Genomic DNA, 1,153,433 nt, shown 5'->3' with positions numbered 1-1,153,433 from the left:
ATATCCTTTTTCCTTACTAATTCTTAGTTCATATTAAAAGATCCTTAGATATCTACTTAATTCTGTTTAAATATATGAACTTGAGAATTCCATAATATATAAAATTAGAGATATCGCAAGCAATTATTCATTTTCCAAAACATGATTTTTTCTGGAATAAGTGAGTTTTATATCCAGAATATTATCATTTTTAAACATTTTAAGCCTTTTCTTTTTGGAAAATCAGACTATTTAAAACTCCACTGATTTAAAGTTCTAACTGTTTTAAAAGCATTAATTTTAGGAGCTAGAGAGAAACTTCACCAGAGTAAGAGTGCTTACTGCTTTTTCAGAAGATTCCCAACACTCTTGGGGGGCACACAACCACCTATAAATCCTGCTCTATGCCCCCTTCTTGCCTCCAACCAACACACACACACACACACACACACACACACACACACACACACACAGAGTTTAAAAATGTTAAAATATTTTATCTTTGACTGGTGTTAAATAGACACTAACCTTCCACTAATAATACAATCTAATCCTAATTCGTTTTAATTTCTCACCATACTTTAAAATTACACATAGCCAGGGGTTACACAGACGTGTCAAAGGTTAAATGGGCTTGCTGTACTATCATGAAGAATGAACGTGGATTCTAACATCAATGTAGCAAGTATGGTGTCTCACAGAGGACTTTACCTTCAGCGCTGAGGAAGCCACCATCTCCTGGGCCCTTTACATGCTAACACTTGTGCATATTACTCCTACAGGCACAAACAGAAATGAATAAAATCTTTTAAAATCATCCACAGTTTTCAATATCTTTTAAATTTGATCTGTTCTTCATTCATCTGGAATACTTTTCAAATTTTTTATTTTTTATAAGAAGAAACTTAGTAAACACACTTAAACTCCTTTTACTTATTTCTATTGCTCTGATGCTCTCAAATGGGAATAGCAGACTGTCTTGTACTTATTTGAGTTCCATTATATTTCTCTCAAAAACCTTGTTTTCATTTCTTTTCTGCATTTTTCCTATATGGAAAGCTGGCTATCAACTTGAATTTCTTGCACTTGAAAACAGTTTTTCCTGGAACTTTGATGTTTCAGTAGCTTTAGGGCTTGATTATCTTCATCTTCATCATGATTTTGGAGAAGGTTCGTTTGGATTTGGGTTCCATTACATCTTCTCTAACCACCATCTGTCAAGGCAGCCTTTCCCTGTTAGGTTTTGGTGATGGCTTTCACCGCATTTGCAGGTTTTCCTCTTTGCATCTTTGACTTCCTAGATTTGTCATTCGTCATCAGTCTTCATTCTCTTTTTATTGTGGGATAGTAGTTTCAACTGTGGATGGTGTCGTGTCCATTCAATAGTGAGGTTCACAAGAAGAATGTGAGATACTAGCAGTGTCCCCTGGACCTACAATGACATCTTTTTCTGTTATAAATGTGTTCTCCAAATATTGGAAGAAGCATGACATCAATGTCACACATCTCCTGGGAGTTGACATACTTTCATCATGGACAATAGCACTGTAATTTCTCAGAGATGTCAACTCTGTGCATCATTTTCTCTATGGATGACCTTTGTCCCCATCAACTATTGTAAAGTCCCTGAAGACTGTGACAATTCTGTCAGTAAAACTATTTTTGCCCAGGCAAACTTTTCTGTGATTCCTGTATATTTGTGAACTGACCAGCTCTGGCTCTCTTAGACATAGTTAGTTGTCTAATAAAAGTCCCTTTAAGAATTTGACATGGAGAGGTCATCCTCTTTTAACTTTTAGTACTTTATTTTTTTCTCAGCTTATATAGCTCTTTTGCCATCTTAATAACAGGAAAACAAATGAAAGAATTACTTTGTAGAGAGATATTTTTTATCCCAAATTCTTTGCTTCTGTTACTCTTTTTATTTTTGTACACTTCTGGAAGGATAATAATGACATGGTATTGGTTTGCTTAAAGTTTGTTAGTATATTTCTGAAATCAATCAGAATTGAAAATTCCCTAGATCACAAGCTGGTTACCCACGGTGTCATACAACTGAATGTAGAGGTCACAAAAACATTTACACGAGAAAATGGTGTGTGAATGCTCAACTACCAAAAAGTAATTTATAATCAAGTATGTTGAATCTCAGATGTTTCTTGAAATGTTTGCCTGCATTGTATTACATAATTTCCCTGAAGATTTGGTTTCAACATACCACATGAGAACTCTCCATAGCTCATGTCGCATGCCACTCACATCCAAAGAACACTTGCCGAAATAGATCAGTTTATGTCTCAGAAGCATGTATTGTGAACTGTGGTGATTTACTGTGGCTACGGTGTTTTGCTACTCTTAGTAAATTCTGTCTGCATGCTGTATGGCCTGCAAATGACAGTAATTCTGAACAATTCTGGATACTGGAAACAGTACCAGAATGGTACTGGTGACAGTACCATCAGAACTGGCAAAGGCCTCTGGTGCACAGAAGCATGTCTGTTTGTGGTGTGCTCACTTGGGGAAGCAGAGAGGGGATTCTCAGGAAGCTCATTAGCAAAATGTTGTCTCTCTTCAAATGCTATCACACTGGGGATCAAGTTTCAACCTTTGAATTTTGAAAGATTGCAAGTATTCAAGGAATAATGGGGCACCTTAACCAAGCTTTATCCTGGAATAAGCATTTTATTTGCTATGAAATCAACGTAAAGTTTAAAGGTCAATGTAAGAATCCTGCAATCTTTAAAGATAGGCAACTGTTCTTAGCGAGTTTTGTAGATTTCTTAAAATTTTGTTCTGCTATCACAGGTTTGTCTAACCCAAACATAAGACGCTTTCACAAATGAGTTGAGAAGTTAACAGTAAGTGTGTCTAGACTGTATCACATCCATGTTCTAATTGGAAGTGACTTTGCTACAGCACTATTAGAAATTGAGTTAAAATTTATGATGGTTCATAGAACTATCCAAAGCAAAACACGTGAGCAACAGGCGCATGGCTTCTCCTACTCTGCAAACACTACCTACTGTTGAAAATGCTTGCACATTTTATTTACCCATGATTTTAGTTGCATTTACTCAACTTTTTTTCATATTAATATCATGAAAATACATTTCTAAATTCTTTTCCAGGTAACATATGTGATTCTATTCTATTTAATAAAATCTCTGAAAGTAAGTGGAAAACTTCTAGCAACCTCTGACTGGGTTGTTAATTACTATCCTGAGGCCAACCTGATATACTCTTGTTAGCATTAATAACCATCCACTGAACAAATTTCCCTGTTAAAAATGTATGTATCAAAATTAAAAACTTAAAAAGCATCTACCCAGGACTGGGGACTCAAGCCTGTAATTCCAACCCTCAGAAAACTGAGGTGGGATGGGATGACTCACATTTGCTCACATTCAAGGTCAACATCTAAAGTAATAGCCAGACAGTGATGTTGCTGCCTGTCCTTGCCTCTTAATGTCTGTAGGATGTCCTATAGGAAACTGCCAAGTACTACTAGCACTGTTGTCTGACAGAATCCTTACAGCTTTGATTCTAATTACTACCCTTACTTAAACAAGTATGATAAATAACTGCTCAATTATAAAATCATTAGCACAAGAGATTAAGAACTACATGTAAAATTATAGCATTTTATCATCCCTTATGACCAACAGATATAAAAGAGACGTGACTGAGTCTCCCTTTTGCACCTTATGAGAAACAAGATTAGAAGACCCAGACTTTGAACTTCTAGAAAAATGCAACTGATTAGAAGACTACATTTTTTTCTTTCTTTGTTTTCTTTTAAAAAGGAAGATTTCAGATTTGTGTTCTGACATCTCATTCAGTGAATGTTCAGGGAATGAGGTCTATGTGTGTGTGGGGGGAGGGATGGGAAAATCTAAACTTCAAAGGAAGATCGTAGGAGCATTTCTCTATGCAGCAAATAAGTATCCCTACTTTGCATGTCAATCCTCACAGTTATTATTAGATGCTCTGGGTTAATTAGACAAAAACATATTTGGCTAATTTCCCTTTAAATTCACCATCAATGTCAACACATTTGGAGAATCCTAAAAGGCTGGGAATTTACAAGTCATAAACATTTAACGAAATAGCTCAGCTTCTTAAAATACTTTTCCCATCTGTGCTAAACTAGAAGAGCATTATATTCCCCAACCTACATGAGCTGTTATTAGTGATAACAAGTCCCTTTGAAATGCATGTTTTATATGTAGGAAAAAATCATGGCATGTACACAAGCATGCACATAGTATATTGGCTAGAAAAATAACCCAGGGCCACTAGAAAGTAGGTATCAGCTTGCAGGGAAGCAGTGAATTTTCACTGGCCTAGTGCATGTTTGTGTGTGTGTGTGTGTGTGTGTGTGTGTGTATCTTGATGTGTCTTAGTCAGAGTTTCTATTCCTACACAAACATCATGACCAAGAATCAAGTTGGGAAGGAAAGGGTTTATTCAGCTTATATTTTCCACATTGCTGCTCATCACCAAGGAAAGTCAGGACTGGGAACTCAGGCAGGTCAGAAAGCAGAGGCCATGGAGGGATGTTCCTTATTGGCTTGCTTACCCTGGCTTGCTCAGCTTGCCCTCTTTTGGAACCCAAGACAAAGAACCCAGGGACGGCACCACCCACAATGGGCTGGGTCCTCCACCCTTGATCATTAGTTGAGAAAATGCCTTACAGCTGGGACTCATAGAGGCATTTCTTCAACTGAGTCTCCTTTCTCTGTGATAACTTCAACTCATGTCAAGTTGACCCTCAAAACTAGCCAGTACAGTATGTAACAGTGACAGAGAGAGACATGTGAATGAAAAACTGAGTGTATGAGTGTCTATTGGTTATGGAGTGTTTGCCTGTATGTGTATGTATTTGTGTGTATCACAGAGAGAAAGAGAAATGTGCATGATATGTGTTAATGTAGGCTGTGTGGGTGCACTTTCTAAATCTTGCCTTGAGAATCACATATCAATAAGGTTCTTTATAGTTTGGATTTTCACACTTCTCTCACTTCTTTTGAACTGAAATTAGACTTGTATTGTATATGTTCCTTAAATTCACTAGGTATTTCCATGCCTGGAAGAATCACCTGTGTCTAGAACACTCTTTGTGTTAACTTTCACTGATCATTCTTAATTTCCAGTTTTTTCTGAGGTACTCTGTATTAGATTGTCTGTTATTAATCCTTAATGTAAATTCTACATCACAGCATAATATTTTGTTTAGATAGTATTTTAGAGAGTTTATGAATATATAGTAAGTGCGCATATATGTATATGTATTATATGTATGTGGGTTCATTTATACATACTTTTACAGATATGCTTATATATTTCTTTTGCTGTATTAAAGCACTTGACATGAGATACATGTTTGTAACAGATTTTTAGTCTTTTATTCAATGTCTATGCTTAGCCAATTAAAATCAACAATCTATTTCCTTCATGAGAGCTTACTAGCATGGGTCCTGTTATAGAACAGATACTTAGGCAGGACATGGAGGCACGCCCACTTAATTCCAGGACTTGGAATGTAGAGGTAAACATAGCTCTCTGACTTAAGGCCAGCTTGTTCTACATGGTGAGTGTGAAGTCCGCCAGCATTACCTAATGAGGTATTGTCAAACAGAAATTAAGTACGTATTCAGTAAAGATCTATTGACTGCATCAATCTATGAGAAACAAATGGAAAATAAGAGGAATAAATAGGTAACTCTCTAACAGTTTTCTTCTAAATCAGCATAAATTGACAAATGTCAGCTCCTGTGAAATCACTCCTCAGTCATTTTCTATGTAAAAATCCAATTGTTATTAATATTTCTTATTTTAACTTTTCGAGTTTTTTATGGGATGTTTCTTTATTTACATTTCAAATGTTATCCCCTTTCTCGGTTTTCCGTCCATAAACCCCCTATTCCATTCCACTTCCCCCTTTTTCTGAGGGTACTCCCTCTTCCCAACAACCCTCTTCTTCCCACCTACCCGCCCTGACATTCCCCTACACTGGGGGGTTGGGGGGTAGTTCAGCCTTTGCAGGAACAAGGGCTTCTCCCTCCCATTGGTGCCATCCTCTGTTACATATGTAGCTGGAACTATGGGTCTGTCCTTGTGTACTCTTTGTATGGTAGTTTAGTCCCTGGGAGCTCTGCTTGGTTGGTATTGTTCTTATGGAGTTGCAAGCCCCTTTGGCTCCTTCAATCTTTCCTCTAACTCCTTTAATGGAAACCCCATTCGCAGTCTAATGGTTGGCTGCTAGCATTCTCCTCTGTATTTTTCATGCTCTGGCAGAGTCTCTTGGGAGACAGCTATATCAGGCTCCTATCAGCCTGCACTTCTTGGCATCAGCAATATTGTCTGGGTTTGGTGACTGTATATATATGGACTGGAACCCCAAGTTGGGTAGGCTGTGAGTAGCTATTCTTTCAGTCTCTGCTCCAAACTTTGTCTCCATATCTCCTCCTATGAATATTTTTGTTCCCCCTTCTAATAAGGACTGAAGCATTCCCACTTTGGACATCCTACATCTTTTTTTTCCTGTTGTAATTTCCTTTTGTGTAATGATTTTATTCTGTTTTTGAGGAATATGTTTTTTTCGTGGTGATTGTTTTTAAAGAATACATAACTAATGGCTATGAGGTAATTTTCTTCCTATATAGAGAACTTTCACTCAGATGGTATCAAACCATCTAAGAGGAAAAATAAACTTGGCGTTTCGCTCCATCCAGTAAAAAAAAACAAAACAAAATAAAAATATACAAGGAAGCTGAACAAAATGAAATTATCATCAAGAAGATGGAAAAAGAGGAAAAGGTGGGGTCACGCCACATCTGAGACTACTTTCGGGCTGCTGAACTATTTCTCCCTTGGAATGAAGGCCAAAGAGAGGCAGTGTATCAATTGTCACGTTCTCAGTACTTGTTTAGGAACTTTTGCCCTTATGTTTCCATCCACTTCTTTGGTTTATAAGACAATCATGAAACCTGACTTCAGTGTCCAGAGTAGCAACAGAAATGCAGATTTTTCAACTAAACTTCTAACCCTGCTTGGGTTGACTTAAAATTAGTCTACACGGCTTAAATCATTAATGTGTTTGAGAAAAGAGTATCTGTTTGACTCTGAGCCTAAAAATATTTCCTTCAAAGCAAGGAACATGGTGTTAGATCTTCTAAGAAAATATATTCCCTATACAACTCATTGTTTCATAGGCTGTGTTCGCCAGAAAACAAAGCAAAACAAAAACCCTGTACCGAGTAAAACTTGAATTTCAGGTTAATGACAGTCTTTTACTGTAGGCACTGTCCAGACACCTCCTGAAGAATGCACACGTCGGGATCGTTTGGTGTTCCTCTGAACTCTGAATTTAGCGGAGTAGCTTCAGCTTCGTTTGCCGACTACGGAACCTCTACGCTGCAGCGAGTCGCGTTCATATAGTCTGAAATTCTGTCCATCTTCAGCTATTGGAATAGCTCTTTGGCTGTATACTTGTGTGGCTTTATACTTGACTTTTCAAGATAGGGAAGCGTCGACGTAAACGGAGGTGGAGGGGTATGAAGAAAGGTAGAGAACAGCAAGGGCACCTGTGTCCTCAGCTCGGGCAACAGTGGTGAAAGCCCATGGATATTGCATAGTTCATTGATTATAGTGTTATTACAATTTTCTTGCTAAGAAATTATCTGAGATGGTTTCATCATGTCCCATTTAAGATAGAGCTATTTTTCTCCTCCACAGAGACCATTGTTCCCATCATCCAATGCGTGTCTTACATTCTTCCAAAGTCCAGCCTTTCCTGCCTTCAGAAGTGAAGACTGCCTCCAGATTTATTAACTGTTCTAAAGTAGTTCACTAAAAGTCATCTTTGGTGACCACTTCCAGAACAATTGGAAACAGTAGTTACTTTGATGATGAAAATATTAAAGTGAGAAGTTGTAAAAATGAAACGTACGCACCTTTTGCATTTTATTTCAGAACACATGAGTGTCAATTTTTCGATGTGGGGCCAAGACCTCTCCTTTAAGTATGGATCCCCGAGTTCGGCCTCTCCATTAAGCTGCATCTCCTGTTTCCATCTGCAGTTTATTTGAAACAAATACTACATCTTAAGCTTCATGTAATCTCTGGATTACATCTTGAGAAATTCAAACTTTTCGGCTAATATCCACTTATCAGTGAGTGCATACCGTGTGTGTGTGTGTGTGTGTGTGTGTGTGTGTGTGTGTGTGTGTGTGTCTGTCTGTGTGTGTGTGTGTGTGTGTGTGTGTGTGTGTGTGTGTGTGTGTGTGTGTGTGATTGGGATACCTCACTCAGGATGATATTTTCTAGTTCCATCCATTTGCCTATGAATTTCAAGTAGTCATTGTTTTTGATAGCAGAGTAGTACTCCATTGTGTACATGTACCACATTTTCTGTATCTATTCCTCTGGTAAAGGTCATCTAGGTTCTTTCCAGCTTCTGGCTATTATAAATAAGGCTGGTATACACATAGTTTAGCATGTGTCCTTGTTCTATTTTGGAGCATTTTTTGGGTATATGCCCAGGAGTGGTACAGCTGGATCCTCAGGTAGTCAAATTTTCTGAGGAACCATCAGCCTAATTTTTAGAGTGGTTGTATCAGTTTGCAATCCCACCAACAATGGAGGAGTGTTCCTCCCTCTCCACATACTCTTCAGCATCTGTTGTCACCTGAGTTTTTGATCTTGACCATTCTGACTGGTGTGAGAGGAATCTCAAGGTTGTTCTGATTTACATTTCCCTGATGACTAAGAATGTGGAATATTTCTTTTTTTTTCTTTTTGTTCATCTTTATTAAATTGGGTATTTCTTATTTACATTTCAAATGTTGTTCCTTTTCCCGGTTTCCAGGCAAACATCCCCCTAACCATCCCCTTCCCTTTCTATGTGTGTGTTTCTCTCCCCATCCTCCCCTAATTACTGCCCTCGCGAAACAATCCTGTTTGCTGGGGGTCTAGCCTTGGCAGGACCAAGGACTTCCCCTTCCACTGGTGCCCTTACTAGGTAGGCTATTCATTGCTACCTATGAGGTCAGAGTCCAGGGTCAGTCCATGTATGTATATATAGTCTTTGGGTAGTGGCTTTGTCCCTGAAAGCTCTGGGTGGTTGGCATTGTTGTTCATATGGGGTCTCAAGCCCCTTCAAGCTTTCAGTCCTTTCTCCGATTCCTTCAACGGGGGTCCCATTCTCAGTTCAGTGGTTTGCTGCTGGCATTCGCCTCTGTATTTGCCGTATTCTGGCTGTGTCTCTCAGGAGAGATCTACATCCGGTTCCTGTCAGCCTGCACTTCTTTGCTTCATCCATCTTATCTAGTTTGGTGACTGTATATGTATGAGCCACATGTGGGGCAGGGTCTGACTGGGTGTTCCTTCAGCCTCTATTCTAAACTTTGCCTCTCTATCCCCTCCCAAGGGTATTCTTGTTCCCCTTTTAAAGAAGGAGTGAAGCATTTGCATTTTGGTCATCGTTCTTGAGTTTCATGTGTTCTGTGCATCTAGGGTAATTCGAGCATTTGGGCTAATATCCACTTATCAATGAGTGCATACCGTGTGTGTCTTTCTGTGATTGGGATGATATTTTCCAGTTCCATCCACAGAGAGCTGTGGACTCCAGGTGTAGGCAGAAACCAGAACAGTCCTGTCCCACACTGCTCCTGAGTTTGTGTGTCCTGAGGACTGTAGGCTGCTTCTCTTGGTCCAGGAATGTGAGCAGAAGTAGTGGTCTCCCCTGAGCTCTCAGGACTGTTTGCACTTCTGAAAGTCCACCTCTCTCCCCCATGGAGTTTGAGTACAGAGAACTGTGGGCCCAAGTCAGCTCCCAGTGCAGGCAGAAACGGGAAGTATCTGTTATGATTTTTAAGAATTCTGATTTTCTTTCAATTTTCACAGGATTTTTAAAGCTAGGAAGGCAAACATTTTCCATGAATAAGTATACAGTTGACATTAACAAGAAGAAAAAACTCATTCAGTTTTCATCTGGGGTTGCAACCACTTGAAATTTTGCCCATCCATATCGGCATCCTAATTGATTTTGTAATTGTTCAGATTTTCTTTAGGCAGCCATGTTGTTCAATTTCATGGGTGTGGCTTCCCTGGAATATCTGGAAAACATAGGCACTTAATGTCTGAGGGAGGGAAAATTAGTTTTCCCCAGAGGTAAGCCTTTATCTTATTATGCAATAGCAAGTGGTATTCCCCAAAACATTTACACACAAAGATATGTGTATATATATATATATATATATATATATATAATTTAAAGAATAATGGGCCATTAACTTGAGATGGAATTGGGAAGAGAGACATGGGAGTAATTGGTGGAAAGACATGGAAGGGAGAAATGATTTAACAATATCTTAATTTAAAATAAAAATATAGAGAGAATGATTGATGTCTAGAAGAGACATGGCATTTGAGGATTGATGCAGTTTAAAACCTTTTCTTTGGAATAAGGACCCAATTTTACACTTTAGAAGATGCCACACACCACCTCTTTTATCAGCTCTCTAGGCATTCTACTGCCTGCTTCCTGAGACCTTAGTTTCCTTCTCCTCCTCTTGAGGTCAAGTCACGGTTCTGTCTTACCACCAACCATCTTCTAACCAACAGTCAAACACACTTTACCACCATTCCAAACAAGTTCAATAGCAGATACTAACTCCTTTCTCTTATTACTTCAACTTTTAGTTCCTTTCATCAAATTTCTTGAGGGAAATGCTTATTTGTGAGAAAGCAATGTATCTATAAATATATTGAGATTGCCTCTCTTCAAATTATCACCTACACAGTGAAACCTATCCTCCACTCCCATTATGGATTTTTACATTCCCCTACTTGATATACTAAACATCTGGACTTTTCCTCTCAGGTCTTGTTTCTAAATATTGGTGACAATTAGACATTATTAATTTCACATTATTTAATTTCTTTTTAGAAATTTAGAAATGTAGTACTTCACATTATTTAATTTCTTTTTATTTCCATTAGATTCTTCACTGGGCATCATCTTCCACATTTCATCATTTCTATCCTCTACAATTTCTATGCCTGAATCACAGTCTTTTCTTCTGTCCTTTCTATCATCATGAGTGATGTAAACGCTGCAGCATATATGCTGACTTATCATAATTTATCTAATCCACTTATCTGACCCTCAGTTGTAACACCTATCATCCTCCCATGAGTACACTCATATCCTGGATCTTTACTAAACACCTCTACAATCTCACTGGCTCTCTTTTCTGGCATTTTTTATCAACTGTAAGCTACCCAGTGTGAGTGCTAAGAATCAAATCCTGTCCTTGTAGGAACAGAAAGAGCTAAACTGCCTATTATAGGATAATCTATGTCCTTTATTTCTTTAATTATGATTTTGCTTTCAGTAAACTTTCCTTCTACTCATTTTTTATATTTTGTTTCATTTTTTGAAAAAAATAATTCTTTATATTTATGGGTATAATAAAATCTCTCTGTCTCTGTCTCTATCTCTGTCTGTCTCTCTGTGTCTCTGTCTCTGTCTCTCTCTCACTCTGTGTGTGTGTGTGTGTGTGTGTGTGTGTGTGTGTGTGTCTATTTTGTCATGTGAAATAATAAAATTTGGCTAATGAAAACATCTGGCATGCTATTTGTAAGGTCTTTGTGATAAGAACATTTAAAATGTACTCTTTTAGTGTATGTACCCAGTTACTGACTATATCCATTCTGTTGTATGAAAGAAGAGCAGCACTTACTCCTCCCCATGCACCGTTACCTTGTAACACACGATACCAGAAAGACATATACCATTTGCTATCAATGGTACCTGAATACTTGGAACCATCAATATAAACAGGAGAATAAGTTTTTCTTAGTTTTCTAATGACTCCTGGCAGGAATGCCTTCAGTTGTAACTGTTTATTCACATTGTTGAAATATTTAACTAGACTAAGAATAGTATCCTCACATGGCCACCCGGCTTTGCCTAACCATGTCTTGCAATGCCTCCCACAGAATACCTATGGGTGGTGGTCTAAGGTGTTATCACCTAGTGAAATACCAAAGCCAAGCTCCAGAGAAAATAAGATTCTTTTTTAGTTAATATTTGGAATCATCTTTGACATCAAGTAGTCAATGTAACAACATTTTAAGCCTGAAGTATCACAGTTGTACTGTGAAATAGTTCTTTTTAACACTATCTACCCACATTTCTCCAGGAATTATTTCTTGCCATGCAAGCAAATAACAGCCATAAATACAAACTAACAATACATCCATTCTTAAATAAGTAAATCACCAACCCATGATTTGTCTATAAAATATTGCTCCACAAAATAACTACCATTAACCCAAAGCTAATAAATTTTATAAATTTTACTCTGTGTATAGATAATAATATGGGACTGCTACATTTCTAGGGAATCTCCCTGACTCCCCACTACAGTCTCACATTTATTTTTAATTGTCTGATTTTTGATTTTTCCATTGCACTGCATATTTTCCATTGAGTAGTTGATCCCTAAATGTTAGTTTTTCCATCATAACAGTATACAAATAATAATTGAATAAATATATTTATTAACCTGTTAGTTAAAGCAATTATGACTTTTCATATGTAGGGTCAGGCTTCAATCTAATTTTAATAGGTACCATAGGTGGTTCTGGTCATCTGTAAAAACAAAACAAAATGAAACAAAAACAAAAAAATAAAAACAAAAAATAAAAATGAAAACCCCTAGTGTTTGGTATTTTATGTATGTGTTTATTTGCCTAAATATCTAACTATATGTATATGCACCATGTTCAGTGCCTACAGAGGCTAAGAAAAGGCATCAGACCCCAAAACTAGAGATGCAGACATCTATGTTCCATCCAGTTTGAATTCTGGCCTGTAAAATCAACACATGATTTTGACAACTGAATCATCACACCAGCCCCTTGACCCACCTTCTAAGAATGTTACTATATCATAAACAATGCTTGGAAATAGATGAATAATTTTAACTGGGAGCTATCATACTTCTGTCTTAGTCACTGTTCTATTGCTGTGAAGAGACACCATGATCATGGAAACTCTTATTAAAAGAAAGCAACTATGGAGCTAACCTATATACAGTTCAAGAGGTTTAGTTCCTTTTCCTCATAGCAGGGACCATAATGATATGCAGGCAGACATGTTGCTGGACAAGTAGCATAGTTCTACACTGGATCCCCAGACAGCAGAAAGAGAAAGACACTGGGCCTGGCTTGAGCTTTTGAATTCTCAAAACAGACTTCCCAGTGACACACTTCTTCCAACAAGAATACACTCCTTTTTTTTTCTTATTGGATAATATTTTTGTTTTAATTTTAAATGTTATTCTTTTTCCTGGTCTTTCCCAGCTTCCTGTCCATAAGCCCCCATCCCCTTCTTCTAAAAGGATGTTTCCCTCCCCATCTACCTCACCTTCCACCCCACCCCCAACATTCCCTTATACTGGGGGTCCAACCTTGGCAGGACCAATGGCTTCTCCTTCCTATGATGCCCCACAAGGTCATCCTCTGCTACATATGCAGCTGGAGCTGTGGATCTGTCCATGTGTACTCTTTGGGTAGTGGTTTAGTCCCTGGGAGCTCTGGTTGTTGACATAGTTGTTCTTTTGGGGTGGCATAAACTCTTTCAATCCTTTCTCTAATTTCTCCAGTGGGGGTCCTCTTCTCAGTTCAGTGGTTTGCTGCTAGCATTCAAGGACACACTCCTAATCCCTCACAAGTAGCACCACTCCATGGTGACTAAACTTTCAAAAATATGTGATTCTATGGAGTCATTCTTATTCAAATCATTACAACTACCATGTACTTACTCATTAAGACATCTATTCTAGTTGGTTGATGTTGTTCTTCCTATGGGATTGCAAACTCCTTCAGCTCTTTCTGTTCTTTCCCTAACTCCTCTATTGGGATCTCTGTGCTCAGTCCAATGGTTGCCTGCCAGCATCCACATCTGTATTTGTCAGGAGGCAGAGCCTCTCAGGAGACAGCTGTATCAGGCTCCTATCGCAAGCACTTCTTGTTATCAGCAATAGTGACTGGGTTTGGTGTCTGTATATGGGCCCCCCCAGAGTACACAGCGAGTAAATCACCAACCTGAGAGTACACATGGAGGGAACCATGGCTCCAGCTGCATATGTAGCAGAGGATGGCCTTATCTAGCATCAATGGGTTGAGAGGCCCTTGGTCCTGTGAAAGCTCAATGCCCCAGTGTAGGGGAAGGCCAGATTTGGTGAGGTATGAGTGGGTGGGTGGGTGGGAGAGCACCCTCATAGAAGTAGGAGGAGGGGGAGGAGTTAGAGGGTTTATGGAGGGGATACCAGGAAACGGGATAACATTTGAAATGTAAATAAATAAAATATCCAATAAAAACAGACATCTATTCTACTACTAATCTCTCACCAAATGTGTTGTAGTAGGAAGCCTTCTAGGAGATATAATAGTTTATTTAAAGTCTCTAGATATTGCAATAGACTATGCCCCCAGGAGGTGCATGTCCAGTACTACCTCTTTCCCAGATGCAACCCAAGAGACTGAGCCTGAGCCCATCAGAAATTTTTCTTTGTACGTTTTAGTGTAGTAATAGTATGCTATCTGTTTCTTTCTGATGTTTGAGTTCATTTTCATGGTTTAAATACTTATGGATTTACTACAACAATTAAAACAATACAGAAATAGCAATAAAACAATGTATTTGACAGATTTTTTTTAAAAGCTGAATGGGGAAATGAGAATCCATATGTAAAAATATATTTCAAACTTATGCTATATAAAAATCAATAAAAATTGGTCATATTAAGCTGTTAAAATATAATAGAAAAATCTAAGATATCAGTACAATACTATAGTTAGTAAGTTCCCCAAGTCATAGGCAACAAATCAAAAATAGACATGAAATCATATCAGAATAAGAAGCTTCTGCTCAGTAAAGTAATAAGTCAACAGGGATGAGGCAGCAGAAAAACTAGAGAAGATATTTGTAAATGGCTCATCAGAGGAGGTACTAATAATATCCAGAATTTATCAGGGATTTGCATAAAATAGAATGGGAAAAGAAAAAATAATCTGATTAAAAATGCAAATTCTATATAAATAGACATTCCTCAAAAGATACATAAGTAGTCAACAAGTGTATGAAAAGAGGATCAACATCTCTATTTATGATGGAAATGTGAATGCAAACAAATGGAGTACGTCAATGTAATCAGAAATAAAACAAAAATAACGAATGCTGCTGGAGAGTGAAGACAGGGGAGTACTGGAGGCTACTGTGCCTGAAAACTGGAAGAGGCATTCTGGAAGGCAGCACGGCACCACTCTTCCGTCTCAAAGTCGGCCTGCCATTTAGTACCATAACTAAGTATATTCAAAGGGAATGAAATCAGCCTCTCAAAAATGTATCTGAACTTCCATATTTATTACATCCCATTTACCAATCTTTCTGACACAGAGCTTATTGGAATGTCCACTCTAGGACAGATGGGTTGACGAAAATACAGTGTCTACATACATATATCTGTATACATGCTACTTACTGATAAAAACACAGTTCTATTGTTTGTAGCAGCATGGTTAAAACTAAATAGTAGCATGTTAAGTCAAATAAAATAAAGGGATGGCAAATATTTATAGAGAATAAAATATTTGACTTCATAGTAGACAGAAGAGTAGCCCTTGGTGGTTAGGAAGGATAAGCATCTGGAAGAACAGAAAGACAACAGACACAGAAACACAGTTAAACAGGAAGAACGAGTTCTCATTTGGGATGGTTTAATTATTTGTATAGATTGAAAAGTTCCTGCACGAATATAATGCATTCTGATGAAATCCACCTTTTCCCCCCACCCTTCAACTCTTCCCTATCTTTCCAAAGCCTGCTTCCCACTTCATGTGCTCTCTTGAATTTTTATCAGTCCTTTGAGAATTTTAAAAAGTGAAATTATATCATATTATAATGTATGTATATGTGCATGTGTTTATATATATTATGCATCTCTTTATGTAAATGAGTATATCTATATAATGTATTTATATGTATATTGTTTTGTGTATATATATATACACAAATATATATATATATATATATATAATTTATACTTTTAACACATTTCTGGTTGCCTGGACATTCAAGGGTATATAGGACAACCTAGTGGAGCATGTGATTTAATGAGCCCCTCCCCAATAAATGTTGGTACCTGGGAAGGCAGGTTTTGTCACATCCACTGAGAGATTATGTGTAAAAAGACACTGTTATATCTAGCAAAACTCTTGTTTTACTGAAAGTGTTTACTCCCTCTGGCTCCTACAATCTTTGTGCCCCATTTTATGAGATTATCCCTAAGCGTTGAAAGGAAGTAGTGCTATCTAGCTGTCCCATTTAAAGCTAAGCACTCCACAGGCTCTGCATTGTTTCTGCATGTTGATGCACCATGGGTTTCTGCATGAATTACCCTCTAATACAAGAAGCTTCTCTGAGGAGGGTTGAGAAATGTAGTGAATTTATGAGTTTAAAACAATAAGTTGGGAAAACGTATTACTATCTCCATTTATTAAAATAATATTACTATGTTCTCCCCAAGGACTAATGACCTAGCCAGAAACATTTTTGTTCTGATTTGTTTTGGGGGATGGGGGTATCAATCAATGTTACCAGGAATGAGTTCTACCTGGAAAAGCAAGCTTTAAAATCAATCACAAAATGGTTGGTTACTCCCATAATATTCCTATTACTGGTGCCCCACTGAGCATATCTTGCTAGGCCTGTTATTATAGCTCACAGAGTCCACAGCTGGGTAAACCTGACATCTATTGTTCTCCTCTGGTAGCATTTATTAATCTGAAAGCTATCCAGTAGGCATGAAATTTCCAGGTCAGTACCAGCTTGATTTCTTCACATCGTATGACTTTAGTAAGTAGTGTCCTTAGCAACAGCTTGCAATTATGTGTGTTCATGTGAGGGTACATCTATGGGATGGTATTGAGGAAAGGTGTTAAAGTATTATTGTTGTGCCATAAGAGGTGATTAATTCTATTTAGACCTCTTTTATATATGCGTATGTTTGGGTAAGTTTCTATAGCAGTAGGTTTCCATGTGACATTTTTCAAAGCTCATTAGTGTTAATTATTTTTCCTCATACTTCTCTCTCTACCCTGCACTCCCATTCCCCACTCTATTTAATCCTTACTGTTTCATTATTTCTCTTTCCATAATTATTGTTATGAAAAACAGAAAAAAATAAAATCAAAGTTTTCAATACAAACAGAATAATAAATTCTTAAAGATATAAAAGCAATTGCTTTTTTGATTTTATCATTACACATTGTATGTTATTATTAAATTGTCACATTGTACCAATAAATGTACCTTAAATATCAACTAGAGATTAGAACCAGTGGAAACATGTTCCCCCTGCTCATGCAGACCCAAGTTCAAGTGTCTGAACCCACATATGATAGTAAGCACTTGTAATTGTAGATAGGCAGATCTTTGGGGCTCACTAGTCATTTAGCCTAAAATACTTGCAAAGCCCTTGGCCAACGAGAGATCCTGTCTCAAACACACACACACACACACACACACACACACACACACACACACACTGTAAAAGGAATATTTTATTATTATTATCATTACTATTATTATTATTATTATTATTATTTGCTGATAGTATTCTTTTTTGGGAAAGTTAGCTTGCAGTGTACTGAGGTGGTTCTTAGCACAATGCTATCAAGGAACCTCCTGTGTCAGACCATTGTGATGAGTTCTTCAATTTTCAGATTCCCGAGAACCCTTTAAAGAAATCAAATAGATCTTGGAGATCTTGGACTTTCGTCCTCATGTGACTCCACAGCCTACACAATCCCTTGTGCAGCATCCTAGCCCCAGGGCACTAACCAGAATCATTTGGAGAACTTTTATGCACCTCTTAGGTTCATCTCTGAGTTTAATCAAAAGCCAATGAGGGTAGGAAAAAAATGCAACTTCTGTTTTAGAAATCTCCTCTGATAATTGCTTTTGAAAAGGGAGTTCAAAGTAAAAGGCTGAACGTTTGGCACTCCAAAGTTTTCAGTAAAATTGAGCTATGAAAGTCTCTTCTTGATTTGAAATTTCCCTTTTCTGTTGGAAAAAAGCCTGGCCCCAGTTCCATATTATTGAGTATTCTATTATAGAACATGATGTGCATATCTATAGCTTCTTAAATTTTATAACTTCATCATATAGATTCATTTCTGAAAGTTTTTGTTCCATTACACTTTTTAAAAGTGAAGCAACTGTTTTTTTTTTTCTGTTCATTAGTTCAGTACCCAACTATTAATGATCCAAAGTACTAAGTGTGCTGATGAGGAACTATTTCGTCATGGAAATTTTTCAGACTTACATGAACTCAGAATTATAGGATTTTCACCTCAACTGGATGCATGGGTCACATACAAATCTACCACCAAATGAGGCCATGCCCTTCTCCATGCACCTGCTAGTTACCCAAGATACCTCTGTTATAAATCATGTATCACAGAGGCGAATGTTATCAGCAAACCATTGAATTGAGAATGGGGTCCATGTTGAAGGAATTAGAGAAAGGATTGAAGGAGCTGAAGGGGCTTGCAACACCATAAGAACAACAATACCAACCAACCAGGGCTCCCGAGGACTAAACCACTACCCAAAGGGCTCCAGCTGCATATGTAGCAGAGGATGGCCTTGTTGGGCACCAATGGGAGGAGAAGCCATTGGTCCTGCCTAGGCTGGACCTCCCCCCTCAATGTAGGGGAATGTCAGGGTAGGGAGGCAGGAAGAGGGCTGGTAGGGGAGGGGAACACCCTCATAGAAGAAGGGAGGGGAATGGGATAGGGGATTATGGCTGGGAAACCGGGAAAGGGAATAACATTTGAAATATAAATAAACAATATCCAATAAAAATTAAAAATCAAAAATATAAATCATGTATCATTCATTATACAGGGGCATTTTGTGTATGTACTTCCCATCGTTTTTATTTTCTGAACCACTTTATCTGACTGAAGTTGCTGATTCCATGTTTCAAAAACTGTGTTTATAATATGTTAGTTCATCTTATTTTGCCTGTGATCATTTTATTAGTAATTCTGAAGGCTATGTCAGATACATCCTTTGATCTCCTTATTTTGTGTGTGTTTAGATGCCTTTAATAGTTTTTCAAAAACCTAAAAAGTCACTTATCTACAGACTCTAGTCCTATGAGTCAACTTTCTCGTCCTGTACCAAAATACATGATATCAATAACTAATGAGAAAAAGTTCAGTTTGACTCATTTTCCAATGTTGTCATCCAGGTTGTTTGGCTCTCTGGCTTCAGATCTATGGGGGTAAGTGGAGAAGAGAGCTGAAAACACACACACACACACACACACACACACACACACACACACACACACACACACACACGAAAAGAAAAGGAAAGGAAAGGAAAGGAAAGGAAAGGAAAGGAAAGGAAAGAAAAGGAAAGGAAAGAAAAGAAAAGGGGCAAAGGCCTGATATTCTGCTTCAAGCTGTGGCTCCCCTGACAGGAATCCCTCCCACAGGCCCCTATTATTTTACTGATCCATTTTCATTGCTACAAGTGATGTTTTGACACAGAGGCCTTTGAAGGTCCCCTATTATAAAGCCAAGGAAACAAATTCCCAGTTTTGCCCACAATTTAAATCTTTTAATATCCCTGTCCTTTTACATCTTTGAGAGCAACCAACCTTGCTTTTCTCTATAACATAAGCTTTTCCAAAATTACCCAATAAACCTGTTTTTAATGAAATTATATGGTTATCTATATTAATGTTTCCTATATACCCAGATTTATTTCATTGAATTGAACCTTCCTGTGCCAGAACTACATTGTAGATTAACACAGCTTTACTTTTCTTTCTTTGCTAAAGCATATTTCTTTTATTTATTCCCCAATTTCTGAGTTGATTTAGCTAGTTCTGATTCTATAGTTAGCCATGGTAATTTACAGAACTTGTCATCTTAGATTCTTTTTATACAAATTTCTGTGACTCAGGAGGCTGTGCTATTTCTTCGTGTCAGTAGAGACACTCTCTCTCTCTCTCTCTCTCTCTCTCTCTCTCTCCTTCCCTTCCTCCCTCCCCCTCTCTTTCTTGCCCTCTCTGTCTCCCTTCATCTATTTGTATAATCTTCTGTGGTCTGTGGTTCAATTATTTTTACAGGCTTGTTATGATATTCTATCATGCTTTATGCTGTTGACAATAGAAAGCAGATACATGTAAGTAATTTCGTTTACATCAATTTGCCTTAATGTCTTCTTATTCTTTTATTTGTATTTTCTTAGCTGTAGTGTGTGTGTGTGGGGGGGCACGTCATAGTCATACTTATGTTGGTCAGAGGACAACTTCGCATACTCAGTTCTGTCCTCCTGCCCTTCACAGTCAGGTCAGTAGATCTACACAACTAATGCCTTTTCCCACTGAGCCATTTCACTGGCCCTTCCTACTTTTTAATATGTTGGTGCCATTTCTTTTTTTCCATAAAAATGTTTAATTAATCTCCTCTATTGTTCTTATTATGTTTAATTTTTTTCATTACCCTTTAAAGTTATTTATGTCAGGAATTACATTGAATCCTTTTTTTCAGCTGATCGTGAAGCACTCATTTGTTTTCTACTTCCTTACCTTTAAAGAAATGGGGTTTCAGATTTATATGCCTTAGTAGCTATTCTTTAGACATTCTGGTATGCTTTATTATTCAGTTCAAAGAATTCTGTTATTTTCTAGAGTTTCATCAACACAAATGTTACTCACATGCTCTTTGTTTTTATTCTACTGTTGATAGTAGATTTCTGCATATCAGGTAAGAAAATTACCTGAGTGTGTTTGCCTCTATGGATTTTGGTGCCTGGTAGGTGTGTTCGAGTAACTATGGAAGCCCTGTGTTCAAATACAACACAAACATTATGGACTTCTATTTTTTGGATATGCATTTCTCCATATATCAGTTAAACATATTGGATCATTTATTGATCATTAACATATTGCCAACAGTTCACTCAAAGAGATGGTAAGAAGATAATTTCAAACTCAAACACAAGAACCTACCACCAGGAGCTCTCATTCATTCTTCGAACCTGAGTATTCTCCTCTAGGCTGCAGTCCTATATGCCCTTGGACCTTACGTTCTCTTCTACAGGGTTCTTCCAGCATGCAATGTAATGTTTCTATGGCATGTACATATACAGCATCTATTGCTAGCTATAAAAGGTAGAAGAGTGTCATGTTAACTCACCATTTTCATGTGCTATCCTATGCCTAACTATAGATAGCTATTCTCAATTATAGATAACTTTGATTACTAGTTTATTAAAAATAGTCTCTTTTACAGAAAACAAGTACAAAAGTAATTTTCTGTCCTAATCATTCGTACAAATCAATGTGTATAAAAATGTATATGCAGTTTTCAAGCCATAATAGTAATTTTATAAGGTAATATATGATAGGCTCTATGGCTCTATTTATTTACATATACATTGGTATGTGTATGTTTATGTCTCTGTATGTGTGTGTGTGTGTGTGTGTGCGTGTGTGTGTGTGTGTATGTGCAGTATGCATATGCAAAGGTGCATTCACCTGTGTGGATCCATGTGGAGGCCAGAGACTGACATCCAAAGCCGTTCTAACCACTTCCTTAGTTTATCAGTTAAGACAGTGTCTTTCACTCAACTTAGAACACTATGTTTAGACATACATTGCCATGGCTGGCTTTATGTATACTAGCTATCCAAACTCAAGTATTCATGCTTGTAAGGTTAGCACTTTACTAGCTGAGTCTTCGTTCCAGCCCCTCCAAGACATATTTAAATATCTTTGTTAGTGGGAATATTTTACTAAACTATGGGGAATAATTCTTTTATTTTCTTAACCTCCTATCTGCTTCTTTAAATTCTAATAAAACTGCAAACTTACATTGCAAAAAATATCTTAATAGACATAAGCACCTTGAGCTTACTTCTGTAGTAACATTGACAGCATATCCATTCTTTAACGCAGTGAAATTTCTGTCTCTGCTTCTGTTTGTGTATGTATATACGTATGTATCCATGGTAATACTTAACATTTTTATTTAAGGCTTTAATTATGTGTTTGTACATATGGAATAGTATTAGAAACTTTTTACATTTTCTTTTAAGAATAAAAGGAAGATATGGCTGCTTATCAGAAGGCCCTAATAATGCTCTCAACCAACCACTGGACCGAAAACAGAGCCCCCAATGGAGGAATTAGAAAAAGGACTGAAGGACCTGAAGGTGTTTTCAACAGGAAGAACAATTATATCAACAACCAGACCCCCTGACCTCCCAGAGACTAAACCACCAACCAATGAGTACACACGGAGGGACCCATGGCTTCAGCCACATATGTAGCAGAGGATGGCCTCATCAGGCATCAATGAGAGGAAAGGCCCTTGGCCCTGTGAAGGCTCAGTATCCCCCCACCGCCGTGTAGGGGAATGCCAGGATGTGGAGATAGGAGGGAGTGGGTGGGTGGGGGAGCACCCTTATAGAGGCAAGAGGAGGAGGGAAGGAATAGGGTGATTCCAGAAGGAAAACTGGAAAAGAGAATAACATTTGAAATGTAAGTAAAATAAATATCCAGTTTAAAAAAAGAAGGCCCTAATAATAATTAATATAAGGAATCAATGATAAGCCTATCTGTACATTTGAATATCTACACATGAAATTTTCAATATCTAAATAATTTTGACCTTAATATGGAAAATTCATATGATTTCATCCATGTGAAGCTTAGAGTGAACAGTTACTCACTTTTGATCTAATCAAATTTGAACTTGTTGTGAATAAATATATTGTATTGTTAATGGCTTTAATTAAACAAGAAGAATACTTAATTTCTCTCACAAATTTAGGACATATATTTGGAATTATATTTAGTTGTGTATTCTAGAAGCAAAGAATTTCATTGTTTCCTAATCTGCAAGTGACAGTTGTTCTATGCAAACAATAGCTTCACACAGTCATTTGGGCTTTCTTTTGAGGCAAGTACATAAGAAAAGAAACTAAAATGAAGTATTAAACGAAGAAATCATAGGAAAGTCTTTTGGGATCACTTTCTGGGTGGATGTTTCCTTGCGTGACCACCTAAACAGTAGAGTTCAGAAAATTAAAAGCAGGAAAAAACAATGAATCACCAAACTATTCACCCTCTTGTGAGAATGGAGATTAGATCAAGGATTTGGAAAAACACTACAATGCATGTGTTTGAGTGCAATTACCTTTTTGCATTTTATTTCTCAAATTAAGTGTGAACTGTAATTTTTATTGTGAGGCTGTGATATTCTTCTTAAAGTAATACTTATATTCTGTCAATGTGCAAAATGCTTTTTTCTCTCTTTTTTTCTGTCTTATACAAGAAGCTACGTAATAGAAATTGCAAGATTTGGGACTGCACAGCTGGCTGAGCTGGAAGAAGTGCTTGTTTTGGCAGCATCAAAACCCGAAGTTGGATCATCCAATCTACACCATATCTGGGTGCAATGATCTCTATCTATAACCCTAACCTCAACCCTCACAGGGTAAAAACAGAAGAATCCCTGAAACCAGGTAACAAGCCAGCCTAGCTGCATGGAGAAGCACCAGGTTAAATGAAAAACCACATCTCAAAAATAAGAACAGTAGAGAAATTGACTCAGCGTTGACCTCTGGTGTCCACATGCACCTGTATACTCATGGACATACCCACTCAAAAATACACAAACACTCCTTCCTATACAAGTACATACACATACACAGAGACAAAAGAAAGTTGGAGGTTTCTAACAATAATATTTCTTTGTATGACGTTCCATAGGCATTATAAACAACATATTGTTATAAGTATTAAGAACTTTGTACTATTTTAATATATTTAGCATTATATTTATTCATTTTTATCATAAGTTATTCATAATCATCAGTAGCATCATCATGCTGTTCCTTTTGTGCCTTCTCTAAATTTTATTCTTTTTGACATATTTGTGATTACCTATTTGGTACAGCATAATAATTCAAAAAGAATGTAAGTCATCATGACTATAGGATTAATTAGCATGTTCAGATCAAATATTCCCAGGCTTACGAGAACCTTCATTGTTTCTCCCAGTTGGTTTCATTCCAGGTGTGAATACTTACCTGACTTTGAAATCATTCAAAACTAATTTCTACATCTAACTATATTTCTGATCAAGTTCTCTAACCTCTCCATACATCCTCAGGATGCTTTCCCAGGCCCAATACCTCTATTCTCTAGACTTCTATATTCCCAACTGTTTAGAGGATGTATTTGTTGTTCTGTGCCTGGCCTGTTTCACTTAACATAATGTTCTCAAACTTTGTTCATTTTCCAGCAAATGATAAATTCTATCCTTTCCCTTATGGCTCAATAGGACTAAAGTAAAATTTTAAGAATTAAAAAAAACTAATTACAGAAACTGTAACTTTTCAGGTCAATTTTTCTTAATTAAAACTTGTTCGGGATGTGTTAGATAATCTTGACAGGTAAAATAATTGAAATAACTACATACACTCATATTTCCTTATGAAAATATGTTACAAATGGACTTCTTGATTGCATGATTTCCCGAGTTATTAGAGATATATTTGTTTTAGAAACGTCTACCTCATTACCTTGGTTCTTATCTGTGACTGTGAAACTTCCTGTTCCTCAAAACCTGAGACTTAGAATCTAAGAAGTCTCTGTTAAATCTTCCCCCAAATATATTTCATGTCACCTTCAGCATTATGTAAAGGAACTTGGCATTATTCCTAGGAAGAAAGCCATATTCTCTTTAGCATGTCCATTCTTCCCTATGTCTACACATTTTCATCATTGAACAGCCACTTTTAATGTCCCACTGTGCATTGCCCTCCTTTTAAAATACCTTTCAGGGTTTGAGTGTGAGATATCCCATGGGGTGATATGTTTGAACAGTTTGTACCTAGAGAGTAATGCTGTTTATGGAAGTTAGGACACTTTAGAGAAGAGGGCCTCACCAGCAGAAGTGGTAACTGAAGATGTTCTTAGAGCTATTTAATTTTAGACCCTCAGTAATTTAAAATGATTTAACTTTAAACTATAGTCCTAGGGAAATAAGCACTCAGCAGAACGCCAGTAACCCCATGAAAAGGATGAGAAGAAGAAAAGAGAAATGCAAAATAAAGCATGAGCTTAGATTATCATTTTTGCTCTGCATTTCAATAATTAGGATATGACTACATGCTGATTTAGTGTCTGGACTTCGTAGCCAAACTGCCTATGTTAAACTCCATGTTCTACCATTGATTACATTCTTGACTTTAGCAAAATAATTCATATTTCTATACTTCAATCTCATGATTTGTAGCATAAAGTTGTATAAATTAAATGAAGTAGCACTCCTAAACTATTAAAGCAACTTATGGCCAATACTACCGCCCTTTTACTCTAAGAATCATGGTCCTCATACAATAAATGACTCTCAGCTGAAATTCTTGCTTTCTTGTCTGCGTTTATCCTAACAATCTCACATTCTTCCAGAGGTCGAGCACCTACTGCTAAGTACACTTTAGCCACGTTTGCTAGGAGTAAAGGTCACAGCAAAAGACAGTGAATATCGGTTGAATCTCTCTGTATCTGTGTGTGCATGTATGTTGAGAACAAAGACAGGTTCACTTGTCTGTATATCCCCACCACTTTATACAGCATCTGGAAAATGGTACCCTTGGGAACTATTAGATGGACTGAAAATATATTATTCATTGTGATCATGAGAGTAAAAGTTGGTGTTTCAATTGATATCTTAAATTTGAGATGAAGCAAAAGCATCCTATAAATTGTGTCACCATCATATTGTACATGTTTTATATAGTTTTAATTGAAATTTTTCCAATTAGGACACAAAAGACATGTATTAAATACTACTCTGAGCCAGGCAGAATGCCCAGTCTTGTGGTAATTTTATGAAAGGAAAGACCTAGTTCTAATTCTCTGTCCCCATCTCCTCTCTCAAGTGCATCTGAGGCTCCTCAAGCATAGAATTGCTTTTCCTCTGTCTCTGTCTTTCTGTCTCTGTCCCTCTACCTCTATCTACCTCTACCTCTACACCTCTCTCTCTCTCTCACAGTATCATCTGTAACATCATTTTCATTGTTCATGTTATTTTCATGAATGCTGAGAACAATTCAGTAAATATATCTACAACTCAAAATGTTGTTTCCTCTTTTTTACTCTTAATAACAACCTCTTAATAATTATAGAATCTTCTCTAAATAACAGTAGTATTAGCACACCACCAACTTTCTTACTACTCCAACAAGTGTTGCATAATCTATTTATCTACTTATTTACTTATTTATTTTGTTGTTTTCAGTTGTATAAACAGAAGTTTATACTGAGATTTTCCTGGCATCATCTTTAGAACTGCATAACAGTCTTTAGCTTTCTTCTTTGGTTGAATCTGTCTGTCTCTGTGTCTCTCTGTCTGCGTGTGCATATATGTCTGCATTATGAGAAAAAAAATCCCAGAAACTTCACGCTCCCCATAGTCTTTCTGTGTTCTTCTCAGGAGAATGTTACGAGTTTGGATTTTTCAAGGTAGATTCTCTTTCTCATTACTGGCCACTGAAGGACTGCATAAGATCTAACAAAGCAAAACTCGGATGTCAATTTCTGTTTCTCCCTACCCTAATATTTAATCTATAAAGCAATTATTGAAGAGGGAAGCATCGATTCCCTAATTGGTTCTTGACTGTGTCAATAATGGAGGCAGAATGTAATTGCTGGGTGAAGGGAAAAAGCTGGGACTTCCAGGTCCCAGGAGGAAGTGAAGAGGGAGAGAAAGAGAAATTCAGACCAGGTTTTGGAGCTGACGGACACAGCAGACATGTGCCTTCTTGGGGGCGCTGAACGCGGTGACCTCCACCAGTGGTGGATGGCTGGAATAGACTACCTGAAAAATTAGGGCAGGAAATTCTTTGCCCAGACATTGAGTTATTTGGCTGGTTTTAAAATTGTCTAGTGTTTTCTATTCGTGGAGATAAGGAGGGTAGGAGGAGAAAAGGGGCAGCTGGGTGGTCGTTGGCAGCTTGGCAAAGCTAGCCGCAAGGGGTTCAAGGAGTGCTCGCAACTCTTGCAGGGTAGGGGGATGACCAGCTGGCCTTTGGTAGAGCTCAGTTTGACTGGCTGGTGGGAGCATGATCTCGGAGCTAGCAGAGAGAAAGTGGTAAACCAAGGGAGCATGAGCTGGCAGAAGCATGATCTTGGAGCTGAGCTGAGTGTGAGGCCCTAGGCAAAGAAGCAAGAGTGATTTTTTTTAAAAATTATATGTAACAAACTATGACTCTAAGTCTTAACATTTCTCATTTGAAATAAATAGCAATAATAATTGCATTTCTTTCTTTTTTCTTTTCTTCCCTTTTTCTTTTTTTTTCTTTTTTTTTATTACTCAATGAGAAAATAGTTATAGACTGCCTGGGGGAGTTTGACAACTGTTTCTTCTTCATCCCATTTCACTGACTAGAGTTGAGGCCAAAGCAAGGCATTCCTCTTTGCACCAGAATCCTTTGGATTCTTTTACTTTTGAATTTTAAGTAATTCTTGAAGGTAAATTAAGACAATGTCAAGTATTCAGAATTTAAAAGACAATACCAAAAGCAGAGTAATTTCAATTGAAATGTCATTATTCTAAAATTAAAATATGAGGCCTATAAGGTTTGAAACGTTAAGCATGGGTACCAGAGTTGTAATATAAATCACAGCTGTAGAGTTATAAACTATCATTTCTATTTCTCCCTTTCCCCAAGCAGTCTCCAGTGTCTCTCTGCAACACTGTCTTTCTCTCCCATTTGCCAGCATCTTTTCTTGTACAAGGCACTTTCATTTCATAGCCCAGTTTGTATACTATAGATCCTTTTTTTTAAAGATCTTGACTATTTTTACATTGTTGTCATAAATATAACTTATCCTACTAAATCTTAGTAATATTTAAGATGAATTTTACTTATATAAAATAGAATATATTAATGACGGACTGAGGATTTTACTTCTTTCTTTGAGAGCCCAAAATGACCATTTATCTTCTGGGGACTTATATAACATGTAACAAAGTCATATAGGTAAGTGGCATTACAAAAACGAGGCAAAGAAGTATTTAATGAGCATGGAATAGGTATCATGGATCAAGATACAAAATGAGTGGACATATATTTGAATATATTCACAAATCTATGTTACAGAAACAAATTCCCAATGCAACACTATTGATAGATGGAACCTTTAGTGTTAAGTCACAAGATCTCTACCCATACCAATTGATAGACTTCACTACTCTGGGAATGAGTTAATATGACCAGTGTCTTCTGGTCAACGAACAGCAAGGCTAGGGTGCTGTCGCTGTTGGGTTTTGTTGTTGTTTTCACTTATCACTCTGTTGCTTTGCTGACCTTCTCTACTAGCATTGATGATGCAATGAGAAAGGAATGTGGAAATTCTGTGTGTGTGTGGGAGACAGACAGAGAGAGAGAGAGAGAGAGAGAGAGAGAGAGAGAGAGAGAGAGGAAGCAGAAGGAGGAGAAGAAGAGGAGGAAGAGGAGGAAGGGGAAGAAGGAGGGAGGGAGGAAGGGAGAGAGAATTGCATTGTTTGCAGTTACTCTCCTATGAGCCTTAATCAGATGAGATTAAGACAAGTGACCAGGTATTGGTAAAAGAATAAAGAGCACATGTTTAAATATAAATAGAAGACTAAACAGCTAAATCATCAAGTCTTAAAAGAGATAATAGGGATGGATTGGTAATATCCTCAAACTGTGAAATCTAAAGGAAATGAGAAACACAAAAAGCAAAACAAGTTGAGCTCACTAGACAAATCAGGTGTTTTCTGAAATAGCCACCTAACTTCCTCCCAGCTCAGCCTATTTGTTTGAAGCAAAGCCTTGATTCAGCATGACTGAAGTGATAGATATGGGTCTGGGGCTATTGTTCTCCCTACCATTTCTGTACACTGCCCTAAAATGTCTCTTTCTATGCCCTGAGTTATAATTCACCTTCCTCCAAGAATTTCCAATTTATTACCCACTTGATCAATCTGGGAAATCTCCAGCCACGCAGAGCTCTTTTCTTTCCCATTGACGTGAGCTGGTGATGTGGCACGGTTTAATGCTGGTAGTATGCCCAGTTGTTAAGAAAGTGAACACAAAGGCAGTTACTTCCTGTATTGATATAAATTTATTGTCCATGCAGTAGAACTGGAGTTCTTATTCTCATCTAAAGGATTTTGTAAACTTTTTTCTTTTTCTTATGAATCTGTAAGGAAGAGATATATATCAGAGTGGTAAATGACCTTAAGACTACCTTTCAACTAAAATACATTCTGGATCATGCACAAATTTTATTAGATACTAAAGGAAGAAATGCCAAATAATCTTCATCCTTGAAATATTTTCTTGTGGCAAAAATAGACTTGTTCTGTGATATATGAGAAGGGAAAGTTGGCAAAAAAGTAAATGAATGAATGAATGTGTCAAGAGTTAGGGGATTTATGTATCGGTAATACTTGGTGACACAGGTGTCTGCTCTATCCAAAAAGTCTAATGTCTCGCAAGGTTTAGCACGCCTTCTTTCTCACTTTTGTCCAGTTCAATATCATTCCCTGAGGCTACTGATGCCTTCAAGGTAAACCAGATGTTGCTCTAAGAAGCCATTTGATTCCCAGTAACCTGTCCTTTACTATATTTCCTTTCTAATTTCTACCATTATCTTTGTCTTTCGACTCATAAGAGATACAGAACTTTTGTTTTCCTTCCCACAAGGAAAGTGATTGCTTTATAAAATGCATTATTTTATAGCCGTCTTCCCGGGTAGCACATAGCTTCTACTACCCTGCTTTAAGCTCTGGGCCGACCATACTGCCAGTCTTGTCCAGGTGCCCTTGGTTCCTTGGATGAAACGCGCACACACACACACACACACACGCACGCACAGATGCACACGCACGCACACGCACACACGCTTATTTTTAATAAGTTTTTAGCTCAATAGCTGGGCTCTTCTAAGCCTCCCTCAGCTGGCACGCCCTTCTCTTCACTCCCAGCTCAACACCTCTATATCTGCCCTCAGTTTAGTTGCTCAGGTACCTTTAGCTCAACACCTCTAAATCTGTCCTCAACGTAATTGCCTGGTTACCTTCTCCTTGCTCAGCAACCTAAATCTACCCTCAGTTCAGTTACTTTTCTAATTTCCCACCTGCTACTCCAGGCCCTGTAGGGGAAGCAGCCCATGGCCACCGCACCCAAGATTCACACGGCTGGTGGTAGTTCTCTCTCCCTCCAAAGCATGTCAAAATTTCTTTCATCCTCCTGTATCTCCGGCCTATGGAAACCTGGAAGTCCTTCCTCTTCCACCCAGCCATTAGCTGCTAGCATCTTTATTGATCAATCAAAAACCAATCGGGGAACAGAACCTTCAGCATTCACACAGATTATTGATTAAAGCATCAGAACCACTCCCTACATTCCCACTTATACTAGTAGGAGCCACTTCCCTGTATACACATAGTGGGTGATTAGGTTTGGTGAACTGATAGTTTATTCATCCCTGGGCAAAACAGCCTTTCTATGGTGGTGGGAGAAAAGCAAGGTCTAATCATTGCTCTGGTCCAGATAAGGAATTACCAGTTCTGTAATTTTGAGGCATTACACTAACTTTGGCACTATTAAAGTCAAGATTTTGAGTTACAAGTGGATCTGAAGAAGACAGGGACCAAGAAAATTCTGTAAAAGCCAAGTGGGTAGACTGTAGCCAAATGTCCAAAGATGGAGAAAGATCAATTTCACTTTTTCAAATTTTAAGAAGATGATGTTTGGGGTTGGAGTGATGGCTCAGGGATAAGGGAACAGATTGTTCTTTTAGAGGACCTGAGTTCAAATCTTAGTACTCACATGACAGTTCACAGCTACAAGATCTGACATCTGCAGACCTACATGCTGGCAAAACACTAATGCACATGAAATAAAAATAGATACATTTTTAAAAAGGCGCCCATGTTCTCTATATCCTCTTCCACAAAAGGGATCATTCTCTATCTACAGGACAATTGAATGAGTCCTACACCGCAGAGGCGGCAAACATTCTCTGCAAACCAGAAACCAGAAGCTGGAAACCACAAGCAACACTCAGCCACTCCTTCTTAGATTAAGCAGAGCAAGAGGCAGGACTAGTAGGCAAGGCTTGCAAGGAATCAGAAAAGCATGTGGGCCAGGCTACTGCTCTTTGTCTCCAGGTACTGAAAAAGGCAGGGTTCACTCTGGCCAAGTCTCCAGCCTTTCTGGGAGAAAATTCTTGGTTTCAGATCCCATAGGGAGAGTTGTTCCACTGAGGCTCCAGACAAATCTTGCCAGCTGAGGTCTTAGTGGGAAGAGACATGACAGGTCTTAATAGCCTGGAACACACATTCTGTGATGCCTCTTGGGAATGGCTGTGGAAGCCTCTGATAGCAAATGCAGACAGCAAATAGCTCTGAGCCCTAGAACAGGTGCTAGTCCCCATCTTGTTCCTGTTTTGGTCCAAGAGGATGTGAAGAAATAATTTTCTCTGTATCTGGTCCCTCAGGAAGCTCTGCGATAATCTGAGATTCAAAAGGTGGGCAGAAGTATCATGGAAGTTACAGGACAATGTTGACAGAAAAGACCACCCAACAGTTGAACTCAGCAGCTGACAATGTGCTGATATCTGTTTTCCTCTTTGTAAGCCCTCCCAAAGCTCATGTGCATAAGTGAATGAGACGAATTTGGTGCTTCTTGGACAAATCATGCAGTACACACAATGAGATATACTCAAGAATAATTGGAGATGTTACAGTGACTGAAAGGTTAAATTACACTACAAGTTGAACCTGTCTTCAAGGCCAAAATAAACAGTAGAATTAACTCAGGAAACAAACCATTCAAAGAAAAGCACCTCTCCCAGTTTCCTCTGAAATTTGTCACTTACCCTCCAAAAGAAATGCTAGTGTCCAAGAGGAGTTGGGTTCCGACACAGTAAGCTCTTTGTATAGCTGTTTGCATGGGTTTAGCTGCCTGTATGTACCAAGGAAGGAGAGGCAGTGTTGCAGACCTTTCTTATACTCTATTTTCTCTGTTTTTGTTTTTTGTTTGTTTGGTTGGGTTTTTTTGTTTGTTTATATATGTGTGACTGAGAGGGCATAAATGTGTGTGCACATATCTCAACGGTTCACCTGTTCGAGATGCTAGAATTACAGCTTTTATAGGCCCAATTATTTGATGAGGTTAGGACTTGGCTTTAGTCAGGTGTTAAGAAAGTAGATAAATATTCCAGCAAAGCCTGTATTTTGAAACTCTGCTTCTGGGATTAGAAAGAAAGCTTTGTTCCTATTGCTCTAAAATGCACAGCCTCAACCATGCCTGCCTCTACCTGTTTGTTGGCTTTGCACAAATCTTCCAATGTTAGAGGGTCTCACATGCATCTTTCTGCTAGCTGACTCACAGGACTGTGGACAACATGTGAGCACAGAGAAAAACATCTTAGTCCTTTGAAAACGCAGGAGTTGTTTGGTAATACTCGATACCTCATGTGGTTTGTTAAGACAAATTTGAAAAAGAATTTCTGATCCTGACCTGTTCTTCATTTTAAGATTTCTCAGTGTCATCATTCGTGTTATTTATACTGCTTCTTCTCAAGGGTCTCAGTTGGCTTATAAAATGAATAATAGGTATGGTAAGCAGGAATTCTCAGAAAAAAGACCTTGCATTCTTCACAGATGAAAAACTTGACCATGCTTATACATCTTCAGTAATTTAAAAAGCACACCCCTCTGGCTGAAAAAAATTTGAGCAACGGCCCCAAGCATGTTCAGACACTACCAGGACATGAAGCAAGTTTTAGGATTTCGAAACAGCTCTTAAATTTTTATTTTTATTTTTACAGGTTTTTTGTTTTATTAAATCCTCTCTGTCCTGTACCCCATTACACCTCATTTTCAGAATGTTCTTTTGTAGTGACAGCAGTACACTTACATATGGCCAAAGGGTTCTCAAGATATTCCACTGAGGCCTTCGAGAGCTTAATTTATGGCATAAATCTCTGTTCTGAGTCCTCTGCTCTCAGACCCCAAAGGCTGTCAAGCCATGCTGGAGGGCAGTGAGGCTGCATTGTAACTTAGTTTTTATAGCAGTTCACATGACTCTAAGACAATTGTTTCCACTGCAATTCATATGAAGCTGTTAGTTCTTCATGAGACCCCATCTGCGTTTCCATTAATCTTGGTAATAGGCTCAAATCCTTTCACACTCAGAGGCTTTGTCTGCATCTGTAACAGGGTGATGGGAGATGGAACAAATTATTAGCGTATTGTTTTGTGCTATCCTTGCTCACATTACAAAATCTTGTGGTACCTTGTGGGTGGGATTTGTTAGGAATTGCTCAAAGACATTTAAACATCAACATTCAGCTTTTTATTAAAATAAACTTTTCTAGAAACAAAGCTATCTCTCCATCTCTCTTTCCCTCCCCCCCTCTCTTTCTGTGTGTGGGTGTATATATATTATAAAGGATTCTTGAAATAAATATATATAAAGAAACCACTTTCTAACATTGTATCATGTTGTACATTTGAAAATTATCTGTACCTTACATATACCAGAATCTATCCTTTTTATAGCACAGTACTAGATTTTATAAATTCTCATGTATCTACCTTAAAATTAAGATACAGAATATTTCTATTACTCGACACTTTTCTTGTGTTTCATAGCTATCAATTCTCTTCTCTCACCCCAGACACTAGTAACTACTGACCAGATTTCTGCCCCACAGTTTTTGCCTTTCTAAGCCATAGAAAATGAAGGCACAGTGCATAGACCTGTGTCTGCTGTCTTTCAGTTTGAGATTCCCTCATATTGCATCATTCTCTCAATACTTGTCGTCCTCATACATAACATGCTATTCAGTAGTTACAGGTTGTTGGTTTTATAAATCTGTTGTAAGTGTTGCTATATGGATGCATGTACTTAAAATATTTCCAATTACATATGGAGAGTTTTAAAAATGAAATTCTGGCTGTGTACTTTTGTTTACAATCAGAATAACCTGCCAAACTCTTCCAACAGGGCCAAGTTGTTGCTGAGCTCCCACTGGCAGGGTCTACGCATGGCACTCTAATTCTTTATCTCTACTTGCCCAAAGTTTTCTCCTATGCTTTCCCTTTCTTTTCTTTCTCATTGAAATTTAAATTATAATTAGTCTAATGACTAATGAACCTTTGTTTATATACTTGTATATATAGTAACCCTTTTTTATGTATTTAAGTCAAAAGTTACTGTGTAAATCCTACCTCATGAAATGGAAAACAAAAATTCTACTAGAAGACTAAGATATAGTGGGAGAAGAACTCCATGAAGATGTGGTAGAATGTATGTTTCTTTCTTCTTGCCTGAGCTACGAGTGCACTGTTCTCCTGCTCCCAACACAGGAAGCACTATTATTGCAAAAAAAAAAAAATCTGTCCTTTGAGTGACATTTAAACATCAACATTCAGTTTTCTATTAAAATACAAAAAATCTGTCCTTTGAGTCACAGGATGAAGTTAACTCAAACTCTTAGCCTCATGCAGAAGAAACATGAATTATGCTGCTTCTGTTGGATTTATGGATTATCATTGGCATAACAGGTATGCCTTTCTGTATCATGTAGCCTACTTCTTTCATTTCCATTAAAAAAATAAAAACCCACAATACTTAAAAGTGATTTTTCAGACATACACACATTCTTATAATTCCCTATTTCATCAAATTCAGTTTAGCATCCTGCTGTGTTATGCTGGCTTATGTTTCCACAAGAAATTAGAGACACAAGCAAAGCTTTCTAAGATCACTTCTATGTTCTTAATGATATTCACATTCCTCTTTGCTCTGACCTCTTCTGTGCAACAATTTTCATTTCTACTAGTCTCGTCTCTTCTTGTAACACTACATTATATTCTTTGATAACCAGATCTCTCCTAAAGTGAGGCATAGGCCTTGGCTTCTGGACTTGGGGAATAGCTCAAAAATCCTTGTTTGTAATTGTCAGTATTAGTTCCTAAAAACCATCTCAACCAAGGCACACGGTACCTTTGTGAGTTTTCTTAACCCTGAGATTAAATTCAGTGTTTATTTTCTATTGACCCAGTGACAAATGGCTGTGGAAACTGAAGAAAATGCAACATTAGTAATTTCATTTTGAAATGGATACCACTGATTGATTGAAAATTACACATAATTTTTTAATGTGCAATCTAAGTTAAAAGCATCACTTGAGGGGCCTTTCTAGGTTGAAAATAAGATCAGAGCTAAATTTGTTGTGCACTGATTTGGGACAGATATAGTACTACAAATTTTACACCTAAAAGAAGTGGTATCCATCTCTATCCCACTGTCATAAGAGCTGGTTTCTAGGGAAAAGTGGGTTTGAAGTTACATAGCGACCAAGAAACATTTCAAATATAAATACATTGACATTAGCACTACCTCCATTTAGAATTTCCACATCACTAAATATTTTGTAGGTGATTTTGGATGATCAATATCTAATTCAGGGGCAGGAAATAAAATCAATGCTCTGAGTGTGCAAAGACTTCCCCAACAACAAGAATGACAAACAGGACCTTTATTATGAAAGATGAGTAATGCCAGAACCTAGTTACCTCACTGTGGAAAGTTGGTATGTACGAAACACATGATTGAGTCCTGAAGCCTCCTGCTACCTATGAGGCCAGCATGATAGGTAGTTTATGCAATAGTGGCTTTGCTATATAAAAAAAAGTGTGTATTAATTAGATAACGTGTATTAATCTTCATATGCACAGTTTATATATAGTTATGTGTTAAATGATGGTTAGAAAGCTCACTTAGCATGAGATATTTATCCATGCTTCAAGTGAGCACCCTGTTATTGGTCTTATATAATCTAGGGTTGTTAAAGGATAGGATAAATTTATACTTATGATGATCTCGGACTAATCTCTCCTACACATAGTACTACTGAAGTACGTGTTAAACATAAGGAAATCTAAGGGGGCCACTGGCACAGTAAAGCTGATCAAGAATATAGTAGAAGTGACTGACTGTCTCCTCTCTAGAAACTAGTAGTTGCTGAGATTAAAAGTATCTTAAAGTGTTGTTACCTAATTCAGTGCTAATAAACAGTTATTGTTTTAATCATTCTTTTATGAGTGCATAGAAACTTTGAAAATTAGAATTAGTTTGGTGCTTTGTTTATAAATTAAGTCTATAAATCAAGTATCCTCTGGCAATTAAAATAGATTTTTCCCAGCAGTGATTTTAAAAAGCAATTATAAAAATATAGGGTTTTTACGTATTATGTAGCCGGAACCTGTGTTCCTGTGTGTATATGCATTCAGATGTATGTTTCTGCAATCTTACTTTGCAATCAACATCAGCATAGGAAAGTGGACTACTCTCAGAGTCCAATTCTGTCAGAAACCGTCTCACATCTTCTTTCCTCTATGTGTCTGTGGCCTGAGGCTGGAAACCTTCCCACCATATTAACCTCAGAGATAGTATCAGATATTTTCTTATTCCCTTTCACTACAACTAAATACTATTTTTGCTTTTTTTTTAAAGTTGTAATGACCCCTCTGAGCAATCATGAAGAAATGCCAATACAGAGAAAATAAATAGCATTAGCAAATTCAAGCATAGTTCTTTCCTTTAGCGTCACTGGGCATCTGAAAGCTATTGTATTTCCAGATAGGGTTCATCTTTGTAGGAAGCCCGCCTGGTAAATGCTTGGGATTTAAGGACTTGGTCATGATACCAACAGACTATTGCTGGTGAGGATATGTTTTACACCTGAAACTTGATTGAAACATTAATTTTAAAAATCTGAGTACATAACCATGTCATGAGGAAGCCTCTTTTCATGTCACTCATGTGTAGATCGTCTGTTGAATAGGTACATCCTTGCTCTATGATTATAAGCCTGAAATGAATCCAAGTAGCAGACAATACTGAGAGCAGTGTCTATATGCTTTTCTTTAGCTCCCCACTGACCACTTCTCCAATAGTACTTTAAATCAAATTCCAAAATGTAAGACCCTGATAATTAGTCCCATGCTCTTAGAATCATGGATTTTAGGAAAGCAGAGCTAGAAGACAGCTACTGTCACAGTATCACCTGACAGAGTGACTCGAAAGACTGGGTATCTGAGGTCTAAGTAACCATGCACATTTCACTGATACAGCGTGTTGTTTTTATAATAGATTTGACCTGTTTACAACAGGTTTACTAGTTGCTGGGGGTTAGAAGTGAAGTCAGTTTTCTACCACGGTGACAAAAATACACGAGTAAATCAAATTACAGAGAAAAAAGATTTATTTGGCTCACATTTCAAAGATTTCAGTCTGTGTTCAGTTGGCCTGTTGCCTCTTGGCTAGTGGCAGCGGCAAAGTGTGCTGTGGTGGAATTGAATAGTCAGAAGACGTGCTTACCACAGAGCTGCCTGGAAAGAGGGAAAGGAAAGGTTTAGGACTTCAAGTCCCAACTCAATAGTATACTGTCCCTTAAAACTGGGAAAGGGAATAACATTTGAAATGTAAATAAGAAATACCCACTTTAATAAAGATGGAAAAAATCTACATGTAAACCAAGCCCCACTACCATAATGCTACACCAAATACCAACAGTGCCAGCAGCTGAGGAATAAGCCTTGAGTACATGAAGTCTGAGGGACATTTCAGATTTGAATCATTCAATATCTGCTTCTTTGCAGTGAAAGTTATTGTACCTGGAGTTTTTACCTATAAGCACCAGAAAGCATATACATCCAAGTGTTTGCCAACAGATAGAAAGTGAAGGGCCAAGAGCTATGTCACATAGATCGTTTGACTCTACAAAATTCCAGTTGGACTGCGTACAGGGGTCTTTCAGCAAAAGTCTTTGATACATTTAAAATTGTAGCTATTTTTCAGTGTTACCCTCCCCCAAAAAAAGTGGAAGGTAGACTTTTAGCTCCCCTCCCTTCATTATTTTGCGACTTATGTATAGTCATGAGGATCTTCTCATTATCCCTTTTGAACTTTATCCTTGCTTGAGAGAAAAGCAAACAAAACGGTTTAGAAAGGGAGCTCAGTCTGTAAGCTCTGGGCGTGCCTTTTATGATAGTTAACATTGATTACCCATGTCGAGATCTAGACTCTCCTGTGGGGGGTTAGCTCTGGTCTTGTCTGTGAAGAGCTCGCTTCATTAGGAGACTTGAGGTTTGAAGAGCCATCCTACCCACCAGATAGAACAAAGGGAGGAAAAGGAGCTGAGCACCAGAATCCACCTTCTTCTGCTTCCTGACAGTAGGATGTGAGGGGACCGGTGCCCAAAGCAACTACGTCCATGAATTCCCATGATGGACTACACTGTGGACCCCTGAGACAGAGTAAACTCTTCCTTTCTGTGGCTGGCTTCAGGTATTTTGCCATCGCTATAAGACAAGTGACTAATACAATATGCTAGTGTGAGTGCCTCAGCTCGCTCCACAAGACCAGATGGCAAATTACTGCAACTTACCTTCTGATGCATGCACACACAAGCAAGCACACACACACACACACACACACACACACACACACACACACACACACACACACACAGAGAGAGAGAGAGAGAGAGAGAGAGAGAGAGAGAGAGAGAGAGAGAGATTTGAACAAAGTATCAATGTGGAGATATTTAGAAAGAAACAGGGGAACCAATATAAAAAGAAGTTGTCCTTCCTATATTGCAGAAGAATACTGTATTGCAGTATTAAAAACAATAAGTCACTTGCCAGTTGAAACAGGATTTCAGAAATTTTGCCTCAGTCATTGTTATTGTTTGTATATGCTTAGCCCAGGGAGTGGCAGTGTTGGGGTGTGTGACCTTGTTGGCATAGGTGTGTCACTGGACCTGGGCTTTAGACCTTTACCCTAGCTGCCTAGAAGTCTTCCACTCACAGCCTTAAGAAGAAGATGTAGAACTCTCAGCTCTGCCTGCACTGTCCCTGGCTAGATGGTGCCATGCTCCCACCTTGATGATAATGGACTGAACCTCTGAACCTGTAAGCCAGCCCCAAATATATGTTGTCCTTTATAAGACTTGCCTCGGTCATGGTGTCTGTTCACAGCAGTAAAACCCTAAGACAGTCATCTAACTATTGTGATGGTATTCGGAATTGTCAGTTTGACTACACCAAGAATCAAGTAAAATCCAAATGATGGGTTTTCCTCTGTGGTATTTATTTTTGTAAATTAAATCATTTGATTGGGAAAGCTCACTTCTAATCCAGATCTTTGAGATGAGAAGATGCACATTTAATAGAGATCTTTTGAAATGAGAAGATTCACCTTTAATCTGGGCCACACCTATGTTCCCTGTTGTGTATCTGTTGTCTCATGGGGTATATCCCATGATCAGTTGACTGAGGAAGAGTAGGAAAGGGTCTGGTTTACTGATGATTCTGCACGTTATGTATGAACCGCTCCAAAGTGGATAGCTGAACCATCACAACCCATTTCTGGGCAGCCTGAAATACACTATAGAAAAGAATTCTTCACAGTCAGCAGAGTTTGGGAAAATAAACATGATCGTACATTTTATTTTAAATTAGAAATGGACAGATATGCAATTGTTAACTAATTCATGGACATATGCAAATGGATTGGATGAGTGGTCAAGAAATTGGATAGAGCATGATTGGAAAACTGGTGAGGAGGAAAAGTATGTGGCTAGACCTCTCCAAATGGGCAAAGAATGTGAAGATACTTGTTTCCTATGTAAATTCCCATCAAAATGTGACTTACTTAAGCTGAGGAAAAATTTAATAGTAAAGCAGATTTTCAATAATCTGCTCTCTGGATAGGATAGTACGTTCCTTTTCCCAGTCATCCGTATTATTACCCAATGGACCCATGAACAAAGTGGCTGTGGTGACAAAGAGGGAGATTACAAATAGGCTAGTCAATATGGACAGTCACTCACCAGGGTTGGCCCAATATAGTTGTTGCTGAGTGCTAGGTCTGCCAAGGCAGAGGCCAACACAGAGCCCAAATATGATAGCATTCCAAGTGGTCAGCAGCTAGGGATCTGGTGGCAAGCTGACTCTATTGTACTACTTCTTCCATTGAAAGGACAACCTTTGTCCTGATTGGTGTATATACTTAATTTGATTATAGATTTGCCTTTCCTGCATGTAATGCTTATGCTAAAATCATCACAATCATTATGTGATGACCATTTTTTGATCAATCAACAGATATTCATTTGTGAAATCTATTATAACAAATACTAGTATTGACTGTGACTCCTACTGATGTGCATTAACACAAATAGTACTCGATGAAGTTCAAAGGCAGCAAGGCAAGCGAATGAGGCACTGAGACTTAGTACTGACAATACTCATACCACCACATAGCCTATTCACAGGTATATCGTAGCAATATAGCATTATCTTTCTTGGGATTGCTCTTCACCTTTATAACACGAATAAACATTGGCTAACATGGTAATCTTTTGATTTGTAAATTTAAAATTCTTCCTCCTCAAGATATGAAAAATATGTATATAAAATACCTTTTGTCTCTTACTGAACTTTAGCTGTTAGAAGCATTCCACATACTAATTATTTATTTGTTCCTTTATAAGATTCATCAGACAAACCATTTACATTTATGCATATAAGAATGTTAGGTTTGTTTTTTGTCCTTGGCACTTTTAGTAGTCTTGGACAAAATACCAAAGATTGTCTGAATTTGAACACCAATTGCCTGCAGCCTTAGGGTATCACTTTGCCCTCTGAAAGATAATTTTTACTATAATTTTTATTCTTGTATGGTTTGTTTTTGGGTTTTTTGTTTTGTTTTATCTTTTTTTTTGTCTTGTCTGTGGGATTTAGGGTCAAGTGGAAAGATGTTTCTAGACTTTTACAACTGATTTGGGAAAATGATTTAAATACAAGGAATACACTGATTCTTTTTTCTTAGAATTCTTATGAGATTTGGAGCAGGGATGCTGCTCACTTGGTAGAGTGCCTGTTCTCCAGGCATTGAACCCTGGGATGGATCACCAGCAACCAGGAAACTAGAATGATCCCCGTACTCACCAAGGCCCATGTGCTCAGGGTAATGCCTGTCTACATAGGGAGCTAGTGGCAAACCTAGGACCTGACACACATAGGGCAGGGCATTGCATGCTTGAGAAATTCACATTTGATTGTATGTTAATGCCTTCACTGTTGTCCAGACTGCCAGAATGCAAGTTGCTTTGTACCACGAGCTCATTGACGTAGTTCCATTAACACAAATCTTGGATAAATTGGCATAGATGACATTTGGCTTTGAAATTTGGAACTTCTTTTCCCGTCTCAAAACTTGGAGCAGCTGGCATGATTCTGGCCTAGAGAACACCTGTGCACTCTACCTCTCCCTTTGAGTGTCCCATACATACTTGAAGCCTTAGGAAATGTCTGATTTCAGTTGTCATCTTGTATGAATTTAGGTCTAGCTGTTACTCATATTGTGGAGGCAAAATTGATTGATTTGTCTCCTACTTAAAGTATTTCAGGCATCACTGAAGGTGGGAGAGGAGGCAGAGGGCTTTCCCAGTGACCTAGGGATGAGGCCAGCTTGTATGACAGCAGCTTACATAGTCCAAGGTGAGGGAAGAGTCTGAACGAAACTATCGAACAGGAATGAGTTTAGAAAACTAGACTTTATAGGCTATCTTGGCATCATAATTGGCAAGTTGAAAGTTAGTTTGTATTTACCTCCTAATTTGAAGGCAAACTGTTTTTCAAATTACCTAGCATTTCTGAAAATTCAAAGTGAGTTTTCTCTTCATTTCTACCCTCCCATTCTTGGGCTTTGCAACTGTATTAAGGGTATGATCAATGGGTGGCATTATACTGCATGTGTGTGACCAATGAAATTGGGGAAGAAACTAATGTTTAGTGGAGAAAAAGCAATAACAACCTCTAGAAACCTATTGGTCGAATTATCTGTGTAATTTCAATGCAATCAACCACATTGCATAGATTTTTATGCCCAACCATATACAAGAAAATGCTAGTTTGATACCTTTGAAATATGTGTCTAATCCTATTACAATACTATTAATCTAATAACTAGTATAGTATTAGTTTGAAAATTTCCTAAATGAAACTTAGCTTCCATTTCCAGCCACAGCCCTAGACACATAATTTAGACATACAGATTTATTTCATACCACCACATAGCCTATTCACAGGTATATCGTAGCAATATAGCATTATCTTTCTTGGGATTGCTCTTCACCTTTATAACACGAATAAACATTGGCTAACATGGTAATCTTTTGATTTGTAAATTTAAAATTCTTCCTCCTCAAGATATGAAAAATATGTATATAAAATACCTTTTGTCTCTTACTGAACTTTAGCTGTTAGAAGCATTCCACATACTAATTATTTATTTGTTCCTTTATAAGATTCATCAGACAAACCATTTACATTTATGCATATAAGAATGTTAGGTTTGTTTTTTCCTCATATATGAACTAGAATGACATAAATTCAGATAGTGGCTTGCAAGGCAGTCTAGTCATGTGATAAGTTTCTAATGAAGCAGGATTCACATGAAGCAAAGGCTGACTGAAATTCATCTTCCCACTGCTTCAAAACTTCCTCAAGAGGACAGTGGGCAAGGGAGATACACCAGAGCAAAGTTTAATGTCACAGATGTATAAAAATGCCTAAATGAATCCTAATCTTATGTATGTTAATTTGAGATGCATAGCATAATTTTGCAAGAAAACATTAATATTGTACATATTAAAAATTTTCAAAATACTTTTTACAGACAAGAATGTTTGAAATAAAATATTCGATGCTAATTTTTAAAACAAACCCAAACCTATAAAAGTATATGTTCTTTTGTAAGACTATTTCTTCCACTAAGTGCTGTATAAAATGTTTTATCCTACCCCTTATGCAGTAGATAGCTAGAGATAGACATCCAAGGACCATCTCACAAACACCAGAACACTCGGTACAAAAGCTTGCCTCAGGAGTTGTCCATACTTAAAAGTCTTGATTCATCTTCATGTACTGTACACATACTAGTATGAATCAAAACTTTCGAGGTGTTTGTTTGCTTACTTTTCTTGATTGAATCTGAGAGCTCAACCTAAGTCCCAGGACAAATTCTTTCTTAACTATGCTCTACTCTTCGGTGGGAGGCTCAGCTCAAACACCAGCCTACGATTTATTAATTTACATACCATCAGAACTGTTCATGCAGCTCAGTGGGAAAGGGTTAAGACACAAATTAGGAAGAGAATTTTTGATGGTTCATTCTTAAGCCTGAGGTCTGTCAAAGGAACCCTAACTCTAGCCAGTTTGGAGGGTTTTGTTTGTTTGTTTGTTTGTTGTTTGCTGTATTGTTCCTCTATTCTCTTCTCTATGCTCCCCTTCTCCACTCCATCTCCTGTTTCACAATGTGTGAATGTGTCTCTACAGATAAAACACAGACTGTGCTCCTTTTTTGGACACAAAGGGCAAGGAGACAACCCTTTACTTTCTCTTACTTTCAGAGCTGGCAGCACTAACCCATTTCTATAATTGGGTCCACTAACATTTGATCATGAAATTTTCTTTCTTAAAAATGTAGGGAAATTTTTGTCACTGTTTTATCACTAAATCAAAGCAACAGGAAATGGATATGCATGATCGTTGACTACCAATTCTCCCAGTAAAACATCTATAGAATCCGTGTAATTTATGCAAGCCTACATGACAAGGTAAAGGTGCTTTAAGGTAACACGAAGAGCTATGAAGGTCTTGGTACTCAACAGCTTAAGAAAATAAACTGTGTGTTTGTTAATAACAGACAGGCTAAAGTCAGGGAACTGTTCAATAAAACTAATTAAGGCTGTTTTGATTCCACCTACAAATGTCACTGGCATAACATTTGTAGTCATCTTAAGAAAATGTAGTCATTCCAAGCATAGAAAAACAAGGTTCTTGTGAAACAAATAGCAAGGACTTCAGTGGGGTAAGTTTCTTGAAAACATTTACAGAAAAACAAATGTTGCATAGGCCATCATGATTTTAAACAGCTATGACCGTACTGACTTCAAATACTATTATGGGGTCACCTGTCTGAACTCTTCATCCATAGATGAAGAAAGAAGGAGGGATCACTTCCTGTCATTGTCTGTGTGTATCTGAGACCAGGAATGCTGCAGTAAAGCAGCATGAGGCAGTGAGTCATGCCTTCACTGTGCTGAGTACCACTGGCCTGGCACAGCGGAGTCTAGAACTTGTCACTCCTTCCTGCCTGCCACAGAAAATAGCAGGGAGAAGGTGAATGGCCACAAGAATGGGAGGAAAGTTGGTTCTATCACCCATGGAAAAGGCTGAGGTTGGACACAGTTAGTCCTTGGATGAGTTCCAAGATGGCTTGTCATTTACTGGGGAGTAGTTCTGACTTAAATATGTGAGCATCGCTGTCCACTGATACTGCTACTAACTGTCCGTGGGGATGTGACTATATTCGAGGCAGTTTGTGACTTGTGTGTCTAACTACATGAAACTACTATTACATGCAAAACTGGAAGTGCTTCCTGCCAGGGGATCTTGTTCTAGTTTGCATGACTGACCTCTGAATGTCTCATGACAGCACTAGCAGCTTTTGTCTTTTGTAGATCATAGCTTGCTTGAGAGACTGAGAAGTCCCACGGAAATGTGTACATAATTCATATGTGACTGTGATGACAGTTACAGGAAGTGAGAAGACCCCTTGATGCCCATCATCGATGAATCAGTCACCTCTTACCACTTATAGAAAGGCCATTATTTAAAGGAGCAAATTCTAGCTTGATACAAAAGCTTCAGGTTTCTATTTCTTTCCGTTTCTTTTACTCATTTTTAGCAACAGCACAGCCAAGAGCAGGGACTTTCACATATACAGTAAAAAAAAAAAAATGTACAGTACCATCAATGCAAAGTTGGACTCGTGCCAGCCCCCTCCCCCTCCCTACCCTGAAGCATCTTCATTTGAATTTAAAGGGGTGGATGAGTGACAGCAAGGCTCTGTTCTCCTTCTGACAGGGCTTTGGCAGATCATTGGTTGTCATCAAACCTATTCCATATCTTGCTCCCTGCCAGGAATTCCACCTACATGCCTGATGGCAATTAGTCCCTTGTAGGTGCTAATGAATAAGGCACAGCACGTTGACTTCACGAGGATGAAAAAGCCCACGATCCAGATCCAGAGAGTCACTCCAAGAATCGCCCCACATACCCAATCTCCTGTCAGTAGAGCTCTCGCTTTGTCCAGCCACAGGCTGCATCACCCGCCCTCATTCTGTGCGCATGGGCAAGGGGAACAGAAAAACTATCTGACCAGGACAAAACAGAAATTAAGTGCCTTTTTTTTTTGTTCTGTTTTGTTTTTCTTGTTTGTTTGTTTGTTTTGTTTTTGTTTTTCCTTTTTTTTTTTAAATACCCTATTCTGGTTACAGCTCCTGAGGATGTCAGTATGGGTTAGTCTGGGTTGGGACATTTGAGGTGAATCTGCAAACTCAAGCATTGCTTGAAAGACTGTACCTTCCCACTAGCTGATAAGGTCAAGACCTTCCTGGCGGATCCATCTGCATCTGCGGCTGCTGCCCCTGTGACTGCTGCCACCACTGCTGCTCCTGCAGCTGCTGCAGCCCCAGCCAAGGCCGGAAGCAAAGGAAGAGTGGAAGGATCAGATGAGGACATGGGATTTGGTCTCTTCGACTAATCCCCCTCAATACAACCAAGTCAGCCTGATTAACTTGAGAAAGATGGAAAAAAGGCTTATTTCTCTTAAAAAAAAAGAAAGAGAAAAGAAAAGAAAGAAACGGTTAGAGATCTCCTTCGAAAGCATTCTGCATGTAGAGGATTGGAGTGAATTACCAGTGATTACTGAGAGTCCTAAGTCCCAAAGGAGCCTTGAAAAGTGTAGATTCTCTGAGGTTCCTGGGCAGGAGGCCTAAAATAAAACCTAAATATCTAAATTTTCCAAAAGGTTGCCCCAGATGAAATGAGTACCTAGCCTGGTTCTGGTCTCCAGAAACATCTCCAGGACTGTGTGTGAATAAAGATTCTGAAGCTTGGGCTCACGATTCCTTTTACACACTGTGCTTTAAGGTTTTTTTGTTTGTTTGTTGTCTTTTTAGCAAACGCATAACTGACCACCTATTACAAATGAGTGAATGTTCAAAAAGATTCTTTTAAAATTGAAGCTATAGGTAACTTAAAAATGTTTTTTGCATATAATAAAAATGTTAATGAAACTTATCATTTCATACAATTGGTATATATGAATAAAAATGCTTTCAAAACCTATATTTATATTATACTTTCCAAATTTTACACCTTAACCAAAATGAAATGTATTTTAATAACAAAAAGTATAGCATTTCTTTTTTACTATTTTTGAATTCCAGGAGGAATATATTTTGTCACAGGGAAAAATATACTTCAACAAAACTCTTTGTTTTTAAATCTTCTGTGGTTTCACGCATTTACTTAAGGGGGTTTCATGAACCATGTGACTGCCACTGTCACAGAATAGAGGGTAAAGGAGATTGCTGAGCCCCGGACACAGAGATTATCAGCTGATTATTTGCATTTCTTATGTTCTCAGAATCACCTTTCTAGGATCTCAAAGCACGTTACCAGATAACTACACCTAAAAACCTCCAGACAAGGAAGCAGTGTGGTTTGTTAGCAGGTAACAAGCTAATGAAAGTGGCGAGAAAAACAACTTTCTGATGGTTTTATGGAACTACCAAGATGGAGATAGCTTGAACGAGTTTCCTTGAAACACCCAAACTTCAATTTTATTAGAAAAAGATTTAATCTGAACCCATGAGGTTTGCCCTTTTTGAGTCAATACTTAGTGGGGGGAGGGGGGATGTGCTTCCAAAAGAAAGCAGTGAATGAGGGGACCCAATGTGACAGTGACATGGAGTTCAGAATGAAAACCCACAATTCAAACATTGCTCGTGGCAGCACTGTAGACACCCACAGTCAACTGCGTCCCTCACCTTCTGAACAGCCGAGGTCAGGGTTTGGCAAGAAAGGAAGTTGAAGGTGTCTTAGCATTCCAGAAGCAGAGCCCTTGCAGGGAGAACTGGAGACAAACACACAGAAGAATGCTACACTGCTGAAACAGGAAGGCTGGTTTGGAGTAAACCATTTAGCCCATATTAGGAAGAAAAGATTATTTTCACTTAGATGTAGAGTTATATAGCAGGACTTAAATTTACATCAGGCTTTTAAAGATCTAATCTTATAAGTATTATTTGTACTGTATTGGTAAATTAATCCTAGAATGTTGTTTCAATGTCAGACTGTAAAGCATTTGATTTTTAAACTGATTTCATTGTACAATAGACATTGCCTTCATTTATATATGGTCCCATCAAAACATGCAAATTAAGAACAGTACCTAGCATAGCATTAGGAAATTCCTATCACATCCTCCCATCCCATACCTGTAGCAGATGGAAACTGATGTCTGTACAGTTTCCTTCCCAGCCCACAAAGTGGCTGAACATTTCAGGAAATCGCACAAATCAGCTGGAGCTAGTACAGAGGCAGCACCTGGAGCCCCAGGGAGGCCAGGTGCAGGGAAGACTCTGGAAGAGGCAGGCAGGGGCTGGCTCAAAGACATCTCCTTCCTCCCTGATTTCTTAGCTTCCTCCCCAGGCTTGATGGATTGAGGAGCAATTCTGTAGGAACTCCTTGATGCCTTTAAAAGATCATATGAATGCTTGAGGAAACACTATGTTCTGATAAGATTCCCGTAGAACCATTTACAGGTGCTACACTCAAAAGAACTAGATTCTTCTAACACAAAGGATTGAATCTCCAAGGAAGCAGTGACTTATTCCTTGACTAAAGGTTAAGGCATATTTGTTCTTTTCTTTTATTTTTTATTTATTTATTTTTTTCAATTGGCAGAGCTTTCGCACATCCCTTTGTGGGTAGCTGCCTCCTCTGCATATGTGTAAACCAGCTGTCCTTTGGAATGACACAGGCCCCCACAATGTCATGGGATAAGACATGTGGGAGTTGACTGAGAACCTTAAACAGCTACAGCAGGTGGGACTCTTGGCGGTTTTAGGCCAGGTAGTACTTGGCCAGGTTTCCATGCCAGAAGGCCAAGGCCTTTGACCTGAACCATCATGTTTCAGTATGTAAACCAAGGAGTGTGGAGGCCTAATATAGGCAGGGAGTCAATCAGGATGACTTAAGAGGGGTGTGTGTGTGTTGGGGGCGGGGGTGGGGGGGACTCTGCCTTTGCTGGAGTTCTCCAGATTGGCTCTCCAGATGGCCCTCTCTTCTCTGGTAAATTATGCAACAAGCTGCTTCAGCCGAATTTTGCAGACCTAGATGATCTTGAACTGATTTCAACAAACAGGCGGACTCGTGGGGTTGCAGGGCTTTCTCCTAGTCCTTTCAACCAAGGAAGAGTGCTGTGGAAGGGAAAGCCAGGTAGTTTTTGGTGCTAGTCATAGAAAGAGTATAATACTCACACACAGAATAGCTTTGCTTTGTGTCTTGTAAGACAGATAGTTTTGAAGAAGCTATGAGGCTGTTTCATCAGGAACAGTTAAGAGTGTATCATCATTCCTCCTCAAAGGGGAGTTCAGACTGACCTATTCTCACTAATCAAGTGTAATTCCTTCTCTAGTTGCCCTATTGGTACGCAAAAAGCATAGAGTAGCATTTAAGCATAAAGAGGCATGTAGGCTCCTCTGCTATTAACATTTCCTAGAGCCAAAACTAATAGTGCATGCAAATGAGTCTCTGATTATTTCTTGATTTAGAGAATGTCTCCTCCCACTACACCCCCAGAGTTGATGTAGCATGGATTAGCTCACTAGGCTTGAAGCTGCTATTAGCACTGTGGGAATTTAGGTGAGAGTGGTAGGGCCATCCTGTCCCTCCCCAACTTCCAGAAAGATCAGAGTCAAAAGAGAACCTCTGTCCCTGCAGAAAAGCAGCTCTAGGGATCAATTTGTCACTGAAGAAGGAGGGAAGGAAAAGGAACAGGAGGCAGAATCAGTAGGCCAGGTGGCAGGGGGAACAGATGGGCCTTGGCTGAGCCCAAAGCTACAAAAGGAAGACTTGAAGGAATGGGGAACAACCCACTAAGAAATGCAATTTGGCAACTACAAGCAGAAAGGAAACAAATAGGAGTTTATTGTGGCAAATTCATTTCTTGAGATAATAAAAGTGTGCAAACGACGCTTCAGCAATTCATTTAGCTCAAGCTTGCAAAGTACCTTTCAGACTTGCACATGTTCTGGAATACAAATGGGAACAAGAGGAGCTTCCTGTTCGTACTCTAGTACACAGTAAGCTTTCTTAGAGGAGCACAGGCAGTGTGCGACAATTCACCTACTGGAGAAATACTGGAGGAGGGTGCAATGCAGTGGGGCTGATTGGTGGGAGTTAGGGATGCTCCTAAGAGGAGGAGTGGCTTCTGTCACATCAAAAACTTGGCTACAGTTTGTGAGGTGTCAGCAGCTCAGTGAAGACAGCTGTATGGAAAAGCCTGCCTGCACGTATGACCATAGTATTTCTGAATCACCCAGACTGATTGAGAACAGCCTGTGGGGCAGAAACTGTTTACCCACTGTCAGCAGAGATTAAACACTGCCTTTCATGCCATGCTAAGACCTTTGGGTTTTCCTTTGGAAAACAGCACAATGGAAAGCATTGAGAAGAAGGAGTAATATGAGTAATGGAGGGCAAGTGGATGTAGGATCTCTAGCTGTTACAACTCTAGCTCCTCAAATGAGGTCTTCTCTGTTTTTGGAAACTGGCCTATATGCGGAGGCCAGATATAACTCCAGATGTGGACAGCTGATTTGGTTGGTAGTTACATCTCTGAAAAATGTCATTGTAACTGAACCGTGTGAGTAATTATTGTGCATTCATTCATTGTTTCCAAACACTTCTCTGCTAGCCTCTGGGAGTACAACTTGTAAGTCAAGCTGCCTCTGTGAAATGATGACAGACATTACAGTCTTTTCCCCTGACCTACTAAAGCTCTTGATAAAAAAGGAAAAATAGTAAGCATGTAAATAAATCATAACTAGAAATTTTATTATATCAAATAAAAGACCAGAGAGCCAAAATAGAAAAAACAAGGATAGAGGGAATGGAACACTTTTTATGTGATATTGCACAGCAGTCTCAGGGGAAGGTCGGAGTCTGCAGAAGATCAGGGAGAAAATATAGTGTAGCCTGAGTGGGACAATATTAGAAAAACAAAGGCCACAGTACGTATTGTTTTGGGGTCAAAGTGATGGTTAAGTCTGTCTTTTTTCACAGATTGAAAGCCACTAAATGGAATGATTTAAGGCTTTTAAAGATGACTTTGGCTATTGTGTGAATGGGTCAGAGGAAAGAAAGATAAAAGATTTAAAGGCCTCACATGTCCCAAGGAAGAAACAGTGCTTTCTCACATGATCATAAAGAGGGCAGAGTCAGATGAGTGTGCCTGTTTCTGGGAATCCAGTTTGCTAAAGAATGATGAGGAAACATTCTCCTTAAAATGGAGGAAAAGAGGTTTGTTCTATGCAGTTACTAGTCAGGGAAAGAGCTAAGAGGCAGATAGAAAGAGAAATGACCTAGAGCTTAAAACACCCAGTTCCTGCTTCCTGCTCCCCCAGTATTTTGGCCTTGTCTTCCATATGTAAAACAACAGAAAATAACTGACATGGGAGCCTGGAACTAGAGCATTCAGAGAAGGTACAAGATGATAAGGTACAAGGTACATCTTATAAAAACAGAGCAGGGGTATAGACACTTGAGTTTTACAGTAGCTTTGGTATTCTCTTAGTAACAAGGGGAATGGGGAGAATTGAGAAAAAAAGAGCTATCTCTAAGGTTCTGGCTTGAAGAGTCATAGATCAGTATCATATTTAGAAGAGAGGACAGTGAACTAAAATAAATTTGGTAAGGAAGAATTCACAGATTGAGTTTGGGCAGTGTTAAGTGTAAGGCCTTGCTTATGTGTGTATTCTGGTAACTATCTGAATCTGCTTCCTTTGCCTTTGGTTCAAAAACAAATCCTTTCACTTAGTAGTTTCTGAAGTCAATTTTATTTGCAATCACAAGGACCCCTGAAGTTGCCAAGTAGGGGAAATTGAAATGAATATAATTCTTAAGTCTCATCCCTATTATAGTCTGGATCCTTTTGTTTCATTATAGTTTTTCTTTAGTTTTGTGGCTTTACAATGAAATATCATATCTACTACCCCCTTTTCCTCATCTAATTTAGCCTATATCTCCCCAAATATATGCCTACTAACTTTTTTCTTTTCTTGTTAGCCCACTAAGTTAGTGTTATCAATATGTACATGCATATGAGACCATCCACTGGAGGTTGGAAAACCTACCAGGGGGAACCTGCTCAAAATAAGAATGATTATTCTTCCTCAGCAGCTGTCCCGTATCAGTAGTTCCTCATTAAGTGGCGGGGTCAGGAAAGCACCTCCCACGTCTACTTTGATTGTAAGTGTCCCAGAGACAACAGTTTGGGGCATGCTGCAATCTTTAAAAGATGAGGTTTACTAAAGGAAATTGCACATGAAAAGTGATCTTAAAAGCCATCAGCCTTCCCCTCTGTCTGCTTGTTTCTCATCTACTATGATATTAATATGTTGCTCCACTGCATATTTCTGCCATGGTGTACATAGGTCCAAGTGCTATGGGGCCCATCCACCCTGAAGCCTCTGAAAATATTAATCAATAATTTTCCTCTTTTAAATGTCATGGTTCTCAAGAATGTCACAGTGATTGATAGGAATCTGAATATCATACTCTAACCAAGTTCAACCTTTAGCAGACAAAAAAGGGGAGATTGAAAGAAAAATGAAGAGACCACTACCACCCCCAAATTAAATATTTCAACAAAACTTGCCACTCTTGAATAATAGTAATTTGCTTTCCAGTTATCACTTTCACTCTGGCTCCCCTTTTAGCAGGGTTTCTGGTTGAGGTGTCTGTAGATACAGCCACCAATACCTTTCTTAGCCATCCCTCTACTCGGGGTTTTACCACCACAAGTATGTGCCCAAAAGCAATTAAGTGTTTCTAAGCATGATAGCCAGTTTACATGAAATGAACCTATCAGTAGCTTTGCTACATCACTCATGAGAATGAAGAATGGTACTATTAATAACTATTGAAACAATTAGTAAGATTGAACACTATCCTGAGAAAATGAGGGCCTGCCATCTGTGTCATTATTAGGCACAGGTCGTAGGCCTTCCCTGCTTGACCTTTATGAAGCCACATCTGATTTTATTCCCTTGACAGTGCCAGTTGTTCCTGTAATATTCTTTCCTTCGGGTTGATTGCTAGACTTTGGCTTAAAGTTCTCTTACTTTCTGAACTCTGTTTTTGATAGATGTATCCAGTTACATGGCCTTCTTAATCAACCATTCATACACTCATTTCTTTAAAATAGATATTTGTGTTTGCAGGCTCTTCTCAAGTTTAAATATTCAATTATACTATTACGACATCTCTATAACCAAACTCTCATCAGCCTCTACTGATTTGGCTCCATCTCAGTTAACACGGGTCCATCCTTTGTACCGTTACAATCCTAGAATCAGACTCTCTGTCTTCATTCCCTATCCAACAAATGCTGTCATCTGCGCTCCATGCAGTTTCACAATCTACATGCTCCTGAACATATTTGCCATGGCTATCCTCTATCAATGACTGATAACATCATCCAGCTTCTTTCTCATATGATTGTAGTCCAAGAAGTTTCCTCATTTTAACCAGCATAAATCTTTTTTGATGTTAGATTTTCTCACACATATGCTCTGATGTTTTCTAAGATTCGTACCTTTTTAAAAAGGCAAATATATAAGAAATCCTAGTAAGTTCCAGATTTCCTTTCTTATCCCTCATGTTAGATCCCCTAATGCTACCTTCTTCATCACAGGGGCCTCCCTTGCTAGTCCTCAAATGATGCAAGGCATGTTCCTAACATTAGACATAAAAGTCTTCCCTATCTCTCTTCTCAAAAGGGAACTCTTCACAGGTCTGCATGGTGTTAATATTATTCTTAGCATCCAGCACCTACTACTACTCTATAAATTGTGTATGTCAAGCTCTAGGATAGGGTGTTTTGTCAATGATATTTACTAATACAGCCTAGCTCTCAGAACTGACACAAATTGCATGGGTATTTGTTGAATAAATTATGAGTGTGTAGTTTATAAAAGATAAAACCATGAGAGAATGTTTCCAAGAGAGTCCAAGACAGTCAGTATCCCAAAGGTGAATGAATGGTAAGAGTGCGCACAGTGATTTGGGTGCTGCCGACGAATCCTAAGGGAACATTTGGCATCATGAAGGACACTGTCTCAGCATGAGAAATCTAAACTAATTTACAGTGAAGAAAGAATATAAGCTACAGAAGAACATGGGCTGGAGAAAGGCAAAGCTGGATGGAATATAAGAAAGAAAGCACTTTGGTATGCACATCAAGAATCGTGACAATGACAGATAGATTAAGGAGAACAGCAACCCAGCAGAGCCACTAGTGTCACCTAGGCAAACTCCCTAAACAGTATTTTATTGAATTCTCATGACTTAATACTGTGCAATCATACAATCCTAACAATTTAGTCTCCAAAAACCCTTTCACTCTTATTCCATATATTATTTACACACACACACACACACACACACACACACACACACACACACACACACACAAGTTTTCTTATTGGCAGTAATTCAATCACTCTCAAATTCACCTCAAGGGAACACAAAATTCCCTCAAGAGAAGAAAATAGGACATAATCACAAGATGATAGAAACACTGACAGGAGTTAAAGGGAATCTTCCAGCTCATACTCTTGTGAACTCCATGCACATCCCCAACCAAGTTTAAACAGATGTATGAAATTGATGTTCAACCATTTCCAAGACCAATAATCAGTGGCATCATTAAATAAAGTCAGAATACATAGGCATAATACTTACATTTTAGGTTATAGCTATTCTCAGCATATGGTAATGAGCCTGCAAGCTATTCAAGTAAACACATGGCACACTAAATATGAGTTCTGTACTTACCTACATATATACTTACAAAAGCAAAGGTGGGTCTGGAGGCATTTTCCTAAGCATAGCATGTATGCCTATTATATACTTTCAAGGGCTAGAATGCAGTGCTAACACCATAATTCCCTGATCTCAAAACTTATTCCTCTCTCTCTCTCTCTCTCTCTCTCTCTCTCTCTCTCTCTCCCTCTCTCACTCTCTCTCTCTCTCTCTCTCTCTCTCTCTCTCTCTCTCTGTCTCTCTGTGTGTGTGTGCGTGTCTGTGTATGTGTACATATACCTTGGTATGGGTGTGTATGTGAAGGTCTGAACAATTGGCTCCAAGGATCCAACTCATGTTTTTAAGGTAGGCAGCAAGTTTTCTCTCAGACTGAACCATCTTACTGGCTCAAATGATTTGAATTATGATTTGTGGGCAAGTTGTGCTAGTCTGTCAATCACCCTGTCACACTTGCTACATTCATAATCTACTTAGATTCTCAAAACGAGTATAGGTACTGGTCTATAGCAAGTGCCACAGGCAAAAGTAAATGTCTTATTTCTTGAGATGACTGCTCAGGTTTGGTATTACACTTTAAAGCTGGGAAAAATGTGTGACCTAAGAAAAGTTTCGGTAAAATAATGACACTTTGATACTACTTCTAAAAAGAAAAGCCACTTAAAATATGTAAAAATGGCTACCAGAACCATTGACTTTTGTATGAAGTGTGAGGTGAGTTGTAGTATTTTCAACTGAAGGAAAAATTTCCATCTAGGGGACATATGCACTGCTTGAGATAGGTCTGATAGCAAAATAGAGATGCTTAAATGATGTCATTTATTTTAAAGAAGTCATCAACGGGGAGTCCTGAGTGGGCATCAACATGAGAACAAGGTTACTTCTGATGTAGAAGCAGGGAACAAGGTGGAGGCAACAACCAATGGCCCTTGAGAATCAACCAAGCACAGCAATTGACAGAGTTCAGTGATGTGATATACTTAAAATAAAATGGGGTTGAGTTCATAGTCCTAAAACTATCACATTAATTTCATCAGTTTTTATAAATTGCTATTCTCACTTAGCCTTAATTTCCTCCTCTACAAATAATGATTGTGTCCAGTTCAGAGTCATTGTGTACATTATATATAATATTTTCCAAACTTAAAAGCCAGTTCTTCAGACACATGTTTAATACTCATTTATTTTAAAATAAACCTGTCTGCCCTATAGCATGTCACAGTTGACCCAGAAATAGTGACTAAAAGACCATTAGTGTTTCAGACTCAACAAATATTGATTCTTGATACTTCTTAACTAGTATAAGATAATTTACCCAATAATACAGTAAAAAGAAGCTATTACAAAATCCACTGTTCATAGGACTAATCACTTACCCAAATAATTCATTCATGTTACTACGATTGGTGACACATTTGTATAAAACTGTGGGCATTCGTCTTACTGTGGTGTACTGTAGGCCCAGTATATAGCAAGGTGTTATCATGTGGACAAGGATAGACTGGCATACAAGCTTCTGCTAGGAAATTTTTTCTCCACTTTAACTTCAGGATTCAGATTCCCCATACCTGCCATCAGTGGTCTTGGAAGAAAGCTTTAATCTAACTTGAGATACTGTCTATATTTTTCCCCATAATTAGTCATGCTTGAGTGGAACAGCAAAGGGTTCTTCTCAAAATTCTACTAACAAAGCCCTTTCCTGGGAATTTTGAGCTTTGGACCAGAAAGAAAAATCCAAACCTTGCTCTTTCTCATGGTAAATTTTAAACAATAAGCCAGCATACTGAGGGGTGGGGGTGGGGTTGTTTATTAGACAATACTTAAGAGTCAACACTTTTCATCTGATTGGATCTCTACCTAGTTGTTTAGTAAGCTACTGTTTGTAGATCAATTCTTGCCATTGTCGTTGTGAAAATGTACCTCCCCTGTAGATTAAGAACCCTTTTTTAGGCCTTTGCCTGCTGTATTCTAGGCTCAAAATTTATATTTTCTCGGGATACAAATCAGAAATGTTACACCATTCTCTGCTCCCCAGTTAAAGGGGATATCACCAATGAAACCCAGACAGGTGATAGAACATTCTAGAAACTATGTGGGAACTGAACTGGTCCCACAACTCGCTGTACCCAAATCCAGTGGAGGAGAGAGATGGACCCTCGGAAGTGAGGACAATACTGAGAACTCAGAGGAGACAACTACTTTCTGCCCACATTCCTAATCCAAGTGGAAACTGCCTACTGCCATCTGTGCCCTCTGGGCACAGGGACCTAGGAGCAGTCAGGGGCAGGATGCTTTGGGTTTCTGCCTGAGCCAAGAGAAGAAAGCCAGTTGCCAAGAGGACCTACACATCTGAGAGCAGAGATAAAACCAACTCTTCTGCACCAAACAGCCCAACTGAAGGCTTCAGGTTACACAAACCTAGGAACAGTTCTCTGTTCCCAGATCCAGCTGAAAGAAAACAGGTCTACAGGAGTGTTGACACATAGGCCTACAGGAGGGTCAAACCACAGTCAGACACAGCAAGGCAAGCTAACACCAGAGACCACCTGATGGCAAGAGGCAAGCACAAGAACCTAAGCAACAAAAATCATGACTACTTGGCAAATCAGAGCCCAGTTCTCCCACCAAAGCAAATCTGGATATCCAAACACACTGGAAAAGCAAGATTTGGATGTAAAATCACATCTTATGATGATGATAGACAACTTTAAGAAGTACATAAATAACTCCCTTAAAGAAATACAGGAAAACACAAGTAAACAGTAGAAGCCTTTAAAGAGAAAACACAAAAATCCCTTAAAGAATTACAGGAAAACACAACCAAACATGTGAAGGAGTTGAACAAAAATATCCAGGATTGAAAAATTGAAATAGAAACAATAAAGAAGGCACAAAGGGAGACAACCCTGAAGATGGAAAACCTAGGAAAGAGATCAGGAGTCATAGATGCAATCATTACCAACAGAATACAAGAGATAGAAGAGAGAATCTCAGGGGCAGAAGATACCATAGAAAACATCGACAAATATTTATAGAACATTTCATCCTAAAACAAAAGAATATATCTTCTTCTCAGCACCTCGTGGTACTTTCTCCAAAATTACCCATTATCAGCCACAAAACAGGCATTAAAGGATAAAAGATTAAAATAACCCCATGCATCTGATCAGATCACCATGGACCAAGGCTGGTCTTCAATAATAACAAAAATGAAAGAAAGCCCACATATACATGGAAGTTGAAAATGATCTACTCGATGATTACTTGGTCAAGGAAGAAATAAAGAATGAAATTAAAGACTTTTTAGAATTTAATGAAAATGAAGGCACCTGACAGATGTCTAATATCCAAACTTATGGGAAAGTAGTGCTAAGAGGACAATGAATAGCTATGACTGCCTATAAAAAGAAACAAGAGGGAGCATGTATTAGCAGTTTGACAGCAGACTTAAAAGCTCTAGAACAAAAAGAAGCAAATACACCCAGAGGAGTAGCAGGCAGGAAACAATAAAACTCAGGGATTAAAATCAACCAAATAGAAGCAAAATGGACTATTCAAAGAATCAGAAAAACCAGGAGCTGGTTCTTTGAGAAAATCAACAAGAATAGATAAACCCTTAGACAGACTAACCACAGGGCATGGACAGTGTATCCAGATTAACAAAATCAGAAATGAAAAGGGAGACATAACAACAGAATCTGAGGAAATTCAAAAAATCATCAGATCCTACCACAAAGCCTATATTCAATGACACTGGAAAATCTGGAGGAAATGGACAATTTTCTATAAAATGCCAGGTACTAAAGTTAAATCAGGATCAGTTAAAGAATCTAAATGATCCCATAACTCCTAAAGAAATAGAAGCAGTTATTAAAAGTCTCCCAACCAAAAAGAACCCAGGACCAGATGGGTTTAGTGCAGAATTCAGACCTTCATTGGAGACCTCATACAAATACTGTCCAAACAATTCTACAAAATAGAAACATAGGAAGTACTTCTCAATTCATTCGATGAAGCCAAAATTACGTGTACACCTACACTACAAAAAGACCCAACAAAAAAGAGAACTTCAGAACAATTTTCCTTATGAATATCAATGTAAAAATACTCAATAAAATTCTTGCCAACAAAATCCAGGAACACATTAAAAAGATCATCCATCATGATCAAGTAGGCTTCATCCCAGGGATGCAGTGATGGTTCAATATACAGAAATCCATCATCGTAATCCACTATATAAACAAACTCAAAGAAAAAGCCACATGATCATTTCATTAGATGTTGAGAAAGCATTTGGCAAAAATCAACACCCTTCATGATAAAAGTCCTAGAAAGATCAGGAATTCAAGGCCCATACCTAAACATAGTAAAAGCAATGTACAGCAATCCAAAAACCAACATTAAACTAAATGGAGAGAAACTCGAAGCAATCCCACTAAAATCAGGGACTAGATAAGGCTGCCCACTTTCTGCTACTTATTCAATATAGTATTTGAAGTCCTAAACAGAGCAATCAGACAATGAAAGGAGGACAAAGGGATACAATTTGAAAGGAAGAAGTCAAAATATCACTATTTGCAGAAGATATGATAGAATATTTAAGTGACCCCAAAAGTTCCACCAGAGAACTACTAAGCCTGATAAACAAGTTCAGCAAAGTGGCTGGGTATAAAAATGACTCAAACAATTTAGTAGCCTTCCTCTACTCAAAGGATAAACAGGTTGAAAAAGAAATTAGGGAAATGGCACCCTTCACAATAGTCTCAAATAACATAAAATATCTCAGTGTGACTCTTACCAAGCAAGAGAAAGGTATGCCTGATAAGAACTTCAGGTCTCTGAAGAAGGAAATTGAAGAAGATCTCAGAAAATGGAAAGGCTCTCCCATGCTCATGGATGGGCAGGATTAATATAGTAAAAATGGCCACCTTGCCAAAAGTAATCTACAGATTCAATGCAATCCCCATCAAAATTCCAACTCAATTACTCATAGAGTTAGAAAGAACAATTTGCAAAGTCATTTGGAATAACAAAAAACCCAGGAGAGGGAAAACTATCCTCAAAAATAAAAGAACTTCTGGAGGAATCACCATCCTTGACCTCAAGCTGTAAAAACTGTATGATATTGGTACAGAGACAGGCAGGTAGATAGTGAAATAGAATTGAAGATCCCAGAAATGAACCCATACATCTATGGTCATTTGATCTTTGACAAAGGATCTAAACCATCAAATTGTAAAAAGATAGCATTTTCAACAAATGGTGCTGGTTCAACTGGAGGTGTGCTTGTAGAAGAATGCAAATCAATACATTCTTATCACCCTGTACAAAGCTTAAGTCCAAGGGGATCAATGACCTCCACATCAAACCAGATACACTCAAAGTAATAGAAGAAAAACTGGGGAAGAGTCTTGATCACATGCACACTGGGGAAAATTTCCTGAACAAAACACCAATGTCTTATACTCTAAGATCAAGAATCAACAAATGGGACCTCATAAAACTGCAAAGCTTCTATAAGGCAAAGGACACTCTCATTAGGACAAAATGGCAACCAACAGATGGGGAAAAGATCTTTACCAATCCCACATCTGATAACGGTCTATTATCCAAAATATACAAAGAATTAAAGAAGTTAAACTTCAGAGAGCCAAATAACCCTATTAATAAATGGGGTACAGAGCTAAACAAAGAATTCTCACTGAGGAATATCAAATATCTGAGAAGTACTTACAAAAATGTCCACCATCCTTAGTCATCAGGAAAATGCAAATCAAAACAATCCTGAGATTCCACCTCACCCCAGTCAAAATCTCTAAGATCAAAAACTCAGGTTACCACAGATGCTGGTGAGGATGTGGACAAAGAAGAACACTCCTCCATTGTTGGTGGGATTGTAAACTGGTACAACCACTCTGGAATCAGTCTGGAGGTTCCTCAGAAAATTGGACTACACTACCTGAGGACCCAGCTATACCTCTCCTTGGTATATATCCAAATGATGTTCCAACACACAACAAAGACACATGCTCCACTATGTTCATAGCAGCCTTATTTATAATAGCCAGAAGCCGGAAATGACCCAGATGCCCTTCAACAGAGGAATGGATACAGAATATGTGGTACTTCTCTGTAATAATGTACTACTCAGCTATCAAAAACAATGACTTCATAAAATTCATAGGCAAATGAATTGAAGTAGAAAATATCATCCTGAGTGAGGTAATCCAATCACAGAGAAACACATGGTATGCACTCACTGATAAGTGCATTTTAGCTCAAAAGCTCGAATTACACAAGATACAATCCACAGACCATGTGAAGCTCAATAATAAGGATGACTAAAGTGGGGATGCTTCACTCCTTCTTAAAAGGAGGAACAAAAATATTCATAGGAGGGGATATAGAGGCAAAGTTTGGAGCAGAGACTGAAGGAATGGCCATTCTGAGCCTGCTGCACATGGGTACATAGCATATATATACATATATATATATATATATACCAAAACTAGATAAGATTGATGAAGCTAAGAAACGCATGCTGACAGGAGCTTGATATAGCTGTCTCCTGAGAGGCGCAGCCAGAGCATGTCAGATACAGAGGTGAATGCTAGCAGCAAACCATTGAACTGAGAACAGGATCCCCGCTGGAGGAATTAGAGAAAGGATTGAAAGAGCTGAAGGAGCTTCCAACTCCATAAGAACAACAATGCCAACCAACCAGAGCTTACAGGGACTAAACCACTACTCAAAGACTGTACAGGGACTGACCCATGTAGCAAAGGATGGCCTTGTTGGGCATCAATGGAAAGAGAAGCCTTTGGTCCTGCTATGGCTGGACTCCCCAGGGTAGGGGGATGTTGGGGCGGCAGGAAGTGGGGATGGCTGGGGAGGGGAACACCTTTAAAGAAGAAGGGTGAGGGGGAATTGAATAGAGGGTTATGTCTAGGAAACCGGGAAAGGTAATAACATTTAAAATGTAAATAAAAAATACCCAGTTAAAAATTTGCAAAAAAAAAAAAGACAGAAAGACAGACAGACACAGACAGACAGACAGATGGAAGGAAGGAAGGAAGGAAGGAAGGAAAGAAAGAAAGGAAGGAAGGAGGGAAGAAAGAAAGAAAAAAGAAAGAAAACTATGTGGATGAGGAAAACATCTTGAAGTTGAATATTACATACTTTCTGGAACAAATTTTCCTCTTAGGAGGAAATGATGACAGGTGATAAGGATCTCCCCTGATTACTTGTACAAGTTGACAGTACAGGACTTTTTAAAAAGACATTAAGCACATTTCAACCAATGTTTACTGCAGGAATTTATGCCAGACAGGTAGGATCACTTCCCTGTCTAACCTATTATAAGCATCAGACAGAAAACTAGTCTATAGGAATGGCTTTCCTTCATATTCACACATTATCAAGAGCCAAATAGTTCATTTCTTTTTCTTTTCATATATAACCCTATAGAAAATACAACTATATTTATGTCATATGCTGAAGCTTCTACTAAATTTTACATGTTTATATGAATCCATGTGATGCATTAGTATATAAATGTATTTTGAATGAGAACTAATAATTACTGTAATAAAATGTATGACCTTTGGCAAATATTAGGCAATGCTCTTTATTACTAGGGCATGTGTTTGTCGATCTTGATACAAATGCCTATTGCACGCAGACATTTCTTTTGGCTTCCCTCATTTTGCCTTCCTAGGCAAGTAGCAAGCAATGAAATGAGGAAAGATGGTTTCAGAACATAAAACCTGTTCCTGGTGTAGATAAGGCTTAAAGAATCTAAACAGATGGGTTTCTCCCACAGGACAGGTCATCGTACCGTTGGGGGAAATGAGTTGGCTGCTCAGTTAAGAAGCAATGAAGTCATTGCTATGCATAGTTAAGATGTGAAATTTCAAGAGGAGCGAATCCAAGCAGAAAAAAAGAAAAATCACAGCAAATACACTCCAAGGCTGTGGCTTTGAGCTGATGTGTGCCTAGATGCAGAAGAGGCTAAGTAAACAAATATTGGCCATCAAAAGTAGGAGAATAGCATTTCTTTTCTTTTGTTCCCCTCCCCATCCTCCCCTATTGCCGCCCTCCCCCCAACAATCTAGTTCACTGGGGGTTCAGTCTTAGCAGGACCCAGGGCTTCCCCTTCCACTGGTGCTCTTACTAGGATAGAGAATAGCATTTCTAATTTAAAGATTTTACTCTCAGCATCTCTCCCAAAAGTGACATTCTTTTTTTTTGTTTTGTTTTTGGTAAGCTCATTTGAAATGTACTGTTTATTAACAGCTGGATTTAGGGTATCCATAAGAGCATTACACACTATTCCAATACCTAGAAGAAGCCCTGGTTAGAGTATAATGAAACAGCCAATGCAGAAGACATGGTTCTGGATCCTACCTTGTCATTTTGGAAGGGACAGCTTTTGAATCTTTATCTGAGTTACTTCGTGGACCAGTTCAGAGAAGAAGCAGTCCTTGTTATGACTATTATTTGACCTCTTTCAAGGTAGAACTGACTCTAGATAAAGAAAATGTTATAGAATTTTGAACAATGGACGCTGTCCCCTTTCTGTCCAGAAAGCTGCCTAGTGAGAAGAAAACAGCAGATGCACAAGCAACTGTCATCTTGGGTAAAAGAGATCCTTTTCTTGGGACCATATCCGTTACATGTTTACAGTTCCTCTTAGACTATATCTATATATGACAGCCTTTCTGGTGAAAACTGAGAAATTCAGTTGCAAATGTGAATGCTACAAAATGTGTGGCTATTTGGCAACAGGCAGATCAAACATCTGGATCTTTGACTCAGTTTTTCCATTTTCACCCAATATTTTCATATCATGAAAAACACCAATTAAAAAAAGAAGCCAATCTGGTGTTTTGGCTTTCTGACTAGCCAAATTGTATCTCGAATTGTTAGCCCAATTGATTGTGCTGCTTTGAATGGCCAAAACGAACAGATCAAATAAAAATAGTTGGTAGAGTGACTGTTCTGATTTCTTTTGATCAAAATGGTGGAATTATAAGCTCTAACTCATGCACTTAGTACAAGGCAGATGATTTCTTACCTCACAGAATTCAGTAAACCATGAGGGGAGTAGGTGATTTTCATTCTTCTCTCTTCAGATAAAGACAGCAACCCAATCCAGGTGATTTGCTATGGAAATCCCAGCAAGTTCGTGTCTATTTTCTACAGAAATTTGGGGTTCCTTGTTAGGTGGTACACCAAAATGAGCAAGTGAGAAAAAAATTACCCATTGTATTTACAGAGAGTAACAACTAAATTTACTTTTTTGAGAATCCACACAAAGAGAATACTGCAAGACCAAAGGAGAGGTAGATTAAATAAAAACAGAAGAGAAATTAAGAGAAACGCTACCAAAATCTAGCCTTACTATGCATGACAGCAAGCTTACAAGTATTCCAATTCTAGAGAAAACCCAGATATTGGGAAGGATGTCATCCAATGTTAAGGAACCAATTGCACTTTATTTTAGAAAGTGAAAGGACTGATAAGCAGAGTATGAGATATTGACATTCGGATACTTTTTTTGTTTTCTTTCCCTTTTTTTCCTTTTCTCTTACTTTTTGTAAAATTTCACTTCAGTAAGAGATATAGTTTTAATCAGTGGAAGGAAAGCACTACTGACGAAAGAGACTGCTTTTTGGAAATATTAAGTGGTTCTGATACTGTTTTAAGAAGAAACACAAATATTTGTCTCAATAAACCCACTTCGTATACAGTTCTTTCCCTTGTAGACTACTGAAGTCCACAAATACTATTGGAGGCCCATATCGTGGGTTCCATATGATGAAGAGTCAACAGAAGCCTTCAGGGAGGGTACATTTTTACTCTGGCAATGAGTGTGATGCTATGGATAGATTAAAAAAGAAAAAATACTAAGTCAAAGAATAAATTTGAAATAATATTTAAGGAAAATTATTTTTTTCCATGTATTTTTAAATTTTGCAGCTTTCAAAATAACCCAGCATACAGTACCCCTCACATTGACTGACTCATCCCCATGTCCACACACTTTCTTTAAAAACAGAAAAATCATTTTTGAAAATGATCAAAACATAACATTTTGCTGGAACAGATGCCTTGCCTGTGCTCTGTGCCACATTTTTGTAGTATTTAAAATGAACGTTTCAGTTTTAAACAGCGAGTGACTAATCACAGTTGGGGAGGAGAGAAAAGGCCTTGTGGAAGCAAAGTCAGGCTCTCCCTGTATCACATGTGAGAAGAACCAGGCTGCTTTAGTCGTATGTACAGCGCAGACTTCTCACTGGGCTATCTTTCTCAAGCCTGGCTGCAGTTCAAGGGAAAGTGGTAATTTTTAATATATGATACTGATAAATCCTTCTAAGGATATATTCTTCATTTTATTTTTGCACATCTTGCTGTATCCCAGGCTTCCTTTTAAGTGCCCTCAAAATATCTATCTATATAAGCTACCCCCCAAATTACAACTTAAACACTGTCTTTATATCCTTCCAGCATTATATATGAGCAGCACACTTTCTTAACATCAGACTCATTTGAAAGTAAGGTAGTTAGTGATCCAAAGTACACTCAAATTTCTGGCTAAAAATATTAGGTATCATTTTTTCTTTCTGGAATGCTTTCTGTATAAATTGACCTAACTAGTTTGGTGATGCTCTTGGGAGACCAGCGAGCTATGATCCCTTTCCTCCCCATTAGAGACAAACATCATGGCTTTTGCTTTCTGGCCTTCAGTTGCTTGCATCTTAGAGGTGGCTGAGGTGATTAGGACAGTGGTCGTTCTTCACCTACCTCACTTTCAACTCTGTGTCTAGGCTTCTGAATCCTGAGTGAAGACTGAGAAGACACTGGAGAAATCCTTACCATAATACATGTTTAGATCACTGAAACTTACCTGGATATTGTAGACACCGTAACAGTTTACAATAACAAAAGTGTTACTAAATATTTTAAATATTAAATATTATATTTTTAAAAGTGTGTTTTCTATTCTTAACATATATGTAGACTTTTTTATAAGGTATGAACACCTGAATTTCTTTTTACTCAGTGAAGTCAACCACATTCTGTATCTTTCCAACCTCAATGGAAATTATGGGACTCATGAAGACTGTTTTTAAATAAATATATTCCTACTTTGAAATGTTCTGTATATATAAGGTAATAATGGTAACAAATCAGTCCCCCAGGCTTTTATAATAATTATTACTAAGTAATTAGCTGATTAATGGTGTAATGTAGACAAAGGTGAGGCCAGGACTGTCATTCCATGCTCCACAGTGTTTTATTTTCTGGTGCAATACAGCTGCTTCACCTTCATCCCTGCAGGGTAGGACTAATCTCACATCTGCATGCTTTATCAAAGGCTCAATCACACATCACGTAATGGTATCTTTTTTTTCCAGAAAGGACTCCGAGTTCACACCTTCAGAAAACTACTGTGAATGTATAGAATGCTCTCATGGAAACTCACTGGGGCTCAGAATATACATTCCTGTGTCTTTAGATCATCTGGTTTATCATTATTCTGGAAAGTACCGTTCAGTGGAGTTCTATGTTACCTAAAGCATTCTTTGTTCCTCTGTCATGGATGACACAAATGGAGGCAGAGTTTTATTTCATGATAGAATATTGGAGGGGAAAAACAGGAAGAACAGTCTAAGTAGAAACTGTTTAAATCTATGATACCTAGTGTCACTCCAAAATGTTAGACACCTAATACACTGTTAGAAATGAGTGGCAATTTAACTTTAATTCATTTTCATTATAGAAAAAAATGTAAGGGACCTACTTGTGTTCTGTGGATGAGGGAGTCGGAAGGAGACAAACTGCCTGCCTGTCTCTGATGAAACTTGAATGTTACTGAGATTTACTAGTACAGAGCCATTCTCTCATCAGACCGAGGGGGTAAAATATTATTGTTAAATTGTGCCACATGAAATGATATCTGATAGTATTCAGGATGTTCTGTGAATTACTCACAAGAATAAACCATTTAATGTGGGATTGAAAAATAGATCACTGCCGGGACTGGAAATCCTTACAATATTTTCCTGTTATTGATGATGTGTATTTTCACTTATTTATATAAATATAGATAAGTATTTAGGGTCTTGGAATATTGTACATTAATATCAGGGAGAAAGTTGAATACTCCCAGCAGTTGCCACGGGACAAGAAGAGTCTAAGAATCTTGTGTAATGGTAAATACAGTGCATTAAGAAGTAGAAGAAAATGAGATTGGAAGGATGGAGACCCTTCATTGTGGAAATTAGAAAAGGAGTTACATAGCAATGTGGAAGGCAGCAGAGAAAGTGGAGAGCTGGGGGATGCAGACAGAGCTTGGCATAGCACTCTTGTTAGAAAGTTAAAAACATCTTTAAAATTCATTTTCCCCAGGCAGCCAAGGCTATTTTGCTGTTGACTCAATAATGACTTGATGAAACCTGTCATTTACCACATTCAACAGACACAGGTTTTAGTGAAGGCACTTCTCAAAGAAGCTCCTTTGAAATCACAGTTGTAGTGTCCTTTAGGGTACTAGAAAGAGCACCACAGAATACTTAGTGCACTTCTTAAGTAATAGCAAAGCATTTAGGCATCGGTATCCCAAAGAGCCACTACATTTGAACATATCACCAAAGATCGATGGAGCACTGAAAACGGGGGATTTCTGTAAGTGATCGGGTCGAAGAGGGGGGTCATGTTTGCATTTGGACTACTGAGATCAGTGAAGGTGCAAACATTCTCATTGTAGGATTTCTTAGTCCTAAGTACTCCAGTGAAGTACCATGTGGTAGCCTTTGTGAAGAACATCGGTGGTACTCTAGAAGAGGATATTTGCTGCTGCAGGTTATGTCCATGGCCTTCTGCCTTCAGGCAGCATCTCTTAGGAAACCCAAATTGCAGGGAGGTTACATAGATGATAGAGATCTAAATAAAATATACTGCAAAGGTATGTGCATGTATAATTTCCTTCAAATGAAATTGATTTTATAACTAGTCAGATTTTAAGTTATTCTTTTTCTTATTGTCTTTGGCTTTAAGGCTTGTCACAATACTGCTCATTAAATTCATCATCTCTTATGAGGGAGCGTTGAGGACAACTTCACTGGAGTGGTGCACCCACACACAGCCCCCAAATCAGGCTGTTCATCATCTGACTGTTTTTTCTTCAAGCACACAAAGAAGCTATTTTCTCCTGGGTAGGGGCTTCCCCTGACCTCCCACCCACCTCTGTTGGGTAGAAAATCATCCCCAACGAAATGTGTCATTCTTGGAACAGAATATCCTTCAGTGAAGACTCACTGAGTAATCATTCAGATAGAAGTATAACTCTACCCCGAGGGTTAGAAAAACCCATAGTTAAAGAGAATAATAGGTAAAGCCTTGCATTTCGGGATATTTAAAATAGACACAGCACAGAAATGGCTGTGCTGCAGTGAAACAAAGGGACTTCTGCAAAACCCCAATATGAAACTAGTCAATAAACACTCACCTGGGGCATGATTAACTCTTTAGTCACTCAAGGAGGTAGGTCATCACTCCCTCTTCCTCAGGGTAGGATGGCAGTTAATATACCCTGAGCCATTTCCTGATGACTTCAGAAAGTTGATGGTAAATACATGCTTTCCTTTCCTCCTTTCTTTATTCCCTTATCCCCAACTTTGTGTGATTATAATGTTGACCCTGCAACAGACATGACATAAAAAATTACGGAAACTCTGAATTCTCTTCTGAGTCATAACATCCTACCTGAAGCCAGACAGGCCTGGCCCAGGGAATAAAGCTGACACCAGCCTTGCTCTATAGGTTGGAACAGAACAGAGAGCTGTCCTTGCTGCAGAGGCTGGCGGGGAAGTTTCTGCTGGGTGGGCTAGGCACAGGTCCAACAGTGATCAACATGTTCTCGTCACGATTCAGGCAGCCGCCTGGCACTACGGGGAATCCAAGTTGGATCCACCCAACAGGTGGGAAGAGAATTGCTCACAAAATCAGTCTGTCTAGGGAACTTGCTTATCTAAAAGGCAGAATATGCAAATGGAAGGCCATTGGCTTCTGGTCTGATGCCTACTCAGTTTAACTGTGACACTGTGACAAGTTATTCAAACAGATGTTATTAAGACATAAAGATGGCTTGAAATAAGAATAAACTCTGACACTTTCAGTACTCACTACATGCTAACCAATGCTTCTGAGTCCAACAGGATAGATTTCATCTTTCTATCTGCATTTCATATATGGGGAAATTGATTCTCAGGCCACCAACTGGTGATGATAAATCCAGATCTGACTTTATGGGCCTACATTGTAGCTACATACTAATGACTTTGAAAACTCCAACTATTTCCTAAATAATGATGCTGCCATGTTTGGGGCTGCTGAGGAAGTAGTTACCATTGCTAGTAAGGGGTGAGAATGATGTCCTTAAGCCCTGATTATTGATGACAACCTTGATTCTTAAAGGACAGAGAGAAAGGTTAAGGTCTTCTCAGTTTTAAGGCTCAGCTGATGGTCTCCTTGGTGTGTTAGAAAGGGCACTAAAATTGATCATTCCTGTAGACCAGAGCCCAGACAAAACTGAGAGCAGAACCTTCCATGGAACTCTGACTTCAAAACAAAACACCTTATAAAGTGGAAGATAACAGTGGAGGGTCCCAGAATCAGATCTTGGTCAGTGATGCTGAATTTTTATTCTGCTCGATCTTGAAAATGAGGAAAACCTGGCTCCATGCTACAGGCAAGGAGACTGAATCTCAAAATAACTGAGAGGCTACAGGAATCGTAGGGAATGTGGGCAAGAACAGAAACAACTCCTGATTACAAGTTATAGCTGGGATCATAGGGAAGAGATTAATGGAATCCTGGTGATTGAGCCCAGATTAGAAACTAAAAGTCCTCCCATGTTCTTTATTTGGTAATATTATGGTATTTATGCCACGCAGTCTGGAGCGCAGTGGTATCTGATACTGTGACGTGGCCCAGTGAAGAGTACTGCAGTACAGAGCAGTGTGCAGTATACGGGCCAGTTAAGTTTACTGTAGTGTAGAATAGGGTATGTGGTGCTAGTAGATAGTGGGGCATGGGGCTATGAGGACAGTTTCCGCTATGCTCCGGGTTGCACTCACTTTGCTTCAATGCAGTCTAGTGTAATGCAGAAAAAAAGACTATTGAGCTAGAAGTCAGGACGATTGAATTCTTGTCCTTTCTATGCCATTAATAAGCTGTACAGCCTTGGATAAATCACTCAGCCTTTTTTGGCTGCATTTTCCTGTAGCATATAAAACGAGGGGGTTGGAAAAGATGATCATGAAGGTCAATTCTGAGACATCCCACAGTTTGGTCTTACTCATGAGATCTCTAAAAATTTATACTTTCTGCCAAGATTTAGAGGTTCCTTATACAGACTTTCCCCAAGTTTAGAATGCCAGATAATGTTCCTGGAAGAGGAGAAGAAGGAAAAAGTCCATAAATAGATTTCAGTACCAATCCAACATTGAGAATTAAATTAAATGAAAGGTTAACTTATTGCAATACAATCCTAGTCATAATTCTTTGTTAAATGGAGGATATTCTTAGCCAGAATCCTGGGAGGTCTGGGTAGCTGCAGTCCAGTTCCAGAAAGCTTGCTTTGTAATACCCTGGTGGAGGCACAACTGCAGTACCTGGAAAGTAAGCAATCCACGTGGTTGGAACCAATGGATCAGATGAGCACACTGACACAGACCTCCATGGTTGCTTGCCCAGGAGTCAAAAGTGATGTCTTTTCTGGAAGAGTGTGTACCGGTCAATATTTTCAAGTTCACTGTTAATTGTTTCACTTAATAACTATAGCAAAGTTTTAAAGGTAAATTACACTAAAAGACTAGAATAGAAATATTTTGCAAATCATAATTCTTCTTAAATGAAGGGTATTGTTAGCCAGAATCTTTGGAGGTCTGGATTGCTGCAGATGGATCCAGAAAGTTTGCTCTGCTATGCCCTGGTGGAGGCCCTTGCAACCTCTTTGGACTCTTAATGTTGTTTGCTTTCAGTTTTGGTACATCTTCATGTTTCTCACATTTCAGACCACTATCTGATGACTTCCTACACTGGTAGACTGTGTTTTGGCTCTCCAATAGTAATTGTCCTCCATGTGTTCTCTCCTGTACTCACATAGTGTAATATCTTGAAGCTGAATCAATGTTAATAGGTAACATTATTTTGCCAATTAAAATATTATTCAGAGTTTAGGATAATACATGCTATGATTCTGTTTCCTGTGTTTCTTGCATTTTACTAAGGTTAATAATGCCACTTTTTGGTTATTTTTTTAGCCATTCTTACATATTTACGTTTCTTCCGAAAGTTTATTGGCTTAATTTTCAGAAGATAAATCCTTGATCCTTCAATTCCATGGTTCCTGTTTGTTCTGTTTGGTTTGGTTTGGTTTTGGTAGATCTTGTTCTAAAACTGTAATCTTGGGGTTTTCCTCAGTTCATCATCCTAAAAATTCCCTTTGTTTACTCCGTGTTTGGATTCCCCTTGCATTATGACTTTTCCCTTAATAACGTACTACTTTTTTTGAATCGCCGACTCATTACCCATTAAGAAAGATTTAAAATATGCCATTGTATGTCATTGAAAAAATTATGGTAATAGCATACCCAAACATGCCTTTTTTTTTTTGATTCACACAGTTTTCGTATGGAATGCCTTTGCCTGGAAATCCCCTTGCTCATCATTGTTCATTTCATACTTGATGTACTTTTTCTTAATCCTCTGTTCTTCCACTTTGTAAACTGGAATCTATTCTGTTTGTTAAGAGCAGTTAATGGCTTCCCCAGATGTGTAGGGGAGCCACAATAGTTGAGATATTGCATGTTTGAAATTATTCTCATTTTTATCTTAGATAAGAAATTGCATCATAAAAGTTTCTTGCTCAAAGAAAAAAAAAGACATTGATCCATTGGCTTCCTCCTTTGAGTCTGATTTTGAAAATTTGGACTATATCCTGATATTTAAAACTCAGAAATGTACATATATATTAATCTGCATAAATATATGTATTTATGGATTAGTATGTATTTAGTTGGTCATGTATATTTACTTGTAGAGAGAATAACTTTTGTATTGTATAGATGCATTACCTATCAATTAAAAAAGCCTATGACCTATAGGGAAAAATAGAATAGAAGGTGGAATGCCTGGCAGGCAGAAAGAATTCTGGGATAGAGTCAGGCACGGAGATGCACCCGGGAAGACATGGCTAGACAGAGGCAGCTGAGCATAGGTAAGTCGCCATGTTGCAGTATGTAGATTAGAGTAACTGGGTCATGATATGTTAAGATCTAGTCAGAGAATAGCCAGCCTATATGGTACTTCAGTCAGAGTCTTACTTCTGGGAGCATAGGGCTAAAAGGAAGAACCAGGACTAATATCTATGTATAATTTTCTTCTATGTGGAAAATTTTACAATTATTTTGCCAACTTTTTCATTCTGAAATCTCCCAGTGGTGTTTCTTTGTATGGGTCTAATTTTTTTCTCATATTCTGTACTCTGGAAGAATTTCAAGATGCAAGCATTTATACTAAAATAATTTTTCATTATTTTTATCAATCAACTTTACCTTTTCCCCCCTTGGAGATGAAAATGATTTGGCTACAGGGCCTCTGGTTCTCCTCCTCTGCCCTCTTAAATCATTTTATCTCACTTTCCATCTCTTCTTACTTCTTTTTCCTAAAACAGTTATTTTGCTTCATTTTCTTTCAAAACCAAAATTTCCTTTTTGTGTTATGTATAATATTTAAACTTCAAAAAACTGGTTTTTTCCTTTGGGTGGTTAAAGGGGGGATGGATTTCCCCTTATGTGTCAAAAAATTTGTTCATATATCACACTGTTTTGTCATGAATACTGTCTTCTTATTTCAATCACTTTTATAATCTGGAGAGTAAATCATACTTAAAAACATTTAAAAATAAGGAAAAACCCACTTCTTTCTCTTGGTGTGTGTGTGTGTGTGTGTGTGTGTGTGTGTGTGTGTGTGTGTGTGTGTTTGTGTGTGTGGGCGGGCGCGCGCGTGCGCAATTAATCTTTCTTTTCCATGGATTCTCTACTGAAGACTAATAATCATTCATAGAACGATCAAAACTTTGCATCATCTTCTACAGACACCTACTGTGAAATTCGAATAATGCATGCCTTCTTGTTTCAGCACTCACAATAGTAAACTGTCATTTTAGTGATCTATTCGTGGATTGTTTGCCAGAGTCTTGAGGATAGGATTTGATGACTATATATCAATAAGTTGATTAAAATGTCGTCAGTGTCATAAGAAACTGTATGAAACCAATGTGTGTGTGTGTGTGTGTGTGTGTGTGTGTGTGTGTGTATTATAGTTTTCTTCTTCAATAATTTGTTTCTTCCAATCTTTGTAGATTTCTGTTATATATGTTAAGGGTTGTCAGCCATTTTCTGATAACTTTATAGTTTTATTCACAATAAAACAAAAGAAAAATCTAAGATACTGAATATGTTCTTAGTGTGTGAATAGACTCACATTGCTTTAAGGTTCACTGACTTTGAAGTTATTGTATTTTCAACATTTAATCACATGGTTAATATTCCCAAGTTTTCTGACTCTCATATACATTTTGCAAAGAAAAAAATATATATGCATTTTAATTACAGAATTATTATCTTGATTATAAATTAGGGTGTGATTACAATAGACAATGAATTTCTAAAAATTTAAACAGTTTTATTAAAATAAATACATATTTTTTAAAGAAAGAAACGTTATTTTTTGCCTTTATAATAGTCATGCCACTATTGGACAAGTGGGCATATCTTGGCAGCCAAGTCATTATTATAAACTGTGGAGTTCACAGCTGGGCAGGATTTTGATGGTTTTTGTCTACCAACACTTTGCATAGAATGTCTCAGCACTGTGAAAGCTAGGGAGGCAATCCAAGATTCTTGTCAGAAATTTTATCTCTTTGATATCTTCAGCATTAAATCCTCAAAGTCTCTTTCTGGTGGAAGCCAAGAGCACTGGCAATGATAAGTGTTGATTTGGGTCTTCTGTGGCCTCAGTTGAAAGGTATTCCACACCTAGTCCAGGAATTTTTGTTTCATAGACTGGCTTCTGGGAATAGCAACATTCACCATGCATCATACCTTTAAACACTTGATGATGATGGAGGTGGTGAAGTGGTGGTGGTAGTCATTGTTGTGATAATGGTATTTCAATAGACTGACAAACTAGAGACCTCTATAGGACTCTTCACTAGTCTTTATATTTAGATAATGCCTCCTTTTCCTCTCCATCCCTCTGTCCCATTCTATCCTAAACATTTTTAATTTTAGCCTTTCCAACCCTGCATGTTCATATTCCAAATGTTCTGCTTTCTCCCTCCAATAGAGCTCATATTTCCTTCCCATCTAATGCTCCCTTTCTAGATCCATGTCCTACAAGCACTACAAGTTGCAAACCCATTTTAACAAATCATAGCTAGAATCTATATATGATAATGAATATGCAGCAATATCTAACTAGGTCTGGGTTCCCTTAAGGTCTAATTTTTCTAGTTTCATCTATTTTCCTGTAAATTTCATAATGTCTGGTTTTAATAAATGAATAAAGTTCTTTGGTGCATGCATATAATTTCATTATTCATTCATCATTTGATGAACATCAAGGCTGGTTACATTTCCTGCCTATTGTAAACAAGGTAGCAGTGGACATGACTGTGCTTGTGTCTTGGAGTAGGATATAGAGACCTTTGGAAATATATAGGAGTGGTATACCTGAGTCATATGCCAGATACATTTTTAGCTTTTGGTGAAGCCTCCACAATGATTGCCATGTGGTTCTGCCAATTCTTAGTTTTACCAATAGGATGAATAAATGTTTCCCTTCCCCACTACCTCACCAGAACTTACTGTCATTTTCTTGGTATCAGCTATTTAAACTAAGATTAAATAGAATTACAAAGTAGCTTTAATTTGTATTTCTCTAATGGCTGAGTAAATTGACCATTTTAAAATATTCTTTATATATTTGTATTTGTTCAACACCATACATTTCTATTGAGGTGTTTTGTTTTCTTGGTGTATAGATTTCTATTTTAAATTTTCAATCCTCTTTCAGATTAGCTGAAAGAATTGCCTACCATTCTGTGCTCTATACCATTATTTACTTAATAGTTTTCTTTACTAAACAGAGCCTTTAAATTTAATTAGGTCCTATGTTTTCCATTCTTGGTCTTATTTCACACTTGACCAGGGTCATATTCAGAAAGATTTTATTGTTGCCTGTATTTTGAAATGAATTCCTTACTTGTCTATCTAACAGTTTCAGAGTTTCAGGTCTTAAGTTGAGATCCTGGATCCATTTGGAGTTGATTTTTGTGTCAGGTGGGAGAGAAGTATCCAGTTTCAATGTTCTACATGTAGCTATACAGTCTTGCCAGCATCATTTACTGAGGAGTTCTGCCTTATAAAAGTAGGAATGTGATAATTTCAGTAGCAGCCACTGTGTTCCGGATTGCTTTCTTTATCCAAGGTCTTGGGAAGCTCCCATTTTAACTACCATGAAGAATATGCACTAGAACTTTCATTGTAATTGCAATGAATCTGTACATTGAACTTTATGAATGGCCATCTTTACAATAATATCTTTACTAATGAATAACCATGGACTTGTTTTCACTGTCTAGTATTATAAATTTTACTCTTCTGTTTTGAATTTTTTGGAGTAGAGATTTTTATTTGCTTTTTTCACCTTTATGTGCATTAATTTCAAATAATTCTATTTTTGAAGCTATTATGGGATTTTAATTCCTTTCTCAGTTATATATATATATATATGTGTGTATATATATATATGTGTGTATATATATATATATATATATATATATATATATATATATCAAAACCCCCAAAACTGAAGAAAGAAGATACTAAGACTCTCAAATTATCCCAGGAGAAATCTATGAACACCATTCACCACATGAACCAGAGCTAGTGTATGAAAATATGAACCTTAACTGAAGCCTTGATGGAGAACTAGTGTAAATGATTGAAAGTTTTCCAGCATAAAAAAGTCACCATGCCTATTTACAAAGATATAAATTATATTTGGCCTCTTCACAAACCACAGTAGTACAAACACAGTGACAAAAATATTACAGAAACCATAGTCTATCAAATAAAAACACCAGTGCCAAGAGTAAACTATCAGTCTATATGCTGGCTAGGGAGGTCTCTGAGGTCACAGCAGGTTATCAAGAGACCAAGTTAGAATTAGTCTGGAAACTGCCTAGCTTCCTGCTAACCCAGTCCTCAAAGTGCCAAAGGTAGAGTGTATCCTGCTGGGCAATAGCTTTCCTCACTAATCTTGCTCAGCTATGGATTCTGTGTGTAAAAATATAAATAAATCAATGGTGAGTCATACCATGACCAAAAGTATTAATAAAACTATACAAACATGAATGATTGTCAGTAAGTCATCTTGTATAGAAACCAATTTAACTGAATGGTGTTTATAAATCCAATTATAGTTGTCAAAAAAACCTTTGTACTGCTGAAAATTTGGTTATGTAGAAGTTTACAATTACTGTTACTCAGACACAAAGGGATCATTACTGTGCATTGTAATTCTGGAAGGTGCCAGCTGTTGTCTTCTTAGATGCCCTCTTCCCTCAGTCCTCTTCTTTTATTCATTCACTGAGTTTCTGGGTATCTTCCTTTGGTTTCTTAATCTATATTTCATCAGCAACTCAAGAAGTGGCTTCAAGTTTGCTTTTGCACTGGGACTCTCAAATTTATACTTCCTTCTATTTTTTCAGCATTTAATTTTCATCTCTGTATTTCCTGTCATCCATCATATCCCAACTTAAAGTCTCCACTGATACATATACAAGGTCATATAATTTCCCCATGTAATCACTCTCCCAATATTAAAGTTATCTGGGTTAAATGTACTGCCAACTATTTTTATTTATTCTTTACCTCCTTTACCTTTACTAAACCAATCCCTTTACCCTGCCAATATAAACTTCACAATGTTCTCATATTTTGTCCTATTTCTTTAATAATTTGTCTCTTTTTTTGCCATTGAGTAGTACATTTAAGGAGATCTTTGGACTATTAGGAGATAAAGAATTTTGCTCCTCTAAGTAGCCAAATACCACTAAGTTACTAACCCTTCAAATTAAAGAAAGTAACTCTGTTCCTTGGATTCTTGTATTTTATGAATTTGGTTTTTGTTGTCCACACCAGTCACTGCTGGCTATCATTCACCCAGACAGTAGCTTTTACTCAGTCTTACTCAGCAAAGGACTTCTGTACTATATTAAAGGAGGGAAAGTGGACTTGCAGCAGGCATAGCCTATTTTCTTCCTTGACATGAGACAGATATTGCAAAAAGTTTGAAAAATACTTACAGATTTTGGGAATTTCCCATTCATCTTACTCATATGTGAAAACCAGTCATTTTCTTACCATGCGTTTCAGAGTGGAATAAGTGTTGGAGGCATAAATAGAATCTTACTATAGCAATATATTCCTAAGTAGGAAATTACCAACTAACAGGCTTCATCAAAAATAAACCTCACACTAATTTTATATTTGGTCTTGTTTCCTAGAACATAAAAGGGTCCTTCAGAAATGTCAATAAACTACCACCCCAGAAAAATAACTAGAGACATGGAACTCAAGCATATCATTGGGAAGCAAATGGCAACATTTTATCCCATCTCCAATCTACAACACTTGATCCACTTATCAAAACGTGGACAGAATTAACAAAGAAAGTAGCAAAAGACCAATATCTTCACACCTTCTTCAAATAAAAGTCATACTCAGATCACAATATGCAAGAAGGAGTTACAGTCTTTGAAAAGAATTGCAGGTCTCTGCCATGTCGGTGAGTCACTCCCAAACTTTAGAGGATATGTTGGGTGGAAGGATAGTGTGGGTTGTTGCTATCTACTCTGCTTTCAAGTATGGAGCCATATGGACAGCTCAAGTTTGCTCGTGGAATGTGGGCTTATCTTGGATCAGAGGCTTATTCATGTCATAGAAGGTTTGATGTGGTCTGTGGCAGGACAGATACTACAGAACTGCATTAAGAAGTAATTATTCTTTCATCTATTACAAAGCATAGGGAAGGGGGTCCTTTCCCATGGATCATATAGAAGAAAAAAATCTAGAGCTATTTAAGTCTATCTCAAGAAAGAGGGTACATAAAAGAAAGGGAATCCATCAAAAGAAACTGGACATGGAAAAGACCATCTGAGAACAGTAAGTGGGAACGGGCCAGCTGGCTATAGCACACTAGTGAAATAAAAACTTGGGGAGAAGGAGAAATGCTAAACATACCTCTTCCCAGATGGTGGGTGCCTTCCCAAAATAGGCCTTGACTAAGAAGGAATGGAGTAATCTACCCTTAAAATGAAAATTTAAACCATATATATATATATATATATATATATATATATATATATATATATATATAATCTGCTTTCTGCTACTTTATCAATTGCAGGTTTCCATTTTAACTTGTTCTTAGAGCTGCCTATCTGTGATGTAAGGTTGAGTAGAAAAGTGTTGATAATGAGAAAATCAATCTACTAACACTACATATCTTGAAAAGGAAGAAGACAAAACATTTGTATTTTGTCTCATTTTTGGTCATAGTTTTCACATATTGACATTCATTTGGATAACTGAATTTATTTCAATGATACTTTATCAAATGTTTACTATAAACATTGTTATAAATGGATGAATACAGTAGATAGTTGGAAATCATAAAACTTTGCTTTGCCAGCTCTCCTTTGTCTAACTTAGTTTTGTACCAAGAAACTTAACTTCTATGAATTTAATAGTTTTTCATGTTGTCTGAGACAAACTCAAGATTCTCTGGAGTATTATATGTCAGCAATTCTGGTAGCTGTGTAGAGAGTACAATAAATGATTTCTTTGTGGGTATTTTTAAAGAGCTTTAAAACACAAGACGTGTGTTTGCATTAGGATATCATTTCATTGCAATTTTGAACAAGTTCTCTCTTGTCTTCAGAGGAATTACTTTTTAAATGCACCCAAGAGGCAGTCTGTGGGTTGGTCTCCACAGTCACACAAAGACACACACAGAATAGCAGTAGTCATCAGTCATAGGAATACCGGTTAACCACAATGACACACACCTCTAAAGCAGATAGTCAAAATGAAAATTTAGAAAGTATCTTTATAAATGGATGTCTTATAATAATGATTACATGTTGAGCAGTGACTAAAATAGTCTGATCTTGCACCTTTTTGGCATCCAAAGAATGTAGATTCAGCACACTCCAAACCTCAAGTGGCTTTTTCCAGGCTGTCCAAAACCCTGTTTGGGTGAAAAGCTACTTATATTTTGGTGAAGGATTAGCCTTGAGTGTCTACTGATTTTCTTCCACATTTAAGAGCCTGGGGAATGACGTGGTGGACATTACGATGACTAATACAGGCTTCTTATGCTCATGGAACTAGTCAGTGAGCAGTGTAAATACGTCATGGATAATCACAGAAACAAAACCCAGATAATAAGCTCTAGTCCGGAGATGGGGATAGGGGGAGGGTGACAGGGGCCATGAAACAAGATGCCACAGAAGTTCTCAAAAGATCAGGCAATCCCAATTAAAACCAATCACCCCAGCCTTTCACCTCAGGCATTGTAATTACATGGTCCTCTGACCCCCTTCCCACTTCCACGTGCCGTGTGCTGTGGATGACATCATTCTTTGGCAGCGTTCACAGCAAGGGGATGCTGGACTCTTTCTGACCTTTCTGAATGCTTCCCAGACCTCAGGCCCATTTTTCACTCCTTGCCAACTCTGCACACTTTTTTATCAAATTGTGACAAGAAACACAGACCACAATTTATATGAACTTCATCAATTCTTATACATACCTGCAATGATTTCCTTCTATTTATGTTCATTTAGACTTTTTCTGGTTCCCCATTTTTTTCTTTAAACTGTTTATTCTCAATCTGTGCTGGAGACTAGGGGATTTATTTTTCCAGTCATAATATAGCTAGGCTTTCTACAGTTTCTTCTTCTAGAAGTTTAACCCCATCATGATTTGACATTTCTTCACAGGGGATTTAATTAACTAGTGATCAGGGTACATTTCCACTTGTATTTTCATAGCATCCTAAATTTCATTGCTGGTCTTTTATGTGGAGAATTAATTCTGCACTTTCATCACCTTCCTCAAATGTCCTTCATTGGGTAAAAGGATTCCGAAAGAATCCAGTTTTAAATGCTCGTTTCCTCCCAGCAGTCATCTTCCATCTATAATTAGAACAACTCAAGAGATAATTTAACTCTTTCCAAAGACAGGAGAGCACTCCATGTATACTCAGTTGGCAATGTGCAGGTCTCTCCTTCAATGTGCCTACAAACTTCAGGCAGAATTCTTTGAGAGGGCAAGATTCAAAGGAATGTTAATGCCATTTTTATAAAGTTCAACACCAATATCTCCTCCCACACATGTTGTAGGATGACCATCATTTTAATAGTATAGTTCTCTAGTGGCCTTAATTTTGCATCAAAGTAAATGTAGTGATTGTACTGGGCAAAGCTCTAACACTTCCTATCTCTATCTTCTCGCACCTACCTCCTGGCAGTGTTTCCCTTAGTTGTCCTTTGACTGTGTCTTCCTTAACACCATACCCCTTGAGACTTGCTGGATTCTGCTAGTTATTCTTTCTTAATTTCTTTGTTGATTACTTTTCTTCATGATTTCAATGATGGACTTTGCTTAGATCTCAGCATTACTATACTGACACTTTTTCTTATGTGGGGAGGGAGGGGTATGGGGACTGTATGTGTGTGTGTGTGTGTGGTGTGTGTGTGTGTGTGTGTGTGTGTGTGTGTGTGTGTGTGTGTGCCTGCAAAAGTTGAAAGACAGCATTAAATTCCCTAGAGCTGAAGTTATAGGACATTGCTAAGTGATGTGGGTGCTCAGAACTGAATTTGGGTCCTTTTTCCCAAAGCAGCAAGTACTCCTAAATTTTGCGTCCTCTCTCCAACCCTCTTATTTTCTATTGACAGTGTTTTTCATAGTAATTTCATCTGACATGATAACTTTAAACACCATCTGTAAGTGAATATCTTTTCAATTAATATTTGAATATGCTGATGTGTAACACCACATGTATGAGTTACTCTGATAAAATAACAAGGAACTATTTAGTACACACTGAAGCTCTAGAGAACAGACATGCCACACATAGATAGTTCTAACTTGTAAGTAATTTGATGTGCACTCCATTATCATACAGAAGTTCATGAAGAAACTGTTTTCGGAATGAGTAAAGGAAGCCAGAATGTTGAGTTATCCATGGACTGCCACTAAAGAAAGCCATTACACCGCATTAACTGATACAACATACCAAAAAAAATGCTAGTTCTTGGACCAGCATTTGAAATCAGAGCCACTTAAATATAGAATTCAAACATCAAAGCAGAGAAAAATTGAAGAGTTATCCCACACGAACCCAAGAGATTTTCTCACATATAAACTCTCTATCTTCTGATGCCTTGCTAGAGTGTTCCATTTCCCAAATTTTACCAACAGTTCAAGAACTGACATAGTCCATAGCATGAGACACCACAATAGGGAAGGGTAAAGAACGAATATCAGAAGGGTAAAACAAAACCCAGTAGTATAAGTCCGTAAGCCTAAGTGGTTAAACTAGTCTAATTTCCAGATCCTGTCATCATTTCAATGAGATGTAGATACTTCTTCCCCATTACAGGATAAAGCAAACATCTTCCCTAGGCCTGAGGCTTCTGGTCTCTGTCCCATCACAGAAAGTGTTGGAAGCCATCAAGCCATTTGGCATAGAAACAGAAAACTTCTAACACATCAGTTCTTAGATTATTCCAATGTCAGATTTCATGGAGAAAAACCTCTGAAACTGAAGAGAGAAGCATGAAGATACTGAGACTCTCAAGTTACCACAGGAGAAATTTATTAACACTATTCTCCACATGAACCAGTGCTAGAGTATGGAAATATGAACTCTAACTGAAGACTTGATGGAGAACTAGTGTAAATGCTTGAAAGCTTCCAGCATAAAAAAAGTCATCTTGCCTACTTACAAAGATATAAATTATATTTGGCCTCTTCCAAAAATAATACAGAAACCATAGGCTATTAAATAAAAACACCAGTGCCATGAGTAAACTATCAGTCTATATGCTGGCTAGGGAGATCTCTGAGGTCCCAACAGTTTATTAGGAGATCAAGCTAGAATTAGACTGGAAACTGCCTGACTTTTTGCTAACCCAGTGCTTATAGTGCCAAAGGTATTGTGTATACTGTTGAGTGATATCAGTCACTACTAGCCTTACTCAGCTATGGATTCTATGTACAAACATCCGAATTAGCCTGAGAAGATGAGCCCATTGATGCAATAATGAATGATAACTTAGTTACTGTGGTAACCAACCATTTCCTGCTTGGATTTGATGAAGACTTCTTAAGGAACAATTCATGTTTTATGCTGTAAATCAGGTCAAAATGGAAGCTATTTGGGCACACTAAATGGGCATAGTGTGGTGGGCTTGTCCATAAATTAGACATTGATAATAAATACTACTTCCATGGCTTATGCAGCATCATAAAAGAAAGTATGGGGGAATTTAAGAGCCAGAGGAAAGGATGTGAGTCAAACACTAACTTCCAGGCATACCATAGCTGATGCACTATTGAATCCATAGCATCCATGATTCTTGTACAAGAGCTTCTCAAAATTGAGACTGTTGTAGAGGTAGTAGAGGGTTATGGAACCCTATACATCTCTGAAGATTTATACGCAAATAAAGTTGATGGGGAAGAAGGATTTTATACAATGATTAGCCACTGGAAAAGTATACATCATCCTATACACATGCTGTCATTCATTCAGTAGCCTAGAAAAAAAAGGACATGAGAAAGGGAAGGTTTTGCTCTTTGTGTGCAGGCCCTAGCTCTTGTGGCAAGTTTGTCTATTCTGCTTTTCTTTGGTATTAGGTTCATAATTCTAATATAGACTAAAGACCAGCTGAACATGCAGTTTCATAGACCAAACAGCTACCATATTTTTTACCTTTCTGTTAGTAGACAACCATTGTTGGGCTAGCTGGACCACCCTGTAAGTGCTTGAATAAATCTCTTTTATAAATATACCTATTCATTCTGTTCAATCAATTAATTCTGTTCTTCCTAAGAACACTGACTTGTATAGAATGTCTAAACCAGGAAATGCACTGGGTCGCATACAGGCACAAAAGACATGAAGAAATCAGGAGGTTAGTTATGAAGAAGAAATTTAATTGAAGATGAAGATAGACAAGAGCAGGTAACAGGTGGTGAATATGATCAAAATCTGTTATGTAAATGCATAAGAACATCACAGTGAAACCTATTATTAATATAATTACTATACATTGATAAGAAGTTTAAGGGGAGGCTGAAAATTAATGTAAACATCATAAAACTTAAATTAGGATAATTAATAACATACCAATGTAACATTTAATGCTCTGAAAGATTATTTAATTATCACATACAACTAGTTAAAGAGAAGCCATACCACACATCACCTCAAATGAAACAGAACACACAATTGCAAAATATAGTACCTATTTATATAAAAAAAACTTTCAGAAAACTAGAAGTAGTTGATAATATCATGATTTTTATGGAGAACTCCACCCCTCCACACACACAAATCTTTTTAAAAAATGTGTTTTTATACAATATGTTTCAATAATTTTCTCCTTCTCCTGACTCCTTCCATATCATCTCGATCTCCCAACTTTATCCTCCATTTGTCTAGCTAGTTTGTCTTATCTATATACTATCTCTTTATATCTTTCTTTCTATATCTCTTTTTTTTCTCGCTCACACAAAACATGCCCAAAATAAAAATAAATGAAAATCAAAACAAATAAAAAACAATAAAAATTAGACCAAAAAATGCCAAAACAAAACGAAAAGCACAAACAAAAACGTACAATAGTGCTGGTTTTGGCCACACATAGATCTTATAGCTAGCACTGTACTTAGCTAGTGAGGAAGAAGGCATAATGGGGAGAATAGTTCTTTTCTAATTTTTTTAGAATAATTAAAACAAAACCAAGAAATCTTTAGTTAGTTGAATAAATCGATCAACTGTGGTACATCCAGGCAATGGAATATCTGTCAGCATTAAAGAGAAATGAGCTTACAAACCCAGAAAACTATAGACAAATCTTAAGTGTTCATGGTTACATGAAAGAAGTCAATCTAAAAAGGTTATCAAGTTCCTCACTGAAATATAACTTTGTGGAAAACATAATATAAACTATGTGTTCTAGTTACTGTTCTACTTCTGTAAGAAGTCATTATAAGCAAGGCAACTTATAAGTATTTAATTTGGGGCATGTAGTTTCAAAGGGTTAGTCCAGTATCATCATGGTGAGAAAGTGACAGACACTAGAGAAGTACTTGGGAGCTTTACATCCTCATCTACAGGTAGCAAGCAGAGAGAAATACACTGAGCTTAGCCTGAGGTTTTGAAACCTCAAAAACTACCTCCAGAAATTCACCTCCAACAATTACATAGCTACTCCTACAAGGCCACTCCTTCTAATCCTCTCAAGCATCTTAATAGTCAACTGGGAATTAACATGCAAATAAATGAGCCTAAAGGGGGCATTTTTATTCAAAACACCACACTATGTGGTGAAAAGAGTAATGGATTCTAGAGGATCCTAGAGATTGAAAATGGAGAGCAGAGTTAACAGAATGCTGGAGACATTGGAAGAATTAGAGCAACTCTATACAATACTACAATAAAGAAATCACATGAATATCCAGCAGTTAAAGTGCCACACAGTGTACACTAAGCTCTATTGGGAAATTAGAAGCACAGTTCCCCGAAGAAAGGCAGCATGGAAAAACAACAGTGAACATGCAGTAATAAGCCGTGATTAGACCAAAGGACAAGTAGAGTCAAGCTGTATGATTTATTGCAATTATTTATCTTATTCATAAGCCCTTAATTAAGATGTAAATTCATCTCAATACTTTTAGCATACCATTTCGTAAACGGTGTCTTCTAGAGAGGGCACACACACTCCAAGTAGTAGGAATAGCCTTTACATTTCCCTGCACACAATCCCTGACATCTTAGCAGCTCAGTTCCTCATGTAAGAAACCTGGAGGAATCACCATCCCTGACCTCAAGCTGTATTACAGAGCAATAGTGATTAAAAACTGTATGGCATTGGTACAGAGACAGGCGGGTAGATCAACGGAATAAAATTGAAGAACCAGAAATGAACCCACACACCTATGGTCACTTGATCTTTGACAAAGGAGCTAAAACCATACACTGGAAAAAAGATAGCATTTTCAGCAAATGGTGCTGGTTGAACCGGAAGTCAGCATGTAGAAGAATGCAAATCAATTCATTCTTATCACCATGTACAAAGCTCAAGTCCAAGTGGATCAAGGACCTCCACATCAAACCAGATTCACTCAAACTAATAGAAGAAAAAGTGGGGAAGAATCTCAAACACATGGGAACTGGAGAAAATTTCCTGAATAGAACACCAGTGGCTTATGCTTTAAGATCAAGAATCAACAAATGGGACCTCATAAAACTGCAAAGCTCACTGTCATTAGGACAAAATAGCAACCAAGTTGGGAAAAGAAAATATCATCCTGAGTCAGGCAACCCAATTACAGAAAAACACACATGGTATGTACTCACTGATAAGTGAATATTAGCCCAAAACTTGGATTACTCAAAATATATTCAACAGACCACCTTTAGCTCAAGAAGAAGAATGACCAAAGTGGGGATGCTTCAGTCTTTCTTAGAAGGGGAAACAAAAGTATTAATAGGAGGAGATATGGAGACAAAGTTTGGAGCAGAGCCTGAAGGAATGGCCATTCAGAGCCTGCCCTACCTGAGGATCTAGCCCATATACATACAGCCAACAAACTCAGACAATACTGCTGATGCTAAGAAGTGCATGCTGACAGGAGCCCCCTGAGAGACTCTGCCAGTGCATAACAAATTCAGAGGCAAATGTTCACAACCAACCACTGAACTGAGAATGGGGTCCCCTTTGGAGGAGTTAGAGAAAGGATTGAAGGAGCTGGAGGGGTTTGCAACCCCATATGAACAACAATACCAAGCAACCAGAGCTCCCAGGGACTAAACACTATCCAAAGAGTATGCATGGACAGACCCATGGCTCCAGCTGCATATGTAGCCTTCTTGGGTACCAATGGGAGGAGAAGCCCTTGGTCATTCCAAGGCTAGACCACCCCAGCTCTTAGTGTAGGGGGATGTCAGAGCAGGGAGGCAGGAAAGGGTGGGTGTTTGGGTAGAGGAACACCCTCATAGAAGAAGGGGGAGGGGAGCAGAATAGGAGGTTTAAGGATGGGAAACCAGGAAAGGGGATAGCATTTGAAATATAAATAAAAAAAATCCAATAAAAAAAGAAAGCCATAAGTGCTATAATACTGCATATATTGTACTGTACCAATTTTTTTAAAATATCCAGTCTTGAAATAATTTTTAATGAAAAAATGAAATACAACAAAGTTTAAACTTTAATACTTAACTTTTTAATAAAAAGGAAAACATTAAAAATTGTTTTTAAAACAACTGGGCTGGGGGTTCAGTCTTAGCAGGACCAAGGGCTTCCCCTTCCACTGGTGATCTTACTAGAATATTCATTGCTACCTATAAGGTCAGAGTCCAGGGTCAGTCCATGTATAGTCCTTAGGTAGTGGCTTAGTCCCTGGAAGCTCTGGTTGCTTGGCATTGTTGTTCATAAGGGGTCTCGAGCTCCTTCAAGCTCTTCGAGTTCTTTCTCTGATTCCTTCAACGGGGATCCCGTTCTCAGTTCAGTGGTTTGCTGCTGGCATTTGCCTCTGTATTTGCTGTATTCTGGCTGTGTCTGTCAGGAGCGATCTACATCCGGCTCCTGTCGGCCTGCACTTCTTTGCTTCATCCATCTTGTCTAATTGGATGGCTGTATATGTATGGGCCACGTGGGGGGAGGGCGGCAATGGGGGGAGGATGGGGAGAGGAACACCCATAAAGGAGGGGAGGGGGAGGGACTAGGGGGATGTTTGCCCGGAAACCGGGAAAGGGAACACTCGAAATGTAAATAAGAAACACTCAAGTTAATAATAATAAAAAAAAAAAAAAAAAAAAACCAACTGGGCTGCAAGTATTTGCTAGCCATCATTTAATTGTGCATTTCTACATTTCTACTAGCTGAAGCACATGATGGAAAATACTATGAAGTGAGCTTTATCAATTTTCCAATTACAATTCTAAAGTACAGTTCAACAATCAATTTATTCTTGAGGAAATTTAAATGTGTGGTGAGTCTTTGACCTACTCAGGGCCCAGGTTGAAGTCTTGTGTGGTCTGAATTTGTGTGGCCACTCTTCCTATGATGACTCACTAGTGGTTAGAGCCTCCAGCACACAAGAACATATTAACTTGGGCATTTCTGGGAAATATTCATGAAGTTGTCTTCTGTACTCCTAGAGGAAAGGGAACAAAATAAAACCCTGTATTACCACACATTTATCCATTATACAATCAGATTGTATACATCTTCAGTGAATACATCTTCATTTAATATGTTGAGCTGATCAACTGACACCTATGTCTCCATGACACCTGCATGTCTCCATGCAGAATGCTCTGAGAGTTCATGCAACAAAAGGCCAAAAAAGCAGCTGCCTCTGTGGTTTCTGCTTCAAGCTCTTATCTTGACTTCCATTGATGACGGACTCTAATCTGTAAGCTGAAACAAATTCTTTCCTCAGATATTGCTTTTGGTCATGGTATTTATCACAGCAGCAGAAAGCAGACTAGCACAGCTACATAGAATGTCTATTAACGTGTGTTAAGAAACACAACTGTCAATCCTCTATTCCTTAACCTAAAGCTCTCCAGTGACCAATATCAAACCACATAAACAACATTTTAGCTTTCATGAAGACTTCCTTACCCATAATGGACAGAACGGACCATGTTAGTAAAAGCAAGTCTAGAGGTTACTTTTGGTTTTCCATCTACAGCTTTCCTATCCAACATTTATGGAACTTTTATTTAAATGGCTGCCGTTTCTCTTAACCTTGGGAAAGAAAGTACATTGAAAATCAAAAGTGAAAATATGAAATCCTGCTACAGCTAGTGGGAGATAAGTGTTTGATGTGGTTTAACTAAGCTCATACAGAAAAAAGAACGTTGCCAATCTATTGCTTTATGATATGCAATCTATTTCTTTGTATTCCCAGGAATAAAATATTCATTTCTGACTGGCAGTTAAAGAACCTCGAATTATTCATTGTCAATCCTAGGTACAATGCTGAGCCTGTGGAATACAGTTTGCTGACAGACCTTAGAGACTGCCTACCCTGCACCCTCCTGGCCAACCTGACCGTAATTCTATCCTGCTTGATTTCAGGGAATAAGAGCTATGTTGTTTAATCTAGAAGTTTTGATAACCCCCAAACTTTATTCACTTGAGATAATTATGTCCTTGTGTTTTCTAACTGATTTTTTTGTATGGTAAAACCCAGAAATGCAGAATTTTGAAGAACTGAGTAGTTTGAATTGTAACAGCTATTTTAACCAGAGCTGAGATGCACAAAATATTGCAAACTTTTCTTATTATATTCAAATAGACCTAGCAAAATTACAGATAATAGTGTGTGTTGCATAAAACAAGAGGCTTATGTGTAACACAGAAACATTGTCTCGGCCCTTAGTTTTTCATTCTTGTGGTTTTAAGATAATAGGTCCCTGTTGCATAACCTGGAGAGTCAAAGCAAACCTTGAGTTGAAATGTGAACATAGACAAGAGCTACAGAGCTCCTGACACAGAAACAGTCCAGTTAACTTCCTTCCTTTGAAAATGATTAATAGCTCACTGTATTTTAAAAACTAGAAAATGTTGTATGCTTACTGGGATAAGCATTAATCTCATTCACCAAATTCTAAGCATGTTTTAATTAAGATTATCAAGATTTATTAGAGGAAGCACAGAGACACAAAAGCCAGAGATACAAGTCCTAGTTCCCTGAGCAGCTCTCAAGATACTGAGAAATAAGATAATCTATGCACATTGCTAAAGCTCATTGTGATTTGGGGGAATGTTCTACAACTGCAAGACATTCATATTTCTGTCCTCAGTGTCACAAGCAGTTCTCTGGAGTGGTTATCCCAGAGCCAGAAAGTTACTGCAAGCCCAGACTGCCTGGGTCAGAATCCTTTTCTAAAGCAATGTCCATCTTTAAGGTCTCTTCTTGCACTAACAGGAAATATTTAGGAATCTGTGTGTGTGTGTGTGTGTGTGTGTGTGTGTGTGTGTGTGTGTGTGTGTGTGTGTATGAGAGAGAGAGAGAGAGAGAGAGAGAGAGAGAGAGAGAGAGAGAGAGAGAGAGAGAGAGAGAGAGAAACATCAGTTATCTCTGTTAAGTCTGGCTTGCTACCACAGTCTTGACCTCACCTCTCACCTGAGGTTTTTTGTTTTTTGGTTTTTTTTTTTGTTGTTGTTGTTTTATTTTGTTTTTGTTTTTTTGTTTTTTTTTTTTGTAGCAAAGAAAATAGTGCAGTTATGTCCTTTTACAGCACCTTGGCATCGTTAGCTGAACAATGGTTCTGTATTTCTCTGAGAGATTTCTCTTGCAGTTTTTCCACTTGCAATCCTAAAAGTATACCTCCTCTTCTACCTTTCAAACCCAAATCCCACATGTCAGAGAACTTTTGTCGGTATCATCTTTTTGTTTTGATGGAGTCAGGAGTCAGAATCCTCAGGTCCTCAGGACTGAAGAATGTTCTGTTCTTTGGAGCAGATGGGAGGGTGGAGATGGAGTGGATTCCTGGAGTATTTCTAAGCATCAAACAATGAGCTTGAATTTCAGCCATGTGGTCACATTAAACACTCCAAACTCTGCAAAAAAAAAATCATTATATTTGTTTATAATTTATGCTTTTGGGTTACTAAACTTTGTAAAAGTTTTGTAAGTAATGAGTATATATTTATTCGTAAAGATCAGAAATATTTTTGGCATTATGTCAACATAAAGACTTTATAGGATTTAGAAGCTTTAATAAGTCTGGTACTGGACAAACACAAATTCCTTTAAGAACTATATGTAAGGTTTTGGTTCATGTGTGTGTTTGTGTTTGTGTGTGTATGTGTGTATGTGTATATGTGTGTGCGTAGTCATATGCATATATGTGTATGTGTATGTATGTGTGTGTATGTGTATATGTGAATGTGTATGTGTTTGTATATTGTCTAAGTCAGGGTTCTCTAGAGTCACAGAACTTATGGGTAGTCTCTATATAGTAAGAGAATTGGTCGATGACTTACAGTCTGTAGTCCAACTCCCCAACAGTGGTCATCAGCAGCTGTGAATGGAAGTCCAAGGATCTAGTGGTGGCCCAGTCCCACCAGGCAGGCAGGCAGGCAAAAGAAGAGGGACTCTTCCAATGTCCTTATGTAAATCTCCAGCAGAAGGTGTGTCCCAGATTAAAGGTGTGTACCACCCAGCCTGGGTCTGGGACTTGCTTTGTCCCAGGTGACCTTGAACTCAAAGATCTTCTTGCCTTAAGCTCCTGGGATTCATAGCCACTTTGCCTCAAGATCTCCAAACCAAGATCCAGGTCAGAAACTTATATCTCCCAGCTTCAAGATCAGGATCAAAGGTGAGCCTTCCAATTCTGGATTGTTGTTCATTCCAGATAGAGTCAGGTTGACAACTAGGAATAGCCACTATATATACGTATATATGCATGTATACATATATATGTGTGTCTATTAATATTATGTACTTATGTAAGTGTTATTGTTTGAGATTGTTATGCTGTAGAATGCCCATTTATCCATGTATAAGTGTATGTGTATATTTTATTATTTAGGATTATTGTGCTGAAAACTTACCACTCTCTTATCTACAACACTCTTCTTAGTTTGTGTAAGTATATTTGTACAAGCACATTCATTTGCATGTGTATCAATTTTGTATGCATATATAAATATATATGTAGCTGAATATGTGCATTTCCATGTGTGTGTAAGTGTTCATATATGTACACATGGGTCTGCATGTGTATGTTCTTATTATTTGAGATGATTGTGCAGCTAACTCACTGCTCTCTAGTTTCCAGGAGAAAAATTGCTATTATAAATAATCTAATGTTTTATAAAGTTTATTGGGGCTCGCTTGCCATATGCCAATTTGTGTTTCAGATGTATCGCCTTGTGAAAAATTGTTGGATCTTACTGCTTACTCCTATTTCAACTCTCTGTGTGGTACATAGAATCCCTGAAGATTGGATCCCTGTGTGGTCCATATATCCCCTGAAGGTCAGATCTTGGACATTAACATTACAGTTATCCCACAAAGATACTTCCAAAAATGAACGAATCCCAGAAATAAGCAAATAAATCTAGCATTTAATTGCACTAATCTCACAGTGGCCCATTCTATCTATTTTCCTGTCATTCTCCATAAATCCTGGAGAGATAAAAATAAGCTTATCCCCAAAGACCTGATCTGTCCCATTCAACCTGTAGATGAATTAAACCTAAAGTGTTGTTTATGCAAATAACCTTGACACAATTGCTCCTAATACAGCACGTATTCTAAGAAAAATTTCATTAGACTTCTAATTTTGAACAGCTCATAAACTCTCAATTATCTAATTGACCAGAAGTTCCCAGATTGCCTCAACATTAACTGTGAGCCTGTGCGTGAAGGCATCTGGCCGTTAATGATATTGATGTATGTTTTCCCCCATGATTTTCTCAAAACAGACCTTTACATGGTTTGAGTCTCAAAATCATAATTTACCTCACTTAAATCAAGGTACTACGCATCTTCTAGTGAGTAACTTTTTCATGGAAATTATACATTATTGTTATCATATTTGATCAAGAACTCCAGTTTTTTTTCCCTGATCTCACCTCATTTACTGGCTGGTTTGCTTAGACTGACAGTTTCTCACCATGTGGCCTGAAGATACCTGTGGGTACCTGAAACTCTCAGGGGGAGGCATATCTTTACAGTCGGATCCATGAACAGACTAACAATAAGAAGGCACTACTATTTTAAAATGTCATTTTTATAAGAGTTTGTAGTGGATTTTCCTTAGGCTGCGTAGCACCATAGAACACACCTGCATATGACTGTGCCCTTCATCTTTCTGTCCATCATACGTAGGCGAGGTGCACATGACGTCCCCTACCTTCTTTTGTGAGCTTGTACATGAAGGCATCGGGCTGTCAGTCTTGCTGAAGTGAGCATTAGTAGTATTTAACTGAGTGTGATAGTGTTATTAGTGGTTTTTAATTAATTCTTCATTTAAACTACATTTTGGTTGTGATTAAGTTTAGACAACAGACTCATATAAGCAAAGACCCTTCAAGGTCTTCAGTAATTTTTAATCATGCAAAGAAGTTCTGAGACTAAACAGTTTAGCACCAATGCCCTAGACAAATGTCAATAGTTTCTTATCAAAGTCATATCAAGAGATTAACCTTGACTTCCAAAAGAGAAACACAATTTATGAAACAACCAGAGAAAAATGACATACAAATGCTTTATCTATTACTTTTTTCAAAACATTTCTTCTTAAATTCATGTCATCTGGCTTTGAACTTTATTCTCATAACCTGATCTTGTAAATAAACATTTTCACCCTGATAACTCACTGTTAGAAGATACTAGGAGAACCTCTTTGTATTAACACAATTTATAAACATTGTGGAAAAAGTTCTCTTCGTAGCTTTTCCCTGACGTTGAGGGTTCAAGTAGCAGATGCACTGATAATCTGGATTTGTACCCATTCCTTACACTATCTAGAGAAATTGAGACAAAACACCAAGAAATCTCCTCAGCTGGACATGGGTGAGATGACTTGGAACTTTGTCAAGTCTGACTTTTTTTTCACCCCCAGGAACTTTATCAGTTCCTACCATATAGATCACAAAAGGACCGATTTTAGTTCTGTGTCCACATAATAATGGTTAGATCTATTTCACCCTCAGAAGCCTAGGAAGAACAATGCAGCATTCTGGAGGTTTCAGGTAGCAGTCAAGGGCTTGTGGCATGCTTGACACCTGAGTTCTCCCGAGAAGGGCATGGTTAACTTTCCTTTGAAGGTGGCAAACTTGCCCCTATCTAGAGACTTATAGTGACTTCTTCCTTGCCAAAGAAACCAAGCCCTCTGCCAGGGACTGAGCCAATCAGTGCTCAGTCCCAGACCTCCCTTCCCAGGGGAGGGTAAATGAGCAGCCTGAGTCCAGCAGCTTTTTGAGCTCCTGGGTATCGTGGTGTCAGACACACAGAAAAAAGAGGACATGATCAATAGATGGAAGAGGTAATAGGAAGGACAGTAACCCACTCTGATCTCTGCTGATAGGGAAGAGATTGGCACCCAAGTTCTGCCCGGCAGGCTAATCCCATCCCTTGGCTCAAGAAAGGAGTTCGGTGGCAAACGGCCTGCTGTTTGCTCTCAGGTTCAGCAGCTTCCACTTTCATTGATCTGTGTGCCCTAGAGAGGTACTTAGATCAGAGGGGGTCTCTTTTCCTTTAGGCCACTTGGGAAGACCAGCAGTCTCAAGTAACCTGGACCCCCGGGATCTCTCAGACACTGGGCCACCACTCAGGCAGCATACACCAGCTGATATGAGGACCCTAACAAATATACAGCTGAGGACTGCCTGGTCTGGCCTCAGTGAGAAAAGATGCACCTAACCCTGGAGACTTGAGATATCAGGGAGTGGGAAGATCTGGTGAGGTTGGGGTTGGGGTGGGGGCATCCTTTTACATATAGGTAGGGGGAGGTATGAGGAATGGTGGTGGGGCAGACTGGGAGGGGGATGAAGTCTAGACTGTAAAAAAGGGTTAAAGAACAAGTAAATAAATTTTAAAAGAGAAAACTTTCTTTGTTTTTGATTAGTCATGTAAAAAAAGCGAGAACATGCACAAAAAAAAGTAAATTCAAATGAATTTGTAAGTTTGATATAAAGTGACAATATGGGCCATATATTCCAAGATATAATTCTTATTCATCTACTATGGGTAACTACAAATTTTTATTTTGTTTTGTACCCAGAAAATATTTAAAAGCGTATGTTATGAGAATCCACAGCCTACAGAAGTCGTTGGTACAGAGTTTGAGGCCAGACTGTCTGATTTGAATGTAGCTCCTCCATTGACTACAGGCAATTGAGACTTTCCAACACAGCGGCCCCATAGACTGGGAAACTGTTGGGGTTGTTGAGAGGTAAGGCACATAAAATACTACCTGACTCATAGTAACAAATAACGACTTTTGTAATTACTATAATTAATGTAATTATTATTTTTGTATGCTTTGTCTTGAAAAGAACAAAAATGCACAACATCCTCCATTAAATTTAACTTTCCCTCTCCCTTCTGGTGTGTGAGAATGGGGTAGTCTCCCACGTACCTCCAGACGTGCCTCCATCTCTTTAATAGTCACATGAATTCTATTTTATTGATATACACTTAAAATTTCAACTAAACTCACATTGACTTTCATTTGGAGTTTCTATTTTTTTCCTACTTTAGATATTGCTTGAAAAATTTTGGCAAAATACTCAAACAGTAAACTATCCACCAAAGGATCAAAGAGAATATTTTAAATGACTAATAATTATTTAAACAAATCTATTTAGAATTTAATTTTGATATGTTGTGGAACTAAGATTTTTTTGATATTTTGCAAACATTAAAAATTGAATGAAATATATTTTAACTCATTGAATTAAAAGACTAGTTTCCAAATAGTAAGTTCTGAGTCTCTTTTTACTTTATTCTACTCCAATGAATCCATTTTTATTCCTGCTTACCAGTTGGATCATCTCTCAAATGCACCAAGTAAAAAGAGATTTAAAATCTTTGTAGAAGTGTCTGAGAAATACAAGCTATCGAAATGCTGGATAAATAAATAACCCTTTTACTCCCTTAATCTGCCAGCTTTAAATATTTTCACTTATTTTGTCACTTTGTTATTTGGAAAAGCAATACTATTGTCTTTTCCTTCATATATTTTAATTCATCCATATAATTAGATAAGCTTTTGCATGAATATTTCCTTTAGATTCTGGTTTTCTATCAAGTTAGCTTTTCGTAATTTTAACAATAGTTTTTCTTTCAAGTAAATTAACTTCTAACTACTAATCCTATTTAATGTGGGATTTATTTCAAATTTTACCTTTAATTGATCGTCTTATATTCGTACACTGCAATTGACTCAGTGTTTACCATTTCCCTTGAGAGAGTTGTGACCAGGGTGTATGTTTTCGTAGACTTTTGCGCTACAGTGAATAGACACACTGTGCTCTTGTTGGTATTTCGTCATATGAAAAGTCAGCGTAGACAGCACTAGCTATTTTGACATAGAGTTTTATAGTTTAGTCTGTGATTGGTTAGCCACACAGATTTGTACCTGTGTCAACACATCATGAAAAGAAAGCATAACAGAGGAGACCAGCCTTCTTACAGACATACACCAGGAGTGATAGAAGGAACTGAAGCTGGATCCTTTCACCGACATGCCCACAATGACCTGAAGGCCTTTACTAGGCTCCACCTTTGAAAGTTTCCACCATTTCAACCTAATCACACTGAATGCCAAGTCTTTACACATTAGGGTTTGGACACTTAAGCTACCAAATTATCACACTTATGTGGATACACACATGCAGATGTACATTTCCTCTTTATTGATTTCTATATCTTTGGGAAATTTATTTTTTATGTATAGATATTTTAAAGATCAGGAAAAAATTTTAAGACTTAAAACCTATTTTGAAGTATTCTAGCTATCTATCCAATAGTATTTACTGAGTAGTTTGTCTTTTCAACCTTGATTTAGAATAGGAAAAAATCATCAGATACTAAAATGTACAGATCTATTCCTTTATCAGAATGCACTAGCTAATAACTCTGATGTGGATGATGTCTAATTTGACTGATACTACTTCTTTCCTTTAAAAAATGATTTTGAAAGCTGAATATTAATAAGTGAAATCTAGTATAATTTTCCCAATTTTTATAGCAGAAAAAAATCGTGAGACTATACTATAAATAAATCAAAGTTCATGTTTTGAGTATTGAAATGATTAATTGGGTGAGTGTAGTCAGTATGTATCTCCAGTTCCTTGCTGCATCTCCTTCAACTGGAAGTCTTGGACCTATGATGACCAAGGGTCACTGCATGTGTCAGAGAGCCAAGGGCTATTGCATGGCATGAGCCAGCCCTAACTTTGACTCTTTTCATACCAACTCTGTTGCCTGAGACATTTCTCCTACTTTGAGAACCTTTTACTTCCTCTTCCCCATCTAGAAACATTTTCCCTGTGATAGACACATGACCTGAGTTTCAAATGCCACTTGTTAGTGACCTTGCCAGCATCCAAGCTGTGCTGCTTAATACACCCTGCAGATCCCTTTCCTATTATCAAGTTCTCCACAGCATTGCACACCATCACAGTATAATGTGTTATTTACTCTGTAGTGTCTAATCTCTCCTCCTTCTGCCCAGTCAGATAAACCTAGGAATTCTTTTTTCCCTCAATCTTTCCTTTATTGAAAATAGATTTTTTCATACACTATATTTGATTCAAGTTTTCCTTCTGCCACCTTCTCTGAGAACTCCCCATCACCATCCCAATTAATTCCAAACCCTTTCTGTCTCTCTTAGAAAACAGACATCTAAATACTGATAATAAAATAGAGATAAAATAAAAGCAAATACAACAAAACCAGAAGAGAAAGAACAAAAGAAAATGCACAAGAGAAATGTACAGAAACACACATTTCACATTGGTACACAAAGGAATCAATCACATAAAAAAAACACAAAACTACAAAGCTGGAAGCCATGATATGTATGTATGTATGTATGTATGTATGTATGTATGTATGTATGTATGTATATGTATATGTATATGTATATGTATATATGTATATATCATGTGCCTTGGCAAATCATTATGAAACAAAAGACCTCTAAATATGTCATTCTCATTTCTTTGTGTGTTAACCATTTACTTCTGGGTATAGGACCTTCCCTTGAGATTGGTTTGTATCCCCAGTGAGACCCAGTTGGAGACAACTGTTTTCTGATTTGTAAATGGTTATCAAAATGGTTGTAGATGTTAGTGTGTCTTCATCTCTATCATCTCTGGTACCATCTGCCACAGCCCCATGCAGGCCCTGTCATATGCTGCCACCATCTCTATAAGTTCACATGTGTATCTCTCTTGCTCTAATTAGGCCTTGTTTCCTTGGGGCCCTCTATCCTCTCTGGCTCATACGATCTTTATTTCCTTCTCCAAAGACTCTCCTGATCCTTGGGAGGAGAGACTTGATGCTTTGTAACTGGGTTGGTGTTTGTAAGGTAGCAGCCAGAGTACCTTTCTGTTCCACGAACACTAAACTAGTCTGAGGGTTGAAAGCACTAAGTAAGCATCAAGTTGACTTTCCTAGGTTCAGTGAGATGTAGAGATGTCTTCAGCATATTGTCTGGCTGTGGGTCTCAGTATTTGTCTACATCTGTTGCAGGAAGAAGCGTCTGATGATGACTCAACACATCACAGAGTGTAGAAAATGTCATTAAGATTAATTTTCTTGCTACAAACTGGTAGTATTTAGATTTCTTCTTAGTTTGTGACCTATCAAGCCTCAGATTCTTGGCCACTCAAGAAGCATTGGGTATGGGTTCCATCTCATGGAGAGGGACTTAACTCAATTCAGATACTATACTGGTTGGTTGCCTTTACAAGCTTTGTGTCACGATTGTAGCAGTGTATTTGCAGGCTGGTCACTGCTGTAATACAAGGGTTTGAAGCTCAGTTAATATGTACCTTTCTTCTTTGGTAGTGTGCAGAGTACCTTCCAGAACCATGAACTCTAGTAAGTAAGGGTGAAGGTGTTAGGTAGGCACCGACTCAACTTCGTCATATTCAATGAGTTGAGTAGGTCTCTCTTCAGCCTTACAGTCAGGGTGTGGAAAGCAACCAATAACCTTAGCATAGCCCGGTTGTTTTGGAATTCCCATGGGTCTCTATGGACAACAACTCGAGTGCATGTAACCATTTCTGGAACTTAAAGTTTCATTGGTGCTGAGAGATGTCTAGTTGGGGCTAGGTTTCCTTTGTTTTGTTTTGTTTTGTTTTTTCTTTTCTTTTTTTCGGGGCTGGGGACCGAACCCAGGGCCTTGCACTTGCTAGGCAAGCACTCTACCACTGAGCTAAATCCCCAACCCTTTCCTTTGTTATTTGACAACTTTTACTATCTAGAGTTCTGGTACTGGAGAGTGATTTAATTTACCTAATACAGACCCATTCTTGCACACACATATGCGCGCGTGCACACACACACACACACACACACACACACACACACACACACACAAGTTTCTACTGTATTATACTAGACTTCTATATAATCCCTCGAGTGGCCTTAGTTTTAGATGTCCCTCCATATATATATATATATATCCATATAACTGATATCCCTCATTGTCTCCACTTCTTTCCCCCTCCTTGTTTGAGCCTCTAGTTCTTGCCCTTACCCACACCTCATCATCAATAACTGTAACTATCTATTCTATTTTCCCTTCCCAAGAGACCTATCCATTCCAGTAATCTCTTTATCTATAAATAACCTCTGTATTTATATGTATCAAAGCTTGCTATTTTTTGACTTAAGAGCTAACATCACAGATAAGCAAGCTTGGGATTTCTTAGTATGAAAACTTCTTCAAAATTATTTTTTCTGTCTAAAATACAATGTTGTTTACAATGTAATTTTCCTTCAAGTCCTTCGTAGGTAGTTTATAATACATAATCTTATTTTTCTATTATAAAAGAAAGTGATTCTTCAGACTCATCTTTAACTGGTAATTGGTTGGTTGAACATAAAAAGGGTTATTGAGTCTTTATTTTAACGATGTTACTATTGACTAAATAACATCATTTTCATATATACATAGCCATTTGTAAGTGAAGACTATTTCACAGGGGACTTTATGGTATTCTGAGTCTTAAAATCTTTTACCCCCTCTTCCACAAGGTTTTCTAAGCCATAGATGCAGGAATTGTGACATAGATATATCCCTTGAGGCTATCTCTGTTTTGTTTTGTGTCACTCATGGTTTTCTGTGATGGTGTCAATTTGCTGTTCAGAGGGGTCTCTTTGATGAGGAGGTGATAGCTACTCTTGTCTCTGGATACAATTAGGTATAAGGATGCAATTTAGAATGTAGTACTGAATTATGCTGGTCTAGCAAAGAGGCAGTAGATTTCATGACCTCACTAGCCTAGGACTCTGCCTAGATTTCCCGTATCAGGCATGATTTTCCTTTTGTTGAATGAGTCTAATTAGATAACTGTTGGTTGCCATCAACATGTGAGTGCTACCTATTACACTTTTACGCATATCTTGTGATGCTTGTAATTCTCATGGTTCATAGGTATTGTGCCTGTAAAGACCTGCTTAATTGCTTTTCTTTTTTGGAAGCTTGCATAGTATTTTCTGGTACCATGGAAACTACCACAAGGAGGAGACATTCAGGTTAAATTTATCTCTAGTCACTGGATCTTATTTCTAAAGTGTCTTTAGCAATAGGGTCCTCTCCTTAACACCCTAGAGACCACAAAGAGTCCAATTAGTAACCTACATGATTTTGGTAGTCACTTGGACTACCATGACCAACCATTCAAATGGAAAATTGTCATACCCAATACTAGAATTTTGTAGTCTATGATTCCTGTGGAAAAACATGATCAGTCCAAGTGGCTTAAATTCTTTAAGATACACACATATGTGCACATTTATTTTTATGTGTTATATATGTTTATAACTTAAATGAATATAAAGTAAAATTATTTTGATGTTTTATTAAATAATCTCAATGTTATTTGTCCTTTTTCCTACCTCCCACTTATGTATTGACTACCCACATTCTTATCTAATAGAAACCCTCTCCCCATTATTCTAATTCCTACTTCATATCTCCAGTGTCCTGCCATTTCACTCCAATGCCCCATCTACCCTTGGTTCCTTTATATATTTCTAGTTTCTGGGACACATCCTCTTGTATACTCACATCTGGGCATTTGGAGCTAGGAACTAAAGTTTATAGAGAACATGAAGTATTTGTCTTTCTTGGTCTGGGTTACCTCACACAATATATTTTCTCAGTCTATCCATTTTTTTTGCAAATTTCATGTTTTCATCTTTGTTTCTAGGTGAGTACTACTCCATTTTCTATAGACATCACATGTTCATTATCCATTAATCTGTTGAAAGACATTTAGGTTGCTTCTATTTCATGGCAACAATGAATACGGCTGTGCAAGTATCTGTGGAGGAGGGTGTTGAGGCCTTTGGGCATATGCCTAGAAGTTGTATAGCTGTGTCTTACAGGAGATGAAAACTAAAAGAACCAAGTTGATCACTTTGCAAGACCAACATCCAAGAATAACATCAAGCCCTGCAAGAGAAACTCTAAAACCATGGAAAGCAAGAGGTGATAAATACTATCTTAGCTACATTTCTATTGCTGTGGTAAGACCATCCAAAACAACTTCTAGAATAGTTTATTGGCTCTAACAGTTTCAAAAGGTGAGTTCATGCTGTTATAATATGACACATGGTAACAAGAAGGCAGGCCTGGTGCTAAATCAGCAGTTCCAATTTTTCCACAAATATGAGGTAGAAAAAGAACTAACTGAAAATGATATGGGCTTCTAATTACTCAAAGCCCACCCCAAGTGATACAGTTCTTAAACTGTTTCACCATCTGGGGACTAAGCATTCAAATATATGAGCCTATGAGGGCCATTTATGTAAACCATTGCATTTCACTCTCTAGGCCATCTAGCTATTTCATAATGTTATATGCATTTAGTTCAACTTCCAAAGTCCCACAGCCTTTGAGTCTCAGGACTGTTTAAAAGAAGTCCAAAGTCTCTTCTGATATGGAAGGTAATCTCTTAATTCTAAGCCTCTATAAAATAAAAGAGTAAATTATGTATCTCCAATGTACAATGGCCCAGAATATATATTACTCCTGCAAAGGGGAGGGATTGGTGCATAAAGAGAAAATGCTAGACCAAAGCAAAACCAAAACCCAGTAAAGAAAACTCCAATTTGGCTCTGTGTCCAATCTTAGATGGCTGTTTCCATCTAGCTTCTCTGAGCGCAACATACTTCTCTTTCTTGAGCTGCTTCCTGTTTGCAGCTAGTATTGACAGATATCCTGTCATTGCTCTGTTATCTCCAACGTCTTGATGTCTCCAACACAATACAAGCTTCACTTTCACAGCTTCAAACAATGGCCACTGGATCCCTGTAAGAGACTCTGTCTCAGAAATCACTATCATCATCAAAATGACTCTTGAAAACCAAAACCTCATGTCAACCCATTGACCCCACATGTATACATACACATATACTCATGCACTCCCATACTGGTGTACACACACATATATGCACACACACATGCATAAATTTCTTAATTTCTAGTTATGTGACCTCAATGAATTAGAATGAAGACCACTGCAATTGGTTTGACTTTTTTAATTGGGTAATTGTTGGTGGTTAAGTAGTTAAGTTGACCAACAAGGGACAAAAGCGATAAACTTCATCACTCCAATACAACAAACTCTAAGTAAATCTAAGTCAGTCAAACTGACCAGATAGGAATTTTACAGTTTTTACTAATGTCTGAAATATACATATATGAATTTAGTGTCATGATAGTTCATGTGCATTTCCTGAATCATAGTATCCTTCAGAAATATGTATGAAATAAAGGAAAAGAATACCAATCTTTTATTCTATTGGATTTTTTTTTGCCTGTGTATGACTCCCCTGAATCTGATATATTTGATTTTGTTCATGAGACTTACTTCTTTAAATAAAATGAATCAGAGGCAAGGGAGATGATAACAGCAGGACAGTGCCTTGAGTACAAACATGAGGACCTGAGTTTGAAACCCAGCACATGTGTACAAACCAAAGGCAGTGGCATGCAGCTGGAGCCACAGCTATGGGCATGTGGAAAGAAGATCCCTGGAGATCACTTCCAAGCCTGTCTAGGCCAGTTGGTGAGTTCTAGGTTCAGTGAGAGGCCATGTCTTTCAAAGTAAGGAGGTGAACAATTATGGAAGATGCTGACTTGACATTTGGCATACTTTGTGTGTGAGCACACAAGAATTAGTAATCACAAACAAACACAGAAATGTGATTAATAATCATTCACATGCTGCAAAAATTAAGGCAATTTTGGACTATTCAAACGTGTTATACATGGACACATACATAGTATGTTCTTGGAAAAAATGAAGTATAATTCATACTTCAATGAGACTGCAGTACCATTTTATGCTAAAAAATAGGAAAATAGTCCTATTTTAAGAAAACTTACTTTTATTTTGCTTCCTTTCAAGGGAAAACACTGTGGGAAAAGCAGAAACACCTTTGAGAACAGGTTGCCACTAACAGTTGGCGTCCACTGACTAATGGGGAGACATGGATGGGCAACTTGAGCTGGTACATTTAATACACAATGGTGAAGTGCACTTTTCCTTCCAGTCAGAGAGCAAGATCAGACCCGATTTAAGGCCTAGGGGAGTGAGCCAGGGATTCAAGACACAGGGAGGCTAGAGACAGAGGGAGGAGATAGCTGCACAGAACAGATATGCCTGAAACAGGCACCATTCATTTAGCATCTCTATTTAAATGGACTTCTTCCTGCTAACCCAGTCTCTGGGGAATCTCACTGACTTGGAAGAGGTATTGCTTTGTTCCAGACTGAAGTCTGAACTGTTACTTGAGGATCTTTGAGAACACACCACAAAGACATCATCTGTTCCAACGTTCCTAGCTCCCTCCATGCAGGGTTGGCCAGGATAAAATCTAGACAGAAGTAATGGGGACACAGAAGGGAACAATGAGATGCTGTTTGATCTCAATTTTTAATTTTTTTCCATTTTCAGTCTATTGAAAACATGCTTATCCAAACTCATGTTTGTAGAATTACAAAGGCTTTAAAGTGTCAAGATTAGAGTTTAAAAAACTAAACCAACAACAAAAAAGTAAAGAATGCCAGTTCATAATGCTGGACAAGTGAGTTTGATTTGGCTGGAGTTCTTTCAGTCTCTCAGAAGCTCTGACTTCTCTCTAGTTTGTTTTTGTTTCTGAAACAAAATCTCACTGTGAGCTGAGGTTGGCCTCGAACTCAGTCTTGCTGCCTCTACCATCAATGCTAGGATTATAGCCATGTGACAACCCACAGAGTCTGGTGAAAATTTTCTGGATGAAGAAAGATATTTCTGTGTGATATATGCCATTATAAAAGAAGGAAAGTCAATGTCCTTTGGGACTGTATTGAAAACTCCACTAAGTAAAAATGTTCCCAGCTCATTTAAGTGAGAGGAAACAGTTTATAGCTTCAGGATTGTTGTAATGACACTGGCTCATCATCCTGTGCCATTTGCAGTCCTTAATCAAAGCATTAACAAGAAAGAACATTTTGACTCCAGTGACCTGTAACAGGTTTGAATTCTCATAAGTATATGCATGATCAGACCCCAAAAATATTAGCTAGTGATGACATAGCAGACTGAATGCAGGAAGCACTGGGTGGAAGAAAACCACTCTTACTGGTGGGGACACAACTAGTCTCTTCGGTGATATACACAGTGTGTTACCAGATACCAGTCCCCAGATTTTAACTCCCTGGTGTGGAGGTCCGAGATTCACTTAAATACTAAGGTCAAAGTTAAAGGGAAAATTGCTGTAACACTTTTGGGAGGGAGAAGGCAAACTACTATACGGTGATTTAGAAAGTGATCTTATTCACATCCATAACTTTTTAAGAGGCTTTAAAAGATATATACCTCATCTAAAGAAGGAAGAGGACAGAAATAAAGAAGAATGTATAACTTCAGGAGTCACTTTGAAATCATTTCTCTGAGAATGTCAACATAGTATGTACAAAAATAATGTCAAGATCATATGATCATTGCAGATTTGTTTATCTGTAAAATGAAGACACTGTAGTGACAGATAGTTTTCCATGTTTGTTTTTCCTTTTAGAAATTATGTCAATAAATCCATTATGGCTCTGCATTGTGGGAGTGAAAGCCAATGTCATGTTATTCTGCCTGAGAAAGGCTTCTGTTTGGATGGCTTCCTAGGTCTCATTTATTCCTATGCATTTGGCACTAATTGTGCTTGAGGTTTGGAGAAGGCAGGAACTTGGAGGAGACAATGAGGGTGTTACACATAAAGTGTAACTTGATCTGTGGCTGCCTAAGGTTGAGTTAGTCCACTTCTAGAATTCAAGGTGACCTTCCTAGGGGTACAGAAACCATGAAAGTCAAAATGGTGACCTTCAAGTACGATACAGTACAGGTAAGTTTGGAGTTCTGATTTGGAGAAAATCACTCTAACTTTAATGTTGGCCTGAGGAGTCGCAAGGCCCCAGCACATTTTTTGAAATGCTTTCCACCTTTAATTTAGATATTCCAAGGGAAATTTTAGCCATATGTTTGGGATTCATTTGGACCTAACTCATAAATATACTTCATCAAGGACTGCCAAGCCCTGCATTTACTAGAATCAAGCAGTTTCATGGGACAACAGTACAGACAGGAAATTTCATATCCATGAGTCCATCACCTAGACGAGGAAGAGAAGCCCTCAGGGCCAACTACTGCCTGTAAATAATCCGTTAGCAGTAATTTACTCTATAATGCTGTCATAGCAAAACAAACCACTTGCAAACTGTTCATGGCACACAGATGCACAAACCTTCATACATGTCTTGTAACAGTAAAAAATCATAACACACGGTCTTTCCTGCTGCCAGCTCCAGGTAAGGTAACAATTCTAAGAAGGAAATACAACCAGCTACTTTGTTCCATATTTGAAAAATCTGTATAAGCTCTCTCTGCTCCTTTCTGTGTATCTTTTAATTTATACCTGATAACCATGGAGTCTGCTAAGTCACAGGCTGGGAATCCATGTGCCTTCTGGGTACCACTGATCCATAGGATAACTTGGACTAACTGAACCAAGTTTGCATTGCTAAAATGACCTTTTGCATATTATAATAATACTGTATTGTCAAGTAAGATTTTTTTTTTAAAAAAGGCACACCTGAGATTTTTTTGTGTTGAGGTCAGGGGGGTTGGAAGGTACTGTTTATTTTAACATTGTAAATTGTTTGCTTAGTCTTATTGCAATTTTTCTTCTCATCACTACAGTGATAAGAATGATATTAGACATGATATATATATATATATATGGCATTTTCTTCATCTTTCTTAGCTTTTTGTTATTTTCTTCTTTTTTTATTGGATTTTTTATTTACATTTCAAATGTTATTCCCTTTCCTGGTTTTCTGCGCATAAGCCCCCTATCCCTTCCCCTTCTTCTATAAGGGCGTTCCCCTCCCAATCCACCCCTTCCTGCCCTCTAACATTCCCTTACACTGGGCATCCACCCTTGGTAGGACCAAGGGCTTCTGCTTCCATTGGTGCCCATCCTGGGCTACATATGCAGCTAGAGCCATGGGTCTTTGGGTAGTAGTTTAGTCCCTGGGAGCTCTGGTTGGTAGGCATTATTGTTCTTATGGGGTTGCAAGCTCCTTCAGCTCTTTCAAGCCTTTCTCTAATTCTTCCAATGGGGGTTCCATTGTCAGTTCAATGGTTTGCTGCCAGCATTCACCTCTGTATTTGACTTGCTCTGGCTGTGCCTCTCAGGAGACAGCTATATCAGGCTCCTGTCAGCATGCACTTCTTAGCTTCATCCATCTTATCTAGTTTTGGTGACTGTATATATATATGGGCCACATGTGGGTCAGACTCTGAATGCCCATTCTTTCAGTCTCTGCTGCAGACTTTGCCTCCATATCCCCTCCTATGAATAATTTTGTTCCCCGTTTTAAGAAGTGAAACATCCAAAATTTGTTTGTTATCCTTGAGAGCTATGCTCTGACGGCTGTGAATCCTAGTGTTCTCCACTTGGAATTGTACTAATATAGTTATCTCAATGGAAACAGAACATAAATTTATTGATTTTAAAAAGAGACTCTATATATTGTTAATCAAACACCATCTTTCAGTGCAATATGTGTTTTTAATACTGTGTCTTGGAGCCTTCCTAACTGAAGTAGAGGAAATCCACTGTCCATTTTCACATCATCTGAAAATTTTTTTGCCAATGGCACCTGATACCTCAAAGTACCTGTGGGAATCTAATTAACAAACACATCTCAGACATTATGATCATATTACACAAGAGAGAGGGAGAGAATGATGAGAGAGGAGGAATGAACAATGATTCATCATATTCATATGAGATTCAAGCATCTGCACATACTCGATTCATAATTATTGATAGGCAGAGATAGCAGTTTGCAGGTGGGGAGGAGGGTAGCCCATAAGAAATACAATGGCATGGATAGTCTCCTACTACCTCTTACCCAAAGAATTAAATAACAATTGTTATCTACTCATCAACAAATGTGAGGGGTGACAATTAATCAGTCAAGTTGATAATAAAATGCAGAATTGTCTTTTTTAAATGCATGCTGTTCTAGTTTAAAAGATCACTTATTTTTTACTAATGAGGAAAAATTACATTTTATTCTCCTCTTCTATAGGAAAGGATAATGTACAGTTGTAAAGCAGAAAGACAGTTTCAAAACACTATAGAATTAGTATTAGCTCTCCTTTTAAAGTGACAAAGCATGTGGAGAGGATGCTCACTGTCTTTTACTCTGCACTTTCACTATTGGGAAGACAAAGGACCAAATGTGGTAAGTACATAGGACCTGCAAGCCTATGTTCTTGCTGCTGGGTGAGATGATCTTTGGAGGTGTCAGGAAAGGAAGGCAGGCAAAAGATGAAGAGAACCGAGTGAGTTCAGAATATTTGCTGGTTTCCTTGATTGTGGAAGCCACTAAATCCCTCTCCTGATTTCAGTGCAAGGCAAACAAGGAAGAAAAGGTCCTTCTGGTTCTTACATGAGTTAATTTGAAAAGCACCAGACTGAGGCAGTTTTAGCCTGAGCAGCCAAACTCTGCTGGAAACCATGACAAACATACCTGGGTAAATCTCACTGCCCTGCCCTTGTTCCTTATTCACAGCCTCTAGGCATCAAACTGCTTCTGAATGGGTAGCCTCAACCCCGCCGAAAGCCACAGAAGTCTGACTTTCTCACCATCCACATTTCACTGGGAAGCCCTTCCTGGGGCGTCACAGTTGCCCATGACAAACTCAGTCCCTTCAAAGGGTCATTTCAGCCTCACTATATACATGGCCTTCTTCTCTTGGCTTATTGAGCTGTTTTGCTTACTTACCTATTAAAACTGCTCCTGCCTGGATGTACCCTAGTCCTTAATTTTTACAAAACTTCTGCAAGAGGCTCTAACATCATTACCACTGATTTACTTTCCTTATTCTACAGGTGGCTGAAAATGGTTCCAGTCACCCTTGGGTGGGTTTCATTTACAATCCTCAGAGATGCCCTAAAGGGAATGACTCAACACAAAAGAGGCCCTTTTGTTATCTGTTGTATTAGGAAACAAGCCTGGGCCATGGCATCATTAACAAGCTGGGTTCAGGTTCTTATCCTCCCCAAGCCAATTAAAGAGAGTGGCAGGGAGAAGAGAAAAGACACAAGAATGTCATGTCAGAAAGAAGAGTGAAGAGGACAAGTTATCTTTGCAAGTCCATCTCTGGGGTGCTGATACGAAGTGTAGGATTAAATTGAAGGAGTGTGCAGAAGTAAACAATCCTGCTCACGGCATTATTCCATCCCTGATTCTTTTTTTTTTTTTTATTAACTTGAGTATTTCTTATATACATTTCGAGTGTTATTCCCTTTCCCGGTTTCCGGGCAAACATCCCCCTCCCCCCTCCCCTTCCTTATGGGTGTTCCCCTCCGCATCCTTCCCCCCATTGCCGCCCTCCCCCCAACAGTCTAGTTCACTGGGGGTTCAGTCTTAGCAGGACCCAGGGCTTCCCCTTCCACTGGTGCTCTTACTAGGATATTCATTGCTACCTATGAGGTCAGAGTCCAGGGTCAGTCCATGTATAGTCTTTAGGTAGTGGCTTAGTCCCTGGAAGCTCTGGTTGCTTGGCATTGTTGTACATATGGGGTCTCAAGCCCCTTCAAGCTCTTCCAGTTCTTTCTCTGATTCCTTCAACGGGGGTCCTATTCTCAGTTCAGTGGTTTGCTGCTAGCATTTGCCTCTGTATTTGCTGTATTCTGGCTGTGTCTCTCGGGAGCGATCTACATCCAGCTCCTGTCGGTCTGCACTTCTTTGCTTCATCCATCTTGTCTAATTGGGTGGCTGTATATGTATGGGCCACATGTGGGGCAGGCTCTGAATGGGTGTTCCTTCAGTCTCTGTTTTAATCTTTGCCTCTCTCTTCCCTGCCAAGGGTATTCTTGTTCCCCTTTTAAAGAAGGAGTGAAGCATTCACATTTTGATCATCTGTCTTGAGTTTCATTTGTTCTAGGCATCTAGGGTAATTCAAGCATTTGGGCTAATAGCCACTTATCAATGAGTGCATACCATGTGTCTTTCTGTGATTGGGTTAGCTCACTCAGGATGATATTTTCCAGTTCCAACCATTTGCCTACGAATTTCATAAAGTCATTGTTTTTGATAGCTGAGTAATAGTCCATTGTGTAGATGTACCACATTTTCTGTATCCATTCCTCTGTTGAAGGGCATCTGGGTTCTTTCCAGCTTCTGGCTATTATAAATAAGGCTGCGATGAACTTAATTTTTATTTCAGTCTGTCTTTGAGGGTGGCCAGACACATCTTGGGAACTGTATGAAGTCTCTTTTTGGGAGATCAGTACCTTCTCTGATTGTTGTAATGTTTTAGCCCTTGCCTTTTCCTACCATAAGATTCTTTGGGAAATTTTAATTTCTTAGAGACTGTTTCAATAGTCTGAATAGCCTCGGAGAGGGGGCACAAGTGTCTCTTAAAATATTTTCATTCCTCCCAGCATGCTTCCATTGTCACACTCTTTGTTTTGATGCAAATGTCATAACCTAAATGTAAGTAGAAGCTAAGGGTAAATGACAACCTTTGTCAAGAACCATGTCTGAGAGCCATTTGTCCATAATGTTTTGACTCTAGTTCTTATGTCAGAAGTGATGAGTCTACATAATGTTAACAGACAACACTTATGAAGTTGTATACAATAATACCAACAATAGCAAATCATTAAAGAAAATAGTTAAGTATTTATTTATGGATATACTGTTTAAATGAGAAATATTAAGTATGTTTTTATAGTCTGAGATATTGCTTTGAGTGCGGTGTTAAGGATTTGACTAATATTTACATCAGGGGGACCCTTGGGATTGAATTCAGGTTCTGGCCTTGGTGGCATCCATACTCACTGAGCCATCTTGCCACTCCTAGTTTAGAAATTTTTGAGCATTAACAAAATCACATTTGGGTCTTCATTTTCTGTTATAGTTGACGACTAAAGATAAATATAATTTAAATTTTTCTCAAACTTATTTTGGTTGAAAATGGTCAAAATTTATAGGAAACTCAAAACTTTGTAATTTAGGAAAACTTTTGTCTTATGTCTACAATGAATGTTGTTTAATAAACTGTACTTTCAGGTCAGTCTTTAAGATGCTTGTCCTTTAAAATACTTGATTTAGATGATCAAGTATCACTCCTAAATCATTTAACAAGCTTTTGTTGTTTTATTTTCCTTCTTTTTTCTTTTCTTTCTTTAAAGCCTAGTTTACAGAATTAATATTTGTAAGTTCCAGAGCGAAAACATTTGTCCTGAAAGGAAGCTCAGCAGTCAAGTCTGGTAAGGTTCAGGTAAGCCTGCATGACTTTGTTTTTTTCAGTCTCAATTGTTACTATTAACCATAACATCCCTATATTTTCTCTCTCTTTTTTTTTTTTTTTGGTTCTTTTTTTCGGAGCTGGGGACTGAACCCAGGGCCTTGTGCTTCCTAGGTAAGCGCTCTACCACTGAGCTAAATCCCCAGCCCTATATTTTCTCTTAACTGCTTTTTTCTTTAGAGCAAAAAAGACACAGAAACAATACCTCTTGTATATTAATGGAGTCTTAAAGTTACTCCCCCCCCACCCAGACACACTCACACATTAACACACACTGTCAGTTCTTCATGCCAAGAATAGGAGTGTCAAAGATCAATAAGTTCAAAACCACAATAAAACAAGGAAGTGGCCAGAGGTTTGCACTAGCTTTCTAGCCATCATCATGGAGGATCACTGTCCTCCTGTGCTACTTTGAAGAATATAAGTTAACAAAAGGTCTCCTCAGTGCAGTTCCCCCTAGAGGGCACCATTATAGACAGACTTAATATTTTAATGTCTACGCAATCACAATAGTGATATCAACAACCCATAATCCCATAGAACCCTGACAGCTTCCACAGAATCCTAAAAGACCAACACATTACACTCTTCTCTGACACATGGTGAGTGGCCAAACAGTTCAACAGGATTAGATTTGCTACAAAGAGCTTCTCAACCTAAAATGCCTGCTGAGATCATCAGCACAGCTTAGCAGAACCAAAAGGGCTCTGAAGATTCTTAAACAAAGCTGCTCACTGAATGACAGTTGCTGAAATGCTTCAAAAAGAATTCTAAAACTCAAAGAAGCCTCTAAACCAAAAGAACTGTAAAGCCTAAGGTAGACAAATGTGTGGGACAGGGCAAGACCCTGGCTCCCGGCTGAGGAGATTTGAATCCCTGCTGAGGGATGGTAGGCACTTCACCTGACTCCTAGGGAACCAGGCCAGTCACTAGCCCATAGCCCTCCATAGATTTGTGACCATCAGACACGTAAGGGCAATGTCCCAAGCCCCTTCACAGGTAGAGCATGTGACCACAGGTCATGTAGGCTCAAAACAGATCTCGATTATAATGAGGTACCTAAAGGCCTGGAGGCTTAGCCAATGGAACTTTCCTTCCCAGACACCCCTCACTGCCAAAGTTAATCTCAAGCTCATCTGAGAAGTTGGGTATGGCTTTACTCATCCACTTTCCACCATGACAATAAACACCTTGAAACCCATGGACTGCCTCTTTTATCAGGATCTGCCGTGGGGAGCCAGAGAGAAGGCCTTCAACTACAGAAGAAGGCCCTGTGCTCCCAACCACCAAGCTTAAGCCCACCCTGCCACCCAGCCAAAAACTATCCCCATGGGAACAGCAGGAGCACCCTCACCTCCTTTCCCCATTGGTGCCAGGCTAGATCCAGCCCCGCCAGCCCCACTCCATTCTCAGCTCTTTTGCAGCATCTCAGCCGCACCTGGACGCCCAAGAACCTGAGAATCTGTCACCCCCAACCTCCTCGCAGGCTCGGGGACCCCTGAGCCAGCTCTGGCTGTGTCCTGTACCTCAGACTGTGCTTCTCCACCTCGGGAGTAGTGTCCTGTGGCTTCCCACAGCCAGACACCTGTCAGACAGCACAATCAAACTTCCCTCGTCCTGTCTCCCTGAGCTGGAGCCCTGTGGCGAAATGGACATGGGCCCCCTACCTTAACCTTCACAAATGATGAACAAGAAATTTTGTGAGAGTCCAAACCAAATCCAAATGCTCCTTTATCTGCTTCACCAGACAGGAAAAAAAAAAAAAAAAAAAAAAAAAAAAAAAAAAAAAAAAAAAAAAAACAGCTGATGGGGGCTGAAATGGGAAAGGTAAGAAAAAGCCCAGAGAATGAAATGATTCCAACAGACACATGGCACCAGGCTTCATCCAGGCTCAACCAACTTCTCTGTGGCAGACATACAAAGATGGATCTCTGCTGGCCATGACTCTATGAAATTAATATTGGAGTGGCCCTCTAAAATGCCTCAGCTTGGCCACCTATCCTAATAGACAAACTAAAGAAACACAGAAAAGTGAAAAGTACAGAAAACATGTGTATGTAATGTGGTCACACTGGAAAGATGAACAAAGAGGCCCAGTGACTACCCAAACCTATTGGGGGGGAGTGATCATAATAGATGTTTACATTAATAGAAGGCAAGGAGTCTGCATTTCTGTCAAGAAATGGTCCAGCTTTTATATTCTCTCTCTCTCTCTCTCTCTCTCTCTCTCTCTCTCTCTCTCCTTATTTTATTTTTTTAATTTAAATTATTTTAAAAATATTTTTGGTCTTCAGTTTGTTTTAACAAGTAAAACTATGTGAAATGGGAAACAAGTTCCAGCTCTGGGTGGAGCCATGGTGGGTTCCTGGGGAATCTTTACTTTCCTAGATACTGTTGCTTTAATAGTCCAATAGTAAAGGGGAAGCTCTATGTCTCCTTAGACTATTGTCACTCCTTCCAGGATGGTTACACTTTAAAGAGCATGTCTCAGACAGAGAATCCTATCAATTCATATAATATTGCTTTGAGCTGTAAGGCTCTTCACTCTCAACTTACTAACTGTTTGGAATTTGATTAAGAAAGAGGGACCACCATGAGAAATGGTGGAGGTGGAGAAATAGTGGCAGAAGAAAGGAGTTCTCTGGGGGATTGTCAAGGCTCAGAAAGAAAAGGAGGGCTGCACCCAATTATCTATGATAGAAAACCAGTGCTCCATAAACAGTCAGGAGCTACACTGTCAGTGACATCAGAAGACCTGGAAGCATTGTAACTTCCACCTGACCCTATTGTCCTCACGTGCATGCTAGGATCAACAGCTGAACCCTGATCTTCTGAGAAACACGTGCTGTGGTCTACAAGAGCAACTCTAACAGAGATGCAGAGATCATGTGTGCTAGCATATGCTGACCACATAGAAGTTGACCCTGGATGAAGTCTGGTGCCAGCAGGATGTCAGAGATGATCAGGGAGAATGTCTTCTATAGAGACAAATGGCAAGTTTTCAGAAGGAAGGAGAGCAGACTGTTTCCCGTGATAGCCACTGGAGACCTGGACCGATGCTGCTAAGTTTCTCAATAAAATGGACTGTGGTTTTTCCTCTTGTTTCAGAGGTTGCACTTTGGTATTTCTTTCATTTTCCCACAGAAATCCTGCCTGATGCAGGATGCTATGCAGTAAAAAGAGAGTGATTTATACAAGGCATAAATTTTTGAAATGAGCAAACAGTTTAATTTAACTGGAGTGAGAGATCACATAAGAAAATAATGAGAAAACCATACAATTATCTCAATGGATGTTGAAAATGCACTGGACAGACTCCAACACAGAGACCTAAGCAAAAATAGATGGCTGCTTTCTTAACGCAATCAGAAGCATCTTTGTCAGCGGTTGTATTTGGTGATGGAACATTTCAGGAATTCTAATTAATGTAAGCCACAAAACTCAATAAGCAGTTAAGTAGAAACTTTATAGATTTGATGCTTTGATACATGCTTAAATTCTGACATGACCACTTTTCTTTTGTTATAGGAATTTGGGGAAATAGTTCTAAAGTTTGTTCTAAATGGACAAAATTACACATGCAAACAGCAAAGACTTATTATTAAAAATCTTAATATGTATTTAACAGCAAAAATACAAATGATTTAACACTGGTATATCAATTAACCAGTGAGGGACTAGAAAGATAACTCTATGACTAAGAACATTGGCTGTTCTTGCAAAGGACCTGGTTTGATTTTCTACACCCACAAAACAGCTGACAACTATTTGTAACTGCATCTCCAAAAATTTCAGCTCCCTCTTCTGGGTTCCGCAGACACAGTACTCATGTGGTATGCATAACTCTCTGCTGACAAAGACTTCATATATATGAATAAATAATTATGAATCAGTTTTTATTTTAAAAATCACAGAAATATTTTCTGATGAAATTTAAAATTATAAATTTTAAGAATTATTTTTAAAAATAGGCAATAGAATTATAAGTTCTCTTTGCTATTTTAGGAATTAATTTTTCTTTGAGAGTGTGTGTGTGTGAGTGTGAGTCTGTGTGTGTGTGTGTGTGTGTGTGTGTGTGTGTGTGTGTGTGTGTTAATGAAGAGTCAAAGAAAAGTGGAAGGCAAGCTTGTAGCTAGCCATTTGAACCTTTGGCTATTGATAGAACAGCTAAAATTGCCAAGGCTTTTGAAATCTTCAAATAATACATTGAATATATATAAATATATTAGTTGTTATTATTCCACTTTTCTTTAAACAAATTATACTAACTTATATGTATCTGCACCTTTAAATTCACATGTAGTATCTAAATTAGCACACACATTCAGAGGACATTTTTAGATATATTTTGGAACAGGACCACCACCTGCCATAATTGTATATGGGATTTAGAATGTTTCATTTGTACTCTTAGCTATGTGAAGGAGAAAGGATAGGTTATTCCTTTTTTTCCATGGGCCTTTTGACAACTTTTCTTAGCAAACTTGTAGGGGGAAAAATTAAAGTATGTGACTTTGCAAAAACAACAACAACAACAACAACAAAAATCCATTCTTTTCATTTTACCTCTCTTATGGTACTTGGCATGGTAGGAAGTAACCTGTAGGGTATCCAGCCATTACATGTAGATGTGAAAACATCAGAAATACTTCCTAACCTTTGGTTTGATGCCTGAAAGATGCTATTATAAAAAACATCCTCAGAAGTCTCTTGAGACAGAGCCCAGCATATCACAAACACTCTAGACATATGCTCTGTTGATTTTCCTTGAATTCTTTAAATCCAGAGTCCCCTGTGGGCCACAGGTATAGAAGACACATGTTACAAACACTATGACTGCACCCATGATCCAGATGATTGCCTTCTTCTTCCTAGGTTGCAATTCATTCCAGGAAAAAGTTATCAGAATTCACCCAGGTCAGAGGCTTCCATCCAAGCTACTCTATGGCTGGCCATAAAATTACCGACATATTCCTTTGTGGTTGGGAATCTGTTGCTAGCAACAGAAGATGAAGAATTTCCATGCTGAATGCACAGGTAAAATACAAATCCTGTTCATATAAAGAGAAGTCTTGTCCTAGTGGTTCTTCCTAGTCATATATCAAATACTGTTCTGCTCTGCTAAGCTGCTGATACATTTCTGAGGCTAACTTGTGTACTATTGCTTAGGTCTTATACAGCATGTTGGGTTACTTAAGAGAAGGAACTATTAAACAGAAGAAAGAATTTTACTATATTTACATGGATTATATTTTTTTAAATAGGAACTTTTTCTAGTGATGCCATTGCAGAATCCATGGGTTGCACATCTATGGTTAGCTAATCATCAGACAGGTACCAATGCTTATGGAGTTGACTTTTCCTATGGGGCCTGTTTAAGATCTCAGGTTATACCAGTGTTTGTTCTGTTAAAATTCAAATACCTCTGGGTGGTGGAGATGTGTACTGTGCTCTGTATCTTGCTCTAATCTTTCTGGCTATGATTTCTGAGCTATGCTTCCTAATGTGAAGTAATAGTTACAACAATGGAGGCAAGGCAGGAGAAGTTCTCTTTCATGAACACCAAGACTGAGCTTATGATGCCCAATCCAGTCTGGGCCAAATCTCAGAACATGATTCCTTCCATGCTCTTTCCCATCTTGGAAGGTATCCTTTGAATTTTATTTCTTAATGTGTTTTTTACCCATGTTCAAATTTTCTATCTTCGTTTTCTACCTCACAGTTAAAGGCATATTTTCTTCTTTCCTTCACAATGGAGTAAGCTCACTTAATTTGCCAGTCACCCAAGCTGGAAGAGAGGCCCTTCTGACCAACTGACCATGCTCATGATCGAGAAAAAGTGAGGAGAAGTTTTGAGAATTCCAGCATGCCTGTTAATGATGCCAGACAGTATAATAGTGTAATATTTATTTGCTCTAAAATTCATTTTATTTTCTTAAGTCTACCCTAATAAGCAATTCCCTAATAATCTGGCCTTTTCCTTCCATATTCTCACTGTGGAAAGAGAACTGTTGCCCCATAAAGGCTGCTATGCTCAAATCAAGGACAAAATTGCCCCTAAGTTACCTCAGAAAAGCCATTAAAATGTGAATTTTTCTCACCCTCAGTGTCTTGATACTAGCACAACTGGGGACTCTTACATGTGGTAGAACTTTAAAAAAAAAAAAAAAGGACATTCTCTGCTTCACGTTGTAAAAAATGCTTCTTTACTTGGAGGTCTCAGAATAGGTCTGGTCGATACCAAACACCTATGCTGGGAAAAACAGGAGCAAACAATGCCATAGGGGACTGCCTTTGAAATGGAGCCTGGGAACCAGTCAACCACACAGCAGTATTTGTTTGCTTTCCTTGTTTTCCCAGAACAGTACTCACCTGAAGCAACAGCCTGTACTTTGTCCTTTGTGGGGACGAGGAGGGGCACAGAAGGGATGCTTTCTGGCTGCTTGTCAAGGCGTTCCCAACAAGAGACGGTTCAGAGTTTGTATCTTAGGTAGCCCTGGGCCTACTGTTCACTTCACCTGGGTAGATATGCAAAGACTTTGGCATCCTCAGCTAAGGAAAAATTCTTTAGCCATCCCTTTCCCAGAATTCTCAGGGAATCTTTCTGTTTTCCTTGTACTGGTGTGAGTTTTGTCTCCATACTGCAGCTAGGGCAGCATTTAGCCAGCTCTTACTTTGCATTCAGTCCAGCAGAAGTAGTTACTTTCCTCTGTGAACCTTATTTCCAAATATCAAAAAGGAAACAAGGGACTCGTTTCTAGGACAACCTATTTGCCAACCTCCTAATCTTGCCGTTCATTCATGAGGGCGAAGGTGAGCCACTCTCTTCCACTGATACTGGAATCTAACTAAAGTCAGGGTTTCTCAAATGACAAGACCCAGGTGGTACTTTACAGGCCTTATTTGGTGTGGTTGCTTTAAATATACAAAGTAAAGAGAGTATTATTATACCAGAGTTGAAACATCACTGTACATGTGAAAAACCAGAGCTTGGTGACTTAGACTTGACATTCCCCAAGTCAAGGATTTGATTATCTCTGCTCAAAGGTCTAGTTCATTGATTTGTTTGTGTGTTTGTAGAAACAGTCTGTCCTGGAACACCTGATTCTTCTGATTTGGGGGATGGCAGGAGTATATAGAGTACCTTACAATTGTGATATTGTATCCCCTCTCTATTTCTGGAGCCTGAGATTAGGTATCTCAATTTAAACTTTTCAAAGAAAAATGTGATAGCTGAGTTAGTTACTATCTAGTAAAGATTATTTTTGTTAATCAAATCTTTGCTTCAGTCTTCCTATTATTTGACTCTTGGAGAACTCTCTTGGTTTCCCAAAACATCCTTGGGCTGCTAGTATAACCACATGTTGTGACCCTTTTGCTTCATGAGGTAGGGACTTCTGAGTATCGTAGTTTCATTTGGGGACTATAGGGCTGGCTTTCCAGGAATCAAGCTTTGTTATATTCTGAAGAGGCACTTTCCAACGCAGGCTTTGCTAAGTAATTTAAATAACCAAATGTGTGCCATTGGCCTCGATCATTTTACTTTAGTTCACAAATAAGATGAGAAGACTATTATTAACCCCTTCCAGATATCTAATTCTTGCTACATATCTAGAACTCCAAAGCTTCTAGTACTTAGAAGTAAAATTGGCTCTTGTGACACATCATCACTAAGGACAGCAGTGACACTAGAGTGGCCGCAACAAGAGAGGGATGATACTAGGTGAATAGAGGCTAGTAAGTCTTGGCTATAGGTTACATGAACACCCTGGGATAATATAAAGGCTTGATTGAAAGGATTTTTGGCACTATATTGGCAAGCAAAAGAAGAAACACAAAGATATGTACTGTGATAAAAAAGAAAATGCCAAAAGTAAAGATGGAAAGAAGGAAAAATAAATAGAAGAGAAAAATCCAGCTTAGGCATTCATAGAAATCAGACGTTAATTCTAAGGTGACATTAAGTAAGGAATTTGAAATCTTGTCTTAGACCCATTTCTATTGGTGTTAACAGAATACCCAAGACTATGACCAATGAAGTACAGAGGTTTTGGCTAGACCATGGCTTGGGATGCTATGAAAGCCACGACCATGGCTTCAATATTTCTTCACTTCTAGAGAGAGAGTCCTCACACTGCTTCACCTCACAGCAGGAAGCAGAAAGGCAGGTAAGAAGATGTAAAAGTGTATTATGAGCAACAGCTTTGATTTATAAACAATCTATCTCACATGAAAGGGGAGAACATACTCCTAAAACACATGGGCCCTTCTAAATAAATGGCACAATCGCCCTTAATGGCCCCGCCCGCAGGGATTACCATAATGACAATCAAATTACAATGTGAGTTTTGAAGAGGTTGGCTCCTCTTCTGCCCACCTAGAAATACTGTCTATTCTGGGACTTAGCACGACTTTCCATTTTTCTTCAGCTTTCCCTCTTGTGTTTTGTTCCATTTGAACTCTGGCAGGCTTTTTAACATTCTCTACCTGCAGTAGCCGTGGAACACAGCAAATGCTGGCCCTAGGATGAAGTAAAAATACTCCAGAATATTATGCAGCAATACAAATTTGATGGACTTTCCTTTGTAACATTGATAGGACTCCCCTCTATAACAAGCCAGGGTTGCTTGGTCTATGTCTCTTATAGTGAAGCTCTGGATTCCTTACCTATACAGAGACTCCCATTCCTACTTCCTCTCTCTTCAGTAATTACTTCGCGAACGTTTTGAAAGTTACATGCCTCCCACTGCAATCAAAGAACTACTTTGGTTCTCCATTTCTCCACCTGACATCATGATATCACTGCTACCTTATGCTTGTTATTGTCTTAAAATTGTTAAAATGCTTCCATAACCTTTTTTGTGTTGAATTCACGTACCTGTCTATAACCTATAAACTCATCACTATACCTGATATTGCTTTGGCATTTTTCTTTCTTTTTTGTGAGAAATAAGTCAAAGTATTTATTTATGACATATTTATATACTTACAAAATTGATTTTTATCCAATACATCATTCTAAGTAATATCAAAAAATGAATACAATATCCTAGGGAAAAAAATCTACACTTAATAATTTATATTTAGCAGAGCAACTTTTATATCAGATTATCAATTTGGCTTCCCAAATCACACAGTCCTATTTAGTTTTCCTTCTTTTTTCTCCTTTTGCAAAATAAGGGTAAACTAAAGGGCAAGTTGATATAATTTAGTTGACCCTGAGTAAGAGCTACTTTGCATAATTCAGAATAGTTGTCCATTACATGCTTTCCTTTGCTTTTCTCCAAACCCACACTTACCTCTATCTAAAGACTGAGGAGAAACATAATGATGAGAGAATCAGAAAACTCCCAGCTTCTAAAGCTTTCCCAGCTTCAGAAGTCTGTGGTGGTACGGAGGGCTGGGCTCGGGCTTCAGTTACAGCGCTTGCTTGGAGTAAATGATTCTCAGCTCCACGTCCAGCATTATCATGAAGAAATCAAGCCAAAACAGAAGCAAGACAAGAAACAAAAACTGAACAGGACTTTGGAACTAAACAGCCGAGCAAGCCTGTGAGATGGATGTTAATTCATTTTTCCTCTGACAAAAAGAAACTAAAATAAAAAGCCAATAATCTGGAGTTCAAAACAAAAAACAAAAACTTCACAAAAAACACTACCACCAACCATGGCAATAGTGACAAACTATTACATGATTTTTCCCGAAAGGCATCTTTCAAATAACTGAGACCCTACCACCCAGACAAGATGGCATGCTGCAAGGCCAAGATTCTCAAGACCATATAGAGCAGAGCCAAGGAAAGACAGAGCCTGTGGCCTAAGCTTGCCCACAGCTCTCCACACCTTAAACTCTCCTCTATCATTTGGTCAAAATCTCTGAGAGTTGTTTTTGTTTTCTGCTAGTTTGGAAACTGAAGTCTAGAAAGAATCCTACAAACTAATATTTCAGCAGGCAACAGGTCACCCCTCTCTGGGACACTGTGTTTTAATGCGCTTCCGTCGGTTATGTGACTTGAAGAAATGCACTCCTAAATACACAGCTGTAAGCAATAACGGAGGGTGTGTTCCAAAGATACTGAGGATACATGGTTTTTGTTTATGAACAGCTTTCAAACTACATGTGTCCAGGATCCCCTCATATGGTGTCCCTATTCCTCATAAGGAATTACTTTTCTGAGAAATTGATTTCTGTACCTGCTAAGAGTACGAACACAGGTAGGGGGACTCCACTGTCATGGATCACAATACAGTCAGGATCATGCTTTGCTCTAAGAATCATTAGACATCCTTCAGTTCTGCTTGTGTATTTTCTCAGCAGAGTTTTGTTCTGTTCTTTACCACATTCAGTGACTATAGTTCTCTGACCGTAATAAAAGCAATCGCGCTGTATGAACCTTGGGCCAGTGGCAATCAGGAAAGGTTAAATGTCCCTGCATGAAGCAAGCCTGGCTCAACCCATCAATCTCTTTTTCACATTTGTTGCTTATTCATAAACCAAGCCCATCTGCTGTGCAAGTAACGATTGATCAGTGGCTCCTGTTTCAGATGTCAACCACCCCAGCTGTTTTTCTCTCTCTCTCTGTAAATGCAAAGGAGGAAGCAATTACCACATTAATATTCTGACTTGATTATGCCTGTGTAATAAAATGAAGCCTGATGGATTCTCTTTTCCCACTGTCACCTCAGTCCTGCACACTGTGCTCCTATGCAGTCCAGGTTAGTCCACGCCTCCCAAGAAAGCTCAGGTGACTCCTACAGCCTGGACTATGACTCGGGCCCGCTATAATTGCAAAGATGAGCATCATGTGTGTGAGAAAAATTAACAGCACGCTTGGGTCCTATGGAGCTTTGAGAAGTCAAAACTGAAATTAAAGAGCAATGTCTGAGCTGAATATTGGAACACACAGGAGTTACCCTAGCACTTGGAATGGTTGTGATAGAGGATTGTAATTCCAGGGCAGCCTGGGCTAGAAAGGAGTTTGAAGGAAGCCTGGTTAACATAGCTGAACTTTACCTCAAAGATAGTAGAGAAGAGACGGGATGGGGAGGGAAGGAGGGACAAAGGGAGGGAGGGAGGGAGAGAGAGAAATATTAATATTTGCATCAGCCCTAGTTTGACCACAATAACGCTTAGATACATTCTAATGGTACATCTAATATAGATTCCTATATACCTAGAAATGTCTTTCATTTAAGGTAAATGCCATACAGAAACTCCAGTTTTGTTTTGTTTTACTTTACCGACCAGGGCAGGAGAAACCGGAAAGATCTTTCTTCAATTATTTAATAAATTTATGCTAAACATCAGTTCAGCTTTCTCGAGTCATGAATATATAGCAAGTCAAGTTATGAGGCATTGCAAGGCAACCTGGAACACTCCATGACCTCCTCTCTGTTGAGTGGACATTTAGGAAAAGAAGGGGGCCGGAGGGACAGCTCAGCATTCCTGCAGTCTGGGCTCTGCCCATTACCAAGTTCATAGTCTTGAACATGTTCCACTTCTTGTCTGTGTCAGCTTCTTTATCTGAAGAATAAAGATAGGGTCATTGATAGAACTGAAAACATTGAAGCTTTGGCCACTGTTTTGTCAACTTGACTCGAGCTACAATTATTTGGAAGACAAACCTCAATTGAAATAATGCCTCCCTCAGATTGCCTGCAGGTACTCAGGCAATGTACTTTTTTTTTTTTTTTGATCAGGCCAAGCCTGTGGTGGGTTTTTTTGGAGGGGGAGGAGGGGAGGTAGCAGAGGATTCTACCTTTGGGTAAGTAGTCTTGAGTCATACAGAAAGGCAGGCTGAGCAAACCATAAAATGTCAGCCAAGAAGTAGCATTCCTCCATGGCTTCTACTTCAGTTCCTGCCTCCATGTTCCTGCTCAGTGAGCTGAGAGTTGTAAGACAAATGAACCCTTTCTCCCCTAGATTGCTTTCAGTTGTGGTGTTTTATTACAGCATCAGAAACTTTAACTAAGAAAGTTGATAGGTCAAAAATGAAAAAAAGAAAGCTATGTGACAGACAATGTAAAATATGCCATGCTTATTGCTGTGTAACTCTCTACTTTAAAGGGTCTGCACATGATAGTCTAAATGAAAGATTGGGGAAGTCCTTGTAGTTCTGCACTTACAAGCCAAGCCCTGCCTAAAAGAACAGGAGCATAATATCCCCAGAGATGATGGAAGCCAGAGGAATAGCCAGAATACAGGGTAGAGGATCCAAGGGTTTCTTTTTTTCTACATCTGAATCATCATGAGTGCTGAGTGCCTGGTGTGAGCAAAGGGAGACATCAAGAACAAGATGGTGGGGTTGGGGATTTAGCTCCGTGGTAGAGCGCTTGCCTAGGAAGCGCAAGGCCCTGGGTTCGGTCCCCAGCTCCGAAAAAAAGAACCAAAAAAAAAAAAAAAAAAAGAAAAAAAAAGAACAAGATGGTACATGTGACAAACTAAGAAATTGGGAGTGTGTTCTTACAAGGTATGAAAAGCTTTGGAAAGTCTGTAAGACATAAATCAATACAGAAAATTCTAGGAAAAGACCATAGGAGGTTGATTTGAGTGGTTTCTGAATAGCAATGTTAGCAAAATACATCTGTGTGGAAGTGTTTTAAAGAACATTTATTTGGGGCAGGGGGAATTGTAGCACTTGTTCAGTTTCTTTAACTTTCACTCTTGGATTATGGCACTTAATTAAAAATACATCTTGTTATCTGAAGCAGCTTTATTTATTTATTTATTTATTTATTTATTTATTCCTTCATTTTACTTCCCAACTGCTGTCTGCTCAGTCCGCCCTACTAAGTTCCTTCCCCTCACCCATCCTCCTCTTTTCTGAGAGGGTGGAGGGCCCCTCTGGATATCCCTCATCCTGGTGCATTAAGTCTCCGAGAGACTCTCCCACTAAGGCCAGGCAAGGCAGCCCAGCTAGAAGAACACATCCCACATTCAGTCAACAGCTTTAGGGATTGCCCCTGTTCCAGTTGTTCAGGACCCACATGAAGACTGAGCTACACATCTGGTACATATGTGCAGCAGACCTATATCCAGCCTGTGTATGCTCTTTGGTTGGTGGCGCAGTCTCTGAGAGCCCCCAAGTCTCCAGGTTATTTGACTCTGTTGGTCTTACTATGGAGTTCCTATCTTCTTTGGAGCCCTCAATGCCCCCCTCCCCCAACTCCTTAAGCAGCATTTTTATAGTCTATATACATAGACTTCTATGTGCTCTGGTACATGTATGTGTGTGTTGGGGTGGGGAGTAGATCCAGTAAAATGGCTCACATTCATATAGTAAAAATCTCACCAACTTTTACCCCTGCTCTTAAAAATTTCTTCTTCATCTCATCATCCTGAAACTGATTTCATGAAGAACAAATCATTTTTTTTATGTTCTGTTTAGCATGATTATCTACACCATGATGTAGACATTTGTGATCAAACTCCTTCCTCACCAACTAGAGTCCATGATCTTGTATGAGTTATGAACCTAACCTATCCTCACAAATGGTGTTAGTTAAAAATAGTGTAAGGAGGACTAGAAGGCTGGAGTAAAACATCATTCAGATCCACTAAGCACAACTAAATGTGAGCAGCTACTGTTGAAAGAATATCTATAGATGCCAAGATATTTCATAAAGCAAGGTCATGTGAGAAATCAGGCATTATTTCCTCCCTCAGTCTACACTGTATGATGTGAATAAAGGTTAAGCCTCCACATCCAGTTCTGCCACTGCATGGCCAGCACCTCCTCGTGCTTTTCTATCAAATGAAACTGAGGACCAGACACACAAAGTGAGCTGGGCATCTTCAAAGGAGTGAGAGACCTGAGTGGCTTATAATGGCATTGTTGAAATGTAATTGCCAGTGCTACTAAAAAATAGGAGATATGGAGACAAGAAGCCGAGGAAAGAGGGTGACACTGTGAAATTAAGGGCGACCAACTGAGGCCTGAAGATGCTAAAGAGAAAGTTATCTGCTAACAAGGCTCCAAACATGTCACAGGACCGTGGCTGTCCACAAACTAGCCGTGCTGCCATCACGAGTTTCCCAGGTTATCCCAGCACCATTCTCAACTCAGCATCCAGAGCACATATGCAGAATGTTCTAAGTTGTCCCAACAGTATGACTTACGAGACCCGGTGTTGATTTGAACATACCAACTTTAACACCTTTGTTTAATAATATGTTGGTGATGCACACTGCATAAAGCAGATGAGAGACACACAACACTAGGGCTACTGCTTGGTAGAAACTGCTGCCTGGGACCTAGTATGAGTCCCATATTGAGACTCTTCTATGCCTATCAATCAAAATAAGCTAGTGAAGAAGAAGTAGAACCTTTGGGAGAAAGAATGAGGGGAAGCAATCATTTGTATTATCATAAGATTCCATGCAAAACGAAAGAAAAATGTGTTTTAAAAATTAAATTTCCTCAGATCTTCCCCTTATATTCTTCCTTCCAGGTGCATCCCAATCCTGATTTACTCTGCATGTATAAATGGTGTGTTCTGGAAAAAGGGTTAAGCTTTTATAAAGCAAGGCAGCGCTGTAGGAACAACATCTAAAAGTAATGAAAACAAACAAATCAAAGGACATCTTTTCTTTATGAAGAATCTGAGTGACTTAGCATGGAGTGTGTGAACCCCACATCAGCTGAAAACCAGCTGCTGCTCTGAGGAGCAGGAGCCAAAAACCCAAGCCAGGAGGAAGCTGGGAAGAGCGCTATTTAGTTGTTTAGTGCTCCTGTGTGTGGATAAAAGGGTGAGAAGGAAAAGGAGGGGAATCTTCTTTGGCATGAGTAGTATTTTCAAGCAGTTCTAGAAGTTTCTCCATTACTGAACCTGATCTTCTCCCATGGCCGGCTGGAGGAGAGGCTTGAGGCCAAACACATGGGGCAGGGCTGTGGCCTGTGGGTCAGGCACCTGTGAGTCGAAGCCACTGTGATCTCCAGAAGCTGCATTTTGACTTAAGAGACAACAATTTTCCATCCCATATGTGCAAAGCATTTTATCCATTAGTGTCTTCTTGGCTCTTTGGGGCTTTTTTTCCATTCAAAAATAAAACCTTCCCAAACTACAACTCATCAAATACAAATATTTTGCTTCTGAAATCCACTCCATTTCTCCTCAAAGACTGGCATAGAAGTGAACCTGTAAAGCCTCAGTTACTGCCATCTGCTTTTGATTAATGCAAGCTCCGTCTTTCCTGGGACTGAACTCAATCACATGAATGAAACGAGGAACTTTGTACAGTCTTGTGAGGCATAAAAAGAGACTGTGAGCAGCTGACTTAAAGGAGCTTACATTTTAATTTAATGTAATTTAATTTTAATTTAATTTCCATGTAACTGCCTGTCTGATTTCCTCAATTTCTACTGTAGAGTATACTCCCCACTCCCAAATACATGCTTTCAAAACTTGCAAATCAACACCATAAATCCCATATAGTTGAAGTCATGTGTGTCTGCCTTACACGCATGCCTACAGAACAACACACAATAGACACAAAGGCATCTACACTAAGTCATTCAGGCTTACTGTGTCATGTAAATAGTATAAAACTTTAGGAAATCTTGGACAAATTGTCTTTGGCCTAAAGATTATATGTGTTTCATATGAGACTGAGCGGTATAAGGAAGGTCACAGTAGAGAAGACAGTGACAAGATGAGGCAGCAAAAAGGACTGCAGTCTGGTGAGGGTGAGAGACAGCAACCTATATGAGACCATGATGAGGACGATAACAGGGTCTAGACATTTTCAAACATAGTTTTGTAAGACTCAGTTGTATACTGGATTTAAGGAGATATGGAGAGTTTTCACTGTCAAGTTACTCCCTCATATCTGCTCAACTCCCTATGAAGTACGAACACAGTGGACTAAGTTAGGAACATATTAACTGTGAGGTCTGTCTGCGAATCCCAGATGTCTATGTCCAGCTAACAATTAGGTAAATAGACAAATCTGAATTTGAGAGGAGGTAGCACTGCTAGAATGTATCAAGATGCATACAGAATGCAGCAGGCTGACCAGGCAGTGAAGCAGATAAAAGCAAAGCTGTGTAGTCAAGGTACACAGACTTAGAAGCCAGTGCAGAGCCATGGCAGACAGTGCAAGTGTCTGGAAAGGTGCAAGACAAAGTAGGAGGACTTTCCAGAGACCTCCTCAGTGACATGGCTGGCAAATTAAAAATGACAAGTCTTGAGACTTACTGGAGGGCTTCCAGCAGAAGTTGTGTGATATGTGACTCTTGTGGTATTGTTTTACAATAATAGGGACATTATTATGAATAAAATTAGTGCAGCAGCCAAGGTTGAATTACCACAAATGTGTGCATTGTTCTAGCAAGTGTGCAGAGGAACACAGTCATGGCACAGTCTCTAGCTTCATCGAGTCAGACAAAAAGTACTTAGCCCCCAAATGTGTGTCCCAAGAAAAGGAAAAAAAAAACCCTTGGGATCCATTTCAGTGTGTGAAATGAAGGATTTTAAGGATTATCAAACACCAAGGATAGTTTGATGCACTTTTACACTTAATGGTCAGATACGCATGTGTGTGTAGTCTCTTCACTACTCCTTCTTGACCACTTGGCTGATCAACATTTCCATCTGGCAGAGATACAAATTGGTGGCTGCATATGTGTTAATTAGAGTTTAGTAAGTATAAAAACTCTATTAGGAGTGTCAGAGATGGTCCCTGGGGCTTTACCTGTGTGTGATGGATTCATCATAGAGTAAATTCTCAGTTTCTGAGCCCAAATCCAGTCCATGAACTGTTTAAGTAAATGAAACAATTTTAACCAGTCACAGAATTAGACAGTCACTCGTGGTTTGAAGACATTTGTATGAAGAATTCACTCATGCTTTGAAGGAATGTACAATAAGTTTTTCCTTTAGAAACTATGGTATTTCTGCCCCAATGTGCCTAAATTTGTGCCTCTCATTCTCATAGTACTGAAATGTTACAATGGGCAGTCTGTGGAAAGCGTTGCCTGCAAATGCCGAACTAGAATTGTTTGCTAGTTCTCAGGCATTGATTAATCCTTCAAACATTTATAAATCCCCATGTTTTATTTAATGTCAGAGTGGCTTGTTAGTTCTTGTCAGGTGGACATAAATCCCTTCATCCATGGTTTGAATCTAGACACCAACAAAGTTCACAACAAACCCAGGAGCCTTAGGTCAGTGTCCCACTTACTGCCACCATTTCTTGTTCTTGATTTGATAAACATTAGAACTTTTATTTCATGTGACCTGTGACCTTCTATACACGGAGGTAGATCATCACAGTGGTCAATACAGCCTCTGGATTACACTTCTGAGTTCACTTACAGGGCTTGACATCTACTACTATGTGTTTCCCCATATCCAAAATGGGAATGAAATGGTACTTCTCCAGACTGGTTATTATGATAATTAATATGTGTAATGTAGATGGAACAGTGCCAAGCACAGTTAACGATCAAAAATGCATGGTGAGTATGTGGCTGGCTTGTTAGTGCCTGCTTTCGTAAGTAACAGCTTCCCACACTCCCACAAGATCTAGTGGCCCCGAGGAACCTGGAATCTGTGAGGCTGGCCTAGCAGTTGCCTTCGCCCACAGAACACAACCTGGCCCCTGGGCAGTTCTGCGAAATTACAAATATACTCAAGTCTCAAGGCTGCTCTTACAACTGAGAAGAATGACAGAAGAGAGCAAAACCAGACCCTGATCTCTCCAGTTTCCCTTTAGCTTTTAGTATCTGCTTGTCCCGCCTTCAAAGTTTTACTGTTTGTATGGCCTCTTGCCCATTCAATTGCTAGAGAAGAGGATAATTTTTGAGATATTTTAGGATCCCACAAAAATAAGGTCTATAACAGATGGCATAACCTCCTTAAACTGCTCATTTATGAGATCCATTTTCTAACCTTTGGACAACGGGCACGAACCATTCTCATGTGAGTTACTGAGTTCTCTGTCTTTTGGACCTGGGAGTGCTGCTAATCAAGCCCCGCCTACCCAAACATCTTCAGGTGGTACACAGAAAAAGAAAGCTATCTTCCCAACACACAACTGCGCTGCAGCTCAGGAGGCCGCTAGGGATAGACCCCAATGCAGATCTGAGCCATAGAACTCACACAGGAAAACAAACACTGATGGTGTACAGGACAACTAGCTGGGAGGAGGCACCTTTTCCCACCATGCTCAGAAGCCTTTCTGAGAAAAGTGTGTGAAACCCTTAAAACACTACTAAAAAGAGACAAGTGAGACGGAGGGGAGAAACTGATAGGAACAATAGCAAACTGATTCTCCTGGCCTCGTACATCTGCTCTGCTTTGCATTGTTCTTTGGCCCATCCATGAGTCACTAAATTTTATGTTCTCTACCCTCATCTTTGGTGCTGGTGTCTGGTTAGTTCTGTAGTCAGAAGAGTCTCTGAGCTGCCCTTTCTCTGCTTTAGCACTGTGGATATCTGGAGCTGAGTAATTACAATCTGTGGGATGGTCTTGTTCTGTAGTGTGAATCAACACCTTTGTCCTCAGCCTCTGAAAGACTAGTAGCACTGTTCTCTTACCTACGTGAGAAAGCAGCAATGGGTGTCTCTTTAGAAACAGCAGTGCACTTAGCTGGCAACTGATGCTCTAGAGAAAGGGATTGAGAACTCCTGATTCCAGACCTTACTACCAATGTGCTGTATGTCGATTTCCTGACAGGCAAAGAAACTATCCAAGTCATATTGTTAAAAATTTAACAGAAACTGTTCTAATATCCTGGTTAGGAGAGGGCCAAACACTTAGAAAGTTTTTAATACATGCTTGGTATATTTTAATTTCATTAAATTATACTTCCTTTTCACGAGATGAGGGGATAGACACACAGGGAAGTTAAATAACTCACCACATTATGGAGTATGTCATCAGGATGGGGTTAAAACGCAGCCTTGCTGCCAATATAGCCTCATGCCCTCTACTGGCACTTCTAAGGGGACAGTGCAGGGAGATTCTAGAGCTGAAAAATGTCAGACAGGGCTACTTGAGGTCCTAGAGTGAAGAGAGAATACCTAGAACTTGGTCACTTCCTGACAAGAGAAAAGACCTTTCCTAACTGCCCACCTAACATGAGAGCATGATTAACCCAGCCAAGTAGCCACAACAGTTCTCTGGCATTTGACATTGTTTGTCAAGTCACAAGTGGTCACTATCAAGGATTACTATTTGTGTATCCATGAGTCACATTGTGCCAGATTCATAAGAGCCAGATGTGACAGTTGACCCAGACAAGGCTCTCAGACCAATCCCACGCATTCTGAGTATCAGGCTTATGTCCATTCATAAAACAGTTCCCTCCCAACATACAAGTCTTAAAAAAAAAACCCTCAAGTTGGTTGTGCAATTCTGAGACTATCTGCAATTGATTTTCAAGCCTTTACCCCCACGCCTCTCATAGTTTTAATTTTGGATTAGTTTCTCTATGGTTCAAGGAGAAGAGGGGAAATAGCATCCACCACTTGACCCCAAAAAAGGAAACAGAAATGGTATAGTAAACATAGGATAACAACACTGACTTTGTTTTCTAAATGTTAAAGTAACAAATCTCTTGGTTAGAATAAGGCAGATGTGTTTTTGAAGCTCGCCCTTCCTTCCTCCCTTCTTTCCTTCCTTCCTCCCTCCCTCCCTTCCTTCCTTCCTTCCTTCCTTCTTTCCTTTCTTTCCTTCTTTATCTTTGGAATGAGCCACATTTTCAGAACAACAGCTAGTAGAAGCCCTTAAACACACGTGCATACATACGGCAGAATCAGGAGCTCAAGGTGTCTGCAGTAAGGATTAGAAAGGTTCAAGTCGGCTTCCCCCTTGTTAAAATTACAGCTGCACTGAAGATGGTACGGTATATCAACCAAGGGCTAAGGAAACTCATCCGGTTCTCAGGAATGAGCAAACACAGCTGTGCTGGATCAGACAGAAGGTGGAGGGTGATGCTTTCTTTCCCCATCACAACTCTATCCAGAAAGAAAGGTCAGGGAGATGCCCAGCTGCCCCTGGCATCATCCAAGACAGTTGGTGTTGAAACACACACATCTGTCATTCTTTAACTTTTTGAAGGACAGGTATACATTGAAAACGGTATTGAAAAGCACCAGAAATGAGCTCCAGGCTTAGTTTTTTTTTTTCTCTTTTTCATTTTTCATTTTCACTCTTTGTTGTCCTCCAGGGGTTGAAATTTAATCTCTCTTTTAGCAAAACAGAGCTGGCTCTCTCTTCCTCTGGCTTCTTTTTCTCCAGGATACTCTCAGTGCTTATTCCACAGACACACTCAGCAACTGACTGAAGCCTGTGCATTGTCACCAAGGCCTGTTGTCAGCACAGAAATTATGGAGCAGGTGCTTTTCCATCCAGTCCCCTTCATCCACAGAAATTTCCGCAGCCATGCTGGCCCCACTAATCTGCAGCTCTAGCACTTGTCAGGTGGTGAGAGGAAAGGAATCTCTCTACCTTTGCATACACTTGGGGTGTTCATGTGTGTGCCCCTCCTCCAGCTCTTTCTCTGGTGTGTGTGTGTGTGTGTGTGTGTGTGTGTGTGTGTGTGTGTGTGTGTAGCTCCCCTTCAACACATGGTTCCACATTTCCCATGGGCCCCACTAGCAATCACTGGAATGGCATGACTTCATTCAGTAGCTGTGCTAAGAAACTCTGGTCCAAGGCTAAGCTTGTCCCTCCTGGGATGGCCTCTTTGACATTTCTCTTCTTCCCAAGAGGCACTTTTGGTAAGTGAGGCAATACAAACATCATTCTCCAGCTGCATCCCTGCCCCTACACACAGTGTGACCTATGTTATTGGCTAGGACAAAGTCATTTTGACTTTAACTCATGTCCGGTTAGACACAAAGATATTTTTAAAGTTACTTTGTGGGGGGTGAGAACACATCAGGGGTCACTCCAAATACATTCCAAATCCTGCCTCAGCCCAACCACACAAGGAGCTAGCAGGAGGAAGTGAGTCACTCCCTGGGCCCATGGCTCCCTGTTATTATGTTAAAGCTCCCTCTCCCATTCAGAAGGCTGAGGACAATCATTGAGACTCAACTGACACATGAAATCCAAGCCTTGACTCCAAAAGCCACGTTGCCTTCTATGTTTCAGAATACCATTTCCTAATGATCCATGCCTATGTACTGGACCATTCTCATATCACTAGAAAGTTCACAAAAACATTTTCCCCAGACCCTGACTTTCCCATAAAAACCATTGCAAGATCAGTCATAGAAATAAAAAGGCTCAGCAAATTAATCTTCAATACAAATCTCTCCTCTTCACCACCTTCAGATCCATTATTTTCAAAGGGAAACTGGGAGATAATATTGACAACCTTGTCTTTCATTGACCAGAACTTTCTTCTATTTAATATCTATCCATCCACTCCAAAGTGGATGGCAGGAGGCAGACAGACATCCCTAACTCCTTAGTGACTGGCCAGGAAATAGGAGGGAGTAGGGGCAAGCAATGACAATAATGTAGCACTGAGGTATGCATCGAAGGTTATGGTGCAGGGACATAATACAGATGGTCAGTGCCACCTGCAGGCAGAGGGGAGGCTCCTGAGGCAGATAGCTCTCTAAAGCAATAAGAGAGTCTCTGAGTTTTCCTTACACCTTTTGACCTTGTAGCCATTAAGGAAACATCTGGCACTTTAAGAAAATAAAAATTCCCATCGAGGAAGTTTTCAACAAATTCACAGTGATTAGTAAAGAAAAGATGGGGCCAATGGAGTAAGTAAAAGACAAGTGGAAAAGGTTTCAGAGGAGGAAGTGCGACCATCACCTGAGTGGCTTACTTCCCTCAAGCTTCTTCACTTGTTTGATATCTACAGCCCTCCTGACTGTTTCCCAGCAACAAAATAAAATATATTTGTGCTTGTAGATTTTGGTATGAGGAACTTGATGATGAGAGTAGCATAAATCAGTACCTGGAAACTAAGAGAGGAGATTGTCTTCTTTATAAAGACTGAGAATATACTTAGAGGTCATGAGTATAAAAAGGGAGTCATGACCATCAGCTGAGTCCTTTCTGAATCAGATATGCTGACAATAGGAACAAATGTCACACAGGTAGATTGCATATGTTGTCATTCTTTGGGACCTTATGTGACATAATTAGGAAACAAAGAGTATGGCACTCAGGAGTCATTCATCAAGTGTATTCGGGCCTAGAAGGAAATGCTGAACCATTTCTTCAGTGTGTTTTTTTTTTTTTTTTTTTTTTGTCCTTCCACCTCTTGTAGGAAAAGTAGTCAGCAAGGCTTCTTGGTTCTGAGAAATAAAGCACCATTAATCCTCTAGAAATATTTATGGGATTTCTCTAATCTTTCTTCTTATCATTTGCAAATTAGTATAAATAATATCACCAAGCTCAAATAGTTGTCATATCAACTGATAGAAAATAAGAACCTCTGAGACCAAAACAGAGGGAGTCTTGTGGAAGAGGTGAGAGAAGGATTTGGGGACCTGGAAGGGAAACAGACTTCATAAGAAGACCAACAGAGTCAACTAACCTGGATTTTTGAGGGTTTCCAACGACTGAACCGCCAACCTAAGAGAATGCATGGGCTGGACTCGGCCCCTCTGCACAAATTTAGCAGACGTGCACCTTTATCTTCATGGAGCTCCCCCAACAACTGGTGTAGGATCCTGTCCTGACTCTGTTGCCTGCCTGTGGATGCTGTTTTCCTAACTGAGCTGCCTTGTCTGGCCTCAATGGGAGAGGATACACCTAGTCTGCAGTGACTTAATATGCTAGCCTGGGGTGATACTCAGGGATGGAGGGCTCCCCTTTCTCAGAGAAGGTAGAGGGGGGCCATCTGAAGGGAGGATATGGGATTGGGAGGAGAAGGGCTATAATTGGAATGTAAAGTGAATTAATTAATTAATTAATTAACTAATGTGAATGTTGAGAACCTAATGAAATAAAGGTCAAAGAGGAAAGGATGCAGAGTGCATTAAGGGTGATGATAAATGATTAATGCGACCAGAGAGTATGGTATTCATAAACAGAAATGCCCTAATGAAACACTCCACAATTTATACTTAGTACACACTAATAGAGCTAAAAGAACACAGTATGAAGAACATGGGTTGGGGTAAGAAAGCACACTTACTTCATGAGGATGCATGAGAGTAATGCAGATTAGGGCTTAGGAAAAGCTTCTACTCCTTTTCCATCGTACAACAATCTCTGAGAGTCCAAGGAGGACCTGAGCTCTGTGTCCTCATGCGATGCTGCTGGCCTCGTGAAGCTTGAGCACAGGGCCACACTGCCTTTCTCTGCTGTATCACTTGACATACGATTCTGAGTCTTTGCCTGTTCCTTTTGAGATCCTCTAGCAATTACCGACATAGAACTTATAAACTCACCCATAGAAAAGTTTCCATCATCCCAACTTACAGCATACTAGTTCATATACTCCAGAAGTTGAATGGTAGAAACTGGCTCAGCACCTGAGTCACAAAGAGGGAAGTACTCAGGAGAACTTGAAGATGATTTTGGAATCATGTTGCTTTCTGTGGCTAATAAGCCAACGCTTTTATGTTGCTTTATACAAGGCTTCTGCCTCTCAGTTGGCCGACAGATATCACAGAAATCCACTTTCATTTTTATCCCCTTTTCTTCTTTCCTCCTCTGATTTGCCTTCACTGAATAGCACACAGTCACACTGTGTGCTGTGTCTGATACTAATACAGTAGGCATAAGCATAGATGAGATGTCACCATGGTAATAGGTCGCACAGTGTGCCAACTTTGGAGTCAACTCCCAGGTCTGCAGCTTGAGCATCCTGAGAGTGCTGGGTGAGGACTGAGAAAGAGATCAGGTTTTTCTGATAATGACCCATTTTCCAGCAAAAGACAGCATAGTGGAAGCTTTAGAAATGAATCAAAAAAAATAGCAAATAGAAAGAAATGGCAGTGTATTAGCAGTACATGTAAATAAATCTAACCTACTTCCTACCCATAATGAAAATAAAAAGATTGATATTGTCAGAAAACCCTGTGTAGGAAAAAAAGATGGGGCTTTTGTTTGTTTGTTTTTTTTGTTTTTGCTTCTTTTGCTAACACAGATTCGAAGTTCACTAGGAGATGTTCAAGGAAATAAAAGTGGCTACAGAATGTCACTGGCCAGTCAAATCTCAGGTCATCTTCATACTGACCTTTTAAATGGTAAGGAAGAAACCACAGGGCATGCGTGGTTGATTTTAGGCAAGAAAGTCTCCACATAAACCATATTTCTGTTATAATCTAGTGTGTGTTCATGAATATGTAAATAAACGAAACCAAAATTTGTTGAGTGTTTTATGAACTAAATTTTGTACAAGGTACATAAAAATAATGTTGCTTTTGATTTAATCCCCACAACAAATACATAAATAGGGCTACATTAACTAATGAATAATGAATAAATGTGGCCTTTATCAAAGGAGAGAGATTTATTTAATGCTAGTGATAAAAGCAGGATTAGAAAACAGGTTTGTTTGAGAAAGAACAGAATGTAGTTCTCACTATCATCAGAAGATCTGGGCCATTTATCTTCCTGTGATAAAATACACATGACAATAGACCATTACAACTATGCTTATAAGAACAAACATATATATGTCTGTGCGTATATGTGTTCATACATGCACATACACATGTTTACGTGTGAAGGAAAAGGATAAACATGAGTGTGGTGTGGTTTCTCTGGACCACTGAATGCTATTTGTTACATCTTATGTTTTGATGCAGGGTGTCTCATTATGCTGGAGTTCATAGAGAAGGCCAGGCAGCTGGCCAGGAACCCCTGGGGGTCCTTGTGTCTCTGTTTTTATAAACTGTAGGATTATAAGCATATTCAGTCATACCTGGCTTTAACATTGGATCTAGACATCAAATTTAGGTCTTCATATTTGCCAGATAAGAACTACAGTGGCTAAGCCACCTCCCAAGGCCAATGAGAAGCACTACTAAGTCGACCAATAGGAAGCATTAAAAGTATACTCATATTGTTGAGCAGGAACATTTTAATCTTGAAAAATGAAAAATATGAAATGCTCACTTTCTTTTACCCATTCCCTAAAAATTAGTTTACTTTATATGAATATGTTTAATCCAGATAATTCTTATAAGTGGAATCATATAGTACTATTTTTTCTTTGGCTTATTTCATGTAGCCTCATGACTTAAGGTCATTGACATGATAGTATAGGTGAGAAATCTCACCATTCAAACGCCTGATACTGTTCCAATTCTGTGCATATATCATGGTTTTTATTTTGTTTATCTATTGATGGAAAGATACTACATCTTAGTCCATGTTATAACCATTATGAATAATGGTGCCACAAATATGAGTATGAAGATAAATTTTTGAGCATGTAATTTCAGTGTTCCTGAAGCTGAGTTCTGTGAACATGCACAATATGCTGCTTTGGATTTTAATGTTTTTAAAAAGTATGGTATTGTCTTACCATATGATGTTATTATTGGCATCAACATATTGTCACCAACACTTCCTGTTTCTTCTTTGCTTCTTCCTTTATTCTTTTTCTTTTTTCTTAAATTACAGTATCCATTATAATAAGGAGTGTGGTTTGGGCTTGCATTTCTCTAGATTTTGGTATCGTGCTAGTTTGTGCCTCATTACTGTGACAAAATGCCTGGACGGTTTTAAGCAAGGAAGGATTTATTTTGGCTCACAGTTTTACAGACTTCTGCCAATGGTTCTTTGGCTCCATTTTAAGGATTTGTGGTCTTATAAGGCAGAACGTTATAGTGGAGAAAATGGATGATAACCATGTTGTCCACCTCCTGACAGACTAGAAGGAAAGTGTGTGTGTGTGTGTGTGTGTGTGTGTGTGTGTGTGTGTTTGAGAGAGAGACAGAGACACAGAGAGAGACAGAGAGAGACAGAGAGAGACAGAGACACAGAGAGAGACAGAACGAAAAACAGAAAGACAGAGAGAGAGAGAGAGGGAGAGAGAGAGAGAGAGAGAGAGAGAGAGAGAGAGAGAGAGATCATGAACAAGACCAAAATATAGCCTTCAGAAGCAGTCCTCACTGAGGGAGACAAACGATCTTTCCCTTCAACTAGTTTTCTCATAAATTTCATTATCTATCAAATTATAAATCTATCAGTTGACCAAACCACAGAGGAGTTAGAGATCTTATGATCCAATTACTTCCTAAAGCTCAAATTCTCAACATTATTGTACTAAAGACCAAATATTCAACTTAGGAACCTTTAGTGCATGCCTCATATCTTTTCAAATCCATACTATTAAGTATGTATCATATGCCGAGTAGTGAACTCATATATTCTTTGGTGAAACAGTACAGATTTTGGTCTATTATTCAATCAGATTATTTCTGATGTGGTTAATATGCAGCCCATTTAAATAATTTTCCATAGTCTTCTGAAATTTTGATACTATATATAAGAAATCACTGCCGAGTCCAATGTCATTCAGATTTCCAATAGCAGCTTAAGTTAGAATGGTCCCCATGGACTCGTATTTAAATGCTTGGCCCAGCATGAGTGACACTATTAGAAGCTGTGGCCTTCTTGGAGAAAGTGCGTCACTATTGACTTGAGCCTTGAGGTTTTATTTGTTCAAGCTAAGCCTAGTGTGGCCCTCTCCTTCTGCTGCCTGCAGATTAAGATCTTGAACTTTCAACACCTTCTCTAGTACCATGACTGCCTGCATGCCCCTATGTTTCCTGCTGTGATGATAATGGAGTAAACCTCTGAAACTGTAAGTAAGCCCCAAATAAATGTTTTCCTTTATAAGAGTTCCATTAGACAGGATGTCTCTCCATGGCAATAAAATCTTAACTAAGATACCTCCCATGTTTTCTTCTAAGAGTTTTACAGATTTAGCTCTTACATTGAGGCCTTTGATATATTTTGACTTAAAATATATAATTATGCATGTTAATGGTTCAGCTTCTGTTTTTTTTTTTTTTTTTGTTTTTTTTTGTTTTTTTTGGTTCATTTTTTTCGGAGCTGGGGACCGAACCCAGCCAGGGCCTTGCGCTTTAGGTAAGCGCTCTACCACTGAGCTAAATCCCCAGCCCCTCAGCTTCTGTTTTTAATATGTGGATATCTAGTTTTCCCAGAATCATTCCTCAATAAATGACCTTTGTGCCTTTGCTTAAAATTATTTAATCATATATGTAAGAGTTTATTTCTGTATTTTCTATTACACTTAACTGGTCTACTTATCTGTCTTTATTTGAGTATCACACTATTTTATTAGCTTTATGGTAAGTAAAATTAGGAAGCATGAGACTTTCAGTTGTTATCTCTGGATGTCAGTATAACTATTTAAAGATTTTTGCATTTTAAAGAATATAAATATTGAAAGTTATTCAAGCCCCCAAAATAAACTAAATACTTTAAACTCTGAATTGCCTATAAGCAGTCAGAAAATAAAACCAGAACATTCCTCTAGTTTAAGGGGATGGTAGTTAATAGGTACCTGAGAATGCTACCCACCCCTTATAAATAAGGTCAACTGACCTACATGGTCCCCTCTTCCTCTTTTCCCAGAAATACCAAGTCCCAGCCAATTGCTTTGTTAAAGAGATGTTCTAGGTAGTAAGTTATTCCATATTTACATCCTCAAAATCAAGAAGCTAAGAGGAGCAGATCAAAGACAGCACATCAACAGGATGAAGATACAGGATGTTAGGGAAGGTAGTTTCCTGTCCACTTCAACTTAGTGGCAGAAAATTGAGAGAAAATTGAAAATTCCAGAGCACAAACACAGAATTCCAAATGAAGCACCTCTTCTAGTCCAAAATATGAGCGTGAGACTAGATAATGAAGCAGTTCCTCTTCCCTGAAAAATACATATAATCAACAAGAAATAGGAGCTAAGAAAATATTGTCACACTGGAAGAAAATGGTGGAAGGTTCAAGGGTGCTTAAAGTCCAGACATAATGGCAAAACTAACAAAATGAGGGGGGAAATGGCAAGAGTGCTCTGCAAATACTATAGAGATTGCCTCAAGGATTACAGGCCAACTTTCATCATATTCTTGAGGCCTAGTAGGCTTACCTGAGGCAACAATAAAAAGCAGAAAAGGGATTTATCTTCCTCAAGACTCCTTCCAAATCCTCTTTCTTTCACATATATTCCCTGTTGTCACCACTATGAACTCACCTTCCAAGAAATCTTTGTGTTATAAATTGATCCTACCCACCCAAAACCCCTTATTCTCTCATCTCAACTTGAAATACATGTGCACACATATTCATGCATATGTACACACTCACAGCGCACACACACACACACACACACACACACACACACACACTCAACACTATCTTGGACTTTCCTTTTTTCCTATCTTGATCTTATTCTCACAAAAGAGTCACATCTCTAATAATAAACAGAAGGGGAAAAAAGCAATGTTTGCTCATATGGAAACTATGAAGTACAATCTGAGAGACAGAGGTTTGGCCTCCTTTGATTAATGTTTTCTCCTTTTACACATAGGCCCAGCTTACAGGGGGTTCAGACAGGGTTTATAAGGCAGTCACATGAAAAGGTGATCCCTCGGTATTGGTGAAACCTATTTCTCCTCTGAAACCTGTATTTACCAGAGAAAGGTGCACAGCAAGTAAAATATAACTATTAGTCTATTCAGTGCATCATCGGTTTTCCTCATATAATTTCAAACATAGAATGAGCTTTGACAGATAGCATCCTCCTGTGGGCTTTTAGCCAAATGCTGTTTTAGGGAGTTAACTTCTCAGGTTCAGTGAGGTAAAGAGAATATGGGAAAGGTAGGCACAGTGGGAGCATCAACAGCAGGTCTCAACACAGTCTTGTGGGAGCCCTCTAAGACATACTGGAGGAGGAAAAAAGATGGGCACCCTCAACTTCTACCTAGCCCTGCTGAGGGCACTGCCTGCTTCTCAAGTCAGCTCACAGCTCCTGTCCTGCTTCTCTTAATTTTAAGTCTTTCCTAGGAAGAGAAATAGAAGCTGAATTAGACCTGCTCTCCTTTTACAGGGTGTGGTTATGTGTAATAATTCGATTCCTTTCCTGTGTTCTGAGTGACCCCAACAACATTTCCTCATAGCAACTGTACTTTTATATGGATTAAGAAACAAATGTTGAAAACACAACAGAAAAAAAGAATATTATTGCAGTTTCTGCTCTTACTCAGTCTTGCCAAGAACCGGGACCTTCAGGGAAGCTAAATCAATTACTTAAGAAGTTTCCATTTTTTCAGCTTTCCTCAAGAAAATTTGGAGGGCAACTCAAACCTACCTTTCCATAAAATAAAGTGCACTCAGCGGTGAACTGATCACTCAGAGATTTCCATGGTTTGTGTGTTGAATGGAAGGAGCTCTCTCGGGATCTGACAAACTCCTCAAGGCTTTGGGGATAGAACCTGCAGGAATTTCTGAGGTTGGCTGAATCAATTGTGTAGATCTCTTTTCAGTAAACTCAATTGCTATTCTGAGAGAAACACAATCCAAGTATATGTACACTTTAAAAATCTTCTTCCTATATAATTTTCAAAGTGTCATTAGCTACTAAGTGATTAGGGAAAGTAAGGAGGGCAGATAAAAGAGATGTCATATCTGACTGGTTATTGCTGTATGCATGGAAAGAATATCACACGAAGCCCTAATAATATATACACTTAATACCTGTGGACAGAATTAGTTCCATTTAATTTAATATAATCACCTGACGCTTACTGAATATCTGGTGTAAGACTTGAGATTCAGCAAGAGCACAGGAGTACAAAATTTTGAGGTAAAGACAAGAGAGCACACAAATAGAGACCCACAAACATTTATCCTTCCTGAGTGAAGGACAGAGTGTACACTTTGGGAAGTGATGTTTATATTTCAGAAGGATGGAACAAACAAAAGCCCTTGGTTGCACGGAAGAAGGTTGCTTTGTGGATGGATTTGACAGACATTATTATATTTCTGATATGCATGTGGTTGGTTTTAGCTCTTACAGGATATGTGTCTCTATGTTACAATTGAGGCAGATGATAAGAGAAAAGGCTACATGCCACATGCTTAAGGTTAGAAAAGTAGTAAAACCCAGTTTGGAGCCAGGCACTAAGCTCACATCTTGAGGGCAAGTGAGATTGTCTTGGACTTGTGTGCAGTAAGGAAAACAATGGCCATGTGAGAAACGTGATGTAATGACCAGTATCAGATGGTCAGCAGAAGCGGCTGGTGTGGTGGCAATGTGAAAGAAAGCAGGAGGCTATGGAAATGCAGAGGAGGGAAAGCTTTAGGAAATGAGCAGAAGTCAGTAAGAGATAAAGCACTTCTAAAATCTCCAGCAAGACCATAGCAGTAACTGTGATGGCCAGACATTTCCATGGTTTGTGTGTTGAATTGGAGGAGATGTCTCAGGGTCTGCCAAACTCCACAAGTATGGAGACGGTGGTCAAAGGACAGAGAGAGTAAAACATTGAGTAAGAATCTAGGATAAAGCTTGGTTAAAAGGAGAGTAGCATTATGAAAGCAAAACAGGAAAGCAGACTGAGAAGACAGGCTGAGGGCTCATTCAGGAGTAGCCAAGTGCCAAAGCACAGATGATTTTTCTTTACGTGTTTGTCTGTTTGAAGACGGGAGAACTAGGAAGTTTGCATATAGTAAGAGGATTCCAGTAATGAAGAGGATATTTCAGGATGATCTAGGTAAGGAAGGCTTTAGAAGTAAAGAGACAATAGTGATTGAATGACAAAGAGGCAGGTACTGGAGATGGGAGGACCTAGACAGACATGTTCCAAGGCCACAGATGACACTTCTCATTGCCTTTTCTATTAGGTGACAGGGGCACCAGAATCTGTGTGGAGAATGTAGAGAGATATAATATATGAGTGAAGCTACTGAGGAAACTCCTGAAAAATATTTAAATGCATAGGTGAGAAAATATAGTAGCTGATATGGTAACAGAAAAAATAATTACTGGCCCTCATTGTCAGTGAAGGAAGGGGACCAGAAGAGATCACAGTATATAAAGAAATGTGTGGAGTGTGGGTCAATGGCAGACGCTTCCAGAGAGAAGACTGAGTAAAGTATTGTACTATATTGTACCAAACTGAAAATGAAAACAGAATTTACGTTAATAATAAACACAATGAGTAAAAACTTGCTTGTGGTCTTTCCATGTCAGGTGCTAAGGCAATTAGTTTGTCGTTGCTGTTTTATTAGTAGTATTGGGGATTAAACACACAGCATTGTGCATGCTAGGTGAGTATTAGACCACTAAGTCGTAGCCCTAGCCTAGAAAGCAGTTTCGCATATAGGACAACTTTCTCAGAAACAGAGTGAGTTGTTTTTTCTTTCTTTTTTTCTTTCTTTCTTTCTTTCTTTCTTTTTTTCTTTCTTTCTTCCTTCCTTCCTTCCTTCCTTCCTTCCTTCCTTCCTTCTTTCTTTCTTTCTTTCTTTCTTTCTTTCTTTCTTTCTTTCTTTCTTCTTTCTTTCTTTCTTTCTTTCTTTCCTTCCTTCCTTCCTCCTTCCTTCCTTTCTTTCTTTCTAACAGATAACAATTATTAAGCTTTGTTTATTTTTACTTACTCATTTTACATCCCTCTCCCTGTCCCCCTCCAGCTCACCCCTCCCACAGTCCTTCCCCTATTCCCCTCCCCTTTCCCTCTGCTCAGATGGGAGTCCTGCCAAGTGTCCCCCAACCCAGGCACTTCAAGTTTCTGCCATTGAGGCCAGACAAGGCAGCCAGCAAGAAGAAAATATTCCACATATAGGGAACCTCATAGCAGCTTTTTTTAATGCCAAAGACTGGAAACAACTTAAATGTCCCTCAACTGAAGAATGGATAAAGAAAATGTGGTAATCTACACACTGGAGTACTATTCAGCCATTAAAAACAAAGAATCATGAACTTTGAGGGAAAATGGATGGAACTTGAGAATATCATCCTGAGTGAGGTAATACAGTCCCAAAAGAACATGCATGTTATATACTTACTTGTGAGTGGATATTAACCATAAAATATAGGATGCCCATGTTATACTCCACAGACCTAAAGAATTGAGTTGTTATTTTCATTATTTCTTCTGTACAATTAGAAAACTGAGGAAATAAGCGTTAATTAAGCTACTTACTGAAAGTCACCATACTTGTCAGTGGCAGAAACTGATTTAGACCCAAACTTTCTTCTTCTTTCCATACTATTCTTTTGCATATGTGTTCCTGATACAAACAAAAATTAACCCAATTTACTACAAAATATTTGATAGAAACATTTTATAGTACTCTAGATTTATTTCTAAATGAAAGCCTACATAGCAGCTCTTCATCCACTTATCTTCTCATTCATTCACCCATTCCACATATTTTTGATAGGGTTGTTGTTATTTACACATTTGTTTTTGAGCCACACTTTTTCTGTATAGTCTGGGCCTCTCTGGAACATGCTGTATATATGAGAATGACTTTGAACTCACAGAGATCGCCTGCCTCTCCTTTCTAAGTCATGGGCTCACAGTGTGTGCTACATGCCTAGCTCCAAACATTGATTTTTAAAGCCTCTGCAATGAGGCCTCGAGGGACCAAGTGTCACCCATGAGTGACATTTGATTTTTCCCTAATGGATTTTTTAGTCTCAGGACAAATGGATATCTATACAAAATATTTGTGAATCTGTTGGAATAGATATAACAGAAGACTGTATGGGTCACTAATGAACATCTAGCACTGGCCTCTGGCTAAAAAAATTTCCAAAGATGAAATGGCCAGGTTCTCAGGATGTGTCTGTCCTGTAGATTTTGGTGTGAGGAAATGTCAGGTAGGCACAGTTTTCCAGAAAGAGTGTACAGGTGGATTGTGTATAGAGCTGCCAGGCGACTAAAAGGCTAGAGTGCTTTCCTAAACAAACAAACAAACAAACAAACAAACATCAGCTGATTTCTCACGGGAAGCCATGCTGCTCTATAAATATTTGGTTGCCATTCTGTTTAAAGCAACGACTTTCTAAAAATCTAGCCTCAAATTAGAAATCCACAGATTTGTCACGTTGATATTGTATTTAATTGTCTCATGACATTAAAATAAAAGAATATTGGTGGTATCTTTATAAATTACCCATTCACCCATTACCAATCACCCACAACTAAATGGAAACACTATGAACCTGAGGGTAGAGGTCAGGATATAGATTTGGTGGCTAGTCCCCCATTGAGTATCATGAGAACAATGGAGCCTCTAAGTACCGTAAGTGCATATATCACATGCATTCATGTAGGTGGCACTGTGTGTGTGTTATTTTAGGGAAGGAGGGCAGGAATCCTAGAAGAAGGGTCTTAGTCCTCTGCTTTAGGAACAAGCATGTTCTTTCATGAATGTCAATGGCAAAGTGTAAAAATGCATCCTTCTGATGGCACTTTACTTGGATTTCTGGAGTCTACCTGGGAACCCCAAATAGTCAGACTTCAGGACATTTCATCTTAGCAATTGGAAAAGCATAGTTCCAGGGTCCAGTGAACGCGAATCAGCTTTTCTGGCCCCCGTGTACTGAGTGCTTCAGCCCTCTACAGGCTGAAAGACCAGTCTGAGTTGGCTTAGCAGGCAGCTGGCAGAACTAAAAAAGTCACCAAGGGCCAGGCAACTGCGCCCAGAGCACAAGTCCCTGATTCACTTGTCAGCCAGCACATGAGCCAGTAAACTGGGGAGTCTGGCCAGACCAATTGCATTTGGTTTGGAGGAGGCAGCACACAAAGCAAGGATAGAGCCATGTTATTCTCATTTTCCACTCCATCTCTGAGACTGGGGACTCATTAAAGGATGCTTCTCCTCATCCTTAGAGAGTGGACCAGACAACAGGGAATGCCTGTCTTCAGTTGGCAGGATCACTTTACCCAGACCACTCATACCACCTTTCTCAAAAGGCCAGAATGAAGGGCAAACAGAAGGAAGGGAGAAAGAAGCAAAAGGGGTGGATAACCAAGAAGAATGTGGCTGGTGGCTTAAATGTACCACTGTTTAAGCTCCAAGCCCAGTAGCCAAGAGCACATGTTAAATGGTGAGCAAATAAAAAGGTCAGCATGTCCAAGGAACCAATTATCTTCAGCCTGGTGGCAGGAAGGCCCAATTAGTTCTCATTAGCTAGATGTGGGCTGTACCGGTCCCTCCGGCCCTCAGCTAAGTTTCTGTTCCTGGCTTCAAATACAGGCTCAGCTCTCAATACTTGCTAGTTGAACCAAAGAAATAAAAGATTATGGCCCAAAGTAATGAACTATTTCCCTAATAGTCCTAAGTTTCTCCTGAATAAGAAAGGGTTTGACCATACTCATATTACATGAGTAAACCCGCCTCGTGCCTTATTTCCCTCACACACTTAAAGCACATGTGCCCCCATGTACTGACTCCAGTACATGACAAGGTGCTAAGTAAGAAACTTCACAGCAGCACTTTCCTAATTTAAGTGCACTAAACACAACAAAAAGTGTAATTGAACTAAGTGTGGCTGTTTACGTTGCTTTTACCGACTATTGCAATCACTATGCCAATCCTCTGGGCAAAGCAAACCAGTGGTCATCCTGCCACAAAGAGTCAAGGGAACACTGGCAAATTCACACTTCATGGTACTGAGAATGCTGGTTTCTGATAGTCATATTTGAAATCAACATCACTTCTCCTTCTTCGTGACAATTTTATTCTCCAGCACTGCTTATCCACTTGGATTCCCAGAACCAATGTCAGGTTCCTTGTCCTCAGTACCTTGTTCACAAGTTCACCAGCTCGTCTCCAGGGAGCTATTTCAGGCTTCCCATGGATAAGAATCCCTTCAAATCAGACCCAGAGAATAGCTTATTCTAAGACCTGTGAGTAATTATTGACAAGTAAGTCTCCCAAATTAACCAAATAAATGTTCTCAAACTAGAAAATAAAAGCAACCATTTTGAACACATTTCCCAGAAATTTCCATGTAACTGTGTAGTATGTCCATGTGAAGAACCACTGAGCCAAAAATATTTGCCCTCCCAGAGACACAAGAGAAATTTGTAAACATGAAAACTGGTAGATTCCAGGATAAAACACTGAAAGTTGACCTTAGCTGGGAAACATATAAACATGACTGGATATCGGAGTTCCTATCACATGCAAACCTCTAGGTACAGTTTTTGATGAGCACAGTCATCTGGAAAGACTACTAGATCCATGCAGAAGTCTGGACGGCTGAAGATGATTACTCGAAAGCCAACATGAAGGCTGGTGAGCTAAGAGGCGTGGAAGGGACTGTGTAATTTGAAATCAGGTGAGTTAACACCATTTACCATATTCCTGTTTCTCAGGGTGACTTTGGATATCTTTAGTATTTTATGCTTACATATAAATGTTGAGATACTTTTTCTATGTGTGTGAAGAATGGCCTTGGGATTTTTATTGTGACTGTAATGAATCTGCAGATTGTTTTTGGTAGGATAACAATTTCCACATTGTAGTTTCTTACAAACCATGGGAATGGGATTTTTTTCATCTTCTAATGTAATTTACAATTTGTTTCTTTAATGTCTAAAAGTTTTCCCCATAAATTTCTTTCATGTTTTTGGTTAGGTTTATCCCAGTTATACTAATTTTTTGTAATAGAATTTTTTAAATGGTTTCTTTTTCAGTAGGTTTGTCATTGATATATGAGATGGCTATTTTTATATGTTAATTTTGCAACTTTGTTTAAGTTATTTATCAGTTATAATGTTTTTATGGAGTCTTTAACCTCTCTTATTTATAGAATGATATCATTTACAAAAGCAAGAGACCTTTTTGCTTCTTTTTGATTAGTGTCCATTTTGTTTCTTCTTTTTGCCTCATTGCTCTAGATAAGACTTCAACTACTATATTGATTAGGGATTGAGAGAGGGGACATGATTGTCTTGTTTCTCCTTTTAGTAAGAATGCTTTAAGCTTTTCTCCATTTACTAGTACTGGCTATGTGTTCTTGATATACAGAATTTAATAGGTGAGGAACCTTTCTCCCATCCTTAAAATTTCCATAACATATCTTGAAGGAGTGTTGTATCTTATTGAGGCCCTTTCTACACCTATTGAGATGAACGTGTGGTCCTTGACTTGAGTCTATGTGATGAAGTGTGCTTATTTATTTACATGTGTTGAACCATTCCTGAATCCTTGAAATGAAAGCAATTTGGTCAAGACATATGATATTTTAATGTTTCCTTGAATTCAGTTTGCAAGTATTTTATTAAGAAAATTTCCATCTGATTTTATCGTGAATGTTAATAAAGTTCGTGTGTGTGCGTGTGTGTGTGTGTTTGTGTGTGTGTGTGTGTGTGTGTGTGTGTGTGTGTGTGTTCTGTTTAGAGTTATAATTTGGTTGATTTCCATGGTCATTATAGTTGTGATAAAAAAAAACAAGGATATTAAATTCCTTCCTTTCAACTTCAGTGTCTTACCTCTGTTTCGAGAACTTTTGCAATTTAATTTTAGGTATGGGTCTGGTGCAAGATTCTGTTCTCTGGAAATAATGAAAGTTACTGTTCTCATCCAGGAGAGTAAAGGAATAGAAAGACATGAACAGACAGGTACAGGTGGTAGGGCTTGCAGTAACGACAGAGACATACAGAGCAATGGGTTCATATTAAAGCAAGCACCCAGTTCACTAGGGACTGTGGAAGCTCTGCAGAAAACATAAAGGAAAGGGTCTTGGACATACTAGGTGCCTTATTCTAGAAGTTTTACTTTAAATTCTAGACCATTTGAAATACTGAGCCTTTGTAACAAGGAAAAACAACCATAGGTTGTTAAGGGCCAGGTAATTGTAGCCTAGATCACAAAGTAGATTGGAAATGAAGTACCTGAAACAGAAGCCACATTTGTTTAGTCCCATTTTATACTTGACTGTCAATCCTGGTAGTCTCTCTGAAAAGACTGTTCGTACCACTATTAGTCAATTCACTCAGAAAATTCTATTTGAAAAGCTTTGCTTTTATTTGGTGAAACAGTTGAGGCAGAGACCAGTGCTTTTATTTTTATGCCACTTAGGGCAATACAATGTAGACAGAACTCCCAAAATTTATGAATTAGAGACTAGATTCCTTTGTGAATGTTTCCACTGACCAGTGACATCTGGAACTTTCCTGACCAATGACACCTGAAAATTTCCCATCTAATCTTAAGGTAAGTTGTGACAAATAAAAGAGAATCATGGAAACTGAGTACCTACTGCTGCATCTGTGATAGACAAATATACCTCTGTGAGGGACCATATCATCCCCCTCCTCTTTAGTGGGGCATCTTCATCTCCCTTTAGAAGGATCTTCTAAACTTTCCTTCTCACTAGCCATTCCTCCGCTGGCCCCTCAAAAACGTCCTTCTACATCTCAGAGGGCTGCAATCTTGATTCTACTCAACAAAGACTCATCTAGAATGAATCCAATTTCCCTTGTAATCATAGCTCCAAAGACCAGATGGAGATATCAGCACAGAGTCAGAATTTATAATGCCTGACTGATCAAGTATGAAAATGAGGTGGTGCTAGAAATCATCAGATACTGAATTTAAGCATGCAGAATCCAAGCAGAAGATATATGATAGCCTGTTTTTCAGGGTTTCTAAGCAATATGGCATGTAGGAATGTATTTAAGGAAATGACATTAAAGTCATTTAAGGGAATGAAGATGAACGATTATTGGCTGAACATTATGACATCACCATCTTCTTCACAGAGACCATTGTATTTGGTGCTATCATCACACCTTGGTAAATGAGTAAGCATCAGTCTGAAGGCTAAATAAATTAAAAGCAGGTCTACCATTTAACCACCCATCTTCCAAATGATAAAGGCTTTAAAATTTTAAAAAAGGAATCTATTGGAGGGACTAGAAAAAACAAACAAACAAACAAACAAGTAGGACCAGAAGACCTATAATCTATGTGGAAAACTTAGAATGAAAAAATAACTCTATAGAAAAGCTCAAGTTCACACAAAAGAATGAGTTTTATTCACAATTTATTGACAAATGGTAGTAACCAGCATATCCTTCAGTAGTAAATGGCAAGTATGATACATTCATGTAATAGAGTATTATTCATCAGTAAAAAGAATTAAGTTTCCAGGCAATTAAAAGATTATATTGTAGGGCAAGAAAGGTGGCTCAGTGGTTTAAGAGAGCTGGTTGCTCTCCCAGTTCCCAACATCCACATGGCAACTTACAGCCATAGGTTGTTCCACTTCTAGGGATAGGACATCCTCTTCTGGACTCCATGGACAGGAGGCACCAACATAGTATATAGATATAAATGCAGGCTACTGTAGAACACCAGTTCAGGTCTGGACTGCTGACACATTTAATGTATTGCTTTCCATGTTAGTCACATGGAGAGGCCAGAGATACTTTTGGACCTCTTACGACTACTTAGTGTTCTACAGAACTTGCAGTTTCTAGCGTTTTCATTTACTGTAGTCTTTCTGTGAACTTTAATCTACACTTCCTGCGTATTCCATGATGTTTCTATATTTCCAGAGTCTCAGCCTCAAAATAATTGAAAAATTCTTCCTTCATTTGGCTGTAAGTCTACTGGTGAAATGTGGGACCCTTACTGATGTTAGGGCTGGAAGAGGAAAGTCCAGAAATCAGAGACATAGCCCTAGTCCTGCCTCAGTATAGTACTCAGAAGCAGAGCACTGCTAGCATGTACAAACCACTTGCTTTAATCACCTACAGATCGCTACCATAGACTTCCCACCAGCATGCTAAATATTTGTCCTGCAAGATTATTTAATTCCAAAAAACCTTAGGAAAACTTTCCAGTGTTAATCCCTTTATACAAAAAAATGTGGTTGGAAAGGGTTTAACTGACTCTTTAAAAAGCTGAGAGCCTGGGGTCCACCAAGACGACTTCTATACTCTGGATTCCTTAAGCTGCTACTTGTAATATTGTGGTGATTACTCAATGTAGGTAGATCAAAGAGGAATTTAAGCATCTTCCTATCACAGACTCTTTGCTGTCTTTGGAGGACATTACAAAGCTAAATGTGTTGTGTTATGTTATGTCTGTTTTTTCTAATTCTTTCTTTCGTGAGAGCTTGATCTTTTCCACAGGAGACAATTCGTTTATATTCCTAGGAACTATGACTGAGGATCCTGCCCTGAATTCCTTTGATTCTTTTTAACCACAAGTTGGAGGATGTGTGAAATGGATGGATAAATACCATGAATAGCTCCCCTTTCCATTCCCATCATGTTCCTCACACCACAAAACATTACATATCATAGAATCAGAAGTCTTTTTGAAGGGATGCAGTATAAGCTTCAATCCTAGGTGGTGACACACAAGGGAAAAATGTCCTTGGGATTCTTGCTCTGAGATTTCTTAAGAAGTCTACAGAAAACCAGGAGACATGATGAGGTTGGATTTGAGAAGGCCAGCTAGAGCAGTCTCTAGTCTGCAAGTCCTAAATTTTTCCCAGAATGTGCCAAATTTCAAAAATTAATGAGTTAGGCATTTCTGTCTGTGATACAGAAATGACAGAGATGATGTATTATTTCCTTTAATTTTGTTTTTAAATATAAAACTTTAGGGCTGAATTATCAGCATCTAAGAAGCTTGCATTAGGCAGAAGTCTTTGATACAAACAAACACAATAGTCTTACGTAGTGTTTTTTGTTGGTGGTGTTGTTGTTGGTGTTGTTGGTGGTGGTGAGATATATGTGTGTGTGTGTGTGTGTGTGTGTGTGTGTGTGTGTGTGTGTGTGTGTGTGTGTATACTATAAAAATATAATCAGAATACAATCAGAGGTGACATAACTGCCTCCCTCATTGAACTTTTTATATTACAGTTTCACAGATTGGATATCTTGGTGATATCCAGAAATTAATAATGAACATAGTGGCTGGAGAGCAATTTTTTTCCAGATATTCTTTGGTGCTTTTTGTAAGGGTCATCAAGCCAAAACTAAAAGTAGAGACACAGAGCTGCCAGCAGGGATCTGGCAAGGATTGTAAAGATATTCCATATGAATGTTGACCAGTAAGAAGACAGATATTGCTCTCAGAATGGGGCTCACTGATACTCTTGCTTTCTCTAGGGCCAGGGCCAATTACAGAGGAGAAGCTTAGTGAAGGTTGGAAATACAGGGCAGTAAGAGAAAATTGAGCAAGCATGAAATTTTATTGGTGAGGGCCTTATGTACCTTTCTAAGGGCAGGTCTGCGATGTCAGTTGTAGGGAGGGAAAAATACTCAGTCAAGTGGACAGTGCACCAGCTGTGGCTAGAGCTACACACACAGACCTGTTTGCTGTCCTTGTGAGGTGTTAAACCCAGAACAAGGTTCCACATGGATGTTACAGGAGGTACCTGGTTTGTACTTCCCCTCCTGAATTTATAAATGTCAGCATATTCTCCATTCTGAGATCTACTGGCATAGAGTCTTTGATAACTTGGCAAAGAGCGTGTTGGAAGGTTGTGATGATACAGGGTATGAACCTAATAGATGCTTTTTTTCCAACCATGACATTTAACACCGATTTGACTTTATTGATAATATCCTTTAATTTTTAATTTTTATATAACTTATTCTCATGTCTTAAAAACATATATGGATTGTATTTCAAATCTGCAAAATAGTTAATTATAATTTAAATAAAGTTATGTGTGGCTATCTAAACATAAATAACCCTAGAATGATTGAATAGTTGTTACAATTTTTGAAATATTTCTCTCACATATATTTACTTGTTCTAAGAAGTGATTGTAGATATTTGAAAACTCTCTATGTTTGTTTCTTTTCCTCTAAAGAATTAACAACACCTTTAAAATTGTTATCATTTTTCTATCAGTATTAATAAATTTTGAGTCTTAAACATATAGCACCATTTTCTTTTACTTTTTAATTTACGATTGTAACTATAATAATATAGTTATATTCAAAATATTCAGTTTAATTGGAACTTATTGAGTCTTTATGATCACAGAGGATGAATTACACAGGCCTCATGCATAGGGCTGACAGCTTTCTGTTGCTTGTCATGTGCACTGATATTTTGGCACACAGGTCCTTATATATATGGACACATTTCTCAAGGATAGGCTTCTGGATTATGGATGGACTATCTTCAAGTTCAGAACAGCCCTTTGCCCAAGTATGCAGTCTATTTTAAAGAAACTTCATAGATATTATCGTCAGGGCTGCTGATAAAATTTGATGTTTGGATAGAATATTCTATAGCTACCTGCTAGGCCCATGTGATATATGACATTCTGTTTCTTGATTTATTTGGTTTTGTCCACACAGAATTCCTTGTTCAGGGTCTCATATTTGGTGATAGGATCATTATCAGATTAGCATCCACATTTTAATTGCAATAGTTCTTCTTTGTCTAGATGTTCTTCAAACTTTCCTCATTTGCCCACATTTCTACTACCATTGAAAGAGGCCAGAACTTCATTTTAAATATTCCAACTTAAAATGCTCCAATTAAATATTCCAGGTATCTTTTTATGCCTGAGAAATAATGAAACGAATCTGAAAGCTCTCTGTCACTGCCTTTATAAATACTGGGTTCTTCCTTCGATGTACTTTTCCTGTCTCTATCCCTGGTAAATACATCTTATAAGTTTTCTCATCAGATTTTTTTTCTGGGTAGTTATTTCTTACACAGAAAAATCAAAGAAAATAATGCATCATGAGTTGGACATTGTGGTGTTCACTGGAATCTTAGCAACTCAGAGCTAAGGCAGGAGGATTATAATACTAATAATATATAGAAAAGCCGTGTCACTAAAAAACAAAAGGATAATGGTGAATGAAACTGTCGTAAAAATGGAGGGAACAACGGAAAGGGGTAGAAAGAAGAGAAGAAAGAAGAAAGGAGAGAAGAGGGGAAAAGAAAAAAAGGGAAAAGCCCAATAATCACTATCCGACTCTTGTAGCATTCAGCATAGAGTACCATCTCCAACTGAAAAGGGGTCACACAAACCATGACAGAATTCTCTAACACATGTACTAGAAGGGACAGGCACACTCTACTTTTCTCTGTGAGTCTTGGAATCCCTACAAGTATGAGTTTTGAAAAGTGTCAAAGGTTTCATCTGCCTGAGACCATACCGTTTCTGAGTCAACATTATGTTACAGCTAGGAACAAAACCTGCCTTGCCACATCTTTGCACATGGTAGGTGTGATGGTTTGTATATGTTCGGCCCAGGGAGTGGCACTATAGGGAGGTGTGGTCTTGTTAGAATAGGTGTGGCCTTGTGGGCATGGGCTTTAATATTTAATACCCTTGCCCTAGCTGCCTGGAGGCCAGCAGTCTCATAGCAGCCTTCAGATAAAGATGTAGAGCTCTCAGCTTCTCTCACAGCATGCCTGCCTGAATGCTGCCATGCTCCTGCCTTCGTGATAACGACTGAAACTCTGAACTTATAAGCTAGCCCCTGTTGGTGGAAATATTAGAAAAGAATACACCAACCCATGCTATTGAAGGCACCAGCGGGCCACGTGGCATCTGTGGGGTATTTCATTTAACATCAAAGTGTCTCAACCCTACTCCCTAAGTTTCCAATTTCCATCTCACACCGTCTCAGGCTACCCTCTGGGCCCAGCAGCGATCTTGCTGCTTTAGCTAGTCCCACATTGCCACCAGCTACTTTCTAGCCCCAGCAGCAGTCACCCTCTTGTGACTCTCTGCTGTGAATTCTGTCCACAGTTCTAGCATCCGCCCCCTGTGGTTATAGTCACAATTCCCAGTATCCTGGTAAAATCAAATCTCTAGAAGCTTGTAATTTATCAATCAGATTTATATCAGTAAATTCTCACCTCACAAAACGCCCACATAATAAACTCCAAACCAATTAATAATGATATAAACTGCCCACCTAAATAAGACAAATTGTCCTATAAAGATCCTTATGAAGTATTCATAACTACCTGTGGCCATTTAAGGCCACACAGATCTGGTTTGTCCTTCTCTGTCTGCTTCCATCTTGGTTCTTCCTCTCTCTCTCTCTCTCTCTCTCTCTCTCTCTCTCTCCTCCCTCCAAAATTCTGTGCCTGCCTTACCTTTTCACTGCCCAACCGCAGGCTTTGCCTTATCTTGTGCCTGGCCTCACCTGCATATAAACAAGAGTCCACAACCCCCCATTAAAATTTGTCCTTTATAAGACTTACCTTGGACACGGTGTCTGCTCATAGCAGTAAAACCCTAAGGCATTAGGTTAGGCTTTCAATTTCCCAAGAAATTTGTTTATCATTTGTTAGTTAGTTGGTGGTGTTTCTGCTTTCCCTAAAACCTGGGGAAAGAAATCTTGCCACCTGCCAGGAATTTTCAGAGTAGATGACCCTACCAAGGTGAAATATCCAGCCTAGAGAGATGTGTTTCACAGGAACCAAAGTACAATGTAAGCATTTACCCCTCAGCCTATATGTTGTAAGGTGTCTCGAAATCTGAGCTGCCATCACTATAAAATGTTCTTCTATTAGCTCTGGCCAGAACCCATTCTTCATTCTGGCAACCTGAGTGGAGTATTTTGTTTGTTGGTTTGGTTGTTTGGCTGCTTTTCTGTTTGTTTGGTTTTTAAATTTTTTTCTTTAGATGTACTTGGGAATTGCCTTGCAGTTAAAACTTGGTATAACCAGCATTTTATGATTGTGGCAAGAGGTGGAATCTGTAACCATTCCTCTGTGCTGTTTGAAACTAGAGCTTCACTTCCTATGTAGGAAATTGCTACTTGGGGGTGGGAGGCCTAATCTGTAATTGCTTTTTATGGAGGTTTATTAAAACATTGAATTTCCTTAATGAACAGAAGGTCCAAAAATGTATGAATGAGTTAAATGACATATATACCTTCAAGCAAGTAATTTCTGTCCCAGCAGCCACTATTTATCTCTTGTGTCTTAAGACTGTGGCTCTGTTATTTTAAATCTGTGGTTTCAATAATGAAACTTTTCAGAATTAACATATGGAACTGAATTTTTGCTAAACTATTTACTTCTCGTTGCTTGCTTCCAGGTTTAGTTTAACATGATTCCTCCCTTTAGCTACCATGCTTTGTAGAAATGTTCTCTTGCAGAGCCAAGGAAATGTAAAACAAAAATGACACACACACACATGTCCCAAAAGTATCCATCTGTTCATTCACCCTTCTGGAATTTAGGAATTTTTTCATATAGTAGAATGGAGACTTTTCCCCTTTAACATTTGCATATTTGATATTTTGAGAGACCTGTTCAATTTTTAAGAGTACAAGGTAGCTCCAGAAAGTCAGATAGTGTTTGTTACTTGCAGTACATTTGGTCCTCTAGATAATATGGTGTGATTTTCACTTTAAGAAAAAAAGAATGAGCATGAAAATTAAGTGTTTGGAGCTTGTAAAATGGGACCGTTTTACAGTGGTGAGTATTGAACACAGACAATGATGAGTGGCAGCCAGCTGAGATCTGTATTTCACAGGAAAATACCTCAGCTAAATATAGGCTAAGGGAGTCACTGCTCATTGAAGCCATCTTCTGAAATATATTCCTTTAAGATTTTTTTTTAAATTTATTTTTTCTATAGTAAAAAAAAAATCAGAAAGCTCGCAAGAGCCCTTGCAAAAAGAGAAAGGCAGAAGCTGTGTTGAATGAACAATTCTTATGTAACTGTAGGCCAGACGGTGAAGCAGCAACCAATCACCTCTTTCTCAAAAGGAAATTAAAAGACTCCAATTTCTTTTTCCATTTTACATGTAAAATGTACATGTACAAGTCTTTCCATATCATAAATAGTATATCTGGGTTTTCACATGAATCTTACAGTACTAAGGTAAAGATGGCTGCTAAAACACCAGACGCTTTGGATTTATGAAATACATTCATGAATGTTGCCATAAGAATCGATGTAAAGTACCACCAGGGAAGTAGGAAGGCACATCAATGGCTAGCTCACATTAGCATTGCCAGGACATCTAGGTAATTGTAAAGAGTCATAACCAAATGTTCAAGCACAGCATGACAAGTGCATATACAGATAGCTGTGAATTTGTCAAGTTCCATTGATGTTTCTATTTTATTTTTAATTGGATGTTTATTTACATTTCAAATGTTGTCCCCTTTCTTAGTTTCCCCTCTGCAAAACCTCTATCCCATCTCCTCTGCCCCGGCTTCTGTGAGGGTGCTCCCCCACACACCCACCCACTTCCACCTCACCATCCTGGCACTCCCCTACAAGGACATCGAGCCTTCACCAGGACTAAGGGCCTCCCCACTCTTTGATGCCACATAAGGCCTCCCTCTGCTACATAGGCAGCTGAAGCCATGGGTCCCTCCATGGACACTCTTTGGTTGGTGGTTTAGTTCCTGTGAGCTCCTGGGGGGTCTGGATGGTTGATATTGCTGTTCTATCTATGGGGTTGCAAATCCCTTCATCTCTTTCAGTCCTTCCCCTAACTCCTCCCCTGGGGTCCCTGTGCTCAGTCCGATGATTGGCTGCAAGCATCTGCATCTGTATCAGTAAGGTTCCATTTGAGCCTTTCAGGAGACAGTTATATCAGGCTCCTGTCAGCAAGCACTTCTTGGAATCAGCAGTAGTGATTGGGTTTAGTGGGTGCATATGGGATGGGTCCCAAGGTGGGGCAGTCTCTGGATGTTTTGAATCTGGACCTTGTTGAAACAACTTCATTGTCCAGAAGCAGTATAAAAGAATGCCAGAGAATGATGTCTGCACTGTCCTTAGGAAATTTTTTAATGCTAGGGAGCAAAACTTACACTGCAGTGACTTCAATAACCAAAATGCTCCTTTAGGAAATTTTTGATTGGCAAGCAACCTTTCCTAAGATAGTGTGCTTCTCCTTGCAATAATAGAATATTAATATCTGAGCAGTTTATAAGAGTTTATTGCAGTTCAGTTCTGGGCGCTTCTGCTAGGAAACACAAAAGCATGATGCTTCTTGGGTTTTGGTGAAGACATCATATTGTTAGAAGAGTAGAACAGGTCTCCTGGCAATTGAAGAAAGAGGAAAATATGGAAGCCAAATATCTCTATGGCAAGATCTAAATCTCCTGGTATTAATCAACTGAAGAAAAGTTAGCTCTTGTATCCTCAGAACCATTCATTGGACCTTACCCTGGCATTGCTATGTTTGAGGTTGAGTTCTGGTGCATGATCTTTTGAGCGACACACTCAAACACAGTGAATAGGTCTGTGATATTTGGGCCTGGGAAACAATTTGCCAAAGAACAGATAGATGACACTGTGATGGGCCTCATGTCAATACTCAGTCCTTTCAGATACTCTGGTCTACACACAACCTGCTACTTTTTTCTACCAATGTAGGACCAGTGATCTAACCTGATAATCTCTATTGCTTTTCATTTTGGTCGGAGAAACACTAGATATAAGACCAGTGTTGGATTGGCAGTTGTAGAGGGCTGCTAGGAGGACACCTTTCAGTACGGAGTATATTAGGAATGAATAGATGAGTTGTTTGAGACAAGGGACCATTTCTAAGGGCTACTTCCAAGTAAACACAGTTAAAGAGAGGGAAAAAATGCTGTTTTGCTTATGAAAACATCTCGTCTTCTGTCCGTATCAGAAATATGGGCTCAGAGATGGTGACCTGCTCCTGCTTTCACTCCTTCTGGAAGGGGTACTCAGGTCAGAAGTACAGACCTTTCTTATCATAAGAGAAATGGAAGAGATTAACAGCTATAATCAATGACAGTAAAATGGTAGAACTGTAACAGTTTTATTTTGATACAAAACAATAAAGCTGCAAGAGGTTGCTTTCTGGAGCCTGCATGATTGCCGTGGTTGGTAATTCCTTTAAACATCATGTACATGACTTCTAACAATTCTCCTTTATTAAATATGAATCACCAGAGTGTCAGTCTCAAACATTGTTATCAAGATAAAATTCCCTCATGTTTGAAACATCTTTGTGACAATGCCTAGTGCATAGTAAGTTATCCATGAGCTTGGACCCTGAGGATCAGAACTATAACCTGGGCTGTGCTTCTATAACCTTCATCTATTCCCAACTCCCAAAACTGTTTTGCCTCTGTAGCATTAAATATTAGCTGTCAGGACCCAATCTTATGACTTCATACCTAGAAAAATGAGTTTAAATTTCAAGAGAGTGAAGGTTATTTTGTTTAATGAATATTCAACAGCTAGGTCACCCAGACACTGTCAGTGCTTCATGTACTCAGGACTAAGGCCAACTATACAATTCCAGTACCTCATTTAGCTTACCCAGCAAACCCACAAATGGGGTTTATTATTTCTGTACTTTTGTGGAATGTCAAAGTTACGGATCAGAGATGATTATTAATTCAAAAATACATGGCGAACAGGAAAAATAAAAAAACTTAGTTTTTACCTAATTCCAAAAAGATTGCATAATTACTAAAATAAGATGTAAAGATAAACTCTTTCTTTGTCTTGGTATGCAGCAAAAGTGAATGGTTACTTAGTCTAGCACTTCTGAGTATTGCACTGTCTAAGACACATCTTTAAATAATTACAGGATCAGGAAAAGTTAGTAAGCAACAGGCAAGAAATAGTAAGAGAAAATTAAAATGCAACTCATCTCAAGTCTGAAATTTTGCACTAAAAATGAGTTAAATTTATTTTTATAGGCATCTTCAGATTCTTCTTGTACGCTTGACGTATTAGTTCTTTTTCCTTTTGCTGTGACAAAGTACTTGACAAAGGCAACTTAATAAACACAAGTTTAATTTGGCTCAAAGTCTAAGGCTATAATTTATCGTAGCAGGAATATCCCAGTGACAGGAACTTGTGGAAGCTCTTTCCATTGTTCCATGAGTGGGAAAGTAGGAAAGGGATGTTAATGTTCCACTTCACTTACTCTGTCCTATATATTCTTCCTGGTTCAAGAAATGATGCTGCCTACATTCAGAGCAGGCCATCTCTTCCTCGTTAGACCATTAGGAGATATATTCATAGAAGCACCCAGTAGTGTGGTTTCCTAAGCATTCTAAAGCCAGTCAAGTCGCCAAAGATTCATAATCACAGAAACCCATGCACTACACAGCTCCACAATGGACACCGTATTTATACAATGAATGTGACTCTCAGAGATATGCTTTTTAAAGTAAGAAATCATTCTCTTTTTCATAAAAACATGACATTTTTGTTCTACAGTGCCTAAATTCCCAAGGACATTGGCATATTTGGCGGTGAATGAAAGGAAAACACTGCTAAGTTTTTGTACGGACTGATAATGTTAATAACAGAGGTCATGGTACTACTGATCTACATAAACACCAGGTGACATGATTTCTGGATTACATGCACAAGTATGTGTATGTCTGTGTGTGCAATTTTTTATTTATTTATCATCCTACTTTTGTTCAAGTTCATAGGGGACCACAACTTATGATAGTATAAAGTTGAAACTCTGGAGAAATAAGGTGCAAGATGGAGATGTGACAGAATAAGTGAATGTAAAAGGAAGAGTGGAATACTAAGTTACCAGTGGTCAAATGTCATATTCATGGTAGGAATTCAAGAGTAGTTGAATTCTTTGGCTCCAGTTTACAATTTAAAGAATAAGGGTTTTTAAATAGGTTTTAAAAATAAAAAAATATATAATAATTACATAATGTTTTCCTCTTCCATTTTCTCCCTCTAACCCTTCCAATGCACATCACCCCTGTGCTCTCTGTTAAATTCATGGTCTATATTTCTTTCATTGCATATATATATATATATTGCTTATATATAAAATATATATGTATTTTTGTGTGTGTCTTAAATTCATGACTTCTTTATGTTTATGACTACTTATTAATCAGTCTATCTGAACTTACTTCTTTTTCCATAGCAGGGTTCTGTTCAGGATACCATACTGCAGTCAGTCATTCTTAAATACCTATTGGAAATAATAGTTACCCCATTCATTTTTTTTGGAGTTGCTTTTTATGCTTACAACAGCCTTGAACCATTCTGAAATACTCTCCAGCACTTTGGAAGATCCTCAGTTGGGATCTTTGTGGTATGTATTTTGCATGGTTATCTAGGCATTGTGGAATTTAACAGGAACACCTTGAAGTAGTCTTTGAATTTTTTTGTCACACTGTATATTCAAAGCTATAAAAAATGGTGACAAATATTGCTACAAGGTGTCGGCCAAATTTATTTCTATTTTTGTTTTAAATACACACTCACATAATACACACAATTTTCCCTATCTATACAATACACTCAATTTCATCAACTTCAAATACATTTCTTTTTTATTGGATATTTTTTATTTACATTTCAAATGTTATCCCCTTTCCTGGTTTCCCATCCATAAACACCTTGTCCCATCATCCCCCCTTCTTCTATGAGGATGTTCCCTTCTCCAACACCCCATTTCTTCCCACCTCCCCACTCTGACATTCCCCTACAATCTTGGCAGGATCAAAGGCTTCTCTTCCCATCAATGCCCAACAAGGCCATCCTCTGCTACATATGCAGCTAGAGCCATGGGTCAGTCCATGTATAGTTTTTGGGTAGTAGTTTAGTCTCTGGGAGCTCTGATTGGTTGGTATTGTTGTTCTTATGGGGTTGCAAACCCCTTCAGCTCCTTCAATCCTTTCTCTAACTCCTCCAATGGGGATCCTGTTCCCAGTTCAGTGGTTTGCTGCTAGCATTGGCCGTGTTTTTGTCATGCTCTGGCAGAGCCTCTCAGGAGACAGTTGTATCAAGCTTCTGTCAACATGCACTTCTTGGCATCAGCAATATTGTCTGGGTTTGTTGGCTGTATGTATATGGACTGGATTCCCAGGTAGCGCAGGCTCTGAATGTCCATTCCTTCAGGCTTTGCTACAAACTTTGTTTCCATATCTCCTCCTGTGAATATTTTGTTCCCTCTTTTAAGAATGACTGAAGCATCCATACTTTGTTCGTCCTTTTTCTTGAGCTTTATGTGGTCTGTGGATTGTATCTTGGGTAATCTGAGCTTTTGGGCTAGTATCCACCTATCAGTGAATGCATACCATGTGTGGGGTTTTTGTTTGTTTGTTCGTTCAGGTTTGTGTGTGTGTGTGTTTGGATTACCTCATTCAGGATAATATTTTCTAGTTCCATTCATTTGCTTATGAATTTTCATGAAGTCATTGTTTTTAATAGCTGAATAGTACTCCATTGTGTAAATGTCCCACATTTTCTGTATCCATTCCTCTGTTGAAGGACATCTGGGTTCTTTTCAGCTTCTGGCTATTATAAATAAGGCTGCCATGAACATAGTGGAACATATGTTCTTATTATGTGTTGGAGCATCTTTTGGGTATATGCCCAAGAGTGGTATAGCTGAGTTCTCTGGTACTGCTGTGCCTAATTTTCTGAGGGACTTCGAGACTGATTTCCATAGTAGTTGTACCAGCTTGCAATTCCACCAACAATGGAGGAGTGTTCCTCTTTCTCCACATCCTCACCAGCATCTGCTGTCACCTGAGTTTTTTATCTTAGCCATCCTGACTGGTGTGAGGTAGAATCTCATGATTGTTTTGATTTGCATTTCCCTGATGACTAAGGATGCTGAACATTTCTTTATGTGCTTCTTGTCCACTTTATTCATAAGAAGTTATAAATCAGTAGACATATCCCACATGTTATCACAAATTTCTCTTGCAGTTTATCATACATAAAGAACCTGGGATTGGCACAATTGCCACACCATGTATACACCTGTAGGAGCTGTATCATCTGCTTTTCCAGCCAGAATCTACTTGCCAGGATGCAGAATCAACTGAGTGAGCAGCCTGAATTCCCATTAAGTTACGGTTGCCTTTCTTCATGAGCTCAGCTTGCTGGGTTTCGTCTTAATCATTCTGATTTGCCTTTGAATTGATAATGGTTTCGCAACTTACACACTAACTAGGTTTAACTAATTTTTTTATGATATATGCTACAGTTCCATGTTTCTGTGTAATAAACTACCCCAACATGTAGTAACTCAAGACTATAATATTTGTCTTGGCCACATGCAGACACAATGCTGTGTCTACTAGAGCTTCATAGTAACAGTTATTTCTGTTCCTCTTGGTACTCTGCAAGCTGATTTGCTCAATGGTTGATGAAACTCATACTAGACTGGGGAAGTTTGAGAGTAGAGGATCTAGAACCATCTAAAAGCCTCTCCCGCACCACAGGAGAAGGCAAGAAGACAGGGTTTCCCAGGGTTGTCTCTGTTCTGCTTTGTGATCTCTTCCAAGTTGCCTAGTACAATAGTTGGGGGAAAGTAAATTTGTTACTTGTCCACTCAGGGGTCCTAAGGTGTGCAGAGAGTAGCAGAAGTAGCACCGACAGGGAGGAGCTGTGTCCTCTTTCTGACCCAGCTCAGCGGTCATATTTCACTTCCCAACAGTTTCTTTAAGCAGCAATATCACAGAGACAAGATTTAGACTTTGCCTATGGAAGTGGAAGAGTGTATGGGATAAGAAATGTTGCTGGGAAATATTAAAAAGATCAAGAAAAATAAAAAATCCCTAAAATTGAAGTATTATGCTTTTCAAAAACAACCAAAATGAGCCCGATCAAGACTATATTAAATAAAGACTTCAAATTCTGTCAGAATGCTTGACATCCTAAATCATTTATTATACACACATATCCATATACATAGATCCACATAAATACACCCACCCACTTGCACAATCATACACACAGGTGCAACAACACGCTGACTTCCCTGTCTGTCTTATGTCCATGTCTTCAGCCAGAGCTGCCTCCCAGAAGTCATACCTGATTATTGGCAACAAATGAATCCAAGCAACATCAAGATACAGCTCTGCCTGTTTGGACCTGGCTGGTGGGTTCAGATAAATCGCTTTGGTTTCTCTAAGAATTGGATTATGGATCCCACGAGAAGGAACTGAAATCACCAAACTTATTCCACATGCAGGACTAAAAAGAAGACATTTGCACATGAATGAGCTTAGTAATTAGTTTACCAATCCATCCAGCACCATGTAAATTACCTGTGATAAATGACTGGGCAGCCAAAGGGATAGAAATCATGCATTAGTTCCATGATTTGAAGTAAACTAACACGCGTGTTTAGCATCGTTCTATAAGAACCAATGTGTGACAGAACTTGCAAGAATATACAGGACCCTGACCCTTTGACAACAAATGAGTGTGTCTACATCCATGTGTAGCTTCAGCAAGGATTCTTTCCTTTGTTACCAAAGTTGCCTTTGGTAATGTCACTTGGTGATGTTACTGTCACACTTAAGGTGATGCAATTCTTTCTACAGAAAAGTACAAAAACACACTGAAAATACCTTAAGAGGTCTGAAGCTTTTGTTTTTCTTTTAGAATTTTCATCATAGCTACTGGGAGTCACAGACTAGATTAGTGCCTTTATCCTGATAGAGTTCTTGAATTTACATTCTTCTGCTTGAATTCTTCTCCCCTTGTCTCTGTTTAAAAGATTACTGTAACCGAATATGTGAGTGTCAGTCTGCTCACCTAGTACATCCATGAATTGCAGGACAGCCTTGTCTAAAGAGAATTCAAGCAACCACAGCATAAATGGGGCATTTGGATATACTAACGTTTCTTACAAGGCTAGTTCATCTAATTGATTTACCATTAATGGCCCCAGCTAGGTGACATTTATCATTTTTTGAGCACTTTCTTTATGCCATGCTAACATGCCATTTTAGGAAACCTTATCTCTTTGTCAATGAGACATTTCTGCACAGCTGCTCTTGTTGTCTTTTCCCAGGTAACAACACTAAACTAAAGACAGACTAAGTGGGATTACAGAGTTGACTACTCTCACCATTGCCTCAGCTACCGTGTGCACCATCCTAGAGGCTAAGTAAGGAAAAGGAAGGCAGGGAATCTGAGAGGCTGTGGGAAGAAGGCCACGGAGCAAGAGCTAATCAAGTCTGGAGCCTCAAGAGGAGCATAAGTAAAGACTTAAAAGAAGGGAAAGTTAGCTGGAACTAATGAGGGAGGGTCCCTAGGCTCTGGAACAACACTGGTTCTGGGAAATTTCCACATTTGAGAAGCTGGGGGATCATTATGTTTCCAGCTGAATGGCAAATGATTCCAGCTCTGTCTGTCTCCACTTGGCTCCCTCAGTTCCTGGTTAAGCAGGGGCTCTGCTCACAAAAAATAAAAATCTGGAATAGGGACCAAAAGAGAGAAGGAAAGAAAACTACCAATGACTTAGGAAGCTAGGTATAATTCAGGGAAACTACAGCTGCTACATGTAAATGCTGTAAAGAAAGACACAAGCTGCTTAAAGCATGCTGTTAGGACTCAAAAGCAAAATTGTTCCCACCAGTGTTTTTGCAGACTTCTGCCTGTATGCATGCTGCAGCCTTGGCATTCGAGACGTACAGATGAATTCATGGGGTCAATAGTAATTCTTCCAGCATATGGAAAGTTACTCGAAATTGCATCGCCACTACTTACTGCTTTATGTCCTACAGGTTTTCAAATCTATAATTTCACTCACCTCTAATTTTACTTTATTAAATTCATTGCAAACTTCCTACATGGTTGTTTTGGTTTGGTTTATGTCAAAGACATATTGCTTTATGTTAAAGCCTGTGTTGCTACTGGGATGGGGCCATCAGGAACCTACGAAAGGTGGCTTGTCATGAAAGGAAATTAGGTAACTAGGGACAGGCCCTTGAGAGTGCTAGCTGGAGCCATTCTCTCCTTTCTGTGCATCCAAGGCACCATATCTGCTCTGTCTCTTACTCCCATGAGGATGCACTGTGCTTCCACAAGCCCAAAGAAACAGTCTCCCAGTCCCAGACAGAAGCCTCTGAAACATGAGATCAAAACAAACATCTTCCTTTGGAGCTGACTTATCGCAGGTATTTTTGTGCTGTTTCTCACACTACAGTGTGCCCATGAATCACTAAGGAGGCATTTCTGAATTGCTAAGTCAGAGGAGAGCTCTACATCTCTATACATCTCATCTCAGTCTTCAGACACCCTGATTGGATGGCCATATTTTTACCTGTTTTATAGTTAAACTGGATGTTGAACTCAGGGCTTGGCACAAACTAAGCAAGTATCTTACCTCTGAACTAAGCCCTGATGCTGCACTGTTCAAAAAAAAAAAAGAGAGAGAGAGAAAAGAAAAAAAAAAAAAAGAATCGTCCAAGCGCAAGTGTGAGAGAGTAAGGATAGGATAGTTACCTCCTAAGGAAACAACGTTTGCCTCCTTGCTTTGCCAGTCCTTTCTGCCACCACACTGGCTTTTCCTTAAGTGCTAATATGACACTTTGACTAAGCACAGAGACACAGATCCAGCAGGAGCCACACAGAACTCCAGCTTGGGTTTCACTTCTTTCCCTGTGTCTGTTTTGCCTTCTGTCCCCACCCCCCACCCCCCACCCCCACCTTGCTTGACCTATCTGCATGACTAGACTTCTTCCTCTAGAGGGAATTCTACTGAAGCAGCTGCTTCTCTCTCACACATCAGCTGGTGGCCTATAGAGCTGCTGGGATGTAGAGCTTTGAGTCCCATGAGATGTCCTCTAGCCTCCCCTTCTGCCCTGGGCAAGGGGATGTCTAAGCCACTCTACAGGGGACATGCCTGCTTTCCTCACCCAAATTGGCCTTTAGAAGAAGAAGAAGAAGAAGAAGAAGAAGAAGAAGAAGAAGAAGAAGAAGAAGAAGAAGAAGAAGAAGAAGAAGAAGAAGAAGAAGAAGAAGAAGAAGAAGAAGAAAGAGAGAGAGAGAGAGAGAGAGAGAAGGAGGAGGAGGAGGAGGAGGAGGAGGAGGAGGAGGAGGAGGAGAAAAAACTGAACTGCGCATGTTTTGTAACATCAGCTGTGGGCCTGATTCAAGTTCGAGACTCAGCCATAAAGACCATATTTGGATTCATTTGGTTCCAGGTCAAACATTCCAATTTAACACATTTATCCCATGATTTCCTAATGCTATCAAATGACACATCATTTTATTTTTTTCCTTTGTTTTTCTCTTTCAACTAATTTATTTAATGGGTCCAAAATGGGTGATTAGACCATAAAAACATGTGGTATCCTAATTGGATTTTGAAAATGTGTAAACATGGCCCTTCAGTGGCTTGCTATTACCATCTGGACCAAATATAAACTTCTGACCATTGCCTTCAAACTGTCCTCCACTGAGCCCCACCCTATTACCATGCTCATGGGTTAGTTTTCCTGTCCTGTGTCCCATATCCCTCTGTTTCCATCAAGAGTGCTTTTTAGTTTTTAGGACCCTTTCCCCAAAATCTGCCCTGAGGCCTCAGTGGGAAGTGGCTGAGAGGATCTGCAGACTGTTTCCTGTGCCATTCAGAACAGTTTCCTGGCCTCAGCGGCCAATCAGTTCATCTAGGAATGTTCCAAACCTATCTCCTTTCCATCCTCTGTGATCAGCACTTCATCTGGAAGTTTGCCAGTTACCATGGTAAGGTTTTTGTTTTGTTCATGAATATGTATGATCCCTTAACAGACACCTGTAGCCTTCTTAAGTATTGGATTCTAAAGTAACTTACTGGAGACCAGTGGTAAGCAAGAAGTAAACAATGTCCTTCATACCATAGACTTAACATTCAGGTTGAAGAAGGTTGATAATGAGCAGAAAATAACCAAATCATTTCCATTGGTGGGGAAGTACTATCACAGGTCAGGCGGTGGGTTTATTTCTTTAATTTTATATTCATTTACTTACTGTGTGTGTAGGTGTGTGTGCATGTCAAGGGATGTACATGTGCATGTGTTTGTATGTGTATGCATGTGTGTTTCTGTGTATGCATCTGTGTGTATGTTTTTACCTGTGCTTGCATGTGTGTATGCATGTTTCTGCACATGTGTATATGTTTGCATTTGTGTGTGTTTGCATGTGTATATGTGTTTGTTTGAGTGTCTGTATTTGTCAGTATGTTTGCATATATGTTTGCATGTGTGTTTGTGTGTCAGAAGGCAACTTGGAATTCTTTGTCCTTCCATCATGTGAATTCTGAGGGTAGAATTCAGGTTGTCAGACTGGTATTAGCCTCATGAGTTTATTTTTTATCTGACTGCTCTCTCTTGCAATGCACTTTTAAAATCTTCCCATGTTCTGATTGAAGAAGCATTGGTTCTGCTGTGTGAAAAATCCCTGGAGCATGTTGATCTTCAGTTCACACCAGAAGGCTGAAGATGCCGAGTTCTGCTACCCATTCAGAGACGCAGCAGTAGTTCAGGAAGCAGTGAGATGGGCCAGGAGGGTAAATGTTTACCAGGGAAACTAAGGCAACAAGGCAAATAAGCTCTGCTCCTGTCTTAGATCTCCTTATTTGGTGGAGTTCAAAAGGTGTCACCTTCATTTAAGGTGGGATTTCCCACTCCAAATAAGCTAATCGAGAAAATTCCTTCAAGTAACTGATCAAGAAAATGCCCAACAGCTTATCTCTTAGTTGTTTCCAGATCCAGTAAAGTTGGCAAACATGATGAATTATTGAGGAATGATAAAGTTCTCGTGTAAATAGAAACTGTTTTATATGTCTCAAGAGATTCACTAAGAGGCCAGGCATACCTGTAAATATTATTGAGAAGATTAGTCACTGATTCATTGATAACGTAGCTGATTTGGTTTCAAGGTAGCCCAGAGCTTCTCGGATTTTATTGGGATTTATCAGGAGTCCTTGCTAAAAGTCAATAGCCCAAGTTTCCATGAAGTATTTCACCTGTGAGTCCCATAGTAAAACTACAACACAGCTTTTATGTAGAATCAGTCAAGACATTAGGATGGATGCATAAACCAAGGAGTAAGGGCAGGAGATGGACACACAGATAGAGCCACTGATACAGGAGCTATAAATTAGAAGCTGAATTCATAGAAGGATTCTAGATACATAGGGACAGGATAGAGGACACAGCCACATTATTGTCCCTGTGGCCTGTGCTGATGGTTGGCAAAGTCAGCTCCATTGTAAAATGTAATCTCTACCTCAGGCAGGGATAGGATCATTCTGATGCTAAACAATTAACACAGTCTGTGTGAAAAATAACTTCTTTCCTGTAACCAGTTCCCACTTAAACTACCTTTGTAGGGCCACAGTTCCCTGAATATGTAAGTCACTTTTAATTTTCATTCATGTAATAGGTAAAAGGTTATTCCAGACCTAGAGACAGAGGTACTCATATTCCAACAAGACCCACAAATAAGGCACCATGTGGTAGTAACAGATATGTTCCAGCAGAAGCAGTGATATCAACAGGGTCACAGTCCATCAGATATTACCTAATCAGGCCTTTTCCAGGTTATGGAGAAAAAGGTTCTCAGCAAAGGCTTAGACCATAAGAACAGAGAAGAGTACATGTGCCACTCCCTCCTCCAAAAATGTGTAGATTCCAAGAAAAGCATCCATAGAAGTTGTGGGAACCTACAATAAAAAGTAACTGATAATTCCTTAAGAACTAGGGCCCATTTGCACTTCAAAAGCTGACAGACTCCTATTTCTCAAGAGGATGCAGTGGCTGAGTATTTGAGTATATTTAATGTGTGGCCTAGAAGTATGGAACAAACATATGGAACTACATGGGTTATAATCAACTTTCAGTCCACAAATTCCTAGAGATGTGTTTCTGAGAACTTATAGAAACAGTGGCAGAAACATCTGGAAAAGGTAAGTTGATTACCAGAACTGACACTTCCATTCCATGCTCACCTGGCGTTAAAGGAAAGCTGGGTTCCTTACTGGTTCCACTTGAAGGAGCGCTTGATGCATGCCACACCTTTAGTTACTATCCACCAAGTTAAGACCCGAGATGCAGGGTTGGCGATTTAGCTCAGTGATAGTGCGCTTGCGTAGCAAGTGCAAGGCCCTGGGTTCGGTTATCAGCTTTGGGGGAAAAAAAAGACCTGAGATGCTCACTCAGGGTTTACAGCATATAAGACTACACCAAGGAAGGTGAATAAAAGTAAAAAACACATATGTAATACATGTGTGAAAACCAGGACCAGAAGATGGGACCAGGAAAGGTCAGAGCAATGCCTAAAGGCACTTTCTACCCACATTAAAGCAACCATTTAAGGAAGTATTTCTCAAAGCCCTAGGCTCTCCTTTGAGCTCCTAGGAAGATACGAGTTTAGGAAGGGGTAGGACAACATGGCTCCAGAGACAGATCTTGCCCCCACCCCTTTTCATAGCAGCCCGAGTCACAGCTCTAGCTTTAAATTGGAAATGCAATTAAGGGTTTAAATTAAGCCACACTAAGTTTTAATTACCAAATGTGACCAGGAAGTTATGGAATACACCCAAGATTTTGTTAAGGAAAGAGAAAACAGCGAATTCTACATAGCACAATTCAGCACACTGATTTCTTTTAAAAATACAGAACACTATGTCCATTTTCCTCAGATTTTAGTTGTAATTATTTCAAGATTCCATTGTCATACAAGTTTTTACTTAAAGCAAATTCCATGTTGTCATGTTCAAATAATTCAAGAATATTAATTTTCCCCTTTCCATCTTAACTTTTTGCATATTTCTAGTGTTGCATAATGGTTTCGCTCATTGATCGCTGCACATTAAATCTTTCATCAGAAGTTCAAAGTCTAATGTTTGGTCTTTTGCAAGAGAATCTATCTGGCGTTAGACAATAAGTCTCAAATAGGAAAATTAGAGAATTTGCCAAAGCACTGCATCTCGCTTCTGAGGTGAGAGCCTATACATTCTGCCAGCGAGATCCATACTCTCCGTCAGAGAGAGGAACTTGATGGCTCCCAATCTGAATCTAAACCTGTATCAACTTTCATTTAGACATGGTCACTCTTGTATAGAACTTTCTTCTAGATTAAGATATTTCAGAAGTGCAAAATACCTTTGGAAAACCCTGTTCAGCGATAGCAATCTAAATGAATCAGCCAGTATCACTCAGATTTATCAGACTTGTAACAATAAGTCGGGACAATATGTTGTCTGAGCAATGAGAACCACTCATTATTCTGTGATAGTTTTCAAGCCAACCTTCATTTCAATCAGAAATAACTGTGTTTTAAGCTAAACTAATATTTGTTTCTTCTAAATTATGTTTAAAATTAAATTTGCATCTGTCAGCCTAATACCTTTTGATATTAGTAAAATGTACTTTCCAGGGATCCCAGAGGGCCCTTCTTCTCTAGGTCTATGACTACTACATAACTGACCAACAAATATATATGCTGTCACAAAGGCATTTGCTTCAGCAGATAATCATGTAACTTTCAGAAATCATTTCACAGTCTTAAAGTAGTTAGTCTTAAATAAGAAAACTATCCAGCCAATAAATGCCATTCTGTGTTATCATCAGGGTGGCTGCCAAGTGAGGCGACCTCAAAAAGTGAGGGAGAAGTACAGGGAGAAGAGGGTGGGTGTCCAGAAGAAACCAAATATTTTATAGCGGGAGTCTTTCAGGCAGACTGGCTGGGTTCCATAGAAGCCCATTCATATCTGGAAGTCTTTATCATTGCTTTAAGGCTAGAAATCAATGACTACTATCCTCTTGAGAGTCTGAAACCTGAAACAAGCATATTTCTCTAAGCACCTTTGCGAATGTACTTAATTTTCCATGAGAACTCACTGTCTTGACCTGGCTCCTGGAATTCGAGGGAAGGGTAGAAAGTCGAGTCCAATAAATGAGTGACTTTCCGGAACTTCCAACTCGATTATTTCTGATGGTTCTCCATTGTACAAAAAAAAGGTAGTTTGCACTTAGGTAACTCTTTGAAAGAGGAGACCAAGAGCATACAGCCTGTGTACGCTGATGAGTCTCATTCTATATCTTGTTGGCTCAGACTGTCTTTGTTTGGAATCTAGCCTCTGGCCGAGGGTCAGCTAACTGAAGAGGGAATGAGATTCTAATTCTTTAATTAGTTTCTCAGTGATTCTCTATGGTTGGCAATAAAGGAAATACTTTCTGGGAGATCAGGTTCTTACCCTGAAAGTTTGGATAGGATAAAGTACTTGAAAGCCCAAGATCATTTTCAGCCTATTGTTCTAGTCTGCCTCTGAGCTGGGTTTTCTGCTAAAGGCTTTGGAGCCAAATTTTTATTTCATCCTCACAGCCATGGCTCAGAGGCACCAATGAGCACACTTCTTTCAAACATGAATGCACAAAGGCCTGTCCTCTTACCAGCACTTAACAAACATAGTACATTCATGGAACCGCTTGAAAGGCAAACAGGTTTTGTCTGTGAATATTGTGAATGAACATTGCAATCTACTGTACAAATATCCTGGCATGTTCAAAGGTCTAGTCCTCCAAAAAAAATTATGCTGGAGCTTTCTTAGAAGTCAGTATGGTGGGTAGGGGTGGGTCTATACAAACATCTTTGGAACAACCATGCCCTTTCCTAACAATAGGTGCTAGTCTCTCCTGTCCATGCTGTCCCTTTAAAGGCTGAATATCAAGCCCAGCACAAAGGCAGCACACAGAAAGACATGACTGAGTTCGTATAGTTGTATGCTAGGAAAAACATTCTTCCAAAGGCACACAACACACATGACTCCAGTGCCATCTTCTGAGTAGGACACTGCATACTTGAACAAAAGCCACAAAGAAGTGACCATGCCTTTCCAGCTTATGCAGCAGCTGGAATGTGTCTGACAGGGACCCCACCCTGGCCTTGTTAGTGAGTCATGGTCCTTCCTCCTTGGGGAGGACTTGCCCTGCTTCCTGATAGAGGAGAAGGCCATATATGGAGACATCTTTTCTCTTGCCTCTGGGTGGAGGGATGGAAGAGAAAAAAGTTCAAACCTTGTGTTGATGTCTATTTTTACAAAGATATTCTTTTGAGCGGTTTGACTTTCTTGTGTAGAGCCATATTAAACACACGTCAGACACTTAGTTGAAAGAAAAACACCTGCTTTCCAAGGGTTATTAAAGTTCTACCTTCAGCCTTCCAGGTCTGGGGGAAGACAGCTTGAGAGAAAACAATCTCTGATTTGGGGCATCAAATGGCTGTCAGAGTGAAGGTTGGGTACAGACCGTGTTCACCCAAAGTAGGAGGCCAGCATTAAGAAGGAAATCAAAAGTAGAGAAAACACATAACAGCTGATTTCTTTTACACTCCTGGGAAAGGCTCTTTACTCTTTTCTGCATTACTGGACACATGTCTCTCCCATGAGACTCCAAAGTGACGTCCACTATATCATTATCAGCATGTCATCAATTCTAAGTTCTGTTAACCACCTGCTATCCCAGGGGAGATTTCTCCAGCATCCACGTGTTCTTCTGTGATGAATACTGATATGTAAGTGATGTCTTTACAATATGCTAATGCATATATAAATTATTTTATGGCATATTAAATAACACAGCACTTTATTAATGCTATTATTTGCTTCTTTTTTTCAACACTGTGCATGCTCTGAAATGGTCAGGAGAATGGGATTTGCAACTTAGCAATGTCCTGGCCCTCCTCTTTCCATATGTTTTCCTTCTTCCCATGTTGTGTACTTTCTGAACACTGTGGTATTGGTGACTTTGTTCATGATGTCCTGTTGCAAATGTCCACATAGGAGGCTGGCCTTTTGGCTGTGACAATGATTCCCCAGTGCCCTAATTCTGAAGCAGTGTTTGAAGTTTTCTGCTGGGTCTTTTAAGTTATTTCTTCTGCCCACCCTGTCTAGGATTACTCGAAAAATAACAAATAACAATAAGCCTGCCTCAACATTGCCAAAAGAAACTGCCTGGGACCTTTCAGAAGCCACATTCAATTTATGAAGAAATGAAATAGATCTTCTCGACCAACCATGACAATAAGCACTGGCCTACATATTCAGGGCCTGAAAGAAGTCGAGGCAATGGGCCTAATGAGAAGCAGTCAGCGAATCTAATGAGAATCAGACAGAAGGCCTAATGAGACATTTAACATGCTCTGCCTCTCCCCTCCTCTTTTGTTCAGTTTTCATGGGAATCTGTGTTTGGGGAGCTCAGTTGCACTGGCTACAAGCAGATACATATGGCTTTAGTGGGGAGATACAGGAAGGCAGAGAAAGACTAAAGATACCCAAGTATGGGTGAGTCAAACATGAAAAATGGACCCAAAGGACACGCTAATGATAAGACTTGGCTTTTATTTTTAATCTAATCTAATTCTTTCTCAGGATACTATAGAGTCATAGGGCTATGGGCGATAGGACAATAAACAGGCAAAAATTTCAATTGCATTACATCACTTCTCAGAGGAAAAGGACCATAAGAAAAGCCAGCAGTTCTGCTTCTCTCAGAGAGCCACCTGGAGTGAGGGGGTTGCAACGAAGTGATACCTGGGCTTGTCTCCTTATGAGGCAGCATTCCTGGGAACAGTGGGTGGTTTTGTGTGTTGATCTTGGACAGACTTGGCAGCTAACAAGATAGCTATCAAATTATAAGTTAGGCAGGACTGGGTGTAGGGAAGGGATACGAACCATACTCAGTTACAGCTCAGCATATCCATTACCTGTTTTGGAGGCAAGGAAAGGGTGTACAACACAAACACACACACACACACACACACACACACACACACACACACACACACACACCAGAGTTCAAATGTTTGTCTGATCCATGGATTTAGTAGCTTTGGAGTATAGCATGGTTTTGAGAGAACATAGGCATGATTTCTAATTCCTCTAGCTTTCCAGCAGAGGAAATTTGCATTGGCCCTTGTGGCTTGCCTATCAAATTAACAGTCTCCTTGGATATAAATGCTCTTTGTTTTAGTTGCTTACTCAAATATATGCTTTAAGTGCAACCCTATTTCTTTCCCTAGCCATCTGTTTATGTATTTATAACAACTCCTTTCTTTTCTTTTCTCTCTCTCTCTCTCTCTCTCTCTCTCTCTCTCTCTCTCTCTCTCTGTCTCTCTCTCTCTCTCTCTCTCTCTCTCTCTCTCTCTCTCTCTCTCTCCTCTCTCTCTCTCCTCTCTCTTTCTTGGTTGCCAACATCCTGCTTCTTCAAGCCCACCTGTATCTGCGCTCCAATCTGAAGGTAAATGAACCGACTTGCTCTTGGGTGGCTCCACCTAGTGGCCATCAGTAGCAACACAGTTCTCCTTACAGGTTTAAAAATGTAGCTCGGTACAGATGGGGGTTAATAGAACTGCACCAACATTCATTACGTTCCAGGTAATAGGGTCAGAATTTCACACTTTCTAACTCGTTTAAGCTTCATAGAAAATGTGGTTGATAGCATTCTTTAAACGCTGTTTCGTAGCTAACATTCACTGAATGCCTTCCATGGGCAGAACACAGTGCTGTATGTTTTACATGACACAGACTCATTTATCTGAGTGCTGACATACAGGGATGAAAAAATAGTTGTTAGTTCTAATTCCTGACGTCTGTCAAGGGCCCCAGGTATTTCAAACTGTATAAGTTTAAAGAAATTGCTTTCCCTCTCGAAGCTTCAGTTTCCTCATCTGTATGATAGCCTGTCCATAAAGTAAAGAAGTCATAAGCAATAAATAATAATACTTATAAAATTTTCTCCCTCGAGTCATTAAACACTGCTGGAAAAAACTCTTCTGAATGGTCCCCATTAATGTCAAGTCAACGACTCTCAGACAGATACTGACTTGCACCAGGCGTCTCTATGTCTATTTTCCCCAGGTCTAATTATTGGCTCCTCTAAACCATGCTTTTTCAGCTTCCCATCTCTCCTACTCCAAGCTCAGAACGTCCTCACCCCACTACTGAGAGGACAAGTAATTACCCAAGTGATTTTCCATCTCTTGCCACTGTAACCAAAGTCCTGCCACTTTCCTGCCACCTGGCCTTGTTGACAAGACACAAAGTCCACAGCCATCAAAAGATAACATTTCTAGTACGCATCCAGATTTCAGGTCATCTTCTTTTGCAAGAACTGGACTTGCCCTTTCCAGACACTGCTACCACCAGCAGACAAGTATGCAGTCTTCAGTTATTCCTTTCTCAAGGCCTTAGCTGTCACAGATGAATGTCAGTGTCCCCCAAGCATGTTTCAAAGAAGATGTTAACAACTAATGTGCCATCATTAGGAGACAGGATATTAGAGTAGGATTTTCATGGACAGGACAGCGCCCTTACAAAATTATCTCTACAGAACTTACTTACCTCTTCATGATAGATAGACAGAGGTAGGCAGTATACAAGGCCATTACCAGAATCTAGTTATACTGCCAGTACATTGTGCAATATTCTCACTTTAAACCCATGGGAGATGACTTTCCATGATGCATAGGCTTATAGTACTGTTATAGTAGCCTGCACGTAGACATTTCTATTCCTCATTTTTCTACGTAGAGTTTTCTCATTCTTTCCCTGACTCACCCCAATAATACTTCTTTTTCCATTGTCTGTCTCTTCACATATCCACAGATTTCTATCCCATTAAAGCCATTTGTACTCTCTCTTCAGTTTTCAGCACAGTAATACTGAATGAAGTACATTTCATAAATACTGAGCCAGTGCTTCATGGAGAGCTTAATTTGACACTCTCTTCTACGGGTCCAAGTGACCATAGAGATCTCCTCGTGTCTGCCTTCTGCTGACCATTCAGTAAATGGAACAGGTTCTTTCTTCTATGAAAGCATTTTGAACTGTGACATTTTATCAGATCCATCACTTGATGACTCACCAGAGTTAAAGGTAAAAGTAGATTTCCCAGCCCTGTCCCCCTCTTGGCGTCCCTAGATCATCTGTCTACATTAGACATGTGCGCCATCTCTACATTGAAACATAAGCACCTAAAGTTGGCGTGAGAGCAGGGTGGTTCTTTTCTAGTTCCAAAGCCTCCAGCTCCCATCAGGAAATAATGAAGCCATCCACCCTGTTCAGCAAGTGAAAACGTCTGGGCGTTGATGCCTTTTCTTTCTTAAACTTTAAAATTATATTTGACCGATGTCTGCTTCTCGTTGGAGTATGGGCACTTCTTGTGACCATACCTTCTCACTAGGACCTTGAGATGAATCTCCCAACTTAAATCCAGATTTTAGCCCACGCATTGACAGAATGTTCTCATAACAGCTGGAAGTAATACTTGAAATTGTAAGTCAGATCACCAATCTCCATCTTTCTCTTTCCTATCCATCTCATGGCTTCTTTCCACACCACAATTAAACTCATGTTTCTCACCCTGCCTTACCAGTGATAGTGTGGCTTTAAGAAAAATCATAAAGAGGCTTTTCCTTAATTCTGAGAGTTAAGTATCTTAAACTACTATTTAAAAAGAAAAAACAAGTTGGGAAGAGTCTAACTTAGTTTGTTACAATCAAGGAACTGTAATTGCCTCGCCGTGGACAAGAATTTATTTAATGCCTGCCTCTTTGTAGGAAAACATTTGGGGTATGGATGAATTACGGGCATATCAACCAGATTGCAAACTCCTACAATCTGAGACCAATTTAAGAGCCTGTGTGTATGGGAGCATAATGAGGACATACACACAGGGACAGCTATGCTTAATAAGAACTTGTTGAGTGCTTCGAATTTGACTTGTAATTTCTCTGTGAAATCTGTCTTCTCCAAAATCTCCCAAACAAAACAAAACAAAACACTTCCATCTCATTATGGAGAGAAAAATTGCTGGCAAAATGGAGGCCTTTTCAGTGGAACAGGGGGACAGGGCAATATTTGGGAAGCACAGTGCTCAAGACAGTAATGTACTAAGACGTTTAGAAATGTGTTTCATTAAGTTCTATTTAAAAATCAGAAGATAATAGCAATGAAATAATAATCAATATATAGTAATAAGTCTTATGAATTTTTTTTTATGTAGGGTCTCACTTCATGGGTCTGGATGGTCTCTTACATAACTTGCTCTGTATACCAGGCTGGCTTGGAAATCCAGAGACCTGCTTGTTTCTGTGCCCCCATACTGAGGCTAAAGACACGTGCCACCATACCCAGTTTCCCAGTTTATATTATATTATATTCCTCGTTGTAACACCATAGCAAACATGAGATTCAATTAAAGATACAATTAATTTTTAAAAAAAATTATTTTAATTTAATAAAACAAGTCATAAAAGAATACACTGGCTAGCAAAATTTTGCTACTCCTGCCCCACTACTGTTCTCCATAGAAAGAGCTTTATCTGGTCTGGCACTACTGGTATTTCCTAAATTAGAGAAGGAATCATTGTTTGGAAGAAGTGATAGAGGGGAGTAAAAGGAGAAGCATCCTCTGTGCTTTGCTTTTACCATTTTCCAGAGCCAGCTAGTTGAGGGATTTACTCTGCTCTTTCAAGCACTCAGTTGGTCTGTCATATGAATATGAAGCTTACGTCAAACACCTAACCTCTGATGTTGCCTCCATTTTAAGGTGCGTAGAACCCAGAAGAAAAAAAAAATCCCAGCACAGGCATGTTACTCTCATAACTCCAGTGAAATGGGTATTTTTTAAAAGTTGGAAGAGAAATGTTAAATTTTAAGTTGCAGTCACAAAGAATAAGGAATCTTTTAATTGCTTCATGATCATTACTCTTACTTCAGGAATGCTAAGAAAATGCTGTAAATTGGCAGAAACCAAACACACCTGCAATCAATAAGGCTGCCTATGTCAGGCGCCACTCTAACCTAAGTGTTGCCCATGGACTAGATTCCTGCAGGCCGTATCTTTGGGCTTTTCTAAGTCAAAGGTGAAGTTGCAAATGTCATTTCAGCACATGCCAGCATGGTACTGCCCTCTGAGCCTCACTCCACAGACCCATACACATAGCATATGATGTTGGTGTATACAGCAAAGCTTAAAAACAACTGTTACAGATCTGTAAGGAAAATGTCTAATTCTCTCTTCCTAACACATTTCTCTCCTTGTGATTCCCTGAGGGGAAGAGTCACTTGAATCTGTTCTCAAGGAAGATTGCCTCAACATTTGTCAGTTCCTCTGTGACTAATGTAGAATGAAAAATATTTGAGTGGCTGTGAAGCTGGGCCCATAGGTTCATGGAGTCTAATGGAGGGAAGCTCCTCGCAGACCAATCTGTTAGTGTTCAGGAGAGGAGGCATATACAAAAGCCCACTGTTAGACTGTACCTGGACCATTCCAATGAGAAACTTGACCCACATATTCAGCCAGTCCTCAGAACCACTACACATGTAGTAACAAGTGGGCACTAGGACTACTAGAATTTCTACCTGGAAGGATGGGACATTGGAACCTTAGAAATGCTGCAACATTTGGGTCCTTATCACACAGGTAACCTATGTCTCTCTCTGTCTTCACTCTGTAACACTTTTAAACATTCAATAGTGATCATATAGTTAATTTAACACATCTATCTTCAGTCATTCTGGAATTAAATGTCCTTTGAAAAGGCTTCTCAAAGCTACAGGAAAACCACTGAGTGACTTCAGAACTAGAAGCACCAGGAATGGACTTCAGGACCTTGAGAAACCCATTACATTTTCTTGCTAGCATTGGAGGGTTTTTTTTTTAAACCATGACATCAGGGGTAGTAGTAGTTCCCAGATAACCAACCCTAAGAATAACACTTATGGGAAAGTTAATTATTTTACATAAAAAAACCCAAGACTTTATAAACAGTAACTATGCAGATACTGCTGACCTGAAACCTGAGGAGGAGATATTAGCCAATCATTCCAAAGTTACCTAGGAAATTTCGAACAGATAGGGGCACCTGCTTTGTGATGAATGTCTTTGTGAAAGAGAAACCATTAAGATTTCTAGGAGGGAAGACTGTACCCCCATTTTGAGAAGCTAATGTTATCTAGGTGAAGCAAGTAAGAAATGTCTGGAAAGAAGACAAACCAAGAACATGAAACAAGGTCATGTTTTGTTATGAGAGGGCAGTAGTATTGCGTGGAGCATAATCTGTCTAATATGATAAAGAAAAATTTACACGATGAGCCCAGAAAGAACAAGGTCAGATGTATTCGGGAATATTGCTGAGTGAATGAGGGCAAAAGGTTGAGAATAGAGCTGGGTGGAGAACTTTATTGAGGGGAGCCTGCAGAGGGACTCAGGGGAACGGCAGGATGCATGTGTACACATGAAGCAAGAAGTCAAATTTGTGTGATTTCAGGGATGATACACATATGACAGGCATGTGAAGGATAGGAAGTGCGAAATGGTTAGTTCTTGCATGATGGTTTTTCTTAAGACATGGAATTTGAAATGGGTGGTGACAAACATTTTCAAACAAAGGCCACTGACCACATGAGGGCCTGAGGTGCCAGCTTTTAATGGAGTGCTAGCTGTGTGGCTCAGAGCTGCCTTGGCCTTGACTTGCTAAGCTCTTCTAGTGTATGCAGAAAACAAAATGGAAAGGACCTCGCCTGCCTCCTGTGTTTCCCTCCCTATCTGACTCATCACGCTGACAATTGGGATTAGTACTTTTCTAATGCAATTGTTTCGGTAAATCCCCACTCATCTAGTGATTGATTACAGGTGTCTATAAACCAGACGTGACAAAGAATAGTTTTCCATCCCTTTGCTGTTCCCCTCAGTAAACCAGAGGCCTGTAAAATGCTGGGGCTTCCTTGGGGAACCATAATGCACTTCAGATTAGAAGTGGAAGGAAGGCGAAGCATTTAAATTAATCGCCAGTGGAAACCCCAACCCGCTTGTTATGGTCATCTGCAGCTTACAAACTCTCTCTCATGTTGGCTGAAACCAAGAAACATAAAGATGCTAAAAACACAGGACAGAAAATTGGACTGAACCTTGTGGCATTCACCTCTGTCCCCACTAATTCCCCACCTAGGAATTCTGTCTAGACTTGGCTCCCAGGCACATTCCTCTGGCTTTCAGTAGGCAGAGGTATCCCACTCTTGCAGTGTGCACACGATTTTAAAAGCACTAAGAACAGGCTTGCAATAAGCCACTGCCTTCTAAGGGTCAAATCTCACTGCTCCAACTGTGACCAGGAAACACAAATATATTCCAGATCACTCAGCCCACAGGTGCTGAAGCTGAGAGCTGCAAATCCCATGTGCAGACTGGCAGACCTCTTTCTCCAAGTCTCCAGATGTACAGGAGATGTTTTATGTACAGGAAGACAGAGGCTACACAGTGACAGCTGGGCTTCAGAGAAAAAAGTATGGACACATGCTTAGCTCTACCACAAATACCCCAAACTCAAGCCACCAACATAGGAGGGAGAAGGGGAGAAGCCTGAGGGATTTTGTCTATGCAAGCCTTCCAAAACCATGAGTGTTTCTTAGACGTCAGACTTTTTTTCTAAGGATAACTCCCCTACTTAAGGCAAAATTACGTACATTGAAGAAGCACATTTTCCTCTACTAAGAAGTCAGGAGGTGGCGCAATGATTGAGAGGACCTTTATACCACTTGTCCCTGATGTATGAAAAGCAACTTATGACTTACATTGTCATATTCATCTCATTCAGACCATTTGCAAAAGTAAGCTGGAGAGAAATATATCCTGGGAAGTGGGTTTCACAATGGAAGCAACTTTACCAAAGGAATTTATAGAATGTGCAGCTTAGCCCTTCCTGGTCTTTGAGGACCTGAGCGAATATATCATGAAGATGTCCCCATTTGTAGAAATGCAAACAATGTTATATGAAGATTATGGTGAGGGTATATGATCATGAGGAAACAATGGACTTGGTGATACACTGAATATAGGTGAAGGATTCTGGAAAAAGCAGAAGAATCAAGGATAATGAAGTGAAGGGAAAATCCAGGAATCCTGAAAAAGATATGACATTAGACATCCTTCACTCAGAAATACTATTGAGTCTTTAGCCATACTATTACTGAGCAGGATCTCATCTGACATCAAAATCTAGGCAGGATCAGGCCTGGTTAGAACTTAGATGGAAAACTTATTTATTGAGCATATATTATCCCCAGTCCATGCAATGTGCACTGTCATAAACAATTGACATCACTGTTTTCTTACATCTTTCTGTATAGTGGTAGAAGAGATACCAAATCTAAAATTAAAAATATGTCAGATCTTAAGAGAACCAGAGAGGACACATAAATGTGAATTTTCTGAATGTGGGTATTAGTTTGTGTAAAGGGTATCAGAGCAAATTATAATGAGAAAATGGCACCAAATACATGGCTCAGTAAAGAGTCATTAGGCAATCATCCACGGAGCTGAGCTGTTTATTTCAGAGGCTAAAGGAGCTTCCGTCTCTTTTGACCCTCATCTCTGGTTCAATTACATTTTAAGATACAGAATCCTGGGCCTGGATTCTGGCCCTTTGAGCAACACTTGCCAAAGAGATATTCTTCACATTCGTACCTACCTGCTACCATGGAGTCATTTTCTTATAGAGGAAACCACAAATGAATCTGTTTCCTGTGTTGTAAGACATGAAGTCCAGTAATGGGAGGACTGGTGACAGTAAAAGCTGTTCATCTCCTACCTTCCTGCCAGAAAAATAACCCAACTTGGGCTTTGACCAGGTTTCTCCCCAATGCTTCCTGACTTGTGAGCTCAGCTCTATTTGTAAAGGACATGTAGGCTAAATCTTATTGATAAGCAGAAGTGACAGGGGCATCCACTGTGCCTCTTGGAATTACACTCTTTTCCACTGTGTAGTTAGAAATATGGGGCATAGAACACTGGATCCATCTGGGGTTGTTCTGAAAAGCTTGCCATTTAAAAGGTAACAAGCCAGGCTTTAAGGCACCAAATCAATGATGATGAGGCTTGTCTCCACATGTGGTCTCCATTATGGCTACCTTACAGTCAAAAGTCCAAAGATAGGAATTACTGGGAGGTGGAGCAAACTTTAAACTGAAAATTGGGCTCATTAAAAAAATTATAATCAGAATCTTCATTTTAATAATACTCTTAGGTAATTGATAAGTACACCCAGCCTTTAGAAGCTGATGCCTGAGTTGATTTCCCCTAAGTCTGCATAGAACTATGTGTACCCTACTTCCTTCTTCCTTCTTACATTCACATCTTACCATGGGTCTGTCTGCCAGTCTCACAGCACTCAGTTCTTATATTGTCTTACATTCCCTTGTACTTGAATCAGGCTTGAATTCTCACAATTTGTAAAGATGATTATTGTTTTTCCTCTACTGTACAGGAAATTGTTGCTAAGCATAAATATGTCAAGGTTCAAAGCCAGGCTGGGGTCACTCAAAAACCAAAATATCTTCCCAATACAGATGAACTGTTCCACACAACCTTCAATGGTTCCTGGATTGAAAACATTTCTATGGATATAACTGAACACCATGAACAAAGCACCTTAAAGAAAGAAGAATTTACTGTGGCAGACTGAGTCCACCATGGTGGGGAAGCACAGCAGCTAAGTGTCCATGCCTAGCTGAGAACAGACTGGAAATAGAAGGCATTTTACCAACAAACAAAAAATTACAGGGTATGCCTACCTCCCCCCCAAAAATCATAATTTTGTAATTTCTGTTCCATATACTGTACTCTTTGGGGACAAAAGTATAAAAGTTTCACAAATGAGCTACCTAGTAAAGAAGGCTTCACGCTATTCCACTTACTCCTGTTTAATTCATGATAGGGGATGGGCAATTGTGGGCTGTGTCAATCAATCTCTCAGTTTATAGAACTGTTTCTTTATGGGCCCCAGATTAACAACAGATTTTATTTCTATTGGATTCTCAATGGGGATCATAAAACGGCTGTTCCTTTCCTAAGAAATGTATTGTTTTTAGTGGAAATGTCTAACAGATACCTAGAGTTCATGCAAGAACACCAAGAAAGACGTGTAAGAGTGTTCCAGGTCACATTTCTAGCAACCATTTGGCTTATGGTGGGTGGCCTGTATCTCCTTTATTTCCTCCTCAAATATTTAATTCTAAAGTCAAACTGTAATGGTATTTCCTCTATGAAGTTCTTCTCACTCCTTTCTGCAAAGTTATAAAGCTGTTTTTCTTCTGAATCACTTGCATATAAAATGTTTCTGTGGAAATCAGTTCAAAGTTCTGTGTGGAGACTATCTATCTTTGCAAAGCAAGCAATGGTGTGTGAACAGTAACAACTTTTCTCCACTGGGACTTCAAAAAAACTGGAACAAATAATGTCTTTTTACAATGTCTCTAATAAGTGCCAATGATATTACTTATTAAAAAAATGTATATGTCACAGTGGAAGGTACCCTATTCAAATCTGCAACTTGTTTTATTCCAAAAGTCCAGTTTGAACAACCAGTGCTTCAGGACCATCCATCTTTAAACTACTCCCACATTCTACTCTTCTAAAACTCCAATGGCATGGAGTCCATATGTCTCCTATGTCCACACATCAATGTCTACCAGTAGTGGTCCCCTTGGGTGGTAGAGAGCTGCAGACCCCTCAGATACCAATGACTATTTATTGAACCTATTAATGTATCATATCTTAATGAGTTATTTAACTATTGTATTAATTTTTCCTGTGAAATTATAAACAAACATCTCTTTATCCCAGATACTACACTAATGACAGACCAAATAATTAATCAATTTAAGATATAGAACCTCGTGAACCAATGGAATTAATTGGGTTTATTTTCAGAAAGAGGAATAAGGGATTGTCTACATGAGAATGAGAATTTTATGGGCAGCTATACCACCAAAATGTCACACAATAACAGCTTCAACGATAGGCCTTGTCACCTTCTGAGGCACCTCAAGAGCAGTCTCAGTTGCTGTCTTTCGACCTTCCCCTTAGTCTCCATAAAGGAATGTTACTGGATCCAATCTCTTGGTGATTTCATGTGGAAAATCTCAGCAATTCTGATTTCAAGTCTCCGACAGGCCAAACTGCAGCATTCCACACCTGTAGCCTTGTGAGGAAGAAACTGCAGCTTCTTTATTTATCTACCCTTTACTCCAGACACCACGATCATAGGACTTTACAATACATGTCCCTAACTCCAGATATCATGACCATGAAACATGAAACAATGAGTAACCTTATCATCTTTCTTTGAGTCTGTAAAAAATGTTTAATTAAAAAGAGAACAGAATGAACTGATAGGTGAAGTTCAAATAATATAAAAGTATTAACATTTTTGGTCAAAAGGATTGACATAGTAAGGGATTCCTGAAGGAGGGGACCTTTCCAATTTTTCTGGGCTGGGAGGAACCCAATTTAGCAAAGAAGAAAATGAAGGCAGCCTGGTCGGCAGAATTGCTTCATTAACTCAGTCCTCGATGATGAGACATGAGGGTGTTGATAGACTTCCTGTGAGCAGAAAACAGATGAGCAAGAAAGTTTAATTCTGGGAATTTTGTGTTTTCCATCGCAAGGATTACTCTTCAGTGATTAGTGCTTCTGCGGATGAAGGTACTTGCTAAAAATAGGTCACGAGTGTTTTCCTTAGAATTGCAGCACACGTCAGAGGAGACTAATGACCAAAAGCTGCACTATTTTCTTTTCATTTCAGTCACCCTCAAACAAATAAACCTGATAAATATTATCAGAGTCGCATATACTCATTAAGGATTAGAGTCAGTGGCTTTGTTTGCTTTGCTCTGTAATAAATGATGAAGCCGTGGTGTTGAGTGGCATGAGCTGGGAAGACTCTTGTATTTTCCCATCTCAGCAGTGAAGAGTTGCTCATTGTGTTTTCACTGGCTTTCAGAGCAGATTACTAAAACACTCATTTTGATGTGACTTCTTAGCACAGTCCACATTCATTTGCACATCTCAGCTAGCCGTGATCCATGCTGCAAGTCATTATTGAATACAACAGTGAACCAAAAATAAGCACTATGGATGGCTTGAGAAAATGTGAAGACTTTCCAGTAAGAATAGTTCTGTTGTTACTAAGCTCCTAGCACACCTGTACCACATCTGCCCTCCAGGACTAGCTATGTTCTGCTCCAGTAAACTGAGCTCCCTAAATGCTAACCTGTCTGTACCTGCCCCAATTTCCAAACCTAGACCTGGTTGCACGTGTTTTGGGCCAACCATATCTGTGAGTCCTGCCTGGGCAGCTCTCCACCTCTAGGGTTGGCCCTTGTCACAAATTCTATGCTCCAGGCAAGTCTGGTGGGTTGGCCTGATCTCAGCTGTTTCATATACAACTTCCAGGCCTAGCCTGGGATGAACACTTGTATGCAGGCCCAGCCTAATGAGTTCCTGGAATCTTCACTGTGCTTGACCCTCGAGCCTAGCTTTGGTCTCACAATCTGTGTGCCAGCCCAATATGGAAAGTGTCCAAGACTCAGGCCCACACATGCTATCCTTCTGCCTCCAGACATTGTTCCAGACCACCTAATTTCTTACAATCATACTACAAGGCTTAACATCATAGATTAATTCTAACTCACTAACAGTGAATGGTTTCAACTCCACTTTCCCCCATAAACAAGTCATCTGGACAACCCCCCAAAAAAACCCCAACAAAATAATGCAACAAAATCCAGAAGAACATTGTAATTAAACAACCCATACATCAAATGGTCCTAACAGATATCCCCAAATACCAAATAGTACACTTTCTACTCAGCAACCAATTTTAGCTTCTCTAAAAAGAAATCACACCCTATTACTTAAAACAAATCTTACAAATAAAAGGCAGGTAGCTACCACCCCTCACCAAAGTAGCCTCTCTTTATTGCGAATGGAGGCCATCACAGAAAACAGGACACAATGCAGAGATCAACAGATTGTGGGGAGCCCACCCTCAACAGATACATCTACATCATAGCTCCTGCATTTAGCACCCAAGGAACATTGCAGAAAAGGGGACATAAAGCTTCTAATAAAATACCAGGAAGTTTGGGGACCTGTGAAGTAGAAAGAATATATTTATTTGTATATAATAAGGACATAGATTCGAGTGTCTACCTTCAGTTTTATATGTTAAACATGTATCCCTCAATATAATATCATCTGCAGATTAGGGTTTTGGGAGCTAGTTGGGGTTAAATTAAGTCCTGAAGGTAGGGCTGAGCTTCTCTCACTGTCTTAGGTGACGACACAGTAAAAGATAAGCTATCTGTGAGGCAGGAAGAAGCTCTGACTGGAGAAGCAAACTGGACAGCACCTTGACTTGGCTTCTCAGTGAAATAAGTTTCTGTTGTTGAAATGAGTTGTGAAATTTGTTATGAGAAATAGAGTTTCTGTGGTTGAAGCCACTCTCCATATGACATTTTGTGATGGCACAAACTATAGCTGAGGATTTCTTTGTACAACACTACACACTTTTTTTTTCTGTTCTAGAGGAAGTTAATGTCTGCTCCTTAGGTATATGTTACTTTCCAAATTCCCTTTATAGCAATGATTTGACCAAAATTTATGTTTTCTTCTTAAAATGTTACTGAATAGTGTGGTAGAAATTCCCAACTGCTCCTTTCATGAAATTACATAGATATACTATAAAGGAGTGGAGCAACTAAATCTCTCATTTCTATATGACCTGGCCATGTAACCAGCATGTGTGTGGGAATAGAGTTTCACCAGATGAACTATGCCCCACAAGGATGGTTTCACCAAGAGTCTCCTGGAAAACCTACCAATGATGATGGATACACACCAGCCAGCTCATCATGGTGGCCATCAGACCACTGAACTTCAAAGGACTGGTAAAAGCCAGAGACCTGGGAGAAAAAAACATTTAATATTTATACTTTGGTAAACATTTTGAATCAGCATTTCTTGTCTTTAAATTAGTGATCACAATATGTCAAGGTTAGTTTGGGTTAAGTTTGAGTCTTGGATAAGAGTAGACTGAAAGACCCATTTTTTTCAGATGTCTGGGAAAAGGGTCTCAAGAGTATTTTCAAGTGGCTGTTCCAGTTCTTGCAAAGTCCAAAATCCCAAAGGAAAGCCAAGTCAAGAAAGGTCCTCTCACAGGTGTGGGAGTCAACATTTTGTTGGGGACACATGGAAAGCAAATGCCTACAAATGGCAGAGGGTGTCAACTTTGCACTGCACTTACTAAGCAGATGGCACCCCTTGGGACCCCCCCTATCCTGGCACTTCAAGTCAGTGCATGACTAGGCTAGCCACTCCTTCTCCCACTGAGGCCAGACAAAGCAGCCCAGCTTGTAGAACATATCCCAAGTCTAGGCAACAGCTTTGGGGCTAGCCCTCATTCCAGTTATTCAGGACCTGCATGAAGGCCAAGCTACACATCTGCTACATATGAGAAGGGAGGTCCAGCACATGCATGTTCTTTAGTTGGCAGTTCAGACTCTGAGAGCCCCCAAGGGTCTAGGTTAGTTTACTCTTTTGGTCTTCCTGTAGAATTCCTATACTTTTAATCCTTCCTCCTATTCTTCCATAAGAGTCCCTAAACTCCATTCACTGTTTGGCTGTGGGTGTCTGTATCTGTCTGCACAAGCTGCTGGGTGGAATCCTTCAGAGGACAGCATGAGCAGCACTATTGAAGCATCTAGCCCTGTCAAGCTAAGTGAGCCTTACAGATCTCAAGCAAAAAATATGGTATTACTTCGCTTAATGCATCCCAATGCTATCTTCTGCATACAGAACAGCACCAAAAATCAACAGTGCACAATACAAGGACTTGTTTTGTGCTCATTTTGGCAACCTCATCCTGGGCATTCTCTTTTCTTACACCACTCCACACGAAATTCTTTCTTCTGTCTCTATAGAGCATCTTTCCCTTTGTGCCCCATGGCCTTGGCATATCCTGGTTTTATTCCACAGATCAGAATATACATATTTCTGATATTGGCTTCCTCTCTTTCTTTGGGTTTTATCACAACTACCCTATTGCAAACTCTATTTCCTGCTTCAGCGTTCTTTTCTTTTACAGAACCCTGGCCATGACTTCTTTAGCACTGATAACTTGTCTGTTGACATAATTTTATATCTTTCAAAGTTGGAAGCATGTCTGTCATGATGTCTTGTCATTATATGCATATATGAATATGATGTCCAAGCAACTCATGTTTGCTTGACACCTGAGAGGTATCAAATTAGTATTTGAATGGATGAATGAATAAATAAATAAATAAATGAGTGAAACGAATGAATTAGATATTAATTAGTTATTAATATCTAATTATTAGGCAACAAGAGTTAAACTGCCCAACCTGTTCTGGTTCCCTACAGTCACTTGACTCAGGTGTCAAAGGAGTTCAGAAAAGAAGTACATTGTTCTGACAGCCAAATTCTCGGGGAACATTTATCTAGAGGCACAGAAAGATAAATTTCACCATCAGTTCAGCTGTCTTAGTCTATTTTCTGTTGATAATAACACAATAACATAGGCTGGATAAGTTATAAAGAAAGGTTTGTTTTGGCTCATCACTCTGGCTCAGAGCAGAGGGGATCTGGTGATATCCTTCTTACTAACAGCATTTTAAAGTAGTACAGGACATCACACGGCAAGAAAGCAGGAGGGACCAAGACAAAAGGATTTTTGTAACAGATTCACCTATAAGACCATCTAGTAAACATTGATCCATTAATCACATGACTAGATTAATCCTGTTATTGGGAGAGAACATTATTTCTTTAATGTTTTTCTTCGCTATACTTAAATTATCATAGTTAGCATTAAACTTAATTTAGCATTAAATTTAATTAATTAAAATTTTGATTTGAATTTATGAGGAGACAATCCACTGTCAAAACATAACACAGGCCCAACAGCAAGAGCCCACGTACTAAGTGATAAGTGTAAGTGTGAGCCTACGATCAGCCTATGCTACACTAGTCAGCAGGGTATCTTGGTTCAAGCCATTTTAATCGACATGTAAATGCTCACTTAGTCTGCCAAGGGCAACAAGTTTTTGATAATTCACACAAGGAAAAGATATCTGGAATCCTACTAAAGGCAAGAGAAGAACATCTCAGCCAGCCAATAGTGACCAGAAAAAGAAATCAAGGCTTGGATCTCAGACATGGCAAGTTTAAAAGACAAGCACCATCAGGCCACATCGAAGAGTCGCCAATCACAGCTCCACCACACATTCAGTCTTGGCAAATACATAATGGGGATTTCTTTGTGAGTGAAAGGCAAGAGTACGACATGGCAGTATTTCCATAAATTCTGCCAAGTAGAAATTGACTTGATCACTCTAAATGTAGCTTGGTCCTAATTAATTTGGAGAGAAAGCAAAGATCAGACAAACCAATTTGTCAAAACCAAGAACAATCTTGTCCTGTTTCTGTATATCTTCTCACTGTTTCATAAAGGTCATTATCAGAATAGCATCACCATGGGATGGAGTTAGTGGCTGCTAGGTAAGCTTGGGTTACCTTCTTCCCTAGAAGGCCACATAACCTGCTACGCTAGAATATTTCGATAAATACTGAAATCCTAATTCTTTCATGCGTCTTCTGCATGGGACACAAAGAGGACCTAGATTAAGTGGTAGAGCATTGCAACTTGCCTTATTAATTTACAGAGAGTCAGGACAGTTTAAATAATGAATCCTGTAGGGAAAATGAGAAAGACAAAGACATTCAAACTGGTGTTCCTAATTGTTCTTACAAGAGAAACACTGCTCCCTGCCTTTAACCTTGTAGTCTCCTGTCTTAGTAAGGTTTCTGTTGCTGTGATAAACCACCACAACCAAGACAACTTGAGAGTAAAGGTATTAACTCATCTCATACTTGCAGGTAACAGTCCACCAACAAGGCAAAACATGGCAGGAACTTAGGCAGGAACCTGGAGGCTGGAACTGAAGCAGAGGCCATGCTTGCTCTCCGTGGCTTGCTCAGCTTGTTCTCGTTAACCAGCCAGGACAATCTGCTCCTGGATGCCATCATCCCCAGTTGTCTACCACATCAAACATTAACCAAGTAAATGTTGTATAAACTCACCAACAGGCCAATCTGATGGAGGAAGCATTCTTTTTCTAGTTGACCCAAGGTAGTGTCAAGTAACAAAACAAAACAAAAGCAGAAACACAAACCAAACAAACACAAAAAACAACACTACCTAACCAGATTATCAACATACGCTGGAAGTCAAATGACAGTTTTCTTTTTCAGATGGTCTGTTGTATTTGCTATTATTATTAACATTGCATCCTGTTCTTTTTTGCTCTTTTGTAAAGCAGCAACCAGGGTGTCAGCCAAGCACTGGTGGCCGATTAGAGGCTAATTTTCTTTAGTTGTGTGTATTCAGCTCTCCACCTCACACTCGATCTTGCCAAATACATAATGGGAAAATATTGGGAGACAAGTTTTTTTTCCTGTGGGCAAAAAGTCAACTTGTTTCTGAAAGACTTTTTACTGACTTGAAAAGTAGGGGAAGGCCTCTGTTCAAACCAAAACCTGTCATTCAGAGTTCATTTAGTATGCTCATCATTTATTTATAATGTGTTCACCACCTACAAGGAGATGGAGTTACTTGTGGTTCTATTACCTCATTTCGAGTAGTACAGTCAAGTGACTGTCTCTCTACATAGCCCATTAGAGACTTTGGTATGTAGCTCATTTGAATGCTGGTTTAACTCTTTGGGTTTGAAAGAAGGTGGAATCTTTACTATTTGTATTCATTTCAAATCAGTGTTTTGACGTAGTTTCTGGTCACAGAGGACATACTTCTTCCTTTCTCCTCCCAACCATTCCTGAAACAAAACATGGCTGGCAAAAAGCACAGAAAGCTTGGAAAATCAAAAAAGGGGCTATCCTGATCTGATCAATTTTAGTGGCACCAGCCTCAGGTGGCCAGTAAAGGCCTAGAACAAAAGTAACCCAGATTCTTCTATTTACATCAGCGTGTAGGCCTGTGAGGGCATGCTTTACCCCACATGATCATTTTAAACCACAAGTATTTACATTTTACTCTGGAGATGGGGAAGTGGAGATATAAGAGATGGTTTGTTTCTCATTTTAACCCAGGGGAAAGGTTCTTGCCTGTCTTAAGATTCTCAAAGCTGAGTACTCTGGCAAGGTCTCTTAAGCCACATCTGAATGTTAATTAGGGCAGAAGTACACAGTATTAAAAGTCTCCGTTCTCTCTTCTCCTACCTTCTTGGAGTTAGGTAACCTTACCTCAAGGTTCTGAGGCTAACAATGACTCCCTTTCTTTTAAAATTTTGATTTTTTTTGTTTTTTATTAGTTTTCTTTTTGTTGTTTCTGTTTAGTTGTTTTTCAAGACAGGGCTTCTCTGTGTATCCCTGGCTGGCTTGGTAGTTGTTTTGTAGACCAGGCTGTCCTTAGAGATCTGCCTCCTCTAAAATTTTGATTGCTATGTTGGCATTGCTACCCCATTGGTGAACTACCAAACATTGACATTCAACTAGCACACCTTCTGCCCACCACTGATCTGCAAACCAGTAGACAGACCATAGATCCTGATGCATTCATTCAAATTTAAATTGATATCACATATTAGGCCTCCATAGATCTTAAGGCTGTGTAAAGAAAACTTTCCACAAGGCTCCCCAAGCTCCATCTAATATTTGGCTGTAGGTCTCTGCATCTGTTTCCATTAGCTATTGAGTGGAGCATCTCAGAGAACAGTTATGCTAGGAGCCAGTTTGCAAACAGAGTATCATTAATAGTGTCAGGGATTGGTTCTTGCCCATGGCATGGGTCTCAACTTGGGCCAGTCATTGGGTGGCCATTCCCTCCATCTCTGCTCTATCTTTGTCCCTGCACATATTGTAAGGCAGCACACATTTTGGGTGGAAAATTTTGTGGGTGGGTTGTTGTTCTTATCTCTCTACTGGGAGTCTTGACTGGCTACAGGAAGTGCCCACTTCAGGATCCATATTCCCCAACTGCCAGGAGTTTCAGCTAGAGTCAATCACATAGACAACTGCCCATAGCCTCTAGGGCCCCCACTTCTAATGATTTCTGTTCTCTCTCTCTTCCCTACTATTCACATACATGGTGATCTTGCCCATACACCCAGCTCTCCTCCATCTCCTCCTCTTCAATCCAGTTCCCTTCCTCCATCCTCCTCCAATTCCTATTTTATGTCCCCTTCTGAGACAGATTCAACTATCCTCACTTGAACCCTCATTGTTATTTGGATGGAGCTCAAAGAGGTCATTTTTTGTTTTTTTTGTTTTTGTTTTTGTTTTTGTTTTTGAAAGAGTTGGGAGAAGGTGAGGGACCTGAAGAGGATAGGGACTCCACAGAAAGACCAACAGAGTCAAATAACCTGGACCCTCGGGGGCTTCCAGAGACTGAACTGCCAACCATAAGCATAGGGTAAACCTAGCCAACCCCCCTTATATGTAGCAGACATGTAGCTTGATCTTATATAGGTCCTCCAAAAACTAGAGAGAGGAGGCTGTCTCTGAATCTGTTGCCTAACTACAGGGATTCTTTTCCTCTAATTGGGTCCAAATTGTCTGGGCTGAGTGAGAGAGGATGAGTCCAGAGCTGTAGTGTGTGTGTGTGTGTGTGTGTGTGTGTGTGTGTGTGTGTGTGTGTGTGTGTGTGTTTATGTGATACCCAGGGGGATCAGCCTTTTCAGAGGAGAAGGAGGGGGCAGCTATGAGATGAGGGTGCCTGGGAGAAGATATTGAAATGTAAAGTGAATAAATAAATTAATTAATGAAAAATAAACTATACTACCAAGGTCACCAAAAATAGAAAGAAAAATTAAAGAAAGAAAGATAAAAGAATATAAAAGGAGAGCCTTCAAAAATCTTAGTGAATTCCAGAAGCCATGTTTTTTGTCAAGTAGCTTTGACTTTCTCTGAAATCATAACATAAGTTCTCTTTTACCTTCCTATCTCACTCGCTTTCCAAGATGGCTTTCTAGTGTAACTTTGGCAGAGAAACTACAAGAAAGGGTCAGGTGTAACTTTCAAAGTAAAAAGCAGTGATTTACATTTATCAATTTTTTTTGACAGGAAAGTGGATGTTTCATCTGAGGGGAAAATATAATCTGAAGAGCACTTGTAGTACTCTTTTTAGAAGCCCATGGATCATGGATAGGGCATCATTCATCATGCAACAACCATTTGTTTGCAACTTCTTCTGCTAGGTGCACAGATGCCATGGGAAACAAAATGCATAGATATTTTAGTGTTGTTAATAACAGTCTCAGGGCAGATTATTCAGCAAATACTTCCATGAAGTTTAAGGGATATATGTATGGTTGAGAGAAATCTGATGTAAGTTTCAGAAAAATAAAAAATAATTTCCCCCTTAATTATCTCATGTTTGTATAATGTTATTTCCTCTAAGAAAATATGAGAAGAATAGTTTAGAATGAAGACAGGAGAAATGCTGCTACTCTCAAGTTCTTTCCACAGTCCACCATTCAAAGGTGAGTGTATTCATTTCTGACCACAAGTGGCTGTTTGTGAAGGGAGGAAGGGAGGAAAATGTAAGTGTATATCCATGTTATTTAGATCAGGCTTCTATACGAAAATATGACAGAGTATTGTTTCCACAGTTGAGTTCTGAGAGCTAGAATTTCTAGGTGATTTGGCAGGATTTTAGTTAAAGGCCTTTTCCCAGCTTGCAGACAGCTCTCTTTTTAGTGTGTATTTATGTTATAGGGTAAGAGACAATTCCAGTGTTTCTCCTTTAAAGCAGAGCACCAGCCACATCAGTTCATGCCTCATCCTGTAGTCTGAACTTTATCTTTATGACTTCTTTATAATCTCTTTGCTCAAATAGAGTCATATTGTGAGATGATGCTTCAACTCATGAATTTAGGACGTAGCACATCCATTCTACAATTGTGGATGCTTTTCCTGTTTATATGATAGAATGGATGTCTGTCACCTGGAACACATTGCCACAAGACTAGGAATTCTTTTCCTTCGAAGGCATCTCTTTAGTTACAAAGACTTCCTCCTCCAGTCTCCTTAGTACATAGACAAAGCTAAACCATCTTTATGATGGGTGGTTATATTTTCCTTTTGTTTTCATTCACTTCAAGGAAATATCATGTCTGGCTAATACATAAGCCATTCCCCCAAGTTGTGCTGATTCCAAGAAATGCTAAGACAATAGAGAAAAGATGGTAAGGAGAAGGATACCAGTGGAGAGAGATAGAGAAACACAGCACTAGCTAAAAATGTGTAGCTGAATCACTCATATATTTTTAATGACTACAAGAGAATACCTTCTATTGAGTTGGGGTGAAACATTTGCAGTCTTGGTGAACAGAATAAAATGAAAACAACTGAACGTGCCCAAGCCATGGGAGCTCTCTGTGACAAAAGCAGTCTCACCTACAAACCATGGCTCCAGCCACTGATGTGTTGAAGCTCTAGCAAATGGCAGGCTGGCTCAAGTACAAAGCTTTCCTGATTAATTAGCAGTGTGATGGTTGAATCTTTCTGGTAACAGGTTTAGTTAAAGCTCAGAGTTCCTTGCCACAAAGTTTTCCGGTATATTAAAGGCAACACACCTGGAAAAAAAAAGGATGCTGAAACTTTCTACTTCAGATTTCAGGTTGGCATGAGTCAAAAGGACCCCAGGGAAGGATATTTAAAATTGTAAGAATTGCATATTCCACATCTGTTTTCAATAAGACTTATGTCAAATAATTTTATTATTTGACAAAAGCAATCCATGAAATTACTTGGATTTTTATATAGAATGCCTTGAAATACCATTAAAATTCACCTATGACCACATACACATAACACCTGTTCAGAGTGTTAGATCAAATGAGAAAACAGGACCAAGGGCTCTTGAGTAGAAAGAAATTTGTCATACAGCAAGAGGGAGATGCAATGCTAACGCTTATCTCAGCATTCCTGTTTCCAACAGCCAGGAGAGAAGCCGTCTGCTTCCCTCTTTACACGAAGCAGGAAACCAGTCTGCTAAAATACCCTTCCTGTTAATACAAGTTAAACACATCCCCAGAAAATCAGAAATTCAAAAACAAAAGCACTGGTGTGCTCAGATGAGAGCCATCCACAGAGTAGTAAGGAATAGTAGCAAAGGGCACAGCTAAGAAAGCAAAATTTCAGACAAAACAGGCACTAAAGCAGTGTAAATTTTTGGTCTGTTTCACTCCTTTCAAATCATTAAAGATACAGTTTTTAAAATATTCAGGTCAGGATGTGTATTATTTGGAGATAGTCCTACTTGGATATCCAGTTTTCTGGACAGCTCGCTAGGTCTGTTAAGTATAACATAAATTACCTCTCGTTTATAATGACCATTTTCCAGGGTTATACTTAAAGTGAGCAGCTATGAAGAACAAGTTTGTTACTGTCTAGACAGCCGTCCTACATGCCCCCTGAGGATCTTCCCGTTGTGCTGCAAGTTCTCTCCCTATGTGCACAAAATCTATATAGGTTCCTAGAACCTCTTTCTTGAGACTCATGAGGAACAGAGATGGTGAGTATGTGGCTGTTCATATTTCCTGTTTGGTATAAAAATATACAAAAGGAAGGAAGGGAGGGACAGAAGGAGGGAGAGAGAAGGAATGAATGAAGGAAGGAAGGAAGGAAGGAAGGAAGGAAGGAAGGAAAAGAAAGAAAATATATAGCAATCATCCTACACAAAATTAGATCCAACTGTATCAAAGGTCTCAATTTGAATATTGAAATGCAAAACTGATTGAAAGAAAATATTGACTGTACCCTACAAGATTTAGGTGTAGGAAACTAATTTCTAAACAGGACTCCATTTTCCAGGAATTAAGGCAAACAATTGACAACTAGAATCTCATTAACAAAATCATTATGAAGAAACAATCAGTGTAGTGAAGAGGGAACCCATAGAGTGGAAGAGAATTTTTCCATATATTCATCTGACAGAGGATTAAAATCCAGAATATAAGAAACAAAAAAAAAACAAAACAAAAAACAAAACAAAACAAAAAAACAAAACAAAAAAAAAGAGAGAGAGTCAAGGTAACAAATGACTCAATTAAAACAAATGGTGTGGGTCAAAATGGAGAGTTTTTTTTCAGTAGAAGAAATAAAATTATTAAGGAATACCTCAAAAGTGTTCATCATCTTAGCAATTAGGGAAATGCAAATGACAACAACATCTTTTTTTTCTTTTCTTTTTTTTAGGAGCTGGGGACCGAACCCAGGGCCTTGCGCTTGCTAGGCAAGCACTCTACCACTGAGCTAAATCCCCAACCCCAACAACATCTAATTTTATCTTTCCTCAGTAATAATGGCTAGGATCAACAAAACAACTGACAGCAAATGCTGGCAAAATGATGGAGAAAGAGGAACACAGACATAGGATACCTCTTTCCTTAAAATCTCTCAGTGCTTCCTAGTACTTATAAAAGGGTCATATATATAAATCCTGCACACTGGCCCCACTTAAGTTTGTGTCTAGATGTCCTCCTTGAGTTTCTTTCCAGACTCATTTCCTACTGTTTCTTTATGGCATAAATTCATCTCAACTCTTCAAGCAAATGTTTCCTTTAAGAATCATATTCTGTAGGATATATATGCATAACTGCTTCTTTAAGTTTAATTTCTTTCTTGGAGTCTATATTAGACCATAGACATATCATCAGAACATGTGATACTTAAAATGTTTTATAGCTTTTCTGTTTGATTGAGAATACTCCAAAGACATAAACCATATTACTTACATTCATATTATCAACAGCAAAACCTATAGCCACACACAGAGAAACTACAGTTTACACATGAGCAACAATACTAAATACAATTCAAAAATTACAAACTCTGTGTTTGGAACATTTCCAAGTTCAAAGCATCTCACGATAGATTCTGAGTTATCATTAACATTTGTTATTCAAAAGGAAAATAAAACTAGGGGTAGTGATTTCTACTTGCAAAGAATGAAGCTTTAGAAGTGCTCCTCTTCATATCAGTTCAGAGTCCCTCTCTTGCACCTATGAGAAAACACTGTGGGAAAGTCAGTATAACTGGGATACAAGTCAACAGGATAATTTCATACTTCTTCAACATAATATTTACCATAAGCATATACTGTGATGCTGTGCATACTAAGAGTTGCTACAAACCTTTTCTAAATCTAAATAAAAATGTATGAGGACTTCTGGATGAGCCTTCATTCTGGAAGCCATGTTGGAAGGAGTGACTGATTAGTTAGGGAAACAAAGGGAACAGAAGCATTACCTCACTCCATTAGCTGTTCCAGTTGCCAGAGTCCACATGCTCAATACCCCAACACACTTCTTTTACCATTTGTATTAATGACTTTTCTATTGCTGTGATAAAAACATCATGTGAGACTTACAGGTTCAGATCGCTAAAGTCCATATTGACAGAGTAGGGTACGATGGCAAGGACAGCTAAGTGATCATAGGTGAAACACAAATAGGGAAATAAAGAGTTCACTGCCGATGCTGGGAGGCTTTTGAAGCCTCAAAGCTGGCCACTGTGACTGCTCTTCCTTCAGAAAGAGCATACCTCCTAATCCCATTCCCTCAAATATCCACCAACTGCAGCCCAAATATTCCAACAAGGGAATTTGTTGAGGCCATTCTCATTTAAACCACCACACTGTCTAACTCAGACATGTTGCTGTGTCTATGTCCAATGCAGATGGCTACATTAGCTGAAGAATTCAGAAGACCTTGGCAGTCAGCTTCAAGTGACATTAAAAGACTTCTAGGGTATCTGTCAAAACTGTGCTGGTAAGGATTCTAGAGAAGAGGTCTACAGTGACTGCCACCATGACCATTATCATCACCCCAAAGGGAATGATGCAACTGTGTGAATCATTTGGGCACCCATGCTGCCTGTCCTCTGGGTTCACAGCAACTGCAGCTGGGCAGAGTGTTCCTGAGTATAATCAGTACACAGCATGCCGTCAAGCACTGCCACAAGGAAACCTCACACAGAAGTAGAAGTTGAAAATCCAAAAGAGAACAAAACTGGTTAAAAAAAATCAGCAGGATACTGCAGTGGATAGCAACAGGAGACCAAAACAGTATTCAGGCTACTATCTTCACTATTGTGTATCTCCACTTAGAACTTATTTTCCTGCTGACTGCTAAATCTTCGTGCTAGAATACTATGGGTAGCATCTTGCCCTCTCTTTTACTCTCTTTTACTGGGCACATATTTTATCTTCTCTTCTTTTCTCTCTCTCTCTCTCTCTCTCTCTCTCTCATTCTGTCTTTATTTTTACTGTTTTTCTCTCCTTTTTTACTCTTTCCACACCCTTTTCTCTTACATTTATGTGCTACAAGACCACTTCTTTATCCTCCTCCTTAAAAAAAATCATTAGCTAAAACTCTTACTCACCTCCATCTTTCTTTTGCCACTTGTTTATACCCACTTTTTTGGGGTCCCATCTAGTAACCTAATACTAATCACGATTCGTGATGTGCTTGTTTATCTCTGACTTTCCTTTTCTTTCAACTCATATGCATAATTGTGTAAATAAAATACATAAGAACTTTTGGACATTATACAGAGGAAAAATGTAACATGAATTATAGTCAGAAAAGAAAAAATAAATTAGTGTTAAATCTGTATAAATCTCTCTAATAAAGACAAAAGAAATATTTCTAAATATCAGCAAAGAGATGTTCTTAAAGATAAAAGAGCTATTGCCAAAAAATCATGGAAGGGCCAGGAAATAAACACATCATACTATATAATTACTAAGAAAAACTAAACATACAGAACAAAAAATATGATGAATACATCAAGAGATAAAAGTTATGTAAAATTTAAGGTGAGATCCTCAGAATAACTATTGTTCCTTCAATCAAAATCATCAAATCAAATTCCCTGCCTGCCCAGTCTACCTGGGGTATAACCAGCAGAGATGAGCAGAAGTATGTTGTTTCCTGAGATCTTTTGCCTGCCTCCATGAGATGTCCTGCTGGCATCAGGAACATCCAGATGGCTAAAGGACAGTGTAAGAACACAATCAACAAGAGACAGGGCAATATGAGGCACCAGAGCACAGCTATCCTGCTACAGCCACCCTTGGATATCCTAACAAAGCAGAAGCACAAGAAGACAAGCTTAATCCAATCTTACAAAGATGATAGAGGCCTTTAAAGAGGAAATGAATGAAGAACTGCAGGAAAACACAATCAAACAGGTGAAGGAAAGGAAGAAAACTGTTCAAGAACTGAAAATGGAAATAAAAACAATAATGAAAACACAAACTGAGGACATACTGGAGACTGAAAACCTAGAGAAGAGAACAGGAACTGCAGACGCAAGCATCATGAACAGAAGACAAGAGATGGAAGAGAGAGTCTCAGGCATAGAAGTTACAATTGAAGAAATTGATATAACAAAGAAAATCCTAAATTTAAACAGTTCACAGCACAAGACACCCAAGAAATCTGGGACACTGTAAAAAGACCAACTCTATGAACAATAAGAATAGAAGAACTAGAAGAGTCCCAGCTACAAGCCCCAGACTCAAGAAAATCATAGAAGAAAATTTTCCCAACCTAAGAAAGACAAACACACAAGTTTACAGAACATCAGAAAGATTGGACATGAAAAGAAATTCTTCCAGCCATATAATAATATAAGTACCAAATGTACAGAATAAAGAAAAAAATATTAAAGGGTTCAGGGAAAAAGACCAAGTAGCACATAAATGCAGACCTATCAGAATTACATTCAACTTCTCAGCAGAGTCTCTGAGAGTCAGAAGGGCCAGGACAGATGCCTTGTAGACTCTAAGAGACCACAAATTTCAGCTCAGACTACCATACCTAGCAAATTTGAATCACAATAGTTGGAGAAAACCAGATATACCATGACAAAACCAAATTTAAACAATATCTACTCATAAATTCTACCCTATAGAAAATACTAAAAGGAAACTCCAAGGCAAGCAGGCTACTTTTTGTTTCTGTTTTTGTTTTGTTTTGTTTTGTTTTGTTTGAAAAAATCAACAAGGTAGACAAAACATAATCCAACCAAAATAAAAGGTAGAGAGACAGTATTCAAATAAACAAAACCAGAAATAAAAAGGGAGACACAAAAGAAACTGAGGAAATTTAAAAATGATTAGATCTTACTTCCAAAGCCTGTACTCCACAAAATTAGAAATTTTAAATGAAATAGATGATTTTCTTGATAGATATCACTTACAAAATGTTAACTCAAGATCAGATAGACAATTTAAATAGATTTATAACTCCTAGGGAAATAGAAGCAGTCATTTAGAATCTCCCAACATCAGTAACAAAAAGCCCAGGGCCAGATAGTTTTAATGCAGAATTCTTTCAGACTTTCTTTTTTTATTGGATTTTTATATTTACATTTCAAATGTTATCCCCTTTCTTGGTTTCCCCTCCATAATCCCCCTATCCTATCCCCCTCCCCCTGCTTCTATGAGGGTGTTCCCTCACCCACCCATTCCTTCTTGCCTCACTGCCTTGGTCATCATTTAGAATCTCTCAACAACAGCAACAAAAAGCCCAGGGCCAGATAGCTTTAGTGCAGAATTCTTTCAGACTTGCAAAGAAGAGCTAATAACATGACTCCTAAAATTTCCCACAAAATAGAAACAGAAGTAATATTGCCAAATCATAAGGCCCCCAACACCATGATACATAAACTACACTCAATACTCAGCAAGAAAATAAAATTTCAGACCAATTTCTCTTGAGAGCATTGATACAAAAATTCTCAGCAAAATACTGGCAAACTGAATCCAAGAAGATACACTTTATCATGATCAAGTAGGCTTCTTCCTAGGGATTCGGGATGGTTCAATATACCAAAACACATCAATGTAATCCAACATGTAAATTAAATGAAAAAAATTACATGGTCATCTTATTAGATGCTGAAATATTCTTTGCCAAAATCCAGCATCTTTATGTTAAAAGTCTTAGAGCAATCAGGGATATATAGTGCATACTTAAAGATAACAGAGGCAATATACAGCAAGACAACATCCAACATGAAATTAAATGGGGAGAAAGATAAAGCAACTCCTCTAAAATTAGGAAAAAGACAAGGCTTACCACTTTCTCAGTATCTATCCAACATACTACTTGAATTTCCAGCTAGAGCAATAAGACAATGAAAGGAAACCAAAAGGATACAAGTTAGAAGGGAAGAAGTCAAAGTATCACTATTTTCAGATTATGTTGTAGTATACATCATATAATAGGTGGAAGTACAAATTTATACAATCTCTTTCTAAATGAATTTGGTGGTTTTTCGAATAATTGGGAATACTTATACCCAAGATCAAGCTATAACACTTCTGGACGCCAAAAATTCTACTAGCAAACTCCTACAGCTGATAAACACCTTCAGAAAGTTGGCTGGCTATAAAATTAACTTTCAAAATTCAGTAACCCTTCTTTACACAAATGATATGTAGGCTGAAAAAGAAATTAGTGAAACAACATCCTTCACAATATATACAAATAACATAAAATATCTTGGTGTGACTCTAACCAAGCAAGTGAAAGATCTATATAAAAACTTCCAATCTCTAAAGAAATAAATTAAAGAAGATGGAGAGATCTCCCATGTTCAAGGATCCATAGGATTAACATAGTAAAACTGGTCATCTTACCAAAACAATCTGCAGATTCAATGTACTTTTCATCAAAATTTTAACAATGTTTTACAAACCTTAAAAGTATAATTCTCAACTTCATATGGAAAAACAAAAAACCTGGGATAGCTAAAACAATCCTAAAAGATCCTGAAAATAAAAAGGGACTTCTGGAGGAATCACCACTGATTTTAAGCTGTACTACAGAGTAATAGTAATAAAAACCACATGGTATTGGGATAAAATAAAACAGGTTGTTCAATGGAGTAGAATCGAAGACTCGGAAATAAACCCACCCATCTACAGATACTTGATTTTTGACAAAGAAAACAAAACCATAAGGTGGAGAAAAAGAAAGCATATTCAGCAAGTGGTGCTAGTCTAATTGGATTGAAATAGATTCATATTAATCACCGTGCACAAAACTCAAGGAAAGTGGACAACAGGCCTTAACATAAAGCAGGATACACTACATCTAATAGAAGAGAATTTTGGTCACTGCCTTGAACAAATTGGCACAGGAGTTAACTTCCTGAACAGATCAATAGTTAATAAACGAAACTGGAAAGCTTCTGTAAGGCCAAGAGCACCATCAATAGGACAAAACAGCAGTCCACAGAATGGAAAAGATCTTTACCAACTCTGCATCCAACAGAGGCTAATATCCAGAAAGATAATGAACTAAGAAATTAAACACCAAGAACCTAAGTAACTCAATTAAAAAGTGGGATATAGAGCTAAACAGAGAATTCTTAACCAAGGAATTTCTAATGTCCCAAAAGCAATTAACAAAATATCCAAGATCCTTAATCATCAGGGAAATACATATTAAAATGACTGAAATTCCATGTTATACGAATCAGATAAAAAATTCAAGTGTCAGCACATGCTGGTGAGCGTGTGTAGGAAGGGGGAACATTCCTCTATTGCACGTAGAAGTACAAACTTATACAACCTCTTTGGGACTCAAGTTTGTAGTTTCTCAGAAAATTGGGAATACTTCTGCCTCAGGACCCAGCTATATAATACTTCTGGACACATAACCAAAAGATATTTCATCATACCACAAGGACACTTGCCCAGCTGTGTTCATAACAACTTTATTCATAATAGCCAGAAACTAGAAAAATTTAGCTATCCTTCAACCAAAGAATAGAGAATAAACATAGTGCTCTCTAGTCTATCTGACAATATTGAATGAAGCTAGAAATTAACAAGAGAAATTATAGAAAATAAAGGCAGTCATTGAGATTAAATCACATACTGTTGAATGATGACTGAATCAGTGAAAAAAGATTTAAAAAGTTAAAAATTCCTAGAGTGAAATGGAAATGAAAATGACATACTCAAGCATACAATGGCAGCATTCATTCTTAAGAGGGAAGATTGTCGCTCCAAGTGTCTAGTTTTTAAAAAATAAACAAATAAATAAGATCTTAAAAGGCCTGATGACTCACCATAACTCATTGGTGACAAAAAAATGAGTATCGAAAGCTAGAGACAAGAAGAAGTAACACAGATAACAGGAGAAGTTAATGAAACACAAGCTAAAATAAACAGAAAAACAATTAAAACTAAATCAATGAAAGCAAAAGATCTTTCACTGAACAGAGATGCCATTGACCAAATTAATAAAAAAAAAAAAAAAGGTGCTCACGAGAATTCCTGGAAGCCTTTAACATTCTGAGCTATTGTTACTGCATTTGGTTGTCTATCAGAACCCGATGGTAGGACCCCATTTCTGAAGATAACACAGACTTTGGTCATGAGGAATAGAAACTGTCAAGCTGATACTGACTACAAGTTTCCTCCCTGCCGGCTACAATTCATGTATCTGAAAGTGTTGTCTTTGTAGGTTGCTTCAGAGAGAAAAGTCAACAGCCTTATCCAGGTCTAAATCCTGCAAGCATTAATAACTATTGATCTGGCAAAATAAGGCTTAATAGTAGCGTAATGTTATGTGGATAACTATTTCGTGATTGGATTTAAGGTCCACTCCAAGGAAGGGATTTCATACCTGGTTCTATAAACTTGACAACAATCTCGTAGGTGAAATTATCAGCATTATATGAGAAATTTCTAGCATTACTTTGCTAAGTGGACATGGACTCAAATTGCTTTCTAAATACTTTGCTTTATACTTATTAAAGATTAATCCAGCTCGCAGCTCCTTTTGAAGAAGCCCTCTCCCCATGGCCACATTAATGCATAGAGAGAGCCACAACTAGTTAACAAGCAAAGAGTAAATGAGTCTGAGGTGCTCAGCCCTAACACAGGGCATATACTCATCCAGAAAGCTAAGAGAATAGCACAAAGATTCTGGGGAACATGGGGTTAAGAGAAATGCTTCAGAGACTTCTGTGACACTATTTTATGGGCACCAACACAGATTGTATCCCTCATAAGACCTGCACAGGATCAAACCAATCAATACCCCAGTATAGGGGTGGGCTGGGGCCTCACAAGGCACAGCCATAACTGAGACATTATTTATAACATTTCCTTCCTAGGGGAAGAAGAGTCATTTTTCTTCAAGAGTGTAGCCCCCAGTACAGTGTTGCCCATGCTACACAGACAGCACTAGTTGCACAGGTTATTTAAAATAAAGTAAGTAAAAAAATTGGTAGGTGGATGTAGATTTGGTCAATCTGGGAAGAACTGGAGGAGAATAAGGGGTTGATTTCTCAAACTACATTGTATATCTGTATGTATTGCATATGTATTACATATCAAAGAGTAAATAGAAAATAATTTAAAGAAAAGTGAATTAGGCCAACTGAACCCATTCAGGTGAAGAAAATACAAAATTTTAATTCAGATACAAGTATTGACCCAAAAGGATATGACTTAAAACTGCACATCAGGTTTTAACTTTTATTTCAACCATGTTGGAACAGATCTATAAAGTATAGCCCATGTAAATGTTGGAAATTGTCTTTATTTCTTTGAAATGGTTGTTTTGTTTTGTTTTGTTTTGTTTTCTTTATGTACCACATGACTTACACTTAGCCTGGTCAAAAAGTCCAGGTGACATATTAGCATTTGAAGATCAGAAAGACAGGAACAAGACAATTCGTAGAGCTACCTTGGAAATCAGGAACAATCTTGTCATTAAAGTCCTTTTATCTCTGTGGAAGTGTACTGACACCCACAGAAGCCTGAGCTGCGCTCACTTGGCCAGGTAAGGGAGGAGTTGGGAGAAAATCATACTGTACTTGAACATCTCCTTGGAAGTGCTGCTGGTGTCTGGAGGCTGCTTGGATCACCATGGCTGTAGCAACTGTAGCAATGAATAGCCTAGTAAGAGCACCAGTGGAAAGGGAAGCCTTGGTCCTGCCAAGACTGAACCTCCAGTGAAAGTGATTGTTGCGGGGAGGGCGGTAATGGGAGGAGGCTGGGGAGGGGAACACCCGTAGAGAAGGGGAGGGGGAGGGTTAGGGGGATGTTGACCTGGAAACCGGGAAAGGGAATAACAATCGAAATGTAAATAAGAAATACTCAAGTTAATAAAGGAAAAAAAATTTATTATTTAAGGGATAATGGGAAGATATGTAAGTTTTTTCTGGTCTGTCATGTCTGGGAAACTCTTGAAGTAAGGGTCAGCTGTTTCCTACAAGTATACCATGGCTCTTTATGAGTGGGACCTGTTGCTTGAGGCTTTACTGCCAGGAACCCATCTGCTGCTCCTCTGTGCTAAACATTGTCCTGCCCTCATCCTTATATGTGTTTACCCAAAGCAGTAACCAGTTGACCAGTAGCACTTCCTTCCTGTAGGCCACGGGGAATTCTCTGTTCAGTTTCAATGTCTTTTCCGTCTTTGAAGGTGACTCTCAATGCCTAGAGGACATATAAAGGTTTTCTCTAAAGATGTATGAACTCCACAGTGCACTTTCTCAGATGCCAGAAGCTAGGAAAAGCCACTAATTTATAGACAGAAAGTCTATAAATTGCATCTACTTTTCAGATATTATAGTGATCATGTCAACTTCAAGTTTATTTGACAACAAAATGAAGCTGAGATTAAGTTTCCCAGTTGACTTGGTATAAAAGGTCCAGTCAGCTTAGCCCAGTGGGCATAAGCAGCAGTCTAGCCAGTTTATAGGCTATTCCATATGAGTTGTAGATTTTTAAAAGGTGGGAATTTTTCTATAAACGTTTCAGGTATAGCAAGATTGTCTCATCACATTTCATTGTTTCTATTCACACAGAATTTTGTGCATCCTGCTCTTTGAAGCTGTGGGTTTCCTAGTCACAGATCCACCCTGATTCGGATCACAGGCCTTGTAGTTTTACCTTACACTGGTTGCTTCCATGATGAAAGTGCATAGGCTTCCCTTCCTTGCCATTATTCCTTCTATAATACATAGCAAAAATTATGTGTATCCTATTTCCATTTTGTAGGTAATTTAGAAACGCCTTACAGCATATGGGAGATCTGGGCATCTTTAAATATTGACCTGTTGAGTCAAACTCCTGTAGATACTGACCTAACTCTGTAAAACCTCAAAGATACAGACAAAAAAGAACATATCCCAATCTTCATTAAGTCAATTATTTCATTTAGAAATTTTCTTAGGTTCCTAAAGCAAACAAACTAAACAATTGAGTATGGTAGATTGCATGCAAATTCACTAAATATAAATTATTAAAAGTATGCTTTCTTCTTACAATTTCTCTGTGCTTGCTTATTTACCTCATAGACTCCACATTAGAGAAGAAGGAATTGGGGTGCAAGCTTTGTATTTCTTATGTTCCTATGTTTCTTATGTTTTATTTCCCTGATTTATCACAATAGGAAGAGGACAGAGCCAAGGCTTATAAGATGGCTCAGCGGCACGATTGCCCACGGTCAAGCCTGATGATCACTTGAATTTGAACAAATTCAAATTTCTAACAGAACCATATGGTAGAGAAAGAGAACTGACTTCCACACATTGTCTGACATTCATACATACACATAGTCATATGTGTGTACATACACAAACAGATACACATACAATTAATAAAGGTAATACATTCTCTAAAAACTACATAGCCTTAATTTATCCCAGTGCTTCTTCAGCTTTAGATTTGATTAAGGGTGGGATAGCCAAGATGGGGAAGCAGGGCGGATGCTTTATTTAACTGTGAGGACATTTGGTTATCAGTTTCCTAGGAAATGCATTGTGTTCGGAGGAATTAGCAGCCTGTCCTTTTCGTCATTAAGTAGAGATTCTGTGGTTCCCTCATTACTTAACACATGAATTTAGTGAGCTGTAATAACACCCCATGATCCAATCTCAACTTTCCTTTATCCAGCTATGAAAGGATAACATCCCCACCTTGGGATCTTGGCAGCACCCTTTGTACATGAGTAAGAGTCATTCCTTACCTTTGCATAAAATGGCTATCAGGCAGCGAAAGATTCTACAGTCATGGAAGAATAACAGGGAAGTCTTTTCTCACCTACTTGGACAACTGATAAATCACGCAAGTCACACCCAAGTTGTGCTTTATGGATCTCGAACTCAGAAAAGGCTGTGATGGGAAATGTTCAAGATCTTATTATGCAAAGCATCATATCCTACGAAATATGGTAAAATGAAAAAGATACGTTCTGGCAGAACCAGAAGCCTTATTGTCTGAGAATAGACAGAGTTCAGGATTTCTTGGCAGGTTGGAACAACACTTGGAACAATCACAAACTCCTCTCCAGGTTCCTTTCAGAATCTTTGCAAGCAAACCATGAAGCTTTGTGCAAACTGTATAGGTAATTCTGTTGAGCCAGGATTTTAGTCACCCATTTATAGCCATTAGCTTCTAAAGAAGCAAAGGGATAAAATGTTACCAGAATGGTAAAATTGCTGTTTTATCCAGAGAATGATGCAAACATAGTTTAGTCAGTTCATTTGCCAGACACAGTCCATCCTCCAAATCCTTTCCTGGTCTTTCTAAATAGTGTTATGTTGGAAAAAGAAGAAATTTACTAGGTTGTATTATTCCAAATGTACTCAGAGTCCTCGAAACAAAGATAATTTTTCCTTTGAAAGTAAAGGCACTTATTGGAACACAATGCAGTTTAGGTAATTTGTAAGGCCACATATGAAGCTTTCTGTCTGTTTAGCATGATTGGAGATATGATAGGAGTTTAGATGAGTCTGTTGTTAAGGCTGATCTAATATTGCCTTAACAGTGGGGACATGGAAGGCTAATGAGATACTTCAAGTCAGATCCATTGGCCTATACCATATTATTTCAAATGTGAATGAGGGAACAAAAATATTACCCTCTTTCCATTTCTTAGTGGGAGGGCCCTGAGAGGGAATGCAGACACAACTCATCAGAAGAAATATCAGCCTATTTAAAAAATTACCTGTACAGCTTAGATCCTGTGGTAGAGTGGTGACTTGAAATCACAGAGAATGAGATTAGCAGAACAGGGTAAACAAAGCATTCTCACTGAGTGCTACATAAAACATCCTGTTTCACAATGTTATTGTTTTTTATTAAGTTCTAGCCATAAGGTTTAGTTCATGAATCTATGATAGCTGATGCACTAACGTGCTGCTGTAAAAGTATTTAAAAAAGCTGACTTTTACCCCACCCTAGATTAGGCACCACAGTGCCCCAAGATATCTGGTAGATACCTTCATCTCAGTCAGCAAAGTGTCGCAGCCACTTTGCTCTAGCCCATATCACCCTGTCAGGGCTACTCTCTGAGTCTGGCAACAATCTCTCTACCTGTCTAATTCCCAAGGCAGGTCACCACCATGCCAGACATATGCATCCCAATTTCATGGCAGAACAACATGTCTAGCCACCACACACTCTCTTGAACCTAAGTTAAAAGAACAAACAACACGATAACCTCTGATCCAACTGATAATACATAGTTTGCTCATCTAGACATACAAAGGCCTGGACACATCAATCCCTTAAGAATATTCATAACAACCTGTAAATGTGCAGAGAGGAATCTTAACATCTATCTCCATGTTCTCTGTGCTTCTCTCTCTCCTTGTTCCAGTCTCCTCCTCTCTCTAAAACTTTTCTCCAGCCCATTTTTCCTTCTCGTCCAATGACAGGCCTCATTCTATCTTGTACCTGCCTTCACCTGCATAATGACATTATCCTACATTTCACCTATTTTTTTTTTTACCAAAATCCCCTTTAGAAGCCAAGACTGAGAGCCTACCTTCTTTTTTTTTTTCTTTTCTTTTTTTCGAGCTGGGGACCGAACCCAGGGCCTTGCGCTTGCTAGGCAAGCACTCTACCACTGAGCTAAATCCCCAACCCGAGAGCCTACCTTCTTATTGATAGTCAACCTGTTAAGCAAGTGAAGATTACATCACCTGATTTTAAGATGGACATAAACATTTTATAAGGTTAAGTGATGGGGATATAGCTGTGTAGAGTACTTGCCCAGCATAAGTAAGGATCTCGGTTGATTTTTCAGCACTGAGAAAAGCTAAGTATACATTTTTGCAAGTTCTCTTATGCGTAATAAGGCTTTTTTTCTATTCAGGAAAAAAAAACTTCCAAGCAAAAAGTAGATATAAATGTATTCAGAAATAGCAATACAAATGTGTTTTGATCTATAAATGGCTTATTGTCAGGAAATGGATATCAACGTCTTCAGAAGAGATAGTAAGATGCTTCAGTATCTCCATAACAACCAAAATCACTCTCTAGTATATGGAAGGCTTTCTGCAGCATGCTGTGCCATTTGTTCAATATGGCATCTGGTGACTCCAGAAGGATCACCTCTAGGGTTACAGTGAAGGACAGAGAATCACATGACTAAGATATCTATTCTGAGGAATGACCCTATCAAGACTGACGTCAGCCTCTTGCAAATGACCAGAATAAACTGGTATTTGACATCTTTTCAAAGGGTCAAATACAACAGTAGATACCACAGACTGCATCACCCAGAAGTCAAGGCTAGGATACTGATACTCCATATGTGGGAATTCTACTTTTACTTACTCATCTCACAGAATGCCACTTCACGTGACTAAAATTTGTTGGCAAATTAATTTGTGTAGTATTATTCTGTTTCATTTAACTCAGCATTCCTCAGAGAAATGTGAAAACAGCCTTGCAGTAGAAACTGGCTGCAGGTAAGTCATAGAAGCATACATCCCTGTTTACGTGACAGAGAACATTAGTCCCATCCTAAAAGCAGAGAATAAACAGATTGGTGAAAGACAAATTAAATTCTAATATCCAAGAAGGCAATGCATTAGTTGGATTACAAAATGTCAAAATTGAGCAAAATAAATAAATAAATAAATAAATCATGAAGAATACCGATCTCAATCTCATAAAGTTAAATAACACATAGTTTTGGTGATTGGGTCAAAGAGCTTATCGACAATCCCCAGGCAGCCAACAATATTTTTACACGACCCAAAATGTCTTTTATTCTTAGGCACAAAAACAAAATTCTTGTAAACAAAATGAGCCAGTATGTACATGTAAAAATAACTTAATAGCTATGTAAATTTGAACTGGGTATAACACACAAGAGAGAGTTTATAAAATCACCAGACTAACACAGGGTAATTGTGCTTCTGTGACATGTCAAATTTCCAGAAAACCTATAGCTGATACATCAGTGCAACGCCTCTGATTTGTCTGCTTCTTCTTGGCCACTACTATAAGGAAGGGAACTAGAAATAAACTGCCCTCCAGATGATCCTCCTGGAAACCTGCCTGAAACAGTGGCATGTGGATGTGAAAAGAAACATACCGTCCAGATAGGGCAGAACAGTTTCCAGGAGCTGACCTGTGACACACCTATCTAATAAGAACACAGATTTCAGTCAGACTCCTTATCAAACGTCAACCTGGAGCCATTGTGTGATCATCCCAGGAAAGGCCAAATCATCCACCCTTTTCCCATTGGATCGCATACTGTTTTTATGACATTGATTGCTTTATTTTTCTGCCTAGAACTTCCCAGTGGCAATGCAAGTGTACTGTCTTTTCAGGTAGAGCTCACTATGTTTGTACATTACTGCTATGTGGAAAGAGAGGGTAGGGGAGTTCTTTGAGGGAATCTATGGGAAGCAGCTGTGATTATCAATGAACAAGACCTGTTGATCTAGCAATTATTAGATGTAAAGGTTCTAGAGACACCAAGTATCCACTTGAAGTCCAGAGAGTAGCAAGCACCTTATGTCCCTTCTATTTTGGGCCTTGAGTGTACTTGGTAAGTTGAGTTTTCATGACCCTCTTTGGTAATATAATGTATTTATATTCTAATGGATACCACATAATGGGTTATTGACTTCAAAAATGAAAACAAGAAAGAGATGACAGCTCTGAAAGATGCACCAGGTTAAGCAAAGGCCTACATCTCACCTTTGGTAAATAAAATGTGACCTGCTCTTGAGCCATGCTCTCCCTGCCTGTTTGTATGCCTTCCCTGCTTGGCCTATTGCCACTCTTTCTTGGCTGTGATAGATTCCAGATCCCTGGAACTGTGAGCCTGAGCAAACCCTTTTTTCCTGATGTTTTTTTTTTCTGTTAGTGTGTTCTATCACAGCAAAAGAGACTTAACTAATACATTAAACTCTCATTGTAACATACTGAGAGTGGGTAAGGGTGGGTCACCAAGCAGAATTCAAAGCCAAATCGTAGTAAAAATACAGTAATGATTAAAAACCAAATAAGTGAAGTAGATAATATAAAAAATAATAACAGATAAGAACCCAACCAAAGCATAAGTTGGCTCTTTGAGAAGTTAGGTTCTTTTGACTAACAAGTTTAATAGAAATTTAACTAATAAGTCAACCAGTTAAGAGTCTACATGGTCTAGTCCTTGGCCCCTCCTACATATGAAGAGGAGGACTGCTTTGTCTGACCTCTGTGGGAGGGTCCTGTGAAGGCTTGATGTCTAAGAGAAAGGGGATGCTAGAGTTTTTAAAAGAAAACTCAAATTACTCAATTTGGAGGTAAAAGTGGGTATATTCTTACTTATATTAGATAGAAGACCACTGTTCACAATCAAATTATGTAACTTGGTAGTTTGAATAAGAATGGCCCCCATAGCATCATAGATCTGAATGCCTAGTCACCAGGGAGTGGCTCTATTTGGGAATGTGGCCGTGTAGGAGGGAGTGTGTCACTGAAGGTGGGCTTTGAGGTTTTCAATACTCTAATCAGGTCCAATGTCCCTGTCTCTCCCCACTGCCTTTGAATCTGGATGTAAATTCTCAATTACCTCTTCAGCACCATATCTGCCTGTGTGCTGCCTTGTTTCCCATAATGATGGCAATGGACCAAACCTCTGAACTGTAAGTCAGCCACAATTTACAGGTGTCCTTTATAAGAGTTGCGGTAGTCATGGTGTCTCTTCACAGCATAGGACACTGACTAAGATGGCAGCCATAATGGAAAAAACCCCAAGAAAATTCAAACTTAAAACAACCGAGAAGAAATAGAAAATACTTATATATCTATAAATTCTAAAAATACTAATAGGTAATTTAATTGGATATATTTATAACAATCTAGGCTGGGGAAATGCCATGCAAGGAAGAGAACTTAAATTCAGTTCCCATGTAAACACACACACAGTAGTGTATCTGTAATCCTAGTATACTTATATTAAAACAAAAGGGGAAGGTCAGAGACTGGAAGCTACAGGACAGCTTGTCTAGCATATGCAGCAGTAAATGACCAGAGAACATGTCGCAAACAAGGTGGAGGATAAGGATGAACATTACAGATTGCCCTTTGACCTCCTCTCCTCCTTTCCTCCCCCATCCTACTCTTTCTCTTTTTTGAGAGAGAGAGGGAGAGAGAGAGAGAGAGAGAGAGAGAGAGAGAGAGAGAGAGAGAGAGAGACATACCACCACCACCACCACACACCTACACACAAAGATAGGACAAAATCCATAGATAAGCCCTAGACACAAAGGGATAGAGGGATTAGAGGAATCAATTCTACTAAACATTAAACAAGGGCGATGATTTACAGTAATTTAGAAAATATACTATATCTGTAATGTTAGCAATTCCTTTAGGCTCCACCCAACAGCTACCTGCAACAGCTTGCTTGTTTCTCTGCCTGCCAGGTACTAACCAGAACCAGGTTTATAAGAAGACTGCTCCCCTCCCCTCCCCTCCCCTCCCCTCCCCTCCCCTCCCCTCCCCTCCCCTTCCTTCCTCTCCCTTTTCCTCCCTTCTCCTTCCCTCCTCTGCCCTCCCCTCTCCCTCTCTCTTCCCCACATGTCCAAGCTTTCTGTTTCTTCTATTTTTCCCATCATTCCTCTGCCTCTACCACTTTCCCACGTTTTCTTCCTTTTCCCAATAAACTTTTTTTTCTTTTTTTAAAATTAATTATTTTATTTATTTACATTTCAAAAGCTGTCTCCCTGTCTGATACCCCTCCACAAGGCCCCCCACCCCATCCCCCTCCCTTTGCCTCTTCCCACCTACCCACCCACACACCTCACCCCTCTAGCATCCCCCTTCTCTGGGGCATCCAGCTTCCACAAGACCAAGCATATCCCCTCCCACTGAGGCCAGACAAAGCAGTCCTCTGCTACATAGGTAGCAGGGGTGGGATTGGGTGTGGGGGACACAGGACAGACCAGCCCATGCATTCCCTGTTGTTGGTGGCTTAGTCCCTGGTAGTTTTGAGTGGGTCTGGGTTAGTTGATACTGTTGTTCTACCTACGGTGTTGCAATCCCCTTCAGCTCCTTCAGTCCTTCCCCTAACTCTTCCATGGGGTCCTCGGGCTCTGTCTAATGGTTGGCTGTGAGTATCTGCATCTGTCTCAGTTAGGTGGTGGTAGAGCGTCTCAGAGGACAGCCATGCCAGGCTTCTGTCTGCAAGCATATCATGGCATCAGCAATAGTGTCGGGTTTTGGCGCCTGCTTATGAGATGGATCCCAAGTTGGGACAGTCTCTGGATGGCCTTTCCTTCAGTCTCTGCTTCATTTTTGGCCCTACCAACAATTCTGAGTCAAAAATTTTGAGCTGCATGGGTGGCTCCATCCCTCAACTGGGATCCATGTCTATTTACTGGAGGTAGTCTCTTCAGCTTCCTTTTCTAGTAGACCTGTTGCATAGTAGTATAATATGGCTGAGATACTCCCTCACACTACATTATACCACCACTTTATAAAACAAGACATGTAATGTGTAAATACCCTTTAAAACTTAAAAATAAAAAGATCCTTAAAATAAAAGATCAAATAGCATAATTTGAAACCTCGAAAAAGATTTGAGTAGTAATTTCTCCAAAAGACCCACATATGGCTAATATACAAATGAAAAATGGCTAATATACAAATGAAAGATGGCTAATATACAAATGGAAGTTGCTTGTCACATTTATTAGTCATTGATAAAATAAAAAGAATCACAAAAGATTCCGCTTAGTTTCACAAAGATGTCTCTACTCAAGGAAACTGCAAATGTGTGTAACGTTCTCCAAACAGTGCACCCAACATACACTGCTGAGGGGCATATAGATGATTTTGGAACTTTGGAAATAGTTTCACAGTTCAAAATGGTAAGCAGAGAGTTACCATGCAGCATAGCAATTCAACTTCCTGTAAGCACATGTATTTCTCAGTTTTGCTGGGTCCTTTTTGTTCTTCCCCGTTAGTAAGGCATAAGGAGCTGTCATCCCATAAACCCCACTAGATTCCTGAGGCATGAGCTCTGGGATAGGTTGAATGAACTACAAAATGGAGAAAGAAAGTGTTTTGTTGTTTTGCATTGCTTTCTACTGGACAGAAGCAAAGGGTTAAAGAATTGCCTGAGATTCAAGCTGAGATGCTGGTGCCTCCACCTCCAAACACAGCAGGTGAGATGTCATCCCCTGTACCCACCCTGGCCAATTCTTTACCAACTGCTGGACATGGGGCAACATCTCATTAATGTCAAAAGCCAAAAAGATACATAATCTGATTGAGAGAATACTAACATCAGACACCCAAGAGACCCTTACTCTTCTAATCCCTCCTGTAAAGTTCAAGTGCCTCCCTTATAGATATATTTATAAATAACAATCTACATGGTGACAAAAGTGCAAAGTTTTTTTGCATTTAGTTGTTGTTTGTTTGTTTGTTTGTTTTAATAAACACATTCTTGGTTAATGCAGGATGTCTTAGGTCTCTTTTAAACTTGGAGCACTTAACTGACCCTATTATAATGGATTTCAGAAGCATGAGTCTGTCTGGTTTTTTTTGCAAGATGTAGTAAAAACACAAGTAATGTTGACTTTTAATATCGCAGGGAAATGAATGCAGCTACAACAACCTCCTTGTTATGGGATAACATTTTATCTAGTCTAGAGCTTCCTTTTGCTATATTCCACTCAACCTACCCATAATTCCACCTGGAACATTTGAGATAAAACCAATACCCTGAGAAGTTTGTAGCTTTGAAACCAGACCTCAGCCTTGCAGCAAGCAACAGTAGAAGACTGAGAGCTCCCTGCATATGGAGACTGCATCTATTCATCCCATGTCCCTGCATGTGGTGACTGCATCTCTTCTACTGGACAAACACTTACATCCCCTTTCTTGGCATTGCAAGTGCTGGAGAAGAACACATCCTGATCATGCTGGGCTTAGTCTCAGCCTGCTGATTCTCCACTCATTGATTAGTCAGAGTCTCTTCCTTTGCATCAGAACTAGTGCTCAAAGTCACCCCCGACTCTCTCCGATGCCATGGAGATGCTATCTCAGAGACTTTGTAGTTCCCTTCTGTGAGGATCTTTGCATTTTCAGAGACAATAGCAGCCATAAGCCCTGAAAACACAGAGTTCGTAAGACTAAATACATCCGTTTTTAGGATACCTATAATCTGTGTATAAGATGACATAGCATTTTAGTGGATTCTCTTTTGGAGAAAATGAAAGTTAGAAATCAAATTTTTCCCCTGCTAGGATTGCTGGAGTGATTCATATACCAATATGGGGGATTTGGAGTTTTTATTTGTTTGATTGTTTTGTTTTTGTTTATTTGTTTTACATTTATGTTAATAAATTTCTGTTGTTGTTGTTTTTATGTTAACAAATCATTATCTACATTCCTGAAGTGCTGCCAAAGGCAGAAATATACCAAGAATGATTATCCTGTAATGGGAGATATCCTCTATGATAATGGTCAAATGTCAGTCATCCCATTTCTTCCATTGGAAAGTATGGAGACATCTTGAAACCAAAGAGACTCACAAATCAATAAACCATGTTAATAAATTTGAAGCCAATATGTCTTTTTTTTGTGGTCAGGCAATGAAAAATAGAAGGGGAGGAAAAAATAAAACAGTCTTCGAACCACCAACAAAAGCAGAGCTGGATTGTGTGAGGATCTGACCCTCATATCAGTACAGGACTGAGTTAGATGGCCTGGCTTAAGGTAAGCCGAGTCAGAGGCCATCCTTCAAACCTTCCTTGAAAGCCCCACCTTCTTCTTTGGCTCTTTCAGCCATCAATACCTTCATGTAGAGCTCAAGTGATAGACTCTGGTGAGCTTCCCAAGACTTCTGGTGGTATTCCGCTTAGCTTCACTCACATTTACCATTTTGCCCGATTAAAGGACTAAATATTTGTCACTGGCATCATATATAGTCAGCTAGACACTTTGGATTCAACAGGAACTAAGACTTCTGAGAACACAAGTCTAGCCGGTGACCTAGACATGCAGATAATCTCAATACCACATAAACAGGTGAGTTAATAATATACAGGTGAGTATGGAAACACATAAGGATCCTTAGCAGGGAATACACCAAAAAGAATGGATTACCCTTCTCTGGCCTTATATAGCAAGATAATACCAATTCAAATTACTAAGAAGGTGATAACAGAAGGCGCGCGCGCGCGCGCGCGCACACACACACACACACACACACACACACACACACACACACACACACACACAAATTCTTGGAGATGATGCTTCCAGACTGAGCAAGAGTGAGGCAGGACTATGAGGAAATCTTAGAGGTAGTATGAAGCATGAGCAAAACTTTGCCTTAACAAGTCAGTTGAGGAACCCAAGTTGACACTAAAAGAGAGTTGCTGAAGTGTGGGTTATTTAAACAAGGAAGAGGAGAAGGAGCAGGAGGAAGAAAAAGAGCAGGAAGAGAAGGAGCAGAAGCAGGGAGAGGAGCAGGAAGAGGAGGAGCAGGTGGCACAAGATCAGGAGGAGGAACAGAAGGAATAGGAGGAGCAGGAGGAGCAGGAGAAGCAGGAGAAGGAGCAGGAAGAGCAGAAGTAGACATACAGGCTGTAGGAGCGAGAATCTACCTTGGAAAAACTTTGCTTTGTTTGTCATCCAGTGATTACTTAAGGGTTTTACCTGGGGAGTCAGATGGTCTGGTTGACTCTTCCTTTGTATCTAGAAAAACATTAATATAGACAGCAGAGGAAAGAGCAAATGAAAACAAGGAAACTTGTCAATCAGTTCAATTTCAATAAATAATATTGAAGAGTCAATATTATTTATCACCAAAGAGTCATGAAATTATATTAAGTACCTCTAGATATAAGGTTATTTAGAAGATTAGTAGGACTTTCTTGGTATTTCAATGGAAAGAGAGAAGGGAGTTCAAAGGGAAATCACAGGTGGCTGGCTTGGCTGATGTGGATTGGAGCATTAAGAGAACAACCTCAGGATGGAAAATCTCAGAAGAAGCTGAATTTGTAGGAAAGATAGAGAAAATATTAGGTGGGCTCTGTTTGAGGTAGTACGAAATATTCAGATAGAGATGACTGACAGGCATAACACAGACATGAAACACAAAAGAACATCAAACTGATGAAATTATTGTGTGTTATCTACACTAAATGGCTAGGGAAGAATGTTTAATGAGCCCAATCAGAGAGAGCCTTCTTGTGAGAAGCAGGGGTTGGGGGAAGAGCAGTGTGTAGAGACCTCGTCATGACTCTGACCCAAACCAAAGCATCTGGGTAGCTTCTCTCTCATTGCTAATTCTTAAAGGATTAAAAAAATCTTTTCATGGCCTTTCAGACAATAGTCTTTCAGGAAAATCACATAAAATAAATGTACTTGCATCATGCATAATCTAGTCCTTCAAAATCAAAGTTTAAGGTATTCTGGCAATTTGGGTGTTATCATCAAGCAGATCCGACAACATACACAGTGAGGATGGGTAGCAAATGCATCCACTCCCATCTGCTTGGGTTGTCCTGAAGTTTAATTGTATCCTTCCAGACTCTCACTCTCATTCACTGGCCTCTGTTTTCCCCAGGAAAAAAACAGACAGATAAAAGCAAATATCAATAAAACAGAAAACAATATTCTTGAACTTATTGGAATCTTTTTTAAAAGAAATCATAGCCCAATGTTCTAATAAACTAATAGTCTCTCTTTTCTGTCCACCATAAGAAGACCCTTCACAGTAGCTACAGCGACTACTGAACACTGCATTTCCCCTCTCATTTTTATTCTGTCTCTAACTGAAAAAGAGAAGATAAAACCTATGCAGCCACCCAAATTCACATTTCTTTTTACAATTTGGTGTACTCTCATCAGTTGAAAAGGTCTTGTATTTCTGTATGATGATCTTCAGTGAAGGGGACAGATATTAGCAGAATAATATTTGTCTAGCCAAAACTCATGCAGTGAAATCCTGGGTTTCAACTTAATGGTATTAAGGGATGGGTGGGGGCTGAGATTAATGACATATCTTGAACATGAGTCTCTCTTAGTATGAAGAAATATGAGGAAGAAAGAAATGTAAGAGGTTCATCTTCCTCCCACTAGAGGATATATCATGAAGGTAGCCATCTGCAATAAGGATGATGCCCTTTTAACCTCTGGTACTATCTGAAATGCATATTTTTTATTATCTTGCATCCCACAATGAAGTTTTATTAAAGTACTTGATCTGATCAAGGTGACAGATTTCTTCTTTCCAGTGCCATGTAATCTGGGTAGCAGTGTAACTCAGACAACTATGCAGATGACAGCAAAGACCTATAGAATGACAAGCTCATAATGTTAAAGGAATTTTGGTGGCTGCTTGGATAACCACCACTTCTCATTTGGTATTTTTAACTTTTCTTAATCTTTGAACTTCTAAATTTGTGCAGAATAACTTTGTAAGGACAACCAGTGGGTTGCAAGGGAAATGTAGAAAATATTGGAGAGTTTTCTTAGAGGGCTATTTTTATAGTAATTGTCAGATTGAATAATGTGAAGGAAGTGTATAGTATAATTAACAACAATGGTTTCCCAACTAGTGTTCACCAAATTTGTATTGTATTACTGAGGAACTACTAATGTTGCATATTGGATCTTTTGTTGTGCTGGGAATGAAACCTGAGGGCAGGCATTTGAATTCTAAATAATGCTGTTGCACTGTGTTACAGCCCAGCACTCTCTCTGTCTCTCTCTGTCTCTCTCTGTCTCTGTCTCTCTGTCTGTCTGTCTGTCTGTCTATCTCTGTCTTTGTCTCTGTCTCTCTGTCTCTGTCTCTGTCTCTCTGTCTCTGTCTCTGTCTCTCTCTGTCTCTCTCTGTCTCTCTGTCTCTCTGTCTCTCTGTCTCTCTCTCTGTCTCTCTCTGTCTCTCTCTCTCTCTCTCTCTCTCTCTCTCTCTCTCTCTCTCTCTCAGGCAGGGATATTCTATGTTGCCCAGATTGGCCTTGATCTCATTATCTTCCTATCATCATGTGAGAAGATTACAGGAGTATATTAACATGCCTGAGTCATCAATTCATCTGAATTCTGAATAGTAGGTTATTATTGTGTTGGATATCTCTAGGCTACTTTCCCAGTGTAGAAGATTACTTAACAAATTCAATCTCCTTTTAAATTTTCTTATGACTTCATATTTATTTCAACCAACTGTCTCTGCATTTTTAAAATCTTAATTGCGGTCAATTAATCATATGCCTTAAGTTCTATAACTATTTTGGGGCTCCTTATGGATGTTGTAACTTTATATAAGGATATTGTAAAGAGAGTAATATCTGTGTGATATAAAGAAATAAATGAGCAGAGTGTGGCAGTGTATGCAATTAATCCAAGCACTCAGGAGGCAAAGTGAAGCATGATGGAAAACTTCTGTGAGTTCCAGGCCAACCAGGGGTACATCGTGAGACCTTCTCTCAAAAACTAAAAGAAAAGCACTGGGTAAAAACATTAAAACAGCTGTATTTCAGCACTCAGAAATGTGCTGGTAACATTTCTTCATCCTATCTGTGTATATAGAGACAAACACGCATACATGTAAAGTTGAATTATTTCCCTTCATATGTGTGAGTATGTGTGTGTGAGTATGTGTGTGTGAGTGTGTATGTGTATGTGTATGTGTATGTGTGTGTGTTTGTGCATTTACATGTGCACAGATTCCCACCGAAGTCAGAAGTAGACATCAGATGCCTTGGAGCTAGAATTATGAGCAATTGTTAATTGTTCACTCTGTATGCTGGATCAAGACTCAAGTCCTCATAATGGAGAGGCAAATACTCTTCACTACTCAGTCATCTCTGTGTTATTAAAACAACAAATACTAGAATACAATAAAAATGTCAACTTATTGATGCACAAACTCAATAGTTTAAGGATCAACTTCACCAAAAACTTCTGGTAGGCAACCCAGGGCAATGACAACAGGCTGTGTTGGTATTGGGGTCTTCAAGGCAGACCTGACAAGAAAGGTGTGACACAAGTGCCCCTGGAATCTTTAGATATTTTATGTATTTACATTTCAAATGTTATCCCTTTCCTGGTTCCCCCTCTTCCATTCTCCTTCCCCTGCTTCTATGAGGATGCTCCCCCTCCCACCTACTGACTTCCACCTCAACACATTGGTATTCCCCTTCACTGGGAAGGCAAGACTTCACAGGACCAAGGGCTTCTCCTCTTATTGATGCCAGACAGTGCTATCCTCTGCTACATATGTGGCTTGATCTGGAAGTTTTATTGTTGAGACTAGTTTTAGCTATCCTGTTTTTGTTTTTGGAGTTTTTTTGTTATACAAAATGAATTTGTAAACTGCTCTTTCTCTCTATGAAGTTGGGATTTTGATAGGGATTGCATTGAACCTATAGATTGCTTTCTGCAAAATGAAACAAAAAGAACTATGCAAAGAATCAACAAAACCAGGAGTTGGTTCTTTGAGAAAATCAACAAGATAGATAAATCCTTAGCCAAACTAACCAGAGGGCACAGAGACAGTATCCAAATTAACAAAATCGGAAATGATAAGGAAGACATGACAACAAAAACTGAAGAAATTAAAAGAATGATCAGATCCTACTACAAAAATCTATACTCAACAAAACTGGAAAATCTGAATGAAATGGACAGTTTTCTAGACAGATACCAAGGAGTGAAGATAAATCAGGATTAGATAAGCCATCTTAAGAGTCCCATAACAACTAAAGAAATAGAAGCAGTCATTAAAAGTCTCTCAACCAAAAATAGCCCAGAACCAGTTTGATTTAATGCAGAATTCTATCAGAATTTCAAAGAAGACCTAATACCAATACTTTTCAAACTCTTCCTCAAAATAGAAACAGAAGGAACACCACCCTATTCGTTCTTTGAAGCTACAATTATGCTTATACCTAAACCACATGAAGACCCTACAAAGAAAGAGAACTTCAGACCAATTTCCCTTATGTATATCGATGCAACAATACCCAAATTCACAAACTGAATCCAAAAACACATCAAAATGATCATTCACCATGATCAAGTAGGCTTCATCCCAGGGGTGAAGGAATGGTTCAATATATAGAACTCCATCAGCAGCACATGAATATTTCATTAGATGCTGAGAAAGCACTTGACAAAATTCCATACCTCTTCATGATAAAAGTCTTGGAAATGTCAGGAATTCAAGGCCCATGCCCAGGGATTTTTATTTACCAATGTATTAGCTACCAAGAGGATTATTGCCCATTGTAGGTAAACTCCAATTAAACTCTTTTATATGCATGTTACGACGAATCTTAAATGGATATTCATGGAGCCGATAACCTAATCAGTTTCCATATGACTTCTCAAACATCCTTAGTACTAACTCCTCCTTCCACTCTCTCTGCCCAATTTTACCATCACTATCCTTTTCAAATGCTATATTTTGTGACACTTGGAATTATTGTTCAGCAAATATTATTTATTCCCCTTTCTTGTGCAAGAACAGTTTGTCTATTTGACCATTGTTACTAGATTTAGCCATATGATTTTTTTCACCTATGCAGCATCATATTAGTATGCTTCCTAAATGCAATAGAATGTCAGTGGATATGACAGTGACAGGTCTCAAATGAGCATGTGAGTTTGACTTGGCTCTTTGGCTCTGGTTATCTGCTGTGAAGAGGCCTATAAGCAGATGTCTCTTTTTCAGCCTAGGCTCCTAACTCAATGTGTATCAAACCTGAGTCTAGCCCAAGGGCAAAAACCAGGCCAGAAAAGTGAGCCCACTGTAGCATTGTTGAACTCCAAGTGAGTCTGCAGAATTATAAAAGAAAATATGAACAATTCTTTTGTTTTTCTCCATCTTTATTAAATTGGGTATTTCTTATTTACATTTCAAATGCTATTCCCTTTCCTGGTTTCCAGGCCAACATCCCCCTAACCTCTCCACCTCCCCTTCTATGTGGGTGTTCCCCTCCCCATCCTCCTCCCATTACTGCCCTCCCCCCAACAGTCCTGTTCACTGGGGGGCCCAGACTTGGCAAGGCCAAGTGCTTCCCATTCCATTGCTGTCCCTACTAGGCTATTCATTGCTACCTATGAATTTGGAGCCCAGAGTCAGTCCATGTAAAGTCTTTGGGTAGTGGCTTAGTCCCTGGAAGCTCTGGTTGTTGGCATTGTGGTTCATATGGTGTCTCAATCCCCTTCAACTCTTTCAGTCCTTTCTCTGATTTCTTCAACAGGAGTCATGTTCATAGTTCAGTGGTTTGCTGCTGGCATTCGCCTATGCATTTGCCATATTCTGGCTGTATCTCTCAGGAGAGATAAACATCTGGTTCCTGTCAGCTTGCACCTCTTTGCTTCATCCACCTTATCTAGTTTGGTGGCTGTACATGTATGGGCCACATGTGGGGCAGGCTCTGAATAGGTGTTCCTTCAGTCTCTGCTCTAAATTTTGCCTCCCTATCCCATCCAAAGGGTATTTAAAAGGTGTTCCCCTTTTATAGAAGGAGTGAAGCATTTGCATTTTGGTCATCCTTCTTGAGTTTCATGTGTTCTGTGTATCTTGGGTAATTCGAGCATTTTGGCTAATATCCACTTATCAATGAGTGCATACCATGTGTGTTTTTCTGTGATTGGGTTACCTCACTCAGGATGATATTTTGTAGTTCCCTCCATTTGCCTATGAATTTCATAAAGTCATTGTTTTTGATAGCTGAGTAATATTCCATTGTGCAGATGTACCACATTTTCTGTATCCATTTCTCTGTTGAAGGGCATCTGGGTTCTTTCCAGCTTCTGGCTATTATAAATAAGGCTGCTATGAACATAGTGGAGCATGTATCTTTGTTGTATGTTCAGGCATCTTTTGGGTATATGACCAAGAGAGGTATAGCTGGGTCCTCAGATAGTGTAATGTCCAATTTTCTGAGGAACCTCCAGACTGATTTCCAGAATGGTTGTACCAGTCTGCAATCCCACCAACAATGGAGGAGTGTTCTATATATGTTAATGAACGTTGAAACCTTTGCCATTGTGAGACATATGCCATTATGGCATTTTGTCATAGATTCTCTGGAATTCCCTTCTTAATACAAAACTATGATTATAATAATGGAAAATGGAGATTATCTTGGAGTTATATTTAAATAGCAAGTATACAATTCTAATTTAGATATTTTTTCACTTTGGGTGTACTAATGGAAGTTTGGGGGATGATACAATAGTGTTAGTTTTTAAAGGTATACTTTGTTCCATTTTACTATTTCTGAAAACAAAACATTTTATAAAAATCAATGTAGTATACATGATGTATAGCAGCAACTTTGTCTCCAGGTGCTCAACCCCTAACTTGATTGCTCCAAGTCCCAGTAACTGTGAAGTAAGGAGAGAGGTAGAAATTGACAAGGTTGGAACAGTGATATAAAGAGTATGTTCCCTGACAAGTGTGACAAATATCTAAGCAGTATAATTAGATACTTAGAGGACAAATTATTGGAAATCACAATAGCATTCTGTTGTAAAACTAAATAGGAACTCCTGTACTGCATTATGATAAAGCCAGATGTTTGGATAGACTTAGTGTCTGAATGTGTAGTCCTCAAGAACAAAGGTTAGTGTATTCTGCCATAACAAAGTAATTATTTTTAATTGGGATGTTGTTCAGAACAGTTTTTACAATTGAGCATCATGATTTTGAAAAAGCTATAAGATGACCCCATCCAGCATGGGTACAAGTAGACAATTAATCAAGGCTAGATGGCTTTACTTAGAACTTTCCTTGCAAACACTGGAAGATGTCAACCACAGCAGAATTCAGTTATAATGTATCTGCTATTGGGCTGCAACTATCACACTAGTCAACACTTTCAGCTGCTACAGCTTTCCCATGAAATCATGTTATAATTGGTGAGATAATTGTAAGTTGTGTTCCTGACCAAGGACTCAGCAGCATATAAATCACAGATATAACCAACACTATGTCACACAAGCAAGATACAACAACCATAACCTTCTAGGAACCATTTCAATTAGTATAATTATCATTCTTATACTATAAAATGACCAAAGATTTATAAACAGCACCTAAAACACAGGCCAAATGTGTCATAAATTTGGCTTATTTAAAACTAATAGAAAGCTAGATATTGAGCATTAAGTTCAGACTTTTCTAGAATAATGTACAAGGCCTAGGTCATCAAGCAAAACACAGCAAGCTAGGAGAGAGCATTTTATCCAATACATTCTTTTTTGCTTATAAAGTCTATTGCTGCAAATTTATCAAATAAAAGCCAATATGATTTCTTGAAATTCAAGACTTTGGGAAAGAGTACTCAAGACATGACATCAGCATTTAGCCCATCTACCTGCATTCACACCTAGCCTACAGCTGCATGTGTATGCTCACACAGATCTTATTTCCTTGTCTTAATCCTGCAGAAGTGCACTGCTAGGATAATTCCACCATAAGTTACATGGAGATAAACCTGTCTTCCTTTGATACCATACATCCTAAAAGGAACAGGGGTTTGCATATCCTTTGGTAATGTCTGGTGACATTTGTGTTGCCTCATCTGGGAAGTGAGTGCTGCTAAAGTCTAGTAGAAAGAGGCCAGATAAGCCTTGAAAACTTCTACCATCTACTCCTTTGCACTGTCCCCAACATAGTATCCTAGTTGTGAATAGTGCCAATGGTACATTTTTCACAAAGTCTATATTGAAAATGATATAGATTCAGCAATCCAGTTTGATAATTCTTGGTAAGTTGGTCTTTTGGGTTTTTTTTTGTTGTTTTGTTTTGTTTTTCTTAACAAAAAGTATCATTCTAACCTTAGCTGTGTGCCTGGCACATTAAGAGATGGGTTAGGAAATATTTATTAAATAAATGAATAGAAATGAAGAGGGAAGTATGAGGGAATAAACGGACTGAATTGTGCTAGGCTCAGAGTTTGCTGTTTTCATTATTAATTGTCCTTGTCTACTTGAGTTAGTAGCAATTAAAGAACTTGCTGGAATAATAACCACTGCTGCCCAGTTGCTTGTCTGAAGGAGGTCATATATAGAATACATTAAAATAATGTAATCAAATTTCAACTACACTCAAAGCTTAGTTATTTCATAAAATCAATTAAATAATCTAAGTCAGCCGGATGCCACTTAACTTCTGGATGGGTTGTTTGGTTTATGTACTTGTTTATTTGTTGATTTGTCTTCTCATTTCTTTTGTTCTTCTGATCTTTTCAAACTGCTAAGAAACATCCAGGTGCAAAGAACCACTTATTGTGGAGGCAAAATACTTAGCAGAAGTGAAAGGATTATATTTAGTGGACAATGGTGAAACAGAAGGATGTGTAGACTAGGGAGGGAATTGGGTATAATTTTAAGACATACTGTAGCCTGTGTTGTGGGTTCTTTTTCCTTCTACCCTTCTCTACCCACTTTCCACCCTTTCAACCTACTAACACATGATAGGAAAGAAAAAAGGATAGAGGTGAAGTGGGGGTGACGTTACTATTAGACTCCTTCCAACTAATTAGGGGTATTGAGTTCTTGGGGCAAGTTTGTTCTTCCCTGTCAGGATATCTAATTTCTTGTCCTTGTTTTTTTCTATTTTGTACAGGACCATGTCACAAACCATAGTCATTCAACAACAACCAGTAACAAGCAACGAACCCACCAACAGCCTCCCCAACTCTAAGAGTTCTGTCACTTAAATACCCTCTGAAAAGTCCCCAGAATTCCAAACATTACACTATTGCAGAACATATCTGAAGCTATCAAAATCATGTCCCTCTTAGAGCATGAGGTAAATCATAATTAGGTGCTGTGTACAATCTGAAGAAGTCTAATATCTACACACCTGGAATTAGAATGCAAACACCTTCTTATTTCTGTGCTTTCTTTTTTAAAGAAACAAAAATTCTCACTATAGCCAACAATTACTTTTAGTATTTAGTATCAAGATGTTAGTCTTCAAGTGTCTGGCTCAATCCTTAAGGAACAATATAATAATATTTAATATCACAATCAAATACTAAACATAAATATACATTCTTGCCATCATGGTCCCTTCAAGCATCATCATATTTGTATTCCAACATACTTCCCAAACTTAATCAATATTCAACTTTCTCTCGTGTTACAACATAAATACACATATATTAGGATTGTTAATAACATAGTATATCCTAATATACATGCATATTGATGCAAACACCTTAATATCTCTTAAATATAGTTTACAATAAGTTAACTGTTTCCTCTAGATAGCAAATACCAACCTAGACTTATGATTCTTGATATCACATAGAAAGTGAATCTTCTCAGATTGGTCATTTTGCTCTTATTCCGTCTCTAACCCAGTACCTGTTATCCTTGTTCATAATCTCCCAGAACCAAGTTGATACTGCTTTCTGTTTAAGTTTTTGATTGCCTCCCATCTCAATCTCATCATATGTATCCAATGAACCTTTTAAAGATTTGTGGGCTGGCAGGTCTCGGGAAAACATTTTCATCTTGAAAATGAAACGGAGGGGAGTGGGTGGCAAATTCACATCCAGGTTCATGTAGTAACAGCTGGACTGAATTTCAGTTCTCCATTTCTGGATGTCATCCTTGCTTTAGCACTGGTTCCAGGAAGGAAAATGAAAAGCGAGTTAGTGAATTAGACTGTCAAGTACAAGTCAGTGATCTAACTAGTGATGCAAGCATGTCCTAGAAGGAGCCCTTCAATAGGAGCAGGCTAACAAAGCTGCCTAATTATTCACCCACAATTATATCAAAAGACAAAGCTCTATAGGCATTTCCCACAGATGTATTCACTTGTCATAAAACCCTGTAAAGCTACTAGGTGAATCCCACTTTATAACCTTAGAGCCAGCATGTGTGGAAGATGTTAGACATATAGCCCAATTGAAATCTATCTGGAGGCAGATAACAAAAACACTGGGTCCCAGATGAAGTTTCACAGAAGCAAGTAGAAAGGGCCACATCGACACATATGTGATGTGTGGACAGGCATCCCAATGCTCACTGACCCTGGGATGCTCACAAAGACTGTAAGTAGCACATTCCTCACCTGCTTTCAGGTTGTCTTGCATCTCTTGTCAGCTCTAAAAAATGACAGCCTTCAGAAGGAACCACCAGCCAATGGCTCACAAGAAAGAACTGAGTGAACCCTGGGTGACTTGAAGCCACACTTCACAGACATAATTTATAAAAGAGGTGGAGGCTCTCACCTTGTAGCCAAGTTTTACTCAGAACCATATGCTCCATGTCCAGCAGCTGTGTACAACCCCACCAGTGCTCTAAATTCACTAGGTGATCTGCTGTCAGCCTGTTTCTGGACAAACTCAGGTTGAGGTGACCCAAGAACTGTTGATTTTGGAAATGTTTTGAGCTATAATGCAGGCACAATAGAGTGGACATACTTAAAAATAAAATACAGAAAAGTAAAAAGGAAACTACTCTGAGATAAGCAGCCTTGAGGATGTGCAGGTATTTCGTTCTGAGAAGCTTCTTCAGAGAGCATGCATATTGCAGATAGAACAATAGAAAGGACAAGTAGAGAGAAAACTTAAATACAGCATTACACAAAACTGCACATTGAGGCACACAAACCTAGCCAAGTAAGATTGCTTGCTAAGTATCTTCTTTCTTGTCCTTTAGTTCTGCTTTCTTCTGTCTTGGTGCAGGGTTTTGCTTTGTTATGAAGGCTCCTGTTGAACTTACAGGCTCAAAGGACTCTCCAGCTTCAGCCCCCTCATCCTCGGGACCTCACCTTTGTATATTAAGGATGATTAAGGATGACTTCTCTTGCTTTACTAATTCTTGGTGCTCCACAGCTACATGTGTTCCCTGGAGTTTTAATAGGCACTTGCAATTGGATTAAAATATTAAGACCACAGTGTTAAACTTGGATCTATCAAATTTTAATATAATTATATAAATTGAAACTTCCTGAGATTAATCCTTGACCGATTTGAAGCATATTTAATCAGCCCCATTATTAGTAATTTCTCTGATAATTCTGGTGGCATGCTAATCGTTCAGTTAGTATGCAGAGTCTCAGGCTTTTGCTTTAATTGACCAAATTGCTTTCTATATTACTCTTGAAAATGATATTTTTTTTCATACCTTGTCACCATTTTATGCTAATTGTTTTAAAACCAGGATTGGTTAAAATAGAGTGGAAATAGATGCATAGATAGATAGATAGATAGATAGATAGATAGATAGATAGATAGATAACCTTCCTGGTAATGTCCTTACTCATTTACTATTAGGTTGAGGATTGTTGTGACTCTTGCCATATTGATTTGCATAGTATATGTCACACAAAACTAAATCAAATTATTCTAAAAAATTGAAACCATAGGTTAAAGAACATAGACATCTCTTAGTGCAAAGAATTAAAGAGGATGAGTATTGACTCTCTCATAAGATAAATAAATTAATAAACTGTTCAGTATCACAGTACTGCTGAACAGTGTTACATGTTCTCCACCATAACCATAAAACCCAGCAGCCACAAGCTTTGTCAAAGTAGTCTGTGCATTTATCTAATTCTGATTACAGAGAATGCTTGGACTCAGCATAATGGATGAATAAGTAAGCTGTGACTTAAAAGGATCTGAATTAGGGTGCTTTCTATGTTTTATTTGCCAGGGAACATTAGCAATATACTTAATTTCAGTTTCCAAGTTTTAGCTGTGGATTGGGGAGAGCAATGATACTACTCCACCATGTTTTGCGAGCACTAGATTTAGCAATACATATAAAACTAGCAATAGGTACATGCTAACTCCATTATATGCTTTACAAGAATAGCACATGACACACACAGTGATAACTCAGTGTTGACTAAATGAAACTAATGTTATTATGCCTGTTACTCACAAGCACCAATAGCAAATAAAGTCAGGAGTTCAGAGCCCAAGAAGGTAAATCCTAGGTTAGGCAACATCCTTTGTATAATTTTGTCTAGAACTAAAATATATAACAAAAAAATGGTGGTACTGTCAGGACAGTGATATGCTTCTAAATTAAGAAAGCACTGTGTTACTCCTGTTTTGATCCTTATTCCATCATTCCATGTCTAAACCCCAGAAGGATGGTTAGGTGTTTCTCCAAGTCATGTGTCACCCATCTCAACACAGACATAGAAGCACTCCTGGTTCCTTAAAATAGCACCTCTGATTTAAAAGGATAACAGGCTGGAATCTCCACAGGCAAGTACTACTGGGAAGGATTTGCTCACTCTCCAGTGCTATGATTTGTCAACTCAAAATTATACAGAGCTTTGGGGGGTGAAGGATGTAACTGAGTGATGAAAATTTGCTTAGTATGAGCCAGCTGCTGGTTGATGCAAAACCCTTTAATCTATCTATCTATCTATCTATCTATCTATCTATCTATCTATCTATCTATATCTTTATATCTTTATATCTCTACCTACTTATGTATCATCTATCTGTCTTTGTGTAACATGTGATATCTATCTATGTCTATTAATATATGTCTGTCTACTGTTTATGTGTGGCATATCATATATGACATGGCTTTTTAAAAATATTTAATCCTCTATGTTTTTTATGAAGTATTAGGTTTATTCTATGTCTCATTTGGGGTTTTTCCTCTAGAACTTTTAGTTGTTACTATACTGTGTTAGAACAGTTGTCCCTATATTTAGTTTATTCTGAGAATCACAGTTATATTCAATGTGGGTCAGCAGACTCTCTCTCTCTCTCTCTCTCTCTCTCTCTCTCTCTCTCTCTCTCTCTCTGTCTCTCTCTCTATCTCGTGTGTGTGTGTGTGTGTGTGTGTGTGTGTGTGTGTGTAGTATATGTATTTGTGTGTGCTGGTATGTGTACCCACATATGTTCATGTAGAATAGATCTAAGTTAGATGCTCTTTTCTTTCACTGTCCTTGTTTGTAAATGCAGGAGCTCTCAGGGCAGCTGAAGACTGTTGTGTGTGAGAATAACCAGCCAGACAGTAAAGCCCCAGGATCCAAGAGACCCTCAGTAATAGTAATTTAGCTTGTATGTAGGACTAGAGATGCAAACTCAGGTATTTATCCTTGCACAGTAGGCACTGTGTCAAGAAGAGCTATTTCCTTGTTAGATTTAAATACTTTCAGACACTGATTATAACCTGAATTTTTCCCTCAAGATGGCAGAACAAACAACTATTTATGAGAAAAACTGGCAAAAAAGATAAAAACAAGCTTGCCATACGGATTCTACATTTACATTTTTTGTGCCCAACCATAGACAGGGAGAACCTCTCTCCCAGGTCAAGTTCTTATTGATTTCTGTTGTTAGTACAAATCCCTTGAGTGTTTACATAACTTTAAATTCTAAGATAGCCAACCATCTGATTTTCTTGTCTCCAAGAGACCACATACTTTCTGGTATCAAACAGGTTATTTGAGACAAAATTTATGTGGCAAAGTGTGAGTGACACAATGTACTTGCCATTTTTTTCTTTTGTTGTGCATGTAGGACAAAACGTGTGACACACATGCATTGTGCATTCCTATCACTTTAATATGAAACCGCTCAGCAGTAAAGCAAGAGCACAGTGGGAGACACTTTCAGGAGATCTGAAGATAGAGTATTTTACCAGACTTGAAGATGTAATCTTGTGTGATTCTCTACTCTTGCACCGAAGGACAGAAGAAATAAGTAGGTTAAGGCAGATCAGGAAAAAAAATGGAAAAAATTCTGTCAAAAATGCTATAATAGAATTGGATGTGAGATTCTGAGGGCAGCCTGCTCATCTACTGTGCAGAATACCCCAAGTTCATAGTGCCTGGGATTATCTTTTGACAACGCAGGTATCTTTGGTTTTAGGAATAGAAAGTGAGTCACTTTCATGAAAAGAGTAAAATGTTTATCTAATCCTAAGAATGTATTTTGAGTGGGCATACTTATCAGAGTTTTTTAATGTCCACAGTGATTAATTACATTATACAAAATAATAATTGATACCCTACCATAAGATCTACTATAACTAAACTTCTCAGTTTGTAGATAATCTGAGGGAAATTTAATTTAGGATGATAAAAATATTTACCACACTAAAAATACCTTTACCAGTGTTGCTAAAGTGAAACTAGAGACCCCAACAAGGTTGAATATCTTATACTAAACATAAATAGTGACATCATCAAGCTGAATAAGACATTATTAAATACTATTTCAAGATAGTATTTTTAAACTATTTATAACTGTATAGATGTTTCCTCCCCTTATCCTTTGCCTAAAGTATATGCCCTCATCTTCCGTCTAACTGTCTTAAGAGAAGATTTCAGTGCATTAAGTGCATTCAGAGTATTGTGTATCACAGTCTGTCTGCAGAACATTTTATCTCCCCAAATTCAAACTCTGTACCATTAAAGAATAACTTTCCATTTCCTTTTCCCAGTAATCTCTGCCAACAACCATTTTACTTCCTGTCTCTATGAATTTGAGTGTTTTATTATTTGACAATAGCAAATCATTTTAACTGCAACATAATTATCTTAATTGTAATACCCTAAATCTTGTAGATGATGTTCCTAGCATTGGCATATACACAAAACACTCATAGTTTAGTGATCCAGTCTAAGCTCTGGCCTGATGGAGACCTGCCTCTGGCAAATAAAACAAAGCCTCTTTATTTCCCTGTTTTGATCAGCCCTAAAACATCTCACTGGGGTTCTGGTACTGCTTACAGACGCTGAATGTTTCTGATGGTGCAAACGCAAGTCATAAAACTATCTACAGTACTCACTTTAATAGTACTCACTGCCACTTAACTGTAAACAGACTTGTAATATGGCTGTAAAACTCATAAGTTGCTGAAAGAGGCTATAATAAAGTCATAATAATTGCTAGTGCAAACATTGCCAGAGAGGCCAATGATGGCTGACTGGCTATGGAGGATGGTATGTATGATATAAACAGGAAAGAAACCTGCGTTATGACCATTTAGTATTGTTTCTCGTGATGGTCATCTTTTCTGTGATCTTCAGTGTCCAAATATATTAATATTACTGGGGTGTTGGTCGATATAAAAATATTACGCCAAACTTGCCTTACTGAAGATAGAGCTCTCCTCAAGACTCCCCAGTCTTCTAGAATAGGATCATCCACTTGACAGGAAGATAAAGGCCAATATTTGAAATAGAGGTTGTCAATTACAATTGTTCCATAGTAAAATCAATTCCTACTGGTGAAGTGTGCCAATCCTTGTGTTGATAATAAAAGAACTCTTCTTTACAGCAATAAGAGACTAAACTTTTCATCTACATTGTTCTAGCTTGAATTATATTGGGCCTTTGCAGTCACAGGATACTTCTTAGAGACTTTAGACTTTCTTAATTCAAATGGTGCCAGAAAAGAATTGGATAAATGCATATATGTACTTCAACCAGGGTCTTGATTTATAATTACAGAAATACAGAGCAGCTGAAAGTCAACTTGAAAATCTCCTTTATGTGATATTTTTCATATGTATAAAGTTTATTGAGATTGCCATCAAAGTTGACAGTGAACTGTGGCAGAGACAGGGACCAGAGCATTGGAAACTGCCTCCATTTTGGTGGAAAAGACGTCTTGCTGCTGACAGCATGAAGCAAGCTTCCCACTACCTGTTGCAGGTGAGTGGAGGACTTTTAGCTCCAAAGGTAGTAAGTTTGCAATTGCGTGTTCGAAACCTATTAACAAACTTCCAGGGAGAAGGAGATGAGAGGCTGTGTCTAAAGCAGAGACCATTTTGCTGCATTGAACTCTGTGATCAGTGCTTGTGTATTCATTCCACTGATGTCTGTTTAAAAATCTATGATATAGTTGCATCATTAAGCAGTCACAGTTTATAGTTATAGGTTTTCTGCTTTAATTAAATGTCATTTACATGACCTATATGTTACCAATCACTATGTCCCTATAACTATCTGCTAAACCACCAATTCCAAACCATATCAATCTAGACACTAGAGGAAATCTGATAATAAATTGTTAAGTCAGCCTCTCCCAGCTGAGTTGCTTGCAGGTTTGTGTCACTCAATCAATCCCTGAGGGAAGTTGTACTGTAGTTCTCTTCCATACTTGTATGAATAGGACATAGACTACAACTGCCACCCTTCTCACCAAATTCTCCAATAAATGAGTTTTTAAATTTTTCATCAATATTAAATTGTTTGAAAAGAAACTTAAGAAGACGACTTTATGGACTGACAGTGTACTTTTAAGTGATGCTTCATGCTTTTAGCTTTTATGCAGGATGGGAGTCATTATATGAACACATTCTGACCTCAGAATGTTTTTACCCATAGTGATAACTGCCACTATGATACTGAAATTTACCAAAAATTAAAACTGAACCCCATCTCCTTCCTGGATTCTGTTCCTCAGAAGAAATAAATGATTGGTTTTCTTTCCAGAGCATCTTGAATTCATCCTCCTACCTCACATTACTGTATACAATTACCAGTGAAATCCTACTATATCATAACAGTGGGTCTGAAATTCAAAAAACTCAAAAATAATTGCCAGTAACTTTTCATGTTTAGCATTTTTGTGCTATTTTGAGGAATTTTAAAGGTTATAATCATTTCACCATCACATGACACTATAATCACATCAGCACCAGGCATGACATATTCTGAATTTTCCTTCAACTTTTTGTGTTTCTTTTTCAATTTTGTTCTTAATTTACTTCCTGGCATCCTCTCTGGGTACCTACATCACAGTAGACTTAAAGTTTTTTGAAGACAGTTCTAGTATCACCCATCTAGTATCACCCACAGTATAAAAACTCCTAGAAAAGTAGCTTGAAGTTGGGAAGCCCTCTGTTATACCCACAAAACTACCCTCTAAAATATTGTGCTCACTAACCCAAATGTATTTTCATTTACACTTGGTATATCAAAGGCAATCACACACACACACACACACACACACACACACACACACAGACACACACACCACATGCACACACCACATGCACACAAACACACACACTTCACTCATTTTCATATTCCTAATTTAATAAGATTTTGAAAATCATGAAGTAATTTGGGGAAAATTATGTATAACCCAATCACTTCAACACTGAAGACAGAGCAAGATGGTATTTTTCCTGTTAGGGCTTTATCCTTAGACTAATACTATAGCTCTCCCAGTCCCACCCTGAATCCAATTTTGCCAGCCTCTTTATTGAAATTCTATGGAAATGGGGTTTCTTGAACACAGAGAGTATCCTAAATGTGCTATATATGAGGATCCAGAGACTGTCCTGAATATGCTATATATCAGGATCCCAATATTTTTCAGTAGTCTGCTTACAACTTATTGACATTCATTATTTCCGGTTTGGGCATAGTATGCATCTTCTGTTTCTGTGGTATGCGTGTGTGTGTGTGTGTGTGTGTGTGTGTGTGTGTGTGTGTGTGTGTGAGACAGAGAGAGAGAGAGAGAGAGAGAGAGAGAGAGAGAGAGGAGAGAGTCCATATGGCGCTATGCTAAGTAGAGTTTTCTTTCACATATATCATACCCATAGTAGTAACTTAAACAACTCTTGTTGATTGACTGCCTTAGAGGCACATATTCCCTTAATCTGCATTGTGGATTCATCTTATAAAGAAGGAAACAAATAAAGCAGGGAAGTCTGTCTAAAGTGGCTGGATATGGGTGGCAACTGAATGAATTCAATCCTCAAAGCCTTAGCTACACATCTTCATGTAGAGAAAAAAGAGCAGGAAAATAAAGGCTGAATGGAGGATAACTAGACAGGTTCAGGACAAACCTAAGTTCACTTGTTCTTTAATAGACATCAGAGCTTGAAGCAAACAGAGATGAGGAGAAGTTTAAACAGATGCCTAGGTAAATCTCCATAGGTGTTTGATGTCCACGTCAGGCTTTCTCCATAGCCTGGTTAGCACTTCACTGAGAAGGTCTATGGCAGTTTACCAGGACAAAGGTCTTGATACAAGTGTGACCTCTAAATGAGAGCTGGGCAGGCAGGGCCCTGAACCTAGAGATAGTCATTGTCTCTATCAGTGATCTAAATCTGTACCCCATCTTTATCATTCTAGTCAAGATCAGTTCCTCTTCGGAGCTGGGTGCTGCACCATGGTGTGCATGAGCTAGAGCTAGGAAGGGGAAGCTATCTAAAGGCTGCTTTCTGGCCTCTATGATATCACGTTCCAGAAGGATACTACAACATTCAGAAATTTTGGGTTTTTTCCAACTTGGAATTAATTATACAATAGGGTTTTTTGTATTAATTTTTAAGTAAGTTGTGTTAAGTGAGAGGGGGAGTAGGAAGGAGACCTGGAAGTTTATAAAAACCATATTGTATGCTCCAGAGGCAGGACTCGCTGTTTTGGAGCCTTTTTTACTCTCCTGGGAAGACTCATAATGCAGTCTTATGAGTTTTGTTTGTTGTTATATTTCCCCCTTTATCCTTTCTCTCCCTTTACCTCCTGAGTCGCTTGTCTTTTTATATGCTTTGCAGAGGTATATTGCTGACACAATAGCCTGGAGGAAGGAGACTCTGGAGCCACTTCTGTTCCAGGGTGTAATTACACACACAGGGTGTATTTATAGCATTAGAGGTGCCAAAGTGGAGGTGGAGGAGAAGAGAGGGGTTCTGCCTTAGGCGGGTGGCTCCTTGAGTCAGCAATGCAAACTCTGCAAGGGCTACTGCGCGGTGGTCAGAAGTGCTCTAAGGATGCCAGCTGTTGCTCAGAAAGACTCCCCAGCTGCTAACTGCGCTTGTCAGTGCAGGAGAGAACAGGGAAAACATCTACATATGTGCTGGGACCCTTCTTCCTTGCCTATCAGAGGTTGTCTTACTAAGGGCTTGTGAGACGACTCAGTGATAAAGTGACCTATAGACCTCAGTTTTATCCCTGGAGCCCACTCGATGAAGGAAAGAACAAACTCTCTCAAGTTGTGCTCTGACCTCTACATTTGCACCCCCGCAAACACACATGCACATGAATGCAAAAACTAAAATGGATGAACGTATAAACAGAAAACTTTGTCATTCCATGATCTGGCAGTCCCAGTGGTTCGGCAAGCCAAGCTCGCAGACTGTTGTTAAGGAGCAGAGGTATGGATGATTTCATGGATGAGAGTGGGGCTACACTCTGGGCTCCTGCCCACGCCCCCGAAAGGTTCACTTTACTGTGACATGCGTGTGGACGTTTTGAATTTCATTTGTAGAAAAGAGTTCATTTAGCTAAAAGTTCAGCTTCTCTCTACAAGTATTCTCTAATTCCATGAAAATCCGGAAGCCTCCTTCGATGATGTTCCACAAACCCTGCTGCACACAGGTAACTCACAGAGTTCCTGGCTTTGGGCTCCTGGCAATGCACTGGGACCTCTCTGCTTCTAGTGACAAACTCCACTTTTCTAAACCATCATCAGTCATTTAGTTTTACAGTGTAAATTTGATAGGGCCTAAGCGCAAAATTGTTAGGACTCTTTTGCATTACCTTTTGGAAGGTAAACCGAAATGTATGTTAACATTGATCTACTATCAGGAAATTTCAGTTGTCTAATGCAATATTATAATCTATAATCACTATGTTCTCAGCAGATGACTAGAACTTATTCATCTCACATCAGTTAAACATGGTTCCTTCTTACCAAAACCACGATATCCCTAACACAAACATGTCTATGGCTACCACCTTCTGCTCTCTGTTTCTATGAGATGCAGTGTTTTTATTTTATGTATAAGAGAGATTATTATTGGCTTTTCTATTCTGGCTTATTTCACTTAGCAATATCTTCCATATATTTTATTCCTTTGTGTCACACTACAAAATTCCTTTAGAAGGAATGAATATTGCATTGCATATGAGTGTGTGTTCTTATTTTTTTAACTTAGAGTTAAAAAACATGAATATACATTTTCCAAGGAAGATATGCAATGAATCAACCAGTATTGGGGGGGAGTCTCATTAGAACTAATTTCCAGGAGAATGTACCTCAGGCTAGAGAGATAACTAGATGATTTGAGAGCACTAACTGCTCTTCCAGAGGACTCAGCTCTTATTCTTAGCACACTCATGTTTGCTCACACCATCTATAACTTCGGTCTCAGGGGAACAGACATTCTCTCATGGTCTTCAAGGGCACTGCTCATTTAAGGTATACAGACATACTCACAGGTAAAATGCTTATACATGTAAAACAAAAATAAATACATCCTGACATATATAAAGACATTGTGTGCTATCATTTAAACCTACAATGCCTACTACCAAAAAAGCATGATGATGAGAGTCAGTTATATGTAGAAAAAAATCTTTCCCACTGTTGATAAGAACATAATGAACTCAAAGCCATCATGGGCCAACTGTATGGATTTTTCTCAAAAAATGAAGAGAACTGGTTGGGGATTTAGCTCAGTGGTAGAGCGCTTGCCTTGCAAGCACAAGGCCCTGGGTTCAGTCCTCAGCTCCGAAAAAAAAAAAAAAGAAAGAAAAGAAAATGAAGAGAACTATTTTATACCACAGTTTCACTGTGTAAAAAGGGAGTGTAAAGCACATGAAATTACAATGCCAAAGAAAAGGTGTACCCCATGTTTATTGCAGCATTTTTTACAACAGCACAAAATATACATTGACAGAAAGTGAATTTAAGGCAGAGGAGAAGGTCCATAAGATGGATATGTTGGTAAAAGCATTTGCTGTCCAGCATAGTAATCTGAGTTTGATCCCTGGGACCTACATGGTGGAAACAGAACTGACTCCTGAAATATGTCCTTTGAAACACACACCAGTGCTGGCACATACACACCCATGCACACAAAATAAATAAATGCAAACAATTATAAGATACTTTTCTTTAAAAACTGTAAGAAATAAAAATACAATATATGAGTGTGTGTGTACGTATGTACTCTATTCTGTTAGTCTTTATGTTTTTATGTAGAACTAATTGCTTATAACAGGCTTAAAGTATGTCTTGAAATCAGATTGTGCGATGCCTTCTGTTCATTTTTTTACTTGATTATTTTGACTATTTGAGGACTTTTGGCTATTTTTTCATTTCTATAAAAAAGTAATCACTGAAGTTTTGATAGAGATCACACAGAATTTATTGATTACTTTTTATAGCATGAACTTATTAACAATATTAATTTTTTCTAACTTATCGCCAGTTGTACACTCATTCTTCAACTTCTTTCTTCAATGTTTTGTACTTTCAGTATGCAGATCCAGCACCTAATTGGTTAATCTTATTTTTTAGATTTACAAATCAGTGTGTGTGTGTGTGTGTGTGTGTGTGTGTGTGTGTGTGTGTGTGTCCTATGAACCATTCATGGAGTACAAAGGACAGCTGTTGAGAGTTGGTTCTCTCCTGCCACCTTGTGGGATCCTAGGATTGAACTCAGGTCATCAGGTTAGTGCACAGGAAAGTCACCTGATGAAGCACCTCAGAGGCCAACGGTTTGTAAGTGTTTGACGCTCTTGTGACTGAGGGGATTTTGTTGTACTTCATGGTTTCATCTTCCAATCAAAATGTTCAGTAGAAATTTGCAGATTACAAAGATAATGGAATCATATATTCAAAGAAATGGAATAAAATATGCTGCCTAAAAGTACAAGACCTAACAAAAATTGTCCTTCAGAACTGAAGGATAGGTTAAACACCTTTCACAGATGGGAGTTTTCTCTAGTACGCAAATAGTCACATTCAGAAGACTCTCCTACTGGAAAGTTGGTGAAAAGTCTCTTTGTCTTTAGTATGAAAGTTGAAGGGGAAAGTATTAACAATAACTATACTTATGATAATTGGCTAATGGATATATAATATGGACAAGATGTGAGTGGTAACATTAATAACTAAATATGGAGTAGGAGAATTTGAAGCATTCAGAGATTCTGAGGTAGGCCAGCGGGCAGAGATTAGCAGTAAAATCCCTGCTGGAGTTCTTTGGCTGGCCCACTGCCAGCTCTACAGTTAGGCACAAAGCTTTGGAGCTTGAATCCACAAGGCTTGGCTTCCTGCCAGGATTGAGAGAGGCAAGGACAGTACATACATCCTCGAGGGCATACTTAAGGGGCCTCTGAGCAGTAGTCTAGAGCTGGGCCCAAGGGTCGGGCATGTAGACGTGAACACACTGGAATCTAAATAGAATGGATGTGAAATAAGTTAACACAGAATTTAACAGTGTACATCCTCTCTTTTCTACTCATTTCCCTGGCTGCATCCATGCCTCTTCATTACACCTGTCATACCTGAATTTGGGTCTGTTATTCACACACTAGTTAGACAATAATGTATGGCTCAAGCATGCTATCTCAGGCATTCTGTTTATTCTGAATAGGGCTGTCCTCATGGAGCTTGTGTTCTCCATGAGAAAGGAAGCAGTAAATATGTATCTGGATCTAGAAACTGGATGTAGAAAGATCAAGCCTGAGCAATGAGACTATTTTGTGAAGTAGTCTGTGAGAAGGTAAGCAGGTTCCTGAGAGGTGAGGATGGAGAAAAGGATCTGAAGTAACCAGCATTGTAAGAAGGAAAGACAAGTAGGATGTCAGGTTAAGGATATAGGACGAGTCAGGACCAAGGTAAATGGCTTAAGACTGAGCCCAATTCAGTGGGGAACTATGAGACGATTAGAGGGAAGTATCTAATTTGGTCTAAATTGTACTTTTTATAGATTTCCTTAAATTCTTTGTGCAGTGTAGACCAGAGAGTGCTGGGGAAAGAGATATACCTCCATAGATATCAAACTATTTCCACAGAGTGGAATTACCACTGCCCTATAGGAAGGAAGACTTCTCCACAGCACTCTTTCTCAAGCCTGTCCACAGGTGATTTCAGAAAATAGGAGTGTGGGTTTAAGGATGGAGTGGAAATGAGAGAGGGGGAAGGACCTTCCTCATGGTTTTGTCTTCAGTTTGCTAACATAGGGGGTGTGGACAGTAAGCAATTATATACTTCAAAAACAGCATGTTATATTTTATTAGAAAAGATACTGGTAATAGTAAAATTATCATGTGCCAACCTGAGATTCCAAAGATAAGGTCTTAATCTATGAAAAAAAAGAATTTGCTGGTGACCTATAGAGTGGACCTAGCCATGTGTACTGTTGCATATTCTGAAAACATCTAAGACTCATAGTTTGATAGTCAAATGGTCCCTAGACTCATTTTTCATGGGATTTGGGTATCCAAAGAAAAGGAGGAATATCAGTAGTAGACTACAATACCCTTTTATGGACTTTCTTCCTATTAAAATGGTTCTACAGAGTCTGCAAGAGAAAGTTCTGGGGATATTTCAAAGTGACTTCTAGACAGAAACCACACACTGAAGTCCGCTACTTTTCAAGTGCCTCCCACATGAGTCAATGGCCAGCTGGCCAGCCTGCCTACCAGGACCCATTCTCCTACTGCTTCGGATGCATCACTGCCTGGCTGGAAAATCAAGCTGCCCCAGGGCACAGCCTAATTCCTGGATCTTCTGCTTCATCTGTCAAGCTCAAGCTCCAGTGCGTCTGTATTTTCCCGATGTTTTTGTGCCAAAATAAAATCAGTCAAATAAAACACAATCATGCAGTATCAGGCCACAGGCTGTTTGTCTCAGCCTAAGTGACTTTGACAATGCAGGGAGCAGAAGAGCCAAGCCAGCCCGGCTGAGAAGCAGCGATGGCCAAGGCTCCAGAAACACAAGGTGACACTGCTCTATCCAGCTGCATCTGGAGTCCAGCTGCTGCGCATACAGAAGGGTAACTGGGATCTTCTTAAACTATCTCCTTTGCACCTCCCTTGTTCCTGGATCCCTGTGTCTCCACCCGAATCAATGAGACATCCCGATCTTTCTCATGGAAGTGTGCTCAGTACACCTAACTTTTGCCTGCTTGGATACTCTTGGCTACCACCCACCCAGTATACCTTGCAGTGTTCTATAATTCAGGTATAAGAAAGCCTGTGCATATGTTTTAGAGCATAAAGTTGAGAATATCATTCAGTATTGTTTCACTGTGCTTCTCCTAAATGGTACTGGAAATAGGATTCATTTTGTAGCAGGGGCTTCATGATGACCATTTTGTGTGTTCTCAGAGTCTGTCAAGCACATGTTTGAGGCTGGTTGATTAGCCAGAAAGGCAGTAATACAACAGAATCAGCAGAATCATGGTTCTTGGCAGGTAGGCTGGACCGGCCAATGTCCAAAGCTGCTAAGACTTGAGAGGGAGCACCTGAAAAGGAGGAAGTAGCAGTGCGTGCTTCTTACCTGACTAGATGATCTTGAAATGCCACAGAGGATCTGACAGTTCTGACAAGAAAACAAGTGTGGCATTATGTATGGTATGCACCAGTCTAGTCTGACTCATTTTTGAATGCTCCCACATTCTCCTCTGAAGCTCATTTCTTTATTAGGTAGGCATGTGTGAAAGAGCATCAGTACAAGGAAAGCCATTTGGCTTTGGATATCCCATTCCTTTTTTCCACCCTAGCTATCCCACTGAAGCCACATGTGAACTTCTTAGTGCTGCACCTGCCATCACAAGTTCTTCAGTGATCCCGACCCTGGGCACCCTCACTCACTGGGATAATCTTCACTCCCACTTACAGAAAGCACACTTCCCCTTTTCCATTTAAATTCACGGCTGCCTATTTCTTTCAGTGCCTTTTGGTGATTCTGCTTCAAATGCAAACTCTTAGATTTTCTTGGAGTTAATCCCAGAGCTTGTTCCCTCTCCTTCAGAAAGCCCTTACATTTATTTCTCTAATCTAGACAACTCCCTGAAGAACCAAAAGACCTTGTAAGAACAGATACACACTTGAAGCCCCGTTTGCATTTCTCAGTATGAACCCTTCCATCTCATAAACCAGCTCCCTTTCCCTGTGTAATCCACCTCAGTCAATAAAGCCACACTCAGTCATCTACGAAGTCAATGACATCACAGGAATTCTTGACTCTGCTCTCTCTTCACCACTTCCCTAACACATTAAAACATTATTGAGCACTTCAGTTCTATCTAGTTCAAAATTATACTTGGAAAACTTACTTGTCTTCAAGACCTTCACTATTATCATTTTAGAAACAATGTTCACCATCACCTCTCGCTCTACTACTACAGTAATTTCCTGAATGGTTCCAGCCTCTAGGCTGGCAGCTAACCGCAAACTCCTCAAAACTCTGTGGTCTCTGCAATTCATAAGTCACATAAGACCACATAGATGCTATATTTGCCCTGATAACTTCCCACTTTATTTAGACAACAATTCAAACAATTATAGTCTAATTAGAGTTTTCTCTATTATTGAGCATTTTGGGGGCCTCTCGAGTTCACCCCATGCCACTGGTTACTTTTGACTTTCCTAATTTCTTCTCAACTCTCAAGGTACTTCCCAATGACTTAGAACTTTCTACCTTTTTTTTCTTAAAAATAAATTTTATTAGTGCAATTTAATACTACTTATATAATGACTCTCATTGGGATGTGTATATGATATAATTTTATCTTAATTACCTCCCTTACTCTCTCCTGTTATCCTTCCACTCCTGCTTATCCAATTTCTCTGCCCAAATAGTTCCATTTTCATGTTTTTAAACATCTAGTATGAGACTCATGCAAGAGTTAAAATTTAGGCGATGCCATGGGTTTAGAATAGAATTTAGAAATCCTGATTGACTTGACTACTTTGACCATGAATCCTAATTTGAGAATGAATACTTATTTCTCTGGTTGGCATCCAAATTTTCCATGGAGTGGCTCAAAAGTGTCAATAAATCTGAAATTCTCTGGTGAAACAAGCCTAGGCCCATGATGGGATGCCCTCTGTACACCAGTATGGTACAGAGCCCTAAATAAGCCTTGTCTAAAACAGTATCTAAGAATTTACTGTGGCTATGCTCCACTATGAGGTTCAGAAATTTAAATGTTCACCTATCTGTAATTTAATACATTGGCTTTATGTTCATATTACATTGCCTCTGGATGAGCTTATACGTTTGTACATGTGTATAACTGTGTGGGACCAAGAGGTCAATATCAGATGGCTTCATCAGTCTTGCTTCTTCCTTTTGAGATAGTCTCTGAACTCTGAGCTCAGTCAGTTCTATTGGCAAGTCAGTGAACAGCAAGGATTTCTCTCTTCTGTGAACCCAGTGCTGCTGTTACACAGTTGAACCTAGTTTTCATGTAGCTGCTGGGGAAGCTAAAGCCAGGTTTTCATGCCCATATGCCAGTTGTTTTCCAACCAAGCCATTTCTCTAGTTCTGCTTTTCACTCTGTAAAAGACATGACTATCATGTTCTCTGAGAATCATCTTCATGACTTAGGCCTCCACAGCAAAGGAAAAACCTGACACATTTCAGATCATACACTGTTAAGAGTGCTTTCTTCTTCTACTTCTGTAAAACATTTTATAAAGAAAAATTAAAAAGATTTTTTTTAGAAGAGCACTAAGATTCCGATACAGCAAGGAAAAAGTGAGAAACTGATATTTAAATGTTCCTAATAACAGCACTTGCCTAAATCCTCACCCACACCCTTGGTCTAGGAAGACCACACCAAGACAAGTCGCCCTGGCCTTGGGAGCCCAGTCGTTAATGAAGGGAAGTGTTTATGTGGCCTCAGCATAGGAATGATATAATGATTGCCGTTCCTTCCAGCAGGTCTCACCCCTTCTCAGGAAGACATCAGGGGTCAGCAGAAGTACAAACTCCCATTTGATGAGTCACTTTGGGAGAAAGCCAATCACAGCATAAAGACTGTCCATGGGGAACTGGTAAGAGGAAATGGTACCTATTCTTTTGAGAACTGAGATCTAATCTAAGCCTGATCCGATGCCATAGAAACCACCTGGTCTCTCTGGCATGGGATCCAGGGAAAGGCAGAAGTTTCCACAAAGGAAGTTGCCTATGCTCACCTCTCAGTGGGGTTCATGGGTAATTGTCATTGCTAGATTTCTGAACTCGGGTGAAACCAGGCTTTTATTGGGGCACATATGTGTTTTTCTTATTTTTATTCTTTTAATGGCATCCACATATAATAAAAACAAAATGTACCTTTGAAGAGTTAGTAGAGAGATGATGCTCACAAGTGTTTGCACCAGTGGTTAGCCAAAGCCTCCTATAGAACTCTTAGCTGTCATTGCTGCCATCCTCAACACTATCAAGACATTTCAACTGCCACCCGGTTACCATAGTTAAGAGTAGTCCCACTACAAGTGTCTTACCATGAACAAGGCATTTGATGTTCAATTTTCATTTAATTTATATGCCAAATAACTATTTTATTTAATAATGAGAAATACTCATTATTTATTTAATAATGAGGTTCAGAGAGGCAAGACAACCTGTCTTCTAAGTGGCCTGAGCCTGTGTTCTCATTACAGAAGATGGAAGTTTTCTTCTGGGCAGAAAAAAATAAAAGAGTTAATATCATCAAACAAACAACCTCAAGCAAAAAGAGTTGTCTGCTCTTTCCTGGCTCTCAGCCTTTTTGCCTATCACTCACTCAGTGATGCAAGAACATTCTTCTACCTCCGTCCTTCCTTCCCTCAGAAAGCTCTTACTCTCCTACGTATTTCCACCAAGCAAGAGGTAGTCATCATTGTTCACTGTGTTCCAAATTGCTATAGTCTTTTGTAGTCTCAACAGGTCACCTAACATGACCTCTGCTTGAAAAAGGAAAACAAAAGTAAAGGAAAATTCTTTTCACAAAGTCCCAACCTTCAACATCACTGCAGGGAAGGATGCTAAGTCTTAACATATGAGGATTCAGCCCAACCAAATAGTATTTTCCAACCTCGTGATAACACAAAAGCAAGTTCATGGAGCACAGTCACAAGCCAAACCCTCATTCTTCTCTCCAGACACCCAGAGTATATTTTTCCTTGTCTAAGAAGGTCATGAAAAAAAAATAAAAAATACAAACCGCATTGATGAGTTTAAAAGCCTAGAAAGTAATTTTAAATTATAAATAACAAAGAGTTAATAACGTTAATGCAAACTCTGAAAGGGAGACAGTCAGACAGACAGAATTAGCGATTCTTAAGTCATTTTACTGACATACCAGCAACTAACAAGCACCAGGCAGGTAAAAGTCTCCTGTTGCTGGCTTGGAAATTTTTCCAATGGGTTTGTCAAGTATAAACACCTTGCAATGAGTCTGATCCAAGTAAAAGTAACAAATGTCGGGAAAGCTGAATATAAATCTTACACGGGGTGGGGATTCCTTTACAGTCGGGTTTCTTTTTCACTTGGATTATAATAGAGAATGTGAAAGTCCAGTTTGATTTTATGAGCAACAATCATAAAATTCCTCTTTCTAGAACAAACTTGACATTGCAGACCATGTCTGTTATTTAAATTGATGGCAAGTGACTTTGAGGACTATATCTTGGTGCCAGTTTAGTGGAATACTTTCTGAAGAGTGTAGACAAACTCTGTCTGTTCTCTCTCTCTCTCTCTCTCTCTCTCTCTCTCTCTCTTTCTCTCTCTCTCTCTCACTGTGTGTGTGTGAGTGTGTTTGTGTTTGTGTGTGTGTGTGTGAAAAAAAAAGAATAAGCTGCATTTATTGGAAAATGAAGTGTGTATCCTTTGAAATGGTTTGCAGCTTCAACATTAAAATAGGAAAAATTAATCCTACAAAAAACTCACTTAAATTTGGAAGCCCAGTTTCAATGATGGCACAGCTAACATTGAATAGGCCCACACTTTGTATTAAACATGTAGCATGTCTTGTCTCACTAAACTGTAACCACATTACTTTGTCATTGACAGTTATCTTTATATTGCAAAACATCTGAAGAGAGTTTAAGAAACATTTATAACTTTGCACAAAATATGTATGAAAATCTGACTACTAAACTCCAGAGACCATATTATCAGCTTCTATGTAGTGCTACTGATGGGCAAATTGAGACTCTGAAAGTCCGTAGTAAATCCTGCTACCATTAACTGCAAACCAGAGATCCTTGAATGCTTAGCAGTAAACAGCATCTGGGTTTCTGTGACTCTTCTTATTCCAAACACACCCTAGACGGGTTTTCCTCTTGTGCTACTCCTCAGCTGGACAGACCCCTAATTAACAAGCCTGTGCCATTTAGAAGAAATACAAAGTCCTGTCAGGAACACTGAGTTCTTCCTGTCTTGCGGTTTGTTCTTCCTTTAGTCAAGAAGGATATTTGAAGAAGAAAATGAGAGAAGGAATTATGGCAATGGTTCTCTCTCACACCCTCAGTACTCTGCTGTCGGAGCCAAAGACAAGGCAGCATGAAGTCTTTAGAAGAAGAAAAATGAATGAACATGGGAACATGCCTTTTCTTTTTGTTCGCCTGGGGGTAACCGATTTTGGTTTTTCTGGGGCTTAAAACTGTTCTACTGAACGCTAAGCTAAGCCTGGAACTTACCTGGCTAGCCATAACCATGTGGCAATCCTTCTGCCTCAGCATCCTAACTGCTGTTATTATAGATGTGAACCACTGTACTCAGCCATCAAAAGACTTTCTTCACTAGATTAACACATAGTTATAGACACAGTTACCTAAAATCTTAAACCACTGGTACCTGATTACTCTAAGAAATATTTCAGGATAATAATTTTGAGTCCACTAAACCATCTTTCGGCATCTGGTGTGTGCAAGGAACTGTGTCTCTTTGAAGAAGATCTAGTGTAGTGTATTTCCTTGTCTACAACATAGGCATTTTCTAATATTGTCTAAAAGGAAACTAGGAGGCAAGCCAAGGTGTAAAAAAGGCAATTTGGGGCAGTTTGGAAAACAGTTAGGAGGACTATTGATTTACTCACAAACGCAAGCACTCATCGTTTTGCTGTGATTGTATATGTGCATCTCCACCATTATAGTTCTGAATGTTACCTTAGATTATGTCACGTTGCAGGTCCTATCACTAGGTTTGTTATACTGCTTCTTCTGTAGTCTACATTCCCTGAAAAGGAAGTGACAAATTCACTATCCTTCTATCAATGGAGCTCCATCTGGACTCTTCCTAGTGCCACCCAGTACTGTAGAGGCCAGTGTCAACTTCACACAAGGAAGAGTTCTACTGTACTCAATACCTAGAAGTGAGAGCCAGGATTATCTTGCAGTTTGCTGCTTTACTTGGCCTGCAACTACCACATTAAGAAGGGATCCCACGATTGTCTTTTTATATCAGGGACTCCTATAGCACCCAACCAAAGCAACACTAGAGGAGCTACATGTAATGGAATTGCTTTCCTTCAAACATTCTATTATTCCACATCTCATAAATGAATCATGAAAGGATGCAATGAGTTCAGCGTGAGTTATTTCTCTAAAATCTCTATAAACCAGTGAACTTTTATTTATGACAAAATAAACGAGAGAGAGAGGGAGAGGGAGAGGGAGAGGGAGAGGGAGAGAGAGAGAGAGAGAGACAGAGAGAGAGAGAGAGAGAGAGAGAGAGAGAGAGATATTCTTATGTTCCATATTGGAATGTAAGTGGCTATAGCAATTAAAGAATTGTAGAGAATATAACAGAGCTATAGGCCACAGACCACAGCAGTATTAGGTATTAGATTATAGCTCAAAGCAGCCAATTCTTTGGATGAAGACTCAAGAGGACTAAATTATGGGTTCTCCACTTTCCTGGGAACAGGGGAGGTCATGCCATTGTCTTTAATAAAGTGGGAACACTAGCAGGAAGGATATTTACAGGAAGTTAAAAGTCTCATACTGTAGGATGAAGTGTAGAAGAAACAAAAAAGAAATTATTTTATTATTCTTTGGGATCTTGTTTTTATATCCGTCATTGATGCAATATTAATCTGTGCAACTTGGATCAGTAGTAATTCTTCATACCTTCCAAGGAAAAAAGAATTGAGGGAAATTCATTATGAACGAAATTCTGCTGCAGCCACTGGTCATTGGAAGTCATTTATTACCCATACAAAGCATGCAATTATAACACAGATGAGAAATGTACATAATAGATAATTACTAGAAAAATTTAAAGGACGTGGCCATTTCATGAACCAAAAGTGGACTTGAATTCAAACACCTCAATCTGAACAATGTCATGTTTGAGAAAACTGAAACAATTTTCATAATGTTCTTGTGAAATATCAAAAAGCTTATTTTTCTGGAATGTAATCATGTCTGAGTTAATCAAAGCATACTAAAGTATTTGTAGAATCAATGAAATCATTTCTGGATTAGTTTATGTATGATATAAGAAAAAAAGAAGAGCAAAATGCCCACAAATAATTTAATAATTATTAAATTAGATTTAATAATTAGTTAGCACACAAAACTAATTATACTATTCTAAGTTCATACATCTTTAAGAATTCTATTTATCTTATAAATTATTTTAAAGTTATATCAATTAAATTTAAAAACAATAAGGATAAACAGGATAAAATTGGAGTCATCAACATGTGGGGAACATTCAGTAGTGGTAATGTTGTAACAGAGTACAGTTCCTGTTAATCTAAAAGTGTTAAAGCTTCATTCTAAACTATTTCTGTAAAGTGGTGGTTTGTATGACCTTGAGAATGGTATTGAACTGCTCTGGAGAGCACAGCAGTCTGTAAATTCTGTAGTAACAGTTGACCACTACATTTTTCACACACATCTGTGTGGAATGAGTTCCAGATGTTGTCTACCTTCTGTTCATTCTTTTCTCTTTAAACAAATAAACTAGAATATCACAGGAAAAAATAGGGCATCTAAGGAAGACACTGGTGTCCAAGAACAAGTTTCCCCAGGATATATAAACTAAAGCCTTCTATAATAAATAATTTCTACCATGTACTCTCTAAAGTGAGGTACACAGAACAATCATCCTTGCATATAATGGAGTACTACACAGGTCACCACTGCTACACTACCAGGGATTATAGTACACTTGGAGAAAATCTACAGTATGGTGAAAATTAACACAACAGAAATGACAGCAGAAGACAGAGAAATCATTAGAAAGAAAATAATTTAAAAGAATAAAAAGAGGTACTTAAAAATGACAACGTGTGTAAAACAAAAATAGAATTCCATAAGAAAGGGTAAGTAAAAGTTAAAATAAAGGGTATAAGAAGTTGACATCCCACCCTGATCCTTATCTTGTACCAATAGAATGGAAAAAGAGGAGAATAAAAAAGAGGAAAATGTGGAAAAGAAAGGAGGAGACAGGGGAAAAGAGAATAGAAAACAGAAAGAAACAAAGAGAAGAAAGAAAGGAGAGAAAGAAAGAGAAATAGAGTTCATCTGAAATGAAAGGAAATGAGGTAGTTTTTTCAAGATTGGATGTTGAAAGAGACTGGAAGCACATAGAACATGGCTATTGAGTGATTTTATTGGTTGTCTACTTGACAGGATATAGAGTTACCTTGGAGACAAGGTTTCTGAAAGGAAATTTTAGATTAGATTAGTTGAGATGGAGCTACAGCAGAAATCCAATGGATACCATCCAGTGGCTGGAATCCTGGGCTTTATATGAAGGTAATTGTGAGCTGGCACCAGTATTCACTGCTGTCTGACTCCTATTAAGTGTAATGTGACCAGACCAGCTGCCTTTCTGCTCCTCTTGTCATGCCTTTCCAGCCAGGATAGAAGATCCCCTTGAAATGGAGCCAAAATAAACCCTTCCCTAAGTTACTTTTGTCAGATCAGGGTGTAAGTTCTTATGTCATGTTCATTCCTTAAACCATTTGGAGTTGTACTTTGCTGGGGTGGGCGATAAGGATCCAGTTTCATTCTTTTATGTGTAGCTAACCCAGTTTGACCAAGAAATTATGTTGAGGATGCTATCTTTTCACTAATGTATGTCATTGTTCTCTGTCCAAAGACAGGTCATTGATTCTATTTATTTGATAAATGGTCTGCTTTTATGTCAGTGTTGTTCTGGTTTTATTACTATTGTATTTTATTACTGTTGTAAAATCTGAACTCTAGGATGGTGATACCTAGTGTTTGGTGAAATCTAGCATTTTGAGTTTTGGGGTTTTCTGTTTTTTTTTTTTTTTTTTTTTATTGTTCAGGATTCTTTTGCCTATCTTGGATCTTTTTTGTTTCCATATAAAATTTATTCGGTTTTCCTGAAGAACTGTTTTAAACTAGATTTCCAGATTGCTTTTAGTAGGACAGTCATTTTCACAGTTTGAATACTACCAATCCATGACCACGGGAAATCTTTTCATTTTCCAATGTCTTTATTTCTTTGTTCACTGTCTTAAAGTTCTCACTGTATGCATTTCATTGGGTGAATTTAGTTCAAGATACTATAATTTTCAACAATATTTGAACAATTCTTTGAGAAATCCATGTAACTTTTTAAACTCATTTACCCTCTTTCCGAACTTCTTTCATAAACATCCTTTCAATCTCTTACCCCTCACCAAAAAATTTGAGTTTCCTTCTTCTTTTCCTCTCAAATTCAGTTTGTGATGTTCAACTAATCTTGAGAATGGAGTCTGCCCTAGCAGATGGTCAATATCCCAACGATCTCATCACTAGATAAAACTGACTCTCTCTATTTTAGGACCTATAACATGCAAATTAACTCCTCAGATAGTGGTGGAGAGTTATGTCTATACCTCCCCTCAGCCCCATGCAGATTTTGTCTTTTTTAAACTCTTGCATGTTGCCATAGTCTCTGTGAGTTCATGTATATTGACAATGTTGCATTTGGAACATAGCGTTTACCTGGACTTGTGGACCACCTGTGGTTTTTATAATCTACTCACCTCCTCTTCCACATGGGATCCTGAGTCTTGTGGAAAGAGATAGAGTAAAGATATCACATTTATGGCTGAATGTTCCAAAGGTTTTTTACTCTCTACACATTGTTCAGTAGTCAGTCTTTGTGCTAATTACTGTTCTACTGCAAGAAATTACTAATTCTACTGCCAGAAAAACCTTCTCTGATGATGGTCAAGTGATGAAACAGTCTGTGGTAGAGCAATACATCTTAGAAGTCTTTATTGCTATGTTCACTTAGCAGAAAACCAGTACTGGGCTTTCTCCTAAGGCCCACGACCTCATTCATAGAATCAGATAATTCCATCTCACAGAGCTGGTCTACAACCTAAAATAGTCCTGAACATCAAGAAGACAGTCCAATTACAAATAGGATATAAAACTAAACAATTCTCAAAAGATGAAGCAAACTGGCCGAGAAACAGTTTTTATTTTTAATTTCACCATTCTTAAATGTCAGTGAAATAAAAATTAAAGTGACTTTGAGGTTTTATCTGACCTCAGTCAGAATGACCACAATCAGCAAAACAAATCACAGTACAAACTATAAGAGAAACTATATAAGAGAATAGGGAACATTTTTCATTGCTAGTGCGAGTGCAAACTGGTACACTCAATGTGGATGTTCCAAGAAGCTAAAATAGATCTGCTATGAGATCCAGCAATACCATTCTTGGGCATATACCCAAAGGATTCTAAAGTTTACTACAATGACATCTGCTCTAATCATAATAGCCAGACAATAAAAACAGTCTAGATGTCCATCAAATGATGAATGGATAATGAACATGTACATTTACATGAAGGAACATTCAGCTGTTATGAAAAATAAAATTATGAAATGCATAGGTAAATGGATGAAGCAAGAAAAAAACACTCTGAGTGAGGTAATCTGTACCTGGAAAGATAAACCTTGAATGTTTTCTTTTATATGTAGATGTTAGCTTTTAGGAATATATGTGTGTATTGTGTGTCTCTCTGTGTGTGATATATGTATAAGTATGTGTATATATGTCTATATTCACACATATTTTTATGTATATGTAATATATATAACATATATTATAACAAAAAGGAGAAGGGCATCTTCCATGCAACGGGAAATAGAACACAGTGTTCTAAAGGGATAAATGTTAAATTAGGAAAGAAAGATTAAATGAGGAGGAAAACTGGAAGGTATGTTAGAAGTAGGAATGTTTGGGGAGAGAAATAATAATAAAGAGATTTGAAAAAACATGTCAAAATCTACTATTGTAAATCTTACTAAAATATATACATATCATAATATAATGGGGAAGACAATGGCTCAGCTAAACTTCAAACTAAAACTTTCAATAGCAGAAATGAAATAGTTTTGAGTCATCGCAAAAGGACAGCCATAGCCCAGCCATCACAGGCACATTCAATGTGCACTTAAAATCGAACAGTTGGTAATTATTTGTGGGAAATATTGAAGCATGAATTCACATATAAATTTCAGTAAACAAATAGACACAGACATTAGGGTGTAACGCAGAACTCTACCTCCATTATTCATTGTACTGAGTGGAAAAGGTCACTTGATGTTTTCACCTCACACATTTCAAGAGAAGCTGTTCATCTGAAGAGTACCTTCGAAGGCAGCAGCCATGTTTCAGTAAGGTTAGAATTATTATGCAAAAGATCCTTCAAGGGACCTATATAAATCACAATTTCCATTTTATTTTGATATTTGCCTGGCCGCTAAGGAAAAAGGAAGTCAAAGTAGAGGGTCCATGTATACATTGAAGGAGAGAAAGGCTGTTACAAAATCTGGCAAAATATATTGTTAAGAAAAGAAATGGCTCGCAGTCTCTCCACCCCCATGCCTATGTTCATCATGAACACCAATGTTCCGCGCGCCTCCGTGCCGTGCCATAGGGGTTTCTCCTCGAGTTCACCCAGCAGCTGGCACAGGCCACCCGCAAGTTGGCACAGTATATCTCAGTGCACATGGTTCTGGACCAGCTCATGACTAAGATCTGTGGCGCCCATAACCGCAACTACAGCTTTCCGATTGCCTGCACACCAGCCTAGACAGGGTCTATGTCAACTATTATGACATGAACGTAGCCAACGTGGGCTGGAACGGTTCCACCTTCGATTGAGTTCTGGACTCATTTACCTGCACCGTTGTTCTTTGAGTTTTGCTACACGCAGTGTTCTGTGTTTATCCACCTGTGATGCCCACCTTCCGGTTGGGAGGTATAAATAATTTAAAAGACAAAAAAAGACAGACAGACAGAGAGACAGACAGACAGGAAGGAAAAGAAGGGAAAGGAAGGGAGGGGAGGGGATGGGGAGAGGGAAGGGAAAGGAAAGGAAAAAGGAAAAAGGAAAGGAAAAAGGAAAGAAAAGAAAAGAAAGAAAAGAAAAGAAAAGAAAAGAAAAGGCTCATCCTAGGATCCTGTCATCACTGTGTTTTATGCAGACCCATCCAAGATAGCAGGTACATAGGCAGAGACTATTAGAGACACACAGAGACATATTTACACAGCCACATTAGCCCATGCCAATGAAGTTTACTATCTACCTACCAATTGTATTTCCCCGATTCCACCCTTCCATCTAAAATATACCCTCATTCTAGAAGGAAAGGAATAGACTTCTAAAAGTCATGGCTGGCCATGGCATTTTAGTTGTTTCTTTAACTTGGTGAAAACACATGATCACCTTTTCTTTAATGTGTTACAAATGACTTCTTATAAACTTCAAAATATCTAGTCTCATGCATTTCTAATATGGCCCCTCTTTTCTTTTCATAGGCTAAGTTGACCGAGTATGAGCTTCAGAGTCATCCTCCAAGGGGATGTGGAGATGGCTCAGTGTGTAAAAGCTCTTGATACGGAAGGCTGAGTAAGTAAGTTTATATTCCAAGAACCCATATAAAAGTTGGGCCAAGTAGCACCAGCATCAGTCACTTCAACATCCTCCCAGGAAATGGGACACCATTAGGAGAAGCACTGGATGAGATGCTCTTGAGCCTAGCAGTCAGGCTTGGACAGGGGTGAAGATACCTCTAAGAAAGAGTGGGATTTGAGGATCGACACGTAATGACTGTTCTCTGACCTCCACACTCTTGCTGTGGCCTGTATGTGCCCACAGTCACACATGAGAACATGCAAATACATTTAAATACATACACATTTATAAGTTGTGTATTGTGTTTAAAATTTGGGGTCTGGAGTCAGACTTCTCTAGAACAACTGACAACTTCGAAACATTTGTGTAAAGTTACCTAAACAATCTAACTCTCAACAAGGCTACCTAAGAAGTGAAAAATGATGGCCAGGTAGGGCATACAGAGTTCTTATGATTGGCTGAGACAATCTGGAAAAGCAGGAAACTGTTTTGCCCTGTACTATGGCTTGGAGCAGCAATAGCAACAAGACTAATCAAAACTCAAAGTGGTTGAAACACCTGAGCGCATGCTTATTATTAGATTAAACTGAGAAAAATAAGATTCCAGCATGAAAGGATTTGCAAAAACCTGTCAAAAGTCAAATTCTCCCCATTTTTTGTATATTGTACTCAGCTGGTTTTATCCCGAAGATTTTGTGTCTCTTGGTCACATTATAGTCAACAACAGACAAAGGCATAGCTACACGTAGCCTAGCTTTTTGATCACTTCCAGTAAGAAAAGCAAGACAGATTGTTTTAGAAGCTGCCCAGGTCTCCCTCCTTGGAAGACAGGATCAGCATGAATGGCATAGATGTATCATCCAGCGGCTGTAAAGATTGTTTAAGTAGTCAGTAAACTTTACTGACTCTTCTTCTTGCCCCACCTCCATTCATTTATTCATTAATTTGTTCATTCATTCTCTCTCTCTCTCTCTCTCTCTCTCTCTCTCTCTCTGTGTGTGTGTGTGTGTGTGTGTGTGTGTGTGTGTGTGAGGCACATTGGTATGTGTGTGTGTGTGCACACAAATATACAGAGATCAATATTGGATATCTTCCTCAACCATTTTTCACTTTGAATTCTGAGACACAGTCTCCCCTTGTAATGAATCTCACTGATTGGCTAGAGGAGCTGGACAATGAGCTCCTGAGATTGCCAGTGATTGCTTCTCACTGCACCTCTGGGGTTACAGATGCACACACAATCTTACAGGGATGCTGGTCAGTTAAACAGAGGCACTGTACTTCTGGAGCCATATCTCTAGCCCAGGGTGCTCTTTTACTAGCACTTTTGTCCATATTGAAGCCTTTCTAGTCTTACAGGAAGATTTTCCCCAAGATGCAATTGATTACCACTTCCAAGTTCTCAAAATGGAAAATGAATTGTATCCTTTTTTCCTGTGTTGGTTTGTATTTCTTTCTAGTGAATGTGGAAAGGTGGAAAGTGCTGTTTCAAAACAAAACAAAACAAAACAAAACAAAACAAAACAAAACTTGTTTTATTCACATTGGGGAGAAGAATACAAAAAGGGAAAAGAATTGGCTTGATATAGGAGTTATAGCCATATCAGTATCTGGGTGGAACTGACCAACAGAATTCTCTTCCTTTTCACATTCTTTCTTCCTGTGACTTGAAAAAGTTTAGGCCTATAGAGCCAACTGTCCCCAAGATCTTCGGACTGAAACCAGAAATATGTCTTCATCACTGAAGATTTTTTTTTATCTGAGAGATAAATTGGCCTTCCCTACTTCTGAGAAAGGTAGGATTCAAAAACTACATTGAAGAAATTTCCAAAAGAATCTCTGAAAACAAACACATGAAGAGTAAAATTTTAAGTAGTCTAGAACTCTGAGCTCAAGAGACTCATTCCAGCCATTTTAGTAGTTTGAACTGACTGGGGCAGGGGTCCCATAATTACTGCAGTGTATTTTCCAGATTGGTATGTCAGCATAGCTCAAGTCTGTAATAGACACTGACACTTTCAATGCAATGGGAAGGCAGATGGCATCAAAGGCTTTCACATTTAATGTCACTTTATCCCATGACTAACTGGAAACACGACCATGACCTTGTATAAACACATATGCTTCCAGATAAGGCTGAATCTTCAACCCTGATGAGCCAGTAAGTTTCTAGACATTTGAAAGCATAGTAACAACTTCTTAGGCTCCTCTGGCATTTTCTGATATGACTCAGGAATCACAGCGAGAACACGACTGACAGACTCTATGTGGCACTGTACTCAAACAAAACAAAATCTTTGTTCATGCTATTGATATCAATAAACCGTAGTTATTAGGCAGAGCAAGGGGATAATCAAGTATAATTAGAATGGTCTGGAATGAATGTTTTTAAAAGATAGTTGACTTTTAGAACTGGGTTTGAAAGAAAGGACAGAGAAAACAGAAGCCAGGATGGAGGGGAAATAAGAAAGGGCATGGGTTAAAATGGTGTCTGTGGATGTGGAAAAGTTTACAGGCAAGGGTGGGTGGACCTGGGAGTCTGGCCATGACCTGATAATGGAGAAAAATCAACAAACCTATGCTGAAATCGGGCTCCCAGATGCCCTTCCTGCTGCCTATCTTGTACGTGTAATTGGCTTAGTTCTATAGAGTTGACAGTTAAAGCCAAGAAAAAGTCATCATCTGAGCAAAAATTCTGTCTTATGTTCTTTAAGTGTTTTATTTTCCATTCAATTCTTTGAAATATAATTTCCTTTGGCAGGGCAGTTTTTTTCCAATAGGAAACTAGTTGGTGTAGTTTTTTGGGGGACTCCCTTGAACCTTGTCAGAACAACTAGGTGGAATTACAGATGTTGATTAATGTTTTGCACATATATTGATATTGGTCCTCTTTTCCAGGTCCTCAGCTTTCTCTTAGTCATACTCTTTTTAGAGAAGACCCCATCATTTTCAGATTTGTAGATTTTTGGGACAATGGCTGACATGCCTGTGGATGTGTTGGTCCATGGGTGACTGTAGCTGTGATCTGATCAGTGACCCTTAACCTGAGACATTTTCATAATCATCCTTTCAGACTCGATATATGCAAGATTTTCTCCAAAACCTACACAGAGTCCATCAAAGAGGTGGGCAGCACTGAGAAATGTGCAGTATATATCACTTTGTTAGCTTTGGAAACATTTTACTTCCTTATATTCCTGGAATGCTAAATATTCATAAAAAGTACTGCTAACTTCTTATTTATAGTGTCTTTGTACATCCATATTCTGATCCTGAATGAAAGAAACAGAAAAGAAGAAATCAAAATAATGGTCTTAGAATGGATCTCATCAAAGGAGTACCTTAGCCTGCAGAATGTTCTGAAGCTAAGAGAGATTTTTTTCCCCATCCAGTGACACTTGGGCAAGTTAAAGATCTCTGTTTAGACTAACCTTAATAAATATATGATTTACATCCTTATGTATCAGTAAATATAGTGAACAGTGGGAGGATAATCAAGCCTTGAGTAAACGTGTCAAGAGCAGATGAACTGCTGAGTGAACGTATGTTGCTGATAAGAACACAGTCATAGCAAATACCTGAAGTTTCCCACATACAAACCCAGTGGGCTCAGACAGATAGCTAAACTTTCCTCTGGTCTGAGTGCAAAAAAAAATGAAAATGTGTGTAATTACAAGTGTTCATAAACAACTGACCTATGCATGAGAAAACTAGCTAACTGCAGCTTCCTGTTTCCTACATGTTTATAACACAAGATTTCTCAAATACATGGGCCTCGTACTGAGACTCTCCGAATCCTCCTGCCGTGCTGTACATAATGAACAGGCTGAAGTCTTAGGATGCTGTTCCACCAGAGCACACACAGCCATGTTAGCTCAATGTCTTCCACATATGTGTGTGTGTATCTGTCTTTTCTTCATTCCCTCACCACCTCTAATCAGGTTTCCAGAAACACAGGGCTTAACAATGATCAAAGCATAGCAACTCCATTAACTATAATGTTTTGTCTTCCACCTTAGAAACAGTGCATGAAATCAAAAACGAGAATTTCCACATTGTAAGCTTTTTCTGTGGTTTACACAAGACTGTAATAAATCTACCTCTCTACTACTACCTTAAACATATATATATATATATATATAAATCTATCACACACACACACACACACACACACACACACACACACACACACAGAGCAATCAACAAACAAATTCAAAAGTAGCCAGTCAGGGACTGAATCTCCCATGCCAGGTCTTGGCTTACTTTAAAACAGTATTCTGCATAGCCTATCAGCACTCATGACACGTTGGTGAGTAATTTCTTGCTGTGAGGGCTGTACTGTGCCTTCTGGAATGCTTATCAGTCTTACTGGCTTCCACTGACTAGATGCCAGTAGCAAACCCACTTCCTTTCTACTCACTGTCATGCTACTGCACTTAGGCAAATAAAAAAATTACTGCAGATGTCGTCAAATGTCCCATAAGGGAAAAATTTGCACCCTTCCCTCTAGAGAACCACTTGCCAAAAACATAAAATAAATGGGGAAGTTATGCTGAGAGAGCCTTCCAAGACCTTCTCAAAAACCATTGTGTTACATACACTCTACCATCAAGCTCTGCTATTACTACTGTCAATTTTATCCTGAGATCTACCAAAGGGGATAATACAGAGTGTCTTTTTCATGTCTTGCCAAATAGGCAGAGGAGATGGCTGAAGTATGAAGGTGGAGGTCTTCCATTAGTAAATGCCATTAAGGTTGCCTAACAGAAGCTGCTGGTTACACTGAACTCTTTCTAAGCTACAATTTTCTCAACGTAGCAAGCAACTAGTTCTGGTCACTTTGACCTGTTTCACCTCGGGTTGATAACTACCTATATATTAAGTATTCAATGTTCCCAACTGTTATAAGTAATTGAATAATAAGCAAATGAAATATAATATAATAATTCTGAGTCACAGCAGAATTCACTTGAACAAGCAGGAAATTAATACAGAAATACTGTGGGGAGCGGGTGTGGTGGCAGTCCCAAGATGGCGCCCTGGACTGCAGCTAAGTCTCATGACTAGCACCTGACTTCCTCACACACCTGAAACTAGCCACGTCCATTGTGAGAGCTGTGCAGGCGCACCACGACGCAAGATCAGGCCATGTGACGTGGACCTATGAACTGAGATTACTCAGTCTGGACTAAGGAGGCAGAGTTCAGGGAGGATATAAGGGAGTGTGCTCCAGGGCTGGGGGAGAGGGAAGAAAAGAAGAGAAAAGAAAAGAAAAGAAAAGAAAGAAAAGAAAAGAAAAGGGAGATTGCTGCTTGCATGCAGAAAGAAAGGTTCCTGAATAAACTGCTTGGAGAAGAACGCTGTGTCGTCGCTCTTTTCTGCGGGACAGAGACAGAAGTGACAAAATACAACACAGGTGTTCTAGGTCAGGACCATGGGCAGATATAAAGCTTGGGCACAGTATAATGAAAAATACAATGTTTGCAACTTCTGTAGTATGCTGGGAAATATGTTCTAATCCCTGGGACACATAAATGCTATTTTATACAGTGTGTAGATGTATTTTAGTTGGAATTGTACTTAGTTGGAGATAAAGAGAGTCTTCTGAACATAAGTGGGCCTGAAATGGTATTACAGAGTCCTTTTGGGAAGCAAGGAGATGTGAAAGCTCATAAAAGATTCTTAAGTAGAACACAGAGAAAGCAGAATCAGGGAACTACTTTATGCTAGAGAGAGAGAGAGAGCAATGAGTCAGAGGATGGATAAAAGTGCATTGGACAAGCTGGAAAGTGTGTGTCAGGGCTCCACCTTGAAGCCTGCACAGGGGACATAGCACTGTTGATTTCAGCTAACTGCTACTTATCTGGGCTTCTTGTCTCTCAAACAAAAAGGGAATGAAGCTCTACATTTTAAGGTTTTGGTTTGCTTTGGCTTGATTTTTTAAATATTTCCCATTTTAAATTATATTTTTGAAATTATAATAAAATTATAAATTTTTCCCTTCCCTTCCCTCCCTCCAAACCCTCCAAAATGCCTCCCCCTTGATTCTATTAAACTCATAGCTTCATTTTTCACCAGTTGTTACTGTATGCATATATGTATATTCATATATATTCATACATATTTATAAACTTGTGATAGTGTCTAACATAATACATTCTCAAAATATCTTCTGATAATATATTATTACTTACAAATCAGAAAGTTTACATGAAAGAAAGGTGGATCTTGGAAGATAAAGTCCTAAACAAATGATCAAAGTTAAGATCATTGGTAATAAAATATGCTGGAACATTACACACTTCTTGCTAGGAAATACTAAAAGACACGAAATCATCTCTCAAATTATGAACTACAAAAAGTAGGTAAGCTCTAATAGTGATAGCAGTGCTTATCAAATAATGAAGAACATTCAATGAAATAATTGCATAGTGTCCTTCAAAATGTCGAAGTTTATAAAACATTGAAAGATTGGGAAACTAACCCAGGTTCTAAACTGAAAAAAAGAATAGCCACAACTCTTCTCTCTTAGCCTCCTAAGTACTAGAATTATATCATACTTGGCTCAAATTTTTTATATTAATCTTATCTTGAACATCTAGTAACAGCAGCAGTTAAATTAGTGTCCTACTGCTTGACTGGGTGAGCATGCATGTTCAGAGGGGCTGATCTGAGGGAATCTCTTAAAATTCTACCACCAAAGTGAGGCAACTGGTAATATTTGAACAATGTTGATAACTTTATTAATAGTACATTAATTGAAACTTTGTGTTTATACTGCAGGATCCTAGTCTGACTGGGAATGAGTGCTTGGGGTGTGGTCTTCTCCAAGGAAGGCCTTCTCTAAGGATCTTAGTGGTGCACCTCTTTTAGGGGTTATTCAGTGAAACACCTGAGGTGCATATACTTTATTCAGGGTGACCAAGGGCTACATACAAACCTTGGAGACTGAGAAGGAATTTTCAGGATGAATGTAAAGTCATTGTCTTGAGTTTTAAGCACTGTGAATGTCTCATTTGTATGGAGAGGCATTCTGGCAATCCCAGGTACTTGTTGAGCAGATCCTTTTTTTTATGATGTATTTCTTTTATGTATATGAGTACATTGTAGTTGTCCTCAGACACACAAGAAAAGGGCATCAGATCCCATTACAGATGGCTGTGAGCCATATGTAGTTACTGGGAATTGAACTCAGGACCTCTGGAAGAATAGTTGGTGCTCTTAACCACTGAGCCATCTCTCCAGCCACACTGGGAAAATTCTTACAAGGAAAGAGGAAGTCAAACTTGTAGGTTTTGCAAGGGCTACATAACCTTCCTCATGTAAAGGGTGAGGGGTCAGCCCCCCCCTCCCAGACAAAAGTCAGAGAAGAAAAGCCCTGCTGAAACAAAAAAGGTCTCCATTTTGTGCTGAGCTCAGAAGAGCTATCTGAACATGGCTGAACCTGCAGGGTTTCCCCACAGATAGAATATATTTTGATTTTTGGAAATAATAAGGAGCAGATGAAATGTTATGCTTTGCATTATAGTTGTAATTTATACTAATACAAATTGCTTTAAAGTGTTTTATCCAAAGCATATATGATGATTAGTTTTAACTCTGAACTTGAAAGTCTAGAGAAGTCAGTAAATAAAGCACTGGCTGGTTCCAGGGAACCTAGATTCAATTCACAGCACCCATGTGGTAGCTTACAACTTTCTGTAACTTTCTAATTTATGGGATTTGATATATCATCTGGTCTCTGGGAGCACCAGACACACATGCAGTATTTATAGGCAAAATACCTATACACATAAAGTAAAACTTTGAAAGAATAAATTAAAATTTCAACTTGAAACAATCTAGAATGACGTAGAACTGGAATTTTAATGAGGAACTGTCTAGATCAGGTTGGTCTGTGAGCTTGTCCATGGAGGTGATAGTCTTGCTTTTCTTAGTAGATGTGGAAGTGTCTGGACTGGATGTGGAGAGTACCATTCTTGGGGTTTAGATTCTGAATTCTGGGAAAGTGAGCTGAGTGGTGAATATGTGTTCGTTTATTCTCTCTCTGCTCCTGACTGTAGAAGTGACTAGATACTTCAAGTTCCTGCCACCTTGGTTTCCTTACAGTGAAGGACTGTAATCTAAAATAAACTTTTTCTCCCTTAAGTTTCTCTCTCTCTCTCTCTCTCTCTCTCTCTCTCTCTCTCTCTCTCATTAAAACAAGGAAAAATAAGTTAGTGTAGTATATATCTCAAGACCAGCTTATATTCCAAAGGAGAAAATGAGAAAATTAATACATGTCTCAAAATGGGTAAGAATGGAGTGCATATATAGAGAACGAAGAATTTTTCGTGGTCTAGTTTAAAGACTATCATAGTTGTTATGAATAATAACAAGTCGATTATAATGTTTTACCCCAGGGCTTGCAGTTCACTTGGTGAAAGAGTGGCTATCAAACAGATATTTCTCATCTCCTACAGAGTAGACATGTTTAGTAGTAACCACTGAAGAAATTATGATGACTAAGACACCCATGAAGATAGTAGAGTGAAGAGAGGAGAGCCACTAGTTTCCTGCTTACTTTATCTCAGTGTATAATTAGTGGCATCCTGAGGTAAATAGAAGAGAATGAGATAGCAAAAAAAAAAAAAAAAAGGTCAACTGAGAAACTCACAAAATTTTCCTTCATGTTTTCCCAGGAAGACTGCGCCTTCTTCACTATAAGTCCTAACCTTCTGATAATGTCACAAGCAAACTAACACCAGAAGACTGGATTTCTGCAGTTAATTTGATGATGGATTGTTTTTATACAAATGCCTGCTTTACGGATGATAGAGAATTTCACTCTTATTGGACTCATGAATCACCATGGATACCTCTCATCCTTTTTTTTTTTTCTTTTGTTCAGGGTTCTAAGGTTTTGTCAGTCATAGGTCTCATTTGTGGCATTTTTTAGGCTTTCTGATATTCATAATTTATTTGTACTGATAAGGAAGGTCTCTTCATGTCCTCTGGTCTCAACAGTGTGTCACCTGTTTTCTGTCACACTAGATTTTCTCTCTCTCTCTCTCTCTCTCTCTCTCTCTCTCTCTCTCTCTCTCTCTCTGTCCCTCTCTCTCTATTTATCTATCTATCTCTCTCTCCACACACACACATGCACATGTGCACATGCGCACACATGCATACACACACACACACACACACACACACACACACACACGATGAAATCTAGGTGCATGGCACTTTCTAGCTCTTTATGTGGTCTTTGGGGGAGTTATTCCTCGTTTGTCACTCATGAGCACTTCCATATTAACATTTTCAAAGAACCAAAGAGAAAAATGTCTTCTGAGTGGGAAGAAATTTAAACATTTTAAAGTTATGCCTCCTCCCCTTTAGAAGGCAGTTTTATCTGAAGAGACCACCGAAGGATGCATTCACAGTAATCCATTTACTTGCAAGCTTTCGGGAATGCTTTTATTTTAGAACACTTATGAAAGTCAAAGTGACTATGTTAGGGCCTTGCTTGCTTCCATGATGTGCCTTGCCCATTCAAAGGCAAGGACATTCAAAGCTGCAGAGTCTAAGCGCTGATGTAGTGTGTAGTTAAAAAGAACCCATACTAAATCCAGCTATGGGCCAGCATTGGTGGTTTTGCCTGCCCCCCTTGACTAGCTCTGGGTCCTGCTGCTAGCATGCTAAGGTAATCAAACCAGCTTAGCCTGAAATGCCTGGAGCTGCTGCTTGCATTTCTCAGGCCATCCACTCCCTCTGGCTGGCCTGCAGAAAGCCAGCTACCACTCACTCAGGTCTCCTTAGCCCCATGAAATGCAAACACTAGAGACATTTAGTATACCAGTCAGATATATAATGATGAATCTCCAACCCCAAAATGCCTGTGCAAAGAACACATAATTCAATAATATAATTATAAGCCGCACGCTTAGATTAGACACATATACCACTTCGCTACTCTATTGCCCAGCTCTGAAATCCCTAGCTACTGCAGCTCCTCCAGGCCACATAATTCTGCTCCATTTTCTTCCTCCATCTTCCTCCTTGCCTGACCCTGCTTTTCTGCCTGGCCTGTTCTGCTTGAAGGATCCCACCTCCATATCTTTGCCCAGTGATTGGCTTCTTGTCTTTATCAGCCAATCAAATAACTAGGGGAAATACTTGCAGTTAAGAATGTCAAGGGAACACCTAGTCCCACTGAGCATGCCATACCACAGCACACATGAGCTCTCAATGTGATGGGATTGTCTCCTCGTTGATAATGCTCACCAGGCCTTCCCAGACAGCTCTCATACAGCACTTACTATGTGTCATTCACTCCTACGAATTTTAATTATCTTATTCACATAGAATATAACATCAGAACTGTACTTTACATGTAAAAATATAACATTTAGTTATCAACATTGTGTAGAATCAAATTTAACATTAGTCCTTGAACCCAAACAACCTTCGAAAGTTACTGAATTTCATCTATTATATGTTCTGACAAGTAACTCACATACACATTTAAGATTCAATAATTTTAAATATTTATGTGGACAAGTCTTAGAAGTATTCATCCATTTTTGTGCAGGAAACTGAAGCTCTGACTACTGTCAGAGTCCTCTACCTCCCTTACATCTACAAGCTCTTTTTCCCAAGTTAATAAACCTCCCCCAGAATGCACCCACTCAGGGACCCACCAAGGTCCTCATTTCACCTTGCATCACCTAAGCAGTATGAGAGTAGTTGCATAAAATACCTGGGTTGATCACTGTGACCTTGGATGGTTTGTCAAGTTCACCTAACTGGTTTGCCTCCTGAGGCATAGGCTCTCCAGGTCTCCCAGGCATAAGTACTGGATCCACGTTCTTGACCCTGGATTCTGCAGAAAGTAAAGCTGGAGAATCATGCAAAACGATGGGATTCAAGAGAGAGAAATGTGGGCTCTAGGCTGGAAGTTCAAGTTGCTGGATATTTCCAGCTCTGGTGTGATCTTAAGAATAGGACATGTGAGTTTGCTGTTGACTCAGACTTTCCCATCACACAGTTCAGAAAAACAGGCCGAGAAGACTCTCAGGGTAGCAGGCACTGTTTCCAGAGTTGGGTTCATGAGTTAGAGAATTGGAGACCAGTGCCAGTGTCATTGTAAGCATCCTCAGCTTATGTAGGGCACCCTATTCAGGCAAGGACCAGAGTGCTCTCTCTCTCTCTCTCTCTCTCTCTCTCTCTCTCTCTCTCTCTCTCTTTCTCTTCTGTTTCCATAAAATGTAGTTAAAGGTCTCCCTCAAAGAGAAGATACCAGTTCTCTGAAGGAAGACGTACAATGTCTATCTGCTGTTCATAGTATGAAATATCTATCATGTACAGTCAGGAATTTCTTCTTGAATTCTACAAATATATATCCAAGATTGTTGGGATGAATGTGTTACAAATGTTGCCAAATCTCTCCTAACAAGGGACAATTCTGAAATCTAATTTCTCTCTTTAGGGTTCACGGTAGGTAAAGAGGTAGAAATAACATTTATCAGAGGCAGTTTTACTTTCTTTCTTCTCAACCTTTCTGCTGCATGTGTTGCGGTTGAATTTACTATTGAGGAAGCTTGATGCTGCTGAGGAAGCATTCCTCTAATCTATGTGTTAAGGAGCCAAAGTAACCAACAGATAGTCACCATCATGGGGTTGGTTTGCAAAGGAAAAGAAAGGGAGATAGGGCAGGGGTGTGATATGTGGGAGCGTTTTGTGTCTTGTTGGAAGATTGGGAGGATCCCTTCATCCTGTCTTACAGAGAGTAAAGCCAGGTAGACGGCAAAGCATCCATCCTCCTGGAGGCCACTTGACTAAAGTGATTACTTGTGACCTGAAACTTAAGAACAGGAAAAAACTGAGGTGAAGGCCAAGGCTAGAACTGAACAGAGCAGTCTGACACCCACCAATTATAACTGTTGACTGTAGCAGCAGAGACTGTTTCATTCATAAATCAACAACAGGAGAAAAGCATGAGAAATAATAGGCAAAAATCGGGGATGGAGTGTAGAGAATATTCTCTTCCCCACCTACCTCCTCTTTTCCTACTGAGGACCAGCAGGTCCAAGATGCCAAAGGTGTTAACAGTCTCATGAGCCCCGCGACTGTCATTCCTTCTCAGATTCTTCAGGACACTTGATTAGAGACGTGGTCCGAATATGGAGGTAGTAGCTCCAAGCCAAATAAGAAGACGGTCGGCAAGACTCACATCTGCGCAGCTTTTAAGAATTTGTTTTTGCAGAATAGAAAATTAAGCCTGGGGCCTCACATACACTATACTAGTGTTCTACCACCAAGTTAGATCCTCAGCCCACACAGATTTTAAAATAGGCAACTTGCCAAAGGTAAGACACAAGTCAAAAGTATAATGTCAAATTGAAGTGATATATGAATGGGTACAAATTTCTGGAAGAAGATTTAAAAGTAGAACTTGTGAAATCTTCACATAAAAGAACTCTCACAGCAATATCTGAGGATACTGGTATAAGGTCACAATCTCAGACAGCCAATGTGATACCTCCTTCATTTCTTTCAGTCATGATTTTATTTCTAATATCCTTAACTGTCTCAGACACAAGACTGAATGAAGAAATAATTATAGTATTCACACAAAACTCATCAATGTTCATTTTCATTTCTACTAAAAGAACATTCAGCAGTTCAAGCTATTTACCAGAAAAAAATTATGTTGATTAATGAGAAAATTATGGTAGAAAATTTCAGGAAAAAATAAGTCCATTTGCTTATGGCCATGCTTTCAATTTCATAACAATTAACTCACGAGTTTTCAAGGAGTCTTTGAGGCCAACCACAGATATAACCTTCCAGAAGGCAGGCCTTGACACAAATTGAACCTGAGCATATGGTATCTTAGTAGTGTGTTATTTTGGGGACTGTGTAAGATAACCAACTCTGATAATTAAAACAGCACATTTGTTTATAAGCATAATTTGATCTGGGGCATATTGCTAAAAATTTTAGTAAGCACAATGTTTCTTTCAGGACTGATAATCAGTGTGAACTTGAAGCACAGCCTGATTTTTTTTAACTCAGTGGAGTAATTTTTTATGCTGGGTAGGTAACTAGAAATCCAAAATTCTCCTGGATCATTCTGAGCTGTGCAGGTGGGAATCTGGAAACATAGTCATACTCTAGTGGTGGCCCTACTGTATTTGAAGACTTAAGTTTTTATTGACCTGAAAGTTTCAGAGGTATGTTCTGGCCCTATGCATGACAGAATCCTCCTAAATATGGGTATTCACATATGTACAATTATTGCTCAATAAGGAATATTTGCATTTTAAGATTTTATGTTTCAGTGGGGGAAAATGATGCATCTGGCTTTTAAAGATGTGATTTTATCAATTCTGTCACCCAACCTCTTTCTGATTTCCATATGAGTCATATGATTATACAGACATTTTCTTTAAATGTCTGGCTTGTGGCTAGAACAATGGTTTAGAGGTTAGGAGTACTTATTGATCTTGTGGAGGATCTAATTTCAGTTTCAAAACCACATGGTAGTCCACAATGATTCTCCACTTCCTAGGGATCCAATGTTATCTTCTGACCTCTGCAGGCATTGGTATACACATGATATGCATACATATATGCAGGCAATACATTCCTATTTCCTATATTCATATAAAAACCTGGTTTGATTACACACACACACACACACACACACACACACACACACACACACACACACATATATATATATATATATATATATATATATATATATGGAATTGAGGCAAAGGACCTGCAGAAGGACCTACTCTTTTATGAGAAAATTGAACCACTGGAGTAATAATGGAGTTTGTCAGAGTACAACATAACGAACAGCAAAGCTGAGGCTGGGACAGGTCTCAAAAATTAGAATATGTTCCTCTGAAAAGTGTCCTAGAGACACTTTTTATTTGGTATCCTTGGTTCTAGAGACACATCATGCTTTACAACTTGTGTGATTCAAACCATCCTAAATTAAAAGAAAACTACTTCTGAATCAGTTTGAAAGGTGAATGCTTGCAGTTTGGCTTTCAATTACTACCAGTATACAATGGCCTTGCTTCCTAGTATGTGTGCCTATGGGCCATAAGTGGAGAACACTGACCAAGTGGTACCCGATGCCCTGACCTATGCAGTCCTTTGTGATAATTCATTCTAAAATAGATAACCTGATTGCTTTTTATCTTTGAGAAAGTTTTTTTGTATCCTTAGTCACTTGGATTTCTCACTGACAAGTCAAACTACAAAGACTTAATACTGTCTCCTATAATCTTCAAGTTACAAAGAAATATTTCCTATTATTTCCCCATTTGGTATTCTTTACACTTTACACATGAGCAATTACCTCACATTTATTTAAAGTGTGTTGCATTTGGCTATGTCTCAAGATAAGGTAGCAAGAGAAGAACCACTATACCTTTTCATATACACAAACGCTCATGTCTCGAATGAATAGGTAGAAGCTGCTATTCCACAATACAGCACAGTATCACCAGGGAAAACAACGCAAAGCAAATATTTACTCTTTATGGACAGACTGAGCTCAGCTTTACTGCAGACATCAGCAAAGTCGATGGTTTAAATTACAGACTAACAAAGGTTCCATGGACATGAAATTAAGTTATACTGTTTAAAATCAATCACAGAGACTGTCATTCTGCTTGTTGCTTTTACTTCCTAACAAAGATTTAAATGGGAACTTTATGTACAAGGAGAAAATGTCAAGAGTTCTGCTCTTTTTCAGGCTTGTGTGGCAAACATTTTAGACATTAAGGCAATTAGAATAAAGAGGGCTTTTTCCAGAAAAAAAGTATTTTTATGTTTTGTTTTATTTTTCAACTGACTAATCAAAACTACAATTTATAATTTGATGTTTCCATACATGTATACATTGTGGAGGAATTAAATCAGAACAACATACCATCACCAAACAGTTATCACTTCTTTTGGATGAAAAAATTAGAATTAATCAAAGTCCACAAATAAACAAATTATATTCTGGGGCGGGGGGAATTCAAAACAGTAAGTTTCTAAATGGGCATTAGACTTTAATTCTAAAGTTACCCCAGAGATGCCAGGCAAGTAATCTTCAGTTCTCCTCACCATGCTTTGTAGTGGGATCAAGACTGGGGAAAGGCACGCACAGAGCACTCACTGTCTGGGCTGGCCAAGTGAAGTTTTCTGACGCATTCTTCTCTGTCACTCGGTTTCATGTTGCTCTATTACACCAGAGCAGAGTAGCTCTCCAATGACCCCCTCATCATATCTAAGGACCTCCTTCAGGATGTGCCTTGTGTGTTGTCCCAGCAGGGGGGGTGGCTTTGCCTCTGACATCTTGAACTTGCTGTATCTCACAGCTGGACCTGTCCAAGGAATAGAATGACAAAACCCGTTAATGACTGACCCTGGGGAGTTAATTACTCAAATAATGGAATGTTTCCATTGGACTCCAAGATTTTCTGTGCTACTTATGCCCTTGCCTATACACCATGACATTGTTTTGTTTGTTTGGAGTAGGGAGGGGAGGGTGCTTTCTTGATGTTTTGCTTGTGAGTCTAGCCTTTATTGTCCGTACCATCTCTCCAGCCCATATGTAGCTCATGCCAATGTGTAGAGAATTTCCAGCCTGTCCATAAGCATGCAATGGGCTGCATATCTGTGCCTCCTGTGTTTGCAAGCTGACAACTTCAGGGGTAGAGCCTTTACTCAGGAGGATTATAGGTTCAAGAGCACAATGACCACAGAGTTGAAGTGTATTTGTAAAGCCAGCAACCTGGCCCTACTGAAGGTAACTCAGGATTCTGTCATTGTCTACTGTATGGTTCTAAATTGTAGTTCAGCATATACTAAACCCTGATTCAGACTCTTTTCCTTGGACTTTAGTGGTACAAGAGGCTACATGACCAAGTATTTTTGTCAAGGAGACTTGTTTTGGGACCCTGGGATTTATACTTTTTAATAGAACCATCTTGGACAAATTACTTACCCTCTAAAAACTTCATATGCCACAACTGTAATATAATAATGTCTACCACACAGACTTGAGGTAAGGATTTAATTGAGACAACAGACGAAAACACTAAGAATTCCATAGTACATAATAATACACAAAACTTGCTGGCTATTATGTTTATGAAAGGCACTACATCTCTCTGGCCTCTTGAAGTTTGAGAGGATGAAGATATTTACTGTCAGCTATTTGACAGAACTGAGTCACTGTAAACAGAGGAATTCTAGCGATAATTTAAAAAATGATTACAAGTGAGTTTATTGTTCTCATTCTTCACATAACTGCAATAAAAAATGCAAAGGTTTGGCATGAGCCACATGGCTAATGATGGCATGAGGGTGCACTATAGCCACAAAAATGGTCTCATTTCCAAAAATGATGCTTCCTACTCCTCCATTGTAAAGCTTCAACAAAATTTACCTCTGCTTCTTCACTCTATATTGACTGTATTTTATATCTCAGGTGATTAGGCTTCAGGATTGCAAATTAAATAGTAGTCACGGGGAGAATTTATAAAGCAGCACATATCTATCTCTTGAGAACCTATTTGAAGATTCTAGCAAAAAAAAAAAAAAACACAACAATCCATGTTCCCTTGACTTGAAAACCGCTCTTCATCCTTTGAAGAAAGTCATCTTTCTCTAACAAAAGTTTACAGCTTCGGGAAGGACACACATGAAATCGTAAAGGAAAAAGGGTCAGATCTACCTAGTTAATCAGATCAACCAAATCAACCATGATAGTCTTAGGGTAATAGATCAAAGCCAGAATACTCACATCCTACATCTTTATTGCTGTTTTAATCTCTCTCTCTTTCTCTCTCTCTCTCTCTCTCTCTCTCTCTCTCTTTCTCTTCTCTCCCTCCCTCCCTCTGTCCCTCCCCCTCTCTCTTTCTTCCTCCTTCTCTCCCTCTGTCTCTCTCCCCCTGCCTACCTCCCTCTCTCTCTCCTACCCTCTCTCTGAGTTGTAACTGAACCTAGGGTTCTGGCCATGCTCTATCACTGAGCTCCATCCTTGTTCCTCTCTAGTCTAGTCTTGATTTGAGAACTTGACAAGAAAAATTCAACCACACCACCCATAGTTAACAGAAGTTCATTAGTACAACAGAAATATCTATTAGAAAATTATATTAATTAGAATACTTATTTGCATACCATTTGACAGAGACAGCATCCTGACATGGTCTAACACTGTCGCATTCGGTATTTTCCTACCACATGCCTTCCTCTATAGACCAAGGGTAACTTATAGTACTTTAAGTTTTCCTTTCTCTGAAACTTAGCAGAGTTTTTCTACTCATATTTTCCTGGAATGCATCATCCAGGAGGGTTTTGTCGGGGCTGGTTCTCGCCCAGTAAGGGAGGACACAAACACATTACACATTGAGAGACTGAGAAGGGATGAATGGCAATTATTCTGCTTGACTATGTCAGAGGCTTTGATCTTAAAATCAGTGGTTATGAAGGAGACAGTCTGGGACTAGAAACAGGATGGAAAGCAGAGGGTTGGATGTCTCAGTGTCAAATGGCTGACCTCATTCAGATCTGCTCTGCAAGCTTTGTAAAAAAAAAGTAGAGGCTGCCGGTATTTAACTACAAACAAAATATCCTCCAGTTATTTAAAAAAAATAGTTCAGAAAGGATTCTCCAGGAACACTAGAAACCCTCAGATGGATGTTGGTCCTATAGTAAAATCCAACTCAGTACTAGATTTAAAGATCTTTATGGTCTTTGCTGTTTTCCAACTGCCCTTAAATTTAAATATCTACAGATAAACTGCCCTGACTCAAAAATCATTGATCACATTCAGTTCAATTAAGAATGAAAAATACCACACCAAGTAAAAAGGCTAATGCTAGACATCTATACCTTCATTCAGTCAGTCAAAGATCACCAGAAGTATGAAGACTGTATGGAACAGAAAAGGAAAAACACTAAAACAATAAGCTATGGCTTAAAACAAATCAAGAAGAGAATGCTGTGCAAGAGATAAAATTGAAATTTGATGCTTTTTGATTTTTAGTGTTACATTCCAAATTAGAAATTTAGAAAAATAAGTAAAATCTATTTCTAAGCACTTAAAGAGAAAAGTATAAATAGACTAAAAATAAATGTGATAAAGAGGCCAAGAGTTCATAGAAAACAGAGAAGAATCCCAGAAAGAAGAGAAGAGAAGCTTTTGCACAAAATGCTGCAGTGAATGGAAAGAAGGAAAGTTATCAGATTCAGTCAACAGAGAATCCAGCATAACAAATGAAGGAAAGGTTGTCATCTTGGCGTTTCACATGAAATATTACAAGGCAGCATTAAAAATGGCAGAGGATCTTCCTGGGATATAGAGAGGGTAAACAAGCTCAGGGTAACAGAGAACACCACATGTGGACTTGCTGCCATGACCATCCATTTAGGTAGCCCCATTGCCTTTTACACCTTATGACACAGATTGATTTTAGACTCATACATTAAGTTGTTCGGTTAGTTGCCCGAGTCCACTATGGAACAATATGTTTGCTAGTGGGCCTTCATCGCTTTCCATGTTTCCTACAGAATAAACGGCAATCATGTCAACCCTCTTTTCTTTGCTATTGATTACTGTGGACTGTGCTTTTGACTTCTTATGTCTGTTTATAGAGTACAGACTATTGTGGCCTATATTTTACAGTTGAGAAAACTGAAGCTTTTTATAAAGTAAGTTGATTTTATAGGGTTACCCAGTTTTATAATCAGTGACAAATTTAGGATAAGAACTCTAGCTTTTTTTTATAATTATTATTACATTATTTTATTTATTTAGATGCAAAATGTTGTTCCCCTTCCTGGTTCAACCTCCCTGAGTTCTTCACCCTATCCCCACTCTACTTTGCTTCTGAAAGGGTGTTTCCCCACCAACTCATTCACCCCCACCTCACCCCTGCAAGCATCCCCCTTTCTTGGGGCATCAAGTTTCTACAGGATTAAGCACATCCTCTCCCACTGAGGTCATACAATGCTCTGCAAGGTATGTGCTGGGAACCACAGACAAGTCCATGAATTCCCTTTGGTTGGTGGCTTAGTCTTTTGGCACTCTGAGGGCTCTGGGTTAGTTGATACTGTTGTTCTTCCTATGGGGTTACAATCCCCTTTAGCTCCTTCAATCTTTCCCCTAACTCATCAATAGGGGTCCCCGGGCTTGGTCCAATGGTTGACTGTATCTGTATCTATCTCAGTCAGGTGCTGGTGGAGCCTCTCAGAGGACAGCCATTCTAGGCTCTTGTCTGTAAGCACAACATGGCAACATTAATAGTGTCAAGGTTTTGTGCCTGCACATGGGATGAATCCCAATTTGGGCTGGTCACACTAGTCTTAACAGATAAAATCCCAGTCCAGAGAAGAGGTAGTAGGTTCAAAGTCTGATGTCTAATCAAGAAGCTATTTATAACTGGTACCTGATGGCAAAGGAAAACAGTCTTCTCAGTGGAGGAAGACTACAGCTACATTCCATGTCCAAGAGGAATTGGCCAATATTAAATGCTGCCCATGTTGTTAGTTTGTTTGAATTTTATTGTGGTTTGTTTAACTTATGAATTTGTTTTTCTAGTTTTATTTTGAGAGAGAGGAAGAGAACATTTGTTGAGGAAAGAGAACATGAGTTGGGGAAGACCTGGGAGGCATTGGAAATGAGAAATAGTATAATCAAAATATATTGTATAAAATTTTAATAATCATAGTAATCATAATAATCTAAACATCTCCAGTTTTTAGATTTCATTGACTATGCTCTCTCATACAAACTATTATCTACTTATTTACTGCTAGCAATTAGATATTTTTGAGGAAATATTATTCTTATACTGATAAATTTATCCATTATTTCATTGTACTTATACGTCTGAGTATTCATCTCTCTGTCAATATTTGACGCAGACTGTTTCATTACAAATTACTCTAAAATATATACTTGGTCTGCTGTCATGGGAGGGATTATAATTTGAGACATCAAAAAAGAGTAACTAAGTTGCTACAGTCTGTTAAAATCATAAACTAATTATAAACCAAGATTACAAGAGAATAATACCATGAGCATAGTAGGCAAGGAGGTGAAAAATTGATAAAACGAATGGTCATCAAAGGCCAAATTGAAGTCCGGAGGACAGGCTTTGAGAGTTTAAAAAACATGCCATTCCTAGTTCCGACTCTGCTTGTTGCTTAGGGGTCAAGATGGTAGCCCTCAGCTTTCTGCTCTGTTGCCACGTCTTTGTTCCACCCTCCTGGATTATTCTAACCCTCTAGAACTCTAGACTCAGTGAACTCATCTTTCGTAGGCTGCCAAGGTTGTGGTGTTTTATAACAATAGAAAAATGACCAGTACAGAAGTTGGCAGCAGAGAGAGGTCTATTGTCAGAATGGAATTGACAATTTATTTTGTTTTGTTTTTTGGGTTTTTCGTTGTTGTTGTTTTTTGGTTTTGTTTTATTTTTATTTTTTGAACAGTGCAGACTTTGTAACTTGACTCTTTGAGAGGTCCGTCCGCAGTGGAGTTTAGAAGGCAGTTCTCACTGAGGAAAACTATTAGTAGCTAGTCTACAGATTGCTCCTATGATATTTTGGCAGAACAAGTAAACAAAAACAACAACAAATCTTGCTGCTTTCAGATCATGTCCTAAGAAACTGTCTGAGAATAAAGTTTAAAGTACCTTAGTGGAGGCAATGTCAAGGAAACCTAATATTGATTGGATTGCTCATCTACACTGGAATAAAGGGAAGAGTGCCCTCGGGGCATGTGCCCACTCAACTATCTTCCAACTTGTGAAAGAAAGGTTAAGGCATTTCTGCTCCTGTAAAGCAACTACAATCAAATGTGGTAGTAATGTGGCTCACGAGGAGGAAGTATGAGTAGCAAGAATCCCTGAATAAAAGCCCCTGGAAAGCAAGAGGTACTGAGAGTCCATTGCAAAATGCTGTAAAGGTACAGGCTGCATTGCATTGAGAGCCCAAGATGTTGAACATGACAGAACCAAAATATATCTATCCAGAAAACCTTCATTCAGGAGCAGAACCAGCCCAAGGAGGTACTATGTATTGCGGGTAGCAAAGCTCGAGCAAACTGAGCTCTTTGACATGAGACAAGAAGCTATGGTACTTGATGTTCATCCTGCTGAAATTCAGTCTTGTTTTTGTCAAGGATTTCTTCACTATGACCCCCATTCCTCCCTTTTGGAATATAATGCATCCTATCATTATGTGTTTAAAGTATATAATTTGCTTTTAGATTTTATAGGGGGCTAAAATTAAGACATTGCCTGAAGTCTGAGAAGAGATAATGATCTTGGGACTTCTAAAAAGTGTTGTGGTTGTGAAAGACTATAGAGATTTTTGAAGTAAAACTAAAAGCAATTTGAATTATTATACACAGTACACACACAGGTGCACACGCACACATGCACACACAAACACAGGTGCACACACACAGGCATTGGAATATGGATTGCACTAGAAAATATCAGTGAGGTAACCCAATCACAGGAAAACACACATGGTATGCACTCACTGATAAGTGTATATTAGCCCAAAAGCTTGAATTATCCAAGATACAATCCACAGACCACATGAAGCTCAAGAAGAAGGATGACCAAAGTACAGATGCTTCACTCCTTCTCAAAAGGGAAAACAAAAATATTCATGGGAGGGGATATGGAGGCAAAGTTTGGAGCAGAGACTAAAGGAACAGCCATTCAGAGCCTGCCCCACATGTGGCCCATTTATATACAGCCACCAGAATTAGATAAGATTGATGAAGCTAAGAACGGCATGCTGACAGAAATTGGATATAGATCTCTCCTGAGAGACACATCCAGAGCATGTCAAATACAGAGGTGAATGCTAGCAGCAAACAACTGAACTGAGAATGGGACACCCATTGGAGGAACTTAGAGAAAGGACGGAAAGAGTTGAAGAGGCTTGCAACCCCATAAGAACAACAAGGCCAACCAACCAGAGCTCCCAGGCTACTACCCAGAGTACACATGGACAGACCTATGGTTCCAGCTGCATATATAGCAGAGGATGGCCTTGTTGGACACCAAAGGAAGGAGAAACCCTTGGTCCTGCCAATGTTGGTCCCCCCAAGTGTAAGGGAATGTCAGGGGGAAGGGGGTGGATGGGGAGGGGAACACCCTTATAGAAGAAGGGGAGACGGAGGGGATAGGGGGCTTATGGACAGGAAACTGAGAAAGGAATAACATTTGAAATGTAAATAAAAATTATCCAATAAAAAGAAAAAGAAAAACAAGAGAGCCAAGAGAGAGAGAGAGAGAGAGAGAGAGAGAGAGAGAGAGAGAGAGAGGCAGACAGAGACAGAGACAGAGACAGAGACACAGAGAGACAGAGAGAGATCCCTCATACTCTCAGACATTTAAATACTTGGACACCACTTGATGGTGTTGTTTGGGTAAGTTTAGGAAATATGGCCATGCTGGAGACAGTGTGTTATTGGGCCAGGTTAAGGGGGTTTAAAGCCTATGCCAGTTCTAGTTTTCTGTCTCTGCTGGATGCTCACAGGTGAAAATGTAAGCCCTCATCTTCCTACTTCTACTGACAACCTGCACTCCACTATCATGGACTCTTAACTTGCAGGAACCATAACACTAAGTAAATTCTTTTTCTATATGTAGACTTGGTCATGGTATTAAATTATAGCAATAGGAAAGTAACCAATACACACAGTTAGAAGGAAAGAACTGAAACGGAATCCTGAGCATATAAAAAGAATTGTTATAGCCATTTTCCAGAGGGAGACTAAATGAACACATGGTATATTTATACAAATAAGAAGAAGTCATAGTTTCTTTTAGACATACCAAGTTTGGATACCTTTGAGACAACCAAGCCTTAAGTTGTTACATCTTTAGCTTTTAAAATATCAAACTCAAGGATGAGTTGGCCAGTATACATAGAAATTACATATCATTAACATGTCATCATTCCATAGCAATATAAGAAATTGTATTTATTCAATGTCTGTGATGCTATGCTTTCTATAATGGGTCAAAATCCAGAGAACAACTGATTGTGCAGTCGCCGAGCTGAGCCCCGGCGCCCCAAATGATGCATCAACAACACAACTCCAACTTAAGACTTGGGGAACATAATAAAAGAATGACTGTAAGTCACAGCATACTAGGAAGTCTGTAGCAAGACTGTGTCTCCAAAGAATGACAGGGAACCTACACCCATGAAACCTCAACAATATGTCTGCTTAAACAAGAACTGAACAACATTAACATCAATAGACTTACCAGTGTGGAAGAGAGAAAGCTCGTGGTTCCTACTCATAGACACAGAGCTACAAGTAAGTAGCAATTGCTAAGGGAAGAAGAATGCTTGCCCAGTGATGAACCCCGTAACTGATTATCCAATACCCGTGAAAACATGGACACTCAAGAAATGTGAAGAGAACTCAGCAGAATGTATGTGCATATACATTGCTAAAAATAAAGAGGCCATAGATCTTGAGGGAACAAAGGGAGGCAGTGCATGGGAAGAGTGGGAGAGGACACATTTAAACCATAAATATAGTTATTTTTAATTTTAAAAACTTAAAAAAACACTCTCCAGAACTTATGTTGTATGTATAGCCTTTTCTCTACTAACAAGGCTATTTTTGGTTTTTGAAAAGAGTATATGAAGTTTTTCTCATGATGGTTTTACGCATACTTCACTTTGGATAATCTCTTCTCTATCCCACTTACCTCCTTGCCCTCTTCCCAGTTCGCTATACTATCCCTGGTCTTCCACTTTCCAGTCTCATATACCATGCAAACTATTACCCCATCATCTACCCTCCTCGCCTTTGTGTTTGTGTCTTTTTGTTTTGCTTCGATTTTGTTCATTTTTTTTTTTGAGGTATGGTTTCTCTGTGTAGCCCTGGCTGTACTGGAACTCACTGTGTAGATCAGACTGGCCTTGAACTCAGATTCAGCTGCCTCTGCCTTCTGAGTGATGGGATTAAAGGCATGTGCCACTTTGTTCAGCCACACTCCCCTTAAAGTCTATTCTTCATTTCTTTTGGGCCCAAATACAATTTTATGATCAATATCCACAGGACCACACAAATAAATATACGTACATGCAAAATGAGAGAAAATGACGACATATTTGTCTTTCTGAGACTAGGTTACCTCACTGAATATACTCATTTTCAGTTCCATCCACATCCTACAAATTTCATGATTTATATTTCTTTTTTTTTTTTCTTTTTTCTTTTTTTCGGAGCTGGGGACTGAACCCAGGGCCTTGCGCTTGCTAGGCAAGCGCTCTACCACTGAGCTAAATCCCCAACCCCGATTTCATATTTCTTAATAGCAGAATAAACGTCCATTGTAAATATGTTCTGCACTTTCTTTTTCATTCATCTTTGAGGGACATCTAGCTCCGAGCCAATATCTGCTGTATCAAGAAAATTTTGTGTCCATAAGAAGAAAATTAAATGACTAAAAAGGGGTCCTCTGAGGCTCAGTATTTTAGAGGTAAGTTTAATCATTTGTAAAAGGCTTCTGTTCTGTGTCTTTAATAACATATTTCTCTAAGTTTACATTTATGGGTGGATTGCCTCCATGTTATGTCTGTGCATGCAGTACCTGCAAAGCCCAGAAGATGGCGATGTATCTTCTGGGAGCGCATTTGCAGATCGCTGCTAGTAGCCACATGGCTTCTGTGAAGCTGGGAACCTGAACCAGGTCCTCTGCAGAAATACCAAGTGCTTTTCACTGCCGAGCAGTCTCTCCAGCCCCTGGTATTTATCTTTAGCACCTACATGTCTACTTGCTTTATGGTAGAAACAAGAAGACTTTTACTTCTGAAGAAATGTTGACTCTTTTACTCACAGAAAAATACAAAGAAAGCAACTCACAGTTCTGTTCTATGTAGAGGCGAACTAAATGGGATGTTTTATGCTTTTCCTCTGTGCTACTAAAGGCCATCACAATAAAGTGCACAAAGGAAATCCATGCTATACTCTCTTCTTTTAAGGTAGATGGTGCTTTGGAAACCTGCCACTTCTTTTAGCTCGTTAACAAATATTAGGTGTATGCCAGACACCATTCTACGTGCTGAATACATTTGATCATGTGGTCCTAAGGACAAAGCCAGAACTCACTTTCACTTTCTCCAGTTAGCAAATGGAGGAAGGGAGTATGAGACACGCAGAGGAAGTCACTGCTCAGGGTTGCAGGCATAGGAAGGTACAGAGCTCAGAATGACCTTGCTTCTGAATCCCAGCTCATTTCTACCCAACCACATCATTTTGTATTATTCAGCACAAAAGAAGGAAAAAATATTTCATTTGGACAATGAACTGAATTTAGGGTTCCTAAATCAGAAACTGGCAAGGAAAGCTTCAGACTTCACCATCCCATCAGTCTATCTTCTGTCTTTCCCTCGATCAGTGTCTTATGATGTCTGCATTCATTAATTCCTCATCCTTCCAAATTAACTCATTAATTGTTAATGCTTCCCATGTAGAATACTATAGAATCACAATACCCCCAATACACAACAGTTTCTCCTATTTCTGCAAGGCAATGGGTTCCAATGCCCTTCTTTTTACTCACTTCCAAAGAAATGAAGCTTTAACTATGCTCACTGGAAATCTGTCTGGTCCAAAGCACATGGATGGCTATTGCCTGGCACACTGGAGAATTCCTCAGACTAGCCGTGTAGTCTTTTCCATCTGCGGTTTGAGGCCCTTTAGTAACAAAACCCTGGCTGTTTTGTGTCACCTCCCTTTAGAAGACATCCATAATTCTTAAGCTGAAAGGAGATCTACCCAATCTACGTGAGCGTCCCAAGCTACCATTTATCCAAGTTCAACCCACTTATCTATAAGCCAGATCAGCTTAATAATACAAACAGTTGCAGGAAACAGAGGTAGCCAAAAACATGTGGGAAACCATAATGAATATTCAAGTAACGGGAACATAATACCACATCATCCTGAGGAGAGGGCTTGTTTGAACAGTCCCTTTTTCCAGAACTGCATGCACCTCCTTTCTTAATAATGCATTCCCACAGCACTGAGACAGCCTCTTGCTCAACCCCACACAAAATGGCGACTGATCAGTAGAAAGGGTTAAGTTATTTACATAGCAGGCAAGTGTGAACTCAGTGGCAGTGAGAAGAAGACTAGAATCTAAAGCAAATAGGTCCAATTTTGTTTACTATATTTTTTCCTTTTAATTTCTTATATTGTATTAAATTTCCAAGAATACTTAAAAGCAAATAGCTGTCATATAATGTATGAAATATTATCTCAAAATGTTTTTATTTTGATGTCTTTGGCCCTCTGCTAAGATCCATGCTGTGGATAGCAACCATTTAATCTTCAGGGCTTGCTAGTGTAGAAAGAAGCCAAACTTCATTTTGCTAAAAATAATGATAGCTTAGTATCAAACGATTTCACAACTTCCCCTTCAGTTCTTGAGTTCATCATTATAACAATAACAATATTTTTTATATGGCGCCTTTTAGCCATAGCGTCCAACTTGCCAAATGGGACCATACAGTTAGAACTCATTAAACCCATTAGATATGAGATAAAAACAGATAAGACCATTTAAAGAGCATGTAATCATGGAAGAAGTCTAAAAATATGGCTTGGGACACCTTTAACCAAAGAACTCAAACTATGGCACCACTATGGGTCAGACATTTCAGAAACTCAAGACAACAGGTGGTAAGCACCACCAACGTGGGTAGGTCATCTGTGTCTCACTTGCAGTTCAGAGGTCCTTAAGATCACTTCTCTTTTAATAAATTTTCACTGTGTGCTTTTAAACTACTTTAAATTTAAAATATGTGCACTTGTGGGAATCTGTGTGGAAGAGTGTACATTCGAGTGCAAAGGCCTATGTGCAGAACAGAAACAACAGATGTCCTCAAAGCTGTGGTTATGAACTGTCCTTATGTGGACACTGGAAACGGAACTCAGGTCCTCTGGAAGAAGAGTCAGTGTTCTTAGCTACTGAGCCACTCTCCAGCACTTGACTATATTTTTAACTTGATGCTACCACTACAGTCTCATTTTCAGTTATGTCAATGGTTCTATGATCGTCATCAGTTTTGTTCAACACATGTCCAGCTTTTACCTTTCAGGAATATAACTGTATTACATGTAACCCTTGTTCAGTTGAGCCAGGCCATACAAGTTGTAGTGAATTGTGATGGAGGAGATTACTCAACTCCCTCCAGAGCTTGACTGACATTGTGTGAGATAGTAAGTCCTTCAGAAACCTGAGACTATGTGAACTCACGGTGGATGTCGCCTGCAGCATGAGCATGAACCACATCACCTTTAAAACACTGTATGCTCCATCCTGATTATAATCTGTGCCTCAGTTTAGTCCAGAGACCTCTTTGCTGCAAATCATAGAGACCTTCACTGAGCAACCTTTAAAAAAATAATTCAGTCCAGACATTCTAAATACTTTGAAGCTGCATGATAATAGTTATTATTTATCAAATACTTACATATGTTAGGCATTTGGCAAGACGTTCTCTGTATATTACTGTGTCAGATGAACTAAATGACTTTAAAAGGTATGATTACAATGAAACCATTTCATCAAAGGGGAAAGTAATGTTAAGTAACGTTATCAAAATTGCATAGCTTCTCAGCTAAAAAATTTCATTAGAACTTAGGCTGGCTAAATACAATGTGTATGCTTATTAGTACAAGGATGTACTTCCCCTCTGCATAATGTAGAAGAAAATCTGTTCTCATATGAGTGGTTGAATAAATACCACTCTTCAGCAGATGGTGTTAAAAGCAGTACTGTTTTATAAATACTTATATATTTCGTGATTGCTAATCTATTAAGGCATTTATCTTTCATTTGCAAAATGGGATAAAAAACTTGACAAATAAGGAAAGATAGATAAATCTTATTCCAATCCACTGAAATGTCATAGCAGATTATCCATTTCCCTCTGGCAAAATATATGTCCCATAAGGAAATGCTATTCATGTTCATTAGTGAACTGCTTCACCTCCAAGGACACGACCCAAACTCTCTACCGAGGCTTCTGAAAAACGTCCTGATGGAAGGAGGTCTGTCTTGGAAGCCTCCTCCAAACACTCATAGCTGTTCTTAATCATTTTTCACACCTCTGAAGATGTTGAGAATGGTTAAGAAACACCTTACTGGCAATTTGTTCTTTGCCAAAACGATCAGTTCTTTTCTTTCTCTGCCTTCTAAAATTCAAGTGGTTGATACAAGCTCTCTGGGTACATTCCCAAGAGTTTGTTTGGTTAGATTTCACCATGGAAAACAAAATTGGTTCAGCTGAAGTCTGTAGCCAGAACATTTTAAGCTTCATAGACCTTCAAAGTAGTGACCTTCTCCTCACCTCCTCTGCCTCTGTGCTCCATTAAGGAAAATACCGGAAGATGTTTCCAGTCAGAGAAGCCAGATTGCATTTCGATTCTGTTTGAGAAAAGGAACTGAGGAGAGCTGGAGCAGGTGGCTATTTGTGAATCGTACCTCAAATGAGCTTTGGAAAGTTCTGTAAATCTCTGAAAGTCTTTTGCAATGTAATAAATTTCTGGATGCCTTGGTACCTTATTAAAAGAATGAGCTTTATGTCTACATCCTTTTCACTTCTCTCCCAAGACTCTACAATCATACAAATCACAATTATGTTCAAAGACGATTGGATGCAATGAGGCCCCTGGCTCTGCTGTTGAGAAAATGAGGCTGTGTTCACTATAGGCCAGAAGAGCTGATCTTTGTATTTCTGCCTTCTTTAACTGTACAGTGCAGGTGGGAAGGTTTTAAGAGATCCTTGCTCGCCAAACTCCCATCTCAGCTGTTGCAAAACCACCCTCATGGCAAAGGCCCTGATGTTTCTTTGAAATATGGCAACTGCCAGCAGTCCCACCCATGAAATAACTCCCCCACACATGTCTAATCTTTCCTGCAACCCCTTTCTTCAGAGTATCTCATGATGTTCACTCTTCTTCCTCAATCACTCCATCTGCTAAACAGCACTGACTATCCCCCTGGACTTGGTCTGTGGGCCAACCTGGAATGCATCTCATCCGAGCAATTCCCAAGTCTACGTTGTCTTCAGAGATGCACTCAGCATGGGTGGCATGGCAACGGAGCTTTCTTTTTCTACAGCCCAGAGGAACGTTTCTTCCCTGACTCCCCATAATCTTTGATCCACTTCTTCATGGTGCATCATTATTTCTAATTTTATTATCTCTAGTCATCATTGCTAGGATCAAAGTGATGTTCCCCATTTTATATACTACATAATATTTATCATATGGTGCCATTTAAAATTATAGTTCTCAAAAGAATGTCAACAAAGCAAACAACCAACCAGAAATCTCCCATGTTCCCAGATTTGGAAACAAAGCCACTTGAAATGTTTTTAAGAAATAAAAGTACAGAGAAATATCAAAGCTTGACGACTGCTACAATTTGCACATATTTCTAAGTCAAATAATCTTGATTCTCTTCTTTAAAAAAAATATGTCATGTCCAATTCATTACCTAATTCTATTAACTACCTTTAAAATATAGAGAGAATCCAACCAACTTTTAAAACCAACCTGGAAAAGTCACCACTGCCTTCTTGCTTGAATCTGTGTGTGATGGCATCATGATAGCTTTGTCTAGGTGCTTCTCCTCACTTGATTTCCAGCGAGGACTGTGGAACCATCTTTCAAATAATTAGGTCCAATAATCTTACTCTTCAACTCAAAGTCCTGTGAAGCCTTTCCTATTTTATTCTTTAACAATGGGCTACATGCACTACCTCACCCATGCAGCTTCCCAGAGAGCCACTGTGATCATCTGCTTACCCTCCTTATTTTGTGCAGCTACATAGACCCCCTCCCTTTTACAGCATGCCTTCTCAGTGCCTCTGCCTCACTGTTGGCTCTGCATTCAACACTGTCCTTCCTGAATCCGTCTCGAATCACTCACTACCATTCTTCAGGTTTGAGCAGATCTTTCATAGCTGCATCATGTCTGTCTTTTTAGAACAGAAATTTAGGGGAGATGGGGTTTCTTGTAGCTAACAATTCCATATTACATGTCATCATGGTAGAGAAATCATAGCAGCAAGGACTTCAGGCAGATAGTCACATCACATTCATAGCCAAGAACTGAGAACTGATTCACCCATACTCGTTTTCTTGTTCTTACTGTTTCTCTAATATTTCCCATTTCAGTATGTCCTGATGGTGCCACACAGTAGATTTGGTCCTGTCTCAACAATTAAAGACAAGAAATAACTAACACTGTGACATACACTGTGGGCCAATTCTCTTCCACCATATCTTAGCCCTCTTTTGGTTCTTTCTTTTATTGTACTTTTTAAAAATCTACCATTTCTTATCTGCATCGTTTGGCTGGATGTACATGTCAAAATGGTGGGGAATCTTTACTTGTTTTCCTTAGAAACATTTTCTGAAAGACAAAGAATGAATGATTCAGCTGAGGCTTTGAATATGCTTCGGCGGTGTCTAAAACGATGAAACTTAGGATGCTGATAATTTCACACCTCTAAATTCTAGGGAAACAGTCCCGCTAAACAGACTCGAAAGCAAAATGAACTATTTTATCAATATGAATTCAAATAGATCATGCAAACTGTGTTTTTTCTTATTTCATTTGATTTATACAACTGTATAGCTTGTGTTTCTGCTACCCATCATTGGAAATATATTTCAGTACTCAAAAGATCGAACATTTCAACAGTTGTACGGAATGTTTGAGTGTGACATTCATTTTATACATTCCATAATGGAAAGGCCCTATTTTCTTTTTCTTTTTCTTTCATCTTTATTAACTTGGATATTTCTTATTTACATTTCAAATGTAATTCCCTTTCCCGATTTCTAGGCCAACATCGCCCAACACCTCCCCCTCCCCTTCTCTATGGGTGTTTCCGTCCCCATCTTCCCCCATTAATGCCCTCCTCCAACAATCACTCTAACTGGTGGTTCAGTCTTGACAGGACCAAAGGCTTCCCCTTCCACTGGTGATCTTACCAGGCTATTCATTGCTACCTATGTGGTTGGAGCCCAGGGTAAGTCCATGTATAGTCTTTGGTAGTGGCTTAGTCCCTGGAAACTATGATTGGTTGGCATTGTTGTTCATATGGGGTCTCAAGCCCCTTCAAGCTCTTTCAGTCCTTTTTAAGATTCCTTCAACAGGGGTCCCGTTCGCAGTTCAGTGGTTTAATGATGGCATTCGCCTATGTATTTGCTGTATTTTGGCTGTGTCTCTCAGGAGAGATCTACATCCGGTTCCTGTCGGCCTGCACTTCTTTGCTTCATCCATCTTATCTAGTTTGGTGGCTGTATATGTATGGGACACATGTGGGGCAGGCTCTGAATGGGTGTTCCTTCTACCTCTTTTCTAAATTTTGCCTCCCTATTCCCTCCCAAGGGTATTCTTGTTTCCCTTTTAAAGAAGGAATGAAACATTCGCATTTTGGCCATCCTTCTTGAGTTTCATGTGTTCTGTGCATCTAGGGTAATTCAAGCATTTGGGCTAATATCCACTTATCAATGAGTGCATACCATGTGTGTTTTTCTGTGATTGGGTTACCTCACTCAGGATGATATTTTCCAGTTCCATCTATTTGCCTATGAATTTCATAAAGTCATTGTTTTTGATAGCTGAGTAATATTCCATTGTGTAGATGTACCACATTTTCTGTATCCATTCCTCTGTTGAAGGGCATCTGGGTTCTTTCCAGCTTCTGGCTATTATAAATAAGGCTGCTATGAACATAGTAGAGCATGTGTCTTTTTTATATGTTGGGGCATCTTTTGGTTATATGCCCAAGAGTTGGGCATATCCTGGGTCCTCAGGTAGTTCAATGTCCAATTTTCTGGGGGACCTCAAGACTGATTTCCAGAATGGTTGTAACAGTCTGCAATCCCATCAACAATGAAGGAGTGTTCCTCTTTCTCCACATCCTCGCCAGCATTTGCTGTCACCTGAGTTTTTGATCTTAGCCATTCTCACTGGTGTGAGGTGAAATGTCAGGGTTGTTTTGATTTGCATTTCCCTTATGACTAAAGATGTTGAAGATTTCTTTAGGTGTTTCTCAGCCATTCGACATTCCTCAGCTGTGAATTCTTTGTTTAGCTCTGAACCCCATTTTTTAATAGGGCTATTTGTCTCCCTGAGGTCTAAATTCTTGAGTTCTTTGTATATTTTGGATATAAGCCCCCTATCAGTTGTAGGATTGGTAAAGATCTTCTCCCAATCTGTTGGTTGTCGTTTTGTCCTAACAACAGTGTCCTTTGCCTTACAGAAGCTTTGCAGTTTTATGAGATCCCATTTGTCAATTCTTGATCTTAGAGCATAAGCCATTGGTGTTTTGTTCAGGAAATTTTCTCCAGTGCCCATGTGTTCGAGATTCTTCCCCACTTTTTCTTCTATTAGTTTGAGTGTATCTGGTTTGATGTGGAAGTCCTTGATCCACTTGGACTTAAGCTTTGTACAGGGTGATAAGCATGGATCGATCTGCATTCTTCTACATGCTGACCTCCAGTTGAACCAGCAAAATTTGCTCAAAATGCTATCTTTTTTCCATCGGATGGTTTGGGCTCCTTTGTCAAAAATCAAGTGAACATAGGTGTGTGGGTTCATTTCTGGGTCTTCAATTCTATTCCACTGGTCTATCAATCTATCTCTGTACCAACACCATGCAGTTTTTATCACTATTGCTCTGTAATACTGCTTGAGTTCAGGGATAGTTTTTCCCCCGTAAGTTCTTTTATTGTTGAGGATAGTTTTAGCTATCCTGGGTTTTTTGTTATACCAGATGAATTTGCAAATTGTTCTGTCTAACTCTCTGAAGAATTGGATTGGTAATTTGATGGGGATTGCATTGAATCTGTAGATTGCTTTTGGTAAAATGACCATTTTTACTATATTAATCCTGCCAATACATGAGCATGGGAGATCTTTCCATCTTCTGAGGTCTTCTTCAATTTCTTTCTTCAGAGGCTTGAAGTTCTTTTTTTTTTTTTTTTTTTTTTTTTTTTTTTTTTTTTTTTTGAGGCTTGAAGTTCTTATCGTACAGATCTTTTACTTGCTTGGTTAAAGTCACACTGAGGTATTTTATATTATTTGGGACTATTATGAAGGGTGTCGTTTCCCTAATTTCTTTCTCGGCTTGTTTCTCTTTTGTGTAGAGGAAGGCTACTGATTTATTTGAGTTAATTTTATACCCAGCCAATTTGCTGAAGGTGTTAATCAGGTTTAGTAGTTCTCTGGTCGAACTTTTGGGATCACTTAAATATAGTATCATATCCTCTGCAAACAGTGATATTTTGACTTCTTCTTTTCCAATCTGTATCCCCTTGATCTCCTTTTGTTGTCTGATTGCTCTGGTTAGAATTTCAAGAACTATATTGAATAAGTAGGGAGAGAGTGGGCAGCCTTGTCTAGTCCCTGATTTTAGTGGGATTGCTTCAAGTTTCTCTCCATTTAGTTTAATGTTAGCTTCTGGTTTGCTCTATATGGCTTTTACTATGTTTAGGTATTGGCCTTGAATTCCTATTCTTTCCAGGACTTTTATCATGAAGGGGTGTTGAATTTTGTCAAAAGCTTTCTCAGCACGTAATGAAATGATCATGTAGTTTTGTTCTTTCAGTTTGTTTATATAACTGATTACATTGATGGTTTTCCATATATTAAACCATCCCTGCATGCTTGGGATGAAGCCTACTTGATCATGGTGGATGATTGTTTTGATGTGCTCTTCGATTCATTTTGCCAGAATTTTATTGAGTATTTTTGTGTCGATATTCATAAGGGAAATTGGTCTGAAGTTCTCTTTCTTTGTTGGGTCTTTGTGTGGTTTAAGTATAAGAGAAATTGTGGCTTCATAGAAGGAAATCGGTAGTGCTCCATCTGTTTCAATTTTGTGGAATAGTTTGGATAGTATCGGTATGAGGTCTTCTATGAAGGTTTGATAGAATTCTTCACTGAATCCATTGGACCTGGGCTCTTTTTGGTTGGGAGAACATTAATGACTGCTTCTATTTCGTTAGGAGTTATGGAGTTGTTTAAATGGTTTATCTGTTCCTAATTTAATTTCGGTACCTCGTAACTGTCTAGGAAATTGTCCATTTCCTGCAGATTTTCAAGTTTTTTCTTTGAATATGGGCTTTTGTAGTAGGATCTGATGATTTTTTGAATTTTCTCTGTTTCTGTAGTTATGTCTCCATTTTCATTTCTGATTTTGATAATTTAGACACACTCTCTGTATCCTCTCATTAATCTGCCTATGGGTTTATCTATCTTGTTGATTTTTTCAAGAAACCAACTTTTGGTTGTGTTGATTCTTTGTATAGTACTTTTTGTTTCTACTTGGTTGATTTAAGCTCTGAGTTTGATTATTCCCTGCCTTCTACTCCTCCTGGGTGTATTTGCTTTTTGTTCTAGAGCTTTTAGGTGTGCTGTCAAGCTGGTGATATATGCTCTCTCCTGTTTCTTTCTGCAGGCACTCAGCGCTATGAGTTTTCCTCTTAGCACAGCTTTCATTGTGTCCCATAAGTTTGGGTATGTTGTACCTTCATTTCCATTAAATTCTAAGAAGTCTTTAATTTCTTACTTCTTTCTTCCTTGACCAGGTTATCATTGAGCAGTGTTCAACTTCCATGTATATGTCGGTGTTCTTTCCTTATTGTTATTGAAGACCAGCCTGTGGTTGTCTGATAGGATGCATGGGGTTATATCTATCTTTCTGCATCTGTTGAGGCCTTTTTTATGACCCATTATATGGTCAATTTTGGAGAAAGTACCATGAGGTGGTGAGAAGAAGGTGTATCCTTTTGTTTTAGGATAGAATGTTCTATAAATATCTGTTAAGTCCATTTGGTTCATGACTTCTCTTAGTCTGGCTATGTCTCTGTTTAATTTCTGTTTCCATGATCTGTCCATTGATGAGAGTGGAGTGTTGAAATCTCCTACTATTATTGTGTGAGGTGCAATGTGTGTTTCGAGCTTTAGTAAGGTTTCTTTTATGTACGTAGGTGCCCTTGTATTTGGAGCAAAGATATTTAGGATTGAGAGTTCATCTTGGTGGATTTTTCCTTTGATGAATATGATGTGTCCTTCCTTATCTTTTTTGATGACTTTTGGTTGAAAATCGATTTTATTCGATATTAGAATGGCTACTCCAGCTTGCTTCTTCAAACCATTTGCTTGGAAAGTTGTTTTCCAGCCTTTCACTCTAAGGTAGTGTCTGTCTTTGTCTCTGAGGTGTGTTTCTTGTAGGCAGCAGAATGCAGGTTCCCCATTGCGTATCCAGTTTGTTAATCTATGTCTTCTTATTGGGAAATTGAGTCCATTGATGTTGAGAGATATTAAGGAATAGTGATTGTTGCTTCCTGTTATATTCCTATTTGGCTGTGAGATTATGTTTGTGTCTTTTCTTCTCTTTGTTTTGTTGCCAAGACAATTAGTTTCTTGCTTTTTCTAGGGTGTAGCTTGCCTCCTTATGTTGGGCTTTACCATTTATTATCCTTTGTAGGGCTGGATTTGTAGAAAGATAATTGTGTAAATTTGATCTTGTCATGGAATATCTTGGTTTCTCCATCTATGTTAATTGAGAGTTTTGCTGGATACAGTAACCTGGGCTGGCATTTGTGTTCTCTTAGGGTCTGTATGACAACTGTCCAGGATCTTCTGGCTTTCGTAGCCTCTGGAGAGAAGCCTGGTGTCATTCTAATAGGTATGCCATTATATGTTACTTGACCTTTTTCCCTTACTGCTTTTAATATTCTTTCTTTGTTTTGTGCATTTGGTGTTTTGACTATTATCGGAAGGGAGGAGTTTCTTTTCTTGTCCAATCTATTTGGAGTTCTGTAGGCTTCTTGTATGTTTATGGGCAGCTCTTTCTTTAGGTTAGGGAAGTTTTCTTCTATGATTTTGTTGAAGATAGTTACTGTTCCTTTGAGCTGGTAGTCTTCACTCTCTTTTATACCTATTATCCTTAGGTTTGATCTTCTCAATGAGTCCTGGATTTCCTGTATGTTTTGGACCAGTAGCTTTTTCTGTTTTACATTATCTTTGATAGTTGTGTTGATGATTTCTATGGAATCTTCTGCTCCTGAGATTCTCTCTTCTATCTCTTATATTCTGTTGATGATGCTTTTATCTACAGTTACTTGTCTCTTCCTTTGGTTTTCTATATCCAGGGTTGTCTCCCTTTGTGCTTTCTTTATTGCTTCTATTTCCATTTTTAATTCCTTCACCTGTTTGATTCTGTCTTCCTGTAATTCTTTCAGGGATTTTTGTGATTCCTCTCTATAGGCTTTTACTTGTTTATTTATGTTTTCCTGAGTTTCTCTAAACTCTTTCTTGAAGTCCTCCATCATCATGATCAAATGTGATTTTAAATCTAGATCTTGCTTTTCTGGTGTGTTTGGATATTCAGTGTTTGCTTTGGTGAGAGAATTGGGCTCTGATGATGCCATGTAGTCTTGTTTCTGTTGCTTGGGTCCCTGTGCTTGCCTCTTGCCATCAGGTTGTCCCTGGTGTTACCTTATTCTGCTATTTCTGACAGTGGCTAGATCGTCCTATAGGCCTCTGTGTCAGGAGTGCTGTAAACCTGTTTTCCTGTTTTCTTTCAGCCAGTTATCGGAACAGGGTGTTCTGCTTTCAGGTGTGTAGTCTTTCCTGTCTACTTGTTTTCATCTGTTCCTGTGGGCGTGTGTCCTGAGTCCACCAGGCAGGTCGCTTGGAGCAGAAAAGTTGGTCTTACCTGTGGTCCCGCAGCTGAAGTTGCTCTTGGGGGGGGGGCTGCTTTTGAGCTCTCCGTGAGGGTGGCAACCAGGAGGGCCTGTGTCATCTTTTCCTGGGGCCCCCATGCACCCGGGTCCCAGGTGACTTTAGGTGTTTTCCTCTGGAGTCAGAAATGTGAGCAGAATATAGTCTCTTCTGGCTTCCCAGGTATGTCTGCCCCTCTGAAGATTTAGCTCTCCCTCCCATGGGATTTGGGTGCAGGGAAGTATTGACTGGGTCCCTTAAGATCCAGGTGGTGTCTTGGCCCTATTTTCTTTACACTTTTTGTTTAGGTAGTTAGAATGCTCAGTGTTTGCTGAGTAGATGAATAAAAGGAAAGAACTCCTTATTTTCAGAAGTAAGTAAGAGATTAAAATGTGATACCTCTATTCATGCAAAGAAGCTTTTTTTTAAAATCCAAATGTTGTATAATAACAAATTTTACATTGAGTTACATTTTACCTAAGCATTTACTTTTATTGTAAAGATAATATGTAGGTCTCCTAAAACCTTTGAATGTAGTTCAGGAAAACATTGTGAGATGTCTATTTTTAAGGGCTACTCTTCTTTTTTTTAAGTACTGATTATTAAAGTGGGGTGCTTATACACTCTAGGAAAGTGTTACTACTTAACTATATACATAGCTATAAGCTTTTTGCCTGAAGGTTCATTATGTTGTCAGAAGGACATTAATTATTTTTAACTAAGTTGCTTGTATTTATTTAGTGATATGTGCTTATAAGTGTAGCCTTGTGTATGTCAGGGTATATGTATGTGTGTGAAAGTCAGAGAATGACTTGTAAGAGCCTATTTTATCCTTCCACTGTGTATCCTAGGGATCTAATAGTGTTGGTGACAAGTGCCTTTACTCACTGAACCATTCCAGCAACCCATTTAAATTTTTAAATGACTATCCTTTTTTATATTAAAAACAATAATCGTGATTTTAATTTGTATGAGAAATGATTTTTATTATTACTCATCATTCTTCCAAGGTTTGTCTTTGCTAGTGACTGTTATGACTCCCATATAATAATGATAATAATACATATTTATTGTATATACAAGCATTTGTTTTGCTTTCCTTTTTAATAGTATCATAATTAACGACTTTGATTGATGCTTTCAAAGTAACCTGCCAACTGACTTTCATATTAATTCTGCTGTTATTCTTTCTTGTTATCTTTTAACTTATTTAGAAATCATTTAACACAGGTGAAAAGGCCTAATTAGCATTAAAAATATGAAATGTTGATTTTATTTTCATAATTTCACAATAAGGAACAAGTCATACACTTTCTCTCTAGTGTGACTCTTCCTACTTTCTAAGAATACAACCTCAGTTTCTCAGAGTAGGCTAACTTTAACCCATGCTAACTGGGAAGGCATCCTTTGAGCACTGAATTTCACTACTTTTGCCTGGCTGAGTAACTGGTAAATGAAAATAAGTAAGTAAAAAAAGAAACAAACAAAAAAGAACAAAAGGAAGAAAGAAAGTGAATGTCATGAAAAGAAATGAAACTCAGTCAAAGGTATATTGTTTAAGTAAAAGAAAATTTACTTTACCAGTATTTGATAATGGATTATAAGCAGTAAGTAAATTATTTGCCTCCACAGGGTCCTTTATTTGGGTTTGAGTTTGCTGATTTTTAAGAGTAATTAAAACACTTTCTAGGTAATCATAATTCAAATGACAGTTTGTTAAAGAATTTTTAAAAAGATAGCACAAAGTTAAACCTCAGGTAAGTAGGCTCACATATTCTGAATGGCAAGTCCTAAATATAAAGTGTTACAATTCTCGAATCAAACAACAGAGCATTTCCTACAGAGTACAGAAAGATCGCCATCTGTAGAATGTTAAATTGCTTACTATACAACATAAGAACTTTAATCTAATCAGAAGCACCCATGTACAAAAGCGTGGTATGCTGCTGTGTGCTTGTAATCCTACTACTGGGAGGCTGGAGACACCCAGGGTGCTAGGACTCACTGGCCAACCAGCCTGGCCTGATCAGTGGGTCCCAAGTCCTAGAAATATGATCTTCATAAACAAGGAAGGCTCCTGAGAATAATATCTGAGGTTGATCACTGAACTCCACATATATGTGCAAATAGACCCAATAAATATGTAAATAAATAGTTAAATAAGACTTGTTCGACCCAACAATGCATAGTTTATCAAAAGGAAGGTGGTTCTTAAAAAGAATAAGTCAGAGAAAATTTGCCAACACAATTTACTTTTTAATTAACAAAGTAATAATTAAATAAGAAATATTCAAATTAGGTTTCCCAGATGAGACTTCACTTCTCACAAAAGAAAAATATCTACGCATTATAACAGAAATGGGATATAAATTTAAGAGTTCTCTTTGGACTCTTAAATACTTTCTCTGAATGTTTTTGTAGCTTATAATGAAAGGACGTGCTACAAAATAGTTTCTGTAAGCATCTATAAGAAGAGTTTGTTTTATAACTAAATGTTAACGTTAGTAAAGTCTAAATAGAAAGCTTACCAGAGTAGCTCCATTCTTCCCAGAGCCCCCTTCTTACGGTTAAATACATTGGACAGTAAGAGTGCTTGTTAGAATCCAGAATGGCATATTTTTTACAAATAACCACAATTTTGTTGCCTATGAGGCAAACACACAAGCACACACAGGAGGCCACTCTGCAGTGACTGACTGTTCAGATGAATGGTATGACAAGGAAGGAATACTCAAGCCCATGGAGTATGGTCCAGAATGTTCTGGGTATCCTCTTGGGCAAATTGTGGAAGACAAAACTTACCATTTTTTAAAAAGGAAATTTGGTGGTTGTCTTAGTTTGCTTACTGCTGTTGTAACAGTGTTCTTAGGGTTACTATTGCTGGGGGGAAACACCATGCCCAAAGCAACTTGGGGAGGACAGGGTTTATTTGGATGACATTTCCATAGCACTACTCATCACTGAAGGAAGCAATCAGGAACTCAAACAGAGCAGGAACCTAGAGGCAGGAGCAGATGCAGAGACCATGCAGAGGTGGTGGTTGCTTACTGGCTTGTTCCTCATTGCTTGTTTAGTATACTTTCTTCTAGAATCCAGAACCACCAGCCCAGGGGTGACACCATTCACAATGAGCTGGTGTCATCAATCACAATTAAGAAAATGCTGTTCAGGCTTGACTACAGCTCAGTCTGAGGGAGACATTTTTTTAAATCGAGGTTCTCTCATCTCAGATGATTTTAACTTGCACCACCTGTCAAGTTGATATAACTATGCAGCACACACCATGATCAAAAATAACTTGGGGAGGAAAGGGCTTCTTTGGCTTAGTGGTTATGGTCATGAAAAGAAATCAGGGTAGAAACTCAGTGCTGAAACCTGGAGGCAGGAATTAAAGCAGAAGCCATGGAAAGACATTGTTTATGGGCTTGCTTTCTGTGGTTTGCTCAGTCTGTTTCCTTATACTCACAACCACCTGACTAGAGAGGCATTACCCACAGTGGGCTGAGCTCTTCCGCATCAATCACTGGCCTGTATACAGGCCAAAATGATGGATAAACTTTCTCAACTAAAGTTCCCTGTTCCCCGATAATTCTAGCATATATCAAGCTGACGTAAAACTAAGCACACACAATGGATTCCTTTATTCTTTATTGCTGAAAAGAGCTTACCCAAAGAAAGGTAGATGCCTCATTGCCTTCAGCAGTTATTAAAGTCTAAATAGAAAGCCTCTTACTCAGCTTGCCCAGGCCTAAAAAAAATGTATATTCCAGAGCTTTCCAAATCGCAACAAAATCAAAAGTTTTGGCAAATGGACATATCTGATTTTGTGCAAGAATTAAAAAATATATATATTATTGAGCTAGAAAACTAAATGTAAACAAAATATTAAATGAAGCACAATATATTAGACTTCCAGGTTTGGCAAAACCAGAGTAACTCTGTTCTTTCCAGAGCCTCCTTCTTACAGTTAAATACACTGGACAGTAACAGTGCTTGTCAGAATCCTTAGATGGAGAAAGGAAATGTTACACTGCCAAGGGACGTTGGGTCTTGAGAAACATCACTGTGCAGGCTTCTTGTGGGTTTTGTTGTTGTTTCCAGGAGAACATAAAAACCTGTGAGCCAGGAGCATCTGCAGGCATTGACAACAAATGCCAAGAAAGGCCTGTTCCTCTTATCCAGAATGCAGGAAACAAAAAACCACACAAATCTCTTTTGACAATACCTGATATACTTGAGCCAAACACCAGTGGGAAAAATTCTTCTTTCATGGCCAAGTAATTCTAGTTGGGTCAAGAAGTCTGAATAATGTCTAGAGTTTCATAATATTCAAATATATCACAATATTCTGAATACAATTAAAACTCCTCATCCTGGAAAATCACATCTTAAGTCAGAAAAGACAGCCAATGGATAGCAATGCCAAAACCAATATAATACTGGAACTATGTGACAAAGATTTTCAATCAGCCATCATAAAAATGCTTTGTAAGCAATTATAAATTAATTCCCTTGAGACAAATGGAAAAATTAGACATTATTAGCCAAAACTAATTAAAATAACCAAGTGATAACCATCAAACCAGAAATACAACAACCAGCAAACCACCCTAACCTCCACAAACACACTGAGAGGCTCAGCAAAAGAGTTGAAAAATGATACAGCTTGAAATCGGGAATGATAATTGCTCAAGTATCCTTGTTTTGTCTCAGGATTGCATTCACTATCAAGAGTCTTTCTTGGTTTTATAGGAATATTTTATTTTTTCTATTTCTTTGAAAAATGTCAGAGAAATTTTGAATAGCATTGCATTGACTCTATAAATTGTGTTTGGTAGGATGGTCATCTTTAAAGTATTTTTTCTATTAATCCATGAACATGGAATATCTTCCCATCTTCTAGTGTCTTTTTTCAATCTCTTCAGAAGTTTATGGTTTTCCTTTTTGATGTTAAATTTTAATGGTAAGAGAGGGAAGAGGGATCAAGAACAATAAAGATTATTAAAAATCCACTGAAATATAATATAATGTGGATTATATCCACTGTAATATAATGTTTACTTTGAATTTATAGAATATATATTGCATAAGTCATATGAAGTTATGCCATTTGAGGGTGAAATACACAAAACCCATGAGAGTTCTCTCCTCAAGTTATTGGTGAGGGGCCTCCAGGGGACTTCCAAAAATCTATATAGGCTATTGCCATTGCCATTGGTTGCCTCTCAGAAATAGAAGACAAGACTTTATTGTTGAAAACTCTATACATTTTGTAAAAATGACTTCAAAGACTTGAGCTGGATCAATGAGGAAAAATAATCAAAAGTTCTATTCAACTGTAAAGCCTATGAACTAAGCAGTGACCAGCCTGGCAAGATATCCCAAAGGGTGCAATACTGGCAAGTATCTTGGCAGTAACCAACAGCCATCTAATTGTACTCATGGTCCACCTAAAAAGAGGAAATTCACACCTGATACTATAAATCTAGCCAACTACGATTGTGGACCTTAGAAGAGAATATATAGATATACAACTGGTAATTCTCTAGACCAATATAATTCCCAAATACATTCTAAATTCCTACCCTTACATTCATAGTAAGCATTGCTTTCTCTTCAAAGGAGCTTCTTTTTACAGTGGATGGAGACTATAACAAAAATCCACAACTGCTTGGAATGAAGAAAACAATTAACAGTAGGGTGCCCATCGCCAATTGGCACATCTAAAAAAAATTCCTACACATATGTCTCAGAGAACATCATGGAAGATGGGGCAAATGATCAGAATGTCTGTTATGTGATAGTGCCTTCTATGTATGACAAAGAGTGGCATCCATGAAATCTTAACAATATTGTCAGCTAAACAAGACCTGCCCTAGGACATTACAACATTGATGGGGGGATGGGGGAAATCTCACAAAGCCCCACCCCTAAGTGCAGAGCTATAGGCAATTAACGGATAATTGAGGAAGAATCAGTTTTCTCCAGCAACAAGCCCCCGATAGAAAAATCTAAACCCAAATGGTCAGCCATGAACACTGCAGCAATTCTAAGTATACTCAGCAGGCTTTATTTAGACATGCATATGTGTTTATGCATATAGCCTTTTGATTGTTTTTTTTTTAATAAAAAAGAGAGATTCTGAATTTGAGAGCAAATAAATGGGGGACACAGGGAAAGTTGGAAAGGGGAGAAAGTACAGATGACAATGATGTAAATATAGTATTCATATTTATTTTAAATATGTGTAAATTTAGTACAATAGATATATTTTTCATATATACATAATATAATATAAATGTAAATGCAATGGACAAGCCAAAGGTAAAGATTAATGAAGATAGAAAAATCTAGGAGATAGCAATCAAATCTATTAATATAATGATAGAGAGAAACTGCTGGAAAAAGTCTAGAGGAGAAATAAATTTGCTTATAGTTTTTATCAATTACTGTTCTTAACAGTTTCATGCAAACATGAAATGCATTCTGATTATTTTCATACGGCCTTGTTTTCTTTCCCTTCCCACTATGTCAACTCTGTTCCCTCTCTACAAACACCTTTCCACATTTTTGTCTTCTTCTATTTTATGGCCCACTTTGTTTCTCCAGGGCCAACTGTGTGCTCATGGGTTTGAAAGTATCCATTAGAACCCAACACGTTCATCAATGTGTACACACTAAAGACTTTGAATCCTTCTCCCGGAATCTATCATCTCCTACTGGGTCAGCATGTCCCTCTCCCTGATCCACAGCTGGTGGTTTGCAGTCAGGCCTGTGTAGGTAGATCCATCACAGGGACCACAGCTGGTTTCAAACCCTCACTACAGTGGTTGTGTCTTGCCGAGATGGTAGCATTTGCAGCCCTTTTTTCTATCTTTGAGCTCTTCCATTCCTCCACCTCATTTGCATGCTGTTCCTTCAGTTTTAGGAGAAGGGAAAATTGTCTTGTTCAGGAATAAGCATTCAACTGTCACCTTTTGTCAGCATTTAGAAAAACCATGAATTTCTGCACTTACCACTGTCCACTTCAAAGACAGCCTTCTCCAATTACAGCTAGAGTAGCATTTGTCTACTCTAGCTGTCAATTATAGTCATATAGATATTTTAAATAAGTTTGACACCATGACAACTTAGGCAAACACGATAATTTCCCATTTATATTATTTTCTTAGTCATGTCATTTTTACTTGTTTGTTTTGTTCATTAAAAAAAGAAACAGATTTACAGTATTAAACATATATTTCCTCCTGTGAAGTTGCAGACAAAACTAGTATATCATATCATTGGAATATCAGAGGATGAAGAGAGGGAGAATGGGTATGTTATGGTTAAAAGTTATGGTTAAAAGTTCCTGGGGTTGGGGATTTAGCTCAGTGGTAGAGCGCTTGCCTAGCAAGCGCAAGGCCCTGAGTTCGGTCCCCAGCTCCGAAAAAAAAAAAAAAGAAAAAAGAAAAAAAAAAGTTCCTGAAATTTGGTGAAAAATACAAGTGTACTGTCATAACAAGTAAATAAACTTCAAATGTGAACAATCTAAAGAAACTAATGACTCATAATTAACATTAAAATCAAAGTAAGTCTTTGAAGGCAGTGGAGTAAAAAGCAGCATTTATCTGGTGAGGAGTAAACAATTTGAATAGTGTCAGTTCTTATCAGAAACATTGGAAAGCAGGAGAAGAAGAATGTTTTAAAAGTACCAAAACAGGAAAGTGAGATGGTCCCAGGAGATAAAGGTACTTGCCTTCAAGGCTAACAGACCTGATCTGGATGTCAGGAACCCACAAAATACAAGACAATTCACCCTTAAGAGGTCCTATGAACTCTAAAACTGAGAGGTTATCACAAAGGGAAGAAATGCTGCTTGGAAAATAACCATATTTTGAATTTAATAAGTAACATAAAATGAAAGGCCAAAATATGTTATATCATGTAAAAACTAATTGATACAAATAAAGTGGCTATAAAACGTATTTGTGAGAATAAAATAACAAGAGATAATTTATAATGATAAAATGATAGATATGGGGATAATAACACAATAATCCTAAACGTGCACATACCCGACAAGAGGGTTTCAAACAACAAAAAGAAAAAGCCATGAGAATAAATCGAGGACTGCCAAACTAGAGTTACAGTCTTCAACAATTTACTTTGCAAAATGATAGAATTACTAGTTGGAACCCCGCATGGTATAAAGAAAATGACCAGCACAATGTACCAGAAAGAGCAGAAGAGATGGGAATGTTTTCTTATAAAATTCACCAAGTCTAACCACATCCTAGATCACAAAACAAACTCCCACAAGTATGAATGAACTTAAATCTGCACAAGAGTTCGATGCCATTGTTGTTTCCTGACTCCTTCTGCATTTGTTCACTTTTCATCTCCTCCTTTGTTGTCCTGGAACTCACTCTGTACACCAAACTAACCTCGAAACTCACCAAGATCCTCCTTCCTCTGCCTGGTATTAAAGGCATATACCACCACTGACTGGCATCCTTCTCAATTTTTTACACTGGCTTCATAAAGCTTCCTTGCAGGATATCAAAACCTATCACATAATGATTTATCTCAGTTGTCATATAGAACCGTGGTACTTAATCTTGTAGCTCTTCAGTTTTGCATGTTTACAAAACAACATCAACAATCTACCAAACTCGTGTCAGCTTGAAAAGTCATTGATCTCTCTTCTATCACAGCTGTGGTGGGCGGGGGTTCTATATAGCTTAGTGGCTAAATCTGGGAACAAACTTCCCTGGGTGAATATTTTTAGAAGATTATCCTTTTGATGGTGCTCAAAGTTGAGGCTTTAATCTCTCAAGTTTGAATTGTTAGAAGCTAGAGCACCAGAGGGGAATTTTATATTTGTGCTGTGCAAGGTTTGAGGTTTTTATTTTATTTTTTTATTGGATATTTTTATTTACATTTCAAATGTTATCCCCTTTCCTAGTTTCCCATCTATAAACCCCTATCCCTTTTCCCTTCCCCCTTCTTCTATGAGAGTGTTCCCCCACTCAACTACTCACCCCTTTCTGGCTCCCCGCCCTGACATTCCACTACACTTGGTGGCAGGGAATCCAGCCTTGGCCAAATCAAGGGCTTCTCCTTCCATTGGTGCCCAACTAGGCCATCCTCTGCTACATATGCATCTGGGGCCATGGGTCTGTCTATGTGTACTCTTTGGGTAGTGGTTTAGTTTGTGGAGCTCTGATTGGTTGGTACTGTTCTTATGGGGTTGCAAACCCCTTCAGTTTCTTCAATCCTTTCTCTGACTCCTCTGATGGGGACCCCATTCTCAGTTCAATGGTTGACTGCTAGCATTCTGCTATGTATTTGTCATGCTCTGACAAAGCATGTCGGGAGATAGCTATATCAGGCTGCTGTCAGTATGCACTTCTTGGCATCAGAAATATTGTCTGGGTTTCGAAGCTGTATGTATATGGGCTGGATCCCCACGTAGGGTAGACCCTGAATTCCTTAGTCTCTGCTCCTAACTTTATCTCCATATCTCCTCCTATGTATATTTTTGTTCCCCCTTTTAAGAAGGACTGAAGCATCCACTCTTTGGTTATCCTTCTTCTTGAGCTTAATGTGGTCTGTGGATTGTATCTTGGATAATCTTGGCTTTTGGGCTAATGTCCACTTATCAGTGAGTGCATACCATGTGTGATATTTTTGTGACTGGGTTACCTCCCTCAGGTATGATAGTTTCTAGATCCATCCATTTGACTATGAGTTTCATGAAGCCATTGCTTTTACTAGCTGAGTAGTACTCTATTGTGTAAATGTACCATATTTTCTGTATCCATTCCTCTGTTGAAGGACATCTGTGTTCTTTTTTAATGGTGCTAATCTCTAAAAATTTCAGCCTCTATCTCCACACCTACCTTGTATACAAGGACTTCATAATGAATCTGTGAAGACTAACATCAGTCTAGGTTCTAATATTTAGGACTAGACTTTGCTCCATATTTTTATTTATATTTTTACATATTTACATTTTTTAATTTTTGAGGTTAAATAAAAATATATAGGACAATATAAGTATTTCCCTTAACATAGCATACATATCTATGGTAGGCATCAAAGGTATCTTCTATATTGAAATGTATTCTGGAAAACTGGAAAGAGAAATAGGTGTTATTGGAAGGAGGCAAAAGGTAATTAATCAACAATTAAATGTGTAATATATGTGGATAGGACTTTTAACAGATGCCATTTGATGAGAAATTTGAGCACATTAGGAGCTGAATTAATTATGTGAGAATCTAAAACAAATTAAGAGTGTCTATTCTGTAATGTGGACATGAGGGTTTCATTCTATCACCCATTTGCTTTCACAGTTTGGATAAATCTAGAATAAATAGGTAAGAGACGAAAGTCTAGAGCTGCCCACAAGATTAAGGAGCAGTCTGCATTTTCAACCATGCTGTCTTTTGGTTGTGTATGAGTTTTTAGATTAACACCAAATTAAGTTAAATTGGATTTAATTCCTTAGATAGACTACCACAATCCTAGGTCTGGAAAGCCACATGTGGCTAGTGGCTATCATTCTAGGCAGTGTAAAATAAATTCCACCATCTCATCTCAGCACTAGACAACTCAGAGCACTTGCCACATGCTCACTCTGCCTGGGTATGATCTATGCCTGGATATCCTTTCCTGTAATAAATAACTCAATTTCTTTGATCTTTCCATCTTAAGACAATTAATGCTCTTTAGAGCTATTTCATGACTTCAAAGTCTTGGTTATTCTTGTGCTTGCTCACTGGTGGAATCCATTCTGGATTCCAATGTGTCTCTAAAGCTAATGGTTTAATCTTGGTGCCAAAATTAAGATCCATGAACTGTGTGCTCTTATCACATATGATTTATCTTCTTCCTTGTGCCAGGAATTAAATTTCTTTTTTTAATAGAAAAAAATTCCAAGATGTCCGTAATAAACATACCACTTTATTTGTAATAATCTTTTAACCAACATCTTTTAATCTGGCTAATATGGCCCACTGTACCATCTAATTGAAGCATTTCTTATACTAACTATGATAAAGTCTATGAAATGACCCATTAACATGCTTTTGAACATTTCTGGTGGCAAAGCCACCAATCCTGTTGATTTTGTATTAGATGTAAAAATGTAGCCTTATATTCTTTTTCCACATATCTGATAAAATTCTAGCAAAGATGGCCAACCATATTGTGGTGGTTTCAATATGCTTAGACCAGGAAGTTGCACTATTAGGAGGTGTGGCCTCGATGGAGGAAGGGTGTCACTTTAAGGCTGGACATTGAGATCCTTCTCATAGTTGTCTGAAGATGCCAGCCTTTTCCTGTTTGCCTTCAGAACAAGATGTACAACTCTTAGCTCCTTTACTGCCATGTCTGCCTGGATGCTGTTGTGCTTGCCACCACAATAGACTGAACTTCTGAACCTGTAAGCCAGTCTCAATTAAATATTATCCTTGTTTTTAAGATTTATTTATTTAATGTATGTGAGTACACTGTTGATCCCTTCAGACACACCAGAAGAGGGTACTGTACCCCATTACAGATGGTTGGGGTTGGGGATTTAGCTCAGTGGTAGAGTGCTTGCCTAGCAGGCACAAGGCCCTGGGTTCGGTCCTCAGCTCCGAAAAAACAAACAAACAAACAAACAAACAAAAAAAACCAGATGGTTGTGAGCCACTATGTGGTTGCTGGGAATTGAACTCAGGACCTCAGGAAGAGCAATCAGTGCTCTTAACCACTTAGCCATCTCTCCAGTCCCAAATATTATCCTTTTAAGAGTTGCCTTGGTCATGGTCTCTTCACAGCAATAAAATCCTTAACTAAGATTCATATGTCCTTTAAAATTTCTTACCCATACCAACCCTTAGTTTAAAACCAGCAAGGTATAGATCCAACCATTCATATGCCAGCCCAAGATTACTATGGTGAATTCCTCCCTTCTCTGTTTTAGAGACATACCTATGAATCTCAATTTTATTGACTTTCCTAAATTACACTTCATCTTTCCCAAAAATTTAAAAAGCAATGTTTAAAATAAAAAAAATCAAATCAAAACAAGACAAACAACAAAAACTCCAAAAGACTTTTACAGCAGAAAAGAGAATTCATGCACAGAGAAGACATTAGGCAATGAAAGTCTTACTCCCCCACAGTGGGCAATTTTAAATCTCATAGTGAAACAACACTAAGAAACATGTACAGTGGTTCTATTGCCAAATATTAGGAAAGGGTGGAGTCTGGCCTAACTGAACTATGAGTGTCGTTTGCCACAGTCCTTCACCTAATGGAAAACTCTTTGCAATATTTGTGAGAGAAGAGAATTCAGAACTCCAGATGCTGTCTTCACTACTGTCCAGATGGGATGCTTCAGACCCAGGTCTCATATGGACTCTTTCAGGCCAGAAACAAATGAAAGTTTGTAGCACCTGACCTCAGATCAGGTGACTATTCATTAATGAGGACCATGAGCAACTTCCTGGAAAGGAAATGTTCTAGAGAAATATTCATAATTATTCTTAATGTTTCTCCCAACTTGAAAATGTTTTGTAAGGAGAATTTCAGTTTTAAAAATACAATGCAATGTAGTCTAGCAGTATAAAACATGGGATCTGGGAAATTAAGTAATTCATGTCCCAGTACAAGTTAAAATGACAAAGCAAAAAAACAGCTGTCTTCTCCTCCAAGGAAGAGTTATAGAAGTACGTTAAGTCAGCATTTACTTTCCATGTAAGAAACTTTACACCATAGAGGAACTGTCTCTGGGTTGTTAGTACTTCTCTTGGTGTTTTAAGTCTTATTTAAAAGAAAATCTCAATATGGGACTCTTTCATTTTGAGTTCAGATAAAGATTATCTTCTCTTTCTAAAAATTTGCAACTAAAATAAAATGTATTAGATTATTAGGAGAGTTTCCTTTGTAAACTTTTACTACTACTACTACTACTACTACTACTACTACTACTACTACTACTACTACTGTTGTTGTTGTTGTTATTATTATTATATTGGTTTGTGTACAATACATTCAATTGTGTACATCACAGTATGTGTGTGTAGGTCAGGGGACAACATTGTGGAATATAAAATTCCATATTTTCATGGGTTCTGGGGAGCAAACTCAGGTTTCTAGGCTTGTATACAAGTTCTTCTATATAACAAACTATCTCAGCAGCCTTATAATAAAAACTTCCAAAGTATTTATTGTATTTCTTTCCAATGGGACAACAAAAAAAGAAAAGTAAATTCTGCTAATAGGAGACACTATACCAAGGTCAGGGGTGATGGGTAATGAGGAACTGAATGTCTGACTAGTTACCAAACATGGAGGACCAGAGATGGAAGTGGCCAGAAGTAAGTCCTGGATTAGTGGAATCTATTTTAGGTAGTTCTTTGTTACTAGAAGTAGTTTTTGTCTTTGAGTGAAGATAGAGAATTTGTAATTTTCGTTTTCTTAGCTGTTGGTTTTTAGAGAGCATGTGATCAATTGTGTAGATCTAACATAACTCACTTGGGTCTCACTTCAGTGAGAGACAGAACATTTTGGCCACTATATCACATTTGATGTGTACACTGCTCCATGAAACAGTAAATATTAATATCACTATTTACCTAATAACATTTCTTGATACTTCTCTTAAGTTCGTTTTGCCATAGATAATGGGATATAGAGACACCCACACCTCTGCATGTGGAGATATTTTTAAGACATTATAAATAACTTCTTATCGCTCATATTGCTTAACTTTTCTGACTTCTCATTACAAAGTGCTCAGTGCAATATTTGTTGTTCCCCTGAAGCCAGAGTGACTTCTATATGTACCTTGACCATAGTCCTACCAGAGTACCCACATGACCGGTCCTAGGAATCCCACTATCTCCCTGCTTGACAACATAAGAGTCATGCATGATTCGTTTCTTCACTGACCCCATTACTCTGGAAATATACAATTAGCTATATTGACACTGGGTTGAATTAAGAGTAAACAGTAGGGAGACTCATATACAGAGAAGTAGAAGCTGGAGGTAGAGAATATGTTCTTGATTTCAGCATTTTGAAACAGAAATGGCTTTTCCCCAGGATCCATGTGAATTCTAAGAATTTGATGATTATCTAGTGGACATCTGCATTGTACAAGGTTTCTCCTTGCCCCCAAGACCTTATCTATCACTAATAATATTGTTTCTATGGGGAATTACATTTAATGTTTCACATGACAACCTTCCAAAAAAATTCTGAGAAACAAGCATATCTGTGAGTGGAGCATCAACTGTCTTCCAGCACAAATTGTTCCCATGCTTGCTCTCTCTGACCTAACCTGCTCTTCTATATCCAACTTCTGGGTGGCCCAGGAAGGCTATCATTCCTCTGAGACTACAGCAACCATAAGCAATGAAGAAAGGGGAACATGCCTAGATCAGAAAGAGGGAATAGGAGAGGAAAGAATTATTCACCAAATATTGAAAACTGTGTAAGTCACTGCTGTTGACGGGTTATAGGCTATCTGTCAAAATTGAATATGCAACTTTTAGAGAGGAGAGATATATGTAGATAAGAAAGTAAAGACTGACGTGAGGTAGGCCTGGGCATATTGTAGAGTTTATTTAAAGCTGTGACTTAGACATATTTAACCTTTAGGAAGGTCACATCTCATCTGTAAACTTCAGACAATGTTGACATCTCTGAGTATTTGTGAAGATCAGATTACTATGCAAATGTGACCAGCAGAGTGTCTGGTAAAGGAAAGTAGAAAAGAATTCTACATTCTCTGGGTCCCTCAGTCACCTTGGACATGACTAAGGGACAGTTAAATAGATCCCCAGAAAGATGTTGGAACTAGTACACAGATAATACAGAACTTGGAGTAAAGTAAGACCTGCCGACGAGCATTCCACAGACTGCTGATGGGACTTCCTGGGTTCTTAGTACAGAGAAGTCCTTGAAAGTTCTTGAGTAGTGGAATTTGTGTTTTAAAGTAATCCTTTCCAAAAGAGATGGTGTGGTGGCCTGGGGGAGAAAAGTTAAGTTACTGTTGGGAATGACTGTTATTAAAGGAGGGGCTTTGAAAAATGCTTGCTTATGGAAAATGAGAAAAAGAAGGGAACTGAGGAAGATTGAAAATGGTGCAGTCGTAAGTTTTATGGGATGGGTGACATTGCAGAAACCACTGTTAGGGAAGTCAGAGCTCTATTTTAAACAGTTAAGCTCAATACATGTTCTTTGTGGCTATATAGAGACATGAACTGGTCAAGGAAGAGTGAAGGCCTGGACATAGCAAAGGTCAGAAGTCAAGAACAAGATGTGGTGACCCAGTAGTCAAGAGCTGAGGGGAGCCATTTACAGTCTCATAGCATTTAAATGTCTGTAGGCTGGAGACTTTCAGAATTGGAAACTTTAGTTTTGATTTAGAAGAAGCAGTTTGTTGTAGTTCTTCTTCTTATTGTTCTATATTTTCTGTTCTTGATTTTGATTTTTCTAACTAAAATTTTACAAATGTTTTCAATATTGAAAACACTCAAAATAAGATAACTAATACTCTAACCCAAATTTTGAACTTGAGAACATTCTGCCATTCTGTTGAGGTTATTTCAAATACAAATAACCTTCCTTCCCCTTCCTTCTCCATAGACCTTAGAGAGTGTCATCCAGTGAACAATAGAAAAGCTTCAACCCAATGATTATCACAGTACTCCACACAGTAATTACAACAGTCATAGATGGATAAATGGATAAGGAAAGTATTGTATGTCTGGACTAGAGGAACATGAGCGGCACTGGTAGATTGGGGAGTCAGGAGTGGGAGCATGTAGGCTCAGAGGGGTGGTGAAGGTGGCATTGAGGGGCCCAAGATAAATATTGGAGATCCAACGTGGGTGACTGCAAACAGAGCTGTACTGGTGGCCACTGAAACTGAGACAGACAGGGACCATTTCACAAGAATTGTGACTGAATTTGTGAACTGCATCCTCAGTAAACCTCAGAGCATGTGATATGAGACAGTAGGATTCTGCAACTCAAGGTGGAATCTTGCAAACTGACAACCTCTAGCATTTCTGTGTTCAGACTCAGGGAGGACTGCATATGTGGCTGTCGAGATGTCTCAATGTTTAAGAGCCTCCGCTGCTTTTACAGAGGACCCAGTTTCAGTTCCCTGCTCCCACAAGCTGGCTTTCAACCATGCATAACTCCAGTTTCAGGGGAAATTATGCCTTCTTCTAAGTTGTACAGGTTGCATCACACATGTGGTACACATCCACATATGCCAGCAAAACATGTATACACATAAAGTTAAAAAATTAATAAATCTTTTTAAAAGTTGTAGGGAACACAGTCATGAAGACAGTTGTTGAGATCAGCCTGTGCCCTGAACTGTCACTCCCTATTCTATAAATTCTTGCTTTTTCATAGTGGCTTTTCCTGAGAAGCTATAGTTTACAAGCAATTTTTACTCTTTTTTGAAAATGGAGGATTACTGTACACTTGGTTGGATCCACAAACAACACTTTCCATCCAGCAATATCCCTGCAGTCAGATAGATAATAACTTACTGCATGGAGTAGAAAAAGGTGGGGCCGCATAAATTTATCAGGGTGAATTAAGACTGTAGGCATATCAAAGTCATTCCAGAGAAACAGAATCCAAGAACATCAAGCACATCAGATCCAGGAAAGAGGACAGTTCCTTCATCTGTACCTTAAGAGGTAGGTAGACACCCACTACTACCATGGCAGTGGCCTCTACTGACCTGTTACCTTACACTTGCTGTGTGTGCCACAGGCTCAGCTCCTGCCCTCCCCTGTTGGCATGGCCTATTTAATTGTCATTTGCCTATCCTCCTGTTCATCTCTGTGGATCTGCTGTCCATCTGCCCACTCAGTACTGCTCTGAACCTGCCCTTTCATCTGGTCCTTAGGCTTAGCTCTGCATGGCTGTTCTCTACAGTGACACCAACCATGGCAGTCTGTAGACAATGGGAGCTTCTTCTCTGAAGCTGACCTTGATTCTTTATCTTATCAATAGAGAATCTATCTGCATTTCTAAAATCCTACTTCTGAAACCTACTAAAATTCTTATGCAGCCTCTTTCACCCCTGGTATCCATTCAACACGCACATACACACATATAGAGATATATTTACTGTGTGATGTGGGATGCAAAGCTTACTATTACTAAAAAAAAGGCTGAAATAACATAATTCATGTTTGCTTTGGTCAGACTGCCAAGAAAAGTAGAATTGTCAGAAAAATTGCCTTTGAACCCATACTACCTAGTGAATTAATCATCTTAATAGATTTTGACACTATTTAATAATAGTGTCACTATCAGGTCTATAGTAATAGATTTCACAGCTATCTAATAGATTAGAACACAAGCATGCTTTAATTTTCAGTCATAGTCTTATAAAGAGATTCTGCCCCTACTGCTAACTTTGTGCTGTTTATCATACCTATTATTGTAGTTACCTTTCTTCCTAAACATAAATACAAACAAAGAAAATGCAAAACCCACCAGTAAAACTAACATAAACCAAAACAAACAAAAAGTGTTGCAAAGGGTGGAAAAGTCTCAAATCAGGAGTTGGATAGATTCCATCAGAAAACATAACCACACACACACACACACACACACACACACACACACACACACACACACACACCATGCCACCATTATTACATCATCACAATTTGACAGACAGTCTCACAAAATTGGCAAAGAAAGATTATGAGATAGCTAAGCTTCTTGAAACAGAGTTCAAAGGACTGTTGAAAAGGTTCAAAGACCAACTAGCTGAATCAAATAAACAGAAAAAAAACTGATACAAGAATGGAAAAGTTGCTAAGTTAATTCAAGATATAGACTAGAAAATTATCAAAGGAGGTAAAAGAATCAGAACCTTTGAGAAAAATTAAAAAATATTTAAGAACCTTCCACCTATAAATAAGTATAGCTCTCACCCACCATCAAAGAAGCTTTTTGTTTTTATAGCAGAATGTATTACAGCATTTCTCAACCTGTGGGTCTTGACCTCTTTGGTCAAGATAGCCTGAATATGGATATTTACATTATGATTCATAACAGTAGCAAAATTATATTTATGAAATAGCAACAAAATAATGTTATGGCTAAGTGCATACAGTTGTATTAAACGGCTGCAGCATTAGAAAGGTTGAGAACCACTGGGCTATTACATAGCCCTGCAAATGATTGAAATCCAATGACTATGTTGGACCTAGTTGATACACATCCAACACAACTCTTACATCTAAGGCTCAAGGAACATCATAGAAGAGGTGGTGGACCTATTGTAAAGGGTCAGAAGACCTGCTGCAAGGTTTTGCCTTCTGGATTTTAATGAAGAACAGGAAAGCTGCCCAAATAAGACCTACATAATGACAAACTCTTTAACATGTCAATGTAGATGGGGAAAAGTTCACAATATCCAACCCCTAGATAAAGAGCTACAGGCAAGCAATGGCTACTGAGACAGGGAGAATAAGTTTCCTCCAGGGATAAGACCCCTGGTAATTTTCCCTGATCAACTCTGAATGCTCTCTCTCTCTCTCTCTCTCTCTCTCTCTCTCTCTCTCTCTCTCTCTCTCTCTCTCTCTGTGTGTGTATGCATAATACATTCATTCATACACACATGCATATGCATATGTATATTAATTAGAGAAGAAGAGGTCATGAATTTGAGAGGGAGGGAAACACAAGAGGAGCTGGAAGCTAAAGGAGTTGTGGAAATGGGTAATTACAGTATTTATGTAAAGATTTTCAAAAACAATTTAAAATTAGAAGTATGAAAGAAAAAATCTGCTAGAAAATAGAGAAACAGAAAATAATCACATATTCTGGAAATTAATCAATAAAATAAATGGTGGAGAAAGAAGTGTCAATGTATGTGATCAAACTACCCAATATCTGGGATGGTCAAAACAGTATTATTCACAGAAATATGTAAGGAAAAAAAAACTTTTCAAGGACAAGATACATGTAAGAGACCAAATCTAAGAATCCATGGAAGAGTACTAAGATAAAAACTAAGGGCATAGACAAGCTCTCAATCAAATTTTATTGCCACTGTTCTCCTCTCTCCTAGTCCATTTTTACTCTATAGTCCTCCCAGAACAGGCAATGTTTGGATTTAAACTCCGAAGAGTTGAGAGTAGACGTAGTGCACATTCAACATCAGAAACCGGGTGAACATTGCTTAGGGTAGAAGACAAGATTGGTTTTCAAGCTGCTGGTGCCTGACAGACCGGGCCACTTCTGTGCTGGTAATATCAGTAGAATACCTGACAAGTGCCAGCCCTTCTGAGGTGGAATAGTTTCGATTGCTGGGGGCAGTTTTGTTGTTGCTCTTGTGAAGTTCAAGTCCTTGTGACTTTTGTTTTTCTTTTCTAGCTTTCCTTCTGACCAGAGGAAATTTAACAGGAACAGTTAAAAAGAGGGCAGACAGAATATTTACAGTTCAAGTCTCTGAGTCACAGACAAGAGAAAGATAAGGCCCAAGCTCAGAGTAAGATCAGAAACTGATCCAAGCCTCTGCTGTCTAACCTCTCCAAGAAACTAAGAGCTTTTCACTCACAGTTGATAATAAACGGGATGAACATCCCAGATAAGAATCAGACTGAAGGTAAAGACACTTGGGCATCTAAAGGTCAGAGTCACTGTGCCTTGGCTTTATACAGCATCTTTACCATCTCCATCTTCCTGCACCACTTAAGCCTTCTCTTCCTTAGTGGAGGCTCTGATCCTCCAACAGGTTCCTGGCCTCAGCAGTGTCCCCCCCTTCCCCCACCCAAGGGTGTTTCCAGCAAGGCCTGTACCTTCTGCTAACTCCCACTTGACCCTTCCCCATTTGCACTGGTGGGTTTTTCTTTGGCCCAGGCTGAGTCTGCTCCAGGCTCACTCTGTGTTTCCCTTCCCAGGGCTCTTTCCCTGCTCATCCCTCCTTTCTGCCTGTGGTCTCAGCTCATTAGATTCTGTTGGACAAGTAACTCCTTTAGTTCAACTTGAAAAATCAAAATGGTAAAAAAGCAATATACAGAACATACACAAATGCACACACCTCAAAAAGAAAATACAGTAGATTTGAATGCAGTCGTACAAACTCACATCCCAATTCTACAATCTAGAATCATGTTTCTTTTGGGTCCATGTGGATTTCCACCACAGTAGCAGTCTTGAATTGTTTTGTGAGTAGGTGAATTTCTTTCCTGCCTTTCCTGCTAAGGGATTAATATTTTAAGATACATCTCTCATATCCCTAGTGATGCCCTGTTTCCAGAAAAGATGTAGATCATCCAAGGAGTTATCTCAGCAAAGACCAGGGGCAAGTTTCATGAAGAAAGGTGATTCAGAAGTAACAGTTTGCATGTGAAGTTTAAATGACAGATCTTTATTAAGCTGTATGGTTTCAGAGACCATCTCTTTAGCCTGAAATCAGCCTCAGCTTCTTACACGGCTCAGAGTTCTAACTTTTTCACCTAAGGCTTGCAAAATGTTTATAGTGAATTCAAATACCTTCCACGGATTGCTCTCATTTCCAGTCTGATTTCTCCACCAGCTGTTCTCTGCCTGACTCATTGTCCAGATTTCTTTCTAGTGGCGTGTTCAATTCCCTAGGCACCTACTATAACGCGAGGTTTACAGGTGTACATCATACATGTGCTGCTTGTTCTTCTGCTCCCAGGGAAAAAAAGATAAAATACTATCTTATGTGTAATTTTTCTGAATGTTAAATGTTTTGCCCTAAACTGGAAGATAGGGTATCAGTTGAAAGTGCCAGGAATTACTTCACTTCTTGCATATGTACCTGGTATAGATTATATTCATTTTCAAATTAATTTAAAAGTCAGCTGTTATTTTTAGTGTAAGTACTCTATGAAGGCATGGCTTAGTAACAGCATTTAAAACTTAAAGACGAAGAGCCACGCAACTGGAAGATTTACAAATACAGAGCTCTGTGTTTATTATGATTTCACATTTTGAACCTAAATCTTTCTTGTAATTACATTGTCTGTAAGCACTTAATAAAACAGATGACATGGGGAAATAATCTGCATGATCTATATACTACAAAATAAATTTATATGTGTACATATATGAGACTTTGGTGATTTAGTTTTCCTATTTAAAGCAGTACTAGAGTCATATAGATCTCTTTAAAAACACTAAAATTGGAAGAAGAGTTATTATGTGTGTCTAGAATTTGTTGGATGTTCTAGCCAGGAATACAAGTGCCTGTGTGAATCACAGCCCTGGAAGACTGTTTGTAAAGCAGCACCTGGCCGACCTATACAAACTACATACGGAGCTACGTGAAATCTGCAGTCATAGCCGGAGGAATATACACCACAAACACACACAGATTCTGCTTGCATTTTCCTTGTTTATGTGAATTTTTATGATTTTAAAGGAGTCCAATTCATGTTTTCTTCCTCTCTGTCTCTTTTTCTTATGGAATTGATATAGTAAATATTTGGTCAGGGAGGGGCATTTCTAGACTCTACCATGTACTCCAAATTAAGTTTTAAGTTGCCACAGAAAGCCTGAAACCCTAAAAATTTTCTTCACTTAAGCCACAGACAATCACAAACAGTGAGTATGCAAATTCGAAGTTTTCTAAAGAATGTTGAGCACAGGCAACAAGGTTGCCAACAGGAAAAGAAGGGACCTCATGCGTTTAAGCACTTCTCAGTGTTGACTGCCCAATAACCAGAGTACTGCAGTGGATCAGACTTGTTAAAGCTATGTCTACCTTAAACAGTTTATGTTCCTTCCAGGCAGAAAGAAAGACCACATTTTCCGGGTTGTGTCATGAGTACAAATTCTACCCAAAGGAAGTCAAACAGAAGTTTTATACACCACTTGCAGGCTTCCTTCCTTGCAGATTTGGTCCCAACCCTCAGGCCTCATATGCAACTTTTAACATCTGCTCCTTCCTTTAAAGTAACCTTGAGAGCACATATTAGAGATCTGGGTATCACAAGAGATTTTGATCCTGGGTTCCTGCAAAACAATATAAAGTGATGCCATCTCCCCTATGACTATCCTAGCCTCTGAGAGGTCAGTGGTGTGAGTCATGCACATTTTACCCTGAAGCATAACTGAATGTGTGGCAGGATGGATAAGTGACGTTTCTGAGAGGTGGGATGATCTTCCCTTTCTTGTTCCTCCTTTGCCCCCTTTCTCACCCAGTGACCACTTTATAAGTAAGGCCTTATAGCACCTTGGCATCGAATCACCCAGCCCCTAAGATTGTGAGCCAAATGCTCGTTTTAGATTGCAATCAGCAGAATGTTCTTATGTAGCACAAACTGAACCAAGACATAGGGTTAAGCAAGGAATTAGAGATTTATTCCAACTAATCATGCCATGTGTCATCCAATATGGTGTCTCAGTGGCCTGTTTCCTACAGTGTTCAGAAACAACACTGTAAGATTAAAAATTAAGAAATCTACCCCTTTTCCCTCTTTTTTTCCATACCTGATGTTTCTCGTCTCCTTTTCTTTCTTCTTGCCACAAACATCACATGCACACACACACACACACACACACACACACACACACACACACACACACTCACATATACATTCACACAAAGAAGGGGGGAAGAGAGAGAGAGAGTTGATACACTCTTTACACTCTTTTCTATTTTGATTCTAATGATATCTAATAGCCTTTTTACTATGGACAAATTTCTTTTAGTTAACTTTCTTTTTAATATGAAATATATTTCCTCTCTCTGGTTACATAATAAATTTAAGCATATCTACTTGTAATAAGCATGAAAGAAAAAACTTTTACCTGCTGCTTAGGGTTTTTGTGTATTTCTTATCTGTTTCCCATAAGTCTTTCCATTAATCTATCCATTATCCAATGCGTAATCTGATAGTCGGGGTTCTTCTAGAAAAGGGGCCAATGAATATTCATTGTTTACGTTCAATATATGGAGTCAACTAAGTAACTGGTGTATTTTGGTTATTATTTAGAAATAAGATTATAAACCAGGAAACAAATTTGTTTTAACACCACAGAATGTACCACGGTCATGGTGAGGAACTAGCACTACACACCTGGCGGTCCTTCTCTTAGTCCATATGTGTTTGACACACATACCTAAAATTGAAAGAAAGTGATGTCATAAAATAAAATACAATGCTGTAGCTGCTCTTCAAAAATAAGAATGAGAACGAGGAGGAAGAAAGGAAAATTTGTAAGAAGCCCTATTTCTTCTTAAAGAAAACAAGGCCTTACATCCACCCCGTCCACCTGATATGCATCAGCATTCATAGCAGTAGGATGGAAGAAAGAGAACAGAAGGCAATGCTTCACTCACTGATCATGAGTGGGAAATGACAGCTTCTGCTTTTATTCCCCAGGGGGAGTCTTCCCTGTAGTAGGAAATCTACTTGAAATAGTTTGCCTGTGGATCTAAGTTTAAATGAAGGAAAAAGTCTTCAGTGCTTCTGGCTTATGTATGTATTAGAGAGTCTTAACCTAGGATGTTAAGAGAGGCCTGGGAAAATTTATCAGTGACAGAGCCAAATGCCAGAAGAACAATTACAATGAATTTTTTAAATAAAGTTGTAGTTAAGATCTAATTGATTCTTCACAAAGATTATTTCTATCATTAAATTTTTAAGGAAATGTTCCAAAAGATTCAAACAGACTGGTAAAAGTCATGATGATGACAATAACAACAGACAATGATTATGGAGATAATGATGACAACAATGATGATGATGATACAATAGCAGCAAATATTGCTGACAAATAAGAACCTCTAGAAAAGTCTAAAGGTGTCTTGATCTAAAGGTGTGTTAAACAAATACCACCACCAAAGTTTGATTTTAGATATTTTACTTGCAACAAAAGAAATAAATAAAACTCTGAAGATCCAAAAGACTTTCTAATGTCTCAAGGACCTCTAGCTAAGCTCTTACCTACTGATCTGTCTGCATTTCCCCTTTCTTACTTCCTGTTCCTGTCTTGCTGATGGCCTAGTCCCATGATACCACGTTGCTTCACTAACCTCTCTTTCATTTTCAGCCTCCTGCTTACCTCTCTTAGAACTTCTTTTCTACAATGGCCAGATTCCCTCAGATCAGTATGTGTGCTTACTTCCAAGTGGTAGAATTCAATCAGGCCCTTCAGGCTGCTTAAAAACTCTTCCAGTTACCACATTCCCCACACAAAAATACCATTTCTGTTCCTTTATCTTCGTAGCCTATCAGCTGTTGCCTATGGCACCATCTATTGTATTTTCTCTCTTTCCCATCAACTTACACGTATACTCTCCGTTGAAACACTTCAACTGGTCCACATATAAAATCTAGACTTTATCTGCGCCACTGAAAATATTATCATAAACAAAGCACTGCCTCATAACCAGTGTCCATAATATTAAAGAAAGGTGAGAAAAGGAAGAGACACACACTTGTGAAACACCCTTCAAATTGATGAGAAGCTAAGCAATTATCTTGTATTTGTGAGTCCCACCTCTGTTGATGAACATGGTCTCATTCCTTGTTCCTGTGATACAGCTCTGAAAAGTCCTCTTATTTATATGAATGTTTCCTCTTTTTCTTTTCCCTTTTCTGTTACTTCTAGTTTCTTATTTTAACCTTTGAAAATAGAATCTTGGCTGATGTCCCATCATCTACATTTCTTTTTATGTTCTTTCCTTTTTAATTCATTCTCTTGGCCTCTTTCTCCTCTCTCTCTCTCTCTCTCTCTCTCTCTCTCTCTCTCTCTCTCTCTCTCTCTCTCTCTTTCTTTCCTTACCAAAAAAAAGATTCTTGCTGTAATGGGGGATTGAACCAATGTGCCATGCATGGTTGTAGGCAGGGCTTTAATCATTGAGCTAACTCACTATCCTCTTCTAATCTTTTATTTTGAAACATTAAGTTGTTTCCAAGATGAACTTAAATTCATATTTCAAATTCCTAGGGAGCTGATATTAACAGCCCAAAGTACTACTACCAAACCCAGCTTTCTACTTTTCTTCAATACACATTCATTGTCTACAGTAGGGCATACTGACAAATTAATCAGCCTTTGTTTAAATTGTCCTGATGGTGGTTTACCAGTAACTTGATTCATGATTTTATCTTTTTGATGACCACAAGAGCCTCAAAGGCTACTTGTGAAAATCAGTCATCATTATTTTCCATGGAACAGCATTCTGCCATGCATTATTTTAAACAACTCAGAGACTGACCAGCTAGTGCTTTTATTTTCACCTATTCAATGCTTAACTTTTCTTCCGCTCCACCATGGTGACCCAGTTTAGGTGCTCCATAGTACCTGCTTGGCATATTCTTCTACAAATCAATCCATTTTATTGAGGACACTGAGTCCCTCATTTGTCTCTATGAAAACTTCACATTTGTTATATTCAGAGAACCAGCTTAGTCACATCTGTGTTTTTATCAACTAATACACTGTTGACAGAATAAGCATCTATCTCAATAGGTTTTAGGGTTAGATAATAAATGACTGAGGTTTTTTTAAAGTAGTTCCCTGAACTATCCACAAAAAGAAGGAAGTCGCAACCACCTCATTCTACCAAAATCTATAAGTTAAGAACAGAAAATGAAACATTGGGTTACAGTTTATAAACTCCACAACTCTTCTTCAAGACAGTGAAGATAATCTCTCTCTCTCTCTCTCTCTCTCTCTCTCTCTCTCTCTCTCTCTTTCTCTCTCTCTCTCTCTCTCTCTCCCCCTCTCCCTCTCCCTCTCCCTCTCCCTCTCTCACTCCAACCCCTGTTTTAGATTTCTTTACAACATCCTCATACAACTCTTATTTCACTTTATATTTTCAACAACTCAGTTCCTGAATTTGGAGTCAATATCTATAACTAATACTTCATAGTTATGACCCCACCTACTAAGGTCCTGTTATTCCATATGTAAAACGGACCTTCACATCTAGATGCAGCAAGCATCTTCTTCTTGGGCCCCAAGAAGAAGAATTATGAAGAACCCAATGAGCTAAATCCCACTGCCAAGATTTCCCTAAATTATTACTGAACTTTTTGGATGATAAAAATGTAATCATCATAATTATCTATGGTATTTAATATTTGCAACTATTTACTTAAGAGAGACAGACAGAGAGAGAGAGAGGCAGACAGACAGACAGACAGACAAAGAGTAAGAAAGGCAATGTAGCATATACAAGTACATAACTAAATGTCACAGTTGCCTATTCTGATTTACACATACTAGTGGAAAGTAACTTTTCATTATATCTATATTTATCTATATCTATATAATATTATATGTGTATATGCATGTTCTTAATATTTTATTCCTGAAAGAAAAATTATATTAAGAAAAGCAAAACTAGACTTTGATGCAGTCGACTAGTCTGTAGGTACAACATAACTGGAATTAAAATCAGGTACACTCCACAAATCTAGATTTTCAAGAACAAACTGCCAAACTGATTGAAAAATTCAGTTTGTTAAGATTTTAATTCATTCAGATCTGAGTAAGAAATGGGCATGAATTACCCAGAGGCACTTAGCCATGCCACTGAGACATGTAGAAGAATAACTAAAATGACCAGAATGAGAAGCAAGCAAGATATCATTGCATGGTTTCTTCTCTGCCTGGCTTAGGAATGGCCTACACTCTGTTTCTTATAAAATCTGCAAGGGACAACAATTGCATTCATAAGAAGGAAAACAGTCTGTTGGAATGACAAACACAAGAGAAATTTCTGCATAAAAGAAGGGAACTGGGCCACTTACAGCCTCTTAAAGATCAAAAGGCCCTTGGAGGAATGTTCTTCCTCACCCCCAGTTCCTTATCCATACACACAGCTGACTGGCATCCTTATTAGGCTTGAGCAATTGAAAGACAAAAATTTAAATCAACTGCGCTTTGTGAAGCTGCAGAAGAGTAAGGCTTTTGGAATGGAAGCAATGTCCCCTAGGAGCATGGCTGGATGTAGACCAGTTGGGCAGTAAGGGAGCAAACAGTGCCCAAGCATATGACTACTTCTCTTCAGATAATCGAAACTTGGCTGAACATAGTTACTGCAGTTCTAAAACATCTCAGTTCTCCAGAAAGCTGTTCCCACTTATTTCTCCTGCCCAGACTTCCTTTTCTAGGTGTCCCCAGAACTCCATTTTCTGGTGGGCCCAAGGGCCAGAGGCCAGTCTGATAGACAAATTCTGAAGAGTTCTTGGAATGCAGCAGCTGTCAGGTCTGGAATCAACCATGAAGTTCATGTGCTTTCCTTGTTGCCAAATAGTAAGAGTGGGAGGTGGATTAGTGCCTTGTCTCATGGCCAGATGACACTTATATGGTACATCAAACTACTTTGAGTTAACCTTGTATGATTCTGAGCTTCTGTGTCATTGTGCAGCTACTGCCCTGGAACCTTGTCAATGGTTACAGCTTTCCTTTGCATCTCAGTTGGATAACCAACTTTTCTTGCTCAGCCTAGGCCATGGGCAATTTGCTTATATTTGCCTTGGGGTCCTTCATCCTATGAATCTTTCCGCCCTACCTGCCCTACTTTATTGAAGATGCATCATGTGATGCTTCATATCAAATGTTCTTATTCTACAATATCAGGCATCAAGCTATGTCTTGATGTTCAAAAATGACCATAGAATCAGTCTACAACTTATCAATGATTCTCAGCAACTTCCCAATTACAAGAAAATACTCTACTACAACTGCTTCTGTTTGACAACCATAATCACCTCACTGGTTGATTTATCTCAAGAGAAGGACCTCGTGCTGAATGCTTTACATATATGGAAGAATTTAAACCCTACAAGTTTAAAAGGTAGGTAATGGATATACCCCTTAAGTCCATTTTGTAGACTATTAGTTTGATAGCTAAAGAGTTGAAGCAGGAGACAACCAATGCAGTGCTATGGAAGAGAATGGGAAATGGTTTGGAAATCTCTGGAGCATATATCCATCTCAGCTCAGAGCAGGCAGACAGACTTCCTGTTCTCTGCTTCAAGCAGCCTTGTATATTCAATCCAAGCTTCAAATTCCAGCATATATATAGCTACTGTCTTTTAGAATATATTTCATTATAACTAAAATCAATTTATGTGGTGGGTACATGGTTACATATTTATTATTAAACTATTTTAGAAGTATTTAAATAGTTCTTCTCTGCTTGGTATAACACCATAGTTGATTGGTTGGTTTTGTCCATGTAAATTGTCATTTAAGGAACCTTAGAAATGTAAAGCATAGGGAAGGAAAACTCCCTGGATTAGAGTTTGCATCATCAAAAGCCATTTTGGAAGTCTTCCAAGAAGCATGGCTAGATAAACTTCCAAATCCTCAAACATCAAACACCCAAGGGAAAATCATTGTGTTCAATGAGATCTTCTTTGTATGAAATAAATCCAGGAGTATTGACAGAAGTTTGTTCTCACATATGTCCAGGTGGTCCTGACCAGCTATTTCAGGGTTTCATCAAACTCCTGGTGAGGAGTTGAAAATGGTCAGATTCCATTTTCTACTTCATTTAAAAGATGTTTCGTAGTATGCATGCTTCTCTGAATATCAAAAATAATTTCTTCCTCAGGAATTCTTTTAAAATTGAGCTTCTACTTCAGGTGGCCTTAGCTATCTCTGCTCAACTACCATCATTAAGTATTTTTATATTAAAAACTATCCTAAAGAAGTACGCTCCTTTCACAAGGACATGAAACAGATGACTGCCGTTAAATCAACTACACAGAAGAATTATTCATCCCTGACAGTGGAGGTAGTAACAGTTCACTAGGCTGGATTTCTGTCTGCATGATACCTGAGTGTTTCTTCTCACTTGGCTCAGAGGAGCACGAGCTTTGAAAGAAGGCTGTACGAGGGTTCACAACTGTGTACATGGGCTTGGAAGCAAGTTGTCTTACTCTCTGTTGTTGTCTTCTGGGTGGATGTCAGCTTGTGTTGATGAGACGACCTCCAACATATTTTGATTTCCAGACAGAAAAACAGCAAACAGTGCTTTCCTCACCAAACCCAAGGAATAAACTTTTCATGTCTGTTTTGATGAATGAGCTATTCAGATGCACTGAGTTCATGGTTTTTGGCATTCAGAAATTGGTAAAGACTCATATAAATAGTAAATAATGCTCTTTGGCTTCATGCCTCAGCCCAAATAGTATGTTGCATGCAGCTAGCCTCATTCTATCCTTGGACACACCCATGAGTCTCACTTAAGTAAATAAAAGTTGCACAAAGATTTCTGGGGAATTGAATTAGGCTAGGGGTATGCTCTGCATGAGGAACTAAAGGCATGGCTCAAGCCTTCTTCTGTCTATGGTTTGGGCTTGTGATTCTCTAAGAACAATAACTTTTTTATTTGCTGTATATTTATTAGCATGCCTCAGTCAGGCACAAAAAATCCTGACCCAAAAGCCAGGGAGTCCTAAAACTAGCCAAGTGTCTGAAGTCATAGTGTAAAAAGACAGAGTCCTTTTCATTTCTGAAGGGTGCTTTCGTGTAGACACAGTAAAGCTGACCACAAACAAAAGTGAAAACAGATCCACAATGAACATATCAAGCAATGAGAAACAAATGGATTCTGGAGTTCAGATGCAACAACACAGGTTTCTGTATGCCCCACATTCTGCTCTTTGCCTCAAGTGGTTTTTTTTATTTCTAGCATTATTAATGGAATTAAATCATTCCATATGAATGCAGAATTGGTCCCATGGTGCCAACATTTTGTTTCTGTACTCAAGCTTGGAGAAAAATGGGAAAATACCTTGGCAATGCCACTTTCTTTTAGTGTAACAATTTGGGATTGGTGTTAGCCATAGGCACCTAGACATCTTTCAGAACATAGAAATGACAAGAATATTGAAGTTGAGTACCTGATCATCTTTTCTAACATATGTTTTCATTTAGGTTGGTCAGTATTTGAACTACCACAACACAACAACAATTATGGCTAAAGACATTAATCTGTGTCTTTCTCTGTGTCTCTGTTTCTCATCTATCTGTCTTTTTGTCTATCTATGTCTATCTGTCTCCTCTTTCTGTATCTTTGTCTCTGTCTCCTCTCCCTCAATTTGAGAAGAGCCCGGGCAGTTACAGTATTAAGAAATGGAAGATGAATAATCCCACAATTTCGAAGCTTACATACAAAAATTGATGCAAGAGGTATGACATCTTGTATTCTTTTTCTCAAAGCTCATATCATATATGAAATGTGAATTAAAAATTTATTGTAATGATGAGTGCTGGCTTTTAATTTAGTTCAACTGTTGTTTTTATTGTTATGTAGCACAAGGCATGGAGTCAAGGCATGATCTTCAAGCAACAAAAGAAAGGGAATGACATATAGCAGAACATTTTCATTTTAATGTTATAGTTAAAAATAAGTCTATGTTCTTCTTTAATCCTGCTATTACCGACTATTTCAAGTAGAAATTTTTTTTAATTATTTAGTTATTTATTTTATGAATATGAGTACACTGTCACTGTTTTCAGACATACCAGAAGAGGACATCAGATCCCATTAGAGATGGTTGTGAGGTACCATGTGGTTGCTGGGAATTGAACTCAGGACCTCTGGAAGAACAGTCTTAACTGCTGAGCCATCATTCCATCCCCAGAAAAATATTTCCTAAAGAAACATACCAATCCCAGTTTCTTACAATCAAAGAATCAAAAGTTGTGTGCTTAAATCACTAGCTATGGAAACTTTTAAGATATAGTGAAGTTTACTATAAGAAAATATAAAATGTAAATAAAATATAATGGTTTGTTTTCTGGTGGAAAATGGTAAACTGTACAAAAAGAAAGATCAAGAATGATAGTAAAATCCTCTCTTTTAGCTCCATATCAGCAAGATGTCAGCTATCCGGTACTAGACCCTCAGCTATGAAAAGAAACAAAGGAGGACTAGGTGGTTTCCATATTTGGGAAAAGAACCCTTGGTGGTGTGTAGCTTTCTGTAAATAGCCATTGGGTTGAAGCTAGATGGTCCTTCTTACTTTCCATAGCTTCTTAAGAAGCTCTACTGATCATGACGTGTAAGCAGGAGGACTCACAGGGAAAGGTGTTTACAAGGCTTTAAAGATGACATCTTGGAAACTATAAAGGTTTTATAGTCTTAACAGAAAATGTTGTCCATCATGAAAGCCAACAAGGATCCAAAGAAATAGTAAATGTAAACCCAGAAATAGAAAGAGGCTTTAGGGATTTCTAAAATGACATTTTGGTGATGATTAAGTTGTGAAGTCAGAAAGAAATCAGTTGAAAAAGACTGGTTTTGTGTACATGTGTGTCCTTATGTTTATGTGTGCCAAACATTTTGTGGTGTGTGTGTGTGTGTGTGTGTGTGTGTGTGTGTGTGTGTGTGTGTTGACAACACTTGGGGAATTTCTATTAGGAATAGAGAAAACATTCATTCATTTATTCTCTGCAACTTTGCCACTCGCTGCAGCATATCTCCAAGCCATTTGCCTGGTCTAGTTTGAAGTGACTAAGTGATGGGACTTCCAAAATGTTCCCAGTGAGACCATTCCACAGTCTACAAAATTTCACTGTTTCCTCTAATTTAGTTTACTTTTTCCCTGTTTCAAATTACTGTTTCATTTTAAGGAAAAAATGGCCCTTTAGTTCTAGTTTTTGGGGAAATTTTTACTTTCATTCTGGATATAGAGACCATTTTTCTCTGTGACCAGATTAGTATTAGATAAGGATTGATGTATATAACCACATCAATGTTCTGTCTTACTCAAAAGAGATAATATAGGAAGGCCTTAGTGATAAATATTCATCCGATGTAACTATAGTGGTCATTTTGATTCTATATATTATGGTCTATAATAGCCTGTGCATAAAGTATAAATTATACCTTCAGGGCTATTAAATTTCAATACCCCACATACCCTGTATATGGTGCACAGGTGAAAGCTCAAAGTTCAGCCCAATTTGAACTATCCTATGGGTTTTCATTTTCCAAGTTTATCTATTTAAAAATTTTTATTTTATTTTATATGTACTGGTATTGTGTGTGTGTGTGTGTGTGTGTGTGTGTGTGTGTGTGTGTGTGTATGTATATATATCATATGATTCCTTGTGGCCATGGGGGTTAAAAATGGGTGTTGGACCCTCTGATTCAGAAGTCATGGACAGTTGCCATGTGAATGCTTGGCTTTGACCCCAGGCCCATTGCAAGGGCAGACAGTACTTTTGATTGCTGAATCATCTTTCCACCCACCCCTTTCCAAGTGTACTTCTAAGAGGCATGCATTGTTATTTTCTCCAATTTCTAGAAGTTTTACCCACAATACAGTGTTCCTTGCCCATGAAAATGAGTCTAAGTGACAGACTTCTGTACCAAATCACCTCCACAAGGAAGACAGAGAAAGAAAATGTTTAAGATCAAGGTTCAAGGTTTAGTTTCTCTAAACATTCCAACTATTCTGTGGGTTTAAGTCCTAAGTCTTCACGATGCTCTGAATTGTTGGAGAATGCTTACATCAATGTAGAATATAATCTCACCAAGGCTTGTTGAAAGCTCCTCAGAGGGAAGGAGATCAAACAGTCTACTGGGGACTTGGGTGCATATTAAAGTAGAAGCTTCCTTTTAGCCCCATACATTAGAGTATCACAAATTCAATCTCTCTCCTCTTCCTGTCATGAGTCTTCTTTTATGATTATCTGAATTCATAAAAAAATCCTTACTCCATACAATCAAGTTGATCTGTTTGCTATGAACATTGTTATTGTGTGAGACCATTCATAGGAAGACTAAAATAAATGTCTACTAACTCCAGGTAGAAAATGGATGACAGACTATAAGTAACATCAAAGTCCAACTTGCTAAACCAATGAGTTTTATTGAGGTTACTCTTATAGGTATACACATGATTAAGACAGGTACACCACACCAGTGAAGTCTACCCAGCATGTGTGATTGCTCATGGTAATTAGAAACCTGAAGATTACAGTACAGCCTACAGGCAGCTCAACAAGCTAGAGTCCTTTCTAGGTAGCTTGGTTCTTCTTAGCCTCTTGCAGGAAATTCAGTAGTTTGTTTCTTCCAAGTTGCTTGGTTGGCTTGAGTCTATTCTAGGCAGCTCAAATTGTCTAAGCGTGACTCTGAAGGTCTTTACTGCTTACATAGTCTTAAGGAGGGAGGGGCCTAGTGAATCTAGTCAGTTTCAGAAACTTCCTGAGCTTATTTTCAGTTGTCTACTTAACAAACTTCCCTGTATGATGTACTACTTCATCTTCCATTTGGATTGCAAAGTTTAGACCATCCTTTCCTTTCATCTTCACGTAAGCATCATATGTTTTAATGAGAGTCCCTCCAAGAAGGCAGGCAGTTTTAATTTCATAGGAAACTGTCATGCAACAAGTATCTGCCATCACTGATAATTCTTGGGACAAGTGTCAGGTCATTAAGAACATAAACTCTGGGCCCACTTGTAAATTTCTGACCTTGTAATCTTAACCGAGAGGTTTATCTGTCTCCACCTATGTGTCCTTATCTTTAAAGTGGTTAACGTAGAAATAATGTCACATAGCTAAGGCAATGACCATATTAGCATGTGTAAACTGCTTAACACCATGTCTGAAACAAAGTGTTTTATAATTGTTATTAAATCAAAACTAAAACAGACTTTCTGAAAATAAAATTTTCCACATACCCTGAACGTCTTCCTTTGAAGGAAACAAAGAAATAGAACAATAATACTATTGAGCTGTGACAAGAAATGACAGGAACCCTGTTTTCTACTCTATGTATATTCAACAGCAAAACCTTTAAGGCCTTCTCAAGATCATGCTACCCTCAGGCAAAACACACCCAAACTATAGGGCAGGGAAGAACAACAAGAACAAGGCTAGGAAAACACCATCATGACTTAGAAAAAGAAGAAACTCCCCCCTTCTTTAGGTTAGGAAGCAGGAAGGACTGTAAGAACACTCAAGGCAAAGAGAAGTTAGAAAAGGCACAAATGTTTGTTTGGAGCACAGCGCCCTCTGCAGGACACAAGGATCTCAGTTGTAGCAGAGAGGAGAGAGAGGGAGAGAGAGAGAGAGAGAGAGGGAGAGAGAGAGAGAGAGAGAGAGAGAGAGAGAGAGAGAGAGAGAGAGAGAGAGAGAGAGAGAGAGAGAGAGAGAGAGAGAGAGAATTCTTTCCTTTAAAAACCTGCTAGTTTTTGGGATACCGGCCCTTCTAAAATCCAGTGTCTGACTTGGGATAGATTTGCCACAATAATGTTCTTATTGGATTTTTGTTGGAGCCTATCATTTACTTGTTTAAGAAGCTTGTTCTCTGTATTTTCCAGACTAGCCGAAAGAGTAAGCTTTCTTCCCCATGCCAGGTTTGCTGCAAAGATAATAAATATACTGCCATAACCCCGGCAGCCTTGAGTGAAAGTTTAATAAACGACAAGAAGACATGAGTCAAAGCCTGAGTTTCCTAATGGGATTCTCTCTGTCTCCCTCCTCCTCCTCCTCCTCCTTCTCCTCCTCCTCCTCCTCCTCCTCCTCCTCCTTCCTCTCTCTCTCTCTCTCTCTCTCTCTCTCTCTCTCTCTCTCTGTTGTCTTTACCTTTTGTTCTCTTCTCTATATGACAAATTTTTCAGATCAGCATTTCTGAGATATGGACACATGTTATAAGCGTAATTCTTAACTCAAGTAACCTCAGTATTTTGTGAATGGGAAAGGCTTCCCATGTCAGCTACCACTGTTTTCACTTTCATAGTCTGCCCTATTTTTTTTTGCTAGTTGTTTATGTAATTCCCTTTAAGAAAATATCCTCCCATGAGCTTTCATACAGAATGCAAAGAATTTGTAATATTTACTTCAAAAGCTTTCAAAAGAAATGTAATTCCCAAGGAAAAAATCTATTAAATGAAAAATACTCTTAAGAGTTTTATGTAGCCTTGACACTAGGCTTTTTGTTTTTAAATTTTTGGTTTGTTTGTTTTGTTATTTTTTTTAGGTTTGTTTTGAGTTTTTAGATAAATAAACAATTCCAGTTTTACGGAAATAAATGCTTTCATGGTATACAAAATAGTGTGGCTGCTCCCAAACTCTCATCACGGGAAACAAAGATCAACACTTGACAGCATTACAGGTACACTAGATCTTACTGGATTTTGTTGAAGCCTATCAATTGTCCTTCCTAGTAGAAGTTCCTTTCCTCAAAAGTGGTTATAAAGCTTTTTTAAATTCTGTTAGCCTCATAGAATCTATTTAATACTTTTGAGCTTAAAGCAATACTCTTGATCAACAGGTATTCCTAATATCATTTGAATAGTTTAGTTTTTAACTAAAAATCAAAACATTATATTTGTGAAGTTAACAATTTGAAGTATAGTTTGCATCACAAAGTAATTCTAAAAGAACAAATATTTGAAATTCATTGATATGTCAGCTACTAAAATAGTATGTTAACAAGTAAATCCTGATTTAACTTTATTACTAAGAACAGAGAATTCTTACATATTCTTGTAGCGTAATCTAAACAAGAAACTAAAAATAATGCTTGATAGATAGATAGATAGATAAATAGATAGATAGATAGATATAGATATAGATATAGATATATAGTTATCAGAGATACAAAAAAAACTACAATGGGAGAACAGAATCTATATCAAAGGGATCAGAGTTATTTGTTGCTATAAGTAAGGATTTTATCACAATCTTTCACTCAGCATAGGTATTTATTGACCTGGGATTTATACAAGGGCTCACCTCAGCACAAAAGAGAGTTAAAATATGAGTCTATAATCAAGAAACCAAATGAGGAGAGTGAAAAGATAATAGCAAATATCATACATATTGGTAAATGATAGAAAATGTAGTTATAAAAAAGAACAGGGCAGGTCAGAGAATTAATGTAGCTCTGATGATCTCATCAGAAGGACACATGCCTGAACTCTATGTGAAGGAGAAAGGATCTCGTGATGCAAGTTGGCAGAGGAAATAACACAAAATCCCAGCACTGCAAAAAGATGGAGCTATGTCAGAGGAGTTGGTATGTGCAATGTGAATCTATGAGTCAGGAAAGACATATAGGGAGGGTAGGCCAACTCCTAATTATCAAGTCCTTACATTCTATATATACATTTTGACCCATAAGAAAAGATTGTATGGGAGCAGTTAAGCATTAAAAGGCCTAAAATTCTACAGGAAATTCCCACTTGCATACCAATTCCAAGCACTCGTCTGGAGAAGAAAAAGCAGCTGCAGAAATGTTCACAGTGACTGTGAGGACCAATGGTCCAGAAAATGAATGTAGGAGGAGGAAAGAGTTTCAGAGAGGAGTTAACTGGGGCAGATTAAGAGATCTTGAGAGTAAAATATAAATAAATTTTACAATGGAGAAACTGGTCACACATGGAGGCAATCATGACTCCAGCCACATATGTGGCAGAGGATGGCACTGTCCAGCATCAGTGGGAGGAAAAGCCCTTGGTCCTGTGAAGGCCCATTTCCCCAAAGTAGGGTAATGCCAGGGCTTTGAGGGTGGAGTGGGTGGGTGGGAATGGGAACATCCTCATAGAAGCAGGGGAGGGGATGGGGTATCAGAGAGGGGAGAAAGGGGATAACATCTGAAATGTAAATATATAAAAATCCAAGAAAAATAAAATTATATTTAAAAAAAGAAAAAAATAGGGTACAGGTCTAAACAAAGAATTCTAAATTAAGAAATATTGAATTGCCTAGAAGCACCTAAAGAAATGTTCCACATCCTTAGTCATCAGAAAAATGCAAATCAAAATAACCCTGAGATTCTAGCTCACACCAGTCAGAATGGCTAATGAAAAAAAAAAACAAAAAACAAAAAACAAAAATCTCAGGTGACAGCAGATCCTGGCAAGGATGTGGAGAAAGAGGAACACTCCTCCATTGTTGGTAGGATTGCAGACTGGTACAACCATTCTGGAAATCATTCTGGTGGTTCCTCAGAAAACTGGACATAGTACTACCTAAGGACACAGCTACACTACTCCTGGGCATAAGCCCAAAAGATGCTCCAACATATAACAAGGACACATGTTTGACTATGTTCACAGCAGCCTTATTTATAATAGCCAGAAGCTGGAAAGAACTCAGATATCCTTCAACAGTTGAATGAATACAGAAAATGTGGTACATTTACACAATGGAGTACTACTCAGCTATTAAAAACAATGACTTCATGAAATTCTTAGGCAAATGGATGGAACTAGAAAATACCATTCTAAGTGAGGTAACACAATCACACACACACACACACACAAACACACACACACACACAATACATAGTATGCACCCACTGATAAGTGGATATCAGCCCAAAAGCTCAGAATACCCAAGATACATTTCACAGATCACATGAAGCTCAAGAAGAAGACCAAGGTGTGGATGTTTCAGTCCTTTTTAGAAGGGGAAACAAAATAGTCACAAGAGGAAATATGAAGGCAAAATATGGAGCAGAGACCATCCACAAAATGCCTCACCTGGGGAATCTATCCCATATACAGACACCAAACCCAGATACTATTGAGGCTGCCAAGAAGCCCATGCTGACAGGAACCTGGTACAATTGTCCCCTGAGAGGTTTTTCCAGAGCCTGACAAATACTGAGACTGATGCTCAAAGCCAACCATTGGTCTGAGCACAGGGTCCACAATGGAGAAAGGACTGAAGTAGTCAAAAGGGTTTGCAACCCCATAAAAAGACCAACAATATCAACCAACCAGACCCGCTCCCCAGGGACTAAAACACCTAAAGAGTACACATGGAGTGACCAATTGCTCCAGCTGCATATGTAGCAGAGGATGGCCTTGTTGGACATCAATGGAAAAAGAGGCCATTAGTCCTAGGAAGGCCAGATGCCCAGTGTAGGGGAATGCCAGGGCGGGGAGGTGGGAAGGAGTGGGTGAGTGCGTGGGGGAGTAGGGCAGGGCAAGGGAGGATGGAATAGAGTGTTTCTGGAGGGGAAATCAAGGAAGGGGATAACATTTGAAATATAAATAAATATAATATCCAATAAGAAGAACGAAATTGAGAAGGAAGAAAGAAAAGGAAGGAAGGAGGAAGGAAGGAAGGAAGGAGGAAGGAAGGAAGGAAGAAAAAAAGGAAGGAAGAAAAAAAGAAAGAAAGAAAGAAAGAAAGAAAGAAAGAAAGAAAGAAAGAAAGAAAGAAAGGAAGGAAGGAAGAAAGACTGACACAGGAGGAAGACCCAAGCATTGTAGTCTGGCCTTTCTGAATTAGAACAGTTCTATAAGGCCCTTCATTACTCTGCAGAATATAAGTTGGAGAAAACACTTTTTCAGAAATTCTGTGGTTCTCTCTTAATACCTTGTTCATATGCCTGTCAACGCAGTCCTTCTGTATTGGTCTCTGAACACTAGGTTTCTGGCTCACCATCAGAGACCAAGTCACCAGCTACTGCTCACCTCAGAACACTCCTGTCCTCTCTCAGCACTTGCTTCATGCCATGACCCTCAGAACTTTTGACCTCCTTGTTTTGTGAACTTAGAATTGTAGCACAAAACCAAACTTCTCCAAAAGATCCATGATATTAAAAACATGCAATCTATGGTCACATCTTCCCTAGAAGCAATATAGTTTGTGGATTAAAACTAAGGGTGTGGTGTCAAAAAAGTTGGACTTGAATTAATGATCTATTCTCAATGATGCAATTTTTGGTGGAAAAGGAGTTCTTTTTCTTTATTCTTCACTTGTAAAACAGAAATGACTAATAAAGCTGCCACCCAACAATTGGGGTACAAATGTTAGAATAAGGTCTTATATGTCTAGTACTCAGCCTGGTGTCTGACATTGACTCAATGCTATTTTCACCCATTTTTTCTCCCTTTATTTTCAATTCTTCATAATATACTTCTTATTAGTACAAAGACTACCAAGTTTCTCTCTGTGGTGGTTGATGGATAATTTTATGAACCTGACATGAGCTAACAGGCCTCTAGACCCATGTGTAGGAAGAGATTGTGTAGGTTAGCCTGTGGCATGCCTGAGTGGCATTAGACTACATTTTAAGCAGATTAATTGATATGGGAGAAGCTGCCTGAGTGGCTCACTCCAGGGGTCAAGATACATCTCAGCTTCCAAATTGTGATGCACTGCAGCAGGCTGTTTCAGGCTCCTGCCATTTGGGCTACCAAATGTAATGGGCTGGACCCTGAAATTGTAAGTAAAATGAACCCTTTCTATCTTAAGCTGCCTTTACCCAGTATTTTATCACAGAAACAAGAAAAAAAACCTAAAGCATCTTCCCATAAAGCATTTTCCCAGAAATTCCTGAATTTCTCCTTAGCCTCCAGTTGGGAGTTCTTGTTAAGTTCTCAAGCTCTATGAGTGTCTTTACACATACCTTTTCCCTTTAGCTGACTGATGACCAAATGAAACACCAACACTAGAATTCCAAACTCAATGCTCACCCTGGTGCCCTATCTCAGAAGCTATTAGACATCCTTACTAACTGACTTAATGGGCTTGAGGCACTGTACTTTTTTCCATGAAAGGTATTTGTTGTACACAGACAAACAGAAAGAATGAAATTCTAAAAGGAAAGAATTTTTAGACCTAAGATCCAAAGAGGTTATTATAAACAACATAGAGTGTTAAGAAAAGAAGAAGAAACATTTAAAAGAGGTCAAGAAAGCCCTTCAACAGAACTCTTTTCATTTATATTGTTTCAAGTAAAAGATCACATATTCAAAATGTTCCTATTAATTTTCATATGCTGCACTGGCTCAGCATGTTTGATTATTTCACTTCATAATGTTTTGGCACAAAAATGTAAATAACATTGCACTTCATCTTCCCAGGCTCCCACAGCCCACTTTCTGTAATAGAAGGAAGACTGCACCAACAGTCAGGAACTGTGCACATTCTGCTGGGGGCAATCCAAAAATGGTTTTTAATAAAAGGTTTCTGTCACAGCTTGTTCTTGAAAGTTTGTTCCCTGTCAACCACATCTGAGATTACAGGAGAGTGCATACACTCTTAAAAATCAGACATGGGTGCCATAGGTGGGTGTTGCTTTAAGTTGAAGTCCCATTGCTGAGGCATGCTGTTAGGTTGCTTGAGAGAGAGAGAGAGAGAGAGAGAGAGAGAGAGAGAGAGAGAGAGAGAGAGAGCTACATGCACTTTCGTTTGGTGGATGGGTTTCTACTGAAAATGGATTCACAAGCAACTGTTTACAGATGGTGCCATTGTGATCACAATGGGAACTGGATTTCAGTCTTGGCTCTGTTACTGATTTCCGTCATAGCTTTGAGAATTCAAATCTCTATGTTTGACCTCCTTGATGTGGATCTCAAGAATACTGGGCTTCTGATGAGTGCTCAATGATGTTCAAAGATGCTCAGGCTCTGTGGCATATTACAGACCCTGCCATATTTCCATGAAGAGATCTGATATTCTGTTTAAGCCAGTAGTTCTCAGTTTATGTTACTACATAGCTGCAAATGTGTGGTTAAGGGAACAGTCATTTGGAAACACTTCTCTAGGTTTAAGTTTCCAAATTAGGAATAATAAGTGAAGATACAGAAGAGATTTACTTTAAGATTTTTACTTATTCTTGTTTTGTTTGACTGTTCCAAATGTCTATGACATGAAATAAGAATAGAAAAGACAAATTTTTTAACTATAAAGTGAACATGTAATCACTGTTTATAGAAATATTTATCCAAGACATTTAAAATTCTTAGACTATACTTCAAATGTATGTTAAATGTATGGATGAATGCTTGAAGAAACACTCTGGAAGAACAGTGATTTAAAGAGAAAGACTCAATAAACAGGGAAAATCATAAGCTGTTAATTGAGTTCTGCAGCCAGCAGCCTTCCCAAGATCATTTGCTGCTGATTTATAGCGGTAGAATAAGTGTCCGCATAGAGAACCAAAGATACATCTCAGGGACTATGCTAGGCGAGAAGTCATGTTTAAGCTACTTTCATAAAACTAGGCACCATAAATTTCTTTTTAAAAAGTAGAATCCATTTCTGGAACAATAACATGAAAAACAGAGTCTCAGTCTAAGCCTATATGATGAATGATAAAAATCAATTCCTTGAGAACCACAGACCAGTCTTCATGTAAACTTGGATCATGAGTTAATATGCAGACTGGTACAACCATGCTGGAAATCAGTCTGGAGGTTCCTCAGAAAATTGGACATTGAACTACCTGAGGACCCAGCTATACCTCTCTTGGGCATATACCCAAAAGATGCCCCAACATATAACAAAGACACGTAGCAGCAAACAAATATCATAGCAGCCTTATTTATAATAGCCAGAAGCTGGAAAGAACCCACATGCCCTTCAACAGAGGAATGGATACAGAAAATGTGGTACATCTACACAATGGAATATTATTCAGCTATCAAAAACAATGACTTTATGAAATTCATAGGCAAATGGATGGAATTGGAAAATATCATCCTGAGTGAGGTAACCCAATCACAGAAAAACACACATGGTATGCACTCATTGATAAGTGGCTATTAGCCCAAATGCTTGAATTACCCTAGATACACAGAACACATGAAAGTCAAGGCGGATGACCAAAATGCGAATGCTTCACTCCTTCTTTAAAAGGAGAACAAGAATACCCTTGGGAGGGAATAGGGAGGCAAAGTTTAGAACAGAGGCAGAAGGAACACCCATTCAGAGCCTGCCCCATTTGTGGCTCATACATATACAGCCACCAAACTAGATAAGATGGATGAAGCAAAGAAGTGCAGGCTGACAGGAACTGGATGTAGATCTCTCCTGAGAGACACAGCCAGAATACAGCAAATACAGAGGCGAATGCCAGCAGCAAACCACTGAACTAAGAATGAGACCCCCATTGAAGGAATCAGAGAAAGGACTGGAAGAGCTTGAAGGGGCTCGAGATCCCATATGAACAACAACGCCAACCAGCCAGAGCTTCCAGGACTAAGCCACTACCCAAAGACTATACATGGACTGACCCTGGGCTCCAACCTCATAGGTAGCAATAAATAGCCTAGTAAGGGCACCAGTGGAAGGGGAAGCCATTGGTCCTGCCAAGACTGAACCCCCAGTGAATGTGATTGTTGGGGGGAGGGTGGTAATGGGGGGAGGATGGGGAGGGGAACACCCAGATAGAAGGGGAGGGGGAGGAGTTACGGGGATGTTGGCCCAGAAATCAGGAAAGGGAATAACAATCGAAATGTAAATAAGAAATACTCAGGTTAATAAAGATGGAAAAAAATCATACTAAAGATACTAACATTAACATCCTATTTAGTAGTGAGAAGTGAGAAATTTCAAATTAAGTTAGAATGAAGACAGCAATGTCCACTCTTTTCATGCAATTTCAAGCTTGGACTTGAAGTCCCAGCTAATGAAGTAAGATCAGTTAAGTGAATGTTTACCTATTCAGAACGAAGATGTACAACTATCATTGTTTGCTTATTGATGAGTTTCCATGTAAAATTCTAAATGATTTTGTAAATTAACTTTTTTGATTTAAGCAGAGATTATTTTTCCAAAAAAAATCACCTTGGTAGCTACATAACTCTACAAGAGAATAGTCTAAGGAATTGTCAGTCTCATGGTGTCCTCAGTGTCTAAGTGTGAGATGCAAATACAAAATTGTGTACTAGAATTTAAGCCCCAAAGACATACAATGTTCCAATAGACCTAACACACACACACACACACACACACACAGAGAGAGAGAGAGAGAGAGAGAGACAGAGAGAGAGACAGAGACAGACAGACAGACAGAGACAGACAGAGAGAGACAGACAGAGAGACAGAGAGAGATTCACTCACTTAAACACACACGGACAAGTACACAGAAATACATATACACATAAATATACAGATACACAAAACTGTACAGAAGTACACAGAGACAAATACATGTAGAATCACACATATACACATGCATGTAGACATACACATACACAAGCATATATAAATATCTAGAAATATGTCACTATAAACTAGAGATAGAACCCCAGCAATCATAAAGAATCAAATCTTGAAACACATGACCTATATGATTATTAGACTCTTTATATAAAATTATTTTGAAATAAGAGGGAGTCAAAGTTACACAAATTATATAATAATAAAATAAATAGTTGAAGTAATTATAATTCATAATTTCTGGAAGTGGCATAGCCTTAGCATTAAAACAATAATGGACAGGTTGAATAGCAGATACATGTGACTGAAAAGATGGTGATTTGCAAGCTTGAACTAAGAATCCCAAAAATAAGGACTTAAAATATAAAGACAAAAAAGAACACATGAAACTTAAGGTGATACAGTTAAGTACACGTATTGTTTAGGATCTGGGGAGAAAATAGAGGGTCAGCATTTCAAAACATTTCTAGAATTGATCAAAGGCAAGATACCTCAGACTCATGTAGTCAAACCTGTAAGTAAAATAGGAAGAAAAATAACTTAGGCGCAGCTCAGCAAAAAATAACAAAACCAATGCCCCCCAAAAGGTTCAATCCAACCCTGGAGAAACAGAAAATACTATCTGTGAAATAAAACAGAAAGTTGACCTTTTAACAGTGCAAATGAACTTAAATTGTGTGTGTCACTCGCCCATCAGTGAGAATAGCTTCACATAGTATTCTCTAATTTTGAGAACAGAGCCCAAACAACAAAGGGTCTTAGTGGAGAAGAATGATGGTAAGCTGAGAATGCAGCCATCACTCATCATTATCGAGATGGCTGGGGAGCCTGGCTGCCTGTTACCACATCAAAGATGTACAACCACCTTTCATTTCTTGTCACCATCTCTCTCTTTCTACAAAGCAGAGAGGCACATAATGTGTATGAAACAGAAATTCCAACAAGGGCCAATATACACAAAACGCAGGACAAAAACACTAGAGCTATTTAAACCTTTTATATTTTTAAGTCAGAATAAGAAGCATTTGTGAATGTTATGTGGAGTTAGAGTTATAGATACTATCAAATATGGACATCTTTTAGAACCTTCTAAGTGTTCTTAAAATTACAAATACACAGACCATATTTTATCTCCTGAGTTAGAAACTCCAGCAAAGTCATCTTCAATTTAAAAAGTTCCCTAGGTGATGTGATGGAATTCCAGTTTGATTTTCCGTATGTCCTTTGCTGTGTGATTACCATCAGTCCTAGGAAAGATGTTTTTCAAAACCAAACTGCCTTGAAAACTGATGGAGGCTGGAGTACAATACATTCCCACCGGGATCATCTAAGAGTTCTCTTTGTCTACCCAATATAGAGGTTTCTGGGGGAAAAAAACTGCACAGAAAATAGAAGTAAATCTTTCATGTAACTGAGCTATACTACTAATGAATACTTACCTGAATGACTCCAAGTCAAGTCAACATATCAGAGAGTCATTTATGCATTGATGCTTATAGCACTTTTCACAATAGCTGAATTATGGATGCAATTTAGATGTCCATCAACAGAAGAAAGAATGAGGAAAATGTGATTCATATATATATATATATATACATATGTGTATATATATATATATATATATATATGAATGCTTTTATTCTTTCATGAAGATGGATATAGTAATGTCATTTTGGGGAAAACAAATACAACTTTTGACAACCATATTAAGTGAATTAAAGCAGTCACTGAAAAACTAATGTATGTTTTCTATGATTTATGCTTCTTGGATTTTTATATAGTCACATAAAATCACATAGAGATATATTATATTATATGTTAATAGAAATGAAATAGTCTAGGGGAACAAAGATGTTAGAGGAAGAGGGGGGCCACAAAATAGGAGAGCAGTGGGGTCAGGCACTGGGGCGAGTATGTTCAACATACAATATGTACCTGTATGAGAGTTGGCTAATAGAGTTAATAAAAGAACACAAAGTTTTAAAAACATAACTGTTAGAGATGTCAGATATGTAGCTATCATGTGATTCACAAATACACATGTTTTCACGACTGGGTGATTCTCCAGCTACAGTTAGTTATATGGCCACATAATTATAGGGGAAGACATTATTAGTTTTATCAGAATCCACTCTTATGGGTGAAGTGGCCACATAGTCCATTCATGTATTTTCTTAATTTAAATTTATAGACCATTAGTGACTGTGGAATCAGAGCAAGAGGTGAAAGTTAAATTAAAAACACTAAAATTTCCTCTTCTTGAAAGGAATGATACGAGGCAGACTCTGTTAGTCTTGTGACATCCTCCTATAACAGAATCCAAGAATGTAGATGGCATTAGGATGCCTGTAGACAGTACTGGTCACATCTAATGCCGTAGCCGACTTCCACATCGTCTATTCTTTTCGTTCTATGCCATGGTGACACCTGTTCCTACGCAAAGGCTGCGATGTGTATTAAGATGAGTGAATTAGGTCCATTGGTTTCACTAACATAATGGCAAGTTTTCTATTATAGAAATTATCTATCTTGTGTCAGCTCCGGGCCAAGCATGTCTGGTCAAAAGCACAGGATCCAAAATTGTGCTCATGATCGCTGAGGGAAGAGTTATGCTGCGGGGAAAACCAGAGCAATGTAAGCATATGTGTAAGGCCAATTAGTTACTATATTCACAGGTTTTTTTTTTTTTTTTGATTAATTCCAAAGGAACCTTCTCTTAGAAACGAACTGATTCATTTCAGTAAAATGTTTACAGCAGTAGAGTGGCAGCACAGGTAAGTCCTTAAGTATATTTTTGGATTGCTTTAGCAATAAGAATTTGGACTGAGGCAAGACAAAATGTAAATTTGAAATAATATTTTCATTTTTTATTCCCTCCTGTCTCTATTAAACATTGGCTGTGACAGTAGAATCTTTCCAACATTCTACTGTTTGTTTGCATGGGACCTATGGAAACAGTGTTAGGCAATTTATTCTTCAAACTATGCCCTGCTCTCAAAATCCAAACGTGCACCATTATAGGTTCTTTCAAGAATAACAGGTCAACCTAGTTCTCATCTTAGATCTCAAGTCATTAAGCTACATCCATGGCCATGAACTGGTTAAGACCCCAGCGTTCAGTTTCTGGAAATGTAGATTTAGTGGGACACTGGGTGAGCAAGACCAGTAAGTGGAAACATTTTTCAAGTTTGAATGAATTTACTTCTCTCTTTAAATAAACTTATTTGTTCACTCCACAGAGTCATGCTTTCAGTGATAGTTACTGGATGAAGACAAATCAAGTGGTCTTAACCTTTATCATAATAGCCTTTGTGTTTTTAATTTTAAAGGAAAAAGATACATTTAGTGTGAACACCATATTCACTTTAAGTTATATATGATAAATATTTGATAAATAAACTCTAAATTTTATAAAGGAAGTTTTTAAATAACTTATAAGAATAGGTTTTATGTTTTCCTTGACATCTGTAAGGGCCTCTGTACCCTGACCATTAGGCAGATTCTGCTTTCAACTACAAGCGAATTAGAAAAAGTTCGACCACCTCAAATCCTCAAGTAAGTCCTCTCCATCATTTGTAATATTCTGACTGACAAATTGAAGGACCACATCAAACACTGTTTGAACTAATTGCTTACAGATAAAAATAATACACAGAAGTTGTCTAAAGAAAGGTAGCAGGACTCTACCACATATGGTCACTCGGTATTTATACTAATACTATACTTATACTAATAAGCCAAGCTGAGTTTCTGAAACAACTATTAAAAACAACGCCAGCTTCTTCTAGGTCATATTACAATGGTCAGAATTTAAACTAGTTTACAGACATAAGAAAACGTAGGATAATAGTATTCATGCATTGGAGTACTATGCCCTTAAATTTAATTTTCTTTAGCTGAAAATAATTTCTGTCACCTACCCTACCATTATTCTATCATATGTTAATTCTGTTCTTCAAATCTGTGTTAAGGATATTTTAGGAAAATTGTCCTCTTTACATATTTGCTCACTTCTAAGAAATAGGATTTTAAAGTTAGTACACAGTTAAAAACTGTGTTTCAGCTCTGAAAATTTGACAAAAGAATTATGATTTGTGACATATTATGTTGTTACACACACATACACACACACACACACACACACACATTTTGAAGATAGGTCTTGAGAGGAGATACCCCTCGTGTGGCATTTACTAATCAAGAGAACCTACATGAACTTCCTGGCATTTCTGAGCTTCCTTACTTATCAAAAGTGAAAATCACAGTCATAGCATTTTATATACCATACGTTTTATATGCTCTGGATGAGGCGATTACTATAAATGCAATTCAGTGCTGTACAAATATTAGGTTTTGTTATGTATAATGTCCCTCAGGGGCTCATGAGTTTCATACTTTCTCATAGTTTCTCAGTCTGTCTGCTTCGTAACCCACTAACACATGAACAACATTCCCTGCCAAACCGCCTAGCTTCCCAGGTACTGGGTCTTCCCAGAAGTGAGAGACTATACCTTCATGAGCCAAAGTAAAACATCTCCCTTCCTTAGGTTATTTTCTGTCAGGTATTTGGTCACTGAGAAGGAGTAACTAATTCAGGTATACAAAAGTCTGGTCCCAGTGACTCGGGTGTATAAAAGTCAGGCCGTTTCAAAATTTAATAGACTTGTAAGATAAATTAGTCATTTTTTAATTACATGGCCTAATTTAAAGATGTAACTCAAAATTCTGCCTTAGAGTGAAGTAAACCTACCTTTGTGTGTATGAAGGAATTGAGCTCTAGACCTTAAAGAGATTTTAGCCAGATGGTGTTCATTACAGTACTATATACAATAGCTAAGATACGAAAACCAAGTGCCATTGATGAACTGATGGATATAGAAATGTGTGGGAAATTACTATAGAAAAGTCTGTGATATCATTTGAATAGATTTGGAAATCCATGCCATCTAGATGAATCAATGTTAAGCAAAATAAACCAATCACAGAAGGCTGTTCTCCATGACCATCTACCTGGGGTATCAAACAGAAGAATGATGATTGTTAAGTGCTCAGGGGGAGGAGGGACTTGTTAAACACTGGACATAAAGTTTCTCTTATCTTATAAAAAGTTGCAATGATGTTTCCACTGTTAGCAAGAGTGAATCACCCACACAGATCTTAAGAGAATTTCCTGGACTGTAGAGACTACTCAGTGGATAAAAGCATTGGCTGCTTTGCCAGAGAACCCCAGTTTGATTTCCAGCACCCCCTGGGCAGCTCACAACCATGTGGTTATCTTTAATCAATTTCCATTGGTAAAACTAGTTCCAAGGAATTCAATGCTTTCTTCAGACCCTTAAGGATATTGTATATATGCGGTTCACAGACAAAGTTGCAGACAATATACCCATACATATAAATTAAAATAAACCTTTAAAAGAGTCTTCTGTTAACTGCTTTTCAACGCAATAAGACCAATTCTATGTTTCTTAGCCTGTCCACAGTGCTGTGCTTATCCTGTGATTATAAATTAATTAATAGGGGTGAATTTGTATATGGACAGATGGAATAAATTCTAATGTTCATAAGCGGACAAGTGTATGTCTAACAATATTCAAGGAATTCAATGTTTTCTTCAAAATAGCTTTAAATAAAATTTGAATTTTCTTATAGCAAAACCTGTTTGAGGTGATAGATTTACCAAAGAAGCTGACCAAATTATTATGTGTCATAGTCATATATTGAGATATTACATTGTATTCCAGAAATATGTACAATATATATCAAAGAAACTTTAAAACAGGTAAAACAGGATAAAATTAGAAAGTAAACCTAAGTAAAAGGACAGTATCAATCCAGATCCTAATTCTCACCAAATCTTTATTCCTGTCTCTGGACTCCCTTCAATCAAGCTCCTGTCATACTGTGAACTAACATTCTAACAACTGAGCAAACCCAGCTGAATGTGGGGATTGGTTTTTCATTATTTCCAGAACTAAGAACTAAGAACTAAGGAGTTTTCTCCAGTTATTGAAATCTGGCCATGTGTATATACTATGTAGCAGTTGCTTGTAAGATTGAAACATTTCATCTTGCAGGGAAGTTCCTTAAAACAGAAAGAAAGGGGCTCAAAATAATTTTAGGAAGTCCCTGAAACTAACAAGATTCATTAGGTCACTCCCCCCTCCAAGAGTAAATGGGAAAGACAGCTGAGAGCCATTCTCAAGCACCAAAGAAGGCTAAGAGTAGCTAAGTAGTTATACAAAGTCCCCTGCAAAACTGCTTACAAGGATATGAGGGTAATCTGGCTGCGACATCTGTCATCCCATTGATTACCAGGGTTAATCCCCCTGATCTGGCTGGCTAGGGGGATATCTCCTTCCTCCCTCACTGGTCCATGTGCATCCCACCAGAAGTTGCATGTTCTGTTGAGGAGGAATGATGACCTTCCCTGAATAGAGGAGGACCCCCGGTCAAGAAAGAAAAATGACAAACTGAACTACCTAGAAAGGACACTTTGCAGCATGCTGTGCTGCGTGGAGGCCACTCAGAATGCTTCAGGTTCCCAGGTTTCTTGAGCTTTCACTTTTGTTGGGGTGGGCTTTAGAGAGGCAACGGAGAGTCATTTCTGCTCCTTTAAATAATCTCTTACCCATATCAATGTAAGTAACCCCAATGAAATTAATGGATTCACCAAGGGATATCCATATTTTGGGATGTGTTGGGCTACTATATCTGGGGTAAGTCAATGAGGAGTGCACTGCAGCCTACAACAGCATGGCCCACCCTTGACTTGAAGATTGAAGCCAATTCCTGTGCCTCTCTAGAACAAGAAAGATTACAGCCGCCCTGTCTGGTCCACGGTGAAGGCATAGAAACATTTGGGGATAGATGCTTCAACACAAGCAGAGATCCACCTAAAGGAAACAGAAACATAGGTTCACGTGTTTCTGTTTTACATTTTTTTCTCTTTCTTTATAAGGCTTCCTTTTTCCATATGAGTTTGTAACTGCTTGCTGGTTCTTGCTGTTCTTGTCCTGTTTTGTTGGGTTTTTCCTTACTCTTTTGAAAAAAGAACAACTGTTCTTAACACCTTTGTTAGAGAACATTGGTATCTATACATTCCCTATAGTGGCATTCATCAGCTGTCTTCTGTGTTTCAAACTTGAGATCCCCTGCTCAACTAGCATGAGAGTGATTTTTCAATTATAGCCCAGAAGCCTGCTTGTCAAGCTAACCCTTGTCTTTGGGTAAATAAGACAAGAAAAGAAAAAAAAAACATTAGAGCACACACTGACAGGCTGACTCTAGGATACAAAGATCTTTGCTGATCTGTTTTCTCTCAGTCTTTGTTTTCTCCTAATACTCACTTTTATATGAAACCCTAGCCCCTAATATTCTTGCTATTCAGAGTCTCTGAACTCAAAATTGCTTCAAATGTCAAACTACTGTTTTCCAGCAGTTACCAAAGAATGGTAAGGGCCCAGGTTAGGATCCCATTGACATTCATAATGATGCAGTGTTATGCATAAAAGGGCTAACTTCCATTGTAAGAGGCGTCTTCAGAGACCACTCCAGTGTTGTCACCAGCAGCCTGTATTTTTAATGACGGCTCACAATTAACTGTTTAAACCTACTTTTGTACTACTATTTTACACCAGGCCATATGCACTCAATTTTGAGTTTCAATTATTATAGGGATTTATTTTTCTCGGTTATATTCACCTCAGTTGGACTTGAACCAGCTAGCAAATGCCTCTCAGTATGAACAAGGCCATTTCTGGAAAGGTTAAGCTAAGGAAAGAAGATCCACCCTGAACGTGCTCACACTATCCATGAGATGTAGTCCTGGAGTGAATTGAAGTGAGGAGGTGACCTGAGCATCCCAGTCCTTCTGTGTGAGGAGCCCTCACTTTTCTACTCGCACCATTCCCCCTTGTGATAGACTGCACCCCACGTATGTGAGGCAAAAGCAAACTCCTCCGGCTGCTTTTGTCAGGTACTTGATCACAATAATGAGAGGAACAGTCACAAATACAATTGTTTCCACACACAACCGCTTCTGAAGGCCCTTTCAATTATTTTTATGGTAAACAGCAATACAATTAGCAAAATAATTCAGGATTGCTTCTGCTAAGGCACCCCCATTTGAGTTCTAGTCCATGAATATCTTTGCCTATCATTCCCGTAATTAAAGTCAGAAATGATTGCCAGGCTGATGATTGCCAAATAACATATAATAAGGCCGTACTCAGAGCTTAGAGAATCGTTTCTCTTTGTTAATCAGACATGATGTTGAGCACGTGCCAGAAAGAACTTGCTATAGTGCACATTGCACAGAAGTCAACCATCCCCACCTTCACTAACAGTGATCTCTCTTCTGTCACTAGCGAGGTCATTCCTGTGGAGCGAGGCCTCTACATATTATTGTCCTCATTCCTGTCTGGGATCCCTTTGTTCTCCAGTTTCCTCAGCCCTTAATTCATACTTCACTTATTGTCTTTCTGTGAGGAAACTCAAGATATTATGTAAACTCAGATTTTTAAAAACAAAATTACCATCAGGGGCCTAGTGGTTTTGCTAAATTGTAACACAATAATTTTTCACTCATGAAGCCCACTGATTTAGAAGTTGTTACATCTGGGGTTTTGTTGCTGTTTGTTTGTTTTTGTTTTTGTTTTTTCACTCCTATAACCATTTTCATTTGTGTTACTACATTATTTTGGTAATAGTGATAATTTATTCCACAAATAAAAAGAAAAGAGTTTATAAGTGTGTGAATGTTTCCAGCCATCACAAGCAAGCCTTGGAGGACTTTTCTGGATTGATCATAAATTATCATTACTATTTAGTCTAAAGAAATTGCAACAAGATATTCCTATTCTCTAGCTGGAACTAAGATTCTTCTAGTAGGACTTAGAAGATTTAATTATACTAAAAATAATGTAATAACTGGGCTGTGAGATAAAGGAAGACAGCCTAACTGTCAGAATTGTTTTATTATCATAGTACCGTTTTGGCTGGTTCACTCAAAATAAATTAAAGAGAAAATGGAGATAGTCCTACCCAGTCCATCAACACACAAGCTTTTGTTTTTCAAGAGAACTCTATGTAGTTCTACACTACATAGTAGTGTAAGTCCTTCCTCTGGGTTAAAGAGTTATAGCATTTATCTAGGGCAGAACTGGTAAGAGCAGAGATTATTAGATATTTGATTTACTACATCTATATGCCTACTGACCATACTCAGAATGTATCCTTATAATTGGTTTTTACAAAAATATTTTGTTACCCAGATATTTGCATAAAGAATTATCTCTGTTGGCTCCCTTGGGCATAAATGTTAGTTCTGTTTATTTTTTACAATACACAAACCATAATTTCTATGACAGTGAAGAAACAAACTTTACATGTGATTAAATGACTGGTTTCAGGTAACAAAACTCACAAGCTCTGGGTGAGTTTTTAGGTTCTGAGACTTCATTCAGTGTTGATTTTTCTAGCTACCCGAGTCTACATACTACCTATGTATACACTAATCGTGTCTGGTAGTGCAGTGCAAGCTATTATCAAGGACAGTATGTCATTTTAGTACTATAATTGTTTTAAAAGGATTCTCTTCCCCAGTTCCTCTTACAGAAAAGATGAGCTATACAGGGGTCAAAGAAAGGACACATGCTAACTCTGGAGATGAAGAATTCAGAGTATTAACAGGGATTAGTCTACAAGAGTCCCTTCCAGGAGTTAAGTGACTTAGTCCTCTGAATGTAATCCCAAGTCATGTAGGATGTGAATGATGTAAAAGTGTTCAGAATAACTACCAAAAGCGGGTGACCTCCGCAGTTCTGAATGGTCCACTTGAAGCACTAAAAGGGAAAATGAGAAGAATGCAATTAGCCCCATTCAAGGGGAACTCCAGTGGAAGAACTTAAGCCTTCCCAGACTACAAAGGTATGCTGATGAGGGGAACAGAACTAAGTTCTGACAATGTTCTGACACCACTCTTCCCTCACACTTGTTCCAAAATACCTGCTGTGTTTGCTCTGCAGCCAGGTTCCAACTGTCCCATGGAGACCAACCAACCAACCAACCAGCATGCTATACTAGGTAGGCTTTTGAGGAAAGTACAAAGGCAAGGATAGAAATACACAGATATTTCATAAAACGTTCCTCACATCCTAACTCAATGTATAATCAGTAAATAAGCATTTTAATGAATCATGTGTCCAGGCTCTATACTGAGAGATAAAATATGATGATTCTTCCATTTCTACCCTTTGATAGCTCAGAATGCAGTTGGTTTGGAGAACAAAGTTGTTTTATGTATGCTTCCTGAGCCTGGGGGTCATATTAAGGGCATGAAACTATTAGAAACTTTACTTCCCGTGAAAGTACATCACAGTTTGCCAAATAACTAAAAGGTCTCTTCATTTCAGAGATGAGTAGAAGCTGGAGGTGTAGGTCAGTTGTAGAATGCTGGCCTGATGTGTATGAAGTCCTGAGTTCATTCCTCAGTAAGACCATAGCGAAATATCAATAACAAAAATAATTACCTCATGTTAATAAAAGAAAGGTAACACTCTAGCCTAAATGCATGGCTCTCACCCGTACACTGAGTTGGTATATTTACTTAGTAATTTACTATGAAGGCTATTTTCTTTAAGAAGACATTCTTAGGAATTTTCAAAGTTCAGCACTAAAATAAGAGTGTATGGTCAGAAAAAGGGTGTGAAGAAATCTGCTGGCCCTGTACCTACATTTTATCATCCTTATCTCTGATTCTTATGCAGTCTCTTGGGAACTCCTCCAATCTCTGTGCTTGTGTCTCAATAGAAGTATAACAAATATTTCATTTGTTTTGTGTGGTGTGTGTGTGTGTGTGTGTGTGTGTGTGTGTGTGTCTGTGTGTGTGTGTTTGTGTGTACGTAGGTAGGTAGGTAGGTAGGTAGGTGGGTAGGTAGGTAGGTAATAGAGGACAACTTTCAGGAGTCAGTTCTCTCCGTTCATGATATCAAACTAAGTTCCTCAGGCCTGCACAGCAAAACCATCTTCCCAGCCCCCAGTATGTGCTTTCTGCCACAGATTAGCAGAAATGGACTAAAGTATTGAGAAGTCTCTGCTATGCAGTGAAGCAGAATCAAAGGGAAATGAGCAGAATACAATACACTGATTTCCTGCATACATGAAAAAACAAAATAAATGGAAAGACATTTATTAACACTTAAAAATAAGGCATCCACCCTTTTTCTCTTGAAAAATCCTTTGTAGAATATTAAGGTAATACTGTAATTTTAGGGAAATATTAATGAAAATATAAAGGGCAAAAAATTATCCACACATTTATCACCACCAAATAATTATCATTATTAGTACAATAGCATTATTATTAACTAATATATTTATTCCTTCTTAAATTTTGGGCTGAAGTCATAAACTTCAAAATATAACTCTCAGAAAAATAATTGTCTACTGTAAAGATGAGTTTTCCAAAATAACAAGCTCTAAGGTACTTGTTTAAAAAAAGATATAAAGAGACGAGAGCTGCCACTTGTTATTCAATAGCCCGCTAAGCAAGTCATCTGAGCAACAGTTCAGACACTAACCCAAGGGGAGAAAAAGCCCTGCCTCCAGCCCACCTAGCACGTGGCACCCCTTTTAGTGTCATCGATCAGCACACATCTGTATGGTAAAAAATGTCATTTATCCTCAGACAGTGATGTGCATCATCTCTATGTGATCTGAAGTTTCAACACAAAATGTGGCCCTTATAGCTGTTACCTAAAAGCGTATCCTATATGTTGAGACTCAACTATAACTTAAATTTTATTGTGAGTTCCACAGCTATATATTTGTTTGGGAGAAAAAAGGTGATCAATTCTACTAATGTCCCTTAATTCCAAGGGAGTATGAGATTGAAATTTAGTATCAGAAGCCCAAGGCTAAGAATACAGAAATAAGAAAGCCTTGAGAAGATTTATCTTGGCTGTATAGAAACAGCACATCGTGTGCGTAACTAAGAGAAGCAGCTAGCTGATATAGTCTTCAAGGAGGGGAGTAAACACCACATGGAGAAGTGAGCTAGCTTTCGTCAAAAGCTCATGTGGTGCCAAAAATAGAAAACATGTGTATCCACAAGAGGAGTCCCATGCCTGCAGAGTGGGAAAGGACAAAGTCGGCGACAGTGGACTTATTGTGGACTTTGGTAAGCATCTTTGAAAATATTTCCTCGTTACCATTTTCAAGATTTATACAGCCATTGTTTCTGCTTTAATGAACTCCACACCGATCTCTGAAAATTGTTATCTCAAAATATTTCAAACTCCTCAATGTTGGTGTTTGAATTTTTTTAAGGCAACACAATTTTAAAAAGGGAGGGCACACTAGGAACTCCAAGTCCTGCCAACATTTTCTTGCTGCCAAGTCCTATTAGTATAAATGAACGGTTTATTTTAAGAAATGCCTGATAAATGAGTCCACACAATCAGTAATGAGGGGACTGTCAGCACAGGAGAATCATTTCCAAAATTCACTTGGCATCAACGAGCTAACGCCCTGTAAGCCCACACCGGGTTATGTGGCCCTAGCCCCTGTGGATGCCATAAATCTCCCCTTCTCGGAGAACAGAGGAGTCGCTGATAAGTACTGCCCCTAAGTTTCTCTGTGTCCACTTACAGCTCTTGAACACTGAAACCAAACAAAGCATGGCCATCTTCAAACTTACATCATCTGGAGTTTCTACTGTAATCCAAGGAGTTTGTTTGTTAGTTTTTTAACTTTTGCCAGGGAAAACTATTAGAGACTTTGGGGAATCCTGGTGAAACTTTTCAGAAATTAAAAACAAAGTAAAATATTCTTAGACAAAATAGAAGATAGCATGATATACCAAAGGCAAGTTTATAGAGCTTCACATTCTACAGGACCTGCACATTCGCCCAGCTTCTGTCCACATCCTACTAGACCTACACCATCATCCAGTTTCTTTACACAGTCCATAAAACCTACACACTCACCCAGAACCTGTCCATATCCCATAGGACTAATGTGTCCACTCAGTTCTTATCCACATCTAACAGGGCCATCCCAATCCTGCTCACAGCTCGTGGGACCTATAAACACACCCAATTCCTATCCTCATCTCCATGTGGCTTCTGTTTATCTCAAAAATCACTGTTGGTCTGCAATGGAAAGATGTGGGATAAAGAAAACCAATAGATGCCAGTGAGCAGCCTCCACAGGTCCTCTGTGGCTCTGTGTGGTAGAGTAACCTTCAGGAGGCACTCATATTCTTACAGCAAAAAACAATATGTAAACCATAATCTTGGGAGTTAAAGAACAGTGTCCTCCCTCCCATAGCTCAAATGGAGAACTGGCCTGTCTTAGAACTGTGTGTGATAGGAGGGACAGCGAAGTTCTTTTATGTTAACAAATGGCATCAAAGCTATTGTGGGTATGAAAAGTTTCAAAATTGAAGTATCTTATCAGTGACGCCTCTCTGTGTTCTGTAGAATTATAAAAGTTAATGTGCAAAGAAAATAAACAACTCTTTTTTGTCCTTGCCCACCCTCAATCTTCCTTGGCCCACTAATAAATACTCTATGATGGGTTTCTACTGCTTCTGCTGTACTACCATTTGCCAATCACTGTCCAAAAGGCTTCCACTTACTTTTAGCAGCATCTGTGTAATGTTTCTGGTTACCCTGCACTGCTGAGACTCCAAGTGGGAGACAAAAGTGTTTCATACAATTTACACTACTCATATTTTGTTTTAATATGTTTAAACACGAGGATCAGAGTTCAGCGTTTAATGCAATGCAGTATGTACACAAGCTGACTAAATTACAGATGAGCAGAAGAGATGCTGCACAGTTCCTCCAATCTTATAGCAAGAGGAAAGATACCAGCTCTTCTTAGGAAATATTTATACATTCCATGCATTCTTCACATTATTAATAAGCAAGCCTTTCAGGGATCCTTGGGGACTAAGGAAGAATTTGATTCCTATTTTGCAGATGAGGAAACTGAGTCCGAAAAAGAAGCTAGGTGAATTTCTCACAGACCAGTTTGTTAACACAGCCAGAACAAACTCCACTCGGTGCAGGATCCTGTCATTCCCTCGCCAATCTGCCTGATTTTTTCCCTCATAGCTCTGCTCACAATGGCACTGCCCACTCTATACTAGGAAGTTTGGTTAGTCTACATACTAACAGTCCTAAGATGCCTGCATCAAAACTGAAAAGGCTGGATAAATGGACTACAATATGGTCTTGATCTGTGCTCAGTAAAAATTTATAGGAGTCTGGTGACATGGCTTAGGGGATAGAGTACTTGCTCTGCAAACATGAAGACCTGAGTTCAGATCCTCATACACATACAAGATTACACACAAGACAGGCTTAGAGCCATGTGTCTGGAACCCCAGCACCAGTGCATGCAGTGACACATGTGTCCTAGGGGCTTGTTAGCCAGTAAGAAAATATCTGTCCACATCTCAAAGGAAGATAGTGTTCTGCCCCCTCCCCCACATAACACATGTCAACCAGTCAGACAAAAAGTAGCAACAGATTTTGAAAGTACTGTCCTATCCCAAGTACTTTAACCTTTAGCATACTATCTCACAAAATATTTCCAAAAAAAATTTATAATTTTATGCCAAGTATAGGTCTGTCCCCAAGGGACTGTTCACAGTGCATTTCATGAGCTGGAAAGGTGGAGGAACAGGGAGGGCAGAGTTTATATCAAGCAGCCCTGTAATGCGTACCAAGTCTCTCAGCCTTGAAACCTGTAATCCACTGTGATATTGTCTAATAGTTTTTAGAGTGCAAAGCAGAATAGGAATGGTCCTCTCTTTTTAATCTCATCTCATCTTGGGGTGACAGAACAATCCAGTTCATTCAATCATGAAATAGCAAATAGTAATAACTATCAAAAATTTCAGTGCTTCTGAAATGATTCTATTTCTGCCTAAAGAAGCTATATGAAGATAGATGTAAATCTTAAAGGTCATAGACAAAACAGTAATTTTTGTCTTTAGCCTTTTGGAGCCAGCTTTAGCAATGGCCATTGTATTGTCTTCATACCCTCAAGAGACTCTGATCATGTTCTCAAACCCCCATGGGTAACAGGAGCCCCAGAAAACAAAAAGACCATGAAAGGCAACTATGATTTCTACAGTGGATGTGGCAACATCTGGTTAAAATGACAGCATCCTGACTCCAGGACAGTAGAACTCTGGACTTGTGTACGTGTGATGTTCTGGTCAGTCTTTGCACAATGAGTCGTTCCCCAGGTCTTCTCTAGGGAACTGCGGACTGGAGTAACCAGGCACTGAACTAGTTAACTGAGCTACTTTAGCAGGTACGTGGTAGTTGGGTAGCCATTAAGGATAGAGACTATGCTATATTTATGAAGAGGCAGTGACTCCAATGCACAAAGGAAGCCAGAGAGTAAAGGAAGGGAAGAACAAGGCTAGAGTGCCCGATTCAGAGACAACTATACCAAGGCCATGCTGCAGTTCAGCACTGTTCTCGGTGAAGCTGGTCATTCAACTTCTCCCACACGAAAACTTTAAATAAATCTTCCTTCACGTGAAGCAATTTAAGTCCATGTCTGTTTCTTGTAACCAAGAGAGCCTCCAGAAGAACAAAGGCCCCCAAGGAAATGATTAAAGACCTTCTGGCATAGTCCAACCCTTGTGTTTTCCAGTCGTAGGCAGTCCCTGCTTTCTTAAAACCATCAACAATAGTCAGGCCTCTCAGAAGAGAGAATTTCCTAGTAAGGCTCCAGGTACATTACAGAACTTAAGCTATTTGGTCATTCCTCCGCAAACATTACCATGAAGGATCACTGTAAGTGCAAAGAATCATGGTTAGTACCACTCATACTTGGAGTAAGGATAGCAAAAATGAACTGATGAGGGGCTGGGGATTTAGCTCAGTGGTAGAGCGCTTACCTAGGAAGCGCAAGGCCCTGGGTTCGGTCCCCAGCTCCGAAAAAAAGAACCAAAAAAAAAAAATGAACTGATGAAAAGCACTATCTTAGGAACTTAACAGCAATGTGGTCACTCTCGAGGGATTTAACACCTATTTGCTTTAACACAATGGGAATGTGCTTTTGCCATCCTGATGTTCATGGAAAAGACGAGTGCTCCCATCTGACCTGGCCTCCCATCCTGCACCTTTCAGTTTCTGCTAACAAGGTAGTAGGAGTAAGTGGCTGTCCCCATAAGGTCATATCTGGACCAGGCTGATGATATACCTCTTTGTATAAAGTTCAATGAGAACCTGTGTACAAGGAAAGGTACATTACCTATTATCCTTGGCTGTTTTTTCTCCCTTTTTTTAAATTCAAAACTGCATTTCTTCTAAAAATATTTTATAGATAAAATTATATTGATCAGTCATAGAGCATGGGAGAATGTCAGAACCTTTCATTGCAATGGACCTTGTCACTAAAACTTCAAGGTGTTCCCCAAGGAGAAAAAGAATCAATATATTTTCTGTTTATTACATGATCCATTATTCTATGCGTGACAAATTGACTTTTTTCCTGTCTGCCATCTCCATATGATTGTAAGAACCTTGTGTCAACCAGAGATCTCTAAAGTCAATGGCATACAGGCCTGAAGGGATCTGTCTGCCATAGATAGGGCAAGGAAATCAGCTAGAATTCTTTATTTACCACCTTTAAATCTATATGCAAGTGCTCAATTTAGATAACTGCATGTTTAAATTGAGGACAAAGTGAACTGACTTCAAATATGCCTTTCAAATAGAGGAGATTAAATTTAAAATAAAATAATATAGAAAAATAAATCCAATTTGAAACCTGTGACCTATAAGTTCCAAAGGGTCTGGTAATTCATTCCAGAAAAAAGAATCTGAAAGAATTTTAAAAAGTAACCCAAAGATGGCATGTTTTTCCTGTGCTGTGAAGGGACTATATTTGGGGCACAAAAAAGCAACCAGTAAGTTATATGATATAATCAATAAAGCTTGGTTTCTTAAAGGACAAACCACACTATTTCAGTGTAAATAAACAGGCTTTTTCCTGCTGAGCAAATATGCAGACTGCTTTATTTTCTTCCATAACTTGACAGCTGAGAAACAGACAGATTATAAAGGAAACACTGATTCAAAGACTCAGTAGGACTGAGTTGATGGTGGGCTTGTCCAATAGGAGTTGATGGATATAGTAATTCCCCTGGTTCAATCATTACAGAACACAGACATTTGTATCATCCCTTTGTGTTCCAGGGCTATGTACTCTATCGTGTGTTCATTAAAATAAAGTAACACTTTAAAATTGAAAGTCTTTGAAGGGCTGTCTTGTTGCCTCCATCCGACTTCCACGGACTTCGCAGTGGTAGAACAGGGTAAGATACTAGAAATCTCACTGTAAATCGAAACTGTGTTACCAGGAATAAGCAAAACATCATGATAGGGACAACCTGGAGTAAGAGGCCCAGAGTTTATTCGTCAGGGGAGACAATATGCTTACGACTCAATAGAACAGATAAGGCAGGAAACAAATTTTGGAAATAGGTATGGAAATAAAGTAAGAGTTGTGGAAGTGGAATTATTTCCCTGTATTCCAAATATGTATGGACTGCCTCCCTCTAATGCATGCTGACTTGGTTTTATATTGCAGCTTCTTTAGATGAATTTAGAAGACTACACCTATAGTGACTATTTGTACTTCCATGGAAAAATAAGTTAATTCACTCTCATTGTATTTAAGCCAGAGACGGTATAATATGCCACGATTGCCTTCTAAAAGGTATAAGGGATGGCCAGTTAAACCAGACCAGATTTTTTTTCTCCTAGAAAACCACACTAGGTGTTTTAAATTATTTTAAATTCAGACTCTCATCAGTTACCAGAGCTGTTCTGTCAGAGTAGTCTTATGACCGCAGCCATGCCCTTTATCAATTTAAATCTTAACTCTTAAATCTATAAATTATAGGGCTAATACTTACCAAGCAAGGTAGAGGAAATTAAGCACCGTATGCAGAGTGTGACCCAGAACATAGGAGTGTGTTAACTCATGATTACTGATATACCTATAGAACTATACATATATAGTTATACAAATATACATATATGGTATGTAGTTGTATATGATATAATATATAACCCTAAATACAGATAGAGTGTTGTCAACTGGATATGCTTGTAGAAATGTGCAAAACACATTTTCCAGTCAAAAATCAAACTGTGATTTTACCTACTACCAAAAATTCCTATATAAGCCTTGAGCAAGGACAAATAAAACACAGTGGTTTTTTTTTTGTACTTTCTGTCATATGGATAGATCAGAACAATTTAACTTATTTTGAGCACAGTTCATTTCTATACACTAACCCTTGAAGATAGTCTCCTCTGAGAGCAGCCACTGTGGTGTACTGGCAAATGTTTTCATTGCAGAATGTTCAGGCATGTCTTTTACTGGTACTATCTAATGCTTTTTTCCCCCTTCCACAAATCTGTAGTAGTACCAGAGATGATACGTCCAAAAATGCCAAATGTTACTATAAGGTATATATTACAGATTGGTTCTAATGTTTTGATTCAGCCAGGAATCTGCGTGTCCAGATGCTGAAGTCCTTGTCTCCAAATGGGTTTTGATCGATCAATAAAGATGCCAATGGCCAATGGCTGAGCGTAGGGTGGGAAACTTACAGTTGTATAGGTAAGACACAGAGGAGAACACAGAATTGTCCGAAATAGGGTAAGAAGGATGGGCTGCTATGTGGGAAATAAGGCCAACCAACCAGTCATGTGAGATTTCAGGTAAGTGGCCACTAGCCACTTCCTTGATTGGACCTTGAGATAACGAGGAAGGCTGAGGAGTGCTCAGCATTTGAGAAAGCCAAGGCATTTAAAAGTAAGCTTGTGTGTGTGTGTGTGTGTGTGTGTGTGTGTGTGTGTCTTTCATTTATAGATCCACCAGGAGCACAAAGTGTTGTAGCCACAACTCACTGCTACAGCCATATGCTGACTCCTTCCAGAGACCGTGATAGGGAAAAATGAATTCTAGTCCAGCTGGGCACCATGGCACAATGTCTCTGTGGCTCTGGATCCAACACACTACCAAGGTAGGGTGTAGATGGGTGAGGTTCTTTAATATACAATTCCCAGGAACAAGCATTTGATTCCATGAGTGGGTTTTTAGTCATCATTTTGTTTTATTTAATTAGAAGTTGTGAACCATTTGAACTCTGTTCCCTTTAAATTAAACATTACTTACGGAAAATAACAATTGTCACAAAACTCAACATTGGCCAAGACTCATCATTTCTTTATATTAAAAGTAAATCTTTATTTTTTCTGTTTTTTCCTTTATCAAAAATGTCTCAGTTGTTATATAATACAGGCGTGGCATTTTAGGTAGTTTGAAAGTGTAAGAATGTGATAAAAGCCAATATATTATGAAAGTCCTAACTCCTCTCAAAGTCTTGTAACTTGTACATAAATGGCATTGCCAAAATGTATTCACAGTCCTAAAAGACTCAATTCCTTTGCCGTACAGGTTCCTATAGAGCATCTAAGAATCAAATAGAAGGAAACTCTACACAAGCCATGATCATCCCAGCCCTCAACTGAAGACTGAGAAAATAACAAATTAGTTTACTGCTATACAAACATCTGGGAACTTGACAGGACTGATCAATAATTACAAAGGTAAAATAGCAGGAGAATATACACTATTCTACTGATTGCCCTCTTCTACATAAATCAGAACATTATACTTGCTACAACGTTTCCTGCCAGGGTCAAAATGAGTCTTCAGGCAATAAATTTTGGAGTAGCAATAGATATACTACTTTTCAAAAATGTTTATTGTCCATTGGCCTGTTAGAGAGATTGTGGTTTAACCTTTTTTAAAATGGAAAAAAAAGACTGACTTTCAAAATGCTGATATGATCACACAAGCTTACACAGTTGTTGGTGAACCTTAAGCTAGGGAAAGAAGTGATGTAACAACCAAAAGATGTAGGTTCCCAGAGACCTGTGCAGCATTGTGCAATGCTTACATCTGATGAAGAAGTGCCTTTCACCCTCACGCCAGTTGTTTAAGACATTTCTGTATAAAACAGATTTATACCATCCATTTTCATTAATTTCCTGTTTCTCTGTCTATTCACTAAGCAAGCATTTAGAGGTCTCAGCCATCAATGGTGAGTGTTACGAATTGACCTAGGAAGTGAGGACTCCTCTGGGAGCAATTTGATTAGTTAATACTGGTTTCCAGCCCCCTGTGTGAGTCCTTATAACTGTTCACATTCAGGAATGAATTACTTGACCTTAACTTTCTCCATAGGGGTGCATGTCTAATTTTCCACACAAATTTTCAAATGGAATTACAGAAACACTTCACTATTTAAAGCTCAACTATTTACAAACTGTTGGAACACAAAGTATCTTTACAGGCAAAGTAATGCCATAAAATTCCATGAGCTGTCCCTATCGGTGAGCTGCTAACTATATAAAGCAATTGCTCCTTGCTTTAAAAACAGTCCTTGTCACTATACCAATACTGTTTGAGCCAAGTGGGCAATAAGTGAAATGTATCACAAATTAGAAAGAGATATTAAAAGAGAAAATGCACAGAGAAAAGTGTGAAAATTACCAATTAAAAATATTTTATTTGGTTGGAGATTTAGCTCATTGGTAGAGCGCTTGCCTAGCAAGCGCAAGGCCCTGGGTTCGGTCCCCAGTTCTGAAAAAAAGAAAAAAGAAAAAAATATTTTATTTGCAGGATAAATGATCCTTAGTCCTCTGGTCCATATGGGCATCACATAAAAGTGTAAAACAAATAGTAATAGCCACAGTAATTGTATTAAATTTTCATCAGTTAATAAGCAGCAAACATATTTTAGGAAGAAGATTTGCAAAATCACCTTAGACTAAAAATATTTCAATAAGATTAACACTTGTCTAAATTGTGGCGATCTGTCCATCACCTACCATGTTGGGGGGGACAATGGCCACAGAGTTATTTAATGAAATGCTTACTAACTCAAACTTGTACATCTTCATGAAAGGAAGACAAAAGATCTGAAGGAGAAGAGGATAACTGGATAACTGGAGGAGGAGGAGAGGAAGAGGAGAAGGAAGAGGAGGAGGAGAAGGAGGAGGATGGGGGGAGGGGGAGGAGGAAAACACCAGAAAGCTAATGTCTTCCGGAGAAGACAAACTTTGATGTGTAAACCACAGGAACTTCAACACAGTTGTAAAGCTGAGTAACTGGCTGAATCTCATGGGGTAGCCAGAAGAGATTTGGAAACCCAGTTTCAGGAAAATGTTACTCTTTTCCCTCCCCAATTTGCTCTGGAGAGTGAGGAAGGGAGATACTCAGAAAAGTGCATGTTGTTGTTAGAATTGCTTGCTGGTGCTGACTTTGACAAATTCTTTGGGAGCTAAAGGGTTAACTATGAAGACTTGTGCTTGCACAGACAGATCAGGACAATCACAGGCAAGCTGAATGGTCACCCTTGTTTTCAGAAGCAAGTTGAAAGTTTCTTTAGTTGGTATCAGGAACAGCTTTAGCCTCCAGAAGTGATATCACCAGTTCACCCGCTCATCTGTTGCCATGGCAACGGCCATACATTCTCATCACACATTTGGTTCAGCTCCCACCTTCACCTTGGAGCAGTTATATCACAGTTCAAATAAAAGGCAGGCCCTTTCTGCCCCCTTCCTCTTTTTCTCTCTCCTCTTTTTTCTCTCCTCTTTGTGTCTCTCTCTCTCTCTCTCTCTCTCTCTCTCTCTCTCTCTCTCTCTCTCTCTCTCTCTCGCCCCTCCCCCTTGTCTCCTTCATGCCAATAAACCTCTTCCACATGGGATTGTGTTGGCCTGGTATGGTTTGTCTGGACAGGAGTCCCAATTTCTATCCCAACATTGGTGACCCAAATGGGATAGACCTCCTTGCGACTGTGCCTTGTGACTGGCTGGGCGCCATGCACCCACAGTGGCCAGCTGATAAGCATGGCAGCTTCCAGCATCCCTTCAGGTCACAGCCACCATGTACCTCTGCTGCTGTGTGCCACCTGCACTGCCACCACGTCTTCCTGGCACTGAAGGGACTGCATTTATGCCATGCAGCGCACCACCTGAATTCAATCACTGTCGCCACATCTTTTCAGCTGCAGCACCTCGCTCAACCACCACCACCCGCTGATCGACTCAGCTTTACCACGTGAGTGAGTTGCTGCTGCAGGCACGCAGGACACACAGATTCTACATGAGCTACTGCTCGCTGTGGTCCACCACGTGGTGCTAGCTCTTGCCATGTGGGTCACTTAGTCAGACAGGCCGTAAACCGTACAGTTTTGCATTTCCTGCTATCAGACCGCTAAAATTCTTACACAAACAGTCGTAGATTGGTAGGTTTTTCCTCTGGTTGGCAAGAAGGCCCCTAATTTTCCAGATAGGGCCTGGCCAGCCTTTGTGAGATAAAAGGGTTGGTCCTCCACAGCCAAAGTCCAAGATAAGACTTTGACTGTTGGGCACATATTCCCTCAAAAGCTGTTTCTCACTCTCCTCTCTCTTTGGGCTCTTGCGGCCAATTAGAAATTCCCAGGCCTGGGTAGGGATGCTTTCTGGTAGGTCTGGCAACTCAGACACCTGGCCTGGCAGAGTGCTGTTAATGAATTACTCACTAGGAAGCCAGTATGAATAATTCAATAACTTCCCAGTGCGTAATTCCTTGTCTCTGAATGTACCTTCAGGATCCCCACTGCGATGTCTCCTGGAAAATTTCAAATCGCTGAAATTAGCGCCCCACTTCAGGACATCAAAACTCAAAACTCTGAAAACTCAAGCCGCTGCCTCAGTTTCTCCTTCTTACCAGGCTACCCCAGAGCCTCCTTGCCTGAGCTTTCCAGAGCCTTCTCCTGTGACAGCTGTAGGACGTTCCAATCACCCTGCATTGGCACCTTCCTTCACTCCTCCAGTCACACACACCAGGGCCACAGCCAAACCCCAAGTGTTTCACCAACAGGGACACCTGACCCAGACTAGCCCTTACTTTAAGAGACATTTCTGGGGTAGGTGGACTTCTCAGGGTACATATTCCTTTAAATGAACTTTCTCAGATAGAAAGCAGACTGAGCTCCTATACTTCTAACTCCTCCACCTTTATTAAAGAGTTTTAGTACATTTCTCAATCTTATAGCTTGACTTTCCTTGATGTACATATGATCCTTACTAATAATTTACTTCCTGAGGAATGCTGGCACATTTGGGAGCAGGCAAAAATACATGCAGACTAACATACCCAATTGAATCTGAGGCAGTACCTGAACAAGATCCCCAATGGAATTATAATTCCACAGGTGGTATTTTAGCCAGAGGTAGATTCATAACCTGCCTCCTTGCCGGTCTTCTCACAGCAACCTTAAAACCAATAAATTTTGAAAGACTCCAAGAGGTCATCCAGGAAACCAGGAAAACCCATCTCAATTTTTAGAGTGCCTCACAAAGCTTTATTGTGATACATTAATCTGGACCTTGAAAACCCAGAAGGTAAGCAACTTATGATGACCTATGTCTTTTCCCAGAACCACCCTGACATGAGACAAACTTAAAAAGCTAGAAAGGGGACCCCTAACCCCATAGGCAGAAGTTTTTGTGCTGACCTTCAAAGCATACCATGGAAGGGATGAGAAGGCTCGCAGACAAAAGTACCATATACTGGCAAAGGCTGTCCAACCAGCCCCAACCACTGCCCTGGACTCCTGGTCTTCTAAGGCTAAGAGACCACCAGGCTCCTATAAAGGTGGTCAACAAGGTCATTGAATGAGGGCTTGCCCTGGTATCCAAAAGCCAAAGGGGCCATGTCCCAGGTGCTATCACGAGGGACATTGGGTTGTCGATTGCCCTCATGTTGTGCAAGACAGAGGGATATTGCTCCCAGATAACCCTCCAGCCATCTCCTTGGCTTGCCTATGGACAACTGAAGGGGCCTAAGCTCTGTTGATTCCTCGACCACCATCATAACTAGCAAGGAGCCTCGGGTAACCATCATGATATGTGGACGACCCATCTCCTTCCTCTTGGACACTGGGGCCAATTACTCAGTCCAGACAGAGTTTTGGGGACCCATTTTCCCCTCCCGTTTTCCTAATGTTGGGGTAGGAGAACACCTTACCTTTCTCAACAGACTCCATCACTTCCTTGCATTTTAGGGGTGTACCTCTCACCCATTCCTTTTTGGTAGGGCCAACATGTCCTGCCCCCTTATTGGGAAGGGATGTTCTAGCTAAGTTGGGAGCCTCTATTTCCTTTGCTCCACCCATTCGCCTAAACCTAAGCTTGACAACAGTCCCCCTGCTCCTTCTTCTGGCCAGTCGACGTACTAACACCACATGTTGCTTCCTTTATGAGCTTCTCAGGTAGACTCTAGAATCTGTGAGGTCCAGAACTCCTCTGTTGCTAAACAGTCTTTCCAAATAGGGTCCAGAAACTGCTCCACGGCTGGGTGCCTGAAACTGATCCAAATTGCTGTCATCCCTGTATCAGTTATATCATCTAAATATTATGATCCTTTTAGTTGCTTTCTCTTTGACCAGACAAAAGATGATGGTAAAAAAAATGCCAGACGAATATGGCCGCTGCCCATATTGGTCTTGTCAGATACATATGCTAGGGTCCCAACCAATCACTTCTTCTATCAACAGCACAAGACATTCTTTTTCTACATACAAGATTCATGGAATCTCAGTTGGGAGAAAGGAGGTTTTGGTAACCCTACCATAAAAATCAAGCCAGGTCCTCATTAAATACTATCCGTATTCATAGAAAATATGTCTCAATTGCCCAATTTCTAGATATCAGAAAAGTAGAAGTAATCCAACACTCCTAGGTCCTTACCTCTCTGACAACTCTCCTCATAAATGGCACCAACTAGTCATTTCATCTTTTGCTTCAGATCCTGACCTTGGCATACCAATTCCTTAATGTTACCCCAACCTGGTCACTTTAAAGATTGCTGGCTATGTGTACCTCCTAGAACTAGCTCACAGCTTCCACTTACAGCCTCTCCAGTGATACTGCCAAGTAACCTTACCTCACATTTTGTCAGCTGCCCTGACTCTGATGTCACCATGGCTCCATACCTTTTCTCTATCCCTCTTTTTGGTGTAGCAAACTGTTTTGGTTTTTTTTTATTTCTAAGGGTTACCTTTATTAAGACTTGTTTACAACATGGCAAATTAATACAAAGCAGCTGCTTATTTATTTATTATTGCAAGATAAAATGAAGCAATTTTACACAAGCAGAAAAATCTTGAAAAACTTCAAAAATAATAATTTTATACTTTAACAATTTTATATGTATGCCTAAGTATTAACTGCAAATCATATATTATTTTTGAGTTGGCAAGAATTGAGTAGTCTAGGAATCGTATGCTTTTTCCCCAAGAGGTCCTAACTATCACTATTATGCATTTGGCCTAAATAAACACTGCTTTAGCATGTACATGAAGCCAATTAGAAGATGTATAATATTGGAAAGCAGAGTTCCCCAAAGGTGTTATTGCATTTAGGATGGGGGAACTATATGTCATGAACATTGAAGCAGAGATAAAATTTCATAGTAACTAACCTTTATTATATAGCTATTTATGGCTAGGTACTGCAGTCTTCCAGCATCATAAAGGACTTACTTAGCATATCAGTGAAGAATCAATCTATGGACAGAATTTGAGATTTTTGGTCAAGATTTGGTGGGAGTGGATCATTATTTACTACATTTTCACACCTTAACATATTTAGGCTTGAAAAAAAATTATATATATATAAAAACTTGTTTCACACTGATGCTGAAATTATCTAATGCTTTTGTAGGTGTGGAAATAAGTTTAAATTACTATTGTAGGGTGATGTTATCAGCATGAATTTGACCATAATTCTATTTGAAGTAAAGGCAGTTAGTGTTGAGAGTTTTAAAATATTACCCTAACAACCTAATTCTTTTTTTTATTAACTTGAGTATTTCTTATTTACATTTTGAATGTATTCCCTTTCCCGGTTTCTGGGCAAACATCCCCCTAATCCCTCCCCTTCCCCTTCTTTATAGGTGTTCCCCTCCCCATCCCCCCCATTGCCGCCCTCCCCCCAACAATCACATTCACTGGGGGTTCAGTCTTAGCAGGACCAAGGGCTTCCCCTTCCACTGGTGCTCTTACTAGGATATTCATTGCTACCTATGAGGTCAGAGTCCAGGGTCAGTCCATGTATAGGCTTTAGGTAGTGGCTTAGTCCCTGGAAGCTCCGGATGGTTGGCATTGTTGTTCATATGGGGTCTCGAGCCCCTTCAAGCTCTTCCAATCCTTTCTCTGATTCCTTCAATGGGGGTCCCGTTCTCAGTTCAGTGGTTTGCTGCTGGCATTCTCCTATGTATTTGCTGTATTCTGGCTGTGTCTCTCAGGAGAGATCTACTTCCGGTTCCTGTCAGCCTGCTTCAGGCTTCTTTGCTTCATCCATTTTATCGAGTTTGGTGGCTGTATATGTATGGGCCACATGTGGGGCAGGCTCTGAATGGGTGTTCCTTCAGTCTCCGTTTTAATCTTTGCCTCTCTCTTCCCTGCCAAGGGTATTCTTGTTCCCCTTTTAAAGAAGGAGTGAAGCATTCACATTTTGATCATCCATCTTGAGTTTCATTTGTTCTATGCATCTAGGGTAATTCGAGCATTTGGGCTAATATCCACTTATCAATGAGTGCATACCATGTGTGTTTTTCTGTGATTGGGTTACCTCACTCAGGATGATATTTTCCAGTTCCAACCATTTGCCTATGAATTTCATAAAGGCATTGTTTTTGATAGCTGAGTAATATTCCATTCACCTTATGTCTTTGGGCACTTCCCAGTACTCCTCCCCTGCCCTAAGCTTCAGTCCCTGCTTCAGTTCCTGCTTCAGAGCTTTAAATGCTGTACATTGCTCTCAATAAACAGACCTTGACAAGGACACTGCTTGGTCTCACTCCTCTTTCTCGCCCGTTCTCCCGCAGGTATGGGTCCCCTTCGACCCCCACAAATAACTGGGTCCCCAGAGGCGGAGGCAAGTGGTGCCCAACGTGAGGCTCGAGGTTTGGACCCTCACCGGACAGAAAAAGAAGTTGAGGACCCCGGGTATTTGTCCAGAAACCGACGCAGATAAAGTGAAAGTATCTGTGCCGATCTGGATCTGGTGTTCATAGCTGCGTGCTCTCACCACTCATGAGAGAAAGACGTAGCAGGTAAAAGTTTTCTGTCTAATTGAGAATGGGCAAAAAATGTCTAAGGAAGCGGTCTTTATCAAAGACCTTACAGCTGCTCTCAGGGAAAGGGGAGTAAGAGTTAAGAAAAAGGATCTCGTTAAATTTTTTTGTCTTTGTGTCAGAAACTTGTCCTTGGTTTATTATTGAAGGACCAGAAATTAGCTCCTATAGTTGAGACAAGATTGGAAAGTGTTGAAATGACTTATTGTAAGAAAAAGGATCCGCGGCAGTTCCGATTCAGGAGATAGTGTCTGTGCCTTTGTGTCTTTGTGTTTTGTGCTGGCTAAACTCTGGGTCTGTGTTTGCTACTCTGGGTCTGTATTTGCTCGCGAGTTGTGGAGTTCTGGTTTTGCAGTTGCTCCCATCTCAGGCTGAGAGGGAGGCTTGTGTCTCAGGAGAGACACAAATGTGAGCGGTAGATGTGCCAGGGGCTCACCGATTGCGCTGTCACTTGGGTTTTTATCTTAGCCATTCTGATTGGTATAAGATGAATTCTCAGTGTTGTTTTGATTTGCATTTCTCTGGGGGCTAAGGAATTTGAATATTTCTTTGTTTCTCAACTATTCAAGATTCCTTTGTTGAGAATTCTGCTTAGTTCCCCAGTTTTGGATTGGGATATTTGGGGTGTTGGTATCCTTATAAATTTTGGATATTAGCCCTTTGTCAGATGTAGGGTTGGTATGAAGATCCTTTCCCTATCTGTAAGCTGCTGTTTTATCCTAATATTGTGTCCTTTACCTTACAGAAGCTTCTCAGTTTCATGAGGTCTCATTTGTTAATACTTGATCTTAGGGCTTGAGGCGCCGGTGTTCTGTTCAAGATGTTGTCTTTTCTCCCAATGAGTTCAAGGCTATTTCTCACTTTCTATTCTATTAGATTCAGTGTTTCTGGTTTTATATTGAGGTCTTTGATCCACTTGCAGTTGACTTTTGTGCAGGGTGATATCAAGCTATACTACTGGGCAATAGCAATAAAAACTGCATAGTATTGGTATTGGATCAAACATGTGGATCAATAGAATTGAATCAAAGATCTGAAATAAACCCACATATATGTGAACATTTTATTTTTCACAATGGGAAGACATTCTTAATAAGACTCATTTGCCAAGGAATTAAGGTCAACAACTGGAAAGTAGGGCCTCCAAATAACTACTGCATATGTAAAAAAATTGAGTGAAGAAGAAATCGACAGAATGGTAGAGAATCATTGCCAGCTATTTATCTAATAGAGGATTAACATCCAAACTACATAAATAATTCAAAAAACAAATATTAAAAAATCCTACAAATGACAGAATCAATTTACAAAAGATCTTTAAAAAGAGATTGGAGATGAAAGGGGAGTTGTTATAACAGAAAAATAAATGGATTGGAGATACCACAGAACTAAACGGAGAATCCTCAAAGAAAGAAAGAAAAGTGGCTAGGAAATACCTTTTTAAAAGATGTTCCTTGTCCCTAGAAATTATGAAAAAACAAATCAAAACAACTTTAAAATTTCATTTTACACCAGTCAGAATGGCTAAGATCAACAAAATAACTGACAATAAATGCTAGAGAGGATGTGGGAAAAAGGGAACTCTCATTCACTCTTGATAGGATTGTGAACTTCTTTAGCCACTCTGTAAATAAGTGTGGAGTACCCTCCAAAAGCTAAAACAAATCTATCCTAGGATGCATCTATGGCATCCCTCGTCAATGACAAATGACGTGATATCCTACTACACAGACACTTGCTCAGCCATGTTCACTCAGTACAACAGCTGAGAGATGGAAACACCTTACATATCCAACAACATGGGATAGTATTCATCAATAAATAAAAATAGAATCACGAATAAGAGCTAGAAAAGGTTATTTTGAGGGAGGAGACCCAGATCCCAAAATATCACATTTTCTCACTCATATGAAGTTTCTAGCTCCATGTCTTCATAGATAAGCATGTACCTACAGAGGCCTAAAATGTGAAAATGGATGATTTGAAGGGAAAAGTGGGAAAAACGCAATGGGCTCTAATTATGGAGGTGGGGGAAGATGAAGGAGGAGGTTAAATAACAAAGGATATCTGAAAACATCATAAGGATCTTATTATTATCTACCTAAAATTACATATAATTCATATATCACTATATAAACATTTATAACTTATTTTTCTCATCTGGGATGATAATATTCCCTTTAACAAGTATAGGATATCTAACAAATCTTTGGACCTGATAAATCTATTTTGATTTGATGGTATGGAATGTTCAAGTCTCCCAAAACATTATAAGCTATTGCTATTGCCCTAGGTCTTCCAGCAGCTATTGAAAACAACATGTACATTAATCACAGAAACTAGAAGGTCTCCTCTCTAAAGAATAGCTTAAGTGGTACCAGAAGGATAAAAAAATATCTTAAAAGCTTCCAAAGGAGGAAAGCAACTGCTAGTGCTACCCAGAGATGAACTACAACAACAATCATAACAGGATAATCCCATGCATACAGTAGTAGCGGATGTACACTGATGGTAGCCAATAGCTCTCCAATTAGACTTGAGACCCTTTTACTCAAAAGGAGAGAAAACCATGCCTACTATGAGAAATCTAGCCAATTACCTGGGGATAGTGAAGTCATGAATCTTGGAGAAAGATAGCTCTTCTGCGTGTCTTGTACAACTTGTGAATAGGGTGACACTTTGGAAGGTGGAAATTAATTTTCCTATTTTTCACAGGGACTTCTAGAATTATAACCTGTTGCTGTATTAACTGGTGCAAAGTTGGAGAGAGGCTTGCTGTTGGAACAGCTAGTGGCTTTGGCTTATCCATATAAATATGTAGAGCAATGTGGAATTTTTTTTCTTTAAAATTGGCCCTACTTCTCCTCTTTCTGGGACATTCCACAATGTCCTCCAATGAACTGCTCATAAAGGAAGGATTACATCTGTTTACATGATCATAGACCTGAAGTCCATGAGGCAACAAACGATAACAAAATCATTAAAGTCCACAAAGAGAAATTATAATCAAATCTGGATACAGTTTTTGAGATCTGTGTTCCTCTATATCTCAGCTTTGAAGGCTCAGGGGCTCAAAGTTAATGGGCCCTAGCCTTGCCCAACTCACTCATGTGCAACTTGGTACAAGCTGCCAGCTGAAGCCAAGTCTTATATTAATCTGAAGTAACTGTGAGTAACTCAGTTAGTGGTTACCCATGGTCAAACAAAAGGCAACCATTGCACTCTCAGGAGTGTTTTGTATATGTACTAAGTCTTTGTCCTCCTGCCTACATAAATGAATATGCAAATGCTTTCAGGAGGCAGCAGAGTGTCATAATCAATGGGTATGGATCCCTTTCTGAAGCCAAAATTGGCTGCAGAGTCTAGCTGTGTGACTGACCTCAGTCATGTTATTGCATCTCTTAGTTTATTCGTTTATAACTCAAGACTGTGAGTGCCTCTCTCAGAGTGTCGTCTGTCTGACAGCTTGATGTAAGGCAGGTTGGTAAATTACCGACAGCATGGCTGTGCTCACTTAATAGTTTTATTAAGCATCCTGGATGGTATTGCTCTTATTTTGACGTGTGTTACAAGGCATATCTTCCTATCGATATTTCCACATTTAACATATATTTCCAAGATTATTACCAAAGCTTATGCTATATAGTTCAGTTTATGGGAAAACATATCCCAGGTCCTGAAGCAAGACTGCCCTGTTACCAGCGCATAAGATTTTGCAGCATATTAAGTACTTCTCTCAGGTCTTCAAATTTTGCTCCAAACCATCTAAAAAATATGCATCTTTTTTAGGAAAAATACTTTGTTGACATCAGAACATAGAAAAAGTATGATCCTGAGTCCTATTCAAATAACTCACCTGGTTTTCCCACACAATGACAGTCAAATCATCCTTACTATTAAATGTCATTTTCCTAATATACTTCAGGTTTCCTTCTTGGAGGTTAAAGTCTGCTTCTTCTCATTTGCCACATTAGGGAATTAACTGGGGATTTATAGGCATCCATCATATACCACACTGTCACCACTACTCAGTCATGCATCTTAATTTCTCCACATATTGCCACTTAAATCCTACCCTGTAATCACCTCATCATCTTTGTCACATTTAAAAAGTTGCTTTCCACTTAATCAACTCCATTTTCAGAGCCAGAGCATGAACAACGGTGCAAAATCCTCTTAGTTTGGTGTTAGTGAGGCTCAGCGGAAAGGACATGTTTTCTCTTCAAGTGATTTCTTTAAATTCCAGGAGAATGTTTGCTTCTAGTGCAAGAGCATCACCGTGTGAGCTGTTTCTGCTCTGCACTCCAGTACTGCCCTACTCCACTACTAAAGCTTTTCCTTGTTAAATATGGCTCTGGGTGGTAGGAGATGACCTCACCCATCAGCAGTATGATCTCTAGGACACACATGTCCCTGAGGTGAGCCACCGATTGACTAATGTAGATGACTGTCCACCCCTCCTGGAAGAAAAAAAATTCCTTTTTGAACAGTCTTCAGAATCCTTGGTCCCTTGAGCTACAAAGTAAGAGGAAATTTAAGTAACCAGTTTGATGTGCTTTTTTCTCCTTGTTAGCACACACTAGCCATTTAAAAAAATAAATACCAATTATAGATTGTCTCACATGGCTCCAAGGTATGCATGTTCCCAGTGGCTGACCTACAAATCACTTCTCAGGCTCCTCAGAAGAGCTCAAAGGTCTCCATTGTCTTTTATCTTAACTCTTTCATTTCCTTCACTTAAGGATTTAAGGAAATGACACTCATTATTCCCACCTAAAAGTTTCCCAACATATAAAAAGGGACTGCATTTCTGAGAAAAGGTAAGGAAATGAAAACCTACAGACCTTTTTTAAATGTAGATTTCCCAGAGATGTTTGCCAACATGGTTACCTTTTGCTAAGATAAATATTGCTGATTATTGCAAGAAACTGAAGACTTCTCCAGGGGACATTTTGAAAATACAGGTATCATGGTCCTCCTCTAATGTCTTTGGGATCTCTTCTACTCTGTGGTAACATCTCTGAAGTAACATTTTATCGCATGATCTATTCAGAATAAACTTTATGTACACAGTGTCCACTACATACATTATACACAAGACAGTGGGAAACCATTAAGCGTCAAGTTGGACCTTATAGACCTGGTGGTGAGTCTCAGGCTCTCTTTGGTCCTATGGCAGGTCACCTGCTTAATCACTGTCACATGCACCTTTATACTGGGCTGCTCGTCAATGAGCTCTTGGCACTTAGCAAATACTGGATTAATATTTCTTAAACAAAGAAATTATGTGTTTTCCATAGTTCTTAGAAAAAATACATGCTTATTTTAATGATTGAAAAATTAATAATGTATCTGTTTCATTTTTAAGACTGTGCTATGGTAGATATTGTTTAGAGTTTATGAATATTCAATGATGTACTTCTACTTCTTATATGTTGCCATTTATACCTTTATTTAACTATTATGAGTGTCAAATGTTATTAAGAATGATGCCACAGAGATGAATTAAGTAGTCTTGATTATTTTCAACTGTATATTATAAAGCAAAGTTTTCTTTCAAGATTTTCTGAGCACTGACATTCTCTAGTGTGCTCTGTATTAATTTTATACCCTACATATATCTCATATGCAGTCTACCCTGTCTTAATGTTATACCATACATATGTAGTAATGAAGCCTATATAGTCTTAAATGCACACTATACATGTATAGCACATGCAGTCTACTCTGTCTTAAATGTCTTAAATTTATACCATGCATGTATTACACATGCATATATAAAAGTAGAATCTAGCCAATAATTTCTTGTGATATTTGAAATTTTCATTTTAATCATACACTCTTGTAGGTATATGTATATGACATGACATTTAATGAGTTCTTCAGAGTCACCATCCTAATTACACTAAGGCATTGCGCAATGTTAGCTGTAGCCATTTTCAGTGCCTTTCACCTTCCCAAGCTCAAGGTCAGCGCTCACCACACACTGATTCTGCTCATTCCTCCCCACTCTTTGATGGACACCATTCTGCTTCCTATGGGTTTTACTTTGAGAATGTAGAATCCTTCAGTAATCGTCACTAATTTATCTGTAATCTTATTCTGGTTATACTATCAAACATATGTTTGGAGGGAAAATCATCTTTAACTTTCTTATACTGATAAAGTATTGTGTGCCATTTAATTAATGTTTCCCAAAGGACATCAAGACTATGTGTAAAGCAAACCAGCCCCATGGAAGGAAGTGTAAACTTGCCCACACAGCCCCAGCTCACTGAAAAGACACAAATGATTGGGTAAGGCTAGATAATGGTGCTAACATGGTAGGTCTTTTGATGACTGAAATCCATATTGAAATCACCCACATTTTTTGTCTTTCTCCTTTACAAACAGCATTTCTGTTAATGTGTGAAAACGAGGCAACCAGAGAGAATGTAAGCCACATGTTTTGGTGCATTTACACTTCTGTGCTCTTGAGAATATCAAACTTGCCTAACAGTACATTTTCTTGTACAACAACAACAAAAAAAGTAAGACAATTACAGACCCAATAAAACACAAACAATCCCCAAAGGAGAAGTGCTCAATGTATGTAAACTTCAATTCATGAAATCTAAACAATATTAATTCTCTATGCTGAATCTAAATAAAAAAAGATAAAATTAAAACATTTTAATATACATTTAGTTACCATTTTGTTACTTTTAAATGGAGGCTAAACTCCAAAAGCCAAAATCTATATATTAGGCTCAACTTTCCTTTCTGAAAAGAGAGAATATGTTTAGAGACAGGTGTGGGGTCAAATTACCCAACTGACATCTGCTCAATGCAGCAATGCTCAGCAAGTCTCACTTTCTCCATCCGCAAAATGGACATGAAAAGCACAAGGTATTGAATTATCTCAGAGATATAATAGATCATAGCTATAAAGTGCTCAGACACCATATAAAGAGAGCAACCTAGCAAATGTTTTCTTACATGTATATATCTTCATATTTGAATACTACACATCAACAATGGCACTAAACTTACTCAGAAAATGGAATTTTATGAAATAGAGTGAAATGGATTTTCCTTTTATAATGAAAGAATGAAAAGTACTGATGATATTAAAATCAATAAAAGGTAAAATGGCATTAACCCAAAGAGCCAGCAACTAAGAGAATGCAGATTCAACCTGGTAGAGTTTCTCTGGTGGCTCTTCTCTGATTTTCTACAGATGCAGACAGCATAAAGGATTATGTCTTCATATTTCAAAATGTTTGTATTAACTGACATTATTTCCTAATTTTTAGTTTTATTAAAATTAGGATATTGCTTATCTGTTCCTGAAGCACAGCCCTTAAAAATAATTAGGGGTTTACCTTAGGATAACTTTTTAGAGGGTAAGATTAGTAGGCTTCCCACTATGCCAGTAACACAGCCCCTGTCACTTATGTAACGTCCAGGTGAAGGGAAAACTGGGGGAATATTCTAAGGCCTCCTTGTCCTCCCTCTATGTGATGTCTTAATCATACTCAAAACCTGAGCCCAGAAACACACTGGCTGCTAGTTCTACTGCCAGATAAAGTCATGACAATGTGCAGACATGATTTCATTAAAAGACACAAAAGACAGCAATAGCTCAAGCTGAGTAGATAAGCGTGGAGGCCCACAGACCCAGCTCAATGCCAAAACTTCCTTAAGGTTTTGGGTGATGTGGCAAGTGGGATACTGCCTATGACTCATTGATTAGTTCCTGGGGTTTTAATTTAACCCCTTTACGCCTACTTCTACCTCTACCAACATCTTTTTGATATTAACACAATGTTGTCTGCTCAATCAAAATTCAACTTTGATCTTTTATTTTTTAAATTAGTTTTAAACTGTATTCATCTGTTTTTTGGAAGACAGAGTTTTGCTTTTTCTAGCTGGTCCAGAACTTAGTATATAGCCCAGGCTCGACTTATACTCATAACTCTACCCCAGCCTGCTGACAGCTGGCTTTACAGATGTTTGCCACCTATCTAGCTTACATGATACTTTTTAAATGAAAAGCAGGCTTTCTCCAATAACATTTTCTTTGGCTAAGTCTTCTTTACAGGAATACATCTTAACCTACTAAATATTTATGAAAGAGAAATAATTTTGCTTTGGAATTCAGGCAAATAGTCATCTCTTTGTGCACCAGTACCTCTTCTTGGAGAGATAGCAGTAAATAGAGCCACTCTTCTTTAATGAGCACTAAACTTGTATCACCATCCCTACCCATCCAGGAACATATATAGTGATGAAATCCAACAGCTCACCCTATGGGGACGTCACCTAGAAGCCAAGATGATGTAAGTTCTTGATTATCTACCTAAAGTCATTAACATGGAAATAGGAACTAGAAGACAGATTTAAAATTTTCTATTTACTTTTTAAATTATATATTTTATTGTTTCTCCAATAAATTTGAATGCTCAATTTTATTTAATTTATAACAAATAAGCCACTAGAAAATACATATATCTAATCCAAAATGACTAGGTAGTAATTGAAAATTGGTTCTAGCATACATGCCAAGAATTGAAGAGCCAATACCAAAACATGTTTTATGGACCCTGTGAGGCAAAAGTGAATACTTTCCAGTCACTATGGCCTCCAACGTTCCTGTGTCATTATTTCAATTTTGTTTTGATTTCTGTGTTGAGTTAGGCATATAGGAATTTGATCAGGTTACTTCTGACCTTCTCCTGACATAGGGAGAGCTGAAGAAATACCAAAGAATCTATATGTCCAATTAAAGGTTCACCCAAGAAAATTACATTACTTTTACTTTGCCTTTGAAAGAGTCCACTGAGAGGCTTTTTTGTTGGGAAGGAACAATGTATCTCACCTCATCTTGCATCAGATTGGATTCCTTGTGAAGACAAACATATTGCACTTCATGGAGGAGCAATAATAGAAACCCCGGTTCCTCCTCCTCTTTCTTTTGCCAGGTAAGCTCTGCAACAACTTTTCCAATTGCTGCCATTTAGCCTAGAAATATAACTATAGTTCAATCTAGAAACATCTACTTTCACATCTAAAGGGAAGGAAAAAGATGAAAGTAACAGGACTAGGTGTAGGAGTCCATAGTGCAGAAATGTCTACCAACAGGTGGGCCAGGCGCTCACTGTGTTTACTGTGGAGTCCATAGTGCAGAAATGTCTACCAACAGGTGGGACTAGGCAGGCGCTCCCTGTGTTTACTGTTCATGCCTCAGCCTGCAAACAATCTAACTGGCAAAACTTCCAAAATGGTTCCAAAGGCTGTTTACTTTAAAAGTTACATGGAATAAACTTGGTATACATCATCTTTAAAAGTTTTTTTAACATAATAAGTTTTAATATTAAGTTGCTTCAGGCAGTGCTGATGCCATTTTTTCTCTCCTATATTGACAGTGAGACATTCTGTGTCAAGGCCAGAAGGGTCTTTTAGAACATTTCTTATGCAAAGTTTAGCAAGTAATTCAAATTTTAAAAATTCACTAAAGTTTAAAATGTTTTCAATAATTTGGTTCAAGCTACACTTATTCAAACTGGTGACTCTTCCTCCTTTATCCAATATCCTCTGTTAAAATTGGTTAAGTCCTAAGGATGAATATTAAAATGCTATGGAGGAAAATTTATGGAAAGTTTTATTTAAAACAATTTGGAGCTCTTTTTGGAAAACACAGATCAGAGACAATCATGCAGGGTAATTCGCTTTAGAATCCTTTCACAAACATAGAAGACTATGTCCTCTCAGAGCACTACCACAATCATCAGTGAACACTTCCCAGAAGTTTCTGGAGTCAAATAAGCACAGTGCATTTTCATGCATAAGAATTTAAAAGGTTACAGTGAGCAACTTTAGAACTACACAGCAACGTCTATTGCAGTGACAGACTTTGAAGTTCAGGGCACAGCACAAGGCCATTTTGGCACTTTCACAGAATATGGAAGGACAGCAGGATCTGCTCTGGCTAATAGGCCAATGGCCAGTGGCACTGCAAGATGCAGTGAGCGGTTCAGTGAGAACTGACAGACTTTGCGATAATTTATGCAAGCTCTTTCCATTACTGTGACAGTCAGTTGGTGTTTATATCATCTGTCTCATTGTAGAACTTCTGCTGGGACTTGAATATGTATTTATTTTCTATATTTAATAAGCACATATTTTTATCAATTTCACAGTTTAAAACTCAAGACAGCTGGACTGAGACAGATGCAGATACTTACAGCCAACCATTAGACTGAGGTCAGCAACCCTATAGAAGACTTAGGGGAAGGATTGAAGAAATTGAAGGGGATGGCAACCTCATAGGAAGACCAACAGTGTCAACTAACCTGGACTCTAGGACCGTCCATAGACTAAGCCACCAACCAAAGAGCATGCATGGGCTTGTCTAAGGTCTCCAGCACATATGTAGCAGAGAACTGCCCTGTCTGGCTTCAGTGGGAAAGGATGTGCCTGAACCTATACAGATTTGATGCCCCAGGGAAGGGGTGTGTGGGGAACGGTGGGTAGCACCCTCTGAGAGACAAAGGGGGAATTGGAAGGGTGCAATATTTGGAATGTAAATAATGAAATAATTAATTTAAATGTTGAAAAAACAAACACCTCAGGACACTATAGGTTTAACAGAAGTTTGGTGGAAACAGAAATCTTTTCTAAAATCAATACATGAAATCATCTGCTCTGGTGGGGCTAAGGTTTCTGTCCAAGACCTAGTTCCAAGCCCAGCTCAAATACCATGCAGAAGAGAAGGAGAGACACTGCCAGAGATGACAATGAAACCTCTGATGTGGTTTTAACTCCTTTAGTTCTGTTTAAAACCTCATTCGTCTGACCACTCTCCAGAGTATATTAGCCTATTCTTCCTATTTTCTCAATTCTACAATATTCTCATAGCCTCCAGTGTGCCGTGCTACAGTCTCTAAGTATCCATTTACACCACACCTCTCAGAGGAACTGTCTTCAGTCTACAGACTATGCATGGTCTCTCTGCTCCAGTAACTGAGGGCATCAGCTTCAGCCTCTAGTTTTCCATGGAAACACTCATCCTCCTTTTCCACAAGTATTGTCCCCTGCCTGCTTTTCCCACAAACTAGAAGCTCTGTGAGCAACTGATTCCACCTAGCATTGTTAAATAATGAAGAAAATGCAAATTTTAGTTAATCTCTGTGTAGAGGATTCCGTATTTCACATTGGCAAAGTAGTACTTTGAGGTATAGTTTGTTGGTACATAGGTAGGAGCTATGTTACTAATAATGGTACGAGGTAAGTTACTAATAATGATATAAGACCTCAAATATGCAACATATGGAAATGCAGCACATTTCCATTATCATTTGTTATCATTATTCATTAATAACAAAGAAGATATAGATGTGTTTATTAACATTTTGTATCAAGTTAACTATAAATACAAATATGAATATACCTAGATACAAAACTACAGAACTAAATTTAGAATAATCAAATATGTCTCTATTAGATAATAAAAAATTAATGAGCCTGAAGTTGGATAACTTTCATATTGATAAATTTACAGAATTAAAAGCTGTTAGTAAGATAGACATACCAAAAGGATACATGAACTCTACAGGAACTAAGAAGAAATAATCTACAAGGGGTAAAACCAGAAATTAAATATTACAGGAGGGCTGAAACCATCGTTGTAAACAGGATTTTTGCTCCCAGTTATTTTTTAGCTCCCCCTTTCATCATGAAGTCTTCTCAAAGGCATGGGTTTCTTGCTCTATGGAAACAGCTTAAAATGATAAACAGTCACGTGTGTAGGTTCTATGTTAATACTTTAAGTGACAATATAGATTCTGTGTGTCTTCTTATTCTTCAGCCATTTGTCATGAGGCCATAAAAGACACACAAAGCAGAAATGAGACAAGCATGCTAAGAGGAATCAAGCCAGCCATCATGTGTACTTAGAAATAAGGCACCCACTGGACTCCAGCCTATGGCTGTTTCTCCCAGCCAATCACACACATGCAATAAAGGAACACAGAAAGAGATTAAGGTTTTGTGTTCTTTGTTTCACACATTATTGTGACCATAGCTACTTGATATATTGACAGGTTAAACTGAGCAATGGGGATAGTCTTCCCTTCAAGAAATTAAAAGAGCAAAATCTCTTTCTTAAGATTGAGTCTTTCTTCTTTTTACACAAAAATCAGTAAATTTCCCATCTAATGGGGAAAAGTGTCCTCTCCAATGAGATTCTCCTATAACGTCCACTGGGTTCTGTTTTCCTTCATGGTCCAGCTAACTTACTCCAGCTAACCTGTCTTTAAAATGACGACTGTTTCTTCTAATTTATGGGGTCCTCATCTGTAAAATATGGAGTCAACTTAGATCAGTAGTTTAGAACTCTTTGTCCTGTGAGCATGGTGTGGCTCTGCTAGTTTGAACTGCCAGCAACTGTGAACATTCATTCCCCTAATACCCACATAAAACTGGGTCCGTTGATTTTCAGTTATGGAGAAGAGAAACTCAAATGCCATGTCAAGGATTTATAACCATTGCTAAGGGAAAGGGGCACATGAACTGCTCCCTTTCCCAAATACATTTGTGGTTAACAGTTGCCGGAGGAGACATGTTTTTCCTCAGTGGTATAACTGCCTCTAAGTAGCCATTTTTCCATAAGGAATCCATTACCATGTTCCTGTAAATAACCTGATTAGACTGACTAATTTTCAACATTATACTTGAGCAGATAATTTCTTTGCTTCTGTTATTTGTGCCTTGTCTGGGGCAAGAAGACAACCTACCAAATAGTGTTCCTCAGTCCCCCAAACCACAGAAGGGTCTGTGCCCTTCTCATCCTCTAGGGCAGCGTGGTTTATTTACACTTTCACAAGCATCTACTAATAGTTCATAGTATTTGACATACTAATAAGTACAAGGTCTGTGTGTGGACTCCAAGTTGTCTCATTTATGTTTTTATGAATACACTCCGAGTAATGCCTGACATGCACCCTATGTTCATTATATGGGTGAATGAATACAAAACCTCTTAAGACTTCATCAACATTTTCTTCATGATCTTTCTAAACAACAGGTAACATGTGTAGACTATGATTGTGTGACTCCCTCCATTACCTTCATAACCTACACAGAGCCCTCCTTACATCCTTACACATACACATTTGCTTGATTTGCTTCTATTCATAATTTCTCCCTCTGGTTATGTTTCTAGTTATCAATAGTCATTATGTGAACAGCTTCAGGAAATCATTATCAAGTTGTTCTTGAAACTTAAAAATAGAGTATGCTTCTGGCTCCCACAAAGATGGCTCCCTCTGGAAATGAAAATGGCCTTTTTGCCTAAGCAATAGACTTCAGTTAGTCTATCTGGCATGAGTCAACATTTGAAAATCTCACTTTATTAACACTTAGTTCTTTGACTTGGAAAGTCAAGATCTGTACACTTGACCACAGTTCTAAGAGATGCCCCCTCCCATGATCCTGCTCTTCTGTCTTCACAGCAACCACAAAATATTTCTGGTCTATAGCATATCTATTATTATTTATCTATTGATAATTACATAATTTACTTTCATGTGTCCATAATTACTCAATGTGGAATGAGGATACGTGAACACTTTTGTCACTGAGACATTTCGACATTCTTTAATGAAAAGACACATAGTCTGTAGTCTCAACATACATTCTTACAGGTACACATGGTCATAGGAGACCCCTTTTATATAAATTATACACTTGAATTGTTTTTCAATAAGTTCTTTAGGGAGTTTTCAGCTCCCCACAGTAGGGAACATATGCACAGTTGATGAATGAAGATGCTAAGAAAAATAGCAAAAAATTTCAAACCTGGGACCGAAATCTTCCCCACAGTGGGATGATTCATCTCCATAACGAGGCCATTGTGCAATACCTGAAGACGGAAAACCAGAAACATAGTTCATAGAAGTAAACTATATGCAATCTCAAGATATGGAGACAACCATCTATTTAGTCAACATTGAAGATGCTTTAAAACAGAGATCTCTAAACTTCCCCTTGAAAATTGTTTCTTCTTGTCACATACACTATTGAAACCAAAAGTGGCTAGGAGACTCATGAACTGTAAAAGCACAATGGTACAAAATCTTCTCATACTTAAAACATTAACCTACTTTAAATATAGCTTCTTGTTTTCCTCCTTTCATCTAAGTATGCTGCTCTAAAGTCAGAGATCACCTTATTGTTTGTGTTAAATAATGGCAGGATCTGAACAAAGTCAATTGCAGGAGGGGAGCAAGGACCTGCACCAGAGGGGGCAATGGGAGATACAAAAGCACTCCTGGCCATCTGTTCAGTGGAATTAGGAGGTCTGATATGAAAGGTGAATCTGTGTCTAGGGGCAAGTCACAGCTGGAGGTGTAGGATACAAGACTTTTAAGATAAATCACTTGAGCACAGTCAATTGAGAAAGGCTCTAGGGAAGGCCCAGGTTGGGGAATTGAGCAGGGAAGTTTACCCAGTGATGTCTTCTATGATGAAAACAAGTTCTCAAGAATAGGTTTCTGATGAGAGAACAGACCAAACACCTTATGCTTTAAGACTGAGTAGGGGGGGTTGGGGATTTAGCTCAGTGGTAGAGCACTTGCCTAGCAAGCACAAGGCCCTGGGTTCGGTCCCCAGCTCCGAAAAAAAGAAAAGAAAAAAAAAAAGACTGAGTAGGGTCTTCTGTGCTGTGACCAAGATCCTCTATTCAGTGTTCCCTTAGGAACAAAAGAAAACATAGCTTGGGATATGACCTAAGGCCATAGGTCAGTTACTACTACAGTATCTCACTAGGGATATGTGCCTGGTGTACCTGAGTGCTTTGGCATTTGACTACAAAGTCTGGGAATGGAAGCTAAATTTTTGTTATTGTTCAAGAATCCAAAATATATATAATCAAAATGCTTTACTTATTAATAGAGAAGGCCATAATGGCTTGAGGTCAGACTCTGCAATTCAAAAGTTGAGTTTCTATAGGAAATGTAAAATTTATTTTAAACAACTAAGGGAATCCGAATGGGTAGTTGGATCTTCAGTTGGATCTAAATTGTAAACATATTTTCTTAACTGAAGGTAGTCTTCTCTTTCTGTCCTGTACATGATAGAAACATTTCAGTGGCACAGCACACTTAAGGACTTTGAATTCACACCAGAACAACAGTGGTAATGGTTGTATAGCATTTTGAGATTCAGATTTAGGGAACCCCATTTTTACCATAATAAAAGGTGAGTGTGCGTGGAATAAAGAAGCCGATAAAAACATATTCTTCCTTAAAAAAGAACTCAGGAGAAAAATGAGAACGATTCAGAAAAATGAGAGGGGTGGTATCTATTTCTAATAAGCATTTGGGTCACACTATGACCTAAGTTATCATGGGTATCCTTGTAAGGTTGGATGTCTGAATCTGCTATCCTCAAATATTCTGGTATCCAACAAGGTTGTGTAAGGAATAACCACTGTTTCAGAGAGTAATGCTCTATTCAACCCCCATCACTCAGGCCATATGGAACGCCTTGCTAGCAATGCCTTGCTTTTCTTTTGGCATTACCAGGTTTGTACACACGAGCTGGCCAGAGAAAACCCTTGCCAGTGTTAGAACTGTGCTATAATTTAATTCTGGTGTGGCTCATTCTCAGCATCCACACAGCACAGCCTCCTTCTCTGTGGGGGTGGGGGCTAAATGCCAGCCGGAGGTGCTAAATCTCAGTTCTGCTGAGGACAGGAACAAAAATACCAAGCTAAATTTCACTTGAAACAATTATCCGCACACTGAATCATTCTTCTCTTCTCGTATCTCTGTTGCCCTCCTGACTACCTCTTTGTAATAGCACTGCAGTGCTACTCACAAAAGACAAAAGTGAGTGTTCTTAGCTAAATATAACTTAACTGATAGCATTGAAATTAATTAACGTTGAATTTTAATCATGTAGCAAATGTTAAGTGTCAAACGTGAAAGGGTAGTTGGTAAAGGTCAAGGGACATGTATTAAAGTTTTGTGAAGGGAAAGCTAGAGGCAGTTGATTGAAATTTTTCACAGAAAAATTTCTGCTAGCATCAGAGATCATACTTCCTTAACCTCTAACTTGACTGTGATCTGCATGTAGTATTTCCTGGTTGAGACCTTTACCGGATCAATACTTAGCTTTAAGAAAAAATAAAAAATTGTCTGATGTTTGACACAAGAAACTAAATGCCATTTCTCATTGTCATTTGCTGTGACATCTGGACAATGAAGCAAATGGGCAAACCTGAGCTCCCATCCATACAAAAGGCTGACTGTATTCCATCGCTTGGCAGACGCTCACCTTTTGGAGCTAATAAGATTCCATAGTCTTTTTTTTTTCTTGGTTCAGGTCTTCTCGTCCCAGAGACAATATTGTCCCTGGAAAAATTGCCCAATGACCTGGAATCCTTGGTAATTCTCCAGCATTGTTTGTGGAGCTTTGCCCAATATCGTTTTCACAGTTCTGAAGCCAAAAGACTATCTTAACATACATCTCACCTACTACCCCCAGTGTACTGAATCATCAGGGCTTCACTGGAAACTGAGGCATGCCTCCTGCTACCTCTTCTCAAACATTTCTTTGGAAAGGGTTAGTTAATGGCTCACCATACTTCTCTCATCTAGCCAAGATTTCTATGTCTAGAATTTTAATACAAAAAGTTAAATAAAAATCTTCTTTACTATGGTCACTAAAATGGACCAGAGAGCATTCAAAGACTTAATACAAAATTTTTAAAAATTATATGTATATTGTGGCAGGGGGTACACATGAGTGTTGATGCCCATGAAGGCCAGAAGAAATAGAATCAGATTCCTTGGAACTGGAATAACAAGCAGGTATCAGCAGCCTGATTGGGGGGGCGGGTGTTAGGAAACAAACTTGGGACCTACAAAAGAGCAGTTTACTTTTAACCAGAGTTTCCTTGTCAGCCCCTTCAGGGACTTTAAACTATAATTTTTCTGTATGTGGATTTCTTGACTTTAATTTCAATCTTATCATTCAGGTTCTTCTTATTTCGTATCAAGTTATTTCAAAATAAATAACTTTCCTGGAACTCTTAGGTGAGTTTTATCCTTTGGTAGTTCTTTAGATCTGACTGTTTTCTCCCCCATTTTACTACTTTGTTCTTCCTAGACCTTTCATTGTTTGGGAGCACCTCTAAATTTCATTTCTTCTTGATGTTTCAAAAGCCTATTCTTGCCAAGAATAGAATTTTAGATAGTGCACTCACCTCTTTAGCAAAGTATCAGGCCTATTTAAAATAAGGACTCTTTCTCAGGGGTTTTACAGAGTGACAGCCTAATGATAGGCAAATGGTAATGTATTAATGATGGGGTGATAAACGTATATCTTCGAGTGATGTGAGCAATACAAGTCTGAAGAAAAGTAAGTCTTTTTATAAAGTCTTATGGAAGAAAAAGGGAAAAGGTCTGTAATGGAGCACTAGAAAAACAAACAAACAAACAAACAAAAGGCACAAAAATAAAAAACTCATGTCCTCAGCGGTCCCTGTGGGCACAGGCCTGGAAGCCAAGCTGCTTGAGATACTGAGGCAGGAGAATTCCAAATGCAAGTCCTGTCTGGGCTATAAATTGAGTTAAGGCCAACCTGACAAATTAGTAAGACCTTGTCTAAGAGTCAAAATGGGGGTTAGTGGAGCTTAGGATACAGCTAAGTAATAAAGTGCTATGTGCAAGACTCTAGGTTCATCCCAGAGACACCCCCACACTCACACACATGGATGCCCTCTATCCAACGCAAAATTTTTGTGGAAAGTAAGAAAACCAGCTGAACGCTACACTTTCTTTGCACATATCAAAACTGAGATGGTACCAAGAGTGACATTAGTGACATGGCGAGAAGAAGATGAATCTATGCAATTTACAACAAATCCCCACTTGACAAATTCACTTAATTCAACAAACACCACAAAACTCTGATATGTTAAGCACAAAGAAGGGGCAGGCAGTAATAATGAATGAGTTTGTACCAGAATTGTAATTATAGAGAGGAGATAGAAAACAAGAGCCCCAGGCCAATCTGGAACATAACAAAAGCTCCATAAGGAAGGAGCAATATCAATGAGAAGCAAATATTTAACTCTTCCTGTTTTAAAACAACATGACTCAGCTCAAAGAGCTTAGTGAAGGTCATTCAACAGAGATAACACTGAAATTAAATATTACAGCTAACAACAGCTATAATTCATGCAATGTCAGCAGTTATAGCAAAACTCATTAAAGACCACTCATTATATTATGAACCAAATATATTTATTAAATCTTCTGATTGACAAGACCAGGCCCAAAGTAGTACCTTCTCTTCAATGATAAAATAATGGTGGCTTAAAGAAGGTGAACACTGACCCAAGATTTCACAAACAATTGGCAGCTGATCTTGGTCTAACATTATGCATGTCTAACACTAGTCACTTAGGAAGCTTCTGGCATTTGGCTAGTGAGTCAAAGGGCGGGGGGGACTGGAGCATAATTTGATTGACCATTAAAATAACTGTCCAGTGTGGTCAATTCTGTAAAATCAAGTCAGCTAAGTGGAGCGATGATGCTAAAGCAATTGCTTGGTACCAGGAGGCACACTAAATAAATTAACCTGCCCTCTCAGAGGAAGCCAAGACCACCCTGGCACAGCTCAAACTGTGCAGTGGAAGAAATTGATGAGGACAGATCCCCAGTCATTGATCTGGGGGAGAGCACTGAAGAACTCCAAAGGCCAGAAGCCTCACTATATGAAAGATCATTAATGTATCTATTGCATCTGTAGGGATTAGTTGACATGATAGTTATGGCCCTGGCACCAAAAATTGGCTATGCTTCCAACACATACTCTGACTCCACCAACAGTGTGTAGATTTAGGCACATGCATTTGTCTCGGCAACACACATGTGTTAAATGCATAATCAGGAATACTTATTAATTGCTAATGAGTACAAAACTAATGTAGACTTTGAGACAGGACATCATTATGTAGCTCTGGCTGTTCTGAAACTTACTAAGTTGGCCAGGATGGCCTCAAAGGGACAAAGGCATACCTACCTCTGCCTCTAAAGTACTGGGATTAGTGACGAGCCGCTATGCTGGCATGAAATACCAATGTGCCAGATGCAAAGAGCCAAGGAAAATTGAGGCCAGGGAGGGAGGAGGAGACTAGTTCCTCACCTTCCAAAAGCTTACAGCTCTGCACAGGAAATTCCAGTTAAATGTACCTACTTGTCTCTTCCAGTTATTTAATAGTATCAATTTGGTCTTCTGTATATATCTGATAGATGTTCAACAAATATGTATTGAATTTTTAAAATAGATTGAATTAACTGGATAGTATCAGGAGCTATTCTTTTGTTTTATTATTTGGTAGGGTTGTTGGTTAACTATTTTACCAAACTCTAGATTTCCCTAGATACAAAGTTCTTCCACAATATGTGTGTCGAGGGTCGCAGTCAATATATGAGATGCTTATGACAAAAGGGATTTTTCCAATGCTGGAATAGTTACACATAAATAATAAGATCTTGGAAAAGATACACACTCAAGTATATCAAATAACTTATGTTCCATATATACTTTATATTCTAGTCTGAAGCTAATTTTATGGGATGTTTTCCTAGCGAACTTATATTATGATCCAACCCATAATATAAGATGAAAATTTCCATTTGTGGTATCAAAATACTCAGTTTTTCTCAAAATCCTCCAAAATGCTCAGTTTTGGAGCATTTTGAATTTCATATTGAGATCATTCAACATATAATATCAACACTCACAATTTAATCATTCTTAGTGTAACAGAAGAATTTTGAAATAGCATTTGAGAAATTCCATAAACAAAGGCAAAATGTATGACAGATACAGCCAAAAAGTTAGTTCAATTGTTATTAAAACTTGCCACAGAAAATACAGAAATAACATGAAGCCATGAAATGAAAAGCAGGTAAGTCCCTAGCTCTACCTAGATAATGGAGATCAGTTTTAAAAGTTGGTGTTCCACCCATTCAGAGCCTGCCCATACATATACAGCCACCAAACTAGATAAGATGGATGAAGCAAAGAAGTGCAGGCCGACAGGAACCGGATATAGATCTCTCCTGAGAGACACAGCCAGAGTATGACAAATACGTAGGCGAATGCCATTATTAAACCACTGAACTGAGAACAGGACCCCCGTTGAAGGAATCAGAGAAAGGCCTGGAAGAGCTTGAAGGGGATTGAGACCCCATATGAACAACAATGCCAACCAACCAGAGCTTCCAGGGACTAAGCCACTACCTAAAGACTATACATGGACTGACCCTGGACTCTGACCTCATAGGTAACAATGAATATCCTAGTAAGAGCACCAGTGGAAGGGGAAGCCCTTGGTCCTGCCAAGACTGAACACCCAGTGAACGTGATTGTTGGGGGTAGGCGGTACTGGGGGGAAGATGGGGAGAGGAACACCCATATAGAAGGGAAGGGGTAGGGGTTAGGGGGATGTTGGCCAGGAAACCGGGAAGGGGAATAACAATTGAAATGTAAATAAGGAATACTCAAGTTAATAAAGATGAAAAAAAAGTTGGTGTTCAGAGCGTTCTTATTTCTTTGACTCAATTTCTTTTTCTTTATTTCTTTTCTTTTCTTTCCTTAGTTTCCCTACTAGTTTAATTTTTTATTAGTTCACTAAGAGTTTAACAAAGCATGTATTGATCACATTCAACTTCCCCCTTGGCTCAATCTCTATAACTGAATCTTATTTTCAAGCTAATACACACAAGCCTCTCACTCTTTAATGTCAAAATCTCATAATTCTGGGGTTGGAGAGTTGGCTCATCATATATGAGTTCATGCTGTTCCTTCAGAGTCCAAGTCCCAAAGTCTCAAATTTCTATAATTCAGTTCCAGGTAATCTGATGCCTTCTTCTGGCCTCCACAGGCACCAGAAACATGTGGTGCACATGCATACATGTAGGTAGAAAACACACACACACACACACACACACACACACACACACACACACACACACCATACTTTAAGTCATGAAAAGGAGCATTTTAATATATATGCATAGTTCAAGAAAATGGCCACACATGTACCTAATACCAGCATAAGAAAGTAACATTTTCAATAGAATTAATGTTCCAAGTCTGCTTGTCTTAGGGTTTTACTGCTATGAATAAACACTATGACCAAGGGAGATCTTATAAAGAACAACATATATTTCGGGCTGACTTATAGGTTCAGAGGTTCAGTCTATTATCATCAAACTGGGAGCATGGGAAGCATCTAGGCAGGCATGCAGAGCTGAGAATTCTACATCTTTACCTGAAGGCTACAAGCAGAATACTGGATGAAGGTTTTAAAGTCTACATCCACAGTGATACACCTACTCCAACAGGGCCCCACCTACTCCAATAGGGACACACCTACTCCAACAAGGCCACACCTTCTAATACTGCTACTCCCTGGGCAAAGCATATACAAATCATCACAGTGCTCAAACCCAGATAAAATCCCAAATAATCAACTTTTACACTGTGTCACATTATCTATATACTTCTAAAAAGGAAATATTTAATTAACTTACTACATTTTTGCATATGTATTCTCTGACTCTCTTTTTCTCTTGATGCTATTTCTATGATTTAATTATTTTTTAGTATACAGCTGAGGGCTAATTGTGGCCATCATTGTAAAGTATGGTGCTATATAATTATACCATAATTTTGTACATTTTATTGTATATATTGTACATGTGTTTCACTGTGACAGTCATTATATTTATTGTATAAAATGAATTTTTATTTATTTACTCTGTGACTGTTTGTTTTCTTCTTCCCATTCCTGTTGATCTTTTTCTTTTCCCAGTTAGGACCACTGCTGTTTTCATGCTTTTTAGACTATTTTTCTTTATTGAGAGCCCAATGAGTTGACTTAGGTTGTATGTAGAGATATCTGCACAATATTGAACCTGTCAGCATCCAGTACTGAAGGTGTGGCAAAGCTCAATTTAGGATGTATACAAAGTTAACTATTGTTGGCTTAATAATCATTTAAATCATCTTTATGATTAAATACTCATCCAATTCATTTGCACCCTTTCTCAGTGCCTGAATTCATTTTTGTATTGAATTTTCAAAGTTCACATATTTGGGATATGAATGTCTTACTGTAACATAAAAATAGTAGAAATGAAAATATAGCTTTATTTCTTATTCACTTTATGATGTTTTGGAGTAAACAAAATTCCCTGCTCCATCATTCTCAATTTATTGACCTTTGCAATATGCTCTGCAGTTTTTATTTAGTTTGAAATTCTTTCCTATGCTTATATGACAAAGATATTCTAAATTTCCTTAGAAATGTTTAAAAGCTGATGGGCTTCATAACACCTGAGAGAAAAGTTAGTGATGGAAGGAAATTGGTTCAACTTGATAAACAACATGTCTACAAGTGAATGGTCGTGGTGCATCCTAGAACCCAGCACATGAAAATCTGAGGCAGAGAGGCAAAAGGGCTGGCCTCTTAGGGTCACAATGCCCAATTTACAGAAAAGAAAAGAAGATACAAAGTAAAGAAGATAGAAAAGAGAATGAACAAAAGTACTAAAGTTAATATCACTACAGGAAAAATGTACTGAAATTTAACCATAACAAGGCACAGATTGAGCAAGCTAGAATCTAAAAAGTACTGGCAAAATAAATCAAGGATTACTTCAACACATAGAGAAACACAGCCTGTCAATGGCCAGGATACTCTACACAGCATAGATATCCCAAGATGTAAAGTAGATGTTTGATGAGGGTTTTGTAGAGACTTACATTTTTGTAGTTAAAAAAATTGGTTGTATTCAAAAATTTATATGGAAAATGCAAGACTGGTTTTACAATTTTGAAATTAATAATAAAATGAGACTGAATGTATCCCTATTGAGATGATAGGTCGATGTGCTACACTTACATAGATGTGCTACTGTGGGGATTACGAGAAAATGGCATTAGCAGAGCAAACTGCTGATGGAAACAAAGGGAACAGAGTAGAGAACTCAGAAAGAAATCCATAAAACCATCTCTAAACACTTCTTACAATTCTTGCCAAAGACACAAACCAGACACAACGTTTTCTAACAGTGGAACCAAGCATTTAGCAAAACAAACAAACAACGAACAAAACAAAAACAAGAAACCTCAACCTAAAGCTCTTTTGTCTCTTAAAATGTTGTTAATATCACATTCACACCACCTATTTCAGGATCAACACCAACCTCCTACCCTACAACTTGTGTCCAGTTTTATCATTACTTCATCAACTCCTATTTGTACTGTTCTTATGTCCCTGGTGTGAGCCCATCCACTAGATTATGGTCAACCTACCAGGAGTTACTCTGTTAAAGAAAATTGACCCTCACTCCTCCACAAGACATCAACTTGCCCATAGTGCCTCAGAACAGAAGTGGGGCTCATAACTCCCTTTTCCATACCAAAACATTGGCTGGCTTGACTAGGTGCAGATCTTATGTGTCATTATTTCTGGGAGATATAAACAAATGTCTGTGGACCCCAGAAGGTAACTAACAATAGAAAAATATAAAGATATTGTGCAAATCCAACATTATGAACCAATAAAAGCATCAAGGTTACCTATAAGAATATGCATGAGGGGCCAGAGTGTTATGTATGGAACAAAAGTAACTGGAAAAGAGTTACTCCACAAAATCCAACCCTACATGGATGACAAGTCACAAAACTTAGAAATCAGGAACATACTACACAACCAGTAGGCAGTTCATCAGTTTAGAAAGTGTCTTTCGTAGAGAGTTCAGCTAGTTTCTGTTCCTTTTATGCAGTCCAACTTGTCTCTGCTTCTTTCTTGCAGCCATTTGTCTGAGATTATCTTCCGTGGTCCTTATCATTTCTATGTTTGGAGAGGAAGGAATCTAGTGAATTTGCTCAGCTTCAGAGACTTCCTGAAGCCATTCAGTTAAGTTTACGTCCCCAGAGGAAGGAGCTTCTTTGCAAGATGGAGTGCTTTATTACACCTTATTCCTCAGATCATTCTTTCATTTTACCTCACCATAAACATTCTGTCTTAACAAGCATATTCCTAAGTATATTCTTGTCTCTCTACCCTTTAGAATTTTATCTTAAAACATTTTGTTGATCTACCTCTCTTTTACTATCCTGTGCTCCTTCCAATGTGTAGTAAGGTCTTAATCTTGGAGGAAACTGCTCTACAACAGGCAGCAACCATCGAGGTTATGAGTTCCTGAGTTCTGCAGTCCTGGTTTTTGAGACAATACTGTTGCTTTCCAGTTCTTCTGGATCTCACCGTCCTGGCATCCATCCATGATGGTCCGTGTGTCTTGGGGAGAGCTGTCATACAGCAATGTCATTTATGGCTGAGCACTTTGTTGACACTCTAATCTTCCACGAGGTATGTGTTTCTGTTTTAACCAATATCCGCTGCACAAAGAAATTTCTCTGATAAGCTCTGAGAGCTGCACTAATCTTTGAGTGTGGAGGGATAGAATTACAGAGCACTTTAAATATGACATCAAGTTACAGAATCACAGTTCTGGGTTTCTCCCTGGGGCCTTTGAGCTTACCAATCATAGATTCATAACCAGAATTATAGTTTATGCATGTATTTCCTCCTGTGGAGTAGGCCACAAAGCCAATCCCAAACCAGGTGGTTACATGCACAGTATCCTGCCTCTATTGCACACATGGGGCATTATGCCATGCAAGTCATTATTAGAATCAAAGGGTTCAAACCTGGGTAATACTATTGACAACTCACCCCAAATCCTCATCCCTAAACAGCCTATATAGCACCTTTTATTACTGCAAAAGTGAGAGATCTGGGAAAAGGCTCTAAGCAGTGTCAGGTTGAGTTTTCCATATCACGTGACCAATGATTATGCTATTTTCAGCAATAGAGTCTTTCCATCAAGTTCTGGTAGGAAGACTAGAGTGATAACAATTATCTCTATTGTTTTGAGGGTCTCTAAATATCTATGAGCAACAATTCAAGGGGAAATATCCCACACCTGGCACAAACTATTATTTGATAATCTGTGGTTTCTGGATGTACATAATTACATGTGTAGGAAACTATATCTCCTATCTCAATGGGTCATGGACTTGAAATTAAAAAATAAATATACAATAATTTTTAATTATTTCCTTTATCTGGGATTGTAATTACATCATTTTACCTCTCGTCCTTCCCTCCAAATTCTTCCATATACCCTTTCTTGCTCTTCTTTAAATTCATTGCTTCTTTTTTCATTAATTGTTGTTACATATATACACCTGTATGTATGTATGTGTATAAATAAATGTAAACAACTCATTATAGTAAAAAAAATTAGAGTCTAAGTAGATAATAGTCCTAGGTCATAAAGAAGGAATTACAAGGGATGGGAAAGAAAGGACATGAGGAGATACTATCAGTGTCATTAATTATTAGAAAGTATGGATTAAACTGAGAATGTGATCTCTACAATGACAAACCCAAAAATAGATCTAAAATTTTAAATAATGACATTCATTTTTGGAAAGGAGACATCCCTAGTGAAAATGTAAAATGATATGGCTGCTCGAGAAAACAGATAGCTTCTAAAAATAGATAGTGAATGACATATAGATAGATAGATAGATAGATAGATAGATAGATAGATAGATAGATAGATAGATGATTAGGTACATGATAGATTATTAGATAGGTCAATAGGTGGATAAATATAGATAGATGCCTAGATAGATTAAACACACACACACACACACACACAAACACACACACACACACACGCACATGCACACATACACACACACAGAACCAGTAGAGTAGAAATTTTTGGTTTCTTTGGAGACTCAGGTCTGTCATGTAATGTTTTTCTAAAAACTGTTTTGTAAGAGGATGTTTGGCTGAAGGAGTCTCATAAGAGAATGTTTTGTTGAAGCAGATAACATTAACAGAGAAGGCATGTGATGCTTTGATGGAGCTGACATTTGAGAGCACGTGATGTTTAGAATGAATATAAACATAACCCTGAAGACAATAAGAAGATGTTCTTCCATTGGTTCATTTTGCAATTCTTTGCTGGTCTTTGCTGTTTTTGGCTAATTATGACTCCTTAGAGAGAAAAGCACCAAAGAACTTCATGTGGTATTCTGGATATTTCTTGCCACTTCCTTGGACTCATGCCAAATCAGAAGTCAAGATTTCTTCTGGATCATATAGCTGCTACTGATTCATGTTTGGTGTTTGCCAATTAGACTGGACTACAGATATTGATTGTGTTTGATATTTTGGACTGGACTGATGATAAACTGACAATTTAGATTGCAATCTCCCCAACGATCTACTTCTAAACAGGGCCACATTGACCTTGTTCTATTGACCATGTTTTTCTGCTACTTCTGGTCAATGGACTCAAGTGGAGGTTGAAAAATTTAAGAACTCAAAGTAGGTTTTGAAAATTCTAAGCCTACAAATGAGAATCTATATTATTGAACATTTATGAAGAGTTATGTTCATAAATATCTACACATGATTATTTATAGGAGTTTTGTTTGTAATAGTCAAAATTAGGAATATAGAGATGTCTTTAGCCAATATTCATAATATGGAATATTCCTTAGCAGTAAAAAGGAACAAGCAACAACTTTATACAAAAATCTAAAGGACTGTTCAGAGAGTCAAAGAAGAGAGAAAAACCAGTTTAAGGTGGTTTTATAGTTAGGGTCCCATTTCTATAGCCTTCCTGATGACAGATCTAAATGTGGAGAAGTTAAGAGAGAGATGAGAGTGCCAGGGAGTGTGTGTGTGGGGGGGGGGGGCGGGTTCTACAGCTATTAAAAAAGCAACAAGGAAATCTTACAAGTGGTGAAATCGTCTTTGTCTTGACTAATATGCTGGTCCCGATGTTACAGTATGGTTTCACATGATATTGTCATTGGAAAAACGGCATTAATGATATGTTGAACCCTCTGTATTATGTCTTAACAGCTACTCATCAATTTACATTTAATGTTGTGTGAGAGGGAGTTAGATTTTCCTTTCCTCTGTGTGATTCCTGAGAAGCCTTTCCTCATAGTGACTCTGTAGCACTAATCCTGAAATCAGTCATTAAAGGCTGTGCTTGTTTCTGGCTTGTTGGTCTATGATTCCCCTGCCAACTCCACGCTGACTAAATCACTGTGGCTTTGCATTGAGTCTCAGTGCTACATTTGGCAAGACGTATGACCCACCCAAGCCTTATCCTTTGTCCTGAGGGGTTCTTGGCCCTTAACACTTCTCTATAAATCTCAAAGTTTGCTTATCCAAATCCAGGAAATCCCTATCGGGCAGAAAGAATATTCTTACCATATTATCTTACGCCTGTTAAACATTTACTTTAGTAATTTCCATTTATTTAAGTGATCCTTAATATTTTATAAAGTGTTCGCATTTTTAATAAAAGCTTTGTATATTTTTCCATTAAATGCCTTAGAAATACACTGTAGTTGCTTGGGAAAAAATTAAACTTTTTTGTTTCAATTTTTCAGAGCATTGCTGATGAAATTAATCTTAATATAATATATTAATCATAATATATATATGGCTTCGAGGTTATGTGAGGGTATGTGGGATTCCAGAGTGTGCAAACAAATGTTTCTTTGATTCTTGTGTCTTTTCTTAGGCTCTTTTCCTTCTCTTGGTTTGTCTTGTCCCACTTCGATATGATATTTTCTACTTTATTATATTTTATTTTGTTATATTTTAAAAAATGAATGAGAAAAAACCAACCACTAGGGTAAAGGTTAACAAGTAAGCTACCAGATCTGCTAGAAGAGGAAAGACCCATTTTGTCCAGTAGAGTGACACTAGATATATCAACCACTCCAGGATAGGCCTCATGTTCAAAAGTAGCTAACCAATGTAAAATGAACTTCATAGTTCAGTGCTTTTTGGCTTTTATGGTGTGTGTGTTTGTGTGTGTGTGTGTGTGTGTGTGTGTGTGTGTGTGTGTGTGTGCGTGCAGCTTTAACATGTTTTCTTGGTTTTAGGGGTTTTTGTTGTTGTATTGGCTTTTCTCTGTTTTTTGAGAAAAAACTTAAAGGTGGGTGAGTAGGGATGAAGAAAGGATCTGGAAAAACTTAGGAGACGGGAAGTACATGATCAAAATATATTTACATATAAAATTTTTAAATAATAAAATATATTTAAAACATTATATCAAAATATACTTATATATAACTGACTTTATGAAACCTAGTACTCTGTAAAATAAACATGGACCAATAAAATGATTAAAACTAATTTGAGCATTCATTGTTTGATATGCTGTTATTTCACTGTCATTGAGAAACTGTGAAAAAAATACACTATTGCGGTAGGTTTTAAATAACTTTGAGTAACTGAACTAAGGGTTAACCGCAGGTCATAGTAAATGCCATTTTGTTCCTGAAAATGTCCCTTTCAGTAGACTGGGCTGTTCGGTGGCCTAAGTTGGTTCCCTGCATCCTGCATGGCAAAAGGAAAGCCACCAAAATTTGTGAGTTAACCTGTGACTTCCACATATGCAGGGCGTGCTCCATGCCTCACACACACACCATGCATATATAACAGTTTTAAATTTTTAACGTTATTAAGTTTCAAAACACAAATGTCACAGAATTTTACCAGCCCATGAAGTTGTCAAATACATTATCTTAAAAGTATTGTCCATTACTCACCAGTTTCCATGTTCTAATTAATTAAAATTTTATTGTTAAAGTGTAACTTGCATAGTAATTCAGGTACTTAATCATATCTGTATCCTTTAATTGGAGTATTTTATAGACTTTGCATGAATTGGCACTATTGATAAGTTTTAACTCCTTTTAATATTGTATTTAATGACATTTTTGGTCTGACTAAAAAGTATTCATGCTTGACATTGGTTTCCAACCTTTTCTACTTTGGAAGATATGGATTTTTGCCTTTTATTAATCTTTTCCTTGAGAAATTCTAAGTTGAGTTAGTGTCTCTTCCTGTTGCCAGAATAATACTCCTTGGCAAAAGCACCTTAAGGAACAATCAAATTACAGGGTGAGAACTGCAGGTTATAGTCCATCATGGAGGGGAGAATTACAATAGCTTGAACTTGAAGCAGTCAGTCACATTGCATCATGGAGAGAAGAATCACAAGAGCTTGAACTTCAAGTCACATTGCATTCATAGTCAAAAGCAGAATGTGGTCAAGAAATGCACAGTGCTCTTAATGTTACTCATGGTTCTTTCCTCAGGGACCGGTGACATTCAGTGGTCTGGTTTTCCCACCTCAATTAGCATAATCAAGACAACCCCCCCAAGGCATGCCAATACACCCGCTTAATTTAAATAACTCCTCTTTGGAGTTTCCTCCTTCCATCTTGTGCCAAGCTGAGAACTAACATGAAGTCTCACACAGACTTAGCAAAATAGAAACTGACCGGTGCATATCTTGTCATTCCCTGCTAACTTACATGACAGATGCCTGGAGAAAATTTTGATTCCTAGTATTCTTATTGTCTTGTAAAAATGTTTTTACAATATCCTTAGGCAAAAAGGAAAATGTTAGCTTTATTTTGTTTTTTAACTAATTTTGTTTTATTTATTAAGTAATAAAGTGAAAATGCATTTATTAATGTGCATTAATGTCCTAATAACTTCATAATTGTTAGAAAAAAGTAATAGACATAAATTACAAGACAAACAGTATTTTTATTTCCTTCACAAATGATCACAATTGCTTTCTAATAGTGGAGTCACGTTGAACACAGTTTAACCTCTTGAATCTTAGAACAAAAACAGATTCCCATCATTTCTTGTTTTTTTATTTAATTGACTGCATCTTGGGATTTGCTTTTTGTGCATAATGATATTTATCCAAAATCCACTTTGGTAGGCATTGGGGATTATGTAAAGGACAGAGTAAAACAGTTGGTAAAAGATTTGACTCTCAATGTGATGAGCCCTGGGTTTAATTCCAGTAAAATACTTACAGACACAGACACACAGACACAGACATAGACACAGACACAGACACACAGACACACAGACACACAGACACACACACACACACACACACACACACACACACACACACCAGAAAGAGAGAGAGGGAGAGAAAGAGGGAGAGGAAGAGGGAGAGGGAGGGGATAGGGAAAGGAGGGGGAGAAGGGGAGGGGAAGAGATAAGGTGAGGCTAGGAAGAACGGAAAGGGGTTGGGGGTTGTCAGTCAAAGTTTCATAGTGCTCTGAGCTGTAGCCAAGAGATACTTGTGTTTTCTGAGAAGACTGAGGCAGCTGTACTAACCTCATCCCCTTTGGCCACAGGGACCTCACTCAAAAACAAAACGGTGGCACCACAGTAATGCATTCTCACGTTTACTGATTTGTTTCCTTTCACTTAAAAATTACTCCTTATCTCCTATCTTCAGAATTGATGTCCTTTGACCTGCTATACTTTACAAATTTTTTGTTAAACTCCAGTTTTGTTTTAAATTCTAGGCATCCAGTGGTAGTTTCCCCTTTTCATGAAGAATATTCTCCAGAATCTCCTTAATAATTTTTTCATAGTAAAACTAGCTATGTTCCTCAAAGTCCTTGGTTTACTGGGAGAGCGCTACGCTGGCTACACCTTTCTGGGCCGACAATTACTTTGTCACGTTCTGTTGCTGTGTGGATGTTGTTTCAGTGTTGCTTTCAGAAACTCAGGTCCTACGAGTTACCATTGCCTTCTGGGTAGGCGTCATTCATTTCTATGTCGATTTAAAAATCTTTATGGCTTGGGTTTACTACAGTTCAATCACCATCAGCCTACATCTTAACTGATTTTTCTTTAATATATTGAAACTTTATTTCACCTCTTAAGTCTCCATGATTCTGAAATATGAATTAAGTTTCTTTTAAAAGCTCACGACTTCATAACCATGTTCAAATGTTTTCATTTTCATCTCTAGATTCTCCAGCAATTTCACATTAGATGTGTGTTAGACATGCATATATTGGACTGCTCTACATGGCTCTACATCTCTGTGTCTGAATTCAAATGAATTTATGGAGGATCCTTTCTCACTGTGCTTAATATGCTTAAATTTGCACAGGATGCTTTATACTATTTTTTCTCCAAGGACTTGGGAACCATCAAAATAGGATCACAGTATATTTAAATTTCTATTTGGCTATTTTTGAATCCCAAATTGTGTTGATTCCTATATGTAGAACAATTGGGTTAGAGCAAGACCATCTCGTGTGAGATTTACTGTTTATATCTTTCCTACAAGAGAAAAAGGCCAGATTCCCTATTGTTTTCTTCTTTAGTTTTCAGTGTAGTTTTTAAAATCTGCTTTCTCTCTGACTTTCACTTACCAGTGCTGGCTTTGCTGTGTGCACACTTCAACTGTTTACTTGATCTCTCATCTAATATGGGCTTCCAGATTTTTGTTCTGTTTCCTTAATTGACTGGTTGACTGCTCTTCTGGGATTGAAGCTTTGAGTCTTCTATAGGTGTTTCTTCTAACCACTGAGCTACATCAACAGCATCTGTCTCTGTGTTATTTGTCCCTTCAAGATCAAACTCTAATGCAACAGTTAGAGCCAATGCTGCTGTCAGAGAATACTGTTTGCAAAGTCTTCCTAAATGAACAGATTCTCTAATGCAATCCTCAATACTGTCAGATCCAGAGAATTTTCAGATACTTCTCTCTAACCTACATTTTTGAGGCCTAATTTGGTGCTTCAATCTTTCCCAAGATTAATTAACCCAGGAAGTAAGAAGAATAACAACTATTAAATAAAATAGGAAATACAATAGAATCCAGTGATTATAAACGTGATTTATGAACTTTAAAGTCAGGATATTAAAAGTCCAGATTTGTAACCTTAATTCAATTTTCTTTAGCAGTGGGACCTTCAATTAAATTATCCCAGAGCCAGTTGCTACAAATTATGGTGAAAGTTGAGAAACTCTTCTTTCACCCCAGAACAGGGGCCTGCAAAACCCTCTAAGAGGAAACTTGCCAAAAGGTGGCCCATGGGGTGACCGCCTGTGCTGTCTTCACTTTGAAAGAACCATAGGATTCCTTCATTCTTAAGCTTCTCCAGTTGCCCTTTGGGAATGTCAAGTTTTATTCATTCTAAGAACAGGTCAGGAGGTTGTGAATGTATCATCTTTCTCATTGGACTTAGCCCTCTTCCCCACAGCAAGGTTCCAGCCAAGAATCTAGGCTTAGAGGTAGAAGTCATCTAATTTTTTTAAAACAAAATAGCCATTTTTAGAAACCATAAAAGTTAATTTTTTCACCAATATTCATTTATTGGTCAATAAACCACCACTCTAATGTAGATGGCTGAAAAGTATATCATCTCCCAAGGACTTTCGTGATGACCGTGACAGTGCATGAGAAGGAGAAAGGATGGTGACTAGAACTAAAACATACATGACAAAAACTACATTTTAAGTATGTGAACTCTAAGTGAGCAGAGCTAACTGACATCTCAAGAGTCCGCACTTTTGCCAGCATGTATGAGAGAGTAAAGCGTATGGAAGGAATGCACAAAGAACATGCTTGTCTGCTCTTTCAGAGGTCCTGAGTTCAATTCCCGGTGACCATATTTTATCTCATAACCATCAGTAATATGACTTGATGTACTCTTCTGGCATGCAGGTATACATGGAGATAGAGCACTCATACATAATAATAACTAAATCTTTAAATGCTTGTCATGAAGGGACACTGTATGCTCTGCTCAGGTCTTCTGCCCTCTGGCCCTGTTTGCACCTTTGTTTTTCTTTTTCATCGATGAAGACCCATATAGAGGTAAAGTGACTTGTGCAATAACAATAGGAGTCTGCCGGATGACATAGCCTACAGTTTAGTTATCACACTGTGCTGTCTCTAAAGCATTCAGTATGCCTTTCCACTATCATAAATTATCAGTGTTCCTGACCTGGGTAAAATGCAGACATGAGGAGAAAGAGTCCGTGGGGATTTTGAATATTCCAGCTGATTGCTATTATCAAATTGTTGTTCCTTTTGTTGGAACAAATACAGCCTTAGAAGGTCAGACATGGGAAGACGTAAGTAGTTTTATGGACAGTGTGCTATCTGTCCTCCTGATGACACTGTGATGAAAACTATGGAAATGAAATCTCCGTTGGGATCTCACTGCAGCATAGCATCTCCTTATTTGGAACAGGAAGGTTTTCTTTAGTGAGTCCATGGGAATATGGAGAGCAGGATGAAACAAGCATCCATATCTGCTTCCATAACAATTTCTTTTAGTAAAGGCATGCATGCCAAATATGTTTAAGTCTCATTGTGAATAATTCTTCACACAGGGCAATATAAGTTTAACCTGGAAAAATAATTTAACGTTAGTCACAGAGGAAATGTTCTCGGGCACACAAGTTACTAGACCAGCCTCAAATCACAGTGGTGCCTACACCATCTTCTACTGGAAGGAAGATGCATTTATTTTCATAAGCCATTCTAGAAAACTATAGGTGAGAAAGAGGCAATGAGAAGGCAGTCTAACAGCTACAGAAAGATCATAAATACTGCAGAATCTATCCTCTGTACACATAACTAATTATTCAAAAATATTACTCAGGTTCAAAGGAAGAATAGCAATAGTGTGATTAACTAAAATGTTTCTAAGCCTTAAAAGCACTGAGGCAGTTGTTCTAAAATTCAATAAATCTGTCCTTTCATCTTACATGTTGGTTTGGTTTTCCTGGGCATTTATGCTAGTGGAGAAATGCTTTGTTCTCTGCAGGCAAATGCATGTTTGCTCTAGGGAAAGCGATAAGAAAAACTATTTTAGGAAGGAGCCACATGACTCAGTGTGGGAGAGATAATATTGATAAGCACGAGCCAGGCCACTGATAACTCTATGTCCAAGTGATCCTTTGGATACAACCACAGATTTTTATCAGCAAGAAATGTCTGAGTTATGCATCTATATTTTTGGATTGAATTAGTTGTGCTGTGGGATAACTGTGGATGGTAGGACATGGAAACAGAAACGGAGAGGCATGAACCTAGCCAAAAGTTAGGCCTGGGCTCCTCTCAAACACATATGATTTCCCAGCTGACTTTTTGTATCCAGAGGCTCATAATTTTAATCACGTGTCATCAACCTGCCTTACAGGCACATTTTCAGTGTGGATATTCATAGCAGTATCACGTCTCAACTAAGGAGCCAGAACAGTGGCTGCTACCTCAGCCTCCTTCCAGTATCTGAGAATCTGACATAACTGCCTTCCAATTGCATGATGTATCGTCACATTACAAGCAAGCTTTTTCACTTGGGAATGACACTTGACACTGTCCTTACTCACGTTATAGACATACCCTTTTGGTCATTATGAAGACTTTCCATAGAGCTGAGCCCTATCATCTTAGATATCCTTGTTTTTTTATAATGATTTTTATTTATTTATTGAAATTTCATCCATGTATAAAATGTATCTTGAAGATAGCCAATCCCATTCCCCTCTTCTCCCAAGCACATTTTCTTCCCAACTTAATGTCTTCGTTAATATTGTCACTGCTGCTGCTGCTGTTGTTCAGCTGTTATTATTATTCTATAACCCATTGAGTCTAATTAGTGTTTCTTGCAAATGTGTGGCTGTAAATCAAACGTTAGATTGGATACAGTATGTTTAATAATGACAATCTATACATATCAAATTACAATAACTGGAATTCATATATTTTACTGTATCTTGAAATTGAAGCTTTGCAGGTGGGATTGAATTTTGAGATTGCAAGGCTTCTCTGTGCTACGGGTGAGATCTTCAGTCTTGCAACTTAACAAACAGGCAAAAAAAGGTATAAGGTATAGAGAAGAGGGAACAGAAATGTGGTCAACAAAGCACAACAGAGAAATGCTGGCACAAAGCAAAGAATTTGCTTTCTATTGTCCTGGAAGACCCTGACCAAAATCCACTTGGGGAGAAAAGTGTTTATTTGGCTTACATTTATTACAGCTTATCATGAAGGGAAGTCAGAACCAGAATTCAAGATAGGAACCTGGAGGCAAGAAATGAAGCAGAGGCCAGGAAGGAAGGCTACTTACTGGCTTTCTCTGCATAGCTTGATCAGCCTGCTTTATTATACAATTCAGGACCATCTGCCCAAGTGACGCATCACTCATAATGTTCTGGACCCTTTCTCATCAATCTCTAAACAAGAAAATGTCAGAATAGACATGCCTAAAGTCAACTTAATGGAGGTATATCCTCAACTGTGGTTCCTCTTTGCTGAGGACTCTGAGACTCCAGAACTAGGTATCTGTTACTTTTAGCCACTTAATTTGCAGTAACTTGTTACACCAACCGGAAGACATCTAGCATCCCATTTTTTCCTCCAAGAATGAAAGCATAATTTGCAGATGCTACATTTTCTCCATAACATAGGAGCACTGAGAAACAAGATTAAAAGATGAAGAACATTTGGTAAGCACTTCAGAAGATGCTATTCTTTTCTGAAGGCAGAGCTCAGTAGGATAGGAAAATTTAATCATTCAGGTCTACCACTAACTACATGAGATGGTGCTGGCATATTTGAAACCTTTGTTGTCTTAATTGAGGGATTACCCAGATCGGATTGGTTTGCAGCCATAGTCATGTAGAACAGTCATGGATGATTGTTGACTGTCATAGAGATGTCTAGTCCACTGTGAGTGATGCCACCCTGGGCCAGTGGTCCTGGGTTATATAAGAATGTGAGCTGAGTGGGAGCCACAGTGAGAAAGTAGGTAAGCAGTATTTTTCTATTGTCTACATTTAAGTTCTTAACTCCAGGTTATTGCCTTGAGTTTCTGCCCTGAATTCCCTTCATGATAAACTGTAAGGTAGAAGTAACCTTTCTTGGCCAATGTTATTTTTCCCCTTTTCTTTCATTAGATACTTTCTTTATTTTTGTTTCAAATGTTATCCCCTCTCCCTGTTTTCCTTCTGGAAACACTCTGTCCCATCCCCTTCCTGCTGCTTCTATCAGGGTGCTCTCCAACCCACTCACCCAGTCTTGCCTTCCCACCCTGACATTCCTCTACGCTGTAGCTGTAGCATCTGGCCTTCAAAGGACCAAGAGCCTTTCCTCCCATTGATGTCCAACAAGGCCATCCTATGCTACATATACAGTTGGAGCCATGGGTTGCTCAATGTATATTCTTTGGTTCTTAGTTTAGTCCCTGGGAGCTGGGGAAGGGGTTGTGGGGTCTGGTTGGTTGATATTGTTGTTCTCTCTATGGGGTTGCAAACCCCTTCAACTCCTTCAGTCCTTTCTCTAATTCCTCCATTGGGGACCCTATGTTCAGAACAATGGTTGGCTGAGAGTATCCTCCTCTGTATTTGTCATGCTCTGGTAGAGCCTCTCAGGGGACAACTATATCAGGCTCCTGTCAGCATGTATTTCTTGGCATCCACAATAGTGTCTGGGTTTGGTGATTGCATATGGGATGGATCCCCAGGTGGGAAAGTCTCTGGATAGCCTTTCCTTCAGTCTGTGCTCCACACTTTGTCTCCATATTTCTTCCTGTGAGTATTTTGTTCTCCCTTGTAAGAAGGACTGAAACAGCCACACTATGGTCTTTCTTCTTCTTGAGCTTCATATGGTCTATGGATTATATCTTGGATATTCTGAGCTTTTGGGCTAATATCCACTTATCAGTGAGTATATACCATGCGTGTTCTTTGCAATTGGGCTACCTCACTCAGGATGATACTGTCTAGTTCCATCCATTTGCTTAGGAATTCAAGAAGTCATTGTATTTATTTTTTCACTTTTATGGAAACATAATGGTTTAATTGAAGAAAACAAAGGCCTTAAGTATTTTCTACTAATAGTCCTTAGTATATCAGAATCAAATTGGTTATCTATGGATTATATTAGGTTAGTACATTTGATTTTTTATTGGATTGTTTTTATTCACATTTCAAATGTTATTCCTTTCCCGATTTCCCAGACATTAGCCCCTTATCCCATCCCTCTCCCCTTCTTCTATAAGGAGGTTCCCCTCAGCAAACACCCTCTCTTCCACTCCACCACCCGACATTCGCCTACACTGTGGGGTCCAGCCTTGGCAGGACCAAGGGCTTCTCCTCCCATTGGTGCCCAACAAGTCCATCTTCTGCTGCTGGAGCCATGGGTCAGTCGATGTGTAGTCTTTGGGTAGTGGTTTAGTCCCTGGGAACTCTGATTGGTTGGCATTGTTGTTCTTATGGGGTTGTAAGCTCCTTCAGCTCTTTTGATTCTTTCTATAATTCCTCCAACAGGGATCCTGTTCCCAGTTCAATGGTTTACTGCTAGCATTTGCCTCTATATTGGACTTGCTCTGGCTGTGCCTCTCAGGAGACAGCTATATCAGACTCCTGGGAGCATACCCTTCTTAGCTTCACAAAAATATTACTAGTTTTGGTGGATGTATTTATATGGGCTGCTCTCAATGACCTTTGATTCAGTTTCTGCTCCAAACTTTGCCTCCATATCCCCTCCAATGAATATTTTTGTTCCCCTTTTCAAGAAAGACTGAAGCATCCACACTTTGGTCATCCTTCTTCTTGAATTTCAGGTAGTCTGTGGATTGTATCTTGAGTAATTTGAGCTTTTGGGCTAATATCCACTTATCAGTGAGTGCATACCATGTGTGTTTTCCTGTGATTAATTTACCTCACACAGAATGATATTTTCTAGTTAAGTCCATTTGCCTATGAATTTCATGAAGTCATTGTTTTTGATAGCCAAGTAGAACTCCATTGTGTAAATGTACCACATTTTCTGTATCCATTCCTCTGTTGAAGGGCATCTGGGTGTGTTCTAGCTTCTGACTACTGTAAGTAATAATGCTATTAACATAGTGGAGCATGTATCTTTGTTGGAAGTTGGGGCATCTTTTGGGTATACGTCCAGGAAAGGTACAGTTGGGTCCTCAGGTAGTGCAATATCCAATTTTCTGAGGAATCTCCAGACTGATTCCCATAGTAGTTGCACTAGTTTGCAATCCCACAAACAAAAAAGGAGTGTTCCTCTTTCTCCACATCCTCGCCAGCATCTGCTGTCACCTGAGTTTTTGATCTTAGCCATTCTGACTGGTGTGAGGTAGAATCTCAGGGTTGTTTTGATTTGAATTTACCTGATGACTAAAGATGTTGAACATTTCTTTAGATACTTCTCAGTCATTTGATATTCCTCAAATTCTTTCTTTAGCTCTATACACCATTTTTAATACAGTTATCTGGCACTCTGGAGTCTAATTTCTTGAGTTCTTTGTATATTTTGTGTGTTATTCCTTTACCAGTTGTAGGATTGGTAAAGATCTTTTCCCATCTTGTTGGTTGCCTACAGAAGCTTTGAAGTTTTATGAGGTTCCATTTGTTGATTCTTGATCTTATAGCATAAGCCATTGATGTTTTGTTCAGGAAATTTTCCCCAGTGCCCACGTGATTGAGACTCTTCCCCACTTTTTGTTCTATTAATTTGTGTGAATCTGGTTTCATGTGGAGGCCCGGGATCCACCTGGACTTAAGCTTTGCACAGGGTGATAAGAATGACTCAATTTGCATTTTTCTATATTCGGACTTCTAGTTGAACCAGCACCATTTGTTGAAAATGCTATCTTTTTTTAAGCAACTTTGTCAAAGATTAAGTGACCATAAGTGTGTGGGTTCATTTCTGGGTCATTAATTCTATTCCTATATGCCTGTCGCTGTAATAATGCCATACAGTTTTTTTTATCACTATTGCTATGTAATACTGCTTGATGTCAGGGATGATGATTCCCCCATAAGTTCTTTTATTGTTGAGGATAGTTTTTCCTCTCCTGGACTTTTTGTTATTCCAAATGAATTTTCAAATTGTTCTTTCTAACTCTACGAGGAATTGAGTTAGCATTTTCATTGGGGATTGCATTGAATCTGTACATTGCTTTTGGCAAAATGGACATTTTTACAATATTAATCCTTCCAATCCATGAGCATGAAAGGTCTTTCCATCTTCTGAGATCTTCAATTTTTCTTCAGAGACTTAAAGATCTTGTCATACAGATTTTTCACTTGCTTGGTCAGAGTCACATCGAGCTATTTTAAAATATTTGTGACTATTGTAAAGGGCATCATTTCCCTAATTTCTTTCTCAGCCTGCTTGTCCTTTGAGTAGAGCAAGGCTACTGATTTCTTTGAGTTAATTTTATATCCAGCCACTTTGCTGAAATTGTTTATCAGGCTTAGTAGTTCTCTGGTAGAACTTTTGGAGTCACTTAAGTATATTATCATATCATCATATCATATTTTGCCTTCTTCCTTTCCCATTTGTATCCCTTTGACCTCCTTTTGTTGTCTTATTGCTCAGGCTAGGACTTTGAGGACTCTATTGATTAAGTAGGGAGAGAGTGGGTAGCCTTGTCCAGTTCCTGTTTTTAGTGGGATTGCTTCACCTTTCTCTCCCTTTAGTTTAATGCTGACTACTGGTTTGCTTTATTTTGCTTTTACTATGTTTAGGTGTGGGCCTTGAATTCCTGATCTTTCCATGACTTTATCATGAAGGGGTGTTGAATTTTGTCAAATGCTTTCTCAGGATTTAATCATGTGGCTTTTTTTCTTTGAGTTTGTTTTTTATAATGTATTACTTTGATGGATTTTCAAATATTGAACCACCCCTGCATCCCTGGGATGAAGCCTACTTGATCATGATGTATAATTGTTTTGATGTGTTCTTGGTTTCAGTTTGTGAGAATTTTATTGAGTATTTTGCGTCCATATTAGTAAGAGAAATAGCTCTGAAATACTCTTTTGTTCACTCTTTTCGTGGTTTAGGTATAAGTGTAATTGTGGCTTCATAGAAGGAATTGGGTAGTGCTCCATCCCTTTCTATTTTGTGGAATAGTTTGGACAGTATTGGTTTGATGTCTTCTATGAAGGTCTGATAGAATTCTCCATTAAACTCATCTGGTCCTGGGCTTTTTTTGGTTGGGAGACTTTTAATAACTGCTTCTTTTTCTTTAGGAGTTATGGGATTCTTTGGATGGTTTATCTGATTCTGATTTAACTTTGGTACCTGGTAGTTGTCTAGAAAACTATAAACTTCCTCCAGATTTTTCAGTTTTGTTGAATACAGGCTTTTGAAGTAGGATCTTGCGATTTTTTAATTTCCTCAGACTTTTTTATGTCTCCCTTTTCATTTGTGATTTTGCTAACTTGGATACACTCTCTGTGCCCTCTGGTTAGTCTGGCTAATGGTTTAATCTATCTTATTTTCTCAATGAACCAGATCCTAGTTTGTTGATTCTTTGCATAGTCCTTTTTGTTTCTATTTGGTTGATTTCAGCCCTGGGATTTTTTCAATCCTCTTGTATAGGTTGAGGCCTATTATGTGAATGATTATATGGTCAATTTTGGAGAAGGTATGATGAGGTGCTGAGAAGAAGGTATATTCTCTTGTCTTAAGATGAAATGTTCTATAAATATCTGTTAAATCCATTTGGTTCATAACTTCTGTTAGTTTCCCTATGACTCTGTTTAATTTCTGTTTCCATGATCTGTCCATTGATGAAAGTGGGTGTTGAAATCTCCCACTATTATTGTGTGAGGTGCAATGTGTGCTTTGAGCTTTAGTAAGGTTTCTTTTATGAATGTAAGTGAACTTGCATTTGGAGCATAGATATTGATTCATCTTGGTTAATTTTTCCTTTGATGAATATGAAGTGTCCTTCCTTATCCTTTATAATAACTTTTGGTTGAAATTAGAATTTATTCGATATTAGAATGGCTACTCCAGCTTGCTTCTTCAGACCATTTGCTTGAAAAGTTGTTTTACAGCCTTTTACTCTGAGGTGGTGTCTGTCTTTTTCTCTGAGGTGTGTTTTCTGTATGCAGCAAAATGCTGGGTCCACTTTATATATCCAGTCTGTTAATCTATTTCTTTTTATTGGTGATTGAGTTCATCTATATTAAGAGATATTAAGAATAATGATTGTTGTTTTATGTTATTTTTATTGTTAGAGGTGGAATTATGTTTGCGTGTCTCTCTTCTTTTTGTTTCTTGCAAGTAGATTACTCTCTTGATTTTTCTAGAGTGTAGTTTCCCTTCTCGTGTTGGAGTTTTCCATCTATTATCCTTTATAGGGCTGGAATTGTAGAAAGGTATTGTGTGAATTCTGTTTTGTCATGGGATATCTTGGTTTCTCCATCTATGTTAATTGATAGTTTTCCTCGATATAGTAGCCTGGGCTGGAATTTGTGTTCTCTTAGGGTTTGTATGACATCTGCCCATGACCTTCTGGCTTTTATAGTCTCTGGTGAGAAGTCTGGTGTAATTCTGATAGGTCTGCCTTTATAAGTTACTTGACCTTTTTCCTTTTCTTTTAATATTCTTTCTTTGTTTTGTGCATTTGGTGTTTTGACTATTATGTGATGGGAGGACTTTCTTTTTTGGTCCAGTCGATTTGGAGTTCTGTAGGCTTCTTGTGTGTTTATGGGCATCTCTTTTTTTTTAGGTTAGGGAAGTTTTCTTCTATAATTTTGGTGAAGATATTTACTGGCCCTTTAAGTTGGGAGTTTTCACTCTCTTCTATATCTGTTATCCTTAGGATTGATCTTCTCATTGTGTCCTGGATTTCCTGGATGTTTGGGCTAGGAACTTTTTGCATTTTACATTATATTTGATGGTTGTGTAGATGTTTTCTATGGTATCTTCTGCCCCTGAGATTCTCTCTTCTATTTCTTGTATTCTGTTGGAGATGCTTGCATCTATACCTCCTGATCTCTTTCCTATGTTTTCCTTCTCTGGGTTGTCTCCCTTTGTGATTTCTTTATTGTTTCTATTTCCATTTTTGGATCCTGGATGGTTTTGTTCAATCCTTCCACCTATTTGGTTGTGTTTTCCTGTAATTCTTTAAGGGATTTTTGTGTTTCCTCTTCAAGGGCTTCTATTTGTTTACCTATGTTGTCCTGTATTTCTTTAAGGGAGTTATTTATGTCCTTCTTAAAGTCCTCTATCATCATCATGACATGTGATTTTACATCCAAATCTTGCTTTTCCAGTATGGTGGGATATCCAGTATTTGCTTTCGTGGGAGATGTGGGCTCTGATGATGCCAAGTAGTCTTGGTTTTTGTTGCTTAGGTTCCTGCGTATGCCTCTTGCCATCTGGTTTTCTCTGGTGTTAGCTGGTCTTGCTGTCTCTGACAGTAGCTTGACCCTGTAGCCCTGTATGTCAGCATTCCTGGAGACAAGCTTTCTTCTTGCAGGATAAGTGATAATCATGTCTGTTTTTTCTTTGAGTTTGTTTATATAATGGATTATGTTGATGTATTTTCTTATATTACACCATCCATGTATCCCTGGGATGAAGCCTACATGATCATGATGGATGAAGGCACAACATAGCTAAACTTATGTAACACTTATGTGTTAAGAGGAAAACTGAATGCTCTGAGTGCCTAAAACAAACAAACAAACAACAACAACAACAACAACAACAAAAAGCCTGGAGCGATCTCTAGAACAAAAACAGCAAATACACCCATAAGGAGTAGATGTCAGGAAATAATCAAACTCAGACTGAAATCAACCAAGTAGAAACAAAAAGAACTATACAAAGAATCAACAAAACCAGGAGCTGGTTCTTTGAAAAAAATCAACAAGATAGATACACCCTTAGCTAGACTAACCCTGGGGCACAGAGTATCCAAATTAACAAAATCAGAAATGAAAAGGGAGACATAAAAACAGAAACTAAGGGAATTCAAAAATATCTTCAGATCCTACTACAAAAGTCTATACTCCACAAAACTAGAAAATCTGAATGAAATGGGCAATTTTCTAGACAGAAACCAGGTACCAAAGTTAAATCAGGATCAGATAAACCATCTAAACAGTTCCATAACTTCTAAAGGAACAGATCATTAAAAGTCTACAACCAAAAATGCCCAGGACCAGATGGGTTTAATGGAGAATTCTATCAGACCTTCAATAAAGACCTAACACCAATACTCTTTAAGCTACTCCACAAAACAGAAACAAAAGGAACACTACTTAATTTTTCTGTGAAGCTACAATTATGCTTATAAATAAACCACACAAAGACCCAACTAAAAAGGAGTACTTCAGACCAATTTCCCATACAAATATCGATGAAAAAACAATCCATAAAATGCTCCCAAACCGAATCCAAAAACACGATCATCCAAGGTTACTTTTTATCATATTGTTAATCATAGCAATAGAAAGCACATTAGGGCATCTTGTCAGGGATTCAAATGCAGTAGTAAGGGAAAGTCCTCATCATGCATGAGTGGTTATGCCCCATAGCCCCACAGGTGGAGTAGCCCTTACTCTTCTTCACTTACCATTGGTTAATTTACAAACTCTTGCAACTCCAGAGGCCCTGAGGGCACACACAATGAGAGCAGAATTCCAAACAAATGGTAAGGGGATGCAGGAGGAAGCAGCTGTTGTCTCAGGTGAAGAGTCTAATAAACCTGCCCACCCTCACCTTTTCTAAGTGAATGACAACAGTCAATAAGCCTGTTTGTGATCCTCCCTTGCAAACTGCCATAACTGACTTGATCAAAATGGCATCTGTTTTGTTCAGTGAACGGTGTTCTACAATAAATGAAAAACATACTTGGCACAAATCATTAAAAATTTTGCTGAAATTATTTTCTTATTATTATCAACCATTCTGTATTATAGCACCTTCAGTACAAATTAATCTCCCTTGTGCATAATTCCTGCAAAATAGACCTGTAGACCAGCACTCAAGTGAAATGGTTCTATGGTATGGTCTCAGGCTTAATATTACAGTGATTACATGTATTCAGATAAGTTTGAAAATTTCTTCCCCATAGGGAAGTGTATCAGGGAATATCTCTTTCTTTAGCTTAAACTAAATATATAAAGTTAAATTAATAGAAAAAAGGCTACTCTGTGGGCAAAAATAATGGCTCAGTGGCACACGGTACATGTTGCTGTTCCAGAGGACATGAGTTTGGTTCTCAGTTCCCATAGCAGCTTATACAATCTGTCTGCTCTTTAGGCATTTATGGGTCTCAAATATGCAAGTAGTAAAAAGACATAAATGAAGGCAAAACACCTATATACATAAAATAAAATTTAAAACATAAGTTAAAAGGAGAAAAATACTGTTCTAGGTAAATCATGAGAGACTGTCTAAAGCAGATGAAATGGTATTCATGTATAAACATTCACATTCTTAAATAACCTTCAAGGACATTACATATATATGTAAAACCTTCCCATGTGACCCCAACCTCTTTCATATATAAGTATATATATATATATATATATATATATATATATATAAATATTACACACAAATTGTTGAGTCCATCTAGTATTGCATATGTGTATGCATTTAGTAGATATTATTGATAGGCATGGGTTGATTGCAATCATTTTGTCTAATTTTAATTAATTCATTTATATTGCTTTTCTGTGTTCCTAAGCATTCTTTGTGTTTCAGTAATTATAGCTTCATTTATTTTTCTTTTACAGTATTTTGGCAAAGTTTAGTTCTTTTGCCAGTTTGAAATGTTGCTTCTAGTAGTCTGTGTATGGCTTATTTGAAGGACGTAAAAACTTTTATTTATTCATTCATTCATTCATTCACTTCACAGCCTGATTGAAGGCCCTTCCCTCCTCTTTTCCAGTCCCATGCTCACACTCCCCTCTCCCTGTTCTCCCTTCCCCTTCTTTTCAGAGAAAGGGAAGGCTCCATAGGTACCAACCTCTGGCCCTGGCAGGAGGTATAAGCAAATCCTCTCCCACTAAGGCCAGACAAGTCAGACTGGCTAGGAGAAAAGGATCCAAAGACAGTTAACAGAGTCATAGACAGCCCCCTTCCATGAAAACAAACCATGCATTTGCTACATATGTGTAGGGGGTTTTGGTCTAGCCCATAAATACTCTTTGGTTGGTGATTCAGTTTCTGTGAGCCTAACAGGCCCAGGTTAGCTTACTCTGTAGGTCTTCTTATGGTGTCCTTGACCCCTCCAGCTCCCTCAATCCTTCCATGAGACTCCTTGAGCTCTGCCTATTGTTTGTCTATGGGTCTCTACGTGCCCAACTGTGCTCATAGTAATAGCTAATAATAGTAATAGCTAGAAACTGTAAACAATCTAGATGTATCTCAACTGAAGAATGGATTTAAAATGTCGTACATCTACATATGGTTATTAAAAACAAGGACACCATGAAATTCACAAACAAATGGATGGAACTAGAAAATCTTATCCTGAGTGAGATAACGCAGACCCAGCATGGCCCACATGATATATACTTACTGATAAGTGAACATTAGCCATTAAAGTACAGGACAACTATGTTACAATCCAGAAACCCAAAGAAGCTAATAATAAGGACCTAAGGGAGCATGTGAATCTTACTCAGAAGGCAAAATAAGATAGACATAGGAAATGGAGTGAGGGAGAAACTGGGTGGTAGAAGAAGTGGGAAGGGGAACAATAGGAGTAAGAATCAGATGTGGGGATAAAGGAGAGGGCTTAGAGAGAATGGAAATCAGTGACAGGCTACATTTCTGGGATGGAGGAGGCTCTGAAGAGTCCAAGAGGATGACTCTGGTTGGGACTCCTAGTAGCAGGGGATATGGAGCCTGAAAGGCCAACTCCTGTAGCCAAGGCAGGACTTCCAATGGAGAGAGGGGGACACCCACCCACTCACAAAACCCTTGACCCAAAATTTGTCCTGCTACAAGATACACAGGGATAAAGATGGAGCAGAGATTGACAAAATGGCCAAACAATGACTGCTCCAACTTGAGATGCACCCATGGGAGAGATCCAACCCTGGACACAATGGTACTCTGCTATGTTTGCTGACAGGAGCTGAGCAACTGGCTTTTGGTAGATTTTTGTCAGCAGCTGATGAACATGAATTCTTTTTATGAAAGTTTTTCTTCTCCTTCCACTGTGGCATTTTGGGGTGGGGATGAGGTGGGGGTGGAGGGTGGGGAATAGCAGTTTAAATTAGCAGTCATGGTCTTTTAGAATCTGAACTTAAGTACAATTCTTGCCTCTTCTGGCTTTTAGAGTTTCCATTGAAAAATAACCTGTCACTCTGATGGGCTTTCATTTATATGTCATGTTTGTTATTTCTTTGTTGCCTCCCCTGCTCTTTGTTCTATTTATTTAGTGTTTTAACTATGATTTGTATGAGGAGTTTGCTTTCTGGCCTTATCTTTTTGGTGTTCTGTGTACTTCTTGTATCTGTACAGGTTTTCCTGTACGTTTTCTTATACAATCTTATTGATGAGCTAATTTATGCTATTACTCTGGAATTTCCCTCCCTGTTTTTGAAATTTTATTTTTTACTAGACATATTTCTTTACTTACATTTCAAATGTTATTCCCTTTCCCTGCTTCCTGTCCATAAGCCCCGACCCCCTCCTCCTCGCCCATATGGGTGTTTCCCCCCATTTCCCTTCCTTACAGACCCCTCTGATATTCCCCTACACTGAGGGTCCAATCTTGGCAGGACCAACGGCTTCCCCTTCCACTGGTGCCCCAACAAGACTATTCTCTGTTACATATGCAGTTGTAGCCCTGGGTCAGTCCATATATATATATAGTCTTTGGGTAGTGGTTTAGTCCCTGGAAGCTCTGGTTGGTTGGCACTGTTGTTTTTATGGGGTTGCAAGCCCCTTCAGCTCTTTCAATCCTTCCTCTAATTCCCCCAAAGGGGGTCCTATTCTCAGTTCAGTGGTTTGCTGCTAGAATTCGCCTCTGTATTTGATGTGCTTTGGATGTGTCTCTCAGGAGAGATCTATGCCCAGTCCCTTTCAGCATGCACTTTTTAGCTTCATCAACCTTATCTAGTTTTGGTGACTCTATATATGGGCCACATGTGGGGCAGGCTCTGAATAGCCATTCCTTCAGTCTCTGCTCTAAACTTTGCCTCCATATCCCCTCCTATGGATATTTTTGTTCCCCCTTTTAAGAAGGAGTAGGAGCATCTGCATTTTGGTCATCCTTCTTCTTGAGCTTCCCGTCTGCGGATTGCATCTTGGGTAATTTGAGCTTTTGGGCTAATATCCACTTATCAATGAGTGCATACCAGGTGTGTTTTTCAGTGATTGGGTTACCTCACTCAGGATGATATTTTCTAGTTCCATCCATTTGCCTGCAAATTTCATAAAGTAGTTGTTTTTAATCACTAAGTAGTATATTCCATTGTGTATATGTACCACATTTTCTGTATCCAGTCTTCTGTTGAGGGACATCTGGGTTGTTTCCAGCTTCAGGCTATTATAAATAAGGCAGCTATGAACATAATGGAGCAGGTGTTCTTGTTATATGTTGGAGCATCTTTTGGGTATATGCCCAGGAATAGTATAGCTGGTCCTCCAGTCCATGCTGTCTTTCATGAGCACGCTAGTCTGGGAATCACACAACACTTTTGTATAGAGCTTGGGAATGCATACCATGCAAGACAAAACAAATCCCTTAAGCCTTCTATAGAGAAAAAGTTACTGACTTAATAAATACTTAACAAATGAAACACTAAAATTTTCAGGATTCTGTTTATACTAATTGAGTATTCACCATTTTACATCATAGAGGCCTTCAGCTGCCCTTCCAAACAGCACATATCCACAATAAAGGCTTTTCCTGATACCAATACTTTCCAAACTGTTCCACAAAATAGAAACAGAAGAACCCAATTCCTCCTGTGAAGCCACAATTATGCTTATACCTAAAGCACACCAACACCCAACAAAGAAAAAGAACTTCAGAACAATTTCCCTTATAAATATCATTGCAAAAATACTCAATAAAATTCTCCTAAACTATCCAAGAACACATCAAAATGATTATCCTTCATGATCAAGTAGGTTTCATTCCAGGAATGCAGGGATGGTTCAATATACAGAAATCCATCAATGCAATCCACTATGTAAACAAACTCAAAGAAAAAAAAAACACATGATCATCTCATTAGATGCTGAGAAAGCATTTGACAAAATTGAAGACCAGTTCATGTTAAAAAGTCTTGGAAAGATCAAGAATTCAAGGCCCATACCTAAACATAGTAAAAGCAATATACAGCAAACCAGTAGCTAACATCAAACTAAATGGAGAAAAACTTGAAACAATCCCACTAAAATCAGGGGCTAGACAAGGCTACCCACTTTGTCCCTACTTGTTCAATATAGTACTCCAAGTCCTAGCCAAAGCAATCAGAAAGCAAAAGGGAGGACAAAGGGATACAAATGAGAAGGGAAGAAGTCTAAATATCATTATTCGCAGATGATATGATAGTATACTTAAGTGGCCTCAGAAGTTCTACCAGAGAACTACTATGCCTGATAAACAACTTCGGCAAAGTGGCTAGGTATAAAATTAACTCAAACAAATCAGTAGCTTTCCTCTACTCAAAGGATAAGGAGGTTGATAAAGAAATGAGGGAAATGACACCCTTCACAATAGTCACAAATAATAGAAAATACCTCAGTGTGAATCTGACCAAGTAAGTGAAAGATTTGTTTGACAAGAACTTCACATCTCTGAAGAAGGAAACTGAAGAAAATCTCAGACGATGGAAAGACCTCCCATGTTCATGGATTGGCAGGATTAATATAGTAAAAATGGACATTTTGTCAAAAGCAATCTATAGATTCAATGCAATATCCATCAAAATTCCAACTCAATTCTTCATAGAGTTAGAAGCTGCAATGAACCCAGATGCCCTTCAACAGAGGAATGGATAAAGAAAATGTGGTACATCTACACAATGGTACTCAGTTTTCAAAAACAACGACTTCATGAAATTCATAGACAAATGTATGGAACTAGAAAATACCATCCTGAGTGAGGTTACCCAATCTCACACACACACACACACACACACACACACACACACACACACACACACACACACACACACGATATTCACTTATTGATAAGTGGATATTTCCCCAAAAATTCAACTTACCCAACAATCCAAAGACCACATGAAGCTCACAAGAGGTAGTATGGCCAAAGAGTGGATGATTCAGTCCTCCTTAAAAGGGGGAAGAAAAGTACTCAGAAGAGGAATATGGAGACAAAGTTTGGAGCAGAGACTGAAGGAATGGCCATTCAGAGCCTGCCCCACCTGGGGATCCAGGATATCTATATCCTATATCTATATCTATATCTATATCTATATCTATATCTATATCTATATCTATATCTATATCTATATCTATATCATCTATATCTATATCACACAGCCACCAAAGTAGATAATATTGATGAAGCCAAGAAGTGCATGCTGACAGGAGCCTGATATAACTGTCTCCTCAGAGGCTCAGCCAGAGCATGACAAATACAGAGGTGCATGCTAGCCACAAACTATTGAACTGAGAATGGGGTCCCTGTTGGAGGAATTAGAGAAAGGATTGAAGAAGCTTATGGGTCTTCTAACCCCAAAAGAACAATACCAGAGCTCCCAGAGACTAAACCACTACCCAAAGAGTACACATGGACAGACCCATGGCTCCAGCTGCATGTGTAGCAGAGGATTGGCCTTGTTGGGCACCAGTGAGAGGAGAAGCCCTTGGTCCTGCCAAGGGTGCTACCCCAGTGAAGGGGAATGTCTGGGAGGGGAAGCAGGAGGGGGGCTGGTTGGGTAGGAGGAACACCCTTGTAGAAGAAGGAGAGGGGATGGGATAGGGGAATTGTGGATGGGAAACCAGGAAAGAGGAACATTTGAAATGTAAATAAAAATATCTAATAAAAGCAAAGCAAAACAAAACAAAACAAGAGCTCCACCAATTTTCAGAGACATTCTTTGTATATTTTTACTACGGACAGTTTCACTGACAAATTGCTTACCCTCACATAGTTTTATTTAAACTAATGTGTTTTTTCAGTAATGTAACTCTCTAAAATAAAGTTTAATTTTCAATACAAAAAGGGGCGGGAGGCTTTTCAGCCTCTCACAGTGCTTTGTCACTAGTCCAACTTATAAACCTCATTTGTCATTCTTCTGCCATGATACTATTGCATCATGTTTACGTTTCATGCTTTGCTTTCCTAGAGAATGTCCTTTAGGCACTTCCTCTCCCTTGGCAATGGAATTCTGCTTCCTGCTCAGAGTCTATTCCAAACAATGCCTGAGAGGTCAGTTACGCCATCCTCCCCGGAGCTGTCAGACCAGGGTTGATAACACCCTTGAGAAATGAACCTGTTGAGTCTACTGTGGTGCTGCAGATGCCATTTAGGTTATTCCAAATGTCACAGATCCCAGTGAATTATACTGGAATGTAAGATGTTATCTTTATAGACCGGTAAGAAAGGATTAAGTGTTCATGGTATGTAAATTATTACAGATTAGTTGAAATCTTCCAATATTTAATGTGCTTTTATAGTATTGCATCCAATATAGATCTTTTTCCCATCTTTCTATGGGTACTAATGTACCAAAGCTGAAACCCAGAAAATTTATGTAATTTGCCAAAGTCACCCAATCATTTTAAATGATTGGTGCCAAATGTCTCAACCTCAATTCTATTCTATCTTCTTCCAGCTGCCTTCTTAGTCACAAAATTCTCTATTTTGTCAACAGTTTGCTGTCTGTCTACATGAAGTTCAATACCATATGTTGGTACCTTGTTTTGTTGTTGTTATTGTTGTTTTGTTTTGTTTTGTTTTGTTTTAAGTTATCATCATTAATCAAAGCTATAAGAGACATGAAGAAAAAGGGAAATTTTGGCATCTTCATGAAAATATTCTGAAATGTTCATCAAAGTCACAGCAATTCTTGGAAATACAGAATGACAGCTAGTTTGCTAAGGAGCAAGATTTGAAGGTGGCTCAAAGAGTTAATTACAGGGTTTGAAGAGAATATCTCTAGGAGGTTGTGGGTGTATGAGCTAATGACTGAAAGTTCTTAGCGATTCGTTTGACAGAGAAAGAGGGGGTCTCTTAACAAAGCTAATAAGAATGAAAATAAGAGCTCAAAACCACTTGTCCTTATGTTTGCTACTGGCTACAGTATGTGGGGCATCATCATGAGAGTTAGAATTCTATTTAAAAGGAGAGATGTGAGGGTCACAACCCAGAAGGTTAAAAAATGAATAGGGAGTTTTAAGCTAGTCCCACAGGAAGGGAAAGTGCAGGGTAGCATTTGGGTACCAGGATTCAAAGAGGATAGTTTCAGGCAATATATATTTAAAAGTAGGCAAAAAAGAAGGCCCCACATTTTCTATTCATTCACTCAAAATTAAGAGTCTTTTAACATCCAAGATAATGCTAGAAGTTTCCATTTCTAAGGAGAGTCCAGGTGGTCCTGATACTGCTGGCACACTCCAAGCAGTGAGAGTTTCTGTACAAAGCTGCATGAGTAGAAGACCAGCTGCTTAAGTCCTAGAAAGGATGAGCAGGCCCAGGATGCATGGAGAAGTAGGCCACAGACAATGAAAGAAATCCACTGCTAAAATCTAGCATTTCCATTAAGCATTATGAGCATGTCTGGGATTTTACTTGGCTATGAAAGTGAGTAATTGGCCAGTACTGACAACGTTCACTTACATGGCAACAGACTAGATAGCTATTTTTTCTAACTTTAAATACAAATGCATTTTAATTCCCTATCAATTTCTAAATTGTTATTTTGTTTAAATGAATTTTATTTTTTGGGCCTTGAACACATGGGCACAGGAGAAAATTTCCTGAGCAGAACACCAATGGCTCAGGCTCTAAGATTAACAATTGGCAAATGGGATCTCATAAAACTTAAAAGCTTCTAAAAGGCATAATAGAACACTCACTGTCAATCGGACAAAATGGCAACCTACAGATTGGAAAAAGATCTTTACCAACCCTACATCCAATAGATGGCTAATATCCAAAAGATATAAATAACTCAAGAAGTTAGGATCCAGAGAGTCAAATAACCCTATTAAAAATGGGGTACAGAGCTAAACAAAGAATTCTCAGCTGAGGAATATTGAATGGTCAAGAGGCACCTAAAGAAATATTCAACATCATTACTGATCAGGGAAATGCAAAATTAAATGACTCTGAGATTCTACCTCACACCAATTAGAATGGTTAGATTAAAAACTCAGGCAACAGCAGATGCTGGCAAAGATGTAGAGAAAGAAGAACACTCCTCCATTGCTGGTGGGATTGCAAGCTGGTAAAACCACTTTGGAAAAGAATCTTGCACTTACTCAGAAAATCAGAAGTAGCTCTAACTGAAGACCCAGCCACACCACTCCTGGGCATATACCCAAAAGATGCTCCAACATATAACAAGGACACGTGCTCCACTATGTTCATAACAGCCTTATTTATAATAGCCAGAAGCTGGAAACAACCAAGATGTTTAAATGAATTTGATTCCAACAGAAGCCTAGGTTTCATCCATGATATAAACATATAAAATTTTATGCACATGTTTTTAATATATATTATTTATTTAACCTTTTTAAATTGCAACATAGACTTCAGATGAGAAGTCGGTAATCATATCCTGCACTTGGACTGTGATCCTAAGCCATTGGATGCAGCCCTAGCTGTCTTAGCAAGAGAGAGAAATGACTAAGAACAATGTCCTTCCATTCGCCAGCACTTCACTCCATGTGAAGACATCACTTAGATATTTTAAAATTGTTTTGTCATATAGTTATGTCTAGTACTTGAGTAATCTCAACCCAGCCTGGACTTGGTCATAAATATATTTTCATTTTCCTCATATATTTTCTGGTCTTAGTTTTTTCTTTCCTCAGTTTAAACATTCTGTTTCACATATGTTTACTATAAATTCTTTTGAAACTTTTGGAGAAGCAGACAAGAAATATATAATTACTCTGTTCATTTAGCCACCAGTTTCTGAATGTCTATTCGGTGTTAAAACACTAAGGACAGAGGCAAATGTGATCCTATGTCCTGAAGATGCAAACAAAACAAGGGCCCAATCATGGTGCTGTCCTCATCTTTATCCTCATCTTCTTTTATTCACAGTATAAGCAACTCTAGACTCTTATATAAAGTGATGCTTTATTAATTTCACCAAATGTTACCAAACTGGAAACATATGTTTTTGTGACCTAACTGAAAGTCAGAATCAGACCGAAAGCCCATTGTAGGAACTTGTATCAGACCATGGAGAGAGAGAGAGAGAGAGAGAGAGAGAGAGAGAGAGAGAGAGAGAGAGAGAGAGAGAGTGTTTGTGCGCATGCACATGCGTGTGCATTCTCTTTCAATTAACAGGGACTTCAAGGAGATAGCTTTCAAAAATGCTGTTCCCTCCCAGTGATCAGTCCAGGGAACTGTGGATGCTGTTCCCTTTGGTGCAAATAGAAGCAAAAATGGAAAGGCATCAACCCCTGTACCTGCTGAGCAGGGAGGTGACACACTGCTGTAGAAGTGCACTGATCTACCTTCTCCTGCAGTCACTCCATCCTTTAGGAGCTGTCTCAACTGGTCAACTCAGAGTCAAGCCCACTTCAGAAGTCACAGGCACGCTGCGGCAAGGCTTACAGCCCAGTTCGTATGAAGGACTTGTGATGCCCAGTTTCTATAGAGAACTTCACAGGCCAGTTATCATTTTAGTGAACTAGAACTTTCAATTGCTTTATAGTTTTCATAGAAAACTCTGTCTAGATTTTTTTCTAGATTTTTACCTCATTCTAGCTGATTTCAGAGGCAGGTCACTGACACTGTGTTCTTAGAACATTCATCTCCAGGTGACAAATATTACCTGAGAATACAGATGTTGTTATAATGTATATGATTTACGAATGAGCCCTTCAGAGTGAATAAAAAGGCTTAAAATTTTTAAAAAAGCAACAACAAAAAATAAAATGGAGATGAAAAGAATACCTGCAAAGTAAATTTGAAAAGAAGTTGATTGAAAAAGAGAAAAATTAACAGGATAATTCTTTTGAGAGAAGAAACACTTAAGTATTGACCATTATTATATAGAAATGTATTATGTAACTATAAGCAGGCTAGCAGAAATGAAGATACTCTAGATACACTTAGGACTTCCAATTTGACTATCAGAGTGTTGAAACATGGATCCCCCCAAAGAAATGCATATTTTCCAAGAAATCTCATGCTGTGCAAAAGAAAAGGCACCATCCATATGGGGACCTTACCTCCTGGAAAGTGATGTCTCACACGTCTACCAATGCGTCAAACCACCTTGCAGGTATAGACTGAAGCCCAGACAATGATGGATCAGTGATGGACAGGGTGGCACTTTGGCCAGGACTACTTAGATGTACATATCCTTGGCCTACTATTTAATTGTTGATCTCCCTTCAGAACTGAATATGAGAGGTTTACTGGATCTCTTGTCCTCTTTCCTCCAGTGTAGTCATATTGAACAAATCTTCTCTTCCTGCTTTCCACTTTTAATTTGGCTCTTTTAATTGGCTGTTTGAGGAGAGGTGGCTGGATCTGACTTAAGGCACTTGTGAGCCAGGAATCCAGTAATGGATATCAAAAATGTTGGACATGAAGGATTGAAGATGCATTTGGGAGGATCTATTGTTTCCATCGGCCGACTCCTGGTATAGGAAAAAAAATGATGGGCATTCCCAGCACCGCTGCAGTCACGGTAGGGACACATTTCTCTTTCCATTCAAGGCATCACTGCTTTTTATTTCTATACACTGAAGCAGATAAATGAGTTTGTAGTTTGTTTTGGATTCTTGAAAAAATCTGAGCCTTGATAAGACTCTTTGTGATATTGACCTAAAGCTTTGCCTTTCTATTTGCCTCTGGACTTGAGCAAATTTTGCTTCTCTTGAACTTTTGAGAGTGGTTGTTATTTGGTGACTGGCTTTGTCACTCAATGCTTTCTGTTGAATGGTGTTGGGATATCATTGTAAAATACAGAAATCCAAGCAAGAATCTCATGAAGCCAGGAAGCCTGTCCATAACTCAAAATCACTAACAGCAGGGATAGGAAGAGGCTTTGCTATTCTAGCAGTTAGAGGCTTCAAGGAGACATGTTGAGGTCTCCTGTGCTTTTTGTATGCTGTGACACATGCAGGACCTTTCAGCTCTAGGAAGAATCGTGGCTTGACTTCCTAGAGAGAAGACTGTCTAAAAGTGACAACCTCATAATTTAACAATAGTGTCACTTATAGCATTGGCCTTGTTGATGTTAAGTTCTTTGGGGTGTAAATAGAAAGTCCTGATAAACTATACAGGACATCCACCATGTAACAGAAGTTTGTGGTTCTAGGTTTTGTTGAACCATTTGGAACAGAGGAACGTGGTTTCTGAAAAGATCTACCATGATTTATGTAACCATTAAAATATAAAATCTTTACTAGCTTGATATTTAAATAACTCAACTTCCTTTGTTAAACAAATTTAGAATGTGAAATTAAAAGATTGGTTTCAGGGCTGACCTATATCTGTTACAAAGCACTTCCTGTTTCATTCATTTCCTGCTTATTTTCACTTCAAATTAAGAGAAAATATCTTTTGCACATGAACCATTCATTACATACAATATTCATGTTCCTGAAATTCATTTGCCAATACCATTTCCCTAGTCCATGTTTATAAGATCACTGATTTATTTAGACACTTACACTCTTCTAATACAAAAATGTGAAGTCTCAATAGCACAATTTCTAAGATTGAACATACCACTTCAAAACCTACCCATGAGTAAGATTCATATTGTACTTAAATTTTGTGAATAAATTTTCACATATTCAGGATACCCTAAAACACAGGGGACTCAGAAGACTAGACTTTTGCTAAAATAATCATCTTCAATATAAGCTTAGACTATTTATTAACTATTATCTAAATAGATACAGCCAAAGGTAGATTCTCCATGTGAATTTTTGAAAACTGGAATCCAGCAGCTTCTGGGCATATTGATACCTTTCCCATACCTCCGCTAGCATGATAGATTGTGCAGAAATACTTTTGTAAAAATGAACAAGACCATGACAGTTCATATTGTTCATCTCAAAGCAGAAAGTTTCCAAATGTTCTCTTTTCTTGTTTGATATACTTCCCAAATGAGAGATGCAAAGCAGGACTCCACAGAGTTTGTGACTTTCTTTTGAAGTCATCCCAAGGAGCCCTTAGAAATACTAGAAAGATCCTGGCTCTTTTGCTAAGCTTTGCAGTTTGAGTTCCAACATGATCACCATTGATTTAAGCAAGGCTAACCTCAGACCCTTAGAGATGCTGGCACCCAACTTTGCACCCATCAGTACAAATCTTACATTTCAGAGTAGCACTTTCATCTTGCTATTGTGTTCTTGTGCCTACAGGTTGAAAATGCCAGAAATCTTTAGATCACACTTTTTAAAAAATTATACACTTTGGTCATTTAGTTAAGTAATCAATGGATAAATAAGGAGGCCTTGTACAGACTACCTGCCATTATAGGGAGAGATGCTAACAAGAGCAATCTCCTGGAGACAGTTGATAACAATAGCATAACTTGCTGAATTGTAACTGTCAATAAAATTTACATAAACTGTGACTGACTCCCACCTTGAAAACGTTTTCTTATATGAAACAATTTGCCCTTATGTTCCAAATTCATTTGTTGCACAAGGAGAACAAACTTAAAAGGACCTGGTAGAGACGCTCACTAGACTTCTACTCCAGCCCAGTTGTTGCAACATCTTTTTTCTGCTTTGGCCAGATCTAGAGAGCACGTTCTCTCTTACACCTCTAGAAGTTCCTGTTCAGAGAACCACATACATCCCAAGAGAACAAAATTCATTCTTCAAGGCCAATGCATCAGTTAAACCATATGGCTTTAGGTAGAATATTCATTCCTTTGTCTTCTGTGCCACAATGATTCTAAAGTAACTAGCAAAGAATTTTCAAAATTCATTTTCAGGAAATTGGTGTGATTACTTATTAGAAGTAATTATATTCTGTGTAAACGGACTGGTTTTCTATTGAATGAGCACACAGTTCCATGAAACAAATCAGATGCGGCAGGGTAATGGCTGAGCACTGCACCAGACTTGCCTCTTATCTCTGCAACTCTTGTAGGCAGGAAGAATTGTGGGTTGAATGCTTTATGGCTTGTGGCTGGATTAGTGTTCCCATCCCTCCATTGGAAGTCTTGCCTGGTTACAAGAGGTAGTCATTTTCAGATTCCATATCCCTTCTGATAGGAGTTTTACCTAGGGCCACCCTCATAGATTTCTTGGAGTTTCCATTGCTCTTGGTTTCTAGCTCATCCTAGAGATGCTCCCCTACTGATTCAAGTTCTCCCAGTTCTCCAAGTTCTCCCAGTTCTCCCTCCCTCTGTCCTCCCCACACTGGATTATGTGGATTTATGATATAAATGTAGAACAAAATTATGCTTTTCCTGAGCCCCCTAAGGTGAAGTGTTGAGTGTCTGCCTTGTTTTCGTCGCTGTCACTCTTTGATATATTTAACGTTTTCTCCACATTGTCATCATCTACTATGATTGTTTAGAGGAATTTATTGGTAGCAAAACACATGTTTACCAGAACCCATGAATGGGAAGTTCTCTCCTTTGTCAAGTTTTGATGGGTGAAATTATTCAACACAAAAAAAAAGAAAAAAGAAAAGAAAACAACAACAACAAAATCCAAACAAAAACAAACAAACAAACAAACAAAAATTAAAACCTAAGGCCACTGAAAGAATCCAAGTCAGAGTTCCTCACATGTAAATGAAGAAGGTTTCCCTCCTCCAGTCAGAGCTTTCTGCAGAAATTCTTTCATTGGAAACCAGAATATATGTATACACTAAAATCTTCATGAAAGGACATTCTTGAGATGCTCCCAACCCTACAAATCTCATTGGGAACCATATTTTCAACTTCAAACTATGAATAAAAACTCATCCCCCAGCTCCTTTCCAGATTGCACACATGTGCACAAATGGAGTTGGAATATACTTTACCAGTACTGTAGCAACTGAAAGCTAGAAGCCATGCTGCTCAGAGAGAAAGAATATCCACGTTACAGGAACAGAGCGAGGCACTTAAGAAAATGGTCAGCTATGAGATTTTCTGTGCATAAGTAGGTTCATTAATTAAGAAGTGAACTGGAATTACTAATGAATTTCATAATGGCTACCAACCAGCTGCCAGTTGGCTGCGGCCTGGTGACAGATGGCTGTGACTGATGTGCACTGGATCTGACCTAGAGATGGTCCCACATTTATTAAATGCAATCCCAAATAAAATTCCTTGCATTGCAGCATTCACCATGATGCTTCACAGGGAGGTACTCTGAGGGCACTCTGATTTGCCGCCTCAGCTGCAAACAACAAATTACCCAAAGGGCACAGATATGTGTCTCTTAAGGCCTCTCCAGAGATCAAAGAGAAGAGAAACCAAGGAAAGGAACCCACTAACTTGAATAAGTGTTCTTCATATGGTAAAAGATATCACAGGGTTCGGCTTTGTATTAATCTGCCTTTCCTCCACATTCTTCTGAGGTCCTCCTCTTTTAAGTCGGGGGTTTTCATTTAGATGACATCTGAGAAAGTGGCTGTCCAGGTTCTGCTTTCTCTGTCAACATTCTCAGAATGAAGAAGGCTACTGCACACTGGCTCCAAAAACTGGGTACAGAGAGTCCTGGGCATCAACCTGTTTCTTCATTGTCTGTGTATCAGAAAACATTCCCCATGAGCTCTGCACGTGGGTGATAATGTTCATGAAGACAAAGTTTGGACCAAGTAATTCAAGGGGGAAAATAAAGCTCCCAGTGTTACGGGTTTATTCACTTCTTGCTACAAAAGCTTGTTTGTCAGAACATGTAGTTTTGTTCCCCACAACATATTAATTTTGCATTTTCTTACAAAATATGTATTCAAAAGAGTAACAGGTATCATTTTTATTATTAAAATTATCATTTTCTCATGTCTAACAATGCTGTTATTAGTTAAATTCATATATTACACTGTTAGCTTGGAAATACATTGTTTTGCTGGAATGAACTTGAGTGATACAGCAGTCAGTGCCCCAGAGGTTTACTGAAGACCACGACTGGTAGAGGAGAGTGAGTGAACAGAGATTTGGGAAGAAATTCCAAAGAGCCATACTATAGATGAAGCTCCTTTGTGTTCTCATGTTTCTTATTAGAACCATATTCACACTCTGCTTGTAATCCACAGCCTATTGATTTCTATGGATTATAAATATGATGCTAACTTTGTCCCATTATGAACAATTTGTCCCCATCCAAGAAGCTGTGATGCCTTTATCCTGTAGCTTTATAAAACTTTGCCACGTCAGCCTGAGTATTTGTGACTACTTTGATAAGTAATAGAAACAACCTGTCTTCAACTGAAGAGCATGTAAGTCTATAGATAATGACTTAAGAAGGTCATTTATATCTCAAATATCAATAGCTTAAGTGACTTACCTAAGATCATATATGGAAATATGGGGTCTAGAAGCCAAGGCCGAATCTGCCACACAGGATTGCTGTGTGTGCTGCTAAAGATCATCAGACGATTTCCATAAGCTTGCCGTGGGCTTTCTAGTCTTGTATGTCTTTTCCTTTCATTCTCCTTTACTGTGTCATATCTAATCTTGCTTGGGACTTTATCTTTATCTCAATTCAATCTTTATTTTGCCACACTTCTTGACTTCATTCTGCTTTTGAATTTTCTGTTATGAGCTATAACAGCCCCTTGTCTAAAATTCGTTTTCAATTCTGTTCTTCTTCAGTCTGTGACTTGTAGATATCCTACATTTTGAGAATTCCCAGCATTTGTGCATAGTAGGATGAATTTCCAAGAAACCAAACTGAAAGTCCTTAGGGCCACTCATAGCAAAGAGTAGAGGAATTTAGCTTGGGAAGGCACTGACAGTAAGAACATTATGAAATTTAGAACCCTATTATCTGCTATGTATGCAGTGGCTGTTTCTAATAAGTGACTGACAGGCAGGTAGTGGATAGAGCATGGGAATACGAAACAAAAGACAGATTCACATCCAAGATAGGATGCAGGAAAATTGCATGAGATTTCATATAAAGTTCATGAAATTAGCACACATTATCAAGCTAATGAATTACTACTTTCTGAAAATTTCCATTCGATATTTTAAGACTGGGGTTGACAATGAATATCTGAAACTATAGGGTGAGGTCTAGGAAGTGGAGCACTACTGTGGTAATAAACTAGAGACACCACAAAGATCCTGGAAGAGAATGGAATAGACCAGGCTACAGAGTAACAAGGGAAGGACATAGGGCAAAGCTACTCTATCTCAGAAATAAATCTATAAAATTCCTGTGAGCCAGGAGGTAGCAGAGTTGATGTTCTGAAGAACAGAAAGGGAGCATATAGCTGGACCATGTGGAAGAAATACTTTTAACCTTTTTTTTTGAGAATTTCCCACACTATTTTCCATAGTGAATACACCATTTTGGAATTTTATTAATAGTTAATAAGGGCTCTCCTTCCCTACATTCTGGCCAGAATTTTATATTAGTCACTTTCTTCATCTTAGCCATTCTTACTGGGACAATATGAAATCTCAAAGTAGTCTGAGGTATACTTGCTATAATTGTTAAAATCTTTTAGTTATTTCTTAAGTAGTTTTATTTCTTTTTTAAGAACTCTGTTCAGATCTGTAATCCAATGTTTACTTGGGTCTTTGAGTTTGAACCTCTGCTTATTGAGTTCTCTGTATAGTCTAGATATTAATCCTTTATCAGACAGATAGCTAGAAAAGTATCTCCTACTCCATGGGCTTTCTCTTCATTGCACTGATTGTTCCAGAAGGTTTTTAGTTTTATGTATTGGTACATTTGGCAATTGTTGACTTAATTTCTAAGCAAATGGAGTCTTCTTCCGAATGTCTTTCCTACACTTACACCTCACAGGACACTGCCTATGTTTTCCTTTAGCAGATTTAAAGCTTCAGATTTTACACTGGGAATAACCAACAGCTACCTAACTGGGTTTAAAGCCTGTTCAGTAAGAGGGCTTTCATGGCTAGTTCCTTAACCTTGTCAATTACCTGTAGCTAGTAGACGTCATGAACTCTTCAGGGAACCCACTACTGCCACATCCCCAAAACAGTATAATTCCTAACTGTGCTCTAAATGACAATCATTAAATTCACAAGTAAGAGTAGTTCTCACCACATGAAATAAGCTTGTTTTTGAAGAAGACAGAGACCATCAAAGAAATCTACAACTTGGCACAATGCAGAGAAAAACAGACAGTGGGATATATTGCCTCCATGTTGGGTGATATGGCTACAACAAAAAACTACATGTAATGAATGAGGAGGAGAAGGAGGAAAGATTGTAAAAGCCAGAGGACCAAGATGTCTGCTACCAGTTGGTGTATTCTAAATATAAAATGAAATCTCAATAATTTATTTACTTTAAAAAGTCCTGTCCCTAGGTGAGGAGCTTCAGGGAAGTAATGACTTCTAAGACAGTGAGAGGAAGATGTCCCAAAATAATTCCAAATAGTCATCCCTAAACAATTATCCAGATGAGCACACAAAAGACTCATAGGTACATGCATATGCATATATGGACAGTAATAATGACTAAAGAAGAAGAGGTTCTGAATTTAAGATAGAGCTGGGAGGACATGGGAGGTGTTGGAGGGGTAGAGATGGGTGGGAATGATTAACTACAGTAACACATATATGAAGTTCACAAAAAATGTAGAGAGCAACTGAGAAAGATGTGTAGCATTGACCTCTGGCATCTAAACACATATGTACATGAGGACATGAAAAAATACCTATACATACAAACATACTACATACATGCATAAATACTCACTAAAACGAAATACTCATATTATTTTCTTGAAAAGAAGTGACACTGGGATCACCTATGGATGTACACTACTGTACCCAAATCCCTAACTGCAGACATCAATTTTAAACAAAAGGTCAAAATCTGCTTTTCTTACTTTTTGTTGGACTATTGTTAGTTCAGAAGGGAAGCTAGCAGTTTACTCATCAGACCAAAAAAAGTATGATTGCTTGACAGATGAAAGCTATAGCCAAAACGTTATGACTTTGTTTGAATTATATTATAGAGACAAAGCATGCTAATTCATCAGCCTCGAATTATTGCCCTGTTACCCATGGTAACAGATACTTTCCTCATTTTTTAATAATACCAAATCTCAAGTAAATATCACAACATGGAAAACAGATGTTAAAAGGTAACACCCAAGGTTACTGCCTGTCTGTTCACTATTGAGTGACTGCTAACATGGGCTTGGTTGTAGGGATTAAAATATTACTATGTACATGACACAAACAGAAATCTGCCTTGAAACTAAAATAGTTTAGGAGAAAGAAACTAGTTTCCATGTATAAGGCTCATATTTTTACATGAAATTTGACTTAATACCAATAACCAAGATCAAACACATATTCTATTTTTATTTTAAATATTTTATTCAGAATATTCCCCTTATTGTTTCACATAATGTTTACATTTATTAAAGGAACACATTTATCTTAGGTTGAGAATATTATTTTGTAACGTGCAATTATAAATTGTAATTTTTACAAGCCCAAAGTATCTAAGTAAATAGAAAAAATACAATCCTCACTATAATACTGCTCTCTAAAGTGCCTTTAATATAAATTTAGTTCCAGCTCTTTTTTCATATCTACATCAATGTCTATATTTACTTGAGAAAAATTAGGGGATGGAAGCTTGAAGTGTTTCCAGTTACTCTTCATCTTCCGGATCACTTTTAAATCCCGTGGATGATGCCTGATATGGATATGCTAAAATTTATTCAACTAATCATTGATTTCTGTGCATTTAAATTGCCTCCAATGCCTTGGTTTTATAAATATTATGGCAATGAACAAATATGTAGCTTAATCTTCTACAAATTCTTGATTATTTCCTCATCATAAATTCCAAGAAGTGAAACTTCGGGGTCAAAAGGATGCATGTTAAAGCTGGAGTACATAACTGCTAAATTGCATCCAGAAAGAGTCTACCAATTCCGTTCCCACTAGAGGTGAGTAGATGACACTTCTCTGACAACATGCTTTTCCAGTTTGCTACTGAACTTTCTTAATTCTAAGAGGCAAGTTTCTCCTTCACATTTTAACATCTTTAAAATCAGGTCACATTTTATCACTGATTCAATAACAAAACTCAGTAGTATTTTTTTTCCTTTTGAATGAGGCTTATAAAATAGGATTGCACAATGCCATTGGTGTTGGAAATTTTAAATAAATCTAAACTTGCCTCACTATACAATAAATAACTGGTTGTTAGATAAACACATAGAAGCTTTTAAGTTTTATAGAAACAGTTTCATCATTGGCTGCCATGCTCATGATTCCTGTGTTTTGATATGGAAAATACCTATATTTTATTCTATTATATTACATTGAAACATTTAATAAAATTAATATTCAAAAACTTTTCAAATGATTAATCATTTACTGTAAGAATATTTGTGCTCATATACTGATATAAAGCTTATTTTACTATACTAGTTATCTCTGCCATGCCACTGTCTTAAACACAAGGATTTACTAAATATCCATTCACTGAGTAAATTCATGGCAACAAAGGCAGATTTAGGATGAGGTAAGCTTTGAAGGTCATGATCTAATGTGTCCAAAGAGATTACAGACTTAGGGGGTAACTATCAATTTATGATTTATTTGGGATCCCTGGATCATCATTGCTCAGTTGCAATATATACAAGAGAATCCAGCAACCCAGAAGCTAGAATTATTCTTTCTGATGAGCATTCTTCTGGCCCTCTGTAATCTGAGAGAAGGAATGATTGTGGTGTGAGAAAGTCTATCTGCCGCCGATCAAATAAAACTCCACTGAGTTTACTGAGCTAAGGCACTCATGCAATATGATAAAGTGGAGGACAATGTCAACACCATCAACTGAGTCTACAGGTCTATCTTTTACAATGTCCAAGTCCAATTAATGCCTTCAAACAATGCTCTAATGAGCTACTTTAATAAACAACCATTTTCTGTTCAACATTAATGACAAGTAGATGAATAAAAAAGTCATGCTTCAGGAAACCATCAAGTCGGGGGTATGGCTAAGTCATACCGAGTGCTATAGAATATAGCTTTTTTTCTACTGATGCATACTAGATACTGGACATGTACAAGAAGAACACTGGAGAAAACAAGAAGTTGGAAAAGGCAGAAAACCACAAGAGGAGACTGATTGGTTGGCTGATGCACGGTACAGGAATGGGGACTGGGAACGCCTAATTAGCATGTGATGGAAGATGAGAGTGAAGTAGTCCAAGGGCACATCTGGACAAACAGAAGGAATCAGCTGGAAGATATCACAAGGAGGTAGAATGGGGACGTGACCTCTGAACACAGAGGAAAGTACAAGGTGAATTCTGGGCTGCTTAACTTTTTGTAGCCTATGTGTTTGTCAGAATCTCATGGCTAGTCACTGACCAAAGAAAGGTACAAGATATTCTGGCTTGGATTTTGAGTCCGTAGTAGGTAGCGATATCCTGGGACTTATGTTCAAAATGCCCTTAGATAGGGGTAAATCTGTTATTTGTGGATAACTCTGATATACAATAATACATTATTTTAGTTCATTTTTTTAGTAAGTACACTCTGGCTGAGGAATAGGCATTGCATTTTTTAAAGAAAATAAGAGTCCATCGAAGGAATATGCTTATGGTGACATTCACTCCCAATAAACAGAGTTGGTTCTCTGTAAACCATCCCTAGAGAAGGCATTCCCTCTGCACTCAATGTGGACCAAGATCATGCCTAAGGCACTCATTCCCCAACTAAGCTGCATCCCTTCCAGTCCAGTGCCCAGTACCTAGACTTCCTTTCAGCAAGGACACCAGGATGCTGAAAGGAAGGAGAGGTTCAGTAGAAATAGGGGAGGGAGATTTTTGAAGGCTGTAGAGTTTGGTAGGTGTTCTGTAATTGTCCAAGTGAGGGCAATGGAGAAGGCTCCAGTCCACCTGAATCTGTAAACTGCTCATCCTTTCTTGCATAACTAAAATAGATGGGAGTAAAGCATGACTTATCCATACTGATTGATTGGCTGATTTGAAAAATAAATGATGGATTTAAAAACTATGTGCCTCAGTAGAACCAAAAGTATAATCTTTCAAAGAGGGTTATTCTTGTTTATAACTGTGTGTATGTTGTGGATCTGTTTGTGGATATGTACATGTGAGTGCAGTGTCCACAAAGGTCACTTCAGTTCCACTGGAGCTGGAGTTTCAAGCAGTTGTGAACTGCCCAGGTAGGTGCTTGGAAAGAAACTCATGACCTCCAAGAGAGCAATATGCACCCTTGTCCACTGAACCATCTTTCTAGCCACAAAGTGTAATTTTATAACCCAAATCACACCCCTGTGCGGCCTTATTCTCAACGACACTCGGTAGCTGGGACATGGGAGCAGCCGTAGACCAAGATGCTCAGCGTTAACTTCTGATTTGCATCTGGAATTTTGGAATATGACACAACTTCAGCAAAGTAGATATTTCAACCTTTAGTTAAACCAGGGTTAGAAAGAACAGTACAAACTGGGAGTTCAGTCTTATCAATTGGCTGCATGAGAGAATGCAGGAAACGATGAATGGGAGCTGTACAGGCATCAAATAGGTATCAATGTCCTATTTTCATTTGTTTCAATTCAGCTCGACTTGCAAACATTCAGACTTTTAGCTTCTCTAGGGTGTCACAATCAGCTTTCAGCAAGTCCATCGTGCTTAAATGAATTTGCTTCTGAGACTAAGTGGTTGTATTAATCTGATTTAATTGATAACAGTCAATGAGAAAGCAGTCACTGAAGGTCTATGCATTAGTAAATGGTTATATTAAATAATGTGGAATAACTTTTAAAAGAAAAGAAAAGCCAGCTCACACTAGCACATGGTTTTCATTTGGAGAGGAGGAGCTGGAAAGAAGCTCTGCTGTGAGGTTCACTTCATAGCTTCAGGCAAAACTGAGAGCTTAACAGAAACTGTAGCAGAAGCATGGCAGTCTGCATGTAAGGCAGTTAGTTCAGTGTAGGACAAATCTCAAAAAATCTTTTGATTTTTGGAAAGAATAAGTCATTGGTAATACTGTTTCTTTTCCTCACTTTTAGTTTTCAATAATCAGAGTTACTTAAATAATGTTACCACGCAGTGACACAGAATTTTCGATTTTTCTCACTTATTAACTTTAGTGTTCTACATGGCAAATGAGAAATGCATCTCATATGATGTCTCACCATGTAGTCAAATGACTTCTTTCCAAAATGGGGAGAGAATATGAAGACAATAATCACAAAGCACAATGATATAGTTATTGGTCGTGAAACAAGCAAATAAAATAACTGAAGCAGTTTTCTAGACAGATGGCACTTCCCAGAGGAATATTCAAGTTGGCCACTGGTAGATGCTTTGTGCAGAGCAGGATTTTCATGTACTCTAAGACATTGAGGTAGGATTATTTTTGTCTCAGTTTGGTTTAAGGGCCAGAAGTTAAACATGAAGTGGCTGTGTTTCCAGACAACTTTTGCAAGTCTTGCAGGCCAAATTTAAGATCCTTAACAGCTACTTCATGGGTATGAGGTCAGAATGGGGTGGCATTTAGAAATAGTGTACAGAATAGTACCCCTGGATGTGGAGGTGGGAATAAGCCTATTTCTTTTCTGTCTTCCAGCTTTATAACTGAAACTTAAGGAAGGTAACTAACATGGTATGGTATGGTGTGGTATTGTGTGGTATGGCATGGTATGGTATTATAAGTAGATACCTATTGTATGGTAGATATGGTATGGGGTAAGTACGGTATGGTACATATAGTACAGTATTGTAAATATGGCACTTAGAATGGCTGAGGAAATGCTGATGCTCCAGGTACAGGAACCTGAGGTACAGTGGCCTGAGCCAAGGCTGCAAGTGATCTGTGGAAGCAGAGAGAGAGGAGTTCCGGCAATACCATGAGCAGCAACAGTCCTTACCCAGGCCTTCAGTGCCTTCCCATCAAGTAGGGCTCTCCTTGCCCTTCCAGTCTACTTTGCCTGCTCATGCTCATCTCCTGGTGACTAACTAGGGAAATAAGTTGTGGTGAACAGGTAAGGAAGTGGAAAAGAAACTAATAATGCCCTGCCTCCCCGACTATCCTTCAACTGCAGACTTTTGCGCTTAAAATTGGCCATTGCTGAAGGATAAAATAAAAGTTCTAATTTTAAAACAAATTCAGAGTTTTGTCACTTTATTGCAGTTGATATCTAAATTACATTTTATATAAATTTACTTTGGCTCACAAATTACAGTTGTTTCAACCCACAATCTACCAGCTGTTTGCTTTTCAGCCTATGACAAGGCAGAACATCACAGAGGAAGTGTTTGCAACAAAGCTGCCAATATCATCATAGCAAAGCGGTGAGACAGAAAGGAAGAGGAGGAGCCAAGTTCCCAATGTTCCCTTCTAGGGCACACTACCAACAACCCAGCTTCCTCCCACAGACTCCCTCTTTAAAGCTTCCATAGCCTCCCAATAGTACCGCCCGCTGGAAACCAACTTTAATACCAAGGGCTTGTGAAGCCATCCTGTCAGCATTTTCTGAATTCAGTTTTATAAATCAGCTCTAGGCAAATGTAAGCCCTGAATATGTGTGCAAGGACACCCATTCTGGGTTAGAAAGCTGCCACACCAGGGAAGAGGATTCTCTGAGATACCTTCAAAGGCTGAATGTTGAAATGTTTTCTCTAACACTGAATTAAAGTTGGTAGCTCTAATAAATTTAAGAAAAGAAACCAGTATTCTCTCATGTTGTATGGGCAGCATTTCTTACAAGTAAGAGTTTAATCTCAAGCTAGTTTTTATACTGTTGTAAACTCTACTTTTCTCTACAGGGATGATGAGCAGTGGTCATCCCATGCTGCATTGTACTCTGGGAGGTTTCTGAAGCACCCAACAACAAATTAAAGGACAAAGCCAGCATATGTGTCATACACAGTGTGATCTAGGTACTGAGGTTGGCATGATGAGCTGTAACAAACTTTAATTGACCTTTAAAAATCACGTGTGGCTAAGAGAAGATAGGTTAGTTTTTCATCAGACCTTTCCTATGAGATTCTTAATTGGTGTTGTTCCTTTAACAAATAGTACATCCTAAAATGACTGTGTCTAACAATCATATATTATCAACCAAAGAAGTACTAAAATTGCACAAGGTCAAAGCTAGTCCTTAGTGACTTCATAGCTGAGCTATTTGCTCAGTCAACAGGCCTGTTGAACTTGGTTTCTCTGTGTTGAAGGCAATCCTTGGATTACTGAAATGACTGAGGACTAAACTGTGAAGTCTTCTACCTTAGAGCTAGTTATCTTTCAAAAGAAAACAGACATGTGTAAGCTACTCCCAGGACCCTTTCTGACTTTGGATACTTTGTTCAAAACCCTCCAGAACTCTGATCACTTTGGACATAGAGAAAAAGTTTAATCATAAATTCAAGGTGTAAATTCAATAAGCTATCTACCAACCTACTGGCAAGTTCTATTAGTGCAATAGTGACGTGACGATCATGGAAGTAAGCAAGTGATCCCTGACTGGAATAAGGCTTACTCCACAAGAGGAATGCATGCTTGGTATTGTAAATCCAATGAGAACTATGGCCTGGCTGAGGAGAATGTAGGTCCCAAGAAAAGACTTTTTTATTCTGTTTAGCTAAATTGGTGTGGCATCTTTCTTCCTTTCTACATACTTACATTAACACCCATAGACAAATGCTAGGCTCAGATTTAATCAGAAAAGCTTCTCTTTGCAGTGAACATCAGTGAGTGCAAGACTTCATAGCTGGTGATGGTGCTGAGCATAAGTGGCAACTGAGTGCCTAGCCTTAAATGGGACAATTATACAACTCCCTCTCAGACTCAAAGAACACTGGAGAGGGGGTAGAAAGAATATAAAAGATAGGTTGAAGGGCACCAAAATGCTATAGTCTGGGCATGAAAAAGGCAGTATAATCATAATTGGATAGTAACTACTACCATCTACAATGGGCCTGCACAAGCCTGAACCTGTGAATAGTGAATAGGGATCAAGAAAGGGAAGAGAGGGTCCTACTCCTCCTGCTTGAGTAGTTGACTATATTTTTCATTTTTTAGAAGAAGCAGTCATTGTCTTCAGTTGCACACCCTCTGATGAGCCCACAAAACTACAATTTACAGGTCCAATACACTATGGCCTTGGTTAAAAATCAATGGGACACACACACACACACACACACACACACACACACACTCATACACACACATGCATGCACAGACACACACACACACACACAGAGAGAGAGAGAGAGAGAGAGAGGGAGGGAGGGAGAGAGAGAGAGAGAGAGAGAGAGAGAGAGAGAGAGAGAGAGAGAGAGAATCATGAATATGGGAAGGGAACTTGTAAGGAGTTAGGGATGGGGCTTACCAAAGCTGGAGAGAAATAAGGATGCATGGAAAACATACAGAAGACAATGAGACGGTAAAAACAAATTTAATAAAAGTTCTGTTGAAAAGCGTTTTCACATAACACTATCAATTGAGAGGTTGCAAAAAATACTATCTCTGTGACAAACTATCCCAACAGAAGCTGTTATTTCCAACTTGTCTTTGAACTTCAGGGTGCAAGTCTGAGTTGCCCCTCAGTAAAGAACTTTAGTGCACCAGAGAAGACTTCACACAGAATTTCTCATGCTTCTTAGCCTTGGCTTACTGGTGCTCCCTGCCTAGCCCTGGAGTGAATCTGGGACTGATATTCTCCAATTTAGACACTTCATTGACCTCATTAAGCAGGGATGAGAACCTAAGTGGGCACCAAGCCTCTCAGTCAAGCACCCCACGCTTCTTCCTTTTTCCTTGTCTCATTCTGCTGGCAACACTCCCTCTTAGAACACTATGAGGCCGCAGTCCAAACTAACCACAGACAAGCTGCACATGAAACTTCAGTTTATTTTAGATGGCATCTTTTTGAATAAAACTTCCTGAGGGAGACTTTGTTAAATTAAGTTCCCTGGGGAGAAAAATCAAATAATCAAAACTCTGGTGAGTCCCGGGGATGGTCTTTCAATAAGCCTGTCATTATCCACTAGGCTTCTCCACTCAAATCATCTACATTCAGCATCTGGTTTATGTCTTTCCTCCTGGGTTGGTTTTTGAGTAATTGGAATTTTTTCTCTTGTTTTTCCTTTAGGCATGATTTTCAAAATCTACCCTTCCCCCATAAGCTCTAAACATTAAAACCATCCCTTTTTTATCAAGATCTTTAAGAGTGGAAGTGCAGGAGGAAATAGACTCAAACTTTGGATTTTCAGATAAGGTCTTGGTTAAAAATGAAAGCCTTCTATAACTCAGAGTCCTATAATCATATAAAACAAGGGCTAAAAGTGCCACATCTCTACCATTTCTATACATGAGTGGATCCACTATTGTGGATCACAAATAGTTTCCTCCTAATACCTGAAGAACAGAAGTCCACAATCCTTTGTTTCTTTCCTTTTTAATGAAAGGAAAATTCAAGGTCACATCTGTAGAAATATGTCTTTGTTTGGCATTCTGCCCTTCTGGATGGGAGGGTAATGGGGAATAACATGAATGTTTGATGTCCTGTGAAGATCTGTGGCTCTCTCGGTGAGGAATGGGACTCTGAAGAAAAGAAGAGCATCCAAGAATTGTTTCCCAGAAAGTCAGCACAGTGTGGTATTGGGCTCATATGTCCTGCCCCCTTCTGAAATGTCTCAGTGGAGGCCTGTATGATGTCTTGAGACTGTTAGAGTACAATTCGTGTCTTTTGTTGGAGACTGTCTTCAAATAGCCTCCAGTTATAATCCAGTCACTCTCAAGGTAGTTCCCCAATGTTTTACTTGCATCAACAACACTTGAAACTTGTTAAGATAACCTGTTAACTCTGGGAGTGAGGCACAGAAAGAATATGTATTTAAAGTTAACTCTGAGTGATTTGCACACTCAAGTTGGATAACAACTGTTGTAATCTGGATATAGCACTCAGTACTGGAAACTGCATGTAGGACTGCCACATAGGCCACCACAAGTGCTTCTTCTCTAGGAGAATTGAGGGATTATGGCCTTAACCTCCAATGGACTGGAAGAATGAGGAGAGATGCTTATAAAGTCTCCCACAAACCAATGACCATTCTTGAGGCAGTCATTGATTGTCAGTAGAAACCTTAAGACTAGTTCTCTTGAAGAACAGAAAACCTCTGGCCTGTGATTCACATGGATCAGTGCAAGGCTTAGACTTCATTTAATATTTATTGATTGTATGCATATGTATGTATGTGAGAAGGTAAATATATCTCACAGTGCATATGGAGGTCAGAGGACAACTTCTCAGGAGCTGGTCTTCACTCTGATGTTTGCTGCTTACTCCAACCTGAGTTATTTGCAATCTTCAGTCAATATCGGTTCTCTTGTTTCTATCTCTCATCTTGCCAGAAAAGTGCTGGGATTGCAGCTGTGCACTATGATGACTTTTTACAGGTGTTCAGGGGATCCAAATCTGGTTGTCTTTTTTTTTCCCCTGCTAGAGATCCTTTACCCACTCTGGAGTCATCTTTGTAGCTCTGGACTCCACTGAAGACTATATTCTATTTATTCTTCTTCCCACATGGACCTTCTTACTTTCTTATAAAATTTTCAGTAATGACTACACCCTCATTAGGTCTTGTGCATCCATAATTTTTTCTCAGTTTTCCTTTGACGGACCAGACTAAGACATTATTATGAGTTTTACTGAGAGATGACTACAGTGCTCTTTTAAGAGCAACAATAGGTGGGGATGATTACTGTTTGGTGAAAAAGAATTCCCAAATATTGGCAAGAGTGTGATGGAGACTAACAGCTTCCAGAAGGTTCACTGATTAGCCCATGTGTCACTTTAACCCATGAAAGTTCTGAATGGACCTAAAGGCTACACATACACCATACACTCCATAGGACTCACTGATCCTATTTCTTGTATTAAAACCTAAATGGCAGAGGCAATGAGTCTCAGGCATTCAAAGAAAGGCATATGTAGAACATCATTGAAACTGAGTACCTAGCAAGTGTTCAGCACTGGTATCTGATATTAATATTAGCACAAGACTGTTTCATGAAGCATCTCTCTGCTTCCTGTTACTTCATGTGGTACTTTGGAGGGCTGACAAGCAGTGCAGAGTCTACACTTTTGCTCTTTGAAGACAATCTGAAAGAAATAATGACCATATCACTGTATTCAGAGTATGAATTTAGTCGGTAACTGTTAGGTCAATAAGTAGAGTGTTAACTTTTGTTTATTTGTTTCCAATAGAGTTTCCTATTTGTTCCTAAAATTATATTGTCAGTATGTTTTTCAATGTGTAAGGCACAGAGCTCTATTATGATTTCTAATACAAGCAATTCTTAGGAAAGAAAGTCAATTCTTTGGGAAGGGATGAAACCCTGCCAGCACTTACATAGAAACAATATTTAAGGCTGAATTCCATGGAGATCTCAAACACTACTTTTGTAAGTGGCATTCAATTTTCTTATTTGCAAGTTTCCTGATGACGGTGGTTGTGGTCAGGTGGTTTAGGAAAAGTAAGTTATAATAATGAAGGTGCTGGTTTTTAAATTAAGCCTGAATCTTTCACATACCTTAAGGGTTATGTCCAAAAGAAATTGCTTTCCCTGGGACCAAAGGCACTATCTTACCATTCCAACACAAAAAGCCAGAAGCCTATTTAAACATTCTCCATGATTTGTTTCACAGACTGGGATTTCTATGAGCACTTCCTTCAGGGAAATGCACTTTTCCTTCTTTGCAGCCCATTTCCTGTAGGAATGTGTCTCTAGGAAATTATAATCACAGTATACTTCTTGGGTTTATAGTGACATCTCAGAGGAAAGCTTGTAGATACACACACACACACACACACACACACACACACACATCACCTTCAAACATTGTGGGTATGATGTAAAGCAAGGGAAAGAATGTTCTCTTTCCCAAGTGACATTCCAATTTATTTACTTAATTCATCAGTTTTATATAGCAACTTTTACAGCATTTTCTTAGCTTACTCTGGGATTCCAAATTTACACCACTCATCTTGAGGCTGGGATATGGGCCCAGCATGTGCATAACTCCATGTTTTACTCTAAGTGCTATAAAGCAAAAATCAAGGTCATTTTTCAGCCTTGTACATTGATTTGCACAATCTCATTCACTATCAGGATTTAGTTCAGTTCCAAGCACAGGACAGCCAAGAGAGCTGCCAGAACATGCTAATGAAGAGCTCCCTCTTACATTCTGAAGGAGAGGGTAGATGAACAGGGTATGTAGCAGAGCTGTACTATGAACACAACCATTGTGAATATTCCCCTAAAGGGAAAGACAGATCACCCGAAGCTAAAGAAAAGGGTAGGGGCAGGGGATGGCAAGAGAGAACAAAGAAGGGCTGATGAACTATAGAGCCTCATCTCCTAACATAAACCTAGCACCATACAACAACGCTGTCCTTTCTCTAGGGACAAATGCAGAGATCTAATTGGTGTTCTGTGGAGTGGTGCTAGGAATACAGTTGGCTGCTCCTATGCCAGAGCTGCTTCCAGAAAGTGATTAAGAGGATGTCAATCACTGCGGCTGAAGTATTCACAGCCATTAGAAATTCAGTCCAGAGAACAGAGGGTACATTACCACTTAATAACCAGTAGCAGTACTTAACCCTTACGACAACCATTTTTTCTTTTTCTTTTCTTTCTTCTTCTTCTTTTTTTTCTTGAGTGGCTTGAATTATCATACTTCAAGCAAGTATCAGATTTTAATCAATTTGAAATCTATTCCTACAAAAGTCATTGGGAGTGTAGTTAAATATTGACATACAAATGATGTGATTGTTTTCTTAATTAGATTGTACCGTAGTTATTTTATTGGATATTTTAATTTACATTTCAAATGTTATCCCCTTTCCTGGTTTTCTGTCAATAAGCTCCCTATCCCATTCCCTTTCCCCCTTCTTGTATGGGGGTGTTCCCCTACCCAATCACCCACCCCTTCCCACCTACCTGCCATGACATTTCTCTACACTAGGGGGTCTCCAGGCTTGGCAGGACCAAGGGCTTTTCCTCTCTTTGGTGCCGAAAAAGGCCATCCTCTGCTACATATGAAGCCTGAGCCATGAATCTATCCATGTGTACTCTTTGGGTGGTTTTCATCCTTGGGAGCTCTGGTTGGTTGGTATTGTTGTTCTTATGGGGTTGCAAGCCCCTTAAGCAGCTTCAATCTTTTCACAAACTCCTCCAATAGGGGCCCCGTTCTCAGTTCAATGGCTGGCTGCTAGCATTTGCCTCTGTATTTGTATTGCTCTGGCAGAGCTACTCAGAAAAAAGCTATATCAGGTTTTTGTCAGCATGTACTTCTTAGCATCAGAAATATTGTCTGGGTTTGGTGGCTGTATGTATATGGGTTGGATTCCCCAGGTGAGGCAGGCTCTGAACGGCCATTCCTTCAGTCTCTGCTCCAAACTCTGTCTCCATATCTCCTCCTATGAATATTTTTGTTGCCCCTTTTAAGAAAGACTGAAGCATCTGCACTTTAATCCTCCTTCTTCTTGAGCTTCATGTGGTCTGTGGATTGTATATTTGGTAATTTGAGCATTTGGGCTAATATTTACTTATCAGTGAGTGCATACCATCTTTGTTTTGTTTTGTTTTGTTTTGTTTTGTTTTGTTTTGTGATTGGGTTATCTCACTCATGATATTTTTTAGTTCCATCCATTTGCCTATGAATTTCATGAAGTCATTGTTTTTGATAGCTGAGTAGTACTCCATTGTGTAGATGTACCACATTTTCTGTATCCATTCCTCTGTTGAAGGACATCTGGATTCTTTCCAGCTTCTGGATATTATAAATTAGCCTGCTATGAACATAGTGAAGGATGTTTCCTTGTTAAATTTTGGGCATCTTTTGGGTATATGCCCAGGAATGCTATAGCTGGCTCCTCAGGTAGTACTATGTCCAATTTTCTGAGGAACCTCCAGACTGATTTAAGAGTGGTTGTACCAGCTTGCAACCCCACCAACAATGGAGGTGTTTTCCTCTTTCTCCACATCCTCACAAGCATATGTTGTCACCTGAGTTTTTGATCATAGACATTCTGACTGTTGTGAGGTAGAATCCCAGGGTTGTTTTGATTTGCATTTCCCTGATGTCTAAGAATGTTTAACATTTGTTTCTTTAGGTGCTTATCAGCCATTCGATATACCTCAGTTGAGAAACCTTTGTTTAGCTCTGTGCACCTTTTCTAATAGGGTTATTTGGTTCTCTGGAATCTAACTTCTTTAGTTCTTTGTACATATTGGATATTAGCCCTCTACAGGGTGTAGGATTGGTGAAGATCTTTTCCCATTTTGTTGGTTGATGTTTTGTCCTAATGAAAGTATCCTTTGCCTTGCAGAAGCTTTGCAATTTTATGAAGGCCCATTTGTCAATTCTTGATCTTAGAGCATAAGCCATTGGTGTTCTATTGAGAAAATTATCTCCAGTGCCTATGTGTTCGAGGCTCTCCCACTTTTTCTTCTATTAGTTTGACTGTATCTGGTTTGATGTGGAGGTTCTTAATCCACTTGGACTTGAGCTTTGTACAGGGTGATACAAGTAGATCGATCTTCATTCTTCTACATGCTGACCTGCAGTTGAAGCAGCACCATTTGTTTAAATTGCTATCTTTTTCCCAAGGAATAGTTTTAGTTCCTTTGTCAAAGATCAAGTGACCATAGGTTTCTGGGTTCACCTCTGGGTCTTCAATTCTATTCCACTAATCTACCTGCCTGTCTCTGTATCAATACCATATACAGTTTTTGTCACTATTGTTCTGTAATACATCTTCAGGACATGGATGATGATTCCACCAGAAGTTTTTATTGTTGAGAATATTGCGTACTATCTTGGGTTTTTTTGTTATTCCAAATGAATTTGCAAATTGCTCTTTATAACTCTATGAAGAATAGAGTTGTAATTTTGATTGGAATCGCATTGAATTTATGAATTGCTTTTGGCAAAGTGACTATTTGTACTATATTAATCCTGACAATCCATGAGCATGGGAGATCTTTGCATCTTCAGAGATCTACAATTTCTTTCTTCAGAGACTTGTAGTTCCTGTCATACAGATCTTTCACTTGCTTGGTTAGAGTACATCAGGTGTTTTATATTATTTGTGACTAATATGAAGGGTATCATTTCCCTAATTTCTTTCTCAGCCTGTTTATTCTTTGAATAGGGGAAGGCTATGATTTATTTGAGTTAATATTACATACAGCCACCTTGCTGAAGTTGTTTGCCATGTTTGGGACTTCTCTGGTGGAATTTTTGGGGCCAATTATATATATTATCATATCATCACCAAATAGTGATATTTTGCCTTCTTCCTTTCCAATTTCTATCCCTTTGACCTCTTTTTCTTACTAATTGCTCTGGCTATGACTTCAAGAACTATATTGAATAAGTAGGGAGAGAGTGGGCAGCCTTGTTTAGCCCCTGATTTTAGTGAGATTGCTTCAAGTTTCTCTCTCTTTAATTTGATGTTAATATACATTGCTTTTGCTGTATATTGCTTTTACTGTGTTTAGGTATGGGTCTTGAATTCCTGATCTTTCCAGAACTTTTATCATGAAGGGGTGTTGAATTTTGTTAAAGGCTTTCTCAGCATCTAATGATTACATGTGGTTTTTATCTTTGAGTTTGTTTATATAGTGGATTACATTGATGGATTTCTGTATATTGAACCATCCCTGCATCCCTGGGATGAAGCCTACTTGATCATGATGGATGATCTTTTGATATGTTTTTGTATTTGGTTTAGGAAATTTTTTTGAGTATTTTTGGGTCAATATTCATAAGGGAAATTGGTCTGAAGTTCTCTTTCTTTGTTGGGTCTTTATATGGTTTAGGTATAAGTGTAATTGTGGCTTCATACAAGGAATTGGCTAGTGTTCCTTCTTTGTCTATTTTGTGGAATATTTTGGACAGTATTGGTATATTGGCATTTGGTTTTCTAAGAAGATCTCATAGAATTCTCCACTAAACCCATCTGGTCCTGGGCTTTTTTGGGGGGGGGGGTTGGGAGACTTTTAATAACTGCTTCTGTTTCTTTAGGAGTTATGTGAGTCTTTTGATGATTTATCTGATCCTGATTTAACTTTGGTACCTCGTATCTGTCTAGAAAATTGTTCAGTTCATCGAGATTTTCCAGTTTTGTTGAATATAGGCTTTTGTAATAGGATCTGATTATTTTTTTGAATTTCCTCAGATTCTGTTGTTATGTCTCCCTTTTCATTTCTGATTTTGTTAATTTGTATACTCTTTCAGTGCCCTCCAGTTAGTCTGGCTAAGGGTTTATCTTATTGATTTTCTCAAAGAACCAGCTCCTGGTTTTGTTGATTCTTTGTATAGTTCTTTTTGTTTCTACTTGGTTGATCTCACCCCTGAGTTTGATTATTTCCTGCCATCTGCTCCTCTTGGGTGTGTTTTCTTCTTTTTGTTCTAGAGCTTTCACGTGTGCTGTCAAGCTGCTAATGTATGCTATCTCCTGTTTAGTTTTGGAAGCACTCAGTTATGTGTTTTCCTGTTTTGTCCCATAAGGTTGGGTATGTTGTGCCTTCATTTTCATTAAATTCTTGAAGTTTTTAATTTCTTTCTTTATTTCTTGAACAAGTTATCATTAAGCAGAGCATTGTTCAGCTTCCCTGTGTAAGTGGCCTTTCTGTCATTTTTGTTGTTATTGAAGACCAGCCTTAGTCTGTGGTGATTTGATAGGCTGTATAGGATTATTTCAATTTCTTGCATCTGTTGAGGCCTGTTTTGTGCCCAATTATATGGTCAGTTTTGGAGAAAGTACCATGAGTTGCTGAGGAGAAGGTATATTCTTTTGTTTTAGGATAAAATGCTCTATAGATATTTGTTAAATCCATTTGGTTCATAACTTCTGTGTCTCTATTTAGTTTCTGTCTTCATGATCTGTCCATTGATGAGACTGGGGTGTTGAAGTCTCTCACTATTATTGTGTTAGGTGCAATGTGTGCTTTGAGCTTTAGTAAGATTTCTTTTATGAGTATAGGTACTCTTGCATTTGAAGCATAGATATTCATGATTGAGAGTTTATCTTGTTGGATTTTTCTTTTGATGAATATAAAATGTCCTTCCTTATATTTTTTGATAGGTTTTGGTAGAAAATCAATTTTATTCAATATTAGAATGGCTACTTCAGCTTGTTTCTTGGGACCAATTGCTTGGAAAACTGGTTTCCGGTCTTTTACTCTGAGGTAGTGTCTGTATTTGTCACTGAGGTATGTTTCCTGTATGCAGCAAAATGCTGGGTCCTCTTTCCATATCCAGTCTGTTAGTCTATGTCTTTTTATTGTGGAATTGAGTCCATTGATGTTAAAAGATATTAAGGAATAGTCATTGTTGTTTCCTGTTATTTTTGTTGTTAGAAGTGGAATTATGTTTGTTTGGCCCGCTTCTTTTGGGTTTGTTGCAAGAAGATTACTCTCTTGCTTTTTCTAGGGTGTAGTTTCCCTCCTTGTGTTGGAGTTGTCCATCTATTATCCTTTGTAGGGTTGGATTTGTGGAAAGATAGTGTGTAAATTTGGTTTTGTACTGGCACATCCTGGTTTTTCCATCTATATTAATTGAGAGTTTTCCTGGATATAGTACCCTGGGCTGGCATTTGTGCTCCCTTAGGGTCTGTATGACATTTGTCCATGATCTTCTGGCTTTCATAGTCTCTGGTGAGAAATTCTGATGGGTGTATCTTTATATGTTACTTGACCTTTTTTCCCTTACTGCTTTTAGTATTCTTTCTTTGTTTTGTGCATTTGGTGTTTTAACTGTTATATGACAGGAGGAATTTCTTTACTGGTCCAGTCTATTCGGAGTTCTGTAGGCTTCTAGTGTGTTTATGGGCATCTCCTTTTTTAGGTTAGGGAAGTTGTATTCTATAATTTTGTTGAAGATATTTACTGGCCCTTTGAGTTGGGAATCTTTAGTCTCTTCTATACTTATTATCCTTAGGTTTGATCTTCTCATTGTGTCCTGGATTTCTTGTATGTTTGGGCTAGGAGCTTTTCGCATTTTACATTATCTTGGATGGTTGTATAGATATTTTCTATGGTATCTTCTGCCCGTGAGATTCTCTCTCCTATTTCTTGTATTCTGTTAGAGATGTTTGCATCTAAACATCCTGATCTCTTTCCTATGTTATCTATGTCTAGTCTCCCTTTGTGATGGTTGTCTCTGGTGTTAGCTCATCCTGCTGTCTCTAACAGTGGCTTGACCCTCCTCGTGGAGACTGGCTTTCTCCTAGTGGGATCTGGGTACAAAGAGCTGTGGGCCAGTCAGCTCAGGTTGCAGGAAGAAATCAGAAGACTCAGACTGCTCCTTTGTTTGTGTATGCTGAGGGTTCCAGGCAGGTCCCTCAGAGCAGAAGTTGTGGTCTTACTTTTGCTCTCAGTTGTGTCGGTTCTCCTGGTTACTGGCTTTCAGTTCTGAGCACAAGCAGAGGCTGGAAGGATCCTTTTTCTAGCTGCTTCTATGTTCCTGTGTCCTGAGACGGCTCTTTCCCTGACTTGATTTGGGTACAGAGAACTGTGGGAGTGGACCGGGTCCCCATATTTTCTTAATCACAAGGCTTTCATGCTGATTGTACAGGTGTAAGAATCTCTGTCATGCATTTTCAGCAAATGGTGCTGGTTCAACTGGAGGTCAGCATGTAGAAGAATGCAGATCGATCCATGCTTATCACCCTGTACAAAGCTTAAGTCCAAGTGGATCAAGGACCTCCACATCAAACCAGATACACTCAAACTAATAGAAGAAAAACCAGGGAAGCATCTGGAACACATGGGCACTGGAAAAAATTTCCTGAACAAAACACCAATGGCTTATGCTCTAAGATCAAGAATCGACAAATGGGATCTCATAAAACTGCAAAGCTTCTGTAAGGCAAAGGACACTGTGGTTAGGACAAAATGGCAACCAACAGATTGGGAAAAGATCTTTACCAATCCTACAACAGATAGAGGCCTTATATCCAAAATATACAAAGAACTCAAGAAGTTAGACTGCAGGGAGACAAATAACCCTATTAAAAAATGGGGTTCAAAGCTAAACAAAGAATTCACAGCTGAGGAATGCCGAATGGCTGAGAAACACCTAAAGAAATGTTCAACATCTTTAGTCATAAGGGAAGTGCAAATCAAAACAACCCTGAGATTTCACCTCACACCAGTGAGAATGGCTAAGATCAAAAACTCAGGTGACAGCAAATGCTGGCGAGGATGCGGAGAAAGAGGAACACTCCTCCATTGTTGGTGGGATTGCAGACTGGTACAACCATTCTGGAAATCAGTCTGGAGGTTCCTCAGAAAATTGGACATTGAACTGCCTGAGGATCCAGCTATACCTCTCTTGGGCATATACCTAAAAGATGCCCCAACATATAAAAAAGACACGTGCTCCACTATGTTCATCGCAGCCTTATTTATAATAGCCAGAAGCTGGAAAGAACCCAGATGCCCTTCAACAGAGGAATGGATACAGAAAATGTGATACATCTACACAATGGAATATTACTCAGCTATCAAAAACAATGACTTTATGAAATTCGTAGGCAAATGGTTGGAACTGGAAAATATCATCCTAAGTGAGGTAACCCAATCACAGAAAAACACACATGGTATGCGCTCATTTATAAGTGGATATTAGCCCAAATGCTTGAATTACCCTAGATGCCTAGAACACATGAAACTCAAGACAGATGATCAAAATGTGAATGCTTCACTCCTTCTTTAAAAGGGGAACAAGAATACCCTTGGGAAGGAATAGGTAGGCAAAATGTAGAACAGAGGCAGAAGGAACACCCATTCAGAGCCTGCCCCACATGTGGCCTATACATATAGAGCCACCAAACTTTATAAGATACACGAAGCAAATAAATGTAGGCTGACAAGAACCAGATGTAGATCTCTCCTGAGAGAGACAGCCAGCATACAGCAAATACATATGTGAAGGCCAGCTGCAAACCACTGAACTGAGCGGGACCTCCATTGAAGGAATCAGAGAAAGGGCTGAAAGAGATTGAAGGGACTTGAGACCCCATATGAACAGCAATGCCAACCAACCAGATCTTCTAGGGACTAAGCCACTACCCAAAGACTATATACATGGACTGACCCTGGACTCTGACCTCATAGGTAGCAATGAATATCTTAGTAAGAGCACCAGTGGAAGGGGAAGCCCTTGGTCCTGCTAAGACTGAACCCCCAGTGAACGTGATTGTTGGGGGGAGGGCGGCAATGGGGGGAGGATGGGGAGGGGAACACCCATACAGAAGGGGAGGGGGAGGGATTAGGGGGATATTTGCCCGGAAACCGGGAAAGGGAATAACACTCGAAATGTATATAAGAAACACTCGGGGGTTGGGGATTTAGCTCAGTGGTAGAGCGCTTGCCTAGCAAGCACAAGGCCCTGGGTTCGGTCCCCAGCTCCGAAAAAAAAAAAAAGAAAAGAGAAAAAAAAAAGAAACACTCATGTTAATAATAATAATAATTAAAAAAAAGAAAGAAAAAAGATGCAACTAGAAATGTGTCGAACGCACAAGCCTGGAACTGCGGTGGTGCATAAAGACACTGAGGTACCAGGTTGTTACCCAGAACCCACCGAGTGTTCACTGCAGCGGCTGCATTCAGGATGTTCCTGGAGCAAATTTATATGTTTTCATTATAAGCAGAACTGCAATATTCTGCAAATAAAGAACCAAATACCGAAATAATTACTGCCCGGGGAAGACAAAGCACAAATAATTGGAAAGAAAAGTTTGGGGCTAGAGATGTAGAGAGTAAAGCGATAGGAGAAAGTCAAAGTCAGATTTGTGTTCAATTAGGGAAATTTAAGGAAAGCATTCAAAGGAACATCTGAAATTAATAAGTGATCCAAAATATTAAGGATTAATTACAAGAACAACCAAGGAATTGCAACGATAGTATAAAGTAATAGAGGCCAGAGAAAAACAAACTCTTTTGAAATTCTTTTAATCATGAACGTTAAAATATATATTGCACGTCAGGGTGTATACTTAGATCTTAAGGACACAATTGTATAAGTCAGTTTATTGTTCTCCTGACATCCTCATATGGAAAATAGATAATAAATAAACATGTGTTCTCTCTTGAACATGAGTACACACAGACACACACACACTCACACACACACACACACACACACACACACACACACACACACATATATATATAATGCTTGGTTTAATACCTACAATAAAGGATAAACCAGTCTACGAGCATCTAGGGATTGGCAGAAGGAGTCATTGCCATCTTTTAAAATAGGCAGTCTTGGAAACTCTCTCTTCAAAGGTCACATTGGATAGAGCTTTTGAAACAAGATGGCTACCTAGAGGAAGACCATTCTAGAAAGATAGTGCCCCTGAGTGCAGAGGCCATAAGGCAAGGATGAATTTGTTTTCTTCTTGGAATTTAACAATCAGATAAAAGGAAGAGTGTGATGATTTTGAGACTAGAATATTGCAAAGGAATAGATCTAGGATCCCTGCCTCTGTCTCCCAGATCCTGCGTGCTGGTCTAATGAGCAGAGAGGACCAGTGCTCTTAGATGTGTTGCCACTGTCACCATAGGAAAGGGATTCCAAGTTTATCAAACCCCTGGAAAACAATAGCTGAAGGCTGAAAGGAGTTTCACATTAAAATAAGCTTCCAACCCTCTCTGGTAGCCCCTCCCAGTGACAGGAAATTGTGTTCTATCCTTGAATCAGTAGGGTGCAGAAGCCAGTGAAGTAATAACGATTCACACGTGGGACACAGGTCACCCATCCTTTAGAGAAAGACAGTCCCTTGCTTGTTATTTGAAGAATAGGAAAAACTACTAATCTGAAAAATGGAGCAATAGAATAGAGGGAGAGGAATGGCAAGGGATGAGCTATGTAAACCATAATTTATTAAGTTGATTCTAATAAAAAAATGTATTTGGGGTTTGCTAAAAAAATAAAAAATAAAAAGAATCTCTGTCATAACTGAAGGAAAATGCTAAGATTTGCCAAAGAAAGCAAAAATATATTTATCACAGAATTAAGGAAATCTACTACTAGGAATACTAAAAATCCTCAAATACTTCCTAGACTCAACACTTAAAGGTATTACATGATTTTATTGCCATAAACATGACACCCCTTCAATGAAGACATGTCTTTTTATTAAATGATAAATCTAAAGTTGAAAGAAAGTCAAGAAAAAGAACATAAATGCAATCTGGAGCTTTGTGGCTCAGAGCTCAGATCCTCAAGCTTTGGGCTATACCAGTCCCCTCTGAGTATCTAACATGTATTGCCATGAGGGTCAGTACCTACTATCCTTCCAGTGAAAGCAATGGATAAACATCAATAAACTGGCAATGATTTTACACCATCAGTGGTACAAAATTGAACTGAAATGGCTCAAAACCTAGGTTTAAGCACCTTTTATATATTAAATGTTGTGGAAGTCGAAAGGCAACTCTTCTGCAATGTTGAGGGGTATGGGCATAGAACTCAGGATGTCAGAAGTCAACACAAGTGCTTTTACCAGCTGAGACATCTTGTCTGCCTACAATTTTCTCTAATGACATAAAAATTATATCCCACTTGTGCTGTGTCCCAAAATTTAGGCCCAATGTAATGCATGGGAAGGAGCAATAGCTCCAAGATCTGAAATAACAGAACTTCTAATTAGCAACACACACGGTACTTTATAAATGCTGCTGAGAAAATGAGAAATTAGATGTTATATTTTCTATTTCTTAGTAACATCTGAATGAATTCCAGATGAGACAAATTTTAAGTGAAAATAAAAGCATGCACATCTATTGGTGGTGTAGTATGTTCTTAGTGCACTTCAAGTGGTCACTCACAAATTTGCATGTGACAAAATGTCAGAACACACACACACACACACACACACACACACACACACACACAGCTTGAACTGCCTGTCAGTCTCCTAACTGTAACACAGTGCTATGGCTATACAGTATAATGGTTAGAGAAACTTGGTAAAGGATACACAGAACTTCTCTGAATGAATTTTGGAATTTGCTGTGGCCCTATAATTATCACAAAAATAGAAAGGAAAATAAAATGTAATAAAATAAAGGAAATATATAATAAAATGAATGAATGGTAGTTGAAATCAGTTTGGAGCAAGGAAGAATCCTTTTCTTAATGTTCTGAGTGGACAGAGTTCTGAATTTTCAAAAGCAAAAAAAGTAAAAACCAAGGTATTAACATATTCAGCATGTCTGACAAATGAGGCTTGGAGGTTTTAACTAATATCACTTACATTGCAGCTGAAGATGTGGACTCAGGGATCTAGGCTGAGATGTAATGTGGTATCCTTTGCTGAATCAGGCTGCCCATGTCCATGGCAAATCAGGTAACCTGTATGTCTGTGGTCACTTGTTAGCAATATTTCCTACTCTCTTCCTTCCTGCAGACCTTCACTATTGTATCTCTGTTCCATCATGATCAGACAGTGGGGCAGTCATAGAATCCTCTTGTACTGTCAACTGGGTATTCCACACATGACCCGCACTAACCTCCGTAACCTCCAACTGCAGGAGAATTTAGTTAGATTCAGTTAGAGGGACTCAGAGAAGTTGGTGACTTGCTCAAGATCACTCAGCCAGTAAATGTAGCATCTAATTCTCAAATTATTTTTTATCACTTGAATTAAAAGCCTGGTATAGAAGTTTCTAGAATGTTTGGAAAAGATTCATGCTGCATTATGAGCATTCTGTCTAAATGAAGATTCCCAATAAAGATCTGTGGTGCTTTACTTTTAGTGCAAGCACCTCTGTTGAAGTTTTCTCTGTTATTTGTCCTGATTCTCATCATGGCCCAAGAGTAGAACACTCAGATAGAAGTTTCCTCTGGGAAAGGAGCTTCCCCTGGGTCACACTTGTTGTATGAGCACAGACTGCTTCCTGTTATGAATGTAGTTGTTCCTTAGCCCTCTCCTGAGGAAGACTAGTCTCATACTATAGAAAGACCACATATTTATGAAGTCTGATATCCACTCAAAAATTAGGACAATGATCACTAACTTCTGTCTTTGGTCCCCACATTTGGAGCAATAAATGTATAGGATAAGAGCTTTTGATTTTGTTTGAGAAACTTTTGCTATATGACCATCTTTAGCCATCTTGGGTTATAAAATGAGCACAGATACAGAGTATAAGTATCAGATACAGAGGTACTAAGAAGGCTGATGCATTATAATCATGCTATTCTTAGAAACAAGAATATAAGTTTTTAACACCACTATTCAATATGGCCTTGGATAAGTGATTGAATTTGCTAAGTCTCTTCAACATTGTGAAGGAATTCAGTACTCTGTGGAAATTCTGCTTCACAACACAGTACTACCAATATTCCCACTCTTCAAAGAACTTAGAGCACATATATAAAGGAGAAGGTAACTGAAGAAGAGGACTCACAAAACACATCTGGAGAATGTTAATGGGTCAGTTTACAGCCTCATCTGTGTTGAGTTTTCAAGAGAAAGGTGTTCAAAAAATCATGGTCACCTGGGCCCTGGCAATGACCACCTTCAAAAAAGAAAAATACACACACACAAACACACACACACATCCATCCATTATATCTGTGTGCATCTCTCTGTGTCTCTCTTCCTGTTTCTCTTTGTAACACACACGCACATGGACACACACATGCACACACACACACACAGGGGGCTGCAGATTCTCCTATGAAATATTCTGTGGTTATCACTAGATCCTTTCTATAACAAAGATGGGACAGTGGGATACAAAGCCTCTATTAGATGTAGGCATAAGATACAGGCTGGTTTGAATGTAACATAGTCTTTGACTGGAAAAGAGTGTCAAATTCAGCTCTGGTTTATAAGCGAGGACCCTATGGAATAAGAAACTAGCCCAGGAAATACATTCCGGTGACCTGTTTCTGAACTGGAAGTCCCGTACTGGTGCTTGTATGGTGTTAACAAGATGTTTTTGTTATATAGTTCCCTTAGTTCTGAAAACATGGAAGAGAACTGTGTTGTTGGGTCACTATGAAACTGAAAGTCCTTTTACTGTAGGTTGACCTCTAAGCAGAGAGACTTAAAATGATGTGGATTCAGTGTCTTTAAAATACACATAAATCTAGCATATCGACACCATATGTTCACAATGTCGTTGCCAAAAGTAGGAAAGAAGAAGAAGCAGATTCATAGTCTAAGACACTGAGAAGGTAACTTCTGGCTGGCAAAGTCAATGGATAATGATTTTAATAGGTTTTCTTGACTTTGATGTTTTTACTAAAAAAATCACAGGAAAATGTACATTTTTCACTCTATTATTTTCTTCATTGATACAGTGCCAAGGTTCTTTCACATTAGGAGAAATATCTCAGCAGAGCACAATACCTCTATCCTCAGAATGTTTAGAATGTAGACTTCACATTTCTTGGTAAGCTTGCTTTGGCTGCCAGCCTGCACATCCAGTACAAAGACAAAGATGCAGAAGACATCTGATCACTGGGAACCATTTCTCCATCACCAGCCAGATAATCTGCTAGCAGGACCCTTTAGGTTAAGGATAATATTTGTAAACTAGGCTTTGACTAAGTTTCCATAGTCAATAACAAAGTGATAAGTACATATTTAGTGATTTAACGCAGGTAAGTTACATTACACTAACCTGTGAGTTTCTTATACATTGCTGCAGTTTCTTCTTATCTTGCACATATGCATCAGCCAAGAATCGCATCCATGTTCCAGTAGGATGCCAGGGGCTTGGACCCTGAGGCTAAGTATTCACAAGATATTATCTCCTTAGCTCACTATTCCAGGGTGTACACTATCTTTGATGTCTCAGATTCTTAGCTGAAAAAGGGTGGAAAAGCCCCACATATATACCTCACAGATTTTTTTTGTGAAATTTCAAATATATCATGAGAGGAGATGATGCTACCATTTTATAAATGTCTTACAGAGCCACCCTATCAAAACTCCTTTAGTTAATAAGAAAATGTTTGGTAGCATGAAGATAGGATTTACACCCTGTTCCTACCCAGATGGCTCAAGAAAACATACTTTAAACAATTCATTTCATCATAATATATCTCTCTTCGGTAAAAATATTTTATCACTTCCAAGATGACCATCTGGAGTATATTGTGCACATGTTCAGCATACAATCACTTTGTCCGAATACCTGCAATTCCAATGGCAGGTAGTAGATAACACTAAAAACCACGTGGTCTTCAAAATTACAGTTGTCCTTTGGATCCAGCTTTGCCGTATCAGGCCCTGTGGTACTGGGAACAGTTTGCCATCCATGGCTTGAGAACACTGGTGTGGCACTGGAGATGAGCTTACCCCTCTGAAGCGGCCACAGTGCTTCTTGAGATAGAGGTGAGCTGTTACACCACTCCTTGGAACAAATTGAACCAAAGCAACATAAAAGACATTTGCATGATGGTGGCAGAGCTCTTTGGGAGGCAGCAAACCTGGGTGTTCAGGAGGAGGAGTGGGTGCCAGTGTCATAAAATGACAGGGCTAAGGAAGTATTTCCTGTCCTAAAAGTTATAACTGGAATGGAGGAGGAAATGACTTACAGGCCTGAGGGTATTCTGGGGAAGCTACAAAAGGAAGGGATGATAAAATGTGCCAGTTTCAAAAGGTCTTCTAACTAAAACAAAGAAGGAGGCCAGGCATATGTTCCATTCAATCACCATCCTTGTTTTCATTTTACAAACTGGATTTCTACAGGAAGGCATTTTGAAGAGAGTTTGGGTTTTTGGTGGCTCTTCTGTCCTCAGTAAGGCACTGCAGACTGTGTCTGGTCTTCTCATGTTCTCATAATTGATACATTTAAGCAGCCAAGCAAGAAGCAGTTGCTTCTTTTTGCACGCACACCTCCTAGTGGCTCAAAGAGAATGTGCTACCTGCTCAAAAAGTATTCTTGCTCCCTGAATTCTCGATGTCTGAACTGAGCATTTCCACAGTGTCCAGTACCTGTATGTACAAGTATCAGCACGGCCTAGAATACATCTTCATAGATTTCAGGACACAGAGAAGTCATAGAGCATTTCCTCAGGTGTTTGTCACTTTTAAGTCGTGACAAAATATGAATAGTTAGTTTGAAGCAGGACAAAACTGGAAAGATTCCAAATCCTTGGCACTTTTGGCCTGTTCCACTTAGTGCTCTAAGTTACCAGGACAGTAGTAGAAGCAGATTGTTTCCCATCATGATTTCCTGAGTGGACCTAATACTTAGGTCTCTTATTTTATGATCATTCACTTCCTACACTGTGCAATTTGATCTACGCAAAGCCTGACTAGTAAAGTAAAGTTTTCAGCACTGTGCAGGACTGTAGATTTGAGGCCAGACCACTGAAATAACATGGCCAACATTGCAGTAGGAAGTGCGAGATATACAGTTTCCCAGAGGCCTCAGGCAGTGCCAGGTCCTTAGGAATTGTATTTGACGCATGAACCTTAGAATTCTCTCACCCACACAAATCAATGTCATCTTTTTTCCCTATCCTTGTTCCACCTGCTTCTATAAATTAAGAGATGCATGGAGCTGCCTACAGCAGTCATAGAAATGTCTCCAGTGAGACATGCTCTAGTGCAGAGAACAAAAATTTTCAGAAAATCTCTGAGTTTAGTTCAGACATAAAATCAAATGTCTACATCTTCGATTTCAGTTCTGATGATAATTAAACAGCATTTAAATGCCTTTTTTAAATTTTAATATTTTTATGTTAAGTAACTTCATGGTCTGTATAATTCAGCAAAAGCCACATCTTGCATCTACCCGTGGTCAGCTACAGGCTTCCCAGTAGCCTGAGGCCCATTGGCACACAAACCCTGCACACCCTCTGTGCCCTTTGCAGCTCCTTGTATCATGTTTATGTGTATAATTATCCCAGTGCTCATAAAAGAACCAAAAGGTGAGGAGAACAAGAGTTGAGGAATCCCATCTCCAAAACCAAAGACATTTTGCACATGGTATATGCTCTGTACATGTGTAGCAAATTAAACCAAACTGAATTAACCCAATAAGATATTGCCAACTGAGTAAATTATGTGCCTCACCCACCTGACAACCTCTTTCTCTCAGCCCAACTCCCACCAGTCAAAATCATTTAAACACAGAAAAAGCTCCATGATTGATAGAAATTTAAATGTTACTCATCTCTGTGGGTAGGTAATAACCTTGAATCTAAATGAATGTGGCTCTAATTTCATAGAGCATAGCATGAACATCTGGAATGACTTGGGAGTGGCAGGTTTATTTTTTCCCCCAGAAGGCCAGAGAACACATTTGAAACTTGGTGGCACCTAAGTTTGTACTAACATCACGGGGACTCAATCACCCACCTTGCCACTCTAATCTACAAGTTGCAATTAGGACTCATCAACAGTTGGGAGTATTCTAACTTATTAATTACTTGGATAAGAAAATGTAAGCCTCTGACACTAACCCAGCAACCAATTAGCCAAAGCTAACTTTAAAATCAACCTAAAAGCCCATGAGAGAAAGAGAAAGCTGTTGAAACTGCTTCTGTCCTCACAGGTGCAATACAAAGCACCTATGAACTTTGCAAAGAAAATGATAGAACTACAGATTCCATGTCTTGGATACTGAATACACTGGATTCTTTCCTCTGATGGGGCAGTATCCTGAATGTCCTCTCAGCCAGATCTGGCACTGGCTTTACAGACACATCCAAGGGCATCTGTATCCCACTCTTGAAGATTTCTGCAACTTAGGTTTAAGGTCCTGTCCTCACCAGCCTCTACTTTCTTCTTCCTAAGGGTCTAGATTTGCCAAAACCTAGACCTGAGCTATTCATTAACTTGTATTTTAAAGATTACATAGATCCTATCTTCACTTGCCAAGTTGCTCTTAAACTAATGCCATCCTTACCCCAGGAATATCATACAGTCCTTGGCTTCTAGTCCACAAATTCCCTTAAGCTGTTCCCTTACTTACAATGTTTGCATTGCATAATTTTCACTCATCATTCAGGACTCAATTGATATAACCTAGGACATCCTCACTGCCTGTAGCAGGCAGGGTCAAGATCTCTTTAACTCTGTTCTACAAAACCTTTGGCTCTACACCAAGTACAGCATGCGTAGCAGCATGTAATCGTACTTAGCATCTCTGCCTTGTGGTACCAGAGATCCACCAAGGGAGTGGTACACTGTGACTACTGGGGAACAACAACATTAGCTGAAGTGGAATGAATGGGTATTGGGTATGGTGATGGCTGTCACCTCAGAGAATTCAGAAGAGAAGCTAAAGGCCTTTGAGATGTGCTTATCCTCTAGCCCAACAAAAAGCTGCTTCATCAAATGAAGCCAAACCATATGATTTCTATCCTGAGGTCAAGGACGACGACTGACTTCACTCATTCAGTTCTTGTTAACTGACCATTTAGTAATATGTGCCATTTACTAGACAGTGTGTAAGTTCAACCAGATAAGCCATAGTCTAGAGATGATCTAGAGAGCCTAAAGGGACAACAACTTTATAGTTACAGAAGTCTCAGATAAAGCTCAAGCATTCTTTGTGGGGAGATGGAAAACTTAACCATCTGGGCTGAGAAGATGGCTCAGTAGATAAACTGCTTGTACAACCATGAAAAATTATACCCACATTTAAAAAAAAAGAAAGCTAAGTACAGCAGGGTGCATCTGTAGTCCTAACTCTGGGTTTGGGATGTACAGAAAGACTTGCTCCCCTGCCAATCTCATCAAAAGGATTGGCTCCAAGAGGAACTAGAAGACAAATTCTCCAAGGTAAGAAAGCAACTCAGTTCAATACTAAGTAGCCAGTATTGATTCAAACTTCAGTAGTCTGAACATGAGTCATTTATTTTAGGACAGCACAAGTTGTAGAAAACTTCCCTGGTAATAATTAACTCAATTCCTTGTGCACAATAACCATACATAAATCGCCTTGAGAACCAATGTAAGCTAAATAAAGATCAGACATGACTCCAGTGAAACTATATTATGCCTTAGCTTCCATAAAGTTGGGTTGAAAAATTGACTACATGTGATGCCTTCCATAATGATAGGTTCTATAGATTGACTGAGAAAAGCTCTCAACAAGGCTCTGGGAGATGATTCAATGTGGTCTTGGCCACATAACACAAAGGTCACCAGGCTATTAACCACATCTACTCTCAGGCTTCTCTGTAGGTAACAGATAATACATCCCTTTCTTTGAAGGAATAACTTGGTGTATTTAACATTCTAGGTTCCCCTAGTGCTGATCTGTGATCCCAAAGACCTCTTGCTTCCTACATAGCCACCTTTTTGACCTTTTGTGTATACGTGAATGTGTGTGTGTGTGTGTGTGTGTGTGTGTGCTCTATATTCATGGCTACTCTATCCAAAATATTCTGGTATGAATATTTATGCAAATGTTAATTACACAGCAATTACACACAATAATCTAAAACTTCCCTTGGCTATTTTATGCCAGCTAATATTTTCTTGTATGTATGAACACTCTCATTCCTCTTTGGATGACAGCTTTAACATTCCACAGGCTTGAGTTTGCTGTCCCTAAACTGCTTACTCTCTTGAGTCCTGTTAATCTCTCATGTTTATTATCATTTTTTCAGCTGCAGTTACTGTGAACAGTAGTATGTTTTCCTTCATGGTAATAAATATTCATGTATTTATGAAGTAATGAAGAAAGTGTTGCTTAGCATGAAAAAGTAGATGTCAACAGTCAGGAGAATGAAACAGCATTAAAATCTATTAACATTCTCACACCTTCCTAGCAGTTCAGTTGCTCCACATGGAAAATCCTGAGACTTAGAGTTTAGGAGTTTGATAATGACTCCAGGATGCGCAAGAAAACAAAGACACATCTGGCTCATGATGGCTCTGAATGTTATTCATATTTCACAATAGCACATGGGTGAGAAGCACTTGGGGGCTTTTTTACATTGTTTATTTATTCCTTGGAGACTTGGATGGTCTTCACAGTCCAAACACAAGACATAGCCTGGGCAGTGATGACTTGCGATGTAGACTGCCCAGTCTTGTCAGGAAACAGTCTGTTCAGCATGGAGCTCATTAGTCAGAACCCATATCTGTATTCTGAACTCAGGCCTCCTCTCAAATACACCTTCTGGCTCAGACTGGAGCTACTGTGAGGACAAAGCTGTCCATTTCTCCCCGAGAGTCCTGTTTGGTGAGTTTATGAGAAATAATGCAAGGCTACTTCTAGAATGCTTTCAAATATGAATAGAGAACTTGCTAAACACTAGTGTTGTGCCAGCACACACACACAATATATACAGAAAACACTTGAAATAACACTAGCAGAAGAGCACTGTAGTCAGAAAAATTTTGTAGTTCTCAGCATGCCAATAGAACCTTAGAAAAAAGATTTAACCACTCTGCTATATAAATTTCAGCATCTCCTTAATGAGTCCATCCTTAACTAGAGTTAAGTACCACCCACAATTCCACAGGGTCATTTGACAACTTTGGAGACAGTTTTAATTTTCACCAATGGACTAGGTGTTCCTTATGCCTTGTGGTGAGTTAGATGATGGGGATAGTTTAAAAAAAAGGGGGGGCAAGGAAACAAAACCCCTAGTGAGTTCCTATGACAGTTCCATAACAAAGAATGATCTTTAATCCTAAATTTCAAAACATCAAAGTCAAAAATCTGTCTTATTGGATTAGTGATGATTGTTCCTTAGAGGAAAAGTTTTTAAGAGGTTTGGAGTTAACGTTTTGAAAGTAACTATTGTTGCTATAATAGTACAAATCCAGTATTATTCTGAAAAGCCTTTGAAACTGCTTTGCGTAATTAACAAGAAAAAGGAAACTAACACTTGTTGAGAGCCTATAGTATGCCAGGGATTGTGTGCTAAGTACTTTATGTAATTTTCTACAGGGAACAACACAATAATTTCCCTAAATAATGACTATCTCAAGTCATGAGGTTAATCCCAAACTCTTGTATATCAAAGTATGTCAGTTCTATCATCTTTGTATAAAAAAAGAAAAAAAAACTTTGAATGAAAATTACTACCAGGTGTGTTTAACCCTCTGCCCTTGTGTGAAGACATCTGTCCAACACAAAATTATAAACATCCTTAAGGTGATAGAAGAGTTATGAGTTTTCTCTTGGATGTAGATTGTGCATTTCTCAAGCATGAGCTTTGTAGATGAACAAATGATCCTATATTGTCGAAAGACTGGCTACCCCTTAAGGTCTGTGAGGAAAGTGAGGTTTTGTTTTTAGTCAAAGAATTTTCCTCCCCTCTTCTCACTTAAGAAGTCCTCCTCTTCATCAAATTGACCCCACTGCTCCTCAAACTCAACACCCTGTCATTCAGCTACCTCCCTAGGATCTCTTCCTTTCTTAGTAGTAACAACAAAATCCTAACACATTCCTCACAATAAAATGCTAAATGTCCCAAGAAGCATATGAAAATATTTAGGGACAAAACACACACACACACACAGGAAAAATGTAAAATTCTTAAGGATTTCAAATACAGATGGAAATTTCACCCCTGTAGCAATATCAGGTCCATATTCCTCTTGCAACCAAGAATTACATTATAGAACGAAGGCACACTCAGCACAACTGTTTATGTCTTTTAAGCCAAAGCCACCAGAGTTGACTTGAGACCATGTGGTGTTGCTATAGAATCTTCCAAAATATCTTTAGGTATGTGGTTCACATTCATCCTACTAATTTCTTGGGGCAAAGTGGCAATTTGATGTCAGAAAATGCAGAGCTGCTTCCTAGGCGGAAATATCTTCTCAAAGGACTTGTCTAGTCACTGATGCTGATAGAGGATTTTTCCTTCTTCATTGACTTATTTAAATCATAGGATTGAAAATGCACAAATTCAGAACATTCTTAACCAAAGGGAAGAAGAATGTAGATATTGACCACTAACAATGTGGATCACTTTCAGATAAGTCCCAGAAAATCTGGGATAAGTTAGGTGAAAGAGAGATAGATGACAGTATGTGGAAAACTTTATTTATGGATGTTAATAAAAGTTTGTATTGCAAAGGAAATACTAGAGACAAAACTGAAAAACCCTCCAACAAGAATAAAGAGTATTCCAGGCTGACACTGAGATGCAAAGAGCCTCAGGACCAACTCCTTAAATGCCAAATCCATGAGATGGATGGCAGGCTGGGGCTCAGCTGGAGGAGTTCCCTTCTTAAGGCTTTGCCAAGAGCCTGATTCCACATCTGAAGACCACGGTGGATATGTCAGGGCAGACCTGACACTCTGGCTAGGTTGGCTCCTACAGCTTTGTTGCAGGATGGAAAAGCGTAGGTAGGTTCTGAATTGAAAACAATCATCTTCAATCACACTTTGGGCCTTTGACAGAAACTTTTAAATTGAAAAAGGGAAAATGGAAGCCAGTCAAACATCAAAAATTTAAGTTTTACAACACCCGGAGGCCTCTTTGAGTGAGAGTAATTGATAAAGCAAAATGGAGTTGAACTTACGTGCAAATTCACTCCAATAAACATCCGCATTCATATTAGTTTTTAATGGTGGATACTGGCATATTTAACTTGTTTAAGTAGCAGAAACTCTGTCATAAGAATGGTGAGGACTACAGGACACTGTGTTGCAGTAAATATTAATAGAAGAATCCCACCATCCCTCACTAGCACTGGCATTGATGAGCCACATGGCATCTGCAGGGTAATTTCATCCCGGTCAGCAACATGTCTCACTGGCTTAGCTCCCAAACTCCATCTCATGCAGTGCTGGCTACTATCTGAGCATAGCAGTAGCTGCCAGCTTGCAACTCTATCATCTACTTCCCAAGACAATTCACTATCACACCAGTTCATACAGAATCCACCTATCTAATGGCTGTCTTACTGCAAACTCTGCTCAGATTTGCAGCATCTGCACCCTAATGGTTACAATCACAACTCCCAGTAACCTGTTACAATCAAAAGTCATTAAGCTTGTAATTTAGCAATCAGATTTATATCAGTAAACTTAAACTCTTCAAAATGTCTACATAATAAACTCACAAGCAATTGATAATGACATAAACAGCCCACCTAAATAAGGCAAATTGTCCTTATAAAAATCCATATTCATAATTACCTGTGGACATTTAAGGCCACACAGATCTGGGTCATCCTTCTCTGCCTCTCCTCTTGGTTCTTCTCCTCTTTTCCTCTTTTCCTGCCTTACAAAAACACTGTCCCTGCCTTACCTTTTCACTGCCTAATCACAGGCCTTGCCTTATCTTGTGCCAGTCCTCACCTGCATATAGACATGAACTACAACACTATGTTTGGGAGATCAGGGAACTTGTGAGTTTAGAATGAAACCATTTGGAAGTAGTGGTCCAAAGGACTAACCTTCCTTAGAACTCACGCAGGTCATGAAAACAATAAGCATTTTAACTGCATTCATGTAAGTGGAGGAAAGGGAATATCAGCATGTCATGTAGATTGGGTGTTAAAAATCTAACATGGAATAGTATGCTATCAATTTCAAATAAATGGCCAAATTTCTTCACTGCTAGGTGTTTTCCATGATTCTATCTGCCAGCTCGTATGTCTGCGCACATCACACTCATTGCAGAGGAAGTACAGTAGGGAAGCCAAATGGTGAGAACCAAAAATCTGGTTCCAAGTACCAGCTCTGATGCTACATATATGACTTCAGCAAACATGTTTACCCTCTCTGGCCATTTGCTTCCTCATCTAGTAGATGGAGATAGTCGTATCACCAAAATACTGCTTCAGAATTCACTGACTGCACCACTTACAGTGTTCTCTCAATCAGCAGTCTCGTCTTAAAAAAAGAAGGAATTGGCCTCTGCCAGGAACATTATCTTGTCTAAATTAACATAGCTCCTATGTATTGGAGCCACTTGAATTACCTTTTATCATAGGCCAAAGCCAATGATGGTACATTCCATAGGATGTGTCTGGCAAAGGGTTGTGAAAACTCAGATTGACTCACTAGTGCAGCCTCTTTTAGTCTAATATATAAATCTGAATGATCCTCCAGGCACATATACAATATTTCGTCTCTCTCTGCATCTTTATGGGAGCAAGGAGTAAAGATATAGGATTTCAGGAATCACACAAATACAACTATGAATGCACACACACACACACACACACACACACCATACACACACATCATACACACACACCATACACACATACACACACACCATACACACACATCATACACACACACCATACACACACACACACACACCACACCATATACATACACATCATATATACATCATACACACACACACACATTACACACACACACACCACAAACACCATACACATGCACACCACACACACACACACACACACACACACACACACACACACAAACACACACACACTGTCCCAGTGGAAAATCTCTTGCTTCTTTAATTGGATTGTTTTCCTGATACTATGCACAATGTGTGAATACCTGAAAGCCAGCCTCTTTGCCTGTACACAAAAACTCCTCTCAGGAACATGCTGGTCTTGTTCCAACTGTTTCATTGTTGGGTTAGTAAGTTCACGCCAGCTCACATCTGTGTGAGATGACAGTGGCAGCAGGTTCTTGCAGGGGGTTAGAATAAAGCTGGGGTTGGTGCCTGAGGCTTTCTGTTCTTAGTTTATCTTCTCTAATGTCATCCCCACCTTGCAGTAAATCGTGCTTTATGAGTTGTTCTTGTAGCTAGCAAAGCCATTACCATCATGGGGCAGATGAATGGACATTGCAGGCTTTCATAGTTTGACTCCATTAAGTTTGGATAAAATTAACACTATGATGCTGATTCCATGCTCTCATGAAAAAAAAATAAAAGACTGAGGCTGCCTTCTGGGGAGAATTACTGACACTGTGGGTTTTGATTCTTCACAGATACCAGTGGCTATGATATCTGATCAGAAGATAGCATGCTCTGAGCATGGTCTGGCTCCAAAGAGGGAAACCTCTGCCCTCCTTTTAATCCTAGAGTCTAACACAACAACAACAACTGATCTCAATGTGAATTAACCATTAGTTGCCTGGTACTTGGCACACTCTATAAATTTTAGCTTAGAGGGTGGCAACTGTCATTGTCCTTGAACACAAAAACCATTTCCTACTAACAGAGGTAGAAGCCTAAGCGTGCTAGGATTCATCTGGCTTAGTTTTGTTCCTGCTTCCACAGAGTCCAGCTTCATTTTTAAGATTTCTCAGTTGTCAAATCATTTTCCCTAAGTCCTTCTTTTCAGTTATTAGGGGGAATACAGAATGTAAAGCTCAAGTACATTTGGTTCTTACGGTTTTAACCAGTGACGAAGGAGTAGATAATTTGGGGCCTGTCAAAATCTTTCTATCATGTTTGAAGTAGTTAGAAGATTCAGTTAGTATATTCACACCAGGGAATCTTAAAAAGGCTCTCTCTCTCTTACTTGTTCTCTCTCATTTACATGATTTATAACAAGGCTTATGTGATTATTGTTTTTTAAATAATTAAACATTAGACATAATGTCTATATATTAATCTAACTGTCCTCTTTAGATTTAGGGAAATAATAGTTACTAATGACGACTATATGGAAAATCAACTAAAGGCTCTAAAATATTTTCTGGTTCTAAAATGCCTTTCAAGCCAAAATCAGCTACACACACACACACACACACACACACACACACACACACACACACAGAGAGAGAGAGAGAGAGAGAGAGAGAGAGAGAGAGAGAGAGAGAGAGAGAGAGTTCTTATTCATATGCATAAAGACACAGCAAATGAAAGTTTGTGAAGAGCCTTAAATCCACAGTCTGAGCACCAAATCAGAACCATCATGCTCACCATCTTGGCTCCTGCCCCAAGTACCATATGTTTTTAGCCTCCTCCTGACTCAACAATGATGCTCAAATGCAGAGTCCTTTTGTTGCTACTCCAAACACAAGAGAACAAAACCATTTATCTGAACATGAACTTGAAATTAATTCTGGTATGGTGACCATATGCATTCATCCTTAAAAAGTAAAAGCAAAATATTAATTTCTCTTTCTACTAGAGCACTGTATGTTTCTGACACAAGGAACTGATCCTATTAAGTGGAAATTTACAGTGTGACTCCTTATTATTTAAATATGGAAGTCTAAATAGTAAGTCATGAGGATAAGGAATAGTGTACGCTGGATAAAATACTACACACGATTCATACAATACTACTCAGAACTCTTTCTATAGCCTGCCTCACCTGACTCCTATCCTCTAAACTCATCTACCCCATCCTCTGACACCCAGTGAAATGAAAAATGTCCAAAAACTTTGTCACAAAGTTTCTACAAGAATGAGAGCTATATAAAAACTAGTTCCTGTTTGTAAGAAATGAGATACTGCCATGGTTATCCACCTTTTGAAGAAGAATGCCATTGGAAGGTTTTCCATTTCTGCTATGTGACAGCTATTACTTGGTATGAAGGAAGAAACTGTAAGTTCAGGGAGGAATTGTTATCCTAGAAGTTTAGTGGTGACACAGAAGTATCTGTGAACTGTTCTTCCATTAAACATGTGTGTGTGTGTGTGTGTGTGTGTGTGTGTGTGCAAATTTATGCCAAATGCATTGCTTGATGTGGGTACTGGGAATGAAACACAGGTTCTTCACAAGGACCTTTTAACCACTGAGCCATATCTGCAGCTCCAAGATTAATGGAAAACTATCCACTGTAATCTAGTATCCTTTGCCTTTAAGAGTGACATTCTAAATAAACTGTATTCTTATTTTTGCTTGTAGATTTAATTTAGAATAAAAATAAAAAAAATCTACTTTAAAAACCAGTTTACTTCTCATAAGTATGAACTCATCCTTTCCCATCAACTGAATACCTAAGCTTCCTCTAGAACAATGAGAATTTAGTCTGGTAAGTCTGCTTTTTCAATTACTTGGCAAGCTGTAGCCAACAAACAACAAATCCCTTCAGACCATGTCTCTTAGTTATGGCTACCATTGTTGTGATAAAATGCCATAACCCAAAACAACTTAGAACAATGAGTTTATTTGGCTTACACTTCCACATCATAGTTTATCATCAAAGAACTTGTCAGGGCAGAAACTGAAGACAGGAACTGAAACAGAAGCCATAGAGGTGTGCTTCTTACTCAGTAGCTCCTGTTGTCTTGCTCAGTTTTCCTTCTTATACTATCTAGAACCACCTAGTGGTGTAGCACTGGCCCCAATGAGCTGGGCCCTCCCATATCAATCATCAAGCAAGAAAATGCCCTTTAGACTTGCCTACAGGCTAATCTTACAGAAGTGGTTTGTTTGTTTGCTTTTTGGTTTCTTTCATTTCAGTTAAGATTTGTTTTTCCCAGGTATGTGTAGGTTTGTATTAAGTTGACAAAATGTTACCAGGAAAGTATATAAACTGACCATGCACTGACAGCCATGTAAGTTCCTATTCCTGTTGTTCTGTAAGTAACCTCTCATAGAAAGTTCCCGTTGAGTCTTGCTGGTAGAATTAATTAATATTCTTCTTTTCTTTGTCACATTGATAAACTATAGTAAGAAGAGTAAATGAAACAATCTCTAACTCTATTCTGACATCTCAGAATATTGGTTCCTCGGAATTATCTTCTAATATATCAATCAGAATTTTATTTTATTTCTATATATAAATATAATGATCTGATTTTCATTTAGTAATTTTTAAGACACTGTATCTCTCCTTAGTTCAGTCTGGTCACAAACTATCTTCCTGACTCCAAACTTCTGGTGATCAAGAGACTTTCTTTTGAGACTTCAGGTCCAAGAACCTCAAAGAGGAGAACTGGCTCAAGCAGGAGACACTGGGGTTTAGAACAGGGACCAAGGGACCAACTTGATGGGAAATTAACCAACTGACCTCTGACAGGGGCTTAATGAGAAGCTTGAGTATTTTCACCAAATCAGAACACAAGTCAGCAGAATCAATCTGTGTCAAAGAGAAAAAGATAAAACCAGAAACAAGAATATCTATTGGTGGCTCTCTGCTCCTCCCTATTTAGAGACAGCCACTATTCTCCTGCAGTGCCAGTCTCATCCAGTAGACACAGTGGTAAAGGTTGGTATTATCAGATTTGGTTACCAGGGCTACCTTCTCATCTGCATCTGTCAAAGTGGAGATTGTTGCCATCAATGACCCCTTCATTGGCCTTAATTACATCGTCTACATGTTCCAATATGACTCTATTTAATGACTCTAATTCATCAGCATGGTCATTGAAAATGGGAAGTTTGTTATCAATAGGAAACCCATCACCATCTTCCAGGAGCAAAGTCCTGCTAACATCAAACTGGGTGATGCTGGTGCTGAGAATGTTGTGTAGAAGGCCAGGGCCCACTAATAGGCCAAAAGTGTCATCATCTCTGCCCCTCTGCCAATGACCCCATGTTGGTGATGGGTGTGAACCATGAAAAGTATGACAATTTCATTCAAGGTTGTCAGCAAAACTTCCTGTACTACCACCTGCTTAGCCCTCCTGACCAAGCTCATCCATGACAACTTTGGCATCAAGGAAAGACTTAGGATCACAGTCCATGTTTTTACTGCCACTCAGAAGACTGTGGATGGCCCCTCTGGAAAACTGTGGAGTGATGGCTGTGGGCTGCCCAGAACAACAAAGCTTACCTCCACTGGTGCTGCCAAGGTCATCTCAGAGCTTAATGGGAAAGTCACTGGCATGGCCTTCAGTTTTCCTACCCCTAATATACCCATCATGGATTTGACATGCTGCCTAGAGAAACCTGTAAGTATGATGGCATCAAGAAAATGGTGAAGCAGGTATCCAAGGACCCACTAAAGGGCATCCTGGGTTACACTGAGGACCAAACTGTCTCCTGCAACTTCAACAGCAACTCTCACTCCTCCACCTTTGATGCTGAGGCTGACATTGCTCTCAATGACAATTTCATAAAGCTCATTTCCCGGTATGACAATGAATATGGCTACAGCAACAGGGTGGTGTACCTCATGGTCTACATGACTTCCAAGGAGTAAGAAGCCCTGGACCACCCACCTCAGCCATCACATGAGAGCAAGGGAGAGGCCTCTAGTTGCTGAGGAGTCCCTGTCCCAACTCAGCATCTACCTGACAGTTTCCATCACAGACCTCTATAATAATGGAGGGGCCTAAAGAGCCCTACTTTCTCTAATGCAATCAATAAAGTTCACACACACACACACACACACACACACACACACACACACACACACACACCCCATGCTCCGCCAACACACACACAAAGAAGTATCTGTTGGCAGTGGACAGGTGCCCCTCTGAGGAAAGAAGGATGGATTTGAACTGAAAAAAAATAAAGAAGGGAAATAGAATAAAGGAAAACAAAATAAGAAAGAAAACATTATAACTAACACAAAAAGTTTATTTGGGCTCTGGTTTCAGAATTCATCATGTTGGATAAGCATAACTTCAAGCAGAAGACCTGGAGGCAGAAGCAGGAAGCTAAGAACTCACATCTTGAAAATCTGGCAGGAAGACTGGAGACCAAATTGGAAGTTGCCCAAAACACCAAATCTTCCCAAACAGCACCACAGAGTATTTAAATGCCAGAGACTGTGGGAGTATTTCTTACTCAAACCACAGTAACATTTCCCCTTCTGTCTCCATCTCTGTCTTTTTCTCTGTTTCCATTTGTATGTTTCTCTCTTTTTTATTTATTTATTTTACATGGTTGTGTGTTTACCTGGGTGCATGCATGCATACTATGTGCCTATATGGTGCCAATAAATGTCAGAAGATGGCATCAGTCTCCCAGAATTGGAGGTGCAGCTGGCTGTAAGCCACCTTACATGTGTTGGGAATCTAACCCAGGTCATCCCCAAGAATAAGTACAGCACACACAACATGTCACAAATCAAACATTCTTAAATGATTAGACAAGAAGAAGAAGAAGAAATGGTGGGTTGGAAGATTCCATGAATAGGAACTAGTTAAAACTTAGAAAAGAGAAATTTGAGGATATAGGGTAAGGGCTAGTAAAAATGTTAGCATTGACTCAATGTTCAGGGAATGTTAGATGCTCTTCATGCAGCTTTCGAGAAATGTTGAAATCAAAGCTATGGATTTTAGAGCAAAACTCATAGCTGAGGGCAAAAGTGATATTTCATTCAGAAAAAGAGACATATTAATACTCACATATCATAACAGAGGGCAAAGTTACATGCTTTATGCAGAAAAGAAGAAAATTAGATGGAGATATGCATGTCAAACATGAGATCCTACAGCCCCAGTTTCTCATGTGGCTCATGGACCATAATGGTTATTGATATTTTAAAATATGGTCCTCAGAAATTAAGAAGCTGACTGGAACCATTGTGTGAGCAGCAGTTGTTGCTCGGTACCTTTTAAAAGTGGGCAGGTAGGGGTTAGCCTAGCAATTGAGGCCTCTAACAGTTCCTATACTTTCTTCCTAGTATGCATACAGATACAGAGACAGAGACAGAGACAGAGAGAGACACAGACACAGACACAGACACAGACACAGACACAGATATACAGATACAGATCTACAGATACAGATATACAGATACAGAGAGAGAATAACAGAAAATATACAGACTAGATGGACCCATGAATACTAAACTAGCCTGGGAAAAGAGAAAGATCCACAGAAAGACACCTCTGGGAAAGATTCAGTCCTCAGACAGTTTCAATAGAAGAAATGATTACAGATGAAGAAGTAGAATAGCAGCATAGTAGGAACTCTAAGGGAGAGGTCAGACATGGAGCACATGACAGTCCAGCTGAAAACCAACCTGGGGCATGATTTGTGCACCTATAATGCCAACACTCTAGAGGCAGACATAGGACGATGGGCCAAACCTAGACCAGACTAATCTATATAGGAAGGCAAAACTATGAGACCTTCCTCTAGAAAATAAAAGAAAACAAATATTGGAAAATAAAGATTTTTTTTATCATACCAAGTCTTGAAATTGTGTATAACAGAAAAACAGAACAGGAAGACAGAACATTACGTTTGCATGGTCTTGTAACCACAATGGGTTTAACCTGCCACCAACCTAAATTAGCAAGCAAAGGAGTCTGGCATACTTAACTTTTAATTTACTGGGACCCATGTTAATCGTTTCACTTCGAAAGCTGTTTGATAATGCACTTGTGCAGTTTTAAGCCACTATACTCATGGTGTTTTGTTTTTCCAAAATAGTGGAAAGCTTTTAATAATATAAACTGCCTTATCCTCAGCCTGCTTATGCAGTTTCTTCTTAAGTAGCTGGGTCTGAAAATGTCAGTTGTTAGGCTCAATAAATGAACCTAAATACAACTGAGAACATTTTACAATGGAATTTAAATAACTGCAAAGACCTAGATCAGAGCACAGGCTCAGACTTAGCCAATGAGCCCTGGAAAAATAAGAGGCAGTCCTGAGCAGTGCTGGTAGTATCAAAGCATCCCACACACTAATTGCCAGCTCTGTAGCAACAGGAGTAGAGTTTTCAGACCTAAATATGCTTTCACTGACTAAGAAAATAACTCTTCATCCCCACTGGCAAGCAACAGATAAGGAAAATAGCCTAGATAACTCAAAACAAAACAAAACAAACAAACCTAGAACATAAAAGCTCCTTGGGATTCAATCATATGAATAAAAGCAAACAATCATATGAAATTTTTATTTACTGAAGAAACCTCTAACACTTTCTCCAGCAGAAAGGTCATCTAAAGTAAAATCTAAATTTAAAGCATGAAGAGTAAGTCGACAAATTTCAAATTCAAAGATTTTTATTTAAAAGACTAACACGATGTAGGGTCAGCCTACTGAAAGAATAGAGATAGAATTGACCCTTTTCTGTGTTCAGAGTACACATTTCCCCTCCAAAGTTCACATAAATCCTTTTCTTCTCATGATACCAAATGACTAGAATGAAACTAAACAAATATAGTTCAGAGCCATATACATGAAAAAATATGAATCAAATTATTTTCACGGTAGGGAAAGGCAAACATTAACTTACACCTATCCTCCTATAAAGAGTAAGTAACTTGGCTTCTTCTCTCATTTTCTAAGTAATCTACGGAGATAAGAAATGGAACATTTCTGTGCTCTTATACAAAAATCAATCTAGTATTTCTGATGCCAGATGCTTTACAGACAGTGGTTGTTTGAATAGGAATGGCCCCTATAAGTTCATACGCTGTAGTTTGGTACTGCCCTTTGGCTAACTGGTTATAAATCAGTCACCTTGATGAGTTCCATTTATTTGCTTGAGTAGTTCTGATATTTAGAGTTTACAGTTAAAGGAAAGTACAGCAAATATAAGTGAAGAGCCTTATGGGAAAGATACAAACAAGATTTGAATGAGGAAGCAATACTTCCCTGTCTCCCTGAGCATATTGTGCTCCATGTGCCCTGTATGTTCAGTAATTCGAAAATTCAAAGGAACCAGCTCCTTATTAGGAAATCTCACTGCATAGGTTTTACTGTCTAAATTATTGGCCAATGGTGATTAGCTGAATGTTTGGCCTCTCTTCTTTCCTCAGAACTTGGAGAGAGAGGGTTGACAGTCTCTACTCTCTGTCTGTACTTTGTGCTTTGGTATTTCTGGTTACCAGGTCACATTCTGAAGTTTTCTAGGGAAAACTAGCCATATTAGCACAAAACACACTCTTTTCACCCCACCAATTCTAATTCCCCAGTTCTAAGAACTGACTCTAGAAAACAGGAACAAATAATAGATAGATACTGCTGCACTCCTGGGTCCTTGGTGGAATCATTAGCATCCTGCTCTTAACCAGCCAAAAATCACAGACGAGACATATTTCGATGAAAAATTACATTGAGTCAAACTTATAAATGTTTTTCTTGTTATCATTCTTTGGAACAATTATGTTTATAGCATTTACATCATATTATGTACATAAGTAATCTGGGAGATTTAAAGTAGTGAGAGAATGTGTATAAGTTAGTTGTAAATACTACTCTTGTTTTATATAAAAGTACTGCCTCAGAGAATGGACTGAAAGAGCTGAAGGGGCTTGAGACCCCATATGAACAACAATGCCAACCAACCAGAGCTTCCAGGGACTAAGTCACTACCCAAAGACTATACATGGACTGACCCTGGGCTCCAACTGCATAGGTAGCAATGAATAGCCTAGTAAGGGCACCAATGGAAGGGGAAGCCCTTGGTCCTGCCAAGACTGAACCCCCAGTGAACATGATTGTTGTGGGGAGGGTGGTAATGGGGGGAGGATGGGGAGGGGAACAGCCATATAGAAGGGGAGGGGTAGGGGCTAGGGGGATGTTGGCCTGGAAACTGGGAAAGGGAATAACATTTGAAATGTAAATAAGAAATACCCAATTTGATAAAGATGGGGAAAAAATAAGTACTGCCAATATTCATGAATGACTGTAGAGCCAGTCTTCCTGGGATAGTGAAGATCAAGTCGTCATTTCACATTACAAACCTCCTCCAGGTTCTCAATATCTACAGCTCATTTAGAAGAGCATCTGGATGTTTTGAAGTTAGCATCTCACAGTTGTCCTTTGCTAGTAGAAATATGCTTGCATCTATTTTTCTTTTTGCTCCAATTTAGACAAAGTATATGAAGTCCTATATGGTAAGCATGGATGATTTCAATGGTAAAGGAGACAAGATAACAAACTGGACAAGGAGCTTCATCTCGTTACTTATTATTGTCTCACATGGCTAACACTCCAATAGATCATTAGTGCTGATTATATAGAATGACCATAGCTACATTGGCCTTGTATGCCAGACTTGGATTGCACAATCATAGTCACATAATCAAAGGAGGAATAGAAAATTTAAAAAGGAAGTCATGTGGCTCTCAATTACAAATTACATTAAAATTTTCTGAAGATGGGAATTACACCAGTGTATGATATGGATTTTTTCTATAAAAGCTTAAGAGCAGAAGGCAGAGTGTAGTAATTACGTTTTAACAATAGAATGGACCCTGAAGCTTTCAAGGCAAAGCTGTGAGGCATTTTATTTTTCTTGAACTTCTTTTGTGGGCATGCAACCTTTTCTTAAACATTTGGTCTACATATGGATAGACCTGTGATTTGTAAATGGCCTAATGAACCTCAAACAGACTTTTAAGTAACACTCATGAATATGCCAAAGAGAGATTCTCACATGCTAACATTTACTGTTCTGAAGGTTTTTTGTCTGTTTCTGAAATTTTCTCTTTTAAAAAAGTTAACACTTATTGGATGTAATTAATATATCCTGCGTCTTTTGCAAGTGTTATACAGCTGACTTTAATTTTTTAAAAAATCCATTTTTAACCAAACTTTTTAAGAATTCCTATTTATTTAGGTGATTCTGACAATAAATTCTTTCTATTATGTCTTAGTAAAAGGACTGCATCTCTTCATAAAAATATACTTTGGTGAAGATTAATAAGATATGATCTCACATGGACTTTTTCCTTAAAAATCTACAGTCTAAAATGTGACATTATATTTTCTTTATTCTAATCCTTTAATTTAAGATAATGGGGCACATCTTTTTTTTATTTTATTAACTTGAGTATTTCTTATATACATTTCGAGTGTTATTCCCTTTCCCGGTTTCCGGGCAAACATCCCCCTCCCCCCTCCCCTTCCTTATGGGTGCTCCCCTCCCAACCCTCCCCCCATTGCCGCCCTTTCCCCCACAGTCTAGTTCACTGGGGGTTTAGTCTTGGCAGGACCCAGGGCTTCCCCTTCCACTGGTGCTCTTACTAGGATATTCATTGCTACCTATGAGGTCAGAGTCCAGGGTCAGTCCATGTATAGTCTTTAGGTAGTGGCTTAGTCCCTGGAAGCTCTGGTTGCTTGGCATTGTTGTACATATGGGGTCTCGAGCCAATGGGGCACATCTTAGTAACACTTCCTTTTAAAAAAAATAGCACATCTCTTCATGATCACACAAAATGCCGTAAGAGGCAAGTGTTCTCTAGCTAAGTCAATATCTACATGAAATTCCCATCATGGGAGAATACTGAACCAGCTAAGGGGTTCAAAAACAAGATGGCAAATGAAAGGTGAAAGGTTGGCCATCCTTAATTTCAAGTGTGGCCTTAGACTCAACCCTCTGCCAACATCTGGACTTTTCCATCAAACAGTTCCCAGTAGCAATGGATTATTACTGCCAGAGGAGGAGTGGCTTGCTTCCAGCAGCTAAGGGGGACTAGGCCATTAACTGAGGATCACAGTGGGCTGAGCTGAACAGAATACTACTCATTGCTCGTAAGGACTCACTTCATTGGAAAGGCTGACAAAATGAAGGATAATTTTGTGTGGCAGGATGTAGCCTTGCCCTACTACACAATGAACGGTGGTTCTAAGATTATTGACTTCTTTGTAAATTATATTATGGAAGACATGATGTCTTAGTTTTAATCCTCAGTTTGGGCTGGTCATCTCTGCCACTAGATCACAAAAAAAATCTTAATCAAAAAGCCAATTCTAGGTACAGTTTTTTCAAAACAGACTTCACATGTCTTTAGGTCTGATAAAGAAGACAGCAGGGTGGATGCTAGAAATGTTCTTTAATGCAGAGTCAAGATATGTGCAGTGGTTACATATATTGTGGAGATATGTCTACCTTCACAAGATGAGGTATAAGAATATGGCAATCCCACAAGCCTGAATCCTGCGGTATAGGCATGGGTCACTGAAATCCTCTTTAATTGCAGTCCTTGCCTGGAATACTGTAGGGCAACTTAGGCAGCTACCAAAGTCATTCAGTTGACTACATTGTATTTACTGACTTTTGCGATAGATGTTTCATCTATCACATTTACAAAAGTGGCCAACATCCTGTTTAAAGGTCTTGGAAGAAAATCAATGTGATTACAGTTGTGGGTAACTGAATCAAACATGTTTTGTTCATGAAAAACAAAACTAGCAGAAATTACAAGGTATCCATTCTAAAGTGAGGAATGGCAAGCAGCCCCCTGTTTCATATAGCTACAATATCTGGACAGCTCATTCCTGGAAAATCAACTTATACTGCTTGTCTCTGTAGTGGGACTTTTTTCTTATGGTTTTATAAAGAAGCACTCAGTGATCTCTCTCTCTCTCTCTCTCTCTCTCTCTCTCTCTCTCTCTCTCTCTCTCTCACACACACACACACACACACACACACACACACACACACCACCACCACCACCACCACCACCACCAACAACAACAACAACAATATTACCACCACCCACTTGTTTAGAAAATGGAAGCTGGAATTGCTGTTCATGACTTTCTCTTTGGATAGGGACTGGCTTGTGTGATCAATGCAGTGCAGCAGTTGTCATGGTGCACCCTCTGGATCATTATAGGTACTATAGCTTCAGCTTTGATGATTGAATCATGTGCTCTGGGCGAAGACAGTCACCATTCCCTATAGAGAGGGGTATCAGAGAAAACTGAACACTAACACAGTGTCAGCTGCCATTTTAGAAGCAGATCCTGAAGCCCTCACTGGACTTCTCGACACTGTAGACCAGACCCACGCCCAACATTAAACTCACAAGAAATCTCAAGATCAAATTATCTGGTGAAGTTGATTCTGAATTTGAGACCCATAGAACTGTAAAACATAGTGGATATATTTTGTTTTAAGCCACTAAATTATATTAATACTGTGAAATTAACCTACATTTCATGTTTATATCCCATGTGTTCATTATGTCACTAAAAGTGCTTCTTTGTGATTTACAAGTATATCAGCCAAGTCAGTCTTTCAGTGAGCAAATTTTTACAGATCAAAAGAAAAACTATGTCCTATCCATTGGCTATAATACAAGCACAGTGTTTCTCAACCTTCCCAATGCTGTGACCGTTTAATACAGTTCCTCATGCTGTGTGGACACTCAACAACAAAATTATTTTCATTGCTACAGTTATGATTTCCCATTTCATGACTGTTATTTTGTTATTGTTATGAATTGCTATGTAAACATTTTTCCAATAGTCTTTGGGGGCTATGCCCCACAGGCTTAGAACCACTGCTATAGTACACCGTGTGCTTACTTGTTCATATAGCACTCTGGTGAGTTCCTAGGTATAGAGTCAAACCAAACATTCAGATTTAAAGATTCATTCTACACTATAATTACACTGGGCTTTGCACATGTGAACATATATGCACATCAGCAATATGTATTTTATCCATGCATTAGAAAATTTATTTAGCTCTCTTAGAAGATTCTGTAGAAACATTTAATACTCTTATTTAACAGGAAACCAGTTTTCCTTTCAACTTTATTGTCCAAAAAGCCTGGTTCTAGTGTCCAAGCACCATTCTCACCTTTCAAATGGACTAGATTTCATAAAAAAATGCTTTCCCAGGCTGGGGAAATAACTCAATGTTATACCATGTGCCTAGGATTCATCTGAAACATGGCAAAAGAAAGCTTCTGAATATTCACACTTCATCTTCTGTCCTTTATATTACTAATTGGATTTTTCTATACTCTTTAAAATCACCAATAGAGATTTTCATATAATGCCAGGTACATTTTAAAATCTATCCCTGTATCAATTACTCCTTCTTCTTTTCATGTTATGTTTCCATGTGTGTAGTGTGTGCATGAATATATCCCTATTTGCAAGTGTGTGGGTATATGTCTGTCTACATGCCTGTGTTATCTCAAGGTTGATATCAGAAATCTCTTTTGGTCATTCTTTTACTTTATTCTTTGAAGCAGGGTCTCCCAATTAACCAAAAAACTTACCTATATTTCTTGTCTATCTATCTTGTTCCCAGTATCCCAACTCTGTCTTTCAAGTTACAGGTAGACCACTGTGCCCACCCAGTGTTTACATAGGTTCTGGTGATCTGAACTCCACATCCCTTACTTGAATTAACTGCTAAATCATCCACCCAGACTCCACGTTCTTCTTTTAAAAACAGTAAGCCTGTGGGAATTCTGCTTATCTAATTTTAATTAGCATTTTTTCAATTTCCTAATTTTAAAACTTAATTTTGTTTTTCCCATAGACCAGACAGACTAATCTCTTTCAGAAGCACAAGTGTTCATTCTGAGGACACTATATGGTTCTTCATTCAGGGCATTCCCGCTTAGATGCTGAGAATCTCCATAGGGACCAAATAGCTCACAACTGCCTTGAGTTTTCATGAGTTTTCTGTACTTACCAGGGTACTTCTACAGGAAGAAAGGGAAGGGGAGGGGAAAGAAGGGAAGGGGAGGAACTGGGGTAAGTGGGACTTGGGGGAGGGGAAAGAAGGGAAGGGCAGGAATTGGGGTAGAGGGGACTTGGAGGGAGAGGAGGAGGGGGAGGGAGAGGGAGAGAACATAGGATAACTAAAATATAGCCAATATGCTGTTCTCATATGAAAGGTCTTGTCTATCTTTAAACAACTTCTTCCTTAAGATGATCAGCTATGCTTCTTGAAAGTAAAGGGTTAGATTGGATTGAACAGATTTGATTAGATTAGATTAGATTAGATTAGACAGTAGACTAACTAGGCAATTTCTTTTCAACGTAATGGATTTTTCTGCAGATTATGTGTTATGGCCAAATGTCCCTATTTTATGTCGTCATTCCTTAAACAACACTCTGTCTTTTCTTTCTTCCTTTTTTAAAAAATGGGTTATTTTTTATTACATGACAGAAAATGCTTTTCCGTCTCCCTGTTTTCCATCCATAAGCCCCCGATTCCATTCCCCCACCCCCTTCTCCTATAAGGTTGTTCCCTCTCCCCAACGACCCCTCTTCCAGTTTCACTACCCTGAGACCTGACATTCTCCTACACTGGCGGGTTCCAGCTTTGGCAGGACCAAGGGCTTCTCCTCCCATTGGTGCCCAGCAAGGCCATCCTCTGTTACATAACAACACTCACTCTTGTAAAGTAGAAATAGCATCAAGTACTTTCAGAATGACAAAATTTTAAAAAATAGAGTGTTGTAATATATTCAGCTTTTTGACCGCTTCTTAAAAATACGGTTTTATCTTTAATTTCTGCCTCCTCCTTACTGCAGTAGAAAGTTCAAATGTTCAAAAGACATGATTGGTTCTTATTGTTTGTATTATTGAGGTGGTTCACTGTCATCACTTTGTGTAACTTTCACAGGAAGTGAGTCTAACAACTAGGAGAGATTTCTGCATAGCTGTATTATGCCTTACAGTAGCATAAACTCTTTAAAGGAAAACAACATCTCCCTCTAAAGAGTAAATTGATACCACATACAACTTGAGGCTCGAAAACACAACTCTAAAGCATATGCATTTTCATCTGAGAGACTGGTTTTGTACTCACAAAAAGGAAGAAATGTAATATAGTCATTAATTTCATAGTTATTAAGTGATATATTTCTATAAAGGAAGTTTATGAATTGTGTGTCCTCTATATATGTTATACTTCAGCCACAGACATTTTACGATTATATAATTTTTTTTCAGCTTTACATGGTTCCCTTAAAGAGAAACACAAAATTCTACACAGAGTTTCCTTCATAAATAAAAAAGGAAAGGGGGCTTTGAGGCAAAGTTTCAGTACAGGAAGTGACTTAGTGGCTGGAGGAAAAATGCAAATGGAGCATTGTGGCAAACTGGGCCTAAGGTCATCTTCTGGGAGAACTGGACACAAGACAGCATTAGAATCTAAGTTGGTGACGGTAAGAAGCACACTGAATTTGTGATTTATATGGGAAAGGTGAAATTTTTTTGTTGTTACACAAGAAAGAGTGAAATGAATTATTTGAGAAAGAACAAATATGCAGGACATAGTGCAAAATTTTAATCTGAAAACTTTCAAGTTAAAAAAAAAAGATAAACAGAAGAAAACCAGTGGCTTCTAATGAAAGAATCTGGGTAAAGAGCTATGCACGCATACAACTGAAAAGTGAGCAGTGAGATTGTGGAAAGAGGGATTAATTTTCATGACAGAAGGCAGGTTCTACAATCTAGGATAGGAGAGCAAAGTCAAAGTACAAAGGAGAATGGAGAAACTTTGTTCAGGGATGGAATGTTTTATGTCTTAAATGTAGTAGTGTTTTCAGAGCTGTGTATATTTATCAAAACTTATTTATATTGCCCATATAAAGAGGTGCATTTTATTGCATATAATGCACAGCTCAAATTACAGGTTTTTCTAGGGTCTTGTTTTTGTTTTTGTTTTTGTTCTTTAAATCAGTTACTTCATGGTGGACATTGATTCTTATGTAGTTGTACAAAACAAGGCAGATAAAACTTATGGTATTTTCTTTACTTCCCCATTGGGAACCTCTCACAAAGCTACAATTGAGTGTCGCCCTTGGAGTACTGTGTGATATAGCCAAGATACAACCCGTTACCACATTGCACAATGACAAGCTCCTTCAAGTTGTCTTTATTTATATATCCTTTCTTACTGCTCCTACCTTCTTAAACTCTGGCCATCAATAATCTAGCCTCCGTTATATGGTCCTAGTGTTTCAAAACTATACATATTAGAGGGACCTTACATTGTATGGCCCATTCAAATAGTTTTTCTATTAGTATAATTCCCCCAATAAAGACTTCCTGGATAAAAAGGGCAAAGACTACACCACTACCACTGACACCATAAAGGATGATCTTGTTCTTTCTGAGTAGATAACTAGATGCTACAGACGGGAGAGTATATAAAGAAAGAGTGTATTGCTTCATAACTCTGGAGGCTGGAAAATCTTAAGACGTCGTATCCGTATATGCTAGGTATCTTGTGAGAGCCTTCCTGCTGCATTCCCCCACATGACAAAGCAGACACAAGAGGAATATCCCACCAATCATGCTAGAGGGTTGGAGTTACCTCATTGTATGTAAAAAGAACAGAAATCTTGGGTAGCATTGAGTAGCTCAGTGAGATTCCAACCTTTTCAGTGACATGGCTACCATGTAGCAGTTATCTTCGAGGGTCTTTTGCCTTCCTAGACTCTATCTTCCCGAAGTTTTGCTTTCTGTAAGTTCTTAGTATTTATTGGCTGCTACCTTCCTCAGTTCCAAGTCTGGGATACATGAGTTAATGCTAATATGAGAGCAACATCACTATGTGCTTAGTTTGGTCTCCTCTTGCCTGTGTATTTCCCAACAGCTTGCGCTCCCATCCCTGCCCTACATTGCCACGTAAAGAAAGATTTCTCCAATTCAGGCTGCTGGGAATTGGATTCTCAAGGAATCAGTTCTTATTCCTTTCCAAGGTTAATTAGTCTTTGGTATTTGATTACACAACACCCAGGGACTGTGGTAGTTTGCATAAGAATGCCCCCCATAGGCTCATAAAATTGAATGAGACACTATATAGAGGTGTGGTGTCTCTGGAGTAGGTGTGGTCTTGGAGGAAGTCTGATACTAGGGGTGGGCTTTGAGGTTTCTAATGTTCAAGCTAGGCGAGTGTATCTCTTTTCCTGTTGCCTGCAGGGTCCATATGTAGAACTCTCAGCTACCTCTGTAGCACCATGTCTGCCTAAATGCCACTATACTTTGCACCATAAGGGACTAAATCTCTGAACTGTAAGCAAGCCCAGTTAAAGGCCTTTTAAATAAGAGTTGTCATGATCATGGTGTCCCTTCACAGTAACAGAACACTGGCTGACAAAGGGACCAGGACATACTGTTTGTATTCTATAAAATAAAAATTAGGTCAAGAATGGTATAGTCTCAACTTTGTGATAACTAAGAAATATTAGAAATGATACTAAATAAGTTGCTATTATAGGGTATATTGATTTTATAGTTATCAAGTTTATTGATATTCAAAACAATATTCTTCCTACTTTCTCAACTCATTGCTACTGTAAACAATATATTCTATATTGTCAGCATTATTTTAGATGCTCATTTTTCTATAATCAAAGACTTTGTGGATGATATCATTTGACCTCATAATTAGATGCTGTTCAATTTTTTTCTTGCTGTGTTAAGAAAAATGAAATCAGTCTGACAGCCAGTTATCTGCATGCTAGTTCTAGCTAACTTGAACACTCCACAGAGAGAAAAGAAGCCCTGACCAGAGCTGGCAATGTGGACAGTCAGGAGAACAACAGAGGTAGTGAACCTATAATAGCAGGGATAGCAGCATTTAGTCAGGCTAAGCTGCAAACTCAGTGAGGCAAGTGAGGAAAGGGGAGAAAGTCTCAGGCAGTGGCCATCCTGGCAATACATACTTGGCTCTGGCCTGACTCCATAAAGGTTCACTTCTATGGTCTCAATTACCACATGTTCAGCTCATGTCTAGCTCCTCACTTTCATGCATTGGTCCAGCACACTGCCAGTGAAAGTTCCTAGTAGCCATCTCCCAAATGGCCTTGCTCATGCATGGCACAGGGTATTTGAGGTTGCTGACTTCTGAGCAGCTCTCGATCCCATCTGCAGTATGCTGTGCAGTGGAGGCTGCAACTCTAAGTAGCTATGAAAGGAGTCACACACCCCACTGTCTAACAGCTGAAGAAGCAGCAGGAGTACCCAACGGGGAAGTGGGGGGAAAATGCCTAGGTTCACACTCTATTAAAAGGTGTTTCTTTCATTCCAGAAACTTCATTGTGTATTAATTATTAGGACCTATTGATCATATACAAAAAAGGGATTCCCTGTGACATCATCATGAATGTTACTTCACACACTTTGATTCCTTCCAACCCTTGAGAATCTCACTGCCCCCTCCCCTGCCTCCTTCCCTGCCTCTCTGCCATCCAGAAGCTCCATTACTTTTCTCCATGTCTTTTACTTGACTGCTCTGTATGTGCCACAGTTCTTGAAAAATTCTTCCTTCTTGAAGCATTACTTTTGCCTGGTTTATCCATTCTTGGGGTTTGTGGTTTTAATTGTTACTCTTCTCTTCTGTCTGGCCAGTAATTGTTAATTTCCTTTATTAAGGTCACTTTTTGGACACATGTTCCCCAGAGAGTTCACTAGTAGACCACTGACTAAAACTACATGTAGACATTCCTCTTATTGGTTAAATATTATATGTACATAATGACGAAATAGAAATTTACAATGATACTTGTGAACTGACATAGAATGTCTTTCCATCAAATTATAATCGTTATAAAAGTCAAACACAAAGTTAAGTCATAAATGTATGTTCCACTTCTCTGGTTGAGAAAGGAAGCCAGCAGTCGTACAGATCATCTCCATACAGGATTTGAAACAGTCTGCTTTCCTTTGTGTTTACTATAGCCTCACCTCAACAAACTACCTTCTTTCCAACACTATCATGTATTCTGTTAATTGTTCTCTGTTTCCAGTCATTCTTCATCTTATTTATTTCTTAACTATCCATCACTCAGTTTTCTCTCTCCTCTCTCTCTCTTCTGTATCTTTCTCCTTCCTCTCTATCTCTCTATCCCTTACTCATCCCCCTGCCGTGTGTGTGTGTGTGTGTGTGTGTGTGTGTGTGAGAGAGAGAGAGAGAGAGAGAGAGAGAGAGAGAGCAGTATGTGTACTTTAGATTTTTTGAGACAAGATCCAGCATTAGCTTACTGCTCACCTTAGCAGCACTGCCTCATCAGCAGGAATCTCCCTGTGTTTAGCTCCTCGGTGAGGAAACTGAAAGCACCCAGCACCACTGGTAGGTTTCCTAAGTGAATAAGTGAAGACTGAACTTAGGCTTTTAGGGTTATGCTAGAAGTACTATATGGACTAAACTAGTGCCCCAGACCTTAGAACTTGCCTTATAAAAAGACAAACCTGACAGCTTAGAAGCTAAGAGTACTGGTTGTTTTTCCAGAAGACCTGGCTTTAAATCTAAGCAACCACATGGCAGCTCAAAGCACTTGTAACTAGTCCCAAAGGATCCAATAGCCTCTTCTGGCCTCATCAGATGATACATGCTACAGACTAAACACTCATACCCATAATTTTTTTAAAAAATTAAAAACCATGAATATACTGCTTATAGAAATTTCTATTCGTTTTCAGCCTACAGTACCACGCTAATTCGCCTTTCCATTTTCTGAGGCATCTGTCCTTTTAGGCATGATGGGCTTCCTACAACATGAAATGCTACATTTATCCACATAAATTCTTTGAACTTGTCATTCATATACATAAGCGTTCCCCAGAAAAGTTCCCGTCTTCCACTTCTGCTCAGTTAAGAGGTCATGCCTTGGGCTCTTCCTTGCCAGTATAATCCAATGTGGTATCCCTCCACACATGGTTTCTCCTTCTTTCTTCACTCATTTCCTTCTTTCCCTTCTTCCTTCCTTCATTTTTTCCTTCTCTCCATTGTTTTCTTTCTCAGTAGCTTATTTTCTACATAGAGTTTTAAGATATTCTGAGTTAGAAATCAAGAGAGTAAATAAATAACCCATTTTTATTTGCCCAGCAGTATTGTTTCAGAAGTAGGACTCAATTGATCTGAGAGCATTAAAGGAAGCCTGACTTTCCTGATTTATGAGTGAGTATTTAAACCAGAAACAAACTTCTCAACATTTAGTGGTGCACAGGCCTAGGTCAGGGGTAAGAAGTGTGTTAAGTAAATACTAGCCTACTAAAAGAAAGCTCCTTCCTTTTCCCCTGGAGGTGACTGAGGGAGCAGATAGTCATGCTTGTTCCTAATGACAGTTTTGTGATCTTGAAGGAAACTATCTAAGGACAGGAACAAACATATGGAGAACAGGAAGTCAAGGTTAAAGCTCAGACTCACAACAGGCAGAGCCAACATAACACAGAGCATTTCAATTACATAAGGCAGTAGTTTTCATCCGTGGCTGCCTAGTTAGTCTTTATGGTAAGTCTGCTGACACCAGGGCTCATTTCCAAACATTTCTATTTCAGATGTACCAGCTGCACCTCTCAGGTTCATATTATTTGAAAGTGTTGCATAGTAATTGCAACAGGTAACCAGGTTGAGGGGTAACACAGTAAATCCTGGTTATTACCGGTGACTAACTGAGCAAAACTTTCTTACTTTTGAAAATATTTTACCTCCAAGTTTTCAAACTTCAAGAAACATGAAACAAATCTGGAGTTGTTCTTCAAATGAAGACTAAGGCCCATAGCCCTCTGGAGCTCTATGAGTTTGCCACAGCTTCTATAGCAAAGTGTTGTAAAAGATAAAAGTGGCTTAAAAGAAAGAAACTATAACAACACCTTTGGAGACTAAAGATTCAAAAGATGTTTCTGAATTTCATTTGACGGCTTATAGACAGCTGCTCTCCTTCTATGTGTGTCTCTGCTGAAACTTTCCCTTTAATAATGAATTGGGTCCAACCTAATGAACTAATGTTCCCAGATTACCTCTGAAAGGATTATCTCCAAATAAAGTTGCATTATGTAGCACTTCTAGGCTTCAACATATAAATTTTGGCAAACACAATTGAAACCACATTTAAGAATGAAGGTTTTGCATTTCTAGCAAACTCATAGAAGATGGCCAATATTCTTGGACTTTGGTTTACACTTTGAAAAATAAGGTTCCATCCATTACATTTCTTCCACATGGAACTTGGTGAAATTCAGATCCCCTATTCCAAAAGACTCTTAAGACTGTCTAAGGGACAGCGAGTTGGTGGGAAGAGCACAGAAAGAGGATATTGCTCGTGGGCACAGTATGTATAAATATATATATACACAGGAGAAAGATCTATTTCTAGAACTCTGAGAAAGACTAAAGGGTCAGAAGAATAATTACATATAAATACACACAAGTACACAGACACAGAAACACAGAAACACACAAGCAAACACATACACCCAAATGCATACATGCACACCACAAACACACAAACATACACAAACACACACATAAACACATGTTCACACACACAGGCATAAACACACCATTTGTTATGCATAGTCAGAAAAGAAGCTAATTGACAATTGACGCAAGTATGTGGGCTGACAACAGAAAGAGAATTTCAATCAAACCTCAGAAATAATTTGTCTGGATGATTTTAAAAGTGAATAAAACATTTATAAATCTTTATTTTTCCCTTAGAATTTCCATTTTTCCAAAATATGTAAATTCTACAATAAAAAAGGATAAGTGATTTTTTTAAATTACCCTTAATAAGCAATTCATCAAAGTAGTATTACCGGTTAGCTTTTCATTTATCTTTCAGAAGGAGAGCAATCATTATTTACAGAATAGAGTTACACTGGTATACTAGTATGTTGCCACTGGATGCTCTTCCTAATGTCACTCAAAGCCCTAACGTTTACCAGTTTTCAATGTATCAAAAGCAAAATGACTGCTTTAATGGTACCATTCCCCCTTGAATTGTGAGTTATTGTTGCAAAGTCTCAAATTGTCATTCATTGTTGAATGCTCAGCCCTATCGATGCATCTATGTCACACCAGCTCCTGCCAAAAATCAGGGAATGTCAGTAGCATAGCAGACAAAAGGAATGTAAGAGCTAGAGCATGGAGAGAAGAACTGTCAAACAGTGTCTTCTGGACATGACAGCTTTTGCATGCAGGAACTCACTGTAGCTATGAGAACTGGCACAACACTGAGTTGAGCAACATTCTATCATGCATGGGAGAGGTACTCATGAGGCCCCACCTCTCACTGAGCTACTGTGGTTGGTAAATGACTGCTGGGGAAGGAGGTATCATATTCTCCACTGGTACACCCACTGGTAAGTTTCCTGTGCTTTGTTCACTGAGCCTGCACCCCCTGTCCCCCCTTACCATGCCAAATTCAGAGGGAGCTTTAGTTGGAGAGAGAAGTTTCATTGGGTAAATGAGGGAGATGAGAGAGGGTAACAGGGAATGAAGCCACCCAACATTCATTAATACAGGTATGGCATTGTTAAAGAATAACAATAAAGATTATAATAAAGAGAAAAGAAATTCAAGCACAGAGCTTTAGTCCTGGCAACTAGTGAGAGGCTGTGTCCCAGAAAGTATAACTACATATTGAAAGGATACATGCCAGTAGTGATTTAATAAAAGTGGTTAGAATGGAGTTTGGTAGGTCAAACCTTACTTTCTGTGGGCTGAGGAAAATAAAGAAAGGAGAGAAATAAGGAGGTTGATAATTTTTTCAAGGAATTTGTCTTTAAAAAAGAGACAGGAAGTGCAGTAGGATGTGTCAGTGAGACTTTGGATTTGTTTGTTTGTTTGAAGATAGATGGGTAATATTAAAGCACGTTTGCCAGTGGTACAAAGGATAACATGGCAGATACTATAAAGACAGAGAAAATGACAAGAAGCAAATCCTCAGGAAATGGAGTCTAAAGAAACGGTGAAGAGGTGGAACATAATAATCTGTAATGGAACGTAATACATACACAATGTAGCTTTTCCCACCTTGAATGCTCAGCTTCAAAATAAAGGTATGGCATAGCCACACGGGCAGTTCTCATCAGACCTAGAAGTGTGCAAGACAAGTGATAAAAGGAGAACGGAGAAAGGGCATGAAGTGTGAAAATGGTCCCGTGATTGACAGTCAGTCCAGACTTGTAGGCTGGGAAGTAAGCAACCCAGGAGAATAATGCACAGTTGAAACTGGTGCAGATGGTGAGGGATGAGAGCACTGTCAGAGGTATAACCAAGGCGGGTGGAGCAGACACAGAGGAAGGGATAGCAAGAGTAGGCTGTCTTCATCACGTCAGGATTTGTGAAGAGGAATAATAATGATGGTTAGCAATATCTAAGATCTTTCTGCCAGTGGCCAACATATGGCAGGAGAGATGATTCTCAACACCAAAGAGGGTAGACATGGCAGAGATTAGGTATTGTTTGAATTATCTGCTTTGATGGTGAAATCCTAAAAAAGTAAAGAAAAGGCAGTGAAGAATGAGACAAAGGCTGAAATGCTGGCATCTTCAAAAGGTAAGAGAGGCCAGGAGGCCAACAGATGGCAACATGGAATGCTAAGGTTAGTAAACATTGATGTCATGCACATAAAAGATAGAAAAAAAAACAATTTGGCAGAAGAAAACAGAACAAGAATTTCTATCTGGTCTTCTTTTCCTGAGATCAGCAGGGTGGGACAAATAGGGTTATTATCTGGCAGGCCTGTAGGAGAGGAAATATTATGAGAGTACAACCAGGTTGTACTTATAGGAAGAAGAGGTTGATATTAGAGGAAAGTTGGGATACTGAGAAGAAAGGTTAGCAAGCAGTGGAATGGACAGCTTCAAGTGGGCTAGGGATAAGGTAAGAGCAGTGATGGAGTATAGTAACTAGAGGGCTCAGAAGGTAAACGGCAGGGTTAGTTCTAAGTTTGTGCACCTAGTGACCAACAATCTCATGGAATTCTTTCTGATGAGCATTAAGGTCTAGCACATGTCACTTAACCACTAAAGAGACTCCAGTCCAAAGCACTGTGTTGTGAATCTGTGAATCATGTCCCTCCTTGTGTGTGTGTGTGTGTGTGTGTGTGTGTGTGTGTGTGTGTGTGTGTTGTTGTTGTTGTTGTTGTTCTTACATTTGTGATCTCATTCAAGAAAAATGTAACTGGTTGTTTACAAAATGTTCTTCCTTACTCACAAACTACATAATCATGGACTACATTCCTCACCCCAAGAAATTAGGTGGAGACACATGACTAAATTCGAGTCAATGAGAAGAGAACAGGAATGATGAATGTCATTTCAGGACTAATACATACACACTTCTTCAAGGGAAATTGCCTTTACTATTACCTTGCACCATTACAATACCTTCCTAATTTATATAAGGAAATGTCTAAGAAGAGGAAAAGGTGACTATTTAGCTCCATAAATGGTACAATTAAGCCAAAGAGTCCATGGAATCAGAGCCAAGTGATTTAGGGTGCTCTCTGCCACTTGTAGGGATTATGGCTAGATACAAGCAGGATAGATGGACTATTAGTGTTTAATTCAAGTATATTTCAGAAACATGAAGTCTCACTTTGGTGATAGGCCTCTATGATTACCTAATACTTGGCATCTTTTGCCGTTCTTGTATCTTTCATAGATGCCCACATTTGTACTGAGTTGGAACTATTGGTTTAGTCTGAGGGAAGAGTCCAGAAGTGACAGTAGGCAACTTTGAGCTGAGGTTTAGTTTCTTAGATACCTCCCTCCTCCGGGGAGATAAACAATATTATGTCAGGATGGCATTCAAGCAGCCATGGTCACAGGAACATATGCAGAGTAGCTGAGGCCTTCCTTTTGTAGCCAGGACCTACACGTCAACAATGTAAATGAGAGTCTTACCTTGGAAGTCAAATCTCTAATAAGGACATTCCTCAAATGACTAAAGCCTAGGCAAAATATAACTGTAACATAATGAAAACAAGACTCTAGCAAAGGCTATCCAAAATTCCTTATCCAGAAAGACTACATAATAGATAACTGCTTTTACCCTAATCACTATTTTTGAACTGTTCTTTGATGGTATAATTAACTTTAACATCAAAGAACTACTGCCTTGTATGTTTCCTGTTGTGTCAGTATATTCACAAAGACACCTAGAAACATCCAGACTTGACTAAGTCTTGAACTACACTATGCCAAGAAGGAGATCCACAACTAAAATAGCCATGCAAACAGAACTTGAAAAACAAATACAGTAGTCTTTCTAGGAATGAGATATGAGCTAAAGTAGATATCTCTTCAGTTCTTAGGGCCCTCACTGGGAGAGAACACATTTTCTGCTGTTTTCTTGTCTTAAATGAGGAAGGAAAGATAAAACCCAGGCAAAACCCACAAAACTATGCCAAAGTCAACAGCATTAAGTTACTTTACACAGTGTAGAATATGGACATTTCTAGTGGGAGTTGACAACACAAGGCCAAACAGCTTCCCTGTGGGGGGGGCTTCATACAAAGGAGAATAAAATGATTTAAAATGTGCCCCAATAAAAGTAATTCTCCTGCTAAAGCCACAAGAATCATTAAGACTACAGTGTCTCATGCAAGGGCCTCTTTCATCAGGGGCATGCAACCAAGGTAACAGGAGAAGAGCACTGTCAGTATCACACATCCATGATATCACAGAAAAAAGTCCCAAGGGGGATGAAAAGAAGGCAAACCAGGATGCCTATATATCCACTCTAAGGAACGAGTTCTAGTGGATCTATCATTAAAGTTTATGAAGTCATTCGATGTCATATTAGATGGGAAAAAGAGGAGAAGATTCAACACAACAGATGGCAAAATAGTAATTACCAAAAAAATGACTGTCATATTTTTTCCCAGTAACATACAGATATAGTTCACAGGTACATGCCACCATATAAATTCTGGAGATAAGCAAAAGAAATGCCATCTACATGGATATATAGAGGCCATAGGTAGGCAGGTATCATTACAATGAGGACTTGACTCTTGCTGTTAATGGGACCATTATTTGGCTATGATTTTGACACATTAATATTTTTATTAGGGATGCCATTGCTCAGTATATAACTGGATTTGGTGTTCAAAGACTGAGCTTTTCACCTTAGCTCTTTCATGGAAAAGCAATAAGTACTTCAGTGAAAGATTTATCTTTAAGATCTTCATTGGATTATCAAAACTGTTTGCTTCTTGGCACATTTAATTAAATGTAACAGGTCCTAGTTAAATAGCCCTCTGGTGTTTAAAACAGAATCTAATAACTGAATTTATTTATTTATTTATGTGAAATACTTTTTACTCTGACATCATTGTCAATAACAAATAGCACAGACATAATGACATACTACTAGGAAGACAAATTATGCCTAGACCAGCAACAACAGAGAAAATTTTTTCCTTACTTAAAAAAGGCAACAAAATATTATATGTACATATATGCTTCCACAAAACTGTAACAGTTATATGTATGTAATTGTTTCTATAAAAATTTGATTTATGGCTTTAAGGAAAAATATAGCATTAAAACCATGTAACCCCTAATGTATTCTTTCCCCGAAACTATAAACACACCTCTAGTTTTTCTGTCCAACAAAAATATACCATGGCAGGTGGATCCCAAAAATGTAAATAGTTTCATTCTCTTTGTTCACTTCAGTCTATTCCCTCAACAAAATCTTCAAACTGCAGGTGCATGAAGCATACTTCTGCTATGACAAGAGCAGTGCATCTCTGTAACCAAGGCTTCACTTAATGATGTGTGAATGAAATGTTAACTGCAGCAAAGCAATTCTGAGCCAAGAAAACCCCAGCTGAGCACCTCTACTGGAAGGGGGTTGAGCCACAGTAACACACCAAGCAGCAGGATGAGAGCCATGGTGCTTGGGGTGGTATCATTACTTCCTTCCTTTAGACTTCTATCCTTTGAGAATGGTGTAAAGGAAACTGGACTTTCAGTGTGCATACATGCCTCATTTCAGCAGCCAAATCTGATTTCAGTCTAGAAGCTAACATCTAACTTACTTTGAGATAGGAGTAGTTTGCAAGGAAGGTCAACGCAGTGCAAAAATTAAAAAAGCAACTATTGCAGGGAAGTAGTTTCACAGCTGGAATTGGTTACACAGGCGGCAGTCGGAAGGTCTTAGGATAGTTGATTTAATTACATTCTTAAAAGAAGGGAAACTAACATAGAAAAGGCAGCTAATCTCAAATGCAAATGGGCTACCTCTAGCTAGTAAGTGTATTTATTTCTTGTTTCCACACAAATCATTACTACTATATTCCTAAATAGTTTCAAACACTTGTTCACCAACTGCTGAAGACACTGGAATGTCCCCTTGAGGATGCACAGTTTTTCTGGAAGTTTCTGTGCGTTAGCATCTGATCTAGATACTCAGACATCTTGTATCCGAAAAAGAGGAGGGAGACAGAGGAGAGAGACAGGAAGGATGGAAAAAAAATAAAATGTGCTGAGAAAGTAAGCATTATTTTGGCATGTGACATAAGGTTGGCATGGCTACTGAAGAAGTCTAAGGTCTTCAACAAAAGTTAGCTAACTCTCTTGTCCCGCTTATGTCTCTCCTTTCTCTTTCTCCTCTAATATCTGTTAACCACTTGTTTTTATAAAGGCAATATATCGTTGGCAAATATAATGAAACAGGAAGCCGCTGTAGCCTACCACATAAAATATCAGTAGTATGGCACTTGAGAATAGACGAAATCAAATATATACGTGGATATAAAACTATTCTCTGGACATCTCAAAAATTTTATTGTTGTCATTAAACACAGTTGATGAAATCCATCTCATGACATATATTTTTATGAATGTATCAAATTAAACCCTTATGGTTTCATCACTGTTGTCCATTCTCCACAGAATCTCACCTAAAAGAGTCAGACATATATTTTGATCATTTTGATCCTCCAAAGCAAGGCTAATCACCTGCCCTGGGGTTGGAGGACATATTGGACTGAAAGTTTTATCGTCTTGTAAGACCCTAACTTCAGGTCCAACACAAAAGTCTGCATACTAATACTTCACCCAGAGTATAAGACAGAACCCGGCTTTGCAGTGGAAGGCAGAAGAGTTAATGATGATGTACTCTGCAGGAGCTGGCCATGACCTTTCACAGGAAACCTAACCAGAACACTTGTATTGCACCGACAAGAATGAACAGAGGCTGGGGTTTTGGGGTGGGGTTATCTTTGCAAATGTGTTATGGCATTGATTGTTTTAATTACATTTGTCTTATGTTCTGCTTACATTGGCACAATATCACAACTTTGATAGCAATATCCAATGCCTCCTAATTTAAGAAACTTTCTCTACTTGAGTCTGGGTACAGGAGTCAATCTGGGAACATAAGTTAGAGGGAAGAGGGAATAGTTCAGAGATCAGCTGACATCTAAGAAAGATGAACCACAGGCTATGGAAGCAAAGTGTTAAAACTAGTCATCACAATTGACAGAAAAAAAAGAGAGAGTCGTTAGCCATAGTTTGACACTCCCCAGGGACAGTCAAGTTTACAGTCTTTTTGCGCAGGAAGCTGAAAACTAGAAGCCACATCTGAATAGCATGTAACACTTGGGAAGTTTGATGTCTCTGAGCCCTTGCCCTCCGTACAGTCAGATGTTTATAAACAATCCAGCTATGGAAATTAGACCAAGCCAGATGCAGTCCTTTGTTATCCATGGGGTCCTAGAATGCCAGGGGCTTAGGGGAAGGTGTTGAGTTTTGTATGCTACAGCTTGCTAAGGACACATCAAAATGTAATGATGAAATCAACTGCCAGGCAGATTGAATAGCAGATTTTGGCAGCTAAGAAGGAGCGTTCTCATTATAGGATGTGTAAGCTTGTGGGCTGCACTGCAATTAGAAACACTTTTTTTTTGCTTGAATTCTTTGACTTTTTCTTTTCACGAATGACAACAGTCAAAAACTGCTGCGCACTGTCTAATTTGCATTATCCATCTTCCTGATGCTGAAGTTATTAGCGTCTTAATTGAACCCCAGACTGGGTCAATATTGTTCAGTGCTGGTATAACATAGATACCTCATTGCAAAAAAAAATATTCTATAAAAAATGTATATTCTATAAAACAAATTCTTTAAACTTTTTCTGCCTGTTCAATTTGTTTTTTAAATAGGGTTGTTTTTATTGCAGTAAGTAATCTCTTTACTTGGACAGTAGCTACACTCTTGCTACTGGGTGCACTGTGAGTCTACAGTCCTGTTAGCAACAACTAAGTCATTTCTATAGAAACTAACTTTAGCAATCAAGGAAGGGTAAACACTACTTTTTTTCTACATAGTGAATAGATTTCATAAGAAACAACCTAGTTTACCAGGTCAATGTGTTTTTCACACACTTACAAAGTGAGACACCCACAGAAGTAAGCAGTTTCCTTTGAATTTTACTGCTTGCCTGAGCCGGTAGTAAGGCTCCATGAAACACAAAAGTAACTTTAACAATTCTGAAAAGAATGGATTAAAAACTGAGAAAAAGAAAAAAGAAAATAGGGCTTTCAGGAATTCAGCTTTTTAAGTACATACAGGAAAATGCATACAAGAGCAAGCTGAGTCCTAAATCATTGATCTCAAAAGAATGCCTAACAGATCTTTAATGCAGGATGGAGCCAATGAACAATGAAGTTAAACAGAAATTTATCATTTTCCATAAGATCAGAGCCATTTTGGGGGGAAATAAACAAAGGGGCTGGAAAGACATCCCAAAAGTTAAGACGGCAGAAGAATCTTGCAGAATATCCAAGTTGCGTTCCCAGCATCCAAATCTAGCATCGCAGAAGCACCCATAACTCCAATTCTGGGAGAATCCTACAACCTTAGCCCATGTAGGCACCTGACTTCACATGTATACACCCATATACAACTAAAACTAAAATAAATATTTTTTAAAAAGCAGATGACTTAGCTTATAAATCCTTGAGATAAGAGGAACTAGAGAGAAGAGATAAATTTACAATTATGCTTTTGATTTTACTAGGAACAAAAGGAAATGTATATATATATATATATATAGGTTTCCTTTATATCATTGACTATTTTTAAATCCACTAATTTGTACCAGTCATTGTGCCTGGGACAGAACTTCCTTCTGATAGCCATGACCAAGTAAAAGTGATACGGACATTATGAGAAGCCCTGTTGGGTAGAATGATTAAGTTTGCTGTTCCTGAAATAATATGAAGCCACAGTTGATTCTAAAGAGCTGAAAGGGAGTTTTCAGGACAAGTTGGGAAAAGAAGACTGGCGAGTAGAGAGAAAGTCACCAGTCACAGCGCAGAACATTGGAACTGTGTGAGGAATGAATCTGCAGGCTTCTCCAGATGCAAGATGAAATTATTGTTGAACTGTTGAATTTTCCTTTGTGTGTGAATTTTCTTTTGGGTATTGAATCAGACATGAAATTTTGAGGATCAAATATTCCACAGTAAGTTGATATAAAGAACACTAAGGGGTTTTAAAGGCAGAAGTAAAGTAATCAAAGCTGTTTACAGAGATCCTGTGTAGCTCTGCAGAATACAGTTCTTTCTAAAGAACTTCGTGAAAAAAGAGAAATGTGACTTAAAGCCAATACAAAAATTTTAAGAAGATGGACCAAACCATAATTCAAAATTGGAGCTGATACACCGAGATAAACCATTCCCTAACACCTCCATATATTCTATTTGAATCTACAGACCAAAAACGGAAACCACTGGGTAGAAAATATAGGGTGTAGGAGAGAGTTGATATTAGAAGTAACCAGAGTACTTTGGAAAGTGGGTATAGGCACAGCCATGGTATTGATGGTGTATCTTTTCATGTATTTAATAAATAAACTTAGTTCTTAGAGAACTAAGAAGTGAATAGAAGCAAGTTGTTCTTTCTGTGAGAGAGATCTTCTAACATCAGTAGGCTAGAAAACTGAAGACAAATGCACAAGCCTGTCCTGCATGTAACAGCTGCAATGGTCACACACCCCCAGGGTGTTAAAAATTATATGTGATATAGTTTTTGATTATTGAAAAATACTGATGAACTACAAATCTAAATGGAGAAAATGGATGCAGAAAATCAAGAAGAAATAGTATACAGAAAACAAGGAAGAATAAAACACTGAACACTATCTACTTCCAGACTGAGATTTCAAGGAAGCATTTGGTTTCCTCAATACAGGGCAAGGTGGGGCATCTATAGGTAGGAAGAGAAATCTTAAAGAAAGAACAGAATGAAGTATAAGGAAGGATGTTTGTAAACTGTTACAAACAGAAGACTACAACCAACATATGGTTAGTCTACACACTAGCTTCGAGTTATTCTCATCTCTATCTGGATTCAATTTGGGTAGCCTCTTTTAATAAACACAAATGACACAGAGAAGTGTTCTACCCAAGAATATCTTACTGAAGATGGGCTCCTGTCTTCTGTCATGCTCTTTCCGATACCCTGAGAATTCTTACTGCTGCAGTGTTATAGTCAAGCTCACTGAGATGTCTGCAAGGCAAGGTTTTGAGAGCTGCCTCTATCCTAGTGTTTTTGAGGAACTGACACCCTCCATTCAAAATGTTTTGAGAAAGGGAACCTTTATTAACATGGACCCCATCCCTACACTGCAGTCTTCAGAGGCAAATACTCTTCTATCCAATGGCATTCTTCCTAAAGACTCTGAGTTAGAAGCACCCAACTGAGCTAGATTCAGATATCTAAGCTCTAAGGTATCAGCAGCTAAGATAATGAGTATCTGTCATTAAAAGCTGCTGCATTTTGGAACACTTTGCTGTGCAACAATAAATTATCAATAATAGCACATTTATTCTGAATAAAGAATAAGGGAATAGCAACAGAGTCTTGGTATTTGCTTTCAGTGTTCTAAAGTCATTACTACATGACTTCTTTTAAATAACTGAAAATTTTTGTAGAAGAATCCAGCAAAATGGCACATCCAAAGATATTATCTGGCTGGAATGCAGACATGTCCTTAGTACATGTCTTTAACCACTATTATTGAAGGCAAGATTAGTTCATAGAAGAAAGTGGCATGTTTGAAAGTGACATCTAATTGAAGGGCAGACAAAGTAAGGAATCAGAGAAAAATCTGACAGAATATGTCAGAAATAGGAACCACCCAACTTACTCAAGAAAAACACAGGGAAGGGAGGCTACTGAAGAACTGGGGGGTAAGAAGGAGAGAAAAGGAAGGAGGGAGGGGAGGGAGAGAGAGAAAGACAGAGAGAAAGATAGAGACAGGGAGACAGAGAGAAAGAGGCAGAGACAGAGGCGCAGGGAGACAGAGACAAAGAGAATGTAGTGTGTGCTGGATATGTGGCAATTTTAGTGGGACAGATTTCCAGACACTGGTTACAGAAAGAACAAGCTAGACACAGGTGAAGACAGAATGAAGCAGAGAATAAAAAGGAGCAAGATTAGAACATACTCCAAAGTTAGTGTGAGGCAAAGCAGAGCATTTCAGTCAGAATCCAAGAGAAGCTGGATTGAATCAGTCATCTTGGAAAATTAGACTATATAGACATTAGAAGCTCCCAGGCCTAGGCCCAGTGATACAACAGAGAAAACAATGTGGGCTCAGCACAAGTCGTGCTATTCACAGTCTGGGCTATACATATAGCTTGGGTAAATCATCTTCTCACTTCATCTGAGGAAATAAAGGCAACATTTACAATAGGTCTTGACCCCAGATTTAAGCAACAGCACCACCATACATGCACTAGTTGTGTCATGTTGCTGCAGTTTAGAAATCAGGAATCAATCAAATCCCCTACCTAAAACCACAAGAAGATAGGATTGATGTAATACACATTGGATATTTTTCATGTACATTTCAAATGCTATCCACTTTCCCGGATCCCCCTCCATAAGACCCCTATCCTATATCCCACCTAACCACCCATTCCTGCCTTAGTGCCCTGACATTCCCTACACCGGGGCACCAAGCCTTGGCAGAACCAAAGGCTTCTCCCCTCATTGATGCCCAATAAGGCCACCCTCTGCTACATATGAGGCTGGAGACATGGGTCTGTCCATGTGAACCCTTTGGATGGTGGTTTAGTCCCTGGGAGCTCTGGTTAGTTGCTATTGCTCTAATGGGGTTACAACCCCTTCAGCTCCTTCAATCATTTCTCTAACTCCTCCATTGGGGATGCTATTCTCAGTTCAATGGTTAACTCTGAGCATCCAATTCTGTATTTGTCAGGCTCTGGCAGAGCCTCTCAGGAGACAGCTATATCAGGCTCCTGTCAGCATGCATTTCTTGGCATCAGCAATATTATCTGTGTTTGGTGGCTGTATGTATATAGGTTGGATTCCCAGGTGTGGCAGTCACTGGATAGCCTTTCCTTCAATCTCTACTCAAAATCTTGACTCTATCTCCTCCTATGAATATTTTTGTTCCACCTTCTAAGAAGGACTGAATCATTTGTCATTCTTCTTCTTGAGTTTCATGTGGTCTGTGAATGTATCTTGGGTATTCTGAGCTTTTGGGTTAATATCTACTTATCAGTGAGTGCATACTATGTGTGTTCTCTTGTGAATGGATTACTTCACTCAGAATATTTTCTAGTTCCATACATTTGCCTATGAATTTCATGAAGTCATTGTATTTAATAGCTTAGTAGTACTCAATTATGTAAATGTACCACATTTTTTGTAACCATTCCTCTATTGAATAGCCAGATTCAGGCTATTATAAATAGTGCTGCTATGAACATAGTGGATCATATGTCCTTGTTATATGTTGAAGTGTCTTTGGGGAATATATCCATTTCATCCAGATTTTCCAATTTTGTTGAGTATAGGCTTTTGTAATAGGATCTGAAGATTTTTTTTAATTTCCTAAGATGCTGTTGTTATGTCTTCCTTTTCATTTCTGATTTTGTTAATTTAGATACTCTCTGTGTGCCTTCTGGTTAATCTGGCTAAGGGTTGATCTATATTCTTGAGTTCCTCAAAGAACCAGCTCTTGGTTTTACTGATTCCTTATTATATTCTTTTTGTTTCTACTTGGTTGATTTTAACCCTGAGTTTGATTATTTCCTGCTGTCTACTCCTCTTGGGTGTATTTGCTTCTTTTTGTTCTAGAGCTTTTTGGTATGCTGTGAAGCTACTAGTGTATGCTCTCTTCAGTTTCTTTTGGAAGGCACTCAGAGTTATGAGTTTTCCTCTTAGCACTGCTTTCATTGCATCTCATAAGTTTGGGAATGTTCTACCTTCATTTTCATGAAATTCTAAGTCTTTAATTTTTTTCTTTATTTCTTTTTTAACCAAGTTGTCATTGAGTAGAGAATTGTTCAACTTCCATGTATATGTGGGCTTTCTGTCATTATTATTGTTATTGAAGACCAGTCTTAGTGCCTGGTGATCTTATAGAATTCATGGGATTATTTCCATCTTCTTGTATCTGTCTAGGCCTGTTTTGTGGACAATTATATGGTCAGTTTTGGAGAAGGTACCAGGAGGTTCTGAGAAGCAGGTATATTCTTTTGTTTTAGGATGAAATGTTCTATAGATATCTGTTAAATCCATTTGGTTCATATCTTCAGTTAGTTTTTCTGTGTCTCTGTTTAGTTTCTGTTTCCGTGACCTGTCCATTGATAAGATTGGGGTGCTTATGTCTCCCACTATTATTGTGTGAGGTGCAATGTATGCTTTGAGCTTTAGTAAGGTTTCTTTTTATGAATGCAAGTGTCCTTGCAGTTTGAGCATAGATATTCAGAATTGAGAGTTCATCTTGGTGGCTTTTTCCATTGATGAATATGAAGTGTTGCTCCTTATTTTTTCTGATAACTTGTGGTAGAAAATCAATTTTATTCAGTATTGGAATGGCTATTTCAGCTTGTTTCTTGGAACTATGTGCTTGGAATATTGTTTTCCAGTCTTTTACTCTGAGGTAGCGTCTGTCTTAGTCACTGAGTTGTGTTTTCTGTATGCAGCAAAATGCTGGATCCTCTATATGTATCCAGTCTGTTAGTCTATGTCATTTCACTAAAGAATTGAGTCCATTAATCTTGAGAGATATTAAGGAATAGTGATTGTTGTTTCCTGTTATTTGTTGTTAGAGGTGGAATTATGTTTGTGTGGCTCTCTTCTTTTGGGTCATTGAAATTTGAATACTTTCTCAGTTTTTCCAGGGTGTAGTTTCCCTTCTTGTGTTGGAGTTTTGCATGTATTATCCTTTGCAGGGCTGGATTTCAGAAAAGATATCATGTAAATTTGGTATTGACATGGAATACCTTGGTTTCTCCATCTATAGCAATTGAGAGTTTTGCTGGATATAGTAGCCTGGGTTGGCAATTGTTTTCTCTTAGGGTATATCTTAGGGTGTATTTCCTTCCTTTTGTTCTAGAGCTTTTAGGTGTGCTGTCAAGCTGCTGTCAAGGATCTGACATCTGCCCAGGATCTTCTGCTTTCATAGTCCCTGGTGAGAAGCCTGGTGTAATTCTGATAGTTCTGCCTTTATATGTTACTTGACATTTTTCCCTTACTGTTTTTAATATTCTTTCTTTGTTTTGTGCATTTAGTGTTTTGACTATTATGTGACAAAAGGAACTTTTTTTCTGGTCCAATTTATTTGGAGTTCTCTAGGCTTCTTGTAGGTGTATGGGCATCTCTTTCTTTAGGTTAGGGAAGTTTTCTTCTATAATTTTGTTGAAGATATTTACTGGCCCTTTAATTTGAGAATCTTCTATCTCTTCTATGCCTATTATCTTTAGGTTTGATCTACTCATTGTGTCCTAAATTTCCTGGATATCTTGGGTTCACAACTTTTTGCATATTGCATTTTTCCCACTGTTTGTCAATCTTATCTATGTTATTTTCTGCCCTGAGATTGTCTCTTCTATCTATTGTATTCTGTTGGCGATGCTTGCATCTATGATGCCTGATCTCTTTCCTAGGTTTTCTATCTCCAGGGTTGTCTCCCTTTGTGATTTCTTTATTGTTTCTATTTCCATTTTTAGATCGTAGATGGTTTTGTTCAATTCCTTCGCCTTTTTGGATGATTTTTGTGTTCTCTCTTTAAGGACTTCTACCTGTTTACTTGTGTTGTCTTGTATCTCTTAAAAGGAGTTATTTATGTCCTTCCTTAAAGTCCTCTAACATCTTCATGAGTTGTTATTTTAAATCAGAATCTTGCTTTTCTGGTGTTTGTGGGTATTCAGGGCTTGATGTGGTGGGGGAACTGGATTCTGATTATGTGAAGTGGCCTTGGTTTCTGTTGCTTAGGTTCTTGCCGTTGCCTCTAGCCATGTGCTTATCACTGGTGTTATCTGGTCTTGCTTTCACTGACAGGGTCTTGACCCTCTGAGTCAGCTCTCTTCCCATGGGATCTGGGTACAGATAGCTGTGGCACAGGGTCAGCTCTAAGTGCAGGCAGAAACTGTAAGCTTCCAGTCCCAGACTGCTCTTCGTTTCCTGTGTCCTGAGGGCTCTCAGCTGGTCTCTCAAAGCAGAAGTGGTGGTCTTACCTGTGCTCCTAGGTGTGCCAGCACATCTGAGAATTCAGCTGTCTCCCAGGGTCATCGGGGTGCAGAGAGTTGTGGCCCAGAATCAGCTTCAGGCTCAGGCAGAAACCAGAAGGTGATGTAATACATATAACTTGATTCTGATTAGACCACAAAACCCCAGGATTGATCTGGAAAGCTTGCTGATGAATCAGTAAGGACCAGACCTGTAGGACAGAGGTCCCTTATTTAAGATATAGCTCTGTCAAAAACTTTGAATACTGCAGTCTCATCCTTGGGCAAGGAAGTTACACAATATATAAAGCTTTAGCACATGACATTGCACATGTAAATATGTGGTATTATTGCTATACCTTAGAGCTAACATGGAAAAGAGGGGGAACTCTGTTTCCTCAAGTCCCAATCTCATGATAGGCAACTCAAATAGGCTATTCCAGTCTTAACTCTGGTACCTCGAAAATATACTTCAAAGAATGGTTCTAAAAAATGTAATGGTAATCTGTTTCAAAGCCCTAAAGAAAAGTAAAAAAAAAATAAGTGAATTAAATTATCAAAAATGTTAGTAGCACCTCTCTTAGCAACAGTAGCAGATTATAGTGATTAATATATCAATATCTATATCTATCTATCTATCTATCTATCTATCTATCTATCTATCTATCTATCTGAGTTTCTCAAATTTGTTCAAAGAAAAACTATTACTCTTAAATTGATTTTCCAGGCCAGTGTAACAAATTTCTGTAAATCCAGTGGCTTAAAAGCAACAGAATTGTGTCCATCATAGTTATGGAGTTCAGAAATTATCGACTTAGGAAGAAACAGTTTCTAGAATCTGAAGGCTCTGGGAAGAAACTTTTCTGTGCCTGTTTCTAGCATCTGGTGGTCTCCTGCCTCACCCTGATTCCAAGTTCCACCGTCACATAGACTTCTTACTTCTGTGCATGACTATTTTCTTATATATTTTTATCATACTATCCAGGGGTGGTTTGTTGCTTTTTATTCTTTTTCCTTTTTCTTTTATTGGATATTTTTATTTGCATTTCAAACGTTATCACATTTCCCAGTTTCTCCTCTAGAAACCCTATTGCTTTCCCCCTCCCCCTGCTTCTAGGAGGGTGCTCCCCCACCCACCCACCCACCATTCTCTCCCACCTCCCCACCATTGACAGGACCAAGGACCTCTCCTCCCATTGATGACTGACAAGGCCATCCTCTGCTATATATAGGGTTGGAGCCATAGGTCCATCCATGTGTACTTTTTGGATGGTAGTTTATTTAGTCCCTGGGAGCTCTGGGGGTTCTGGTTGGTTGATATTGTTGTTCTTCTTATGGGGGTGCAAAACCCTTCAGCTCCTTCAGTTCTTTTTCTAACTCCTCCATTGGGGATACATTCTCAGTTCAATGGGTAGCTGCCAGCATCTGCTTCTGTATTTGTCAGGCTCTGGCAGAGCCTCTCAGAAGATAGCTATATCAGGTTCCTGTCATCATGTACTTTGTAACATCTGCAATATTGTCTGGGTTTGGTGGCTGTATGTATATGGCATGGAATTCCAGGTGGGGCAGGCTCTTGATGGCCTTTCCTTCAGCCTCTGCTCCATACTTTGTCTCTGTACTTCCTCCTATGAAAACTTTTGTTCCTCCTTTTAAAAAATACTGAAGTGTCCACATTTTGGATTTCCTTCTTCTTGAGCTTCATGTGGTCTGTGAACTGTATCTTGGGTATTCTGAACTTTTGGGTTAATATCCATTTATCAGTGAGTGCATACCATGTGGGTTCTTTTGTGATTGGGTTACCTCATTCAGGATGGTATTTTCTCATTCCATTTATTTGCCTAAGGATTTCATGAAGTCATTTTATTTAATAGCTTAGTAGTACTCTATTGTGTAAATGTACCACATTTTCTGTATCCATTCCTCTGATGAAGGGCATCTGGGTTCTTTCCAGCTTCTGGTTATTATAAATAAGGCTGCTATGAACATGGTGGCTCATGTGTCCTTGTTATATGTTGGGTATATACACAGGAGTGGTGTAGCTGGTTCTTCAGGTAGTAATATGTTCAATTTTCTGAGGAACCTGCAGACTGATTTACAGAGTGGTGTTTTACCAGCTTGCAATCCCATCACCAATGGAGGAGTGTTCCTTTTTCTCCAAATCCTCTCCAGCATCTGCTGTCACCTGAGTTTTTTTTTTTTCTTAGCTATTTCTGACTGGTGTGAGGAGGAATCTTAGGATTGGTTTGATTTGCATTTCATGACTAAGGATGTTGAACATTGCTTTTAGGTGTTTCATGGCTATTCACTATTCCTCAGTTGAGAATTCTTTGTTTAGCTCTGTACCCCATTTTTAATAGGGTTATTTGAATCTCTAAACTCTAACTTCCCATGTTCTTTATATATATTAAATATTAGCCCTGTATCAGATGTAGGTAGGACTGGTAAAGATCTTTTCCCAATCTGTTGGGTACCATTTCATCCTAATGAAAGTGTCCTTGGCCTTACAGCCTTACAGAAGCTTTGTAATTTTATGAGGTCCCATTTGTTGGTTCTTGATCTTAAAGCATAAGCCACTGGTGTTCTGTTCAGAAAAATTTCCCCTGTGCCTATCTGTTCGAGGCCCTTCTTCTTCTTCTTCTTCTTCTTGTTCTTGTTCTTCTTCTTGTTCTTCTTGTTCTTCTTCTTCTTCTTCTTCTTCTTCTTCTTCTTCTTCTTCTTCTTCTTCTTCTTCTTCTTCTTCTTCTTCTTCTTCCCTCTCTCTCTCTCTCTCTCTCTCTCTCTCTCTCTCTCTCTCTCTCTCTCTTCTTTTAGTTTGAGTGTATCTGGTTTTATGTGGAGTCCCATGATCCACTTGGACTTGACCTTTGTATAAGCAATAAGAGTGGTTCCCATAAGTGTACTATCATATCATTTGCAAACAGTAATATTTTTACTTCTTCCTTTCCAATTCGTATCCCTTTGACCTCCTTTTGTTGTCTGATTGCTCTGGCTAGTACCTCAAGCACTATATAAGTAGGGAGAGAGTGGGCAGACTTGTCTAGTTCCTGATTTTAGTGGGATTGCCTCAAATTTCTCTCCCTTCAGTTTGGCCTTGGCTACTGGTTTGCTGTATATAACTTTCACTATGTTTAGTTATGGGCCTTGAATTCCTGATCTTTCCAAGACTTTTACTGTTAAGGGGTGTTGAATTTTATGAAATGCTTTCTAAGCATCTAATGAAATGATCATGTAGTTCTTTTTCTTTTAGTTTGTTCATATGATGGATTACAGCATGACTATTTTCTTTTTTTTTTATTAACTTGAGTATTTCTTATATACATTTTGAGTGTTATTCCCTTTCCCGGTATCCGGGCAAACATCCCCCTCCCCCCTCCCCTTCCTTATGGGTGTTCCCCTCCCAACCCTCCCCCCATTGCCGCCCTCCCCCCACCAGTCTAATTCACTGGGGGTTCAGTCTTAGCAGGACCCAGGGCTTCCCCTTCCACTGGTGCTCTTACTAGGATATTCATTGCTACCTATGAGGTCAGAGTCCAGGGTCAGTCCATGTATAGTCTTTAGGTAGTGGCTTAGTCCCTGGAAGCTCTGGTTGCTTGGCATTGTTGTTCATATGGGGTCTCGAGCCCCTTCAAGCTCTTCCAGTTCTTTCTCTGATTCCTTCAACGGGGGTCCTACTCTCAGCTCAGTGGTTTGCTGCTGGCATTCGCCTCTGTATTTGCTGTATTCTGGCTGTGAGCATGACTATTTTCTAATGTCTCTTTATTTACTGGATTTAGGGCCAGCCTCAGTTCAGCATGATCTCTGCTTCACTCAGCTCTATCTATGAGATTATTTCCAAATGAAATCCTGTTCATAAATATCAATGGTGAGAACTTAAACACACCTTTTCACGGGACATGTTCAGCTCACAAGCATGTACCATTTACAAAAGGCACAATAAATTTATTTTAAAATAATTTAAATACCACAATATGTTATATTTTTAACAATAGTATAAACAGTCAAATCAGCATATATGTGTATAATAAATAAATATTAAATTTCTACAAACCTTGTAAATGAGTAATTGATATGTGAGGAAAATATTATGATATAAAGTTTAAGATGATATACTAGAAAGAAGGATGTTGTTTTAAAAGAACACGTGGAGTGGGAAACAGTTGCAAGTTTATACATAGTATACTGAGATCTTATGCCAACATGTAAGCTGGAAACACAATAGAGCCTGATTCACCAGGGTGTTTTAGTGGGGGTTTTACTTACTGTTGAAAACAACTGCTTTCTGTCCATGGTTAGAGCAGATCTATTATAGTCTACAGGAGGAGAAGCAGTGGAGGCAGTGATGTGATGTGCTGCCTGCAGTTACATACAAGTTACATTCTTGAAGACATTAAAAGTGATCGCTGCAGCTCACCACCCTGCCAGATACATAGGACGTCTGCTCTACTTCCCCATACCATGTACTCTCCTAGTCTACGTCCCACAAGGATCTACCTCATACATCTTTAGTTACTTTTTCAGCTACCAATGGGACAAAGAACAGGGATGGGCCTACTTACATGCCATGCTCTGTGTGGGTGATAAAAGTCTAAGATTCTCAGTTGCATCCAGTTCTGCCCTGCTAAAGCCTGGAAGTATGTTCTTGAGCATTTCCCCAAGAAATGGGGGATTTGTGATTTGTAATTTGCCCTGTGTTTGCTGCTAAGAATGTCTTATTTCTAAGCACTGTTCAGTTTGCCTTCCTCTAGTCTGGGTTAAATGGTGCATTCAAGCTACAGATACTATGGAATACAAGACCTTTTACTTGCTGCAACACACACACACACACACACACACACACACACACACACACACACACACGTGTGGGACTGAATGACGTAAAGCCTTAAACAATATCGAACTATAGATGCATATCACCATAAAGGAAATGACCAAAGTGCAAATATGGAAGAAAAACAACTGAAAGAGTTAGATGTTAATAAAATCATAAAATCAACAGTGATAAGAGGACTAGGCTATGCAAAGACGTGGAGAAGAGCTGCCCCCAGCAAACGTACTGAAAAGCATTAGACAAATATAATAACAGAAATGACCTCACTCACATCTTGATACAAGGAAGAAGGAAAGGTATAAGACAATGCCACCCAGCTAAATCCAAGCCAGATCCCAGCCTGCCTTGCTTCACAGGACAAGAAAGAAGGGTATTTGTTTGTTCCAATGATGTAGGCTCAGTATTAACAGGGTTAAAGCACAGGAGGAACAGGCTCTCCTATTACTTTTCTATAAGTTTGTCTGCTTTCTAGAAGTAGACAGGAATGAACCAAGGAGGCTAGGAAAAGCTTCAGATGGTGGCAAAGAATTAGAATTTTGTGTTAGCAAGAAAATGCTAACACTTGCTACTGTATTGTATATGAGAAAGAGGAAAACAAGAAAGATTATAAACTGTTAGACTCTTCCTGGAAGACATGTCTGACTAGGGGAGCACAAAGAAGAAAAAAAATGACTTGGCAAGCATCTCATTGTGCTTGATAGGAGTAAGGCTGGAAATGGAAAGCAGGGCTCAGTTTCAAACACCAGAAAATGTAGTGCTCAAAAGAAGATGAAAGGCGGCAGCTGGGTGTCCATGTCTGGAACTTACATGCAGGATCTGAGCCCCATATGGGAATATGAAGGTTCTCAGGTTAACTGACTGAAAGATTGGCTTGCAACTCTGCTCCATGGTGCTGGCAGGCTTCAGAGTCTGTAGTGACTGAGGTCTACCTCTGGATGTGGGCAGGTGAACTGAAATGGCAGAGAATCTCTACCAGGCTACTGTATCAGGGACCTACCTTTCCTCATCTTAATCCATTCAATATGTACTCTGTGAGGCATCTGTACTGAACTAAGTATCTGTGGAAAGGCAATGTCTCTCCGCAGGAAGAAAATGCCCAGTTCTTTAGGGAAATGAAGATTCTCAGGTGACAGGTAGGAATCAATGGAGATCAATTGGTCAACTCTATTACCAGTAAAGTTGGATCAGGATATATTTATAGTACCAGAAGTCACAGTCAGCCTTCCAATCTCTCTATGCCATTCCAAACTGTAGGTGTTCCCATGGCAGAAGGACAAAGCGAACACGCCTGGCCTGCAGCCTGCCAGCAAGCTGGTTGAAAAGAGCCAACCAGAGGTGTGGGAGTAGGTGGGGGTGGGAAACAGGCCACTTACTTTTTCTAATCAGGCAATCAGATATGGTGTCTTTCCTGTGGGAGGGGCCTGGCAGGAAGGGTGAAAGTTGCCTTGCTTCCCAGTGTTTCCAGAAAGACAGATGTTTCTGTTTTAAAACCTTACTAAGGATGCTGGCATAGACTGTCAGATTTGACATTTTGATACGAAGAAAGAAAAAAATCTAATTTCTCAGTGGACTAGAAGAAGGCTTGGGCATCTTTTGAGCTGTTTCACTCTTCTTTAAATGCGAAACACAAAAGACAAACTAGTTCTGTTGAAAGGAGCCTAAGATAAGAGGTGAAATAGCCCAGGTGGGACTTTCTCTTCACTAGCACATACCAAAAGCCACACCACTCAGAAGCCTGGGATTCACACTGCCATTCCTGGTGTCCATCAATGCTCCTACTTCCTGAGGAGAATATTAGTCAGGGAAATTATGTAACTGTGAAAAGGGGCAGCTGAGCCAATGGCAGAGAGATAGCGTTTAATAGAACCTATTGTGGAAAACCTCATCTTGACAATGGTGTGAAATCAACCCAATTTTAACTCCCTTGGAAACAAGTTATATTAAAATGGAAGTCATACCCATGTTATATCCAGAAGTGTTAGAAAAGCTCACATCCATTACTGCCTTTGCTGGTGATGTAAATGTCTATAGAATGGAGTTTGGTGAGGACACAAGTACCAACCAGAATGGAGGAAGCTGTAAGGAGGAACTTCTGTGGTCATCAAGAACCTTAGAATTTAGGTCTTGGGTTCCCTTTTATCATTGGTTTCTCATTTTCTAAAGAGACCAGCACCCAAAGACATCAGGAGATTATGACAGCATGCAACTGCTGGTTAGAACCTAAGCAAAGCCTTCGTTTTAACCCTAACTGTCTCTGAGCACAGGGACAGAGAGGAGTATTTCAAAACAAGGAGAGAAGTCAATTCAGCCAGTGAAAACCAGATCAATCGTTTCCCATGAATGAAAGCACTGCATCATATATCTTTGAAAGGCACCAGTGCACCGAATTGCACTTTCATTCATTCTTATTCAGTGACCCAATATGCAGACAACTTTGGCCTTTTCATTACCCTAACAACAGGCTTTCGTTCCAGTGCAGCCCTAATTTAGGACAAACAAAACTCACAGGCCTTTTATTTCATTTTATGTTCTCTATCAAGGATCCTGAAACAGGTTATAGGCATTGTCCCACATCGTGGTCTCATACATTTCTCTCTTTACCCTCAGTTTGTGCCCACCCAGTCATAATGTGGCAACCATACTGGTCTCAAACCAACTGCCGAACATGCAGTTGCAGAGAGCCAGGAAACAGGCTTTACCCTCTCAGTATTAGACTGCTTATTCCTATACAGAGCATTATCCAAAGACCTTGATAGAAAGCATATTTACTTCTATTACCATCTTCATAATTATAGCTTCAGTAAAATATTCACAAAACCAAGAACAATATTCTAAAACGCTAGTTGATGAATGTCAAGAGAATTCATATCATCACAAATTGGAACTCAGACAGAATATCACTATTACCAAACTCACTTTACAAAACAAAGTGGAGGTAAAAACCAGGGGAAGGGACAGGAACATCAAACAGGATTGATGGGCTTCCCATCGTTGCTCTAGTTATGGGATGACCTCTGCAGACTGGAAACTGGGTTACATCAACAAACTGCACTTTAAAGTGTGAGATGAAAGGGGGCCTCCCCTAACGTTTCTCAGTATTACTGGCTCAAGTTTAAAGAAAATATGCAGCCAGGTACCAGTGTCACATTTCAACCTGTGATATTGACATGGATGTGAAAACCTCAGCCTTTGAAACTGAGCCTTTCATATGCTGAACAAAAACCTGAAATGCACTCTCCTGTGAAGAGCTGAGGGGGAGAGACTGAAGGGGAACCCATCACAAGTGAACTTTCCTTCCACAGCTGTAATTTAAGTCTGTTAAACTAGGGCTTACCTCACATCTTGACATTGGTTTGTTTGGCTTTCCTCAATACCAGGGCTTACCCGCCTTGCAGAGGTTCTAAAATACCAGTGGGGGATGGGGTTAAAGGTTCTCCAAAGGTGGTGATACGTCACGGAAGTGTGGAGATTATTTTACCAGAGTCAGTCTCACTTAAGTTGGAATCAGTTATAACCATCCACCCAACCACTGCTCTGCCAATATATCATCCTCTTATTTTAACTAAGCTTCCTATTGGCTCAATAAATTCCTAAGCAAACAACAAATAACACATCATTCAGGCAAATTCCATCAGACCACTGCAAATAAGCTTTGCTCCTTCCACAATGTTCAAAAAGGAAAGCCTCTCTGCCCCATGACTTCCAGTTTGAGCTTTGTGGTTCTGACCTAGGAATTATCAAGTCAAGCCTGTCAGGTAGCACATACCTGTAATCCCAGCACTCCTGACATGGTGGCAGAAAGATGGCAAGTTTTAGGCCAACTTTGGCTACCTAATGAGTCCACATCTCAAGAAACAGACAAAGCAAATTAAAGAGCTAAGTATATACCAGGTGCTATGATCCATGGGGGCATCTATAAAAAATGCAGAGACTGAGCACGCAGGCTTCTTCAACGTCATGCAATCGCTTTACACATAAGTCTCAAATTCGATCTTCCTGTGACTTTCAGATATGGAGAAACACATATTTCAAAGGTATTTGAAGTGCCTACAGATGGGGAATAAAAGGATATTTGTTAAAAATCGGATGGTGCAAACCAAGTTTCCAATGCTAGAACACAAAAAAGTGCCCTAGTACTGTAAATCCTTGAAAACCTCTCTAGCCCCAGGTCCTCCCTTGGCTGCCAGCCAGACACTAGGCCTCCTTACCAGGAACAGACCCCAGGATGCATTACACTTCCTAATTCTTCATAGTCTGCTTCATTTGGCAAAGGACCTAAACCTAACCACAACAGTTAGAAGAAAGCCTTACATTCTACTATAAAATATACAAATCATGAAATATATACAACTAACAAAAACAGTCTCAGTACCACTTGATGAGAAGAATTTGGGAGGGGGTTTTATTCAGCATTCCAGTAATGTGAAACCACTGTTTAAGGGAGAAAATCATTTTTCAATCTCAGGAAACATCGTTACTAGCTGCCAAAAGTTGATCCATAGAATAAGTACTGTTTGCTAATGCTGAACACCTGCACTTTTATAGATGACCTCTCAGGACAGCTGTAGCTGAGTCTTCAAGTCCACTGATACAGCAGCCAAGGAAAAGACCATGGCACTGAGATAAGAATGCTTGCTGAACTACCCACAACTACACTGGTGTGGTATGTGTGCGTGTGTGAGTGCACGGGTGTGTGCCTGTGTGTGTGTGAGTGAGTGAGTGTGTGTGTGTGTGTGTGTGTGTGTGTTAACTTTTCATAGTCATTAAGTACATAAAGTACAATAGCAAGTATTTCCCAGATAAGGAAGGCTCCCAGCTGCTAGAAGCTTACATCTTGAGGTGGTAAGATACACAAATCAAAACATACTAAAAATATAAACATATATCATGCTTATGGAAGCCATTCACAAATATTTACTTCACTTCCCATGGCTAGTTTTAGCTTTTGGGTTTCATTGTTTGATTTTTCTGACTTGCTGAGTTTATTGGGAAAAGTCAGACATCAGAGGTTTGAAAGAAATGTTCATTAAGAAGTTGCAAGTGTTTCATAGGCTTCTGAAATGAAGCTTCTAGCAAGCTTTTGGCTAATTCACGATTTGTGCATATGTATTCCAACATCAGCTCTTTAGCTTTCTCACTGTACTTGTCTCTCCTAACCAATCAAGCCAGAGCCAGACAAAGATATATTTCTTATGCATTCTTGACTACTGCATAACTGGAGTTCAAAGAGGACTGCATTCATGTGGAGATGGTGTGGTCTTTTCTATGTCTTGTGTCTTTTCTTTTTCTTTTTCTTTTTTTCGGAGCTGGGGACCAAACCCAGGGCTTTGCGTTTGCTAGGCAAGCGCTCTACCACTGAGCTAAATCCCCAACCTATGTATTGCGTCTTTTAATTTTAACATACTCCATATATTTGTTAACACTCAACCTGTGTTATGCACTATATTGAGAGAAAAGTGACTGAGAGAGCAGATGTTGTCATCCTCAGTTTATAGTCTGGTCAGAAATACAGATATACAATGAGTAGTGGTGAACTTTGGCCTACTAGTAGGTAGCATACCTCAGTGAGTATAAGCAGGAGCTGGCTAGATATGAAAACAGCCATAGAACATTAACTACTTAGTGATCAGTTGTCCTTCAAACATTAAGCCATCAAAACCATCACACAACTCAAGCTTGATATTCTAGCTTGCCATTAGCTACTTTACAGGTTCTTTCTCCACCCTTCTCTACCCTTTTCCATACTTTCAACCCCCTAATGCTAGATAGGAGGGAACGAAGAATAGAAAGAAATGGGATAACAATATTTTAGACTACTTCCTGCTGATTAGGGATGTTGAGTTCGTTGGGGCAAGTTTGATCTTTGCTGTCAAGCTATCTAAAGTTTTCTTTCTTTTTGTACATGACTACTTAACAAACTGTGACTGACAGCAGCCAAGAACAACCAACAACCCCCTGCCCCAGTTGCCACTGCTACTTCTCAGGGCTCTAGCATTTATATACCTTCTGAAGAGTACCCAAATCCCCAATGTCACACAGCCACAGAAACTATCTGTCGATGACAAAATCATGCCTCTGCACAAGGCAAATCATAGTCAGCTGCTGTGAACAATGGGAAACAGCCCCACACCCCACACCTAGGATTAAAACAAAAACACACTCCTATTTCTGTGTTTTTTTTTAAAGAAATCAACATTCTCACTACATGATATTTTATTTTAATATTTAATGGAGCACAATCCAGTGAGTTTTCTTTGTTTGGCTGTAAAAATAACTTTTATCCGCCTGATGTAATTTTTGTCTCAGGCTTACTCTAGAACGAGTTCACCATTTCTAGTGCTTTCTGAACTCTGCCTGGTTTGTTCAACTCGGCTGTTCTGGCCCAAACTCCTCTCCAAGCTGACTGATTAAATCTGGCTTCTCTGAGCTTCTCACTGAATTGCTCCTGTTTGACCTCAAACTAATTCTGTCAATTTGTTCTAATCTGGCTTCTTCTTATTCTCTGCCTTCAATTGTCTCTACTGCACAAACAAAACTGAACTCAATTCTGCTGTACTCCCTCCTACACGACTGACTGAACTGAATTCAACTGACAACTGACTGACTCTTCCTGGACTGCTCTTAAATAGTCTCTTTCCTATCTGTTCCAGTGAGAGTTGAGCATATCTGTGAAATCTTTTTCTGATTCATCACTTTCAAACATGGCTGCTTCCTTTTACAAACTAACCTTACCTGTGGGTAAAGCTTGGGATTGAAAGTGTGAACTAAATATGTGCCTGTATTCCAGCTAAAGCAGTTACATTGATGTTGCTGGATTAAAATTCCTCTACTTTGGCCATAGTTTCAACAGGAGAGAAAGACTAAGAAGATGAAACTTAGAAGGGCTCTGAAGTGATTTTCTTTCTTTCAATTAAGCCTTTCTGTCACTCAGTTTCTGTGACTTGTGATGTGGGAACTCTGAGGACATTTTAGAATGTAAATAAATATTAGGTCCCCAAGAAGTATGTGTGTGTGTGGGGGTTGTTGGTTATTGGTTGTTTTCTGTTCATCATGGTTTATTATATAGTTATGCACAAAGAAGAAAGAGAAAGAAAAAATTACACACAGTCTGACAGCAAAGATCAAAAGTGCCCTCAATGAGCACAATGCCCCTAATCGGCAGGAAGTAGCCTAAAGGTAATGTTGCCCCCTTTCCTTTCTAACCCTTTTCTCTCTATCTCTTATTAAAGTCTAGCACTTCTTCTACTTGTAAATCTCTGAAGAAATCCATTGCTGCCTTCCCTTTTAGTCTTTGACCTCTTACCATTATGATAAATGATTTAAGTTTTTACATTGAGTATCACAGTCCTATCAGCTTCCTTTGCTTCCCTGTTAACACCCTTGAACACAGAAGCTGAACACTTCCCTGATGTCAGAAAAGGAATTTCCCATCATTTCTGGGGATTGGGCTCTCTCTTAACCCAAGGAGAAAAAGAGTACTTCTTGAGCACTGGATCTTCCCCTTTATCACTCCAGATACAAGATTTCATAAGACTAGACAGATCAAGTGCTCATATTGACTTGTGGTGCTGAAATTTACCAAAGATGTGTACCCAAAGCATTGTCCATCCTCTCTCTTCCAAGCTCCTGTTCATTACTACTTGACAGTGGCTGATTCTTTTTCTTCAAGAAAGTTCATATATAGTGCCTACAGTGTTTATATGTTCTAGGATTTCCTACTTTTTGAATCCCCATTTTAGGGATTCACTTAACTATGGCTGACTGTTTTTATTCTACATAGTTCATATATAGTGGCCACAGTGCTTATATGTTCTAGGATTTCCCAGTCTTTGAATTCCCATTCCAGGGATTCACTTATAGTAAATAGAATGAGAAAAAAGTGGTTTTGAGAGACTTAGGCTGATACAAAAAGACAACAGAGCCAGCCTCCCTTCCCCCTGCCCATGCCTTAGAACCTTGCTATCATACTTTGAAGAACCTGGACAGATACATAGAAAATCTAACTGTAGGGTTATAGTGATACCCCGGCCAAGAATCCTGACCAGTAGCAGCATGGTTCCTCCATGTAACTAAACCTTCAATGACACCCAAGCTGTGCGTGTAATCTTTGCCAGTTTGGTATGACCCTGGCTTTTGAGTCATCCCATGATGCTAAGCAGATCAAGAGGCCAATCTCTTCAAGGCCTCCTTGAATGTCCAACTAATGAGTAAGATATATTAGAGTTTAATGTAATTCTGCAATAGATAATTACAATTTTAACCTACTATGGTGCAAGCATACTAGTGCATAGCTAGTGCATCACACGATGTACCTGTTAATTATCATTCTTTGATTGTAGCAAAAACCTTCAGCAGCCAATTCCAGAGAATTTGAAGAAAAAAATTTTTGTTATACTCATTCAAATTAGCTTCATAATTCCTTAGGCAAAGAGAACATGGCAAAGTTTCAGTGGTCTTGGGCTGAATGCTCAATTTGACTACCTACACAGTGGCAATTACTAAGCACGACTTGAGGGAACATTGGAAATCACTGAGTTGGGTATTAGATAGATATATTAATAATATTGATGCATATATAAAAATAACTGTTTAAAATATATTTCTAACCCAATCGGTAAAATACATTAATTATGATTAATAGAGAAGTGAAATAAATTATAAAAGAAAATGTTTTTAGTTACTGGTTTAAAAGTGTATTTCTCTCCTGTCTCAAAAAATCAGACTGACTATTTTGATCACTTGGCACTTTAAGTTATTGAATATCAGGCACAAAAATCATTCATAAGAAATCAGAGAGCAGGAAGAGACCATATTACAGGCACTGTTATGAAGAAATATGGGTTGAAGAAGTACTGAATGTTGTAAAATATTATCATAACAGAAACTTCAATAAATATTTGTATATACATATTTGCATTGGCTTTTGTTCATCTAATTTGATTGAGGTTCCATTATTTTTCCTGGCTAAAAACACACAACTTCCCTCAGTTCTAGAAAATTCTTACCAGTTATCACCTGTTAGAGTTTGGCTCTTCTTCGTCCTCTTCTTCTGGGATTCCTATTAGCTATTTATTTCAGATCCCAATTCTATATTTTACATTATCCTTTCCTTTCTACACCATCTCATGTGACTTTCCATTTCATTAACTTTAACCATAAACCACCTATTATTCACATTTTATTAGAATTTCTTTGAAAACTTAATCTGTATGAAAATTTCATTTGGCAAGATTTCAAATGGTTCTTGGCCATATTTATCTCTTAATTCTATTTTCTTGTTTTGTTCAAAATCTCTTATTACTATTTAACTTGAATAATATCCACTTGATACTTTTTAAGTGATCTCTCAAATAATTATATTCAAATCATGTTTAGTGATAGATTATTTATAATAGTTCATGCATAATTCCTCACATTTGTTAGGTATAGTGTCTATCTTGGACTGGAAAGTGATTTTCAAATCTGAGCTTGTGAACTCTTTTCTATTGGAAATTTAGTTTGTTTTATTTTAACTGTTTTACATATTACTGTGTGTGCATGTATAACATGAATTGGTGCATGTATGTCATGGTTCCTGTGCCATCTTTCTGCTGAGTCATCTTTCTGGCCCTCTTTCTGTGTTTTTACCCTTTCTTAAAACTCACCCCCAGGAAATGAGTGTGTCACAATCATGTGAGCCTGACATAGCTTGGAGCAAATTTTATACAAATGTCTGGGGCTTTTCCCAGTCATAAAATGAAGTTCAAGGGCCTGTGGTAGACATGGCAGCATTATCAAGAAAATACACTGGAATAAATGAGTAGCTATGACTCCTCTCCCTGCCAGGCAGCTGTGTCCATAGTCCTCCTCTACATATAGTGGGGAGTCTGTGACACTAACCACATATGGCTCATTATCGCCAAGTGGGTATTTATTGAGTTTTATCTCTCTTTTAAACCACACAATGCTGGGTGAATTCCTCCATTCCTCCAATCTTTACTACAGTTCCCTATAGTTTCCCATCCTGGTCTGTATGCTGATGTTCTAACCATATATCTGAGTTCACATTCTCTATACAGCAAAGTGTTTATATCACAGCTCTGGATTTTCAAGACTTTGGTCCCAGCACCTGTTTGGATTCTGGTAAGTAAAGGACTCAAGCGGAGAGAACAATATGGCGAGAAAGAAAGCAAAAGGGACAAAGTGTTGCATGTGGAAGAGCAGAGCATGTGAGCAAGGCAGACTGAAGGAAATGCCAGCCTAAGGTCATAATGTCCACTAGCATAATCATATCAGTGCTCAAGAGAAAGTACTGGCTCCCAGACCCACTCAGTACGCTTACCTGAGACCAAACTTCAACAGAAATGTCAATAGGGACAAGTCATATTCAATCCATACCACATTCATAATTCTTGGTAAATGTCATATTTACTGTGGTTATGAGAAGAGGGGGTTCTATTTATCTTATATAGTTAAGAAAAACTGAGAAAGAGCTGCAAAAAACCAAAATTGCTGATAATGAGAAGAAACCACATGAAGATTTCATTCCATGCTAGCAAGGTGAGAGCACAAATCCTGGTATTGTAAATGTGTGTCTATTTTTGAAAAACCAAACAATACACACACACAGAAAAATAATGTTTTATGTCTCACCTAAAAAGTAAGCTTTATGCCGATATCCTCAGTTATGTGTTTAGAAGCCTCTGGATGCTCTGAATGGCTGCCATTTGATTCTGATTTACAGTACAGAAAACTCTGGAGCTCCTCTAATTTGCAAAGACAAGTGTTGACTGCCTGATTTCATACGGACACCTACTAAAAGTATCATTTTTCTGGCAGATGACTTGAGATATGTGCTGACAACTGACTTCATTAAAATCCTTGTCTGCATGTCAGTTCATTGTGAGCAATCCTTATTATATTCAGAATTCTAAACCACTTAGTCCATTTCAGTGTAGATCCATCTCTCTGGAGAGAGGTCAACTTTTGTATAAGAAATGTCTCCAAAATGATCACTGTGTTAAAAAAGACAACAGTATATTCTTTCGAGCCTTATTGCAGCTTGAATAAGATGTTCCTAACAACAAGAAGAAATTAAGTGAACTAACTTAGAGGACGAAAATAGGACCTTGTCTCCAGGATATCACATAGACCTGGCTAACCAAGACATCAGTCTATTCTCAATATCATTTCCCTGGCAGAATTGGTCCCAAAGCCATAATATTCTAAGTTGTATGGGAAATAAAGAGTGACTGATTCTGAATGAGAGAAAAAGACACAGAGAAGGAAGGAGGGGGAGGGGTGGGATCTAGTGCTTGCCATTGCCCTTGTCCTACTTAAACATTTGTCCTCCTTATTACCAAAGTTACACATTAGAAATTATTTAGAATTATCAAGTCTCCCACTGGATCCCCAAATTGCCCCCAAAACTACAAATAAAATCTAAAATGATTGTAAATCCCCTCCACACAAATGCTTTTAGATAATGTAGCACAGAACAAGAACTCCTAAAAACAGAAGATAAGCAAGCACAAAATCTGTTCTCCGTCAGAATGTATCTATGTATCTGCATTCCAGCACAGACTGAAGCACTGAGTATAATAGCTACCAGAAATCTATGGAGCTAATCTAGTTACTTCCCAAGCTACAACAAAACTCACCCAGAAAGAAGGGGACCAAATAACAAGGTCTTGACCTTTGGCCTCCAATGATGAAGTCTAAGGTGTTCTAGACTTTATGTGCTATGAACCTACACATTTCCCTTCATTTACCATTTGGATAAATGTAGGAAAGTATTTTGCATTTATATAAAAATTATTTTAAACAAAGATGAAGCAATGAAAGGTTCCCCATAGACTTGCAAAGCCAACATGCACATATTCATCTATGTTTCTGTCCCTCCCCCTTCCTCTCACTCTGCCTCTCTTCCCCTGAATCTCTTCTCCTCTCTCTGTTTCTAACACGTGCACATGTGTGCATACACACACACACACACACACACACACACACACACACACACACTTATACATACCTATGCATCAGCAATGAGATGGAAAATTTTAAAAGTCTGATATTAAAATCTAATAATATTTATATGGTAAGATGACATGAGACCTAGAATCATATCCTGGATGTACCACTTCTTAGTTTTAGGTCTTGTCAAGACCTTTTTAAACATATCTTTCATGACTGATGCAATCATTAATCTTCATTGTAAACAAATCCCTGGATATGTAAGTGTGGATGATTCCAGAATGACTTAACCACAGAGAAAATACTTACCCTAGCTTATAAACACTGTGCTGTGGGCTATTGCCAAGGACTGAATCAAAAGAGAAAGCTGGTAGAATACTCAAATTCATCTCTGCTTCCTGACTGCAAAGACCATGTGACCAGCTGTCACATGTCCCTGCCACCCTACAATGACTATATCTCTCCTAAACAAGCAGCTGAAAAAAAAACAAAAAACAAAACAAAAACCTTTCTTTCTTAACTTTATCTAATGTAGAGGATGACAGGAAAGAGGAAAAAAAATCAAACACTGTGCTAGAGTAATGGTTACAGTAGCTGCTCCTAAACTCTAAATTTGCATGTGAATACAAAAAAGTAGTATGGCTGTTGATGCAAAATGACTTGAAGAATTATAGTTATCACCATGCTTCAGAATCTGTCACATCTTCAAGCCAATTATTATGAAGCCCCAAATAATTATAGAATGCATCAGTCACAATTCTTTGCATTTATAGAATATAAACATATATCTACACACACACACACACAGCTTCTTCAAAAAGGCATTCTTCATATGATTCAAAATTTCTACTTAAAATACAATAATAACAAATAAAAGATGTTATTTGGTCTTAGAAACACTTTTCCCTCAAAAAATGATTACAAAAATTATTCCCATAATTCTATAATCCACATGGACTTATAAATGATAACACCTCAGAAAAACATAATGAAGTTTTTTGAGTGCTAACTTAATTAGTAAATCTGAAGAATGCACTTTCTTAATAGGACTTCTTATATGAGTTTGTGACAATAAAAATTGGTATAAAATTTATGAGTAAGTTGTATTTGGAGCAAGGGCTAGATTGATGAAATTATCTTTTATAGTGGAGTGCCATAGAAAGGCGTGAGGTCATTGAAGCAGAGAGGAGCACCGCATGTTCTGCAAGAGATTGTGAGCTTCTCATTGAGGCATTCCCAGCAACTTTCAGAGGAAGCAAACCTCTGCTGCTCCAGTCACCACAGGGAGCAATAGCTCCCCTTAGGAGAGACTCCCATGTCAGACCGTTTTTCTTTTTTCTCTTTTTCTTTGTTTTCTTGTTTCTTTGGTTTTTCTTCCTGTTTCTGTTGTTGTTTTGTTTTGTTTTGTCAAACAAGTCACCAGGCTGGTCACAAATTCGTGATTGTGACTATTGACTTCAGGTATGTGCCACCCTGCTGTGTCCTCCCTGGCTCAGCAGCATTCTTGAGCACAGCAGAGGCAGAAGGGTAATGGTAGCTCATAGATGCCTCTGAGAGGTTAGCTGTGTGTTCTAGTTCTTCCAGTGAAGCCTTTCATTTTATTGTATTAAATCTTTTGTTCATACTACCTATGGTGGATTTTGACCAAAGGAGACAAGGAAACTAAATACAGCTTTGGACAAGGACCCATTGATTGCTTAAGCACAAGCAACTTGACTCAGGGCCTTAGGAGAGTGGCCTTAGTAGGAGTGGTAGTAACTGGTTACTTCTCTCCTCAGAGCCCATAGACACCCTGACAGTTATGATAAAATGACTTCCCTTGAATGGTATTCTCCTGTGTATGTACAAGGTTGTGGTAGTGGGGAAGAAGAGAAAGTGGAAGGGTAGGGTTTTTCCAGATGTCAAGAAGGAAGGGGAGGAACTCTTACCTCTTCTGGTTAGCTGCAGCGTAGCTTTTTGGGAAATAGCTACAGTCTTTAGTGATATAGTCAAGGCAATGATTTGAAATGCTAAGATTCTTTATCATATTCCATGTTGGCTCAATCAGAATGTGGACTTGTGGTAGCAATTCTTTGTTGTCAACTTGACTATATCTGAAATTAACTAAAGCACCTGCAGCTGGGCACACTCATGAGGATTTGCTTTTCTTAATGAAATTATCTGAAGTGGGCAGACTCACTCTTAATCTAAAAATTTTGAGGTGGGATGATTCACTTTTAATCTTGGCTACACCTTCTCCTGGCAACCCTATACAAAGTATATTAAAGAAGGAAGCTCTTTCTCTTTGCCTGTTTTCTCTCACTCTTGTTGGTAAGTCCATTACTGCACTGGCATTAGAAATACTGCTTTGAGGAGAGAATTAACACATCAAGAAGTCCTTTTGTGAAGAAAGCACTTCCTTTTCTTTTTCTTTTTCTTTTTCTTTTTCTTGGATATTTTTTATTTACATTTCAAATGTTATTCTCTTTCCTGGTTTCCTGTCCATAAGCCCCCTATACCTTCTTCTATAAGGGTGTTCTCCCTCCTCAAGCACCTCCCCTCCTCCCTCCCCCACTCTGACATTCTCCTACACTGGGGGGTCCAACCTTGGCAGGACCAAGGATTTGTCCTCCCATTGATGCCCAACAAAGCCATCCTCTGCTACATATGCAGCTGGAGCCATGGGTCCGTTCATGTGTAGTCTTGGGTAGTGGTTTAGTCCCTGGGAGCTCTGGTTGGTTGGTATTGTTGTTCTTATGGGGCTGCAAACCCCTTCAGCTCCTTCAATCCTTGTTTTTAACTCCTCCAACAGGGATCTTCCTTAGGCTTCATCTAAAGCAACAGAACTGCTGAGACAGGAGGGGGAAGCCAGAGAGACAGGGACAACAAAAGTCCTAAACCTGTATGCCACATGGCAAAATACTTGCTGGGCTCTTTCTTCAGATCAGTGGCCACTTTCTTTCTTGACATTGCTTTTTCTTCCTTCACATATAGTCTCTATTTCTGTTATCAGTTCTTGGTGCAATCCTTTTTCCTGGGACACATGAACATGAGATGGAATGGCCTTAGGATTCAGACTCTTGGCTGGACATTCTCAAGTGTATTTTCCCTAACACTCTGGGCTTTCTCACTGTTCCTCTGAGTTCTGTATTTATTTGAAAAGGCGAGACTTTTTCTCCATCTTTTACTCTTGGGGCTGTCAGAACCTTCAGCTCATCTCTAGTGTTATATTCTTCTCAGAGTCATTCAAGTTGTCCCTGAGTTTTCTTCCAAGTCAATTATTTTTATAATATTTAATTATTTTTATTAATGAGGCTAAGAACCCTAAAGGGGTACTCACTTTATAATAATAAAGATGATGCAAGAAAGAGAGAGATTTAACATCTATTCATTTCAAAAATAATTCAAAGGAAGGAACTAGGAGGACATTTCTTTTCAGCTTGCAGCTATTACGTAGAGAGGAGCAGGGTTTGCTGTCAGGCAAAGCATCTCTCTCTTCAGGATGCAGGATCTTTAAGTAAGTTCTGACCTGCATGGTCTGAGGTAGGTAGCCCATCTGACAGGAGCTCTGACTTAAGGAGAACCAAATGACACACTCTGATGTCTGAATCCTATCTGCCCAGCCTCTGGTTCTTGACAAGCACAGTATGGATGGTCTGTGCCTGGAGATATTGATAGGAGGTATTTGTTAGATCAGTGGACTGATGATAAATGATTTAAGCCTCCAGGCTGCCTCTGGAGAGCATACTGCATGTGCAGTAAATTTGGATAAAAATCACTCAAAATAGTAAATGCTGATAACAGAAAAGTCCAAAGTCTATACTCTGTAAACAGCTATGAACAAGACCACATGTCTCCACATGTGGCTGTAATAGCATATGCAGCTCTTTCCAGACATATGTACAGAGCCTTCTTGTCTTCTGTCCCTGGCAGAGGAGTTTTAGCCCCAGGGATAAGAATCTACCTATGTTTCTTAATCTATACATCTTTCAGTCTTCAGCAAAACTGGATAAAAGGCAGGTATTAAACAATAAGACTTTTCTGTCAGCACTTTGAAATGTATCTTTTTTACATTCTTTATAAGTTCATGCCATATAAAATAAGAATAGAAATACAGGACATATTTTCAGTAAATTTCCTTTTTTCAGAGGTCATTATCAGAACCACTGAATATTTTATGCAAATAGTAAATAAATACATTAATATGAAACATTCAACTAAATAAATATAGAGAACCAACTCCTAAATATTTCTTACATGTATCAAGCACCACACTAAAGAAGGTACTTGTATGCACATTGCATAAAAATGGAGGATCAAATGTCACTTGCTATAGGACATACATTAAGAAGCCTGACTACTGTTAGGAAAAGAAAAAGAATGAAAGAATGTATGCTTAAAATGTTTCATTTTTTTCTCATATACTGGGGAAAAGGCATGTTTTCAGAAGACAAATGGAAATTGTGACATTCCATACATTCTTAGTATCCCTTAGGGGAGTTGTAGCAAATCACTGAGTCTGGGAAACTAAGGATCAAGGGATGCCACAAGATGAAGTGGACCATTACTGGTAAAAGAAGCATCATTATCCACTTGTATTGAAAGAGCCTTGCATAGAATATGAGAACATGAAGGGTCCAGCAGGCAGGGTTCTTTCATGCTGAACTACTTCTAAATTCCTTGACTCCTAGACAAGCTACTGAATCAGAAGGTTAACTAGAACAAAATACAAATAAATGCTTTCTATGTTATATTCAATTATATAAAAAAGGTAAAGTGCTTAACCCAGTGTCTAACACCAAGTTAACTGTTCAGAAATCATCACTCAATATTAATTGTTCAAAGTAGAAAAACTTGCTTATATAGTCTCCACCTTATACTTTTGTTCCCCAAAATGGTTTAAGTGCCTCCAGAACATCTCTGTCACAAGCCCATTTCCATCCAGTGGATCATCCTGTGTTATCAGATCTAGAAAAGCTCATTTTAATCACTTGCACCAGGACATCTAGGGAGATGAAATCATCTTTGCCTAGAAAATATGCTGATAAATTTACTGGGGTAGAAATGTAAGCATCAGAAAGGTGTGAGTGGGAAAGGAGGTACAGATGTAGAGAAAGAAGAGCATTTTAAATGAGCAATTGAAGAAGGAGAAATACAAGAAGGAAGATGTGAACAGTCAGATGACATAGAACAGACAACAATCACCATCCCAGACACTTGCTGGTGAGAAAGTGAGAATTCCTTTGAAGAAAAGGAATTCTTAACATGTATTAAACTGTTTTACTGGAAAGTAAACCTTTTCTCATCACCTATAGATAGGTAGTATTTCAACCAAAGGAGAAAGAATTGTTTCACACTTAGATCAGCTTAAACTGCAAAGGAAAGGGCAGTCAGGAAGGGAGAGGCAGCTGGCATGAAGGTTAGGAACGTACCAGAGAATATTGTCCAGGAGGACGGTAAGTCTTAGTGCACAGATATGAGGGTGGTATCAAAACATTCAAGGAGAGATAAAATGGAGTCTGAGGCAACTTAAATCTGAAAGGACAAGATAACCTTAGCAATAAAACAACCCAAGTTAACACGAAGTTACGTTAGCATTTTTAGACCAGGGGGCAAAGATAAGTAAGATTGCACTGTGATAAGTAAGATTGTAGAAGGCAGCATTTTCCAAAGCATGTTTGTATTTATAGAGAGACTTCAAACAAAACAGTATTTGGAAATCTAGTTAGAAACAAATGCTTATCTACTTAGCTTATCGGCAAGTGTGTGTGCATGCATGTATGTGTACATGCATGTGTGTGCATATGACAGATGGAAAGGAGTTATTTTTTTTCTCTACCTCCTGTCCTTTCAACCTTTTTTCTGCAATGGAGTCTATGATAGTCTTAATGAAATATACAATCAACCCACCAATGAGTGTATCTGGCTATTTTTCAGAGTACATTAATTAAACATACAGGTTATTAGATGAGTAAGCCTTTCTTCACTCTATATCTCTAGGTACATTTCCTTAACAGCCTTATTCCTTATTCATATGGTGGATCTATAAGAGTAAACAGCTTCAAAGGGTTACTGTGATTAACTATAAAATTATATGTTACACATCATTTAAAAATACTAAATCAGAGTAAATAATGAATATGAAATATCACTGCTACTTTAACAGGTTTCATCCATGCAATGAAACAATATAGAGATATACCATTAAGGCATTTCTAGTCTGTCAGTCGCCAATAGGAGTTCAAAGTAAAAACAGCAGGATGATTGAGCTGGAGCTAAAGGAGCCCCTGGGGACACAGATATTAGGGGGCTGACAGGAGATTCAGGGGATGGTCGCCCCCAAGAAAGACTTCCTGTCAGAGGGTTTCCGATTAGACAGTTACCCTACTGTGTAACTCATGTCTATTTGATTGGCATACTATGAACTACATGCTGGCTATTGTTTTTGTTTGGGCTCAAGAACCCATAATTATCATTAACAGAAATTAATGATAGACTTTATGGATGAATGTATTAAAACCAAGGATCCCAGAGGGACATAGAGTCTTGATGCATTAAGCAAAAATGTTAGAAATATTTTCAACTACTGCTTCAGAAGAGGCAATACTAATGATAAATCTTGAAAACTCACTACAAAATATTATTTTGTTCCTATGTCAGTCCATGAAATCCCTGTGTGTGTTTGTGTGTGTGTGTATGTGTGTGTGTGTGTGTTTTCCCCAACCTTAAAAGACATCTATTATCAAAATAAATACCCAAGACCAAAAGAAAGAATAGTGTATATTTTCTCTAAAGAAAATCTTGGAGTTGTACTGCTTCCAATAAAATTTATTAACTGAATCATTTTCTAGAAAAGGAGATACTTCTTTAAAAAAGAAGAAAAGGTAAAAGGAAAAACAAAGACTATAAGGGCAATTTTGTGGATGCTCATAAAACAATAAATTGTACTTTAAAGAATGCAGTAAAGTGAGAGAGATTTAGCTATCCTGCTTACAGTAATGATAGAGAGGCGGCAGAATTTATTTCTACACAATTCACTCCTCCAAAAAAGTAACTTAGTATTGTAAGACAAACATTTAGAAACAAAGGAGAAAACTGAAATACAGAACTATTGCTGATTGAATTTTGGAAGAAAAAAAATGTGTGTCTAAGGCTTGGGAGAACAGCCACCATTAGACAATAGAGCCCCCTGGATTGGGGAGATGGGCAAACAAAAAGTTAAAAGACTGAAGGATAATGAAGTGTAGCCTTCCCCTGTGGAACAAGGAGTAGTTCCATATGCTTCTATTGGCAGCGAGATGTCTAGAAAATCCTGTTATCAAGCATCAGAGAATTTGGACAGAGATCAAATGAATTGCCCAAGGTCACATGCTGTGTCAGGGCAGACCCAGAGTTAGAACTCATAGCCCTGAAGTTTCCAATCAATTGCTTGGCTCCCTAAACCACATATGCTTGTCAGGAAAAAGTCTCCCTAGAGCTGAGACAACACAGCTGGAGAATATTAAGTCCAAGGTAAACCAGGCTGGATTTTACTGGATCACAGATCCAAAACTAGTTTTGGTGTACACACATATATAGCAGGAGAACAGAAGGAAGACAAGACTGTGAAAAGCACTGGAAGGCTGAATACACACACAGACACACACCATACATATCTTATGTACATCATGCACACACACAGCTGTGCACATACAACATACACACATATGTGCATTCACACTATTTCTGGAACACATAAGCACACATACACAAATGCACAGATATCAAACACACTGTATATATACATATATATATATTATATACATATCATATATGCCATACACACATATACACACACATATGCTATACACACACATATATCATAAGCACACATATACCATAATACACCACACTCATATATATACACATTTACCATACACATACGCCACACACATGTATACATGTATGCACACACGACATATGTATCATGCATACATAAACACATACACCATGCACATAATGCATGCTGTATACACAAGTACATGTATATATTCACAGAATACACTTATATATACACAAGAAATACATCACATATACATTGTATATAGCACACATATACCATACACACACACATACACACACACACAGTATTAGGCACCCACCATACGCATGACCCTCATTCATACACCTACATACCTTCATCCCCACACAAACCATACATACATTGTGAAATGTTAATTGACAAGGTGATACTTACCTGACAAAAAGGTCATATTTTAAAAGGGATGTGGGTTGATTGTGTGTGTGTGTGTGTGTGTGTGTGTGTGTGTGTGTGTGTGTGTGTGTGTAACCTGCAAAGGAAACTCTTATTGTATCTACAATTAGTAGATGAAAGGAGAGGAAAGGGTAAGGAAGGAAAGGAGGAAGAAAGAGGTGAAAACAGGAGGGCAGTTAAGTCTAAGATCATGGCTTTTCCTTTCTGGAATTCTTTTGAATCCCAGGCCTGTGTGCTTTGACCTGTAAACTTTTTTAGTATTTCTTAGGTTGAGAAGTTGATGAAATTTATGATCCTTTCAAAGAGAACTGTTTATAGATTCAAACTTGCAATCTTTTTTTTTCTTTTTTTTTCCTTTTTTTTTCGGAGCTAGGGTCAAACTTGCAATCTTAATATTAAAGTGTTAAGAGTTTAAATATCCCTAAAAGTCAGAACTCACAGTGTAAGATAGGCTCTTCCAAGAGGCTGTGAATGTGTACATTTGAACAGTCCTAACTGGTCCACTGTCTTCCATTGTCTCAAGATTACATGGGTCCCTTGCTTAGTAGTCATTCAGGATTTTCTACATCAAAATGAATCTGAATTTATGAAGTGAGTAGGCTAAAACAGATACCTCAGAAATCATCATGGAATCAGAGTCCTGTACTGTTCTTCAACAGATTCAGGAAGCACTGCCATGTACTTGAAGACTTCTCTATACTTTCCTTGGTTGCACACCATGAGGCTATCATAAGTTGAGGGAGGGGTTGAAGAAGAATAATCATATTTTCCCATTCTTATTTACAACAAATAGCCTAATAATTGCAGAAAATGTTAAATCTGCCCCATCCCACGCAGTCTGGAACACATGGCCACTGTAAAGTTAAGTTGAAGAGAGACTGAGAAATTACAAAGGATAAGATAGCCAGATGCATTATCCAGATATTCCATCATTTGACTGAACTTTCTGAATCTCTGAGTTTCTCACCATTTACCAAGCTCCAGTTTATCCTCCATCTACCTTATCACCCTTTCTTTCTAACACAGAATTCTCCAAATGATGCATCTTTTAGAAAAATAATTCCCACAGCCTCTTATCTCAGCCAATCTCAGCCTTCCTGGCTCCTTTGCTCTGCAAACCAGAACAGCTGAAAGCAAACCTGAAATGTCTCCTTAGGCAGCTACTCTCGCGAGAGTATCCCTTGAGCATGAAGCCAGGTTGAAAATGCAATTGTGCATGTACTGTTGGGTTGGTTCTGTGAGCATTCACTCGGGATCATTTTCATCACTGGTCACGAGCAGATAAAGGCACGTGAGGCCAAAGAAACAGGAGGAAGGCCCACAGTGTTTACTGTAGCAGGCTTATTTCTGTTGGAGTCATTGTATGTAGTTCTTGGGTTTCTTTTTTTAAGTCTCTGCAATTTCTTGCCTTTTCCTCAATCAGATACTATAGTACAACAATGTTACCAAATGTCTATAAATATGTTGACAGATGTATCAATAAATATATCAGATTATTAAGATGAGTAAAATATATACCAATAAATTGTTGCAATTCATTTCTAGTCCTGATTAAACTCGCTGTTCCAGAAGTAACAAAGAGAAAGAGGTTATAAGATGCAAAACATACACCCCATTCCACTGGAGTAGGTTGGCTACGTGATGTTTACACCCAGATAATGATCCACTAAGTAAAAAAAACAGAAGTTAAAATTCGATAAGCAATAAAACAAGGCAAATGTGTTCACACAAAAATAACATTTTTCATAGTGTATTGACACTAAAATGTGTATGTTACATTTTAGATTAGGGATTTTATAAGCCATCAAGTAGTATTATTAAGTACAATTCTATGAAAATATGAAGAAATCACCAGAAAAGACACTAATGATATATAACAGAGAAACCCACTGAAGAGACAATATTTTACCTTATGTTGGCTTTGTAACTGACCTTGAAAGATCAAGTGAGGTAATAATGCTTTCACAAGAGCTATAGAGTAGCAGAAACTCCATCGGTGGGGAGAGAAGGAATGCCTTGAATGAATGAGTGTGAAAGAGAAGATGAAGTCTTGAGTGGCTGTGTACTGTTTGACATGGGCACAGTCATGGTAAGGATTCTGATGCTTCAGACCCATGAGAGTGGCAAAGTCCTCCTCTGGGCAAGGCTCAGAGTGAAAGGGTAAAGCCTTCCTCCAGTACAAGTCTGAGAGATTTCAAAGGACTGTTCAATGTGTCCAAATACAACTGTCCAAATCCTCCTTGCTGAGGGCTTCAATCTGAAACTTGTCCCCACAACAACCTCCTACAGAAACTAGTTAACCTCTCCTCTTGTAATGTTCATAAGAAGCCTGTTACGGCTTCACATTGCTGCTGCCTAGTTGGTACTACTCCATCGGACGGTGGGCATCCTGCCTGATCTCAGCTTTTCAGTATGTCTGTCTGTTCTTAAGTCTCAGCCATTTTGGAAATAGCACACAATGCCAAATAGGAAAAGCCTCACTCTGAGTGGTTGATCAGAACCTTCTGAGTAACTCCCAAAACAATACAGAATACCCAGAATTAGAAGTAAGACCTTATTGTTGAAAACATTATGCACTCAGACAAAGCACTCGGAGGAATCAAGCTAGAACTGACCTGGAAGTCAGTCCTTCATAAGAACTAGCTCTTATAGTATCTGAGGGGTTTGTATAAGTTGTCAAGGGAAGAAAGCAATTAAAAGTCCTACCCAGCTGTAAATACTACAAACCATAATGACTACCATGGCAAGATATTCCCAAGGGTGCAATAATGGCACTTACATTTTGGGGGTAACCAACAGCCATTCTTAAGACTTAAGGTCCCCCCTAAGTGTGAAATCATACTTAGATGATTACCAATGGTCATGGACCCTAGAGATGCCATGAGTGCCATCTCCCAAGCAAGTATAATCATTCTCTTAGTTAGAATTTTACTGCTGTGAACAGATAACATGACCAAGGCAAGTATTATAAAGGACAACATTTAATTGGTGCTGGCTTACAGGTTCAGAGGTTCAGTCCATTATCATCAAGGCAGGAATATGGCAACATCCAGGGAGGTATGGTATAGGAGCTGAGAGTTCTCCATCTTCATCTGAAGGATTCTAGCAAAACACTCACTCCTAAACAGCTAGGACAAGAGTATTAAAGGCCACACCCACTGTGCCACACCTACTTCAACAAGGCCACACCTCCCAAGAGTGCTATCCCCTGGGCCAAGCATATACAAACCATGACAATCACCAACTACTTCTAAATATGTACATACATATTTAGAAGTTCCCCCATCAAAGAGGTTTCTTTTGGCAACAGATAGGGACCATCAGAAACATTCATAAAAGGTTAAAATGGAAAAAAACTGAAAACTGATAGTAGAGTGTCCATTTCTAAATGACATATCTATCATATAAACTCTACTACACATCACAGAAGAAGGGACTAAAAGATTCTAAGACCTGAGGATTAGGATGTCCACTACATGATAGAATTGGTCCCATGAAATCTTAACAATTTGGTGGTCTAAACAAGACCTGTACCAGTTGATGTTTCAAGATTGCTAAGGGAGGCTGGAGAGATGGCTCAGTGGTTAAGGGGTCTGTCTTCTCTTCCCAAGGATCCAGTTTCAATGCTTAATATCCACATGGTAGCCCACAACTGTCTGTAATTCCATTCAGTTCCAGAGGATCTAATGCCCTCATACAGACATACTTACAGGCAAAATAAAAAAGCACATAAAAAATTAAAAAATCATGATAGATGAGAAAAACGTCCCAAGGCCCCACCCCTACATGAATAGCTATAGACAATTAATGGCTGTTAAGAGAAATAGTATCAGTCATTTCCAATGGTAAGCCCTCTGTTAGATTATCCAGTTAGTGTCCAATCTTAAGTACAGACACATATGAACAACACTAACTGGACTCTGCAGGCTGGCTGAAAGGATACAGGAGGAATTCAAAGTGGGAAAGGCAGGGGAAGAAAGGATGTAAATGCAGTTCTCACTACAAAATTCTCAAAAATACTTAACAACAACACAGCCAAAATAAAACCAAAATAAAAGAGGAAATCAATGAGCTACAGAGGGAATTGTGGACATGTGACTAAGGAGCAGACCGATAGAAGAGTAGAATTAGGTAGAGTCAGTTGGAAAATTCAAAAACAATTTTAACAACCAGTACAACATAAGAAACAAGAATGTATCTGGCTTTTTAATAGCACAAAAGTACTAAAATTGAAAGAATATAGAAAAATAGAATTCATAGCTCATACTGAAACATATGTCCTTTCAGGTTTTCAATCTTTAAACATACAGTAAAGTTCTGGAATTTCTGGGATGTTTTCATTTACACTTTTGGCTCTTTTGTCTAAAACTTCTTAAATATAACATCAGTAGTGACTTGTTTTCAGTAGTTTTTGCTTTGTTGTGTTTTTCTTTTTTTCTAGAAGAGTAGGCTAGTTAAGAAGAAAAAATACACTTATTAATCTAACCAGTTGGTTTATTGTCAAAATTTACTGAGCAGTTGAGCTCTTATATTATGAAAGCTAAATCTCTCCTTCAAAAACATGTCAAAAGCAGACATTTCATGAGTACTTCATAGAACATGAAAGTATAATGTTTCAAGCATGGTAGGTATATGGGAGGTGACTGCATGGGTGACCTGTCAGAGCTTTCATGTAATCTTGATAATTTCAGGGTATTCATTAAGCCCAGCTATAACTGAGGAGCCTACTGGACATTAAAGATGACTCCACATAACTGTTCAAGACATACTTCCAGTGTGTAGGACATTGTTTAAAGTGGAAAGGAATAGGGGTGAATGACTTTGCACTTTAGTTCAAATATTAAATAAGAAGGAAAATGGTTAAACCATAAAGTATAGGTTTTAAAAACAAGATACAACAGTCATTTGCTTTATAGTGCATCCTGAGAAACATTAAAACATTGGCTGACCTTTAATCCATTAAATATGTTCTTTTTATACTTGAAGTGAAATCATTTATTGACTATCTTGGTTTGGTTATATGTGAATGAGAAAAATGGATATTCTCAGAAAAATCAATATTGACAAAATAAAAATATCTCATTAAATGTCTTGAGCACAAGTCCCTAAAAGGAAGAAACAAATGGGTCTTGAGACTGTCAACAGCCCTTAGAGGGAAAAAATGGGGAAGGGTCACATTCCTGTCGACATCCCTTTCTGCACACGTCCATAAGGCACAGTGAAGCCTAGCTCCCATCTCGTCTCATTCACTCCACAGTTATAGTCCAGCATTTTCGTGAATGACTTATTTCCTGAAACAGATCTTTTTGCTTTGGGGATAACTGGATTTGTTTTGTTATGTCATCATTGCATAGCTCTTGGATCTGGGCAAATCACTTCAACTTTATTCATCCTATATTTTTCATGCATAAAATTAACATATAGTTTATAAATTAGAAATGTTATGGTTTATAAATGATAATAGCTAGTACTTAATTTTTTAAGAATGAAGATATGTAAATATATTGCTTAGTGTCTGGCCCATAGTTGGCATTCAGTAATTATTAACTTGTAGTTTTATACTCATTCTAATTTTTGACCTTTTAGGTAACAATCTTAGAACCAAAATCATATAGATGTTTAAAGGACAATCATACAGCCTTAATGGTGCGAAGAGAACATGGAACAAGTGATTTTCAAACTAGAATTCAAATTTTTCTATACCACCAGCAATGAGTTCTACTTTGCTTTACTTTCTGTCCAGGGAAAGGGGCATGTTCTTTATATTCAAAATCATTTTTTCATATAGCCAAGAGAATAAAAATGAACAAAGAAGGAAAACTCAATTTTTAAAATTAGTTATAACTGGCTTTTAACTAATGCTCTGTGCAACAAGCTGAGAGATTTATCTGCTTCTTACATGTTTCCTGTAAAATTTAAGAACTAGTGGACCAGAGACTCATCACTTCCAAGTGGTTAGAATTTCTCTGAGAACCATAAGGTTTCACCGAGTCATTCATATCCCCACGTCTTAGATCTGGTACAAACTACTGAACTTTATCTTTTGTTTTTGTTGTTGTTTTGTTTTGTTTTTTACTTATAAAACTAGTTTCCCATACCTTTTTTTTTTAATAAAGACAAGAAGACGAATGAACAACTTGCCTTGCATATGGTCACTTACCCAAACAGTTGATGTAAATTACAGTACTGCTAGGGAAAATTTATTTCATGTAAGGATGTTGGTTTTGTTCTGGACCAGGCACTGGACCCACTGAGGTCTAAATTTAATAAAGTAGCAAACACTTCTAATCTGCTTGCTGACCTAGAATTACCATAATCTCATAGCATATGTTGGACTTAAGGATCACTAATTAGGCAGACCAGATTAAGCCCGGATCTGAAGGGACCTGGTTAAACAGCTCCCTGCACCCAAATCACGTGGGAGGGAGAGCTAGACCTTCAGAGGGGTAGACATGCCTGAGAAACCAGAAGAGACTACTCTCTGCCCATATTTCTGACTCTAGAAAAATGCTTAGCGCCATCTGGTCCCCAGTGCACAGGGACCCTGGAGAAGGTGGGGCAGGCCCTTTTGGTTGCTGCCCTCACGGAGAGTTGAAACCCAGACCCTAGGAGCAACTTTAGGCCCAAGACCAGAGGTAAGACCAACTTTTCTGCTCCAAGTGACCTGCCTGGTAGACTCAGAAAACACGCCCACAGGAACAGCTGAAGACCAGTAGACAGGAAAGACTACACGCCTGAAAACAGAACACTCTGTTCCCATAACTGGCTAAAAGAGAACAGGAAAACAGATCTACAGCACTCCTGACACACGGGCCTATAGGATGGTCTAGCCACTGTCAGAAATAGCAGAACAAGGTAACACCAGAGACAACCTGAAGGCAAGAGGCAAGTGCAGGAACACAAGCAACAAAAACCAAGACTACAAGCCATTATTGGAGCCCAATTCTCCCAACAAAGCAAACACTGAATATCCAAAAACACCAGAAAAGCAAGATCTAGATTTAAAATCACATTTGATCATGATGATGGAGGACTTCAAGAAAGACATAAAGAACTCCCTTAGAGAAATGCAGGAAAACACAAATAAACAAGCAGAAGCCTATAGAGAGGAAACACAAAACTCCCTGAAAGAATTACAGGAAAACATAAACAGGTGAAGGAATTAAATATGGAAATAGAAGCAATAATGAAAGCACAAAGGGAGACAACCCTGGATATAGAAAACCAAAAGAAGAGACAAGGAGCCATAGATACAAGCATCACCAACAAAATACAAGGGATAGAAGAGAGAATCTCAGGAGCAGAAGATTCCATAGAAATCATCGACACAACTGTTAAAGATAATGGAAAATGGAAAAAGCTGCTAGCCCAAAACATACAGTAAATCCAGGACACAATGAGAAGATCAAACATAAGGATAATAGGTATAGAAGACAGTGAAGACTCCAAACTCAAAGGACCAGTAAATAACTTCAACAAAATCATAGAAGAAAACTTTCCTAACCTAAAGAAAGAGATGGCCATAAGCATACAAGAAGCCTACAGAACTCCAAATAGACTGGACCAGAAAGAAACTCCTCCCGTCACATAATAGTCAAAACACCAAATGCACAAAACAAAGAAAGAATATTAAAAGCAATAAGGGAAAAAGGTCAAGTAACATATAAAGGCAGACCTATCAGAAACACACCAGACTTCTCACCAGAGACTATGAAAGCCAGATGTCATACAGACCCTAAGAGAATACAAATGCTAGGCCAGATTACTGGCTCCAGCAAAACTCTCAATTAACATAGATGGAGAAACCAAGATATTATATGACATAACCAAATTTACACAATATCTTTCTACAAATCCAGCCCTACAAAGGATAATAAATGGTAAAGCCCGACACAAGGAGGCAAGCTACACCCTAGAAAAAGGAAGAAACTAATCACTTTGAAACAAAACAAAGAGAAGACAAGCACACAATCATAATCTCACATTCAAATACAAATATAACAGGAAGCAACAATCACTATTCCTTAATATCTCTCAACATCAATGGCCTCTATTCTGGAATAAAATGACGCAAATTAACAAACTGCATACCCAGCATATGCTGCCTACTGGAAACACACCTCAGAGACAAAGACAGACACTACCTCAGAGTAAAAGGCTGGAAAACAACTTTCCAAGCAATGGGCTGAAGATGCAAGTTGGTGTAGCCATTCTAATATCGAATGAAATAGATTTTCAACCAAAAGTCATCAAAAAATGTAAGGAAGACACTTCACATTCATCAAATGAAAAATCCACCACGATGAATTCTCAATCCTACATATCTATGCTCCAAATACAGGGCAACCTACATACATAAAAGAAACCTTACTAAAGGTCAAAGCACACATTGCACCTCACACAATAGTAGTAGGAGATTTCAACACCCAACTCTCATCAATGGACAGATCATGGAAACAGAAGTTAAACAGAGACCTAGACAGACTAAGAGAAGTCATGAACCAAATGGACTTAAAAGATATATATAGAACATTCTATCCTGAAACAAAAGAATTTACCTTCTGCTCACTACCTCATGGGACTTTCTCCAAAACTGACCATACAATCGGTCATAAAAAAGGCATCACAGGTAGAGAAAGATTGAAATAGTCCCATGCGTCCTATCAGACCACCACGGGCTAAAGATGGTCTTCAATAACAATAAGGAAAGAACGCCCACATATACATGGAAATTGAACAATGTTCGACTCAAGATTACCTGGTCAAGGAAGAAATAAAGAAGAAATTAAAGGCTTAGAATTTAATGAAAATGAAGGTACAACCTATCTAAACTTATGGGACACAATGAAAGCTGTGCTAAGAGGAAAACTCATAGCTCTGAGTGCTTGCAGAAAGAAACAGGACAGAGAATATATCAACAGCTTGACAGCAAAGCTAAAAGCTCTAGAACAAAAGGAAGTAAATACACCCAGGAGGAGTAGAAGGCAGGAAATAATCAAACTCAGAGTGAAATCAACCAAGTAGAAACAAAAAGGACTATACAAAGAATAAACAGAACCAAAATCTGGTTCTTTGAGAAAATCAACAAGATAAACCCTTAGCCAGAATAATCAAAGTACATAGAGAGTGTGTCCAAATTAACAAAATCAAAAATGAAAAGGGAGACATGACAACAGAATCAGAGGAAATTGAAAAATTGATCAGATATTACTACAAAAGCCTATATTCAACAAAACTTGAAAATCTGGAGGAAATGAACAATTTCCTAGACAGATACCATGTACCGAAGTTAAATACGGAATAAACCATTTAAACAACCCCATAGTTCCTAAAAAAAATAGAAGCAATCATTAAAAGTCTCCAGACCAAAAGCTGCCCAAGTTCACATTGGTTCAGTGCAGAATTCTATCAGACCTTCATAGAAGACCTCATACCAACACTATCCAAACTATTTAACAAAATTGAAACACATGGAGTGCTACCGAATTCCTTCTATGAAGCCATAATTACTCTTATACCTAAACCACACAAAGACCCAACAAAGAAAGAGAACTTCAGACCAATTTCCCTTATGAATATCCATGCAAAAATATTCAATAAAATTCTGGCAAACTGAATTTAAGAGCACGTCAAAACAATCATCCATCATGATCAAGTAGGCTTCATCTCAGGTATGCAGGGATGGTTTAATATATGGAAAACCATCAATGTAACCCACTATATAAACAAACTGAAAGATAAAAACCACATGATCATTTCAATAGATGCTTGGAAAGCATTTGACAAAATACAACACCCCGTCATAATAGAATCCCAGAAAGAACAGGAATTCAAGGCCCATACATAAACAAAGTAAAAGCCATATACAGCAAACCAGTAGCTAATATTAAACTAAATGGAGAGAAACTTGAAGCAATCCCACTAAAATCAGGGACTAGACAAGGCTGCCCACTCTCTCCCTACTTATTCAATATAGTTCTTGAAGTTCAAGCCAGAGCAATCAGACAACAAAAGGAGATCAAAGGGATACAGAGTGGAAAGGAAGAAGTCAAAATATCACTATTTGCAGATGACATAATAGTATATTTAAGTGATCCCAAAAGTTCCACCAGAGAACTACTAAACCTGATAAACACCTTCAGCAAAGTAGCTGGGTATAAAATTAACTCAAATAAACCAGTAGCCTTCCTCTACACAAAAGAGAAACAAGCTGAGAGAAAAATTAGGCAAATGACACCCTTCATAATAGTCCCAAATAATATGAAATATCTCAGTGTGACTTTAACCAAGCAAGTGAAAGATCTCTATGATAAGAACTTCAAGTCTCTGAAGAAAGAAATTGAAGATCTCAGAAGATGAAACAATCTCCCATGCTCATGGATTGGCAGGATTAACATAGTAAAAATGGCCATTTTACCAAAAGCAATCTACACATTCAATGCAATCTCCATCAAAATTCCAATCCAATTCTTCATAGAGTTATACAGAACAATTTGCAAAATCATGTGTAATAACAAAAAACCCAGGATAGCTAAAACTATCTTCAACGATAAAAGGACTTCTGGGGGAATCACTATCCCTGAACTCAAACAGTATTACAGAGCAATAGTGATAAAAACTGTATGGTTTTGTTGTAGAGACAGGCAGATAGACCAGTGGAATAGAATTGAAGACCCAGAAATGAACCCACACACCTATGATCACTTGATTTTTGACAAAGGAGCCAAAACCATCCAATGGAAAAAAGATAGCAGTTTCAGCAAATGGTGCTGGTTCAACTGGAGGTCATCTTGTAGAAGAATGTAGATCAATCCATTCTTTTTTTTTCCTCCATCTTTATTAACTTGGGGATTTCTTATTTACATTTCAATTGTTATTCCCTTTCCAGGTTTCCAGGCCCACATCCCCCTAACCCCCCCTCCCCTTCTAAATGGGTGTTTCCCCCCCATCCTCCCCCCATTACCGCCCTCCCCCCAACAATCACGTTCACTGGGGGTTCAGTCTTGGCAGGACCCAGGGCTTCTCCTTCCACTGGTGCTCCTTCTAGGCTATATATTGCTACCTATGCAGTTGGAACCCAGAGTTAGTCCATGTATAGTCTTTGGGTAGTGGCTTAGTCCCTGGAAGCTCTGGGTGGTTGGCATTGTTGTTCATATGGGGTCTCGAGCCCCTTCAAGCTCTTCCAGTCCTTTCTCTGATTCCTTCAAAGGGGGTCCTATTCTCAGTTCAGTGGTTTGCTGCTGGCATTCGCCTATGTATTTGCTGTATTCTGGCTGTGTCTCTCAGGAGAGATCTACATCTGGTTCCTGTCAGCCTGCACGTCTTTGCTTCATCCATCTTATCTAGTTTGGTGGCTGTATATGTATGGGTCACATATGGGGCAGACTCTGAATGGGTGTTCCTTTTGCCTTTGTTCTAAACATTGGCTCCCAATTCCCTCCCAAGGGTATTCTTGTTCCCCTTTTAAAGAAGGAGTGAAGCATTTGCATTTTGATCATCCTTCTTGAGTTTCATGTGTTCTGTGCATCTAGAGTATTTCAAGCATTTGGGCTAATATCCACTTATCAATGAGTGTATACCATGTGTGTTTTTCTGTGATTGGGTTACATCACTCAGGATAACATTTTCCAGTTCCATCCATTTGCCTATGAATTTCATAAAGTCATTGTTTTTGATAGCTGAGTAATATTCCATTGTGTAGATGTACCACATTTTCTGTGTCCATTCCTCTGTTGAAGGGCATCTGGGTTCTTTCCAGCTTCTGGCTATTATAAATGGAAAGGGAAGACCTGGGTCCTGCCAAGACTGAACCCCCAGTGAACATGATTGTTGGGGGGAGGGTGGTATTGGGGGGAGGATGGGGAAGGGAACACCCATATAGAAGGGGAGGGGAAGGGGTTAGGGGGATGTTGGCCTGGAAACCAGGAAAGGGAATAACAATTGAAATGTAAATAAGAAATCCCCAATTTAATAAATATGGAGAAGAAAAAGAGTAATAAGCAGAATAAAAAGATCAGATCACTAATTAATATATGTTCACAACAAATGCCATTTAGTTCACCAATCTCTTAGGAAATGATTCTTGTACGTAGTTGGGGATATCTAGGAAACCTTTTGAATTGCTATTTTAAAATCTTACCAGTAATGAGTCAGCTTGCTTTATGTGTGTTTTTATTTATCTTTGTCTACAGAATGATCCTATAACAGGGGAGCTCTTTAAGTCTGTCTCTTGCAGACAATTTGATTTAGTTAGATGAAACATCTGGTGGGTTAAAGATTCACTATGGAATTAATTAAAAGTGTGATTTAAAAGTATTTTTTATTTTATACTATTTTTCTTAATTTTAATATAGGAAAAATACTCCTGTAAATTTGAGTAAGGTATGGTATTGACTTATCTAATTCTTCAAAAAGTAATAATAGTGCCATAACCTTTAGGCTGGAGCACCTGTCCTTATTTCCATCCATAACAGGGAGAATTATATAAACTCTCAGATCTTAAAGCATGGCTTTCAGACACTAATTCTGTGGAATGTGAAAAGCTAAACAAAAACAAAGATGCTACAGCTAAGTAACATGACATGATAGTTTCCTCTGGGAGATGATATAATAGCATTAACTAACCCTCATAGAAACAAGGGGGAGGAGAAAGGGGGAAGGGGGAGGACTGCAGAGGGGAAATGGGGAAGGGGGATTACATTTGAAATGTAAATAAAATAATCAATGAAAAAAGAAAGAAAAAATGAAGAGAGAGAGAGAGAGGGGGGGGGAGAGAGAGAGAGAGAGAGAGAGAGAGAGAGAGAGAGAGAGAGAGAGAGAGCCCACAGAACCTGCAGGCGGCAGCAGCACAGAACCATAGATGGACTGCATAGCGAATGTCATTCCTAAGTTGCTGCTCTATCTAATACAGTAGGGTATGAGATGAGAGGCTCATTTTCTATGTGAGGAAACAAAAGCTCCAGAAAGCCAACCTGGCTCTTTATTGCATCCCAGCACCAGAACATCTCCAAGGTCTCCACCACACAGCATTTCTTTTGTCTGAACGAGAATATGTAATATGTAATGCTGACCTCATTGTTAGAGTCGTGTGGTATCCTGAAGACAGAGAACAAGCGAATAGATACCCACACTGTGCTTTCTTCAGTTCAGTTTTACTCTTTTGTTGCTCATGGCTAATATAGTGTAAGTTTATTTGTAAATTTGACTACTGTACTAAAAGTACAAAAATATAATTAAGACAAAATGAAAACACAATAAATAGACGAAAATACACCGTTTTCACAAGAGAGAACCACAGTTTTCTAAGCTGCATTCCCTTAAGCTAGAAAATATATTTCTAATGAGTTTCCAGTAATCACATGAATTGAAAAACCTAACCTTGTAATGCCTGATAGTGATCTAAACTGCTTAGCTATGTTTTGTGTTATACTACAAAACAGTGGTTTGTTCGTGACATGTAACAAAATATCATGTGTTACTCATATGTGGCCTTAGGCTTACATGTGTTGAAATCATAATGCTCAGCTATTTTCAGTGTATTTGGAAAACCCAACTTACTCTGTAAAAATGAACCAAAAGGAAAACCCTGTTCCATTAAAAACATAAATTGCTAAGAGTCAAATATTTAAGTGTTGCCTAGAGTGTACAAAGGCGACTGAAAATAGAGTACTGGTTTTCCCACCTAAGAAATGAAAATGGAGCATTGAGAAACCGCACAGGGAAGCTGTAAATTAGCCACATCCTGATCTACTTCCTACGTGCTGCATTATGTAATGTGGAAGAAACAGGATCCTAGACCCCAACAAAGAGTTGCTTGATACTAAGAGTTCCAGGGAGGCAGACAGGCTGCCTGGTGTGATAAATTAGGGATATTTTTAGGGGACATAGAACTTTAGTCACTCATATTTAAAAAAAATAAAAAACATGGGTTGAATATCCTCAATTCAAAATACTAAATCCACGTGAGCATTTAGGACAAAAGCTCTCCAAAGACAGCTCTGTGATATAAAGAGTGGGAGGGGACAAGGTAGAACCTATACTTGAGCCCCAGATCTGTAAATGACCAGACTTAGAACCTGATACCTCCCTAAGCCTTTGTTACTCAACAAATAGAAGTAACATATCAACCACAGAGGCTGTTACTCAATTAAATGAGACTTCTATCAAATATTTAGAAAATTCACTATACCTAGTCAGCACTCACCACATGTTAGCTACTGCTATTATTATTATTATTATTATTATTATTATTATTATTATTATTCACACAAAACAGTCGTTAATCCCCTGAAGAACTTCCCAGAGCTTTTAAGCAGCACTGTGAATGAGGAAGAGAGTCTTTTAGAGTTTCTCAACCTCATTGTAGTTTTCTCATCTATGAGAAATAAGATTTTTCAAAATGATATCTATAATGCTTTCCCTGCTTTGAAAGGTTAAGATTCTAGGCATTTTTCAGAAATAGTTATGAATATTTACATAAATAAAAATCAATGTTTATTCATACTTGAATCAAAATAAATTAAATCCTTTTCCATTTTCCCATTCTCAAGCCCACCCAAAAAGAACTCAATCTTTGATATTTCATCATGCATATTACTTGATACTTTAAAGCAGTTTAAATTCATCTTGAGTTTATTTTAAGTCATTTCTAATTTAATAAGATTTCTTATAAACATACCTTGGCTGATACTCAGTATAAAATGCTAAAGTTTGTAGACTCAATAATAAAAATTTGAACATAGAAAGTTAAAGAGTAAATGTTTTGAAATTCTTACATTTAAGTAATGTTCTCGCTAATGTAAAATGTTACCCAAACTTCACCATCAATAATGTTTCTTATCCCTCTAAGTGAAAAAGAAATACGTGGTTCTCTGCTGCTGCCTCCTTTACACCTCTCTCTGTAAATCATTCCCTGAGGCTGAGGATCCCCACCAGAGACCTCAGCAAGTCTTATTGAGTATGTTTATATCTCAAACTCAACATAGTCAAAGTCCAAGTTGTAATCGTGACAGCAAACCTTGATTTTCCTATCCTTGTATCTGGGCGATCTCTGCTTCACGTCTTCCTTCACTTTTCTTTCTTCTTCATCCTATACAATCAGTCTCTACCTCCTGAAGTTTTCCTGCTAGCTTTCTTTTTAGGGTGATATAACTTTTAATCCTTCTCTTTTCTTCTCTGCCCTATTAGAAACCAAAGAGCTGCCTGTTGTAGTTTTATCTATGGACCTATTTTCTCTCTGTCTTTCTGAGACAGATTTCTTAACTGCAAAACATGGTGACAACCACCCTTCTATTTTGCTTCCTGTCCTTCATGGCTTCCTTTCTCTGAATAAGTATCGTCCAATCTCCCTAGTACAAGGCTGTTCACACCATGATTTGAATGCCAATATCAGTTTCATCTTTCATTGCTATCCATTTCCTGGATTTCAGGCTCTCAGAGGACCATACTAGTCCTGGGCTATACAGCAAGTTCAAAGGCAGCCCATACGACATGATGAAAACTCAGTGTGAGATTTAGATCAGTAGTAGAGTACTTCCCTGGTATGTACAGGCAAATCAACCAACCAATAATAATAAAAAGAGAAAAAAATATTAAAAAAACACACACACACACACACACACACACACACACACGATCCTATGAGACACATATCTACATCTACTGTCTACCATGTCACCCAGTCTCAGGCAAACACACAAACATCATATCCCATACCAGCTCACAAATTATGACCAAATTCTCTTTTGGTATGGTTCCTCCGTCTTGGTTTATCGACCTCTAAAATGTAACGCTTCCTTTTAATGAGTCCTTTATAAGCTGCAAGTCCCCTGGAAAAAGCTCATTACCATTGTAGATGATCACTTTTCTTCTCCAAGCCCTAGTATTTATATGTAAAATACAATGTTGGTATAAAGTAGGTATCTACTAATGTTTGTTGAATGATTAATAAATGATAATAATGTTGATAGAACTCCTGTGTATCTTGCCTGACATGCACTGAGCTATAGGTATGATTTTCAGCACTGAAACAAACAAACTGAGGAAATTTTGATCTTTCAGCTCTGAAATTAGAATACTAATTGTAGAAAGGTCTATGTGAATCATAAGTAAAAACACACAAATATGCCAAATCTAATTGTATAATACATGGAAAGGTAAGTCTATTCTTTTGATTTTATGTGTTTACCCTGAACACGCGTATCAATACTGTTCTATACCCTTAACTCAGAAGCAGTGGAGTTTTCTTAACCATCAGAATAAAATTCCATGCAGACATTTCATTTATTTTTCTATATAGTTTGAAGGGACAATCTGATGTCACTAGAACATTCCACGCAGTGAGGAAGTGATTGTTATGAAGATGAATGGGTAGACAACAAAATTACTTCCTTTCCTTTGCTCCTTTAGACTTGGTTTAAATATCTTGATCAGGAAAGGCTGTGTTTTTTAGTCATCACCTTAAAGGGGCAGGACCACACCTCCCCTCTCAGTCCCAATCATGAGAAAATCTTCACTTTTGTTGCTGGTGGGTGGCATTATCTTTAGTTCTGCCCAGCAGAGGGCTCACAGACCTTAATCCCTTGCCTTTTGGTAAATAAACCCAGTGTGTGAGGGAAGTGGTCCAACAAACCCAACACCTGAATCTGGGTCACCTCACTAAACTGTTCTCACCTGCTCCCTGCACTTAGTTCCGTTCTCACCAGCCACAGCTAAGTATCAGTGAACGTCTCGGGTTTGCCAGTCCTGCAGCAGAGAGGGCACAGGTGAGGAGCATGGCAATTTCTTGGAAATTACCAGCCCTACTTGATATTCCAGCCACAGAGATACACCCTAAACTGACTAATTCCTCTGGGTGATAAAGGAACACAGAAGCAGGAAAGTTCCCAAGCCCTCCCCTCAACCTGAATGAAGATAATTCTCCACAATGAATGGCTTAGTTTAGGTTAAGGTAAGTTCCCTGGTAATGTAAGTTACTTTCTGTGAAAACTTTCCACCAGAAGAACAGAAAACATTACATCCTGTCTCATTACAAAACATCCTAAAGGCAGATCTGTGACTCAGCTGAAGAGGTCATTTATCTAAAATGACAAACTGAACAATAGACTAAAGGTGTTCATATAAGGCTCAGGGTACATTATGGGTTCCTAAAGAATATCCCAGTATTACCAGCAGAGAGAGAGAGAGAGAGAGAGAGAGAGAGAGAGAGAGAGAGAGAGAGAGAGAGAGAGAGAGAGAGTTTGGTTTATTTTCTTCAATGAAGCCTAAAGCAGCAGAGCAGGAAGCACAACAAAGCACTCTGATTAACACTGAGAAAGACAGCATATACAGTTACTGCCTTTTCCCTTCAAACTACATAGAAAAATAAATGAAATGTCTGCATGGAATTTTATTCTGATGGTTAAGAACTCCACTGCTTCTGAGTTAAGGGTATAGAACAGGACAGAGAATGGTTCCTGGAGAGCTTGGTGCTCCATGATGGATAGATTACAAATCAGGAACTGACTCCTAGTACTAAAGCAAGTGGTCTGAATCTTGGACCATTGCAAAAATTTAAACAGGACAATATCAGAATTGTATGCTGACAAAACCACACTGAAAAAAGGGATATATTGAGGCGCATTTTCAAAACAGGCCAAATTCCAGCATGGAGATGAGAGGTAGGCTAAAATCCCCACTTCCAGTCATGGAACTATTGGCAAATGTTACCTACTGTGATACGGACAGACAGAATTTTCTAAGTGTAGAGTCCCTAGTTAGTCAAGCAAACCCCTGTGGAAGACCATGCATTCAAAATCTTTGGGTATCACAAATTAGACTTTATCAGTTATGAATGCAAAAGCAACACAAACAAACAAAAAAGACACAAAGGCAGATGGGTAGGAAAAGGGGATTGGATCTGGAAAGAGTTGGGACAAGCAAAATATATATATGAAAATCTCAAAGAAATAATAAAAACACAAACATTTTAAAATGAAAGAGCATACAAAGTCCGGACTGAGGCCCCCAGCACGTGTGTACCAGATGTGCAGCCCTCTCTCCGTGTGGGTCCCCCAACAACTAAAGCAGGGGCTGTCCCTAAAGCTGTTGCTGTCTGTGGAATCTGTTCCCCAACTGGGATGCCTTGTCTGGCCTCAAGGACATAGTATGCACCTAACCCTAAAGAGATTTGATACCCAGGGACCCACAGCCTCTCAGAGGAGAAAGGAAGGGAGTGGGGTGAGACACTATGAAGTGGGGACCAAGAGGGTCAGCAATCAGAATACAAAATGAATAAATTAATTAATTCAAAAGAAAACACACCCCTTCTTCATGACTGAATTGTTCTACTCTTCACTTGTGATGGTGAAAAAACCTGTGCATAGTTCCATAAACTAGAACTCTACTGCACATGGAAGCCCATTTTGAGTAGTTTTAAAGTTCTGAACTGTTCCACAGCAGACAAAAGAGTCAGACATAGCCCTTGCTCCCACTACTAGGAATCACACAAGAACACCAAGGTACTTAGTCATAGCATGTATGCAGAGGACCTGGGTCAGACTCCTACAGGCTTTCTGATCTCTGCAAACTTCCATAAGTCCCAGTCAGTTGATTCCATGGGCTGTGTTCTTGTGGTGCTCCAGAAGCCTCTGCTCCATCCAATCCTTCATCCCCATACTCTATAGGACTCCCCATGAAGCCTTGGGTTTGATTCCTAGCACTTCATCTGGTGGCATAGTGTTCCCATCAAATTACACACCTGTAATTCCAGCACTCCAGAAGTGGGCACAGAGAATCAGAAGTTCAGAGTTATCCTCCTGTTACTAGAGGATGTTTAGTAGAGTCTGGTACACAGTGACAGAGATGAACCACAGCACACATCAGGGTATTTTGTGGTTCACATAACTATTCATAAAATAATCCAAACCTTAAAAGTGCTTCTGTGAAGAATTCTTTTGTCACTCATAAATCCATTACGCCAGTTTCGTATGGATGTGTGGCCAAGGCTCACGTGCTTAGTGGCTATAATCCAGTGGGATATTGGTGCCTGACTTTCTCTCTTATGGCTGATAAAGCAAAAATGAAATGCCCAAGTCAGCTAAACATGGTGTTAGTTGTATAGCTTGTAGAATGTATCTTGAGGTGTACAGTTACTATGATAATACACTAAGATTGCTCAGAAAGCAATTCGGTAAGAAAATTCTTCCATTCCTCTCTATGAAGGACCTTTCAAATAGTTTGGATGCACCAATTTCCTTCTAATATAAGTGGTGTTGAATTTCATGTTAATAACATGAAACATATCTTTCCTTTTTTCTTTCTAGAATTCATATTATATCCATATAACCCAATTTATGTTGCTATATTACAATGATGCATTTGGAAAAGAAGGTCCAGCGATAGGGCCAAAGTGGGATCCAGCACAAGGGGAGCCCCCAAGACCTGACACCATTACTGAGGTTATGGGGTACTCACAAAAAGGGACCTATAATGACTGCCCTCCATAATACCCAACAAGCAGCTGAGAGAATCAGATGCAAATATATGCACCCAACCAATGAACAGAAGCTACTGACTCCTGAGGCTGAATTAGGGAAAAGCTGGAGGAAGCTGAGGAGGGTGACCCTGTAGGAGGACCAGCAGTCTCAATTAACGTGTACCCCCCCAAGATCTCTTAGCCACTGGATCACCAACCAGGAAGCATACACCAGCTGAGATGAGGCCCCCAACACAAATACAGCAGAGGACTCCTGGGTCTGGGTTCAATCAGAGAAGATGTTCCTAACCCTCAAGAGATTGGAGGCCCCAGGAAGTTTAGAGGTTTGGTGGGATGGCTGAGGTGGGGACAGCCTCATGGAGACCGGGGGCTGGGAGGTGGGGAGAAGGTATGAGATGTGGAACAGTTGGAGGGTAAACCAGGAGGGGAATAAAATCTGGAGTGTAAGAATAAATAAATAAATAAATAAATAAATAAATAAATAAATAATCAATCAACCAATCAAAATGAAAACAATATTAAACATGGGCATCTAGCTAGGGGGCAGCACATGAACAGGACATAACTGTCTCTTCAGTTGGACTACAGAGAATTACATAGGGTGTGTAGACCCTTTACCGCCCCCGCCCATGATAGCTGAAAACATTATCAATAGAGATGACCTTAGTGTCTGTGTAGTTTCTGCTGCTGTTCTATTAAACCATTAGATCAAAGTCAACAGCTTTGACTGTTTAGAAAATCTGCCTTTCTACCTTTCTTTTTTTTTTTTTTTTTTGGTTCTTTTTTTTTTTTTTTTTTTTTTCGGAGCTGGGGACCGAACCCAGGGCCTTGCGCTTCCTAGGTAAGCGCTCTACCACTGAGGTAAATCCCCAGCCCCTGCCTTTCTACCTTTCAATTTCCCTTAATTTGCTACTTTTTTCCACAATTTTTTACATTTCAATAATAATACTTATTAAAGTTTGTTTTCACTTAGATCACTCCTAAGAAAATCCCCAAAATCGATTCTCATTTGGCACAAGACAATGAACTTTGAGCCACTGTCTCAAGTTATGATACTTGGAGTAATAATTTTCTCTCCAAGACCTGCAGACAATCTGACAAAAAATTTACTGCTAGGCATGGAAAATCTCTTTTTGAGTTTTTGGTAGAGGGGGGCAAAGAAGGACCCCTCAAACAGAGGCAGGCTCTTGCTCTTTCCCTCGATTGCCTTCCAGGACTTGAAGGTAAATCCTGAGTAAGAGTGAATGTCTAGCATCTTGGCATATTAAGTCCTTGCATCATTCAAACCTGGGCCACAAAAGTTCTCTCACTCTTAAAACTCTGTATCATCTTGCCCAAACCAAAATAAAATGGTTAATTTTTACTTTTGTGATTTACAGGTTGAGTTGGGTCCTTAGTCTCCTATGTCTCCCACTCTGCCCATCACTCCCCCTCAAAACGAAAGGGCTTATTAAAATTTTATTCCCCAAACTGATGTGAATGCCTTGGAAATAAATAATCAAAGTCTCAGTGGCTCTCTCATAAAACTCAGATAGTCACAAAATTAGTTGCTTTCGTGACATATGAGAATATGTTAGCCACCAACCCTGATTATCCACTCATCCAGAACCAAAATCAGTAGCATTCTGATGGAGAAATGGCCATACATTTTGCAAAAAGTAAGGTTTCTTAGACATGCACAAATCCAGACTGATTTTAAATTGGAATTTACTCATTGCTAATGAGAGAGTGGATATGAGTTCTGGCTCTATTATTTGGTTACTGGAATTTTTTGCCCTTGTCTGTCTGTCTGTCTGTCTGTCTGTCTGTCTGGAAAAATAACAATAAGATTGTTCTTTGCACACATTCATGAGAAAATTGACACCCAGAACACACTACTTTCTACCTTAGGAGTAGATAATGGTACCACTCCTTAGACTAGTCCTGGAGCTTCAAGCAAAGCCATCAGTATAAGGAATGTTGCTCTGTGTTCCATAACTACAGTTTGTCAGCACTAGAGACAATCTGAAAAATTCCCATTGTTCTTTACAGTTGAATAGTATTCCACTGCTTGTATGTACCATTGTTTTTTCATTATCCATTCATCAGACAAGAGGCATTTAGGATGTTGGCCTTACTATTGTAAATAGAATGGCAATGAGCATGGCTGAAAAAGTACCTGTGAAGTAGGATGTTAAGTCTTTTGGGCATGTGAAAGGAGTGGTATAGATGATATACATTAGCTTTTATGGAATTTCCCTCCCTGATTTCTATAGTGGTTCGACATTTTGCTATCTCCTGAACATTAAATAGATGTTTCCATTTTCCCACATCTTCACTACATTTGTTATCCTTTTTTTCTTCTTGATTTTTGCTATTCTGACAGGGATAAGATGAAATTTCAAAATAGTTTTAATTTTCATTTCCCTAATTGCTAAAAATGTCAAATACACTTTAAAATGCTTCTTAGTCATATTTATTTCTTCTTTTGAGACCTCGATTTAGATTCATAGCCCATTCATGAAATCAGAAAATTGTAAGTAAATGACTGAAACTAGGAAGTATTATATTGAGTGAAGTACCCCAGACCCAGAAAGCAGACAGACACCAGTGTTCTCTCTTATTTGTTGACCCTGTTTCTAAGTCTTTAGGGGAGGGCAGCAGCTAGACAGACCCAAGAAATCCTAAAAATAAAAAGGGCTCATGGGGAGAGGGAGGAGAGAATTAGGACACAGGTGATTTGAAGTGAGAAATACAAAAAATGAGATAAGGACCTTAATTGGGAAGAGGAGAGAGGAAGAATACAGAGGAAGAGAATGGGAGGAGAGGTAAATAATACTAAGGATGTTTGAAAAGGTCATACGGTCATTTATGTTTATTTAAAATAATATATAATAATACATATATACAGACATAAACACATACACAAATATGCACACAAAAACACATAATATAAGATTATAGAACTTGTTTTGAGAGTATCCCTCCTGCAAGAGCCATTATAATATCTACCAAAAAAAACCCAAATGCTAGCCATGGAAAACCTGCTTTCAAGCTATTGGTCAGAGAGGGCCTAGAGACTGTCAAAACAATATAGATTACTGCCTTTGACCTTGGTTGCCTTCTGAACTTTAAGGTACTTCCCTATCGCTAAAGATTCCAACCTGCTGCACATAAGACTTGGAGGAACTGAGCTGGGACTGACCTGGAAGCCCCGCTTTAAGGGCTAATTCTTATAGTATCGGAAACTATGAAGGTTTGTACTGGCTGGTTTTGTGTGTCAACTTGACACAATCTGGAAATATGAAAGCCTCAATTGAGGAAATGCCTCCATGAGATCCAGCAGTTAGGCATTTTCCCAACTAGTGATCAAGGGGTTAGAGGGCAGCCCATTGTGGGTGGTGCCGTCCCTGGGCTGGTAGTCTTGGTTTCTATAAGAGAGCAAGCTGACCAAGCTAGAGGAAGCAAGCCAGTAAATAACATCGCTCCTTGGCCTCTGCATCAGCTCCTGCTTCCCGACCTGCTTGAGTTCCAGGCCTGACTTCCTTTGGTGATGAACAGCAATGTGGAAGTGTGAGCTGAATAAACTCTTTCCTTTCCAACTTGCTTCTTGGTCATGATGTTTGTGCAGGAATAGAAACCCTGACTAAGACAAAGTAGAAAAGCAATCACTACTCCCACCCAGGTAGGTACAAAGCCTATAACCCAACAATGATCAACACAATAAGCTATCCCTAAGGGCACAATAGTCATGCTTACATGTTGGAGTCACCAATGAGCTGTTTAATTTGACTGAAGAGCAGGTTAATAGGAGAGAAATCTTGTATGGTAGGGTGAACATAACCTACCACAGGCACTTCAGTAAGACAGTATAATTCCCAATAGTATTCTAAATCATTATTCTTACTAGTGATCGCAGCTCTCAGTCATCTAAAATGTTCTATTTGTAATATATGGAGACAATTATAGAAATCTAAAACTGGCAAAAATGAAAAGCAACTGACCTCCCACCTTTAGTTGGTATAATAAGATCCTTCCCCCATGCATAAAACTCAGAAAACTTTGCAGAAGATTGGAAGAAAAATTGTAAAATATCACATGACCAGGATGTCATAAGATAACGTCTTATACACATGCAGGAAAGGTACAACTATGGTATCGCAACAATATGGTTGCCTCAATAAGACCCATACAATGACAATACCAGTCAACAGGCTAATGTGGATGGTAGAAATCTCACGAGGTGAGGCTCAGCCTACCATAGATGAACAAATACAATCAATTAATGGCTGCTGAGAGAGTAAAATTCAGTCTTTTACAAACACAAGTCCCTTGCTAAGTCATTCAATCCTAGCGAACAGCCTTAAGCGCACATACATATGAGTAACACTCAATGGACTCAACAATTTCTCAAATATACTCATGTAGGAAGTTCTCAGTAAACAACAACAACAACAACCTTCAACTGCAAGTAAGGGCAGGTTTCTAGGCTCAGACATCAGTATCTATATCCTAGGCCCTGTAGGCCACATAAGGACCACATAAGGTGCCCCCCCCTTTTTTTCCTTTTGTAACGTGTAGTTGTTCTTTTTTTCTTTTTCTTTTTCTTATTGGATATTTTTAATTTATATTTCAAATGTTATTCCTTTTCAAGGTTTCCCATCCATAAGCCCCCTATCCCATCTTCCTCCCCTTCTTTATAAGGGTGTTCCCCCTCCCCAACCACCTACCCCTTCCTGCCTCTCTGCCCTGACATTACCCTACACTGGGGGGTCCAGTCTTGGCAGGACCAAGGGCTTCTCCTCCCACTGGTGCCCAGCAAGGCCATCTTCTGCTACATATGCAGCTGGAGCCATGGATCTGTCCATGTGTACTCTTTGAGTAGTGGCTTAGTCCCTGAGAGCTCTGGTTGGTTGGTATTGTTGTTCTTATGGGGCTGTGAACAGCAAACCATTGAACTGAGAACGGGTCCCCGTTGGAGAAATTAGAGAAAGGACTGAAGGAGATGAAGGGGCTTGCAACCCCATAAGGTGTCCTCCTCATCTGACAGCTTGATTCTGGACTCATGCAAGGCAAGCAAGAGTAGGCAAGGTAGTAGGTAGTTGCTTCAAAGGGAAACTTGAAGTCTGGATTACTCTAACGAACACAGATATGTTCAGTATTCATCATGCATTAGCCAAAAGCTCATAAGCCCACGGATATTGGTTTAGAGATCAAAAGCAATCACATTTTAAATTTGAATTTTAAACAAGAAAATCTGATGGGCAATTTAGGAGAAGAAGAAAAAAAGACTTACAATGAGTAGGTTACTTATATTACTCAGAACCATGGTTATGTAAGAAATCTTACAATGTGAATCCCTCCTCAGGACTAACCAGCCTGCCCAGGGACCAGCTATGGTGCTGAAGTGAATGTGACCCCCAAAGCCATGGCAAGCAAACCACTACAGTTTGTTGAGAAAAGCCTGGCTCTCATCTCCCCTCCCACGCTTCATTTCCTCAATGTCAAATACAGATATTCCTTACCTTTCAATTTCTAGCCACCAATCTAATTTCCTAATTAATGAGAATGCTGCAGCTACCCACAAATTTCTCAGAAGATGTCTTTAAGCCTGTGTATCCTGCCACATGGATAACAATGGGCAGCAGAAAATCACAAGGATCGGGTTCTGAGGGTTTCCTTAGGATGTCGGTTCCCACCTCCCTCTCATCTGACCACAAATCAGAGCTGCTTCCTGTAGCATTTGCAGTAGGCACAGAAGCAAGAGGCAACAGTTCATTCAGAGCAAAGTGCAGAAAAAGGAGACCCTCCCTCATATTTTCCTATGTATTCCATTCTGTTTAGACTTATAGATGGAAAAGACAGCCTTCGAGACGATAGAGATGATTACTTTCAGTCTCATTGCTCCTTTGTTTAAATTCTGCATGTACGTCAGAGTGAAAAGAACCCTCTCTGTCAGGGACACTCAACCTATGGGTCACAGCCCCTTGGTGGAGGTCAAACAACCCCTTTATAGGGTTGCCAAAGACCATCAGAAAACACAGATATTTATATTATGATTCACAACAGTAGCAAAATTACAGTTATAAAGAAGCAATGAAAATAATCTTATGGCTGACAGTCACTACAATGCATTGGGGAAGTTGAGGATCACTGCTCTAAGTACTGAGCCATATAACACACTTGGACCTTTTTTAGTGCAATGTCTGAAGATGGTCCTTTTCCATCACTCCCTGGTCAAGGCCACAATAACATATCACATTTTTTGAAGCAACACCTTAGTTATATTTCATGTGTACTTATACTAATAATATGAATATATTGATATATGCATGTTTATCTGTCACCTACTCAGCTTTTCCTCTCCTTTAATCAATATAGCATCTACAAAGTTAGTCCTCCTTGCAGCTCCTTTCTACAGTCTGCTACTAAGAAAATTCTCTTGGAGACCTAAATAATGATCACTCTGTGAATCTTTTTTTCATTCATAGAGATGAACTCTGTCTCTACAATATACAAGGTTAATATATTTTAATTCCTGTGCAAGAGTATGTCTATCTCCTGACCACAGTTCAAGCCATTGATTTCTTTCCTTTTGGTGACCAAGGAAATTAGACTCCCTCTGATAAACAATGACACTCCTGAGAGGAGAAGACAAAAAATAGCAGAGTGGCCCATTCCTTGGGAGACAGAGCACTTGTAGAGCTTTGTTGCACCAGGTACCTGCCCCCACTGCTGCAGTTAGGGTGACAACTAAGAATGTAACTCTAAATTGCAGTACTTTTTATCATGGCATGTGGCATTACTTAGAGATTTACATTGGCCAGACATCATCATGCTAGTTACTGACAAGAAACCTCCCTTCTCTGAGAAATCACATGTATATATGGTATAAAAATGAGAAAGGGAACAGTAATGGAAATGATAAATCTTTTATACGGTCTTTCTATTTATTGTAAAATTAGATATTTGGAAGTCATAGCTTATGAGGTGGCTCAATAGGTTAAAGAACCCAGACCATTTCCATCTAATTATTCCGAGGCCTAGGCCTGGAAGTTTCTGGCCTCTGTATGATCTAATCTTCTGCAAGTCCAGGCTTCAGCTTCCAGTCTCTGAGCTGCTAACCTAGGCCTAGAATGCTTCATCCTCCAAGATTTATGACTGAAAAAACTCACTCTTTCCAGCTCTCTCTAAACTGGCTGGCTGGTTCAATTCAGATGTTCTGGCCCAAACTCCTCTTCAAGCTGACTGGTTCAAATTGGCTTCCCTCAGTTTCTGACTGAATTGTTATGCTTGAAAAAAATGCCTCTGCAGAGGGAGGGAGAGATCTGGGTAAGAGAGGGAAAAGGGGAACATGGTCAGGTGTGGGGAGAGGGGTAGACAGGAGAGAAGCCCTGAAGGCCAGCAGAATGAATGGAAATAAGCGAACTGGGGTAGTGGGGGGGGCACTCTAGAAAGTACCAGAGACCTGGGAGGTGAGAGACTCTTAGGAATCATGGGGAGAGAGACCTTAAATGAAATACCCAATGGTGGGGAGAGGGAATTCGTAGAGTCTACCTCCAGTAGAAAAACAGAGCATCAAGTGGAGGGTTGGGGTTATTATCCCACAGTCAAAAATTCTGACCAAGAATTGTTTCTGTCTAAAAGAACTACAGGGACAAAAAATGGAGACTGAGGGAAAGAAGTTCAGTGAATGACCCAAATTGGGATCCATCTCAAGGGGAGATTCTAATTCTGACACTATTACTAATGCTATGGTGTGCTTACAGTCAGGAGCCTAACATGGCTGTCCTCTGAGAGACCCAACAAGCAGCTGACTGAGACAGATGCAGATACTTACACCCAACTAATGGTCTGAAGTCAGGGACCCCTGAGGTTGAATTAGGGAAAGGCTGGAAGAAGCTGAGGAGGAGAGCAACCCCATAGGAAGACCAGCAGTCTCAACTTTCCTGGACCCCTGAGATCTCTCAGACATTGAGCCATCAACCAGACAGTATACATGAGTTTGAGGCTCCTGACACATATATAGCAGAGGACTGTTTGATATGGTCTCAGTGGGAGAAGATGCACCTAACCCTCAGGAGACTTGAGGCCCCAGGGAGTGGAGAGGCCTGGTGTGTGTGTGTGTGTGTGTGTGTGTGTGTGTGTGTGTGCGTGTGTGTGTGTGTGTGTGCGTGTGTGTGTGTGTGTTGCATCATATTGGAGATAGGAAAGAGGAGGAATGAGATGAGGAAATGTGGGAGAGTGGACCCCAAGGGGTGGGCAATGACTGGACTGTAAAAGAATAAAAGTAGTAGTAGTAGTAGTAGTAGTAATAATAATAATAATAATAATAATAATAATAATAATAATAATAATAATAAAAGATGCTGACAGTCAATAGTTGGGCAGAAGAGACACAGGCAGGTTTTAAGGATACTGAGTACTGAGTACCGGGCCTGGAGGATCAGAGGAAAAACATGAGGGAGAGAAGGTGAAAGGAGGAGAAGCCACCATGTGTTAGGTGAGTCATGATAGCCCCGAGGGCTGGCCAACTGCAGTGAAGAGCAACTCAGATGAAACCTAACTCTGGCTTTCCTGCTACCATTTCCCAAGCACTGAGATTACAGACCTTTGCTTTCAGGCCCACAAGATATATTTACTAAAATTTACTTTATTTAAGTCAAGCATGGTGGCTCACACTTTTAATCTCAGTGCTTAGGAAGCAGAGGCATCCATGAGTTCCAGGCTAGTCAGGGGTATATAGTGAGACCTTGCTTAGAAAAACAAACTAACAAAGACACGAAAACCAGTATGTGCACTTGTAAAAACCAAATGATTTGGAATTTGTGAGAGAATCTTTGCCTCTTCTCATTCTTTCCTAATCAGGTGCTTTAACATGTGCCTCCTCCAAACATGCTGATGTAGCTTCCTGGCTTTTCAGATATGAATGTCCTGTCACCTATTGACTTCACACTGTGCAGAGAAATGACTTAGTGCCCTCCTGATCTCTCCCCAACATACACTAGAATGTTCTTTCCCAGCCCCCTAGACAGTAACACCATGATTTTGTGTAATAAATATTTACTGATTAAAAAAGAAAAGAAAAACCTGCCTCTGAACTCCAGGAAATGAATTCTCTCTCCCTGCACTACTCCTAAGTAGCCTCTCTTTCCTGTGCTGTTCTCGTGTGAGTTGGGCATATCCTATCTCTAAATCATTCTGTCAAATATTACTCTAATTCATCACTTTTTTCTACCTCTCAACTAGATATCACTTTCAAACCTGGCTGCTTCCTTCTACAAAGCTTACCTTCATTGTTTGAGATTAAGAGTCTGTGTCTGAATTCCAGCCAGATCATATCATAGCCCAGGGCATGTCTGCATTCTTTGGATGTGATTCCTTGGCAGAGCAATAATGTTGCTGGATTAGAATTCCTCTACAACCTGCAACCCTGATGACCTGAGTCTGATCCACAGATCTCACTTGATGGGAAAAGAGAACCAACTCCCAAAAGCTGCCTTTTGATTGGCACATGTACACCATAGCAAACGCTCCCCATACACATATACAAATAATGATAAGTAATTAATTGTAATTACAAACACCGGGACTTTTGAAAAATTGATATAGAAAGCAAATGATAACATCTGAAGAATCCCAGGATTATCTACAATAATAAGAATATATGAGTAAGAATAGGCTCAACTTTGCTTCAGTAACAAAAAGCATTAAATTATACAATCATACTGACAACCCCAAATCTTGGTGACTTAAAACAAGAAAGGTTCTCTTTCATGAAAATATTAGTAATGGACTCTGCTTCCTTTCACCATTCAAGAACCAAGGGAAATGGAGAAGCCAGCATCTCAGGAATTTACCAGTTGTCACGCCAAAGAGAATGAGAGCAGTCTTGGGTCAAACAGCACAGCCTGGAGGTGACAGAAACTCACTGTTCCCAGGAGTTTGTCCAAATCTAGTCACATAGTCCCATTCCACAGTAAGAAAGCTGAGAAGTAGAATCCCTTCATGTTGCCAGTAGTCAAGAGCTGGAAATATTTGGTAAACAGTACTGATGACTGCCACATGAGCCTGATTGTACCCTAAACTTAAAAAGACCATCACACTTGCTACAGTCAGTTGAATTGGATGGTACTTAAACATGTTTCTCTGTTTTTTTGATTCAAATGAATAAAAAAAAACCTGTTTACAGATGTTGTAAGAGTCTGTATGGAGTATCGCAGAGGGGGATCTTCCCTGAACCTGAATCTAGACAACCATGCCATTATTATAGCCCTAGATCTTTTAAGGAGATACAGACCAGTTTCTTTTTCTAATGAAGTATATTGGGGAAAATATTCTAGAATTATGAATCAGAGGGTTTTTCTTGTTTGCTTGTTTTTCTTTTCTTTTGTTTTCCTTTTTTCTCTTTTTTTCTTTTTCTTAGTTAAGCATTTTCATTGAAGAATGCAGTATGAGGGAAAATTAGTTTAAAAAGTTAGGAATTATGATATCTAGGTTAATGATCAACCTGCCTACCTGTTATGTAACTCTGAGGAGTCCTAATAAGAGAGTTAACTGCTTCTAAATAGAAAATATATTAATAAAAATATGGGATGACATGATACAAAAATTCCCCAAACTTCATTAATCCAGTAAGTACCCTGTTATATGCAATGTAAAGGGGGTTAATGTTAAGTTGAGCAGAAGGAAATGTAGGAAACATGAAAAGTAGAGAAACTAACAACTCTATATTAGACAAAGAGGACTCCTAACCACCCCTGCATCTGGAATGACCATTGTATAGGTAAATACATGCACAAACATTAGCATAGGCCATTCAAATCTGTCACTTATGACTCATTGATATGGAGTTGAAGAGTCATATTTGCTTCGATAGCTTGCATGATCTTAGAATTGGCTTCCTAGCTATACAACTTAAAATATTTGGTATACATTCAAATAATCAAAGTGTTCAGATAACAAAACTTAGATTTCAACATCAATATATAGCCCTGGCAATGTTTTCTATATGTTCAGACTGAGAATGATCTCTTTGGTACTTTTAATTTCAGGAAAACCACTGATATCCACATACATGGTATATCCCCAGTTCTTCCTTTGAGCTATTTTTATTGGAATCAATGAATAAACTTTTAAAATACAAAGGGCATTTTTAAAGATACAAAGGAAATGTGCAAGAAGCTATGATGAGGAGAAGAAATTGTATTTTTAACAAGAACAATAAAGTAAGTCACATAGTTCATAAGTCCTCCCAGAAGAGACATCTGCGTGGTTCTCTGCTTTGAAAAGAAACTTATCTTATAAACATGTCAGCCATGTTCTGAATAAAAAGAAGGTTTCACACTACATGGGAATGTGATTATTTGTTCTCCAAGATGTCCAGATTTCAGTGCTATTTAGGCTAACCGGACAAAACGTTTTCCTTCAGCTGTAGAGGGAACAAAGTTCCACACAGCTGCTCTTCATGATCGTAATTGCTTAAGCTACTAAATTCAAAATTAGACTCTCAGACACGAGTATGGAATCTAAATCTTATCCTCCCATGGGCATAATCTATTACACTGTAATCTTTGTTACCACAAACCATCTCCATATTCTTATCATATTAGATCTTTAATGAGCTGTGATACCTATGCAATTTTAAAGAGATAATAGGGGCTTAGCTCTGACTAGTTCTTAACCTTACACTAAAAATGAAGTACATTCTCTTTTTGTGGCAAAATTAAAAAGAGGAAACAGAAAGGAGGAGGGTAGATTCAGTAGCCCTGGAAACTAGATGCCAACAGAGAATTGGTGAAAGTTTCTTTTTCCATGCTTCTCTCCAAGAACAATGTGAGGGCTTTCATTCCATTCCAGTGTTGTCAGATCTATCAACTTCAGTTTATCCTCTAAACACTCCTGACTTTGTATGAAGACTTTTGCAAAGTTCTACTCCACTCTTAGTTCTGCTCATGGTGGTAATGGGTCGGAACTGCACAGTACACCACAGCACAGTATAAACACAATCCATGTCTTCACAGCTCAGCAGATAGAAATGGACAAATAGAAAGAATGTGGCCTTTAGTGTCACACAGATCCATCACTTAGCACCATTATGACTAAGACCAAATAGTGTTAGATTTTTTGAGAATCTCATTGTACTCAACTATAGCCTAAACAACAACAGCAGTAACTAGAAGCTCCTGCTATACTAATTAGTATAATCATGTTTTATAATTATGGAAAAGGTGACCTGATAAAGCTGATAGTATATTGAAGTTTTACATGACATTTTATTTTAAAAATCATGTTGACTTAAATATCTCACCCTTGAAGACTGTTACCATTTCAGATTGGAGTTTCAAGTTTTCATATGAACTACTCAGACAGGTCATTCCTTGAGGCAGCAACCCAGCTTAGTGTCTTTTGCCAATGTTCATTTTCTGTGAGTCAATAAAATGTCTATCCACTGGCCTAAAACCCACACCTAAAGCTAACTATACTTTGGCCATCCCTATCTCTTATACTTGTTTGCTAGAAACTGAATTAGTCAGAGTTCTCTGGAGTAGCATAATTTATTATTCTAATAAATCATATGTATATATATATGATATATGCATGTATATATACATATGATTTATTAGAACCACTTACTGGCTGTGGTCCAACTAATTCAACAGGGGCAGGCTATGAATAGAAAGTCCAAACACCCAAAAGTTGTTCACTCCACAAATCTAGATATCTCACATGATCTGTGGTAGATGATAGAATCCCAAAGAAATACATTCTAATGCCAGTGAAGGAATGGACTCATTAACAAGGCAAGAGCAAGCCAGCAAAGAGCAAAAGCTCCTTTCATCTATGTCCTTATATAGGCTTCCAACAGAAGGCATAACCTGGATTCAAAGTGTGTTTTCTAACTCAAGATCAAAGATCTATGTCTTTCTACCTCAAAGATCAGGACTAGAATCAGATTCATCCACTTTAAACCAAGAAAAAATATCTCACAGGTATGTCTTCCATTTCTGGACCTTAGTTTATTTCAGATGCAGTCAAGTTGACAACCAAGAACAGCCTCCACTGTTATATAGACATGAAAAATAGCAATGAGATGAAGAGTTTCTCTACCTACCTTTATTATAAGGAATAAAAATATGCAAAAACATAAGCTTGGGATAGCAGAGAAGAGAATAGCTAATCCAAGAGCAAAAAGAAATAGACTGTGATGTTATCACCAGCTTTCTCCAGTCTGTACTCCCAGGCTATTTCTGCCTCAGTAGAACTGGATTCTTAACAATCCATTGGCCATCTGTCTTCTTCGTTGGACACATCATTAAAAGTCATTGTCTCTTTGTCCTACCAGCCACTCAGCCTAGCCAAGGACTATGGTTACCTCAGAGACCCTTATCTAGATTGATCTTATTTATGACATGAATTCCAAGCAGGATATTCCCTTAGCTGTTTATGGAGTCTATTGACATAAATGTGTCTAAATGTTAAAAATAAATGTGTGCAACAGATACTTGCACTTTATGTACTGTTCCAAAGATCTAGACATGAAAAACGGCCATGAGCTAAATAGTTTCTCTACCCACCTTTATTATAGGAAATAAAAATATGATACATTATTAACACCCTACTTTTTTGGAGAACAAATCAAAGTATCAGTCAAAACCGCATTCAAAACATGGCCTGACTTCTCAACAGAATCCAAACACAGAATCTAAACATAAGTTGGAAATCCCTTGATATTTTTCTAAGTTTATTATACATTTTTCTCAAATATCACCAGATCCACTTGATATATATATATATCTGTGTCAGCAATCTTTCCTTTCATAGTTCAGAGAGGTATCTTTTTCCTTACTAAGTTATTTCTTTTAGCCATCTGCTGCTTATTTCCTGTCTATGCAACTCTCCCTTGCTCTTTCTCCTCCTCTCTCTCCCGCTCCTGACTCTGCCTCTGCCTCTTCTGTTTCTGGTCAAAGAGTCAGACTTCCACCCAAGAAGATGTATTTACCATTGCTTCCAGATCGCTAAAGACTGCTCATTCTCCAAATCTAGAAACAGCAACTACCATTATTTTGCCTGAAATTTTACCACTAAGAAATATGGGAGATGGAGAAAATTCATCCCTGTCCTAAGGATCATCAGTAATTGTCACCTAACTAATAACTGTGAATATTAGCAATTCATAAAAGTGAAAATAGCCATTAAAATCAATTCCACTTGTATTTAGTAACATTAAATGCATACAGTATTTATATAGTTTGACATTAAAGTAAATATGGATCAATAATACTTAAATAAAAAGAGGCCATGATTTCAATATGTATGGGCCACACGTGGAGCAGACTCTGAATGGATGTTCCTTCTGCCTATGTTCTAAACTTTGCCTCCCTATCCCCTCCTAAGGGTATTCTTGTTCCCCTTTTAAAGAAGGAGTGAAGCAGTCACATTTTGATCATCCTTCTTGAGTTTCATGTGTTCTCTGCATCTAGGGTAATTCAAGCATTTGGGCTAAAGCCACTTATCAATGAGTGCATACCATGTGGGTTTTTCTGTGATTGGGTTAGCTCACTCAGGATGATATTTTCCAGTTCCATCCATTTGCCTATGAATTTCATAAAATCATTGTTTTTGATAGCTGAGTAGTATTCCATTGTGTAGATGACCACATTCTCTGTATTCATTCCTCTGTTGAAGGGCATCTGTGTTCTTTCCAGCTTCTGGCTATTATAAATAAGGCTGCTATGAACATAGTGGAGCATGTGTCTTTATTATATTTTTGGGTATCTTTTGAGTATATGCCCAGGAGAGGTATAGCTGGGTCCTCAGGTAGAGCAATGTTCAATTTTCTGAGGAACCTCCAGACTGATTTCCAGAATGGTTGTACCAGTCTGCAATCCCACCAACAATGGAGGAGGTTTCTCTTTCTCCACATCCTTGCCAGCATCATCTGTCACCAGAGTTTTTGATCTTAGCCATTCTCACTAGTGTGAGGTGGGATCTCAGGGTTGTTTTGATTTGCATTTCCCTTATGACTAAAGATGTTGAACATTTTTTTAGGTGCTTCTCAGTCATTCGATATTGCTCAGCTGTGAATTCTTTGTTTAGCTCTGAATTCCATTTTTAATAGGGTTATTTGACTCCCTGCAGTCTAACTTTGTAGGTTCTTTGTATATTTTGGATATAAGCCCTCTATCAGTTGTAGGATTGGTAAAGATCTTTTCCCAATCTGTTGGTTGCCATTTTGTCCTAACAACAGCGTCTTTTTCCTTACAGAAGCTTTGTAGCTTCATGAGATCCCATTTGTCGATTCGTGATCTTAGAGCATAAGCCATTGGTGTTTTGTTCAGGAAATTTTCTCCAGTGCCCATGTGTTTGAGATTCTTCCCCACTTTTTCTTCTATTAGTTTGAGTGTATCTGGTTTGATGTGAAGGTCCTTGATCCACTTGGACTTAAGCTTTGTACAGGGTGATAAGAATGGATCGATCTGCATTCTTCTACACGCTGATCTCCAGTTGAACCAGTACCATTTGCTAAAAATGCTATCTTTTTTCCATTGGATGGTTTTGGTTCCTTTGTCAAAAATCAAGTGACCATAGGTGTGTGGGTTCATTTCTGTGTCTTCAATTCCATTCCACTGGTCTATCTGCATGTCTCTATACCAAAACCATACAGTTTTTGTCACTATTGCTCTGTAATACTGTTTGAGTTCAGGGATAGTGATTCCCCCAGAAGTCCTTTTATTGTTGAGGAAAGTTTTAGCTATCCTGGATTTTTTGTTATTACAGATGAATTTGAAAATTGTTCTGTCTAACTCTATGAAGAATTGAGTTGGAATTTTGATGGGGATTGCATTGAATTTATAGATTGCTTTTGGTAAAATGGCCATTTTTACTATATTAATCCTGCCAACCCATGAGCATGGGAGATCTTTCCATCTTCTGAGATCTTCTTCAATTTCTTTCTTCAGAGGCTTGAAGTTCTTGTCATACAGATCATTCACTTGCTTGGTTAAAGTCACACCAAGGTATTTTATAATATTTGGGACTATTATGAAGGGTGTCGTTTCCCTAATTTCTTTCTCGGCTTGTTTCTCTTTTGTGTAGAGGAAGGCTACTGATTTATTTGAATTAATTTTATACCCAGCCACTTTGCTGAAGGTATTTATCAGGTTTAGTAAGAACTAAACATTTTTGAGGGGGAAAAAAGCTCTTGACTCAACCACATGTAGATATGTCACTTCTGTCATCTGCAGGATGTGATATACCAAGTTCCAAGTCAGAACAAGAGAAACATGGCAATAATCTGACAAATTCTTAACTTTGGACTTGGGTAGACTCAAGAATTTTAAAAGAACAAACGTGTCCTTCATACTTTACTATGTCTTAGGCAACCCATTATAGAAACACAGAGATCACTAAGATAATCTCTGAAATTACACAAATGCATATTTATATTTAAATAACGATTTAATAATGAATACAATAATATTACATTAATTATTGGTTTTCCATTCAGAAAAAACAATTTCAGGAAATAGATAGATGGGGCAGTCTGTTAAATAAGTGCTGTGCAAACATGAGAAAATGAGTTTGGATCCTCAGCACCAATGTAAGTTGGGCTCTCTCTCTCTCTCTCTTTCTCTCTCTCTCTCTCTCTCTCTTTCTCTCTCTCTCTCTCTCTCTCTCTGTGTGTGTGTGTGTGTGTGTGTGTGTGTGTGTGTGTGTGTGTGTGTGTATGAGTGTATGTGGTATGTTCCTTCTGAAACTTCCCCATGACATGAGAGATGATAACTTTCCTCTTGCCCTGCCACTAGGAGCCAAATTCTATCCTCCAAAACAAACAAAACCATTAAGGAGGCAGGAAAGACTCCTTTTGAGTTGTTCAGCAAGAGAGCCTAAGAACTCCCCAAATAATATAGGCTATTGCCCTTGGTTAACCAACTCCATAAATCGAAGGTAAGAAAACACTAATGTACTTTAGACATAGGACTTGGAGAAACTGAGCTGTAACTGACCTGCAAGTTTTCATCCTGGAGACTAGATTTCAGGGCTTTCAAGCTGCCAAGGAAGAATTGCAATCAATAATCATAGTCAAGCTATCTTAACTATGAACCACAAAGGCTAGCTCTGTGAAATATCCCTAAAGTTCCAACGGTAGCACTTATATAATGCTGTAACTAACAGATGTCTTATTGAATTTAAGGTTCACTCAATAATAAGGAATTCATGCATAGTACTGTATACCTAGCCCACTACCCACGGTTAGTAAGCAATGGATCTTCTCAATTCCACCGTCCTAAACCAATATAATTCACAGCGATCTCCTAGATATCCATCCTTTATTCAGACAAAGTAGAACTCACCGCTCACTAAATAAGCTTTTCTTTGAAGTAGATGGAGACTATTATAAAAATACAAACCTGACAAAGTACAGTGAACAACTGATTATGTGATGCCTATTCCCAATTGATACATCTACAATGCAACCTCTACACCTGGCTTAAAAAGCATCTGAGAGGAATGAAGTATTGTAAGAGCAACAGAACCGGGAAGTCTCCTACAAGATTGTATCGATCTGACATGATAGGGAAGCTATAACCATAAAATATCAATAATGTGGCTGCATAAATAAGACCTGAACAGTCACAATACCAGTAGTTCACATTCTAGCATGGATAGGGGAAATTTCATGGAGCCATAAAGACAAGTAACATCCATTGTAAAATTGTGTGTGTGTGTGTGTGTGTGTGTGTTTCGTTTATATGGATAAATATGTGTATATATGTGACAATAATTAAAGAAATTATGGTCATATATTTGAGAAGAATAAGGGTGTTTAGACTTTGGAGGGAGGAGAGGAAGAAAAGAAGGATGCAATTATAATTTTATAATAGTTGGATATGGTGATATACATCTTATTTCTGGGAAAGGGACATGGGTAAGGACCTAAAGGTTGTTGAAGCTGACTGGTCAGCTTAAAATGGTAAAGTAGAGGAGAGATTGAGAAAGACAGCCAATGTCATCTTCTGAGTTCCACACATATGCTGATACATGCACATGTATGTACATTACATTCATATTCAAAACAACACACACACACACAAAGTTAAATCAGATTTTTAAAATTACATCCTAAAAAGACAATTTATATATTTAATCGCACAAACCAATACTATTTTCTAGCCAGCAAAGAGATCAGATTCCATTTTTCTCTGTAATGCCAGATCCTGAGAATATAGAGAATGACAAGCAGATGACTAAAAGATAAAATCAGAGGAAGAAAAGACACTTGTTCAATGACACACCTTTTAAAGTGTTTTCACATTTATCACATCAAATTACATTTTAATAAATGCACCTCATTTAAGCATACAAGTTTTTCCAATTTTCCTATTCACTTACAAGATTTATTCCAAGATTAAATAAAGTTATTGGTGTATTATTACATATGATATTAATAAATCTTGAACTTGAGAAATATTTGAAGCTGAGAACCAAGTAAAATGCTTAAACCATAATCTTTGATTAATCTTGTTTACAATTACTATTTAAATAAATAGCTTCAATCATGAAACTCTAATCTTTACAACTGTGACTGCTAACATCTATTAATTTGCTTAAAAACAACAGACTAGGCCAGTTAACCCAGTTAACTGTTTAAGGTCCCGTCTATCTAAAAATTGTATCAACCACGGCTGTATGAACATATAGTGAAGTGGGTAACAGTGAGACCAGACAAAACTAGATGACTGAGTCTATATAACAAAGATTCTTGGCAATAAAAAGAAGCCAAAATGTGCTAAAAGGACAGCCACTGTAGAAAATGAAAAGTCCTTTATATATTGAGGAATCTTAAAGCCACTTTCAAAGATTGTATTGTCTCATATGGGAGCTCTTTTTCACTTAAGCAAAAGGAAAAATGGAATAAGTCATGTAATATATTATCATTCAGATTTAAAGTATCTCCTCCCCACCCACATGGACCCTGTTTGTCATGCCAATGGAAAACAAACACCAAGGTGAATAAACTTTTAATGTGTTAACTCTGCAAAAACTCCCTCTGTAAAATATCCTTCTCTATGACCAAAGTCCATCATCCTCCATGAAGACCTCCCTTACTCATCGTCCATATTTATAGATACATTTTAATCTTCCATTCAATTCAATCCAGAAGTTACTACCCACAAAAGTTTTTTCAAATGTTATCTATGTTTAAACAAAATTAAAACAAAAGTCCCCAGTCACATAAGACACATCTCAAGTGCTCAATAACCATGTGGTTAGTGGCTAACATGTTAGACAACAAAGAGTAAGCATTTCAGTCATAATCAACATAGAAATTTCAGTCAGGCAACACATCGTGCCATGTAACATGTGCACACATTCCATTTAGAAACTGATTAAATGATAAGGTCTACATTTAGCTTTTCTCTTCTCACAGTTTTATGGTCTATATGAAATGGTTAGCAGACTTTGCCTGAGCATCTATCCTGGAGATGGCATCTGCAGAGGACAAAGTGTGAGTGATGATATTGTTTTCTCTAGCAAATCCCTGGCTACCTGGAAAATTAATATGACAGAAATTGGAAAAATAAATTTTTACTCTGGTTTAGCTGTTAAAATGGAGATCATTGAAAGTTTGGAATATATGAACAGGAGTATTGTAACCATGCAGCTAAACAGGCAGAGACTGACCTCATGGTGATCTCAGTCTTCTGGAGCATCTCTACATGCTATTAAGAAACCAAGAGCTGGGCAGTGGTGATGTACACCTTTAATCCCAGCACTTGGGTGGCAGATCTCTGACTTCCACACAGAGAAATGCTGTCTTGAGAAAACAACAGCAACAACAAACAAACAGATAAGGAAACCAAAAACCAAAATGATCAAGAATAGGATTTTATATAACTTGAGATAGACAGTAATCTGCTAAAGATTAGAAAACCTGATAATTAAACTAAATTCACACTGTCAAGGGTAGATATAAAGCAAATACAGACATAGAGGTTTGGTCAAACTAAGCCAAGCTGGGGGAAATGAAGAAATAGTGACCAAAGTGATATTGGGATAAACGGGTTCAAAGAGGAAGGCAGTATCCAGAGGTTAGGACAAAGAGCCAGAAACATCTCAACACCAGAGAGATTGAAGGACAAGAGATTGTTCACCCATACAGGAGGCCAGAATAGGGAAGGAAGCCAGTGTGGGGACACTGCTTTGGCTAACTTTTATCCTTGATATTTCCACATACAGTGATTTATCTTCCTCGTTGAATGCTTAAATGACATGTGGAAGTCATATAAATCTTTTGGATAGGTTGTGGTCAATTGGGTAATGCAAGATAGCAGAAGTATTGATATTAATATTTTTCAATCAAGCATAAACGCAAAATCTGCAAAAAGCATTCAAATATAGGGTAAAAAAGCAACATCCTTATGTTTATTGGCTTTCTGCCTGACACTTCCTGCCCTTATGGTGTCCTTTCATTTTTCCATTTCCTGGCTTGGGCTTCTTTTTAGCTTGAGTGACCTGCTCCAGAAGCTACTTACAAAGACTTGGTTTCCATTGCTTATTCCTGTATTCGACCCTGTGTACTTAGCCAACAATTCAAGAATCACAAAACTGCTCTTCCCAGATTTGTCTGAATATAATAACATTATCAAGGAGAAAGTAAACATTTTAAAGTCCAAACCTCAGAGAAGTGAAATCTGTTGTTAGCAGAAAAGTCAAGACAATATCAACACAACTTGAGTACAGTCATATCTGAATGTACCTTATAAAGCTAATACTATAAATTTCAACCATGAATCAACCCAAATTGTATTCCACAGTGCTAGCACTCTATGCCCTTATGCACTGCCTAAAACAATAGAGTTCCTAAAATCTTTAGACATTCAAGGATAATTGTACTTAATCCGATTTAGTGCTAGCATTTAGATCTGTGGTATCGTCTAAAGTTCTATGTGCTAGAGGCTTAGTTCTTACCTTCGCATTGTTGGGAATCCTTAAGAGGGGGAATATTGGAAGAAGGTAAGTGAGTGGAACCATACTCTTGAGAAAGATATTGAGACCTCTATTTCTTTCCCTAATTCTCACTAACAAGATATAAACAGCTTTGTTCCACCATGTACTCATTACTATTATCATATTTGTTCTTCTGGAAGAATCAAAACATGGACCAGTCAAGTCACTAAAACATTGAGCTAACATATATCTTCATCACATAATGAATGTCAATATGTCAATATTTTTCATAGCAACGTACAACTGACTAACACAATGAGTAATCAGAAGAAAGCTCATTAAGAATTCCTCATGTTTGTTTCTCCGACTTTGGGTACTTACTGGGTGAAGCTACTTTAATCACAGAAGTTGAGGGTCTGGTAACTCAGTTTACATTTTACAAAGGAGATGGTAAGGAACATTGGAGGATGACCTGAGTGGAAGACCATCAAGGCTGTTTTAAATGTAAAAGGATTAAGTCATGAAATTGTAATTGGCAACGCACTTACCAGAGAAGACTCTGGCTTTGTAATTTTCCTCCTGAGAATTAGCAGAATGCCAGTATGTTTTGGGAGGCTTGGATGTTTATATTTACCTCAGAAACAGTTCAGTATTGAATCAAAATGATTTACCACCATGGGAAGTCCCAGTGCTATACAGGAAGTACAGGAGTAAAACCAAGATCTGTATTCCCATCCAAATACTCAGAGACCTCACTTTAATCTCCTAATTTACTTACCATCAGTCTATTCATCTGTAAAATGGAAACATTCATTTTTTTTTAGCTATTTTGGTAGTGTCTTGTGACATCAAAGAATAGTGATTGAAAAATGTTTTGAAGTCTGTATATTCCTATGCATATGGGAACTATTATCTTGCCGTTTCCCCTGAAACACTGGTCCTTGGAGTTCACTTAGCCCAAAGTTTTCCAAGTGACTTCCGAAAGAACATTTTTGAGCTATTCAAATGAAGATGTAGACAAAATATGAGTATTTTTTTCTGATCCAAGGAACTTGCTTCCTTTCACAGATTTCACTCTTTATGTCATTAACTAAATTTAAATCATGCCTAAAGACTTACTTGTTTGGCAGCACAGTTTCATATCCTGTTTGGTTTAATTTTTCAAATTCTTTTGAAAAGCAGTCCAAGATGTTGCCTCTCTTGACTGCACATACAAAGACACACCCACATCAATGGGAAGAAAAATGATTCAGACTTTTGTTAAGGAGGTAAAACATGTCAACTAAAAACATTTCCTCCAACCACATTGTTTTTTGCCACACCATAGGGCCATGTCTTGGATCCTAGACCTTCTTGGAGTAACTTGAGAAGCTAATGAGATCTTATAGAATGCAAGGCTACCAACTGAGAGAGATGTTAAGGATGTGGTTCAAAACAGACACAGTACTTTCCATGAAGCCAGTATCTTGGCAAGAGAAAATTCCCTAGTGTTTCAACATTATCAAGAGCCTAACCATCAGATCCTGCACTGTGTTATATAAACACAATAGCTTCATTGTTAGCAGCTGCTCACTGGTAAGCATTGCCCAACTGACCAGGTGCACAGCAGAACAGGGTTCTGTCTTTATTCAAAGATGAAAGACAGGTGGGCTAAGGATTCAATCTAGTGTGGAAATGTATTGATTTCAAGCCACCACAATTATTATAACCATAAATTAATTGATCAAGTAATTAGAAATTAAAGCATGCTACAGCTATATAGACCTTTAATTTGTTACTTCTAACCTTTGATCTTATAGAAGAACTGACTTTAAACTCAGTAATTGGATGTATAAGAATAATAAGTGCCACACTGTAACTAAATATCATCAGATAATTCCATAGAAGTGTTTATAAATTACTAATTGCAAGAACAGTTTACTTTCAATGACCACATTAAGATAACTGAACAGGTTTCAAGATATTCACTACAATATACAAGAATATCCACTATATAAATGAAGGAAAGACTAATTTAAATGGGATAGAAATGCTTCTAGAGTTAACATTTAAAGAAAAAGTAGTCATGTAGTTGAGGAAAAATTCTTTCACTAAAATAATATTAAAGCTCAGATTTTAAATTCCCATGATGGTGTTTCAAAGGATATTGAAGGATTTATTTATTTGGTCTCAGACCTTTAAAGGTATATTTAGAATAGTATAAAGGTCTTGACATCAAAATCTTGGTTACAAAAATTGGAAAACTACTGCCTTAAAAGAAGATTATCCTTCTGGCCTGTGCCTTCTGCAGGGGCAGATCACTAGCTTGTTTGCTCCTCTGAAGTTACCACAATTGGAAGGCCTCCCAGGAGTTCTGTTCCACATAGGTCAATAGACAAGAGCCTACCATGGCTGCCCTTCAAGAGTCCTGACCCATGGCTAAGTCAGCCAGGGATCCCTATGGCTGAATTAGGGGAAAGCTGGAGGAAGCTGAGAAGCAGGTCCTATAGGAAGACCAGCAGTTTCAACTAACCTGAACCGGGGAGATCTCTCAGACACTGTGCCGCCAACAAGGCAGCATACACTAGCTAATATGAGGCCCCTGACACATATATAGCAGAGGACTGCCAGGTCTGGCCTCAGTGAGAGAAGAAGCACCTAACCTTTGAGAGACTTGAGGCCCCAGGGAGTGAGGAGATTTGGTGGGGTCGGGGAGGGGGGTGAGGACATCCTCCTGGAGACAGGGGGAAGGAGGTGTGGGATGAGGAACAGTCAGAGGGCTGAATTGAGTGGGAAAAATTCTTGACTATAATAAAGGGTTTAAAAAAAAAGATTATCATGCCCAAGTTCAGGTTCGTGTTTACAGTATTTTTTATTGACAAAAACTCTGCTTAATGGCAAAATATTGACTAGTGTTCATTATGATAATGAAATACAATCTCAAGATGACTCTAGTGAAAAGCTTGTGCCCATTCAAAAGCAGCTACAACTGTCCTTTACTTGATCATCTCTTCCATAATGCCAGTGTTTAAATTTATTTTAAATTTTTTTCTTAATACTTTCCAATTTTGCTTCACAATGAAATAGTGGAGTTCTGGAATTGCTAAGACATGTGAAGCCAACATGATTTGCCAAGTTGTCTTCAGTCTGGAAAGAAGCTATAGATCCCATCAGTGGAAAGCACGCGTCATAAGCCTGAAGGTGCCCCAGTAAAGGCAGTAAACGTGTGTGCTCATACAACGTTATGGTTCTACTGTTTTATAGGAATAAATTGGGATACTGTTTTGTACTTATTTATTATTTCTGATAGCAACACCAACCCTGACTTCCCTCACCTGTCATTATGGAGGTCATGTTCATTTACCTGAGTACTGGAGATTATCACAAACTCTTGAAGAGATAGGATACCTTACTGTTCAACACTTTCGGTAAAAATTATAAAGAAAGGAGACTACAGTTTTGGTTGTTTTATTTCCCTAGACACATTAATCATGAGGTTGGACATTTGCTCCTATTCACAATGGTCTCTAGTTTTTCATTTCATAAACCAATTTTTATTAATACAGGGGTGATTTGAGCTCTTTGAAATTCCAAGCATGTTCCATCCATGTTCTAAATACCCTTTGAAATATGTAACATGTATAGCACATATACATTCAAAATTATATTCATATGCATTTTAAATAATGGAAAACCATGTCTTACTTACATTTCTATTCCTTTCCCTGATGCAAATGACAGGTCTGGCAGAATCTCTAAACCAGGTCCAGCTTGAATTACATCTTGTAGAAATTATTTAAAAAGTACTAGCCTGTGGGTCTTCCTCTATCTTATTTCCTGAGAAAACAGCATTTTACCTGATATATATCATCAAAAAGATAGTGCTAAATATGTATGATAAAACAAAAATAGTCCTTTTTAAAACTTCCCACATGATTTTCCTATAAAAAAAAACAAAAACCAATCTTTATATCTTTCACAAGAATACAATAAAACCTTGAATACTGTCCCTCTTTAGTTTTAAAAACAAAATAAGAGAATTACGGGTATATATTTTCTGGGTACTGTGAAGTGTAAGGTACTGTTCTTTGACTGGTAAACTTACTCTAGACCTAAAAAATCTCCTAGTCAGAGCATCTTTGCTCAAAAACATTCTCCTCACAACAGTCCTTCCATCCACCATTTCCAATCATATTTCACTGAATCTAATACTTATTTTTATTTTTTTCTCTAACTGATCTATTTATTAGCAAGAGCAGGGAATTGGAGTCACATACACTACCACCATGTTGGAATTAATCAAAGTGTCTTTATTTGCTGATTATATGATTCTATACATAGAACCCTAAAGAGTCCACCAGAAATTTCTTAAAGATGATAAACACATTTAGAAAAGTAGCAGTACTAACACACAAAAATCAGTAACTCCCTATGTACCAATAAAAACACATACTAAGAAAGAAATAGGAGAAACAATTCCACTCACAATAGCTTAAAATATCTTGGAGTTAATATAACCTAAGAAGTGGAAATAAAAATTGTCTATGGCACTATAGAATGAAATAAAAGAAGGTACCAAAAGCTTGAGAGACCTCTCTATCTCACGGACTAGTTGTACTGGTATTGTGAAAAATGGCCTCCTACTGAGCGTAATCCATAGATTCACTGCCCCCCTCCATCACAATTCCCAGATTTTATTTGGAAAACTTGTACCTGAACCTATATCATAAAGTGTCCTTCCTCCCTCTACTTTCTTTTTTTAATATTTATTTATTTATTTATTTATTTATTTATTTATTTATTTATATGAGTACACTGTTGCCATCTTCAGACACACCAGAAGAGGGCACCAGATCCCTGTTGCAGATGGTTGTGAGCCACCATGTGGTTGCTGGGATTTGAACTCAGAACCTCTGTTAGAGCAGTCAGTGCTCTTAACCACTGAGCCATCTGTCCAGCCCCTGTCTCTACTTTCTTATAGGAGCTTCAGAGTTTCATGTCCAACCTGTAGGCAACCTAACCAAAAGAAGAAAGCAGACTTAACATAATAAAATTGGAAATAAAAAGGGAGAAATTACAAGACATCAAAGAAATTCATTGAATCAAGAGGAAATATGTTAACATTTTATATTCCACTAAACTGGAAAAGTTAAAAGAAATGGCTAATTTCTAGATACACATGATCTGCCAATAAAAAACCAAGATGAGGTTAATTTACAAGACCAGTAACAATCAATAAGATAGAAACAACAAAAGTCTCCCAACTAAGAAAGACCGAAGAAACTGAAGGGATGGCAGCCCCATAGGAAGACTTACAATCTCAACTAACCTGGACCCCTGGAAGCTTCCAGAGACTGAGCCAAAAACCAAAAAGCATACGTGGGCTGGCCTGAGGGTCTGGGCACCTATGTAGCAGAGGCCTTCCTTGTCTGGCCTCAGTTGGAGAAGATATACTGAACCCTTTAGAGATTTGATGCCTTGGCGTTGGGAGATACCCTGGCGTAGGGCATCCACTCATAGGTGAAGGGGAGAGGGCTGGGGGAAGATCTGTGTGATGGGGGTCTGGGAGAAGGGCAAAATTTTGGATGTAAATAAATAAAATAATTAATTAACACAAGTAAAAAACCCTTGTTGCTAAAATAAATAAATAATCATTTAGTTAAAAAAATACCCTCTCCCACTTAAAAAGATTCCAGATCTAGATGGATTCAGTATAGAATAATACTAACCCTTCACAGAGGAAGTAACACCAATATGCCTCAAATTATTGCAAAAATATAAATGAAATATCTCTTGTAAATTCTATTTACAAAACCCATATTAGCATGCTACCAAAACCAGACCAACTGAGCAAAAACAAGAATCATAGGCCGTGCCGAAATGAACACAGGTGTAAAACTACTAGCAAATCAAATACAAGACCACATTAAAATGATCATCCACCATGATCAAGTCAACTTCATTCCAGAGATGCACTGATGCTTAAACATATGTAACTCAGTAAGTGTAATCAGCACAGAAATAGTCAAAGAAAGCAAGCCATTATTATCTTATTATAAGCAGAAATGCCCTTTGATAAGACTGATAATAAAATCCTGAACAGTCTAGAGATACATGTAACAGACTTCAGCCCATTAAAAGTGATACACAAACCACAGCCAACCTTATGCAACGAAAGAGACTTAAATGCATTGCCACTAAAATGGGGAACAAGACGAATGCTCATCGTCTTCACTCCTGCTCAATACAGTGCCTCAACTCTTATCTAGAGTAGTAATATAAGAAATGAAGAAACAAATAAGACTCTTCGTTTTACACTTTAAAGATTAATTCTTATAAAACTTTGGCTTTCATTGTGTTGTCTTCACACATATGTCATTTTACTTAGTGTTTTACCCTCCTAGTGTTCTTTCTCTCCCAAAATCTTCTTATTTGACAGTTAAAGACAGAGTTAGTAGCCACGGCTGCTAGGTTCAGTTTACATTCACTCTCTCGGATGCTGCCTTTTTATCTCCAGAAAGAAAGGTTACATCACATTCAACACTTGCAAACAAACATGGCTCTGTTACTGGAGTGATGTAAGCTTTCTCGGGTGTATTTTTTTACTTTATGTACAGAATGAGGCCATTCCTTTAGTATTTGCGAAAAAACTGATAAATGCCAATAAGCAATAATGAAACAAATAAACAACAAAAAAATTGTTGCAGCTCTGAAATATAGCCAGCTTTTATAAGAAGGGAAAGCCTCACACTTGACCTACCACTCTTTAGGGAAAGGTGACTCAATTGAAGAAGCCTAAGAGACTTTTTAACTTCTGATCCTCTTTTACCGTTCTATACATGGCTAGTCAATAAACAAACAAACGTTCTGGAATTAAACACAGGAGAAATTAATATAGTCTACCTATACCATTGACAGGAGGGAAGAAATTAGTTGAACTCTTCATCTGAATCAATTCAAATATGACATTACCTCTTTTCTATTTCCCATCTACTTGTGAATAGTTTTCTAAAAATGGTGACACATATTTAAAACAGTTATTTTATCAAATTATACATAGAAAAAAAGCCAGCCAAAACAAAGAGTTGAGGGAGGCCAAGCTCTGTTCTATGAAAAAATACACCAACTTATTGTTAGAATAATATAAATAAAATGATCAATGTAAAATGATATGGGGAATCTAGAACATTGCTTCAAAGGGTTGGATTTGGATCTCAGGTTCAGCCACTTAGCCTAGAAAAGATGAATCAATCCTCTTTCTACTGCTCAATATCCTTATCTCCATGTCTTCTATACACACTTAACTCCTCAGAGCTATGCTGGTAATTTAACCATCTATTTTAGCAACTCACTTACTCATCTGCAGTGGTTCATGCGAAATACATCGTGTATGTGAAGGTAGAAAGTCAAATCACAGATGAGGTATTAAGTTATTGGACAATATGCCCCACTTCACAGTAGCAGACATATTTACACATAAAATTAGAATTAAAACCCAATGTGATTTTGTCATTTAGCATTCTATCTATAAAGAATTATATCAATTGCATTGCAGAATTAATAAATAATAAATAATTATGTTTACAAATAAAGTGTACAATACATTATAAAATTGTTTGTTAATATAAAATAAATTTACAAAGGACTCTTGAAGCCAGTATACACAGGTTTGATTCACATGGAGACCCGCTGACCTCTGAATCCTTGTCTATAAATGGTGTCTGGTCATACAGAAGTATGAGAAGGGGAACAATGTTTACAACAGATTAAAAAATGTGTGTGGTCATGTAACAGACTTTTGAAATAGTGAATTTCATAAATATATTTTTAAAAGGAAACACTATAGGTAAATAAAGTTAGTATATTTATTCTAATAGTTTTAGCTAGGAAAATGGGATAAGTCAGACTGGGAAAATGGTTCAGTGAGTTTGTTATTCAAGCAGGAGGAGCTTAAAGTCTATCTCTAGCACCCACATTTAAAAAAGGTGTGATAGCACTGCTACTTCAGTGCTGGGGGAGTAGAGACAGCTGGATCCTGGGCTCACTGGAGAGCCAGTGTAGCCAACCTGTGATCATGAAGTTCAGTAATTGACCCTTTACCAATACATAAGATAAAGACCAATAACATAAGATAAAGACAAATTGAGGAGAACAGCCCAATGTGAACCTTGGGCTTGCTTCCACGGGTGCTCCCATGGGCAACTGCGTCGACACACAGACACACCCAGATGCACAGATTCACACAGACATATAGACAGACAGACACACAGACACACACACAGAGACACACAGACACACACACAGACACACACACACAGACACACACACACACACACACACACACCAAAACAAAAAAGAAAATGGGGGGTTCTCCAATCGTAGTCTCCAAAGAAAAGGGCATGGGAGTTTTAAAAGCCTGGCTTTAGGACAGTGGGATTAAACGCTACATTGGACATTCTGGGTAAATCTCACCTTCTAGACATCTCATCTCCCAAAACTACAAGTTGCTTCAGGAGACTTTAAGAAATCCGGCATCTGAAACCAAGCTGAATCTTTTTACATATTTATTAATGAATAGGAAGTATTTATTGTTTATTTAAAATGATCAGTTTTAAAAACTCACATTGCCACACAAAATACTTTTAACATATGAATACTTTTGACGTGTGTGTGTGTGTGTGTGTGTGTGTGTGTGTGTGTGTGAAGTTGACTGGAGAGAATGTTTATTATTACTTAGGGAAAAACAGAGTGGATTAGAGCACACCTGGACCTGGTAACTAAGGATGAGGAGGAAAGGGGAAAGAAAAGGAGTTTGAAATGTCTGCAGAGCTCATTAGTGCCCTGTTACCAAATGAGTCATGGACGTCATTGGCTGTGATTCAAACAGTTGTTCTGTTCTGAGTACCATGGTGGCAATCTAGAGATCCACAGCTGGACTCCGGAAAGTCCCGTCAGATTCTTTTGTAATAAAAATAACAAATTTGCTACGTTGTCTGTTTGACACTGGCCTATCTCAAAATGAATCTTATCAAAACCAGGGGCCCATAAGAGCTGCTTTCTGCAGTAGAGTAAAAAATGGCATTTATTTTTATGGTACTCTGGTATTAGCAAATGCTGGGTGAGTAGTTTTGAGAAGCTCCAACTAGAGCCTAAAATAGTGAAAATCTAAATTCAGACAACTTCAGACATTTCTGTTTCTAACCTCTCTCCTGTGACTGAGTTTCTCAGACCACTTTCCAACCATGTGGACACTGGCTTTAGCATGCATCATCATCTACCATATCCAATGTCATTTCTTGTTCTGCAGAACTTAGGTGCCAGTGTGGATGCTACCAGTAACACCGCTTGATTCCTCTGCTCTTCCTCAGATGCAGTCTGAATTTGTTCTTTATCATGGCACCACGAAAATCTAAACCCAGTAGGGAGCTGAAACATTATCAATTTTAGCTTCCATTCATAAGGAAAGTCAATACTTTAAAGACCACAGTAATAGGAATTGGTTAAAATAAAGATTTTCTTCCAAAAGTATTACCCATGCTTTCTCCACCCTTAGTCTTTAAAGACTAAAAACTATGCTGCCAAGTATGGGTGGGCACGTTTTAAATCAGCAGGTAATGCAATGTCTTCCTTAGACCCTTCAAAATGTTTGTCTTGCAACTGTCCCTATCACCTTTATGGGGCTCCATCCAATTCATTATCTTTCCTTCTCTTGACTTCCAGAGTTATGTGACTGCTGGGAATGAAACCCAGACATGTACTGCCAGCGTCCCCAAATACTTCCAGGAGTGAATAGTATCTCTTTCCAACACACACTATAAGCGCTGGTGAATAGTTTCCTATTCCATTAGGGAAAGAAAAGTAATATTTTCCTTGCTGACAGACCAATCATCTCTTCCCTGCAAAACTTTTTTAAGTGATTTTGCATGCTAAAATTTGCATGTGAGGTGTATACATTTTCAGTCACGTTCCTCCTGGAGAGGTAGTCTAATACACCTTCCAGTGCATGTTGACCACATCCTGGCCAAGACTGTGCACTGGTAACGCTAACCAGGTCTGGACTACAGGAAGCAAGGTGCCACACGGGACAGCCGTCAGCACTCTCTCAACACCAGGCTTCAATTCGGCCCTTCCCAGCAATTAGCAAGGAGCTAGGTTTGGAATGGAACAGATGCCTTGTTATCCCAGAAGCAAAGGAGAGAAATCCCTCAGTTGCTACTTGACCACGATGTGAAGCCAATCCACAGCTATGAGACCGATGCTTCCTAGCCCTGTCCTCCTCAGACCTGTGATGGACATCAGCTTATTTAGCCTTCCACAATCCCAGACAATTTTAGAATACTGCATATTCACACTTTATTTTCTGAGGACAGAAGAGTGACTGACTGATAACTCTAGATGCATTTACCTATAATATGCAAGTCAGATTCCAGCTAAGGGATTTTATCGTTATATCCCTTTATTCACAAGCATGTTACAGTATCGATGGTTGAAAATTGTGTGGCAAACGCTGCCTTTGATGTGAAGAAGGAGGCAACAGCTTCCCCTCACATACCTATTCATATACAAACATATATTTACGTATACAGAAAGTTTAGAATCTAGAATTTAGATTAGTAAAATAATTACAAGCAATTACCACATTGAAAAATCATTTGACAGAGGGAACAAAACAATATTTTTCACTTGAATTTATATATTTTCATAATGTGTTCTATAGTTATATAACAGAATAGATAATTTGTCATTAAGATAATTTATGCAATGATTCTCAATAACATTTTATTTTGCTTTTGTACCATCTATATTAGTGGACTAGGAGTCCTATTAACTCCTTGGCTTTTATACCACTGGCGATCAAACCCAGAAACTCAAGTATGCCTGACTTGTATTCTACCACTGAGCGAAATTTCCAACCCTTGAGCTAGTGTTATTAAAGAAACAATAGTTAACACTTGCACATAATTAAGATATGTCTACCTCAGGTATTCAGAGCATAATACATTTAATAATTATTTTAAGGGTTTATTTTAGAGAGAGAGAGAGAGAGAGAGAGAGAGAGAGAGAGAGAGTGTGTATGTGCACTTGTGTGTGAGTACCCAGGAAAACCAGAAGAAGTAACTGAAGTTGCAGGTGGCTCTTAGTCACCCTGTATGGATGCTGGGAACCTAACTCAGGTCCTCTGATGGAGGAATAAGTGATTATTTTTAAAGATCTTAAAAAAGGCAAAAAAAATCCAAAATATTTTAAAAATCAGATTATTCCATGTACTGGTTGGTTTTACATCGATTTGACACACGCTAGTGCCATCAGAGAGGAGGACGCCTCAGTTGAGAAGATACCTCCAGAAGTTCCTGCTGTAGCTCATTCTCTGAATTACAAATCCATAGGGGAAGGTCCAGCCCATGGTTGGCGGTCCCAGCCCTGGGCTGGTGGTCCTGTGTGCCATAAGAAAACAGTCTGAACAAACCAGTAGGCAGAACCTCACCATGGTGTCTGCCTCAGCTACTGCCTCCAGGTCCCTACCTGTCGAGTTCCTGTCTTTCTGGAGTGATGAATAGCATATGAAAGTGTAGTCTGAATAAAACCTTTCCTCCGCAACTTGCTTTTTGGTGGTCGTGGTGTTTCATTGCTGCAATAGAAACCCTAAGACAGTCCATGGGAAAAAATGTTTGTTTCATATTTTTCTCACTATTATTTACACAGGAAAAAACTGTAGCACATAAAATATGGAAAAAACTGTTGTCCATAAAATCGTGCATTTATAAAAGTACATTGCCATCTCCAGAGCAGAGTCTATGATCTCACAGCTTCTTCATTCTCACCATACTCATAATTCCAATGAGTTAGAAGAAATTTAAATATAAAAAAACCTGAATAGAAAATATTAATAGTAAATAAAGGATCTGAAGGAAAAACTCTTAAGCAATATCCTAAGGTAAATTCATCACACAGTTCTCAAAATGACAGCAGTTTGTGACATTGGACTTAAACATAAGACTGCTACAAACACAAGAAATCCCTCTCAGCTGCAACTCAGTCATTCTGGGTGTCTCATTACTTTCTGCTCCCCCCACTAACCTCTCACCACAACTGTTCAGTTCTGCAAAGCTCTTCGAGTATTTCAGCACCCCAAAACATTTTCTCCTCATCTGAAACCCCTTTCTTCTACTCTTCATACCTAAGACTGTTTTATTCAGCAATTTATTCTTTATGGGCACTCAGCAAATACTTGTGGAATACACAGATGAAAATCTGTGTATCTATCATGTTAACTATGTGATCCTAAGGAAAATAGTTAACTTTATGTCCTCTAAGGAAAAAAAATGCTATAATATGTGTAGTATGTCCACCAAGTATTTGAAGCAAGTCAAGAATTAAAAGCAGAAGCAAGCTCAAATTCGTATTTTCTAGAATGCAATAAAAAATCTAAGTAAGCTACTACTATACTTTATTTCTTTTCTGAATCCACTTTTTACCTGCTTCAAAAGCAAGGTTATATGACAAGGTAACTATGCAATCTTCGTTTTTAAGACTGTAAGCTATATATCAGCTAGTGGAGAAAATACACCCTACAGTTTTAATACATAATTACAAATTTCATTCTGCTATTAAATATTGAAAATTAATAGTTAACATTTAAGTCAAAATTAGAGGTTATGTAAGATTAAAGCTTTTTCATGCAATATGATTGCAGTTAAAATACATAGCAGGACAAAAGGACTAGAGGGCCTGACAGTTTCATGTAAGTCTGAAAGATCAATAAATCAATTCAAGTTTCCTGTTTGGTGTCGTGTCCATGTTTCAGATAACTAGGATTTATTTCAGAAGAAACTGAACTGCACATTTCCATCATCTCAGTGATTTCTCAGTCCAAGTTGCTCACTTCACACGTCTAAATGCTTCCTCTATGCCCCAGCTGTGCCAATTCAACCTGGAGTGGGAAACATTGAGTTCTGACAACCTTAGAAGCTACCATGATTGCATGATGGAAATAAAACTGACAGTTCTGTCAGGGATGTGAGAAGCAGAACCAGATCCGTCTTGTTCCTGTGGAGACGTGCTAGCTGTACACAGCTGAAGATAATAAGACCAAGTTTGCTGGGTAGGCTGTACAAATATAGTCCAAACACACAGAGAGGAGAGAGGTTCGGACATATCCTGTGTTACTAACCCATTTAGTGGTGAGTCCTTGTCTTACCAAAGGCTTGCGGATCCCATGGAGAAGATTCCCCACTGAGAAGATTTCCCTTACAAACTGCCCTGCACTTAACACTTAGGTTGAATCTCTTTACAGCTAAAATCACTGTACCACAGTCTCTTCTCCCTAGTTTGGTATTTTAGGTAATGGGCTTAAGATGATTGCCACTATTAAGTCTTATGATGAGGGTCTTACTGACCCAAGTTCCCATTGATCATGTAAACTAAGTGCATGATCATTTTTAAATTAAATTGCCTGTAATCTTCACAGTAGGTTTTATTGTTTATGGTTTAGTGATTAAAAAAAAATTCAGTGGGGAAAATTAGGTTGCCCATAGTCACACAGCTAGTGAATAGCAAACCCAGCATTCAGACATTTCTTTTTCTTCTCCCCACCACCTCTCTCTCCTTTCTCTCCTCTCTTTCTTCTCTCTCCTATTCTTTTTTCTTTCTCAGTCCCCGTCTTTCCCTCTTACTTGCTATCTGTTGCTGATAGACTCTCTTCTACATACTTGATAGTTTCTGAGAAACTATTCAGTGTTGTCTGTAAAGGAAGGCATTTAAGGTGGCATGGTGATGTCTGCATTTAATTCCAGCACTCAGGAGACAGAGGCAGGCAGATCTATGGAACTTTGAGGCTAATCGCAGAGTGAGTTCTAGCCCTGACAAACAACAATAATAGCAAAAGAGGAAGATATGTTCTTCTCATAAAATATAAATCACTTAAAATCTGCACAAACCTGCCAGAAACATGTCTCGAACCTATAAAGCTGAGTGCAAGCTGGCTTTCCCAAGAGCTGTAAAACTGTACAGTGCCATTTTTTCAGCCAGATTCCTGGACAAGGGATATAGTATGCTCCTTATCCGAGCATGTGACGCTGTAATACCGCTGGCCACTTGCCAGCCCTCTGTGACTCTAGCTGGTGTGTTCTAATGGAGCTACTTCAGGTAGCTGAGGAAGAAATCTTCCATAAGGTAGGTCTTCTACCTATCACTGAAAATGACTTTTATTTTCAATACATGTGGTTAAATAAATTCCTTCAAATAAGAAAGGAATCATTTCACAGGCAGAGTTTGGCTGAGGAAATAGCTCCATAGGTTACATACCTACTTCATAAGATGAGGACCGCTGTCCCCCATGATGGTGCACATCCATTGCTAACCGCCACACTGGCAAGGTACAGATGGAACGATTCCTGGGATTCACTGACCAGCCGCAGCATGTTCTATCTAATTGGTTAGCTCCTGAATAAACCCTATCTCAGAGGAGGCAAGAGTGGTTTGTTTGTGAAAGACCCTCAAGGCTGTCCTCTATCACCCACATGTGTGAACACACAGGTGTACCCCCTTACTGTACGCATATACCTATGAGGATAAATTAATGGATTTCTAGTCTGAGATTTTGCATTGCTTTTGTCCTGTGTTGTGTGATGTGTGTGTGTTTGTGTGTGTGTGTGTGTGTGTGTGTGTGTGTCTGTGTCTGTGTCTGTGAGAAAGGGATGGATAAATTAGTATTCATTTGAATTTAAAATTATAGAGTATAATATAACATTTAAAAAACTCCATCTGACTAACTTTCCACTGGATAATGTGCTTGTTTGTCCATTATATACAGATCTTGATGGTACAATAAAAGAAATTCAGAATTGATAATCTTGCCTCTCATATTTTTCTAGTCAGATAGAAGATCATCACTTTGTGAAGTGGAGATACTGAAATTACACTATATATATGTATATATATATGTATATATATATATATATATATATATAGTAATCTACATGAAGACCTTTAATAAATGACAAGGTCCAACTGTCTTCACTGTTGGTCTATATCTTGTCTAACTTTGAATGTGACTTTTTATAATAAAAGAATCCATCTAACTTCCTGGAGCTTCAAACAATTATGCTGTTGGTTAACTGAAAATGATTGTTTTGGTGTTTTAAACTTGAACATCTCAGCACACCCACCCCCCATGCTGTGTCTGTTGTAATTCTGCTTTGGAGAAATTCCCTTGCTGTGCTCCCAACACATAAGATGGGACATGACCCCTGCACTGTTAGAACACTGGCAGACCTGGAAGAGCATGAGGAACATCCTGGAAAACAAAGGAGACTTACACTGAATTTATTCCGCATAAGGCACTCCCTTGTTAATACTCACTTTAAAGCCAGTTAAAACCAAAGATGTGACTGGAGGAAGTCACATGTCCATATTTAGAAGTCCAGAGTACAAGAAGAAACTGCTATTCATGTTGCATTCATATTTGTAGTAACTTTTCAGATAGTATCTGGGTATACAGTGATTGTCATGTGGTTAGGAAATGAGTAGTAATGAGCAGTATTGAATCATTTCATCATCTAAGAGAAAATGTCAAGAACAAAGTCTTATGATTATCCCCAACAAACGAAATAGTGCAGACCACAAATGGCTTGCCATTCTAATCCATTTCAAGTATAAACCAGCACATACTTGCATGCACACATAGACCTCACAGACCCTATAGACAGCCACTGAAAGAGTTAATTTAGGACTTGGAGCACTGGCACTTTAGGCTCTGCTTCAAAAGCTCGTAAATGGCAGAAAAATCAATACACTTTTTATCAGACCTTAGTGTTTATAGAAGCAATACAAAACAGGATTTTGTTAAATGTATATATTACGCTAGATCAAACTAAGTTAAAACATCTGTGTCCAAGTTAATCTCAGACACAGCATGGAGATTATTTGAGTTGTGTGTTTCCTTTTGTGGCCATTTTAGATGTGGCTTTCAGAGGGGTGGGTGGGGAATCATTGTCTTAAACGTTTTAGTTGTCTGCAGCAGTGCCAACAGTTGAACATACAGCAATGCTTTTAAGTCACCCAGATGAACAACCAAAAGGAAAGAAAACCCCTTTAGTAATTCCAAAATAGTGTTGTACAGGCAATCTGTAGAAAAACACATTATAGGCATATAAATATAGACATGCACATCTAAGATTGCTATAGGCTATCCATGACATAAAAATTTCAATTAAAACCTTTTTTATAAGCAATTATCACATTCTGAAAAAGCATACACAACTTGCGGGTGGATTCTACCTCCTCCCTAATGAAATAAAACTTAAAACATAAGTGAGTATAATATACATATCCTAGCATACATGAATCATTTTTAGTACAATAAAGGTCTTGTAGAGAGTTCTTGGTTCTTGTTTGTAAGAGACAAGAAATTAAGTTGATGGAGGCTTTCTTTTTTTAGATCTGTTTTTAAAGGATCAGACATCTGTAATTCAAATCCATTTTGATTGAAACAGTAAATTTGATTCAGTTCTGAAATTTCATTTCAAAAGTGTAAGAGAGAAATTCATGGGACCCCTCAAAGTAAATGACAAGCCTGGTCTCTGAAATATGTCAGGAAAACATTAACACTGTGTAAAAATAACAGCAGAAACAAAACCAAAGTCACAACGGCCAAATGTCCTGAAAACAAAAAGCAAAGAAGGGAACTCGCAAATTTAATATTAATTGTACATTCGTTAAGTGACTGTGCTGAACCTACTCAATTTTTAGTGAAGCAATGTTATTCATTCTTTGTTTACTTCAAGTGCTAAGCAAAAACATTTACCCAATATTAAGAAGACTATATTGTAGCAGTGAAGCAGAATCATTTCATCAGTACACAAAAATACTTTAAAATATATCTTATAGTGAAACTTTATTCCATATGCTAGATACACACATATGAGCAATGTTCTCTAGGCGAACCACACACACGAAAAAGCAAGAAACAAGAACTGAGAATATCTGAGTTGTTATTTATATAGGGTAGTCAGAGAAAGCCCTTCTGTTAAGGTAACATGTGAGTAGACTCATAAATGAAATTAGTGTAAGACCCATGAATGTTTGTAGAAAGACTATCCATTCAGGAAGCACAAGAACACCAAAGCATGACCTTGCCTAGGGTACCTAGAAGGGTCAAAAGGACTTGAAGCAGTGTGAGAAAGAGGTTGGAAGTAGGTAAGAAAGAGATCTAGGGCCAGGTTAACAGGATTCCAGATAACTTAAGCATGAGAGGTTCTGGGACAAAACAAATGAATAGGATTTTTACCTAAAGTATAACCATGAATCCTTAGCACAAAACAATACTCAGCATGTAATAGCTAGTCAATAAAGGTGCAGTGAGTGCTAACAAGGATGGGTGGCTAGCAAGGATTGATGGGAATGTCTGTTCCTGACCACAAATCACATTATCAAAAATATTAGACTTCTATTTCCCTACTCAAAATTGTGTTCCTAAATTTGGTCTAGTGGTACTTGTCTATAATCTCAGCACTCAAGATGCCTAGGCAAAAAGATTGATGCAAGTTGAAGCCCAGATTGAACTACATAAATACGTGTCTCAAAGAAGAAACACCTGGGGATATTATGCTTGCCTGGTGATAAGAAAAGTCTGAACAAATGCTACTAAAAGAATACAATGACAATAGTAAGTTCTGATTTTTTATTTTGGTGTGTGTGTGTGTGTGTGTGTGTGTGTGTGTGTATGTGTTAGTGTCTGTGTGTGTGTGTGTGTGGTATATGGTGTGTGTTATATAATGGGTGTGTACAATATGTGTTTGCAAGCATGCATGTATGTGAACCTATGTGCATGTGCGATGGTCAGATAACAATCCTGAGTGCTCATCCCTGCCTTTCACTTGATTAAGACAGGCCCTTCCTGTTCACCACTCTGAATCCCAGGGTTGCTGACCCACAAGACTTGGGAATTTTGTGTCTCAGCCTCCAAATTTGCTACATGGACACTGAGATTATAAGTACATGCTACCATGCCTGGCTTTCATATGGGTTGAAACTTGGTTCTACAGACTTACACCACAAATATTTTACCCATGAAGCCACCTCTCCAGCCTAGTTTTGTTCACTTATTTAACCTTTCAAAAGTTAACTCTAGTAAGACTGTCTTTCCTTATTTGCTGCGTATGTTCGCTATTCATGTGACTTCTTTAGAATATAAATTTTCTAACTGAAGGGTTTGTCTATGAGCCCTGGATTATCACTCTTTTTGGAGTACAGGAAAATGGATCTGGTAGTACTTATACAAGAACATAGCAGCTTCTTTGTCCCTAGAGCAGAATATACTAGAACTTGTGGTAAATGAAAAATTATCTTCATTCTTAGTATATAAAAAGGTCCTTCAAAGTAATAAGTATGGTTTTTGGAGTGCTCAATTCACTAACAGAGAGGGAAATTATCCCTTCTTGGTAAAAGAAGTTAGGTTCAACCCCTCCTATTTTTAGGAACATATTTAGAAGTACTATTAACCTAGAACTCAGTAATGGTGAGCATTTTCTACATTATATAATTCTCTTAATCTTCAATATAATAAGTGGTCCTCTAAAAGATGTGCATATCTCACTTAGGAAAGGAACGTGGGGTTATGATTCATGGCATAAGCAAAGAAAGAAGAAACTGAATTTTAAGTTTTATATAGAACAATCTCAAGTTATGTTTTCCCCTACCTTAAATACACATATTCTTTTAAAGCAAAATAATGTTTCTTTGATCATAAATGCTGCAGAGGCCGATTGTTTGGGATTCTGAATATCTTTATTAAAAAAGAAAAGTCACTTCCAAAAACATCATTAGCATTTTGGTTTCACTCTTTCCTTCTTTAAGTATATGTATGCATTCATATCATCTATGTAGTCAATGCCTTGTCTTGAACACTTAGGGGACTTATGCAGGGGAAGTTATGTACATTTGATTGTACAATATAAGGTTTGTGTCTCTGAAACAAATATATCCATTAACCACATCAGTTCAGGCCTGTGTTCAGTGTGTGCTTTGCAAAGTCTGCACTGTAGGTTTCCATGTGACCACAATGGATGTTTCATTTTGCTTTCCTTCTGCATCTCTACATCCAGCTCAGGATCAAATATAGCTCCTGTCTTGTTTGTTTGTTTGTTTATGATACTAGCGATTCAAACCTAGGGCCTTTCACGTTGTAGGCAAATGCTCTCCACTGGAGCTATATTTCAACACTTTTACTCTTTACTTTTAGTTAGCCCGCTCCATATAAACCGAAGCACCACGTTCCATGAAATATTCAGACTAACGGCATTATTCGTGTCCATCTGTCCCCTCCTCTACTTATATCAGGGCTTGGTTCTTTAACCAGAGAGACTGAATGTCCTTTATATGACATTTTGATTTACAAAATGATTGAGATTGAGATTTAGGAGTTTGCAATATTTACAGATACATAATTTATCTAAGGAACAGAACACAATTTTAAATATTGAATTGATATTTGTATAATGTATACCACACACAGTAGCATAAAGATAATTATGGGCAATATTTCTAATACCTTTGTATCTGAAGCAGAGTATGATTTTCGAGTTGCTATATTTCGTTAGTACTCAAAAGGTTCCAGATTTTATAGCTTATCAAATTTTGAACTTTTGAATGAAGGATCTGTACTTTAGAGTTCTAATGAGGATTTCTGAATTATTAGGGACGTTTTTAGGAACAGCCCAGCTTTACTTTGTTTCGCATTGGCCTCAGCTGCAAGGGGCACATTTAAGGTGCTGTGAAGAAAGGCACAGTGGGTATGGCTGCCCTCAGGGAAACGAACTCTGACTAAGGCTTCCCACTGGGAAGTTTTAAGTACCAAGAACTCCAGGCTTGGTTTTCAACAGCCCTCAAGGTTCACTTTATATTTCTTCCACTTGTTGGCATAACATTGTTTTTCCAAGCATGTTCTAAAACAACTATTTTTTATCTATCACATTTTATTCTATAGAGGGGAAAACTTCCTCCACTTGAAGCATAGAAAGCCACGCAGGCTCTCATGCTAGCATATAATGACTTTTCCTGAGCACTCCTAGACTTAGTGGATCAAGCAAGTAGAAGGACTAAATTCTAAAAACTTGACAAGACCTTCTGAGAACAAGGAAATATAAGCTACTGCATCTCTGGCAAAGCAGGAGAAGAAGAGGTGGGGGAAAAAGACGGGGTGAGATCAAAATAGCTAGACATAAATAAATGAATAGGTAATAAACCTTAAAACTCAGAATAAGGAAAACCATGCCAAAACCCCTGGAAATAGCAGAGTGAAGGGATGCCTATAGGTATCCACCAGTTCTCCTGAGAAACATGAGAACACAACAAGCAAGTAGAGAGCATTCCTTTGATGGTGCATACCAAGTCAGTCACCTACCACTAGATGATTAGACTTAAGCACCACTAACTTGCTTAGACTGTAAGCTACTGAGAGTGGAATGAGAACAGCTTCAGATATCAAGCCAAGAAGAGATACTTCTAGCTTGTCCAACTTCAACATTCACTAAGTAGAACTCATTACACGTCCCTGCAACCTCTGTTATATTCCTTAACAAAGATGGGAAGTGTCAACCACTTAAATGTACCAACCCCAGACTCCAGGGTTCATTGAACCTCTTTATCCAATGCCTTATTCTTAGATTGAAATTGTTGCTTTTAAATATAGTATTGGTCAAGTCTAAGACCATTTTGTCTGTCACTATTATGACTAAGTTCAGGCCCTCACCAATATGTCTCTGACTATTATGTCAGCTTCTTAGTACCTATGTGTTCAGCTCCCCTTTTCATGTCAATTAATTTCAGTTCCTTCTTAAAATGCTTCAAAGTCTTACTATATTCTATAAGATGTAGTTCAGTTTCTTAGCATATCAGAAAAAAAACTGACTTCCTTCCCAAAAACTTTCCAATCACACCACCACCACATAGCCCACCTTGAAGCTGTACTTCAGTCAGCAAACTCTTTATAAAGACAGTCACTCAGCCTGAAATCTTACTCCTGTGTTTTCTGTACTGACACTCACCTATAAGACATAGCTTGAGAATCTCCACCTGTCATGTCACCCTAAACCCTCTATCCAGTCTTGGATTTTCTCATTTTCTCTCTCTGTCCATTGTAACCTCAAAGAAGAGCTGCTGAAGCTACTATGTCTGTCTCATTCCTACTAGAAACCTTGAGCCCTTAGCTTAATGTTCAGCTCTATAGAGATCTTTAATATCTTTATTGACTAAATTTTAAATGTAAATCATGTAAAGATATGATAACTTTTTCTACACCTCAACATCTTAGTTTCAAAAGTACCTAACATGAATATTGCTACTAGTAGGGTAGATGATAGATCCCTTGGTTTCTATTAAGATTTTTATTGGATATTTTTATTTATATTTCAAATGTTATACTCTTTTCTGGTTTCCCATCCATAAGCCTCCAATCCCATATCCCTTCCCCCTGCTTCTATGAGGGTGTTCCCACACCCACCCCTTCCCAACTCCCTCCCTGACATTTCCCCACACTGGGGAATCTAGCCCTGGCAGGACCAAGGACTTCTCCTCCCTTTGGTGCCCAACAAGGCCATCCTCTGCTACATATGCAGCGGGAGCCATGGGTCTGTCCATGTGTACTCTTTGGATAGTGGTTTAGTCCCTGGGAGCTCCGGTTGGTTGATATTGTTGTACTTATGAGGTTGCAAACCTCTTCCGCTCCTTCAATCCTTTTTCTAACTCCTTCATTGGGGACCTCATTCTTAGTTCAGTGGTTGACTGCAAGCATGTGCCTCTGTATTTGTCATACTCTAACAGAGCTTCTCAGGAGATAGCTATATCAAGCTCCTGTCAGCATGCACTTCTTGGCATCAGCAATATTGTCTGGGCTTGGTGGCTGTATGTATATGGGCTGGATCCCCAGGTGGGGCAGTCTCTGGATGGTTTGTCCTTCAGTCTCCGCTCCAGACTTTGTCTCTGTATTTCCTCCTATGAATATTTTTGTTCCCCTTTCTAAGAAGGACTGAAGCACCTGCACTTAGGTTGTCCTTTTTCTTGAGCTTCATGTGGTCTATGGATTATATCTTGAGTAATCTGAGCTTTTGGGCTAATATCCACTTATCAGTGAGTGCATACCACGCGGGCTTTTTCTGTGATTGAATTATCTCACTCAGGATGATATTTTCTAATTCTATCCATTTGCCTATGAATTTCACAAAGTCATTGTTTTTAATAGCTCAGTAGTACTCCATTGTGTAAATGTACCACATTTTCTGTATCCATTCCTCTGTTGAGGGACATCTGGATTCTTTCCAGCTTCTGGCTATTGTAAATAAGGCTGCTATGAACATAGTGGAGCATGTGTCCTTGTTATATGTTGGAACTTCTTTTGGGTATATTCCCAAGAGTGGTGTAGCTGGGTCCTGTGTCCATACACAGGTACATACATTGGTAGTACTATGTCCAATTTTCTGAGGAATCCTTAGATTGATTTCCAGAGTTGTCCCAGCTTGCAATCCCACCAACAATGGACATTCTTCACATCCTTGCCAGCATCTGTTGTCACCTGAGTTTTTGATCTTAGCCATTCTGTCTGGTATGAAGTGGAATCTCAGGGCTGTTTTGATTTGCATTTCCCTGATGACTAAGGATGTTGAACATTTCTTTATTATGTTATGTTATGTGTATAAATGATTAGGCTGCATGTGGTTCTGTGCACCACATGCATACTTGGTGCCCAAAGAGTTCAAAAAAGGACAGCGGATTCCCTAGGACTGGAGTTATAGATGAGTATGAACTGCCATGTTGGTGCTGGGAATGCAACCTTGATGCTTTGGAAGAACATGCAGTTCTCTTGAACCTTCTTTCCAGTTGTCTGTATCACAAGTTCTAAAGGGTATGTTAGCCTGAGGTAGGGTTTTTCCTTCCACGTATAGAAGCAAGTACATCAGTGAGAGCTTCCATTTTTTCTTCACCATCCAGCCATTAGTACTGGGACACACACCCCCATAGCATCATTACTTTCTTTGAATTTTGTAACAAAAAATTTTCACTAGTCTTCATGGAAGGTTGTCCCACATGTAATAATTTTAGACTGCCTGTATTCAGCTTTAGCATTTCTCCTCGGTTCAGACACAGTGTGTTAAAGAAATAACAATGTGGCGATTATCATCATTTATTTTCAAGCATTGCATATTTGTTTCAACAAATTTCACAATATTTCCCAAGGGATTTTCAAGAAAGCTACCAAGTATGTTTAGCAGAACAACATATGGAATGCTAATTTTGTTATGATGCTACACTCTAATACAGCAAGAAACAGATTCTTCACAAAAAATCAGCAGATTTGCAAACACTAATTAAGAAACACTGAAAACTATCAAGGTCAATTTAAGAATCCATTTGAAAACAAATATTCCCAGTCATGTTAGTTCTAGTAATTTCTCAGCAGGGATTTGCTGAACATCAACAGTTTCACTGTGCAGTGATTTCAGTGGAGGTAAATAAACAAAGGTATATTTTGGATTTTGAACACGCAGTTAAACATAGAGCTTTGTGCAACTGATTGGAAATAACTAATTTTCTCTGCTGGTACAATCAATCACTCCTTGGAAACCAAAATATCCCTCCAGTATCACATTCCTATTTAGCCTAAGATACATGCCTCTGAGACTCCTTGCAGGAGTACGGTGCCCATGCAAGGACTGTCTGTTTGGATGCTATTAACTGCTTCTCTACATTTTATGATAAGAATAAGTGGACAGCAAGATTTCAGTTTCACCTGTATAGGGCCTCTGGGAAAAGGAATATAGGGGCAGTCAAGCTGCAGGAGTCCTGTGGTCCAGACTCTCCCCAGATCTGAACAGACCCGGTCAAACAGCTCCCTGCACCCAAATACCGAGGGAGGGAGAGCTAGACCTTCAGAGGGGCAGACACGCCTGGGAAACCAGAGGAGACTAGTCTCTAACCACATTTCTGACTCTAGAGGAAAACATCTAGAGTCATCAGGGCCCCCTGCACACAGGGACACAGAAGTAGGGGCAGGCCCTTCTGGTTGCTGCCCTCACAGAGAGCTGAAACCCAGCCCCAAGGAGTGACTTCAGGCCCGATAGCAGAGGTAAGACCAACTTTTCTGCTCCAAGCGACTTGCCTGGTGGACTTAGGACACAGGCCCACAGGAGCAGCTGAAAGCCAGTAGACAGGAAAGACTACACAGCTGAAAGCAGAACACTCTGTTCCTATAACTGGCAGGAAAGCAGGAAAACAGGTCTACAGCACTCATGACACACGGGCTTATAGGACGGTCTAGCCTCTGTCAGAAATGGCAGAACAAGGTAACACCAGAGACAACCTGATGGCGAGAGGAAAGCACTGGAACCCAAGCAACAGAAACCAAGACTACATAGCATCATCAGAGACCAATTCTCCCACCAAAACAAACTGAATATCCAAACACACCAGAAAAGCAAGATCTAGATTTAAAATTACATTTGATCATGATGATGGCGGACTTTAAGAAAGACATGAAGAACTCCCTTAGAGAAACTCAAAGGACCAGTAAATATCTTCAACAAAATCATAGAAGAAAACTTCCCTAACCTAAAGAAAGAGATGCCCATAAACATACAAGAAGCCTACAGAACTCCAAATAGACTGGACCAGAAAAGAAACTCTTCCTGTCACATAATAGTCAAAACACCAAATGCACAAAACAAAGAAAGAATATTAAAAGCAGTAAGGGGAAAAGGTCAAGTAACATATAAAGGCAGACCTGTCAGAATTACACCAGACTTCTCACCAGAGACTATGAAAGCCAAAAGATCCTGGACAGATGTCATACAGACCCTAAGAGAACACAAATGCCAGTCCAGGTTACTGTATCCTGCAAAACTCTCAATTAACATAGATGGAGAAACCAAGATATTCCATGACAAAACCAAATTTACACAATGTCTTTCTACAAATCCAGCCCCCAAATGATAATAACTGGTAAAGCCCAACACAAGGAGGCAAGCTACACCCTAGAAAAATCAAGAAGCTAGTCGTCTTGCAACAAAACAAAGAGAAGACAATCACACAATCATAATCTCATCTCCAAATACGAAGATAACAGGAAGCAACAATCACTATTCCTTAATATCTCTCAAGAGCAATGGACTCAATTCCCCAATAAAAAGACACAGATTAACAAACTGGATAGGCAATGAGGACCCAGCATTTTGCTGCCTACAGGAAATACACCTCAGAGACAAAGACACTACCTCAGATAACAGGTACTGAAGTTAAATCAGGAACATATAAACCATTTAAACAACCCCGTAACTCCTAAAGAAATAGAAGCAGTCATTAAAAGTCTCCCAACCAAAAAGAGCCCAGGTCCACATGGGTACAGTGTAGAATTCTATCAGACCGTCATAGAAGACTTCATACCAATACTATCCAAACTATTCCACAAAATTGAAATAGATGGAGCACTACATTAGGAAAAAGAGCTGGGGTACAAATAAGTGGCACAGTGCTTGCTGAGCATGTGCAGGACTCTAGGGTCAGTCCCTTATACTGAGAAAAAAATACAGGGCCACTCATGACATCAAACTGTTTAAAATAATATAATTGTAAATACTTGATTCTTAACTCTTTCAACTAAGAACTGTAAGCCAACAACACAATTAGTCTAAATCACAAAGGTAGAATAAACACCTAGGGTGCAAAGTGTTCTATCTTAAAGTCATGTGTTATTGTTTTATCTCTATGTATTGTTCTATTCCAGAAGGCACATAGAATATCTTTCTTTCCAATAAGTATGAGACAGTATAATATTGGAAAATGTGAAATGGAATTTGCCTTTTGTTGCTACTGTGTTTCTTTCAATGGAACTTAAGGCAAACAAAGCTTGAATGAAGAAGCCTTCTCCCCCAGAAACCCACAGTACTGGATTGCCCAGATGAGAACCAAACAGAGTTTAAGATAATGTTGTAAAAGTACATGTTGCAGAAACCAGAGTGAATTTTCCAGAGATTAATAGACTTGTCGATGACACTGTCAGGAAAACACATCTACCCCCTAACTTTTCCTTCTTCCTTCTCATTTCTTAGCTTACAATAAAAATATGGAAACTCCAAGCCTGTAGAACGGGAAAGACAGCTTGGCCAGTGTGGGTCTACCAAGTTGAATGTATAGACACAGGCATGCTGTTTTTAGCCTGGAGACACAGAAAACCAAAGAACTAATGTTACACATTTAAATCATTATTTACATTTACTGCTTACACCAAAACATTTGGACACCACATACAGTGACTGTCATGTCTGAATTAGAGTTCTAGACTTTTAGTGAGTTTCTCCTAGGGGCACATTTCTCTCCTTCAGAGAGATGTGAGACATAAGAGCATGGAGTACCTGCTTCACACCACTGTGCTATCACCAAGCTCACCCATATGCACAGCTTTTGGAGAACCATAAATAGAAATGCCAAAGAAAACCCTGAATGTACGCTGCTCTAGTGTCCATAAATAAGCCGGATTCACTGTACTCATAGGATGCAAATTCTGAACAGACCTATAGGACTGGCTAGCCATCAATGTGTTCCCATATTCATCAATGCTTATACACTCTGCTATTTTTCCCTCTCTTTTAAATGATGCTTAAATTTTATAGCTATCTAGGTATTGTTTATATGGCCACAATAAGCCACATGTACTTCCCATAGGTAAGAGACAAAGGTTAGTGACGTAATACTGAAGTGTGGAGGCACAGCAGAAAGAGCAAATGTCAGGTTTGATCTAATGTCCCAACTGTGCTAAAATACACAAAACACAAAATTACAATTTTACCACCTTTAGATAGACGATGAAATTGCTTTCAGTACATTTACCACAGTGTATAAACATCACTATATTCTTTTGTGTGGCTGAATCCTATTCCGTTGTATACTACATATTACTTCCCTCTGGATGCAGCTTGTTTCCATCCTTTGGCTATAGATAATGTCACTATAGTCACTGGTTCACAGACCCTTACTGCACTCCTGTTTCTAGTGCCCCTGGACATTTTGCTCAGAGGGAAACTGATGCGCTATTTGGTAGCTCTCTTTCACTTCATCAGGAACCACTCAGCTTTCCCTAGCAGTTCGAGAATTTCACAGTCTTACACTGCAAAGAGGTTGCAGTTTCTCGGTGTTAGCACCCAAACTTTCCAAACTCACCATTTCAAAGTTATTAGAGTAGCCATCTGTGGGAATGTACAGCACTTCCAGATGATCCTGAAAGTCAGTGTTGAATGCCAAAACCCCATATGTTAAAATCCTAAAAGATTGGACAGTCTAAAATCCCTAAAGTTTAAAACTCCAGAGTAACTAAATTGTGAAGTAAAACCTCAAAATGTTGAAACTCTAAGAGCTTAAATGGTCAAAGCCACAATTCTCACAGAAGAGAAGTAAATGTTCAAAGTATAGGAAAAAATTACAGGGAAGGGTTTCCTGGGCAGCTTCATACTGCTGCACCCTTCAGAGTTTCCATACCTGTTGCTGGAGATGCAGACTTTAGACAATCTCAGAGTTCCCTGTGTGTGAGAGAAATGGGTCCAAAAGTTCAAATTTGACCTCTTGAAATAAGCTATAAGCTCAAGGTGGTAGGAAGAAAGTGTGAAGAAGTTGGAAGGTGGATATATGAAGAAGCACTAAATGAAAAAGCACCAGGGACGTGGGCAGAACACCAATAGGCTGGATGGTGACTATGGCGCCCACACTAGAAGTGAGATGAATAAAATCTACTCACTAACTCCCTAAGAGTTCATACATCAGTAGCAAAGGTCAACAGACAAAAACTATAGGGGAAGAAAAAAAAATGCTAAGAAACTGGCACGTGGCAACTACCACCTGCTATGTGCCATATTAAAAAAAATCACTGAGAACAGAGCTCACCACCTGTTGAGCGCTGGAATTAACAAGACATTAAAACAGCATGTAAGGAGGGAGAAACTGTGGGAGCTTCCATGCAGGTGAGAAGCCACGGCACTTTTCCTTACAACCCCAAACAACACTGTGCTTCCACATACATGAATTCCGTAAGGAGTATTTTTAACATATGCTCTTCTTCCTCTCCATTTTACAAAGTCAGATGCTCTGGGATGGGATATGTGTGTTTATTGAGCTCGGAAGGTGATAGTGATGACCACTCAAGCTGAAAGAGGGTTGTTCTACTATATGCAGGGCTGTGGTCCAGGAAACTCAGCTACACCTCAATTATACACTCAGCTGCCAAGTATAGACCAAGTATATTATCTTATTGCCTGCCTGACACATCATCCCCCTTCCATATCTTCAGTGAAGACCAGGAATGGGAAGAAAGTTTGGACCATATAAAGTAATATACTCCAGAGAGCAGGCTGCTGTTTACAAATCTGAGGCTCGGAATTCTAGGAGGTCCTTTCAAAATGGTAAAACCATAGACTGGAATTTCCTTTTTGATCATCAACTGAGGGCTGGGTCATCCAAGGTTGACCCTAATCCCTATAGACTTCCTGATAGTTGTGAGATTTCTTTGTTGGCCTCCTTTATTGGAAAGGGGCCTGGCTTATAGTATTTACCTTGCTTCATAAGAAGACTGGCTAGTTGTCTATGGCAACAGACAAGAAGGGAAGATTAAGAGCTACTATAGTTTGAAATAATATATGAAATAATATTTCCCCACAGAGAAATTGTTGGGAATGAAGAGACAAGGAGCATCCAATGGCATGACTTATAAAATAGTGCTGCTTGGCAGGGCAGTTCATGTGGAAGAGTTACAAACATGCAATCCAGGGGATAGACACATTAAGTCAAGTTGATAAGCCCTCACTCCTGGGAATAAAGTAGAACTTGCAATTTGGGTAAATTGCCCTGCTGAGAATCGCAGAGTGAGGAGGAGAGACAGAGTTTTAGATGAGGAAATTGTAGTAGAATGTCTAAAGAACTATGTTATAAGCAGAACATACAAGAGAAAACCTAGAGGTACATGAAAAAGAAAAACGGAAACATTTAAGTGCAAGCAATAGATACCAGTAAGTTCAACAAACCTGGAAATATTCATTAATAACCTCAGAACCACAGTCTTTAAAATTATCCACACACTAAAAGCTGTGACAAAGCAGCTGCCAGGACACAGATGCTGGGTGGCGCTCACACCTACCACAGAGTTCTGAAATGAACAAACCAACAATTCCAGGTGTTTCTAAGACATTCTTTCCCACTTTTCAGAATGGCTAGAACCATTTCAAAGCCGGAATACTGACTAAATGAGATGAGGTCAGAAAGATACAAAGTCAGCAATCACAACCATAGCTTCACATAAACAGAAATCAAGATTTCCCAAATCCTGTGATTAGGTCAGGAAATCTCAAATCCCTGAACCAATTGATTAATACAACTCTGATGGGTTCAGGAAACATATCGAAGGCGAGTTAGTTAAGAAGAGGCCATGTAAGAAAAGCTATACTTAAGCATAATTTGCCCCTTCCTTCCTTGCCTTTGGGGGAAGTGTGATGGAAGATGTTGCCCAGATCAGAGCCTCTGTTTGGGCAAAGTTCTAGGTTATCATCTCTGTATCCTTCGTGCACTTTGATCTTAGTCATGCTGACAAAGGAAGCAAGTGGAGCAAGCTAGACAAGCCCCTAAAGCGAGGTAATCATGACAGATGAGCACGGGCTGAGCTGTTCCAGATGGCCTCCCAGGCCATCAGCAGCCCCTGTGTGATGTATTAGCTGAAGGAGCCCAGGTGCAGGGACCTTGCTCGCAGGCTCACAGTGCAGTCAGGCCATTAACTGATGGGAGCATTGAGTAACTGGTGGAAAAAAAAGCAACAGAACGCCAGCCAGGAAATGGTTACAAATTAGAAAAAGAAAGCTATCAAGGGCAGAGGGGCCTCCTATGCCACAGCCATAAAAGCACTTCCTCTTTTCCTTGACTTCAGAACCAGGGAGTGGAATTCTCTCCAAATGAAATCCGTCCCAAGTTACGGGCTGCACTAAATCCCAACCTGTCCTTATCGATGTGTTCGCACCACAGTCACACAGAAACAGATGTTACTGTTTTGCTGTCACGCTGTTAAGGGAAAGTGTCGTAGGACTTGGGGAGTATCAGCCTATGACATTTCAAGTGAAATTCTCCAGCACTCCATAGATTATTAGGTTCTCTAAAAAAAATCTGGATCCTTCAAGTTAGAGAAAGTTCACCAGCATAGTGATCCTGATAGGCTCTGTAATTGAGCAAGACTTTCCTCGGCTTGCAAATTTGGTGTAATTCTGACCCCTAAAAGTTCATTTATCTCACTATTCTTGTTGCACTGCTCTTGCTAACTGAGAATCACAGCCTCAGGCCAGTCTCCTGAACTGCAGTCAGAATCTGCATTCTCAACACCTCTCCCCCTCCCCCTCCCCTCCCCTCCCTCTCTCCTTCTCCCTCCACCTTTCCCTTTCTCCACGAAAATTACAGCATAATAACACTTCTTCAAATCACAGCTCCAGTCTCATAGAAACAGAAAGCAACTTCAGCCACCACATTTCTCTTTGTCTAACAGGAAAGTTACTTTTTGAACTAAGCCTAAGGGTGGCATCCTCCCTCCAACAAACCAAACACATATGGTGTCCACTGGAGTTCCCAGAATGAATGGATCAGCCTGGTCTCTCCATATGTATTATGACCAAACACAACAGATATTTATTTCTCTTTCTATTTTAGATAGTATGCTGTTTTGTGATTTAACTAAACCACTTCTTAAATATGTTTTCTAGTTTTATATGGGTGCAGTTTGAAATGTTTATAAAAACAATGTTGTTTCTAGTATAGTCAGCAGGAAGTCAGTTCTCTCCCCCCAAAGAGACAGGTTGTTCCCAAATGAAGATAAATAAAACTTTATTTCCAACAAAAAAATATCATTAACTCCTCTATACTAAAAAGCAGAATTTTAACCCAAAGCTGAAACCCTTACTAAGAATGTAGTCAAAATACAAATTTCCCAAAAGAGCAATAAGGAAAGGATCTGAAGAGAAGCTGGTAGGCAAGAACATTCCTACCTTGAATGTAGAGGCCTGAGAGGTACTGAGGGAGATCACAGATAGTGTATACACAGAGATGTGGGCCACAGACAGACAGGCCATGAGCAAATGGGCCAGACAAAACTAGACACTGGAAAGAGTGAAGGAAGGAGAGGGCAATAAGACGACTGTGGAACCCTATAAGATATCAAGTGAGACAGTCAGCAGTTTCTCACATCAAGAACTGTGAGAAAATCTACTGAACAGCCTGGGCAGGATCCCACAGCTTTAGCCTCCTGAGTACTCCTGGAAAGGGTCAAAGAAATGTTTGCATTTCTAAAATGCTTGTTCTAATTTCATATTCAAATTAAATTTAGTCATCATTTTTATTCTTGTTAATGTTTATTCTTATCACAAGAATCCTATTTTTAAAATTGTCTATTCATAACTTATTCATCAATCATACAGAAAGTCCAGCTCATCAGATCAAGCAAAATAAAGTAAAAGTCCAAATAACAAATTAACAGTCAATGTCATAGTCCAAGTGTTAAATTCATGTTAACACTTAAAGAAAGTAATGTCCTCCCAGAACATCACACATGAACAAACACAAATTTATTTGATCTGAAGTACATTATAGACTGTTTATATGAATTATTCAAATACGATTACTGTAATAATCTATAATAATAATTTAATTAATATAATTAATATAATTAATTAATTTAATTAATAATTTAATTAATAATTTAATATAATAATAATTTACATGAAATGTACAACAATGTGTATCAGTTGGTATAATGTTGATAACTTTTACTCAATTTATGCAATTTCTTATGCACAATTTTTCAAAAGTGGAAACTCCCTAGTGATTTCTTCTGGTTCCAGACTATTTCAATGAAAATATTCTTGCAACCTACAGTAAGTTTTAGTAACAACTTGAATTAATTATTTCATATTTTCTCATAATTAGATACAAAAATATGTTTTCCCCCTCATGAAATAAAGATAAGACAAGGTGGGACGCGGGTAAAGAAGGAATAAATAGCATATTAAGCATTTTATAAGGGTAAAGCTATTTTATTTAAAACTACAATGGTACGCACCTATCACTATTCACCAGTGAAACACATGGAATCACAGCACAAAATACAAATGGTAATATAAACTATGGATGCAGAGATGGGTCAGTGCAGACTCCCTGATGGCAACACAGGCACCACGCCAGCGGGGCTACTGAGAATAGAGAAGTAGATGTGTGGGTACAGGTTAACATGATAAATTCAGGGCAAACATGAAAGAAACTAGAAAAATGGGTAGCTTGTTTGGGGACTAAAATTAACACATGAAAGTATACAAGATGATGTAAAACTGAGGTCTGTACGTAGAATGTCTGCATTTGAATATTATAGAAAATATTTCTATATATAGTATTACATACCCATAATCCTAGCACTCAAAAGGACAAAGATTTTTAGACCCAATCTCTGCACAGAAAGTTGGAAAAGATTTGGTAATAGTTATAAGTAAAGAAATTGGGCAAAATAGTTAAGAGTTGTAACGATAAGGAAATAGCTTTTATAAGGTTAACTTCTCTAAAAGAATAATCACATATGTATATTATGTTCCATACACAAAGCTATAGAAATAATCCTGTCAGTCAATGGCAGGTTACTTAACTAAATTACATACATATATTACTCCCTTGAAGTCACTTCTAATTAAGAAAAATATTTTATTTTCTTCTTTTGCTTATTTCAATTGCCAGAATTTTAAGATAAATATGGATATGTTCACAATGGTGATATTAGATGATATTAATATCAAATTTGAGTATTTCTGATTATCTACCATACTGAAATTGAACTACATCAAACCATTTGGAAACCCAATGGGAACAAAAGGCCAGTGTGAGCACTTTCCCGCCCACTTGAGCTGGACCATTAGCTGTCTGCCTTCAGACTAGAGTGACACTGCCACCTCTCCTGGCTCTCAAGCTTGTCAACTGAAGATCCTGGGATTTATCAGCCTTCACAACCATTCCATTCAATATTAGAATAAAAGATTTATAGATACAAAGACTTAATATTATTTCTTTAAAAAGATATATTGATAAAATTATTGGCCTAAGTTATATGTAAATGTGGTTAATCTTACATTGGCACTCAGGGCAGGCTGTGGTCGGGGTGACCAGAGGTTAGGGATCTGGGCATAAAGACATTGCTGACTGTGGACAAACACACCAAATAGAAGTCTGGCACATATGCTTGGGAAAAAGCAGGTTGTGTTCAGAAAACCAAGTGACCTGGGATAAGTCTAAATCTTCTTCTCTTCTTTGGGCTTATTAGATTATAAATCCCTAGGATTCTTTTTCTGTTCTATAAACCACTATTGATAGGAGACAATATTTTGAAGCTCTTATCCAAACCCTGAATCCATCGTCCTGGCTTTGTTGTTGTATACTAAACTGAAATTCCATCAGTACTCAATAAATAATACATTAAGCAAACTGTTTCAGACATCTTGGTTTAATTGTGAGGCCTGGAAAAGCACTGCCTTTTGGCAAAGTCTACACAATATCAATTACTTTATTAACTTTGCAAACATATAATGGAAAAATAGGCACATTACTTTGAAACAGGCTTGTTTAATCTAATTTCTCTTTCTTAATCATGGAAAAAGCCAATTTATGAGAATAACACATTTCATATCAGGTAATTTATTTATGATGAAAATTATGTAACTTCACAGTACTTGATGCAATTTAAGGATATTGTTCATGGGGTAGAATGAGGTTCCAGCTGTTCAAAGAGCCCTTACTATGCCCCTACTATACAGACTGCTGATCCATATCTGGGTCTGGGCTAGCCTGGAAAGCCTTGTTAAATTTATTCCAAAATGGCTCAATGAATCACTGTCAAAGTTGAAACATTTGAATATTGTAATGGAATATTAACTTCTTGAATACTGGAACTCATGTTATATATGTTTTATAAAATTTTGGCTTGAGAGATACATATAGCTGAATTTCTTTGGTCACTCATTAAAGCAATCTCACAAACATTTTACTAAGTCACAGAATATGCATCAAGCTTTCAGTGAGCCACACAGGGTGTTTCCTGAGGCAGAAGCTTAAATGAACAAAGTCACGATTCTTTTGGAGTTTACACACTTAGCGATTCTCTGTATTACTGCAAAATTTAAGAAAAAAAGGTGGGGGGCGGGGAGGACCCAGCACAGCAAATCCCTTTCCAGTATGTTGTCTGACTCCTTACACCTGGACATGCGGACCAGTGCTTACTTTAATGGGATTTTTTTTCCTTCCTTTGTCTCAGGTTCTTTTTACAACTAAACCTGGACCTTACAGCATTTAATGTCCTGAAACTTTCAGGTAAGGCCATATTTTACATCATATTTTATTTCTGGTCTTGGCAGTAAACTCAGAATTAGCCACTAAGTCAGGATTTCTCATCGAGTCAACTCCAGGAAAAGTCACAATTGAAAAAGGAAGACGAGCCAAAGACCTTGACCAACGGGAATTAAGCTAAGCTCAGAGAAAAGCATTCTTTCCACTTGGGCTCCAATGGGAAGAGAGGAAGGCTTGCTTCCACATCAAATGAGGGCTTCTAGCAGCAGAACTCCATGGAAATCCTTTACTGGCCTTCATCCAGTAAAACCGAATGTCAGGACGCTTCAACTCCACCTCCTAGCTCCACGCAATCAAGTGAGATTCTGAGATCCAAGCTATTATTTCTAAAAAGGGAGGAAAAAGAATTTGTTCCCAAAATATCTGGTTCTCCACCCCCACCTTCCTTCACTTATGAAGCAAGCCATCTAAATCTCTCAGGCTATTTTTCCACAGGCTTGTTTATAATTTGGTAATGATTATGCTAATACCAGCTGGGAATACATCTATGTAGACATGTTGTATGAGTGTGTCACAGACTGGAGGAGGGCTGTATGAGCACATGAGGAGAACTATTCAATAAAATTATAATACATATGTAGCCCTCTTTCTGTATTTACTAGTTTTTGTAAGCCCCTTCTCAAATGGGAAATAGACCATGTTTCCTTTGCAGAAGGATAGTTATTGAATAACAAAGACCATGTGTTCTGCTATATCTTATTTGTCTGAACACTGCAGCTATTTTCTAAAGCAAATTAATAACAGTACACTAAACTTATTTCCCCAGCGAAAACTTTGGTCTACTGACAGTTTCAGTATTGCACCCCACTGTGGCCAACAACATAGGTAATCACTATATAAGCAAAGACTATGATGGCACCCAAATGAGGAGAATGAAGTTTTTTCATGGCATCCCCAGGAAACTGATATCCCCTAATTAAATGATTCTGGTTACACAAGCAAACAATATTATATCATTGTCCCTACAAAGAGGAGAGAATGTACATTTCAGGAAAGACAGACAGCTCTTTAATGTAGAACTTGTCACCACCATATCAGCTTCAGCATAATAAAATGCATGTGGAAAATCCCTTGCAAGCAAGCCCTCATGGAGGTTCTTCCTTGTGTGGCTCAGAAGGTGTATGCTAGTGTCTGAAGGAGCGCTAGCTTTCACACACCCACTTGCTGTTTAAGGAGTTTCCAAATGCATTTTTGTGAGGTGTTCAAAATACCCTAGGGGCACAAAGATAAGATACTGGGACCAAGTCCTCTAGGGGGTTGAAGATAAAAGAAATGTTGCTTCCCTACAGATTCAAAGATTAAAAACAACAACAAAAACACATCCACATCACAGCCAAACAGAAGAGAAGCAATAGTGTAGAGAAACTGCCTTCTTTTTTTTGACCCTTCCCACAGTCAGGTAACACACAAGCTTACATGAAACACCATCGGTATTATTGCAGATTCTGACCTTTGCCACATCAGCATAAAGGCAGTTTTTCTATAGTTACAATTGTAGTTTTTAAAATTAAAACATAGTACCTCATTTCTGTCTTCTATTTCCTCCTTTCAGTCCCTTCCCAGTACATGCTCTTTGCAACCTTTCAAGTTCAGGTCCTTCTTTCCCTTGTTATCACTGTGTACGTGCACGAATGAACGAGTACAGAAGCCATTCAGTCCATTCCATGTTGCTGTGTGTATATGACTTCAGAGCTGGTTACTGCTATTGAATGACCACATAGGGCGCTCATCCCTGGGGAAGACAAATCCTTCTCTCAACAAATCTTAGTTGCCTATAGTTCTTTGCCTAGGAGTAGGACCCTATGAGATCCCCAGATCACAGTAGAGTAGCAGTTGCTATTGTCATGATTTAAGTCCTGGTTAGGCAGGTACATTGGTGAAGTGTCATGGGTGTAGTTTCCCTGTCAATGCTAAAAGACACAATCTCACAACAGACTTCCTGGTCTTTTGATTCCAATCCAGTGCATATAGTCATATGCCACACTCTCTATGCTCTCTATAACACCACATAGGGATGGTTTTACTTCCTGTCAAACATTGTGACTAAAACATCCCATTCATTCCTCAGCTTGTTCATTCTCTCCTAAGGAAAAATACTTTCTGGTGTTTTCTAATGAAACGTTAAAAGTTCACTACATTTTTCATACAAGAAAACTTCTTAACAGAATCAAAAGTTGTAAGAGCTAATGATGCAAGCCAGCAGATAAACCTTTGCAGGTTTCCATCTAAAAGTCATAACATAACCTTTGATTCTGTGTGTCACTGGTGCAGAAGGTCTTTCAAGGCAGAGTTCTTCAAACTGCAAGATGTTAACCAGATGTACGGCCTAGTCTTCCAGTTCTAAGCTAGGAGGAGTCTGCTTTCATTCTCTGTATTATAGTCTTCATTTAAAAAGTTCTTTTATCAAGACCTTCGGGTTTGGAAATTTGTTTCGTTGTTGTTAGTTTTCAAACTGTATATTTGTTTAGAATCTGATTTTAAAACGCATTATTTTTGAGCTAAGTAAGTGTTCATTTAGATCTCGCCATTTAAAAGTTTATTTTCAGCAGTACAGTCTCCACTTCCTACGGCAGGTGCTGGAAGCCCAATCCCAGATGTTTTGATGTGTAAATAGCAAGTGAAGTATTTGAGAAATGGACAGAGATGCAAGAAAAAGGAAGGCATAAATAAAAACAGACTTGTGGGAACTGTAGTCCATATGCATCTGTCACTAAAAGCCCTTTCTAAACATCTTGGCTTTGTTTTCCACTGGTGGCTTTTATGTTTAACTCTTTTCTCATGTTACAAAGTCCCTCTCTAAACCATGAACTAGCCATAGTGATCGGTCTAAATATTCACCCAGTTATTCATTTCCAGTGAACCACATTCTATTCTGATTTTTACTGGAATAAGTCCTGCATTCAACCTCACTGTGCTGAGATTGAGAATCCTATCCTGTGGATGTAGCAATTATCCCTCATGTTCAACTGCCTTTTAGTTTGGTGTGTGCTTGTGCTGTCAGCACGATGAATGGGGTTCAAGCCCCTGTGTGCAGGTTTAAGACCAGATTCACTTTCTTTGTTCTTACTCACATGTTACTTGAAAGAATTTCAAAATGTATGGCTGTAATGGATATGAAATGTTGTTTGTGTTCTTTCTTATTTGTCTTGATGCTGAAAAATAATTTGCATCACTTCAATGACATATTCAAGACCAGAAGAGCTTTTACAATATAGCAATGACTTTATAACTCCTTTAGCTGTCTTCTCAAATACCTTTTGCTAATCAGACTAATTAGTATGTAGATGAAATTAAAGCCATAACTAGTGTAGGGCTGAGTTTTGACTTGACTACTTGACCACTAGGTCCTCATGCATAACACTGACAGAAACGGACAGCACCCTTTACTTGTGAAAAGCACCAGTGTCTGTAGAGAAAGGAAGTCATACAAGGTAGAGTCAGATATACCAAACTCTCAGTCATGAATTTAGCACCTGTACAATCTGTGACTGGAGGATTACTTTGCTCAGAGAAGCACGGTTTCCTCATCTATAAAGTGATGATTATGGCACTTCATTACTTAACGTTGTAGTCTACTGTCTGGACAGCTATCCTAAGCTCCATGGAAAATGAAGACTCCATTTTCTTAGCGGAGCTTCCTCTTTTTCACCTGATCTGGGGACCCCAATCCAAATCTTCTACCTGAGGAATGTCATGTAATCCTTGGCAAAATTACAGGTTCAACTTCTTGGAATGCTTGAAATGTTCTTCATGCAAATGAGGTATCCCCAGAACTTTATGCCTCAGGCAATGAAACTTCACCCTAAGAACTGCACCTTTCCACTATCCAAGATATATATATATATATATATATATATATATATATATATATATATATATATATATAATTTGATTCAATACAAATAAAGCATATGTCCATAAGTTGTTTGGTTGACTATAGTCGAAGAGAACTGTTTTCTAAAAGAGCTGTAACACTGAAATCTTTGTAAGAAACCTCCTCCCCTTGGAAAGCAGACGGGGATCCTGTTGACCCACGTGATCCAGACTTTGTTTCATCCTTTCTTGCCAGTGTACATTGGGGTCTGGGCAGCCCAAGAGAAGAAACCAACTGGAACCGGGCTCTGCTGCATTCTTGCCTGTTAGGTCAGCAGCAGTACCTGCATACCCCAAGCAAAGAAGCAAAACAAACAAACAAACAACAAAACAAACAAACAAACAAAAACCCAGAACCACAGATGATGGTGAACAGTGTGGGTTATACTTAGATTTTCCACATCCTATAAGGAAGGACTGGACATAGCTCCTAAATGACACAAGGTAAGCCTGAAAGTCGGGGCCGCGTACCTTTTGGTAATTACTATTTGTCTCCGTCCATCTCAGCTCCAACCAAAGAGTGCCTCTTTGTCCTTTGGAAATGAACCAGCCTTTGCCCCCTGCCAATGTCAGCCAAGGGTTTGCTGAACTCTAGTCCTTTCAAAGCTTTTTATACATATAACACCAAAGCTACCTCTTTCATGAGGCATTTCCTGAACTCTTCACATGATAACTCCTTAACTCCATTGATGTCAGGAGTTTTGCTTTTTTTAGTAGAGAAGGCTGAATCAAACACCCTCTCCACTTGATCACATATTATAATCACTGGCTCTCAGTTTGGGTGTCTGTGTGTGTGTGTGTGCACTCCCATGCACGTGTGCCTCTCTAATATTCGTCTGTTTCTAACAGGCTCTTACAAAACATAAATTATTTCTACACCTTTATTATATTAACAGGAGCCCATGGCAGAGCTATTTATACGTCCTTTTCTTCTTTCCTATTTTAACGGTTTACCAAGTTGCTGCAGATATTTCTAATTATTGCCTGGGATATCTTTCTGTACATGCCTACCTTCTCCTGTTCTTAGAATGATACATTTCGAGCAACAAAAAGAAATGAATAGCTTTAAACATGACCCCTAAATATTTTCTGGAAAATATTATTGGGAATTATTCCCAAGAACAGAGTTGCAGTTGATAAAATCCATTTACTGACTGCATAGCTTCCAGAGCTCTAAAGCTTCCATAGAACAACAGCAACAGAGCAGGGCAGCCTACAGGTCCTCACAGCTAGGCTCCACATTGCTGCACCTAGTTTTTGAACACTTGACACTTTTCTTGGTGTTACTTTAATGACTTCTTATTCTTGTTTTCATTCATGCCTGCTCACCAGTACATCTAAGTTTCAGCATTCTTTTTTTTTTTGTCATTCAGCTTCTCTAGCTTCAAGAATCTTTTAATTAAACACTTATCTCTCATCTTTACTATCACCAAGAGTATAAATTCCTTTAACATAGGAGCTACATTTTTTTGCTTACTTCTGTGCTTACTGTAGCAACTACATTTTAAAAAAATATGCAAAATGTGGACCCCAAAACAAATGGAAGTCACAAGGACTACAAATGGCCAGTAACAGAACAGAAAAAAATTGAAAGCTTTGAATTCTGAAATAAACTGGGTTAATTCTTTCCTTGCTAATGACCTCTTGCCAGCTGAACTCAAAATGTCAGTAACTACTTGTTGTCATTTGAGCCAAACATTGCTTAAACTCTCAGGCATCTGAATGCTTGTTCCAAAGGTGATGGCACTGTTTGTGTAGGTTTAGGAGGTGTGGTCTTGTTGGAGGAAGCCCATCACTGGAGGCAGGCCCTGGGGTTTCAAAGGCCATGTGGATGTCCATTATCTCTATTTGCTCCTTGATTACCTTTCAAGATAAGCTCCCAGCTTTACCTGCCACCATACCAGGGTGCTGTTTGCTTCACTTCCCCACCCTGGTGGTGGACTTTTATCCCTCTGAAACTGTAAACCCAAAATAAACACTTCCTTATCTAAGTTGCATTGGTCATAGTGCTGTATTACAAGCATAGAAAAGTAACTAAGATATCACTCATTATCAAAAACACGCTATCAGTAACTACACACAGAAGAATGAAACTCAATCTTCTTCTCTTATCCTGCACAAAATTTAACTACAAATAGATGAGAGACCCTGAATCTAATAGAGAATAAAATAATAAATATGTTGGTATAGAGAAGACTTTCTGAACAAGACTCCAATAGTACAGGCACTGGGTAGTAATTTTAACAATTAGTACATGGGACATGATGAAATGAATGTTTCTGTACAGCAAAATACATCAGCATTTGAGTGAAGGAGTGTCTAGACTACATAAAGAATTCAAAAAATTAAATGCTGCAAGAACAACCAAATTACACACTGGAGCATAGAATTAAACAGGGTTCCCAGAAGATGAAAAACAGATGGCCAAGAAATACTTTGAAAATGTTGCAGTTCTCTTTGACTAGGGATGCTGAACCTTTCTCAGGAGACATGGAATCCACAGTCAGAACGATACTCAAAACACAAATGATGGAAAATTCTAGCATGGCTGTAGGAGAGGGGAACACGTAATCACCGCTGGTGGAAACGCAAACTGGTGGAGCCACTGTGGAAATCAGTGCAACAGTACCGCAAATGTTAAGACAATTAAACCATACATCTTCTACATCTTCTACCTATTCCACTCTTGGATACATACACAAAGGACTCTACAACCTACACTAGAGATACGGGCTCAGCCATGTTCATGCTCTATTCAGAATATCCAGGAAATTAAAGTGACCTGGATATCAACCAACTGATAATGAAATTTGTTATCTTCTTACAATGGAATATTATCCAACAATTAACAATAATAAAATTATGAAACTTTCAGGTAAGTGGATGGAACTGAAGAAAACATTCTGACTGAGGTAACCCAGACCCAAAAGATAAATATCACATTTTTTTATCTCATCTGTGGATGTTAGCTTTGAATCTTCAAACATTGTGTTTACTTTGGAATACCAATAGCATTCAGGAAATTTCTAAGGTGACAAAGGGAGAAGAGATAGAATGCATTAATGTAATGGGTTACAAGGGAAGGGTAATGGTTTACAGGAAGGGGAAGTAGACATTAGGGTACAGAGATTAATAACACTAAAGACCTTGGATGGGATAGATGGACTAATACTGTAGAAATTTCACATGTGTGTGTGCACGTGCATGCGTGCACACACACACACACACACACACACACACACACACACGAGTTTAAAGGGTGTTACACTATAAAATGGCAACACCACTCCTGCCAGACACTAGAGCAGTAGTTCTCAGCCTATTCATCATGATCCCTTTGGGTGTCAAATGGCCCTTTCATAGGGGTTATATATCAGGTATCCTGCATATCAGCTATTTATATAATAATTAGTAACATTAACAAAATTACAGTTATGCAGTGTCAGTGAAAATAATTTTATGATTGGGGTAACCACAACATAAGTAACTTATTAAAAGCATTAGGAAAATTGAGAAACAATGCACAAGAAGTCCACAGATAAAAATCTCAATACCAGGAATGAATTATTTGTTCGGGAGGTGTTGGTCAGTGAGGTCCCAAAGATTCCCAAACATTACAGATTCTTGACTTTGCTCTAGATTGCTCATGACAACTTGACACTAAAACTCTATTGCTGATAACGCTACATTCTTGAGTAACAGAACATTTTTTAAAGATTTATTCATTTATTATATATAAGTACACTGTAGCTGTCTTCAGACACACCAGAAGAGGGCATCGGATCTCTTTACAGATGGTTGTGAGCCACTATGTGATTGCTGGGATTTGAACTCAGGACCTCTGGAAGAGCAGTCGGAGCTCTTAACCGCTGAGCCATCTCTCCAGCCCCGTAACAGAACATCTTAAATTCAAGAAGGTACTGTCCTGGAAGCTTCATCCTTAGTAGCTAACTCCCATAGTACTGGCAGGTACTATGCAAACTACTGATAGAGAAGAGTGACCACCAATAATACCCAGTTGAAAATTCTATGGCTACACCTACGAGTAGTCTAGCAAGACCTATGTACACATAAGAACAAAGTTATGGGAAGAACCAACCACTTCATACTTTGAACCATTATTGGGACAAGAACCTATGACTACACCGGTTACAGGGCCTAAAGGATAACATAATGGGGAGGATTGGTGCATGGGGAGGAGGGAGGAAACGTATGATCAAAACACATCATATGAAACTTGGTACTCTTGAAAAAACTAATTTCTTAAAAGCATTTTTGAGACATAAGTGTGCTAAATTCTGACACAGAGATTCTCTCTTGATATATGTCATCAGTCTCCCTTGGGCACACACAGAAGGGCACTTGCTTTGGTATTCACTTTTAGGACCTGCTAGAAATAAAACTAGTTACTTAACCTTCGTAACTCTCAAAGAACTGATCCACTTTGTTTGATAATATTAATGTTCCCAAGGGAATGAATAAACATTTACCCAGTAGCCAAAGCTGGAATTGTACTGTGTATAATTAGGCAGAGGAATGGTGGTCTCACAAACAATTGTATCATCCTGGGTATTTGCTCGTCATTCTGTCCTCAAAACTGCCAAACCACACAATGATTAGGTAGGATGATGGCTCACTATATGACTGCTGTGTCTATTTCATTGATCTGTTTATCAGTGAACATGAAGGCTGATACTTACAGACATTACAGCTATTAGCCTTAACAGCAATAGTATTCAGTAACTGCCAGTTATTCTATCATGGCTCTTATTCTCTATCCTGTTCCACATGGTCAAGACTGCAGTGATATAACAAACACACTATTTAAAAAGAAACAAAATTTATGCTTATATTTATATTAACTATGTATGCGAAATGATTAGGATATTTTTCTACCATAATGAAATTGTTTTTGCCTTATTGGAAAAAAATTACTCATTTAAATATTTTGTATAGCTTTGAGTTGTAGTTATTACCTTTCCTTTGCTCTGTGAGTTTGAGCACTTCTCCTGAAGAGGCAGACCTATATAAATAGGGACAATATTACCTATTCCACTCCAAAGACACTGTAAGAATTTACTGCTATCCATGTGAATGACTTTGTAAAACCACATGAACTATGTTCATTTTCACATTCCAAAAGTGTCTTGGTTATTAATATTTAGTTAGTGTTGAAAACAACAGCTCTATCATGATTTAAAATACCAATAGTGTTTTTTCGTGGGATAAAAATAAGGCTAGTAAACGTCTTACTTTTTTGATTTGTTGTTAAGAAATGGACAACTTTATTTAGTGTTCTTTAGCATTCTCCCACCAAGCCAGTAGAATAGGAGGCACCACCCCCTCCCTACCTAGAGATAGACTGAAAAAGTGTACCCCTTCAGTTCCTATGAAGTATCTTACTACTTGAACAACTCTTATGTTAATTCCCGCATAATGGTGATGTTTCCTTTCTTGGGCTAGTCTCACAGCTAAAACTTCTCAGGTGCTTGGTACACAGTGTGAATTCCACATTCCCACCTCATCCCCAGATGTGGTTTTGTATTCCTATGTTCTCATTGCCCATTGTTCATGTATCTTCTTGAGTAAGGAGGTTAAAAAAATAGATGAGGGCCTCAGAATCTATACATATTTCCTGTTTAGACTTCATTCAGAAAACATCTTGGCTATGATAGCAATACTTGCTCCTTATTGTCATTCTGTACTGTAAATGCCATCAATATTTCATTAATTTAGAAATATTTCTTGACAAAGGTGCCCAGACTCAGTGTTTTCTTATTCTAATGTTTAGTATCCTATAGACAATATATAAAATTAAACACATAAACCTGGTCTGCATGCAATACTTGTGTAGCAATAATGCTGATTTTGTATTATATAGATTTAGACTCAGCAGGAGCTTACAGGACAGAACACTTTGCCCTAATAAAAATTTTCAATAATACAACTATTTCCATATCTGGTGAAAAAAGGAAAGACAGGAGAAGATATTAAATATTTTGACTACAAAAATATCTAATCATAAGCCTTGGTTTTCTATTTGTAAACTTTACTCTTCAGTAATCTCAAAAATGAATACAATATATTTAGGTCATATCCATATTGTTTCATAACACATATCTAAGGATTTTTATTAATTAGTAACAGTAGTCCTGATGGTTGTGATCTTAAAGAAACTCTCAAAGATTTTTAATTAATTAATTAATTTATTTTTGCCCTCCAGATTTTATTCCCCTCCAACTTAGTAGATGTGTTCATTACCTTGATTGTAGTAATTATTTTGTCAAAAATTAGCCATGCCAATTGATGTAAAAATAATAAGGTATCATTTCTACCAATCTTAATATTCTCTCAAATCAAAGATTTATGGAGCGCCTCTCCCTGCATTATCTGGCTTTCACCAGTAATGATACTAAATTGGCCATATACTGATGGATTCCAGTTAGGTTATACAGACCGAAAGGACGTAGGATAAAGAAATAATATTTTATAGATAACCAGGCATGGCAGTTCAACAAAAAATACTCTATAAATTCCATTGCATACGTTAGGCATAACAAAATGTTTCAAAATGATTAATTATATGAACACATAAACATTATTTTATCTACTTGCCTCAAATAAAAATTCCTTTCTATGTACTATAGTTAAATATTATAAAATTAGCATTATGCTTTTCTGTTTGGACTAAAAAGAAATCTCTTAAAGGTTACTGAGTTGGTACTATTTAGAAATGCCCCTACAGTCTCTTAAAACACAAAATGTTAAAAAAATTCTTTAACCAACCAATTAGGTTACTAAACAAAGTTAAATTTGAAATCAATAATGAAAACATCTTTATACTTTAGAGACAATAAATATATCATGAACTAGTATTTTATTCATGATATAAATGGTTTCCTTATTTAATCTTAAATGATAAATATTAATAAATTATTTATGGTTATATCACCTTTATTTAGTTAATGAAACTCAAAATGTTTCATTCACTTTGATGGCTGTAGGGTATCTTTCTACAAATTTTACAGTTGCTGTAGCAACTCACATTCTACTCAACATCCTCTGGAAACATCTGAGAAGTAGAAGAGAAAACTCCAAGATTTAGTAGTCAGACAACTTTAAAAGTAGAAATATTTAAGCAACAATTGAACTTAAAGACCACAGTTCTTTATTTTTTGTATCTATCCTCTCTCTCTCTCTCTCTCTCTCTCTCTCTCTCTCTCTCTCTCTCTCCCTCCCTTCCTCCCTCCCTCCCTCCCTGTCTCTGTCTCTCTGTCTCCCTCTCTGTCCTTACTTTGTTTGAGCAGGATTTCTGACTATTTACTGTTATATGCAAGGCTAGCTGGCCCGTGAGCTTATGAGGTTTCTTCTGTTATTTCCTCCCATTTTGCTGTAGCAACTTTGGGATTAGAGTATGTGCTACCCACCCCTGTCTATAATGGGGATCTGAGCTCAAATCCTCACATTTGAGTGGTGGGCATTTTCTAGTCCTAAAGACAGAGACAGGAGTGCTACTAAATTTCATGAGGTAAGATAATAAAATGGTGTTAATTTGAATATAATTAAAGTATAATATTTACAATTACATATGAAACAATGATTTATAGTTTCTAATACTGTACTGTAAAACATAATGTGAATGCTTGTGATATGAAATGTGATATGAAATGAACGTTACGTTTTGAAAATGCTTTGTGAATAATAATGAAAATTCTTTTCTAAAATGTTAACCTAAAATGTCTTCTGATGATTCTCAAATGCTTATTTAGGATCAATTTTGGAGACTCTAATATTTCAGAATAAAAGATATATACGTACAGATATTGGGGCTCAGTTCAGATTTGCATACATTAAATACTTTATCTTTCCTAATGTATTAGGCTCTTTCAATAATATCAAAAGCTCTATAGGTCTTTCCATTAAAAAAAAAAGTCCTACTTAAGTTAACAGTCAATCCCTTCTAAACAGAATGGACTCCAGATTAACAATCTTCTTCCTTGAGTGATTGTTTTCCCTTGATGTCCCGCAGGGAAATATAACACATGGCATAAAGTTGGTGTGATCTGACATTTTCTAAAGTAAATTTCCTTAATTTCTGTAATTGTATGTCACTCTAAGATGTGAAAGTATTTGGACATATTAGATAGATGTTGTAGAAGGTGAAATGTGACATGCTTTGACAGCCTATTTACAATGGCTTCCTCTGGTCTACCCCACCCCTTAGGCCTATTCCCTTGGGAATTTTATCTCATCTCCTAGCAATCTAGACAGGTCAGAAGGATTGAACCTCAATTTCCTATATATGTGATGGAAATATGTCTTCAATACCATGTTACTGTGTGGTGGGCAAGAACTTCTCATCTACTTTAAGGACAAGAATGATTTTTAACTTTCCTAATAAAGTTTTAGTAAGTTAATCGTTCAAAGTTCCTTACCATTAAATAAATATAATTTCTCACCCTTACGTCAATAAAAAATTAAAAAGCCCTCAAAATTCAATAAGCCTTCTGTTTGTGGGAATGAGACAGACATTGAATTTTATGTCAGAATGAGTACTCTACTTCTTCTGGGTTGCCATGGCAAGCCGTTTCAGCAAGGTGTTTATTTGTAAACATGCAAAACCTTACCTCCCCACAGAGTTCTTATAAGGTCAACTCAACCCAACTTTTCCCCTTTTATATAATGTTTGCTTTTTCAACCCATATCTGTTCCACTCATACCAGCCCCTGGAGATTCTCTCATAGTGGTACTTTTATTCTTCCCCTTTGCTTTGAATTATCCATTTCTGCCTATTTGGAAGGCAGCGTTAAAACCCCACTATTCAGCCAGTTCTCCTCCTGACCATCTCCAAGTTGAATCAACCTATAGAAATTTGCATCAGAATATTGCTTGTGAGCACAACTCTCCCCATAACTCTACACTCTCTGAGTCACAAAACTATGCTTCCACCTTGCTCCCACCTCTCACGTCCATCCTAAGGGGGAACCTGAGTGACTAACTAAACGCATGGCATTTAGAAGCACAGTCTGTGATGACGTAGGGGTTTAATCTTAGACGAGTTGAATCAGAAATGCACATCCTTAGAGATAGTGGATCAAGTGCTTACCATGATATCAGTCAGTGTGTTTTAAACCTCTGAACAACAACTGTTAGTGATCCTGAGATACATTTTATAAAAGAAAATGCAAATCATCATTGGATAAATCCAGCATATGGTCAGCACATACCCATAACAATATTTTTTAACTTGTTTGTATTAAGTTAGTATCAAGGACTTTCAGATTACAAACTCAATGAAATGGGCAAACTGACATCCCAAATCTCAGTATAGCACAGACTAGACTGCAGGCATACTCCTCTCAACTTTCCTCATGGTCACTGGATTCAACTGCTTAGTAGTGGTATTTGAAAGGCTAAATGCATTTCCTACACTTGGCAACATTGATTCATTATTAAAATAACTAAACTGTCACGGACAGAGAGAATGTTGTGTTTAAAAAGAAACTGTAAAGGCATAGAAGAAAAATCAGTCCTTAGTAGGCATTTGCGGTAACTAAGAATTATAAAACAAACAACTCCCAACTTGTTATAAGGTGCAACTAAAAGCATTCAAAAGGAATGAAAAATAGAAGTAAAACAAGAAACGAAAGTCCTTAAGGGTGAATCACAGGCCTTCCATAAACAAATATATCACTGAGATTGATGGTTTGGGAAGTACTTGGCAAGAGAGGCTATAGACAAATGATTATGTGAGCAACAATGCAGGGCAAATTGGAAGCAATGAAACTGGATTCAAGAGAACCAGTAGGGGAAAATTCTTCAGGCAGTAGGCTGGGTTGACCCACACTGGACTCAGACCCACAGCCCACCCTGGAGTTGATCATGCAGCTTCTCCTGCCTTGTTTCTACCCTCAGAAAACAGCTTAACCTGTATTGGAGGCACAGAATGACTATGTTGACTTACACTTTCAGCAGAGGGGGCAAATTCTATATTCTACAGTTCATTTACTTTTGAGCTCCTGGCATGTCCTTTACAAGATTTTTTACTAGTGGAAAATAAGCAAACAAACCCTTTAATATCACAATGTATGGAAAAGTACTATCCTGTTCTTCAGTTCAGGGTGCTGTTTGGTAACTGGAGATGAGCAAATGACTGCTCTACCTTTTGGGATCCCTGTGGCTTCTGCTTGGATGTCTTGAAACTGGTTAAGTACATTGGAAATTCTCCCCTCCCACACACAAATCACTGATTTCTCTGAACTGCAGTTAATGTGTCAGGCTAGTATCTACTGATGATCATTATAGATTTTTGTGTTCTGTATCCTCCAGTACTTAGCTCTTGCTTCAAGCCCTCTCAGAATGGGACAGTGAACAGAGTGCTCCATTCTGCTAATGCTTCTTATCCTCTCACCCAAATTCTGTGCGATAAGGAAATCACAGCATACACTAACTTTCCTCATTTCTATTTTGAAGATAATTTCACCCCAAACAGTAGATACTTCAAGGCTATGGTGTGTGTGTGTGTGTGTGTGTGTGTGTGTGTGTGTGTGTGTGTGTGTGAGAGAGAGAGAGAGAGAGGGGGGGGAGGGAGGGAGGGAGGGAGGGAGAGAGAGAGAGAGAGAGAGAGAGAGAGAGAGAGAGAGAACAGTACCAGGGTCAAGCTTGCTTGCAGTCATGGATGCTATTGGCTTAATGAATTGGTAAAACTGAGGAACAAAGAAGAAATCAAGATTACCAAAAATCTACATACTTTATTTTAATGTGTAAAAAATATTATTGCAAAAATATACCTAAATCCAGTTTGGAAGAATTAATTTTCATGCAGTTAACTTTCATGTGAGATCTTTTTTGGTGTTTCTGTGTGGTTAATACATAATTCTGCTGTGACCTATTCATTGCTTCAGAAAAATAGAACAAAGTACAGATCATATTGCTTTTCTCACTAAATGAAGGATTCTAAAATTTGGGTATGGAGAGATGGGTTTATGGTTAAGATTACTTCTCTGGCTGGGACAGACGGCTAGCTAGTTTGCTCTTGGAAGATGTCATATTTTTGGGCCTTCCAGAAGATCCACTGCACTCACAGCATTTGATAAGAACCCTCCCAAAGTCCCACAGCTGCCATTGGGAGCCCAGTGGACTCAGGAACCTTCCATCCCACAAAACACCACCTACCTATTAACAACCCCCCTTCTACTTTCCAAGGTAGTCTGCTTCCAGATTCTGAGGCATTCCAGAAGATCCACTGCACTCAGAGCATTTGGTCTTTCAACACCACAGTCTGAGACATCCCAGGAGATCCACTGCACTCAGACATCACAACTTGAAGGCATCCCCGGAGTTCCTCTGTATACAGGGCAATTGGGCAACTGACACCACAGTCTGAAGACTTCCCAGGGACTTGTGTCATGTAGGGCAACTGACACAAAAGGCTGAAAGCCTCCTTGGAGTTCTACTGCACACAGGGAAACAGAAACCACAATCCATAGCCTCCCCTGGAAAATAGCTGCACACAGGACTACAGCTTGACTGCTCCTCTGAAGACTCAATAGTAAGAAGGCCTCCTAGGAGGTCTACTGCAGCTAGGGCAACAGATCAGCAACTTCTCTGCCCCTCTGAAGACCATCCAGGTGGAAGGTCCCACAGGAGGTCTGCTACAGTCAGGGCCACAGGCCTACTAGGAGACCTGAAGCAACCAAGGGGCAAAAAGGCAAACTCCAGACAGAGTTACCCATACCAGCAAACACTAGGAATAACCAGATGATGAGAGGCAAGTGCATGGCCATAAGCAACAGAAGTCAATATACAAGGGCATCATCATAACCCAGTTCTCTGACCACAGCAAGCCCTTAAAAAAACAACACACCTGAAAATCATGAAGCTGACCTATAATCCTGTCTCATGAAGATAATAGAGTCCTAAAGGAGGATATAAATAACTCACTGAAAGAAATACAGGAAAACACAGGTAAACAGGTTGAAGCCCTTAAAAAGGAAACAAATAAATTGCTTAAAGAAATACAAGAAAACACAAAGAGGTGAAAGAATTGCATGAATCGATCCAAGACCTAAAAGTGGTATTAGAAACAATAAAGAAAACACAAATGGAGGCAAACCTGAAAATAGAAAACCTAGGAAAGAGGTCAGGAATTACAGATGTAAACATCACCAACAGAATAAAAAAATTTCAGGTGTAGTAGAGATTGACACAACTGTCAAAGAAAATTCAAAACATAAAAATCTTCTAACCCAAAACACCCAGGAAATTGAGGACACAATGTAAAGATCAAATCTAAGAACAATTGGAATAGAGGAGAATGAAGATTCCCAGCTCAAAGGACCTGAAAATGTCCTCCAAAAAAATCAAATAAGAAAATTTACCCAACCTAAAGAAGCTACAAGAAGCCTACAGAACAACAAACAAATGGCACCAAAAAGAGAAAATTCTCTCATCTAATAATAATAAAACACTAAATGCACAGAACAAAGAAAGAATATTAAAAGCTGCAAGAGAAAAGAGCCAAGTAACATACAAAGGTAGACCCATCATAATTATACCAGACTTCTCAACAGAGACACTAAAAGCCAGAAAAGCCTGGTCAGAGGTCATGCAGACTCTCAGAGAATACAAGTGCCAGCCCAGGCTACTATACCTAGGAAAACTCTCAAACAACATAGATAAAAAAAACAAATATTCCAGTACAAAACCAAATTCAAACAGTATCTATGTACCAATCCAGCCCTACAGAGGATCCTAGAAGGAAAAACACAAACACAAGGTCGGTAACTATAGCAAAGAAAAGATAAAATATTAAGAATCTCACAACAAAGTCAAAAGGAGAGAACCGCAAGCACATAAAGCTACCTACAAAAACAAATAACACAGGAACAACATTCAACTGTCTTTAATGTCTCTCAATATTAATGAACTCAGCTCAGCTATAAAAAGACATGAGCTAACAGACTGGATGTGCAAACAAGATCCACATTTTGCTGCATACAAGAAACATACCTCATTAACAAAGACAAATACTAAAAGGATGGAAAAGGGTCTACCAAGCAAATGGTAAAAAGAAACAAGCTGGAGTTGCCATCCTAATATCCAATAAAATAGACTTTCAGCCAAAAGTTATCAAACATGATGAGGAAGGACACTTCATATTCATCAAAGGGAAAATCCACCAAGAGAAAGTCCCAATTCTGAACATCTACGCCCAAAATGCGTAAAAGAAACTTTACTAATGCTCAAAACACACATTGAATCCCACGCAATAGTAGTAGCAGAGTTCAACACTCCACTCTCACCAATGAAAGGACAGGTCATTGGAACAGAAATTAAGCAGAGACATAGTGAAGCTAATAGAGGTTATGAACCAAATGGACTTAACAGATATCTACAAAACATTTCAACCTAAAATAAAAGAATATAACTTCTTCTCAACATAGCATGGTACCATCTCCAAAATCAACCTTATAATTTGTCACAAAACAACCCTCAACCAATACAAGAAGATTGAAATAATGCCATACATTCTACCAGACCACCATGTCCTAAGGCTGGTCTTCAATAACAGCAAAAACAATAGACAGCCTACATAACTGTGGAAACTGAAAAACTCTCTACTTAATGATAATTTGGTCAGGGAGGAAATAAAGAAATTAAAGACTTTCTGGAATTTAATAAAAATATTGACACATCATACCCAAACATATGGGACACAATGAAAGCAGTGCTAAAAAAATTCATAGCACAAAGTACCTGCTAAAAGACTAGAGAAATCTTACACTGGCAAGTTAACAGTGCACCAGAGAGAACAGGAACAGAAAAAAAGCAAACCCAAGAGGAGAAGAAGGCAGGAAATAGCCAAACTAGGGACTGAAATCAACCAAATAGAAAAAAAGAGAAAAATACAAAGAATCAACAAAACCAAAACCTGGTTCTTTTAGAGAATCAACAAGGTAGACAAACCCCTAGCCATACTAACTAAAGGGCCCAGAGGCGGTATTCAAATTAACAAAATCAGAAATGGAAAGGGAGACATAACAACAGAAACAGAGAAACAGAGAAAATTCAAAAAATCATCAGATCCTACTATAAAAGCCTATACTCAACAAAGCTGGAAAATCTACATGAAAGGGATGGTTTTCTAGACAGATACCACATACCAAAGTTAAATCAAGAGCAGGTAAATTTTCTAAACAGGCCCATATCCCATAAGGAAATGGAAGTCATTAAACACCTCCCAACCAAAAGAATCCCAGGGTTAGATGGATTTAGTGCAGAATTCTACTAGACCTTCAAAGAAGACATGATACCAATATTCCTCAAACTATTCCATACAACAGAAACAGAAGGAACACTATCTAACTCAATCTATGAAGCCACACGAGGATCCAACCAAAAAAGAGAACTTCAGACCAATCTCCCTTATGAATATAGATGCAAAAATACTCAATAAAATTCTTGCAAACTGAATCTAAGAACACATCAAAACTGTCATTCACCACAATCAACTAGGCTTTATCCCAGGGATGGAAGGTTGGATCAATATATGAAAATCAATTAACATAATCCACTATATAAACAAACTCAAAGGAAAAAAACACATGAACATATCAGAAGATGCTAAGAAATCATTTGAAAAAATGCAATATGCCTTCATGTTAAAAGTTTTGGAAAGATCAGGAATTCAATGTCCATCCATACCTTAACATAGTAAAGGCAATATACAGGAAACCAGTTGCCAACATGAAACTAAATGGAGAGAAACTTGAAACAATCCCACTAAAATCAGGGACTAGACAAGGCTGCCCACTTACTCCCTACTTATTCAGTATAGTACTCGAAATCCTAGCAAGAGCAATCAGAAAAGAAAAGAAGGTCAAAGACATACAAATTTGAAAGGAAGAAACCAAAATATTACTATTTACAGATGATATGAGAGTATACATAAGTGACCACAAAAGTTCCACCAGAGAACTACTAAGCCTGATAAACAATGTCAGCAAAGTGGCTGGGTATAAAATTAACTCAAACAAATCAGTACCCTTCTTCTACTCAAAGAACAAACAGGCTGAGAAAGACAGTAGGGAAATGACAGACCTTACAATAGTCCCAAATAACATAAAATACCTCGGTATGACTATAACCAAACAAAGAAAGATCTGTTTGACAAGAACTTCAAGTCTCTAAAGAAAGAAATTGAAGAAGATCTCAGAAGATGGAAAGACCTGCTATGCTCATGGATTGGCAGGATTAATATAGTAAAAATGGTCATTTTGACAAAAGCAATCTACAGACTCAATGCAATCCCCATCAAAATTCCAAGTCAATTCTTCATAGAGTTAGTTAGAAAGAGCAGTTTGCAAATTCATTTGGAATAACAAAAAACACAGGATAGCGAAAAAGATCATCAAAAATAAAAGACCGTCTGGGGGAATGACCATCCCTGACCTCCAGCAGTATTTCAGAGTACTGGTGATAAAAACTGTATGGTATTGGTACAGAGACAGGCAGGTAGATCAATGGAATAGAATTGAAGACTCAGAAATGAATCCACACACCTATGATCACCTGATCTTTGACAAAGGTGCTAAATCCATCCAGTGGAAGATAGCCTTTTCAACAAATGGTCCCGCATTTGGAGGTCAGCATGTAGAAGAATGCAATTTGATCCATTCTTATTGCCCTGTACAAAGCTTAGGTCCAAGTAAATCAAAGACCTCCACATAAAACCAGATACACTCAAATCAATAGAACAAAAAGTGGGGAAGAGCCTCGAACACATGAGCACTGGGGAAAATTTTGTGAACTAAATACAAATGGCTTATGCTCTAAGGTAAAGAATCAACAAATGGGAACTCATAAAATTGCACAGCTTCTATAAGGCAAAGGATGCTGTCGTAGGACAAAACAGCAACCAACAGTTTGGGAAAAGATCTTTACCAATCCTACATGTAATAGAGGGCTCATATCCAATATACACAAAGTACTCAAGAAGTTAGGCTCCAGAGAGCCAAATAACCCTATTTCAAAATGGGGTACAGAGTTAAACAAAGAATTATCAGCTGAGGCTTATCAAATGACTGAGAAGTACCTAAAGAAATGTTCAACATCCTTAGTCAGCAGGGAAATGCAAATCAAAACAACCCTGAGATTCCACCTCACACCAGTCAGAATGGCTAGAGTCAAAAACTCAGGTGACAACAGATGCTGGTGAGGATTTGGAGAAAGAGGAGCACTCCTTCATTGTTGGTGGGATTGCAGACTGGTACAACCACTTTGGAAATTAGTCTGGAGGTTCCTCAGAAAATTGGGCATTGTACTACATGAGGACCCACCTATACCACTCCTAGGCATATAACCAACTGATGCTCCAACATACAATAAAGACACATGCTCCATTATGTTCATAGCAGCCTTATTAATAATAGCCAGAAACTGGAAAGAACCCAGATGTCCTTCAACAGAGGAATGGATACAGAAAATGTGGTACATCTACATAATCAAGTACTACTCAGCTATCAAAAACAATGACATCATGAAATTCTTAGGCAAATGGATGGAACTAGAAAATATTATCCTGAATGAGATAGCCTGATCACAAAAATACATACAAGGTATGCACTCACTGTTAAGTGAATATTAGCCCAAAAGCTCGAATTACCCATGATATAATCCACAGACCACATGAACCTCAAGAAGGACAACCAAAGTGTGGGTGCTTCGGTCCTTCTTAAATGGGGGAACAAAAATATTCATGGGAGGGGATATGGAGACCAAGTGTGGAGCAGAGAGTGAAGGAATGGCCATTCAGAGCCTGGGTCATCTGAGGATACAGCCCATATGTACACAGCCACCAAAACTAGACAATTTTGATGAAGCCAAGAAGTGCATGCTGACAGGAGCCTGATAAAGCTGTCTCCTGAGAGACTCAGCCAGAACTTGACAAATACAGAGGCAGATGCTAGCAGCAAACCATTGAACTGAGAATGGGGAACCCATTGGAGGAATTAGAGAAAGGATTGAAGGAGATGAAGGAGCTTGCAATCCCATAAGAACAGTACCAACCAATCAGAGCTCCCAGGGACTAAACCACTACCTAAAGACTATGCATGCACAGACCCATGGCTCCAGCTGTATATGTAGCTGAGGATGGCCTTGTTGGGCACCAATGCGAGGAGAAGCCCTTGGTCCTGCCAAGGCTGGACCCCCCAGTGAAAGGGGAATGTCAGGGTGTGGAGGCAGGATGAGGGAGAGGTTGGGGAGGGGGAACACCCTTATAGAAGAAGTAGAGGGGAATTTGATAGGGGGTTTGCATACAGTAAACTGGGAAAGGGAATAAAATTTGAAATGTAAATAAAAAATATCCAATAAAAAAGTATTGGAGAGATTAGGAATTCAAAGCCCATACCTGAATATAATAAACACAATTTCCTGCAAACCACCAGCCAATATCAAATTAAATGGAGAGAAACTTGAAGCGATCCCACTAAAATCGGGACAAGACAAGGATGCCCACTTTCCCCATATCTATTCAAGTGCTAGCTAGAACAATAAGACAACAAAAAGAGATCAAGGGGATAAAAACTGGCAAAGAATAAATAAAGATATCACTATTTGCAAATGGTATGATAGTATACATAAGCAACCGCAAAAATTCTACCAGAGAACTTCTCCAGCTGATAAACAACTTCAGCTAAGAGGCCAGATATAAAGTCAGCCTTCCTTTATACAAACTATAAACAAGCCAAGAAAGAAATTAGGGAAATAACTCCCTTCCCAATAGCCACTAATAATATAAAAGATCTTGGGTAACTCTAACCAAACAAGTGAAAGATCTGTATGACAAGAACTTCAAGTCTCTCAAGAAAGAAGATCTCAGAAGATGGAAAGATCTCTCATGCTCATGGATTGGCAGAATTAACACAGTAAAAATGGCCATGCTACCAAAGGCAATCTACAGATTCAATGCAATCCCCATCAAAATCCCAATATAATTCTTCAAAGACATGGAAAAAGCAATTCTCAAATTCATTTTGAATTGGAGAAAAACAGAATAGTGAAAACAATTCTTAACAAAAGAACGGCTGGGAGAATCACCATCCTTGACCTCAAGCTCTACTACAGAACAATAGTGATAGAATCTGCATGATATCGGTACAGAGAGAGACAGGTTGATCAATGGAATAGAATTGAAGACCCAGAAATAAAACCACACACTCACAAACACACTTGATCTTTGACCAACAAGCTGAAAATATACAATGGGGAACAAAACATCTTCAATAAATGGTGCTGGTCTAATTGGTTGTGTGTATGTCAAAAAGAAAAATAGACCCATATTTGTCACCTTGCACAAAGCTCAAATCCAAGTGGATCAAAAACCTCAACATAAAACTTATACACTCAATCTAATAGAAGAGACTGTGGGAAAGAGCCTTGAACTCACTGGTAGAGGGGTAAATTTCCTAAACAGAACTCCAATGGCTCAAGCTCTAAGATCAAGAATCGATAAATGGGACTTCATGAAACTGGAAAGCTTCTGTAAGGAAAGGGACATAGACAAAAAAAAAAGGGATAAGTCAAACTGGCAACCTACAGTCTGGGAAAAAGTCTTCACTAATCCCACATCCAATAGAGGGCTAATATCCAAAATATAAAAAGAACTCAAGGAGCTAACCACCAAAAAGTCAAACAATACAATCAGAAAATGAGATATAGAACTAAACCGAAATTCACAACAAAAAAATCTTGAATGGCTGAGAAGCACCTAAAGAAATGTTCAAAGTCCTTAGTGATCAAGAAAATGTAAATCAAAATGACCCTGAGATTCCACCTCATACCAGTCAGAATGGCTAAGATCAAAGTGACAACACATGTTGGTGATGACATGGAAAAAGAGGAACACTCCTCCATGGCTGATGGGATTTCAAGCTGGTACAACTTTGGAAATCAATTTGGAGGTTCCTTAGAAAATTGGAAATAGATCTACCTGAAGATCCAGAAATAACACTCTTGGGAATATACCCAAAAGATGCCCCACCATGCCACAAGAGCATATGTTGCAATATGGTCATGGCGGCCTTATTTGTGATAGCCAGAAGCTGGAAACAACCCAGATGTCTCACAACATAAAAATGGATACCAAAAATGTGGTACATTTACACAATAGAATACTGCTCAGCTATTCAGAATGAGGACATTGTGAGTCTTGCAGGCAAATAGATGGAACTAGAACATATCATCCTGAGTGAGGTAACTCAGACCCACAAAAAATGCATGGTATGTACTCACTAATAAGTGGATATTAACCATACAAAAAAGAACAGATTATCCAAGATACAGTCCACAGAACTCAAAAGGTCAACAAGCTGAAGGGCCCCAATGAGGATGCCTCAGTCCCACAGTCCCACTTGGGAGACAGAGAAGAAAGCAACCACAAAGCGGAGGTTGGGAGTGTCCTGAAGGAAATGGGGATTGGGGGGAGAGGAACATGATTTGATATCCGCTGGGGGAAAAGAACTGAAGCCCTGAGGGCCAGCAGAAAGAATGGAAAACAGGCAACCCCAGGATGTAAGAGGTTGGGAGGACCTTTCAGAATGTACCAGAGACCTGAGAGATGAGAGACTCTCAGGACTCAAAGATGAAATTCCCTACAATGGGGAGAGGGAACTTGTAGAATCCACCTCCAGCATAAAGACAGGGCATCAAGTGAGGGATGGGGTTGCAATCCCACAGTCAAAATTTTGACCCACAATTGTTCTTGCCCGAAAGAACTGTAGGGATGGAAATGGAGAAGAGCCTTAGGAAAAGAAGGTGCAGGGACAGGCCCAAAGTGGGATCCAGGTCAAGAGGAGGCCCCAAGGCCTGACACCATTATTGAAGGTATGGCGTGCTTACAAAATGACCTATCATGACTGCCCTCTGAAAGACCCAACAAGCAGCTGAAAAAATCAGATGCAGATATGTGCACCCAACCAATGAAAAGAAGCTGCTGACCCCGTGGTTGAATTAGGTAAAAGCTGGAAGAAGCTGAGGAGGGTGACCCTGTGGGAGGACCAGCAGTCTCAAATAACCCGGACTCTTGAGATCTCTCAGACACTGCATCATTAACCAGACAGCATACACCAGGTTATATGAGGCCCCCAACACATATACAGCAGATGACTGCCAGGTCTGGGCTCAGTCACAGAAGATGCACCTAACCCTCAAGAGACTGGAGGCCCTAAGGAGTTTAGAGGTCTGGTGGGATGGGAGGATGGGGACATCTTAGTAGAGACACGGGGGCAGGGATTAGGTATGGGATGTGGAAGAGTCGGAGGGTGTACCAGGAGGGGAATAAAATCTTGAGTCTAAAATAAGTAAGTAAGTAAGTAAGTAAGTAAGTAAGTAAGTAAGTAAGTAAGTAAATAAATAAATAAATAAATAAGATCACTTGCTCCCCTTGTAGAGAATCAGGGTTCAGGTCCCAGCACACAAAAGGTAGCACATAACCATTTTTAATTCCAGTTCCTGGGCTTCTTTTGCCCTCCTCTGTCCTATATATGAACTGTATATGTGCAAAACAAATCTTTTAAAAAGAGAATCAAGAATCAGGTGGGGAGGTGAAAGGATCTTTGAGAAGAGGTTGAGAAAACCATGACCAAAATATACTATATAAAAATATTTCAATTTAAAAATAAAGTGGAGATATACTGGGGTCTGAAACAGAATTTTACTTTATTAATGTTGGAAAGGATTAAAATTAACTATTTGGGGCAATGTGTACTTATTTCTTTAAATATCTACCAAAATAACAAATAATCATTTTTTATAAAAAACAATCTATGCCTATAATATTAAAGCCATGTAAAGTCTTAATCATTCCTAAGCAATATTCTAAATAAAAATTTGTACTGAGTCTGTTTTACTCTTCTTGTCCTGGGAGAAACTATAAATCAAATGAGAAATTTTAGTCAAAATAAACGAACAAAACCCAATATTGATAGAGGAACAGTATGTGGCCAGAATCTTGTATACATTGTCTTCTTCACTGACCTTTCGAGGTAAAAGTGCATCTTCACTTCACACATTAGAAGATGGGAGCCCAGAGAAGCTAAGGAGCTTTTTCAAGTCTCCATGAGTAAGTAATAGAGTTAGAATATTAACGCAAGCCCTGGGTGCTCCCCTCGCCCCTATCTACTGTATTGGACTGCCTCACATGGAAAAGAAGTGCACAGCACTGAAGTTAGGATGAAAAGAAAGAAAAAAACCTAGGCATACAAGTCTGTGCCATCTTTTAAGGACAAAGGAAGGGACTGAGATTCCATATTTAGAGTTGGCAGCATCGTGATCCCCAGAACCATATGTTTCTAATGACCCGATCGCTGGCCCTTTCGCTTCTGATCATTTGACATTTTAAGCATGAATCATCTAATGAAAAAATTACAAGGCTTTCTTTTGAACACACTGTTTACTTGTCACCAGAAGATCTCAGATATACTTTAAACAAATTCCTTCTATAAAGAAAAGGCTGCATACCCTCATGAATGGCATAACCTAAAAATAGAAGTTATTTAAAACAGCTCTAACACCTTTTCTAAATTTCCTACATTGTGAAATGACAGCAACGTCTCCTTTTCAACACTGCCTTCTAGTCAATGCAAAAAGAAACAAACCATGCCCACATGCTCATATTAGCTGTTTACTTTTCCCTCAGTCATCTGAAATAGGACACAAAAAAGGGATGTGTCTGTCTCTGTCAGAAGAAAAACTGAGGGACGGAAATCTAATGCAAGAAGAGAGTTGCCAAATTTGGAACTGATTGAAAGAGTTTTGTGTCACCAAACATTTTTCAAAGACCTATCAATCTGCAGCTCTTTTTATAAACCAACCTGTAATGAGTGGTGTTTCCACACATTTTCTTCACACAGTTGCTTCTGAGTTTGGCAGTGTCTTTGATTTGAGAAAGAATTTCAAACTTTAGATGATCACACAAATCCTTTTTGGCATCACAGAAAAGAATATTTAGATCATAGAGACTTAAAGGAATGTCAGTTAGAGTTCCAAGTGGTTTGAACTTTCATTTCTGAGGTGCCCAAAGTCACACTGCTGTATTTACAAGATGTTTATAAGTGATGCCATTCATGTCTGTAATTAATCAAGAATTGGAAAGGAAGACATAAGAAAGAAGAACAGAGATAAAATATTCATATTAAAAGTGTAAATTGGACAATATTCAAATAACAAGACATACCAAACATCATCAGAATGTTGCTATTCACATCCAAGGGAGAACCACCTTGGAAAAACCATCAAATCCTTGAAATAACAGAAGAGTGCCAGCACTAACAGCGGTAAACTTAGCACTCCCTGGGAAAATTCAAAGAAAGTACAGTAATGCAACTTGTCACCTGCTGACTGGTTTCTGCTGCTTTAGAAAACAGAGCACAGCTGACTGGGGTTCAGAATGTATGGCCAGAAGGAGCAGAATTCCTAACTACAGAGCAGCAGACTGCATTATAAACATGACCCTCTCTACCCTTCCTACACCATCGAACTAGCCACACCACTGTCATCTGGGAACACAGATACACGTTCTCAGACCGCCCAAGAGCAGTCGCATCTCACATCTTTCTAGGGTGCAGCCTGTACTATCTACGAATGTGATGTCTGTGTACACAATGCTGAGACGCTGCTGTAAATCTGTAAGATGCCCAGGGGAGTAGCCCATCATCTGGAAATCCGATGAGATGGCTCCTACCAGATAACAGAGCTTTCACTAGTACCAGAGCACTTCTCATGGCCCAGTGTTTGTACTCAAGTATTCCTTATAAATCAAACCCTTAGCTGCCATGTCGAAGTGACGTTTTATCTAGGCAGGGCATGGAGGAAATTATTTCTAGAGAAAAATTAGTGAGAACAGTGAGTGGCCTAAAGGCTCATCTACTGATGCCAGTACACGCAGAAACCCTGGGAGGCCTTGAAAAGGAATTGCTGTATGCATTCAAAGCAAATCAGACTCAAAAGTTTAAAATTTCACTTTAAAGGTCAAAAGAACAGGATCTATTTCATTTTGCTCTCCTTCATTTGGGTCCCAGGTGGGAACTGGTGGAAGTCCAGATGGGCAGATGTACTGAATAGCCATGGTGACAAGTAAGGTAGGAAGGAATCGGCCAGATGGCCTGCAAGTCTGCCCAGCTCTGATTTCAACCCCGACTTTTCCACCTCTGCTCCCTCATCTAATTAGTTTGTGTCCTTAGTATCAATGGGCACAAACTATAGAAGAATTCAAGAAGCAAAAATGTGTCTGAGAGTAAATGATAGAAAAATAAGAAAATAAGTAGTTCTCTTTGATTAATTAGCTTTGTAACTCTATTGTTTATTTTCTAACAGCCAGGCTTAAAAACTCAATATTCTTGAATTATCCTCTTTCTTCACTCTTACTCAATAAGTCACTAAATCCTTGCACCTCTTTGCCTGGACTCTTCTATATACTGCTTATGTTTTCTACTCAAACCTCCTCCCCCTCCTTTCTTCCCCTGACTTCCTCCCTCTCTCCCTTCCTCAGCTTATCCTACATTATTACAAGACTCTCTTTTAAAAATAAAATTTGTTACAGAAAATCTTGCAAACAAATAAACAAGGTTACACACCAAAATTAGCCAGATCTAAAGTCTATGAAATTTAATGAACTTAAATTGTTAGAATTGAGAAGTCTCTTACTTTGCTCCTTTTACAGTGTTCATCATGGACAAGAAGGGCAAAGCCACTTTCACTATTAAGCTTCCTTTCTTCAAACCCCTCTTGCTCCAAGACTGGTGGCCCCTACTTCCTGGACATGCAATATCTTTCCACCTTGATTCCACGTTCATCATCCCTACATGTGAATCCTAAACACAGATCACTATTGCATTCACGGTCTCCAAAACTGGTCATGAATATTCCAGCCACTTTGCTTTATCCTTCTCCATAGCTGAAGATAATTAGCAATTGGTATAAAAAGCTAAAGTAAAAATAGTTGCAAAGCAAAAAGCAAATTAAAGCCTCCTTGCTCCTTAAGACTGTGATTCAATGAGAACTTCTGATTCCATTACTCTGCATACTAAACTCCAACTGTTGGAGGAAATTATGAATGTTTAAATTATTAACCCAGATTCTTGCTTTATCTATATGATAGCATATAAATTAAAGTACTACTGCCAAATGTAAACATATTGATAAAGGGAAAAAGCTCCTGCTCCAGCTTTGCATTTTGGGGTGAGGTAAGCCCCACAAAGACAATGTAGAGAGCTGAGGTCTACTTGTGTCTAGGAAACAAAGCTGGCTCTAAGGAATCCAGTTGAGTCTTTCATCACTATGAAGCCCATCCTCTAGATCCTCTGAAAAGTCTATAAATTAACCTAATACAGGAGGCAGAAGACATCTATAATCATTTTTAATAAGCTTAAGAAAAAATTTAACAAAATGAGTAGCAGAAGGAGCATGGTGGTGAAAATGTGTGTGTTGCTAAAAGCAATGTATGGATTCATTGAACCCCAGCGTTCCAGTGCCAGAGGTCAGTGTACATGTCAGTAACCCAACATGATGAAAGACTGAGGACATCCCAACTACAAACTGACACTGTCTGAAAGACAAAGGGGGGACAGAGAAATACAGCCTCAAGGATATTTTCACATAAAAATTAAAAAGCAAGGCTAAATCCCTTTCCTCTTTGTTCTATTTTTGAGGATTTTTGTTTTATTATATTTGTATATAGAATATGTATATGGAAAAGATCTCCAGCTCAATATTTTTTAGGGAAAGGCAAATTCCAAAGCATCATAAATTATAAGTGTCTATGCTCATTGGTAACCCTGGCATTTACTCACTCTCTAGAACAAAGGAGTCCCTGAAATGGAATTCTTCATGGAGTTGGAGTTCATCAGATATTTCTAAATTATCTAATTTTCTTTCTCAAGTATTGTAACTGCATAGAGTTTCACACTGAATCTATATAAATAGGATCCTCCAACTACTAGAAAAAATTATATTGATTTTTAAACAAAAATAATTTATTTGACATTATGAGCTAATAAAGTTCAAACACAGCTCACCTTTTCCTTTATGAATTTGTCAATTACAATTTTCATTACAACTATTTATAAAAATGTATTTCAGATCTCATTCAGACATACGCTACTGAAATATTCTCAGCGTTTTGTTCTTCGGCAAAGAGCATGCTGTAAGCGCTGTACTAGCAGCACTGTGCAATTTAGTTCCACTGTAACTTAGTTTACTTACTAAGATTATTTATTTTGTAACAATTTTAGAGATAAAAAATCATCAAAAAGAATTCCTGTATTCTCCTCACCCAGCTTTTCCTAATGTTAGCATCTCACATACCTGGATATAGCTGCCAGAGCTATGAAGCTAATACTGACAAAAGAAAGACGTTATTCAGATCTCATCAATTTTTCCAGTGTCCTTTTCCTTACACAATGGAAGATAAGGAGAGACTGAGAAGTTCTAGAGACTTGATGACTAAATCCTGTATGAGTTCTGTCTATCCAGAAATTTCAAGAACTCATGCTTAATAACAATGGCTATTATTAAAGAAAGCAAATAACAAATGTTGGCAAAGATGTGAAAAAAGGAAATCCTTTTCCTGGCACTGGGAATGGAAACTGATGTATACATTATGGAATTCAATATGGAGGTCCTCCAAAACACTAACAATATCAGTGCCATGTGTTCCAGTCTACCACCTTGTAAAATATATTTGTTTTAAGTAGAAGAAGGAGGAGGCAGGTGAATAAGTAATGTAAGGGTTGTTGAGACTATAGGGGAACTGGACCCATCACATCTCCAGAGACAACATGAAAAGGTGTGGCCACGTTGGAGAACAACTTAGACACCAGAAACATTAACCACAGTTAGACAAGCCAGTAGTTTCTCGCCTAAGAAATACATGATCATGGCTACGCAAGAGCCTGCACATGACACACTAGGACACTAGCCCAAATATGGATACAACCCTTTGACTTAAAAATGAAGAATCAAATGTTAGCTGTCCATACAAGGAAATAAAGCCATATACAGACCATGTATTAATTGTGTGTGAATAACAAATTAATCTTAAAAACACTACTTTGTGAGAATAAAAATAATAAAAATTGATACATTTTAAATTATTTCATTCATATAGATGAACAAAATGGAAATCAGTAGAAATAGAGAAGAGACTAGTGGTTTCTCAGAAGATAGGAGAAGTGATTTCTAATAGGGCTGTAGATGATATGATATGACATGATATGATATATGATATGATATGATATGATATGATATGATAATCCTGCAAACAGAGTGGTGATGGGAGGGCAAGTCTTATAACATACATTACATGTGTTAAAAGTTAGATAAAAACATTTTTAAATGTCTAAATAAAGCTGCTGTAATAGGCCATGTGCAGTGAGGCTCCTTTTGCATCTAGCACTCTTTAGGAAACTATAGAGAATGAATACAACTAAGAGTTGGCAATCCTAGAATAAGGCTGTGTGATGGTGGCCAAAGTAGAGCCTAGGGGAGATATTTATGGTTATTAAATGTCTGCATCTTGACTGTGCTTGTGGTTACACAAATTTACACATGTAATAAAATGATACAAACCCTAGGCCAAAGTATCAACAAGAAGTATTCTTGCCATGCCAATGCCAGATTCCTGGTTTTACTATTATCCTGTAATTAAGATACCTCATCAACCAAGAGAGGGTCCATTGGACTACTCTATACTGACATGGAGATTTCCTAAAAACTTAATTGCTTATGATTTTAAAATAAAAGCAAGGCATCGTCTTTGTTATTTTAAGTCCTATTCTCACCAACTGATATTAATTTGGCTCTACATAGGCTTTAAAACAGATACCGCTTCCATGGCAATAAGTAACTTGGCATTCCTATTTATTACTTAACTTCATACTTGTTTTGTAAATAAAATTGAGTGTGGTGATTCTTTCTCCACTGAATGTTTCATGTTGCTTTGACCCTTGGTATTCATGAAATACTTGATAAAAATGACTCTGAACCTTCAGTCTCAGATGGTAAATTGAACTGCAAGTGGTTTACATCATACTATGAGGTTTATGTATGTATATCAGAGAATAGCACCTTTAATGTAAGGAATCATTTTTTTCTATATAGGAGTTTCTGAAATGATAATCTTTATTTAATTTCAAATCTAATAAAAATTTTAATAATGTGTTTCTCTAATGCTAAAGCTCATACACTCGAAAGTGCCTCTCCACAAGTCCTCTAATGATTTCTGGTAACAATGTCTAAACTTTTTCAAAGCTGTCATGTCATTGTGTGCCTTTAAACACTCAAGAAAATATATTCAATTTAACTAAATGAAGGCAATAGCATTAGAGCATGATTTGCTCATAAATCATTGGTTCTCAAACAGTGAGTCAGGACCCATTTGGGGGTAGGGGGTCAAAGGACCATTTCATGGAGGCCATACCTCAGATATCAGATATTTATATTACAATTCATAACCATTGAAAAATTATCGTTATGATCTAGCAAAGAAAATAATTGTATGGCTAGGGGTCAACACAACATGTAGAACTCCATTAAAGGGTCACAGCATTAGGAAGGTTGGGAGTCATTCTAACAGAAACAGGTTTTTCATTCTTGCCCTACTGAGTGCCTAACTAGCATGGCAAGTCAGTGTTGAAGCATGCAAGGTCCAACACTGGAATAACACACACACACACACACACACACACACACACACACACACACACACACACACACACGTCTTGTCTCCCCAAGCAAAACTGTGAAAATGAGATAGCATGAAACATTTCCTGGTTAGTGAAAGATTGATTTCTTTGCGTCCTAAAACCAAAGAATGTGGCATTTCACATGATATAGTTTTACTCTTAGTTATGAATGGTAATGAAGAGAAACAGCAGCAGCCCTTATTGTTTTGGTACCTCTAGGGCCTCCCTGACCAGTAATTTGTGAAGAGGTAATTCATGCTTGGTCCTGAGCTTTTTGACTTAGTAACACATGTGAGATTCTAACTAGTAGGTTTTCATAAGGCTTTTTCATGTATCTTTGGTTTGGAATAATGTCTCTTGCTCCCTGTTCCCCTCCTCTTGTCCCCATTTAAACCTTAAGCCCTTACTATTTCCCCACAATTCCTGCAGATCATGTACATTGTACCACTCTTCTTGTCTTATATATTTTACTTGAATTTCAAGATTATAAATTCCCAAGTAACTTAATCCACACTTCATTTTAGCTGACCTTCCTCATGCCCCATGATATCTTTATCCCCATCATTCTACCGTTGTCTTGAAGTTCTCTGCCCCATCCCCAGGATTCACCCTCACTAATTTCATTTTACCTATATTCTACTCCCTTTCCAAAGTGTGTCTCCCATTGTGGTCCATTTCTAATTTCACAGCTCCTAAATGTATTCCAGGTTAAACACATAGAACAAGATTTGAACCTAGGACTGACATATGAGAAAGAATATGTGGCATTTGTCTTTCTGTGTCTGTATTTCCTCTTGTAGCATAATTTTTCCAGTTCCATCATTAAACTACAATTATCATGATACTGTTTTTCTTCACCACCAGGTAATCAAGACCCATCTTCTTGTGATGGACATCTGTCAATATTGGGTTCATTTCCTAGCTACTATGAATCAATAAACAAAGATGTACAAGTATACCAGTATAAGAAATAAAGTCTTTGGGTACTTAGCTGGGCCACACAGCAGATTTAGTTACAATATTTTGAAAAATGTCCTGAGTAATTTACAAATTAGGTACACCAATTTACACTGTAATTGCACTTTGTAGTGGTTAATGCATAGACTCCTAACTGTTCCGGGTACTGAGAGTAAGTGACTGAGAGTGCTCAGCCATAGGTGGGACATCTATATCAACCTGCCTCTTGCTGCCCACTAAGACTGAAGAAACATTGCAAAATAGAGGTGAGAAAGAATGAAAGAATTGAATATTGGAGAAAGAAGTTATGAAATATTGCCTTCTGAATACAATTTGGCTGTTGCACACATGAACACATATCAGCTGTGGTTACTTGTACATGATCAAGGCAGTTAAAAACTGACTTCTTTAAAATATTGCCTACTGAGGCCTCACTGATAGCTGAGATGCTACTGACAGTTTTTGATGGCTAAGGGAGGTAGACTAATTTTTCTTTTGGAAGAGCATCCACTGCCAGGTTGCTCATATCCCAGTAGATAAGACCATACCTATGTACACATGAATTTAATGGATTAAAACACATATTAGAAAACATCGAATTGGGATGGAATTTTGTTAGGCTATATCAGGGGAGAGTTGAAAAGAAAGTAGGAACAGTGTGGATATAATCAAGATACACTATAGATGTGTATAATTCAAATAATTAAAAGATATTATTTAACAAGTAGTTTTGTTGGATATCAATTAAAGAGAAAGCTGGAAGCTTTGAGATAAAAGTCAAGGCACAAAGTCAGTCTAACAAAGAGAACCAAGGAAAGAGACAGTCAAAGAGAACTGTCATTCTGTGTTTCTCCCTTACTGCGGGGGTGTCAGGATGCCACCAATATGCTCAGGGGAGGCTAAACACAGTGTAATATAGGGGTCCCATCCCATGCTTCTTCAGATGAGAAACCACAGGGGCTGGAATGGAGGTTGTGGTTCTGACACTCCTGTGCAACCAGACTCCACTGGGAACCATGAGAAGTAGAAAAGGATGTTTCATGTCTGCTGTGCACCCAGAATCTGCTGGGGACTTTGAGGAGTTGGGAATGAGAGCCTGTGGGCCTATGATGAGCCTGGGATGGGGCAGAATCTGGCTTTGCTCCACGTCATTGATGCCCTTGATGAAGGAGATGGTCCTTGCTTGGCCAAACTGTTTTATTCACGGAGGACACATCTTACTCAGGGTAAACCAAAGAATATATCCTTCTGCAAGAAGGGATGCCCTGTAAAGGAAGTTCATTAGCTAAACACTCAGGGACTATCTAGATAGGTCCTTAGCACAGAGAATTCTAGGTGTTTATGCTTCGTTGTTATGATCATCATAGTGGGGTATCATGGTCACATGCTCCAGGACAGGAACCTGGTGGGGAGCTAGTTTGAATTCCTGCCATCCTCAATTATGAGATTTATCAGGATTATGAACTTGGTACAGCCTTACCAGTTCTGTCTGGATGCACGGTCCACTGCCATACAGAGAGCCCTTTAGGATCCCAGTCCATCCCATATGCAAACATGAGTGTTCACATGTGCTTGGCTGCCTCCAAAGGGGCAATCAGATCATAATGTGGGGAAAATATGAAACCATAACTAAGCTATACCATCATCCATCAGAGGCTTACATAACCTTTAACCAGATACCGACAGGAAAAGCTAGATGACTAAAATCCAAGGCAAAATAATTTATACACTCAGAGTTGGAACATGACTACTTTTGCATTGCAGGAAAAACAGATATCTTAGCTTCATCCAAGTAACTATCACTGGCAAAGAAAAAAAAAAAAAAAAAACAAAAATGGCTTCTGTAACAGGGAGTGGATCAGCAAAACCCCAAGAGCATGTAAAGAGAGAGTAAAGTGTGGGAAATAAATAAGAACAAAGTTAGCAATAGAAACTGCCTCGCAGAGATACAGATGGTGGATTTAGAACAGAAAGGAGTAGAGTAGCTGTTATAAACATGTTCAAAGAGCAGGAAGAAAATGTGGTTAAATGAAGATATGGTAATGATGTCTCATCAGAGAAAGAATATCAACACAGATCATCATTAGAATAGATCAAGTGGACACATGAGTCAGAAAGTACAATAATGAAAACAATTCCCTAGAGGATCCTAACCATGGATCTGACATGGCAGAAAACAGAACTGGTTAGCCAAAAGATCAGTGAAAACCATAAAATCAAAAGAAGAGAGAAAGAATGAAGAAAAATGAGACAGATTCAGAGAAAGATGCAGCATATCAAAAGATACCATTGAATAAAGGAGAAAGGTATAATGAAAAGGTATACAATTCAAGTAAACTAAAGCTAAAAGCTTTCCAAATGTCAGAAAAAAACCATTAGTTTTCATAACGAAGAAGATCAATGAACTCCAAATAGAATAAGCAGTAGAACAGTTTAACAGAGAGACAGTTTAACAAAAATATGCAAAGATAAAAGGGGAACACCTGAAAAGAGGAAATGAGAAATACATCATACACAGGGAGATGCATTATTTCTCATCAGATACAATAGAAGTCAGTTGTCAGTGGAACAACATATTCCATATTCTACGTACAGAAAAATCTGTCAACCAAGAGTCCAGCAAAACTCTTTATAAAACAAAAAGCTACATAAATGTTGGACATATAAAATTATGATACTCATTGCTAACAGTCTCATATTACAAGGATACCACAGTAAAGTTCTTCAGGCTAAAAGTAAGTCATATCATATAGCACTACACACACACACACACACACACACACACATACACACACACACACACACACAGAGAGAGAGAGAGAGAGAGAGAGAGAGAGAGAGAGAGGGAGAGAGAGAGATAGGGAGACAGAGAGACACAGAGAGACACAGAGAGACACAGAGACAGAGACAGACTGAGACAGAGAGAGATTGAATAAAATAATATTCAATTACAAAAATAATGTAATTGTATATTCCTACTCTTTTCTTATTACTTTGAAAATTGATTAAAATATAAACTATACAGAAAGATGTACTGGCAGAGATAGCTAGCATTAGCTACTTTGTGGTTTCTTCTTTCTTTCACTCATCTCCATCCTTTTACTATCCTTTCAACCTAGTAACACTAGATAGGAGAGAAAAAATAATAGAAAGGAATGCAAACAACGTTATCCTTAGACTACTTCCTGTTGATTAGGGGCATTGAGTTCCTTGGGGCAAGTTTAATCTTTGCAATCAGGATATCTAATTCCTTCCTCTCCTTTCTTCTTTGCACATGACTATTTAACAAACTGTGACCAACAACAACCAACAACACAGCAACAACTAACTTCTTGGGGCTCTAGCATTCATGTACCCTCTGAAACGTCTCAAGAATTCCAAACATCACATAAAAGCAAAAACTATATGCAGCTGTTAAAACCACACTCCTGCTAGAACACAAGGCAAATTATAGTCAGCTGCTGTGGACAATCTAAAGCAGTCCCACATCCCCTCACCTGGGATTAAAACAAAAGCACATTCCTACTTCTGTGGTTTTCAAGAAAACAAAATTCTCACTACAGACAGACCTTTACCATATAGAAATGTAGATACAACAATAACTGACACAAATGTAAAATAAAAAAGCTATAGCAGAATTAAGCAAACATCAATACTCAAATTGAAGGAAAGGTTAGATTAGCAGATCGAATAATACAATCTATTAAAAAAAACAATTTGCTTTATTTCTTTTATCAATGTGATGGTTTGTATATTCATGGCCGAGGAAGAAAGTAGCAATATTAGGAGGTATGGCCTTGTTGCAGTAGGTGTGTCACTGTGGGTCTGGACTTTAATACCCTCATCCTAGCTGCCTGGAAGTTAGTCCTCTCCCAGTGGCCTTCAGATGAAGATGTAGACCTCAGCTCCTCCTGCACCATGCCTGCCTGGATGCTGCAATGCTTCCACATTGATGATAATGGACTGAACCACTGAACATGATAGCCAGCCCTAATTAAATGTTATTCTTATAAGAATTGTCTTGGTCACAGTGTCTGCTCACAGCAGTAAAACCCTAAGACAATCTATCCATTAATAAACAGGTAGTTATCAAACATGAAACAAATGATCAAAACCAGGAAAAATATATGACACCCTTCACTATCAGGGAAATGGAAATGAAAATGATTCCAGCTAGAATGGCTATTATAAAACAAAACAAATAAGTATTTGCAAAGATATGAAGAAAAAGAAACAATGTACATAGCAAATGCAAATTGATTAATGCAGAAGTTCCTCAAAACACTAAAAATAGAAGAACCATGTGATCCATCTCTGCCACTTCCGGGCAGACACCAAAGGACCCCAGAGTAATGTACCTCAGAGACATCTACATGTCTCTTTAGTGCAGTTTCACTCACATTGGTAAAGGAGATCTGGTACATAAGCATCATGACGTCTCATTCAGTGAAGAATGAATGAAATCATGTCTTTTTCTGAGAAAAAGAAAATGGGTACAAGTAGGGAACATCTCATTAAACAAAGTAAGTCCAATACAGAAAGTTAAATATTATGTGTTTCTATCATTTAGAAGACCTAAATTTGGGACTGGAGAAATAGCTCAGTGGTTAAGAGCACTGAGTGCTCTTCCAGGAGTCCTGAGTTCAAATCCCGGTAATCACATGATGAATTACAACCATCTGTAATGAGATCTGATGTCCTCTTCTGGTGCGTCTGAAGACAGTAAGAGTGTACTCACATGCATTAAATAAATCTTAAACAACAAGACCTAAATTTTATAGGTTTGTAAAATCTCATATATATATATATATATATATATATATATATATATATATATTATATATATCAGCGGGGATAGTAGGACAAGAAAAGGATATAAGTCAGGAATAGAAAGAGGAGACAAGACTAAAAGAGAGCATGGCTAAGGTACATGATGCACTCAAAAGATACTGTCTGTAAGAAAACCAGGATATGGGGCTGGAGAGATGGCTCAGCAGTTAAGAGCACTGACTGCTCTTCCAGAAGTCCTGAGCTCAAATCCCAACAACCACATGGTGGCTTACAACCATCTGTAATGAGATCTGATGGCCTCTTCTGGTGTGTCTGAAGACAGCTACAGTGTACTTATATATAATAAATAAATCTTTAAAAAAAACCAGGGTATTATATATGATAAATACATATCAATAAACATGTTTTAAAATAGTTCACACTAGGAGAAATAACATTAAATTATTGACTTTAGGAGTATACATTTGAGATTTTAATATACTGAGATGTATTACACAAAAATATGGCATGCACATATGTATCAACACGATAAAAGGGAAAATTCATAAGGAATATATGACAATGATATAACAATATATGTAAACAAAGGAGTCCAAAAATGTGGAAGAGAAACATTCTAAAGTAATAGTTGAAGTCTTTAACATCTAATTATTAATTATTTTAACAAATTTGCAGAAGATACCAAAGGAAATAGAGTTTAGCAATGGTATAAAAATGAGACCTAAGAGACACATAGAATATATCAACAGAATATACATTTTCTCAAGAACACATAGAATAGCTCAGTAAGGACATAAATATTAATACATCTGAGAAAACCAAAACCATACAACACAATGAAGAAAATTAAAAATTAATGTAACTGAACAGATATAAAAATCTATAACTTAAATAGGACATGTCTAAATAATGATTGGTTTGGACTACATGGCTCATGTTTACCTGGTTTTGAGCCAGAATGCCAAGAAAATGCAATGGAAAGAACAATCAGAATGGCAAAGACCAAAACTCCAGGTGACAGCAGATGCGGTGAGGATGAAGAGAAAGAGGAACACTCCTTTTTTGCCGGTGGGATTTCAAACAGGTACAATCACTTTGGAAATCAATCTGGGAATTCCTCAGAAAATTGGAAATAGATCTACCCAAAGTCCCAACTATACCACTCTTGGGCATATACCCAAAAGATGCTCCACCATGCCACAGGGACACGTATTACACTATGTTCCACTAGAGGCCTTATTTGTGATAAGCAGAGATGGAAACAACCCAGATGTCCCATGACAGAAGAATGGATACAGAAAAAGTGGTTCATTTACACAATGGAACACTACTCAGCAATTAAGAATGAGGAAATCATCAGTTTTGCAGGCAGATAGATGGAACTAGAAAATATCATCCTGAGTGAAGTAACTCAGACCCAAAAGGACATGCATGGTATGTCCTCACTAATAAGTGGATATTAGCCAACAGAGTTCAGAATACCCAGAATACAATCCACAGAACTCTAGAAGGCTAACAAGCAGAAGTGCCCAAGTGAGGATGCCTCAATCCCACTTGGGAAGGAGAAGAGAACAAATACAGGAGGAGGGAGGGAAGAAGGGACCTGTGGGGGCAAGAGTGGACAGGGAGGGAAAGAGGGAAACATGATCAGGTACTGGATGGAGGGAACAGGACTGAGGGCAAGCAGAAAGAATGGAAACAGGCAACCTCAGGAGGTAGGAGGTGGTGGACCCTCTAGAATATGCCAGAGACCTGGGAGTTGAGAGACTCTCAGGTCTCCGAGGGAAGGACCTTAGATGAAATTCCCTATATTGGGAAGAGGGAACATGTAGAGCCCATCTCCAGTAGAAAGACAGGGCATCAAGTGGAGGGATATGGTTGTCATCCCACAGTCAAAACTCTGACCCAGAATTCTTCCTTTCTGACAGAACTGCAGGGATGGAAATGGAAGGTGGCCTGAAGAAAAGAAGGTGCAGTGACAGGCCCAAAGTAGAATCCAAGTAGAAGGGAGGTCCCAAGGCCTGACACTTACTGATGTTATGGTGTGCTCACAAAAATAGGCCTATCATGACTGCCCTCTAAAAGACACAACAAGGAGATGAAAGTCATATGCAGATATTTACACCCAACCAAAGGACAGAAGCTGGTGAACCCTGTGTTTGAATAAGGGAACAACTGGAAGATGCTGAGGAAGAAGGTGACCCTGTAAAAGGAACAGCAGTCTCAGTTTTACATGGAACACCAAGATCTCTCACACACTCAGTCACTAAGCAGCACACACCAGCTGATATGAGGCTTCCAACACAGATACAGCAGAGGACTGCAGGGTCCGAGTTCAGTCAGAGAAGGCGCACCTGACCCTCAAGAGACTGGAGGCCGCAGGGAGTGGGAAAGTCTGTTGAATGGGAGTGGGGGGCATACTTATGGAGAAGTGTGGAGGAGGTATGAGATATGGAACAGTCAGAAGGTGGACATGGGTGAGGATAAAGTCTGGACTATAATAAAAGATTAGATGAAAGACACATTTTTTAAAAAAGAATAATCTCTTCAACAAACAGTAGTGGAACTTTTTCCACATGCAAAATAAGGAAGCTACACCCCGTGCTTTCTCTCAAAATAGAAAATAGGTCTAAACATAAGGCTTAAGGTTATATAATATTTAGAAGAAAATTCAAGAGTAAATATTTCTGTTCTTTGAAGTGGTGATGGTTTCTTCATGCAGAATGAAAAACACGAGAGGGGAGGGGGAGAAAAAGAGGGAGAGAGAGAAAGAGGGCGTGAGGGAGAGGGAGGGGCTAGAATATAACAAGATTAAAACTTTTATGCTACAAGAAATAAAACAAATAAGCTGAAATCTCTTTCCAAACAGGACAAGTCAAGCGGCTCACTGCTCTACACAATGGTGTGAGCTCCTCAGATGAACAAACTTCACACCAATACAGCGAAGTTCAAAGGGAAGTGAAATCAGTGAGGACATGAAGGTACGAAAGAGCTCCACACTGGTGTTCCAACCAGATAAGATTTCTTTTCCTTTGTGATTTATCATCTTAGAAAACTTTTTTAATTTAATTTAATTTTTTTATACTCCGGATTTTATTCCCCTCCCGATCTACCCTCCTACTATTCCACATCACATCCCTACTCCCCACCCCACCCCCCTAAACTTCCTGAGACCTCCAGTCTCTGGTGCATCTTCTCTGACTGAGCCCAGACCCAGCTGCCCGGTTAGTGATCCAGTGTCTGGGAGATCTCGGGGGTCCATTGGTTGGGTGTAACTATCTGCATATGAATCTTTCATTCCCTTGTTGTGTCTTATGGAGGGCAGTCATGATTCATTTGTTGGAAGCAAATATCTGCATCTGACTCTTTCAACGGCTTGTTGGGTCTTTCAGAGGGCAGTCATGATAGGTCCCATTTGTGAGTGACTATAGCCTCAGTAATGGTGTTAGACCTTGGGGCCTCTCCTTGAACTGGATCCCTCTTTGGGCCTGTCACTGGACCTTCTTTTCCTCAGGCTATTCTCTAGTTCCATCCCTGCAATTCTTTCAGACAGGAACAATTCTGGGTCAGAGTATTTGACTGTGAGATAGCAACCTCATCCCTCTCTTGATGCCTTTCTACTGGAAGTGGGCTCTAGAAGTTCCCTCTCCTCACTGTAGGACATTTCATCTAGGGTTCCTCCCTTTGAGTCCTTAGAGTCTCTTACCTCCCAGATCTTTGGTTCATTCTGGAGGGTTCTCCCAACCTCCTTCCTCTTGAGGTAGCCTGTTTCCATTCTCTCTGTTGGCCCTCAAGGCTTCAGTCCTTTCCCTCAACCTAATACCAGATCATGTCCCTTCCCCTCCATCTCCTTTCCCTCCCAGGTCCCTCCTTCTCCCTCCCCTGCCGCCTGTGGTTGCTCTCTTCTCCCTCCCAAATGGGACTGAAGTGTACTCACTTGGAATTGTCATTGTCTCTCAATCATGGGCAGTGATCAATATGTTGCCAGCAATATAACTAGGATGAAATGTGAATAAGTCTCTCTGGTCAAATCAAAATACAAAGTATTTTCTTCCCCTAGGAAATGTAATGGCCAGCATCAGAACTGGAATTAACAATGCAGAAATGACCACAGTTCATTTCAAGCTTCCAGTTAGATAGCTACATAAGACTCTGAAGGTTCATTAATTCTTCATGATTATTAAACTGATATGATTATAATATACAGAATACTTCTAACAGTTGAGAAATATATATGAGCAATTTTGTACCTTGCTTTTTAATCTTTATAAAGAACACATTTTTCATGTCATTCTTTAAAATATATCTCAAAGGCAGTGTGCCAGGTATTGCATTATTTCATATTATTTAATCAATGTATCTATAGCTCTACATGTATATCAATTTTACCTTACAATAGTATACCTAAAATGCATTTTACAGAATGCATTTTTCTACATTTGAGATTAGTTTTGAACAGTCCAGGAAGAGAGAGAGTGAAGACCCCACACTATGTTGATATGTACTTGATATGTATTTGATATGTATTCTCAAAACTGTTTCCATAAAGTGTGTACCACAAAACAGTTCTCATTTGTTCTCTCCTCCCCATTTCCAGGTTTAAGTGAGATCTGTATCCATATGTATGCATGTAAACATACATGGGCATGAAATACACACAGTTTTATCAGTGTTGGAAAGACAAAAGGTAAATTTGACATTTGATAGTGAATCTCTGTTCTTCATTCTGAACAATGAGTTATATTTGTATGTTTCTCACTTATGTGGATTTTCTGAGTTTTCTAATCAGATCTCTATTCTTTTGTCTATTTTTTGAGGTCTTATTATTTTATATCATCATTAAAGTCATGCTGTTTCTGAACAACACCTTTCCAAGATCTTTTTTGCAAGAACATAATCCTGCTCTGTTATCTCCCCTCCGAGCATCCCCACTACCACAGTACATGTCCTTATTTCTATTTGTTGAGTTTGTCAAATTAATTTTGTACCACATTTTATTGCTTTGTGTACAATTTTTTGTGTTCTATATATTCTAGCCAATCCCAATTACTGTAATTCTTACAGGGAACCCGTGTGAACATTTCTTTTTCTTTCTTTTTTTTATCTTTATTAACTTGAGTATTTCTTATTTACATTTCGATTGTTATTCCCCTTCCCGGTTTGCAGGCCAGCATCCCCCTAACCCCTCCCCCTCCCCTTCTCTATGGGGGGCTCCTATTCTGCCCCCCATTACCTTGCAACCCCCAACAATAGCGTTAACTGGGGATTCAGTCTTGGCAGGACCAAGGGCTTCCCCTTCCACTGGTGCTCTTACTAGGCTATTCATTGCTACGTTTGCAGTTGAAGCCCAGGGTCAGTCCATGTATAGTCTTTGGGTAGTGACTTAGTCCCTGGAAGCTCTGGTTGGTTGGGATTGTTCATATGGGGTCTCAAGCCCCTTCAAGCTCTTCCAGTCCTTTCTCTGATTCCTTCAAAGGGGGTCCTGTCCTCAGTTCAGTAGTTTAATGATGGCATTCGCCTATGTCTTTGCTGTATTCTGGCTGTGTCTCTCAGGAGAGATCTACTTCCGGTTCCTGTCAGCCTGCTTCAGGCTTCTTTGCTTCATCCATTTTATCGAGTTTGGTGGCTGTATATGTATGGGCCATATGTGGGGCAGGCTCTGAATGGGTGTTCCTTCTGCCTCTGTTCTAAACCTTGCCTCCCTATTCCCTCCCAAGTGTACTCTTTTTCCCCTTTCAAATAAGGAGTGAAGCATTCACATTTTGGTCATCCTTCTTGAGTTTCATGTGCTCTGTGCATCTAGGGTAATTCAAGCATTTGGGCTAATAACCACTTATCAATGAGTGCATACCATGTGTGATTGGGTTACCTCACTCAGGATGATATTTTCCAGTTCCATCCATTTGCCTATGAATTTCATAAAATCATTGTCTTTGATAGCTGAGTAGTATTCCATTGTGTAGATGTACCACACTTTCTGAATCCATTCCTCTGTTGAAGGGCATCTGGGTTCTTTCCTGCTTCTGGCTATTGTAAATAAGGCTGTTATGAACATAGTGGAGCATGTGTCTTTGTTATATGTTGGAGCATCTTTTGGGTATATGCCCAAGAGAGGTATAGCTGGGTCCTCAGGTAATTCAATGTCCAATTTTCTGAGGCACCTCCAGAATGATTTCCAGAACGGTTGTACCAGTCTGCAATCCCACCAGCAATGGAGGAGTGTTCCTCTTTCTCCACATCCTCGCCAGCATCTGCTGTCACCTGAGTTTTTGATCTTAGCCATTCTCACTGGTGTGAGGTGAAATCTCAGGATTGTTTTGATTTGCATTTCCCTTATGACTAAAGATGTTGAACATTTCTTTAGGTGTTTCTCAGCCACTTGGCATTCCTCAGCTGTGAATTCTTTGTTTAGCTCTGAACCCCATTTTTAATAGGGTTATTTGTCTCCCTGCAGTCTAACTTCTTGAGTTCTTTGTATATTTTGGATATAAGCCCTCTATCTATTGTAGGATTGGTAAAGATCTTTTCCCAATCTGTTGGTTGCCGTTTTGTCCTAACCACAGTGTCCTTTGCCTTACAGAAGCTTTGCAGTTTTATGAGATCCCATTTGTCGATTCTTGATCTTAGAGCATAAGTCGTTGGTGTTTTGTTCAGGACATTTTCTCCAATGCCCATGTGTTCGAGATGCTTCCCCAGTTTTTCTTCTATTAGTTTGAGTGTATCTGGTTTGATGTGGAGGTCCTTGATCCACTTGGACTTAAGCTTTGTACAGGGTGATAAGCACGGATCAATCTGCATTCGTCTACATGCTGACCTCCAGTTGAACCAGCACCATTTGCTGAAAATGCTATCTTTTTTCCATTGGATGGTTTTGGTTCCTTTGTCAAAAATCAAGTGACCATAGGTGTCAGGGTTCATTTCTGGGTCTTCAATTCTATTCCACTGTCTGTCTGTCTCTGTACCAATACCATGCAGTTTTTATCACTATTGCTCTGTAATACTGCTTGAGTTCAGGGATAGTGATTCCCCCAGAAGTCCTTTTATTGTTGAGGATAGTTTTAGCTATCCTGAGTTTTTTGTTATTCCAGATGAATTTGCAAATTGTTCTGTCTAACTCTCTGAAGAATTGGATTGGAATTTTGATGGGTATGGCATTGAAACTGTAGATCGCTTTTGGTAAAATGGCCATTTTTACTATATTAATTCTGCCAATCCATGAGCATGGGAGATCTCTCCATCTTCTGAGATCTTCAATTTCTTTCTTCAGAGGCTTGAAGTTCTTATCATACAGATTTTTCACTTGCTTGGTTAAAGTCACACCAAGGTATTTTATATTATTTGGGACTATTATGAAGGGTGTCGTTTCCCTAATTTCTTTCTTGGCTTGTTCCTCTTTTGTGTAGAACAAGGCTACTGATGTATTTGAGTTAATTTGATACACAGCCACTTTGCTGAAGGTGTTTACCAGGTTTAGTAGTTCTCTGGTCAAACTTTTGGGATCACTTAAATATACTATCATATAATCTGCAAATAGTGATGTTTTGACTTCTTCTTTTTCAATCTGTATTCCTTTGATCTCCATTTTTTGTCTGATTGCTCTGTCTAAAACTTCAAGAACTATATTGAATAAGTAGGGAGAGAGTGGGCAGCCTTGTCTAGTCCCTGATTTTAGTGGGATTGCTTCAAGTTTCTCTCCACTTAGTTTAATGCTAGCTACTGGTTTGCTGTATATGGCTTTTAATATGTTTAGGTACGGACCTTGAATTCCTATTCTTTCCAGGACTTTTATCATGAACGGGTGTTGAATTTTGTCAAATGCTTTCTCAGAATCTAATGAAATGATTATGTGTTTTTTATCTTTCAGTTTGTTTATATAATGAATTACGTTGATGGTTTTCCATATATTAAACCATCCCTGCATGCCTGGGACGAAGCCTACTTGATCATGGAGGATGATTGTTTTGATGTGCTCTTAGATTCGGTTTGCCAGAATTTTATTGAATATTTTTGCCTCAATATTCATAAGGAAAATTGGTCTCAAGTTCTCTTTCTTTGTTGGGTCTTTGTGCGGTTTAGGTATAAGAATAATTGTGGCTTCATAGAAGGAATTCGGTACCACTCCATTTGTTTCAATTTTGTGGAATTGTTTGGATAGTGTTGGTATGAAGTCTTCTATGAAGGTCTGATAGTATTCTGCACTGAACCCATCTGGACCTGGGCTCTTTTTGGTTGGGAGACCTTTAATGACTGCTTCTATTTCCTTAGGGGTTATGGGGTTGTTTAAATGGTTTATCTGTTCCTGATTTAACTTCGGTACCTGGTATCTGTCTAGGAAATTGTCCATTTCCTGAAGATTTTCAAATATTGTTGAATATATGCTTTTGTAGTAGGATCTGATGACTTTTTGAATTTCCTCTGATTCTGTAGTTATGTTTCCCTTTTCATTTCTGATTTTGTTAATTTGGACAGTCTCTGTGTCCTCTCATTAGTCTGGCTAAGGGTTTATCTATCTTGTTGATTTTCTCAAAGAACCAACTTTTGGTTCTGTTGATTCTTTGTATGGTCCTTTTTGTTTCTACTTGGTTGTTTCAGCTCTGAGTTTGATTATTTCCTGCCTTCTACTCCTCCTGGGTGTATTTGCTTCTTTTTGTTCTAGAGACTTTAGGTGTGCTGTCAAGCTGCTGATATATGCTCTCTCCTGTTTCTTTCTGCAGGCACTCAGAGCTATGAGTTTTCCTCTTAGCACAGGTTTCATTGTGTCCCATAAGTTTAGGTATGTTGTACCTTCATTTTCATTAAATTCTAAGAAGTCTTTAATTTCTTTCTTTACTTATTCCTTGACCAGGTTTTCATTGAGTAGAGTATTGTTCAACTTCCATGTATATGTGGGCGTTCTTCCCTTATTGTTGATGAAGACCAGCTTTAGCCCATGGTGGTCTGATAGGACGCATGGGATTATTTCTGTCTTTCTGTATCTGTTGAGGCCTGTTTTATGACCAATTATTTGGTCAATTTTGGAGAAAGTACCATGAGGTGGTGAGAAGAAGGTATATCCTTTTGTTTTAGGATAGAATGTTCTATAAATATCTGTTAAGTCCATTTCGTTCATGACTTCTCTTAGTCTGTCTACGTCTCTGTTTAATTTCTGTTTCCATGATCTGTCCATTGATGAGAGTGGGATGTTGAAATATTCTAGTATTATTGAGTGAGGTGCGATGTGTGCTTTGAGCTTTAGTAAGGTTTCTTTTACGTATGTAGGTGCCCTTGTATTTGGAGCATAGATATTTAGGATTGAGAGTTCTTCTTGGAGGATTTTTCCTTTGATGAATATGAAGTGTCCTTCCTTATCTTTTTCGATGACTTTTAGTTGAAGGTTTTAGTTTTAGCTCTCTCTCCCATAGGATTTGGGTGCAGGGAGTTTTGATCGGGTCTCTTCAGAACTGGGCTGTGCCTGGACCGCAGGGGACCTGCAGCTTGAGTGCCCCTATCTTCCAGTTCCCATAGGCCCTATCCAGTTTCCTCTTGGGCCAGAGATGTGGTCAGGGGTGGGCAGTATTGGTGGTCTCTCCAGCTCTGCAGTCTCAGGAGGGCCTACCTGTCCGGGGGGTGAGCTCTCTCTCCCAAGGGGTTTGGGAGAAGGGCCGTGTACCATTTCTTTTTGCATAATCTGCTTCTCATTAATAACTTCAACTTAAAATAATTTTACAATTCTTCTAACTGTTCTTTACCTGATGGATAGATAATGAAACTGTGGTACCTTACCTCATAGAATAAGTTCCAGCTGTCTCGAAAAATAAAACCATGAGCTCAGAATGTAAACAGACAGAACTAGGAAAGATCGTATTGACTCAGACTCAGAAAGACAAACACCACATCTCTCTCATCTCTAGCACCTAACTCAAAATGTTCAAGCAAGAGCCTATAACCTGGAGCAACTACAGAGAACAAAAAAGAGAAAAGAGACTGTGGTAGTGGGAGGAGCACTGGGGTGAGTAATGCATGTATAATGAAATTTCAGGGGTGGCCTGGTAATGCTCCTCCCAGGAGCCGCAGAATAGCTAACAAAACTCCAACAAGGGATGAGAAACTCCTTTTTGAGCTGTCAGTCAGAAAAATCCAAGATATCAAAACACTCATGAAGTCTCAACAACGTCTCCCTACATAAGACCTGCGCAGATGACAGCAATCGGTGACCTAACATGAAAGGGTAGAGGAAGGGGAAATCTCATGGAGCCTCAAGCCTACATAAAAGACTTGAGGCAATTAAGAATGCTGAAAGTACAAGTAACACTCTCCCCAGGGAAGAGACCAGCTATTGATATTTCAACACCAGGTGGCCAATCCTGAAATAATACTCATATGGGTTGCAGATAGACTAAATTTTTATTAATATATTTAATAATATGTATTTTAGTATCATATGTTACTATAGTACTTTTTAAAACAGGCCATGAATCTGAGAAACAGTAAGGAGGAACATAGTAGGGGCTGAAGGGAGGAAAGGGAAGGAGGCAATTACATAATTATATTTTAATTTCAAAATAGAAGAGTAAAAAGTTTTATTTCAATTTAAAGCAAATCCAAAGGCTTTTATTACTTATTAGGCATAATAACTAATGTGACTAATGAAAATACTGCTCATTTCTTTGAGTAAAATCAATCCCTCTTTGTCTCCTTGCTATTTTACTTCTATTCTGTAACAAATCTGTGAAATATATTTTTCAGTTTCCTTTCCTTCATGTTCCATCAATTTATTCCTCCATTGTCTCCTAGGGCCAGGCTGTTTTAATTATTGCAGTGTCACTATACAAATATGCATATGTACACATATGTACATATACACAAGCACATATGTACATTTGAACATATGAACATATTTACAGATATGCAGCAATAAAGTCAATATTGCTACATTGAAATACCATGCTAAAAGCAAATATTGGGGAGGAAAGGGTTTATTTGTATTACATTTTCACATCTTAGTCCACACTGAAAAACTCAGGAAAGGAACTCAAACTGGGCAGGAACCTGGAGGCAAAGATGGGTGCAGAGGTCATGGAGGGATGCTGCTTAGTATCTTGCTCATAATAGTTTGTTCAGCCCACCTTTTTATAGAACCCAGGACAATCAGCCAAAGGATGGCACCACCCATAATGGACTGAACCCTCCCTCATAAATCACTAATTAAGAAAATAATCTACAGACTGTTCTATAGGCAAATCTTGAGACATTTTCTTGATGTTTCCTCCTCTCAGATGACATTAGCTTGTGTCAAGTTGACATAACACTATCCAGCACAGTATGATAATACATGTGTCCTTCTAGTGCCTTGCATATTTTACACACCACTTTTAGACCTATATATTTGTTATTCCTCTTAATGTTATTACATTTGCTTGTTTGTTATAAGTGTATAAATGGGCTAATGCAAGCCCTAGCACATGTGAAAACATCAGAGAAAAACTTGAGGGAGTCAATTTTTTGATCCACCATATGGGTCATAGGGATTTAATTTCATCATCAGATTTGATAACAAGAACGTCTTATTTAATGAACTATTTCACCAACCAAATGTTTGCTATTGTCCATATACTTTCCATATAGCCCAGAAAAATAGCTTTATAAACAAGTTGAAAGACAACCCACTGAGGTTTTCATTGCAATTATAGTAGCGTTATAACTAATTCAGGAATACTGTCTCCTCAGCTATGAATAACCATGTCTTTAGAATATTTGCAAGCTCTCGTCTGACTTTCAAGAAAGTGTTACAGCTTCCGATACAAGTTTTCCATTTTACTTTTCCTCTCCCTGAAAGCAGGAGTAGGAAGGAAGGCCTAAAGTCTAACAGTGTATCAGAAAACAGAGTTGATCAGGTTGCAACAGAAGTCAATTAAGGAAAAGCCTTTCCTTTTGAACTATAAAAGAGTTGAAGGTCACATGAAAATAAAAACCCCAAAAAGAAGTGAGGAAATACAGATACAGTGTTATTAAATAGAGCTCTCACAGAAGGAAATGCTTAAGACTTAAAATTTTAATTGAGTTGGGAGTTCCTAATGAAATCTAAGATAATTACAATCTACAAACCATGCAAAACTGGGAATAATTCCTAGATAGTTCTTCAATCATCTAGATCAACGTCACCCACATTACAGTCACTTGTGGCTTCTAGGCACTTAAAGTGAGAATGGCATGGCTTCTCATCCCTGCAAGGATAAAATGCACAATGGGATCCAAAGATTGTATGAATACTTAAATACCTCATCAAAAATATTTCCATGTTATTTATACTTATTAGTGTGCTCCATTAGAATTCATTCTGTGTCTCAAATTATCCACAGAAAACATTAATTAATCTTTCCTGATTTTCAGCATGTACGAACCAAAAAACGGACTGCGTCCTGGATGGGAAGATAAAGATCTGCAAAAGTCAATGAGAATGCAGTGAGTGAAAGGGTACTCTGAAATAGTGTGAGAATACTCACAAAATGTAGCTTTTATATTTGGAGTGCAGAAATTAGATGCATGTTGTGCAGAGTCACCAGGAAGAGACACGGTGTTAAAGCCGGACAGAGGAAATCACTTTACAAGATACCTAGAAACTTCCAGGTCCTCAGTTCTTGGATATGTCAAATTCACTAAATAGTAAAGGCTGGAGCCCTACATTGTTATCTTCCTAATCGTTGAGGGAAAATATTAGCGATAATGTGATTAACAATTATATGAAGGATTAAAAGGGATATAAAATTCTCTGGCAAGTTTCATGATGGAGACATTTTGCACCTCTTTGTTATAGTTTAAACTTTTGATAAATCATTACATTGGAAATCTCACAGTGGCTTCTGTGCACTGTCTCTGGCTATTCAACTGCTCAATATTTCATTACAATGCTTCTGTAGCACCGAATACTTTCTACATGAAACAATCTGCAAGCTCCTGCTTGACACTATATCCTTTTTATTTACTGTCCTCCACCATCCCTTACTCTTGCCAGACACCTAATAGGAGACCATACATACAGCTGGCCACCCATTCCTATTTGCCTAGATGAATGATGAGTCTCTGTGGTTTCCTGTGGGCCTAAAGCATGTGTTTTAGACTTGCTTAAGAGACCAGCCACTTGCCATCCAAGTAACTCCAGTGGGCTATCTAGGCACAAATCAGGATGATGAGTCAAAGCAGTTAATGTTCCTTTAGAATGAATCCAAACTTCTTTGCTATGAAAATAATATTACTCTAACATTTAATTAATTTTTTCTCAATTATAACACAAAATATTACCTTGAGATTCTTCTACTCAAAAAAATACAATTAGATGTTACTGTCTTACACTTAATATATTTGAAGAAAACAAATTCTAATTTTTGTTATTTGCTTAATTTGAAATGCATCATTTATTCAGAAGTTGGACATACTATGCCTAGATACCATAAATTGAATAACATATAAAATACTTACAAATCAAAAAATGAATAATAATGCCATTTTAATTTTTCATATCACCCTTGTCTGTTTGGAACTGTTTCTAGGCAAACTATTTTCCTCAGACCTTCATCAACAGTTTTCTTGTTATAAAAATTACAGTTTATAGAGGCCATGCATTTCCCTACAGTATTAGACAAGGATATAAGCTTTAAGTGACTCCTGGAAGCCCAAGCAACTCCTCCACTAAAGAATTCTATCACTCATACATAATATGTAGTATCAAGTGTGAGTGAGTGAGTGAGTGAGTGAGTGAGTGAGTGTGTCTGCAGAAGATAGCCATGGACTTTTCAGTTCTTCTGACGCTTACTATATGACTATCAAAGGCCTTTTTCCACAGATGCTCAGAAATGTTGCCAAAATGTGCTAAAACAAAATCACTTAGAGAATATGAGCGAGACTCGAGATTAATAAAACACTAACTTCACAGACTTTCACAAGTGGCGGGATGGAAACAACAGCCATCAAGTATTTCAATACTCCACTTTGTTTCTATGATACATTTGTCCCATACGGAATATTTACAAAAGGAGTTATAATGGCCTCTGGGGACAAGAATAAGATTCCTGTAGAAATGTTAAAACTAAATTTGATGGGATGCAAAGTTAGAGACGATTGTTAAGAGATGGCATGCCGCCATAGGGTGGGGTTTTGTTTTGGTTCCTGTTAGACCTGCAGGTGTTTGGCTCCAGTTAAAATCAGGGCCAGCTGTGATATTTCAAAAATTCTGATGTTTCCCTCACAATATTTCTGAGAAGTGATGCTTCCTGGTGATGTCTTACACCTGACATATTCAACTTGTGTGGTACAAATGGAAAATTATGGTAAATAACACCCATTTGTTGACAGGCTTTGCCCTTCTTCCCCTCCCTTGGATTATAACATCAAGGACAAAGAAAAACATGAAACATGGGTGCTCTCATCATTAACAGTTGAGAATAAGATGATGATATTCAAGAATGACTGAATACAGTCTTCAGGGAAGCTCTGGGGCAGCCTGGAGTGCCTCTTGATGTTCAGTGTAGATAATGGTGCTTGTAAATGCTCTCTGTGGTAGGATCCATACCTAGTTTTGCAGGCATTTGAATAGTTTCTATTAAAAGCTCATTTTCTTTTAAGTTTGTTTGAATTGGAAACCCTCAAACCACAGTGCTCAAATTCCCAAGGGTATATTCATAGGACCGCGCTGAGGTCATCTAGTAAGCTGTTGAAATGTTTTAAGAATTCCTTTAATGTACTGCACAATCTTGGCCTGATTAATCAAAAAGATATTTTAAGAAAGCACTTGGGAAAGAAGCTAACTATTAAAATCTACATGTAGATAATCTATATTACACTCTAACACATTGAACTTCCCTCACATAATCTGTCATTGGGGGAGGAGAACAATAAAACTATCACTTCCAGAGTTCTGAGTCAAAACATCTCAGAAGTATTGGTACATTCAGGCAAAACCCCAGTAGTGTTTGTGATTAACAACAGATAATCACAGGGTCCACTTGAATCATTCAAAGATCAGATCATTTAATTAGAGGATTAAAAGGTCAACAGTCTTCTATCTACACAATAAAAGCATAGAATATGTTGCTTTTCAGTTGAGATGAAAACTCAAAATTTCTTTCTTAAAAGAGAATAATGAAATTGTTGGGTTAGAAATATGTTTTTTAACCATCAAGTAAATTTTGATTTTCAACCAAGTATTTCCAACCACAGGTGGAAGTTAAGTGGTACACAAAATTCTCTTTTATTCTTTGAATTTCCAGCCCTTCTTTCCCACTTCCATAGTTGGACATACCCTTTTCACCTCATCAGGAACTTCCTTCCTGTGCCTGGTTCCAGGCCTTGTACTTCACGCAAAGTGATTTCTGATTGAGCAAGCAGCTGTGCTGGCACAGAGCACACGGGACACGGGGCCACAGAATGAGTGGCCATTCCCACATCTCAACGAAAGTGGCCAGTTTCTTGTACCTAGGGCCAAGAAACTCTAATTCATATAGGAGGATACTTCAAACAGAAATCATACTTCAGAAAATAATTTCTATGGAAAATTAAAAGCAGAGGACTGTCAATCAGAAATGAGGGAGGCCTGAGTACTTTTAGCAGAATTTGTGAACCCATTTTTATAAAAAGGTAGCAGAGTGTGATTTTAGTGAATTATCTTCATGTATAAAATGGATGTGACTCTGTTCATAAGCATAGGTAAAGCCATTGTATTGTGTTGCAGAACAATAAAACCTAACGGGCACGATCTTAAATACTTTTCAGGTCCTGTGGTAAGGCATTGTGACCAACACAACTTGTAGAATAAAGCGTTTACTTGGGGCTTACAGTTTCAAAGAATGGGGAGCATGGCGGTAGGCAGGCAGTCATGGCTCTGAGTAATAGGTAAGAGCTTACATCTTGATCTATAAGCATGAAGCAGAGAGACCCAGTCTAAGTCTTTTGAAATCGCAAAGCCCACTCCCAGGAACAGACCTGCTCCAAAAAGGCCCCACCCATAATCTTTCCCCAACAGTTTCACCAACTGGGAACAAGCTTTCAAGCACATGAGTCTATAGCCCATTCAAACCACACAGGCACCATCATAATGAAAGCTGCCATTGCACTGAGTTACTGTCTAGCCTTCCCTGTGCTCCTATTCTCTGGTAACATCTGATTTGATACTGCCAACAGAGAGATAAAACTCGACTCTAACCTTTGACATTTAGAAAACTATTTTAGAATGTTCATAAATGTAGTAATTCTGATACTTGTCCACTATTTTATACTCAGTCCCTTGAAGTCACCAAAATCAATTCTACTAATCCTAACAATAAGTTTGTCAGTCCATTTTCAGAGGCACAAAGGAACCACTTTAAACTTTAGGAAATCTATACTCCCCCGGTTAACTAAATTTTCATTTGATGATTCATGAATCTACAAATATTATTACATACCTGCTTTTCCATTCAACTTTAATTTATTTTTCAGAAATACAAAGAATACTAAAATTGTACTAAGTCCCTAGTATTTGGAACTTAGCATATAAAATAAGGCAACTGAATAAGTGAAAAACGCTTTTAAATGGTAATTTATGTTTTTATTTCTTTAGCTTTGAGATACCCTAGCAGTACTGAAACTTGCTATGTAGCCTAAGGAAGGCTTGAGCTCATAGCACTCTACCTCAACCTCCAGAGTGCTAGTATTCCAGGAATGAGCTAACAGGGTGGTTGATTGGACAATTTTACATGTCACATTAATGTGTTTTTAAAGTATTGCACACATTTTTAACTCTGATTTTCCCCACATTATATAAGATTTCCCAAATTTAAAATTTGGAGAGGACAAATACTTCAAGTATAAGGAGAAGGAGGCAGTCCATCTCCGAATAGAACAAACAAGAACACTTGCAAACTTCACAGTCTTCTTTGATTATTTCTCTAATGTATAGAGCACATTTCTCTAATGTATAGAGCACATTGCTCCAAGTGTTTACAAAAGTCCTGAGAAGTTGCACATATACATTTCATAATTAAATTCCAAAGAAAGATTTGACTGTGAATAAAGAAGACAACTTTTTTCTTTCTAGAGTACATTTATCATTAGTAACCAGATTATAATTAAATATTTATGATGATAAAATTACAATTAGATTCTACTTTTGGTGGGTAAAAGTAAAGTCTTTGAAGGTGATATGGGATGATATCTGACAAATAATATCATTTTTCTTCATTGATAAATAGCATAATGACTAAAAAATGCCATAACTAAAAACAAAAATGTTTGCATTCCAAAACAATTACTTTACAATGAAAATTATTAGATTTCATATATAAAAGTCACTAAATTTCACTTGTCATGATTAAATGAGACTACAAGTTTCAATTAGTTATGTAAATATGAAAGAACTTATATTCACTCATGAGACTACCAGTTGACCAACTGTATGATAGTGGGTAGAATTTTAAAACCTAAAAATAAAACAAAACCTAAAACTAGACAATATTGCAAAATTAATGTTCCAGAAGTTTACTTTTGCTTTGGCAACTTTGTTCCTAGTAAGATATTCATGGAATAACAAAAATGTTGATGAATAAACTCTCTAGGAAAATATACCCTAAGTTGATAGAGTCTGCAAGTCCTACACATCTCACGACAATACATAAAGTGATAATTGAAGACCAGCACTATTCTTCACGGGCAGATGTGCACATGACAACCTCCTCTTCCCAGGAGTCAGCAGGCGTGACTCTCTGATGTTCGGTGTTCCTTCCTGATTACTCACAAAAGACACACCACACTCACTCAATATCAAACACATACTCCCCATTATTTTTATTATAAAAACACCTTATTGTCTTCATATGAAAATAAAACACAAAAGAATTCCTAAATATATTTTATTTTATCCAGTAAGAACTGTAGTTTCTAAATTAACACACTCACATTTGCTTTTTAAGTGAACATTTATATTAAATAAAGACACTGGTGTTAAAGAGACTGATTTTCCAACAACATTTTCCCCTTTAGAATGGTATGTGTTATTTGCAATAATTTATTTAAATTTAAAAACTTCTACTGTATATGGATAAGTAACAAGATATTTAGAAAGAAATACGTATCTTTATCTTTATGAAAAGATATTATATAATTTTGCAAATGTTAGAAACTGTCAAGACACCTGTGTCATGATAAAATCTTTAGAGAAAAAAATGAAGTTTCCTTATATATTGAAATTTTACACGGCTCTGAGATACAATAATTTGTTTCTATCTGCTCGAGTAAGTAAAGTAATGAAATAAAAATAGTGTGGAGAGCATCTAAATTTGAAGACTATTTTAGAAGAACATTCTCAGGTGCCCCTTCTTGCTCAGCACACATCCTAACCAGGCTATTTTATTCTTTGTAAATAGCACAGTTAACCCAACACATAAAGGCCTGAACTTTATAGAACTAAATATGACTTGCTTTAATATGATCAGGGTGGATAGAAACTATGAAACTTTACCATATTTCTTTCTATCAATGGTGATCTCTGAGGCCTGGCCCCTGGCTATATTTCTCTTTTTCAGGATAAAAAGCGTCCATGACTCTGAAATTTTATGTATCTTAAGTACATTTGATTTTGCAGAATTGTAAGTATGACTATTGACAGGTAGTTGGTTCTAAATTGTGATTCTTCTATGTTAGATACAAACAATTTTAATCAAATAATAAAATATTGTATTATGTGATGGAGGCCTAAGGTTAATGCTTATTGTTCCTGTATGTAAGTCAATAAGGATTTTAAAAAAAAGGTGACAGCAGATGCTGGTGAGAATGTGGAAAAAGAGGAACACTCCTCCATTGCTGGTTGGACTGAAAGCTGGTACAACTACTTTGGAAATCAATCTGGTGGTTCTTAGAAATCAGGAAATAGTACAAACTGAAGACTCGGCTATACCATTCATGAGCATATAGCAAAAAGATGCCCCAACATATAACAAGGACACATGCTCCACTATGTTCATAGCAGCCTTATTTATAATAGCCAGAAGCTGGAAAGAACCCAGATGTCACTCAACAGAAGAATAGATACCAAAAATGAGGTTCCCAGGACCAATCACAGAGGACATTAGCCAAAATACCCAACAAAGGTGAGATAGAGACCATATCTAGTGGATAGGCATGGCCCCAGTTGAGGAATGGCGTCACCCATACACCTTAAAAATAATAATCCAGAATACAACCTGTCAAAAAGAAATGAAGGGACAAAGAGTGGAGTAGAGACTGACGGAAAGGCCATCCAGAGACTCCCCCACCTGAGGATCCATCCCATCTGCAGACGCCAAACCCAGACACTATTGCTGATGCCAAGAAGAGCTTACTGACAGGAGCCCTGTATAGCTGTCTCCCCTGAGAGTTTCTGCCAGACCCTGACCAATACAGATGCAGATGCATGCAGTCAAATATCAGACTGAGCATGGAGACCCCAATGGAGGATTTAGGGCAAGGATTGAAGGAGATGAAGGGGTTTATAACCCCATAGGAAAAACAACAATACCAACCAACCTTATCCCCCAAAGCTCCCAGAGACTAACCCACCAACCAAAGAGTGCACATGAAGGTACCCATGACTCCAGGGGGATATGTAGCAGAGGATGGCCTTATTTGGCATCAATAGGAAGGGAAACCGTTGGTCCAGTGGAGGCTCCAGGACCCAGCATAGGGGAATGCTAGGGCACTGAGGCAGAAGTAGATGGGCCAGGTGGTGGAGCACCCTCATAAAGGCAGGGAGAGGCAGGAGAGGATAGGGGGTTTGTGGAAGGGAAACTGGGCAGGGGGATCACATTTGAATTGTAGATAGAAACAATTGACAGAGGTAACTGCTGTGCATTTCCATTGTTCTGTTCCGATGGCACTGCTTTTGGCCAATTTGAAATGAAAGAACCAAGAAGCTCACTATCTTTGAAAAGATATTCATAAAACAAAACCTCCTTTATCTTTTACTCATTGTCACCGAAAATAAATAAATGACACAAAAAAGAAATGTAAATAAATAAAATATCCAAGTTTTTAAAAAGCAGCTAGAAAATTCAAAAGTACAAACCTGGGCTTCGGAAAACACATCCTTCAGACTGTTGATTGGGCCATATGGGATCCCACTTCCTTCAAAGAGACAAAGCCACTTGGCAGTCACTTCTTCTGCAAACCTAGGTTCAGACAAACAGATGTTTTAAGATCTAAAGAAGGTGACACATGCTCTTCTCTTCTGTGGCATCTTTCAAAGTAACTAATGATAATTAAAACTATGTTTCCTTGGTTTTCTTCACTGTGAGAATTTAGAGACAAGCATCCACGGAATGTGACTTGAGTGGTCCTGCTGTGGACAGAGCGGACACCCAGGCCAGCAGAGTGTTTTTTCCTAGCTCTAGTCTAATCCTTGACAAAGCAACCCTGGAAAGGAAACATTTGGGGAACATGAACTGAATTCTAAGTGCTTTTGAGTGATCTACATATATGATCATCATAATTGTAATGTGAGCATGAAATTTTGCACTAGATAACCCCTCAAACCTAAAAACAAACTAATGTGTTAAAAGTAAGCTACTGTGGAGGGAGATATAAACTAAAGTTACAGTCGTTGGTCTTGACTACTTGCACTGTGCACTGTAATGTAAAAATTTGAAAACCAAACATGGGGTTGGGGATTTAGCTCAGTGGTAGAGCGCTTACCTAGCAAGTACAAGGCCCTGGGTTCAGTCCCCCAGAAAAAGAAGAAAAAAAAAAAAAGAAAAACCAAACATGTACAGATACCTGTATATGTATTCAATACCCAACTTCTACATACAAAGCATTATTTCTTACCAATAAGCACAATGGCGCTTCTTTTCTCTTGAATTGTAACAAATACAGATTTTTTTTTCCTAACTGGGTGCCCCACATCTGTGGTACCAGCACTTGGAAAATGGAAACAGGAGGATCAGTTTAAGGTTACTATATGCTACATAACTTGAGGAGCCTGAACTACAAGAAATATACATTCTAATTTCAGCTCCATAATTTTCACTTAGAAGTATTTCAAGTCTCTTTCCCTTGAAAACACTATAACATAAAGCGAAATATCTTGCTTCTGGTTGGTTCTTGACAAGTGTATTTTCTTTTCAATGATTTCTACAATCATCTCCTGGCCAAGATGTCCAGATAGATAGATAGATAGATAGATAGATAGATAGATAGATAGATAGATAGATAGATAGATAGATAGATAGATGGATGGACGGACGGACAGACAGAGATGTATATCCTCAAAATGATACAAGTTGAAATAATCAAAAAATACTTTATACCTGGGACCTTTTTCATAGAGTGTCAGTTATTTATATTTCCTAAGATATGTGTTACAATAGTTGGTCTGGAAAATTTTTAAGATGATTTTAGCTGAAATAAGCAGTGAAAGGGAAATAAAACCTGTAGAAACCACCTTCAGTAGATAGGTAGTGGCCCCAGTTGAGGGATAGGGCCACTCACCCATATCAAACTTTTTAACCCAGAAATCTTTCTGTTCCAAGGAAAGATAGGGGCAAAGGGTGGAGTAGAGACTGAAGGATGGGCCATCTGGGGACTGCCCCACCTGGGGGTCCATCCTGTCTGCAGACACCATACTCCAACACTGTTGCTGTTGCCAAGAGGTGCTTACTGACAGGAATCTGGCGTGGCTGTTCCCTGGAAGGTACTGCCAGCACCTGACCAGTGTAGATGTGGATGCTTGGAGCCAACCATCAGACTGAGTTCAGGGACTCCAGTGGGGGAGCTGGCAGAAGGACTGGAGGAGCAGAGGGAGATTGCAACCCCATAGTAAAACAATGTCAGCTGGCCAGACCACTCAGTGTACCCAGGGACTAGACCACCAACCAAAGAGTGTACAGGGAGGGATCCATGGCTCCAGATACATAGATAGCAGAGGATGGCCTTGTCTGACATCAATAGGAGGAGAAGCCCTCGGTCTTGTGGAGGTTGATGTCTCAGCTTAGGGGAATGCTGGAGCGGTGGGGCAGAAGTGATTGGGTGAGGGAGCACTCTCATAGAGGAAAAGGGGAGGATGAAGAGGGGCCATGGGATATGGGAGTCTATGGAGGGGTAACTTGGAAGGGGGATATCATTTGAGATGTACAGAACAGGAATGATTAATTTAAAATTTTTTTTCAAGCAGTTTATCACCAGTGGATCACGAAAATGATTCAAAAGATCTACTCAGAAAATGTGTGTTGATAGCCCAAGGGGTGATGTTAGGTACAGAAAAGTTGGGGAATATGGGAAGTTTTAATACTTATATAAGCTTTTAATTAGGAGGGTTTACTTCATATTTTGTGCAAAGTGGGGCTCTATTCCATGTCATGGAAGACTGCATATCACTCTGGATAGGAGAATGGAAACATAGGCAGTATCAGGGACGAAAGCTGTGTGAGTATGGGTGGGTCTTAGTGTCCAGATGCCACAAAATTAATCAGGAGAGATGGAAGTGCTGCATTCCATCTATCCCAGAAGACTAGACACCATCATCTTCCCCTAAAAAGCTGCCTTGATCTAAGACTGATGTCAAACTTTTTCTTTATGCATAAAAGTTTTGCAGTCAAAGCACATGTTTCCATTAACCACAAAACTCTCAAAAAATAAGTAAGTAAAAATAGAAAAAATGCTGATCTAAAATACTCAGAGCAAAAGAATCCTGAAGAGAAGAAAGAGGAAAGTGGAAAGTCCATCTACCAAGCTCAGCTCTGCCAGGACTTATGTGGAGCGTCACTAACACTGCAAACTTATCTAAAAATTCATTTGTCTCAAATATTGGATTCTTGAATTGTGTTAAAACCAGGAAGTAGTATTCTGAATCAGGGAATACCATATATTTTATAGATAGGTTATCTTTTCTAGTCTACCACTACCTAGGAGTAGCCATGAAATCTGATGTAGTCACTAACGACCTGTCTTACAGTCTCCAACTGTCTATACCCTTCACGCATCAAACTAAGTGTTCTTTTCAGAGTCCTCTCATGATGTTAACTTCTCGTGATACTTGTTGTTCTGTCGTTACTAATCTTTGGTTAGTTCTTTTTCTTGTATTATTTTGCTAATCCAAATGTTCCTTGCTGTCACTTACTCAGATGTATTACTTAGAGAAATGGTCTCCAAAGGCCTATGTGCTGAAACTTCGTTTGTAGCCTGTGTCATTTATTGGGGGCAGTGAAGCATTAAATGGGTGTGTCTACTCGGAGGGAGAGCATTAGTACCCCAGATCTGTTCTGTCCACTCGGAGGGAGAGCATTAGTATCCCAGATCAGTTCTGTCCACTCGGAGGGAGAGCATTAGTACCCCAGATCAGTTCTGTCCACTCGGAGGGAGAGCATTAGTATCCCAGATCTGTTCTGTCCACTCGGAGGGAGAGCATTCATAACCCAGATCAGTTCTGCCTCTCTCTGGTTCCCAGCATCCATGAACTGAACTTGTTTCTCCACCACACCCCAACTACAGTATATCGTCTTGCTGCTGGCCTAAATGTGACATGACCAATCAACCATGCACCAAAAGGTCTGACATTTTGAAAGAAGGTCCAAAAATCTTTTGGACATTTTAAGATAGATACACTGAGTTGGCCAACAAGTTCATGTTGGTGAGTTTGATATCTCTTCAGGAAACATCAGACTCTCATTTTGAGCCTGAACCTTTCTCATACCCATTTCCACTTCTAGTTCCTACAGAATTTCCCAACACAGAAGCGCTGTCATCCTAGTAAGAATTTCCAGTTGCCATCCCCATGCTAAAGCGCACCATTTAGATCTGGCACTTCTTCCTTCTGCTCACTTACTGCAGCGTGTATAATTGTTCTGGGGAAGCATCCTCCCAGGAGAACTCTTTAGTTGTACATTACCATTATATCACAGCCCTGGTCTTTGTGGCTTCACATAAGACAGTGGTAACATTTGGTTTAAAACCTATTGCCTCAGGGCTGGAGAGACAGCTCTTGGGTTAAGAGTGTTTATTGCTCTTTCAGAGAACCCAGGGTGGACAATTCATAGCCTCCTGTAACTCAAGTGCCAGAAAATCCCACAGCCTGTTCCAGCCTCCTCCAATGCCTGCACTCATGTACATAAAATCACATGTGCATATATGCACAAACACAATATACATATACATAATTAAAAGTAAAATAAAGTTTAAAAACTCATATTGCCTCTGCTACTCTCTTAATCCATTCGGGAGACTATCAACATATTAATAGACAAAGAAAATATGATAAATATATCATGTAAAACTCACATGTATTTATATTTTTTCATAAATCTCATATATATATACAAGTTTTATCCTATTATAAAAATAAAATCATACTATTTGCATGCAAATAGATGCTATTGGAAGTCATCATACTAAGCAAAAAAAGCTAAATTGAAAGAGAGAAATATTGCCATTTTTTTCTCATATGGAGATCCACACTATCTTAAATCTTCTTTCTCTTTCTAATACATCAGTAAAATTACATCAATTTTTTTAACTCTGTTCTTCCCTAGGCCTACACAGAAAAGCTACACATTCCTTACTGGTATATCCTCAAAACTATTCTGGAACTTTGCAGGCTCTCAGAGACTGAACTACTAACCAGAGAGCATACATATGCTGGACCTAGACCTCCCCCACATATGTAGCAAATGTGCAGCTTGGCTTTATATGTTCCCCCAACAACAGGAACCAGGGCTGTCCCTGACTCTGCTGCCTGCCTGTGGGTCCTGGTCCTCCAATGGGGCTGCCTTATCTGGCCACAGTGGGAGAGAGTGCCTAGTCCTGAAGTGACTTGATATGCCAGAGTGAGTTGGTATGGGGAAGGGGGTTTCCCCTTATCAGAGGAGATGAGGAAGGTGCAATATGAGGTGAGGAGTGGGAGGAGGGGTTGCAATCAGGATGTAAATGAATAAATTATTAAAGGAGAAAAAAGAATAACTGGTTAGAGATACTCTGAAACTTTAAGTGACAATTGAAATGATCAAATGTAGAGATGAAATACAGAATGCATGTATCCTATTTATAAGAATGTTTAACAATCAATATGTAAGAGAACATAAATAAACTCTTGTGAATTAAAAATATAATACATATATAGTTGGCAAACATATCCAGGATTTTTGCATGCTCAGTAAAAATGGAGAGACAGAAGAATGGAAGAAAATGGAAAGATGTAAAGAAGCTAAGAAAGAAAAAATAAGTGTTTGAACACTTAAATATTGAACAACAACATCAAAAAGTCAGCTCTACATCCAAAGGCCATGCATTAGCTATCACTTGTCCCCTGCGTGGTTCCTAGCAGCCCAGCTCCAATCTTAGAGGCTGGATGAGACAGCTGGAGACCAGCACCTCAACACTGCGTTCATGTTTGTATACCTGGCACCACAGAAAATACTCAGCCTCTAACATTTCTAGTCCTCAAAACAGCATGAAGATATTATAGTCCTCACAGTTGAGGAAACTAGGGTATAGAAAGTTCATCTAGAGCATGGTTTAGAACACTAGTATGAAAGCCCTGAACTTGTGGGTTTTAAACGGTTTGTGCTTGGAATTTTTGAGTGTTTGATTTTTGGTTTTCTGACTTCAATTTGTAGGGTGAAATTTAGTGATAGCCCAAACTCTAGCATATGGCTCCACCCTTAAGCCAATAACAATGAAACTACTATATAGTCTTAAGGTTTCAAAGGAAAATGGAGGCCCTCTGTACAGAACTGAACTGGAGGTGTTCTGAATTGCCTGGACCTTGCCACTCCTGTTTTTTTTCCAGATGACTGATTATGAACCCTGGAGCTGTGGAATATCATGTCTCTGTAGCAACAAACCTAAAATGATTCATTTGCTTGCATTTTGAAGATTAAAACATGGATGCTTTACTAGGATTCAAATTCAAGTTGCAATCTAGGTCAGAGTTCATCTTGCAGCACAGTGCTGCCACATCTGGAAGATAACAGCAATCACCGATCACTAGCATTTCCTGCGACAAGACTGATTTTTAACCCTAACATCATCCAGGTCTGAGTTCCAGAGTTAGCTATTTATCCTCTCTGCATTCCAACTTGTCCATGTTTTAAGAAAAGTATAATAGTTATACATTACTTATGATAGGACATGATAAGTTGCCAATATTTGTTTGGCATCAATTCCATTTCTAATAAAAATATTCATAACAAATACTCCCATGATTGCAGATCGCTATTGGAATGCTAGTGATCTCTACAGTAGTTTAATCTGTTACTACTTATCTCTCAGGATTTTATGGTCACAAAACTTTAAGTTTCTAGGACTTCTAAAATATATTTTTAACTTTATTTTTGTTGTTATCATTTGTCTGTGCCTTTTCTATAAGGCATCTTTGTACTGAGGTCTCTAGGGATTTAGTGATGATTGGATTCAGGAATTGCACTTGGTCCTCATTATGCTTGGAGCTCCACCATAGGGAAGGGTGACGCAGAGAGTCAAGCTGAGCGGGAAACAATAAATCAGGCTTTTACCAGGCCAACAACTGGGACACTTAGAAACTATTTAAAGAGGTACCAAGAAACACTGTTCATGGATAGGCTAAAGAAGTTGAAGGTTTCTCTTTCATCAAGAGCTGAGCGTAAGAACAAAGCCTCAGCTCTTAATGGCAATGAGAGTATGCGTGCTGGCCTTACGCAGTCACAGTTGGATGAAGCTTGCATATCTCTACCCAGAACCTTATAAGTGATCAGTGTGTGGGGAGCTTATGTTGAACCTATAGCTAGATGAGATCCAAGCACCTCTACCCACAGAAACGTTGTGTCTTCCCTTAGTGCCTGACAGGATTTTTAAGGTACTCAAAGAGAATCTTTCCATTTTTATTTCAGATTGTTCCTAATAAAGGGCAAAGTTTCTGTGAACCCATAAGTGCATCAGCCCTGCTATACATGGAAAACTGTTTCCTTGAAACAGTTGTGCACCATTTCTGCCTCTTAGACTCTTTCTGCCTTCTCTGCTGCATAGATCCCTGAGCCTAAAAGGAAAGGGTTTGATAAGGACACCCAGTTTAGTGTTGAGTTTTCCAAAATCTCTCATTCTTTGTACACTGCCCAATTGTGAGTCTCTGTGCTAATTGCCATCCGCAGCAAGAGGAAGTTTCTCTGATGAGGGCTGAGTGATAGCAATATGTTATTGGGAGTTAGATAACTCTATAAGATCTACACAAGTTAAAGTCAGACAAACATTCCAGCATAAAAGAGTAATGGTGGCACAAATTCCCAAGCCTAGCCAAGAAACTGTTTACAGTTGGTATTTGTTGAGAGGGGAAAATCAGTTTTCTTCAATGGAGTGAATACTTGGCCAACAAAAATCTTACTTTATACCTCTGCCCATTTTATTTTGTTTTGTTTTAATTTTAGTTTTAGTTTTGGAGTTGCTGTTGTTGTTGTTGTGTTGTTGTGTTGTTGTTGTTGTTGTTCTTGTTGTTGTTGTTACTGTTGTTTGAAAAGGGGAGAATGGACATGAAGTTTGATAAGGAGGATTAGTGTTATATGTAGGAGTATTTGAAGGAGAAGAGAATATGATCAAAGTATACTATGTGAAAATGCCTTAAATATTTTTGAAAAAAGTAGAATCTGTGGCACAAATATAAAATTATAAACCTCTTGTTTTTTTAACATTGTCATCATCCTTGTAGTAGTAGTAGTAGTAGTAGTAGTAGTAGTAGTAGTAAGTGTGTATGAAGTTCTGAAGAAGTTCATTCTTACTTCTCACATCCTTTGAGAATCACAGTACCTCAGCTCTGCTTCCTACAAGGAACTTATAGCAACTGCATGAGGTAGAACTAGCTATGTTGTCATTCCTCTTGTGTCCAGTTGTCCACACTCTAGCCAACTTTCAGTTCACGACTGAATCCCACACCCTGTGCCTAGCTCCAATCAAGTAAACTCCCTGAGCCACTGGTTTCCTGCATGCTGCCTCCAAAATCAATATGCAGCACTAGTTGTACATTGTCTACACAATTCTGTCTGCTTGGTCTTGCTGCACTTTGCTTCAGGCTCCAGCCTTGGCTTTTATCCTAAAACCTGTAAAGCAGCCCTGCTGAATCAGCCCTCCTGACACTCACTACTCAAAGATCCAGGCCTACCCTTGAGGGTGCAACATATGCTGAGGTGTAGTCTAGTAAGTTTGCTGAACTCTAGCTCACGTGTGCCCTCTGAGTGTCCAGCCTTATCTCATCTATGTGGTTCATGCCTCATAATTCCCTAAAACCACATCTTCCCTCAGCATCCCCAAAGGTCAAGCCTCGCTCATTGTGACTTTATATTCTGTTCTATGCCAAGGCAGTCTAGAAATTCATATAGGAAACACAGTACCAACTAAAGAAGTCTACATGCCTAGGTCACATAAAAAACACACACTATGAAAAGCCAAGACAGTATACTTCCCACAAAGTCCACCACTCATTATAAATGTTCTCCAATGAGAATTACTCAGATCAATCCCAAGACACAAAAAATTTAAAAGAAAAAACATAAATTCATCAAGGAATTCAAGCACTTTGAAGAAGATACAAATAACTTAATATACTTAAATGAACTTAAAGAGAATAAACATCTGAGCAATACCTAAGAAAACAAAATCATAAAGCTGAATACGATGACAAAGATAATGTAAAATTATAAAATTAAATTCAGTATATATGATATTGAACAGAACCCAAGCTGAAATGAAAATGAAAATGAAAACCTCAATATCACCATCTTAAAAGTCAGCTGTAGTGGGTGGGGGGCTTGCCAGGAGAATAAATCAAGCAGAAGATGAAATGGCAGGACTCAAAGATGAAATAGAGGTTTTATACCACACAAAAATCAGTGGTTATAAAAAATTAAAAATACACACAGGAAATGAATGTTCAGGAACCATGGGATATCATAAAAAGACCAGTCTTCAAATTATAGGTACACATAAAGGAGAAGGATGCCAGGACAATGGCATAAATCATATCAACAGCAAACTCATAGAAAACTAAGGAAAGGTACCCATGCAAATATAGGAAACTCAGGAACCCCAAACCAGAAAAGAATGCCCCCATGTCATGTTACAGTTAAAACAGTAAATATACAGAAAAAGAAAGGGTATTGAAAGTTGTAAGAAAACACACACACACACACACACACAACGCATACACACACACACACACACACACACACACAAACACACACAACATATAAAGGAAAACCCATCAGAATAACAGCTGGTTTCTCACAGGGAATTTAAAAGCTTGAAGAGCATGAAGCAATGTTCCTATAGTTCTAAAAGATCTATAGTAACTTAGATTAGTGTACCCAGCAAAAGCATCCACCACAGATGACAGAGAAGGAAGAACTGTGCATAGTACAAACAGGCTAAAAGAAATATGTACGTCCAAAGAGGCCCTGCAGAAGTAACATTTCAGACTGAAGAGAAGAGTAAGTATAGACATGAGACTGCAGAAAGAAAACAAGTGATAATACAAGAACTAAAACACAAAATACACCAGGAACACAAACGGCAAACAGAAAAAATAACAAAATGACTATTATCAACATACACTTTTGATAATACAGTCAAACAAAAGACACAGGCTAACTTAATGGATTAAGAATCAAAACCTACAATTTTGTTGTCTACAAAAAACTCAGCTTTAAATATACTCAACCTTAAAGTGAAAAAAAGGCCTTCAAACAAGTAAGAACTTAAAGCAAACATACTATCCCAACATTAAAAAAAATAGACTTTAAACCAAAACTAATGAAACCAGAGTTGAAAAAACATTTCATTCTAATTAAGAGAATAATTAATCAAAGACATTACAATCTTAAGCACATACACACCAAACTTTGTGATACTCTATTTCTTATAAAAAGCAAACTTCTAGATTTTTTCCTTCCATCTTTCAAACTTCTAGATTTAAAGACACAGATTAACACCAAATACATTAAGAGTAAGTGATTTCAGTTCAAGATTCAATCTTGTAATTCAATCAAGATTAAATTATGTCATAGAGCAAATGGACCTGATATATATCTACAGAATATTCCACCCAAATCTCAGGAGAAAAAAATGTACATTTTACTCAGAAGCCCATAGAAGCTTCTTTAAAATAGACCACATCCTTAAAACACACACACACACACACACACACACACACACACACACACACACACACACAATTAACAAATGTAATAAAATTTAAAAATCAAGAGCAAACAAAGTTCTACTAAGTATACAAACTCATGAAGATTGAACAACTTATCCCTGAATGACAAATGGGTGGAAGAAAAAATCAAGACAGAAATTAAAAAGAAAAAAAAAACCCTTGGAACTAAATAAAAATGAAGACACAAGAAAGCAGAACATCCAGACACATGAAAAGCATTCCTATGAAGGAAATTTATAGCTTTAAGTGCCTACATTAAAAAATCAAAAACAGCACAAATAAATGACTTAATGATGTAACTCAAGAATTTGGAAAAACAAGAATGAAACAAACCTAAATCTAGCAGATGGCAAGAAATAATAAAAATCAGCACAAAAACTTAATGAAATAGAAACAAAGATGATATTGACAATTAAAGAATCTAATAAGCCTATTGTTGGAGGGGGAAAAAAAACCAAGATCCTCAGACTCTTGACCCATCTACTGAGAAAAAGCAAATAAACAAACAAACAAAAAAAAAGAACCTGGCCCAGTTTAATAGATTCAAAGGAGCAGGGAAACATTTCAATAAACACCAAAGAAAATTAGAATGTTATAGTGAAATACATTAAAAAGCCTGCACTCCATTATGTTGAAAATTTTAAATACGTGGCCAAGTATCGAGATTCACCCAAACCATCAAAAGTAAACCAGAGAAAGATCAACAACCAACAACCTAAACATGCCAATAAAAATGGAATGAAACACTAATAAAAAAAATCCCCCAAACACAGCCCATGACCAGAGGCATTCATGCCAGAATTCTCCAAGACACTGAAAGAACTGTAGCCAATACATTCAGAGGGAGAAACTGGTGGGGGGGAGGGAGGGAAAGGGAGAGGGAGAGAGAGAGAGAGAGAGAGAGAGAGAGAGAGAGAGAGAGAGAGAGAGATCAAAACTGCTTCTTTGAAGCCAGTGTTATTTTTATACTGAAACAAAGTAAAGACAACAGAAAAAAAGACCAATATCCTATGAACATAGATATAAAAACATTCAGTAAAATATCTGAAATCCAAATACAGACATATATAAAGGAAATCATCCACCATGATCAAATTGGCTTTATTCCAGTGATGTAAGGATAGCTCAACATATGTAGGGCAATCAATATAGTAAATCAGATAAGTAAATGTAAAGAGAAAAATCACATGATCATCTCAGTAGATTCAGAAAAGACCCTTGACAAAATCCAACATGTCTGTGCAATAAAAGTCTTGGAAACAAGAAAACTGAAGAGAACCTACCTCAGCATAATAAAAGCTGTGAGAAAAATATTAATATTAAAAGTGTGAGAAACCCACACAAAGCATCATCCTAAATCCATTTAGAACCACAAAAGACCCCATATAGCCATATAGCCTGAGTGGAAGAAAATAAAATGATGAATCTGAGGTGTTACTACCTCAGATTTCTAGATACAATATAAAGTTATGTTATAAGAACAGTGTGGTACTGTCAGAAAAATAAGAAGGCCAGCAGAATGAAACAGTAGACCCAAACACTTGAACATGTAGCTACAACCATTTGATATTTGACAAATATGTCAACAACCCATTTGCTGGAGAAAAGATAACATAGTCAACAAATGGTGCTGGAAAACAGCATTCTATATGTAGAAAAACAAAATTAATATCAACCATTTGCATGAACATTAATTCCAGATGGGTTAAAAAAGACAGAAAACATATCGGTGTAGAAAAGGGTTTCAGAATAAGATGGCTAGGAAATGAAACAATCCTAATACCTTTCAGTTAATGAACGGATAATGAAAATGTGTTGAATATACACACTTGAATAGTACTTGGCTGTATAAAAAAACTAAAATCATGACATTTTCAGGTAAAGGAATAAACTAGAGAAGGCCGTATTGAGTGAAAGAACCCAAACCCTGAATGAAAAATACACATCTCATTTATCTGTAGTTCCTAACTACAAATCTTCAGATATGAGGATATAACCTGAAGAAACCAAAGAACCAGGACAGTAAAATGTAATCACATGGTTATGGGAGCACTAAACATGGAAATACCAGGCTAGAAGAGATTTGAAAGTATAAACAGGAAAACGGAGGGCTTTAACTGGAGAGGTGAGATGGAAGTCAATGCACAAGGAGAAGGAGGGAGAAATAAATAACAGTAAGGATGATTGAGAAGTCATAAGGGATCATATAAATTTATTTTTACCTACAACTAACTATAATACATATATGTACAAATATATATAGCTGAAATGAAGTTATGCCATAACGAAAATTCTAGTATCGGGTATAAGAAATCCCCCTTTGAATTATCACCAAGGGAGTCCAAGAGGCTCTTAAAATATTACAGGCATTGCTGGTGTCCCTTGACTGCCTCTTAGAAATTGAAGATAAGGCCCTATTGCTGAAGACACCATATAATTCAGACATAGGACTTAAGTGAATCAAGGTAGACTTGGCCCCAAAATCTTCTCCTTGGGAACTATCTTCATAATACCAGAAGATGCTTTGCAAAGTGCCAAAGGAGGAGATGTAATTAAAGCTCAACCAAGTTGTGATGCCTATGAACCACAATGCTCAGCATGGCAAGATATCCCTAAAGATGAAATAGTGATACATATATCTTGATGATAACCAACATATTTATTTGGATGTAAGACACACTTAAGTATTTCTATTGATGCTGTAATATTTATATTTTATTTATGTCTCATAATTTATACAACAGTATTTATATTATATCTGTGTACCTTTATGATATAATATTTTGACTGTATGTCATATTATTCTATTCATATTATATTTTTATATCACATCTGTGTATCTCTATGCATGTTGTTATTTAAATCACATCAGTTTATCTCTCTATTAATAATAGAGTATTTATGTTACATCTGTTTACCTATGTATTCATGCTGGAGTTTTATATTATATTTGTGCATCTTTATAATCATACAATAGTATTTATATTTCATCTGTGCATCTTTTCATTTTACTGAATTTATAATAAACATAATTTTGTTGAATTACTAAATAACCTAAGTAATATATTTTGTATTTGTACATTTTATACAACAACTTCTTTTCCTATTTTTGATGTTAATTTGTCTATCCAACCATGTCATACATGGATATGTCCACATTTATTTTATCCAGTAAACATATTCTTATTTAAATGTACTACAGTAGTTTTTTGGTTTGGTGTTGTGGTTTGAACATGATGTACTCGAAGTTTCTGGTATCTGAATACTTGGCCTCAGACACTGGGCACGAAGCTAGACCATTTGGCACTTCCCCTGCTGGCTTTTGATCTTGTTCCCTCACTATGTCCCATTACTCCATTTGGAGCAGTAAAGTATAATATGTTAAAAGTATGTTATTTGCTTCTTTATTTTATGGGAGTTTACAATTAATAGACTGCTTAGAGTCTCAGAAGACCCTTGAGTCTGTATTTTAAACAGGGCTCTGACTGTGAATGACTATGTGGCATCTCAAAGTTAGACTAAATGCATTTTGCGTTATGAGATGACCACAGGACTATGGGGTCCAGAAAGTAGAAAGTTGTGGTTTAACACCATAGTCTCAGGCCTTTGAATACTCAATCCCCATTGGTGGCACTGTTTGGAGAGGTTTAGGAGATAAGGTTGTACTGGAGACAGTATACCCCTGGAGGCAGGCTTTGAGAGTTTAAAGACTCGCACCGTTCCCAGTTTTTCCTCTCTGCTTCTTGGTTACAGTTCATGGTGTGAACCATTGCCCACCATGCTTGTTGCTTGCTGCCAAGCTTCCCAACCACGAAACACTTTTATTTTTCTGGAACCATAACCCAAAAAAACTCTTTGTCCTATAAGTTGCTTTGGTCATAATGTTTTACCACAACAATATAAAATGAACCAATATAATTGGCATGTCTGGGAGATGAAGTCTCACAAGCCTGGGCTACCAGGAACTTAACAATTATCCTACCTCATCCTCTCAAAATCACAGGTATGTACTACTGCACTTTACTAATACCATTCATTTTCCTTCTGCCAATGATACCTTCTCTCCAGTGTTTTCAATATACATACTGTTTCTGTGTATATTATCCATTTCTTTGTAACATGTCTTTACTTCCCTAGGAAACATAGAGAGAGGTAGAAGTGCCAAGTTGCAGACACATTTTACCATGCTATCTAAGAGATTCGACACTCGCTGGTACTTCTACCACAGCCCATATTCTTACCTCTGTTGCTACCAGAGTTCAAGTTCTGTCAGTCTAATGTATATGGAGTGATATATTATGGCTATATAAACTGCATTTCAAACAGAAAGAGAAATCACTATTGTATCTTAATAGCCACAAGATGTTGGATATTATAGTTTCTTTTTCTTTGCATATTATTAGCTTACCAGAACTACTGAATAGTCAAAGAAAAGATCCCTTGCCAAATATATGCTTTCCCATTTTCCAATTTACTTCTACACTACAACTTGCTTTTTCCCTCTTATGTAACTTTTCATATAGAAAAAATTCACATTACATGTGGTGTTGTGATGTTGAGAAATACAGGGATATGAGTTAGATGGTAATGTGTGTGCATGCATGGTATGCCTGTGTGTGTGTGTGTGTGTGTGTGTGTGTGTGTGTGTGTGTGTGTGTGTGTGTGTGTGTTTGTATAGAAAGAACAGGGGAGGACATTAAATATCTTTTTCACTTGCCATTTTAATTTGTTACTGAGTATGAAGCTCAGTTACTTTTTTAATCATTTCATTCATTTATATTTCAAATGATATCCTGCCTCACTGCTCAAGCATCCCTCTATGCTGGGGCATCAAGCCTCCACAGGACCAAGGGCCTCCTCTCTCATTGATGACAGATAAGGCCATCCTCTGCTACATATGTATCTGGAACCATGGGTCCCTGCTTGTATAATTTTTGGTTGGTGCATTAGTCCCTGGGAGCTCAGTAGTCCAGTTAGTTGATACTGTTCTTTCTATGGGGCTGCAATCCTCTTCATCTCCTTCCGTTCTTCCCCTAGCTCTTCCACTAGGGTTCCTGGGCTCAGTCCAATGGTTAACTGTGAGTATCTGCGTCCGTATTGCTTGGGTGCTGGTAGAACCTCTCTGGGAACAGCCATATCAGGCTCCTATCAGCAAGTGCTTCTTAGCATCAGCAGTCCTGTCATGGTTTGGTATCTGCAGATGAGAATGATCCCTAGGTGGAGTCATCTCTAGATGGCCTTTTTTCAGTCTCTGCTCCATTTTTTGTTCTTGTCTTTCCTTTGGACAGGAACATTTCTAGGCTAACAATTTTGAGATGGGTGGCTCGCCCCATCCCTCAACTGGAGGCCATGCCTATGTACTGGAGGTGTTCTCTACAAGTTCTATCTCCCCTTTGTTAGGTATTTCTGCGAAATTCACTGCCTTGGGGTCCTGTGAGTCCTTCCTGGGACTTTCTAGAGGCTATCCCAGTTCCCCATCCCCTACTGCTATATATTTCTATTCAATTTCCTGGCCTTCTGTACTTCTCCCCTGTCCTGTCCCATACTTGATCTGGCCCCTCCCCCCTTTTTCCGTCCCCTTCCTCTCTTCCTCCAAGGTCCCTCATGTGATTATTTTGTTCCCCCTTCCTTATAGGATTGAAACACCTACACTTTGGTCCTCCTCCTTCTAAAGCACCATATGGTTTGTTTTGAATTGTGAATATTCTGAGCTTTTGGACTAATATCCACTTATCGGTGAGTATATACCATGCCTATATTTTTGTGTTTGGATTACCTCACTCAGGATGATAGTTCCTAGTTCCATCCATTTGCCTGTGTATTTTATGAAGTCATTGTTTTTAATAGCTGAGTAGTACTCCATAGTGTAAGTGTACCATATTTTCTGTATTTATTCCCCTGTTGAAGGACATCTGGGCTGTTTCCAGCTTCTGGCTAATAAGGCTGATATGCACATAATGTGATCTTGTTGTTGGAGCATCTTTTGGGTATTTGCCTAGTAGTGATATAGCTGAGTCTTCAGGTAAAACTATTTCCAATTTTCTAAGGAACCACCAGATGGATTTCCAAAGTGGTTGTACCATCTTGCAGTCCTGCCAATAACAGAGAAGTGTTCCTCTTTTTCCACATCCTTGCCAGCATCTGCTGTCAATTGCATTTTTGATCTTAGTCATTCTGATTGGTGTGAAGTATGGAATCTCAGGGTCATTTTGATTTGCATTTCCCTGATTACTAAGGATATTAAACATTTCTTTAAGTGCTTCTCGGCCATTCAAGATTCCTCAGTTGAAAATTCTTTGTACTGCATTTTTTCTTTTATTGGATATTTTTTATTTACATTTCAAATGTTATTCCCTTTCCCAGTTTCCCCACTAGAAAACCCTTACGGGATTATTTGGTTCTATAGAATCTAATTCTTGAGTTCTTTGTATATTTTGGATATTAGCCTTCTATCAAATGTAGGGTTGGTAAAGACCTTTTCCCAAACTGTAGGACATTACCATTTTGTCCTATTGACAGTGTCCTTTACCTTACAGAAGCATTTCAACTTTATGAGGTCCCATTTGTCAATTGTTGATCTTACAGCAAGTCTCTGAAGAAAAAAATTAAAGAAGACCTCAGAAATAAGAGAGATCTTCCATCTGCTCGTGAATGGGCAAGATTAACATAGTAAAAATGGCCATATTACCAAAAGCAATCTACAAACTCAATGCAATCCCCATCAAAATTCCAACTGAATTCTTCACAGAAATAGAAAGATCAATTCTCAAGTTTATCTGGAATAACGAAAAATCCAAGATAGTGAAAACCATTCTTAACAATAAAAGAACTTCTGGGGGAATCACGATCCCTGACCTCAAGCTGTACTACACTACATCACTGTAGTGATGATTTAAAAAAAAAAAGACGAACAAAAAAACAAACAAACAAAAGACAAGCAACAACAACAAAAACCTCATGGTATTATTGGTTTAAAGATAGGCAGGTAGATCAATAAAATAGAATTGATGGCACAAAAATAAAGCCATAAACCTCTGGTCACTTGATCTTTGACAAAGAAACCAAACCATAGAGTGGAAGAATGATCAATTCTCAACAATTTTCAACAATTAGTGTTGGCCCAACTGACAATAGGCATGTAGAAGAATGCAAATTGGTAACTCTTTGTAAAAAGAGGTAAGTCTAAGTGGATCAAGCTCACTGGTTCAAATCAGTTGTGCTAACTAGTGACCTCCCAGGACCTACTTTATCCCAACCCCTGATGGTATGGTTATAGGCTCATTTGGCCATGCCTGGTTTTTACATATGTATCAGAGATTTGGCCCTGATGCTTGTGCAGCAATCATTCATCCAGTGAGCATCTCCTGCTAAAACTTTTACTTTTAATTATTATTCTTGTGTTGAAGAATTCTAGCTTTTATACTGCAATCAGAAGTAGCAGTACCTAGTTCATACAACTGTTATGAGAAATTAAATGGACATACTGTAGGCATTTAGAATAGTATGAAGTTCTAGCTATGTGTTCTGTTAGTATTAGACATATACAACTAAGCTAACATTATGGGGAGAAAATTATTGGCAGGGAAGTGGCAGTTATTGGAATGGGAATTTTAGAAGGAAAATGTTGATAGAGGGCTGCATTCCTACAGGAAATGATCTTTAGATAAATCTGAATAAACCCAGACCAAACCAGTGAGTCTCTACAAGATCCAGGCCAGAGTCTCCAGCTCAGTAACTATAAACAGGCTTGTGACACTTCTATAACCCACAGAGAAACAGCTGGAATTTGTTGGTCGGTATTCTACCATAAACAGAATCTCTGGTTTAATGTTTCCTGCAATTTCTTCAGACCTTATTTCCTCTTGGGGATTTTTCCCTCCCTATTACAATGAATTATGTTAAAGTTATCTTCTTTTCCCTCAACATTCACTAGCTCTCCCCATTATCTGCATGGTAATTTGCAGGCCACACAAAAAAGGAACATATATCCAGGGAATTCAGTCAAAGGCTGCTTTCCCAGTGTCCCTCAGAACGGCCCATGCAATTTTCTCTTAAACACACGAAGACAAGAGCTTGAGTAGCCAACATGTCTTATGACTCACGTTTGTTGTCAGTATATGAACAATTCTGATTCACAAGTATTATTCATTATGCTGCTATAGAGATGTTTTAAATGCAATATAGATTACTGTGTATCACTGGCCTGTCTAGCAGTGCTGCATATGCTTATGAACTCCAACAGCATTGTGCAAATCTGATAGCAAAAATTTGTTCACATTGTCTTTGTTCTGTGACCTAAGAAGTTGCATATCCATGCTAGAAAATGACACACCCTTACATAGAGCTACTAATAAGGCAGTATAAAATTATTAGAGAAAAGTTATTTAGTTATATAAAACTAAAAGAAACTATAGCTGTTATGAGGAAATAATTTTGATGAAGAATATTCTTTTGCATTTTGGAGTAAACATATTTTAAAAATTAAAAATAGTTTACAATATTTTGTAAACACTTAACCTTAGCAATCCTATACATATATTTTTTAAAAGTTATATACCGAATCATTTGAATTGCTTCAAGAACATCCACTGGAGAAGATATAAAGAGGAATTAAAAAAATACTAAAGACCTTTCGAAAATGTTACATGGAAAGCTACTACAGTAGTCTTCCCAACACATACACACATTTTATTTTTTAAAAAGAAAATGAGGCTACCCTATAGGAGAGAAACAATGCTTCTCCTAGACACTAGAGACTAAGAAATAAAAATCCAGTTAGAAATGGTTAGAGGTGTTTCGTTTTGTTTTGTTTTGTTTTGTTTTGTTTTGTTTTGTTTCATTTGGAGTGCTGACCAGCAAGTTTTCATAGGCTTGCAAGAGACAGGCTATTGTTAATGTTCTTGGTTGTCCCCTAGAATTTGATAGTAAGGCTCTATAACTAATCAGACCACATACTTGAATTGTATAACATGAAGAAATTGAACTGATACCGAAAAGGTTGTTCATCTTTAATGAATAGCTATCATACTGATAGAAAATGCTATGCAATCTGCTGGAAAAGAAAAATAAACATCAACTACACTCGGCTGTGAGCCCAGTAAGCTATAACAATAAATGGTCTAGGAACCATGCCTTTGGGTATAATGGTTATATGAATGTCATCTAGTAACCAACCACTTTCTTATTGGGTTTAGGTTCAAATCCACAAGATGGAACCTGGACTCCACACCATTGTCAGGCTAGAAAATTATGGCTACACAGGTATTAAGCCTTGGAGGAGAACCTACTACTAATATTTTTGCTAAATGGACATATTATTAAACTGATTCCTAGTGCTTTATTATTATAGCTGTAGACTAATACATTTCTCAGGCCCCATCAGAGAAGCTTCCATTTGCAGCAAGGTGACTAACACAAGGACTCACAATTATCTACTGCACAAAAAAATCAATTTCAGATTACTCAGCTCTAAATAGAATACACACTGCATTCCCACTTACAGGGACCATTGCAGAAGAGGAGGTACAGAAAAAAGAGCCAGCAGCAGTGAATGACTTCAAGGGAATGTCTTCTGGATGTAGCCAGAAAGCTACACATGTAAACTCACCGCAGTCATAAGAGCATGCACAGGACCGTGTGAGCTCGAGCCAAACCACATCTCAATACAGATAGGGGATCTGGCTTTAAATTCTATACCTATCTTTAGGACTAAAAGAAATAAAAAGGACAACGTTGAGTGGATGGAGAAGGTGAGTTAGATCTGGGGGAATTGGAGGAGGGAGCGAATAGAACCAAAAACATTGTACAAAATTCTCAAAGAACTAATAATTTTTAAAGAACATCCATCATAAAGAACAAGCCTCACATACTTAAACAAACTCCTGTTTTTAGATGTGTAGATTTTATTTTCCTAATGTTTGCAAATATAATCACAATAAACATATTTATAACAAAATCTCATTTTAAGAAAATGAAATTATTTAACTTAATGGGTGCATTAAGACATCTTTTTTTAAATTCACATTTCAAACCCTTTCCCAGTTTCCTGCCCATAAACTCCTTACCCCATTACCCCTCCCCCTTCTTCTATGAGGGTGTTCCCCCACCCACCCACCCCTTCCCACCTTGACTTTCCCCTACACTGGGTCATTGAGTCTTGGCAGGACCAAGGGCTTCTTCCTCTGGTGCCCAACAAGGCCATCCTCTGCTGCATATGCAGCTGGAGCCATGGGTCTGTCCATGTGTACCCTTTAGATGGTGGTTTAGTCCCTGGAAGTGCTGGTTGGTTGGTGTTGTTGTACTTATGGGGTTGCAAACCCCTTCAGCTCCTTCAATTCTTTCTCTAACTCCTCCAGTGATGACCCCATTCTCAGTTCAATGGTTGGTTGCTAGCCTCGGCCTCTGTATTTGTCATGCTCTGGCAGAGCCTTTCAGGAGACAGCTCTATCAGGCTTCTGTCAGCACACACTTCTTGGCATCAGCAATATTGTCTAGGTTTGGTGGCTGCATATGAGATGGATCCCCAGGTGGGGCAGTGTCTAGCTGGCCTTTCCTTCAGTCTCTGCTCCAAACATTGTCTCTGTATTTCCTCCTATGAATACTTTTGTTCTTCCTTCTAAGAAGGACTGAGGACATCTTTATATTAGTATATTTGACAGTATTTCCTGAATCAGTCAAGAGACACTATCAAAAAGTTGAAATAGTGAACAAAGCAAGTGAAAATGCAAATCTTCAAACAACTTACCTAGGGCAAAAGAGAAAGGAGTAAATACATGTCATTTCCAGAATGTCTATAGAGAAAAGTTAAGCTGAAGAGCATGGCCCCTCTGTCCGCTGATGTGTTATTTAATAGGTAACAAAAGAAGAGCTCAAAAAGGAGACGAAGTTTCAAATGAAGTGTAAGCAGGTCCTTGAAGTGGAAACTTCTGCTTTCTTTGGAAATTAGTTGTATCACCTGATGTTTTCCTGAAGCTCCCACAGGTGAAAGGATGTTTTGATATAGCGGACATGTGGAAGGACCTGTGATGAAGGAGTATAAATATGACCCCAAAGTGGGAGTTGAGCACTGAGCATTGGTTTGGTTTTTCTGCCTCACGCCTCACTATTCCTTGCTAATAACATGCATGTAATGGTTTGCCTTACACAGCATTGAGCTCAACTTATGGTAACACAGTCATTGAGCGAAACTTGGTTTTAAAAAAAAAACACTGCTTGTGAGGTCCCTGCAGCAACTTGCTGCATCCACAGCCTCCCTCATGACAGTGGCTAGCCCTACAGTTTCTTCAGGATTGAACTACAGCTGCTGGTTCATTCCTAGTGTCTGCCTGCTAAGGGGACTGGTCTGTAGCTGTTGGTTTGTGCCTGGTGTCTGTCTGTCTAGAGTCTGAAGCTTCTGAGTCATATTTGATGTCTGCTACAGAACTGAGTGAACAAGGAGAGAAGATCAAGTTCACCACAAAGAATAGGTCCACTTGCCTCATATTCTAGTACCTTTTCCCTTCCACTGCCTCTGCTGGGTGCTGGGCTAGAGGAGAGGTTGAACCCTTATTAAAACTATGTTGCATAAAATTTGTGCCTACACATCCTCTTATCAAACCTTGGTATAAATTTTATCATTTGATTTGATTTTTTCCAAGTTTTGTAAATGAGAAAGAGACTTCTCACCAATTCCTAATCCTTAAGGCAATTTACATATCTTATTTGTTAAAATTCCTGATTCCAGAATTTCAAAAAGTTTCTATGTATTTTTCTTTCTAATATGTGAAAGCTAATTTTATATTAAGTTTTTTACTTACCTTAAAATTTTACTTATGGTATACTTTAATGTATAAATGTTTAGAATAATTATTTTTTCTTGTGTATACAGGTAATAATAAAATTAGACTAACCAATAATTAGTTTATTGCTTTGTTTTATATCACTTATACAATTTATCAGAAAATACCTTAAAATACAAGTAGTTTTGATTTTGTAAGGTTTTGGCTATGCTGTCCTAATCCCAACCCTGTGTTTGACAGTGGTGTTATAGCTATGAACTATAACTGCACTGTTCCTACCTGTTCACCTAGACACTTGTCCCCTCTCTATTTACATTCACAGTCAAAGTTCATTCTGCGACAGACTTAGTTCCAATTCACAACAGCAACAATCAACGTAATGAGGAAAAATCCTGAGAAGTGAAAGATTCATACAGTAGCATATGCAGACACCCTATTATCATTATTAAATTTTCGGGGCTCATTTACCAAGGTATACATGTCATTACTGCCTTTTTAAGGTTGTCATGCAATGCTGGTCATTGTTGCAGTTCTTAAGCAACGTAGCTTGGTAAGACTGACTGTCACTTCCCTCCTATGGGAACTTTCATGGTACCTTCTGGTACCATGATAGCTAGTCTACAAGGAGGAGGCTTTCACAAATCAGTTCCATTTCTTCATGCTCTGTGTCTAAAGTATTTGGTTTCTCCATCAATAAGGATGAAACTTCTACCTTTGGTGGGCAACAAAGAGAAGCAGCAACAGCCTATAATGTTTGGGGAGTTTATTGGACTACCCTGACCAACAACTCTAAAGAGAGCTTCTTATACCCAGTGTTGAGGGTTTTAGTTGGTCTATGGCTCTCATGGGGAGCATTGCCAGACCAATGGGAAACTATATATGTTTTGGTTATGAATCTAGTCTTTAATTGCCGAAGCATCTCTCTATCCCCTTTAAACTATGTATATAAACACAGACTCAGATATATTACAGATATTTTCATAGTATCCTTTCACCCATTTTATTTTGTGATTCCTTATGTCTATTTAGATACACCATTACTTCTCCTTCTTCCTCCACCTTCCATATTTATATTCCCTACACTTTCCTAAATCATCAACATTTTTCATTTCCCCCTTCAGAAAGGAGGAAAACTGCATATTTCCTGATTTCAAAATATATTACAAAGCTACAGGACACAAAATAGCAGATCAATGGAATAAAAGAGACATAGATCAGGAAAAAGAGCCCAGAAACAAATTCACACCTCTGCAGTGAACTTGCCTAAACAAGAGTGTTATGGACACAAATGGAGAAGAGTTTCTTCATTAAATGTTTATGTGGACACTATGTATCTATATACAAAAGAAAAAGTAACTTAATTCATACTAAATATAAAAATCAATTAGCTCATAATGTATCCAGGGTAAAACATAAAACTTTATAGTTGCAAAGAAACTATAAAATACTGTAACTAAAGATTCAGTTTTAATTGATGATGGTCTGGGCACTAATAGTATAACTTCAAAATCAAACGCAATAGAAACAAAGACAAATGAGGTGACACCCAATGAAAGCAGCTCTGCTGCTGAAATGAGTGAATATACACCCACAAAACAGGACAAAATGTATATAAAACATGAATATAAAATATCCTAAATGTGTAAGGAATGATACCACTCAATACCAAAATCAATATATGGGCCAACTAAAAATGTGATTAGGCACACAGTATTAACATTTATCACAGCATTGTTATATTAGATTAACCATGTATGTGACATCTAATTGTGAAAGAGTAAAATAGGAAAATACTGGTCAAGGCAAAAACGTTTTGGTTCTATAAATCTAACTTATAGTTCAAACAACAATAGAACTATAATTAATAGTATCACACTGTAAAAAATTTTTTAAAGTGGATACTTTTGTAATCTCTCCTCAAGAAGTAGATGTTGTGGTTTGTCCTGAAGTTACTGTAGTTTGATGCTAATTCCACTGCCCCAAAGACAGGTGCCTAGTCAAGGACTCAGAACTCAGGTGACTTCATCAGAACCACCTCTCCATTGAATTTGTAAAGTACTGGTGAGGGACAGGTACAGGATAGAAGGAGGCCTGTCATTGGAGGAGAAGAAAGGGTGGGCAGGAGAGAAGTTTGAAGGAAGAGGAGGAGTCTAGGGGAGAGAGGAAGAGACAGGGCGGAGGAGAGGGGCTGAGAAGCTGTGGCAGGACAAGATGGCAGGTGATGTTAAGATTCTGCTCTGTGTATTTACAGGTTGTTACTAATGTTCTCAAGGGATGGATGGTACCGGGCTTTGTATGTTTAAGTGGGAGATTATATCTTACCAATTGGGTCAAAGATTATTGTGTTGTGTGTTATTTTATGTGAGGGTTTGAGTGTAGGAAAGTGTGTGGCTGGGATGTGTTTTCGCCAAGATATCTAACAGATATCTTGGGACACCGAGGTGTGGACCAAGCGGGGTAAAAGACCAACAATACGTTTTTATTTTTATATTTTTACAACAAGTAGAAATTATATGAAGTGGGTGTGTCTTTTATAATTAAATTTTGCATTAAATATATGTACCTTGGGTCAAATATTCTTCAATTTTTTATGCGTCAAAGTTGAAAAAAATCTGGGAATTTACCCCTACACCATGCTTGTCTCCCCTTTCTTTGCACAGAAATTGCTGGACACATGGTGCCTGAGAAGCAATTTAGCCGGATTGAAATCATTTTTCCCTTCATCCTACTGAGGATGGATCCAGGGGTTTGTGCTTATGAGGAAAGCACCCGATCACTGAGCAGCACCCTATCCTGGAAATACTCAAATGAGGACTCCGTCTTCTGATTCTTCCTGCGTTGTCTCCATCCTCCCTTACCATGCCTTAAGGTTTTCTAAGAACCACTCAGGTGAGAAATTACACTGTATGTGTGCGACAACAACTGCTGACATTCATCTAGGAACCAGTGCATGTGAACTTCCTGATTGCTCTTAAGTCTGGAGGGGCTTGTTGGTTTGCTTGCCCATAGCTGTTTTTCAAACTTGTTTAAAATACAGCCAAACCCTCCCATCAAATCCTCTCTCCCATAAGCGAAACATCCTTTATTTATTTTCCAGTATGACATCTACAAAAATTTAAATAATCTATGATCAATTTATCAGCCAAAAATATTTTATTTAAAAACAAAAGATAAAAAGAAATCTTCGGTCTTCCTGGTTGCTGCCGCTGCAGAGAGCCCGTGGGCAGCACCCCACGAGCGAACTTGAGCCTCGGGACCACAGGTAAGACCAACTTTTCTGCTGCAAGAAAGCTGCCTGGTGAGCTTGGGACACATGGAAGCAGAATTCCTCTAGGACCAGGCACTTTCTGTGTTTACCGGAAGTCCCACACCCTCGGATCCCGGCCCGCAGCAGCTCTCTGCTCCCAGACCCTGTGAGAGAGAGACCCAACCGCCTGGTCAGGTGGGCACTCCTGAGGCTGCAGAGCGGAAGAGACCACCAACACTGCTCACCCCTGCCCACATCCCTGGCCCAAGAGGAAACCGTATAAGGCCTCTGGGCTCCCGTGGGGGAGGGCCCAGGAGCGGCAGGACCCCTGCCAGAGACACCACCGGACCCTGAAGGAAACAGACCGGATAAACAGTTCTCTGCACCCAAATCCCGTGGGAGGGAGAGCTAAACCTTCAGAGAGGCAGACAAGCCTGGGAAACCAGAAGAGACTGATCTCTGTACATATATCTCGGACGCCAGAGGAAAATACCAAAGGCCATCTGGAACCCTGGTGCACTGAAGCTCCCGGAAGAGGCAGCACAGGTATTCCTGGTTGCTGCCGCCTCAGAGAGCCCTTGGGCAGCACCCCACGAGCGAACTTGAGCCTCGGGACCACAGGTAAGACCAACTTTTCTGCTGCAAGAAAGCTGCCTGGTGAACTCAAGACACAGGTCCACAGGAACAGCTGAAGACCTGTAGAGAGGAAAAACTACACGCCCGAAAGCAGAACACTCTGTTCCCATAACTGGCTGAAAGAAAACAGGAAAACAGGTCTACAGCACTCCTGACACACAGGCTTATAGGACAGTCTAGCCACTGTCAGAAATAGCAGAACAAAGTAAAACTAGAGATAATCTGATGGCGAGAGGCAAGCGCAGGAACCCAAGCAACAGAAACCAAGACTACTTGGCATCATCGGAGCCCAATTCTCCCACCAAAACAAACATGGAATATCCAAACACACCAGAAAAGCAAGATCTAGTTTCAAAATCATATTTGATCATGATGCTGGAGGACTTCAAGAAAGATGTGAAGAACTCCCTTAGGGAAACACAGGAAAACATTAATAAACAAGTAGAAGCCTACAGAGAGGAATCGCAAAAATCCCTGAAAGAATTCCAGGAAAACACAATCAAACAGTTGAAGGAATTAAAAATGGAAATAGAAGCAATCAAGAAAGAACACATGGAAACAACCCTGGATATAGAAAACCAAAAGAAGAGACAAGGAGCTGTAGATACAAGCTTCACCAACAGAATACAAGAGATGGAAGAGAGTATATCAGGAGCAGAAGATTCCATACAAATCATTGACTCAACTGTCAAAGATAATGTAAAGCGGAAAAAGCTACTGGTCCAAAACATACAGGAAATCCAGGACTCAATGAGAAGATCAAACCTAAGGATAATAGGTATAGAAGAGAGTGAAGACTCCCAGCTCAAAGGACCAGTAAATATCTTCAACAAAATCATAGAAGAAAACTTCCCTAATCTAAAAAAAGAGATACCCATAGGCATACAAGAAGCCTACAGAACTCCAAATAGATTGGACCAGAAAAGAAACACCTCCCGTCACATAATAGTCAAAACACCAAACGCACAAAATAAAGAAAGAATATTAAAGGCAGTAAGGGAAAAAGGTCAAGTAACATATAAAGGCAGACCTATCAGAATCACACCAGACTTCTCGCCAGAAACTATGAAGGCCAGAAGATCCTGGACTGATGTCATACAGACCCTAAGAGAACACAAATGCCAGCCCAGGTTACTGTATCCTGCAAAACTCTCAATTAACATAGATGGAGAAACCAAGATATTCCATGACAAAACCAAATTTACACAATATCTTTCTACAAATCCAGCACTACAAAGGATAATAAATGGTAAAGCCCAACATAAGGAGGCAAGCTATAACCTAGAAGAAGCAAGAAACTAATCGTCTTGGCAACAAAACAAAGAGAATGAAAGCACACAAACATAACCTCACATCCAAATATGAATATAACGGGAAGCAATAATCACTATTCCTTAATATCTCTCAACATCAATGGCCTCAACTCCCCAATAAAAAGACATAGATTAACAAACTGGATATGCAACGAGGACCCTGCATTCTGCTGCCTACAGGAAACACACCTCAGAGACAAAGACAGACATTACCTCAGAGTGAAAGGCTGGAAAACAATTTTCCAAGCAAATGGTCAGAAGAAGCAAGCTGGAGTAGCCATTCTAATATCAAATAAAATCAATTTTCAATTAAAAGTCATCAAAAAAGATAAGGAAGGACACTTCATATTCATCAAAGGAAAAATCCACCAAGATGAACACTCAATCCTAAATAACTATGCCCCAAATACAAGGGCACCTACATACATAAAAGAAACCTTACTAAAGCTCAAAACACACATTGCACCTCACACAATGATAGTGGGAGATTTCAACACCCCACTCTCATCAATGGACAGATCATGGAAACAGAAATTGAACAGAGATGTAGACAGACTAAGAGAAGTCATGAGCCAAATGGACTTAACGGATATTGATAGAACATTCTATCCTAAAGCAAAAGGATATACCTTCTTCTCAGCTCCTCATGGTACTTTCTCCAAAATTGACCATATAATTGGTCAAAAAACGGGCCTCAACAGGTACAGAAAGATAGAAATAATCCCATGCGTGCTATCGGACCACCACGGCCTAAAACTGGTCTTCAATAACAATCAAGGAAGAATGCCCACATACACTTGGAAATTGAACAATGCTCTACTCAATGATAACCTGGTCAAGGAAGAAATAAAGGAAGAAATTAAAAACTTTTTAGAATTTAATGAAAATGAAGGTACAACATACCCAAACTTATGGGACACAATGAAAGCTGTGCTAAGAGGAAAACTCATAGCGCTGAGTGCCTGCAGAAAGAAACAGGAAAGAGGATACGTCAGCAGCTTGACAGCACACCTAAAAGCTCTAGAACAAAAAGAAGCACATACACCCAGGAGGAGTAGAAGGCAGGAAATAATCAAACTCAGAGCGGAAATCAACCAAGTAGAAACAAAAAGGACCATAGAAAGAATCAACAGAACCAAAAGTTGGTTCTTTGAGAAAATCAACAAGATAGATAAACCCTTAGCCAGACTAACGAGAGGACACAGAGAGTGCGTCCAAATTAACAAAATCAGAAATGAAAAGGGAGACATAACAACAGATTCAGAGGAAATTCAAAAAATCATCAGATCTTACTATAAAAACCTATATTCAACAAAACTTGAAAATCTTCAGGAAATGGATAATTTCCTAGACAGATACCAGGTACCGAAGTTAAATCAGGAACAGATAAACCAGTTAAACAACCCCATAACTCCTAAGGAAATAGAAGCAGTCATTAAAGGTTTCCCAACCAAAAAGAGCCCAGGTCCAGACGGGTTTAGTGCAGAATTCTACCAAACCTTCATAGAAGACCTCATACCAATATTATCCAAACTATTCCACAAAATTGAAACAGATGGATCACTACCGAATACCTTCTACGAAGCCACAATTACTCTTATACCTAAACCACACAAAGACACAACAAAGAAAGAGAACTTCAGACCAATTTCCCTTATGAATATCGATGCAAAAATACTCAACAAAATTCTGGCAAACCGAATCCAAGAGCACATCAAAACAATCATCCACCATGACCAAGTAGGCTTCATCCCAGGCATGCAGGGATGGTTTAATATACGGAAAACCATCAACGTGATCCATTATATAAACAAACTGAAAGAACAAAACCACATGATCATTTCATTAGACGCTGAGAAAGCATTTGACAAAATTCAACACCCCTTCATGATAAAAGTCCTGGAGAGAATAGGAATTCAAGGCCCATACCTGAACATAGTAAAAGCCATATACAGCAAACCAGTTGCTAACATTTAACTAAATGGAGAGAAACTCGAAGCAATCCCACTAAAACCAGGGACTAGACAAGGCTGCCCACTCTCTCCCTACTTATTCAATATAGTTCTTGAAGTTCTAGCCAGAGCAATCAGACAACAAAAGGAGGTCAAGGGGATACAGATCGGAAAAGAAGAAGTCAAAATATCACTGTTTGCAGATGATATGATAGTGTATTTAAGTGATCCCAAAAGTTCCACCAGAGAACTACTAAAGCTGATAAACAACTTCAGCAAAGTGGCTGGGTATAAAATTAACTCAAATAAATCAGTAGCCTTCCTCTACACAAAAGAGAAACAAGCCGAGAAAGAAATTAGGGAAACGACACCCTTCATAATAGACCCAAATAATATAAAGTACCTCGGTGTGATTTTAACCAAGCAAGTAAAAGATCTGTACAATAAGAACTACAAGACACTGAAGAAGGAAATTGAAGAAGACCTCAGAAGATGGAAAGATCTCCCATGCTCATGGATTGGCAGGATTAATATAGTAAAAATGGCCATTTTACCAAAAGCAATCTACAGATTCAATGCAATCCCCATCAAAATACCAATCCAATTCTTCAAAGAGTTAGACAGAACAATTTGCATATTCATCTGGAATAACAAAAAACCCAGGATAGCTAAAGCTATCCTCAACAATAAAAGGACTTCAGGGGGAATCACTATCCCTGAACTCAAGCAGTATTACAGAGCAATAGTGATAAAAACTGCATGGTATTGGTACAGAGACAGACAGATAGACCAATGGAATAGAATTGAAGACCCAGAAATGAACCCACACACCTATGGTCACTTGATTTTTGACAAAGGAGCCAAAACCATCAAATGGAAAAAAGATAGCATTTTCAGCAAATGGTGCTGGTTCAACTGGAGGTCAACATGTAGAAGAATGCAGATCGATCCATGCTTATCACCCTGTACAAAGCTTAAGTCCAAGTGGATCAAGGACCTCCACATCAAACCAGACACACTCAAACTAATAGACGAAAAACTAGGGAAGCATCTGGAACACATGGGCACTGGAAAAAAATTTCCTAAACAAAACACCAATGGCTTACGCTCTAAGATCAAGAATCGACAAATGGGATCTCATAAAACTACAAAGCTTCTGTAAGGCAAAGGACACGGTGGTTAGGACAAAACGGCAACCAACAGATTGGGAAAAGATCTTTACCAATCCTACAACAGATAGAGGCCTTATATCCAAAATAAACAAAGAACTCAAGAAGTTAGACCGCAGGGAAACAAATAACCCTATTAAAAAATGGGGTTCAGAGCTAAACAAAGAATTCACAGCTGAGGAATGCCGAATGGCTGAGAAACACCTAAAGAAATGTTCAACATCTTTAGTCATAAGGGAAATGCAAATCAAAACCACCCTGAGATTTCACCTCACACCAGTGAGAATGGCTAAGATCAAAAACTCAGGAGACAACAGATGCTGGCGAGGATGTGGAGGAAGAGGAACACTCCTCCATTGTTGGTGGGATTGCAAACTGGTACAACCATTCTGGAAATCAGTCTGGAGAATCCTCAGAAAATTGGACATTGAACTGTCTGAGGATCCAGCTATACCTCTCTTGGGCATATACCCAAAAGATGCCCCAACATATAAAAAAGACACGTGCTCCACTATGTTCATTGCAGCCTTATTTATAATAGCCAGAAGCTGGAAAGAACCCAGATGCCCTTCAACAGAGGAATGGATACAGAAAATGTGGTACATCTACACAATGGAATATTACTCAGCTATCAAAAACAACGACTTTATGAAATTCGTAGGCAAATGGTTGGAACTGGAAAACATCATCCTGAGTGAGCTAACCCAATCACAGAAAGACATACATGGTATGCACTCATTGACAAGTGGCTATTAGCCCAAATGATTGAATTACCCTAGATGCCTTGAGCAAATGAAACTCAAGACGAATGATCAAAATGTGAATGCTTCACTCCTTCTTTAAAAGGGGAACAAGAATACCCTTGGCAGGGAAGAGAGCTGCAAAGATTAAAACAGAGACTGAAGGAACACCCATTCAGAGTCTGCCCCACATGTGGCCCATACATATATAGCCACCCAATTAGACAAGATGGATGAAGCAAAGAAGTGCAGACCGACAGGAGCCGGATGTAGATCGCTCCTGAGAGACACAGCCAGAATACAGCAAATACAGAGGCGAATGCCAGCAGCAAACCACTGAACTGAGAATAGGACCCCCGTTGAAGGAATCAGAGAAAGAACTGGAAGAGCTTGAAGGGGCTCGAGACTCCATATGTACAACAATGCCAAGCAACCAGAGCTTCCAGGGACTAAGCCCCTACCCAAAGACTATACATGGACTGACCCTGGACTCTGACCTCATAGGTAGCAATGCATATCCTAGTAAGAGCACCAGTGGAAGGGGAAGCCCTGGGTCCTGCTAAGACTGAACCCCCAGTGAACTAGACTGGTGGGGGGAGGGCGGCAATGGGGGGAGGGTTGGGAGGGGAACACCCATAAGGAAGGGGAGGGGGGAGGGGGATGTTTGCCCGGATACCTGGAAAGGGAATAACACTTGAAATGTATATAAGAAATACTCAAGTTAATAAAAAAAATATATAAAAAAAAAGAAATCTTCACTGAACAGCACACTCAACCTAATTTGTCCTTTAAAAGGTGCAAATTCAATGACTTTGAGACCTTGCCTCAAGCAAGCAACAACAGAAATTGTTGAAAACAATCTATTAATAAGTAGCAAGAAATAGATTTGTCAATTTTGTTATAGTGAAAGACTCCATTTGCCTAATGATATACAAAACAGATAATTTTAATAATCATAATATTTTCATAAAACAATTCTAACCCCACCACTCAGGAGGCAGAGGCAGGTAGAATTTATGTTATGTGTATGTACATAACTATATGAGTATCTCAACAAACTTCTAAAAGAGTTTAAAAATATAAGCTAGTTTATAATACTCCTTTATCATCAATGCTTTTCAAATCCTTCTTTGAAAGAGAGGGAGAGAGAGGAAGGGAGAGAGAGGGGGTATGTATAAAGCAGTCTTGTGGTTTAAAGGAGCATCCGGGGATCCCCACTGGTTGCTAGCACTATAAGGCAGGAAGCGCTATGATTGCTAGCACTGTAAGGCAGGAAGCGCTATGATTGCTAGCACTGTAAGGCAGGACGCGCTATGACTGCTAGCACTATAAGGCGGGAAGAGCTATGACTGCTAGCACTGTAAGGCAGGAAGCGCTATGATTGCTAGCACTGTAAGGCAGGAAGCGCTATGATTGCTAGCACTGTAAGGCAGGAAGCGCTATGATTGCTAGCACTGTAAGGCAGGAAGCGCTATGATTGCTAGCACTGTAAGGCAGGAAGCGCTATGATTGCTAGCACTGTAAGGCAGGAAGCACTATGATTGCTAGCACTGTAAGGCAGGAAGCGCTATGAGACAAGTTGGACTCTTTCCTATTGTGGTGCTATAGCAAGCCAGCCTAGCATTTGATAGCTGACACTTTTATGGAATAGACTACGTGCAAGGAACTTTTTTAAGTGCTTTCCATAGAATCACATTCAATCCTCACAATAATCTTATGGAATAAATCCTATTAGCATCCCATTTTATACTAAAATATATGGAGATTTGAGTGATTTCCCAAGGTCATAAATATACGAGAACGGAATAAGCAACCAGACAGTGCAAGCTCCAGAACGCACACTCTTCCCATCACCTACAAGGAGGCACACCAAAAGAGGAAGCCAGTGAATATGCTTATGGATGGGTTTAGCTGATGATCAACTGGTCAGTCTATGGACATAGAAGTGTATGTCTTCACTAATGCTGGAATCTGGGAAAGGAAAGGAAATTGAGCACTCTTCTGCTCTGCTGGTCTGTAATCGCAATGGCAGCCTGGTATGAAGCCATTATTTCTGGCCTTTTGTGAAAACAAGGAATTCATTATGGATGCTTGGGAAACTAATGCTAATACTAAAAAAATACTTGACAGAGTAGAAACTTAATACATATTTGTTGAATGACTGTTTAAGTACTCTTTTCATCCTTACACAAGGGAATAGTAAGAATTAGTAACCAATACTGTTTTCTTAGAGGCAACTAATCTTAATCAGATTTTATTGCTTTAATTGGATTTTAAATAGAAATCTAAGATTAATCCCATGGGTAACATGCCCTGGATTTGATAGAAGCTACTGACAAGGCCATCCAAGGTCCCTTGTGTATCAAATAAACATGTGACACCCTTCCCCATCAAGTGGTTCACACATGCAAGAGAGCTCAGTTTTCCTCTTTGGTAGCAAAGATGGTTTCTTAGTATAAAACTTGAATGGAGACTTGCGGATTTCATGTTGGTGAATATTGTAAGAAACAGAAGCAAATAGAAAAAAGCTTTCTTGTTAGTTTAAACAGAGCTGGTGTCGTTTTTAAATGGAATAATAAAAATGTATTTAAGGTCTCAAATAATAAATGCATAAGAGAAAAACAAGGCTCAGCTTAAGAAGCAAATAGAAAAAACAGTATTTTGTGGTTAAACTTTTATACAAGTCAACAGAACACAGAGCTTGAGTGACAGTAACAAAATTATTTTACACAAAGCAATTGAGCTACCACCACACTGCTTGACCCTGCCAGACCCTAATAGAACTACACAATAGTGCTTACTGTATGGCAGTCACTTTATAGTGTTCCTTTAATTCTCTCACATTTTTATAGCTGGGGATTATTATTATGATGCCCAATTTATAGAGAGAATAAAATCCAAAACACCTATAACTTAACTATTATAATGTCTTAATAGGACAGAACAACTGTTGAAACTTCAGCAGCTTTATTCAAGCTTCGTCTTACATTAACCACAACTCTTTCTACTCTCTTGTCCTCAGACACCAACAGCTGTAAAGGCTAAGAATGCCTCATTCCATGTCCTCTGGTCAACCTGGATTTCACTCGAAGTTCATGTCGCGCCTCCTCCCATTTCAAAGCCCCGTGTTTCTTTGCTTGTGGCTTGGATTACACTTTAGAGGCAACCCTTAGGCTCTGGGAGGTGGGGTGTCATCATTTATATAAACGCTCCAGGTTCCCATGCTCTGGGGCCATGAATCTGGAGTATATTGTATACCATGTTCAATGTTCACAGCATGGCTGAGTTACACTACAGAAATGACAACCAACACATATTCCTGATCTTTAGAATCAATTCCCTGATAAAACATTTTATCAATGACCATGAGTTGGTTGGGATTTTAGGCAAAGTCAAATTATGATAATGCCTTCTGTTGCTTCTGGATTATCCTGACATATTTAACTAAGTAATTGAAGTAACTACCTGAATTCTTTTAATAACTTAAGTATTTTACATTCTTCAGCATGACACAAGTAGCTCTGGCATTGGTTGAAGTCTCTATTTTAATGAGTTAAATTGGAACTGGGCTTAGTGAATGGGGAGAATCCAGCATGATTCTCTCCAGGCCACCTACCAAGATTGCCAGTAACTGAAAAAGACAGTGAGTATCTAAAGGCAAATTGATGGGAAAGAAATGTGAGACACAGATTCTAAGTTTAATCACTGCTGCTCAAATAAAACTTGGACCCTGACCACCCCAGCAGCCACCCATGGACTCCTAGCACTGAATTATAAAACTGTCTCTTCTCAGGAATACTGAGGCTGAGTTTCTGAAGTCATTTTCTCCCTGGATATACTCAGAGGAGGCCAATGGCACTTAGAAACAAATCAAACTGGACAGCAAACTTGGAAGCTATTTTTTTGCTCTCGGATAAGTGGTTAAATATGTCTGATTCTTGTTATTGCATTTGTAGCTCATTGTGCTGCTACGCCATCATCAGGAGTGCTCCAAGCTGCCGATGTGCAGGTGGAGTGGGTGTACTGCTATCTTGTAGAAAGAACAAGCTTCTTGGGGTGGGGGGGCGAGGCATGAAAGCTACTTGAAAGAAAAATGAAGTCTTTATTTATATTTTGTTGTAGTAAAAATAGTTTTAACCAAATATCATATTCAGCTGCTGCTGCTGTGTAGGTAAAGTGATAGGTTGAGTAAAAATAAGGTAGCCGGTAGCACAGAATTATTGACACTTCTCGAATATACAGCTTTTGCTAGTGAGCATTGCTTGAAAATCTTCATATGGTTGCGGTTAAAATGAGTATGTATGCTTTATTAAATAATACCATAAGCAACCACAAGAGGAATGCATAATTGTTAGTAGATTCTGCTACTTAATGACAGAAGTCCTTGGTGGACTGTCTTTCATCTTAACATTCCCCCTTTTACACTGTAGAACAAAAAGTTTTGTAGCATCCAAATAAAAAATAGAATCCTTTGCATCTTACTAAGTTGGGTTTCCCGTCCCATTTATACGTGTGTGTGTGTGTGTGTGTGTGTGTGTGTGTGTGTGTGTGTGTGTGTGTGTGTGTATTGGATAAAACTATACCTGAAGTCAAAAATTTTGGTATTATATAATTTTAGCCATTTTTAGAGTAACATAGAAGTTAGTCACTGATTATTTCATACGAAGTCAAAGAACATGAATTAGTGACAAAGGGCATCTCCATAAATAGTATTAATTTCTGACCTGAAACCTCTGTGTTCTGTGCTTTTCTTTCTTTTTCCCCTTTCTTAAGTATAAGTTGAGAATAGAATTGCTTTGTGCTTGCTAGAGAGAGTAGAGCCCAAAAGCTTTCAGTTTGTTTTTGTTGCTGCTTCTGTTACCTTGGTTACTTCCAACATAATGTTATTTGATCTTTTTTAAAAAAAGACTTCTTATGGGTCAGTGATAGAGCTCAGCAGGTAAAGGTGCTAGATGACCTGAGTACAATACCCAGAACCAAAATCTCCTGCAATTTGTCCTCTGACCTCCACAGATACAACATGGCACATGTGAAGCCTTGTCCCTCAAATATATACAATAGAAAAATTAATGGGTTATTTTATGCCAACAGATGCACTCTCATGCTTTTTGCTCATTTTAATCAATTAAAATAATGAGGAATAGGGAATCTAAGAATATAAAATCAAAAACTACTCATTAGTATCCAGGTACAGTCAAGTTAAAATTTGGCATCTCTCTTTTGTGCTTTTGCTTTCTATTGTCTCAGGTAGTTTTCAGGATCCCTGATGCACAGTCTTTTCTGACACTCCTGGGAAGCTAGCTTCAGGACCCTGATGATACCAGACGCCTTCAATGCTCAAATCCCTTATGCAAATGCAATTATTAAGCACAGCCTCTTGTGCATTTCAAGTCCTTGGCAATTCCTTCTGACATGTATGCAGTGTAAATAATAGTGGTAGCATATTGGGGACAGCCATGACAAAAGGGAGAATAGTTAATGTGGATAAGATAATTTCTAATGTTTCTGATTGGAGTTTACTGCATGAGCATGCATAAATCACACAACTATATCATGGAGCTAGGTAGAGTTAATTGTAACCTGTAAATTTGCTTTTAACAGCTAATATTATATAATGAGCATTTCCCACACAGTTATACATTCTTACAAATCTCCTAGTCAGTGGGAGTGTAAGTATCATATCACGTGGTTTATTTCCAGCATTGTGGAGAACTTTTAGGTGTTTTGCTTCCTTCTATCATTATGAATGTCCTTACCTTTAGTTTTCTAGAGAGTTTCAGTATGGTGTCAAAAGCAAAAATCTGAACTGGAATGATCAGGTCATTAAGAATGACACCTTGGACTCTACGAACCTTTTGCACAGTTATTTTCTCTCTACAGGACATGAACCAATACATTATATATGCATGTGGTGATATTATTTTTAATTGTTAAGTATTTGAGTGGTTAAAAGAAAAACTTATTTCAGTCATTTTAATGGCTATATTTCATTTTCAGTGACACTGAAGGCCTATTCCATATAAGCTTGAAATTAGAATCCCAGCTTTTTTGAGTCATTTCTTTGGTTAATCGCTGGAGTTTCTATTGAGATTTTTTTTTCTTCAGATATGTCAATCACCTACTTGAAACCAGCTACATTTTCTGTAATTCTTACCCAAACTACATCTGCAAGCTAAAACTTCATTTGGGGTTTAACGTTAGTATATAGTATAGTTGGGATTGTCAGCTTCAGTGTTTTAGCAAAAACTGGCTATTCTTAAAACTCTCTTAAGAATGATTTTGATTTAGGAAATAGACACACTGAGGTGTTTGGAGTCCCTGTGGGTAGTAAGTCTAGCTATCTCAGTTCTGACGCTATTGCTGCTAAACATGCCGGAATCACTTCATTCCAATTTTGTCTCTGTACCTTGATTTTGGATTTAGTAACATGCTAAGAAGTGTCTTAACATTGTGTTAATAGCTTAGTACATTTTTACTCTAACATACATATCCACTTTAATAACATCCTGCATTTCTAGTAAATTTCTAAAAGCTACTTCATCCTCTCTACCCTCTTCTACTGTAGATAACAGCATATTAAATCATTAAATAACGATCACATTTCTTACAATTTCTCTCTCATCATTTTAATCTTTTCTACTTTAGACCATTCTGCTATATGTTGATATGCTTGAAAACAGCTTGAAACCATCGCTTGAACTTATTTTCCAAAACTAATTTATCTAAATGGCCACCAAAAAAGCCAATCCCAGAGCCACAAAGATCCAGGCCAGAATTTTTATTTGCCTTTTTTGTTTCCATTCATTAAATTGAACAGAGTACTGAGACTTAAATAAACTCAGACATTCCAATGTCTGGAATTTTCTTTTTCTAAAGTTAGCAAATGAGAAAAGAAAAACAATTCACAAAAGAAGGGGAACGGGGGTCATTAGAAGAGAAAATATAAATTTTTAAATTACAATATTAAAATTTTATTCCTATATGGATATAAGAGGAAGTTAAAGGTGGGAAAAGGGGGAAAGAGACAGAAAAATAAGAAAACGAATGCAGGGAAGGAGGCGAAGGAAGGAGAGAGAAGCAAAAAAAGAAGTGATAGGAAGGGAGGAAACAGAGAGAGGGTAGGGGGATGATTCCAGTCAGAAGTATTCTAAACATAAAGTTTATGGATAGGAAAAAATGGGAGAAGTGTAATCATTCTGTGAGTGCTCTGAAAGAGGAATTGGCCATCAAGAGATTCCAATTTGGGCCTCACCAGTAAACTGTGTAATAGTAAGAAAACACAGTAAACTAGAACTAAGGTAGACCCAGGCCTATCATAGAAACATCGAGAAACCTGACAAACTTTAAAGGACAGTCTAGCTGACAAGTGCTAGATTAGTAATAACTAGTGAATATCCTGGAATAATTAACACAAATAAGGACTCTACTGAGATAGTAGCTGTCATCACAGAAAGAGAAGTAAAGCCTGCTTTTACCAACAACATTACTGCATGGAGACCAAAGGGTAAGGGATGCCTATACTGTGAAGCCAGGGCTAAGAGAATAAAATCCAAGAGGACAGGATTCAGGCCTAGAGAAGGCAGACAAACAGGTTGGGCAGGAATAAGCTGGGCAGTAAGAAGCAAACCTGTGCATGGGGAGACTGACCTTCTCTATTCAGTGCAGAAGTCAACAATGAAGCAAGAGTGGCCAGAGAAGTCTGGAGAGCTTTATCACTTCAAGGAATGAGATTAAAGCTGGCCCACACATCTCCCACAGGTTTCCAAGGATCCATGACCCATCCTGATACAGTTAAATTAGGTTTTTACACTAGGGAAAGAGTTAAATTTGATGTCTTTCCAAGATCTATCCAATCCACAAAGTGTTTCATACTCCAACGTTCTATAAATTGAAAATTGTACACTAAGTTCCAGTGTTTTATCTAGGGAAGCAAAATTTACTGGACTCTTGCCCACTACCATCATCCCCTCCCTCCCTATACACACATATAAATATTCCACAAACCACCATCCAGCTCTTTCTTCTAAAAGGCAGTATGGAATGGTTTATAGCAGGCTGGAAAACAATGGAGAAGGCTGTAGAGAGTGGCTTACATTCTGTTCTATTAAAGACATCATTTGACTCTCTGCCACAAAGACCTCTCTTACAGGGTAAAAAGTGCCCTGGTCACAGGAGCTTCTCTGGAGTGGCAGTGGCCCATGGCTTTCTGAAAGCCAACAGGATGATTCTCAGAGCTTTATTTCACCCTCTGGGCTGGTTTTACAATAACAACATGGTCTTAAATCTTTCTCTAAATAATCAACATTTAGAAAATGTACTACATCATATATAGACATTTTACAAGGGACCATCTATTAGCTGATAATGGCAGAGCTGCCAAGGAATGCATAAGAAAACAAATGTGACGCTCACCAAACATCAGCTCCATTTATCCAAATTAGCCCCTGTTGCAGTGGATACAAGATAAACTGACAATGCTATGATTCAGAGCAGTAGGCGAGGTTGGGGAGAGGTTACAATAAGCTAAATGTCTAGGGCGAGGATGTATATAAATCACATGAAGTGCATCCTCATGAGATGCTAATGGAATTCAAGAGGGGGGCTGGCAGAAGAGGTCCTAAAATGTGATCATATGGAAAGTTACACCAACACAACTGTTCAGAGGGAGAAAACAATGAGCTTCTCTGTGGATATTAAAAACATGTAGACATAGGAGAGTTGATGGTTGCCAGGTTTCAGAAGCAGTGGAATTCACCAAAGTTAAGAGGCAGCCACTGCCTCCTGGCCCTTTGTGTTTCAGAAGAAAGGCATGGACCTCTGACTGCTTGCAGCTTTTCATGACATTCTTCTCCACCCACCATGGGCAGCTGGTACTTGGTGATCTCTCCACCAGCTCTATATTTTAACCCAATCTGATGGAAATTCCTTCACCCTCCTGAAACTATCTCGAACTCAAGGAAAAAAAGTAAACTAATTTTAGAATGTCAGATCATCTGAATCGGCGAACTATGTATGAGGAAGGACTATACTTTACACAGAATACAAGCTTTTTCCAGCCCTTCAACATGATTTCTCTTTCTCTTCAACATGATTTCTCTTTCTCTTCTAAAACCAGGTAGTTAATGAAGTTTCCATGCAATTAAATAGACTCCAGCGAGGAGACTGATGCTTAGCATCTACTCATTGCTTTAACGTGGAACAGGGTAAACTGGGAAAGGTGGGAAACAGCATAAATGGAGGAAAAAGACTGAAAAGTAACACAGGATAATGTTAAAAAAAAGAGTTTGAACACCCTGGCTGAAGCTGTTTACAGAGAGTGCTCTAACTGTTAAATCATTTGATATGGCCTTGTTCGTCTCTTTTGGACTAAGGCTGGCTACTTGGAACCTTAATATATTGTTGGTATGTTATTTTTAATAGAAGTTTATACTTCAGAAAAACATTGCAATGAAGGCTTGGCTTGTGAAATCTCAGAAGGAGAAAAATCTCTATTAATGCTGTTCATAGCATATATACTGTGAGAGTGAAATATGCTGTAGTGGGCAATCAATGCTGTTTAGCTAAGATTGAAAAGTCAAAGAATAGCCTATTTGAGAAGAAATCTTTTAGAAAATATTTCTTCATGCTCAGGACATAAAAGCTGCAGTCCAAAGAACACCAAGGCTGCATCTTAAACTGGTAGCTGAATTTGGAAATGTTTAAGGGTCTCACACAGTACTGGCTTAAGTAGCACAAATGCTAGAGGATTGAACCATGCAGAGAAGGGTGTGGGGGAGCTTGTGGCTGCGATTTCAGGAGAGCAGATCTCTTCTCTAAGTGCCAGTGTTACAGCTCTTATGACAGAAGCTCTCAGACAACAGAGTAATTCTTGCACACCTTTAATCCTTCTGAATAGGATTCTTAAATACAATTTCAGAATGGGCCAGTGTTTGACAGCAGGTACTTCCTACTGGTTTGGCCTGAGAGCTTGGGAATACCTACCTCATCTACACATTTGGGGGTATGGTACTTCTTCTACATGACTGATCTGACTTGAGCCTATGTGACCGATAGTCCCGTTCTATGAAGGAAGGGCTTGGGGCATTACCCTACATGATTGATCTAACTTAAACCTCTCTACAGGGGGCTGTGGGTGACTGTAACGAAGTGAGAGGAGCCTGATCTCTTGAAACACTGAAAATGCCCTGCCTTCCCTTAGGGTCTCCCAGGGATCAGGCCTATCTCAACCAGGCATCAGGGTACCTTTCATCTACACACAGACTAGCAGACTTGATACATAAAGAAGACCCAGCATTTTGCTGCATGCAGGAAATGTACCTCAGTGACAAAGACAGACACTTCCTCAAAGTAAAGGCCTGGAAAAACATTTTCCAATCAAATGTCCCAAGAAACAAGCTGGAATAGCCATTCTAATATCAAATAAAATTGACTTTCAACCAAAAGTTTTCAAAAAAAGATAATGAAGGACACTTCATGTTCATCAAAGGAAAATCCCACCAAGATGAACTCTTAATCCAGAATAACTGTGCTCCAAATGCAAGGACAACTTCATTCATAAAAGAAACTTTACTAAAGCTAAAAGCACACATTGCTCCTCACGCAATAATCGTGAGAGACTTCAACACCCCACTCTCATCAATGGGCAGATCATGGAAACAGAAACTAAACAGTGACACAGAGAAACTAAAAGAAGTTATGATCCAAATGGAGTTAACAGATATCTGTAGAACATTTCATCCTAAAACAAAAGAATATAACTTCTCTGCACCTCATGGTACCTTCTCCAAAATTGACCATATAATTGCTCAAAAAACAGGCCTCAACAGATACAAGACTGAAATAATCCAATGCATCCTATAAGATCACCACAGACCAAGGCTGGTCTTCAATAACAATAAAAATCAACAGAAAGCCCACATACAATGGAACATGAACAAAGTTCTGTTCAAGGAAGAAATAAAGAAATAAATTAAAGACTTTAAGAATTTAATGAAAATGAAGTCACAACATACAGAAAATTATGAAACACAATGAAAGCAGTGGAGAGAGGAAAACTCATATCTCTGAGTGTCTCCAAAAGGAAACTGGAAAGAGCATACATTGGAGACTTGACAGCACATCTAAAAGCTCTAGAACAAAAAGAAGCAAATACACCCAAGAGGAGTGACAGCAGGATATAATCACATTTGAATCAAACAGGGAGAAACAAACAGAACTATGTAAAGAATCAACAAAACCAGTAGCTGGTTCTTTGATAAAATCAACAAGATAGTTAAACCCTTATCCAAACTAACCAGAGAGCATAGAGACAGCATCCAAATTAACAAAATCAGAAATGAAAAAGGAGATATAACAACAGGCTCTGAGGAAATAAAAAAAAAAAAAACATCAGATCCTACTACAAAAGCCTATACTCAACAAAACTGAAAAGTCTGGATGAAATGCACAGTTTTCTAGACAGATATGAGATACCAAAGTTAAATCAGGATCAGATAAACCATCTAAACAGTCCCAAAACCCCTAAAGGAATAAAAGCAGTCACAGAAAGTCTCCCAACCAAGAAAACCCAGTGAAGAATTCTTTCAGAACATCATAGAAGTCCTAATACCAATACTGTCCAAACTATTTTAAAAAATAGACATGGAGGGAATATTACCCAATTCATTCTTTGAAGCCACAATTAGGCTTATACCTAAACCGCACAAAGACCCAACAAAGAAAGAGAAATTCAGACAATTTCACTCATGAATATCGATGCAAAAATACTCAATAAAATTCTCACAAACTAAATCAAAGATCACATCAAAAAGATCATCCAACATGATCAAGTAGGCTTCATGCCAGGGATACAGGGATGGTTCAATATATGGAAATCCATCAACTTAATCCACTATATAAACAAACTCAAAGAAAAAAACCACATGATCATCTCATTAGATGCTGATTAAGCATTTGATAAAATTCAAAACCCCTTTATGTTAAAAGTCTTGGGAAGATCAGGAATTCAAGGCCCATACCTAAACATAGTAAAGGCAATATACAACAAACCAGTTGCCAACATTATACTAATGGAGAGAAACTTAAAGCAATTCCACTAATCTCAGGGACTTGACAAAAATGCCCACTCTCTCACTACTTATTCAATATAGTACTCGAAGTCCTAGCCAGAACAATCAGACAACAAAAGGCAGCCAACAGAATACAGATTTGAAAAGAAGAAGTCAAAATACCACTATTTGAAGATGATATGATAGTACAATTAAGTGACCCAAAAATTCCAACAGAGAACTCCTAAACCTGATAAACAACTTCAGCAATGTGGCTGGGTATAAAATTAACTCAAATAAATCAGGGGCCTTTCTCTACTCAAAGGATAAACAGGCTGAGAAAGAAATTAGGGAAGTGACACCATTCACAATAAACACAAATAACATAAAATACCTCAGTGTGACTAACCAAGCAAGTGAAAGATCTGTATGACAAGAACTTCAAGTCTCTGAAGAAAGAAATTGAAGAAGATCTCAGAAGATGGACAAACCTCCCATGCTCATGGATTGGCAGGATTAATATAGTAAAAATGGACATTTTGCCAAAAGCAATCTACAGATTCAATGTAATCCCCATCAAAATTCCAACTCAATTCTTCATAAAATTAGAAAAAGCAATTTGTAAATTCATCTGGAATAGCAAAAAACTCAGGATAGCGAAAACTATCCTCAACAATAAAAGAACTTCTAGGGGAATCACCATCTCTGACCACAAGCTGTATTACAGAGCACTAGTGATAAAAATGTGCATGATATTGGTACAGAGACAGACAGGTAGATCAATGGAATAGAAGTGAAGACCCAGAAATGAACCCACATGCCTATGGTCATTTGGTCTTTCACAGAGGAGCTAAAACCATCCAATGGAAAAAAAAGATAGCATTTTCAACAAATGGTGCTAGTTTAACTGGAGGTTAGGATGTAGAATGATGCAAATAAACCCATTCTTGTTGCCCTGTACAAAGCTCAACCAAGTGGATCAAAGACCTCCACATAAAACCAGGTACACTGAAACTAATAGCAGAGAAAGGGAGGAAGAGTCTCAAACACATGGGCACTAGGGAAAATTTCCTGAACAGAAAACCAATGGCTTATGCTCTAAGATCAAGAAGGACAAATGGAACCTCATAAAATTGTGAAGCTTGTGTAAGGCAAAGGACACTATCATTAGGACAAAAGGGCAACCAACATATTGGGAAAAGACTTTTACTATCCTACATTTGATAGAGTGCTAGTATCCAATGCTTACGAAGAACTCAAGAAGTTAAGACTCCAGAGAATCAAATAACCCTATTTAAAAATGAGGGAAACAGCTAAAGAAGGAATTCTCATCTGAGGGACATCAAATGGCTGAGAAGCACCTAAAGAAATGTTCAACACCCTTAGTCATCAGGGAAATGCTAATCAAAACAACCCTGAGATTCCACCTAACACCAGTCAAAATGGCTAAAATAAAAATCTCAGGTGACAACAGATGTTGACAAGGATGTCGAGAAAAAGGAACATTCTTCCATTTTGGGGATTGTAAACTGGTACAACCACTCTGGAAATCAGTTTGGAGGTTCCTCAGAAAATTGGACATAGTACTACCTGTGTATCCAGCTATACCTCTCCTATGCATATACCCAAAATAAGCTCCAACATATTACAAGGATTCCTCCACTATGGTCACAGCAGTCTTATTTCAAAAAGAGCCAGAAGCTGGAAAGAGCCCAGGTGTCCCTCAACAGAGGAATGGATACAGAAATGTGGTACATCTACAAAATGAAGTACTATTCAGCCATTTGAAAACAATAATTACATGAAATTCATAGGCAGATGAATGGATCTAGAAAATATCATCCTGAGTGTGGTAACGCAGACACAAAAATATCACACATTGTATGCACTCACTAATAAGTGGACATTAGTTCAAAATCCCAAATTACCCAAGATACATTCCACAGACAATATGATGCTCAAGAAGGACAACTAAAGTGCACATGCTTCAGTCCTTCTTGAACGGGGGAACAAATATTCATAGGAGGAGATATTGACACAAAGTTTAAAGCAGAGACTGAAGGAATAGCCATTCAGAGCCTGCCCCACCTGGCTCAAACCAAACCCGGACAATATTGCCTATATCAAGAAATGCATACTGACAGAAGCTTGTTATAGCTGTCTCCTGAGAGGTTCTTCCAGTGCATGACAAACACAGAGGCTGATGCTAGCAGCCAACCATTGAACCAAGAATGGGGCCCCCATTGGAGGAGTTAGAGAAAGGATTGAAGGAGCTGAAGGGGTTTGCAATCCCATAAGAACAATACTAACCAACCAGAGCTCCCAGAGACTAAACCACTCTCCAAAGAGTACACATGGACAGACCCATGGCTCCAGCTGCATATGTAGCAGAAGACGGACTTGTTGGGCACCAAAGGTTTTGGTCATGTTAAGGCTTGAACACCCCAGTGTAGGGTAATGACAGGTCGGGGAGGAGCGAAGGAATGGGTAGATTGGTGTAGAAGAAGGGGAAGGAGGGATGGTATAGGGTGTTTATTGAAGAGAAACCAGTAAACAGGATAACATCCAAAATGTAAATAAATAAAAAAGAATATCCAATAAAAAAGGAATTTCATGAAGTCATTGTTTTAATAGTTCAGTAGTACTCCATTGTGTAGATGTACCACATTTTCTGTATCCATTCTTCTGTTGGAGAACATCTGGGTTCTTTCCAGCTTCTGGCTATTATAAATAAGGCTGCTATGAACATCATAGAGCATGTGTCCTTGTTATATGTTGGTGTATCACCAGACTGATTTCCAGAGTGATTGAACCAGCTTGCAAACCCAGCAACAATGGAGGAGTCTTCCTGTTCCTCCATGTGTTCACCAGCATCTATTGTCATCTGAGTTTTTGATCTTAGCTATTCTGACTGGTGTGAAGTGGAATCTCAGGGTTGCTTTGATTTGCATGCCCCTGATGACTAAGGATGTTGAACATTTCTTTAGGTTCTTCTCAACCATTCAATATTCCTCAGTTAAGCATTCTTTGTTTAGCTCTGTCCCCCTTTTTCAAATAGATTTATTTGATTCTGGAGGCTAACTTCTTGATTTCTTTGTATATATTGGATATTAGCCCTCTATTGGATTAAGATTGGTAAAGATTTTTTCCCAATCTGTTGGTTGCTGTTTTGTCCTAATGACAGTGTCCTTTGTCCATCACATGTCTTTTCTCTTAAGTGTGATTTTTCTATGCCTTGCTTTTTCCCTCTTGGAGTAAGAAAGTGGTTTAATTCTTGGTTTTATAAGGAAAACAAAGTTAAGAGAGTTTGGATAATTTAAAGAGAGTCGTTTGAACTTTTAAGCCATCTCAATTTTTATAGACTGAGAGACTTTTAAAGTAGCATTGGATTTTATATTATATTGTTAAAATATGATTGTGATGACAAGCAGGACAGGAAAAGTCATGGTTAAACAGTGATGTGCCTGCATGTTAACGTTGGCAAGGGGCGCCATGCTAGTTTATTTGCCAACCTGACACACCCAAGAAGAGGAACCTCACCGAAAGGTTTCTCCCATATATTGATTGACCTTCAAGCATGTCTGTGGGAGATTTTCTTGATTGCTAGTTGGTATAGGAGAAGCCAGCCCACTGTAGACAGTACCATCTCTGTAGGTCCAGGCAATTCACGGTAGATAACTGAGTGGGAAATCTACAACCATGCCAGTAAGTAACATTCACTGTGGTCTCTGCTTCAGTTCTAAGGAGGGTTCAGGTTTCCACATGAGATTCTAACTCAGTTTCTATAATTTGTAAGGCAAATAAACTCTATCCGCTCTAGTTGCTTTTGGTCAGAATGTTCTATCACAGCAACAGGAAAACAAAGATAGACACTTAACAGCCCAGCAACTAAAGGACACACTGCAGTGTTTCATTCCTAAGCTAAGATAGCTGCAAATGTATGGAGCAATTCAAGTAAAGTATTTAAATTTCCAAATTCATTGCCCACACTGAGGAACAACTGTCCCTTAAAAGGGTATGGACCAGGGGCGACGAAGACGGGCTTCAAGGGGTTTCTAAAAAACTCTGAGTCCTATGAATAGTCTCATTAGTAAAATAGTATGAAGCTAAATGTATTTCTAAGTCCTTTAAGCTACTTTAATTTTTTGACATTATCCAGAAGTAAATTTTCTAGTTACAGGCCCAGGCCTACTGAACCAAATTAGATCACACAATAATACTATATATAATTCCAATCACATTTTCTGATTGACAGCAAAACAGTATTTTATTAAATAAGATTTTCAAAATTAATTATTTAATGACTATAGCTTAGCAGAAAAAATCTCTCAAATACATGAATTTTATGACAATAAAATGATTATATAAGGAATTGTTAAAAACAAATTATCAGAATTGTCAAGGTGGCAGTGGCTCTAACTGTAGTACTCAAGAGGCCTAGATAAGATTTTCCTGCGTTCAAGGCGATCCTGAGCTACATGGTAAAATCCTACCTATCTCTAAGACACAAAACAAACAAACAAAAAACAGTTAAAAACAGTTATGCCATAAATGATGATTCTTGAGGATTGAGGTATTTATGTGTGATGGTCTTTCAGAGGCTCCTGTTTTAAATGTGTGTGTCGCAGACAGAAGTGCTGTTTGGGTAGGCTCTGAACTCTTTGGGAAATATGGCTTCCTTAGTTAAAAAGAACACTAAGTCTGCAATTTGTAAGGTATCCCTGGCTCTGCTTCCTGTTTTTCTGCTTTCTGGTCCATAGAGATTTGAGTGGCCTCTACCCCATTCTCCTATCACCGTGAACAGAACTATTCTACCATACTTTTTCTACTATGGTAGACTGAAACACTTCGAAAATTTAAAACAAAAATTTAAATAATTCCTTTCTTATTGTCTGTCGAGAATGTCTATTTGTTCATAATATGTCATCTTTCAAGTATGTCATAGTAACACAAAAGTAGTGCTATATCTATCCTCCAATAGCCTGGATATGTAGCTTATAGTATGTCTTCACTGTTTGTTCCCTGGCTGTTGCCTGTGCCTGGACAGTTCTCAGCCTGACCCTACCTGCCCTTGGGGGTTGGGGTGAGTTGGAGCAGAGTCAATGACACAGACTCCAGAAGCAGGTGAGAAAAGCAGCAGCAAGCTCATCTGAGCACTGCTGCAAGCTCCTTTAATACCCTCCACCCATTCCCCCATTGGTTCCAAGAAAGTATCTATTCTAAACACAGTTCCTGACTGGCTGGCACTGTTTGCACCAGCAATCCTTTTTTTTTTTTCTTTCTTTTTTTTTTTTTTTATTAACTTGAGTATTTCTTATATACATTTCGAGTGTTATTCCCTTTCCCGGTATCCGGGCAAACATCCCCCTCCCCCCTCCCCTTCCTTATGGGTGTTCCCCTCCCAACCCTCCCACAATTGCCGCCCTACACCCACCAGTCTAGTTCACTGGGGGTTCAGTCTTAGCAGGACCCAGGGCTTCCCCTTCCACTGTGCACCAGCAATCCTTGCTCGCTCAGGAAGTCCTCAATTAGGTCCTCCTCCAGGCAGTGCTTTGCAGCCCCCAAGCATTTACAAAGAGGCAGCCTGGCCTTTCCTGCTACACCTGGTGATAGAGAACCTGAGACTCAGGAGGGTTCAAGATGAGCTTTAGAAAACTGTGGCCTCTGTTCTCTGCACCCAAATCCCGTGGGAGGGAGAGCTAAACCTTAAGAGAGGCAGACAAGCCTAGGAAACCAGAAGAGACTGCTCTCTGCACACACATCTCGGACGCCAGAGGAAAAAGCCAAAGACCATCTGGAACCCTGGTGCACTGAAGCTCCCGGAAACGGCGGCACAAGTCTTCCTGGTTGCTGCCGCTGCAGAGAGCCCGTGGGCAGCACCCCACGAGCGAACTTGAGCCTCGGGACCACAGGTAAGACCAACTTTTATGCTGCAAGAAAACTGCCTGGTGAGCTTGGGACACACGGAAGCAGAATTCCTCTAGGACCGGGCACTTTCTGTGTTTACCAGAAGTCCCACACCCGCGGATCCCGGCCCGCAGCAGCTCTCTGCTCCCAGACCCTGTGAGAGAGAGACCCAACCTCCTGGTCAGGTGGGCACTCCTGAGGCTGCAGAGCGGAAGAGACCACCAACACTGCTCACCCCTGCCCACATCCCTGGCCCAAGAGGAAACTGTATAAGGCCTCTGGGCTCCCGTGGGGGAGGGCCCAGGAGCAGCAGGACCCCTGCCAGAGACACCGCCGGAACCTGAAGGAAACAGACCGGATAAACAGTTCTCTGCACCCAAATCCCGTGGGAGGGAGAGCTAAACCTTCAGAGAGGCAGACAAGCCTGGGAAACCAGAAGAGACTGCTCTCTGCACACACATCTCGGACGCCAGAGGAAAAAGCCAAAGACCATCTGGAACCCTGGTGCACTGAAGCTCCCGGAAACGGCGGCACAGGTCTTCCTGGTTGCTGCCTCTGCAGAGAGCCCGTGGGCAGCACCCCATGAGCGAACTTGAGCCTCGGGACCACAGGTAAGACCAAATTTTCTGCTGCAAGAAAGCTGCCTGGTGAACTCAAGACACAGGTCCACAGGAACAGCTGAAGACCTGTAGAGAGGAAAAACTACACGCCCGAAAGCAGAACACTCTATCCCCATAACTGACTGAAAGAGAGGAAAACAGGTCTACAGCACTCCTGACACACAGGCTTATAGGACAGTCTAGCCACTGTCAGAAATAGCAGAACAAAGTAACACTAGAGATAATCTGATGGCAAGAGGCAAGCGCAGGAACCCAAGCAACAGAAACCAAGACTACATGGCACCATCGGAGCCCAATTCTCCCATCAAAACAAACATGGAATATCCAAACACACCAGAAAAGCAAGATCTAGTTTCAAAATCATTTTTGATCATGATGCTGGAGGACTTCAAGAAAGACGTGAAGAACTCCCTTAGAGAACAAGTAGAAGCCTACAGAGAGGAATCGCAAAAATGCCTGAAAGAATTCCAGGAAAACATAAATAAACAAGTAGAAGCCCATAGAGAGGAGACACAAAAATCCCTGAAAGAATTCCAGGAAAACATAAATAAACAAGTAGAAGCCCATAGAGAGGAGACACAAAAATCCCTGAAAGAATTCCAGGAAAACATAAATAAACAAGTAGAAGCCCATAGAGAGAAGACACAAAAATCCCTGAAAGAATTCCAGGAAAACACAATCAAACAGTTGAAGGAATTAAAAATGGAAATAGAAGCAATCAAGAAAGAACACATGGAAACAACCCTGGATATAGAAAACCAAAAGAAGAGACAAGGAGCTGTAGATACAAGCTTCACCAACAGAATACAAGAGATGGAAGAGAGGATCTCAGGAGCAGAAGATTCCATAGAAATCATTGACTCAACTGTCAAAGATAATGTAAAGCGGAAAAAGCTACTGGTCCAAAACATACAGGAAATCCAGGACTCAATGAGAAGATCAAACCTAAGGATAATAGGTATAGAAGAGAGTGAAGACTCCCAGCTCAAAGGAACAGTAAATACCTTCAACAAAATCATAGAAGAAAACTTCCCTAATCTAAAAAAAGAGATACCCATAGGCATACAAGAAGCCTACAGAACTCCAAATGGATTGGACCAGAAAAGAAACACCTCCCGTCACATAATTGTCAAAACACCAAACGCACAAAATAAAGAAAGAATATTAAAAGCAGTAAGGGAAAAAGGTCAAGTAACATATAAAGGCAGACCTATCAGAATCACACCAGACTTCTCGCCAGAAACTATGAAGGCCAGAAGATCCTGGACTGATGTCATACAGACCCTAAGAGACCACAAATGCCAGCCCAGGTTACTGTATCCAGCAAAACTCTCAATTAACATTGATGGAGAAACCAAGATATTCCATGACAAAACCAAATTTACACAATATCTTTCTACAAATCCAGCACTACAAAGGATAATAAATGGTAAAGCCCAACATAAGGAGGCAAGCTATACCCTAGAAGAAGCAAGAAACTAATCGTCTTGGCAACAAAACAAAGAGAATGAAAGCACACAAACATAACCTCACATCCAAATATGAATATAACGGGAAGCAATAATCACTATTCCTTAATATCTCTCAACATCAATGGCCTCAACTCCCCAATAAAAAGACATAGATTAACAAACTGGATACACAACGAGGACCCTGCTTTCTGCTGCCTACAGGAAACACATCTCAGAGACAAAGACAGACACTACCTCAGAGTGAAAGGCTGGAAAACAACTTTCCAAGCAAATGGTCAGAAGAAGCAAGCTGGAGTAGCCATTCTAATATCAAATAAAATCAATTTCCAACTAAAAGTCATCGAAAAAGATAAGGAAGGACACTACATATTCATCAAAGGAAAAATCCACCAAGATGAACTCTCAATCCTAAATATCTATGCCCCAAATACAAGGGCACCTACATATGTAAAAGAAACCTTACTAAAGCTCAAAACACACATTGCACCTCACACAATAATAGTGGGAGATTTCAACACCCCACTCTCATCAATGGACAGATCATGGAAACAGAAATTAAACAGTGATGTAGACAGACTAAGAGAAGTCATGAGCCAAATGGACTTAACGGATATTTATAGAACATTCTATCCTAAAGCAAAAGGATATACCTTCTTCTCAGCTCCTCATGGTACTTTCTCCAAAATTGACCATATAATTGGTCAAAAAACGGGCCTCAACAGGTACAGAAAGATAGAAATAATCCCATGCGTGCTATCGGACCACCACGGCCTAAAACTGGTCTTCAATAACAATAAGGGAAGAATGCCCACATATACGTGGAAATTGAACAATGCTCTACTCAATGATAACCTGGTCAAGGAAGAAATAAAGAAAGAAATTAAAAACTTTTTAGAATTTAATGAAAATGAAGATACAACATACTCAAACTTATGGGACACAATGAAAGCTGTGCTAAGAGGAAAACTCATAGCGCTGAGTGCCTGCAGAAAGAAACAGGAAAGAGCATATGTCAGCAGCTTGACAGCACACCTAAAAGCTCTAGAACAAAAAGAAGCAAATACACCCAGGAGGAGTAGAAGGCAGGAAATAATCAAACTCAGAGCTGAAATCAACCAAGTAGAAACAAAAAGGACCATAGAAAGAATCAACAGAACCAAAAGTTGGTTCTTTGAGAAAATCAACAAGATAGATAAACCCTTAGCCAGACTAACGAGAGGACACAGAGAGTGCATCCAAATTAACAAAATCAGAAACGAAAAGGGAGACATAACTACAGATTCAGAGGAAATTCAAAAAATCATCAGATCTTACTATAAAAACCAATATTCAACAAAACTTGAAAATCTTCAGGAAATGGACAATTTCCTAGACAGATACCAGGTACCGAAGTTAAATCAGGAACAGATAAACCAGTTAAACAACCCCATAACTCCTAAGGAAATAGAAGCAGTCATTAAAGGTCTCCCAACCAAAAAGAGCCCAGGTCCAGACGGGTTTAGTGCAGAATTCTATCAAACCTTCATAGAAGACCTCATACCAATATTATCCAAACTATTCCACAAAATTGAAACAGATGGAACACTACCGAATTCCTTCTACGAAGCCACAATTACTCTTATACCTAAACCACACAAAGACACAACAAAGAAAGAGAACTTCAGAGCAATTTCCCTTATGAATATCGACGCAAAAATACTCAATAAAATTCTGGCAAACCGAATTCAAGAGCACATCAAAACAATCATCCACCATAATCAATAGGCTTCATCCCAGGCATGCAGGGATGGTTTAATATACGGAAAACCATCAATGTGATCCATTATATAAACAAACTGAAAGAATAGAACCACATGATCATTTCATTAGATGCTGAGAAAGCATTTGACAAAATTCAACACCCCTTCATGATAAAAGTCCTGGAAAGAATAGGAATTCAAGGCCCATACCTCACCATAGTAAAAGCCATATACAGCAAACCAGTTGCTAACATTAAACTAAATAGAGAGAAACTTGAAGCAATCCCACTAAAATCAGGGACTAGACAAGGCTGCCCACTCTCTCCCTACTTATTCAATATAGTTCTTGAAGTTCTAGCCAGAGCAATCAGACAACAAAAGGAGATCAAGGGGATACAGATCGGAAAAGAAGAGGTCAAAATATCACTATTTGCAGATGACATGATAGTATATTTAAGTGATCCCAAAAGTTCCACCAGAGAACTACTAAAGCTGATAAACAACTTCAGCAAAGTGGCTGGGTATAAAATTAACTCAAATAAATCAGTTGCCTTCCTCTATACAAAAGAGAAACAAGCCGAGATAGAAATTAGGGAAACGACACCCTTCATAATAGACCCAAAGAATATAAAGTACCTCAGTGTGACTTTAACCAAGCAAGTAAAAGATCTGTACAATAAGAACTTCAAGACACTGAGGAAAGAAATTGAAGAAGACCTCAGAAGATGGAAAGATCTCCCATGCTCATGGATTGGCAGGATTATTATAGTAAAAATGGCCATTTTACCAAAAGCAATCTACAGATTCAATGCAATCCCCATCAAAATACCAATCCAATTCTTCAAAGAGTTAGACAGAACAATTTGCAAATTCTTCTGGAATAAAAAAAAACCCAGGATAGCTAAACCTATCCTCAACAATAAAAGGACTTCAGGGGGAATCACTATCCCTGAACTCAAGCAGTATTACAGAGCAATAGTGACAAAAACTGCATGGTATTGGTACAGAGACAGACAGATAGACCAATGGAATAGAATTGAAGACCCAGAAATGAACCCACACACCTATGGGCACTTGATTTTTGACAAAGGAGCCAAAACCATCCAATGGAAAAAAGATAGCATTTTCAGCAAATGCTGCTGGTTCAACTGGAGGTCAACATGTAGAAGAATGCAGATCGATCCATGCTTATCACCCTGTACAAAGCTTAAGTCCAAGTGGATCAAGGACCTCCACATCAAACCAGACACACTCAAACTAATAGAAGAAAAACTAGGGAAGCATCTGGAACACATGGGCACTGGAAAAAATTTCCTGAACAAAACACCAGTGGCTTATGCTCTGAGATCAAGAATCGAGAATGGGATCTCATAAAACTGCAAAGCTTCTGTAAGGCAAAGGACACTGTGGTTAGGACAAAACGGCAACCAACAGATTGGGAAAAGATCTTTACCAATCATACAACAGATAGAGGCCTTATATCCAAAATATACAAAGAACTCAAGAAGTTAGATCGCAGGGAGACAAATAACCGTATTAAAAAATGGGGTTCAGAGCTAAACCAAAATTCACAGCTGAGGAATGCCGAATGGCTGAGAAACACCTAAAGAAATGTTCAACATCTTTAGTCATAAGGGAAATGCAAATCAAAACAACCCTGAGATTTCACCTCACACCAGTGAGATTGGCTAAGATCAAAAACTCAGGTGAGAGCAGATGCTGGCGAGGATGCGGAGAAAGAGGAACACTCCTCCATTGTTGGTGGGATTGCAGACTGGTAAAACCATTCTGGAAATCAGTCTGGAGGTCCCTCAGAAAATTGGACATTGAACTGCCTGAGGATCCAGCTATACCTCTCTTGGGCATATACCCAAAAGATGCCTCAACATATAAAAGAGACACGTGCTCCACTATGTTCATCGCAGCCTTATTTATAATAGCCAGAAACTGGAAAGAACCCAGATGCCCTTCAACAGAGGAGTGGATACAGAAAATGTGGTACATCTACACAATGGAATATTACTCAGCTATCAAAAACAATGAGTTTATGAAATTCGTAGGCAAATGGTTGGAACTGGAAAATATCATCCTGAGTGAGCTAACCCAATCACAGAAAGGCATACATGGTATGCACTCATTGATAAGTGGCTATTAGCCCAAATGCTTGAATTACCCTAGATCCCTAGAACAAACGAAACTCAAGACGGATGATCAAAATGTGAATGCTTCACTCCTTCTTTAAATGAGGAAAAAGAATACCCTTGGCAGTGAAGGGAGAGGCAAAGATTAAAACAGAGACTGAAGGAACATCCATTCAGAGCCTGCCCCACATGTGGCCCATACATATAGAGCCACCCAATTAGACAAGATGGATGAAGCAAAGAAGTGCAGACCGACAGGAGCCGGATGTAGATTGCTCCTGAGAGACACAGCCAGAATACAGCAAATACAGAGGCGAATGCCAGCAGCAAACCACTGAACTGAGAATAGGACCCCCGTTGAAGGAATCAGAGAAAGAACTGGAAGAGCTTGAAGGGGCTCGAGACCCCATATGTACAACAATGTCAAGCAACCAGAGCTTCCAGGGACTAAGCCACTACCTAAAGACTATACATGGACTGACCCTGGACTCTGACCCCATAGGTAGCAATGAATATTCTAGTAAGAGCACCAGTGGAAGGGGAAGCCCTGGGTCCTGCTAAGACTGAACCCCAAGTGAACTAGTCTATGGGGGGAGGGCGGCAATGGGGGGAGGGTTGGGAGGGGAACACCCATAAGGAAGGGGAGGGTGGAGGGGGATGTTTGCCCGGAAACCGGGAAAGGGAATAACACTTGAAATGTATATAAGAAATACTCAAGTTAATAAAAAAATAAAAAAATAAAAATAAAAAAAAGAGGTGAAGAAAACAAAAAAAAGAAATACTCAAGTTAATAAAAAAAAAAAAAAAGAAAGAAAACTGTGGCCTCCAATTTAGGTCCTCTGACTGTGTGAGCACGAGTCTCCATGGTTTTTCCTTGGCTTTGTTGTCCCTAACACTGCAATCCTGCCTATTTAGCCCATTCAACTCTGCTCAGATAACTCTATTCAACATCGACTCTTATATTCACTGACAGATCATTTATTGAATTTCAAAGACCCAAACGAGTATGTGAAACAGAAATCAAAACAATATATATTTAAGAGTCAGCATAAAATGGCTGATCCTGTTCCCAGAGCACCCCAAAAGTAACAGTGTTGTAATCTGCTATACAACTACTTTTGACAGAGCACCCGTTTGTGTGACCTTAGGTGTGGCAGCATATGTTTGAGTCCTGCCTGCCTTGTAGCCTCTGCTGAGAGTAAGAGAGATGTCCTAACTACCTATGTGTCCTTCAAAATCTCTTCAATCACCTGGCCTCGGGGTTGCTTTCTTTGTTTATTCTTTTTAATTAATATTAAATCAGGTACCATAGAGCTTATAATCCCTCTTTTAACACTGAATTTATATCCCAGGTTCAAGTCTCAAAACTTTTGTACATATCTATTAGAAAAATCATGGTGACGGATTAGAGGAATTTTTTAAAAAATAAAATCTTAATTCAATTTCAAAAACATTTAAACCTCTCTTTAGAAATCCCTAAACTGGAACATTTAGTTTCACAGTGATTCACTATAGCAAACTGTAAAATTAAGTAAACTCACAACGCTATACCTAAGACTTCATTTAGGGGATTGAATGAGCCAGCGATGGCGGGAGCGTTGTACAGACTGGCTTTGGTTCACGAGAAAGCAGCACAGCACTTTTAACACTGACTTTCTGGACTGAATCCAAGAGACACTGGCTTTACATTAGTAACAGTTTCCCAAAGTGTAAAAGTTGATATCCATGTCATTCCAAACTGCTTTTTTTTCTTCCTTTGGGATTTTTGTGGTCTTTAAAATTAGCTCACGTACTTATTTCTGTTTTTTAAAATAACTTTTCCTTCCCCCTACTCAATTCCATGTGCCCTTCAAAATCTCTTCAATCTCCTGGCTCACACAAAAAGTCGGGGTTGCTTGGTTTTTGTTTTTATTCTGTCTAATTAATATTAAAATATTAAATATTAAGTCTTCCCTGGCTTCCCTTCTCTAGGCCCCACAGCTCACGATGCTGGTGTGGTCATGCAGTGCTTTATGAATTTGCTTTCCTAACCAGAAACCATGGAAGCCAAGGTTTAACATTTTACCCCAGTGTCTTCTGAACCAGGATATCTAGGCAAAGGCCAAAGAATGTCAGTAAAGCAGGAGGGAGGTGGGGAATGCTCTGAATTTTATTTCTACTTTGTCCATTGTTCTCTTTTCCTTCTTCAGTCTCATTTCAGGGCTTCCTGATATTTCTCCCCAAACTACAACACGTCATCTCCATGCTCCTTCTCTTAGACTGAACACACATGAGGACTGTCATGACTGTGGTCCGAGCTATTATAAGTCACGCAAGTTGATGAGTCTCTTGCTCCTCAGCATCACAAAAATGGGTTGTTCCGTGTTTGCCAGAACCTGAACAAATCTCTAACTTGTCCTCTTCGGGCTTTAGCTAAAGTTTAATATTTTTTAGCTTTACCTGGTGTTCAACACTAGCAGCTGGATAAACAGAGTTTCTGTAACACTCAGGATACAATGGCAAGCTCAAGGGGAAAGTCTTCCACATTACAAAAGAAAGAAAAGATTTGCTGGCAGGCACAAGTGAGGACTAGGAACACCTGAGAGCCCTGGAGGGAACTGTGTGTGCTGGCTACAGAAACAGTTGATGACCAAAGCAGGCAGCTGAGTCTCAGAGAAAGCCTCCAACTACACTCCAAGAGAATAGTTAAAGTAAACCCTTGCACAAGCCCTTCAAGCAGTCTAAGAATTCCACAGTGTACAAAGGGGATTCCTGATTCTGCAGACTTAGCATGCATCCTACTGTGGCGAAGATGGAAATGGCCAATGTTGAGGAAAAGCCTTGGAAGATTATGAACCACAGTAGGAAATCCTTATGTTTGCTAAGGACCATTCGCTCGTAAAAATCTGGTAATGCCTCAGTTCTCAGTTTGGGATGTCAAATTGAATGCAAGAACTGAGTTTCTTATGAGTCCATCATGCCTAGCATTTATTTTTAAAGTTATCTGTACTGTTAATTCATTGTCAGATATCCAGCCCCAGCTTTACATATTCTAAAGATGAGAGTATATATGAGCACAGAAGAAAAGTATGTATTTTAATAACAAACATCAGGCAAACCCCTGCTGTATTCACATGACAATGTAACTATTGATCTGCTCCCACCTCAAAAGGGATTGGCAAATACTAGAAAAATTATAGCATTTATAGCAATACATTTAAAAAAGACAATAAATGGTTAATTCACTCCAGTTGTAATACATTTTTGAAGCAGAAAAATGTTTTTAAAGAAAATGTTATGTGAAAAACATGCTCAAAACAACCACAAGAACTGACATCTAGAAAATCGGCAAGGGTCCAGGGAGCTGGGTATTTTGTCTATAATTTATGCTATTTTCCCAACCTTCAGAACAGTCCTTGGTATGCCACAGATAGTCTATATCTGTAAAAATAAGTGAGTGAGTGAGTGAGTGAGTGAGTGAGTGAGTGAGTGAGTGAGTGAGTGAGTAAGTAGATTTGGGTGAATCTAGTATTGAGTACTAGATGTTACTAATGAAATTGGGGTTGCTCCCAGGGTTCTTAGTCTTCTTAATAAAAAATCTTAAGAACAATTCAGATGAAAGGTTAGGAACAATTTTATTAGCATTTAATAGAAAAACCACAGACAGTCTAACTGCAAACTTCAGTAGCTGCCTAGAGTGGGGGTCAGGGTGGGAATGGAAAGAGAAAGCACGAAAGCAATGTCCTGGGGGTTAGGTATGGAGGTTCAGGAAGATGAGGCAATAGTGAGGTACCTTAACAGAAACACTGAAGAAGTCCAAGGTTCTAGAGAAAGTTAACTTGAGTCCTGGCCCATATCCAAAAGACAAAAAAGAGAAAGGAAAAGTTGCACCTTTCTGAATCAGAGTGGCTCCATGGCAACTATATAGAGAACAAGGATTCTTGGTAGACAAAGTACATGATCTTATTAAGAGTGTAATTATCCTTCCTGTCTCTTTAGCATGGAATTAACTGAAACTACTTCTTGTGGGGCGGTTCTTTAACTAGGAGATTTACTGGCTCTACTGAATTAAGTCTAACGTTTTGGGTATGTCGGAATACTAGGTGCTCCCTCCCATAATGGGCCTCTAAAGAGCCTAAATAAGGTTCCTATAATAGAAGCACTCGCTATGGAAACTCCTGAGTTTCCATGGCCTCTCCACTAAAATAAAAGGAAGTTTAACTGGCTCGGTGTTACTGGAATACTTTGAACTTCCTAACAAGATTTGCTGCACAGCAAACTCATTTTTAACCCCCTACCAAAAAAAAAAAAACTCACAATTCGTTTATTTCACAATTTAAGCATTAGCCTGATTATAAAGCCAGTCTTTATTTTCATGATTTAATGTACTTTTCACCTCTCTCAATGTCTGTGCCCCAACCTTAGTCTTCCCCTTGCTCCCCTGGCCTACGACACAGCATCTTGAGCTGTTCCTTGATCTTCATCACATGCCCTCAGCCTTAGAAACTTCTTCTGCAGGTCTGCTGACTCCCTTTTCTCAGTTCCTACAGGACTCTGTTTACACTTCATTTTATCAACCAGGCCCCTTGACTCATGGGTAAGGATGAAGCCATTATCATTCTCAACTTTTGATACTGGTCCTTTCCCTTTCCTAGTTGTCGTTCAGTAATGTGCTTTCCTGGTTTGTTTATCTCCAATCCTTATTACTCACTTATTAAGCAAGAGCCTCCAGACAGTACATGTTGAACTAATAAACAGGTACAAAGTTACTATGTGTTACTGCAAGAGAGAAATATGGTATATGAAGAGGGCACAGTCCTTAAAATACCTTTACTATCCATTCATGGTGTAACCTGTGGTGGTTTGAATGAGACTGACCATCATAGGCTCATATTCGAATGCTCAGTCCCCTTTGGTAGAACTGTTTGTTAAGGTTTAGGAGATGTCTCTTTATTGTAGGTTGTGTCACTGAGGTGGGCTTTGGGGTTTCAAAAACCCACACCTTTCACAGTTAGCTCTCTCCCTCTCCCTCTCCCTCTCCCTCTCCCTCTCCCTCTCCCTCTCCCTCTCCCTCTCCCTCTCCCTCTCCCTCTCCTTTCTTGTGGAAAGGAATAAAAGATCACAGCTGTTGCTCTAGCCCCATGTCTGCATGTTCGCTGCCATGATGATCATGCACTAACCCTCCGAACCTTGGTCATAGGATCACTTCACAGAAATTGAAATGTAAAACATTTCCTAAACTTCAGGACTGACCTCTGTGAAGAGGAAAAAGAATTGAGCTGGAGCCCCAACCTTGCTGATCCCGGCCCACAGCTCACTGCACCCAAAGTCCTTGGGAGTGAGAGCTCACCGCCTGGACAGCTGGGCACTCCTGAGACTGCAGAGCAGGAGAGACCACAAATACTGCCCACCCCTGCCCACATCCCTAGCTCAAGAGTAAATTGTATAGGGCCTCTGGGAACAGGAAGATGGGGGCACTTCAAGCAGCAGGAACCCTGTGGTCCAGACACAACCCGGTCTGAAAGGACCCAATCAAGAGCTTGCTCCACCCAAATCCCATGGGAAGGAGAGTTAAACCATCAGAGGGGCAGACACGCCTGGGAAGCCACAGGAGACTACACTCTGCCAACATTTCTGACTCCAGAAGAAAACATCTAATGCCATCTGGGACCCTGGTACACGGGGGCCCCAGGAAAAACTGTGCAGGCCCTCCTGGTTACCACCCTCATGGAGAGCTCAAAAGCAGCCCCCCATGAGCAACTTCAGCAGTAAGACCAAATTTTCTGCTCCAAGCGACCTGCCTGGTGGACTTAGGACACAGGCCCACAGGAACAGCTGAAGACCAGCAGACAGGAAAGACTACATGCCCGAAAGCAGAAGACTCTGTTCCCATAACTGGCTGAAAGAAAACAGGAAAGCAAGTCTACAGCACTCCTGACACACAGGCCTATAGGATGGTCGAGCCACTGTCAGAAATAGCAGAACAAGGTAACACCAGAGACAACCAGATGGCGAGAGGCAAGCACAGGAACCCAAGCAACAGAAACCAAGACTACATGGCATCATCAGAACCCAATTCTCCCACCAAAGAGAACACTGAATATCCAAACACACCAGAAAAGCAAGATCTAGATTTAAAGTCACATTTGATCATGATGATGGAGGACTTCAAGAAAGACATGAAGAACTCCATTAGAGAAACAGAGGGAAACATAAATAGCCAGTAGATGCCTATAGAGGGGAATCACAGAAATCCCTGAAAGAATTCCAGGAAAACACAATCAAACAGGAGAAGGAATTAAAAATGGAAATAGAAACAATAAAGAAAGCACACAGGGAGACAACCCTGGATATAGAAAACCAAAAGAAGAGACAAGGAGCTGTAGATACAAACATCATCAACAGAATGCAAGAGATAGAAGAGAGAATCTCAGGAGCAGAAGATTCCATAGAAATAATCGACACAATGGTCAAAGATAATGGAAAATGGTAAAAGCTAGTGGTCCAAAACATACAGGAAATTCAGGACTCAAAGAGAAGATTGTACCTAAGGGTAATAGGTATAGAAGAGAGTGAAGACTCCCAACTCAAAGGACCAGTAAATATCTTCAACAAAATCATAGAAGAAAACTTCCCTAACCAAAGAAAGACATACCCATAAACATACAAGAAGCCTACAGAACTCCAAATAGATTGGACCACAAAAGAAACTCCTCCCATCACATAATAGTCAAAACACCTAATGCACAAAAAAAAAAGAAAGAATATTAAAAGCAGTAAGGGAAAAAGGTCAAGTAACATATAAAGGCAGACCTATCAGAATCACACCAGACTTCTCACCAGAGACTATGAAAGCCAGAAGATCCTGAACAGATGTCATACAGACCATAAGAGAACACAAATGCCACCCAGGGTTACTGTATCCAGCAAAACTCTCAATTAACATAGATGGAGAAACCAAGATATTCCATGACAAAACCAAATTTACACAATATCTTTCTCCAAATCCAACACTACAAAGGATAATAAATAGAAAAGCACAACATAAGGAGGCAAGCTACACCCTAGAAATAGCAAGAAACTAATCGTCTTGGCAACAAAACAAAGAGACGAAAAGCACATAAACATAATCTCACATCCAAATATGAATATAACAGGAAGCAATAATCACTATTCCTTCATATCTCTCAACATCAATGGCCTCAACCCCAATAAAAAGACATAGATTAACAAACTGGATATGCAATGAGGACCCTGCATTCTGCTGCCTACAGGAAACAAACCTCAAAGACAAAGACAGACACTACCTCAGAGTGAAAGGCTGGAAAACAACTTTCCAAGCAAATGGTCTGAAGAAGCAAGCTGGAGTAGCCATTCTAATATCAAATAAAATCGATTTTCAACTAAAATTGATCAAAAAAGATAAGGAAGGACACTACATATTCATCAAAGGAAAAAATCCACCAAGATGAACTCTCAATCCTAAATATCTATGCTCCAAATACAAGGGCACCTACGTACATAAAAGAAACCTTACTAAAGCTCAAAGCACACATTGCACCTCACACAATAATAGTAGAATATTTCAACACCTCACGCCCATCAATGGACAGTTCATGGAAACAGAAATTAAACAGAGACATAGACAGACTAAGAGAAGTCATGAACTGAATGGACTTAACAGATATTTATAGAACATTCTATCCTAAATCAAAAGGATATGCCTTCTTCTCACCACCTCATGGTACTTTCTCCAAAATTGACCATATAATTGGTCATAAAACAGGCCTCAACATGTTCAGAAAGATAGAAATAATCCCATGACTCCTATCAGACCACCATGAGCTAAAGCTGGTCTTCAAAAACAATAAGGGAAGAATGCCCACATATACATGGAAGTTGAACAATGCTCTACTAAAAGATAACCTGGTCAAGGAAGAAATAAAGAAAGAAATTAAAGACTTCTTAGAATTTAATGAAAATGAAGGTACAACTTACCCAAACTTATGGGACACAATGAAATCTGTGCTAAAAGGAAAACACATAGCTCTGAGTACCTTCAGAAAGAAACAGGAGAGAGCATATATGAGCAGCTTGACAGCACACTTAAAAACTCTAGAACAAAAAGAAGCAAATACACCCAGGAGGAGTAGAAGGCAGGAAATAATCAAACTCAGAGCTAAAATCAACCAAGTAGAAACAAAAAGGACCATACAAAGAATCAACAGAACCGAAAGTTGGTTCTTTGATAAAATCAAGAAGATAGAGAAACCCTTAGCCACACTAACGAGAGGATACAGAGAGTGTGTCCAAATTAACAAAATCAGAAATGAAAGGAGAGACATAACTACAGAATCAGAGGAAATTAAAAAAAATCATCAGATCCTACTACAAAATCCTATATTCAACAAAACTTGAAAATCTGGAGGAAATGGACAATTTCCTAGACAGATACCAGGTACCAAAGTTAAATCAGGAACAGATAAACCATTTAAACAACCCGATAACACATAAAGAAATAGAAGCAGTTATTAAAGGTCTCCCAACCAAAAAGAGCCCAGGTCCATATGGCTTCAGTGCAGAATCCGATCAGACCTTCATAGAAGACCTCATACCAATACTATCGAAACAGTTCCACAAAATTGAAACAGATGGAGCACTACCAAATTCCTTCTATGAAGCCACAATTACTCTTGTACCTAAACCACACAAAGACCCAACAAAGAAAGAGAACTTCAGACCAATTCCTCTGATGAATATCGATGCAAAAATACTCAATAAAATTCTGGCAAACTGAATCCAAGAGCACATCAAAACAATCATCCACCATGATCAAGTAGGCTTCATCCCCATCATGCAGGGATGGTTTAATATACGGAAAACCATCAACGTAATCCATTATATAAACAAACTGAAAGAACAAAACCACGTGATCATTTCATGAGATGCTGAGAAAGCATTTGAAAAAATTCAACACCCCTTCATTATAAAAGTCCTGGAAAGAATAGGAATTCAAGGCCCATACCTAACCATAGTAAAAGCCATATACAGCAAACCAGTCACTAACATTAAACTAAATGGAGAGAAACTTGAAGCAATCCCACTAAAATCAGGGACTAGACAAGGCTGCCCACTCTCTCCCTACTTACTCAATATAGTTCTTGAAATTCTACCCAGAGCAATCAGAAAAAAATAGGAGATCAAGGGGATACAGATTAGAAAAGAAGTCAAAATATCACTATTTGCAGATGATATGATAGTATATTTAAGTGATCCCTAAAGTTCCACTAGAGAACTACTAAACCTGATAAACACCTTCAGCAAAGTGGCTGGGTATAAAATTAACTCAAATAAATCAGTAGGCTTCCTCGACACAGAAGAGAAACAAGCCAAGAAAGAAATTAGGGAAAAGACACCCTTCTTAATAGTCCCAAATAATATAAAGTACCTCGTTGTGACTTTAACCAAGCAAGTGAAAGATCTGTACGATAAGAACTTCAAGCCTCTGAAGAAAGAAATTGAAGAAGACCTCAGAAGATGGAAAGATCTCCCATGCTCATGAATTGGCAGGATTAATATATTAAAATGGCCATTTTACCAAGATCGATCTACAGATTCAATGCAATCCCCATCAAAATACCAATCCAATTCTTCAGAGAGTTAGACAGAACAATTTGCAAATTCATCTGGAATAACAAAAACCCCAGGACACTAAAACTATCCTCAACAATAAAAAGACTTCTGGGGAAATCACTATTCCTGAATTCAAGCAGTATTACAGAGCAATAGTGATAAAAACTGCATGGTATTGGTACAGAGACAAACAGATAGACCAGTGGAATAGAATTGAAGACCCAGAAATGAACCAATACACCTATGCTCGCTTGATTTGTGACAAAGGAGCCAAAACCATCCACTGGAAAACAGATAGCATTTTCAGGAAATGGTGCTTGTTCAACTGGAGGTCAACATGTAGAAGAATGCAAATCGATCCATTCTTATCACCCTGTACAAAGCTTAATTCGAAGTGAATCAAGGACCTCCACATCAAACTAGATACACTCAAACTAATAGAAGAAAAACTAGGGAAGCATCTTGAACACGTGGGCACTGGAGAAAATTTCCTGAACAAAACACCAATGGCTTATGCTCTAAGATCAAGAATCGACAAATGGGATCTCATAAAACTGCAAAGCTTCTGTAATCCAAAGGACACTGTTGTTAGGACAAAACGGCAACCAACAGATTGGGAAAAGATCTTTACCAATCATACAACAGATAGAGGGCTTATATCCAAAATATACAAAGAACTCAAGAAGTTAGACTGCAGGGAGACAAATAACCCTATTAAAAGATGGGGTTCAGAACTAAACAAAAAATTCACAGCTGAGGAATGCTGAATGGCTGAGAAACACCTAAAGAAATGTTCAGCATCTTTAGTCATAAGGGAAATGCAAATCAAAACAACCCTGAGATTTTACCTCACACCAGTGAGAATGGCTAAAATAAAAAACTCACGTGACAGCAAATGCGGGTGAGGATGTGGAGAAAGAGGAACACTCCTACATTGTTGGTGGGATTGCAGACTGGTAAAACCATTCTGGAAATCAGTCTGGAGGTTCCTCAGAAAATTGGACATTGAACTGCCTGAGGATCCAGCTATACCTCTCTTGGGCATATACCCAAAAGATGCCTCAACATACAAAAGAGACACGTGCTCCACTATGTTCCTTGCAGCCTTATTTATAATAGCCAGAAACTGGAAAGAACCCAGATCCCCTTCAACAGAGGAATGGATACAGAATATGTGGTACATCTACACAATGGAATATTATTCAGCTATCAAAAACAACAACTTTATGAAATTCGTAGGCAAATGGTTGGAACTGGAAAATATCATTCTGAGTGAGCTAACCCAATCACAGAAAGACATACATGGTATGCACTCATTGATAAGTGGCTATTAGCCCAAATGCTTGAATTACCCTGGATGCCTAGAACAAATGAAACTCAAGACGGATGATCAAAATGTGAATGTTTCACGCCTTCTTTAAAAGGGGAACAAGAATACCCTTGGCAGGGAAGAGAGAGGCAAAGATTAAAACAGAGACTGAAGTAACACCCATTCAGAGCCTGCCCCACATGTGGCCCATACATATCCAGCCACCCAATTAGACAAGATGGATGAAGCAAAGAAGTGCAGGCCGACAGGAACCAGCTGTAGATCTCTCCTGAGAGACACAGCCAGAATACAGCAAATACAGAGGCGAATGCCAACAGCAAACCACTGAACTAAGAATGGGACCCTCATTGATGGATTCAGAGAAAGTACTGGAAGAGCTTGAAGGGGCTCGAAACCCCATATGAACAACAATGCCAAGCATCCAGAGCTTCCAGGGACTAAGCCACTACCCAAAGACTATACATGGACTGACCCTGGGCTCCCGCCTCATAGGTAGCAATGAATAGCCTAGTAAAAGCACCAGTGGAAGGGGAAGCCCTTGGCCCTGCCAAGACTGAACCCCCAGTGTATGTGATTGTTGGGGGAGGGGGGTAATGTGGGGAGGATGGGGAGGGGAACACCCACAGAGAAGGGGAGGGAGGATTAGGGGGATATTGGCCTGGAAACCTGGAAGGGGAATAACAATTGAAATGTAAATAAGAAATACTCAAGTTAATAAAGATGGGGGAAAAAAAGAATCACCTATATTGGTCCTGAACTTGACAGGAATCTAGCAAACAATGTCCTTGCCCTTCCCTTGTCTCTGCATACTAATGTGTCTCTATTTCCATGGAACATTCAGAAATGTTTTGCAATTTTGGAAATGATTGAAAGGAATCCCCTAGGGTCAAGATCAGAATACTGAACAATGCAGACCCCTGAGAAATACCATTCCTAGAACTAATGCACATTTTGCTTGTGTTTGATGACAGGCTAGATATGAGCTACAGACTAGATACTTTCTCTTGTAAAGGTACCATTATCTGTTTGAGAACCTAGGAAGAAATATAAGAGTGTGGCTTCATAGCAATGTAGAAATGCCCATTCAGCTACAACTGTTTGGGGACATGCTAAGTTTGGGAAAGAAGACAGAACACCTAAAATACATATGTGGCCAGAGTCGGGGCCTCCAATTGTAAAGAGTTAGATTCCTGCAGACAAGAAACTTCCATAGCATCAGATTATGAAGGACCCTAGATTTCAAACTGAATTAACTGGACTTAGTCCTGTAATTTGTGGAAAGCCAGTAAATGTTCTCAATCTGGAAAATAATGTAGATCATCTATGGGAATGACAAGCCTCAAGGCATTGGTAAAGACTGTTGAAAGCTGACATCTAAATAGTATTAATTCACTGGTAGTGAGACTTCAGAGAGACAGAGGATGCTTGTAGGTGAGAATGAATAGACGTGCTAATCTTGCCTCCTCCCCTCTATTATGGGAAAGTATTGGGAGAATTCAAAATCTTAAAAATCTTAACGTAACACCAAAAAAGTCAACACACAAACAGAAGGGACCCTACAAACTGGACCTGCAAAAAACCAAAACAACAACAAAAGAGCACCCTAAGGGAAGAATTCCCAATGTTGCTTTCTGTGACTATCACTAGATTCTTTCTTCCAGTATACTTTCTTATTCTTTCTTGAATCTGAATAGAAAAATAATGAGCCTATGAGTTCAAAAATGTTTAAATGCTATGGTGTGTGTGTGTGTGTGTGTGTGTGTGTGTGTGTGTGTGTGTGTGTATGTTTATTTCAAAACTAAGTCATTGCACAGTACAATTCTACAACTGAATTTATCAAAGTTTTAGGGCACAAGAAACTGTAATTTTGTATGTCCAGGTGCTAATGACTTAATCAGATGATACTTGCAACTGCCTGGGTTTATATCTTTCTTGGGACTTACTCTTCTCACAGCATGGACATGATTTATTTAGTCTATCAAAGAGCTTTTGATAAGGTTCTCACAAGTGCCTATTCTTGAGATCTGGTAACCATGGTGTGAAAGGAAAAGTCCTATCAATGAATTAAATGAATTTAAAATGCTTTAGAGACAAAGAGGCAAAAAGTAGAAATGAATGGGTAATTCTCCTGTGGAGAAAGGTTAATCATTAAGGGCTATGAGGCTTTGCAGTAGAATCAGAATTATATTTAACTAATGAACAGGAAAGGGGCACCCAATTCTCATTCCCATACTCTGTGCATTAACACTCCCCCCCCCACACACACAAACACACACTCACAAACACACAGACAGCCTCCATTGACATAAACAGCATTTGACACATGGAAGAGATACAGTATAAAGACATGTTTAAAATGTAGAAAGGCAGACCTGGGTAAAGAAATAGCAAAAATTTCACGGAAAGGTCTCAAAATGTAAGACAAAAATAATAAAAGTTTTGTTAGTATGATTTTACTTTCTAAGGACTTCAATTCATATTACATGGAACCACATGGGCACTTGATCAGAACCCTGAGTCACTATTGCAACAAAAGCAAATCTTACCACTGAATGACACCACCTATGAGCGTTTGGAGTGAGAAAACCCACAGAGCCTATTTCTACACACAGAAGTTTAGAAGCAAACAAAGTGAAACTAATAGGAAAGAGTGGAAATTATTACTCTTTTATACAAAATTCAAAATTTGATATGTCTTCCAAAAGTATAGCCTGACATAAATGGAAATTTAGAAACCAAACACTCAATCAATAAGGCTCTTTTATAACTTGTTACTTATTAAGGCATTTCCCATCACAACAACTCATTCTCACCAAGGGCTCAGAAAATCTAATAAACTCTTAGTTTCACCTCCATATATTTGGTTTCCTTATCTGTACCAATAGGAACAATAGGACCTACGCAGTAGGAAAATCACAAAGGTTAAATGAAATGAGGTACAGAGCATTCAACACAGTGAAAACTTAAATAATATTAAATTCCTGTTGTGCTCGTCGCTAACTGAAGCGGGCGGTTCTGATCCTAACATCCTGTTACACAATTGGTTCTTGATTTGTCAGTAAAGAAGGCAAGGGGCCAATTGCTGGACAGAAGGTACGAACTGTACTTCCAGGTCCAAGGGGGAAAAGGCAGATGTAAGGAAGGAGAGTGGAGTCTCTACCACGCATTAGAGGAAGAAAAACACAGCAACCATGTGAGGTCTGGAATGGGGAGGGGGAGCTGGGGCCTGTGGCCACTACTGCAGGCAGGTGGCTAGGGTTGTTTCGCAAGGGCTAGGTGGGACTAGCCCCTGAAGTTATGGGCAGGTGGAGAGACAGATAATAAATTGGTAAGAGCATGCTTTTCCAGGATGGAGATAGCAGCACCTAGCAATTGTGCCTAGAAGGCAGGTTGTAAAGGATCAAACTATGTATGTGTCTTGTCAGAGGATTCGAGGAAAGCCAGGTGGGGACTGGGAGCTCAGCCCACTTCCTGGAGCAAAGGCAAGCAGAGCATAAAAGAAGCTGGTTAGGGACTCAAGAGCAAGGTCACCTTTGGGAGCTAAAGGCGGTAACATAAAACTACTGCAGCAGCTAACAATTTATGATATGCTAAATCCAGTTACACACTACAGAGAAACAACCTAAGTGAACTTACTGCGGCTTTGTTTACACCATTGTTAGCAGTTGATATTCCATAAGTTATTTAAATGCTTTCAAATGTTGTTTAACAACAACAATTTTAAGACGTCTTTTCATTGATCAGTTAGGGATATGGAAGAGAGTTACAATGTGATATAAAGGGGGTTTTTAGGTATCAGGTTGAAGCTTACCGTGCCGATAGGATTTTCACAAGCTCTTTTCTATTCTGTACCCGAAGGTGGTTCGTTCTATACTTGCTGTCATCAATCAATTCAGGCAAATTCAAGATCTAAAAGGTAAAAAATAATGTATACTTCACAAGTTCTTCTTGTACCCTTAGGTTCTGCTTTACAACAGCAGTCAAGATCTTCCCTGCCCCCTCTTTCCTTGTCTCCACATCTCTGTACAAGGAGATAGAAGCAGCAATATACACCTGAGGGAATCGTATTGGTGAATTGCTCTTCTCAGTTATATGAGCGTGCCTATATTCATTTATATAAAACCTACAGTCAGTATATACATATCTTAGGGGCACAGACTTAATTGTTTTACCTGTTAATAAAAGTATATTATCTATCCCAAGAGTCCTATTCAGGATATTGTATGAAGTACTAACATAAAGGGAAAGCTCATGTATTTGTCCAAATTCTAGCTGTTCAAACAACATCAAATTAAAATATCTTCTTTCTGCAGGAGTATCACTATTTTTCTTTAGTGTGTCTCCCTGAAGGCAACTGACTAGAAATGCTGTCATGTACTTCCTCCTTGGCTGCTTCTTGCTAAAGGGAAAATCTATCTTGCAAACCCCAATGGACAGTCCATAGTTTTAACTAGACCATAATGAAAGTACCAAGTAGATTTGGAAGGGACAAGACATTTTGAAAGAATGTGTGGAGACAGTTTGGCAGTTGTGTTGGAAAGTCAAAAGGAGCATTTATGGGCTGGGGGCAAGCCAGGTGCCCTACAGAAAGCCTTACTTCACTTCCTTCAATAATGTGTTTGCTTTCAATATAAACACTTAATCGTTTCACTTATTTCTCATAGTTTAAGTACAATCAATCTATTAATCATCTCACAAAGGAGAGAAAGAGGAAGAGAAGATTCCCCAGGGTCAAGAGACTATTCCAGCAGGGCAATTCCTCTTGCCTATCTGCCATGTACTCTCTCTAAAAGCAGTAATACTCTACAGGATTTTGAAAAGTGACACTGTATACAGTGTTCTCTCTAGAAACCTCCCAGTCACTGCACCTGATCCAAGTATTGGTCTCAAAACCTGACTTAGTCACAAACCTCCTTCTGAAGAGTAAGTCTTGAAGAATAAGCACGTTCCTCCGTAGAGAACTGGCCAAATTTGTAAGTCAGGCTGCATATAAAGCATACTACTGCCATCATTTCACAAAGGAGAAAGAGAAGTAGAGATACCCAGGGTCAAGAGGAGCTTGGATGCCCATGTGTCCTCTGCATTTCATTACTTGATATTTTTTGTCTTTTAAACATCAGCCACTGCCCTGAAAGCTCACTTCAGCTTCGGTTATGACGCCTCTGTTTTAGTTTTGTGCCTTTGGCCATTCTCGGATTTCCCTTGTCAGTCTCATTATCCCTAAAGTGAGTTTCCTGATAAGAGCACAGGAATGAATCATGAATTATCTTTTAAAATAAATGATGCCCACTAAAATACCTTAAAAAGAAGTCAGTCATGAAATAACACAAAAATTCACTATTTTGTAAGAAATTAAAAATGAGCAGAACCAATATGTGGAGCTTTGAGGGAATTTATATTCCTAACAACAGTAAATAAATTATTTTTAATCTCATCATCACCAACAATTTGTTTTTAATACTCATTGAAAATAGTGCAGATCTATACAATGCATTTTAAATATATAAACTCACCTGTGCCTCCTTCCAATATCCCCTTCAATCTTGTCTGCTATATATCTATAAACTCTCATTTTTCTTTTTCAAAAATTTTTATTGGTTATTTTATTTATTTATATTTAAATGGTATCCCCCTTCCAAGTTTCCCCTCCACAAACCCCCTCTCCCACTGCCCTCCTCCCATCTTCTATGACGATGCTCCTCCACTGACCTACCCACTACTGCTTCACTACCCTGGCATTCCCCTACACTGGGGCCTTCAATTCTATTCCACTGATATGTACCTGTCTCTGTACTAACACCACACAGTTTTTTATCACTATTGCTCTGTGAAGAGTGTCATTTCTCTAATTTCTTTCTCAGCCTGTTTATTCTTTCACTAGAGGAAGGCTACTGATTTGTTTGAGTTAACTTTATACCCAGCCACTTTGCTGAAGTTGTTTATCAGGTTTAGGAGTTCTCTGGTGGAGCTTTTAGGGTCACTTAAGTATATTATCATATCATCTCCAAATACTGATATTTTGACTTCTTCCTTTCCTATTTGTACCCCTTTGACCTCCATTTGCTCTCTTATTGATCGGGCTAGGACATCGAGTACTATATTGAATAAGTAGGGAGAGAGTGGGCAGTCTTGTCTAGTCCCTGATCTTAGTAAGATTGCTTCAAGTTTCTCTCCATCTAGTTCAATGTTGGTTACTGGTTTGCTGTATATGGCTTTTACTATGTTTAGGTATGGGCCTTGAATTCCTGTTCTTTCCAGGACTTTTTTGTAAAGGGGTGTTAAATTTTGTCAAATGGTTTCTCAGCATCTAATGAGATGCTCATGTGGTTTTTTTTCTTTAAGTTTGTTTATAAAGTGGATTAAGTTGATGGATTTCCATATATTGAATCATCCCTGCATCCCTGGGATGAAGCTTACTTGATCATGATGTCTGTTTTGATGTGTCCTTGGATTCAGTTTGCAAGAATTTATTGAGTATTTTTGCATCAATATTCATAAAGGAAATTGGTCTGAAATTCTCTTTCTTTGTTGGGTCTTCGTGTGGTTTAGGTATAAGAGTAATTGTGGGGTTGGGGATTTAGCTCAGTGGTAGAGTGCTTGCCTAGCAAGCGCAAGGCCCTGGGTTCGGTCCCCAGCTCCGAAAAAAAAATAAAAGAGTAATTGTGGCTTCATAGAAGGAATTCAGTAGCGCTCTGTCTGTTTCTATTTTGTGGAATAGTTTGGATAATGTTGGTATGAGGTCTTCTATGAATGTCTGATAGAATTCTACACTAAACCCATCTGGTCCTGGACTCATTTTGGTTGGGAGACTTTAATGACTGCTTCTATTTCTTTAGGAGTTATGGGATTGTTTAGATGGTTCCGATTAAACAAGCTGGAGGAACCATTCTAATATCAAATAAAATCCACTTTCAACCAGAAGTTATCAAAAAAGATAAGGAAGGACACTTCATATCATCAAAGGAAAAATTCACCAAGATGAACTCTCAATCCTAAATATCTGTGCTCCAAATACAAGGGCACCTACGTACATAAAAGAAGTCTTACTAAAGCTCAAAGCACACATTGCACCTCACACAATAATAGTAGGAGATTTCAACACCCCACTCTCATCAATGGACAGATCATGGAAAGAGACATTAAAGAGACATAGAGAAACTAACAGAAGTTATGAACCAAATGGATTTAATAGACATTTATAGAACCTTTCACCCTAAAAGAAAATAATATACCTTCTTCTCCGCACCTCATGGTACCTTCTCCAAAATTGACCATATAATCGGTCACAAAGCAGGCCTCAACAGATACAGGAAGATTAAAATAATCCCATGCACCCTATCAGATCACACAGAATAAGTCTGGTCTTCAATAACAACAAAAAAAACACAGAAAGACCACATATACATGGAAGTTAAACAATGCTCTACTCAATAACTTGGTCTAGGAAGAAATAAAGAAAGAAATTAAAGGCTTTTTAGAAATTAATGAAAATGAAAGTGCAACATACCCAAACTTATGGGACACAATGAAAATTGTGCTAAGAGGAAAACTCATAGCTCTGAGTGCCTTCAGAAAGAAACAGGAGAGAGCATATGTCACCAGCTTGACAGCACACCTAAAAGCTCTAGAACAAAAAGAAGCAAATACACCCAAGAGGAGTAGAAGGCAGGAAATAATCAAACTCAAGGCTGAAATCAGCAATGTAGAGGCAAAAAGGACGATACAGAGCATCAATAAAACCAGGAGCTGGTTCTTTGAGAAAATCAACAAGATAGATAAACCTTTAGCCAGACTAACAAGCGTGCACAGAGAGTGTATCCAAATTAACAAAATCAGAAATGAAAAGGGAGACATAACTACAGAATCTGAGGAAATTAAAAAAATCATCAGATCCTACTACAAAAGCCTATATTCAACAAAACTGGAAAAAACTGGGGGAAATGGACAATTTTCTAGACAATACCAGGTACTAAAGTTAAATCAAGATCAGATAAACTATATAAACAATCCGTAGCTCCTAAACAAATAGATGCTTTTCTAAATCTATCAGAAAAATCAAAGGCTGTAATTATATATACATTTTAAGAAGAATAGTGTGATTGTAGCATGTTATATAGGTGAAGGCAGGTACAAGATAGAATGAGGCCTGTCATCGGACAAGAAGGAAGGATGTGTGGGAAAAAAGTTTGAAGGAAGAGGAGGAGACCGGAACAGGAAGAAACTGGCAGGAGAAGCGACTGAGAGAACATGGAGGCAGAAGTTAAGATTCTACTCTATACCTTAAAGGTTGTTATGAATGTTCTTAAGGGATGGATGTGTACAGGACTTTGTATGTTTAGGTGGGCAATTATATGTTATCAATTGGATCAGAGGTTATTGTGTTGTGTGTTCTTTCTTGTGGCAAATTAAGTTTAAGAGAGTATGTAGCAGCTGGGACACTAAGCCGCCATGGAATTGAGATGTATATTTCTGGCATGGTGGCCACTTGTCTTGGAAACTGGATGGGTACAGAGATTGTTTCCAGGCTCAGAGCAAGGCCATTGGCAGTGTTATATGGGATGGAGCAAAGCGGGTGAGAGGCTTTGCTGACTGAGACTAAGATATCTATCAGATTACTTGGGGCACTGCGGGGCCGGACCTAGTGGGGGTAAAAGACACCACTATAATTTTAAAACAACATATGATCCCTGAGGGTCTACTGTCATCTATTTCAAATGCCTCATGGTCCTAACTAAGCAAATAAATAAAAGAAACATTAGAAAAGAATCTCCGTGGGGAAACAAACTACTTGTTAGGCTTGGCTACATGCTTAGCACGAGATAACCAACAAAAACTGAACTCAGTGGTGTCTTTGGAGGTTCCTTGTCTCAGAATGTTGTATCAGGGATCTTCCTTCCTACATTTATCACATACACTCTTCATTTTTTTATCCTATGGGTCCCTTGCATTATATATCATGGCCTCTAGTTTAGTGTTTCTATAAGATCCCTGAGTGTGTAAATGAGTAGGTCTCTGTTTCTTGTGCCTTCTCTTGGGCTCATTTTTCTCTAGTTATTTGTTTTATACAATTCCAATGTGTTGGTTTTTATTTTAGCTTTTTATATCATATTTTATTATTATTCCAAAGGAGCCTGTTTGTTTTGTAATGAGGGACAGAAAGAGGGATGAAATGGGAGGTAGAGAAGAGCTGGGAGGGATTGGGGGGAACTATAATCAGGATATATTATGTAAGAAAAAGATCAATCTTCAATAAAAAGAAAACATTAAATAGAAGAGAAATAAACAATGCTTATAGGAAAAACTAGTAAATTTATTGTTTTTTTTAAAGTTCAGTATAACCCACAAATAGATAATTTTCAGAGTGAGAGATTTTGGAATACTCAGTCTTAAATGGAACATCTTCATAAAATCCCTTCTCTCAGGACTCTGGGAACTGTGCTGAAGAGGAGGTAGAAAGATTATAAGAGCCAGAGGGGGTGGATGAATCCAAGAAAACTGTGTCCTCCAGATACCACAGGACTGATGCACATATGAACCACAGAGACTGTGGCAGCATGTACAGAACCTGCACAGGTTCAAGCCAGACAGGATACCAGTGCTGAGAGGAGAAGTAGACCCACACTATCATCTCTAACCAAGATGCTATATCCAATTACATCTGCTTGCAAAGGAAAAATTAGTTTTCTCCAATGAAGTATATGAAACACACATACGGGTAGGCCTAGCAATAGTGACCAAAAAAAAAAAAAATGAACTCAATGGTACTTATTTTAGCTTTTTGGGCTTATATTGCTTTGTGTGGGGAAGTTTTATCTTACTTGCCTTTTGCTTGCTTGTATAGTATGGTTTTTGATTTTGTAGTTTTATGGAGTGTGTGTGTGTGTGTGTGTGTATTGTTTCTAATGTTGTTTTTTCTCTTTTTATTATTATGGTTTGCTTTGGTTGATTTGCCTGTTTGTTTTCTAAAGAGAGAAAGGACATAGAGTTGGTTGGGTGGGTAGGTAGGCAGGGAGGATCTAGGAGGAATTCGGGGAAAGAAGATAGTGACCAGATTATATGGCATGAAAAAAATTTCCAATAAAAAAGTCTAATATAAAACAAAAAGATATCATCACTTGTTACAGAGGTTTCATAAAAGATTAATGTTGGATACAGCTGCCATAGGGGAAAAATACTACTCTATCTAGCTGTCTATAACCCACAGTCCTTTTAATAAACTATGCTGCCTTCTCATCCTAGAGTGTTGTTGCTGCTACTACAGGACTATTGCATATCTCCCCTCCCCTGATGTTCTTGGGATGGGGAGAGAGCTTGAGATGCTCAGCCTACCTCAGGCTGGTAGAGTCATGGTCATATTTTAGCACATCATGCTGGCAATTAGAAGTGGCTTCTCAGCAATGACAGGCTCTGGACCCACACTGTCTCTTGCCTTGCCATTGATCACACTTGAAATGGTATAGGCTCGGTGAACAATCTCCACATATAACATACTCAAAACCAATTCTTCAGCTCTTGATCAAACTTAATCTTTTTGACCTGGGCTATTTTACCATTTATGTCTTCTGTGAACTGTTGCTTAGATCTTAAAACTTTCTAGAACCTAACTGGTATAACATTTGCTTTTCTGTCAATTTTTTTCCTTAGAAGTCACTGCTAGACACAAACCTTGCCACACTTACCTTAAAGTGATGATTCTTCTGCCTTTAATTATCCCCTCTTGATTGTTTTATGGCTTTGGAAATCAGTTTAAATGCTTGTCTAAATCAGTTAAATCTACCAAAGCCTCTCCAAATTCATAAAAGTCACATCTCAACATGGAGTTTGGTCATGTCACTAAAAGCCCCATGCTAGCTTTGAGGTCCTGACCAAATCAACCTCTTAGCTCTCCTGTGTACACGATCTGACACAGATGAATGCACTGGACATCAATCATGATCTCTCACATGCTCCAGTCTCATGGTAATGTACCTGTCTTTTCTCCAATGCATTCTAGTCCTTGATCTCCATGGAGGACTTAACTAGAAATAGTCAAATACTCCTAAATCCACTTGTGAGCCAGCCCATCAAGAATTCATAGAAGCCTTATCTATAACAGCCAGAAGCTGGAAAGAACCCTGATATCTTTCAACAGAGGAATTGATACAAAAGAAATGTGGTACATTTACACAATGGAGTACTATTCAGTGATTAAAAACAATGACTTCATGAAATTCTTAGGCAAATAGATGGAACTAGAAAATATCATCCTGAATGAGGTAACCCTGTCACAAGAGAACACACATGGTATGCATTTACTGAATAGCAGATATTAGCCCAAAAGCTCAGAATACCCAAGATACAATTCGCAAACCCTATGAAGCTCAAGAAGAAGGAAGAAAAAAGGATGGATGCTTCAGACCTTCTTAGAAAGGGGAACAAAAATACTCACAGGAGAAAATATGGAGACAAAGTGTGGAGCAGAGAATGAAGGAAAGACCATCAGGAGAATGCCCCACCTAGAGGATCCATCCCATATACAGATACCAAACCCCGTCACTATTGGGGATGCCAAGAAGTACATGCTGACAGGAGCGTTAATAGCTGTCTCTTGAGAGGCTCTGAATTTGACAAAATTCAATATTCCTTTATGTTAAAAGTCTTGGAAAGATCAGGAATTCAAGTCCCATACCTAATCATAGTAAAAGCAATACAGAGCAAACCAGTAGCCAATATCATTGGAGAGAATCTTGAAGCAATCCCAATAAAATCAGGGACTAGACAAGGCTACCCACTCTCTCCCTACTTATTCAATATAGTACTCAAAGTCCTAGTCAGAGCAATCAGACAACAAAAGGACGTCAAAGGGAAACAAATTGGAAAGGAAAAAGTCAAAATATCATTATTTGCAGATGATATCATAGTATACTTAAGTGACCCCAAAAGTTCCACCAGAGAACTACTAAACCTGATAAACAACTTCAGCAAAGTGACTGGGTATAAAATAAACTCAAACAAATCAGTAATCTTCCTCTACTCAAAGAATAAACAGGCTGAAAAAGAAATTAGGGAAAGAACAGCCTTCACAATAGTCACAAATAATATAAGATACCTTGGTTTGACTTTAACCAAGCAAGTTAAAGATCTATATGACAAGAACTTCAAGTCACTGAATAAAGAAATTAAGGATCTCAAAAGATGTAAAGGTCTCCCATGCTCATGGATGGGCAGGATTAATACAGCAAAAACGACCATTTTGCCAAAAGCAACCTACAGATTCAATGCAATCCCCATCAAAATTCCAATTCAAGTCTTCACAGAGTTAGAAAGAGTAATTTGCAAATTCATTTGGTTCAATTGGAGGTCAGCAAGTAGAAGGATGTAAATCGATCCAGTCTTATCTACTTGTACAAAGCTCAAGTCCAAATGGATCAAGGACCTCCACATAAAACCAGGTACACTCAAACTAATAGAACAGAAAGTTGAGATTGAAAATGGGGTCCCACCCGCGGATCCCGGCCCGCAGCAGCTCTCTGCTCCCAGACCCGGTGAGAGAGAGACCCAACCGCCTGGTCAGGTGGGCACTCCTGAGGCTGCAGAGCGGAAGAGACCACCAACACTGCTCACCCCTGCCCACATCCCTGGCCCAAGAGGAAACTGTATAAGGCCTCTGGGCTCCCGTGGGGGAGGGCCCAGGAGCGGCAGGACCCCTGCCAGAGACACCGCCGGACCCTGAAGGAAACAGACCGGATAAACAGTTCTCTGCACCCAAATCCCGTGGGAGGGAGAGCTAAACCTTCAGAGAGGCAGACAGGCCTGGGAAACCAGAAGAGACTGCTCCCTGCACACACATCTCGGACGCCAGAGGAAAAAGCCAAAGACCATCTGGAACCCTGGTGCACTGAAGCTCCCGGAAGGGGCGGCACAGGTGTTCCTGGCTGCTGCCGCTGCAGAGAGCCCCTGGACAGCACCCCATGAGCAAACCTGAGCCTCGGGACCACAGGTAAGACCAAATTTTCTGCTGCAAGAAAGCTGCCTGGTGAACTCAAGACACAGGCCCACAGGAACAGCTGAAGACCTGTAGAGAGGAAAAACTACACGCCCGAAAGCAGAACACTCTGTCCCCATAACTGACTGAAAGAGAGGAAAACAGGTCTACAGCACTCCTGACACACAGGCTTATAGGACAGTCTAGCCACTGTCAGAAATAGCAGAACAAAGTAACACTAGAGATAATCTGATGGCGAGAGGCAAGCGCAGGAACCCAAGCAACAGAAACCAAGACTACATGGCATCATCGGAGCCCAATTCTCCCACCAAAACAAACATGGAATATCCAAACACACCAGAAAAGCAAGATCTAGTTTCAAAATCATATTTGATCATGATGCTGGAGGACTTCAGGAAAGACCTGAACACACTTAGGGAAGCACAGGAAAACATTAATAAACAAGTAAAAGCCTACAGAGAGGAATCGCAAAAATCCCTGAAAGAATTCCAGGAAAACACAATCAAACAGTTGAAGGAATTAAAAATGGAAATAGAAGCAATCAAGAAAGAACACATGGAAACAACCATGGATATAGAAAACCAAAAGAAGAGACAAGGAGCTGTAGATACAAGCTTCACCAACAGAATACAAGAGATGGAAGAGAGAATCTCAGGAGCAGAAGATTCCATAGAAATCATTGACTCAACTGTCAAAGATAATGTAAAGCGGAAAAAGCTACTGGTCCAAAACATACAGGAAATCCAGGACTCAATGAGAAGATCAAACCTAAGGATAATAGGTATAGAAGAGAGGGAAGACTCCCAGCTCAAAGGACCAGTAAATATCTTCAACAAAATCATAGAAGAAAACTTCCCTAACCTAAAAAAAGAGATACCCATAGACATACAGGAAGCCTACAGAACTCCAAATAGATTGGACCAGAAAAGAAACACCTCCCGTCACATAATTGTCAAAACACCAAACGCACAAAATAAAGAAAGAATATTAAAAGCAGTAAGGGAAAAAGGTCAAGTAACATATAAAGGGAGACCTATCAGAATCACACCAGACTTCTCGCCAGAAACTATGAAGGCCAGAAGATCCTGGACTGATGTTATACAGACCCTAAGAGAACACAAATGCCAGCCCAGATTACTGTATCCAGCAAAACTCTCAATTAACATTGATGGAGAAACCAAGATATTCCATGACAAAACCAAATTTACACAATATCTTTCTACAAATCCAGCACTACAAAGGATAATAAATGGTAAAGCCCAACATAAGGAGGCAAGCTATACCCTAGAAGAAGCAAGAAACTAATCGTCTTGGCAACAAAACAAAGAGAATGAAAGCACACAAACATAACCTCACATCAAATATGAATATAACGGGAAGCAATAATCACTATTCCTTAATATCTCTCAATATCAATGGCCTCAACTCCCCAATAAAAAGACATAGATTAACAAACTGGATACGCAACGAGGACCCTGCATTCTGCTGCCTACAGGAAACACACCTCAGAGACAAAGACAGACACTACCTCAGAGTGAAAGGCTGGAAAACAACTTTCCAAGCAAATGGTCAGAAGAAGCAAGCTGGAGTAGCCATTCTAATATCAAATAAAATCAATTTCCAACTAAAAGTCATCAAAAAAGATAAGGAAGGACACTTCATATTCATCAAAGGAAAAATCAACCAAGATGAACTCTCAATCCTAAATATCTATGCCCCAAATACAAGGGCACCTACATATGTAAAAGAAACCTTACTAAAGCTCAAAACACACATTGCACCTCACACAATAATAGTGGGAGATTTCAACACCCCACTCTCATCAATGGACAGATCATGGAAACAGAAATTAAACAGTGATGTAGACAGACTAAGAGAAGTCATGAGCCAAATGGACTTAACGGATATTTATAGAACATTCTATCCTAAAGCAAAAGGATATACCTTCTTCTCAGCTCCTCATGGTACTTTCTCCAAAATTGACCATATAATTGGTCAAAAAACGGGCCTCAACAGGTACAGAAAGATAGAAATAATCCCATGCGTGCTATCGGACCACCACGGCCTAAAACTGGTCTTCAATAACAATAAGGGAAGAATGCCCACATATACGTGGAAATTGAACAATGCTCTACTCAATGATAACCTGGTCAAGGAAGAAATAAAGAAAGAAATTAAAAACTTTTTAGAATTTAATGAAAATGAAGATACAACATACTCAAACTTATGGGACACAATGAAAGCTGTGCTAAGAGGAAAACTCATAGCGCTGAGTGCCTGCAGAAAGAAACAGGAAAGAGCATATGTCAGCAGCTTGACAGCACACCTAAAAGCTCTAGAACAAAAAGAAGCAAATACACCCAGGAGGAGTAGAAGGCAGGAAATAATCAAACTCAGAGCTGAAATCAACCAAGTAGAAACAAAAAGGACCATAGAAAGAATCAACAGAACCAAAAGTTGGTTCTTTGAGAAAATCAACAAGATAGATAAACCCTTAGCCAGACTAACGAGAGGACACAGAGAGTGTGTCCAAATTAACAAAATCAGAAATGAAAAGGGAGACATAACTACAGATTCGGAGGAAATTCAAAAAATCATCAGATCTTACTATAAAAACCTATATTCAACAAAATTTGAAAACCTTCAGGAAATGGACAATTTCCTAGACAGATACCAGGTATCGAAGTTAAATCAGGAACAGATAAACCAGTTAAACAACCCCATAACTCCTAAGGAAATAGAAGCAGTCATTAAAGGTCTCCCAACCAAAAAGAGCCCAGGTCCAGACGGGTTTAGTGCAGAATTCTATCAAACCTTCATAGAAGACCTCATACCAATATTATCCAAACTATTCCACAAAATTGAAACAGATGGAGCCCTACCGAATTCCTTCTACAAATCCACAATTACTCTTATACCTAAACCACACAAAGACACAACAAAGAAAGAGAACTTCAGACCAATTTCCCTTATGAATATCGACGCAAAAATACTCAATAAAATTCTGGCAAACCGAATTCAAGAGCACATCAAAACAATCATCCACCATGATCAAGTAGGCTTCATCCCAGGCATGCAGGGATGGTTTAATATACGGAAAACCATCAACGTGATCCATTATATAAACAAACTGAAAGAACAGAACCACATGATCATTTCATTAGATGCTGAGAAAGCATTTGACAAAATTCAACACCCCTTCATGATAAAAGTCCTGGAAAGAATAGGAATTCAAGGCCCATACCTAAACATAGTAAAAGCCATATACAGCAAACCAGTTGCTAACATTAAACTAAATGGAGAGAAACTTGAAGCAATCCCACTAAAATCAGGGACTAGACAAGGCTGCCCACTCTCTCCCTACTTATTCAATATAGTTCTTGAAGTTCTAGCCAGAGCAATCAGACAACAAAAGGAGATCAAAGGGATACAGATCGGAAAAGAAGAGGTCAAAATATCACTATTTGCAGATGACATGATAGTATATTTAAGTGATCCCAAAAGTTCCACCAGAGAACTACTAAAGCTGATAAACAACTTCAGCAAAGTGGCTGGGTATAAAATTAACTCAAATAAATCAGTTGCCTTCCTCTATACAAAAGAGAAACAAGCCGAGAAAGAAATTAGGGAAACGACACCCTTCATAATAGACCCAAATAATATAAAGTACCTCGGTGTGACTTTAACCAAGCAAGTAAAAGATCTGTACAATAAGAACTTCAAGACACTGAGGAAAGAAATTGAAGAAGACCTCAGAAGATGGAAAGATCTCCCATGCTCATGGATTGGCAGGATTAATATGGTAAAAATGGCCATTTTACCAAAAGCAATCTACAGATTCAATGCAATCCCCATCAAAATACCAATCCAATTCTTCAAAGAGTTAGACAGAACAATTTGCAAATTCATCTGGAATAACAAAAAACCCAGGATAGCTAAAGCTATCCTCAACAATAAAAGGACTTCAGGGGGAATCACTATCCCTGAACTCAAGCAGTATTACAGAGCAATAGTGATAAAAACTGCATGGTATTGGTACAGAGACAGACAGATAGACCAATGGAATAGAATTGAAGACCCAGAAATGAACCCACACACCTATGGTCACTTGATTTTTGACAAAGGAGCCAAAACCATCCAATGGAAAAAAGATAGTATTTTCAGCAAATGGTGCTGGTTCAACTGGAGGGCAACATGTAGAAGAATGCAGATCGATCCATCCTTATCACCCTGTACAAAGCTTAAGTCCAAGTGGATCAAGGACCTCCACATCAAACCAGACACACTCAAACTAATAAAGAAAAACTAGGGAAGCATCTGGAACACATGGGCACTGGAAAAAATTTCCTGAACAAAACACCAATGGCTTATGCTCTAAGATCAAGAATCGACAAATGGGATCTCATAAAACTGCAAAGCTTCTGTAAGGCAAAGGACACTGTGGTTAGGACAAAACGGCAACCAACAGATTGGGAAAAGATCTTTACCAATCCTACAACAGATAGAGGCCTTATTTCCAAAATATACAAAGAACTCAAGAAGTTAGACCGCAGGGAAACAAATAACCCTATTAAAAAATGGGGTTCAGAGCTAAACAAAGAATTCACAGCTGAGGAATGCCGAATGGCTGAGAAACACCTAAAGAAATGTTCAACATCTTTAGTCATAAGGGAAATGCAAATCAAAACAACCCTGAGATTTCACCTCACACCAGTGCGATTGGCTAAGATCAAAAACTCAGGTGACAGCAGATGCTGGCGAGGATGTGGAGAAAGAGGAACACTCCTCCATTGTTGGTGGGATTGCAGACTGGTAAAACCATTCTGGAAATCAGTCTGGAGGTTCCTCAGAAAATTGGACATTGAACTGCCTGATGATCCAGCTATACCTCTCTTGGGCATATACCCAAAAGATGCCTCAACATATAAAAGAGACACGTGCTCCACTATGTTCATCGCAGCCTTATTTATAATAGCCAGAAGCTGGAAAGAACCCAGATGCCCTTCAACAGAGGAATGGATACAGAAAATGTGGTACATCTACACAATGGAATATTACTCAGCTATCAAAAACAACGAGTTTATGAAATTCGTAGGCAAATGGTTGGAACTGGAAAATATCATCCTGAGTGAGCTAACCCAATCACAGAAAGACATACATGGTATGCACTCATTGATAAGTGGCTATTAGCCCAAATGCTTGAATTACCCTAGATCCCTAGAACAAACGAAACTCAAGACGGATGATCAAAATGTGAATGCTTCACTCCTTCTTTAAATGAGGAAAAAGAATACCCTTGGCAGGGAAGGGAGAGGCAAAGATTAAAACAGAGACTTAAGGAACACCCATTCAGAGCCTGCCCCACATGTGGCCCATACATATACAGCCACCCAATTAGACAAGATGGATGAAGCAAAGAAGTGCAGACCGACAGGAGCCGGATGTAGATCGCTCCTGAGAGACACAGCCAGAATACAGCAAATATAGAGGCGAATGCCAGCAGCAAACCACTGAACTGAGAATAGGTCCCCTATTGAAGGAATCAGAGAAAGAACTGGAAGAGCTTGAAGGGGCTCGAGACCCCAAAAGTACAACAATGCCAAGCAACCAGAGCTTCCAGGGACTAAGCCACTACCTAAAGACTATACATGGACTGACCCTGGACTCTGACCCCATAGGTAGCAATGAATATCCTAGTAAGAGCACCAGTGGAAGGGGAAGCCCTGGGTCCTGCTAAGACTGAACCCACAGTGAACTAGTCTATGGGGGGAGGGCGGCAATGGGGGGAGGGTTGGGAGGGGAACACCCATAAGGAAGGGGAGGGGGGAGGGGGATGTTTGCCCGGAAACCGGGAAAGGGAATAACACTCGAAATGTATATAAGAAATACTCAAGTTAATAAAAAAAAAAAAAAAAAAAAAAAAAAAAAAAAAGAAAATGGGGTCCCAAAACGAGGAGTTAGAGAAAGAACTGAAGGAGCTGAAGGTGTTGTAACCCATAAGAAGAAAAACAATATCAACCAACTAGACCCCCCTTCCCACAGAACTTCCAGAAACTAAATCTCCAACCAAAGTGTTCAAATGGAGGGACTCATGGTTCCAGCAGCATATGTAGCAGAGGATGGCCTTGTCAGATCAGTGGGAGGGTAGGCCCTTGGTCCTGGGAAGGCTTGATGCCCCATTGTATGGGAATTCCAGGGTGAGGAGGAAGTAGTGGGTAGGTGAGTAGGGGACACCCTTAAAGAAGCAGGGTGAGAGAGGACGTTATATGTAGTTTCCAGAGGAGAAATCAGGAAAGGGGATAACATTTGAAATGTAAATAAAAAAAGAAAGTAACTTGTGCATTTTCATCATTAATGATTGATGTTCATCATCCCAATTTACTGTGGACAGTGCCACCCATAGCCATATGGTCCTGGGTAGTATTAAAAAGCTGTCTGGACAGGCCAGAAGGAGCAAGCCAATAAGCTGTCTGCCTCAAGCTTTCTACCCTTAACTCCTTTGATGATAGACTATAATGCGAACTGTAAGCTGAAATAAACATTTCCTCACACACACACACACACACACACACACACACACACACACACACACACACATACACAAATACTATCTTGCAAAAGGCCTGGGTTTTGTTCCTGGTACTAGCATCAAAGGGCTCACAACCACACTTAAAGTCCAATTCAAGGAGATTTGATGCCCTCTTCTAGCATCTTCAGGCATCTTCATACACATGGTGCACTTATAAGAAACTACATGTAAATAAAAATAATAAAAGTAGAACTTCTGGATCAGACCTGCAGATCCAGAAGCATGTATTCCAATACCTATCTTCCAAGTCCACAGAGTCCTCCAAAGCATTTCCAGCTGCCCTCAGTAACCAGCTGTTCTCACTGGACCTCTTCATTCTCCCCCACCACTCAGCCCCTCTTCATCAGACCTGCTGATCTTGAACCATACAACCTAAGAACATCTGTAAAAGACCTGCTACATCAGAATCACTGAGGTCAGCCCTCCTTTCCTAATGTCTACTACAACAGGAACTTCAAAGAACTAAAGCTATCCAAATGGCTGAAGACCCTCAAACAAACACAATCAACAAAAACCAGGCCATAGGACACCTTCAGATCACAGCTACCCTACTACAGCAAGCTCTAGATTTCTTAACACAATTGGATCACAAGAAAATGATCTTAAATCCAATCTTATAAAGATGACAGAGGCCTTTAAAGAGGTAATAAATAAATCCCTTAAAGAACTACAGGAAAATACAAATAAGTGAAGGAAATAAATAAAACTGCTCAAGACCTGAAAGTAGAAACAGAAGCAGTAAAAAAAAAAATTCCCACAAACTGAGAGATGGTTTTCCTGGAGATGAAAAACCTAGGGAAAAGAACAGGAACATCAGAATCAAGGCAATGGAAGAGAAAATTTTTGGTGTAGAAAATACAGTAGAATAAGTTGATACAGCTGTAAAGAAAATGTTAAATCTAAAAAATTATTGATACAAAACATCCGGGAAGTCTGGGATACCATTTAAAACCTAACCTAAGAATAATAGGAATGAAAGAAGGTGAAGTATCCCAGGTCCAAAGACCAGAAAATATTTTCAACAAAATCATAGAAGAAAACTTTCCTAACGTAAAGAAAGAGATGTCTATAAACATACAAGATATAGAGAACCAATTAGAGTGGACCTGAAAAAATTCTCCTGGGACATAATAAACAAAACACAAAATCTACAGAGCAATGAAAGAATATTGAAAGCAGTGAGGGAAAAAAAAGCCAGGTAACATGTAAAGGTAGACCTATCAGAAATACACCAGATTTCTCACCAGAGACTACAAAAGCCAGAATATCCTTGGCACATGTCATATAGACCCTAAGAGAACACAAGTGCCAGCTCAGGTTACTAAATCCAGGAAAATTCTCAATTAACATAGATGGAAGAAATAAGATATTTCAAGGCAAATTGAAATTTAAACAATATCTATCCACAAATCCAGTCCTATATCAAATACTATAAGGAAAACTCCACCCAAAGAAAGATAACAAAATTCAGGAAAGAACAGGAAATAAGTAATTCCATACCAGCAAAAACAAGGGAAACACACACACATACATACACACACACACACCCCACCACCACCACCACCATCAAAATAACAGAAAGTAACAATCAGTTGTCATTAATCTGTCAACACCAATGCACTCAATTCTACCAATAAAAAGACACAGGCTAACAGAATAGATGCAAAAGCAGGATCCATAATTCTGCTGCATACAAGTAACACACCTTAGCAATAAAAATAGATATTATCTCAGAGTAAAGGGCTGGAAAGAAGCCTTTCAAGCAAACAGACCCAAAAAGCAAGGTGAAGTGGCCATTCTAATAGAAAAGAAAGTAGGGAATATCCTTGAATACATTGGAACAGGTGACAATTGGAACAAAACACTAATGGCTCGGGCTCTGAGGTCAACAATTGATAATTGGGACCTCATGAAACTGCAGAGTTTCTGTAAGGCACAGGAAGCTGCCATTAGGACAAAAGAGCAGCCGACAGATTGTGGAAGGATCTTTACCAACCCTCCATCTGACAGAAAGCTAAGTCCAAAATTTTATAAAGAACTCAAGAAGTTAGACAGCAACAACCCAAATAACCCAACTGAAAAGCAAAATTCTCAACATCCATTGACTGGAGAGAAACACTTTTGAAATGTTCAGTCCTTAACTCCTCAGGGAAATGTAAATCAAAACGACTCTGAGGTTCCACTTTACGCCTATCAAAATAGCTAAGATCAAAAACTCAAGTAATAGCACATGCAGGCAAGGATGTGGACTAGGGGAACACTTCTCCATTACTGCCAGGAGTGCAAACTTGTACAACCACTTTGGAAACCATGGTTTCTCAGAAAATGGGGAATAGTTCTACCTTAAGGCCCAACAATACCATATATGCAAACAATGCCCCACTATATCACAGGGCATTTGCTAAATTATGTTCATAGCAGCTTATTCATAATAGCCAGAAACTGAAAACAACCTAGAAGTCCCTCAACTGAAGAATGGATAAAGAAAATGTGGTACATCTACACAATGGAATACTATTCCGCTATTAAAACAAAGACATCATGAATTTGTAGGCAAATGGATAGAAATTGAGAATATAATCATGAGTTAGATAACCCAGACCCAAAAACACATCTATGGTATATACTTACTTATAAATGAATATTAGCTATAAAATACAGGACGCACATGTTACGCTCCACAATCCAAAGAAGCTAAGGGCATCTGGGGTATGTGCCAGAGATCTGGGATAAGGGAGCCTCCCATGAATCAATGGAGGTAATCTTAGGTGAGACTAATAGCAGTGGGTATATAGAACCTGAGGAGGCCACTTCTGAAGGTAGGAACACCAATGGAACAATAGAGATACCAACTCAATCACTAAATCTGTGGTCACAAATTTATCCTGCCTACAAAAATTCAGGGACAGAGGATGGAACAGAGACTGATGGAGCAATAACTAAGCCTACCAGAGACACATGCCATGGACAAGCACCAATCCCTGACACTATTAATGATACTCTGTTATGCTTGTAGACAGGAGCCTAACATGGATGTCTTTGAGAGGCTCTACCCAGCAGCTGACTCAGGCAAATGCAGGGACACACAGCCAAAGATTGGATGGAGCATGGGGACTCCTATGGAAGAGTTGGAAGAAAGGATTAAGGACTTCAATGAGGATAGGAACCCTACAAGAAGACCAACAGAGTCAACTAACCTGGACCTTTGGAGGTTCTCAGAACCTGAACCACCAACCAAAGAGCTGGACCTAGATACCCCTCACAAACGTGTCTGTGTTGTGTGGTGTGTGTGTGTGTGTGTGTGTGTGTGTGTGTGTGTGTGTGTGTGTTTGTGTGTGTGTGTGTGTGTGTGTGTGTGTGTGTTTGAAGCTCCTTTCTGTGGGTCCAGGACAACTGGAGCAGGGGCTATTCCTAAACCTGTTTGCCATGAAGAGCCATGTGTTGGGGTGGGTGGATACCTAGGTGGAGGCTTCACTCTCTCAGAGGAGAAGGGGAGAGGGTATAGAGGGAGGGACTGTGAGAGGGAGGGCAGTGATTGGAATGTAATTGAAACTTTTTAAGAAAAAAAAAAACCCGGAGGAGACAGGAGAGAGGGGAGGGTGAGAAACCATGGCACAGACTAGGGAAGGGAAGCGATAACACTGAATGTGTCGACTTCTTCAGTATAAAAATAGACTACCTACGAAGAGACTAAACTACAAAACTTCGTGTCAAAAGTAATTTCATGTTCCTGGTTGCTGCCTCCGCGGAGAGCTCTTGGGCAGCACCCCGCGAGCAAACTTGAGTTTCTGGACCACAGGTAAGACCAACTTTTCTGCTGCAAGAAAACTGCCTGGTGATCTCGGGACACACAGAGGCAGAATTCCTCTAGGACCGGGCACCTCCTGTGTTTACCGGGAGTCCCACACCCGTGGATCCCGGCCCGCAGCAGCTCTCTGCTCCCAGACACCGTGGGAGAGAGACCCCACCGCCTGCTCAGGTGGGCACTCCGGAGACTGCAAAGCAGAAGAGACCACAAACACTGCCCACCCTTGCCCACATCCCTGGCCCAAGAAGAAAATGTATACGGCCTCTGGGTTCCCTTGGATAAGGGCACAACAGCAGCAGGTCCCCTGCATCTGAGACACCTCCGGAACCGGAAGGGACCGACCAGATAAACAGTTCTCTGCACCCAAATCCCGTGGAAGGGAGAGCTAAACCTTCAAAGAGGCAGACACGCCTGGGAAACCAGAAGAGACTGCACTCTGCACACACATCTCAGACGCCAGAGGAAAACACCAAACGCCATCTGGAACCCTGGTGCACTGAAGCTCCCTGAAACAGCGGCGCAGATGTTCCTGGTTGCTGCCACCGCAGAGAGCTCGAGGGCAGCACCCTGCAAGCGAACTTGAGCCTCGGGAACACAGGTAAGACCAACTTTTCTGCTGCAAGTGACCTGTCTGGTGAACTCAAGATACAGGCCCACAGGAACAGCTGAAGACCTGTAGAGAGGAAAAACTACACGCCCGAAAGCAGAACACTCTGTCGCCATAACAGGCTGAAAGAAAACAGGAAAACAGGTCTACAGCACTCCTGACACACAGGCTTATAGGGCAGTCTAGCCACTGTCAGAAATAGAACAAAGTAACACTAGAGATAATCTGATGGCCAGAGGCAAGCGCAGGACCCCAAGCAACAGAAACCAAGACTACATGGCACCATCGGAGCCCAATTCTCCCACCAAAGCAAACATGGAATATCCAAAAACACCAGAAAAGCAAGATCTAGTTTCAAAATCATATTTGATCATGATGCTGGAGGACTTCAAGAAAGACGTGAAGAACTCCCTTAGAGAACAAGTAGAAGCCTACAGAGAGGAATCGCAAAAATGCCTGAAAGAATTCCAGGAAAACATAAATAAACAAGTAGAAGCGCATAGAGAGGAGTCACAAAAATCCCTGAAAGAATTCCAGGAAATAATAAATAAAAAAGTAGAAGCCCATAGAGAGGAGTCACAAAAATCCCTGAAAGAATTCCAGGAAAACACAATCAAACAGTTGAAGGAATTAAAAATGGAAATAGAAGCAATCAAGAAAGAACACATGGAAACAACCCTGGATATAGAAAACCAAAAGAAGAGAAACGGAGCTGTAGATACAAGCTTCACCAACAGAATACAGGAGATGGAAGAGAGAATCTCAGGAGCAGAAGATTCCATAGAAATGATTGACTCAACTGTAAAAGATAATGTAAAGCAGAAAAAGCTACTGGTCCAAAACATACAGGAAATCCAGGACTCAATGAGAAGATCAAACCTAAGGATAATAGGTATAGAAGAGAGCGAAGACTCCCAGCTCAAAGGACCAGTAAATATCTTCAACAAAATCATAGAAGAAAACTTCCCTAACCTAAAAAAAGAGATACCCATAGGCATACAAGAAGCCTACAGAACTCCAAATAGATTGGACCAGAAAAGAAACACCTCCTGTCACATAATAGTCAAAACACCAAACGCACAAAATAAAGAAAGAATATTAAAAGCAGTAAGGGGAAAAGGTCAAGTAACATATAAAGGCAGACCTATCAGAATCACACCAGACTTTTCGCCAGAAAATATGAAGGCCAGAAGATCCTGGACAGATGTCATACAGACCCTAAGAGAACACAAATGCCAGCCCAGGTTACTGTATCCTGCAAAACTCTCAATTAACATTGATGGAGAAACCAAGATATTCCATGACAAAACCAAATTTACACAATATCTTTCTACAAATCCAGCACTAGAAAGGATAATAAATGGTAAAGCCCAACATAAGGAGGCAAGCTATACCCTAGAAGAAGCAAGAAACTAATCGTCTTGGCAACAAAACAAAGAGAAGAAAAGAACACAAACATAACCTCACATCCAAATATGAATACAACAGGAAGCAATAATCACTATTCCTTAATATCTCTCAACACAAATGGCCTCAACTCCTCAATAAAAAGAAATAGATTAACAAACTGGATACGCAACGAGGACCCTGCATTCTGCTGCCTACAGGAAACACACCTCAGAGACAAAGACAGACACTACCTCAGAGTGAAAGGCTGGAAAACAACTTTCCAAGCAAATGGTCGGAAGAAGCAAGCTGGAGTAGCCATTCTAATATCAGATAAAATCAATTTTCAACTAAAAGTCATCAAAAAAGATAAGGAAGGACACTTCATATTCATCAAAGGAAAAATCCACCAAGATGAACTCTCAATCCTAAATATCTATGCCCCAAATACAAGGGCACCTACATACGTAAAAGAAACCTTACTAAAGCTCAAAACACACATTGCACCTCACACAATAATAGTGGGAGGTTTCAACACCCCACTCTCATCAATGGACAGATCATGGAAACAGAAATTAAACAGAGACGTAGACAGACTAAGAGAAGTCATGAGCCAAATGGACTTAACGGATATTTATAGAACATTCTATCCTAAAGCAAAAGGATATACCTTCTTCTCAGCTCCTCATGGTACTTTCTCCAAAATTGACCATATAATTGGTCAAAAAACGGGCCTCAACAGGTACAGAAAGATAGAAATAATCCCATGTGTGCTATCGGACCACCACGGCCTAAAACTGGTCTTCAATAACAATAAGGGAAGAATGCCCACATATACGTGGAAATTGAACAATGCTCTACTCAATGATAACCTGGTCAAGGAAGAAATAAAGAAAGAAATTAAAGACTTTTTAGGATTTAATGAAAATGAAGGTACAACATACCCAAACTTATGGGACACAATGAAAGCTGTGCTAAGAGGAAAACTCATAGCGCTGAGTGCCTGCAGAAAGAAACAGGAAAGAGCATATGTCAGCAGCTTGACAGCACACCTAAAAGCTCTAGAACAAAAAGAAGCAAATACGCCCAGGAGGAGTAGAAGGCAGGAAATAATCAAACTCAGAGCTGAAATCAACCAAGTAGAAACAAAAAGGACCATAGAAAGAATCAACAGAACCAAAAGTTGGTTCTTTGAGAAAAACAACAAGATAGATAAACCCTTAGCCAGACTAACGAGAGGACACAGAGAGTGTGTCCAAATTAACAAAATCAGAAATGAAAAGGGAGACTTAACTACAGATTCAGAGGAAATTCAAAAAATCATCAGATCTTACTATAAAGCCTATATTCAACAAAACTTGAAAATCTGCAGGAAATGGACAATTTCCTAGACAGATACCAGGTACCGATGTTAAATCAGGAACAGATAAACCAGTTAAACAACCCCATAACTCCTAAGGAAATAGAAGCAGTCATTAAAGGTCTCCCAACCAAAAAGAGCCCAGGTCCAGACGGGTTTAGTGCAGAATTCTATCAAACCTTCATAGAAGACCTCATACCAATATTATCCAAACTATTCCACAAAATTGAAACAGATGGAGCACTACCGAATTCATTCTATGAAGCCACAATTACTCTTATACCTAAACCACACAAAGACACAACAAAGAAAGAGAACTTCAGACCAATTTCCCTTATGAATATCGACGCAAAAATATTCAATAAAATTCTGGCAAACCGAATTCAAGAGCACATCAACACAATCATCCACCATGATCAAGTAGGCTTCATCCCAGGCATGCAGGGATGGTTTAATGTACGGAAAACCATCAACGTGATCCATTATATAAACAAACTGAAAGAACAGAACCACATGATCATTTCATTAGATGCTGAGAAAGCATTTGACAAAATTCAACACCCCTTCATGATAAAAGTCCTGGAAAGAATAGGAATTCAAGGCCCATACCTAAACATAGTAAAAGCCATATACAGCAAACCAGTTGCTAACATTAAACTAAATTGAGAGAAACTTGAAGCAATCCCACTAAAATCAGGGACTAGACAAGGCTGCCCACTCTCTCCCTACTTATTCAATATAGTTCTTGAAGTTCTAGCCAGAGCAATCAGACAACAAAAGGAGGTCAAGGGGATACAGATCAGAAAAGAAGAAGTCAAAATATCACTATTTGCAGACGATATGATAGTATATTTAAGTGATCCCAAAAGTTCCACCAGAGAACTACTAAAGCTGATAAACAACTTCAGCAAAGTGGCTGGGTATAAAATTAACTCAAATAAATCAGTAGCTTTCCTCTACACAAAAGAGAAACAAGCCAAGAAAGAAATTAGGGAAACGACAACCTTCATAATAGACCCAAATAATATAAAGTACCTCAGTGTGACTTTAACCAAGCAAGTAAAAGATCTGTACAATAAGAACTTCAAGACACTGAAAAAAGAAATTGAAGAAGACCTCAGAAGATGGAAAGATCTCCCATGCTCATGGATTGTCAGGATTAATATAGTAAAAATGGCCATTTTACCAAAAGCGATCTACAGATTCAATGCAATCCCCATCAAAATACCAATCCAATTCTTCAAAGAGTTAGACAGAACAATTTGCAAATTCATCTGGAATAACAAAAAAACGCAGGATAGCTAAAACTATCCTCAACAATAAAAGGACTTCAGGAGGAATCACTATCCCTGAACTCAAGCAGTATTACAGAGCAATAGTGATAAAAACTGCATGGTATTGGTACAGAGACAGACAGATAGACCAATGGAATAGAATTGAAGACCCAGAAATGAACCCACACACCTATGGGCCCTTGATTTTTGACAAAGGAGCCAAAACCATCCAATGGAAAAAAGATGGCATTTTCAGCAAATGGTGCTGGTTCAACTTGAGGTCAATATGTAGAAGAATGCAGATCGATCCATGCTTATCACCCTGTACAAAGCTTAAGTCCAAGTGGATCAAGGACCTCCACATCAAAGCAGACACACTCAAACTAATAGAAGAAAAACTAGGGAAGCATCTGGAACCCATGGGCACTGGAAAAATTTCCTGAACTAAACACCAATGGCTTATGCTCTAAGATCAAGAATCAACAAATGGGATATCATAAAACTGCAAAGCTTCTGTAAGGCAAAGGACACTGTGGTTAGGACAAAACGACAACCAACAGATTGGGAAAAGATCTTTACCAATCCTACAACAGATAGAGGCCTTATATCTAAAATATACAAAGAACTCAAGAAGTTAGACCACAGGGAGACAAATAACCCTATTAAAAATGGGGTTCAGAGCTAAACAATCAATTCACAGCTGAGGAATGCCGAATGGCTGAGAAACACCTAAAGAAATGTTCAATATCTTTAGTCATAAGGGAAATGCAAATCAAAACAACCCTGAGATTTCACCTCACACCAGGGAGAATGGTTAAGATCAAAAACTCAGGTGACAGCAGATGCTGGGGAGGATGCGGAGAAAGAGGAACACTCCTCCATTGTTGGTGGGATTGCAGACTGGTACAACCATTCTGGAAATCAGTCTGGAGGTTCCTCAGAAAATTGGACATTGAACTGCCTGAGGATCCAGCTATACCTCTCTTGGGCATATACCCAAAAGATGCCCCAACATATAAAAAAGACACGTGCTCCACTATGTTCAGCACAGCCTTATTTATAATAGCCATAAGCTGGAAAGAACCCAAATGTCCTTCAACAGAGGAATGGATACAGAAAATGTGGTACATCTACACAATGGAATATTACTCAGCTATCAAAAACAACGACTTTATGAAATTCGTAGGCAAATGGTTGGAACTGGAAAATATCATTCTGAGTGAGCTAACCCAATCACAGAAAGACATACATGGTATGCACTCATTGATAAGTGGCTATTAGCCCAAATGCTTGAATTACCCTAGATGCCTAGAACAAATGAAACTCAAGACGGATGATCAAAATGTGAATGTTTCACGCCTTCTTTAAAAGGGGAACAAGAATACCCTTGGCAGTGAAGGGAGAGGCAAAGATTAAAACAGAGACTGAAGGAACACCCATTCAGAGCCTGCCCCACATGTGGCCCATACATATACAGCCACCCAATTAGACAAGATGGATGAAGCAAAGAAGTGCAGACCGACAGGAGCTGGATGTAGATCGCTCCTGAGAGACACAGCCAGAATACAGCAAATACAGAGGTGAATGCCAGCAGCAAACCACTGAACTGAGAATAGAACCCCCGTTGAAGGAATCAGAGAAAGAACTGGAAGAGCTTGAAGGGGCTCGAGACCCCATATGTACAACAATGCCAAGCAACCAGAGCTTCCAGGGACTAAGCCACTACCTAAAGACTATACATGGACTGACCCTGGACTCTGACCTCATAGGTAGCAATGAATATCCTAGTAAGAGCACCAGTGGAAGGGGAAGCCCTGGGTCCTGCTAAGACTGAACCCCCAGTGAACTAGACTGGTGGGGGGAGGGCGGCAATGGGGGGAGGGTTGGGAGGGGAATACCCATAAGGAAGGGGAGGGGGAGGGGGATGTTTGCCCGGAAACCGTGAAAGGGAATAACACTCGAAATGTATATAAGAAATACTCAAGTTAATAAAAAAAAGAAAAAAGAAAAAAGAAAAAAAAAACCAAGCCACCTGGGTCTTCGCTAGAACCAGAATTATCCTAACCAAGTTTTTAGTGGACATTTAATGAATGCCTCCTGTGAGCCCAGGGCATGCTGTTTTTCTTATGTAACTAACCCTTATAATCTATACATTGGTATTTTAATATATAACCTATACATTGGTATAACTATATATTATAGTCTACATTTTAGAAGAAGGACACAAATGCTTAAAAAAGATTAAGTACTTTACCAGTGGTTACCTGACTAGAAGCAAGACCCATATAAGCCCTAGGAATCATGCTGTGATGTCCACAGACCACCTGCACCTGAATCAAGTACAACATTTATTAAAGTTGAAATTTCCTATGCCCTACCTCAAACACACCAAAGTCAAATCTTTGAGAAAGTGACTATCAGAGATTCTAAATATATTGAAGTTGAAAACCAACGCATTCCGTACCCAGTGAAGGAAACCATCAGTCCAAATGACTTTAAAGGGGATGTCAATATACTTCAAATAGAAATAGCCATAAATGTTGGCACCAATCAGCTTAAAATAGCTTACATATGCTCACTTTCCCTGTTCTTCTGCATCACGTTAAGGGACATAAAATAGAAATTGTCATAAACCAAAATTCACTTTATATATAGCACTATATTTCTGACCCCCAGCCCTTGAATTTGTGCGCTGACTCTGGCCCCTGAACACAAGCACTTCTTTATACAGTCCTCCTATTAATCAACCAGTATATCAAAGTCTATTTTGGAAAGAGAGGACTTAAGTAAATTCCATCCAGTCGTCCCTGACAGCTGCCCCTGCCCTTCCTAGGAGACAGAGTTGTTCTGACTCTTCCAAAGAATCTGACTTGGGCTCACTTTTGTGAAACCAGTTTGCATGAGTCCATCCCTAACAGGTAAGTATGGATAAAATATATATAATAAGAAATGTATTACATATGTATTGCTGGTAAGAAAAGAGAACTTTGTATCCAAGTAGAAATACAAACTATTTTTTTATAACTTGGATGAAAAAAATGTAGTAAAAGTTTACATGTGAAGACATAGTGACAAAGATTGAGAAAGTCAAAGTGCAGTGCTCACTCAGCAAACCCACAAATGAACTAAATACCATGAAAACTCTCAATTCAGAACACTTCCTCTGAGGTCTGGGAGTTTTCATAGGCACTGCCTTGATCGCTCATAGCAAGGATTATCATTCCTAACTCACATGTGGGAAAAGCAAAGTCAAGTATGCCATTTTGTCAGGGTCCTATGACAGATTCCCTTTTGAAGCAATGTGCAAGCATATTATAGTGGTAAGTCATATTTTAGTACTAAAATGTGCAGCAAACATTCTTTAAAATAAATTTTTTTTCCAAAAAGTGTTCTTACAGATACTTATGAAAAAGTTTAAACATTTCAAAGCGATTAGCAGTAATGAATCAAAAAACTTGAAGGATGTGTCAACTTGAGAAAGAGGTGGGGGAGAGGGAGAGGAGAAGGGGGGGACTGTAAACATATGGCACAGGAGGCAAACCTGCACTTGTTTAGAGTACAGAGCCGAAGTTCCCATCTCTGAAGTTGAGCACAGGAATGACTTCACCATCAACAGTTTCCGTATGTTTCATATTTTTTAAGCTGACCATTCATAATAAAGATTCTTTGATCCAAGATCAAATGTTTGAATCAATTCTCTCTACACTCCCTGAGTCACCGTTATAAAGGCTTCCCAGCTCAGCCTCACCAGCCCTTCCTGCAGTCAGAGCTGTCCCCACTTGTCTTCTCTACAGTCTTTCCCACCTATTTGCTGTGGTTTTTAGCTCTGCCCGTTAATCTCTAGCACAAAAAGAAGCAGCCTAATAAATAATCCATACATAATAGGTTAACCACTATAATGAAAACAATTCCCCTGAGGAGTTCATGAATCCTTAATAAGACAGAAAGCTTACAGTCACACAGTTGGTAAAAACTTAATCTCTCAGTCAGGAAAAAAACTTTCCAATAGATGAAACCCTTCTTTTTATGCAAAAAAATAAAATAAAAGTAAAACAAACATATGTCAATTAGCTCATATTTCTTAGATGTAAACTAGTGAAAGTGAAGTGAAAAAATTAAAATTCAGTATTTTATTTTTAAAAGGGCCTTAAAGCAGATGTAAAGTTGAGATAAAAAGTGAAAACATTAAAAACTGTCAAGGCAATGCTTAAAATTAGCATATTTCTATCCTAAATTGGTCCAAGTATTTTAAGGCTTTCTTGGGCCTTACTGAGAAGAAACACTTCTTTTCCCGCCCAAGAAGAAACATTTTTAATATAACTCTAAATTCTAAAATATTTAAGCATGAATTCCACAGAGAGCTATTCATTGAAGATGAAGATAACTGAAAAAAATCTTAACGTTTTTACCAGAACATAAAATTAATTTGCAAATACTTCAATTATATTTGGGCCCAATTAAATATGATATAAAGGAAAGAGAGGGAGGGAGATAGGGAAGAAAAAAAGGAAAGAAACATGACTAAAAATACCCCCAAAATTGAGAAAAGTGTTTGTGTATGGATGTTTGTATGTATGTATATGTGTATGTATGGAGGTAAACATATCTATATATGTAACAATAATCAAAGTAGGAGACGCCGTCAATTTAAGGACTGAGAAAGGGACATGAAAAGGGTAAAGAAGGAGGAAAGAGAAGGGGACAATGATAAAATTATACATTAACTAAAATTTTTAAAATTTAATTGAGAAAATTGTAAGTTATAATTTTTTTCATTTCAACCTATATACTATACTAAAAACAACAACAGAAAACAAATAAGCAAGCAACAAAATAATCTAGAACCCACAGGGTGAAAAGATACCTTCAAATACATACTTCAGGGTACACACATACGCAAGTACACAAAAGACAAGAAAGAATGAAAAGAAGAAAGAAAAATAAGAAGAAAGGAAGTAATAGACAACAAAAGAAAGAAAAGGGAGGAAGGAAAGAAAGGGGAGTGTTTAAAGACCCATGTCTCACTATCTGTGAGTATCAAGTGGTGTGATTTCAGGTGCTAACATAGGCACTCAACTAGTTATGACTGAGCAGCACCGTCAGGCGAAGTTGAACGTTCCCACACTTTGTACAAAATGGACAGCAGAGCCTGCCAGCTACCAATCCGGGCGGTTATGGATTACCTTGCATAAAACAGCAAACTGCTGGTTATTTCCTGCTCCAATGACAAGATAGCCGTCCTTGGTCTTAAAGGCCTTAAAAAGAAACAAGAAATAGTTATGTAAGCATATGTCTGTACATGGGCAAGACCAAAGAAAGGTCCAATTTCTAATAATTCTATATTGAATGTTTAAAATGTTTAAATGATGATATTCATCAATTTAAAACGAACCCAGTGCATATCTTTTCTCTTATAACTGCATTTTTTTCCTTTAAGATTTTCAAGCTGCTTCAAATAATTTCTAAAGCATTGCAAAAGTGTGACGATTTAAGGAAATGCTAGGCTTATGTTTCATAACACAAAATTCTACATTCATTGTACTATAGAATGATTTTTGACATTTCAAAGCTTTGTGTTTTCTTAGTTTTCATTTTTCCTTGTAGATCTTGGTATAGCAAATAGTACAGTTATTTACAAAGAGTAAGAAGAATAGGTGATGCTGACACTATTACGGATGCCATATTGTGCTTGCAGACAGGAGGCAGGTCTGTCCTCCCAGAGGCCCTACCAGCAGCTGACTGTGACGAATGCAGATACTCAAGCCAACCATTAGATTGAGGTCTGCAACCCCTTTGGAAGAGTTTTTGGAAGGACTGAAGGAGCTGATGAGGATTACCACCCCAGAGGAACAACCTGGACCCCTCAGAACTCCCAAAGACTAGGACACCAGCCAAGGAGCATAGGCTATCCATGCCCATGGGTAGAAGAGGACTTTTTATCTGGTCTCAATGGGAGAGGAAGAGTTTTATCCTGTTGAAACTAGATGCCCCACGGAAGAGTGTAGGTGAAAGTGAGGTGCACTGAGTGGACTAGTGGGCTAGCACCTTCTCAGGGTGGGGGAGGGTGCAGGGAGGGTGAGATGATGAACTCAAGGAGCGGAGACTAGGCAGGAGAGGAATGGATGGAAATAAATAAATAAGGTAATTAAAAGAATACATGGAGGAAAATAAGTAGCGAGACTCTTGAGTATGTATGCTTTCTCCCAAAGTGTCTTCCTTTCTCTTAACTCATGTGCATAAAATCCATTTTAAAGTATTTTTAATAAACACCAACTCAGCTTCAGACTTGACCCTTTCCGCATCAAAGCCAAAGTCTTCCAGTTTTACCTGAGTCAAGACCCCTAGAGACTAAGGGCCTTTTCAGGCCACCAAGGGGCAGGAGCATCTCCCAACTGCTTGAAAAGAAAGATGTAGCAAAAAGGAAGACAAAGGAAGAAAAGGGACAGAGAGGTGGAGAAGCTGCATTGCTCTTTGAGGGTATCAGGTGTAAATTTCTGGGCGATTTTCAAGTTTTAGTAAAAACTGATTTGTCAAGGTCACTTCTGATCTCATGTGACTTTAGGCACAAAAATTGCCAACTCATCTTTAGGGATAGGATCAGATGGACGGAAACAGAACCTCATTGTCACCTTCACCAGTGAACAGCCGGCTCAGTGGAGATCTTCCTACCTTGACTCTTCCACACATGTGACCTTAGTGTGATTGGAGAACCAAGCTTGTCCTCCAACTGCCCAATCAGCTCTTTCTCAGCAAGCTCCTTGAGTTCCCTTTCTTCCTGGGCAAGCTTCGTTCTGCAACCTCCCTGCTTTTCCTTCACTAGGGACACTCTTGACAGGGACTGCATCTCTCGAATCTGGTAACGTTTGCCTCCTCTCTGATGGCCTTTGTACTACCATAAAGCACTTCCTTACGCTCTTCTATTCCATTAATCAGTCTCTTCTGCCTCCACTGAAAATATCATAAACACAACAAAACACAAAATGAATTTTGCATCCTTCCCTCCATTTCTTTTTTTTAATTTTATTTAATCTTTTTTTACACTTCACATTTTATCCTCCTCCAAGTTCACCCTCTGGCTGTTTCACATCTCATACCTCCTACCCCAGTCTCCATGAGGATGTCTTGACCAAACTCCCATACCACCAGTCTACTCAAGTCCATAGGGCCTGCAGTCTCTTGAGGGTTAGGTGCATCTTCTCTAACTGAGTCTAGTCCTCTGTTGTATATGTGTTGGGGGCCTCATATCAGCTGGTATATACTGCCTGGTTGGCAGCCCAGTATCTGAGAGATCTCAGGTCCAGGTTAGTTGAGAATACTGGTCTTCATACAAGGCAGCCCTATTCTCAGCTTCTTTCAGCTTTTCCCTAATTCAACCACAGGGCTCAGCAGCTTTTGTCCATTGGTTGGGTGTAAATACATCTCTTTCAGCTGCTTGTTGTGTCTTATGGAAGGCAGTCATGATAGGCCCATTTCTGTGACCACACCATAGTTATCAGTAATATTGTCAGGCTTTGGAGCCTCCCCTTGAGATAGATCCCACTTTGGGCCAGTCGCTGAACCTCTTTTTCCTCAGGCACTACTCCATTTTTGTCTCTGCAGTTGTTTCAAACAGGAACAATTCTGGGTTAGAGCTCTGACTGTTGGATGGCAGCACCATCCATTCTCTTGATGCCCCATCTTTCTACTGGAGGTGAGCTCTACATGTCCCTCTCTCCACTGTAGGGCATTTCATCTAAGGTCCCTCCATTTGAGTCCTGAGAATTTCTTACCTCTCAGGTTTTTGGTACATTCTAGAGGGTCCCCACCCCCTACCTCCTGAGGTTGCCTGTTTTCATTCTTTCTGCTGGCTCTTAGGGGTCTTCAGTTCTGTTCCTCCCACCTAATACCTGATCATGTTTCCCTCTTCCCTTTCCTGTCCCCTTTCCCACCCAGGTCCCTCCCTCCATTCCTTCTTCTGTGGTTTCTTTCTTCTCCCTCCCAAGTGGGATTGAGGCATCCTCACATAGGTTCTTTGACTTGTTAACCTTAAGTTCTGAGGATTGTACCCTGGGTATTCTTACTATTTTGGGCTAATATCCACTTTTTGGTGAGTACAACCATGCATGTCCTTCTGGATTTGAGTTACTTCACTCAAGATGGTATTTTCTAGTTTCAACCATTTGCCTGCAACACTCAGGGAATCCTCATTCTTAATTGCTGAGTAATATTTCATTGTGTAAATGAACCACATTTTCTGTAACCACTCTTCTGTTGTGGGACATCTAGGTTGTTTCCAGCTTCTGGCTGTCACACACAAGGCCATTATGAACAAAATGGAACATGTCCCCCTGGCATGGTGGGGCATCTTTTCGGTATATGGCCAACAGTGGTAGAGTTGGCCTTAGGTAAATCTATTTCCAATTTTCTGAGGAATCTTCAGATTGATTGCCAGAGTGGTTGAACCAGTTTGCTATCCCACTAAGAATGGAAGAGTATTCTTTTTCTCCACATCCTTGCCAACATGTGCTGTCACCGGAGGTTTTAATCTTAGACATTCTGATTGTTGTAAGGTGGAATATCAGAATTGTTTTGATTTCCATTTGCCTGATCACTAAGGACTATGAACATTTTCTTAAGTGCTTCTCAGACCTCTGAGATTCCTCTGTTGTAAATTCTGTTTAATTTTGTACCCTGTTTTTTGTTTGGTTGTTTGTTTGTTTTTATTGTTTGTTTGGGTTTTTTGGTGGTTAGTTTCTTGAGTTCTTTATATATTCTGGATATTAGCCTTCAGTAGTATGTGGGGTTAGTGAAGTTTTTCCCAATCTATAGGTACTGATTTGTTCTATCAATTATGTCCTTTGCCTTACAGAAGCTTTCCAGTTTAATGAGGTACCATTTATCAATTCTTGATCTTAGAGCATGAGACATAGGAGTTCTGTTTAGGAAAATTTCCTCGTTTGCGCATGAGTTCAAGGCTCTTTCCCACTTTCTCTTCTATTAGATTCAGTGTATCTAGTTTTATGTTGAGGTCCTTGATACTTTGTGCAAGGTGACAAATATGGATCTGTTTTCATTTTTCTACATACAAACTGCCAGTTAGACCAGCACCATTTATTGAAGATGCTTTCTTTTCCCCATTGTATATTTTTGGTTTCCTTGTTAAAGACCAAGTGTGTGTAAGCCCATGGTTTTATTTCTGGGTCTTCAACTATATTCCATTGATCAATGTGTTTGTCTCTATACCAATGTCATGCATTTTTTTTTATCACTATTGCTCTGTAACATACGTTAAGGTCAGGGATGGTGATTCCCCCAGAAGTTCTTCTACTGTTAAGAATTGTTTTTGCTTCAGAGAGGCAGACAAGCCTGGGAAACCAGAAGAGACTGCTCTCTGTACATACATCTCGGACGCCAGAGGAAAACACCAAAGGCCATCTGGAACCCTGGTGCACTGAAGCTCCCGGAATGGGCGGCACAGGTCTTCCTGGTTGCTGCCGCCGCAGTGAGCCCTTGGGCAGCACCCCGCGAGCAAACTTGAGCCTCGGGACCACAGGTAAGACCAACTTGTCTGCTGCAAGAAAGCTGCCTGGTGAACTCAAGACACAGGCCCACAGGAACAGCTGAAGACCTGTAGAGAGGAAAAACTACACGCCCGAAAGCAGAACACTCTGTCCCCATAACTGACTGAAAGAGAGGAAAACAGGTCTACAGCACTCCTGACACACAGGCTTATAGGACAGTCTAGCCACTGTCAGAAATAGCAGAACAAATTAACACTAGAGATAATCTGATGGCGAGAGGCAAGCGCAGGAACCCAAGCAACAGAAACCAAGACTACATGCCATCATCGGAGCCCAATTCTCCCACCAAAACAAACTTGGAATATCCAAACACACGAGAAAAGCAAGATCTAGTTTCAAAATCATATTTGATCATGATGCTGGAGGACTTCAAGAAAGACATGAACACACTTAGGGAAACACAGGAAAACATTAATAAACAAGTAGAAGCCTACAGAGAGGAATCGCAAAAGTCCCTGAAAGAATTCCAGGAAAACACAATCAAACAGTTGAAGGAATTAAAAATGGAAATAGAAGCAATCAAGAAAGAACACATGGAAACAACCCTGGATATAGAAAACCAAAAGAAGAGACAAGGAGCTGTAGATACAAGCCTCACTAACAGAATTCAAGAGATGGAAGAGAGAATCTCTGGAGCAGAAGATTCCATAGAAATCATTGACTCAACTGTCAAAGATAATGTAAAGCGGAAAAAGCTACTGGTCCAAAACATACAGGAAATCCAGGACTCAATGAGAAGATCAAACCTAAGGATAATAGGTATAGAAGAGAGTGAAGACTCCCAGCTCAAAGGACCAGTAAATATCTTCAACAAAATCATAGAAGAAAACTTCCCTAACCTAAAAAAAGAGATACCCATAGGCATACAAGATGCCTACAGAACTCCAAATGGATTGGACCAGAAAAGAAACACCTCCCGTCACATAATAGTCAAAACACCAAATGCACAAAATAAAGAAAGAATATTAAAAGCAGTAAGGGAAAAAGGTCAAGTAACATATAAAGGCAGACCTATCAGAATCATACCAGACTTCTCGCCAGAAACTATGAAGGCCAGAAGATCCTGGACTGATGTCATACAGACCCTAAGAGAACACAAATGCCAGCCCAGGTTACTGTATCCTGCAAAACTCTCAATTAACATTGATGGAGAAACCAAGATATTCCATGACAAAACCAAATTTACACAATCACAATATCTTTCTACAAATCCAGCACTAGAAAGGATAATAAATGGTAAAGCCCAACATAAGGAGGCAAGCTATACCCTAGAAGAAGCAAAAAACTTATCGTCTTGGCAACAAAACAAAGAGAATGAAAGCACACAAACATAACCTCACATCCAAATATGAATATAACGGGAAGCAATAACCACTATTCCTTAATATCTCTCAACATCAATGGCCTCAACTCCCCAATAAAAAGAAATAGATTAACAAACTGGATACGCAACGAGGACCCTGCATTCTGCTGCCTACAGGAAACACACCTCAGAGACAAAGACAGACACTACCTCAGAGTGAAAGGCTGGAAAACAACTTTCCAAGCAAATGGTCAGAAGAAGCAAGCTGGAGTAGCCATTCTAATATCAAATAAAATCAATTTTCAACTAAAAGTCATCAAAAAAGATAAGGAAGGACACTACATATTCATCAAAGGAAAAATCCACCAAGATGAACTCTCAATCCTAAATATCTATGCCCCAAATACAAGGGCACCTACATATGTAAAAGAAACCTTACTAAAGCTCAAAACACACATTGCACCTCACACAATAATAGTGGGAGATTTCAACACCCCACTCTCATCAATGGACAGATCATGGAAACAGAAATTAAACAGAGACGTAGACAGACTAAGAGAAGTCATGAGCCAAATGGACCTAATGGATATTTATAGAACATTCTATCCTAAAGCAAAAGGATATACCTTCTTCTCAGCTCCTCATGGTACTTTCTCCAAAATTGACCATATAATTGGTCAAAAAACGGGCCTCAACAGGTACAGAAAGATAGAAATAATCCCATGCGTGCTATCGGACCACCAAGGCCTAAAACTGGTCTTCAATAACAATCAAGGAAGAATGTCCACATATACTTGGAAATTGAACAATGCTCTACTCAATGATAACCTGGTCAAGGAAGAAATAAAGAAAGAAATTAAAAACTTTTTAGAATTTAATGAAAATGAAGGTACAACATACCAAAACTTATGGGACACAATGAAAGCTGTGCTAAGAGGAAAACTCATAGCGCTGAGTGCCTGCAGAAAGAAACAGGAAAGAGCATATGTCAGCAGCTTGACAGCACACCTAAAAGCTCTAGAACAAAAAGAAGCAAATACACCCAGGAGGAGTAGAAGGCAGGAAATAATCAAACTCAGAGCTGAAATCAACCAAGTAGAAACAAAAAGGACCATAGAAAGAATCAACAGAACCAAAAGTTGGTTCTTTGAGAAAATCAACAAGATAGATAAACCCTTAGCCAGACTAACGAGAGGACACAGAGAGTGCGTCCAAATTAACAAAATCAGAAATGAAAAGGGAGACATAACAACAGATTCAGAGGAAATTCAAAAAATCATCAGATCTTACTAAAAAAACCTATATTCAACAAAACTTGAAAATCTTCAGGAAATGGACAATTTCCTAGACAGATACCAGGTACCGAAGTTAAATCAGGAACAGATAAACCAGTTAAACAACCCCATAACTCCTAAGGAAATAGAAGCAGTCATTAAAGGTCTCCCAACCAAAAAGAGCCCAGGTCCAGACGGGTTTAGTGCAGAATTCTATCAAACCTTCATAGAAGACCTCATAATAATATTATCCAAACTATTCCACAAAATTGAAACAGATGGATGACTACCGAATACCTTCTACGAAGCCACAATTACTCTTATACCTAAACCACACAAAGACACAACAAAGAAAGAGAACTTCAGACCAATTTCCCTTATGAATATCGACGCAAAAATATTCAATAAAATTCTGGCAAACCGAATCCAAGAGCACATCAAAACAATCATCCACCATGATCAAGTAGGCTTCATCCCAGGCATGCAGGGATGGTTTAATATACGGAAAACCATCAATGTGATCCATTATATAAACAAACTGAAAGAACAAAACCACATGATCATTTCATTAGATGCTGAGAAAGCATTTGACAAAATTCAACACCCCTTCATGATAAAAGTCCTGGAAAGAGTAGGAATTCAAGGCCCATACCTGAACATGGTAAAAGCCATATACAGCAAACCAGTTGCTAACATTAAACTAAATGGAGAGAAACCTGAAGCAATCCCATGAAAATCAGGGACTAGACAAGGCTGTCCACTCTCTCCCTACTTATTCAATATAGTTCTTGAAGTTCTAGCCAGAGCAATCAGACAACAAAAGGATGTCAAGGTGATACAGATCAGAAAAGAAGAAGTCAAAATATCACTATTTGCAGATGATATGATAGTCTATTTAAGTGATCCCAAAAGTTCCACCAGAGAACTACTAAAGCTGATAAACAACTTCAGCAAAGTGGCTGGGTATAAAATTAACTCAAATAAATCAGTTGCCTTCCTCTATACAAAAGAGAAACAAGCCGAGAAAGAAATTAGGGAAGCGACACCCTTCATAATAGACCCAAATAATATAAAGTACCTCAGTGTGACTTTAACCAAGCAAGTAAAAGATCTGTACAATAAAAACTTCAAGCCTCTGAAGAAGGAAATTGAAGAAGACCTCAGAAGATGGAAAGATCTCCCATGCTCATGGATTGGTAGGATTAATATAGTAAAAATGGCCATTTTACCAAAAGCAATCTACAGATTCAATGCAATCCCCATCAAAATACCAATCCAATTCTTCAAAGAGTTAGACAGAACAATTTACAAATTCATCTGGAATAACAAAAAACCCAGGATAGCTAAAGCTATCCTCAACAATGAAAGGACTTCAGGGGGAATCACTATCCCTGAACTCAAGCAGTATTACAGAGCAATAGTGATAAATACTGCATGGTATTGGTACAGAGACAGACAGATAGACCAATGGAATAGAATTGAAGACCCAGAAATGAACCCACACACATATGGTCACTTGATTTTTGACAAAGGAGCCAAAACCATCCAATGGAAAAAAGATAGCATTTTCAGCAAATGGTGCTGGTTCAACTGGAGGTCAACATGTAGAAGAATGCAGATCGATCCATGCTTATCACCCTGTACAAAGCTTAAGTCCAAGTGGATCAAGGACCTCCACATCAAAGCAGACACACTCAAACTAATAGAAGAAAAACTAGGGAAGCATCTGGAACACATGGGCACTGGAAAAAATTTCCTGAACAAAACACCAATGGCTTATGCTCTAAGATCAAGAATTGACAAATGGGATCTCATAAAACTGCAAAGCTTCTGTAAGGCAAAGGACACTGTGGTTAGGACAAAACGGCAACCAACAGATTGGGAAAAGATCTTTACCAATCCTACAACAGATAGAGGCCTTATATCCAAAATATACAAAGAACTCAAGAAGTTAGACCACAGGGAAACAAATAACCCTATTAAAAAATGGGGCTCAGAGCTAAACAAAGAATTTACAGCTGAGGAATGCCGAATGGCGGAGAAACACCTAAAGAAATGTTCAACATCTTTAGTCATAAGGGAAATGCAAATCAAAACAACCCTGAGATTTCACCTCACACCAGTGAGAATGGCTAAGATCAAAAACTCAGGGGACAACAGATGCTGGCGAGGATGTGGAGAAAGAGTAACACTCCTCCATTGTTGGTGGGATTGCAAACTGGTACAACCATTCTGGAAATCAGTCTGGAGGATCCTCAGAATATTGGACATTGAACTGCCTGAGGATCCAGCTATACCTCTCTTGGGCATATACCCAAAAGATGCCCCAACATATAAAAAAGACACGTGCTCCACTATGTTCATTGCAGCCTTATTTATAATAGCCAGAAGCTGGAAAGAACCCAGATGCCCTTCAACAGAGGAATGGATACAGAAAATGTGGTATATCTACACAATGGAATATTACTCAGCTATCAAAAACAACGACTTTATGAAATTCGTAGGCAAATGGCTGGAACTGGAAAATATCATCCTGAGTGAGCTAACCCAAACACAGAAAGACATACATGGTATGCACTCACTGATAAGTGGCTATTAGCCCAAATGCTTGAATTACCCTAAATGCCTAGAACAAATGAAACTCAAGACAGATGATCAAAATGTGAATGGTTCACTCCTTCTTTAAAAGGGGAACAAGAATACCCTTGGCAGGGAATAGAGAGGCAAAGATTAAAACAGAGACTGAAGGAACACCCATTCAGAGTCTGCCCCACATGTGGCCCATGCATATACAGCCATCCAATTAGACAAGATGGATGAAGCAAAGAAGTGCAGACCGACAGGAGCCGGATGTAGATCGCTCCTGAGAGACACAGCCAGAATACAGCAAATACAGGGGCGAATACCAGCAGCAAACCACTGAACTGAGAATAGGACCCCCGTTGAAGGAATCAGAGAAAGAACTGGAAGAGCTTGAAGGGGCTCGAGACCCCATATGTACAACAATGCCAAGCAACCAGAGCTTCCAGGGACTAAGCCACTACCTAAAGACTATACATGGACTGACCCTGGACTCTGACCTCATAGGTAGCAATGAATATCCTAGTAAGAGCACCAGTGGAAGGGGAAGCCCTGGGTCCTGCTAAGACTGAACCCCCAGTGAACTAGACTGTTGGGGGGAGGGGGACAATTGGGGGAGGGTGGGGAGGGGAACACCGATAAGAAAGGGGAGGGGGGAGGGGGATGTTTGCCCGGAAACTGGGAAAGGGAATAACACTCGAAATGTATATAAGAAATACTCAAGTTAATAATAAAAAAAAAAGAATTGTTTTTGCTATTCTGGGTTTTTTGCTTTTCCAGATGAATTTGAGAATTGCTCTTTCCATGTCTCTGAAGAATTGTGTTGTGATTTTGACGGGAATTGCCTTGAATCTGTAGACTGCCTTTGATAGGATGGCCATTTTTACTATGTTAATTCTGCCAATCCATGAGCATGGGAAATCTCTCCATTTTCTGATATCTTCTTTGATTTCTTTCTTGAAAGACTTGACATTCTTGTCATACAGATCTTTCACTTGTTTGGTTAGAGTTACCCCCATGATATTTTATATTATTTGTGTCTATCGTAATGGGGGTTGTTTCCCTAATTTCTTTCTTGGCCTGTTTATCATTTGTATAGAGGAAGGCTACTGATTTATCTGAATTAATTTTATATCTAGCCCAGATGAAAATAGAAACTCTATAGGAAGATCCACAGAGTAAACTAACCTGAACCCTTGGGGCTTTCAGAGTCTGAACCACCAACCAAAAAACATTCACAGGCTAGAATTAGGCCTCCATGCTCATATGCAGCAGATGTGCAGCTTGACCAGCATGAGGGTCCTGAGCAGCTGGAACAGGGACTATCCCAAAAGCTGTGGACTGTCCATGCAATACATTCTACTAGCTGGGCTGCCTTGTCTGGCCTCAGTGGGAGAGGAAACACCTAGCCTGCCTTGAGGAAACTTGAAGTAGCAGGATTGGAGAGAATACCCAGGGAGGTCCCCCGACCTGCTTAGAGGAGAAGGGGAGGAGGGGAGGGAAAAGGATTGTGAGAAAGGGTTGTGAGGGGGGGAGTGTATGGGATGTAAAGTAAATAAGTTTAAAAAATTAAATTAAATTAAAAACCATCACATGAATTATTTTAACCACTTTTCCTTGCTCACAAGGGCAAAGCAAAGTGTGTAATATTTATTGGTGTTTCTCAAATGGCAACTACAGAGTCTGCAATTGACCTGTGGGTCAGCTGCAAAGGATTTTGAGATCAGGTTTCTTGTGAACCATGGCTAACTATGAAGGTATACCAATTCTCTACTATTTTATATATTTTGTTTTAGCTGAGGTAGCAAATTTACTATCAAGTATAATACAAAGAATCACTTTCAAAATTTGGATCTGTTCAGTAAGTTTGGGTGGGGTTAATAAACTTACTTTCTAATGAATGAAGAACTACCTTTTATTTCCTTCAATCTCCATCGTGTAATGAAACATTGCCAATATAAGAATAAGAAATCTTAAGAAAATGTAGGAACTTTGTTATCAGTTACAAGAAAGTGGGCATTTAGGGGCCTTTGAGCCAACAGAACATGATCAGAACACAAATTATAAGACAGAGGTAAAACATTAGTTATCATAATAACTATTCCCTATTAATACTTAAAGTGTTCATGAAGTAAATACATCTTAAATAAGAACATTTCTAAAAAGTGAAATACCACCACAGAAAACTGGGCAGGGAGAGAATATAACAAACATAAATGTATTACCTACAATACTATACCCCAAAGAAATATGCTCACAGAACTCTTTCTTCTCTCATATATACCTTTATATAATTAATATTCTATTATACTGCTAGTCTTCTTTTAAATACCTCTCCAAAGAATAATGAAATAACCAAAATATATACTCAAAGTTTAATTAAACATTTTCAGTTTGTTCAAACTGTAGGGCATTTTTATTTTATTCTGTTAGTTTTCAAGTAAGCATTAATATAATTGATATAAATTTTTAAATTTGATTTACAATAAAGCTATAACAAAGTGCCTAATATAAAGTCTTTAATATCTATAGCAACTTGTATTACAGATTCTAATTATGTTCCTCCAAAACAGCTGCTCACAGAAGAGTGCCTATACATCTCTTCTAAGAACCTGAGCCCAGTTGGTTTTTTTCTTTTCTTTTTTTTTTCTTTCTTTTTTTTTTTTTTTTTTTTGTTTTTGGAGCTGGGGACCGAACCCAGGGCCTTGTGCTTGCTAGGCAAGCGCTCTGCCACTGAGCTAAATCCCCAACCCCTCCAGTTGGTTTTGATTGGTAAATAAAGATGCCCACAGCCAATAGCTGGGGAGAACAGACAGAGATGGCACTTTAGGATTTCCTGGGTTTGGAAACAGGAAGGGTGAGAGAAGGAGGAGATCCATATTGGCGGGAGAGCGTGGAAGAGAGGAGGGATGCTATACCAAAGAAAAGTGCAAGATAGAGAAGCACAGACACCATGTGAGGGAGCCAGGAGAGCATGGCCCAAAGGGCCGTCCAACTGGGTCCAGAGCAGCAAGGACAGAACATAAGAATTAGTAAGAAGTAACTCAAAATTATTGGTAGGAGATAGATTCTAACAGCAGTGGAAGTTAGGCAGTGGCTCAGCTATTGTGCTGCTTAAGACACATTAAAATATAAAGGTTGAGGGCATCTCTCATTTGGAAACATAAACCACTGAGGCAAGTACCAAACCCACTGCCAGGATTTATTAATAATTATTTCTACAAAAGTCTAATCTTATCTCTACAAACCAATATATTAAACTAGATAATTAAACTCTAGGTCTATGTTACTTAACCTGTGCAGTCTGAGGCACGTTACATAATTTTGAAGGTTTGGCTTTTACTTCTATAAAATAGAAATTTTTAGCACTTACCTTTAAAATTTTTTTTTACCTTTAAAATTTTTATGATTAAGTTTGTTAGGGTACATTTACTCACCCATCTAACAAATGCTTACTGGCATAATATACTATGTTTCACAGACACTGGGTATGATGGGTAAAAATCTTAACAAATTATCCATCACATAAAAGTTACATTCTGATATAGTGGCACATATCAACCAATAATTGATAATAAAAATAATGGCAGACAGTGACAGGCTCTAGAATGGAAGAATGCAGACCAAAATGAGATCTTACAATACATAATTGTTTGGGTTGAGGGAAGCGAAGGCAGGAAAGTGCTCTGTAACCTAAGAACTAAGAATTCATATGTATGTACTGAATAGAATTGAGGGCAATAGGTTGCTAATAGAAGACAGAGTGGCATGTGCACATGGGCCTAAGGTGGGGAGAAGCAATGAACCACAAGAAGAGAGAGAGAGAGGGTAGCATCAGTGAGGCTAAAGAAATGGAAAAAGAGCCAGATGAAGTCAAAGGCCACAGGAAATGCATTATTTACCATAAAGCTAATGGGAAGTCACTAAAAGGACTTGACTGCTCATGCCTGCATGAGAAAGACCTCTCTGTCTGCAGTATAACCGCTGGCTAGAGGATAATATTAGAACCGAGAAACCTGAAGAAGAAGCTGATGATCACGAGGAATGAAGTGTAGTCTTAAACTAAGGGCCAAGTGAGTAGAGACAGAAGGAAATGGGGTTAATAAATAATTAAGAGAGGGAAGCTAATAGAATTGATAACAGACTGGGTATGGTGGTTGTAAGCAGCAAACTAACCAAAAGAAAGATGCCACGGGTGACACTGATATTTATCAGAAACTTGTGAGATTTCCCAGAGCAAATTTCATAAGTAGAAACCAGATTATAGATAAAACTATAGATAAAAATCTTGGCAATCATTTGCTTATAGTATATAACTGAAGACATCACATAAATGCAACTGTTTAGCAAGGAGAGTAGGGTAAAGATCAACAAATTCCTAAGGGGTGAAATTTTATACTGTCAGAAAGAATGGATCATGGAGTCAGTCAAGGATGAAATGGCACTGAGAGATGTAGGGTAAACCTATGGAAACCTCTTCATCGAAGTCTGGTAAAGACATGGTGTAGGCATGCTTCCCATGTGGGTTGGATGGGAGGCATCAACCAATTAGGTTCCCAGATGCTCCTACTTTCTTACAAAATAGGGATGATTTGGAGTTTGTTTTGAGGAGCATGACACAAGAAGATGAGAGAGATTACCAATTTGTTATGCACAATGAAAGACCAGAGCACTGGAAGAAACACAATTGAAATTGGATGTCTTGAGATACAAGATAAGTGCTTCCTTGTCAAGTTTCAGTGTTGTGTGTAATTTTAGGCTATTGCCTTTGCCCATGATTGCAGCCCATGCTCTGGTCCTCCTGGCGTAACTCTGTGATCAGCTGCTGACAGCCCCACTCTGCACTCTACCAGTTCACTCTGAGCTTCTCTTTTGTTCTACCTGGCTTTGCTCCACCAAGCCACCATACCTACCCTCTTTCTCTCTCGACCCACCTTTGCTCCACATATGAAAAACACTCAGACAGCTTTATTACTTTAGAATTTGCCTACTAGCACAATTGATGGGCACAGAATCCCCCACCCTAAACTTATGACCTCCTCTGTATCAGCTAGCCTCCACCAATCTCCTTGGTCATCCACTTGTGGCAGAGGCTGGCTGCCTCTAGCTTCCCGAGATCTTGCATGATAGCTGTGTGCTCCTCAATCCAAAGCCTGGCCAAAATAGCCCTTCTCTTTCCCTGTATCTCCTTTTCCTCCTGGGACCCAGAAGTCCCACTTTTCCCTTCTGCCCAGCAATTAGCTCCCGGCCACTTTTATTGACCAAATTAAGACCCAATTAGGAAACCAGACCTTAGTATCAGCAACTTCCCCTATATTTCAGCTACCTAGCCTTAGAATAAGCACACACTTGTACATATTCGGTTTCAGGTTTCCCTAGACAGATTGAAAGGGAGATAAAACAAAGTGTAGGAAAGTTAGGAACAGGACTGAAGCCTGGGGGGCCAACAGAAAAAATGGAAACAGGCAACTTCAGGAGGTAGGAGGTGGAGGGACCCTCTAGAATGTATTAGAAACCTAGGAGGTGAGAGACTCTTAGGACTCAGAGGGAGGGACCTTGGATTAAATGCCCTACAGTGGGGAGAAGGAACATGTAGAGCTCACCTCCAGTAGAAAGACAGGGTCAAGTGGGGGGATATGGTTGCCATCCCACAGTCAAAAACTCTAACCCAGAATTGTTCCTATTTGAAAGAACTGCAGGGACAAAAATGAAGAAGAGCCTGAGGAAAAGGAGTACCAGTGACAGGCCCAAAGTGGGGTCTATATCAAGCAGGGGTCCCAAGGCCTGACACTGTTACTGATTCTATAGCATGCTCATAAAAATGGGCATGACTGCCCTCCACAAGACACAACAAGGAGATGAAAGAGTCAGATGCAGATATTCACCAGGTCCAGACTCAGAGAAGATGCACCTAACCCTCAAGAAACTTGAGGCCTCAGGGTAGGTCTGGTGGAGTGAGAGTGGGGGTGGGGACATCCTCTTGGAGATGGTGTGGGCAGGAGGTATGAGATGTGGAATAGTCAGAGAGAAGACCAGGAGGGGGATAAAGTCTGGACTGTACCACATCTGGGCATATACCCAAAAGATGTTCCAACATATAACAAGGGCACATGCTCCACTATGTTCATAGCAGGCTTATTTATAATAGCCAGAAGCTGGAAACAATCCAGATGCCCTTCAACAGAGGAATGGATACAGAAAATGTGGTACATTTACACAATGGAGTACTCTTCAGCTATTAAAAACAGTGACTTCATAGGCAAATGGATGGAACTAGAAAATATCATCATGAGTGAGGTAACAGAGTCACAAAAGAACACACAAAGTATGTACTCACTGATAAGTGTATATTAGCCCAAAAGCTCAGAATACCCAAGATATAATCCACAGACCACATGAAGCTCAAGAAGAAAGATGACCAATATGTATATTACCAATATATGTCAGTCCTTCTTAGAAGGAGGAACAAAATATTCATAGGAGGAAATACAGGAACAAAGAGTGGAGTGGGGACTGAAGGATAGATAGGTCATCTAGAGACTGCCCCACCTGGGGATCCTTCCCATATGCAGTCATCAAACCCAGTCACTATTGCTGATGCTAAGAAATGCTTGTTGACAGGAACCTGATATGGATGTCTCCTGAGAGGCTCTGCCAGAGCCCTACTGATACAGATGAGGATGCTTGCAGCTAACCATCAGACTTAGCACAGGGACCCCAATGGAGAAGTTAGAAAAAGGACTGAAATAGCTGAAGGGGTTTGCAACCCCATAGGAAGAACAATATTAACCAACCCAGACTCCCTCCTAAAGCTTCCAGGAACTAAACCACCAAGTACACATGGAGGGGTCCATGGCTCCAGCCGCATGTATAGCAGAGGTTGGCATTGTCTGGCATAAATAGGATAAGAAGTCCTTGGTCCTGTGAAGGTTAGTTCCCCAGTTTAGGGGAATGCCAGGGTGTTGAGATGGTAGTGTGTGGGTGGGATGGGAACATCTTCATAGAAGCAGAGAGAGGGGGAAAGGGGATAACATTTGAAATGCAAATACATAAAATATCCAATAAATAAATAAATAAATAAATAAATAAATAAATAAATAAATAAATATAAAAAAACTTAAAAAAAGAATTCAAAAAGGAAAGTTAGAAAATATGATTGAGTAGTAAAGCCTAAACCATGATCCTAAGAAAGAAGGGAGTAAAGAAAACAAATGAATCAAGCTGTGTACATGTGGCAAGTCAATGCAAAGTCCATCCTGAACAGTTATGATACAGGTAAAAGAACAAGGCCCAACAAACACTCTAAATAGAAAAGCTACATTCACCAACTGTAGAAGGGAATCTGTTCCAGGTTCTAACTAGAGAACAATATACACTGAATAAAGAAGCTGCTGATATCAGACAGGGACTCAATTAGGCCACTCAATCAAATAATTACTATCATACATACACACAGAAAATCCTAGTGCACTCAAATCCCTTGTGACCTAATGCAAGCCTTTTCCAGCTTTGTAATTCACTTGATTGATTGCACACTTCAGATTCTACAACACACAATGCATTGTATACTGGGCCTTTCATCAGGTGGCTTAGCTGCAAACACCCATGACTGACAGGTTCTTCCTTCAAGGAATTCAAATCCCAGGGAAAAAATCAACTCCTGTTTCTGCATAAATTAATGGGGAAACAGCCAGGAAGGGCATGAATCTACAGTTTCCCAAGAACAAGCTCAGAGCGAAGCTTTTCCTCACAGGATACCAGAATATATCCTTCCCGGAGAAAGAAATTCTTTCTAGCAAGTGTGTTTCATCCAAGGTGGCAAGATTCCGAAATAGAAAATGTAAGGTGAACTATATTGTTGGCAATTTGATGTCTCAAGCATTCAAGCAGACTTCCTGAGTAAGAGTACATGTGAGTTCAGGATGTTAAAGAACTTTCAGAAGTAATGGGTGACCACAGCTGAGGCTTTGGAGTAGATGTTGGGATATGGGTAGCAAGTAGATTCATTCTAGAATTTATGTTGCACATGTAAGTTTTCAGTCCTTCACAAAGATTATGGTTACTGGGATTCCAGTGGTGTCTTAGTTGGTAATCTCACCAATGATAACAACACAGATGGACTTCTAGACACACCTTAGCAACTGAATATACTCAAGGGGGAAGTATAGCTATGCCTTTCTGTGTTGTCTTTGTAAACTGCCTTGTCTGGATATCTATACTTCTCTTTCTCCCTTAAGTATATGCATTTGCTAGGATTATCAACTTCAAAAAAAAAGAAAGAAAGAGAGAAAGAAAGAAAGAAAGAAAGAAAGAAAAGGAAAGAAAAGAAAAGAAAAGAAAAGAAAAGAAAAGAAAAAAGAAAAGGAAAAAGAACACATGTGCTAAGCCTTCCTGGGGCTACATACTTTTAACAACATTTTCTTCCAGAAAAGGGAACCACTGCAGATGTCTTTCATCATCCACAGGAAAAAGACCTTCCATGAAGTTTGCCTCACTATCTTTATGGATTCTGTAACATCGGGCAACTGACTTCTGGATCTATACTGGCACAACATGACCAATATAGAGCACTATTTTCCACTGCTAACAGTTCAGTGCACCGTATGTGCTGAAAACAGCTGCCAGATGGCAACAGGGTATGGACATGATCAAGAACAGTATCATTGATGGAATGAAACAACGCAGAGAAGGTTAAGCAAGTCCCAGCCTCTCAAGCTTCCCTACTACCATTTTGGCACTGAGTACAAATTTTTCATGTGGAATAACACATTTTGAAAACTCATTACAGAATGCAAGCCCTATCTTGAATTACATAATCCTATAGTGCCCTTGGAAGCAATGTTATATGAGGATTTCTGGCTAGAATTCACCAAAACCATAGGAAGTTTGAATGGCTAGAGATATTTTTGAGGCTCTTTTAAAGTATCTAGGATTTTCAATCACTCAGTTTTTGGCAGCACTCATAGAGGAAATTGCAAGGAAGAACATGGGGAAAGGCCGTCCATCATTTGTGTCCTTCACAAGTTATAAAAGAATATCATTTTCCTTATAGTGCTTTTTGAGGAAAGTCTGGTTTTCGTCGAAAGAAAAGCTGCAGCAGAAAATAGTGAGTCAAATAATTTTTCCTGAGACATGAGCTAGAAACACTTCTGATAGTCCTGAACTTACTGTGTTGGAGTGAGCCTTAAGCTAGACTACATGGAAAGTTTGTCAATAACACCCACTTTTAATGGAAAGGGAGAAGCAACCTGAGGCAGAGGTCTGATTTCTCCCAAACACTGCAAAGTAAAACTTCTCTAACAGTAACAATCTTCCCTTAACTTCCCTCTTATATCCCAAACATGGTGTAACACTCACAACTTTATACTAGTTACATGCCATACAGAAAACTATCACATGAAACAAGAGGTCCACACCTTCCTCAGGCTCGTAGGAAGGGTGCACAGAGCAGAAATGTATTCAAGCAGGTGCGGCATTTCACTACCACCAGCTCAGGACTCAACGGTGAGAATAAGAACATCTTAAAGATGCTTGTAGAATTGATTGGCAACATTTTTCAAGTATAACTCAACTCCATATTTATTAGTAAAAAAAACAATGTTAGACCTACATAGGCCCAGATGACAGGTAACTTTCATCCCAGGGTAATTTGCATGATTATGGAAAGCAATGATTGGTATAGGGTATGAGGGTGTGGAAAGGAATTGGCACTAAACCTGCCAGAATAGTATATGAAATCCCTATAGTTGTAGATTAGCCTATAAGAGATACAGTGACTATAGGGGCCCAGTTATGAGGATAAGTCTCAGAGCATTGCTCCAGACATTACATAGGGGATTGTGATCACTGGGGTAAAATGGCTTGGCAGGAATCTGGAAGTTAGTCCAGACAAACAAAAACAAGAAAACAGAGAAAATATGAAAAGCAAAAAAGCCAAGCAGCCACAAAAGAGATTATGAAGCAAGGAGATTGATCTTTGATGCAAGTAGGTTTGTAGACGGCCACCAAGAGCAACACCAGGTCCCACATGATAGCCAGCTATTGTTGCGCCAGTATTTGTGCAAAAGATAGAACTGTTTTTGTTACATCAACATCAGTGTGTGACTACAAACTCAGAAACTGAAGAAATACTAAATATCTCAGTACTGTGAATGAAAGATGTCCTTAGAGTCATTGGGCAGGGTAGTCCAAGAAATGAACAAAATAATATAGGTGACAGCCAGTTCCTTGGATGCCTCCCAGAAATTGAAGTTTAGTGCCTATTGCTGAAGACATGATACCTTGGACAATGGACAGGAAGAAACAAGCTGAAACTGATCTCAAAGTTTCCTCAGCAAACACTAGTCCTCTAGAATCTGAAGATGCTCAATAGGGAAAGATTCATGCCTAGTTCTTTAAACCTAGCCAACTGTTCACAGCTGATGAGGTCATCGACCCTAGAGAAGAATATACCACCACCACTTTTCCATGCCCGGGATAATTTCTAAGTGCATTCTAAATATGTATCACTATAACCACAGATAAATAGCTTTCACACATGAAGTTTTGGAGCAAATGGAGTTACACAAATCCACAACTGGTCCAAACCCTGAGAACAATTGATTGGGAGGTAGACATCACTAGTTGATACATCTGCAAGGTAGTCTTTACACTTTAAGGAACTTTATCATAGAAGTACAATTAGTATTTTGTTTCAAAGAAACTTAATTACATTTTCTTTTGAGAATTACAGATGAGTACTATATTTACATCGTTTCTATCCCTTCTCTCCTTTCTACAACTCCTCCTCTTCCCCCATTTCCACTCAAATTCATGATGCCTTCCTCTTTACTTATTGTTACATATATGGAAATACCACATGTATATATTCACATGTGAAAAAACAGCCAGAGGACCAAGAAAACTATCATAAGACATTGTCTTCTAGATATGATAAGGAAGCTGCACTCATGAAATCTCAACAACATGTTTCTCAAACATGACCAGAAAAATAGTATCACCAGATAACTTGACAACATGGAGGAGGGGCATGAATCTTACAGGGCTCTAATCCTGGATGAAGAAATACAGCAATTAAGTCTTCTCCAGGAACGGGCTGTAGCCAGGTTTTTCCAATGCCAAGTCGTCTGCCCTAAACAATACACATACGCATAAACACAGCACTAAATGGACTCTGAAAGCTCTTTTTTACATATGAATATATACACGTGGTATTTCCATATATGTAACAATAAGAGGAAGGCATCATGAATTTGAGTGGAAATGGGGGGAAGAGGAGGAGTTGTAGAAAGGAGAGAAGGGATAGAAACGATGTAAATATAGTACTCATATGTAATTCTCAAAAGAAAATGTAATTAAGTTTCTTTTAAAACAAAATACTAAACATAGAAAAGGCTTAATTGCAACTGTTGGAAGCAGAAAATAGGGTAGAGGGGCAACTCTCAGGGATTCAAAGATAAAAGATCAGGGCCCTCTGAGGAGATCAATGTACCAAAAACGATCAACACAGTCAACATCCTTCCCCAAAGATGATCATTGAAGCTTGAAGATGAAGTTTGGTTAAAGACAGATGGTGGCTATGGTCTCCTTATACTTCCAAGTGTTCTGACTAGACACTGACAGTCTACCTCTTTTTTTTCCATCTTTATTAATTTGGGTATTTCTTATTTACATTTCGATTGTTATTCACTTTCCCAGTTTCCTGACCAACATCCCCCTAACCCCTCTTCCTCCCCTTCTATATGGGTGTTCCCCTCCCCATCCTTCCCCCATTGCCGTCCTCCCCCAAACAGTCACGTTCACTAGGGGTCCAGTCTTGGCAGGACCAAGGGCTTCCACTCGTGCTCTTACTAGACTATTCATTGCTACCTAGGAGGTTGGAGTCCAGGGTCAGTCCATGTATATTCTTTGGGTAGTGGCTTAGTCCCTGGAAGCTCTGGTTGGTTGGTATTGTTGTTGTTGTTCATGTGGGTTCTCAAGCCCCTTCAAGCTCTTTCAGTCCTTTCTCTGATTCCTTCAACAAGGGACTCGTTCTCAGTTCAGTGGTTTGCTGCTGGCATTCGCCTCTGTATTTGCTGTATCCTGGCTTTGTCTCTCAGGAGAGATCTACATCCGGGTCCTGTCAGCCTGTACTTCTTTGCTTCATCCATCTTATCTAGGTTGGTGGCTGTATATGTATGGGACACGTGTGGGGCAGGCTCTGAATGGGTGTTCCTTCTGCCTCTGTTCTAAACTTTGCCTCCCTATTCCCTCCCAAGGGTATTCTTGTTCCCCTTTTAAAGAAGGAGTGAAGCATTTGTATTTTGGTCATCCTTCTTGAGTTTCATGTGTTCTGTGCATCTAGGGTAATTCAAGCATTTGGGCTAATATCCACTTATCAATGAGTGCATACATGTGTGTTTTTCTGTGATTGGGTTACCGCTCTCAGGATGGTAATTTCCAGTTCCATCCATTTGCCTACGAATTTCATAGAGTCATTGTTTTTGATAGCTGAGTAGTATTCCATTGTGTAGATGTATCACATTTTCTCTATCCAATCCTCTATTGAAGGGCATCTGGGTTCTTTCCAGCTTCTAGCTATTATAAATAAGGCTGCTATGAACATAGTGGAGCACGTGTCTTTTTTATATGTTGGGGCATCTTTTGGGTATATGCCCAAGAGAGGTATAGCTGGATCCTCAGGTAGTTCAATATCCAATTTTCTGAGGAAGCTCTAGACTGATTTTCAGAATGGTTGTACCAGTCTGCAATCCCACCAACAATGGAGAAGTGTTCCTCTTTCTCCACATTCTCGCCAGCATCTGCTGTCACCTGAGTTTTTGATCTTGGCCATTCTGACAGGAGTGAGGTGGGTTCAAAACAATCTCAGGGTTGTTCTGATTTGCATTTCCCTTATGACTAAAGATGTTGAACATTTCTTTAGATGCTTGTCAGCCATCTGGCATTCCTCAGCTGTGAGATCCTTGTTTAGGTCTGGACCCCATTTTTAATAGGGTTATTTGGCTCCCTACAGTCTAACTTCTTGAGTACTTTGTATATTTTGGATATAAGCCCTCTATCAGTTCGAGGATTGGTAAAGATCTTTTCCCAATCTGTTGGTTGCCATTTTGTTCTAACAACAGTGTCCTTTGGCTTACAGAAGCTTTGCAGTTTTATGAGATCCCATTTGTCAATTCTTGATCTTAGAGCATAAGCCATTGGTGTTTTGTTCAGGAAGTTTTCTCCAGTGCCCATGTGTTTGAGATTCTTCCCCCCTTTTCCTCTATTAGTTTGAGTGTATCTGGTTTGATGTGGAGGTCCTTGATCTACTTGGACTTAAGCTTTGTACAGGGTGATAAGCATGGATCGATCTGCATTCTTCTACATGCTGACCTCCAGTTGAACCAGCACCATTTTCTGAAAATGCTATCTTTTTTCCATTGGATGGTTTTGGCTCCTTTGTCAAAAATCAAGTGACCATAGGTGCATGGGTTCATTTCTGGGTCTTCAATTCTATTCCACTGGTCTATCTGTCTGTCTCTGTATCAATACCATGCAGTTTTTATCACTATTGCTCTGTAATACTGCTTGAGTTCAGGAATAGTGATTTCCCAAAAGTCCTTTTATTGTTGAGTATAGTTTTAGCTATCCTGGGTTTTTTGTTATTCCAGATGAATTTCAAATTGTTCTGTCTAACTCTCTGAAGAATTGGATTGGTATTTTGATGGGGATTGCATTGAATCTGTAGATAGCTTTTGGTAAAATGGCCATTTTTACTATATTAATCCTGCCAATCCATGAGCACGGGAGATCTTTCAATCTTCTGAGATCTTCTTCAATTTCTTTCTTCGGAGGCTTGGAAGTTCTTATCATACAGATCTTTCACTAGCTTGGTTAGAGTCACACCAAGGTATTTTATATTATTTGGTACTATTATGAAGAGTGTCCTTTTCCTAATTTCTTTCTCAGCTTCTTTCTCTTTTGTGTAGAGGAAGGTTACTGATTTATTTGAGTTAATTTTATACCCAGCCACTTTGCTGAAGGTGTTTATCAGGTTTAGTAGTTCTCTGGTGGAACTTTGGGGATCACTTAAATATACTATCATGTCATCTGCAAATAGTGATATTTTGACTTCTTCCTTTCCACTCTGTATCCCTTTGATCTCCTTTTGTTGTCTGATTGCTCTGGCTAGAACTTCAAGAACTATATTGAATACGTAGGGAGAGAGTCGGTAGCCTTGTCTAGTCCCTGATTTTAGTGGGATTACTTCAAGTTTCTCTCCATTTAGTTTAATATTAGCTACTGATTTGCTGTATATGTCTTTTACTATGTTTAGGTATGGGCCTTGAATTCCTGTTCTTTCCAGGACTTTTATCATGAAGGGGTGTTGAATTTTGTCAAATGCTTTCTCAGCATCTAATGAAATGATCATGTGGTTTTGTTCTTTCAGTTTGTTTATATAGTGGATTATGTTGATTGTTTTCCATATATTAAATCATCCCTGCATGCCTGGGATGAAGCCTACTTGATCATGGTGGATGATTGTTTTGATGTGCTCTTGGATTCGGTTTGCAAGAATTTAATTGAGTATTTTTGCATCTCTGTTCATAAGAAAAATTGGTCTGAAGTTCTCTTTCTTTGTTGGGTCTTTGTGTGGTTTAGGTATAAGAGTAATTGTGGCTTCATAGAAGGAATTCAGTAGTGCTCCATCTGTTTCAATTTTGTGGAATAGTTTGGATAGTATTGGTATGAAGTGTTCTATTACCTATTTCTATTTCTTTAGGAGTTGTGGGATTGTTTAGGTGGTTTATCTGATCCTGATTTAACTTGAGTACCTGGTATCTGTCTAGACAATTGTCCAATTCATCCAGATTTTCCTGTTTGGTTGAGTATAGGCTTTATTGTAAGATCTGATAAATTTTTAATTTCCTCAGTTTCTGTTGATATGTCTCCCTTTTCCTTTCTGATTTTGTTAATGTGGATACTGTCTTTGTGCCCTGTGGTTAGCCTGGCTAAGGGTTTATCTACCTTGTTGATTTTCTCAAAGAAACACTTCCTAGTTTTGTTGATTCTCTGTATAGTTCTTCTTGTTTCTACTTGGTTGATTTCAGCTCTGATTTTGATTATTTTCTACCATCTACTCCTTTTTGGTGTATTTGCTTCTTTTTGTTCTAGATCTTTCAGGTGTACTGTCAAGCTTTTTGTGTATGTTTTCTCCAGTTTCTTTTTGGAGGCACTCAGAGCTATGAGTTTTTTTCTTAGCACTGCTTTCCTTGTATCCCATAAGTTTGGGTGTTTTGTGCCTTCATTTTCAGTAAATTCTAAAAAATCTTTAATTTCTTTCTTTATTTCTTCCTTGACCAAGTTATCATTGAGTAGAACGTTGTTCAGCTTCCACATGTATGTGGGTTTTCTCTTGTATGTTTTTTTGTTGTTATTAAAGACAAGACTTAGTCTGTGGTGACCAGATTGAATGCATGGGCTCATTTTACCTTTTTGTATCTGTTGAGGCCTGTTTTGTGACCAATTATATGGTCGATTTTAGAGAAGGTACCATGAGGTGCTGAGAAGAAGGTATATTCTTTTGTTTTAGGATGAAATGTTCTATAAATATCTATTAAATCCATTTGGTTCATAACTTCTGTTGGTTTCACTGTGTCTCTGTTCAGTTTCTGTTTCCATGTTCTGTCCACTGATGAAAGTGAGGTAGTGTTGAAGTTTCCTACTATAATTGTGTGTGGAGCAATGTATGCTTTGAACTTTAGTAAAGATTCTTTTATGAATGTGGGTGCCCTTGCATTTGTTCCAAATTGGGAGGTCATCTTGGTAGATTTTTTTCTTTGATGAGCATGAAGTGTCCTTCCTTATCTTTTTTGACAACTTTTAAATGAAAGTCAGTTTTATTAGATATTTGAATGGCTACTTCAGCTTGTTCCTTGAGACCATTTGCTTGGAAAATTGTTTTCCAACCTTTTACTCTGAAGTAGTGTCTGTCTTTGTCATTGAGCTGAATTTCTTGTATGCAGAAAAATGCTGGGCCCTGTTTATGTATCCAGTCAGTTACTCTATGTCTTTATATTGGGAATTGAGTACATTGATGTTAAGAGCTATTAAGAATAGTGATTGTTGGGCTGGAGAGATGGCTCAGCGGTTAAGAGAACTGACTGCTCTTCCAGAGGTCCTGAGTTCAAATCCCAGCAACCACATGGTGGCTCACAACCATCTGTAATGGGATCCGATGCCCTCTTCTGGTGTGTCTGCAGACAGCTACAGTGTACTCATATATAATAAGTGAATAAATCTTTAAAGGAAAAAAAAGGATAGTGATTGCTGTTTCCTGTTAGTTTTCTTGTTAGAGGTAGAATTATGTTTCTGATCTTCTTTTGGGTTTGTTGAAAGAAGATTAATTTCTTGCCTTATTTAGGGTGTAGTCTCAATTCTTATGTTGGAGTTTTCCATCTATTATCCTTTGTAGGGCAAGATTTGTGGAAAGATATTGTGTAAATTTGGTTTTATCATGGAATGTCTTGGTTTCTCCATCTATGGTAATGGAGAGTTTTGCTGGATACAGTACCCTGGGCTGGCATTTGTGTTCTCTTGGGGTCTGTGTGACATCTGTCCAGCATCTTCTACCTTTCATAATCTATGCTGAGAAGTTGCGAGTAATTCTGATATGTCTGCTTCTATATGTTACTTGACCTTTTCCCCTTACTGCTTTTAATATTCTTTCCTTGGTTTGTACATTTGGTGTTCTGACTATTATGTGACAGGAAAAATTTCTTTTCTGGTCCTGTCTATTTTGAGTTCTGTAGGCTTCTTGTATACTTATGGGCATCTCTTTCTTTAGGTTAGGGAAGTTTTCTTCTATAACTTTGTTGAAGATATTTACTGGCCCTTTAGGTTGGGAATCTTTGCTCTCTTCTATACCTATTATATTTGATTGTCTCATTGTGTCCTGGATTTCCTGGATGTTTTGGGTTAGGAGCTTTTTGCATTTTACATCTTCTTTGATGGTTGTGTCAATGTTTTCTATGGTATCTTCTGCCCCTGAGATTCCCTCTTCTATTTCTTGAATTCCAATGGTGATGCCTGCATCTATGACTCCTGATCTCTTCCCTATGTTTTCTATCTCCTGGGTCACCTCTCATTGTCATTTCTTTATTGTTCCTATTTCCATTTTTAGATTCTGGATTGCTTTGTTGATTCTTTCACTCGTTTGTGTTTTCCTGTAACTCTTTAAGGGATTTTTGTGTTTCCTCTTTAAGGGCTTCTACTTGTTCACCTGTGTTCTCCTGTATTTCTTTAAGGGAGTTATTTATTTCCTTCTTAGTTCTCCATCATTATTATGAGATATGATTTTAAATCCAAATCTCATTTTTCCTATGTGTTGGGGTATCCAGTACATGCTGTGGTGGGAAAACTGGGTTCCAATGATGCCAAGTAGTCTTGTTTTCTGTTGCTTAGCTTCTTGTCCTTGCCTTTTGACATCTGATTGTCTTTGATGTCTTGCTGTCTCTGACTGGAGCTTGTCCTTCCTATTAACCTGTGAGCTTGTGATCTTAGGAGTAAGAGCGCTCCTGGGAGACCAAATTTCTCTTGGCAGGCTTTGGGTCTGGATGGCTGTGAGAGAGCCTTAGCTCTGGGTGCAGATGGAGACCAAAGGATCCTGTCCCAGGTTGCTCCTCAGTTCCTGTGCCCTGTCTGTTCCTGGCAGGTCCCCTTTGGACAGTTAGTGTACCAAAAGTGGGGTCTTACCTGTGGGCTTAGGATTGAGAACTCTCTTGGGAGACCAGCTCTCTTTGGGCACATTTTGGGTCCAGAGGACTGTGGGACAGCTTTAGCTGTGGGTGCAAATGGAGACCAGAAGGGTCCTGTTCCAGGCTCACATGCACACTTCTTATTTAACTGCTTCAAATACATTGTTTTACTTCTGAGATTCTTATCTCTCAACTACCATGCCTGTGTAAGTCATTTATTACTTTCCTCTTCACTCTAAATAATACGTAATTTAGATAAAACTCTGAAAACCTAGTAAATCTTCTGGCTCCTTTCTGAAAGAGAAGGGTTCATCTCCCCTTAACAGATCTTTTACTGTAAAGAGACTGATCAGCTGGAATATCAAGAGGAGCTATTAGTTAAGTGGTTATGCTGTGTTCCAGACACAATGCTAAAGTCTTATGAGTCACCTTGTTTATCAGCACAATAATATAACATCTGGACTGTCATACATTTACTATATTCAGGAAGTGGACACTCCAAAAGAGATGCAGCCTTCTGACATCTTCACTGGCAGCACCTTTGCAGAACTCAGGTTCTTTCCTACTGTGAGGCTGGAAAACACGCTGTGCTTGCCTTTCTGGATCCACCTAACATTTCTGCATAACTAATAATGCAATATTCTTTATAGGAGTTTATGGCCCTGTCCAGATAACTTCACAAAAGCCAATCTTTGCCTCAGCTAAGTGTCCTCAAACTAGCCAACTAATCCCTCTCTAGGCCGGTGCTGTAGGTCACGTTTTAGAGCTGCAAAATCACCTCTCCTAAGCTTAAAAGTTTCAATTTTGCCTGGATCCAACTTTTATTTCTTTTTCCTAAACATTCTGGACTTGGCAGCACGAAGCCAAGAATCTGCCACAAATTTATTATATGGCCTTGGGAGAAATCACTTAGCTCGTCAGGTCAGTTTCCTTGGTATAAATTTGGGGTATTAGACCAGTTCCTTTCAGCTGTAAACCTCTATGATTTTAAAGGCAAGTATGAAATCTTGAGAGGAGGATTGTTTTGGGGGAAGAAATGAAAAGAAAGAATATGACCTAGCCATTTTATTCCAAAACCTTGAGCTATTTCCTACATGTCCAAATTTACTTAACGACATTGAAAATGATGCTATTTCAAAATGGCATGATAGTGTATGTCTGCAATCCCAGTTGTCAGAAAGTTGAGGTAGGAAAATCGCTGCAAGTATGAGGACTGCTTGGGCTACATAACAAGATCTTGTTATAGATACTGTAATAATAATAATAATAATAATAATAATAATAATAATAATAATAGTAATAACAACAACACACAACTGTGGACATTTTACAAGATAAAAAAGAAGAAAGCCCTCATTTAAACATGACTCCATGGTTCACAACACCTTCCTCATGTATAAACAGAGCATAACATTTACAACCACTTACTCTGTAATGTATTTCTTTTGGCTGGGAGTTAACTATGTGAGACTCTGTAGAACACTGACGTTTTCTTTATTTTACTGAACAAAGCCATGCTATTATGTAATGACAAGGGTCCTTGAGCACTCGATCTAATTATTATTGAGGGATTTTGTTTGTTTGTTTTTGCAAATAATTATGACTCATATTCACTGACCACCTACTATCAGGTCTGACTCCATGATTGAGCATATACATACGTAATCTCTTTCTTTCAAAAAGCCTACAGGGTATGTATAATTACCCCACTTACCTCATAATAAAAGTCCTTAGGGAGTACACTAACTTTGCTGAACAACCTTTCAATAAGAAACTAGGATGAGAAGCCAGGCTTGCAAACCTGCTCTGACATTCTGCCTTGAACCAGCATAACATGACTCTATTCACTATTTGAAAGAGTCCTAAAACCTATTGAATCCATAATATACAATAATGCTTCTAAGTGTCAGGACCATCTTATTGGCTAGATTCTATCATTATCTCCATTGGGTAGGCACGAAAACTGAAGCATACAGAAATATAACTTGTCCAGAGTTGAGTAAAAAAGATTCAAGCTCACCTCCCCTTACCTGCAAACCACTTAAAATCTGGCAGAAGTTTTCAAATAACTAGTGAAATCCTTCCATTTTTACAACTTTTGACACACTTACACTCATTTCATAAATGTACGAAAAAAGTGACCTCTCTGGATGGAGCATACTTCAATACTCCTGGCCCATCTCAATTGAGTCAGTTCCCCTCGGCTTCTTCTTTTTTTCTTTTTAATGGGAACTGTGAATGAAAACAATGATCATCGACCATTGTGATGACAAAGACTGACAACGATGATAACGAGATGATGATGACGACGACGACTATTACGATGACAAGGATGACAACAACAATGACAACAACAAACAACAATGATGACAGCAGGAAGCAGATCCTAGACAACCATTGCTACTGTTAGGTACCATCTAACCATGCACAGCATACTTTAAAATTTAAATACCAAAAGTTCATTTTTAAAGATAAGTGCCACTGATCCCTTTAAGATTCTAAGACTTTGTGCTTTCTTATTGACAATGACTATACATAATGTTGTTAAAATAAACAGAGACTCTTAACAAGTATTTTGTCATATAAATGAAAAAACTTAAAAATGGAGTGGAAGTAATGTATTGCCAATTGTAAATGTCTTTAAATACCATAAAGTTCATGATAAACTTTAATTCCAAATAAACTCATTGATATTGTAAACATTCACTGTGTTGGAGTGTTTAAAATTTTATGCATAGGATCAAGTTCTCCATTGCAACATTAATTTTCCAGTGCCTTTTCAATAGCATCTTAAGAAAATGGTCTAGGAGATGGATGCCTTACAATAGCCGTGCATTGGAGCCAGGGTAATGAGCCCTGTGTCAATGTTTCCATCTAAGACACTTTTTTTTTCAGCAGTTTAATGACTGGACTATAAAAAATGTGACTAAGTGGAACCTGGCAACCACATTCTTAGTAACATTAAAAAAAAACCTGCAAGTAAACTAAAAGTAATAGCTTTCCATTGGGCACTTTTTAAATATAATTTGTAGGAACATACGCTGTTAAGGAAAGTTATATAAATCATTTTTCAACTTGATTCATAAGTTTATTTTGGAAGTTTGTTGCCAAACACATTTAGTCAAGTCTTTTTCTATAAAATGATCTGTTATCTGGGATAGGCAGCCATGTCTTTTCTTACTGCATATAGAATGTATCAAGAAGATTAGAATTCTTCCACCATTATTCATCACAGCATTTGGGAGTTCAGATATGTCTACAAGGGTGATATACCAAGAAACAAGAGTAAAATCACATCAATGAGACTTCATTGAAAAGATCTTGATAACAGTTTGTAGAGTTGTGGATTTCAGTCAGGAGTCAGAGACACTGAATTCAGCTTGTGCCAGCTCTTGAAGCTGTTAGTCTGTGTGACCCAAGCAAGCAAGCTATTTAACCACACTGAAGTTTAGTCATCTCATTTTATTAAAGATATTATTTTATTAAACATGTATGTTTGTTTTGGCTCTATATATCTCTGTGTAAAATCTGTGTGCCAGGTACCCACAGAGGCCAAAGGAGGTTGTTGAACCCACTGGAACTGAAGTTCTTGACAGTTTTGAGCTGTTATGTGGGGGATAGAACATGAGCCTAGGGCTCTCTGTAAGAGTAAACACTGCTCGTTACTGCTGAGCCATCTCTCTAGTCCCAGCCATCTTATTTTAAAATTGAAAATAAATTGATCCAGCGTCTATCTCATGGGTCAGTTTATTTAGCAAAGAGCAAAATCTAGTCATTTTAAAACTTGCTTTATTTAAATATAAAATAAAGTACTTAAAAATAATGACAATTTCTCTAAATGAAGTATGATTAATTAGTAGTGACTGTATGTTTTGAAAAAATGCTTATATTTGATTCATTAATTCTCTAAGAATGAAGATATCAAGTCACTTACAGTCATATCAACTTCTGTGTCACTACCAAACATCTTCTTAAGATGTCTAATTGGCAAAAAACAACCAATGTTTCCAGTGTTAACATTCAACAATGATGCGCTACGGTGGTACGCGGCATAAACTCACTGGTAAAAATATTTACCTAGCATGCAGGAGACCCTGCATTCAATCATCAGGACAACAGGGAAAAAAGAGTATGGGGTGGAGTTGCCAAAGATCACATTAAGTGTAGACTGGTCAGAACACACTAGAAGGGGTCAAACACATGTTTTTGGTTTAAATTTGAAATGAAAATAGTGCATATCTCATAAAGTGCCTAAGTTAGTGCAAACAAGCTTCAATGGATCCAATGGAAATAGAGATACGATTCTTGTCAGCATAAAACAAGAGGCAGTAAGACAGCCCCCTACACACACACACACACACACACACACACACACACACACACACACACACACACACACACACACTAACTTAAAATCTTTAAATTTTATAGTAGTTTTCATTTTTAAAACAATTTTCAAATTCAGCTATATCTTTATCCTTTTCTTTCCTTCTCCAAGTTCCACCAGATCCTCTCCCCTTGCACAGCCACCCAACTTTAAGTTCTTTCTCGAAAAAGAAACAAAAATTCAGTTCAACAACCCCCCCCAAGAAAAACCCAAAACCAATAAAACCACATCCAAAAAGAAAAGAAAAAAAATACTGTAACCAAAGGAAACCATATAAAAAGATCTGTGAAGACTAATTATATGTTATTCAACTATTCCAGAACTTGAGGCCTATCCTAGAGTGATTGAAATACCCAATGCCACTCTAACGAAAGAAACTGCTGGTCCCTCTCCCAGCAAGTATAATGGACAGCTTAGTTGTTAACCTTTACCATAATGGTTAAGTTTTCATTCATTCATTCTTTCTTTCTTTTTTAATATAGTAAAATAAAATAAGAACTCTCACATCAAATTTGAACAAGACAAACCAACAGAAGACAAGGTGCTCTTGCAGTGCGAGGTGTACACACACTTCCTTTGTGGTATACTGTGCACACTCTCTTCCTTTAGAATACAATGTGCACATATTCTTATGTGCACACACTCTTCCTTTATAGCGATGTCTATGATTGACTCCTGCTTACTTCTTTATCACTGTTCCCATCAATCGTCTTAAGAACTTTGCCCTATAGCAAGGAAGAATACAAGGCCCAAATAACTACCCAGGCACATACCTTTGCAGAATGCTGTCTTCATGCACCTTAATATCCTTTGCCTACTATCTTCATTTGGGAACCACCACCACACACACACACACACACACACACACACACACACACACACACACACATACAGTTTAAAGTTAGCCTTGTCCTTGAGGAATCCCCTCTACACTGAACACTCTTAGTGGCAATTAATAACTTACCCTCAGCACTTCACACATAATAAGTAATGATTCAGATTGTTGCTTTCTCCTCCCAAACTTCTAACCAGGCACAGGGAGAGAAAGCAAAGCACAAATGTGAGGAACATGGGTTCCTTTTCTGCAGCTTGCCAATACCTATCATCCTAGCTCCTACCTTCCTTTGAACACAGATAATACCTACCTCAAAGGATATCTGCAAGGAGACAATAAATGCAAAGTACTTAGCACAGTGCCTGGAGCAGTGGAAGGAACACATGTATGACACGACTTTTCAATTAACCATACTTAAAACACTTCAGACAAAACAATGTAGAAACTTAGATTCCTTGCCAGTGGTGACCACCAAAGTTAATGATTAGAGCCAAGTTTTCCACAAGAGTCTCAAGCCCACCATGCTCCCTATACTGCTTCTTGGCAGTGGGTCTCCTTAATATTGGGCCTGGACTGTAAACACACAGAGGATCAAGACTCTGAAAAAGTCTCTGAATTCCTCTTACAGGTACCGGGTACTCGAACAAGTGAAGTTGGAGGATGTGAAACACAAACCTATCTTACACACAGCTTTGTGGCTTAAAAAGAAAACCTAAGAAAATAGCTTTTTAATGAATACATTTTCTAATTTAGGTCAAAATTATTTTTTCCTGTTTAGTAATGAATCAAGTAATTCATGAGTAAACTGGGGATTCAGCCTAAACTCAGAGTTGGCTAATAATATAGAAAAAGTATATGTGGTTAAGTTTTGGAAAACAAAATGACCTCCTGATATCGAGTATATCATTACACTACTGTCAGTACATTTGCTATCTGCCAAGAAGAAAAGAACCAACTAATAAAACCCATGAAGAGTTATCATTTTCAACATTCACTTACAACATGTAAGTATAAAAGTTGCTTTTGTTCCCTGCAACAGCAATTTGCATAATCCAACCTCATAAGCCAACATTTTCCTTATGGTTCTGCTGTATCTCATGACCAAAAGAAAAAAAACTTGTAATTTATAGTGATTTTCTTCTATAAAGTAATATTCATGCCAATATAACGTCTAAGTATATGTATAATATTGAACTGTAGGGAATGAGCAAGGGAGAGAAGGAAGCATCACTTCACAACGTAGACAAATATTAAAACCTTCTGATTGGAAACTCAACAGATAATGGATTCTGCTTTTTATTTCTTAATTTCTTTAAATTATTCTTTAATCTTTTTTACAGTCCAGTCTTTATCCCCCTCCTGGTCCACCCTCTGTTCCTCATCCCAAACCTCCTCCTCACCTCTGTCTTCAGGAGGATGTCCCCACGCCCCCACCCCTACCCCACCAGACCTCCCTACTTCCTGGGGCCTCAAGTCTCTTGAGGGTTAGGCACATCTTCTCTGACTGAGTCCAGACCAGGCAGTCCTCTTCTGTATATGTGTTGGGGGCCTCCTATCTGCTGACATATGCTGCCTGGTTGGTGCCTCAGTGTCTGAGAGATCTCAGGGGTCCAGGATAATTGAGACTGCTGGTCCTCCTGTAGGGTCGTGGTCCTCCTGTAGGGTCGTGGTCCTCCTCAGCTTCTTCCAGGTTTTCCCTAATTCAGCCACAGGAGTCACCAGCTTCTGTCCATTGGTTGGGTGTAAATATCTGCACCTGACTCTTTAAGCTGCTTGTTGGGTCTTTCAGAGGGCAATCATGCTAGGCTCCTGTTTGTAAGCACACCATAGTATCAGTAGTAGTTAGTATCAGGCCTTGGGGGCTCCCCTTGAGCTGGATCCCAATTTGGGCCTGTCACTAGACCTCCTTGGGCTAGAGAGATTGCTTATCCATTAATGTCTAGGCTCACAACCAAAAATGGATTCTGCTTCTTAACAGGGCATTTTTTATTTCTTCTCACTACTTTATTTTGGAGTAATCAAGCAAAAAAGCAAACTAAAAATACAGTGTTTCGCAGGCAAAGACATTCTTGGTAACTAACTAATAGATGATTGAAAAAAGCACACTTCCCACATTCTACCTGCATACAGCCTGCAGAAAGATGACCTTGGCCATCTCCCTCCCTCTTATCATGGTTGATAATGTAACCAAAGGCACTTGATCCCATGTTTGGTGCTCCAAAGGCATTCAGTGGCTGCCATCATTAAAACTGTGAACTGGTGGTAATACTCTCTAAAATACTTGTTATAGAAAAGGGGGAAAGAAAACCATGTACATGTGAAACTGATATTGAAGGTGGGCTGTGAACATGAGTCCAACATGACAGCAACACATGCTACTCAAGTCCCGGTTTAAAAAAAAAAAAAAACAGCTATTGCAGATTCCAGGCAAGGACAGGCAGAGCCAGGAAGAAACATTATTTCCAAGGGAAGACACATTTCTGAGAGTTTCCACCTGAAGAATTAGTAACAAACCTTTTGCCAGGAGATCCTTAGTTCCCTTCTCACAGAAACACAATGACATCTAATCTAGTATTTAATAGGTAATTAGTACAGTTCTTTCAGGACTAAAAAAAAAAAAAAAACTTCACAGGAAGGCAGATAACAAACAAAAATAATTTATTACACTGCTTAAATATAAAAAAGTGAATAAAAACTTAGGACTAGGGGTTGGGGATTTAGCTCAGTGGTAGAGTGCTTGCCTAGCAAGCGCAAGACCCTGGGTTCGGTCCCCAGCTCCGAAAAAAAGAAAAGAAAAAAAAAACCTTAGGACTAGAGTAACAAAAAGATATTCATTTGTTTTAAGCCAGCTAGTACAATATACAGTTTCTTATGATTTGTGTGTGTGTGTGTATTTACTATTTTGCACAATAAACTACCATGAAATTGGAAACATAAACAAACTAACTTATGAAACATTTATCCTCAAAAAATTTCTTTCTCTCTCTCTATCTCTATGTCTTTTTCTCTCTCTGTCTCTGTCTCTCTCTCACACACACATATACACATGGATAGACACACACACACACACACACACACACACACACACACACACACTTCAGTGTCTCCCAGGGATAAAATCCAGGTATCAGCTGGGCTGAGATCCTATCTGGACATACCTTCCCAGACTCCTTGGCTAGTTGACTAATTTACCTGCTGTATTGGACTAACACTGTCATCTCAATCTCATCTCTGGAGCCTGCCCATCTTGGAACAGTATCAGATTGCAGCTGTTTGCATTTTTAAAGACATCTAATTGAGTAGAGATACCCATAATGCAATAAAAAGAAAATGAGGCTGACCCACAACCATAGCTACCTAACTTTTGGCATTGCGTAAAAGCAAGTCCCAATCTCTACCAGCCTTCACAGAAAGGAAATCATACAGAAGATGGGTACTGAAGGGTCATCTAGGCACATCGTTGCAAGCCACACCTGTATTTTCTGTTGCAAAATAAGCTAACCATATCCTTCTGGCTTGGAAACTTCATTACAAATATTTTTCAACAGAAACTGCAGAAACAGCTGCAGGGCTAGTAGAATGTCAGTGTCTGTGTTTACCTCCCCACTGCCCTTATACATCACAGTTAAGATACCAGCCTCCTACTAGCATTAAATCTGCTGTTTATCATTAACATAAATACTTCCGGGGATTCTTTTTCAAAAGTGTGCATTACGAGCCAAACTGTATAACTCATTTGCTTCCTAAAAGGCATTGCCACAATTTTCCAAGAGCAGATTGCCTACTTAGATAGACTGGGGTTTATGTAAATGTAAGGCACAAAATTACAACTGTTGTAAGCTATATTACTTTAATTACAGTAAGGCAAAAATATTCTGTCTGTGTGTGTTTGTGTGTGGACTTAGATATAAAATATGTTACAGTCATAGAACTCTTGTTCTTTATTTTTGTAGCACGGCTTTACTTTACAATTTACTGATGCTCACTGTACAGTATAGGCTGTGCATCCCCAGCACTGTGGAAAGAACCTGGTAGAATGATAGAAGAACACATGGCCTCAGACCTTCCCAGCAATGGTCAGCAAGCTCTGCTGTCTTTGGACTGAGGTAAAGCAAATAATCGTGGCGGGGAAAGTAAAACAGTCAACCTGGTCCCCTATGTTTTCAGGAAGCAGAGAAAAAATGATGGCTTTTTCCTTCTTTGGCCTTAAAGAATGTGAAATCATATTCCAAACTTGTTCCTGGTAAGTATGTAGTGACCTAAATAAGCAATACAAGTGTGCTTTCTTCCCTTTCTACACAATTAATTTTCCAGAGAAACTCAGAACACAGGTCAGATCAGGGGATTAGTTGAGATTCAAGGTTTATAAATGTGAAATTAGACCTAGAACATCATTTTCTTCTAGAAACTGGCAGAAGGTATCTCTTTAACACCCTTGAGATCCTGTTGCCCAGAAGATGGCTCAAGAGACCTGGGAATCATCTCTAAAGTAAGCATGCTACCCCAGAAGAGATTACCTAATCTTCTTAGTCACACAAAAACCTAATGAGAACCACAGGGAAAAACTACCAAACTCTCGGCCTTGTGTGTAAGAAGAGCAGAACAAGGGCAGCCAAGGGATATGAGAGCAAAGCAGGATGTCTTCTCCAAATGGAAGGCAGCTTGAATTCAGTGCCATGCTGTCCCCTTCCCTAGAAGGAAGGGGAGACAATAACATGGCTTGGAGAGCTGAACAAAGTAAAAATGAGAAACAGCAGGTGTGACTATGTCAAATGAAACATAGACTGATGCAAAACTATCTCCATTCCTGCAGTAGACAGTAGTTATAAAGCACTTTTTGGGACCAGGTTAGATCTCTACAAGGAAGAAGGTGAGAACAGTCCTGTGTCCAGATGCAGCAAAATGGCTCTGGTGAGGTAACTGGAAACTACCAGATGTGCTTCCCGTCATGCATTCCAGCCCTTCAAGTACAGTTACCTAGACTGCCAAAGGTCTGGGTATATGACTGGCAGTAAAGCTTAGCAGTTGCAGGGTTTGAAAAGAGGACAGGGTTCAGTCAAAGTCAGAAGAAACCACCATAACAGTTCACAATTTTCTCTCCTACATGCACTGGCACCAAAAAGCACCCCAGGGGAAGATCTGAGGCAGAAGACAGAGCCAAAGAACTAGTGCCCTCTATAAACTTGTAGGGACAAAGCAAAGGGGGTAAACTGCAATGTTTAGATGCAGATGTAAGTCCCTTTTAAGGGTGCTTGCTACTGAGATCAATAGGAGACAATAGCAATGGTTACCACCTTCCCTTCCTCAAAACAACATTGCAAAACATGACAGAGCATCAAGAAGTAAACTATTAACTATAAACCAATCTTAGCCCCTTTATGCCAGAAATTTTATTGCAAAAGTGTTGCTCTAAACCTTACTTAGATGGTAACTCACTGAGATGATACCCCACTGAGAGGATACATCACTATGATAGTACCTCACTGAGATAATACCTCACTGAGATGAAACTGATCTCAAATCTCCTTTGACAATAAGGGAAGACAATCACTTCACTAAGGGAACAATCCATCAAGAAGGAATGAAAATTCTAAACACATAGCCCCCGAACACTAGTACACATAATTTCATGAAAGAAACACTATTGAATTTAGACACAGGTTAAGCCAAAGAGAATAACAATAGTTCAATACCACATTCTTGCCAATATAGAGATATTCCCAGGAAAAACAATAATTAAGGGAAACATTTGAAATAAATGATATTATAAATTAAATGACCCTAACAGACATCTACAGCATATTCCAAAAAAAGCACTGCAGAATATTACTCTTGGCCGGAAATAATAGATTCCGTAGAACAAGTAGTATGAAGGGACACAAAATAAGTCTTAAGAGAAAAGGAAAATTGAAGGACATCTGGCTATTATAAATAAGGCTGTTATGAACATAGTGGAGCATGTGTCCTTCTTATATGTCGGTGTATCTTTAGGGTATATGACTAAGAAAGGTATAACTGGTTCCTCAGGTAGTACTATGACCAGTTTTCTGAGGAACTTTCAGACTGATTTCAAGACTGGTTGTACCAGCTTGCAATCCTGCCAACAATTGAGGAGTGGTCCTCTTTCCCCACATCCTTGCCAGCATCTGTTGTTACCTGAGTTTTTGATCTTAGCCATTCTGACTGGGGTGAGGTGGAATCTCAGGGTTGTTTTTATTTGCATTTCCTTGATGACTATGGATGCTGAACATTTCTTTAGGTATTTCTCAGCCATTCGATATTCTTCAGCTGAGAATTCTTTGTTTAGCTCTGTAGGGTTATTCTCTAGAATCTAACTTCTGAGTCTTTCGTATATAGTGGAAATTAGCCCTATATCAGATGTAGGATTGATAAAGATCTTTTCCCAATCTGTTGATTGCTGTTTTGTCCAAATGACAGTATGACAGTATCCTTTACCTTATAGAAGCTTTGCAGTATTAGGAGGTCCCATTTGTCAATTTTTGATCTTAGAACATAAGCCATTGGATTTCTGTTCAGGAAATTTTCCCAGATGTCATCAACAGGGGAATGGATACAGAAAGTGTGGTACATCTACACAATGGAATACTAGTCAGCTATTAAAACCAATGACTTCAGGAAATTCATAGGCAAATGGATGGAACTAGAAAATATCATCCTGAGTAAGATAACACAATCACAAAAAAATGCACATGATATGCATTCACTGATAAGTGGATTTTAGCCCAAAAGCTCAGATTACTCAAGATACAAAGCATAGACCACATGAAGTTCAAGAAGAAAGATGACCAAAGTGTGTATGCTTCAGTCCTTCTTAGAAGGCAGAACAAACATATTCATAGGAAGAGATATGTAGACAAAGTTTGGAGCAAAGACTGAAGGAACGGTCATTCAGTGCCTGTCCCACCTGGTAATCCAGGCCATATACATACAGTCACCAAATCAGGACATTATTGGGGCTGCCAAGAAGGGCATGCTGACAGGAGTCTGATATAACTGTCTCCTGAGAGGCTCTGCCAGAGCATGACAAATACAGAGCTGAATGCTAGCAGCAAAACACTGAACTGAGAACAGGGTCCCCACTGGAGGAGTTAGAGAAATCATTGAAGGAGCTGAAAGGGTTTGTAACCCTATAAGAACAACAATACTAACCAACCAGATCTCCCAGGGACTAAACCACCATCCAAAGAGTACACATGGACAGACCTATGGCTCCAGCAGCATATGTAGCAGAGGATGGCCTTGTTGGGCACCAAAGGGAGGAGAAGCCCTTGGTCCTGCCAAGACTGGACCCCCCAGTGTAGGGGAATGTCAGGGTAGGAAGGTGAGAATGTGTGGGTAGTTAGGGGGGGAAAGAGGATAGCATTTGAAATGTAAATTTAAAAATTATCCAATTAAAAGAAAGAAATATGGGTAAATTGAAATGATTTCTTGTTTTCTCTTTGACCAAAATGAAATAAAGCTAGTAATCAACATCAAGATAATATATCTAATACATACAAACATGTCAAGACTTAACATCACAGAGCTCAACAATGAATCCACCACAAAAATAGAAAATCTGAAAATACTTAAAACTGAAAGAAAAATATAACATACAAAAATGCAGGGGATATAAGAAAATTAACACTAAAACAGAAGTTAATTTAAATATTGAAAAATCACAGTGTTTTCACATAAATAACTTAATGTTACACCTCAGGATATTGGAAAAATAACAAAAAAATAAAGCACAAATCAGTAAAAGGAAATAATCAGTGTCAAGGCAGAAATTAATGAAATAGCAATTAAAATAACAATACAAACAATCAATGAAATAAGATTTATTTCTTTGACAAGATAAGTAAGATTAAAAAACCTTAGCCAAAGAAAGAGAAAAACCTAATTAACATTATGACAAAAATGAGACATAATAACACATAGGATCACAGGTGAGACCCTAAACCCCACCCCAATACCTGGGACCCCCGGACCTGAAGATGCAGATAACCCACCCAGCCAGAGACCCCTGCTCCTTTGGGTTTGCATCTGTGCTGGGAGCAGGGCCTCTCCTCTGGATCCCAAACCACTCAGCCAACACCCCATTAGTAGCTCAACCCCCAGGTATTCTGACACACCCAGAATCACAGGTAATACCCCAACCCCACTCTAATACCTGGCTTAACTGGGACCTGCAGGACCCTGGGACACAGATATACCACCCAGCCAGAAACGGGTTCTCCTTCCAGTTTGAACCTGTACCAACAGCAGAGCATCTACTCTGGATCTCAAACCACTCAGCCAACACCCCACTGCAGTTCAACCCCCAGGGGTTCTGACAGGTCCAGGATCAAAGGTTACAGGAGGGAAGGGCTGCAGTCAGAGCAGGCAAGGCCAGTAAACACCAGAGATAACTAGATGGCTAGATACAAGCACAAGAACATAAGCAACAGAAACCAATACTACTTGGCAACACCATAGTCCAGTTCTCCCACCAAAGAAAACCCTGGACACCCCAACACACCTATAAAGCAAGATTCAGATCTAAATTCCCATCTCATAAAGATGATAGAGAACTTTAAGAAGGACATAAATAACTCCCTTAAAAAAATACTCAAATACCCCCCAAAACATTCACAGGTTAACAAGTCAAAGCCCTTAAAGAGAAAACATATAAAATATCCAAGAAAAATAAAATTATTTTTTATTTTATTTATTATTATTTTATTTTAATTATTTTATTTTATTTTATTATTTTATTTTATTTATTTATTATTTATTTATTTATTAAAATAATTTTATTTTTCTTGGATATTTTATGTATTTACATTTCAAATATTATCCCTTCCCCCCTCTCCCATGCCCTCTCCCTACTTCCCCTGCTTCTATGAGGATGCTCCCATCACCACCCACCCACTCCTACCTCAAAACCCTGGCATTGCCCTACATTGGGGAAATGAGCCATCACAGGACCAAGGACCTTTTTCTCCCATTGCTGCTGAACAATGCCATCCTCTGCCACATATGTGGGTGGAGTCATGTGTCCCTCCATGTGCACTCATTGGTTGGTGGTTTAGTACTCATTTGGTTGGTTGATATTGTTGTTTTTCCTATGGTCTTGCAAACCCCTTCCATTCCTTCAGTCTTTTCTCTAACTCCTCTATTGGGGGTCCCCTTGTTCAGTCCAATGGTTAGCTGCAACCATCCTCATCTTTATCAGTAGGGCTCTTAAAGAGCTTCTCAGGAAACATTCATATCTTGCTCCTGTCAGCAAGCACTTCTTTGCATCAGAAATAGTGACTGGGTTTGGTTGTTAGGTTGGAAAAAAATTTTTCAAGCAAATGGTTCCATGAGACAACCTGGAATAGCCATACTAATATCAAAAAAAAATAGACTTTCAACCAAAAGTTATCAAAAAAGTTGGAGAAGGACACTATGTACTCATCAAAGGAAAAATCTACCAAGATGAACTCTCAGTTCTTAATATTTATGCCCCAAATACAAAGGCACCAACATTTGTAAAGGAAACTCTACTGAAGCTCAAAGCACATATTGAAACTCAAACAATAATAGCAGGCTATATCAACACTCTATTTTCATCAATGGACAGATCATGGAAAAATCTTCAAAATCTTAAAAGAAGAACATTAATGTTTCAAAAACTATTCCATCGGCTGAAGTACACATTTGTTTTGATTGTTTTATTTATTTGTCTTTGGATTGGGGGTCTTTGTTTATGTTGGTTGTTTGTTTTTGTTTGACTTTTATTTTGTTTGTGTATTTGCAGATTACCTGGTTCAATTCCCAGCAATGACATTTAGCAGATACCTTATTCTGGCCTCGGTGGCTACCAGGTATAAATGTGGTACACATACTTATATCCAGGTAAAATTCAATATACATAAATAAAATTAAAATGTTCTATTAAAATAAAAAATAATACTACTAAATTCCTTCAATAGAGTGAATACTATCCTGCAAACAAAGCCAGATGAAAACACTAAAGCAAGCTGCAGACCAATCTCCCTGATGAAGCCTGAGATTCCACCTCACACCACTCAGAATGGCTAAGATCAAAAACTCAGGTGACAGCAGATGCTGACTAAACAGAATAATGGTTATAAATTATATTTCAGTGATATAATCTATAGTTGCTCTGATAAAACACTCTGAAAAAAACTGATGAGAGCAAGTGTTTATTTAGCTCATAGTTTTATGTTCACAGTCCATAAGTGCAAAGGAAATCAGCAGAATTCTGTGGCAGCTAGTTATATTGTATGCACAGTAAAGAAACAAAACAGTCAGGATTCTGCCTAGACAATGATACCACGGACAGTGGATGGGGCTTCCTTAATGTGATCAAGATAACCCCCAATAGACATACCAAGAAGCCTATAGCCCAGATCATTCTAATTCTGTCAAGTTAACAATCAACATTAACTACCACTAATAACTCTAAAAGCAATTCTTTAGTAGATGGAAAAAAGGAGGCACAAGACAATGGTGTTGACTACAGTTGCATTATAGTGCTGCAAAGTCTTAGCTAAAATAATTAGACGAGAAGTAAATTAAAAGTATATAAAAGGGGGAAATTCAAAATAGCAATCTCATTCGTAATTGTCTTTAAAAATACCTAGATGTAAATCTAAGAATGGATGTGAAAGATATTAATATATTAATAATTAAAATTTTTAAATTCTTGGGGGAGGAAGGAAGGGGAGGTGGGAAGGAGAAAAATAAGTATTTTGAAATACACTTAGAAACAATTTAATAGCAGAAGAAAAACATTTTAAAAGATGTGTATTACTTAAAAATAATATTAGAACATAAATCCTTGACCCTGAAAACCTCTAGGGACAGCCCACCCTGAACTTAAAAAGGTAGAATTTGTGATGTTTTGTTAGAAAACTAAAATTTTGTTCATGAGAATTTGGGAAGGACAGTTTGTCCCTTCTCACAAATGGTAAGTGGATTCCTGGACTTTTCCCACTCTGCTGTAGTGCCTTCTTTCCCCATGTCCCTTCTCTGTGGTATCCCAGTCTCCTTTGGCCAGAGGGCTTGTGGAGAAAGTAAACTAGAAACCTCCTTGACCTATTTGGATTTATCATAATCTATTTATTTATTTTTAACTTAAAAAAAGTACCATTTCCAAAGTGAAAGAAAGAAAAAAAGAATCAAAGAGAGGAAGAAAGGAAGGAAAACAGAAGGAAGGAAAGAAGGAAGGAAGAAAGAAAGAAAGAAAGAAAGGAAGGAAGAAAGAAAGAGAGAAGCCTCAAATGTACAGAGATCTTGATGTAAGACCTAAGACTTTAAAGGTGATGGAGAAAAAAGTAAAGGAAAAAAAAGCACTGCAAAATATTAAAGCAGGCAACTTTGTGAATATATCACTAGTCACAAAACAGTACCAATTGACTGATGAAATCTCACTTTCTCTCTCTCTCTCTCTCTCTCTCTCTCTCTCTCTCTCTCTTTGATGAAATCTCTTAAATTTAAAAATCTGCTGCAGAGGAAAGAAAACAATTAGGAGAAGAGATAGTATTAAAAAATGGAAGGCATTTTCATGATTCATTGGTACCCATGTTTCTGAAAGAAGTATAGCATCTAAAAAATGCAAAAAGAAAAATAAAATTCATACCGAATAAAGCAATATCTGAATTAATAAATGGGTTCTTTATATGAGCAAGTTAGTTCAATAATTTAGCTATAATAAATTGTCCTAGAATAAATGCTAATTTAAAGTATCTCTGTGATACATTGATTTAAAGTCCTTAGAGCAAATGGCCAAGAAAACAAAATGGCTGAACTGAGCAAATTATGTGGTACACATAGCCAATAAACAGAATAAGATTGTCAATATCATCAGTCATCAGAAAGTTTATATGAATTCTCTCTAATTCCGGTCAGAATGGCAGTCATCAAGAAAGCAAAGGAGAACAAATGGTGGCTACTATGCAGACAAAAGGCAACAGTCATACTGCGGGTAGGAACATAAATCATCCTCCCACTGTGGAAATCAACACAATGCTCCTCACAATATCTTCTCTGCGACCCAGCACTACTGAGACACTAATCACAACAGTTAAGTTATAGAACCAACCTAGATGTCCATCCCCTAGAAGATAAAGAAACCATAAATGAACAAAGGACATGAAAGCATAGGCTAAGCCGTCTGGGGAACCAAGACAAATGAGAGGGAAAGAAAGAAGAAAAGAAGGTAGTAGGATACTGGGGGAAATATTCTCTAAGTTATTATATAATATAGTGTAAATTTGCATAGAATGGCCTTAGGTATAATAATAGCCTCTATATAATAAAGTATAAACAAAATGAAATAGCAACTTGCCTGACCACTGAAAATGAAGTTACTCTTGACAAAAGAAAACACTAACCTTTAAGAGGACTCACAAACTAGGAAAACAATGTAGAGAACACTGTACCCCCGGTCCTTCTAACTGCTGATTTCACCAGAAATCATCTGTTCCTGTGTTCTTTGTGTCCTCTTCTGACCTCTTCAGGCACCAGGCACACATGTGACGCACATATATGCAGGCAAAGCACTCATATGTATAAAATGAATAGATATAAACAAATGATTTGAAAGAAAGAAATACTACTAAATTTATTCTATGAATTCAGTCTTAGCCTGATACCCAAACTAGAAAAGATATGTTAAAAGTAGTATAGACAAGTTTTCCTCTTGAACACATATTTAAAATTTTTCAATAAACTTCATGCAAAATTATATTTAAGAACACATGATTTCTATGAAGGTTTGACGCCACCCTAATCCAGGCGAACCAAAGCTAAAATATGAAATCCTGTCATATATATATATGTAATATATACAAAATATATGTTATAAAATATAATACACTAAGAGCACACACTATGATCAAGTTGATTGAAGTCCAGGGAGGCAAAGTTGGTTCAACATATACAAATCAATAAATGTAGTTCAGTATATGTAGACTTGAGGATAGAATTCACATGATCATTTCAACACGAAACAGAAAAGGCTTATCATAAAGATAAGTGTAAGTTCCTGATAAAGTCTCTGAAAAACTAAAATATAAGGAATATACATTTACATATTAAGTGCTATATATGAAAAACTATGGACAACAATATACCTAATGGGGACAAACTGAAAACATGAGCATAAAGTGAAGAATCAAGTAAAGGTAGGAGCTCTCCCTCACGTTACATAGGTATTACTAAACTCTCAGCTAAGGCAGAGCATAGAAGACAGGAGAGGGGATGGAGGCAGGAGAGAAACTGCAGTAACCTTACTTGCAGGTGATATGACTCTAATGACTGGGCTAGAAATCTTTTAGAACTAATAAACACTTTCAGAAGAGTATTTGTTGGATGCAACTTTTTTTCTTTTCCTTTTTTCCCATCCCACTCTTCCCCCTCGACCTAGTTCTATGAAGATGGGACTTCATAGAACTCCCACTCCAAGCCACCCACACCTGCCTCAACATCCTGGCATTCCCAAATCTGGAGAAATGAGCTTTCACAGGACCAAGGACTTCTCCTCCTATGTATAGACGGCAGATAATGCCATCCTCTGCTACATATGCGGCTGGAGCCATAGGTCCCGCCTGTGTACTCTGGTTGGTGGTTTAGACCCACGGAGCTCTTGGGTGGGGCAGGGGGAGTCTGATTGGTTGTCGTTCTTCCTATGGGGTTGCAAATCCCTTCAGCTCAACAGACTTTTCTCTAACTCCTCCATGGGGGTCCCTGTGCTCAATCCAAGTATCCTCATCTCCATCAGTAAGGTTCTGGCAGAGCCTCTCAGGACACATCTACATCAGGCTCCTGTCAAGAAGCACTACTGGGCATCGCAATAATAACTGCATTTGGTGACTGCATATGGGAAGGATCGCCAGGTGGGGCAGGCTCTGGAGGATGTTTTCTTTAGTCCCTGCTCCACTCTTTGTCCCTGTATTTCCTGAGAGTATTTTGTTCTTTCTTCTAAGAAGGACTAAAATATCCACATTTCCATATCCATATCTTCTTTCTTCTTGACGTTCATATGTTCTGGGAATTGGTTCTTGGGTATTCCGAGCTTGTGGGCTAACATTAACATATCAGCGAGCACATACCATGTATGGTTTTTGTAATTTTTTTGTTTTGTTTTGTATTGTTTTGTTTTTTGTGATTGGGTTACTTCACTCAGGATGATATTTTCCAGTTCCATCCATTTGACTATGAATTTCGTAAAGTCATTGTTTTTGATAGCTGAGTAATATTCCATTGTGTAGATGTACCACATTTTCTGTATCCATTCCTCTGTTGAAGGGCATCTGGGTTCTTTCCAGCCTCTGGCTATTATAAATAAGGCTGCGATGAACATAGTGGAGCACGTGTCTTTGTGGTATGTTGGAGCATCTTTTGGGTTTATCCCCAGGAGTGGAATAGCTCGGTTCTCAGGTAGTACTATGTCCAATCTTCTGAGGAACCACCAGACTGATTTCCACAGTGGTTGCACAAGTTTCCAATCCCATCAACAGTGTAGAAGAGCTCGTCTGTCTCCACAGCCTCACCAGCATCTGCTGTCACCAGAGATTGATCCTAGCCATTCTGACTGGAGTGAAGTGGAATCTCAGGGCTGTTTTGACTTGCATTTTCCTGTTAAATAAGGATGTTGAACATTTCTTTGGGGATGCTTCTCAGCCATTCTATATTCTTCACTAGAGAATTCTTTGTTTAGCTCTGTGCCCCTTTTTCAACAGCATTACTTGATTCTCTGGAGACTCACTTTTTTTTTCTCCATCTTTATTAACTTGGGTATTTCTTATTTACATTTCAATTGTTATTCCCTTTCCTGGTTTCAAGGTCAACATCCCCCTAACCCCTACCCCTACCCTTCTATATGGGTGTTTCCCTCCCCATCCTCCCCTCAATACCACCCTCCCCCCAACAATCACATTCATTGGGGGCTCAGTCGTGGCACACCAAGGGCTTCCCCTTCCACTGGTGCTCTTACTAGGTTATTCATTGCTACCTATGAGGTTGGAGCCCAGAGTCAGTCCATGTATAGTCTTTAGGTAGTGGCTTAGTCCCTGGAAGCTCCGGATGGTTGGCATTATTGTTCATATGGGGTCTTGAGCCCCTTCAAGCTCTTCCAGTCCTTTCTCTGATTCCTTCAACGGGGGTCCCGTTCTCAGTTCAGTGGTTTGCTGCTGGCATTCGCCTCTGTATTTGCTGTATTCTGGCTGTGTCTCTCAGGAGCGATCTACATCCGGCTCCTGTCAGCCTGCACTTCTTTGCTTCATCCATCTTATCTAGTTTGGTGGCTGTATATGTATGGGACGTGTGTGGGGCAGGCTCTGAATGGGTGTTCCTTCTGCCTTTGTTCTATACTTTGCCTCCTTATTCCCTCCCAAGGGTATTCTTGTTCCCCTTTTAAAGAAGGAGTGAAGCATTCGCATTTTGGTCACCTTCTTGAGTTTCCTGTGTTCTGAGCATCTTGGATAATTTGAGCATTTGGGCTAATATCCACTTATCAATGAGTGCATGCCATCTGTATTTTTCTGTGATTGGGTTACCTCACTCAGGATGATATTTTCCAGTTCTATGCATTTGACTATGAATTTCATAAAGTCATTGTTTTTGATAGCTGAGTAGTACTCCATTGTGTTGATATACCACATTTTCTGTATCCATTCCTCTGTTGAAGGGCATCTGGGTTCTTTGCAGCTTCTGACTATTATAAATAAGGCTGTTATGAACATAGAGGAACATGTGTCTTTGTTATATGTTGGGTCATCATTTGGGTATATGCCCAAGAGAGTTATGGCTGGGTCCTCAGGTAGTTCAATGTCCAATTTTCTGAGGAACCTCCAGATTGATTTTCAGAATGGTTGTATAAGTCTGCAATCCCACCAACAATGGAGACGTGTTCCTCTTTCTCCACATCCTCACCAGCATCTGCTGTCACCTGAGTTTTTGATCTTAGCCATTCTCACTGGTGTGAGGTAAAATCTCAGGGTTGTTTTGATTTGCATTTCCCTTATGACTAAAGATGTTGAACGTTTCTTCGGCATTCCTCAGCTGTGAATACCTTGCTTAGCTCTGAACCCCATATTTAATAGAGTTATTTGTCTCCCTGCAGTCTAACCTCTTGAGTTCTTTGTATATTTTGGATATATGCCCTCTATCAGTTGTACGATTGTTAAAAATCTTTTCCCAATCTGTTGGTTGCCATTTTGTCCTAACAACAGTGTCCTTCGCCTTACAGAAGCTTTGCAGTTTTATGAGATCCCATTTGTCGATTCGTGATCTTAGAGCATAGGCCATTGGTGTTTTCTTCAGGAAATTTTCTCCAGTGCCCATGTGTTTGAGATTCTTCCCCCACTTTTTCTTCGATTAGTTTGAGTGTATCTGGTTTGATGTGGAAGTCCTTGATCCACTTCGACTTAAGATTTGTACAGGGTGATAAACATGGATCAATCTGCATTCTTCTACATGCTGACCTCCAGTTGAACCAGCACTGTTTGTTGAAAATGCTATCTTTTTTCCATTGGATGGTTTTGGCTCCTTTGTCAAAGTGTGCATAGATGTGTGGGTTCATTTCTGGGTCTTCAATTCTATTCCACTGGTCTATCTGTCTGTCTCTGTACCAATACCATGCAGTTTTTATCACTATTGCTCAGTAATACTGCTTGAGTTCAGGGACAGTGAATCCACCAGAAATCCTTTTATTGTTGAAGATAATTTTAGCTATCCTGGATTTTTTGTTATTCCAGATAAATTTGCAAATTGTTCTGTCTAACTCTATGAAGAATTGGGTTGGAATTTTGATGGGGATTGCATTGAATCTGTAGATCACTTTTGGTAAAATGTCTATTTTTACTATACTAATTTCTACCAACCCATAAGCATGGGAGATCTTTCCATATTTTGAGATCTTCTTCAACTTCTTTCTTCAGAGGCTTGACGTTCTTATCATACAGATCTTGCACTTGCTTGGTTAAAGTCACACCGAGGTATTTTATATTATTTGGGACTATTATGAAGGGTGTTGTTTCCCTAATTTCTTTCTCGGCTTCTTTCTCTTTTGTGTAGAGGAAGGCTACCGATTTATTTGATTTAATTTTATACCCAGCCACTTTGCTGAAGGTGTTTATCAGGTTTAGTAGTTCTCTGGTGGAACTTTTGGGATCACTTAAGTATACAATCATATTGTCTGCAAATAGTGACATTTTGACTTCTTCCTTTCCAATCTGTATCCCTTTGATCTCCTTTTGTTGTCTGATTGCTCTGGCTAGGACTTTGAGAACTATATGGAATAAGTAAGGAGAGAGTGGGTAGCCTTGTGTAGTCCCCGATTTTAGTGGCTTTGCTTCAAGTTTCTCTCCATTTACTTTAATATTAGCTACTTGTTTTCCATACATGGCTTTTACTATGTTAGGTATGGGCCTTGAATTCCTGTTCTTTCTAGGACTTTTATCATGAAGGGGTGTTGAATTTTGTCAAATGCTTTCTCAGCATCTGATGAAATATTCATGTGGTTTTTATCTTTCAGTTTGTTTATATAGTGGATTATGTTGACAGTTTTCCATATATTAAACCATCCCTGCATGTGTAGGATGAAGCCTACTTGACAATGTTGGATGATTGTTTTGGTGTGCTCTTGGACTCGGTTTGCAAGAATTTTATTGAATATCTTTGCATCGATATTCATAAGGGAAATTTGTCTGAAGTTCTCTTTCTTTGTTGGGTCTTTGTGTGGTTTAGGTATAAGAGTAATTGTGGCTTCATAGAAGGAATTCGGTACCGCTCCATCAGTTTCAATTTTGTGGAATAGTTTGGATAGTATTGGTATGAGGTCTTCTATGAAGGTCTGATAGAATTCTGCACTGAACCCATCTGGGCTCTTTTTGGTTGGGATACTTTTAATGACTGCCTCTATTTCTTTAGGAGTTATGGGGTTGTTTAAATGGTTTATTTCTTCCTGATTTAACTTCGGTACCTGGTATCTGTCTAGGAAATTGTCCATTTCCTACAGATTTTCAAGTTCTGTTGAATATAGGCTTTTGTAGTAGGATATGATGATTTTTTGAATTTCCTCTGGCTCTGTTGTTATGTCTCCCTTTTCATTTCTGATTTTGTTAATTTGGACACACTCTCTGTTTCCTCTGGTTAGTTTGGCTAAGGGTTTATCTATCTTGTTGATTTTCTCCAAGAACCAGCTTTTGATTCTGTTGATTCTTTGTATAGTCCTTTTTGTTTCTACTTGGTTGATTTCAGCTCTGAGTTTGATTATTACCTGCCTTCTACTCCTCCTGGGTGTGTTTGCTTCTTTTTGTTCTAGAGCTTTTAGGTGTGCTGTCAGGCTGCTGATATATGCTCTCTCCTGTTTCTTTCTGCAGGCACTCAGAGCTCTGAGTCTCACTTCCTGACTTCTTTGTATACATTGAATATTAGCCCTCTGTCAGATGTACGATTGGTAAGATCTTTACCCAATCTGTTGGTTGCTGTTTTGTCCTACTGACAGTGTCCATTGTCTTGTATAATCATTGCAATTTTACCAGGTCCCATTTGTCAATTCTTCATCTTAGAGCATAGCCATTGGTGTTCTGTTCAGGAAAATTACCCAGTGCCTATGTATTTGAGGCTCTTCCCTACCTTCTCTTCTACTAGTTCCAGTGTATCTGGTTTTATGTGCAGGTCTTTGATCCACTGGACGATAGTGTTGTACAAGGAGATAAGAATGGATCGATTTGCATTCTTCTGCATGCTAACCTTCAGTTGAACCACCACCATTTGTTGAAAATGCTGTCTTTTTTCCACTGAATCATTTTAACTCCTTTACCAATGATCAAGTGAACATAGGTGTGTGGATTCATTTCTGGGTCTTCAATTCTGTTGTGTTGATCTGCCTGCCTATATCTGTACCAATCCCAGGATATTTATCACTAATTCTCTGTAATACAGCTTTAAGTCAGAGATGGTGAATCCCCCCAGAAGTTCTTTTATTGTTGCATGTTGTTTTTGATACACTGGGTTCTTTTGTTATTCCAAATGAATTTGCAAATTGCTCTTTCTAATTCTGTGAAGAATTGAGTTGGAATTTTGATGGGGATTGCATTAAATCTGTAGATTGCTTTTGGCAAAATGGCAATTTTTCCCTATATTAATTCAATTAATCATGCCGATCCATGAGCATGGGAGATCTATCCATCTTCTGAGATCTTCTTTAATTTCTTTCTTTGGAGACATGAAGTTCTTGTCATACAGATCTTTCATTTGTTTGGTTAGAGTCATGTGGAGGTATTTTATTTTATTTGTGACTATTGTGAATGGTGTCATTTCCCTAGTTACTTTCTCAAACTGTTTATCCTTTGAGTAGAGGAAGGCTAATGATTTAAATTAATTTTATACCCAGCCACATTGCTGAAGTTGTTTACAAGGCTTAGTAGTTCTCTGATGGAACTTTTGGGGTAACTTAAATATACTATCATATCATCTGCAAATAGTGATATTTTGACTTCTTCCTTTCCAATCTGTATTCCTTTGACCTCATTTTGTTGTCCTATTGCTCTGTCTAGGACTTCAAGTCCTATGTTTAATAAGTAGGGAGAGAGTGGGTAGCCTTGTCTAGTTCCTGATTTTAATGGGATTGCTTCAAGTTTCTCTCCATTTAATTTGATTTTCACTATTGGTTTGCTGTATATTGCTTTTACTGTGTTTAGGTATGGGCCTTGAATTCCTGATCTTTCCAAGACTTTTATCAGAAAAAGGTGTTAAATATTGTTAAATGCTTTCTCAGCATCTAATGAGATGATCATGTGGGTTTTTTGTCCCCTTTGAGACTGTTTACATAGTGGATTAAGTTGATGGGTTTCCACATATTGAACCATTCCTGCATCCCTGGGATGAAGCCTACTTGATCCTCATAGATGATTTCAATGTGTTCTTGGATTCAGTTTCTGAGAATTTTATTGAGTATATTTGTGTCAATATTCTACTTGGTTGATTTTAGCCTGGAGTTTGATTATGTCTTGCTGTCTACTCCTCTTGGGTGTATTTGCTTCCTTTTGTTCTAGAGCTTTTAGGTGTGCTGTCAATCCACTAGTATGCACTCTCCAATTTCTTTTTGTAGGCACTCAGAGCTAGGAGTTTTTCTCTTAGCACTGCTTTCATTGTGTCCCATGAGTTTGGGTATGTTGTGCCTTCATTTTCATTGAGTTCTAAAAAGTCTTTAATTTCTTTCTTTATTTCTTTCTTGACCAAGTTATCATTGAGTAAAGTGTTGTTCAGCTTTCATGTATATGTGGGCTTTCTGTTGTTCTTGTTATTATTGATCATCAGCCTTAGGCGGTGGTGTTCTGATAGGATGCATAGAATAATTTCAATCTCCTTGGGCTATAGCTTCTACATATAAAAATTAGTAGCCTTAATGTAACAATCATAAGCTTGCTAAAAAAATAAATCATGTATAAATCCCATTTATAACAGTTTTTAAATAAAATATCTAGAAATCAATCTTTCTAGAGAAGTAAAATCTGTCTATAATAAATCTAAGTACCAAAGAAAGTAAAGATGATCCTAAACAATAAAAGACCACCCATGCTAATGGACTGACAAAAATCAATCTCTTGCAAATGGCAATATTCCAAAAATCTACGGCTATGATGTATTCCTTATCCAAATTCCAATTACATGCATCAAAGTAGAACAAAATAAAAAAATAAACAAAATTAAAAAAACAAAAAAATAAACTCACCTAAAATTCATATTAAATCACTAAAGATCACAATTAGACTAAACAATCCTAAGGAGAATGTTTATCAAAGAGGCCTTACAATGTTTAATCACAAATTATACCACAGAAACATGATTTGTTGCTTTCTGTTTCTGTTTTTTTTTTTTGATTCTAGGTAAGAATCAAATACCACTAGTACAAATCAGAAATGTAGACCACTGAAATATAGAGGAACCAGAAAAAAATGTACAGTCACCAATGGTCCTACTTCTGGTTCTATTGTGGTAAATTTTTCTAATCAATGTAAATGGAGAAGAAAAGAGTTATATCCTTATACAGTCTAATCCATTACTGAGGAAAGCCATGGCAGGAACTAAAAGCAATAACCTGGAAACAGGAACTGAAGTGGAAACTAGAGGCATATGCAGCTTACTGGCTTGGTTACTCTGGCTTTCTCTGATACTTTTTAAATATAGTTCAGGCCCACTTGCCTAGGAATAGCCCTTCCTACAGTGAATCAGGCCATCCTATATCAATAAATAATAATAAAATTTCCTTGCAGGCATGCCTACTGACCACTTTAAAATAGGCAATTTCACAGTTGGGAATTGTCTCTTCCTAAAATAATATTTTTTGAAAGTTGACAGAATACATGATATTTTCAACAAAGTGTCAAAAAAACATATATTGGGGGAAAACAATACTTCTCCAATATATGGCCCTGGATTTATGGCTATACAAGAATTAAACTAGATCATTATTTCTCACCCTGAACAAAATAAATTCAAAATGTATTGAAGACCTCATTATAAGACTTGAAACTTTGAAACTGCTAAAGAAACCACAGTACACAATGTAATATCTTAAATAGCTAAACCTATATACTCAATTCCTTCTGCACTGAATTTAAAGTACACCCTTCTCCAAATAGTATATAAGTGATTTTCCATATTTTAAGACCTACGAACTTTTTTAATATGTAAATCTTTAATACATCTGGTGTTTGTTCTGGTGGATGAAGTGAGTTAGAAATTTGACTTTCCCAAATGAAGTAGAAGGAAAGCCTGAAACAGCTGGGAGAAGCTCCAGGAAGAAGTCCAGACATAGGCAAGCAATATTCTGGATGAGAAAAAGAAACCGTCTATGGAAAGCTGGAGCCGCTTCTCTACAGACAGACTGTAAACCAAGCTGAGAGAAGTTGCCTCTATGTGTCTTGCTATGTCTATAACTTCTTCCAAATGACTGAGTCACTATATAAATGTATGCTCCCTACTTACTCAATTTTAAATCTTAAGGAACAACTCATATGTCATACAGGAAAATGTTAACAAAACTCCAAAGGAACCTAACCATGGTGGATATTTTTATGAGATAAATACTAAGTGAGAAGAACTCTTTATTACCTAAGAATGAACAAACATAAAAAAATAATATTCATGAAGAGATATAACCTACAAAAGAATACAAATCCAATGTGTAAAGAGCACATAGCAGAAAAACAAGTGAATTTTAGGAATTATTCATTATTCTTTCTCAGAAAATAAACACTGTAAAATCTCTACAATGAGAAACCAAAAGTAAGCTAGAGAAAAAATTAACAATTTCATTAAAAGAAAGAATAAGAAGCAAACCTCTCACTAATATCTAAAACAATCCTAAGATCTGTGTAGTTCAGACTGTGTCGCAGGAAATATAGTGCCATATGAAGTATAAAAATGTACCCAGGCAAAACTGAAAAGAAACAGGGCATAAAGATAAGCATGACACTTCTCCAAATAATAAAAACTATAGAAAATACTTGCTGGAAATTCAACCTACAAATAATGGCAGAGAAAAGAAATCTAAATAAATAATGTAAAACATCTGAATTACGTGAGAGACTTCAGAAGAGTAGGACTGTATTGTCTGTTGTTACAGCAGTTCGCCTTATCTAACAAAGATGAAAAGACTGGAAATCAACTAGTTTATAATGTGTATTTAAGAGAGAATAGGAAACGCTCTTAAACAATGCATTTTGGTCACTACAAACTTAAGTTTATCCCCCAATTCTGTCTTACTAAGAAGTTATGTAGCTGCATCAATAAAAATTAAGTAGTCTGTGTCTAAATCAAATGCAGTAGGAAATAAGCCAGGATTGAGGTCATGGCTTCCGATGGGATAACCATTAGGGTTCAGGTCTCTGACCTGAGTGACACTATTTGTGGGGTGGGAAAACCTCACAGGAAATACAGCATATGCAGCCTTCCTGGTACCCTGTACTTCTGCCTGAGAAGAAAAAACTATACATTTGTTATCATTATGACCCAAGCACAAAAAAAGACAAATGAACATTGGGCATGAATGGCAAAAATGGATGATACTTCAGTCAAAAGACAGGAAAAAAGCAGTGCCCCTTTTTTGGCCAATATAATCAATAACATAGCCTCTTTTTCTTTTTCACAGTACACAGCCCATTGCCTATGTCAAGAGATTAATAAGAAGTGAGAGGTGATATTTAGCATGTCTATATTCATTTAAATTGATCAAAGATCTTAAGTGAAAGTAATGAGCTAAATAAAAATACAAATCTGTTCACCAAAATGTTTACCTAATATAGGGTGAAATTAATGAAATCTATACAAATATTGACAATCACCTTTCAATAATATGAAACCTCCACTCTGCAAATGTTTAAAGCAAGTTGGCCTAGATTACTCACTCATCATGGAACACATGGGACGGAGGAAAACATCTAGTTTTTCATTGGTGGAGAATAGTTCTCATGAATTCTATATGCTCATTTCCTTGCATTTGTTTAGACCACAGAAAGGTAGCATAAAATTATGTAAGATGCATAAAACACATCATTCATGCATACTGGAGAATACCCCCGCACAGACATGCACCTAAAGGACTGTAAATCCTAGAGTTGTTAATTACAGCTTTGTTCACAATAGCTAGGAAATAGGATCAACCAAACACCCATAAACTGGAGAATGGATAATGAAAATGTGACAAATATATGCGATGAAATTTTATAAGGAAAATAAAACTTATTAAATTTTCAAGTTACTTGCAATATGTAATGTGAATGACACTTTGTGATGTAACCAGGCTAAAAATGACAAATGCCTTATAGTCTCTCACATGTGGATCCTAGCCTCAACCCAGGAGTTTTGTGACTTTAACTTGGAACACCTATGGAAGTAAGGAAACCACAAAGGAGACATTGGGAGAGGATAGTAAAAGGTAGTAAAAAGCAATGGGTTAAAGGAAAGTATATAGGAGAATACAGTGGGGCAAAGGGTCATGTATGGAGCAAACTGGTACTAATGAAGACACAAAGATGACTGAGAGGGGAATAATCAAAAAATAGATGCCAAGAAAAATCTCATATGGAAGTGTACTTTCTAAGCCAATTACACGATAAGTGTTTAAAAAATTAGAGAGTGAATACATCCAGTTTCCATCTGTGCTGGATCTGACCCTGTGCCACAGATCTCTGTGCCAACATCACACAAGTAGAGAGCTGACACACCTGAGAGCACGGGTAAGACTATCACTTCTGCTCCAAGGGACCCACTTGGAGTCCACAGGACCCAGGAACCTAGGGAAAGTCTGGCACAGGATCCTTCTGGTTTCCCTCTGCACCCAGAACTGACCCTGTGACACAGTTCTCTATACCAAAATCCCACTGGGGGAAAGCTAGTATCCCAGGAATGCTGACCCACAGGCTTACAGGAGGGACAAGCCATTATCAGAGACAGCAAGAGCAGCTAACACCAGAAATAACCAGATGGTGAGAGGCAAGCATAAGAACCTAAGCAACAGAAACCAAGGCCACTTGGCATCATTGGAACCCAGTTCTCCCACCACAGCAAGTACTGGATATCCGAACATTTAGAAAAAGCAAGATTCTGATTTAAAATCACATCCCATGATTGTGATAGAGGACTTTGAGAAGGACATAAATAACTCCCTTAAAGAAATATAGGACAACACAGGTAAACAGGTAGAAGCACTTAAAGAGGAAAAACAAAATTTCATTAAAGAATTACAATAAAAGGCAAACAACCATGTGAAGGAATTGAGCAAAACCATCCAGGATCTAAAAATGGAAATAGAAACAAATAAAGAAATCACAAAGGGAGGCAACCCTGGAGATAGAAAATCTAGGAAAGAGATCAGGACACAAGCATCACGGACAAAATACAAGAGATAGAGGGGAGAAGCTCAGGGCCAGAAGATACCATAGGAAACACTGACAAAATGGTTAAAGAAAATGTAAAACATAAAAAGATCCTAACACAAAACATCCAGGAAATTCAGGACACAATGAGAAGATCAAACCTAAGAATAATAAGTATAGAAGACAGCAAAGATTCCCAACTTAAAGGGCCAGTAAATATCTTAAACAACATTACAGAAGAAAACTTCCCTAACCTAAAGAAAGAGATGCCCATAAACATAAAAGAAGCCTGCGGAACTCCAAATAGATTGGACCAGAAATTCCTCCTATCACATAATAGTCAAAACAACAAATGCACAAAACAAAGAAAGAATATTGAAAGCAGTAAGAGAAAAAGGTCAAGTAACATATAAAGACAGACCTATTGGAATTATACGAGACATCTCAACAAAGACTATGAAAGCAAGAAGATCTTGGGTAAATGTCATACAGATGCTAAGAGAACACAAATGCCAGTCCAGACTACTATATCCAGCAAAACTCTCAATTAACATAAATGGAGAAACAAAGATATTCCGTGACAAAACCAAATTTACACAATGTCCTTTATTAAATCCAGCACTACAAAGGATAGTATATGGAAAACTCCAACACATGGAAGGAAACTACACCCTAAAAAAGCAAGAAAATAATATCCCTTCAACTAACCCAAAAGAAGATAGCCACACAAACATAATTTCAGGTCTAACAACAAAAATAATAGGAAACAACAATCATTGGTCACTAATATATCTCAACATCAATGGAGTCAATTCCCTAATAAAAAGACAGAGATTAAGAGACTGGATACTGACACAGGACCCAGCATTTTTTCAGGATAAAGGAAACACACCTCACTGACAAAAACAGACACTACCTCAGAGGAAAGGCTGGAAAACAATTTTCCAAGAAAAGGGTCCCAAGAAACAATCTGGAATAGACATATTCTAATATCAAATAAAATCGACTTTCAACACAAAATTATCAAATAAGATAAGAAAGGACACTTCATATTTCTTAAAGAAAAAAATCCAACAAAATCAACTCTCAATTCTGAATATCTATTCTCTAAATGCAAGGGCACCCAAATTCATAAAAGAAACTTTATTAAATTTCAAATTGTACATTGCACCACACAATAATAGGGGGAGACTTCAACACTGCACTCTCAGAAATGGACAGACCGTGGGGAAAAAAAACTAAATAAAGACACAGTGAAACTAAGAGAAGTTATGAACTAAATGGATTTAACAGATGGCTATAGAACATTTCATCCTACATAAAAGAATATACCTACTTCTCAGCACCTCATATACCTTCTTCAAAATTGACCATAAATTCGGTCACAAAACTGGCCTCAACAAATAAAAAAAATAAAAAGATAGAAATAATCCCATGCATCTTATCAGATCACCAGAGAATAAGACTGGTCTTCAATAAAAAGAAAAACTCACATATACCTGGTACGTGAACAGTGCTCTACTCAATGATAACTTAGTAAAGGAAGAAAGAAATTAAAGACCTTCTAGAATTTAATGAAAATGAAGGCACAACATACCCAAACTCATGGGACACAATGAAAGCAGTGCTAAGAGAAAAACCCCTAACTCTCAGTGCCTACAAAAAGAAACTGGAGAGAGCATACACTAGCAGCTTGACAGCAAATCTAAAAGCTCTACAAGAAAAGGAAACAAATACACCCAAGAGGAGTAGACAGCAAGACATAATCAAACTCAGGGCTAAAATCAACCAAGTAGAAACAAAAATAACTATACAAAAAAACCAACAGAATCAGGTGCTGGTTCTTTGAGAAAATCATCAAGATAAATAAAACCTTAGCCAGACTAACAAGAAGGCACAGAGACAGTATTCAAATTGACAAAATCAGAAAGGAAAAGGGTGACATAACAACAGAAACAGGAAATTCAAAATATCTTCAGATCCTACTATAAAGGCCTATACTCAACAAAACTGGAAAATCTGGAAGAAATGGACAGTTTTCTAGATAGATACCAAGTATTAAAGTTTAGTCAGGATCAGATAAACCATCTAAAAAGTCCCATACTCCTAAGGAAATAGAAGCAGTCATTAAAAGTCTCCCAACCAAAAAAAAGGGCAGGACCAGATGGGTTTGGTACAGAATTCTATCAGACTTTCATAGAAAACCTGATACCAATGCTGTCCAAACTATTCCACAAAATAGAAACAGAAGGAACACTACCCAATTCCTTCTATGAAGCCACAATTACACTTATACCTAAGCCACACAAAGACCCACCAAAGAAAGAGAACTTCAGACCAATTTCCCTTATGAATATCAGTGCAAAAATACTCAATAAACCAAATTCAAGGACACATCAAAATGATCATCCATCATGATCAAGTAGGCTTCATCCCAGGGATGTAGGGATGGTTCAATATATGAAAATTCATTGACATAATCCACTATGTAAGCAAACTCAAAGAAAAAAAACACATGATCATCACATTAGACGCTGAAAAAGCATTTGACAAAAGTTAACACTTTTTCCTGATATAAGTCTTGGAAAGATCAGGAATTCGAGGCTGTGATGGTTTGCATTTGCTTGGCCCAGGGAGTAGCACTATTAGAAGGTGTGACCTTGTTGGAGGAAGTGTGTCGCTGTGCAGGGTGGGCTTGGAGAACCTCCTCCGAGCTGCCTGAGTATGCTCAGTCTGTTCCTGGCTTTCCTTTGGGTGAAGATGTAGAACTCAGCTCCTTCTGCACCATGCCTGCCTGGAGGCTGCTATGCTGCCATGCTCCTGCCTTGATGATAATGGACTGAACCTCTGAACCTGTAAGCCAGCCCCAATTAAATGTTGTCCTTCATAAAACTTACATTGGTCATGGTGTCTGTTCACAGCAATAAGACCCTGACTAAGACAGAAGTCCAAACCAAAACACAGTAAAAAAAAAAAACAATATATAGCAACTCAGTAGTGAAAATCAAACTAAATGGACAAAACTAGAAGCAATCCCAAAATCAGGGACTGGACAAGGATGTCCCCTCTCTCCCTATCTATTCATTATAGTACTGGAGGTCCTAGCTGGAGCAATTAGACAATAATAGTAGGTCATAAGGATACAAATTGGAAAGGAAGAAACCAAAATATCACTATTTGCAGATGATACAATAGTATACTTATGTGACTCCAAAAATTCAACCAGAGAACTACTAAACCTGACAAACAACTGCAGCAAAGTGGCTGGATATAAAATTAACTCAAACAAATCAGTAGCCTCCTCTACCCAGAAGATAAGCAGACTGAGAAAAAAATTAAGGAAATGAAACCCTTCACAATAGTCACAAATAATATAAAATACCTTGGTGTGACTTTAACCAAGCAAGTAAAAGATCTGTACAACAAGAACTTCCAGGCTTTGAAGAAAGAAATTCAAGAAGATCTCAGAAGATAGAAAGACCTCCTATGCTCATGGATTGGCAAGATTAATATAGTAAAAATGCCCATCTTGTTGAAAGCAATCTACAGATTCAATGCAATTCTCATTGAAATCCCAATTCAATTCATCACAGAGATAAAATGAATAATTTGCAAATTCATTTGGAATAATAAAAAACCCAGGATAGCGAAAACTATTCTCAACAATAAAAAACTTCTGGGGGAATCACCATCCCTGACCTAAAGCTGTATTACAGAGCAAAAGTGATGAAAAATGCATGGTACAGAGACAGGCAGGTAGATCAATGCAAAACAACTGAAGACCCAGAAATGAACCCACACACCTATGTTCACTTGATCTTTGACAAAGGGGCTAAAATGGTTAAGGTTCAACTGGAGGTCAGCGTGCAAAAGAATGCAAATTGATAAATCCTATTGTCCAGTGTATCAAAGACCTCCACTGAAACTAGTAGAAGAGAAAGTGGGGAGAGCCTAGAATACAAACATAGAAAGAATCCCAAGCATCCCATCAGATCACACGGATTAAGGCTGGTCTTCAATAACAACAAAACAACAGGAAACTCCCATGCACAAGGAAGCTGAACAATGCTCTATTCAATGACAACTTGGTCAACAAAGAAATAAAGAAATTAAAGACTGTTTAGAATTTAATGAAAATGAATTCACACCATACCCAAACTTATCGTCCTGTACAAAGCTCAAGCCAAGTGGATCAAGGACTTTCACATAAAACCAGATACACTCAAACTAATGGAAGAAAAAGTGGGGAAGAGCCTCGAACACATGGGCACTGGGAAATTTTCCTGAACAGAACACTAATGGCTTATGCTCTAAGACCAAGAATCAACAAATGGGACTTCATAAAATTGCAAAGCTTCTGCAAGATAAAGGTCACTGTTATTAGGACACAATGCCAACCAACAGATTGAGAAAATAACTTTACCAATCTGGCATCTGATAGAGGGCTAATATCCAATATATACAAAGAACACAAGAAATTAGACTCCTATGAAAAATGGGGCACAGAGCTAAACAAAGAATTCTCAGCTGAGGAATATTGAATGGCTGAGAAGCACCTAAAGAAATGTACAACATCCTTAGTTATCAGGAAATCCAAATCAAAACAACCCTGTGATTCTACCTCACAACAGAATGGCTAAGATCAAAAACTCAGGTGACAGCAGATGCTGGTGAGGATGTGGAGAAATAGGAACACTCCTCCATTGTTGGTGGGATTACAGACTGGTACAACCATTCTGGAAATCAGTCTGGAGGTTCCTCAGAAAATTGGACATTGCACTACCTGAGGACCCAGCTATACCTCTCCTGGGCATATACCCAAAAGATGCCCCAACATATAACAAGGGTATATGCTCCACTATGCTCATAGCAGCCTTATTTATAATAGCCAGAAGCTGGAAATAATCCAGATGTCCCTCAACAGAGGAATTGATACAGAAAATATGGTACATTTACACAATGGAGTACTACTCAGCTATCAAAAACAATGACTTCATGAAATTCATAGGCAAATGTATAGAAATAGAAAATATCATCCTAAGTGATGCAACCTGTTCAGAAAACAAACAAACAAACAAACAAACAAAAAACCCATGGTATATACTCATTGATAAGTGGATATTAGCCCAAAAGCTCAGATTACCCAAGATACAATTCACAGACCACATAAAGCTCAAGAAGGATGAGCAAAGTGTGGATGCTTCAGTCCTTCTTAAAAGGGAGAACAAAAATACTCATAGGAGGAGATATGGAGACAAAATTTGGAGTAGAGACTGAAGGACAGGCCATTCAGAGCCTGCCCCACCTGGGGAACCAGCCCATATACATACAGCCACCAAACCCAGACAATGTTGCTGATGCTAAGAAGTGCATGCTGACAGGAGCCTGATATAGCTGTCTCCTGATAGGTACAGCCAGAGCATGACAAATATAGAGGCAAATGCTAGCAGCAAACCATTGAACTGAGAATGGGATCCCAGTTGGAAGAATTAGAAAAAGGATTGAAGGAACTGAAGGGGCTTGCAACCCCATAAGAACAATAATAATAACCAAACAGAACTCCTAGGGAGTAATCCACTATCGAAAGGGTACACCTGGGCAGACCCATCCTCCAGTTAATGGCCTTGTTGGGCACCAATGAAAGGAGAAGCCCCTGGGCCTGCCAAGGCTGAAACCCACCCACCCACACCCCAGTTTTGGGGAATGTCAGAGCAAGGAGGCAGAAAGGGATGGGTGGTTCAGGAGGAACACCCTCATACATGAAGGGGTATGGGGGATAGGATAGGGAGTTTATGGATGAGAACTGGAAAAGGATATAACATTTGAAATGTAAATAAAATATCCAATTTAAATTTTTTTGATTTTTTTACATTTATCTTTCACTTTGCAGTGTAGACATTGTTTCTGCATTTTTGTATGCGATGCACCACTTCTCTCCATATACACCATTTAAAGCGCAACAAAAAGAGCTGAAGAATCTGTTTCTATTGCCAATTCAAACAATTCTCAGTTGCCATTGCATATGAAGAAGCATCGAAAGCTAGTATATCTTGAAGTTGTATTTATTCTTCTACAACTTTCAAAAGAACGAAACCACTCTAGGGCAGGTTTTTGGCATCCTGATCCCCCAGCTATATTTTTATAACTAAATTAGAAGTTTCTGAATAAAAGAGGTTAGGATAAATTAGCTCATGATTGCACAAACTCTAATCAGGTTAGCTCTCTAGTTAGCCTAAATAAACCACTTTACCTTCTTAATGGCATCATAATTAAAATCTGCTGTGGCAGCACAATTACAGGAGTTCACAAATTAAAAAGGACATTTCCTGGTTCTTAAAAACGTTAATTTTCTAAAGTATGTCCTATATTAAGTAACACTGATACATTAAGCAGGAAAATATGCTTCTTATAAAAATTAAAATATTACATATTCAACTGTAAGGCAGGAAACATGTTAACTTAATGGTAATAGGAAAAGACACACTTATTACAGATGATACTTGGTACAAAAAGTGATAAACTGATTTCCATATTCATATAAGCCATCTCTTCTATCACCTAAGTATCCTGTGACTTTAGAGCAGAGTAGAATACCAAGACTGTCATCCTTAGGACAAGCTCACTGTGAACTTGTTTTATTTTTATTCTTATCTTTTGTTTATTTACATTTTAAATGTGATTCCCCTTCCTGATTTCTTCTCCATAAACCACTAGACCGTTGCTCCTCCCTCCTGCTTCTATGAGGGTGCTCCTCCACCCACCCACTCCAGTCTCACTGCCCTAGCATTCACCTATGCTGGAGCATTGAGCCTTCACAGGACCAAGGGCCTCCCCTCCCATTGCTGTCCAACAAGGCCATCTTCTGCTACATATGCAGCTGGAGCCATGGGTCCCTACATATGTACTCTTTGTTAGTGGTTTAGTCCCTGGGAGCTCTGGGGGATGGGGGGTCTGGTTAGTTGATATTGCTGTTCTTCCTATGGGGTTACAAACCCCTTCACTTCCTTGAGTCCTTCCTCTAACCTGCTCCATTGGGGTCCCTGTGCTCAGTCCAATGGTTGGCTGCAAGCATTCACATCTGTATTGGTCAGGCTCTGGCAGAGCCTCTCACAAGACAGCTATACCAGGCTCCTGTCAACAAACACTTCTTGGCATCAGCAATAGTGTCTGGATTTGGTATCTGCAGATGGGATGGATCCCTAGGTGGGGCAATCTCTGGATGACTGTTCTTTCAGTGTCTGCTCCACTCTTTGTCCCTATATTTCCTTTAGACAAGAGGAATTCTGGGTTAAAATTTTTGAGATGGGTAGGTGGCCCCTTCCTTTCTTTCAGCCCATGGGAAGCTGATATCTTGGCCTTATCAATATAGCCTAAGAGAAGGCCCAGCTATGTTGGTTCTACTGTTCTGGGGGCTCTGATAGGAGATTTCCATCACATATTTCCCATGGAGCTCTCAGAAAGGTAAAGAAGACTGCGTGTGCATGTTAGGTGAGGAAAGGCCTAAAATTTGAAATTGAACCCTGTACACCCACCCATTTCAGTAGAAAGTCTTACCTTCATGAACAGGCTAAGTGTGGGTAATTCCAGGAAAATATGAGGGCCCTCACTTCCATAACTGCTGAAGCACTTATCTTTATAAGCGCTGAGAACCTGGCAGAACAGGTGACCCTACTAAAGAGTCTCTGATGCCCTAAAAAGCATGTTTTGTCAGCAAATGTCTATCAATATTTCCTCTATGTGCAAAGACAGAACAAACAGAACAACTGCAACTAGAGAGTGCTTTGAAGGAATATCTTTCCATGTCTGAGAGGCCTCTTCCATGGCCCTTTGCCTTCCATGCCTGGCAGAAGCCACTACAGTTCCATCAAACACACCCTGTCCTTAACTTCTTGTCATGTGATGCTTAAACCTGGAAAATGAAATCCACAGAAACAAAGGAAGAAGTGGCCCAGGAAGTAAGGCATAACTCTATCAAGGTTAAATACTTTCTTTGGTCAGCAAGCCAGTCAAAAGAAATCCCCAGGAGCAGACACTGCTTGCAAAAGCAATCTTCAGACAGATGAAAGGGACATGTTGTAAACTCAGTCTGTTTGCCAAGTAGCCACCAAAACAAAACAAAACAAAACAAACATAAGAAACTCACTTGCTCTTCAACTGTGTCAACAGCCCTACTCTCCTATGAAGAAATGAGGAAAAGTTGAAAAGCATGTGAATGAAACACATCAAAACAGAGCATGACCCTCCATTGCCTCAGGCAGAAATGTAAACATTAAAGACTCTGTCCTATTTGCAGGTCACAGTAGCTTGTTTGGTCCATGCAAACATTCTTCATGGATTTTTAAATGACTCCTCCAGTTTTACATATGTTGCAACTTTTCTCAACACACTGACAGCTGAAAATGCCATTGTTTTCCCATTTGAAATACTATATCTTCTTGTCCCTTCAGAATTGCAGTCCCACTAGCAGAGCTCAGTGTTCTGGAAAATGGCAGTACTGATTTTAGTAAGATAAACTCAATTGTAAGTTCTTGAGGGATGTGGTGTTCATCTTCATATGGCATGCAAGTCTTTGTTTTCATGGAAAAATCTTTGAGGTGCTTTATTAAGAGAAGATTTTAATACTGCTAAGCTTATTAATCCCTTCATATTTGTGCCAGAGTAGCATCAAAGGTGTACGTATTTTTGTATAAAGCAGAAGAAAATTGTAGAAAATTATATCAAAAAGGAAACCATTGCACTTAACATATAGTTTATAGTCATCTAAATCCTAAGTGAAAAAAATCAAGGAAATAAATACATGAAAGAGGGAGCATAGGCTCTGAGAGCAAGATGACAGCCCATATGTAATAAGCAGGGCAGCTGTCAACAGCAGGCTGCTCCTGTGCTCACAGTCACATCCGAGCTGCGTCTAGTCTGCCAGAAAATAAAGAAGTGCAACAAGTAAATTCCTCTGTCATACTCACAGAAAACCATGACAACAGCAGTCCTCAACACTCGGTCCACACATAAATCAAAGGGGTGATGACTCAAGAGAGTCCAGAACTTAAGCTTAGAGACAGAACTTCCTCCCAGCACAAAGAAGGTAAAGCCTACACAATCAGGATAAAGCAATGTGAGAGGTCCGCTGGATGGAGGAAGGAAAAAGGGAAGGAAGGAAGGAAGGAAGGAAGGAAGGAAGGAAGGGAGGGAGGGAGGGAGGGAGGGAGGGAGGGAGGGAGGGAGGGAGGGAGGGAGGAAGGAAGGAAGGAAGGAAAGAAGGAAAGGGGAAAAGGAAGGGAAGAGGGAGTAGGAAGAAAAAGAAACATATGGAGAAGGGTTTTATTTATGAAACTTATAATGTAGTCTTACTAAAATGTATTTATGCATTCTTAGCCCAACACATTCAAGTCAAGAGTGAATTTTTTTCCAAAGTGAATTTCTAGAAAAGAATGAGAAGAAAAGCAGACACAAATCAACATCTGAAAAGCATGACATGTGCCACTGTCTCTGAACTGGCATATTGTTCTAGGGTTGTTTCTCTGTCTTAGTCTTAATTTTACTGCCATAGTAGACCACCTTCTTAATTAAAACTACTGATTTCTAGGCCACAGGATGTCGGAAAGAGCTGGCATCCCCTGCCATGCACACACAAAGCTCACACAACCTTCTCTATTCACCTCTCAAAAATGAAAACAGATGAGACAGAGCAGAATCATCAAATGTCTTCGAACATGGAATCTACACCCGCCCTCTATAAATGTGTGACACAACATAATATTTAAACTCTATATCATTTCTCTATTGAAAGGGGGCATATCTATTACATAGAGTAAATAAGAAGGACAAAGGAAATAATCCATAAAGCATTGAGATCAGTGTTCAACACACACACACACACACACACACACACACACACATTAATAACTATTACTGATACAAGTGCTCACTGAACATCTATGAAAAAATTTGTAATAATTGAGAAGAGAGAGAAGGAGGGGAGACATAGGAAGGAGAAGGAAGGAAGAAAGGAAGGAAGGAAGGAAGGAAGGAAGGAAGGAAGGAAGGAAGGAAGGAAGGAAGGAAAGAAGGAAGGAAGGAAAAAAGGCAGGAAATCTTTAAAATCAGAATTTGAAGCATTTTGAAAGACCGTAGATAAAAAAGAATCCAGACTGTTGTTGTTAAGGGAAAGAAGTACTATCAGGCCCAAACAGTTGGGATAAGTTTTTCCTTAGGGTTCCCTTTTTCTTCTGATTTTATATACTCAACAAGTTGCTTTCTGGTCTTGATTTGTGGTTTTTATTATTTCTGATCCTATGTAAACTTCCCTTCTAGGAAGAAGGATTTCCTATTTTAAGTTATTAGTTTCCAGCTAAAATCAGAACTTGGTCATTGTGAGTCTATTTTCTCTAAGGCTTAATCATTCCTTAGATTAATTGAACGGGTAACTCCCAGATGGCAACATTGAAAGTCCAAGCCTGGAAAATAATTAGTCCTTAACCTACCTTTCCAGAATTCTTCAGTTTAATTGATCATTCTCTGCTCAGACCCAGGAGTATGCTAAGTAAGTTAATAAATCAGTAGCCTCTATTCTATTTGGCTTCCTTGTCTTCTTGTCTGGTATTTCGTATTCAGTATTTCCACTCCCTCCCTGATATTACAGAGCACACAGGGACCAGAGTGCTTGTCGATTCATCTGAAGTCTATCTCTATTGTCAACTAGTATAATAATACAGACCATCCTATTTTTTATTTTCATTACCATAAAATTGGACCATGTATCTTCTTTCTAATCATTCTATTTTAAAATTAAAATACATTCTCCTTTCCCTTTCTTCCCTCCAATCCATCACATACCCCACACCATGTACTCTCTTAAATTCATGGCCTCTTTTAATTTTAATTATTGTTACACACACACACACACACACACACACACACACAGCATTGTGTCCCCCATTATATGGTGCTCCATTTAAATGTATATATTTCAGGAAGTATCTACAGTAAAAAGTATCCATATGGCTTTTAAATTGCCTGCTCTCCCATCTTCCTTCTGATTTAATCCTCCCATTCTAGTTGCTCCTCTATCTTTTTATAACATTATACTTTATTTCATAAGAGAGAATGTTAATAGCAAAAATATCTCCATAAGTTTGCCCTAAAGGCAAGTCTGTGAGATACTGTCCTTATTAATGATTGATGTGGGAGGATCAAGTCTATTTCGGTGGTGCCCTCCCTGGTTCGTAGTCCTGGGTGCTATTGTAAAGAAGCCTGAGAAAACCATAAAGAAGAAACCATTATAAGCCACATTCCTCCATGGATTCTGCTTCAAATCCTGCGTCCAGATTCTTGTCTTGAGTCCCTTCCTTGAATTTCTTTGATGATGGGGAAGTGTAAGCAAAACAAACCTTTTTCTCCATAAATTGGCATTTTAGCACAGCAATGGAAGCTGTTAAAGGACATGAACTGAAAACATGGGACAGTGGGGGAGAATTTGGGCTGCTGTTAGTGAGAACTTCTACTATCATCCAATCTATGTCAAACATACCTAAGCACAGGTACAAGAAGCTTTTCCCTCCTACAGCCTACATCCTTATCCATCCTCTAGGCTACATCATAGCCAATTTCTGGAGATTGGGTTGAGGTGGGATAAGTAACAAAGGGTCCTGAGAGTTAAACTGGAGGTTACCCATGAAGGCAGTAACATAGAAAGATAACACAATAGCAAAAGTTACTGTTTTAACCAAGTCATAATATAAAGAAATCTTAGTGCCAAGCATAGTAGTATGCACTTGTAATCCTAGTACTCAGGGATATTGACAAGCCTGAGCTACATAACTGAGGGCTGCGTTTGTGTCTCAGTGGTTATAGTACTTGCTTGACATGTTCAAGACTCTAGGTTGAATTCTCAGAACTTACTGCAAGTATGTAAATAAATAAACGAATGAATAAATATATAAATAAATAAATGGACTGCTTCATCATGATAGAAAAGAAATCTATGAAAAAAACCTACCAGCTTTCCAGTGAAACACTGTCATTCCTATTTAATATCCGTAATAAAGTAAAAATGTCTTTTCTGATCCTTTAAGTTCAACTAATGCAATAAGGCAAGAAAAAGAAATTAATTCTCTACAGTTTGAAAAGTAAAAAAAAAAAATTGATGCGCTAATTTTATTATTCTGGCCTCTAGAGAAAAGCACATGGAACAAATGACGATGAATGAGAAAGCCCCTGAGTTTGCATTAAATATTCTTTTCTTCTGTGCTATCTGTTCTGGTGCTGATGTGCGTTTCTATTAACTCTATCCTCAGCCTAAGAACAAAACCTCCTCAATTCAGTTCCTTACCAGAAAAGTGGTTATGTTAACATGGAGTCAAACTTTGTGTACAGCTCCCTTCCTGGGCCTTTCAGGTTTTGACATAGGAAGGGTCCTGGCCCAACATGGATGAGATTTTGTTACTCATCACTTCTAAATTCTAACCCCTTCCTTACACCTACTTTTTTACCTTACCTTTCCTCAAAAGTTAGACTTCTGGGTGTTTTTGTTTTGTTTACTTTCCCCTTTCTTTAGATATAGGTCTACCTAGGATAGCTATAACAAAATATAGATGAACATAACGAGGATTAAGCCACTGCACATTTGACAGATAAGTGGAATACTGTGAGGTTTTTAATACCTGACTAGTGAATCACAACCAGTTATTTACAAGCTTCCCCGTTATTCTGAATAACAATTGGGAGCTGTGCATTATTCTATTTCTGCATGTGCTGATCTTGCTGTAATGGCATTGGACTGGTAATCAAAAGTAAACATATATCATATTTGACTCATTTATACAATTTTACCAAGGCAGTCTGAAAGGATAAGAAGCATTAGTGCACTCATGTTTTCAAAGGGGGATATAATGCAATCACATTCATCTACTTGCCAAAAGCATCCATCCCTTCATCATTTCATTCTTCATTCATTGCACAGACCTCTCTGAGACTCTTCAAAAATTCCATCTCTAGAAGGAAACTAATTTTAAACTTCCCTCCATTCTATCACAATTTTTTTCATCAGTAGAAGTTCTCATTATAACATCATTTAAATGAAATCTTACAGTTGAAGAAATTTATTTGTTGCTAAGACTTCATCTCTAATTTCTCGGAATGACTAAGGATGACTAGATCCAAAAGAAGATCTTATTCATTAAGCTATCTGGAAATAAAATTTGAGGATACACTTTTTAAAGACAGGAAACGAGAAAATCCACTGAAGAATGTGTTGACCATCATGTAATTGTTCTAGTTAACTCATGTTCATCTTTAGCAATGACATTCTGATATGTCATCTATCAAAGCAGAATATTTGGCAACTAATTTTTGTAACCCATTGGTTGTTCATTAAGACATGGAATCTATAATATTTCTGAACAGCCCTGTATGGGACAAAAACCTGTGATATAAAATAAAATCAGAAAATACCAAACAAAATGATGTAAAGTGGGACGCTGCCCATGAGCACAAAGGCTGTATCATATCTACATGACTACTCTACAGGGTGAATAAAATAAATATCAAATGGGTCACCAACAGTAGCAGTTGCACTGTCCAACTTAGCACACAAATCATCCCAGCCTCAAGAACACAAGCACTGCAACATTCTTCTTTCTCTTCCTCATTGATACGGAAGCTTCTTTATAATCTATACATGCATCTTCAGTCATGTGCTTAACATATAATTCTACTTATATGTAAAATTTGCTTATTAAGTATAATTGTCCTTGATTTTTATTAGCTGAAAGCTGAAATATAGAACTTTACTGACCAATCTATTTTTAGTCTCTCTGAGAAAAAATATTCTAGAGGAAATAAGAGAATTCTCTTCCAACAGTTTCAAGAATAAAAAGACACAATACTGCTCTACAGCTGTCTACGAGGAAAAATATCAAGGTCACAAATAACAAAAACATAAGGCAAAATGAGTTAAGTGCCATTAGAGAGGTATATACACAGTGCTTTGGGGACTCAGAGGAGATAAATATCACATCCACTTGGCAAGATCAGGATGAATATGTAAATAAAGAAATGTTCAAGCCAAACTTTTAGGGATGGGTGGGATTTTGTCTGCAAATTGTGGCTTGGAGGACTTTCTAAATATAAAGACAATTAGAATTAAAGTTCCCACCCATGGAAAAAAGTCTTTCAGTGAAAAGGACAAGGTCCTTAGCTAACACCTAGTATACATATTATAGTAATCTAATAAAAGCTACCACTGGAAAGAACCACTCTACATGCATTTTGATAATCTGTTGTAAGCTTTCCACTTGATGTTTCTAGAGATGAGATCTGTCAACTGTGTAATTTTAACATTTGTTTTAAATTTCCATAACATCAATTTTGTTAAAAGGGAATGTAGGAGTCAGGAGTTTGTTTCTTTCTGGTTATATTAAGACAAGCACTCAAGCCAATTGTCCATATTGTCTTTGTCCAATAATAAAAGAAAGAAATGATGGTTTGCATTTTCTAAAAGTGGTAGAATAAAGTAATAAAAATGATGAAAAGCAAATTAAGTCACTACTTAATACTCTCTCATACAGGTGCTTGAATCCACATCTATACAAGAGTTTACAGAATTGGCCAAAATAAATACTGTGGAGATCAGTGTTAAACACATTTGTATGCATGTGGTTTTTCTCCAATCCCAGGAGAATTCACATTTTAGTCTTGCTGAAATCCTATTATTAATCTTACTGTTACCAGAATCAAATGGAAAGTAAATCCACTGAAGTGTAATAACCAAAGCTACAGGAAAAACATTTCTTCCTTACAGAACAAATGGTTCCATTCAAGTTGAGGACCATTTCAGATAGTCTTAAAGTTAACTGTGAGTACAATCTCAGGGAAGCATTTATGAGTACAAAATAATCACGGGTTAATTTACCTCTAAAGATTAGAATTTTGCAAAACAAATCCCCACATTTTTAGTATTTAAAAAGTCCTGTTAAAAAAGTTCCAAAAACATCATCATTTTATAGATTAAAACACCAAGTCTCAAAAAGTTAACTGACACTCAAGTGTTGGCATTGAAATATGGCACTTCACGTCCCCCTTTTTGCCAGTATGCCTGAAATGAGTACTGGGAAAAAGTATAATTTCTTAAACAGTTCTTTATTTTTTTCATGATTCCATAGTGTTTCCTTTAATAACAGTCTCACTTTGAGGGTATGCTCTACTTTTCAGGTGTTCAATAGGCTGCTATGGGTTCTTCTCACAAAGCAATAATAAAATTATCTCTTATAGGGTCTGGACTTTCACAATTCTTGTAAAGGCTATTGAACAGATGAAGTGTTTATTCAAGCCTGGCTCTATCTGGAATATGTGTGGTATGCCTGTACTAAAAAGATACCTTCTGTATATGTGCTAAAATATGATATAAATTTCTCATTTTCATAGCAGAATATCAACTTCCTACTTGTATTTTGGGGACTTCAGCTCATACTATTCCTTCTTTAAAAAATTCAGAACTAGGCCAGATCCTCTACCATGGACACTCTTCCTTATACACTTTAGACTGTTCTAAGTCACTGATAAAAGCAGGAAGATGAGGGGTTGGGGATTTAGCTCAGTGGTAGAGTGCTTGCCTAGCATGCGCAAAGCCCTGGGTTCGGTCCCCAGCTCCGAAAAAAAAGAGAAAAAAAAAGAAGAAAAAAGCAGGAAGATGAGTAAGGAGGGAATGGCACAGCCTGGAGTGGGTAAATAATTTTCAAATTCCAATCTGCATATAAACCATGTAGACATCGTGTGGAAGACTCTGACTCAGCAGGAGCAAAGGTAGGACTCAAAATTGAATCCCTTAGGCTGGAGAGATGGCTCAGCAGTGAAAAGCGCAGTTGCTCTTGCACAGGACGTGGGTTTGGTTCACAGCACCCACAGAGTGGACAGCAAGCACTCATATCTCCAGATTCAGGGCATCTGATGACCTCTTCTGACCTCCTCTGGCATCAAAACGCAGGTAGTGTGCACACATACATGCAAGCTATGTTCTCAAACACTTAAAAAAATTAAAAATCTATAGGAAAATCAAATTTAACTTCTCATTAGTTACCATAGATTCACATGTGTGCTGCTAGCTCAGTCACCTTTGAGTATCAAAGACTTGACTCCTAACTCTGTAATAAACTTAAATGACTGACAATAGAGCATCTTAAGAATATTTTCCCTATATTTCCAAATGGTTCTGGTGGACAAACACACACACACACACACACACACACACACACACACACACACATATTAAAGTTATACAAAATTCAACTGTATCCATAAATTAAAATTTGTTACATCATTCATAGTAAGCAACAAATAGAATTAAACTAAGTGTTTATTAGTGGATAACTGAACAAAGAATGTGGTAGATACACATGATGGGCCACTCCAGTCAAACAGAATAATAAAATCCATCATTTGCCACAGGGATGAGCAGGCATTGTTAGGGGAAATACCCAGAAGGAGAATGATAAAAATAACATGATTTCACATGTATTATGAATCTTAGAAAATCTGAATCATGCAAACAAAGAAAATAATGATCGTTACCAGGAGCTGCTACAGGTAGGGGAATATATTGGAAGGATGTTCATCAAGGAACACACAACTTCAGTTAGACAGGAAAAATATGTACAAGAGATTTATAAAACTAGGATTTTCATGTGATAAAAAATATTGAGGTCCCGACTGGGCCAGGCCAGCAGCTGGTCACTACTCTGCATCCTGCATGCTTCACAGGAGGTTCTCAGTGACCAAGCACAGAGGTGAGAATTTTCTTCTAATACTCATGCCAGCTGGGACACCTACAAAGCCCAGGTGATGCAGAACTCATAACTCCCCAGCTCCACCTCATTTCTGTCCCACTTCCCCACCCAAGTCAGAGCAGTGGCCCAATACCCACCCAACTACTAAAGTCTGCGAGCCTCCCAAGAGGTTCCAAGTAACTAGGGAACCAGGGGCCTGCTCTAACCAGAGACACAAGAGGCTGACACTAACCAGAGACAACACTGCCAGTCTCCAAGGAGACCAGAACCAACTCAGGTCACAGGGCTATAACTACTTCCAAGGAGGCCAGTTTCAGTCAAAGGCACTCAGGTCAGTTAACACCAGAGGTAACCAGATGGCCAGAAGCAAGTGCAATATCACAAGTGACAGAACCCAGTGCAATTTGGCACCATCAGAACCCAGTTCTTCCAGCAAAACAGGTCCTGGATAATGACCTAAAATCCCATCTCATGAAGATTATACACACCTTTAAGGAGGATTAAAGAATTGCCTCTTTTTTATTGGATATTTTTTATTCACATTTCAAATGTTATTCCCTTTCCCAGTGTCCTGTTCATAAGCTCTCTATCCCATCCCCTTCACCTACTTCTATAAAGGTGTTCCCCCTCCCCAAGGACCGTCCTTTCTGCCTGCTCACACTGACATTCTCCTATTCTTGGGGGTCCAGCCTTGGCAGGACCAAGGGCTTCTCCTCCCATTGGTGACCAACAAAGGCATCCTCTGCTACATATGCAGCTGGAGCCATGAGTCTGTCCATGTACTCTTTGGATGGTGGTTTAGTCCTTGGGAGCTCTGGTTGGTTGGTATTGTTTTTCTTATGGGGTTGCAAGCTCATTCAGCTCCTTCAATCCTTTCTCTAATTCCTCCAACTGGGACCCCATTCTCAGTTCATTGGTTTGCTGCTAGCATTCGCCTCTGTATTTGTCGCTCTCTGGCTGAACCTCTCAGGAGAGAGCTATATCAGGCTCCTGTCAGCATGTACTTCTTGGCTTCATTAATAGTCTTCTTTTGGTAGATATATATATATATATATATATATATATATATATATATATATATATATATGTGTGTGTGTGTGCTGGATCCCCAGGTGGGACAAGCTCTGAATGGCCATTCCTTCAGTCTCTGCTCCAAACTTTGCCTCCACATCCCCTCCTATGAATATTTTTGTTCCCCCTTTTAAGAACTGAAGTATCTGCACTTTGGTCCTCCCTCCTCTTGACCTTCATGTAGTCTGCGGATTGTATCTTGGGAAATCCAAGCTTTTGGGCCATGTGTGTTTTTCTGTGATTGGGTTACCTCACTCAGGATGATGTTTTCTAGTTCAATCCATTTGCCTATGATTTTCATATGATGTGTCTTCATTTTCATTGAGTTCTATAGTCTTTAATTTCTTTCTTAATTTCTTTCCTGACCCAGGTATCATTGAGCACTGAGTTATTCGGTTTCCTTGAGTATGTGTGCTTTCTGGTGTTATCTTTTTTTATTATTGAAGTCTAACAATTAGTTATTATTTGTCCATGGTGATCTGGTAGAATGCATGGGATTATTTCCATCTTATTATATGTGTTGAGATTTGTTTTATGTCTGATTATTTGGTCAATTTTAGAGAAGGTTCCATGAGGTGCTGATAAGAAGGTATATTCTTTTATTTTAGGGTGAAATGTTCTATAAATATCTGCTAAATTCATTTGGTTCATAAAGTCTTTTAGTTTCACTGTGCCTTTGTTGAATTTGTTTCAATGAACTGTCCATTGGTGAGAGTGGGGTATTGAAGTCTTACACTCTTTTTGTGTGAGGTTCAGATTTAGTACCTATATGAATGTGGGTGTCCTTGCATTTCTTCTTCCTCCCACATGGAATTGGGGTGTCCTTCAGCTTGTAAACCTTCTTGAGTTCTCTGGATTGTAACCTGAGTATTCTGTACATTTTTTGGCTTATCCACTTATCAGTGAGTACACACCATTCATGTCCTTTTAGGTCTGGGTTACCTCACTTAAGATAATATTTTCTAGTTCCATCCATTTACCAGCAAAACTCAGGATATCCTCATTCTTAATAGCTGAGTAGTATACCAACCATTGTGTAAATAAACCATATTTTCTGTATCCACTCTTCCATGTGGGACATCTGGGCTACTTCCAGCTTCTGGCTATCACAGATAAGGCCACTATGAACATAGTGGAACACATGCTCCAGTGACATGGTGGAGCATCTTTTGGGTATATGCACAAGAGTGGTATAGCTGGGTCTTCAGATAGATGTATGTCCAATTTTCTGAGGAACCTCCAGACTGATTTCCAGAGTGGTTGTACCCATTTGCAATCCCACCAGCAATGGAGGAGTGTTCCTCTTTCTCCACATCCTTGCCAACATGTGCTGTCACCTGAGGTTTTGATCTTAGCCATTCTGATTGGTGTGAGGTGAACTCTCAGGGTTGTTTTGATTTGTATTTCCCTGATCACTAAGGACTTTGAATTTTTTTAAGCGCTTCTCAGCCCTTTGAGATTCCTCTGTTTAGAATTCTCTGTTTAGTTCTATACCCCATTTTTTGATTGGGTTGTTTGGTTTTTCTGATGGTAACCTTCTTGAGTTCTTTATATATTTTGGATATTAGCTCTCTGTCAGATATAGGGTTAGTGAAGACGTTTTACCAATCTGTATGTAGCCAATTTGCCCTATTGATTATGTCCTTTGCCTTCCAGAAGCTTTCCAGTTTCATGAGGTCCCATTTATCATTCTTGATCTTAAATCATGAGCCATTGGAGATTGGTTTAGGATATTTTCTCCTGAGTCAATGAGTTTGAGGCTGTTTCCCAATTTCTCTGTTAGATTCAGTGTATCTGGTTTTATGTTGAGGTCCTTGATCCACTTGCACTTGAGCTTTGTGCAAGGCGATAAATATGGATCTATCTCCATTTTTCTATCTACAGACCGCCAGTTAGACCTACACCATTTATTGAAGATTCTCCCTTTTTTCCATTGTATATTTTTGGCTTGGGGTCTCAGGGAAGGAGGATACCTAGTTGGGAGCACTCTCTTGGAGGCAAGAGGGATGGAAACTGGGATGAGTAACTGTGGGAGGGAAGGAGGAACAGAAGAGAGGCAACAGCTGGAATGTAAATAAATATAATATTTTTAATCTCTGTTTTGGGAAGGTATAAAGAAATATCAAATCATAAGGTACAAAGATGTTAATGTGTCTTAAAACATTAACATATCCTTTTCATGGTATTCCTAAGTGTCAGGAACTCTCTAAGCACTATTTCTTTTAATCCATTAACAGTCCTGAGCAGTATATTATGATCATACTCTTCTAGAGAAGATGACTTTAAACCACAGCGCTAATTGTTTCACAGGCCAACTTTAGCAGACAAATAATAACAGATCACTGGATATTGCTAACCAACTAACCATTGGTTAGTTGCAACATTGCAACAACTAGTTGTAACATTGCAACAAACTAACCAATGAACATTCAACAAGGGAAATAATCCCCAGTGACCTGAGATATCCATGGTATACCATAAGCTAATTTCTCAAATTGGAAAAGAATATTCACAAGAGATCATGGAGAGTAGTCATGCAAGTGATTTTCTGTATTCTGATAGTGTTCATCAAGCCAACAAATGGCAGTCAGTATAGCCCTGCACCGGTCTCAATCACTCCCTAACTTTATAGCTATGTATCTTGTTTGCCAAATTATCAACCTCAGGTTCCTCATGGTAAACAGTTTATACAGAAGTAAGCAGAGTCATTCATTCACTTATTTTTTTTTTTTTGGTTCTTTTTTTCGGAGCTGGGGATCGAACCCAGGGCCTTGCGCTTCCTAGGTAAGCGCTCTACCACTGAGCTAAATCCCCAGCCCCCATTCATTCACTTATTAATAACATTGATGTGACCTATGTTTGAGTGCTGTGGTAATTTAATAAGATACAAGTCAGCCTTTTTTTTTCTTTTTTGGTCTCCCTGGCATTGAATAACTCAGAAGAGTAAGGTATGTTTAGTGGCTAACATTTCTTATTTCACCTTCTTGCATCATCACATTCTTTCTTTTGAGAAAACAACCCTTCTACATTAATTCACCACACTGTACTGTGGCTTCTAGGATCAATGCAGAAGTGGCTACCAGGGAATGTCCCTTCTTTACTAAAGCCTTGTGTTATAGAGTTACAAAGAAACCACTACACTTGGTATGACTGTAGAGGATAGAGGTGATAAAGCTTCAGATAAAGCTTGCAGCAAATGGAAGATAAATTTAAAGAAGGTCTGGCCGCGACCTACAGGTAAAGAGACACACTAGCTGCCCTGGTGCAGACCTCCAAGAAAGAGGCCAAGTCTCAGTGGGATGTTTAAACTGAATGTCTACACAAGACTCCAGCTAAAGCACAGAAATCTCCTGTGTCTTGGATCTCCCCAACCTGGCACAACAGCCCCTCTACCACCAGATTCAAAAGTCCCTAAGGATTGGTTAGGAGGATGGGATTACCTATGTTCAGGAGCTCAACTAAGGAACTCAGGCAAGGGTTTTTAGTTTATGTTTTTATTTCCTTCTTTGCTTGCTGCAGATGCTGAAAAGTATCCTTAAATTTATAATAGTTTTTAACCGCAAGAATTTCCCGTGCAAAATGACAGCATAATTGACATCTCAGAAGGCACTAATTTGAACCTAATGACTACAGACAGCAGTAAATATTTTTCTCTGAGCACAAATCATAGGAACTTTGTCCTATAGGAGGAACCCCCACTATAATTGAGATTAAATGCCCCCTGAAAGTGGGGAAACAGGGAACAGAGGCTCAGAGTAGGTTTTGGAATGATTTAAAATAAGTTTGTAATTACACATTGCATACACACTCAAGCTAATTGAGAATACTAATGCCCCTACTGCTCTCTTATTCAGGAGTTTAGTACTGGGGCTTTGGACTGTTGATCACTCTACCCAATTCTCTGTCCTCTTCCAAAAATGCAACTGCAATGGTTCTGAAGTTGGCTTTCCAGATTACATCAGTGACCCAGTGCAATGAAGATGGAACCAAGCCTTTATCCTCTTCCCCAAAAAATATCCAATTATTTCATTATTTCCACTTGTTCATGTGACAATGGAATCTGATTGTATTTCTTAAGCATTATTAACCTAGTTTATTTATAAACAATAAAATATGCTTAAACATAAGCATCTGAATGTGCATCCATGTAAGAAGAGTATGCTATCACAAAATAATTGGCAAGAAAGCTTCCTCAATGCTACAAAAAGTGTTGATTTCAAGAGAAATGTCTCTGTATCACCTTATCAGAACATGCACTTTGGAGAAATGGGATTAGAAAGTTTTAAAACACTGAATCATTTTCAATTTTACCATAAAACTAGATTTGAGAAAAACAATAAAATATCATTCATGTTTCATCTTTCTCTAAGAGTAAAAGGAAAACTTTCTTGAGAGACTAAGTCTTGCTATGTTGAACATGGCTGACTTCAAACTCACTATGTTGTCTATAACATTAAGATCTTTGGGTTGCAGCTTCCCAAATGCTGGAATGACAAATATGTACCATTGGGATGTTATTAATGTCTATACTTCTTTGCTACAAACAAGGAAGTATGATTCCTTTTAATTATGGGAGATGCAATACAAGATTTGTTGCCTAAGAATAATTGCTTAAAAATGTATCCAAATATTTTAGTTAGGAAACTAAATATCATTCTTTAAGGAGTACTGGCTTTGAAAAGCATCCATTGATAAAGCATTTAACTATGCTATCAGGCCCTCCACAATAACTACTAATTTCATTAAAATCTTACTGTTATCCTAAGAGATCAATATACTTTTCTTCATTTTAGAGTTGAAGATGCTAAGAGTGCTGCCATTCACTTGTTTATACAAGACCCAACCAATAAGTATGACAGAAATTCAACCAATACTGCCCATACTATGAAATGACAAACTCCGAATCCAGTGAATCCTGGCAATGAATGCTGTTTCTCTCTTCAACTCTTATGCACTGAAAAGAACACACATCCTGATATTAACAGGGATTATTCCTAATGATGCATAAACAGAATCTATCATTCTGTTGTATACAAGAAACACATCTCAAGAACAAAGATAAACATTATCTCAGAATAAAGTGCTGGGAAAAGTTTTTTTAAGCAAACAGACCTAAGAAACAAGCTAATTATTCTAATATTTAATAAAAATACTTTCAACTGACAGTAATTAAAAGAGATGGGGAAGGACACTTCATACTCATCAAAGGAAAAATACACCATGAGGACTCTCAATTCTGAACATCTATGCCCCAAATGCAAGGGTACCCACATTCGTAAAAGAAACATTAGTAAAGCTTAAATCACACTCCAAACTCCACACATTAACAGTGGCAGACTTCAGCACTCCGTTCCCACTAATAGACAGGTCATTGAGACAGAAACTAAACAAAGAAACAATAAAACTAACAAAGCTAATGATTCACATGGACCTAACACATGTCTATAGAACATTTCACCCAAACACAAAATAATATACCTTCTTCTCATCATCTCATTGAATCTTCTCCAAAAAAAATGACAAGATAATTGGTCACAAAGCAAGACTCAACACATGCAAGAAGAGTGAAATAACCCCATAAACCTTATCAGATCACCGTGGATTAAAGCTGGACTTCTACAGCAACAGAAAGCCTACATACTCATAGAAGCCGAACAACTCTCTATTCAGTGATCACTGGGTCGGGTAAGAATTATAAAAAATATTAAAGACTTTCTAGAAGTCAACAAAAATGAGAACATAACATACTCGAACATTTTGGACACTATGAAACAGTGCTACAAGGAAACTTCATACTACTAAGTGCCCTCATAAAGAACTGGAGAGTTCTCACACTGCAGAATTGAAAGTAGGGCCATAGGCCCTCAGATGGGAGAAACACCAAGCAAGAGGAACAGATGGCACGAAATGATCGTACTCAGAGCTAAAGTCTATCAACTAGAAACAAAGAGAGCAACACAAAGAACCAACAAAGAGAAGAACTGGTTCTTTGAAAGTCAGCAACAGACAAACCTTTAGACTAACTAAAAGGCAGAGAGACAGTATACCTATTAACAAAATCAGAAATGGGAGACAGAGCAACAGACACTGAGGAAATTCAAGTAATCTTACTTCAAAAGCCTGTACTCCACAAAAATTGGAAAATCTAAATGAAATGGATGATTTTCTAAACAGGTACTACTTACTAAAGTGAAGTCAGGTAAATTATTGGAAAAGTCCTAAAACTCCTAAGGAAATAGAAGCAGTCATTAAAAAAATCTCCCAACCAAAAAAAAAAATCTGGACCAGGATTTTAGTGCAGAATTCTACCAGACTTTCAAAGAAGAGCTAATGCAAATAATCCTCAACTAGTCCACAAATAAAAACAGAAGAAACATTGCCAAACTCATTCTAAACCTAATAAACTAAAGACTCAACAGAGAAGGGAAATTTCAGACCAATTTCCCTTAAGAACACTGATGCAAATATACTTTATACTCAATAAGATACTTACACTCTGGATCCAGGAACACATGAAAGGCACCATCCACCATGATCAAGTAGGCTTCATCCCAGGGATGCAGCGATGGTTCGATATACAAAAATCCATCAACATTAACCACATGATCATCTCAATTAGATGCCAAAAAAGTCTTTAACAAAATCCAACACCCCTTCATGTTAAAAGACTTAGAAATCAGGGATACAAGGTGGATACCTAAACACAATAAAGGCAATTTACACTGCAGCCAATAGCCAACATCAAATGGAGAGATACTTGAAGAAGTTCTACTAAAATCTGGGACAAGACAAGGCTTTCCACTCTCTCCCTATGTACTCAATATAGTACTTGAAGATCTAGCTAGGGCAATAAGGCAACTAAAGTAGATCAAGGAAATACAAATTAGAAAGGAAGAAGTCAAAATACTGCTCTTCATGGGTGATATGATAGTATATATTAGTGAACCCAAAATTCTACCAGAAAGCTCCTTCAGCTGATAAACACCTTCAGCAAAGTGACTGGATACAAAATTAACTCAAAGAAATCACTAGCCCTCCTTTATACAAGCAATAAATGGGCTGGGAAAGAAGTTATGCCACTTCAGTGATGGGGGCATGATATGTAGAGGGAGGCTCTCCCTTCTCAAAGGAGAAGGGGAGAGGGGAACTGAGGGAGGCTCTGTGTGAGGAGGTACTGGAAGGAGAGGTGGAGATGATATTGGGATGTAAAGTTAGTAAATAAATAAACAAAAAGGAAAAGACCTAGTTTCTATTTCCTTGAAAAGCCATGCTCATTGACAAAAATCCTGGGTTCATTTTCACTTGATTATCAGTGCTTTAATTACTTATTTAACGTGTTTTCCTTGCCTGATTACAAGACTGTTGGGAACAAGAACGCTTACCTTTACTTGGTGCTTACTCTCAGCACTAAGTCCAAATGCTAACCCCTAAAACATTGTCGTAAGTGTAACTGGTGGACACAGCAGCCTTGTGAGTGACCAGTCCACATTCCAAGTCCCTTACCTGCCATCCTTCCTTTCATGTTTTAGTGGCATCTGAGCAGAAGTGCTTGCTGATTTCCTCACAAGCTTCCCATCACTCACCTTTGAACCTTCCATAATAAGTACCACAGGGGTGGCCTTTGACGCTATAGATGCTTTATAAATATAAGTGAGCAAATTAATGAATAAAAATATTTGCAACTTTGTTCTAATGTCTTACATTAGAACCTGGCCTCCAGAGATGGCATTAATAATAAAGCCTAAGTATTCTTTCAGTTTTTCTCACAAGCTAAACAAGCTAGCTAAGAAGCTTAAGAAAAAATTTTTAAGCTTTATAAGTTCTAGTTTCCTCATTGAAAATGGTAAGTGAGACAGCAATGATTCCTTGAACATATTAACATGCTGTTACGTGCAGAAAGTAAAGGAAACACCATTCACATGCCCCTTGTCTAGACATTATGGTCATCTTTCAGACACGTCCATCAGGACATTTCCCTAAGTAAGGAATTGTCATCAACACTCTTATGACGCCATAAATCTTCACTCCAAATAACTCATCATGTTTTTAATTTCAATTTTCATCTTAATTACTATGTTTTCATGTTACTTTTTATGCATTCAGCTAAATTAAATAAACGAGTGTAATCTGCCTTGCGTATGAGACTTTACAATATACTCTTTTGTTAGTCCCTGTGTAACTGCATCACCTATCACAGCACTGAGTTTACAAAGATGAAGTTCAAGTTCAAAGAGTTAATATGATTTCCAAAGCATTTAAACAGCCATTTAATCACTGTTCACATTCAAAGAATATGGACTCTGATAAAGTTAGTCTTAAGAGTAGAATTTAAGTTAAATTTGATCTATGTAAAATTTTAGCTCTTCACCCTTTAATAGGGATTTATTGGTTTAAGCAGATATTATGTTTGTTCCTAACTTCCTTCTAATATTTGAAGGCCACCTGATGTATCTATGCACGGGTGCCTACCTTTTTATCTTTCCTTGAATGCTGGTTTCCTTCCTCTATGAGACTGATGTTCTTGTGCTCTGCTGGTATTCTGAAGGATTGATTACCCTGATTGATGAAATTGAACTTGCCATAGTATTTCACCTAAATCATACACATTTAAAGTAATCCTGTTTCTCTAAATAATCCTTCATTTCTCTAAATACAACTTGCCTTATGTCTCATGTCACCCATCTCAGCAAATGGAACGAGTGACATCTACCTTGAAGGCTGAAGTAAAATGTGAGGAATTTTTGATTAACACCTCCTTCATTCACATCCTCACTAAGAAGTGTAGGGCATGTGACCTCCAACCTCTCCATGAGTACTGAGCTCACCAGCACTTCATCTCAAGTGACTGTACTGAGCCTCCTAAGGCTTTCCCCACTGCCTTTCCTTGTACCACACTATAGCCCTTCATTTCTTTTTTTTTCTCCATCTTTATTAACTTGGGTATTTCTTATTTACATTTCAATTGTTATTCCCTTTCCCAGTCTCCAGGCCAACATCCCCCTAAATTCTTCCCCCTCCCCTTCCCCTTCTATATGGGTGTTCCCCTCTCCATCCTCCCCCCATTACCTCCCTCTCCCCAACAATCACGTTCACTGGGGGTTCAGTCTTGGCAGGACCAAGGGTTTCCCCTTCCACTGGTGCCCTCACTAGGCTATTCATTGCTACCTATGAGGTAAGAGTCCAGGGTCAGTCCATGTATAGTCTTTGGGTAGTGGCTTAGTACCTGGAAGCTCTGGTTGGTTGGTATTGTTGTTCATATAGGGTCTCAAGGCCCTTCATGCTCTTTCAGTCCTTTCTCTGAATCCTTCAACTGGGGTCCCATTCTCAGTTCAGTGGTTTGCTGTTGGCATTCGCCTATGTATTTGCTGTATTCTGGCTGTGTCTCTCAGGAGAGATCTAGATCCGGATCCTGTCAGCCTGCACTTCTTTGCTTCATCCATCTTGTCTAATTGGGTGGCTGTATGTGTATGGGCCACATGTGGGGCAGGCTCTGAATGGGCATTCCTTCAGCCTCTGTTCTAAACTTTGCCTCCCTATTCCCTGCCAAGGGTATTCTTGTTCCCCTTTTAAAGAAGGAATGAAGCATTCGCATTTTGATCATCCGTCTTGAGTTTCATGTGTTCTGTGCATCTAGGGTAATTCAAGCATTTGGGCTAATAGCCACTTATCAATGAGTGCATACCATGTGTGTTTTTCTGTGATTGGGTTACCTCACTCAGGATGATATTTTCCAGTTCCATCCATCTGCCTATGAGTTTCATAAAGTCATTATTTTTGATAGCTGAGTAATATTCCATTGTGTAGATGTACCACATTTTCTGTATCCATCCCTCTGTTGAAGGGCATCTGGGTTCTTTCCAGCTTCTGGCTATTATAAATAAGGCTGCTCAAACCACTGAACTGAGAATAGGATCCCCGTTGAAGGAATCAGAGAAAGAACTGGAAGAGCTTGAAGGGGCTCGAGACCCCATATGAACAACAATACCAAGCAACCAGAGCTTCCAGGGACTAAGCCACTACCTAAAGACTATACATGGACTGACCCTGGACTCTGACCTCATAGGTAGCAATGAATATCCTAGTAAGATCACCAGTGGAAGGGGAAGCCCTTGGTCCTGCTAAGACTGAACCCCCAGTGAACGTGATTGTTGGGGGGAGGGCGGCAATGGGGGGAGGATGGGGACGGGAACACCCATAAAGAAAGGGAGGGGGAGGGGTTAGGGGGATGTTGGCCCAGAAACCAGGAAAGGGAATAACACTCGAAATGTAAATAAGAAATACTTAAGTTAATAGAAAAAAAAGAAAAAAAAAGAATAAATAAAGAAAAATAAATAAATAAATAAATAAATAAATAAATAAATAAATAAGGCTGCTATGAACATAGTGGAGCATGTGTCTTTGTTATATGTTGGGGCATCTTTTGGGTATATGCCCAGGAGTGGTATAACTGGGTCCTTAGGTAGTTCAATGTCCAAATTTCTGAGGTACCTCCAGACTGATTTCCAGAATGGTTGTACCAGTCTGCAATCCCACCAACAATGGAGGAGTGTTCCTCTTTCTCCACATCCTCACCAGCATCTGCTGTCACCTGAGTTTCTGTTTGTGAACCTAAAACTTTCAGAGAGGGGTAAGGAAGCAGCTCAGTTACAGCCTACACAAGAAAGGCAGCAGAGCAGCACAAGCTTGTAATCCTAACACTGGGAGTCAGATAAGAGGATGCCTGGTACTCACTCAGCAGCTAGCGCAGCCAATGCTAGCTGCTAGCTTAGTTGAGCACCAAGACCCAGTGAGCGACCTTGTCTGGAAAAGATGAATAGCACCTAGATCTGTGTGCTACACACAGACACACACACACACACACACACACACACACACACACACACACGAGAGAGAGAGAGAGAGAGAGAGAGAGAGAGAGGGAGAGACAGAGAGAGAGACAGAGAGATAGAGAGACAGAGAGAGACAGACAGATGGACAGAGGCAGAGACAGGAGTTCCTTTAGGATAGTGTGTGTACTCCATGTAGTATATGACAAAGGGCCTGAAGAGCCTCATCTGTTATTGGAATAGCTCCCCTCATGTTGCTCCAATTCCTCACACTTCACTGACCTTCAGGTTTTAATTCATCTAGAAAATTTTCTCAAGTCTTCCAGAGCCAGAAGAGGTTCCCCTGGCCTGCATGCCTGTAGCATGGCAGACTTGCTCTTAATGCATCAGTCGCTAGCTAATTCTCTCCCAGCTTAAAGTAAGCTGATACAAAATGTGAAACTAGTTCTTCTCATTGATTCTGTGCTTTCTGAGGATAGGTGTATAGAACTTGTAAAAATTAAGAATTCCTGAATAAATAAAAGAAGAAATAATAACTCTTAAATGTTTTCTCCAAAGTGTCAATGAAAATTTCACTACAACTCTTCAGGCAGAACTAGACTACAATGAAACAGTAGCTTTAAAAATCTTGCACACACATGCACAGCAGACACACAGGCTTCCCTGTGACTAGTGAAATGCACATGTGTAAGTAGTTACCATTAGCTCTGTCCATAATGAGATTGTATTATGCAGTGACAACAGTCACCTAGTCATCTTAAATTAAGAAATGTTATGGTAAAATGTGTCGTTTAATGTAAATAATAGCTACCATCACCATTCTCTACGCAGTATGCTAAACATGTGCTGTCTCTTTCAAACCCCACAAGCAAGCTCGACAGATCAGGTGAACTTCCCAGAGAAAGAAACCAAGGCCTGACATGGGAAGTAAGCATCTGTCTACTGCAGCGAAGTCAGCTAGGCAACCCCTCCTCAATCCAGCCTCCCCGAGTGGTTGTATTTCTATAGTTGTACTTGCAAAGGAAGAAATTTAATTGGGATCGTATTGAGCCATTAGCATCTCCGGTAGATTCTTACTCTAGTAAACAAGAGAATATGGGTTATAGCTGCTACACAGAAATGCCTCTGGGCAATAGACTAATACTAACCTTGCAAATGCAACTTCAAGCTTATTTGAGCTCCAAGCTCAAAGCATATTGAAGTCTTCGAATTTAACCTAAGACTGTGTAAAATGGGCCTATAAGTAATTCAGTAAGCCCCACAATTGCTCCTATCATGAAGATAAGCAAGAAATTTGGAAGTACACATCATCCCGAATATATTTAAATAGGGTATTTATTAATCAATTAAGATATCCTAACACAAAATTGACTATTGGAAAAATTCTATTGCAAATCGTTTCTTTGGCTTAAAGTTCTTCCCTTGGTGAAAAGTCTTTCATTGTTTTTGAACAATTTAATGATTTTTTCCATAGACTCTAACAGTAAATAACACTGTAGAAAAATCTAGAATAGTTTATTTTAATACTTTCCTCATGTCAGAATTATCAAAAATAATATGATTCAAGTTACAGCTAGTTTCCTAGTCAAAATGATTACCAACTATTGACAATTCTTCATTCTACTCAGGGGGTGAAAATATCCCATAGAGTCAGAAAGAGGAGGAGAGCTGTGTAGGGAAGCGAGGGTGAATATCATCACAATACATTCCATACATGTACATGTGTACATAATTATAAAAAATGAACTAGGAAAAACAAGTCCCGTTAGCTGTGTCATAGGCACATAGCGTGCTACCATGTACTTCCTTCACACAGAGGATTGTCCCAGCTTTCCCATGTCAGAAAGCATCCTTTGGTCACTTACTCAGAAAAGACTTATTGACACATGTGAAACTTCAAAAGATGCAAGAAAGTCAAGGCTACCTATTCCTTCCTAAGTCCAGTCTCAGAGTAAGGTCTAGTTCTTAGAACTTTTGTGTTTCTGAGAATCTACTCGATCTACTGTCCAAATCAAGCCTGTTATTTTTGTCTGACCCATAAGCTAAGAATAAGTCTAACATTTCTAAATATTTAAAAATAATCCAAAGTAAAATAGGACATGAAAAGTGTAATTCATGACACGTGAAGATGGCATGAAAGTCGATCTTGGAGCTATAAATAAACTTTCACTCAAGCTCCACCAAGCTCATCTCTTTACACCAACAGCTGCGCTTGCACCATGTCAGCAGAGGCAAGCAGTTGTGACAGAGACCATGGGGCACCTCCAAGCATGTTGCTCTGCACACCTGCCAATGCACTGTTTACAATCCATCAGCATTTCCACTGCCACAGAAATTGTCATGCACATTTTTATATTATTATAGAGTACACCGGAAATGGCCAAACAAGAGGAAAAGAGTAAACTTAACATGCTCTATTTTTAGCATGTGCTGGAAGGTACACTGTTGTTATTAAACCAGAGATGGATCATTGTATTTGCTATGTGATGACACCAGAACTGTAGGAAAGGAGATGATAAGTGTCAGGCTATATGATATCCCAGGACTTCTAACTCAAAGGGAAGGAACGTCACAAAAATTACAAAGTCCAAAACAGTATCTAACCACAGCAAAAAAATCATAATTTATTAAAATTAAAACAATCCCACAGCCAAACTAAATTTCTACATGGATCATTTTTGTTTAATCTAAGAAAATAAAGCCATCTAGCAATAGTGAGTTAGCAAAAATCATGTATTACTTCAGCAACATAAACAAAACATATGTGTCAAGAGAAACAAGCACTGTTAACATCCTCGTAAGAGCAGTGTTCAGAGCTAAAGGCAGGAACTTAATAACCAAGTGAACTTAAGGTTGGATTAGGGATGAAGGTCACAGGTACACACTTGGCCTAACATTCCCCATGGATTCATTTCTCAGCACTTAGAGAGGAACAGGGAAAGAGCAGAGGGCCTGATACAGCCCAGACTGGCCTTAAACTCACTATTCCTGATCTCTCTGCCTCCACTTGTCACATGCTGTTGTTATAGGCATTCACACACCATCAGGTCTGCCTTATGTAGGTGCTCTTTACATAAGAAAGCAGTGCCAATTTGGAAGTGACTAAAGAATTAGTCTCTACAAAACAACCTACAGATGACAATATATTTAATATCAAATGAAGAGTGGATAAAGAAAATGTGGTACATTTACAAAATGGAGTATTAGTCAGCTATAAAAAATGAAGAAATCATGAAATGTGTAGGCAAGTGGATGGAACTAGAAAATACCATCCTGAGTGAGGTAACCCAGACCCAAAGACAAACATGCAATGTACTCATTTATAAGTACATATTATTCATAAAGTACAGGTGAACCATACTACAGTCCACAGGCCCAGAGAAGGTAAGTGAAAAGGAGGGTACAAGGGAGGATGCTTGAATCTCACCATGAAAGAGAAATATAACAGAAACATAGATGGATGTGGGGATAAGGGAACACTGGACAAGAGTGGGAGTGGGACATGGAAACAAGAGGAATCAGCTGTGGAGAGGACTGAGGGAGAGAGTACTGGGAGACACAAAGGGAATGGAGGGAGACATCTCTAGGATAAGTTAGAAACCTAGGACAATGGAAACTCACGGGAATATATAATGGTGAAACTAGCTAAGACTCCTAGCAATGAGGAATATGGAGCCTGAACCAGCCATCTTCTATAACCATGCAAGATTTCCAATGGAAAGATTGGGACACCAACCCAGACTTATGGTTTGTTGTGCCTATCAGATGTACAAAAGTAAAGATAAAACACAAATTGAGGAAGTGTCCAAAAAAATGACTGACAGAGCTTGAGACTTGGTTCAAGAGAGGGTGTCCATCTCTGACATTGTTAATGATACTCTGCTATACTTGCATACAGAAGACTAGCATAACTGTCATCAGAGAGGTTTTACCCAAATACTGATAGAAGCAGATACAGAGACCCACAGCCAAACATTAGGCAGAGATTGGAGAATCCTGCAAAGATGGGGAGGAAAGATTCAAGGAGTTAGAGTGCATCACAGAAAACCTATAGAAGCAACTAACCTGGCCCATAGATGCTCACAGAGACTGAACAGCAAACTAGGGAGCATACATGGGACTGACCTTGGCCATCTACATAAATGTTAACACTTGTGTAGCTTGGTTTTCATGTGGAACTTTTAACAGTGTGAACAGGGGCTGTCACTGACTCTGTTGCCTGCCTTTAGACCCTTTTTCCCCTACTGGATTGCATTTTTTAGACTCATTTTCTAGATGCACCTAGTCTCAGTGTAATTGGATAGGCCAAGGTTGGTTAATATCTGTGGTGGTTGGAATATGCTTTGCCCATGGGACATGGAACTATTATGAGGTGTGGCCTTGTTGGAATAGGTTGGAATAAATGTGTCACTGTGTAGGTGGGTTTAATTTCTCTATGCTCAAGCTCCACCCAGTGTGTAATTAGAGCCACTTCCTGACTCCCTTTGGATCAAGATGTCGAACTCTCAGTTCCTCCAGAATAGAGTCTGCCTGTACACTGCCATGCTTCCCACTATGATGAAAAGGGACTAAACTTCTGAAACTATAAGCCAGTCCCAAATAAATGTTTGCCTTCATAAGAGTTTGCCCTAGTCATGGTATCTCATCACAATGGAAACCCTAACTATAAACAATATCCATGGGAAGCCTCTCCTCTTCAGAAGAGAAAGGGAGGAGGTGTGGATGGGAGAGGGGCAAGATGGCTAGCTAGGCTACATGAATCAGAGAGGTTTGGGTCAGGGAAGGGACCCTGTCACCATGATATATAGGGTGGAGAACAACCAAAAATAAATAATCTAACCTCCTAATTTAAACAAGTGCACAAGCATAAGTATGCACAAAAATACACGTGAATACACACACACACACACACACACACACACACACACGCACAGGAATCCCTTTGAAGTGTTTAGGAAATCATTAAATTCAACTTAAATAGAATATACTTTACATATTATGGTGTGTTACATTTTTAAACCAATTTATTGAGTTAGTCAGTTAGTTTGCTAGTGTGCTTGTTTGTCTGTTTGTTTGTTTGTTTGTTTGTTTGTTTTTTTGTTTGTTTGAAAGAATGGGAGGAAGCACAGGCCATAGTGCATACATGTCAGACAAATAGACAACAAGCAACAATGTCACAAGACAAGGAGCTTTAGGGGAAAGGAATAGATGCCCAAAGTATCAGAAAAGGCAGCTTAGGTCCTGGCAAGCATCCAAAACAGAGACAGGAGAACAATCACAAGAAAGAGTTGTCTTCTGACTCAGGCTTCTGAAAGTTGGGCAGACTTAGCTAAATTTCATGGAGGCTCCTATGAACATGGCTATTAGGAACTCTGAGAATTCCGGGAAGGAAAAGTCCACATCTCATTAAGGAAAAGGGTGCTCTGCCTGTATGTATGTAGCTAAGGTGAACCTTCCTAGAGATACTCCATGCTCAGGTGATTGAGTAGTCTCAAGTATGATGTTGGATCTGCATCCAAGCCAGAGATCCACTGACCTGACCAGGAGTACATTTTCTACACTAACACAGTGAATACTACAAAGGTGGAAAAGCCTCCTGAATTGTAATCAGTTCTAGGAGGACCTAGCTACTTGTAGGATGTGGTACTGCACTGAGGCAGAGCAATGAAAGACCCCTCCGCAAGTTTCATTCTCTGCCCATTCCATAAGTCTAATAGCTAGCAAGAGAGTTTTAGAATCCAGAGGGTCAATCAAGAGCACTCCAGAGGACTGAGAAAGAGTCAAAAGCAGGTAGAGTCAGGGAGTAAAATAATCATAGGGGAACAGCAATTTCATGGGGAAGGAGCACATGAGAGAATGAGAGATACAGGGTGCCAAGGAAAAGAGAAGCAGTAGCACAGGCTGGACAACTAACAATGGAAAGAAATTCTTTTGTGTAGCAGGAACGGTAGGGCCACCTTTCTGTAAATGCTGGGGGCTGTGCAGCCACAAAAGCATCTCCTGCAGGAGGGCCTAACTGAGGACTGCCTGAGAAAATGGAAACGTTAATCCCTCATAGATATCCAGTTTTAGGTTCTGGTACAATGAGAGAAATGATGAAAAAGCCTAAGAATGAGAATTCATGAATAAAGTTTATTAGAAATAAAGTTAATTAAAATAATGTACTTGGGCACTGTTATACTTGTGCTCAAAGCACTAGTCTATCCCATTGTAAACATTTCAATGAAAACTGCTGATTATAGCCAAATTTAAAGGGCCTACACCTACAAGGAGTAATTGAGAATGACAATAGGTTGTACAATGTGTATAAAGCAGAAGATTTTCAAAAGGAAAATCATTGAAAACTGAGGAGATCATGCCACTTGAGGATTGACAAGATGGATTTATTCATCAGGTTTTTGAAATGGAGAAACCTTTTCAAAGTGGTTCACTCACATGGGAAAGACAACAAAACTGGTTAAGATTAAGAGACCCAATTCTTGACTCTGGCTACCAACTTTCATCTAAAATAACAACGGATCAGCTTTCATTTCAAAATCAAAAGAATAAATAGCTAAATTTTAAAGAGCTTGTAGAATAAGACTCTACTGTTGTCTAAGTAAGGAAGGCTCACTGTGGTCTGAAATTAAACCCACTTGAAATCTTGGTCAATATACATTCTTGGACAGTTATAGTTCATATTTCCACTCGGTGAATCTCCATATCTATCACCTCTGTGAACCAATTGCTGTTCTGAATCTAGAGAAAGAAAGGTCCCACCCTTGCAACCGCTCTATTTTAAAAAGGGTAACTTGAACCTTTGACCACCCCCCACACACACACACATATCAGTATGGTCTTTGTTTGCTTTATTTATGTATTCTGATGAGGGGAAATAATGTTTTCATCCAGAGTTAAAACAGTCTAATAATATAAGAGATGATATGAGGAATTATTCTTCTAAAATACCCACAGACAAGCATAAAAATATTAAAAAATGTAATGAGCTGTTACAAGAAGTTTTATATTTACCTGCAATACAATTTAGGCAACCTAAGTCTAAACCTTTCACCAACTACAAGTTGGAATCTGATGATATAAACTGTAGTCTTCTTAGTTAGGTTACTATTCTGTGAAGACTGTGTAGAAAGAAACTTCAGCCTTAGAGAGCAAAATGAGGTTAAAAAAACATGGACAATCTTCAAGATTTACGATATATCAGAGAAACAAATGGTTAAATTTTGAAAATTAAAGGAACCAACAATAGTCAAAGGAAAAACATGAGAAACAAAACTTCGCTATAGGATAATAAATTGAAGTATGTGGAAACCACAAAGAAATAATGCCAATAAATAGTGTCAGAGAATTAAATAAAATTAAAGATAATAGGTGATTACATATATTTTTCAACATAGTATTTTTATTGATTCTTTGGGAATTTCACACCATATACCCTATCACATTTATTTCCATTTACACAGTAAAGTACTACTCAGCTATTAAAAACAATGACTTCATGAGATTCATAGGCAAATGGATAGAACTAGAAAATATCCTCAGTGAGGTAGCACAAACACACACAAAAAAAAAAACTACAGATGGTATGCACTCACTGATAAGTGGATATTAGCCCCAAAGCTCAGATTACCCAAGATATAATCCATAGACCACATGAAGCTCAAGAAGAAGGATAACCAAAGTGTGAATGCTTCAGTACTTCTTGGAAGGGGGAACAAAAATATTCATAGAAGGAGATACAGAGAAAAAGTTTGGAGCAGAGACTGAAGGAATGGTCATCCAGAGACTGCCCCACCTGGGGATCCAGTCCATATCCATACAGCCACCAAACCCCGTCAATATTGGGGATGCCGAGAGGTGCATGCTGACAGGTGTCCGATATAGCTATCTCCTGAGAGGCCCTGCCCAAGTATGACAAATACAGAGACGAATGCTAGCAGCAAACCATTGAACTGAGTCCCCATCAGAGGAGTTAGAGAAAGGACTGAAGGAGTTAGCAATCCCATAAGAACAACAATACCAACCAACCAGAGCTCCCAGGGACTAAACCACCACCCAAAAAGTACACGTGGACAGACCCATAGCTCCAGCTGCATATGTAGCAGAGGATGGCCTTGTTGGGCATCAATGGGAGAAGTCCTTGGTCGTGCCAAGGCTGGAATCCCCAGTATAGGGGAATGTCAGGACAGGTAGATTGGAATGGGTAGGTGGATGGGTGGGGGGACACCCTCATAGAAAAAGGGGGAAGGAGGATGTGATGGGGGGTTTATGGCCAGCAAACTGAGAAAGGAGATTACTCTTGAAATGTAAATAAATAAAAAATATCTAATAAGGCATTAAAAGAACAAAAAAAAATGAGTGAACTTAGATCACATACTGCAAACCTTTAACCAAGTTAATCAAAAGAGAGAGAAGACCAAAATGACAAAATTAGAGATGAAAAGGGAGACATCGCAACACATAATGATAAATTTTTTAAAAATTGAGGATGTACACTTTAAAAATCCTATATTCCATTAAGTTTAAAAGTCTAAAAGAAATGGTTCAATTTCTATATGCTATACTAATTAAAGAAAAATGATAAAAATGATTCAAGTAGGACTGTTGTAGTGTAAGAAAAAAGTTCAGCAATGAAGTGAATCTCATCAAAGTGAAAAGTTCTGTCCAACAATGGAAATAGCAAGTGAAGAGGCTACCCACAGAATAGGAGAAAAATCCTTTCCTGTTATATGTCTGACGAAAGATTAGTGTCTAACATACACCAAGAACTCAAAGTACCAAAACAGAAAACAACTCTTTTTAAAAACAACAGGCTGCAGAACTAAAGAGAATGCTCAAATATACAAATAAATAGGAATGGCTCAGAAACACTTTAAAGCTGAATAGATCAAGGATCTTGTCACCGAGCATGACAACCTGAGGTCAATTTTCTGGAACTGACGTGGTAGAAGAAGAGAAATAACTCCCAACCCCCACAGTTGTCCTCTGACCTCTATACATGTGCCGTGGTGATTGTGTGTGTGCATGCACACACATGCACAAATAATAAAATGTAATGAAATAGTTACATTTTAAAAAGTTCTCAGTCCTGCCTAGCTTCTAAAATAAATTCCTCATTCAAATAAAAAGAAAAGAAAAGAAAGGAAGGAAGGAAGTTTTCAACATCCTTAGCCAGCTAAGAAATGCAAATTAGAACTGCTTGAAGAATCCATCTCTCCCAAGTTAGAATGGCCATCCTCAAAGTACCAGGGACAACAACACTGGCATGCATGTGGGAGAAGGGGAACCCTTATGCTCTGCTAGTGTGAGTGTGAACTAATGTAACCATCTTGGAAATCTAAATATTTCTCAATAAACTAGGAGTGAAACTACCAACAGCACCATTTCTAGACATATATGCAAAGGACTCGAAAAATATCCCAGAGATACCTGATTGCCTGTGTTCACTTATTATTTACAATAGCTGGAAATGAATCGACGTACGTGTGCATAAGCAGACTAACAGGTAAGTGAAAATATGGTGCATATATACAATGGAATTTTATTCACCTGCTAAAAGAAGCAAGACTGTGAAATGTTCAGGTAATGGATGGGAAATGGAAAAAGAATTCTACCCACGAATGAGGTTGCCCATGCACATAAAAGCAAATGTTAAGAGTTTTCTCTCTCTCTCTCTCTCTCTCTCTCTCTCTCTCTCACACACACACACACACACACACACACACACACACGGAGATCCTAACTTGGGCACATCAGTCTCATGAATTTACCTTGGAACTGAGGTTAGATGAGGATGCTATAAGCATGAGGAATAAGAGTAGTATAAAGAAAATAGATCTAGGGTATACTGTGGTGAGAAGGGCTGTCTTGTCTTATCTTTCTTCTTTTTGAAAAAAGAAAATATTTATTTTCAATTTTATTTCATGATATGAGTCTTGATGTACTTTGTTGATTGAACTTGAGGGGACCGTATCATATATAGCACTCTTCTTTTATGTGAATTATGACCCAATTAACGAAAAGGGGGGGCACCTGTAGGAAAAACGGCATTCTGAACATCAGCATGCTGAAGATTGTTTTATTCAGTTCTTTGTAGATAATTTTTGGTAGCACATAAAAATTTAGCTGACTTTAATTTGATAGTTCTGAATTTTAGAAAATTTTGAATTTGTCTATTCTTTTCAACCATTTGGATAGTTTTTAAGAGTTTTCTACACACGCCATTTTGCCGCCCCCAGCAGAGGTAATGCTGCTTTTGAGATTCTTTGTGGATGCCCTTTGACTTCCTTGCCCAGCTAAGATTTCTAGTTTCTGTTGAATTTAAGCCTGGAGTGAAGGTGTCCTGCTTGCTCCTGAGGGTTTTCAAAGGTGAACAGGCTGTTTGATTTTTCTTTATCCATAGATCTCTGGTCTATCTAGTACTGTGTATTTCAAATATGAACACTTCCTAGAGCACATCTATTTTTACAATTACACTCTTAATCCTTCATTCTGTAATTGTGGTATGTCACATTTATAGTCTACATACATAAAGCTTTCCTTGGGCAACAGAGATAATTCCTGCTGATCACAACTCATGATTCTTCCCATGTTTTACTGAGTTCACTTTACTAAGAAGCCAGGGATTTGGGCATCTGATAACTAGAGATGTTGGCCTAAAACATTTTCTTCTCGTCTACCTTTATACTGTGTTAATGATGGCCTCACAAAATATTATTTGGAAGTGTCCCTTGCTCTTCAAGTTTTTGAAAAGTTTGAGCAAGATTAATATTAATTTTCAGTTTTTCGATCACTGCCAGAACCCTATCATGGAAACATCTGTTACTTGTCTTTTCTTAGGTGCGATAGAGAAAGACATGTGCTCCTCTATGTTCATAGCAGCCTTATTCATAACAGCCTGAAACCAGAAGCAGCCCACATGTGCTTCAACCAAAGAAGGAATACAGAAAATGTGATTCATTTAACACAGTGGAATACTATTCAGCTATTAAAAACAAGGACATCATGAATTTTGCAGACAAATGGATAGAACTAGAAAATATCATCCTGAGTGAGGTAACTCAGACCCAAAGGACATTCATGGTATGTACTCACTACTAAGTGGATAGTAGCAAAAAAAATGCACACAAAATACCTAGGTTACAATCCCCAGAACTCAAGAAGGTTAACAAACAGAAGATACCTCAATCCCATTTCGGGGGGAGAAGAAAGAAAGCTGCTCTTCCCCATGAGAAGCCTCTGTCAGAGCTATTCACCAAGAGGAATCTAGAATACCCTGATGGATAGGGCATGTACTGGGAAACAGATTTCTGGTGTTCTGCCCCACAGCAGATGGGAATGAATCTCCGAACATTCCCAGCAATGACAAAGGATAAGTTCCCTACTGCCAGCAATGAGCTAATCTGGTGGATAAGCCTTGCTTATCATGGTTGAGGCATAGAATAGAGATGACTGAATAGAAATAAAACTCACATCATGAATCCATTCATCAACAGGTTACATGTAGAAATGCTTAAGTAGACTTCAACTTTTACCATAAACTTACATAGATATGAATACTGCCAGACAACCACAGTGGCTAATTAACTCTGGAATGGCATGAGAAATGGGCACAGTTGTGAACTGAATATCCAATGAATGGTGCATATGACAAAACAAAAAGTTGGACACCAAAAATTTTGGGTTATCACCATTGCAGGTTAATCTATATGTGTACTCGTTATATCAACTTTACAGGTGATTTTTTTAAAGGCTAATAGAAAAGTAGAAACTGGCAATTCTTTTTACATGTTTCCCCAGTCCCCAAATGAAGCCCTGTTAATATGTGGCAACCAAATGAAGATGAGGTTGTAAATTTCTCTATATAAATTCTTTGGGTTCTGGAAAGGATGGATCACCTAGACTCCTACCCCTGATCCTTGCTCCCCTTCCCTCTCCTAATGATGAGACTGAACGTAGAAGCACCAAGCCTAAGGGTTAAGCCACGACATTCAAGTGGCAACAGTGTTTCCCATGCTCTGCTGAAGAGAGAAAGGAACATCTTTCTGCATCTCAAATTTGGAGTCCATGGAACCTTATGTATAGGGGGTGGGATTCCATGTTTCGTAAAAAGCCATGAAACAAAACTAAAGGGAAACAGTAAAATCAAACAAATGATCCTTTCCCTTTGTTGCTTAAAGAAACTAAATCGATTACCTTTGTACAGATCAATAACCCTATAAGTATTTTAGCCAGCAAAGGAAGGCAATGAACTGAGACATAAAGGTGTGAGAATCCTCATCTTTGGTATTGTAGCCATTGGGGTTTCTGTTGCAGTGTTTCCACGTTCTTTTGAAAAACTGCATAGGCACAGACTAAAGGCAATCTTTAAGATTTAAGATTACCGAGTGAGTCGTCATATGAAGCAGCAGCCATTGAGGCTCTTCTGTACTTTGACTTGTGTCTCAACCCTTTCTTTCAAAATCTGCTTCCAAAAATAAAAAATAATAAATGCTAAAACTAAAAAATAAAAGGATGGAGAAGGATAGATAAGGGATAAATAACAAGGCTGTTTGCTCAGTCTCAAAGAATCATATTAGTTTATATTTACATTGTACAACACATACATGCAAACACACACAAAACAAATTAAAGAAAAAGGCTATCAATTTGAGAGTATAGTAGGGTTATGGGAAGGGCTATGTTGAGGGTATTTGGGAGACATGGAGGGGAAAGGGAGAGGGAGAAAGTGATGTAACTCTAGTTTAATCAAAAATAATTTAAAATTAAGTATTTTCTCAGTAAATTTTTATATGACTTCAACTAAGCAAGCAGCAGGAAAAACTCAGTGAGATCATATCAAAAGTTAGACATTGTTCACAGTTAATGAGATAAAAGTCAGCCTATGGATAGGGAAAATATTTCAGATCATCAAATTATAATATATAGGGAAGTGTGCATAGCTGTGTTTAAACAAAAGAACACAAATTGAAAATAAACACCTTCAAAACAGTTTTACAAAGAAGATATCAACATGGGCAACATATATATTAAGCGCATGCTATCACAATTCACCAGGGAAACACCTATATCTAAACAGTAATGGAATATCACAGCATACCATTTAGAATTGCTAACATCAAAAAATAAGATAAGAAGTATTAGCTGAAGAAAGGGTGCATTATGAAATCATATTAATGAAGACTTGTGATGAGCTCTGTGTCTTCTCTCTCACCTGTTCTGCAATGCTCCGGGGACTGACCTATCTGGAGCTACAAAGGAGTGAAGAAAGGATGGATTCATATATAGGAAAGGTAGGGCCAGGTGCTCTGTGCTCCCTGGAAGCTTAGCACGTTTATTAGATACAACTGAACAAGTAGGTGGGGCTTTTGCTTGCAGTGGACTAAGGATGCAGATTTAGCTAACTTTAGTAGCATAGTCTCTGTATCCTACAACTTCAGGCTATAAACGTGGTAGGGATTTCTGCACATACAACATTCACACTCAAACAAGAGGAAGGCTGAGTGGTCCTTCTGAGAGGGAGAGGTTTAAGATGGGTGAGAGGATTAGGAAAATAAAGGTATATCATAAAGGAGTAACCAAATGAAAAGAAGCAAAGCCATATGGAAATCTGCTTTCTTATAATCAATATTATTTTTTAAAAACAAAATAAACCAAAACTGGGTGCTTGGCATGGAATACCTCTCTTTGAATAATTGGTCAGGGAAGCCCCAGAGGTCTCCCCCAAACAATACAGCCTATTGCCATTTGTGGTGGTTTGAATAGGAATGACCTCCATAGGCTCATATATTTGAATACTTAGTCATCAGGGAGTGGCACTATTTGAGCAGGATAAGAACAGTGGCTCTCAACCTGTGGGTAACGACCCCTTTATGGATTGAGCAACCCTTTCACAGGAGTCACCTAAAACCATGGAAAACACAGAATTTACCTTACTATTCATAACAGTAGCAAATGTATAGTTATAGCAATAAAAATAATTATATAGTCTGAAGTCACCAAAACATGAGAAGCTGTATTAAAGAGTCACAGTGTTAGGAAAGGTGAGAACCACTGGATTAGAATGATTAGATGGCATGGCCTTGGAGCAATTGTTGAAGCCTTGTTAAAAGTGAGTAAGTGCAGGGTTGGGCTTTGATGTTTGAGGCCAGTCTGTGGCTGGCCCACATTCTCTTCTATCCTCTACCCATGGATCAGGATGTGACTTTGGGCTACTGCTCTAGCACCTTGAGTGCCACCATGTTCTCACCATGCTCCCACCATAATGACAATGGACTAACACTCTGAAACTGTAAGCAACCACATGCTTTCTCTTGTAAGAGGTTCCTTGGTCTTTGTGTCTCTTCACAGCAGAGTGACTAAGGCACCATTGCTCTAGGTTGCAAAAGCCACCACACATTGTGATTCCAGGACAGAGAAACTGATCAGAAACTCCGTTCTGCTGATTAGCTTTCCCAGTCCTATATGGACCACTACACAGTTCTACACAGACCACTGGGCTTGTAAATCATCAATGGTCTCATCCTTGCATCCGGAAACACCAACCTGCATGGCTGTGTTTGCTCACTGTTGCAAGAATAGCATAGCTGCTATAAATGTAACCAGATGTTTTCTGATTAGATTTAGGGCCTGATCTGCGCAGGAAGGAACTCAAGCGTGGCACTGAAAACCTGGTCAAAAGTCCATGGTTGGAGAGGTTATAAACCTTAGGGGAAATGTTACTACTATTATTTTGCTAAATTGTCATGCTGTCAAAGTTCCATATAAATATTTATGTTTATATGTAACTTTAATTTTTTTCATACCTTACTTCTTTTTTTTTCTTTATTAACTTGAGTATTTCTTATTTACATTTCGATTGTTATTCCCTTTCCCGGTTTCCGGGCCAACATCCACCTAACCCCTCCCCCTCCCCTTCTGTATGGGTGTTCCCCTCCCCATTCGTCCCCCCATTACCGCCCTCCCCCCAACAATCACGTTCACTGGGGGTTCAGTCTTAGCAGGACCAAGGGCTTCCCCTTCCACTGGTGCTCTTACTAGGATATTCATTGCTACCTATGAGGTCAGAGTCCAGGGTCAGTCCATGTATAGTCTTTAGGTAGTGGCTTAGTCCCTGGAAGCTCCGGATGGTTGGCATTATTGTTCATATGGGGTCTCGAGCCCCTTCAAGCTCTTCCAGTCCTTTCTCTGATTCCTTCAATGGGGGTCCCGTTCTCAGTTCAGTGGTTTGCTGCTGGCATTCGCCTATGTATTTGCTGTATTCTGGCTGTGTCTCTCAGGAAAGATCTACATCCCGGTCCTATCAGCCTGCACTTCTTTGCTTCATCCATCTTATCTAGTTTGCTAGCTGTATATGTATGGGCCACATGTGGGGCAGGCTCTGAATGGGTGTACCTTCTGCCTCTGTTTTAATCTTTGCCTCCCTATTCCCTGCCAAGGGTATTCTTGTTCCCCTTTTAAGGAAGGAGTGAAGCATTCGCATTTTGATCATCCGTCTTGAGTTTCATGTGTTCTGTGCATCTAGGGCAATTCAAGCATTTGGGCTAATAGTCACTTATCAATGAGTGCATACCACTTGTGTTTTTCTGTGATTGGGTTACCTCACTCAGGATGATATTTTCCAGTTCCATCCATTTGCCTATGAATTTCATAAAGACATTGTTTTTGATAGCTGAGTAATATTCCATTGTGTAGATGTACCACATTTTCTGTATCCATTCCTCTGTTGAAGGGTATCTGAGTTCTTTCCAGCTTCTGGCTATTATAAATAAGGCTGCGATGAACATAGTGGAGCATGTGTCTTTGTTATATGTTGTGGCATCTTTTGGGTATATGCCCAAGGGAGGTATAGCTGATAGTTCAATGTCCAATTTTCTGAGGAACCTCCTGACTGATTTCCAGAATGGTTGTACCAGTCTGCAATCCCACTAACAATGGAGGAGTGTTCCTCTTTCTCCAAATCCTCGCCAGCATTTGCTGTCACCTGAGTTTTTGATCTTAGCCATTCTCCCTAGTGTGAGGTGAAATCTCAGGGTTGTTTTGATTTGCATTTCCCTTATGACTAAAGATGTTGAACATTTCTTTAGGTGTTTCTCAGCCATTCGGCATTCCTCAGCTGTGAATTCTTTGTTTAGCTCTGAACCCCATTTTTTAATAGGGTTATTTGTCTCCCTGAGGTCTAACTTCTTGAGTTCTTTGTATATTTTGGATATAAACCCTCTATCAGTTCGAGGATTGGTAAAGATCTTTTCCCAATCTGTTGGTTGCCATTTTGTCCTAACCACAGTGTCCTTTGCCTTACAGAAGCTTTGCAGTTTTATGAGATCCCATTTGTCGATTCTTGATCTTAGAGCATAAGCCATTGGTGTTTTGTTCAGGAAATTTTCTCCAGTGCCCATGTGTTCGAGATCAAAGCCTACTTCTAATGATGGTTCTTAAACATTTTAACCTCCCTTCTAGCCCAACACCCATCAGAGGTAGTAAAAAAGAAAGGGTATTATGGTACAGGGAATTGGACCTGTTTAGAAAGGTTCTTTGGAGCAAATCCCATCTGTGTTGTCAGGGAATCAGCAGTTCAATTCACAGGTTCGCAGCAGCAGCTCAATTCACTCACAAACACTTCCCAGATATATTAGTAGTCCAGTTCATTAGCGTCTGGATAGCAGCAGCAGTGGCACAACCTAACGGGAACAGCCAGGCCTCACCAGAACCGGCAGGAGTCAGCAGGATTCACATGTTCTCCATGGGTCTAGCCTTGTCATGTGTCTTGCCTCAGCATGTCAGTCTGACTTAGCAAAACTTCACTTGATTCTGTATCAGCCTATTGGCCTGAGTCCATGGAAGTGGTAAGAAGGCACAGAAGTTTTCTGACGTGTTTCTCTATGGATCCTGACAACTATGCAATGTAAGGCAGACCAATACATGCATGTCATTAGAAAAGAATCCTTCATCATGTGTCCTTTCATGTGCTTACCTTAGGAAAACATCCTTTCACCTGTGTCTGCTTCAGAGAAACATTCCTTCATGAGTCTGCCCTAGCAAAACACCATCCAACACAACTCACTATTCAAAGAAGCCTTAAGTTTCCTCTTCATTTCTATCCATAGGTCTTCTACTCTACTCTCAACCTTGGCCATCAAATCTTCCTTTACTGTGGACAGTGCTTAACAGAGATTTATAGTAGATCAAACTTCTGAGAATAAGTGGCTGCAAATGCTTATCCTTAAATTGGGATTTATGTCAAACCACACACACACACACACACACACACACACACACACACACACCTCTGAATGCTCAAGGAAGAGTGGACAGGCAAAAAGAATCTAAGTGACAGAATGGGGAGGTGATCTGTAAAACGCTATCGTCTTCTGGATATCACATGTTCATCATTGCGCCCACTGAAGTCCCAGTCAGTGTGATCCCTGCACATATCAATCCATTCAAAATTCCAATATGGATAGGTATGGTTCATTAGATCTAATTCCCTGTTGAGGACATAACTGCTAAGGAAGGGAGAATCTTTTCTATTTGGGGTATGGCCACTGGTAGATTTCCCATGCACCAGTGCCTAGTCCCACACTTACTTTCATGTAGGCTTTTCTATTTGGACACAGTGGTTTATAAAACAATAAAAGGAAATGAAATAAAAGGAATATGTGTTGGGATTGTCCAGAAAGGATTAAAAAGAGAGAACAGGGGTAGATATGATCATAATCCATAATACATGTAAAACATAAAAATTTAAAGATATCCGTCCGTAAATTGGTAATCTATCTCTTGTTCACTTTCCCGAGATTTTATCTCATCTATGTAATCCTGGTCTACATCATGCGAGAGTTGCTTGCTTCAAGAGCCTCTAGAGTTCTCTTTCTTCTCTGTCACTGTGCTTATCTACATATTACCAAAAAAAAAAAGCAGCTTCCTATGACATAAATTGCTAAGATAATGACAGCTGCTAAAACTAATTTATTCCCTTTTCAAAAGTGATTTCTAAGTGAGCTAAGTGAAAGAGAATTTGAATGAGTATCTAGTGCAAAAATTCACAGGATTTCCACAGCCAGGGAGAATTAGAACGGTTCTAACTCTGCAGCCAAAGTCTAATGTAATCAGCTCCCTTCAAAACGTCTCTACAAGCCATAGAAACAGGTTCCACGATCTTCACAACAGCCCTGAAGACTGAGTCAAGATTTGAAACCAGATCCTAATGCTGCATTTTCACTTTTGGCACATGACCACCAAAACCAAAAGCATGGGCAGACACATTGGCTTTACTTAGAAGACATCTACAGTGAGTCTAATGCCTTTGCTCACTCCTGGATAAAACCAGGTTTCTAACTAATTCTGAATTCATATTTTTACAAGTTTAGTCTGATTTCTTTTATTCCTAAATGAAGAGCATTTCTCTGCTACTTTCCTGTTTCCTTATATAAACTTCTAATGGCTTATTCTTGTTGATTTAGAAGATCTCTAGCAAGAAGAGCTTAGTCCTGTGACCTTGGAAACTTCTCCATGCACTTGCTCTTCCAGGGCACCTATAAATGTGTTTAATTAATTAAGAAGACCAGCTGAATCCCTGTTTGAAGGCTCCATTTGCACATCTGTAGCAGCAGCAGGCTGACTTGGTCTTCCTTGCCCCTCTATAATACCTATATGTGGCAAAATATTCTTAAACCATAGCTTTTTTGTAAAACTCTCTAACTAGCTCTTTAAAAGTCTAAACAAATGATATTTGGGTTTTCTTCCTGGTTCTTATTTAGTTATCCTTTCAAACAGCTCCAACATATTATAGAAAACAGAATGCTTTTCTTCATTCATTATACCGAGTGCCTTGTGATCCTACAGCTTATGAATACATCAGTATGAATCAGATTCAACAGTCCATAAACTGTAGGACTTCCTCAGAAGGCTTCAAGAGAATGCAAGCAAGAGTAAACAGAATTCACCAACAGTGAACAACAGTACAACAGTGTGTTTACACATTTAAGGCCCCTCTTGAGTTTCTTCAGACACGTGTGATAAATGTCATAAAGTTTCAGCAATTTACACATCCATAGTTTCAACGAGGCAGAACATCCTGTTCTCTCACACCCATTTGATCTGATACTACGTGTCTCACCTCTTTGCTTCAAAAGACATGATGACAGTGGATTTCTGCATTTCAACAAAGACCAAAGCGAAGCATTCATTCAGTCTCCAGATCCTCTTTCTTCCCGTGAGCACCCTGATCAAGCAGGTCCATTGATTTTCCCGTTGACCTTCTACCTTTCATGGATAAAACAGCTTTTATTTCTGGATTCCAGGCCTTTTGTGCTGTTTCTTGAATTCCTTTATAGCCAGAGTGGCTTCTTATTTACACCTGACCTGTCACACTTGGGGGCCTTCCCTTTCTCACTTGAACACTCTTTTGCCCACTTTTCCCACTACTTTAGCTTCTTTTACTTTATAAAATGGATGCAAAGTTTTCCTGTGAGCCCCTCATCTTTGATATGTGACATATTTTTCTGACCTTCCATGAATATATTCAAAGCATTTCCAGGTATCCTACAAGGTACAGACTTTGTTAAATGTTACTTTCAATTTTAACTTAAAGCACACATTAAGTGGATCATGGTCCCATTCTCTAAGATAAAATGGTAATCTGATGGGACCTTTTTCAGTTTTGTCCCTGTCCAGCAGGTTGAACGTAACTGAGTTGTGTTATTATAAGGGTCACAGGTTATTCTGTGTATCAGTCTTGGATCAAATCAAAATAATTCTATTATATTCCTAATTTGATAACTACTTGCTTTATGAAACAGATACTTGTGAGCAATCTTTTGGTTGCAGGCTATGACTTCCCTCACAACATGGATTTTCTAATTTTCCAATGTTACTGTAATTTCATTATTGTTATCCTACTCCAATGGACCAAGAGCCCAAAATCCAAGAGATCTTACAATCTTCTGAATATCACAGGAAAAATAGTGCACACATATGGACAGATGTATATACTTTCCAGAGAAAGAATTCCATGACGTGACTCAGCTGCTCAAATAAGGTATAGTTAAAAGAAAACAGCTAAAATGTCCCTTGTCTACACTGTCACTAAGTAAGACAGTATTCCTGAACATGATGTCTCATCACAGAGAAACTCTTCGACCATCACTGTTCTCTGCACTCTTATCTCAGTTTGTATTGTACAATGTGTTTCCATCACTTCTCCATGCAAAATGTTTTAATCCCATCCTTTCTCACATCGCGGAAGTTCCTTCAGAGTCCCAAAGCCAATAAGTACCAGTTTTCATTGGTTTCTATTAGCTTTTTACTCACATTGCAAAGCTTATGAAAGGGAGGTAGAATGAGGAGGCTTGCTTGCTGTTCTTTTTAAGATTCTATAGTTTCTCTCCCCAGTCTGAAGGTAAACTGGAGACATCACTATTTTACAGAACTGTGGGTTTCCTGTCTCGGTGAGTAGCTTAGCTGTCATCATCATGGCATCTTCATACCAGTGAATTCCTTCCTTTCCCTTCTCCTTCCACAGCCTGCCACCATAGCTCTAGAGAAGTCTGGATCAAACTGAGTCCCATGCTTCCTCTGCACTTATCAACTTTCTCCCAATTTTTAGGTTAACTCTAAGCTGCCACTTAACAGACTCACTAAACAGTGAACTCATTTTCCGCCCCCCCCACATTAACACTACACCTCAATGCACCATTATATTTGCTGAACAAACCTCAGATTCTTTCGCAATCTACACAGTAACACCATTATAAGTTTTGTTCCCTAATCCTCCCCCCATTTCTTTGAACTAGGACTGAACTTAACTAATTTGATTCCTACAATGGAAACAATAATGACATATTGCGGGGAGGAGAGTGACTTTCCCCTCTTTTAAGATTTTATGAGTTGCATTTTAACCAATTGCCAAATGTACACATTAATATTAACCACATTTTAAAAACAAGAAGAAATACAATGTGTTGTTCAAAACTCTAGCAAGAGCAAAAACGAGTTTATTTTTCTAGTTCATAGTGCTCGTGTTTTAAACCCTCTGTACCCTCGTCTATCTGAAACAGCACATGAACACAGCTGATGCTGGTTTCAGTCTCCATCATGAATAATCAGAAGATATTGTCCAGGAAATGCACAGTGCTGTTCATGATAGAAACCCAAAAAGGTTTTTAGGCTGTATTTCAGACAGCTTTTCTAAGAGTGGAAAGCTGCTACCCAAGTAATATTCCAATGATGTCAAGGTATGAGTAATTACTACTAAAAGCCTGAAGTCCTTCCTGAAGTCCAACTTACAAGGATTTGGGCATATCCCAACATATTAAAAAACAATAAAGAATGGGCAATCAGGAATTTATTGTGCAAAAATTCAAGCAGGATTTCCAATTTGCATTTCACATTGTATTTCTCCTTAAAGCCAACTTTAAAAATAGTTATTCAGAACATGGGTTAGCCTTGATATACTACTGACAATCCTATAAACTAGCCTATGCTATGCTGTGCTGTGCTGTTATACTGAGATGGATCACCATTTTAAACACAGAAGTGAATTTTCACTAGGATTTCAATGTAGGTTTTAAGGAGAAATTCTCTCCCTGATTTTGTTCTAGGATTGATTAGCTCCCTGCCACTCTTCAATTTGGCTACTCTGTTCGTACTGACACCCTTTCTCCTCTTGGATACATTTCCCAGACTGAGGAAAAAGGAAGACTTTTGCATAATTTGGAGCTCTTTCGGTAAAGGTACACTATTAGGACAGGGGCTTCTGTCACACTTGTTGGGCTGTTGTAATAGCTGAAAAATGCAAGTAAGCATAGGTCTATGGCTGGAGTGGGTACAGAAATGGCCTTAACAGCTACTGTTAAGTACATTTGTACATAATATTTATACTAAGCACACAATACCCACCAGACACTATGCCACAGACATTCAACACACTGATACGCCAATTCATCGCTACAACCCTTGAGTCAGGACATATTTTCAGCTATTTAGATGAATGCAGATCTGCAAAATCAAGCAGTGTTTCAAGGACGTAATTCCCAAGACCTTGCTGCAAGCCAAACAGCATGTCAATGTATGATGCTGTTCCTGGCAGCTCTGTGCCTCAGGAATGACAATTAAAAGGGAAGGATGTGGAGAAAAGTACTGCTTTGAAAATATAAATATGTATTTTCGGCAAAATAATGTAAAATTAATTCTTTTCCCAGCAATCAAGACCAAGTCCTAATAAACAACCTGGTAAGGACTCTAACTTTGAAGAAAACATCCCAACTGCCTTTCCAACAAAAGGCAATCGCATTTAAGCTAAAGTTATTCTACTGTTATGTTGGTATTTTTTCTTTGTTGAAATTAATTAGAATAAACATTTTCATTCATTTAGCAATGCATGTTACAAATCGGGTGCCCCTCCCTCCAGAAGAACAAATACACATGCTCAGGAAACACAGTCAGATATACACACACCTGTTACTTTACTCCATTTTCTGCTACATTTGTTGCAACAGATGAAAACCCACATCAGACTAAGAGGAAGAACTGTGCAAGTAATTGATTTATTTCAAGAAACTAACTTTCTCAGGCTGGGCTTTTCCAAAGCATGGTCTTTAATCTGTCCAACTGTCTTTTCTAACATGCAGACCTAACCAGCTGTTAACAGGTCCTTTCATAAGCACCTGATACATCTCTCAAAGTATATAATCTCCCTCAGGATGTTACTGTACCTGCAAATGTGCTTACATTCATTCCATGGCTGAAGCTAACTCCCTACAAGATTACAGTTAGACTTCTTTCTGTAGGCCTACTTAGTCTTCTTTATAAAACTACCCTAGAGACACTCCAAGATCGCAGAAAAGCTGGCACTTCCTCCAGCAAACACATCCCAGGTTGAAGCTAATTCCACAATCCAGCCTTCATTCCTTTCTGCTCTCAATAATTTCCACAGAGATCTAGCTTGTGTGTTAGTGTGTGCAGCCCAGAGTGGTACTCTCTCAGTGAGCTAGTCAAAGAATTGGCAGCATACCCCATGTTAACATTATATAATGACAGACTAACTCCTGCAAAAAGGGGGGTGGGAGGCAGTGAACAGCAGTGCTAATTCAACAAAATGAAAATCGTTTCCAGGAATCCCTGTGAATACTTTGAACCAAAGAAGAAAGGTAATTTTACCTTAAATAATCAGTGTGTATATCAGTAGCCCTGGGGGTGGGATGGAAATCATCTAATAATAAGATCTTGGTCAGAAATTCTTGCAAGGCCCAGCTGAAAATTAGAATCCCCATTACCAGGTTACAAGAGTGACATCTAGTGGACTCTTTCTGGGATGACAAAAGGGAAAATTCAAATTATAGCAAAGATTCCCAAAGCCTAATGTGAAAATGAATCGCCTCTGCTCACTGAGTGAACCAGACAGAGCCTGCCAGATCTGAAAAACATGCAGCTGATACCCATGCTGCCACTCCTAGACTTCTCATGGAAGCCAGGTCCCAAGAGATCTCACATCTGTTCCTACCCTCAGACGACAAACGGGTCAAAGGAATCCTTAACATGACTTTGGTCAGTGCTCAGACCTCATGGCCCCACTCCCCAACATATTTACTGCTCCCTCTGCTCAGGTCTCCAATACATATTCACTTCAGCACTGAATACAATGTGTGTTCCCTTTCATTGTAAACACCCCTCATGGGCTTTTGGTTTGCAATGCTGGGATGCAATTCAAGCCATGAACATAGAGAGAAACATTCTGCCACTGAACTATATATACATCTAGACCCTAACTAAATTATAGTAGTAATTTATACGTGTTTCAGAGCTCATTTTTTTTCCCACTACTCAAGTTAATTTGTTCTTGAACAGGGATCTACCAGGGTAAGGAACCAAACCTATTCAGAATCTTAATACAAGTTTCTGGGGTTACTTCTAAGAACAGAGCAAAACTACAGCAACCCCAATTGCTGCCTGAATCCAGACTTATATGGCTTATTCTAAAGAACCTTGACCTCTACATAGAATTACCAGTCTACTCTCCTTATTTTATTATTTTGAAGTTAGTAAAAATGATTTTTCATTTATTTGCTCATTTTTTTCACTTTACATTCCAATTGCAGCCTCCTTGTCACACTCTCACAAATTCCATTATTCTAGTCGTTAGGGCATGCTCATGAAGACCAAGCTGCACAATCTGCTACAAATGCGTAGGAGGCCTAAGTGGAGCCCCTGCATGCTCTTTGGTTGGTGGTTCAGTCTCTGCGAGCTCTCATGGGCCCAGGTTAATTTACTGTGTAGGTATTTTTGTAGTAATAGCCAGAAACTGGAACCAACCTAAATGTCCCTCAACTGAACAATGGATAAAGAAAACGTGCATCTACACAATGGAATACTATTCAGCTATTAAAAACAGACATCATGAAACTTATAGGCAAATAGATGGAACTAGAAGATATCATCCTGAGTGAGGTGACCCAAACCCAGAAAGATACACATGGAATGTACTCAATTATAAGTGGATATTAGCCATAAAAGAAACCATGATACAATCTACAGACCCAAGAGAAACTAAGTAGTAAGAAGGGCCCAAGGGAAGATGCTTGCATAGATGCAGAAGGGGAAATAAAATAGACATCGGAGGTGGATGGAGAGGGGGGAACTGGGTGGTAGAGGGGGTGAGGAAGAGAATGGGAATGGGATCAGGTGTGAGCAGGGGTGTGGGAAAGAGAACAAAAATCTGTGGGAGGGCATCTCTGGGACTAGGAGGAGACATGGAATTGGGGAGGCTCCCAGAATTCTCTAGGGTTGACCCTAGCTGAGACTCCTAGCAGTTGGGGATATGGAGACTGAAGTGGCCAACTCCTGTAGCCACGCCCAAAATCTGTCCTGCCTACAAGATGCACAGGGATAAAGATGGAGGAGAGATTGAGGGAATGGACAGCCAATGACTGCCCCAACTTGAGACACATCCCATTGGAGAAAACCAGCCTCTGACACTGCTATGCCTGGGAGAGATGCAGAGACCCACACCCAAACATAGGACAGAGCTTGGAAAGTCTGTAGAAGAGTGAAGGATGGATGTAGTGAGCCTGAGGGTCACGACACCACAGCCTAGTGTCTTAACAGCGAATTGATCTCTCCTCCACAGATGAGCCCTGCAGGCCACACATGACTCCCTTAGCACAGCCTCCCTCTGCTCTAGAGTAGACTTAGTTTCTAGTTCTAGAAGCCTATGACCCACAAGAATTTCCAACAAGGAAGGAGACCAATCTGTCATCCCTAAAACATACAAACATGCAAAAAACCACTTTCCAGTCCTGTCTGATCCTTTCATACAAAATTACTAACTTGGGACAAACGAGCTCTTTCAAGCAGTGGAACCTTTATTTCAAACTAATAAAAGCAGAAAGATAGAATTTCTTCCTTTGACATGGAGTTAAAATTTTTAGAAATGTCTCTACTTGGTTTCTCTCAAGATTTATTCCCTCATGTCCCACATATACCTTCTGTCTCCAACTCCTGCCCTAGCCTACGACCTCATGGAAATACCATTTGAAAATCTCAAGAATAACTAAAACCACCCCAAACTTGTGTATTGCTCAAAGATTGTATTTTCATTAAAATGATGGAAAGAAAGATAGAACGGTTTCACTACAAGCTGACCTAATTACTATTCTAATACAATTTTAGCATATGTAATCAAAAGATATATTCTGAAGATGTAAAACCTGACTTCCTGGAGGAAATTTGCTTTTAAGTCATAATTAAGGATCTCTGTAATGAATAAGCAACTGAAATGTTTGCGCCTCTTCAACTGTTCTTGGCAGCCTTGAGGGAGAAATTATGAAGAGAAAAATGCCACATAATTCTTTCTCCAAGGTAACATTAAGACAGAAAATCATCTGCCAGAGCCTTTCATAGACCCAGGTCCTCCTGCCTAAGTTAGAGGCCCAGTTATAACATATAATTGTGACTGTGACCAAATTACCTAAACTCTCATTTCCTCTGTTTCTTTGTTGGAAAGAGAGAAATATATTGTAATATAAGTATTAATATAAATTTCATGATTATTTAAAGGACTGTTGTGTGACTAAATTAATATGTATGAAGCATTTAATAACTGGTACATAGTAATCCCTCATTAACATCACCTCCCAGTTGTAATGCCTCTTACTAACGTGTTACTAATCACGATGGCTATTTATCGTGCTTCCGTATTCAAAATGACACTCGTTCTTTTTGATAATTTTTAGCATTTGTTAGCATAGGAAATATACAATCATATCAATTCTTCATGTAACTTGAGAATGCAAGAGAAGCAGATGAAATTCCAAAACACCTCCAAATGTTTACTAATTCATTGCCTTTCCTTGTGCCTCTCAGTACTTAGCCCTGCAGTGACGAGTGTTTAAAATTCTGCAGTTGTTAACTGAAGGCCATTGTGATTTTCAAAAATCAAAAATAGTTTTTAAGCATCACAGTATACTGTCCTTGAGCATCGAAATTATCTGAAGTTCAGGAATTTTGTTTTAAATCAAAGAAAGCTAAGCCTTTACAAGGAAAAGCAGAGTGGGAACTACTATGCCAAGAGCTGGCACATATCCCCTAATTTTATCTGCCTCTTAGACTGCCAAATGACCTATTTTCTTAGAGTTGTGGCAAAGTCCATGCCAGTTTATTTCAAAGTAACCAGGACCTTTAAAGAAGGCTTCATTTTGTTTTAACAAGAATCTGAAATTGATGAGAATCGAGGCACTCAAAAGCTTTGAAGTACATACATGATACCTGGCCCAACCTTAGAAAGAAAGGGGAAGAGATCACAAAATTAGCACTTCGATTTACCAGAAAATGAACTTTAATGCCACTGCTAATTAATTTAAAATTTGCAGAACTTTCTGAAATGCACTCTGAGTACCAGGGCTATGGCTACGTGGTATAGCCCACACACTACAACCCACCTCAGTGCTATAGTACACATTCCACAACCCAATGAGGCCCTTGAGTCAACTATTAACAGTACAAAACCCAAAATAAAGTAAAAAGAAATATAATCTAATGTTTTTGCTATAACTCAGTAACTCATACTTCCTTTTTTAAGTAAAAAGTGCTTTATTTCGGCTTATATTTCCATCACAGACACGGTAGCTGGAAACCGCACCAGGGACAAGAAATTAGCTGTTCACAATTCATTCGCTCACTGGAAGCAAAGTGGGAGCAGGAAGCAGGTGAGGCTATAAACCACGAAAGCCACTCACAGTGACTTACTTCCTCCACCAAGGATTCACTAAGGTTCCTCAGTCTCCTCAAACAGTACCACAGACGACCAAGGTTTCAAATACACGAGTCTATGGGAGGCGTAACTCATTCAAACCAGAACAGGGTTATGTTAGAATTTATGTGGGAGTTTATATCAAATAAATAAGTAAAATGAATTTTTACTTTCAGCATTGAGGAAAAAATTGCAAGAAAAATTATTGATACAAAGAAATAAATTAACAGAAGTGTGAACTCAGTGGTCATCAGAGACTTTAAAGGTTATCAGTGGCAGATGCCGTTAGATTTTTCAGAACTTTGGGATGCTGAATGACTGTCATGGAAGACCGGAAGTCTAACCTATTTTAAAATGATCCTATCAGGAGCAATGCTGACATAAAAGTTTCACTACTTTCATCAATTAATGTCTTTAATTTATTGTTTGTCGATTTGCAGTTTCTTTGCCTTCATTTTAATAATAAAATAGTTAATGGATAATTATTAGAGAAGACTATGTAACATAGTTCGTATTTCTCCCATCCTTTAAAGGATTCTTATGTGTTTGTTTGAGTGTATGTTAAATGTGTGTGACTGCCTGAGGATGCCAGAAGAGGACATCAGATTCGATAGAACTGGAGTTACGTCTGCTTGTCATGAATGCTGGGAACCGAACTCCAGTTCTAGGAGAGCAGTAAGCACTCTTAACCATTGAGCCATCCCCAGTCCTTTCTCTTGCTTTCTTAAAACTGAAAGCAAACTTCTCTTCTTACTGTTTTGAAGAACATATATATACATTTATAAAGATGGACCCCCATTCTTGTTAGAGAATACTTCATATAGTAATCAAAGTGTTCTTTTTCATTTGGTTGACTGTGAGTTTTACTGCATCTTTATTAACATTATTAAACTAAATTCTCATTGCCTTTAGTGACTAAGTCACTCTATATTATCTTCCTCATCTCAAAAAATTCTTTTAATATTGCTACAGTTGGGCAATATCTCAGTAATATTGAAATAAAAATGCATCATGTTGCCCTCATTCTTTAAATAATGTAAAACGAATTAAACTAAAAATTTCACATACTTATTTTGCTCCTAAGTTTTCATAGATATGATTTTAGATACTATTTCAGACTTTTACAGAAAATAGTCACAAAGTTATAATGACAATTCACCTATAGCACTAAGAGTTTACTTGGGACTTAATTGGAGTCAGGCAAGATACCCAGCTCACACTGTCTCATTTCATTCTTCCAGGTTGAATGCCAAACCTCAAGCCCTCTGAGTTGTTCCTGCTATACTATTTCTGAGTTCCTGTTGTTTGCAAGACTAACATACTGTCTCCTTCACAGTGGGCTCAAGACACAGAAGCAGTGGTCTGAAGCTCATTGGGAACTTGTAACATTTCATACTTCAGAGTTCAGAGAGACTTCTATGGCGGGGACCCACGCTATGATTTTTGCCTTGTAGAATCATAACAAATACGCTTCCTTTCATTTCAAACACATGATGAAAAAGGAAGAATTCCCTATCTAATAAAGAAACAAACACCTATCTTGTATTGTGCATTGTACTGGAACTTCTAATTTGGATATAGTGGTAAAATAAATCTTAGAATCTAAATCCATGATTCTAGGCTAGAACATAGGAAATTTGCTTAATTTCTCTAGGTCTCCTACTTTTGTTGCTGTTGTTGTTGTTGTTGTTGTTGTTGTTGTTGTTGTTGTTGTTGTCTGGTTTTCTGAACATAGCCCTGGCTGTCCTGGAACTCACTCTGTGAACCAGGATAGCCTCAAATTCACAGAGATCCACCTGCCTCTGCCTCAAAAATGGTGCAATTAAAATGGAGCACCACCCCTGCCCAGTTCTAGATATCCTTTTAATCAGTATAAAATGAAAATGAAGTTTGATATGTAATAAACATACATAAATATGTGTCCCAATTATCTGCCATGTGTTCGGTGGTATTCGGAATGGTCATTACTGATTATTACCATCTCATCAACTAAGTTAGGTATGCAGGGCAGGCACACGGTTGTTCAATCTGTATCTTCACACTTTACTGAGTGCCTTTGTGTGACTATGATTTAAAAACAAAACCACACATAAAAAGAGACAGATGTGTATTGTTTAAATTCTGACATTTAAAAGGGTTTCTTAATGTGAGCTAAAAAATATAAAAATATTCTCGATGTTACCTAATCTGCATGATTTAACAGCACTTGGACATTGTCTGAGGAACGATAACAAAGTGCTGTCTCTCCTCACTTGGAATTTACTGCCTGTCTGAGTCTCTTCTCTGGCCAAATTAAATACACAGCACAATGTCCCGCCCAGAAATAACAAAGCCCAGCTTCCTGCTCTACTCCTTGGTTGAATAAACCCAAAGTGAGGTAAAGAGGACAGTATTTTATTTAATCATCTTAGCAACTCTTTTCTTCCACCTCTTGAATTAGAAACTATTCAGAAAAAAAGTCTAGAAAAGAATCGTTGTGTGATTAATCAGGTCATTTAGGAGAAAAAAAAAGCTCTTTGAAGAGTCTTTATTTGAAAGGCTCAAGGAGTGTAGATGAAGCATGAAAGTCCATGGCCCTCCTGACACCTGTGCCTGCCCAAGGTCCATGTGATATTCAAGCTTTTCATCTGTGAAGGATAAAAGCTATCCTAGAAGAGATGGTGAGTGCACCACTTCCTTTCAGAAAACACTAGCCAAATTCTTTGGAAAGATTTTGTAACACAGTGGTACAAAGAAAGGGAATCTTATATAGAAAGAGACATGCCTTGGAGCCCAGGTGAGTAGGTAGGCTGGCTTTGGTTTGGTTCACTTTAGTTCGTTTTGCTTTTAGTTGGTAAATGTGTCAGTTTTTTCTTTCATTTCTTGCAATAGTATAGGATGCTCTACCACATGAATGCCATTTGCAGTCCTGCTTTCTTTGCAGGATTGTGGGTGTTTGGTGTTGTTGTTTAGGTGGTGGTGGTGTTCTGGGATTTGGGGGGTTGTTTTTGTTTTTGTTTTTTGGGACAGAGCCTCACTACATTGCTCAGGCTTTATACATATTCACCACAGCCTGATAGATGGTAGATCTTAAAGAGGTAAACTAAGTCCACATGTTTATGTGGGCAAGATATAAAAAAGACAGTGTTTTAGATAAGCAGGTATAGAATGGATAGAATTTTAAGCTTAATCAGCATGAAAAATGATGTCATTTAAGTCTAAATATGGAACCTTAATGCTCATAACATAGCACCAGCCTGAATTCATACCAGATATTTTGATGACCCATATACACTCTTGCATTTGAGAAATATTTGAGTGAAAAGATAATATGACGAGGAAATTATCATTAAGTGAGAAGGGATGTTTAAGAAATTAGATCTAAGTACTTGATAAGTTCTCTATGTGGTAGAATGTATAGTCACCAAGAAACATCGCACGAAAGTGTCTGGATCAAAGACAGAACTGAACAGATACCAATGGCTGACAATAAATAGCCTGGGAGAGTTAGAATTCCAGAAGTGATGAAGGCTAATGGGTATAAGAATTAGAGAATAGCCAAGAGTTGTAGTATATGCATATAGTAACAGCTATTTAAGAGAGATGGAGCCCGGGAATTTGAGAACACACTGAGTAACACACTGAGACCTCTGGATATAAAAAAAGGAAAGAAAGAAAGGGAAAGGGGATAAGAAAAAGAAGGAAAGAAAAATGGATGAGAGGAAGAAAGGGGCAAGAAGAGAGACATGATAGAATGAACATTCATAGTCCTTCAAAGGGCAGGAGATGGTTGTGATTTCAATTTCATTTACCTGACTGAACTTAGGAAAATTAATCACGAAATTGAGGTTCAGTGGTATGACCCCAATTCCTACATATTAGTGAACCTCCTTGTTAGCAGACAAAGAACATAGAAACCTCTGTTCTGAAGTTGGCTAAACCTTGACAATTAAAAAGAAAAAAGGCTCTGTGTTGTTCTTCCGTGTACTCACTACAGTTCTCTATCCTCATGAGTATACTTGTGAATAGGTTTTTAATGATTTGGAAGAGAGTTAGATATCAGAATCCCAAAGCACTGGGCATACAAATATAGGCTTTTAAGAACTAAAATCTGGAAGGGAATTTTGAATAAACTCAGGTTACAATATTAAAATTAAAGGGATGAGAAACCTAAATGTCCATCAAATGATGGATAGATAAGAAAATGTGGTACAAATACACAATGAAATTCTATTCAGCTCTAAAAAAAATTAAATCATAGAATTTGCAAGTAAATTTATAGAACTGGAAAATATTATACTGAATGAATTATTCCAGACTCAGAAAAACAAACACTGCCTGATCTTTTATTTGTGTATTCTAGATTCAAATCTTTAGATTTCAGTGTGTAACCTGAAGTAACTATTGAAGCCAGGAAAGTAGAAAGGGACCACTAGAGGAGTTGAGAGGAAAGAGTTCTGGAGAGAGAATAGCAATGTTATCAAAGGGTAAGAAGAAAAATGTGGGGACTTCAGTAGAGATGGGAAAGGAAAATTTATACAGAGTGTGCAAAAGGAAGAATAAAATTCCATGCTTAGATTTTATCAGGCTTATAGGCCTTTTGTTTGCTGTCATCATCATTGTGAGTTCATCTGAGTATCTGCCTATTGTGTCTTGAAAACAGTCTCCTTGATATTATCTCTCTGACTCTTATAATCTCCCCAAGCCTTTTAGGGCTAAAGATGTTCTTTTAGTGCTAAACGTTTCAATATCTCTTATTCTTTACATAATGACCAGGATTAATTACCACCCACTTCAAGAAGTTCCTTTGATAAGGGTTGAGCAATGTACAAACATACAAACATAGCAATAAGATTTCAGAAATTATTTTATTGCCATGTCCACGTAGAATACTAGTAATATGTTTTCCCCTGGGGCATATGACCTATCTAGTTACAGGTTCTTGGCCATATTGATGATGTCATGTATGGGTTGTATCTCATTCAACAGTACTTAAATCTAATCAAAAAGTGTTTGGTTACTCCCATAGCACAGTGCCACTACTGCACCACATGGCATATATTGAAATGGTATGTCATTATTATGGCTCACATGATACAGAGCTGGGTAAGACTGAAGTTTACTTTTCATTTTGGCAGCATTTATAGCACTTTCCAAGAGTATGAATGCTAGCCAGTAGGACTGAAGCTTCTAGTTGAGTATCAATTAGATATTTCCATGTTCTTATATTCAAATATGTAGTGTCTTCTGCAATAGGATCCTAAAGCTAAATTGTTGATGGTAGACAATATCAATGGCATTACTCTGTCATGTTGAAGGGGATCTATATGATTCCCCTGGACCAACAACTCAGAAAAGGTAACCCATATGGGGTTTCGGGAGGCACATATGTTGTATATTTGGGGCCTTGCCCTCTTTAGCAGGTAACTCTAAATATACTGTGCGTGTATGAGTGTATGTTAGGGTGTGTGTATATGTATGTATGCATGTATGTATGTATGTATGTATGTATGTATGTGTATGCGGGTGTATGTGGGTGTGTGTTTGTGTTAGAAAACTTCTATAGTATTAGGTTACATATGACTTTTTCAAAAGACGCTTAATTTTTGATGTTTCTCCCAGTATTCCTTCCTCTATCCTGCTCTCCCAACTTCTAATCCATCTAATCTTTCCTTTTCTTTTCTTTTTTCCCACATACACATATATACACACATGTAAAGCTTAATTACTAACACCCACATACAAGAAAAACATCATATAATGTTTGCCTCTCTGAGACTGGGTTATACAAGCCTGGATGATTATTGGTAGTTCTACAGTTTACCTGTAAATTTCATAAGCTCATTTTTCCTAACATGTTAAGTTTTAAAAATTTACCAGCACATGATGGCACATACCTGATTCCTACTATGCAGAAGGTTAGTTAAGAATATCAAAAGTTCAAGTCCTGACTATGCTACATATCAAGACCATGTCACAAAAATACGCAAAATATAAAAATTTAGCCAAAGAATTTAGAAGGAAAATGTACCAGTGGATCATATAATGAGGGACCACTGTTTCTCAGAAGTATACATTCAGTGTATTCTAAATCTATGGTTAGCTGAAGGAGATCAACAACTAAATAAAGCAAAAGAGAATATTACCTAACTCTCAAAATTATCTGAATCTTTATTATAGATACTGGGTTTAAAACTCAGACAATAAGAAGTAAATTAGAAGCAAAACTATAGTTATCATGGGGACTAAATAATAATTATCTTGGAATCACTCATGAAACTATTCCTCAGGTTTATTTAAAAATTGTGGACAAGACTCTCGAAGCATATCTAAGACCAATCTTATCATATTAGTTTTCATTCAAGTTAAATTTGCATTCCATCTTTAATCATTGTTTTCAACCGGTTCTGTATTAAGAGGAAACATTGATCCTATGCTCCTGATGAAAAACCAGGTATCTCGTTTTTACAATCACCTGTGATCACATAGGCCCAGTACCCATTAATATAAATGAGATTACTCAACCATGGAGTACATCTCTATTCTTGAATAAAATACATAAGTCTATTATAAACTTAACCTTCTAAAATTAATGTCAAAGTCTCTGAATCCCTTTATCTGTCACAATAGAATAATTAAGTTATTTTTTGGGATGCCAGAATTCTCTAGGAAAGATACTAAGATCTAAGATCTACAACAAGCTTTTAAATAGATATTCTATTTTTACCAAAACAAAGAATAACAAAAATAAATTTCATATTTTATCATATAACTTAGAATTATCCTACAAAGCTAGCCAGCTCAAAAATGCTGCTTTTTCCATATACATAAAAGACTATAGCCTGAATTTAGATTATTTGAGATGAATTCACATAGATTCTAACATTGTCCATGTTCTAAAATTCTCTTGAGAATAATTTCCAACATTAACCATACCCCTGGGCTAGGAGCAGACTGGATAGGAAGAAAGAATGATAGAGCACACTGTCATTGGCAAAAGAAGATAAAATGTCTACACATAGAGCTAAGAGATTCTGTGTTTGACTGTGTTAGAATGAAAACTCTCCATCCAATTTAGGGGTGAGATTTTTAATCTGGAAAGTAATAAGACCCAGTCTGATGCATTAAAAAATACAATGATTTCTATGAACCAAGGAAAGGATGTTCTAACTAGAAGTCTAGAGGCAGACCCATACACATACATACACACATACACAACACACACACACACACACACACACACACACACACACACACACACTCACACAAAGAGTAAAAAAAAACTTAGTTAGACAAGCAAACATCAATAAAGTGGCCTGAAATCTTCCAAAGTTGTAATTATCCTAGAAGGTAAATCAACATGAGAAAAGCAGCTATAGCAGGAAATCATAGCAAAGTCTCAGATATAAAATAGCCATAAATCTTCTTCTATCGGAGTTTTCCTTCTAGTATCCTCTGTAGGGATGATTAGTAAGAACGATGTTGTTTAAATTTGGTTTGTCATGGAATATCTTGCTTTCTCCATCCGTGGTGATTGAGAGTTTTGCTGGGTATAGTTGCCTGGGCTGGCATCTATACTCTCTTAGGGTCTGCATGGTACCTGTCCAAGATCTTCTGGCTTTTAGAGCCTCTCTTGAGAAGTCTGGTGTAATTCTGATAGTCTGCCTTTATATATTGCTTGGCCTTTTCCCCTTACAGTTTTTAGTATTCTTTCTTTGTTCTGTACATTTAGTGTTTTGATTATTATATGGCAAGAGAATGTTTCTTTTCTAGTTCAATCTATTTCATGTTCTATGGGTTTCTTATATGTTTGTGTGTATCTCTTACTTTAGGTTAGGGAAGTTTTCTTCTATGATTTTATGGAAGATGTCTTCTGGCCCTCTGGAGTGAGAATATTCACCTTCTTCTATTCTTACTATTCTTAGGTTTGGTCTTTTCATTGCGTTCCAAATTTCCTAGATGTTTTGGGTTAGGAACTTTTTACACCTTATATTTTCTTTGACCCATGTGCCAATATCTTCTATGGTAGCTTCTACACCTGAGATTCTCGTTTCCATCTCTTGTATTCTATTGGTGATGCTTGTATTTGTACCTCCTGATCTCTTTCCTAAGCTGTCCTTCTCCAGGGTTGCCTCCATGTGTGATTCATTTACTGTTTCTATTTTCATTTTTAGGTCTTGGACATTTTTGTTCAACTATTTCACCTATTTTATTGTATTTTCCTGTATTTCTTTATGGGATTTATTTGTTTCCTCTTTAAGGGCTTCTACCTATTGCCTGTGTTCATTTTACACAATGGAATAGTATTAAGCTATTAAAAATGAAGACATCGGGGCTGGAGAGATGGCTCAGCGGTTAAGAGCACCCGACTGCTCTTCCAGAGGTCATGAGTTCAATTCCCAGCAACCACATGGTGGCTCACAACCATCTGTAAAGAGATCCGATGCCCTCTTCTGGTGTATCTGAAGACAGCTATAGTGTACTTATATATAATAAATAAATAAATCTTTAAAAAAATGAAGACATCATAAATTTTGCACGCAAATGGATGAAACTAGAAAATATTCTGAGTGAGTTTACCCAGACACAAAAGGACATGCATAGTATGTACTCACTGATAAGTGGATATTAGCCCAAAAATACACAATACCCATGATACAACCCACAGACCATAAGAAGTTTAACAGGAAAGAAAGCCCAAGGGAGGATCACTTGGTCAATCCCACTTAGAAAGGGGAACAAAATAATCACGGGAGGCAGAGGAAGGGAGAGACCTGGGTAAGAGAGAAGGGAGAAGGGAAAGGGGGTAAGATCATGTTTGGTGGGGAGACAGGATAGACGCTCAGAGGGCCAAGAGAATGAATAAAAATATGCTGTTCCAGAGGATGGGGACAGAGGGAACTTCTAGAAAGTCCCCGAGACCTGGGATGTGAGAGGCTCCCAAGACTCAATGGGGACCTTAGCCAAAATGCCCAACGGTGAGGAGATAGAACCTGAAGAGATCAACTCTAGCAGATAGACAGGGCCCCAGTGGAGGGATGGGGTCACCAACCTACCTTCAAAATGTTTGACCCAGAATTGTTCCTGTCTAAAAGAAATGCAGGCACAAAAATGGAGCAAGGAACAAAGGAAAGGCCATCCGGTGACTGGCACAACTTGGAATTCACCCAATGGGTGAAGACAAAACCCTGACACTGTTACTGATGCTATATTGTACTTGCTGACAAGAGCCTAGCATAACTGTCCTCTGAGAGGCTCTACCATCAGCTGACTGTGACAGATGCAGATACTTAAAATTAAGCATTGGATTGACGTCAGTGCCCTGTATGGAAGAGTTAGGAGAATTGAAGGAGCTAAAGGGCATGGCGACCCCGAAGAAAAACCAACAGTATCAACTCATCTGGACCGCTGGGAGCTCCCAGAGACTAAGCCACCAACCAAAAAGCGTACATGGCTTGTTCTGTGGCGCCGAGCACATATGTTTCAGAGGACTACCTTTTCTGGCATCAGTAGCAAAGGATGTGCCTAATCCTCAAAAGACTTGATGCCTCAGGGAAAAGGGATACAGGGAGTGAGGTGAGGTGAGGGTGAGTCAGTGTGGGGGAGCACCCTCCAGAAGCAAGGGGAGAATGATAGAGTGAAGAACTCTTGGAGGAGGGAACCAGGAAGCGGGCAACAATTTTTTAAAAAACACCATAAACAGAATGAGAGGAAAATATGCTTACCTTACACTGAATTATGCATTCCTCAAATTTGGATTAAAGTAGAAAAAAATGAAACTAGCTCTGCCCAAAGAAATAATCTCTCAACATTGAACTGATGACTGAAACACTGATGGATTTCCTAGCAAATGAAAAATCCCAAGTTTATGTTTCCTGTCAAGAATACACATATTGAGGGCTGGAGAAATGGCTCAGAGGTCAAGAGCACAGTCTGCTCTTCCAGAGGTCCTGAGTTCAATTCCCAGCAACCACATGGTGGCTCACAACCATCTATAATGAGATCTAGTGCCCTCTTCTGGCCTACAGGTGTACATGACAGTAGAATGCTGTATATCTAACAAATAAATCTTAACACACACACACACACACACACACACACACACACACACACACACACACACACACTGAACTAGCTGGAATAAGATCCACTCCTTTATTCAGAAGATAATTCCAGAGTATTTCTAGTCTGCATTTCTCTGGACGTAATAAAAGATGAGAAAGGCCCTGCTACTCTTAAACTCATGATGAAGTATGGAAGTTAGACAAATATATGCAGAAATGCAAAGAAGTAAGCAACCAGGCCAAGCTAAAGCTAGTGGCTTGGAAAAAGCAGTAGTTTTTGTTATTTTTAAAGGATCACAGTTTCTTCACATATTCATTTGCACTAGCCAAAGTCCAGAATTTCTGAGGATAAGTTTAGACACTTAATAAAGAACAGCAGCTCTTAAACCATCTGTTTTTCTCCCAGGATGAAGATCCATCACACGCGAATTTTCACTTCAGTCTAACCCTGTGAGGATATTATTGTCAGATGGAGAAGGTAACATTTGTTTTATAGCCAGGATAATGGAGTAGCTATAGTCAATGGCTTGACAAAGGTTTTTAGAGGAAAGAAGAAAAAAGAAAGTGAGAGAGAGGCAGGGAAAAGAAGGAAGGGAGAGAGAGACAGAAAGACAGAGAAAGAGAGAGAGAAAATAAGAGAAAAAAACTGTCATTATTAGCCCCAATATAACTCCCTTTCTGTAAGTACCTTCAACCCACATAAGTATCTTGTTACAAACCTTCTGAAGAAATATGGCATAAAAAATTAAAGAGAAAAATAGAACCTTGCTGTAACAAGCAGAGCTGCATTATAGAACAGTCACGAAGGGTTTGTAAAAGCTTGTTTGTTTGTACAGATCTGGAGGTTATGTAAACAGGAGGCCAACTGGTACCTGATACGGAACAATACTGCCATGAGCTGTGCCCCAGCGTTTGGCTTCCTTTTGTCCAATAAGATAATTGGCAGCTACTTGGGTCAAACATGCCACCTGCCAGAATGAAAATAGGAAGAAAGTGAATCATTTACCTGTATTTGTAAGCAAAATGTTATAATATAAAGCCACTTCCCCTTCATGTCATCCCATATGGAAAAAGACTCCAATCCAGGGATAACATACACGTGTTGTATTGTCTTCGCACAAAGAGAGAACAGGATTACATTATTGCATGACTAAGTAATGATCAGTTTAAAAATATAAACACACAAAAATTCATCTCCTGAAAAAGCCATCTGAAGGCAGATGTCAGCCAAGCCAAGGTCACCTTGGTCTAGCTTGCAACAAAGTGCAACTAGGAGATGAACTCCCTTCTCAGCTCTGCTCTTATTTCCTTTCACCACGACACCCAAAAGCATGCATCATGCACCATCACAAAGGCCAGTAAACCAAAGTAAGGTGCTACAATCTTGTAAGCTTTTCAACAAACAAAGAGAAATAATGCCAAATTTCTAGTAAGCCAGTTTAGTTGAGTTTTGAAAAATGCCCAAGCATCTTTTTACATAAAAAAAATAAAACAAGATTCTTTAACTCATTTATAAACTTTCCTCATTTAAGCAAAAATACTGTGTCTCTCTCGACTTAATCTGATTCTGTGTCCTCATTATTAGGTTCCTTTTGTGTTTGAGCACCATAGGCCTGTTTAAGCATATCTGAAACCTTGCTTTAGCCTTCTTCCATGGACAGATCTTGAAAACCTTCTTACTTTGATTTTCATTGGTTTGTTGGTTATTTTAAGACTTGACGTACAACCTCAATCTATAAATCAGGCTGTCCTGGAACAAACTTTATAACCCAGGCTAGCGTCAAGCTTGCAGCAATTCTCCTGCCTTGTCCTACTGTGTGCTGGGAGTATAGGCACAAGCTATAAACTTGCAAGTCTACAAGGAAAACATGAGAATAATGTAAAGATTTCTATAACCATCCATAGGGATCTTAGGATCCCTGGATACTTAAGCCTCCAGGAATTGGAATTTTAAAAAGTTAATAAATGATATTTCATAATTCACAAGGAAAACCCCCTGAATTCATAACACAGCTGTTACACTGCATTGGCTATACCATTCTTATTCCTCTTCCAGATCATCAGATGTGACTGGGAACTAATTCGGCCTATAATCTAAGTATACCCCAAACTGACAGTAGCTCTGGAACAACTTGGATGTTGATTTTTTTCAGGGCAAGGGGCCATAAGCATTTCTTGCATTATGCCAGGCATGGGAATGGTACCTCCTATAAGAGATATCAATAGGAATCATGCTGAGTGAATCTTGCTGCTGTATCAGCCATTTTCCTTTCATATGAAGACTGACTCTCATTTTTTTATCCATTTACTGCTTTGCTGAAATTGGAACTGCCTTGTGGCAGCTGGTTCGGCTGTACTACCCAGGTGGCAAAACTAATAAATTCTGAGTCATCCACTTCTGGACTTCCATCTGGTCTTGGGCATTTGAACCATAAAGCACTCCAGGGCTGCTTGGGCTGCCTAGCGCTAATCACCATTTCACAGATCACTTCTGTGTCTTTCAAAATGCAAAATCAAAAGAACATTTTGTAGTAAAAATACCCTGGAATGGAAGGCCAGAGTCAGAGTTTCTAAGTTTCGCCAACACCCAAAGAGGTAGCTGATGGTTGGGATCTCATTTAACTCCTTTGACCCTCAAGTACTTTCTCTATAAACTTATGATCATTTTAGCTAAATTTGTGGGTTTTAAAGTATTTGAAAATCAAATAAAAAAGCTTTTGAAATCCTAATGTATAGAATGATAATAGCCCAAGTCCTTTGGATGAAACATATGTTGTAACCACAGACAGTTTTGAACACAGAACACACATTTGCAAAATAGTAAATGATCTCAAATTTTACAATTAGCATCTGCACATCTAACAATACTATTCCTTTAGCTATCAAATACTAATATAGAAGAGACGCAATAGTGGACATTTTCTTGTGATTCCTATTCCTGAATTTGGGGACATTTTCTAAAGTCTGAAGTTGATAAGACAGATTTCTCTTTCATATATCTCTTTTGAGGTCTTTTTATTTTCTCTTTCAAAGAAACACCAATGGAAGGAAAAAAGTCACTCTCTTAAGACACCCTGAAAATACTAGAGGCCAAGAATTTAAATTCATAAAGGTAACTACTGCAGGAAATTACTAAAGTCTATTTTTCATTTCAAAGTCAACAAATGCTTGCTACACTTTTATAAGCAAAGAAACATGAAACAGTAGATTAGGTGATGATCACAAGAAGATCAGCAAATCCTAAAATGAGCTGAGTAATGTGTAGACTCAGGGGTAGGTATTAACCTGGCTACCTTACTTCTTATATACCTTATCTTTTTCCTTTTCATGTGTGTTTGTGTGAGTGTGTGGAGGGGGTGGCGATAAGGGAAAGACAGGAGAGGGAGGAGAATGGAGAAGGAAAGGGGGAGGAAGAGGGAGGGGGAGAGGGAGAGGGAGTCTCTACATAGGCCTGGATATCTTGGAACTTAGTTTGAAGACCAGGTTGGCCTGAAGCACAAGAGATAACCCTACTGGTCCTCTCAATTTTTGATTTCTTTTTGCCTGACCCTGCCTCATTTAGGGTGAAATTGAATTAAAGACCAGAACTTATCTCTCAAAGAGCTTCAAAACGAAAGATAATATCCATTTCCTCCACAAATCAGTAATTAAGCTTCAAAATGTTTCAAAATTAACAGGTTCTCAATGGGTAGAAAGGTTAAATAAGATTTTGAACCAGTTGTCATTAAAATAAAACTGTGATTTGTTGGTAGCTTCTCAAAAACAAAGCTGGAAGGAGAAAGAATTCTATTTTTGAAAAACAGCAATGGGGCTAAACTTAGCAGTTCAATATTTAGAGGGGGCACACAAATCTAAGAGTAATCCACTGTTTATAGGGCTATATTTTAAGGCAGGAGAAGGGGGAGAAAGTCAACAGCTATGAGGTGATTTTGTATGAAAAATCAGAGGTTTCTTGGGCAATTAGTGACAAATTTTTCACAAATTAAAAGAATGCAGGATGTGACTTTTAGGTTAATAACTACATACTAAACACTCATTCTAAATATTGCATTAGATCATTACTTTCATCCCCTAAACTTAGGCTCATTATTTCATCAAATGGATGCTATATAATTTACTCAGAATGTTGCCTTTATATGGTTTCATCTAAACAAAAAAGTCAACTTTGCCTTAATAATAATAATTCTGAAATAAATCTATTATTTTAAATAACATAGTGGTCCTGATTGTCTTTATATCAAGCCAGAAGTCCAATTGGGACTAGCTTAAGTGGATCACAAAGGGTACAACCCCTAGAGCTTGAGGAAAGTTGTGCTCTTTTATTTCATGAAGAAATCTTGTGGTGCCTGACCTGACCACATGCTGCAATTCCAGAAAGCAATCTGATGCCATAAAATATTTCATCTACAAAAGAAAAACAATTATGAGAGCAAAAAAGAAATTCAGAACCATGGTCCATTGTATCAAACAGGTGCTGCCATATATATATATATATATATATATATAATATATATATATATATATAATATATATATATATAATATATATATATATGTAACTAAGTTACACTAAATACCAAGGAAATCTGCACTTACCCTTATCTCTACTGAGTCTTTTTTTTCTTCCATCTTTATGAAATTGGGTATTTCTTATTTACATTTCAAATGTTATTCCCTTTCCCGGTTTCCAGGCCAACATCCCCTTAACCCTCCCCCTCCCCCTCTATATGGGTTCCCCTCCCCATCCTCCCCCCATTGCCGCCCTCCCCCCATAGACTAGTTCACTGGGGGTTCAGTCTTAGCAGGACCCAGGGCTTCCCCTTCCACTGGTGCTCTTACTAGGATATACATTGCTACCTATGGGGTCAGAGTCCAGGGTCAGTCCATGTATAGTCTTTGGGTAGTGACTTAGTCCCTGGAAGCTCTGGTTGCTGGCATTGTTGTTCATATGGGGTCTCGAGCCCCTTCAAGCTCTTTCAGTCCTTTCTCTGATTCCTTCAATGGGGGTCCTATTCTCAGTTCAGTGGTTTGCTTCTGCAACATTCGCCTATGTATTTTCCATATTCTGGCTATGTCTCTCAGGAAAGATCTACATCCGGTTCCTGTCAGCCTGCACTTCTATGCTTCATCCATCTTATCTACTTTGCTGGCTGGGGCAGGCTCTGAATAGCATTCCTTCAGACCCTGTTCTAAATTATGCCTCCCTATCCCCGCCTATGAATATTTTTGCTCCTGTTTTAAAGAAGGAGTGAAGCATTTGCATTTTGGTCATCCTTCTTGAACTTCATGTGGTCTGTGCATCTAGGGTAATTCGAGCATTTGGGCTAATATCCACTTATCAATGACTACATACCATGTGATTTTTTCTGTGATTGGGTTTCCTCACTCAGGATAATATTTTCTAGTTTCATCCATTTACCTATGAATTTCATGAAGTCATTGTTTTTGATAGCTGAGTAATATTCCATTGTGTAGATATGCCACGTTTTCTGTATCCATTCCTCTGTTGAAGGGCATCTGGGTTCTTTCCAGCTTCCGGCTGCTATAAATAAGGCTGCTATGAACATAGTAGAGCATGTGTCTTTATTGTATGTTGGAGCATCTTTTGGGTATATGCCCAGGAGAGGTATAGCTGGGTCCTCAGGTAGTGCAATGTCCAATTTTCTGAGGAACCTCCAGACTGATTTCCAGAATGGTTGTACCAGTCTGCAATCCCACCAACAATGGAGGAGTGTTCCTCTTTCTTCACATCCTCGCCAGCATCTGCTGTCACCAGAGTTTTTGATCTTAGCCATTCTGACTGGTGTGAGGTGGAATCTCAGGGTTGTTTTGATTTGCATTTCCCTTATGACTAAAGATGCTGAACATTTCTTTAGGTGCTTCTCAGCCATTCGATATTCCTCAGCTGTGAATTCTTTGTTTAGCTCTGAACCCCATTTTTAATAGGGTTATTTGTCTCCCTGCAGTCTAACTCCATGAGTTCTTTGTATATTTTGGATATTAGCCCTCTATCAGTAGTAGGATTGGTAAAGATCTTTTCCCAATCTGTTGGTTGCCATTTTGTCCTAACCACAGTGTCCTTTGCCTTACAGAAACTTTGTAGCTTTATGAGATCCCATTTGTCGATTCTTGATCTTAGAGCATAAGCCATTGGTGTTTTGTTCAGGAAATTTTCTCTAATGCCCTTGTGTTTGAGATTCTTCACCACTTTTTCTTTGATTAGTTTGAGTGTATCTGGTTTGATGTGGAGGTCCTTGATCCACTTGGACTTAAGCTTTGTACAGGGTGATAAGCATGGATCGATATTCAATCTTCCACACGCTGACCTCCAGTTGAACCAGCACCATTTGCTGAAAATGCTATCTTTTTTCCATTGGATGGTTTTGGCTCCTTTATCAAAAATCACATGACCATAGGTGTGTGGGTTCATTTCTGGGTCTTCAATTCTATTCCACTGGTCTATCAGCCTGTCTCTGTACCAATACCATACAGTTTTTATCACTATTGCTCTGTAATACTGCTTGAGTTCAGGGATAGTGATTTCCCCAGAAGTCCTTTTATTGTTGACAATAGTTTTAGCTATCCTGGGTTTTTTTTTTATTCCAGATGAATTTGGAAATTGTTCTGTCTAACTCTATGAAGAATTGGGTTGGAATTTTGATGGGGATTACATTGAGTCTGTAGATTGCTTTTGGTAAAATGGCCATTTTTACTATAGTAATCCTGCCAATCCATGAGCATGGGCGATCTTTCCATCTTCTGAGATCTTCTTCAAATTCTTTCTTCAAAGACTTGAAGTTCTTATCATACAGATCTTTCAGTTTGTTGGTTAAAGTCACACTGAAGTATTTTATATTATTTGGGACTATTATGAAGGGTGTCGTTTCCCTAATTTCTTTCTCAGCTTGTTTCTCTTTTGTGTAGAGAAAGGCTATTGATTTATTTGAGTTAATTTTATAGCCAGCCACTTTGCTGCAGGTGTTTATCAGGTTTAGTAGTTCTCTGGTGGACCTTTGGAACCTTTAGTTCTCTTTGGGATCACTTAAATATTCTATCATATCATCTGCAAATAGTGATATTTTGACTTCTTCCTTTCCAATCTGTATCCCTTTGATCTCCTTTTGTTTTCTGATTGCTCTGGCTATGACTTTGAGAACTATATTGTATAAGTAGGGAGAAAGTGGGCAGCCTTGTCTCTACCAAGTCGTAAAGGCCAATTTTAACATCATCTTTTCTATCAAGCCTCTTCTTGGTCACAAAAGAGATAAAATGTTTCCTGACTTCAAATGAATAGAGTGCCTTTATAAAACTACTATCTTCCTAAGGTGACCTTGTTCTACAATTTCAAGGCAATGAGATCTCAAAACTACATGCTACTAGATTAGTTGTTCTCAAACATAGCTGTGCACCACAGTTACATTGTAAAGGCTCAGAGGAATTTTTGTAACCCATCCCTAAGCTTCTGACTCACATTTCCCATTGGAAAAAAATCATTTGGTTAGTGTACTTTTTTAGTTGCACATCAGATTTGAAAACCAAAGCTTTAAGAATGCCCAACCAAATAGCTTAGCATTATTATACATGGGTAAGTAAAAGAATGGGGAAGCAAAATAACTTGTCTGAGATCACACAGCTTGTCCACAACTCCAACTCCTCTGTTTCCCAATGTTATAGCAACATTTGTGTCTTCTCTTGTTCTTTTTAAATTAGAGACTGTTTTAGGATAAATACCATTTTGTATAAACCTGTTTTATATTCTCACGCACATAACACTGAATTTCAGTACTGAAATTTTTAATAACTTAAATAGTAATCAATAGTTGTTTATTGAACAAGTGCTGAGAGTGCCAGATGTAGATAATAATCAATTAATTAATTAATTAGTTAAATGCTATATGATCGGCTTCCTTTGTTCTTATGAGTAGATGAGAAAATAAATCAGAAATAAGGCACCTAATGGAGTGAGGAGAAAGCTCTAAGACAAAAGAGGAGAGTGACAACAAAGCAGAGGAGCCTCAGAGGAGCCTCAGTCAGTCGTGGGTCTCAGATACCATCTGACAGCATTTTTAGCCTTTGGCTTGGAGAAGCTAGGAGTCTGTACATTCCAAAGACTTACCTAGTAGCCACAAGAATGTTAAATGACACACAGAACTTAGTCATAAATGGCTAATAAGGAGCCAAAACAACACAAGATAATCTGTACTTAGGCCCAGGAATTGCAACATTTCAAGAGCTCTATAATCTCTGAAACTCTGACCAGCATGTGGTTAAGCTAGTGTGTCTTCTTTCCAGGATTTAACCACAGAGACTTACTTTCCTGATAACCATACTATCTTCTATTAATCACTTTCTGTTCTGACATTTCCATGAAATATCATGTTCTTTTTCAATAGTTTGGATTAATTACTTATTCTCTACTGTTCCAGTATGCACCTACTCCTTTAAAACAATGGTTTACTCTAAGCAGTCATAATCTACAGCCTGAAGAAATCAGGCTATGCCCTGCTTTATCTCTATCTAGTGGATTTAAAAGGCTATGTTGTGCTCCAAATTTATGGACCTTCCCAGTAACCAGGCCAATGGTTTAGACAAGATCATCAACAAGATCATAGAAGAAAACTTCTCTAAACTAAGGATACACGTATCTATACAGATTCAAGGAACACATAGAAAACCAAAGGAAAATATCAGACAAGAAACTGCACACAAAAAATAATGCATAAACACTAAATATACAGAACAAAGAAAGAATAATGAAATCTGCAAAAGAAAAAATTTAAGTCATAGATCTCTGCTCGTCCCTGTTCCAGAGACAGTGGCATCTTTTTGTGCAGTACCAGCCTTGTCCCTTAGACACAATGATGAAGGTTGGAGGGAACAGATTTAGCTATATTAGGTGCCTGGTTACCAGGGCTACCTCCTCATCTGTATCTGGCAGTAGAAATTATTGCCATTCAAGGACCCCTTCATTGACCTCAACTACATGGTTTACGTGTTCCCGTATAATTCTACCCATAGCAAGTTCAACTTCATAGTAAAGGCTGAGAATGGGACGCTTGTTAGCAATGGGAAGTCCATCACCATCTTCCAGGAGCAAGATCCTGCTAACATCAAATGGGGTGATGCTCATGCTGAGTATGTTGTGCAGTCTACTGGCAACTTCACCACCATGAAAAAGTCCAGGGCCCACTTGAAGGGTGGGGCCAAAAGGGTTATCATCTCTGCTTCTTCAACCTATGCCCCAATGTTTGTGATGGATGTGAACCATGAGAAGTATGATAACTCACTCAAGATTGTCAACCATGCTTCCTACACCACCAACTGCTTAGACCCCCCGACCTAGGTCATCCATGACAACTTTGGCATCGTGGAAGGACTCATAGCTGTGGCCACAACATGACATCACTGTCACTCAGAAGACTGTGGATAGCCCCTCTGGAAAGCTGTGGCATGATTGTCATGGGACTGCCCAAAATATCATCCCTGCATCCATTGGTGCTGCAAAGGCTGTGGACAAGGTCATCCCAGAGCTGAACAGGAACATCACTGGCATGGCCTTCCATGTTCCTTCCTCCCCCACCCCTGGTGTATCTGTCATGCATCTGACATGCTGCCTGGAAAAACCTGCCAAGTATGATGACATCAAGAAGGTAGGGAAGCAGGCATCTGAGGACCCACTAAAGGGCATCCTGGGTTACACCAATGACCAGATTGTCTCCTGTGACTTCAACAGTAACTCCCACTCCTCCACCTTTGATGCTGGGGCTGGCATTGCTCTCAATTACAACTTTGTTAAGCTCATTTCCTGGTATGACAATGAATATGGCTATAGCAACAGGGTGGCACACCTCAAGGTCTACAGAGGTTCTAAGAAGTAAGATGCCTAGACTGTCCACCCCAGCCATCATATGAGAGCAAGAGAGAGGCCCTAAGGTACTGAGGAGTCCCAGTCTCAACTCAGCCCCCAACACTGATCATCTCCCTCACAGTTTCCATTCCAGATGCCCATAATAACAGGAGGGGTTTAGGGAGCCCTCCCTACTCTCTTGAATACCATCAATAAAGTTTGGTATACCCACAAAAGACAAAAAAAAAAGTAAGTCACATAAAAAGAAAAATCCAACACAGTAACACTTGTGTTCTCCCCCAAAATATCTATGAAAGCTAGAACTGTACGGAGAAATGTACTCGCTTCCTGGTTGCTGCCGCAGCAGAGAGCCCGTGGGCAGCACCCCGCGAGCAAACTTGAGCCTCGGGACCACAGGTAAGACAAACTTCTCTGTTGCAAGAAGGCTGCCTGGTGAAATCGGGACACACAGAGGCAGAATTCCTCTAGAACTGGGCACGCCCTGTGTTTACCGGAAGTCCAACACTCGCGGATCCCGGCCCGCAGCAGCTCTCTGGTCCCAGACCCCGAGGGAAAGAGACCTCTCCGCCTGCTCAGGTGGGCACTCCTGAGGCTGCATAAGCTCCCGGAAGGGGCGGCACAGGTCTTCTTGGTTGCTGCCGCCCCAAAGAGCCCGTGGGCAGCACCCCGCGAGCGAACTTGAGCCTCGGGACCACAGGTAAGACCAACTTTTCTGCTGCAAGAAAGCTGCCTGGTGAACTCAAGACACAGGCCCACAGAAACAGCTGAAGACCTGTAGAGAGGAAAAACTACACTCCCGAAAGCAGAACACTCTGTCCCCATAACTGACTGAAAGAGAGAAAAACAGGTCTACAGCACTCCTGACACACAGGCTTATAGGACAGTCTAGCCACTGTCAGAAATAGCAGAACAAAGTAACACTAGAGATAATCTGATGGCGAGGGGCAAGCGCAGGAACCCAAGCAACAGAAACCAAGACTATATGCCATCATCGGAGCCCAATTCTCCCACCAAAACAAACATGGAATATCCAAACACACCAGAAAAGCAAGATCTAGTTTCAAAATCATATTTGATCATGATGCTGGAGGACTTCAAGAAAGACATGAACACACTTAGGGAAACACAGGAAAACATTAATAAACAAGTAGAAGCCTACAGAGAGGAATCGCAAAAATCCCTGAAAGAATTCCAGGAAAACACAATCAAACAGTTGAAGGAATTAAAAATGGAAATAGAAGCAATCAAGAAAGAACACATGGAAACAACCCTGGATATAGAAAACCAAAAGAAGAGACAAGGAGCTGTAGATACAAGCCTCACTAACAGAATTCAAGAGATGGAAGAGAGAATCTCTGGAGCAGAAGATTCCATAGAAATCATTGACTCAACTGTCAAAGATAATGTAAAGCGGAAAAAGCTACTGGTCCAAAACATACAGGAAATCCAGGACTCAAAGAGAAGTTCAAACCTAAGGATAATAGGTATAGAAGAGAGTGAAGACTCCCAGCTCAAAGGACCAGTAAATATCTTCAACAAAATCATACAAGAAAACTTCCCTAACCTAAAAAAAGAGATACCCATAGGCATACAAGATGCCTACAGAACTCCAAATGGATTGGACCAGAAAAGAAACACCTCCCGTCACATAATAGACAAAACACCAAATGCACAAAATAAAGAAAGAATATTAAAAGCAGTAAGGGAAAAAGGTCAAGTAACATATAAAGGCAGACCTATCAGAATCACACCAGACTTCTCGCCAGAAACTATGAAGGCCAGAAGATCCTGGACTGATGTCATACAGACCCTAAGAGAACACAAATGCCAGCCCAGGTTACTGTATCCTGCAAAACTCTCAATTAACATAGATGGAGAAACCAAGATATTCCATGACAAAACCAAATTTACACAATATCTTTCTACAAATCCAGCACTACAAAGGATAATAAATGGTAAAGCCCAACATAAGGAGGCAAGCTATACCCTAGAAGAAGCAAAAAACTAATCGTCTTGGCAACAAAACAAAGAGAATGAAAGCACACAAACATAACCTCACATCCAAATATGAATATAACGGGAAGCAATAACCACTATTCCTTAATATCTCTCAACATCAATGGCCTCAACTCCCCAATAAAAAGAAATAGATTAACAAACTGGATACGCAACGAGGACGCTGCATTCTGCTGCCTACAGGAAACACACCTCAGAGACAAAGACAGACACTACCTCAGAGTGAAAGGCTGGAAAACAAATTTCCAAGCAAATGGTCAGAAGAAGCAAGCTGGAGTAGCCATTCTAATATCAAATAAAATCAATTTTCAAATAAAAGTCATCAAAAAAGATAAGGAAGGACACTACATATTCATCAAAGGAAAAATCCACCAAGATGAACTCTCAATCCTAAATATCTATGCCCCAAATACAAGGGCACCTACATATGTAAAAGAAACCTTACTAAAGCTCAAAACATACATTGCACCTCACACAATAATAGTGGGAGATTTCAACACCCACTCTCATCAATGGACAGATCATGGAAACAGAAATTAAACAGAGATGTAGACAGACTAAGAGAAGTCATGAGCCAAATGGACCTAACGGATATTTATAGAACATTCTATCCTAAAGCAAAAGGATATACCTTCTTCTCAGCTCCTCATGGTACTTTCTCCAAAATTGACCATATAATTGGTCAAAAAACGGGCCTCAACAGGTACAGAAAGATAGAAATAATCCCATGCGTGCTATCGGACCACCACGGCCTAAAACTGGTCTTCAATAACAATCAAGGAAGAATGCCCACATACACTTGGAAATTGAAAAATGCTCTACTCAATGATAACCTGGTCAAGGAAGAAATAAAGAAAGAAATTAAAAACTTTTTAGAATTTAATGAAAATGAAAGTACAACATACCCAAACTTATGGGACACAATGAAAGCTGTGCTAAGAGGAAAACTCATAGCGCTGAGTGCCTGCAGAAAGAAACAGGAAAGAGCATATGTCAGCAGCTTGACAGCACACCTAAAAGATCTAGAACAAAAAGAAGCAAATACACCCAGGAGGAGTGGAAGGCAGGAAATAATCAAACTCAGAGCTGAAATCAACCAAGTAGAAACAAAAAGGACCATAGAAAGAATTAACAGAACCAAAAGTTGGTTCTTTGAGAAAATCAACAAGATAGATAAACCCTTAGCCAGACTAATGAGAGGACACAGAGAGTGCGTCCAAATTAACAAAATCAGAAATGAAAAGGGAGACATAACAACAGATTCAGAGGAAATTCAAAAAATCATCAGATCTTACTACAAAAACCTATATTCAACAAAACTTGAAAATCTTCAGGAAATGGACAATTTCCTAGACAGATACCAGGTACCGAAGTTAAATCAGGAACAGATTAAACCAGTTAAACAACCCCATAACTCCTAAGGAAATAGAAGCAGTCATTAAAGGTCTCCAAACCAAAAAGAGCCCAGGTCCAGACGGGTTTAGTGCAGAATTCTATCAAACCTTCATAGAAGACCTCATACCAATATTATCCAAACTATTCCACAAAATTGAAACAGATGGATCACTACCGAATACCTTCTACGAAGCCACAATTACTCTTATACCTAAACCACACAAAGACACAACAAAGAAAGAGAACTTCAGACATTGGACATTTCCCTTATGAATATCGACGCAAAAATACTCAACAAAATTCTGGCAAACCGAATCCAAGAGCACATCAAAACAATCATCCACCATGATCAAGTAGGCTTCATCCCAGGCATGCAGGGATGGTTTAATATACGGAAAACCATCAACGTGATCCATTATATAAACAAACGAAAGAACAAAACCACATGATCATTTCATTAGATACTGAGAAAGCATTTGACAAAATTCAACACCCCTTCATGATAAAAGTCCTGGAAAGAATAGGAATTCAAGGCCCATACCTGAACATGGTAAAAGCCATATACAGCAAACCAGTTGCTAACATTAAACTAAATGGAGAGAAACTTGAAGCAATCCCACTAAAATCAGGGACTAGACAAGGCTGCCCACTCTCTCCCTACTTATTCAATATAGTTCTTGAAGTTCTAGCCAGAGCAATCAGACAACAAAAGGATGTCAAGGGGATACAGATCGGAAAAGAAGAAGTCAAAATATCACTATTTGCAGATGATATGATAGTATATTTAAGTGATCCCAAAAGTTCCACCAGAGAACTACTAAAGCTGATAAACAACTTCAGCAAAGTGGCTGGGTATAAAATTAACTCAAATAAATCAGTTGCCTTCCTCTATACAAAAGAGAAACAAGCCGAGAAAGAAATTAGGGAAATGACACCCTTCATAATAGACCCAAATAATATAAAGTACCTCGGTGTGACTTTAACCAAGCAAGTAAAAGATCTGTACAATAAGAACTTCAAGACACTGAAGAAGGAAATTGAAGAAGACCTCAGAAGATGGAAAGATCTCCCATGCTCATGGATTGGCAGGATTAATATAGTAAAAATGGCCATTTTACCAAAAGCAATCTACAGATTCAATGCAATCCCCATCAAAATACCAATCCAATTCTTCAAAGAGTTAGACAGAACAATTTGAAAATTCATCTGGAATAACAAAAAACCCAGGATAGCTAAAGCTATCCTCAACAATAAAAGGACTTCAGGGGGAATCACTATCCCTGAACTCAAGCAGTATTACAGAGCAATAGTGATAAAAACTGCATGGTATTGGTACAGAGACAGACAGATAGACCAATGGAATAGAATTGAAGACCCAGATATGAACCCACACACATATGGTCACTTGATTTGTGACAAAGGAACCAAAACCATCCAATGGAAAAAAGATAGCATTTTCAGCAAATGGTGCTGGTTCAACTGGAGGTCAACATGTAGAAGAATGCAGATAGATCCATACTTATCACCCTGTACAAAGCTTAAGTCCAAGTGGATCAAGGACCTCCACATCAAAGCAGACACACTCAAACTAATAGAAGAAAAACTAGGGAAGCATCTGGAACACATGGGCACTGGAAAAAATTTCCTGAACAAAACACCAATGGCTTACGCTCTAAGATCAAGAATTGACAAATGGGATCTCATAAAACTGCAAAGCTTCTGTAAGGCAAAGGACACTGTGGTTAGGACAAAACGGCAACCAACAGATTGGGAAAAGATCTTTACCAATCCTACAACAGATAGAGGCCTTATATCCAAAATATACAAAGAACTCAAGAAGTTAGACCACAGGGAAACAAATAACCCTATTAAAAAATGGGGCTCAGAGCTAAACAAAGAATTCACAGCTGAGGAATGCCGAATGGCGGAGAAACACCTAAAGAAATGTTCAACATCTTTAGTCATAAGGGAAATGCAAATCAAAACAACCCTGAGATTTCACCTCACACCAGTGAGAATGGCTAAGATCAAAAACTCAGGGGACAACAGATGCTGGCGAGGATGTGGAGAAAGAGTAACACTCCTCCATTGTTGGTGGGATTGCAAACTGGTACAACCATTCTGGAAATCAGTCTGGAGGATCCTCAGAAAATTGGACATTGAACTGCCTGAGGATCCAGCTATACCTCTCTTGGGCATATACCCAAAAGATGCCCCAACATATAAAAAAGACACGTGCTCCACTATGTTCATTGCAGCCTTATTTATAATAGCCAGAAGCTGGAAAGAACCCAGATGCCCTTCAACAGAGGAATGGATACAGAAAATGTGGTACATCTACACAATGGAATATTACTCAGCTATCAAAAACAACGACTTTATGAAATTCGTAGGCAAATGGCTGGAACTGGAAAATATCATCCTGAGTGAGCTAACCCAAACACAGAAAGACATACATGGTATGCACTCACTGATAAGTGGCTATTAGCCCAAATGCTTGAATTACCCTAAATGCCTAGAACAAATGAAACTCAAGACAGATGATCAAAATGTGAATGGTTCACTCCTTCTTTAAAAGGGGAACAAGAATACCCTTGGCAGGGAATAGAGAGGCAAAGATTAAAACAGAGACTGAAGGAACACCCATTCAGAGTCTGCCCCACATGTGGCCCATACATATACAGCCATCCAATTAGACAAGATGGATGAAGCAAAGAAGTGCAGACCGACAGGAGCCGGATGTAGATCGCTCCTGAGAGACACAGCCAGAATACAGCAAATACAGAGGCGAATACCAGCAGCAAACCACTGAACTGAGAATAGGACCCCCGTTGAAGGAATCAGAGAAAGAACTGGAAGAGCTTGAAGGGGCTCGAGACCCCATATGTACAACAATGCCAAGCAACCAGAGCTTCCATGGACTAAGCCACTACCTAAAGACTATACATGGACTGACCCTGGACTCTGACCTCATAGGTAGCAATGAATATCCTAGTAAGAGCACCAGTGGAAGGGGAAGCCCTGGGTCCTGCTAAGACTGAACCCCCAGTGAACTAGACTGTTGGGGGGAGGGGGACAATGGGGGGAGGGTTGGGAGGGGAACACCGATAAGAAAGGGGAGGGGGGAAGGGGATGTTTGCCCGGAAACTGGGAAAGGGAATAACACTTGAAATGTATATAAGAAATACTCAAGTTAATAAAAAAAAAAAAAAGAAATGTACTCCAACTTCACAAATACTATGGGTAACACAAACAACTTTACCCAGCAAAATTATCATCCACAGTTAGAAGGAAAAGAAAACTTTTCATGATAGAAACATGAATTCATGTCAACTAAAGCAATCATATAACGGAGTATTCTAGAATGAAGAGAGGAATAAGCACACCAAGAGACTCTACAAAGAAAAGCTGTAGTTACTGAAATGCAAATATGACCAGAAACATGAAAAGCAAAAAAGCAACAAAACTACTCCAGTCAATACACACATTCACTAATAACCCTAAATATTACTTACCTCAATCTTCCAATCTAAAAAAACGTGATAGACGAACACATTAAAGAAATAAGAATCTATCTTTGTGAAATTAAGAAATTAAGCTTTAAACAAGGGATCATCTTAAAGAGAACAGATGAAAAAAACCCATCCAAGAAAATGCGAGCTGAGAAATAGACTTTAAAGTAAAATTAAGCAGAATCAATAAAGAAGAAACTTCATTCTAATCAAGGGAACAATTAACCAAGGAAACATAATCCTAAACATATATGAACCAAATGTGGGTGAGCCAAATTTCATAAAAAGCATATTACTGGAATTAATGACAAATATTAATATCAACACAATACTAACTACTAGGGAATTTCATTATCCCACTTCCTGAAGGAGAAAGTTTAATTGAACAAAAAATTTTAATTGAACATGAAATTTTACAATTAAATGATATCATATATCGAGTGGACTTAACCAATTTTTGCAAGATAATCCACTAAAACATCAAGGAATATACATTCTGATCAGCAAGCCACTGAATTTTCTCTAAAACAGACCAAATCCTGGGACATAAAGCAAAACTTTAACAAAATCAAAAAGTGGAAAAACATCAAAAAAAGTTCTGTGTATACTAGCTAACTATAATTTTTAAAAACATAAAATTCATCTCAAACAACTTCTAGTAAGTACACAAACTTGTGGACTTTAAATAACTCACTGTTGAATGGTAAATAGGTCACAGAAAAATGTTAGTTCTTGGAACTAAATGAAAATGAAAATCATAATACAACAAGACCTCTGGGGCACATTAGGAGCAGTCATAGGAGGGAAAGTTTTAGCTCTAAGTGCCTACATTAAAACCTCAGAAGGAGCACAAGTAAACAACTTAATGATGCAACTCAAGACTTTGGACAAACACAAACAAAACAAAATCCAGTAAATGTCAAGATATAATAAAACTCAAGAGCAGAAATGAGTGAGATCAAAACAAGAATCAAGGAATGTAAGAGCTGTCTCAGGGAGGTGTTCCATTTTGTTTGAGGGGAGATGTTTTGTTTTGTTTTGATGAGATAATATTGACAGACTCTTGGCCCAACTAACTAAAGGAAAGAAAGAACACAAATTTACAGAATCAGAAATGAATAATGGAAGATTACAACAGACCTCAAAGAATTGCAGGATATCATAAGAAAATACTTTAAAAATCTGCACTCCATTAAATTGGAATATCTGAAAGAAATGGTTGAATTTCTAGATTCGGCCAAACCACTAAAGTTAAACCAAGAAGAGATAAACAATCTAAACAGACCCATAACAAAGGGGGAGGTTGAAACAGCAATAAAAACCCTTCTAATGGGAAGAAGCTAAGGCACAGATGGATTTGCAGCTGAATTATGCCAAACTTTCAAGAATTTCTACAACCAATACATCCTAAATTGTTTTTTCAAGAACAGAAAGAGGAGTACTTTCACACTCTTCTATAAATCCAGTATCATTCTAATACCAAAAGATAACACACACGTACACATAAAACTGCAATTCAACAACCCTGATGTAAAATACATGTAAGCCAAATAACAATATGCATAAAAAAGAAGAGCCACCACGTTAAACTTGCCTCTATCCTGGAGAATCAACATATACAAGCTATTAAATGTTAAGTAACCATACAATTGTTATAAAGACAAAAATCACATGATTATCTCAATAGAAGAAGAAAAATCTTTGACAAAATATAATTAATAATAAAAGACCTACACCTTTACATAATAAAGTTATGAAAAACTCATAACTAAAATCACCCTAAGTAGAGAAAGAAACTGAAGTAATTCCATTGAAATTGGAAAGGAGACAACACTATCCACTGTCCCCATTCCTCTTTAATATGCTTCTTGGAGCAATAACTGGAGCACTAAGGAAAGAGAAGCAATACAAATAGAAAGAAGATAAATCAAATTATCCCTATTTGCTAATGATATTATTGTACATGAGAGATCATGACATCCTACCAGAAAACTTTAAAAAATAATCAATGATTTCAGTAAAATGGCAGGATAACAAGTTACATTACAAAAATCAGTAGATTTTATAAATACTAACAATGAATAGGCTGAGAAAGAGATTATGGATATACTGGTTTTTACAAGAATCTCAAAGAAATAAGACAACTAGGAGTAAACCTAATCAGGGACATTAAAAATCTCTACAATGAAAACTTCAAATTTCTGAAAAAAAAGAAATTGAGGAAGAAAATGGAAAAATGTCATATGTTCATGAATAGGTAGAATTGATATTGTGAAAATGACCATTCTACCAAAAGTAATTTATAGACTAAGTGAAGTCCTAAACTAAATGCTCATAATATTCTTAACAGAAAGAGGGAAAACATTCTAAGACTCATGTGGAATCATAAAAGAACCCAGAGAGCTACTCACGGGAAAAGAAAGAAAACTGGTGGAGGGATTTCCAGTGAAGACTTCGAAAGATATTACAGAGCTATAGTAACTAAAACAATAAGGTGCTGACACAAAAACCAACATGTAGATGAACAGAACAAAACAGAAGACCCAAACAGGAATACGTGGATCTACAGCCAAATGACATTTGAGGATGCCCAATGCACACGCTAAAGAAAATATAGAATCTTCAAAAATAGTGCTGGAGAAACTGGTTGTACATGGGTAGAAGAATACATCAGAACCATATCTATCACTCTGCACAAAAATTGATTTCAAATGGATCAAAGACCTCAATGTGATATCTGAAATGCTGAAAATCCTAGGATGGAGATAGATGGTACCCTACAAAAGTTGTATGAAAGGACTTTCAGAATAGAAATCTATTTGCCCAGGAATTAAGGCCAACGAACAAATCAGTATGATCATAAAATTAAAAAATCTTCTCTACAGTCAAAAAAGCAATCAAGTAGAGAGGAAGGTCACATAAAGGGAGAAAATGTTTGCCAGTTACACATCTGAAAAGGGATTAATAGCCAAAATATAAAAAGAATACAATTAACAATATACTATAAACCTAAATAGAGAGTTCTCAGAAAAGAAAATTATAAAGGCTAAGAAATATCTTTATTATTATTATTATTATTATTATTATTATTATTATTATTATTATTATTATTATATTCACATTGGCATTCTGCCTACTGGCATCCTGAAACTGGAGTTACAGACAGTTGTGAGCTGTCATGTGGTTGCTGGGAATTGAACCTGGGTCCTTTAGGAAGTTCAGTGTTCTTAACCACTGAGCCATCTCTCCAGCCCCCAAGAAATATCTTAAAACATGTTCGACTAAGGAAATTCAAATGAAAACAACTTTAAGATTTCATGTTACCTCAGTCAGAATGTTTAAGAGCAAAACAACAAATACAGAAGAGGATATGAACAGGGGAACCATAATTCACCACTGAAATAAATGTAAATGAAAACAATCACTCTGGAAATCAGTATACAGAATTCTCAAAAATCTAAAAAAAAAAAAATCTACCGCATGATCAAACTATACAACTCCTTGGTCTATGCTCAAAGGACTTTACTTCCTGTTCCACAGACATTCACTCAGTCATGTTGCTCCCAGCTCTGTTCATAATAGCTAAAAAAAATAGAGACAGTTCACTAGTAAAAGGGGACTCAAAACGAGACTGAAAATCAGCTTTTAAACAGTGTGGCGGCACATGCTTGCAAATCCCACTGCTGGAAAATCAGAGACAGGAAGAAACCTGGGGCACACTGGTCAGCCAGCCAAGACAGAGTTATGAGCGCGCGCACACACACACACACACACACACACACACACACACACACACACTTGCATGTGCACACTCATAAACACACAAACACATCTTAGACAGACAAAAAGCCTCTTAAAGAGGCCTACATCTAATACATCTGGAACAAGATAATATTGAACACTTGGAAGACCCAGTTGGCCACATGAAAAGATTCATTTTGGGAGAAGGTGACACTATTTCATCCAGGAACAAAGTTCAAAAGCCTTGAGAGTAACCCACCAAAGGCATAAGACACATAACTGAAAAGACATTTGATATTTAAAGGCCAAACTGTAGATACTTTCCACACCAGGAGGGACGCACACAGTGCATATAATAGCAAGGTACCCAGGATTTGGCTGATTCTGAGGGAACCCAGAGTTCTACAGAGAAGCCTAATTCCTAACACAGCTCCTAGCAAGAACCCCATCACCTACAAGAGATTCAAAAGCCTCATCATGCTCCTGACTATACTTGAAGCCATGTGAAGAAGGACAAATTTAATAGTAGGCCCAGACAATCCAACAGTCAACATCAAGAAGTCAGTTGTCTGCATAAACCTCTGACATCATGCTCAAGGACATCCTGTCAGATAAATGAATGTTCGTGTGAACAAGGCTGCCTGGATGGCTACAGCAAGAGGAAGCAATGGCTACAGCAGGAGGAAGCGAGTGGCAGCAGCTTTTGATTAGACAACCAGTGAAAGCATGCTACTAGCCAGTTGATCTAAGTTCAGCTAAGTTTTTGTTCAAAACTATCAATTAGACCTTCCCTTAGACAAATGTGTGCAGCATTTTTCAAGCACACTGTGCTCTGTCTCACAAACTCCACATTAGTGGTCTTCATAAATAGGCACAAGCCTTCAGCTTGATGCTGGTGGAACCCACTACAGAACTCCACAAAACTCACGATTTTGAACACTGCTGGATTAGGGAACTGAAAAGAAACTCAGGGTGTCTACACAATGAGGGGCAGGCTCAGATTCACATTCACTGATGTTGGCTGAGCTCTGGGAGTCCACCATGGTCATCTCCCCCAAAGCCATATCACAAAGACAACAAATTAGAACTGCTACAGTAGCCTCATAAAACAGCTCTGAGTCCAGAAAGAATGTTAATTAGCTCAAAGTAAGAGATACATGCCTTGGACAAAGAAAAGAATTCTTAAATTAAAAAAAAAAAGAAAGGAAAAATCTATTCTGATCAGATATTTTGGGCAATGTAGGGAACAAAATGATTATGGAGTTCTGAAGAAAAAGAACATATTTGGAAGGAAAAGCAAATGACTAATAAATTCCACAGGGCAGACCATCGTTTTTAATGCAAGCACAGAAAAAGCAGACGTTAAGGGTTTTTGTTTCTTGGGGTTTTTGTTTCGTTTTGCTTTGTGGATTTTTGTTGTTGCTGTTGTTGCTGTTGTTGCTGTTGTTGTTGTTGTTGTTGTTGTTGTTGTTGTTGTTGTTGTTGTTGACAGTAAGGACCACTTAGTTAGCTATAGGTAGTGCTAGCTCTTAAGAGGACAACAGACTAACCAGAGCACACAACAACAAGGTTTGAGCTCAATGCCATTACATTAGTAGAACTAAAAAGAAAAAGAGACTTTAATCCCAGCACTCTGAAGGCATAGACAGGCTCATCTCTATGAGTTTGAGGCGAGCTTGAACTTCAGAGTGAGTTTCAGGGATAGCCAGGGCTACACAGAGAACCCAGATCGCAAAAAACAAAAGAAAAGCAATCAAGTAAACAAACAAGCAAAACACAAACAGACACACACAGAGAGAGAGAGAGAGAGAGAGAGAGAGAGAGAGAGAGAGAGAGAGAAAACCAAAATGATTAATATATTTTTGCTAAAAATTTCAGTACAATATGTTTTAGACTTTTTTCCTCAGGAAATATGTATTATCACATAAAGAGTTTTTCAATTCTATTAAATGCCTCATCTAAAACCAAATACATATTTTTCTAGCATTAGCTTCTTAGATACCTTTGTTTTCTGAGAGGAGAACCTTTCCTAAAGATGCAATTTTTATTACAAACGATTACTACTTTTTCAAGAATTATGTGCTTATAGAGTAAAATTTTAAAAGGTTAACTAGCTTTAGCTTTATGACTCAGAAATTCTTTAATTATTAGGCAGAATACACTCACCTTTCTCCTTTTATAGTTGCCCCTAAGTTAGAGAGAGGGAAAGAGAGAGAAAGAGACGGAGGGAGAGAGAGGGGGGGAGAGAGAGAGAGAGAGAGAGAGAGAGAGAGCGCAACTGGTTCAGGTTCAGCTTGAACATTTACTACCACCCCCCCAAAAAGTAACATATTTAACAATAGTGTGTTTTTATATAAACTTTATATTCGTTTTAAATATTTTTATGCATAGTATTCAGCTTTAGGCACATATGTTGCTTCAAGATGACAGTGGTACAGACTGCTAAGAAGCCTTCCTCAAATGATCCTCTAAATTTCGCTTCTTGTGGTCAGATTATTTTCTTTCTTTTTTCATTTTATACCTTTCTACATTTTTATAGCATTTCTCATACTTTCCCCCCTAGATTTTCTCATTTTAATATCAAAATCATCAATAAATATTAATTAAAGGATCTAATTATACAGTTGTATCGCCACCTGCTCTCCTGATGATCTCCAAAGAGAGGATCAATTTCTTTCTCTTTTTACAAGATTTAGAAATTTGACAATTGCATTTATCTTTTTAGCAGGTGCTTCTCCTAGGCCATAGTTTGAATTCTCCAATATTCAATGCTGGGGATTAAATTTTTATTCAAATATAAAAATAAAGAAAATAGAGACAACCTGAATACCACTTAATTTATAAATGGATAACAAAAACATGGAACATCTACGCAGTGCGATTCTATTCAGCTATAAAGAAAATGGAAAGCATAAAAATGTTGGATCAGGTGACAGAACTAAGAAAATATTATATTGAGTGAGGCGACACAGAACTTAAAAAACAAATACCACATAATCTTACTCATCAGTGGTTCCCATCTCCAAATCTTCTGATCAGAGTATATAACCTACAGGAATCACAGAAATCAGAAAAGTAAAATGGGACCAAAGGGACGGCTCTGGAGTTGGATATCAGGATACCTATGTTATGAAAGGAGAAAGTGGGAAAATGGGGTCAAAGCTTAAATTGGGGAAATGAGAGGGAGTAAAATACAGAATGAGAAGTGGAACCTAACATGAAAAGTGCTTTAAGAGACATAGAGAACTTTTCTCTATTTACCAAAAATTATATTTTATATTAATCAATAGTAATATATTATATATTAATCACATATATAATTACATATATTTACATATATAATTTATTATATATTACATGTGTTTATATTACATAAATTTATATTATGAACCTCGACCACTGGAGTGATTTTGATGCCCCCAAGTGCCATAAAGTACCTAAAAAGCAAACCTTAGTACTAGGCATAAGAAACTTCATTTCAGGTCAGAGTCCAAGAGACTGCCCCCCAAACAATACAGACCACTATTATTGATCTTGCTACTTCCCAGAAATTGAAAGTAAAACCCTTTTGCTGAGATGCCATGCACTCAAGACTAGGACTTAAGAGCATTTAAGCTGGGACTGACCCAAAAGCCTCTTTCCTGAGGACCAGATTTCATATGAGTAGAATATGATAAACAAGCTGCTCAGGGAGGAAAACAATGAACACTCCTACCCAGCTGTGACACTTATGAACCACAATGATGATCATGGCGAGATATTCTTAGATGTGTTCTATTGGCAATTCGTCTTGGAGGTAACCCACAACTTTCTTCTTTTTTTATCTTTATTAACTTGAGTATTTCTAATTTACATTTCGATTATTATTCCCCTTCCCAGTTTCCAGGCCAACATCCACCTAACCTCTCCCCCTCCCCTTCTTTTTGGGCTTCCCCTCCCATTCTCCCCCCATTACCAACCTTCCCCCCAACAATCAAGCTCACTGGGGGTTCAGTCTTCACAAGACCAAGGGCTTCCCCTTCCACCGGTGCCCTTACTAGGCTATTCATTGCTACCTATGAGGTTGGAGCCCATGGTCAGTCCATGTATAGTCTTTGGGTAGTGGCTTAGTCCCTGGAAGCTCTGGTTGGTTAGCATTGTTGTTCATATGAGGTATTGAGCCCCTTCAAGCTCTTCCAGACCTTTTTCTGATTCCTTCAACAGGGGTGCCAATCTCAGTTCAGTGGATTGCTGCTGGCATTCACCTATGTATTTGCTGTATTCTGGCTGTGTCTCTCAGGAAAGATCTACATCCGACTCCTGTCAGCCTGCTCTTCTTTGCTTCATCCATCTTATCTAATTAGGGGGGGCTGTATATGTATGGGCCACATGTGGGGCAGGCTCTGAATGGGTGTTCCTTATACCTCTGTTCTAAACTTTGCCTCCCTATTCCCTGCCAAGGGTTTTCTTGTTCCGCTTTTAAAGAAGGGGTGAAGCATTTGCATTCTGGTCATCCTTCTTGAGTTTCATGTGTTCTGTGCATCTAGGGTAATTCAAGCATTTGGGCTAAGAGCCACTAATCAATGAATGCATACCATGTGTGTTTTCCTGTGACTGGGTTACCTCACTCAGGATGATATTTGCCAGTTCCATCCACTTGCCTATGAATTTCATAAAGTCATAGTTTTTGGTAGCTGAATAATAGTCCATTGTGTAGATGTACCACATTTTCTGTATCCATTCCTCTGTTGAAGGGCATTTGGGTTCTTCCCAGCTTCTGGCTATTATAAATAAGGCTGCTATGAACATAGTGGAGCATGTGTCTTTGTTATATGTTGGGGCATCTTTTGGGTATATTCCCAAGAGAGGTATAGCTGGGTCCTCAGGCAGTCCAATGTCCAATTTTCTGAGGAACCTCCAGACTGATTTCCAGAATGGTTGTACCAGTCTGCAGTCCCACCAACAATGGAGGAGTGTTGGTCTTTCTCCAAATCCTTGCCAGCATTTGCTGTCACCTGAGTTTTTTATCTTAGCCATTCTCACTGGTGTGAGGTGAAATCTCAGGGTTGTTTTGATTTGCATTTCCCTTATGACTAAAGATGTTGAACATTTCTTTAAGTATTTCTCAGCCATTCGGCATTCCTCAGCTGTGAATTCTTTGTTTAGCTCTGAACCCCATTTTTAATAGGGTTATTTGTCTCCCTGCAGTCTAACTTCTTGAGTTCTTTGTATATTTTAGATATAAGCCCTCTATCAGTTCAAGGATTGGTAAAGATCTTTTCCTAATCTGTTGTCATTTTGTCCTAACAACAGTGTCCTTTGCCTTACAGAAGCTTTGCAGTTTTATGAGATCCCATTTGTCGATTCTTGATCTTAGAGCATAGGCCATTGGTGTTTTGTTCAGGAAATTTTCTCCAGTGACCATGTGTTAGAGATGCTTCCCCACCTTTTCTTCTATTAGTTTGAGTGTATCTGGTTCGCCCACAACTTTCTAATCAGACTTAAGTTCCACTCAACCGGGGGAAATCGGCCTGGTACTGTAATCTTAACGAACCACCATGGGTAGTGAGGTCAAGGAGAATGTAATACAGGTTTAAAAAGTATAATTCATGTCTGCAATCTAAATACTTATCCTTATATCCAGAGATAACATACATGTCATGCTTCATCTAAAAAGTTCTCTTTTGCACATTAAAAAGGGCAACAACTGGAAAAATTCTAGGGGCAACTATAGTACAAATGCTGAACCTAAGATTCAGGAAACGTCTTTGAAGAATGGGAGGAAAGAACGTAAAGGCTGGAAAACCACAAAGTCTTCAGGAGATTGTGCTTTCTAGCAATGATAGGGAAACTATACTCATGAAATGTCAACTGCATGGCTGTCATTTCAAGGTGATGCAAATGCTCCCCTACCAGGTGGCATTCCAGTATAGATAATGGACATTTCATGAACCCTACCTTAGATGAGGAACAACAAATAACAAAAAACTGAGAGAATTAGTGATCCTTAATGATGAGTCACTAAAAATTTAACCAATATCAAGTGGTTGACTCTATGAACACATACATGAAGGTATCACTAAACAGCTTCAGTAGGTTCTATTTAAATGTTTATTTATTAATAGGGACATATAATAATGACAGGTTAAAAAAAAGATGCTATGAATTTGGGGAATTGGAGGCAGGGGTCAAGAAACCAGAGAGGTGGGAGAAAGAAGAGTGAAGGGGAAATAATGGAATCATATTAGAATTAAGTTTTTCAAATTATATTATAGTAGATGGATATATAATCAATATGTCCTAAAAAAGTCAAAGAACAAAAAAGACTATAAAACAATGTAAAAGGGCTAGCACTTGTAGAGAATACAACTCTTAAAAGGAAATTTGTCTTCTAACAGAGAGTTGAGTGCCTGGCATCTTTTATATCTTATCAACATAATATTGCATGTCAAATTCTAGCCCGTATATTTTTTATTGGATTTTTTTATTTTTTCATCTTTATTTAATTGGATATTTCTTATTTACATTTCAAATGTTATTCCCTTTCCCGGTTTCCAGGCCAACATCCCCTTAACCCCTCCCCATCCCCTTCTATGTGAGTGTTCCGCTCCCCATCCTCCCCCCATCACCCCCCTCTCCCCAACAATCCCGTTCACTGGGGGTTCAGTCTTGGAAGGACCAAGGGCTTCCCCTTCCACTGGTGCTCTTACTAGGCTATTCATTTCTATGAGGTTGGAGCCCAGGGTCAGTTCATGTATAGTCTTTGGGTAGTGGCTTAGTCCGTGGAAGCTCTGGTTGGTTGGCATTGTTGTTCACATGGGGTCTCGAGACCCTTCAAGCACTTCCAGTCCTTTCTCTGATTCCTCCAACTAGGGAACCCATTCTCAGTTCAGTGGTTTGCTGCTGGCATTTGCCGACATATTTGACATATTCCGGCTATGTCTCTCAGGAGAGACATACAACCAGTTCCTGTCGGCCTGCACTTCTTTGCTTCATCCATCTTATCTAGATTGGTGACTGTATATGTATGGGCCACATGTGGGGCAGGCTCTGAATGGTCTTTCTTTCAGTCTCTGTTCTAAACTTTTCCTCCCTATCCCTTCACATGAGTATTCTTGTTCCCTTTTTAAAGAAGGAGTGAAGCATCCGCATTTTGGTCATCCTTCTTCAGTTTCATGTGTTCTGTGCATCTTGGGTAATTCGAGCATTTGGGCTAATATCCACTGATCAATGACTACATACCATGTGTGTTTTTCTGTGATTGGGTTACCTCATTCAGGATGATATTTTCTAGATCCATCTATTTGCCTAAGAATTTCATAAAGTCATTGTTTTTGATAGCTGAGTAGTATTCCATTGTGTAGATGTACCACATTTTCTGTATCCATTCCTCTGTTGAAGGACATCTGGGTCCTTTCCAGCTTCTGGCTATTATAAATAAGGCTGCTATGAACATAGTGGACCATGTGTCTTTGTTGTATGTTGGAGCATTTTTTGGGTATATGCCCAAGAAAAGTATAGCTGGGTCCTCAGGTAGTGCAATATCCAATTTTCTGAGGAACCTCCAGACTGATTTCCAGAATGGTTGTACCAGTCTGCAATCCCACCAACAATGGAGGAGTGTTCCTCTTTCTCCGCATCCTCGCCAGCATCTGCTGTCACCTGAGTTTTTGACCTTAGCCATTCTCACTGGTGTGAGGTGAAATATCAGGGTTGTTTTGATTTGCATTTCCCTTATGACTAAAGATGTTGAACATTTCTTTAGGTTCTTGTCAGCCATTCGATACTCCTCAGTTGTAAATTCTTTCTTTAGCTCTGAATCCCATTTTTAATAGGGTTATTTGTCTCCCTGCAGTCTAACTTCATGAGTTCTTTGTATATTTTGGATATAAGCACTCTATCAGTTGTAGGATTAGTAAAGATGTTTTCCCAATCTGTTGGTTGCCATTTTGTCCTAACCACAGTGTCCTTTGCCTTACAGAAGTTTTGTAGCTTTATGAGATCCCATTTGTCGATTCTTGATCTTAGAGCAAAAGCCATTGGTGTTTTGTTCAGGAAATTTTCTCTAGGCCCCATGTGTTTGATATTTTTTCCCACTTTTTCTTCTGTTTGAGTGTATCTGGTTTGATGTGGAGGTCCTTGTCCACTTGGACTTAAGCTTTGTACATGGTGATAAGAATGGATCGATCTGCAATCTTCTACATGCTGACCTCCAGTTGAACCAGCACCATTTCCTGAAAAGGATATCTTTTTTCCATAGGATGGTTTTGGCTTCTCTATCAAAAATCAAGTGCCCATAGGTGTGTGGGTTCATTTCTGGGTCTTCAATTCTATTCCACTGGTCTATCTGTCTGTCTCTGTACCAATACCATGCAGTTTTTTTATCACTATTGCTCTGTAATACTGCTTGAGTTCAGGAATAGTGATTCCCTGGGAAGTCCTTTTATTGTTGACAATAGTTTTAGCTATCCTGAGTTTTTGTTATTCCAGATGAATTTGAAAATTGTTCTCTCTAACTCTATGAAGAATTAGATTGGAATTTTGATGGAGATTGTACTGAATCTGTAGATCGCTTTTGGTAATATGGCCATTTTTACTATATTAATCCTGCCAATCCATGAGCATGGGAGATCTTTCCATCTTCTGAGATCTTCAACTTCTTTCTTCAGAGGCTTGAAGTTTTTATCATACAGATCTTTCACTTGCTTGGTTAAAGTCCCACCGAGGTATTTTATATTATTTGGGACTATTATGAAGGATGTCATTTGCCTAATTTCTTTCTCAGCTTGTTTCTCTTTTGTGTAGAGGAAGGTTACTGATTTATTTGAGTTAAATTTATACCAAGCTAATTTATTGAAGGTGTTTATCAGGTTTATTATTTCTCTGGTGGGACTTTTGGGATCACTTAAATATACTAGCATATCATCTGCATATAGTGATATTTTGACTTCCTCTTTTCCGATCTGTATCCCCTTGACCTCCTTTTGTTGTCTGATTGCTCTGGCTAGAACTTCAAGAACTATATTGAATAAGTAAGGAGAGAGTGGGCAGCCTTGTCTAGTCCCTGATTTTAGTGGGATTGCTTCAAGTTTCTCTCCATTTACTTTAGTGTTAGCTACTGGTTTGCTGTATATGGCTTTTACTACGTTTAGGTATGGGCCTTGAATTCCTGTTCTTTCCAGGACTTTTATCATGAAGGGGTGTTGATTTTGTCCACTGCTTTCTTAGCATCTAGTAAAATGATCGTGTGTTTTTAATCTTTCAGTTTGTTTATATAGTGGATTACGTTGATGGTTTTCCGTATATTAAACCATCCCTGCATACCTGGAATGAAGCCTACTTGATCATGATGGATGATTGTTTTGATGTGCTCTTGGATTCAGTTGGCAAGAATTTTATTGAGTATTTTTGCGTCGATATTCCTAAGGGAGATTGGTCTGAAGTTCTCTTTCTTTCTTGGGTCTTTGTGTGGTTTAGGTATAAGAGTAATTGTGGCTTCGTAGAAGGAATTCGGTAGTGCTCCATCTGTTTCAATTTTGTGGAACTGTTTGGATAGTATTGGTATGAGGTCTTCTATGAAGGTCTGATAGAATTCTGCAGAGAACCTATCTGGACTGGGCTCTTTTTGGTTAAGAGACTTTCAATGACTGCTTCTAATTATTTAGGAGTTATGGGGTTGATTAAATGGTTTATCTGTTTCTGATTTAACTTCAGTACCTGGTATCTGTCTAGGAAATTCTCCATTTCCTGCAGATTTTCAAGTTTTGTTGAATGTAGGCTTTTTGAATAAGATCTGATGATTTTTTTAATTTCCTCTGACTCTGTTGTTATTTCCCCCTTTTCATTTCTGATTTTGTTAATCTGGACACATTCTCTGTGTCCTCTGGTTAGTCTGGCTAAGGGTTTATCTATCTTGTTTATTTTCTCAAAGAACCGGCTTTTGATTCTGTTGATTCTTTGTATAGTCCTTTTTGTTTCTACTTGGTTAATTTCTACTCTGATTTTGATTATTTCCTGCCTTCTACTCCTCCTGAGTGTATTTGTTTCTTTTTGTTCTAGAGCCTTAGATGTGCTGTCAAGCTGCTGATATATGCTCTCTCCTGTTTCTTTCTGCAGGCACTCAAAGCTATGAGTTTTCCTCTTAGCACAGGTTTCATTGTGTCCCATAAGTTTGGGTATGTTGTACCTTCATTTTCATTAAGTTCTACTAAGTCTAATTTCTTTCTTTATTTCGTCCTTGACCAAGTTATCATTGAGTAGAGCATTGTTCAACTTCCATGAATATGTGGGCGTTCTTTCCTCATTGTTGTTGATGACCAGCTTTAGTCCGTGGTGGTCTGATAGAACGCATGGGATTATTTCAATCTTTCTGTATCTACTGAGGCCTGCTTTGTGCCCAATTATATGGTCAATTTTGGAGAAAGTACCATGAGGTGGTGAGAAGAAGGTATATCCTTTGGTTTTAGAATAGAATGTTCTATAAATATCTGTTAAGTCCATTTGGTTCATGACTTCTCCTAGTCTGTCTATGTCTCTGTTTAATTCCTATTTCCATGATCTCTACATTGATAAGAGTGGGGTGTTGAAATCTCCTAATATTATTGTGTGAGGTGCAATGTGTGCTTTGAGCTATAGTAAGGTTTCTTTTATGTATGTAAGTGCCCTTGTATTTGGAGCATAGATATTTAGGATTGAGAGTTCATCTTGTTGGATTTTTTCCTTTGATGAATATGAAGTGTCCTTCCTTATCTTTTTTGATGACTTTTGGTTGAAAATCAATATTATTCGATATTAGAATGGCTACTCCAGCTTGCTTCTTCAGACCATTTGCTTGGAAAGTTTTTTCCAGCCTTTTACTCCTAGGTAGTATCTGTCTTTTTCTCTGGTGTGTTTCCTGTAGGCAGGAAAATGCTGTGTCCTCACCACATATCCAATTTGTTAATCTGTGTCTTTTTATTGGTGAATTGAGTCCATTGATGTTCAGAGATATTAAGGAATAGTGATTGTTGCTTCCTGTTTTCTTCCTGTTTGGAGGTGAGATTTTGTTTGTGTACTTATCTTCTCTCTGTTTTGTTGACAAGACGATTAGTTTCTTGATTTTTCTAGGGTGTAACTTGCCTCCTGTGTTGGGCTTTACCACTTATTATCCTTTGTAGGGCTGGATTTGCAGAAAGATATGTGTAAATTTGGTTTTCTCATGGAATATCTTGGTTTCTCCATCTATGTTAATTGAGGGTTTTGCTAGATACAGTAACCTGGGCTGGCATTTGTGTTCTCTTAGAGTCTGTATGATATCTGTCCAGGATTCTGGCTTTCATAGTCTCTGGTGAGAAGTCTGGTGTGATTCTGATAGGTCTGCCTTTATATGTTACTTGACCTTTTTCCCTTACTACTTTTAATATTTTTTCTTTGTTTTGTGCATTTGCTGTTTTGACTATTATGTGACAGGAGGAGTTTCTTTTCTGGTCCAATCTATTTGGAGTTCTGTAGACTTCTTGTAAGTTTATGGGCATCTCTTTCTTTAGGTTAGGGAAGTTTTCTTCTATGATTTTGTTGAAAATATTTACTGGTCCTTTGAGTTGGGAGTCTTCACTCTCTTCTATACCTATTATCCTTAGGTTTGATCTTGTCATTGTGTCCTGGATTTCCTGTATGTTTTGAGCCAGTATCTTTTTCCGTTTTACATTATCTTTGACTGTTGTGTCGATGATTTCTATGGAATCTTCTGCTCCTGAAATTCTGTCTTCTATTTCTAGCTTTCTGCTGGTGATACTTGTATCTGAGGCTCCTTGTCTCTTCCTTTGGTTTTCTATATCCAGGGTTGTCTCCCCTTATGCTTTGTTTATTGCTTCTTTTTCCATTTTTAATTCCTTCACCTGTTTGATTGTGTTTTCCTGTCATTCTTTCTGGGATTTTTGTGTTTCCTCTCTATAGGCTTCTGATTGTTTATTTTTGTTTTCCTGCATTTCTCTAAGGGAGTTCTTTATGTCTTTCTTGAAGTCCTCCATCATCATGATCAAATGTGATTTTAAATCTAGATCTTGCTTTTCTGGTGTGTTTGGATAGTCAGTGTTTGCTTTGGTGGGAGAATTGGTCTCTGATGATGCCATGTAGTCTTGGTTTCTGTTGCTTGGGTTGCTGTGCTTGCCTCTCGCCATCAGGTTGTCTGTGGTGTTACTTGTTTTGCTATTTCTGACAGTGGCTTGACTTTCCTATATCCCTGTGTGTCAGGAGTGCTGTAAACCTGTTTTCCTGTTTTCTTTCATCCAGTTATGGGAACAGAGTCTTCTGCTGTCAGAAGTGTAGTCTTTCCTGTCCACTGGCTTTCGGCTGTCTCTGTGGGCGGGAACCAGAAGGGCCTGCCCCTACTTCTCCTAGGTCCCTGTGCGCAGGGGGCCCAGACAGCACCAGGTGTTTTCCTCTAGAGTCAGAAATGTGGGCAGAGAGTAGTTTCCTCTGGTTTCCCAGGCGTGTCTGCACCTCTGAAGGTCTAGCTCTACCTCCCACGGGATTTGGATGCAGGGAGCTGTTTGCACGGGTCCTTTCAGATCCAGGCACAGTCTGGACTGCCTGGCTTCTGCAGCTTGACTGCCACAATCTTCCTGCACCCAGAGGCACTATACAGTTTCCTCTTGGACCAAGGATGTGGGCAAAGGTGGGCAGAAGTGGCAGTCTCTCCTGCCCTGCAGTCTCAGTATTGCCCACACATCTGGGTAATCGATCGCTCTCTCTCACACAGGGATGGGAGCAGGGAGCAGTGGGCTGGGATCAGAGAGCGAATGTTTTTTTTTTTATTTACACTTCAAATTTTATCACCTTTGCCCCACCCACCCATCTACCCATTCTGGCCTACTGGCCAGACATTCCCCCCAATGGGGGAAGTGGGGGGGTTCCAGCCTTGGCAGGATCAAGGGCTTCTCCTCCCATTGGTGCCCAATTAGGCCATCCTCTGCTACATATACAGCTGGAGCCACGGATCTGTCCATGTGTACTCTTTGCATGGTGGTTTATTCCCTGGGAGCTCTGGTTGGTTGGCATTGTTGTTCTTTTGGGGTTGAAAACCCTTTCAGCTCCTTTAATCCTTTCTCTAACTCCTTCAAAGAACACCCTGTTCTCAATTCAATGGTTGACTACTAGTATTCGCCTCTGTACTGCCAAGCCCTGGCACAGCATCTCAGGAGGCATCCATATCAGCTCCTGACAGCATGCACTTTTGGCATCCACAATATTGTCTGGGTTTGGTGGCTGTATGTATATGGGCTGCATACCCAGGTGGGACGGGCTCTGAATGGCCATTCCTTCAGTTTCTGCTCCAAACTTTGCCTCCATAGCTCCCCCTGTGAATATTTTTGTTCCCCCTTTTAAGAAGGGCTGAAGAAACCACACTTTGGTCATCCTTCTTGAGCTTTATGTGGTCTATGGATTATATCTTGGGTAATTTGAGCTTTTGGGCAAATATCCACTTATCAATGAGTACATACCAAGTGTGCATTTCTGTGATTGAACCACCTCACTCAGGATGATATTTTCTAGTTCCATCCATTTGCCTATGAATTTAATGAATTCATTGTTTTTTTATTGGATATATTTTTATTTTCAAATGTTACCCTTTTCCCAGTTTCCCATCCATAACTCTCCTACCACATCCTTCCTCCCCCTTCTTCTATGATGGTGTTCCTACCAACCACCCTCCCCTTCCTGCCTCCCTGCCCTGAAATTCCTGTACATTGGGGGTTCCACCCTTTCTAGGACCAAAGATGAATATAACGGGAAGCAATAATCACTATTCCTTAATATCTCTCAATATCAATGGCCTCAACTCCCCAATAAAAAGACATAGATTAACAAACTGGATATGCAACGAGGACCCTGCATTCTGCTGCTTACAGGAAACACACCTCAGAGACAAAGACAGACACTACCTCAGAGTGAAAGGCTGGAAAACAACTTTCCAAGCAAATGGTCAGAAGAAGCAAGATGGAGTAGCCATTCTAATATCAAATAAAATCAATTTTCAACTAAAAGTCATCAAAAAAGATAAGGAAGGACACTTCATATTCATCAAAGGAAAAATCCACCAAGATGAACTCTCAATCCTAAATATCTATGCCCCAAATACAAGGGCACCTACATATGTAAAAGAAACCTTACTAAAGCTCAAAACACACATTGCACCTCACACAATAATAGTGGGAGATTTCAACACCCCACTCTCATCAATGGACAGATCATGGAAACAGAAATTAAACAGAGATGTAGACAGACTAAGAGAAGTCATGAGCCAAATGGACTTAACGGATATTTATAGAACATTCTATCCTAAAGCAAAAGGATATACCTTCTTCTCAGCTCCTCATGGTACCTTCTCCAAAATTGACCATATAATTGGTCAAAAAACGGGCCTCAACAGGGACAGAAAGATAGAAAGAATCCCATGCGTGCTATCGGACCACCACGGCCTAAAACTGGTCTTCAATAACAATAAGGGAAGAATGCCCACATATACGTGGAAATTGAACAATGCTCTACTCAATGATAACCTGGTCAAGGAAGAAATAAAGAAAGAAATTAAAAACTTTTTAGAATTTAATGAAAATGAAGGTACAACATACCCAAACTTATGGGACACAATGAAAGCTGTGCTAAGAGGAAAACTCATAGCGCTGAGTGCCTGCAGAAAGAAACCGGAAAGAGCATATGTCAGCAGCTTGACAGCACACCTAAAAGCTCTAGAACAAAAAGAAGCAAATACACCCAGGAGGAGTAGAAGGCAGGAAATAATCAAACTCAGAGCTGAAATCAACCAAGTAGAAACAAAAAGGACCATAGAAAGAATCAACAGAACCAAAAGTTGGTTCTTTGAGAAAATCAACAAGATAGATAAACCCTTAGCCAGACTAACGAGAGGACCCAGAGAGGGCATCCAAATTAACAAAATCAGAAATGAAAAGGGAGACATAACTACAGATTCAGAGGAAATTCAAAAAATCATCAGATCTTACTATAAAAACCTATATTCAACAAAACTTGAAAATCTTCAGGAAATGGACAATTTCCTAGACAGATACCAGGTATCGAAGTTAAATCAGGAACAGATAAACCAGTTAAACAACCCCATAACTCCTAAGGAAATAGAAGCAGTCATTAAAGGTCTCCCAACCAAAAAGAGCCCAAGTCCAGATGGGTTTAGTGCAGAATTCTACCAAACCTTCATAGAAGACCTCATACCAATATTATCCAAACTATTCCACAAAATTGAAACAGATGGAGCCCTACCGAATTCCTTCTACGAAGCCACAATTACTCTTATACCTAAACCACACAAAGACCCAACAAAGAAAGAGAACTTCAGACCAATTTCCCTTATGAATATCGACGCAAAAATACTCAATAAAATTCTGGCAATCGAATTCAAGAGCACATCAAAACAATCATCCACCATGATCAAGTAGGCTTCATCCCAGGCATGCAGGGATGGTTTAATATATGGAAAACCATAAACGTGATCCATCATATAAACAAACTGAAAGAACAGAACCACATGATCATTTCATTAGATGCTGAGAAAGCATTTGACAAAATTCAACACCCCTTCATGATAAAAGTCCTGGGAAGAATAGGAATTCAAGGCCCATACCTAAACATAGTAAAAGCCATATACAGCAAACCAGTTGCTAACATTAAACTACATGGAGAGAAACTTGAAGCAATCCCACTAAAATCAGGGACTAGACAAGGCTGCCCACTCTCTCCCTACTTATTCAATATAGTTCTTGAAGTTCTAGCCAGAGCAATCAGACAACAAAAGGAGATCAAGGGGATACAGATCGGAAAAGAAGAGGTCAAAATATCACTATTTGCAGACGACATGATAGTATATTTAAGTGATCCCAAAAGTTCCACCAGAGAACTACTAAAGCTGATAAACAACTTCAGCAAAGTGGCTGGGTATAAAATTAACTCAAATAAATCAGTTGCCTTCCTCTATACAAAAGAGAAACAAGCCGAGAAAGAAATTAGGAAAACGACACCCTTCATAATAGACCCAAATAATATAAAGTACCTCGGTGTGACTTTAACCAAGCAAGTAAAAGATCTGTACAATAAGAACTTCAAGACACTGAGGAAAGAAATTGAAGAAGACCTCAGAAGATGGAAAGATCTCCCATGCTCTTGGATTGGCAGGATTAATATAGTAAAAATGGCCATTTTACCAAAAGCAATCTACAGATTCAATGCAATCCCCATCAAAATACCAATCCAATTCTTCAAAGAGTTAGACAGAACAATTTGCAAAATCATCTGGAATAACAAAAAACCCAGGATAGCTAAAGCTATCCTCAACAATAAAAGGACTTCAGGGGGAATCACTATCCCTGAACTCAAGCAGTATTACAGAGCAATAGTGATGAAAACTGCATGGTATTGGTACAGAGACAGACAGATAGACGAATGGAATAGAATTGAAGACCCAGAAATGAACCCACACACCTATAGTCACTTGATTTTTGACAAAGGAGCCAAAACCATCCAATGGAAAAAAGATAGCATTTTCAGCAAATGGTGCTGGTTCAACTGGAGGGCAACATGTAGAAGAATGCAGATCGATCCCTTCTTATCACCCTGTACAAAGCTTAAGTCCAAGTGGATCAAGGACCTCCACATCAAACCAGACACACTCAAACTAATAGAAGAAAAACTAGGGAAGCATCTGGAACACATGGGCACTGGAAAAAATTTCCTGAACAAAACACCAATGGCTTATGCTCTGAGATCAAGAATCGACAAATGGATCTCATAAAACTGCAAAGCTTCTGTAAGGCAAAGGACACTGTGGTTAGGACAAAACGGCAACCAACAGATTGGGAAAAGATCTTTACCAATCCTACAACAGATAGAGGCCTTATATCCAAAATATACAAAGAACTCAAGAAGTTAGACCGCAGGGAAACAAATAACCCTATTAAAAAATGGGGTTCAGAGCTAAACAAAGAATTCACAGCTGAAGAATGCCGAATGGCTGAGAAACACCTAAAGAAATGTTCAACATCTTTAGTCATAAGGGAAATACAAATCAAAACAACCCTGAGATTTCACCTCACACCAGTGAGAATGGCTAAGATCAAAAACTCAGGTGACAGCAGATGCTGGTGAGAATGTGGAGAAAGAGTAACACTCCTCCATTGTTGGTGGGATTGCAGACTGGTACAACCATTCTGGAAATCAGTCTGGAGGTTCCTCAGAAAATTGGACATTGAACTGCCTGAGGATCCAGCTATACCTCTCTTGGGCCCAAAAGATGCCTCAACATATAAAAGAGACACGTGCTCCACTCTGTTCATCGCAGCCTTATTTATAATAGCCAGAAAATGGAAAGAACCCAGATCCCCTTCAACAGAGGAATGGATACAGAAAATGTGGTACATCTACACAATGGAATATTACTCAGCTATCAAAAACGAGTTTATGAAATTCGTAGGCAAATGGTTGGAACTGGAAAATATCATCCTGAGTGAGCTAACCCAATCACAGAAAGACATACATGGTATGCACTCATTGATAAGTGGCTATTAGCCCAAATGCTTGAATTACCCTAGATCCCTAGAACAAACGAAACTCAAGACGGATGATCAAAATGTGAATGCTTCACTCCTTCTTTAAATGAGGAAAAAGAATACCCTTGGCAGGGAAGGGAGAGGCAAAGATTAAAACAGAGACTGAAGGAACACCCATTCAGAGCCTGCCCCACATGTGGCCCATACATATACAGCCACCCAATTAGACAAGATGGATGAAGCAAAGAAGTGCAGACCGACAGGAGCCGGATGTAGATCGCTCCTGAGAGACACAGCCAGAATACAGCAAATACAGAGGCGAATGCCAGCAGCAAACCACTGAACTGAGAATAGGTCCCCCGTTGAAGGAATCAGAGAAAGAACTGAAAGAGCTTGAAGGTGCTTGAAACCCCAAAAGTACAACAATGTCAAGCAACCAGAGCTTCCAGGGACTAAGCCACTACCCAAAGACTATACATGGACTGACCCTGGACTCTGACCTCATAGGTAGCAATGAATATCCTAGTAAGAGCACCAGTGGAAGGGGAAGCCCTGGGTCCTGCTAAGACTGAACCCCCAGTGAACTAGACTATGGGGGGAGGGCGGCAATGGGGGGAGGGTTGGGAGGGGAACACCCATAGAGAAGGGGAGGGGGGAGGGGGATGTTTGTCCGGAAACCGGGAAAGGGAATAACACTTGAAATGTATATAAGAAATACTCAAGTTAATAAAAAAAAAAAAAAGAACAAATACCACGTAGAGACCGGCTTTGAGAGGAGGAAAGGGACAAAAAGTTACATGTAATAATGTGGAGCTGAGTCACCAAAGGCACGGTAACAAGTAAATTTACCCATGAAGCCACCCTTTAAGACCCAAAACCATCCTTACAACTAAAGGAATCAATCCCTTTTAGTGGAATTTACAGCAAGTCCCCAAATTCATGAAGAAAGATTTTGTAATCTAGGCATTGTCTAAAAACCCTTAAACCAGGTGCATGTCTTTAATCCCAGTGCTCACAGGGCAGAGGCAGGCAGATCGCTGAGTTCCAGGCAAACCTGGTCTGCACAGTGAATTCCAGAACTACACAGAGAAACCTTGTCTCAAAAAGAACAAAAAACAAAAAACAAAACAAACAACAAAAAAACAAAAAAAAAACTTAAATAGCAGAACAGTATAAAATAACCCTGAGGGTAACAACAGCTTTCCAATCAAGCCACTGAAGATAGACAGTTGGTGCAGTCACTTCCTGTCCACTGCACACTACTCTGAGAGTTGTGGAATAGCTCCCAGACGAGAGAGAAGACTTGCTGGACTACGTACATATTTATGTTCCTTAGTAATGAGTCCTTAAAGTGATCTCATGGGAGTTTTCAGGGAAAGTACACCACCAGGTGTAGATTAAAACAGGAAATCATGATGTCAGTGATGAAATGATTCAGCATATCATATAGGTGTTAGGTCATTACACCTCAATCAAAAATTCATGCAAGGAGTACAGGAACATAATGCCAAGATTTGAATTAATTAGTATAAACAAATGGTAATAAAGAGTTTACATATGCAAGAGAGAGAAATGTGTTTTATACCCTAAGTTATTGAACTCTGTTTTCTTTGAACGCTTTTTAATGTGGCATCTTACTTTCCTTTAGCAACTGCTAACTGGATGGCTACTTCGTTTAGGAACTGTGCTGGGTGCTGGGCTACAGTGGTCAAAGGCACTGGATTATTATTGCCCAGTGAGAAGATATACACAAAACACTCTATTACCTAATGACATGGAAAGTTTACAGGTAGCAATATGCTTGGGAGCAGCTGCTTATCCCAAAGTTTAGTTTTCACAACAAGTATATTCTTTTCACACCTCCACCCTCACTGTCCCACACACACACAAGGTCTTTAACAAATGTAATTGCTATATATGGGCATATTTACAAATCAGGGAGGTACTTCACAGGGACAGAAACCACGAGACTATTTTACTCACTACATATACTGACTGACCATAAACACACACCTCACAGAGAAAACCCCTCACTTCAGAAATTGCAGTCAGAATTAATTAACAACAGACCATATGACAGAGCCGGGGGTTTCTAAAATCTAAGCTGCAATTGTGGACACGTTTGAACTTAACAGCATCACCTCTAAGAAACCTCAAAGGTTCACCAAAGTAGTCAGTCTTTGATGACATGCTGTATCCTATACCCATATTCTCATACACCCCTATGTCAGCACATTTGAATATGATGTGAATTCTCACATAGACACAAGTTTTCATATTTAGAGGACTGTAATATGATGTTTTAAAAGCTCTAAGGAATGGGTCTGTTTTGTTGTGTCAATTCCCATAGTCATCAGACAATCGTTCTTGCAGCCATATCTTCCACTTACATTGTAACCGCACTTGGAGGCTGTGACAGTTGGAAAGCACACTATCTTTGACTAGACAGTTTGGTGGAAAGAAATTTAGGTCATGACTCATGAGTCTCAGCTTAGCTCCTCCACTACACCATAATACACACAAAGTTCTGACCCCTAAATTCATAAAGTACCCCTGGCCTTAATCTTTGCCTGTAAGTATGGCTTCAGAATAGCATTAAAAAGCACACTTCCAAAATACTCAAAGAAAAAGTCATGAAAGTTTATCATTTAGAGATTAATGGGATATACACTCAAACTGCCTGATTAAGGTTTTTACTATAAATTATTTCATGATGTCAGTGAAACAGAGTTATGTTTTATATTTCTCTCTGACATAATCCATCTAATAGAAGCAAATGCCAAACCAGGTACCAACTTTGGAATTTACAAATGCAGTGACTTTTACAAAGAATGGTTTGTGGACCTTTGATTTTTACCTTTTTAGAAAAATTATATGCACACAAGTAAAGCACTATAATTTGAAGGGGGAATAGTACTTAATCCATTGATTAAACATCTGAAGTTTGATGTAAAGTAGCAAAACTGATTTCTAATTAGGTTTCTAAGACAAACATTGCCAATTAACTCCAGAAGTTTGAAAATGGTTCATAAGCATGACTTCAGTTGTCAGTATTTTCTCTGGGCTAAGCAGTATTTCAAAAGCTATCTTACTATGCTGGGCTAGTGTGCCAGAGACGGCTGGCACTTGGTTCCAGTGCCAACGACTAATCTCTTCCTACTGTTCTGAGTAAAAACTAAAGGTAAAGGCTTAAAGTTGGCTACATGTTCATTACACAAGAAAAAACTGGGAAATGCTGTGATTTACAGCCTTCTTCCTAAATGAATTCAGTTGTCAAGTGTTTGCTTGCATTCTACAATATAGGCACCTCAGTCCCTCAGACAAGCTAGATGCATCCTTCTGAGATAGGCCATGTAGTCCCATATCCATCCTATTCCTACACATCTTTAGCTGGCACGGTTTACTCATTTTAACTACCTGCCTGGCATATGTAAATATTTTAAATTGCGACTCCTGGATTGCAGTCATACACCTCCCGAATAAGCATTTAGTGATGAAATTTGGAGCAGGAACCCCTATGCTTCTTGAAAATGAAAGGTCTGGAAAAGCAGTCCCAAATTCAATACTGGGGACAAATGGAACATCCATCTTTCCTTGTTGTTCCTCTTTTAACCACTCTGTCATATCAGCACTCAAAGCATTGTAATATAGATTTCTAGACATAAAGTGGAAAGTTAGTCCAGACTGAATTCTCATGTATGTAGAGACATGACCTCAGAATAGACGTGAGACTGTAACAAAGGAACTAAGGGCAGGAGAGACAAAGATACAGATAAGGCAGAAATGCTCAAACTACACTAAACACTTGCATGAGAAGGACCTCAGGAAACTCAGTATCATATACAATGAATGTGCTTCAGCTGGGGGGTGGGGGTAAGACAAAACACAGGTTTTATTGAGGAAAACTACATTTTTAATTGTATACACATAGTGTGAAAACTAAGCATCTGTATTTCCAGGAGAAAGTCATTTCTTACCAAAACTATGAAGACTTTTGAGTTTACCTAAAATCTTATATAGAGATAGATAGCTTGAACCACATGAGTCCCTGTCTCAAATAAAAAATTAAAGTAAAATGAAAAGATTATAGAGAGAGTTGATGAAAACCTTGAAAACCTACACATGCACAAACATGTGAATGTTCTCTCTCTCTCCCTCTCCCTCTCCCTCTCCATCCCCCCCTTACACACACACACACACACACACACACACACACACACACACACACACACACATCCTTCCCCCCAAACAAACCTCTGGCTAAATGACTCTGTCTATAAGAATGTCTGAACATGAAACTAGATTCAATCTGGTCAGGATAATCCCCTTTCATGTTACATCAAGTGGGTTCTACAGATGACTACTGCTCATCCTGCACTAATATGTAGCTCTGTGTTTCCAAAGACAATAGTGCTTTCATTACTGTTTTCTTCCCTTGAGGCATGAATGCAAACTTCTACCCACTACAAGGAAAACAGTGTAAGAAACCACTTCCAAAGTCCCAAGAACAAACATGCAGGATGTAATTTGGGAAAGAAAACCCAACAAAACCTCCTAAAATTTTTCCCATCAATGGGGTTCCTTTTAGAGTGTAAAATGAGAAAATATCAGAGTCTCTATTACTACTGCTGCTGCTGTGTTTTATGTCTTCTTCTATTTTTTGGGAGAGTCTTCCAAGTAGGCAAGGTTAATCTTAAGCTCATGGCCCTGCTTTCTTACCATCATATTTTAAACTAGACTGCCCCTCTACTGCATCTCATTAAGCTTGTATCTAGTATCAGGAGTATTGATGTAATTTTTATTAAGATTATTATAAATAACAAATACTTAAAATTTTACCATAACTTAAAAATATAATGTCAATTTTACTATAGCAAAAAAGCAAAGAGATTAAAGGAACAGAAAGAAAGGGAAATATGGAGGAAGGGTGAATACGAGAGAGGAAGAGACAAATGGAGGGAAGAAGGGATAGTAAGCCAAGAAAGAGAAAGAACTAATGAAGGATGAGAGGGAAAGGCTGTGTTTTGTAAGAAAGAAAGAAAGTAACTCTCATGCATTTTTTATATTATTCTTGATATACATTTGGAATAGCAGTAGAAATCAAATATTGCTGTATTAATCACTTTTTAAAAAACTTGCCTCTGCATAAATATTCAGAAGAAGGCAGGTAAGTCTCCCTCGGGAGACACCTGGGTACAAAACTTCTATTTAGAGCTTGGAAAAGAGGACATCCAAGTATGTTCTCTGCAATTTAGCCAAGACCTTACTGTGTGGGACAGTGGAAAGGAAGAACAGAAGTCAACATCTAAATTCCTGATACAGTAACTAGACTTTGGCTCTTTTACTGGGTTCTTATGTCTACCACCCTTCTCCACTCTTATCTGCCCCCAACAAGAGAAAGGAGGCTAAAAGGGAAAGGAGGTGTTGGTCTCTTTAGACTACTTTCTGCTAATCAGGGTCAAGTTCTTTGGGGCAAATCCAATCTTCATAATTAGGATATCTCAAACCAGCAGTCCAGCAAACAGCAAGAGAAGCAGCAGCTGCTGCCACAGCCACTCTGGGTTCTGCCATTCTTATACCCTCTGAAGAGTCCCCAGAATTCCAAACATAAAGAATCTTCAGCTGACAGAATTTTGCCTCTTCCAAAGTATAAGATAAATCATAGTCAGCTGTTTGGAAAATCTGAAGCAGCCCCATAGTCCACACCTGAGACTAAAACAAAAACATTCACAGAACATAAGTGGGATTTTTAAGAACCCCAAATTCTCACTACACTACAGCATAGGAAATCCAGGAGTGTCACATGGAGACAATGCTCCTAATGAAGATGAGGGAAAGAAAGGAAGTCAAGGAATGTATTCTTTTATCTTCCTCTCTCTGCCCCATTTCCTCTCTCAAGGAAGGAGAGCCAGGAACTGGCTTATAATAAATGAAGCAGACAGCATCTAAGTAACAGTGCCAAGCAGCCTGTGAGATAGGCTGGGTACCTCTTAGGCATGAATGTAAGCACCAACATTGCCAAGTTGCTGTAAGCACATGGGCAGACTGTGTTATCAGTCTAGATCACCCTAGAATGTAAAACCTCTATAACTGCTAACAGCTATGCTCCGTTGTAAATTCCTCCCTGACCACTCAACCCCTTGTATTTTTCCTTGGACCACCAGCTCTTAAATGTTACTCTCTAATGTCCACCAGTAGAATAGTGTGGTCCAAGCACTCTGTCAGATTATACAAGTAATTTAAAACAAGGTATGATGAGTTTAAAACAAGGTATAAGGAGTTTAAGGACTCCTGGGGGAGTCACTTAGCTTTTGATTGCGGTTAATGTTGCTTTGGGTGTTGTTGGTGTGGTGGTGGTGGTGGTGGTGGTGGTGGTGGTTGTGGTTGCTTATTTTTTAGCATTTCATATGAAGAGCTATAGACAATCCAATAATCAATGATTGCTGAGAGAGGCAGAATCATTTTCTCCAGGGACACTCCCACTCATTAGTTAGTGGTCATCCCTAAACATGTGCACAGAGAGAGAGAGAGAGAGAGAGAGAGAGAGAGAGAGAGAGAGAGAATGTCACTTAAGTTCTAAATAACAACAACAAAAAAACCTTTCTTACTCAGTTTTCTTAGCATGTGGTTAAGGTGACAAAGAAGTCCTACAGGAGATAGGGCCTTTCATAAATACAGAGTAGTCCAGTGGGTACATTGGGACAGAAGAAAGGACAACCTGCAGTTGCTATAGCAAATCTAATGAGCAAGACAAGCCTGCACCTACAGAATGCAATTACAGATGAGCTAACTAGGTAGAGGACATGCCCTCCCCAGCGCCCTCCTCCCCAGACTAAAGAGATTTCACATTAGCATCACCTACCATCTGTGCTTTCCCCATCTTAATACTCGGCCCTCTATTTACCCACTAAAACAGTGCGTCACCAAGTGTATACTGGATCAACATGTGTAAGGTGGGGAGCAGTGGAAGGCTGAGGGCTCCTATCTCAGCACTGGATGCCATGACTGTGATTATATGCCTATAGATCTGACAGTTCCAAAAACATACTAATTGAAAGTTAGAGCTTACTCGTTGGCAAATTTAATTAAATTGCCATCATTGTCTTCTTCAAGAGTGAGTACCGATCCATTTTATTGTTGAGGATGTACACAGACGACATTTGCCCAATGATCTTTATGTTGACTGAGAAGGAAGTGTTTGACAACCTGAACTGTTTTTCTTATTAAAAAATTGCCGTAGTTCTCATTTCTTTAAATACAGCAGCATGTTTCTCTGTCTGTAAATAAACAGAATTAGAGAGCATGTACCTTTTGACTGCTTGTTGCTCCAAGGTGTTTGCACATTGATTTGTGTCATATACCCTTAAAACACATATAGGTTTACATTTGGAATGCAGTTTTCCTTCAAGAACCAAGAAAAAGGAAGCTGTTCTCCAGTGTTTCTAGCTGTCTGGGACTATGCCCTGTGATAGCCTAAGTCCTGTGCCTTTTATGTATCATTATTTTAGGCTGTGTTTCTTGAACATATTAAAATCTCTCATAATCAGATGTCTCTGATTATTTGTTTGAATATGTGAGAAAGGTTGTGCACTTTGGAGTTGAGAATGACCCTGCATGATTTAATCTAATAAAGTAGAAGTTAAACACTTTACTTCAGTCCACACAACCCATGAGTTCAGAGCAGCATTCCATCTGGTTTCCTAGCAAAATTCATTGAGGAAGGTTTTCTGATAGGTGCTTTTATCCCCATGAAAAGCCTCAATCACGCCTTTAAATGTTTAAGTGCATGGAAGTTCCTCTATTTTTTCAATAATTATATTTAATTTTTAATTATTATGCATATTGCTAACATACAAAACCCAATTCATTATATATAATCTTGTGTCCAAGTTATGATTCCTTTCTCGTGTGGGTTCTTTCCTATGCTCACCTAGACTGCTTCTCACCCATCCCTAAATGAAGAATCAAAACAGTCATGCACTTCCAACTTCATTTGGAATCCTTACTTGTATTTTAGAGTCTAAGTATGTAAAAGTCACAGTCTACACAGGATCTAAGTATGTAAAAGTCACAGTCTACACAGGATCTACATAAATGTGGATCATGGCCAGTTATCAAAGAATATGAAATCACTCACATAATTAGTACAGAGACAAAGAATTAAACATTATCTATTTCGGGGTGGAGTTGAAAATTTTAAAGTATTCTGTGATACTTACAATGCTCATAACAAAGAGAAACCTGAAGGGAAGTCCTGTGTATATGTGTGTCACTACGTGTAGACACACAAACACACACACACACACACACACAGAGAGAGAGACAGAGAGAGAGAGAGAGAGAGAGAGAGAGAGAGAGAGAGAAAGAGAAAGAGAGGGAGGGAGAGAGAGAAGATGTGCACAATGTTTTGATAAAAACCTACTCTTCGGAGAGCACTGATAAATCCATTGAGAAAATGGTCAGAATGTTTCTGTGTGCCATCTGAATAACTTCCAGGATTAATCATGCTTATTTAACTTGATAAGTAATTCTCTAAGGACACACATGCATAGAATTTAGTCACTTCTAAAGAACATTTTTTGTAGCAGTGCACTTTCTTTACATGCAAAGAATAAAAATAAAAAAGCAATGGTCTTTAAAAAAACTTGGCTGTAAGGAATTCATGGAAGATTCATCAGTTAGTTCTGTTAATTCAACTATTTAAACACTCATCGTTTTTAGTATTGAGCATTACAAAGCCATCATCATACAAGTATATAACTACTTTCAGCCTATGCCCCACCCACCCCTTTTTCACCATCCACTGTTACACTGCAGTCACACTTTACTTTCATGTCATCAGTATACAGATGATAGAATTAATAATCTCTCTTAACTACTCTGTGTGTTTTATGATCCCCATTTTAAAAAGATCCCTTGGTGGTTTATAAAGCAAAGATACAGAGTATGGTGTCCATGACTAACCCACAGACTAAGCAGGAATGTTTGGTAAGAATGACTCAGGTGTGAGTCAACAGTTAGTGGGACTAATAACGTCAATGGCATTTGATTTTAAGAGTATCAACACCCTAGTACAAAAAGCACATGAAGTGAAGAGACACGATTGACAGGTTACTTTAAAAAAACTGTGCCTTTCGAGTTTGCTGTATGAAGTCACCTGGGATGCCATCTCAAAATGCAGATTCCTGAATCCTACCTAACACTGCGGTGTCCAGATCATACAATTCTACTTTCTTGACACATTCCCAGCAGATTCTCAAGCAGCACAGAGTGTAAATCACTGTGTGGAAAGCCATTCTCAAGCTATGCTGTCCATCACTATCATCTGGGAAGAGTCCAACCTCAGTGCCCAGGCCATGCACCACACTAAAACACAATCTCTGAGCATGGGAAACAGGTATCTATAGTGCCAGAAATGTCCCAAATGCCTCCAAAGTGCACCAGAATTTAAGCACTGGGATTGAAAAGTATCAAGTTTTAACACTGATCTTGAATTCAGTCCCCCTGCTATCACAGCACATGCAACTTGAGACCTTTAACACTAACAACAAAGAAAACAGTCGATACCCAGTTAGTCAATGTGGACACAAAAAGACTAACACACTAATATAAAAGACGCTAAGCAGAGTTCAAATGCAGAAAATAAAAGATTGAATTAAAGTAAACATAATAAGACATCAGCAAATGTGACTACATAGAAAAAAGAAAACAATCTAAGAAATTCTGTACAGAGAGGGAGGTTGCTAAATAAATCCATCATTTATAAAAAAAGAATTCTCATGATATTGTTCTGAATGTGTGTCTGAAGTACTGCCACTAGATAACAAGATGAAATAATGATGTGTGCTGGAGAATTTTTTTTGTAGCATTACAACAATAAAACATTTTGGGAATATTTACATGTTAAAGCAAAATGTCTATCAGAACAACATTTCCCATAAGGTGCTGACATTAGAGAAACAGATTACATAAACTGAAAATTTGACTTCAGTAATCTCTAAAGTTAACAGGTCATTTGATTTGCAGCAAGTGGCTTACAAAAGATCTGTCCTGACACACACACTCAGAATACAGCAAATACAGAGGCGTATGCCAGCAGCAAACCACTGAAGTGAGAATAGGACCCCCGTTGAAGGAATCAGAGAAAGAACTGGAAGAGCTTGAAGGGGCTCGAGACCCCATATGTACAACAATGCCAAGCAACCAGAGCTTCCATGGACTAAGCCACTACCTAAAGACTATACATGGACTGACCCTGGACTCTGACCTCATAGGTAGCAATGAATATCCTAGTAAGAGCACCAGTGGAAGGGGAAGCCCTGGGTCCAGCTAAGACTGAACCCCCAGTGAACGTGATTGTTGGGGGGAGGGTGGCAATGGGGGGAGGATGGGGAGGGGAACACCCATCAAGAAGGGGAGGGGGAGGGATTAGGGGGATGTTTGCCCGGAAACCGGGAAAGGGAATAACACTCGAAATGTATATAAGAAATACTCAAGTTAATAAAAAAAAAAAAAAAGAAAACAAAACAAAACAAAAACATATTTGCCTCTCTGAAGCTGGTTTATTTCTTAGTATGATTTGCTCAAGCTGCACCTATTTTAATGCAAATGAAATGTAATGTGTAGCTGAAAAGACGATTGTGTATACATTTACTACTTAATTCCTCTAAGTCTAGGCTCCTAGGTTGGTTCTATAACATAGCTACTGTGAATGGTGTGGAGTTAACATTGATGTACAAGTATCTGTGTGATATACTGACTGGAGTTGCGACAAGAATAATAAAAGATAGTTCATTTGGTGAATTGATTTTTAATTGTATTTTTTATATTTTTATTTTTATTGTATTTTTATTTACATTTCAAATGTTATCCCACTTCCCAGTTTCTCCTCCAGAAACCCCTATCCCATCTCTCCTACCCTGCTTCTATGAGGGTGCTCCCCCACCCAGCCATCCACCCTCTCACTCCTAACTCCCCACCCTGACATTACCCTACATTGGGACATCAAGGCTTGACAGGACCAGGGCCTCCCTCTCCTTCATTGATTCCCAACAAGGTCATCCTCTACTACATATACAGCTGGAACCATAAGTCCATGCCTGTGTAGTCTTGTGATGATAGTTTACTTCCTGGGAGCTCTGAAAGGTCTGGTTAGTTAATATTGTTGTTCTTCCTATGGGGGTGCAAAACCCTTCAACTGCTTCAGTTCTTTCTTTAACTGCTCCATTGAGAATCCCGTGCTCAGTCCAATGGTTGGCAGCAAGCATCCATTTCAGTTTTTGTCAGGCTCTGTCAAAGCCTTTCAGGAGACAGCTATATCAGGCTCCTGTCAGCATGGACTTCTTGGCAACCGCAATATTTTCAAGGTATGTGGGCAGTATATGGTATGAATCTCCAGGTGGGGCAGTCTCTGGATGGCTTTTCCTTCAGTTTCTGCTCTAGAGTTTGTCCTCATATTTTCTCCTGTGGGTATTTTTGTTCCCTCTTCTAATAAGGACTGAAGCATTCACACTTTGGTCTTCCTTCTTCTTCAGTTCACGTGGTCTGTGAATTGTATCTTGGGTATTCCAAGCTTTCGGGCTAATATCCACTTATCACTGGATGCATATAATGTGTGTTCTTTTGTGATTGTGATGCCTCACTCAGGATGATATTTTCAAGTACCATCCATTAGCCTAAAATCATTGATTTTAACAGCTGAGTAATATTCCATTGTATAAATGTACCACATTTTCTATATACAGTCCTCTGTTGAAGGACATTTGGGTTCTTTCCTTCTGGCTATTATATATAAGGCTGCTATGAACATAGTGGAGCATGCGTCTTTGTTGTAGGTTGGAGCATCTTTTGGGTATATGCCCAGGAGTCATACAGCTGGGTTCAATTTTCTGAGAAACATCCATACTGATTTCCAGAGTGGTTGTAGCAGCTTGCAATCCCACCAACAAAGGAGGAGTGTTCCTCTTTCCCCACATCCTCACAAGCATCTGCTGTCACCTGAGTTTTTTGATCTTAGCCATTCTGACTGGTGTGAGGTGGAATCTCTGGGTTATTTTGATTTGCATTTCCCTGATGACTAACAGGGAACATTTCTTTAGGTGCTTCTTGGCCATTCGACATTCCTCAACTGAAAATTCTCTGTTTAGCTCTGTACACCATTTTTAATAGGGTTATTTGATTCCCTGGAGTCTAACTTCTTGAGTTCTCTGTAAATATTGAATATTAGCATTCTATCAGATATAGGATTGGTAAAGATCTTTTTCCAAACTGTTGGTTGCCGTTTTGTCCTAATGACAGTGTCCTTTGTGTTACAGAAGCTTTGTAATTTTATGAGGTCCCTTTTTTTTTTTTTTGGTTACTTGATCTTAGAGCATAAGCCACTGGTATTCTGTTCAGGAAATTTTCCCCTGTGCCTATGTATTCAAGACTCTTGCCCACTTTCTCTTCTATTAGTTTCTGGATTTCTGTGGATGTCCTTGACCCACTAGGACAAGAGCTTTGTACAATATGGATAGGAGATAAGAATAGATGAATTGCACTCTTTTATACGCAGACTGTCAGTTGAACCAACAGCATTTGTTGAAAATGGTCACTCTTTTCCAGTGGATAGTTTTAGCTCCTTTATCAAAGATCAAGGTATGTGAGTTCATTTCTGGTTCTTCAATTCTGTTCCATTGATCTACCTGCCTATCTTTGTAATAATACCATGAAGTTTTTATCACTATTGCTCTGTAATACAGCTTGAGATTAGGTATGGTGATTCCCCAGAAGTTCTTTTTTTGTTGAGAATAGTTTTTGATATCCTGGGTTTTTTTGCTATTCCAAATGAATTTGCACATTGCTCTTTCTAACTCTTTGAAGAATTGAGTAGGAATTTTGATTGGGATTGCATTGAATCTGTACATTTCTTTCCAGAACATGGCCATTTTTACTATATTAGTCCTGCCAATCCATGAGCAGGGAAAGTCTTTCCACCTACTGAGAAATTCAATTTCTTTCTCCAGAGACTTGAATTTCTTGTTGTAAAGATATTTCACTTTAGAGTCACACCAAGGTATTTTATGTTATTTGTGACTATTGTGAAGGGTATCATTTCCCTAATTTCTTTCTCAGCCTGATTATCCTTTGAATAGAGGAAGGCTACTGATTTGTTTGAGTTAATTTCATATCCAGCCACTTTTCTGAAGTTGTTTATCAGACTTAGTAGTTCTCTGGTAGAACATTTGGAGTCACTTAAGTATACTATCATACCATCTGCAAATAGTATATTTTGATTTCTTCCTTTCCGATTTGTATCCTTTGACCTCTGTTTGTTGTCTGTTTGCTCTGGCTAGGATTTTGAATACCATATTGAATAAGTAGGGAGAGGATGGGCAGCCTTGTCTAGTTCCTGATTTTAGTGGGATTGCTTCAAGTTTCTCTCCATTTAGTTTGATATTGGCTACTGGTTTGCTGTATATTGCTTTTACTATGATTAGGTAGGGTCCTTCATTTCTTAAAGAAATTTATTTTGCCCTTCTTAAAATCTTCATCATGAGATGTGATTTTTAAATCCAAATCTTGCTTTTCCAGTATGATGGTGTATCTAGGAATTGCTGTGGTGGAAGAACTGGGCTCTGATTTTGTCAAGTGGCCTTGGTTTCTGTTGCTTATGTTCTTGTGCTTGCCTCTCGCCATCTGATTATCTCTAGTGCTACCTGCCCTCGCTGTCTTTGATTGGAGCCTATCTGTCCTGTGGTCCTGATTGTGTCAAAACTCCTCAGAGTCCAGCTGTCTCTGTGGTCCCATGATTCTGACATCCTGTGATCCTGAGATCTTGGATGTATCAGAGCTCCTGGAAGTCTAGCTGCCCCTGGGATCCTGAATCCTGGTGTGTCCAGGATCCTGAGATCCTGTTGTGTCAGAGATCCTGGGAGTCAAGCTTTCTCAGAGTGTTGCAAGAGTGGGTGGGTAGCTAGAGCCCTGGGTTTGATCTGGGCACAGGGGCAAGCTTGAACAAACCCATGACTCTGGCTGGGGTGGCAGTGTATTTCCCTGGTTCCTGTAGGGGTCCCAGTTATGCTCGTTGTTGAGAAAGATGTTATGGCATCAGCTGTGGTCTCAAAGCTCCAATGCTCCTGGTTATGTCCAATCTTCTGGGTATCGAGGTTCCTCTGTGATCCTGTGACCCTGGGCATTTCAAAGGACCAGGGAGTCGTGCTCTCTCTGGGTATTGTACGTGTGGGTCCAGAGCCAGCACCCCAGGTCTGCTCAGAGTACTGCATTACCTCTTCTTATCACTGTTACTCCACTTCAATTCTCTGGAGACACACTATACCTGTGTGTCATCTGCCATTTTCCAGAAACTGATGAGGTGGTTTTCTTATGATTTTTTTATTGGAATGTTTGGTTTGATGGGGTTTGTTTAGTTATTTGTTGCCACACTTTGGCTGTCAAATCTAGAGCCTCCTAGAAATGTGTTAAGTGCTTTAACCTCTAAGCTATTTTTAAACACATTGGACTAAAATCTGAAGTCAGAGTTTTTAAAGTTTGTCTTTAGTCAATGCAGTGCAAATTTCAGATGAAGTCTATAACTTAAGCAAAGGAAAAGGTGAATAAACTGGTTTTACCATGTGACCTGGGTTGACTTCTGTAGAATCAAAGATATAAAAAAAAATAGAGGCCTATTTATTGAACAGAAAGTAATCTTTTCAGAGTAAATGTCATGATTTACATGATTCCAAATCTTTATGTTGCTGCAGATTTCTTAAAAGAAAATGTTGGAATGTATCTGAATCCTCATCTATCCTCATAGTGTGCTTCAGTTTCAGAAACAAATGATTAAACTAAAACTAAACTGTGCTGCCAAGAATATACAATGTTATTTGAATTTCAGAATCAAATGTACAGATTCTTAAGATGTACAGATTCTGATGCTGAAATTACCAGCAATTGTCTAAATAATGTTCTAATTTACTATGCCTAATAAAACCTATTTAAAATATAAGATTGATCCTTCTGGTCTGAACCTTCTGAGCCGACCTTGGGCACTGGCTCCGCACCCATTCCCACAATACCGAGAGGAAGCTCAACTCCCAGGTTTTCTAACAATCCAGCATCTCAGGTGAGGAGGCCACAACTGCCCCAGCACCCGAAGTAACTGGGTCCCCTAGGATCCAGGGACCTGGAACCCCCACCCAGCCAGTGACACGGGTTCCTTCCAGTTTGAACCCGCACCCTGAGCACACCTCGGGTGCTGGCTCTGCACCCACCTATAACATCCAGAGGGAACCCGCCTCCCAGATGCTCTGAAACGCCCAGGATCACATGATCACAGAGGAAGTTTGACTCCCAGAAGATCGGACACAACCAGGAGCACTAGAGTTCTGACATATTCAAGATCACAGTTGAGGCCACAACATCTTTTTCAACACCCAGAGTAACTGGGAACCTCACAAGAACCAGGCAAACACAAAACCACCCCAGTCAAAGGCACGGGTTTGTTCCAGCTTGCCCCTGGAGCCCTGGGCTCTGGCTCCCCACCCACTCCTGTAACACCTTGAAAGCTTGACTCCCAGAAGCTCTGACACACCCAGGGTCTCAGGATCACAGGATCCTAATTGTTTATCCAACACGATGTGATCAGTTACACGTGCGTGCGTGCGTGCGTGCGTGCGTGCATGCGTGCGTGCGTGCGTGCGTGCGTGTGTGTGGTGATATTAAAGGAAAAAAGGACCATGAATTTGAGAGGAAGTGGGAGTTGAAGATATGGGAGGGTTGAGAGGAGAACTAGGGAGAAATTAAGTAAATATAATACATACATATATAAATTTTTTAAATAAAATTAATTATAAAAACTGACAACGATATGCAAAAATTGTTGGGGTCTTCAAAGCAAGAATGCAATGTGCCTCCAAAGAGATATTAAAATCCCAAAGCACTGTGGGTAACTTCTGAACTCTTTGATGTTACGGCTCTTTCCCTACTGCACGATCTCAGCTTCCTTCACCTCACCCCTGCTTCTGAACCTCCAGTCCCCACCTATACCTCAACAGAACTTCCATTTTTAGCTCTAATTCCTTCCTGAATGCACAAGGTTTGGTTTTTTCACCTCATTTATTTGTCATGTTTACAATTAAGTAATTACAAAACAAATTTCTTATCATGAGTCTTCCAGAACCAGTTTATTAGGTACAATAGACATAATGTCTTATGCCCACATTACTTTAGGGGCATAAAAAATGTTTAATTTTAATTTCTTTCTTAAAAAAAAGAATGTAATAACACCAAACAAAATAATGAATTTTATTCATCTTTATATCAATGCAGTTACAGATTTTTAAAGTATTTTATAGAAACAAATCCATAAATGTCAATTTCCTAGGGTAACAAACATTTAAATAAGCCCTTAATTCTGAATCAGCCTAGCTCTGGATCCCTCCCCAACTCAAAATAAGTCTTCTCTGCCCCCTCCCATGAAACCAGAGATTACTATATATTCACTTCAAAACCTAGTTTGTAGTGGTAGAGTTGTAATTTTGTAAATTTATTAAAATCCATTAAATTGACTTTTAAAGTGAATTTTATGGTATAAATTATATACATCAATAAAATTAACTTCTGTAAAAAGTTACAAATTTTACAAAACTTACTGAACATAACAAACACAAATGTAGAACAAAATGATAAATTTCACAGGAGTGTACTTGTTTGTAATTTGGAAAGTTACTACGAAAATTCTACTACAATGAATTAAACTTTTATGAATCCTAACGTGTTTATGAACATATACTATGAACAACCTTCAAACATGTGGAAAGATTATGGCATCACAAGTGACAAAATTCTCTATCTATGTAAATAACTGTGGAACTAAAACACTAACTCACTATATAACAATTAAGGAAGCCTGGTTACAATTACGCACAGGAAGGATATTAAACTTACAAAAGATATTTCTGAAAGCCACAACAGAAGAGCAAGAGCAGCAGAGTAATTGGAACCACATCCACACCCACTTCCTTGCCCTTTACCAATATCATCTAAGAACACAGTATTTAGATGCTGACATTAGACAATCTAGAGTGAACAACTTTAAATCATATTAAGACTAAAAGAAAATCAAAAGAATTTTATAACAAGGGTTAAAAGTTTATAGCTTTGAAACTACAAAATATTTGGTGCCCACTACAAACCACATCCCGGGCACCATCGTGTCTCCACAGTGAACTTGCTGAAATGGTTTTGTTGTGGTTGAGGCAATCATCTCTGAGTTAATAATTAGCTACTATTCAAATCAAGCATAATTTGTCTATTGTACAGCAGATCACTTTTAAGAGGGTTCAAAATCACATTATCAGTGGCTGACATTGAATGTCATTCATCATTCTGTATAATGTGATCAAAACAAGTAGTAGTCTTTGACCACTGTATGAAAAAAGTTGTTTTCCAGGCAGCTAAAACTAAAAACAAGTGCTATGTGAACAGTCTAGTTCACTGGGGGTTCAGTCTTAGCAGGAATACTTCTTTTAAAAAGAGAAGTTTCCTATAATGATACTTTGAAAAGGACCTAAAAATAATTTTCTTATATACATTTTGGTAGTTTGTTTTTGGATCTAGACTCTGGATGTTTTTAAAATTGAAAGATAAAGTAAACTTCTTTATTGTGAAAAGCATAAATATAATAAAATAATTACTTTAATATATAACTTTTCAATCTAAGCATATCTAACCCTGTGAAATATATTACACTAACCAAATAAATCTAATACTTATATCAATAGAATTCTTTACAACTTACAATGTGTTCATACTCTCTATTGCATGGCATCTTCAAATAACCCTGTATGCCAGTGCAGTAAATAGTTATGGATTATCTACTCAGCACCCATAGGCCCCTCAAAGAAAATCCCATGTTATACGTTGAGGTACCACCTCATACCCAACCCTAATATGAGATGAATAGAGTTAACTCAATAGCTAGTGCTATGCATGGCTTAGCCCATTCATAAAGTTCTGATCTTCAGGACTCAATCCAATTGACAATAGTCAGTCAACCTAAGACTTTCCTGATATTAGCATATAAGACCTTCAATGGAATAAAAATAAAAGACCCAAATATTAAGTGTAATAAGACCCAGCTGGGGACTGGAGAGATGGCTCAGTGGTTAGGAGCACTGACTCCTCTTCCAGTGGTCCTGAGTTCAATTCCCAGCAACCACATGGTGGCTCACAACCATCTGTAATTGGATCCAATGACCCCTTCTGGTGTGTCTGAAGGTCTGAAGGCAGCTTAAATAAATCTTTAAAAACAAAATGACAACAACAACAACAAAAAGAGCCAGCTGACATTTGACAATGATCCCTAAAATACACACTGGCAAGACAATATCATCAACATATGTTGCTAGGAAAAATGGCTGTTCACATGTAAAATAATGAAACTAGACCCACATCTACTACCCTGCACAAAAATCAACCTCAAATGGATCAAAGACCTCTAGGTGAAACCCAAAATGCTGAAAGTGTGAAAATAAAATATATACAGCACCTTACAAGATACGGGTGTAGGAAAAGACATTCTAAATGGAATTCCCTTCACTCTGGTTCTAAGGCTAACAGTTTACTAATGGAACTCAAAATAGAAAAAGAAATCCAACTTATGTGGAGCAAGGGAAACAGTCAAGTGAGGAGGAAGCCTACAGAGTGGGAGAGAAGCTTTCATGGCACCAAAGTTGATAAAGAATTAATATTTATACTATACAATGAAGTCAAATACAAGGAATCAAGGAAACAAATGACTCAAAAATGGGGGTACAAATATGAACAGAGACTTCTCAGAAGAAATAAAGGAGTTAAAAAATGTTTGGAAAGTTTCAACAGCCATAGCAATAAGGAAAATGCAACTTAAACCACTTTCAGACTTAATATTCTACTCCATAGGTATTTGCTCAGATGTATTCATTGTTGCTATATTTAGAATAGCTAGGAAATGAACAAAAACTAAGTATCTGTCAACTGGTAAATGGAAAATAAAAGCATAGTACACATATAATGTAATATTATTCAGATGTAAAGAAAAATGAAATCATTAAATTTGCATATAAATAGATGGAACTAGAAAATTATACAGAGAGATAGTTTAAATAAAGTTATGCTACTTAGGACAAGTGCCTCCAAGAGACATGGACTAACAAAATTCCAGAACCTGATAAAAGAACCCCCTGTAGTTAGAAATTTGGTTTTTTAAAAAAAACCCAATTTTGTTATGTTAATTTGCTTTTGTTGTAATCCCAGCTGTGTGATAAGAAGCTGCTTCATAGCAAGTGACAATGATTTGCCTCATGCACTAGCAGGGGAGTGATCTTTGCCAGCTGCAGATAGTATAATTCTGGGAACTCTGGAGAAAGTATAAAAGCCAGAGCCACAAAAGAGTCAGGAGTGCTCAGGGAGGCAGCTCCTGCTCACTGATATTGACATTTGATAAGAAGTTATTTGATGAGAAGATATCCTAACAAAGAATATTGGACTTGCTGCAAGGAAATCAATGCCCCTATTCAACAGGATGTAGTCTTTTTTGTTGACTGAAAGAAGTCAGTGCCCCCTTTTTCCTCTAACCTTCTTTCTCTCCTACCTAGTGTTAGGGGGTTGAAAGGGATTTAGGTGGAATTCAGGGTTAGAAGGAAGGTGGAGATATAAGAACCCAATATAGTAGACCAAAAAAATAGTGCCAACAAACCTCATTTGAGTTGTGGGTCAGAGGAATATAAGAGACTCTTAAAACAATTTAAGCTATTGCTGTTTCCCCTGGTTGCCTCCCAGAAGTTGGAGGTAAATAATCTCTTGCTGAAGACACTGTATACTTTGGACATAGGATTGAGAGCATTTAAGCTGGATCAGACCCAAAAGCCTCCTATCCAAGGATTAGCTTTCATAGTAATGGGAGATGATATGCAATCTGCTAGATGCAAAGTAATCCATAGTTGTACCCAACATTGATTACTGTAAACCACAGCAATGATGAGGATGGCAAGGTGCAATAGATTCACATATATCCTGATAGTAAACAACAGTTCTCCAATAGGACTTAAACAAGAGGTTAGTCATACTTGATAAAAGAAAACTAGTGAACTCCCTATGACTAATAAGTTCATGGCTCACAAGGAGGATAGAAAAAAATAACTACTATGACTTTCGTAAACCATTTGTCTTAGGTTTCTATGATAAAGCACCATGTCCAAAAAAAAAGGATTTATCCCAGCTTACGACTCTCAGGTCATACTCCATTACTGAGGAAAGTAAGGAAATGAATTCAAGGTAAGAACCATGGGGCAGAAACTGAAACAAAAGCCTCAGAGAAATGCTGCCTACTGACTTGCTCTTTGTGACTTGCTCAGCTGCTTTCTTATATAACTCAGGACCATCTGCCCTGGGGAAGCACCACCAACAATGGGCACTCCACATCAATCATTAATTTGAAAAAAAAAAGCTTACAGGTCAATCTATGTGTAGAAGTCTTTCAACTGAGGCCCCCTTGTCCCAACTGACTGTAGCTTATGTCAAATTGACCAAAAACTAGTCTAGATGCCAATATAATTCCTAATGATTTAAACACTTATTCTTATACCCACAGATAAGTGTAGATCTTATCCCTCATCAAAGAAGTTTCTTTTTTCAACAGGAGACCATTACAGAAGGCAAAAATTCATCAAACTACAACGAACAACCGATTATGGGGTATCCAACCTCAACTGAAACACAACACTACCTACATTGGAAACCCCCCTTTAAGTTACTGGTCAAAGTGTCCAAGACAAATGCAAAACAATGTAGCCTATTGTCATTGCTCTAGGTTGACTCCCAGAACTTGAAGTTGACACCCTAATGCTGAAGACATTACACACTTCAAATGGGGAACATGGGAGTATCAAGCTGATACTGACTTGGAAGCCTCCTCCCAGAGGACTAGATTTTATAATATTGGAAGACACTGCGCAAGCTGTTAAAGAAGATGTGCTGCCTAGGGGTTTTTGTGGTGATGGTGGTGGTTATCGTTATTGTCAACATATGACATAAGCTAGGAAAATTGGGGAAGAAAGAACATCAATTGAGAAAATACCTCTGTAAGATTGGCTGGGAGGCAAGTCTGTGAGGCACTTTCTTGATTAATGATTAATGTGAGAGGGTCTAGTACTGTAAGTGGTGCCGCACACTAATAGGTAATTCTAGGTTGTATAAGCAGGAAGAGCAATCCATTCAGAGCAAGCCAATAGGTAGCATCCCTCCATGGTCTGTTTCATTCCTGCCTTCAGATTCCTGCTCTGTGTGAGTCCTGTCTTTGCATCCCTCATTAATGGACTGTTATCAAGAAATGCAAGTGAAATTAGTTCCTGCTTGGTACTGTAAACCTACATAACTTCCCATTGCTGGAGATAACATGGGACCCTAGAGGAAAACTTACTACTACCAGTTTCAGAAATCAAAATAATGTCTAACTGGATTCTAAATATTTGTCCTCATACCCACATTAAGTGTAGCTCTCAGTCCTCATCAAAGAAGATTTTTTTATCAGTATATGAAGGATATAACAAAAAGTTGCAACTTGTCAAAATGCAGAAAATAAGGGGCCATTGGGTGCTCATCTCCAATAAGTATTATCCAGAATAAACCCTAGAACATGAGGCTCTTATTATGGATGAATAAGAAATGTTTAAAAAAAATGAGGACCAGGATACCTGCTACTAGATAGTGTCTTCAAGAAATAACAGGAATCGGGGTTGGGGATTTAGCTCAGTGGTAGAGCGCTTGCCTAGGAAGCACAAGGCCCTGGGTTCGGTCCCCAGCTCCGAAAAAAAGAACCAAAAAAAAAAAAAAAAAAAAACAGGAATCACCCAAAACCCATGGAGGAGAGAGCTAGACTCTCAGAAGTGCAAACAATCCTGAGAGCTCAGAGGAGACAACTACTTCTGCCCACATTCCTGACCCAAGAGGAACCTGCCAACTTCCTCTGTGCCCTCTGGACACAGGAACCTAGGAGCAGTCAGGAGCAAGACCCTTCAGGTTTCTGCCTGCGCTGAAAGCTGAAAGTCAGTCGCTAGGAGCACACATGTAAGAGCAGAGGTAAGATCAACTATTCTGTGCCAAACCACCCACCTGGAGGCTTTAGGTCACACAAACCCAGGAGCAGCTCTCTGTTCCCAGATCTGGCTGAAAGAAAATGGATCTACAGAAATACTGACACACAGGATTACAGGAGGGTCAAACCACTGTCAGAGACAGCAAAATAAGCCAACACTAGTGCAAGCTCAGGAACTTAAGCAACAGAAACCAAGACTACTTGGCATCATCAGAGCCCAGTTCTCCCACCAAAGCAAATAATAGATATACAAACACACTGAAAAACCAAGATTTGAATTTAAAAACACATCTTATGATGATGAGAGAGGACTTTAAGAAGGACATAAATAACTCCCTTAAAGAAATATGGGACAACATAGGTAAACAAGCAGAAGCCTTTAAAGAGGAAGCACAAAAATCCCTTAAAGAAATACAGGAAAACAAAACCAAACAGGTGAAGGAATTGAACACAATCATCAAAGATTTGAAAATGGAAAAAGAAACAATAAAGAAATCACAAAGGGAGACAACCCTGGAGATAGAAAATCTAGGAAAGAGATCAGGAGTCACAGATGCAAGCATCAAAAACAGAATACAAGACATAGAAGAGAGAATCTCAAGGTCAGAAGATACCACAGAAAACATCAACACAGCCAACAAAGATAATGTAAAATGCAAAAAGCTCCTAACCAAAACATCCAGAAAATCCAGGACACAATAAGAAGGTCAAATCTAAGAATAATAGGTGTAGAAAAGAGTGAAAATTCCCAACTTAAAGGGCCAGTAAATGTCTTCAACAAAATTATAGAAGAAAACTTCCCTAACCTAAAGAAAGAGATAACCATAAATGTACAAGAATCCTACAGAACCCTAAATATATTGGACCAGAAACAAAATTCCTCCTATCACATAATAGTCAAAAAACCAAACACACAAAACAAAGATAGAATATTAAAAGCAGTAAGGGAAAAAAGGTCAAGGAACAAATAAAGGCAGACCTATAAGAATTACAGTGAATGGGATTCTTGGGGGGAGTGCTGTAATGGGAGGAGGATGGGGAGGGAAACAGCCATATAGAAGGGGAGGGGAGGGGTAAGGGGGATGTTGGCCTGGAAACCGGGAAAGGGAATAACATTTGAAATGTAAATAAGAAATACCCAATTTAATAAAGATGGAAAAATGAATAAATAAACTTATTTAAAAATTAAAAAAGAAAAGAATTACACCAGACCTCTCACCAGAGACTATGAAAGACAGAAGATCGTCGGTAGATGTCATACAGACATTAAGGGAACACAAATGCCAGCCCAGACTTCTATATCCAGCAAAACTCTCAATTAACATAGATGGAGAAACCAAGATAGTCCATGACAACACCAAATTTACACAACGTCTTTCTAACATATAAAGGTAGACCTGTCAGAATCACACCAGGCTTCTCACCAGAGACTATGAAAGCCAGAAGATCCTGGACAGATGTCATACAGACCCTAAGAGAACACAAATGACAGCCCAGGTTACTGTATCCAGCAAAATTCTCAATTAACATAGATGGAGAAACCAAGATATTCCATGACAAAACCAAATTTACACAATATCTTTCTACAAATCCAGCCCTACAAAGGATAATAAATGGTAAAGCCCAACATAAGGAGGCAAACTACACCATAGAAAAAGCAAGAAACTAATTGTCTTGGCAACAAAACAAAGAGAAGAAAAGCACACAAACATAACCTCACATCCAAATACTAATATAACAGGAAGCAATAATCACTATTCCTTAATATCTCTCAACATCAATGGACTCAACTCCCCAATAAAAATAAATAGATTAACAAACTGATTACGCAATGAGGACCCTGCATTTTGCTGCCTACAGGAAACACACCTCAGAGACAAAGACAGACACTACCTCAGGGTGAAAGGCTGGAAAAGAAATTACCAAGCAAATGGTCTGAAGAAGAAAGCTGGAGTAGCCATTCTAATATCGAATAAAATAGATTTTCAACCAAAAGTCATCAAAAAAGATAAGGAAGGACACTTCATATTCATCAAAGGAAAAATCCACCAAGATGAACTCTCAATCCTAAATATCTATGCTCCAAATGCAAGGGCACTTACATACATAAAAGAAACCTTACTAAAGCTCAAAGCACACATTGCACCTCACACGATAATATTAGGAGATTTCAACACCCCACTCTCATCAATGGACAGATCATGGAAATAGAAATTAAACAGAGACATAGACAGACTAAGAGAAGTCATGAAACAAATGGACTTAGCAGATATTTATAGAACATTCTATCCTAAAACAAAAGGATATACCTTCTTCTCACCACCTCATGGTACTTTCTCCAAAATTGACCATATAATTGGTCATAAAAAAGGCCTCAATAGATACAGAAAGATAGAAATAATCCCATGTGTCCTATCAGACCACCATGGGCTAAAGCTGGTCTTCAACAACAGTAAGGGAAGAACGCCACATATACATGGAAGTTGAACAATGCTCTACTCAATGATAACCTGGTCAAGGAAGAAATAAAGATAGAAATTAGAGACTTCTTAGAATTTAATGAAAATGAAGGTGCAACATACCCAAACTTATGGGACACAATGAAACCTGTGCTAAGAGGAAAACTCATAGCTCTGAGTGCCTGCAAAAAGAAACAGGAGAAAGCATGTATCAGCAGCTTGACATCACACCTAAAAGCTCTAGAACAAAAAGAACCAAATAAACCCAGGAGGAGTAGAAGGCAGGAAATAATCAAACTCAGAGCTGAAATCAACCAAGTAGAAACAAAAATGACTATACAAAGAATCAACAGAACCAAAAGTTGGTTCTTTGAGAAAATCAACAAGATAGATAAACCCTTAGCCAGACTAACAAGAGGACACAGAGAGTGTGTCCAAATTAACAAAATCAGAAATGAAAAGGGAGACATAACTACAGAATCAGAGGAAATTCAAAAAGTCATCAGATCCTACTACAAAAGACTATATTGAACAAAACTTGAAAATCTGCAGGAAATGGATTTTCTAGACAGATTCCAGGTACCAAAGTTAAATCAGGAACAGATAAAAAATTTAAAGAGCCCCATAACTCCTAAAGAAATAGAAGCAGTCATTAAAGGTCTCTGAAACAAAAAGAGCCCAGGTCCAGATGGGCTCAGTGCAGAATTTTATCAGACCTTCATAGAAGACCTCATACCAATACTATCCAAACTATTCCACAAAATTGAAATAGATGGATCACTATGGAATTCCTTCTATGAAGCCACAATTACTCTTATACCTAAACCACACAAAGACCCAACACAGAAAGAGAACTTCAGACCAATTTCCCTTATGAATATTGATGCAAAAATACTCAATAAAATTCTGGCAAACTGAATCCAAGAGCACATCAAAACAATCATCTATCATGACCACGTAGGCTTCATCCCAGGCATGCAGGGATGGTTTAATATATGGAAATCCATCAATGTAATCCACTATATAAACAAACTGAAAGATAAAAACCACATGATCATTTCATTAGATGCTGAGAAAGCATTTGACAAAATTCAACACCCCTTCATGATAAAAGTCCTGGAAAGAATAGAAATTCAAGGCCCATACCTAAACATAGTAAAAGCCATATACAGCAAACCAGTAGCTAACATTAAACTAAATGGAGAGAAACTTGAAGCAATCCCACTAAAATCAGGGACTAGATAAGTGTGCCCTCTCTCCCCCTACTTATTCAATATAGTACTCCAAGTTCTAGCCAGAGCAATCAGACAACAAAAGGCCATCAAAGGCATAGAAATTGGTAAGGAAGAAGTCAAAATATCACTATTTGCAGATGATATGATAGTATACTTAAGTGACCCCCAAGGTCCCACCAGCGAACTACTTAACCTGATAAACAACTTCAGCATATTGGTTGGGTATAAAATTAACTCAGACAAATCAGCAGACTTTCTCTACTCAAAGGATAAACAGTCTGAGAAAGAAATTAGGGAAATGACACCCTTCATAATAGTCACAAATAACATAAAATACCTCAGTGTGACTCTAACCAAACAAGGGAAAGATCTGGATGACAAGAACTGCAAGTCTCTGAAGAAAGAAATTAGAGTTCTCAGAAGATGGAAAGATTACCCCTGCTCATGGATTGGCAGGATTAATATAGTAAAAGTGGCCATTTTCCAAAAGAAATCTATAGATTCAATGCAATTCCCCTCAAAAAGAGCACTGTGTAAATTTATTCAGAATAACAAAAATCCCTGGATAGCAAAAATTATCCTCAACAGTAAAAGAACTTCTGGGGGAATCACCATCGCTGACCTCAATTAGTATTGCAGAGCAATAGTGATAAAAAAAAACTGTATGGTATTGGTATAGAGACAGGCAGGTAGATCAGTGGAATAGAATTGAAGACCCGTAAATGAACCCACACATCTATGGTCACTTGATCTTTGACAAAGAAGCTAAAACCATCCAATGGAAAATAGTGAGCATTTCAACAAATGGTGCTGGTTCAACTGGAGGTCAGCATGTAGAAGAATTGACCCATTATTATCTCCTTGTACAATGCTCAAGCCCAAGTGGATCAAAGACCTCCACATAAAACCAGACTAATACAAGAGAATGTGGGGAAGAGCCTCAAACACAGAGACACATTGGGAAATTTCCTGAACAGACACCAATGGCATATGTTATGAGATCAAGAATAGACAAATGAGACCTCAAAATTTCAAAGCTTCTGTAAGGCAAAGGACAAAATGGCAACCAACAGATTGGGAAAAGATCTTTACCAATCCTACATCCCATAGAGGGCTAATAAATAATAAACAAAGAACTCAAGAAGTTAGACTCCAGAGAATCAAATAACCCTATTAAAAAATGGGGTACAGAGATAAACAAAAATTTCTCAGCTGAGAAATATTGAAAGGCTGAAAAGTACCTAAAGAAATGTTCAACATCTTTAGTCATCAGGGAAATACAAATGAAAATAACCATGATATTCTACCTCACACCATTCAGAATGGCTAAGATCAAAACTCAGGTGTCAGCAGATGCTGGTGAGGATATGGGAAAGAGGACGCTCCTCCATTGTTGGTGGGATTGCAAACTGGCACAACTACTCTGAAAATCAGTCTGGAGGTTCCTCAGAAAATTGGACATTGCACTACCTGAGGACCCAGCTAGACCTCTCTTGGGCATATACCCAAAAGATGCTCCAACATACAACAAAGACACATCTTCCACTATGTTCATAGCAGCCTTATTTATAATAGCCAGAAGCTGGAAAGAACCCAGATGCCCTTCAACAGAGGAATGGATACAAAAAATGAGGTACATCTATACAATGGAGTACTACTCAGGTATCAAAAACAATGACTTCATGAAATTCATAGGCAAATGGATGGAACTAGAAAATATCAACCTGAGTAAGGTAACCCAATCACAGAAAAACATACATGGTATGCACTCACTGCTAAGTGGATATTAGCTCAAAAGTTTGAATTACCCAAGATACAAACCACAGACCACATGAAGCTCAAGAAGAAGGATGGTCAAAGTGCAGATGCTTCAGTCTTTCTTAAAAGGGGGAACAAAAATATTCATAGGAAGGGATACGGAGACAAAGTTTGAAGCAGAGACTGAAGGAGTGGCCATTCAGAGCCTGCCCCACCTGGGGATCCAGCCAATATACATACAGCCACCAAAACTAGATAATATTGGTGAAGCTAATAAGTGCATGCTGACAGGAGCCTGATATAGCTGTCTTCTGGGAGGCTGAGCTAGAGCGTGTCAAATACAGAGGTGAATGCTAGCAACAAGTCATTGAACAGAGAACGTGGTCCCTATTTGAGGAGTTATTGAACGGATTGAAGAAGCTGAAGGGGTTTGCAACCCCATGAACTTAGTAGGATGTGTGTGTAGACACACACACCTTAATTATACAAGAAGGGATCATGTATTTGGAGTCTAGAAGGAGTTAAATGAAAGGAGGGGGGAGGAATAGAAAGGATGTAAATATTGTATTCACATATGAAATTATTAAAAGGTATTTTAAAATGTTGCATTAAAAAATAGGAAGATAAATGCCACATATTATCTCTCAGCTATGATTTCTAGCTCCAAGTCTTCATGTGCGAGTACATAACATGGAAGAACTGTAGAAACCAGGAAGGTATAAATGGACCGTGGGGGAGTAGTAGAAGGGAATAGCAGGATACAGGTAATATAAAAATCAAAACAGAAGAAATGGAATGGGGCTCCAACTGGAAGAGGGAGGTCAATACAGAAGGAAAAGAAGAGACGAAGGACAAATAACACTAAGATTGTTTGATAAAGCCTCAAGCAATCACATTATTTTATATTTACCTAAAATTTTATATGTAATGATTTTAAGTGTATGTGTATATAAGCATACACAGAGAGAATGAGAGAGAGAGAGAGAGAGAGAGAGAGAGAGAGAGAGACATAGATCCTTCCTGCAGTCAAACTCCCACAGCACCAGAAAGTACTAGCAAGCTGCCAAGGGAGTGAAACAATTAGTGTCTTTCCCAACTATTAAACCTGTGAATCAAAAAATGACCAGCACAAAAAAATTACCATAACCGTGTATGTGGTAGTTTGACTAAAGGAAGAATCCATCATAAGTCATCAGTGGCTCTTTGGGGAGGATTGGAGGCTGCAGCATTGCTGGAGGAACACGTACTTTGAGGTTTCAAAAGACTCATGGCATTGTGAGTTAGCCCTCTCTGTTTCCTGTTTTAGTTGGAGATGGGAGGTTTTAGATGCTACACCAGTCACCCAACACCTGCTCCCTCCCTTCCTATATCATGTCCTCTAACCTCTGACTCTGTTAACCTAAAATAAACTCCTCCTTCTATGAGTTGCCTTGTTCATGGTGTTTTATCACAGCAGTAGAAAAGTGATTAAGACAATACAATAAGTGGCACTCATATTTTGGTGATAATAAACAGCTGTTCAAATTAATTTAAGGCTCACTCAACAGAAAGAAAATCAAGTCTGTTCATAGAAACCTGGTTAAATTTCCTGGGGCTTAGTTGAATGCATGGATCTTAGAAGAGAATCTACTCCCACCAAACGGCTAGCCCATATAATTCTTAACTGTATTCTAAATCTCACCCTTATAATACCATGCCTCATCAAAGAAGCTTCTCCTTACAGGGAAGGCATGAGGAACAGAAGACTGGTAGGTCACATTTCAATAGCAATGATGAAACAGATTTAAAAAGTGGGATTGACTATAAAACTTCAAGGTCTACCCATAGAGACCTACTTTCTCAGATAAGATTCTACCTCCTCAAGGCTCCACAACCACCCCAAACAGTGTCACCTGCTTGGGAACCAAACACTCAAATGTGTAAATCTAGAAGGGACATTTTGTATTCAAACCACATTTCATCTTTGACCCCATACTATGCTAATGGCTAACTCAATAATGCAAAATGTATTCAATCGACTTCAAAAGTTACCATGGACATTAACAGTCTCAACACTGTTCAAAAGTCCAAATTGTCTTTTGAAACACAATCTCTAAACTGTGGGTTAAATTGCATAGGTAAACAAGATACATACTTCCAATATACAATGGCAAAGAGTAGACATTCCCACTGCAAAAGGGAGCAATAGAAACATCAGGAAAAAATGGACCAAAGGAAGAACAAAACCCATCATGGTAAAAAAAAAATCCTGAAGCACCAAATCAGACATCTTGGAGTCCCAATGGATTCTTCTGCTCTCCAGAGGGTTTGGCTGGCCTGGTACCTCCGTCTGTTAAGCAAAACAATTATAACCTCTCTCTTGCACAGGTTGGCTCTTTCTTTGGCAGATACCTGATAGCCTTGGCATCTCCAGATTTCTGGGCCCTCCATTACAACTGAGATGGATAAAATCTCAGCTCCATGAAATGGCCTTTCAGGGTCTCTTACAAAGGCTCTGACATTGCCACACATTGCCTGACCTCCACAGCTCCCTGTAACTTTGGAGTAAGACTTTATGATCCCTCAGTCATGAATCTTTCATGATAGAGTTAATCCCACCAGTCAAGTATAAGACTATGGGGGCTGGAGAGATAGCTCAGTGGTTAAGAGCACTGACTGACTTCCAGAGGTCCCAAGTTCAATTCCCAGCACCAACATAGTGGCTCACAACTGTCTGTAACTGTAGCTCCATAGGATCCAGTGCCCTCTTCTAGTGTGTAGATGTGCATGCAGACAAAGCACCAATATGCATAAATAAATCTTTTTAAAAAACAAAAGAGAGTAAGACTACTACCACAATTTAATAATTTAAAACAAGTGTTTAATTAAATACTGGATAAGTAAATGGACTCTGGCCAGGTCCATCTCTGAAATCCCAGAAAAAATGGCTGAGTCTTGCTTTGCAGGAGCTTAAGAATGTAAAATCGACAATTCACCACATTTCTAATCAGGTCCAATCACAAGCAAGCATACACTCTTAGTATTTCCTGCCCACCTATCTCCTGCCCACATGTGATTAAACATATCTAGTACAGTGGGTCGAACAAACAAAGGACAAACAGGAATTTATTCTTAAGTAAAAACAGAGCTCTTAACCTGACAGGTATATTTATCCTGTTTTGGCCTCACACTGGCAACCATTAGTACCACTGAGACCATGCTGCAAGTTCTTCTGCCAGCCTGATTTAGTGGGCTGTTTAGAAACACAGCTGTCATTCATTTCCTGGGCACGCCCTATGGGTGAGTTTGTAGTGTCACTCTCCTGGGAAATTGCTTCTAGCAAACAACCCATTTTATACCATTCTCAGTCAAACTGCTTTCTCCTGTCAAAGCTCAGAATACCCAATATACAATTCACAGACCATATGAAGCTCAAGAAGAAGGAAGACCAAAGAGCATGGATACTTCAGTCCTTCTTAGAAAGGGGAACAAAATACTAAAGGGAAGAAATACGGCAACAAAGTGTGGAGCAGACTGAAGGAAAGGCCATCCAGAGAATGCCCTGACTGGGAGGTCCATCCCATATACAGACACCAAACCCAGACACTATCAAGGATGCCAAGAAGTGCTTGCTGATAAGAACCTGATATAGCTGTCTCCTGATATACTCTGACAGAGTCTGTCAAATATAGAGGTGGATGCTTACATCCAACGATTGGACTGAGCATGGGGTCCCCAATGGAGGAGTTAGAGGAAGGACTGAGGAGCTGAAGGTGTTTGCAACCCATAGGAAGAACAACAATATCAACCAACCATACCCCCCAGAGCTTTCAGGGACTAAATCACCAACCAAAGAGTGCACATGGAGTGCCTGAAAGCTCAAGTCACATATGTAGCAGAGAATGGCCTTGTCAGGCACCAATGGAAGGAGAAGCCCTTGGTCCTGCCAAGGCTGGACCCCTGAGTATAGGGGAATGTCAGGTCAGGGAGGTGGGAAGGGGTGGGTGGTTGGAAGGGGGGCAACACCCTCATAGAAGAAGGGGAGGGAGGATGGGATAAGGGATTAGCATTTGAAATGCAAATAAATAAAATAGCCAATTAAAAAATTTTTTCACTTTACAAGTTAGGGCCTTTGATGGTTAGGATGTTATCTTCAGGCACCTTTCTTAGGGAAGACACTGAGGTTACTCTTTAACAATTATGAATGCATTTTCCTCTGAATGTTCTGTTCCAGGTCCACAATTTTAAACTTGCTCACACAACTTTCCTTGCTAAACTTCATATATTTCATCTTTTTGCTCTCACTGTCAATCTGAATAAGAACACTGAGAAGTAACCGTGTAATGAACCGAATGCCATGCTACCTTGAAATTTCTGCTACCAATGAAACTAGTCTATTACTCTTTAACTGAGCCTCACACAAGTTCGCACCCCATAGACAAAATACTGCCAAGTTTCTTCATTCAGATGTGTTTACAGCAAGCCCAGTTCTAGCTCTCACCAGCCCAGGCCTCCACGTTTGCATATCACTCATCATTCTGGTCTTGTGAATTCCCACCTGAAGGGCCCATTAAGCTCCTCTCACAGCATTCTCAGGATTTTCTACCCCAATGTTCATTTTCTTCCTCATGTAAACCAGTTCTACAAAACTACATGATTAGGTTTATAAAAGCATCAACCCTACTTGTCAGTATCAATTTTCTGAGGTGGTTGCTTTTCTCACTGCTATAACCAAATATCTGAAATGAAACTATTTAGGAGAAGATGTGTTTATTCTGAGCTAACAGTTTCAGGATATCATTCCAGCAAAGGAGACATGTCACCAGGAAGAGAGGCACAGCAGAAGTAGTAGAGCAGGTCACATTGTGTTAACAGTAAGGAAACAGAGAAAGAACAGGAAATAGAGCCAAACTATAAATACACCAGGCCTGCCCCCAAAAGAGACACTTCCTCTGGCAAGTTTCCACTTCCCAGAGGCTTCATACCCTTCCCAAACAATGCTAGCAACTGGGAACTACATTTTCAAATGTATGAAAATATATCCTCATTCTTTTGATGAGGATGTTCCTCATTGAAAGAACAATACCACTGATAGCTTGATATTTGATAAATACTGGACTGAGCACTGAAGATGCTGTGAAAAGCACAAAACAGACATTTTTGTTAGACTGTGGAAGCACACAGTCTCAATAATCAATATGGACACCATGCCTACACACACACACACACACACTCACAGAGAGAGAGAGACAGAGAGAGAGAGAGAGAGACAGAGACAGAGACAGAGACAGAGACAGAGAGAGACAGAGAGACAGAGAGGCAAAGAGAGAGAGAGAAACAGAGAGAGATGTGCACGCGCATGCACACACACACACACACACACACACACACACACACGCACACACAAATACATGCCACTGTTGTCCAGCTTAAGATGTTTACAGGATTCCTAATAGTGGGAGTAGGGGCGTCTATTAATCTTTTACTTGTTCTTAGGACCCTTTTCCTCCCAAGGGATTGCCTCATCCAGCCTTGATATGAGGGTTTGTGCCCAATCTTATTGCATCTTGTTATGTAGTCTTCGGTTGATATCACTAAGAAACCTATTCTTTTCTGAAAGGAAATAGATCTGGTGGAGAAGTGGTAGGGGATGGCTGACAGGAGTAGAAGGTAGGGAGGATGTAATTATGATAGGACAGAAGAATAAACAAGAAGAAAAGAAGGAATAGAGAGAAAGAAAGAAAGAAAGAAAGAAAGAAAGAAAGAAAGAAGGAAGGAAGGAAGGGAAGGAAGGAAGGAAGGAAGGAGAAGAAAGAAAGAAAGAAAGAAAGAAAGAAAGAAAGAAAGAAAGAAAGAAAGAAAGAAAGAAAGAAAGAAAGGAAGGAAGGAAGGAAGGAAGGAAGGAGAAGAAAGAAAGAAAGGAAGAAAGAAAGAAAGGAAGAAAGAGAAAGACAGAAAGACAGAGAGACAGACAGACATCTGTGTGTATGCGTCCATGAGTTTACCCATTTGGAAGCAGTCTTGCGTGTGAGAACATATTCTACATGGGGAATCACCAATATAGTGCTAGAAGACTTTTTTAACTTCTACTATGTTATAATAAATGACTGTTTTGAAAATTAATATATTAATTAATAATTGAAGTATAAAGTAAGTATAAAGTAAAGAGTTTGTATAGACAAAACTCTGTACATAATTTAGGAGGCTTGGTGAAAAATGAAAAAAATCTGTTCAGAAATGTTAAGCATTTCAAGACAAAAAGAGTAGGATCTACAAAGCCCAGAAACCCATTGAATTACGTATCTCACACACGTATGAAACTTTCACGTCTTGCACACTTATTGGATATGTAAGTTTTATTTGGTTACTTAACTTCCCTCAAGTTCGTTACAGCTATTAACACAGAAAAAGAAAAGACTCTTAGTTCCTTCCCATAACTATCATCTGTGGATTTCTGTAGAGAAGCAAGATAACTCATCTGAAGAGAGTTCTTTTATCCTTTTATAAAAACCAATAAAATTCTAACAGTGATTCAAAGTTGCTGTTAAAATCTCATACAAAGTATTTCAACATCGACCATACTGACTTTTTTATTTCTATACACCTCCTTAATCTTGCCTAAGAGGAAAAAAATCTCCAATATAGTGTTCCAAGTTTACTATTTTCCCATGTATGCCACTTAAATCTGAAATTCCCAACTGAGATCTCTATGTCTAGAAAGTAATTTTCCCACAGTAAAATGTCTCCTTGCACAAATTAGATATTTTCTTTTTCCTATCCCTGAAAAATTATCTATTCAGAATCAGCTTCCACATATGGTACAGCATCTGGGTCCGATCCAGTAAAGGAGGCAAAATATCTGTTAGAAGTGAATTAACCCTTCCCTTCCACCAGTCTTGTGCCTACTACACTGTAACTGTAGCTGTCTAAATGGGGAGGTTAGTCTAGAGTCTCTCGACAGAGTTTCAGGAGTTAACATAAGTGAAGATTAAAAAAGAAATCTTCATTTTCACAACATCTGACCTAAACAATTATGAACACAGGCAATGAAACCACCAGAGTATAAGCAATATCTATGACTTGATCACTGATAATGTTTACATCCTTTCATATCATATTATCTCCTGCATACTTCTTGAAATATGATTTCTTTTCAAAATTACATCAGATTGTTAATGGTGTTGCAATCACTATTATGTAACCAGAGGCTAAAGCAGAGAGATGTCAAGTTCAAAGTCTCCCTGGGCTATAATTTGAGTTCAAGGTCAGTCAACTTAATAAGACAGTCTTAAAATGAAGAGTAAAAAGAGGGCTGGGAATACAGCATAGGAGCAGACCACTTACCTAGCATAGTTCGATTTCCATAAATTTTCATAAGTTAGTAAAGACCATATATAATAATACAAAAATGATTTTTAAATTGAGATAAATATATTTCCATATAACTTACTTTTTGTAATTCAATTGCCTCATCTTATAAAGTTAAACATACAATCCCCAGATAAGGTCTATATATTTCACCAGACTTACAAGAGAGTCCATGGCACATAAAATGTAAAGAAATGGCACCAATTGGTTACAAAGCTCATATATCAGTGAAACACAGGAACCCTACTGTGTTCTCAACAGGAGTATAGAAACCATTCTAGTACAATGAGACCCTGGGATTCTAATTAAACAACAGTGTTTAAAATATAATAAAAATCATCATTATTTTCATATTATACTATGAAAGAAAATACTTTCAAAACAAAGCAGTACATAGGGGGTGTTCACTTTTTTAAATTTTAATGTGTTTTACACATGTGACCACTGGATTCTATCAAAAAAAGTATAACCCAAATACATTGTTATATCAACTAAAATGTTACACGTATTGATACCTGGGATGACAGTAGATTACAATCGATAAACAATCCTTTTCCAGTTCTGTAACGTTGTATGAGGCCAGCCATAATCGCCCCATAGGCAAAAAGGCCAGTGGCAAGATCAGTCATGGCCACTCCTGGGCGAACAGGATCTCCATCCTGATTTGAGGATCGAACGGGAAAAACAGATATTGAATATTGATTGATCTTATATTTGTCAGACATTCTACAGCTAAATAAAAGAATTATATTTAGAGCATGCATATCTACACATGAGCACAATAGGGTTAGGGTTAGGGTTAGGGTTAGGGTTAGGGTTAGGGTTAGGGTTAGGGTTAGGGTAAGGGTTAGGATTAATGCAACAAATTAGTATTGAGAATGTCAGCTATGTAAATTTACTACTGTATTTCTCAAGAGGCATACAAGCCAACCTAAACCAAGTCACACAAAACAAAAACAAAAACAACAACAAAAAATATTGCAAACACATTTGAAGTTCCTTTTTTTTTTCCTTTCTTTTCTTTTTTTCGGAGCTGGGTACTGAACCCAGGGCCTTGCGCTTGCTAGGCAAGCACTCTACCACTGAGCTAAATCCCCAACCCTTGAAGTTCCTTTTTAATGTATTCTACTTAAATAAAAAATAATAAATTGCTGGATTTGAACTTAAATATGTTAATCTTCCAGGAAAGAGTTAAAACAGTTTTTTCTCCTGTTGGATGAACTGCTATTTTAGAAAAGAAACAGCAGAAGGAGGAGGAGGAAGAGGAGGGAAAAAACCTGGTTTAATTTTCTTATAATCATGCTAATAGCTGGCAAATACCCTAATGGCATATGCTTTTTAAAAAGACACATAGTGACACATATGTGTGAAAATATCATAATGAAACCCATGCTTTAAATATTAACTTGAAAAATTAATTTTAAAATTTGATTTTGAAAGAGATTAAGCAAGCCACTTAATGCTTACATGTATTTCTGCAGAAACTTATAAATAGTAATACCACATGAGAAACCTTAGTGACAACCTAAGACTTATAATTCCCAAAAGTGGATACACAATATTGTAATGTTAAAAAATACAATTTTATCATTAAAATTTTACCGTAACTTATAATAAGAGTTTAAACAAACTTCAAAAGGTTGTTCCTATGCTATGTTGGACATGCCCTTTTCAGGAATGGAGGCCCAACTTAAGCAGTCAACAATTCCATTGACCCTTGACAACATCCGTACCCAGGAAGCCTATATTAACCACTCCCAACTCAACTCTAACCACTCTGACCAACACTCATCCCTACAGGGCACATCTGCTCCCTTCTTTAGAAAGACACAAGCTAGGTGCTACCTACTACACATTCTCTCCACCTAAGAATTGCCCCCTCTTCAGAGAAGGGGGCTAGACCCAAACCAGCAACAACACCCATTACCTGAGGAAAGTCCAAAGCACTTCCACCACGGTCTAGATGATTAAATGTAAAAATTCTCTAACTCTGCAGAAGATTTTCTGCTGAACTTAAAATATTCATTTACCTTGAGCAGAACCAGGACTATTTCTGATATTCCATTTTAATATTTAAACTTAATTGCCTTAAGACTGAACCCTAAACAAGCCCCATATAATAGACTGTGGAAATAGAGTTTAAAGCACTTGTTCAACACTACATAGGTGACCTGAACCCAGTCCCACAACAACCAGAGGAAGCCTGACTCCCAGGTGCTCTAACACTCCCAGGATCAGAGGTGAGAAGGCCACAACATCTAACCCAGCACTGGGAGTAACTGGGACCCCCAGGATGCAGGGAAACAGGAACCCCCACCCAGTCAGTGGCACAGGTTCCCTTCCAGTCTGAACCAGAGCCCTGAACAGACCTTGGGTGTGGTCTCTGCACTGACTCACAACACCAAGAGGGAGCCCAACTCCGACTCCCAGATGCTCTAAAATACCCAGGATCAAAGGTGAGAGCACAACATCAGCCCCAACATGGTCACCCAGGACCCAGGGATGCAGGAATCCCGACTTTGCCAGGGGAACCTGTTCCTTCCAGTCTGAACCACTATCCTCAGTAGACCTTGGACACTGGCTCCACACCAAGTACTACAACACCCAAAGGAAGCCTGACACACAGATGTTCTATATGCCCAGGATCAGAGGTGCTCTGAAATGCCCAGGATCACAAGATCACAGGATCACAGGATCACAGGGGAAGCTCCACTCCCAGGAGGCAAAAATCTCAGGATCACAGAATCATACAATCAGAGATAGCTGGAATCTGACAAGTTCTGACACAACCAGGATCATAGGAGGAACAGGCAACAGTCAGAGACAGCAAGAGCAGGTAACACTAGAGACAAGCAGATGGCAAGTGGCAAGCTCAAGAACATAAGCAACAAAACCAAGGCTTCATGGCATCAACAGAACCCAGTTCTCCAACTACAGCAAGTCCTGGATATCCCATAATACCAGAAAAGCAAAATTTGGATTTAAAAATCACATCTCATGATGACAATAGGGGACTTTAGGAAGGACATAAATAGCTCCCTTAAAGAAATACAGGACACCACAGGAAAACAGGAAGAAGCCCTTAAAGAGGAAACATTCTTTCTTTCCTAAACGAATTATAGGAAAATACAACCAAACAGGTGAAGGAATTGAACAAAACTGTCCAGGATCTAAAAATGGAAATAGAAACAATGAAGAAATCACAAAGAGAGACAACCCTGGAGATAGAAAACCTAGGAAATAGATGAGGAGTGATAGATGCAAGCATCACCAACAGAATACAAGAGATAGAAGAGAGAATCTCAGGGGCAAAAGATACCATAGAAAACATTACAAAAAAGTCAAAGAAAATGAAAATGCAAAAAACTCCTAACCCAAAACATCCAGGAAATCCAGGAGAGGATGAGAAAACCAAACCTAAAGATAACAGGTATAGAAGAAAGCTAAGATTCCCAACTTAAAGGGCCAGTAAAAGTCTTCAAAAAATTGTAAAAGAAAATTTCCCAAACCTAAAAAAAGAGATGCCAATGAACATACAATAAGCCTACAGAACTCCAAATAGATTGGAACAGAAAAGAAACTCCTGTCACATAACCAACACAGAATACCAAATGAACAAAACAAAGAAAGAATATTAAAAGCAGTAAAAGGAAAAGGTCAAGTAACACATAAAGGCAGACCTATCAGAATTACACCAGACTTCTCACCAGAAACTACAAAAGTCATCAGAACCTGGGCAGATGTCATACAAACCCTAAGAGAACAGAAATGCAAAGCCAGGCTACGATACACAGGAACACTCACAATTACCATAGATGGAGAAACCAAGATATTCCATGACAAAACCAAATTTACACAATATCTTCACACAAATCCAGCCCTACAAAGGATAATAGGCAGAAAACACCAACACAAGTAAGGAAAAAGCAAGAAAATAGTATTCTTACAAGCCCAAAAGAAGATACCCACATAAAAGTAATTCCACCTTTCACAACATAAATAACAGAAAGAAACAGTCACTGTTTCTTAATATCTCTGAACACCAATGAACTCAGTTCCCCCAATAAAAAGACATAGACTAAATGATTGAATATGCAAACAGGACCAGGTATGCATATCCAATGCATACAGGAAACCCCTCAGTGACAAAGACATACACTTCCTCAGAGTAAAAGGCTGGAAAACAATTTTGGAAAGCAAAGGGTCCCAAGAAAAAAGCTGGAGTAGTCATTCTAATATCGAATAAAATCGACTTTCAACCAAAACTTATTAAAAAAAAAAAAAAAGACAAGGAAGGACACTTTACACACATCAAAAACAATCTATTGAGATGGACTTTCAATTCTGAACATCTATGCTATAAATGCAAGGGCATCTACATTCATAAAAGAAACTTGGGGGGCTGGAGAGATGGCTCAGTAGTTAAGAGCACTGACTGCTCTTCCAGAGGTCATGAGTTCAGTTCCCAGCAACCACATGGTGGCTCACAACCATCTGTAATGAGATCTGATGCCCTCTTCTGGCCTGTAGTCAGATATTCAGGCAGAATGCTGTACATAAAATAAATAAATAGATCAGAAGAAAAAAGAAAAAAGAAAAGAAAAGAAAAAAGAAACTTTACTAAAGTTCAAAACACACATTGCACCTCACACAATAATAGTGGGATATTTCAACACCCCACTCTCATCAATGGACAGATCATGGAAACAGAAACTAAACAGAGACACGGTGAAACTAACAGAAGTTATGCAGCAAATGGATTTAACGGATATCTATAGAACATTTTACCCTAAAAGAAATGAATATACCTTCTTCTCAGCACCTCATGATACCATATCCAAAATTGGCCATATAATTGGTCACAAAATGGCCTCAACAAATACAAGAAGATAGAAAGAATTCCTTGCATCCTATCAGATAACCATGGACAAAGGCTGGCCTTCAATAACAACAGAAACCTCTCATACACATGAAAGGTGAACAACGCTCTACTTAATGATAACTTAGTGAAGAAAGAAATGAAGAAAGAAAGTATGACTTTTTAGAGTTTAATGAAAATGAAGTCCCAACATACCCAATTTATGAAACACAATGAAAGTAATGCTAAGAGGAAATCTCATTGCTCTGAGTGCCTCCAAAAAGAAACTAGAAAGAACATATGGTAGCATCTTGACAGCACACCTGAAAGCTCTAGAACAAAAAGAAGGTGACACACCCAAGAGGAGTAGACAGCAGGAAATAATCAAACTCAGAGCTGAAATCAACCAAGTAGAAACAAAAAGGACTATACAAAGAATCAACAAAACCAGAAGCTGGTTCTTTGAGAAAATCAACAAGATAGATAAACCCTTAGCCAGACTAAACAGAGGGCAGAGAGAACATATCCAAATTAACAAAATCAAAAATGAAAAGGGAGACATAACACCAGATACTGAGAAAATTCAAAAAATTATCAAATCCTACTACAAAAGCCTATACTCAACAAAACTGGAAAATCTGAGTAAATGGACAATATTCTAGACAGATCCTAGGTAGCAAAGCGAAGTCAGGATCATATAAACCATATAAATAGTCTCATAACCGCTAAAGTAATAGAAGTGGTCATTAAAAGTTCTCCAACCAAAAGTAAAGCCCAGGACAATATGGATTTAGTGCAGACTTGTATCACACCTTCAAACAAGACACAATACCAATACTCTTCACACTATAACACAAAATAGAAACAAAGGGAACACTACCAAATTTGTTCGATGAAGCCACAATTATCCTTGTACCTAAACAAAACAAAGACTCAACAATGAAAGAGAACTTCAGACCTATTTTCCTTATGAATACTGATGCCAAAATACTCAATAAAATTCTCACAAACTGAATCCACATCGAAACCACCGCCCAGCATGATCAAGTAAGCTTCATCCCAGGGATGCAGGGATGGTTCAATATACAGAAATCCATCAGTGTAATCCACTATATAAACAAACTCAATGAAAAAAAAACATACGATCATCTCATTAGATGCCGAGAAAGCATTTGACAAAATTCAACATCCCTTCAATGATAAAAGTCTTGAAAAAATCAGGAATTCAAGGCCATACCTAAAAGTAGTAGTAATAATATATAGCAAACCACTAGACAACATGAATCTAAGCGGAGAGAAACTTGAAGCAATCCCACTAAAATCAGGGACTGGACAAGGCTGCCCACTCTCTCCCTACTATTCAAGATAGTAGGAGACATTCTAGCCTGAGCAATTAGACAACAAAAGGAGGTCAAAGGGATACAAACTGGAAAGAAAGAAGTCAAAATATCACTAATTGCAGATGGTATGATAGTATACTTAAGTGACCCCAAAAATTCCACCAGAGAACTCCTACACCTGATAAACAACTTCAGCAAAGAGGCAGGATATAAAGTTAATTCAAACAAATGAGTAGCCTTCATCAAAGGATAATCAGGCTGAGTAAGAAATTAGAAAAACAACACCCTTCACTATACTCACAAATAATACAAAACACAGAGGTGTACCTCTAAGCAAGGAAGTAAAAAAACTGTATGATAAGAACTTCAAGCCTCTGAAGAAAGAAATCAAAGAATATCTAAGAAGATGGAAAGACCTCCCAGGCTCGTGGATTGGCAGAATAAATATAGTAAAAAATGGCCATTTGGCTGAAAGCAAGCCACAGATTCAATTCAATCTCCATCAAAATTCCAACTCAATTCTTCATAGACTTACAAAGAGCAATTTGCAAATTCATTTGGAATAACAAAAAAAAAGGGTAGCAAAAACAATTCTCAACAATAAAAGAACTTCTAGGTGAATCACCATCCCTGACCTCAAGCTGTATTACAGAGCAATGGTGACAAAAACTCTATGTGATGGTACAGAGACAGGCAGGTAGATCAGGGGAATAGAATTGAAGTCCCAGAAATGAACCCACACAGCTATGGTCACTTGATATTTGACAAAGGAGTTAAAAACCATCCAGTGGAAAACAGACAGAATTTTCAAAAAACGGTGCTGGATCAAATGGCAATCAGCATGTAGAAGAATGCAAATTGAACCATTCTTATCTCCTTGTACAAACCTCAAGTCCAAGTAGATCAAGGACTTTCACATAAATCCAGATACACTGAAACGAATAGAAGAGAAAGTAGCAAAGAGCCTTGAACACATGGGCAAACGGGAAACTTTTCTGAACAGAACATCAATGGCTTATGCTCTAGGACCAAGAATTGACAAATGGCACCTCACAAAATTGCAAAGCTTCGGTAAGGCAAAGGACACTGTCATTAGGGCACAAAGACAACCATTAGATTGGGAAAAGTTCTTTACCAATCCTACATCCCATAGAGGGCTAATATCTAATATATACAAAGAAGTCAAGAAGTTAAAATCCGAAGAACCAAATAATTCTATCAAAAAATAGGGTACAGAGCTAAATAATGATTCTCAACTGAGGAATATACAATGGCCATGAAGCACTTAAAGGAACGTTCAACATCCTTAGTCATCAAGGAAATGCAAATCAAAACAACCCTGAGATTCCAACTCATACTAGTCACAATGGCTAAGATCAAAAACTCAGGTGACAACAGATGCTGGCAAGGATGTGGAAAAAGAGGAACACTCCTCCATTGTTGGTGGGATTGCAAGCCGGTCCAACCACTCTGGAAATCAGTCTGGTGGTCCTTCAGAAAACTGGACATAGTGCTACCTGAGGAGCCAGCTATACCACTCCTGGACATATACCCAAATGATGCTCCAACATGTAACAAGGACACCCCAGAGTTCCCAGGGACTAAACCACCAACCAAACAGTACACACGGAGTGCCAGTTGACTCCAGCCGCATATATAGCAGAGGATGGCCTTGTTGGGCATCAATGGAAGGAGAGGGTTTTGGTCCTGTGAAGATTCGATGCTCCAGTGTAGGAGAATACTAGGGTGGGGAGGCAAGTGAGAGTGGGAAGGTGGGTGGATTTGGGGGGAGAGTATCCTCATGAAGGCAGGGGGTGGGGGGATGTGATGGGGTTTTCTAGAGGGGAAACTGGGAAAGGATATAACATTTCAAATGTAAATAAATAAAATATCCAATAAAATAAAACAAAATAAAATAAACAGTACACAGGTGAGGTTTCCATAATAAGAAACTAGGTATCTAGGTTCCACTGCAAATAAACAAACATGAATAACCAAAACAATAAGTCTTTATCAAAAGGTATTTCTCCCACCCTAATGTCCCTGAGAAAAGTGTCAAAATAGCAATAATAAACACTATCAAAGAACTCAAAGAGGATTTTAATAAATGCCATAATGAACATCAGAAAACCACAAAAATTAAATGAAATTATGAAAAAACTGAAGATATAAAAACAGAATTTTATCAAAAGATAGAATATCTGGAGGGAGCCAAAATGAAATAAAACTTAAAATTAAAAATTCAAGAATTCAAATAAAAAGTTCAAGAATTCAGACAAAAAAAATCAGAAAAAAGCCATAGCAATAGATGACACCAAGTTGAAGAGATAGTATCAGGTCTTGAAGGCAAGGTAGAATAATTTATCAAACAATCAAAGAAAATGTCAAATCAAATGAAAAAGAAAATAAGAATAGAACACACACACCTTTAGGACCCTATAGAAAGAAGAGACCCAGGTCAAAAGCACAGGAAATATTTTCAACAAAACCATACAAATGACTTCCCTAATATATAAAAGGAAATGCCTATCAAGATCCTACTGGCATAGTGAGCAACAGAGGGAAGCAGAAAAGCAACTACCCACAGCAAACTATATTCAAAATATTAAACATATATAGCAAAGAAAGGATGTTGAAACTGTAAAGAGAAAAAGATCAACTCACAGAGCAAACCCATCAGAATTATAGCAGATTTTGCAACAGAGAAAAGAAGACCAAGAAGGGATTGGGATTAATGTTTTATGACTTATGAAATATCAAGGATATCGACCCAAACTACTATATCCACAAAGATATAGGTCATACTTGAATGGAAAAGGAAATTTTTCAAAGCAAAAGAACCATTAATCTAGTTTTACATAAGGTATTTGGAGAAATACTTAGTTGTGAAGAGAAGGTTAAACACACCGAAGAAGGCATAAGGAATGATTAAACAATTTCAGAACATTGCATCAAAAGAGATTGAATAGTCAGTCACAACAGCAACAAAATGACAGAAATTAATACACATTTCAATAATAATTCTTCATATTTATGTTCTCAATTCATCAATAAAGAAAGATATACAGACTAACAGATTGGACTGGAAAACAAGATTCATCCTATTGCTGTTTTCAAGAAACACCCCTCATGACCATAATACAAAGCACCATAGGATGAAAAAAAGAAAAATGTATCTCAATCAACTGAACTAGGAAATAAGCAAATGTAATATTCTAATATCTGACAAGACAGACAAAAGCAAGGCAAATCAGATGAGAAAAGATGAACACTATCCTCATTGATAGAAAAGTCCAAGAATAGGATATAACAATGCTAAACATATATGTACCAAAAATAGTGACAATTTCATAAAAGAAACTCTATTAGTCGTAAAACCACAGAAAAATATCCCAGAACACTAACAAATGGTAATTCAAGACCCAATTTTAATCAATAAATAGGTTGTCTTAGTTAGGGTTTTACTGCTGTGATCAGACACCATGATCAAGGCAACTCTTATAAGGTCAAGATTTAATTAGGGCTGGCTTACAGGTTCAGAGATTCAGTCCATTAACATCAAGGTGGGAGCATGGCAGGTCCATGCGGGCATGGCACTGGAGGAGCTGAGAGTTCTACATCTTCATTTGATGGCTGCTAGGAAAATAACTGACATCCAGGCATTTAGGACAAGTATATTAAAGCCCACATGTACAGTAACACACCAGCTGTAACAAGGCTACACTTCCTAATGGTGGTATTCCCTGGGCCAAATATATACAAACCATCACACAGGTTATCTTTTTAAAAAAAAAGAACTACTAAACTAAAGAGATTCTGAAAATTAATGACATCATAAAATCATATGGAATATATATTTAATTTTACCCAAACACTAAAGAATACAAGCTCTTCTCAGCAGCCCTTGGGATGTCCCACAAAATAAGACACAAAACAAGTCTCAGCAAACGCAGGGAAATTGAAATTATATGCTTCATTCTGTCTGAACACCACACAAGACAGAAAGGACACTAATCCATGGACGTACTGAGCCAAAATTGGTTGAAGCAAGAGGGTATTAACTTTTTTCTATACATGAATAAAAATGAAAACACAACATACTAAAATCTATTGAGATACAATAAAGCAGTCATAAGAGGGAATTTTATAGCACTATGTTTCAACATAAAAAGATTTGGGAGATCTCAAAAAAAATAACTTAACGACGTAACTAAAGACCATAGAAAAGGAAGAACTGATAGCAACGGCCAGGGCTGAAATTAATGAACTAGAAATGAAAAAAGGAATCAATCAAATAAGGAATTGGTACTCTGGAAATATAACAAGATTGACAAGTACTAGCCAAAAGAAATGATGCAAATTAATAAAATTAGAGATGAAAAATAATACACCTTAGCAGACGCCAAGAAAATTCAGAGGACATACAAACATACTTTAAATTTTTTTATATTCCAAATAACTAGAAAGACTAAAGAAAAAGATAAATTTATTTAAAAAAAAAACATGGCCCTTGCCTGCAGCTGGACCACAGACATCAACATGGCCTAAAGTGACTGCGTATCAATTCATATCAACATGCATTCAAATCAACATGACCGTCGGTGGCTGTAGTTAAGTGCTTCCTTGGTTGAGAATTCTCTGTTTAGCTCTGTATCCCATTTTTAATATGGTTGTTTGATGCTCTGGAGTCTGATTTCTTGGATTCTTTGTATATATTAGCCCTCTATCAGATGTAGGATTGGTAAAGACCTTTTCCCAATATGTTGGTTGCCATTTTGTCCTATTGTCAGTATTCTTTGCCTTAGAGAATCTTTACTAATAGATGAGGTGCCATTTGTCAATTTTTTTTTCGGAGCTGGGGACCGAATCCAGGGCCTTGCGTTTGCTAGGCAAGTGCTCTACCACTGAGCTAAATCCCCAACCCCACCATTTGTCAATTCTTGATCTGAGAGCACAAGCCATCAGTGTTCTGTTCAGGAAGTTTTCCCCTGTGTCCAAGTACTCAAGGGTTTTCCCCCACATTCTCTTCTATTCGATTCAGTGTATCCGGTTTTATATGAAGGTACTTGATCCACTTGGACTTGAGCTTTGTAAAAAAAGATAAGAATGGATCAATTTACATTATTCTACATGCATACCACCAGTTGAAGAATCACCATTTGTGTAAAATGCTGTCTTTTCCACTGAATGGTTTTAGCTTCTTTGTCAAAGATTAAGTGACCATACGTTATAGGTTCATTTCTGGGTCTTTGATTCTATTCTACTGATATACTTGCCTGTCTCTAACAACCAATACCATGCAGTTTTTGTCACTATTGCTATGTAGTATAGCTTGAGGTCAGAGATGATGATTCCCATCTTTTATTATTGAAAACTCTTTCTAACTCTATGAAGAATTGAGTTGAAGTTTTGATGGGGATTGCATTGAATTTATAGACTGCTTTCAGTAAGATGGCCATTTTTACTATATTAATCTTGTCCATCCATGAGCATGGGAGATCTTTCCATCTTCTGAAGTCTTCTTTGATTTCTTTGTTCAGAAATTTGAAATTCTTGTCATACAGATATTTTACTTGCCTGGTTAGAATAACAACATGATATTTATATTATTTGTGACTATTGTGAAGGGTGTTGTTTCCATAATTTCTTTCTCAGTCAGTTTATCCTTTGAGTAGAAGAAGGATATTAATTTGTTAGAGTTATTTTTATTCCAGCCACTTTGCTGATGTTGTTTATCAGCTATAGGAGCTCTCTGGTAGAATTTTGAAGGCCACTTATGTATACTATCTTACCATCTGCAAACAGTTATATCTTGACTTCCTTTCTCCAAATTTTATCCCTTTGATCTCCTTTTGTTGTCTAATTGCTCTGGCTAGAACTTCAAGTACTATATTAAATAGGTACAGAGAGTGGCCAGCCTTGTCTTGTCCCTGATTTTAATGGGATTGCTTTGAGTTATTCTCCATTTAGTTTGATGTTGGCTACAAGTCTGCTGTATATTGCTTTTATTATACTTAGGTATGAAACTTGAATTCCTGATCTCTCCAATACTTTTGGCAAGAATGGGTATAGTACTTTGTCAAAGGCTTTTTCAGCATCTAGTGAGATGGTCATATGGTTTTGTTTTTTGAGCTTGTTTATATAGTTGATTACATTGATTGATTTCTATACATTTAAGCATCCCTACATCACTGGGATGAAGTCTACTTGATTATGAATGATGATTATTTTGAAATGTTGGATTCGGTTTGTGAGATTGTTACTGAGAATGTTTGCATCAATATTCATAAAGGAAACTGGTCTGTACTTCTCTTTCTTTGTTGGGTCTTTTTGTGGTTTAGGTATTGGTGTAACCACGGCTTTATAGAAAGAACTGAGGAGTGTTCCTTCTGCTTCTATTTTATGGAGGAGTTTGAGAAGTATTAGAATTAGATCTTCTTTGAAGGGCTGATAGAATTCTGCACCAAAACCATCTGGCCCTGAGCCTTTCTTGGTTGGGAGACTCTAATGACTGCTTCTGTTTCCTTGGGGGTGATGGGGTCGTTTAGATGGTTTATTTGATCCTGATTTAACTTTGGAACCTGGTATCTGTCTAGAAAATCTTCCACTTCATCCAGGTTTTCCAGGTTTTTTTTTTTTGAGTATAGACTTTTACAGTAGGATATGATTTTTTTTAATTTCCTCAGTTTCTGTTGTTATATCTCCTTTTCATTCCTGATTTTGTTAATTTGGATAGTGTCACTGTACCCTCTGGTTAGTCTGGCTAAGGGTTTATCTATCTTGTTGATTTTCTCAAAGAACCAGCTCATAGTTTTGTTGATTCTTTTTTTTTATTAACTTGAGTGTTTCTTATTTACATTTCGAGTGTTATTCCCTTTCCCGGATTCCGGGCAAACATCCCCCTAATCCCTCCCCCTCCCCTTCTTTATGGGTGTTCCCCTCCCCATCATCCCCCCATTGCCGCCCTCCCCCCAACAATCTAGTTCACTGGGGGTTCAGACTTAGCAGGACCAAGGGCTTCCCCTTCCACTGGTGATCTTACTAGAATATTCATTGCTACCTATGAGGTCAGAGTCCAGGGTCAGCCCATGTATAGTATTTAGGTAGTGGCTTAGTCCCTGGAAGCTCTGGTTGATTGGCATTGTTGTTCATAAGGGGTCTCGAGCTCCTTCAAGCTCTTCCAGTTATTTCTCTGATTCCTTCAATTGGGGTCCCGTTCTCAGTTCAGTGGTTTGTTGCTGGCATTCGCCTCTGTATTTGCTGCATTCTGGCTGTGGATCCACATCTGGCTCCCGTCAGCCTGCACTTCTTTGCTTCATCCATCTTGTCTAATTGGATGGCTGTATATGTATGGGCCACATGTGGGGCAGGCTCTGAATGGGTGTTCCTTCAGTCTCTGTTTTAATCTTTGCCTCTCTATTCCCTGCCAAGGGTATTCTTGTTCCCCTTTTAAAGAAGGAGTGAAGCATTCACATTTTGATCATCTGTCTTGAGTTTCATGTGTTCTAGGCATCTAGGGTAATTCAAGCATTTGGGCTAATAGCCACTTATCAATGAGTGCATACCATGTGTGTTTTTCTGTGATTGGGTTACCTCACTCAGGATGATATTTTCCAGTTCCAACCATTTGCCTACAAATTTCATAAAGTCATTGTTTTTGATAGCTGAGTAATATTCCATTGTATAGATGTACCACATTTTCTGTATCCATTCCTCTGTTGAAGGGCATCTGGGTTCTTTCCAGCTTCTGGTTATTATAAATAAGGCTGCTATGAACATAGTGGAGCAAGTGTCTTTGTTATATGTTGGGGCATCTTTTGGGTATATGCCCAAGAGAGGTATAGCTGGATCCTCAGGCAGTTCAATGTCCAATTTTCTGAGGAACCTTCAGACTGATTTGCAGAATGGTTGTATCAGTCTGCAATCCCACCAACAATGGAAGAGGAGTGTTCCTCTTTCTCCACATCCTCGCCTGAGTGTCCCCTCCCCCCCCCCCCAGAGCTGAGGACCGAACCCAGGGCCTTGAGCTTTTTAGGCAAGTGCTCTACCACTGAGCTAAATCCCCAACCCCTGTTGCCGGAATTTTTTATCTTAGCCATTCTCACAGGGTGTGAGGTGGAATCTCAGGGTTGTTTTGATTTGCATTTCCCTTATGACTAAAGATGTTGAAATTTCCATCTGGGTTGTTTATATAATGGATCACGTTGATGGTTTTCCGTATATTAAACCATCCCTGCATGCCTGGGATGAAGCCTACTTGATCATGGTGGATGATTGTTTTGATGTGCTCTTGGATTCGGTTTGCCAGAATTTTATTGAGTATTTTTGCATCGATATTCATAAGGGAAATTGGTCTGAAGTTCTCTTTCTTTGTTGGGTCTTTGTGTGGTTTAGGTATAAGAGTAATTGTGGCTTCATAGAAGGAATTCGTTAGGGCTTCATCTGTTTCAATTTTGTGGAATAGTTTGGATAATATTGGTATGAGGTCTTCTATGAAGGTCTGATAGAATTCTGCACTAAACCTGTCTGGGCCTGGGCTCTTTTTGGTTGGGAGACCTTTAATGACTGCTTCTATTTCCTTAGGAGTTATGGGGTTGTTTAACTGGTTTATCTGTTCCTGATTTAACTTTGGTACCTGGTGTCTGTCTAGGAAATTGTCCATTTCCTGCAGATTTTCAATTTTTGTTGAATATAGGCTTTTATAGTAAGATCTGATGATTTTTTTGAATTTCCTCTGAATCTGTAGTTATGTCTCCCTTTTCATTTCTGATTTTGTTAATTTGGACACACTCTCTGTGTCCTCTCGTTAGTCTGGCTAAGGGTTTATGTATCTTGTTGATTTTCTCAAAGAACCAACTTTTGGTTCTATTGATTCTTTCTATGGTCCTTTTTGTTTCTACTTGGTTGATTTCAGCTCTGAGTTTGATTATTTCCTGCCTTCTACTCCTCCTGGGTGTATTTGCTTCTTTTTGTTCTAGAGCTTTTAGGTGTGCTGTCAAGCTGCTGACATAATGCTCTTTCCTGTTTCTTTCTGCAGGCACTCAGCGCTATGAGTTTTCCTCTTAGCACAGCTTTCATTGTGTCCCATAAGTTTGGGTATGTTATACCTTCATTTTCATTAAATTCTAAGAAGTCTTTAATTTCTTTCTTTATTTCTTTCTTGACCAGGTTATCATTGAGTAGAGCATTGTTCAATTTCCACGTATATGTGGGCGTTCTTCCCTTATTGTTATTGAAGACCAGCTTTAGGCCATGGTGGTCTGATAGCACGCATGGGATTATTTCTATCTTTCTGTACCTGTTGAGGCCCGTTTTTTGACCAATTATATGGTCAATTTTGGAGAAAGTACCATGAGGAGCTGAGAAGAAGGTATAGCCTTTTGCTTTAGGATAGAATGTTCTATAAATATCTGTTAAGTCCATTTGGCTCATGACTTCTCTTAGTCTGTCTACATCTCTGTTTAATTTCTGTTTCCATGATCTGTCCATTGATGAGAGTGGGGTGTTGAAATCTCCTACTATTATTGTGTGAAGTGCAATGTGTGTTTTGAGCTTTAGTAAGATTTCTTTTACGTATGTAGATGCCCTTGTATTTGGGGCATAGATATTTAGGATTGAGAGTTCATCTTGGTGGATTTTTCCTTTGATGAATATGAAGTGTCCTTCCTTATCTTTTTTGATGAATTTTAGTTGAAAATTGATTTTATTTGATATTAGAATGGCTACTCCAGCTTGCTTCTTCTGACCATTTGCTTGGAAAGTTGTTTTCCAGCCTTTCACTCTGAGGTAGTGTCTGTCTTTGTCTCTGTGGTGTGTTTCCTGTAGGCAGCAGAATGCAGGGTCCTCATTGCGTATCCAGTTTGCTATGGATCTATGTCTTTTTATTGGGGAGTTGAGGCCATTGATGTTGAGAGATATTAAGGAATAGTGATTATTGCTTCCTGTTTTATTCATATTTGGATATGAGGTTATGTTTGTGTGCTTTTCTTCTCTTTGTTTTGTTGCCAAGACGATTAGTTTCTTGCTTCTTCTAGGGTATAGCTTGCCTCCTTATGTTGGGCTTTACCATTTATTATCCTTTGTAGTGCTGGATTTGTAGAAAGATATTGTATAAATTTGGTTTTGTCATGGAATATCTTGGTTTCTCCATCTATGTTAATTGAGAGTTTTGCAGGATACAGTAACCTGGGCTGGCATTTGTGTTCTCTTAGGGTCTGTATGACATCTGTCCAGGATCTTCTGGCCTTCATAGTCCCTGGCGAAAAGTCTGGTGTGATTCTGATAGGTCTGCCTTTATATCTTACTTGACCTTTTTCCCTTACTGCTTTTAATATTCTTTCTTTTTTGTGATTCCTCTCTGTAGGCTTCTACTTGTTTGTTTATGTTTTCCTGTGTTTCTCTAAGGGAGTTCTTCACGTCTTTCTTGAAGTCCTTCAGCATCATGATCAAATATGATTTTGAAACTAGATCTTGCTTTTCTGGTGTGTTTGGATATTCCGTGTTTGATTTGATGGGAGAATTGTATTCAGTCTGTTAGCCTATGTCTTTTTATTGAGGAATTGAGTCCATTGGTGTTGAGAGATATTAGGGACCAATGATTGTTGGTCCTTGTTATTTTTGTTGTTAGAGATGAAATTTCGTTTGTGTATTTCTCTTCTTTTGGGTTTATTGTGAAAAGATTAATTTCTTCCTTTTTCTTGGGTGCAGTTTCCCACCTTGTATTGGACTTTTACTTCTATTATTCTCTGTAGGGCTGAATTAGTGGAAAAATATGGTTTAAATTTGGTTTAGTCTTGGAATACCTTGGTTTCTCCATGTATGGTTTTGCTGGGTATACAAGCCTGGGCTAGCACTTTTGTTCTCTTGGGGTCTGTATGAAATCAGCCCAGGATCCTCTGGCTTTTAGAGTCTCTGTTGAAAAGTCTGGTGTAATTCTGATAGGTCTGCCTTTATGTTACTTGACATTTTTTCCTTCTGCTTTCAATATTATCTTTGTTCTATGCCTTTGGTGTTTTAATTATTATTTAATGAGAAAAATTTCTTTTCTGGTCCCATCTGTTTAGTGTTCTATAGGTTTCTTTACTCTTCTATCACTATTAGTCTCTGATTTGATCTTTTCATTATGTCCTGGATTTCTTGAATATTTTGAGATAGGAACTTTTGACTTTTTGTATTTTCCTTGATATTGTGTGGATGCCTTCTATGGTATCTTCTACCACTGAGACCCTGTCTTCTATCTCTTGCAATCTGTTGGTGATGCTTGCATTTCTGACTCCTATTCTCTTTTCTAGGTTTTCCATCTCCAGAGCTATCTCCCTTTGTGTCTTCATTTTTGTTTCTATTTCCATTTTTAGATTTTGGATGGTTTTGTTCAATTCCTTCACCTGTTTGTGTTCTTCCATATTTCTTTGAGAGATTTATGTGCTTCCTCATTAAGGGCTTCTGCTTGTTTATTTGTGTTCTCCTGTATTCTTTAAGGGAGTTATTTATGTCCTTCCTAAAGTCCTCCATCATCATCATGAAATGTTATTTTAGATATGAATCTTGCTTCTCAGGTATCCAAGACTTGCTGTGGTGGGAGAACTGGGTTCTGATGTTGCCAAGTCAAATTGGTTTCTGTTGCTTATGTTCTTATGCTTGCCTCTAGCCATCTGGTTATCTCTGGTGTTATCTGGACTCCCTGTCTCTGACCAGAGCCTGTCCTTCCTATGATCCTGTGATCCCGTGACCCTGTGATCCTGTGACCCTGGATGTTTCAAAGTATCTGAGGAGGCAGTCTACAACTGGGGTGTGGGCTGTGTGGGGACAGATCCAGAGCCTAGGCTCTACTCCCAGCAGAAGTGGAAACGAGAAGGCATGAGGGTCTCTGGCTGGATGGGGTGTCTTGAGTCCAGGGGTCACAAGTCGCAGGGGTTCCAAAACTCCAGGTATTGGGGCGGGATTTGGGGGTCTCACCTGTGCTGTAGGATATGTCAGAATACCTAGGGAGTCAAACTGTAGTGTGGGCTATGTGGGTACAGATCCAGAGCCTAGGCTCTGCTCGTGGCAGAAGTGAAAACCAGAAGGTGCACCAGTGTCTGTCTGGGCACTTATATTTCAATTTTTAAAACGTTTGAACTTTTTGAGTAGAACTTCACTAGTGAAAAGATTACAGGCAACAATCAACTTGAAGGGACTCATAAAGCTAAAATGTTTCTTCAGAACTGATGAAATAATTAGGTGAAGAGCAAGCCCATAGAGAAGAAAAGAATATTTGACAGCTATATATCTGACAGAAGAATAATATTCAGAATATTATAAAGAACTCAAAAGAGAAAAAAAGAAAAAGACCAAATCCAAATAAAAATCCAAATCCAGAATTCTCAAAGGAGGAATATAAATTGCTAAGAAATATTTCAAAAGATATTCATCATCCTTAACAATTAAAGAAATACAAATCAAAACAAACTTGAGAAGTCATATAGTTGCAATTAGAATTGGCAAAGATCAAGAAACAATCAATAGTAAATGCTAGGGAGAATGTAGGAAAAGTAGAACACTCATTAACTGTTCGTAGAATTGCAAACTGGTACATCCACTCTGGAAATTAATACAAAGAATCCTCAGACAGCAAAAAGGGAATCTACCTCATGGCCCACTTGTACGACTCCTTGACACACACTCAAAGGGTTCAACAGGTGCTTACTCCTTCAGCCAGGTTCATCACTGTTTTAATTACAGTAGCCAGGAACCAGAAACAGCCCACAGTCCTTCAACTAATGAACGAGTAATGAAAAGGTGGTATGTAGACACTATAAAGTATTATTCAGCCATAAGGAAAAATGAAATCATGAAATTGGTAAGTAAAGAGCTACAACTTAAAAACATTACATTGACAGAGGTAACACAAATAACACAAATGGCACATGTCCTCCCTATATGTGTTTCCTAGCTCCCAATCTTCAGATGTGAGTATATAACCCGGAGTAACCACAGAAATCAAGAAAGTAAACTGCTACCATGCCAGCGAGGACACTAGAGAGAAGAATATAGTATAGGGGTGGTATAAAAGTGGAAATGTGTTAAGAAAAAAAGGCCTGGTTTTTCTCAATACACCTTTAATGGTTTTTAAATTGTTTCATATCTGGTCAAGTTGAGATTTTTAAGAACTTCATTTTTAATTTGTAATAAAGTTTACAACTTGATTTTTTCAAAAAAGTCAACAAACTGCAAGCACCTGTTAATAAAGCTCTTAAATAATAAAAATAAAAAGTGGAAATCTGGAATTAGTTGGGGAAGCTGGTAAGGAGGTCAAGAGGAGAGAGACAAAGGACTAAAAACATAAATAAGAATGTTGAAAAAGCCATAGGGCTCATATTTTTATTTACCTAAAATCACATTAAATATGTATAAGTGTGTGTGTGTGTTGCGTGTGTGTACTTATGGGAAAGAAGGTATGAAGGAGAAAAGCAAATGAGAAAGTCAATGAAAATAAAGTATTATGAAAATGACGATGAAATGCATTGCTTTGTAAGCTAATTAGAAAATAATCTTTAAACATGACAAGGCAGAGCACACACTATGTAGCTATGCTGTCAGAACACAGTACAGATTACCAAAGGAACCACAGACATCTTCATCTCCATAGTTTTCACTCATAGTTTTAACAGTTTGGTAAAAACTGGTAGGTCCCAAATGTTTTCACTTCTTTCCAACTGAGTTCAGTGCTTTTAAATAAAAGCACTCACAACAATGACATCTTTACCAAATAAGAGCCCAGGAATGAACAACAAAAAAGTCAATCCCTTCATTATTCGAAGGAAGGGCTCTCTATACATTTTTTTTCTGTGACTAAAAATGAAACATCAGAAGACAGAAGTACAAAGGTCCTTGTATCTTAAGACATTAAAACCTCATAGTTGCTTTGGATTAAATATAAGATTTAAAGGAGGTCACTCTGCCTCAGTTTGTCTGAACCCTGCTGTGATCTCTCTCAGATTAATTAAAGAAGAGTAGCTGAGAGGAGGAACACTTGCTGTAAGCACGGCCAGCTTGTTTGTTTTTAAATGGGTGTCTTTTACCTTTATCCACTAGGCATTCACACTATGCTTTTTTGTTATGTCAGTAACATTCATATTTCCCCCACAAGTCTTTGCTCTGATCTAACCCAACATATTTTGGACACCTATAATCATTTAGAAATCCAGCAACACACTATCAATGGAGAGGAACCATAGTATTAAATAATTCAGACATATGACAAGTGTGACAAAACTATATCTGTCATTTTAAGTAATAAATTTTCAAATACATGAATACTTAAAATATTCCAGATGAAATAGGTCTTCAAACTATATTTACTAAACGCAGGCAGAAATGGACATCTGTCATCTAATCAGCCACTCTTTCATGAAAGAAAATGTCTAAGTTACACAAAGCTGACTTGGAATAGTAGTCTGAATAATAAAAAAAATCACAACAAACTTATCACATTATATTAATAAAATGATTGTTCTTTTTCATAAAGTCATATTGGCATTTAATTTCAGCTCATTTATACTAACCACACTTACATTGTATTTTAAAAAGTCATTCTTGGCCAGATCAGTAGGCCAATACGGCCCACACACTACAGCCTGCTTGCCTCCCAGAAGACCTGCAATAACCAAACTTACAGAGACCAGCTGATGTGGGGACCCCACCTCCACCCCACACCAACTCCACTTTCCTTCTGGTCTACTTCCTTCTGGTCTGCTTTCCCAACTAGACCTGATCAGCAGCCTGATACCCTCCCACACTCTACACCCTACAGCCTGTCTGCCTTCCAGGAGGTCCGCAGCAACCAGGGAAACAGGAGGCCTGCTCTAATCAAAGACACAAGAGGCCCACCCTAACTAGAGACAGCACTGCCTGCCTCCAAGGAGACCATCTCTAACCCATGTCACAGAGCTCTACTGCCTCCAAGGACACCAGCTCCAGTCAGAGACACCCAGATCAGTTAACATCAGAGATAACCAGATGGCCAGAAGCAAGTTCAAGGTCATAAGCAAGTGAACCCAGTGCAACTCGGAACCACTAGAACCCAGTTCTTCCACTGCAGCAAGCCCTGGATGCCCTAACACATCTGAAAAGCAAGATAATGACCTAAAATCCCATTTTATGAAGATGATAGAGACTTTTAAAGAGGATATAAAGAACTTAAGAAATAAAGGAAAATACAATCAAGTAAAGAAATTGAAGAAAACGGTCCAAGAACTTAGGAAAGAGAGCTACAGATGCAGGCATCACCAACAGAATACAAGAAATAGAAGAGAGAATCTCGCGCTTAGAAGATGCCATAGGAAATATTGACACATGGGTCAAAGAAAATACAGAATGTAAAAAGCTCCTAACTCAAAATATCCAGGAAACTTGGGACACAGTGAAAAGATCAAATCTAAGAATAATAGGAATAGAAGACGATGAGGAATCTCAGGTCAAAGGGCCAAAAAACATCAACAAAGTCACAGAAGAAAACTGCAGTAACCTAAAGAAAGAGATGGCCATAAATGTACAAGAAGCCTACAGAACACCAAATAGATTAGACCAGAAAAGAAAATGCTCTTGACACATAAAATAATAGTCAAAACACTAAATGCACAGAACAAAAGAAGAATTTTACAAGCTATAAGTGAAAAAGGCCAAGTAACACATAAAGGCAGATCTGTCAGAAACTACACCCACTTCTCAATGCAGCTCTAAAATCCAGAAGATCCAGGACAGATGTCATCCAGACCCTAAGAAAAAGCAAATGCCAGCCCAGAATAATATACCCAGAAAAATTCTCATTCACCATAGATGGAGAAACATAGATATCCCATGACGAAACCAAATTTAAACAATAGTTTCCTACTAGTCCAGCCAAAAGATGATACTGTAATGAAATCTCCAACACAAGGAGGGGTAACCTTACCCAAGAAAACACAAGAAATTAAACATTTCACAACAAACCCAAAAGAAGAAAAATCATACACACATAATACCACCTCCAGCAACAACAACAAAAATAAAAATAAAAACAAGAAGGTAACAATCATCTGTCTTTAACATCTCTCAACATCAATGGACTCAATTCCTCAATTAAAAAAAAGTGCAGCTAAGAGACTGGATATTTAGTCAGGATCCAGCATACACATCTGCATACACATCTCAGTGACAAGGACAGATACTACCACAGAGTAAAAGGCTGAAAACGTTTTCCAAGCAACAAGTCCCAAGAAACAAGCTGTAGTTGCCATTCTAATATCCAATAAAATGGACTTTCAACCAAAAGTTATTAAATGAGATGGGGAAGGATATTTCATATTCATCAAAAGAAAAATCCATCAAGAGGAAGTCTCAATTCTCAACATTTGTGGACCAAATGCAAGGGCATCCACATTCGTAAAAGAAACTTTGTGAAGCTCAAAACACACATTGAACCTCAGGCAATAATAGTGGGAGCCAACAACATCCCATTCTCACCAATGGACAGGTCATTAAAAGAGAAACTAAACAGAGAAACACTGAAACTAAAAGAAGTTATGAACCAAATGGACTTAATAAATGTCTATAGAACATTTTACCCCATAACAAGAGCATATACCTTCTTCTCAGCACCTCATGGAACACTCTCCAAAGTTGACCATACAATCAGACATAAAACACGTCTCCACAGATACAAGAAGATTGGAATAACCCCATGCATTCTATCAGGCTACCTCAGTTAAGGCTGGAATTCAAAAACAACAAAAACGACGCAAAGCCCATTATCTCATGGAAACTGAGCAACTCTCTGTTCAATGATAAACTTGGTCAGGGAAGAAAGAAAGAAAGAAATCAAAGAATTTATAGAGTTTAATGACAATGAAGACACAGCATACTCTAACTTGTGGAACACAATGAAGGCAGTGATAAGAGGAGATTCAACAGCACTAAGTGCCTTCATAAAGAAATCGGTGAGATCCCATACAAGCAACTTAACTTCACTCCTGAAAACTCTAGAACAGAACGAAACAAATGCAAACAAGAGGAATAGAAGGCAGGAAATAGTCAAACTCCAGGCTGAAATCAGTTAGAAACAAAGAGATTTATACAAAGAATGATTCTCTCTTTTTTTTTTTTTTTGAGAAAATCAACAAGATAGACAAACCCCTAGCCAAACTTACTAAACGGCATATGAGTAGTATCCAAATTAACAAAATCAGAAATGAAAAGGCAGACAACAGAACCTGAGGACATTCAAAATGTCATCAGAACCTACTATAAAAGTCTATACAAAAATGGGAAATCTAGAAGAAATGGAAGATTCTCTAGACAGATAACCATGTACGAAAGTTAAATCAAGATCAGGTAAACTATTTCAACAGCCCATAACTCCTAAGGAAATAGAAATACTCATCAAAAACCTCCCATTCAAAATAAGTCCAGGGCCAGTTTTAGTATAGAATTCTACAAGATTCAAAGAAGTGCTAATCCTACTCAAACTGTTCCACAAAATGGAAACAGCAGGAACGCTACCTAATTAATTCTATGAAGTCACAGTTACTCTGATACCTAGACCACACTAAGACTCAACAAAGAAAGAGAACTTCAGACCAATCTCGCTTATGAATATAGATGCAAAATTACTCAATAAAAGTCTCACAAGCCAAATCCAAGAACACATCAAAACCATCATTCACCATGATTAAGTAGTTTTCATCCCACGGATACAGGGATGGTTCAATATACAAAACTCCAACAACGTAATAATCTATATAAACAAACTCAAAGAAAAAAAAGACACGATCATCAACACCCCTTCATGTTAAAAGTCCTGAAGAGGTCAGTAATTCATGGCACATAACTAAACATAATAAAAGCAATATATAGCCAACATCAAATTAAGTGGAGAGAAACTAGAAGCAATCCCACTAAAATCTGGGACAAGATAAGGTTGCCCACTTTGTCCCCATCTCTTCAATACAGTACTCAAAGTCCTAGCTAGAGTAATTAGACAACAAACAGACATCAAGGGGACAAAAATTGTAAAGGAAGAAGTCAAAGTATCACTATTTGCAGATGATACGATAGAATATAAGGGACCCCCAAAATTTTGCCAGAGAACTACTAGAGCTGATAAATATCTTCAGCAAAGTGGCAGGACAAAAAGTTATCTGAAACAAATCAGTAGCCTTCCTTTATATAAATGATACACAGGCTGAAAAAGAAATTAGAAAAGGAACAACACCCTTCACAATAGCCACAAATACTACAAAATATCTTAGTGTAATCCTTACCACGCAAGTGAAAGATCTGTGCAACAAGACCTTCAAATCCCTCAAAACAGAAATCAGAAAACACCTAAGAAGATGGAAAGATCTCCCATGCTCATGGATTGGCAGAATCGTGAAAATGGCCATCCTACCAAAGGCAATCTACAGATTCATAGCAATGCCTGTCAAAATTCCAACACAATTCTTTACAGACATGGAAAGAGCAATTCTCAACTTCATCTGGAATAACAAAAACTCAGGATAGCCAAAACAATTTTCCACAATAAAAGGACTTCTGGGGGAATCATCATTCCTGACCTCAAGCTATATTACCAAGCAATAGTGATAAAAACTGCATGGTATTGGTACAGAGACAGGCAGGTTAATCGATGGAATATAATTGAAGACCTAGAAATAAACCCACACACTTATGGATAAAATATACAAAGAACTCAAATAGTTAACCTCCAAAAAACCAAATAACCAAATTAAAAATGGGGTACAGAGCTAAACAAAGAATTCTCAACTGAGGACTCTCAAATGGCTAAGAAGCACTTAAAGAAATGTCCAAAGTTCTTAGTGATCAAAGAAATGCAAAATCAAAATGAGCCTGAGATTCCACCAGTCCGAATGGCTAAGATCAAACACTCCAGTGACAGCACATGCTGGCGAGGATGTGGAGAAAGAGGACCATTTCTCCATTGCTGGTGGGATTGCAAGCTGGTACAAAGTCTCTGGAAGTCAATCGGTGGTTCCTCCAAAAACTGGAAATAGCTCTACCTGAGGACCCAGCTATACTACTACTGGGCATACACTGAAAAGATGCCCCACCATACCACAAGGACATACGTTCTACCATGTTCATAGCAGCCTTATTTGTAATAACCAGAAACTAGAAACAACCCAGATGTCCCTCAATCGAAGAATGGATACAGAGAATGTGGTTCATTTACACAATAGGATATTACACAGCTAATCAAAATGAGAGCATCATGAATTTTGCAGGCAAATGATTGGAACTAGAAAACATCATCCTGAGTGAGGTAACTCAGATCCAAAACAACATGCATGGTATGTACTCAGTGATAAGTGGACATTAACCAAAAACTACAGAACATCTAGGATATAACCTACAGACCTTAACAAGTGTAATAAGCAGAAAGGTCCAAGTGAGAAGGGACTGACCTGGATTTGAGCAGGGAACGGAAGGGGAAAAGGGAAACAGGATCAGATATGGGGGCACAGGAGAGAAACCCAGAGGGCCAAGAGAATGAAACAGAAACAAGCAGCCTTATTTTTGTGGGGCGATAGGTGGGGTGACCCTCTAGAAAGTGCCAGAGACCTAAGAGTAAGGACTCTCAGGATTCAGTGGGGGTGACCTTAGCCAAAATGCTCAACACTGGGGAAAGGGAGCTCAAAGAGACCACCTCCAGTAGATAGACAGGGCCTCAAGTGGAGGGACTGGATTACTAACTCTTAGTCAAAATTCCTGACCCACAATTGTTCCTGCCTAAAAAGAACTGCAGGGACAAAAATGGAGAATCAACTGACAGGTGCAACTTGGGATCAACCTCAGGGTGGGTTTGGGGGGGGTGGGGAACAGGCCTGCCACTATTACTGATGCTATGATGTGCTTACAGACAGAAGCCTGCCATGGCTGTCCTCTGAGAGGCCCTACCAGCAGCTGACTGAGTATCACAGATACTTAAACCCAACCAGTAGGCTGAAGTCAGGGACCCCTATGGTTGAATTTGGGGAAGGATTGAAGAAGCTGAAGTGGAAGACCAGCTGTCTCAACTAACCCAGACACCAGGGAGCTCCCAGAGACTGAGTCACCAATCAGGAACATACACAGGTCGGTCCAAAGCAGCTGGCACATATATAACAGAGGTCTGCCTGGTCTGGCCTCCATGGGAGAAGATGTGCTTAAATCTCAAGAGACTTGAAGTCTGTGCAGGGGAAGCATCCTCTCAAAGGCAAGCGGAGGAGGAATGGAATGAGGAACTGTAGGAGGGGGACCGAAAGAGGGGGCAATGACTGGAATAAAATAATTTATTTTTAAAAAATCATTCTCTTTCCCTAGTTTCTTTCTAAAATTAATTCTATCTTAACTTGATGAGATAAATTATGGAAAATATGAGAAATAAATAGGAAAAATCTAAGAATACTTACCTCAGGTCCTGTGATGTGCATTAGACCAGACATAGCAGAGGCAATAGCATCATAGCCTGCTCTGTGAGACATGGGCCCTGTCTGGCCATATCCTGCAACAACAAGAACAAGCATCAGTGCCACATGGGGTTTGACAGTGTGCTAAAACCATTCACCTCCAAACACCGCAGCACTGTTCCCATCATATCTGTGCTACCCTTGATGGAAGCTGTTAAGAATTAACTACATATTATGGAATGCAAAAGCCGTCTGAGTTGCTGGCCTCAGTCTGGAGTTTCATCTGGCCTTTAAAATAGTTTGAAATGATTTTATTTAGTTGACAACAATTTTAAAAAAAATAAAAAGAATAGCACATAAGACGTAATTTCTGGATTTTCCTTAAAGGTGAGAAAATAAGACAGGCATGGTAGTGTGCCCCTTTAATCCCAATATGTGGGAGGCAAAGGCAGGTGGATCTGAGTTCAAGGCCAGCATGGTCTACACAGTGAGTTCCAGAACAGCCAGGGCTACACAAAGGAGGGGTCAGAAATATATTCAATGTTAGCCTATATACTCCCACGGCAGCAAACCAAGTTGAGTAACGGCTCAACCCCTTTACATGGGATTCACTCTCTCTCCTTAGGCCTCAACCAGTATCACTTCTTCAACTTACTCCAAGCCCTCACTAGACACTACCTACTCTTCTGTTTGACAGTACAAAAGTGAAGCAAAATGTATTTACTCAGATTAGGCTTGTGTATTTTTCAACTAATCAAAAAGGTTTTAAGTGATGAATTTTAAAGCTGGATATATCTTAGGAATGGCGGTGCAGTGTGTACCTGCAATCCTAGCACTCAGGAGGCTGAGGAAGGAGGACCCAGAGATTGGAGCTAGCCTGAACTACATTGCTAGACCCTGTCTTAAAAACAAATAAACAAAAAACCTCTTAATGGAAATTTTTAAAAAAGAAGAACAACTTACTGACAGGTGGGAATAAAGTGGTCACTTTGTTTGGGGGGAAAACCAATAGCCATATATAAAACACTTTCATAAATTGTAAAAGCCAAAAGTGATGGATGACTTAAAGGAAATGTTGTTTTCCAGATATAGCAGGGTTGGTGAGTATGTGAATTTACAGAGACTACAATAGCATGCACAAGACCTGCACAAGTTCAAACCAGACAAAAGCCTAATGTGTAAAAGGAAAAATGGACACAAAGTCCCACACCAACCCCAAGAGCATACATGTGTTCTTTAGTGTGTATGCATGCACGTGTGTGTGTGTGTGTGTGTGTGTGTGTGTGTGTGTGTGTGTGTGTGTGTAATTTTTGTTTTGGTTTGTATTTGTTTGATTACTTTTAAGAGAGAGTGAATGTTAAGTTGAGTCAGTAGAGAATAGGATGATCTTGGAACGATTGGTGGAGGAGAAAGAATGTGACCAAAATATATTGTATGAAACATTTAAAACAAATAAAATAAAATAAAATACAGATTAGCAGTACCACACATGGCAAATTAAAAAATAAAAAAATAAAAATAAAACACTTTCATGACCTACCTAACAGTGTCATTTTAGGTGATACCTTTTTTTTTCTTTTCTGACTTTTTTGTTAACAAAAAGCAAGTAAATATGAAGAATCTTTTCTTCTCCTTTTTTCTGTCTTAGTGCTTATTGTTTGATCCTAAAGTTTCTATCAGCTGTGGGATTCCAACTTCAAATCCCATTTATTACCCAGATAATGAAGACATGAAGAGCTTTGCTGACCTATCTATTGAAATATTGTGCTTTATAAGTATGTAGAAAAGGGCTCCTGGGGGACTTGCTTCACCAGAAATGGGGAGCACCTCATTTCAGTCCCTCCTTCCCTCCAGTCCACTGATTGGACTTCTCTTAATGGCCATTTATAGAAAGCAGCCTGTAACACATTTTCCTTTCCCATTCTGTGATTTGTGTTAATAGTGTTTATCCTCAAAGTGTAGTATGCTGGTTTATTGATTAGTTGTCCCCTCCATGCTGAAATGTGACCTGTAAAGGTATTTTCACTCGGATTGACTATGTTATCCTCAGACTCTAGTATAATGTTTGATGACATGTTGTGGAAGAATAAATAATTATTACTCAAATGATAATCATTTTTATCATGATCAATCTATAAACTGAACAAAGAAGCAAAAATGTGTTTTCTTTATATGGCCTAATCAACAATTAATCTACCCAGACATGTTTGCTACCAAAATGGTCTCTATTAGAAATAAAACTCTCGGAAATGGACAATTTCCTAGACAGATACCAGGTATCGAAGTTAAATCAGGAACAGATAAACCAGTTAAACAACCCCATAACTCCTAAGGAAATAGAAGCAGTCATTAAAGGTCTCCCAACCAAAAACAGCCCAGGTCCAGACGGGTTTAGTGCAGAATTCTATCAAACCTTCATAGAAGACCTCATACCAATATTATCCAAACTATTCCACAAAATTGAAACAGATGGAGCCCTACCGAATTCCTTCTACGAAGCCACAATTACTCTTATACCTAAACCACACAAAGACACAACAAAGAAAGAGAACTTCAGACCAATTTCCCTTATGAATATCGACGCAAAAATACTCAATAAAATTCTGGCAAACCGAATTCAAGAGCACATCAAAACAATCATCCACCATGATCAAGTAGGCTTCATCCCAGGCATGCAGGGATGGTTTAATATACGGAAAACCATCAACGTGATCCATTATATAAACAAACTGAAAGAACAGAACCACATGATCATTTCATTAGATGCTGAGAAAGCATTTGACAAAATTCAACACCCCTTCATGATAAAAGTCCTGGAAAGAATAGGAATTCAAGGCCCATACCTAAACATAGTAAAAGCCATATACAGCAAACCAGTTGCTAACATTAAACTAAATGGAGAGAAACTTGAAGCAATCCCACTAAAATCAGGGACTAGACAAAGCTGCCCACTCTCTCCCTACTTATTCAATATAGTTCTTGAAGTTCTAGCCAGAGCAATCAGACAACAAAATGAGATCAAGGGGATACAGATCGGAAAAGAAGAGGTCAAAATATCACTATTTGCAGATGACATGATAGTATATTTAAGTGATCCCAAAAGTTCCACCAGAGAACTACTAAAGCTGATAAACAACTTCAGCAAAGTGGCTGGGTATAAAATTAACTCAAATAAATCAGTTGCCTTCCTCTATACAAAAGAGAAACAAGCCGAGAGAGAAATTAGGGAAACGACACCCTTCATAATAGACCCAAATAATATAAAGTACCTCGGTGTGACTTTAACCAAGCAAGTAAAAGATCTGTACAATAAGAACTTCAAGACACTGAGGAAAGAAATTGAAGAAGACCTCAGAAGATGGAAAGATCTCCCATGCTCATGGATTGGCAGGATTAATATAGTAAAAATGGCCATTTTACCAAAAGCAATCTACAGATTCAATGCAATCCCCATCAAAATACCAATCCAATTCTTCAAAGAGTTAGACAGAACAATTTGCAAATTCATCCGGAATAACAAAAAACCCAGGATAGCTAAAGCTATCCTCAACAATAAAAGGACTTCAGGGGGAATCACTCTCCCTGAACTCAAGCAGTATTACAGAGCAATAGTGATAAAAACTGCATGGTATTGGTATTGGACAGACAGATAGACCAATGGAATAGAATTGAAGACCCAGAAATGAACCCACACACCTATGGTCACTTGATTTTTGACAAAGGAGCCAAAACCATCCAATGGAAAAAAGATAGCATTTTCAGCAAATGGTGCTGGTTCAACTGGAGGGCAACATGTAGAAGAATGCAGATCGATCCATGCTTATCACCCTGTACAAAGCTTAAGTCCAAGTGGATCAAGGACCTCCACATCAAACCAGACACACTCAAACTAATAGAAGAAAAACTAGGGAAGCATCTGGAACACATAGGCACTGGAAAAAATTTCCTGAACAAAACACCAATGGCTTATGCTCTAAGATCAAGAATCGACAAATGGGATCTCATAAAACTGCAAAGCTTCTGTAAGGCAAAGGACACTGTGGTTAGGACAAAACGGCAACCAACAGATTGGGAAAAGATCTTTACCAATCCTACAACAGATAGAGGCCTTATATCCAAAATATACAAAGAACTCAAGAAGTTAGACCGCAGGGAGACAAATAACCCTATTAAAAATGGGGTTCAGAGCTAAACAAAGAATTCACAGCTGAGGAATGCCGAATGGCTGAGAAACACCTAAAGAAATGTTCAACATCTTTAGTCATAAGGGAAATGCAAATCAAAACAACCCTGAGATTTCACCTCACACCAGTGAGAATGGCTAAGATCAAAAACTCAGGTGACAGCAGATGCTGGCGAGGATGTGGAGAAAGAGGAACACTCCTCCATTGTTGGTGGGATTGCAAACTGGTACAACCATTCTGGAAATCAGTCTGGAGGTTCCTCAGAAAATTGGACATTGAACTGCCTGAGGATCCAGCTATACCTCTCTTGGGCATATACCCAAAAGATGCCTCAACATATAAAAGAGACACGTGCTCCACTATGTTCATCGCACCCTTATTTATAATAGCCAGAAAATGGAAAGAACCCAGATGCCCTTCAACAGAGGAATGGATACAGAAAATGTGGTACATCTACACAATGGAATATTACTCAGCTATCAAAAACAACGAGTTTATGAAATTCGTAGGCAAATGGTTGGAACTGGAAAATATCATCCTGAGTGAGCTAACCCAATCACAGAAAGACATACATGGTATGCACTCATTGATAAGTGGCTATTAGCCCAAATGCTTGAATTACCCTAGATCCCTAGAACAAACGAAACTCAAGACGGATGATCAAAATGTGAATGCTTCACTCCTTCTTTAAATGAGGAAAAAGAATACCCTTGGCAGGGAAGGGAGAGGCAAAGATTAAAACAGAGACTGAAGGAACACCCATTCAGAGCCTGCCCCACATGTGGCCCATACATATACAGCCACCCAATTAGACAAGATAGATGAAGCAAAGAAGTGCAGACCGACAGGAGCTGGATGTAGATCGCTCCTGAGAGACACAGCCAGAATACAGCAAATACAGAAGCGAATGCCAGCAGCAAACCACTGAACTGAGAATAGGTCCCCCGTTGAAGGAATCAGAGAAAGGACTGGAAGAGCTTGAAGGGGCTCGAGACCGCAAAAGTACAACAATGCCAAGCAACCAGAGCTTCCAGGGACTAAGCCACTACCTAAAGACTATACATGGACTGACCCTGGACTCTGACCCCATATGTAGCAATGAATATCCTAGTAAGAGCACCAGTGGAAGGGGAAGCCCTGGGTCCTGCTAAGACTGAACCTCCAGTGAACTTGTCAATGGGGGGAGGGAGGCAATGGGGGGAGGGTTGGGAGGGGAACACCCATAAGGAAGGGGAGAGGGGAGGGGGATGTTTGCCCGGATACCGGGAAAGGGAATAACATTCGAAATGTATATAAGAAATACTCAAGTTAATAAAAAAAAAAGAAATAAAACTCTCATATGAATAAAAATATAAAAATTTTCACATGAAACATGAAGTAATATTAAAATATTATTAAAATAATTAAAGACTTAAAGACATTTTTTCTCTTTGCTTGCTTGTTTCTCTGGGTCTTGAGATAAGAACTTCCTCTATAGCCCCACCTCGAACTCTGAGCCTTCCAGAGCACTCCCAACTGCTAGGATTACAAGTGTGTGTGCTCCAAAAGGCTTGGCTGATATCCCTTATCAGTGATGACAGAGAATGTGCCAGATGTCTCCCTGTGTTTTATTATTCAAACTTTGAAACTAAAAGAGAGCAAATTTGTAATAATCCTGTCATCTAATTTCAATTATCATTTATTTATAGACAATCTTTCCAGTGTGTTATCTTACAGTTACTACTGCTATCTTCCAAGTACTACTGCTATTACTACTAATATTATGAAAACATATAAAGCAATTTAAAAGAAAAGCTTGAATACCCCAGTTCAGATAAAAAGTTGTTTTCAAAGAAAAGTTGTTTTCCCTTAATTTAAAAAACAAAGCTTATAATTTCTAAACAACTACTCTTTAAACTTTTTTTAAAAGATAAAAAGGGACTATGAAGAGATCATAAGAATAAAAGAAGTAAAGTTAGAAGTCACCATGCAGGAATCTGGAAAGTTCCTCCAAGCTTTAGCAAATGGATATCAGTGGAGCTAGTCTGTATCGGTAAGTGGTACACTAGAACTGTCTTACAGTCTTCACTGCAATGTTTTCCAAGCCACAGGTAATTCCCAGCATGGAACTGTATCCTGAAGCAGAGCTAAGCTACTGGCACACAGAAGGAACACTCTGCTTGGTAAACCACCTTAAGCTCAACAGGAGTCACAAGAAGGATAGGGTTTCCATGAGCTCAGTATGTGCATCTAGCCAGGAGCCCACAAAGTGAGACAAACTAAGGCCTCTCACCATCAGCATGGCTCTAAATGGACTCTTCCAAATAAGCTTGCAGGGAGATGTGCTCAGGAGAAAATCAGTTACTAATAAAAGCACATCGTGACGGTTGCCTTGTGATATAAATTCTTTTTGTTTGGCTCATGACATGAGTGAAGCACAAATACCCTGAACTTTCAATTGCAACTTCCAAGCATTTCTAAGTAAAGAAATATGTAAATGCTCTCACCGAAGACAGTAGCCACAATGAAAAAGAGAGTAAACTTCAGAGCTGGAAAAAACCCGTATTCAAATTATGATTCTGCCAACTATTAAATCTTCAACAGTTCATTTAATTCCTGTGATCCTCAAAGACGATACTAACATTTATCTCACATTTACTTCAAAACTCAACTTGACTGCACAGCAAAAGCAAAGTGAATTTTATATTGAGCACTAAATATACATGGATCAATAAATACATACTAGTCAGCACACCAAGAATACATTAGCTTATATTCTTCCATATAATATTTATAATATCATAAGAAAAGGTATGTTGAGGTATGGCTAAGTATTGAGAGTAGAAATCTCAAGTTATCTAGGGCTGAGGAGATGGCTCAGTGGTTAAGAGCACTGAACTGTTCTTCCTGAGGTCCTGAGTTCAATTCCCAGCAACTACATGGTGGCTCACAACCATCTGTAATGAGATCTGATGCCCTGTACTGTGTGTCTGAAGACAGCTACAGTGTACTTATATATAATAAATAAGTAAATATTTTTTAAAAAATATTTTGTTTAACATCCATTAAAAATGGAAAACTTTTTATAGCTGGAACATAAGACATTAGACAGAAGAATGTAGTAATAATATTATATAGTAAAGCTGGGTATGGTGGTGCACATCTTTAATACCAGCATTTGGGAGACAAAGAGGTAAGCCAATCTCTGTAAGTTTGAGGATATCCCGATCTACAAGTGAGTTCCTGAACAGCTAAAGCTACATAGTGAGACCCTGTGTCAAAAAATATTAACATGCATGTGTGTGTACATGTGTTTATAAGGAAAAAATATTCTGTCTTCTCACTTAATACTTAACTATTTAAATGCTATTAATAATACCAACAGTTTTGAGAACTGTATTAACAATTAGATTTATCTGTTAGTAATGTAAAAACTAGAATTATCTGTTGAAAAATTCAATAGCTATCTGAATCTGAAAATGAAATACAAATGGTTGGGGTTGTTTGTTTCATTTTTATCTTTACCATTTCAAAAACTTATGATCCAAAGTTAACAAACAAACAAACAAAAACTATCAGTTCTTTCTGTTGAAAATTGGAGTAAACGAAATTTAAAGAGGGTGTAGAAAAGCAGATGAAAGCAGATGGACACTGTTCTCTCTCTCTCTCTCTCTCTCTCTCTCTCTCTCTCTCTCTCTCTCTCTCTCTCTCTCTCTCTCTCTCTCTCTCTCTCCTCTCTTCTCCCCCCCCTTACTCTTTCTCACTCTCTTTCCCCCTCCTTCCCTCCCTTTCTCTCTCTCTCCCCTGCCTTTTCACTTACTTTCTCTGTGAGGGACAAGCTCGCCATCTTGTGGCTTCTATAAACACTGACTACACAGCAAAACTTGCAGTTGAGACACTAAGAGTATGCTCCTGGGTTCCTTTACTTTTCCTCTGAATAGTGCCTTGCCATGTCTTCCTTTCCCCTTCACCAGCAATCTTAAAAACCAGCAGTAACAGGCACTCATTCTCTCTGTAACTCTGTGACGCCTTACAGTATTCAATACTCTACCAATCCTTATCATTTGAGGAAACACAAATCCCTTTGACGAACTGAGAGGTTCCGCACACACCCCGGAAGAATGGAACTGAATGGATGCTGCTCATAGAACCCATTTCCGTACTGTGTTGGGTCAGACTCAGCACCTTAGTGGCACCCAATGCTTAGATACACCTGCTCCAGACCCAGAGAGCCTCAGTTCTCAGGACAGCTCTCCTGACAGAAATCAGCCTAAAGGAAGCTTGAGGGTTCTAAGCAACCAAAAGCTTCAGGATGGGGCTTTAGCCTGATGATAATAAAAGGAAAGAGAACAAAAGAAGGCATGGGAAGTATTATAGCAGCGCTGAGAGTTTACTCAAATCTGTGTTCTTAAATCCAATGATGTTTGCTGTACCTCTGTTTTCATAGGCAGCTCCATCCAAAAGCCCAAAATCCTACCAGCTGTTGATGCCCTAAACAGAAATGATATCCCAGTTCAGTCAACTCACACACCATTAACCAACACTGTTTCCTTTCCTATAGTCACTATCTCATTAATAGAAAACACATCTCAGCATATGCACAATCAAAACCCTAAGTTACCCTAAACTCTTGTCTTTCACTTTGTGTTCATGTCCAACTGATCAATAATTCCTGGTTGATTATTTGATCTGCCAGGTATCTTCCACATCTATCTAAGCTCTTATGCTCTTTATTACTGACCTCAGTTTACTCTTCATGTGATACAAAGAACTTCCAAAAATCTGATCAAGATTTTTTTCATACTAAAATTCTTAAAATAATAATATTTCTTGACATGACACATTGCACTCTTTATGATGGAGTTCTTTCTGTTGAAATTGATAAAATCACTCACCACTCCATATATCTTTTGCCACACCCCAAAACAATTTACATTCAGTATAGTTCTTCTCTAAACATGGACGGCTCTTTAGTTCCTCTGGCCCTCTATTGCTGCTACTTCACACATATTCCCATCTTCACTATCTGCAATCTGACTCCCTCCAGGACACAGACACTGGCAGGCACTTAAGAACAATGAAGAAAGACATTTCAAAGATGACTACGCCTGTGCCAGTAGTGAATATATATATATATATATGCTTGATTGTGTATATGATATGTATATTCAACATAACATATATATGTGTTGATACAATTAGATAGCTAACACTAATATTCTAAAAGCTGCAGAAATTCTAACAATAGACCATTACCTGGAAGAACCAAAGGTAATAAAATATTTTGAGATGTTCTAGTCTTAGAACCCACGCCTGCTATGGTGGTATGCATTTGTAATCCCAGCATTCCTCCCGTGATGTGGGAGGCAGAGAGAGGGGGCAGAGAGCAGGCAGAAAGCTCATAGGTCAGCTAGTCTGGAATAGGCTGTACACAGAAAACATAAGAGAAACTAAATAGGTAAGAGACCAGAACTGACTCTCCAAAATTGCCCTCTGTCCTCCACAAGCTTGTCATAATATGTAGTCCTAAACACCTCTCCACATACACACACACACACACACACACACACACACACACACACACTTTTGAAATTAAAATTAAAATATGAATAAAGACTTGGTATTTTTACTTCTTATTTAACTCAATTGTTTGTTTTCTTCTCAATGAAAATGTCCAAGAATAGAGAATACAAGTATTCCTGCTATCTGATTGAAACAAATTAAGTGTATTAAATTTTGTGGGTTCATAATGAATTTTTAATCACCTATAACCACTGGTATATAGTAGGGAATAAATTCATATTGTGAAGATTCATAAGGGAAAAATTTTACATCTACCTAACCTTCAATAAGTAAACGATACCCAGAATAACCAAGTAGTTAAAGATGTAACTTATGTTTGCGTGTGTGTGTGTGTATGTGTATGTGTGTGTATGTATGTGATGTGTGTGTATGTGTGTGTGCATGTGTGTGTGCATGTGTGTGTATGTGTGTGTGTGCGTGTGTGTGTATGTGTGTGTGCATGTGTGTGTGCATGTGTGTGTGTGTGTGTGTTATAAATACATCTGGAGGCCAGAGATGAAGACAGATGCCTTACTAAATCACTTAAACCGTATTTAACAAAACACAGGTTCTCTAGCTGTACATGGAACTCACTGATCGGCTAGGATCGGTGTTTTCAGAGCACCAGGGATCCATCTAGCTCTCTGCACCCTGATCACCCAGCATTGGAGTTGCCAACACAAGCTGCCTTGCCAAGAGCTTTAGGTGAGCTCTGACAATTCAAATTTAGGTTTTCGTTTTTGCATGGCAAGCATTTTGCCAACTTATACATCTCCCCAGCATCCAGAAAGCTTTGTTTTATAAAATTTTACCAACCATGAAGAAAACCCAAAGCCATGCAATTCCTACTAAATTAATAGATGTGGGCAAACATTATTGATAATAAAACATAACTTCCAACTTTACAAAAAGATCTTATGTGATACCGAGGAAAACAATCATAATTTCCTATTAAATATTCTTAAGGAAAGGAAAACTCTAATAAAAACTCAAATAATCTTACAGATTTGTCTATGTACTGTTAAAAATTGAGACACCACAGAAACACAATTTCCATAACAGGACAAAAGAAAAAATTATGGAAATCATAACGAAAATGAAAGATTCGAGAGGCACTGTGAGGTAAAGAAGGAATTGCGGCCTGCTTTTGGATTTCAAATTTGAGGCACAGAAATTTGAATGGCACTCGCATGCTTAATTACATTAATTACTATTTTTATTCAAGTGTAATAATGGTCTGCATATTTAGGCTTTAAATGTGTGTGAATGTGTGTGTGTGAGAGAGAGAGACAGAGACAGAGACAGAGAGACAGAGATAGAACTGGCATTCATGCTTGCCACAGTCTCTGTGGAAACCCGATGTCTTGGCTCTCTCCTGCCACCATGTGGATCCCGGGGATAGAACTCAGGTAGTCAAGCTGAGCCACTCTGCCAGCTTTACTGAGGATTTAACAAGGTCATTTCCCATTCAATATATTCTGAGATAATTAAAAAGGAAGTTATGTGAGTTCTAAACTTTACTTGTACACATTCTTTGGAAGATCCATCATAAGCAGGATTATGAATAAAGCATGGTAAGTTATAATTTATTAAACTGGGTACTGAAAATTTGTTACACTATACTGCTTATCATGTTTTCAGAGTAATATTTAAAACAATAAAATAATAAATTCTAAAATGCTATGCTAATTCCATTTTGAATATATAAAAATACATCAAAAAACAAAACGAAAGAACACCAAGTAATATTATTTATGAAAAGACTTTAGGCCAAAGTTCTCAGCATACAGATAAGAAAGTGGCTTTCAGAGACAGGAAGTAGCACTAAGGTCAGAGGCCTTCAGCAGAAAACTGAGCAGAAGTCACTCTCTATTCTTAGGCACTTTCTGCTTTACATGGATTGATTCAAAAGTGAACTCGGGAGATAGCTTTCTAAAGTCTTTTTTCCTGGTGTTTGCTCTTCGCTTTGTGAGTACTTCCTTTGTCATGACTCTTTCTTGAAACATGAAGAGCCAAAAGGACCAGAATTTCACAATCTTGTGGCTTTTTTGCTCAACTTTCTTATGAACATGTGGAAAGCCTCCTGTTTGAAACTTTTCCCTCAGTCATAATTTACTTTAATGTTTTTTTTCTTTCTACAGTCATATCCATATGTTTCTTTCTCTTTTCCTCCCTCCTGTCACAAACACTAAAACAAATTCCAATGAAACAAAACTACAAGCCAATTTAAGAGTTCTAAATTCAAGGACTTCATAGGTCAAATAACAGAGACAAGTTAGAGTTATAAAAACAGCATGGCCAAACCAAAAACCAGCCTAACGAGAAACCCACCCCATGGACAATCTCCAACGCCTGACATTATAAACGATGTTCTGTTATGCTTGAAGAACAGAGCCTGGCATAACTGTCCTCTGAGGGGTTATACCCAGCAGTAGACAGAAAGAGAAGCAGATACCCAGAGCCAAACACGAGATGGAGATCAGGGACACCTAAGGAAGACCTGGGAGAAGGACTGATGGGAACTCCACAGGAAGACTAACAGTGTCAACAAACCTGGACCCTGGGAGCTGTCCGAATCTGAGTCACCAACCAAAGAACATATATGGGCTGGAACAAGGCCCACAGGCACATATGTAGCAGACAGGAAGCTCAGTCTTCACGGCTGACCTCTCTGATCTCAGTGGGAGAAGAAGCACCTAATCTGGTAGAGACTTGACATACCAGGGAGGGACGAGGGTCTTGTCTTCTCAGACACTGGGCGGTGGGGCTATAAAGGGTCTTAGTGAGGGAGGGATCGGGAGGGGGGCAGTGATTGGGACATAAACAAATAAATAAATATTTGAAAATATTATGGCCACAGACTGAGCATGGAAACCCCAACGGAGGTGTTAGGGGAAAGACTGAAGGAGACGAAGGGATTTGCAACCCCTTGAAAAGAACAACAATATCAACCAACCAGATGCCCCAGGGCTCCCAGGGACTAAACCACCATCCAAAGAGTTCACATGGACGGACCCATGACTCCAGATGCATATACAGCAGAGGTTTGCCTTATCTGGCATCAGTTGGAGGAGAGGCCCATGGTCCAGGGGAAACTTGGTGCCCCAACCTATGGGAATGCTAAGGAAGTGAGGCTGGAATGGGTAGGTAAGTGGAGGGATCACCCTCATAGAAGCAGGGGGAAGGAGATGGTATAGGGGGTTCGTGGAGGGAAACCCAGGAAAGGGGATAACATTTTAAATGTAAATAAATAAAATGACCAATAAAAATATAGTATGGCCAAAGTATTTAAAGGAAGTATACTCATGCTTCATATATCATCTCATTTATGCTTCACAGCAACTAAAAGGAATAAGTTTTATTGCCCCATTTTAATTACTATGAGAAAAATGGTGCTGTGAATAGCCAAGTATTCACACCCAAAGTCATACCACCACTTACCATGATCCTATAAGCAGCTATTAAACTGTTGACAATCATTGACTATGAATAATATTTTACAAAGTATTTCCATGAGCACCAACAATTTATAAACTATTTGGAACAAAACTTTGCTTAGGAATGCCAACAATTTAGACCTAGTTTAAGACTAAAAGTGTGATTAGTGTGCTTTGCTCTCCCAACAACGTATGAAATTAGATCACCAATTTCTATCAGAAGCAGCAGCAAAACTGATTCGTTAATTGCAAAGAACTTAAAACATGGAAAACATCATGCTAACAGATATACGCTCCCAATTCAAACAAAGAGATGAACTGAATGATATAACAAAAGCATCCTGCCTTTATCACAGAATCACCATCGTTTTAAACTATATCTAATTGGTAATGCTAAAAGTACTGTTTATTTTACAGTTGTTTTATGCACATGTATTTTCCAACAATATATAATCATACTAGGTAGACAGTAGAAATTTACTGCTTATCAACTAACTGTGCATATTTTGTGCTTTATGCTATTCCTTTCATGGCTGTGATATTCTTCACATAAAGTTTCAAAAGCTGCTTTGATGCAATTTATGGGAGTCAGGATGATTGGGTATCTAGAAAATTATCTTAACTGTGGTATGCAATATATTTTTATGAAAAGAAAAACAAAAAGTCATTAAAACACTCATCATCTAAATGGAGTCTGTCACTACTAAGTTCTGATGCCTGGCCAGTGCATCTATTGTCACAAGCACAGATTGTTTTAAATCCCAAAATACTTATTCAACAATGGAGGAAAAGGCTATTAGAAACCATAGTGATATAATGAAAAGAAATAAAATTTGACCTCCAACTATGGATTTTTATATATTTCAATGTTTAAAAACTATGAGTAGTTAGTTTCATATTGTAAGCTTTATTATTTTCTAAAAGAACTCATCTTATAGTTTGATAGATATACCATAAAAATGACTAAAAACAAACCAACAAAAAATCGAGGCCAGTTAGCATTGTTATACATTTTTATCTTCAAGAGAAAAATCAAATCTTAAATGACAGAAATGTAAAACAAGCTTTGAATAGAAAAGAAAATTTTGAAAACCCAGCCAGACTCCCACATAAACTAACTCCTATAGCTGGATTCCCACACTCCAAATAACAGCACTACGTCAGCCTTTGAAAGGACATTCTAGGCAATGAACACAAAAAAAGTATTCAGTACAGACCTCTTTACAAAGCAAGACTAAACATCATCTCAAATTAAGTCCAGATAAACGGATAATATAAATGAATAACAACTTAATAAGAATCACCTTTACCCTCGTTCCATTGTCAAGAGGAAAATTCTCAATTAAGGGTAAATATACATCTTTATTTAATAAATAAGTAAAAAACAAAAAGAACAAAAGTTAAGAAAGCAGCACATAGAGAAAAATCCTTGAAGCCATGGTTGAGAGCAATTAAAACTTTTTCACAGTGCAAACTTAAATAAACATGGCTGCTAAATATTCTCAGTGACATTAAATCTCAGGGCTGAGAAATAACATAAAACTAAGGGACAACGATGGCATGTAACAGTCCTGGTAAAACTCATTATGTAAAGACTAGCTGATCTGAGGGTTAAAAGCTTGTAGTTACATATAAACACGTCGAGTTTGGGAATCTTAGTTTCTCCACTCAATAAAACCAAGGATCATTGGGAAAACTGTCCAGGAGCATTAGCAGGGTGGCAAACCTAGAAATAATGTACAGAAAAAATGTTAAAGTGTTCAATGAATAAAGATAGGGGGAAAGTATACAAGAGCCATCTTTAAGACATTCATATCGGGGGAAGGAATGAAGAGGCAGCTCAGCGTTTAAGAGTACTTATTACTCTTCGAGATGACCCAGGTTCAAGTCCCAGAATCCACATGGCAGATCACAACTAGCTTTAACTAAAGCGTTGGGTATCTGACACTTTCATCTGACCTCCAAAGGCATAAGACTTGCATGTAGTACATATGCAGACTGAACACCCACATACATAAAATAATTTAAGAGAGAGGGAGAGAGTGTCCAGTAGCCAAACCTGTAGATATGAGAAAATAACAGCTACAGAATATAACCTATTGACTAAATGTGATTTTAAGAGTCCATATTTTTATACATTTTTCATAATTGAAAAAAAGTCTCTTCCTAGTAGCAAGAAGTCAGCTGATAAAAACGATAACATGATAAACATAGTAGTAAACATTTCTTTAATCCTAGTACTTGGGAGGTAGAGGCAAGTGGATGTCTGTAAGCTTAAGGTCAGCCTGCTCATAGATAGATAGATAGATAGATAGATAGATAGATAGATAGATAGATAGATAGATAGATAGATAGATAGATAGATTAGTTAGTTTTAGTTTTAACTGTCAACTTGAGATAGATGTAGAACTCTATAGTTCGTTTTAACTTGAGACAGCCCAGAGTCATCTGACATAGGAACCTTGATTAAGAGATGTCCCAGATCAAATTGGTCTATGAGTATATCTGCAGGAGATTCTCTCCTTGGTTGTTAATTGATGTGAGAGGGCCTGGCACCCTGAAAGCAGCACCATCCCTGGGCAGGTAGACCCAGCTGAAATGTTAAGGAAGCATGAGCCTCCAAGTGAGCCAACAAGCAGTGTTCCTCCATGGCTTCTGCCTTGGCTTTCCTCACTGATGCACTGTGACCTGGAACTGTAAGTCAAACAAACCCTTTCTGCCCCTATGTTGTTTTCAGGCCGAGTGTTTTCTCACAACAGAAAGCAAACTAGCGGGGTGGGAAGGATAATAAAAAAATACCTGCATATCCAAATGTGGAGTTTAAAAACAACTCTGTAAGCAATGCTAACAGGCATCTAAAATGCCCTTAATTTATTTCTCTGAGGAAAACGAAGAGGACAAAGAGGAAGGAAGGTGATAGTGGCACAAAAGAGAAAGACCTGCCATTTCCTAAACATGCTTCTCCATGCTAAGCACTTCACATACATTAATTCATTTAATCCATACAAGTCTAGAGCTTTCAGAGGAGAAATTTACAGCTTGGAAAAGTTGTATAACTTCCTCAAGGTTACATTAAGAACAAAGCCATTGTGTTTTGTTATTATTATTTGATTTTTGTTGTTTGTTTGAGGGAGTTGTTTGTATTATATGCCACTAAATGTATTATAAGCAAGCACTCTACCATGAGCCACATCACCAACTATTGGTCCCACTTTAACCTGAGAACGTGAATTTTATCTCATAAGACTGAAGAGAGACTGTATTAAAACAGTACAGAAGGCAAAGCAGCTCAGAAGGCAAAGGGCTTGATACACACCTTGAGTCCCAGGATTCACAAGATGGAAGGTGGGAACCAAGTCCTGCAAGTTGTTCTCTGGTCTCTACAATCATGATGTGGCACTAGCATACCCAAAACTACATGATACATACATACATACATACATACATACATACATACATACATACATACATACAAACAAACATACATACATACATACATACATACATACATACATACATACATACAAAGTGGAAACTTCTGGTTTCTTTGGAAAGTCGGTTGTGTCAAATGATGTTTTGCGGGGGCACACAGGTGAAATGATGTTTTGCTACAGCAGACACATGAAAGGACCTGTGATGAAGAAGTATAAATATGACCCCAAAGACAGTGGAGGAGTAGCATGGGTTTGCTTTGGTCAATCTCACTATTTTCGCTAATGACACTCAGGTATTGCTTTGCCTTACAATGTGCTGCTGAGCTCTGCTTGTGGTGACTCCAGAGAGAAACTCACCAAAGAAGTTCTTGTGAGGTTCCTATGGCTTCTTGCCTCCAGGTGGTTTGTGAACCTTGTGGTTTCTTCAGGACTGAACTAGAGCTGCTGGTTCATGAATGGTGTCTACCTGCCAAGAGGATTGGGCTGCAACTGTTGATTCATATTAGGTGTTTGCTACAGGACTGAACTGCTGATATGCTGACAACAAAGTTTGGACTTGCCCCCAAAGAACTACCTCTAAACAGGTCTATTTCCCCCATGTTCTAATAGCAGTTCTTTTCCACTACCTCTAGTAGGTTGTCTGGTAGAGGAGAAGTTGGACATTTATTAAAACAGGCTGCAAAAATTTGTGCCAACATACATACATACATACATACATACATACATACATACATACATACGTACTTACATACTTACATACATACATACAAGCATGATTTTTAAAATATAATAAGGTAATATTAGGCCTCTCAACATTTCCAAACTTTATAGCAACAACAGAAGTATCATTTGATGAGAATCTAAGAATAAAGCTATGAAGAGAGTAGAACATGACCAAACTTGCTCCTAAAGTCTAGTTCCTAAAGAAAACTTCAGGAAGAAAATGAACATTCAACATGGGAACCAGGAGAGAGTTGTTTCATTTCTAGTAAATTAGCCACATAATTTTATTCCACTAATGCAGATTTAACAACTACCAAGAAAATCAGTGGCACTTTGGAAAAACCATTAGTGACCAATGGTAACAGGCCTCAACTCCACATGACACACAGTTTTGCTAAGCAGATTCTAGCATTTCCTTGGTCGAGCAGGAACAAACAAATGTTTTTACCTCGGTGATCAGTTGTTGTTTCCCTGACTCCACTGACAGAGATTTTTATGGCAAATGTCTCTACACTGGTGAATTTGTCACTTTTCCAGCTGTTCATTTATGACCCTTCATAAGCCCTGGGCATCTTCAGCATATCAGCTCCCTTCTGCTCTGTTATCTAGGACAGATCAAAGGCACAGAATGATATGTTTCTACAGGAAATATTAGCAAGACTGTGGTGCCTTCCCAAGCCACAGCCCTCCAGACAGCCTCTAACCTCTAAATATCCTGAGCATGAATCACATATCAATCCGCTTATTCACTAACTCCAGGAAACAAACTCCAAATCCTCCAGATGTACCAATACGGTCTTTTCCTTTCACTTTAAATAATACATTCTATCGAACTATTTCTTTGCATATGATAACATATTTGAATAAAAGAATAAAAAGGTAGAAATTATAAATATTTGATTGAAAAGGTTTTAAGTTAAAAATGATTATGGTTGTTTGCACCAAATCTAACAATAACAATTACACCGCTGCTATACAAATGAAAACTGACTTTTGTATTTTTTTAATTATTTGTACTAAGTACATGATAAATACTAAAAGCAAATCTAATATGTATTTGGTATCCCTGCTGACCCCAAGACTCTAGAATAAAAACTGGTTCCTATACCACCAGTATAAGAACTGTGATTCTATTTCAATACCTTCTTCATGGTTTCAACTAAGTGAGCACTAAGAAGAATTTGTTTTAACTTTCAACGATCCTTCGTGGTAAAATCAGATGATGTCAAAATATTTTGTATTGGGAGACTTAGCTCAGGCTCAAAGTTCTTCTGTGCGTACTTCGGAAATAAATAATTGGTAAGTTACTACACTGGAGTGAACGACTAAGAGGTGAATGGCACTGTTTCCTCTAAATGAATACTTATATGCACTTGTAACATGGTGCCAAGGACAAGCAATTCCTGGGTTGCTTTGTGAAAATGACACATAGAGCAGCTAAGTGGGCAATGAAGTGATGAGAGACTCAGAAGTTTTTCTCTCGGCATGCAGCTTGAATTAACCCATGCTTCCTCCACTCTTATTCAGGGCCTCTCGCTCAACCTGATGTTTGATGGCCTCAGAATATGCAGTAACAGACTCATGAACCAGATTTCCTCCTGATGAAGTCAAGTTAAACTTACAATGCCAGATTCATGCCAAATGAATATTGGCTTTGTAGCTAGACACAAAAAAAAAATTCTACAACACTAGGGGAATATTATTATAGTCAGAAAGGATACCAGAGTATCAGAAGTAATTGTAATGGCTGGGCATGGTGGTACATGCCCTTCATAATAGCATTCAGGAGGCAGAGATAGGCAGATCTCTGTGAGGCCACTCTGATCAACAGAGTGAGTTCCAGGAAACTCAAGGCTCCCTAGTGAGATCCTGTCCCAAAAAGAAAAAATATATATATATATATATACATATATATGATAGATATAGATGTAGATATATATATAAATATATAATATATATATATATTCCATCTGCCAATATGTGAGTAATTTCACTCTGTGTAGGTTCCCACTGCTATGATCCTCTGCCTCATGATGGGCTCAGAATCACCGGAGGCAAAGATGGTGATTGGTCTGGAACCCTGAGTAAAATAAAGCCTTCCACATTATACCCCAAAAGAGACAAAAACCACTTGAATTTTATAGCAATCATCATGATAACCAAGTATTGTCCCATCTTAATTGTTCAATGTAAAGGATAGGGAATTGTGACTCTTATATTCTTTCATAGAAATAGGAGGTAAGCCGGTTGTGGTAGCGCACGCCGGTAGCATTTGCTGAAGAAATAGGTGAGCATATTTCTCCAAAGAGGAAGTTTACTTTTCATGTCATCTCTTGGCATTATTCCTTTAATATTAAATTGTGTGATTATTTTTATACATGGAACTCCCTAAATATGCAAAACCAACTCAAGGCACAAGGACACTAGTGACGGTTTCCCAAGTTCATTAATTTTTGAAAGAACTGTCACATGACAAAATATCTCATCCCACATATACAAGATTGTCCTATTAACTTAGCACCTATGAACTGTATATCTCAAAAGAGGGGGTGGTTTTTCTAAACAGAATTTGGACCTTCCACCAATGAGATCCATTTTCTGTTTCTACAGCTAAGTTCTCAGTATTCAACAAAGGGCAAACTGGATGAAAATCTGTAGATGTCTACAGCATGTTAGTATTCTTTGTTACCTAAGGTAGAGGATACAAGCTGCAGCCTTTTATCTCTACCTGCTAATGGAGAAATGTCTATTCCAAAAATCCTAATTGTTCATACTACAGGGATTGCAAAACCTCAAATACCTCAAAACTTTATTTTTATTTGACACCTCCCCCCAGAAAAAAATGAAGCCTGGGACTCATTCACTTATCCCCACTTGCTGGTATCCTAAGATTTCTGCATTAAATGAACATTCAGTGATGAACAAAACAGAAAAAAAAAAGATGGGAGAAGGGAAGTTAAAAAGATGTGGAAATCAACCTAAATTAGCAATCACTGACCAAAGATGAAGGAATTTTAACAATAAAATTAATAACAGTCATATTAGATCAAAGGTCATCATTTAGAGCTGCTGCAGAGCTGGAGTAGGCGGTGAATACTGGTTGCTAATCCATCACAGGGTCATAGGACCACAGGGCATAATATTTAAAAGGCACTTTAGAGAAGTGGTTGTTGCCAGACACTCTAGATCAGAAAATGACAACATAGCGAAAGACCTTCCATAGTGGGAGACAGACATAGATTTCATGCATAATGGTTGATGTCTTTGAGACACAGCCTTTGGAGTTTACTGGACTGTAACCGAGAGGATACCAACTGTACAAAAGACTAACCAGGTGGAAGCTAAAAACACAGGGTAGCATTAAAACAGCAAGAAAGAGGAGTCTGCTTAGCATAAATACCAGCTGGTTTTGTTGACTGGAAGATCTAAAAGAGTATTTTGTTTGATCCAATGTTCAGTATGATGCTCTTGGTATGCGGTCTGGAAAAAATGGACTATGTCTCTGTTGTATAACCATCTGAAGCTTAATCTGTTTAATTTTGGAAGAAACAAACCAGATTAACCATTAAAAGAGGCAAGGACTAAAAATGCCAAGGACCTAAGAAAGCTTATTAGACGGATAAGAAGAGCCAACATGGCCGCACCTACCTAATGTTTATAAGGCATACACTCACCAGAGGGGACAAGCAAATGGTCCAGAACAAAAGGAAAATCTTACCCATTTGTAGGGAATACAGGAGGCCATTGTATCATACAAGAGACATTAGTTACGTTCCCACTGTCAGGACAAATATCTGACAATAGCAATCTAAGAAGGGAGGGTTTGTTACTGTTGCCAGTTCCTGCATACAGGACCTCAGGCAGGAAAGTCATGGAGAGTTCATAAAGGCACAGTGTGTGGTTGAAACACTATTATCTCTACCCCGCAAGAAACAAAGAAAGGAGAATGCCAATGCTCGTCTTCTCTTTTTCCTTTTTATTCAATATAGGACCCTAGTCCTTATGAATGGGGCTACCTAAAGTCAGGATAAGTCTTCCCTCCTCAGTTACATTTCTGGATATACCCTCGAAGACATACCCTATCTCCTAAGTAATCCAAAAGTCCATAAAATTGGCAATAAGAAATAATTATTTAAAGTCTATTCCGTACCAATGTGATATCCAAACATATCACTTTTAAAGCATAGAGTTCCATCCCTGACCCTCAAAGACCCAAGGTCATCTTGTGATGCAAAATGCTTTAGATCATCTATAAGAGTCCCCAAAGTACTAACCCTTCTAACACTGTTTCAAGGCCAGTTCTTAACTGTGAATCCCTGTAAAATAAAAAACAAATTATGTACTTCTAACATTGTATACATTCTATACAGTAGCTTAGAATATAAATTACCATTCCAAAATGAATAAATGAGGGCATAGTAAGAGAAGGGCAGACCCAAACTAAGCAGGGCACACACCAGAGCCTGCCATTTGCATGTGCAACAGCTAGAGCTTGTGATAGAATCACCAGGGTCCAACAGGCCTAGGAAGCCGAACCTTTTAGGTCGTTTTGCCAAGAGCAATTGTGTGTTCTCTCTTGGGCCAAATCCTAGTTGCCTGCAGCTTTCTTCAACAAATGTCCTGACTTCTGGCATCTCCAATATTCTGAGGTATCCATTGCAAATTTTGCCTTTTATTTTTTTAGATTCAAGCATAATGACTCAAAACCTATATACAAAAGCAGAGAACTAGATATCCATTTTACGCCAGTTTACTGATTTTTCCTGTTTTATTTGTTTTGTTACTATTGGACTTTTATTTACATTTCAAATGTCATCCCCTTTCCCAATTTCCCATCCATACACTCCCTATCCAACCCCCTCCTTCATCTTGTATGAGGGTGTCCCCCGCCCCCAACTAACCATGCCTTCCTGCCTCCCGCCCTGACCAAGGGCTTCTCCTCTTATTAGTGCTCAACAAGGCCTTCCTCTGCTACATGTGCAGATGGAGTGTGTACTCTTTGGGTAGTGGTTTAGTCCCTGGGAACGCTGGTTGGTTGGTATTGTTGTTCTTATGGGGTTGGAAACCCCTTCAGCTCCTTCAATCCTCTCTCTAACTCCTCCGATGGAACCCTGTTCTGATTTCAATGGTTGGCTGCTAGCACTCACCTCTGTATTTGTCATGCTCTGGCAGAGCCTTTCAGGAGACAACTATACCAGGCTCCTGTCAACATGCACTTCTTGGCATCAGCAATATTGTCTGGGTTTGGTAGCTGTATGTATATGGGCTGGATCCCCAGGTGGGCAGGCTCTGAACGGCCATTTCTTCAGTCTCAGCACCAAACTTTGTCTCCATATTTCCTCCTATGAACATTTTTGTTCCCCCTTTTAAGAAGGTCTGAAGAATCTGCACAGTGGTCATCCTTCTTGAGCTCCATGTGGCCTATGGATTATATCTCGCATAATACGGACTATTGGGCTAATATCCACTTATCAGTGAGTGCATACTATGTGTGGTTTTTATTTTTTGTTTGTTTGTTTTTTGTTTTTTTTTTGGTTGAGTTACCTCACTCAGGATGATACACTAATTCCATCCATTTGCCCATGAATTTCATGAAGTCATTGTTTTTGACAGCTGAGTAGTACTCCATTGTGTAGATGTACCACATTTTCTGTATTCATTACTCTGTTGAAGGGCATCTGAGTTCTTTCCAGCTTCTGGCTATTATAAATAAGGCTGCTATGAACATAGTGGAGTATGTGTTTTTGTTGTATGTTGGAAAGTCTTTTGGTTATATGCCCAGGAGTGATATAGCTGGGTCCTCAGGTGGTGCAATGTCCAGTTTTCTAAGGAACCTCTAGACTGATTTCCAGAGTGGCTGAACCAGCTTGCAATTCCACCGAAAATGGAGGATTGTTTCTCTTTCTCCACATTCACACTAGTATCTACTGTAACCTGAATTTTTTATCTTAGCCATTCTGACTGGCGTGAGGTAGAATCTCAGGGATGTTTTGATTTGCATTTCCCTGATGACTAAGGATGTTGAACATTTCTTCAGATACTTCTCAGACATTCAAAAGTCCTCGGTTGAGAATTCTTTGTATCCCATTTTTAATAAGGTTATTTGATTCTCTGAACTATAACTTCTTGAGTTCTTTTTATGTATTGGTTATTAGCCCTCTATCAGATGTAGGATAGGTAAAGATCTTTTTCCAATCTATAGGATGCCGATTTGTCTTATTGACTATGTCCTTTGCCTTACAGAAGCTTTCCAGTTTCATGAGATCCCATTTATCAATTCTTGATCTTAAAGAATGAACCATTGGAGTTCTGTTTAGGAAATTTCCCACTGTGCTAACCAGTACAAGGCTCTTTCCCACTTTCTCTTCTATTAAATTCAGTGTATCTGGTTTTATGTTGAGGTTCCTTTTTTTTTAAAGATGTGTTTATTTTATGTATATGAATATGCTGTAGCTGTCTCCAAATACACCAGAAGACGGTATCATATCCCATTATAGATGGTTGAGAGCTACCAATTGGTTGCTGGGAATTGAAACCAGGACCTCTAGAAGACCAGTCAGTGCTCTTAACTGCTTCCAGCACCCATGTTGAAGTTCTTGATCCACTTGGACTTGAGCTTTGTGCGTGGTGAGAAATTTGAGTATATTTTAATTTTTCTACATACTGAAAGCCAGTTAGACCAGCACCATTTGTTGAAAATGTTGTCTTTTCAGCCTCAGAGCCCACACATGGGCTCCAGTTGTCCCTCCAGCAGGTACAGCTGATTTTATTTACTCTTGTTCAAGCAGAACAAAGGGGGTACCATGAAGACAGGGTTCGATTTCGCTTTATTTCTTTTCATTTCATGGATCCTCAGGCTCCGGTGCTGACTCCCTGTACATCGAAGGCTGCATTCGATTCTGCTGCTGTGCTCCAAAGACCCTAGTTTCCAATGGGTGCTCAATTGACAGTGGAATGAAAAAAATTTACTATTAAAATTAAAAGTTGATTATGTGGTGTTAAACCTCATCACCCTGCACTGAACACCCACTGCATACCCAACTTGGGGTGACGACCTGACATACGTTTGTTGCATTGATTCTTCCTGACAACTCCGAGAAGCAAAGAGCCACCGAGCAAGCTCACCTGACAATTAAGGAAACTTGGAGTTCAGAGAAGCCAAGAGAGGGGCAAAGAATTGCACAGCACATTAAATGATTTATGATTTATAGCTGGAGACAGCGGCTTTCAAAGTCCGGGAGAGTTTTGGAATGTAACTTTCTAATTCAGTGTGGTATTTTTTTTTGTAAAACTGTAGTCTATATGATATTCCGCATTTATAATTATAAATATTGTATTTTAAAAAAAGAAAATGTTGTCTTTTTCCCACTGGATGGTTTGAGCTGCTTTGTCAAAGATCAAGTGACCATAGGTGTGTGGGTTCATTTCTTGGTCTTCAATTCTCTTCCATTGATCTACCTACCAGTCTCTGTATAAATACTATGGAGTTTTTATCACTATTGCTCTGTAATACTGTTTGAAGTCAGGGATGGTGATTTCCTCAGAAATTCTTTTATTGTTGAGCATAGTTTTCCCTATCCTGGTTTTTTGCTATTCCAAATGAATTTACAAATTGCTCTTTCTAACTCTATGAAGAATTGAGTTGGAATTTTGATGGGGATTGCATTGAATTGGTAGATTGCTTTTGGCAAAATGGCCATTTTTACTATATTAATCCTGTCAATCCATGACCATAGGAGAACTTTCCATCTTCTGAAATCTTTTGCAATTTCTTTCTTCAGAGACCTGAAGTTCTTGTCATATAGATCTGTCACTGGCTTGCTTAGAGTCACACAGAGTTATTTAATGTTATTTGTGACTATTGTAAAGGGTGTCATTCCCCTAATTTCTTTCTCAGCCTGAGTATCCTTTGAGTAGAGGAAGGCTACTGATTTGTTTGAGATAATTTTACATCCAGTCACTTTGCTGAAGTAGTTCTCTGGTGGAACTTTTGGGGTCACTTAAGAATACTATCACAGTATAATGATGTTTTGACTTCTTCCTTTCCAATCTGTATCCCTTCGATCTCCTTTTGTTGTCCTATTGCTCTGGCTAAGACTTCAAGTACTATATTGAATAAGTAGGGAGAGAGGGGGCAGCCTTTTCTAGTCCCTGATTTTAGTGGGATTGCTTCAAGTTTCTCTCCATTAAGTTTAAGCTTAGCTACTGGTTTGCTGTATATTGCTTTTACTATGTTGAGTTGTGGGCCTTGAATTGATGATCTTTCCAAGTCTTTTAACATGAAGGGGTGTTGAGTTTTGTAAAATTCTTGTTCAGCATCTAATGAAATGATCATGTGATTTTTTTATTTGTGTTTGTTTACATAGTGGATCACCTTGATGGCTTTCTGTTTATTGAACAATCCCTGCATCCCTGGGATGAAGCCTACTTGATCATGATGGATGATCATTTAGATGTGTACTTGGATTCTGTATGCAAGAATTTTATTGAGTATTTTTGCATCTATATTCATAAAGAAAATTGATCTGAAGTTCTCTTTCTTTGTTGTGTCTTTGTGTGGTTTAAGTATAAGAATAATTGTTGCTTCATAGAAGGAACTGGGTAGTGTTCCTTCTGTTTCTATTTTGTGGAATAGTTTGGACAGTATTGGTATTAGGTCTTCTAAGAAGGTCTGATAGAATTCTGCACTAAACTCATCTGGTCCTGGGCTCTTTTTGGTTGGCAGAGTTTTAATAACTGCTTCTATTTCTTTAGGAGTTATGGGGTTGTTTAGATGGTTTATCGGTTCCTGATTTAACTTTGGTACCTGGTATCTGTCTAGAAAATTGTCCATTTCCACCAAATTTTTCAGTTTTGTTGAATATAGGCTTTTGTAGTAGGATCTGATAATTTTTTTTAATTTCCTCAGATTCTGTTGTTATGTCTCCCTTTTCAATTCTGATTTTATTAATTTGTATACTCTCTCTGTGCCCTCTGGTTAGTCAGGCTAAGGGTTTATCTATCTTGTTGATTTTCTCAAAGAACCATCTCCTGGTTTTGTTGATTCTTTGTATAATTCTTTTTGTTTCTACTTGCTTGATTTCAGCTCTGAATTTGATTATTTCTGGCCTTATACTCCTCTTGTGTGTGTTTGCTTCTTTTTGTTCTAGAGCTTTAAGTGTGCTGTCAAGCTGCTACTATATACTCTCTCCAGTTTCTTTTTGTAGGCACTAGAGTTATGAGCATTGTCCAACTTCCATTTATATGTGGGCTTTCTGTCATTATTGTTGTTATTCAAGACCAGCCTTAGTCCATGGTGATCTGATAGGATGTGTGGGATCATTTCAGTCTTCCTGTATCTCTTGAGATCAGTTTTGTGACCAATTATATGGTCGATTTTGGCGAAGGAACCATGAGGTGCTAAGAAAAAGGTATATTCTTTCGTTTTTCAGGGTGAAATGTTCTATAAATATCTGTTAAAATTATTTGCTTCATAACTTCTGCTAGTTTCCCTATGTCTCTGTTTAGTTTCTATATCCAGGATCTCTCCATTGAAGAGAGCAGGGTGTTGAAGTCTCCCACTATTATTGTGTAAGGAACAATGTGTAAGGAACAGCCAGAATACAGCAAATACAGAGGCGAATGCCAGCAGCAAACCACTGAAATGAGAACAGGATCCCCGTTGAAGGAATCAAAGAAAGGACTGGAAGAGCTTGAAGGGACTCAATACCCCATATGAACAACAATGCCAACCAACCAGAGCTTCCAGGGACTAAGCCACTACCCAAACACTATACATGGACTGACCCTGGGCTCCAACCTCATAGGTAGCAATGAATATCCTAGTAAGAGCACCAGTGGAAGGGGAAGCCCTTGGTCCTGCCAAGACTGAACCCCCAGTGAATGTGATTGTTGGGGGAAAGGCGGTAATAGAGGGAGGATGGGGAGGGGAACACCCATATAGAAGGGTAAGGGGAGGGTTTAGGGGGATGCTGGCCCGGAAACCGGAAAAGGGAATAACATTCGAAATGTAAATAAGAAATACTCAAGTTAACAAAAAAGATAAATAAAAAAAATAGAAAGAACACCAGACATATGCCTTTAATCCTAGTACCCAAGAGGGAGAGACAAGTGGATCTCTAAATTTGAGGCCACTCAGGTATACAGAGTAAGTTTTAGAACAGTCAAAACTACACAGAGAAACCCTACCTCGAAAGAAAGAGAAACACACATACATAGGGAAACAGAACAGAGAGACAGACAGACACACACACACACACAGAGAGAGAGAGAGAGAGAGAGAGAGAGAGAGAGGGAGGGAGAGAGAGAGGGAGAGGGAGAGAGAGAGAGAGAGAGAGAGAGAGAGAGAGAGAGAGAGAGAGAGAGAGAGATCAAAGACTTTTTGGAGTTATGTGACCAAAAGCAAGGTCAAGTTTAAATTCCCCACTCCTCCATCTTCTGTCTCTCCAGCTTAAGGTTTGTGGCCTATGTGTGCCCCATCATAAGTCACTGGGTTTTCAATTTATCATGGCCTGGACTTGTTCCTTAGAATGTGAAATTCTCCAAACAATATCACAATAGCCTAAGATTGCAGCGAGGACTTGTTATGGTTAATTCCTTCTCATAAAATAGACCATGATCTTAGCCAACCTCAACACATCCTTGTTCTGAGCTTAGCCTACTGTGAGGCAAAAACATCCTTGCTCTATGGCTAGAAATATTCAGTGCAGCCATGGATTCCAGAACAGTACTCACAGCTTCCTTTCAACTTTACCCAAGTAGACTCAGAAATTAACTCCACCAACATTTCTTGAGTAACACTTACATTATGGTTTGATGGTACAATGAAAAACAAAAAAAGGGGGCAAAATATTACTATTAAGGTGACTACAATTCACATTTGAAAGGGAAGAAATGGCAACAAAATCATTGCATTACAGGTAGGTATGTAACTTAGTGGCACAATGTAAAATGTAGCTTTTATTCACATGATGTAGTTGTCTCTCACGCTTGTTGCCTCTGCTAACCTTGGCCTAGTCCTGGAAGCTTCTAGCCTCTGTACAATCTTATCTAGGCCTAGGATGTTTTCAGCCCTGAGACTTACTGCTGAATAAGCTCACCCTGTTTTGTTCTTTCTGAACTCTAGCTGGCTGGTTCAACTCAGATGTTCTGGTTCAAACTCCCCTTTCAGATGATTTATTCAATCTGGCTTCTCCTGAGTTTCTCTGCTTGTCCTCATACTAACTTTGGCAATATGTTCTAACCTTTTGGCTTCTAAAGCTGCCTCTTTCCCCTTCCTTTATGCTGCTCTCTTATGTAGCCTCTCTTTTTCTCTCTGTTGGGCATATCTTATGCTGCCAAATCTTTCTCTGATTTGTCACTTTATCTACCACTCAATTAGACATTGCTTTCAAACATAGGAGCTTCTTTCTACAAACCAACTTTACCTTCATGGTTTGGGATAAGGTGAATGCTAAGGACGTTTCTGTATTCCAGCCAGAGGGACTAAAGGTGTATGAAAAAGACTGAGCCACTCCACAACTAGAATGGGTTTCTTAGTAAATAACACAATCTCAGGATTCACAATGTGATCAAATATCCTGCAACAGCAGAGAGAGGGTTGGGGTTCAGAGATTCAGTCCATTATCAAGGCAGGAACATGGCAGTGTCGAGGCAGGAGTGGTTCAGGAGAGGCTGAGAGTTCTACATCTTCATCTGAAGGCAGCTAGGAGAAGACTGACTCTCACATGGTTAAGAGGAGGGTCTCATTGCCCATCCCCACAGTGACAAACTTCCTCCAACAAGTCCACACCTCTGAATAGTGCCACTCCCTGTACCACAGTATGTACCTCTGTGTGTGTGTACCTCTGTGTGTGTGTGTGTGTGTGTGTGTGTGTGTGTGTGTCACTGTTCTGAATATTCTCTTGTCAAATATTTTCCTGTGCAGTTCACTATCTTCCTAAAATGGGCCTGGCTATATATCCTTTCTTAAAACCTTTGATGGCTTTCTATTAATGACGTGATGAAGATCAAGCTCATAATTGGCCATATAAAACCCTGTGTGGCTTCATTTTTTTCATTTTTCAAGGAAAAAATGTAAGTTGGCTGGCTACTCTCAGAGATTTGCCTGCCTCTGACTCAGTCCCAAGTGCTGGGATTAAAGGTTTACACCCCCACCACATATGCTCAATTTACTTTTCAAACTTCAGCCTCCAAATCTACTTAAGGCTTTTCCTAAATAGGACTCTGCATTGGTCTTTGAACACAACTTAATTTGAGCTTCAGTTCCTATTTCTAACACATTCTCTTGAACTCTCTCTTTCCACCCTTTCTGAGGAGACAAAAAAAGTCATTTCTTAAAAACTAACATAATGGTTATTTCCTTTGTTAATATTTCTTAGTAGCATGCCACCACCCTCAGTATGGGATTAGTCAGTTCCTACCCTGTGTTCCCATGACTCTGCCTGTTCCTGAAATGGTTTTGTAATTGTTTGCTCCCATGTAAACTGTCTCCTCCCAAGAGTTGTTAGCTGTGCATATGTGCTGCTTTTATGCTTTCAGTGCCTGTCTGAGTACCCACTCAGAAACGTTTCTTGAATGGATAAATGATATTCTATGACTGTCATACGTATTTCACAAATGCTTCTTCCTAACTGAGAAAAAAGTGACCACATGATGGCTGGTTGCTGCCGCTGCACAGAGCTCGTGGGCAGCACCCCGCGAGCAAACTTGAGCCTCGGGACCACAGGTAAGACCAACTTTTCTGCTGCAAGAGACCTGCCTGGTGAACTCGGGACACACAGAGGCAGAATTCCTCTAGGACCAGGCACCTCCTGTGTTTACCAGGAGTCCCACACCCTCGGATCCCGGCACACAGCAGCTCTCTGCTCCCAGACCCCGTGGGAGAGAGACCCCACCACCTGGTCAGGTGGGCACTCCTGAGACTGCAGAGCGAAGAGACCACCAACATTGCCCACCCCTGCCCACATCCCTGGCCCAAGAGGAAACTGTATAAGGCATCTGGGTTCCTGTGGGGGAGGGCCCAGGAGCAGCAGGACCCCTGCACCTGAGACACCGCAGGAACCTGAAGGAAACAGACCGGATAAACAGTTCTCTGCACCCAAATCCCGTGGGAGGGAGAGCTAAAACTTCAGAGAGGCAGACACGCCTGGAAAACCAGAAGAGACTGCACTCTGCACACATCTCTGATGCCAGAGGAAAACACCAAACGCCATCTGGAACCCTGGTGCAAGGAGGCTCCCGGAAAGGGCGGCGCAGATCTTCCTGGTTGCTGCCACTGCAGAGAGCCTGTGGGCAGCACCCCGCGAGCAAACTTGAGCCTTGGGACCACAGGTAAGACCAACTTTTCTGCTGCAAGTGACCTGCCTGGTGAACACCAGACACAGGCCCACAGGAACAGCTGAAGGCCTGTAGATAGGAAAAACTACACGCCCGAAAGCAAAACACTCTGTCCCCATAACTGGCTGAAAGAAAACAGGAAAACAGATCTACAGCACTCCTGACACACAGGCTTATGGGACAGTCTAGCCACTGTCAGAAATAGCAGAACAAAGTAACACTAGAGATAATCTGATGGAGAGAGGCAAGCGCAGGAACCCAAGCAACAGAAACCAAGACTACATGGCATCATCGGAGCCCAATTCTCCCACCAAAACAAACACGGAATAGCCAAACACACCAGAAAAGCAAGATCTAGTTTCAAAATCATATTTGATCATGATGCTGGAGGACTTCAAGAAAGACGTGAAGAACTCCCTTAGAGAACAAGTAGAAGCCTACAGAGAGGAATCGCAAAAATCCCTGAAAGAATTCCAGGAAATCATAAATAAACAAGTAGAAGCCCATAGAGAGGAGTCACAAAAATCCCTGAAAGAATTCCAGGAATTCATAAATAAACAAGTAGAAGCCCATAGAGAGGAGTCACAAAAATCCCTGAAAGAATTCCAGGAAAACACAGTCAAACAGTTGAAGGAATTAAAAATGGAAATAGAAGCAATCAAGGAAGAACACATGGAAACAACCCTGGATATAGAAAACCAAAAGAAGAGACAAGGAGCTGTAGATACAAGCTTCACCAACAGAATACAAGAAATGGAATAGAGAATCTCAGGAGCAGAAGATTCCATAGAAATCATCGACTCAACTGTCAAAGATAATGTAAAGCGGAAAAAGCTACTGGTCCAAAACATACAGGAAATCCAGTCCTCAATGAGGAGATCAAACCTAAGGATAATAGGTATAGAAGAGAGTGAAGACTCCCAGCTCAAAGAACCAGTAAATATCTTCAACAAAATCATAGAAGAAAACTTCCCTAATCTAAAAGAAGAGATACCCATAGGCATACAAGAAGCCTACAGAACTCCAAATAGATTGGACCAGAAAAGAAACACTTCCCGTCACATAATAGTCAAAACACAAGACGCACAAAATAAAGAAAGAATATTAAAAGCAGTAAGGGAAAAATGTCAAGTAACATATAAAGGCAGACCTATCAGAATCACACCAGACTTTTCGCCAGAAACTATGAAGGCCAGAAGATCCAGGACTGATGTCATACAGACCCTAAGAGAACACAAATGCCAGCCCAGATTACTGTATCCTACAAAACTCTCAATTACCATAGATGGAGAAACCAAGATATTCCATGACAAAACCAAATTTACACAATATCTTTCTACAAATCCAGCACTAAAAACAATAATAAATGGTAAAGCCCAACATAAGGAGGCAAGCTATACCCTAGAAGAAGAAAGAAACTAATCATCTTGGCAACAAAACAAAGAGAAGAAAAGCACACGAACATACCCTCACATCCAAATATGAATATAACAGGAAGCAATAATAACTATTCCTTAATATCTCTAAACATCAATGGCCTCAACTCCCCAATAAAAAGACATAGATTAACAAACTGGATACGCAACAAGGACCCTGCATTCTGCTGCCTACAGGAAACACACCTCAGAGACAAAGACAGACACTACCTCAGAGTGAAAGGCTGGAAAACAACTTTCCAAGCAAATGGTCAGAAGAAGCAAGATGGAGTAGCCATTCTAATATCAAATAAAATCAATTTTCAACTAAAATTCATCAAAAAAGATAAGGAAGGACACTTCATATTCATCAAAGGAAAAATCCACCAAGATGAACTCTCAATCCTAAATATCTATGCCCCAAATACAAGGGCACCTACATACGTAAAAGAATTCTTACTAAAGCTCAAAACACACATTGCACTTCACACAATAATAGTAGGAGATTTCAACACCCCACTCTCATCAATGGACAGATCATGGAAACAGAAATTAAACAGAGACGTAGACAGACTAAGAGAAGTCATGAGCCAAATGGTCTTAACAGATATTTATAGAACACTCTATCCTAAAACAAAAGGATATACCTTCTTCTCAGCTCCTCATGGTACTTTCTCCAAAATTGACCATATAATTGGTCAAAAAACGGGCCTCAACAGGTACAGAAAGATAGAAATAATCCCAAGAGTGCTATCAGACCACCATGGCCCAAAACGGGTCTTCAATAACAATAAGGGAAGAATGCCCACGTACACGTGGAAATTGAACAATGCTCTACTCAATGATAACCTGGTCAAGGAAGAAATAAAGAAAGAAATTACAAACTTTTTAGAATTTAATGATAATGAAGGTACAACATACCCAAATTTATGGGACACAATGAAAGCTGTGCTAAGAGGAAAACTCATAGCTCTGAGTGCCTGCAGAAAGAAACAGGAAAGAGCATATGTCAGCAGCTTGACAGCACACCTAAAAGCTCTAGAACAAAAAGCAGCAAATACACCCAGGAGGAGTAGAAGGCAGGAAATAATCAAACTCAGAGCTGAAATCAACCAAGTAAAAACAAAAAGGACCATAGAAAGAATCAACATAACCAAAAGTTGGTTCTTTGAGAAAATCAACAAGATAGATAAACCCTTAGCCAGACTAACGAGAGGACACAGAGAGTGTGTCCAAATTAACAAAATCAGAAATGAAAAGGGAGACATAACTACAGATTCAGAGGAAATTCAAAAATCATCAGATCTTACTATAAAAGCCTATATTCAACAAAACTTGAAAATCTCCAGGAAATGGACAATTTCATAGAAAGATACCAGGTACAGAAGTTAAATCAGGAACAGATAAACCAGTTAAACAACCCCATAACTCCTAAGGAAATAGAAGCAGTCATTAAAGGTCTCCCAACCAAAAAGAGCCCAGATCCAGATGGGTTTAGTGCAGAATTCTATCAAACCTTCATAGAAGACCTCATACCAATATTATCCAAAATATTCCACAAAACTGAAACAGATGGAGCCCTACCGAATTCCTTCTATGAAGCCACAATTACTCTTATACCTAAACCTCACAAAGACCCAACAAAGAAAGAGAACTTCAGACCAATTTCCCTTATGAATATCGACGCAAAAATACTCAACAAAATTCTGGCAAACTGAATCCAAGAGCACATCAAAACAATCATCCACCATGATCAAGTAGGCTTCATCCCAGGCATGCAGGGATGGTTTAATATACGGAAAACTATCAATGTGATCCATTATATAAACAAACTGAAAGAACAAAACCACATGATCATTTCATTAGATGCTGAGAAAGCATTTGACAAAATTCAACACCCCTTCATGATAAAAGTCCTGGAAAGAATAGGAATTCAAGGCCCATAACTAAACATAGTAAAAGCCATATACAGCAAACCACTTGCTAACATTAAACTAAATGGAGAGAAACTTGAAGCAATCCCACTAAAATCAGGGACTAGACAAAGCTGCCCACTCTCTCCCTACTTATTCAATATAGTTCTTGAAGTTCTAGCCAGAGCAATCAGACAACAAAAGGAGATCAAGGGGATACAGATCAGGAAAGAAGAGGTCAAAATATCACTATTTGCAGATGATGTGATAGTATATTTAAGTGATCCCAAAAGTTCCACCAGAGAACTACTAAAGCTGATAAACAACTTCAGCAAAGTAGCTGGGTATAAAATTAATTCAAATAAATCAGTAGCCTTCCTCTACACAAAAGAGAAACAAGCTGAGAAAGAAATTTGGGAAACGACACCCTTCATAATAGACCCAAGTAATATAAAGTACCTCGGTGTGACTTTAACCAAGCAAGTAAAAGATTTGTACAATAAGAACTTCAAGACTCTGAAGAAAGAAATTGAAGAAGACCTCAGAAGATGGAAAGATTTCCCATGCTCATGGATTGGCAGGATTAATATAGTAAAAATGGCCATTTTACCAAAAGCAATCTATAGATTCAATGCAATCCCCATCAAAATACCAATCCAATTCTTCAAAGAGTTAGACAGAACAATTTGCAAATTCATCTGGAATAACAAAAAACCCAGGATAGCTAAAACTATCCTCAACAATAAAAGGACTTCAGGGGGAATCACTATCCCTGAACTCAAGCAGTATTACAGAGCAATAGTGATAAAAACTGCATGGTATTGGTACAGAGACAGACAGATAGACCAATGGAATAGAATTGAAGACTCAGAAATGAAGCCACACACCTATGGGCAATTGATTTTTGACAAAGGAGCCAAAACCATCCAATGGAAAAAAGATATCCTTTTCAGCAAATGGTGCTGGTTCAACTGGAGGTCAACATGTAGAAGAATGCAGATCGATCCATGCTTATCACCCTGTACAAAGCTTAAGTCCAAGTGGATCAAGGACCTCCACATCAAACCAGATACACTCAAACTAATAGAAGAAAAACTAGGGCAGCATCTCGAACACATAGGCACTGGAAAAAATTTCCTGAACAAAACATCAATGGCTTATGCTCTAAGATCAAGAATCGACAAATGGGATCTCATAAAACTGCAAAGCTTCTGTAATACAAAGGACACTGTGTTTAGGACAAACGGCAACCAACAGATTGGGAAAAGATCTTTACCAATCCTACAACAGATAGAGGCCTTATATCTAAAATATACAAAGAACTCAAGAAGTTAGACCGCAGGGAGACAAATAACCCTATTAAAAAATGGGGTTCAGAGCTAAACAAAGAATTCACAGCTGAGGAATGCCGAATGGCTGAGAAACACCTAAAGAAATGTTCAACATCTTTAGTCATAAGGGAAATGCAAATCAAAACAACCCTGAGATTTCACCTCACACCAGTGAGAATGGCTAAGATCAAAAACTCAGGTGACAGCAGATGCTGGCGAGGATGCGGGAAAGAGGAACACTCCTCCATTGTTGGTGGGATTGCAGACTGGTACAACCATTCTGGAAATCAGTCTGGAGGTTCCTCAGAAAATTGGACATTGAACTGCCTGAGGATCCAGCTATACCTCTCTTGGGCATATACCCAAAAGATGCCCCAACATATAAAAAAGACACGTGCTCCACTATGTTCATCGCAGCCTTATTTATAATAGCCAGAAGCTGGAAAGAACCCAGATGCCCTTCAACAGAGGAATGGATACAGAAAATGTGGTATATCTACACAATGGAATATTACTCAGCTATCAAAAACAACGACTTTATGAAATTCGTAGGCAAATGGTTGGAACTGGAAAATATCATCCTGAGTGAGCTAACCCAATCACAGAAAGACATACATGGTATGCACTCATTGATAAGTGGCTATTAGTCCAAATGCTTGAATTACCCTAGATGCCTAGAAGAAATGAAACTCAAGACGGATGATCAAAATGTGAATGCTTCACTCCTTCTTTAAAAGGGGAACAAGAATACCCTTGGCAGGGAAAAGAGAGGCAAAGATTAAAACAGAGACTGAAGGAACACCCATTCAGAGCCTGCCCCACATGTGGCCCATACATATACAGCCACCCAATTAGACAAGATGGATGAAGCAAAGAAGTGCAGACCGACAGGAGCCGGATGTAGATCGCTCCTGAGAGACACAGCCAGAATACAGCAAATACAGAGGCGAATGCCAGCAGCAAACCACTGAACTGAGAATAGGACCCCCGTTGAAGGAATCAGAGAAAGAACTGGAAGAGCTTGAAGGGGCTCCAGACCCCATATGTACAACAATGCCAAGCAACCAGAGCTTCCAGGGACTAAGCCAATACCTAAAGACTATACATGGACTGACCCTGGACTCTGACCTCATTGATAGCAATTAATATCCTAGTAAGAGCACCAGTGGAAGGGGAAGCCCTGGGTCCTGCTAAGACTGAACCCCCAGTGAACTAGACTTGGGGGAAGGGCGGCAATGGGGGGAGGGTTGGGAGGGGAACACCCATAAGGAAGGGGAGGGGGGGGTGTTTGCCGGGAAACCGGGAAAGGGAATAACACTCGAAATGTATATAAGAAATACTCAAGTTAATAAAAAAAAAGTGACCACATACTTATGCATAACATAAAACAGTATGAGCACACAAGCAAGACTGAGCCAGAGAGTGTGGACCAATACATTTAGTTTACAGAACTCCCTCTGAGAAAGGGTAGCTCTCGATGTGAACTGTGCACATGCTGGCTCAGAGAGTAGGTGGGAGGCAAACATCTGAACACTGTGAGGATGGAGTAGGGCAGTGAAGCTTTGAGTAATAGTGAGTGTTAAGGCTGTGCTGTTTTACATGTTCATTCCCCATACACATTTATTTATTTATTTATTTATTTATTTATTTATTTATTTATTTATGTATTTATTTATGATTACAATATTGCAGGAGAGGGACCAGCTTCACTGCTCCCATTTTATATCTAGGAAACAGGTGACGAGAGAATAAATAACTTTAACAGAGTTACACAAACAATACAAATCAAGCCAGAACCTGAGGCTTCACTTTCAATTATATAATTTCAGAAAAGACATGTCCCAGATATGAGTAAGAGTTTACAATATCCCAAATTTACATGAAAATATTTAATGCTATAATATACTTCAATATCTATAAATTAATCTACAGTTTTTAAATTTTATTAATTCTATCTCAGACTCACTAGAAAGCTATAAAAAAGCAAAGCAGACCAATTCCCATATGAGAGTATCGCACACTCAGACTCAAAAGTAGTTAGTGATTGCTCAAAATCACAAGTTTGGCTACATAATCTGAGTCTTTGCATTCAACCTGAGCAACCTCAATTATGTTCTATATTCTCCACAATTTAACTTAAAAATTAATACTGACATCAAAAGTTGTCTTCTATGGAATTGGCATACCCACAAATTGGCCAATATGTAAATTGTCAGTTTTATATTATTCATGAGATAATATCAGAACAAATATTAAGTATGATACTCATCCACATAGTAACCACTCAAAAAACACTATGTTATATCGTGAAAGTAAATGTGAATTCTCTTCTACTTCTTACTACTTCTGTAATCATTTTCTGTAATCATTTTACCTAGGGAAAATTATTTCTGTACTTGGGAATATGTGCAAAGAATTCAAAGTCCTATTTTTTCATCATAAAACACTTTCGATCCTAAAAATCCTCAGGGCCTGGACTGTGGAAACTCAAATGGGTACCAATAAAATACCACTTTTCTCTCCATCGTGCAGATTCACCTTGTTATTCTTCAAGCCACAAAGCAAATGCTGTAGATCTCAGGCCTGGTTTCCTGTTTTGTTAGGTTTGGGTGTCTGATGTAATTCCTCAATTCCTCTGTTCTAAACCAAAAGCATCGAAAGCCCTTTATAAACAAATAGGCAGGGCGGAGGTTACATAAAACTTAGTTTTAAAAACAGAAGGTTAGTCAGATGTGGCCTGCCCACCCTTCCCTGGCCCTGCTCTAAACAATTGAGTTGGAGAGTGGAGAATGGCAAGAAATCCAGGAAACAAAAATCTGGGTAATGGGCATCATGTGGGCACAGTAGGGGGTGGCATTTTGTGACTGCTGTTCTACTCCTGTATCTCATAACCTGACATTTTCTGTGTTTTATTCTCTTCTTAGTATTTTCACCTAAGAGCTGTCTAAATATGTTGTGAATTGCTTCATGCTTTCCATCCAAGTGAAATGTGATGAATTATGGACCAAAAGGTGTGTGCCCAGTCATCTCCTTTATTCTAGTATTTAATAAGTAATATGTCAGACCAAAGCCACTGTGGTAATTAGAGGGCACATGAATACTGTATTGCACTTGAGGAAATAAATGTCCCACAGAAACCTGAAATTTTTGATACTTTTGGTTACTAATTGATCTTTTGTGCCTTCAACTGTAAACACTGATGGGTATAAGCAAGAATATTTTGAACACTAAAGATGTTTAGTACACATGTGTGTATGTATAGAATAAAAACATATATACATACATATATGCATATACTTGTATACACATTTATGCATATACATACATACACATATATATACATACACACATGTGTGTAGTATCAAGAAAAAAACAGTACCAGAAATTTTATTTTGAGTAGTTATCTGAATCCAAGATTACCCCCCAAAAAAGATACATAGTATTGCTATTGCCAAAGGTTGTCTTTCAAAACTTGGAGGTAAATGCTTACTGCCAAAGACAATATACACCTTGGATACAGGACCTGGAGAAATTGAGTGGACATCTCAATTTCTGGAAGCCTCATTGCTGGGAGCTCTCAGTACCTGAAAGACTTATGCAAGCTGCCAAGGAAGAAAAACAATGAAAAGACCAATCCTGCTGTAACGCATGAATGAACCACAACACTGACCAGGATGGCAAGATATCGGCAAAGATGTAATGGTGGCACTTATAACCTGGAGACACTAAACAGCTATCAAACTTGACTTGAAGTTATGCATTAGAGAGAATTCAGGCCTGTGCCATCAACTTAGCTAGTTAATTACGGTTCTCCTTAACCTAAGGAGAACCTACTGTTGCCACTTCCCTATTGCAGTATAATCTCCAGCTGCATTCTAAATACTTAGTCTTATACCCACACATATGTATAGTTCTCACCCCTCACCACAGAAGCTTCTCTTTTTAGCAAACAGAAACCATTACAAAGGCCACAACTGATCAAAATGCAAAGAACAATTAACCATGGGGTACTCAATTCCAGTTGATGCATGCAGAGCCGCCTGCACCTCACCCTTAGGGAACACTGCAGAAGAGGCGCGGACAGATTCTAAGTGCAAGAGCACCAGGACATCTGCTGCAAGGCTATGTCATGAACAAAGGACAAAAAGCTACTCCTGTGAAACCCCATCGATATGATAACCTACAAAAAGCCTGAAAAAAGGAGACTGCAGGTAGATCTCAGCAATTAAGAGTGCTTCCTGCTCTTGCAGAGGACTGGCTTCCCAGGACCCATGTAGCAGTTTACAGTAACTGACTATAATTCTAGTTCCAGGCACCTGGCACTCTTCTTCTCCACTGGTATTAGGAATGCATGCAGTATACTTACATGTAGTATAACTTTGCCGTCAAAACACTCATGCAAATAAAATAAATAAACTTTTTTAAAACAAAAATGTTTTTTAAAATGAGCACTGACATCACTAGTTGACAAACGAACATAAATGAGGGAATTCTCCCATGGTCTTTTGCCTAGATGAAGAGCTACATGAAATTACCTTCCCAAGGGATGAACCTCCTGATTATTCAATACTAGGTGGTCTTCCCTAAGAACATATACATATGATCAAGAATAAATGGACTCAGTATGTAATATTTACATATTCATAGGTATGCATGCACATAACACTAACAAAGAGAAAAGATGGGATGGGTAGGTGGGGCAAATCTGGGAAGAGTTGGGGTTAGGACTGGGAAGAATATGGCCAAACTACATTGTATGGAATTTTCAAAGAATTACTAAAATTACATTCAAATATTTCTGTGATAAATAAACGATACATACAGCTTGAAGAGTCATGATTTGAATATGTTGAGCTTCATATGGACCTGAGGAATATGTGGAAGGCAACCACAGTCTGAGGCATTATAGGCTAAGAATAGGAAGCTCGGGTGATCGCATAAGACAGTGAGAGAGTGAGATTCTGATGTACCTTAACTGAGGTAGAGTCTATGTACATTGCCCAGTTATGAGTCTCTGTTAGATATTATCTACCTCAAGAAAAAGCATTTCTGTGATATAATTTAGGTGTTTTATTGCTATGTTCATTTATCAAAATAGCAGTAGTGGGGTTTCTCCTCGGGCCCATGACCTATCTAGCCTCAGACTCTTGGCCTCATTAACAGTGTCGCGTATAGGACCCACTTATGTACAGGCCTTAAATCCTTTTTTAAAAAGTGGTCAGTTACTTCTATGACATTCGTGTCACTATTGTATTAGTGGATATGTATTTCAGGCATGTTGCTGCTGCTGTTTGAAAGGTTCATAGCTGTGTCAGATTGGTGGTTATCCTACTTCTATGGCAGCATATACATCACCTGTCAGCAATATGAATCCATATTCTATAAGGGTAAAGCTCATAGTTGGGCAACAGGTCAACTTCTTCATGTTTGGTGAAGAAGTTATGTGGTGTCTTCAGTAATAGGGTCTTATCACGAGGTTGGGGGTGGAGGCAGTAAATAATAGAATCTACAACAGGCTGTAATGTTTGCTGTGGGGTCTATGGAACTTCTTTAGCTGATAACTCAAAATGTTTCTATCCATTCTTGGTACTGGAGGTTTTATTAGGTAGCCCATGGTATCTAGTTGGAGCACTCTGTCTGCCATCATATGGTAACTGCACTTGATTTTATTTTATATATGCAAATATTTAGAAAGCTTCTACAGAAGTAATTTTCTGTATAGCTTTTCAAAAGTCCTTTAGCATTAGTGTTTTATCACATATTCACTAGCTTATACTGTCCTCCCAATGCCCTTTATTTCTTTAGAGCACCATATTCCTTTTTTTTTACATTTTTTTCATTTATTCTTATTTACATTTTAAATGTTATCCCCTTCCTGGTTTCCCCTCCAGAAAACCACTATGCCACCCTCCCTCCCCCTGTTTCTATGAGGGTGCTCCTACACCCAACCACCTACTCCCTCCCACCTGCCTGCCCTACATTCACCTACAATGGGGCATCAAACCTTGACAGGTTTGATCTCCTACCACTGATGCCCAACAAGGCCATGCTCTGCTACATATGCAGCTGTAGCCATAGATCCATCCCTGCATACTCTTGGTGGTTTAGCATCTGGGAACTCTGGGGTGGGGGGGGTGGTTCTGGTTGGTTGATATTGTTGTTCTTCTTACGGGGTTGCAAACCCCTTCAGCTCCTTTGCTCCTTTAACTCCTCCATTGGGAACCCCATTCTCAGTTCTGTGGTTGGCTCAAACATCTGCCTCTGTATTTGTCAGGCTCTAGCAGAGCTTCTCAGGAGACAGCTATATCAGGCTCCTATCAGCATGCACTTCTTGGCATCAGCAATAGTGTCTGGGTTCGGTGTCAGTATATAGGATGGAACCCCAGGTAGGGCAGACTCTGGATGGCCTTTCCTTCAGTCTCTGCTCCACACTTTGTCTCCATATTTCCTCCTGTGAGTATTTTTGTTTCCCCTTCTAAGAAGGACTGAAGCATCCACACTTTGGTCTTCCTTCCTCTTGAGCTTCATGTGGTCTGTGAATTGTATCTTGGGTATTGCATACCAATATTATTGGTGAGTGCATACCAAGTGTATTCTTTTGTGATTTCATTACCTCACTCAGGATGATATTTTCTAGTTCCATCCATTTGCCTAAGAATCTCATGAAGTCATTGATTTAATAGCTGAGTAGTATTCCATTGTATAAATGTACCATATTTTCTGTATTCATTCCTGGTTGAAGGACAGCTGGGTTCTTTCCAGCTTCTGACTAGTATAAATAAGGCTGCTATGAACATAGTGGAGCATGTGTCCTTGTTATATGTTAGAACATATTTTGGTTATATGCCCAGGAGTGGCATAGCTGGGTCCTCAGGTAGTACTATGTCCAATTTTCTGAGGAGCCACCAGATTGATTTCCAGAGAGGTTGTACTAGCCTGCATTCTCACCACCAATGGAGGAGTGTTCCTTTCTCCATATCCTTACGAGCATCTGCTGTCACCTGAATTTTTGATCTTAGCCATTCTAACTGGTGTGAGGTGGAATCTCAGGGTTGTTTTGATTTGCATTTCCCTGATGACTAAGGATATTGAACATTTCTTTAGGTGCTTCTCAACCATTCAATATTCCTTGGTTGAGAATTATCTGTACCCCATTTTAATAGGGTTATTTGATTCTCTGGAGTCTAACTTCTTGAGTTCTTTGTATATATTGGATATTAGCCCTCTATGAGATGTAGGATTGATAAAGATCTTTTCTCAATCTGTTGGTTGCCATTTTGTCCTAATGACAGTGTCCTTTGCCTTACAGAAGCTTTGCAATTTTATGAGATCCCATTTGCCAATTCTTGAACTTAGAGCATAAACCACTGGTGTTCTGTTCAGGAAATTTTCCCCTGTGCCCATGTGTTCGAGGCCTACTCTCTCTTCTATTAGTTTCAGTGTACCTGGTTTTATGTGGAGGTCCTTAATCCACCTGGACTTGAGCTTTGTACCCAGCGATAAGAATGGATCAATTTGCATTCTTCAACAACTGACCGCCAGTTGAACCAACACCATTTGCTGAAAATGCTTGTTGCCACTAGATAGTTTTAGCTCCTTTTTCAAAGATCAAGTGACTATAGGTATGTGGGTTCATTTCTGGGTCTTCAATTCTATTCCCTTGATCTACCTGCCTGTCTCTGTAGCAATACCATACAGTTTTTAATCGCTATTGCTCTGTAGAGATGGTGATTCCACCAGAAATTCTTTTATTGTTGAGAATAGTTTTTGCTATCCTGGGTTTTTTGTTATTCCAAATGAATTTGCAAATTAGAGCATCATATTCTGTTTCCCCTTCTTTAAAGGATCCCCTCCTCAGCCCTGATCCCTTACAAGCTACCTAATTTCTGTGGTTATTCTAATTGAAGCACATATATCTAAATCTTAAAAGCTAACCCCTACATATAAGAGAAGCCATGTGATGTTTGTCTTTCTTGGTCTGGGTTCCCTCATTCAGGAAGACTGTTTCTAGCTTCATCCATTTACCTGTAAATTTTGCAATGTCAGTTTTCTTAACATACGAATAATCTTCTACTGTATAAATGTATCATGCTTTTACTATCCTTTCATCTGTTGAAGGACATCAAGGTTGTTTCCAATTTCTGGCTATTACAAATACAGAATGTGTGCTGATCTAGTCCTCAAGAGAGGTACAGCTGCAGCTGATGGTAGATCTACTTTGAGCTTCGTGGGGAGCCTCCACACGGATTTCCATCACATCTATTTCAGTTAAACTCCTCCCGGTAATGAATCCTTTCCATGAATCCTCACAATGTACAAGTAAACCTTTGTTTCATTGATCTTAGCCATTCTGATTGTGGCAAGATTAAATTTCAAAGAAGTTTTAAGTTGCATTTCACTGATGGCTAAGGATGTTGAACATTTTTAAATATCCCTCAGCTCTTTGCATTTTATCTTTTAAGAACTATGTTTAGTGCTATACTTCATATTTAATGTTTATTTGAGGGGTTTTGATGTTCAGTTTGGTTTTTTTTATAGTTCTTTGTATATTCTAGATACTGCTTCCCTATCAGGTGTAAAACTGGTAAAAAGAAAAAAGAATTCCTATTCTGTAGGCCTCCTCTTTTTTTTCAAATGATAATGTTCCTTGCTGTACATAAAGATTTTCAATTCATTTGTGTATCATTTATTAATATTGGGACTTTTGTAGTCCTGTTCAGAAAATCTTTCCTGTGCCAATGAATTCAAGTCTACACCCATCCAGATTGATCAAAATCATTGGTTGAAAATGCTCTTTTCTTTAGTGTGTTTATTTTGCATCTTTACTAGAAATCAGATGCCATCTGGGAGTGTGTGGTTTTATGTCTGGGTCTTCAATCCCATTGATCACCATCTATGTTTTTATGCAAATACCATGCTGGTTTTATTATTATGGCTCTGTAAAACAACTTGAAATCTGCAGTTGTGGTATCACAATCCCGCAGTTTTTTTCATTATTCAGGATGGTTTTACCTATCCAGGGTTGTCTACGTTTCTGAATGAAACTTATGATTATTTTCTCAACACCTGTGATTTTTTTCTTAATGGTATTGCATTGAATCTATAGGTTGATTTAGTAAAATGGTCATTTTCACATTATTAATTCTACCAACCCATAAATATGGTGTTTCTTTCCATCTTCTGATGTCTTCTCTAATTTCTTTCTTCGGTTACTAAAGCTTTTATTATACAAGCCTTTCACATGCTGGGTTAACATATTCTAAGATATATTCTGAGGCTATTGTGAAAGGTAGTGTTTTCCTGATTCCTTTCTCAGAATATTTGTCACTTATGTGTAGAAAGACTATTTGATGTTATGTGTTCATTTTGAACCCTGTGCTATTATTTGTGAAAGTATTTATCAGGCATAGAGGATCCCTGGGAAGATCTTTAGGGTCTTTTTATGCACAAAATAATATCATCTACAAATAAGAATGCTTTAAATTCTTCCATTCCTATTTGTATCTCCTTAATCATATTCCATTGTTTTACAGCTCTAGGTAAGACTTTAAACTCTGTAGTAAACAGGTATGGGGAAGTGAACACCTTTGTCTTTTTCATGATTATAGTACAAAGGCTTTGAGTTTCTCTACATTTAGAATGATGTTGTCGTTGGACTTGGTGTAAATTGCCTGTTTTAGTTGAGCGATTTTAATTAATCCTTTGATTTATTATAGAGTTAGGGGTCTGTTTGTTTATTTCATATTAATTTAACATTGGCAGGCCTTTTATATGAAGAAATCCATCTACTTTTTAGGTTTTTCCAGTTTGGTAGCATGCAGATTTTTATAACATATCACATCATTCTCTGAATTTCTTTGGTGTTAGATGTAGTGTCTCCCTTTCATCTCTAATTTTATTAATTTGGATCCTCTCTTTCCTCTGGTTAGTTTGGCTAAATAAATCCTGTTTATTTTTTTTCAAAGTACCAACTATTCATTTCATTGTTTTTTGCTGTTGTTGCTCTATTTGCTTCTATTTCGTTCATTTCAACTGTATTATTAGATTTCCATTCACTATTTTGGAGTGTTGTTTCTTGTTTTCCTAAAGCTTTCAACTGTATCATTAAGTAGGAGATCTCTCCAGGTTTTTGATGTAAACCCTCAGTGCTATGAGTGTTCCTCTTAAAACTGCCTTCATTTTATACCATAAGTTTGGGTATGCTGTGTTTTCATTTTCATTCAATTCTAGTAAGTTTTTAATTTCCTTCTTGATTCATGTCTTGACCCAATTTTCATTCAACAGTGATTTGTTTATCTTCCATGAGTTTGTGTACTTTTGGTTCAAGCTTGCTTTGTGTCCTAATAAGCTGTCAGTTTGAAAGAGAGTGCCATTAGTTGCCAAAAAGAAGTGCATTCTTCTGTTTGCATGATACATATTATAGGTGTGTTTTACATCCCGATGGTTTACGATGTTAACTCCAGAGGTTTTTTGGGAGGGAGGGGAATATTTGAGGGTTTGGTTGGAGTTTTGTTTGTTGGGTTGGCTGGCTGGTCAGTTGGTTGATTGGTTGATTGCTTAGTTGTTTTCTGTCTGTATAACCTGCTTAGTAGTGAGACTAGGATAGTGAAATTACCCACCATTATTGTGTGAGGGTCAATATGTGATTTTAAATGTAATTGTGTTTATTTTATAAAACTGGGTGCCCTTGTATTTGAAGCACAAATGTTAATATACTTTTGTATAATATACTTTTGACAGATTTTTTGTATAATGTATATGTATAATATACTTTTGACAGATTTTTTTTCTTTAATGTGTATGCAGTGTCCTTCTCTATCTCTTCTGATTAGTCTTGGTTTTAAGTCTACTTTGTCAGATATTAAAACATCTCTGTCCATTTGTTTCCTGACTTTATTTGCTTCAAATACCTTTTCTATCCTTTTGTCCATCCACAGGTGGTGTCTGTCCTTGATGGAGTATTTCTTAGATGCAAGAGCAAAATGGAAACTGTTTTCTAATCCAATCTCTGAATCCATGCCTTCTAATTGGGCATTCAAGCAATGGATATGGAAAATAACTGCTGAACAGTATTTACTACTTCATATTATTTTGTTGTTGTGATATTGTTATTGTTTTTTAGATCTTCTTTGGTTAATTGTTCTGGGTTATTTATATAGCAGAGTGTATATAAATACACTCTTGAGTGTAGCTAACGCTCTCTTCAGACTGACAACTGCCTTCTAGTGTCATCTGTAGAAATACATTAGTAGATAGAAGTTGCTTAAATTTGTTTTTATCCTGAAATATTTTTCTTTCTCCTTCTATTACAATTGATGAGATTGTCACTCCTCTACTCTCTCTATTCCTCTTTCTGGGTATTCTGGGGTGGCATCTGTGCTCATTCAGAGCTCACACAATATCAACCTATGGTTAGGCCTTTCTGACTTTTGGAATCTCCATTGGAAAGTCAGGAGTTATTCTAATAGGCCTGCCTTTATATATTATTTGATCTGTCCCTTGCAACTTTTATGACTCATTTTTGCTGTTGTTCTATATATTTAATGGTTGGTGGACTAGCTGAAAGGCAACAGAGGCAAGAAAAAGAACGCTGGGAATTGCTAATTACATCTTTGATTAGAACTGTTTGATCAGATGACAAACAGTCCCAGAGTTACCACTAGTGAAAGGCTAGGCAGGATGACATCTATTTCCATTTTAAAGTAAAACCAGCAATCATGGTATCGATTTATCATATCAGGCAATTCTCATCAGAAAGTGTTACTACAAATTCTTTTTCCTCAATAATTACTAATTTTGTAGACAATATTAGAAATGATAAATTATTACATAGAGTGTTAAATAAGATCAACAGTGACAAGAATCTATCTGAAAACATCAGTGTATAAATAAAATTTTTACCCCAAACTTGAAATATTGGACATTATTTAGCAACAAACAAGTGTCAGCTGCATGACTAATACTGTTCTTAACCTTAAAGTTGAAAAAAAGAAAAGACAAGAAAGACTCTTGAGGTAAAGTACATTTGCTCTGCACACATAAGTAGCAATTTGTTCTTGGGAAAACAAACCTGTTTATCTATCCTTAGGTTAGGCAAGCACTCTGTCACTGAGCTCCAGCCTCAGCCCTTGAATCTTGGTATGAAACACAGACTTTCAAGTGCTGGGATTACAAATATGTACTACCATATCCAGCTCCAGACCAGTAGAGCTTCTTAATCTCACAGTTTATAGAAAAACTATCACAAAATCACAGTAGTCTTAATATTTCTCATGACAGTTCTAATACACAGAAGTAACTCAGTATCATCTTTACTGTTGGAGAAAAATATTTATTTTGGAATCTGGTATAAGTTATCTTCCACTTGGGTTTAAATAGTTGAAATTTATGTTCATTATTGAAATTTTTATCATATTAAATATCTTTTCACACTTAAAAATCTTGAAAATAGAAAACTCATGTTCACTCTACTTTGTTCTGAAAATGTTCCCATTTTCTCTCCATGTGATTACAAGCTTCTATCTACACTGCTAGACAACTGTCCACTCTTTATCAAACATAAATATACAGTTTTCTGAGTCTCTGTCTCTTCACCTGTGAGGAATTTCATATCTCATAAAGCTTCGTTAAGCAATCTTACCAAGCTTTTTCCTCGATGACCTGTGTTTTGTTAACGCAGGTGTCAATTACGACTTAGGTGATAAATGATGAAAGTATGTTAATTATTTTATAGTAATTATTTTATCCTTATAAACACTCAAAAGAAAACAGAGGTAAGTGGGAAAAAGGTAGCAAAATCTTGTGTAAACCTCGGGTAAATGCTATACTGGAGAATAGCTACTGTTTACTCCCTGAAAAGCATGTATTTCTTAAACAAGACATGAGCTAAGGAATGTTCAAACAGGACTACTTGTCTTTTTCAACTGAAGCTTCAGACCCACAGAGAATACCACACATGCTGCAAGATCAAAGTAGGAAATACTAAAAGATTATAAAAGGTGGTTCATTATCCTTAGGTTTTCATCCACTGAAGAATACTCAAGAAAAGGTGGGAGGGTATGAAGTATTTACGAGGCACTTTTTTATAAAGAGTTGAAGGTAGTCCATACCTACATAGAGGAAGGACAGTCCACTCAATCCATTGTAGGAATATATATATGTGTGTGTGTGTGTGTGTGTGTGTGTGTGTGTGTGTGTGTGTGTGTGTGTTTTCTTTATTGTGTACCCTTTGAAAGATTAAAGTGTTCCAGTCAATGCCTACCTACATAAAGCATATAGGCAGCACTAACTGATCTAAATGAGTTTAAATAAAGATTGAGAACACAGTGTTGAGTGGGTATGAAATTAGAGGTGATCTGGGAGGGGTTAGGGGAAGGAGTGAATATGGTCAAAATTTTTAAATACATATTTCTCAAGAAGTTAATAAAATATTTGCAAAAGAAGAAAAAACTGGCTATGCTTTTTTAAGTCTGTATCCCTCTGTTCTTTCCTTCTTTCCTTTCTTCAAATTTCCAACACAGCAGACCAGTCTAGAGAAAAGGGAAAGTTATAAATTGAATTACAGTCTGAAGATTGTTAACTTGTTTACATTTCTTTTAAAGAGAGGGTTCCCTACAATACAGACTAGCCTCAAACTAGCTATATAAGAGAGGCCAGCCTTGAACTCTTTGCCATTCTACATCTTCCTTTCCCAAGTGCTTGGACTGCATATAGCATCATGCGCTGATCTTAAGCTTTAATATTAAGTTGGACTAGGCTTTTTTTAATACTTTTAGTTAAATGATAACAAAGAATATATAGAGAACTTGCCTGGTATTTCATCCACCAGGAGGTAAAATAAGCAAACACTACAGTACAGGTTTACAGAGGGTGGGAACAAAGCATTTGTTTACAGCGCATCTGTTGTATGTGTTTGGAGAAAAGTAAGATTAAAGCTTGTGTGTTAGCACAAAGGCACTTTCTGGAATCAACCCACAGCTGCAGACATGTATCTCAGTGCTTACTTGAGGGATGTTTTGAAATCTTGTGATTATTTGGTAAGTTTCTCTTCTCATGGAGATGGCATCATCATGTTTAAATAATGTGTTTAGTATGAAATGTAAATATATTAAACTCCCTTTGAGGTAAGGCAGATGGCTACAACATTCTGAAATTCTGGGAAAAATATATTTCCTGACTGAATAGGGGGCAACACAAAGCTCCTGGTTTATACCAATAGTTTTCTGTTAGATAACTAAGGGGTTCTTTTAGTTTCAAAAACCTCTCAGATCCAAATTAATTATGTATTCAAATAGTGTAGAAATGATTTTCAATGTTTTGTGAACATCTGAGGATTGAGTAGCTTCTTTTCATTTTATCATTTTATTACTACGTATTAAGTATACATAATAATGTGTTTCATTGATATTTTCATACATGATTATGATATATTTTGATCATATTCACCTCCATCCCCCCTCTCTTGCCCACACTTTGTTCCTGCTCCTACAACTTGCTATTCAACTCTTATTTCTGAACTCTAGAAAGTTCAGAAAAGTTTCATTTTCTACATGCACATACACACAAACAAAACTGTAGGTTATATGTACACCTGCACAAGAGCTTTTAAGTGGCTTCCCATCAGAAATACCCTATGTCCAATCAATAGGTAGAGGTATCATTGCTGTGATAAAACTGCATGACCAAAAGAGAGATGAGGAAGAAAGGGTTCATTTGCTTACACTTCCACAGCACCACTGGTGAAGGAAGTCAGGACAGGAATTCAAACAGGTCAGGGACCTGGAGTCTGGGTCTGATGCAGAGGTCATGGAGGAATGATGTTTATGCGTTGTTCCTCGTGGCTTGCTTAACCAGCTCAGGCTTCATGGGGCTGATCATGTTTTGTAATATCAGACGTAAATGTTTCCCTTTTTAGAGCTTGTTCTTTTTTTTTCTGTTGAACTGGGCCACTTTTTCCTATTTAATTTGAAAGATTTGTTTTTTATTCTGGATTTTTCTTCCGGGATTCTACAACTTAACTTATAACTTTTTAATGGTACCTTTTGATGCACAAAAGTTTTCAATTTTAAAAAGTAGTCAAGTTGATCGACGTTTGTGTGGTTTTATTCTGTGTTGTCTACAAAACTTTTCCCTGTGCTTCAGTCATAGAGGTATTCTCCTATAATATTTTCAAAATCTTTAAAATTTGAATTTTCATACTTATGTCTTGAAACATTCTTGCACAGTATAGAACAAACTAGAGGCCCGTTGCCTTTATTCTTACTCCTAGCAAATGGTTCCACAATAACTTTCTGAAAAATGCATTTGCTGCGATCAAGGTGCACAGTACTCTCACTTGCTTTACACGTATGGACTGGTACTTCTTAGACTGTGCATTGCCTCGTGTAGACTCTGCCCATGAGCAGCACTTCACTCCATGTTTAGTGCAAATGTAAGAGCTAAATGATCGTACTCTGGTGGGCCTGTGCACAACACTGTCTGTCCAGTCCTACCCACAGAGCACAAGCTGATGAACAGCTCATTCCTAAAACAGAAATGGTGCTTCCCTATAAATTAGTTAAAGTAAATGGGAACTGTAGGAATATATAGATTAATAAAATCACACCCAGAAAAAGCAGGCTCAAGAACCTATCAGACATATAGGACTGGTGAAAGAATATAAGATCTTGGCCATTCTTGTCATTTGATTCCAATATATGCTCACCTTGTGTTTCAGAGGCATGCATGCTCCAAGGTCTTTTCTACTTAGAGCAAGTCTAAATCCTTGGGCATATTCTCTGACTTGAGCCCTTAGCACCCCTTGTCCGGTACTTTCCTCCAGAGGAATCCTGTACCCTATCCATATACGGTGTTGATTGAGAAGACATTAATGATGGAGTCACCAAAACCAAAATTACATTCCAAGTCACCTCCTTCCCCAAATCCCCTACTCGGAAGGCAGTTTTACTAAAGGATGTTCACTGATCCTGCCAAAGTCTTAATTTAATTAAATAATGGAAAGTTTGCCTTGCCAGAAGGAAAGAGCAAAGGAGTGGACAAATAGAAAAAAAAGACATATTTTTAAGTGTGGAAAGGATTCATGCTGCTAGTTTAAAAAAAAGAAAAGAAAACATGTTCCAGAGACACAACTTTACATTGTTAAAAGAGGTACCTTTGTAGGTCTAAAAGTACAAAGAGGTATGGACTAATCATTTTTAAATGATTTTAATAATTTTAAATTATTTTAAATAGTTTTAATTTTAAAAATTGGGGGGGGGTCTCTGTATAGCCCTGGCTGTCCTGAAACTTGCTCTGTAGCCTGGCCTCAAACTCAGAGATCCCTCTGTCTGTGCCTCTGCCTCTGCCTCTGCCTCTGCCTCTGCCTCTGCCTCTGCCTCTGCCTCTGCCTCTGCCTCTGCCTCTGCCTCTGCCTCTGCCTCTGCCTCTGCCTCTGCCTCTGCCTCTGCCTCTGCCTCTGCCTCTGCCTCTGCCTCTGCCTCTTGAAATTAAATTTAGATTTAATCCTGAGATTTAAAGCATGATCTACCACCACCCAGGTAATTTTTAATATAGTAAGAATGCAACTGCTTAAGTCTTCGATTTAAAAAAATAAATATAAACCTTCATAGATTTGCCCTCTCCAATGGTTCACAGAGAACACTGCAGTTTTTGCAAAAAGTAGTTGCTAGTGAACAATAGGTTTTTAAACACTGCCCCCTACTGTTCACATTCAGCTTCTTTGAAAATGATAAGACAAAAAATAAAGATAAATCAGACCTTCCACCTTTGAACTGAGTTTAGCATTTTTGGTCAGCACACTAGACTTCATAGACTAGGGCAATTTCAACTACACAACTATGGAGTTTCAATAAAGTAAATCCCAGACATTTGCACATTACTCTCATTACTAATACAGCCACCCAAAGACAGCAGAATTGGACTGACAATACAATAACAACACTGGAAACATCAGGAAGGACAAGAATCCCCATGGTGACATTATAGACTATTATACTCAGTTCCATTTTTAAAAATTAAAAGAAAAAATGCTAGGAAGAATGACAAACTTCTACAAAAGAGATAAACCTTGCTTTCCACCCACACAACCACACAACTCACAGATGATGACTTTTGCTTCCAAAACATCTGTTGACTAGACTTTCTGACTAGCTGCTCTGCTCCTCACTTCTACTGCTGCAAATATGGTTAACAGCAAATGAAAGACAGCAGCCAAAACAAATCTCAGATGTGCTCGGTGTCCTTTAGTCACAAAGTATGCGTCAGCACTTCTGGTGGCCAGTTTTCTACCAACGTGACACCAGCTGAGTCATGCGGGAACTGGGAAACCCAGTTGAGAAAATATCCTCACCACATTGGCCTGTGGACAAGCCCCTGTGCATTTTCTTGATGATTGAGGTGGGAGGCCCATCTGGATGAGGAACTACAAGAATAAGATGAAATAAACCCTTTATTCCCCAAAATGTTCATGGTGTTTCATTACAGCAATCAGAAGCCTAAGGCAGCTCTTCAGAATGACTGGCTTAAAAATAGAAGGGGATGCCTTCCTGGTTTCTGCCGCCGCAGAGAGCCCATGGGCAGCACCCCGCGAGCAAACTTGAGCCTCGGGACCACAGGTAAGACCAACTTGTCTGTTGCAAGAAGGCTGCCTGGTGAAATCGGGACACACAGAGGCAGAATTCCTCTAGGACCGGGCACGTCCTGTGTTTACCGGAAGTCCCACACCCGCGGATCCCGGCCCGCAGCAGCTCTCTGTTCCCAGACCCCGTGGGAAAGAGACCTCACTGCCTGGTCAGGTGGGCACTCCTGAGGCTGCATAAGCTCCCGGAAGGGGCGGCACAGGTCTTCATGGTTGCTGCCGCCGCAAAGAGCCCGTGGGCAGCACCCCGCGAGCGAACTTGAGCCTCGGGACCACAGGTAAGACCAACTTTTCTGCTGCAAGAAAGCTGCCTGGTGAACTCAAGACACAGGCCCACAGGAACAGCTGAAGACCTGTAGAGAGGAAAAACTACACGCCCGAAAGCAGAACACTATGTCCCCATAACTGACTGAAAGAGAGGAAAACAGGTCTACAGCATTCCTGACACACAGGCTTATAGGACACTCTAGCCACTGTCAGAAATAGCAGAACAAAGAAACACTAGAGATAATCTGATGGCGAGAGGCAAGCGCAGGAACCCGAGTAACAGAAACCAAGACTACATGGCATCATCAGAGCCAAATTCTCCCACCAAAACAAACATGGAATATCCAAACACACCAGAAAAGCAAGATCTAGTTTCAAAATCATATTTGATCATGATGCTGGAGGACTTCAAGAAAGACGTGAAGAACTCCCTTAGGGAAACACAGGAAAACATTAATAAACAAGTAGAAGCCTACAGAGAGGAATCTCAAAAATCCCTGAAAGAATCGCAAAAATCCCTGAAAGAATTCCAGGAAAACACAATTAAACAGTTGAAGGAATTAAAAATGGAAATAGAAGCAATCAGGAAAGAACACATGGAAACAACCCTAGATATAGAAAACCAAAAGAAGAGACAAGGGGCTGTAGATACAAGCTTCACCAACAGAATACAAGAGATGGAAGAGAGAATCTCAGGAGCAGAAGTTTCCATAGAAATCATTGACTCAACTGTCAAAGATAATATAAAGCGGAAAAAGCTACTGGTCCAAAACATACAGGAAATCCAGGACTCAATGAGAAGATCAAACCTAAGGATAATAGGTATAGAAGAGAGTGAAGACTCCCAGCTCAAAGGACCAGTAAATATCTTCAACAAAATCATACAAGAAAACTTCCCTAACCTAAAAAAAGAGGTACCCATAGACATACAAGAAGCCTACAGAACTCCAAATAGATTGGACCAGAAAAGAAACACCTCCCGTCACATAATTGTCAAAACACCAAACGCACAAAATAAAGAAAGAATATTAAAAGCAGTAAGGGAAAAAGGTCAAGTAACACATAAAGGCAGACCTATCAGAATCACACCAGGCTTCTCGCCAGAAACTATGAAGGCCAGAAGATCCTGGACTGATGTCATACAGACCCTAAGAGAACACAAATGCCAGCCCAGGTTACTGTATCCTGCAAAACTCTCAATTAACATAGATGGAGAAACCAAGATATTCCATGACAAAACCAAATTTACACAATATCTTTCTACAAATCCAGCACTACAAAGGATAATAAATGGTAAAGCCCAACATAAGGAGGCAAGCTATACCCTAGAAGAAGCAAGAAACTAATCGTCTTGGCAACAAAACAAAGAGAGTGAAAGCACACAAACATAACCTCACATCCAAATATGAATATAACGGGAAGCAATAATCACTATTCCTTAATATCTCTCAACATCAATGGCCTCAACTCCCCAATAAAAAGACATAGATTAACAAACTGGATACGCAACGAGGACCCTGCATTCTGCTGCCTACAGGAAACACACCTCAGAGACAAAGACAGACACTACCTCAGAGTGAAAGGCTGGAAAACAACTTTCCAAGCAAATGGTCAGAAGAAGCAAGCTGGAGTAGCCATTCTAATATCAAATAAAATCAATTTTCAACTAACAGTCATCAAAAAGATAAGGAAGGACACTTCATATTCATCAAAGGAAAAGTCCACCAAGATGAACTCTCAATCCTAAATATCTATGCCCCAAATACAAGGGCACCTACATAGGTAAAAGAAACCTTACTAAAGCTCAAAACACACATTGCACCTCACACAATAATAGTGGGAGATCTCAACACCCCACTCTCATCAATGGACAGATCATGGAAACAGAAATTAAACAGTGATGTCGACAGACTAAGAGAAGTCATGAGCCAAATGGACCTAACGGATATTTATAGAACATTCTATCCTAAAGCAAAAGGATATACCTTCTTCTCAGCTCCTCATGGTACTTTCTCCAAAATTGACCATATAATTGGTCAAAAAACCAGCCTCAACAGGTACAGAAAGATAGAAATAATCCCATGCGTGCTATCGGACCACCATGGCCTAAAACTGGTCTTCAATAACAATAAGGGAAGAATGCCCTCATATACGTGGAAATTGAACAATGCTCTACTCAATGATAACCTGGTCAAGGAAGAAATAAAGAAAGAAATTAAAAACTTTTTAGAATTTAATGAAAATGAAGGTACAACATACCCAAACTTATGAGACACAATGAAAGCTGTGCTAAGAGGAATACTCATAGCGCTGAGTGCCTGCAGAAAGAAACAGGAAAGAGCATATGTCAGCAGCTTGACAGCACACCTAAAAGCTCTAGAACAAAAAGAAGCAAATACACCCAGGAGGAGTAGAAGGCAGGAAATAATCAAACTCAGAGCTGAAATCAACCAAGTAGAAACAAAAAGGACCATAGAAAGAATCAACAGAACCAAAAGTTGGTTCTTTGAGAAAATCAACAAGATAGATAAACCCATAGCCAGACTAACGAGAGGACACAGAGAGTGCGTCCAAATTAACAAAATCAGAAACGAAAAGGGAGACATAACTACAGATTCAGAGGAAATTCAAAAAATCATCAGATCTTACTATAAAAACCTATACTCAACAAAACTTGAAAATCTTCAGGAAATGGACAATTTCCTAGACAGATACCAGGTATCGAAGTTAAATCAGGAACAGATAAACCAGTTAAACAACCCCATAACTCCTAAGGAAATAGAAGCAGTCATTAAAGGTCTCCCAACCAAAAAGAGCCCAGGTCCAGACGGGTTTAGTGCAGAATTCTATCAAACCTTCATAGAAGACCTCATACAAATATTATCCACACTATTCCACAAAATTGAAACAGATGGATCACTACCGAATAGCTTCTACGAAGCCACAATTACTCTTATACCTAAACCACACAAAGACACAACAAAGAAAGAGAACTTCAGACCAATTTCCCTTAAGAATATCAATGCAAAAATACTCAACAAATATCTGGCAAACCGAATTCAAGAGCACATCAAAACAATCATCCACCATGATCAAGTAGGCTTCATCCCAGGCATGCAGGGATGGTTTAATATACGGAAAACCATCAACGTGATCCATTATATAAACAAACTGAAAGAACAGAACCACATGATCATTTCATTAGATGCTGAGAAAGCATTTGACAAAATTCAACACCCCTTCATGATAAAAGTCCTGGGAAGAATAGGAATTCAAGGCCCATAACTAAACATAGTAAAAGCCATATACAGCAAACCAGTTGCTAACATTAAACTAAATGGAGAGAAACTTGAAGCAATCCCACTAAAATCAGGGACTAGACAAGGCTGCCCACTCTCTCCCTACTTATTCAATATAGTTCTTGAAGTTCTAGCCAGAGCAATCAGACAACAAAAGGAGATCAAGGGGATACAGACCGGAAAAGAAGAGGTCAAAATATCACTATTTGCAGATGATGTGATAGTATATTTAAGTGATCCCAAAAGTTCCACCAGAGAACTACTAAAGCTGATAAACAACTTCAGCAAAGTGGCTGGGTATAAAATTAACTCAAAGAAATCAGTTGCCTTTTCTATACAAAAGAGAAACAAGCCGAGAAAGAAATTAGGGACACGACACCTTTCATAATAGACCCAAATAATATAAAGTACCTCGGTGTGACTTTAACCAAGCAAGTAAAAGATCTGTACAAAAAGAACTTCAAGACACTGAGGAAAGAAATTGAAGAAGACCTCAGAACATGGAAAGATCTCCCATGCTCATGGATTGGCAGGATTAATATAGTAAAAATGGCCATTTTACCAAAAGCAATCTACAGATTCAATGCAATCCCCATCAAAATACCAATCCAATTCTTCAAAGAGTTAGACAGAACAATTTGCAAATTCATCTGGAATAACAAAAAACCCAGGATAGCTAAAGCTATCCTCAACAATAAGAGGACTTCAGGGGGAATCACTATCCCTGAACTCAAGCAATATTACAGAGCAATAGTGATAAAAACTGCATGGTATTGGTACAGAGACAGACAGATAGACCAATGGAATAGAATTGAAGACCCAGAAATGAACCCACACACCTATGGTCACTTGATTTTTGACAAAGGAGCCAAAACCATCCAATGGAAAAAAGATAGCATTTTCAGCAAATGGTGCTGGTTCAACTGGAGGTCAACATGTAGAAGAATGCAGATCGATCCATGCTTATCACCCTGTACAAAGCTTAAGTCCAAGTGGATCAAGGACCTCCACATCAAACCAGATACACTCAAACTAATAGAAGAAAAACTAGGGAAGCATCTGGAACACATGGGCACTGGAAAAATTTTCCTGAACAAAACACCAATGGCTTATGCTCTACGATCAAGAATCGACAAATGGGATCTCATAAAACTGCAAAACTTCTGTAAGGCAAAGGACACTGTGGTTAGGACAAAACGGCAACCAACAGATTGGGAAAAGATCTTTACCAATCCTACAACAGATAGAGGCCTTATATCCAAAATATACAAAGAATTCAAGAAGTTAGACCGCAGGGAAACAAATAACCCTATTAAAAAATGGGGTTCAGAGCTAAACAAAGAATTCACAGCTGAGGAATGCCGAATGGGTGAGAAACACCTAAAGAAATGTTCAACATCTTTAGTCATAAGGGAAATGCAAATCAAAACAACCCTGAGATTTCACCTCACACCAGTGAGAATGGCTAAGATCAAAAACTCAGGTGACAGCAGATGCTGGTGAGGATGTGGAGAAAGAGGAACACTCCTCCATTGTTGGTGGGATTGCAAACTGGTACAACCATTCTGGAAATCAGTCTGGAGGTTCCTCAGAAAATTGGACATTGAACTGCCTGAGGATCCAGCTATACCTCTCTTGGGCATATACCCAAAAGATGCCTCAACATATAAAAGAGACACGTGCTCCACTATGTTCATTGCAGCCTTATTTATAATAGCCAGAAACTGGAAAGAACCCAGATGCCCTTCAACAGAGGAATGGATACAGAAAATGTGGTACATCTACACAATGGAATATTACTCAGCTATCAAAAACAAAGAGTTTATGAAATTCGTAGGCAAATGGTTGGAACTGGAAAATATCATCCTGAGTGAGCTAACCCAATCACAGAAAGACATACATGGTATGCACTCATTGATAAGTGGCTATTAGCCCAAATGCTTGAATTACCCTAGATCCCTAGAACAAACGAAACTCAAGACGGATGATCAAAATGTGAATGCTTCACTCCTTCTTTAAATGAGGAAAAAGAATACCCTTGGCAGGGAAGGGAGAGGCAAAGATTAAAACAGAGACTGAAGGAACACCCATTCAGAGCCTGCCCCACATGTGGCCCATACATATACAGCCACCCAATTAGACAAGATGGATGAAGCAAAGAAGTGCAGACCGACAGGAGCCGGATGTAGATCGCTCCTGAGAGACACAGCCAGAATACAGCAAATACAGAGGCGAATGCCAGCAGCAAACCACTGAACTGAGAATAGGTCCCCCGCTGAAGGAATCAGAGAAAGAACTGGAAGAGCTTGAAGGGGCTCGAGACCCCATATGTACAACAATGTCAAGCAACCAGAGCTTCCAGGGACTAAGCCACTACCTAAAGACTATACATGGACTGACCCTGGACTCTGACCCCATAGGTAGCAATGAATAGCCTAGTAAGAGCACCAGTGGAAGGGGAAGCCCTGGGTCCTGCTAAGACTGAACCCCCAGTGAATTAGACTATGTGGGGGAGGGCGGCAATGGGGGGAGGGTTGGGAGGGGAACACCCATAAGGAAGGGGAGGGAGGAGAGGGATGTTTGCCCGGAAACCGGGAAAGGGAATAACACTCGAAATGTATATAAGAAATACTCAAGTTAATAATAAAAAAAAAAAGAATAGAAGGGGATGAATTGCATAATATTGCATCAAGAAACCTAGGAGGCTTATCATACAGTAAATAACAAAATAATGAGTTTTGTGATGTAATTTTCAAATATTTATAAATTTTTATCATATTTACCTACAATAGCAAATAAAGACAGAGAAGTTGCAGGTGTGCAACTGAAATATCCTACCCCTTCCTGACAATACCATTCTTCTTTCCAAATAGCCTCTCTTCTGCTTTCATATTGTTGTTAAAACTCTAGATCATACACATGGCAGAAAACATGCAATATTTGTTTTTCTGAGTCTTATTTTGTTTAACATAATGATCTCTACTTTCCTCCATTTTCCCCTAATTGACACGATTTCTTCCTTCTTTACTGTTAACTAAAACTTAATTTTGTCTCTCACTGCATTTTCTTTATCTGTCCATGTGTCCCTGTGCATAGTCAGCCTGTGCTGATCTCAGAACACCGCTACTGTGAATGGCACAATCATAAGTACTGAGATGTCTCTAACTTATGCTGACTTTGATCTGTTTTGGCATATACCCAGGAGTGGTATAGCTGGATCATATGTTAGTCCTGATTTAAATTTTTGAGATACCATCCTTAGTGATTTCCATAGTAGCCACAAAAATTCCCCTAATCAAAAGTTTGTGTTTCTCTCCCCACCTCATCCCCACCAAATATCTTGCTTGTTTTCTTAACAATAGCCATTCTGACTGGGGGACCCAGAATCTCAATGTAAGTTTGATTTTCATTTCTGTGTTGCCTAAGAATATTTAACATTTTTAATGTAAGAATCTTGGGTTTTAAAGCTATTCACTATTAAATAGTTGTATAACCTCATGTTCCTACACCATTATTGAGGACACTGTACACATATCATTCTAAAGACTGTCAGAAGGTGGTGATGAAGGAAAAGATAGAATGATGAGAGAGTTGTGGGTTTTTTCCATATTGCCTTTCCCCGTTCCTCCTGAGTCCCCTATCCCTACCTCTAAAACCATACAATCCACACATACCTCTTAGCTGACAACTATAAGGTCTACGGTTTTTCTCCTCAGACTTTCCTTCACTAAGTCACACGGTTTGAAGTCATCATGGTGGCACACACACTAGCCTAGCACTCAGGAAATGGAAACAAGTGGGTCAGGAATTCAGGATCATCTTTGGCTACAGCATAGAAGTTTCAGGGCCAGCATGGACTACGTAAAACTCTGGATCAAAAAACAGAATTTGAGAAGGGAGGTGGGGGAGCATAAATTCATAGATTCCACAATAATAACTGAAGGCCTAGAAAAGTCTTTGATATTAACTACAGTTAAGTATGAATGTGGATTTGCTAACTCATAAAAGAAATACAAATATCCAATAAATCTATAAAAATGTTCAATTTAGGTCAAAGGTCCTTCGTAGTTTTGTTCAGCAGTCTCTGAGGCTTGGGGAGAAGTAATGGGGCTTTATGGAAGGATAGTATGGGGCTTAAATACCTGTGATGGAGCAGTAGACGATGTGAGGCGCAATCTTATCTATATCTGCATATCCTAGGCCCATCTCAGAAAGCTTCCCAGGGACATAGTTTTCCACAAACACATCACAAATGGCTGCAAGCTGAAGAAAGAGGTAAAAGTTAATCAGATTTTTGAGGAACTTCCAAACCTCTAACAATTCTTTCCACATAATAGAATTTCAATTTCAATTTCAATTATTACATTGCAAGAATTCAGAAAAAATTCAAGATAAATTAAGTATGTTTATGCTTTTATGTATATAAAAGATCTGATCAATTACTTGAACTGATACTGTCAAGAAAACGATGGTTATGTATTGTAAATGTGTACTAATAAATAGATTTTGTACCCTGCAAATGTAAGAAACGTTTACTGAACATGGTCTATCCAAAGATATTCTCAGAAGAATAAATAAAAATAAAATGTAAGTATATAAAATTCATACAAAAATCTTGAAATTGTCACCCCAAAACTCTAAATACAATATTACAGTTGATTTTTATTCTGTAATGTTTCTAACTACAATCCAGTTTAATACGTTAGAACATGATTCTGAAATGACTTCTACTTCCAAGTGCTTTTTCAAAAGAATTTTATGCTTTTATGTATATAAAAGATCTGATCAATTACTTGAACTGATACTGTCAAGAAAACGATGGTTATGTATTGTAAATAGGTATAAGAGTAATTGTGGCTTCATAGAAGGAATTCGGCAGTGATCCATCTGTTTCAATTTTGTGGAATAGTTTGGATAATATTAGTATGAGGTCTTCTATGAAGGTCTGATAGAATTCTGCACTAAACCCATTTGGACCTGGGCTCTTTTTGGTTGGGAGACCTTTTAATGACTGCTTCTATTTCCTTAGGAGTTATGGGGTTATTTAACTGGTTTATCTGTTCCTGATTTAACTTTGGTACCTGGTATCTGTCTAGGAAATTGTCCATTTCCTGCAGATTTTCAATTTTTGTTGAATATAGGCTTTTATAGTAAGATCTGATGATTTTTTAATTTCCTCTGAATCTGTAGTTATATCTCCCTTTTCATTTCTGATTTTGTTAATTTGGACACACTCTCTGTGTCCTCTCATTAGTCTGGCTAAGGGTTTATCTATCTTGTTGATTTTTCTCAAAGAACCAACTTTTGGTTCTGTTGATTCTTTCTATGGTCCTTTTTGTTTCTACTTGGTTGATTTCAGCTCTGAATTTGATTATTTCCTGCCTTCTACTCCTCCTGGGTGTATTTGCTTCTTTTTGTTCTAGAGCTTTTAGGTGTGCTGTCAAGCTGGTGACATATGCTCTTTCCTGCTTCTTTCTGCAGGCACTCAGCGCTATGAGTTTTCCTCTTAGCACAGCTTTCATCGTGTCCCATAAGTTTGGGTATGTTGTACCTTCATTTTCATTAAATTCTAAAAAGTTTTTAATTTCTTTCTTTATTTCTTCCTTGACCAGGTTATCGTTGAGTAGAGCATTGTTCAACTTCCACATATATGTGGGCATTCTTCCCTTATTGTTATTGAAGACCAGCTTTAGGCCGTGGTGGTCTGATAGCACGCATGGGATTATTTCTATCTTTCTGTACCTGTTGAGGCCTGTTTTTTGACCAATTGTATGGTCAATTTTGGAGAAAGTACCATGAGGAGCTGAGAAGAAGGTATATCCTTTTGCTTTAGGATAGAATGTTCTATAAATATCTGTTAAGTCCATCTGTTAGTCTGTCTACGTCTCTGTTTAATTTCTGTTTCCATGATCTGTCTATTGATGAGAGTGGGGTGTTGAAATCTCCTACTATTATTGTGTGAGGTGCAATGTGTGTTTTGAGCTTTAGTAAGGTTTCTTTTACATATGTACGTGCCCTTGTATTTGGGGCATAGATATTTAGGATTGAGAGTTCATCTTGGTGGATTTTTCCTTTGATAAATATGAAGTGTCCTTCCTTATCTTTTTTGATGACCTTTAGTTGAAAATTTATTTTATTCGATATTAGAATGGCTACTCCAGCTTGCTTGGAAAGTTGTTTTCCAGCCTTTCACTCTGAGGTAGTGTCTGTCTTTGTCTCTGAGGTGTGTTTCCTGTCGGCAGCAGAATGCAGGGTCCTCGTTGCGTATCCAGTTTGTTAATCTATGTCTTTTTATTGGGGAGTTGAGGCCATTGATGTTGAGAGATATTAAGGAATAGTGATTATTGCTTCCTGTTTTATTCATATTTGGATATGAGGTTATGTTTGTGTGCTTTTCTTCTCTTTGTTTTGTTGCCAAGATGATTAGTTTCTTGCTTCTTCTAGGGTGTAGCTCGCCTCCCTATGTTGGGCTTTACCATTTATTATCCTTTGTAGTGCTGGGTTTGTAGAAAGATATTGTGTAAATTTGGTTTTGTCATGGAATATCTTGGTTTCTCCATCTATGTTAATTGAGAGTTTTGCAGGATACAGTAATCTGGGCTGGCATTTGTGTTCTCTTAGGGTCTGTATGACATCTGTCCAGGATCTTCTGGCTTTCATAGTCTCTGGCGAAAAGTATGGTGTGTTTCTGATAGGTGTGCCTTTATATGTTACTTGACCTTTTTCCCTTACTGCTTTTAATATTCTTTCTTTATTTTGTGCATTTGGTGTTTTGACTATTATGTGACAGGAGGAGTTTCTTTTCTGGTCCAATCTATTTGGAGTTCTGTAGGCTTCTTGTATGCTTATGGGTATCTCTTTCTTTAGGTTAGGGAAGTTTTCTTCTATGATTTTGTTGAAGATATTTACTGGTCCTTTGAGCTGGGAGTCTTCACTCTCTTCTATACCTATTATCCTTAGATTTGATCTTGTCATTGTGTCCTGGATTTCCTGTATGTTTTGGACCAGTAGCTTTTTCCGCTTTACATTATCTTTGACAGTTGAGTCAATGATTTCTATGGAATCTTCTGCTCCAGAGATTCTCTCTTCCATCTCTTGTATTCTGTTGGTGAAGCTTGTATCTACGGCTCCTTGTCTCTTCTTTTGGTTTTCTATATCCAGGGTTGTTTCCCAGGTGTGTTCTTTCTTGATTGCTTCTATTTCCATTTTTAATTCCTTCAACTGTTTCATTGTGTTTTCCTGGAATTCTTTCAGGGATTTTTGTGATTCCTCTCTGTAGGCTTCTACTTGTTTGTTTATGTTTTCCTGTGTTTATCTAAGGGAGTTCTTCATGTCTTTCTTGAAGTCCTCCAGCATCATGATCAAATATGATTTTGAAACTAGATCTTGCTTTTCTGGTGTGTTTGGATGTTCAGTGTTTGCTTTGGTGGGAGAATTGGGCTCCGATGATGCCATATAGTCTTGGTTTCTGTTGCTTGGATTCCTGCATTTGCCTCTCGCCATCAGATTATCTCTAGTGTTACTTTGTTCTGCTATTTCTGACAGTGGCTAGACTGTCCTATAAGCCTGTGTGTCAGGAGTGCTGTAGACCTGTTTTCCTGTTTTCTTTCAGCCAGTTATGGGGACAGAGTGTTCTGCTTTCGGGCGTGTAGTTTTCCTATATATAGGTCTTCAGCTGTTCCTGTGGGCCTGTGTCCTGAGTTCACTAGGCAGGTCGCTTGGAGTAGGAAGGTTAGTCTTACCTGTGGTCCCGAGGCTCAAGTTTGCTTGTGGGGTGTTGCTTACGAGCTCTCCACAGCGGCAGCAACCAGGAAGATCTGTGCCGCCCTTTCAAGGAGCTTCCGTGCACCAGGGTTCCAGATGGCGTTTGGTGTTTTCCTCTGGCCTCAGAGACGTGGGCGGAGTGCAGTCTCTTCTGGTTTCCCAGGCGTGTCTGTCTCTCTGAAGGTTTAGCTCTCCCTCCCACAGGATTTGGGTGCAGAGAACTGTTTATCCGGTCGGTCCCTTCAAGTGTCTCAGACGCAGCGCACCTGCTGCTCCTGGGTCCTCCTCTACAGGAACCCAGAGGCCGTATACAGTTTCCTCTTGGGCCAGGGATGTGGGCAGGGGTGGGCAGTGTTGGTGGTCTCTTCCACTCTGCAGTCTCAGGAGTGCCCACCTGTCCAGGCGGTGAGGGCTCTCTCCCACGGGGTTTGGGAGCAGCGAGCTGCTGCGGGCAGGGATCCGTGGGTTTGGGACTCCCGCTAAACACCGGAAGTGCCCTGTCCTAGAGGAATTTTGCCTCTGTGTGTCCTGAGTTCACCAGGCAGGTCTCTTGGAGCAGGAAGGTTTGTCTTACCTGTGGTCCCGATGGCCATGTTTTTTTGAAAGGATTTTTCGCTCATATACATCCTGACACACACAATACATCCTGACCACAGTTTTCCCTCACTCAAAGCTCCCCAGCTCCTCCCCACATCTCTTCTTCAGATCCAATCCCCTTCTCTTTTCCTTCAGAAAAGAGCATGCCTCTAAGACACAACAACCAAACAGAACAAAACAAGATATAATGAAACAAGGCAAAAAGACCTCAAATAGAGGCTAACAAGGCAACCTAACAATAGGAAAACTGTCCCAAGAACAGGAAAAAAAGGCCAGAGACACACTCACTCCCTTGTGGTTCTGCATTCTGCTTTCTCTCTTGGGTTGTCCTGGCACTGTATATTGGGCAAGAAAGGACGAAGTGGAGCCCAGAATATGTGGGTCAGCAGGATGGGGAAAGGAGCTAGCATACAGCTCGTTTAGATGGTATTCAGTGAAACACCTTGTGTGCAGATACATTATTTGGAGTGAACAAAGGCTATGTAAATCTTGGAGAGTAGGAAAGGTTTTTTCTTTGTTGAATGAACACTGACTGGAGCTTAAGGAACTGAGAATGCCTCATTCATGGGAAGGCATTACAGGTGCCTTCTGGGTATGTCCTTATCTGGAGAAAGTTAGTTGAACCTGTAATTTCACCAAAGACTGTGTGACATTCTTCAGGTAGAAGATGTGGGGGTTAGGCTCCCCAGATAAGGTTAGGCAGAGAAGAAGTTCCACTGGAAAAGGGAGTACTCTACTTTGCTTCAGGTTCAGGGATCTGTCCATAGCAGGGTTTCCCAACACTCACACTGCTAGGAGTCCCAGAAAAATACCAACCCAACATCCATGACATATATCACATTATCTGGTGCAGACCCATGCAGGTCCCTTGCTTGTCACTTTAATCTCAATGAGCCCATGTGAGTACTGCTTAGTTCATCCAGTGGGCTGTGTTCTCCCAGTGTTCTCCATTCCCTCCGATTCCTATTGTCTTTACTCCCACTCTTCGATGTGCTTCTCTGAAATCCAAGGGGAGGGACCCAAAGGAAACTTTCAATTTAGACTCCTCTTTACATAATGTCTGACTGTGGGTCTCTATACCTATTCCCATCTGCTGCTGGAAAAGCCTCTCTGATGATAACTGGACAAGGTGCTAATTTGTGAATATAGTATAACATCATTAGAAATAATTTTATTGATTTTTTCACCAGTCCTGTTTGGTTCTATCCTAAGTCTCTGGGCTATGTCTCTGGTTTGTGGCCATCTAGGCTGTATATAGGGCATGGGTTCCCTCTCCTGGCGTGGGCCTTAAATTAAACCAGACATTTGTTGGCCACTTCCACAAGTTCTGTGCTACCATTGCCCCCACAGCATATCTTTAAGCAGGACAGATTATAGGTCAAGAGTTTTGTGACTGAGTTGGTGTCCAGGATTCTCTTTCCATAGCCTACAAAGTAAGATCATAGAGGTAAAGGGTGTATGCAGGAACTAGCTAGACACATTCAGTGAGCTGTGTGAATGTTGTCCTCAGCAACGGGGCTCCACTGTCAGTTTTCTGGAGAGCAGCTCTGTCCAAGTATCAGCCTGGATTGTTTAGGGATTGTCTTAGGGTTTCCATTGCTATGAAGAGACACCATGACAACAGTTACTCTTAAAAAAGGAGAACATTTAGTTGGAGCTGACTTATAGGCTCAGAGGTTCACTCCATTATCATCAAGGTAGGAGCATGGCAGATTCTAGGTAGGAATAGTGCAAAAGGAGTTGAAAGTCCTACATCTTGTTCTGAAAACAAACAGAAGATCGACTCCTCAGGCAGCTAAGAGGAGAGTCTCAAAGCCAACAAGGCCATTCCTAATAGTGTCACTCCCTGGGTCAAGCATATTCAAACCACCACAGGGATCTCCATGGATACTCTTGGCCAACAACTCACTGAATACAACATAGTCCCACCACTTAGAAGCCTTGCTTGGCTACTAAAAATACCCAGTTCAGAATCTATATCCTTGCTAGGATCACTCTCATATATTTCAGGAAGTATCAACTGCAATGTTTCCACACTAGACCCCAAACACTCTCCAATTTTATCTCTCTCTCCCTGAGTTCTCCTCCTCCATCCACTACCCATCCCTACATGATCCCCCCCAACTCCTCCACCCTGTCCCCATATGTCCCCAGTCTGCCCACAGTATTTTTATTTCCATTTACCAGAGACAATCATGCATCCTCTCTAGAGCTCTCCTCTTTACCTACCTCCCTGGGTCTGTGGATTTTAGCTTATCATTTACTTAACAGATAATATTCACTCATAAGTGAATACATAGTGCATTTGTCTATCTGGGTCTGTGTTACCTCACTTGAGATATGTGCAGGTTTGAATATGCTTCACCCAGGAAGTGACACTATCAGGAGGTGTAGCCTTGTTGGGTGAAGTACGTCACTCTGGGGGCGGGCTTTGAGACCCTCCTGTCAGCTGCTTGAGGATTCGGTCTTCTGTTTGCCTTTGGAATAAGAGATAGAACTCTGAGCTCCTCCAGCACCATGCCTGCCTAAATGCTGCCATGCTTCCCACCACAATGATAATGGACTGAACCCCTGAACCTGTAAGCAGGTGCCAATTAAATGTTATTCTTTATTAGAGTTGTTGTGGTCATGGTTTCTCTTCACACCAATGAAACCCTAACTAAGACAGGCTAATTTTTCCTAGTTGCATCCTTTTGCCTTCAAATTCCATGATGTCACTTTTTAAAATAACTGAGTAATGTTCCATTGAGTAAATGTACCACATTTTCTTTATTTATTTTTGGCTGAGGGGCATCAAGGTTCTTTCCAGTTCTTGTTATTATGAATAAAGTTTCTATAAATATAGCTGACCAAGTGTCCTTGTGGTAGGATGAAGCATCCTTTCGGTATATACCAAAGAGTAGTATAGCTAGGTCTTGAGGTAGATCAATTCCCAAATTTCTGTGGAACTACCATATTGATTTCCATAGTGGCTATACAAGTTTGCACTTCCACCAGCAATGGAGGAGTTTTCCCCTTGTTCTACACCCTTGTCAGCATGAGCCATCACTTGTGTTATTGATCTTAGCCATTCTAACGTTGTAAGATGAAATCTCAAAGTAGTTTTGATTTGCATTTCCCTGAGGGCTAAGAATGTTGAACATTTCTTTAGATTTTTCTCACCTGTGATGGCTATTCTTGGTTGTCAACTTGACTATATCTGGAATGAACTACAATCCAGAAATGGAAGCATACACATGATCCAGATCTTAAGGCATTAAGACACATGCCTTTAATCTAGATGTTGAGGTGGGAAGTCACACCTTTCATCTGGGCCACACTATATAATGACAGTGGAAGAAGGAAGGTTTCATTCTCCTTTGCCTGCTTACCTTCACCTTGCTAGTATTTTGTTAGCATAGCAGCCTACCTCTTTGGGATTCCAGCATGTACAGAAGACAAACTGAGACACCCAGCCTTGTGGGACTGAGCAACTACTAGATTCTTGATCTTTCCATTCAGAGCTAGCCATTTGTAATTAGTTGTACTGCAGCCTGTTAGTCATTCCAACAAATGCCCTTTATAGATATAGAAATATTGTATACATATATTTATTTATATATACATATGTGGTATATAGATATTCATTTCATAAGTTCTGTGATTCTAGAGAATGCTGACTAAAATATCAACTGAGAGATTGAGTTTTAAACTAGCTCAAAACTCAGCAAGAGGATCTGACTCAGGAAGACAGATGGTTAAAAATGCAGGAGGACTGGTGCAGACTCACTGACCCTCTGGATGTCACCGGAGTAAATGAGTAACAGGTTCTGTTCTGCCCCTGTGATGTTTGTTCAAGCCCCCATTGTGCCCTACAGATAATGTTCCAGCCATTGTGTCCTGCAGATAGTATTCCAGGAAACCGGCCAAAGCCTAACCAGATGTGTTTCAGATGCAGTTGCCTCGTCAACTCTGACAAACATTTACCCTAAAGGACAAGAATTAAGATCTGTTCTCAGAAGAATGAGGACTTGACCTTTCCCCTGATTTAAACCCTAGAGTCTTAAGAACAATCCTGTGATTTTGAGAGTTTCCCCTTGTGACATTTTTGGTATTTCCTTTTGACATCCCCTCATCTGCTGGGGCTTGTGACTTCTTCCTTTAAATAGCCCTTCTCCCAGCCACTCAGGGTCGACACCTCTATCTCCTGCATGGGATACGTGTTGACCCGGAGCTCTCCGCATTAAACCTCACCTCTGCTTATTGCATCAAGATTGGTCTCTCAGGGTTGGGGATTTGGCTCAGTGGTAGAGCGCTTGCCTAGCAAGCACAAGGTCCTAGTTCGGTCCCCAGCTCTGAAAAAAAAAAAAAAAAGATCGGTCTCTCGTGTGTCTGGGGTCCGCAACTTCCTGAGACTTGAGTGAGGGTCTCCCTTTGGGGATCTTTCACAACCATTTGAGACTCTTCTATTGAGAATTCTCCATTTTTAATTGGATTATTTGGGTTTTTTATATCTAGTTTCTTGATTTATTTATACATTTTGGAGATTAGAGCTCTGTCAGATGTAGAATTGGTAAAAAAAAAAAAAACTTTTCCAATTCTGTAGGCTTCCCTTTTGGTTTTATAAGATCTCATCTGTCAACATTGCCTTTAATTCCTGGATAAATGCAGTCCTATTCAGAAAGTTCTGTAGGGAAATAAATTTAAAAAAAACTAATTTTAAAAAACACAGCTAGACACAATAGTACACATCTGCAATGCCAATATTCAGGAAGCTGAGGCAGGGGGATAACATATTTGAGCCAGCATGTGCTTTACAGTAAAAACATTATCTCAAAAAATTGAAAATAATTTTTTAGATATGTATATGCAAAAATTCAAAGCAGCATTATTCAAATGGGCCAAAAGTGTCCATCCATAAACTAAGGTCCTCAGTTCTCAATTACAATGGAATTCTGATGATATATGCAATGTCACACACACACAAAAAAAACTTGAAAATATTTGCTAAGTTAAACCATCAGACACAAAAATATACAAATATTACATATCCTCACTTGCATTGACTTAACTAGACAAATTCATGGGTGTATGTGTGAGTAGAAAGTAGACTAGAAATTATGGAGGGTTAAAGAAAAGAATTGAAGAGCCGCTGCTTAGTAAGCTCAGCTTTCTCCTTAAACTGACAAAGCATTTTAGAAATAAGCAATAGTGATTGTTGTGCAACCTCATAAAAATGTAACTCATGCCACTGAGTTAAATAGGAATAAATGATTTACATTAAAATTTTTAATACTTATAGTTCACCAAATTTTAAAACTTAATGCTGGCTTTTAAAAAGGTATGGTGGCACAGACCTTTGATCCAAGCACACAGAAGGCAGGGGCAGTCAGCCTATTCTACATGGAGAGCTCCAGGCCAGCCAGAGCAATTTGCCTGAACCCTGTCAACAAAACAAAACATTAAGCCATATGGATACCTATATGTTTATATTTCTGAAGATTCTAATAAAACCTCAATTCACATGACAGATTCGAATACAAATACACCATAAGATCACTGTTTTAATAAGATAAGAAAAAAATGCGAGCGAAACACCCGTATGCATAAAAAATAAAAATAAATCTTTATATAAAATACTCTGAGATAGAAACAGGATAATGAACACTGACAATGAACTAAGTTGGAAGCATAATACCAAAAAAAAAAAAAGTAGGGAAAACCAATCTTGTAGTTTAAAAAGTAATAATTTCTGGTGCTGAGGAGCTTGCTCAGTCACTAAAGTGTAAAGTTTTACCTTTCATGCCTGAAAACCTTAGTTAATCTTCAGAACCCAAGAGGACTGAAAGCGATGGTAACATGTGCTTGGAATCCCAATATGGGGAACAGAGACATGGCTCCTGAAGCTTGCTGGCCAGCTGGTCAGTCAAGCCTACTGGGCAATATCCAACCCACTAAAAGACACTATCCAAAAAAGATGGTGGACAGTGACTGATGAACAATACCTAAGGTTGTCGTCTGACCTCCAAACACATATATATGCACATACATGAACACATTCACATGCACATCCACACAACACAAATAATAACCACTGAAGAGAAGACTTAAAAGACGCATAAACATATCAAGCAATAATGAACAATTTAGAAAAAACAAAACTGGTATCAACTGAAAGAAAAACTTTTCAAAGAAATGAAGTCCAGTTTATCCTGGGTGAATTGGTTTGGTTTGAAGAGTTACACAGCCAGAGAGCAGGAAGACAAAGAACAGACAGCAGGAGACACAGGAAATCTTCAGACATGTTCAGTCGCATGCTATGATGCAACGAAGAACTGAAAAGTAGGGGAAACAGAATAGGCACATGTGGTGACTAGAACAGGTAAGGGCAGCACCAGTGAGCTCTCCTCATCCCAGAAATGACTGGGGCAGGTACCATTTTAAAAAGACCCTGTATTAAAATGTTTAAAAATTAAAAATGGATAAATAAACTTTAAATGACCCTTGTAGAACCTGATATTGTTATTTTGCTAAATGCTTATTTTGCAAAACTGCCTTCTAGATATTTGTTTATATCCATAGACCTGGACTGCTCTCAATCTTGGTCAGAGATGCTTCATTTGCAGTGGATAGCAGTCAATGGAGAGATATGTAATTAGTCACCGTATCAAGGATAAAAGACTAGGTGTTCAGCTCTAAATGAAATACCTATATCAATTCCAACATTACCAAGGCTCTAGGAACATGGCAGAGAAGAGGGCAGAAAGAAAGTAAGAGCCTGAGAATGGAGATGAAATTAAGCTTTTTCAATTTAAAACAAAACAGCAAAAACTCTTGCTGAGCCTCCAGTTTGGTGGCCCCAGACTTCTGTGAACCCAACAATCTGAAACCTCAGAGCCAAAGTCACTAGAGTATACGTGGCCAGCAGAATACCTCTAAACTACAGGGAAGTAAAACCATACAGAATTCAATGATGTGGAAATTGTTGATAGCCAACATCTAAGGGGAACAAAGACTATGATTTGAGAGGGAGAGAAGGGAAGTTGTAGTGATGGTTACAATGGATTGTGCTTTGTTTTGTTTTGGTTTTCTTGAGACAAGGCCTCACAATGTTATACTGTGTGGCCTGAACTCTCTCTATACATAGCAAACATGCTCCAATCTCAGAAATCTATCCCTGCCTCCCGGATGCTAGCATTAAAAGCATCACCAACACACACAGCCTAAGACTAGAGTTTTAAGTGGCACAGGATACATAAGGAAAGACTTCTCTGAGGGAACTATCAGGAAAGAATTTACAATCTGATTTCCACATGCAAGAGAGCCCCAGGAACCCTGAGGCTACAGTGACCAATGGCTCCCACTCTCATTATCATATGCTGTATTGCATGCAGCCAGCTAGAGACAGGGGGTTTTAAAACCAAAGCTTTTCAACTTAGACACCTGTGCCAACAATTCACTCCATAAGTATTCTTCTTTATTTTATTATTTTACTTATTGGCTTATTTATTTATTTATTTATTTATTTATTTATCCTTTTATGTAACTTCCATTGCCACATATATGCCTCAGGACAGGGTGTTAGTTGATGGGTTGGCTAGCTGATTGGTTCATTGGTTTGGTGGTTGTTTGGTTGGCTGGTTTATTGCTCAGATACGACTTAGAACTATTATTTGCGTTTTTACACCCTGGTTACTAGAAGGCATTCTTTACTGTGTTATGTAGCCACATCTTATATACTTATATACTCCTCCCCAACTTATGCTTGCATCTTTTCTTCTTTCTTTCAACCTTACCCACCTATCTTTCTACATCTTGATTATAACTTTCACGGCTTTAACAATTTTGAAAATCTGTGGATCTTAACATTATCCCAATTATCCCCTACTGACTACTTTACCACAGCATTTTTTTCCAGGTGAATCTAACATTTAATCACTATTCTTACTCACTCTACTTCCTTTCTACTCCTAATCTTTTTACTAAATTGGAAGTATCCCCCCATGCTGCCTTCTGTCATTTAGCTACAGCAGTATTGAAGTCAAAAGAGTCACGGTTGTGAATTGGCTAAAATGACAAATGGGTGTGGTCACATCGAACATTTTGAGTAACTCTCCCAATTATATCCTATTCATGCAAAAACATAGAACTTACACTAGGCACCTTGAGCTCCTGGACTAAGAAATTATTTTCTGAGCTACACATGCATCTTTACCATGTCCAAGTCCCATGAGAACATTGCTAACACTTCATCTTAAAGACTATAGCTAAAAGTAATAAACCAATGCAAAGAAACCCCAACACAGTATCAGGAAACCCATAACAATGTAACTGCACCAAAAATTAGTGTCTTAGCACTGTATAATGTGACCCACTGAGAGAACTAGATGCAATCACTAACAGAAAAAAGAATAATTATAAGTATGTTCGATGGCATGAAAAGATAAAAGAAATACAGATAGTGATACAGGATATAGAAGAGGAATCCAAGGAAAAGATAGAAATCCTGAAGAAAAACAAACCTAAAATACTGGAATTTAAAAATAGTAGGTCAAATACAAAACAATCCACAGAAAGTCTGAGCAATAGAGTGCATTTGGAAAAGACAGCCTGAAGAGAAGGTGGAGGAACTCACAACCCAACAAGGATGAAGGGAAAACAGCAAGAAAGCATGAGAGGTATTCCGAGATATACACAACACCAAAGACCAAGTTCATGCATAGAAAAAGAAGAATCTGGTTCTAAAGAAAAAGGAAAAATTAAGAACCACATTAAAATTTTTCCAATCTCCTATCTCTTTAGCAAAAGAGATGCCAATCCAGATATACAATAGGTAGTTAAAACAGCAGGCAAACAAAAGCAAGGAACTTCCACTAGTCATAATATAATCAAAACACTAAACATATAGAAGAAAGGGAGTATACTAAAAGCAGCAACACAGATGGACTGAGTCACAAATAAAGGCAGGCTCATAAGAATAATACTAGACTAGTCACAGACAACTATTGAACTGAGAATGAGGTCCCCAATGGAGGAGTTAGAGAAAGGACTAAAGGAGCTGAAGGGGATTGCAACCCCATAAGAAGAACACAATATCAACCAACCAGACCCCCCCCCCCCCCAGAGCTCCCAGGGACTAAACCACCATCCCAAGAGCACACAGGGATGGACCTATGGCTCCATCCACATATGTAGCAAAGGATCGCCTTGTCCGGCCTCGATGGCAGAAGCCCTTAATTCTGTCAAAGCTCATGCCCCATTGGAGGGGAATGTCAGGTCAGGGAGGTAGATGGGTAGGGGAGCACCTTCATAGAAGCAGAGGGAGATAGTAGGTTTCTAGAGGGAAAACCGGGAAAGGGGATAACATTTGAAATTTAAATTTAAAAAATCCAAGAAATATATATATATATATATATATATATATATTTTACTTCTGAAAAAAAAAAACCCACTGACCCAACTACCATACCCAGAAACTCTCTCTGCCATAAATGAAGGAAAAATTAAACCTTTTCTGTAATGAGATTAGACTATAGGAATTTATGACCATTAAGCCAGCACTATAGGAGATGGAATTCTTCAAACTGAAGGGAAAAGTAAAGGCCACGGGAAATAATCAACTATGCTAGGATAATAGCTAAGCAAGAGAGGAAGAGAACATAAAAAACAAAGCCAGCTGCTGCTGCAGAGAGCCCCTGGGCAGCACCCCACGAGCAAACCTGAGCCTCGGGACCACAGGTAAGACCAAATTTTCTGCTGCAAGAAAGCTGCCTGGTGAGCTTGGGACACACGGAAGCAGAATTTCTCTAGGCCGGGCACATTCTGTGTTTACCGGAAGTCCCACACCCGCGGATCCCGGCCCGCAGCAGCTCTCTGCTCCCAGACACGGTGGAGAGAGACCCAACCGCCTGGTCAGGTGGGCACTCCTGAGGCTGCAGAGAGGAAGAGACCACCAACACTGCCCACCCCTGCCCACATCCCTGGCCCAAGAGGAAACTGTATAAGGCCTCTGGGCTCCCGTGGGGGAGGGCCCAGGAGCGGCAGGACCCCTGCCAGAGACACCGCCGGAACCTGAAAGAAACAGACCGGATAAACAGTTCTCTGCACCCAAATCCCGTGGGAGGGAGAGCTAAACCTTCAGAGAGGCAGACAAGCCTGGGAAACCAGAAGAGACTGCTCCCTGCAGACACATCTCGGACGCCAGAGGAAAAAGCCAAAGACCATCTGGAACCCTGGTGCACTGAAGCTCCCGGAAGGGGCGGCACAGGTCTTCCTGGTTGCTGCCGCTGCAGAGAGCCCCTGGGCAGCACCCCACGAGCGAACTTGAGCCTCGGGACCACAGGTAAGACCAAATTTTCTGCTGCAAGAAAGCTGCCTGGTGAACTCAAGACACAGGCCCACAGGAACAGCTGAAGACCTGTAGAGAGGAAAAACTACACGCCCGAAAGCAGAACACTCTGTCCCCATAACTGACTGAAAGAGAGGAAAACAGGTCTACAGCACTCCTGACACACAGGCTTATAGGACAGTCTAGCCACTGTCAGAAATAGCAGAACAAAGTAACACTAGAGATAATCTGATGGCGAGAGGCAAGCGCAGGAACCCAAGCAACAGAAACCAAGACTACATGCCATCATCGGAGCCCAATTCTCCCACCAAAACAAACATGGAATAGCCAAACACACCAGAAAAGCAAGATCTAGTTTCAAAATCATATTTGATCATGATGCTGGAGGACTTCAAGAAAGACATGAACACACTTAGGGAAGCACAGGAAAACATTAATAAACAAGTAAAAGCCTACAGAGAGGAATCGCAAAAATCCCTGAAAGAATTCCAGGAAAACACAATCAAACAGTTGAAGGAATTAAAAATGGAAATAGAAGCAATCAAGAAAGAACACATGGAAACAACCCTGGATATAGAAAACCAAAAGAAGAGACAAGGAGCTGTAGATACAAGCTTCACCAACAGAATACAAGAGATGGAAGAGAGAATCTCAGGAGCAGAAGATTCCATAGAAATCATTGACTCAACTGTCAAAGATAATGTAAAGCGGAAAAAGCTACTGGTCCAAAACATACAGGAAATCCAGGACTCAATGAGAAGATCAAACCTAAGGATAATAGGTATAGAAGAGAGTGAAGACTCCCAGCTCAAAGGACCAGTAAATATCTTCAACAAAATCATACAAGAAAACTTCCCTAACCTAAAAAAAGAGATACCCATAGACATACAAGAAGCCTAGAGAACTCCAAATAGATTGGACCAGAAAAGAAACACCTCCCGTCACATAATTGTCAAAACACCAAACGCACAAAATAAAGAAAGAATATTAAAAGCAGTAAGGGAAAAAGGTCAAGTAACATATAAAGGGAGACCTATCAGAATCACACCAGACTTCTCGCCAGAAACTATGAAGGCCAGAAGATCCTGGACTGATGTTATACAGACCCTAAGAGAACACAAATGCCAGCCCAGGTTACTGTATCCAGCAAAACTCTCAATTAACATTGATGGAGAAACCAAGATATTCCATGACAAAACCAAATTTACACAATATCTTTCTACAAATCCAGCACTACAAAGGATAATAAATGGTAAAGCCCAACATAAGGAGGCAAGCTATACCCTAGAAGAAGCAAGAAACTAATCGTCTTGGCAACAAAACAAAGAGAATGAAAGCACACAAACATAACCTCACATCCAAATATGAATATAACGGGAAGCAATAATCACTATTCCTTAATATCTCTCAATATCAATGGCCTCAACTCCCCAAAAAAAGACATAGATTAACAAACTGGATACGCAACGAGGACCCTGCTTTCTGCTGCCTACAGGAAACACACCTCAGAGACAAAGACAGACACTACCTCAGAGTGAAAGGCTGGAAAACAACTTTCCAAGCAAATGGTCAGAAGAAGCAAGCTGGAGTAGCCATTCTAATATCAAATAAAATCAATTTTCAACTAAAAGTCATCAAAAAAGATAAGGAAGGACACTTCATATTCATCAAAGGAAAAATCAACCAAGATGAACTCTCAATCCTAAATATCTATGCCCCAAATACAAGGGCACCTACATACGTAAAAGAAACCTTACTAAAGCTCAAAACACACATTGCACATCACACAATAATAGTGGGAGATTTCAACACCCCACTCTCATCAATGGACAGATCATGGAAACAGAAATTAAACAGTGATGTAGACAGACTAAGAGAAGTCATGAGCCAAATGGACTTAACGGATATTTATAGAACATTCTATCCTAAAGCAAAAGGATATACCTTCTTCTCAGCTCCTCATGGTACTTTCTCCAAAATTGACCATATAATTGGTCAAAAAACCAGCCTCAACAGGTACAGAAAGATAGAAATAATCCCATGCGTGCTATCGGACCACCACGGCCTAAAACTGGTCTTCAATAACAATAAGGGAAGAATGCCCACATATACGTGGAAATTGAACAATGCTCTACTCAATGATAACCTGGTCAAGGAAGAAATAAAGAAAGAAATTAAAAACTTTTTAGAATTTAATGAAAATGAAGATACAACATACTCAAACTTATGGGACACAATGAAAGCTGTGCTAAGAGGAAAACTCATAGCGCTGAGTGCCTGCAGAAAGAAACAGGAAAGAGCATATGTCAGCAGCTTGACAGCACACCTAAAAGCTCTAGAACAAAAAGAAGCAAATACACCCAGGAGGAGTAGAAGGCAGGAAATAATCAAACTCAGAGCTGAAATCAACCAAGTAGAAACAAAAAGGGCCATAGAAAGAATCAACAGAACCAAAAGTTGGTTCTTTGAGAAAATCAACAAGATAGATAAACCCTTAGCCAGACTAACGAGAGGACACAGAGAGTGTGTCCAAATTAACAAAATCAGAAATGAAAAGGGAGACATAACTACAGATTCGGAGGAAATTCAAAAAATCATCAGATCTTACTATAAAAACCTATATTCAACAAAATTTGAAAATCTTCAGGAAATGGACAATTTCCTAGACAGATACCAGGTATCGAAGTTAAATCAGGAACAGATAAACCAGTTAAACAACCCCATAACTCCTAAGGAAATAGAAGCAGTCATTAAAGGTCTCCCAACCAAAAAGAGCCCAGGTCCAGACGGGTTTAGTGCAGAATTCTATCAAACCTTCATAGAAGACCTCATACCAATATTATCCAAACTATTCCACAAAATTGAAACAGATGGAGCACTACCGAATTCCTTCTACGAAGCCACAATTACTCTTATACCTAAACCACACAAAGACACAACAACGACAGAGAACTTCAGACCAATTTCCCTTATGAATATCGACGCAAAAATACTCAATAAAATTCTGGCAAACCGAATCCAAGAGCACATCAAAACAATCATCCACCATGATCAAGTAGGCTTCATCCCAGGCATGCAGGGATGGTTTAATATACGGAAAACCATCAACGTGATCCATTATATAAACAAACTGAAAGAACAGAACCACATGATCATTTCATTAGATGCTGAGAAAGCATTTGACAAAATTCAACACCCCTTCATGATAAAAGTCCTGGAAAGAATAGGAATTCAAGGCCCATACCTAAACATAGTAAAAGCCATATACAGCAAACCAGTTGCTAACATTAAACTAAATGGAGAGAAACTTGAAGCAATCCCACTAAAATCAGGGACTAGACAAGGCTGCCCACTCTCTCCCTACTTATTCAATATAGTTCTTGAAGTTCTAGCCAGAGCAATCAGACAACAAAAGGAGATCAAAGGGATACAGATTGGAAAGGAAGAGGTCAAAATATCACTATTTGCAGATGACATGATAGTATATTTAAGTGATCCTAAAAGTTCCACCAGAGAACTACTAAAGCTGATAAACAACTTCAGCAAAGTGGCTAGGTATAAAATTAACTCAAATAAATCAGTTGCCTTCCTCTATACAAAAGAGAAACAAGCCGAGAAAGAAATTAGGGAAACGACACCCTTCATAATAGACCCAAATAATATAAAGTACCTCGGTGTGACTTTAACCAAGCAAGTAAAAGATCTGTACAATAAGAACTTCAAGACACTGAGGAAAGAAATTGAAGAAGACCTCAGAAGATGGAAAGATCTCCCATGCTCATGGATTGGCAGGATTAATATAGTAAAAATGGCCATTTTACCAAAAGCAATCTACAGATTCAATGCAATCCCCATCAAAATACCAATCCAATTCTTCAAAGAGTTAGACAGAACAATTTGCAAATTCATCTGGAATAACAAAAAACCCAGGATAGCTAAAGCTATCCTCAACAATAAAAGGACTTCAGGGGGAATCACTATCCCTGAACTCAAGCAGTATTACAGAGCAATAGTGATAAAAACTGCATGGTATTGGTACAGAGACAGACAGATAGAGCAATGGAATAGAATTGAAGACCCAGAAATGAACCCACACACCTATGGTCACTTGATTTTTGACAAAGGAGCCAAAACCATCCAATGGAAAAAAGATAGCATTTTCAGCAAATGGTGCTGGTTCAACTGGAGGGCAACATGTAGAAGAATGCAGATCGATCCATGCCTATCACCCTGTACAAAGCTTACGTCCAAGTGGATCAAGGACCTCCACATCAAACCAGACACACTCAAACTAATAGAAGAAAAACTAGGGAAGCATCTGGAACACATGGGCACTGGAAAAAATTTCCTGAACAAAACACCAATGGCTTATGCTCTAAGATCAAGAATCGACAAATGGGATCTCATACAACTGCAAAGCTTCTGTAAGGCAAAGGACACTGTGGTTAGGACAAAACGGCAACCAACAGATTGGGAAAAGATCTTTACCAATCCTACAACAGATAGAGGCCTTATATCCAAAATATACAAAGAACTCAAGAAGTTAGACCGCAGGGAAACAAATAACCCTATTAAAAAATGGGGTTCAGAGCTAAACAAAGAATTCACAGCTGAGGAATGCCGAATGGCTGAGAAACACCTAAAGAAATGTTCAACATCTTTAGTCATAAGGGAAATGCAAATCAAAACAACCCTGAGATTTCACCTCACACCAGTGCGATTGGCTAAGATCAAAAACTCAGGTGACAGCAGATGCTGGCGAGGATGTGGAGAAAGAGGAACACTCCTCCATTGTTGGTGGGATTGCAGACTGGTAAAACCATTCTGGAAATCAGTCTGGAGGTTCCTCAGAAAATTGGACATTGAACTGCCTGAGGATCCAGCTATACCTATCTTGGGCATATACCCAAAAGATGCCTCAACATATAAAAGAGACACGTGCTCCACTATGTTCATCGCAGCCTTATTTATAATAGCCAGAAAATGGAAAGAACCCAGATGCCCTTCAACAGAGGAATGGATACAGAAAATGTGGTACATCTACACAATGGAATATTACTCAGCTATCAAAAACAACGAGTTTATGAAATTCGTAGGCAAATGGTTGGAACTGGAAAATATCATCCTGAGTGAGCTAACCCAATCACAGAAAGACATACATGGTATGCACTCATTGATAAGTGGCTATTAGCCCAAATGCTTGAATTACCCTAGATCCCTAGAACAAACGAAACTCAAGACGGATGATCAAAATGTGAATGCTTCACTCCTTCTTTAAATGAGGAAAAAGAATACCCTTGGCAGGGAAGGGAGAGGCAAAGATTAAAACAGAGACTGAAGGAACACCCATTCAGAGCCTGCCCCACATGTGGCCCATACATATACAGCCACCCAATTAGACAAGATGGATGAAGCAAAGAAGTGCAGACCGACAGGAGCCGGATGTAGATCGCTCCTGAGAGACACAGCCAGAATACAGCAAATACAGAGGCGAATGCCAGCAGCAAACCACTGAACTGAGAATAGGTCCCCTATTGAAGGAATCAGAGAAAGAACTGGAAGAGCTTGAAGGGGCTCGAGACCCCAAAAGTACAACAATGCCAAGCAACCAGAGCTTCCAGGGACTAAGCCACTACCTAAAGACTATACATGGACTGACCCTGGACTCTGACCCCATAGGTAGCAATGAATATCCTAGTAAGAGCACCAGTGGAAGGGGAAGCCCTGGGTCCTGCTAAGACTGAACCCCCAGTGAACTAGTCTATGGGGGGAGGGCGGCAATGGGGGGAGGGTTGGGAAGGGAACACCCATAAGGAAGGGGAGGGGGAGGGGGATGTTTGCCCGGAAACCGGGAAAGGGAATAACACTCGAAATGTATATAAGAAATACTCAAGTTAATAAAAAAAAATAAATAAAAAAAAATAAAAAAAAAAAACAAAGCCAAAAAAATTAACAAAATGGCAGTAAGCAATGCACAACTTTCAGCAACTATGAATATTAGTTGTCTTAATTTATCAATTAAAAAACACAGACAAGTAAATTGAATTTAAAAAGCAGAGATCAGCTTATTGCCTCTAAGGCATGCACCTCATAACAAAAGACACATACTGCCTTAGGCTAGAAGGATATAAATAGGTATTCTAAGCAACTGGACCCAGGAAACGATTGGGTGTCATTGTTATGATATCTGACAAAGCTATTAGAATAGCTTTTAGGAAAAGATAAAGAATGTTCACTTCATACTGATCAACAGACCACTCCATCAAAAGGATATTGCAATTCTAAAGATATACACCCCCAAAGTTAACCCTATTTCATAAAATTATTATTAGTGGATGTAAAGTCACAGACTAACCCTAACACAGTAGATCAGAGTGACTTCAACATCCTACTCTCACCAACTGGACAGAACATCCTGACATAAAACCCAAGCAGCTGAATACACCTGAAAAGGAAGTTTCTTGACTAGATCCTTGGAGATGGAAAGGCCCACCTTAAACCCAAATTATTTCAGTTCAGAAGACGTGCCCTAAATCTAGGCAAAACCTTCTACTGGCATCTTTAAAAAAGGACATGAAAGAAGGAAGCTTTTGGTTTTGTCTGCTTCCCCTCACTTTTGCTGGAAATTCAGTCCTTCACTAATATCACATCCTACTAATATCAGCTAAGACTTTTAGCCTCAAGTATTGAATTCTTAGACTGTCAGAAGACACCCACTGTTAGACTAGCAAGACCACAACCTATAAGATACTCTAATAAATATGATTGATAGATAGATAGATAGATAGATAGATAGATAGATAGATAGATAGATAGATTGATTGATAGATTGATAGATGGCTAGACAGACAGGTAGATGATAGTTATTCTATGAATTCTGTTCCTCTAGAGAACCCTGACTAATTTGCCATGCACCAAGTGACTTAACAGACATCTATAAATCCTGATCCAAACACTGCAGAATGCACATTTTGTTTTTCTCCGCAGTCAATAGAATTTTCTCTAAAATAGGACACATGTTAAGACACAAATAAAATCTTGGCAAATACAGTAAAATAACTACTTGTAGTTATCTAATACAATGAAATAAGACTATGGATGAGTGGTTCTCAACCTACCTAATGTGGTGACCCTTTAATGTTACTCATGTTACAGTGACCCCCAGTCATAAAATAATTTCATTTCTACTTCATAACTGTAATTTTGATACTATTACAAATCATAATGTAAGTATCTAATACGCAGGATATCTGATATGTGACCTCCAAGGGGGCCATGATCCACAAGTTGAAAACTGCTGCTAGAGATCAACAGCAAAAGAAACTCTAGTGCATATACAAACTAGTGTAATTTAAACAACACAAGAAATCAAGAAGGAAGATGAAAATACAACCTATCCAAGTCTTAGAAGAGAAGCTTGTAGCTCTAGAGGATCCAGAAGATATGTCCTCCCTAACACCATAAGTGGAATACCAGCAAGCGTGAAGCACTTTATGACTCTGGATGTCCAACCTTACAGTGGGATCCTCAGTTGTTCAACTGCAAAACTTAAATGAAATGGGGCTTATTAGACCCTCAAATAGCAAAGGTCAATGACAACCCTGAGTCAACAAAAGCAAGGTAAACATTTTTAGTGTAGTGAGTCTTACAAGCAAAGTAATGTTCATAATGGCCTCACTTGTATAGTTCTTCAGCACTAGCTAATTAATTGTTAATACTCATGGTGCTCCTAGAGGTGAAGTAAAATAAAGCCTACATTCTTGTTCAATTTCTAAAAGCAGAAAAAGTCAGAGCAAAAGAACCAACACTACCTGGGATCACAGAAACAAAGACCATGGCACTTCAAGCAACTTCCAGACTTGAATCAGCTGAGAGACAAAACTCAAACTAGAGGCTGATTCTACTTGATGAAGGATCTGGCTTACAACTTTGAAAAGAAAAAATTACTAATGACTCTCCCATTCTTCCCCCAAAGGAATGTATGGCTTTCTGCTAGGGTAACCATACAGTGGAGAAAATTAAATAATCAGGCCATTCAGGGACTACTAGAAACTAGCTCTTAATTAGTGCTTGGAAACCCCCAACACTGTTGTAGTCCTCCAGTTAAAGTGGTGGATTTTATGAAGGTCAGATGATCAATGAAGTTATAACCAAAGTCTCAAACACAGGAGATCAGTGGGTTCCTGAATTCCCCACCTTCAAGGTCTTAAAAGGTGCAAGGGTGGTAGTTACCACTACATATCCCTCTACCTCTCCTATTAGTCCTGTGAAGAAGATGGATATATCAGGGAGAATGGCAATTGATTACTGCAAATTTAATAAGTACTGACTCTAAACAGCTGCTAGATATTGAATGATGTTGGTTGTAGGTGATGCAGTAGAGGAGCTCACCATGATGCTAAGCCTTCATTTTCTGAAGGAGCAGAAGGGTTCATTCATCTTGGAAAAGACTTGCCCTCAGCTAGATCAGTCCAACTATTTTTATTCAGTCACTACATAAGGTTAACTGGGGCTGGTAATGGTTTTGAAGGACCAGGAAAAATTCAGACCTCCTTGCAAACAGAGTAGAGTCAAAAATGTAGGTTAGCCAGCTCAGTGACTCTGTTCAAGGAACTTGACTGACCATAGAACTGATGATCACACCAGCCAGTTCAGCAACTCTGTTCACTGACCATAAAAGTTAGATTACAATCTTGAAAACAATCTTGAGAAACAGGAAGCTTCTCCTTGTGATTTTTCACTGGTATTCTCGACATTTTCCAATGACGCCATCCCTACCCCCTTGGGTTGTGGGAACTGAGAGAAATCCAAGGGGCTTCTATAGCAATGTGGATAGACAACACTTATAAACAACAAGAAGAAATTATGTGCAGAAAATAACTGTCTGACCAACTGGTAGCCTAAGATTGGTCTAAGTTTTCTTGTTATGATCAAAAGTTCATTATTTATCACAGGAATGTAGCCCCCAAATAGTCCAGCATGAGCTATGTGATCTTATAAGTATCATATATATTCCAGGGCACTCAACCACCTTCCATCCCAATAAAGATTCTTTTTTTAATACAAACAAACAAAATCACATTTACTTATTTATTTACAAATAGTGAACACCTTTAATGCCAGCACTCAGGAGACAGAGGCAGGGTATCTCTGAATTCAAGGCCTGCTTAGTCTGCAGAATGAGTTCGAGGACAGGCAGGCTACACAGAGAAATCCTGTCTGTAAAACTCAAACCAAACCAAAAACTATTTATTTGTTTGTTTGTCTATTTACTTATTTGTTTGTGTATGGTCATTCTGATTGTGGAAGTCAGAATACAATTTATGGGTATTGGTTCTTTCTTTCCATCATGTGGGTGGGAAGATTGAACTCAGATCCTCTTGGCAGAAAGCACCTTTATTGCTTGAGCCATTTCACTGGCCCAAAAATTAAGATTCTATTATTTCATTTACACAGAAATTTGGAGGGTTTGAGGAGAAACTATAAGTACTGAAGATGTAGGACCCAATCAGCCCTACGTCCGGGAGGTCCCACTTGCAAAAACAGAGACAGAGGGTGATGCAATAAACAAGAGATTTAATGATCCAGTGAACTGGGGTGGCCCTGTAATCAGGACAGAGGCGACCCCGAATGACAAAAGCACACAATTTTTATACACTTGTGGAGGACAGCCTTGACCCTTACATTCATCGATGGTGAGATATTTTTGGCACGCGGATGGGGGACTGCTAAGGGCCCTTCCCTCTTCAATGTTAGCCCTTTCCTTTTCAAGGTTAGCTCATTCACCCAGATGGGGGACTGCTAAGGGTGGTTAGCTCATTTCCTGGAACAGGGTGTTATCCTAAATTCTTTGGACGTATGTTAAAGTCCCAGCCACCTGGTATTTGCCTAAGGCAGTCTTTGTCCTTAAAGTTTGAATCTTAGAAAGACTAGAATCTGATGTCGAAAGAACTCAATTCATAACCTTAGGGTTTTAATTGCATGCAATATATAAGAAATTATTGAGAGCACTTTGCTTATTTAAACAATTTCACATCAGATACACACACAAGCCACACTTCCTGGATCCAGTGGATTATCTTTTATATTTACTGACATATGTATGCACATATCAGTAGTGATTTTTTAAAAAAGACCTTTAATTTGAGACAAAGTAGGGAGGGGACATGGAAAAGGTTGAAAAATGGAGCTGGAATACATATTTTTGTTTTAATTGGATTTTTAATCCAAAACACCAGTGAGAATCAAGCCACCCAAAACAAAGATGAATCAAATTACTAAATAGGATTCATAGCCATCACTTACAGAGTGGCAATAAAGCAATGTTTAAGACCCTTTCCCAGGTAACCAAGTCCCTCATAAGAACCTAAGCACTAAAGTGCCTTTTCACATACTGTACCTCTTTGACGATTCTCACTCCTCTTGGATCCTTGATATTAACAGCTATACTCTAAAATTCAAAATGTGGACATTAGAACGCTTTCATAAATGTTTTCATCATTACTGTAGGTTCAACAACAGAGCCATTCACATCATACAAATACTCATTGTAAAGCAAGCTTAGTTCCATTATGAATAAATACTTAGATCACTTTTATTGACTTAGTTAAAATCAAATGTATCCAATACCAAGAACCATACATAGTACATACTTTTCAGTAGTAATGCTGTGTAATACCAACACAGGAACAATAAATGTACAGTACCAAATTATTTGTTTTTCATAGAATATTTCCACTACAAATTCTCATAATTTCTTGAGTTATTTAGTATAGGAGGAATGGTAATTATTTTATTGCTTGGATGTGATCATGAAACTTGAAATATTAGTTACAGCTCAAAAAGCAGGCCATGATAGCAAATATTTTGTAACTGCCACAGAATTACACAATTAAAGCAAAAACAGGAAATAGTCTTACTTTTTTATTTCGATTAACACTAAGAAAATATGTACTTTCTGTGTTCACAAAAGGAGGTCCCCAAGATCGTGTGTCATCACCAGCTCCTGTAAATGATAATATGAGCTATTAATTGTGTTGAGATCTTTTGGGGCTGCTTCTAGAAACTTGGTGGGAATTCGACAGACTAGGACAAAGTATGCTCAAGGCAGGAATCTGACTTTGGGCCAGGACTCAGAAAATAGGCTGAAATTAAAAACATTTACATTTGAGTTAATGCAAAGCTTAGAGCATGCTCAGCAAAGGCATGCCTGGCAATCCTCTTTTCTTGGTCTTCCTGACTAGCCCCTAGAAAGGTGTGTGCAGGATTTTGTCTATTGCCTTGCTTATTCCTTGACTCTGAACTGATCTTATTATTTTTTCCTGTGCTTAATGTGGTATAAAAATAGACCTGCTTCAACCTCAGAACTGGCTGGACTTATGTTATAATGTCTGTCTTTTTCTTTTTAATCCTCACTTCTTCCCTGGAGAACCTGTTGACTGAGCTGGTTTGGTCAAATGGTGCCTCAACATTGGTCTCCAGTAAGTGAGATACAGTGAAAGACACCACAGGAATTGAAAGTTTATGAAAAGGAAAGAAGATTTGGGCCAGCAGTGAATAAACCTTGTAAAAAGGGACAAGGTAATGGTAAAATGTTTTTTGTGTATGTGTTTAGAGATATGCTAAAAAGTGAAGACAATTCTCATAGATGCTTTAAGTCTTTATACCCTGATTAGAGATAGTTTAGTCCCTAGACTTGAGAGAATCGGTTTGAGAAAAGCAGTCCTCCCTGGCTATCCTGAAATGCTTTGGTGAAAGAGAATGAAAATGAACTTAAGCTGTTTCAGAGCTCTCCTAGGGACAGGAGAAGGTCTAGAGAAGTTCTGCCTCCTCTCTGGCTCCAACTGGAGGAATGCTTAGTCTGATTCTGGGACCCTTAGGTAGAATATCTGGGTCCCTTTAACACACCTAGTTCTCTTTTTTCTCTATTGTCTGTCCTTGGTGCACCAATCTGCCCATGTCTGAAAGTTTATGTCTGTGGTTTTGATTCATTGCTTAAATGTTGTTCTGTTTCATGATCATAATGAAAAAAAATGCTTAAAACTTTATCTGCTGGTCATTCACCCCTTGATTTAGTTTTAATTCATTTCAAAAAAAAAAGCAGTCTCAATTGGCCTTTGGAGCCCTGAACCTGTAGCTAAGTGTCTATTGCAGCTGGAGAAGCCTGCTAGGGGCTGGCTGACTGTCTGTATAAGCCGCTCTTAAAGGGGCTAGCAGCATCTAGGCTTCTATGGTAAGGAAGCTGAAGGCTATCTTTTCTAGAAAAATCTTTGTGATTGTGTTTATTGACTTCACAGGTACAAGGTGCTCCTCTCTTAAAATTTCAGCTAAAAAAAAGTAAGAAAATTGTTTGGTCTAAATATGTAAGATGTGTGTAGCCACTTCATTTTTGTTTCTGACTGGTTTTAAATGTATAAATATGCTCTATATGTCTTGGTTATAGATTACTGGCTTTGAAGTTATTGGGTATGTAACGTTGGTAACAGAAAGTTGGCTTAAAACTGGTAACTTGGTTGAAGTTATTCTAGACGACACATGGCATAAGTGAACCCAGGGAAACAGATCTCTAAAGATACCTCTAAATTGGGTACTATTTTATGTAATTCATATCCTAGAAAACAGACTTATAAAAGATAGGAATTAGGGCAGTATCTCTTTGGTGAGATATTGAAGGCTGCACCATCATGCATTCACATGCAGGAATTGACAGTCAAACTTTATAGCATGAGGGTGATGTACTTTGTGTTGATTTTGGAGAGGCTGGGTTGTTTGTTGGAGTTTGAATTTACTTTCCAAAATTCTGGTTGTGCTCTGGTGTTGAAGGGAAACTTGAAGATTCTGGTTAAATGGCCAGTGTTCCATTGGCTGCAGTTTGCAGTTCAATTACAGACTCAGGATTTTAATTCACATGCAGTTCAAGATTGTTGCAGGGTTTGCGATGGGTTGATGAGGCTATGGAACTTGTAAGAGCATTACTCCAACTGCCATTTTAGGAAATGTATATGAAATTATTAAGGATTTAGAGGATTGTTTTTATACTGTTCCTTTGCATCCTGGTAACTGTGGGAGGTATGCATTTAGTGAGCTTGCTTGTAATTTTGGAGAACCCATGAAGTAATATTATAGGAAAGTTTAGGCTCAAGGAATGGCTAATAGCCCTACATTACATCAAAAATTTGTCGCTGCTTCAATACAAAAAGTTAGGACTTTGAATCTTTCAGTGTATATTATTCATTATATGGTTGGTATTCTATTAGCTGATCCCGCTAAAGGAGTTTTACTACAAGCCTTTGCTCTTATACAATGAGCTTTAAATTTTGGAGTAGTTGTTGCTCCAGAAAAGAAGCAAAGGCAATATCTTTTTCAGTATTTGGAACATCAGTTATATCCTAAACAAGTTGTGGCACAAAAAATTCAAGTAAGAAAAGATAGTTTACTTCAAATTATTTTCAAAAGCTGTTAGGAGATGTTAATTGGCTGAAACTTCACCTTAAGCTTACCACAGGAGAACTTAAGCCTCTGATATTCTTAAGGGAGATGCAAATCCTAATTCCCCTGGACAATTAACTGATGAAGGAAGAATAGTTTTGCAAAAAGTAGAGAAAGCTATTAGTCAACAACAGATACATTATATAGAGAGAGACTATTATCAATTGTTGGTGGTTTGCACCCACAGCAGTTCTTTGGCAAAAGAAAACATTGATACGGATTCATGTCCAAGTAAAGTTTTAATACCCTATTATGAAGCTGTTGCTGTGTTAATACAGAATTGTAGGGTAGAATCACAAAAATATTTTGGGAAAGAACCTGATGAAATATATGTTCATTCTTCCAAACAGCAATTAAATTGGTTGTTGAAAAATACAGATATTTGGCCTATTACATGTACAAACTTTTCAGGCAAAATTGATAATCATTATCCAAAAGACAAGTTGTTAAAACTTGCCTGTATGCATGCTTTTGTATTTCCTGTAAATTTTGCAGGCCAAGGAGAATTCACTTACTGTATTTACAGAAGGCTCATCTAATGGGAAGGCAGCATATGTCATTGGAACACATGTTTATTCCCTTGAGTTTCCCTCTGCTTTAGCACAGATTATTGAATTATGTGCTGTAGTCACTGTTTTTGATATATTGAAAATTTATATACAGACATCCAATATATAGGTGATGGTTTGCAATTGCTTGAAAGATCCTTTTTTAGGTACTTCTAATTCTCAAATTTTGCAATTATTTATACAAATACAACTCAGACTAAGAGAATATACTGTTCCTACCTTTATAGAATATTTAAGAGCTCATACTGGATTGTCTGGACCCATTAATGAGGGCAATGTGACAGCAGACTTGTAATCTCATTCTTTACGTCATCAAAATAATAATAGCTTGAGACAACATTTGGTATTTCTAGGGAATGCGCACATCAAATTGTAAAGACTTGTCCTCAATGCCCTCAATTTCTTCCTATACCACGTAATAGTATTAATACTTAAGAATTTATATCTAATCAATTATAACAAATGGATGTTGCTCATATTTTGATTTTGTAATTTAAAATATGTACATGTGACTACTGATACCTTCTCAGACTTTCTAGTTGCAACTGCTTTAACAGGAAAGGAAACTAAAAATGTAATTACTCATTGACTACATTGCTTTTCTATGCTTGGTGTTCCAAATCAGTTAAAGATAGATAATGGAACTGGCTATTACAGTCAAGCATTTGAGACCTTTTGTCAACAACTTAATATTGGGACAACTTATAATCCTCAAGGACAAGGTATTGTGGAACTTTAAAACACTATCTTCATAAAATAAAAAAGGGGGAGTTATATCCACAAATACCACACAGTTATTTAAATCATGCTCTTTTTACATTTTAAATTTTGTATGCCAAGGAACTCTGCTGAGTGTCTATGGCACCCTACAACTAGGTAAACTTATGCCTAGGTGAAATGGAAGGATCCACTTATTGGCATATGGCATGATCCAAATCCGGTATTAATATGGAGAAAAGGGCATGTTTGTGTTTTTTCTGCGGGATGCTGCAGGAGTATGCTAGCTGCCAGAGTGACTGGTGAGAAATGCTGATGCTGGGACAAAGAATGATGCTGACCATGAGCTTGCTGAGTTCCCTGACAAAGGAGACAGGAAAGGTATTTTGGGCATATGTTCCTGACCCACCTCTGCTTGCCTATATCCCAGACTGGAAAAACTGCCCTGCCTCTAGCCTTTAGACCTCGTGGAACAGAGAACATAGAGACTGGAACCGACCTTCAAACATTTAATCAAAAAGAGAAGTTATAATGACTCTTCTCTTTCCTTTAATGTGACCAGTTATTCTGACTCATTCATTGGCTGGTCTAGAAATCAATCCAATATTAGAAATATCTGGAAATAATTGAATAAATTTGGAAGACTGGTTCTGGACATTTTCAGAGACATTTAAAATTTCACAATTGGCTTGAATGAAGTTATATTTGCAGTGGATAAAATTGGGAAGAATCTGGATTTCTAGCAAAAGTTAGTGCATGTAATAAGGCTCCTAATCTTTTATTAATTGGTAATGTTAAAGTTACTTTTGTTTCTTCCACAGCATTAATGTAAGTTGTTTTGATTGTACACTTTCTAATTTTGTTAATATATTGAAATATGACATATCTGTTATGGTGGTTTATCAACCATCATTTGTTCTATTGCCTGTTAGTATTATAGGACCCTCGTATTCTGAAAAAGGTTTGCAAACACTGGAAGGAGTAAGTCAGGCTTTAAGCAGAAGCAAGAGAATAGTGGGCTTGATTATTGTGGTATACCAGCTCTCATTGAATTAATAGCTAGCACTACTGATTCTGCAATTGCTTTGACTCAAGAAGCTAAGACAGCTATTTTTGATAACCATTTAACAAAAATGTTTACTAATGTTCTGAGTATTCAAGAGTATTTAGATAGGCATTTGGAACAATGGGTTGATGCTCTTTATGATACTATTCAAATTATTGAAGAGGAGGGTCAGAGTTTAGGAGTAAAAACCATGTTGAGTGTCATGCTAAACACCAATAAATTTCTGTTACTTCTAATTTTTACACTGATAGTCACTATAATTAGAAAAGGGTTCAAAGACACGTGCAGGGTATCAGGCATAATTCTAACACTCTCTGAATGTTTTAACTTTGCACAGTGAGATTATGAATTTATATAATGCTGCTCAACTGAGCTTTGATACTGATACTGCTGATAAGATTATTTGTGGCCTGAGGTCAGTATTTCCACCTTGGTCAAGCTTCAAGAATGGCATAGCTAGCTTGATCATGCTAGCCCTTCTTGCCCTGGAAATACTTTTCTTCCTGCCCATTATGATAAAACTTGTCTTTAACAACATCAACATGTTGGTGCCCAAAATACATGGCTTGAGATTGAAAATGGATCCCTAGAAAGAATAATTAATTTAACAGGCTGGCAGCCAAGGATGGGTAAGATTCTTCAAAGAGCCTTACCAACCAAAGACAGAGTAGCATTGCTTTTGATAATGCATATTCCATGATGGGTAAGGAAGGCATTCTTGTCAGAATGACCTAAGACAGGTGCAGTCTTGTATATGAAATTTAAAAGGGGGTAATGTGGAGAGTTTCAAGGGACTCTTTTAGAAACTTGGTGGGAATTTAACAAGTCAGTACAAAGAACTAAGCTTAAGGCAGGAATCTAACTTTGGGCCAGGAATCAGGAAATAGGCTCAGATTAAGAACATTTACATTTGAGTTAATGCAAAGCTCAGAGTGGGCTCAGCAAAGGTATGTGTGGCATTCCTCTTGGTCACCCCGACTAGCACCTAGAAAGGTATTTACAGGACTTTGTTTATTGCTTTGCTTGTTTCTTGACCCAGAACTGATCTTATTATTTTGCCTATGCTTAAAGTGGTATAAAAACAGACTAGAAAGGGATAAACCTGCTTCAGGCTCAAAACTGGCTGGACTCATGTTATAATGTTATCTAATGGTCTTTTTCTTTTTAATTATCACTTCTGCCCTGGAAAACCTGTTGACTGACTGAGCTGGCTTGGTCATAATTGCAAACCGACAGGCTCACTTCTGTGTACACTCCCAGGTGCCTAGAGAAGATAAACTCAATCTTGTGGATCCTCACACTCTTGATGTTTTGTATAGCTCAATAAAACTTACCAGATCTCCACTTTTTAATGCCAACTGCTAAATCATTCGATGATTTCACTTCCACTAACTTGCAGTATTCAAGGTCAAAATAAAGAAAGAAATTAAAGACTTTTTAGAATTGAAAGGAAATGAAGGAACAACATATCCAAACTTACAGAACACAAGGAAAGCAGTGCCAAGAGAAAAACTTATAACTCTGAGTGCCTCCATGAAAAGAAAAATGGAGAGAAGCTTAAGAGGACATCTGAAAGTTTTAGAATAAAAAGAAGAAAATACACCCAAGAGGATTAAATGGCAGGAAATAATGAAACTCGGGGCTGAAATCAACAAAATAGAAACAAAGAACTATACAAAGAATCAACAAAACTAGGAACTGGTTCTTGAGAAAATCAATAAGATAGACAAAGCCTTAGGCAGACTAAACAGAGGGCACAGAAACAGTATCCAAATTAACAAAGTTAGAAATGAAAATGGAGACATAACAACAGAAACTGAAGAAATTAAAAAAAAAATTATCACATCCTACTACAAAAGCCTATACTCAACAAAACTAGAAAATCTGGATGAAATGGACAATTTTCTAGACAGATACCAGGCACCAAAGTTAAATCAGGACCAGACCAAGACCATCTAAACAGTCCCATAATCCATAAAGAAATAGAAGCATTCATTAAAAGTCTCACAACAAAAAATAGCCCAGGAATAGATGGTTTTAGTGCAGAATTCTATAAAACCTTCAAAGAAGACCTAATACCAATACTTCTCAAACTACTCCAAAAAATAGAAACAGAAGAAACACTACCCAATTTGTTCTATGAAGCCTAGGTTATGCTGCTACCTAAACCACACAAACACCCAAGAAAGAAAGAGAACTTCAAACCAATTTCCCTTATGAATACCAATGCAAAAATACCCAATAAAATTCCCACAAAACAAATCCAAGAATACATCAAAACCATCATTCACTATGATCAAGTAGGTTCCATGTTCAAAGTATTAGAGACATTAGGAATTCAAGGTCCACAAATAAACAAAATAAAAGCAATATATACCAAACCAATAGGGAACATAAAACTAAACGGAAAGAAACTTGAAGTAATCCCACTGAAATCAGGAACAAGGCAAGGCTGTCCACTTTCCCCCTACCTATTCAACATAGGACACAAAATTCTAGCCAGAGCAAATAGACACAAAAGGAGATCAAAGGAATACAAATTAGGAAGGAGGAAGTCAAGATATCACTATTTGTGGATGATATGATAATATAAAAAAGCAAGCCCAAAAATTCTACCAGTAACTCCTAGATAGAAAATCATCACCAAAGTATCGATATATTGTTTTCATATAAAATTAACTCTAACTACTTAGTAGCTGTTCTTTACTCAGAAGATAAATGAGTTGAGAAAGAAATTAGGGAAAAGACACCTTTCACAATAGTCACAAAAAAAATCTTACTTTTATTGGATATTTTTTATTTACATTTCAAGTGTGATCCCCTTCCACGGTTTCCTGTCCATAAAGCCCATCCTCCCTCCACCTTCTTGTATGAGGGTATTCCCTTTCCACCCCTTTCCACCTCCCCACCCTGACATTTCCCTACACTGGGGGGGGGGGGGGGTCCAGCCTCGGCAGGACAAGGGTTTCTCCTCCCATTGGTGTCCAACAAGGCCATCCTCTGCTACATGTAAAGCTGGAGCCATGTGTGTGTCCATGTGTACACTTTAGGTGGCAGTTTAGACCCTGGGAGCTCTAGTCAGTTGGTATTGTTCTTATGGGGTTGAAAGCCCCTTCAACGCCTCTTCAACCCCTTCAATTCTTTCTCTAACTCCTCCAATGGCGAGCCCATTCACAGTTTAATGGCTGGCTACAAGCATTCGCCTCTGTATTTGTCATATTCTGGCAGAGTCTCTCAGGAAACAGGTATATCAGGCTCCTGTCAGCATACACTTCTTGGCATCAGCAATATTGTCCAGGTTTGGTGGATGTATGTATATGGGCTGGATCCCCAGGTGAGGCAGTCTCTGATGGCAATGCCTTCAGTCTATACTTCAAACTTTGTTTCCATATCTCCTCCTGCTTCTTTTAAGAAGGACTGAGCAGTGCTGGAGAGATGGCTCAGCGGTTAAGAGCACTGATTGTGCTTCCAGGGGTCCTGAGTTCAATTCCCAGCAACCACATGGTGGCTCAGAGCCATCTGTAATAGAGTCCTCTTCTGGTGTGTCTGAGGAGAGCAGCAGTATACTCATATTAATAAAATAAATCTTAAAAAAAAAAACAAGGACTGAAGCATTCGCACTTTGTCCATCCTTCTTGAGCTTCATGTGGTATGTGGATTGTATCTTGGATAATTTGAGCTTTTGGGCTAATATCCACTTATCATTGAGTGCATACTATGTATGTGTTTTTGCTTTTTTTTTATTAACTTGAGTATTTCTTATATACATTATGAGTGTTATTCCCTTTCCCGGTTTCCAGCCAACATCCCCCTCCCACCTCCCCTTCTTTATGGGTGTTCCCCTCCCAACCTTCCCCCCATTGCCGCCCTCCCCCCAACAGTCTAGTTCACTGGGGGTTCAGTCTTAGCAGGACCCAGGGCTTCCCCTTCCACTGGTGCTCTTACTAGGATATTCATTGCTACCTATGAGGTCAGAGTCCAGGGTCAGTCCATGTATAGTCTTTAGGTAGTGGCTTACTCCCTGGAAGCTCTGGTTGCTTGGCATTGTTGTACATAGGGGGTCTCGAGCCCCTTCAAGCGCTTCCAGTTCTTTCTCTGATTCCTTCAACAGGGGTCCTATTCTCAGTTCAGTGGTTTGCTGCTGGCATACACCTCTGTGTTTGCTGTATTCTGGCTGTGTCTCTCGAGAGAGATCTACATCCGGCTCCTGTCGATCTGCACTTCTTTGCTTCATCCATCTTGTCTAATTGGGTGGCTGTATATGTGTGGGCCACATGTGGGGCGGGCTCTGAATGGGTGTTCCTTCAGTCTCTTTTAATCTTTGCTTCTCTATTCCCTGCCAAGGGTATTCTTGTTCCCCTTTTAAAGAAGGAGTGAAGAATTCACATTTTGATCATCCATCTTGAGTTTCATTTGTTCTAGGCATCTAGGGTGATTCAAGCATTTGGGCTAATAAGCCACTTATCAATGAATGCATACCATGTGTGTTTATCTGTGCTTGGGTTACCTCACTCAGGATGATATTTTCCAGTTCCAACCATTTGCCTACGAATTTCATAGAGTCATTAGATTTGATAGCTGAGTAATATTCCATTGTGTAGATGTACCACATTTTCTGTATCCATTCCTCTGTTGAAGGGCATCTGGGTTCTTTCCAGCGTCTGGCTATTATAAATAAGGCTGCGGTGAACATAGTGGAGCACGTGTCTTTTTTATATGTTGGGGCACCTTGTGGGTATATGCCCAAGAGAGGTATAGCTGGATCCTCAGGCAGTTCAATGTCCAATTTTCTGAGGAACCTCCAGACTGATTTCCAGAATGGTTTTACCAGTCTGCAATTCCACCAACAATGGAGGAGTGTTCCTCTTTCTCCGCATCCTCCCCAGCATCTGCTGTCACCTGAGTTTTTGATCTTAGCCATTCTCACTGGTGTGAGGTGAAATCTCAGAGTTGTTTTGATTTGCATTTCCCTTATGACTAAAGATGTTGAACATTTCTTTAGGTGTTTCTCAGCCATTCGGCATTCCTCAGCTGTGAATTCTTTGTTTAGCTCCGAACCCCATTTTTTAATAGGGTTATTTGTCTCCCTGCGGTCTAACTTCTTGAGTTCTTTGTATATTTTGGATATGAGGCCTCTATCTGTTGTAGGATTGGTAAAGATCTTTTCCCAATCTGTTGGTTGCCGTTTTGTCCTAACCACAGTGTCCTTTGCCTTACAGAAGCTTTGCAGTTTTATGAGATCCCATTTGTCGATTCTTGATCTTAGAGCATAAGCCATTGGTGTTTTGTTCAGGAAATTTTTTCCAGTGCCCATGTGTTCCAGATGCTTCCCTAGTTTTTTTTTTTTTTTTTTTATTAACTTGAGTATTTCTTATATACATTTCGAATGTTATTCCCTTTCCCGGTTTCCGGGCAAACATCCCCCTTCCCCCTCCCCTTCCTTATGGGTGTTCCCCTCCAAACCCTCCCCCCATTGCCGCCCTCCCCCCATAGACTAGTTCACTGGGGGTTCAGTCTTAGCAGGACCCAGGGCTTCCCCTTCCACTGGTGCTCTTACTAGGATATTCATTGCTACATATGGGGTCAGAGTCCAGGGTCAGTCGATGTATACTCTTTAGGTAGTGGCTTAGTCCCTGGAAGCTCTGGTTGCTTGGCATTGTTGTACTTTTGGGGTCTCGAGCCCCTTCAAGCTCTTCCAGTTCTTTCTCTGATTCCTTCAACAGGGGACCTATTCTCAGTTCAGTGGTTTGCTGCTGGCATTCGCCTCTGTATTTGCTGTATTCCGGCTGTGTCTCTCAGGAGCGATCTACATCCGGCTCCTGTCGGTCTGCACTTCTTTGCTTCATCCATCTTGTCTAATTGGGTGGCTGTATATGTATGGGCCACATGTGGGGCAGGCTCTGAATGGGTGTTCCTTCAGTCTCTGTTTTAATCTTTGCCTCTCCCTTCCCTGCCAAGGGTATTCTTTTTCCTCATTTAAAGAAGGAGTGAAGCATTCACATTTTGATCATCCGTCTTGAGTTTCGTTTGTTCTAGGGATCTAGGGTAATTCAAGCATTTGGGCTAATAGCCACTTATCAATGAGTGCATACCATGTATGTCTTTCTGTGATTGGGTTAGCTCACTCAGGATGATATTTTCCAGTTCCAACCATTTGCCTACGAATTTCATAAACTCTTTGTTTTTGATAGCTGAGTAATATTCCATTGTGTAGATGTACCACATTTTCTGTATCCATTCCTCTGTTGAAGGGCATCTGGGTTCTTTCCATTTTCTGGCTATTATAAATAAGGCTGCGATGAACATAGTGGAGCATGTGTCTCTTTTATATGTTGAGGCATCTTTTGGGTATATGCCCAAGAGAGGTATAGCTGGATCCTCAGGCAGTTCAATGTCCAATTTTCTGAGGAACCTCCAGACTGATTTCCAGAATGTTTTACCAGTCTGCAATCCCACCAACAATGAAGGAGTGTTCCTCTTTCTCCACATCCTCGCCAGCATCTGCTGTCACCTGAGTTTTTGATCTTAGCCATTCTCACTGGTGTGAGGTGAAATCTCAGGGTTGTTTTGATTTGCATTTCCCTTATGACTAAAGATGTTGAACATTTCTTTAGGTGTTTCTCAGCCATTCGGCATTCCTCAGCTGTGAATTCTTTGTTTAGCTCCGAACCCCATTTTTTAATAGGGTTATTTGTCTCCCTGTGGTCTAACTTCTTGAGTTCTTTGTATATTTTGGATATAAGGCCTCTATCTGTTGTAGGATTGGTAAAGATCTTTTCCCAATCTGTTGGTTGCCGTTTTGTCCTAACCACAGTGTCCTTTGCCTTACATAAGCTTTGCAGTTTTATGAGATCCCATTTGTCGATTCTTGATCTTAGAGCATAAGCCATTGGTGTTTTGTTCAGGAAATTTTTTCGAGTGCCTATGTGTTCCAGATGCTTCCCTAGTTTTTCTTCTATTAGTTTGAGTGTGTCTGGTTTGATGTGGAGGTCCTTGATCCACTTGGACTTAAGCTTTGTACAGGGTGATAAGCATGGATCGATCTGCATTCTTCTACATGTTGCCCTCAAGTTGAACCAGCACCATTTGCTGAAAATGCTATCTTTTTTCCATTGGATGGTTTTGGCTCCTTTGTCAAAAATCAAGTGACCATAGGTGTGTGGGTTCATTTCTGGGTCTTCAATTCTATTCCATTGCTCTATCTGTCTGTCTCTGTACCAATACCATGCAGTTTTTATCACTATTGCTCTGTAATACTGCTTGAGTTCAGGGATAGTGATTCCCCCTGAAGTCCTTTTATTGTTGAGGATAGCTTTAGCTATCCTGGGTTTTTTGTTATTCCAGATGAATTTTCAAATTGTTCTGTCTAACTCTTTGAAGAATTGGATTGGTATTTTGATGGGGATTGCATTGAATCTGTAGATTGCTTTTGGTAAAATGGCCATTTTTACTATATTAATCCTGCCAATCCATGAGCATGGGAGATCTTTCCATCTTCTGAGGTCTTCTTCAATTTCTTTCCTCAGTGTCTTGAAGTTCTTATTGTACAGATCTTTTACTTGCTTGGTTAAAGTCACACCGAGGTACTTTATATTATTTGGGTCTATTATGAAGGGTGTCGTTTCCCTAATTTCTTTCTCGGCTTGTTTCTCTTTTGTATAGAGGAAGGCAACTGATTTATTTGAGTTAATTTTATACCCAGCCACTTTGCTGAAGTTGTTTATCAGCTTTAGTAGTTCTCTGGTGGAACTTTTGGGATCACTTAAATATACTATCATGTCATCTGCAAATAGTGATATTTTGACCTCTTCTTTTCCGATCTGTATCCCCTTGATCTCCTTTTGTTGTCTGATTGCTCTGGCTAGAAATTCAAGAACTATATTGAATAAGTAGGGAGAGAGTGGGCAGCCTTGTCTAGTCCCTGATTTTAGTGGGATTGCTTCAAGTTTCTCTCCATTTAGTTTAATGTTAGCAAGTGGTTTGCTGTATATGGCTTTTACTATGTTTAGGTATGGGCTTTGAATTCCTATTCTTTCCAGGACTTTTATCATGAAGGGGTGTTGAATTTTGTCAAATGCTTTCTCAGCATCTAATGAAATGATCATGTGGTTCTGTTCTTTCAGTTTGTTTATATAATGGATCACGTTGATGGTTTTCCGTATATTAAACCATCCCGGCATGCCTGGGATGAAGCCTACTTGATCATGGTGGATGATTGTTTTGATGTGCTCTTGAATTCGGTTTGCCAGAATTTTATTGAGTATTTTTTGCGTCGATATTCATAAGGGAAATTGGTCTGAAGTTCTCTTTCTTTGTTGTGTCTTTGTGTGATTTAGGTATAAGAGTAATTGTGGCTTCGTAGAAGGAATTCGGTAGGGCTCCATCTGTTTCAATTTTGTGGAATAGTTTGGATAATATTGGTATGAGGTCTTCTATGAAGGTTTGATAGAATTCTGCACTAAACCCGTCTGGACCTGGGCTCTTTTTGGGTGGGAGACCTTTAATGACTGCTTCTATTTCCTTAGGAGTTATGGGGTTGTTTAACTGTTTTATCTGTTCCTGATTTAACTTCGGTACCTGGTATCTGTCTTGGAAATTGTCCATTTCCTGAACATTTTCAACTTTTGTTGAATATAGGCTTTTATAGTAAGATCTGATGATTTCTTTAAATTCCTCTGAATCTGTAGTTATGTCTCCCTTTTCATTTCTGATTTTGTTAATTTGGATACACTCTCTGTGTCCTCTCGTTAGTCTGGCTATGGGTTTATCTATCTTGTTGATTTTCTCAAAGAACCAACTTTTGGTTCTGTTGATTCTTTCTAAGGTCCTTTTTGTTTCTACTTGGTTGATTTCAGCTCTGAGTTTGATTATTTCCTGCCTTCTACTTCTCCTGGGTGTATTTGCTTCTTTTTGTTCTAGAGCTTTTAGGTGTGCTGTCAAGCTGCTGACATATGCTCTTTCCTGTTTCTTTCTGCAGGCACTCAGCACTATGAGTTTTCCTCTTAGCACAGCTTTCATTGTGTCCCATAAGTTTGGGTATGTTGTACCTTCATTTTCATTAAATTCTAAAAAGTTTTTAATTTCTTTCTTTATTTCTTTCTTGACCAGGTTATCATTGAGTAGAGCATTGTTCAATTTCCACGTATATGTGGGCATTCTTCCCTTATTGTTATTGAAGACCAGTTTTAGGCCATGGTGGTCCGATAGCACGCATGGGATTATTTCTATCTTTCTGTACCTGTTGAGGCCGGTTTTTTGACCAATTATATGGTCAATTTTGGAGAAAGTACCATGAGGAGCTGAGAAGAAGGTATATCCTTTTGCTTTAGGGTAGAATGTTCTATAAATATCTGTTAAGACCATTTGGCTCATGACTTCTCTTAGTCTATCTACGTCTCTGTTTAATTTCTGTTTCCATGATCTGTCCATTGATGAGAGTGGGGTGTTGAAGTCTCCTACTATTATTGTGTGAGGTGCAATGTGTGTTTTGAGCTTTAGTAAGGTTTCTTTTACGTATGTAGGTGCCCTTGTATTTGGGGCATAGATATTTAGGATTGAGAGTTCATCTTGGTGGATTTTTCCTTTGATGAATATGAAGTGTCCTTCCTTATCTTTTTCGATGACTTTTAGTTGGAAATTGATTTTATTTGATATTAGAATGGCTACTCCAGCTTGCTTCTTCTGACCATTTGCTTGGAAAGTTGTTTTCCAGCCTTTCACTCTGAGGTAGTGTCTGTCTTTGTCTCTGAGGTGTGTTTCCTGTAGGCAGCAGAATGCAGGGTGCTCGTTGCGTATCCAGTTTGTTAATCTATGTCTTTTTATTGGGGAGTTGAGGCCATTGATGTTGAGAGATATTAAGGAATAGTGATTATTGCTTTCTGTTATATTCATATTTGGATGTGAGGTTATGTTTGTGTGCTTTTCTTCTCTTTGTTTTGTTGCCAAGACGATTAGTTTCTTGCTTCTTCTAGGGTATAGCTTGCCTCCTTATGTTGGGCTTTACCATTTATTATCCTTTGTAGTGCTGGATTTGTAGAAAGATATTGTGTAAATTTGGTTTTGTCATGGAATATCTTGGTTTCTCCATCTATGTTAATTGAGAGTTTTGCAGGATACAGTAACCTGGGCTGGCATTTGTGTTCTCTTAGGGTCTGTATGACATCTGTCCAGAATCTTCTGGCTTTTATAGTTTCTGGCGAAAAGTCTGGTGTGATTCTGATAGGTCTGCCTTTATATGTTACTTGACATTTTTCCCTTACTGCTTTTAATATTCTTTCTTTATTTTGTGCGTCTTGTGTTTTGACTAATATGTGACAGGAGGTGTTTCTTTTCTGGTCCAATCTATTTGGAGTTCTGTAGGCTTCTTGTATGCCTATGGGTATCTCTTTATTTAGGTTAGGGAAGTTTTCTTCTATGATTTTGTTGAAGATATTTACTGGTCCTTTGACCTGGGAGTCTTCACTCTCTTCTATACCTATTATCCTTAGGTTTGTTCTCCTCATTGAGTCCTGGATTTCCTGTATGTTTTGGACCAGTAGCTTTTTCTGCTTTATATTATCTTTGACAGTTGAGTCAATGATTTCTATGGAATCTTCTGCTCCTGAGATTCTCTCTTCCATCTCTTGTATTCTGTTGGTGAAGCTTGTATCTACAGCTCCTTGTCTCTTCTTTTGGTTTTCTATATCCAGGGTTGTTTCCATGTGTTCTTTCTTGATTGCTTCTATTTCCATTTTTAATTCCTTCAACTGTTTCATTGTGTTTTCCTGGAATTCTTTCAGGGATTTTTGTGACTCCACTCTATGGGCTTCTACTTGTTTATTTATGAATTCCTGGAATTCTTTCAGGGATTTTTGTGACTCCTCTCTATGGGCTTCTACTTGTTTATTTATGATTTCCTGGAATTCTTTCAGGGATTTTTGCGATTCCTCTCTGTAGGCTTCTACTTGTTCTCTAAGGGAGTTCTTCACATCTTTCTTGAAGTCCTCCAGCATCATGATCAAATATGATTTTGAAACTAGATCTTGCTTTTCTGGTGTGTTTGGATATTCCGTGTTTGCTTTGGTGGGAGAATTTGGCTCCAATGATGCCATGTAGTCTTGGTTTCTGTTGCTTGGGTTCCTGCGCTTGCCTCTCGCCATCAGATTATCTCTAGTGTTACTTTGTTCTGCTATTTCTGACAGTGGCTAGACTGTCCTATAAGCCTGTGTGTCAGGAGTGCTGTAGACCTGTTTTCCTGTTTTCTTTCAGCCAGTTATGGGGACAGAGTGTTTTGTTTTCGGGCGTGTAGTTTTTCCTATCTACAGGCCTTCAGCTGTTCCTGTGGGCCTGTGTCTGGTGTTCACCAGGCAGGTCACTTGCAACAGAAAAGTTGGTCTTACCTGTGGTCCTGAAGCTCAAGTTTGCTTGTGGGGTGCTGCCTACGAGCTCTCCACGGCGGCAGCAACCAGGAAGATCTGCGCCGCCCTTTCCAGGAGCCTCCGTGCACCAGGGTTCTAGATGGCGTTTGGTGTTTTCCTCTGGCGTCAGAGATGTGTGCAGAGTGCAGTCTCTTCTGGTTTCCCAGGCGTGTCTGCTTCTCTGAAGGTTTAGCTCTCCCTCCCACGGGATTTGGTGCAGAGAACTGTTTATCCGGTAGATCCCTTCAGGTTCCAGCGGTGTCTCAGGCGCAGGGGTCCTGCCGTTCCTGGGCCCTCCTCTATGGGAACCCAGAGGCCGTATACAGTTTCCTCTTGGGCCAGGGATGTGGGCAGGGGTGGGCAGTGTTGGTGGTCTCTTCCACTCTGTAGCCTCAGGAGTGCCCACCTGACCAGGTGGTGAGGTCTCTCTCCCACGGGGTTTGGGAGCAGAGAGCTGCTGCGGGCCGGGATCCGCGGGTTTGGGACTCCCGGTAAACACAGGAAGTGCCCAGTCCTAGAGGCATTTTGCCTCTGTCCATGTATGTGTTTTTTGTGATTGTCTTATCTCATTCAGGATGAGATTTTTCTAGTTGCATCCATTTGCCTATGAATTTCAAGAAGTCATTGTTTTTAATAGTTGAGTAGTATTCCATTGTATAAATATGCCACATTTTTTTATCCATTCCTCTTTTGAAGGACATCTGGGTCCTTTCCAGCTTCTGGTTATTATAAATAAGGCTGCTATGAACATAGTGGAGCACGTGTCCTTGTTATGTGTTGGAGCATCTTTTGCGTATATGCCCAGGAGTGGTAAAGCTGGGTCCTCGGGTAGTACTATATCCAATTTTGTAAGGAATCTCCACACTGATTCCCAGAGTAGTTGTACCAGCTTACAATCCCACCAACAATGGAGGAGTTTTCCTATTTCTCCACATCCTTGCCAGCATTTGTTGTCACCTGAGTTTTTGATCTTAGACATTCTGACCGGTGTGAGGTGGAATCTTGGGGTTCTTCTGATTTTCCCTGATGACTAGGGATGTTCTTTAGGAACTTCTCAGCCACTCAATATTTCTCATCTGAGAATCATTGTTTATCCCTGTACCCCATTTTTAATAGGGTTATTTGATTCTCTGTGGTCTAACTTCTTGAGTTATTTGTATATTTTGGATATTAGCCTTCTATCTTATATAGGATTGCTAAAGATCATTTCCTAATTTGTTGGTTGCCATTTTGTCCTAATGAGAGTGTGCTTTGCCACAGAACCTTTGTAATTTTATGAGGTCTCCTTTGTTGATTTTTGATTTTAGAGCATAAGCTATTGGTGTTCAGTTCAGGAAATTTTCCCCTATGCCCATGTCTCTGAGACTCTTGCAGACTTTCTCTTCTATTAGTTTTAGTGTACTTAATTTTATGTGGAGATCTTTGATCCACTTGGACTTGAGCTTTGTACAGGGTGAAAAGAATGGTTTTAGTTGCATTTTTCTACATGCTGACCTCCAGCAGAAACAACACCATTGTTGAAAATGCTATCTTTTTTCCACTGGATGGTTTTAACTCCTTTGTCAAAGATCAAGTGACCATAGGTGTGTAGGTTCATTTCTAGGTCTTCAATTCTATTTCATTGATCTACCTGCCTGTCTCTGTATCAATACCATACAGTTTTATCACTATTGCTCTGTAATACAGCTTGAGAACAGGGATGGTGATTCTCCCAGAAGTTCTTTTATTGTTGAGAATAGTTTTCACTATCCTAGGTTTTTTGTTTTTCTAGATGAAATTGGGACTTGCTCTTTCTATTTTTGTGAAGAATTGAGTTAGAATTTTCATGGGGAGTGCATTGACTCTATAGATTGCTTTGGGTAACGTAGCCAATTTTACTATGTTAACCCAGCCCATTCATGTGCATAAGAGAACGTTCCATCTTCCGAGGTTTTCTTTGATTTTTTTCTTCAGAGATTTGAAATTTTTGTCATACAGATCCTTCACTTGTTTGGTTAGAGTCACATCAGGATATTTTAGGGAGCTGACCCAGTCCCACACCTCTCTGTACCCAAATGCCCTGAGGGAGAGAGCTGGATTATCAGAAGTGCTGACAATCCTGAGAGCTCAGGGGAGACCACCATTTCTGCTCACATTCCTGGCCAAGAAGAACCCAACTAGAGCCCTCTAAACACAGGAACATAAGATCAGTCAGGGAGAGGAGCCAGGAGCACTAACATACCTGAGAGGAGACATAAGACCACCACTTCTGCTCTCATAGACTGGCCTGGAATCCTCGAGACACAGAAACCCAGGAACAGTTTGGGATAGGACCCTTCCTGTTCCTGCCTGTGCCTGGAGCTGAACCTACAGCTCTCTGTACCCAGATCCTGCTGTAAGAAAGCCTGTCTCCAGGAATGCTGACACACAGGGTTACAGGAGGGTCAAGCCACTGTCTGAGACAGCAAAACCAGTTCACACCAGAGACAACCACATTGTGAAAAGCAAGTGCAGGAACCTAAGCAACAGAAACCAAGACTACTTGGCATCATCAGAGCCCAGTTTTCCCACCAAAGCAAATACTGGATGTCCCAACACAACAGAAAAGCAAGATTTGGATGTAAAATCACATCTCCTGATGATGATAGAGGGCTTTAAGAAGGACCTAAATAACTCTCTTAAAGAAAGACAGGACAATGCAGGTGAACAAGTGGAAGCCCTTAAAGAGGAAACAACAAAATCCCTTAAGAATTACAGGAAAGCACAACCAAACAGGTGAAGGAATTGAACAAAACCACCCAGGATCTGAGAATGGAAATAGAAACAATAACGAAATCACAAAAGGAGACAACCCTGGAGATAGAAAACCTAGGAAAGAGATCAGGAGTCATGGACACAAGCACCACCAAGAGAACACAAGAGACAAAAGAGAGAATCTGAGGCAGAAGAGACCATAGAAAATATTGACACAACTATCAAAGAAAATATAAAATGTAAAAAGCTTCTAGCCCAAAATATCTAGGAAATCCAGTACACAATGAGAAGATCAAACCTAAGCATAATAAGTATAGAAGAGAGCAGAGATTCTGAAATTATGGGGCCAGTAAATATCCTCAACAAAATTATAGAAGAAAACTTCCCTAACTGAAAGAAAGAGATGCCCATAAGCATACAAGAAGCCTACAGAACTCCAAAGAGATTGGACCAGATAAGTAATTGTCCCCATCACATAATAATGAAAACACCAAATGCACAAAACAAAGAAAGAATGTTAAAAGCAGTAAGGAAAAAAAGTCAAATAATATATAAAGGCAGACCTATCATAAATACACCAGACTTCTCACCAGAGACTATGAAATCCAGAAGATGTTGGGCAGAAGTCATACAGACCCAACGAGAACACAAATGTGAGCCCAGGCTACTATATCCAGCAAAACTCTCAATCACCATAGATGGAGAAACCAAGATATTCCATGACAAAACCAAATTTGCACAATATCTTTCCACAAATCCAGCCCTACAAAGGATAATAGATGGAAAACTCTAACACAAGGACGGAAACTACACCCTACAAAAAGCAAGAAAGTAATCTTTTTTACAAGAAACCCAAGAGAGCCACACAAATGTAATTCCACCTCTAACAACAAAAATAATAGGAAACAACAATCACTATTCCTTAATATCTCTTTGCAGCAATAAAATCAATTTCCCAATAAAAAGACATAGACTAGAGGACTGGATACGGAAAGAGGACCCAGCATTTTGCTGCATACAGGAAACATACCTCAGTGATAAATACAGACACATCCTCAGAGTAAAAGGCTGAAAAACAATTTTCCAATCAAATGGTCCTAAGAAACAAGCTGGCATAGTCATTCTAATATCAAATAAAATCGAATTTCAACCAAAAGATATCAAAAAAGAGAAGGAAGAACACTTCATATTCATGAAAGGAAAAATCCACCAAGATGAACTCTTAATCGTGAATATCTATGTTCCAAATGCAAGGGCACCTACATTCAAAAAAGAAACCTTACTAAAGCTCAAAGCAGACATTGCACCTCACACAATAATAGTGGGAGACATTAACACCCCACTCTCATCAATGGACAGAGCATGGATACAGAAACTAAACAGAGATATAGAGAAACTAAGAGAAGTTATGAACCAAAGAGATTTAACATTTATCTATAAAACATTTCACCTAAAAGAAAAGAATATACCTTCTTCTCAGCAACTCATGGTACCTTCTCCAAAACTGACCATATAGTTGGTCACAAAACAGGCTTTGAGAGATAGAAGATTGAGATAATCCTGTACATCCTATCAGATCACCACAGACTAAGGCTAGTCTTCAATAACAATAAAAAGGACAGAAAACCCACATACACATGGAAGTTGAAAATGCTCTACTCAATGACAACTTGGTCGAGGAAGAAAAAAAGAAAGAAATTAAAGAATGTTTAGAATTTAATGAAAATGAAGGTACAACATACCCAGATTTATGGGACATGATGAAAGCAGTGCTGAGAGGAAAACTCATAGGTCTGAGTGCCTTCAAAAAGAAACTGGAGAGAGCATGCACTAGCTCTCTCCATATTGATGTATGCATATTGACAGCACACCAGAAAACTCTAGAACAAAATGAAGGAAAGTCACAGAAGAGGAATAGATGGCAGGAAATAATCAAACACAGCACTGAAATCAACCAAGTAGAAACAAAAAGAACTATATGAAGAATCAACAAAACCAGGAGCTGGTTCTTTGAGAAAATCAAAAGATAGATAAACTCTTAGCAGATTAACCAGAGGGCACAGAGACAGTATCCAAATTAACAAAATCAGAAATGAAATGGGAGACATAACAACAGAATCTGAGGAAATTAAAACTATCATCAGATCCTATTACAAAAGCCTATATTCAACAAAACTGGAAAATTTGAATGAAATGGACATTTTCTAGACAGATACCAGGTACCAAAGTTAAATCAGGATCAGATAAACTATCTAAACAGTTCCATAACTCCCAAAAAAATAGAAGCACTTATTAAAAGTCTCCCAACCAAAAAAAAAAAAATAAAATAAAATCCCAGGACCAGATGGGTGTAGTGGAGAATTCTATCAGACCTTCATAGAAGACCTAATACCGATTCTGTTCAACCTATTCCACAAAATAGAAACAGAAGGAACAAAAAAGGACCCAACAAAGAAAGAGATCTTCAGACCAATTTCCCTTATGAATATTGACACAAAAATACTCACATGATCATCTCCTTAGATACTTAAAACACAATGGTCAAAATTCAACACCCTTTGATGTTAAATGTCTTGGATAGATCAGAAATTCAAAGCCCATTCATAGACACAGTAAAAGCCATACACAGCAAACCAGTAGCCAACATCAAACTAAATGGAGAGAAACTTGAAGCAATCCCACTAAAATCAGGGACTAGACAAGGCTGCCCACTCTCCCTACTTATTCAATATAGTACTTGAAGTCCTAGCCAGAGCAATCCGACAACAAAAAGAGGTCAAAGGAATAGAAATTGGTAAGGAAGAAATCAAAATATCACTATTTGCAGAAGATATAATAGTATACTTTAATGACCCCCAAAATTTCTACCAGAGAACTACTAATCCTAATAAACAACTTCACCAAAGTGTTGGGGTATAAAATTAATTCAAATAATTCAGTAGCCTTCCTCTACTCAAAGGATGAACAGGCTGAGAAGAAATTAGGGAAATGACACCCTTCACAATAGTCACAAATAACATAAAGTACCTCAGTGTGACTCTAACCAAGCAAGTGAAAGATCTGTATGACAAGAACTTCAAGTCTTTGAAGAAATTGAAGAAGATCTCAGAAGATGGAAAGATCTCCCATGTTCATGGATTGGCAGGATTAATATTGTAAAAATGGACATCTTGCCCAAAGTAATCTACCTATGCAATGCAATCCGCATCAAAATTCCAACTCAATTCTTCATAGAGTTAGAAAGAACAATTTGCAAATTCATTTGGAATAACAAAAAATTCAGAATAGCGAAAACTATCTTTAACAACAAAAGAACTTCTGCATGGTATTGGTACAGAGACAAGCAAGTATATGAATGGAATAGAAATTGAAGACCCAGAAATGAACCTACACACCTATGGTCCCTTGATCTTTGACAAAGAAGCCATCCAGTGGTTAAAAAAAAAGACTGCATTTTCAACAAATGGTGCTGGCTCAACTGGCAATCAGCATGTAGAAGAATGCAAATTGATCCATTCTCATGGCCTTGAACAAAGCTCAAGTCCAAGAGGATCAAGGACCTCCACATAAAACAAGATATGCTGAATCTAATAGAAGAAATATTGTGGAAGAGCCTTGAATATATTTGCATAGAGGAAAAATTTCCTGAACAGAACACCAATAACTCATGCTCTAAGACCAACAATGAACAGATGAGACCTCATAAATTGCAAAGCTTCTGTAAGGCAAAGGACACCGTCAATAGAACAAAATAGCAACCTACAGATTGGGAAAGATCTTTACCAACCCTACATCTGAGAGAGAACTAATATCCAAAATATACAAAGAACTCAAGAAGTTAGACTCCAGAGAATTAAATCATTCTATTGAGAAATTGGGTATAGAGCTAAACAAAGAACTCTCAACTGAGGGATATTAAATGGCTGAGAAGCACCTAAAGAAATTCTCAACATCCTTAGTCATTGGGGAAATGCAAATCAAAACAACTCTGAGATTCCACCTCACACCAGTCAGAATGGCTAAGGTCCAAAACTCAGGTGACAACAGATGCTGGCGAGGATATGGAGAAAGAAAAACACTCTTCTATTGCTGGTGGGACTGCAAGCTGGTACAACCACTTTGGAAATAAATCTGGTGGTTCCTCAGAAAATTGGAAATAGTTCTACATGAAGACTCAGTTATACCACTTCCGGGCACATATCCAAAAGGTGCTCCAACATATAAGGACACATGCTCCACCATGTTTATAGCATCCTTGTTTTTAATATCCAGAACAACCCAGATGCCCTTCAACAGAAGAATTGATATAGAAAATGTAGTACATTTACACAATAGAGTACGACACAGCTATTAAAAACAACAATTTCATGAAATTCTCAGGCAAATGGATAGAACTAGAAAATATCCTGTGCGAGGTATCCCAAACACAAAAAGAATAGTGGTATATACTCACTGATAAGTGGTTATTAACCTGAAAGCTCACAATGCCCATGATACAACCCATGTACCTAGGAGGAAGGAAGACCAGGGTGTAGATGCTTCAATTCTACATAATAGGGGGAACAAAATAATCACAGGAGGCAGAGGGATGGAGGGAGAGAAGAAGATGAGGGAAAAGGAGGGGCAGGATCAGGTATTAGAAGAAACAGGAAAGAAGTACGCTGAGTCAGGAAATCGAATAGAAATATGTAGCAGTGGAGGATGGGAAAATGGTGATATCCACAAGCGAGTCTCAGAGGCTAGGGAAACAAGAGGCTCCCAAGATCCAAAGAGGATGAGTTTAGTCAAAATATGCAACAAAGGCGACCTTCAGTAGATAGTCATATCCCCCAGTTGCGGGATGGGACCACATACCCATCCCAGAAATATTTTTGTCCAAAGAAAAGACATGGATAAAAAATGGAGCAGAAACTGAAAGAAAGGCCATCCAGAAACTTTATCACCTAGGGATCCATTCTGTTCACAGTCACCAAACCCTGACATTACTGCTGATGCCAAGAAGAGCTTGCTGACGGGAGCCTGGTAGGCCTGTCCCTTGAGAGGTTTTGCAAGTACCTGATTAATACAGATCCAGATATTCACAGCCAATCATCGGACTGAGTCCAGTGGACCCTGATAGAAGAGTGAGAAGAAGGACTGAAGGAGGTGAAGAGGATTGCAACCTCATAGGAAAAACAATAATATCAACTAACCAGACCATGCAAGAGCTCCCAGGGACTAAACCACCAACCAAAGAGTACATATGGAGGGACCCATAGCTCCAGCTGCATATGTAGCAGAGGATGGCATTGTCTGGCATCAATGAAAGGGGAGCCCTTGGTCCTGTGGAGGCTTGATGCCCCAGCATAGGGGGCATGCTAGAGTAGTGAGAAGGGATTGAGTGAGTAGGTAGAGGAGCACCCTCATAGAGGCAAAGGAGACAGGGAGAGGGAGGATGGGATGGGAGTTTTGTGGAGGGTAACTGGGAACGGGGATATCATTTGAAATGCAAACAAATAACATGATTAATAAAAAAACATGATGGAGATTGATAGAGGTTTAAAAGTAAAAACTGACAAATAATTTATCTAAATTTAGCTTTTTTATTATTTTTACTCTACATCCCAATCCCAGTTTTCCCTCCCTCCTCTCCTCCCAGTCTCTGCCTTTCACCTCTTCTCACTTCCAACAGACACCCCTCCTCTCCCCATGAAAGGGTAGGCTTCCCATGCATATCAACCAGCCATATCAAGTTGCAGTAAGACATCTTCTTCTACTGAGGCTATGCAAGGCAGCCCAGTTAGGTGAAAGAGATACAATGGCAGACAACAGAGTCAGATACAGCCCTGCTCCTACTATTAGGCGTCCCACATGAAGAACCAGCTAAGGAACTGCTATGTATGTGCAGAGGGCCTAGGTCCTTCTTATACATGTTCTCTGATTGGCAGTTTAGTCTCTGCGGGCCCCTATAGGCACAGGTTAGTTGATTCTGTAAGTTTTCTTGTGGTGTCCTTGAACCCTCTGGATCCCTCAATCCTTCCTCCCCATTTGCCACAGGACTGCCAACGCACCACTTAATGTTTGTCTATGGGTCTTTCATCTGTTTCCATCAGTTTCTGGGTGAAGTCTCTCAGATGACAGTTAAGCTCTAGTCTAGGCTCCAGTCTACAAGTATAGCAGAATATCATTAATTGTGTCAGGGTGGGCTCCCTCTCATGGCATGGATCTCAAGTTGTGCCAGTCATTGGTTGGCCCTTCCCTCACTTCTTATCCATCTTTATCCCTGTACATCATGTGTATAGGACAAATAGTAGTTTGAATATTTTGTGACTGGGTTAGTGTCCCAGTCTCTCCACTGGAAGTCTTGCCTGGTTACAGGAGCTGGCCAGTTCAGGCTCCATATCTCCCACTGTTAGGAGTCTCAGCTAGGGTCACCTTATAGATTACCAGGAGTTTCCATTGCCCTCGGTTTGTAGTTCATCCCAGAGATGCCCTCCCCCATTCCAGTTGTCTTTCCTAGTACCTTTTCCCTATGTCCTTCCCCAACCTGATCCTTCCTGTTCTCATCCCACTTCACCCCCTCCCCATCCAGTCCCTTCCCTCCATCTGCATCATCCATGTCTACTCTAGTTACCATTCTCTGTGAGATTCAAGCAATAACCCCTTGTTCCCTCCTTGTTACTTAGCTTCTTTGAGTCTGTGGATTGTAGAATGGTTATCCTGTGCTTTATGACTAATGTCCACTGGCAAGTACATACGTTTGTCTTTCTGGGTCTGGGTTACCTCGTTCAGGATGATCTTTTCTACTTCCATTCATTTGCCTGCAAAGTGCGTGATGTCATTGCTTTTAATAGCTAAGTAATACTTCATTTTGTAAATGAAGTATCCATTCTTCAGTTGAGGGACATCTAAGTTGCTTCTAGTTTCTGGCCATTATAAATAAGACGGCTATGAACATAGAGGAGCATGTGTCCTTGTGGTATGGTGGAGCATCTTTTGGGTATATGCCCAGGAGTGGTATACCTCGGTGTTGAGGTAGAACTATTCCCAATCTTCTGAGTAAGCCCCAAATTGATTTCCAATGTGGTTGCAAACTTTGCACTCCCATCAGCAATGAGGAATGTTCCTCTTACTCCACATACTTGCCAGCATGAGCTATCACTTATGGTTTTGACCTTGGCCATTCGACAGGAGTAAGATGGAAACTCAGAGTCCTTATGATTTGCATTTCCCGGATAACTAAGGATGCTGAAATTTTCTTTAACTTCTCAATCATTAGAGATTTCTTTGTCAAGAATCCATGTTTTAGGCTGGAGATGTCTCAGCAGTTAACAGCACTGACTGCTCTTCCAGAGGTCCTGAGTTCAATTCCATCAACCACATAGTGGTTCACAACCATCTGTAAAGAGATCTGATGCACTGTTCTGGTGTGTGTCTGAAGACAGTTCCAGTGTACTCATATAAATAAAAAAAATAAATAAAATCTGAGTTAAGATCTGAACCCCACTTTTAATTGGGTTCTTCGGTTTGTTGATGTCTAGTTTCTTGAGTTCTTTAAACATTTTCAATATCAGCCCTCTGTTGGATGCCAAAGAACTTATCTAAATTTAACTTTTATAAAGTCAAGCTTTTATGGTATGAAATTAAATGTTTGTTTTATTAGTATATAATGACTTGGGTTGGGGTATTTGAATGTCTTGTTAAAGAATTTTGATTCTTTTTCCTTCCCTCTCTGTATCCTATGTCCTTCTTTTTCTGCTCCTTTGCCCTTCAGCCCAAAGTCATGGAGCATAATCTCACTGACTCATGGGACCACTCATACAGACTTAGGAGAACCAGGATCATAACTGAGTACTCATATTTCCTTTTACATTAGGACTAATTGATCAGCACAGAGTTGCTGCAACAATTACACTAAAATCAGTGTAAGGCTTAGAATTTCATCTAGGACTGTGGCGTAGCTATCAGCACTGTAATTATGTATAGTAATAGAATTTTTCAGTATATGAGAAGGAACTGGCTCCAGTCTTAGTCCTTGATACATATAAATAAAAGATAATTAATATAGACACATGGAAAAACTGCAAATTCAGAAAAATAACTCATTTCCATCATTCCCTCACTTAATTTATAGATATGCTAATTCTGGATTACTCATGAATTCCCAAAAATACTTATTAGCCTCTACTTTTTTATTAGATCTACTTTTTAAATAAATAGATTTACCTGGTCTCTCCACTTTTATAACTTCTGCTCCCAGATCTCCTAAATTCATCGTGGCAAAAGGTCCAGCCAGAACTCTACAATGTAAAACAGTGATAGATAAATGACATCTCAAAATCTTACTATTAACTATTTTCTTAAGCCAATTAACACAGAGACGCTCATATAATGCTAGCAATGATTGAACTTGTTAGAATTGCACTTTTCCATAATTATCAAGAGCTTTAAAAAACTACAACCTCTTTCATGCAGGAACTTTATTTGTAGAATTCTATCCTGAGGAAAAAAATTGAAACTAAAGCAAAGATTTGCATATAAAAAGGCCTTATTTATAGAAGTAAAAACTGAGGAATAATTTGGACACTTATAAATGTTATCTTTAACTTTAAATGATCATATGAAGTTATTCAAAATATACTGGTATATTTAAACTATAGGTAAAAACTTCAGAGCAGTGGTAGTACATGCCTTTAAACCCAGCACTAAGGTGGCAGAGGCAGGCAGATCTCTGAGTCTGAAGACAAACTGGTCTACAAAGCAAGTTCCAGGACAGTCAGGGGTACACAGAGAAACCCTGTCTGGAAAAAAACAATAGAAAAAAGGGGGAACATAATTTCAATATAGTTATGGTTTGAGGATAGTTAATATATGCAAATATGAATATTGGGAAAATTCACAAATGTTACATTAATTGTCTTTGAAATTATAGTCCAGAATCTCTTTTCTGTTCATTTATCAAAATTTCAACATAAACATGTAAATATCTTCGGATAATATAAAAACTAATAAAAACCTTTTCAAAAAAGGAGGAAACTCAATCACTAAAGTGCAAATAACCCAACACAAACCTTGTTAGATCCAGAATTCTCACACCCTCCAGTGGCTTCATACTGTCACAATCTGCCAGGACAAATAACATTGAAGAGTATAGATTACAAAATTTTACAAAGTAAACAATACATAATTCTTCACATTCTAAGTAATCTGTTGTTATCAAAAATAATTTTCCTTCTCAATAATTCTGTTTGATATGTAACTAGAAACCTTGGTTGGTCTCTCCAAAGAGACCATCTCTACAAGGTTCTGCAGGAACCATAACTCTCTTCTCTGCAGGCCTGAAACATAGAGACCAAGATGAGGGGGGCTTTTCAGCCTCCCTCACCGAGCCCTGAGTGGAGCTGCTGGAGGTAAATGGATGTGATACCTACATCTTTCCAAATCAACATAGCTGGGCCAGAAATGTGCTCCACAGAGCATTCTTTACATTTTCTTACTTCCTGTTGCTTAATTCTCACTCTTGCCTCTATGTCTCCTGATGGATGGTTTTGATTTTGTTACTGCTCCGTCAGGTTTCCAGACCGTTGTGTGAAATTCTCTACCCACTATTTTATTGTGCATTCTCTACCATCCTTTCTCTCCCAGACTTATATTCACTTTTCACTTCTTGATTTCACAATCCATCGTTTTCACAATTACTAAAATCTGTGAATCCTAAGAGTATTTCAGCTTTCTCTTTCCAGTTTGTCACCCACCCATCAACTGTTTTTTTTTTTGTTATCTCAATCTAATACTTATCCCTGTCTTTGCTTACCTACTTTCTTCCCACACTTAATCTTAGTTACTAAAATTAATATGCATTGTATTACTTACCCATGATTCTTTATCCTCTAATATTTACTAAAGACAAAAGGACCACAACCAGCTAATACAACATTTTTTTTATCTTTATTAACTTGAGTATTTCTTATTTACATTTCAATTGTTATTCCCCTTCCCGGTTTCCCGGCCAACATCCCCCTAACCCGTCTCCTTCCCCTTCTATATACATGTTCCCCTCTCCATCCTCCTCCCCATTACCGCCCTCCCCCCAACAATCTTACTAGGATATTCATTGCTACCTATGGGGTCAGAGTCCAGGGTCAGTCCATGTATAGTCTTTAGGTAGTGGCTTAGTCCCTGGAAGCTCTGGTTGCTTGGCATTGTTGTACATATGGGGTCTCGAGCCCTTTCAAGCTCTTTCAGTCCTTTCTCTGATTCCTTCAACGGGTGTCCCGTTCTCAGTTCAGTGGTTTGCTGCTGGCATTAGCCTATGTATTTGCTGTATTCTGGGTGCTAACACAATATTTAAATAGGCCAACTGGGTATAGAGAAATCCCTCACTGAAACTCCCTTCCAAAGTTATTACAGATTGTAATTGTAAGTCGACAGTTAAAACTAACCATTAGGAGTGGTAACATAGCTCAGCTGCTAAACGCAATTACTTCCAACCCTGACACCCAGTGTTCCATGCCAGAAACACACAAAGTAGAAAAAAAAACAAACACCTACTCCTACAAGTTGTCCACTGATCTACAAACATTCACTGAGGACATGCACATCTTTTTGCATACGCACACATGTAAATAAAATAACCAGCCCTGAGAAGAGCTGGTGAAGGGTAAAAACATGTTCAAAATACATTATACGGAAAGGTTAAATAAAAAGAGAAGAAAAGCACATGTACCCCAGCATATCACTGTGAAAATCTGAAGAACAAACTTTTTCTAATAAAAGAAGATAGGAATTTTACAGGGCAGACTGCTGATCAGGACAGTTTCAGATTTCTTAAACTTGGAGATGGAGTTACAGGAATTTGTGAACTTCCCAATGTGTGTGATGGGAACTAAACCCTGGTCATTGCAACATCTACAGTCTTAACCACTGAACCATCCCTCCATCCCCCCATTATCAGATTTCTCAATGATATTACCAGAAGCTAAAATGAAGCAAAACCTTTAAAAATTAAAGGAACACAAACTTTTTCCTAACGCTACAAATCCAATCAAGATACAAAGGATGTGAGAAAGTGAACATAGGAAAAATAACATTGAAAGCTTTATTTCCATGTATACTTTCTCAAAAGGGGGGGGGACCTCTAGGGCTCATCATTCAACAAAAAGATAAGCAACACAAAATAGACACTGGATCACCCAAAGAAGGAGAGCATTAGAGAGGATCTGAGGTTCAAAATGGGGTACAAATGATTCAGGATATTTTAAAATGGAGCAGGACAGCGAGCTGAGACACATGGACAGACGAACTGGGCTGCAGATACAACACAACACCCTTGTGTGAACTGACCTTTCAAATACTAAGTCTGTTGACCTGAAAAATGGACACTGTCTTAGGATTTCTTTCTTTTGGAGGGAGGGGTGGAAGAGGGGAGGAAAGGGTTTAGTCAGCTTACACTTCCACACTGCTGTTCATCAACAAAGGAAGTCAGGATTAGAACTCAAACAGATCAGGAGGCAGGAGCTAATACAGAGGCCATGGGGGGATGTTATTTGCTGGCTTGCTTCCCCTGGCTTATTCAGCTTTCTTTCTTATTTTTTAATTTTATTTTTCTTGGATTTTTTATGTACTTACGTTTGAAATGTTATCCCTCCCCGCCTCCAATCCTCCTGCTTCTATGAGGACACTTCCACTCCCACCTCAACACACTGGTGTTACCCTACATTGGGGAAACAAGCCTTAACTGGACCCAGGGCTCTTCCTCCTACTGATGCTGGATAATGCCATCCTCTGCTACATATGTGGCTGGAGTCATGGGTCCCTCCAAGTATACTCATTGGTTGTTAGTTTAGTCCCTGGAGCTCTGGTGGGGTCTGGTTGTTCTTCCTATGGTGTTGCAAACCTCATCAGTTCCGTCAGTCTTTTCTCTACCTCCTCCATTGGGGTCCCTTTATTCAATCCACAGGTTAGCTGCAAGCATCCTCATCTGTGTCACTAAGGCTCTGTCAGTGCCTCTCAGGAGACACCCATATATCTGGCTCCTGTCAGAAAGCACTTCTTGGCATCAGCGACAGTGCCTGGATTTCGTAGCTGCATATGGGATGGATCCACAGGTGGGGCAGTCTCTGGATGACCTTTCCCTCAGTCCCTGCTCTAATCTTTGTCCCTTTATTTCCTCCCCTGGGTATTTTGTTCTAAAAAGAAAGGAAGCATCCACATTTTGGTCTTCCTTCTGCTTGAGTTTCATATGATCTGTGAACTTTTTCTTAAGTATTCAAAGTTTTAGGACTAATATCCACTTATCAGTGGATAAATATGTGGCTTTTTGTGACTGGGTTACCTCACTCAAGATGGTATTTTCTAGTTCCATCCATTTCCCTAAGAATTTCATGGAGTCATTGTTTTTAATAGCTGAGTAGTACTCCATTGTGTAAAGGTACCATATTTTCTGTATCCATTTCTCTGTTGAAAGAAAGACATCTGAGTTCTTTCCAGCTTCTGGCTATTAAAAATAAGGCAGGTATGAACATAGTGAAGCATGTGTCCTTGTCATATGTTGGAGCAACTTTTGGTTGTATTCCCTGGAGGGGTATAGCTGGGTCCTCAGGTAGTACTATGTCCAATTTTCTGACGAACTGTCAGACTGATTTCCAGAGTGGTTGTACCAGCTTGAAATCCCACCAACAATGGATTAGTGTTCCTCTTTCTCCACATCCTTGCCAGCATCTGTTGTCACTTGAGTTTTTTATCTTAGCCATTTTGACTGGTGTGAGGTTGTTTTGATTTGTATTTCCCTGATGACTAAGGATGTTGAACATTTCTCTAGGTGATTCTCAGCAATTTGGTATTCCTCGGTTGAGAATTCTTTGTTTATCTCTTTACCCTACTTTTTAATAGGATGCTTTGATTCTCTAAAGTCTAACTTCTTGAGTTGTTTGTAAATTTGGGTATTAGCCCTCTACTGGATATAAGATTGGTAAAGATCTTTTCACAAACTGTTGGTTGCCATTTTGTCCTATTGACAGGGACTTTTTGCCTTACAGAAGCTTTGCAATTATATGAGGTCCCATTCTTAATATGAGGGACCATTGAGGTCATATGAGGTCAATTCTTAATATTAGAGCATAAGCCATTGGTGTTCTGTTCAGGAAATTTACCCCTGAGCCTATGTGTTCAAGACTCTCCCCAATGTCTCCTCTATTGCTTTCAGTGTATCTGGTTTTATGAGGAGGTCTTTGATGGACTTGGACTTGTGCTTTGTACTAGGAGATAAGAATGGGCCAATTTGCATTCTTCTACATGCTGACCTCCAGGTGAACCAGCACCACTCGTTGAAAATGCTATCTTTTTTCCACTGGATGGTTTTAGCTCCTTTGTCAAAGACCAAGTAACCATAGGTGTGTGGGTTCATTTCTGGGTCTCCAATTCTATTCCGTTGATCTACCTCCTGTCTCTGTACAAATACCATGCAGTTTTTACCTAAATTGCCTGTAATATGGCTTGAGGTCAGGGATGGTGAATACTCCAGTTCTTTTCTTGTTGAGAATAGCTTTCGATCTCCTGGGATTTTTCCTTTTCCAAATGAATTTCCAAATTGTTCTCTTTAATTCTATGAAGACGAGTTTAGAATTTTGATGGGGATTGCACTGAATCTGTAGATTGCTTTCAACAAGATGGGCATCATTTTTACTATATTAATCCTGACAATCCATGAGCATGGGAGGTCTTTCCATCTTCTGAGATCTTCAATTTCTTTCTTCAGAGACTTGAAGTTCTTGTCATACAGATCTTTCACTTGCTTGGTGAGAGTCACAGCAGGGTATTTTATATTATTTGTGACTATTGTGAAGGGTGTTGTTTTCCTAATTTCTTTCTCAGTCTATTTCTCCTTTGAGTAAAGGAAGACTACTGATTTGTTTGAGTTAATTTTGTATCTAGCCACTTTGCTGAAGTTGTTTAACAGCTGTAGGAGAACTCTAGTGGAATTTTTGGGGTCACTTAAGTATACTATCATATCTTCTCAAAATAGTGATATTTTGACTTCTTCCTTTCCAATTGTATCCCTTTGACCTCTTCTTGTTGTCTGATTGCTCTGGCTAGAACTTCAAGAACTATATTGAATAGGTAGGAGAGAGTGGGCAGCCTTGTCTAGTCCCTGATTTTAGTGGGATTGCTTCAAGTTTCTCTCCATTTAGTTTGATGATGGCTACTGGTTTGCCATATATTGCTTTTACCATGTTTAGGTATGGACCTTGAATTCCTAATCATCCCAAGACTTTTATTATGAAGGGGCATTGAATTTTATCAAATGCTTTCTCTGCATCTAATGAGATGACCATGTGGGCTTTTTTCCTTGAGTTTGTTTATATAATGGATTATGTTGATGTATTTCTGTATATTGAACCATCCCTGCATCCCTAAGATGAAGACTACTTGATCATAGCAAATGATCATTTTGATGTATTCTTGGATTCTGTTTGCAAGATTTTTATTGAGTCATTTTGCATCCATACTCATAATGGATATTGGTCTCAAGTTCTTTTTCTTTGTAGACTCTTTGTGTAGTTTAGGTATAAGCATAAGTGTGGCTTCAAAGAATGAATTGGGTACTGATCTTTCTGTTTCTATTTTGTGCAACAGTTTGGAGATTATTGGTATTTGGCCTTCTTTGAAGGTCTGATAGAATTCTGCATGTAACCCATCTGGTCCTGGGATTTTTTTGGTTGGGAGACTTTAAATGACTGCTTCTACTTCTTTAGGAGTTATGGTACTATTTAGATGTTTTATCTGGTCCTTATTTAACGTTGGCACCTGGTATCTGTCTAGAAAACTGTCCATTTCCTCCAGATTTTCCAGTTTTGTTGAATATACGTTTTTGTAGTAGGATCTGATAATTTTCTGAATTTCCTCAGATTCTGTTGTTATGTCTCCCTTTTCAGTTCTGCTTTTGTTAATTTGGATACACTCTCTGTACTCTCTGGTTAGTCTGACTAAGTGTTTATCTATCTTGTTGATTTTCTTAAAGAACCAGTTCCTGGTTTTGATGATTTTTTGTACAGTTCTTTCTGTTTCTACTTGGTTGATTACAGCTCTGAGTTTGATTATTTCCTACCATCTACTCCTCATGGATGTATTTGCTTCTTTTTGTTCTAGAGCTTTTAGGTGTGCTGTCAAGATGCTAGTTAGTGTATGCTCACTCCAGTTTCTTTTTGGAGGCACTCAGAGCTATGAGTTTTGTTCTTAGCACTGCTTCCATTGTATCCCACAAGTTTGAGAATGTTGTGCCTTCATTTTAATTAAATTCTAAAATACTCTTCAATTTCTTTCTTTATTTCTTCCTTGACCAAGTTGTCATTGAGTGGAGCATTGCTCAGCTTCTATGTGTGTGGGGGCTTTCTGTTGTTTTGTTGTTATTGAAGATTTACCTTAGTCCATGGTGATCTGATAGGATGCATGGGATTATTTCAATATCCTTGTATCTACTGAGGCCTGTTTTGTGACCGACTGTATGGTCAATTTTGGAGAAGGTACCATGAGGTGCTGAGAAGAAGGTATATTCTTTTGTTTTAGGATGAAATTTTATATACATATCTGCTAAATTCATTTGGCTCATAACTTCTGTTAGTTTCACTGTGTCTCTGTTTAGTTTCTGTTTCCATGATCTGTCCATTTATGAGAGTTGTGTATTGAAGGCTCCTACCATTATTTTATGTAGTGCTATGTGTGTTTTGAGCCATAGTAAAGTTTCTTTTGTGAATGTGGGTGCCCTTGCATATGGAGCATAGATATTCAGAATAATTCAGTTCATCTTGGTGGCTTTTCCTTTGATGTGTATAAAGTGTTTTTCCTTGTCCTTCTTGATAACATTTGGTTGAAAGTTGATTTTATTTGATATTAGAATGGCTACTCCAGTTTCTTTCTTGGGACCATTTGCTTGAAAATTTTGTCCCAGCCTTTTACTCTGAGGATGTGTCTGTATTTATCACTGAGGTGTGATTTCTCTATGCAATAAAATGCTGGGTTCTCTTTATGTATCCAGTCTGTTTGTACAGTTTTTTTGTTTTTTGTTTTTTTGTCTATGGTTTTTTTAAGTGGGGGATTGAGTCCAGTGATGTTGAGAGATATTCACAACCAATGATTGTTGTTTCCTATTATTTTTGTTGTTAAAGGTGGAATCATGTTTGTGTGACTATCTTCTTTTGCGTTAGTTGAAAGACAACTTTTCTTTTTGTAGGTATAGTTTCCCTCCTTGTGTTTGAGTTTTTCAACTATTATCATTTGTAAGGATGGATTTGTGGAAAGATATTGTGCAAATTTGGTTTTGTCATGGAATATCTTGGTTTCCCCATTTATAGTAATTGAGAATTTTATTGGATATAGTAGCCTGGGCTGGCATTTGTGTTCTCTTAGGGGCTGTAGGACATCTGCCCACAGTCTTCTAGCTTTCATAGTCTCTGGTGAGAAGGCTGGTGAAATTCTGATAGGTCTGCCTTTATATGTTACTTAATCTTTTTCACTTACTGCTTTTAATATTCTTTCTTTGTTTTGTACATTTGGTGTTTTGACTATTATGTAATGGGGGCAATTTCTTTTCTGGCCCAATCTATTTGGAGTTCTGTAGGCTTCTTGTATGCTTATGGGCATCTCTTTCTTTCGGTTAGGGAAGCTTTCTTTCTTTATTTTTTTTTTTAGGATTTATACTTTTTTATTTTTTTTTAATTTATTTAATACTTAATAATAATTCTTTGGTTTCCGGGCAAACATCCCCCTCCCTCCTCCCCTTCCTTATGGGTGTTCCCCTCTCAACCCTCCCCCCATTGCCGCCCTCCCCCCAACAGTCTAGTTCACTGGGGGTTCAGTCTTAGCAGGACCCAGGGCTTCCCCTTCCACTGGTGCTCTTACTAGGATATTCATTGCTACCTATGAGGTCAGAGTCGGGTCAGTCCATGTATAGTCTTTAGGTAGTGACTTAGTCCCTGGAAGCTCTGGTTGCTTGACATTGTTGTACATATGGGGTCTCGAGCCCCTTCAAGCTCCTCCAGTTCTTTCTCTGATTCCTTCAACGGGGGTCCTATTCTCAGTTCAGTGGTTTGCTGCTGGCATTCGCCTCTGTATTTGCTGTATTCTGGCTGTGTCTCTCAGGAGCGATCTACATCCGGCTCCTGTCGATCTGCACTTCTTTGCTTCATCCATCTTGTCTAATTGGGTGGCTGTATATGTATGGGCCACCTGTGGGGCAGGCTCTGAATGGGTGTTCCTTCAGTCTCTGTTTTAATCTTTGCCTCTCTCTTCCCTGCCAAGGGTATTCTTGTTCCCCTTTTAGAGAAGGAGTGAAGCATTCACATTTTGATCATCCGTCTTGAGTTTCATTTGTTCTAGACATCTAGGGTAATTCAAGAATTTGGGCTAATAGCCACTTATCAATGAGTGCATACCATGTGTGTCTTTCTGTGATTGGGTTAGCTCACTCAGGATGATATTTTCCAGTTCCAACCATTTGCCTACGAATTTCATAAACTCTTTGTTTTTGATAGCTGAGTAATATTCCATTGTGTAGATGTACCACATTTTCTGTATCCATTCCTCTGTTGAAGGGCATCTGGGTTCTTTCCAGCTTCTGGCTATTATAAATAAGGCTGCGATGAACATAGTGGAGCACGTGACTTTTTTATATGTTGGGGCATCTTTTGGGTATATGCCCAAGAGAGGTATAGCTGGATCCTCAGGCAGTTCAATGTCCAATTTTCTGAGGAACCTCCAGACTGATTTCCAGAATGGTTGTACCAGTTTGCAATTCCACCAACAATGGAGGAGTGTTCCTCTTTCTCCGCATCCTCGCCAGCATCTGCTGTCACCTGAGTTTTTGATCTTAGCCATTCTCACTGGTGTGAGGTGAAATCTCAGGGTTGTTTTGATTTGCATTTCCCTTATGACTAAAGATGTTGAACATTTCTTTAGGTGTTTCTCAGCCATTCGGCATTCCTCAGCTGTGAATTCTTTGTTTAGCTCTGAACCCCATTTTTAATAGGGTTATTTGTCTCCCTGTGGTCTAACTTCTTGAGTTCTTTGTATATTTTGGATATAAGGCCTCTATCTGTTGTAGGATTGGTAAAGATCTTTTCCCAATCTGTTGGTTGCCGATTTGTCCTAACCACAGTGTCCTTTGCCTTACAGAAGCTTTGCAGTTTTATGAGATCCCATTTGTCGATTCTTGATCTTAGAGCATAAGCCATTGGTGTTTTGTTCAGGAAATTTTTTCCAGTGTCCATGTGTTCCAGATGCTTCCCTAGTTTTTCTTCTATTAGTTTGAGTGTATCAGGTTTGATGTGGAGGTCCTTAATCCTCTATGAAGGGTGTCGTTTCCCTAATTTCTTTCTCGGCTTGTTTCTCAATCTATTTGGAGTTCTGTAGGCTTCTTGTATGCTTATGGGCATCTCTTTCTTTCGGTTAGGGAAGCTTTCTTCTATAATTTTATTGAAGATATTTACTGGCCCTTTAATTTGGGAATCTCTGCTCTCTACTATACCTATTATGCTTAGGTTTAATCTTCTCATTGTGTCCTGGATTTCCTGAATGTTTTGGGTTAGGAGCTTTTTGCGTTTTACATTTTTTTTTTGACAGTTGTGTCAAAGTTTTCTATGGTCTCTTCTGCCCCTAAGATTCTCTCTGTTATCTCTTGTATTCTGTTGGTGATGCTTGTATCTATGACTCCTGATGTCTTTCTTAGGTTTTCTATCTCCAGGGTTGTCTCCCTTTGTGATTTCTTTATTGTTTCTATTTCTATTTTTGATCCTGGATGGTTTTGTTCAATTCCTTCACCTGTTCGTGTTTTCCTGTAATTCTTTAAGGGCTTCCACTTGTTTACCTGTGTTGTCCTGCATTTCTTTAAGGGAGTTATTTATGTCCTTCTTAAAGTCTTCTAACATCAGCATGAGATGTGATTTTAAAGCAGAATCTTGCTTTTCAGGTGTGTTGGGGTATCCAGGACTTGCTATAGTGGGTGAACTGGGTTCTGAAAATGCCAAGTTGCCTAAGTTTTTGCGGCTTAGGTTCTTGTACTTGCCTCTCACCATCTGGTTATCTCTAGTGTTAGCTGGTCTTGCTGACTCTGACAGTGGCTTGACCCTACTGAAAATCTGTGTGTCAGTATTCCTGGGAGAGCAGCTCTCGGATCCAGGCATAGAAAGCTGAGGCACAGGATCAGCTCTGGGCACAGAGGGAAACTAGAAGGATCCTGCCCCTGACTTGGTTCTTGTGTTCTAAGGACTCCATGTGGTCCCTCTGAGCAGAAGTGGTAGTCTCACATGTGCTCTCAGTTGTGTCAGCACTCCTGGGAGACCAGGTCTCTCCTCACAGGATCTAAGTACAGAGAGCTGTGGCACAGGTTCAGCACCAGGCACAGATGGAAAGTGGAAGGATCCATTTGTTTGTGATTTAAACTTGGCTGTCCTGGAGCTAGCTCTGTTGTCCAGAATAGCCTTGAACTCACAGAGATCCCCCTGCCTCTGCCTCCAGAGTGCTGGGATTAAAGGCATATGAGACTTTCTACAGTGGTTCTTCTTCTTTTTTTAATTTGATGTGTTAAGTTCTTCATTTCTAGCTAACTATTTTATTTTAAATAGTTTTTCCCAGTATTTCTATTTGTTGAACTCATATTTTGTTTTTTTCAATCTCTTTATTTCCGCTTTTGTTCAGGGTCTTAGTTTTTTCTTTGCTTTTTTTTTCAGCATATTTATAATCATTCTTTTAAGTTCTCTGTCAAAAGTTTCATCTACCTTATTATTACTAAATGTCATTGCTGTGAGGTTAGTCATTTTTGGAGGGATTGTTGTATTTTGGTTTTATATTTCTTTGTTACTTCATTACTCTTTACACATATGTTATTTCTTCGTTAAATTTGGAAAAAATTTTAGCTATTATTTCTGTTGGGAGTGTTTATAATATTCAAATCAGACTTGAATGTAGTAGAGTTGAGTGTATATAGTTCAGAAAATAATCCCTCAGGCCAGGAGCTCAGGATACTTAATGTAAACTTTGTATTGTTCCCTGAGTAGTGTTTTAACTAGGACAGCAACACTAGTTGCTTGATATTATCATTATGTAGAAGCTCCTTTGACTTCAATAAGCCTTGAAAGATAAACAACCAAGGATAAGATGGAGTATATTTAAATTTTACGTAAATTTAGGAGTATGAGAAAAGTACAGTGGGTAGAATGATAAGTAAATATTAGATCTACGTTGAAAAGAAAACAATGAAGTGGGTAAAGTAGCTGTGAGGAAAAGATTTGGATAGTTTTGTGGCCCAAAGATTTTATTTATTTTTAATATTTTATTTATTTATTATTTAGATTGGTGTGTGTGTGTGGTACATGAGCACATGCATACATACATGTAAGTGCATGACTCTAAGCACTTTGTGTGTGTGTGTGCAAGTGCTCACAGAGTTACAGGCAGTTGTGAGTCATCTGATACAGGTGCCGGGTACTGTACCTGATCTCTTACAAAAGCTATTAGCACTTTTATCCACTGAGCCATCTCTCCAGCTCCAGGCCCACAGATTTTAGTGATTGTTAAATCTATAGAAGGTCACAATCAAAAAGAAAAAGGAGACTGGGATAAGAATGAGGGAAAGAGGAGTTGGGGATTTAGCACAGTGGTAGAGCACTTGCCTAGCAAGCACAAGGCCCTGGGTTTGGTCCTCAGCTTCGGGGGGAAAAAAGACAAAATAAGAATGAGAGAAAGAAGAAATTCATAGGGATAAGAAGAGGAGTATGAGATGGGGTTGAGAAGTATAGGAAAGAATGTTTAATGGTATCCAGGTGGGGAAACATAAACAACAGTCCTGCAACCTAATTGAGCAACATACAAGGACAATCAAACCTTCATGAGGCATACGTGCAAGAGTGGAAATTAAATACATGAAAGTAAGAAATTAAAAAACCAAAAAGAATATGTGTGGAATGAGTTGCTGGTACAGCTCTGATGCATTGAAGGGTAAAGTTCTCAGACTATCTAGATCTAGCTACCTTCACTTGATGCCGGGTGTGGGAGGGTTGAGTTGGGTCCATTTGTATTTGTAGCATCAGTGTTATCATATATGGTAGAGCTGAGGTGATACTTCCTTCCTGATAGTTGTCTTGGGTCCCTGCATGGCACTGAGATCCCTTGAGAAGCAGCAGTTCCCTTCTAGTGTCTGCTATCTTTCCCTGGGCAGTTCTCCTGTATTTGTAATTTTAAATAATAGGGCTGTTGGACAGGAATACTACCAGTCATTAGTCAGAAATTATGACAGGTGATGTTAAAAAGTCATCTTGTAAAAAAGGGGCTGGATATGATATATCAGAGTAGTTTAAGTGATGGCAACTGTACTGGCTGGTTTTATATGTCAACTAGAAACAAGCCAGAATCATTAGTCAGTTGAGGAAATGTCTCCATGAATTCTAGTTTTAAGGCATTTCCTCAATGTGATCAATGGGGGAGGGACCTGCCTGTGGTGGATGGTGCCATCCCTGGGCTGGTATTCCTGAATTCTATAAGAAGGCAGGCTGAAGAAAACCATGTGAAGCAAGCCAGTGAGCAGAGTCTCTCAATGGTTTCTGCGTTAATTCCTGCCTCCAGGTTTCAGCCATGTTTGAGTTCTTGTCCTGACTTCTCTCAATAATGAACAGCAATAGAAGTATAAACTAAATAAACATTTATTTTCAACTTGCTTGTTGGCCATGGTGTTTCATTGCAGCAGTAGAAATCCTAACTAATCTGTGCCCAGAGCTGGAGCTGTCCAGACGCAAAACCTGCAAGCAGAGAGCTAGTCTGCCAGGAGCGCTCTCTCTCCTAAGCCCACAGCCCAGAAGTGGGATCCCACTTTCTTTCCATTGACTATCCAAGGAGAGGCCTGCCAGGAGTGCACAGGACTTGGAAGCCACAGGGTGGCCTGGGACTGGACTCTTCTGGTCTCAATCTGCACTCAGAGCCAGTGCTGCCCCACAGCTCTTGGACCCAAAACCTACCCTGAGAGAGATGGTCTCCCAGGGGCCCTCTCACTCCTACAATCAGGCTCATGGGCCCACAGGAGGGACAAGCTCCAGTCAGAGACATCAAGACCAACTAACAACAAAGATAACCAGATGGAGAGAGGCAAGGACAAGAACCTAAGCAACAGAAACCAAGACTACAGTTCTCCCATCACGGCAAATACTGAATATTCCATACACCTGAAAAGCAAGATTTGGATTTAAAATCGAATCTCATGATGATGATAGAGGACTTTAAGAAGAACATAAGTAACTCCCTTAAAGAAATACAGGACAACACAGGTAAACAAGTGGAAGCCCTTAAAGAGGAAACACAAAAATCCCTTAAAGAATTACAGGAAAACACAAACAAACAGGTGAAGGAATTGAACAAAACCATCCAGGATCAAAAATAGAAATAGAAACAATAAAAAAAATCACAAAGGGAGACAACACTGGAGATAGAAAACCTAGGAAAGACATCAGGAGTCATAGATGCAAGCATCACCAACAGAATACAAGAGACAGAAGAGAGAATCTCAGGGGCAAAAGAAACCATAGAAAACATTGACACAATAGTCAAAGAAAATGCAAAATACAAAAAGATCCTAACACGAAACACCCAGAAAATCTAGGGCACAATGAGAAGATTAAACCTAAGCATAATAGGTGTAGAAGAGGGCAAAGATTCCCAAATTAAAGGGCCAGTAAATACCTTCAAAAAATTATACAAGAAAACTTCCCTAACCTAAAGAAGCAATGAACATACAAGAAGCCTACAGAACTCCAAATAGTTTGGACCAGAAAACAAATCACATAATAATCAAAACACCAAATGTACAAAACAAAGAAAGAATATTAAAAGTAGTAAGAGAAAACGGTCAAGTAACATATAAAGGCAGATGTATCAGAATCACACCAGCCTTCTCACCAGAGACTATGAAAGCTAGAAGACCCTGAGCAGATGTCATACACACCTAAGAGAATACAAATGCCAGCCCAGGCTACTATATCCAGCAAAATTCTCAATTATTATAGATGGAGAAACCAAGATATTCCATGACAAAACCAAATTTACACAATATCTTTCTACAAATCCATCGATGGAAAACTCCAACACAAGGAGGAAAACTATACCTTAGAAAAAGCAAGAAAGTATCTTTCAACTAACGCAAAAGAAGATAGCCACAAAAACATGATTCTACCTCTAACAACAAAAATAACAGGAAACAACAATCATTGGTTGTGAATATCTCTCATCATCAACGGACTCAATCCCCCAATAAAAAAAATAGGCTAAAAAATAGACTAATAGACTGGATACGTAAAGAGAACCCAGAATTTTGCTGCATACAGGAACTGCACCTTAGTGACAAATACAGACATTTCCTCAGAGTAAAAGGCTGGGAAAATTTTCCAAGCAAATGGTCCCAAGGAAGAAACTGGAGTAGCCATCCTAATATCAAATAAAATCAACTTTCAATCAAATGTTATCAAAAAACACAAGGAAAAACACTTTATACACGTCAAAGGAAAAAAGTCACCAAGATGAACTCTCAATTCTGAACATCTATGCTCCAAATGCAAAGGCACCCACATTCATAAAAGAAATTTTACTAAAGCTCAAAACACATATAGCACCTCATATAATAATAGTGGGAGACTTCAACAACCTGCTCTCGTCAATGGACAGATTATAGAAATAGAAATTAAACTAACAGAATTTATGAACCAAATGGATTTAACAGATATTTATAGAACACTTCATCCTAAAACAAAAGAATATACATTTTTCTCAGCACCTCACGGTACCTTCTCCAAAACTGACCATATAATCAGTCAGAAAACAGGCTGCAACAGATATAAGAAGTTAGGAAGAATCCCATACATGCTATCAGATCACCATGGACTAAGGAAATTCTTCAATACAAAAATAACAACAGAAAGCCCACATACACATGGAAGCTGAACAATGCTCTACTCAATGACAACTTGGTCAAGGAAGAAATAAAGAAAGAAAGTAAAGATTTTTAGAATTTAGTGGAAATGAAGGCACAACATATCCAAACTTGTGGGACACAATGAAAGCAGTGCTAAGAGGAAAACTCATGGCTATGAGTGCCTCCAAAAAGAAACTGGAGAGAGCATACACTAACAACACACCGAAAAGCTCTAGAACAAAATGAAGCAAATACACCCAGGAGGAGTAGAAGGCAGGAAATAATCAAACTCAGGGCTGAAATCAACCAAATAGAAACAAGAAGGACTATACAAAGAATCAACAGAACCAGAAGCTGGTTCTTTGAGAAAATCAACAAGATAGATAAACCCTTAGCCAGACTAACCAGAGGGCAGAGAGACTGTATCAAATTAATAAAATCAGAACTGAAAAGGGAGAGATAACAACAGAATCTGAGGAAATTCAGAAAATTATCAGATTCTACTACAAAAGGTGGTATTCAATAAAACTGGAAAATCTGGAGGAAGTGGACAATTTTCTGGACAGATACCAGGTACCAAAGTTAAATCAGGATCAGATAAAACATCTAAACAGTCCAATAACTCCTAAAGAAGTAGAAGCAGTCATTAAAAGTCTCCCAACAAAAAAAGCCCTGGACCAGATGGTTAAATACACATAAATCTATCAACATAATCCACATATAAACAAATTCAAAGAGCCTCATCTCATTAGATGCTGAGAAAGCCTTTGAAGAAATTCAACACCCCTTCATTGTAGGTTGTTGTCTTTTGCAGGTGAGGGCTGGCATAGGATGGGTCAAGGACGGTGATTGGACAGTAAAAAGTAAGGCGGGGACAAAATTTTTGTAAGGTGGGAAAGAAGAGGAAAAAACAGAACAACCAAGAAGGAGGCACAGAAGAACGGCCCAGATCTGTGTGGCCTTAAATGGCCATAGGTGGTTAAGAATATTTCTTAAGGGATGGATTTTGATGGATCAATTTAACATATCTAGGTGGGCGAATTATATCTTTATCAATTGGTTGTGAGTTTATTTTGTGAACTGATTATAGATTGAGAATTTAACATATAAATCTGATTGTTAAATTACTGCCTATTGAGTCTTGGTTTTCATGGTTTGCTGGAGTTTATACTATAACTACCAGGGAGCAGTTGCTGAGAGTGCGGGCAGAGTCCACAACAGGGAGCTGCAAAAGGCCAGCCACTGCTGGACCTCTAGTGTCCTGATTTGACTGGGTAGCTGGGACCAGAGAGTTCCCAGTTGGCCAGCTGGGAGAGGGTGACTAGCAATGGAGGCAGAGAGATCTCTGGGGCTTGAGGATAGCTAGAGGTAATGTGGCGTGGTGCCACACTAGAACTGGCTGCTGCTGAGATGAATGTACGCCACAGATGCCACCACCCCACCCCACCCCCGCCAGCCCCCGGCATGAGCTTGGGATAAAAGATGCTTTTATTTAATAATTACCTCAACAGGTGGCGAACCAAAAGTGTTAGGGAAGAATCTACTAAAAACTTAAGCGTATCCGCCTAAAAGTTAAGAGGTGAGTTTTATTTTCTAAGTGAGAAGGGGCTGGGGCCATGATGAGTCATATGATGGTCCAAGGGCGGGAACCTTAAATAGAGGAACAGAGGGGAGTCGCTCACAGACTCTAGGTCCCCCTGCTGTGAAAAGTGCTGGCTGCTCCTAGCCGCAGCCAGCTGCCTGCTTCCTAAGCAGATGTTGAGTAGAGTATGATTTATTTAAAAGGCTGGTTTATTTGCTTTTAGAACAGACTTATATCAGAGTTTGTCTGAATCACATGGGGAATTTTGCCCAAGACTCAGAACTAAGGAACAAAAAATTAATTAGAAAAGTTTGTAGCACCAGGCAGAAGACATACAGACATATTTTATTGAAGATATAAAAAATTAAAGTCTGACGCTCCAGGTAGAGAGCATAACAGATACATTTTGGTCTAAGGGACGTTCATATGGTTTAACATGGGCTCCGCGGAAATCTTGGGCTAAATCCTGGTTTGACAAGTTGCTTACTTCTTATTGATATTGGTATTAATAGAAGTGTGATTAAATTATTTTTATGAATTATCCTGCTAATGTCATATGGTTCGACGATGCTGGCTAGCGAGGGTTTGTGGTTATTTTTAATATTTACCACAGCAGGAGGCTCATATTCTCTTAACGTGGGCTCCATGGGAATTTTGGGATGATTTCCTGGCATGGCAGATTACAGGAGCCTAAACAGGCTCATAAAAGTTTGTTTAGCAAATCATACTGTAGCGCTCACCACTGATATTACCATGGTGACTGTGGGCAATGCAGAGAATACTGCTGTTAGACAATGGGTCTTGTGCTGCTCTAGATGCTTGCAATATCCATGACTCTGAAATAAGCTAGAGCCATCTCCAAGTCATGACTAAATGGACTCCTCCATTTCTTTGGAGCACAAGATCTGGCATCCAGTTGATTGACTATGATTTGTATTTGGGACCTAGCCTCTGTAGTAAGGCTAAGGCTTCTGACTGAAAATCTTGCACCAAAACACTGGATGGTCAATGGTGGTGCCAGCCAATAACCATGCCCTGAGTCTACCCTGCAGCCTCCAAAAGAGGTTTCAAAAATTCAAACTTACTAACATTTCATTTGTGGCTTTGGCTTGTTGTCCCTTTGTATTTTAAATACAGTATAATTTCTAGCATAAAAAAAGTTTGTTTACTTTATTTCATTTTTAAAAATTGTTTTAATTTTCATAATGGGTGTGAGCTTGAGTCTTGTGGTTATATTATTTCTCTGAGAGAGTGAGTGCAAGATACAAACTTTTCTGGTTTCCAACTAAACAAAATATTTTGGGAGAAAGTTTTTGTCTTTGTGTTTTTAAAGAGGGTGATTAGGCTCTGGACACCTTCCAGAGCTATGTGGATCAGATTTGATAGAGGTTGACCTCCTGAAAACTAGATTCAAGAGGATCAAACAAAAAGTTATCTTGATACTACAATTGTGTCTTGAGATTTATACATTACAGGACAGCTAGAGGGAGTGTGGCACGGTGGCACAGTAGAACCGGCCGATGCCGAGATGACCATACCATGCAGATGGTATGTGGCTCTGCAGTGCTGGCACTAGCGAGGCTTAATTTTTACTTAATAATTACTGCAACTCGGAAAGATAAGGAATTCAAGGCCATACCTAAACATAGTAAGCACTATATAGAGCAAACCAGTAGCCAATATCAAACTAAATGGAGAGAAATTTGAAGCAATCCCACTAAAATCAGGGACTAGACAAGTCTGCCTACTCTCTTCCTACTTATTCAGTAGAGTACTTTAAGTCCTAGCCGGAGCAATTAGACAACAAAAAGAGGTCAAAGGGATACAAACTGGAAAAGAAGTCAAAATATCACTATTTTGAGAAGATATGATAGTATACTTAAGTGACCCCAAAAATTCCACCAGAGAACTCCTACACCTGATAAACAACTTCAGCAAAGTGGCTGGGTATAGAATTAACTTAAACGAATCAGTAGCCTTCCTCTACTCAAAGGATAAACAGTCTGAGAAAGAAATTAGGGAAATGTCACCCTTCACAATAGTCACAAACAATATAAAATACCTCAGTGTGACTCTAACCAAGCAAGAGAAAGATCTGGATGACAAGAACTTCACGTCTCTGAAGAAAGAAATCAAAGAAGATCTCAGAAGAAGGAAAGATTTCCCATGCTCATGGATTGGCAGAATTAATATAGTAAAAATGGCCATCTTGCCAAAAGCAATCTACAGGTTCACTGCAATCCCCATCAAAATCCCAAGTCAACTCTTCACAGAGTTAGAGCAATTTGCAAATTAATTTAAATTAACAAAAAACTAGGACAGCAAAAATTGATCCATTCTTATCTCCTTGTACAAAGCTCAAGTTCACATAAAACCAGATACACTGAATCAAATAGACAAGAAAGTGGGGAAGAACCTTGAGTACTTGGGCAAAGGGGAAAACTACCTGAACAGAACACCAATGGTTTATGCTCCAAGATCAAAAAATCAACAAATAGGACCTCATATAATTGAAAAGATTTTCTAAGACAAAGGATACTGAATAGGACAAAATAGCAACCCACAAATTGGGAAACGATCTTTATCAATCCTACATCCAATAGAGGACTAATATCCAAAATATAAAAGAACTCAAGAAATCAGACTCCAGGAAATCAAACAGCCCTATCAAAAAATGAGGTACAGAGCTAAACATTGAATTCTTGACTGAGGAACACCAAATGTCTGAGAAGTACCTAAAGAAAAGTTCAACATCCTTAGTCATTGGGGAAATGCAAATCAAAACAACCCTGAGATTCCACCTCACACCAGTCAGAATGGCTAAGATAAAAAAACTCAGGTGACAACAGATGCTGACAAGGATGTGAGAAAGAGGAACACTCCTCCATTGTTGGTGGGATTGCAAGCTGGTACAACCACTCTGGAAATAAGTCTGACAGTTCCTCAGAAAATTGGACATAGTACTACCTGAGGACCCAGCTGTACCACTCCTGACACATGCTGCAACATATAACAAGGACACATGCTCCACTTTGCTGACAGGAGCCTGATATAGCTGTCCCATGAGAGGCTTTGACAGAGCCTGACAAATACAGAGGCGAATGCTAACAGCCAACCACTGAACTGAGAACAGGGTTCCCATTGGAGGAGTTAAAGAAAGAATTGAAGGAGATGAAAGGGCTTGCAAGTCCATAAGATCAAGAATACCAACCAACCAGAGTTCCCAGGGACTAAACCACCATCCAAAGAGTACACATGGATAGACCCATAGCTCTGGTTGCATATATAGCAGAGGATGGCCTTGTTGGACACCAATGGGAAGAGAAGCCTTTGTTCCTGCCAAGGCTGGACTCCCCTAGTATAGGAGAATGTCAGGGCAGGGATGTGGGAAGAAGTGGGTGGTTGGCTGGGGAACACCCTCATACAAGAAGGAGGTGGGGGGTTGGGATAGGGGGTTTATGGAAGAGAAACCAAGAAAGGGGATAACATTTGAAATGTAAATTTAAAAAAAATCTCAAAGAAAAGAAAGGAAATATCATTCTGAATGAGATAACCTAATCACAAAAGAACAGACATTGTATGCACTCACTTATAAGTGGCTATTAGCCCAAAAGCTTGGAATACAATTGACAAACCACATGAAGCTCAAGAAAAGGAAGACCAAGGTGTGGATGCTTTAATCCTTCTTAGAAAGGGGAACAAAAATACTCACAGGAGGAAATATGGAGACAAAGTGTGGAGCAGAGACTGGAGGAAAGGCCAGCCAGAGTCTGCCCTACCTGGGGGATCCATCCCATATTCAGATACCAAACCCAGACAAGAAGTGCATGCTGGCAGCATTCTGATTGAGCTGTCTCCTAAGAGGCTTTGCCAGAGCCTGACAAATACAGAGGCAGATGCTTGTAGCCAACCACTGAACTGAGAATGGGGTTTCCAATGGAGGAATTAGAGAAAGGACTGAAGGAGCTTGCAACCCCAGAACAACAATGTCAATCAACCAGACCTCCCAGAGCTCCCAGGGACTAAACTACCATCCGAAGAGTACATAGGGATTGACCTATGACTGCATCTGCATATGTAGCAGAGGATGGCCTTGTTGGGCATCAATGGGAGGAGAGGCCCTTGGTCCTGTCAAGACTATATGCCCCAACATAGGGGACTGTAAGGGTGGGGAGGTGGGAGGGAGTGGGTGGGCGTGTGAGAGAGTACACTCATAAAAGCAGGGGGAGGGGAGAAGGGATAGATGGTTTCTGGAGGGGAAACTGGGAAAAAGGATAACATTTTAAATGTAAACCAAAAAAATATCCAATAAAAGAAATGAATTAAAAAAATAAAACACAAATGTATACCCTGTCTAAAAAAACAGAAGAAGAAGAAAGGAAAGAAGGAAAAAGAGACATCCTCCTCATCATATAATAGTTAGAAAACTAAATATAAAGAACAAAGAAAGATGTTAAAAGTAGAAAAAGTAAAGAAAGTGAGATGTCAAGTCTCAAAAAGGGGAGGGGGGGGCCTGTGGAATAACACACTGTTCAGTTGAACTCTCAGAACTCAGGAAGGTCTGCATGCATATGTTTCAAGTTCCGAAACACAACAATCTATAATCCAGACTAACATCCCCAGGAAATAGTTCTGTGAAAAATTTTCAGATAGAATTTGCTAAAGAAATTTATAACCACAAGCTAGCCCTGAAGAAGATACTTGAAGAAGTCATTGAGACAATAGAAAAGGAAAATCCATTCATGAGGCCACGGAAATAATTTTATTATTTTTATAATAGATTAATAGTTAAACATTTCTCTTCAATATAGTAGTAGAAGTCTAATCCCAGTACTCAGGAGGCAAGTGCAGGTGGATCTCTGAGTTCAAGACCAGCCTGATCTACAGATTGAGTTCCAGGACAGGAAGGGATACACAGAGAACCCTGTCTTATGAAACAAACAAACAAAAAAAAAAAGAGAGAGAGAGAGAAGCCAATAAAATAAATGCAAATAATCAAGAAAGAAATACAAATATTTCTATTTGCAGGTAATATAATTCTATATATGAGAACAAAAAAGTCTTAAGCTGATAAACACTTTCTACAAAGTTGGCAGGATAGACAATCAACCCACAGAAAGTCAGTAGCCTTCCTATACACCAACGAAAAACTGAAAAAAAGTCAAGGCAATAATCATAATCGCCTCAAAAACTAATTGCTTTCAAATAAGTCTAGGCAAGGAAAACACTATAAGATGGGAATCTGTCTATGCCTATGGGCTGGAAGACTCAATACTGTCAAAATGGCTGTCCAACCAAAAGAAATCTGGAGCCAATGCAATCCCCTTCGAATTCCAATTACATTCCTCACAAAACTATTTTAAAAATGGTGAAACGTACATGGAAGTATAAGAGACGCCAGTCAGCCAAATCAATACTCAGCACAAAGGAACGCTGAGGGAGGAATCAATATAATTGATATCAAACTATACTACAGAGCTATGTTACACATTGGAGAAAAGAAGCATTTTTAACAAATCCTGCTGACTGGATACTCATATGTAGAGGAATGAAATGAAATCCTTATTCTCACCCTGCTCTGAAAACATTTCTAAATGAGTCAGGGGCCACAGCATAAGAATGGAAACTGAAGCTATTCAAGGAGTACAGGTAAGACACAGGTAAGGCCTTTCTACAACAGGTAAGAAGTGAGGTCAATAATTACAAAAGAACTTCATGAAATTAAAAGGCTTCTGCACAGCAAAGAAAAGGGTCAACTGAGTGAAGAAACCTAAATGAGATCAAACTTTTGACAGCAAAACATTTAGTAGAGGATTATTACCTAGAATATGAGGAACAGGCAATCCAATCAAAAGAGCAGGCTAGGGAACTCAACTGAGCTCTCAAAAGAAGATGTGCAAGTGGCTAGTAAACATTTTACATATCTCAAAATCAGTGTTCCTTAAGGAAATACAAATTAAACTAATTTCGGATTCTGTCTCAGCCAAGTTACATTGGACACCACCAAGAAAAAAAAAAAAAGTTCAGGCATAGTGGCACAAGCCTTTAACCCTAGCACATAGCAAGAAGAGGCAGATGGATCTCTGTGAGTTCAAAGTCAGCCTGGTCTACATAAGAGTTCAAGACCAGTCAGTGCTACCCTGAGCCCCTGTTTCAAATAACAACAACAACAACGAAAAGAAATACAGAAAACAAGTGGCAACAAGTGCTGGTATGGAAGTAAGGACACGAGAGCCTTTCTCTGCCTCTGCTGTTGGTGGGGATGGAAATTGGTGCATCCACTGTGGAAATCAGTATGAAATTTTCTCAAAAAGCTAAAAGTAGGACCATCATATGATCCATCTCTACCACTCCTGGGCATATACCCAAGACTCCATATCCTCTGAAGAGATATTTGTGAATTCATGTTAACTGCTGTTCTGAGTCCATCCAGTTCAACGTAGCTGAGACCCTATGCATGTTGTCACAACTTCAGTGAGTTCACATGTGCACCTGCCCAGCTGTGTCCAAGAAGACACTGCACCGTTAAAGTCAGCCACTGTCCGTCTCTTACAAGTTCTCTGTCTCCTCTGCCGATGTTCAGCCTAGATGTTGCTATAGGTTTGTAGGTTCAATTTCTAAACTCTAAATGAAGCTTTGTCTGCAACTCCAATTTTAAAAAATCTTATGACCTCCGTTACAGCTCTGAGGGGGAAAGCTCCTGGTAGTCAAGACCCAAGGAATACCAAGACGTCACACAGCATGGCAAACCTCACAGAAGAGATTTACTGGAAGAAACACAGAAGAGTTGCTGCTTCTGCTCCAGAGAGAAGCAGCAAAGAACTGGGCAGGAGGCAAACTTTATATAGGTTTTTGGGGTGGGGGATGGGGTGGGGGGGAGGGTCCAGAGTGGCCTAGGATTAGTGGGATTTTATGGCCTGATCTTGGGGGTAAGTTCAGGGATTGGTGGGATTTTGTGACTTAATTATGGGAAAAGGTCAAGGATTGGTGAGATTTTGCAGCTTGGACTTTTTTCTTGGTCAGGTGGAGTTTAGCCATCTTTGTCTCAGGAGCTGAAAATGGCCTTTAGGACCCTTAGAGAAGTCTAGGAGATGGGGCCTGGCCACTCTCATACCTCAAGGGGGCTTACATTTCTGGCCCCTTGGGCATCAGACATGGCACACATACATACATGCAGGCACTCAAACATATAAAACAAAAATAAATAACTCTAAAACAATTTCCAAGCCAGCAAGATATATTCAATAATGTAATACTAGCACAGATATTATTGGAGTAATCAAACATTTTTCTGATAGAATTTAAGACCTACTCCCCAAGACAGAGCCCATACCTGGCACTGTAATCAGGACCAAGACTGTGCCTAGATATGCCATAGGCCATGGGAAAGAACCTACTTCTATTATCTTACTAAAAGGGTATCATAGAAAGAATCTCTTGTACACTGTGCAAAAGCATTACCTGTCAATAAAAAGCTGACTGGCCAATGAGCCGATGCAGGAGTAATAGAGAGATTGGAATTCTGGGATAAAGTCATGCATGGGAAAGATTCACCCTGAACTCTCAGAAATACAGAAACGGAAGGAGAGGGAACTAGCCACATGACATACCAGACAACTTTAAACAGGATAATTGGTTTATGGGCTATCAGAAATGAGCCAAAGCTATTGGCCTTGGTATTTGTTCATATATAAGATGTCTCAGAGTTATTGTTTTGGGGAACTTGGCTGAAGGTGAAAAAGCCTACGATTACAAAAGTCATTCACTGTCATGCCTAGAATCCAAACTTAGAAAGAACCAAGCTTAGGGCTTGAGAAGTTCTGGGTGGCAGGCATGAACAAGTACTCTCCCAAAGCAGAGCAGGTTCTGAGATAGATACTGAGACCTGAAACGGAGTGTACTTCACAGGTACAGAGGCCCACGTCCTAACTCAATGCTAAGGCTGTTCATCTGTCTCCTTGGACAGGAGCCTGAGGATACCGTAGCTGCCGCTTTCCCCAAGCACAGCATGGTTCCAGAGCAAGACTGAAAAGCCCAATAGAGAGTGTTAGATGGCCCAATTCAGGTCCATGCAGGAAAAGTCTACTACTGTCTAGAGAAAGTGACACACCCGAGTGAGGTGTGGTAAAGTCAGAAGCCAACAGCCTGCTTGATGTGCTAGCTGAGTGGCAGAAAGATGCCAGTTACTGTTATGCGGAAACAGTGGGGGAAAGTTGAAAAGTCAACAGACTTAGTAAAATTTTTGGGAAGTACTGAAGGAAAGAATTAGTGATTAAAGAGAAAATAATTTCTATGTTTAAAATAGAGAAAAATGCAATGACAGAGAGCACTTGGACTCCGTATGATTTTTTTTCTGTTTATCAGCATGCAGATAATTGTATGTTCAGTAATGATTGTAATGTTATATATCCTCTATAAGAGAGATCAAAATAAAGCAGACCTAGAGAAAGAGAACATTGAAAGATGGAATGCTAGATTGGAAGCCATAGAACAGAGGATTCTTTAAGTCAAGTGAAGAATCTTCCAATCTGCAACCTACAGTGACAGCAGAAAAGGTCGTCCCAGATAAGAGAATCCATGAAAGCTTGAGAGATTAGAGTGGCAGCCCATAGAGGTACAAAATTCTGAGTTAAAAAAAAATCCTTATTCTGCTTAATGATACTACCTTAGAGCAGTGTCATACAATGTATGTCTCATTTTATAGAGTCTGGAGCATTAAGGTATGTACATGTGTTGATATATCATACTATTAATATGCATTCAGAATTACAAGGGGCCTATCTTAAGTACTGAAAAGGATGATTCTGTGGTTACACATGTTAGAAGTGACAGCCATCTTGCAAATGCCTTTACAGACTGAAGTTTATGAATCTACTCAAACTAGAGAGCTACTACTAGCCAAAACTCTTATATTGGTACAGATCTTTGTATACTGACACAAAATTAGGGTTATATTTGCTTATGACATACTATGTATCAACCCTTTTTAAGGTAGTGTACCGATGTAATTTTTAAATGAATGTTAAATTCTATTTCTTTTTAAAAACTGCTATTACAAATTGTTTAGGATAATTAAAAATGTAAGTTAATAGTCAGACAATCGAACTCATGGTCATGTTAGACAGTACTTTACAGAAATTACATGAACATGTTTCCAAGGCTGAACAGCTAGTAAACAGCTAGAAAGAAGCAATGGTTGTCTATTCAGATATACTATAAATAGATGGTCTTCAAGACCCTCAGAGAGCTACAGAATACGGCATTAAAGGACATTTTATTAATAAAAAGCCTTTTTGACAATGAGTCAGGTTCCTCGCTCCACTTCAACTAAGATGACGAGCATCAAAGAACCTTCAAAAATGGAAACCCAGCCACTGGGCAAGCAACTACCCTTGCTTCAACTGCTGAGAGCATGCTGTCCAAACTGGGCAAACAGAATGCAGGGAAGTCAACTGCTGAGCTTTGCCAAGACAGGATAATCTGTCCTTTTATATATCCTGCTTCACAAAAATTCTGTCAGATATTCTGAGCCAGAAGGCTGAAGATGGATCCTCCAATGTTACAGAGAAATTTGGCGAAACTGTCCAGGCAGCCAGCTTTCTATATCATTTCTATAGTTATAGAAGCTGCTTGCCTCACTTCCTGCAGACTCAGGAAATATTTATTCCTTTTCAAGTCTCTGATGGGATTAAAGACTAAATAGTTATAGTCTTACAATTAAGCTTAAATTGTTTAGGATTTTAAAAATGCTCTTAAGTCTAAGAAAATGTTTTATATTGGTAATATAATTTATGATAGAAATTGATTTAGGTGTAGAACTCTGAACTCACCAGAACAGGATAGTTACTTTCTCCAGGGTTGCCACATACATATGGACTGGACATTATGAATGTAATCTTACCTGAGAGTTTTCATAATTGTTATTGTATATAGTTTATTATTCTAAGATCCTTTTATTGGACTAAAGGAGGAAAATGTATCGAAAAATCTCTTGTACACTGTGTGGAAGCTTCATCTGCCAATAAAAAGCTGATAGGCCAGTAAGGCAATCCAGGATTAGGTGTGACATCTGGTAGAGATACTGGACCTGGGATAGAGTCAGGCACAGGAAATATTTTCCCGAAACTCTGAGGAAGACTATTGGTCACATGAAACTGAAAGAGCAGTAACTAGCCACGTGGCATGACTTAGACTAGCTTTACTGGGATAATTAAGTTACAAGCTACTAGGGGAATGAGCCAAAGCTATTACCAGGCATTTATTCATATCTAAGAAGTCTCACAGTTACTTCACGGGATTTGGGTGGAAAAGCCTGTGCTCACAAGTATTAACTAACGTCTAACAACGTTTTGTGATCCCATAGGTTACTATATCTCTCAACCTTCTCTTGGACACGTCTTTCTTCAGTAAATGCCCATTAACACAGAGACATATTCTGGTCAAACAGACTGGGGAGGCACCAGTGATAAATGGGGCATCTGCATCACATTCCTCCTCCCAGGACTCAGGGATCACGTTGGAAAAGGGAGCAGAGAGATTTTTAAGAGCCAGATGAAGTGAATAGCTATAATAAAAAGTGTTTGCCAGACTATGAACTAACCTTAGTTATGACAGCATATGTAAGTTCTGGGCAAGTCCAAGAAAGACCAAACCCAGTATGGATTAAGGAGGTGGTCACGAAGTCCCACCCATAGCTAAGAAGCTATGGGTAATTGACAGCTCTGGGAAAGAGAAGGTCAGTTTTTTCATGGATTTGGGACACAAGAGGCTACAACTGTAACTTTTAATTTCTTTACAAAGTAGTGGATTTCCAGAAGGGTGTTTCATAAATTGTATCATTTATAACTTATCCCACACACATAAATACTCCCCTGACCCCTTCTAATGGACCTTTTCTAGCTTCCTGACTTACATAAACTTCAAATTAAACACAGAGATCTATGAACTGGAAAGTAGAATGCACATATGAGAGAAACATATAATAAATAAATGACCCTAAACCCATGCACAGACAGACAACATTAAATAGACTCAATGGGTTTTCAAAAACAAAAGTACAAAACAAGCAAACAAACAAAAAATAAAGCACATGAAGTTAGGAAGGATAGAAAAGCAAAATTAACCTTTTTGTGTCTTTGGTTTTGAGACAGTGAGACTAGGTAGCCCTGGCTAGCTTGGATCAATCTCTGTAAATCAGGCTGGCCTCAAATTCATAAAGATCTAACTCTGCCTCCCAGGTGCTAGGATTAATTGCATGTGCAACCACACCTAGCCTTTTAACAGCTAATTTTAAAGGTGGTGCATGCCTTTAATTCCGGCACTTGGGGGTCAGAGGCAGGCAGTTCAAGAACAATCTGATCTACAGAGTAAGTTTCAGGACAGCCAACGCTACACGAAGAAACCCCTTCTCGAAAAACAAAACAAAAAGTTAACTTTACTGTAAAATTAACCACATAGTATTTCTGATACTTAGATAAAACTTTGAATTAAAAAAAAAATCAAAGGGCCCAGAAAAGTGCTGCATACCTGTAACCTTAAAAGTTGGAAGACGTAAGCAAAAGTAGTTGGAGTTCAAGTTTCTGCTTCAGAAAACAAAATAAGGATGCCACGTGGTGGTACAAGATTGGAACACCAGCACTTGGTTAACTGTGGCAGGAAGACTGCTCTGATGCTTGAATGGCCTTGTCTACAGTGAGCTCTAGGCCCATGGGACTACACAGTGGGACCCATCTTCATGAATAATATGAAGTATTATCTCAGGTGTCTCCTGCTGTGCAGCCTCTGCAATATTTTTATAAATATTGTCACTTTGAAGATCTTAGCAACCAATAGCTTTGCACACATAAGTATCATCAAACGGGATTGAAAATGTTACAGTAGACCATTTTATTCAAGATTTGACTAGCCATTAAGGTTTATTTGTGACCCAAAATTAACAGGTCCTTTACAATCATTTTGAAACATACACAGTACAATGCACTGGAAAACTGAACCACCAAAGAACATATTCCCATCTGATATCAAACAAGGTAATCTTCATCTCTCTTGTTTCAACTGTTATACCAGAAATAAGTGTCCATTTGGCAATATTCTTTTGCTTTTTATTGTTGATTTCACTGATTAAAAAAACAAATATAGTGGCAAAGTGGTATCGAATATTGCGGACCACATGAAGGATATGATATGATTTAAGGAGAAAATGCATAGTAGCTGATCTTAATGTTGTTATGAATTTAAAACTGATGAATTAACAGTATTACATATGGTACCTTCAAACAGGAACATTTATAAACCAAGGTTACCTATTAATATGCTGATGAAATATGTGAGTTGTCTTGAAGGAGCCTAATCGTGTGTTTGCCCTAGGAGTTCATAATTCAGTATACACTACTAAATGACCCATAGGCCTTAGAGAGCATGACTACTATGGAAACACAGTTAGTTAGCTTACCAGCAAACCTGAGACAAGCTTTAGGAAGCGTACAAACGAAACTAAATGTATTATTAAAATTCAACTTGGAAACCAAGAGTTTGGTGCTAAGCTCCCACACCAATGGCTTACAACAGCCTATACCACTAGCTCCAGGGAACTCACAGACATGGTATCTCATGCCTGAATTCTCAGCACTTGAGGGGCTGGGGCAGGAGGATTGCCATGAGTTCAAGGTCAGCCTGATCTATAGCGAATTCCATTCCAACCTGGATACAGAGGGAAACCCTGTCACTAAATCACACCAAAAATGCATAAACATCTTACTACCAAGAAAAGAAACAAAAAGTATAATTAATACATTTATTTTAAAATTCATTTTGATGAGTACATGATCAAGGACAGTCAGTAAAATTATGAGGTTAGAGAAGAATAATTAGGCTAAGAGATCATATGATATACTGTATCAATAACAGACAATTGAAGCCAAGCCTTTTAATCACAGCACTCAGGAGGCACAGCCAGGGGACTTACTGCATTTGAAGCCAGTCTGGTCTATAGATCGAGTTCTAGGACAGCCAGGGCTTCACAGAGAAACCCTGTCTTGAAAACAAACAAATACTGCAGACAAGGGAATAAATCAATGAATAGGGAAGCAAGTATAACAGAAAAATGAAATATTACACAATGGAGAAATTTCAGTTGACTGAGGAATGTTAAATCATTGAAGATATAGTTGGGGAAACTGATTATACACATAGGAAAATGAGACTGTGCCTGTTATTATTAATTTATTAAATTCTAAGTAGATTCAAGAACTAAATATGAATACAATTTCAATAGGTAAGGTCCTAGAAAATGAAAGAAAATATTTACACTTTTATTTGAGGAAAGTTTTTATTTATCAAAAACAAAAAAGAAAAACAAAGAAGATAAAAAGATTGAAATTCAAACAACCATAAAGAGAACAGTTCATAGTTGCAATACATAACCTTGGTAGATAGAGATAGTGTGGTACAGGGAAAAAAATGAGAAGATAGATGATACAGTCACACATAAAAGCATCCTCAAGAATTAAATATAAATGAGTCCTACACTAAAACTTAGGGATCAGTAAGAAGAAACAAATCCCAAGGGAAATGAACAGTTCAAGTAAAAATTTCCAGTAGTGTAACAAAAACATCTTGAGCAATTTCCTCTATAATCAAAAAGATGAATATTATAACATTATTTTACCTCACTTGTTTGGAGCCCTTAAAAGGTTGACAAGGTTATGGATAAAGGGACACTTTCATATCATTTGGAAGGACAGTCAATAAATCAGTAACCTTTTATGAAAACAACCTAGAAGTTTCTATAAAACTTTAAAATACTAATTTTCTCCTGTTAGTGTTTTCCTGTATACAGAATTTAATCTACCCTCAATAAAACCTCTACAGCCAGGTGTGGTGGCACACACCTTTAATTCTGCACTTGGGAGCCAGAGGCAGGTGAATCTCTGTGAGGTCAAGGCCAGTCAGAGAGACACAGGAGACTCTGTCTCAAAAAGAAGCAAACAAAAACCAAAACAAATCATTTTACAAGTATGCTAAGACACAGGTGTAACTGTGTCCACTGTGGAGGGCCTGGTGAGAGGGCTCAGTTGGTGAAGTGTTTGCTTTATAAACACAAAGACCCGAGTTTAATAACTAGAAGCCACATTAAGCTTAATATGGTACCATGTATTTATAATCCCAACACTAGATTGCAAGTGGAGACAGGAAAATCCTTGGAGATCACTCACAAGCCAGCTAAGCCTACTTGGAAATTCCAGGCCAGGGCATTGAGAGACCTTGTCTAAACAAAACAAAACAAAACAAAACAAAACAAAACAAAACAAAACAAAAATGAAATCAAGAACAGCACCTGACTCACCTGACTACATTTCAGGTTGTCTTCAGTTCTCCACACCCACTTACATATACCTGAAGAAGTGCGCGCGTGCGTGCGTGCGCGCGCGCACGCACACACACACACACACACACACAAATACTTTGCAGAAATTTTTGTTTTAATATTTTTTGCCATGCTTTGCATATTTTTAAATCAATTTTGCTAAACAAAAAGCCTTACTTGTAGAAAATTAAATGAGACATAATTTATCCTTGGAAATCCCATTAAAGAGGTGGGAGGAAGGATTGAAGGAGCTAGAGAAGTCGAGGACACCACAAAAAAACCTACAGAATCAACTAATCTGGGCCCATAAGGCCCCACGAGAGACTGAACCGCCAACCAGAGAGCATGCATGGAATAGACCTAGGCCCTCTGCACATATGTAACAGTTGAGCAGTTCAGTATTCATGTGGGACTCCTGACAAGAGAGGGGCCATATCTGACTTTGTTGACTGCCTTTGGATCCCTCTCCTCTAACTGGGCTGCCTTGCCTAGTCACAATAGGGGAAGTTGCACCTAGTCCTTCTGTAACTTGATATGCCAAGGTTAGTTGACATCCAGGGTTGGGGGGAGCTTCTTCCCTTTTTTGAGGAGAAAGAGCAGAGGGGGGGTGTCAGGGTAGGGGCAGGATGTAACGTAAATTAAAAAAAATATATTCTATGCTGCAAGGAAAAAAGAAAGGAAGGAAAGGAAGAAAGAAAAGAAAGGGAAAGGAAAGAATGAAGGCAGAAAAGAAAAGAAAGTGTGAGGTAGGATAATGGGATATTCCAGTCCAACAAAATGCAAGAAACTCCTTTAAATAGGAGTATTTAGCCTACTAGTATTAGTTTACTAAATCCATATAGTATCACATTACTCTGTAAATTCGTATGTCTATGCCCATACATAAGTGCAGCTCTTGGAACTATGGAGCTCACAGCTGATCAAGTAAAGAGAGTGTCAGTGGAGAACAGTAAGTATCCTCAGTCACAAGTGGGGCATCTATACTATACAAACACAGAGACCCACAGAGAGAAGGTGGGGAGCACAAGTACACACACACAGAGGCATGGTCACAGGAACCACCACAGAAGGGGACATGGAAAGACTGTAAGAGTCAGAGGTCAGCAAAGGCCAGAGCAAAACTATCTTTGGGGTGACAGCACTCATGAGCATACAGCAGATGTGGGTGTCTGCACAAGAGCAAGCCAGACATTTTAGTATGGAGAGGGGAAGACTTCATGAGCACACACACTTAGCTGAGGAATTATTGACAGTTCATGGCTTCTGGGGGGAAGGAAGGTCGGGCTTTTGTTTTTTGTTTAAGGATATGGGCCCCACTATATTGACCATGCACCAGTGCCACACAATATGTGCAAGGCAGCACAATCTGGACTCACGGGGTTATAGAAGAAGGGGAAGAGGAGAGGGAAGGAGGAAGAGAAGAGGTAAGAGGAAGGACAGCAAGAAGAATAAGGGAAGAGAAGAGGAAGAGAGGGAGGAGAAAAGTTGAGGAGAGGAGAGATGTAGAAGAAAAGGAGGAGGAAGAAGAAGACCAACAAAGCTGGAAGGGTGTGGAAGACACAGAGATGAAGCTCCCAGTCAGAGTCAGTAAGGACTCGTGACAGGGGCAAGTAGGGGCCGGAATGCCTTAAACTACGTTCTGCTGTGTCCCGTTTCTGTGGAAGTGGTTCTCACGCTCTCTTGGTTATGGCGAGTGTATTTTGATAAGAAGAAGAGGGGTGATTTGTTATGTGAATATTTTGAGAAGAAACCTTTGTTTAGTCATATTTCTTTTTTTAAATGTATTTATTATATATGACACTGTAGCTGTCTTCAGACACATCAGAAGAGGGCATCAAATCTCATTACAGATGGCTGTGAGCCACCATGTGTTGCTAGAATTTGAACTCAGGACCTCTGGAAGAGCAGTCAGTGCTCTCAACCACTGAGCCATCTCTCCAGCCCTAGTCGTATTTCTTTTATTCTTGCCTCAGTTGTTCCTGGTATCGTGGGAATAATGATCTTATGGTATCTGGTCAAAAGGGAAATTGAGGTAATTCATATTCATTTCTACATAAGGATTAATAAAGCTTGCCTTTGCTCTGCATCCCCTGTGTCCTGGTAGTGTGCGACCGTACCCAGGGCCCCCAACGCACTAGACGTTGACATAAGGGGTTGGAGATAGGAGATCAATCTGGAAAAAGTTAAGGGGCAGGGAGGGGGAGCAAATATATAAAAACAATTAATGAAAAAAAACTCATAAATTAGAAAGAAAACAAGGAGGGCTATATGGGAGGGCTTGGAAGAAGAAAGGAGGCATAATAGAAGTGTCATAATTTCAAAGATAAATAATTTAAAAATATGTTATATGAAACCCTCAAAACTAAAAAAAAGTCCTTATTTCACATATTGCACATGTGTAGCTCAGAAGCATATATATAAAGGAAAGGAACAGCATTGACAATTGTGGGGATGAATGTCTGTAACATAGAGGGTTTCATTTATTTGATTCAGTGGGTAACTCTGAAGACAAGAGAGATGGTGGAAATACTTTGTGTATAAGGGGTTATGGCTCTTCCCAGAGTCTTCAGATGGTAAAGGTAAAAGTTAACGTATCACAAGGCCTTTGGAGTTTGGGGGAATGGAGAAGCAGCAAGGAGTTTGTTTCTAAGGCAAAAGATTGGTATTGAAGTAGCCTAACCATGTTCACATGGTAAATGCTTTAGAACTTTTAATAGATATTATCAAATTATCCACCAGAAAGGTTTCATTTTTACGTGCTGACACCAGCAGTGTACAAAGTAGTGTTTCCATCCTCTACCATAATCCAGAATAACATCTTAATTTGGGGGGGGTGTTTTTGCTATAAAATTGACAAAATTGACAGTTAAAATTTTGACTGTTACTGTCATTAGTTTATACATGGAACATATTTTCATATCTTTTCTTATAAATTACTCTTGGCTATTTTCTCATATTTCAAGAAGTACCTTAATCTTTTTAATTGGTTTATATAAATGTAAGATATAAATATACTAATAGCAAAACTATTAACCTTTAGCTAGTAATGGTGATGTATGCCTTTACCCCCGACATGGAGGATGCAGAGGCAGCCACATAACAGTAAGTCTGAGACCAGCCTACTAATGGAGAGTTCCAGATCACCCAGGGCTCCACAGCAAGATCCTGTTTCAAAAAAATAACAACAACCTTTTTAATCAGTCACTATTCAGTAGAAGTACATAATACAAAAGTGTAGTTTTCCCAGACCCAGATTATACCATTTATAATTTGTTTGCCCATTTAAAACTCGCTGTTTCCTATTTTAAAAAGAACTGATGTTTGGTTTTCCTATTAAAACATCAAGTAGGGGGCTGGGGATTTAGCTCAGTGGTAGAGCGCTTACCTAGGAAGCGCAAGGCCCTGGGTTCGGTCCCCAGCTCCGAAAAAAAAAGAACCAAAAAAAAAAAAAAAAATCAAGTAGTTGCTTCTTGGATGAAAGTATTTCAGTATTTCTCTTGCTATGTAATTTTTACATTTATGTAAAAACTGTTGTATTTGCTTGTTTCTGCTGCAATAACAGAAAACTATAGACTGGGTGATGTATTTACAAGGGGATTTATTTCTCATAATTTAGGAGCTAGGACTTCCAAACAGAGCACATGTAGTCTCTGTGCTCCATTCCCCGTGGCAGAAAACAAAAGGACAAAGGGCAACAATAACAGGGGACAAGGAAGGTGAGTTTGCTTTTATATCAAACCACTCTATCAATAACTAACTTAGAACCATGCAAACCATCATGAGGGCTGAGTCCTCAAGTTCTAAACATCTTTTAAAGGCCAATATTTTTATAGTTGTAATTAAACTTTAACTTGTATTTTGGAGGGGACACTCAAATTATGGAATCACATGTGTATCATTTCATAATAGGAAAACTACAAAGATATAGATTCCAATGCCATCCCAATGCCATCTGCTCATTTAAAGTAATCTTCTAGTGTTAGTTTCTTGAAAACATGATTCACACTTGTTATTCAAGCTCCAGCCCAGACTGATGTTGAGGCCCTTACCTGCAGCAGCCTATGCATCTCACACAATGACAGGCACCCTAACTGTCTGCAAATCTCTAGCTAATAGACTTACACGTTCTCACCCAGGAAACTGAGCTTTCAAGAGTTGGTAATGGCCATGCACATGCTCTGGTTTTCTGCCTCTTGCTAGGGAGCCAGAGAGCCTGGCTGCAGGCTGGTACTGTGAAGTCCCACACTTCCTCAGAGATCTGTAAGAGACACCCATTCCTGCCCCATGAGGCTGATTCTTTTATAGAGTACACATTATGTTTTCTCTCTCTTCAGAACCCCCATTATGCTGATACCTATTCATATTTACAGTCCTTTCTATGATACTTCTTACTCTCAACAATCCATCTCAGTGTTCCTTCAAACCTCACGTCTAGACCTTTCAACTCTTATTTCTTCATATAGAACTACTTTTGTGGGGATTTTTATAAACTTTAACTTCTGTTGGTGTAAGCATATTAATCTGGAAAGAAGTAAATAATGTATAACATGTTTATCTTGTGCTTAATCACATGCTTAGAAATGAAAAGGGGAGAACAAGAAAGATGGCTCACTGGTTAGAGCACTGGCTACTCTTCCATAGGACCGGGATTCAATTCCCAGCACCCACATGGCAGTTCACAACTGTCTGTAACTCCAGCTGCAGAAGATCCGACACTCTCACACAGACATACATACAAGCAAAACACCGACCCACATAAAATAAATAAATCTTTAAAAAGAAAAAGAGAAAAGGGAATAAACTTTAACAAAGCAATGTTTTTTAAAAGTTCCTTTAAATCTCTCTTACTTTGTCAGTGGAAATACTATTAAAGTGATTTACTGTGCTTGAAACAGATTCCCTCCTTCTTATTAAGGAATGAGCTAATCTCATATTCATTCACTTCTCTGTAATCTACTGTCCTTAACATGAGACAGCTAACAAAAGGCAGCACTCCAAAGAAAATAATCTGAAAATCTTCAGGAAATATGAAGCTAAAGATTATGCTTTCCAAAGAGGGATTATACCCTAAGTATTCTCTATGTACAGGAATTATTTAGTGTGTTCTCTTAAACAAGGTTTATCTATAATAAACTTTTAACCGCTATATATTCACTTCTGAAAGTAAACATAAGATTTCTATAGCAGATATCAATTTTGATTAAATAACCTCAAGAAATGCACCATATTCTTGTGCCTAATAGTTTGGTTAGACCTACTCATTACAGGGGTTGAACTATAAGAGAAGAACTCCAAAATTATGAATCTAAGAGTTTATGCAAGATGACAGCCCGGCTTCTTTCGACCTTCCTCTGATAAATGGGAGCTAATACTCTTCGGGGAGATCCTACCCCATAGGATAGAAATAGCCTTTGCATGGAGACAGAAGCCTCACTGAGTTTGCAGTTCTGGGAATGAATCCAAGCCTCTTGGTTTATATCCCTTTAAATATAAACTCATACCTCTAACTATCTAATCAATCACTGTTTAACTTCCATGGCTTGTCCTTTAACCTAGTTTCCATTTTGAAAGCCCTAACAACACAGAAACATGAAAATATTTACTTCTTGTAGACAGTAAAGCTAAGCTAAGTATCAATGCATGAAACACTGATTACTGCCATTTGCCTAAAATGGGGATGTTCTGGAAATTCCTCAGGAGAGTCCCAGAATTGCTTTGCAGGATGGGAAAGTAGGGATACAAGGTGACAGAATTCTGGGTCCCCAATCTCCATTTTAAGCATTATTCTTCTGCTTTTATATATTGGGCTCTCAAGTAGATTTTTGTTGCTCTGTTTTGAAGATATGGCAATATGAAAAAAATGAAACTGATAACACACACATACATGCACCATAGGAACACCCCTTAGGTAAATAAGCATTACAACAACCTTATCGAAACAAGCAAACTCCACTCATATTCACACTTGTTTATTCTGTTGCTCTTACTTGCTTTAATTTCTACACTCCAAAATCCATTGTCATCAGAGTTCTCAAGGACACAAAAAATTCTGACATTGCTCATGTCTATGTATATGATAACCAAAGAGCACAGCGAAGCCTGGGCAGCGCTTGTCCTGACAGCACTGTTCTGCGAGCACTGTAGGTGCATAATCCGCCTTCTAATGCTGGTTATCCTTACACTGTGCTGCAGTCTTTTTGCAGGAACCATGTCTGTTTGTTAACAAAAATGGAATATTCCCTTTTCCCTCCAGGAGAAAGCTACTATATTCTCACACCCATCCTTACAGTTCACTAATTTTTATATAGCTCCAGGAAGCACAACTAAATTTTTCTTTCCCCTCAGGCTTTCATTAAAGTCACTACACAAATTTTCAATATAGGGTTCTTGGGCCCACCACCTCAGCCAGTCAGATTGTAAATCCCAGGTAAACCTTAGGAATACCCTAGCTACAGCTATGATTCACCACCTAAGTGTATATTTATCATCTGTGAATCCAAAAGGAGCTACACAGTATTTTTTGGAGACACAATCTATTATGAAGCTCTGGCCATCCTAGAACTCAGTTTGAAGATGAGGCTAGGCTTAAACTCACAAAGATCCATTTGCCTCTACCCCCCAAATGCTAGGATTAAAAGTATGTGTCATCATGCCCGTACACTTTCAAGACTTTCATGCTTTTTATTGCATTTTTCAAATGATTGACTATTTGTATTTCTAAAAATAAAAAAATCCGAAGAATTCAGAGTCTGAATTCTGATCTTGCTAGGTGAGTCTAAAAAAAAAAAGAAAGAAAGAAAAAAAAACACTTATTTATTCTTGCCAAATTTCTCATTTGAAAGAAGAAAGTCGGGGTTGGGGATTTAGCTCAGTGGTAGAGCAGTGCAAGGCCTGGGTTCGGTCCTCAGCTCTGGGGAAAAAAAAAAAAAGACAAAATAACGAAAGAAGAAAGTCTCTAAAGAGATTAAAATGGGTCTTGTATTAAAGTTTCAGTTTGGAACAATACTTTCAAATGTGCTGGGAAGTACACTATCTTAATCTCCAGGCAAAGTTTTCTCTCCATTTCTTCTCCCAGACTTCTAGTGTATTATCTGGATAGATTGTGGGGACTAGGGCTACACTGAAGCTCATCAGTAAAGAGTCCACCCTGCATACATAAGGCCCTGGATTCAATTACATTCTAGAAGCAGAATGCAAGTAAAAAGATCATTAATATAGGGTAAACTGTGGCCCAATTCTGCATTATTTTCTGCCAGTTATAAAAAAAAGTAATAAACATAATTTTGGTGCCTATCACCCCACTTCTAAGCTCCCTTCATAAGGCAGATTATTGACGCAGTGACATATATGTGTGTGATATATGAGTGCCCAACTGCCAGATACTAAGCTAAACAAAGGAAAGAGAAAACAGATATATTGGCCAGTATAGAAAATATAAATGTTAGATAAGCTGTAGTATGAAGGCTCTAATTATATCACTGTATCCTGATGGTGACATTACCTCTCCATGATTAACTGTACAATTTATCTTCGGAAGTAAGGAATGTGGCCGAGCCTGAATTATATATTGAGAACTTGTCTCAAAAACAAACAAATAAAAAACGAAAACAAAAATAAGCTCAACAAAAAAGTTTTACGGAATTATCCAAGAATGACGCAGGGGCATGAAAAAAATTAAACCCTTCCCCCAAAAGCCCTTGTGTTTATATCTCTATTAATAAAGAATAAAGCTGAGAAGATACTCTTTATTTATATCTGAATGTACTCTTTATTTGTGACTGAAGATGTCAGAGACTGAAGGTTGAAATACAAAGGTGCTATGAATGAATGAAAACCATAAAGGCCTGGAACTGAAGAGATGGCTCAGTGGTTAAGAGTACTTAGTGCTCTTGCAAGAGGATTCAGGTTCTGTTCCCAGCACCGACAAGGTAGATCCAATCACACTGTTCTCCAGTTCCAGGAATTCTGATTACTTTTTGATCTCTAAAGGCATCAGGCACGTTAAGTGCTGCATGCACATAAATACAAGTAATACACTCATACACACAAAAAATCTAAACCAATAAAACCCCCACAGATCCATACCACACGCTGGTCTAATGTATTGAGTCCTAAAATTCCCTGAGTTGATTTCAGAATCTGAAGGGAAACTCCACAAAACTCGTAATTTGAAATTCCATCTTCTACAAGATTTCTGAGACAGGTATCTTATGCAAAAGATGACATTTTCGAATTATCCCGTTTCTCTTTTCCTTTAAATTTCTATTTCTACTTCTTAACCTCGTCAACTTCCATTTTACAAGAACAGAAACGCAGGGCTCAAGTCCAACGTTAATTAGTACAGGCATTCTTAAGTTATCAAGGTAGCAATCTGCTTTCTAAAACTCAGCATTCGGCGGGAGGTGCTATTTTCTAAATTACCAAAACTTGGGGGATTAAAGGCAGGGATGGAGAAGAGAAGTAGGGCACGAACGCGGTCGCGAGCCCTGAGACAGGCGCATCCGAGGCGCGAGCACTCTCCTCAGGGAGCCTGAGCGCTCAGTGTCAGTGGGTACCTGACTGTGGGCGGCCGGTCCACAGCCCCCTCCCGCCGGCCTGGCCTCGGCCGGATCTCCGAAAAGCCACCGCCCTGGCCAGCATCCGCAGCATCGCCCCTCAACCCAATGAGAGCGCCCCAGAGCTCCCTTCCTTGACCTTTGGCCCCTCAGCCAGTCCCGTCCCCTCCGCCCGCCCCGCCCCCTTCACCAACCCCGCCTCCTCCGCCCAGACATTCCGCCTGGTCTCCCTCCCAACAGCACACCCTCCGCTTCGGCCCAAGCCTCGGTCTCAGCCTCACTGGCACCGCCCCCTTGAACCAAATGGTTCAACCAAGTCCCTAGCCTCACATCCTTCGGCCCCGCCCTCTTTGTCTCAGGCCCCGCCCCTAACTCGTCACAACCCACCCCGCGCGTCGATGTTGGCTTCCGCCTCCGACTCGCTAAAGTCCAGGACTCTGGCCCCTGACGCTTCACGCCCTGCTTTCCGGAAGCCTCAAAGCTTAATCGCCCTCTCCCTCTGATCCACCCTTTTCGGGACCGCCTCCTCCGACTCGCCCGGCACAGCCTGATGACCGGTTTTGTCTCTTCCGCTTCCGTTTCCGTATACTGGGGGTCTCCCCGAAGGCGGTGGGTGGCATTGTTCACGCTGGGGTCGGGGACGCTGGGGTCGGGAATTTGGTTTCCCCTTTACAATCTTTCCTCCTCTCAGACACACCCACCCTTATCCGATTTGAGTGATCTATTTAATCTGCTCTCTTGCAGAAGCGTGGTGAGGTCGGAACCTTTGTGCAGCCGGAACTAAGGTGCGCTACTCCGCTGGCAGCCGGAGGACTGCATAAACAGGAATACCAGTTTTCTTCTAGCAGTTGATCACTGAGGTTCCGGTGGGGCATTGGCGAGTGAGCTCTTCAGCTTCGTTTCCTGTTATGCACCGACCGAATTTTCGACCACCAACTCCTCCGTACCCCAGCCCGGGGATAGGAGGTTGGGGTGGCGGAAACAACTTCCGGGGTACCCTGGGCGGGGGGCCGCGGCCGCCCTCCCCGCGGGACGGGTACGGGAGTCCGCACCACACTCCGCCCTGCGGGCCCCGGGCTAGGCCGTACGGGAGCAGCCACTCTCCGCGGCAAGGCGGCAGCTTCTCGGGGGCCCGCTTCGGGTCTCCGTCCCCGGGCGGCTACCCAGGCTCCTACTCCAGGTCCCCCGCGGGGTCCCAGCATCAGTTCGGCTACTCCCCAGGGCAGCAGCAGACCTACCCCCAGGTAAAGACAATAGCTAGCGTTTGCCGAACTCTTACTGTTATGGCAGACGTGATACTAAAATTCCCTTTACGTGGATTGTTTAATCCTCTGATATATGTTGGCCCAATTTTGCAGATGAGTAACCTGAGATGTAAAGAAATTATCTAAGACTACAATACGTGGCGGAGCTATATAGTTCTGTTCCACAGAAACTGCACTTAGCCAGCATACCACATTCGTGTACAAACTTCCTTAATCCTCCATTTCTTCCCCCGCCCCCAGAGGTTTTTGTTTTATTTGAGTTTGGATTTTTTGTCATTTATTTCAGTGAATATTCCTGGATTCCTAGGGGAAGACAGTGAATAATTCCCTACTGTTGTGGAGTATGGCTCCTCTAAACTGTAGTCTACGGCCATTTTCATACAGATGTCCCTTCCTTGTTTGTGCATTCTTGCCTTTTTTTTTTTTTTTAATGCTTACCATTGTTTTTCGAGCCATATTTAGATCTACTCAAAGTTCTCTTGAAGGGAAAAATAGAAAATTTGGAATTGTGGAAATTTCCCCTCTTAATGAGTGAATACAAGACAGGAAGTACCTCTCTGGCTAACAACTTGTATCTAGGTAGGGCGTTTTGCAAACTTGAATATGCTCACCCAGCTGAATCCCTTATGAGTTGGAATTAATAAGAATGGAGAAATTTCATGCCATGTAAAAGTTGTAGAAATTTGAAACCTATCAGGTCAAAAAGTAAGTTTCCAGGAAAAATTGAATACAATTAATCTTTGCTTATACTGAATTTATTTGTATTTAATAGCTGCAGAGATATCACATTGGAAATTGAAAGGTTTTTTTAAGATGATAGCAGATATTTTTTAAAGAAAACTACAAATGGTTTTAGTAAGTCTTAAAAGCACTAGATTAAAGAAATTTGCAACTGAATATATTGGGTTTCAATTGGCAACTTTTGATGTGATTCCCCACTAATATTTAACTAGAGGAGAAAGTACCAATTATCTCTTCTTAGATGTTTTTTTTTAACTGATCATTTTTTTCCTAAAGGGTTCTCCAAGGACATCTACACCATTTGGATCAGGGCGTGGTAGAGAAAAAAGAATGTCTAATGAGTTGGAAAGTTATTTTAAGCCTTCAATGCTTGAAGACCCTTGGGCTGGCCTAGAACCAGTATCTGTAGTGGATATAAGCCAACAGTACAGCAATACGCAAACATTCACAGGCAAAAAAGGAAGATACTTTTCTTAACATTTCTGAAATTCAACTGGAAGCCTCATGTGTCAGGAACATCTTGGACAGAACTTTTACTTGTGAAAATGAGTTGAACCCAAAGATGATGACTTTGAATAATGATTAGCAGACCCTTGGTATATCTCTAACTTTATCAAGTGTTGATATTAGAGGAAATGATAGGGTAATTTACAGTATTTAGCTATCTGGGAGTGTGTACCACGGAACACAGTTTTCATATTTAACATTTCCAAGATAACAAACATTTGTTTTTTTCAGTGTTTTACAATAAAACATTTTTGTCTTCCTAATTGTGATTTTGTTGATATGTAGAATTGCTAAAATAATGCTTCATAATCACTTAGAATTTGAGGGTGTTTTACAGACTATTTTTTTAACGAAATAGATAAGCTACCCTAGACAGTTCTCTATATATTTATTAATAGAAAGTTGTTCTACATTCATTTTTTTGCATTTCTGTTAAAATATTGAAACAAAAAAAATCACTGGAAATCACTTAACATTACTTATACTTTTTACTTATTTAACCACAAAAGGCCAGGATAAGAAATAAGAAATGTGTGTGTGTGTGTGTGTGTGTGTGTGTGTGTGTGTGTGTGTGTGTGTGTATACATATATATATATATATATATATATATATATATATATATATATATGCAGTTCAGTGTTCTATCAAAGTTTCTCTATATTTTGAGCATTATAGACATACTTTCTCTTGAAGCCAAAGAAGGTGGTATGTTGATTTCTTGTCATTGTGATAAAATGCCAGGGGGCATTTTGGGTCATAGTTTCTAAGGTTCCAGTAGAAGTTCAGCTGAATCCATTAGTTAGTCTTGAGGTGAGCCAAAATATCTGTAGATAAGGCAGAAGCTGCTCACCCTTGGCTACCAAGGTATAGAAAGACAGAAGGGGCCAGAGACAATTGGAGCCTTTTCTAGAGCACCTTCGCCTTTTTCTACTTCCCAATAATAGCATCATGTGAACCATTGAGGTATTAATCCACTTAAGAGGTTAACACCCTGACAATCTAATCACTTCCCAATAATCAGACAAGCCTTTAACATATGACCCATTTGGGAAGACACTTCACATCCATACCACAACAAATGGCTAATAGTAATGGCTCAGATCACTTCCCATGACAGAGACAACAAATATGTATTTGATTCCATCAGTCCCAAAGGAGACATGACAAAGCCAGTTTACTATGACCTACACAGTAAGGCCTAATTACCTTGACTTGTGGGCACATTTTTAATCTGAGAAAGGGTTCTATGAACTTTAGCTTTGCCTGCCTGAAGTAGAAGGAAAGGGATGCTGTGTATATACCTATATTAATAGAGATAAAACTTGGAGGGCTATTCCTCAGTTTTTAAAATTCAAGTCTTGAACAGTACAGTCTGTTGAGAAAATTGTCAGCATTCTCCTAAAGAAAAGTGAAATGACCAGGCCGCCTAGTTGGTCCATACCTATTTTTTTTTACTGGAGTGGGGACCCACTAGAAGGATTTTATGTAAATAAAGGCTGCATTGAAGCCAGAGCTTTAACATTTTATTAGCTAGATTCCCGAGTTTTATCATGTAAAAAGAGGAAATTCATAATACTTGTCTTTACCCCTATATTCTGAGTTTTTAGAATAGTGCCTATAGGGACAAGAGAGATGTCTCAGCAGTTAAGAGCACCGACTGCTCTGTCAGAGGTCCTGAGTTCAATTCTCAGCAACCACATGGTAGCTCACAGCCATCTGTAATGGCATCTGATCCCCTCTTCTGGTGTGTCACAGAGACAGTGTACTCATATACATAAAAGAAGTAAATCTTTAAAAAAAAGAATAATGCCTATAAAATAATAGGCACCAAATAAATGTTTAATAAATACATAAATTCTGTTTGTAACTTACGCTCTGCCTAGTCCCATGTGTATAGGGGTTAATAGTGATGTTATGTGACTATTTGAAAGAAAACATCCCTACTCAACATCTTGGTTTTTTTCATATATTATATGTTTGATGCATATTGTACTTAATAAATAAATAACACTTGAAAACAATTACTAAACAGTCTCTTAGAAAGTATGTTATTGGCAAAGATGAGAAATTAAAGCCAGATACAGTTTTACATGGTTGTAATTCCAGCTACTCCAGAGGCTGAGTTGACTAGATTGTAAGGTTGAAGCCAGTTTGGGCAATTTAGCAAGACTTTGCAAAAATAAATAGGGAAGGTTTTAATGTGTTGCCTTTGTACCATGTTTAGAAGACATTCAAATACAGCTTCAGGTTTCATTTTAAACTCTGTTAATTAACATCTGCCTTCAGAGGTCTAGCTAACCTCTGACTTAAGAGAGAAAACTTTGTCCTCAGCATTTGCATACACTATTAGTCATGAATTCAGAATTAGGTTTTTGATCTGGTTTTGCTTAGTTTTTGCATTGAGATAGTCTTGCTATGTAACTGGTTTACATGAAACTCACTATGTAGATCAGACCAGCTCTGAACTCAGAGATCTGCCTGCCTTTGCCTCCAGAGTGCTGGGATTAAAGGAGTCTTAATTTTTAAAAAGGGTTCTTGAGCTGAGCTTAGTGGTGCACACCGTTGCTCCCAACCCTTGAGGTGTCAGGTAGATCTCTAAATTTGAAGTCAGCGTGGTCTACATAGTGAAGTCCAGGACAGCAAGAGCTACACAGTGAGCCGGTCATGGAAAAACAAGAACAACAAAGAAAAACTGAATAACTTTTTAGAGAAATGTATAGACCTTTACATCTCAGAAATGGGTTTTAAACAAGAGTGTAGCCTTTATTAACATGGTCTCCAAATAAGATTCTGAGTTCTTTTGAGGTACTTCCAAGGGATAGAGGCATGAAACCAAAAATCCAAATTCAGATCCTTAAAATTCCCCAAACTCTATAGTACCGAATTAACTCAAGATGCCTGTGATTAAGGGATCACAGTAATTTCCTTTTTAATCTTTTATCACATTTCACAAAAGAAACAAATAGCAGGATTTGTTTTCCAAAAATGAGCCCAACAATATTTCAAGTCTCATATACTCTTGCAGAATTTAGCCACTTCCAACTAAGAGAGTGTATCTTTTTGAACTTTATCAAAAATTTCTTACTGTCTTGGTTAAAGAGTATGACGGAATTTAATTTTTTTACTCCAAGTAGAATATGGTGTCCATTCAGACTTACACTTGTATATGGAAATGTTCACAATTCAGATGTTTTGTGAAGTAAAGGTGATGGCAGTGTTGGTTTAATGACTTTTGTCCCCTATTTTAAACACTAGTTTTCTGGTGAATCACATGAAAAGGAAACTAAGAATATGGACATAGCATGAAGGAAACCTGCCTGCCTTTTAGGCACTAAACAAATGGTAAGGGTGTTTGCCTCAAATCTCAAGAACAATACTCAAATCAGAAATAAGACTATGGTTGATTTTGGGGAATTGGGTTCTGTGTTTCCACCATGCTGAATAATAATGAGTCCAAAGATGGATCAAACTCAAAATTTCTTTAATTTTAAGGAGAGAGAAGCTAAAAGTCCTGTGTACTTTTCATACACTAATACTGCATTTCATGTTAAAGGAATATGACTTAAGTCAGACAAGTATTAGCCCATAGCCCCAGGACTTAGGATGCTGAGGCAGGAGGATCACAGGCTCAAGGCCAGCTTAGCCTGTGTTTGGTTGTGTGTGTGTGTGTGTGTGTGTGTGTGTGTGTGTGTGTGTGTGTGTGTGTGTGTGTTCATAAGGCCTATTCCTTCTCTCCAGCCCCCCTACCCCTTACTCTTAACCCCAAATACATTACAGGTAGTATTTTGTATTTTCTTGAGTTTCTTTCAGAGTCTTAAAACCTTTCAGTAAATTTGGCCAGTCCATTAGTTGTTTTCTCTTAGGCTCCTTAGTCTCCTGCATTTGACTCAAACCACTTTTCTAGTGTTGTCATTTTTACCATGAACTTCTGTACCTCTTTCCTTTATAACCAATATTTACCACCTAATGTAAGATATATCATTTTATAATCCACTTAGTGAAAACATGGCCAGTTAACTTATGCAAGGTAGCTCAATTCTCAGTATGATAAAATATGTATTTTACTTTAACAAAATGTCATATACAGTTAATAAAACCTGCACATTAAAATAGGAGTAGCCACGCATGGTAGCATACACTTTTAATCCTAGCACTCTGGAGGCAGAGACAGGTGAACATCCAAGTTAGAGGCCAGCCTGGTGTTCATAGCAAGTTCCAGGCCAGCCAAGGCTGGTGAGACCCTGTATTTATCTTTCAAAAAGAAAGAAAAACCACTATAGAAATAGGAGTAAATTGTCTCCAAAATATAGTCTAAAACTAAATGTATTTAACTAGAGAACCATGTCTATATTCTGTTCTAATGCATTAAAAAGCATAATCAATTACAAAATTTCCACTATGTATAACTATCTTGAAGAAATCTGAGGTTTCTATTTTATGGTGTTTTTTAAAAATTATTTATTTATTTTTGTATGTCACTGTCTTCAGACCCACCAGACTAGGACATCCGATCCCATTACAGATGATTGTGAGCCACCATGTGGTTGCTGGAAATTGAACTCAGGACCTCTGGAAGAGCAGTTCAGTGCTCTTAACTGCTGAGCCATCTCTCCAGCCTAGTCTATGATTTGAACAACTGGATTTTCATTGGAAGAGTTTTTCTCTGTGCTTTTAACAAAATTCAAGATAGCTTAAATTGAATGTGTAGCAAATGCCTATAATCCAGATATACCAAATATAGTAGGCAGAGGGAAGAGAAGTAGGAGTTCAAGGCCATCCTCAGCAATAGAGTGCGTTTGAGGTCACCATAGGCCATGAGACCCTGTCTCAAAAAAGTCAGCTTTTGTCTGTTAGCACATAAATAGAAGTCTAAGAATTTTTTTGTACTTAATTTTACATGTTATGTCTGGAGTAAATGTGTGTATACTATGTGCTTGCAAGAACCTGTGAAGGTTAGAAGAGACTGTATTTGCTAGAACAGAAGTTTCAGAAGGTCGTGAGTATGTGGGTGCTAGGAACCAAAACAAGGGGATTTGCAAGAGTAGTGTGTGCCTCGCCATGGGGCCGTCTCTCCAGACCCTTCCATCCCTTTCTCCTTATGCAAAAATAGAATGAGGTTTTTAATATGTCTTTACTTTAAAGTAGAAGTAAAATTGATGCCTTTAGTATTTTCTGTCATAATTAATGTATTTGCTTTTACCAGTTGAATAGGAGTGACACTTTTATTGATTTATTAAGGTTATTGGAAATAGATTTTAAATATCAAAAATATGAATAAAAGTAATCAAGCTTTTGCTTTCTTGAGGCAGTATCGTGTAGTCTAAAGTAACCTCAAACTTACTGTGATAAGAATTCCTGATCCTCTTTGTTTCCACCTCCTAATTTCAGGGCTTGTGAGCATGTGCAGTCATGGCTTTGTGCTTGTAGTATATTTGAAGAAGCAGATTTGTGATAGGGTGTCAAGATAAGATTTAGAATCATAACTTCCTTATATTGAAATTACATGGGTAAGTAAGGGAAATGCAGGTTTAGAATTAAGTAATGTAGTCCTCTCTTAAAGAAAAGCATAAGGTTTTTAAGGAGTGGTGAGAGAAACTAAATTTCTGTTCAAATAAGTTTATAATAAAGGGAATGTATCTTAAAGTGATGAATTTTCCCCAATATATGCAGGCTCTTACTATGTAGCTCTGGCTGTTCTGGAATTCATTTTGTAGACCAGGCTGGCCTCAAACTCAGATCTGCCTGCCTCTGCCTCCCAAGTGCTAAGATTAAAGGTATGTGCCATATAGCTATCCTTTTTCAAAATTAAACCATACAGAACCAAAATTTTTAGTGATCTCAAATCAGTTGAAAGAGGATGGAAGGGTATATAGTAAACGAAGCCCAAGAAAAGTGGCAGAATGGGGTAGAAAAAAGTAAACCTTAAAATCGCAGCCGTAAACTGAGCGTGGGGAATTGCTGTAAATCCAGAGTGCCGGTTTTGTGAAACCCAAAAGACCAAGGAGTCCATTCAGTTGCAGTCGCACTAGGGTCTTTATTACAAGTTTGAGCTTAGTCCACACCGCCATCTCTGACACAGAAGAACTGGAGGGTGAAGCTTCAGGCTCAGAGGGACAAGGTTATGTAGGAAATGACAGCAAGTGAGGGGGTGGGGTGTGCATCCTGGCAAGCCTCTTAATAGGATGACTGTTGTGAGCTGACAGGTAGGTGCTCTGAAGCAAGACCATGAACAATCACAACCAGTCTGACAGTACATCTGACATCTGAAACAATCAAACTATCTTTGATCCACTGCAGCTAGGAGTAACTCGGGTTCTTCCTGGTACTTTTACAGCTTGGGTTCAGCTGCAGGTCAAGTTCTCAGTGTCTTTGTCCGTCCACTCCCCCAATCCCCCGCCCCCATTCTGGTCTTAGGATGGAGTAAGTTTGGTCTTTTAGAGGCATAGTTAGGCAGATCTCTAGGTTCAAAGTCACCCTGGTCTACTTAGAGAGTCCTAGGCCAGCCAGAGCTACATGGTCCAATTGTTTCTGCTGTCAAGTGTAAATGAAGTAATTTTGCACATTTTCTGTTTAAGTTCTTAAGTATCAAATTTTAAATTCCTAACTTAGTTGCAAAACATATATTGTATATGCTTATGAAATATTTCTAACTTCTTACTCAAAGAGGGATCTTCATATGAACTTTAAAAAATGTAGGCATTTGACTCAACTATCAAACTTCCCAGCCATGTTCATATTCATAGCATTTCTATATCCTCATTAATAGTTTTTCCATTCTTGCTCTCAATTAACCTTTATAGTTTCTTTAATGCATAAAACATTGCACTTTCTACAACTTGCATTTTATCTTACTAATAACATTTTCATCTCCATCTTTTGATGTCAAATCTAATTATTTTAAGATTACTCTCATCTTCTTGTCATAAAACTACTGTTTTGAGATTTTCTTTTCATTAAACCTGAAAATGTACCTTATTATTTTTTCATTGCTTAAAATCAGTTATATGTTCTGACCCCAATTCTCCCTGTAAACATTCCTGTCATCGTCAAACTATAGCCAAATGATTCTACAAATACCACTAGGTGATCCTCAATTTCATCAAACTGGACTTTCATCATAAATATACATGCATATGCATACAGAATTTTTTCATATAGTTGTACATAAATATAAAATGTTGATGATAAGGATGATGCTGAGAGGAGCCTGACATAGTTGTCTCCTAAAAGGCTCTGCCAGAGTCTGACAAATACAGAGGTAGATGCTCGCAGTTAGAGAGAGGACTGAAGGAGCTAAATGGGTTTCCAACCCCATAAGAACAACAATACCAACCAACCAGAGCTCCCAGGGACTAAACCACCATCCAAAGAGAACACACGGACAGACCCATGGCTCCAGCTGCATACGTAGCAGAGGATGGCCGTGTTGGGCACCATAGGAAGAGAAGCCCTTGGTCCTGCTGAGGCTCGATCCCCCAATGTAAAGGAATGTCAGGGCAGGGAGGCAGGAAGGGGTAGGTGAAGGGGGGGAACACCCTCATAGAAGAAGGGGGAGGGGGAATGGGATAGGGGATTTATGGACAGGAAAAAGGAGAGAACATTTGAAATGTAAATAAATAATATCCAATAAAAAATCCCCCCCCCCAAAAAAGATTTTAAGCTAGGATTACAAAAATGGAATGTGTTGTCTCTTGGGGTGAGGGGAATCTAAACTAGTTTTTTTAAGGAGCTTCAGGGATGGGCATATGGGACAGTTGGTAGAGTGTTTGCGCAGGATGCACAAAGCCTAAATTTGACCCCCAGCACCTCATAATACCCACACCTGGCAGTGTACCCCTGTAATCCCAGTGCCTGGGAAATGGAGGCAGGAAGATTACAGAATCAAAGTACTCAGTGTCACAATGAGCTTGAATCCAGGCTGGGTTTCATGAGCCCTTGTTTCATAAGACAAGACAGATAGGGGAGGGGGGGAATTAAAATTTAATATCACAGTGGAGATGCACATCTTCCACAAAAACAACTCTTACCAAGAGGTTCAGAATCATAAGAGACATTTATACAAAATGAAGACCACATATAATGTATTTATACCTTTTCACCAAAACAATATGTTTCAAGACAAAGTATCACCTCCCCAAGAAATACAAGTCTATGAGATGAGACAGCCTTTAGAAAAACCTCTACAAATGATTCTTGACAATTATAAATTCTCTTTCGACCAGAGAGAAGACTTCCAAACTATCATGGGATGTGGAAGGATTCAATACATCTTAAACTTATATTAACTTAAAATTTCCAGGAAATAAGTAGAAATAGATCATTTCATTTATAGAGGTTGTTACCAGAAGCCCTAAACATGATTTATAAAGGCCAACTGCAGTGACTACTTGTCACACCAATATGTCTGAAGCAAGAAGAGTGCCTTTAGCAGTCTGAACACCAGCCTGGGATTAAGTACTAGTCTAAGGAGCAAACTTCACGACAGTGACAGCATACATTTCATTTACCCTCTGGATTGCAGTGACTGTGGTGTGATATACCTTCTTACCCACTACTTACTGAAGAAGGGATCTAGAACTGAGTGGTGGGTACACCCCTTTAAACCTGGCACTTGAGAGGCACTCGTGGGCCTGGTTGCCAAGGCACACAGAGAAAAACTTTTGTTAAAAAACAGAAATAACAGCATCTGCATTGGTAGGTAAGTAAATTTAAGTAAAAACATTCTTAACTAGGTAGTCTTAGAAAGGTGAGAAGAGATCACATCAACAAGAGTCTAAACGGAAAGATGAAGCAGGGCCGATGAAAGGAAAACTTAAATGGTCACTCTCTGTTTAAGAACAATTTTGCAATTACAGCACTCCTGTATACCAGTTGGGGAAAATGCACTAGATCAAATTCTCCACTGTGTAATAGACAAATCTCAGATCAGTAGAGAAAAGGCACAAAGCGTATTTAAAGTAAAACTTTAAAGTATTTAAAAGGAGAAATGGATACTGAAAATTCATTTTCACAAGTGCTATTTCAGTTACAGTCTCAAAATCATTTTTAGATTTTACAGGATTATCGTCTATTTTACATGGAAGAATGGCCAATTATAAAAATCTGTAAGAAGAGTGTAAGCAGACTTTGCTGTACTAGATACAAGAACCTGAAAAAGAAGGATGAGTAAACAAAATAGGAGTGGAGACCTCACAGTTGAGCACACATATACGAGCCATTCTCCACCGACTTGCAGAGCAGTGGAGACAAAGGAAAGGTAAAGTGATGTACTTAAAACTGATTTACATCCCAATAAGGAAATCCCACAAGGGTTGAGTGTTCTACAAGTCTATCTTCCCAGATCTATATTGGTATGAAGATGAGTTCAGGGTCAACCTAGGCTACGAACAAGTCCCAGCATTAAAAACGAAAAAATATAGCCTTATGTGCCACTTTTTACAAAAAGGAAAACTAAGGTACTTGAGAGACATCTTAGTAGTTAAAGAGCACTTGTTCTTGCAAAGCACTCAGGTTTAGTTCTTAGCCCAACACAGTGGCTCACAACACAAGTAACTTGAATTCTAGGTGATCAGGTATTCTCTCCTGTCCTCTGTAGACAGTACATTCACATAGTGCACAAAACATTCAGGTAGAAAACTCATACATAAAACATAAGCAGCACATGAGAAAAAGCCTCATAGGGATGCTAATGAGATTCTGGACTGTTAGTCACTTTAAAAACTATTTGGTGGGGGTTGGGGATTTAGCTCAGTGGTAGAGCGCTTGCTAGGCCCTGGGTTCAGTCCCCAGCTTGTGGGGGGGGGGGGGAGACTATTTGGTGTATGTAGTAAATTTGAAGGTGCTCAGTACTGTGACTCCTGCAGATCTACATGTAGGGATTAGGGGATTGACATAACTACAATCATCTCTTTCTAAATTTGGAACTAAAAATACCAGCCATAGAAGATTGCAATCCCAGCCAAATATTTTTGTAATATTAATTCACATGTAATATACATATTTTTGAAGTACAATGTTATTTCAATATTTGTGTACTGTATAATGATTGGAAGCAGTTGGCAAATCCATCATCTAACTTACCATGTCTTTGTTTTTACCTATTTTGAGACATGGAGTTATTCACAGCCATAGTCACTCTACTGTGCTTTTATACAACACAGAAGTTACTCTTCCCGTCTAGCTGCATTTCTGTCTTGTTAGTCATCATTGCCCCATTTGTCTCCCGGTCATCCTCCCCAGCCGGGAAGACCCTTTTAAAATTCCACATCTAAATGAGAACACAGTATTTATGCTTTCCTTGTTTCACTAGGTAATGCCACTCAAAAGGCTGGGTGTGTTAGTACAGGCCTTTAATCCCAGCACCTGCAATGCATAGACAGTTGGACCTCAGAGTGTGAGGCCAGCCTGATCAACAGAGTTCTAGGACAGCTAGTGAGACTCTGTCTCAAAAACAGAAAGCTACCCAGGCTCATCCATTTTGCCTCAAATACAGGTTTTCGTGGGGGTTTGTGACCTTGTTGGTATGTATATATCACAGTTTCTTTAGCCATTCTTCATTTGTTAGAGACCTAGACCAGCTTCATACTTTTCCTTTCCCTAGCAGTTTTCTTTGTGTATATTGATAAATGGATTCTAACGTAAAACAACGGCTACATGTCTAATCTGTGGTGCGTACATGTGGACAACTCGGAGTGCTTTATTCTCTCCTTTGGGGTTCCAACTTGAAGCATCTGGCTTAGAGGCGGCCTTCTTCATCTGTTCAAGCCACTTTACTGGCCCCATCACCTCTGAAGTTTGATTGTCAAAACAAAAGTCTTAGAATAACCAGTTCAACAGAACATGAGCCTGTAAAAGAGGCTGAGAGAATATGAGAGGCTGGAGAGATGGCTCAGCAGTAAGAGCACTGGCTGCTCTCACAGATGTGGGCTTCATTCCCAGCATGTCTATAGTAACCCACAACCATCTTTACTGTAGAACAGTGGTTCTCAACCTTCCTAATGCTGCAGTCCTTTAATACAGTTCCTCATGTCCATCAAATTATTTCATTGCTGCTTTATAACTCAAGGTTTGCTGCTGTTATGAATTATAATGTAAATATCTGATATGCAGGATGTCTGATATGTAGCCCCTGTGAAAGGCCAGTTGATCCTCTCAAAGTGGTTACAACCCACATGTAGAAAAACACTGCTTTAGTGGATCATACACTCATGTAGGCATAAATACATGAAATTCAACAAATCTTAAAACCAGAGATTGTAAGCATTCTGCCCCAAGTTCTGTTTATTCGCCCAGGTTCTGGTACCAACAGATATGTACTATTCTTAGAGAAGCTTCTTATTACAGAGTAGAGGTTAACGAAGAGATTCATTAGCTGTTCAAATGCTGAGAATAAGGGACTGTGACTACTTATCAGCTATAGATGGATCATGTGAATCAACCAAACCCCCAAGACTTGGGAACACCGAGGAAGATGAAGCAGAAAGAATGTAAAATCAGAAGAAAGGAGAGTGTGAGACACTGGCCTTTGGACATGGCATAGCTGTTTTGAGCCTGAACTCATCACGGTGTGGGTACCACTACGATATCAAGATCTAAAGTCCTGGCACGGAGCTGGAGAGAAGGCCTGCTGGTAGAGCACTGCCTGCCCTAACGTGCCATCACTGGGATATTTTTCCCAGCAGCCATGATATGGTTTATACCCAGATGGCTCTGCAATCCTATGGAACCTGAAGCCCTCTCCTGGCTTCCACCAGCACTGCATGCACATTACATGAATGCAGACAAAACACCCATGCACTTAAAATTCCAACTGGGGTTTGGGGGCTCTCCGTGCTTCACACTTAGCTGAGGGACTAATGGCTGCAGTTGATGACTGCTGAGGGAGTGAAAATGTGAGGCAGGGAAATTATAGATAATAATGGAGGATACATGTTCATTTTATAAACATATATCCAAACCCATACACAGAATGTTAAAAGTACAAAACATTGAAAAGTAGTTACTTCTTTGAGGGGCAGGGTTTAGTAGGTTCCCCAAACCTCAGAGGAAGACATCACACTAATTGGACTTAGTGAATTAAAAGAAAAACAACTTTTGAAAGATGTGAAAGTAAGGTAAGAGGTGGGGGAAGCTGACAAGAGCTAGTAGAGGATGGATAAAACCAAAATATTGTATACCATGTAGGAGATTGTCAGTAAGTTTTTCTCTCTTCAGTCTACCTGTTACTGTTTACAAGGAGAAGGAAGAAAAGGAGGTAAGAAAATTTGGTTGGTCTTTGGATTGCTGCTGACGCTAAAACACCAAAAGAGAATCCGAAGTTGGACCTCACAGAAACAATCCATTTCAGCTGGACAGTGGTGGCGCATGCCTTTAAACCCAGTACTGAGGAGACAGAGGCAGGTGGATTTCTATGAGTTTAAGGCCAACCTGGTCTACAGAGTGACTTCCAGGACAGCCAAAGCTACATGTAAAACACCGTCTTGAAAAAGAAAAGAGAAGATATTCTGCTCAATGAAAGATGCTTAAGAAAATTAAGGCAGTTGGGGACAGTAACACATGCCTCTAAAGGGAGAGGCAGAAGGGACCATCTTTGTGAGTTTGAGGCCAGTCTGCTCTACATAACGAGTGCCATCTCAAAGAGAACCAGAGGTCAAGCCATGCACTAGGAGAAAACACTTTCAAAACAAAAGTGTACCATCATACACCAGTTACAATGTCAAAAAGAAAACACTAATGACTTGCTGGCCATTGTGCAGTGCCAGTAAAGCCAAAAGAAGAGTATTGGGTCCCCTGGAACTAGAGTTGTGAGCCACTGTTGGTGCTGTCAATTGTCCCCTGGAAGAGTAGCTATTGTTTATAACTGCTGAGCCATCTCTCTAGCCACATATTTGCTGTTTTTGATTATAAAAGTTGTGTTGCTAATAAACAGATCAGAAATGTGGATCAGCAAATTGGCTCAGTGGATAAAGCACTTGCCACCAACCCTGCTGACCTGAGTTCCACCCCTAGAACCCATGTGGTAGAAGAAGAGATCTGACTCTGGCAAGTTGTCCTCTGAAGTCCCCAGGTGCACTGTAGCATGTGTGTGGGTCCTCAGAGTGGCACATAAATGGGAAATGTAAGAAACGTATGTCAATAGCTAAGTCAGATTAAGTCTAAGGATTTTATATGCATAGTTTTACACTGTAGAAATTTGTGTACTGTTCAGAATTTCTTCAGGTTGTAATGTTCAGAAAAATCCAACTTAGTTTTACTTAAATACCAACTATCCACTGTAAGTCCAGGGCCTGGCTAAGTGCAAGAAGCCACATGGTTGTATATACTCCTGCTTTGATCTTGTTTTCCAAGAGACTCTTCCCTCTTGAAGACAAAAAGACTGATAAAATTTCCCTCAGCAACCAAATGGAAAGGAGAGATTTGTGTTCCTTACAAGTTTTGCAAGGGTCTTAGATTTGCACCTTGCTGGCTCTGTTGCATATCCACTCTCTAATCTGAGGTAACAAAATGTGATATTGCTCAGTGAGTCAAACCTTCTATAACCTCCATAGTGGCAGAAGTGCAGGGGCACTATTGTGCACCACAGAGACATACAGTGAGCCGTGTAGTTTCCCAGGAGAAAGCTGAAGAAAGATGGTGCCACAGATGAAAAACTGTTCCATAGGCATCTTTTTCTCTGCATTCTACTTTGTCCCATTTGCAGAGGACTTGCAAAGAGAGTACGGAGATACTTGTCAAAAGCAAGGGTACATATTAGACTACTGTATTAGAGTTTGCAATGGTTCACTGAGTAAATATGCGTATGCACAAGCCTAACAAACTGAGCTTGATCCCAGAACTATCAAAGGTAAAGAAAGAAGCAGTTGTACAAATTGTCTACAAGGTCTTCTGACCTTGACATTTGTGCTGTGGCCCTAATTCTCTCACCTCAACTTCACCTCTGCTTCTCTCCTTCCTGTCTCATACTTAAGTAATAATGAGGTTTATAATCGTTTTCTGTCCCATGATCCAGTCTAGAATTGCACCTAGAAGCCTTAACAATACATAGTGAGATACCTTATGGAGATAAATTGAAACTGGAGTCCAAAAGCCTGTGTATGATTTGGGTTTTGTTTTTTTTTTTTTTTTTTTGTTTTGTTTTGTTTTGGTCTAAATATACAACTCCCAATGAGCCACTATTATTAATATATATCTAACTAGTTCCACCAGCATCACTATATATTGATAGAAAAGAATCATTAAATTTGAAAGAAAAAAACTTCAATTAGGAAGACTAGAATAGTACTCACTGTTGGAACTGCATACATGCGATTACCCAAGTCAAAACGTGAGTTTTCTGGTCAGCTAGTCTGGTTCTATCAGAAAGAACTCCTTTTGTCTGAGTTTGTCATATGACTAGAACTGAGGTGGGCTCTATGGGATTTCTTTGATTGCTTTTGTGCAGTTTTATTCAGTTTTATTCTGCACAAGATAAGAAGCTTCTCACCCTCGTAGAACTTTCACTAAGGAACAGACAGTGCTACAGGAGAGAGAATTGACCTGGAGGGAGGGTTTTTTTTTTTTTTTTTTTTTTTTTTTTTGGACAGGCTGTGATTTTTCTAGGAGTGATTTATCTATGGTAACAGAGAAGAAGTTAGTAAAACAGAGACAGCCAAACATAGGATTTTATTAGTTTCTATATCTGTAAAATAGAGGTGACATCAACAGAAGGCAGGGATGGAGAAAGTAGCAGGCTGAATTGTGCTACATATAAGTTAAAATCATAGATCTAAATACTTCAGTGGTAATGGTGTATACCAGATGGCTGTTTAAAGTATAGAGTCCAAATGTACTTTTACAATATAGACTGTAAAGGGGACCCATAGTCTCCTCTCACAGTTAGACTGGCCTCAGAAGACACCAAGCTTCCTAAATTAGTCTTAGACTTCCAGCCACCAGAACTGTGAGAAAATAATCTGCTGTTAAGTCATTCAAATTATGATTTTTCTACCTAGCAACAAATACGGAAAATGGGCATATTTTAGAATTTATGAACTACTGTACACAGTCACTGGCACCTTTAGGATGCAGGAGCTTAGTGTTTGTGAGGAGAAATGAGTTGGCTTCCTTCAGCATTTCTCCAGCAATGGCCAAGTAAGTGCAGACACAGGAACAGTATTTGGGGATTCTGAATTACGCTCTGACTGGAGGATCCAGGGAGACAGCATCTAACAACAAACTGGAAGTGCTTAGGAACTAGAGGCGTTGGTTAAAAGGCAGTAGACTCTGTTTCCAGAATTTTCAGGGTGAAGCTCAAGCTCCAGAAATTCCAGCATTCTAAGCTCCCCGTCCCAGTATGTCAAATAAAAGGACATGTGATGATAAAGAGTAGATTTATTCACTGGCAACATTGGAAGGATAGTGAAATAAAGGGATCCAGTCATGCCCTGGTCTGTCTTCTGGATACAGACAGGCGCTTTGGGCTTAAACATTGAGTATCTGGGTAGAGAGCAAGGAATATGTAATTATAGCAGCCCTGGTGTAGGTGTGGTCTCCTTAGTCAATCTCAGCTCCAGTCTGTAAGAGTGGGAAAACAGTCTATAAGAAGTCCTTAATGTTTGAAGGGACAAGATCATTCTCTGGACATTATTACTTTTGCTCCAGAGTGTAGAGTCGCTCTCACAAGAATATATCCTCATCTGTAGTAGGGAGATCCTCTGTTCTCCTGCTAGTACTTGGTAGGCCTGAGAGAGGAGTCCATGCTTTTTAGGAAAAAAGCACACAAACACAGCATCTAGTACTTATTTCAAGAATATTAAAGGGAATGGTGCTGCAAACCTAGGAGGCAATTTTTCAGACTCAAAGTTAAGATACTGAAATTGAGATTAATGTTGACATAAGGCCTGGAATGATGGCCATAAAAGTATAACATATGCCTATAAATGCCAAACGAAATATATATCAGACATATACGTAGACAACAGCGATGTAAAGCCTAGATAAAGGTGACAGACTTACCTGAGGGTTAGACAGGGCCTGCACAGGTCTACACCAGGTCCTCTGTATTTATAGCATGGCTTCCAGCTTTGCGGGGTTTTTTGTTGTTGTTGGTGGTGGTGGTGTTGGTGTTGTTGTTGTTTTTCAGAGCTGGAGACCGAACCCAGGGCCTTGCGCTTGCTAAGCAAGCGCTCCTCCACTGAGCTAAATCCCCAACCCCCAGCTTTGCGTTTTTATGGGATTCCTGAATGTGCTAATGATAGCAGATTCTTGTGCCTTCTCTTAGGCTCTTCCTGTTGTTCTGTCTTGTCCAACTGTGATGTGCTGGTTATGATTTATATTTTATATTTTATTATTATCTCTTAGAAGGCCATTCTTTTCTAATGACAGAAGTAGGTCTGAATGGGAGTGAGAAACTGGGAAAAGTAGAGAAAAGGGAAATTTTTATCAGGTTGTATCATGGGAGAAAAAACTATTCTCAATAAAATAAAAAAAAATACAAATTAAAAATGTATTTTATGTGTATGTGTGTTTAGCCTGCATGTGTGTCTGTGTATCACATTGATACCTTGTGCCCTTGGAGGCCAGAATTCATCATATCTCCTGGAATCAAAGAGATGGTTCTGAGCCACTGTGTGGGTAAGGATCAAACCTGACTCTTCTCTAAGAGCCACGTGGACGCTGGGACTCTAACTTGACTCCTCTGGGAGACAGCCAGTGCTCTCAGCTGCTGAACCACCTGCGAGACTCCCCTTTCCTATTAAAATCTTAAAAGACTACATAAAAGGCGACTGAGAAAATTATAGGAGAGAATGAAGGGGAGTCTCTGGGCTGGGGAGCGTAAAAAGAATGATAGTCAGGAAGTGACTGCCACAGGGAGTGAGCTAATACTGTTTCATGAGTCAAGAAGAATGATCTGAAGGTGACAGAGTTCCAAACACATACTAAAAAGACTAAAGGCTCCATGTTTACACAGGTTGGAAAACTGCCCCCACTTGAGAAAGCTAAAAGAAGTTTATATCCTCAGGGGAGATTGGCTAAGTCAAAAGTACAAGGGAACACTTCACGAAAAGATAGCTGATCCCTCAAACCCAAACAACACTTGAACATATTAAGGCAAAAAATAATTTTCTAAGATTTTGCCAAAAAAAAAAAGTTTTAGCTTCCAGTATCAACATACAGTTTGATATTTTTGTAAGCAACCATGGGGTGGGGGTGGGGAGCGACCTTTAAATGTGAAATTCTGGGGCTGGAGATAGCTCAGCAGTTACAAGCACTGGCTGGCATACAGAGGAGTCAAGGTTGATTCCCAGCATCCATGTGGCAGCTAACCCCATCTCTTAAGTTCAGTCCCAGGAGATCCAGTGCCTCTTCTGCACCAGTTGAGCAACATCCATACACATGGTACACATGCATGTAGATAAAACACTCATACATTTAAAAAACCCTGACATTTTGATGCACTGTGATTACATATCTTTGTCATGTATGTGTGTGGACATGTTCACTGAAGGCTCATCTCACTCTAAGAAATTTTCATCAGCTATCTGTCTTCTAGTAGCCTGTTAGATGGACATGGGTATCAGGATCTGCCAACTCTCCATTTGTACTTTGCAGTTGAATTACTGCAGTGAACTGTACAGAGGAATACCCCTCAGACGGACGTTTAGGCTTGTTTTCTCCACAGGTGAGGATAGTGGTTCCAGTCTGCCCACTTTTTTGATTGCAGCTGTTTATAATGTTCCACAGGTCTTGGTTTTTCTAGTCCTTTTTTTCTTTAGTAACAGTTTTAATAATTATTACAGGTAACTTTTCAGTATTCCTTCAGTTCAAGTTGTAGAAATAGCATTTCTGCTTCTATCAGTTGTTTTGGTGATATGAAAATAGCTCCTTTCTGGATAATTCTTGCCCTAAAGGGCTTTGTTCTGATAGAATTGCTACTATACTGGGGTGGTGCATTACAAAACGAACTGAACCAAAATAACTACAAAGCAGCAGGCCTGCTGGGCCGCATCTGAAGCCCGATCTCCAGCAATAGAAGAGATACCTTACTGGCACAACTGTTAACTAGATTTTCTGGTGTTTGCAAACCCAAACATGCTGATCTGATACAGAATTTGATTGGGGTGAAATAGCAAACTCAAATATATGGGGTTTGCAGAAAGAAGGAGGAGAGTTAGATGTAATTTCCACTATCCCAAGCATGAGTGATCCTTGTGTTTGGCCACTTGCTACCTTATACATTAAGCTACTAGCCCTGTTCCTATAGAAAGTTCATATTAAGGGAAGTGAAGGGGGAAAAGTCCAAATGCCAGAATATATTGGATATTTCTTGAAATCCACAGGAAAATTGTGTCCATTTGAAGGTAGCCTAGCTAGAAGCAGAAGTCTTTTCTGGCTGTTACCTACACTCCAAATGAAAAATTTCCATTTTAAAAGGCTAGATTATCTAGCTGGGGAAAGCAGTATCACTCAGTTGGTAAAATACTTGGCCAGAATGAAAAACAAAACAAAACAAAATACCCTTGATCTGAATCTACTTCCTGTACTCAGGAAGTGGAGGCAGGAGAATAAAAAGAATAAAGTTATCCTCGGCTACATCATGAATTCAAGGGCAGCCTGGGCTACATGAGAATGCCTTTAAAAAAACATACGTGAAAATAAAATAAGAACACCTAAGAATTATCCTCAAAGAGTGAGACATAGTTGGCACAACTGGAGTAAAGTTAACATCAGGCTTTTCTTAAAGTTAAAGGGCTGAGAATAATTTGTTCTCGCCCAAGTCTGTTGTTTCCTGTGCCTCAAAGCCAGCTCTTGCTGAAGAAAGATAAGAGTAACAAATAGGTTCCAAAAATGAAATGTGAAGAACTCTTTTGCACTATCATTCTGTTCAGACTTACCACACAGAAAGGCGCAGTGGCATTCAGATTCTGTCCTTCAAACAATCAGCTCCCTTGGACCATTTTGTTCCCCTTAAAGCTTTGGATCCTGTGGTCTTTCTTTCCAATGCACATGTGAGACACTGGCTTGCACAGTTTTGCAAATCCCATGCCTGACTTTTTCAGGAATACAAAAGAAGGTGGGACATGTTTCTTCTTTCTTTAATCTCTAAGAATAAAAAACTAACAGCATTCTCAGCCTGCATTACAAGGATTTGTTTCATATTGTGATATTTTAATAGATAAGACTTCAGATTTTTTCTGAAAGTTTTTACCTGTGAATGTGTATATAAATAGTATATACATATACATACACACACACACACATATATTAGTATATGAGTACTCTGTAGGTGACTCAGACATACCAGAATAATACATCAGGTCCCATTATAGATGGATGTGGGTTCTAGGAATTGAATTGAGGACCTTTGGAACAGCAGTCAGTGCTCTAAACTGCTGAGCCATCTCTCCAGCCCACCTGTGTATATTTTTAATCCAATTTATCAAAGGTATTGAGAAAACATGGTCTAGCTCTATTAATATAAATCAAACAAATGGTGCAACCTAAGGAATTAGAAGTTAGTGGTGCTCATTCCAGGGGAAGTGACAAGGAAGGAACAAGGCCCTCTGCTGGTGAATATAATTACATAGAAATAAAACCAACTTATAATTGGTGCTCTTCAAGGAGAAAAAAAATGCAAACAGCCTGAGAGAACCACTGTAGCGAAAAAGGTTCTAATACTGGAGGAGGTTTTATACCATTTCCTCCCATCAAATACAGAACTAGATAACTAGGGGAAAATTATGGAAAATTAAAGATTAAAAACTAATGTTGAAATGGCAGAGAATACACAGGCTACAATTACTATAGTGTTCTCCACTAATCTCTTTCAGAATAAGATACAATAAGATACAACTTGGAAAGTATTTCAAAAATTTATACTCTAAAGAAAGCCTCAATAATGACTATTGAGAACTCTACATTTTCTAACCTAAAACTGTCTTAATTAAAATAAGAATTATCAACAAGGAAGATACAAGATTCCTTCCCCACACTCATATACAGATCCTTTCTCAAGGGCATCAAAAATGTTGCTTTACACCAGACACTATAACTTAGTCCTCAGAATAAAATAAAAATATTGCAGGCATTTTCCTAATGAAATTTTAAGACATGTGGAGTCTGAATAAACTGCCTAAGGCAGTATGCAGATTATTAAGTGGTAAAGCTAGTTTTTAATCATGGCATTAGTCAATTACTAGTAACACAAATAGTTTTCAGATCTCTTTATGCACTGTGTAAGGCCGTCCTGCACCACTCGGTCTATAGACCAAAGGCATTCTTTTACCTGTGAATGAGTATTTGATGTGTGGTCATGGTTACTCTCAAATGCTAATTTGATGAGCTCTAGAATCACTTGGGGGATAGGCATCTGGGTATTATCTTGATTGAGTTCATTGAGGTGGAGTGTCTTGTCTTCTTCGGTGGCATAGTTTCCCATGCAGAAATCCTCAAAGTATAAAAATGGGGAAGTTATTCGGACACATGAATACATTGCTTTCTTCTCCCATGGATGAAATATGACCAGTCTTTTGAGTCTCTCCTTCCTTGACTTCCCTGTCATGATAGACTGCACCTTAAATTCTAAGACCAAATGAATCTTTTCTGAATTGATTTTTCACTTCATAAATGAATGAATGGTACATGTATCAACACAGGAATGGTCCACAGGAATTGCTCAATCAAAATGCATTTTTTCCCTTAGTATCTTAATTTTTTGCACTACTGAAAGAGGTAATTATTTCAGGTTTTTCCCCATTGGAACAGTAAATTATGCTGAGTTTAAAACCTAGTAGAGCAAACTATGTAAATTAATTTGTGTGCATGTGTGGGAGCACACACACCACAGTACATGTATCAGGGTCAGAGATAACATGTAGGAGTTGGCTTTCCCTCCTGTGTACTTCCAGAAGGAGATCTGAAATTAGGCTTTGTGACAAGTGTTTTTCTGTACTGAGCCACCTTACCAACCCTGGGAAAACAAACTGCTAGTACAGATCACAGTCATTCAAATGGTCACTCGGTCTTTTGCATGTTTCTGGTAACTTACTAAGTTTTCTATAATACTAATATAAAAGTTCTGACTCTCTGACTTCTATATGACTTACAATCCTATCTGGCAGTAAACACCACCTCCTCCTCCTCCTCCTTGCCACTTTCTTCCCTGTGTAACAAATTTGCTACAAAATGTTGGTCGTATAAATAACAAAAAACATTGTTAATCATAAAGAAGCTTATCTAATATTCTACCCCAAATATAGCTGCAGAACTGTTCTGGAAATGACTAAAGGAATATAAGAACAAATTCATGAATTTTACTTCAAAATAAATGGGGAACAAGTATGTAGTTAAATTAGAATGAAAGTGGGTACATATAATTTTTCATATAGATTTTTTCTTTGTTTTTAGCTTCAGTTTCTTTGTGTAGTCATGGTTCTCCTGAAACTTACTCTGTAGACTGTACTCAGAGATCTGCCTGTCTCTGCCTCCAAAATGCTAGGACTAAAGGTCCACCTCATCATTTCCAGGCTCCAGGAATACATTTTTTTAAATTGGATTTTTTTTAAATTTACATTTCAAATGTTATTCCCTTTCCTGGTTTCCTGTCTATAAATCCCTTATCCCATCCTCCTTACCCCTTCTTCTATGAGGGTGTTCCCCGCTCCCCAACCACCCCACTTTGTGCCGACATTCCCCTACACTGGGGGATCCAGAAGGGCTTCTCCCCTCATTGATGCCCAACAAATCCACCCTCTGCTACATATGCAGCTGGAGCCATGGGTCTGTCCATGTGTACTCTTTGGGTGGTGGTTTAGTCCCTCGGAGCAGTGGTTTGTTGGAATTGATGTTTTATGGGGTTTCAAGCCCCTTCAGCTCCTTCAATCCTTTCTCTAACTCCTCCAATGGGGACCCAGTTCTCAGTCCAATGGTTTGCTGCTAGCATTCGCCTCTGTATTTCTCATGCTCTGGCACAGCCTCTCAGGAGATAGTTATATCAGACTCCTGTCAGCGTGCACTTCTTGGCTTCATCAATATTGTCTAGGTTTGGTGGCTGTATATATATGTGGGCAGGATCCCAAAGTGGGACAGGCTTTAAATGGTTATTCCTTCAGTCTCTGAACGGCCATTCCTTCAGTCTCTGCTCCAAACTTTGTCTCCATATCTCTTCCTATGAATATTCTTATTCACCATTTAAGAAGGACTGAAGTATCTGTACTTTGGTCATCCTACTTCTTGAGTTTCGTGTGCTCTGTGGATTTTATCTTGGGCAATTTGAGCTTTTGAGCTAGAATCCACTTATCAGTGAGTGCATACTGTGTGTGTGTGGGGGGGGTTGGTTTTTTTTTTGTTTGTTTTATTTTTTTTTGTGGAGACTGGGGGTTACCTTACACAGGATGACATTCTCCAGTTTCATCCGTTTCCCTATGAATTTCATGAAGTCATTGTTTTTAATAGCTGAGTAGTACTCCACTGTATAGATATACCACATTTTCTGTATCCATTACTCTGCTAAAGGGCATCTGGGTTCTTTCCAGTTCCTGGCTGTTATAAATAAGGCTGCTATGAACATAGTGAAGCATGTGTCCTTGTTATATATTGGAGCATTTTTGGGTATGTGCCAGGAATGGTATAGCTGGGTCCTTAGATAGTACTATATCCAGTTTTGTGAGGAATCTCCAGACTGATTTCCAGAGTGGTTGTACCATTTTGCAATCCCACCAACAATGGAGGAGTGTTCCGCTTTATCCACATCCTCGCCAGCATCTGTTGTCACTTGAGTTTTTTATCTTAGCCATTCTGACTGGTGGAATCTCAGGGATCGGCATTCCCCTGATGACTAAGGATGTTGAACATTTCTTTAAGTACTTCTCGGCAATTCAGTATTCCTCAGCTGAGAATTCACTGTTTCGCTCTGTAGCCCGTTTTTTGATAGGATTATTTGACTCTCTGGAGTCTAACTTCTTGAGTTCTTTGTATATATTGGTTATTAGCCCTCTATCAGATGAAGGATTGGTAAAGCTCTTTTCCTGATGTGCTGGTTGCTGTTTTGTACTAATGACAATGTCCTTTGCCTTACAGAAGCTTTGCAGTTTTATATGATTCCATTTGTCAATTCTTGATCTTAGAGAATAAGCCATTTGTGTTCTGTTCAAGAAATTTTCCTGTGACCATGTGTTCAAGGCTCTTCCCCACTTTTCTGTTTCATTGAGTGTATCTGATTTTATGTGAAAGTCCTTGCTTGATCCACTTGGACTTAAGCTTTGTACAGGGCAATAAGAATGGATCAATTTGCATTCTTCTACATGCTGCCCTCCAGTTGAACCAGCACCACTTGTTGAAAATCCTATCTTTTTTCCACTGGATGGTTTTAGCTTCTTTGTCAAAGATCAAGTGACCATAGGTGTGTGGGTTCATTTATGGGTCTTCAGTTCTATTGCATTGATCTGCCTGCCTGTCTCTGTACCAATACCATACAGTTTTTCTCATTATTGCTTTGTAATACAGCTTGAGGTCAGGGTTGGTGATTCTTCAAGAAGTTCTTTTATTGTTGAGGATAGTTTTCACTATCCTGTTTTTTGTTTTTTGTTTTTTGTTTTTTTTTTTTTGGTTTTGTTTTTATTTTTTTGTTATTCCAGATGAATTTGCAAATTGCTCTAAGTCTATGAAGAATTTAGTTGGAATTTTGATGGGGATTGCAGTGAATCTGTAGATTGCTTTTGGCAAAATGACCATTTTTACTATATTAATCTTGCCAATACATGAGCATCGGAGATCTTTCCATCTTCTGTGATCTTCAATTTCCTTCTTTAGAGACTTGAAGTTCCTGTCATACAGATCTTTTACTTGCTTGACCTCTGAGGTATTATATGTTATTGGTGACTATTGTAAAGGGTGTCATTTCCTCATTTCTTTCTCAGCCTGTTTATCCTTTGAGTAGAGGAAGGCTACTGATTTGTTTGAGTTAATTTTATACCCAGCCACTTTGCTGAAGTTGTTTTATCAGGCTTAGTAGTTCTCTGGTGGAACTTTTGGGGTCACTTAAGTATATTATCATATCATCTGCAAACAGTGATATTGTGATTTCTTCCTTTCCAATTTGTATCCCTTTGACCTCCTTTTGTTGTCTGATTGCTCTTGCTAGGACTTGGAGTACTGTATGGAATAAGTAGGCAGAGAGTGGGCAGCCTTGAAACTACACCCTAGACCAAGCAAGAAAGTAATCTTCTTGCAACAAACCCAAAAGAAGAGAGACACACAAACATAATTCCACCTCTAACAACAAAGATAACAGGAAATAACAATTACTATTCCTTAATATATCTTAACATCAATGTTTCAATTCCCTAATAAAAAAACATAGACTAACAGACTGGATATGTAAAGAGGACTCAGCATTTTGCTGCATACAGAAAACACACCTCAGAGACAAAGATAGACACTACCTCAGAGTAAAAGGCTGAAAAACAGCTTCCCAAGCAAATGGTTTGAAGAAACAAGCTGGAGTAGCCATTCTAATACTAAATTAAATCGACTTTCAACCAGAAGTTAGAAAAAAAAGATAAGGGAGGGCACTTCATATTCATGAAAGGAAAAATCCACCAAGATGAACTCTCAATCCTAAATATCTATGCTCCAAATACAAGGGCACCTACATACATAAAAGAAACCTTACTAAAGCTCAAAGCACACATTGCACATCACACAATAATAGTAAGAGATTTCAACACCCCACTCTCATCAATGGATAGACCATGGGAACAGAAACTAAACAGATATAAACTAACAGAAGTTATGAATCAAATGGACTTAACAGGTATTTATAGAACATTTCATCCTAAGAGAAAAGAATATACCTTCTCAACACCTCATATTGACCATATAATCAGTCACAAAACAGGCCTCAACAAATATAAGGTTGAAATAATCCCATGCATCCTCTCAGATCACCACTAAAGGTGGTCTTCAATAACAACAATAATGACAGAAAGCCCATATATGCATGGGAGATGAACAATGCTCTACTCAATGATAATTTGGTCAAGGAAGGAATAAAGAAATTAAAGACTTTTTAGAATTTAATGAAAATGAAGGCACAGCACAGCCAAACTTATCGGACACAATAAAGCAGTGCTAAGACAAGCTCAGACCTCAGAGTGCCTCCAAAAAGAAACTGGAGAGAGCATGCATTGGCAGCTTGACAGCACACCTAAAAGCTCTAGGAAAAAAAAAGCAAATACGCCCAAGAGGAGTAAAAAGCAGGAAATAATCAAACTCAGGGCTGAAATCAACCAAGTGAAACAAAAAGGACTATACAAAGAATCAACAAAACCAGGTGCTGGTTCTTTGAGAAAAATCAACAAGATAGATAAACCCTTAGCCAGACTAATCAGAGGGCACAGACAGTGTACCCAAATTAACAAAAATCAGAAATGAAAAAGGGAGACATAATAACAGAATCTGAGGAAATTCAAAAAATCATCAGATCCTATTACAAAGGCCTATATTCAACGTAACTGGAAAATCTGGAGGAAATGGACAATTTTCTAGACAGATACCAGGTACCAAAGTTAAATCCGGATTAGATAAACCATCTAAACAGGCTCATAACTCCTAAAGAAATAGATGCAGTCATAAAAAAAAAGTCTCCCAACCAAAAAATGCCCAGGACCAGACGGGTTTAAAGGAGAATTCTATCAGACCTTCATAGAAGACCTAGTTAGTATCAATCCTGTCCAAACTCTTCCACAAAATAGAAACAGATGGAGCACTACCAAATTCCTTCTATGAAGCCACAATTATGCTTATACCTAAAGTACACAAAAACCCAACAAAGACAGAGAACTTCAGACCAATTTCCCTTATGAATATCGATGCAAAAATACTCAATAAAATTCTTGCAAACTGAATCCAAGAACACATCAAACAATCATCCATCATGATAAAGTAGGCTTCATCCCAGGGATACAGGCATGGTTCAATATATGGAAATCCATCAATGTAATCCACTCAAAGATAAAAACCACATGATCATCTCATTAGACGCTGAGAAAGCATTTGACAAAATTCAACCCCTTCATGTTAAAAGTCTTGGAAAGATCAGGAATTCAAGGCCCATACCTAAACATAGTAAAAGCAATATACAGTAAACCAATTGCCAACATCAAACTAAATGGAGAGACACTTGAAGTAATCCCAATACAATCAAGCAATACATTTTTTATTCGTTATGTCATTCACTCAGGATAGATGTAGATCAGTAACATCTCAGTGTCAGAGTACTTCATTAGCATTCACAAGGCCAAGTTCAGTTTTTAGCACCAACAAAAAGTTACATTTCAAAAAGGAAAATGTGGCTAGAAAAAACCTATTAAATTTTTAAAATTAGACATCAATAGAAAGTGCCAAAATATAATTTGAATATAAAAATCTCAGAAAAGATTTAAACAAAACAAAAGTGGTAAAGAGAGCACTCAGTATTCTGAGCACTTAGTGCTCTTAGGCTCCAAGCTTGGTTCCCAGCACCTTGTGATTCTAGCTCCAGGGTTTCTGATGCCCTCCTTCTAGACACTGGCACATGCATTCACATGCACATGCCCACAAAGAGACATACAGAGTTAAAAATAAAATATATTTTAAAGCAATAACCCATAATTGTTATACAAAAAAAGTGGTGTGTCAATGCATGATGGCACAAATAATCCCAGCAAATGGCAGGCTTGACACAGGAAGATGGCTGTGTACAAGATCATTCCTCCACATATAGACTAGTTTAAAATGTAAATAGATAGCAGGAACATTTATGTCTTGATAATTTAGTATATATGAATATATAAGGCAAACAAAATAATAATACAGGGGAC

The 1,153,433-nt window shown here is 38.8% G+C and overlaps 2 protein-coding genes, 3 long non-coding RNA genes and 1 pseudogene across 20 annotated transcripts; 3 read left to right on the top strand and 3 right to left on the bottom strand.

Annotated features, from left to right (window-relative positions):
- Positions 1-86,435: 86,435 nt before the first annotated feature.
- On the bottom strand, positions 86,436-101,331 carry LOC120097772 (uncharacterized). The gene is made up of 3 exons (XR_005495485.2): positions 100,491-101,331; positions 88,864-89,182; positions 86,436-86,762 (listed from the first exon to the last, which is right to left on the bottom strand). It is a non-coding gene; the product is annotated as an uncharacterized LOC120097772 (long non-coding RNA).
- On the top strand, positions 92,333-140,450 carry LOC102549623 (uncharacterized). Of its 2 annotated transcripts, XR_596808.4 has the most exons (7): positions 92,333-92,619; positions 93,358-93,528; positions 109,071-109,159; positions 114,062-114,223; positions 117,201-117,354; positions 135,827-135,925; positions 138,417-140,450. It is a non-coding gene; the product is annotated as an uncharacterized LOC102549623 (long non-coding RNA). The 2 variants fall into 2 exon arrangements; XR_001841935.3 differs by lacking the exons at positions 117,201-117,354; positions 135,827-135,925; positions 138,417-140,450 and adding an exon at positions 114,909-117,190.
- A 39,968-nt stretch (positions 140,451-180,418) lies between these two features.
- Positions 180,419-201,388, bottom strand: LOC108348564 (uncharacterized). 2 transcript variants are annotated; one of them, XR_005495583.2, is made up of 5 exons: positions 200,806-201,388; positions 192,109-194,730; positions 186,039-186,134; positions 184,494-184,577; positions 180,419-182,214 (listed from the first exon to the last, which is right to left on the bottom strand). It is a non-coding gene; the product is annotated as an uncharacterized LOC108348564 (long non-coding RNA). The 2 variants fall into 2 exon arrangements; XR_005495584.2 differs by lacking the exon at positions 200,806-201,388 and adding an exon at positions 196,099-198,080.
- Positions 201,389-250,518: 49,130 nt separating this feature from the next.
- On the top strand, positions 250,519-260,419 carry LOC120097885 (uncharacterized; annotated as a pseudogene).
- A 5,961-nt stretch (positions 260,420-266,380) lies between these two features.
- Sugct (succinylCoA:glutarate-CoA transferase) lies at positions 266,381-1,124,221 on the bottom strand. 13 transcript variants are annotated; one of them, XM_039095901.2, is made up of 15 exons: positions 1,124,083-1,124,205; positions 1,118,562-1,118,692; positions 1,084,708-1,084,759; positions 1,083,863-1,083,936; positions 1,056,608-1,056,693; positions 1,056,088-1,056,138; positions 1,031,143-1,031,263; positions 970,487-970,578; positions 944,378-944,521; positions 871,757-871,852; positions 747,554-747,625; positions 718,173-718,270; positions 648,556-648,658; positions 372,335-372,398; positions 266,381-266,932 (listed from the first exon to the last, which is right to left on the bottom strand). In XM_039095901.2, exons 3-15 carry the CDS (start codon positions 1,084,746-1,084,748, stop codon positions 266,769-266,771), a joined length of 1,206 nt encoding a protein of 401 aa, XP_038951829.1. In that variant the 5' UTR covers positions 1,084,749-1,084,759; positions 1,118,562-1,118,692; positions 1,124,083-1,124,205; the 3' UTR covers positions 266,381-266,768. The 13 variants fall into 13 exon arrangements, with proteins under 13 accessions (XP_038951829.1, XP_038951828.1, NP_001014168.1 ...); XM_039095900.2 differs by lacking the exon at positions 1,124,083-1,124,205 and adding an exon at positions 1,119,650-1,120,025; NM_001014146.1 differs by lacking the exon at positions 1,118,562-1,118,692 and having other exon boundaries at positions 1,124,083-1,124,181.
- A 33-nt stretch (positions 1,124,222-1,124,254) lies between these two features.
- Mplkip (M-phase specific PLK1 interacting protein) lies at positions 1,124,255-1,127,079 on the top strand. 2 transcript variants are annotated; one of them, XM_039096069.2, is made up of 3 exons: positions 1,124,255-1,124,691; positions 1,124,827-1,125,326; positions 1,126,365-1,126,858. In XM_039096069.2, the coding sequence occupies exons 2-3, from the start codon at positions 1,124,991-1,124,993 to the stop codon at positions 1,126,563-1,126,565; spliced, it is 537 nt and encodes a 178-aa protein (XP_038951997.1). In that variant the 5' UTR covers positions 1,124,255-1,124,691; positions 1,124,827-1,124,990; the 3' UTR covers positions 1,126,566-1,126,858. The 2 variants fall into 2 exon arrangements, with proteins under 2 accessions (XP_038951997.1, NP_001102922.1); NM_001109452.1 differs by having other exon boundaries at positions 1,124,513-1,125,326; positions 1,126,365-1,127,079.
- Positions 1,127,080-1,153,433: the final 26,354 nt, after the last annotated feature.

The sequence above is a fragment of the Rattus norvegicus genome, chromosome 17, assembly GCF_036323735.1.
Source record: "Rattus norvegicus strain BN/NHsdMcwi chromosome 17, GRCr8, whole genome shotgun sequence".
Classification (NCBI taxonomy): Eukaryota; Metazoa; Chordata; class Mammalia; order Rodentia; family Muridae; genus Rattus; species Rattus norvegicus.
The sequence above is the reverse complement of the archived record's forward strand: the minus strand, read 5'-3'. Positions and strand labels throughout refer to the sequence as shown.

Coding starts and splice junctions, on each gene's coding strand:
- Sugct (NM_001014146.1), bottom strand. CDS start 1,124,176: ATGCTGCGGATGCTGGCCAGGGCGGTGGCTTTTCGGAGATCCGGCCGA. Junction 1,084,760..1,124,082: donor GACCGGCCGCCCACAGTCAG/GTACCCACTGAC, acceptor TTGTCCTGGCAG/ATTGTGACAGTATGAAGCCA. Junction 266,933..372,334: donor GGGGAAGATTTCGGTCCCAG/GTTTGAAATTTT, acceptor TTCCTTGGACAG/GTCCAGCTGTGAGATACAGC.
- Mplkip (NM_001109452.1), top strand. CDS start 1,124,991: ATGCACCGACCGAATTTTCGACCACCAACTCCTCCGTACCCCAGCCCG. Junction 1,125,327..1,126,364: donor AGCAGCAGACCTACCCCCAG/GTAAAGACAATA, acceptor TTTTTCCTAAAG/GGTTCTCCAAGGACATCTAC.